General features: G+C 40.6%; 5 protein-coding genes and 1 long non-coding RNA gene across 7 annotated transcripts; 1 reads left to right on the forward strand and 5 right to left on the reverse strand.

Annotated features, from left to right (window-relative positions):
• The first annotated feature begins 32,013 nt into the window (after positions 1 to 32,013).
• LOC132817535 (nmrA-like family domain-containing protein 1) lies at positions 32,014 to 101,042 on the forward strand. Its single transcript, XM_060828032.1, has 5 exons — positions 32,014 to 32,110; positions 70,865 to 71,103; positions 93,116 to 93,362; positions 94,891 to 95,081; positions 100,738 to 101,042. The coding sequence occupies exons 1-5, from the start codon at positions 32,071 to 32,073 to the stop codon at positions 100,915 to 100,917; spliced, it is 897 nt and encodes a 298-aa protein (XP_060684015.1). The 5' UTR covers positions 32,014 to 32,070; the 3' UTR covers positions 100,918 to 101,042.
• A 30,626-nt stretch (positions 101,043 to 131,668) lies between these two features.
• LOC132817536 (ETS translocation variant 5-like) lies at positions 131,669 to 160,033 on the reverse strand. Its single transcript, XM_060828033.1, has 13 exons — positions 159,919 to 160,033; positions 159,311 to 159,479; positions 159,038 to 159,125; positions 158,883 to 158,930; positions 158,708 to 158,761; positions 148,389 to 148,515; positions 146,588 to 146,863; positions 144,501 to 144,751; positions 141,853 to 141,921; positions 139,172 to 139,240; positions 137,689 to 137,858; positions 133,936 to 134,037; positions 131,669 to 133,504 (listed from the first exon to the last, which is right to left on the reverse strand). Exons 2-13 carry the CDS (start codon positions 159,356 to 159,358, stop codon positions 133,283 to 133,285), a joined length of 1,524 nt encoding a protein of 507 aa, XP_060684016.1. The 5' UTR covers positions 159,359 to 159,479; positions 159,919 to 160,033; the 3' UTR covers positions 131,669 to 133,282.
• Positions 160,034 to 209,004: 48,971 nt separating this feature from the next.
• LOC132817538 (diacylglycerol kinase beta) lies at positions 209,005 to 728,979 on the reverse strand. 2 transcript variants are annotated; one of them, XM_060828034.1, is made up of 26 exons: positions 728,760 to 728,979; positions 654,810 to 654,856; positions 652,803 to 653,206; positions 622,537 to 622,613; positions 582,233 to 582,398; positions 561,584 to 561,646; positions 497,365 to 497,535; positions 475,559 to 475,608; positions 473,556 to 473,630; positions 469,884 to 470,003; positions 465,811 to 465,928; positions 459,017 to 459,105; positions 456,826 to 456,942; positions 441,512 to 441,610; positions 437,392 to 437,508; positions 419,853 to 419,926; positions 417,513 to 417,587; positions 401,235 to 401,320; positions 400,749 to 400,838; positions 396,490 to 396,650; positions 362,655 to 362,719; positions 310,855 to 310,945; positions 275,238 to 275,439; positions 214,615 to 214,735; positions 214,338 to 214,398; positions 209,005 to 210,451 (listed from the first exon to the last, which is right to left on the reverse strand). In XM_060828034.1, the coding sequence occupies exons 3-26, from the start codon at positions 652,867 to 652,869 to the stop codon at positions 210,353 to 210,355; spliced, it is 2,454 nt and encodes an 817-aa protein (XP_060684017.1). In that variant the 5' UTR covers positions 652,870 to 653,206; positions 654,810 to 654,856; positions 728,760 to 728,979; the 3' UTR covers positions 209,005 to 210,352. The 2 variants fall into 2 exon arrangements, with proteins under 2 accessions (XP_060684017.1, XP_060684018.1); XM_060828035.1 differs by lacking the exon at positions 561,584 to 561,646.
• A 312,109-nt stretch (positions 728,980 to 1,041,088) lies between these two features.
• On the reverse strand, positions 1,041,089 to 1,063,636 carry LOC132817539 (uncharacterized). The gene is made up of 3 exons (XR_009644889.1): positions 1,063,561 to 1,063,636; positions 1,060,549 to 1,060,660; positions 1,041,089 to 1,041,183 (listed from the first exon to the last, which is right to left on the reverse strand). It is a non-coding gene; the product is annotated as an uncharacterized LOC132817539 (long non-coding RNA).
• A 40,208-nt stretch (positions 1,063,637 to 1,103,844) lies between these two features.
• Positions 1,103,845 to 1,110,210, reverse strand: LOC132817629 (gamma-crystallin M2-like). Its single transcript, XM_060828131.1, has 3 exons — positions 1,110,160 to 1,110,210; positions 1,107,753 to 1,107,995; positions 1,103,845 to 1,104,120 (listed from the first exon to the last, which is right to left on the reverse strand). The coding sequence occupies exons 1-3, from the start codon at positions 1,110,208 to 1,110,210 to the stop codon at positions 1,103,845 to 1,103,847; spliced, it is 570 nt and encodes a 189-aa protein (XP_060684114.1).
• Positions 1,110,211 to 1,141,283: 31,073 nt separating this feature from the next.
• Positions 1,141,284 to 1,145,384, reverse strand: LOC132817540 (gamma-crystallin S-1-like). Its single transcript, XM_060828036.1, has 3 exons — positions 1,145,376 to 1,145,384; positions 1,145,040 to 1,145,282; positions 1,141,284 to 1,141,559 (listed from the first exon to the last, which is right to left on the reverse strand). The coding sequence occupies exons 1-3, from the start codon at positions 1,145,382 to 1,145,384 to the stop codon at positions 1,141,284 to 1,141,286; spliced, it is 528 nt and encodes a 175-aa protein (XP_060684019.1).
• Positions 1,145,385 to 1,153,433: the final 8,049 nt, after the last annotated feature.

Raw genomic sequence — 1,153,433 nt, forward strand, 5'->3', positions numbered from 1 at the left:
TTCGAAGATAAAACAGATCTAAGATCTCAATGATAGATAATCGATGTTTTTACCTGTGTGTGAAGCCCATTGTATTTGTGTTATCATGGTGAAGAGTTTTGCAATGGGAAGTGTATAGAGGAGGTCATTGTGTTATTAGATTACAGGCTTTTTAAAAAAATGTTACTGCATATCACAGAATCTGAGAGAGGGTGAGTAACTAGAGGCTAGAAGTCTGTGATTAACTGTGTCAGACTCTACAAATGGAATACCTAAATAAAGGAAAAAATCATCAAGACATCAAATAAAATCACATACTTTTGACTACAACTGTAGTAGTATTTTGAGCCCTTTATGTTTCACATTTTGTTGCTGACTTGAAACTTATGCTCAGTTTGAAGAGACCAAATTTGTGAGGAGTTAAGGTGAGGCTGGAAGATATGACCGATTTATACTTGAGGTAGGATCCCTGTCCTACTTTCATATTTCTTGGAAGCTTGAAATCTTAGAAAGAAAAAGAAAAAGAAAATCAAGAATCCTTTTGATTTGATTCTGGGAGAATTGAATATCTACTTTAAAACAATATAGCATACAGCCATGAATAGTATTTTCTCAGTTGTGCTAAAAATAAGAATTCTGCAATGACACTCCCCTAGGAATCAAGGCGTATGGGTATCAGGCAGGAAAGTGGAACTGAGGCAGAAGTTTTGAATGGTGGGAGACATTCAAAGGAAAATATTGCCTCATTCATATTTACTACACCCTTACTTTCTTAGATGGAAATAGACACTGAGTGATGGTATGATTGTGGTTGGGAGCTTATTTTGGGATCGAATATGATCAAATTAGATTGCATACAACATAATTTATTCTCAGAGTGTTGCCAGGAAGAAAGTTTGAATTGAGAACTAGGAGATTGAATTTAAAATGGAGAGCAAAGGCAATGAGCTCAAACTTCCAATGTTAAATTGAAGGAAACTTCAGCTCATCCAGCACTGGATGTATGTTAGCTATCTGATAGGAACAAACCTTCGTGATAATGGGAGTGTTTGGGAAATTGGTAATGGTGTTGAGTTGGGTGTTGGTGGGGCACATGTGAAAACAAATTCTGTGCCTTTGGATGATTACTGACAGTTAGGAGGTCGATGAGAACTGGAAGGGTACCAAGGGTAAATCCTTGGGTGACTGCAAAGAATGTCACATATATTTTTAAATACTAGCTCCGCTGGCATGGTTTCTGCTCTGGTTATGTTCACTGGAATCATCTGGGATACCTTGTGTTGATTCACTACTCACCAGTCATTTCTTAAGTTATTAATCTCAGTAAGTAGATCGAAGTGAGAAAGGTAGTAACTGTCTTATACAAATATGTGGAAGATGGAAAAAAATCCTTGAGGTAATACGTTAGCTATGATTAAATGGAATGAAACCAGACGAGTGTGATTCTAAAGCTGGACAACAGTGGCAAAATGTTGGAGGATGGATCAAAAATGATGAGCAGGAACAATTTAATTTTGTAATAATCACATGTTACTTCATGATTTTGTTAAGAACTGTTTCGGCACGGGGTGGTTGGATGTGTCCTAATTATGAGGATGCACATGTACACATTTTAGGGCACTTTTTTGGCATTTAAATAGTTCCCAATATCCTGGTCCCATCCACTTTCTTTTTCAACATGAATGTCCAATCCCTCTACATCACCATCTCCCACCAGATGATATGAGGGGCCTTTACTGCTTTTTTGAAGGTGTAACTAGTCCCAATCCACCAACGTCCTTTTTCTCTCTGCAGATGCTCCCTGACTTGTTGAGTATTTTGAATATATCTTTTTTTTAAAAAACAGGGCTAGTTTGTTGTGCAGCAATGCAATTACTTACAATGAACAGCAGTTGCTCTGAAACCTAACCTACCTCGGGCGAAAGGCCAACTCAATCCTAGATGCCTGCTGTTAAGGATTAGTTGGTTACGTCAGAACTTTCATCCATAGAATGAGTGAAAGAAGAAACTAGTTCTACAAAGGCAATTAGGTTCAGGCACCCAGAATCATCAAGAGGACAGCATATTATCAGCACAAATTAATACTTATAACTATTTCCTAATTGGAAGAATTTGCCACTTTCACAGATGAATTTTGTTAAAGTAGGATGCCAATAAGTTCTCTTCAAGTTAAAAGTAAATTATCATGTTCACAAATCCCATTAGTAACTTTTTTATATTCCTTCATTGAGGACTGAGCAGTAATTTCTGCTGCATTTCATTAATGATAGCTTGTCAATTGGGAAAGACCCATTTATCCTTACTCTGCTTCCTGCTCGCAAACCAGTCCTTTGTTGATGCTATTCTTCCTTCACCATTACCTCTTATTTTGTGCAGCAACCTTCATGGTACTTTAGCAATGGGAAATCCAAGTGCAATGCATCTACTGGTTCCCTTCTATCCACTATGAATGTTCTTCTTCAAAAAAGCTGTAATAGATTTGCTAGACACAATTTCACCTTCACGTAGTTCTGTAGACTCTGCCTGACTAAGTTGAGATTTTTCTAAGTATTCTGCTATAACCTCCTAATTAATGAATTTGAGACCTTCATTGTGAGGGGACTAATATACTGGGAGGGAGATTTGCTAGAGCAACTGAGGAGGATTTAAACTAGTCAGGTGTTGTGTGGGACCCAGGGAGATAGTGAGGAAAGAGATCAACCTGAGACTGGTACAGTTGAGAAAAGAAGTGAGTCAAATAGTCAGTAAGGCAGGAACAAAGCAGAGAACAAGATAGTCCTGATCAATTAAACTGCATTTATTTCAATGCAAGAGGCCTAACAGGGAAGGCAGATGAACTCAGGGCATGGTGAAGAACATGGGACTGGGATATCATAGCAATTATAGAAACATGGCTCAGGAATGGACAGGACTGGCAGCTTAATGTTCAAGGATGCAAATGCTACAAAAAGGGAGGCAAGAGAGCGGGGGGAGTGGCATTTTTGATAAGGGATAGCATTACAGCTATACAGAGAAAGGATATTGCAGGAAATACATTTGGGTGGAAGTTTTTTGGGTTAAACTGAGAAATAGGAAAGGGATGAACACCTTAATGGGATTGTATTATAGACCCCCTAATAGTCAGAGGGAAATTAGACAAACAAATTTGTGAGGAGATCTCAGTTATCTGTAAGAATAACAGAGTGGTTATGGTAGGGGATTTTAACTTTCCAAACATAGACTGGGACTGCCATAGTGTTAAGGGTTTAGATGGAGAGGAATTTGTTAAGAATGTACAAGAAAATTTTCTGATTCAGTATGTGGATGTACCTACCAGAGAAGGTGCAAAACGTGACCTACTCTTGGGAAATAAGGCAGGGCAGGTGACTGAGGTGTCAGTGGGGGAGCACTTTAGGGCCAGTGATCATAATTCTATTAGTTTTAAAATAGTGATGGAAAAGGAATAGACCAGATCTAACAGTTGAAGTTCTAAATTGGAAGAAGGCTAATTTTGATGGTATTAGATAAGAATTTTCAAAAGCTGATTGGGGGCAGATGTTCGCAGGCAAAGGGACGGCTGGAAAATGGGAAGACTTCAGAAATGAGATAGCGAGAGTCCAGAGACAGTCTGTTCCTGTTTGGGTGAAAGTAAAGGCTGGTAGGTATAGGGAATGCTGGATGACTAGAGAAATTGAAGATTTGGTTAAGAAAAAGAAAGAAGCAAATGTCAGGTATAGACAGGATAGATCGATTGCATCCTTAGAAGAATATAAAAGCAGTAGCAGTATACTTAAGAGGGAAATCAGGAGGGCAAAAAGGGGACATATGATAACTTTGACAAATAGGGTTATGGAGAATCCAAAGGGTTTTTACAAATACGTTAAGGACAAAAGGGTAACTAGGGAGAGAATAAGGCTCCTCAAAGATCAGCAAGGTGATGGGGGAGATACTAAACTGGTATTTTGCATCAGTGTTTACTGTGGAGAAGGATATGGAAGATATAGAATGTAGGGAAATAGATGGTGACATCTTGAAAAATGTCTATATTACAGAGAAGGAAGTGCTGGATGTCTTGAAATGCATAAAGTTGGATAAATCCCCTAGAACTCTGTAGGAAGCTAGAGAAGTGATTGCTGGGCCCCTTGCTGTTAGTCACAGGTGAGGTGCCAGAAGTCTGGAGCTTGGCTAAAGTGGTCCCATTATTTAAGAAAAGTGGTAAGGACAAGCCAATAAACTATAGACCAGTGAGCCAGACGTTGGTTGGAGGCAAGTCGTTGGAGGGAATCCTGAGGGACAAGATTTACACGTATTTGGAAAGGCAAGGACTGATTAGGGACAGTCAGTATGGTTTTGTGCATGGGACATCATGTCTTACGAACTTAATTGAGTATTTTGAAAAAGTAACAAAGATTTGATTAGCTAACTTACAGTGTGGAAACAGGCCCTTCGGCCCAACAAGTCCACACCGACCCGCCGAAGTGCAACCCACCCATACCCCTACATTTACCCCTTACCTAACACCAAGGACAATTTATCATGGCCAATTCACCTGACCCACACATCTTTTTGACTGTGGGAGGAAACCCACGCAGACACAGGGAGAACGTGCAAACTCCACACAGTCAGTCGCCTGAGACGGGAATTGAAGCCGGGTCTCTGGCGCTGTGAGGCAGCAGTGCTAACCACTGTGCCACCGTGCCGCCCACTAATTAGTGATCATGGATTTTTCAGGTCAAGCAAAGTAATACGCAAGACTATTCAACAAGAAGATAGATGAGAACAGAGCAATGGACATGATCTATATGGACTTCAGTAAGGTATATGACAAGGTTCCCCATGGGAGACTGGTTAGCAAGGTTAGATCTCATGGAATACAGGGAGAACTAGCCATTTGGATTCAGACCTGGCCCAAAGGTAGAAGACAGAGGGTGGTGGTGGAGGGTAGTTTTTCAGACTGGAGGCCTGTGACCAGTGGAGTGTCACAAGGATTGGTGCTGGTCCACGACTTTTCATCAATTACATAAATGATTTGGATATGAACATAGGAGGTATAGTTAATAAGTTTGCAGATGACACCAAAATTGGAGGTATAGTGGATAGTGAAGAATGTTACCTCAGATTACAATGGGATCTTGATCAGATGGACCAATGGACTGAGAAGTGGCAGATGAGGTTTAATTTAGATAATTGTGAGGTGCTGCATTTTGGGAAAGCAAATCTTAGCAGGACTTATACGCTTAATGGTAAGATCCTAGGGAGTGTTGCTGAACAAAGAGACCTTGGAGTGCAGGTTCATAACTCCTTGAAAGTAGAGTCACGGGTAGATAGAATAGTGAAGAAGGTGTTTGGTATGCTTTCCTTTATTGATCAGAGCATTGAGTGTAGGATTTGGGAGGTCATGTTGTGACTGTACAGGATTTGGTTAGACCACTTTTGGAATATTGCGCACAATTCTGGTCTCTTTCCTATTGGAAGGATGTTGTGAAACTTGAAAGTGTTGAGAAAAGATTTCCAAGAATGTTGCCAGGGTTGGAGGATTTGAGCTATAGGGAGAGGCTTAACAGGCTGGGGCTGTTTTCTCTGGAGTGTCGAAGGCTGAAGGGAGACCTCAGAGGTTTATAAAATATGAGGGGCATGGATAGGATAAATAGACAGTCTTTTCCCTGGGGTTGAGGAGTCCAGAACTAGAGAGCATAGGTTTAGGGTGAGAGGGGAAAGATATAAAAGGGACCTAAGGGGCAACTTTTTCATGTAGAGGATGATGCGTGGATGGAATGAACTGCCGGAGGAAGTGGTGTGGGTTGGTACAATTGCAACATTTAAGAGGGACCTAGATGGGTATATGAATAGGAAGGGGTTAGAGGGATATGGCTAATTGCTGGCGGGTGGGACTAGATTGGGAAGCGATATCTGGTCAGCATGGACGAGTTGGACTGAAGGGTCTGTTTCCGTACATTTCTATGGCTCTGTGACTGTATGACTAATGGTGAGTTAACTGGCCTATAGTTTCTGCTTTCTGCCTTCCACCTTTCTTGATAAGGTGTTACATTTTCAATTTTACAATCTGCTGGAACCTTCCAGAATATAAAGAATTATGGCAGAATTTCAATCAATAAACTACTGTCTGTGCCATCATTTATTTTAATACCCTGAAATACAGATCATCTAGTCCTGGGGACTTGTCAGCCTGTGAGTCCAATACTTTTACTAACACGTTTTCCCTGGTAATGGTAATTGTTTTAAGTTCTTTTCTCTCTATCTCCTCTTGATTTTTAATGGTCTTTGGGAAACTTTCAAAAATCATTCCTACCATTAACCATCTCTGTTACTTCAAACAATTTAATGACCTGCCTTTTACTAATCCATGCTGTCTTTCCCTAATTAACTTAAACCTCTGCAAATCCCTGTGAGTGTTTTCCATATCTATTGTTTCTAAAACTTTACCCATCGAGCATCCTAAAATGAAAAAGTTGACATGCAAGTATATCTGAAACCAAGAAGGAAACCCACAGAATTTTGATTCAAGGCATGACATAGCAACTATCTGAACCATGCTATAAAACTCCAATGGATAACAAATAACTAAAATAAACTTGAAAAAATAAGCTTACTATATTTTCTGTGAGCAGAAAATGACGCGTAAGATGAAAAAAAGTTGGCTATTGTCTCAATGTTTACAATTATTAGAAACTAAAGCAAGTTCTTCAGAGATGTCTTATTATTTTGATGAATGAAACTAGTTACACTCAGAAAGTTTTTCTGTTAATGGTATTTTTTGACCTCACAGGTCAAATTCTGTCACATGTAGCAAATGAATAACCCATAGTATCACTACCAGGGACACCAGCATACAAACTGGCCAAAGAACTACAACAAAAACTGAAACACCTAGTCAGCGGATCCAAACACTCCATACAATCAACACAGGAATTCTTGGACATCATCAGGAATACACACATAGACAAAGAAGAAACCATGGTATCATTCGACGTGACGGCACTGTTCACATCAATTGACAAAACCCTAGCCAGAGAAACAATAGCCAACCTACTGGACATACATAACAGAACACAGGAGGCCGAACCTATCAACAAGGACCGCATACTTAAACTACTAGACCTGTGCCTCACCACACACTTTACATTCAACAATCAGATATACGAACAAATCAACGGAACACCCATGGGATCACCAATCTCGGGACTCATAGCAGAGGCAGTTATGCAAAGGTTAGAACATACAGCCCTACCACAAATCCAACCCAAACTCTGGATCAGATACGTTGATGACACCTTTGTAATCATCAAAAACACAGAAATAGAAAAAACATACCGAATCATCAACGCCACACTCACAGGAATACGATTCACGAGAGAAGAGGAAAAGGATAGCCAACTCCCATTCCTAGACGTGTTAGTAGAGAGAACACCCAACAGAGAATTCACCACAAGGGTACACAGGAAACCAACACACACAGACCAAGTCCTAAACTATGAAAGTAACCACCCCAACACACACAAATGAAGCTGCATCAGGACACTATTCAAAAGAGCCACAACACACTGCAGTACACCAGAACTGCGAAAAGAGGAAGAGGAACACCTATACAAGGTATTCGCCAAAAATGGATACCCACGCAACTTTATCACCAGATGCCTAAGAGATAGACCACGGAACGAGGACATGCCACAACCAAAAGGACTAGCCACACTACCATACGTCAGGAGCGTCTTAGAACTGACAGCCAGACTACTGCGACCCTTAGGACTCATAACAGCACACAAGCCAACTTCCACACTCAGACAACAACTCACTAGAACAAAGGACCCAATAGCCAGCATGAGCCAAACTAACGTAGTAGACAAAATACCATGCAAGGACTGCACAAAACACTATATAGGACAAACAGGAAGACAGCTAACAATCCACATCCATGAACATCAGCTAGCCACAAAACGACACGACCAGCTATCCCTAGTAGCCATACACTCAGACAACCAGGAACATGAATTTGACTGGGAAAACACTCCCATCATAGGACAAGCCAGACAGAGAACAGCCAGGGAATTCTTAGAGGCATGGCATTCATCCACAAATTCCATTAACAGACACATAGACCTGGACCCCATATACAAACCACTACAGCTGAAGCTGACACCTGGAAACGGCAAGAACATCCATCAACAGACACATCGACCTGGACCCCACATACAAACTACTACAGCTGAAACTGACACCCGGAAGCGGCAAGAACAAACCACTATAAATACCGGAAGAAACATCAAAGCAGCGCTTCACAGAAGGCTCCAATAGCACTGATGATGTTCCCTAGCCAGGGAATGAAACGTTTGCAGCAAAAACTTCCAGCTCGGCGAACAGAACCACAACAATGGACACCCGAGCTACAAATCTTCAACCAGACTTTAAATGAATAACAAATTTAAAAATATTTTAATGTCCACTAACAGCTTAATGTTCACAGTGAAAATAAATGGCTGTGTCCTTCTCTTGTTCTTTGATCCATCAAGGGTTAGATCTGATACAAGCCATCAGGTAAGACAGCCACTGTGTAGTGTTTTGAAACAGCCATTTAAGCTTCCCTGGAGTCATTGCTACTGACACAGAAATAAACAAATCACATCTGCTAATACTCATCAACTTTGTTAAATGTATTGACAAATTGTTTCCTACATGTCGTATTTGAAAAGTAAAATATAGATGCTGTATTAAAATGTACATAAAGGACTTAACCCTTGTCAATTTAGAAAGTTACCAGTTAAGGCAGAGAGATTGGATTTGAATTTGATGTGTCTCTGTTTTTGGGAGGGATTCAGAGATGCTGCTTGATTTAGTAAAACTTCCTGTGAGATGCTTCTGAAAGTTTTGTTTTCTGCTGAATAGTATGATATACAATACAATGGATATTTCTGAGAAACCAAACCTCCTGATATTTCCATCCAGAAGCACATTGCCCCATCACCTTCCTCTTTTCCTGTTAAAAATACTTCTTGATGGATTTGTGGTAGTTTTTTTTAAAATTATGGATCAATGGCAAGATCTTGGCATTCCACAGAGGGAACACTATCTCCACAAGGATGGCAGTGGTTCAAGTTAAAGGGCAACCAATGATGAAAAATAAATGTGTAGCTTTTTCAGTACTCCCTACCTCCTAACAGATATTTAATATCATCTTATCTAGCTCAAGCTACCTGTATTCACTCTTGCTCACCTTTCACATAGTGCTCATTTCTGTATACCAACACAATTATCCTCACTGTTCAGTTCAACTGTTCAGGAAGGAGGGCTCATGCCCGATACATCGATTCTCCTGCTCCTTGGATGCTGCCTGACCTGCTGCGCTTTTCCAGTAACACATTTTCTGCCTGCTTGACCATATTTCAGGATGTAGGAATTACTGCTTAACCATGATTATTTTAACCCTTCATTTGACTTCACTTTTCTCAAGAAGAAGGGAAAGATTAGAAAATTAAAGTAAGTGCAAATGGTTATAAAAAAACGTAAATGTGTTTGGTAACGTTTACTTCAGAAGATTAATGGATATGAAAATGGTTGTAAGTATCACAATGTCTCAACAGTAACTCTACACACTGCCTGACTTTCTCTTTTGGCACATTTGGACTTGGTCCCAAGTGAATATCACTCCCTTATAAGTCGAAACGTGAAAAATTGCTTAAATCTTACTTAGATATTTTTTCCTAAATTTACTGCTTTTAAATAAAATGTGACTCCTTGTTCATATTAAAAATTCCCTTCATGATTTAAAGCATTATACCAATTTCTACATAGTGACAGACATTTGTGTATATCGCAGGTGTGGGCTATACACAACTGTCAAACTGCAACACTTCATGTTTATAGTTTAGTGGAAGCATGTTGAATAACAATTTTCACAAGACATGGGTCAACATTTGAGGGGTAAAATGGGGACCAAAATGAAAAAGATTAATTTATTAGCTTTTTAAAAGAACTTCCACAGGCATGTTGGTCCAAATGGTGTTTTGCTGTACTGTATCCTTCAAGAAAGTGAATTCACATTCTGAAAAATATTTAATTCTCTAATTTAGCAATACTATATTTTTGAGAAATGTCTAATGCAAAATCCAAAGGTTACTCAAAATAATGAATACTATAGCTCATTACAATAATTAAATTTTCACTTTCTACAATGGCTGGTATACAATTATAGCCTTAAAACTCAAGTTGTTAAAAACAGTCTTTTCATCTCTCACAGATAATAATTTGTGTTCTCTTCGCTATTGCAGAAAGTAGCTGCAATGCCGGTGACTACAGTCACTGTTATATTTAGAATAGACAGCTCTATCAAAGTGATGAAGCATATGACCTCCATGAACTGCTTTCAGAAAATCTGACGATAAAAACATAAATGGAGCTTGATGATTGCTTGTTTGATTCAAGGAAATGTGGTCCTCAGAAGCTGGAAAGAATATTATATACAGGAAGTGCTACACTAATGGCAGGAGAACTATGTTTTGTATTCATAGCACTCTACACTCTGACATTGAATGATCTCTCCTTAACAAAGAATTTGTTCTGTTGGGTGGAATCTTTTTGGGGTCTGACTGACAAGGGCTTTGGCAAGATTTGTGGCAGAATTGGTGTGAAGTCCAGCAAGACACATTTTGATGTTGAAATCATCTCACCCCACCTTTAACTTTTCTCATAAACAACATAGTAAAATTTTTGCCGGGAAGAGGTGAGATGCTAATTGATGGTGATTAATGCCTTTAAGGTCTGTGTTGAAGGCCTAAGTTGCCTCACTCATTTTCTGGTTGCAATGTATCAAACTCGCCCAACAAACTAGAATTGGAAAAATCTAATATGGAAACTAGAGTGGGTTTGTGGTGGGTTGAGCTCACTACTTGCTTCAAACAACCTCTACATTGAAGACTGTTCTCTTCACCCACTCTAACTTGCGTTCCTTCCAAATTTCTGAAATCTGCTCTGAGTTCTGATATTTTTATTAAACCTGCTGACTAGTGTGATACTTTTGTTGGCTGGCAAACTGACCTTTAACTTGCAAAGGAGAAAGTGAGGTCTGCAGATGCTGGAGTATCAGAGCTGAAAATGTGTTGCTGGAAAACCGCAGCAGGTCAGGCAGCATCCAAGGAACAGGAAATTCGACGTTTCGGGCATAAGCCTGATGAAGGGCTTATGCCCGAAACGTCGAATTTCCTGTTCCTTGGATGCTGCCTGACCTGCTGCGTTTTCCAGCAACACATTTTCAGCTCTTTAACTTACAAAGGCCAAACATCGATCTCTGAGATATCCTCTTACCTCCCTCTGGACAATGACTCCACCACCACCAAACATCAAGCCATTGATTCCAGGACAATCACTGATCTCATCTCCCCTGTAGAGTCATAGAGTCATAGTAAAGCTGGAGAAAGCAGAGAAGCAATGCACAGGACTGAGGGTGGTATGAAAGTCACTGATTTTTCCTCCATAGCTTCCCATTTCATCATTCCCTATTTTCGTACATATTGCTACAACTCCTTGCTTAAAAGCATGAACCGGACTGCCTTGGGAGACCTATTGGTTCTGCTTATTTCAGCCCCACTGAACCTATTTCTTCTTACCTTGACTCTATTTCATCTTTGTCCAATCTCTCCTTACCTATGTTTGTGACCCTTCTGATATTCTCTGTCACTTTGATAATTTGTAATTTCCTAGCCCTAATTGTATCTCTAAACCTCTATTCTCCACCAGGGTGGTCTGAGGGCTCCACGTGTCTCCTTCAAACTGAGCTAATCGGTTTCAATTGACCACCACCTTCCTCCACCCAATTAAACTTGATTTCTCTTTGAATATTTTTTGCTTTAAGTCATCGGAGTAGAGGAGTTGGGATGTTATGTTGAGACTGTACAGGACATTGGTTAGACCACTTTTGGAATATTGAATTAAGTTCTGTTTCCCCCTGCTATAGGAAAGATGTTATTAAACTTGAAAGGGTGCAGAAAAGATTTGCAAGGATGTTGCCAGGATTGGAGAATTTGAGCTAGAAGGAGCTATTTTCTTTGGATCATTGGAGGCAGAGGGGTGACCTTATAGAGGTTTATAAAATCATGAGAGGCATGGAAAAGGTGAATAGACAAGGATTTTTTTCTCAGTATAGGGGAATCCAAAGCCAGAGGGCATAGGTTTAAGGTAAGGGTGAAAGATTTAAAAGGAACCTAAGGGGCAACTTTTTCATACAGAGGGTAGTGTGTGTCTGGAATGAGCTGACAGAGAAAGTGGTGGCGACAGGTACAATCACAACATTTAAAAGGCATCTGGATGGTTACATGAATAGGAAGCATTCAGAGGAATATAAGCGAAATAATGGTAAATGGGACTAGGTTGATTTCAGATATCTGGTCAGCATGGACAAGTTGGACTGAAGCATCTGTTTCCATGTTGTACAACTCTATGACTCTGCAATTCAATTTCATGTTCTTCCAATAAAAGGTGTCCCTTTCTGTAATCACATTGGTGCTGGCTATGTCTACCTTTTTGTAGGATATGTCAATCATTTCTTATTACCTCCATATTCAGGTCACTGCCCTTAACTCTTTTTCTGGTATGTTGCTGATTGCATTCCATGTTGTGCCTTTATCATGAATCTGAGAACTTCATTTTTTCCTTTCTAATTCTTTTTTTCTCTTAATTTCACATTGTTACTCCCTTCCATTCCCTATCCTCTCCCATCTCCATTTCTGGTGCTAGATCATCAACTGGTAGTTTTATAAGCCCACAACTACACTTCTTCACACTGCACACCATTACATTTTCTAGGTTCCTCCATCTCCATCGTATCAGTTCTGATGATTCAGTTTTTCACAACAAAGCTTCAGATATTTGTTCTGTTCATTTGAAGATTCTCTCCCATTATGGGTGACAGAGACCTTGGTCCACATTTCCTGCACTTCTACTCTCACCCTTGCCCCTCACTAACATATTTAAGATATGGTTTCCCATGTCCTCAGCTTCCACCCCAGCACCGTTCATATTCAATCAATCAATCATTTCCTACCATTTCTGCCACCTTCAACACCTCCATCATCAAGCACAACCTTGCCTTCCCTTACTTTTTTAGCATTCTGATTTGGTTCACTTCCCAGTACACCTCCAGCACGTCTTCCCTTTCTTTACCATATAAATACAGGAGATCTAACACCTGCACTTTTCCCTTCTCTCTCCCCATTGTCCAAGACCCCAAATGCTCCTTTCAAGTGAAGCATCCAAGTGTTCACCTGTGAGTTTTATCTGCTGCACTTGCTGTTCACAATGTCGTCTCCTCTACATCAGGGTGACCAAACACAGATTGGGTGACCACTTGTGTCACATGTCCATTCAGTCCATGAGCATGATCCTGAACTCTGGTGCCCTGTCATTTTAATTCTCAACCCTGTTCTCACACTGATATCTCTGTCATTAGCCTGTTGTACTATTCTGGTGAATCTTAATGCAAGCATGAGGAATGGTACCTCCTCTTCCAATTAGGTCTTTTTTAATAGATTTCTAAACTCAACATTGAGTTCAACAAATTCAGGCCATAAACTTTCTTTTCCCATGTTCTTCCTTTTTTATTGCATGTTTCATTTATTCCCTTGTTTGGTTTTGCTTTCTGCCTACAGCACACCTGCCCTAGCTACTATTACAATCCAAACTGATGCTATAACTGGACAAATCAGATCCCAGAATAAAATCTGGCTTAATTCATATTTTGATTTAAATTATGTCGCAATTATCCACTGAAAGATGAGCATACAAGGCTTCAGTGTTTTCTTAACAACAGAACAGGAGTTCGTTACATAAAAAGGAAAATGATAAATTAAAACAAACAAAGCTATCTAGATAAGGAACACAGTTTAAAAGATGATAACACAAAGCACAAAAGTCTTACCAATTCCCCAACACCATTACTTTGCAGCTCCAAATCCAAAGAGATTACCTCTCCAACTCAAATCTTTAAATTTGACTCAAGAGATTCACTCCAATTCGTCTCTGTGAACTGTGAAGTCTTCTTAAAGCTTAGGCTTCCTCAGTATTTTAACAGTCTGCTGAGTTCAAATGAAATGCTCCTGGATTCAAAGTTACTCAAAGGAGATGTCCACTGAGGTAACTTATTCCTTGACCTGTTCTACACTCCTTTCTGTGAGAAAAGTTAAACTGTGCTTTTGGCTTCAGTCAGGTCGCCTGGAACTGCTTAAAAACTTTCAACTCTGGGTTTCCTAAGCCAAAATCAATTCCTGATTATCTTAAATTAAAATCAAGCAAATGCTCCTTGATATTTTTACTCTTGGTCATAAACCAGGCACAATAGAAGCCACCTTCCATTAGCACTCCAGGAGTTCCTATTCCCTGAGACATATTGGATTATGCCATGATTCTGGAAATGTTGACTGACCTAATTATTTATACAACCCTTTGCAAAAGTAACCAAAATCCACATGCCATCATGTTTGATATCCAAATTCTAAAAATGATTATGTACATAATTATGACACTTCTTTCATCACTGCACAACTCGTGTTTCTTTTTTTGGCCCAATACCATTCCCTTTGTCTCAGTATGCCTAACTTTTCTATTAGTTAATTTCCCCTATCTTCTACCCCATCACAGACCTTTCTTTGTACTAGTCCACCCACCTCCTTGTCAAAACCTATTACAAGACTCTTAACTTCTGATGAAAAACCATCAACCTAGAATGATAATTCTGTTTCTCTCTCCAATGATGCTGTCTTGACCTGCTGAGTATTTCCAACGGTTTCCGTTTGCTTTTCCTAAAAGACCAGTCACTACAGTACTCTACTTTTCCATGATTGAATAATTTGCCAACCCTCAGCTTGCACATGAAGAATGGTCCCTTGGGTGATGAATCAGAGGGCAGCATTGCCTGAATGAGGAATGATTGTTTCCTTGTGTAGAACAAAGAGAGGAATGAAGTGACAGAAATATTTACATTTATATGCAGAAGCACATGGTATGTTTGTTCATATACAGTTTTAAAAACAAATTGTAGTTATACTTTAATTTTAAAAGCTCTTACTGAATTGCAAAACTTCAGTGTTATTGGTAGCAAGGGATCAGAATTGAGGTACTCAGATGACAAAACATTTTCTTTCCCTCACTGCATTTCTTACTTCTATCTTAAAGCCTAACCTCCTTGCTGTGATATACTTCTATATACTAGTTGACTTGTAGTACCTCATGGCTGGTCAGTACTATTCAACCTTAAAGAGCTTGTTACTAGGCCACTTAACTATCAGTGCCTGTACTGTGCCTACCTGACAGATACATATATCCAGTTTCCTTAGTAACAAGGTGCAGAAATCCTGTTTGATTTCCTCCTCCCTATTGCAGGACTATTGAGACAAATTGATGAAGGGCTCTGGCCCGAAACGTCGAATTTCCTGTTCCTTGGATGCTGCCTAACCTGCTGTGCTTTAACCAGCAACACGTTTTCAGCTCTGATCTCCAGCATCTGCAGACCTCACTTTTTATTGAGACAAATTGCCATGTTGCCTCTGGCTTAATCAGCTGAGATCATGATGGCCCAAAATTTAATGTCTCTGCTACTTAGTGTTATCTGGGAGCACTGCGGTAATTGTTTACTTTTTTTTATCTGCCACAACCTCTTTTGGAATATGGTGTATGTTGCCATATCTTATGTCTCTGATTTTTCAGCATGCAATAGAAAATTCCCCTTACAGTGACAAATGTGAACTAAATGTTGCATTCATTTGGCTATGAATAAGTGTTAGGCTTCAGTATCCATTTCTTAACTACCTAACATTCTTTAGAATTATCATGATTTTTACTTTTATTTGCATGCAAGTTATAATCAATTAATTGATAATACTGTCACCAACAATAAAACAAAATAAGAAATGAAGGGACACATTATGTGTAATTTGTAGGACAATGAAGTCTGGGTGACTGCAAAGAAGAAGTAACTCAAAAAGTCTTTCTTAACCATTTTTGTACTGCAGTATCTAGCACACACACTGCCAAACAATGAGACAAGCTGTGACACAGCACATGGAGTTCCAGGGCTTGTCTGCACTATGGCTCAATCCTTTGGATTTTTACTTGCATGATTCCTATTTTTGAACAGTGGAAAATCTAATGCCAGCAGGTATTCAGAAGATGCAGTTCATCATGGATTATATTGAACAGTGGGTGGGAAATCGACATAGATAACCATTTTGTTCCTGGAACAAAATGTCAGTAAAAGTGTTTTCAATAGCCAATGAAATTTTCAGTACTATCTGGCATTTCCTGACCATCAGAATAGGCTAGTCAAATTCAGGGTGTAAAAGTTCTTCTGCCTATTTATCTCTGGTCATCTTCTTTCAGGTTTTCTTTTTATATTACACTCTATACATTTGAATAGTAGGTGCGAAAATGTTGCTTCATCCTCCTGAAGTGATTGATAAATGGTCAAAGTTTCAAGGACAAATCATTTTGGTGTCAGAAAAAGAGTCAACATCTCTATTAAAGAAAACCAGTGCAAAGAAAATTCCAAATATTTGTTCACAGCATGTGTTTCCCTTGTAGACAATATTATTTACTTTGGGATTATTACAGGGCCCGAAGAATAATTCATGTGGATACACAAGCATAAGAAAAAACTCTTATCCTACCCAGGCAGTTCAGTTCAGTGAAAACCATAACTCTGCGCAATTAAACACATAAACATTGCACACATCGTAACCGAAATCTGCTCGAACAGATTTGTCTCATCTTCAGTGGATTGAGGAACAGAGTATTGCAAATAGATGTTCAGTACATCTCCCAGTAATAAAAGGAAAAGTAGCAGCACTTTATTAAGCTTTCAGTCCACCATTTTCTTCTATAAAAATCCATTATTCATTATTATTGTTCTGGTTTGTTTAAGCAAGAGAGAACAGATAAAAATATGAAAAGATCATCCACTAGATGTGTCAGAAAGTGTCATCAAGTCAGAGAGATGTGCAGTGCAGAAACAGACCCTTTGGTCCAACTTGTCCAAGTCAACCAGATATCCCAACCTAAATTTAGTCCCATTTGCCAGCACTTGGCCCATATCTCTCTAAATCCTTCTTATTCATATACCCATTCAGATGCCTTTTAAATGTCATAATTGTACCAGCCTCCACCACTTCCTCTGGCAGCTCATTCCATACATTCTCCATCCCCTGCATAAAAAAGTTGCCGCTTAGGTCCCCTTTAAATTTTTCCCCTCTCACCCTCAACCTATGTCCTCTAGTTCTGGACTCTCCCACCCTAGGGAAAAGATTTTGTCTATTTATCCTATCCATATCCCTCATGATTTTATAAACCTCCATAAGGTTACCCCTCAGCCTCTGACTCTCCAGGGAAAACAGCCCCAGCCTGTTCAGCCTCTTCCTATAGCTCAAATTCTCCAACACTGGCAACATCCTTATAAATCTTTTCTGAACCCTTTCAAGTTTCATTACATCCTTCCAATAGGAGGGAGACCAGAATTGTACACAATATTCAAAAAGTGGCCTAACCAATGTCCTCTACAGCCACAACATGACCTCCCTACTGCTATACTCAATGCCCTGACCAATAAAGGAAAGCATACCAAACACCTTCTTCACTATCCTATCTACCTGTGACTCCACTTTCAAGGAACTATGAACCTGCACTCCAAGGTCTCTTTGTTCAGCAACACTCCCCGGGACCTTACCATTAAGTATCTAAGTCCTGCTGATATGCCTTTACAAAATGTAGCACCTCGCATTTATCTAGATCAATAATGTGTGGACCTTGCTTTCTATATTGGATGTGATTCAAGGAAAGTATTATCTGCTAAAAGTGATAAATAGTTATCAGATAAAGTAAGGTTTGGTACATGATATTTTTGGCATAACTTTCACCTTGGGTCAAACTTGCCCAATATCATCAGCTAGAAGGGTGGGGTGGCAGTGGTTCAGTGGTTAGCACTGCAGCCTCACGGCACTAGGGTCCCAGGTTCAATTCCAGTCTTGGGCAACTGTCTGTGTGGAGTTTGCACATTCTCCCTGTGTCTGCATGGGTTTCTTCCAGGTGCTCCAGTTTCCTCCCATAGTCCAAAGATGTGCAGGTCAAGTGAATTGGCTATGCTAAATTGTCCATAGTGTTAGGTGTATTAGTCAGAGGGAAATGGGTCTGGGTGGGTTACTCTTCGGAGGGTTGGTGTGGACTGGTTGGGCTGAAGAGCCTGTTTCCACACTGTAGGGAGTCTAAAGCCTGAACCATTTTGTAGGGTTTGGCTTCATTTACATTCAACTGGCAAGCTGCCAGAAGGTTCCAAACACTGATATGCATCCCACTACTTTTGGAGGTTCAAACGTTCAGTGTGGCATTGAAGTGGCAAAGATCAAAATTAAGGCTGTCCTATTCAGAGATCTGATGGAAACCATAACTGAAAGAGTTAGGATAATAAGGGAAGTGCAGAGACAGCACCAGCTATCCTCATTGTTCTGCTGAAATAAAGTCAAATAAAATATAAAGTGGACCCGTTCCACTCACTTGAGTGGTATGGGCAAAAGTGAGAAAGTTGGTAATGTCACTAGACCAATAATCCAGAGACATAGGATAATGTTCTGGGGTATAGGTTCAATTTCCATCAGCACAGATGGTGAAATTTGAAATTTAAAGATCTGGAATTAAAAGCTAGTCTAATGACGATGATCGAGCTATTGTCATTTTAAAAAGTTGTTTTACTTATGTCCTGTAGGAAATCTGCTGCCCTTACCATACCTAGTCTGCCCTACAAGTAACTCCAGACCCACAGCAATATGTTTGACTCTTGATTGCCCTCTGAACAGCCAAAAGAACCAATCAGTTCAAGTGCAATTAGAAATGGGCAGCAAATCCAGTCCTTTCCAACATGCATCATTCCAAACAAGAATAAAAAATAAATATATCTTTATGTTCATTGAGTGGATAGGGATCCTATGGAATACTTAGCTACAGAAATCTGTATAACTAGACACATTTAAAGAAGAAGTAGATAGATTTTTTGAAACTAATGATCTCAGATGGTTTGTGGAGAGAATAGGAATATAACACTGAGATACAGGCTCAGCTATGATCATGTTGAATGGCCTACTCCTGCTCCTCATTGCCAGGTTTCTATGGACATTGTTCATATAGCTACAACATGACCTCCCAACTCCAATACTCAATGCACTGACTAGTACAAGCAAGCACACTAAACACTTTCTTCACTATCCTAATTATCTTTAACTTCACTTTCAAGGAACAATGAACCTGCAATCCAAGATCTCTTTGCTCAGCAACACTCTCAGGACATTACCATTAAGCGTATAAGTCCTGCTCTGATTTGCCTTTCCGAAATGCAGCACCTCGCATTTATCTAAATTAAACTCCATCTGCCACTCCAAAGCCCATTGGCCCATTTGATCAAGTTCCCATTGTACTCTGAGTTAACCTTCTTCACTGTCCACTACACCTCCACTTGTCACTTGTAAACTTACTAACTATACCTCTTATGCTCACATCCAAATCATTTATATAAATGACAAAAAGCAGTGGACCTAGCACCGATCCTTGTGGCACACCACTCATCATAGGCCTCCAATTCTCTACCACTACCCTCTGTCTTCTATTTTCGAGCCAGTTGTGTATCCAAATAGCTCATTCTCCCTCTAATTCTTGTGATCTAACCTTGCTAACCAGTCTACCATGAGGAATCTTGTTGAGTGCCTTACTGAAGTCTACATAGATCATGTTGACAGCTCTGAACTCATCAATCCTCTTAATTACTTCTTCAAAAAAACTTTATCAAGTTAGTGAAACATGATTTCCCATGCATAGAGCTGTATTGACTATCCCTAATCAGTCCTTGCCTTTCCAGATACATGTAAATCATGTCTCTCAGGATGCCCTCCAACATCTCACCCACCACTGATGTCAGACTCACCGGTCTATAATTGCCTGGCTTTTCCCTACCACCTTTCTCAAATAGTGCCACCGCATTAGTCAACCTATAGTCTTCCAGCACCTTGCCTGTGGTTGTTGTGGATACATATATCTCAGCAAAGGACACAGCAATCACATTCCTTGCTTCCCACAGAGCTTTAGGGTACACCTGATCATGTCCCGGAGATTTATCTACCTTTATGTCTTTTAAAACATCCAGTACCACCTTCTTTTAGATTAGATTAGACTTACAGTGTGGAAACAGGCCCTTCGGCCCAACAAGTCCACACCGACCCGCCGAAGCGCAACCCACCCATACCCCTACATTTACCCCTTACCTAACACTACGGGCAATTTAGTTTGGCCAATTCACCTGACCCGCACATCTTTGTGACTGTGGGAGGAAACCGGAGCACCCGGAGGAAACCCACGCAGACACGGGGAGAACATGCAAACTCCACACAGTCAGTCGCCTGAGTCGGGAATTGAACCCGGGTCTACAGGCGCTGTGAGGCAGCAGTGCTAACCACTGTGCCACCGTGCCGCCAAATCTCTGGATTTATTTCCCCACTTTCTTTATCTTCCATATCCTTCTCCACAGTAATCATTGATGCAAAATACTCATTTATTATCTCCCCCATCTCCTGCGGTTCTATACATAGGCAGCCTTATTGATCTTTAAATGGTCATATTCTTTTCCTAGTTGACCTATTGTCCTTTCAGTATTTGTAGAATCCCTTTGGATTCTTCTTAACCCTATTTACCAAAGTTATCTCATGTCCCGTTGTTGCTCTCCTGCTTTCCCTCTTAAGTATATGTCTAATGCCTTTATGCTTTACGAGGGAATCACTTGATTTCCTGTCTTTACCTGACATATGCTTTCTTCTAATTCTTGACCAAAACCTCAATTTCTCTATCATCAGTATTCCCTACACCTACTAGCCTTGCCCTTCCCCCCTAACAGGAAGATACTGTCTCTGGATTTTCATTATGTCACTCTTAAAGGCTTTCCATTTTCCAGCCATCCTTTTAGCTACGAACATATGCCCCAATCAACTTTTGAAAGTTCTTGCCTAATATTGTCAAAATTAGCCTTCCTTCAATTTAGAACTTCAACTTTTAGATCTGGTCTATCCTTTTCCATCACTATTTAAAACTAATAGAATTATGATCACTGGCCCCAAAGTGCTCCCCCACTGACACCTCAGTCACCTGCCCTGCCTTATTTCCCAAGAATAGGTCAAGCTTTGCACCTTCTCTATTAGCTCCATCCAGATACTGAATCAGGAAATTTTCTTCTACACACTTAACAAATTCCTTTCTATCCAAACCTTTAACACCACACCAGTTCCAGTCTATGTTTGGAAAGTTAAAAATTTCCTACCATAACCATACTATTATTCTGATAGACAACTGATATCTCCTTTGAAATTTCTTTCCCAACTTCCCCACTGACTACTGGGGAGTGTATAGCCCAATCCCAATAAGGTGATCATCCCTTTGTTGTTCCTGGATGTATTGCCAGGAATATTCTCCCTAAGTAGAACAGTAGTGCTATCCCTTATGAAAAACACCACTCACACTCCTCTCTTCCCACCATACCACCCCCCACCCCCAACCTTTCTATCCGTCCTATAGCATTTGTATCCTGGAACATTAAGCTGCCAGTCCTGTCCATCTGTGAGCCACATATCTGTAATTGCTATGCTATCCCAGTCCCATGTTCCTAACCATGTCCTGAGTTCATCTGTCTTACTTGTTACGCCTCTTGCATTGAAATAAGTGCAGTTTAATTTATTACTCCTACCTCATTTTCGACTTTGTTCCTGCCTGCCCTGTCTGTTTGACTTACTCTTTTTCCCAACTGTACTAGTCTCAGAGTAATCTCTTTCTGCACAATTGCTTTGGGTCCCGTCACAACCACCTTCCCCCCACAAATCTTATTAGTTTAAATCCTCCTGAGGAGCTCTAGCAAATCTCTCTGCCAGTATATTAGTCTGTGCCTCTGACTAGAGAGTCCCCTATCACAATTGATCACTTGGAACCTGGCATACCCTGAGTTAGATTAGAGCCAGTCTCATTACCAGAAACCTGGCTGTCACTGTTCTATTCCCCTGAGAGTCCATCACCTCCTACATTTTCCAAACCAGCATATTTGTTTGATATGGGGATAGTCACAGGAGCCTCCTGCACTACCTGCCTTCCTCCCTCTCCTATATTTCCTGGAGGTGACTCATCTACCTGACTATATTCCCTCCCTGCAATTGTCATTCATCACACCCCCAGCTCCCGTAAATTCCTCATTGCCTCTAACTGCCACTCCAACCGATCCATGTGATCGATAGGATTCCTGCAGACATAATCACCAGTAACATGGAAACTCTCCCTAATCTCCCACATTGAACTGGAAGAGCTCATCATTCTACAAAAGGCCATCTTTGCACCTTAACAAACAACAGACCTAGAAAATAGCATAGTCTTACTGCTCAAAAAACACTGCACCAGGCGAGCTGAGTACCTATGTTTTCATATTTTTAAAGTTTAATCAAGAGACAGTTCTCAATAACAACATATCATCAAAAAGGTCCTGGTAGCAGCAAGTGTTTGCCTCTCCTGTTGTACAGTGTCATGAAATGGGTGCCACAGAGACTGGTTGCATCATTAATGAAGTACAGAGTGGAAGAATATGTGGGAAAGTTTGAAAAGGGCCATGAACTGGACAGTGTGAACCTCACTCAAAAACTTGGAAGGAAATGGGAGAATACAGCACATAGTTATTGTTTGCAGATCTGCTTCGAACAATCCCAATACGGAATGTTAATTTCGATTCCTGCTTTGCATAGCAGGACAGGCCCAACACATCTTTAAGAAGTTGAAAGCAGTCTGTTCATTTGGTTTCCCTGAAATTATTTAATTTCAATAGCAGTGAGGCTGTAACTTTCCTCTGTTATTTCTCATGATGAAACATAGGTTTGACTCTTGCTGTGGTATTGAAATAATATTGCACAACAAAGTGACAGGTAAATTAAAAATGCAATTACATATTTTGGTGAGTGTTTTGTTGTAACTGTCCATCTATGAGTTACAATAGTTGGTTTTTAATCTATTAAATTTGCTACGCCTGCTACATCATGCTTATATGGTATCACCATCCTGATACCAGTCCTTACTAAACAACATATTTCCTCTGATTGACTTGCTTGGTTATGTCAGAAAGCAATTAAAAATCAATAACATTCCTGTGAATCTGGTCTCAGATAGGCCAGACCCAGGTAAGGTTGGTAGATTCTTTAATAGATGTATTTAAATTGGATTTACCAACATCAAGCTTCCATTTATTTCAAACAAATATAAACAGTTTTACAACAGTATTATTTAAATTTGGATCATAATTTAACACAATTTTCTGATTAACTAATATGAAGATGAATAATAGTGCAGTCCTTTCTAAACTTGCTATTGGGTAACATAGTCAATAGTCGATGTTGAGCTCTAAGGAATTGTAGTAATCTGTCTAACGGCAAGTTTTCAGTTTTGTTTTCCCTTTAGCTCTTTTCTTCTAATGGGGAGAGTTTCTCCTCAGGTATGTCTTTGTTGAGCTCTCTTATTCTATTTCATGACTGCATTTACATGAAGTCAAAAGCATAATATTGGCTTTTAGAGCTACATAAAAATTTGACCTGTCCACAACATTTAACATATCCTACCAAAACATTTTTCCACAAAAACGATATTGTTGGTAAAACAAGATCCATGCTTAGATAATTTTAACTATTTTTGTGAATGTTATGTATTTTAATTATTGTGTTTCAAAACTGGGGTTCTTCTAAGTCAGCAATGAGGCAGATAATCAGAGATTTAAGACATCATATTTTTATTGATATAACGAATTCAATTTGTCAGTTACATTTTATTGTCAGCTGTAATTAAAAAGGCAAAAGTGAGGATTGCAGATGCTAGAAACCAGAATTTAGATCAGAGTGGTGCTGGAAAAGCACAGCAGGTCAGGCAGCATCCGAGGAGCCTGCTCCTCGGATACTGCCTGACCTGCTGTGCTTTTCCAGCACCACTCTGATCTAAAGCTGTAATTAAAAGCCTATTTTTGATTCATAACATTGTGCAATTCATGATTCTACTTGTTACTTACTGCTTGGTATATCCCCTCTTTAATTGTAGTTTGTTGCTGTTCCATGAAAACTAAATTTGAGATTTTGGGGTGCATTTTATTGGGACAGTAGAAGTCCTGAGCAACAGCATCTCACCTGCTGGATGAGCCTCAGATGCATTTTAGGCTCATTTGGCAATTCATTTGTTGCCATCAAAGCTCTTTCCCTTCTAAAAAAAATGGAAGACAACCCCAAACTGCCGGCCAGAGGAGGGGATGAGGACTGGTAGACCAAATGATTGTTTAAGAGCTTCAATTGATGGTACTTTAAGAATGACCCAGTGGACCTCCTTGCGCAGAACCTGATTGATGAGGCGAGAGCAGGTGACACTATCTCTTGCTAATACTGGATTTCTAGCCTTGTAGGAATGAGGTGTGAGGCCCATATCCAGGGTGGCATGGTAGCTCGGTGGTTAGTACTGCTGCCTCACAGCATCAGGGACCCAGGTTTGCTTCCAGCCTCAGGTGACTGTCTGTGTGGAGTTTGCATGTTTTTCCTGTGTCTCCGTAGGTTTCCGCTTGGTGCTCTGGTTTCCTCCCACAGCCCAAAGATGTGCAGATCTGGTAAGTTGATCATGCTAAAATGCCCATAGTGTGAGGTGCGTTAGTCAGAGGGAAATGGGTCTGGGTGGGTTACTCTTTGGAGGGTCGGTGTGGACTTGTTGGGCCAAAGGGCCTGTTTCCACACTGTGGGGAATCTAATCATATTATGGCAAGGGACTGTTGGTCTGGCAATACACATGAACAGTGGCCATTGCTGAGACAGAAATAGTGCCAGCATCACAGGAAGATGAGTGGGATAGGGAAATGTAAAGGGAGGACATAGTTGATGATGGCAGGAATGTTGCAGCCTCTGCCATTGCCAATGCAGCTCCTGTCTATCGGTCATAGAATAACTGATTAGGAGGCTTTGTCTAAGGGCCACAGAAAGGACAGTAGAAATAAAAACAGAAAATGCTTGAGAAACTAAGCAAGTCTAGCAGCATCTGTGGAGAGAGAAACAAATGTTTGCATAGGAAATTCATAGAATCTCATCAAGTCCAAAATGACCCTCCAAAGAGCATCCCACCCAGATCCATATCTCTACCATAATCCTGTGTTTCTCATGGCCAATCCACCTAACCTATATATCTTTGTACTGTGGGAGGAAATCAGAGCAAATGGAGGAAATCCATGCAGACGCAGGGAAAATATGCATACTCCACATTGATCGTCACCCAAGACTGGAGTCAATCCTGGACTCCTCGCGCCATAAGGCAGCAGGGTTAACCACTGAACCACCATGCCACCTTTGTTTCTCTCTCCCATAGATGCTGCAGACATGCAGAATTTCTCCAGAATTTTCTTTTTCTATTTCAGATCTGCAGCATCCACAGTATTTTGTATTTATTTGAGAGAACAGCAGGTTTGACCAGGAACCGAAGGCCTGACCACCACTGCCAACTTTATTGAAGTTCCAGTAGTATAGGGAAGTGGTGCTTTATTGCCCCATACAATTAAGAGGTTATATTTTGGTGGCTGAAAGCTTTTGGAAATCATTTCCCCAAGGAGGGATGGAGGCAGGATTGGTGATTTTTTTTTCAGGCAGAAATAAATTCTTGACCAAAAAGGGAGTCAAGGGACATTCAGATAGTTGGGAACATTGAATTCAGGCCAAAATCAGATCAGCTATGATCTTATTGAATGGTGGAGCAGACACAAAAGGGCTGTGTGGTCTACACCTGCCCCGAATTCAAATAAGCAGGTCATTAATTGGTTCTGGATGAGTAGTCATCCTATACCTTCTCCATCATTGTCCGAAAGCCTTGGCAGCCATAATACTCTACCCTCGCTACATTTCATTGCCATTATATCCCATCCCACCCGATGCAGCTGATAATCTGGTACTGGCAAGAGGTATTGTCCCTTCTCATCATCTCAACAATTAAGTTCTAGTGAGAAGGTCAACTGGAATCTTTCTTAACTGGCCACTAATTAAGATTCTTAAACAATCAATTAGTGGCCATTTAAGTGTGTCAGCTCATACCTGCCCAGTTACTTGTCTTTGTGGCAGTTACATAAAGTGGCTGGTTCCCTAACTGGGTAACCAGGGCGACATGCCAACCAGATTAGGGTGTGCAACCCCAATTGTCCCAACCTGGGACCAATCAAAAGCTGACCTCTGAAAATCAGGCCTCTGCACTTCCATTTTTATGACCCAATTCTGCAGGAAGTAAATGCAAAAGTCCTGCATTTTTGTCGTTGGAACCCAGAGGAGAAAACCTTAACTGATGAAATTTAGGAGACAGTTTTGATTGGCCACAGTTACTAAGTAGTCGGGATGTCACTGTTGGGGCCTGTGATAGGCTGATTAGCACACTGAAGCTCAGTGGTCAGCTCTTAACAAATTGATAGATGTACAATCCAGTGAGATTTCTCAATGATGGGGATGGTGAGTTAGTTGACAGATAATACACCTGCCTTTACGCTTAGTGTCAGAAAGGGAAACTTGGGGCCCTGGTTTTTCATAGATCTGTCAAATTATAATAAATATGTATGTATGTTCATTCATCAATCTCTGAGTGACTGTTTCTTCACTGCATTTCCTATCACAGACCAACTCTAGGACAGGCATTAATGCAAATCAAGTAGAAATCATGTGAATTGCTGTATTTTGGAAAGGCAAATCAGGGCAGGACTTATACACTTAATGGTAAGGTCCTGGGGTGGGGGTATTGCTGAACAGAGACCTTAGAGTGCAGGTTCATAGTTCTTTGAAAGTGGAGTCGCAGGTAGATAGGATAATGAAGAAGGTGTTTGGTATGCTTTCGTTTATTGGTCAGAATATTGAGTATAGGAGTTAGGAGGTCATGTTGGGGCTGTACAGGACATTGGTTAGGTTACTTTTAGAATATTGCATGCAATTCTGGTCTCACTCCTATTGAAAGGATGTTGTGAAATTTGAAAGGGTTCAGAAAAGTTTACTAGGATGTTGCCAGGGTTTGGAGAGTTTGAGCAATAGGGAGAGGCTGAATAGGCTGGAGCTGTTTTTCCTGGAGCGTCAGAGACCGAGGGGTGACCTTATAGAAGTTTATACAATCATGAGGGGCATGGTTAGGGTAAATAGATCTTTTCCCTGTGGTGGGGGCATCCAGAACTACACAAAGGGCGGTGCGTGTATGGAACGAACTGCCAGTGAAAGTAGTGGAGGCTGGTACAATTACAACATTTGAAAGGCACCTGGATGGTTATATGAATAAGAAGGGTTGAGAGGGATATGGGCCAAGTGCTGGCAAATGTAGCAAGATTAATTTAGGATATCTGATTGGCATGGATGAGTTGGACCGAAGGATCTGTTTCTGTGCTGTACATCTCTATGACTCATGCATCACACATTGGAGTCCTGACTAAACGCAGTATTTCGCTGAAGTGGAATTAGAAGTACAGGATAATTGGGCCACGCACTCAAAGGTAGGTAAAAAGGAAGATGTAGTGGAAAGGAAGTGGAGAAAGGTCAGGCAAAATGGTGAATACGGGAAGAACAATGCATAGTATGCTGGGTCTAGAAAAAGAAGGGTGGGTAAGGAAAAGTGACAGACATGGAGCAAGAAGGTGAGACTGTGAACAGTGAATGAAAGTGTGGAAGTTGCTGTAAACAAAAATGAGAGAGTAGGGTTAAGGAATAAATAGGGATCTCTTGAAAAGAGTTCATTTACAGAAGAGGAGGTGCTGGAAGTTTTAACCAGGTTGATAAAGCAGATAAGTCCCCCAGACCTGATCAGATTTTCCCAGAACTTTGTGGGAAGTTAGGGAAGAGATTGCCGGGCCACTTGCTGAGACATTTGTATCATTGACAGCCATGGGTGAGCTGCCAGAAGACTGGAGGTTGGTTAAACTTGTGCAATTACTTAACAAAAGGCTGAAGGAAAAGCCAGGGAACAATAGACCGATGAATATGATATAAGTGGAAAGTATGTTGTTGGAGGGGATTCTGACAGAAAGATTTACAACAATTTTGAAATGCACATACCCATTAAGCCTAGTCAACATGGCTTCGTGCATGGGATATCGTGCCTTAATAACTTGTTTGAGTTTTTTGAAAAAGGGACAAAAAAAGCTTGTTGTAGGCAGAGCGTTGGATGTTGTCTATATGAATTTCAGTAAGGCATTCAACAAGGTTCCACATGGCAGACTGGTTAGTAAGGTTAGATCACATGGGATCCGGGAACTAGACATTTGGATAAAAAATTGGCTTGAAGGTAGGAGACAGAAAGTGGTAGTGGAGGGTTGCTTTTCAGACTGGAGGCCTGTGACCAATGATGTGCTGCAAGGATCGGAACTGCGTCCTTTGCTTTAATCATTTATATGAATGATTTGTATGTGAATATCGGAGATATGGTTAGTAAGTGTGCAAATGACACCAAAATAGGTGGTGTAGCAGACAGGGAGATGATCTCAGAGTACAACAGGAACTTGATCAGATTGGCCAATGGCCTGAGGAGTGGCAGATGGAATTTAGTGAGGTGAATTGATTTGAATCAAATTTACTGTCACATGTACCGAGGCACAGTGAAAAGCTTTGTCTTGTGAGCAATACAGGCAGATCACATAGTAAAATAACATAGATTGTAAATAATAGGTAAACAGTGGCAAAAACAAAAGGTACAGGTGAACGTTAAGAGTTTGTGAGTCCATTCAGTATTCGAACAACAGTAGGGTCGAAACTGTTGCGAAGCCGGCTGATGCGTGTGTTCAGGCTTCTGTATCTTCTCCCCGATGGTAGAGGTTGTAGAGGTATTGCATTTTGGTAAGGCAAATCAGGGCAGAACTTATACACTAAATGGATGGACCCTGGGCAATGTTGCCAATCTAAGGGACCTAGGGATGCAGATGCATACCGTATATACTTGAGTAAGAGTCAAATTCTTTTGACTACTTTTCAAGGTTAAATATATAGGAACAACTATTACACGGATCCTACTTTTGAATGACTGAAGTTCATGCCTACCAAAATTCATACCATGTCATTAGCAGAACCCCAACTGATCTCAATGAATAATAAAAAAACACAACGAATTACGGTAATTCTGAAAACCCGGAGTGGAGCTTGACTGCTGGCAAACTGACTCATAAATGTTGACATGTTGTCTGTGAAGAACTGGGGTTGGCTTTTACATGAGACACATGGAAAATTCCAGACTTTTAAAGCCAAAAATAGGGGGTTGTCTTATACATGAGATCAACTATGTACGGTAGTTCCTTGAAAGTAGAGTTATTGGTAGGCAAGGTGGTGAAAAAGGCGATTGACATGCTTGTTTTCATTGGTCAGAACACTGAGTGTAAAAGTTAAGACATCATGGTGTAGCTGTATAGGACATTGGTGATGCCACATTTATGTACAATTCTGGTTGTCCTTCTATGCTGTTAAATCTTAGAGGGTGCAGAAAAAAACTTATCAGGATGTTGCCAGGACTGGAAGATTTTACTTATAGGAAGAGACTGAATAGGCTAGGGCTTTTTTGTTCTGGAGCACTGGACGCTGACGGGTAACCTTATAGAAGTTTATAAAATCACAAGGGGAATGGATAGGATGAATAGCCAAAATTTTTCTCCGAAGGTGGGGGAGTCCAAAACTATAGGGCATAGGTTTAAGGTGAGAGAAGAAAGAGTTAAACAGGACCCACGAAGTAACTTTTTCATGCAGAGGGTAGTGCTTGTACGGAACAAGCTGCCTGGGGAATTGGGTACAATTACAACATTTAAAAGGCATCTGGATGGGTATATACAGAGGAAGGGTTTAGAGGGATAAGAGCCAAGTACTGGCAAATGGGACGAGGTCAGATTGAGATGTCTGGTTGGCGTGGACAAGTTGGATGGAAGAATCCATTTTTGTGCTGTATGACCAGAGGGCATAGTCTCATAGTAAGGGGTCACACATTTAAGACAGAGTTAAGGAGGTATTTCTTCTCTTAGAGGGTTGAAAATCTGTGGAACTGTTTATCACAGGGGGCTGTTGAGGGTTGGCCATTAGGTATATTCAAGGCTCAATAAGGGAATGAAGGGTTACAGGGAAAATGCAGGAAAGTGGAGTTGAGGATTATCAGATAAGCTATCTCATTAAATGGCAAAGTGAACATGGGCTGAGTGGCCTACATCTGCTCGTATGCCTTCTGCAGAAGATATACAGAATGAGGGCGGGGACAAAGGAAAAGACTTGCAAGGGAAGGGACAGTGGGAAAGGAGAAGTTAAAGGGAAGACTATAGAGATGAGAAAGGAACTAGCAATGAGTGGGCAAAGAGGGAGAACAAGAGCAAGAGAATGTGTGTGGAGGGGAAGGTGTTGGGATTTAGCTGAAAGTAAGAGCAGGGAAGGTTACGAAGACAGGAAACAGATGGGTGGGTGGAAGAGAGCGGATGCAAAGAAACGAAATGGGAGAATTGGGAATAGAGTGGAATGTTGGGGAAGGAGAAAGTGTAGGTGAAAGTGAAGGTGCAGGGGAATGGATGGGGTCTGAGCAAAAGTAGGGTCAGAGTAAGTGGGAAAGGGAGATGGTTGTGAGGAAAAGAGGGTAGGAAGAGAGAGACAAATGGGGGGGAAGAAAATGGGAGATAGAAGGGAGAAAGGAAGGGGCAGAGTGGAGGATGGGGTAAATAAATTGGAAGAGCGAAGCAAAAGGTAAGTGCTAAAAGGGACATGTATGATGTGTCAGTGAGGGGAATGAAGGAGAGGCAGTAAAGATTGTGACAGGGTGGAAAAGTTAGGTGCTGTGAAGAAAAGGACAGGGACAGGCTCCTATCATAGTAAATGAGAGGTGAAAAATAGCAGGAAAAAAAGTGGTAAGACAAGAGGAGGAAGTCAAAAAGGGTAAGAGGAAAAAGAAAAGGTATGAGTGCTTCAGGGTGCATGAGAAGGGTACAGCGGGAGAGATATGGTGAACGGTGAGAGGGTGTGGTGAAGAGGGTGAGGAGGTGGACGGTGAGTGAGAAGATAGAGGAGGTGGACGGAGAGGAGTGAAGGGCAGTGAAAAGAGTGATGGGAGGACAGAGAGAAGTGAGGGGCAGGAGAAGAGAGCTGCCGAAGATAGTGGGGGAGGGGAACGGGATCAGGGGAGTGAGAGGGAGTGAAGGGACTGAGGGAGCAGAGGAGGAGTGAGGGAGCAGGGGAGGGGGTGAGGTAGAGAAATGAGGGACAAGGAGAGAGTGAAGACATTGAGGACGGGAAGGGACGGAGGTGTGAGGGGCAGTGACAGGGCAGAGGGAGTGGAGTGAGGGGGGTGAGAGAGAGGGGGAGAGGAGCGAGGAGGCAGTGAAGAGGGTGAGGGAGACAAATGAGGGACAAGGAGAGAGCGAACGGATTGAGGAGGGGAAAGAGGGCAGTGGGTGTGAGGAGTGGTGACATGGCAGAGGAAAGGGGCAATGAAGGGGAGGTGGGGAGAAGAATGGGAGGCAGTGAAGGGAGTGAGAGGGCAATGAAGGGGGTGGGGGAGAGGAGTGAGGGAGAAGGGGAGAGTGAAGATATTGAGGAGGGAAAAGGGGGCAGGAAGTGTGAGGGGTGGTGGGAGAGGAGTTGGGGACAGCAGAGGAGAGGGCGGCAGGTGGAGGGATTGAGGGAGGGAAATGACAGACAAGGAGAGAGTGAGGATATTCAGGAAGGGGGTTTGAGAGCTGGTGACGGGGTACAGGGAGAGGACTGGAGGGGGAGTGAGGGGGCAGGGGGAGAGGAGTGTGAGGATTGGGGGAGAGGAGTGAGGCGGCGGGCGGGGAGGCAGTGGGTAAGGAGTGAAGGGGCTGTGGGGGTGGAGTTTAAGGGGAGGGGACAGGAATGAAGGGGCGGAGTGAGGGGGGCGGTGACCGGGCCGGGGCGGAGGGAGAGCACTGAAGGGGGCGGTGACCGGGCCGGGGCGGAGGGAGAGCACTGAAGGGGGCGGTGACCGGGCCGGGGCGGAGGGAGAGCCCTGAAGGGGGCGGTGAGGAGGGAGGGGAGTGAAGCCTGAGGCCCGGGTCCTGTCATGGCCGCCCCGCGGACGGTTGCTGTTTTCGGCGCTTCCGGTGAGTAGGAGGGATCGGGGATCTACTCTCCACAATGATCCAATCCACTCCGGGATCCAGTGCCGGCCCCTCCCCCCCCAAACTCAGGATCCACTACTTTCGGTAATCAGGGACCCGCACCCTCACCAGGGATTCCCCCCTACTATGGCCATTCAGCCCAGCCAGTCCGTGCTAGCCCTTTATCGGGAAACTAATCAGTCCCATCGCCCACTGTCAGCATGAAGTTGGGCCTCACAGCACTTTGACACGTCGTATCTGTCTCATTTGTGCTAAATAATTGTAAATCTACCTGGCTCAGCTTTGAATACATTCAGTTACCCAGACCATACGGCTTGCTAGGGGAGAGGATGCCAAATATTAATGAAAGGAGAAGTTCCTCCATCTTAAATGGAGAGCTCTTTGCGCCCCTGGTTCTAGATAGCCCCCATATTGGGAAATATTTCCTCAGCATCTGCCCTGTCAAGCTTGCTCATAATATTGTACGTTTCAATACCTTCTCTCATTCTTCTAAGTTTTTTGGTGTGTGGTTTCACCAAAGTCATGTACGAATGTAGCAAGACTTCCCCACATTCCCCTAGATGCTAAGAATTATAAATATTGGATGGTTGCACAAAATACTTCTAGAGTTTTACATGTGAGCATAGTATCTATTTGTTTTGTGTTCTTGGCTAGTATGAATTCAGGAGTAGGCAGTTCAGTGCTTTGAGTCTGATCCGCTATTTGTTAATATCATGGCTAATCTATTAGTGGTCTCAGTTCCACCTGCCCGTCTGTCCCCCAACACCCTTGACTTCCTTGTTGATCAAGAACCTGGCTAACTGAATCTTGAATAAATTCAATGTCCCAGCCTCCACTGTCTCCTGTCCCATCTGCTTTCATGAGCTGTCATAAATACAACATGTGAGAGCAGCATTATTTTGGGCTGCAACTCTCTAAGACCCGTGCGTAGTACAGACCTCTGGAACCAGATGTCAAAGGTGCATTTGGCATGCCAATGCCAATCAGCACACACACACAGCCTGGCTTAGCTTTCTGTGTGCAGCAAGATGGAATATTGCTTGCGAGCCCTTACTTTACCAGCCTACCAACTCTTCCAATCTTTCTTTCTCAAAAGGTCTTGAGTGTTATCAAATCCCAAATTGATGCCTGTTTCTTTCAAATTGCGCCACCCTCCCTCAAAACAATTGGGTTGAAACCATCATTATCAAAATCACAAATAACATCCTCTGCGACTGTGTTAAATTATTTCTTGTAACTCCTCCCTCTGATACATTGGCCACATTGTCATGCTCCTTTTGTCATACAACTAGCTGGCACAGTGTTTACCTTGATGCAGAGGAGATGGATTGGAAGTTGGTTGAAGTTGTACAAGATTATGACAGATAAGGTAAAGAAATGCTGCCACTATTAGCAGATGGTAGGGGATACAGATTTAAGGTTTTGGACAAAAGGTGGACATGTGAGGAAGAGATCTTTTATACAATGAATGATAACGATTTGAATGTCCTAGTCATTGGAAGTGGTGATGGTGAATTATTTCAAAAGACCATTGGTTAGACACTTAAGGGAAATAAACTCAGGATGAAACCGATGAAAGGGACTAGTTGGATTGCTTTCCCAGAACGCCAACTTGAACTTCAAAATAAGGACCTACATTATATACAGTGCTTTTTATGGATATTTGAAACTACAGTACATTTTTGTAAAGCTGTTGTTGTAATGCAGGAAACCTGGCAGCTAATTTGTGGATGGTAATCTCCCACAAACAAAAATAACCACAATCTATTTTTGTGAAATTAGATGAGGAAGGAATACTGGACAAGACATCAACTCCATTACTCTTCTTTGAAATACTTCCATGGGATCTTATACATCCAGCCAAGCAGGCAGATGGAGCTTTGGTTTAATTTTATGTTTGAAAGACAGTACCTCTGAAGAAAATACTTTAGAACTATCCTGGAGTGTCAGCTTTGATGTTTATGCCCAAAGCCTGCAGTGGGACTTGAAACCAGAAAGTTGTGATTCAGAGGCAAGAGTGCTACCAACTGACCCACTGTTATTTAAGGTAGTTCACCACTACCTCTCTTGTCTTGGGTCTGTCTAGTGATTAGTGGTAAAGGATGCGCCACTCTGGAGAATCAACAGAACAGGCGCTGTTCTTAGATAACAAGCAAATTTATTGCAAGGTAACAATAAGTACAACAATATTTGGCCAGACATAATTGTTGGGACCTTAGTATGCTGATCCAGACACATCTGCTCCCTCTGAAAGCTAGAACTCCTTGTCTCCATGCTCTGACTGTCTGTAACATCAATAGAATGGTGGAGCCAATGGAACATGAATATTAAGCCAATTAAGAACTATTCCCTTGTAAAACATTTCCTGCATTATGACAATGACCACAATTCAAAAGTAACTAGCTGTAAGATGCTTTGGAAAGTTCTGATGTTGTGAAAGATACTACGTAAAGAAAGCTTTCTCTTTTCAATTTGAAAATTGTTATTTCGATGCAAATTATTGTTAAGAGTATAGACCTTATGCTTGTTATGACGACTTGCTAAATTATGTCTTTACCACTAGATAATTGTCACTTAATTTACTATTATGCTGATCTCCTTCATTGTAGCTTTTTCAATATGATGAATACTATTGGCAAACTATCTTAAAAAAACACTGGGGTGGCATGGTGGCTCAGTGGTTAGCACTACTACCTCACAGCACCAGGGTCCCAGGTTCAATCCCAGCCTTGGGTGACTTTCTGTGCGGAGTTTGCACATTCCCGAAGGAAGGTTTCCTTCTGGTGTGCAGGCCAGGTGAATTGGCTCTGCTAAATTGCCCATAGCATTAGGAAATGGGTCTGGGTGTGTTACTCTTCGGTAGGTCGGTGTGGACTGGTTGGGCTGAAGGGCCTGTTTCCACTAATCAAACTCTTTCATGTTAGTGCATAACAAATAAAGTATTTAACAAATAAAATAGAGCCAGTCTTGGGTGAGACAATTTGTGCTTGCAACAATTATCTCTGGAGAATAATTGTTGATAAAAGCATGTACCACTCAGATTTCAAAAACGTAACATACAGGCAGAAAATGGTTGCCTAAATGTGAAGGTTGGAAATTAAGACTTTATTTTCAGACAGTAAACAAATATCCCAAAAGCCATTGTGAAAAATGGCAGAAAGCAAATATATGTTGTTGGCATGTGATAACACCGACAATCAGCAAAAAAAAGGAAGTGGAGATATGGATTTGTGTAGTGGCAACAGAATACTTTTATGTGAATGTTTAGTCTTGAGCTGTGGACAGGGATGCTACAGACCATAAGATGTAGAAGGATAAGTAGAAAATTCAGCAAATCGAATCTACTTTTGCCATGTGTGGAAATGATTTGCCAAATGCCCTCTGTCAGCACCATAGCATTCTGTGATTCACTGTGACCATGACAGATTGGATAATTCTTAACTGCACTTGAAATGTCATAATATTCAAGGCTCTTGGCTGGAAAGTGGGATTCGTGTAGGTAAGTTGGCTCAACTTGATGGGCCAAAGAGTCTCTTCTGTGCTGTATAACTCTATAACACTTTCCTGTCTTTTCTCTATAACTGTTAATTTCCTTACTGATTTAAAAATCTGTTTATTTTATACTTGAATCTACATAATGACCTAGCTTTGACAGACCTCTGCAATAAAGAATTCTACAGACTCACCACCATCTGAGAGAAGTAATTCCTTATTGTCTCTGTCCTAACTGGGTGACCCCTTACTTTGAGATCAAGATCTTTAGTTCTAGATTCCCCCACAAGGGTGGACCCCAACTTCTTTCCGTCGTGTGGATGACCAGGAATATTTACTGACTTCATGACCTGACATTTTTGTATGTTGGAATTTTCAACTTAATACCTGTTTGGCCACATTATGAAAGCACCTTTCTTGACCATCAAATCCTGGAAAGGCTAAGACGTTGGCGTGTTACCCACTGAGCTACAGGATCTCCATGTCACTTTGTACAAGAAGTAAAATTAGAGGAAAATGTTTTGTGAGATTGATGCCAAGTACTTGAACAGTGATGAAGGTTTGGATCATCTATTAGTGATCTTGTCTGAAATCAACAAGATGATCTCTTAATTGTTTTGGGACATGGTCAGATTTTGCAAGACAGATCATTCATGAATGTATGTTGGACTTTAACAAGTTATATAAAACATGGACGAAATTCAATTTGAGGATCCCGTAATCACTACTGGTATTCAACACTGGTATTTTACTTGGGAACACAACTGGTTCTGATAGGTATTTGGTTCTCAGGAGAAAACCCTGTTGGATTGTAAGTCAGTTGCCTTAAAGATAATCCTGGGGAAACAGTCATATCCTTCAGCCTTTATGGAACAAAGGAATTATCCTGGTACGTCACAAAGAATAGATGTTTCGATGATTGCCAGATTTCTAAATGTTCAAGTTACTAGCCAATGGAATCGATATAATGCAGATTAAAGGCAGACAGAATGTGGATGCAAGCACTGGTAACAGATCAGGTTATTAAAGCAAAAGACAAAGTTGTAACAACAGTACCAGGAGAAGGAATCACTGGCATGCCCAAGGAATAGCTTCAGGTGTAATTCAAAGTATATGCGTGAACTGCCCAGAGTAAAAGCAAGAGCTATGAACTGACATGACAAAGATAATTCTAAGGAAGGGGATAAAGATAATGATGAACCTGAGTAAATTAAATTGATCACAAGGAATTTTAGTCTGGTGATGAATGTGTCAGTTGCAGACTTCTTTAAATGTGGATTAATCAATGGTGCTTGCTCTTTGACAGTACAGGATTGGTTAAAATGTTATGGTGATTACTAAGTAGTGAGGACCAACACAAGATGAAGTAATACAAAAATGCTGTTAGCTTGAGGATTGGTGATTAGTATACATTAAGGTTGCTTAGAGAGTTGTGTTTCCACATAAAGTAACTGAATTATGCCATTTTATAAGTGCTGGTGTAGTCTCCAGTGGGATACTTATCATATTATGTTGACTCTCTAAGCAAAAGCAAAAATGAAACTTGCCATGATAATTATTTTTGACATGTCAGTTGATCTGCTATGGGGCATAGAGTCATACAGCATGTAAACAGACTCTTCGGTTCAACCAGTCTATGCAAACATAATCCCAAACTAAAGCATTCTCATCTGCCTGCTCCTGGCCCAAAACCCTCCAAACGTTTCCTATTCATGTATATGTTTAAGTATTTTTTAAACATTGTAACTGTGCCAACATCCACCACTTCCTTGGGAAGTTAATTCCACATGCGAACCACCGTCTGTGTAAAAAGAAATTTCCCCTTGTCTTTTTTAAATCTCTCTCCTCTCACCTTAAAAATATGCCTCTCAGTCTTGAAATCCCCGATCTTAAGGAAACGACACCTGCTATTAATCCGATCTATAAAGTAAAAGCTTCCAGAAATTTAGTTGTATGTTGAATGTTCATTATAATGCCAAAAGTGTGAAGTTCATAGACTGTCAGAGTGAAGTGGAAGAATGGAGAGTAAGAAAGCATGTTGCAGATTTGAAAATGGATCTGGAGTTGACTCTTGTACTGGTATTGAAGAAAGAGCCTCCAACAGAACAAGAGGTGGATCTAATATTAGTAGTCCTGGCAGGTGGGGAAATGAAAGGAGATGCCACATTTTTAATAGTGAAATAACTGTACAGAGGCCAGTGTCCCATCGCCAAGTTACCCTTCATATACTTGTGCATAGTACATTAGCTGTGGCCAGCCATCCCAGAGCTAGTCCCCTGAACTGAGGAGATTCTAAATCCCCTGTGTATATTTTTCTCTAACAAACAAACAAACAAAAGTATATACTGGTTGCAATTCAGCCAGCACAGAAATCAGTTCTCATAGGAGTACACTGACTGTGTGACCAGCTAGCTCTCAGTTGGTCCTCTACTGAGGAGATTCTAATCTCCACCCCCTGTTTATCTTGGTCAGCCAGGGCTTCCTGTTTGGCCCAGGTTAGTCACTACAAATAGATTAGACAATGAAATAAACATTACAGAGCAGCTGAAAAGTAGAACTAAAAGCATGAGTGGGAAGATTTAGTGGTTGCCAACAAAAACCTGAGGATAAACTCGAGGACAGCAAGGCAAAACAGACTCTTGAGTTGGATTGTTGGGGAGAATTTTCAGTTTATTCTGAAACACAAAATCAAGGGGTGACCATTTAAACAGTATGAAACAAAAATGTTTCTCTCAGAGTCGTCAGTCTTTGGATAATTTGAGTATTGCATGTCTTTTCCTGACAAGGTTGAAGCCTTGAATATTTTTAAGGCAGACAGATAAATTCTTGTTAAGCAAGGGAGGAAAAGGTTATCAAGGTCAGGCAGGAATGTGGATTTAAGTTTGCAATCTGCTCAGCAAGGATCTTATTGAATGATGAATTTGACTTGCTTCTAATTTGTATATTTTCATTTTAAAGCTTGATTGGCTATTTGAACTGACCGGGCATGCAGACTAAACCAAATGCTAGTTTTGATGTGTTGGATTTAAGTACGTTGATGTAAAATCCTAAAATAAAGAATGGTATAACAACAAATAAAAATACAAGTGAAATTAAATAAGCATTATTGCAAATTTAACTTCTGATCCTTAAGTGACCTGAAGAATGTTTTTGGCTATGCTTTTCATGTTATTCTTCCTGATGGGTATTCTACCACATTTGGTGTTGTGACATATCTTGGTGAGAATGGTAAATACGGTCCTTTACATTTGAAAAGAAAAGATTATTAACCAAGCTCTTGCTACAGAAATACTGGTTCTTTCAAATAGTGCTTGTAGGATCTTACTCATCAGTTATTTTGAGAGGTTCTGTACAGTGGCTGTGCTGAAGAAAATGTTATATAGATAATGGTTCCTTGTAGGATAATTCACACTCAATGAAAATTTTGAGTGATAAAAGCAATGGATTGATTTTCTTGGCTTGAAATAAGAAAATCTCTGAAATAAAATGGATTATTACAAGTTGGATTGTTTTACAAAAAGATGCATGTATGAATCAATTGTTAGAAATTCTAGAGGCAGAGCATCTTTTTATATATTTGTTTTAATTTCTTCTGAAATATTGCTTATCAACATTTAAGAAAGAGGAATTGATCTTTTTTGCTTAGAGGAAAAACTTTGAAAGCTTTTGGTCAGTTCATGTTAAATTAGAAACATTTTTTCTTCAGATAGGAGATACTTGAGAATGATTGATTAGTAAATAGATTACCTCTGTGCAGTGGTTTTAGTTTGAGATTCATACCAGAGGTATTTGTATGAGGGATTTTTGAAGCAAAGAAACTTTAAGCTCAGTTGAGTGACTAATCCAGAAAAAGGCAATTAAACACTCATGACTAGGAGTTGGAATAGACAGTTATGTCACATCTATAGATGTAAGAAAGAAGGGAACTATCTTGTGTGTTTGAAAGTGTTGGTGTTGGTATAGATGGGATTGTCTACATCAATCATTCAAATTGTGTTTATGTAAATACTTTGATATATTCTATTTTGTACTTATTTCTTTTGCATAACAGATTTGTTTAATTGTTCAAACCAAATCCACAGCTTTGTATGCTTATGTTTCTGTGAAACGCCACCTCATTAAGTTAAAAAAAAGTCTATCAAGCTAGATTTCAGTCTGGGATAGACTTGTCCACTGGTAACACTAGTGACTTTACCTTCTGGAGCCTGGGTATTTTTGTCAATATAATGCAATGTTAAAACTACAGCATTACACTTATGTCAGAACAGGCAACCGTAACCAGACAAATCTAGTGGGTCGACAAATACTATTGTACCATCAAGTTACTTCCTAGGTTGCAAACTTGAGGTTGACCTGCTCTTGGTCTTGTGCATCATGGCTTTATCTGGGATACTGTCTTAAAATACAGAGAGTTATTCTCTCATTGGTCAAAATCATGGAATCAGTACAGTGTGAAAGCAGGCCATACAGTCCATCAAGTTCACACTGACCCATCACCACCTATCCTGTCCTTGTAATCCTGCATTTCCTGTGGCTAATCCACCTAGCCCACGTATCCCTGAACACAATGGGCAATTTAGCATAGCCAATCCACCTAACATGCACATCTTTCAACTGTGGGAGGAAATACCAACCCAGAGGAAACTGGCAGATTTGGGGAGAATGTGCAAATTCCACACAGTTGCCAGAGTGTGAAATCGAACCCAGGTCCTGATAGTGTGAGGCAACTGTGCTAAACACTGAACCAAAATGATGAAAAGAATATTCTGTGCTTCTTGAGATCAGTGAAGATTGACCTGACAGATGCAATGTGACCAGGATGAATAAAGATTGATGTTGAATTATCACATATGTAGAACTATTTATATTGATTCACTTTAGTTCAGGATAGAGTCACAGAGATGTGCAGCACTCTATGCAGACCCTTTGGTCCAACTCACCCATGCTGACCAGATATCCTAACCTAATCTAGTCTCATTTGCCAGCACTTGGCCCACATCTCTCCCAGCCCTTCCTATTCATGAACCCATCCAAATGCCTTTTAAATCCTGCAATTGTACTAACCTCCACCACTTTCTCTGGCAGTTCATTCCATACATACATCAACCTTTGCATGAAAACGTTGCCTCTCAGGTCACTTCTACATCTTTCCCCTCTCACCCTAAACCTATGCCCTCTAGAGAGATAGAGTCATAGAAATGTACAGTATAAAAACAGACCCTTCGGTCCAACCCGTCCATGTCGACCATATATCCCAACCCAACCTAGTCCCATCTGCCAGCACCAGGCTCGTATCCCTCCAAACCCTTCCTATTCATATACCTATCAAAATGCCTCTTAAATGTTGCAATTGTACTAGTCTCCACCACATCCTCTGGCAGCTCATTCCATACACGTACCACCCTCTGCGTGAAAACGTTGCACCTTAGGTCTCTTTTATATCTTTCCCCTCTCACCCTAAACCTATGTCCTCTAGTTCTGAACTCCCTGACCCCAGGGAAAAGATTTTGTCTATTTATCCTATCCATGCCTTTCATCATTTGGAAACCTCTATAAGGTCACCCCTCAGCCTCCGACGCTTCAGAGAAAACAGCCCCAGCCTGTTCAGCCTCTCCCTGTATCTCAGATCCTCCAACCCTGGCAACATCCTTGTAAATCTTTTCTGAACCCTTTCAAGTTTCACAATATCTTTCCAATAGGAACGAGACCAGAGTTGCACGCAATATTCGAACAGTGGCCTAACCAATGTCCTGTACAGCCGCAACATGACCTCCCAACTCCTGTACTCAATACTCTGACCAATAAAGGAAAGCATACCAAACGCCTTCCTCACTATCCTATCTATCTGTGACTCCACTTTCAAGGAGCTATGAACCTGCACTCCAAAGTCTCTTTGTTCAGCAACACTCCCTAGGACTTTTCCATTAAGTGTATAAGTCCTGCTAAGATTTGCTATCCCAAAATGCAGCATCTCACATTATCTGAATTAAACTCCATCTGCCACATCTCAGCCCATTGGCCCATCTGGTCCAGATCCTGTTGTAATCTGAGGTAACCCTCTTCGCTGTCCATTATACCTCCAATTTTGGTGTCATCTGCAAACTTACTAACTGTACCTCTTATGCTCTCATCCAAATCATTTATGTAAATAACAAAAAGTAGAGGACCCAGCACCGATCCTTGTGGCACTCCACAGGTCGCAGGCCTCCAGTCTGAAAAACAACCCTCCACCACCACCCTCTGTCTTCCACCTTTGAGCCCACACTCAGGAAAATGACTTTGTCTATTTATCCTATCCATGTTCCTCATGATTGTATAAACCTCCATAAATCACCCTTCAGCCTCCAACACTCCAGGAAAAACCACCTCACCCTATTCAGCCTTTCCGTACAGCTCATACTCTCCAACTCTGGCAACGTCCTTGCAAATCTTTTCCGATTCCTTTCAAGTTTCACAACATCCCTTCAACAGGAAGGAGACCAGAATTACATGCGATATTCCAACAGTGGCCTAACCAATGATCTGTACAACTGGAACATGACCTTCCACTCCTACACTAAATACTCTGACCAATAAAGAAAGCATACCAAATACCTTCTTCTCTATCCTTTCTACCTGTGGCTCTACTTTCAAGGAGTTATGAACTTTCACTCCAAGGTCTCTTTGTTCAGCAACACTCCCTCAGACTTTACCATTAAGTGTATAAGTCCAGCTAAGATTTGCTTTCCCAAAACGCATTTATCTATATTAAACTCCATCTGCCCACTGGCCTATCTGTTCAAGATCCCATTGTACTTTGAGGTAACCTTCTCCGCTGTCCACGACACCTCCAATTTTGGTATAATCTGCAAACTTACTAACTATACCTCATATGTTCACTTCCAAATCATTTATATAGATGATGAAAAGTAGTGGACCCAGCACTGATCCTTTTGACACTCCACTGGTCACAGGCCTCCAGTCTGAAAAACAACCCTCCACGACCACCCTCTGTCTTCTATCTTTGAGTCAGTTCTGTATCCAGCTGGCTGGTTCTTCCTGTATTCAGTGATATCAGAACCTTGCTATCTAGTCTCCCGTGGGAAACCTTGTTGAATGCCTTACTGAAATCCATGTAGATCACATCAACCGCTTTGCCTTCATCGATTCTCTTTGTTACTTCTTCAAAAAACTCTATTAAGTTCATGAGTCACGATTTCCCATGCACAAAGCCATGCTGCCTATTCTTAATCAGTCCTTGCCTTCTCAAATACATGTAAATCCTGTCCCTCAGAATTCCCTCCAACAACTTGCCCACCACCGACGTCAGGCCCACTGGTCTGTAGTTCCCTGGCTTGTCCTTACCACCTTTCTTAAATAATGGTACCATGTTAGCGAACCTCCAGTCTTCCGGCACATCACCTGTGATTATTGATGATACAAATATCTCAGCAAGGGGCCCTAAAACAGTTCCTGAAGAAGGGCTCATGCCCGAAATGTCGACTCTCTGCTCCTTAAAAAATGTGCAGGTTAGGTGAATTGGCCGTGATAAATTGCCCGTAGTGTTAGGTGAAGGGGTTAATGTAGGGAAACAGGTCTGGGTGGGTTGCGGGTCAGTGTGGACTTGTTGGGCCGAAGGGCCTGTTTCCACACTGTAAGTAATCTAATCCTTGGATGCTGCCTGACCTGCTGAGCTTTTCCAGCAACACATTTTCAGCTCTGATCTCCAGCATCTGCAGTCCTCACTTTCTCCTACAAACACTTCCCCAGCCTCCCACAGAGTTCTAGGGTACACCTGATCAGGCCCTGAGGATTTATCTACTTCTTTGCATTTCAAGGCATCCAGCACCACCTCCTCTGTAATATGGACATTTTTTAAGGTGTCACCTTCTATTTCCCCACATTCTGTGTCTTCAATATCCTTCTCCACAGTAAGCACTGATGCAAAATACTCATTTAGTATCTCTCCCATCTCCTGTAGATCCACATGTAGGTTGTCTTGCTGATCTCTGAGGGGCCATATTCTCTCCCTAGTTACACCTACTAGCCTTTCCTTTCACCCTAACAGGAACATACTGTCTCTGGACTCTTGTTATTTCATTTTGGAAGGCTTCCCTTTACTTGCAAACATCTGGCCCCAATCAGCTTTTGAAAGTTCTTGCCTAATACTGTCAAAATTAGCCTTCTGCCAAATTAGAACTTCAACTTTTAGATCTGGCCTATCCTTTTCCATCACTATTTTAGAACCAATTGAATTATGGTCGCTGGCCCCAGAGTGCTTCCTCACTGCCACCTCAGTCACCTGCCCTGCCTTATTTCCCAAGAACAGGTCAAATTGATCCCACTGTCCAGGCAATCTTTAGAAAAGTTTACGTATGACTAAAATGAAACAAAAGTGCAATTATTATTTGCAGTTTTCAAAAAGCCCAGTTATTTTAAAATTTCCAGTGTGATATTTAAAGTGTCTTGTAGATCGAAGTTTGATCCAAGATTTATGTCAATCTGGTTGGGAAATGCTCAGCAAATTTGCCCAACTTCATGTTGAACATGCATTTGATAGTAGGATAATACCCTGAAATTAGTTTTTGAAATGCGAGTGAGGTTATTGGACTGGTTTAACTTCTGGTTGAAATATGAAACAGAAGGTTTAAATGTGAAGTTTATTATAAGTCAGCAATAACTAGCACTGTAAACCTCATTTGATTTTTTGAAGCAAACATTTGGCATAGTAAGTTATTCACTTATCCTAGCTTCCCTTAATTTTCTGCGCACTCAATAATTGACAAAGTCAGTTTCTGAGGCTATCATGTCCAATTGCTTCCAATTAAATGTTTGATAAAGGAACCATGAGGTTATAAATAAGTGCAGTAATATGCATATAAAATCTTTGTTATATAAATGGATGGGCAAACTCTTTATGTTACTTACGATAAATCCAAATATACCTTACATCTGTTTATACCTTTTACCACGCGTCAACCAGCTGCGCCCACTTCACTCAGCATAGTAAAGAAAAATTCCAGATTGTGAGCTCTCTATTTATATACAGGCTAATTTAGAAGCTCTGAATTTGATGCTGATTATTGGTTTGCACGCATTGTTAACATGAGTTATGTGATTTTCAATTGCTGAGAATTGACTGTTCATTGATTGCAGTGTTGTGCGCCTAATGTACTCTAGGAAGGTTTTGTTATACCTTAACGAACCAATTGACAGTCATGTCCACAACTTTTTTGTATTGCATAGTGTACATAGTGAATGCATGGAAGTTTAAATTTCGGCTTTAGAAATGAAACGTGAGCAGTACAAGGCAGATTAAACAAATGTCATCTTTCAGCATCTCAATCTCATTGATCTGCCTGCAGCACGCACTCTGTTGGCCAGTTTTGTTACTATAGCAGCAAAGGTCAGATGAGTTGGGAGCTGTGTTTCCTCGGTTACTGATTTTTGTCTCTCTATGTTTGTGAGATGTGCTAGTCATGGAAGCTAATTGTTGAGAAACAGCTAGTCATGAAATCCCAGGGTATCCATCTTCATGAATGTTGGAGTATGTACACTGATAAGCATCTTATCAAGAAGTTGCTCCTGTTAGTGTCTGGCTGTTTCAATGTAGATACTTAACAATTGACAGAATATAAATTTTGTGCTGTTTCATTACTTTAATAAGTTATCAGGGGTTAGTTTCCTTTCAAAATCTATGCAAATTAAAACAAAATGGAACGTGTAAATATAAGCTAAATTATGTGTAGTTATTTTTAAAGGGTCTGATCTTCATGGTCCTGAGTGCATTAGGCTGACATACTTGCATGGAGGTGTTCTGAACAGGCTTCTTGTAGGTTTGCCATAGCAGACCTCTCATTTTGCCTTTCTGCTGTGGGAAGGTACAAGGGAGATTTTTGGGATGATACCAGAGAGAGAATTGGGCTGAGCTGGAGGGGTTATAGTTTTATTTTAATCCTGTGGGGTGGGTAGAGATAAATAATGTTCTATCGGGAATAATATGATGGTTATATTATTGCTGAAAATGTGTTGCTGGTTAAAGCGCAGCAGGTCAGGCAGCATCCAAGGAACAGGAAATTCGACGTTTCGGGCAAAAGCCCTTCATCAGGAATGAGGAAAATGTGTCCAGCAGGCTAAGATAAAAGGTAGGGAGGATAAAAGGTAGGACACATTTTCCTCATTCCTGATGAAGGGCTTTTGCCCGAAACGTCGAATGGACACATTTTCCTCATTCCTGATGAAGGGCTTTTGCCCGAAACGTCGAATTTCCTGTTCCTTGGATGCTGCCTGACATGCTGCGCTTTAACCAGCAACATATTTTCAGCTCTGATCTCCAGCATCTGCAGACCTCATTTTTTACTGGTTATATTATTGGCCTAGTAACCAAAAAGCCTGGATTAATCATCCAGAGATATAAATTCAAATATAGCCACATAAGCTGGAAAATTTATATTCAATTAGATAAGTAATTTTGGAATTAAAAGGTCAGTCTCCGGAATGGTAATCATTATTTTGGATTCTCATTAATAAACTACGTAGTCATTAATGTCCTTTAGGGAAGGAAATCTTAAGAAATATCTCACTCTGGCTTATGGTTGACTGTTAATTGCCCTGTGAAATAGCTGAGCCATTTAGAAGGTTGCTCAGTTGTATTTAAAAGAGTGGCTCACCATCTCCTTCTCAATGGCAATGAGGAATGTGCATTAAATGCTGCCCATGCAAATGTTGCCAGCATCTCATTAACGAACTTTAAAAAGGTTGATGTAGAGAAAATGTTTCCACTTTTTGGGGGGAGGTGGGAGGGTCCAAAACAACATGTCTTAAATATAAGAAAAATAAGAAAATTCCAGTACGAAATGCTGTCTGTCAAAGCATTTCAATTTCCTGCCCTTTAGTTTTGAAAACAGTATTGGCTGTATGCTTGAAGAAAATGTGCTTGCTACTTCACCCTGTTCACAAAAGCTTGAGAGCAATCATTATAGTGTTAATGCTAAATGGTTGATTTCACAATCTGTTGATATCATAGTGGGGTACTTTGTAATTCACAGTTTGTGAGACAATTCCAAAAACCACCCTACCCTATTCTGCCTCTTCCTATAGCTCAAACTCTCCAACCCTGGCAACATCCTTGGAAATCTTAACTGAACCCTTTAAGTTTCACGGCATTCTTCCAATAGGAAGGAGACCAGAATTGCACGCAATATTCCAAAAGTGGCCTAATCAACGTTATGTACAGCTGCAACATGTCCTCCCAACTCCTATACTCCATGCACTGGCCAGTAAAGGAAAGCATAGCAAACATGTTCTTCACTATCCTATCTACCTGAGACTCCACTTTCAAAGAACTACGAACCTGTATTCCAAGGTCTCTTTATTCAACAACACTCTCCAGCACCTTACCCTTAAGTGTATAAATCCTGCCCTAATTTGCCTTTCCAAAGTCCAGCACCTCACGTTTATTTAAATTAAACTCCATTTCTCACTCCTCAGCCCATTGGCCCATCTGATCAAGATCCTATTGTAATCTGAGGTAACCTTTGCTGTCGACTACACCTCAAATTTTGGTGTCATCTACAAACTTACTAACTATACCTCCTATGTTCACATACAAATCATTTATATAAACGATGAACAGCAGTGGACCCAGCACCGATCTGTGTGGCACTCCACTGGTCACAGGCCTCCAGTCTGAAATGCAACCTTCCTCCACCATCCTCTGTCTTCTATCTTTGAACCAATTCTGTATCCAAATGGCTAGTTCTGCCTGTATTCCACGTAATCTAATCTTGCTGACCAGTCTACCACGAGGAGCCTTGTCGAACGCCTTACTGAAGTCCCATTTCCACCACTCAGCCCTTATCAATCCTCTTTGTTACTACTTAAAAAAATTTAATCAAGTTAGTGAGACATGATTTCCCCACACACAAAGCTATGTTGACCATCCCTACTCAGTCCTTGCCTTTCCAAATACCTGTAAGTCCTGTCCCTCAGGATTCCCTCCAATATCTTGCCCATCACCGATATCAAGCACATGATCTGTAGTTCCCTGGCTATTTCTTACCACCTTTCTTAAATAGTGGCACCACGTTAGCCAACCTCCGGTCTTCCAGCACCTCACCTGTGACTGTTGCTGATAGAAATATCTCAGCAAGTGGCCCACAATCACTTCCCTAGCTTCGCACAGAGTTCTAGGGTGCACCTGATCAGGACCTGGGGAATTATTTACCTTTATGCGTTTTACAACATCCAGCACCACTTCCTCTGTAATAGGGACATTTTTCAAGATGTCACCATCAATTTCCGCACATTCTATATCTTCCAATTTCTTCCCCACAGTAAACACTAATGCAAAATACTCATTTAGTATCTCCTGCAGCTCCACACACAGGCTGCCTTGCTGACCTTTGAGGAGCCATATTCTCTCTAGATTCCCTTTTGTTCTTACTGTATTTATGGTCCCTTTGGATTCTCCTTAACTGTATTTGGCAAAGCTATCTCATGTGCCCTTTTTACTCTCCTGATTTCCTTCTTAAGTATACTCCCATTGCCTTTATACTCTTCTGGGGATTCACTCAGTCTCTGCTCTCTATACCTGACATATGCTTCCTTCCTTTTCTTAATCATTCAGTCAACTTTTGCACCTGGCAACCTCAGAATTGTCTCCAGGGTTACCTGACATGACTCCCACCCCCACCACCAGAATGAACGTCTGAGCTTCATGGGCACCATTTCCCCAAGCTGAGCATGAGAAGCTGGGAATTGGCCTGACTCTGAGCTCCTGACCTGGAACTGAAAAGGCAGGCCTTTAATTGAGAATACTGGGCTGACTGTTTATTAAGTAAGGGACAGGCTCTGGAGTTGTGAAAATGGTGTCCAGACACAATTGTGTGTTTCCAGGTCCTTCTCCCGGAAATTTACTTTTACCAATGTGAGGTAAAGGTGCAAACTGGTTGGGATCGCCACCCTGCATCCTTGATGTCCACTCGAACCAGCTCCTTTGCAAATAGGCAGGTCCTAGTCATCTGGAAATTTCATGGAATCAGACCACTTCCAAGGAATTCATGGTTTACAACAGAGGTGATGGCATGAGAGGCCATGGAGGGACATGAGTTGGATGAATGAGGCATAGGGATTATGTTGGGGAGGCGGACTTTGAGGATTACCGGGATTTACATTTTTATTATTAATGGAATGAAGTTCCACAGCACTGAGGTGAGCCTTTTCAACAAACCCCTGCCACTGCCTCCGAACACTTTTGGGAGTCACTGACTGCTGCCCGTATCGTCCATCCTTTTACCCGAGAAAAGCGTGCAGAACTGGGCATTATCCCAACTCCCGCTACCCAGCTCAATGATAAAAATCCAGCCCATTATGTTCAATTTTGGGATCACAGTTTAGCGAGTATGTGAAGATATTGATGTACACACCAAAGAGGTTTACTGGAGTGGTTCCAGCACTGAGGGGATTACTGTGGTATGATTAGATGAGATAAGCTGGAATTGTTCTCCTTATGGCAGGGAATGTTAAGAGAAGCTTTGATAGAGTTATTTAAAAACATGAATCGTTGAGTTAGAATAAGTAAAGAGAAACTGTTTCCAATAGCTGGAAGGTGCTCCTGCTTAGGATGACAGGGAAAAAGAATCAGAGGTGACATGAGGAAATATTTTTCCATGCAGTAGGGATTAAGATTTGGAATGTACTGCCTGATGCTTTGGTGGATATAGCTTAAATATAGCCTTCAAATAGAAGCTCGATGAATATCCCAACAAGAAAGAAAATCGTGAGAATTTGACGGTTGCAGTTACATCACTGGCTGAGTGCAGACAACAGCTCTGTTATTGTTGGAAAATTGACAATATAAATAAACTGGTACAGGTGGTACATGCACACCATCATATGATGCAGTTTCTGTGTTTCTCTGTAGGTACATTGGTGTGCCCTAAGCTCTGGGAATTCTTTGTGAAATCTCCTTTATCCTTTAAAATACTACTGAAAATGTAACTCTCCCATCAAAGTTTTTGTGACCGGCGCTAGTGTCTGTATCTTTGGCTATATGCTAATTTCTGTCTGGTAATGCCCCTGAGAAGCACCTTGGGATATTTTACAACTTTAGCTTGCACTTATTTAATGTCTATATTGTTGTGCTTGCTGTTGAAGGCTTGGTTACAGCTTTCACCCATTAATATTATGAGTGTCAGTGTTCTGGTCAGGTGAGTGAAACAGTTTTGCTCTCAGTGTTGACTATTCTGAAGATAAGAGAATATTTGTAGGCTACACAATGTCAAAATATCAGTATATCTGTCATTTAGATTCAACCACCTGAAAATGGGGTAGGGAGGGTAGGAGACTAAAGGGAGGCTTTGAAGCTAATTTTACTTGCAGTTAAGTTTTAAAAAAAAGTCATCTGGGAATTCTTTAGGAGAAAGTGAGGACTGCAGATGCTGGAGATCAGTTGGGAGTGTGATGTTGGAAAAGCACAGCAGGTCAGGCAGCATCAGGGGAGCAGGAGAATCAACATGTCAGGCATAAGCTCTTCATCAGGCCTTCATTCTTTACTCCATTCTTATAAACTTTTCCCCATCTTGGTCAATGAATGCTGATGGAGCAGTGGCCATAAGTTGTCATCCAGAGGTTCTGAAGACCATAATAACAATTTTAATCATTCCTCTACATTGAGTCCATGTGTGCTACCAGTGCTAAGTATCTCATTGTTCATGAGCTCAACTGATCTGTTTTCACTAAATGCTTTGCCTTGCTGTGATACAACCTGACAGTAAATGTGTAGACAAGTCAGTTGTGGAACCTTTGCCAGTCGGAACTACAAAAGATCTTACACCAGGGAAAATATCGGGATTCACTTGAACACTGTACAATCCTCTTCTTTTCTTCCAAATTATAACTGCCTGCTCAGGAGACAGGGGCAGGCCATAATATGCTGACAGTGACCTGCTATTGCTTCAGATTATTGTAACAGCTGATTCTCCTCCATCCTTGGTTCCTCAATGACTATGGCCCTAACACTGGTCCTATGCATAATGGTATGATCTTAACTATATGCACTGTCAGGAATTATGAAATTAGTTGTAGAATGACAAACCATAGTCTGAAAGACCATCTAAATCTCATCCAAAGTGAAGTAAACTATCAAAGAAATAATTTGTGAAGCCAATTTAAACCACTTTGTTATCATCAGTTTGTAGTGAGTAAATAAAAGGCATAACTCTCTTCGATCCTCATCCTCTGTCACCACTTTGCTGCCAGCTACACTGGACTCAACCAACCTTAAAGTTGCAAATCCTCAGGCAGCATCTTTCACCGCTGGACTGATACTTCTTCACCACTGCCTCGCCGCCACTAATACTGAATCCAACCAACATCAAAATTGCTGATCCTCAGGTGCCATATTTCACCATTGGGCCCACCTTACCGACATTGCCTCCAGCAATCTAGCAGCTGCTGATTCTGCTGCCAAGTCCTGTGCTCACCACTGGGCACGTTCAAGGTCCACTCTGGGCTCGCACAGCAACTTTTTGATAGGTCACGTTCTTCAATTGTCAGTCTGTACAGAGATGGCCAGCAAGCAGTTCTGTCACAAGAGTCACAAATGAGATGTATCTGCTCTCACCTTATATTGGCACAACAGAACTTTGCAGCAGGAAGACTGCATAATGGTTAAAGGTGTAAGACCCGCACCCGATCAGGTGCAGGGCATTATTTTGTATGGCTCTGTCTTATACTGGTTAGTTTTTGAGAAATGCATTTTACAGTGAAATATTATCAGTCAATCTTATTTTGCAAAAAAAAATTTCTACTTAACAGATTGTTGGTCCAAGAATCCCAGTGTTAGCTACTATATAACAATCTGCCACCCAGAGTCTGTGGTAATGCCATTGAAATAACATTTAGATGCGGTGGTTCACATTTTAAGCTAAATGGTAAGTAAATCCGACAGTGGTTCTGAAAGTTACGCTGCACTGGCAGCCACTTTTTCTCTTTACTGAAATAGGAATGGTCAGTGAACACTTGAGTGATGGGTAAACAGAACTTGATATAACTTAGGCATCACGAAAGAAAAGAGGCTGGAAATGTGCAACAGGTCTTTAGATATCTGTAAAGAGAAAAAACAGGTTAAAGTATATTGTGTTACAAATTTAATCAGAGGATTCGAGATTAATAAAACACTTGGTTTAATAAGTGGGACAGGAAAACTGTGGTATATGAAAATAAATGGTGGTCTTGAAGGATAAATTAGTTAGAGAAAATTAATTTGAATAGTTGGAGATGGAGGGAGAAGCATGTTGCTCTAGCATGGTGTTGAGTTGATTTGCTCATTCATCTCACCAAACCTCAAAAGTACTCCAGGTTAGATGAGAATGGAATTTTCCATACCCTGATATCATGAATTTGCTTCTGTTTATGAATTCTTCCATTTAGACTTTGTTTATTTTCCATCCCAATGAAGGATGCGGGCATGAACAATCAGAAATATGTGCAGTTGAAATTATTTCACTTGTAGATTATTGTATTTTTCACAACCAAGATGTTTTGGAAAGTCCATTGGAACTATCACATACTAAAAAAAGGTTGTGTGTGTCATCTGTCCCTCCCTCCTTATATTACAACATAGAAATAGACACCAATACAAATAGAGAGGAAGAAGAACGGAATATTAAGGGATATATAATCTCTGGTATTAGGGAAAGGGTAAACCTCAGGCATGTAGAAATAGAATAGCAGAAAAAAATACATACCAGCAATGTTTCCTATAATTAGTTAAAACATTTTAAAATTTTTGAAGTGTCTTTATTATAAAGGCTGGTATTCATTCAACACATATATTTGTGAATTATTTAAATGTAAGAAAGTGATTTACACATTACACTGAGTTTGAAAGTTCCCACTACATGCCCCACAATACCTCACTATAAATATTGAATAGGAGAGTGGCCCTGCCTAATCTAAACAATCTTTGTTACTTAATATACTGTGTAAAAATAGGAAGTAGAATTATCCCATTGTAGTTGTTTTCCTGGCTATATTCCCATTTAATCTATTTACAGAGAAACAGATGCTGGTATTAGTCCTATTGGCAGCCAGGTACAGAGAAACTCACTGTCCTAGATGCCATTCTCAATTATAGTTATGGAACTGTACTTGAATGGTTTGATATCTAAAATGTACCCTGCACCTTATCTACATCTTATTTTGATATAGTCTGTTCAAATATATTCTGCATGTCAACATAAGAACATGACTTGTAAGATTCAGGTGAGTCACATTATAAAAATAAAGATAATTAACAATGGAAAAAACTGGTCAGTTCTTCTTGCTTGTTGTTCCTCCCCATTTACTTTTGATTTTGTTTCTCCTTCTGTTCTGCTGATTTTCTCCACTTCTCCCTTCCATCAAAGGCCTTATCTCTTTAGTGCAGTGCGGTACCACAGGTCCTGGTCATGCTCCTTCAGCTACCTCATCCATTTGGTTCTTAGTCACTGGGGAACCTTCTCAACAGGTATCTTTAGGTTATGAACCCAATTAAGCCTGATTCACTTTTTATGAAAACTTTGCATCCATGCAGATTTAGCAAGCTCACTCTTTACCAGTGCAGAAAACTTTGTAAACTATTGGACTGCAAGTATTAGGACCACAGACTATTCAATCAAACCTCTGAATCATTTTATTTTTCTTTCACATATTGTTTACTATTTCACAGTAATGATATAGTTGTATTCTTTTGTTACTGAATCTTACTTCCTCTTGGGATGTTAATGACTTAAAGATGTGAAATGGATTTAAATTTTAAATTTGTTGAAATGAACTTTAGACCTTGCTCTGTAATTAATCAGTCACACTCCCAAATCTTGTGTGTAAGAACATGGCCGCCATTGAACTGTGGCCTTTCGTAGTCGTACTGCAATTATGTCCAACCCAAGTTAGCCACTGCATGGGGGTGCATGAGGACGATTAGGTTTTAGAATTATATCTATTAAAGCAAGCCAGATCACAGCAGTTCAGCAACGCAGCTTAGGGGCTCCTCAGCCAAAGAACCTGGAGCTCATCTACTCTGTCTGCTTTTAACTTTTTCTTTCTTTCTCTGCCTTTTTTCTTAATGTTTGCATTTATTTTGCCTTTTATAACTTCTTTGCTGGAAGGCTGTTTTCTCCTGCCCCAGGACCAGTGAAGAAGAGGCTTCCAACCCGGCACAGCCTGTGCAGCAGTCTCAGCTTGGTGTGGTTTGGCAATCTCAATGGTGCAGAGGTCTTTGGCAGCTTCCAGGTATTCCAATGGCCCGGCGTGGCGATCTTGTGCAATCCCGGCATGGAGATCTCATCCTGGCATGGAATCTTGTATTCTAACCTGAAGCGGCGGTCTCCCATTATGACAGTCTTGTCCAGAAGGGGTGGTTTCGGCTTGGCGTGGCGATCTCCAGGTTTGGTGGCCTTGTCCTGCTGTGAGGTCTTCTTTGGCTGTACCTTTCAGGTACTCCAACATTTGTCATCTTAATTGACATTCCCTAAACTGAAGTTGATCTGAGAGGAGCTCTGCCTTAATTTTTACTTTTTTTTCTTCATATCTATGATCTCTGTCATTAATACAGGCTCTGTGGTATGGCAACTTCTAAAAATGTTCTTTTGTAAAAATACTTGTGACAATAAATTGCTGTTCTATTCTATAAAAAGCATCAGTGAAAATGCACAAGTGCTGAATAATTTGACAGATGAATATTTCAAAGTTTGTTATTATGCTGTAATGAAAACAAAAGAATATCCATTTCTTGCCCTAATTGACAATATGCTACAAAATGCAGGAATTTGCGACTTAGAAATATCTAGTTTTGCTGGTGGAGTATTGCTTATGCAAAGAATTAAATGTTCAGTCAATATCAGGTCTGTATGAAGTACTGAAAAGAGGGTCCAAGAATTTATCTCACACTTGTTATGGGTTCTCTAATTAAACTTTGGGGAACTGAGATGTTCTGCCAACTTTATCCAATATGATGATAAAAGTATTGACATAGAGAAAATGTGTTAGTTGTCTCTATAGTTCTAATAACGTCTTTTCTTAATAGGATATGCTCTAAAATTTCTAGGCCTATAGGCACTAAGGTGATTGACTCGGTATCTGTGCTGTAATTATATGTATTTTTTTTAACTTTCCAGTATGTTAACTTGCTGTGGCAGCAAGTGTTCTTTTTGCAAATTTTCTTATTTCCCCTTCAGAAGGACAATTTCTTAGTCACCTGCTCTTTTTTGGTACTTTGCCAAAGTGCCCATTCTTCATGTGTGCTTCCAAAAAATGTTTGTCTAGAGACTATTCTACTCTGTGGGCATCATTGTCCCAAGTGTGGTGCTGAAGAAGCATGGCAGGTCAGACAGCATCTGAGGAGCGAGAATCGATGTTTCGGGCATAAACCCTTTGGGCATAAGGGCTTATGCCCGAAATATTGATTCTCTTGCTCCTCAGATGCTGCCTGACCTGCTATGCTTTTCCAGCACCGCACTCTCGACTCTCATCTCCAGAATCTACAGTCCTCACTTTCTCCTGTGTGAGCTTCATTGTTAAAGCCATGTCCTATTCTGACATATCTTGCATGTGCAATTTTAACAGGCATCCTTGACTAGTATTTGTTAATTATATAATTTAAGGTTGTGTATATATATTACTGGAGGGGATTGATTGGATGATTTCTTAATTTCACACGTAAAAAGACACTTATTCACACTGGTGAGGGAGTAGAATTAGACATTTTACACTTGTTTCACAATGCAAATTAATCTAAAATTGAATATAGATTGGTTTCTGGTCTCCTACTTCACCAACTGGTGGTCAGAGTATTGAGTATCTTTCCTTTATTGGTCAGAGTATTGAGTATAGGAGTTGTGAGGTCATGTTGCGACTGTACAGGATGTTGCTTAGGCCACTTTTGGAGTATTGCGTGCATTTCTTGTCTCTTTGCTATTGGAAGGATGTTGTGAAACTTGAAAGGGTTCAGAAAAGATTTACAAGGATGTTGCCAGGGTTGGAGAGTACGAGCTGTACATTGAATAGGCTGGGGCTGTTTTCTCTGGAGTGTCAGAGGCTAAGGGGTGACCTTATAGAGGTTTTTTAAATTCATGAGGGGCGTGGATAGGATAAATAGATATAGGCTATTCCCTGGGGTGTAGAATTCCAGAACTAGAGGGCATAGGTTTAGGGTGAGAGGGGAAAAGATATAAAAAGGCCATAAGGAGCAACCTTTTCACACAGAGGGTGATGTGTGTATGGAATGAGCTACCAAAGGAAGTGGTGGAGGCTGGTACATTTAAAAGGCATCTGGATGAGTACATGACTAGGAAGGTTTTGTAGGGATATGGGCCAGGTGCTGGCAAATGGGACCAGATTAGGTTAGGATATCTGGTCGGCATGGATGAGTTGGACTGAAGGGTCTGTTTCTGTACTGTACATCTCTATGATTCGATGACTCTAAATGGCTGATTTCTCCTGGTACCTACTTACAAACCATAGCATATCTTCTGCTCTTCTAGTTAGTTCAGCATAGTCTACTTATTGAACCGGGGCTTCATAGTTCCTCCTCACTCGGTAATCCACTTACAAAATAAGAACATTATTAAGAATTTGACTTTGCATTTTTATCAGTCACCTGACGATGAATATGTCAGTTGTCATTTCAGTTTTCTCCCAGTATTGGCCAAAACGTTGAATGGAACACTAGTGAACATATAGGCAGGATATAGCATTGCTCACCAATGCAAATTTCATTAAACAAGTGCATGTAACAAGAAATAAAGCAAGTGACATGGTTACACAAATTCACTTAAAGGATATGTTACAGTAGCCAATAAAGATTGGATACAAGCTGTTCATGTTTGGGAGCTAAATATTCCATTCTGTAAGATCTGCAGAAACAACTTGGGAAAGAAGAAGGACCAGCCATGAACACACAATGAATAGGCCATCAATATTTACTTTGCTTGAATTTTGCCTGAATGCTTGTGGACCTGGCATCAAGGAGGTTTTTAGTATTTGTTTGATTGTCCTGCATTGAATCCAGTTGATATTGTGGATGGAATTTCTCTAGCACCTTCAGGTATTGCTGATTCATAGTCCATGTCTTGCTGTGATACAGGAAAGTGATGATGACAACTTCCTGTATGTTAAGACATTTGTTGACTGATGGAGGTCATTGTTGTCAAACGCTCATTGCTGTAATTTGTACAAGGCTGAGCTGGCACAGCTGATCCAGTGTTGGGGTTGCCTTATCAATTGTGGCTTTTTGAGAGAATTGACAGCTGAGATATGGGTAGTTCTCAACACATTTTCAAATCTCTTATCGATAGGTAATGGAATAATTTGCTAACTAAATGTGAGTTGATGATGAGTTTTGTTTTAGCAACATTCAAGGAAAGGCCTAGTTAATTGCATGTAGAATTAAAATATTGAGGGTGGTTTGCAAACTTGTTGCAGAGTGGGTAACAACCCTGTAATCATTCAGTAATAATAGATAATGTATATTTATGGTGGTCAGTTTAGTATTTCACAGAAGCAACTTAGCTAGAATGTTTTCCATCTCAATGATATTTAATAATGACATCAATGGCTAATTGATCTTTCTAAGGTGAATAGCCACGATCAGGTAGATTTGGAATAATATAGGGCTAATGTATGGCCTTGCTTGACCTTGGACCAAATTTTAAATGCATCTATTTCAAATCTCCCACTCAGGACAGTTACAATCCTGTCGTGAAGCGGTTGCAAGATTACGACAAAGTTTCTCGACATCCAAATCATTAGAGCAAAGATTGCAGAGTATCATGATTTCCTGAGTTAAATGGTTTAGTCACTCGGCAAATAAATACAATGCAGAGTTTTCAATATCTTGGTATTTTTCTTGGATTTGTCTGGCAACAAAAATGATGTTGGAATTAGCTCAGACACACTTAAACACAGTGTGGAAAATATTAATATATAGATCAAGGAAGTATAGATGAAGACCAATTTAGTTATGATGGATATTTTAGTTTTCAGGTAGACTAGGAAAACAGAACAGCCAAAGTAATAAAACCAGTGAATTCCTAATATATTTGGGATGATTTCCTAGACTAATGTGTTTTGAAGTCGATAAGGGAACTATCAAAACTACTTTTAATACTGAGTATTGTATCAAACTAGAATTAGTTAATGGTCTGAAAATAAAGGAATATTATGGGAATAATAACCGTAATACGACTGATTATGATCTCAGATTCAAAAGATTGAAGAGATTCTCAAATTACCAAGGAATTAATTACATTTTACGAGTATAATTTGAGACCTTTACTGATATCGATTTGACCTTCCAGTAGCTAATGTGAATTCAGAATTTTAACTTCAGAAAGTACATAAACCACAAAAGATCAGTGATCCAAGTTGTTACACTTAACATTTCTGAAGACTGAAACATTGTGATGCTGTATTGTGGTTTTTTTTTGGTAGTTCCATCATTGCTGAACCATATGCATCTTCGGTGACTGTTCTGGGAAAGAAAGTTCTTTCGTATCTTGAGGCCATGTACAGTGCAAATATTAGCAAATCATTCATCATTATAATGTTCCTATGTTGAAAACAGTGTCCATTGTGTCTGCCTGAGGAAATGTAAGAAGAATTTCCATCCACATCAGCTGAACTCTATCCAGTCTATTTATCGCACTTACTTTGGGGCAATCTTCTTGCTTCAAAATCAGGAGAACCTGCCCTATATAATAAACCATTTGAGTATCCGATATGCCTGTCTGTGTTCAACTCTTGAAACATATACTGCAATCTTATCCATGGGCTGTGCATCCATGCTAATACACCCAACTGATTTCTAATGTTAATATCTGCAACCATAGATGTTAGCTGATTAGTTAATAACCCATTAGAACATAGAACAGTACAGCACAGAACAGGCCCTTCAGCCCACGATGTTGTGCCGACCACTGATCCTCATGTATGCACCCTCAAATTTCTGTGACCATATGCATGTCCAGTAGTCTCTTAAATGTCCCCAATGACCTTGTTTCCACAACTGCTGCTGGCAACGCATTCCATGGTCTCACAACTCTCTGTGTAAAGAACCCGCCTCTGACATCCCCTCTATACTTTCCTCCAACCAGCTTAAAACTATGACCCCTCGTGTTAGTCATTTCTGCCCTGGGAAATAGTCCCTGGCTATCGACTCTATCTATGCCTCTCATTATCTTGTATACCTCAATTAGGTCCCCTGTCCTCCTCCTTTTCTCCAATGAAAAAAAGTTCGAACTCAGTCAACCTCTCTTCATAAGATTAGCCCTCCAGTCCAGACAGCATCCTGGTAAACCTCCTCTGAACCCTCTCCAAAGCATCCACATCTTTCCTATAACAGGGCGACCAGAACTGGACGCAGTATTCCAAGTGCGGTCTAAGCAAAGTTTTATAGAGCTGCAACAAGATCTCACGACTCTTAAACTCAATCCCCCTGTTAATGAAAGCCAAAACCATATGCTTTCTTAACAACCCTGTCCACTTGGGTGGCCATTTTAAGGGGTCTATGTACCTGAACATCAAGATCTCTCTGTTCCTCCACACTGCCAAGAATCCTATCCTTAACCCTGTACTCAGCTTTCAAATTCGACCTTCCAAAATGCATCACCTTGCATTTATCCAGATTGAACTCCATCTGCCACCTCTCAGCCCATCTCTGCATCCTGTCAATGTCCCGCTGCAGCCTACAACAGCCCAAAGAAGAATCTTAGGATGAGAAGATTCAAAATTGGCCATTTAGGTCCATTGCAGGTGCTATGACTTCTACCATGGGAGAACAAGGGAACCCTAATCCATTTCAATAAACCTCCCCTGTTGGCACTATTGTGATCCATATTGGTTATTCAAGGGGTCTGAATTCATATGGGAATATACACTTTTACATGCATGCTGTAGTCTAGAGCTATGAATAATGATGGTAGAGGTTTCAATGTTCTTTCTATTACATGGCTCCTGCTCTTATCACCTGACATATGCTTGTATTGAAGGATTTATAAGTAGATACTGAACCAAGATTATACCTTGCTTGGCCATCAAGTCTTAGAGTGGTTCTTGAACCCCTGGAGCTTCTGTCTCAGAGGCTGGGACTTTCTCCACTGAGCCACAAAATTCTCCATGCTCATTCATTAGAATCATATTCTATTCACCATGGAAACTTCAAATTTGTGTTATTTACAATAAAGATTTGTGACATGATTGACAAAAAAAAAATGATGAGCATCAAAGTAACCATACTATTGACAGCAATGAGTGATCAGTAATGTTAAAATGGGGAGGATGATGCATGGGTGTGTTAATCTTCTGTGTCTCCAGCTGAATTTTAGGATGTAATCTAATAATAAAAATGCTGGTTTGTCATCTGTTGAGTAGTTTTATTATTGATTGCAGCTGTGGATTGTTGTGATAGGCTTTAATTGTGATATAATCAATACTAATTTAGTTTTAAAAAACCACATCCATCTGTGCCACTTAGGAAAGAATGTAATGGCTCAAATTACATGCATCATGGATGCAGTGCGTGCATATAATAGCTTGCTGCCAAAAGTCAATCATTAATGAAGATTTTTGATGCACAATAGGAAACCTGATGAGATCATTAGAAAAGAGGAGAAATTGTTAATGTCAGATCATTTATGACTCCAATGAGACTCAGTAAAAATCTAGTTACTGTATATTAGGCATGTTTATTCTTTTTATTCCATTGCCTGTTCCTCTTTAAGGTGTTGTTTCTTCACTGGGACATGTTTGTACCCTTTGGCACCTTTTGTTTACTTGTTCTCACGGTAACCCAGGCACGACTAAAATAATTACTATGCTCAGTTGCTCACTGCCTTCTTGAGCTATTATGTATCGCCTGCAGAAGGTGTTCTGCAATCACGATTATTCCACCAATTCATTATTGTGCAAAGTTAACCTTACCAACAGCAAATGTTACCTGAAACAAAAACAGAAATTGATTGAAAATTTCAGCAGGTCTAGCAGCATCTGTGGAGAGAAATCAGAGTGAATGTTTTGAGTCCAGTTACCTTCTTCAGAACTAGATTTCCAATTCAGATTCCCAGCATCCACAGTTTATTCGGTTTTTTGTTTAAATTAGATTACTTACAGTGTGGAAACAGGCCCTTCGGCCCAACAAGTCCACACCGACCCTCCGAAGAGCAACCCACCCAGACCCATTCCCCTACATTTACCCCTTCACCTAACACTACGGGCAATTTTAGCATGGCCAATTCACCTACTTGCACATCTTTTGTGGGAGGAAACCGGAGCACCCGGAGGAAACCCAAGCAGTCACATGGAGAATGTGCAAACTCCACACAGACAGTTGCCTGAGGCGGGAATCGAACCTGGGTCTCTGATCCTGTGAGGCAGCAGTGCTAACCACTAAGCCACCGTGCCACCCAATTAACTTTCTGGGCACAACCTTGGCAAGTCTTATTTGATTAGTTAGTTGAAAACTAGTTGTAAATTTAATGAAAATGTTGAAAATGAATATTAAACCAGTTTTATCTTGGGACATTGGTGATTTATCTGCTTCTTGTACCGTCATAACCCACCTCCACCACAACCATCATCAACCCCCATCCTTCAGGTGCCCAGAATTGGGAACTGTTTTAGATAGGTTTGCCACATCTTCTTGGCTTTTGTGCATGTTTTTATTTATAAACACGTCAAAAGTTCAGATTTATGTATAATACACTTTACAACCATGGCAGTGCCAGATGTTACAGACAATTTAGTCATTCATATAATGCAACCTGTAGCTCTGCTTCGTACATGTTTCCGAAAAAAAATCTGGGCAGCAATATTCACAAGAATAGGCTTTGTTAATTTACGTTGGATGTCTGAACGCATGAAGTATAAAAAGGTGCAACAAATAATTATGAAAACTAATAGAATGTTATTCAGCTCATCCATCCTCACCAGGAAGCTTTATAATTTGGGGTATCCTATCTGGAACCTCTCATTCTCACAAAAAAAATCACTCTCTTTGACAAACACTCACTCTCACAAAAACTCACTCTGTCTCACACACACACACTCTCTCTCTTTCTGTCTTTCTCTCACACACACACTCTTCTCCCTCACACTCATTCCCTCATTCACACATACTCACTGACAAATGCAGTGACAGATTAGATTACTTACAGTGTGGAAACAGGCTCAACAAGTCCACACCGACCCGCAACCCACCCATACCCCTGCATTTACCCCTTACCTAACACTATGGGCAATTTAGCATGGCCAATTCACCTGACCTGCACATCTTTGGACTGTGGGAGGAAACCGGAGCACCCGGAGGAAACCCACGCAGACGCAGGGAGAACGTGCAAACTCCACACAGTCAGTCGCCTGAGTCGGGAATTGAACCCGGGTCTCAGGTGGTGTGAGGCAGCAGTGCTAACCACTGTGCCACTGTGCCGCCCATTTGATCACTCATGCAATCATTATGTCACATTCACACACTGATGCACACATACTCAGTCTCTCATACTCACTCTCTCACAGACTCACTCTACCTCAAGTACTCTCACATGCAGACAACTCACTCTTGTACACTCAGTCTCTCACACACATTTACCCTCATACACACACACTCACTCTCACACACACTCTCGTGTCACCCCATTGAGGTGGTGATTAAGTTGGAAAGGGTTTACTCAGGACTCCAGACATCATCAACTGGCAATTTTAAAAATATTTTGGTCTAAGTTTTCTTTTCAGCTGTGCATACAGGAAGCCATGGCCTGGTAATATTATTGCTAGACTGTTAATCCAGAGACACAGGTAATGTTCTTTAGGGAATGACACTGGCATTCTTACCTGGTCTGGACAATATGTGACTCCAGACACCAGCAATAAGTTTAACTCTTAACTTTCCTCCGGGCAATTAAGGATGGACACTAAATGCTGGCCTAGTCAGCAATGCTCCCACCCTTTGAATGAATTCAAATAAAAAAGTAATTCAAAAGAAAATGTGGTTTATTAATAAGTTAGATAATTGAACTGGAATTGTAACAGCACACCATGTGTACCATGCATACAAAAAAAATGATAATTGACCTTAGTAGTCAACACAGCAATGAGAGCAGGAAAGAAATAAAGATGTAAAGGTTAGTCGGTACATAACTAAAGCTAGAACAATGATACAGCCATTATAATAAATGTGAGGCTAGTGTACAGGCAGAAAATAAGAAACTTAGAGCTCATGAGAGTTCCTACTTCAGGACACTGGGGTGAAGATATTTGAATTACAAATGAGGGAAACATGCTTTGAAACCATAACATAGAGTCTTTAATAGGGCAGTATCTGTGCAAGATGGTGGGACCATAGCCAAAGGTGGACACAGACTAGTTCTTCCAAAATCACCCTGGTTGTGAAAAAAAAGCACTGCACCAATGTGGGCTATAACTCCAAGATAGTAGGAACACAAGCACTGGAACTGTGTCTTGGAGCATAACGCTCACTGAGTGCTTTTTTGTGAGCACATTGAGCCAGGTATGAGGCTTCCCCTTAAGAGAAAGGCATTGCTGGCTGAGTCTGATGTATGTAAGTATGGGTTCTGGTGATTAGCCCTTCTTGTTACCTTCTCTCCTAGTTCCTTGTTTATCTGGTTATAAGTTATGACATCTTTACTTATAATCCACTAAAACAGTTGAACAATAAATAGCATCATCTAATTGCCATATTTGTTTTGGAACAGTCTGGCTAGGAGCACAGTTAGTTTTAACACTAATCTCTAGTGTTATCATCAGGATGTTGTCAGTGCCTATAGCTTTTGCAGCTTCCAGTGCATTATATGATATCGTGTATTATACAGTATACTGAATTGGCTGAAGACTGACATTTATGGTCTTGGAGACCTCAGCAGGAAGTTGAGATGGGTTATCTATTAAACACTCCTGGCTGTAGATGTTGATAAACGCTTCTTATCTGAAGTGTTGGGCTACCCTGTTATTGAGGAGGATCTTTGTGGAACCTTGTTAGATTTTTCATTGTCCACCCATCATTCATGATAGGACACTGAAGGACTACAGGGTCTGAATTGCTGCTGTGTGATTGCTTTTGTTTACCACATGCTGGTTCCACTGTTTGAAATGCAAGCACTCCTATGTTGTAACTTCATCAGATTGCCATACATTTTTAGGTTTACTTGGTGCAGCTGTTGGTATGCATTTCTGCACTCTCCTGAAGCAGGGTTGACCCTGGCTTGAGACTAATGATGAAGTGAAGGATATACCAGGTCACAGGGTCAAGAGTTGTGGGAGAATACAGGTCTGCTGCTGCTGATGCCCATAGTAAACTTATAGATGCCATTTTGAGTTGTTAGCTGTCTTTAAACTCCATCCTCTTTAGCGTGTTTGTTTTGCCATACAGCACAAATTAGGATATATTCAGTGTGAAATGGAACTTTGTCTCAACAAACACTGAATAGTGATCTTCCACTGTTATAGTCATGAACAGATTTGTCTGCAATGGTGGTATTTACTGTGGAAAAGGACATTGAAGATATAGAATGTAGGGAAATAGATGGTGACGTTGAAAAATGTCCATGTTACAGAGGAGGAAGTGCTGGATGTCTTGAAATGCATAAAAGTGGATAAATCACCAGGACCTGATCAGATGTACCTTGGAACTCTGTGGGAAGCTAAGGAAGTGATTGCTGAGCCTCTTGCTGAGATATTTGTATCATCGGTAGTCACAGGTGAGGTGCTGGAAGACTGGAGGTTGGCTAACATGGTGCCACTGTTTAAGAAAGGTGGTAAGGATAAGCCAGGGAACTATAGACTGTTGAGCTAGACATCAATGGAGGGCAAGTTGTTGGAGGAATCCTGAGGGACAGGATGTACATGTATTTGGAAAGGCAAGGACTGAATAGGGATAGTCAGCATGGCTTTGTGCATGGGAAATCATGTCTCACAAACTTGATTGAGTTTTCTGAAGGAGTAACAAAGAGGATTGATGAGGGCAGAGCAGTAGATGTGATCTCTATGGACTTCAGTAAGACATTTAGCAAGGTTCCCCATGGGATATTGATTAGCAAGATTAGATCTCATGGAATACAAGGAGAACTAGCCATTTGGATACAGAACTGGCTCAAAGGTAGAAGACAGAGAGTGGTGGTGGAGGGTTGCTTTCAGGACTGGAGGCCTGTGAGCAATGGAGTGCCACAAGGATCTGTGCTGAGTCCACTACTTTTTGTCATTTATATGAATGATTTGGATGTGAGCATAAGAGATTTAGTTAGTAAGTTTGCAGGTGACACCAAACTTGGAGGTGTAGTGGAAGCGAAGAAGGTTACCTCAGATTACAACGGGATCTTGATCAGATGGGCCAATGCAATTAGGAGTGGCAGATGGAGTTTAGTTTAGATAAATGCAAGGTGCTGTATTTTGGGAAAGCAAATCCTAGCCGGACTTATATGCTTAATGGTAAGATCCAGTGGAGTGTTGCTGAAAAAAGAGACCTTCGAGAGCAAATTCATAGTTCCTAAAGTGTATTCACAGGTAGATAGGATAGTGAAGACGGCATTTGGTATGCTTTCCTTTATTGGTCAGAGTATTGAGTACAGGAGTTGGGAGGTCATGTTGCAGCTGTACAGGACATTGGTTCGGCCACCTTTGGAATGTTGCTTGAAATTTTGATCTCTTTCCAATCGGAAGGAGGTTCTGAAAAGATTTACAAGGATGTTGCTAGGGTTGAAGGATTTTTGCTGCTCCTTGGATTCTGCCTGAGCTGCTGTGTTCTTCCAGCACCAGTAATCCAAAACCTGGTTTCCAGCATCTGTAGTCATTGGTTTTACCTTGGAGGATTTGAGCTGTAGGGAGCGGTTGAACAGGCTGGGGCTGTTTTCCTTGGAGCTTCGGAGATTGAGGGGTGACCTTATAGAGGTTTATAAAAGCAAGAGGGGCATGGTTATGGTAAATAGACAATGTCTCTTCCCTGGGGTAGGGGAGTCCACAACTAGTGGTGGGAGAGGAAAGATATAAAAGAGACCTAAGGGGCAACGTTTTCATTCAGAGGGTGTACATGTGTGGAATGAGCTGCCAGAGGAAGCGTTGGAGGCTGGTACAATTGCAACAGTTAAAAACCATCTGGATGGGTATATGACTAGGAAGGGTTTGGAGGGATATGGGCCAAGTGCTGGCAGGTGGGATTAAATTGGGTTGGAATATCTGGTCATCATGCATGAGTTGAACCGAAGGGTCTGTTTCTGTGCTGTGCATCTCTATGACTCAATGAATGTTGAGGGTGAAGTTCATTAAATTAATTAAGATTTTCTTTCTTGTTGGTTACCTCATTACTTGCTACAGGGCCAGTCTGGCGGATAGGCTCTCAGGACTCTGCCAGCCTGGTCAGGAGTGGTATGACTGTGCTGTCTTGGTAATGGGTATTGAAGTCAGCTACCTAGGGCTCTTGCAACACTCACTGCTTCTTCTAAGTGGTGTTCGTAATGGATATGTACTGACTAGTCAACTGATAAAGGGCACATTTTCTTACCCAATTTTGGTATAATGCATGGGGTCCATTGCCAGTATTAAGAACTGTCTTCATCCTGTGAACATATGTAGCCCAACAACATTGCCTCTGCATGATTTGCGCTAACATACTTGGGCAATTCGCTCTTGAGAGAACAGCCACAGTTATGATTTTATTCCTCTCATTTAAAAATTCACAGTGTGCAGGAATCAACAAAGGAGAAAATGGTTGAGCTTTCTTTCCTGATATCTGGAAGTCATCTGCTTTTTCACAGCCATACACAAAGTGCCGAGAATACCAGCCACATAACCTGCACTTTGTTCCTGAGTATCAGCACATTTCACAAGTCAGCAAAGGTGATGGCTGCTTTCTCCATTTGTGTGTCACACTCTAATTTTCTCCGAAGTCACAAAATTCTTAAACACGTACAGTGGAGTGTTATTTAGTGTGATCGGGATAGAGATCAGGGAGAACAATCATAGGATCATACACACGCAACATGGAAGATAAAATTGGAGGAAAGGCATTTCAAAGATGGTCTGAGAACTCATCTTGAATGATGTATCATGAGACAGTAGTCGAAGAATGAAAGATTGTCCATGGTACTTGATGAGGACAGTGTATCTCATTGTTCCTTTTTACTGGGCAAGTAGAGAGGGTTGCATTATTGGGTGCAGGCATTTAAAAGAAGCTATTTTAACATTTGTTCATTTTAAGATTTTTCCTCTCTTCCAATATGTTATGTATGGAATTCTTTAGTGACTAGATGCTCTACTATACTATTAGTTAATTCTACGTACCTACTTACAACTCCTTGGCTGTTCTTCTTTGAATAGCAAAGCCATGCCAGAAGAAGCAGACTACAATGTTTATGGGGACATTCATGGTGCTATATAACTCTTTTCCTGATCTGTGTCAACATCTAGATTCTCTTCTCATCCGTGATCCTGGTAGCTTTGCCTAACCCATAACATTGATCTTTAGCTGTTGTTCTTGTCTGTATCAAGGGACTGTGAACCATGATTGAAAAGGATATCTTTAGTCCAAATGCAGCAATCTATCTGGTCTTACAGCTTGTGGTGACAATATCGATTACTATAATATATGGAAAGCATGACATCTAACAGCCTTTGTTAAATTACCTCAGCTTTCCAACCCCCAGTATCTCAAGTATTAAATATTTGTTGTCATCTTTAAATCCTTTAATAGATTGTCATTTTGACTATCTGATATACTCTAATGATAGCAACAATTCAACGCAGTTAACTTGCCGTGAAGCACTTTGCGTCATCCTTTGCACATTGTTTTATTTTCTCTTTCCAAATGGTGATAAATAATCTCTTAATCGACCTTAATAATGTCCTAATCTCTTCAAGTGAAAACAAAGCCTCCTTCAGACTGGCTTTGGTAATCTTCCAGAAAGATTCTGCTTTTAGAACACTATCAGGACAAAATACCTTTATATTTTGTAACAAAAACCAAAATTGCGACAAAAGCTGAGCAGGTCTGGCATCATCATCCATGGAGAGAAATCAGAGTTAATGTTTTGGATCCAGTGACCTTTCCTAAAAACTCACAACCCTTCTGAGGATGCTGCCAGACCTGCTGAGCGTTTCCAGCAATTTCTGGTTTTGTTTCTAATTTCTAGCATCTGCAGTTCTTTCAGTTCTTAATTTAATATTCTATAAGGTAATTTTCTGACATTGAGATAATAGTTTAAATGTAACCTCTGGAAGAGAATGCTTGCCATGCAGAAGAAGATTGATAAAATGACATGTAATCATCTTTTTAATCAATAATCTTGATATCAATATATGTATGACATATTGCAGAGCAATTAATTTCTCAAGGGTATCTATTAAGTGCATGAATCAGTGCTATCATGGATGACTGTAACAACAATCACTGTGTGGGTTGAAGCAAGCAATTTCCCACACAAATCACAGCCATATTGCAAGTGAGGAAAGCGTCAACAAACAAGTGCTTCTTATAATGAATGACAGCCACCACAGGCTGGACAATTATCTGTTAAAGCTTCTACTGAATTTATTGCTTAAAGTGCAGCACAAGCATTGGCACCTAATTGTCCTCTTGATCAAGGGAAAATGTAGAAGATGTGGAGTTTATACAATCATCCAACTTCCATCAGTTCACAGCTTTTCAGTGAAGAATCAAATTAGATAGTCTTTTACATTTTTGTTCAAAACTTGAATGCAGAAGTTAAAGTGGTAATGATTAAATTAAGTATCATTTGGATAGCCTTGCAGTGAAGTTGTATCAGTAATTGCATTTGGGGATACAAACACTTTCGGAGCAAGTGACTCAGATCATGTAATCAAAGTGACAAGCAGTTATTGATTGTTGTTATCACGCCTAAAATAACTTGTGCTGGAAATCAGAGCCCCTGCTTTGAAATGAGCAAAGCTGCAGCTTATTGAATATCATTGTGAAGGGAACGCTGAAAGTCCTAAAGAAGGCACTGATTAAAGGATCTGCTTAAAATAGAAACTGCCACAGTTTAAATCTTAGGTTTCAGATTCACTCATTTTGAATCAATCAGTAATTTTACTTTTGTCCAGCTACCTTCTTTCCTTCCCCCTTTTGAAGGAATAGACTCAAGTTGGGCACAACTTCACGGTTGGCAGCATCCATTGGGTGACTGGGTGCGGTGACAGGCAGGGGAGGGCTGGGGATTTAGAAAGGTGAGGAGCTCCTTGATTGAAGTTCTATACCATCCTGAAATATCTTGACAAGGTGAACGTGGAAAAACTGTTTCTCCATTTGCGTGAGCAAAGAACTAGGGGCACTTATTTAAAATTAGGAGTCACCTTTTTAGGACATGACAGCTAGCAATTCCTCAGTCTCAACTGTGCCTGTGGGTCCCATGGCTGCTTTAGGATTGCACCTGAAGTAAGGGATCGGCACCAAGTACCCAGCTTTGACTGGTGGTCTTTCCAGAAAACAAAATAACACACACACACACACACACACACACACACACACCAGTTGTTGATAACTTGAAGTTGAGCTGAAGACAGGAAGTTCACCATCTCTCATGTGGTGGCAGAAAGACAATGGCATGACCACCTCCCAATCAGCAACACCACCAAATGCCCTCCACCTCCTACTGGCCTTCCCTTGCTAAGTTGCAGTCTCCAATGCATTCTAAGCCTGCCCCAATGGAGCACATAAAATCCAGCCACAGGAGTCTGAGTGATTTGCTCCTGGCACAGAGGCTTAATGCAATGCCTAGCTACCTCAGGATCAAACCTATGACCTTCCTTATTCTGGTAAACAAGGGAAACTGTCAGGGATTCCAGAGATCTGCTCTAGGCTTAAAATAATCCAGTGAAAGCTTGACCTTCAGATTACAAAACTGTCCCTGATCACACAATGCAGGGCCAAGGAAATAATGGAAAAGCACAGCAGGTCAGGCAGCATCCGAGGAGCAGGAGAGTCGATATTTCGGGCATAAGCCCCCCCCCACCACCCCCGGTCCTCACCTTCCACCCAACAACCTCCGCATAAATGACATCATCTGCCAACAGTTCCGCCACCCACAAATGGATCCCACCACCAGGGATATATTTCCCTCCCCACCCCTATCCACTTTCCTCAAAGACTGTTCTCTCTGCGACCACCTGGTCATTTCCACGTCCCCCAACAAGCCACCCTCCCTTTCTGGCACCTTCCCCTGCCACCACAGGAATTGCAAAACCTGCGCCCACACCTCCCCCCTTACCTCTGTCCAAGGCCCCAAAGAGCCTTCCACATCCATCAAAGTTTCACCTGCCCTTCCACACAGCATTTATTGTATCTGTTTCTCTCGATGCGGTTTCCTCTACATTGGGAAGACTGGATGCCTTCTTGCAGGGCACTTTAGAGAATATCTCTGGAACACCTGCACCAATCAACCCGACCACCTCGTGGCCGAACATTTCAACTCCCCCTCCCAATCTGCTGAGTACATGCAGGTCCTGGGCCTCCTCCATCGCCACTCCCTCACCACCCAACGCCTGAAGGAAGAATGTCTTATCTTCCACCTCGAACCCTTCAACCCCAGGGCATAAATGTGGACTTTACCAGTTTCCTCATTTCCCCTCCCACCACCTTACCCCCGTTCCAATCTTCCAGCTCAGCACCGCTCTCATGACCTGTCCCACATGTTAATCTTCCTTCTCACCTATTTGCTCCACCCTTCTCTCCGACCAATCACCTTTACCCCCACCTCCATTCACTTACTGGACTCTCAGCTACATCCTCCCCAGCCCAGCCCCCTCCCATATATCTGTTCATCCTCGAGGCTCCCAGACTCATTCCTGATGAAGGGCTCTGGCTCAAAATGTCGATTTTCCTGCTCCTCAGATGCTGCCTGACTTGCTGTGCTTTTCCAGCAACACACACTCAACTCTGATCTCCAGCATCTGCAGACCTCACTGTCTCCAAAATTAACAGATAGTGAACCCATCAATAAACAAGTAAGACCTGATTTCAAAAGGCATGCTTCAATGAGACTTAGAAATTAGCCTCTATTTAGCCTCAGGCTATGTACAGCACTTCTTCCGAGGGAGCATATACGCAAGTGGATGAATAGATTTTTATTCAATGGACTTGGTGGCCTTAAAGGTAGAGGAACAGATAAACAAGAGTTCCAAAACAGTTCCTTTATACTTACTGTGAAAGATTCAAGTTGTGGACATTCCTCACTAATAAAATGAATGGACATTTTTCATCTTGGGCAGGATATCAAGGTGGATCAGTGGCGATGGCCTTTTTGAAGGATGGTTCATTCAAGGTAAGAGCTATTACTCGGAACCCAAGAAAAAAAGCAATTCAAGAATTAAAACATCTTGGAGCTGAGATTGTGAAAGCTGACCTGGACAATGAAAAGAGCCTTTTGGAAGCACTGAAAGACGTATATGGAGTCTTCTTAGTCACAGACTACTGGGAGTATATGGACAAAGATAGAGAATTCCAACAGGTATGAAGGAAATTACATACAAAACTGAGCCCCCGCCTCATGGTTGCGCATGTTTCTTTTTCCTACAGACCAGAAAGAAGACAGCTGTAAAACAAAAAGCTATTGTCATGAAGTGATTGAAAACCTGTTCCTGTATGCTGATAACATAGTGGGACCCAGGACGAGTATCAATGAACCCTAATTTTTCCTGGTCATGGTTTTCCTCCTTATTCCTAAAAACAATTGCCCCCTTCCCCTCAGACTGTGCCCATGTGTTTTAGCTTCTCTAGGAAGACAAAACAATTTCCAGTGTCTGCCCTGTCAAGCCCCTTCTGAATTTATCAATATGATCACCTATATTCTTCTAAATTAAAGGCCAAATGTACTCGGTCTTTCACCATAGGACAAATGTTTCATCTCAGGATCCAATCTACTGGACTTCCAGGGCAAGTATTTTTTCACATTTGGAGACCAAATATTGCACACATTACTGTCCCCAAATTTGCCTCACAAAAGCTCAACACAGTTGTAGAAAGACTTTCTTCTTCTTGTACTTCACACATTGCAATAAGTCAACGTTTGCTTTCCTGATTGTTTGTTGGTCCTGCATGCTAACCTTCTGCTTCCTTAAAAGAGTCTCTCAAAAATTAAACATTGCCCACGTTATTATTATGCCTTTCTGTATTAAGGTGAATAACCTCACATTTCACCACATTCTATTCCATCTTTCACCTTGTTGTCCACTCACTTAAACTACCTATATCAATTTGAAATCTCTTTCAGTGCTCCTTATAGTTTGCATTCCTGCCTTGCTTTGTCTTGTCAGCAAACCTGGATGCACTACTCTCAAGTCCCATCTTCAAAGTCATTAACATGAATTGTGAATTGGTGAAGCCCTGGCATTGATTTTTATGGCATTTTATCAGTTACAACTTACAAATGCTCTTTTTATCTCTCCTGTCTGCTTCCAGTCCATTCTCCAATGTTCCACACATGACAAGATATTATCCCACACTCCATTAGGTCTGAACTTACATATTAATTTTCTGTAAGGCACTTTGTGCCTTTCGGAAGTCCAAGTATGTTACATCTGATGGCATTCCCTTTATCCACCATATGAGTTACGTCCTCACAAAATTCTAATAAATTTGTCAAATACAGTTTATCTTTTTTAAAACCATGTTGACTATCTGATTATACAATGATTGCTAAAACGCATCATTAAGACAGGGTTTAGATCAGACTGGTGCTGGAAAAGCACAGCAGGTCAGGCAGCATCTGAAGTGCAGGAAAATTCACATTTCAGGCAAAAGCCCTTCATTAGGAGGGAGGCAGGAAGCCTCCAGGGTGGAGAGATAAATGGGGGATGGAGGGGGGTGGTGGGGAGAGGTTGGAGATGGAGAAGGTACAATGAGTATAATAGGTGAATGGAGGTGGGGATGAAGGTGATAGGTCAGAGGGAAGGGTGGAGCAGATGGGTGGGAAGGGAATTTGGCAGGTAGGACAGATCATGAGGACAGTGCTGAGCTGGAAGGTTGGAACTGGGGTAAGTTGGGGGAAGGGAAATGAGGAAACTGGTGAAGTCCACATTGATGCCCTGGGGTTGAAGGGTTCTGCGGTAAAGTATTTGGAACTTCACCAGTTTCCTCATTTCCCCTCCCCCATCTTACCTCAGTTCCAACCTTCCAGCTCAGCACCATCCTCATGACCTGTCCTACCTGCCAATCTCCCTTCCCAACCATCTGCTCCACCCTTCCCTCTGACCTATCACCTCCATCCCCATACCCATTCACCTATTGTACTCCTTGCTACCTTCTCTCCAGTCGCAACCCCCCCCCCCCCATATTTATCTCTCCACCCTGGATACTTCCTGCTTCCATTCCTGGTGAAGGGCTTTTGCCCAAACGTCGATTTTCCTGCTCCTCGGATGCTGCCTGACCTGCTGTGCTTTTCCAGCACCACTCTGATCTAAACTCTGGTTTCCAGCATCTGCAGTCCTCACTTTTGCCAATGCATTAGTAAGACATGCTGAAGAATGGATTTCAGCATTTCCCTGATGAGTGATATTAGGCTAATTGGCTTATAACTCTTTCTGTGCTTCCGTTGTCTCCCCATTCTTGAATAGTGGCATTACATTTACTGACTCTTACAAACTACTGGGAACTTTCTGGAGTTTGTGGGATTTTGGAAAATCATAATCAATTCATACATCATCTCAACAACTATCTCATCTGGAACCCTGGGAAATAGTCAATCATGTGATGGGGATTTGGCAGTTTTTCATTCCACATGTTTCGGTGATACGTCTTTCTGCTGATACTAATTACTTCAAGTTCTTCATTCATATTAACCATTTAATTACCCTTTTGTTTCTGGTATGTAATTTGAATCTTCCACTGAAGACAGATGTAGGCGTTCAACATCTCTGCGATATCTCATTCCCCATGTAACTTCCTTTGTCTCTGCCTCTCAGGGGCTGCCTTCCTCTTTTATTGTATGCTTAAAAGCTTGTATAATCTATTTTTATATGCATGGCTAGTTCACTTTCATTTTTTGTTACCCTTTTTCTCAATGTTTTGCGCATCCTTTGCTAATTTATAAAACCCTTGCGATCCTCAGGTTTACTCTTATTCTTAAACTTTATAAGCCTCTTCTTTTAATCTAATACTACCTTTAATTGTTCTTGTGACCCACGTATGGATCTAACTCACTCATACGAGATCAAAAGTAGCTTCAGCCCTAGTTAGCTCCACAACATATTCTTTTCGGAAATGAAAGCATTCTACGAACCCGTCCTCCAGGCTATTTTTGATAATTTGATTTGTCTTGTCTTTATAAAGGTTGAAGTACCTTAACTTTCCAATTATTTCTTGTTTAATGATTTCTGCAATGTTTAGTATTGTTACAGGTCTTATTAACTACTTATTTCAACATTATCTGTCCTGGGATTCCTGGTGCCATCTTTGAAGTGCACCCAGTCAGGTGTTGGCAGTCTATAGTTGCCCTGGACATGTTGGACAGAGGGCAGTTGGCATCTATCTTTACCAAAGGAACCTGGGTGATCCTGCTGGAAGCTGGGGGATGCAGGTTGTGTCCATGGAGCGTTCAGTGAGATGCTGATGACCGATGGAGGTCTGAAGGAGCAAGCCTCAAGCAGGAGTGGATAGGTATTTGCTCTGACTTTCATGTTGCCATCTAGTTTTTATCTGGGGGATGTGAGATTGGGAAACTGTATATCAAGCAGACAAATTTAAGTAATAATGAGGATGTTAAAGCATACAAATAGACCTCTCGCTGCTCACTAGCAAGAAGTTCATCTCGTCATTCAACACTTCGTTGGAAATTGGGACGTTTGCTCTTGACGGGAAGTTTCTCTCTGGCTGTCTCATGCAGTTCTCCTAATTTCTCCCTAATACCCTCGTCATTCAGTGACTGTGTTTCTGTTGTGATCGTTGTATCAAATCCATTCACCTCTATTTTTGCTGCTAGTTTGTCTGTCTTATTACAGATTTTTTTTTAACCACCATTCAATATATGGACCTTATATGCTAAGGCACAATTAATGTTAAACTCTCTATCCTTTGCTGTCCTGTTTTGTTTGTTTTGACCCAAATCATTACACTGCTCCATGACTTCACTTTCTTTCTTTAGTATTCTAAATCTTTGTAGCCCCTCCACGACCAGCCAACCCATCTCCAGCCCAAACTTCAGCTCTGTGTTTCAAGTCCTATTTGTAGTTTCAGCTGTATGATTTGTAGAATACTAGTTCATATCTAGTTAAGTAGAGCCCCATTCCCAATGGACTGTTGCCCTAGTCCTGGTGTCAATACCCCATCAAACAAGACTTCTCCTTCCTGTGCCTCTCTTTGAGCCAGGTATTTATCTTACATATGTCTGGTCCATTCTTACTGCCCTGCTTGAGCCCCATATCCTTACAGTGTTTCTCTCATAGAAAACTATTGAATTTATGTCCAAAATAATTTGTCTGTTCAGCTTTAACAGAGAATGGCAGAGAATTCCACATTGTAACTTGCTTTGGTGTAAAGAAATTTGTGGAAAAGGCTCTTCCCACGCTGGCATGGCTGAAATTGGAATATTTTTAGTTGCGCCCACTAAAATGTATTGCACTATTGTGTGATATAGTGTTTTATAACTAGCAGTGTGTCAGCGTGTCACCTTTACAATTCTTCTGTAAGTCAAAGATGACATTTACCTGGCAGTTGAAGATTCTGTTAGCTTGTGTTTTTGTAGATTTCTGTCTAGTACAAGAGATTTGCAGAAAGTAAAATCAGTCTTTGCCAGTTTCTTTCTGCTCAGGGTTGGTTGTGCTACAAAACACAGTACAAGAAATATAGATGTAATCCATGGAAAATGAGACATCGAGCCAAGTCTTTAGTTATAACATTGACTTCAACTCTTCAATTATAGTGGTTTGAGTCCTGCGATTAGTATGATAGGTTGGGGTCATTTTGAGTTAAACAAAATTGAACACAAGATCCAAGACAGCTGTAGGGCAGTTTTCACAACTTAAGAGAGTAGTCTTTCCAACTGGAACATACACAGAATTACCTTGTACTATATAAACAGATTGCCATCAGGCGAATCAGCCTTAGAGCTCTGTCAGAAATCTTTTTCATTAATCGTTTTTCTTGCTGGAATGGGAATGTTGGCTTTTAAAGAGATTATCTTCAACTAGTGCAATTGGATTACAAAAAAAGATGCAGGACATGGAATAGCTTACTTGTTGAAAATTTATTTTGCTCAAAGAAACTACAGTTTATTATTTTCAAAATTCTCCTGGTTCCTCTCAATGGATATTTGACTTTATTTATATACTTTTAAAATTACTCCCATCTCACCTGTCTTCTTTTCAAATTGCCAACCCTAATGTGCCCTTGTTGATGCCTGTTCTCTCTGCCTTGTAAAGACGATATCTTTTTGTTTTGTGGTAGTTTTGTTATGGCCTGAATAAGCTTGATTCCTTTTTAAAATGAGGATTGTGGAAGGATTCTTGCACTTTTTAAAAGTAAGTTACTGAAATACAGCAAACAATGAGAAAATGTAATGACATGCCTGCCTTCATAGTGAGAGGATTTGAGTACCGGAGTAAGAATGTCTTGCTGCAGTTGTATAGGGCCTTGGTGAATCACATGTTGAGCATTGTGTGCAGTTTTGGTTTCCTAGTCTGAGGAAGGACATTCTTGTAATTGAGGGAGTCTAGCGAAGGTTAATCAGACTGATTCCTGGGATTGCACGACTGGCATATGAGAAAAGATCGGATCGACTGGGCTTGTATTTGCTCGAATTTAGAAGAATGAGGAGGGATCTCATCGAAACATATAAAATCCTGATGGGACTGGACAGCCAAGCTACGGGAAGAATTTACCTGATATTGGGGAAGTCCAGAACAGGGGGTCACATTCTAAGAAAAAGGAGTAAGCCATTCAGGATTGAGATGAGGAAGAATTTCTTCATTCAGAGAGTTGTGAACCTGGGGAATTCTCTCCCACAGGAAACTGTTAGGGCTAGTTCATCAGATATGTTCAAAAGGGAGTTGGACATGACCCTGGTGGCTAAAAGGATTGAGAGGTATGGGAAGAGGGTGGGAATAGGATACTGAGATTGCATGACCTGTTGTGGTGGTGCAGGCTTAAAGGGCCCAACGACCTACTCCTGCACCTAGTTTCTATGTCTGTTTCTATGTTAATAATATCCTTCTTGTGGCAGGACGACCAGAACTGTACACAATACTCCAAAAATGGCCTCACCGACATCCTATTCAATCTCAACATGACATTCCAACTCCTATACTCAGTGGTCTGACCAGTGAAGGCAAACGTATTAAATGCCACCTTTACCACCCTGTTTACTTGTGATGCAACTTTCAAAGAACTATGTACATGAATCCCTGTTTGACAATACTACCAAGGGCCCTACCAATAACTGTTTAAGTCATGTCTTTTGTTTGTTTTACCAAACTGAAATACCTTATATTTGTCCAAATTAAACACCATCTGCCACTTATAGAGTCATAGTCATAGAGATGGACAGCATGGAAACAGACCCTTCGGACCAACCTGTCCATGCTGACCAGATATCCGAACCCAATCTAGTCCCACCTGCCAGCACCCGGCCCATATCCCTCCAAACCCTTCCTATTCATATACCCGTCCAAATGCCTCTTAAACGTTGCAATTGTACCAGCCTCCACCACATCCTCTGGCAGCTCATTCCATACACGTACCACCCTCTGCGTGAAAACATTGCCTGTTAGGTCTCTTTTATATCTTTCCCCTCTCACCCTAAACCTATGCCCTCTAGTTCTGGACTCCCCGACCGCAGGGAAAAGACTTTGTCTATTTATCCTATCCATGCCCCTCATAATTTTGTAAACCTCTATAAGGTCACTCCTCAGCCTCCGCGCTCCAGGGAAAACAGCCCCAGCCTGTTCAGGCTCTCCCTATAGCTCAAATCCTCCAACCCTGGCAACATCCTTGTAAATCTTTTCTGAACTCTTTCAAGTTTCACAACATCTTTCCGATAGGAAGGGGACCAGAATTGCACGCAATATTCCAACCAATGTCCTGTACAGCTGCAACATGACCTCCCAACTCCTGTACTAATACTCTGACCAATAAAGGAAAGCATACCAAACGCCTTCTTCACTATCCTATCTATCAAGGAGCTATGAATCTGCACTCCAAGGTCTCTTTGTTCAGCAACATGCTCTAGGACCTTACCATTAAGTGTGTATGTCCTGCTAAGAGTTGCTTTCCCAAAATGCAGCACCTCGCATTTATCGGGATTAAACTCCATCTGCCACTTCTCAGCCCATTGGCTCATCTGGTCCAGATCCTGTTGTAATCTGAGGTAACCCTCTTCGCTGTCCAGTACACCTCCAATTTTGGTGTCATCTGCAAGCTTACTAACTGTACCTCTAGTTGATCAAGAGTTTTTGCCCGAAACGCCGACTCTCCTGCTCCTTGGATGTTGCTATGCTTTTCCAGCACCACACTCTCGACACTAGTTGATCAAGATCCCTTTGTAATCTTAGATAACCTTCTTTACTGTCGACTATACCACCAATTTAGGTGTCATCCACAAACTTACTAGCCATGCCTGCTGCATTGCCATCCAAAGTGTTTATATAAATGACAAATAAAAGTGGATCCAACACCAATCCCTGTGGAACAGTGCTGGTTACAAGCCTTCAGTCTGAAAAATAACCCTCCACAACCACCGTCAGTGTCCTACCATCAAGCCGAAATATAGAGTTTGACATTAAGATGGCTGTTTTTTTTTACAGTATTAATGTTGGAAAGATAATGCAACTGTTAGGGTTTGGTCATTACTCCTTCAAAACTGACAACAATCTCCCAGATTTTCATATGCACAGCTAAACAGCATAATCCAAAGGCCACTGTCAGCTGCTCTAAATTATCGAAGGGATAAAGTTCTCCTCCTGTCCATCACAATCACCTTCCACTGATTACAGTGAACTCAATATCACTGAATTTATGAGAATTTTTTTCTTTTGCGCTATTAGCTTAGCTGTGAAAACCCTTGAAAGAGTTATACCTTTTTGAATGAGGTATAGTTGGGTTTTTAATGTTTTACTAAGTTAATAATTAGAGCTGAATAATCTTGCTGTCTTTGAAAAACTAACTTTATATTTGTGGAAAGCCACCTTTTCACTGTTGGCTCCCCATTTTTAAACAAAACTCATGAAACTGAACACTATCCAGAAGAAAGCAGCCTGCTTGATTGACACCATATCCACCATCTTAAAAATTGACTTATTTTGCCACCAATGTATAGTGGTGGGAGTGAATACCATGTACAAGATGAGCTGCTGCAGTTACTAAGACTCCATCAACAGCACTTTCCAAACCTGTGACACCTACCATCACTTAGAAGGGTAAGGACAGCAAAGTTAAAAATCACACAACACCAGATTATAGTCCAACAGGTTTATTTGGAATACTAACTTTCGGAAAGCTGCTCCTTCATCAGGTAGCTAGTGGGGTAGTATTATTGGACACAGAATTTATAGCAAAAGATCATAGTTTAGTACAACTGATGAGATATGTCAAACAAACCTAGATTGCTCTTAAGTCTTTCGTCTTTTAGAATGGGTTGCAGGTTTTGATTCATTAATAAGTAAATCCCAAAACTTTCAAGTTGCATTCCTGAGGAAACTTAAGGCTGCCATGAACCCTGTGATGGCAACCACTTTAAAATGTGTCAGAGGGTCAGCATGGATACTACTATTACACATGGGGACATCACTCACCACGTGTGTGGCAAGTACTTATGTGACTAGGCCAATACGCTGCATGCAACTGGGAGGGAACATCCTGTCTCGTGATTGTTGTGTCTACTTAGTCTCACCAATATGAGAGAGTATATTCACGCAGAGCCTTTCTCACGCAGAGCCTTTCTCTTACATATGCTCTCTGTCAGACACACACACACATACACACACACGTACTCTATCAAGCATGCATGCATACACTCTCTGACTCTCTCCCTCACTTGCACGCACACACACATATAAGTCTATGGGGTGAATTTGCATTTGCAGAATTATATTTGTAGATACATTCTATTTTGTTAAAAAAACCCTCAATCTGTAGGCAGTCATAGAGTCAATCCATATGACATTTTATAAATTCCTACTTTGGAATTAGAGCCAGTCTGACTCAAGATTGGAGCCAGTCTGACTCAAGACTCTAACCTTACACCTTTAATGCATTGTCTAAATTGAGATGTCACCTTTTTCTATAAAACCTTAAGTTATCTTGGGAATGTGACTTGAAAGAAGTTCTGGGATTTACATATTCATGATTCGAAACCTGCAACCCATTCTAAAAGATGAAAGACATAACAGCAGTCTAGATTTGTTTAATATATCACATCAGTTGTATGATACTATGATCTTTTGCTTTAAATTCTGTTTCTTATGATCCTGCTCCATTAGCTACCTGATGAAGGAGCAGTGCTCCAGAAGGTAGTATTTCTAAATAAACCTGTTGGACTATAACCTGATATTGTGTGATTTTTAACTTTGTCCACCCCAATCCAACATTGGCACCTCTACATCAAGCACAGCAAATACATTGGAACACCACCCCAGCTACCCTTGGAAGTGATACACCACCCTGGATGTACGTCATTTTTCTTCACAGTTGCTGAGCTAAACTCTTGGACCTCCCTTCCTAGTAGCACTTTGGGTATGGGCATACTTGTACCAGATGGACAGCAGTTATCAAGGCCATTTAGAGATGAGCTATAAATACTAGCCTTAGTATTGCTGTTCATGACCATTGAGGGATAAAAGAAATCTCTTAGCACCATCTGAAGAGAGCCAAATGAGTTTTCCAGTATTCTGGTCAATACTTATACCTCACTTAAAGTAATAAAACTTTAGGTTATCTGGTCATTTACATTGCTGCTTATTTGACCTTATCGTGTACAAGTTCGCTGACACATTGCTCTATACGGTAACTGTAGTTAGAGTTTAAAATATAATTAATTATTCATGTTTCAGATAATCCCATTGATATGAATGATACTCTTTGGATGCAAATGTTTCCTCCTTAATCTAAAATCACGTAGCATTTTAATTTAATGAAATTAAAAAGTTATGATGTACATTCAGGAAAGCTAGGATGAATCTAAGCCTTCTGGCATTCTGTATTAGTGAGATTCCTAGTGGCATCTTCAACTTTGATGACAGTGCTGTAACATAAATCAAATGGTGATAATTCTGCTGGGGGAGTAAGAATGACACAGACTTGTTGTTTCTCAAAGATCCTTCAGAGCTAGCAGTTCTGCTACTGCAAGTGTGAGCAGATACTGCTGATGACACTATCTCTTACTTTACCATTGCATGGGGGCTGGGACTCTTTGCAATGCAAATGTATATGTGGACACATCTCTGACATCTGGCAAAGATCACAGCCAGGAAGTAAAATTCATAATGTGACTTTTAAATGAAAACAAATTCTGGCACAAATTACCACAAAATAGCCCTGCTGAGAAATATGTGATTGCGCTCAGTAACTCTCCATGGCAGCACATTTTAAGAATGACATCTCACCACATGGAGAGCTGCAATTATAAATGATTTGGAGATGCCGGTGTTGGACTGGGGTGTACCAAAGTTAAAATCACACAACACCAGGTTATAGTCCAACAGGTTTAATTGGAAGCACACTAGCTTTCGGAGCGACGCTCCTTCATCAGGTGATAGTGGAGGGCTCGATCGTAACACAGAATTTATAGCAAAAATTTGCAGTGTGATGTAACTGAAATTATACATTGAAAAATTGATTGTCTGTTAAGCCTTTCATTTGTTAGAATACAGTGATAGGTTCACTTCTTTCATGAGTAACTCACAAAACTCTTTTTTTTAAAGTTGCATTCTTGGGTTAGCTGTTAACGATGCTGATAGCTAGACAACATGTTGAAGGTGTTAGCCCCTGTGTTCTCTGTCTATGACCTGATGTTTAGATCGATTCTAATCTAAAAAGTGAGATAACAGAGTCTTACATAAATTCATGCAGTTTTTGAGCTCAGAGTTCTACATGGATGTATGCAGTTTTTCAGCAAAGTGCAATGTAACTCTGCAAGTACAAATTCAGCAAACAAAATATATGTAGGCCTTTGTCTCTGTGTGTGTGTGTGTGTGTGTGTGTGTCTTAAGTCTGTGAGGGGGTGCATGTGTGAGTATGGGAGTGTGTGTGTCTATAAGGGTGTGTGTGGGTGTCTGTGTGCGCGTCTGTATGTACCTGTGTCCGTGTGTATGTGAGAGTGTGTGTGTGTATGTATGTGTGCGTGTAGTGCAATGGTGATCACCTGTAATGTGACATGAACCCAAGGTCCCAGTTGAGGCCCTCCCTATGGGTACTGAACTTAGCTATCAGCCTCTGCTCGGCCACTTTCCTCTGCTGCCTGTCCTGAAGTCCACCTTGGAGGGTGGTCACCCGAAGGTCCAAGGCTGAATGTCCTGGACCACTGAAGTGTTCCCCAACTGGGAGGGAACCCTCCTGTCTGTTGATTGTTGTGCGTTGCCCATTCATCTGTTGTCGTAGCCTTTGCTCGGTTTCCCCAATGTACCATGCCTCCGGGCATCCTTGCCTGCAACGTATAAGATAGACAACGTTGGCTGAGTCACATGAGTACCTGCCATGTACAAGGTGGGAGGTGTTCCCACGCGTAATATTAGTATCTATGTCCACAATCTGACATGTCTTGCAGCATCCATCTGCAACCTGTTGGACTATAACCTGGTGTTGTGTGATTTTTAACTTTGCAACTATAAAGGTATTCTATCTAGCTGGCAGAGTGTGCTGATGGCTTCATTCCTTTTGTCAACATGATACTTCAAAAACATGGCTTGCTATAGCAATCAGTAGATCACTGAAGATGAGTAACAGAATGCAATTCGCTACTTCTCCTTGAGAAATTTCTCTATGGATTGTGCAACAAGATGAACATTTGTTTATCATGAGGCTATGTTTGTACAGTCTGATAAAATGATATATCCAATTGAGTATGCAATAATACCATGTATTAACTTTCCATTGCTAAGAGACACAGTGAGGTATGTAAAAGCAGAAAAATAGGACATTGTTACATGTGTTTTGCATTTGGTTACTTCCTCTATGGAATTTCGAGTAACAGTATTCGATTTAATCTTGTTGGCTGCTAATATGCAAAATTGTGAAAGATACACATGAAAAATAATAATAACAATGGCAGAAAATAAGACACTAATCATCAGTTTGAGCAGTTCATGCAAGGAGACCCTCTTGCTTTCTATAAACCTCTTTCAAAGTTGCTGCTTTTATCTAATCATGTATCTCAAATCACAAGTTTGCTAATAATTATTCAATATCTGAAGGAACACGGTTCCTCATTATAGACAGTTTAGCACAGTTAGATTGCATGGAATATGGAGAGAACTAGCCATTTGGATACAGAACTGGCTCTAAAGTAGGAGACAGAAGTGGTGATGGAGGGTTGCTTTTCAGACTGGAGGCCGGTGACCAATGGTCTGCCACAGGATTGGTGCTGCATCCACTGTTTTTTGTCATTTATATCAATGATTTGGATGTGAACAAAGCAGGTATGGTTAGTAAGTTTGCAGATGACACCAAAATTGGAGGTGTAGTGGACAGTGAAGAAGGTTACTTCAGAGTACAATGGGTTCTTGATCAGATGGGCCAATGGACTGAGGAATGACAGATGGAGTTTAGATAAATGTGAGGTGCTGCATTTTGGAAAGGCAAATCAGGGCAGGACTCATTTACTTAATGGCAAGGGCCTGGAGAGTATTGCTGAACAGAGACCTTGGAGTGTAGGTTCATAGTTCCTTGAAAGTGGAGTTGCAGATAGACAGGCTAGTGAAGAAGGGATTTGGTATGCTTGCATTGGTCAGTGCACTAAGTATAGGATTTGGGAGTTCCTGTTGCAGCTGTACGGGACATTGGTTAGACCACTTTTGGAATATTGCGTGCAAATCTGGTCTCCCACCTATTGGAATGATATTGTGCAACTTGAAAGCGTTTAGAAAAGATTTATAGAGGACCCTCGATTATCTGAAGGACACAGATGGGGAATATTTCATTTGATTAATTGAATGCTGGATAACATAGTTAGCAAAGCATCGGGACCTTAAGGTCTTGTTCAGATAATCCAAAATTCTGCTAGTCGAATGCCAGATCATCGAAGTTCCTTTGTACAAGTATGTTACCAGGGTTGTAGGTGTGAGGTCTAGGGAGAGGCTGAATAGGCTGGACCTATTTTCCCTGGAGTGTTGGAAGCTGAGGGGTGATGTTATAGTGGTTTATAAAATCATGAGGGGCATTGATAAGGTAAATAAACAAGGTTTTTCCCTGGTGTTGCGGAGTCCAGAACTAGAGGGTATAGGTTTAGGGTGAAAGGGAAAAGATTTAAAAGGTACCTATGGGGCAACCTTTTCATACAGAGAGGGTGGTGTGCATATGGAATGAGCTGCCAGAGGAAGTGGTGGAGGCTGGTACAATTGTAACATTTAAAGAGCATCTGGATGGACGTATGAATAGGACAGGTTTAGGAGGATATGGGCTAAATGCTGGAAAATGGAACTATATTGATTTAGAATATCTGGTCGGCATGGGCGAGTTGGATGAAAGGGTCTGTTTCCATATTGCTGAGTCTGTATGAAGTAGAGTGAAGTAGTAGAAACTGTGAAGTAGTTTCCCTCTATTTCACATACTTTATTCTGCAAAGATGTCAAATTTTATTGTCTGAGCAATTTAGTGAATTCACAATTGACCTAACCAGCACAATTAAGTCATTGGTTCATTATCACATTTGATGTTATTGAATTTTTTTGTCAGATTTCTTTGAATGTTGTTGTTGATGCATGTTGTAAAATCACTGCCTGAGTGACACTCTCAATCTCTAATAAAAACAGAAATTACTACACAAACTGATGTTCACAGGCAGAGGAATATTACTGCCGCCTTATTCAGACCCGCAGAACAAATGAAAGTAAACTATTTGACAATTGCACTAAATACCACTAATTGAACAATATAACACTTTGACAATGTATAGTCTTTTAAGTTGGTTTCTATGCTCATAGGTAACTATTGAAAATATTTTCAAATTGGAGACACTTTTTTTTTCTTTGTCGAATGTATTGACTGTATTTCCCATTGCTGGGACTAAGGTTGAAATCATCCCAGTCCCTGAATGATTTGGGCTGTAGCAAACAATTATGTTAAGTATGGTGAAATTGTCAAAATAAAGTTTTCAATGTCAAAAGAAAGATACATAATTTTCCACACAAGGTTGAACAGCGAGCCAAGAATCTCATCAACAAGCAGCGAGAGGCGTACTTACATGCATTAACATCTGAGAGTTCCCTAATCTCACCTCATCTATATGCAGTTTGCTATTTTCCCTGGAGAGAAACTAGATGTTAACAATTCCTGACATGAACATCTGAGCGGCTACCTGGCGGCTGTAGTTAGTCACTCAACGCTGAGTTTCCATCTTGGTCAGCATTCTCCAACATGGATTGCAGCGGTTCAAGAAGGCAGCTCACCATCACCTTCTCAAGGGCAATTAGGGACAGGCAATAACTGCTAACCAGCTAGTGACACCCACATCCCATGAATAAAAAAGCAAATCTCGAGACATACTCCATGAGCTATTAGCGCTTTCAATTCTTTATCCATGGAAGTTGGCATATGACACACAGTGTCACCACATCATCATGGCACAGCTTAGACTAACTCATAATACAGTGAATCAGGTCAGTGCTGCAGTTTTGAGCTTACTTCCAACTTACATTTCAATGCTGCTCACAAGACATTTCGCGGGCAGGGAGAGGCACCCATCTCATGCATCACAACAGGGAATATCTCAGGGCCCTTAGTTTACTTTCTTAGCACAGAGTAGTAAAGTGTGGTGCTGAAAAGCACAGCAGGTCAGGCAGCATCTGAGGAGTAGGAGAATTGACGTTTCAGGCATAAGCCTTTCACGGGGAATGTTGGGGTGGTTAGGGGCTGAGAAATAGGAGGGTGGGGTTGGAGCTGGAGTGGAAGGTAGCTGGGAAGGTGATAGTAATGCAGGTGGAGGACGATAGTGATAGGTCGGAGGAGAGAGCAGAGCGGAGGTGGGAAGGAAGATGGACAGGTAAGACAGTTCAAGAGGGTGATGTGAGTTGGAGGTCTGGATCAGGGGTGAGGTGGGGGGAGGGAAGATAAGGAAACTGGTGAAGTCAACATTGATGACGTGTGGTTGAAGGGTCCCAAGGTGAAAGATGAGGCGTTCTTCCTCCAGTGATTAAGTGGCTTGGATTTGGTGGCTGAGGTGGTCCAGGACTTGCATGTCTTGGCGGAGTTGAGATGGTTGGCCACAGCGCAATGGGGTTGTTTGGTGCATGAGTCCCAGACATGTTCCCTGAAACGTTCCACAAGGAATACTGTTGTTGGTCAGGATGTCCCACAATAGCCAGTCTTAGGCACCAACCAATATCAATCCAGGGGCTTGGAGCAGTCAGTTGGGCACATGGAATAATTAGGATCAGGGAGTTGTACCTTTACAGTCCAGAGAGTGGGCCACAGTTAGTCCACTGTGTTTGTTCACTGAAAGTCTAGACAGTCACTATCAGGGATTACCGATGCAGCTTTGGGAAAGGGAACTTTTGGAGATTAGTGGCAGCAAGCTGAGATGCAGAGGAGAAAGTGAAAACTGCAGATGCAGGAGTTCAGAGTTGAAATGTGTGGCACTGGAAAAGCACAGCAAGTCAGGCAGCATCCGAGAAGCAGGAGAATCAACATTTCAGGCATTCCTTCATCAGGAATGGGATGCAGAGGAGCCAATAATTGTGAAGAGGTCATCTCAACATATAATCATCGGAGAAGGGAGGGCATAGGTTGCTGTGGCATTTGGGGATGGGGGGTCATCAATGATCATTACCATCCTGACTTCCATGGTGGGGGGGACAGTGCGTAACTCTGTTTGGCAAAACTAAGTTGATTGCCTGTTGCTGAAGAGGGGTAAGGTGGGGAGATGAGAGTTAAAGGAAAGAATTAAGTCGGAATGTGGGGGAAAGAAAAGCCAATGAAGTCAATAGAAAGTGCCAGACAGAATGGAACACGAAGGTTTGACAATCTCCGAGACTGAGGCTGAGCCCTCGATACTGTGTGCAGTATAACCTGTGTTGTCTTCTGTTCTCATCCAAATCACAATCAAAACGGGGAATGACTGACATTGCACCGGAATGTGGAGTTAATACTTTTTGTTTTCAACTGCGACAAAGGAGCCTGTATTTGTGAGTGATATGAGGCCTTTTAAGGGGCACTAGGATGAAACAGACACACATAAAAGTTAAAGACATCAGTTAGCACAGAATTCTGTCTGCGAAGCTCACGCATTGACTAATCATCTGGACTAAAAATCCTAGCCTCAAGCAATATTGATCATCTCATTCAACATTACCTGTTAATCTTAGCGATGATGTGAAGCACCAACAATGTCAGGAAAGATGTAAAATTAGCTCCATGATTCACACTTACTACCAATGTTCTTCAAAGCTTGTGCAAAGTCCAGGAGCTGCTTGCTAGTGTTGGTTTTGGCTACTGTGGAGCTTCTGATCTCATTATTGCTACCACGCATTCAGTCTCCAAATGTGTACATAGTCTTGAGCAGTCTGTATCTAAATCAAGTCAACGATGTGAAATGTTCATGTAGAGATATCTCATAGACCTCCAATGTTTGGGAGACACTGTTCAAATGTTATTTACATGTGATGTAATTGACGATAAGACATAGGAGCAGAAATTAGGCCATTTAGCCCATAAATAAGGAGTTGCTTTGTTTGTTATCCACATGAACTCATCGGAACCAACCCCATCGACTCGAGAGAGAGAAGTTGTGTTGTCCTTGTGACTGCTGTGCTAAAAACAACCAAGGGAATGGATGAGGAACACATGTCAGTGTGACCTAGACCAACATCAACTACCAACTGACATGGTGCAGCCTCCTAATGAGAAGTTTCCAGACAAAGATGCAGAACACCCACAGTTGCTTGTCTTCCATGAATGCTGTGCAGATGAGAGCAGGGGAAATATATTTTGTTTAGAGGTGACAGTTAGATTGCCCTCACATGATGTCCATTGTATCTGCAGTGCAACACCCTCTTTCACTGGTATGAACGAGGGCTCTCGAAGTCTTCTCATTATGAAGCTCCCATGCAAGTCAGGCCTGGAGGTGTTCTTTGCTGTTGAGTATACGCAGAGGACACTGTTTAATCCTTGGATTCTTTTCCCTGGATAAGTGGAAGATGCGACAAGGCTATCTGATGGTTGCTGAGGATCGGTGAGAACCACAGCATTGTATCGAGTAGAAAAATTAGGATATTCTCCAGAAGGAACAGCACCTTCAGCTTTCTGTAACACAGCAGTTTCAGCCAAAGCTCCCCAACAGGAGTTTTGTATGAAGCCTATTCAATGAAAATGAGTTCTGTAAGTCAGCTTTCATGAACTGTAAATGTATTGATGCTGCTCATGCTGGTATATCCTGTCTAATCCTTGACTTGAACTCCCACAGGGTTGGGGATTGAAAGCAGGATGGAGTTAGTGGTGTCAGGCATCTCCAGAGTGTCCTGAAAGGAGACTTCTGGGGGTCTGCATTTGTTTCCTTCTCTACTGGGTGCCTACTGGCATCACCCTAACCCTTCAGAAAAGGATGTGAGATCATGGTCTCTCATTCCCCTGTCACCATACTGTTGTTGCTGAGCCAGTGGCTACAATGGTAGACTGTAGGCCTGTGCATATATTTGGGAGACATTGAGTTTGACCTGGTTTACCACGGCCACCAACCTGTCCACGGACACAGCCAGACACCGGCATCCTGGAACTAGCATGTGACCGATAACATTGGTGGATTCCTCCAGCCATGGAGTCAGTTTCCCGAATGCCTTTGACAAACCTGCCTGCATTTTCACATAGTTATTAATAACAGACACCAGGGGCACTGCCTGGGCTGAGCACATTATCTGAGTGCCAGGGACTTGTGCTGTATCTTCCTTATCAGTGCAGAGGCATGTGCTCACCAGAATGTACTCTTGAGTCTAATCTAGCTAACACACCCACCAAGGTGTTGATATCTGAGTTGGAAATGCAGGAGACAGCCTTGCCAGTGCATCCTCTGGGAATCTGTGACTTCTTTCTTCAAGACATATTGGCTGAAAGGACTGCTGTCTTCCAGGAAGATATTCTATGGTGCTCACAGACATCAAGAGGATATGCGTAGTGAAATAGTTCCAACAGCTGTTAGTTGGTGCAGTTGGAAGAAAGCTGGTGAGATGTCCCGAGTGAGTGATTATGAAGCATGGAGGTGGATGGCAATGGGCTGAGGGAAAAGGTTTATAGTTTTGGGGAGATGTAATGGAAGAGAGCCATTGAGGGAAGATGTCACATTAAACTGTGGTTGCAGTATACCATGAGCTTTAGTTTTAGGTATAGGTAGTATCAGAGTTATACACAGTGTGGAGTAGCAAAGAAATGGTGGCACTTACCCTTGTGGATTGCAGAAGGTCATTGACATTCACAGCTTGGTATTTCTCTGGGACCTAGAGTACCACATTGAACCAGGTGGCAACTTCAGAGCAGGCTAGTCAGGTCTGATGGGGTGGTCTCCTTCGTCAGTCTGCATGAAAGGGAACAACTTACTTCTCCAGTACCCTGTTCACCTGGACCTCCAGGTCCCTGTCAGCAAATCGCATGCTGATATACCCCTATAAGCAATGGGGTGATTCTTCTCATGTTGCAAGTGTGAAGGGTTTTCCTGGCTTGCGGTGTTTTGGACTGTAATTTAATTGGTATTTAAATATGGTACCTGTGCTGGAAATTCTGGAATGCCCTGGCAGGGGTGAGCCCATCTGTCACTAGTGAGCACACAATCGAGTGAACGAACTGCAGTAGGGGAATAGTGAATACATAATAAAGTGAGCAGTGAAGAATTGGTGAGGTAACCCGCAGAGAGACAGATAATGGAGAGAAACTTTCCTTGAAAATTCACTCTTGGTTTTTGGTGAAATTCAGCTCTGAATCTTCTTCGTAATAATTTTAAGCCCCTGACTCACATGCATTCCACATTTGCTCACCACAAAATGCTGCGTGGGAATTCAGTTGGTACACCTCTCAGTTTGCATTTGAAAATACTTCTCTTAACTCAGAGGGAATTATATCTTGTGCCATTTTTATTCTACAAAATCAACAAACCTCTCTTTTGTAAAATTTGTGAGCTTTAGTTCTTTAGCATCTTTAATTCAAATTGTTTCTATGGAGATTCAAAAAGCCTATTATTACTAAAAGAGATTTAACAATTAGTATATTTGTTTTTATAGATCACGGATTTAGAGTCCCGCCTAGTTTTTCGCTTGGTGTAAAAAATTTTATATTTTTTCTTGGAGGTTTTTCCAAACATTGTTGTGCCGTGTGCCTTATCACTCTCAGCTACATTTCTTCACACCATTAGTCAGCGATATGGCTCACTCCTGTTGAACAACTTGATAAAGGCTTCTTCCAATCCGAATCCATTGGAGTAATAACATGTTTAAAACTCAACTTAAGATGTTTTACTGTTGGAAGTTCAAGGTAGAATTATAAGAACAAGATTTAACTTGAGAGGTGCAAAGAGACAGAATAGGGGCTAATAATTATGTAAAAGGTGGACTTTTTATTACTTTTGTATTGATTTCTCATCAGTATCTGTTTGCCCTGCAGTCACTCATGCATGTGCTATAATGCTGACTATTTACCAGCTTGCACTGTCCTTCACTAAATTTAGAGATCCATTACTCAATATAGAATTACACATCATAAGTTATAGGCTGTGGATCTACTTTCAGCACATATAGGTAATATAAGCTTAGTTACAGGAAGTTGGCACCCTCAGGGGTTTTAATGTATCTGGTGTGTAGCGTGGCTTCTTGTGAGATCAGTAAATGTCTGGAAGGTTTCATGTCCTGTCGAGGATTTGTTTAAAATTTGCTGGTTGAACTCCTCATTGTTAGTCTCTTTACCACGTCGACTGGTCTAAAAATCTTCCAGATCTTGACATTAATTGATTAAAGTTTGTTCATGCTATTTTACAGTAGTTTACCATTTTATTTCCCATGTGTGGTTCATGTCGATTCGAGCTAAATTACGACAGGTACTTCAGGGAAAAATATTTTTCATAAAGCACCCATACAAATCTTCTCAAAAATTGCTAACCCATACCATCTTATACGAAAAATGTAAATTCAAAGCTCAGATAGCATAATCAATACTCACTTGTCTCTGGCATGATGAATGAATATAGCATTACGTGTCAACATCATTACCTTTCCCTTGGGCTGTCAGCAATACTAGATGCTCAGCAAAATCTACTTGTTATCACAATTTTCAATATATATTAAAAAATATATACTGTGAATGTATGTTACTAAGGTGCAGAAGGAAAGAATTGCTCTATCTTAACTTCCTTAAACTGGAGGTCAAATGGTAATTGTATGAATATTGCATTCCAGAGGTCTGGAACTGGAACTGCATAGCTGAGGAATGTAAACTGTCAGAACTTTGTTTTCTTAGATTTAATTGTGTTAATACAGAAATATGTTTGACTGTAACCTATCGACAAAATTCTTCAGACAACAGGCAGTATCTATGGCCACATCACACTGTTGTATTGATTCAGTTTAGTTTTCACCCCTGAATTAGTGAAAAACCACAGCAGGTTTTGATGTGTGCACTTAACTGCATGCACTCATTGTAGCTGTAATGATTTTCTAAGTGTATATATTGTGAAAATAGAATTAGAATGTAAAAGCTTTCTCTTTCTTTTCTGAGCTATCGTATATTTAAAGATTGTTAGAGATTATTTAGTGAAATCTTTTCTCGTGTTTTTTCTCCTTCATTTGTTTCAGATATTACCAAGCAATGCTCCTGGGAAGAGAAGGAAGGCTTATATCCTAATCATGGACCTGTTAACTGTAAAATGTAGGAGCATATACGGCCATTCAGCCCATCAGTTCTGCTCTGCCATTCAATTAGATCTTCACTAATCTGATAATCTTCAAGTCCAATTTTCTACTATTTACCCATTCCCTTGATTTCCTTACTGATTAAAAACCTGTTTATCTCAGCCTTTAATATACTTAACAACCTAGCCTCTTCAGCACTTTGCCGTAAACAATTTCACCAATTCATTACCCTCTGGGAGAAGCAAGTTGTCCTCATCTCTGTCTTAAATGAGTGATCCCTTATTCTGTGATCATGCTCTTTGGTCCTAGACTCTCCCACAAGGGGAAACACCTTTCAGCATGTAGCTTGTCCAGTGAAGAATGCCATTACCACTTTTCTAAAGTTACAACTTAAGCCTTTAAATACCAGCTTTAATATAGTGAATACACAATAGCATCTTTGTAATTAAGCACAGGGAAAATAAGAGCTAAGCCAAGAACATCGAAGGTAGAAGGAGTGGCTTAAAACTTAATTGAAGTTATGCATTTTGAAAAGATTTTTAAAAGAGACAGCCGGACAAGGAGACCTAAGAGAGGGAATTCAAAAGGAATAGAAACCAGACCACTTCTAGGAACTTTGGAATGAATTGTAGTCTCTGATTATCTGACTCACTACCATATTAAACTTCTTCGAATATACTGTATACTGCTCTTTCCTAATACTGCAAATTTGAAATTGAGAACTCACTACACAATAAATGTAATTTATTAGCTATAGAGGTAACTTCAGCACACAAATTATATTTAAAGCGATTTTGTGAGCACATTTTAACATTAGAAGAATAGAATGCTGTTTCCAGAGATGAAATGGTATTGAAGGGGATTTTCTGTTGTTGACGGCCCTACAACTCTTAATTCACTCGTTTAAGTGTTCTTAGTGATTCTGCATTCATTATTTTCTCTTGAATGTTATTTCTTTGTATCTTTATGCCAATATCTGTCTGGACTTGGCTTGCATAGGAGTCGGACTTTTCCTGCACAACACAGGTTATAATAAAGATATTCGAAGTAATTTAAAAAAGTTGAACAGCATTACTTTGAATCTTCTTCATATGAATAATTCTTCCATCTAGATTCTTTCTGACCTTTCTGAAAGACACTCTGTCATGCTGGAGCCAAATAGCAATCCTTCATGTGAAGGGTCAGAGTACCACTGATGTCTACAGATTACTTGACCTTGGAAGACATTCCTAAACCAGATCCTGACTTTATCTGATAACCATAAACACATACATCCTGATTTACAATGAGGTAAAAAGGCAACAGTGGGAACAGTATTTAATTTTTATCCCTTTGCCCCAAATTGAGCCACCACTATGATCAAGGCAGCTGAAATCAGATTACTGGCACCGACCAGAGATGGAATCTCAGGCTCTCCTGAACCATTGAAAGAAACTTTTCAAGTGGTTTTAATTAATGAAGTACGAATAAAATAACGTTTGACTAATTTTTCTTGTTCAGGGTAAGAGAGTAGCTGACATTTGCAGCCAGTTTGACGTGAAGCATATTGTGTTCAGTGGGCTTGAGAATGTAAAGAAGCTGACTGATGGAAAGCTGGATGTGCCACATTTTGATGGGAAGGGAGAGATAGAAGAGTACTTCCGTGAAATTGGTGCTCGCATGACAAGTGTGAGAATGCCTGACTACTTTGAAAATTTTCTTCACGTGTTTAGACCTGTTAAGTCAGGCAAAGAATATTATGTTCTAGGTATGTTATTTGAAAGCTTAAAATGTTGTAACACTGTACAGTTGGTATTATAAGTAATACTGTTTCTCCAGAGATTAAAGAGAATTTGAAGTACTATTTAAAAACTTTCTTTTCCTCAGTTTTTCCCTATCCTGAAGCCACAAATTCATTTTGAGGTTAGTTCCATGAGCGCCAATAGGTCCCAGCACCTAAATGGGGTTCTTTACGTTGGCAGCCTATTCAGTCAAGAGGGCACAATGGCCCAAGTCCTTTTCATTTCATGGCATCTTATGTACACTTATCTACATTCCTTCAGGAGATTAGAGAGCTTGACATTGGCTATTTTTTTCCTGATTAAAGGTCAATGCCAACCATTGTCCTGGTTGTAATCAGCTAACTCAGTATAGACTGGGGATTTAATCACACGTTCCTGATCTGTGGTGCACTTACTCCTTGAGCCATACAATGTGAAGTTAATGCTTTGTCATTGACTTTTAAATGTGAACTTCAAGTCAGAAATGTTCTTTTGTTTTTGATAATGCTGATGTATTTGAACGGTGTTGATTTACACCAATATTAATTCCATTCTTTTGGTTCAAGTATATTGAGAATTCACATTTAAACAATCAGAGGTTGTCAACAGAAATCAAGGAAGATAATTAGGAAATTGAGTTATTGAGAAACCAGTAGAACAGACACTTTTATTTCATTTGATATTCTAATTTCAAACTACATTTCATTGTAACTTGTGGTAAGAGAAAACCTTATAGTTAATTGAGTGAAATTCCTTATAGAAGGACCTAATTAATTGATTAGCTATATTTACTGATTCAAAAAGCTGAATTCCTACTGTTTTAAAAAACGATGGTTGGCACTGCTGCCTCACAGCAGCCCGAGACCTGGGTTTAATTCCCGCCTCGGGCAACTGACTGTGTGGAGTTTGCACATTCTCCCCATGTGTAGTGGGTTTCCTCCGGGTGCTCCGGTTTCCTCCCACAGTCCAAAGATGTGCAGGTTAGGTGAATTGGCTTGCTAAATTGCCCGTAGTGTTAGGTGAAGGGGTAAATGTAAGGGAATGGGTCTTGGGTGGGTTGCTCTTCGGAGGTTCGGTGTGGACTTGTTTCCACACTGTAAGTAATCTAAATCTAATCCTGATGTATGAAAGTGAGAAGGGCAGTTGAAATTGAGACAAATAACAGTAATCAGTGCAAACATAGGGAATACTGGAGAAACTTAGCAAGTCTGGCAGCATCTGTGAAGAGAGAAACAGAGTTCACAGTTTGAGTTCTGAATAAGAGTCTGAAGAAATCATGCCAGTCTCAAAGTATTAACTCTGCTTCTCTATCCACCTTACTGCAAGACATGCTGAGTTTCTCCAGCATCCTCTGTCTTTGTTTGACTTCCGGTGTCCACAGTATTTTGCCTTTAGCAATAATCTTGTTAGCTTTTGTTAAATTTCATATTGCACATTAGAAGGTGTTTATTGTCAATTTGTTTGTTATCAAATCTACTTTTGTTATCTAAGTGATTTAATAATTAATTCCAATAGATATTCCAATGGGAGGAGTTCCAATGGATGGAATGTCAGTAAAAGACTTGGGTGGAGTTGTGCTGGCCATCTTCAAAAGCCCGGAAAAGTATATTGGGAAGGAGATAGGCCTCAGCACTGACAAACTTAAAATTGAGGAGTATGCTGCAATTATGTCTCGACATACTGGAAAATCAATTCAAGATTCTAAGGTGGGTTTAAAAAATAATTTGCAAGTTCATTGTTCAATAATCAAAAGGAGCATCTACATCAATCTGCAGCCTGTTAGCCACTTATGATTGCTGAGACTTTGCCAACGTTGTACCTATGTTCTATTTGAATGATATTAGATATTCTTTTTGGCCTACCTAGTAAATAAATTCTGTATCAGAACATCAAAGTTTTGGCTTATAAGCAAATTAAGAGATCATAGAATGACAGAATCCTCTAGGCGGGTGGGGACCATTCAGCCCATTCATGCCTGTGTCAAATCTCTGAAAGAGCTATCTAACCCGTCTCACATCCACATAACCTTGTACATTATTTGTAGCTTTCTATGTGGTTTTGAAGTGCATGACATGCATTTTGAGGCCTGTTAGCACCAAAAGCTTGAACACTTCTTCAGATATGCACTGATGGTCAAGCTTAGAAGAAAATGTTTATTTATTTTATTGTTTTAAACTCTGGTAATGTTTAATATTGTAAGAAGTTGGGATTTCATTCATTCTCAGGATGGGATGATACGGCAAGGCCTCATTTCTTGTTAATTATTTGTTGAGAAGGTGGTGCTGGACATTCTCCTTGTGCTAACCACAAGGGAACACTACGATATTCACCTATTGGCAGTGAAGGAATAGTGACGTATTATATGTGACCTGCAGGGGAGCTTAGAGGTTTGTTGTTCCCATAGTATTGCTGCTTTAGTCCTACACAGTGGTGAAAGTTGTGGGGCAGAGATGTTCTATTGAATTAACCTCAATAAGTGGCTGTAGTTCTTCCTTTAGATTGTACATACTCCAATTATAGTGCATCAGTAATATTGGGGGTAATTGTTGAGTTTAGTGATGGGACACTAATCAAATGGACTTCTCCGTTTTGAATGGAATCATGTTTCTTGTGTATCATTGTGACTGTTGTGTATCTTGTGTTGTTGCTCAGTGACACAGATTGGATATGGGAATACAGTTACTTGAAAAACTCAAAGAGGTTTATTAATAGTGTAGAGCACAACTTGCAGTTAGAAGTAACTATGTACGCAGCCTCCTGCTGGACTGCACATGGCAAATAGTTATGTGGTTTGTATCCTGATCTTCGCCTCGCTAATCTATAAAGCTCTTAAAGTAGCACATATCTAAAGGCAATAATACAACAGCTTTTTAAAAGTAGTATTATGTACCTGTCAATGCTTCTGACTTGAATATTAAAAATGATTAGAGATTCAGAAGTGAACGACTTGTCAAAAAGCATCCATTTTCTGCTCTCCTTTTGTACCCCTGCTGTTAATATACAGTGATGGCAGTGTTATTGAAAGTTAAAAGGAGATGGCTGCGGTTGCTCTTGTTTGAAATGGTCATGTTCTGGCTTTTGCCTGCTGCCTCTTGCCAATCCAAACCTCGGCACTATATGGTAGAATGGCATGGGGTATCTTTTTGTCTGAGAAATTCTGAATAGAGCTGATCAGTGTATAATCACCAGTGACCAGCACTACTCTTGACATTTAAGCAAAGGAAAATCTTACACTTTAGCAATTAAAGATGCTTATCTGAAGAGTGCCGGTCATGACATCCTGGAACTGTAGTGACTGGCCTTCGACATCACAGTGATCCTTCTTCCTGAAAGCTATGATCACTGGAAAATGTATGCTTTTATGTCTTTTATGTCAATTTTACTGGAGCTCTTTGATGACATACATAATTGAATATCAGCAACAACTCTTGTGTTTCCTTTGGGATTGCACATTTGCTTCCACGCACAGTTCAAGCGCTGTCATAAAATTCTGCTGGAATCCAGTGACAGTATAGTGGTATTGTAAGTGGGCTAGCAACCTAGAGACCTAGAGTAATGCTCTGAGGACAATGTTGCTACCTTGGCAGCTGGCTGAATTTGAACTCATCAATTAAGTAATGCTGACTGTGAAATTCTCATCGATTGTAATAAAAACCCATCTGGATCATAAATGACCATCACACAAGGATAAGGACATGTTGTTATGTCTATCACTTTCATCGCCCTGGGAATTAGATATTGCTGCCTATGGTTATGTCCAGTATACCATGCAAGAAAGAGGAAAAGATGCCCATAAAGTGTGGGTCAGCATGTGTGGATGATATGGTTGAGTAGCTGGTAACACATGGAAGGTGTAAGATGTGGCTGAGGTGTGCAGCAGTGCAGCTCAGATGAAGCTATGTAGTTGTAATTGAAAGAGATTGTATTGAGCAGGGTTTGAGGCTCCAGCAGCCAAATTGGTGGGTTATGGTACCTGTAAATATGTTTACTTGATTATTCCTGTGAGGCTGTTTTATTTCTTGCCTCCAGGGATGAGACTAAAGTCCTATGGACCGAAGGGTCTGTTTCCATGCTGTACATATCTATGACTCTATGACACTGTCTTTGTGATGCTTATCTGGATGGCCTCTTAGCTTCCTGTGATTAGATGACATCTCCCAAATCCTGCACCATAGCCTCCAAAAATATCTCTACATAGTGACACCCATAAGTCTTTCCCAGGTCAGAATTGGTTATTGGACTTCTGTTCATAACTGCTAATGCCAGAATGCATTAAGAGGTGTGGGTTGCCTTTAAGTAAGTAGTGGAGGTTAAACTTTCACTCTTGCTGACCTCTGACTGTTTTGTTCCCCCATTCAAGCGTGCAGATGTTGAGCAATGATTTAGCATTGGTTACACATGACCATCATGATTTGTACAATGTGTGCAGGAGGGTTTCCTGACACAATATGTAGACAGGCCAACAAGAGGGGAGGCTATATTGGATTTGGTTCTAGGTAATGAACCAGGCCAGGTGTTAGACTTGGAGGTAGGTGAGCACTTCGGGGACAGTGACCACAACTCGGTGACTTTTACTTTAGTGATGGAGAGGGATAATCGTGTGCCGCAGGGCAAGAGCTATAGCTGGGGGCAGGGGAATTATGATGCAGTGAGGCATGACTTAGGATGTGTGGATTGGAAAAACAGGCTTCAAGAGAAGAACACTAATGAGATGTGGGGAGTGTTCAAGGAGCAGCTACTGCGTGTCCTCGATAGGTATGTACCAGTCAGGCATGGTGTAAAGGGCCTTGTGAGGCAGCCGTGGTTTAGTAAGGAATTGGAGTCCCTTGTGAAAGGGAAGAAGGCGGCATATGTAAAGATGAGGCGTGAAGGTTCAGTAGGGGCGATTGAGAGTTATAAGGTAGCCAGGAAGGAGCTAAAGAGGGAGCTAAGAGAAGCGAGAAGGGGACATGAAAAGTCTTTAGCTGGTAGGATTAGGGAAAACCCAAAGGCTTTCTATAGGTATGTCAAGAATAAAAGGATGACTAGGGTAGGTATCGGTCCAGTCAAGGATAGTAGTGGGAAGTTGTGTGTGGAGGCGGAGGAGATTGGAGAGACATTAAATCAGTACTTTTCATCAGTATTCACTCAGGAACAGGACACTGTTGCTGATGTGAATATGGAATCACAAATAATTAGAATGGATGCCCTGGAAATATGCAGGGAAGAGGTTTTGGGAATATTGGAAAGGATGAATATAGATAAGTCTCCTGGGCCTGATGGCATTTACCCCAGGATCCTATGGGAAGCTAGGGAGGAGATAGCAGAGCCATTGGCCTGGATTTTTATGTCGTCGTTGTCAACAGGAATAGTACCAGAGGACTGGAGGATAGCGAATGTGGTCCCGTTGTTCAAGAAAGGGAGTAGGGATAGCCCTAGCAACTATAGGCCAGTGAGTCTGACTTCAGTGGTGGGCAAAGTCTTAGAGAGAATGGTAAGGGATAAGATTTATGAACATCTGGGTAGGAATAACGTGATCAGGGATAGCCAGCATGGTTTTGTGAAGGGCAGGTCGTGCCTCACAAACCTTATTGAGTTCTTTGAGAAGGTGACCAAGGAAGTGGATGAGGGTAAAGCAGTAGATGTTGTGTATATGGATTTTAGTAAGGCGTTCGATAAGGTTCCCCATGGTAGGCTAATGCTAAAACTTCGGAGGTATGGCATTGAGGATACATTAGAGGTTTGGATTAGGAATTGGCTGGCTGGAAGGAGACAGAGGGTAGTAGTTGATGGATTATGTTCATCTTGGAGCGCAGTTACTAGCGGTGTACCACAAGGATCTGTTTTGGGACCATTGCTTTTTGTTATCTTTATAAATGATCTAGAGGAAGGACTTGAAAGCTGGGTAAGCAAGTTTGCGGATGACACAAAAGTCGGTGGAGTTGTGGATAGTGAGGAAGGAAGTGGTAGGTTACAGAGGGATATAGATAAGTTGCAGAGCTGGGCGGAAATGTGGCAAATGGAATTCAATGTAGCTAAGTGCGAAGTCGTTCACTTTGGTAGGAATAACAAGATGATGGATTACTGGGCTAATGGTAGGCTACTTGGTAGTGTGGATGAGCAGAGGGATCTTGGTGTCCATGTACACAGATCTCTGAAAGTTGCCACCCAGGTAAATAGTGCTGTGAGGAAGGCATATGGTGTACTGGGCTTTATTGGCAGAGGAATTGAGTTCCGGAGTCCTGAGGTCATGTTGCAGTTGTATAAGACTCTGGTGAGGCCTCATCTGGAGTATTGTGTGCAGTTTTGGTCGCCATACTATAGGAAGGATGTGGAAGCTATAGAACGAGTGCAGAGGAGGTTTACCAGGATGTTGCCTGGAATGGTAGGAAAATCTTATGAGGAAAGGCTGAGGCACTTGGGGCTGTTCTCATTGGAGAAGAGAAGGTTTAGGGGAGATCTGATAGAAGTATATAAGATGATTAGGGGTTTAGATAGGGTAGATACTAAGAACCTTTTACCGCTAATGGAGTCAGGTGTTACTAGGGGACATAGCTTTAAATTAAGGGGTGGTAGGTATAGGACCGATGTTAGGGGTAGATTCTTCACACAGCGGGTTGTGAGTTCATGGAATGCCCTGCCCGTATCAGTGGTGAACTCTCCTTCTTTATGGTCATTTAAGCGGGCATTGGATAGGCATTTGGAAGTTATTGGGCTAGTATAGGTTAGGTAGGATTCGGTCGGCGCAACATCGAGGGCCGAAGGGCCTGTACTGCGCTGTATCCTTCTATGATTCTATGATTCTATCATTTAAACTAACTGAGATCACAATTTGTTGCCATTTTTGAGACCTGTCCAATTTCATAATCTTTATGTGTGCACCCTGAGCCCCTTCAAAGCCATGATAAATTGTGTAATTTGAACCACACTCCTGTAGATAGCCTATTTCAAATAGCTGTTATTTCTCTGGGTTATGCAACTGACCCAATTGTATCCAATTGCTTGAATCAATCTTCCATCAGGTATAAAGCTGCATTTTTTCAATAGGATTTAGTATATAACTGGAATGCATGTTCATTGTGAAGTCCTGAAGAGCTGTTTCATATTCACCTCCTGAATCAGGATATTCAAGTACTCATTGATTTCTCTAAAAGCTTTTTTGACAAGAATGTATTTTTTTCTCTAACAGAGCAGTCTTGATTTTAGCCAGGTTCTAAGCACAATGTTTTTTTTCTTTAGTGAAATGGACATGATCTTAGGAATGCTCAAATCCATGGTTGTGCAGTGTGAATTTAAAATCAGTTCTAAGTACTACACAGCTTTTCTTGCACTGGATACATGTGTAGATTTTACAGAGGTAATAAATTCCCACTATTATTTCAGATATCAGTCAAGGAGTATGAGGAACGGAATTTTCCAGGAGCCCAAGAACTTGCCAAAATGTTCCAGTTTTATATGAAACAGCCTGATCGCAACAAGGATCTGACGTTAATGTTAAATCCTGAGGCACAGTCCTTTGAAGAATGGATGTCACAAAACAAGAATGCTTTTCTAAATGACTGAATGCCAAATTTAATTTTTAATGTGGCTAAATATACTCTCAATAATCATCTGAAAATGAATTCAGACTAGTATCAGACATGTGTTATTCTGTAGGAGGTATTAAATAAGCATTTTTCTTCATTTAACATCAGACAAGTGTACCTTCAATCATTTAACTCTAGAGTATTCGGTGTCTCTGATTTCAGTAGTTCCACTATTATTGCTTTCATCTGTAACAGAAGTATCATAAAGGTCTAAAATACCTTTCCTCCTCTCTACCTTGATTTATTCCTTGAAGATATTCATATGTATTAGACCAAACATTTGCCTTAATCATCTGCTTTAATATCTCCTTAAGTAGCTCTGTGATATATTTTGTTTTATAGTGTCTCTTAGGTGGTGAAACGCCTCAGGAGATTTAATCATCATCTTAAATGCACGATTTTGTATATATAGCATATCATCAGCCAATCAATATTTTCTGTGGATCATGAGTCAAACTTTTTTCTATAGTATAAAGCAAGCACCATTGTTCATCTGGGGTCAAACGGGCATCATTTTGTGTCTAGTCTCAGGTACTTTAATAAAGTGCCACATGAGAAAGTGTTACCCAAGAAAACATCAAATGGAATTGGGGGACTTGTAAAATGAATGTCTATAATATCACACTGACCAAAGACTAAAAGGTGAGACAGCTTTATACCTGAATCATGAATAGATGGTTCCATGCAAGAGCAAGAAAGAAGAGAGATGAGCTGTGTGGAGAGTCAAGCCCAAGGGGGCAGCCAGATCAGGCCGAGGCTGAGAGGGAAGGTGGGGGCGGGGGAGATAGGAGAAAGTGAGGACTGCAGCTGCTGGAGATCAGGGTTAAAAAATGTGTTGCTGGAAAAGCGCAGCAGGTCAGGCAGCATCCAAGGAGCAGAAGAATCGACGTTTCGGGCATAAGCCCTTCTTCAGGAATGAGGAGGGTGTGCCAAGCAGGCTAAGATAAAAGGTAGGGAGGCAGGGGGAGATAGGAATAGAGGGTGAAAAAATTGACTTGGAGTGGGAGTGGGCAAGTTGTGTCAAGCAGGGTTGAGGAAATCAGATTGGCTTGGGGCCAAGGAGGAATTTGGGTCAGAAATTTGGTAGCCATGTAAACTTGTGAGGTATTGATCCACATTAAGAGAGAGGCTTTGAGATGGTTGTAATGTCATCATTCTGGTAATAAAGAGAACAAGGCTAATGCCCCAGAGTGATGGGTTTAAATTCGACTATGGCTGTTAAATAATTTTCTATCTGTACCTGAGATGTTCACTAATCCCATATGCTGTAACATCACCTACTAACCTACTGTGTGAACTGAAAATGTGTTGCTGGAAAAGCGCAGCAGGTCAGGCAGCATTCAAGGAACAGGAAATTCGACGTTTCGGGCATAAGCCCTTCATCAGGAATGAGAAAAGTGCGTCCAGCAGGCTAAGATAAAAGGTAGGGAGGAGGGACTTGGGGGAGGGGCGATGGAGATGTGATAGGTGGAAGGAGGTCAAGGTGAGGGTGATAGGCCAGAGTGGGGTGGGGGCGGAGAGGTCAGGAAGAAGATTGCAGGTTAGGAAGGTGGTGCTGAGTTCGAGGGATTCAACTGAGACAAGGTAGGGGGAGGGGAAATGAAACTGGAGAAATCTGAGTTCATCCCTTCTGGTTGGAGGGTTCCCAGGTGGAAGATGAGGCGCTCTTCCTCCAACCGTCATGTTGTTATGGTCTGGCGATGGAGGAGTCCAAGGACCTGCATGTCCTTGGTGGAGTGGGAGGGGGAGTTAAAGTGTTGAGCCACGGGGTGGTTGGGTTGGTTGGTCCGGGTGTCCCAGAGGTGTTCTCTGAAACGTTCCGCAAGTAGGCGGCGTGTCTCCCCAATATAGAGGAGGCCACATCGGGTGCAGCGGATGCAATAGATGATGTGTGTTTTGAAATTTTAACCTACTGTGTGCACAAGAAGCCAAGCATCTTTCGTTTTATCCTATTATTACTCTATTTCCAGTTGTACTTTCCAGCTTTGAGTTATCCTGCCAGCCCCAAATTTTATTTTATGACCAAGGTAGTCCCACCACTCATTAACCACATCATAGATTTAAATATTTTCGAAGTTACTTATAAGGCCAATATTAGGTTAAGAATAAATAGATCTCATCAATTAGGTTTCTTTAATAAATAATAAAAAAATGTAAGTTATTCTAAAGCAAGACTTAATCAATGAGGTACATAATGCATTAATGCATAATTTGGAAAATGAAATCATAAATATTTATCCTTCTAAATAATCCCACATAAATGTAACAGTTTAAAAAATGCTTTCTCTGCAGCAACTAACTTTGAATATAAAACCACTTTGGTCAAAATCATTAATTCTTGAAGGAATAAAGGTTAAGGTATGAAATGTTCAAGATGGTTTTCAGTTGACATTCTGACACATGTAGATGGGTGCCACTAAAGACTGGCAATTGCCACCAAGACTTTTGCAGATGTAGTTTGTTCAGGACATGTCACAAAGGATGCATAGAGACTTTTCAAGAGAACATCAGGATCAGTCTTTCCATTAGCACACTGGACCTAAGAATTTTCTTAGAAAGGAAGAGTCATGTAACTTGTTAAAAGTCTCAGTAGGTTATAACCCAACAGAACTCCAAACAATATCCAAAGAAAATGAACTCCTGACTGCCATAAACTCAGGCATGTGATTTCCAGTTTCTAAGTCCAATTATCCTAAACCTGGTGACCCCAAAAGAGCATCTTTAAAACAAACCCAATGTATATTTTTTTATTGAACACTTTCTGTAAAAAAGTTCAGATACCTCCTCAGTCTTTTCAAATAAACCATCTCCACAATCCTTTAAACATGAATCCTCAAAAAGAAATGTTAATAAAGAAGCTTCTTCATAACACGGGTAAGGGTAGTTTCAGGTAGTTTGCTGCCAACACTCCTCCTTCCTTGTGCATGTATCTAGTGATTAGTGGTAGAGGATACACCAGTGTAAAATATCTACAGAAGATGCACTGTCTTAGATAATGCGAAACTTATTGGAGAAGTAATTTCATAGTTTTAGGCTAACAGGTGACAGATTTTAAAAAAGAGAAGAGGAATTACTTCTTTCAAAGTGTCTGGAATTCACTACCTCAGAGCAAAGTGGTTGCCAGGATGCTAAATAAATTTAAGGAAGGGATAGATTTTTAATCTACTCGGTTAAAGGGTTAAGCCAGGCAGGAAAGTGGAGTTGAGGCCAAGATGAAATCAACCATGATTCTATTAAATGGTGGAGAAGGCTCAAGGGAATGAATTATTTATTCCTGCTCCTGGCTTTTATGTTCCAATCGCAATAGGTACAATTATATTTGAGCAGACATAGTTGCTAGGACCTTAGGGAGCTGATACAGATATCCCTACTCTCTGTGAAAACTGAATAAAAACTCCTTGTCGCCACCTACAGTCTGTATGATTCTCACAGAATGGGCGGAGCCAATCTAAGATAAATATTAACTCCTTCAGAACTATTCGGGTAAAAAAATGAGGTCTGCAGATGCTGGAGATCACAATTGAACATGTGTTGCTGGTTAAAGCACAGCAGGTCAGGCAGCATCCAAGGAATAGGAGGATGCTGCCTGACCTGCTGTGCTTTAACCAGCAACACATGTTCAACTCCTTCAGAACTATTACCTTATACAACATTTACTTTATTTTTATATTAATCTTTTATCAAATTTTGGCATTCTGGAAACACACTATTGTTTTGCCATCTATCACTTCTCTTGATCTGATTGGCTACATGGAAGGGTATTTAAATGTCAATTACATTGATATGGAGTCACATGTAGGATAGCACAGATAAGATGGCAGATTTGCATTAGTGACCAGTTGGATTTTGATGGCAATTAATGATGGTTTCATGGTCACAATTATTATGATTAGCATTTTAAAATCCAGATTTTGTTCATTTAATTTAAATTCTGGCAGCTACCACATTGGGATTTAAATACATGTTCTGGCTTGCTAGTGCACTGACATCACCACAATGTTACCATTTCCCTCAATTTGTACCTCAATAACTTGATTTCTCATTGTAATTTGATCAGTCATTTCTGCTTCTTTAATGCCTTTGTCATCATCGTCCTCCTCCCCCAAATATGCTTTTGTCTTCTCCGTTTCATGGAGAATCTTCATTTGATGGAACTTCATTGTCAGATGCCAACAACTCCTCCTCGTCACCTGCACCACTTTGATGAAAACCTACATTATGGGACAAGCTGTTGATCTCATTTATATCAGCTGCATTTTCACTCGGGTAAAACTGATGAAATGCATGCATACATTCTGGGTAAATCTTGTCTCAAGCTGCATGTAATTTTTATGATTGGATTTCACCCTAAGTTTCTCTAATAAGCTAAATAAAATACAGCGCAATTTAACAAAACATTTATGCATATAGCATACTGACACAATAACTATTTAAAAACATTGTAGGCTGTAATGGCATATAGCAATGCAAGACTGTACAGTACTATATAATTCTAACTTAATCAAATACCTGTAAAGCACAGCATATACTTTGAGTGAAAATTTATATGAGAGAACCACTGACCATACTGGTAAATAACTTCAAAAATTTCCTTTTGTATTGTATGTCCAGGATCCCATGTGCCTTCTTAACTATTTTCTGTACTTGTCTTGACAACGTCAACAGATTTTTGTACACAGCGCTGCAGGTATCTCTGTTCCTTCACTCTGTTTGGAATCATCACCTTCATTTTACATTGATCATCCTCATTCTCTCTGGCAACTGTAATATTGCATATCTCTGCCACATGCACATCCACTCTACCAGCCTGTATATGTCCTCCTGACTTCTACCACTACCCTCCTGACAACACTTATAGGTTTTGTTTCAATTGCTTATTTTGAAATTGTTCTCTATGCTCTCAAGTCAAGATCATTAATATTCAGTATATCAAGAAAAGCAGGGGATCCAAATACTGACTTTTTGGAATCCCCACTGTATGCCTTCCTCCAGTCTGAAAAACAACTTCACCACTTCTTCCTGTTCCACATCACTCAGCCAACCTCATATCCATCCACTGTCCCTTTTGTTCCCTGGGCTTCAGCTTTGCTGATCAGCCTAATGTGTGGCACTTCATCAAATGCCTTTTGGAAGTTAACCTATGCCATATTGTTTTCATCCCCATGGAAACCAATTACTTTTCAAAAGAGACATGAATTGCCAGTGACCTACTCTCGGAAAGGCTCAACAAGGTTTCATATTTTAAGATTGGTACTGGAATAAGTCAAATATAATTGTCATAAATTTTACTTAGCAGGTAGCTAATAAATTAATCTGCAGAAAAGGTATTTCCCTCTTGAACTTTGCAAAACAAAGGAAATGCCAAGGTCACCTTTATATAAAACTCAGTGGACATGTAATCCTTGCATTATCAGAATCCATTCTCCCTGCTCCACCTACTCCCAATGTCCTGTTAAAAAAGTAATCTTTGCTCAACCCTTTGAGCATAGTTGAACAAACTCACACTGTAAGCTAACAAAATGTAATATTGTAAAACAATCTTTGAAAAACCATCATTGAATTAGTTCGATTGTTTGCACTTACCTCCTCCACACCACCCTGTTCAGAGTCAAAGGGAATTGGTACTTGAAACTCAAGCACTGCATTTTCATTATGTTGTTTCAAAGCTGATGAGAGTGGAGGAAGGTACAGTGCTGAAATTCTTGCAATAGCTAAGGTTTGTTAAGGAAGTGAGTTACAGACTGTAGGATTTTAGTGTGCTGACAACATGGTTTTAAAAATAATTAATAAATAATAGCATTGAAATTTGCTACATTTTTATTGGAGTACTTAATTCATAGAATTGCATTATTAATATTAATGATGATTGATATTCATAAATCTTCAGCCAACTTTGACACTTCTTTCTGCAAGGTTGGGACCACATGTTATCAGCTGAGAGGTGCTAATAGTGTGGGAGGCATTTGAGAGATTGTGCTGTTAGAATGTGTATTCGAGTTACAAATAAAGACAAATACCTCACCTGCAATCATTTCAAACTCTTCACTAAGATTATTAAGAATTTATTGTTCTCTGTACCAAACTGTATTACTTCACACTTCTGTGCATTAAATTTCATTTGTCACACATATACCCATTTTACCATCCTGTCTATTTCCTCTTGAAATCTATGACTACCCTCCTTATGGCTCACAATACTTACAGGTTTTGTGTCAGCTGCATATTTTGAAAATGTTCTCTGTGCTCTCAAGACACCATTCATATTACTAATTACAGCAAAGGAAGCACATCTTTTATATAATGCTTATTAAAGCTGAGGAAATAAATAGATTGTAATATTTTTTGTTTAAAATGCAATAGACCAGGACTTCCTAAAGTGGGGGTCAGGACCCTAAGTAGGGTTATGAGCTGAAATGTTAAGGTTGTATCCTCTGAGGCAACAATAAACACCATGCAATCTTTGTCAGAGTTATAGCAGCTGTATCTCCAATCTAATATGTCTCTGCTCTCTCAGTTTGCACTGATGACTCATGACAATTTTCAAGCTTTGAAATGGTGTCACAGTAGTGTAATGAAGCACTGCACCCATAACCATGGATTCCTGTTTGTCTGATTTAAATTGCACCAATAATGTTGACTGCAGTTTCCTTTTAAGATCTGGCCCGACTTTTCAAGAGCAGGCTGGCTGTCGTATGTGATCCACCAGGCCTTCCTGTTGTACATAAGTTGCAGGTGGTGTTCAAGAGCAAACAGCCGTGCGGAAGCCATTCAAGTCAACACGACAGTCTTTCAGCTGGGGTGGATCTCTGAAGGTTGCGGCATGGTCCAACTCAATATGAACAGGAAATGCATTTTTTGAATTGTGATTCCCATGCCTAAAAATTAGAGGCAACCAATTTCTCGAATAGGCATTGGCCTAGTGGTATTGTCACTAAATTATTAGTCTAAAGACCCAGGTAATATTCTGGGGACCTGGCGTTGAATCTCACCATGGTAGATGGTGAAATTTTAATTCAGTAATAATCTCAAAATAAGACTTTAATTATTTAAGACACTGATGCCTTTTGGGGAAGGATTTCCACCATCCTCACCTGACCTGGCCAACATATGACTCCAGACCCACAGCAATGTGGTTAACTCTTAACTACCCTCTAAGCATTTAGCGATGCGCAACACATGCTAGTTGAGTCAGTGCAGTCAGCGCGTCCACTTCCTATGAATGAATTAAAAAATATTATTTCTATCTATCTTTGATTTGTCCTAATTGTCTACATTACACTCAACTATTTACAGATCGAGGCGAAAGTGAGGACTGCAGATGCTGGAGATTAGAGTCAAGGTGTGTTGCTGGAAAAGCACAGCAAGTCAGGCAGCATCCGAGGAGCAGGAGAATTGATGTTTCGGGCAAAAGCCCATCATCAGGAATCATGAAGGGCTTTTGCCCGAAACATCAATTCTCCTATTTACAGATCTTTTTATATTATGCAATTATTAAAAATAGAATAACCCATATTTATATAACGCCTTTAATGTGATACAACGGCAACAATGTTGTTTCATCTGTAACCTCACAGCAAGTCTCAAGGTGAATCATACAAGCTTTGTAAATCAAGCATATGATATTGAACCACATATGGTCTAATGATCAAATGTTTGGTCAACGGGATAGGTTTTAAAGGAGAGAGTGAGGTAGAGAAGCAAAGAGGTGAAGGGAGGATATTTCAGAGCTTGGAGTCGAGATAACTGAAAGCAAATGATACAGCAATTAATATTTAAGACACATGAGGCCACTATAGACGTGTGGAGACTGTTTAAGGAACAGTTGTTGCAAGTGATGAATAAATATGTCCCTCTGAAACAGGCAAGAAGTGGTAAGATAAAAGAACCTTGGATGACGAGAGCGGTAGAGCTTCTCGTCAAAAGGAAAAAGGTAGCTTACATAAGGTGGAGGAAGCTAGGTCAAGCTCAGCTGTACAGGATTACAGGCAGGCGAGGAAGGAGCTTAAAAATGGTCTGAGGAGAGCCAGGAGGGGGCACCAGAAAGGCTTGGCAGAACGGATTAGGGAGAACACAAAGGCATTTTACACTTATGTGAGGAATAAGAGAATGGTCAAAGAAAGAGTAGGGCCGATCAGGGATAGCATAGGGAATTTGTGTGTGGAGTCTGAGGAGGTAGGGGAAGCTCTAAATGAGTTTTTTGCTTCTGGCTTTACGAAAGAAACGAACTTTGTAGTGAATGAGACCTTTGAAGAGCAGGTGTGCATGCTGAAATGGAGAGAGATAGAGGAAGCTGATGTGCTGAAAATTTTGTCAAACATTAAGATTGACAAGTCGCCAAGCCCGGACCAGATTTGTCCTCGGCTGCTTTGGGAAACGAGAAATGTAATTGCTTCGCCACTTGCGAAGATCTTTTCATTCTCGCTCTCCACTGGAGTCGTACCTGAGGACTGGAGAGAGGCAAATGTATTTCCTCTCTTCAAGAAAGAAAATAGGGAAATCCCTGGCAATTACAGACCAGTAAGTTTGCAAGGTGTTAGAAAGGATTCTGAGGGATAGGATTTATGACCATCTGGAAGAGCATGGCTTGATTAAATGCGGTCAACATGGCTTTGTGAGGGGCAGGTCATACCTTATCGAGTTCTTTGAGGATGTGACTAGAAAGTTGATGAGGGTCGAGCTGTGGATGTGGTGTATATGGACTTCAGAAAGGCATTTGATAAGGTTCCCCATGGTAGGCTCATTCAGAAGGTCAGGAGGAATGGGATTCAGGGGAACATAGCTGTCTGGATACAGAATTGGCTGGCCAACAGAAGACAATGAGTGGTAGTAGAAGGAAAATATTCTGCCTGGAAGTCTGTGGTGAGTGGTGTTCCACAGGGCTCTGTCCTTGAGCCACTATTGTTTGTAATTTTTATTAATGACTTGGATAAGGGGATTGAAGGATGAGTCAGCAAGTTTGCAGATGACACAAAGGTTGGAGGTGTCGTTGACAGTATAGAGGGCTGTTGTAGGCTGCAGCAGGACATTCACAGGATGCAGAAATGGGCTGAGAGGTGACAGACGGAGTTCAACCTGGATAAATGCGAGGTGATGCATTTTGGAAGGTTGAATTTGAAAGCTGAGTACAGGATTAAGGTTAGGATTCATGGCAGTGTGGAGGAACAGAGAGATCTTGGTGTACAGGAACATAGATTCCTTAAAATGGCCACTCAAGTGGACAGGGTTGTTAAGAAAGCATATGGTGTTTTGGCTTTCATTAACAGGGGTATTGAGTTTAAGAGTCGTGAGATCTTGTTGCAGCTCTGTAAAACTTTGGTTAGACCGCACTTGGAATACTGCGTCTAGTTCTGGTTGCTCTATTATAGGAAAGATGTGGATGCTTTGGAGAGGGTTCAGAGGAGGTTTACCAGGATGCTGCCTGGACTGGAGGGCTTATCTTATGAAGAGAGGTTGACTGAGCTCGGACTTTCATCATTGGAGAAAAGAAGGAGAAGAGGGGACCTAATTGAGGTATCCAAGATAATGAGAAGCATAGATAGAGTCGATAGCCAGAGACTATTTCCCAGGGCAGAAATGACTAACACGAGGGGTCATAGTTTTAAGCTGGTTGGAGGAAAGTATAGCGGGGATGTCAGAGGCGGGTTCTTTACACAGAGAGTTGTGAGAGCATGGAATGCGTTGCCAGCAGCAGTTATGGAGGCAGGGTTTTTGGGGACATTTAAGAGACTCCTGGACATGCATATGGTCACAGAAATTTGAGGGTGCATACATGAGGATCAGTGGTCGGCACAACATCGTGGGCTGAAGGGCCTGTTCTGTGCTGTGCTGTTCTATATTGTATGTTCTAATTAGATAAGCATAGATATTTTTATTCACTCGTAGGACAGACCAGCATTTATTGTCTGTCCTTAGTTCCCTTGAGAAGGCTGTGGTGAGCTGTCTTCTTGAACCAACACAATCTATGTACTTTAGGTAGGCCCAGTGGTGAGCACTGCTTCCTCACAGCGCCAGGGATCCGGATTTGATTCCAGCCTTGGGCGATTGTCTGTGTGGAGTTATTACATTCTCCCCCTGTCTGTGTGGGTTTCCTTCAGGTTCTCCAGTTTCCTCCAACAATCCAAAGATGTGCAGGTTAGGTGAATTGGCCATGCTAAATTGCCCATAGTGTTCAGGGATGTGCAGGTTAGTGCATTGGTCAGGGGTAAATATAAGATAATAAGGTAGTGGAATGGGTCTGGATGGGTTACTCTTCGGAGGGTCAGTGTGGACTTGTTGGGCCGAAGGACCTATTTCCACATTGTAGGGATTCTATGAAAATGCTCCTAGGGAGGTAATTGCAGGATTTTGACCCAACAACTATGAAGGAACGATGAAATATTTCCAAGTCAGGAAGGCAAGTAGCTTGGAGGGGTGCTTGCAGATAGTGATGTTCCCATGTATCTGCTGCCTTGTCCTACTAGTAGTTGTGGGTTTGGAAACTGCTGTCTAAGAATCTTTGGCGAATTTCTGCACAGTGTCTTGTAGATAGTACACACTGCTTCTGCTGCGCATCAAGGTGGAAGAACTGTTTGTGGATGTGATGACTATCAAATGGAATACTTTATCTGGGATGGTGTCAAGTCTCTTGAGTGTTGTTGGGGCTGCATTCATCCAAGCAACTGGGGAGCATTCCATCTCATTCCTGAATGTTGCCTTGCATTAATGTACAGGCTTTGAGGAAAAAGGAGGTAAATTGCTTGCTGCAGTATTCCTAGCCTCTGACCTGCTCTTGTGGCCACAGTATTTGTGTGGTGAGTTTAGATTAGTTTCTGCTCAATGGTAATCCTCAGGATGTTGACTATGAGGGATTTAGTGATGATAACACCTTGAATGTCAAGGGGTAATATTTAGATTGTCTCTTGCTGGAGAGAGTTATTGCCTGGCATTTGTGTGATGTGAATGTCACTTGCCACTTGTCTGTCCAAGCCAGGTCTTCCTGTATTTAGACATGGACTGCTTCAGTATACGCGGAGTTGTTGAGGGTTATTGGGTTGCAGATGATTACAAAGATAAGAAGGGATAAGGCCGCGGAAGAATTTGGAAACCAAGATGAAAGTTTTAAATTCAATGTGTTGCTTAATCAGAAACTATTGTTGGTCAGTGAGGAGGGGATAGAGGCTGGTAAGAGAATGGGATTCCCTGCACATGGACAGGTATGGGCTGTGTTGTTTTGGAAGACCTCAAATATTTGGAGGGCGGAATATGGGAGACCAGGCAGGAGTGTGTTGGAACGCTTAATTCTTGAGCCAATGAAGGCAGCAAGAGGCTTTCAGCAGCAGATGAGCTGAGACAGAAACAAATTTTGGTGATGTTGCAGAGTTGTAAGTAGACAGTGATAGTGATAATGTCCCTGAATGGTTAAATAAAAGTTGATCCTATCCTTCTCAATGCTGTTATCATTGCTGTTCAGTGACCCCTAACGGAAGTATATGGACATTAGATGATGTGATAAGACGACTTAGTGAGGGTGGATTGAATTGCTTGAGAACATTCATTGCCAACGATCGCTAGTAAATAATAAATTTGTGGGCCAAATGCCATTGTCATACCACTTGTAGAACCAAAGGAAGAAACTAGTAAGAACAAAACTTTGTGGGATATTTTCAGCTTCATCTCTTGGTCAGTCAACTATCAAGGAGAATTAACATCTTGACATAGAAACTGCTCAATATTCACCTCTGTTGATTTTATGAAAATTAATTTGGACTGTTTCTCTCATGAGTGACTTGCAAGTGAAAATGAATCCCATTGGGCATCGGTGAAATTGCTGAATTTTTAAAACAAGTTCTGATCAAGGTGACAAATAGAATTTCCTGCATTTTGCCATAGATGGTTGAATACAGATATTTATCTCAGTTGCTTGTGAACTTAGCAAAATCAGAAGTTTTTAAATGGCAAAACCTTAAATCTTTGATTGAGTTTCTGGGATGTGTTTTCCAATATTTTTAGCTGTTGTTGAGTTGTACACTGTGTTTTGCATATTATCCACGAATTCAGACTTCTACTTGAAATCAATGTGGTATTTCCTGACTTATGTTTTGGTTTTCCAGACATTACAATTCTTTAATTTCACAAGTTTTTTTTATTTCTTTTGCTTTTCCTGTAATTCTCCTGTTTTTCACTTTCAAATACTTCCAGATCATAACTGTCCAAGTTCAAAGAATCATTCCTGCTCACAACATACCCGATACGTGGCATAAATTCAAATCTTCGTACATATTCTAAAGGATGAGGCATTTATTTTTAACCGCCTCAGCGTTGACACAATGACATCTCCTGTTGCAAGATGTTTGGTCCCAGGTCATGATTGACTATTGCTGTATCTCTTTGTTTCCCTTTCATCTTTGAAATGTTTTTCTATTATTTTTCTTGCATTTGTCCATGAAAAACAAGGAGACACACATAAACACATGGAATTCATATTTTTACAAAATATTGCAAGAAAAGAAAAATATAGGAAAATGATTTTGCAAGTTTTTTTTGGTGGGCATGTTCATTGAACAGATTCATGATTGTTATCTTGACCATGAATTGCACAAATGAGGCAAAGTTGCATTTTGGTGAAAATTGTTGCTAGTGCTGTCATGCAAATGAAGAAGGTATCTGTGAGAAAGAACTGTTTTTCCAGAACAGTTTTAATCTAATAAGAACATAGAGGAATTTTCCAGACTGGTTTCTCCTTAAACTCTACTTATCTCTTCAGCAGATTACATAGTTTTCAGGGTGGAGTGGGGAATATCAATATTGTGCTGCAAGAAACGACACATTAATGTGACAATAGCGTGATAAACCAATGGCACTTGCCCTCTCCATCATTAAATTGGTCAAGTTGATTTCTTTCCCTGACATAATCTGTCCTATTTCCCTTCCATTGAGCGGATAGTACTCTGTGCTGTGATATACTAATGATTTGCAACTATCGTGCTGTGATATTTATGTTGGCTTCAACATAATGTCAAAACATGGGTCACATAGCACTGAAGCATTCAACGAATTCTTATTACAGCACTTTGTATGTACACATGTACAATATAATCACGGATCCATGTGTGTCTGGGCTCAAGCTAAGGAAGTTAGATGTACTGGAGCATAGTTCCATTAGCATGAGATGATGTACAGGACACAGCTCAGGGAGATAATGATTGAGTGCTTTATACTATTAGGTCACATGACATGATAAGATGAAAACAATATGTGTATGTGCTTTAAAGGTACAACATATATCTGCTATGAGGCTTAACACAACACCTCTGTCAGGTAAAAATTGAAATTGTTCACTGTAAGCCTGGAGACATGATGAATACATAATCTCTTATGGTGCACAAAACCTCTAGTGGCATTTCTAGAAAATATTTTGAAATTTAATTTTTAAAAATTCTCAGAGTCTGTTGAATCAGAGTTTTCATTCTTTAGCATGTTTACCCAGTAAGATACAGGAAAATGCTTGTGGCACAAGGTTTGTGCTGAAATATGAAATCCTAACCAAAAAATATATTAAAATGTTATTACGGATCTCCACGATATCTTCAAGCTCAGTTGGTCCTTCAAGCATGCAGATATTGATGATTCATGCATCCTACGGTGCTTTTGACAACTCATAGGCAATGCCGTTGCACTGTAGGACTGCAAGGAAATTAGTTCTCTCAGTCAAAAGTTAAAACAGAACTGTAGTAACTTGGAAGATTATTCTTCTCAGCACAAGGTTTTTACTATTCAGAAGCAAGGACTCAGGTCAAAGGTTGGTGTTAATACATGACTAAAATGTAGCACTTCTGTTTAAAATTTAGCATGGCAAGCTTTTTTTTTAATTCTGCCATGCTATTTAAGAGGCTAAAAATCAGCTTCACTCACTGAAAAACATTCCTGTTGAACTTTGTGCAGCTGTTCTAAGATGTTAATCCATTTGTCTGTCCTTTGCCAAGCAATTCAGTTCAAGAAGGACATCTTCAGAGATTTCCTTAAATATGTGTTTAATTGAAATGGAGTTTTGAACTATGTCCTATGTCTTTCTTTAAAGCCAAAATAAAAAGGGTAAATTGTAAATTTTAAATAAAAATGGAAAATACAGATTTGTTTTGACCTTTTGGGGAAAGGTTCAAACCATTCTTTGAATCAATTCTACAACACATAAGAACAACATCAATGTATTTCTATCTCCAATTTTCATAATTTCTAATACTCAGGAACTGCCACGTAATGTAATTTTGTTGCTGCACCACATATTAATGTGATTCACTTTTCGTCATTATCTATTGTTATCTTCACACTTAATGTGAATGGGTCATTTACATTTTTCTCCCCAGAAGGTGTTGAATCTCACTGCATGCAATTCCACAGACACACAGCTTTGACTAGCAAGTAAATGTCAGCAGGAGATTTGAACAATGCAAGGATTCACAGCCAGCCTGCTTCTGTTCACACTTTACTATTACACATTTGAACCATTCAGTCATAATCAGGAATATGTACTCTTGGTTAATGTATCATTTACCAATCTATAGAAGTAAGAGCCAATTGTAGCACCTTCAAATGCTAGTCAATGGAATCAGTTGCAACTGTAACTGCTGTGCTATACAGAGGAGCCTCGATTATTCGAAGGTCACAGGCGGGGAGTATTTCATTCGGTTAATTGAATGCCGGATAACATAGTTTAGCTAAGCATCAATACCTTGAGATCTTGTCGGATAATCCAGTTCGGATAATCAAATGCTGGATAATTGAGGTTGCTTTGTATATGGTGATTGTAATGAGGTCAGCCAGGTGGAAATGATAGAACATGAGTTCCTTGACTGGGACAATTAATCTGTTTCAATCAGGGACCCCTGGCTGATAGGAATAAACAGGAGTGTCAGACGTTCTGTACACTCTGGGAGTTGGCTCTGAGGGAGCTGGGTCAGTGGAAAGGACTTGGTGATGGGATATTGGCTTCTGTGGGGTTATTTCAGTGGCAATGAGAGTAAAGTATGCTCTTGAAGAAATACGTTCACACTAGTCTAATTTAAATTGGGATAAGCTTATCTGGTATGAGGCTGTTATTTGGGAAACTTGTTTCATTTGATCCTGCCATTGCAGACTGGGCCCAGTATGTGAAAATAATATGCTTTGTTTTCTGGCAAATGACATTGGGGCAGATAAAAAGCAATGAATAATTCTCCTGACAGCTTGTGGACCCATATCTTTTTTTGGTTATTTGGAGCCTAACTTTCCCTGAAGCACCAGATACGAAAACCTTTAAACAGTTAAAGAGTATTACAACCCCAAGATTCCTTTAATTCTGAGATGTTATCAATTTTACACGACAATTAGAGATCCCGGAGAATCCATATCTGCATTTTTGACTAGGTTAAGACAGCTGGCAAAGGCATGGGATTTTAGTTTAAACCATAATGAGATGCTGAGAGACTTTGTATATGGGATTAATGATGTAACCACACAAAAGCACCTACTAGCTGAAGCCTAGCTGGATTTCAAACAGGCAATACAGCAGGCTTTATCATTGGAAAGTGCAGGAAGTGAAGCATATGATTTGCAGAATATTCTGATGGAAATAGACATCCTAGCCAGTCCGACTGAGCTTGGGGAACATCACTTGGGTGAAAGCAATTGCAATGCCTCACTCAGGACATATCCTGAATAGGGGGTCCCTAGGTCAACCCATAGCAAAACCCAAAAAAATACAAGCCTCGACCAAATGGTTAAAATTTTCTTCAGGATCTAGGCTGGCAAGCCAATGCAGTTGCTGCTGGTATGTGGACCTGAGACAGCAGCAGAGTCTAACTAGACCTAAATTGAATAAGAGAACTCATAGGCCAGTATCCAGGAGAGTGCACACCCTGGAAAGTCCACTGACATCTGGTTTGGAACCGTTGAAATATTTAGCAACATCAAAATCAGAGCCAATCAAAATAAATGACTGGTTAAATGGTCACCCTGTTTTAATGGAGGTCAATACTGGCGTGGCCGTTTGAGTGACTGCAGCACCGGTCTTTAACAAAGTTTTCTCTGGTCTACAACCCTTATGTTTGCACAAGACCTCTGCTAGACTGTCACCTACAGCAGGGGAATCTTTACAGATTAAGGATACAACTTTGGTTCCAATCTCTTATGAGAAGCCATAGTTTAGTTATAGAGTCATAGAGATGTACAGCATGGAAGCAGACCCTTCGGTCCAACCTGTCCATGCTGACCAGATATCCCAACCCAATCTAGTCCCACCTGCCAGCACCCAGCCCATATCCCTCCAAACACTTCCTATTCATATACCCATCCAAATGCCTCTTAAATGTTGCAATTGTACCAGCCTCCACCACTTCTACGTGAAAACGTTGCCCCTTAGGTCTATTTATATCTTTCCCCTCTCACCCTAAACCAATGCCCTCTAGTTCTGGACTCCCCGATCCCAGGGAAAAGACTTTGTCTATTTATCCTATCCATGCCCCTCATAATTTTGTAAACCTCCGACACTCCAGGGAAAACAGCTCCAGCTTGTTCAGCCTCTCCCCATAGCTCAAATCCTCAACCCTGGCAACATCCTTGTAAATCTTTTCTGAACCCTTTTAAGTTTCACAACATCTTTCCAATAGGAAGGAGACTAGAATTGCACGCAATATTCCAACAGTGGCCTAACCAATGTCCTGTACAGCCGCAACATGACCTCCCAACTCCTGTACCCAATACTCTGACCAATAAAGAAAAGCATACCAAATGCCTTCTTCACTATCCTATCTACCTGCGACTCCACTTTCAAGGAGCTATGAACCTGCACTCCAAGGTCTCTTTACACTGATTGTAGTAAGAGGCGCAGGTTCAAGCTTGATTAAGCAAAATTGGTTGAAAGTAGAGTTGCAGTTAAGTAGGATAGTGTAGAAGACTTTTGATATGCTTCACTTTATTGGTCAGTGCATTGAGTAAAGGAGTTCAGAAAAGATTTACAAGGATGTTGCCAGGGTTTGAGATATAGGCAGAGGCTGAGTGGGCTGAAGCTATTTTCCCTAGAGTGTTGGAGGCTGAGGAGTCACCTTGTAGAGGTTTATAAAATCATGAGGGGCATGGATAGGATAAATAGACAACTTTTTTTTCCCCAGGGGTTTGGGGGAGTCCAAAACTAGAAAGCATAGATTTAAGGTGAGAAGGGAAAGATTTAAAAGGGACCTAAGGGACAACTTTTTCACACAGAGGGTGTGTATATGTATGGAATGAGCTGCCAGGGGAGGCTGGTACAATTACAACATTTAAAAGACATCTAGATGGGTAAATGAATAGGAAGGATTTAGAGAAATATGGGCCAAATGTTAGCAAATTGGACTAGAGTTATGGTCAGCATGGACGAGTTGGACCAAAGGGCCTGTTCTCTTGCTGTTTATCTCTACGACTCTATGGTAGAGAAAGAGTCACCTAGATTTGCTCAACATTTTACAATTAGAAAATGGCCGCCTGAATGAAGTCCTAATTAAGTACATGGATGCTTTTACAGAAAGTCTATGGACTATCAAAGTAGTCAAGACCACCTTGCGTGTTGACCAGGAAGCAATGCCTCGATTCTGCAAGACTTGCCTCTAGTGATTGTAATGAGGTCAGCCAGGTGGCCCTCTTAAAATATGAGCTCCCTGATGAGACTGTTAATATGGTCTAATCAAGGAGCCCTGGCTGACAAATGTAAACATGAGTGTCAGAGCGGGCTCTGAGGCACCTGGATTAGTGTCAAAGACTTTCCACGTGAAAATAAAGGGAGTGTTGGTGATGGGATACCCACCTCTATTATTTCACTATGTCTCGGTATACCTGTAAATGACATGCTCAAGATACGATGCCACTCAGTTGTGTGTGGGTGTGTGTTTTCAAGACAGAGATGGATAGATTCCCATATGTTAAAAACATCATAGGATGTGATGATAGTTCAGGAAAATGGTTGGAAGATCAGTCATGATCTTGATGCAAGGTGGAACAGACTCAGGGGGCTGAAAAGCCTACACCTGCTGCTGTTTCATATGTTCTAAACATATTGTAAAACTATTTTTTTTCTGAAAAGAACTTTCTTTCACATGCAAATATAATAACACTGTCTTGTAAAACTTATGTTCTATTGGTTGACTATGAGACTCAGTTACTTGCTGTCAGAAGTAAATCATTTGGGGTTCAGAGATTCAGTTCAAATTAAACTAATCTAAACTAAATTTATCAAACCTGGTAACAGCCAAGCTTTAAATTCAACACAAATGAAACTTGGTTGCACATTAGGTGCTTTTTTTTAGAACTTGGATTAGTTCCAAATCACTTGAAGGCCATCCATGAATGACCAGAAACAAGCCCTCAGTTCACGTTTGGTCAGATCAATTGAGCCATGCTGGTATGTGGGCTAGATTTACTTCAAATCTACAAAATTGTTAAACAACATGTCCTTGAGTAAATTAAACCAGATGGGAGCAAAACCATTGCTCTTGAACCGTTATACTGATTACACCAAGAAACCTCCTGCTCCACTTTCTACTGTCCCACGTTTTCTTTAGTGATGAGTACATTGAGCAATCTATTCATGTTGAGTGATTGGCAAACTTTAAAACTTTTATAGCCATAATATAAAGTAAATGCACAAGATGTTAACATAACATTTATAATAATGGTCAATTAAAATGAAGTGGGATTGTACTGTATCAGTCACAACAATGTGATGGGTAAAATAAAAATGTTTCTAAATATTTATCGTAAATTACTTGTCCTTCAAATAACTGGTAACAGTAGATTTATGGGAATAATTCAGGTTCTAGCCTCTGCAATGAAAAGTAAAAGAGAGTGGAACCAGAATCATAAAAATGTTATGTTGCAGAAGGAGGCTATTTGGCCATTGTGTCCATACTGGCTTTCAGAGCATTTCAGCTCAATGTTATCATCCTGCCTTTTCCACATAGCCCCACACATTGTTGCTATTAAAGTAATCGTCCAATGCCCACTTAAATACCTTGAATGAACCTGCTTCTGCCACACCTCCAGTCGCTGCACTCCAGACCCTAACCACTCTGCATGTGAAAAAGTTTTTTCTCACTTTTCATTTGCTTCTTTTTGCAAAACACGTCAAACCCATGCCTTCTGGTTCCCAATTCATTTTCGACCAGGAAGTTTCTCCCTATGCACTCTGTTGAGATCTCTGATGAATTTAAAATTTGTATCAAATCTCCTATAAGGCTTCTGCTCCCCAAAGAAAACAATCCCAATTTCTCCAATCTTACCCCAGAACTGAAGTGTCTCAGCACTGGAACCATTATCAATATCTTCTCAACCCTCTCCGATGCATTCGCATCCTTCCTAGACTTTGGCACCCAGAACTGTACACAATGATGCAGCTGGTGTATAACCAGTGTCTTATTTAAATTAACCTAGCATAGTTTATACTTTAACAAGTGTCTGTATCTGTTCTGGGCAGCTTTACTGATTATTCACAAATTCACCCAGATCCTGACCCCCTTTACGATAATATCCTTTATTTTATATTGTCTTTCCATATCCTTTCTACTCAAAGTGTATTAACCTCATCTATCCACTACAATTTTCCTACGGTTTGTGTGGTTAGCAAGCTTTGAAATTGATTTCTGAATATCAAGATCTACATCATTTATACATACGTATATCAGAAAATGCAAGGATTCCAACACCGAATCCTGAGGAACTCCACTGTAAACCTCCTTCCAGCTTGAAAATTGCCATTGACCATTACTTTCTGTTGGCTATCCTCCAGCCCATTTCACATTCATGTTGCTACTATCCCTTTTAATCCATGACCTATAACTTGCTTCATGGGTCTGCTGTTTGGCACAGTATCAAACACCTTTTGGAAATCCATATGGACACCGACAGCCGTGCACCCATCAAAACTCTGCTACTTCTTCAAAAAACTTAAGCGATTCTCCCCAACAAATCGGTGCTAATTAATCCACCTTTTTCTGTGTGACCAATTCTGAATCAATCCTGAACAATTGTTTCCAGATGTTTCCTCATTGCAGAGATTAAAACTGACTGATCATTAGAATTGTTTTGGACCAGAGCAATTCTCCAGTCCTCTAGAACTACACCTCGAACCCAGGGAAGACTGAAAGACAATTGCCAGTGCCTCTGCAATTCCCACTTTCACATCTTCCAATATCTTTAGATACATCTCATCCGTTATGGTGCTTCATTTACTGTAAGTGTTGACAGCTTATCCAATACCTCCTCCTTATCAATTTTAATTCTTTCTAGTCACAGAATTTCCTCTTCTGTCACTATCTTCTGGGCAGCATCTGCCTCGTAGATAAAGCCAAATAAAAAAATAGTCATTTAACAACTCAGCCCTGCCTCTTGTCTCTGTGTAAATCCCCTTTCCAGTTGCTAATTACAAAAGATTCCCAGTGGAGATCAGCAAGTGCGGGCAGCATCTTTTTCAAGTTGACAGTCAAGGCAGATCAACTGCAGCTATTGTTTTAGTGAGCGTTCACCTATGTAAAACAAGTAAGCGTGATGCAAAGTGTTTTTGTGAAGTTGCTGTTGTGAGTGAATAGCTGGCAGTGCATTCAAGCTGTGAGACATTGGGGCCATACTTGCAGCACTGCAACATGAGTGAGGATTAAACTAAACCACAAATCTTTGAGTACTGGGCATGATTGGTTGAGATTATTTGCATAGGAATGATGGGTGTATAAAATAGCCATAGTCCCAGAGAGACCCAGATGGAAGTTATGTCATTAGAGAAAGAGAGAGACGGCTGATGGTGGGGCTGCGTTTAACAGGAGGGTCATAATGCCTCAGGCAAGTATACAGGTTAAGAAGGTGGGACTTCGGCAATATCCTCCCCTGTTGCAGAGATTGAACTCATCTTGTTGACTTCGCTGTATATAACAATCCAGCTGTCCCACCAACTAAGCTACCAGATCCCCAGAATGATGGTTCATTTAGCAATGTGTGAGGTAGTGGTACAGTTAATGGAATATAGCATTTGAAGGATGATTGTGACCACTTACATGAAGACATTGAACTTCTTGCATCCAAGTCCTTGGGCTTAGACTGTTGACATTAATCACATCTCTATCTGATCCTCCTACCTTCTTGCAGTTCATCTCAGAAAAAGATGGCACTTCTTCTGAACTGCAGCTCCTCACCCAAGGCTTCCCATAGTGGATCAGCAAACACAGGGGTATAGTATGTACGAGAGGCAGAATTCTGTAGATTAGGAAAGGTGGAAGATGGGACGCTGGGCTGGAGAGCATTCATAGAATCTCTACAGTGTGGAAGGAGGCCATTCAGTCCATACTGACCCTCCAAAGAACATCCCAACCAGCCCCAGTTCCACATCCTATTCCCATAACTCCACATTTACCATGGCTAATCCACTCCTGGACACTACAGATATTTAGCATTGCTAATCCATCTAACCTACATACCATTAGAGTGTGGGAGGGAACCAGAGTATCCAGAGGAAACCTTTACAGGTAGAGGAGAATGTGCAAACTCCACACATAATCTACCCAAGATTGGAATTGAACCCAGATCCCTGGTGCTGTGAGGCAGCAGTGCTAACCACTGAGCCACCATGCTGTCCATTAGAGTATTACATTTGAAAACAACAAAAGCATGCATGAGGATTTCAGTTAAGCAATATAACAGGGAACCTTTGTGGTGAAAAAGAGAGAGGCTCAGAAAAAGGAGCTCAGAGTCAAATTGTTGGCGGGTACTATAAATACAATATTTTAACATCAGACTGTGGTTAGAAGAAGGAAATAATCTTTGAATAGGGAACAGAATTTGTGATAATGTCTGTAATCAATATAGACTTATTTCCTCCACGTTTTGCATCTTGCAATTAATGATGGACAACGATACTTTGCTGCACAAAACCTGATAAGAAATTATAACCTGATCAAATAAGAAGGTTATGATAAAACTAAATAGTTGAGAATGATAACAAATGTCTTCAGCCAGAGAATGATGAGACTGTAGAGTCAGTTGAAGCAGTTGACTCTAGCAGTTGAAGCCAAAACGTGGAATATTTTCAAGAAAAAATTAAATATAATTCAGAGAATTAAAGAGCTCAAAGGTTGTGGGGATAAAATGGAAACAAGGTAATGAGCTGAATGATCAGCCATGATCATGTTGAATAGCAGAGCAGGCTTGAAGGGCTGAATGGCCTACTCCTGCTCTTATTTCCTATGTTTCTATCATTCTGCTTCTGATATCAGGTTCATTACTTGATAGGCTATTTATCTTGTCCTTATGTAATGGCAGTCCTTTTGAGTCCCCAGATACAACTCCAAGCTCACACTTTTTGAAACTTTTAACTTGTTATTTCTATAACAACGATATGGAAAGTAATGGAAATACAGCTTTATTTATCTCTTTGAGATGTTAATGATGAGTCACCATGGATCTCCTCTTTGAGGAAGCCAGTGATGGTTTAGCTGTGTAGCATGAGAATGTGGGACACAGATAGTTGTTTTATTTTTACACCATTCATCTTTGGATTTTATATTTACTTTCAGATCAGTTTGGATTGCACAATTTATCTAGATGCTCTATGATGACAACAGTGCAGCCAACAGTTAAGGACATTGTGATCTCATTGAATAATTTCAAGTGATAGTGGTGATTCAGCTCTTTGAAAATCTATGATTCCCTATCTGTAACTGTAACAATAAATTAAGTTAATTCTGAAAGAAAATCGATCTAAAAATAGTTCATAACTCAAACAAATCTTTCAAATTCTTTAATACAGTAGGCTGGAAAGACTGCATCATTAAATATGTTCAAGGCTGAGATGGGCAAATTTTTAATTATGAAGAGATTCCAAGGTTATGCAGGAAAGGCAGGAAAGTGGAGTTGATTTATCAGATCAGCCATGATCTCATTGAATGGTAGAACACACTCAATGGGCCGAATGGCCCACTTCTGCTCCTTTGTCTTATGGTATAACATAATGCAGACAAACAATTTAGAGGGGTTCTGACACAATGTAAATCTGTGTTAACCTTGCAACATAATAAATAACTTTATGGCTGGCCTCCAGGGGCCAGATTAATGTTGCCTGTGAATGCGGCAGTTGGAAGAGTCCAGGTACAACACAGGTACGTTATGTTGGAGTGTTGCCTTGGACCTCTGGCTGATGTTAGTAAAGTCAGGTGTCTGAAAGTGTGTGTAACCTTATCTTAACTATAATACAATAATGATCTTAGGGACTTTACAAGTTGTTTTAGAATTGCTGAAGGTGGTAGATAAATCATCCAGAGTGCTTGAATTATAAGATGCTAAACAAGATAAAGCTGACAGTAGGTCACCCGTGTTCTTTGAAATGTAGGCTGTTCTAAATGCTTCAGTGTACAGTTACAGTCTGTTAATGTCACTTGCTCTTAAGAGGTTACAGCTTTAATCCTTTTATAATCACATCTGGGTCAGTCCTGGACTTTGGAACAAATAAAACAAGGTTAAAAGTACATGCTTGTTTTGAATTTGGTTCAACCCAGAGCAAGTTGCATCTGGAGCAAATTGGAACTGAGGGTTGCTAAGTGGGAGTGATGTCCATTTATAACTGCCCTGCTGGAACATCCATTTATGGACTTTGTATTTGCCAGTGCGTCACTTGTAACTTGTTTGTTAAATGACACTTGCATTAGTGCAACTAGGGAATAAAACATAAAGGAGATTTTGACCTCCAAACATAATGACAAAAGCACGTCATTAAATCTTCAAGAATTTATGGGCTACCCACTTTAATACATCATTTTGCATTATTGTCAGCTATTATGTTCTTTATGATCATTGTCAAAATTCACTTAAATATGCAAATTGTGCTATATGAGACTGGAGATAGATGATATGCAAGTTGAAGCAAAGGGGTAACGATGTGGTTTTTTTATATATGCTAGCCCACAATAACAGATAGTCACCGAGACTTGGGTTCTCACTGAGACAGACATCTTGAATTCTATTAACAACATTAAGATTTACCTTGCCACAATATCACAGACTTAAATACATGGCCTGGGTTCTGTGATTACTGATGTTACAGTATTTTATGTCCATATAGCTGACTAACTGAACACTTTATACTGGCTCCATGACACAGACTGACTGAAGATGAAGAGGATTCTTTTATATCTGGAATCAATGTTATATTACAATATCCCCCTTTTCTCTTCAAAGCATGGGATCACTTTTTCTAATAAGCATGCACAAGATTGCAGAGAGATATATACATTTAGATAATGATTTTGGTGGACATATGACACAGCCAGATCTAGTCCTTATACAGTTATCACTTGCTTCACTCAGCAGTGTGCTATTGCAAATGCATAGCATTCTTTGTCATAGACATTAAACTGTTATTTAGCATGATATCACAAGTAGCCATGTTGTCATCCTATGTGATGGGTGGTTGATGATTTGCAGTTCAAATATGTTGCCTATTTCCAAAGAACTTGACCATTGCTCATTACAATATCACATGTACAAAGCTCAGTACAAAGACATAATTTTTTTCCACAAACCCCATGTGTTTGTATGAACGTTTCAAACTCTTATGCTTTGTCTGGTACACGTTAGAATAACTGTCTGCATGCTGAGTGATCATCTTCTTTGTTTCATTTTCTCCCTTCTTTCTAACAATGATAGTGCACATATGGTTGGCTGGTGAGAAAGTGTGAGAGGGGAAAACTATGTGTATCTGACTCCTAAAGATGACAGCTGAGAAGGCAGACTCCCCATTGCCAAGAAAATTAGCACATAGATTTAAGATATCCAAAATCTTTAAGTTGCTTTGTATTTTGTGATCATGTATTTAACAGTACGAACAGTTGACTGACTGAAAACGCCGCACTGACTCCATTTTCTAAAGTGACTGAAGATCACATAGCTTTATACCAGAACGTCATATGTCATGAAACCATGTCACCATCTTAAAAATACAAGCCTGTCTGGCCGAAATGTAGAAGATCACCATGATGTTAATACTGTAGCGCTGATATCTGTGGCCTTTTCAAGGGTGAATAGGCTAGCAATGTTATTGTTATTGATATGGAGGTCCTGTGCAGTGTTTACAAATGACAAGGAATCTTTCGCAGTGTTAATAGAGAACTTGCTCATAAATGGCAATAGCAATCTAGACACTTGGCTAGTTCATGCTGGATAAAACCACTAAGAGATTGTTACTTCATATAAGGCTATCCATTCATGTGCTGAGTGGCGGGTTGAATGAACGACAATTTTGGACCAGTCATTAACAATGGCATGCATTTTGTTAATATGATCATGCTTGTTAAGGGTGACTATTCTAGTCCTTTTGTAGTGTTTACTAAAACATATGTCCATGTTGGCCTTGAGGCTTTGCAACACTTCCATCTGGTATAAATATCCCTTGCATTTGTATTCTTGCAAAATATCCTGATGGGTGTAAAATGGAAAACTACAACAAAATGTGTCAAGTTCTGAAGAAAGATTTCCTCATCTGCTGATCCCCTAGTTATTGGTTGCTTATCCTTAAATTATGCCCTCCTTGTTTTGTATTCCTGAGTCAAGGATTGCAGCCTTATAGCTCTCACTCTGTCAAGCCCCACGATAATTTTGAATTTTTAACGATGTAATTTCTCATTTTCAATGAGATAAATAAATTAGCAAGGAAAGTGACAATTTTAATGAAATTGACATAGTGCCTGATCTTCCAACTCCTGTAGTCAGTCTTGAGATGCTTTTTGACATTTGCTATTATAAGCAATGTTCCTCTAAGTGCCAATTAGAGAGTCTGGCAGTGAGTGAAAGAAGCAAGCTCATGTGATTTTACTTCAAAGCTAAAACAATTCAAAATGATTTGCTTTGTTTAAACACCACTTGACAGTGCTAAATTCCTTTTTTAAATCCTTGAAGTTTTAAACATATTCAATAGCTTCCGGAAGCATTTATCTTTATATTACAGAACAACCTTGATTCTCCAAATGAGATGGGCAGGGAGTATTTTCTTTGGATAACGTTTTTACAGGACCTTGAGATCTTGTTCGGATAATCTGAAATTTGGATAATTGGCATTTGGATAACTGAGGTTGTTCTGTATATAATATATGAAATACTTAACATTGCCCAATCCATAACTTTAGATAGATGTGATTGTAATTGAAAAAAAAATCAGGGATGGAGGGAAGCACCTCATTAAGATACATATTTGAGTTCTGGCCTGGATAACGTGTCTATCAACTTGAGTCATTGAGATTCTAAACAAGGCAATGAATGGCATCTGGTTAACAGCAGATTAAGCACCCTTAATTTGCTCTTTCCATTGGGCATTTAAATAATCTTTGCAACAAGCAGATAGTTACAACAAAGTGCCATCCATTTTATAGTGGTATTAGCTCTTCAAAATCAATCAGACTGTACATAATGTGTATCAGTTAATAGTAAATATTGAAAGGCAAATCTTAATGCTCTGGTTAGTGGCTTTAATTTGTGCCCAGGGTCAAAAGTTAATCAATACCACTTCCAGGTCATCGAAACAAACGTCAAGTGGATGTTGATGAATAATGGAATAAAATTTCCCGTTTGCAGTGAAAGTGCAGTGATGATTGAATTCTGTGGGGAGGTTCAAGGTGGGCTGGGTTGAATTTTCTCTCATAACCTTCCACTTTTCATCTCATTTTCAATGAATCATGTGGCAGAAACTGTCAGGAAGTCAGGACTGCAGGTGAAGGAGGAAAAATATTAAGGGCACATCAGTGCTATGGGTGTAACACCAGTGTCAATAGTCTTTCACCTTTGTGAATATACACTTGCTTGCATTATTTAAAATATCTGCTGCAATAAAACCTGTGAGGGACAAACATCTCCAGCCATCCACAGATGAAAGGAGCAGTAACAGCATGCATTACTCATCTCTCGGAAGCAACCAACTCCTTGACTGCAGAGTCACTGATATCAGGGATCCTTGAATTGTGACATTAAGGATTGCAGCCAAGGCATTGCTCTTTAATACAGACAACATTGAAGCTAAATACAATATGCAGAGAATGTGATATGACTTGACCTGCACATTTCATTTCAGATTTACACCTATCTTATGAATGAGAATACATAATCAGTGACAGTTCATTCTACCTATATATTTTTCAAAGAAATGCACTGCCATTCAAGACTGGGAGATGTAAAATGGGCAGCTCAAACGTCCACTCTCTTTCATAGTCCACAGGGCTGCTGAGAGAAATTGTACAAAGCACTGCTTTTATACAGATTTAACATTGAAATGCTTGAATATCATCCAAGACAGAGAAACTTAACAGTCTAATTGCATTCTGAAACAGAAAGATTACTGATGAAAGGGTCAGAAGGAGATGTCAAGCTGGTGGCTATCATGAGGGACTTCACTGCATGAAACACAAATATGATACAAAACAAAGTGCTACAGAAATTCAGCAGTCTGACTGGGCTCCTCTATGGGGAGAAAAACAGTTAATATTTTGAATTTTTACTCTGACTCATTTTATTCCCAATGATAATGGGAGGCGTATTTATAAGGCGTGTCATTCTGACAAGGTACCTTAAGCTACCTAACTTCAGCACCATCTGATGTTAGTGCATTGGCTGTTACTTTCTCCCCTAACAGTCATGCAGGATGTTTAGATACTTTACAGAGGAATCATCTGGAAATATCACACCTACAATCACAAGGATAATGCAACATTTATTCAGTTACACAAAAGATCCAAGTTTGCAGTATAATTGGACCACAAAAATCAACAAGGTCCACTGTTCGTATCTAGGTCTGGGTAGAATGTTCTTCAGAGTATTAGCTTGGACCCGATGGGCTGAATGGCCTGCTTCCACACTGAAGGGTATTCTACGATTCTATTCGAAGCAGGAGCTGCTTGACAAATTGCATTCATCCTGGAAGTCAGTTGCAATTAGCTTCTCTCTTGCTTCTTGAGCTCTGGACTCCATCATGATCTCTTGAACTGCCCACCTGGCCAGTATCCCAATCCTCATGTTCATCCTTAAAAATATCTGGTTTATCCTACCCCTTTCTTCTGCATCCAGGACATCCCTCCTTTCTTGGCTCCAGTTGGGATAGACTCACTATGCCCCACAATGCAACACACCTTTTCTGGGCCATAGTACAAGGTTCCACAGGAGCTGATCTGGTATTGAAACCTGACCACAGAGGCCTACAGTCTGTCTATGGACCTGGTAGAAAGAGTGAGCAGGGTTGAATCTTCATTCGGTGGGTTTCATTAGCAATGTTGGGACGGTCAATCCTCGCCTCTCAGCAGCCAAGAATCTTGGCAAAAAGGCAGGCACCTGTTGGATCACTTTCATAATGAATCATGGCAACTCCAACAATATTTGTGCAGATGACAAAGATTAAACAGCACTGGACTGCTATTTGCTTTGAGAGGGCCTTATCTCCAATGTGGACATAGTCAAGGGAACCTGGTACCTGTGGGTCAGCAAGCATGGGGAACCCTACCACTCAAACTGTTCGATGCTCATCAATGCAGGAGAACAGCCTGGAGAAAAGCTTACAACAATAACAGCCCAGATGCATTTATAGGTCAAGGATTGGGAAACATCAACCGTTCCTTAAAATGAGCCACTGGCATAAACACCAGGGCTAGCTATAACCCTGATTGCCACAGGATAGGATTACCACCCACTCCTACTGAACAAGCCCTTCTCCAACAGGCTGCAATATTCAATGAGGATGGGGCAAGACATCCTTGGTGATGCCTGCTCCATCACATGTTGGGAACTTGCATCATCTAGATTTTTCAGTGCTGGAGCAGGAAATCAGATGTGGGAGGGAGTTAGGGCAAATTGGGGAAGTGAGAGAGTGGTAGTCCCTCTTCATCACAGATCAACAAAAAAAAGTCAGGAATGTTTGAAACAATGTTATTTTTCCTCTTACTCTCAAAAAGGTACCATCTTGACACAGGATAGCTCCATAGGCTGACCCATCTAGCTACATGTTTATAAACCTAGGGAGAGTAAAGGAAAAGTAGTCTGTTCACCTTGTGAATGGTATTACTGGAAAACCTAGAAGATTTACCAGCTTCCACACAACAATTCCAAATGAGATAGTGGATAACATATGTGGTCTAATGATTCTCTTCCATCAACCAAGGACATGGAGTCAAAGGTAGTATCCCAATTGAGATCACTTGACACATTTGCTGTTGTGCAGGGGGTGGGGAGGATTTTCCTGCCAAACCTATACCACAACTTAGCTATAAACCTTGGGAGAAATGGTACAAACAGACATTTTTAGCTTTTTACACCATTTTTCATGGAGTCCTGCCAATCTTCCATTGGAGAACCCACAAGGAAATTCTAAGCATTACATAGAACTAGGATACACATGACTTGTGAATAGGAGCATTCAGGCAAATCATTTAATCTAGTCATCAGAGAGCTAGAAGAACATTTTATTAGACTTGATCAATGTTAAGTAGTAGGAACAACTAGAAGCTATAAAAAGGTACATATTTTTGTCCTTCAAGAGGCTACCCCATGCAAAAAGATGGCATTTAATTTTCCTGACCAAACTGCTCAAGTCCACTGTTTATACCTACTGACCTTTTTTTAAAAAAGGCACAGTTCCCAGCTCAGTGAGCAAACCTACAACCAGCACTCTTTCCTGTATGGAAACGCTCAACCAATCCACAGGCAAGACATGTGTATAGGTTGGCAAGAGCTGAAATTTGCAAAGAAATATCCCTGGTTTTCATTGGCAAACAAAATGTAAGTTTGCTCTTCGTACCATGCCTCTGCCTGTTTACTTCATCTACTGGGGTGAAAACAGCCACACACACATCTTAAAGTCACAACCTAGTCCTCTTCCACTTGCCAGAAGACTTACTGTCGACTTCAGCAACTTCAGATAATAGATCATCCAATATTTGTGCACACTAAAGGAAAAGTTAGAGGAAAACTAAATCACCTTATCAAAAAGGTAATGAGAATAATCCCTCAAATAGCACTGGAGGAGGAGGAAGATCGGGAGTACTACTTATAGTATGTTCAGTTGTGAAGCTGTTAGCTGCAGCACTGGTATCAAAGCATTACACATCGATTGACATTGTGGTGTTCCTATCTGTGTATGCTCCTTGTACCCATTGTAATGGCTGGTGACTGACAATTCTCAGCTGTGCATGGTGTTTGGAACCAAATACCAATAGAGTTTCATTGGGAATTAGATGGCAATCTGCCTCGTCTTTGTGGCAGTATGTAATCCTATATGGATTAGTGGTGCTGGAAGAGCACAGCAGTTCAGGCAGCATCCGAGGAGCAATAAAATCGGCGTTTCGGGCAAAAGCCCTTCATCAGGAATACAAGCAGAGAGCCTAAAGGGTGGGGAATCCTATATGGATCAAATCCTATACAGTTCACAAGCCTCACTACACTCTATGCACATCTGTTCCAAACGCAGCCTAACAGACCTGCATTTCTCCTCTCAGAACACTCATTTCTGAACTAGCTTCCTTCCAAATCTATAGCAACACGTGTGCACTCAAGAAATTAGAAGATTTCAACACAAGTATGTATTAGAGTTCACTAGTAGAAACAACTGAATTTAAAAAATAGAAATCAAATTTGCCCTGGAACTAGAGTTTCTTCCTCTTCAAATCTGGAAGGCAAAGCAAACCACCAATCCATCACCCTCTTATTTGACAAAAAGGCAAAGTAAAAAAAAGAATGAGTGCGAGGCAAAGAAACAAAATCTTTATTGTACACAACAGAGATGAAACATTTATTTGGTGTACAAGGCAGGTTTCCCTTAAATGCACAACACAATCTGAAAACAAGAAATGCTGCAAAGTTTCCTCAAATAATGCATCCATTAAAAATTGGTCTTTGCAGCATCTGATTCAAGAGTAGAAGCGAGAGAGAAAACAAAAAATGAACTCCTAAAATAAAACGCAATTGAGATTTGGTGTAAAAATAATTTTGTTTCCAATAATATAAACCCTTGGGACTTTATACATAAAGAACCTAAAGAGTATGGATATGTCGTAATTATACAATTGCAACGTGCCATTGCAAGATACTGTGTGCAGAAACAGTCATACCTATATTTAGATTCCCAAACATTAAATTGTGAAGGGTTTACGGTGCAAATCTTGAAGCAGGCATCCAAAACCTGCAGTAGGATTAACTGTGTTACACAGTAAAAGCCCTAACCCCCTCGATTAAAGCTGTAACATTATCACCAAAATATTGGAACTCTATACTTCAGAGTGCAGTGCCATTAACAAAATGATTTTGCCTTAAATACAAAACAAACTTCAAATTTTAATACACTTTTCTGAAGTTATTTTGAAAAGTACCTGTTGATGGCTTCCCTTTACCCAACCCCACATACTCCCACCTCAGAAGAAAAGATTACAAGCATAACCTCATTACGGAAACAATTTGTACACAAACAGTACGGAATAAAATGGCCTTCCCTGGAGCTGGACCGAGCAAAGAATTGATTCCAGCTTTTTCTATTATAGAAAGTTAAAGCATCAGAACGGGGAAGGGCAGAAGTCGGAGAAAATCAAATGGCAGTGGTAAACCTGAATATAGCTCTTCATCCATTTGAGAAGAATTGAATTAAAACATTTTAAAAAATGCTACATATACAAGTGTAGTTTAGAAAAGGAGGCAGAGGAAAAATAGTGTACCAGGTGTCAAATAACTTCGGAGTTTAAACAGGTAAAACATTTAAGCTTTTTTTAAAAAAAAACACAAAATAAACTACAAGCTGTACTGTATTGGAGTCTCAGGTAGACAGGACTCCTCTTTAGCTACTTAATACAGCACCAGTTCGTATCCAGTCCAGGGCACAGATCTACATGCTACAGCGCATTCGGTTTTCTTTGAGTCTGACCCATGATACGACTGTGGGATTGTGCAAGTTGAAGCCCTTTAACATCAGAAAGGCAGCTGAAAGAACTGTTCAACGGAAAGCAGATTGTCATAACAAACGCTAGTCACATGGTCTATCCAAGCTCTGTGAGCGCCACGCTGAACAATCGCAAATGCCACACCAGAACACATTTCCGATAGTAACACACAGTTTTGGCTTCCCCCCACCCCCACCCCATAACTATCAACGTGGAGGACTTAGCCATATTAAGTCACGCTTGTTAGTGCATCGACAGTGAAGCACATGGCAGCTTCTTCAGTAGTGTGAGGCTACTGTACAACGTTTAGGCTCTTGAACGTCCTGAAGAGCTGGATTCCTAACAGCTGAGTGCAACAATACCGCACAAGATGCTCTTTTCAGCTGGACAATGATGCATTCAGTCACGTGGGCTGCTTGATTCAAGTCAATATGCAAAGCTCTCTGGATACTGCAGGTTGTTGCAGTGATCCATTTCCAACAAGTAGGCCGCATTATCATCAAAATGCGTGAGGGGGACAGTATCCTCCTTGTTAATATGACAGTCGACTTCAGTCTTCAGGAAGGGGCGTTGATTGTCTGGGAAGGCCATGGAGAAAAGTGCCTCAGGATCGCACACAAACTTGTACACATACCGTTCCCCTGCAACCTAAACAGCAGAGACAGAGTACATAATTGTCCTTCAGTAACAATATTCCAGACTGAGAAACTAATTTTAAATATATAATGACATGGCAAAATAGAATACACAATGCATGAAAGGAGTCAAGACCCAATACAGATGCTAGAACAGTCAACCGAGGGGCAAGAGATGGTTACAGGATACACAGTGGACACAATTTAGAGCTGCACAAAATCAATATTTGAACATTGTATACTTAAAAACACAAATAAAATTCCATTTCTATATGTTAAGTTAAAAAGGAATAAAATACCTAGAGCTGTGCATAGTGAACAGCAAGAAAGAAAAAGCTGTCACACAAAATGATTCTGTTTTAAGGCCATTGCAGGTTAGGGGGGCTCTGACACTGCAATGGCCTCAGATTTCTTTTCCTTTTTAAGCCTGGATCTTTTCCCTACCTTTTGCATGATGCCCTTTTCATAGTAATAGCGAAGTGAGCGGCTTAGTTTGTCATAATTCATAGCAGGGCGGTTTTTCTGAATACCCCAGCGCCGAGCAACCTACAGAGGAAAGGATAAAGACGGAAAGGAAATCTGTGTTTATATATTCATAGACATAGAGGCCACACAAATGAGCTCTTAAATGGATACAAAGATAGAGTGACCACAGACTCTGTGGTTGCACTATTGATCCATATCCCATTAGCTGCATTTCAGTAAATGCAAGAGTCTGAATTTTAAAAAAATCAATAGAAGACCCATAGGTCACCACTGTAACAGTATAGTGCTTCAGCTGCTTACTAATGGAGCTGATGTGGCAAGCATGATGTTAATGAGATTTTAGAAAGTGTTTATTCCTTATCACCAGTCCATCTCTTTTAAAAAGAAACCTGAAAATGGCAGTACTTCTGCTCCCAAGGGTAACCACTCCAGCAATTTAACAGAAGTACTGGGAACTGCAAATATTAATTTGTAGAACATGGTTGAACAGAGGTAAAAGAATAATGCTGATTCAGAATAAAAATTAGAGCTGTAAGTACTCTCAAAAGCCAAGCTGGCTAATGCATGCCTACTGGTCTTCCTGAACTTCAACTTGCTGCCCAGTATATACTGCAACACAATGCATTCTTTAAATTACTTGCTTGCAAATCTTCAAGCGACCATGAGAACAAGGTCTATGTACCAAGTATTCGTAATAAATGAATCAAGTGCCATCTTTCATATCCAGTTACAAGCAAGGCTTAAAAAAATTGCTTGTACTCTGAAAAATGAGTCGTACTGTTATCTTGACCACTGATACACAGAACAGAGAAGGAAGCTTTTGATTCAAATCAAACTTCACTTGATTGGCCAGTTGCTAACAAAATCTTCCATTTTAATGTATTTTCAAAGCCACAACCAGGCTGGAAAGCTGCTGCAATTTTTTTTTTTAAGTAACAACCTGGTAAAATGTACACCTCTCAAAGATGCATAACCCTCACATCAAGACATTCACTTGATACAAATTTCAGTGTTGCCATAGCAGCATAATCTAGTTCTTGAAGTGTGGTTTGTCCATTCACTGCTATTCCAACCCAAATGAAGGCCATTTTTACAGCCCCCGCTTACTTTCCCCAAATGTTCCTGCTGCTGCAATAAACTCCAATACACTGGCATAACTGGATTATATGGACATTTTTTGCATTCATTCTCAAAAAGGGAAATCCACCATCTAAGAAGAGTTAAACAAATATAGAATGGACTGTCAAAATAGGTGGTGGTATTTTGCATAAACAGACCAGGTAAATATTTATCCAATTTTGTAGTTAATATCATGCATTAGTGTTATATGAGGTATAACACTATAACCCTAAGGTGTCCTGAATCTGGAGAACACCAGTAATGATCTGTATTCTCTCCCTTTCCTCCCTAGATCTAGAGACTTGGTATCTGTAAGAGAAAGTGAGGACTGCAGATGTTGGAGATCAGAGTAGAAAATGTGGTGCTGAAAAAGTACAGCCGGTCAGGCAGCATCCGAGGAGCAAGAGAATCAATGTTTTGGGCATAAGGCCTTCATCAGGAATGAGTTGGGGCTGAGAGATAAATGGGAGGGAGGTGGGGTTGAGGAGAGGTAGCTGGGGAAGCGATAGGTGGATGAAGGTGAGGGAGAAGATGATAGGTCAGAGGGGTCTGGAGGGCGGTGCCGAGTTGGAGGCTTGGGACTAGGATAACATTGGGGGGGGGGGGGGGGGGGGGGAGGGGACAGGGAGGGAGAGAGGGGGAAAGGAGGAAGCTGTTGAAATCCACATGTATCCTGTGTGGTTGCAGGGACCCAAGGCAGAAGATGAGGGCGTTCCTCCACCAGGTTTTGGGTGGTTAGGGTTTGGCGATCGAGGCAGCCCAGGACTTGCATGTTCTTGACAGAGCTGAGGGGAGGGGGAGGGGGAGGGGGAGAGGAGGAGGAGTGAGAGCGATGGTTGAAGTGTTTAGCTATGGGGCGGTGGGTGCAGGTTATAGGGTGTCCCAGAGATGTTCTGAAACAAATCTGCAAGAAGGCGTCCTGTCTCCCTGATGTAGAGGAGACCATACTGGGTGCAATGGATGCAGTAGATGACATTGGGAGAGATGCAGGTGAATCACTGTCTCCAGTCCTCTTCTGCATGTTTATTCTGTTGACTGTTGAATTACCAAAAGTTCTTTCTGCTACTAACAACAGCAACTAATTTCTAAATAACACCAAAATTTGCAAATAGCAATGAACGAATATATATGCAGCCAGATTTAACTTTCTTTTCCCGAATATCTCCTACACCTGGTACCTAAAGAAACAGTTTAGGCAACTTTGCACATCTTACTCATGTAAATGCAGGAACTTGGCACACACAATAGTTAATTGTCGCTTTTGGAGATTTTCATACAAAATCTGTTTGGATGATACAAGAGGGAATGGGATTTGAAGACTCCTTTCCTAAACAGGGGGATTCTGTTAATCTCCAAGCTTTACTCAGATTTGGATCTGTTGTCTGGCAGGAATAGTTTCCAGTAATTCCACCCGGTGTATAGCTGCCTGCACAAGTCTGAAGTTTTATGCGGTTTCCATAAAGACCTTCCCTAACCCCAGTGGGAGCCTGTAACTGGTCCATCCCATGGATTCCTTTCTGTGATCTCAGTAAACTCTAGGGAGCCACCTATCTATATCCATGGGCTATACGATACTCTCAAGAGTAAATATTTTCTGAACAGATCGAGATCACACTGGAATTTCTTAAAGTAATTTGTGGGAAATATGGCCTTCTTGGACTGCATAGCTGCAGGACACGAGCAAATTAAGACAGTTGATGCCTTCATCTAATCCCACACACATAATTTAAACAACAGACAGTAGCTCCAGGCAAGCAAAAGATATTAGAAGTTACTGGAGACAAGGCTGCACACAGTTACAGCTCTTTATGAATGAAGACTTGTGACCACACCCTGACAGTACAGATGAATGGCTCTATTAAAACCCTGGGGCACAACGGAAATCCTAATATGCATAAACAAGAAAATGGCCCAGTTTCCATGGAAATGGAGCTTCAGTCAATACTTTTGAACTTGTTTGAACTCCAGAAATATGCTGTGTTTCAGACCACCACTGGCAGTCTTAGCTCTTCTGTACTATTTCTAGGTAAATCTGAAATAAATGTGGACCAATTGCAGTTTTATCTTCCTGAACCCCAGTGATAAGCTGAATCTGATACAAGGTTATAAAGATTACACTGTTATTCAAAAAAAAAGATTGTGTTCCTTAAAACAGTTACTTTTTCTTGTAACATGCAGTGTTAAGATATGCTGTGATAAAGCCACTGCAGTTATTAGTAACATAAAATATTCAGTTCCTCTTCTCAAAATTGTTGATTCTGCTGAGCTGAATTAAAAGTGCAAAAGTTGAGTAAGCCATTCTAATTTCCATTTCCTTAAAAATAGATCTGGCTGGCTCTTTTATCCTTGTCATAACATGGCTTCAAATATGAAAAGTTAACCATGGTTTGGGGTGATCTCTTTCTGCACATTTTCACTTTGCCCCAGTGAAGACTGGGGAACCAAGCCACAGCCGACTGCCACTACCTTCAGCTTTTAGGGCTGAGACAACTGAAGGGGTGAAAACCAAAAAGATACACAACAGTCCAGATTCAGAGAAGCACAGGAAGTAACCCAACCAAATACAGACAAGTAGCCCCATGTAACACATACCTCTTCAGGTTCAATCAACTTGAACTCCATGCCTCGACCTGTCCATGCGATAAAATGGGAATTAGATGGATCATCCAGGAGGGTCACTAGGAACTGCCATAGCTGTAGAGAGCCCCGACGCTGGTATGGCAGGTTTTCCCGGTACACAGGGGATTCCTGTTTGACTTTATCTGTTTAAAAAAAATTTGAAAGTTAAAAATTAGAAGCTAGTTGCTTTTCCCTTGCTTTCTCAACAAACACTGTTTTCTCAGAATTAAGCCCTACACTTACATTCAAACTAAACCTTTTGCTTAATGTGCCTTCACTCAACGGAGGAGGGGAGACTGCTTTGTATATTTTATGTTGGTACGAAGAGAGACTCTTTTTTTCCACATGACCAGTTCCTTCAGAAACCAACAAAAATTCCATTGAGGGGGGAAGGCAATAAAGGATTGCATTGGGAACTATTGGCTCAAGCTCTCCAGTTGGCACACACCAAATGCAAAAGTGAATACTTCAATTTTATATCTTTCACTCAGTCACACACCAGCCTCGTTCCTTAGCCACCATAAAAGGATTAGAACACAAGGTCCTGATTCTATCCTATTTTGATGTGGAACATTTCATTTACATAACTGTGCATCAATATTGTGAGCGTGAATATAAAATCAGTGAACCCAACTAATGTAACAGTTATCCGGCCATCAGAACATACTAGTAATAAACACATTAACAACATTTAAGAGGTATGTTAAAAATGGACTTCTATTTGGAATAAGTTTAGACTTGACCCCATTCCAGATATTTTCCTCCTGCAAAAGCCATGGTTCTTGCTGGGGGATCACATTCACATAGGTGACCTGCCTTCTGCAACATCCCACGCGACGTTTTAAAAAAAAGACTTGGATCATTTTGTAAATGCTCAGTGATGGTGGTAGTTTCTTGGGGGCTGGACAGGTGCATACAAGTGCTTCCAATCCAGTTCTTAACGAAAAGTGCACATGTAGTCTGTACAATAAGACATAGGAGCAGAATTCAGCTGTTTGGCCCATTGAATCTGCTCCGCTATTTGATAATGGCTGATATGTTTCTCAACACCATTCTCCTGCCGTGTCCTATCCTAACAAAGGTCACAGAGTTGTGATGAGAACACTGACTGATAACTCAGTACTGCTAATAATCATAACTCTATTAACTGACTAATTCTGGAAATATGGTAGCACTCCTCAGAGTCAGAGTGAAAATCCTGGGAATCCCAACCCCTCCAATGGCATTGTGGGTCTAACCTTGGTAAATGGACCACAGTGGTTCTAGTCAGTAGCTCCTTGTCACCTTCTCTAAGGCAATAAATGCTGGCACAGCTAACATCCCACAAGTGAATAAAAAAGTCTAATCACTCAGTTGCGTTAAACTAATTTAACTAAGATTAACTTGACTTTGCTGGTTCAGTTAGAGACTAAACCAAACCAAAGTCAAAACAGAATCAAGTTAACACATTACTTACGGTCAATCCTATCTGGTACCACACATGTATCATCATAGTACAGTCGTGGATCTTTCTCATAAGGGAAACCTGGGAAAGATGAAAAGATTGACATTTTCAGTTGCCTCAACTACATACACATTACCAACATACTCAAATGAGAAGAAGTCTTCAAATAAAACATGAGCAATCACTTTCACGTTTCCCCTGTCCCTTGTTCTGCTTACTCTGATTTGGCACCTAGCATGGAGGAGATCATAATCTAACTGACCTCCTGTTGTGATATACTTTCTTTTGATTATTTTTGACCAACTACCAACCTTGAATAAACTTTCAATGTTGCTAAGTGTTCTCAACTGGACAGCCTAAAGATAAAGCATGGTGACATGGCTACATTTTTGTTGCCTACATTCAGTAACCAAAAATACAAAACCTCTTTTCCCAATTGGAAGAACTTTTGTTGATTCATGATTTGGCTTTGAGAACATGGGAATGGGAGAAAGGAGAGAGAGTAAAAGAGAACAAAGGTGTTGGGGGAGGGTGGTTGTTTCTGTTGAAAAGTATAACAATGATAAAAAAAAGACTGCCAAAAAATAAAAAAGCCTATTCTGATTTTAAACATTTTTAGGACATTGTAAACCACAAAGGCTTCTCAACTTTAAACTGGACGACACTTCTTTTTTTTTAAAAGAATGGTATACCATTAAATTGCATCATCAAATTCTTGGGTTGAGGTTATGTGTAAGCCAACATTTTCCTAAACAGATAACCAGAGGTTTTGAGGTATAGCTGCAGCGGATAACACTGTTATCTTGAAAATATAACAAAAACCAAGAACAGGCACCTGAAACCTATAGCTGCTCAAGATTTCACGAGGTGAGAATGGTAATGGTTGAGCTGAACTCAACTTCCAAAATAGATTTACTTTTACACCTGCATTTTTCAAATCAGATAAGTAGATGCACAAACCGTTCTCTCTTGATTTTACATTTTTAGAAACAACACTGCCAAGTGTTTAAAAAGTGGAAAAGAAACCAGTCATATTTAGGGCTGGTAATTTCCTCCTAGTTGCTTCCTGTAGTGTGACAAATAGCATTCCCATTGCACAGTGACAAAAGGATAGATGTGGAGTGGGAACAGCAGCAAAGGATTTTGAAACACTTGTACAAATTCATAATTAGCAGCTCAGTCTGGAACATGCAACCTTATTCCTTAAAATTCTTTATTCAGATTTGTAGATTGAATTGAAACATTCAAGAGGGTATTGGATGATAATTGGAATAGAAACAACATGCAGTGTTATGCCAGAGAAATGACACAAAGTCATAATGCTTATGAGGAGAACCAGTGCAGATAATGCAAGTCCTCCTCGTGCACCATAACATTTTTGCATCTCTGCCCAATATCTCACTTCCTCTGATAACACCATCCCTTACTGAAAATTTTGTGCATTTGCTGGCAGCCAACATATAATATTATAACCCCAATTATATGCCAGATTAAAACTGCATTCAGACTGGAGGCCGGTGACCAGTGGTGTGCCACAAAGATCGGTGCTGGGACAACTGCTTTTTGTCATTTATATAAATGATTTGAATGCCAACATAGGGGGTATAGTTAGTAAATTTGCAGATGACACCAAAATTGGAGGTGTAGTGGACAGCCAAGAAGGTTACCTCAGATCACAACGGGATTTTGATCAGATGGGCCAATGGGATGACGAGTGACAGATGGAGTTTAATGGAGATAAATGTGAGATGCTGCAAATCAGAGTACGACTTAGACACTTAATAGTAATGTCTTGGGGAGTGTTGCAGATTCATAGGGGAGTTGCAGGTAGATAGGGTATTGAAGGCGGAGTTTGGTATGCTTTCCTTTATTGATCAGAGTATAGCTTATAAGAGTTGAGAGGTCATGTTGCAGCTATACAGGAAATTGGTTATTGCATGGAATATTGCGTGCAATTCTGGTCTCTTTCCTATCGGAAGGATGTTGTGAAACTTGAAAGGGTTTAGAAAATATTTACAAGGATGTTGTCAGGGTTGGACGATTTGAACTATGGGAGAGGTTGAATAGGCTGGGGCTGTTTTCCCTGGAGTTTCAGAAGCAGAGAGATGACTTGAAGGAGGTTTATAAAACCAGGACGAGCATGGATAGGGTAAAGAGAGAAGGTCTTTTCCCTGGGATGGAGGAGTCCAGAACTAGAGGGCATAGGTTTAGGGTGAGTGGGGAAAGATATAAAAAGGACCAAAGGGGCAACTTTTTCATGCAGAGGGTGGTGCGTATATGGAATATGCTGCTAGAGGAAATGGTGGAGGCTGGTACAATTACAACTACAACATTTAAAAGGCATGAATAGCAACAGTTTAGAGGGACATAGGTCAAGTCCTAGCAAGTGGGACTAGATTAGGTTAGGATATCTGGTTGGCATAGACAAGTTGAACTGAAGGGTCTGTTTCCATTCTGTACATCCCTCTGCCTTTATGTATCTAGACAAATGGTCTGAATAATCTTCTGCCTGTAACTGCTTTGCGCAGAATCAAAATACTGACTCGGAATATCAGCCCCATACCTCAACTATTAAATCTGACTATTGTGCTATAAGTGCGTACAACTGTAACTGGATGAGACTGGGTATCCATAACCTCTAACTTATGCTCTATCACAATAAACCATGCGCAAACAAAGTGCTGTGGACTTACCTTCCGGGTTATTGGGACCAGCATAATAGTTTCCTCCCGTCATGTAAGAGGACTGGCAGCTAGGCACTTCTGTATGGAAGATTTAGAATTAAAAAAAGAGATTTTACAGGTGGAAAATTAAATTGCTATGATAGTTCTATTTAAGTGAGAAATAACACGAGATTTGCAACCTTTTGAAAAAAGGTTACATGAGAATCACTGGGCAAAGCAGCAAGGCAAAGGGGGGTGCATGAAGAATTTAAACTCCAAGACAAGTGAAAATTTAAATCTTAAACCAAGCTGTCTCCACTTTGAACACGAAAGCATAATCCAAGCGTCGTTCGTCTTCATGGGAAGGGAATGCGGTTTTAAAACGAAGTCCATGGTAAGCTCCTGAAATTGCAAATGTGTCCCCCTACTTTGGAGGCTTGCTCAGCCGCAAACAGATGGGAGAACTGAACCAACAACCAGACAGGGGGGTACAGTCCACTTTTAAAAAAAAAGACCTTATTGACTCATTTAGACCAGATTCGCATTGAATCAAAGACCTTTGTGATTTATTTGCCACAAGGGATTTAGCTGATTTAAAGCAGGGTTGGTCATTATGGTGCATTAAATGCCGCACAGAGCAAGTAAAGTAAATTGCTAAATAGAGACTCCTGCCACAAGGAGTACTAATGCAGATTCTATGTGACTAAGAAACTCATTTTCTGTCAATCCCCAGATCAAACACACTACAACTTTTTGAAGAATGTTAACTAGGCAATGACCTGAAGCGTCAAACTAGTACTTACAAGAGAATAGGGAAGGAAATCGAACAAGTGAAAATGGAAATTTAGTGGTGGGAGAAAAACCTCCCTTGGATCTCTTTTAGCCCAAGTTCTTTCTGTAATCCAATGGAGAAGTCAGGAAGTGGAAGTCAAAAAGAAGTAGGAAAGTTTGCTGCTATTAAAGAATTCTTTGGTCGAGTATAGTTAGTCAGGGTTTTTGATGCAAATAAATCAACGTGCAGCTCAAAAACTCAAGTGGAATTGGTAGTTAATGTCTGATTTCAGGTTTGACAGGCAGATGTTGAAACAACAGAATTAAACTAATGGAAATGAAAGGAGATATCTGACACACTTTGGGGGGTGGGGTGTAGAAAAAAAAAGTGAGTAATCTGAAATATATTGGAAGAAAAAAAAATGTAGCTCTTTCCACTGCTTCTTGTCAAAAAAAAAATTTTATTGAGCCACATACTGATGTTAATGATAACCATTTTTAAAAACATAAATGATCCTGGTAGAACTGCTGCAGACAAGCTAAGCAAATTGCCAAATTCAGCTATTGTTGATATTGGCTTTTTCATATTGTATTCTGTACAGGAGGCATTTTACATTTTAAATGTAGAAACTTTTAATTGGAGAGGCAAGTTCTTGCATGATCTGCGCATTTTATTACATCTTCCCAGAAGAGTGGGCAATGAGAATAAAAAGTTAGTCACTACTTGACTACGAATCCACATGGTAACCCTCATTTCAGTGCAACATGCTTGAACACTTAGGAAAAATAACAGGAAAAACAGACAATTATTGCTGATTCTGAAAATCACTTTAGGTAACTGGAAGTGCAAATTGTAACTGAAATAGTAGGATTTTTTTCTTTGCAGAAAGAACAGGAGTCCAGCTTTAAAAAGAAAGTTCTCCTACTTGCTCCAGCCAAGATATGAAGCTTGGGTCAGCCATGTCAAAATCAGAGCTAGTCACTTCCACTGGACTGACAACTGACTGCATAATAAGCAAAGAAAGCAATTGCTTCTTGGTTGCTGTCCAGGTAAATTAGACATCTCCAGCACTAAACCAGCCTCTCCTACTCTTTTTGTTTAAAATCTGACAACACATCCGTAACATGTTAATGTAGTCAATGTGAAATGGGAAACAAACTTAAAAAAATCAAACAGTGACCTACATTAAAAAAAAATCTGTTCTCCTAAATCCTTGGATGCCATTAGATGTTGTACTTTAGCTTTAAATCTTTAGCATCTGCTTAGTTTTACTGCAGATCACTGCTCACAGCCTCTTATAGGTTATGGTATTTTTAGGCATAAGCTGATTAGGAGAATTTACAGTCACATCACACAGCATCAAATTAATAACACCCTTGAGGAAACCTTTTTGCAAACTACATAAAATAGTTTGATCCTTTAAACATCAAATGGTTAGTGGGCTCCATTTTTTTTTACAAAAATAATTTTTAAAAAATGAAAAGAGGATGTTGAATAGGAAAAGGATTTGCCCCAACACAGGGTAACACTTCCATTTAGTACCAGAAAGGGAATTATTTCAAAGATCTCGCTTTTGTGGTCCTCTCCCTCCCAAGGTTGACCTTAATGAAAGGTCATTTTGTAGAATGTGCTCAGCTACTTCTGTCAAGCAACCACCATGAAGTAAATGTGTGAAATACCAGCCAAGGCCTATCACCGTGGTAACAAATCTCTCAGCTTGCTGATGTCAAAAGATAATAAAAAGTAATGCAGAACACCCAAGGGAAGGAAGAAAGTCCAGATTAATTCTTTCATACCGTCAACAACTCATCCTTTGACAATTAGGAAAAGGATTGCATCGTACACTTACTGAAACATCAACGCAACCTAAAAAGGGCTCAGCAGCAAGCCTGGCTAATGGACCAACCTGAGTCATAGCAGTAGTCTCTCGGCTCTTGTTTAATTCCGAGGGGGGTTTGAAAATTCTGTCTGCTTGGACCACTGACGCTTGTAGTGATGTGATCATAACGAGAGTCATGGTATTCCTGCTTGAAGCCCTGAGGAGACGGTGAAGGCATCGGTTCTGACATCTGCCGCTGATAAACTTGCCGACTGTCGCTGGGGATTCCTGACTGGGGTGGGTATGGGTGGCATGGTTCGGACATCTGCCGGTGGAACCTTTGACGGTAAAATAAAGTCAGGGTCAGTCACCTCTCAAAACACAGCACAATGGGATACAAAGGTTCCTTCCACTAGCCTGCTTAACGAACATAGGTTAAATAAATATCTTGCATGACTTGTAAAAAATCTGACCATTCTATTCTTCACCACAATTATGGATGGTTGTTCAAATTGCCTGGGTTAGGTTGTAATTTGGCAAAAATGCACGTTGCACAAACACTACGTTCATGAGAAAGATTGTGAAGCAATGCAAATAGTAAAAAGTCTTCTACGTCATGTATACACACTTATAAACAAGGGTATTAATTTGAAAGCCTAAACATACAAACTGCCTTTAAGCTACTGTATGTGTCCGATTACACAGACTAATGTCACATTAATAATGGGAGATGACTGAATGTACATTTTGAAAAGAAGCATTTTATATGCCAACAGTGCCATGTATTAACTTAAAAACTCAATGAACATCTGGATTTCTCAGATCAGAACATAGAGTTTATTGTATCACCATTGAATAGTACTTTCACATTAAATAAATGCCTATTTGTTCTCAACTACTTTCATCTTGGTGGGCAAGTCAGTACATCACCAAACTATGCTACTCAAGAATCCTTTAGCACCTTGAAAGGTGGTCCCACACTTCAGCTGGATCTCCAGTGCCACTTTCCATGTAAAATGATCCTTCACAGCTGACTGCAGTCAGATTAGTCCCATTTCCACTTCGGATCAAGCTGTCTGCCAAGCTGAAATCCATAGCTCCACTGGTATGCCTCTATCGGAACAAACACTTCCAGATGGTCCTGAGCCAGCATCCCATGCATACCACTTGGGCAGAAGTGAAAGCCAAGAGTTGTGGGAAGCAAAAGCTACCACAGAAGCAAGTGCCATCTCAGGAGCTATCACTACTCAAAATACCATATCTCTTCTGTACTCCTTCAGGAGCTCAGTGTTAATGGGCCTTTTATTCTGCCAATGCACCCAAAATAACTCCAGTAAAACCCCATTTGTACATAGTAACGTGGATATAAAGGATCTGACCTTAGGAATAAAATTCTGTTCAGCCGAGAGAGAGCACCCTGTAGATTCAACTGGATTCTATTTTTGCTGGTAGTTCATCCAGTTAGCAGTGGTGGCATTTTAAGCACAAGATTTAATTGGTATTTTGAAAGGTCTAGCATGTAAAACATTAATAACAGAACAACCAGTCCCAAAGGACAATAGATTTTCTTCCCACATTCATAATGAGAGCTCCAAGTGGTCTAAAGTGCACCAATAATTCAACTTTTTCAGCAAAAATTAAAAAAAAAGAGTTCCCTTCCCACCACTCAGTCGTTTGCTCCTGCCTCTGCACTGAAAGTAATGCCTCACAAAAGACGCTGCATGTCTCCTCACTGGAGCTCCCAGGAAAGTTGGTTTGGGGCAAGCTATGCTGCCGCAGGAGTCATCGCAGTTGAATGCAAGACCATTCTCTCAGTATATACACACTCCAACAGGAGTTCGCTCAGCAACGATCAGCCCAGCAAATCTTAGCCAATTGCTCCTTTCCTTAGTTCGGGGGATAAAGCTTGGAGTAGGTGGAAGGAGCATAATTATTTGAGCCATCCCTCCAGTAATCCTGGCAGAGATCACCAAATACAGCAGAGACCTTTTACAATTGATTTAATTTTATGTTGAAGAGTTACAACATGCACAGGTTCAAGGGTGTCAAAGAGTGACCAGGAACTGGGGCCACAATGTGCACTTTCACACACTGGAAGTCTTCCCTCATCCAACCCCTACAAACAATGCAGTGAGACCACCATAAGTCGGGGGGACAGTCGATCACATTCATACCTGTGATCTGCCGCATACTGAGATTCAGTCAGGTTCTGTGACATCTGAAGAGGGGGCTGGGGAGGTCGAGGTACTGCAAAGGCTTGTTGCTGCTGTTGTGACGGAGCTGGTGCAGGAACTGCAGCCTGCACTGGAGTTGATGTCGGAACATGGGCTGAAGCTGGCACTGCTGCCGATGGAAGGTGAGAAAGAGGGGAATTCTGATGAACTGGAGACACCGGGGTGGCTGGTGGAGTTAATGGCTTGAACCCAGCAGGGGGCTTCCTATCATAGGCACTGCAAACAGAACAGAAGCACAAAAAGGTTAGATAATTCGCTAGCTTTTCACTTAGCACATCTTTCACTTTGCATTTTAGGTTAGCGTTGGTGAACAGTTGAGGTGTAAAGACAACACTCTGTACCATAAAACCTGTTACAATTAACAGCTCTTTTTATAAAATGTGTGCGCCCCATAGGGATGCCTACATCATCTTTGATAATGGCCTAAAATGTTGTAAAGCCTATTAAAAGGATCGCTTCACATTCATTATTTGGCCCCATTTCCCAAGTCGGAATTGCCTTACCAATATTTCATGACTCAGTCTTCATGTAAACAAAGCATTAGCTTGTGATCCTGAACAGCAATTACATTCAGGCCTTAAGATCGTGAAGGATATTGCACGGGAAACTACTTCAGGCTTTTTTAGGCACACTTTCCACCAAATCACAGCATTAGCTCTCCTTTCTAAACTCGGACTACTTAGGATAATTATTCTGTCCTCACTGTACATGCAGCTTGGGGGAGAAAAAGAAAACAGTGACCAAAGTAAACTAAGGGTTAAATCTGAAACCTACCTGGTTCTGAAAGAGCACAGTCCCTCATCAACCTAAAAATCACATTCCCATAACACACACTATGGCTTTTAGCAAGCAAGCAATCCTTAATTATTTTTCCATGCAAGATGTGTCGTTCAGAGCATAAGATTGCATTAAAAAATTGGTCTATATCCAAAAATAAATTAGGCTGGATTAGTTTATGCTATTTAGTACATACAACCAGTCCATCATCTTTCTATAGTATTTTTCTTCCCATGCTGAAAATCACTACAATTTTACAGTCCAGCATTGTGATGCAAGTATATTCAAGGTGGAGATAAACAGATTTTTAAAATCATTAAGAGAATAATGGGTTTTGGAAGGCAGGAGAGTGTATTTGAAGATTAGCAGATCAGCCATTATATCACTGAATGGCTGTGCATACTCAATAGGCTGAATGGCCTACTTCTGCACCTGTGTCTTAAAGTCTTTTGTAAGCATTACACTGTACAGGACAATAGATTACTTTTAGTCTGCCTGAAGATTTACAGTTTAATTTTGAACTGGAGTGCAATCACCTGTACAAAAATATTCGGCATGTTTGAGTCTGAATCATGAGATAAAGTATGATCTTAAAAAAAAAATTCGGTTGCTAATGAAAAGAAACCTCACCATTGGAAGACTACAAAAATCAAACCTGAAGTGGAAGAATAGTGTTAAGAGGGTGGACTTGGCTAGAGTTACTGCAGCACCAAGAACACTTAGTGTGCCAAGTCACAGGATGACAGCAAGGAAAGTCATGAAGACTGAAATGACTAAGAAAAGAAACAAAGTGTTTTGTTTAAAAACAAGAAAAATTGTACTTGTATAACTCATCTTTGATGACCTCAACTTCCTAAAATTCTTCACAGCCAATGAAATAATTGTTGCCATAGAGGCCAATGAAAAAGGAGGAAGCACATGAAGTTGAAGATTGCCTTAGTCCAAGAATAACTTACTGCAGTACCTATAACTGTAGAGGCAGTTTTCTCCATAGCTAGAACTGAGACTTTGCTTGTGACGGCAGGACACATCCGTATTCGGGCTGTGAGATTCTCGCTTGATCTTCGCTGGAGGAGGTCCGTGAAATACCACTGAAATAAAATATGCTCACATTGTAACTGTAGCTGTTGAAACTGACAGATGCAATACTAAGATAGACATTGATGTAGATGCGTTGGTGTGTGGATATTGAAGAACATGCACAATGATCCATTTTTTGGAGAGGTGGGTTGGAATGTAAACAGATCCACCTTAATTTATGTGCAAGTGTATTGAATATTGAACTATTATTGTGCAACTAGGATCATAGAACAGTACAACACAGGCCTTATGCTCACAATGTTGTGCCGATCATGACGCCAAATTAAACCAACCCCTCCCTGCCTGCCCTTAGTCAAAATCCCTCCATTCCTAGCATATTCATGTGCTTATTTAAAAGCTCCTTAAATGCCCCTATATGCCTTCACCACCACCCTGGCAGTGCATTCTAGGTATCTACACAGAATGGTAGGAAAAATCCTGCCCTTCACACCTCCTTTGAACTTGCCCCCTCTCACTTTAAATGCATGAGATGTTTCAATTCTGGGAAAAATATTCTGCCAACTCTATCTACATATCTCAGTTTTATAGACTTCTACCAAGTCTCCCTCCACCCTCTGCTGCTCCATAGAAAACCACAGTGGTTTTCTAACCTCTCCTTACAGCTCATAACCTCTAATCCAGGCAGCATCTTGATATTACCTCTTCTGCACCCTCTTCAAAACCTTCACAAGCTTTCTGTCGTGTGATGACCAGAATTGAAAGCAGTACTCTAAGTGCAGCCTAACCAAAGTTTTATAAAGCTGCAACATGACATCCTGACTCTTGTACTTAAATCCACGACCAATAAAAGGCAAGCGTACCATATGCATCCTGTACCACCCTATCCACTTGCATGGCACTTTCAGGGAGCTTTAGACGTACATCAATGGTGTTCAGGGTCCTATCATTAACTGCATATTTTCCTTTAACATTTGATCATCCAACATGCAGCACCTCACATTTGCCCAGATTACACTCCTGAAAATGTGTTGCTGGTCAAAGCACCACCTGCCATTTCTCCACCCTTATCTGCAACCGATCTATATCATGCTGTATCCTTTGACAACTTTCTACACTACCCACAACTCCACTGATCTTTGTATCATTTGCAAATTTACTAACACATTTTCATCTAAGTCGATCACAAACAGAAGTCCCAGTATGGATCTCGTAGGAACACCACAAGTCACAGACCTCCAGCTAGAACAGCACTCTTCCACCACTACCTTCTGCCTTCTATGGGCTAGCCGATTCTGAATCAATGTGGCCAAGTCACCATGGATCCCATGCATAGTGATCTTCTGGATGAGCCTACCAGGAAGGGACCTTGTCAAAAGCCTTACTAAAATCCACCTAGACAACAATCGACTGCTCTACCCTCATTTATCAGATTTGTCACCTTCTTGAAAAATTCAGTCAAGTTAGTAAGACATGACCTTCCTTGCACAAAACCATGCTGACTGTCCCTAACTAGGCTATGCTTTTCCAAATGTGTGTAATTCGATCCCCAAGAATTCTCTCCACTAACATCCCAACCACTGATATAAGACTCATTGATCTATAGTTTCCAGGATGGTCTTTGAACAGAGGGACAAGATTAGCTACTCAGCAGTGCTCCGGGACCTGTCTAGCGGCTAATGAGGATATAGGTCTTATAGGTTAAGGTCCAAGCAATCTCCTCTCTCTTACTTCTCTCAGTAGCCTGGGATAGAAACCATTGGGCCCTGGGGTCTTATCCATCTTAATGCTTTTCAAGAGACCCAACGCTACTACTTTCTTGATCTCAAAATACAGTAACATATTAGCATGCTCCACACTAATCTCACCATCTTCTACAGCCTTCTTCTAGGTGAATACTGACAAAAAGTACTCATTTAGGATCTGACCCACATGCTCTGCCTCCACAAAAGTTCTCTCCTTTATCCTTGAGTGGCCCTACTTCCTCTCTATATTTTAAAAAGAGGAGGATATGTAATGAATGTCCTAGGAAAGATAAAAACTAATTTCTGTAAATCAAACTCATTTCTTTAACTTGGGAAGGTGAAGGAAACCAACTTTGATTTTCAGTTAAAATGATGGGGTATTATAGATTAAAACCTACAATGGCAGTTTATGAATTTATTGCACATCTTTAAATATTTAAATACATGTTGTAAAATTAACTGTCACATGTCACTTTGATGTCAAATACATTAAAAGACTCAACAAAATTCAGTTTACAGCAGGGATGAATTCACTTGTTGTATTGTAGTACATCAGTATTACTACAGAAGGCAGATCTAACGGTCATGCTCCAAAGCTCAAAGTTTACTGTGAAGAAATGCTTCCAGAATGTGTGAATGGTTTACAGATGGCAGCCATTCATAAAAGGACTGACACTGACCCTTGCACCTTGTGGGTTGATTAATGATCTTTCTAAGTTTGCATTTCACTCCACGGAGAGAGATTCCAATCCTTCTCAAGGAATGTAAATTAGCTTTTTGAAAAAAAAATCACCTGTAATTTCAAGATTATCACTCAGGTCAGTATTTCTTGTGCATTTTGGTAATGAAAATGTAATAATCCCCAGTTGAGAGAGAACTGGAGGTTTCATCTAAGCCCTTGTAAAAATGCTTTCTGAAGATGGAGTATTCACCATTGCATCAAGAAGATGCCTGTGTGTCAGAAAATACACACATATTTCTCTCTCGACTGTTAAAATCCTATTATTTTGCTCAACTACCACTCAGTGAACAGAAGTAAATTATTCTCATAGCTTTACGTAACTGCTCAATATTCCTGGATGAGAACTGTGAACAGCTGCCACTCCAGAATGAACTAATAGTTACAGATATAATACACAAGTTAACACTATTTTGCACAGAAGCATATCAGAGGTTCATATTTTTGTCATTCTGTCTAGGGTCTTTTTTTTGAAACAAAAAAATAATCTGTCACAATGCTTACATTTATCCAGAAAGAATGGCAACTTGGGACCAGCCCTGTGCCATCTTAGTGATCACATGAATAGAAGGAAAGGGGGTGGGGGGGGGGGGGGGGGGGGGGGGGGGGAGTGGAAAAACAATACTGTTGTTGTAGATCACGCAGTTATGTTATCTTTGACAGCTTGGTATCAGGAGATATCCTTTTCTAAAAATTTTGTGGCACAAAATAAAATGAGTTCAACTGCCAAAGTGTTAGAGAACAGCAACCAAACATCTGTGTACACTAACAATGGCTAAATTGTGCCACAATATCATTGAAACACGATCAGTTCTAAATACTAATTACAGCAAATGATCATCCAAACAAGATCCAGAAAATAAACTGTACTGCAGGACCTATAAGTGATGGTCCTGGGCTAATTGCTTCCATCTATCTTTTCACTAAACAGATGACAACAGTTCACCAAGGGATGACTTCCCAATAGACGAATAAGCTGATAAGCTTCACAAACACAGCTGGTGACTAACTACAGAAATTCAACTACACAAACAAAATCTACTTAAAATTATCAGAGGAAAAATTAATAATCCACCTTGTAATTATATACAACTGCAGCAGTTAAAATAAAAAAATTCTTCTAATGGAAGTGGAGGAAAATTATGCATTGTTAATAGACTAGTTTCACTCTGAATACACTGAAATTGAAAATCAGATGGGGCTTACTGGTAACCCCATTTCCAAGCATTTTATTAAGAGCTAGGTTTTCAGCTTGTAAATGGGGTACACAGATAATAGGATGTATAAATAAATATTTTATACGCTAGCTGTAGCTTTCAAAAGCTAAGCTACTGCTGCATTTTCTCAGTAGCTTTCAGCTTTGCTGTCTTTTAGTCATGGTGGCTTGTGTCAACTTTGGACCTTTAGTCTGCAGTCATGACTAGAACATGTCACTTGAAGAAAGATCTGTCATAGTGAAAAGTGCTGTCATCAAAGGAAAGTCAAGATTGCTTACCAATTATTGCACTCTGTACTTTCCTAACACCTGTTGTTAAAGCATCACACTTTAGAAAATTAAAGATTACTAGCTTATACTTCACAAAGCAGGATTTCACGTTTTCCCCAAAACCTACTATTCAAATTGGCATTGTCTGGAATGAGGAGCAAACGCTGCACCAATAAGTTCTTAACCAGCAATAGAAACATTCAAATTTACTCATCCTAAACCCTAAAATCTTCAACTTTATAAAGTCTCAATTCCTTTTATATTGCCATAAACATTAAATATGTAACAAATTACACCAATATCCATTGATGTTGCCTTCTGGCATAGTAAAACATTCCGAGGCACTTAAGATGATAACAAAACAAAACAAAGTTTTGAGATAAGGTGGTAGTGCTGAGACAGGTGACAAATATATGATAAATGATGTTGATTTTAGTGCGGGGGTGGGAAGCAGTGGAGGAATGACAAGCTCATAAAATGGAGGGAGCACATGGATTGGGATATACATGTAGAGCAAGCAGACTTTCAGGCACTGATTGCTGAAGTCAGCTAATAGCAATGGCATGAAGGAAAGATATAGGTTGACTGGAGTGGAATTGGAGATCATGGTAAATTGGAGAAGGGGATTATAAAGATAGAGTGTAAAGACATGGAGGGTTTTGAAGACTACGGTGAAAGTGTTAAAATGGAAGCTTTCGGGGAATGCGAGTCACTGCAGATTGACGAGCACTGGGATAATGAGTGGTGCAAGTCAGGATACTGCTTTGGATAAGTTTATGGAATTGGGAAAGACTAGAAAATAGTTAGGAGAATATTCAATTAGTTGAGACTAAAAGACAACAAAAGCACAGGTGAGATTTCAGTGGCACGTAGGTTGAGGAAGGGGCAGAAACAGGAAATGTTGGAATTAGAATTAGTTGATCAAATGGTAAGAAAGAGTCCCTAATAGAACAATTTCAAATTACCAAAAACTGAAAAGCATTTTGCAGCTTTGTCAAGACAGCATACATTAACTTCTGAGCGCACAGGATTACAAAATTAGCATAACTTCTGAATTGCCTACGTTAGATGCCAGTTCAGAAGAAGCTCTCTGCAGTTGAGTTGAATGTATGCATTTGAAAAAAAAAGGACTCAAATGAACTGGTGTTGCTTTTTCTGAAACCAGTGAACTTGTAGACAATTATGCAACTGAAATTTCAGTGTGCAACCTATTGATTTCTGAAAGCATGCAAATATAATGTAACGTGACCAACAAAATATGACTTGCTTCATTCACCAAAATCCAACTGCTCCACTACATTAAATGAGAGGTTTGTGAAGTTCTGACCATGCGCAATTTCATTTCTTGTCATTATCATTTCTTCCCACTACATAAGACATTTTATATTCTGCTGATTTGCAAAGCAATAGATGGAGTACAGCACACTTCAGGGAGGTTACAAGTGATACGTAGATAGTGAGCTGCAGAGGCCAAAGGAAACTCCAAACAAAAAAAGGGGGAAAAACAAACAAACAAACAAACAAACAACAGAAAATTACAAAATACCATTCTTAGATTGGAGAGAAGAACAACAATTCTTCCTACTTTAGAAAACTTAAATGGAACATGAAGATACGAACATTGGATTACTTGAGCTGCACAGCATGAAAAATTAGTTTGTTGATAATAGCTTTAAGAGTGGTTTATTTCCATAATTAACATTTTATTATTGCCATCTTCTTACATTATTTTAGTTCCACATATAAAATTTGCTCTGTTATGGAAGTTGCCATTAGAACATGCTAATTATATCATTCCTGGTTTAAAAAGACAATTTTTATCTCCCAATCTAGGCTATGCCTCCAGCAGTATCAATAAAGTACTGAATCAAAGATAGCCATCACTCAAATCACAACAGTGCTTATCTGAAAGTTACAAGTTCAGCAGAATTTTTCTTCTCCTGCTTAAATATTGACACAGTTCCAAGGCAATAACCTTAACTCTCACTAAGATTAAGGATCTTGAAATTGATACCAAGTACATTCTCATTGTTCATAGAAACCTCTCTTTTTGCATCCCTAATGCCTGTAGTGTGGTAGGATTGTGCTGGTAAATAGACTGGAAGAGGATAGCCGAGATGTGGCTGAGATATGAATGATGGCACTGAACAGTTTATAGAGTAACAATCAACTGGACATACAAACAGTAGTGCAAGCACAAAAGGTCAGGGCAGCTCTGGAGAGTGTAAAGTGCATTAAGTGATTCTTTTGAGTACTGTTAAACTCATGCAGTGTGGAACCTAAAGGCTTCAATAAGAATTGGGACAGATGGAAACAAAACATTCCTCTCATACAAGCATAGAAAGTATAGCCACTCATCACATTACTCAACAAACTGTTCAGTGCCATCATTCATATCTCAGCCACATCTGGGCTCGCCTCTTCCAGTCTATTTACCAGCACAACCCTACCCCACTACAGGCATTAGGGATGCAAAAAGAGAGGTTTCTACGAACAATGTATTTCGTATCAATTTCAAGAGTATTTAGCCAGCTCCTGCCATCGTAAATGGAGGTGGCATTGCATAACAAAGTGAACCGGAGCAGCTCTTGCTGCACTGAGTTTGAACCTGGCACTGCTACACTAAAGGGTCACACTGAAGCCACACATGGCAGATCACAAACGTTGCTCCAAGTGAATTCCCCAGCTGGAGTGATTGGAGGGCTGGAACAGTCTGACTTAACACATGGATACTACAACAGCACACCTTCAGAAAACTGACTTTTAGTTAAATACTATCCAAATGCATCTAATTAGATAAAGAAACATGCTTTAATAAATGATTTTATAGACTAGAAATCAGTTAAAGCCTAAACCTCATCCTGCATTCTTTCAAAAAAAAGCTTTCAGCAAACATTTGAAGACCTCATTACTGTACCCAATAAACATTATAGTATTATGACAACCAAATAAAGCCTTAAATCGGTTTGGGTTGATCAGCAGCACCTGATCGCCCAGACTGAACAAAAGGCCTGCTGAATTTGAACTAAACACTCTTTTAGCAATGCACCTCGAGCTTCTAATTTTGTATATTTTTGTTAAAGAATAGCAACTTTATTTACAATGCTAGAAGCTAGCTAAGTAATCTTGAAATTGATCAAGTGTGCATTTTGTGTGTAAAAATCCTTCATTCTACATCTTTAATGTAAGAACTGTAATAGGCTTACGCTGGTAAATAGGATCCAGAGCACAAGCAAAGACATGGAACATCAGGAACGACATACTGAGGAGATTATGCAATATAGTGCGGTGGATGGGGCATATTGTTATGCTGATGAGAGAGATATTTGTTTAAAATCTAAAATTGCTTTGCTTATTAGATTTGGAAATCAAGGTTAGCTTTCTATTTTCATTAGAACTATTAAAGTGGATTGCCATATGAAGAAACAAAACCATGCTATTCAGGTTACCACCTCTGGTCCAGTTTGATAATCACCTCATGTGCAAGCACTCCATAGTGAATGGAACAGAAATTGAGTTGTTGGGGAATGAAAATAATTGAGAAAAACAAAATGCAGTCTTAATGCACGAACAGCATTCTGCACAATAAATTTCAACGTAACTTATGAAGAGAACACTGGTGCTTTAAGTAGGATAGCATTGTTCCCAGTGGTACAAATTGCTTCAACAGCAGATTTTTTTTTTGAAGAATGCCATTTCATTCCAACAAGCATCTGCTGAGTAACTTGGGGTGACAGTATTATGTATTGCTTGGACATGTTTCAGCAGAGAAGTGAACAGGCAAGATACATTTCACCCAGATTACGTTGGGAAAAATTAAAAAATGCTGGCATTGCTGTTATTTTCTGCAATTGCACACAAGCATGCATTTTCTCTGTTCAAGCTTCACATAAGTTAAAAATAGACTCAAGGAACAAATGTTCTTGGTGAAAGTCACTATTCATAACCAAAAAAAGGGTTATAATTGCATTGATTTTCTGCAAAGGAACTTTGCTATTACGTCAGTTTTAGGATCCTCATTTAGACAAGAAAGGCATTGATCATATTCGCCTGCACTCTCTTTTCTTGCTCTCCACACTCAGTCACATTCCCATCACCTCATGCCACTTTTTATTCCCTGAAAGAGCAGTCAGGACACATGTTAATATTTCTCCCTGTGTTACTGCCACTGGCCATTGGGAATATACAGAAGTGATCATCAGCAATACTCAATGGTACAACTGAGATCAAAAATTCCAATAGGAATTGAATCCACACTCCCATTCTACAATACAGTTCCAATAACTATCATGCTTAGAGAAGTCAGCTCACTAACTTCTCCATGTGGCAGCAATATTACACAAACAATATCTTCCAAATAGGGTTTTTGGGGTGATATCTCTATCTCTGAGCCAGAAGACCCGCATTCAAGACCCACCTAGAGAGATGTGTCCTAACATCTCAATTACAAAATGAAAAAAAACTGCCAAATAAAGCAGTTTCATCTGCTGCAATTCGTCCATCAGCTGGCACAAGTTAAAAAAAGAGCAATTGCTCTCGACTTAAAACAATCACATTTAATATTTTGGGTTAAAATAAAACAAAAGGAAATCCAGTTAGTTTATGCTCTACTTATGATAAGACCAAGTAAAGAAGAAAACAGTACAGTTGCAGAACATTTTTACTTGGACAGCATTTGCAAACCTTAGCATAATTAAACAAAAGATACTAGAAAGAAAAACTAATGTTACTTCACAAAATGTATTTCTCATATTTTAGCCATGACTACATTTCATGAAGAACTTCGCAGGCTGTCAACTCGGAATATCCTTCGGTAATGAAAGGCACCAGTTAAATACAAGTCTTTCATCTTTTCACTAATGACCGTGACTGATCCACTGTGGTAAGCTTCACCACAATAAAAGGAAACACATACATACATAGGAAGCTATTCAAAGCCAGAGACAAATCGCAATGACTAATATTTAAAGCTGCTATCAGATAGTCAAGTTTCAGTTATGGTTCTTGATCAGTGTCTAAGAAATATTAGCAAACCATCTGATTCAAATAGGTTTAGGGTCTCCAGGATTAACAATATTAAATGAAGGCAGGCTAAATTGAACTTCTGCAGCCAATTCATCTCAGCAAGCCAGTAAAGAGTTAACATCAAATACTCCTGGGGCTGCCATTTGAACAGGCATGACTTGAAGGGTCCTGGCTTTGTGCCAACCTCTCCTCTCAACACCCAAAATATCAAGGGGGGGGGTCACATGATTGTTACAAGAGTCTACAATTTCCCAAGGAGCCAAAAATGAAAGGACGCAAAGGCAAACAACAGATCACATCTTCATTTTCCATTGAATCTATTTATATAGAATTAGTCATCGAAACAGGTCATAGGATTGAGATAGTGGATCCCAGAGAAATCTGCAGTCACAGTGTTAGTCAACTGAAATCTAAAAAGAAAGACAAGTTAAAAGTTTCTAACATTGATAGATGTCAGAATTGAGACAGGAATTGGTAGTTTAATATTGGTACTTTTTTTTAAAGAAAGCTAAATGAAAGCCATGTTCCCTTCCTCAAATTACACTTAATATATATTCCATGAATTTTCATTTTCTGCTTTGGAACTAGGTGCACAAAGATTTTTCGATGTATTGCTATTTTAAATCTCCTCCCAGGAACATGACAATTACTGTTAGCATACACCGCTGAATACTCATCCAACATGGAGGTACGAACATTCAAAATACCACTTTTCATGAAAAGACCTAAACAGTTCAAATGAGTCCCTGTATATTAATATATTTGTAAGGTTTCAGTGAAAAGCATTTAGAAGTGATCAAATCAGAAATGCAAACTTTTAGAAAGCTCCACTATCCTGTAATCACAATTTGACCAAAAGATTCTAAATTGCAGTGCAAATCTGAACCACGATTACATCCAGCTCACTGAAAAATATGCATCTCAACAGGATCAACACAGCAGGGGTAGAGATATAACAGATGTAAACATTTAATTAAAAAACTAAAAATAATAGTTATTGATCTTAAAAAGTTACATACTGTAATTTCAAATACTGCAATCTGCTTGGGCTTAAGTTAGATATCAATACACTTTCCCAGAATATTTAAAACTAATATTGGTGAAATCCTAGCAGGAATTCTACAAAAGGATTAAATCCAAAACATTTCTAGGTAACAAGGAATAGGTTTTTACAGCACAGCACATGCATTAGGATAGCTACCACATAAAACGAAATTACCGACACGTTCGCTACACTAAAAAAAACTTACAGTTAACCGACTGGAAGTCTGGTACAAACTGTTCATCTTCTTCGGGAACTTGGGCTGCAGGGGAAAAAAAATAATTGGTATCTCAAGGTCAAGTATTTCTACATGAACATTTCATAACTGAAAAACATAAATATGCGATGACAGCTTGAGATGATTAGAAACACGCTTTGCTTACCTTCTGCTAGCCACGTTTCTTGTAGCAAGCTCAAATCTTGAAAAAGTTCTGAAAAAGTCAAACAGATTACTAGTGAGGAAGAAGCAGGTCGTTACGGCGGGATCAGAAAAGTGACGATTGCATGCACACCTAGACATTCAACAGCAGTCACTTACCTTCCGAATCATGAGCAAGATCGGTCTCCACAAATTTCCTTTTTCTGTCGTTCACTTGTCGGCCGCGAAGCTCTTCCACGTGTGTTTTCTGAGAAAACCAATTAAAATCCACGTATGAAATTGAGTAATTGAATAATACATAAAAATAATGCACTGAAACGTACACATCTCCAAAAGCACAAATCCGTGCAACTTTCTTAATGTTTAAGAATTAATCCTGATGGTAGGATTTTTCTTCAAAACAAAGAAAAGGTGAATATTTCTTTTGCTCACCGGTACATTGTGCATAAAAGGAACTTGCTGGTCGTAAAATCCGTCCATTTTGTAGCTCGTGTTCTCTTAAAAGTCCTGCTACAAACCATTAACATGGACTCGCAGAACGCAATTGAGTGGCGTATTTTTTTTCGTAGTTGTTTTGTTTCCTTTTGCTCTGCAGCTCCTCCTGGGAGAGACGAGAGAAAATTATGAATGGGAGAAGCTGGCTGGCTGGCTGGCCACAGGTAGGAGCGTAACGGGATCCGAGCGCCCCATTCACAAAAAAACACACAGCTGAGCCCAGCCACCCACCGCCTCCCACACAACCAACAACTCTCTTCTTCAGGAGCCTTTGAACTCAGGGCAACCGCCCTGAGTACACCTCAGTGAAAAAAAAACCCTTCGCTTATCTGCACAAAAATCACATCGACAGGCAGCACCTCACTGCTCCAAATACATTAAGACGTGCTGAAGAAAATGGCGAACATTTGCAACACAAGCTCTGGTTAGCATCTATGCTTAGTTTTTTTTAGATGCAACACTTACTTTTCCCTCCCATTTTTCAGTTTTCCCTGTTTTTAAAAAAAATATATACAAGTCTTAATCAAGATATTATTGCTGCTTACCTATGAAATTATTTGTATTGTTAGTGAATGGTTTTTCTGTTTTGAAAAATGCACTTTCTACAAATTAAAGAAACACCAGGCACTTGCACTCCCGGATCGCCGCTCACAAAAAAGTTGAATGGGGTTTTTTTTTCGCTCAGTTGAAGTGAACGCGACTTCTTTCCCCCCAGAGGCAACTCGGGCTCGCGCACCCAACCCCACCACCGCTGCCGATTGGTCAATAGAACCGTCAATCATTCTGCGAACCCACCCGTTGGTCCCCGTTGAAAAGGCTGGCCAGCCAATGGGCAAACGGAATTGAAGAGTCCCTGGCTCCGATTGGCCAGACCCCGAATGTGTTTGTTCGACATTCACAAAAATAGGTCGGTGTTCGCCAATCAGGAGGCGGGGCGCGCCCCTGATTGATAACTGGCCTGATGACGAATTTCATTCACGAAAATCTGGTCAGGGCTGAGTAACTGCGCCATTGAAGGACTCGAGATCATAACAGAGGCTTTCGGTGCAGCTTGGACACTTGCAAGGTCACAAACAGCACTTAAAAGACCGCATGCAGAAATAACCCAAAAGCACTGCCCAAGCCCGACCCCGTTGCACTGTGGCATTAATCAACACATCTGCTTTCTCAAGTAGCCAAGATGTGCGAGTGACACGTTTTAAAATGCGCAGCTGGGATCTGACACTGGGCTCAGGCGCCTCTGGAAACATTCAATGCATTTTGCCTTGCTGGGATGTCAGCACAAATAAATCATTTCTTTAAAATTGAAAGTAAGCAGATGGACATATATGAAATGCTACCGCTTTCTGGCTTCCGTAGGCTATCCGTAAAGTATCCTTGTGATTTTTAAATAAGATGAGGTATTTATTTTTTTCGGTCCACTGATTTAATGGAAGCATTTTCATTAAATATGAAACAGGAATATCTACGTCTCGTACATGTACATCACAAATAAGCCAATTGAAAGTACTGCGTTATTCTTGCCACTAAGTTTGCATTTATTTTTCGGAACTGAGGAAGGGAGGGGTTTTGATTTCATACGGATCAGTCAAGTCTCGGGCTGTATCCAGGCGCACGTCCTTGTAGCTGATGTGAAAGGGATTTGGGAAGAACGAAGCAACAGTACTAGAAACAGCAAAATCCTCAGAAACACTCCATCGTATTATCATCGACGCAAGGGAAGGGAATTCTCAAATTTTATATGTTTAGTTCTCCGCCCTAAAATGCAATCTTTTCATCTTCACTCCCCCTTCCATTTCATTGTCACTATGGTCCCTTGTGGAAGGATCATCAGCCACAAAAAAGTAGATACCTACTCGCCCTAATCTGCCCGCTCTCTGGCTGTGTCTGATATGTTGTACCACAGTTAGTAAAATTGGATCGTTTTCAATACAATTCAATACCAAATTAGTGGGCTAATCCCATTGTAAACCTGTTGTGTGGCTCCTGTGCAGAACACGGTGGTTTGATGCTGTTTTAATTCCACTGGAACAGCTGGATCCTCTACTGTAATAAACAAAGGGGAGGGGGTGTCCAGGGAACATTGGCAATTACCTCAGACCTAAAACAAAAACAAAATACTGGTGACAAACTGCAGATCAGGCCACATCTGCGGGGAGAACATCAGGTACGGCCCTTCATAGACTTATCGACTCAACTTGTTTGCTTTCACCACCGCGCCCCCACCCCCGCCCCAAGATGTTGACTGATTTGCTGAATGTTTCGAATTTTCTGTCTTTGACAGATATCAAACGTGGGGAAGAGAATGCATTTACCTGAAGTGATAGAACAACGCAGAGTGCTTTATAACTAACGCAGCGTTTTGTTTTTGAAGTTTGTAAATGTAGGAAATATGATAGGCCATTTCTCACAGGCAAGTACCATTCGCGACAATTGGATTATGATCATTTTATTCATTTGAGCAATCCTGATTGAGTGATAAATGTTGGCTCAGACAACAGGGTCAATTCTCTTCTTTATTAAGTCTCCATCTATGGCAGTCCCAGGTATACAAGATTGTTCTTCCTTGTGGATGGCTGGGTGAAAGTAAGATGACAGTGGCCTTCTAAATAGCAATTGTGGGCAGGTAGAGGTGGGGGTAGATTGCTGAATCCAGCAGCTGCCCTTTCTCTCCTTACACACAGTCACTGCTATTGTTGAATGGAACAACCTTGACACAAATTGTTGGTGATACCTCACCATTTGTGCTTGTGTCAGTATTAAAAGTGCAGACATCCATGGAGATATCAAGATTGTTTTTGAACTGTTTCTTTTTAGTCTCCTGTGTAGGTTGGCTCCTTGGTGTAGATCAGAGTAGAGCACCTTATATGGGCAGTTTTGAGATGGCTCTTCTGATGTCTGATTTATCTAAGCTTACGTGGGATCATCACGGCCTCCATATTTGAATTATCTGTGTCTTGGAAGAACTCATGTTTTTCTTTTGTTCTCCCACTTGATTTAGAAGATGAATTGATGCTGTTGTTGTAGGGCCTTGATATGCCATCCATATGTTGTCCAAACTTCAAAAAACACAGGGGAAGAGTAGAAAGAACTGCTGCCTGAGAAACTTTGAGTTTAGGATTAGGTCTGGTATCGCGACCATAAACCCGACATGCAAGTTGGATTCAGTAGTGTACCATTTCACCAATGTTAGCATTTTGAGATTGAGCGCTTCCAGGCTATGAGAAATAAAGAGCATTTTCCAACACTTCACCATAGCGCTCAATCTCAATTGCATTTTATACCTTTGATTTTGGGTTGGGAGAGGACTTTGGTCTTCCTTGTGTTCAGGGCAAGCAGGCTGTGCTCCATATGTCAACCATCTGCTGTGGTCCTTCTTTAGAATGAGAGTGCACATCATCAGCATATTGTAGTTCCATTGCAGAATTTGTTGTTGTCTTGGCTGTGGCCTTCATCTGGTTGAGGTTAAAGTGTGCACATCAGCTAAATTACGTCTATGCCTAGGCATGCCTGTTAGTAGTAAGTTGCCACATTGCTGCAAGAAAAATTGAGAATAGTAGTGATTGAATGAAGCAAGCATGTTTAACACCTGTCTTGACAGGGAAGGGGTCTCTGCATAGTGCTGTCATATTGGAGACTAATGATGTTTGTGAACTTGGCCAGCCACCCATATCTTTTAAAAATATATGAAGCAAGTCATGATTCAAAGGCTTTTGTGAAATTGAGAAACAATGTACTGAAGAGTTATCTGCCCTTTGAAAATTTTCTGAAGTTGGCGAGCTATGAAGATCACAATGGTTATTTCTCGGGTGGGTATGGAACAGTGCTGAGACTTTGGAAGGATTTCCTCTGCAATTGGAAAGAGGTTATTAAGAGGTTAATAGCAAATCTGTGCTGCTGTAGTTGTTACAGCTTCAAATAGTGCCATGCAACCTGAGAAGGTCACTGAATGTTCAGCTTAATATCACATCTGAAAGACAGCCTCTCCAATGATGCAGCAAGCCTTAGGTGCTGCATTGAAACATCAAGCCAGAACATGAGCTCAGATCTCTGGGCTGTTGTTACTTGAATCCATAACCTTCCAACCCAGGATGCGACAACTGAACTAAGACTCACAAACAGGGGATACATCCTAAATTAGAGTCGACTAGAAACTCTGTTACGCATTTGATAGTGTAAAGTCACTCAGACATTTTTGACAATAGTTTGTAAATTATCCCCAAACCTCCCTACCACCACTGCCTCAGGTAAGTAGGATGGACACCAGTAATAATGTAATGTCAATGAGAAAGACGATACTTTGATCTCTTTGTGTATCTTCAGGTAACAAGGGATATCATTGTGATGGCTTCGACTTAATCAATTGTAAAAGCTGACACTTATGAAGACATCCCCTTTACCCTCCTAGGCTCCACTGAAAAGTGAGGTTAACTCCTTGCTTCCAAGGTATCAGCAACAAATGTGAGAAGAATCCTCCAGAGGCACTCGCTGCTGATCCCATTGTTTTAGGAGAGATCCAAATGAGCCCAGTGCGGAGATGCCATGAAAATTGTGGAAGTGCTTCTGATTAACTGACAAGCTAGTCTGCACCCATGGATGCGATTCCAAGATCATATGTTTCCTCCCTTCTGGCAGGGTCCAACATGCCACCGAGTGGTGGCAGTCAGAGGATGTGGTCCACATGGGTACCAACAACGCCGGTACAGAGAGGAATATTTTTCTCAAGGCAGAAGTTAGGAAGCTGACAATGACACTGAGGGCTGATTTTTACAAAGGGATACCAATGGATAGGTAAAAATGGATCCTGAGTTTCAGTTAACAGCAGCGGTTCCTCTCAGCAATTTTACCATAAGCAACCTCCCAAGTTGTTATCTGTGGACCTGTTGTGGCAGGCTCCTGATGGCTGGCAGCTCTAATTCCTCAGCAGTACCACCAGGAGAGTGGGTCACTGCTGATGCATTCAGGAGACCTGCAGTCTCCAAGATGTAATCTTAAATAAATACAAGTTAGTAGGAAATCATGATGCTCATGGTCGGTTGTCATCGGTCTTGCTCTCCTTTGGTCAGTGAAACCTTGCCCAGCAGATTACGGCGAGGTAGCCCACTTCATGGGATTTCAAAATGGCCTCTTGTTAGACATTTAATCATGTAAATCTGCGTTCAGTTCTGCTGTCTGTATAACACCCCAAAGGCACCCTGGGATATTAGCAGACCCCACACTTCTCACCTTACCTCATGGCATCATTAAAATCTTCGCCTTTGAGGCATCGTCACAAAGGCAGTAATTCCCCGATTACTCCCTGTGACATGAAATAGGGAATATAGATATATAGAGTAGAACAAACGATGTGCCAGAGCAGACATACTGGAGGGGACAAAAATAGAAATTGCTGGAAAAGCTCAGCAGGTCTGATAGCATCTGTGCAGAGAAATCAGAGTTAATGTTTCAGGTATCGAAGAATATTAAGTACCCAGTCCTGACCTTTTGTGGATTCCAAGGTTGTGTAATTGCCACAACATCACTTTCCCTTGTGGCCATCTACACCTGAGACTCACCACTCTTCAGGAATGGTCACATGACCCAAAAAATAATCTCTGATTTCTCTGCACAGATACTGCCAGACTTGCTGAGCATTTCCAGCAACTTATGTTTTTGTTTCTGATTTCTTTTTGATTTTTATTTGGCATTGGAGGGGCTTCAGTTTGCTGGACATTGCAAACAGTTCTAGGGAAGGGGAGGGTGTGGGCGAGACTTCAAAAGGCTCAATGCAACATACCTCAGTAGAACTGGAGCCAATATCCTCCTGTTAGGGTGGTTTGCTCATGATGCTGGAAGTGGTTTGGATCACTTGGCAGCAGACTGGAACGAGGACGTAACATTAGGTCCACAAAGGATTTGGAGGGGCAGATAGTAACTAGGGTGAAAGAAAATCAGATATTTAAATGGGTGTAAATTTGGTTCACTGTGGATGTTTGTAAAAATACATGGACTATGGCAAATAATGTTGGTGAGCTGCAGGTGTAGATTGCCACAAGTGATTTTGTGACAATGACATGGTCCTGTCTCCACAAAAGATCAAGACTGGATACTCAATATTCTTAGAGACAAAATGAACTGGAAAGATGGGGAAGAAAAGGAAGGAAAATGGATTACTGCTTCATTAAGAAAAGCATCGTCCATGTTGGAGTGAATGAATGTCACAGAGGGGTCAAGGAATGAATCAATTTAGTTAGGGCGATGAACCAATTCATGGACCATCACTTGATTGGGTGCACTCCATAGAATGCCAACTGCTGCAAAAGCAACAAATATGCGCAGAATAGGGAGTCGCAAAAACTATTTATTTTTTATTCACTGATGGGACTACTTGAACTACTGCAGTCCTGTTAAATAGATATGACTGGGAATTTTAGTTCTCCTAATATACAATGAAAGCACAAGGGCAAAAGGCAGCAAGGAAGTCAATGTTTCTGGAGTGTGGTCAGGAGAAAGTTCTTGATTCTTATACTTCTGACTCAATGAGGAAGGAGGTGCTGCTGGATCTCTTTCTGGGGAATGTGTTGGGTCAAAAGAACTAAGTGTTAGGGATATATCACTAGGGATATAGTGATCACTGTATCATAACGTTTAAATTAGTAATGGAAAGTACAAGGAGCAATCTAAAATAAGAATCATTAGGTTGGGGAGGGCCAGCTCCAATAGGGTGAAAACAGATTTGGCTCAAGTGAAAAGGAATTACAGGTAAAAATGTAATGGAACAATGGGCTGCCTTTAACGAGGAGATATTTAAAGTACAGTCATGTTATAGTCCCGCCAGACATTAATGTAGAATATAGAATAGAAAGATCAAAGGTGAAACAGAAAAACAGGATGCATTACAAACATCAGGTTGATGATACAATGTGAACCAGGCTGAATACAGAAAATTCAGAGTGGAAGTGAAAAAAAAAAGTGTGGCAAAAATGAAGTATGGGAACAGAGTGGCAGCTAACACAAAAGGGAATCTTTAGTTAATTGCTTGACAGAATGTTAATTGCCTAAGTGCAAGACAATAAAATTGCAAAGATGAGTCAAATGTCCTGTCTTTGTATTTGTCTTTATCAAGGAGAAAGGATGCTGCAGAAATCATGTGAAAGAGGACATCACCGAAATACTGGCTTGGGCTATGAATTGACACAGAGGAAATAATTGAAAGACTGGTGGCATCTATCATTGATAAATCACCAGGACCAGATGTGATGCTTTGGATGATACTGAGGATGTAAAACTGAATACTGTGGTGCACTGACTATAATCTTCTTTAGCTCCAGGGGTAGCACCATAAGACAGGAGAATTTCAAATGTTGCACCCTTGTTGAAAAAAGGATGAACTCAGCAACTACAAGCCAGTCAGTTTACCCCCCACTGGTGAGAAGCTTTTTGAAAGAATTGTCTAGGACACATTTAATAGTCATTTGAACAAGTGTGGATTAATTAAGGAATGTTAATAGCAAAGTATATTTAACTAGCTTGAGTTTATTGATGGACCAGTATCTGAAGTAAAAACAAGTTGTTCACATTAGCGTGAGCAAATGAGTTCAACTGATTTGCTATTGCAATGAGCCAGGATGCTCATGACAGGTCAAATGGCCTCCTTCTGTGTTGTAAATATTTTATGATTTTATGAAAGCTTGACAAGCTGACATATGAACTTTATCCATTTGTGCTATCTGAACAGGTGAATGTTTCCTCTTTTTATTTGGGTTTTATTTCAATTTTCCAGAAACAGCTGTACAGGAAGTTGGTCAGGCCACTTTTAGCTTGTTGCGTACAATTCTGGTAAGCCTTCTATAGGAAGGATGTTGTCAAACTCGAGAGGGTGCAGAAAAGGTATACAAGGATGTTGCTGGAGCAGGAGGATTTGAGCTATAGAAAGAGGCTGAATAGGCTGGGGTTTTTCTCCTTGCAACTTTGGAGGCTGAGAGATGAGCCTATAGAGGTTTATAAAATCATGAGGGTATGGACAGGGTGAATAGCCAAGGTCTTTTTCCTAGGGTAGGGGGAATCCAAAACTAGAGGGCATAGGATTAAGGTGAGACGTGAAAGATTTAAGAGTAACTGGAATGTTAACTTTTTCATGTAGAGGTTGGTGCGTGTATAGAATGAGCTGCCAAAGGAAGTGGTCGAGGCTGGCACAATTACAGCATTAAAAAGGCGTCTGGATGGGTACATGAAGAGGAAAGGTTTAGAGGGATATGGGCCAAGTGCTAGCAAATGGAATTAGGTCAGATTGGGATGTTTGGTTGGTGTGGATGAGTTGGACTGAATGGGCTGTTTCTTGTTGTATGAGTCTCTGCTATACTTTTCAATCCAACGTTGTGCTCACTACACAGATGCTACACGTGTACATTTTCCAGGAGACACAGTACAGTTATTGAGAGCAAGCCCCCCACACAGTCAGTAATTTTCTTCTAAATCCAGGGGCTGTTAGGCTAATTTCTAAGATCAATACTGCTATCACTACCCCATTCTGATTGGACCAAGACTTATATCAGAGATCTTTGTTTTCTTTATTGTTTAATTGCACATAGCTTTTATAGAGATATTGGGAGCAATGAAACTGTTCTCACTGAAAACTTAAAGATTTCCCATTGGATTGCCCAGGGCTGATAAGGACCAATTAAGGAATGCTAATGGCAAATTACTCAGGAACTATATGATTACTGCAGGTGGACTACATCTTAAATGCATTAGCTGTTTTCCCATTATTCTGATACAGCATATTTCCAGAAGAAATACATCAATGATAGAAAGGTTTAGGCCTTATATTTCTTATAATATTTGTCTACTTTACAAAATCTCCTTAATGCAAAAGAGTAAATGTGTACCTGAGGTTTGTTTCACTCTCAGTTTCTTTCAATGTCATTTTATTGTTTTACTCACAGCTTATTTATTGTATTTAAGATCTGGATATTGCATCAGTTTAAAAATGACAAATCCCCTGCGTATCTATCTCATTATGAGTTTGCCATCAGATACTGGAGCTCTTAAGTGCCTAGATCTATGTCTTGACTGAAGCACAATGACCCAAGGCTGTCAATACAAGGGGGATTGGGTGAAGGCATTTGTTGAAAGTAAGGTTTTTCAATTGTTCCAAAATTAAATTTCTAACTTTCCCCTTACAATTATGCAAATGTTTATTTGATAACGATCTTTTAAATGCTATTTTAAATGTATGGACTGACCTGACGGAAGAAAGGAAGTTGTGACAAAACTAGGTTATAGAAACAATTTTAGCATTTGATTGATTTTGTGGTAATTTGTTTTTGATTCCTGATTTGAAAGGGTAGCAATCAGATATTTGAACCTAAGTAGTTAACCAAAGAGATCCTTGTTATCTAAACTGTGTTATAATATGTGAAACCATGTTTTGTATCTCTTTTTCAACAACATTTATGAAGTATGCACATTATCTATTTATCCTTCCAAATACAATAGTTTATTTTTTTAACCAAATCACATGTTTGATTCATGGCTGCCTCCTTGTATTCTGCAGCTCCTCCAAATCCAGTAGCATCTGGAGGTTTAACTAAGTTGCACTGAGTTTCTCAATAGTCACCAGTGTTAATTATAAACAATGGTGGTTTCAATACTAAATCCTGCAGCACCCCATTCTCTTTCTCCCTGCATTATCTCTATAACTTGTGTCTATCATTTGTCAAACGTCGGCCACATTCTTATCCATTCACTTAATCCTTTGTGCTGCATTAGCAATGTTTTGTGTGGGCTTTATCAAACGTCCTTTGGAAGTCTGAGAACATAATGTTTACTGCAGCTCACTTGCATTGTCACTTAATCAAAGAAAGCAGGGAGATTGGTCAGGCATGGTCTTAACTGTCTAAAGGTGCATTGACAGTTGTTTACTCGGATGTTATTACACAGAATCCTGAAGTTTACACTTGATAATCCAACCCATTGTTTTACATTGAATGACAGTATGATGAATGGCTTTGTGGCTGCCAACATAAAAAAAGCAGAAAACACTCAGCTGGTCTGCTAGTAACTGTGGAAAGAAAAGACAGTTACCATTTCAGGTTGATGACTAGAAAGGAATTGGAGGTGCTGATGTTGGACATAGGGTGGACAAAGTTAAAAATCACATGACACCAGGTTATAGTCCAAAAGGTTTATTTGGAAGCACTAGCTTTCAGAGTGCTGTCCCTTCAGGTGGTTGTGGAACAGGACCATAAAGGAGCAGTGTCTTGAAAACTAGTGGTTCCAAAAAAACCTGTTGGACCATAACCTGGTGTGGTGTGATTTTTAACTTAAATGTAACAGATTTTAAGCAAGTAAAGGCAGATCAGAACGAAAGAGAAGGTCTGAGATGGAATGACTCCCATCTGCCTTTCATACTGTATGACCCGCTAGTCAGAGGGTGATAGGGGAGCTTAGAGGGGAGGGAGAATGTCAAAGGGGAGAGTGGAGATGGAGGCAACAGTTTAGGTCAAAGGTAGGAGGTGGAAAGATGAGATGCACAGGGAGCAAGGACAGGAGATTGTGGAAGAGAAGGAATGAGCAGTGTGGTGGGATGGGAGCAGGAATTTGAGGGGGTAGAGAGAGGAGATCAGAGGGGAGACAACCAGGAACGACCAAGTTAGAAGAACCACTGAAAAGAGAGGGAGAAAGGGATCCAGCCCTTAAAAAAGCAGGATGAGATTCCAATTGGATAATGGATCACGTTTTCTCCTAATTCCTGCACCTTGCACTTTAGAGGTAGATGATACTCAATTATTATCTTGCTCTTGCGCTCACTTTCTCTCTCTCATTCTTTCTCTCTCTCACTCTTTCCCCTCCCTCCTAAATCCATGGACCTCATCTTGTATTGATGATGTTCTTGATTACACATGTTGAGTTGATCACTCTGAAGGACCATCACCAATGCAGCAAGTAACATCATTGGAGTGGATGTGATCATAAATTTAACCCATAAGCCAGCTTTATCCCCATAATTCTGTAAACTAGTTCTCTCTGATACTCACTCATTCACACACGTCTTGAAAACTCTTTTGGAGAGTTTCCACCTCTTTCAGATATTGCATTTCACATCTTAACAATTGTGTGACGATAGTCTTCTTGTCGCCACTTCATTTCCAATTATTTGAAATTGATGACTGCTAGTTACCATTGTCTAAATTGTTAGACAACTTATCCTACATTTAGCATCGAATGAGTAGACATTTTCTCCACACAAATATTGCTTTAGGTCAAACTAGACCAAAGCTAATGTTTTTAACATACATCTATCCCCAAGCCACCAACTCTAATCCCCAAGCCACCAACTCCATTCTCAGCAACTGTTTAGTGATGAATCATACTGTTTGCAACGAGCTGCACTAATTTTGAATCTGAGATAGGCTTCCGACCACACTTCTGCACAATCATATTTATACCATCACTGAGACTGTGTCTACTTCCTCCTGTCTAACATTGCTTGACTTTGCCTCTGTTTCTGCTCATCTGCTGCTTGTTTCTTAACTCTGAACGTGACTATTTCAAAGCACCTCTGATCAGTTCCTAAATCTTACCTTTTTGTAGTCTCGAAGTGTTCAGCTGGACCAAGTGCAGTTCATGCATAATCACTGTTGAACTGTACTGACTCTCAGAGAAAAGCAACACATCAACTTTTAAATTCTCATCCTCAACACTCTCCACCTCTTGAGATCTCCTCCATTCCCACAATCCTTTGAATATCTGTGATCCTTTACTTCTGCCTTCCCCCCCCCACCCCGTGTATCTCAATTTTATTTATACCATTATTGAATCATAGACTTATTAACCAGTATTATTATTACTTTGTACACCTTTCACTGTACTCATGTATTCCTATACTTGAGTACACATGATAATAAAATCTAATTCTAAATTGAGCAGAAGGAGGCTATTGAGGACAGTTGGATATGGGTAATAAATGCTGAATTGACCAGCATGCAGAGAATGAATAAACATGGTTTTAAAATTGGGTGAAATGTACCAACATTCAAAATGCAGACTCATTCATTCTAATCCAACAACAAAACACTGCTTCCAATTACCATCTTTCTCTCATTCACCTGGTTTATTTCTGATATTTCTCCTTAACTTCCTTGTCTGTATTTCTGGAGAAAAGCTACCAACTAATGAATTTTATCTCCACTGAATCCCACAGCTTTTCAATTACACTTCCTCTCACACTGCCCCATTTCCACTCCCTTCGGCTCAGCCCACTAATCCTGACATAATTTTAATGTCTTCCTTATTTTGCCTGTCACAGACCTGCCCTTTGTATTCTTTATTCTACTTTCCCCATTTCACTCACATAAAAGCCTTTAAATTTATAACTTTTCACCATCCTAATGAGAGGTCGTAAGGGGTGCCATCAACTCTGTTTCTGACTCCACAATTGCTGTCGGATCTGCTGAGTATTCCCAGAATTTTCTGTTTATCATTGAGCTCATCCACAACTCTGCTGCACATAGCCTATCGCAGCACATTGCAGAAAGTCCTGTGCACCCACGATTATGCTCCTAATTGAGCTATATTTGCTGTTGGTCCAATAACACGATGATCTTTAAAATTCTCATCCTCATGTTGACGTCTCTCTGGCCTCACTGATTCTGAACACCCTTCCAATCCAAACTTCAGAGACTCAACCCTGCGTGTTCTCAATGTCCAGTTATATAGTAGGTAGATGCAACCAGGACCACCTTATCTTTTGGAGTGCATTTGGTTCAAATTCTTTTCTGCTTGTTTAGTACTTCTGTCCAGTTATGTGTCTTGAATTACACATTAATACTTTTTTTTTGTTAGGGAGTGTACGTTGTTCATTTTTAAATACTTTTGAGGAAGTAATCATTCTGAATATTTACCAACTTTGTGCAAAAACACCCATTTATTTTTATGCTTCTGGGAAATGCCATGAGACTCTCTAATGCAGTGAAGACAAGCTGCTGCTGTTGATTCAATAAGCCAGCATGAAATAAAGACATCAAGTTCTGTAACTCTGAACTCCTAAAATGAGAGAAGACAATCCACAGATTTCTGACATCACATTCCTTGGTATCTCAATATGTGTGTCTCTCCCTCTCTCTAAACTGAGGACCAGTGTCACGAGAGATATTTGGCTGGTCCCTTTTTTTAAAGCAACCTTTGGAGGCCCTCCTTATACAGTGGTTAAGCCTGGGAGTGAGCCATTGCTGAGTGCAATGTTGGACAGTGTGCCTGGGCAGCTCTGTGAGGCTCTTGCTTGCTTCTCACAAGATGTTCCGAGGTGGAAAGACCGAGAATCCATTGGAATCCATGGAATCTGGGGCCGCTGTTATCACTTCCTTGAACACTAGAGTCCTGCTCTCACTAACCAACAGGGCGATGGGTCCAACAACTGTCTTCATGTTCTGAAAGTCCTGAGAGACAGAGACCTGAAGGCATGCCCCTGTTTGGAATCCTCTTGTTAGGAAGCTACATGAAAAGTGAGTCAGGTTTTATTTGCTATTTATCTGATGCTTCCCCAGCATGATACCCTGCTTTCATTCCTGATGAAGGGCTTTTGCCCGAAACGTCGATTTTCCTGCTCCTCGGATGCTGCCTGACCTGATGTGCTTTTCCAGCACCACTCAAATCTAGACTCTGATTTCCAGCATCTGCAGTCCTCACTTTAGGTTACTTTAATCTTTCGCCATTCTTGACTCTTTCAAGGTTGCACAATCATTTTCAAATGCCTGCCAGCACATCACACCCATTTTGCAGGGGATTTGCACTGGCAATTCTCCAATGAGTATAAAATGAGCTGATCCATAGACTTCTGGCCAATTCTGTAGATTATCAGTGGGTGCAATTTCTGGCTCATTGGAACCAACCTGACTGTTCTTATCTCATCTTATGGAATTCCAAGACCCCACTGTTTATGCCAATTGAGGTCACGGTACAAATAGCATTGATATATTTTTCTTCCTAATTTTTTGTTCGTGGGAATAAACTCAATTATCGTGGCGCAATCCATTTGTTTTTGTTCCCTGATTTTTCCATGTACTGATACTGCAATGTGAGATTTTGGGCAAGGGTTATATCGAAGTATTATTTTAAAATTGCACTAGAGCTGTACCAATTATGTTAATTGTTTGGGAAAGTTACATTATAATGCCATTAAATGTTAAATTTGCCAGAGGCAAGGAGATGGAAATCAACAACAAGCAGTACCACAATCTTTCTACAAATTGCCCTTTGGTGGTGGAGCCAGTGTGAAGTTAATAGCGTTCAACAATTTACAACCAGTGTCATTTAAAATAATGCCAGTTGGACTTGCTGCATCTACCCCAGCTCAAAATAAAACAGCCTTCAGGTTTCTTCCCTCTTGAGTTTTATTTTGTCGTTGTCTCTATTCTGCTGAAGGTGTTGATTCCTTTTTATATTTTGCATCAGCTCCATAAACATTAATCTCTCTCTGATGCCTCCTCTAAGTGAGCCTGGATAGTGAATGTCAGCAAGCTGTTCAGTAGGGAGAACACCGTAGACAGGAGAAAAAGACTCAGTAAATTGCAAGCCCTTACCTGGTGTTATGGACATCTTCTGATATATGCCAACTTCAAAACCCAGACTGTATTTGCTGTTATCTCATCTTCTTGCGTTTCACCACTACAGCTTGTCACCTTTCAGGAGTGAAATAGAGATAGTGAGTGACTGATCATGCCAGCTTGAGACTGCTTGCTTTCAAATTCCCAAATCAGCTTCAACATGTTTACAGGAAAATGGAGATGCAGTGTAATGTAAATAAAAGAATATGAGGCACAGGAGCTGGCCTTGCTATTGCTATCCCCACATAAAAGCAGGTATAAAGCAGCTTTAGCAAGTTCTTTGGCAACTCATGTATTAGTGAGATTTATGAGGAACTAGGGAGCATGTCAAACTATGACTTTCCCAGTCAGTGGTGATCTTAAATGGGGGTGAAGGAGAAAGAAATTGCCATGCAGATTAGACATTTCCTTCACCATCTTCTGTCTTAAGTTGGAGTTAATTTTAGCACAGTTTAGTTTTTGCTTCATTGAGTCGAATGTTCGTGTCTAGTTTGTGTGGTACAGATATCCCCTTCAGACTCTCAGGACCTCACTCTATGGATCAGAGCTTGGCCCCATCTAGACACTTCCTCTTCCCACCATGCCTGCCCATGTCTACCCTGCTGTCTGAGGGCTCAGCCACAAGCCTCTTGCTAGCTCAATGGTTGTGTCATTTGAAGGCCACCACTCTCTTTCCACAATGTCCTGTTATTGCTGATACTAGTCCATCCTACTTCTCCTTCCCCCTCTTCCCCTCCCCTCCTCCACCACCACATCGCTGAGGTAATAAAGATAAAAATTCTCAGATCCAAAGGTTAGCAACTTTACATGCCGTACACCACTCTTAGTTTGAGAAACAAAAAAGGCCCACATTTCGGCTCCAGAAAGGGAGTCGAGGTACTCAATTGTTCAGAGCTGAACCTTCCTTTTTTTGTTTAAGGGTGAGTTGTTGGGTTTGAGTTTTTCACCATGAGGCCGAACAATTTTTCTTACTGCATTTTACCAAACTTGCCTCATTACCACCTCGCCCCACTCCATGGGCTGCCTGCTCACCTTGATTCTACCCCCATCTTATCACATGGTGTTTCCACAACTTACATGTGGATATCCACTGAAAGACCTATCCTTCCGCCCACATCATCTTTAAAAGGCCATTGGGCGCTCTGACAAATGTTGGCAATCTGGTGTTGTCCCTCACCAGTAATGACTCAGCAACTGGAAATCCATGGTATGCACAGCATTTAGCCAGCACGACCTGACACTCACTCCCATGGTAATTACAAGCTATACAATTTAGCTGCATCCCATCTAAACACCCTCACTAAGTCATCACTACTCTGTCCCCACTACCCACTACAGATTTGCATCATGTCACTGTTCAGAAGAGTGGTGCTGGAAAAGTATAGCAGTTCAGGCAGCATCTGAGGAGCAGTAAAATCAACGTTTTGGGCAAAAGCCCTTCATCAGGAATTCCTGATGAAGGGTTTATGAGAGTCCCGTCTCCATCATTGGAGTGGTCTCCAGTATCAGCCTCAGCAACTTTATGAAGGTGCTGGGTCAGCTCAGTAAACAGCACTTTTCATCATTAAAGGGATATGCTGCTGTACCCTAACACCCTTCCCAGAACCAGACTCACATCAGCGAGTCAACTTCTCACTGCATTCAGTACAGTCTATTGTTACACTTGCATGATGGATAAGGAAGCAACCGTGTGCAGCTCCTACAGCATCCTTGGACATTGCCTGAATAATGGTCTGCTGTTGCCCAACATTGGCCTTTTGTAATGTCATTGCTGTTAATTTCACCATCTTTGAGACGTCAAAGTTCAATTTGCAAGCGCCAATGGCAAGCTGTAAATCACCTTTGCCCACTATCTGATCCCTAAGCATAGCAAAAGGGTGATTAAAGTGATCATAAATTAAACGTAATGGACGTTTACAATAGCTGCTTCATGGATTTGTTCCTCCAATGTTCAGTCATCTGGCAAATGTAGATCTTGTGCTTTTGTCCATCAAACTGATACTGACACTGCCCGCGCTGGGCATTGACCCAGCCACTTTCTAGTTGCACTTTGCATCTAGAATTTGGCAAGTGATGTGTGGGAATGCAGCTCACAGTGAACACCATTGGCATTGGGCTCTTCCTAGTTACTGCTCTGTCCCTGCAGACACCCTTTGCTTATCCTGAATGATTGACATATGGACATGCAGGATTGCATTCACCTTTGACCTCTGACCTACTTGGTGAAACAGCCCCTGGATCTAATTGCTCAGACCCCAACAGTTCCCTGTTGCAGCTCCCTGACTGACTGACACATGAATCCCTTGACCACAGGACTGGCTGTTGCCAACATCCGACTCTGTAGTTGTGCAGATCCCCTGACCATGAACATCTCAAGAAGACAACTGTCTGTGGCTCACCTTCTGGACTGTGACTGGCCCTCACCCTGCCAATTGAACTTGGATTAGCTCCCCTCTAACATGGCCATTTGATTGTATACATGGTTTACCACATGACAACTAGCACATGCTGTAGCTGTTGCAGCACACTGGCGTGTCAATAGATGTTGATGATTTCCCCTGCCCTTCCACTACCACCTGGACAGATCCCAACCGATATGTTGACTGTCTGTGCAAAAGAGCACATCAGTATGGTGTTGCTGATTCTCTTTGGGCTCTGGCTGAAACACCAACGTGATAATAGACATGGCCTGGCAAAGCAGTGATGTTGGAAGCATGCGCATTGATGCTAAGTCAGTAAGCAGGCTAAGAAAACAAGTGAGCAGTCCTGAGATGCAGTCTTGTCTAATCCATGAGCTGGCTCCCTTTCCACGCCTGCAAAGTCTCCCTTCTGTCTCCTTCCAGTACAGGTTGATGCAATCCTCTGCTTCCTGAGTATCCTGCAAATGTATTGGAGAGGTGCCATGATGGTTGTGAATGATGGCAAATGTTGGATGCCAAAGTCTGTGGACAAGTTGTGTGCATGTTGATGCTGGTGAATTGTGCCCTTGAGATACTATTTAGTCTTAACCAACATGGAGGTACTTTTTGGAGTGAGCAAATGGTGAGTTGAATTGGCCAAGGTATCTGATGAATCACTTACATGGAAATCAGAGCAATGATTGGCTAGTTTGGTGCATTTGCAAATGTGTTGCTGGTCAAAGCACAGCAGGCCAGGCAGCATCTCAGGAATAGAGAATTCGACGTTTCGAGCATAAGCCCTTCATCATTTGTTCAGCTGGGAAGCTGAATATTAAAGATGCACTGTTAGTAAGGCATTTAACAATCAATAGTTCCCCCTTCCTTGGCAACTCACTGCAGCCTAATGAGAAACTCTCCATGATGCTTGAAAAAAACTTAAGTGGAATAAGATACTAGTGGCATTGAAATAGGGCTTGCTGGATTCCTTGTCTGATTCTGCCACAAATGTTTCCATGACTCGCATCGCTGAGACTCCTACAAGATTCCATCCTCAGCATTTGATTAGATGTCTCTGACTGTTCACTGTTTTCGCTAAACCAGAAGTGGTCACTGAGGAAATAAAATTGGGGCAAGATGCTGGAAACATGAGTTGGCAGATATTTCAAGGCATTGAACAGAACTTCTCTTGAGCGTGTAGAAGCTGCTGTATCACAGCTGCATATCTCGGAAGTGCAAAACACAACGGAACTTAATTTGGCCAAGCTCCCATTTAATTGAGAATTCATGGGATGTAACTGCCACGGCAAATAGGTTCTCAGCACCAGATGACATGATTGCTGTCCCTCTGCGAGCACACTGCTCACTGACATTCTCAAACTCAACCCAACATCATGAACCAGAGATTCCAGCTGCTAATCCAACCCAAGCTACCTTGCTTCCCATTGTTGCAGGCCCTGTTAAATTCTACCCAAATGTATGGGACTGTAGGGGGTGACAGAGATAAGACTTTGACATCTCTATTGGGCCATTCTTCACAATTGTTCACCATTACTCTTCTCAATAACTGATATTTTCCTGTAGCAAAATGTTAGCCCCCAGCCTGTTTATAAATTGTCCACACAAATGTAATCAAGCAGTGTTGTTCCTAGCAGGCTGACTACACAAGGCGAAACCCCTGTGGATCGATTGTCCCTTTTTCTGTTCTGTCTTCCTCCCATGGACAGCTGAGATTAGGAAATGGGGGTTCAAGAGCCCCTCGTATGTTCTTCCTCTCTTTATTATCTCTTCAGGGTTCAATGACCCCCGGTGATTTCTTGAATCTGTCTTTTTGTTTTATGTTTGACTGCTGCAAAGCGCAGGCTTTATTAGTGTTCATAACCTGGCTCTAAAATGCAACCTTGCAGCCCTTTCCTTCAGGCCTACTAAAACAAAGATAATATTGCTACAATTTGCCTCTTTTTTTCTGGCAGAGCTTTGTTTCAATCTTAAAATTGCAGTTGGATTTCAGACTGACTTATCAAGAACACTTAACTCATTTACAAAATCATAGAATGTTTTGCACATAAACAAGCCATTTGTTTATCTGACTTATGCCAGTGACTTTTTCCACATGGGCCAAATATTCTAATCTGACCCCATTCTCTACATAGAACAATCTTGCTTTTTTTTTCAGCAGCTATTCATTTTGAAAGAAAATAACTCTCCCTCATCAATAGTTTGAGGTAGAGAGTTCTATATCCTTACTATTCACTGCACAAAAACATTTACTCTAAACTCACATTTTGGTCCTTTTCATTATAATGTTAAAAAGCTGCCTATTTGTTGTTGTTTCCCTTAGCCTCTGTGACAATCTATCAATATTTACCTTATTTTAACACTTCATTGCATTTAAGATCAGCATTAGGACACCAGTTAACTTCAACTCCACACTTCACTCAAAATTATTGAAATGATCTCATTTCTAAAATCATCCTCCTGAATCTATACTGAAATTTTTTCAACTGTTTCCATAACATTTTTTATAATTTTGATGCTAAAACTGTAGCCCATCTAGAGCCTGTTTAGCAATAGCTCTTCTATAGATAGAATTTATGATTCAGGTGGGAGAAAACGATGGGATTGGAGAACTCAGGATTCTTGTCATTGGGAAACAAAATTTGATTTATGTGCAAAATGTTATAATGACGAGATGAGAACCTGACTGGGGAGTGGCAAGAATCATATTTAATTGTACTTACACCTTATTCATATCTATACTCACCTTATTAATACCTATTCTTGCCATAACCACCTGATGAAGAAGCAGTGCTCCGAAAGCTAGTGCTTTCAAATAAACTTGCTGGGCTATAACCTGCTCCTATGATTTTTCACTTTATATCCGCCTTATTAATACCTCCACTTGCCTTATTTAAATGGTAGTTTGCTGTTCACCTGTGCTGCGGAGGAACATTGGGTGGAGCCAATTCATGATGTGTTCCTCACTACTCCAGATTTAATTTCAAGTTACGGGTAGGTTTTAAAGCTGAAGGGGGTCAAAGGGTTGAGCGGAACAAGTGAGATCAGGTTCGAAGTTGGATGAATTGGAACACTGTAGCTGACCAAAGGTAGGAATATTAACATGGGAGCAAGAAGGCAGTTTATTGAATTTGTTACCCATGCATCGCTCAGCATTCTTTCCGACCTTAGACTGTACTGACCCACGTGCCAACCTTGGTTCAAGCTGGCAGAGTCTGCTGCCATGGTCTCCTCTGGCAATCCTGAAGAATGAGGATGCTCCTCCTCTCCACCATCCTGTCCACCAGGGCCTTCAGGTCCCTGTCAACAAAATGGATGACAACCTGTCTCTGACAGGCAAATCCTACTTGACTGCAACTGTGAATGTCAGCTCCTGGCTTCCATCAATTAGCCTGCTGTACAGCTGGTGTTTTAAGTATGGATTTGGTGGCAGGTGTGCCCGTAGGACCTGGTAGTGATGAACACTTCCATTGTTGATGAGTGTGAGAGTTGTGCGATTGGAGTTATGCCTGTGAATTGTGTAAGAACTCATAGTCCTCACCGAGAGAAACCCTCCATAACATGTTTACAAGAAAATAGCAACATTCAACATTCTTATTCTGGGTGTAAAACCAAGATTTGTGCTGTTTTGTTTTTGCATATAGCATCATTTGCTTTCTTTGGCTACTTGTTAATAGGCATTTGTAGGAATTTCACAGAATCTTTGTTTCCTAATTCAATTTGGGACATTTTTGTGTAATTTTGCAGTTTAGTAATCTTGCATGATGGACGCTGGCTGTATCCATATGTTGTTATGAAACACAAAGCGAAAATCAGTTTCTGAGAGAGACAGGTATATGAGCAGTAGAATAGAAAGAAGCCAACTGGAAATTGTTAGTGGAGATAAGTTTTAGTGTTGTGGAAATATGATGCATTGATCCATTTTAAAACTGGTCATATCATAATTTACGCACTTCAGACTAATTTAAATGAATCTCCGTCACATCAGCTTCTTCACACATTGCAATTCTGCAGACTAATTAATATCAATCTTATTGTACAATTATAAATAAAATTAACTAATCCAGGTCTTATTGTTACACCGCGATAGGGCAGCACATTGGAGATCGAGCCCTCATATTCCTGGAATTGTCACAAAAGTTTATGATTTTATCAAAGTATGGAAAAATTCCTGCTGTTTAGATCCAGTAAACAGAAAGCACAGATCAGGTTTCTTCTACTTACAAGAATTCCCACTTCTTACAAATAATTGTTTACGTATGGTTAGAATTTATGAACTTGTTTGCTTTATCAAAATGTCAATGTATAACTTTACTAAGTATGTAAGTTAGCTTACTAAGCTTGAAGGTTTGTTTTCAGACATTTCGTCACCATGACTAGGTAACATCATTAGTGAGAGTCTCTGGTGAAGTGCTGGTGGTATGTCCCACCTCTCTATTTATAGGTCTGGGTTTCTTAAGGTGGGTGATGTTATTTCCGGTTCTTTTTTCCCAAGCGAAGGTAGATAGGATCTAAATCGATGTGTTCAGTGATGGAGTTCTGGTTTGAATGCCATGCCTCTAAGAAATCTTGTGCATGTCTTTGTTTCGTCTGTCCTAGGATGTATGTGTTGTCCCAGTCAGAGTGGTGTCCTCCTTTGTCTGTATGCGTGGGGACTAGTTACATGGGTCGTGTATAACTTTACGAATTATACAACTCCTGCTGCAAAACACGCAGACACAGACAGACAATGAAAACATTGGTGGGACAGGTGGAGGGAAAAACTAGCAGTTCAGTTGCCCCATTTACAAGGTTTGCTGAGATGATCCTTTTGCTTGCCATTCTTCTTGTTCTTCAACCTTTTTGCTATAGGTACTTTGCACTTGCTTGCAGGAAATACAAAGCCACTGATACACAAATTATAAAGTGCCTGGCTATTGGTTAAAAGCAAAGCTTACTGCAAAAACTAAGAAAAACTAAACTGGATTTCTTCAGGCTTCAAGTATTTCTCAATGTAGAGAGACATATCAGCATGGGATGTGATAACATTGCTATCATGAATATACGGTTTAGCCAGGAACAGGACTGGCAGCAAAATATTTTATGGTATGCAATCTTTAATCTATTTCTTGGGAAGGGTGAGGTGTAATAGAAGATATGGTAATGCAGTGTTAATCTAGAAAACAATGAGTAAATTTGTGGATGACACCAAAATTGGTGGTATAGTGGACAGTAAAGAAGATTATCTAGTATTACAAAAAAATCTTGATTATTTGGGTCAACAGGCTGAACAGTGGCAGATGGAGTTAATTTGGATAATTGTGCAGTATTGCATTTTGATAAAGCAAACAAGTGCAGGTCTTGTACAGTTAGAAGTAGTGCCTTGGATAGTGTTGTAGAACAGAGAGACCTAGGAGTTCTGGTTCCTCATTCTTCTGAGGTTTGAGTTGCATGTGAACAGGTTGGTTAAGAAGTCATTTAGAATGCTTGCTCTCCTTGCTCAGACCTTTGAGTATAGGAGTTGGGACATCATGTTGAGGTTGCATAGACAGTGGGGAGGCCTCTTCTGAAGTATTGTGTGCAGTACTGATTGCCCTGTTATAGGAAGGCAATTGTTCAGCTGGAGAGGGTTTAGAGAAGATTTACCAGGATGTTGCTGAGAATGGAGGGTTTGAGTTTTAAGGAGAAGTTGGATCAGCTGGGACTTCATTCACTGGAGTACAGGAGGTTGAGGGCTGACCTTAGAGCTTTATAAAATAATGAGGGGTGTAGATAAGGTGTAGATAAGCAGGTGTCTTTTCCCCAGTGTGGGAGATTTCAAAACTAGGGGCATATTAAGGTGAGAGGAGAAAGTTTTATAAAGGAAATGAGGGGCAACTTTTTTACACAGTAGTTTGTGTGTGGAATGACCTTCAAGGGAAGTAATGGATATGGATACAGTTACAACATTTAAAAGAGATTTAGAAAAGTACACGAATAAGAAATGTTTGGAGGGATATTGACCAAGCACAGGCAGGTGGAACTAATTTGGTTTGGGTTTATGGACTAGTCGGATTGAAGGGTCTGTTTCCATGCTGTATGACTTTACTGCAGTAAGGAGGGATGTTACCTTTTGAAGTTTTCTCAACAAGGCCGTAAGGATAGACCTTAAAAACAAAAAGGAGGCAATCATTTTGCTGGGAATGTCTATGGACTACAGTCAGTGAGAGACATAATGATTGATATGTTGGCAAGTATCAGAAATGTAAACATAATAGAGTAATGATCAGGGACAACAACTTCTTCAATATTAAATAAGGCCAGATAAATTAAATAAGGGCTTAGAGGAGGCGCGCCGAATTCTTAATGTGTCCAAGAGAACTCTTTAAGCTGATTATAGAAATCCCAACAAGAAAGGGGGCAATGCTGGATCTAATTTTTTGGGACAAAGCCAGGAAAATCGTAGATGTGGCAGTGGGGGACTATTTTGATGATAGGGATCATAATTCAGTAAGATTTAAGGCAATTATGGAAAAGTACAAAGATGAATTGAAAGTAAAGGTTCTAAACTGGGAGATCGGCAAATGTAATAAGATGGAACAGGATTTGGCCAAAATGGCCTGAGCAGCTACTTGCAGGAAAATCCCTATCTGAACAGTAAGAGACATTCAAAAGGGTAATAGTGAGAGCGCGTGTTCTTGTGAAGAGTGAGGCCAAGTAATGCAGAGAATTGTGGATGCTTACAATTGGATAAGACATAGATACTTAACAATAGATGCCTGAGAAAAGTATAGAGGTGGGTTGTTTCTATTTTTTTTTAAATTGAGAGTGAAAAGGGGACATAAAAAATTAATGGCAGGTCACATTAAGGAAAATCGAACCTTGACTAACAGTTATATCCTTTAGGACTTGACCCGCTCAGAAAGTAGTGGAGCTGCTTGACACTTGTTGTTGGAGAATTAAGTCCCCCACCCAGAGTGTATTCTGCACCGTTTCCACCCTCTGTTTCCTCCAAGTTCTGCTCAACATGGAGGAGCACTGGTTCATTAGTTGAGATGGGGTTGAGGTGTTTCCTTGCCATGATTGAGGCGTGGAGCCATCGAGTCAAACATGGGCAATGTTGAGGATGCTCAGTTGCACTCACTCCTGACTATATCCACTTCTGCATCTATCCTGCCTGTTGGAATGTGTACTTGGGGATGTGATGATCCATTTGTGATATTGTATGCAAGGTATGATTCTGTGATCATGACTATGACTATGACAGACTATGTTGCTTGACTAGTCTAAGTCAGGGTTCCCAATTTTGAAATTAACCTCGAAATGCTGGTAAAGAAGACTTTGCAGTGTTGACCGGGATGGGTTTCCTGTTGACATTCCCAATGTCTAGGTTGATGTCAGATAGTCTGAAAATTTTCTTTCCTAAATGGCCGTTTATTTGGTGAAGTTTAGAAGAATAAGAGGTAATCTTATTGAAATAAATAAATATTATTCTGAGGGGACATGGCATTTTAGATTTTGAGATTGTATTTCCCTTTATGGAGGACTCTAAAACCATGGGACAGAATTTCAAAGTAAAGGACCTCCCATCAAAGATGAAGCTGAGGAGACATTACTGCTCTCTGAGTGTTAATTGTGTTTGGAATTCTCTTCCCAGACAGCATTGGAGGCTGAAACATTGTCTAACTCAGTCCTGAATATCTTCAGCTTTTTGATTGACAGGAATGTTAAGGGTTAGGAGTTTTTTTTTAAAAAACAATCACCCACATCTTGAGAACAAATTTTAAAAATGCATTAATAACTGCTAAGAACGTGTTGCTTAGAAAACCCTGGCAGGGCCATCTGTAATTGTAATTTGTACTAATGTGGAATTAATCAAATCATCTGTGTCTGGAGGTATACGTTCACATCACTTATCTAGGGGCATGTACAAATATAATTTTGATAGCTAATAATTTCTAATTGACTATTCATGATTTATTCAGAAACAATTTCCTGCAGTTCCCCAAATGGTTGTACTTAGTGTTCTAAAAATAGTATTTATATTAATAATTTGTCATAGTGCTAATTTAATATTTTCTGTGATTTATTAGCACTTGAGATATAAATACATCTTTCAAGCTGGCAGTTTGTGGTGATACACTGAATCTAGATGTATGTCCCTGGTACTGTGAGACTGGATACATGTCTGACAGGAAATACATATATGGAGGAGCACCTGGCAACTTCCTAGGCGTTTATACTTTTCCATTTTGGACCTGATTCTCCAACATTGATACTTGCATGTATTCTTGTTTCCAAAAATGTTGACTTGAATGGTTAACTTTTTTTTGCTACCTGCATATACGTTTGAGGATATGAAATTCCTTTATTTGGCTTTCTGGGCCACTTGTCATGAGGAGGACATGTCTCAGCCCTCTAGTTATTCCTTTTTTTTCTGCTTTTTGCTAGTTTATTTTTCCTTTAATGTCTGCAGAAATCATAGAATCCCCACACTGTAGAAACAGGCCAGTTTGGCCCAACAGTCCACACTGACCCTCTGAAGAGTACTCCAACAAAACCACTCCCTGACCCTATACTCTACATTTACCCCTGACGAATGCACCAAACCTAAATATCCCTGAATACTATGGGCAATTTGGCATGATCAATTCACCTAACCTGCACATTTTTGGGTTGTGGGAGGAAACCAGAGCACCAGAAATGTGGATTACAGTTTTAAATATACATCAATTCCTTATGAATTAGCTGCAAGGACCAGGGCCATACATTTCAGAGTGGAGAATGCATTATAATTAGGCCAGACTTGACTGATGTTCGCACGTACAACTCCAACAGGTTTTATCCACACAGTCAATGGTGTATGAACACCTTCTGTACTTACTTTCATATGAAACATACTTGTGCACAAAACTGGAGAAGAGTTAGATCATTCAGCACGTTAAGCCTGCCCCACCATTTAATATGATCATGACTGACCTGTTTCGTGTTTGGAATTTCACATTCCCATCTATCCCTGATAAGCTTTTTGATCCCTTGCTGAACAAGAATCTGTAAAGCACTGCCTTAAAAAAATATTCAATGACCCTACTTCCACTGCCTTCTGAGGCAAAGAGTTCCAAACTTGCACAACTCTTAAAGAAAAGCATTCTCCTCATCTCTGTTCAAAACAGGCGAATGCTAATTTCAAAATAGCGTCTCCTAGTTCAGGATTCCCTTAAGAGGAATCACACCCTTCATATGCACCTTGTTAAGACCATTCAGGATCTCGAAAACTTTACTCTTCTGAGCTGGAGCGGAAACAAGGCTTACCTATTCATCTAACCTCCAAAGATAAGACAAAAAATTCACAACTAATCTTGGAGGAACTGTTGGGCGAAGTTCACAGCACAGAATCAGAGAAGTTAATTGTTGTTTTAAGTCTGTCCAAGAGAAAGGCTGTAGTGATGAGTATAGTGGATTCTTACTTGATTATTTGTTTTTTGGAGATAAGTCTCTTGATTAAACTTAAAATATAAGCCATAGCTATTTATTTAACCTGGGGCAGTGTTTGTAGAGGAATAAGACGGTGTGATTTTCTGGGTCTGTAGATTGTGAAGGAGCAAAAATGGCCTTTGCAGTGATATGTACTTCTTGTCAGATGTGGGAGTTTAAAGAGAGTTTAAGGGTTACTGCGGATTATATCTGCCATAAATGCTGTTGGATGCGAATCTTATCAGATCGAGTGGATCAGTTGGAGAGACAGATAGAAGGGATGAGGAATTTGCAACAGCAACAGTATGTGATGGATGGCAGTTATAGAAAGGAGGGAAAGTCTCAGATAGAGTCACATAGATGGGTTAACTCCAGGAAGGGTAAGAGAGGTCAGCAGGAGTCTTTTGTGGATATACCCATTTCAAACAGGTATGCTGTTTTGGATAATATAGGGGGTGATAGATTCTCAGGGGAACGTAACATGAACAGCCAAGTTTCGGGTGTTGAGACTGGCTCTTATGCAACGAGGGGTATGTCGGCTTCCAAGAGATCAATTGTGTTAGGGGATTCTGTAGTCAGAGGTACAGACAGACGTTTCTGTGGCCAGCAGAGAAAAAAATAGAATGGCGTGTTGTTTCCCTGGTGCCAAGATCAAGGATGTCTCAGAGAGGGTGCAGAATGTTCTCACGGGGGAGAGGGGCCAGCACGAGGTCATTGTTCACATTGGAACCAACAACATTGGAAGGGAAAAGATTGAGATTCTGAAGGGAGATTACAGAGAGTGAGGCAGGAATTTAGAATGGAGGTCCTCAAGGGTAGTAATATCTGGATTACTCCCAGTGCTACGAGCTAGTGAGGGCAGGAATAGGAGGATAGAGCAGATGAAGGCATGGCTGAGGAGCTGGTGTATGGGAGAAGGATTCACATTTTTGTATCATTGGAATCTCTTTTGGGATAGAAGTGACCGGTAAAAGAAGGACAGATTGCACCTAAATTGGAAGGAGACTAATATACTGGCAGGGACATTTGCTAAAACTGCTTGGGAGGATATAAACTAGTAAGGTGGGGGGGGGGGTGGGGAGGGGGGAACCCAGGGAGATAGTGAAGAAAGAGATTGATCTGAGATGGGTACAGCTGAGAACAGAAGTGAGTCAAACAGTAGGGCAGGCAGGGACAAGAGAGGACTAATAAATTGAACGACATTTATTTCAATGCAAGGGACCTAACAGGGAAGGCAGATGAACTCAGAGCATGGTTAGCAACATGGGACGGGGATATTATGGCAATTACGGAAACATGGCTCAGGGATGGGCAGGACTGGCAGCTTAATGTTCCAGGATACAAATGCTACTGAAAGGATAGAAGGGGAGGCAAGAGAGGAGGGGGAGTGGCATTTTTGATCAGGGATAGCATTACAGCTGTAATGAGGGAGGACATTCCCAGAAATACATCCAGGGAAGTTATTTGGGTGGAACTGAGAAATAAGAAAGGGATGATCACCTTATTGGGATTGTATTACAGACCCCCCAATAGTCAGAGGGAAATTGAAAAACAAACTTGTAAGGAGATCTCAGCTATCTGTAAGAATAATAGGGTAGTCATGGTAGAGGATTTTGACTTTCCAAACATTGACTGGGACTGCCATAGTGTTACAGGTTTAGATGGAGAGGAATTTCTTAAGTGTGTACAAGACAATTTTCTGATTCAGTATGTGGATATACCTACTAGAGAATTTGCAAAACTTGACCTACTCTTGGGAAATAAGGCAGGGCAGGTGACTGAGGTGTCAGTGGGGGAGCACTTTGGGGCCAGCGACCATAATTCTATTCATTTTAATCTAGTGATGGAAAAGGATAGACCAGATCTAAAAGTTGAAGTTCAAAATTGGAGAAAGGCCAATTTTGATGGTAGTAGGCAAGAACTTTCGAAAGCTGATTGGAGGCAGATGTTCGCAGGTAAAGGAATGGCTGGAAAATGGGAAGCCTTCAGAAATGAAATAACAAGAATCCAGAGAAAGTATATTCCTGTCAGGGTGAAAGGGAAGGCTGGTAGTTATAAAGGGAAGATGAGTAAAGAAATTGAGGGTTTGGTTAAGAAAAAGAAGGAAGCATACGTCAGGTATAGACAGGATAGATCGAGTGAACCCTTAGAAGAGTATAAAGAAAGTAGGAGTATGCTTAAGAGGGAAATCAGAAGGGTAAAATGGGGACATGAGGTAGCTCTGGCAAATAGAATTAAGGAGAATTCAAAGGCTTTTTACAAATATATTAAGGACAAAAAGGTAACTAGCGAGAGAATAGGGCCCCTCAAAGATCAGCAAGGCGGCCTTTGTGTGGAGCCACAGAAAATGGGGGAGATACTAAATGAATATTTTGCATCAGTATTTCCTGTGAAAAAGGATATGGAAGATATAGACTGTAGGGAAGTGGATGGTGACATCTTGCAACATGTACAGATTACAGAGGAGGAAGTGCTGGATGTCTTGAAACAGTTAAAGGTGGATAAATCCCCAGGACCTGATCAGGTGTACCAAAGAACTCCGTGGGAAGCTAGAGAAGTGATTGCTGGGCCTCTTGCTGAGATATTTGTATCATCAATAGTCATAGGTGAGGTGCCGGAAGACTGGAGGTTGGCAAACGTGGTGCCACTGTTTAAGAAGGACGGTAAAGACAAGCCAGGGAACTATAGACCAGTGAACCTGACTTCGGTGGTGGGCAAGTTGTTGGAGGGAATCCTGAGGGACAGGATGTACATGTATTTGGAAAGGCAAGGACTGATTCGGGATAGTCAACATGGCTTTGTGCGTGGGAAATCATGTCTCACAAACTTGATTGAGTTTTTTGAAGAAGTAACAAAGAAGATTGATTAGGGCAGAGCAGTAGATGTGAGCGAAATGGGCTTCAGTAAGGTGTTCAACAAGGTTCCCCATGGGAGTCGATTAGCAAGGTTAGATCTCATGGAATAAAGGGAGAACTAGCCATTTGGATACAGAACTGGCTCAAAAGTAGAAGACAGAGGATGGTGATGGAGGGTTGTTTTTCCGACTGGAGGTCTGTGACCAATGGAGTACCACAAGGATCGGTGCTGGACCCTCTATTTTTTGTCATTTACATAATGTGAGCATAAGAGATACAGTTAGTAAGTTTGCAGATGACACCAAAATTGGAGGTGTAGTGGACAGCGAAGAGGGTTACCTCAGATTACAACAGAATTTGGACCAGATGGGCCAATGGGCTGAGAGGTGGCAGATGGAGTTTAATTCAGATAAATGAGCGGTGCTGCATTTTGGGAAAGCAAATCTCAGCAGGACATATACACTTAATGGTAAGGTCCTAGGGAGTGTTGCTGAACAAAGAGACCTTGGAGTGCAGGTTCATAGCTCCTTAAAAGTGGAGTCGCAGGTAGATAGGATAGTGAAGAAGGCATTTGGTATGCTTTCCTTAATGGTCAGAGTATTGAGTACAGGAGTTGGGAGGTCATGTTGTGGCTGTACAGGATATTGGGTAGGCCACTGTTGGAATATCATGTGCAATTCTGGTCTCCTTCCTATCGGAAAGATGCTGTGAAACTTGAAAGGATTCAGAAAAGATGTACAAGGATATTGCCAGGGTTGGAGGATCTGAGCTACAGGGAAAGGCTGAACAGGCTGGGGCTGTTTTCCCTGGAGTGTTGGAGGCTGAGGGGGTGACCTTATAGAGGGGCATGGATAGGGTAAATAGACAAAGTCTTTTCCCTGAGGTTGGGAAGTCCAGAACTAGAGGGCATAGGTTTAGTGTGAGAGGGGAAGATATAAAAGAGACCTAAGGGGCAATTTTTTCATGTAGAGGGTGGTACGTGTATGGAATGAACTGCCAGAGGAAGTGGTGGAGGCTGGTACAATTGCAACATTTAAGAGGCATTTAGATGGGTAAATGAATAGGAAGGGTTTGGAGGGATATGGGCCAGGTACTGGCAGGTGAGACTAGATTGGGTTGGGATATCTGGTCAGCATGGACGGGTTGGACCGAAGGGTCTGTTTCCATGCTGTACATCTCTATGACTCTTTGATTCTAACCTATTCATTTTAGGCAGCATTCCCTCTAATTTCTTCTTTCAGCGGTCCATGCATGGCACTGATATCTGTAACCAGAAGTTAATGCTTCAATCTGTCTTCAAGCCAATTCCAGTGTTCGGAATGTCAGCGCGCAGCTTGGAGGGCACATTGATTTTCAAGTGCCAATCTACTAACCCTCTACTGAACTGCCTCCAGCTCATTTTATACCCATCCTTAACTAAGGAGACTAAAACTGCACAAAGTATTGAGATGTTGTCTCACTAATTCTCTGTATCTACATCCGAGATCCACTAATCCAGCACTGTGATTGGAGCTGAAACCTCATTGGACTGTTAAATTTTCAATCTCATTTGAAACTGTAAGAAAATGTTTACATTTCAGTGATTAACTGAAAGGATCACACAACAAGATTTCAAGTTCTAAATCTGTCACTGCAATATACAAAATAAAGGCATCATTGACTAAACAATGCTTTTGTAGGCATCTTTTTCCTTAAATTACAGAAAAGATCCTTTGACATAATCTCCAATCCCATTACATGGCTAGACATTAGTCTGTCTCTTAAATGTGTACTTTGTTCTCCCAGACCATTTCCTAAGCTATTTTCAGCTCCTGGTGGATGGTTTCTCTTTTCTTTTCCCAGCTGGATAACTTCTAATTCTGAACAAGAGTTAATATGGAGGTTCCTCGCTCTAGCTGAAATGTCAGTGAGTCTTCCAGCTGTGTATAGGTCTTCAGGAATTTGGTCTCTACAGTCTGAACCCAGGTTTCCACCTGTATTCTGACTGGCGAATAATTGAGTCAGCATGTATTTTGCTTCATTTGCCATTCTGTCTGCTCAATCTCTCTGCTCTCTCTCTTTCTTGTTTTTATCCTGCAACCCCCCCCCCCCCCCCCGCCCCCCCCCCCCCCCCCCCATCCCACCCTCTCTTTCTCTTAGATCCTTGCAGCCAGACCTATCTGTGATGTTCAGGAATATCTTTAGAAACTTGCAAACTAAGAGCATGATGACATTCTATTGATTTGTCTTCCGAAAGAGCATCCCCATGGTAACATGCATCACATATCCAGATAGAAATGACAATTAACTATTCTCGAGTTCTTCCAATTCTATTTGATTGTGGAGTGAAATAAACAGCTTAAAGCATAAGTTTATTCAACCTGGCTTTCCCAACACCTCCCTGTGCGAGTTGAAGGCTTGACAGTCTCACCATTGCTCTTGCCATGAGTCCTACAGCACAGAGACATGCCTTCTGACCCAAACTGGTCCATGCCAACCAAAATGTCCAGCCACACTAACCCTATTTCTCTACACTTGGCTCATATCCTTCTAAACCTTTCCCATCCATGTATTTATCCAAATGCCTTTTTAAATGTTGTTGGTGTACCTGCCTCAACCATTTCCACTTGCAGCACTTTCCATGTGTGTACCACTCTGTTTAAAAAAAAGTTGCCCCTCAGGTTCCCTTTATTCTTTCCCATCTAACCTTAAATTGATTCCTTCTAGTCCTCCATTCCTCAACCCTGGGAAAAAGATAGAGTGCATTCACCCTAATCCATGCCTCTCATGATCTTATGCACTTCCGTAAAATCGCTCCACCCCCCCCCACTCCCACCCCCCCGCAACCCCATGCTGTAAAGAAAACAGTCCTATTTTGTCCAATCTCTCCCTATAACTTTGACCGTTGTAAATCTCTACTGCACTTTTTCCAGTTTAATAACATGCTTCCTACAGCAAGGTGACCAAACTAACCACAATACTTCAAGTGTGTCCACATCAGCATCCTATACAACTGCAACATAATTTCCCAACTTTTCTACTCAATGCCCTGCCCTTGAAGGCCAAGGTGTCAAAAGCCTTCTTCACTGCCCTGTCTATCTGTGACTCCACTTTACAAGAACTGTGCACCTGAACTCCAAGGTCTTTCTGTTCCACGACACTCCTTAAGGCCCTACCATTCACCAGGAAAAGCCCACCTTGATTTGACTTTCCAAAATGCAAGACCTCACACTTATCTATATTAAACTCCATTTGCCATTTCTCAGCCCACTTTCCCAGTTTATCAAAATCCTGCTACAATTTCTGAGAACCTTCCCCGCTGTCCATGATACTGTCTATTTTAGTGTCATCTGCAAACTCACTAATCCTGTCTTGTGCATTCACATCCAAATCATTGATATAGATAACAAACAGCATCGGGCCCAGCACTGACCCCTGAGGCACTCCATTGATCACAGGCCTCCAGTCTGACAAGCGTCCTTTCACTATTACCCTCCTGCTTCCTACCATCAAGCCAACTGTATATCCAACTGTCTGCAGGTTTACATATCTCGCAACTGCTTCCCAGTAAACCAGTGTCTCTTATGCTTGCTGTCAGGGAGAATTCAGAACCGGTCACGTTCCTTTATTCCTCCGTTCTATTCCAAATTAAAGACAGTCCCAAAACATTATGTGCTTTGTATTAGTGATGCTGTGGAGCTGAGCTATTTACTATCATAACAAGGGATGGGGCTGGAGATATGCTGTAACATGGTCTTGGGATACCTCTCCTTATGCTTCCTCCCTTTGAAGACAGGCAACTGGCCTCCCCACAGCAGCATAGCTGAAACTTGGAGCTCTGTAGAGAATTCAGCGATGAAACATGTTCCCTGAATGGGAGTTGGTGCCAGAATGCATTATACTCTGGCAAATCCTGCTTTAGTGGCTCTGACCATATGTGAATTCCATTCTGAAATGCTTGATAGATTAAGTGGTGATACAGTGCTATCTGAACACCGAAGGAATGTGCTTACACCTAACTTCTCTGGATCCTCTTTCACAGCTAAATCTGATGAAGCATCGTGCAGATGTTTCTTTGCTTTACTGTACATCTTAGAACATTGTCAATCTGGTTAGATTACAACTTTACCAAAAATCATGAAGAATGTCACACCACTCTCTATTGCCATTTGTCATGAATTACTTAAACTATGTTTTCTGGTACATTTGCAGAGTTGCTTCTGCTATAATGTGCATTTCTTCAAAATGAATTGTCTTTAATGTATCTGAAGAATTTAAGCCATTATTTGTGGAATGCAAGCTTTCTTTACCTGGATTGTCTATAATGAGATTCTGGTCCCATTGGTTAAAGTGGTGCTGCTGTTAAGCGATTTTCTTGTATGGGATTGCACAGGAACAGAACTATTGCGTTATATCAGAACAGACTGTAATACAAACAGAATATAGGTACTCAATGGTATTCACTAAGTAGGAAATTTATTTTTGTTGAATAGAATCTATTCAGCTCCTTAAGTGTTTTAGTTGTTATTTGTGTTAGCATCATTTTCTAGAAGCTTTGGATCATGCATCTCATTTGAATGTCTTGTAAGTAGATGATTCAAAAATTCTCAATGATTTTTGAGACTAAAATAATTATAGATAAGATTTAGGAAAAAGGAAGGTTAGCTAAATTTTAAGCCTCAGAAGATCATTAAAAAAAGGACACAAGCACCTCATTTGACCCCTGTAATCTAGTTCTATACTTAGCCACCAACTTCTTGCATTTTGATATATGATTATCTTTGATTTACTTGATGTTAGTTAACAGGAATGTGAATCTTTTGCCATTGTACCTGATGGAGTGGGAGCCAGGTGCCAATCCCTGTTACTGAACCTCTCATGAACCAGATTTGATTTAACTTGAAAGAAATTTTCATCCTGTTTCATCTTGCCACCATCTCATTACCTCCTGATGTTCTGAATAAATTATTCCCATAACAATAAAACATGGCGCTCCCAAACCTAGACCCCTAGATGTCAAAGAGCATTCAAATTGGACTAAGACAAAATGAGAAAAGTAATTATCAACTGTGCTGAGCACAAATGTAGAAGAGTTTAACTGGCAACTCTGGCGTTGCCTCTCTTCTGGGTGGTGGTGAAATATATATAAAGATTAATGCACTTGCTGTTCATCATTGTGTTCTACATCTGCACATACACAAAATGGGTGCTGGGGAAAATATAAACACTACCGTTGTTAGGTGGTAATGTGAGGGAAAATTTTTAAAAATGTAGAAGAGTTTAGAAAGTGAAGGGCTGAAATTAAAAAGTAAATTTAAATGAAATTGCATGAAAAATATTGCTAAGCGAAATCAAGGAAATCCCAAAAAGGACAGAATTTAGCATGAGGGCAGCCAAAGCATTCTTGTCTCGAATAGAAATCAAAATGGCAACCAGAGTGTGCAGGCAGACATGTGGGCACGGTTCTTTCTGGATATTTTGAGTGAAAGAAAGGGGTGCTGAAGACTGTAGACTGAAATCCTGAGACTACTGCCCAGCTATCAGGAAAAGCCACTGTGGAACCTGACATTGTGAAATGTGGTGGCGTGCCCTGCAGTGCTATCTGAGATAATGCTCAGAGAAGTGTATGTTGGCACAGGGTCAGACTTCCTTTGGCAAATCTAATAGCTTGGCAGATCTTTAGTCCCTGCAGCAGCACCACATCCTAGGGCCAGGGCACAGGCTCGATGTATGTGAGACACCCAGGGGAGAGGGTGTATCTCTAGGAAAAGAGGGTTCATGAAGGAAGCAGCCTCTCTTTCCACCAAAGGCCCAAGCAGCCTTATCTGGCTGGGCTTAGCATTGTTGCTGACCTCCTGTCAGTCAGGAATTTTTAGCTGGACACAAAGTGCCTATAGTATTCACTCATTAACACAGTGTGCACATGTGCCATTATCAATATAGAGTATTCGCAATGTGACGATGAAATTCCATCACCACAAGAACTGTGTGGTGGTCGCTCCTACTAACACTGTCATCTGCAGTGGGCAGATTGGTGAGGATGAGGTTATGCTATTTTTGCCTGTTGCAGACCCAGTCAGCAGCTCTGTCACGTAGGACTCGAACAGCTCAATCAGTGGACCTGCAGTTAACTAAAGACATTGAAGGCTTCCACCCAGAGTGCATTCTGTACCCATGCCACTCTTAGTGCTTCCTCAAAGTGCTGCTCAAAATGGAGGGATAGTGATTCATCCATCTGTGGTAATTAGCTGGATGTGTTCTTGTCTATCTGCTTTTGCCCTGGTGACATGAGCCTTCTTGGGGTTTGGAGTCAATGTTGAGAAGATGCAACTCCCTCTTGACTGCATGCCACTGTGCCACCACCTCTGGATGGTGATGGTGATGGTGTTGTATGGGACATTGTAAGGTACGAGTCTGTGACTATGACTTTGTCAGGCTGTTTCTTGACTGGTCTGTGGGACAGCTTTCCTAATTTTGACCCGAGCTAGGAGGACTTTGCAGGGTTGACAGGACTGGGTTTGTTTAGTTCAATGCCAGGTGGTCCATTTGGCTAGCTGAGGCCATTTTGAGAGGGGGGTTAAGAGTCAACCACATGGCTGTGGCTGACATGTAGGTCAGATATGGACAGCGAATGTCCTTTCCTAAATGGCATTCGTGAACCAAGTGGACTTCTTCAGGGTCATCAATAAACTGAATTCTAAACTTTTCCTTTAAATTCAAATTCATTTTGCTGTGGTGGAATTAAAATCCAGGACCCCATTAACTGTCCAGCGACAATGCCCCTATGCCATTGCCTCTCCCAAAATTCTTCAACATCTCTAATTTTAATTTTTAAATTTAGTCGTAGTCACAACCCTTCCTATCTCTGTAATCTCCTTGTCCAGAATTCTACTTTTCTCCAGCTCCTGTGTTCTTCCTTATTTACCTCACTATTGGCTGTGTTTTCATAGAATCTGGAATTACTGCCCTGTATTTCATCATAGAGTCCCTACAGTGCAGAAGCAAGCCTTTTTGGCCCATTGGGTCCGCATTGACCCTCCGAAGAGCATCCCACCCGGAACCACCCCTCCTATCCCTAATAAAGCTGCATTTCCCATTGCTAATGCACTAGTCTCTGCAACTTTGGTCACTATTAACAATTTTCCCATGGCAAATCCACTTAATCTGTATATCTTTCGACTGTGGGAGGAAACCAGAGCACCTGGAAGAAACCCGCACAGAGTCAGTCGCATGAGGGTGGAATTGAACCGGGATCCTGGCATTGTGAGGCAGCAACACTAACCACTGAGCCACCCTGCCACCCTATTTCTCCACTTCCTATTTTCTTAAGGCTCTACCCCATTTTAGATTGACTGACAAGATTAGCATTCAACCTCACTTGATTAAATCTTTGTGAAGATGTTTTTCTAGTCAACTGAAATCACCTTATATCAAATTAGGGAGTATACTTGCAATTTTGTAAATTAATAATTATGTTGGTAATAAATGTGCTGACTGAGTTTCTAATGTTTGTTAACCTAACTTTAATGCTATTGTTGAGGGAGGTTGAGGAACATTTGAACTGACTCATCCACACACAGATTATTTTTCTGCAGCATATAACTTCCTGCTCTATGCTCAGACATGGAGCACAAAAAAAAAGAGACTTGGTGACAACTTGGGTAAACAGGGTAAACAGGGACTCTGCAGTTGGCATGGAAACCTTCTTGCAGCCTATCAAGCTTAAATGCCACAAGTTGTGCCTCATCACAAATGTTCAGTTAATAATAGAAAATGAGAACATTCACAGTCAGTCAGCATTTCAACATGAAAGACAGATTAAGGTGTTAGGCTCCCTCAATCACTTAATGAGTGTTTGTATGCGAGTACGTCATGGTGTAATAGCAGAGTCCATCACCTCTTGCAGTATTAAATAGAAGTACACGTCATGGATTTCCCCCTCTGATTCCACTTCCCATTGTTTGGGGATTTTCAGCTTGGTTATGGTGGCAGATGAGAATAGGTCAGGTAGTTTCCTTAAGAAGTGAAAGTAAATGTAATTGTGGATTCATTGGTTGCTGTTGAACATCTCCAAAGAACCTCAGATACCTGGGACCACATCACCTTCTACCATCCCATCCAAGAAAACTGGGAAGGAAAGTGATACGTACATATCAGACACACACACGAATTTCAATTAATTAAATGTTTTGAGGGGATAACAAGGAGGCTTAATTATAGCAGCATGTTTAGTGTACAGTAATCTACATGGATTTTGACATGGTCCCACATGACAAACTGGTTAGAAAAGTAAAAGCTCATGGGATCCAAGGTAAAGCAGCATCCAAATAGTGTGAGTGGAAGAAGCAAAGGGTAGTAATTGTTTTTGTTATTGTAGGGATATTTTCATGGGGTTTTTCAGGGCTCATTAACAAGTCCCTCACTTGTCATGATGTGACTCAATGACTTAAATTAAAATGTAGGTGAATAATTAAGGTTGTTTGCAGATAATACAAAAAAAAAGTCAGTCACGCAATGAGGAAGAAAGCTTTAGACAATAGGAAAATAGCCAAAATGATTTAAATATTTTTAGAAAAGGCCACAGTGAAGTCCTGAATAGACTTCTGTTCACTGCGTATTTCATGAAGGGTGTGATAACATTGGACAGGAGATTGGCTTCGATTCCCTTTCAGCTTGGGAATGTTAGGTATCAGGGAATATGGGATAGTCTTTGGAATTGAAAGTGATTACTTTGGAACAAACTGGGCTGAAAGAACTTGCAGCTTTAAGCGGAGCCTACCTGAGTAGATATGAAGCACCTAATCCATTAACTGAGAGATCAATAATTGGGGGGGGCTGATTCAAAGTAATTGGTATCTCGGATTAGAGGGGTGTGTTGAAAATAAATGATTTCCCTATTTGAGTAAGGCGGGAGGAAGGCGTGTGGGAGGTCTGGCCCTCATTGCTTGACTCAATGGAGAGATAGAGCTGAAAATGTGTTGCTGGAAAAGCGCAGCAGGTCAGGCAGCATCCAAGGAGCAGGAGAATCGACGTTTTGGGCATGAGCCTTTCTTCAGGAATTCCTGCTCCTTGGATGCTGCCTGACCTGCTGTGTTTTTCCAGCAACACATTTTCAGCTCTGATCTCCAGCAACTGCAGTCTTCACTTTCTCCTCGATGGAGAGATACTATGATCTTCGCCACAATTTAGACAGGCATTAGAAGTGCTGGAAACTTCAGACTATGCCCAAGCACTGGAAAATAGAACTACGATCATAAGACACGGGAGCAGATGTAAGCTATTTTACCATTGACTCTGTTGCAGTTCAATAAGTTCATGGCTCAACTCCACTTATCTACCATTTCCCCCGAACCCGATTTCCCTTACTGATTAAGAATCTGACTATCTCCGCCTTGAACATACTTAAATAACACAGTCATCTGTGATAAGGAGTTCCACAGATTAATTAACTTTTCCAGAAGAATAAATTCTTCCTTATCACTCTCAAATGGGCAAATCCTTACTGTAAGAATATGGCCTCTTAGACTGTCCCACGTTATCTCTGCATCTACACTATCAAGTCCCCTAAGAATTACATATATTCAATAAGGTCATCTCTCATTCTTCCAAACTCCAGTGAGTAAAGGTCTAACCTATTCAATATCTTCTCAAAACATCCTCCAGACAATCTAAGCTGTAAAGCTCCTTTCCAGTCAGCGCAGAATGATGGCATGCTTTTGTCTCCTTTTGTGTTGTAAGTCTCTGATTCTATGATACAATAATTCCAACACAAGTTAGTGAACAGCGAGTAGAACGGGAGTCCTCCTCTGTCTTAAAGCTTTCTTTTTCGGGGCAGCTGTGAGCACTTACTACAGATTGCACATTTATAATCTGAAGCCCTCAAAGTAGTTTTTAAACAGTTAAGTACTTTTGAAGAGTAGCTGCTGTTGTAATGTACGAAATACAGATATGTAGAAAACATATCTATATTTCTCACATTCTTCTCCATTCACTATTATCATGGCCAAATTTCCAACTCAGTAGCCTATTCCCACTTTTCTGCCATATCCTTTGGTCCCTTTAGCCACTAGTGTTATATTCAACTCCTCCTTGAAATCATACAATGTCTTGGCCTGAATGCTCTCTGACTTTCAGCAACTAGGACATAGTGAGGACCACAGATGCTGGAGAAGTCAATCTTCCTGATGAAGGGCTCATGCCCGAAACGTCGACTTTCCTGCTCCTTGGATGTTGCCTGACGGGTTGTGCTTTTCCTGCACCACCCTTTTCGACTTTGCTTTCTGTGGTGGTGAATTTAACAGGGTCGCCACTCTCTGGGTGAAGAAATTTCTCCTCACCGTCCTAAATGGTTTACTCTGTATCCTTAGACTGTGTCCCCTGCTTCTGGACACCCGATGACATCCTCCCTGTATCTACCCTGTCTAGTCCTGTTACAATTTTATAGGTTTCTGAAATACCCCCTCATTCTTCTGAACTCCAGTGAAGATAATCCTGACTGATACAAATGTGGAGAGGTTCAGACCCAGGAATCAGTCTGGTAGACCTTTTCTGCCATCCCTTCATAGCAAGAAATTTCTTCCTTAGATAAGCACACCAAAACTGCACACAATATTCCACATGTGAATTGGCAAGGTTCTATATAACTGCACAATATGTCCCTGCTCCTGTACTCAGTCTCGCTATGAAGAACATTTGCCTTCTTGACTGTCTGTTGCCCGTGCACGCTGACATTCATAGTCAGGCAGCATCCGAGGAGCAGGAGAGTCGACGTTTCAAGCATAAGCCCTTCATCAGGAATGTAGGGGCTGGTGGATGAGGACACTTTGGTCTCATTGCACTTCCCCCTCTCTCATTTCATAACCATTCAAATAAAAAGCTGTCATTCTATTTTTGCTCCCAAAATGGATAACCCCTCATTTAACCACATTATACTGCATCTGTCTTGCATTTGCCCTCTCATGTGGTTCGTCCAAATCACAGTGAAGCATCTCTGCATCCTCATCACAATTCACTCACCCACCTAACTTTGTGTCATTTGCAAATTTTGAGATACTACATTTCATTCTCTCATTTAAATAATAGATCACAAACAGCTGGGGTCCACGAGTCACTGGCTGCCATTTGCAGTCATAGAGTCATAGAGATGTACAGCATGGAAGCAGACCCTTTGGTCCAACCCGTCCATGTCGACCAGATATCCCAACCCAATCTAGTCCCACCTGTCAGCACCCAGTCCCTATCCCTCCAAACCCTTCCTAGTCATATACCCATCCAAATTCCTCTTAAATCTTGCAATTGTACCAGCCTCCACCACTTCCTCTGGCAGCTCACTCCATACCCGAACCACCCTCTGTGTGAAAAAGTTGCCCCTGAGGTCTCTTTTATATCTTTCCCCTCTCACCCTAAACCTATGCCGTCTAGTTCCGGACTCCCCCAACCCAGGGAAAAGACTTTGCCTATTTACCCTATCCATGCCCCTCATAATTTTGTAAACCTCTATAAGGTCACCCCCTCAGCCTCTGACGCTCCAGGGAAAACAGCCCCAGCCTGTTCAGCCTCTCCCTATAGCTCAAATCCTCCAACCCTGGCAATGTCCTTGTAAATCTTGTGAAAAAGACCCATTGATTCCTTCTTCGTTTCCTGTCTGCCCACTGGTTTTCTATCCTTTCCAACACCTTACCCGCCAGGGAACCCATTCACAACAATATTTTGATAATCAGATAAATGACATAGTGAGGGATAAATATTATAGGACCACAAGGGTCTGTTGTTCTTTAAAATAGTGCCATGGATTTTTATTTTGCATTGACCAGAGAGCCCTCTGTTTAACTAGTACTCCCAAAATATTAGTGTTATTGGGTGGTCAATTTAACCCGATACATCAGCCTTAAGTAGTACTTGAAGCTCCAACCTTCTGATTCAGAAGAAGGAGTGCTACTAACTGAACTGCAAACTATCCATGACTGAGATATGGGAAGACTGGGGGTATGCTCATGTGAACATCAGCTTAGGAAAGAACTGGATTTGTAGATGTGCACCTACGGCCCCTGGCATGTCTTTCCTTACAAATTATGAATGGTAGAACCAGGACTGGTCTATATGGCCTTACGAGGCTGCTCCACAAGTGGACCACATCATAGCTGACCTTCGACTGAAACTCCACCCTACTGCACAATCCCTATGTCACTTAATTCTCTTATCTCAGTTGATGATTGGGGTGTTCGTGACCAGTATGTTTCTCACTGTCCATTTTAGTACTTATCTATTATTCAGTGGATCGCGCAGTCATTTCTGTTGATAGCATGCAAGGATTCAGCATTGGATCACAGCACTGCAGATAAAGAATGTCAATATTAATGCAAGGTTACTGTGAACAGAATCTGACTTGCTACATTAAATATTAATTCCTTAGGCTTTTAGCTTTGAGTATTTCTTTGTTAATGAAGTCTTCAATGTTCTTAAGAAGAGCTGGACCTGGTTTAATGTCTTTTTCACATTGCCAATTATTTTTAAAACTGGCTTTGTCCAGCACAAGACATTGGTCAAGTCACTCACTTTACAATCACATCCTACCTTCACTTATTAAATGTATCACTGCTAGTAAAAGTAGCTTTCAACTGAACAGTCTAGACAGGAACTAGACTCCAAAGTTATCTTGGTCAGTGGTGGATGAACAGATATCCATTAGCGTGGCCATGTTGGTGCTATATTGTATTGGTTAGCAAGGGTTGGTATTATGTCCAGTCAACCATCACCATGTGCTTACTGACTTACACTGCCTCCTAGCCTGGCAATACCTGGCTGTTAAAAGTCCCACCTCTTTGTTTCCAAACCCCTCTGTAGCTCAGCTCCTCCTTATCTCTAAGTTTCATCCCTACAATCATTTATGGATGTCTTGTGTTGAGTCACTGGCATCAATCCTGCATCTTCAATTAATATCAAGTTACTGATACAAGGTGAGGGAGAATCCCACATAAAGCCATTGTTAGGAGCCAGTTGTGAAAGGCAGTCAGTACCTGAAAGGATAGTCTCTACCCATTAGAATAAAGAACTGGTCCTGGGAGGAGTGTCTGAACTGGTTCTGTATTCACTACCAATATTATGTGAGAATGTGTTTTAGTGGCTGCAATGTGAGTATTGAGCCTGATGTTACACGAGACAATTTTGTATGTGATACAGAAATGAGTGTCACTAATCTTTCAGATAAAATCCCTTGGTTGAAAGGATGGAACTGCAACCTTCTCATTAAGCCTGGCCTGGTGCAGGCAGAACTCTGCTCAAACTCGAAGGAATGTTGAGAGCACTCTTCCAATAACAGAGACCAATATGCTCTCAAACAGGTGTACAGCCTTAGAAACCAACACTCACTTTTGAGCAGAAACGCATGCTTGACTGTTAAAATTCTGTGGCATGTTGAAGAGTGTCAAACAGCTCAGAAGCCAAATACTCATGATTGATGTAACCTTACTCGATAAGAGGGAGAATATAGAGCTTTCTGATTGTTTGCTGAACCTAAGAAAAAATACACCACTTCAGATTAATTATGTTAGTGTCCAACAACATTTCATGACTAAGAGTTCAGAAGATGCCACTAATTCCCCAGGGGTTTAAAGGAATTATTAAATTGTCTTTCGACTACATATAAATCTTCAAAATCTAATCACCGCATTTCCTTGTCATCACAACTGCCAGGAGTTGGTACAGTGATAGGTTCTTGGTACAGTTAATGCAGCTGTTCAGTGTGTCATAGCAATGAACCTCTATACATTTGGCTCCAATAGACAGGAGCTAGAGATTCTAGTAACACTTCTCCGTTTATCACTCAAAATTCTGAGGCTCAGGATTCAAAATCCATTTCATTCCTGCTTCCCAGAGGCAAGCTGGTGAAATTGTTTTGTTTTTGTTATTCATACACTGGATTTGGTCCAAGCTACTCCTACTGAGCATGGTGGTGACGGAACTGAGTTTTTGTGGATGTGATGACAATCATGTGGGCTGCTTTATGTCTCGCTTCTTGAGTGTTGTCGGAACTGTACTCAACCAGGCAGGTGAGGAACATGCCCTCACACTCCTGACTTGTGCTGTGTAGATAGCGGACAAGCTTTGGAGATTCAGGAGGAGAGTTACTCGCTGCAGGATGCCTAGCCTTTGACTTTGAACAGATGCAAAGGTTTGCTGGGATCATACTATTGGTACAGGATGGGTTTGAAAACATGCATGTTGCTTTATAGGGACATGTCAACTCTAAGATATATTGGAACTGTGGTGCAGAAAGAGGCCAATCAGCCCATCACGTCTGCACGGACCCTCTGAAGAGCATCCCACACAGATCCAGCTGCCTCCACCCTATCTTTGTACCCCCACATCCCCCATGGCTGATCCACCTAGCCTGCACATGCCTGGACATTCCAGACAATTTAGCATGGCCAATTCACTTAATCTAGAGAACAGAATTGCATACAATATTCCAACAGTGGCCTAAGCAATGTCCTGTACAGCTGCAACATGACCTCCCAACTCCTGTACTCAATACTCTGACCAATAAAGGAAAGCATACCAAACGCCTTCTTCACTATCCTATCTACCTGTGACTCCACTTTCAAGGAGCTATGAACCTGCACTCCAAGGTCTCTTTGTTCAACACCTTTGGATTGTGGGAGGAAATCGCAGCACCTGATGGAAACCACAGAGACGGGGGAGAATATGCAAACTTCACACAGAGTCACACAATGTTGGAACTGAACCTTAGTCTTTAGTGCTAAGGGAGCAGTGCTAACCATTAAGCCACTGTATCGCCCAGTTACTTAACATCGAGCTAGTATGTGACAGAGTATCATGCATGTCAATGTCTGACATTCTGTATCCTGACAACATCTTGCGCCATGCAGGTACTTCAGGATGCTTTTTCATGTCCTGGGCAACGATAATTGAGGAAAGCCAAATTATTAAACTGAGGTGTGATTGGCCCAAAGTAGACTGCGAAGAGCTACCAAGAGGTAAATCAGTGTGCAAATACTGGGAAGCATGTAAGGAGGAGGCAGACATTAAGAACAAATATATTCCGAAAAAGAAAATAGATTCCCAAATTTGACCCAGATGGATGCCAAAGGTCATATATAGGAGTAGGCTATTCTACCCTTTGTGCCTGCTCTGCCATTCAATGGTATGACGACTGATCAGATTGTGGTCTCCATTCCATTTTCATCTTTTCCTCAACTCTCCTACTCATATGGGATAGGGTAGATTTTAAAAAAATAATGAGTACTTAATATTACTGAAGGCCAAGAGGAATGTAGTACTAGGAAAATTGAGAAACACAAAGGCAGGAAAATATATTGGCAAGTAAAATCAAGGAGAATTCAAATATGATTTTTAAATGTATTAAAGGGAAGATGTATATGGGATACTTAATGAATACGCTGTCATCACAAGAGGAAGATGCAGACATTATCGTTAAGTCAAGAAAGAAATATTGGATTGGATAAACATTCAGACGGGCAAAATTAAATTATGCAGCCTCATTGAAAATGGATAAATTGGCTGACCTGAATGAATTCCATCCCCAGGCCGATTAAACAAGCAAGCGAAGAGGCAGTGAATGTTCTGACTATCGCTGATTGGAGGACTGCAAAAGTTATACCATTGTCCAAAAATGTAAAAAAGGAATTAGCCAAGTAATGATAGGCGTGACAGCCTAAACAAGGTAGTGGGCAAATTATTGGAAAGGAAATAGATAGACCTTCTAAATTGTTATTTAGAAAGGCATGGATTAACCAATAACACTCTGCATGAACGTAAGCGAAAGTCTTCTCTACTCCGATTTGGTTCCAGTCTTGGGTGACTATGAGGAGTTTGCTCTGCGTGGGTTTCCTCCCACAATCTAAAGATGTGCACGTTAGGCGAACTGGCTCTGCTAAATTGAATTCTGAGGGGATAAAAATGGAGGCTGATGAGGAAAGCATTATTTTAGAAAATAGCCATGGTAGGCTGATCAGAAAACTAAGACCCCCATGGGATCCAAAAGAAAGTAGAAAGTTGGATCAAAATTTGGCTCAGGAGGGAAAAATGATAGATGCTCAAAAGGAAATTGTGAGGTCAGTGGGCCATTTTCCCATCTTGAAAAAAATTAAACTGGGCAGGCAGGATTTTCCCTTCAATGAGAGATGAGGAAAGAAGTTGAGAAAGCCTGAAAAAATTAATTTTACCTTTTATGGAATCTCTAACTTCTCTACTTGTGATAATTTGTTTTAAATTCTGGAAATTAAAACAAAATCCTTAATTTAGCTGAAAACACTCAGACTTATTTGAAAACAAAAAATGCTGGAAATCACAACTGGCCAGGCAGCATCTGTAGAGAGAGAGCAAACTAACATTGAGTCTAGATGAATCTTCATCTGAACTCTGGGAGATATCTAGACTCAAAGTTAGCTTGCTCGCTCCCCCTGGATGTTGCGTCACCGGCTGGGACTTACGGAAATGTTTTCTGTTTTCAGTACAGTTCCAGCATCTGCAGTGATTTGCTCCTACTCAGATTTATTTCATTAGTTGAAAGGTTAAGCATTTAACTTCTCGGTTTGCTGTATATCGGTAGTTTAACTTGATTACTTGTCTGCCTGCTTGCCGATGTCATGTCAGATTGAAACTGCTGTGGGGGAAGGAGAATTTCCTACGAGAGATTACTAGTTCTTTGTGGGTAGTCTTCATCTGAGGTCAGTGGTGAATATTCCTGCTACACTGACTGCAAAATCTAGACCATTGTCTTCAAGGCAGGAGGGGAGGGGAAAGGCTAACTTTGGAGACCATAAAATGAAAATATGCAGACAACTCATTAAAAACAGGGAAAATCAGAAATACTCTAGGTTTTAGATTAGATTAGATTCCTTACGGTGTGGAAACAGGCCCTTCGGCCCAACAACAACCCTCCGAAGAGCAACCCACCCAGACCCATTTCCTTCTGAATGTTGTACTTAACACTATGCACAATTTAACATAGCCAATTCACCTGCAAATCTTCGGACTGTGGGGGGAAACCAAAGCACCTGGAGAAACCCACACAGACAGTGGGAGAATGTGCAACTCCACACAGTCACCCGAGGCTGGAATCGAACCTGGGACCCTGGTGCTGTGAGGTAGCAGTGCTAACCACTGAGCCACCTTGCTGCCATCATTCTTTAAAACAAGTTGGATAAAAATTATTGCTTGGGGATGGCAGATCTCTGGCCTAAAGCCAGCACTTGTTGCCTCTCCCTAATTGAGGGCAGTTTCAGAGTCAACTGCATTATACTGGCTCTGCAGTCACATTTGGGCCAGGTCCTACAGGGATGGGTCTGGCAGTTCAAGCCCTGCAGCCTAAAAGGGAGCAATCAGTAGGCCTGAACCCTCCAGGCCCAAGAGCAAGCGTTTCTCCACCCCACCTCTGGAAATTAAGGCTCTACTCAGATTTAGTGAAAGGCAGAGGAAGGTTACAACGTGTTCAGAAGGTTTAGGGCAGGGAAATAAAAAAAGAGGGGTTGCAGTTAAGGAGTCTAGTTAAGGAGTCTTTGCAGTGTTTGTGAAAGAGGATGTTCCACAGGATTCAAGGACAGCATTAATTTGTCTAGAACTGAGCAACAACAAAGGTGCTATTATGTTGCTTGGAATAATCTTGCAGACACTGACCAGTGGGAAGTATGTAGAGGAACAAACCTGCATGGAAATTACAAAAGGTGCAAACATCATGACCATAACAGGGCAACTTCAATGACTGGAACATAGACTGGGATGTTGGTCAAGTTAAGGGCAGAGAGAGGAAAACATTCTTAGATTGTCTTTAGGAGAATTTTCTATACCTGTATTTGAGTGCTCCAGCAAAGCCGGAAGCACAACTAGATTTGGTTGTTGGGAATGAGGGGGACTGTAAAGTGTCAGTGAGGGAATGTTTTAGGGGATGGAGATCACAATATCATAGAGCACCAGGTTATAGTCCAACAGGTTTAATTGGAAGCACACTAGCTTTCAGAGCGACGCTCCTTCATCAGGTGATTGTGAGGAAGGAGCAGCGCTCTGAAAGCTAGTGTGCTTCCAATTAAACCTGTTGGACTATAACCTGGTGTTGTGTGATTTTTAACTTTGTACACCCCAGTCCAACACCGGCATCTCCAAGTCATGACAATATCATAGAGGTTTAGGATAACAATGGAAAATGACATTGATTATATCAAGAGTATAAATGATCAGAGGTGACTTCAGTGGGGCAAGAACAGAACTGGGCTGGATAGACTAGAGAGAGAGAGATTGCTGGGGAATAAAGTATAACTGAACAATGGGCTACCTTCAAAAAGATGATTTGGCTACAGTCAAGGCATATTCCTTCAAAAGGACAATCAAATCTGGGTGACAAAGGAAATGGAGAACAAGCTAAAGAACTGTGTATGTAATGGATGTCAGGTTGACAATAGAATACAGAAGGATTGGAAGGGAGGTGAAAAAACATAAGAGAAGGAAAGCAGGCTGATCAGGGAAAAAAAACTGGTGGCTAACATAGTGTTAAGATCAATGTGCACTAATGAGGCAATATGAGGTAGATAGAGGCTAGCAGTCACCAAGTAAGCTGAACAATGAGTGCTAAGAGAGTAAGCTAAATGCCATAACAAGCAAATGTCCATGTGCATGCAAAACCATTGTGTGTAAATGCGCAAAGTAAATGTCAGATTATGGGCAATTGGGTCAGGTTACTTTGTGCACAGGGACAGAATGTCATGACTCACTGGGATAGCATACTGGAAATCAAACTCTGCTATTTTTGGAGTTTGCACATAAAATAAAATTTTTAAAATACACACAATTTACCTGATTATTTATTCCCAAGTTTGATAGAAAGCACTTACCAGATTTCTGTAGTTAAGAATGACTGACTATTTATTACAAGTAAATAGACTTTAGCTACAGGTAAAACATTTGGCAAGTAACATTACAAATTAAAGCTATAATCTCTTTACAGTCCTTCATGCGCACACGTATAGGCAAAGGAAAACTGGGAGGGGTTTCAATGGTTCCCATTTATGGGTTGCTGAGATGATACTTTTGCTGGTCAGAAAATTGATTTACAGTCACCTTTCTCTAAGTGCTTCCGGTTTACTGGAGACTTTGGTGGCTGGTTCACTTAAAGGAATCTGATATATCAGTTGAAATTCACAGCCTACAGCAACTCCTGAAGGAAAGGTGAACTGGTTTTATTCAGGTTTTAAAATAGATTTTGACTGCAGAAAACAGAGACAGTGTGCTGGTGGACATCAAATCACTCTGGATCTGGTTCCCAGCCCCAAGCTGTTCAATTACCCGAGAACCAATCACATCATTGATGGCAGACATTGATAAGTGATTACTAGTCCATGGACCAAAAGCTTCCTGTTGCTATGCATAAACATATCTGAATTTATCTCCTCGGCTCCAGTTTGTCTGTAGCCACTTCAATTATTACTTCATCATACAGCTATTTACATAGTGCTTGCCACGTGTGTTAGGTTTATTTTCTTTTCAAAACATGTAGCAACCCTTTAAAATGTGGTTTTCAAAATGGTTCCATTTCTTTTCAGCCCACAATTTTAAACAGCACAAAAATAACAGGAAACAATATTCAGAGGCAAGCAAGTGATCGGTGTCCCCAGGCTCTAAAGCAAAGTGTTGAAGAACTGAAATGGTTGTGCGAATATGTCTGAGAGCAACACGATAGTGTGGAAAGATGGGGTAAATTTGTGTGGAGTAAGGGTTGAGGAGGAAATGGTAGCCATAGAGCATCAGTTTTTGTGAAGTAGCATTTGCGTGATGATTGGGACAAGCATTCAGTGAGCTGTAACTGCTTTCGGAGCTGAGAATTTGTGCTATTTCTCAGTGGAGGGAAAGTGAGTTGGAATGTTCTCAGACATGTAAATGTAAAGATTATTATGGCCCAATGGGAAAATTCCCAAGTCGTCATTTATAGCTGGTAAGGAAGGTTGAAAAATGTTGACATCAAGAATCTGATATTTTCATTAACACCATATTTTCTCACCTTTCTCACCAATGTTCAAGCCACATTAGAGGAGAAAATTCCACCAGAGATCAAAACCACAGCATTGTTACTGGCGTAAAACTCCAGAAGAAATGAGCAATTTCATGCTTTAAGGAAATTGAGAATTATATTGTCGTTATAATACAATGGAACCCTTTTTAAAGTTACTTGATAGTGCTGACTGAATTTGTAAAAGATTCTATGACTTCAAAAAGCAATACAGAAATAACCTTTGCTCTTATGTGACATCATATTAGTCAAAAAAACTTGATTACATACAAATGTTTGTTACATGCCTGGAGTATAATGACGTTCAGCAAGAGTCGTCTGTGAATGTTATTTATTTGTTTTTAAAACAATATCCATTTTAGGTTACATATAAACATGGCAGACAACAGATCTACACAATACCTGCAAGCCTAAAGCAATTCAATTGACTAAGGAGAACATTACATAGGCAAACTTTTTATTTTACATAACTTTCAAACTTTTAACAATGTACAGGTAACAAAATTCTAAATTATTCAAACAGCTAAAAGTAAATATCCTCTAACACTATACAGTACATTCAAAATAGATATGGACCTTCTCACCATACTAGTAGTGTGTTTAGTGGCATTTCTAGTCATGGGTCTTTTGACATGTAGCAAACATGAATATAAAAACAGGTATTTGGCTTTTTTAAACCATTTAAGACTTTTTTTTAATAATTATTGCACCTTTTATGTCCAGACACATAGTTAAGGCTGATGATTGTAAACTGACACACAGAACACACAAGCCTATCTTTGCCACCAATATACTACACCAAAAATGATAGTCTACAGGTAAACACAACCAGTGCTGATGCATAGGTTTAACTTGAATATCAATGTTCGGCAACCATATATATGATTCACGTGCGCACACACAGGTCTGGCCTCTAAGCACAGCTTTCTCTGAATGTCAGTACAACTATGTTACTTAATAGATTTCTCAGTCCTTGCCAATGGGAGGAATATTGGTATATAGCCATGAAAATGTTTTTTTTTATAGAAATGCAAATTAAATCACAGCAGATGAAATGATTCACCATTGGTTATTGTCATTTTTTTGGCATGATTAAATAGCATGGGTATTTAATCTGGGTGCAAGCTAGGGGGCTCACAGTTCCAGAACATTAGTGCTATTCACAATTCCAAAATGTGAATTTCTTCTTGCTGTCCCAGAACTGCCTGCAGTTCTGAGCTGGTTATATTGTTAAATGGTCAGCAATATGCATGGTCTGTCTGCAGGAGATAGCTGAAGTGGATCATTTTATTATTGTAGCACTGGTGAATGTGGATCACATCATGAAGCACTGCACCACTTTGTGAGGATTCTGTTGCATTGTTCCTAAGAAGACACAAGAGCAAAGCTTTGGAAATGGAAACTTCGTGGTCTGACATCCAATTGTTTCCAGATTTTCTAGTCATTCTCAGACAGCTTACAACTTCACTTCATAGGTTCACTTAAAATAGATGGTACGAAGTTATCATCATTCAAGTCCAAATCACAGTTGCTCTTGTACATTACTTGAGTCCAAGGACTTTGTGCTACAAAGGTAGAGTAAGAATAAACAATCCAAAGTAAAAAGAAAGCACTGATTTGTCCAGAGAACTTCCTTGTAACATTATAATTGTCTGCTGTTACATACTGTTGCAGGATTAATCTCTGCTGCAGTTTCTTCTTTTCCAAAAAAGTAAACTTGCCTTTGCAGGAGGGCCCATAAGCATGGGTACCTGGTTTCTGTGTGTAATTTTGATCTGGAAAATAAAATGCAGAAATTGACATGCCTTAACCTCAGTACTGGTTAACCAACGCTTCGTTTTCACATTTTACTTTTAACAAGAGAAGCACTGGGTTAAAATACAAGACCATGATATCAAGTAAAGCGATTAATTCGAACTGCATGGTTTGCAGTTGGTAGAGTGACAGTACTTTCAGCACTGGCTCAGGTCACATTGAAGGTCCCATCTTCTCAACCTCACCCAAGGCATGGTGACCCTCCGGTTAAACCCAACCACCTGTCATCTCTCTCTCTAACGAGAGAACAGTCCTCTGGGACTATTACAATTTTATTAATTTGAATTTATGTAAAAAACATTCCTTCCTCTGTCTCTCATCTAATCTTATTGCCTCCATTCCAAATTGAGTTTGAATTTGAACTGGATTTTAAAAAGGTATAGATTTCACTTTGTCCCTCTGTCATTCACATCCTTTAACAACATTAATAATTAACAAATGATTCAGTGGATATAAGGTGACATTCTGAACCACAGCATAGAAAACTTAATGTATGGCCTGTACTGTTGAGATTGATTTTATTTCTTTTTTTAAAAGATTATGAACTCTGCTGTTTCAGGCTTTGTGTTGCACCTAGGAACATTCACATTTGGAGAAGTGGTCTCCTCAAACCTGCTCTGCTATTTAATACAATCATAGCTATCTGTTTCCACACTTCACATGTCCATCTGCCCCAATAAGTCTTTACGTCCTTGCTGATCAAGAATCTATCCACCTTTTCCTTAAAATGTTCAAAGACATCACTTCTACACCTTTTTGAGGGAAAGTGTCCCCACTGATTTTCTTGATCCTTTGCACAAATAAACACCCTCATCTTTGCCCTAAATGGTGACCTCTAATTCCAAATTTTCCCAAGAGAGGAACCATTCTTTCCATACATAACCTGTCATAACTCCTTCAGATCTTCCTCAGTTCTGATACAGACCACTGTCACTGGCAGGGAAAAGGATGGCCTGAGGCCATGAAGAAAAGCTGAAAAATGTGTTGCTGGAAAAGCGCAGCAGGTCATGCAGCAGCCAAAGAGCAGGAGAATTGACGTTTTGGGCATGAGCCCTTCTTCAGGAATGAAGAAAACCCCAACTCCGTGCAGAGTTTCCAATGTAGCAAAGGCCTTAACCAATAGTCTGGGAGCTACCAGTTGGTTTCCAATTACAGAAGCTCTGCTATTCCATTCTTGTTTATTTCCAAAAGCTACCACGTTGGAAAAGAAGATTTTAACCATTTGTAAGTATTTGTGACTTACTAAAAAAAAATCCAATTGTTAACTGGTAGTAAATGAAAAAGATAAAAAGCAGAGACTGTGCTGATGTTGCAGCATTACAATAGCTCTGTTCCAACAGCTTTCCATTTATTTGGGATGGGGAAAGTAGAGTGAGAGAAGGTATTATTCCCAAAGCAGAGGATCAGAAATATTTTCATAATCTCAACCACTATTCATGACCACATTGTTAATGAAAAGTAGAGAGCAGATAAGTGGCCGAGGACAACTTATGATTCTTTCTCTTGGTCCACAGCCCACACTGGGACCTCAAAATGCACCAATTAATGTCCTGATTCTGAGCCCACACCATTTTCCACTCATCGTTTTTTTAATGCTGCATTAACTCTGATGGAATCACCAAACTCCTTGATATGCAACTCAGAGTGGTGACTAATGGGTTAAAGCTAATGATTCCTCACATGGTAATTCCCGACCTTGAGCATGCCAGCAAGGTGAGGCACAGAGCAGATGGTAAACTCCTTCCCGGCACACCAGGGTTACTCCTGCACATGTTCTAGTGGTCAGATGCAGACCAGATTTGGCAGAAGTCTGGGAACAGGTTGCTTGGACTGACAGCAATCCAAAATTAGGGATTAAATATAACTTTGCTTAAAAATAGAGAAAGTGTATTGTTTAAAGGAAGTTACATTGGCAAGATTTTTATAAAACTAAAAAAATTACACTTAGTTGAAAAGCAACTTTCACCACTCAAAACAAAATAGAGCGCATAGGACTTGAAATATTAATTACATATTTTCTGCGGGAATCGTTGATGAAATGGAATTGGGCAGATAACCCACCATCACACAGTTTTTCTTTCCCCCATTGAAACTGAATTTTACTCCTCGTCTGACTAAAAAAAGTCCCATACTTTCAATAGGTGAGTACGAATGACACTTTTGTCCCTCCCAGGAGTTGTACACACTCTAAGTTTCATGTGATTGTTCACTAATCTGAAATACAGATTCTCCCACCCACAGACATGTTCTGATTTTGACCATCTGTGAGAGAGTTGACAGATATCCAGAGAACAGAGGAAACTCTGATTGCTGAAATGAACATGAAAAATCATTTTTTGAAGGCGGGTCGCCCACAAATTTCACGATCTTCACTAAGAATTTCAACAGCTGGAGCAGTCTGCCATATTAAACGCGTCCTGACAATATTCTGAGCAGTTAATTGTACCCATGATTTTTTTTTATTTGATCTTCCTTCCAACTCAAAGATCTAATCTCTTTGATTTCATTTCTGTGATACGTGGCTTTTATTCTGTCCACCATTTTTCCTAAACCTTTGAATATCTATGCCAAGAGAAATTTAAAGATCTTGACAATCTCTTTGAGAGGATTTTGAGAGGTTGTTAAGCTGGGGAAAAAAAATTGCTTTTTCTTGTCTCACAAATATTCTTCCCTCCTAAAGGTGCTGACTGATTACACTGTTCCAGTGACACTGATAATCCAAGTGACCATTGTTCATTGATCCTCAACAATAAATGTTTACAGACTATTTAACTGTGGTTGTGGCAGCTAAGCTTGGAATGAAGCATCCAAACAAGGGTTGCTAATAACAATTGGGAGCAGGAACCCTGGCTTAGCGTTCTTGTCCTTAACTCGAAGGTTAAATTGAGCTCTTCCATAGAAGCTCCACCTTGGACCGATATCCCAGCAAATGGTTAACACTGTGGGAAAGACAAAAACTGCTTGCACTTGTAGAAAACCTTTGTTTTTTGCAATTTCAGAAATCCCACAGTGCTTCATTAATTCATTGTTCTTGTACAGACAGAGCAGTCAACTCATGTACAGCAAGATCGACAACAAGATGAAAGGCCAGTTAATCTACTTTTTTGGTGTTGTTGCTTCAGAGAGGAATGTTGGTCAAGAAATGGCACCAGTCCTGTTTTTCTCGGTGCTTTCAATATTTAGTCCTACTCATCTTTGTTGATTGCATCTGATTTACTTCTCATCAATAAAGTGGATTCTTTCACTGAATTACTCCCTCAACTTTGCACCGAAGAGTCCGTCTGGATCATGGCCTGAATCTACAACCTTCCACACACTGGCAAATATACAATGAATGTATCTGTGTCTGCTTATGGCAGAGAGAAAAAAAAACTGGCAACTGAAGGAAGATAGGATTTGACAAAGTATTTCATGATTGCCATTTAGGCTCATAGTATTTCTTCAAATCCAAGTGTTGATTATCGAATTGGTCCAAGGGAGAGAAGCAGAGGTTGGGTGGGATTTAAAAACTGCCTTGCTCCCATTCTCCATCCCATATCCAAACCGTTTACGTTGAGGTAAGAAACTACATCTATCCAGCGCATCGAGATTTCATTGAAGCCAATTAAACAGTTGCCACCTCCTCCTTTTCTTTATTGTCTATTGCAGCCTGTGGTTCTTTCAATAGTCCCCACATTGCTTTCCCAGCCTTGAGGAAATATCCTGCCCCATACCAGTTTGGCATTGATACTTAGTAATCACAAATTATTCTACAGTATTAGAACATGAGTATTATGAGAAAGGTGACATACTGGTGCAGTGTCACACAGCAACACAACCACAGAAATAGATAGAATTAACACTCACCGTACAAGGTGGTTGCATCCAGGGTTCCCCATCAATCTGCATAGGTAGCAGCTTGGTTGTTCTGCAAATAAATTACCCATAGTTAGATCTGCATTTAGAAGGGGACTTTTCGATGCTACGCACAGATCTCAGGTTGATTAGTAGCTAGAACAGTGGTGATATGGGGGGCAGTGGGGGTGGAAAAACACAGATTTCAGTAAATATTCGAATGCCACCATCAAGTCTGAACAATTTGCTCTGGAGGTTAATGAATAAGCTGATAAATTTGAATAGCTACCTGAGAGTGACGCAGGAACACTGAGCCAGGCGCTTCCCAGCGCTTTTCAGTCCGGTGTAAATTTGCCCCATTTCCATGGCACCTTCAAGGCCAACAACCTCAAGCAGCTGATCACTGAAATCTGAAACAAGTGGAAAGAAAAACTCAGCTCCTTCTGCAGACATTGATAGTGGGATGTCAGTCTGACATATTTTTGTGCAAATTTTGCTAAAGTGATGGCAAATGTTTCTTTACAGGTGACCAACTGCTTCCAGCATTGTTGCCCTGTGAGGAGCAATTTTATTAATATATTGTTACCTTTAAACAAAAATCTTAAGAATCAGGAAATCTATCCTGATACGTCATTTTTTTATTTCTGTGGATAATACTCGCTCCATAAAAATAATGTGCAACCTGTACCATAATGCACTGCATTGCGTCATGAATTTGTGATGTAGGTTCATTTACACTCCTGCACTAACTGCTGAGATTAATACTGCTGTGGCTCCAAGTTGCATCGGTAAGTATGAAGAAGGTAAAAGCAGGGTCTTTTTGGGAGAAGCAAGGTGCATTGGAAGGAAGGTCAGTAGCCAAGGAACACAGGTTGATAATAATTGACAAAAGCCTCATGATGAGGAGAACATTTTATTGTATCTGCAGTGTGATGTTTTAGCTAGAAAGTAACATAAGTGGAGTAAACATTTTTGCCGCAGTCTCATACTTCTATTCAGAAGAACTGAATGACTAATGGATTTGTGAATGTGCTGTGCAGTGGCACATTGTACTGCACCGCCGAACCAGTGGCACTGGCTCACAGACCCAGTTTACGAATAATGTGCTGTGGCATCAGTCAAAAGCGGAAATGTTTGGATAGATAGGAAAAAGCAAGATGACAAGGAACAGTATCTCTTCTTGAAATCCCTCAAACAAAATACTCCATTTCTCTGCTAAACTAAAGCTGCAAGTTTCACCTCCCTACCGAATGAAGCACAGATTCGGAAGACCAACAGGAAGCCAACAAATTTTGACGTCTGCCTATCCTATTGTGACAGAGTTACATCTCAACCTCTGTGAATACTGCTTTTATTGAAAGGTTTTCTTTAAGCCAAGGTCAAATACCAAAACATTCATTGAAATGCAATTACTTCTAAAAGCTTCAGCTTAGAAAAATTACACTGAAATGGCAAAGATGCTAAAGATACAAAAGCACTTTGTGAAAATTGCTGTTTTCTTGATCATCAGTTCTAACAGCCCCAACAACCATGGTGGGGCCTGTCTGAATAAGCAGCAGCAAACACTCTGCATTTTTACATGAAGGAATACAAGTTAGATCATGATAGTTACATTCCAGGCATTCTATTGTCAATTGCGTTAAAGTTCTAGGGAAAAAATAAACTGCAATATTTGACTTGTAACAATGCCCACCAGTGTTTACTTAGAATTTACAGTGCAGAGACTGGCCATTCAGCACATAACTAGTCTGTATTTGTCTTTATGCTCGACATATCTCACTGCCCATTCTCCTTCTAAACCCCCAGCCCAGCACCACTCATGTTAATGAATCCTATTTCTTTTTGCCTTGTGTAACTGTATCCATGCTATCCATCTGAAACACCTCCGATGGTAATGAGCTCCACATTCTCACCATCCTCTTAACAATTAAGTTCTTTTTGAATCTTGTATTGGGTTTAATATGGGCAATCGTTTATTTGTGGAACGTAGTTTTGTGGATTCCCCAGAAGTGCAAACATCTTCACTATATCTGCGCTAATAAGTTCCCTTTATAATCGGAGATACTTGAGAAATCAGAATTAGGGGACTGCAGACATCTTGGGAGGTTTCAGGGCTGGAGGATATTACAGAGATGGACTAGGAAAGCTACAGGAGGTTCGCTTAAATAGGGGTCAGCGTAGATTAGTAATCACGAGTGTGTCAGGTGAATAGGTGAATGGTAGAATATGGGACCCAGGTCAGGAGTACATTTGAATGATTAAGAAAAATGCTCACCTTAAATCTTTAAAGGGGGATTCAAAATAACAGTTGAAAGATGTGTTTAGGATGGGGACAAGGTTTGGTTACTATCTATTTCTATTAAAGAAAAATCTTGCATTTATATAGCATCCTTTCAGGTCCTTAAGATGTTCTAAGGCATCTGACATGCCACAAATTACTTTCACAATGCATTCAATGGTGCTGGGTAAATACTTTCAGGTCCAAGGCAAGGAAATAAGATGAATGATGAGCTTTTGGTGAAGCCTGAGGGAGAAGCACACTGAAAGAGCACTTACTCTTCCTCAAACAAAGCCATAGGATCTTAACAATCTTAAACAGACAGACAGTGCTTTAGTTTAACATTTCAGTCAAAGACCTTGCAGTTTATATGCAAGTCCATGGATTTCACTCAAGGGATTGAACATAGACATGGAGAAAATGTTTCTGCTTGTGGGGGAGTCCAGAACTGGGCCCACAGATATAAGACAGTTCCTGATAAATGTAATCTGGATTCAGGAGAAACCTCCTTAGGCAGGAACTGGTGACAATGTGATATTAACAACCATATGTACCCTATGAGAGCATCATGATTACTTGACTGGCAAGCTGAAGGCCTGGACTAATGAGCCAGAGTTTCAAATCCCATTGTGATAGCATGAATATTTAAACTCTGAGTTTTTAAAAAATGGAATTGAAAGCTAGTATCGGAAATGGTGACCATGAAACTACTGTAAAAGGGAACTTATTAGCACAGATATAGTGAAGATGTTTGCACTTCTGGGGAATCCACAAATAAACGATTGCCCATATTAAATTCTGCTTTACTGTTGCTCTGTGGAAGGATGGAAATTTGATATTCATATCCAGTCCAGCCATCATATTGTAGATGCCTTTAACTGTTCTGTAAAATGGCCTACCAGTTCATTTGTTTTCAAGATGGTGGCTCACCCTCAACTTCTCAAGGCAATTTAGAGATGGGCATCAAACATTGGCAATGTGTGCTTTGCTGGTGAGGCCAATGAATGAAACAAAAACATGGAAATAATTAAGACAAGCAGCATAGATTCAAGGATGGGGAAGCTGATGAGTGCACGAGGAAGAATGGAATATTTGGTATTTGTGACAGGGTGGCAACGGAAGGAATATAGCACAGCCAAATTGGGCTGAAAGACCTCTTTGACGCTGTTAATTTCTATGAATGACCCAGAGCACTGAAGTTAATTGCAGTGCCACTAACCAATTTGTATTGTTCACTTTCTCATTGAGTTAGTTCAGTGAACAATCAAGGAACCATAGAGCACTCAAAAAGAAAAGCACCATGTCCTTAGTACCTACTGAAATGTCAGTCTGGATTAAATGCATCGACAGAAGTGGTATGGACTGTTACTGTGCCGCTATGGAATGTTTTCATTTACCCAAAGACGTTTCACAACATTATACTGCGCTTGTTGAGTGCTGCAGTTACTTTGTGGTTGAAGTTAAAACCATCTGGACTGATGCTGTGAACAGATTTATCAGAGGCACACTTGGGAATGTAAACAAGGCGCTCATTCAGAGTATGCCAAAAAACATTAGTCAGAAAACAAATAACTTTTTTTAAAAAAAAATTCCTTTGGGGTAAAAGAAATAAATGTTTCGAATTCTCACAATCAACAGAATTTCAAAAAAATATGCTTGGTAGATTTGAACAAAGGTTACGAAATGGAGCTTTTAGTTTATTCTCTTCTGTGCCAATTCCAACCCATCACCTAAGGGTGCTGACTCCGTGGATGTGATCTCACCGATGCCAGCTACATTTTTTGGTATTTTATACAAATGGTCATTACGGACACAAGATCCTTGACAGTAAGTTTTGGTGGGTTATTACAGCTGAGCCTGATCCTGCCTTCATCCACTCATAAATATACACCTGTAGCAGGAGGAGCCATTGGATTTAATTTGGCAGCACAAACTCTCAACTTGCCCAGTGTCTTCCCCCTCCCCCCCCCCACCCCCCACCCCCCCCACCTACTCCAAGGGAACTGAGCATTTGTAGCTGTCACCAGCCAACATTTTAGGATGCGGTTACACGTGTGCATATTGAGGATCGAACACGAGAACTTCCTTTTTCTCAACAGTGTGGTTTTGCTGTTCGATGAATTCCTGAGACAATTTGGGACAGATTTTCATGGAGCCAGGAAGACTCTGTAACCATCAAAAATGGTGGACAAAACTTGAGTGAGGAAGTCCTCCACATTCGACATATAGAAAAGTACAGCACAGAACAGGCCCTTTTGGCCCATGATGTTGTGCCGAGATTTGATCCTAAATATATTCAATTTTTGCCTGAAAAGGGACAGGATTCGTACAGGACAGAAACTCTGATTCAGCAGGGCCATTTGATCTCCATGTAGAGTTCAAACTGACCCAATTTTGATTGTTTACAAGATCTGTAATCAGCAGTGGGAGAGTCACAGATTGTTAGAGTTGACATAGTTATTATAGATCATGTAGGCTATCATGATCTGAAGGTTTTCAAATATACCACTTTTCAAACGTATATACAAAAACAAAACCAGGCTTCAGACCTCGGCAACAGTATTAAAATAAATGTTTGTAAGACTGCTCTGATCGACAGGAATAGGTGAGGGAGGAAATGCTATCTGGCTGTGCAGTTGCAATAGCTCTTAGTTGACATTTCCGCAAAGCGTCTTATGCTTGGTTGAGTTTCAAAAGCTACAATCATCTCGGCAGGGGTTCTGTATGCACCGATTGGCAGTTCCATTTATTTATAAACAAATTAACTGATTTTGGTGTGATGTAAGGTCTGAATAGCATTTTATTTTCATAAGAAATTAACCACTGGGGGAGATTTAAAAGCTTTGAATAGCTTGTGCAAATGGGAGTTCATTTCATATCAAATATGTCAGAGTACTGGCTTAAATGTCTTTTTTCTCATTTCCAAATGGCTCCTGAGGTTTACCCATGGTGAATGCTGGGTGAGTGGCTAAGGTGGCATAGAGGGTGTGAGTGGGTTTGATGGGGGAAATTGACTTGGCCTGTAGGCATGACAGGCCAAGAGGACCTCTACAGCAACTGAGAAGAGTTTACAGCAGACTTGGACAGGTCTTCCAGCCAGCCCACTATAGCACTTCACCCCTTTGGCAATTTACACCTTACCTCTGAAATTGGTGAGCTTGGCTATATATCACCACTGCACCCTTCCCACAAGCGAACATTGCACCTCTTGGGGTGCTGTTTACATATGAATCTAGAAATTTTGTTAGTTAAGAATATCTCTGTTGCCTTAAAATAATCCTGGGATTTCTCCCTCACCCTTCCACTGCCTTCCACATTCAGCAGACACAAGAATGTAAATAGTGTTTCAAGTTCAGCAAAATGCTTCATGAAACCAGCTTTTATGCTAACGGCTAGTGATGCATAATGGGACTTTGTAACTGTGTTGGCACCTTGTTGGATCTTGATTCCATATGTGGTAATAAACTTAGGCATAACAAGCTACCTTCTGCCTGGGATAGAAACAGCTGATAATCATGCTTGCCAGAATTTCATGAATGAAAAACAGGATGCAGTGCTGTTGGAGGTGGCATAATGAGGAGCGAAGTGAAAAAACACATTATACACACAAGAGGAGTCTTTCTTAGGGAACAGCTCACCTAATGTGCTGAACTTGAGTAATAAAATTTCATGCAGCACAGAGTGGGCTCACAAAAATTAGGAAGCAAGTTGCTATAATTATAGTGTGGATAAATAAAATTAGCAGAGGACAGGCAGTGGGCCAGGGAAGGTGAATTTTCTATGTCTGTGCTCAGGGTAGACACTCATCTGTCTGAGGTGATATTGGAAATTCAATAAAATGAACAGAATTTTCTAACTATTAATTCATATAGTGGTATTTGAACAATGGAATTTCTCATGAATGAAACATCCAATTGAAAATGTGAATCGCCCCAAAATTGTGTTGTGTTGCATTTTTGTTCTTAAACATTGTCCACTTTGGATTTAGCCTCCATAAAGGCAGGGGCCTAACATAAATAGTACAGACTTAAAACCACAGTCTATATACTCTTCAGCATGGAAAATGACAGCTCCTCTGCTGAAGCTCTCATCCAATCCTTTGTTATCTCTAGATCTAACTACTCCAATGCTATTTTAGCCAGCCTTCTACCTTGCACCCTCCATAAAACAGAGCTCAACCACAACTCTGCTACCACTATTCTACCCTGCATCATATCCCATTTACCTAGGTGCCAAGTTCAGGCTGACCTACATTTATTCCTGCTCCAACATGTCTCGATTTTAAAATTCCCATTACTGTAAGTCCTATTTCCTATCTTTGCAATCTCCTCCAACTCCACAACCTCTTTGATCTTCCGGGTCTGATCTCTTGACTCTACAATTCTTGCATATCCCTGACTTTAATCAGTTCACTCCATGCCTTGAGCTGCCTTGGCCCCAAGCTATGGAAACTTCTCGCTAAGCATCTCTACCTCCCTCTCTTAATTTAAAAATGACTTCATTTTGTTAAGACTTAGGCCACCTGCCTGACATCTCATAACATGACTCTGTGTCAAAGATTATTTGATAAATCTCTTAAGATGTGTGTTGGGGAAATTTTACAATGTCAACGGTGGTACATTACAATCGGATTGTTTCACATCTGGGAATTGGTTGCAGATCACCCTTTCCTCAGCCATTTTTCTAGTTTTCTATTGTTACTGTGTTCATTCTGCTATAATCAATGGGGTTAAGCTACTGTGAGAATACGCTTGCCTCAAGACAGAAGAAGGGACTCCACTTTTTGAGACTTCATTCCATTCTTCCAGTTTCTTCATCTCTGTCACATTTGTTCTGATCACACCATCTCTCCAAGGGGGCCTCAGAAATTCCATCCTTTTCCTCAATTGAGGATTCCCTGCCACTATGGTAGACAGGGCCCTCACAGCATTGTTCTACCCACCTCCCACAATTCTGCTCTCACATTCCTCCTCTTAGAGTCATAGTCATAGAGATGTACAGCATGGAAACAGACCCATCGGTCCAACCCATCCATGCCGACCAGATATTCCAACCCAATCTAGTCCCACCTACCAGCACCCGGCCCATATCCCTTGAAACCTTTCTTATTCATATACCCATCCAAATGCCTCTTAAATGTTGCAATTGTACCAGCTTCCACCACATCTTCTGGCAGCTCATTCCATACACGTACCACCCTTTACGTGAAAAAGTTGCCCCTTAGGTCTCTTTTATATCTTTCCCCTCTCACCCTAAACCTATGCCCTCTAATTCTGGACTCCCCGACCGCAGGTAAAAGACTTTGCCTATTTATCCTATCTATGCCCCTCAGAATTTTGTAAACCTCTATAAGGTCACCCCTCAGCCTCCGACGCTCCAGGGAAAACAGCCCCAGCCTGTTCAGCCTCTCCCTATAGCTCAGATCCTCCAACCCTGGCAACATCCTTGTAAATCTTTTCTGAACCCTTTCAAGTTTCACAACATCTTTCCAATAGGAAGGAGACCAGAATTGCATGCAATATTCCAACAGTGGCCTAACCAATGTCCTGTAGAGCCGCAACATGACCTCCCAACTCCTGTACTCAATACTCTGACCAATAAAGGAAAGCATACCAAATGCCTTCTTATCCTATCCTATCTACCTGCGACTCCACTTTCAAGGAGCTATGAACCTGCTCTCTTTGCTCATGCAACACGGTGCCCCTAGTGCTCACTTTTCACTCCACCAGCCTGGTGTATCCGAAGAATATGCCACCTCCAGTGGGATACCACCACCGGAAACGCATTCTCCTCTTTTCCCTTGTCAGCATTCCGCAGGGACCGTTCCCTCTACGACATCGTGGCCAAATCCTTCCCAAACCCCATGTAATCACAGGAGGTGTAATATCTGTTCCCCTGTCCTCACTATTGGAGGTCCCAGAAATACCTTCTAGGTGAAGCTGTGATTTGCTGCACTTCACTCAGTCTAGTCCCACATTCACTGCTCATAGTGTGGTCTCCTGGACATTGGGGACACAAAACACAGATGGATGGCTGCTTTGCTGAAGACCAATGCTCGCTCCGTAAAAATTACCTTGAGCTTCCAGGTGACTACCACATATCTAACTTGTGCTTGCTGTAGTTCTCCAGTGATGCTGGAGAAACAACAACTCATTTTCTGCCTAGGCATCCTGCAGCCTTCAGGACCCATCATTGAGTTTAACAATTCCTGAAGGTGACCATCCTCATCCATGTCAGTTACTCTTCCCCTACATCCTTAGATCCTGCGCTTCATGGCTTGTTCCCTGCATAGCCAGTCCATTTTTCTTTAAGCTGTTCACACTTCTCATCTACCTAATATTTATGTCTGTCTCTGTTTATCATCAGCTCTCTTCTTGTTTGCCTATCCTCTACTCTCCCTTTTTCCTCATTCTCCCTTCTCTGTCCCTTTACTGCCTCCCCCCCCCACCACCATTTCTTTCTTTCTCACTCTCTCTAGCTCGGGGTTCCATCTCAATGTATTCTATTCATTAATTCCTCCCCCCCATCAAATGGGCCATTTAATGCTGAATAATTCCAGTCTTTTAGGTTACTAGGAAAGTTTTATTCTATTCATTGTTTCATCCATTAGGGTGGTTAATCTGGCATTTACTTGAATACTGAACCAACTAATCGCTATTAGCATTTCTTAATTGGAAATGAGCTGAAGTCTGGTAATTAGGGGGAAGAGAAGTTCAAGATAATTCAATTTAAAATGTGAACTTGAACAAAGCTCAATTGCAACCCCCTTAGTAGTGGGTCAGAGGATTGTAAATTCAATCCATCTCTAGGACTTGGGCTGCTACTGGAGTCTAGAGTGAGGGAGCATTGCAGTGTTGCATTGCCAAAAGGTCATTTAGACAAGGCTTGGAAGTGGACGAAGTTAAAAATCACACAACATCCTGTTATAATCCAACAAGTTTACTTGGAAGCACCTGATGAAAGAGCGGCACTCCGAAAGCTAGCACTTCAAATAAAGCTATTGGACTATAACCTGGCGTTGTGTGATTTTTAACATCATCATTTAGATAAGGCATTAAAGCAAGACCAGATCTGCCCTCTCAGGTAAACACAAAGATCCCTGGCATTATGAGGACAAACCCAAGGAATATCTCCTGGTTTCCAGACCAACATGTATCCCTCAACTCAGATTTAAGACAGTTTACTTAGTCAACTGCAAAACGTCTCTCTGACATCTCAGGTGACTGAAGCCAATCTGGAACATAATGTGAAAACGTTTACCTGAAGTGGTAAAACAATCATTTTTATTAAATGGGATCTCTGATGCAATCTCTGAATCCTGCTCCCTTTGAAATGTGTAGAACACAGAAGACAGCAAATCCAACAAAGAGTTATATAGTTGTAAAATATGCCATAGCTGCAGCAGAATATTTGACACCAAGTCACTTAAGGTGATCAAAGGCTTGATTAAAAAGTTAGGTTTTAAGGAACACCTTGATAAGGAGCACCTGAAATAGTGAGGCAAAATGTTTTATGCAGGAAATAATGGAAGGTAGGGCCTAGGGACTTGAAGGTATGAACATCGATTAAAATACAGGAGGCTGAAGAGGTCAGAATGGGAGGATGCAACGATTTCAGAAGGTTGTAAGGTTACAAGGGGTTACAGAGATCATGAGGGCTTTTGGAAACAAGGTTGAGAATTTCAAAGTCAAGGTGTAGTCAGAACGAGGAATTGATGCTGGTCAGTGAGTGAAGGTGCAAATCGGCACGGTCAGCAGACTTCAGTTGAGATTAAGTTCACGGAAGGTGTGACATGGATATTTGGACAGGACAGCTGCACTGGGATGGGTCTAAAGGCTTGAGGGGGTTTTCAGCAGCATATTCACTAAGGCAGGTTAGATATGGACTATATTATGCAAGTTAGAAAGCATAAGTAATGCATTCCAAAGATTGTTTAATCTCTGGAAAAGCAGAACTCCCGAGTATCTAAATTATGTATTGTTTTTGTTTATTGAAGAGTATGTGGACTTAGTGAGCTGGGCCAATATTTATTGTCCTAGTTGCCCTTGTAAGGGTGGTGGTGAACTGCCTTCTTGAAAGGCTACAGTCCATGTGCTGTAGGTATACTAGTAAGGAGGGAATTCAGGAGTTTGATCCAGCGACACTGAACAGCAATATATTTCCAAGCCACAATGGTGAGTGGGTGGTTTGGAATGGAGTTTTCAGGTGGGGGTGCACCATGTATCTGCTGTCTGTGTCCTTTCAGATGGTAGTGGTTCTGGGTTTGGAAGTTGTAAAATTTGGCAAATTTCTACAGTGCACTTTGTAGGCTGTTCACACTGTTGTCGTCATGTGTTGGTGCTGGAGGGGGTGAATGTTTGGGGATGTGATACCAATAAAGCGAAGATAGTGTTGAGCCTTTTGTGTGTTTTTGGAGCTACACTTATCCAGACAAGTGGAGAGAATTCCATCACAATCCTAACTTGTGCCTTGTAGATGGTGGACAGGTGGTCAGGAGGTGAGTTTGTCATTGCAGATTCTTAGCCTCTGACCTCCACGTCTAGTCACACGGTATTTATATGAACTAGTCCAATGCCGGTCAGTGGTATCCTCTCAGGCTGTTGATGATAAAATTGCAAGTCCCCCATTCCTTTCAGTGGTGCTGGAAGAGCACAGCAGTTCAGGCAGCATCCAACGAGGATGCTGCCTGAACTGTTGTGCTCTTCCAGCACCACTGATCCAGAATCTGGTTTCCAGCATCTGCAGTCATTGTTTTTACCCCATTCCTTTCAACCTGTTAAATTGAAAGAATTTAAAGACAGATGCATGATTCAGCCTTTTTTAAAAATCATTTTCTATCTTTCTATTATGCTGCTGCAGACAAGACTGTCTTAACCTATCCTTGCAACGACAGCTCTTTATACTGGGAACCAATTTTGTACCAATCCTCAGAACTTTTTCCAAGGCCATTATATTACCAGCCATGCGAGGGGAACAAAATTGTTTGCATTCTTATACAGGTGGTCATCTCAAAGTTCTCCTCCTCATTTACAGTTTACTTTAAAGAATATTTTTCCCTCCATCCTAGAATGATACAACACAGAAAGAGGCCATTCAGTTCAATGTGCCTATGCCGACTCTGAAAAACATTCCAATTATTTCCACAGCTCTGCTCATTTCCCAATACCTTGTACGTTTTCACATTTTCAACTTCCATCACAATTTCAGGCTGTGCAGCAGAAAACACAGGAACCTGCTATGCAAATTACTTTTCCTTGTGCCAACTCCGATTTTTTTTGTCTTTTGATTTAATTGTGCCCTTTTAGTTACTGGCCTTTCAATCGGTGGAAAATACCTTTTTCCTCTCCCACATCTACTGTCCCAGCACAAGGCAAACAAAGCACATGCTTATGCCTGTTTCACAGCTAACATTTTCCTGGAACATGTTGCCAGAGGCAATAGCTTGAAGCTATGCTGATTAGCAGACTTTCCTGCTCTTATGACTTGCTGTAGGAGTATTGGAAGGATTTACAAGTTGATACTCAACCTGGTTAGTCAGGTTATGAATGCAACCTCTGTGGCCATCAGCTCCTGAAGTGAGACTTGAACTGAGGGCTTCTGCCTGAGGGGCAGGATTGCTACCACTGTGCCACAAGAACACCACCTCCACAAACATTACCACGACAGGAAACAGCTTCTCCTTATTTATTCTAACAAAGTCCTCTATGAACTAGAATGTTTCCATTAAACTCCACTTGACCTTTGCTGCAACAAACCTGAACACTGTAATTTCTTCCAAGTGCCCGAAATCCTCTGACTTAACACCATTCTAGCAAATGTTCTCTGTACTTTTTTGAAAGGCTTTTAAAGACAGTATAAAGTGTGCTGTCTAGAATTCTCTACAATATTGCTGCTGGGACCTAACTTGTGTTTTAGAAAGGTTTAGCATAACTTGCTATTTTTAGTCCTCTAAGCCTCTATTTATAAAGCCAAGATCCTTTCTGCCAATTTACCCGCTTTCTAAACTTGCATGTACTGTACACCGGTTCCTCTGTCTCTGATTTAGACTTAGAAGCTTATATTTGTTCTATGACCAGTTTTGGAATCGATGATCTGTGGGTCACAGTACTAGTGGAGAGAGCTGAAAGTAAATAATGGTAGTGAGAGATCAAGTGAAGGAAGGTGTGATATATTAAGGAGACAAGACAAAATAGCATAATGGGGAATTATGAACACAGCATGATGGCAGACCTAAGAGTACAGGAGCAGATGACATGAGAAGTTAGAAAAATAGAAAGACAGAACTAAAGCCACCATGTCTGAATGCAGGTACCATTCGAAACAAAGCTGATGAATTGATAGTTCAAACTAAAATGAACATGGATGATCCAATTGCCATGATTAAACCATGGCTGCAAGGTCTCAAAGTCTGGGATCCACCTGGGAAAGGGCACTAACTCTCAAAGTCCATTACTCCCAGGGGGGACACTAGAAAAGCAATGATTCAATCTAATCCCTGACTTACTTGTCCGTTAAAATCCTGTTAAAGAAAACACAGGTGGAGTTTAATCTGTACAAATGAGGTGATGCATTTGGAAGGTCAAGTACAGGTGGAAATTATACAGTGAATGGCTGAACCCTTCGGAGTATTGATATGCAGAGGGATTTGGGTGTGTAGATCCACAGATCACTGAAGGTGGCAGTGCAGGTAGATAAGTTAGTAAGACAAGGCTTATGGCATGCTTACCTTCATTGGAAGAGCATTGAGTAGAAGAATAGGTAAGTTACGCAGCAGCCTTACAGAACTTTAGTTAGGCCACACTTGAAATATTGTGTACTGCTCTGGTCAACATACTACCAGAAGAATGTGAATGTCTTGGAGAGCGTACAGAAAAGGTTTACCAGGATGTTGCCCAGTATGGGGGATTTTAGTTATGAAGGTTGGATAGACTGGGTTTGTTTTCACTGGAACGCAGGAGGTTAAACTCTGCCTTCTCTCCATTGATGCTGCCAGAGCTGCTAAGGTGCTTCGGCAAATTCTGATTTTATTATGAACTATTAACATATGGCTATGCTACTTAAAGCTCTAGTCCCCTTTTTAAAAACAACCACACACACACACACACAAACACACACACACACACACACACACACACAGGAATTCTTTTAGGCCTGGTAATCTGTAATAAAACAGGATTAATTACCGACTTCATGATAAAGCATGTTTTCTCTTAGAGTCATAAAGTCATAGAGATGTACAGCATGGAAACAGACCCTTCGATCCAATCTATCCATGCCGACCAGATATCCCAACCCGATCTAGTCCTACCTGCCAGCACCCAGCCCATATCCCTCCAAACCCGTCCTATTCATATACCCATCCAAATGCCTTTTAAATGTTGCAATCCTACTAGTTGCAACTGTACCAGCCTCCACTACATCCTCTGGCAGCTCATTCCATACATGTACCACCCTCTGCATGAAAACGTTGCCCCTTAGATCTCTTTTATATTTTTCCCCTCTCATCCTAAACCTATGCCCTCTAGTTCTGGACTCCCCGACCCCAGGGAAAGACTTTGCCTATTTATCCTATCCATGCCCCTCATAATTTTGTATACCTCTATAAGGTCACCCCTCAGCCTCCGACGCTCCAGGGAAAACAGCCCCAGCCTGTTCAGCCTCTCCCTGTAGCTCAGATCCTCCAACCCTGGTAACATCCTTGTAAATCTTTTCTGAACCCTTTTAAGTTTCACAACATCTCTCCGATAGGAAGGAGAACAGAATTGCACGCAATATTCCAACAGTGGCCTAACCAATGTCCTGTACAGCCGCAACATGACCTCCCAACTTCTGTACTCAATACTCTGACCAATAAAGGAAAGCATACCAAACGCCTTCTTCACTACCCTACCTACTTGCGACTCCACTTTCAAGGAGCTATGAACTTGCACTCCAAGGTCTCTTCATTCAGCAACACTCCCTAGGTCCTTACCATTAAGTGTATAAGTCCTGCTGAGATTTGCTTTCCCAAAATGCAGCACCTCACATTAAATTCCATCTGCCACTTCTCAGCCTATTGGCCCATTTGGTTCAGATCCTGTTGTAATCTGAGGTAACCTTCTTTGCTGTCCACTACACTTCCATTTTTGGTGTCATCTGCAAAACTACTAACTGTACCTCTTCTGCTCACATCCAAATCATTTATGTAAGTCACAAAAAGTAGAGGACCCGGCACCGATCCTTGTTGCACTCCACCCTCCACCACCACCTTTGATGTGCAATAGGCTAGAACTAAGAGACACAATTTAATATAAAGAGGCTCTTATTTAAGTCAATGATGAGGAGAAATATTTTCTCTCAGATTGGCATGCATCTGTGAAATTCTCTTCCAAGTAAAAGAGCAATGAGGCACTGTCACTAAATATTGTTAAGATTCTTTTATAACAGGGAAGACAAAGGGTATTGAGGTTAGGTAGCAAAGTAGAATTGAAGCCACGATCTGATCAGTCATCATCCAATCAAACGGTGCAGCAGGCACCAGTGTGCAAATGCCCTTCTCCTGTTGTATGTGTATGATGCTTGAGGCATCAAAAGCATATGTTTTTCTCTGCTTTCATTACTAGTATTTCCTAAAACAGGTTGTCAGATGTTATATTGGGTGGGTGAGGAGGAGCATTCCACATCAAGCATGGCTGTCCAGAAGACTCTTACCAGTTTAAAAATCAATCGATCTGTTTGGCCACATTATGACTACACTCCCATCACCCTCAAGTCTTGGAGTGAAACTAAAGCCTGGAGCTTTTAGCTTCGAGGCAGGACTGGACCACAAGTCTCCTCCTCTATTGCTGATTCCATTAATATTGTTCTGTTTCATTTTATTTTCTCATCATTCCATCCAAATTGAATCATTTCACACATCTGTTTTAAATTTAGATGGACAACAGCATATCCTTCATGATAAACCTCAACATTGGCACTCTGCAAGGATGTGTACTCAGCCTCCTATAGTACACCCTAGACACCCATGACTGTGTAGCCAAATTCTGTATGAATGCCATCTGCAAGTTTGCTGATGACACCATCATTGTTGGCTGGATAGCAAACACCAATGAGTCACAATACAGGAAGGAGAGAGTGCTTGGTGTCACGATGTAACGATAACAACCTCTCTCAATGTCATCAAAACAAAATAACTGATCACTGACTTTAGGAAGAAAAGAGGACGATACCCCCTCCACACACACATCAATGGAGTTGAGGTGGAGAGGGTCAAGAGTATCAAGTTCCTAGAAGTGACGATAACTGATCATCTGTCCTGAACATCCCATGTGATGGTCAAGAAGGCACAATACCTCCTCTTCTTCAGGCAGCTCAGCACGTCCAAAAGAACCTTCACCAACATTTACAGATGAAACATAGAAAGCATTCTATCTGCGTGTATCATAGGTTGGTATGGCAACTGCCCTGCCCAGAGGCATAAGAAAGTACAGAAAGTTATGTGCACAGCTCAGACCATCACAGAGGACAACCTACCATCCATGGACTCCATTTACACTTCTCGTGGTCGCAGATAAACTGCCAGCCGTATCCGGTTATACTCTCTGCCAACCTCTTCTGTCAAGCAGAAGATACAGAAGCTAGAACACATGAACCAGCAGATTCAAGAACAGCTTCTTCCATGCTGTTATTAAACTGCTGAACGGACCTTTCTAACTTCAATGTTGATTGTGCTTTGTGCACCTCCAGTGCAGCTGTAACCTGCATGCCTCGCTCTGTCTAAGCACCGTATGTTCTGCCTATATTGCTCGCAAGACAAACCTTTTCACTGTACTTAGGTATATGTGACAACAATAAATCAAATCACAACAAATTTGGTATATCATGTGTGTATTTGTCAATTTCACCTCTATGTCCTCCTAAAGTCTGAGCTGCCTTTCTCATTGTCCAGTTCATTCCTGAGTATCATCTTCAATATACCCTGTGTATCCAAGTCCATTTCATAAGTATATACCAAAATGAGCAGAGTCTAACACTCTGGCAGGGACCATCATGTGTCAGCCATAGCTCAGTCGATAGCTCTTGTGCTTCCAAGTCAAAAGTTAGACCATTCAAGTCACACTCTAAAGACTTGTGCATAAAGACCTAGGCAATGCTAGAGCATGGAGGTACTATTCTTCAAGTGAGGTGGTGCCTCATTTGCTTTCTCAGGTGGACATAGAAGATCTAATAGCATTGTTTCCAAGGGAAAAGTGGAAGCTATTCTTAGTATTGCAGTCAATCAATTAATCAATCAACCCTCAATCAGCACTCCACTTTGTTCAACGAGATTATCTGAATCATTATCACTTTGCTGTTTCTGGGAGATGTGTGGAAATGTATTGCTCTGCTTCCTACATTATAATCAACTATGCTTCAGAAGTACTTCATCTGCTGTAAAGTACTTTGAAATGTCCTGAGGTCATGAAAAGTGAATTCATGAATTTTTTTGCCCTCTCCAGTCTGAAAAACAACTGTTTGCTACTACTCTTTGTTTTGTGTCTTTTAGGCATTTAAAGAAAATGTCGTAGCAGCCTCTCTCTAATGCCACTGGTTTTAATTTTGCTAGAAGGTCTTTCACAACCACCTGAAGGAGCAGTGCTCCAAAAGCTAGTGCTCCCAAATAAACCTGTTGGACTACAACCTGGTGTTTGTGATTTTTAACTTTATACACCCCAGTCCAACACCGGCTCCTCCAAATCATGTCTTTCACATGATATTCCATCTTCTTTCAATCTCATTAACGCAACAGTATCAGCCTCATTGATTTACTAACTTACTTCAGCATATAACTCAATCAAGTTAGTTAAACACTATATGCTTCTAGCAGGTTTGGGATGGCTTACACACGTTTCCAAATGCCAATTAACTTTCTCCCAAATCGATATTTTTAAACATTTCGCCACTACTGCTGATAGGCTGTCTGATCTGTACCAGGTTTATATTTTCATTAACATTTGCAACCCTCCAGCCTCATTAAAATGAATACAGTATTGAGAGGCCTGGACGTGGAGAAATGCTTCCACTAGTAGGATAGACTAGGACTGGGGGGCTCAGCCTCAGACTGAAATGAGAACCCTTTAGAATTGAGATGCGGAATTTCTTCGGCCAGACAGTGGTTCATGGGGCAGAAGGTATGGGTCGGGTGTTGATGTGGCAGTGCATTCCTCACACTGCTTTCATCTGGCTTCCACTTTTTCCTGATAGCAAAGTCTTGAGTTACTCGATGTCTTCCCAGATACTCTTCCTCCAGTTTTGATGGTCTTGGGCCAGTAATTCCCAGGCATCTGTGGGAATGCTGCTCTTCACCAGTGAGGCCTTGAGGGTATCATTGAAGCACATCCTCTGCCTATCTGTGGCTTGCCTGCCATTTTGGAGCTGGGAGCAGAGCACCTGCTTGGGGAGTCTCTTGTCGTTCATGTGGATGATGTGCCGAGTCCATCATAGCTGATAAAGGGTAGTCAGTGCCTTAATGCTGGAGATGTTGGCCTGGTGGAGGATGTTAGTGTTGACGCATCTTTCTTCTTTGCAGTTTTGCAGGACCTTGTGCAGGCAGCATTGGTGATACTGTTCCAACGCCTTGAGGTGTCTGCTATAGACAGTGTGTGGATTTGCAAATAGCTGAGAGAAAGCAGAGAAATGGATGCATCCTTCCCAGACCAGATATGTAATTGGCAATATCATCTTCCTTAGTGGTGATACATGCAAAATACACATGTAGTGATTCAGTCATGTCTTCTACAGCTACAAATGGTATCCCTGTTTAGTCTCTCATTGCTCCCTGTTCTTTGATTCCCTGTCCCTTATTCCTGAAGAAGGGTTATACCCGAAACATTGACTGCTCCACCTCCTGACGCTGCATGGTTTGCTGTGTTCTTCCAGCCTCCTGCTGGTCAACCCTGTTCTTTGATTATAGTTTTACATCTATTATGTACACGTTACTGTATATATTGCTTGCTTTTTAGGTTTGCCCCACACGTTCTGTACTTAGCTTGGTTCTTAACCAGAAAAAGAATGCAACATTTATCAAAACCCTCTTTTTCTTGTTCACTGTGGTCGTTTTCCTTTCCAACAACCTCAATCCTTGTTTTGAGGTCAATCCATCTCAAGGGCTAAAGATAGTATTAGAAATTAAGCTCATTCCCTGCTGCTCTTTTGGTGAGTGATTCACTTTTATGTTATCATTGTAGCTTTTTAAAAAGAAAGCTGTCATAACTTCAGAAAATTGCAAAGCATTCAACCCTAATTGTGGCATTTAAGTAAAACCTTTTTTACTTTCTGAGCAGTTATTAGTTACAAAGGACTTCATGAATAAAAGAAAAGATGGAGGCTTGTTAACCAGGCTTTTTGTTAAGTAACTTTTCAGGAAGCAGTTTACATCTGTAAGCTTTTATTTAGGGCACTTCCTAAAATTCACAGCTCCTTGTTACATGTGGCTTTATGGTAATTTGCACCTTATTTGACTCAGCATGTTCACTGGTTGCCTTAGAAAGGAAATGTGTTGAGGAGGCAGTAAGCAGCAAGGGTGGGAGGTGCTTGGAAAATGTAAATCTATGTCATGTAGACTGGAATATCCATGCACAGATGATTGATTACATTTGTGTTCTATGATTCCTCACTTAATGAACAACATTGGTGTTGACAAAGCATATCACAGAATAGAGAAGCGTGAAGTTGCCTATGGTACTTGGGGCAAACAGAAGTAATTTACCTTGTATTAATACTTTGATTGCTAATCACAGGGTAGGAGGATACTGCTGATGCGTATGAATAAATGGAAAGAAAAAAGCTAAAAGATAACTCTAATTGCCAGTAGAATACAAGCAAAGATCTTAAGCCCAATGATTGCACATCCATATTGAGATTACACAACAGATAACAAGCTTTACTGTTAACAAGATCTTAAAGAGTGCTGATGTTACAAATTATAGAGCTCTCACTGCAAAGGCACAGTTTTTCTCATTGTATTTAACTCCATAGCCATGCAATCAATCAAAACTGCAAAATGGGATTAAAACAGAATTTTAATTTTAAAACTGATGAAGGATCAATGTTCCGAAAGCTAGTGCTTCCAATTAAACCTGTTGGACACTAACCTGATGTTGTGTGATTTTTAACTTTGTACACCTCAGTCCAACACTGGCATCTCCAAATCATGAGATTGACAGAGACCTTTGTTCACCAAAGGTATCAAGGTATATTTGGAATCGATGGGCTTATGAAGTCATGCACTGAATGGTTGAACAGACTTGAGGGACTAAATGGCCTCCTCTTGATTCCATGAATCATCCTATGTTATATGGCTCTGCTGTTCATGAGAAAATTAGGGAAGCAAACTTGTCTTTTTAAGAAATCTAAATAAAAGCAAAATACAGCAGATGCTGAAAATCTGAAATAAGTATGCTGCAGAGACTCAGCAAGTATGACAGCATCAATGGAGAGAGGAACAGAGTTAATGTTTCAAGTCCAACAGGACTCCGCTTCATCACATTTGTTTTGTATTTTGCCTGAAGAGGCTCCACTTAACTGAAGTGTATAGTATCAACAATTGCTCTATTTATTTGACACTGCCTTCAGTTTGCTAATTGTCTACTCTGACATCATGCATTGGTCAGCAAAGTTGAAGATTCTGTGAAGAAGTGCAACTGGAAACCGTATCTCAATCAATGTAATTCAGCAGGAAATAAAATGATGAGTAAAACACCCTGTTGCAAATTGATTGTGCATAATAGTACTGTGTGATATTACTCCAAGTGTACAAACTGGAGATCCTGGGTACCAAGTCAGGACTGACTATCTGCATAGTTACACACACAACTCAAGTTTGCAAATGAAAACTCTTTTCCACCACAAATGTATCTATTCTTTACCAGTGTGGGAATCAGTAGTTATTGGTCTTCCACGAGCAAGATTAACAATTTCATACAGAACTTGTCACTGTTCTGAAATATATAATATCACAACCAAAGTGTAAACAATACCATTCATTTCAATTTTATTTTTATATATTGGAAAAACATGGTTGGAAGTATCATGGATGTGGACATTTCTAGCAGCCCATTTGCAATACAAAGCCTATTGAACAGAATGGTCTCCAGCTACTGTAAATATCAAACATAAAATGAAAGCAATGTGATCCTGCGGTTAATGTTCTTGTTAAATTGCTTGTCAATGCACTACGGCCTCCACTTTAACTGCCCATGCCTGACAGAAACAAAACAGGGTAGCACTTAATGATCTTTTACCCTCTTGCTATGATAACAATTTCTTTGGAATGTGTATATCAGGTGCCAAATGGGATTGTTGTAAATCAACCATGATACAACCAGGACATTTGAACTGGGGCAGTGACATCAGCCATCTCCTCTCAGAAGGTGGACTGTGGGCCAGACAAGCCCAAGAAGCTGGATCTGAACATTGGATAAATCCCCAGGAGCTGATCAGGTGTAGCCTAGAACTCTGTGGGAAGCTAGTGAAGTGATTGTTGAGATATTTATATCATCGAAAGTCAGAGCTGAGGTGTGGAATGTGGTGCCCCTATTTAAAAAAAGTGGTATGGAAAAGCCAGGGGACGATAGAATAATGAGCCTGACTTTGGCAGTGGGCAAGTTGTTCAAGGGAATCCTAAAGGATAGGATTTACATGTATTTGGAAAGCAAGGACATAAAAGGGATAGTCAACGTGGCTTAGTGCATGGGAAATCATGTCTCACAAACTTGATTGAGTTTTTTGAAGAGGTAACAAACAGAACTGATGAGGGCAGTGTGGTGGACATGATCTATATGGACTTCAGTAATGCGTTTGACAAGGTTCCCCATGGGAGACTGGCTAGCAAAGTTAGATCTCAAGGAATACAAGGAGAACTAGCCATTTGGATACTGGCTTGAAGGTAGAAGACAGCGGGTAGTGGTGGAGGGTTGCTTTCCAGACTGGAGGTCTGTGACCAGCAGTTTGCCACAAGATCAGTACTGGGTTGACTACTTTTCATCATTTACATAAATGATTTAGATGTGAATATAGGAGATATACTTAGTAAGTTTGCAGCTGATGTCAAAAATCGGAGGTGCAGTGGACAGCGAAGAAAGTTACTTGGAGTACAATGGTATCTTGATCAGATGGGCCAATGGGCTAAGGAGTAACAGATGGAGTTTAATTTTGATAAATGCAAGGTGCTGGATTTTGGAAAGGCAAATCAGAGCAGGATGTATACACTCAATGGTAAGGCTGTAGGGAGTGTTGCTGAACAAAGAGATCTTTGAGTGCAGGTTAATAGTTATTTGAAAGTAGAGTTGTATGTGGATAGGATAGTGAAGGAGGTGTTTGGTATGTTTTTCTGTATTGTTCAGAGTATTGAGTATAGGAGTTGGGAGGTCATCTTGCGGCTGTACAGCATATTTGTTAGGCCACTTTTGGAATATTGTGTGTAACTCTGGTCTCCTTCCTTTTGGAAGGATGTTGTGAAACTTGAAAGGGTTCAGAAAAGATTTACAAGGACATTGCCAGGGTTTGTGGATCTGAGCTACAGGGAGAGGCTGAGTAGGCTGGGGTTGCTTTCCTTAGAGCGTCGGAGGCTGAGGGGTGACCTTATAGATATTTATAAAATCATGAGGGGCATGGATAGGATAAATAGACAGTCTTTTTCTTGGGGTGGGTGAGTTCAGAACTAGAGGGCATGGGGTTAGGGAGAGAGGGGAAAGATATTAGAGGGACCTAAGGGGCAACTTTTTCATACAGAAGGTGGTACGGGTATGGAATGAGCTGCCAGAGGAAGTGGTGGACGCTGGTACCAGTGCAACATTTAAAAGGCATCTGGATGGGTATATGAATAGGAAGGGTTTAGAGAGATATGGGCCAAGTGCTGGCAAATGGGACGAGATTAGGTTAGGATAACTGGTAGGTATGGACAACTTGGACAGAAGGGTCTGTTTCCTCGCTGTACCCTTCTATGACTACTTAAGTTCAGATTTCCTCGTAGCCTAGGGATGCTCCTCCAGGCTCACTGCCTCCCTTAATCTGACCGTCTCCCCAGACCAACCTGGTTCCTATATGTCCTAGACTGTGGCCCTTGTTGCAATATTTCCAAGGTGTAACTTTCCAACCAGTTAATTAGCTGAGACTTGGTGAGATATTTGGAAACAATGTCCAATTGTTAAAGTGGGCAAATCTTCCAAACCTTGGACCGCTCCCTACCTCCACCTTCACGACTGGGGCTTGTGAATGTGCAATGTACGTTTGTGTGTACATGTGTGAACGAATGACTGATGAATAGGTTTGGAGAATGTCATCTGACTTTGCTTAGAACTTTTCAATTACTCATGGTCTCTTATTTCACATCACATGATAATGTGCGAGAAATGTGGATCTACGGTCTTTCATCATTCCTGTGAACGTTCTCATATTTCTTACCATTTTCATGCTGTGAGAAAGTCTCAGTGCTGTGTTCAATGATTTTAACTGAAGGATACAATGGTTATTTTGATTTGTTAAAACGTTTAGGGGAAAAAACTGCATACAATTCAAGGACTCACATGGCACTCAGCAGGTTATGTACTATCCTTGCTTCTCACGAGTGTTCACAGAGATTTCATGAACAGTGGTAAAGAAATCATATAACTGAAATGCTTACATGGACCTGAAATACATACAATTTAAGATTCACCAATGTATTGAAATCTATTTCTGCTTTGGTTTTGTAAAGGCACAGAACTTGCTCTTGAAAGAATAAGGCTAGTAGCAGTCAGTGTTAACCAGATAGCAACATCTGGCATTTGTATCTGCACATAAATCCAAAGGTTTCTGTCAAATTGACCTGAATTCTCCAGAGGCTTTGCTGTAATAGTAGTGCCTCAACAAACTGACAGAACAGTATAATGTTACTGTGCTTACATCACAGATACATATTGAACACACAGAGGAGACGTTGGCCTTGTGGCATGAATTTCTTTCCATCTTTTATAACTTTCCCAAGGGGCATGGTGAGAATCTTGCTAGACAGCACTGCGATACCATTTGATGGGGATTAACACTTATTAAACATCTTGTTAACACCACAACTCGCATTTTTATTATTCAGCCTCCTAGTTTACCAATCTCACCAAAAGGGTTCAACATCAGGAAAACCTGACAAGGATCTCCACCCCGGAGGCTTCCTGCCTCTATTCCTGATGAAGGGCTTTTGCCCGAAACGTCCATTTTTCTGCTCCTCGGATGCTGCCTGACCGGTGAGCTTTTCCAGCACCACTCTGATCTAAACTTTGGTTTACAGCATCTGCAGTCCTCACTTTTGCCTAGGAAACCAAAGCATCTAGCTAGTGGATTCAGCCTACCACTTGCTCCAAACAACATTGGCTCTCGAGTCAGGGGTGTGCCACATCATCCTGGCATGCTGCTCTCTGCATTATTGGAGCAAGCAATGAAGTGATCGACTGGGTGCAGAAGAACTGGGGGAATGGGAGCAGTTTTCCAATGAGGACAAGGATACTAAGTGGGAGGAATCTGACTCTTTTTCCAATGACAAGAGCTCAGCTGTGATTGACACTATTTCTTCAAAATTACCTGAAATCTGTCACTGATGCCTGGTACTTGAAATGTAAATCCCTTTGCCTGAGACAGTGGATGATGGCGTAGATGCTAAAGTCAAATTAGTCAGGTAAAATTAACTTAAGGTATTGTTTTATCCGATTTCCTTCAGATATTCCATTTTTGTAAATATGGTATTAAAAATTATAAAGCACATAATCAGAATTACTAAGTGGAAAGTAGCAGAATTTACTCAGCCTTAATGGTGATGACTACTAAAAATGTATGCCAAAAATATTTTCAGCTGGTCTGTCAGAACTTGTAGGAAAAAATTACTGCAGATGCTGGAACCTGTTTAAAGTCTGGTTGAAGATTTGTAGCTCGGGTGTCCGTTGTTGTGGTTCTGTTCGCCGAGCTGGAAGTTTTTGCTGCAAACGTTTCGTTCCCGGGCTAGGGAACATCATCAGTGCTATTGGAGCCTCCTGTGAAGTGCTGCTTTGATGTTTCTTCCGGTATTTATAGTGGTTTGTTCTTGCCACTTCCGGGTGTCAGTTTCAGCTGTAGTAGTTTGTATGTGGGGTCCAGGTTGATGTGTCTGTTGATGGATCTTCTTGCCGTTTCCGGGTGTCAGTTTCAGCTGTAGTGGTTTGTATATGGGGTCCAGGTCTATGTGTCTGTTAATGGAGTTTGTGGGTGAATGCCATGCCTCTAGGAATTCCCTGGCTGTTCTCTGTCTGGCTTGTCCTATGATGGTAGTGTTTTCCCAGTCAAATTCATGTGCCTGGTTGTCTGAGTGTATGGCTACTAGGGATAGCTGGTCGTGTCGTTTTGTGGCTAGCTGATGTTCATGGATGCGGATTGTTAGCTGTCTTCCTGTTTGACCTATATAGTGTTTTGTGCAGTCCTTGCATGGTATTTTGTAAACTACGTTAGTTTGGCTCGTGCTGGCTATTGGGTCCTTTGTTCTAGTGAGTTGTTGTCCGAGTGTGGAAGTTGGCTTGTGTGCTGTTATGAGTCCTAAGGGTGGCAGTAGTCTGGCTGTCAGTTCTGAGACGCTCCTGACGTATGGTAGTGTGGCTAGTCCTTTTGGTTGTGGCATGTCCTCGTTCCGTGGTCTATCTCTTAGGCATCTGGTGATAAAGTTGCGTGGGTATCCGTTTTTGGCGAATACCTTGTATAGGTATTCCTCTTCCTCTTTTCGCAGTTCTGGTGTACTGCAGTGTGTTGTGGCTCTTTTGAATAGTGTCCTGATGCAGCTTCGTTTGTGTGTGTGTTGGGGTGGTTACTTTCATAGTTTAGGACTTGGTCTGGGTGTGTTGGTTTCCTGTGTACCCTTGTGGTGAATTCTCCATTGGGTGTTCTCTCTATTAACACGTCTAGGAATGGGAGTTGGCTATCCTTTTCCTCTTCTCTCGTGAATCGTATTCCTGTGAGTGTGGCGTTGATGATTTGGTGTGTTTTTTCTATTTCTGTGTTTTTGATGATTACAAAGGTGTCATCGACGTATCTGATCCAGAGTTTGGGTTGGATTTCGATGACACCTTTGTAATCATCAAAAACACAGAAATAGAAAAAACACACCAAATCATCAACGCCACACTCACAGGAATACGATTCACGAGAGAAGAGGAAAAGGATAGCCAACTCCCATTCCTAGACGTGTTAATAGAGAGAACACCCAACGGAGAATTCACCACAAGGGTACACAGGAAACCAACACACCCAGACCAAGTCCTAAACTATGAAAGTAACCACCCCAACACACACACAAACGAAGCTGCATCAGGACACTATTCAAAAGAGCCACAACACACTGCAGTACACCAGAATTGCGAAAAGAGGAACACCTATACAAGGTATTCGCCAAAAACGGATACCCACGCAACTTTATCACCAGATGCCTAAGAGATAGACCACGGAACGAGGACATGCCACAACCAAAAGGACTAGCCACACTACCATACGTCAGGAGCGTCTCAGAACTGACAGCCAGACTACTGCCACCCTTAGGACTCATAACAGCACACAAGCCAACTTCCACACTCAGACAACAACTCACTAGAACAAAGGACCCAATAGCCAGCACGAGCCAAACTAACGTAGTTTACAAAATACCATGCAAGGACTGCACAAAACACTACATAGGACAAACAGGAAGACAGCTAACAATCCGCATCCATGAACATCAGCTAGCCATAAAACGACACGACCAGCTATCCCTAGTAGCCATACACTCAGACAACCAGGCACATGAATTTGACTGGGAAAACACTACCATCATAGGACAAGCCAGACAGAGAACAGCCAGGGAATTCCTAGAGGCATGGCATTCACCCACAAACTCCATTAACAGACACATAGACCTGGACCCCATATACAAACCACTACAGCTGAAACTGACACCCGGAAATGGCAAGAAGATCCATCAACAGACACATCAACCTGGACCCCACATACAAACTACTACAGCTGAAACGGACACCCGGAAGCGGCAAGAACAAACCACTATAAATACCGGAAGAAACATCAAAGCAGCGCTTCACAGGAGGCTCCAATAGCACTGATGATGTTCCCTAGCCAGGGAACGAAACGTTTGCAGCAAAAACTTCCAGCTCGGCGAACAGAACCACAACAACGCTGGAACCTGTACTGAAAACAAAAATGTTGGAAATCACAGCAGGTCAGACAACATCCATGGAGAGAGAGCACAAACTAATATTTAAAGTCCACATGACTCTTCATCAGAAGCTGTAGCTGTCTTTATGTCTCCTGGCCTCTGACTCTCAGCCTTGGCTTCAGCACAGACCCAGCAATGCGATCTCTCAGTAGTCCAGGGTGGCGGTCTCTTGGCCAGGCCCACGTGGTGTTCTCTTGGGAGGCATGACTGTCCTTTGGCGGATCAAGGTGGTCTCTTGACCCGGTGTGGCCTTAGCATGGACTTCCTGTCTTGAGGTGATTTTTCAAAATGCAGGCCAAATGTGGTTAAGCACTTAAGAAAGACTGTAATGTTTAAACATTCAGCTTTTTTAATTTTCTGCTGCTTAAAACTAAGGTAATTTGCAATGTGTAATGTTTAACCGTATTTTGTATGCTTTATGCTCTACTATAATTATTGCAATATTTAGCTTTTAACTTTGCTCTTTCTTTCGACCTTGTTCTTAAGATTCTGTACTTAGGTACTTACCACCTTGTGTGGTGATATTATACACTTTTCACTGTACACCTGTACTTGAGTATACATGACAATTAAATCAAATCAAGTGACAACAATGTCAATTCAAGGTCCTACAGGTTATCTTGTCAAATTCTCCTAAATTCAGCCACAAGCTCTCAGCTGGATGAGTCAGACAAAGTGATAATATCGACTGATGCTGCATGGGCTATTGTGGCAGGCAGGTCTCTCAGGTTTGGTTACCATACCAACTACATTCAAAGATCAGTTCAAAGGCAACTAGGAGAAAGTGATGACTGCATATGCTGGAGATCAGAGCTGAAAAATGTGTTGCTGGAAGAGCGCAGCAGGTCAGGAGCAGAAGAATCAACGTTTCGGGCATAAGCCCTGCTTCAGGAACACATTTTTCAGCTCAGTTCAAAGGTAATCAACATTCTATAAGGTCAAATAGTGCTGTCAATGCTTGGCAGAAGGTATGTACTAACTAAACAGACAGAAGTGGGGCTTTATTGGCAGAGCTAAATATTATTTATCAACCTAAAGGCTGGATCAAAGTGGTGAATGGCTTCAATATATAGGATAGGCTTCTAACCAGTCTGTCTACAGATATTATGACACACCTCTGGAGCAGGTGGGACTTGAACCCAGGATTCCTAGTTCAGAGGTAGGGACACTACTACTGCAGCACAGGAGCACTTAGATATTTTCTAATCAACCTGGTCAAAGATGCTATTACACAGCTCTGGAGAAGGCAGGACTTCAATCTGGGTCTTCTGGTTCAGAGATAGGGACACTACCACTGCACCACATAAGCCCTGAGCCACAGTTTTAGGTACTTTTTATCAACCTGTTTGGCAACATTATTACACACCTCTGCTGCAGATGGGATTTGAACATGGGCCTCTTGGTTCAGAGATAGGGACAATTACAGTGCAAACTCCAATCAGGTGGTAGAAACTTTGAGTCAGCAAGTTGAGGGTTCAAGCCTGCCCAGGACTTGGACCTGTAATCAAGGCTAGGACTGTTCAAACTTTGGTTTGATAGGGCACCGTAGAGTATGAGTGTTTGGGTCCTGAGGACTAACCCTCGTTTACTTGTTGGAATGTATATATTCTGTATATTTGGAAATCTTTCCCTGAATGTATTGCATCTGTATTGCCTATCCTCTAACCAACTTTGCCAATTCACTTTAGCCAGCTCTGCTTTCATATCCTCATTATTGCCTTTATTTAAATTTAGAGAGTGTCTCAGGCCCACTCATCTCTCCCATTTCCTTCTCCATTCCCACCTGAAGGCACTGAAGTTTTTCTTGCTGCTAAGTGAAACATGTCAGCTTCGGGAAAACTAGATGCACAACAAGTTCTTCAGAAAGCTGGAAGCACAGAGTACCAGACCATAAAGCTTACTACTGGGCAAAGTGTGCTGGCACAGGGAGTGACAAATGGTCATTTTAAAACTAACTTAACAATTTTCAGGAGGAGAAGACCCACACCAGTGTTGGTAACTCTCACTACTTTGTTTGCCTTATTTCCTTCACTCCCTTGAATGAAATTACATTATTAGACCATGTTTATAACAAAAAATCCTGGCTTGGTCATCAACCTGTGCTGAATTCTTTAATTTCAGCTTATCAAAGAGCATTGGAATTTGTCTTTGCATCCCAGAATTGAGAGGAAGGAAGAATGTGACCAGATTTACTGCTCTGGATTGATAACTAATGTTTCAGGATTTGTGTTTATATGGATGTTGGGTGAGAACAATGGGAGAAATAAACCAGAAGGTGCCAAAATATGATCATCACTGAGGCATGAGCATTAGAAAGTTATTTAGATTAGATTAGCTTCTCTACAGTGTGGAAACAGGCCCTTCGGCCCAACAAGCCAACACCGACCCTCCGAAGAGTAACCCACCCAACCCCATTTCCCTCTGACTAATGCATCTAACACTGTGGGGAATTTAGCATGGCCAATATATCTGACCTGCACATCTTCAGACTGTGGGAGGAAACTGGAGCACCCGGAGGAAATCCACGCAGGCACAGGGAGAATGTGCAAACTCCACACAGACAGTTGCTCGAGGTGAGAATTGAACCTAGGTCCCTGGTGCTGTGATGCAGCAGTGCTAACCACTGAGCCACCGTGCCACCTAGCAGTAACTAGATTACAGATTGACTTTAAAGAATAAGCTAGACATTTTCTTGTATCTCATTATTTTATGATTTAACATTGTTAAAAAAATGCATGAAGAATAATGGTTGGAAATGTTACTCTTAAACAGTAGAGTTTCAACAGTGCACATCAGTGGCTGTGTCTTTAGTTTCCCGGACCTTCCGCCCTGGAATATCTCAGATAGTTGGGAGTCGAAAAAAAAGACACAAGATCGAGGAACAGGAGTAGGCCATTCAGCCCATTGAGCCTTCTCGGCAATTTAACACAGTCATGGCCGATGGAACACTTCAATGGCTTTTACTCACAATATCCCCATAAACCGTTTACACCAATGATAACCAAAATTGTACCAACCTTTACATTAAATGGCAACGACTGAGTTGCCACAGTCCCCAGGGACAGAGAATTACAAAAGGTTCACCACCCTCTGAGTAAAATAATTTCCCATCTCAGTCCTAAAGGGGCATCTTCATATTTTTAAATTGTGCCCCTGGTTCTAGACTTCCTAATCAGGGGAAACATCTAACTTGTATCCCTTTATATTTGCCCAACTTCTTTTCACAGAATAGTCCTGCCATCTCGGGAGCATGTCTGGAGAACATTTATTGCACTCCATCTCTTGCAACATCTTTCCTGAGACGAGGCCAGAGCTTCACACAGTACCATACGTGCAGTCTAGCCAAGTTTCTATACGACTGAAGGAAGATTGCACTACTTCTGTATTTGAATCCAGACAGCCAGTTAAAAGGAACGATCAGAGTAAAGCAGATATGTGTTACTGCTTCTTGGCCTTTTTGTAGTAAATTCACCCTGTTTAAATGACAGAATGGGATGTCAGCAGGAGGAATAGTAAATATGTTACTGTCGGTAATCAAGGGATCCCCAATGAAAAATATACCCTTGTAGACAAAGCTGGAGGCCGAATTTGGACTTGATTATAACTCTCCATGGTATAAAAACTATCAACACATTGTCTCAGCTTAAATATGAACAATAGCCACTTGGGTGAATTATTGAAAGGCTACTGGCACTAGAAAATCCAAAATTGTGATGCTTAGCTCAACATTTGAGAGTTAAAAGAGTAACACGGGAAAAGGGAAGATTGAAGGATATTGGGACAGGAAGAAAATGTATCAGCTACTTCAAACTGTAAGGGAATGCTGACTCTCTTTGTTGTATTATCCAGAGTTCATAAAGAACTCAGTATGCCTGTATTGCCCATTCCGAGTGAGATTTCAGATCTGTTCCATCTCTTGAACTACAGAATACAAAGAGAAGAGTCAAGTAAACTAGGATTCCATTTGTACTACACTATTCCACTTTCAGTCCAAATTATGAACTGTTGTCCAGCTGCTTTCTGGCTAGACAGAATTGTTTAAGATTAGTTACAATCTGGAACAATTTCATACAACAAAAACATACATAAATTGTGCTGTGCTGAATATTCTTAATGAGTGAATAAAATTTGAGAAATAGGACTATAACATTCTGGTTATGTTATTAAAAAATGAAACACAGGTGACCAATTAATTGTGGTACATGCTACTGATTTGATTCCTATGAAAATATTAACATTTGTTTTTCTATTTGTTTCTCCTCTAGTCCCAGTCCAGAAACACTAACCTCCACACAACTTCTGGAGGGTTATGTATACACTGAAGCATGAAATACTGGCACTTAAGGTTTAACTGGAAGAAATTAAATAAGCTGCTCCTTATCCTATATAAAACAGAAATGTATTCATTTTAATCCAACATATTTTTCTATATCCAAAAGTTTACAATTTTGTCTAATTTGCAAAGTCTTCACAATTGTAAATAGTACACCAAAGTAGTTTTAGTTTATGCAGTGTGAATAGGTCAGATGCCAAAAGAAAAGGATCTCTCAGAGCAGAGTTTTGGGTGATGGACCTGATTTGCACAGTCACAGTCCTAAGTCAAGCTCTTCCTCATGTGGGACATAAATTGGGCAAGTAGTCATAGCTTTCATGGCCCACCCTTAAGCATTTGAGTGCTGTTTAGATTGTCCATAGAGGTTTGAAACTGGGCAAGTCACCACTTGTATCAGTTACCAAGTTGTTGTTGGTGACACTGCCAATCAATCAGGAGGTCATTTGTGAGTTTGTAGGGTGTGAACTGTCTACCAGGTATGACTGCAAGATTCCAGATGGGTGTGGAGGTTTTATTTGAGGTTCTCTGTCAGTGGGAGTGCTTCGGTAAGGAGGATACTTTCCCTGTGGACATCAGGTGTTTCAATATGTATTAACACAGAGGAAGCCACTTGAACTGCATTGGTCTCTCAGAAATAATCCTCATGATTTCCTGGAACTGGATGCCTACCACGTTTCTGAGCTAATTGAGCGGCAGCAGCAGCACCCTGCTACTGGTAGACTAGAGTGAGTGAACTGTTGGCTGTGCTGCCTCATGATGCCTGCCAGCTTCCACACGAGATTCGCTTGTCCTGACTTTGGCTCCAGCATTATGGAATTGTTATTGGAGGCCTAAGCCTCAACATTAAACTACAATTGCTTCCCCAGCCACATGAATCTTATGAAGAGTAGTACACCTAATTATAGCCTATTGCTTCCAAGTTACAGTTTAGAATCCAATACAAATTGGTTTAATTTGCAAATAATACTGCAATAAAGTCAGTTGGGGAGAAACTGAATCTAAGATAGCTTGGAAATGAGAAAATGACAAAGTATCTAAGTGTGCCAATTTAAAATGGATAAATAGTGGAATACTTCACAAATTGGAAGATAAATTGGAATTCTCCAGAAATATTGTTGAATATAACTAAAGATGAAGTCCAGGGATAATCAAGTGCTGTAACAGACATCATGCTCAACAGGATGGGATGGCAATTAATAAAGCAGATAGAATACGTAATTGTGAAGGAAAAGCAAAATACTATGGATGTTAGAGATATGAAAGAAGAACAAAATGCTGGAGAAATTTAAGTCTGGCAGCATCTGTGGAGACAGAAAAAGTGGAAAACTGATCAATTTTTTTTTGCTGTTGAGCAATCTGGGGAGCAAGTGGAATATAGGGAAGGTCAGGGAAAGGTTAGAGGGCACTGGACCGAAAGCCAAAAGGAATGGTAATGGTTTAAGAAATAAGATGAAGCATAGATCCAGCAGTTAGATGGTTAATGAGGGATAAGGGAACCCTCTCAGGATTCTGGAAGGAAATGGGAGAGTCAGGGCAAGAGTTGTCAATATAGGCTGGAAACAGTTGAGGGGCCTGTTAACCATTGTGGGAGTGTTTGGGGGGAGAGCAGGAAGCTAGGGGGACTCCTTGCTTGAAGGAAGGAAGACATGTTGCAGGCATTTGCTGAAGGTACCTTAGAAGGTAAACAGATAAATTATCAATGAAAACAAAGTGCAGGTGCAATTGTTTAAAGGTTTGACAGTACCTGACAGTTCCTGCAAGGGTTAATACTGAGGAATCCTCTGTGGTATCATAAGGTCTTGTAGATAAAAACAAATAATTTAAAACTAATATCCAGGTCTTCCTAAGTCTTTGCAGCAATGTTCATCATAACAATGCAACTTACGGCTAACATGCAATAAATTACTACTTGTTCAATTTAAAAGCCTTTCCTAGTTAAACTGGTAAGCCGGTTTCCTCTACCCCACTGGACCAAGGAGATTCCCAAGGATGATGTCAGCAAGTCTACCTCATGGTGAGGTGCAGACTCTATTTAACTGCACATATAGTGGTCCTGTGGTGGAGGTTTGAGACTTTTTAGCATTTTCAAACTCAGTTTTAAGTTGTCTGTTTGCAGACAGTCAACAGCAGGGAGAGCTAGAAATTTAAGGACTTTCCAGAAGAAACTCTTGTGGCAATATGCAACAAGGAATAATCTGCAGTCAAGTAATTTGTATTAAATTGATTAAGTGAGAAAAAAAATTAGAACAGCTATGATTAATACAAGGTATTGTTTGTTAAAACAATGGGTATCAAGGTTCATTCAGTATAACCAATACGAAATGGGAATCTTTTCTTTCAGTTACAAACAGTAGGATTCATTTGGTGAAGCCACAGAAAATGTGGCTCGCATCCATTTTAGATCCAAAAGATGGGAAAATGCTCAAGTACTACAGCACTGCTGTCACAGCCAAATGAAAGTAGTTTAAGCAAGGAAAATAAATAATCCCATTAGGAAGACAAAACATCAGAAGGAAGATGTAATTTCAGAGATGACTGGAATAGAATACAGAAATGGACATCTTGTAGGAAACAATTCTTAATGTATACCATAGATAACAAATCAGAAGCTGATGATGTTAATACTTCGACATACGATTGGGAGAATAGCTGATGATCTCAGAACTGGTAACACTCTTGAAAGAGCAAGATTTAATTGAAGGGATCAGTATCCAGAGTAATCCAGAAATGATTCCATTAATGATCACTGCAGATTAGAGAAAAATGTGGCAACAGTGATTTAAAGTCTCAATTCTTAAGGCAGAATTGTTGTTGGAATTGATGGGCCTTTGCCAGGTTTATTATAATCAAAAGAAAAGTTGACTCTACAGAAAATCATTCAGGTGGCAAGTGAAGCAGGGTTGCAGAAGTTGCACAGAGCAATCCTGAGGGGTGGGGGGGGACTCATGACAGAATAACAGAATCCATTCAAGTCTTGAGATACAAAACCACAAATGATACATGCAACAAACTAGCACAGTAAGACACACACCTGGCATTAAAAGGTTCTTATAATTTATGTTAAGCCAAGAAGCTCGACAGGCACAGACAATGTTCAGTAAGTCACAATAAGATCATCCAGATCCGGCAGGGTGAGACCAGGGACCAGGATTGTCTCACTATCGATCAGTATCATGTTGAAGGTTGGTCAGACCAAAGACCATGTAAATATATTTTGACCACTGGCAGCACTTTACAATCATGGGTGACTTATTGGATCTGATGAATGATTGGTCATTCCAGCTTCACTTCTTTGGAAAGATGTACTTGGGAAACTGCTGCAGGGACATTTAGGGATCACCAAGTATAGTGTCAGAGCTCGATTAGCAGTGTGTGGTGGCATGGACATTGAAGGCCTCATCACTGACTGTGAAACTTGGCTATACTGGTGTGACAAACATTGAACACAGCACAACCTATAAGAATCAGCAATGTTTTGGAAGAACAAGAAGCAACTACCTGATGAAGGAGCAGGGCTCTGAAAGCTAGTGCTTCCAAATAAACCTGTTGGACTATAACCTGGTGTTGTGTGATTTTTAACTTTGTACATCCCAGTCCAACACTGGCATCTCCAAATCAAGAAGCAATGAGATGGCCAATGAGCAGTACACCTCTCTTGGGGTAACTGATGTAATGCAGATTTTAACACAACTTGCTGAACACATAGTTATGACAAATTAAAGTCTGATATTAAATACCAGTTGACTCAAAAGAGACAAGTTCAGGCAGATCATTTCATTTCCTTATCTTGCCAGAAAGAATATTCAGCAAAAGTGCCCGAGGTCACGACAAGCAAGAAACAATCCTCAAATAGCAGAACTGAGGAAGGAAAGGTTTTATTAGTCGAAATAAAAGTGACATCTCTGCTCAGACAATGCATTAAAGGTTTGAGGTTAGAGCCTGACTGTATCCTAACCAGTCTGACTCCCAGTTGAGATAGAGACAGCGTCTAACCTCACACCTTTAATGCATTGTCTGAGCTGAGATGTCACTATTTTTTACATTCTAAAACCTTAAATTATCTCAGGACTGTGACGTAAAAGTAGTTCTGGGATTTAATTATTAATCAATCAAACCTGCATCCCCATTCTAAGTGACTAAAGACTTTAGATTAGATTGTGATTTGGAGATGCCAGTGTTGGACTGGAGTGTACAAAGTTAAAAATCACACAACACCAGGTTATAGTCCAACAGGTTTAATTGGAAGCACACTAGCTTTCAATCACCTGATGAAGGAGCGTTGCTCCGAAAGCTATTGTGCTTCCAATTAAACCTGTTGGACCATAACCTGGTGTTGTGTGATTTTTAACTTAGATTAGATTAGATTCCCTACAATGTGGAAACAGGCCCTCCGGTCCAACAAGTCCACACCAACCTTCCGAAGAGTAACCCACCCAGACCCATTTCCCTCTGACTAGTACACCTAACACTATGGCCAATTCACCTAACCTGCACATCTTCGGACTGTGGGAGGAAACCGGAGCACCCGGAGAAAACCCACGCAGACACGGGGAGAATGTACAAACTCCGCACAGACAGTTGCGAGAGTCTGGATTCGAACCTGGGAACCTGGTGCTGTGAGGCAGCAGTGCTAACTGCTGAGCCACCGTGCCACCCATTAGCAGCAAGCTGGGTTTGTTCAATATATCACATCAGTTGAATGACACTTTGATCTTTTACAATAATTTGTGTCATACGATCCTGTCCCGCTAGCTATCTGACGAAGGAGCAGCACTCTGAAAGCTTATACTTTCAAATAAACCTGTTGGATTATAACTTGGCGTTGTGTGATTTTTAACTTTGTCCTAAACCCAGTCATCTTTTCAAATTTGCTCTGGTTCTGTTGCTATGGTCGTATGCTTTTTTAGTTAAAACAATCAATGTTTCAAAATGCCTTATGAGTTGGAATGGCTTTCACTTGGATGTCTGTTGAGGGACACTGACACAGACACAGAGAAAGAGAGAGAGAAAGAGAGAGAGCGTGCTATTTGCACCTTACAAAAATCCATTATGCTGCCGAGGGCTAGGTGAATTCTAAATGTCTCCATTTTGTGATTCAAGGCTGAGACAGCATGCTTCAATAGGCTTTGAAATTGTTCAGTGTATCAGACATGGCCTGCTGTGGCCTCTAACAATGAAGAGATTTTTCAAAGAAAACTTAATTTCCAGTGTACAGTTCTTAAAGCTGAAAAGTGTTTTTTTTAAAACACATTTTTCTTAGCTGAGTGGCTGTGTCATAACACTATAAACCAAAACAGCAGAATACAGTCAGAGGAATGAGGGGCTTTTGTGGTGCAGTGGCAATGTCCATACTTCTGGACCAGAAGGTCTGGTTTCAAATCGCATCTACTCCAGAAGTCTGACATAGCATGCCTGAGCAGGTTGATTAAAAATATATACAGTCAAAGGAAGTCAAACTTCAGATCACACTAGCTTTGGTCATCAAGATGGGAAGGAGATATTTTAAGGATGGATGGACTAAAGGAAAGTAGAAGCTTCAAACTGAAAGTCAGTCATCCTGTGCCCACATTTGCTTTTGTTTCTCTTTATAAATTACATTAAAGATGACTTATCAAGCCAACTCTTTACAGCTGAACTTCTAACCTTTGCAACCATTACTGAAGCTATCAACGAGGTTAGATTAGATTAGATTAGACTTAGTGTGGAAACAGGCCCTTCGGCCCAACAAGTCCACACCGACCTGCCGAAACGCAACCCACCCATACCCCTACATTTACCCCTTACCTAACACTACGGGCAATTTAGCATGGCCAATTCACCTGACCCGCACATCTTTGGACTGTGGGAGGAAACTGGAGCACCGGTTAGCTTTCAGGATTTCCCAGTAATCATAGAAATATAGAAGATAGGAGCAGGAGGAGGCCACTCAGCCCTTCAAGCCTGCTCTGCTATTCATCATGGTCACGGCTGATCGTCCAACTCAATAGCCTAATCCTGCTTTCTCCCCATAACCTTTGATCCCATTCGCCCCAAGTGTTATATCTAGCCGCCTCTTGAATACCTTGGCATCAACTACTTCCTGTAAGAAATTCCACAGGCTCACCACTCTGAGTGCAGAGATGTCTCCTCATCTCCATCCGAAATGGTCTACCCCGAATCCTCAGGCTATGACCCAGGTTCTGAACACACCCACCAACAGGAACATTCTCCCTGCATCTACCCTGTCTCCTTAATTGGGCCAACAAATTTATGTTACTTCAAAACTGTATGTTACTTCAATCCGCTGTTCCCTCCCCTTATGTTGTTTTCACAGGCATTTTTCTTTTAGGCTTCTCTGTGATATTCCAATCCAGTAGGAGAGAATACTGATCCAAATAGCAAGTATTACAAAAATTAGTGGACAACCATTCAGGTTCATGTGTTGCTTCTGACCAACTCTGGAAACTGCCTCTGGCAAACAAGAACACAGGAGCTGTCAGAGGCAATATACATTGATGCAAAACTCTGTTCCAATAAAACTTGTTGCTGACAGGAGCCACTGGCCGAAGTCACCTTCTTTGGGAAACCAGGAGCAGGAAATAAATTTGGCCTTGGCACTGCCAGCTAGGTTATGAAGAATCATACAGCACAGAAATAGACCTTTCAGTCCAACTCATCTATGTCAACCTTATTTTCCAAACTAAACTTGTCCCACTTGCCTGCATTTGGCCCATATTCCTCGAAACCTTGCTTTCATGCACTTGCCCAAATGCCTTTTAAATGTTGTAACTGCACCTTTGCCTACCACTTTCTCTGGCAGTTCATTCCACATATGAACCACCCTCTGAGTGAAAAAGTAATGAATAAAGTATAAGGAACTATTTCAGAAAACAGAAATTTTCAGCTTTGAAGGGATGCACAGAACATTTTATCAGATAGTAAAAATACAGCAGAAACGATAGATGCAGAAAATTATTTCAAACAAAACCAAAAGTGGACAGGGGTGCAAAATAGCATAATCAAAATTGAGGGCTAACATTAGGAAATACTTCAAATCAAAGGTAATTGATATATGGAGTTATACCTTGATATTGCATTGTAGGCAAAAACAATTGGATACAGGCAAGATGGGATCATAAGATGTTTCTGAATGGATAGGCTAAGATTAATATTCATAATCCACATTTATCCTACTGTTGAAAGTTGGCAGACTTTCTGCAATACTTTTGAATCCTGTTTGCCTGCAATACAAAGTGTAAAGCACATGGGATGTCTTAAGATTTGAAAAGCTATATCTAAATGCATGCTCTTTCTTTGTGTTCACTAAATCACAGATGCTAAAGAACCATTTTAAAGTGAACAGTAAAAAGTGGAGAAAAATCACATTTTATATCCTTGGGCTGTTCTGCACATTCAATTACATGTTGTCACTTGGCTGTTAAGAATCTGACTTGATGTTTTCAATGTACATTAAAATAGAGAGCAATCCTGAAATCCTTGTCTCTTTCTTCAGTCCACATGAAGTTTCTCAATGGAAGTATGGAATTCACTCCAACTAACAAACTCAAACAATACAAAATCAAAACTAGACTAATAAAATTACTTGTTAGTTTAATGATATAAAACAAAGAACTGGAGATCTGAAACAAAAACAGAAATTGCTGTAGAAACTCAGCAGGTCTGTCAGCATCTGTAGGGAGAAAACAGTAAACACTGAGACGGCATTTTCTGTTTAGATTAGATTACTTACAGTGTGGAAACAGGCCCTTCGGCCCAACAAGTCCACACCGACCCGCCGAAGCGCAACCCACCCATACCCCTACATTTACCCCTTACCTAACACTACGGGCAATTTTTTAGCATGGCCAATTCACCTGATCCGCACATCTTTGTGACTGTGGGAGGAAACCGGAGCACCCGGAGGAAACCCACGCAGACACGGGGAGAACGTGCAAACTCCACACAGTCAGTCGCCTGAGTCGGGAATTGAACCCGGGTCTCAGGCGCTGTGAGGCAGCAGTGCTAACCACTGTGCCACCGTGCCGCCCACTATGTTCTTTGACTCTTCATCAGAACTCAATGTTCATAGGTGCAGGAGGTCTCCGGAGATTGGCGTAGGAGTGCCTCAGGGCAATGGCAGAGGCCCAACCATCCATAGTTGTTTCATTGATGACCTTCCTCCATCATCAGGTGGGAAGTAGGGATGTTAGCTGATGTTTGCCTGTTGTTCAGAGCATTTAACACCCCTTAAATATTGAAGCAGACTGTGTCCATGAGCAGAGTCAAAGAGTGTGGTGCTGGAAAAGCACAGCTGGTCAGGCAGCATCCGAAGAGGAGAATCAACATTTCAAGCATTAGCTCTTCATCATGAGCAGCATGAGCTGTCCATATGCAGCAAAGCCTGGACAACACACAGACTTGGACTGATAAATGGTAAGTGGCATGTACCCCCTTAAGTGCAAGGCAAAAACCTTCTCAAACAAAGGAAATCTAACCATCTTCACTTGATGCTCAGTCTCAATTTCACCACTAAATTCTCCACTAACAACTTAGGAGTTACCATGAAGCCCCATTAAAATATTTGATAAGAGCCGGTCAAAGGCTTGGAACTCTGCAGTAACTCACCTCCTAATTTCCCAAAACGTGTTCAAAGACTACAAGATATAAGTGATTGAATATTCTACACCAACCCTTCCCTCTAAGCTGTGCAGCTGCAGGCTCCAAGATTCTGTGCGTGACACTTGGAGTTGGCACATCAATCACATCATTGACTTTCAATTCCAGGAGTTGCTGCCGCGTTTGGACTTAGGAGGCCTATGCAGCAGAAAGAAAATTTGAGGGAATGCTGCTCTCCACTTGTCTGGAAGAGTGCAGCTCCTACAACCCTCAGGAAGTTTGGCACCATCGAGTACAAAACAGTCTACTTGACTGGCACGACACCCACAAATATCCACTCACTTGACCACCAATGCTCAGTAGCAGTGTACTATCTACAAGATGAAGGAAGTTAAATGTAACATATGGATTTTAAACAATCAGAGTGTTGAATTTCTTTAAACAATGAGTTCATCAATACACACTTAACAACTGTATTTAGTATTTGCTGCATGCTTAGCTGATTTGGCATACTGTGTGTTAAGAGTAAAGGATGGTGCATGGTTGGTAATGATGGGAGAAGAGAACACAGGACAATGGATTAGAATGAGTTAGCGCCAAGTTAGCATATGGGCTATAAAGGGGCATGGGTTTTGGATGTGTGGCATGGGGTGACATGAGTTAGCATGAATGGGGCAATGGAGAGTGTCGGTGTCATCATCAAATAAGACAGATTGGAATGCAGGGATCAATGAGGGAATAAAGCTTAATAGTGTGTGCATTGTTTGTATTAATATGTAGAACTAGTAATCAGTTCTGGATGTAAGTTTGCTCACTGAGCTGAAAGGTTCGTTTTCAGATGTTTTGTCACAATACTAGGTAACATCATCAGTGAGATTCCAGTGAAGCACTGGCATTTTGACTCGCTTTCTATTTATGTGTTTAGCCTTCCTTGGGTTGGGAGGTGTCATTTTCTGTGGTGACGGCATTTCCTGTTCTTTTTTTCCAGAGGGTGTCAAAGTTGATGTGTTTGTTGATAGAGTTCTGGTTGGAATGCCATGCTTCTAGGGATTCTCATGTGTGTCTCTTTGTGGCTTGTCCTCGGATGGATGTGTTGTCCCACTCGAAGTGATGTCCTTTTTCATCTGTGTGTAAGGATACTAGTGAGAGTGGGTCATGTCTTTTAGTAATCAGTGTGGTATGAGTTCCATGGAGTGTGATTAACTGAGATAAAGCTCTTAGTAATAAGTGTGGACGCTGTTCAAAAACATGTATCAAGTAGAGGTCATGCCTGTCAAGTGTTAGAACTCTTTCAGGGGGTAATGAGCAAGTTAACCAAGAAGAGCCAGCACATGTGGGTTTCTTTTGGATTTCCAGAAGGCCTTTGATAAGATGCTGCTCTGGTGCCTGTTAAATAAGGTAAGGAATCCTGGTGTTGGGCAATGGTGTGAATAGAGGACTGGCAGAAGGCAAGAAGTGGGGATAAAGGAGTCTTTTTCAAAATGACAGCTGGTGACGAGGAGAGTTCTGCAGGGGTACGTGTTGGGGCGATGACTATTCACGCTTTACATTAATGATCTTGACAAAGGAACTGATGGAATTGTTGCTAAGTTTGCAATTGACAGAAAGGTAGGTGGAGGACAAGAAGTGTTGAGAAAGCAGTAAGGCTGCAAAAGAACTTGGACAGGCTCGGAGAATGGGCAAAGAAGTGGCAGATGGAATACAGTGTGGGGTTATGGACTCAAATAACAGAGGCACGGAGTTCTGAAAACATTTTATCGCATGGCCTTTAAAATTCTTCGGAATGACAGTTTTAATGTGATTTCATATTATACTGCAACAGAACATGGAGAAGTAGAGTGGCAACCAGTAAGCCTCTTAAACAAAACACCTGGGATACACGGCAGGAGTGGGAGAGATTAAGCTGAGCCCCTGGAGGTAGCAAGAAGCATTGTTTTTCCTCACTACAGTTTTACTTTTGTTATGATCCACGTAGCAGAATGGAGATGTCAAACCTTTCCTAAAACTGGTGAGATTCATACTCTTTATTTTGGAATTGAGTCATCTACAACGACGAGCAGGAGACAACCTCACCACTGCCTTAAGAGTAGGCTGCAATTTGACATGAAATGTTGTCCGTGCACCAACAAACAGACAGAATTACTTTGGTGACTGAGTTCCATTCTTTGCTATTGAGCATTATTTCCTGGAATAAGAGCTAATCCAAGTGCCCATTTACTTCCTGCCAGAGCAATTCATTGGATACTGATCAGAATCTAGAACTCAGGTACTAGAACTTTGGGTACTTGGGCCAACTCCCACATCACCACTATACCAATACATGAAACAGTGTCAATCTTACTCAGTGCCTGGTTGATTAGCTAAAGGCCTTTAATTGCATATTTGTACAATGTTGACGCAGGCTGTGAATATAGCAGTTTGCAGATTGTTTCCTGGCAACAAATACAATTTCCAATAAAATCTTTGTGCAATTTCAATAGCAGCAGAGTTTTACAGTGGGCAATCTGACTTCATTAAAACAAAAATTGTTTTAGCTTTGCCTCATGGTCAGTATGCCTTTAAGAGCCGTGCTCATCATATCATCATTTGCATCATAGCATGGGTCCCGAGGGTATAGCTATTTCATAATGCATCTTACCATGGATCACAAATCATACTCCTCCTATGAACTTAATATTACCCAGACACTTATGAATCTAGATAGTAGTTACATGAAACATGTTACATGATGTTACATGAAACAACGTATACATATCCACATCAAGTAAAACACAGTTTTAGAGGTAAAATCACACCATGGTAGATGAAGAATGTTGAATCTGATACTGAGAAAAATATAATGCTTGGAGATTTGTGCTATAATTTAAATAAGTTTAAGGTTTGTGTCATAAAGTCATAGAAATGTACTGCACAGAAACAGACCCTTCCATCCAACTCGTCCATGACGACCAGATATCCTAATCTAATCCAGTTCCATTTGCCAGCACTTGGCCCATATCCCTTTAAACCCTTCCTAATCATTTAACCATCCAGGTGCTTTTTGAATGCTGTAATTTCACCAGACTCCACCACTTCCTCTGGCAGCTCATTCCATACATGCACCACCCTCTGCGTGAAATGTTGCCCCTTTGGAACCTTTTATATCTTTCCCCTCTCATCCTAAACCTATACCTTCTAGTTCTGGACTCTCCCACTCCAGGGAAAAGATTGTGTCTATTTATCCTTTTGATGCCCCTCATGATTTTATTAACCTCTGTAGGCCACTCCTCAGCCTCTGACGCCCCAGGGAAAACAGCCCCAGCCAATTTAGCCTCTCCTCCAACTCTGGCAACATCCTTGGAAATCTTTTCTGAACCCTTTCAAATTTCACAACATCCTTCTGATAGGAAGGAGACTAGAATTGCATGCAATATTCCAAAAGTGGCCTAACCAATATCCTGTACAGCCGCAACATGACCTCCCAACTCCTATAGTCAATGCTCTGACCAATAAAAGAAAGCATACCAAACACCTCCTTCATTATCCTATCTGCCTGCAACTTTATTTTCAAGGAACTATAAACCTGCACTCCAAAGTCTCTTTGTTCAGCAACATTTCCTATGACCTTACCATTAAGTGTATAAGTCTTCCCTGATTTGCTTTTTAAAAATGCAGCACCTTGCATTTATCAAAATTAAACTCCACATGCCACTCCTCAGCCCATTGGCCCATCTGATCAAGATCCCATTGTATTCTGAGGTAACTTTCTTCACATCCACTACACCTCAAATTTTGATGTCAGCTGCAAACTTACTAACTATACCTCCACCACCACCCTCCATTTTCTACCTTCGAGCCATTCTGCATCCAAATGGCTAGTTTTCTCTGTATTCCATTAGGTCTAATCTTTTCATCAACTTAGAAAGCTGTAAGAACCTGTTGAATCAACAGGGACTAGATAAACAGAAGATAACATTTTGTTCATTGGGAAGCAACAGACAACATAAATATTCTGTCAAAATGTTTGGTCACATTCTGCAATTTTTAAGAACTACTTATGTACACACAAGGTCGTTAAATATGTTATGTCTCATAATCATCTCAAAGGACTTGTAATTAGACTCAGTGACAGTCACGGTTACATTTTATTATACAGCTTGAGAGTTAGGAAATGAGAGTTTCGATCATTGAGATTAGTCAATTCCTCACACCTCAGAAGTTTGCATAAGGCTTGTGCAATTGATGCACTGAGTCAATGGGACAGCAAGGTGCTGCTAAGTTATGGTTTTCAGTAGATTGTCTGCCTTCTGTAATTCTTCCCTCCTACCCCTACCTGCCATCACCTGACTACTGGCTTTCGGAAGCATCCAATGGCACTAAACACAACGGTGCTTCACTAAATTATAGACTTATACCTTTACCTTGTGATCCCATTCTACATATGATGGCATCTGCAACAATTCTCAATGTAAATACAACAAGTCACAAGCAGGGCTCTGGATTCAGCTGTGACACCTCATTTATTTCACCACCTTTCTGTCAATGTCATTTTTATTTTAGATTAGATTAGATTCCCTGCAGTGTGGAAGCAGATCCTTCGGCCCAACCAGTGCACACCGACCCTTGGAAGAGTGACCCACCCAGACCCATTTCCCTCTGACTAATGTGCAATTTAGCATGGCCAATTCACCTGACCTGCACCTCTTTGGACTGTGGGAGGAAACCGGAGCAAACACACGCAGACACGGGGAGAAAATGCACCCAAGGCTGGAATCGAACCTGGGACCCTGGAACCGTGAGGCAGCAATACTAACCACTGAGTCACCGTGCCGCCCCTTATGAAGGAATGTTATAGAGAACATATTATAAACCTATCATGCATCATGAAGTTTTGTGAAAAGGCTATTCAAGCAGCAGTACTTAAACCATGAAATGGACCAAACAACATTCAAATGTCTAACTAACTGACTCAGTTTAACCATCATTTGGGCCTGCCTGGCATATTTATGACTGCTAATGGGTCAGAGTAATCATGAGCTATGTAACTTATATTCTAGACAATTCTGGTGAATTTTACTATCTATTTTGCCAAATCCACTTTTACTTAATTTTAGCTGTATTAAATTACTCTGTCTTAAGTCACCATTACTGCATTTCCTCTTTGTTCAATTGGAGGAAGTACATAATCACGTTATGACCCATCTTTGAATCCATAATAAAACAAGCCCAAAAATGTTTATTTATAAATAGGTTATCAGTGTAAAAATGCACAGTAGTTACTGATCACATAGTAACAAGGAACAGTTAAGTATTACTAATTTATGGAACAGAAGAAGGCCATTCAACCCATCATTTCCGTCAACCCAGTTAGTCCCATTTGCTAACCCTATCGCTGTAGCCATCTGAACAAATAAACAACACCAAAGGAATATCGTGTTTTTATAGCCTTTTAAAAGTGTCAGTCATTCTTGGATCAATGGACGACACGCTGAGCGGAAGCTATTAACAGTTAAACATTCGTAATAGTTATAGTAATAACAAAAACTTTCACCTATATTGCCTGAAACTGACATAACATATTAGCATCCTATTTAAATTTCAAAGCAGGATACCTGTCAAGCAATGAAGGGTAGCAGGTGCAGACAGCTTTTTCAACATACAAAAACAGTTTTTTTTTCTAAACAGCCAGAGCTGTCAGTGGAATTAAGTAATTGCACAAAACATGTTAACAGAATCTAACAGCACTTCCTTCAAAATATTTTCAATTCATTATGGCACATGTGATAATTGGAATAGTACCGTACTGTGTGAATATAAATGCACAAAGCTGATTAATACAAGGTCAACTTATCCTTGCAGGAGGTACCTCTACAATGAATCACTCCATTAAAAACACATCTGCATTACAATTGCACATAACTGTGACATTTGAAGGTGCCTGCCAGGTCAGTAAAATACCCTAATGTTCACAATTTCCCGTTGTTACAGACCAGACCAAACCCCTTCAAAATATATGATGATGATGATCGCCAAGACCACAATATTTTCTTATTTTAGAACGCACATGTAAGGCATTGTGTTCCAAATGCAATTTGATTGGTCAAATGCTTGAAACTAAACACACTTTATTCATGTACTAAAATTAAAATTCAACAAAGGAAAGATGAATTGGAATAACTTAACTCGACTGGAAAATTTAACAGACTAATAGAGCATTAATACTAAACAGTAACTGTTTCAATATCATAACATCCCATAAACACACCCTTGGCAAAGGCAAATTCAGTAAAACAGATTGTCTCACATGCAATTCTTGCAGCAAGAGGAGAAGCCAAGCTTTTAGCTGCAACAAAGAAAGAGAGAGATGAGGAGAAAGTGAGGACTGTAGATGCTGGGGATCAGAGCTTAAAAATGTGTTGCTGGTAAAGCGCAGCAGGTCAGGCAGCATCAAAGAAGAATGAGAATCGATGTTTCGGGCATAAGTCCTTCTTCAGGAATGAGGAGGGTGTGCCAAGCAGGCTAAGATAAAAGGTAGGAAGGATGGACTTGGGGGAGGGTGTTGGGAATGCGTTGGTGGAAGGAGATTAAGGTGAGGGTGATAGGCCGGAGAGGGGTGGGGGCAGAGAGGTCGGGAAGAAGATTGCAGGTCAAGAAGGCGGTGCCGAGTCTGAGGGTTGGGACTGAGAAAAGGTGGGGGGGGAGGGGAAATGAGGAAGCTGGAGAAATCTGCATTCATCCCTTGTGGTTGGAGGTTCTGAGGCAGAAGATGAGTTGCTCTTCCTCCAGGCGTCGTGTTGCCATGGTCTGGCGATGGAGGCGGCAGCTTTCACCACCCCAACAGCTCTCGAAAGTGAAGCCAAAATCCTAATTCTGTCAGAATGTGAGCTCATCCATATTGTTCCAACTTAAAAAAAAGGCCTCAGAAACTGTTACTTTATTAGCTAAAACAGACCACTTTTCACCTAAGTTACAATCCCTCCTCAGTAGAAAATCAGGACAAATACACCTCTTAACACCATAATATTGTCACACCATGGTGGCACGTTTTTTTCCTCTAGGACTTACAAAACCGAGACCAGCATATGAAATGTGAATGGCGGAGCAGGCTCCATAGGCTAAATGCCTCTACATCGTGTGATCATATAGTATGGTGGGAGGAAACACAATTTTCTTGTGGTATTCACCACTCTTCTGAGGCCCTGATCTCAGAAGAGACGCACTGAATGCATTTTTTGACCAATGCCTTTCTGACACCTATAAGATGGTCAACAGCATTGGGAAGGCTGAAGAATGTTTTTGCACTGGGAAAACAAGTTCAGTATTTCACAAACCACTTCACAGTTTCAATCGAAGACGAAGATACTCTTAACGTTTTCCTACTGTTACATCACACCACAGTTAATAAAATTGGACATTTAACACTCCAGTTAGCAAGGATTTTGCTGAATGCAGTTACGCAATTTCTTTTTCAGATTTTGCAAATGCTCTGCTCTGTTCTGCTTTCCTATTGGTGGTGTTACCTAATAAGGTACAGTGACAAACATGTTATCTAATTACTCATCTGAATGACTCTTCTGGATGGTGCACGTTAGTAGACTATTCATCTAAAGATGACATAAGATGCAAAGCATAATGTTTCCATCCCAAATATGCATATATACTTCCCAGTATGGATCACTGGATAGTGGACTAGTTCATCCACTGATTATTCTCCTCCTTAGTACAAGACATTGATGTCATCTGCAGGGCCCCTACAGTCTCCTGGATGAGCTCATATATCTTTATACAGAGACTGGAATTTCAGTCTGCCAATACTTTTTTTCTGTATAGTTCAGTGACAAACACCCGCTGTACACTTAATCAGCAGGTTTCATTAGGCAACTTTTCAGTTAATAGCTATCATATTGGTTTATCATCTCACTTCACTACTGTGTTTTCTCCATAATGAAAGAATTTATAGCCTTTGATAGGAATATGTTATGCAAAATGTATTATGATTAATTACATTTTATTAGTATGATGACCCTTAGGGAAGTGACTTCCTGATTAAACTTGAAAGCTTCCTATAAGTTACTGGCACTCATCAGTCTACAGAGACATATATTCACTAATTACATAGTTCTGAACTATTGCTATAATCTGGACTCATGCAGTAGTGCTTGTTAAGTGAACAGAACTTGCTCAGTAAATTGTTGCAGTATATTTATTTGTATATTCCTGACTTGAAATGTTAACTCTATTTTTCTTTCCACAGATGCCAGCTGACCTGAGTTTCTCGACACCATTTATCCCTGCAGAGTGCAGGATGTCATTTACTTCATGAGGGGCACCAAAACTGACCCAAGTTACTGTCTGGGCCCAGGGCAGATGGGGCTTGATAGGAATTTCTCTTGGTGCCAGTCTCCGGGAAGAGAACAGCGCTTGTGTCCCAGATTCCATCCAATAATTCTTGTATTGAAGTATTACTGAATCAGGGCATTAGTTTCTGCTCCTTACCACCTGTAGTCACAAGTACTTGTAGCTCAGGTAGGAGCACCAGAGACCCTGTAGAAGATCAAGGAACCCATCCATGTTTCTCAGGGGGCAAAAATATATGGCTAGCTTTCAGTGATCACCTCACCTCTGCATACTGGAGCAGTCCCTCAATTGGCCTTACATATCATCCAAATCCTAGCAGGAAAATTGTTACTTACTCCACCCGCTCCCCACCCCCCCCAATTTTGGGTGCTGCCCTGATATTGTGGGAAGTGATTCCCACAGTCGACGGGAAATTGTGAGCTTTAGAATTTGCATCCACTATAGTGAGTTAAAGAGTCATTGTTATCCTGGCAGCAGGAAGTGTCAGGGCCTGCCATTGTATAGGAGCAGATGCACAGGTGAACACCGGGGTGGGGTGTATGGGGATGCTGCCTGCAATATATTTGGACAGTGGTCGAACCTGAGACATTACACGTGTAGTGACTCCCATCCGCCCTTCTCCTCTAACCAAAAAAAAATGACTCCGTGTAGGGTTAATAAGTAAGTTGATTGGTTAAAAATTTACTTTTTAAATCTTCCATTAATTAGTTAATTGAATAAGACCATAACAGACAAGGGCTAGAAATTATTTAATGTGATTTTGTATATGTTAATTAACTGAATAGAGATGGCTGATAGGCTGGTAGCTCTAGGATATGGGAGCTCACTCATTCTATTATGAATGACAGTGAGCACATTTGCAGCAAGTGTTGGTTACTGGAAGAATGATGGCTCAGAGTTGATGATCTGGAATCTGAGCTTCAAACACTGCGGTACATCAGGGAGGGGGAATAATTACCTGGACGCTTTGTTTCAGGAGGCAGTCACACCTGGGTTGGTTAAGAAATTCAAATTCAGTTAGTGATCAGAGACAACAGGATGTGATTGCAAGTGAGGCAGGTAGGGGGATTCTGTGTTCAGGAGTAGAGGAGCCTTAGCTTTTCACCTTATCCAACAGTGCTTGAGATACTTACTCCCTGTGTGGATGAGGAAAAGAGCTGTGGACAGGATGAGCTAACTGACCATGGTACCATGGTGAAGAAGGCCATTCAAGAGGGGGGAGCAAAAGGAGAAGTGGTAGTTATAGGGGATTCTATAATTGGGGGATAGATAGTACTGTTTGCGAACTGGATTGGGAGTCCCGCATGGTGTGTTGCCTACCCAGTGCCAGGGTGCAGGATTTCTCTGAACGGCTTGACAGTATATTGGAGGGGGAGTAGGAGGATCCAGTTGCTGTGATCCACATTGGCACTAACAACATAGGCAAAGTGAGGAAGGAGAACCTGTTTGGGGATTATCAAGCACTCAGGATGAAGCTAAGGAACAGGTCCTCAAGGGTCATAATCTCTGGATTACTGCCTGAGCTACGTGCAAATTGGCTTTGGGACAAGAAAAACAGGGAAGTAAACATGTGGCTGAGGGAATGGTGTGGGAAAGAGGGGCTCCATTTCATGGGGTGTTGGCATCATTTTTGAAACTGGGGGATCTGTACCGATGGGATGGTGTCCATCTGAACTGACCTGGAACCAAAGTTCCAGTGAAAAGGATAAATAGGGTGGTCACTAAGACTTTAAACTTGTGAGTTAGAGGGAAGGGAAAGGGAAAGCAACAGGAGTTATGGTGATAAGTGAAAAGATAAGCAGCAGGTTAGCATGTATACGGGAGGGTTTAAGTTCAAGGCAGACTATGAAGGAAGCAAAAATGAAGGATAATTCAGGAGATGTTAGAGATGTTGTGAATCATGACAGTAAAAAACTAGTATAAAGGCACTTTACCTGAATGCTCGTAGCACTTGTAACAATGCTGATGAGTTAACGGCACAAATTGTGGACGAATATGATTTGATGGCCATCACAGAGACATAATTGCAGAATGGTCATGACTAGGAATTAAATATCCAGGGGTACCAGACTATTCGGAAGGATAGACAGGAATGCAAGGTAGGTGGCGTAGCTCTGATATTCAAGGATGACATCAGTGCGGCGCTGAGAGATGATAATGTTCCATGGAACATGAGGTTGAATCAATTTGGGTGAAAATTAGGAATGTCAAGAAAAGGTCACTGATAGGCGTAGTCTATAGGCCACCAAATAATAACATCAGTTGGGGCAATAAACAAGGAAACAACTAATGCCTGAAAAAAGGTACGGCTATTATCATGGGGGATAATCTGCATGTAGATTGGCCGAACCAGCTCAGTCAGGGTAGCCTTGAGGAGGAGTGTTGAGTGTATCCGTGATAGTTTTCTTGAACAGCATGTAATGGCACAGACGAGGGAGTAAGCTCTCCTAGATCTGGTTCTGTGTAATGAGACAGGAATAATTAATGACCTCATAGTTAGGGTTCCTCTTGGAAGGAGTGATCACAATATGGGTGAATTTAATACAGCTGGATAGTGTGAAGATAAAATCCAATACCAGGGTCCTGTGCTTGAATAAGGGGGACTATGATAGAATGAGGGAATACTTGGCTAAAGTAGGCTGGAAACAGAGACTTTATGTTGCGACAGTTGACGAGCATTGGAGGACCTTCAAAGAAAATTTTCAAAGTGCTTGGTAAAAGTATATTCTGGTGAGAAGGAAGGATTGTAGATGGAGGGGTAATCTGCCATGGGTGTCTAAGGAAATAAGGCAGGCTATCAAAGTGAAAGAGAAGGCAATAAAAGTGGCCAAAAACAGCAGGAGACTAGAATATTGGGAAACTTTAAAGGTCAACAGAAAGCCACAAAAAGTGCTATAAAAAATAGAGTGTGTGAGAGGAAAAAAAACTAGTACAGAATATAAAGACAGATAGCAGAAGTTTCTATAAATATATAAAACTAAGAGTGGCTAAAGTCAATGTTGGTCCTTTAGAGGATGAGGAGGGGCAGTTAGTTATGGGATATGATGAAATCGCTGAGGCATTGAACAGGTCCTTTGCATCAATCTTCACTGTGGAGGAAGATTAATAACTAACCAGTAAGTGATGAAGAAATGAAGGTAGGTGAGGACCTGGAAACAATTATTATGATGGAAGAGTTAGTGTTGGATAAGGCAATGGAACTAAGGATAGATAAGTCTCCGGGCACTGATGGAATGCATCCCAGGGTACTAGAACAGATGGCGGAAGAAATACTGGGTGGACTGGCGATAATTTTCCAAAATTTGCTGGAGCAGTTCCAGCTGATTGGAAAATAGCAAATGTGATTCCACTGTTTAAAAAGGGAAATAGACAAAAGATGGGGAACTTTAGAACAATGAACGTAATCTCTGTAGTGGGAAAGATGCTTGAGCCTATTACCAAGGAAGAAATAGCAGGGCATCTCAAAAGAAATGGTCCCATTGTACAGATGCAGCAGGGATTCATGAAGGACAGGTTATGCTTCACAATCTTTTGGAATTCAATGAAGATATTTTAGGCAAGGTAGACAACGGGGCCCCAGTGGATGTGGTGTATCTAGATTCCCATTTGGTCTTTGGCAAGGTGCCACATGTGAGGCTGCTGCATATGAATGCATGGGTAGAACATTAGTGTAGATGGAGGATTGGTTGACTGACATGAAGAAAAGATTGGGGATAAATGAATGCTATTCTGGCTGACAATCAGTGACTAGTGTTACACCTCAGGGATCAGTGTTGAGACCACAATTATTTACAATTTATATCAATGATTTGGGATTGGGGACCATGTGTACGGTGTCAAAATTTGCCGATGACACTAAGATAAGTGGCAGAGCAAAGTGTGCAGAGGACTGTAAAACTTTGCAGAGGAACATAGATACATTGAGCGAGTGGGCAAAGGTCTGGCAGATGGAATACAATGTTAGTAAATGTGAAGTCATACATTTTAGTAGGAGTCGCAGCAAAATAGATTATCACTTGAATGGTCAAATGTTGCCGCATGCTGATTTGCAGAAGATTGGTCTGCAGGTACAACAAATAATTAGGAAGGCAAATGGAATTTTGTCTTTCACTGCTAAAGGGGTTGAGTTTAAAAGCAGAGAGGTAATGTTAAAGCTATACAAGGTGCTGGTGAGGCCACACCTGGAGTACTATGTGCCAATTTGATGTCCTTGAGAAAGGATGTACTGGCACTGGAGGGGGTGGCAGAGGTGGTTCACTAGGTTGATTTCGGAGTTGAGGGCATTGGCTTATGAGGGAGGCTGAATAGATTGGGACTATATTCATTGGGACTATATTCATTGGAATTCATAAGAATAGAGGGGATCTTATCTATTACCTTCATAATTTGATACATTTCTATAAGATAGAAATAGATAGGATGTTTCCACAGGTAGGTGAGATTAAGACATGAGGGCATGGTCTTAAGATTAGAGGAAGCAGGTTTAGAACTGAACTGAGAAGGAACTTCTTCACTCAGAGGGTTGTTAATCAAAGGAATTCCTTGTCCAGGGAAGTTATTGACACTACTTCAGTAATTACTTTTAAAGCTAAGATAGGAACTTTTTTCAAAAGTACAGGAATTAAGGGATATGGTGAAAACGGGGTAAGTGGAGCTGAGTCCACGAAAAGGTTAGCTATGATCTTATTGAGTGACGGAGCAGGCTCAGGCGGCCTACTCCTGCTCCTGGTTCTCATGTTCTTATGTCATACAGTCATGGAGAGGTACAGTACGGAAACAGACCCTTGAGTCCAACTCGTCCATGCTGATCAGATATCCCAACCCAACCTAGTCCCATTTGCCAGCACACATCCCTCTCAATTCTTCCTATTCATATACCCATCCAGATGCCTTTTAAAAAGGCATCACCAATTGACTGACCAGCAAAGGTAGAACTGACTGTAGTCCAATCCCCAGAAGTGAAATGGGTAAACAGCTGACTTACTGTGGAACTGACATGAAGCTACTCTCTCGCCCATTAACCACGCCTTCCCTTTCTCACTCTGACACTGCCATGCTCTTTGTGTATATGCAGTATGTTTGTTACATAGTGCATGTACCTGCAGTATCTCTGATGTTAATATAGCACTAGACCTTTTAGGAACATGCAGCATTGCACACTTTCCCACTGACATTTTACTGCTCCTTTCAGCTACAAGAGGTCTCCTGTGCTGTTGTAACTCTGAAACAGCAGCTACTTGCTGACACTGTGGGCAAGGCCGTGACTGTGAAACAGAAGCTGACACATTGCTATTCTCCAATTGGGTTCAGTGATAGGCCAATGAATTATCCTGCCTTGATTCTCATTTGCAGGCCTACTGCAGTTATAGTGCTTTCACTGGAAGTGCAGACATTGAACACTGAGAACGTGTTGCACAAGACAGCCAAAGCTATGTACTCTCAGACAGGAGGCAGGAGCCCACATTGTTAGATATAGGTTTACAATATGCTGCTGAGTTTAGAACACAGAACATAACAGCGCAGTACAGGCCCTTCGAACCTCGATGTTGCACTGACCTGCGAAATCAATCTGAAGGCCATCTAACCTATACTATTCCATTCTCATCCCTCTGCCTATCCAATGTTTCTTGAACATTGAGTATCTCAACTGGGCAGAAATGAATTGTGAGGGCAAACTTAATTCCAGTGGGTTGTGTAATTAATAAGACATAAATGCATGTTAGAAAAGCTCTTTACCATCTGGTGACGAAATGACTTTGACATCTGAAAAGAACTTAGCAAAGAATCAACACAATGATTTGACTGTAATGAAACTTAAGATGTCTACCTGTGTTCCTCATGGTAATGATTACCTGGCTACTGCAGACTGGAACAGATATTGGTACGTGGTTGCATGTCAATCCAAACAGCCAGTGTTTCCCTTGATAGAGGGAATCTGATTAAAGAACATGACTAACTCTGCCATTATTCTTATGACCTCTGGAAGCAGAAAATTGTGCCCTTAGTATTGAAAACTGCGATTTGGTTTTGCCCTGAACCTGATTTGCTGGGCTACCTTGTGAGCACAACCGTGTAGTTTTACCAGCAGTGTGGAATGGATAGAGTTAGCAGTTGAATCCTTACACTAGTGAAATATAAACCCACAGCCAAAGTGTTATTCCACCTACTGACACAAACTGTAAAAGCTGAACAGTATTTGAAGCTGTTTTCTAAAACCTGCATAAAAATCAGCCTTCAGCTATTAGTGTAATCAATGCCACTGAGGCCAGCGCTTTCTACCTTTGATGTGCAGCTACATTCTGCTTGTCTGCTACTGACCTGAAGTTAACAATCAGCACCACTCAAGAAACACAATATTTGAAGAAGTATAAAATGTAGATGAAGAATGAAGAAAAATTAGGACATTTCATATGACTTGCATTTGTCAATTACTTTTGTAAGTAGATTGAATGCTAGTTCAAAGGTTTGACTGTAACAAATGTTTGGCTTTGTAACCTTTGGCACTAATGTTGAAAAACTATACCACATGCAACAATTATTATTTGATCATCTTACATTGTATTCCAGCAACAATGACTGACACCTAGCCATGTGGAAAATTGATTCATAAAGTCCACAAACTCAGATTGTAGCTGCTAACGTTGCTCTTTGACATCCATTCTAAGCTTTTGCCTCTGTGAAGCACTTTGCAATATTTTATTGATGTTGAAGGTTACTAATAAAATGCAAGTTCCTGTGATGTCACATCAAAATGTAACCAAACCCTGTCTCAACCCAGCACTTGCACTTCGATTTTAAAAGATGGTCATTTCAGAGGGAAATGTGAACACATTACAAGGTTGCAACACATCAAAGCATTCAAATGCAGTAAACTATGAAACAGATTGCCGACCTGCTACCACTACCCCCACTTTCCCTCTCATCTACTGATTACTGCATGCGCTGACTTATTTTGGAATAAAACCATATAAAACTGACTATTCTCCAGTATCTCAGCCAAAACATATTGTTCCTGTGCAGAATAGAACATGTGTTCGGAGGGTATTGGGTCTAAGGGGAAATAAGATTGAGCCAGTTACTATTTTCATCCAAAATCCACAAGTGTGTTTTCTTTTGGGTCACTATAGTCAGCCAACAATGGAATGTCCATTAGTCCGTGGTGACATGATAATTATATTCACTATATGATATTACACTGATTATTACTCACAGATCCTCTGTTCCAGAAGAGGACCTGTGGGATATGATGATCAGCTTTAAAACACATCTCTTAGTGTACATGAGGAACTCTGGATTAAATTCAGTTGCAAGCGAAGCAATGACGAAACTAGAAAAATTAACAGTGTCAATAATAAGCATTTGCCAGTGCCAACTACTTTTTAGCCTGCTATTATGGTTACATAGGAACAGGAATACCTACTGCAGCATGAACTTGTTATACTATTCAATTATACTGTCACTAATCTGTACTTGGTGCATGTTTACTTGCTTTTGATCCACATCCCTTGACATCTTTCCAAACAAGAATCACTTGATCCCTCTGCATTTTTAGCCTTCCGAGGGGAAAAAAGATTTCCATGCATTAGGGTCAAGATCTCAGTGAGAAAGGTGGGTGTGTATTTTGAAGGGGTTGGGAAGAGAGGTGTGCTGGGTTCATGATGCTAAAGAAGTCACCAACACCTGACCTTCCCTCTCCCACAGCTAGAGGATGTCTTGTATTGAGTGGGCCTACCCCAGTTATGGGTTAGATACCAGTGGGGTCGGAATGAGGTCATTAAGTCGCAATGAAATTGGTTACTTAAAAGGGTGGCATTAGATCTAAGGACAAGTGGGATACCTGATCATTGTAAAATTTTAGGCAGTTGGGGATGTGTAGGCAGTAGGGAGGCCATCAGTTGGATTTTTAGATGCTCCTATCCTTCAAGACTGCTGGTGAGGAACATAAAATCCAGCCTATTGCGTGAACATGTGCTTCCTGATGTTACGCAAAATGGCTTAGCATCAAATTTAAGACTATTTAATTGCCCTTAATTCTCTCACTAGAGGAAATTGTTTGTGTGTAAATGCTTCACCAAATCACTTTGAAAAGAGAAAAGGCAGACTTGCATTTTTACAGAGTTGATCACACAATCATTTGACATCAGAAAGTGCTTTACAGTAATCGATGTACGCTTTGAAGTGTGTGCTCTGATGTAATGAAGGAAACATGGCAGATAATTTTGCACAGCATACTTCCACAAACAGTGATAATGATCACTTACTACATTTGCTTTATGCTGTTGATTGAGGGAATAAATATTGTACAGGTCATTGGGCGATAACACTTTCTTCAAAATGGTCAACTGACATCCACCAGCACAGGCAGATGGGGCCTTGGTTTAACATCTCATCCTGTGACAGTGAAGCATTCCCTCAGCACTACAATGGAGTGCAGCCTTGATTTCTCTGCTAAAACACTGGACAAAGAATTGAACCTGGAACTATGTGATTCAAAGACGAGACTCACTACCAACTGAGCCATGGCTGTCGTTTAAATGACTCAAACTCAATCACTTGAATTCCAGGGTAGAGATTGACGCTAAAGTGTTTTATTTTCCTTCCATGGTTTTCTTGCGTTATAGAGAGCATTTAACCTCTAATGGACTTCCTGATCTAAATGCTTCCAGATCTCTGTTAATAACATATTGGACAGATTGAGGAACTACTCTCTTTACTTTTGGCTTTCCCTTCTAGTTAAGGCACAATTTTTTGTTGTAGCAACATAAACTGGTGCAACATATTCCACCACTCTGCCCATGGGCTGCACAACATTTTGTCAATCTTAATATGAGACTGATATCAAGGCAATGAAGAATGTGCAGTGAAAAGCAACCAAGTTGATAGATAGGATTAGGCACAATCAAAGTCTCAAATACCTAGGTTGGAATTTCCTTTATAGAAGGCGAGAACCCAGATAGTAAATGTTACACAAGGAATATATGACATATTCTACAACAATTCTTCAAGAGAAAAAAAGGCGAGTAAACAGTGGTAGTATTCCAACCTCTGGGCCAGAAGATTCAAGTCCTACCTCAGGATGTGATGTCTACAAAGGCGAGTAATAACAGGTTCAAACAGGTTTATTAAAAAGGTGAGGGTCTTGTGGCAGATCTCTTACAACGTATAAAAATGATAATTTAAATTTTGCAACACTGTGCAGAATTCATTGAATGTATAATAGACTGTCAAGGCAGGCAGTGACAGATTAACTGTACCAACAAATTTGGGAGAGATTTTGTTGTAACCTGGAGAAAAATCTATGAGAAGGGTACGACAACTATTGAGAAACATCATCCCTTGAAACTGGGTAATTTAAACAAAAATCAATACCTTCCAATGACAGATTATCAAGGGTATCTGGTTGCTCAATAAGTAGTCTTCAGAATTTGTAACCATGAAAAACAACAAAGGGACAGTTTGTTCCCAGAAAATAAATTAAATGCAAATTAAGAGTAACCATTTGCAATATATGTACTCTCATTTGGGTAATCCTGAGCAGAGATCAGAAATGCTTCAATAATGTTCTACAGTTAACAAACAATAATGATTTCGACTAAATATATTAATTATTTATGATTAACATGCAGACTGACGTGGCAATGATAACAAGGAAATAAGCCTAATTGGCTTTGCATTTCCTTTAAGATGCAACCACTTTGAACTGTAGATGTTTTAATATGTAGCAAGTTTGATAAGACTATTCCATTACTCTGGAGGAAAAAGTGAGGACTGCAGATGCTGGAGATCAGAGCTGAAAATGTGTTGCTGGAAAAGCGCAGCAGGTCAGGCAGCATCCAAGGAACAGGAGATTCGACGTTTCGGGCACAAGCCCTTCATCAGGAATGAGGAAAGTGTGTCCAGCAGGCTAAGATCAAAGGTAGGGAGGAGGGACTTGGGGGAGGGGCCATGGAGATGTGATAGGTGGAAGAAGGTCAAGGTGAGGGTGATAGACCGGAGTGGGGTGGGGGTGGAGTGGTCAGGAAGAGATTACAGGTTAGGAGGGCGGTGCTGGGTTCGAGGGAATCGACTGAGACAAGTGGCTCAACACTTCAACTCCCCCCTCCCACACCACCAAGGACATGCAGGTCCTTGGACTCCTCCATCACCAGAACATGACGATTGGAGGAAGAGCACCTCATCTTCCGCCTGGGAACCCTCCAACCACAAGGGATGAACTCAGATTTCTCCAGTTTCCTCATTTCCCCTCCCCCCACCTTGTCTCAGTCGATTCCCTCGAACTCAGCACTGCCCTCCTAACCTGTAATCTCTTCCTGACCTCTCCTCCCCTACCCCACTCCGGCCTATCACCCTCACCTTGATCTCCTTCCACCTATCACATCTCCATCGCCCCTCCCCCAAGTCCCTCCTCCCTACCTTTTATCTTAGCCTGCTGGACACACTTTCCTCATTCCTGATGAAGGGCTTGTGCCCGAAACGTCGAATTTCCCATTCCTTGGGTGCTGCCTGACCTGCTGCGCTTTTCCAGCAACACATTTTCAGCTCTATTCCATTACCCTATCAATCTCCAATTAAGCATGTGCCACAGCAGTTGAAGTGAATGGACAATTTTTCTTCTGCACTTGGGGAGGAAGGAAATGTAGGCGAATTGAGTAAGGGATGGCATAAAGCTAAAGCTGAAAATGGTGATCCAGACAGAGTGGAATTGTGAAAAGATCAGGAATAGCAAGGTAGATAGTAAAAAGGGATGAAAGTCTTAGGGGGAAAACTGAAGGAGGTCAGAGGGGAAGTTCACCTGTAGTAATGACAGTATAAGTGACCCCCCTGGGGGGGGGGGGGGGGGCAACTCATGAGGAATCACAGCCATATGTAATTTGGTTTATTATAATAGACCGAAGCCTGACTGGGCCAACAAGCCTTTTCAAGTTAAGCAACCATACTGACAGTTCCCAGTAAAGCTGATCAGGGCACTCAAGCAGGACTGAGCTCAAAAAGGATTCAATTCAAAAGACCATCTTTTGTGGTTATGTCCTGGTCCCAATCAGCCTTTAGTGCAAATTTATTAGATTTACACCTTATCCTTGTTATGATGAAAGATTAGTGACTTGAAGAAGATTGAGCTGCTGAATGCTATATCTCCTTTTATGTTTTATATTTGAACCATGGCAGTTGTTTGAGAGGCAGAACTACGGTGGTGTCAGAAGTGTCACATTGATACCTGCCATCCAACCTTTCATGTTACCGTATGCACCGAGGGTTTGATAGCACCTGTCAAAGTAACTGCCAGGGCTCTTACATTTCAGAATATGGCAGCTGAGTGCTGTAAGCAGGGGCATGGTTTGCCCTTTTCTGACAGTCTATGCTATGAAAGGACAGTAAGAATAACTCCACATTTTTGAGGAAGCCCTGAGCAGAATCTCCTCTCACAAGTGCATGGCTCCCTACTTTCATTGAAAAGGACAGCCAGAGAGGTAACCTGTATGAGATTCCCACTTCTTGGAAATTCCTGCCCAACAACTAGGATTTCAACAAATGAATTGATGCTGGGTCGTAGTTGGTTCATGTTACAGAGCTGGAACTAGGTGGCCTTAGCAATGGCACAGTTTGTATGATTGGAAGGTCATTTAAGGATAAATGTGAACTTTATTGTTTAGTCTCAAATTACTTATGAATGGTGTCAGTGGAGTTAATGGCAGAGTTACAAGTCAATGGCTTTCACCTTCACAATATTCAACTGGGTCCATTTCAATGTTTATAGTAGCTAATGTCTTTACAGTCATGATGATCTCTGAATCCTTAAAAAAATGCAAGTGTGAGCATGCTGCCCCTTTAAGGCTAATTTGCCCTTGGCTTTTTTCAAGAGAGGTCGTAAAGGCAGAGGTGCCGATGTGTCTGAACTAGTTACTTTAATAATGGCTAACAGACACTGCCTAAGGCAACAATCAGGGAAAAGGGCTTTTAGGCTTGTTTTTCTTATAAACAGTTCTACAATGAAAGGGGAATGGCCAGTTCTCCCACTTCAGGAATTTTTTTAGTTTGGTTTAGTTAACGGATTGGGGGCCTAGAGAAACAACTGCTGGGAAAAGAGTTTCCATGCTGATTCTCTCTCCATCTGGTTGGTATGCAATTGGCGTGTCCAGCTATTGCGGAGTGCGGGCTGAGTTCTGACCAGGTTTCAGCAACATCCCATGGTGGGAAGCATTCCATTTTGGCAAGGGAGCGAATCCAGGCTCTTACAACGCCTGGGTGATTTCCAGGCTGGCTAGTGGTGCCAGATCTGATCCGTTCAGTGTGCATGCGGTGTGTCTGGACTGTGTGCCATGTTCTGACTGAGTTTCAGTGAGTTTCCACTGTGGAAAACAGGTGTTTTTCACAAGGGAACAAATCCGGGACCTTACACCGACTGGGAGACTTTCAGGCCAGCTAGCGTCGCTGGATCCAGGCTAGGTGATCTGCAGCCAGTGTCCACTTCTGGGCCAGGCTGCTGCCCGTGTTCCGACTGTGTGAGAACCTGTACCAGAAACACCTTTTTGCCAAGGGGTGTGTTTATGGGATGTTGCAGGAAATTGGAACGGCCCTTTATTAAGTTGCGGGGGATATCGTGTCGTATCGTGTTATTCTACATTCTGTTTTCTTTTGTGTGTGTTTCATTCAGTAGTCTGTAAATAAATTCTGTGTGGTTTAAAACTGAGTGGTAGGACCAGCTGCATCACTCCTGAATATCCACCATACACTGCTTAAAACAAGTAGAGACATTAGGGTCTGGGCCACTTTCCTGAAATGTTTTGAGGGGGGCTGGCCTTGTCCGGTCCATAACACAAGTTTGCTGTTTTCTTGGTATGAATGTCTCAGATGTGTACTTGCATTTATGAACCAGAAATGTAATTTTAATTTTGGACTGCTCACTAAATCAACATGATACATATTTAAAACACACTGCACTTTGAAGAAGTGTTTGATGCATGTTGATATTGTAGCTGGCATTTGAATTCCTAGAAGGGCTCACAAATGCTGTACTATTTGCAAAATGCTTCCCTCAGGGGCTAATTATAATAGTTATGCAAATAAAATGTTTCACAGTATTTTTGAAAATCTATTGGATGCACCAACTGATGTTGATGCAAACTTACTTGGTAAATAGCACAATAGTTAGTTTCCTACCTTGCACACAGAACTTCAGCTCCTTCACATCTGTTACTGTTGTCGAAAAAACTTTCTCTGGGACTTTTTTACTCATACGGTTATAGTTCCTTCGTTTCTTCGTTTCACCCCAAAGATTGGAGCCTCCATGCATGCTCGGAATGTTGAGGATTGCAATTCCTTCCAGTGATGTATTACTTAGGTCAAGTACGATACCATCACACTGGAAGATAGAAATCACAGGATATCACTTACTTCAGCTAAACTGCTTGAACCAAACTTTCAAAGTCAGAAAGAAGGCACAGAATAAATTTCATCATAATGGCGTTTATAAACCACTTCTACTTTTCAAGGCGAAAGGAAATTTTGCATCATTCTAAATTCACATCAACAACAGAAATAAAAAAAAACTCCAAGCGCTGGTGATCTGAAATGAAGTACCCAAGAAGGCTCGTTTTTGAGTTAAAACATATTAACGCTGTTTCTCTTGCCACAGACGCTGTCTGCCAGACTTACTGATGAACATTTGCCTGAAACGTCAATTTTCCTGCTCCTCGGATACTGCATGACCTGCTGCGCTTTTCCAGCACCACTCTAATCTAGACTCCCATAGTCCATCAAAGGTCTTTTCTAAAGAGCTGAAAATGTGTTGCTGGAAAAGCGCAGCAGGTCAGGCAGCATCCAAGGAGCAAGAGAATCGACGTTTCGGGCATGAGCCCTTCTTCAGGAATGAGGAGAGTGTGTCCAGCAGGCTAAGATAAAAGGTAGGGAGGAGGGACTTGGGGGAGGGGCGTTGGAAATGCGATAGGTGGAATGAGGTTAAGGTGAGGTTGATAGGCCGGAGTGGGGTGGGGGCGGAGAGGTCAGGAAGAAGTTGCAGGTTAGGAAGGTGGTGCTGAGTTTGAGGGTTGGGACTGAGACAAGGTGGGGGGAGGGGAAATGAGGAAACTGGAGAAACCTGAGTTCACCCCTTGTGGTTGGAGGGTTCCTAGGCAGAAGATGTGGCGCTCTTCCTCCAGTCATCGTGTTGATATGGTCTGGTGATGGAGGAGTCCAAGGACCTGCATGTCCTTGGTGGAGTGGGAGGGGGAGTTGAAGTGTTGAGCCACGGGGTGGTTGGGTTGGTTGGTCCGGGTGTCCCAGAGGTGTTCTCTGAAATGTTCCACAAGTAGGTGGCCTGTCTCCCTAATATAGAGGAAGCCACATTGGGTGCAGCGGATGCAGTAAATGATGTGTGTGGATGTGCAGGTGAATTTGTGGCGGATATGGAAGGATCCCTTGAGGCCTTGGAGGGAAGTAAGGGGGGAGGTGTGGGAGCAAGTTTTGCATTTCTTGCGGTTGCAGGGGAAGGTACCGGGAGTGGAGGTTGGGTTGGTAGGACCTTTCGAGGGAGTCACGGAGGGAGTGGTCTTTTCAGAACGCTAATAGGGGAGGGGAGGAAAATATATCCCTGGTGGTGGGGACCGTTTGGAGGTGGCGGAAATGATGACAGATGATATGATGTATATGGAAGTTGGTGGGGTGGTAGGTGAGGACCAGTGGGGTTCTGTCCTGGTGGCGATTGGAGGGGCGGGGCTCAAGGGCGGAGGAGCAGGAAGTGGAGGAGATGCGGTGGAGGGCATCGTTGATCACGTCTGGGGGGAAATTGCACTCTTTGAAGAAGGAGGCCATCTGGAAGGAGGCTCTCCACCGCATCTCCTCCACTTCCCGCTCCTCCGCCCTTCCAATCGCCACCAGGACAGAACCCCACTGGTCACCTACCACCCCACCAACCTCCATATACATCGTATCATCCGTCATCATTTCCGCCACCTCCAAACGGACCCCACCACCAGGGATATATTTCCCTCCTCTCCCCTATCAGTGTTCTGAAAAGACTACTCCCTCTGTGATTCCCTCGTCAGGTCCACACCCCCACCAACCCAACCTCCACTCTCGGTACCTTCCCCTACAACCGCAAGAAATGCAAAACTTGCTCCCACACCTCCCCCCTTACTTCCCTCCAAGGGTCCAAGGGATCCTTCCATATCCGCCACAAATTCATCTGCACCTCCACACACATCATTTATTGCATCCGCTGCACCTGATGTGGCTTCCTCTATATTGGGGAGACAGGCCGCCTACTTGTGGAACATTTCAGAGAACACCTCTGGGACACCCGGACCAACCAACCCAACTATCCCGTGGCTCAACACTTCAACTCCCCCTCCCACTCCACCAAGGACATGCAGGTCCTTGGACTCCTCCAATGCCAGACTATACCAACACGACGGCTGGAGGAAAAGCGCCTCATCTTCGGCCTAGGAACCTTCCAACCACAAGGGGTGAACTCAGGTTTCTCCAGTTTCCTCATTTCCCCTCCCCCCACCTTGTCTCAGTCTCAACCCTTGAACTCAGCACCACCTTCCTAACCTGCAACTTCTTCTTGATCTCTCCGCCCCACCCCCACTCCAGCCTATCACCCTCACCTTAACCTCCTTCTACCTATCACACTTCCAACGCCCCTCCCCCAAGTCCCTCCTTTTATCTTAGCCTGCTTGGTACACTCTCCTCATTCCAGAAGGAGGGCTCATGCCCGAAACGTCGATTCTCCTGCTCCTTGGATGCTGCCTGACCTGCTGCGCTTTTCCAGCAACACATTTTCAGCTCTGATCTCCAGCATCTGCAGTCCTCACTTTCTCTTCTAAAGAGTCAGGTAAGTTTTGAACAGGGAGAAACAATGAGAAGAGATAATTGGAGAGCTGACTATCCCTCCTCATAATAGAAAGCCAGCTCTTGCAGACATATTTTAACTTCTAGGGGTATACAAAAAAAGGGTTAAAAACTATAACACTAGTCTGTGTGTGCTAATGACTGGATATCTTATGTGTAGACTAGAGTGCTGTGAGGGCCATGGCTTGGAGACGAGCCATTTTAAACACTTCTACACTGCATGCTTAAGACATATACATTCACTCAGTGCTGCCAACCAATTCAAATGGAATCGGGACAAAGGTATTTCAATCAACCTACACAAGAAAGAATCTCGAAAACGATTGCTCAGCTGCCAATGTTAACACTATTGGTGCTATCCACTGCCTTTTTTTTCTGCTCTTCATGAACAATTCAGAGACTGTTCTGTATTATTTTTGCTTTTACTTTTCATTTTTAAATTGCGTTTATTTACTATTTCCTTTTGGTGTTTAGAAATGAACAAACTCATTCTTTTTCTTAAATCAACAAAGCTTTGTTACATTTAAAACACATCCTTGTTACATTCAAATTGTCGTGACTGACTAAGGCAGTTAAACAGTCAAGAGGAGCCATTTCACTCCTCCTCACCTGGAAACTTAATGGTCTGGGGTACCCCATCTAGAATTAAAACAAATCTGGGAAACTGGTCTGAACAACGGGAAATGATCTACTTCCCATCTTTTTTAACAATTTTAATTCAAGTCACTCAACACAAGTTTTACAATTCAGAGTTCGCACCAATTGTCATTATGCATTATGGTGGGGCTACTTGTTAACATCTATCCTGGAAACCATTATTATCCAAAGTAAATGACTTTTTCTGTGAATTTTCTACCTTCCTCTGCTAGAGACAGAGACAAACCATTCTACAGACACTGCTCAACTGAGTACCTTGCCCAGAACATTACTCATGTAAACTTTGACAAAATGTAATGAAGCAAAATTCTGTCCGCACTCATTGCCAAAACAAGTGCAGTTCAAAAAGGAATCATTGCATAGCGATGTGAAGTAGTCGGTCTGACTCATTCCCTTTCTTAAATCATACGATTGCAGAATCACTACCTGGCAGAGATCAATTGACTGAATGTGGAGCAGGAATTCTCGAGATTTTAAACATTGAGGCGAGGGTTAGGCTAAGGTTTGTCTCCAGCTGCTTTGAAAATGGCTTAGAACAAATCAAAAGCTTGTTTTACTCTCAGTCAAATTTGCATAAATCAGATTTCACCTCTATGTTTTCCTAAATTATGATCAGCGTTAATAGGTTAGAAATTAGTTTAAGCATTGAACTTTAATCAAGAAAATGACTCAATGCCCATTTGGCCTTTCACAAAACAAAAGGATCAAAGCATTTACATAAGATGGGCCATATTTCCATCCTGAGGCTAAAATGGCTGTGGAAACCAGAACTTGATGCCACATTAATGGGATAAGTAGTACATGCTGATTGTTATTGGCCATGAACAAAAAAAACGTAACTGTAAAATTACTGATGCACCTCACAATTACATAATATAAGACAGAATGCTGAATAGTACACTTCTTGGGGTAATTTTCTTTATATATTGTCGGAATATTCTTGTAGGCATAAAGAAAATTATTAATTGGGGATAAGTACACTGAAATTATTACTCATCATTTGTTCTATTGTTAAGTTAGTAAGGACAGTGAACATCGCAATTAAAGAACAAGTGAAGAGAGGACTCAGTAAAGCATATCTCTCTACCATGCTGTTAGCACAACTATTTTACAATTATGCAGCTCTTCCTGAGGACTTTCCCTGTCTGGTTGATGCTCTGCAATTACAAAGCTGAAAAAAGAATTGTTTTATTAAGAGCTTTCATCTTTTGGCTGCTTGTGCACCAGCCATGCTTCAGTGCTTAGCTTAAATAGAAACAATCAAACTTCTGCCTCGTGGATTGTTCAACAGTCAATCCTATTTGCATTTGATGTCCACATGGTATACTTATTGCAAGTGGTCACTGAAATGCAACTGGGAATAAGGTGCATAGATTTCCACTCCTTAACCCATGTTGACAAATACAAGACTCACAGTGCCTGAACCGTGATTAGTTATGGTCACATATCCAAGCGCACTCAGAATAAATTAATTGAGCATTTTAGACGACGAACGAATTGAGTTTGCAAGCTGAAAATCAAGGGCTGATGTTTGCAAAATATGAAATGGCTGATAATACATCTATATTTGATGGCAGTGATTAGGCTTTATCACACCTGTTTGACTGCTGTGCCAACTCAATGTATTTTTAGTGTTTGTTAAGGTTATGTTTGAGTGTTCAGCCAATCTTGAGAACTTCTGAAATTTAACATTTTAAAGCTTGGATGAAATGGATTGCGGTGATGAGCTACTGTTTGGTCTGTACTTCAAATTAGTAGACAGTTAAGGAAAGGAAGGAATGGCCTTTTCCTCTGCAGTAAAAAAAACCTCAGGCCTGAAGAAAGTCAGTTTATTTCCCCTCTCTAGTTGTAGTAAGTTGTGGTGGATCAAGGAGCAGTAAATCCTGACAAATCAAAAAGGTCATCTCTCTCCTGTGGAGAATTTTGGCACCTTGATGCCACACTCAGATCAAATGCTGCCTTGATGCCAAGGGTTATCACTCTCAGCTCTCCTCTAGGATTTAGCTCTATTGTCCATGGGCTGCTGTCATATTCCTTTCCTCCAGCCGTAACATCCATTTTACTTTTGTGTCTCTCTGTATATATAGTATAAGGGGTTCAGAGTTTTAACCACGTGAGTTGTATGGTAGTTTACTAGTAGATAGAATATTTTTATTGGTAATAAAGAGTGATTCTTGTTAAGCATAGAAACATTGTTTGTGCTTTCAGTCAATCTGGGTCTAAAACTCAGGTAAAGTGGAGATTTTGCATACTGTTATAACATCTTTGACTTCTGTGATGACTCTGGGAATAGTAGGACCTGATTTCCTACGTGCCTCCCCAGTAAAGCACCACAATTTATTGCAGATATACCCCCAGTGCTGCTGAGAAGGAAAACTTCTTCAGGACTAGTGAAGCTGCACTCAACTAGGCAAGCAGCGAGCATTCAAACATTCTCTTGACCTGTCTCGTGCTAGTGGTTGACAGGTCTTTTGGTGTCAGGACATTGAGTTACTTTCCTCAGAATGTCCAGCGTTAGACCGGTTCTTGAACCCATACTGTTTACACAGTTGATTCAGTTCAGTTTCTGATCAATTTCAACCCCAAGATGTTGATGGTGGAGAAATTCAGTGACAGTAATGCAACTGAATGCCAAGTGAAGATGTTTAATTTATTTTGAGAGATTGTTATTGCCTGATTGCCTGGCACTTGTATGGCATCACTTGCCACTTACCAACTAAGACACTGTCCAGATCATACTTCATAATGGCACAGGCTGCTTGAATATCTGGCATTGCTGAACGTTGTGTAATTATTAGCATAGATAAACCCACTTTGGATTTTATGATGGAGTGTAGGTCATTGATGGTTGGGCCTAGGACACTACTCGGAGGAACTCCGGCAGTAGTGTGCTGGAACCAAGGTGATTAGTTTCCAAAAACTATAGAAATTTTTCTTTGCACTAAAGACAACTCCAACTAGTGGAGAGTTTCCTACCAATTCCATTGATTTATATTTCATTCTGGTGCCATGATGCCACACTCAAATCAAATACTGCCTTGATGACAAGGACTATCACTTTCAGTTCTCCTCTCGAATTCAGCTCTATTGTCCACGTATGGATCAAGGCAGTAATGAAATTAGGATATAAATGGCCCTGACAGAACAGTGTGTCAGTGAGCAATGGGCACTGAAAATGACACCTTCCAATACTTTGCTGATGATCAAGTAGAGGCTGATGGGAAAGTAATTAGCTGGATAACATTAATCCTGCTTTCTGGGGAAAGGATATAGCTGGCAATCTTCCATAGTGTCAGGTAGAGATGGGGTGCAGCTAGTTCTCAAACATAAGTCTTTAGTACTCTTGCTGACTTGCAGTCAGGGTCGAAAGCTTTTCGGTCATTTCTTCATATCAAATGGAGTAGATATGTAGTAGATAGAGTGGTAACACTGAATTGACTGAACATCAATGTCTGGTTGCTCTGGGCTTGATTACATAATGAAGAGCAAGTATTGAGAAGGTTTGTAGCTCAGGTTGAGGTTCTGGATGTAGATTTGCACGCTGAGCTGGAAGGTTCATTTTCAGATGCTTTGGCACCATAAAAGGTAAAATATCAGTGAGTCTCTGGATGAAGCCAAGATGGCATGGCTCGCTTTTTATTGATGTGTTTGGGGGATCCCATTTACCACTCCCTGAGAAAAAGAACAGGAAATTATGTCACCACAGGAAATGACATCACCAACCCAAGGAAACCTAAACACAACAAAAGCAGGCCATGCCACTAGTGCTTCATCTGGAGAAGCACTGAAGATGTCACCTAGTATAGTGACGAAACATCTGAAAATGAACCTTCTAGCTCAGCGAGCAGACCTATATCCAGAACATAAAGAAGCGATCTGATAGAAATAAAAGAGTGACAAAACAAGGGACATGTTTCAAGAAATGGCTTCCCGAACCTAATAGAAGTTCTGTCGGCTTTTTATTTTGGTGGGTCCCATTGGATTATTTGGAGAACAACAAATGAAGGGAGAATGGGCATGAATTGTTGGTTTCATTTCTGTACTGCAGATGTGTCTTAAAGGATTGTGCAGCATCAGTAGTACTCAGTTCCAGTTAGAAATATTTCTCTCTGGCTGTGTTTTCAATGGATTTTGTTAAAAGACTAGATAAACATTATCTGTTGTGCTACGATCGACAGATGGTAAAGGTTTGATGAGAAACCTGACAAGCCCAGAACTGACTGAACCTGTTACAATCTATACAGTTGCTGTTGGCACAGAAATAGCCAATTCAGTACGCTGTAAAAAACAACCGTGGGCATGCATGAATGACCCTGAAACACGCTGTTTCACACAAATGATTTGTCAAATTCAAAATGAACAGTAAGTTATCGACAACATGGTGCTACAGTTCCAGTAAAAAATAATAGTCTTTGCAAACATCCATTACTTTATGACATTCCCAAATCTTCAGCTGAAGGATTAGGTCGGACCTCTTCTCAGCCCTCTGGGAATGGCAATTTAGTTATCAAGGCATGTTCAGGATAATTCAACCTCTCACTATTCCACCAGTTCCTGTGGGGGAAAAACCTTGCTGCTGCTTGCACTAATGCTATTCCCAAATATCTGGCGGAAAACATACTGGTAAGGTAGTACAGTGAGTAATGACAAAAAAACACATCCATTTGGAGACCGACTGGAAAATTGGCATTTTGGCACAAATTTTGCTGTCAGGTTTGGACGACCCACAGCTGAAATTTTTCAACCTAGGCCATCTGAACTGCACAATGAAACTCAGAGATCTGGTCTAAATTTATACTGGTTAGAACTCTGACATATAAAGCAAACATTACTCTGCTCCAAGAGTAACTTGAACATTGCCATTTTTTGGAGAATGTTTAATAGACATACAACACATCTGCACAGACAAGATTCAATAGCTTTGTACTTTGTTCATTGAAATACTGCATTTATTTGCAAACTATAAATATAATAACTGCATAAAAATAATAATAAAAAACAAGTTTATAACAGAATTGAAGCTCAGCATAGAACATAGAAAAATACAGCCCAGAACAGGCCCTTTGTCCCACGATGTTGTGCCGAAGGTTATTCCTTTCTTTTTCAGTTTTTTTTTTGAATAACAAGCATAGTACAACAAATGGAAAGTGAATAACCTCCCAATTAATGGCATCCAGTTGTCACCAAAGTAATAATATAATTTGTTGTTAGTTAAAAAAAAAGACACAAAGACTGATTGGTCACTTTTCTTAGGAATGTTTCAAAGAACTGTTTTGAATCCACTTATTATTATGGCAGGCATTCAACATGCATTAAGGTTCCACAAAGATCAAGGGAATGAATAGTTGGTTAATCATTTAAGAGTGAGATTTGGTATGGTAGGCCAGTTGGTCACGACACTGGAAAACCCTGCTCTAAGTGACATAGGAAGGTGAGGGCTGTTGGAACTGAGAAATGTAACTTTCACGTTTAGGTACCTAGGACAGAATCTACTGTCAGTTGTGTGGGTCCTGGTGACAGACCTGGGTATTGCTGTTGGGATGGGATCAGGGGGCCAGTCAATTAACAAGATGGACGTGCAAGGCCTGGTGAATCAAAGGAGGTGGTGGGAATGGAGAGACAGGGAGGTAGCAATGTGATTTAGATAACGTGACTCCCAAATGACAGAAATGATTTCAGTGCTTCTGACCTTCTTGTATTGCTGAACCAGCTATTGCAAGGACTCAAGACTTACAGTCTGTGCCAGAAGCTGATGTCTCCCCAAGACGAAGAGATATCAGCTCCCCATTCACTCTGCACATCCAACAGAGTAAAACAAGAGGCTGTGCACATGAATAGACCATATTTAATATTGAGTCCATCTTTGGATCTGCGTTCTTTTCTGTTCAGAAGGTGGACTCGAAATGTTAATTCTATTTCTCTCTCCATAGATGTTGCCGGGCTTAATTCATACTTCCAGTATTCTCTATTTTTATTTCTGATTTCCAGTAGTAGTAGCAAATTGCTTTTATTAGGACAGTTAAGTAGTGGGCAAAGTCTGGTAAATGGAGTACAATGAGGGAAAAAGTAAATTGTGCATTGTGGTAGCAAGAATATTACATCAGTAATCTATCTCAATAGTGAGAGATCGCAGAAGTTGGAGATACACTCGGACACCAAATTCCTCTGTATGTATCACAAAAGGATAGTCGGCAGATACAGCAGGTAATTAGGAAAGCTAATAGAATGTTATTACTTATTGCAAGGGAAACTGAATATAAAAGTGAATTGTAATGCTTAAACTATATAAGGCACTGCTGAGACCATATGTAGAATAATGTACAGTATTAATAGTGTTAGTTAGGGAAGAATGTAACAGTTCAGAGAATGTTTACTAGGTACACACCCGAAATGGGTGTGTTGTCTTATGAAGGAAGATTGGATAGGCTGAATTGCATCTGGTAGAGTTTAGAAGAGTAAGAGATGACTTGATTGAAACACAAAGATCCTCAGGGGGTTTGATAGAACTGACGTGGAAAGAATATCTCTTCTTGTGGGGGCATCCAGAATTCAGCACCACAGTTTAAAAATAAAGGGTCACCCACTAAAGACAGTGATGAGGAAATTTGTTTTCCTCTTGGATGGTTTTGCATACTTGGAGCTTCTTTCATCAAAAGGCAGTGGAAGCAAAGTCTTTGAATATTTTCAAAGACAAAAGGTAGATAGATTCTTGGTAAGCAAGGGAGCGAAATGTTGTCAGGGAAGGTAGAGTTGAGATTACAATCATATTAGCGATGAGCTTATTAAAGGGTGGAGCAGGCTTGGGTGCTCAATGTCCTATGTCTGCTCCTTGCTCACATGCTATTTTAAGGAAGGAAATCTACCATCATCATCCAGTCTGGTCTAGATGTAACTGCAGAATATAACCATGTGGTTAACTCTTTACCTTCTGTAAATGCCCCCAAGAAGCAACTGTTCAAGGACAGTTAGGCCACAAATACTGGTCTGTCCAACAACATCTACACCCCACTGAAAGAGCAAACTGGTAGGTAATACCTGGTAGGTATGAGAGTAAAACTTACTCCCTGACAAAATTCAATTTTGCAGACTGTTCCAGGAATCTGATGTACTCTACTATATAGAGCATTAATCATATTGTGACTACAAAGCTGTTTTTAGTGCCATTATGCCAGTTCTTTGTATATAAAAAAAGGAAACACCAAATTTGATTACAGATTTAAATCAAAAGCATTACCTGACTGTGCAGAATGGATGACCAAATGTGGGAAAGCTGCCGTATGAAATCTAAGTGTGTCACACTCCGTAAATTATGGATAGATTATACTCATACAACAGCAATGATAAAAGTTCATGCTGAATGAATACTGAGCTGTAGCAGGCTGTTTCATATTAACAGAAGTTTCTCATTTCACTGCATGTCCTTGTATGAAATCCTGGTGTAGACATAATTTATCAAACCCAAAGTTGTGTCACAAAATCCAAAGATTTAGATGTCTCCTTTCATCCAAGGGAGATTGTGGGGTGAACGTAGCTAAACTTGGAGGTCAGCATGGGGATAAGCCATGAGAGGCAGTAAATAACTTGGGATATTTTTAGCAGTGGTGTGACTGGGCAAAGCAAAAAAAAACATAGTTGTTTTATCGGGCTAAGATCACATTCACTGCCATGGTCACAAAATGGCATAATTCAGTTGCAAACAGAGATATAATTTATGGCACAAAACCAAATAATTTGATAGAAAATCGATTTGTTGTCAATCTTGTCAAATAAATTGAAGGGAATAAGAAACTGACTTCCTGTATTTCACTAAATTTCTGAAAAGCCACCTGCTCTTTAGCAAGACTTTTGTAATTGCTTTGCACCAATATCTTATCTTTACAGCATTCTTTAAAACAGCAGAATGATAGTTATCTCTACTGTATCACATGCATAAACACAAATAATTCACCATTAGTTCAAAGATTGCTCCTTATAATGAATGACTCCAAACAACTTTTAAAATGTTAAAAGTCACACAGCACCAGGTTATAGTCCAACAGGTTTATTTGGAAGCACTAGCTTTGTAAGCGCTGCTCCTTCATCAGATAGTTGACCTGAAGAAGAAGCAGGGCTTTGAAAGCTAGTGATTCCAAATAAACCTGTTGGACTATAACCTGGTGTTATGTGATTTTTAACTTAGTACACCCTAGTCCAACACCGGCATCTCCAAATCATAACATTGAAAAAAAACACTCTTCAATGCAATATTTTGTATAGATTGCACTTAAAAGGAAGTCTGTTGCAATATTACCTTTAATTAAATTGTGTGTGAAACCACAGCACATTCCATCTAATCTGAGTGATCAGATCAGATTGCATTTTGCACATACTGTGAAATAATCTATTAGGAAGTAGCACTTGGAAGATTGCAAGGGCACTGAAGTACAGTCAGCAAAACAATCAGAGTTGAAATGTAGCGGATTTGAGGTTCTATACTGCCTACAGAGTTCTAGGATATCTACACCTGTTGTGCCTAGGCTGCTGAACACCCATAAACACATCTGTCACTGTGATCAAACACCTGTTAACAAAGAGCAGTTCATCTGAAAAGTATGTGTAAATGCAACACTAACAAAATGCTTTCCTGAACCCAAGTTGTTTTCTCCATCTATGAACTGGGAAGCGTATTCATAGACTCTGAACATCTTGTGATACCTTGCTCCTGTGGTCATTTCTCATGTTCACCTCGGCAGTGATTGTCTGCAGGTCTTTCTAAAGCAGATAACATCGCAGTCTAGCCTGATCCTGGGATCATCTAGCGCACACAACCCACTTCTAGCAGGTACCCTTGACGAGGAATCAGAAGTAGGTATCTTGGTATTCAATTCATCCACTCCTTTAAAGTTGGCGAGGCTGACTGCAAGTCTTCCACCATAGCCTCTGCTGAGATTAGTTAACATTGTCTCCTCAGTTCAGGTAGCCACTGGATGAACTCTCTAAACCAGCAGAAGAGTTTGCTAATCTCGATAACAACTAGCTGGAATTACATTGGATGCTTACTTCCTGTCAAGTCTCAAGAGCAAAAGATTGCCCCAAAGATAAGACTACCAGTGCATTACATAGTTCTAAAATCACTAAAATCAAGCAGTTTCCTAACTCTCCCTCCCTCGTGAGGATTGCATATGAGTCAAATTACAAACATAAACCCACATCTCAGCACATTAATCCAGCTTTTTATTTTTGGTGTGATTTAATTCATCTTATGTCACTGAAGGATGTAAGTTAGATTTACCCTAGTTAGATTTCATTTGCCAGGCACCCTCTGGAATAAGCACTCCTAAATTAGCGAATGAAATAAAGATCACCCACCACTTCATCCCCAGATTACTGCTGTTGTATGTTAAAGTTACAATAAATGGCTCTGAAATGCCTTTCTGTAAATTCAAGTTACAGCTAATATACTGATGGGAATTGTCTTTACACTCTACCAGTCCTAACAAAATTTAACATATTACTCCAGATCTGCGAACATTCTTTCCACATACTTTTGAAATTTATTTTTCCAAAGTGCTGCTTGATGTCAGATTGACAGGGTTGTTGCGTAGCCTGACAAAATTAATCTTCTCCCCATACAGGCTGCCTGAGAAAATCAGCCACAAGCTGATTTTTTTTTCAAAAAAGCAGACTTTGTAAAACAAAGTGACAGCTCATGAAAGGAGCCTACCCCTACACCTACACCTACACCTACAGTGAGGCAGAGACTCACTGTAACTTAAGCTGCATGTACAATGTTCTTCATCATGAAGACTGTAATCTAGCATTTTCTCTTTCTTGATAGCTGCTTCATGCAAAATAGAAGTGAGGTCGTATGGACATTTTGGGGTTCTCTTATCAAATCTGAGCTTGCTAAAGTGGCATGGAATCACGTAATAAAGATATAATTCTTCCTACCAATTCAGTTTACATTGATGTCCCTCTCCTTCCTCTCCCTAGGTCACAACAGCATTTATATTCAACCTATCCTCCAGTTATACACTTGCCTTTAATAAAGTCTGAACTGTTACTTTACCACAATTTAACTCATTGATAAAATGACCATAGATCCTGGAGAAGACTGTTAACACTTCCTTGGATGTGGAAGAATGAATTATATCCAGTTTTTGACGGTACCCATCACTTGCACCACCTCGGCCACATTCCCACAACCCTCTCCAAATCAAGTCATCCCAGCAACGATATTGCCCAATCATTGTCTCTTGTCACCTCAAAACTCAGCTACATGTTGTGGATGAGAATGCCCCATTCTGCAAGACTTTCACATTTACGCTAATGGCGTGCAGTTGGTGGCAAGTAATTAACACAAAGGGAATAAGATCTGCATCTTCAATGTTAATTGGATTTCCGTGTGTACCATGAGCATCACTGAGGTTTTAGAGGTAGGGATAGGTCCCCACTGTAATAAAAATGCTGCTCAAATTTTGTAGGCATCGGTTTTATCATTTGGTCCTAGTCACAGTATAAAAATAATCTTGATCAGCATTAAAATATGAAAAGGAAACTGATTCTTCAAACTTGTGAGGACAGTTTGGAAGATTATTATATTGTACCATAAGCCTGGGAATAAAACTGAAGTTCTTTTCACATGACTGTACAATTTTTTGTAGTTAGCTGTCCTAATCAATGCCCCTTTGCTGTCTATTAAGAGTTATTTCTAAACATTGATATATTTTCAGTGACTGGGTTTTTGTTGAATGCTGCTCCACATGAAACTCATATTAACTGATTTGCATTGAGTGATGTAATTATCCTTTTTACTGCTTTAAATACAAAGAGTACTGCTTAGTTCAGTAGGTATTGGTTAGGTTATTGTTGTAGACTGTTATGACCCTGCATGGGATGCGTTTTCACTGTGCATTCATCCACCACTGTTTCTGGAGTTTAGCCCAGCTTGTGACCTTCTTTCATCCCTGCTGCTTGAATAAACTAGTCCCATAATACAAATCAGAATAATTGCAAGCAATAGAGGGATTAAGAGCTACTTTAGCACTGAAAAACTTTGGTTGGACAATGATGTCACACAAAGCAGGAGTTCTGCACTGTTTGATATTTTGCAGCCAATCTCACTGGCTAACCAACCATTTTTATTTATCTGATCCTACAAATACTGATAAACGAATAACATCTGATCCAGATTGCAAAGGGGTTGGGGGTTAGTGGGAAGGGTGTAAGAGCAATTTGTGCCTTAGCACATAAAATAAAATGGTAAATTCTAGTTGGCATTTGGAATTTTCCACACAGTGATTTAAGTGTCACAGAAATGCTGACATTACGAGTAAACATTTCCTTTCATGGTGGTATGAATCTCCTGATGTTCTTCTGTTTATTTATTTTTTTGGATGCAGTCAAATGAAATTGATTGGAGTTGCCAGCTTCTACTTTAATTGACTATGACCAGCTCCATTGTCTTGGGTCTCAGTCCATTTTTTGCACTGATACTTCCACCCAGAAGCGCTTGGGAAAAGTCAGTGAGTAAACTGCCCTCCCATTCTCTGGTCCATAGCAAGTGCAGAGAGCATGGAAATTCCTGGGAAAGCCAGAAGAGGGGCAGGGGCAGGGGGGTGGGGGTGGGGGGTGGGGGGAAGAAGAGGCTTCAAATGTAGGACTTTTACTTAACATTAAAAAATTAGCCAACGTTTTTATAATTTATTGAAAACATGATACCTCAGAAGAAGGTTGTTTAACTCATCAGGTCAAAGTAAACTGAAATAGAGTTATCCAGCCTATCCTCACATCCCAACACTTGACCTAGACCTTCTAATCCTTTCACCAACTATCTTAAATCTATGTTGATTGGTAATGAACTCTCTGCTAAGGGCAATGTTTTTTAAAAAATTGTTCTTCAGATGTGTGTATTATTGGCAAACGCATCACTTATTGTCCATCGTTAATTAATTTTTACAATCCTTGTGGTGCAAGTACATTCACAGTACTGTTAGTGAAAGAGCTTTAGCCCTCATCTTTATACTTCTTATTTCTATCCCCTTCAATTCAGTCCATATTGCTCCTTAATGTCATTTAGGTAAGGACAACTGACATCCTTACCCAGTCTGGGCTACATGTAACTTCACACCACAGCAATGTGGTTAAATGCAGTTAGGACCAATTAGCGATGAGCAAGAAATGCTGGCCTAGCTAGTGATAGCCACACCCCATAAACAAATAAAAAGGAACATCTCCAGTGAAAAGCAAGGAAACTAGCACAAAGCCCTCATTGTCCCTCCTGTGGAATAGTGTTCTCTTTGTAAAATCATTCATTGATTGTTACCCTTTGCTTCATATCACTAAGTCAATTTTTTATAATAACCTGCCCTTGGATTTTATGATCCAGACTGAAGTAGGTAGAGTAAAACTTCAGAAGGGCATTGAAATATTAGGAGAGTGGTGGATTGGTGGCTGAGAAAGTTAATCTCAAAGAAGTATGAAGAAATACAGAGAGACAATTTCTACGAAGGGTACAACTAAAAAGGGAGATCTGGATGTATAATATGGATGTCCAAGATAATACTAGTTTGGTCTCAGCTGGAGTACTGTGTTCCAATTTAGGTATCACATTTCAGGAAGGATGTGAAGGCATCGCAGAGAGTGCAAAAGAGATTCACAAAAATGGTTTCAGAGTTGAATAACTTCAGTTATGAAGACTGATTGAAGAAACCGGGACTCTTCTCCTTGGACACATGAAGGCTGAGAGGTTGAAGTATTCAAAATCATGATGTCTAGACAAAGTAAATATGGAGAAACTGTTCCCATGTGTGAAAGAATCAAGAACAGGGCTCAGGACCTGATGAAAAACTTTGCTAAAAGTTTTATAAACTACAACAAATATGGTCCCATCGTCGAATATTTTATCAAAATGAGGACAGGATCAATCAGGTTTGTTGAACATATTCTTCCTCAAACAAATCCACATTGATTTCCCCAATGAATCAATGCCTTTCTAAATGATAACTTATACTGTTGCAGAGAACATTTGTTCAATAATTCGTCTAGCCTTGTGGTTAGGTCTCCAACAATTAATTGATCTTCCTTTCCTAAACAACAATGCACCATTAGCAGAACTCCAGCACCTCACCTGTGGACAAACAAGAATTTCTTTGTTGCAATGCCTTCCACTGCTCTGACGCCAATTTATCTTCAAATATCTGTTTCCAGGTCACTCTTGCCCAATTCCACTGAGTCAATTTACCCTTTTGCCATTGAGAACTTTTGCAGAACTTTGTTTTTGCCCTTTTCCAGAACTATATTACATCCAAGCAAAATATGATCAGTACCATATTGATGCCAGTTCCGCCTATCCAATATCAATTCCTAAAACTAAGCTCAGATGCCAGAGTAGCCCTTTCTCTTGAGGGCATTCCCATGTATCTGCTCCCTTTGTCCTTTTAGGTACAATGAGTGAATGTTTAAAGAGGAGGATGGAGAGCTGTTCAAGCAGATATAGGACTCCTAAGATGGTTTTAAGCTTTGGGGACATTGGAGGCATTAATGACACACAAACGACAAAGTTCATCATTGCCTCCAATGTTGCAAATCAGTTTTTGGCCCATTGAGGAAAAGATTACTTAAGGACAAAGGTCTCAAACCAAGGCCAAGGTTATGATTTTCTGGGCAGCACGCTCCCTTATACTTTTCAGACTTAGATAACCTATGCCAGATACGCCAAACACTGGAAAAGGTCCACTGGAAGTGCAAGGTGCTCCATAACTGGTGGCAAGAACCAACAGCTGCACTTCATCCTAAACCAACATATTCAGCTCCAAGGTGCTCATCATTCAAAGACTGCTGCATGAGCAAGTACAACAGAGAACATTACTTTATATCCTCTACTTTTGAATTTTACGCAATTCCCCCTGATATGTAGTTTTAAATCCCCTAATATTTTATTTGACATATCAAATGAAAATGAAAACATAAGGGTGTAGTAAATCTAAACACAAATGGACCTCGATAATTTGTGAGCTGAATCCTGAACATCACGTGCCTGCACTAAGCGAAACAACAGTATATCCAAAACCAAAAGCTAAAACTTTCATCAGCGCATTTTTCCCTGTTCATTATTCCATGGTAGTCCAGAGGATGAATTGAGGGGATGCTGACTGAACCATTTAAATTCATTTCTGATGATGGGTCATTGATGTGAAATGTTAACTTTGCTTTTTTTCTCTTCTTAGGTACTGCCATATCTGCTGTTTTAAGCGTTTTGCTTCAATTTCAAATTTCCAGCATAGTTACAGTACTTTTGTTTATTTCTATGTGGTCACACGAAGGATTAGTATGAGTCAGGTAACTGAAATAAAACCTTAGAACTTGTGCTGATTGAGGGAGGGCACCACTTGAACATTAACCTTCATCAGCTTGAAGTTGCCCAATCTGCAATATTTCTTGAACATTTTCTAACACACACACACAGTATTCCTTTACCTACCCTTTCAAGAGAAGAATTATTAATTTTAAATAAACGAGCTCCAGCATCACAAAAATAGCAAAGCCATTTGAACACTTTAGCATTCATCTGACATCTGTACTTGTAGTGATACCTGAGTCTGTTAAAATTGCCTATGAATGTTGGCTCCTCTATCATGGATTGCACAGGTTCTGTCCCCTGAATATCAAATGGCAAAAAAGGGATGTCCATCACTAGTATCTAAACTTACTGAAAATTGCTTTCAAAGTGACAGAATATAGTTGAGTACGATAACTACACATCCCAACTGCCTGCTGTATAATCTATGATTGCATACTGTAATAAAATCTGGAATATAGGGATCTCAATACAATTACTGAAATTTGTCACCATGCCAATTGCTCTCTGTTTTGTTTTCAGAGTCCAATAATTGCAACTGAACCAAATTAAGGCAAGTAACAAATTTACAGCTAAACAAACTATCTTCTTCCAAAAAGCAAGTATGACAACAGTTAGTCATGTCCATAAAATTCTTTGAACAACTTTTATTTTAGAAAATACAGTTTGGCAACCTGCTAATTATACATAATCAGTTCAGGGATGGATACTAAATAAATGCACCTTACAGAAATCAATTGAAAACAAGAACGCACCTCACAAAAGTTATGTCAGATTATTTCCAGGAGCTTGCAGTCCCACAGCACAAAGAAACTGATTGTTTAATACTGACATTGGAAAAAAAATTTGATCCCAAAATTGAACACAATTCTTCTCAATATTTCCTGCAGGCTACCTTTTGATTTTGCACGGCTACCTTTTCATATTGTGGCGTTGTATTTTCAATCTTACCAAGTCCATTAGTCATGTAGCAACATTATTTGCTATATTTGTGTTGTCATACGCAGTATTTGGACTCTCTGAGGCAGAATTGGAAGAAATCAGCAATATCTTCAATAATAACCACTCCTCCATTAAACTTAAAGTCACAAGACATATGGAAAGTGTTAAGTGTCTAGGCACCATCTTTTTGAACTAGTGTAATACAACAGGCACAAAGTAGCAGCAAAAACTTTTTTCTAAAATAATTAACACGGTTCATAATGTGACACAGCACAAACTTCAAGAAATTCAATACTTCAAGTTCCAACTTTTCCTTGCTCCCAGTGAGTTGAGTATTCCTTTTTTGACAGGTATAAAACTGTTCTACCCCCATGGCAGCCTCTACCCCTCTTCTCTGTGGTAGTCACTCACAGCTCAGCCTTCCCACTTCAGAGCCATTTGCTTGGCCTCCTCACCTCCTTTGCGGCCACTCACTTCTTTTCTATCCTCCCACTCCACTGAACAGATGGCTGCTACCCCTACTTTCACCCAGTAGACTTTCACCTAACCCCCACAGCCAAATGGCCTTGTCTGGCAGGCCACCTGCTCCACAGACCCCACCATGGCCTTGCCTGGAAGACTCTTTCTCACACCCCATACTCACATTCCATGTGGTCTTGTCCAGCAGAGTGTCTCCCCACTGTCACCCTTGATGGGATCACCAGTGACTGGACAGACTCCCATTAAAACTTCAGTGTACATTGGCAACTTTTTAAACTGGTCTCCCTCATGACTTATCCCAAAGACAAAAGTCACATGACATCAGGTTACAGTCCAACAGATTTATTTGAAATCACAAGCTTTGAGAGCACTGCTCCTTCATCAGGGAAGAAACCTGTTGGACTATAACCTGGTGTTGTCCACTCCAGTCCAACACCGGCACCTTCACATCATCACCTTCCAGATGATGAGAGGGCATTTGGGTATGCATTCACATTGTGTATTTCAAATGCTGATGTATTTGCAATAATCTTCAGCTAGAAGTGCCAAGTGGATGATCCATCTCAACCACGCCCAAAGGTCCCTGGTCAATTTGATTCACTCCATGTGATAGCAAGAAAAAGCTGGAGGCACTTAACTAGTGATGGAAGATATCATCAATTGTGCTGTTAAGCAGCATTTGCTCAACAATAACCTGCTCAGTGATGCCCAGTTTGTGTTCTGCCAGGGGCACTCAGCTCCTGACCTCATTACAGCCTTGGTTCAAACATGGATAAAATAACTGAATTCCAGAAGAGAGGGGAGCGTAACAGACCTTGGCCACATTTGACCTGATATGTCATCAACGAGTCCTAGCAAATAGGTATCAATGGGAATTAGGGGAAAACGCTCAACATTGATTGGTGTCATACCTGACAGATAGGAAGATGATTGTAGTTGTTGAAGATCAATCATCCCAGCTCCAAGACATCCCTGCAGGATTTCCTCGAAGTAGTGCCCTAGGCCCAACCATCTTCAGCTGTTTCATCAGTAACCTTGCCTCCATCACAAGGTCAGAAATGTGGATGGTCACTGATGACTGCACAATAGTCAGCACCATTAGTGGCTCCTCAGATGCTAGAGCAATAATAGAGCAGTCCAAGAAGCATATCCAAATGTAGCAAGTCCTGGATAATACCTAGGCATGAGCTAAGAAGTGGCAAATATCATTCATGCCACACAAATTACAGACAATAACCATCTCCAATAAGTGGCAATCTAACCACTACCCTTTGACAATCAATGGTGTTACCATCACTGGAGCCCTCACTATCAACATCCTGGCGGTTACAGAAAATGAAATTGATTCACCATATAATGGTTTGGCGATAAGAAAATGTCAGAGTTCCTGATACTGCTAAACCTCTCCACAACCTACCAGGCAAAGTCTGTTGTGTGATGGAATACTGCCCTCTTGCCTGGATGGGTGCAGCTCCAACAATACTCAAGCAGCTTGACAACACCCAGGACAAAGCAACCCATTCGACTGGTACCACATCCATTTATTTCACTACCAATGTTGTGGCAGCATTAGAATAGAATATCTTTAATTTCACGTGCACTTATATGAGTGCAGTGAAAAGTTTGCAGTAGGGTACCTAGTTATAGACACCTTAAGTGTTTGTCATGGAATTGAAAGAGTAAAAGAAATAGTCTAGCATAGGAATACAAAGTTTTAAAAAAGTACTTGAATTACTCAAAGTCCAAAATAAGAATAAAAAAGTATCTTTAAAAAGTACTCAAATTATAGTCCTTGTGTAGGTTGTATACAATCTACAAGATGCATTGCAGAAACTCACCAAAAATCTTTAGACAGCACCTTCCAAAACCACAACTGCTCCCAACTGAAAGCACAAGCACAGCAGATAGATGGGCACACTGCCACCTGCAAATTCCCCTCCAAGCCACTCATCATTCTGACTTGTAAATGTATCACTGTTCCTTCAGTGTCACTGGGTTAAAATCCTGGAATTCCCTCCTTAATGGCATTGTAAACAGACATGGACTGGAGCAATTCAAGGAAACAGCTCACCACCAACTTCTCAAAGGCAACTAGAGGCTCACAATAAGTGCTGGCCCAGCCAATGACACCCACATCTCATGGGTGAATCAACAAAACTCTTTCAAAACCTGACTAAGCATCCACTGTAAGCTAAAGTCTTGGAGTTCGGCTTGTGCTGAAAACATTGGACTCAAATCTAAAACACTCCCCAAACAGCTGTTGAGGCTACGTCAATTGAAATTTTAAAAAGTGAAATTGATGGAATTTTGATTAGTGATGATATTACGATTAATTCAGTTAGGATACAGAAATTTTTACTTCCAGGCATGCTCATGGGACTTTGCTTTCAGAGTCCACTGAGCATCCGGCAACTGATGTGCTCGTGGAGACCTGTATGTACTGTGCATTGGGTGTGTTGTAGCCGATACGCATCAAGGGTTTGATATGCAGTGTACTTTGAGAGCTTTTAACCTGGTATGAATTAAGTGTCATGTAATTATTGTATATTTGGAATCAGGCACCTTGTTTTCTATGGATTCATTTCCTGCACTGGCTGAAGTTACCATGAAGGACTCTTCTTCTCAACCCCTCCCTTTGTTTGGGGCATGGTGACCCTCAGGTTAAACCACCAACCAGTTCTCTCTCTCTCTAATGAGAGCATCCCTATGATCTGGTAGGACCATGGTGACTTTACATCCACTGGGCATCAGTATCAATGACACCTGTAAGGTAACACACCTGAAATAAAGTCATTAATTTGGTTTGCATACCCACCTGTATGTCAACTCACCAAAATAAAATATCTGATTGGTACTTTTGAATATGTAAAAGCAATAAGTACAAGCATGTGTGAGGAAAACAAAACACTCAATTCCCAGCTTTTGCCACTTGCATATTCACCAACGAATTATTTGATCAGAATTTGAAATCTCCTTCACTACAATTTCAACATTGATTTGATCATTCACTGTAGGCAATGTCCTTGAGAGGTTGCCTCTGATATTGGACTGTATTGCTTTCTGGGACCTGGACTAATTTCCTGCTGCAGAATTTGAGTGTTTCAGGAATAAAATGCATCATGGACAGCTTTTACCCTGCATCTGTAGAATTACAATAATTCGAGGACATTGCAATAATAACAATCCTTAATCCTTTTCCTCATTTCTCTGCAGAATGTTAACAGACATATTATCCTTCTCTGCCTCTCATGACTGACATTTATAGTTCTGAGAAAAGTTCTTAATGATGTCCCTAAATAATGTGCATCCATGTGTATGTGCATGCATGTGTGAACTGATATCGCTTTCATTCTGTTCCTGTGAAACCACCATATCAAAAATGTCCTGTGAAAACAGGGATAAATGCAGAGAAGGCAGGATCAAAATCAAATGAAAACATTGTCATTTACTTTTCAACATGTTATGCTGTTTAACTAAAATACAACTGCTAATGAATTAAATAGACTTTGTTTGAGATATTGAGGGATAGACAAGATGGGAAATTCAAGGTTTTCTAAATCCTGCAGAGAATTTTTAATAAACAGTTTGATACAGACTTCAGGTACTGCAGCCACAATTGCCCACTTACTGGGTCTGAACGATACCAAGGGTCTTGCAGTGGTTAAAAACTATGAACACTGCCATATCAGTGACTACTCTAACAAGCTTCATAAATAATCGATACATTAGGCCAAATAGGACAGAAATGTCCCCTACAATGGTGTAAAAACTGAAGTTTTTGGTAAGGAAAGGGGATTCAAATCTCACTGATGTATACTTTCAACATAAGCGCACACTGCAAGTAGAATGTTGATGACTGAGCATAAGTAAACAAATGGATACATAATGCAAGTATCTAATTATTTAAGTCAAGAGTTTCAGTCAGAATGTTAAGTTTTTTGCAGGTTAATCAGCAGTAGATTTAATATGATCTGGAATTACTTTATTTCAATAGGAGTAAAATGTGTAATATTTAAAATTATGAGAGAATAATTTTGTCCAACTATTTTAAGAACATTTCTGACAGGAATTAGTATTAATCAAAACTGGGACTTGGTGCATTTTGGTCAGAACACAATCTTACAACCAACAATAATCCTCAAATTGTTAGTGATAAGAGCTACTTGCTTATACTCAACTGAGCTGTTTGGCATATCTTTCCTTGGCCATTCATCAATGGCCAATTCTTAGAGCAAATTTAGCATTAAATGCTTCAATTCAACCCTAGCCAACTTACTTCATCTCATGACTAAAAGGAGAGTAATGATCTTGAGGGATGCCGTTAACATAAGAAATTTAAAATTCCAGTTATCAGAATAAAGAGTTACCCTACAAGCCTTCACATTTTGAACAAAACTTTTAATGTACTGAAACTAACCAAAGTCATTATTACTGACAACACCATTTTGTAAATCATTACTGTTTTGGTTCAAAAATATCAATAATACCCTCCATGTTCTTCTGCTATTGCTACTTAAGAATTCCCTTATATTTTACAGGATCATGACAGTTCTTTCGTTTCTGCTGAGTTAAAACAATGTATACTGCAGTTCTCAGGAATTCACTATTATACTCATTAGTGTTCTTGCTATTGGCTGAGTTATGAGATTTCTTGACACCCTCCCATGAGCATTTGATCAGATGACCTTTGTTCACTCTTTTTAATGCATCATGATTGTGGACATCACAGCTCAAACATGGGTTCTTGTCTTGTCTTGTCTTCTTGTCTTGTGGTCTGCAGCACCTGACAACATTCTGTTGCTACCTTTTTCCATGACATAAAATTATTTGGCTATGAGAAATCATGCAAATAAACCCAAAACAAAAGCCTCTCTTCAATCCATCCCCATGGCACATCCATGTCCTAAATAGAAATTTCAATTAATTACTTTCCAGTCCCAAACCTGGCTTTGAGCTGAAAAGTATATGGATACTTTAAGAACTTTCTTTACTCACCACAGTCACATTATAATCCTCTTTCGATCTGGGAAAATTGTATGATTAACCTATGCCTCGAATGGGAATCTCACTAGACTTATTGGTTTCCTTTCAAAGCTAAGAGAGGACCATCTATTTGCTCTAACAATAGAAATCACTGGAGAAAATCAGCAGGTCTGGCACCTTCTGTGGGGGGTGGGGTGGGGTGGGGTGGGGGAACAAAGTTAGTATTTTGATTTTTCTGAAGAAGAATCAAAACGTTAACTGTTTCTCGCTTCACAGATGCTGCCACAAGGCTGTTGGGTTTATCCAACACTTTATGTTGTTCTTTCAGATTTCTAGCATCCAAAATATTTTGCTTTTATCTGCCCTCTAAAGGTAATTGTTTTCACACCTTTAACTTTAACCCATTTATTTAAACATCATCCATCCTTTGAAAGTTAATTATTGTCAAGCTGTTTAGGGGTTTCTCAAATACAGGTATTTTCCATCTATCTTATTTAAAAAATCAATTAACTAAACATATGAATCATGAAATCCTTTTTCCACAACATCAACAGCTGTCTATGATTATGTATCACAATAAAGTGCATAAGTCTAGCATTGGTCATCTGAAAGCCTGCTGTCATATGAAATTAGCACTGCGCAAGCACAAAATCTGTCTCTATTGTTTTTTTCAATTCAGCCTTAAAACGTTATTGATTTCTGTTGGGAAAGACTTCCACAGCATAGATCACCCATAGTATCTTGACAACATGATTGTTCATGTGGTTTCCATCTAGACTGCAAATATTGACAAATTATTTAAGCAAGGGAGATCATTGGCGAAGCTGATCATGATACTCAATGAATCCACTTTGGTTTCTAAATGCTGCAAGCTGATCTGATTTTCTACTCTTGAAGCCGGGGTTAAAAAAACCTCTTTTCTCATTACCTTGTCTGAGAACACTGCTTTAATGTCATGATAAAGAGGTTGCACACTCAGGGTGAGAATTTTCAAAATAATTTTCTCATTAAAATGAAACAATATGCAAATTAATAAAAAGAACGTTGGGTCTAAAACATAACAAGACTTACGAGAAATCATCCAATAAAACCACTTATTCTCTTAACCAAGCATGACTATCATATTGATGACTGTCCCCCAACTCACTTATTGTCTCTTATGTCTTCTTAAACCCCATGAAAATGAAAAGAAACCCTATAACCCTCAATCACCTTCTTGGAACGTCCTAATGCAGGTATTGACTGACACCGATTTAACTACCTTTTGTAAGTAATTTCTTCCACAGATGGAAAGAACAACTTTTAATTTGAATAACAGGCAGATTATAGCTATAGATCTGTCAAGCAGGCCTCTCTGAAAAAAATGTCTCAAAGAACATTTGAATCACAATGTTTACTCTGTACACCCTGGCTTCTGTTCAGAGGAGCTTTCTTCTTCCTGCTGCTTTCTAACCGAGGTCAAAACAATCATACATGGAGCAACAGGGAACAGAAAAAAACCCACTACTTTTCATTGCTTTACTTCAGGCCTGAATCCAGACAGGAATAGAAACAGATGATAGAGTTTATAGCAACTGGCAAGCTGCCAGAAGTAGATCTGTATGATGAATGGATGAAAGTCATTCATTAGGAATGCTTTTACTAAATGGTTGTGCTGCAAGTTCTACATTTATGATGACTTGGCACTGGCTGGCATATGTTGTTTATTACACACAATAAAAGTCATGAATAGAAAAAAAAGACATCCACATAACAGGCAGGAATTAAGTAAGATTTGAGATTCCAACTGCAGCAATTCCAGTGATCAATACTATTTAAAAATATGGTTAATTGAGATTGAAGAATTGCCTATCTTCGAATCAACTGGAATTTTAAGGAAGTTGAATTTGTCAAATTTTTTAAACAAATGGAAGTATGAAACTGATCACTGAGAATAAAGAAGTGAATTTTCTGGTTTGTACTGTGCTGTCCACATCACAAAGTACATACAATGCCCCAATAAAGCAAGAGATTTGGTTCAAATGAAGCATTGAAGATTATATATAGATTAGATTACTTACAGTGTGGAAACAGGCCCTTCGGCCCAACAAGACCACACCAACCCACCCATACTAGAGCACCCGGAGGAAACCCACGCAGACACGAGGAGAATGTGCAAACTCCACACAGTCAGTCGCCTGAGTCGGGAATTGAACCCGGGTCTCTGGTGCTGTGAGGCAACAGTGCTAACCACTGTGCCACCGTGCCGCCCTGGTGTATAATATTTGATTAAAGGAATACTGTGTTCTGGGATGACAGATCATTCTGTGGGCCAGGTGGAAGTGTGCTCAGAGAGGTCAAAGTATGGCTAAAGTGTGAAGTGGAGCATCACGTCACTGCAGAAAGAAGTCTACTTCTAAACTTGGGACTGAGGAACATTGTTACGACAAACTTAGAGGACCTTTGTTCGGTTCTAATTAGCCACTGGGTGCCCAAAATTGCACTTGCATCTCTTTCGTTAAAAAAAATCATATATGGATGTGGACAACAGCGGGTTGGCCAGCATTTACTGCTACTCTCCAGTTGCTCTGGAGAAGTGATGGTGAACTGGCATTTTCAACTGCTGCAGTCCTTAGGGCGTAGGACCATTGATAGTACTGTTATAAAGGCAGCTCCTGGATTTTGACCCAGTGACAATGAATGGTCAATGGTCTAATTCCAAGTCAGGACGCTATGTAGATCTGAGGGGAAATCTCAGATGCCAGTGTTCCCCGTGTACCTACTACACTTTTTTTTAGTTAATGTATGTTCTGGATTTGGAAGATGCTATCATAGAATCTTAGTGAGTTGTTGCAGTGCATCTTGGCACACTCTGGTGCCTCGGTTTGTTCAGTGGAGAAGATAGAGTGTGTAGGAGGAGTGGTACAGTGTAAGGTACCAGTCAATTGGACTGCTTTATCCTCGGTGATGCCAAGATTCTTAAGTACTGTTGGAACTGCAATATCCAGAAGAATTGCGATACACTCCTGATTTGTGCCTTGCAGGTGGAGGAGAGGCACTGGGAAGACAGGAGGTTAATCAGTCATGGTAGAATCCCTAGCTTTTAAATAGCCATCATAGTATTTATATGAGAAAGAAATAGGTACAGGATTAGGCCGATCAGCCCCTTGAGCCTGACTACTCCAGTTCATTTTCTGGTCAATGGTGATCACCAGATGTCAACAATAGGAGATGTAGAAGTGGTAATGCAATTGAATTTTAAGGGGAACTAATTAGATTCTCCCTTATTGGAAATGGTCCTTATCTGGCACTTAATGTGGTTTTAATGTTATTTTTCACTTATCAACCCAAGCCTGGACATTGCACAGGTCTTACTAAATATGGACACAGACCACTTAAGTAATTAAGGAGTTGTGAATGTTAGTAAACATTGTGGAATGATCAGCGAACATCTCCATTTTGGAATTCATGATGGAAGGTAGGTATTTGATGAAGCAGTTGAAGATGTTTGCATCTAGGGCATTACCCTGAGGAGCTCCTGCAGCAACGTCTCAGGAATAAATGATTGACCACCAAGAACTACACAATAGATTCTTGTGTCCAGGGTAGATCTGGACAGGTTGTGGGAGAACCTAGGGCATAATCTTAGAATAAGGGCTAGTCCCTTTAAGACAGAGATGAGGAAGAATTTCTTTTCTGGCAGGGTACTGAATCTTCACTGTAGCAGAATACAGAAACTGGATATTAAGTATTTTAAAGGCTTATACAGACAGATTTTCAATCAGCAGAGTAATCAAGGGTTGTGAGGAAAGTGAAGTTGGGGATTATTAGATCTGCCACAATTTCATTGAATGGCATAGCAGATTCACATGGGCTGAATGGCCCATTTCTGCTCCTATATGTTATGGGTTGGTGGTGGTAGGACAGAGAGAAGAACCAATTATTATTCTAAGTCAGAATTTTCAATTAGAGAATCAGACAGCACAGGATAGGCTTCTTGACCCACTGAGTCTACATCAACTAAAACTATTAAATCTATACTAGCACTACTATCCAGCACTTAGCCCATGGACAAGTAAGGGCATGACCACTGTACAAGACCCCTCGATATGTCTCCTGATACTGACCCTTAACTAAAGAAAACTGCTGCTTTCAATCGACCCAGTCCATGCCCCTCATAATCTTGTACATCTCAACCATGAGCCCTCTCAGCCTTGTCAGATTTATACTGTGAAAACATCTCAATTTAGCCAAGCATGAACAATAGCAAATCCAAGTATAAGCCATACAATTTCTAAACTATTAAGAGTTTTTCACTGAATACTCCAAATTTGGCAGCTGAAATCATTTTGACATTCTTTTTTTCCTGTCACAACAAATTATGGCACTAGTGAAAACAAAGTCTGGCAAGGCCCTCCTTATATTAAGCATCAATATTCCAGCTGAAGCTGTTTTTAAAGCATTTTCTTGTGCTCTGATCCTTCTAAGTAATGCCACAGAAATAAACTGGTTAATGCAGCACTCACCCCGGAGGCAAACCTGGGATCTTGTGACCTTTTAGGGTTAGACTAAAATGTGTGTTGCTTTTACTGACTGAGACCACTGAGGGAGGTTTGTTTTTAAAAGCCTCTATTTTGTACTTTTTATTTTCTTGGCCAGTTTTATTGTATCACACAGAGCAGCCAGTTGAGTAGAAATTAATGCCTCCAAATGGCTGCAATAACAGCTGGCGAAGAAGATAGTGCTTTGCAGCTGGGAAGATGTTAACAAGAGCCACGTTGTTTGGTCACAATAACCGTCTTTTTCTTTCTCATTTTCTGACAATCTTTACTCTCCTCTCGGCCAACAGACATTAACTTCTGTTAGGTCACATTTCCACAGGGGCTAAGCACACTCCAAATCACAGAGGCAGTTTTTCATCTGTGAGTCTAGACAATATTTGCGAGAATTATTTGACTATTTCGGGGGTGGGAGGGGGGAGACGTCAAAAGTGAGGCAACTGCAGTTCTCAAATGAGCGCTGCACAGTTTCAGATCCGAGCAGAGATTTTTTTGGACAGAGAACAGTGGTGGGATCTCATCGAGGTATTAGGCATCTCACCAACTGACTGGAGAGATGGTGACAGGCTCACACTGTCTCTTTCAGGGATACAAAGTTAAGAATCACACAACACTAGGTTATAGCCCAACAGGTTTATTTGGAAGCACTAGCTTTTTGGTGCGCTGCTTCTTCATCAGGTAGTTGTGGAGTATGAGATCGTAGAACACAGAATTTGTAGCAAACGTTTACAGTGTGATGCAACTGAAATTATGTATTGATAAAGACTTGGATTGCTTGTTAAGTCTCTCATCTTTTAGAATGACCATGTTGGTTTCAGTTCTATCATATGTAAATTCCAGAACTTTCTTAAAGTTACATTCTGAAGTGAACTTTAACAATAGGTGCCATGTTGGCCCAGATAATACATTAAAGGTGTGAGGTGCCCTGTGTGCCCCCTAATGGTCAGACTGATTCTTATCTGAAAAAGGAATTTACAGAATCTTAAATGGATTCAGGCAGTTTTTGAGCAAAACAAAGGAATAATTCTACAAGTACAAATTCACTTCACAAACACGTGTGTGTGTGTGTGTGTGTGTGTGTGTGTGTGTGTGTGTGTGTGTGTGTGTGTGTGTGTGTGTGTGTGTGTGTGTGTGTCATTGGGGTCACTTGTAGTGTGACATAAACGCAAGGCTCCGGTTGAGGCCACCCCCATGGATACCAAACATGGCTATCAGCCTCTGCTCGGCCACTTTACATTATGGACAAGCTGATAGCCAAGTTCGGTACCCATGGGGATGGCCTCAACCAGAATCTTGCGTTCATTTCACACTACAAGTGACCCCACTGCACTGCACAGACAGACAAACACACACACATTCCTCCAGACCCATACATTCATGCAGATACTCTCTCATAGACATGCTCCCTTTCATACACTCACATGTACACTCCCACATGCACCCTCTTGCAGACGTATACCCTTTTACACTCACACACACAAACTCTCATACCCCCTTGCACACATAAACACAGATACACAAGTTTGTGGGGTGAAGTTGTACTTGCAGGATTACATTTATTATGCTCAAAAACTGCATGAATTAATGTAAGATTCTGTAAATCCCATTTTTAGAAATATAATCAGTCTGACTATTGGGGCACAGATAGCCTCACACAGGGCACCTCACACCTTCAATGCATTATCTAGGCCAATATGGCACCTATTGTTAAAGTTCACTTGAAAATATAACTTTAAGAAAGTTCTGGAACTTATATATGATAGAACCCAAAAGATGAGACACTTAACAAACAATCCAGGTCTTTATCAATACAAAATTTCAGTTACATTGCACTGTAAACTGTTGCTGTAAATTCTCTGTCCTACGATCTTATACTTCACAATCATCTGATGAAGGAGCAGCACCCCGAAAGCTAGTGCTTCCAAATAAACCTGTTGGACTATAACCTGGTGCTGTGTGATTTTTAACTCTGTACACCCCAGTCCAACACTAGCACCTACGAATCATGTCTTCCAGAGATGGTCTGCTAGACTACATAACAATCAGGCAGGAGGCAGAGCCACTGGAGAGACATACCTGGGGGTAGAGATTTTGACTTCTGATAGCTGTTAGCCAATCAGAGGCCAAAGGCTCTTGTGCTCAGTAACATCACGGAGGCAGCTGTGGCTGCTGCTGGAAGACCACCCCTGGAATCTACAAGTTGCCCAGGACATTGGGGAATGTTTGGGAATTGTGGGAATGGGAGAGCATGGACATGGAGATCAGAAACAAGGATTGGGTTGGGGTGGGGGGTGATGTGGTGCTGGATCCCAATGAGTGACTGCCGTTCAAAACCCAGTCTCTCAAGCAGACACTAACTGCTATCACTGGGAACAGACAATTCCAATTCAAATTTGGGAACCTCGGCTAAATCTTTTATCTGAAATCAAGCAGAGTTGAGGGTCACTATTGCAGTGCTCCCATAGCAACAGATTAATCTGATTTTGCACGAGGCAGTGGTAAAATCTCAAAATGACAATACTGTTGTTTCAACTGGTAATTCCAAAGCTGAGGATATTCATATTCTAGAAGTTAAGAACTGACCAGACTAGGAAAGTAGAAATCATCGATTTGTTCTTTAATATCTCTGCTTGGAGAACCATTTTTCTTACTTAATTAACTCTGAATCAATCTAATTATCTGGAATTACCTAGTTGCAACAAGCAATTATCAGGTTCCCGATGAGAGCCTTTTAGGATCTTGTGGTGCAGTGGTCACGTCACTACTCTGAGACAGAAGGCCTGGGTTCAAGTCCTATCTGCTTAAGAGGTGTGTTATAACATCTCTAATCAGACTGATTAAATATACCTACAGTAATTGCTCAGATGCTACCTGAAAGGCATCCAATTTAAGCCTTCAACTAATCAATAATGCAAATCTGAGAGAGAGAACTGGTTCCTTCACAAGCTAAAATTGCTTCAGTTCTGGAACTGTGCCCCTAATTACTATTCTGATGATTTCCTGGAACTAGAACAAGTGCCAATTTGCAGTGAGATTTATTTGTAACTGCAAAGGAACAATGGAATGGGAAGAGGCCATTCATCTCATTCAGTCATTCAATTTGATCATGATGATCTATCTCAATGCCACTTCCCTGCAATAACTCCATATCATTTGCTTTTATAAGCATCTATCAATTTAAGTATTGAATTTGGTTAAAGATTGAGCTTCCACTGGTCTATTGGGTGACTAAATTCCTCCTCATCTCAATCTTAAATGGCCCACCTCTCATCCTTGGTTTATGATGCCTAGTTTTAGACTCATCAGTCAAAACAAACATCTCATCCATCTCTACCCTCTCATGTCCTGCATGATCTTTGTAAATTTCCAATGCCCTTCATTCTTTGAAATTCTAGAGAATCCAGACCTCCTCAATCTCCACTCATAAACCAATCTGACATTCCAGGGATTATTCTGGTGAATCTTTGTTGCACTTCCTCCTTACATAAAGGGACCAAAAATGTGCACAATATTCGGGCATTAGGGACTTGTGATCAAGGACACTCACAGGCCTATGTGGATGTTCACATTTCCTAACTTTTCACCACTCAAAAAATATTCTACCTTTCACTTTTTTGTGACGAAGTGGATAACTTCATATTTATTAACATCAGCCATGTTCTAGCCCATCCACTTAGCTTAACCCAAGTCTTATTGAAGCCTCTGAGCATTCTCCCATCAACTTTTACTCATCCAGTTTGACGTCATCAACAAATGTGGAATAATAATATCTAGTTCCACATCCAAATTATTTACACTAATTGTGAGCAACTGGGGACCTATTAATGACCTTTGCAATACCCCACTAGTACCAGTTTGCCATTCCCAGAATGGTCTGCTTATTCTTAATCTATACTTTTTTTACCTAAACAATTTTCAAAATATACTAGAATATTTTCCTGACTCCCATGCACTCTAATTTTATTTACTAACCTCCTGTGTGAAACCTAATCAAAGCTTCTGAGAATTGATATCCATCACATCCATTGGTTTATCTTCAACTTTGATATAAGGACTATCCTTAGAAAGCTCCAACAAGCTTGTCAACTCAAATTCTTTTCATAAGTCCATGTTGGCTCTGCCAATTTGATTATTCTTTTCTCAATGTCCAGTTAGTATATTTTTTACTAATAGGTTCAAACATTTTGATAACTACTGAAAATTAAAAGAACTGTAGTTCTCTATTCTCCCTTCCTAAATAGTGACATTACATTTTCTATTTTCCACTCCACGGGAATCTTAGAATTCTGAAAGATAACCATCAATGCATCTGCTATCTCTCGAGGTAAAAACAATGACTGCAGATGCTGGAAACCAGAGTCTAGATTAGAATGGTGCTGGAAAAGCACAGCAGTTCAGACAGCATTTTACTGCTCCTCGGATGCTGCCTGAACTGCTGTGCTTTTCCAGCACCATTCTAATCTAGACTCTGCTATCTCTCTAGCTACTACTTTCAATACACTTGGATGGTGCTCATCTCCTCCAGGGATATATTAAACTTCATTCAAGTCAACTATCCAAGAACTCCCTCTTTACCAATACTGTTTTCCTTTGGATGTTCGGTGTCACTAGTACTAGTGGTGTATTGCAAAGGTCATTAATAGGTCCCCAGTTGCTCACAATTACTGTAGAAATTCTAGGGGATTCTCTTCAAATGTCACAGACTGACTACCTCTTTGCCATTTTCCTGTTCTCCACTATGAATGCATCTTTCCTACCCAGTAACGGGTTCACATTTGTCTTAACTAACCTTGTCCTTTTCACACGCTGAAGACAGCATTTATTTTATACATTTATGTTCCTTGCTAGCTTGCATTTATGTTCTCTTTCCCCTTTCTTAATCATTTTCTTGGTCCTCTTTGATGAGTTTTAAGTTGCAACTTTTTTGCGATCCCGAAGAGCCACTTCCTTTGATCTAATGGAATTTTTTTACCTTTCTTCATTAACCATGATTGATTTATCTTTCCCTTTTGGTGCCTGTGCCTTTGAGGAATGTATGTATAATTATAGACTATGTGGTATTTCTTTAAATATTAGCCTTTGGCTGTCTACAGTCAAATCTTTTGGTGTATTTTCCAAATCCATCACACCCAACTTGTCTCTCATACCTTCATTCTGTTCTTTAGATTTGAAATCCTAGTTTCAGAATGAATTCCAATTTCAAACACAACGCACAATTGGATCATGTTGTGTTTACTGTTTCCCAAAGGCTCCTTTACAACAAGTTCATTAATTGGCCCTCTCTCACTGCATAATACTTAACCCAAAGCAGCCCAATCCCACTGGTACCTCAATGTACTGCTTCAGAAACCCAACTCATTGAGACTCCAGGAATCCATCCTCTGTAGTATTATTACTCAGTCTCTCTGTGAACTGAAGTCACCCATTAACCCAATCTATGCATCTCTAATTTCCTTTCTCATGACATGCATAACATTACCTCCGCAGTTTAGTGGTCTGTTAACAACCCTAACCAATGTTTGTTGTCCCTTGATGTTTCTTAACTCCACCCAAAGTTTTTCATGAGCTTGATCCTTCAATATAAGATCCTCCCCTTATTAAGAGCACTACCCAAGCTCCTTTTCTTTCATGCCTTCTCCTCTTAAGTAGTTTTGGATATTCCGTTCCCAGACTTGGTCACCCTGGAGCTACATTTTCTTTATGACAATTAAATCATACCATTAATCTCAAAATTTGTATTCAAACGATCAACCATTTTGCCAATGCTAAATACCTTTAACTTTGTTTTATAAGCATTATGTTTTATTCTGATCCTATTTGATGCTTTTCTAATCATGTTTTCTTTTTGATTCCTAATTTGCATGAAGTGAAGCAGATGATACCTGGAAACACTTCACAAGAAGATTTAACACGTGCTGTGAGGAAGGTGTGAAGTTTTGACCAGTAAAACAATGAAATGCGGCTACTTCAATTAACCCAGAAATTGTTCTGTTAAAGTTAACCAGATAGAACATGTTTGAAATTTTCTTCTAGATTATTTATAGGTCATTCTACTATGGTGTATGTTTCGTTAATACCGATACACTATGATGTGATTGACGAATTGGGGACACTGTTTCTATAGCGTGAACTTTTAAAAGTGTATATTGGTTATAATATGATTCCAGCCCCATTAGTTTAAATGGTGCTGCTATTGTGCAATTTTCCTATAACACAGGATTGCATAAAAATGGGACTACTGCGTTACAGCAGAAATGGCTGTACTACCAAATAACAGTTCAATGACTGCAATGCTATACAAAATTTGGTTGCTGTTGAACGATTGGAACTGAGACAATGCTTCTTTCTTCCTCGAGGCAAATTAACACCTTTGTTGCAATACAACTGCATACAGTGTCCCTAGAGCAAATACTTGAAGAGAACAGCATCAGTATTTGTTGAGTACAGCTGTGGTTCGAATATTCATTCCTGCACCAGATGGTGCACATTAAGGAGGAGGCCTGGTGAAATATGATTTTCAGCTGAAGGAAATTGGAAGTAATTTCTTCGAATTATTATTGATATTCTCATGCGTTAGTAAATTGTACTTTCAGCAAACGTGGCATAAGGTTTGTATACAATTTAATTGAGTTCAAATTCAGAATGTAGACCCGGTCATGTGAGAAAGCACGAATGATTTTCCTGCACTTGCTCAGGGTTGCCTTCCTGGTTTTGAAATGAAAATCACACATTAGCTTCTGACTATTAAAAAAATATTAAATACATGGCAAGCTTTGTCACAGACTTCAGGTGCAGACCCTCCGCAGTATGGTCTGAACGTTCTACAGTGGGACCCTGAACCTGTCTTTTTCTTTTCAGAAGCTGACCAACATTGTTGCAGGTTTTTGACGTTTTTCTGTTTTTAACTATTTTTTGGTTTTCATTTCCAATATATAACATACAGCTTTTTTAAAAAAAAACACAATCGATAGGAATATTAGTTACCTACCTCGACTTCTACAAATTCATTTAACTTCTTGCAAGTTGCGGAAAATGTTTCTGTTGTCCCAAATTCAAAATACCATAGCTTGTTCTTCATTCTGAAGTGAACATAAAGAAACATAATGGTTCACGTAAAAGTCAGAAACTGATATGACTGAACAGAACTAATTTGAGAAATCTTCCCCATATGCTTTATTATTACACTTGTACAAATGAATGCAACAGCTAATACCTGATCAATAGTAACATCAGTTGGGGATAGAATGCAATCACAAAGGCCACTCCTTGCTCATCACTGAGCAGTGTGAGAGCAGCCAAAAAGCAGGGACTGAGTCATCACTTGTGATGAAGAATAATGATTAGTAGTAGCAAATTAAACCTATTTCCACAACTGTGGCTGCAGCTGTATTACAGTGAGTTGCTGACTGTATCGGGCTGTAGCCTGCAAACTATTCCTGGCTGGGAATTGCAATCTGCCTGCCAGGCCATGTGTAGTGCGTGTGCTTGTTTTGAAACTTCTGAAAAACCACTTGCCCCCACTCCTGCTCCTTGGATACTGCCTGACCTGCTGCGCTTTTCCGGCAACACATTTTCAGCTTTAATATGCACAAGGATTCTTTGACAAAGTGTTCCAAAGACTCGCAACCCTCAGAGGAGAAATTACTCATCTCAATCTTAAAGTGGTGCCCCTTTATTCTGAGACCACACTCTCTGGTCCTACACTCTCCTATGAGGTGAAAACATGCACTCAGCATTTACCCTGCTGAGCCCCTTTCCCAATCTGTTTCATAAGACCACCTCTCCATACCAGGTACCAGTCTAGTGATCCTTCTCTGAACTGATTATTACTGAAAAAAATCTCTCCTTAAATAAGGGGACCAAAGCTACTCACAGAACTCCAAATGTGGTTTCACCAGCACGTTGTATAGCTGTAGTAAGACTTCTTTACTCTTATACCCCAACCCCCTTGAAATAAGGGCCAACATTCCATTAGCCTTTCTGATTACCTGCTGCCCGTGTGCTAGCTTTCTGCGTTTTGAGTGCAAGTCCTCCCAAGTCCCTTTGTATTGCAGCTTTCTACAAGTTTATTCTATTTTAATAATATTCTGTTCTTTTGTTCTCCCCTTCAAAATGAACAAATTCATAATTTCGCAGAGTATACTTCATGAGACAATTTGTATCACTCAAATACAGTCCGGCTGAACAGTACCAAGTGCATCTGTGACTAGATTGCTGTCTTCCACCTCCATTAGAAATGGATTGCTACTTTGGAGTAAATAACATGGGAAGGAATATGTATATAGAAAATGGAGGCACTAAGGGAAGTATGTAAAGAATAATTATTTATATTTTAAATTGAAGATTCTATTTTAATATGCACTAATTTTCTGAAAAAATTTAAAAATGTGCTTCAAGGATATTTTCAGTGAGACATTTAATTAAGATGATGTAGAATTTATATTGAATATTTGGAAACATATTGAATTGATTAGTTGAGCAAAATAAAGCTAAAGTGGAAACACTTAGCAAAGCAAACAGAAATAAGGTGCACTCTGCATTTTCTTCATCTTTGAAGAGTTTATGACAATACACTTTGTGCCATTATCCAGATGCTTGTACATATGCTGAATTATAGTCTATTCCTTTTATACTTGTCATGGTTCCAAAGTCTGCAATATGCTAATATGTGGGTACAGTCAGTTTAATGGGAGGCTTGAGGTTCTGATAATGTTTCGATGTCAGCTCTTCAATGTCAACATACTTCACAAATGGTGTATCACATTATTGTTAGTAAATCAAACAAATTCTATACAGCTGACTCCTGATAATGCATGACACCAAAATATGCTCTATGTAGGTGACAATGCAAAAATATAAAGAAAATATTAATTAAAAAATTGATACTGATAAAACATGATAATATTGATAAAATACTTACAAATGAATATCCTTCAAAGTCTGTAATACTTAACCCAATCAACTGTTTTTACATCTCAAAATATCCAGAATATTAAAAAGCGAATGTTAATCTTTAAACCTAACGCACAAAATTCTTTGATCTCAAGTTACACTGAATGATTATTTGGAGTTTCTCTTGAGTTTGGATTGTTGTTTACTAGAAATAATGGATCCAAAATAAAATTATACACGGCTCATAAATACTATGGAGACACAATTATTTGTTTACAATCCATTTTTGATGCATCAGTTTGGATTATTATATTCCACTTCCAACCTGGTAAAATGTTTCAAATTGCTTCCCTAAAAGAGTCTTTTTTAATTGTCTCTTTTTTTGCTATTCCCAGGAAGGAGAATGCCTTAAAGGTCAAGACAGTGGGAACAAAAAAGCAGAAAAGGTTCACAAAAGATTATCAATTTGAAACGTTAACTCTATTTCACTCTCTACAGATGTGACAAACTCGCTCAGTATTTCCATTATTTTCTGCTTTTATGATTACACAATATTATGTTTCTTTATTAGGGGATACAGCACAAGTCCAAGGTATTGAATTTGTGTAGTATCCAAATGCAATGTCTCCTTAATGTTTATTTGGAAGATGCCAGGCAACTAACTGGGAGTGCATTCAAACAGTCGAGACTGGAGGTGACAATGTGCAACGTGATGAGATCAGGACAGATGTGCTGAGGCAGTGGTGAGAACAGCGCGAGGGATGGGAAGATAATCCATTATTGCAGATGTTCTGGCTATGAGACTAGACTAGACTTACAGTGTGGAAACAGGCCCTTCGGCCCAACAAGTCCACACCGACCCGCTGAAGCGCAACCCACCCATACCCCTACATTTACCCCTTACCTAACACTACGGGCAATTTAGCATGGCCAATTCACCTGACCCGCACATCTTTGGACTGTGGGAGGAAACCGGAGCACCCGGAGGAAACCCACGCAGACACGGGGAGAACGTGCAAACTCCACACAGTCAGTCGCCTGAGTCGGGAATTGAACCCAGGTCTCAGGCGCTGTGAGGCAGCAGTGCTAACCACTGTGCCACCGTGCCGCCCACTGATAGATAAGAATAGAAGTGAGGAAAATTCTACTGAGCTGAACAAAAGAGGAAATAAACTGAAGGAGAATTACACTAATGAAGTGTGTCCAAGGTCAGAGAGACTTAAAGGGGAATAAGAAACTGCAATGCACCACAGTTGCCATTGGACCTATGGCAACAACAGACACTTGATTGGAAAGACTGAAAGATGGACTTGTGGGAAAGAAAGGTACTGAAGTGGAAGTAACAACACACTCAAGAACTTTGAACTTTGGAGATTGGAGATAAAACAGTAGTTTCATGGACAGATGGGGTTGAGATTTTGAGACAGCTGAGAAGAGGGGAGGAGGGAGTATCCAAAGTGAAATGATCATTCACAACATTAGATAGCATGACAGTCAGGAAAATATGATGCATTCATATCAGTTGAGTGAGAATTGGATTTTTTTAAAAAAACTTAATTTATGTGATTATAGGTGTTGCTGGCTGGGCCAGTATTCATTGCCTACCTCTAGTTGCCCTTGAGAAGGTTGAGGTGAGCTGTCTTCTTGAACAGCTGCAGTTGGTGTGGTGTAGGTCCATCCACAATGTGGTGAATGAAGGAATTCCAAATTTTGATCCCTTGACACTGGCCAGAAAGTTCCAAATCAGGGTAGTGAGCAGGGAGAGAAACTAGCACAAGGAGGTGTTCTTGTGTTATGTGTTGTGTTCATGTATCTGCTGTCCTTGTTCTTCTAGTTGGTGATGGTTGTGGGTTTGGAAGGAACTGTCTAGGAACCATGGTAAATTTCTGCAGGGCATTTTGGTAGATCATACACAATGCTGCCACTAAGTGTCAAAGTTGGAAAGAGTGAAGTTTGTGGATGTAGTGCTAATCAAACTAGCTCCTTTCTCTTGGAGGATGCTATCTGAAATAACTCCACAGTATCCCATTACCAAGTCTCATTTTGTTTACATGTGGAGAGTCCTTGACACTGATTTAACTTCCTCAGAGTCAGCTCTCAGAGTGAACAGAACCTCTGTCACTCCTGTTGTTTTTTTTTGTCTTTGAAGTTACACTCCTGTTCTTATCTGTGAGCCAGGACTCCCTGATTGGACCTGATTAACAAATCTAATCAAGGAACTTGTTCTATGATGCCCACTTAGCTGATCCCATTACAATCACTACACTTTCAAATGCTCTTGGAACTGCATTCATCCATGTCAGTGGGGGAGTATTCTATCACACTCCTGACTCGAGCCTTGTAGATGTTTTGCAGGATTAGTGGAGTTGGGATTTCCTTCATTGCAGGATTCCTAGGCTCAGTCCTGCTCTTTTGGCCACAGTATTTATATGGCTAGTCCAGTTCAATTTCTGATCAGTGTTAACCACCAGGGTGTTGTTAGCAGGAAAATTCACTGATGGCAATTCAATTGAACACCAAGGGATGATTATTAGATTTTCCTGTTGGAGAATGTCATTGTCTCGCACTTCTGTGCCGTGAATGTTAGTTGCCACCTGTCAGCCCAAACCTGAATATTGTCCAGGTCTTGCTATATTTGGACATGGACTACTGTTGTATCTGATGATTTACGAATATTGTTCAATACTGTGCACTCATTGGCAAATATCCCCACTTCTAATCTTACGATGGAGAAAAGGTCACTGATGAAGCAGCTGAAGACAGTTGGGCTGAGGACACTATCTTAAGGAACTCCTGCAGAGACATCTGGCGATGAGATGAATGACTTCCATCAACTACAACCATCTTCCTTTGTGCAAGGTATGACTTCAACCAGGTATGACTCCAAGAGTCAAAGGAACAGGAGGATAAACTGAGCTTGGAGTGGGTGGTGGGAGGGGATGGTCTTGATTATAATAATCAAGAAATCCATGGGCTCTTTAGCTGGGGCTTTAAGGAGGCAATGAATAGTGGGGGAGAAAATCAGGAACATATCCATGCTCTCTACTGATCTATGATTTTAAAGCTAAAAATATATTGAGTACTATATTTGGACTCAATGCAGATTTTTCTGTATTTAAGTACGGATCAATTATAACATTTGCGCAAGTTCACTTAACCTGTTTAATCATAGGCTAAACACATCATTTATATATAGCTTTATATGAATTTAATATAACCTTAACAGATATTTGTTTCAAATTTCTGAATAGCATCTTTCACATTGTAATTTTATTGACAAAAAATAACCCAAAAAATGCTGTGGCATCCGTAAGAGTACACAGGTGATCATATTTCTCTGCATTCTAATGTTTTCAAAATATACAGGTGAATATCATTAAAATAGAAATGAAAAGCTGGCACATAAATTTGTTAAAGGGACACTTGTTAATACTGGCAACAGTATTTCTAGTCTGTATTAAGTGTCTTTTGCAAACATATTCTTTTGATCAGCTATTATAACCGATGTTAGAGATGATGTGGAGATGCCAGTGTTGAACTGGGGTGTATAAAGTTAAAAATCACACAACACTAGGGTATAGCCCAACAGGTTTAATTGGAACGCTAGCTTTCGGTGCGCTGCTCCTTCATTAGGTGGTTGTGATCCACCTGATGAAGGAGCAGCGCTCCGAAAGCTAGTGCTTCCAATTAAATCTGTTGGACTATAACCTGGTGCTGTGTGATTTTTAACGACATTAGAGATGACAGTATTAATTAACACAAATGCCAATACATTGGAAGTGAACTAAAATTCTACATTTTAGTTATGGATTTATTACCTCTTTGCCCTTGGACTCTACATCTCTACTTATCTGTAACATTTTTAGGGCTTTTTTAGATTAGACTTACAGTGTGGAAACAGGCCCTTCGGCCCAACAAGTCCACACCGACCCGCCGAAGCGAAACCCACCCATACCCCTCCATTACCCCTTACCTAACACTACGGGCAATTTAGCATGGCCAATTCACCTGACCCGCACATCTTTGGACTGTGGGAGGAAACCGGAGCACCCGGAGGAAACCCACGCAGACACGGGGAGAACGTGCAAACTCCACACAGTCAGTCGCCTGAGTCGGGAATTGAACCCGGGTCTTCAGGCGCTGTGAGGCAGCAGTGCTAACCACTGTGCCACCGTGCTTAATCTACCTGTACTCATATTTGGTTCCTGATGGTTATCCTCTTGCACCAGCTACCTGAATCTTGTAAGTGACGCTTTATTAAATACTTTTGGAAAGTCTGTGCATATTATATCTATTACAATCAACAGTTCCTCACCAAACTCTCTTTAAAAGTATCAAACACAACTTTACATAATGCCCAGCACAAGCACAGGCTACCCACAAGGTTGTAAGTTCAAGTCTGAATTTAGGACTTGAGCACAAACTTCATGGCTACATTATCTAGCTCAGTACAAAGGGAGTGCAGTAATGTTGCAGATGCCGTTTTTCAGATGAGACATTACCCAGAGATCCCATCTGCCGTCTTATATAAAAGATTGCATGGCATGATTTTGAAAAACAGCAGGTGTCCTAGCCAATATTTATCCCTCAATCAACAATATAATTTATTGGCTGTAAAGCACTTTGGGGTGGACAGTGAATGCAGAAGGTACACACACACACACACACACACACACACACACAGTCAAATTGCTCTGTTGGCAGAATGTTCCCAGTCCCCAAATGAGAAAGTTAATTGTGAGACAGTCAGGAAAAAGACAGTTAGTGAGAATGGAAAAATAAGATTCTCTATGTTGTGAAAAAAAGGGCTCGATTTTCTGCTTAAGATTTCAAAAGCTAGATGTGATGAAGAGCTTATGCTCAAAACATTGACTCTCCTGTTCCTTAGATGCTGCTTGACAGGCTGTGTGTTTCCAGTACCACATTTTTGGCCTGAATTAATGCTTCACTATTACCTAATTTTGCCTCATTTGTGTGCAGGTTGTACTTTCCCAGACAACTGAGAGAACCTAGACAACGCCAATTCCCAACATGAAAGTCAAGTTGGGTACCTGGCATCTCCTCCAGGCATCCAGCTTGGCCAGCATTTCCCAGAAACTCAGGGTACCCCCACTGTCCATGGAATTTGACAACAGCAAAACACCAGCTTCACCACATCACCATGACACATCTCTGACTCACTTGTAATACAGTTCAGTATTACATTCTTTGGACTCTTGGCTTGCCTTCTTAACCTCTACTCACCTTATTTCAACATACCCTTCAATTTCTTTCTTCCTCATGCGTATACCTAGCTTCCTCTTGAGTGCATCCACTCCTCATAGAAAAACACAAATAAGGAGCGGGAATAGGCCATTCAGTCTTTCGAGCCTGCTCCCACCATTCAATATGATCATGGCTGACCATCCAATTCATTACCCTGTTCCTGTTGTTTCTCCATAGCCTTTGGTCCCTTTAGCCCCATGAACAATATCTGATTCCTTCTTTAAAACATTCAATTTTTTGGCCTCAATAATTTTCTATGGCAGAGAGTTCCACAGGCTCACTACTGTCTGGGTGAAGAAGTATCTCCTATTTTCAGTTCTAAATAGGCTAGCCTGTATCCTTAAACTGTGATCCCAGGTTTTGGACTCTCCAGGCATTGGGAACAATCTTCTTACATTTACCCTGTCTACTCCTGTTTGAATTTTATGGTTTCTTTGAGATCCCCCTCATCATTCTAATCTCCAATGAACATAGCCTTAACTGATCCAGTCTCTCTTCATACATCAGTTCTGCCCATCCAAAGTATCAGTCTGGAAAACTTTCTTCTCACTCCCTCCATAGCCAGAACATGTTTCCTCAGAAACAGAGACCAAAACTACACACAACATCCAGGTATGGTCTCACCAAAGTCCTGTACAACTGCAGCAAGACATCACTGCTCCTGTACTCTAACTTGCTCACGAGGAAGGTCAACGTACCATTTCCCTTCTTTGCTGTCTGCTATACCTGCATGCTTATTTTTAGTGACTAGCGTAGAAGGACACTCGGGTCTTCTTGTACCTTTCCCTTTTCCAATCTATCACCATTCAGATAATGATCTGCTTCCTGTTTTTGCGACCACGTTAAATTTACAAACACTCTAGAATTCCGAATGGAACCAGAGTAAATTGTAAACATGCATTGAGCTCTATTTGGACAGCCTGCCAGCAATTGGAAAAAAAAACATGAAACCTGTCATCTTTGACAGGTTGCATATTGTCATGACTAGATGCATTTGATGAATAGAAGCAGAAAATTTCAATGCTGCATTTGTGAAAAGAGTCTCAATTAACGTTTCAGCTGTCTGACCCAGCGGCAGACCCCTGACATGAAACATTAACTATATTCTTCTCTCCACAAATCTGATGAATATTTCCAGCTTTTTCTGTTTTTAATTGAAATTTCCAACATTTAATTTTTTTCCTTTTGAAAGAAACTTGGTTTTATACATTGGCTAACTTAGATGATAGAAGCTGATAATCAAATAGATGAAGAAACAACAATCTTTACGCATAAAATTCACTCACAATTCATGTTTCAACAGTAGATTGTCTGTCCCCACAACATAAAATTGCTTCAATATTATGAATGCATGAATCAGAACACACAATTGGAAGTAGCAGCCTACAGAGGGAAATTAAAGATAGTTTGCCAACTTGCTCTACATTTTTAGTCAATCGGGCTTTTTTTGAGATTGTGAAACAGGATCTACATACCAACAGGGAAATCTGTAATGTCAGTTTATCTTACTGCCATCTCTGTTTCTGTTACCAGTGAGGCACTACTAATCTGTGCTGCTTCACAGGAATAATAGTTTGAAACACTTCATCCAAATAAAGCAGAGTTTAAGAGGAACCAAGAGCATCAATTTAACATAATTGATCCTGAGAAATCATATCAATCTTTATGACATCCACTCTGTTCCAAAGGAATATTACAGATAAAACGAGCAATCGAATACTCACCCATTGGTGTAGAATGAAGCTACACAAAATGACACCAGATGCTCAGATCGCCTTATATGTGGAAGGCAAATCATTTTTATGGAGTTCATCCAGCAACCAGATAAAACACTAAACTTGTTACAAATTTATTTTTACCAAATTTGTTCAATTTTACTCAAACTAAAAACAATAAGATGCAATTGCCATGAAACCAATTTATGTGGAAACCATCAACCCAGACCTTTTTGATATTCAAGGCAAGAATTCCCCGTGAATTTCACGAATTCAAAGTCACGACCAAATGAGGGTCCTGAGCCCATGTACAAGTGAGACTGGGGCAACCCTGGTGGAAGTGGTCTCTTAATGGTCACCTCCGTGTTCGCCTCCAATTAAGGACAGATGGGCTCCTAATACTGAGCCCAACCTGGAGCACCTCAGCACCTCCATCAGGGGAATGGAGTGCTCCTGAGGCAATTGGAAGATTTGGAGAGTGCCCTCAGGGTTGGAAGAATAATTATTTTAGATGACTGGCCAGGTAGAATCACTGGCAAATGGTGTTTGGGTCCTGAGTCCTTTGCCGCTAACTGCCTCTGTTTGGTGGATGGAGTCACCTGCCACCCTGGTTTGTCATAGGGGTGTGGCCACTCCATGTGACAGGGGGAGAGAGATCCTCTATCAACATGCAATTGGTTCACTAAATTACCCCCAATTGGGGACTTACTTATTTAAACTGGATGTTATCACTGTTCTGCAGATAAGTGACTTCTATGCATGCTAGTCCCTCGGCAACTTCCTCACTGACAGGGATGTGCGAAGGGCAGTCCCATGGCAGCTTCCTACTATTTTGTCTGGTGCCTGCTTATAATCCCACCACGTCAAAGTTAGAAAATCTTTGCCCATACATTGCAGAAGTGGCTTAATATGGATGTAAGAGGTTTCAAATTTACTCAAGGAACATGGATTAATTTGCCTTTGTGCATCGTGAATGGTGATGAATTACAACTTGGCAGAAATAACAACCTCAAAAACAGAATACCTGGATCAGACCCAAATTACAGCATTCTGCAACAAATACATTTCAATGTCGCTTTGTTGAAGCTTCCACAACAATAGTTACTATAGTGTGAAGCTCCCTGGGACATATTAGCCATCACAGACAATTGCAAATATTCATTTTGAACCAACACGGAGTTTCACACTGATGGCACAATTTCGATTTGAGCAACATTATTTTTTCAAATGTTTCCTCATAGAATATATTTTTTCCCAGTAGCAGTTCACATTAAGGGATTTTCACCATGTTGCAAATAAGCTCTTAAACAAGCTTTTCCTATAATTTAAAATCAGTAAGTGCAGGAACTATTCAGCAGTCCAGGCTGCGTTGGTAAATAGAGAATCAAAATTAACTTTTAGAAGAAAGCAATATATCGTAGATGCCAGGTATCTGAAATAAAGTGCTGTAGAAACTCAGCAGGTCAGCAGTGGAGTGAGAAACAAAGTTATTCTTTCAGGTCAATGGATTTTCATGAACTTGTAAAGTTAATTCCATTCTGAAGAAGCATCATATCGAACTCGAAATGTTGACTCCATTTCTCTTCTCTCTCTCCTGCCGGACCTGCTGAGTCTTTGCAGAATTTTCCACTTTTCTCTCAGATTCCCTGTGTTCACACTATTTTGCCTTTTTGCATCATGACTGTGAGCTGATGTATCAGCACTTGCAACTGCTGAGCAATTTTATACAAGTCTTACATGCTGTTACTGTCGACACTTACTTATCCATACTCAACTGTTATGTAAGAGTCAGAAAGGGATAATGCTGGACAATGTCTTAAGCACCACCTACTATGATAATGTCATATAGCCTTGGTGGAAGAACAGCTGAAGATCTTGAAAGAGCAAGTCCTATTGTCTGGAATTTGTTACTGAGACAATGTAAATTGTGCATAGTTGCAATTATGCAATAAACTACATCTTAAGACTTAAGACATAAGCCTCTTCTCATTAGAATTTCTTCAACCAGAGTAGACCAAAACAGACCCTGTGGACCGTACTAGGAAGGACAACTGTAGTGGAAAATCTATCAAAGAGCTCATACAGTATAATGAGCAATAGTGAGGATTCATCATAGAATCCCTACAATGTGGAAACAGGCCATTTGGCCAAACATGTCCAACTTTCCGAAGAGTAACTCACCCAGACCCAACATTTTCCCTGTCTAATGCACCTGACCTACACACCCCTGAACTCCACGGGCAATTTAGATTGGTCAATTCCCCTAACCTGCACATTTTTGGGACTTTGGGAGGAAAGTGGAGGTGCCGGAGGAAACCCATGCAGACATGAGGAAAATGTGCAAACTCTACACAGCTAATCACCCAAGGGTGGAATGGAACCCAGGTCCCTGGCACTGTGAGGCAGCAGTACTAACCACTGAGCCACCATGCCACCCACTCAACTTGCAATAATAACTAATGCTTAAGAACAAAGCTTAATAAATGCTTGCGAACAGAATTTAATTCCTGCATGTGGATTCTAGTTTATCTGTTCAGCTTGCAATTACAGTCTTAGTAAACTGATACTGCTGTTCATTAATATATGTTGATCTACATTGCCCATAAGAAAACTTGAGTGCTATACTAACATCAGTTCTGTTCTTCACTGTAAAACTGAAGATCAAAATAGCCAAGTTCATTAAATGATTTCCAAATGAAGCTATTATCAATAAGATTCACTTTTAGTTTAACATGATTGAGAACCAGTCAAATTAAACATGGTTTCAAAAGCACATTATATATCAATTTGTTTAAATTTCACTTTAAATAGGCATTCTAATAATGCTGTATCTTACACAATCGACCACATCACATCCCAAAGACACATGGCATTATGTAGCTACACACTTTCCACAGGTGCTGAATTTTTTGTACAGGGTGAATCAGTAGGCCTATCTGCCAACAGCTTTCGTTTCTCAATTTCATGTGCACTCTAATCATCAGCAAGGCACTCTTCTATGAACTCTTCCTCCCTTTTGCATCATGACTGTGAGCTGAAGTATCAGCACTTGCAACTGCTGAGCAATTTTATACAAGTCTTACATGCTGTTACTGTCGACACTTGCTCTTTGCAGAGTTCCTTTGCAATCAAACAACTATTAAACTCCTGGATCATGTTTTGGCCACTTCTAGGAAACTCCTGGCTCATTAGCATCTCTGAGCTATCCTTGCACAGCTTTCCAGAAGTCAGACTTCTTTCGCTCACTTGCATGTTGCTTCCAAGACCCTTTCGCCAAACAGAAAAATTAACCTCTTCCTCAGATTGATGGGTTTCTTCTGCACATAAGAATTCTGCCCAATCCTCTTGTTGTCTCTCTTGGCATTCACTTTATGTCTCCAGCTGTGCCTTCATTCTCCAGATTTTCCTCTTTCAGCTTTTCTTTGCATCTGCCAATCACACAGCTTCTTCATGTCTTCCTTCTTGCTGTCTCAAGGTCAAGAGTCACACGACTGGTATTTCTTGTTATTCAAGAATATCAATTGATTTGAAGTTTTAGAAGTCTGTTTCAAACATTCAGACAATTAGAGATTCCACAAACATTTTTAGGAACTACATATTCACATTACTGTACTATTTCTCGTAAAAACTGTGCATGTTTGAAATGTGTGCTGCAAATGTAGTACATTTCATTATTGATGGTCATTCTAGCTAGTCCCATTTGCCAGCATACCAAAAGGAGTGGAAAAGACCTTTCAGGCAATCTTATAACCTTGTGTATCACTGAAGCATCCAATTGCTTGCATGAGGGAGGAAAGGAACAAAACAGAAAAGATTGAAGTGAATTCAATGTGGAGTTCAGTAACACTGCTTCTATTTGTCCAGGGTAAATAAAGATCCAGGAGGCCAAGGTAGCTCCTCACACTTGGAATTAGTCTGTAATCTGTCTTTTATTATTTAGAAATGTTCTCTTCCCACAGGAGTTTGCTTAATTCCTTTTGAAGAATTGCAGTAAACCATAAATAATCATTTTTCAGCAATTTGGCCATGAGACAGGAAAATGCATTTCGTGGCAGTTAAGCTAGCACCTTGTCCATGGATTTTATATGCATGACCTGGAGGCCTAGCAAATCAACCTAAAGAAATAAAAAAGCTATCCGTAACTCATTCAATTCTTTCATTATTTTGAAAATCTTCACTGCTATCCCCTTTAAATCTATAATTCTCTCAAGTAAACAAACCTATATCTTGGTGCCAGTACTTGGATGACTGAAATGTCCCTTATTTGAGGTGCGTCTCTTAGATTTTCACCTGATGGGGCATTCTGACTCATATCTGTTCTTTAATTTCTAAACATGCACAGTTTACCTTTAAGTCCACATGCTTAAGCAGGACTATAACATTTACATCTCCTAGATCATTCTCCTGATCTACCAACTCTTACAATTGTGACAGCACCCACCCATAATTGTTCAGAAGTCCTATAATTTAATATCTTAGCTGACATTCAAACCAATAGCTCTAAGGTTGGTTATTATAATGCTCACTATTTTTCACACTAGAATTTCAATTTCCTCACATCACATGCAAAATTGAGAGTGAACACAATAGTCTGACTACAGACATACAGCCTTGCACTGAGAACTATGATTCAATTGTAGCTCTTGACCATGAGCTACAAGGTTGCGGGTTTATGCTTCACTCCAGCGTCTTGACCAGATGGTCCTGATGATGCTTCAGAGCAGCAGTGAGAGACTGTTGTTCTGTTGAAAGCAATATCTTTTGGTTGAAACGGAGGCCCCAAATCCCTCTCAAATGGGTTTTTATTACATTGACAGATCATGAAAGGAGCTACCTGGAACTATGTTTTTTATTTATTTCTTGCATAGTGAGATCCAAAATGAGCAGCATAGTTAAACTATCAGTCTGATACAAACTAAGCCACTGTTTCCTCTTGGATAACCACCTCTTGCCACTAGTACACCTTTAAAAAGGTGATTAACTACTGGCCTCAGAATTCTTTCTTGATTTGCCACCATAAATGGTTTATACATTTTTGGCAGAAACCTATTTGATTTTCTAACCTCAATTATACAGTATCATACGTATTCACAATAAACAGCATCTGTTCACACACAGAGACCTATCCACTGTCAGCCTCTATCACACTGGCCTGCAGCCAATACATTTGGCCTGAATTACTAACTCCTGTATCAACATAGCATCATCAGTGAATTTAAGAATGGTGCATTCTAAACTCTCCTCTGAATCATCAATGAAAGTGATAAACAGTAATAATTTCAACTGAGTTTGTGGAATTCTGCCATGGCCACACCACAAATACATCCGTTCTCATGAACGTTATTGTCTGCTTTCATGATTTTACTCAGTCAAACTTCTAAAGTATAGCTGTCCTAAAAGAAAAAGAAAACAAAGGAAAATAAACTAACCTACCTAACCCATTCTTTAATCAGTGCCGGCTCAGTCCTTTATGAAATGCTTCAATGAAGACAATTTTCATCACTGAGTTTCACTGTTCAAAAACTGCAAGTAACAAATTACTGTGTTCTAATCGAATTAGTAGAAATCTCCATTCGTTTCTATTATTCTTTTTTTCCCTCATGAAATGTCAACCCTTGAAACAGGTTACACAGACTAACATGCTAATGCAAATGAAAACAATTTTTTTTGCGTATGCCGTCTACCTTATCAGTCTAGATTAATGTAAATATTAATATGTTCACGTATTGCTTTAAGATAAAACATTCAGGACAACAAATATTGATGGAGGTTTAAACAGACTACTTTGATGGTTAATTGAAAGTAGGTTAGGCGGGTTCAGATAGAGCTATTAGAATGAGTCATAAATTTTCATAATTGAGAATTGCCAATATAAATTTTTAACTGGATGCTTACACTGCAACTATCTACTAACACATAATTCTATTAAAGCACCTCAAGAATGGACATAAACATCGATCAATTTAATTAACTAAATGTTATCCTTAGACTCATTCACAATTTCAAACAGAAACTTTTCTTTAGAAAAGAATTTAAGAAAGAGGATGAGCCACTGAGCCCAAGTGATCTGTATTGCTTGGGATTGATGCCTAAGCACTCTGCATTAGATTTAGTGCAGACAAATTTGTACTGAGTAATAAAAACAGGTGGTATGGTGCACCAGCAATGGATGTATCAAGGTGAGAAACATATGTTTGTGCTGTTAGTCTGCTCACTTCCTGCTCTGAGCCATACCAACAAGCAAGAGAATGCTGTGAGGAAGCTGTAGCTCCTGCAGCCTGGAGAAGAGACAACTGGACAAGGCAGTCTAATACAATCAGCTAAGTGACTCACACTCTTTACCATCTAAAGGCAGGTATCTATGATAGGCCCCATAAACTACACCAGACCCCGTCCCCCCACCTCCCCCCACCCCACCCCCACCCTGCAACCTTTGGCATATACAGCCACAGATTCATTCAGCGCAGACCAACTCTTCTGCACCAAACAGACATTGACCCATATCATTCCAAACCCTTCCTATTCCTATGAGAGCGGCATGGTGGCTCAGTGGCCAGCATCCTGCCGCATAGCACCAGGGACCCGAATTCGATACACAGACAATTGCCCAAGGCTGGAAGAGTTTGCACCTTAGAGTCATAGAGGTGTACAGCATGGAAACAGACCGTCAGTGCAACCCATCCATGCTGACCAGATATCCCAATCCAATCTAGTCCCACCTGCCAGCACCTGGCCCATATCCCTCCAAACCCTTCCTATTCATATACCCATTCAAATGCCTTTTAAATGTTGCAATTATACCAGCCTCCACCACTTCCTCTGGCAGCTCATTCCATACACGTACCATCATTCTCCCCATGTCTGCGTGCTCTGGTTTTCTCCTTCAATCCAAAGATGTGCAAGTTAGGTGAATTGGCCATGCTAAGTTGTCCATAGTGTTCAGGGGTGTGTGGGTTAGGTGTATTAATCAGGGGTAAATGTAGAGTAATGGGGAATGGGTGGGATACTCTTTGGAGGGTCGGTGTGGATTTGTTGCTCGAAAAGCCTGTTTCCACACTGTAGGGATTCTAATTTTAAAATTCATATATCCATTCAGTTGCCTTTAACTTTTGTAATTGTACCTACCTCCACCACTTCCTATGGCAGCTTGTTCCATGCACACTCCAACGTCTGCTTGAAAAAGTTACCCCTAAGGTCCTTCTTAAATCGTTCCCCTTAAATCTATGTCTTCTAGTTTTGTAAGCTCCCCAACCCTCGGGAAAAGACCTTAGCTATTCACTCTAACCATGCCCCTCATGATTTTATAAACCTCTAGAAGGTCACCCTTCAATCTCCGATAATCCAGGGAAAATAGCTGAAACCTATTCAGCCTCTGCCTATAAGTCAAACCCTCCAGTTCTGGCAACATCCATATGACCTACAAATTGTACTTTTCTCACTTAAGAAAATGACAATACATAAAAGATGCAAGGATTTTACCTTTCAATACAGAACAGCATAAATGCTGTTTATATCAAATTGTCTCCATCTTTGTATTTGTGGAAATTCAAACCTTTCACAGAACATGTGAGGAACATAACCCAATGGGCTAGAATTTGTCAGTCCCAATTCTCTAGTGTGTGAGCACAGAGATTTGTGGCTTGTCCAGATCTGTTCAGATTGAAGTGAGTAAGAAATAAAATTTGTGTCCCGTTTCGTCACAATGAGGTGCTGGCTGTTTCAGTTCCATCTCCAACACTGCCAGCAAGCTTCACATACAACCTTGCCAGCACCTCCTGCTGTAAGTCAATCAAGTGGTGCGGGCAGACATTTTTTTTACCTCAAAGCAGTCTGAGATTTTAAAATGCATTTTTTTCTGAAGAAACTTACCTCGAAGCAACTGAGAGCTGGACCAAAGTGGTCTGCAGAACAACTGAGGGCTGAAGAGGAACGGGCTATAGGCCTGGAGCGGTGCGGAGCAGTTGGAGGCCTGGAACAGCTGAGGCTTGGTGTGGAGCAGACTGGAGGCCTGGAACAGCTGAGGACTGGAGGATTGGAGCAGTGAGGAATGGCTGAAAGCCAGAGAAGAGCAGACTGGAGGCATGGAGTGGAGTGGGGACGGTTGTTGAAAATGGAGAAAGATATTGGGGGTGGGGGAAGTAGGAATGATTGTTGGGGGTGGGGGAGTGGGAACGGTTGTTGGCGGTGGTATGGTTGTGGTGGGTGGGGATGGGTGTTGGGTGTTGGGGGTGGGGAAGTGGGGAGATGTGGAGGTGGAGGAAGGTTGTTGGGATGGGGGAGGAGGGATGGCTGTAGGTGGTGGGTGACAGTTATTGGGGGTGGTGGACAGGGGGACGGTTATTAGGAGTGAGGGGGTAGGGAACGGTTGTTAGGGTTGGGTGGTGGGGATGATTGTTAGAGCACGGGATTGTATTCTTATCCTTTTAGCTATGTCTTGTTTCTAATATATTATGATTCACTTTAAGGTAATGCAACGTCTTTTCTTTTTATTCCTCTTTTTGTATCTAAGATTTGTACCTCACATGGTGCCATGAGAGGGGATTTTGTCAACTTTTCACTGCAGTCTTGTACTTCTGTACTTGAGTACGCATGGCAATAAACCCAATTCTCATTTTAATGAGATGCTAGGATATCGAATAATAGAAATTAGTTGAACCTGATGTCAGAAAGGATGGATGATCCACAATGATGAATGGGTCAGTGGAGGTATTAATGCAAGTGGACATGAGGACAGATGTGATGCTTCTGTCTGGGGAAGTGGGGGTTCGTGTGAGCATTCGTGAGGTGTGGGGACATTCAAGGATGACCATCAGAAGGGAATGATCACCAGGATGGTTAACTCCTGAAGAGAGAATCTAACCATGATCTGTAGACATTCATGTTGAATTCCCCACAATCAAAACCTTGGGAGTTACCATTTACAGAAACTGAACAGGACCAACCATGCAAACACTGTAGTTACCAATGCAGAGGTGAGGAATTCTGCAGCAAGTAATTTGCCTTCTGATTCCCCAAAGCCTGTCCACCATCCACAAGGCATGAATGTGATGACTGTGATGGAATACTCTCCATTTGCCTGATTGGGTACAGCTCCAACATCACTCCAGAAGCTCAAGACCATCCTGGACAAAGCAGCCTGTTTGATTGCCACTACATTCACCACCTTCTCTCAGTTCACCAGTGATGCACAGCAGCAACATGTAACATCTACAAGATGCAATGCAGCAATTCACCCAGGCTTCTTTCAATAGCATCTTCCAAGCCACTTCTTCTGCTACACAGAAGGACAAGGGCAGCAGATGTATGGGGACATCACTATCTGCAGGTAGCTTTCCAAATTACACATCAAATTGACTTGGAACTACATTGCAACTGCTGCATGGTCAAAATCCTGGAACTCCCTCCTGAACAGCACAATGAATGCATCTTGGTTCTCAGCAAGTCAAACCTGTTGTACAACACAACACTCTCCCATGAAGTACAGCAGTGTATCTTTAGACATGTCATGTTTTCTCAAAACACTATGAATAAAATCTTATTCTATGGCTCTTTACTGACTCTCCCAGTTCTTTGCACTGAGCCATATGTAAGGGGACAGTAAAAGAAAGCCAGTCTAAATTGTGTCCATACTGAATTTGTCAATTATGTTTGAGGGGGCATCAATTAGTGGTTAAAAAACTGTCTGCTTCAGTAATCCTTGAAAAAAAATAGAAGCTGCTACCCAAATTCTGCATGTGCTGATGTTAATGATGACAATTCGGCTCAGAAGTGATGACTCCAGTGGTCACATATTCTGCAAAACGTTTTGGACTCGTACTTAAAGAATTACTTTTTGGCTCCACTACTGAGCAAACGGCAGCTATGGAAATGCACCATATCAGGAGTCACTGGGGAGCCAATTTTAATCATGCAGGTGAATAACATGTGATAGCTTACTACACATTCTTCCCAGAACACTTGCTATGGAAATCATAGAATTATATAATCATAGAAATCTTACAGTGTGGAAACAGGCCATTTGGCCCAACAAATCCACACTGACCCTCCGAAGAGTAACCACCCAGACCCATTGCTCTATGCTATACTCTACATTTCTGCTGATTAATGCACCAAAACTTACACATCCCTGGACACAATGGGGCAATTTAGCATGGCCAATTCACCTAACCTGCGTATCTTTGGACTGTGAGAGGAAACCAGAGCACACAGAGAAGACCCAAGCAGACATGGAAAGAATGTGCAAACTCCACACAGACAATTGCCTGAGGCTGGAATTGAACCTGGGTCCCTGGCACCATGAGGAAGCAGTTGACTGGCATCACTGACCCTGGTGCCACCTTTAAGCCCATTGTGCACTTGGACAAGCACTGTCAGTTCCAAGCTGTTCCTGACATCTTCCCTGGACATGGCAGCCATTGGCACCTCTCTTTGTGGGCAGAGGCCTGAAGGTCCCACTGGATGTGTTGGTGCCCAAATGGATGATCTTCTTCCCCCAGGCCCAGCCTTGGAGGCCATGAGGCCTGACTATAGCAGTCTGGTATGAGTTTGCCACCCCAGTCAATGCAGTCTCAACCTTCTACAAGAATGCACAGCAATGGAGAACGTCAACTACTTTCTCCACCTGCCAGGGTAAGTGCCACCATCTTCTCTCTGATATCCTACACTCAGTCTGTTTACTCCTGGCACTTACCATCTCAACAAGATTCACGCTCTACATCTTCTCTCACTTGCTGCCACCCATCCCGTCTCCAATAACACTAACCCTGCATGGCCACTGTGTAGCCCATGTGTTCTTTGGGACACCTTCCCACCTGCACTAACAATAATAACCGTGCCACCCACTTTGATCTCCTGTAATACCTGCTTCACTCTTATTCGAGCCACACTAGGGCAATCAAGGTGGGTGGTGATGACATGATCCTTCACCCCTTACATGGATTATCTCCTGACTCTTACCATTCTGAGCAGCTGATGGACTGTTTCTATGCCTCTGGACTGGGTTAGCAGGATGCCCTTTACTTACTAGGATTCCTGGAGCGAAAGCTATCTCCCTTGACTGCCTGAGGACTACTGACAAACATGGAAAGCCTCACAACTTTGTATCTCCACTAAATGACATGACACGGTAGCAACAATATGACCCTGGTATCTCTGTTTGAGGGAGCAAAGCAAGGCAGGCCAGGGACGCTGTGAGCATCCAGGTAGGCTCAGAGCCAAAGGAGCATTTTGACAGCAAACAAACAGACTAGAGATGCAGCCTGGTCCAGTACATGAACTGGGTGCATGTCCCTGAGCGAATGCTGTCCTTACTGTAGCATTACAATGACTGTTACCAGTGCAGCCAACGTTCAGCATTACAGTGCAGAAGTGTCCTGTAAGTGGATTGTAGATGTATCATAAGAGTTCTTACAGGCTGGCGCATGTCAGATGTCAATGTTGGTGGATGTGGGTTGTGTGCCCTGAGAGGTTGGTGCCTGGTGTCCAACAGGGAGGCCCTTTGGAGCAAATGGTGAACTGAAGTTGCCATCTGCCCTGTTCTGCATGTTGAGAATTCTCAATGTTGAGTTTGTTCACTGCGTTTGGTAAGCCAGGAAGCTGAATATTAATTAAGTGAGTTGGGGGAACTAAATCATTTAACAATCAATAACCCCCTAAATTAGCAACTTGCTGCTGCCTAGCAAGAACCTGTCTTGCCACTTGGCAAAAGCATAAAAGATGCAGTGCAATTCTTCTGACATTGAGATAGGTCTTCTTAGACGTCTTGTGCTACCCTGCCACAAATCTCACCTTAGCCCATATCACTTGCATGCTATAAGATTCAGTCTTATATTTGTAATGTTTTAATAATGAACACAAAGTCAAGAAAATAAGTTGTCATTCATATTGAAATATTGCACCATCCGCTGCACCCGATGTGGCCTCCTCTACATTGGGGAGACGGGCCGCTTACTTGCGGAACGCTTCAGAGAACACCTCAGGGACGCCCGGACCAACCAACCCAACCACCCCGTGGCTCAACACTTTAACTCTCCCTCCCACTCCACCGAGGACATGCAGGTCCTTGGACTCCTCCACCGGCAAAACATAACACGACGGTTGGAGGAAGAGCGCCTCATCTTCCGCCCGGGAACCCTCCAACCACAAGGGATGAACTCAGATTTCTCCAGTTTCCTCATTTCCCCTCCCCCCACCTTGTCTCAGTCGGTTGCCTCAACTCAGCACCGCCCTCCTAACCTGCAATCTTCTTCCTAACCTCTCCGCCCCCACCCCACTCCGGCCTATCACCCTCACCTTGACCTCCTTTCACCTATCACATCTCCATCGCCCCTCCCCCAAGTCCCTCCTCCCTACCTTTTATCTTAGCCTGCCTGGCACCCTCTCCTCATTCCTGATGAAGGGCTTATGCCTGAAACGTCGAATTTCCTATTCCTTGGATGCTGCCTGACCTGCTGTGCTTTAACCAGCAACACATTTTCAACTGTGATCTCCAGCATCTGCAGACCTCATTTTTTACCGTTCAGAAAGGTTTTACAATTCATTTTGAAAGCAAACATTTTTGCTTTTACACTTCGCACAGAATATTGTAAATAGCTGAAAAGAAAAATTTGAGTTTATAGCAGGACATTTGCTTTGTTATGGTACCAAAATGAATGTTGTTCTTGAACACTTCGAACTTTAGCTTCATCAGTCTCTCTACTTTATTCTGACCTATGGATAGTGTGAAAAGAAAGTACTAATGTACTGGTACTGTAGCTAAAAAGCACTTCACATCTTTCACATAGCTCTGGTTTTTAAGGCGCCAGCAAGCAAGTACCTAAATTGGACAGTCAGCACTGCTTCCCAGGGATATCAAAGACAGATAACACAGGCTGTAATTACATACATGCATCTTTAATGCATCATCCTCTGAGATTGCTTTACATTGGAAGTTAAGTGTGTAATGGCAGAAATGTGACACCATCCACTAAGAGCTTGTGCTTCATTCTGTGCATAATATTTTGTCTTTTATGGAGAGTTCCATTCAACATAGCTGCTACTTTTCTTCTACTGGCTTACTACCATTCATCATATGCTCCAATATTAGAAATATCTTCTGTAAGAGTAATTGGTACTTTCTATTCTCTACATTAAAAGATTGTTTTGCTACACATGATATGATTGCAATTATTTATATGTATTTATATGTATCTTTATTTAGAAGGCTGAGAAAATCAAGTTAAAATAGAAATTGCAATATTGTGAAGGACAATGCAAATATTTAATTTTACAGATAAGATGATAGCAAAATGGTCAAATATTTTATGGAGCTGAAAACATAAACAATAAATATTGGAATCTTTACCAAATGAGCTTGCTAAGAAAATGAACATTGTATAAGTTGAAACTTGAGAACTTGTTAATAAAGGGAAAATGGCTCATTGCAGAGAGCTAGAGAACCATCACGTAGGTTAATATTTATATTTAATCATGAAAACATACAAAGAGGAAAAGACAGAAACAGCAAGAGTGGGAGGGCCAGAGACAGGGAAATAGGTGAGAGAGAGAGAGAGAGAGAAAGAGAAAGAGAGAGAGAGAGAGAGAGAGAGAGAGAGAGAGAGAGAGAGAGAGAAAGAGAGAGAGAGAGAGAGAGAGAGAGAGAGAGACAGGCCACAGGAAGTTTGCCTTTTGGAACAAATACTTGGCAATGATAAAGTCTCCAATCCTTGTTCTGTTTTATTATATCAAAGAGGTAATTTGCGACATGGTAAAATGAATTTCTGGCTCAAATAAAGACATTTACTGGAATTCATGACTGACAAATCATAACGAATCTGAAAGCTGGCGTGACGATTAAGACTTTATAGTTATGTCGTTATGAAGTAGAAAAGACCATCTCCATTAGCCAAATTCAATTTCCATTATCCGTGATATGTGCCCACTGTGGGGATTTCTTTTTTTCACAGGTGGGCACTGCTGTGACAGAATGGATCACCCACTCATTACAGTATATGGCAGATTTCGATCCATTTGATTATAATTTCTGTAAAGTGTGGGTACTTTACTCTTTCGGAACACTGCTCAGTGAAGATGAAAGCTTAAGAGTATTTTCAAGTATGAAATATTAGTGGGAGGAGGTGCTAAAGTCTTTCTAATTCAGGTCATGCAGTCAACATGGTTACAATATATTTCTTTCTTTATTGCTGACATATTGTTTATTGTTAAATGTATTAAAATATTATTGAAGAAAATTCAACAAATGACAGAAAAAAAAATAATTATCTGCTCGCTTCCCAGTGGCTCATCTAAGCTTTAACACAGTCACACAAACTGATAAATGCAGAATCTGCTATTTATAAGCTTTCTCCCTTGATTCAATTCATTAATAGACTTCAAAGTACTTGCTACGCTTTTCCATGCATATCTATTATTCCTCCTTTCTTAATTTCTGAGCTACACCTGTTCAACACACCCTTTCATAGTAGGGGACCTTAGTAATTATGAGAAGTGGCATTTGTTTATTTTCAGCAATCTATAGAATCAGGCAGAAATAACCAGTAACGTACTCAATTAACACAAGTACAAAACTACTTTTGTAACATCAAACACTTCCGCATATGATAAAGTGTGAAGAACTCAAGATTGCGAATAAAGTACATTCTGAATAATCAAAAAAGTGCATTCATTTTCCTGAGTCGAAGATAATAAAAACAATGAGTACCTTATGTCTTCACTGGAGATCTCAGGGTCTGCAGCTGGTCTGCTGAATTAGATGATCTTAGATAAAATGACATTAGGCATACTTTTGATTAAACATCCACACCGCCTTTCCAATTCAGCAAATTCTGCTGGAAGTGAGAGAGTGGGATTCACACCTGGCCGCTACTTTTACCTGTATTTTAATTTGTGGATGGGCATAATTCTTGTGGATGGAGTTCCTGCCTGTTCCAGTTGCAAAATTACTTAGTGCAGGTCCTTTCAACACCAATTTTATTTGCAATCCTTATTGTCTTAGTATTCCTTGTACCTGCACCATTCACCATAAATCAGTCATGACTGGGACCATTCAATGTCTCAAACCAATTGTCATTCAGTGCAGTTATGCATGATCTATACTTCAACTTCATTTCCTTAATCTATATCTTCATAGCAGCATTTCATAATCTATGATCTCTGACTAAGGAGAAAGTGAGGACTGCAGGTGCTGGAGATCAGAGTCGAGAGTGTGGTACCGGAGAAGCGCAGCAGGTCAGGCAGCATCCAAGGAGCAGGAGAATCGATGTATTGGGCATAAGCCCTTCATCAGGAATAAGGCTTGTAGGCCAGGCGGCTGAGGGGGACAAGGCAGCTGAGACTGTGATAGGTAGATGAAGGTGGGGGAGAAGGTGAGAGGCTTAGAAAAATGTCATGATTGTTTCACCTCTTCATGTCACCATATATGGGCAAACACACCTTGCTTGCCTTTTCACCCATCTTCAGTTGCACTTCCACAACTTTTAAGTGAACATGTTCACCATTTACTGCAGGGAAAAATATTTCCAAAGCTTTGTAGTGATTTACATGAGTACCACTGAAGTAACCCCGCACCAACCAACCCCACTCCACCAAGGGCATGCAGGTCCTGGGCCTCCTCCATCGCCAAACCCTAACCACCCAACACCTGGAGGAACAACGCCGCATATTCCGCCTTGGGTCCCTGCAACCACATGGAATTAATGCGGGTTTCACTAGTTTCCTCATTTCCCCTCCCCACAACCATCGCTATCCCAGTCCTAAGCCTCCAACTTGGCATCACCCTCTTGACTTGTCCACTGTCTTTCCCATCTATCTGTTCTATCCTCCTCTCCAATTTATCACTTCCACCCCACCTTCATCTACCTATTGAATTTTCAGCTACCTTCCCCCCAGCCTCAACCCCCTCTCATTTATCTCTCAGCCTGATAAAGAGCTTATGCCCGAAATGTCGATTCTCCTGCTCCTCAGATGCTGTCTGACCTGCTGTGCTTTTCCAGCACCACGCTTTCTATCTCTGACTAAGGGCTTTGCACAATTGAAGTATCGCTTTTTCACTTTTAAATGCCAGTATCATTGAGTAAAGGCCAAAATTTCATTCATCTTTCTGATTACTTTCTACACAAGGTTTTTTTAAGTGTAGGTGTACATCAAAATCTCCGCTCTCAAAAGTCTCTTAGCATTAAAAACAATGCAAAATATTCTTGTCAGAATTTAGAATTGGGAGGCAGAAAATTCAAACAATGTTTGAAAAGATACTTCAGTGGTACTCATGTAAATCACTATAAAGCTTTGGAGATATTTTTCCCTGCAGTAAGTTGTGAACATGTTTACCTTAAAAGTTTTGCAAGTGCAACTGAAGATGGGTGAAAAGGCAAGCAAGGTATGTTTGCCCATATATGGTGACATGAAGAGGTGAAACAATCATGACATTTCTCTAAACACCGTGTGCAAACCTTGTTAAACTATTCTGAAGAAGGGTCACTGCATCTGAAACATTAACTCTTAATTTCTCTCCACAGATGCTGCCAGACCTGCTGAGACTTCCCAGCAATTTCTGCATTTGTTTGTGATTTCCAGTAGCTGCAGGTTTTTTTGTCTTTTTTGTTTAGTGTCAAACTATTTATTTACTTGGAAAGAGTGAACTCAATTTTTAGATTTCCCCAATGAACTGCTTTAAAATATAAAAATTTTACTTGTTATCTAATTTCCATTTAGCATATTTTTTGACAATGAAAAACAGTTATGATAGATGTAGCTTGAGCACTTACAAAGAAATCATTTTAACTTCAAACACAATTCCATACTTTCATAATACAAGGTAATAAAATTCCAAACTGTGCAAGATAAAAAGCAGGGAATGGGAGTAAATGGCAGGTATTCAGAATGACAGAAGGTAGGAAATGGTATTCCACAAGGATCAATTGCTGTTCATATTTTGCATTAACCATTTAGACTTTGGAATCAAACAATTGTTCAAATTATGGGTGATAACAAATTGGCAGAGCTGTTAATACTGAGAAGGATTGCAGCAACTTATGCAAGGACACTAATAAACTTGCAGAGCAATCAAATAATTGCAAGTGAAGTTCAACACAACACAAGTTAGTTATCACATAGGGAACAAAGTAACAAGGCATTTGGACTGTAAATACATAAATCTCCAAAGGCTGCACCCCAGGACGATATCAAAAACAACTGGTATACATATCAAGAAAGGATCGAATTCTCTTTAATCTTGGAAAATGGCTGAGGGATGATTGAACAGAGGTTATTGATGTAAGATACAAAGAAATTCAGGGGCAACTTCTTTATTCAAAGAATGGTGAGAATGTGAATTTTGTTACTGTGGGGATGGTTGAAGCAAACTACATAGATGCACTCAAAGAGAAGATGGATATGCATTCTAGGGAGAATGGAATTATGGTAGATTTCCAGGAAGAAAAAAGGAAAATGTTAAACTGGTGCAGAAACTGGCTTGGACTGGTTGGGCGAGATGTCCCGCTTCTGTGCTGTACACGTTATGTAACCCAAAAGGTCTGCAAGCTAATATTAAGGTACATTAGCAGGATAATCAGTTAGGGATAGCATCACAACTTAAAGCCATGTTGCCCACACACATGCCTTTCAGTGGAAGTAACATGATGTCAACTGGCAAAGGAGCTGCACTGTCAAACTGGGCAGAATGGCTTCCTTCTGAGTCATTAATCTTCAATCACTTCTATGAAATTCAGATTAATATCTCTCAATCAGTAATACAGGGTCACTGAAGTCTACCACTGAAAAACCAGGATATTTATTCAAATCAGAGCTAACAAAGTACAGACCAGGACTCAAACACAATCTTCCAGTCACTATAGCACAGTGCTGCTCTTAACAGATGCCTTCACCCAATAGGTTAGGAGAGGAAATCATTGGTTTCAAAAAAACATAGCACTTATGTTCAGAGTAGGCCATTTGGTCCTTCAAAACTGCTCCATCATTGTTGAGTTGTGATATCAACTCCACATTTCTGTCAGCATCCGTGAGCCTAGAATTCCCTTGAGTATCAAAAATCTAACTCAACCTTGAAACATCTGTATGACTCTATGATCTTAACAAAATCATCACCAGCTCATTCAATGTGAATTGATTTTAATTTTTAATCAAGTTGACATGATTTAGGTACGTACTCTTCCAAGAGTGAACTATCCTGACTTATTCAATTCATTTTATATTTTCATGTTTAACAAGGTTTTTGGAAATGCTTGTGGTTGGCACAGCCAAAGCAGCACCTGTTCCCCAAGGACACCGAGTGACGTGGGACTAGATTGGGGAAGGGGCAGACTCCCTTTCCTGAAGTGTATTACTGACTCAGCAGGACTTTTATGACAACCCCAGAACAATGTTCGTCACTATCATCTTCATGGGAGCATCATCAGTACAAGGTCAAGTCAATAAATCTGGTAACCTTTGGGCTGGCTCCAAAGAGAAAGGCCATCTATTTAACAGTAATCAAAAATAGGATATGTGGTTAGGTAATACCCTGTTTACTTGGCCCGTGTCCAGATTGACAACGGGATGAACTAAATCCAAGGATAAGCAAATTCAAACTGGCATTGATATAGAATCAAGATATCCAGAATATTTTCCATAAATTTAAAAGTTAACATTGATTTAAGATTCCATGAACGAATTGGTTTTCAAAAGAATCACACAGTGCATTTTAGACTAATGAAATTGACTGCCACATATCGCTGATGTATGCATACAAAGGTGGGTGAATGTTGAACGTTGCATGTTACTGGGTTTGGCTTTGAATATGTACATACCACTGCCATATGATTGTAATATAGCAAGTGCATCACATCAAAAACCACAAGACGGATTAAGTGACTATGGGCTGAATATTATGCCCTTTTCCACATGTTCAGCATTACCCTCATCAGGCTTGAAACATGCAGGTATGCTCCATCTTCAGCACATTTTAATTCCCATTCACTCCACCTTGTAGCACCTTCTCTTGCAAGAAAGAGAGAACATGTGCCAGTAAATGACAGCCAATAGGTTTAGAAAATGTGGTTTCCAATGGTGCACAGCTGCCAATGTGTGCAAGCTTCAAGATAAAGGTTTGAGCTTTGCACCACTGCTTTGTCGATGAGGATGAGGGGAAGCATATGAATGTCAGATATAAGTCCTGTTGATAGAAGTTGTTAGTTGGAGATTGATAGAGTTTGTTGATAGGCGAGTGGTGGGAGTGCAGTGAATTCACCAGTGTATTAAGAAATGATGCAGTTGGTAGAAATATACCATTGAAGATGTACTCCTGACCTGGCAACTTGTGTGAGATCATTAAACCTCTTCCTGCATTGCACCTGACCACCTTGCATTTACAATGCTGGTATCAATCTCCCCATTTACCCATGCTACAACATTCTGGGCATTTGGAAGAAGCCTCTCTGGTCCAGATACATTGTCATTACTGCAGAGATCCTCAGCCTTGTTCGAAGGTTTATAATTAGTGTCATCAGTTAGGTTGAATACCTAGCCCTCATCAAACAGTAACTCTCTCTGCAGGCTCTCTCCAGTGGCTGTGCTAGCTTGGAGTTGTGAAGGATACAGCAACAATGGGATAATTCTGACTCAACTGAACACTAACCTGGAGGTCATGGAGCCTGGATTTTTACATCCAATAAGTTTATAACTCCTTCTACCTGTGGAAACCCATAATGGCACTGAGGCCGCTGATCTTTTGCTTTGACTCTCTGAAGTGCACAAGCTCTTTGGCTCTAGTATTTTTCACAGTCTTTACAGGGTATCTTACAGATAATGTTCGTCCTGTTGGATGCGTGTGCCAGGTCTTTAACCTTTGTGAGGAGTTGGTGGAAGGTGTTACTAGTTTGTGGGCCACTAAGATTCCCAGGGTGCGGAATAATCATATGGTTATCTCTGATATGTCTTTAATGTATGGTATGGTCGCTATTGTGCTGGTTGTGTAGTGTTTTCTTCTTTGGGTTTGTCCTATAAGTACAGAAGGACACTGTTTTTGGTGTACCTGTTTCGTTCAAATCTTTTGAATAGGTTAAAGACCTGACACCCACATCCAACAGAATGAAGGTTATCTACAACATACCCTGCAAAGGTGAAAAACACTGCATCAGGCAAACAGGATGAAAACTGACCAGACGAGTGCACAAACATCAGTTCACCACTGCCTGACATGACAAGTGCTCTCTCATTTCCAACCACATAGGTAACAAAGGACACAAATTCAACTGGAATGATATAACCATCCTATAGCACAGGCAAAACAGAGACACGCCGGAGAATTCCTTGAAGCCTGGCACTCCAACCAGAACACAAATCAATAGACACATTGAACCGTATACAAACCACTCAGGTACAGAACCAGAAGTACCGACAAACAGAGACATAAAAATACCAGGTGGGCCAGACTACCAACATCTTATCAAGGATGCACTGATGATGTCACCCAGCAAGGCGACAAAACGCTACACACCGGCTCACAAATGAATCCACAACTTCAATCACAACATAAATATTTTCTTGGAAGTAAGATGTTTTTCAGGAAAAATAAGGCATTTTTAATCAGAAAGACTGAATAGCTATGCCCGGTAAATTGGTAGAGCTTATGAAGCTGAGGGGCCTAGTTCTTCTCTCAGACTAACTTCTTACTTAACTATACTTACCAAACCGGGCCCTGTCCAACACAAAATTCCAAGAAACTGTTCCACAGGAGCTAGGGTATTTTTCCAGTAACACATTATCCTTTTGAACTCAACCATACAGCACCGGACTGAGAGAAAAGGTTCAGTAGTTTTCAATATTAAAAGTTAAAAGATTTTGATGATTCAGTGTTTGTGTTTTTGTAATTGCCAAGTACAAATGTGTATAAAACAAATTTGCATGTAAATATGGAACTGCTTCAAAATTGTGTATGTTGACTTTAATTTTAAAGGACTGTTGGTTGGTTGTTATCAATTTTAGGACAGTGTTATAATAGAGGATAAGAGGGTTTAAACTAGGATGGGAACCTCCACTGTATACCAGAGGTGAGAGTTGATGCAGATGAGGCAATAGCAAGAGGTAGACCAGCTAGTGGGAAGAATTTTCCTGGGAAGGAACCAAGGATCAGTTAAAGTGTGTTTGCTTTAACGCAAGGAGTATCAGGAATAAAAGTGATGAACTTAGAGCATGGATCAGTACCTGGTGCTGTGATGTTGTGGCCATAACAGAGACATGGGTTTCTCAGGGGCAGGAATGGTTGCTGGATGTTCCAGGGTTTAGAGCATTTAAAAAGAATAGGAAGGGGGGAAAAAAGAGGAGGGGGTGTAGTACTACTAATCAAAGAGGGTATCACAGCTATAGAAGCTTCCATAGTTGAGCAAGATCTGCCTACCGAGTCAGTATGGGTGGACATTAGGAACAGCAAAGGAGCAGTCACCTCGTTAGGGGTTTACTACAGGCCCTCCAATAGCAGCAGGGAGATGGAAGAAAGCATAGGTCGGCAGATTTTGGAAAAGTGTGGACGTAGTAGGGTGGTTGTAATGGGTGACTTTAACTTTCCCAATATTGATTGGAACCTCCTTCAAGCAGAAGATTTGAATGGAGCTGTTTTTGTAAGGTGTGTTTAGGAGGGTTTCCTAACTCAGTACGTTGACAGGCCGATGAGGGGAGAGGCCATTCTAGACTTGGTGCTCAGAAACGAGCCGGGGCAGGTATCAGATATTGTGGTGGGAGAGCATTTTGGTGATAGTGACCACAACTGCCTCACATTCTACATAGCCATGGAGAAGGAGAGGATTAGGCAAAATGGGAAGCTATTTAATTGGGGAAGAGGAAACTGATGTGAGTAGACATGAGTTAGGAAGAATGGACTGGGAGCAATTGTTCCATGGTAAAGGTACTATAGACATGTGGAGACTGTTTAAGGAACAGTTGTTGCGAGTGATGAATAAATATGCCCCTCTGAGACAGGCAAGAAGTGGTAAGATAAAGGAACCTTGGATGACGAGAGCTGTGGAGCTTCTTGTCAAAAAGAAAAAGGTAGCTTACATAAGGTGGAGGAAGCTAGGATCAAGCTCAACTCTACAGGGTTACAGGCAGGTGAGGAAGGAGCTCAAAAATGGTCTGAGGAGAGCCAGGAGGGGGCACGAGAAAGGCTTGGCAGAACAGATTAGGGAGAACACAAAGGCATTTTACACTTATTCAAGGATTGTGCGAAGATTTGTAGCTCGGGTGCTCGTTGTTGTGGTTCTGTTCGCCGAGCTGGAAGTTTTTGTTGCAAACGTTTCGTCCCCTGGCTAGGCGACATCATCAGTGCTCTGGAGCCTCCTGCGAAGCGGTTCTTTGATGTTTCTTCCGGTATTTATAGTGGTCTGTCCTTGTCGCTTCCGGGTGTCAGTTTCAGCTGTCCACTGTAGTGGTTGGTATATTGGGTCCAGGTCGATGTGTTTGTTGATGGAGTTTGTGGATGAATGCCATGCCTCTAGGAATTCCCTGGCTGTTCTCTGTCTGGCTTGCCCTATGATAGTAGTGTTTTCCCAGTCGAATTCATGTTGCTTGTTGTCTGAGTGTGTGGCTACTAGGGATAGCTGGTCGTGTCGTTTCGTGGCTAGTTGATGTTCATGTATGCGGATTGTTAGCTGTCTTCCTGTTTGTCCTATATAGCGTTTTGTGCAGTCCTTGCATGGTATTTTTTAAACTACATTAGTTTTGCTCATGTTGGGTATCGGGTCCTTTGTTCTAGTAAGTTGTTGTCTGAGCGTGGCTGTTGGTTTGTGTGCTGTTATGAGTCCTGACACCCGGAAGCGGCAAGGACAGACCACTATAAATACCGGAAGAAACATGAAAGAAGCGCTTCGCAGGAGGCTCCAGAGCACTGATGATGTCGCCTAGCCAGGGGACGAAACGTTTGCAACAAAAACTTCCAGCTCGGCGAACAGAACCACAACATTTTACACTTATGTGAGGAATAAGAGAATGGTCAAAGAAAGAGTAGGGCCGATCAGGGATAGCATAGGGAATTTGTGTGTGGAGTCTGAGGAGTCGGGGAAGCTGAGCTTTTTGCTTCTGTCTTTATGAAAGAAACGAACTTTGTAGTGAATGAGACCTTTGAAGAGTAGGTGTGCATGCTGGAATGGAGAGAGATAGAGGAAGCCGATGTGCTGAAAATTTTGTCAAACATTAAGATTGACAAGTCGCCAGGCCAGGACCAGATTTTCCTCGGCTGCTTTGGGAAAGGAGAAATGCAATTGCTTCGCCATTTGTGAAGATCTTTGCATCCTCGCTCTCCACTGGAGTCGTACCTGAGGACTGGAGAGAGGCAAATGTAATTCCTCTTTTCAAGAAAGGAAATAGGGAATTCCCCAGCAATCACAGACCAGTAAGTCTCACGTCTGTTGTCTGCGAGGTGTTGGAAAGGATTCTGAGGGATAGGATTTATGACCATCTGGAAGAGCATGGCTTGATTAAATGCAGTATACATGGCTTTGTGAGAGGCAGATCATGCCTCACAAACCTTATCGAGTTCTTTGAGAATGTGACTAGAAAAGTTGATGAGGGTCGAGCTGTGGATGTGGTGTTTATGGACTTCAGAAAGGCATTTGATGAGGTTCCCCATGGTAGGCTCATTCAGAAGGTCAGGAGGAATGGGATACAGGGGAACTTAGCTGTCTGGATACAGAATTAGCTGGCCAACAGAAGACAGTGAGTGGTAGTAGAAGGAAAATATTCTGCCTGGAAGTCAGTGGTGTTCCATAGGGCTCTGTCCTTAGGCCTCTACTGTTTGTAATTTTTATTAATGACTTGGATGAGGGGATTGAAGGATGGGTCAGCAAGTTTGCAGACGACACAAAAGTTGGAGGTATCATTGACTGCATAGAAGGCTGTTGTAGGCTGCAGCGGGGCATTGACAGGATGCAGAGATGGGTTGAGACGTGGCAGATGGAGTTCAACTTGGATAAATGTGAAGTGATGCATTTTGGAAGGTCGAATTTGAAAGGTGAGTACAGAATTAAGGATAGGATTCTTGGCAGTGTGGAGGAACAGAGGGATCTTGGTGTTCAGGTACATAGGTCCCTTAAAATAGCCACCCAAGTGGACAGGGTTGTTAAGAAAGCATATGGTGTTTTGGCTTTCATTAATAGGGGGATTGAATTTAAGAGTCGTGAGATCTTGTTGCAAATCTATAGAACTTTCGTTAGACCTCACTTGGAATACTGCATCCAGTTCTGGTCACTCTATTATAGGAAAGACGTGGATGCTTTGGAGAGGGTTCAGAGGAGGTTTACCAGGATGCTGCCTCGACTGGAGGGCTCATCTTACGAAGAGAGGTTGACCGAGTTCAGAATTTTCTCATTGGAGAAAAGGAGGAGAAGAGGGGACCTAATTGAGGTATACAAGATAATGAGAGGCATAGATAGAGTTGATAGCTAGACACGATTTCCCAGGGCAGAAACGGCTAACACGAGGGGTCATAGTTTTAAGCTGATTGGAGGAAAGTATAGAGGGGATGTCAGAGGCGGATTCTTTACACAGAGAGTTGTGAGAGCATGGAATGCGTTGCCAGCAGTAGTTGTGGAAGCAAGGTCATTGGGGACATTTAAGAGACTGCTGGACATGCATATGGTCACAGAAATTTGAGGGTTCATACATGAGGATCAATGGTCGGCACAACATCGTGGGCTGAAGGGCCTGTGCTGTGCTGTACTGTTCTATGTTCTATGTTCTAACTACATTAAGATAAATTAGGATGGAAGGAAATCGAACAGGACCAAGAAAAAGATCTTATGAGGACATCTGGAAATCAAGCAGAGTTTGCAAAAAAAACTTTGTGAAAATATTTGAAATGTGATAACAAAATCTCACACATCTATTTTTGATGAACATCATCACTATGAACCAAATTTTATTTCTGTGCTATATATTTAGTTAAATTATTAGAATTCTCGCTAATTATTAGTGAGAATTGACAAAAGAGCATTTTTAATATGCAGATAATTTTTTAAAGAGTTACTATCCATTGTCATTTTCTTGTCCTTTGAACATAAAAGAACATTCAAAGTCAGCAGGATCAGTGTAATCATTTGCAATTTTCTGATTATCAAGTTACTCCTTTGTAAGGTTTACTAACAGAAATTGGTAATGATTTGGAGATGCCGGTGTTGGACTGGGGTGTATAAAGTTAACAATCACACAACACCAGGTTATAGTCCAACAGGTTTAATTGGAAGCACACTAGCTTTCGGAGCAACGCTCTTTCATCAGGTGATAGTGGAGGGCTCGATCATAACACAGAATTTATTGCAAAAATTTGCAGTGTGATGTAACTGAAATTATACATTGAAAAATTGATTGTCTGTTAAGCCTTTCATCTGTTAGAATATAGTGATAGTTTCACTTCTTTCATGTGTAAATCACAAAACCTTTTTTTAAAAAGTTGCATTCTCGGGTTAGCTGTTAACAATGGTGATAGCTAGACAATATGTTGAAGGTGTTAGCCCCCTGTGTTCTCTATCTATGACCTGATGTTTAGATTGTTATCTCACTTTTTAGAATCAGAGTTTTACATAAATTCATGCAGTTTTTGAGCTCAGAGTTCTACCTGAATGTATGCAGTTTTTGAGCAAAGTGCAATGTAACTCTGCAAGTACAAATTCACCCCACAACATATATGTGTGCATGTGGGTCTTAGTGTGTCTGTGTGTGTGTGTCTATCTGTCTGGGGTGGGGGTTGAGAGAGAGTGTGTGTGTGTGTGTGTGTGTGTGTGTGTGTGTGTGTGTGTGTGTAGTGAGTGCAGAGTGTCTTAAGTCTGTGAGGGGGTGCATGAGAGAGCGTGGGGGTGTTTGTGTCTATAAGGGTTTGTGTGGGTGTGTGTGTGCACGTCTGTATGTAGCTGCGTCCGTGTGTATGTGAGAGTGTGTTTGTGTAGGAATGTGTGTGTATAGTGCAATGGTGATCACCTGTAATGTGACATGACCCCAAGATCCCGGTTGAGGCCCTCCCTATGGGTACTGAACTTAGCTATCAGCCTCTGTTTGGCCACTTTCCTCTGCTGCCTGTCCCGAAGTCCACCTTGGAGAATGGTCACCCGAAGGTCCGAGGCTGAATGTCCTGGACCACTGAAGTGTACCCCAACTGGGAGGGAACCCTCCTGTCTGTTGATTGTTGTGTGGTGCCCATTCATTCGTTATCGTAGCCACACATTGTCTAGCTATCACCATTGTTAACAGCTAACCCGAGAATGCAACTTTAAAAAAAGTTTTGTGATTTACACATGAAAGAAGTGAAACTATTACTGTATTCTAACAGATGAAAGGCTTAACAGACAATTGATTTTTCAATGTATAATTTCAGTTCCATCACACTGCAAATTTTGGCTATAAATTCTGTGTTACGATCGAGCCCTCAACTATCACATGATGAAGGAGCATCGAAAGCTAGTGTACTTCCAATTAAACCTGTTGGATTATAACCTGGTGTTGTGGGGTTTTAGAAATTGGTAAAGCAGCTACTGTTATGGTAGTAGATACTGGTCTGCCCAGATTTTGAGGATACCACAGACTGCAGTAATGAAACATTTTTAACCTATTGAGGAGACAAGTAACTAAGCATACATGTGTGATCCAGGACTGAAAGCAGATGGTATTTTAACTTAAATTACCCTTCTGATGAAGCATGAGATTGTGATAGTACAGACAGAAAATCAGCTACCATCCTTTTCAAATTCAAGTTACAAAGTTAATTGAAACTGTCTCTTAACAGTCCTGGTGAAGTAAACATGGACAGTTTATTTGTCAAGTAGCATTTCTTGTAAGAAGAAAGACTATCTGATAATGACCAATTTTTTAATATATTTGTACTGTGGATGGGTAATGCTTTCTCTGTGGTAAGCTTTTACAGAAATTGAAAACAAATCCAATAAATAAAACATCAGAAAGATTGTCTGGGCCTTTTGCCTAGAACTACAAACAAAATGTTCAAAACAAGTGATTGAATTTTAAATGACATGTAAATTTGCCTTTGAAGATGAAAGATAATTAGCTAAAAAGAGACAGGTCTTTTTGGTCCTTCAGAATTTACATGAGATCTGGTGAAAACCAAATATGCAAAGCTTGTCCCCAGTGTTAAATCAGAAAATACAGTGCACTAGTACAAATTGTATTCCTGAAGAGCTTAAGTAAATAACTAGGCTGCTAATTAAAGGCGCAAAGCCACTTAGAATTTTAAAGTAATTGCATCAGAAAAATATCTGAATATCTGTGTTTTGATGTGTTGAATCTTCTGATAAATTATAAGTGCAGGTAATTGCATAGTCCCATTAATTGTTGTCGATCCTAAGTTACAAAGAGAAGGCAGATTCTTCGTTTTGTTACAGAGACCAAGGAGCAAGATGCAGATGAGCACAAAGGTTGAAAGATATCAAAAGAGCAGTGAAAATCACAAGTAGGAAAACTGAGGAAAATAAAGAATGGAATTTTAACAAGTGCATTTGGATCAGCAGGATGCAAAAGTGTATACAGTGGCATTGTGATCCAGCTAGGATCATAACATCCATGCAAAGACAAATTGGCAGTACTACTCTGAGAATTTTCACCTTCTGATGAACCAGGATATCATTATGTGATCAATAGTTTCAGCTATTAATGATCAGGCAACTCAAAAGCAGAACTACACATGATCAAGACACTCCCAATTGACCAGGATGAAACAGTGAGGATAGTAGTGTTTAGAGAAAATTCCATAAAGCTAGAAGATTGGGTAAAATAAAGGAAGGAACAGGAGCATGACTGTGAGCATGAAATAAAAATAAATGAAACATATATTAATCTTGCAAGACATTCTAAAATTCCTTCCATCCTGTATATTGCTTTCAAAAGTGTTGTGTGTACGTGAATGGTCTGGATGACATTCGAAAAGGAAAGACGGACTGTCTCCACCACACTTTGCAAAATTCTAATGAGCCAAGCATCTAGAAAAGGTAGTGACCTAAGATGATCTGGCTTCCACTTGCTCAAAGACTTTGGCTCTATGCCTGGCTCATAGTGGCTAGATAAAAGATTCCTAAATACAATCCAGAATGTTAGCTCCAAATAAATATCCACACAGCATTATCAAAGATGGTAACTGTGTCAAAGTATTTGGCTTTATTCCTTCCATAGTAAATACTCTATCGTATTCTAGTCACACTGAGGTCAATAACTGGTGGTGCAACCATTCTCTAGCTAGTACCAGGAGGCAGCGTTAGAACTGCCAGTGCAGTTAGAGATTGTGAGGTGAAAGGAAGGGAAAATAATTTATTGGCCAAAATCTGCTGTTGATTTAACAGCAAAGGTAATAGTGCTCATCATTATTTATGTCCAAGGGCGTAGTATGTTAGGTGAAGTAGAAGCACGATTAAACAAGAAAATAGAGAAACAATTGCCTGAGTTGCACCACTCCATTGTTCACTATAGGGTACATCATCTTGCTGTTAGCTCCCTGCTAACTATGCTGAGTAGTTTGAAGTTCCTGTACTTTCATGTCAAACCACAGAAAGTCAAGCCATTTCAAGCCTGCCATTCTTTTAATTACTGCCAGTCAACCTCACTGATACTACGAATTAACTATCAGAAGTCTAGAATCTTATTCTTTCAGCTTTTCATAACTGGACAGTTAGAAACAAGACACAACTTTTCAAAATAAAAATTTTCCTTCCTTTTTCACTTCTTATTTATTAAGGAGAGGTAGAGTGTTGGCTTCATTGTTTACCTCTGTCCAATATGCCCAGCTGAAACTTTACAGCTGAACAGTGAGAAAAGAAACTAAGTTGAAGTAATAGAGATTTGTGTCATTCCAGCAAATTTTGTTTTTAAAACTGAAGAACTTCTGGAAATCAAAACCTGACTCACAGCAAACATGCTTTACAATCTTATTGTTATTTCAACATAAAGTTAAAGATTGTCAAAACAAAATAATTTCAGTTTTTAAATTATTCAATTTTCACTGTATATTAATGCTTCAAGCCACTTACTGACTATACAGTTTGCAGATTGCCGCTAAGAATGATTGCATGACAATTTTCTCCTTTCCAGTTTGATGATAAAATTGTTTTGCTTGTTAGGCTATGGTTCAAGGGCTCTCGTTTCTCACTAAGTGTCATTATTCTTGTGTAAGCCTTGATCATAGATGCTGACAAACCAAGCCTGCCTCATATAACCTCTAGACTTTCTAAAATTGAGCAACATTATAAGTCATGTTGGGGAAGGAAATAATCTTATTGTTCCCACAGGTGGATGTGAAATGGTTGGGGGCGCGGTGGCGGAATTAACAGCTTTAGACGTATACCATGAAGTCCAACAGTACAATAATATTTTGGGTTGGTTTAGCTCAGTTGGCTGAATGGTTGGTCGTGAAACTGTGTGATGTCAACAGTGTGGGTTCAATTCCCACACCAACTGAGGACTTAACCTTCTCAAACTCTCTCCTCACCTGAGGTGTGGTGGCCCTCAGGTTAAATCACCATCAGTTGTCGCTCTCTAATGACAGAGCAGCTCAATGGTCTGGTAAGTCTAAGGGACTTGATCTGCACTAATGTACACGAACAATTTAATTAGATGAGCAAGTTGATACCAATGCATAACAAAAGCCTGTATTTCCCAAAACAAACTCAATGGACCCAGTATACGAGCTTTGAATTAAATTAATCTATTTCCTAAATATCAAATACAGTCAATGTGCTGTAATGCCACTGGATAGAATGGTGCTTAAATCACATGACATTGAGAGCCTCACTAAGTGTGCACAAAATACCTAGATATTCATCATGATTCATCATGTGTGTAATCATCACAGAAAGGGTCAGTTAGCTCAGTTGACTGAATGGCTGGTTTGCAATGTAAATTGGGGCCAACAGCATGGGTTCAAACTCCTGCAACAGCTAAGGTTATCAGTAAGGACTCTCCTTCCCAACCTTCACTGCCACCAAAGCATGCTGACCTTCAGGTCATCCGCCAATTGTAATCTCTCTCTCTCTCTCTCTCTATCTAATGTGACAGCAACCCCGTGTTCTAGTAACACGGTGGTGACATTACCTTTACCACATATTACTGCATAATGGAGTTGAATGCAAGGTGAACATCTGCTGTACAATATTTATAAACTAATTTTATATGCCTTTGAATGGAAGAATAACTTATTGCAGCCACACAAAAACAATGTTCAACAAGTAACATATTCCAACCAAAAGGAAGCATAACAGGATCAATCTAAAACCTAGGAAGTATTCATTCATAACTGAAAAATGTCAAACTGTTAACTGGAGAAAAAAATAGCAAAAATGCTTGCACAAAGAAATGCTAAGAATGGCTCATCTTCAATCACAAATGAACTGAATGATCCACATTGTTATAAACTGCAACTGAAGCCTTGAAATTTATACAACAGAGTTTTGCAGAACAGAGGGAGGCCATTTATCCATTAAGTCTGTGCTGGCTCTCTGGAAGTCAAGCTCTACTTTTTCATTTCCTTTTTAAGTATACATCCAAATGCCCTTTGAAACCTACCAATGAATATGCTTCCAGGATAATTTTAGATAATACATTCTAGGCTAGACATGCTGCATAAAAAATAAATCTCATTTCCTCCCTGGCCTTTTTCCAATTGCCTTAAGTCTGTACCCTCTGGTTACCAACTCTCTGGCACTGAATGATTCCATGAAAAATTCAAGTAGTTTGCTTCCAATCCAGAGTTAAATACAGTCTGTGGCCCTAATTCCACCACAGGATCTACTGGACCTTTGGTTGTAGTCATGACATTGATTTGATTATTAAAAATGATAAGTGTTTCCCATGAATGCAGTACTGAGTGTGGTGTTGGTGAGTCACAACTTAAAATAGCTTCAGTATGTATCAACACACAAAAAGATTGAAGGACCATGTGCAGCAATTGAAAGGAAGTCACTCAAATAGCTAACAAAAATATCCCACCTACATGGCAGACACTCACAAGTGCCTGAACATGTAAATTTAGAAAGCCTGGGGAAAGATACCCAGCAGCACACTTTGTATGAAAAAGAATTTGGAAGCAACTCATTAGAGCTACTGCAGGTTTGAACTTGTAGACTAAACAGTCGACAAGAAATAATAGATGTCTACTCAGAAGCAATGATTGCATTTGATACTGATCCAAATGACATTTTACTGTTATATGAATGGTGGTTGGCACTTTTCATTAGCACATTAAGGGGTTTTGGCTAAAGTTATAAGAGAATTAGACAGAACTATAATATTTGCAACTATCCTGATGACTCAAGTGAGGTTTACCCATTGATTGGATGAGACACACTGATGTATGAATTAGGAGGCAGCAAGTAGGGCATTTAGATTCCTGCATACCCACAATAACCTTTCAGCCCTCTGCTAAAAAGAATCAGAACATTCACAGACTCTTTCTTCCACAATCTTTTGAGGAGAAGAGCTCAACAAACTCATCAAAAATTTCCCTTACACATTGTCTTTAATGGATGATTCCTTTTTAAACAAATGATCCCGAGTTCTAGATTCTCCCCCAAGAGGTAGCATCCTTTCCACGTCCACCCAATCAAGGATCCCCCAGGATCTCACGTTAGGATCAAGTTGCCTCTCCTCTTCTTCAGTTCACGGTGCAAGCCTAAGTGTATTCAAACTTTGGTGGTATTAGTCTAGTAAACATTCTCTAAACTTCTTTTGATATATTTGCTTAAATAAGGAGACTATTACTGCACATTGAACTCCAGATGTGTTCTCACCAATGCTTTGTGTAACAAAACAGCCTCCCTACTTGAGTCTCCAATTCTATTACGATAAATGTTAACATTTTATGAACTTTTCTAATTACCTGCAGTACCAATATACAATTTTTTATGATCATGTTCTCCCAAAGTCTCTGCATTTCAGAACTCAGTAACCTTCCATCATTGATGATTATGATTCTCTTTTATTCTTCTTGCCAAAATGCACAATTTCATGTATTTCCCACATTAAAATCCATTTTCCAGACCTTTGCCCACTCACTTAATCTATCCATATTGCTTTATAGCTTCCTTATGTTTTCTTCAGAACCTATTTTACTACCTTTGTGTCACCAGGACATTTAGCAACTATAACTTCAGTTACTTCATGCAATTCATTTCTGTAAGCTGCAAAACATCGAGGACATAGCATTGATCTCTGTGGCTCACTGCTTATTACATCTTGTCAATGAGAAAATGACTCATATATTCCGACTCTGTTTCCTGTTAGCTAACTAATCTTCTATGCATGACAATATGCTATTTCTTTACACTGAGAGCTTTTATTTTGCACAATAACCTTTAGCCTCTATTATATAACTTCTGGAAAACTAGATAGAGTATATTCATGGTTTCCTTTATCCACATTACATGTTACTTTCCTTAAAAGTGCCAAAAAATTGAACTTCTTGAGTTCTTTGTGCCTATAAATTTATATTCCCAGCCTTCTTTGGCTTATATGTCTTTGTTTTAAATTTTTAAACAAAAAAATGTGTTACTTAAAAGTTCAATGTGTCTGTAAGTAATTCTGGGCTGTGATCCATTGTTGCGACAATCTCCAGAACACACGGTCTTCCTCATTCTTTAGAGCTGTGTCAATAAATTTATGTTCTCTCTCCCAACTCGTTGACCAAAAGGTATCACCTCACAGTCCTCAATAATAAATATCTTCTGATCTTGATTTGTCCATTCTCCTTATCTATGACTTGTTGCAATTGATTAGCATGAACCTTGCTGTTGCCAAACCGCCATCAACAAAGTCTGACATCAACAGCAAGTTCTGAAATTTTTCTTTCTAAGTTCAAGTCATATCCAACAGCTTACTGTCATACACAAATATTAGACAGAAACAGAAGTGTCCTTTTTTTCTCATTTACTTATGGAATACGGACATCACTGTCTGGGCCAGCATTTATTGCCCATCCTTAGTTGTCTTTAAGGTGGTGTGGTGTGCTGGCTTCTTGAACTGCAGCAGTCGGCCCCAGTCTGGATTAGTATTTCATTATTTAATTACAAAGAACAGTATGCTTTCATCAGCACATCATACATCAAGTTACCCAAAGTTCAGATAGAATCTGGGATGTTAATTTTCTCTGGTCAGATGCTATGATATGATGATGATATCATGAGCTTGCTTCTTGAGGAGATATTGCCATACTGCATCTATTAAAGGTATACTGCTAGTGGGACATGACATAAAAATATTATATCCTTTGGTGCCCAAAACTACCATTTACCACAACTCACTACTTTCTGATTTTCTCACCATTTGGTTAAATTTAAGATGACAATGATCCTAGTATTCCATGCAATAATTCTATTTAGTGTGACACTTTGACAAATGTCTCCACATGCAAACATTCCCTTCAATAACCATTTCTGCTATATCATGAAAACAGTCAATCAATTTAGTCAAGTATGACCTGCCTTTTACAAATCCATTTTGATTATCCTGAATTAGCTCAAATCCCTTCAACAGGTTGTTGATCTTTTTTCCTTGCATTATTTTTTAAAATTCTCTATCGACAGTATTAAACTAACTAGCCTGCGTTTGCTAAGGCACCCCTTAAACTCTTTCACTACATCATACTTCCAGATGGCCACTTGTGCTCGCAGTTCATTCTTTATTTACATAAATGCAGTAGAAAGCTTTCTTATATTCCTAGCCCACACCCCTCTGATACAGAGCAATGCCTTTTCTCGTTCCATCCAACAGTCACTTAATGCATCTTATTTTGCTTTTCCACTTTTATATGTTGGTGCTTACTCCCCTGCCTTTGTGCAATTTATCCACCCATCCTAACAAAAACAGTGGTGAAAGACTTATACCCTGCAGGAAATGGCCAATCTGAATAGTTAAAAATTACTCATATTTGGAAAAAAATAGCAAAACTTCAAGATATAAACTAAGTTATCAACACATTCTGCAAATTATGAGTTGAGGCCTGATCCTTTTTAACGGAAACTGTTTTCCAACTTTTCAACAATACAACCGAAATTTTTGTTTAGATTACGTACAGTGTGGAAACAGGCCCTTCAGCCCAACAAGTCCACACCGACCCGCCGAAGCGTATACCACCCAGACCCATACTCCTACATTTACCCCTTACCTAACACTACGGGCAATTTATCATGGCCAATTCACCTAACCTGCACATTTTTGGACTGTGGGGGGAAACTGGAGCACCCGGAGGAAACCCACGCAGACACGGGGAGAATGTGCAAACTCCACACAGAGGTGGGAATTGAACCCGGGTCTCCGGCGCTGTGAGGCAGCAGTGCTAACCACTGTGCCACCGTGCCACCCACTGTACTTTACAGAGGCTAAAACAAACAAAATAATTCCAACAGCTCCATTCTAAAAACTCAATCTGACTTAATTTAATTACAACAGCATAGAAAATTTGATATTTTTTGATTTTCTAAAGAAGTCAGATTTCCTCAGCTGCAGGTTTTTTGAAGCAGGAATTTGAAAGTTATTTTGATCTACAGTGTGGAGTTGTCCATACTTGAGCCTTCATGATCAATCAACACACAACAATCAGCATGAAACACCAGATTCCTGCATGAGTCAAACCTGCAGCTGCACCAAATTTCAGTCTGTTTCATAGCTCATTCAAAACAGTGAAGAAAGCCCCAGTTATTAAATGGTTGCAGAATTAACCACTGAATTAAAAAAAACAAAAGTAGTCCAGCAATACACTATTAAGATAGCTGCTGATTCCTGTACATAAAACAAAATTAGGATGCTAATCTGAACTGCTGCCACATTTAGAGTGACCTGGCAGGAAACCTCTATTTATAAGACTGCATTAAGAAACAGTATTTCACACACAGTGCCAGTACTTTTGTCACAATGGAGCTGAATTTAGCAGCCAGCTAATTTCTCTAATACACCACCGGTGAGACAATTATTATGCTAATACATAACCTTTGGCAGCTTTTTTTTCTGGTCCCGTACCATATATCAAAAGAACACGCATTCAATTGAAACATAGCTTCACAGCAGAGCTCACTGGTGATATATAAAATTGCAAATATAGACAGCCTATTGGATTGATCCTCTTCAAAAGATTATCAAAATAGGTGTAGGCAATTTGTAGTGAAGTCAGAAAATGCTGACACGTGAGGCATAATTTTTAAAAAATAATTTAGTCATTCAAGATTCCACATGGTGAAAGAAAATGCCAGGCTTGAATGGAGGGGTATGCTGACCTTTATTGATTGGACATTTGAAGAAATATTTTCATCGGTTGAACTGAACAATAAGACAACAGTGAAGATAAACTATTAGTGCTATGTTAATTATGTTAGCTGAAGATTATTCTGCTTGTTAAGCAAAACAATGTACTGCATGAGTGGCATACTCTACATGTAAGTTAACAGTAGAGTAATGGACAATGATGAAACAATGGAAAACTTATCAGATCAAACAATAAACTAACAGTAAACTTATTAGATTGGCTAAAGTGAGATTTCACCCTAATATAGTGTAAACTGTCTTGTATTTAGTGAGCGTGAGAAGGCCCAGTGTGGAAAACATGCCAGTGATGGTGGGAAGGCAGTTTGGTTTCTTCACTTAGAAAGCAATTATCCCAGAACTCTCCAGGAATTAATGGTGGAGTAGCGACTTAAATGGGACTCATGCAGGTCTTCCCTTTCACAAGAAACTTACTCAATATGTGACATGGCTAGATCCAGAAAAGGTAAAAGAAAAAAAAGTCTTGTGACACTCAACTTGAAACTAAATAAGAGAGGATAGATTATGTGAACAAAAACTTAGCAAAACAAACACAGAGTAAGTCAGTATTCCAACTGAAGAGAGAGCCTGGAGCCAATGTTCATAAACCTAGATTGTGACAATTCCCTTGCCATGTCATTTTATTACTTGCGCTTCTGCTAATATACTTATTGTTGATAATAACAAATATCTCATACTTAAGGTGGCCAGTCTTATTGACTTGAACTGACTTGGGTCTGATTAGATTCTACAAATTTTCACAAAGCAAAATAAAAATTCTTCTCCTTCTTTCCAACAATTTTCTCCTCTCCTGAAGGTGCAACCCGTTTCTGTGATTTGATTTGAGTTTTCATCTAGATAGCAATTCTTCAACTGTCAGCCCAGCTATTAAGATGTGATCGATACTACACCTGACTCTGATCCCATTCTCACCCAATGTCCCATCGCATGAATTTCTAGTTGTTGTTTCTGCATAGTAATCAAGCGCAGGAATCTGGATTGATTTCTTGCTCTCTAATCCAGATGCATAAACATTCTCCTTATCAACACTGGGGCATAGAAGACCAAAATAAAAGGCTCATCCATTCGTTAGGACAAAATTGCTCCCGAACAAAGGAAACTCTCATAGATAAGATAGGGATGTGGAATTTATTCTGGCTTCAAGGTATGGTTTCTTGGCATCAGAAGCTAGCTGGAGACAGAGGTCAAGCAGGGATTCGTCATCAGCCCACCCTTTTCTCCATCTTCATTGCCACCATTTTTTATCTTGTCAAGAACAAGCTTCCCAAGGGTGTGGATAATATCAACAAGATTGACAGAAAACATATTCTCAACCAAGGAGAAAACAGCACCGAACGCACTTGTGGAACTTCCATATTTGAATGACAATGTCCTTTCCTCTTTCTCAGAACAGAATCTTCAAGCCTTACTTAATGCCTTCGTGGAAGCAAACCAAAGAATTGGTCTCAGCTGCAACCTCAAAATGACTTAAATATTTACCAACCCATCCCAGGTCAAGTTCCAGTCCACCCCACTATCAAGATTAATGGAAAAATCCATCCAAACATGGAACATAGCTTCCCAAGTAAGGGCAATCTGTTATCTAAGGATGGCATCAATGCAGAGATTCAACACTGCATCCAATCTGTGAGCACTGCCTTCGGAAGCCTAAGTATGAGTGTCTTTGAGGACCACAAGCGAAGGACCAATTCTGCCTCCTGGATGCAGCAGCCAAATGTGGATCAGAGATGGGGCTCTAGAATCTGGTTCATCAGCCACTGAAGAACCCACAGAACCCATGACCAGTGATATGGAATTTTCTCGGTGGATAGTCATATTCTTTAGTAAATGATTGCAAATGATGATGATGTGGATAACAAGATTTTGTGAGTAATGTACAAGGCGCTTGCTTAACTGTACCTCAGAATTCTGTAATCTCTCTATTTGAATACGCTGCTTTTCTATTCTTCCTGCCAAAGTGGACAACTTCAACAAAAGTAAACCACGTCTAAAAGCTCCCCTTTACCAACACTGCCTATTATTTCAAAGAACTCTAAGAGATTAACCACACTTCCCTTTCTCAAAGTTTCATTGACTTTGAAAGTCATAATGCAAAGTGCCCTGCTATAACTTCATTAATAATTGATTCCAAAATTTTTCCTATGATAGATATTAGACTGACTTACAAAGCATTACCTATCTTTTGCTTCCCTCACTTTATAAAAATCCATTCTTTATCTTTTGACCTGGTTACCTTACTTGCCGGTCATTGCTGCACAATGATATGCTTTTTCCTTAGGTCTGATGCTTTACCTAACTTCTTTAGTTTACCATAGGTGGTGGATCATCCCTTAGAACGTCTCTTTACAGGAGGAATATACCTATTCATATGATTCTGAAATATCTCCTGATGTCTGCCACTACACCTTTGTGGTTCTATTGCCTAGCTTCATTTGCCAGTTCACTTCAGCTGGCTCAGCTTTCACACCCAAGCAGCTGTCTTTAATTAAGTTTAAAATACCAGTCTTAGACCCAAATTGAATTGCCTTCAAGCTAGATGTTAAGTTCATTCATTTTGCAATCACTGCTACCTATGTGTGCCTTTAATCTGAGGTTATTAACGAATCCTGTCATATCACAGAGTAATAAGTTTAATATAACCCCCTCTCCTAGAACATGCTGTTCTAAGGAACAATCTTGAAAGCAGTCTATGAATTTCTCATCCGGCTAACCACTGCCAACCTTATTTTTCCATTGCAGATTAAAGTCTTCCATGATTGTTGCCATCTCTTTATCACAAGGATATTTCTCCTTGAAGACTTTATCCCACATTGTAGTTATGGCTTGGGCATGTAGACCATTCCCACCAGTGAGAACCTTTCCCTAATATTCTTCATCTGCACCAAAACAAATTCTACATCTGGATCCCCTAAAACAAGATAATCTCCAGCTGTTGCAACAACGCCATCCTGTATCGACAGTGCCACATCCTCCAGATTTACCTAGTTTATTATTTCTCTTGACTGTCACATACCTTTCAATATTCACGACCCAATCCTCTCATCCTGCAGTCGTGTTTCTGTATTGGCTATCAGATCACAATTGTTAACTTCATTGTGCTCTCACAGTTTGTTCATTTTTTTATGAACGCCATGTGTATTCAGATACAGAGCATTCACCTTTGTGTTTTTGGTATCTTTGCAACTCCTAGTGTTAATAGTCAGGGCGTTTTTATTTTTTTTCCCCTTCAATCCCTTCCTGCCTCAATTCCCATATTACTACCTTCTACCCTTGTTTCATCTCTTTGATTTACAGTATCTTTCATTTTGCTCTTGTCTCCACTATTTGTCTTAAAACCCTCTCCACTTCCTTAATTATGCACTTTGTAAGAAATGTGGTCTCAGCATGGTTTGAAAGTACATCATGCAAATGGCATAGCCCTCCCTTTCCCCAGTATTGCTGCCAGGCTCCACAAATCAGAAACTACTTCTTCCACATCAGTCTTTGAGACACATAGTCATCCCTTAAACTTGCCAATTTGCAGACAGCTCAGTAAAAGGTCCAGAGTTCATAACCTTTGAGATTCTGCTTTTCAATTTAGTACCGTGGCGGCACGGTGGCACAGTGGTTAGCACTGCTGCCTCACAGCGCCTGTAGACCTGGGTTCAATTCCCGACTCAGGCGACTGACTGTGTGGAGTTTGCACGTTCTCCCCGTGTCTGCGTGGGTTTCCTCTGGGTGCTCCGGTTTCCTCCCACAGTCACAAAGATGTGCGGGTCAGGTGAATTGGTCAAGCTAAATTGCCCGTAGTGTTAGGTAAGGGGTAATTGTAGGGGTATGGGTGGGTTGCGCTTCGGCGGGTCGGTGTGGGCTTGTTGGGCCGAAGGGCCTGTTTCCACACTGTAAGTCTAATCTAATCTAATCTAATCTACCTAGCTCCCCATCCTCTCTAATGTAGTATCACTTTCTAATTCTACCTATGTATTTGGTACCTACATGAACCAAAACAACTGGACCATCCCCTCCTACAAGTTATTCTCCAGTCCCCTGCAGATGCCCTGAACCCTGGATCTTGGTGGCAATGCAGCCATTTAGACACTCACTCTCTGCTGCAGAGATCGGTGTCAATCCTGCTAACTATACTATTCCCTACAACCACTACATTCCACAACCGTCCTTGGTAGTATAATGGTGAATAACACCGCCTGCCACACGGAAAGTCAGGGTTCAATTCCCAGCTGGGGAGGACCAAGTGCTTTGTGGCTTCGTGTTTGTGAAAAGATTTATAAAATGTTTAGGGGTGGCACGGTGGCTCAATGGTTAGTACTGCAGCCTCACAGCACCAGGGACCCAGATTCAATTCCAGCCTCGGGCGACTGTCTGTGTGGAGTGTGCACACTCTCCCAGTGTCTGCATGGGTTTTCTCCAGGTGCTCCAGTTTCCTCCCACAGTCCAAAGATGTGCAGGTCAGGTTGATTAGTCATACTTAATTACCCATAGTGTCAGGTACATTAGTCAGAGGGAAATGGGTTTGGGTGGGTTACTCTTCGAAGGGTCGGTGTGGACTTGTTTGGCTGAAGGGCCTGTTTCCACACTGTATGGAATCTAATCTAATCTAATCTAATTTCACCAAGTCTAACCAAGTTGAAATGTTTTCCTGCACAACCGTGCCACAGCCATTTTTCTGCTTCAGCCTCCATCCAGTCTCTCTCATCCAAACAACCTGAGAGAACCTCAAATCTATCAGACAATTATACAGGCTGACACTCCTGTCATTTGGGTCCACTTGCCAAATTCTTAGTTACACCCTCCTGTCCCTGAATACTTGCAAACTCCGAAGATCCTAATCTAAATAGTGTGACTGCATCCTGGTACAAGGAATCCAGGTATCCTTCCCCCTTCCCTGATGCATCACAATGTCAACCAATCGGAGCCAAAGCTGCTCCAATTTCAAACACTGAGGATGAATTTGCCCTGTACCACAATGGGGTTCATGCGATCCTATATCTTGCAGTCCTGACACTTCACGTGTCCTCTCATCCTTAATGAATTTTGATCAATTACTTAATTACATTATTGACTTAATAAAACCTTAATCACATAGTCCTTTCCCTATAGTACACCAATAACCAATTCCACAGGAAGAGAATGGCTGGGAAACATACGTAAAAAGGGAACCTCCTTCCCACTTTCATTGAAGTCACCACTCATCCAAACTCCCAAATTCCCACTCAATTTCTTCAGCTGCACTTGGCTGCCACCTTAATGACTTGTGCACACGTTAGGTCTCTGTCAGGCGCAGACAAGATAGATCGAGTGAATCCTGAGATGATGATAAAGGCAGTAGGAGCATACTTAAGAGGGAAATCAGGAGGGCAAAAAGAGGACATGAGATAGCTTTGGCAAATAGAGTTAAGGAGAATCCAAAGGGCTTTCACAAATAAATTAAGGACAAAAGGGTAACTAGGGAGAGAATAGGGCCCCTCAAAGACCAGCAAGGCAGCCTTTGTGTGGAGCCGCAGAAAATGGGGCAGATACGAAACGAGCATTTTGCATTGGTATTTACTGTGGAAAAGGACATGAAAGAAATAGAATGTAGGGAAATAGATGGTGACATCTTGAAAAATGTTCATATTACAGAGGAGGAAGTTCTGGATGTCTTGAAATACATAAAAGTGGATAAATGTCCAGGGCTTGATCAGGTGTACCCTAGAACTCTGTGGGAAGCTAGGGAAGTGATTGCTGGGCCTCTTGCTGAGATATTTGTATCATCCATAGTCACAGGTGAGGTGCCGGAGGTTGGCTAATGTGGTGCCACTGTTTAAGAAAGGTGGTAAGGACAAAGGTGGTAAGGACTAGTCTATAAGGAATTATAGACTAGTGAGCCTGACAGCAGTGGTGGACAAGTTGTTGGAGGGAACCCTGAGGGACAGGATGTACATGTACTTGGAATGGCAAGGACTGATTAGGAATAGTCAACATGCCTTTATAGGTGGGAAATCATGTCTCACAAACTTGTTTGAGTTTTTTTGAAGAAGTGACAAAGAGGATTGATGAGGGCAGAGTGGTAGATGTGATCTATACGGACTTCAGCAAGTCATTTAACAAGGTCCCCCATGGGAGATTAGCGAGCAAGGTTAGATCTCATGGAATACAGGGAGAACTCGCCATTTGGATACAGAACTGGCTCAAAGATAGAAGGCAGAGAGTGGTGGTGGAGGGTTGTTTTTCAGACTGGAAGCCTGTGACCAGTGGAGTGCCACAAGGATCAGTGTTGAGTCCACTATTTTCATCATTTATATAAATGATTTGGATGGGTGCGAAATTGGAAGTGTAGTGGACAGTGAAGAAGGTTACCTCAGATTATAATGGAATCTTGATCAGATGGGCCATTGGGCTGAGAAGTGGAGTCACAGGTAGATAAGATAGTGAAGACATTTGGTATGCTTTTCCCTCTTGGTCAGAGTATTGAGTACAGGAGTTGGGAGGTCATGTTGCGGCTGTACTGGACATTGGTTAGGCCATTGTTGGAATATTGCATGCAATTCTGGTCTCCTTCTTATAGGAAAGATGTTGTGAAACTTGAAAGGGTTCAGAAAAGATTTGCAAGGATGTTGCCAGTGTTGGAGGATTTGGGCTGTAGGGTGAGGTTAAGTAGGCTTGGGCCATTTTCCCTGGAGCATTGGAGGCTGAGGGGTGATTTTATAAAGGTTTATAAAATACTGAGGGGCATGGATAGGATAAATAAACAAAGTCTTTTCCTTGGGGAGGGGGAGGGGGGGCGGAGTCCAGAACTGGAGGGCATAGGTTTAGGGTGAGAGGAGAAAGATATAAAAGAGACCTCAGGGGCAACTTTTTCACAAAGAGGGTGGTACGTGTATGCAATGAGCTGCCGGAGGAAGTGGTGGAGGCTAGTACAATTGCGACATTTAAAAGACATCTGGATGTGTATATGAATAGGAAGGGTTTGTAGGGATTTGGTCCAGGTGCTGGCAGTTGGGACTAGATTGGGTTGGACGAGTTGGAGTGAAGGGTCTGTTTCCGAGCTGTACATCTCTATGTCTCTATGACTCTGCTCCTGCATCCCCTTTGGGATTATACTATCTATTTCGTATCACCTCTCCTATTCTTCCTATCACAGTGAATCATTTCAAAAATTACATCTGCTGGATGTCTGTTCATTTCAACAGTGTGTTGCTACTTTCCTCACACATCACTACATTATTGAGTTTCCTGCTGCCTGCGTATATTACAAGGATTGGTGTACTCAGGAATAGCCTGTTCACTGATATTCAGTTTAGGTACCACCAGAACCACATGGTACCCATTTATAGCCTTGGCACAATTCAATAAGGAATAACTGTCCTTAACATCAAGGTAGCAACACAGAAAACTAAATAAATTGATGTCAGTGGAATTCATAGCAATATGTCTGCTAATCAAATCCAGCAAAAAAAAATGATGGATGTGTTTGCTGTCAGCAAGGGAGTTTACCTTTAATAGAGCAAATTATACAACATAAAGCACTAAGAAATATGAATTCATTAACTGTTTTCTAAACAATGAATTATATGCACTTGAAACCAGGGTATTCAAATCAATAATTGCTGGGATGGAAATACCACGAAACACAAGTAGAGGGGAAGACATCTCTTACCTGCTGTTGAATTTTTCTGGATGCTTTTCTCTCATTACGTGAAATCTGTGAGCAATTGATGCATCCTATACAAACAGATTTCAAAAATGTGTTATTCAGGATGCCAAAACAAGTGGACAATCAATCAGTATATATTTTTACTACCATATAAGTAAACTGTGCTGCATTATATTTCATATATCTTTGGGTTTAGTCATGCATTTCACCGATTTAAAATAGCTTTGTAATGACATTGTTCACAGTAAGTCAGAGGAAGTGTTTTATTACATAGATAGAATTATACGAGGATTAAATACAAAAATAACCATTTTGCCTAGCCAGTCCATAACAGCACATGTTCCACTTGAACTCTGCCCATCCTTTCTTGTCTAACAATCTGCAAAACTTAGCTTTCTCATCTCATTCAAATGTTTATCTCGCCTCCTCTTAAAGTTATCTTTCCCATCTACCTAATCTCTCCTTTTGGTTGTGAATTGCACATTTCCATCACTTTTTAAGCAAAGACATTACTTGTGAACTATCTATTCGATTTCTTGGTAACATTGATTTTATACTGATGCACTTCTGCTGTGTTATAGTCAACAGCAAAATAATCTTAAGTAAAGAAAGGCACCATTCAGCCATCTGTTTTTGAAAGGAAAGAAAATAACTTGGTCTGAATTGGTATAACCTTGAATTTCTGCACATCTTTTTGAACCCTCTCCACGACCATACAACATTTTTTCTAATATGACAACTAGCTATAATGGCTCGATCGGCTGAAGCCATCCTGGGGATAACATTAACATCACTAAACTATGGTGACAAAGCAAGTCATATTTTATTATTCTTTTTGTATTCTACAATATTTACTGCTGCTTTGGAGATTGAGTTTTGCAATCTTTTTCTCCCTCAAGATACTTCTGCACCTCTTCAACGTTTTACCTTCCATTATACTCTATAGTTGAATTACACATGTGTCAATTGAAATTGTGGCATTCAGCAATCAAAGGAAATAATTCATTTTCATTTATCACAATACACCAATAAAGAAAGCTAGAGCTTCTATGAGTTACTGTCCATTGCTCTAGAAAACAACTTACACATAAAGGTGCATGTTGCCACAGAAACTCTCACTCGCTGAGTGGATTGTAACACACCACCACACTGAGGAGCACTTACTTCTCTGGAAATTTAAGAACACGGCAGAAACGTACAGTGGAACAGGGAGAAGTAATAATTCAACCTGATCTGCAATTCGATTGCAATATTTATGAGGGTTTGAGGGTGGAATCTTTATTCCCATTCGTCAATGTATTTGTTATACAAACAGGAGGTATAGTTAGTAAGCTTGCAGATGACACCAAAATTGGAGGTGTAGTGGACAGCAAAGAAGGTCACCTCCGAGTACAATGGGATCGTGATCAGATGGCCCGATGGGCCAAGGAGTGGCGGATGAAGTTCAATTTCGATAAATATGAAGTGCTGCATTTTGGAAAGGTAATTCAGAGCAGGACTTATACACTTAATGGTAAGGCCGTAGGGAGTGTTGCTGAACAAAGTGATCTTGGAGCACAGTTCATAGTTCCTTGAAATTTGAGTCACAGGTAGATAGAATAGAGAAGGCCGCCTTTGGTATGCTTTCCTTTATTGGTCAGAGCATTGAGTAGAGGAGTTGAGAGGTCATGTTGTGACTGTACAGAACATTGGTTCGGCCACTTTTGGAATATTGCGTGCAATTCTGATCTCTCTCCTATTGGAAGGATGTTGTGAAAATTTAAAGGGTTTAAAAATGATTTACAAGGATGTTGCCAGGGTTGGAGGGTTTGAGCTATAGGGAGAACCTGAATAGGCTGGGGCTGTTTTCCTTGGAGCGTCAGAGGCTAAGATGTGATCTTACAGAGGTTTATAAAATCATGAGGAAAATGGACAGGATAAATAGACAAGGTATTTCTTAGAGGGAGGAGTCCAAAACTAGAGGGTATAGGTTAAGTTGAAAGGGGAAAGATTCAAAAGGACCCTAAGGGGCAACTTTTTCACACAGAAGGTGGTGTATGTATTCAATGAGGAAGTGATGAAGGCCGGTACAATCACAACATTTAAAAGGCATCTGGATGAGTAAATGAATAGGAAGGGTTTTCAGAGGGAGATGGGCCAAGTGCTGGTAAATGGGACTAGATTAATTTAGGATATCTGATCAGCATGGAAGAATTGGACAGAAGGGTCTGTTTCCGTGCTGTACATCTCTGTTACTCTATATCCCTTACTGGTTTTACTAAGCCCAGTCCTAAAAAAAATTGACTCAGCAACAGCAACCTTGCAGATTTTACTTATCTGGTGGACAAAATAATGCTTCCTAGTCTAACTTTGAAATGCTAAGGTCTATTTTAAGTTCATGTCACCTTGCTTGTGATTTCTAAGCATCTGTATGTGCCCAATTCAATTCTTTTATTGTTTTAATTCTATTGTCCCTGCAGCCTTCACGGCAAAAGGTCATATAAACCAAGCTTTTGTAAGCTGTTCTGAGAACTATTTTTTGGCTGGAGGTCAAATTTCCACTCCTCACTTGGGAGGATCTGCTACCTTGGTGTGCTACTTGTATGATTATCCAGCAGTACTATCGCCTCAACAGCATCACCACAATCACTGGTGGGATTCTAGGCAGTCCATAGATTCTAAGTTCCAGAACCAGGATAGAAATGTAGACTCACGTTGGGTTCCAAATGGACGCCCATGAGGATTTTGAAGATAGGGATGGGAAACACGGAAAGGGAGTTGCTCCAATTCACCTGTGATAGCTTGTATCTCAACAGACATTTCATGAAATCGGAAGGGACAATATTTCTAGGACTTTTGCAAAAGAAAACTGTACAAAGACATGAAAATGTAATTTTAATCTCATGGACCATTTTGAAATATGACTCTTAATTCTACATTACTGATTCTATTTGAATTAAATCAAGCAAAAAATACTTTCTTCATATTTCAAGTGGATGATAGCAACTGTTACTCTACAGCTTTCTTTTCTATGATGCACATCACGTCAGTATAGTTCACATTATGGTTTTACCAATTTATAAATAGATTCACCACTAAAAGATTCTTCATGCAATTCCTACCATTTTTTTCTTTTGACTTCATATGTAGCTTTTTTATATAATTGCACAAGAAACAGTCTGTATTTCATCTGATCAGTGTCACTTAAAACTCATTTGCTATTTGACTTCCCCAAACGTACATAATCATTCACTGCTCTTATACTTTGAAACATCAATTGGATCCATTAAAAATGATCTCGCACAAGAAAGTTTAATTTCAATTAAATCTCCTTGGATCTGCTATAAAATATTCTTGGGACTGGTCCATTAGCTTAAAACTTTAAATGACTCAATGATTGTGGTTTGCAAATATCGGCAAGTCCCTTTGGGACTATGGATTAAGGGACACTAGCAATTTTCAATTTACTGTATTCCCTGAGCATTGGGGTGCAATGAAAACAAAGCCAATAAAAGAGTGAGGTTTCTCCCATCATCCACTAATATTGTTCAAAAGGATTCTGCTCCACTTGCACGAATTCATCGAATAACTCCTCATTATATAAATATATAATACCTGCAGATTATTTTTAGTTTTACCCCAAAAGTAGATTCCTTACCATTACTTTCATTTTTAAAATCTTTGGGCGGCCTACTCAACTACACTGCTGGCAGTCTAATGCACTGCCGAGGAGCGACTTGTCTCTTCAGTGAGGCCAATACCATCTAAAGGCAGCCTACATCACATAAATAGGAGGCACATTCTGGCTGAAGCAGCTGCAGTAAGATGACTTAAGTAGCAAAACACCAAATAATGGTACAAAGGTGGGCAGGAGAAGAGATGCCCTCTATTCACAGAGGCCAGGGGATCCCTCCAAGTAAATTCACAAGGTACTGGCAGTGGTCAGTCAGTGCAGTTGAAGCAGCACTGCAGCTTCAAGGATGTGGATCCAGAGTTGGAAAAAGCTCAATGACTTCAACACAGGTTGTCAAGGTGCGTGAAATCATCTTGAAATGCTGTGCACTGTTTTCGTCTCCTTTCCTTCAGCAATGCCCCACATTTAGTTGCTTTCCTAACAGAAACTGAATGAATGCAATCTGGCCCAAAAGGGGTGCAAGAACAACAAGTGGCAGAAAAATAAGAGAATGACAATAAAGAAATAGTGTCATTTTTCTCAGGCCAGTTTAGATACTGACTCCACATATATATTAGAAGGTATCATAGATTGGATTTTGAAAAACACTTTTTACAGAATGTAAACGTTAGTGTAAGGACTACCATTTAATGCCATTACTAATTTTCCTCCTCTAACTGCAGCAATCACACGATGTAAGTAGATCTACAATGCTGGAGAAAAACTTCTGGATTTTTTGATGCAGCAGTAATACAGGAACATGATACAGTTCCAAGTCAGGATGGTGAATGACTTGGAGAGGGACATGCAGGTGGTATGGCCATGCATTTCCTGTCCTTGTTCTTTTAGGTGATAGAAGTTGCGTTTGGTAAATGTCTTGTAAAGAGCTTTAAGTGAGTTGCTGCATTGCATCTGGAAAATGGCACATATTGCATGGTGGTGGAGGGAGTGAAAGTTAAAGGATATAGATGGATTGTGATCACATGGTTTGCTTTGTATTGGATGGTGTCAGGCTTCTTGGAGTTGCACATATCCAGGCAAAGGGAGAGATTTTTTATCACATTTCTGACTTGTGCCTTCCAGATGGTGGACAGGCTTTAAAAAGTCTGGATGTGAGCTTCTCAATGCAATATTCCCAACCTCTGCTTTGTATCTCTGTTATAATCAACGAAACTATTTTTGCCACTCAGAAAGCTTTCATGATATCCATTTAATTTTTATTTAACTCAATACTTTGACTGATTTTATTTAATTCTAATCATTCAGGAAGGTGAAAACTTAGATCTCTAGAGAAGAAACCTGAACATTTTTGCTTAGCAATCTCTGCCTTAAATGATAGGTTAATATATCAGTCTAGAATTACTTTCACAAATCATTTTTAAAAAGTTGGCATTTAATTATCACCTACAGAACAACAGATCAGCACAACTCTTAGCATAATCAGTTTGATTGTTACGACAATATAGTTCATACTGAAAATCCTTGTATATTTTAATGATAACATTTCAAATTAATTGCCATTAATATTTTGCAGGTTAAACCACAAGCCATTATTATGAATGAACAAAATACGTAACTTTAAAATAAGATGATAACTCATAGCTTCACAAGTGGAAACTTTTACTGCAAAAGGCAAAATGCCAGAGATATTCAGCAGGTTAGGCAGCATCTGTTTATTGATCAGTGTAAAGCCTTTTAAAGTGATCAATAAACAGATGCTCCCTAATTGTTGAATTCTTGCAACATTTTCTCTTTCTGCAATAAAATTGACTTTACCCTTATTAATCTGTCATCATCTCAGGAATGGAAGAACATGGTATTTTGTGTAAGGTGATTGAACACAAAACTGTAAATCTCCAATTTGACTGTACTTTAAATAACATGAAAAAAAATTGCTAGATATATCCAGAAACGCCAGAGGTGGGCAGCCAATGGGCTGCTTCTTGCACTTCCTGCCTGGTGTTTGACATTTAAATGGAATATCAAAGCTGTGTGCGCTGTGTGCAGCTTAACCTGTGGAAATGGCACTGCCCTGATATCACACAGACCAATGGACTGATGTAATGCTTGCCAATATTTGGCAACACAAGTCCTGGAAACGTGCCTGAAGTGAAAAATAAAAGCAGCATGCAGTGGCATATTGGGCTCTGTAGTAATGTTATTTCAAGGGTCTGGAACCCAAATTTCAGTTCATTGTGCCATCTAGCAGGATGAGGGTAAACTATGCATCTTAAATGATTTTAAAATGGGAATGTTTTTGAACCCAATGCTGACACTGGAGGCCATAGGCTGCCATTGAAATCAGCCCCATGATACAGAGGGCCAGCTTCTCCGTAGAGCTCTGGAGATGTTGATGACCTTGGCCCAGGCAGTTCTAATCTCCTCCCTTCTATGATTTGTCATTTCATCCTGCAACTGAGATGGCAGAATCGCAGCAGCTGTGCAGCACTGTTTTTTGGCTCATGTACTTACCATGGCTTAACAGCTGGAGATGTGTCTGTGGCGACAATGAGGGATCAGTGTGAAGTTAGCAGTATGGTAGGAATGGGAGGGTGCAATGTAGTATATGAATATTAGAAAAGAGTCCTGATAACTAGCGAGTAGGGCTAATGGGCAAGTGATGAGGTTTTGGTGCAATGAGAGCACTCAGGGTCATGGTGAATTTGAGATGAACCATGCACTAAAACCCACACAAGGCCAACAGACAACTTGTGTTACTCCTCCTATGTTTGTGTGTTTGAGCTCCATAAATTCCTGACTTCCTACTCCAACTGTATTTTCAGATCTATTGGTTTTCCTGTAGGAAGATGGCATCTCTCATCTCCTGCTTCCAGCAGTACCTTGGTTGCCATGGATCCTTTTGCGTCTGTTTATGTTTATTTTCCATGAATCTGTACTGTGACAATCTTCCACCTACCACTTAAGAGACAGCCTCTCTTTCCAAAGGTGACAATCTGTACCCGTCATGCAACGCTGTTGGCGCCACCTATCGTGTGTAGAGTTGGGCAACAGGGCCGAGAAGACCAGTGCCAGAAGCACAGGATTTTAATCCTGAGATCACGAAAACGAGCAAGGTAGATTGATTTTGTTTGTCACTGATCTTGATTTGAACCGTGGCAAACACAATCTGAGTTGCTTCCTGCCCAGCCCAAACATTGTGGTGACAAAATTTCACATTATATTTTTTGCATATCCTCTTAAAAATAACATAAAATATCCTTTACAATGAACAATAATTAAATTTAGATTGGTAAAAATATTCTGACTTCATTATTTGTAAAATTACATACCTGCAACTAAATTTAGAAAAGGAGTTACATCAGGATTCTCTGGTCATTTCACAAAGAAAGCAGATTACAACAACACTGTTTTATTTGTTGTTGGGATTAAGAGGTCATTGCGAAGCTGGCATTTACTGTCCCATCCCTAATTGCCCTGGAGAAAATGCGAGTGCCTTCTTGAATTGCTGTAGATGTGTGGAATACAGTTTGTTTGTAATGGTTCTGATACAACTACATGATATGCTAGCTATTTCAAAGGTTAGTTTATAAAAAACAGCATTTCTCTGAAACTGTAATTCCATGCAGGTCAGAACAGCTATGGACAACAAATTTCTTTCCCTCAAATGTATTAGTGTTTTGTATATTATGATATGAACAATGTGGAATGTGTAATTGAAACTAGAGCACTATTAAGCATTATTAAGATTTAAATTTAGTTTTGTAAAATATAAACCACTCTAACCAACTTCCTGTTACTGATACTTCCTCTGACGCTGCTCAGACTTTAAAAAAGGGTTCAAGCACTAATTCTCTTCAGATGACCAAATCTTTCAAGCCTTAATAGGCATGCACTTAAGATTAATTTCACTCTTGCAATTTTTTAAAAACCAGATGTCATCAACATGGTCTCAGAGATAATGCAAAATGCTTTTGAAGGTTAGTATTTTTAGGCAAAACCTAACATTATAAACCTAACATTTAAAAAGCAGAACTAATCTACTTAACACTTAGTTACTATCATTAGATATATTGACATCTAAATAGAGCTGAGAAGTTCAAAAGGTGAATGCAATCATTTTCTCTGATGTAATAAATGAAGAGACAAAATAAATCTTTGCTTTTGCGGGCATGTAAAAGAAAAAATGCATTATAAAATATTATTAGATTCACCACTAATTGCTTTATTCTGCTTTTAAAGTATGTTACCTAAAAATTTACAATGTGACTGCACAATTTTTCTCCTCCAATGAAAAAAAAATTCAGGAAAATAAACTGGTGACTTTGATGAACAAAGACATTTCTGTCTTTTTAAACTCAAGTAATAAACTGAAATAACTGCACAACAAACACAGCCACCTTTTTGTTGCTTCCTAAATTATGAATACATTTGCAAAGTATAACTAGGGAAACATTAAAGATAACCATTATAACAAAGCCATATCAATGTAACACATTCAAGGGAGCTACCCAAGAATATAAGTGCCATAAAATATATTCCAAAATGATCATTTTCTATTACTTTGCAGCTGGGGGAAAATGAACATGTATCATGTGATGTTCCAAACTTTCACATTTAGATTTATCATCCTTTCATCAATCAACTTGTACCCATTTTACTTTGTGATCACATTATACTAAATAAAGTTGGAAACAAATATCAAAAACAAAATTTAAGGTATTTAATAAAGAACAACAAAGTCAGTGGTAAGTTTAAGAATTCTATTTCAGACTTGCCCTTTGGTGTCATGAATTAGTATTCTGCTGTTTACTATTACCACTGACCTCCTATTCTTCTCATATTAAGTCCTTTCTGCGTGTTACAAGACTGATATTATGCCTTTCTCGTATCACAAAGGATTGTAATAGGTACTGACAAAGCACCTCCACTAGGATCTGAGAAACTTACACAATGGCAAAATCAAATTTAAAAAGCATTCAGTATTACAGAAATAGACAAATTGAAGGGAATTAAAGATAGTAACTTAACCTTATGACTCACATGTCATTCACAAACTGCTTGGGCTGCAATGCCCAGAGTTTCAATTTGATTTGATCTCACATTGCTGTCGTTGCACTGTAACTCTTTCTCAGTATACCCACTGTACTGCCAAAATGGTTCTATTTCAATGCATCATAAAAAAATGTGTTGTAAAGCTCAACATCTGCTTCCAAAAATTGTGTAAGGAAGGCAACTGCTGGTAATAATGAAATCACTAAAATACTTCTTTTTAAATGCAGAGAAAATCTAATTTATGAATAAGCGGGGCAACCGTGTTAATTGAAAGAAAACCAAATATCATTGGGAAAAAAAACTATTTACAATTTGAATTAAATTTTAATTGGTATAGCCATTCCAAAAACATTCAGACAAATCTGCTAAGGTATTTTGCTTCGTACGTTTTGGAATAACTTGTGGAAAATCCTCTCACTCTAAGTGGTGCAGTGACATTGTGGGGTTCCACAGTGTGGTGGCACAGTCACATACTCCGATGAATTGCCAAGTTCAACTGTGCTGCTGTGGGGTCTCACAAAAGACAAGAAAAATTCTCAACGTTGTCACTGGGTTCTCGTGCATATTTGAAGCTTTGCTTGGAAGTTGCAAAGACAAGCCATTCAGCTATCACCTTAAGCAATATTCCTGATCTTGAAAAAGTTAATCTTTTGCATTTAGCAAAACTGGCAAAGAAAGTAGCTACAATGGAAAAGCAAACTACTGTAGATGTTAGAATCTGTACAGAAAACAAATGCTGGAGATCACAGTGGGTCAGACAGCATCCATGGAGAGAAAGTGGACTAACGTTTTGAGTCTAGATGACTCTTTATCAGCTCTGATGAAGAGACATATAGACTTGAAATGTCAGCTTATTCTCTCTCCATGGATGCTGTCTGACCTGCTGTAATCTCCAGCATTTATTTTTAGTTAGCAACAATGGAACTACCTTAGAAGTAGAATTCAATGTGTAGAACATGAACTTTTTCTTTAGCACACAGGTGTTGTTCACAGGGTCGCAGTTGTAGCCATAAGAACTTGATGGCATCCCTTCTTAAACCATTGCACTCCATGTACCAAAGGTGCTGGTAACTAGGAAGACTCCAGGATACATACTTACAGATGAAGAAGCATCACTATGGAATGTCTAAATGAGAATGGTGCCTGAATTAAGGATGTATCTCGAGGTAGTGGTAGTCTCAAGAGTATTGCTTTTGCTTCTCTTAATGGAAGGAAAGAACAATGAAAGTAACCTTGTGAATTGCTGCTGTGTATCTTGTAGACTGCACATACAGTAGCTGCAATGTGCTGAGAATTGGAGTGGCTAGGAGTAAGCGTTTAAGCAGGCTGCTCTGTCTTGGATGGAATCAAGCTTCGTGAATGTTGTTTTGGCTGTATTTGCCTGCTACATAGATAATGAGCTTTTCAGTGTATTTCTCTTGCAGGACATCAAATATCACACTTCAGAGCCTCAGACAGTGGAAGGGATTTGAAGGGTTTGGAGGAGTGCCGCCCTATTACCGATGACACAGTATCTGTTTAGCTCTTATAATAACATTGAAATTGACAGACACCTTCAGTTCTGCCCAATGGTAACAACCAATAGTACCTGATGTTGAGGGACTCCATGATTACAGTGCTTTTGAAAGTTAGTGGCGTTCAATTTTTTTCTCATAAAAATGGCTTTTATCTGACATTTATACACAAATATTGCTTACCATTTGACTGTCTGTGCCTGACTATCCCCCAGGCCTTATTGTAGTTTGGTGCCAACTTCATTATGAAAGGGCCTTTTTCAAGACAGAAAATAGGCCAGTGAGCAGCATGCACTGTGTCACTTTGTTGCTTCAGTAGTGAAGTAAACAGATTTGAAAAGTCATTGACGGCAATATATATAGTTCCAAAATACATCATGGAGCAGTGATTTGAATGCAAACCTTTGATTTAAGTAATTATTTTTCCAGCAGTAGCAGCTGGTTTCTAAATATAAACAAATGTGAGGCATGAAGCTGCTCAGCGAAGATTAGTACTGTTGCACAAGCTAAGAAAGGTATCAAATTATTTCCTTCTCCTCCTGCTTTCATCGCCAATTCTCTCCTCTCTTCTCTGGAGCTATCAACTGTGTGCTGCATGCGATTCCACTGACACATTTTGCCCTTCAGTTTGATGACCATGCATGAACCCTGACAGTGAATGTGGATAGGCTGTTCAATCAGTGGAACATCAAAACTAAGCCTAATTCTACCATCCAGCTGCCAAAAATTTCCATCAGGGGCGAACTTGAGATCGACCAGGGTTGGATTTGACCCTGTGACCTTCCTGCTTTTCGTGGTCCAGCAATTCACTGAGCTACAGGGAGAATCTAATTTAAGGAGTAGCATTTTTTTTGAACCTCTGGAATTTTCAGCTGAAGTCATTACCAAGAGATAGCCAGTGTTTTTAAAAATGTGCAATGTTCAGGAGGTGAAGAGTGACGGCAGACCGGCATTCATTGTCCATTTATATTTACCCTAACAAGGCCTGCTGGAACTGCTAACTTCAACCGCTGTTCTTGGGTTTCAATGCAGTGAAGAGTTTTGGAAGTCACCTCAGAATCAATCATGTCATTGTGTGTCCCTTCTCTGAAGGACTGGAGGGAACCAACTGATTTTTTAAAATAACAATCCAATAGATTTAATTAATAGTACTGACTCTTTTTAATTTTTAAATATAATTTGACAATAAAAGTGAATTCAAATTTTCAAAATCAGTGGTTGGCGTTTCTAGATTATTTCTGCAGGCCTCTAGATTACTATCTGAGGAACATAACTAGTGTACCATAAATCACCGACAAGGCTAGATCATGAATTACACTGTTGCTCATTTCCTTCTCATCTAGCTTGCTTTCTAATCCACCTTCCACAATGGCTAAGCTGAGACCAGAATTTACAGCCTTGGTGCACTCTAGTGAGTTGGGTGCACAACAATGCACTGCATCACCATGCAATGACTTTATTACTTAAGGCACAACGTTGAGAATAACACTTGGATAGAGCTATTCTTGTGGCATTTTTTTCAAGGTACATACCACCTGGATATGTTCTGGCTGCCTAGGAAGACTCGCAGTGATAGCTTTTCCAGGCAGGAAGAGCAGATAGGATAGATGCTGGAAGGAACACTCCTTTACACTACACTCCTGGGACATCACATTTGTGGTGTGAAGAGATATTGGGTCGAGTAGACTTGTGTGCACTTCAGTTCAGAAAAGTGCAAGGCGATCTCATTGAGACATATAAAATTCTGGCTCAACAGGGATGTTTCTCTTGGCCGGAGATGGAGTGAGTCTTTCCAGAATGAGGGGTCACAGCCTCAAGTACAGGGTGGGGCATTTTCGACTGAGCCGAGAAGAAATGTCTTTACTCAGGGGATGCTGAACCGACTGCTGTGAAGACCAGATCACTGACGAGAGAGAGAGAGAGAGAGAGAGAGAGAGAGAGAGAGACAGAGAGAGAGAGAGAGAGACAGAGAGAGACAGAGAAACAGAGAGAGAGAGAGAGAGAGAGAGAGAGAGACAGAGAGCGAGAGAGCGAGAGAAAGAAAGAAAGAGGGACAGAAGGAGAAAGAGGAGAATGGTCTTGAAATGGACCATCAGACGTCATCATCTTAAATGGTCTTTCCAGACTGTATGGCCTACTCTTTCCAGAGTCATAGAGATGTACAGCAAAGAAACAAATCCTTCAGTCCAACTCATCCATGCTGACTGGATATCCTAACCAAATCAAGACCCATGTCCCAACATTTGGCCCATATCTCTGTAAACCCTTCCCATTGATATACCCATCCAGTTGACTTTTGGCAGCTCATTCCATAGATGCACCATCCTCTGCGTGAAGAAGTTGCCCCTTAGGTCCCTTTTAAATCTTTCCCCTCTCACCTTAAACCTATGCCTTCTGGATCTGGGCTCTCCCAACCTAGGGAAAAGGTCTATCCATGCCCCTCATGATTTTATAAACCTCTATAAAGGTCACCCCTCAGCCTCTGATGCTCCAGGAAAACAGCCCCAGCCTATTCAGCTTCTTTCTATAGCTTAAATCCTCCAAACTTGGCAACATCCTTATGGATCTTTTCTGAACCCTTTCAAGTTTCACAATATCCTTCCGATAGGATCGAGACCAGAATTTCACACAATATTCCAAAAGTGGCCTAACCAATGTCCTGTACCAACACTCCCAGGACCTTACCATGAAGTATATAAGTCCTGCTCTGATTTGCCTTTCCAAAATGCAGCACCTCACATTTACCTAAATTAAACTCTATCTGTCACTCCTCAGCCCATTGACCCATCTGATCAAGATCCTGTTGTATTCTGAGGTAAATCTCTTCACTGTCCCTACATCTCCAATTTTGGTATCATCTGAAAACTTACTAACCACACCTCCTATGTTCATATTCAAATCATTTATATAAATGATGAAAGGCAATGGACCCAGCACCAATCCTTGTGGCACTCCACTGGCCACAGACCTCCAGTCTGAAAGGCAAAGTCAGAAGCTCTACAGTTGAAGCTGTTGCTGACCAAAGCTGCAAAAAGGAAGGCCAGACTCTCAAAAGTTTGGAGTCAAAAGAATGGGGAATCTGAAATAAGACTTTTGGGTTGGAAGATGATACGGATACAAGGAAGGGACGTTCATTAAAAATGATTACAAGTCAAAGGTGAGTATTTGGATGAAGGCTTGCTTGGGGCAGTCAAAATATATTAGTTCGGGCAAAAATAGAATAAAAGGTGAACAGGACTTGTGGTGAAACAATAGGGAGCAGAACTTTGATGGAGGTTGCAAGGTCAACCAGGAGATCATCAGAAATAATTAAGATTGGAGATAAGAACGAGATGGACCTGTGTTTCAATGACAGAGGGAGGGGGTGAGTGGGGAGGTTGATGATATTACTGAGATAGACAGAGTAGGAATAGAACACCAAGACGATGAGACAGTAATCAAGTGGAATGCAATTGATGGCAATGATGCAAAGCTTCTGATGGCGGCTCTCGGAAATGGCCTAATGTTTCCAATATTTAACAGAGTACACTGCAGTTTATCCATAACCTTGATTTTAGACAAACTGCCTGACATCACAGAGATAATGGAGCTGTTGATACAGAAGTACTGTTTAGAGGGTTTCTTTACGGTTGGATGACAGGATTTGAATACAGCAAGAACCTTGTCTCCTAGCTAGAAAATAAAGGAAAAGTACTGAAGGATGTTGAGAAGGTACACAGTTGCAAGGAGGTCAGGAAAGCTAAGCAGGAACGATGCACTGCAGTTACAGACAATACTATTTGTGTCTTTGATTAGAGCGATTAGGTGTTCTATATACTTTTGGCACAGACCTGATTTTCTTTCCAAATTTTAGATTTGTAGTTTTGTTTTTACAGGATGAAATTATGATTAAATCAATTTTTAAAAATCTAATTGCTTCCAGGTTTGTCATAGGGACAGTGACTCATGCCCTTTTGTTTTGTTGCATCATAAATTTCTCTGTCTTGAGATTAAACACTGGTACTTCGCTGAGGAACTGTAATTATCCTTCAAGTGTAAACCTACAAGATAGATATAAGAGCTGAATGACTCATACACACAAACTAACACCTCCATCCTCACCGCCACAAACAGACCTGCTTCAGATGTACAATGTTCTTCTAAATTCATGCTTGCTTGCATTACCATTGGCAAGTACAGACAGAATGGGGCAGAATTTACTGTCAAATTAAGTGAGGCTAACTGCCCTCATTATTGCGTGTGTGAGAATGTGAGAGTGCCTTCAGGCACGGGGCAGATGGGTGTTTCAATGGTAAAATCTATATAACATATGATTGTCGAAGCAATGACACCCTATTATTAATGTCTGTTCCACATGAAAATGCTATATTTCATAAGGTGACAAAATGCTCACTGCATAAAAGCAGCCTTTTGGTCCATTATGTCTGTTTGTAATGTTTAGCAAGGTGAGGGCCTTGTGGCATAACTGCTGGACTGTTAATCTAAAGGTCTAGGTAATGTTCTGGGGACCTGAGTTTGAAACCCCACCATGGCAGTTGGTGGAAATCAAATTCAATGAAAATCTGGAATTAAGAGTTACAATGATGCTACAGTTTCAAGAGGTATATTTTGTCCTGTTGTTTTTGTGAAGAATTAGACAGAAGTAACGAGCGCTCTGTTCCAAGCCAATAAAGTAAACAGCTTGAGTGTCCTTGGGTTTGGTTTTGAAAAGCTGGAACAATAGAAACAACATGAAAGGGTAGGGTCCAGTTCCACCAGAACCAGGATTTTAGTTTAACTTTCAGTAGCTGTTGTGGTTTGGAAGCTAATATCCATCTCTCCCTGCTACAGCAAAACGCTTGAGTTCATTCTCTCTCTTTGAGTTTTTGCTCAATGTTCTTTCCTCCTAGACCGCAGAATTGCATGTAAGACAATCTATTTTACTGAGTTTGCCTTTGCCAAGGGTGCGTTTAAGGGATGTTACTATATTGGAACAGCTGATCCATTATTCCATTATACTCCAGAATACTCCATTATTCTGTTAAGTTTTCCAGTAGAACTCAGTTGTTCCAATTTTTCTTTCATTTATTGTACTTTAGTGATAGTGTCTGTGTATAAATGTATTTTGCTTCAAGCCTGGTAGTTTTGACCAATCCAATTGAATCCAGAACACAACGCCTTGCACTTTTCTTTAAAAATAAGAAAACGTTGGGGTCTAGGCATCTTCTTAATATATTTTGAGGGGTTTTGATCTGGTCCACAACAGTGTCTAATGATGACCATGAATCCATTGCCTATTGTTGGAAAAAAACCATTTGGTTTACTCATGTCCTTTTGGGACAGAAACTGTTATCCTCACCTGGTCTGGACTACATGTGATGCCAGGAATTTGGCTGACTTTTAATTGCTCACTCTACAGCTAGGGATGGACAGTAATTGCTGGCCCAGCCAACAATGCCCTCATCCTGGGTATGAACATAAAAAATAGACTAAACGTGTCACAGAAAGCTAAATCATCATTGCAAATAACCATCTAACAATAGTCAGCTGTAGTCAATCAATCTCTCAGATACTGAAAATAACTAACATGAGAATGGATAAAAGCAAAATACTGTGGATGCCGGAAATCCGAGATAAACACAGACAATGCTGGAGGAACTCAGCTGGTCTGGCAGTGTCTGTGGAGACAGAAAGAGTTAATGTTTTAAGTCTAGTATGACTCTTTAGAATGGGAGAAAGTGAGATGAGTTAATGAAGAAGTTATTCAAAGTGCGGACAAGCTCAGTCAGGCAAAAGGAGGGTGGTGATGGATAGGTACTGTGTAGGGCAGTTTCAAAGGAGGGTATGATTACAACATTTAAAAGGCATCTGGACGGGTATATGGATACAACGAGTTTCGAGGGTTACGGACCGAATTTGGGATAGTTGGTTGGTATGGGCAAGTTGGACCGAAGGGTCTGTTTCTGTGCTGCACATCTCTGTGACTCTAAGCAGCAGACAGATTTCTGACTGTTCTAATGGGGTAGTCCATGGTGAAGAAGTGACAGCTAGGAGCAGAAAACTGGAAATTAGGAAATCAACATAAAGGACCAGAAGAATCACAATATAGTTGGAGAGAGACTGGACAAGAGGGAGAAAAATAGGGTCAAGATAGGAAGAAATAAGTTCAGTGGGGAAAGAATGGGCTGAAACTAACTGTCACTTTGTTGGGGAATTTATGATTAGGGAACATAGCTTAAAAGTTAGAATCAGGCCTTTCTGGAGTGAAATTATGAAATGTAAAAGTCTTTACTAGAGTTAGAGATGTGCAGCACCAAAACAGGACATTCAATTCAACTTATCCATGCCGACCAGATATCTTAAATTAATCTAGTCCCATTTTTCTTCTAAACCCTTCCTATTCATGTACCTATCCAGTCTCCATCACCTCCTCTGGCAGTTCATTTAATACATGCACCACCCTCTGCGTGAGCAGTGCTAAAATCAAATCAAGCTTTAGCCGGCATTGGAATGAAGGGACTTAGGGAAAAAAAAAGGGTTGTCAGCTTTCAAAAACCAGAATTCAAATTCAATCCAACAGTGACCTTAAATTACCTCTTTCAAAGCCAGTTAACTACTTCCAGCCTAGTCTGCCTCCTAAAGAATGAAACCTTCTAGCATCCTGGTTACTGAAGCTCTTGAAGATGCCAGCTAATGAGGGGGAGAACCAACCCTCTCAGCAGCATGTGTGTGTGGGTAAGACAGCTGCATAGTATTTGACAATCTGAATTGATTCCATATGGAATTAGGAAAGTGAGGAAGTGCCAGGCAATCTGGCTCTCTTCCCCCCCCCGGAGGCCCACATAACACGTGGTTCCATTAGTAATATGTTGCATGTTGTCTTCCAGTTCTGAAGCAGCTAATATTCTGGCAGGAAAGATTAAATGGTCTGGACTATCTTCAAAATTATTCGAAACAATCCTCTGATCTTCTGAAGATGAGGAGCTCTTGGACAGCCAAAACAGAGTGAAAGTCTTTAACCTTTTGCTTTGTGGTGGGAAGAATTTTTACCTACATTCTTCACAGCGCTGCAATGACCCTGTAGTACTTCACTCACATGAACATTAACTTACAGCTTTGACAATGGCAATGAGCAGAATATTCTTGGAAGAGGGGTGTGTGCATGAGAAAGAGCATGAGTGAGAAAATGTGAAAGAGAGAAAGAGAGAGCGCGAGTGACAGCAAGAGGGGTTTGGGGTGGAGAAGTCTAATCCAATCCTCCAATCATTTGCACACCAATGGGACGTGTAGATAATTTCTTCTTCCTAACCAAAGGACATAGAAGCCAAATGCATTCCAATGGTATCAGTCTGACTGAGCTGTTAATTCAACATAAACCAGTAGTCAATTCTGGCATCTTCCAAGTCTGCTTGACTGCTCATTGGTTACACACATTAAGTTCTGAGGGAAGTTACAAATTGAGTTAACAGGACATATTTTTTATAAAGAATAAAAGATAGCTGGTAGTATATTACAAGCTTGAACACTTAAAGGATTAACCAAGGAGGAAATCTTCAAAAGAAGATATTGAACTGCTTACATATTCAATCCTTGAAGAATGTACTTAAGCTGGAACTTACTCCCAAACTTTTAAACTTGTCCGTTTTTAAGTATACACATGGTTTAATTTATCTTTTTGAACTTTGCCTTTAGATCTTTGCCAAAAAGTATATTTGCTATTAATGCTCCTTTTATGGGCATTGGATATTTGCAGCAGCAAGGCACATGAGCATTTTACAAGATTAATATATTAAACAGAGTGTCTTCTACTACAGTAAAGCAAGTTTTTTTCAGCGATGTATATTAAAGTACTTTTTGTGAATGCACCACTTTTAGACACATGCAATATATATTTACCATTACTCAAACAAGATGCAAGATCCAACTCATATTAAGTAAGGATTTTTCACAATTCATTCACTCATTACAACATTTCAGGCTACTCAGAAATCTAAAATCAACTGGACAGAGACAACCAAAATGTTCATAATTTTTCTTCAGGAATCAACAATGATATAATGCAAATGGATGGCTTTAAAAATAACTTATAGCTCAGCTCATTTAAGTTACGGGGTGATGTTTGCAAGCTATTTGAACCTTTCCCAGCTACAGGGAATGATGCATTACTCAGCTACATAACCATAAGTCCTGATTTTAAAACATTGTGTCTGTATGGTTGCACTTCAGTTGTTCAGCTACCGTAGAAACTGTGGTATAATAGGAAGGTCTCCACAGCAACCACACCCAGAATCAGAATAGCAAAATCACATCAGGAAATATTTCTGGAATTAAAGGGCATGCCCGTTCCTCAAACTGCTATTGTCATTGCCACATAATCTGTGATGGCAAGCAGTTTAGGGTAAATATAGTTAGATAATGGGATTGATCTTAACTTTCCTATGCTTTTTTTTGGTGAGAGAAGAGAGGTAATGCGATAGAAATTACAAATAAAACCTGCTTTGATTTTTAGATGAGCTAATGTTCTCATCCAAAATTAATGGAAGCCTAATTAATAAACTGCATTGAAGGTCTTATGGGGTTGTTAGACTCAAAGGCTTTTTTTATGTCAACCAATACAACCACCAATGTATTTGCAACTCATTCATGATGCATGGTTGGGAGGTAACTATTTACAACTCTCAAGAAGAGCATTATAATTAAGTAAGTTTGGGAGTAACATTTTCTTTATTATTTCAGTGACCTCCAAAGCCTAAAAGCAACCCTTTAGTTTACATCATTTTTGTGTTGTGATCTGTACATTTTGCTGCTACCACATTAATCTCCTACTTTATTTGATTCCCACCCAGTAAATCTTCACAGCTACCCTTTAAAGTGCTCTCCCAGGTCCACTTTGTACTCTGCACTGCCACATTCACTGGCTTCTCAAACGGTGAGCCATATATCGGCTCTTATAAGTGACCACAAATCTTTTGCAGTGAAATGACCTAATTCACTGAAGTTTAACCAGGCCTTTTACTAATGTCATCAGGTAGGTGGGGTGACCCCGATCCATCACTCACCTGATATACATGACAGAAACAAAAATCAATCTCATTATTAAAAACATAGAGGCATTTTAACACTCACCAGCGTGGTCAAAACCTCTTGAATATTTTTGAATTTTATGTAGAAAACCCTGGAAAATTGGTCTGGGTATGGTTTGTAAAGAAACAAGTAAAACTGATATTTTCCTGATTACATGTACTTTTTCTAAACGATTAGCATTCATACTTTAAAGCCAGCAGTGCCTCAGTACCATATTCACCATAATCACAAGAGACAATCACATGACTTTCTCCCAAGTTCCAGTACTCTAAGTGATTATAAATCAAACAGTTGGAGGACTGGTCTATCAATGGCTGAAACAGCATGAAGGTAAGTAATGGTTTCAAGTACAAACACCATCAATCCTAATGATGAATTAATGTGTTATCTCAACTGGAAAAAAGCACTTCCTTTGCTCAGTTGAAAGCACCTAAAACAAGAATTGATGCAATCATTTAGAAAGCACTTCATTTCAAGAACTTCATTCGGTGGGAAGTATTGTACATTTTTTTAATTGAGAAAATAATATCTAGAATTGAATCACATGACAGTTAGCTGATTTCTTTCAGACTGTAAAAGTTAGTTCAGTAATCATCTCCTAATGGTATATTTGAGTTTAATGTTACAGACTAGCTTGAAGAAAGCAGAGTTAATGTTGACAGTGGATTTTGTTTAGAACAAATGTTGGCAAGAAAATACTACACACTGACATGATACGAATATACAGACTATAAAATATATTCATACAATGAGCCAATAGATTATTTCTATTCCTTATAATTGATTGCTTTAGTTTTAAGTGATCTTAACTTCTTTGCTTTATCTATCTTGAGAAAGCAATTTTCTGTGTACATCATAGTAGGGGTTGCTTAGCTCATTTGGCTAGGATATAGTAAATGATGATGCCAACAGCATGAGTTTAATCCCTGCCAAGGCATAGTATTTCACGAAGGCCTACACCATGTTGTGTAGTGGCATCCCTCAAGCTCTGTAACCAATTGTGCCCATGGTTCTTTGTGGACTACAGTTAATTATCATGTGTACAACTCAACAGAGTACTTTTAAATATGAATCCCCAAATATAGTCTTTTCCTCATTTATGAATCCTAGTATACAGCCATGAACCAATTTGGAATTAATTCTGCAACCTGGAAACAAATTTAATGCATTTTCTATAATCCCAGATCTCAACGAAACAGAATTATTTTATCTTCAAATTTTAAAATCTTAGAAGAGCATAATCCAATGTTCTTAATACATTTAAGATAAATCAGCCTTATCAATTTTGATTCTGATGACTTTGAAATCGAACCAATGAAATGCAAAGTTTCAAGTTACATTAATTGATGGGTTTCTAATTTGCAAATGTAATTACTTCCACAGTCATCTCAAATCTGGATCAGGGCACCAGCTGCACAATAATTAACACCATGCCTCTTGCACTAAACCAATCCTGTCATCAGCTGTATAACCTTCATAAACAAACATCCTGTAAACACACTATACTTTACCGAGAAATATTTGTACCATAATGTCCTTTCACCTCTGAAAAACAAATCTGATTCAAACTCATAAGACAAAGATCTATTTCTCTTTGATGTCTATTAACTCATTCCTGAACAAAATGAGTTAACATATAAGAACAGACAGAAGTTGCCACTGAAGCTACATTCCTCCGTGGTTCAACCCTAAGCTGAAACCAGACTGTTTTCAATTCCATTAACTCTTCATCACAAGAAAAATATATACTGCCCTTTTACTTTTGTCCTTACAAAGATCTTGTAATGATATCTTATCAATTCTTATGTTTATTGCATCCTTTCTTAAAAGGTAATGGAATTTTTCAGAACTATCAAATCTGCCTAACTCCGTTATGAGCAATTGTTTCATGATTTGTTTCTATGGCAACTATAAACGAAGGATTGTTGCTTTCTATGGAGTATATTCCCATCTCTATCTCCATCTACCATAATAATCTGGAGTCCTTTTCCTCATCACATATCTATCCAGATCTTTCGAAATCCAGCAATAAATGTAGATTGACATTCCACATATTCTCTTAATAGAGTGATAGAGTTGTACAGCAAGGAAACAGACCTTTTGGTCCAACTCATCCATGCCAACCAGGTATCCTAAATTAATTTTGTTTCATTTGCCAGCATTTGGCCCATATCCCTCTAAAACCTTCCTTTTCATGTACCCATCAGATAAAATATCGTAATATTTATATCCAAGTTAAATTCAGGTCTCCTTTCAATCTTCATGGCATGAGTAAAAAAAATTGAATCCTCCTGCATAACTTAGAGTATTAATTCCTAGAATTATCCTGGATTCTCTTCAGAGGATTCTAGTTAAAACATTCATTATAACTCCATTTTCAGTAAAGTGCACAAAACTAATGCTACACATTACAATCTGGCAATTATTGGACAAAGTCACTGCAGTGATGGATGGATGGAAATAGGATGTCACACTCTTGTTGGACGGTGGAAAACAGTTAATCTGCACGTGTAAATTCCTGTCACAGATGTAGCTTTCAGAGTCAAACCAAAACAGAAATTCCTGATAAAACTTGATTTGTACAGCAATTTCTGTTCTTGTTTTTTTTCAGATCTCCAGCAATCCTTTGCTTTATTTTAGTTTGCAGAATGATGTTTTGTGAAGCAAAAGTACGTTTAATGTTTTTGACAAAATCATTCCTTCTAAACACGTCCTTGGTAGTTCATTGAACCTACCGGTGATTAGCTAAGCCACATAGTTCAGGATGATCATAGGTTCTGGCCTAAATGTTTAAATGTGTTTAAATGACCTCCGTGCCCTTTGTCATGATAGGAATAAAATGCACCAGGTTTCCTGCTCAAACACAATCTACATGTTCTTGATGCTTTTCTGATTCCATTCCCATTAAATTGATGCTTATTAAATTCCCATTTAGTAACCATAGTTAGACACAGCTATAGTCTCACTGCAACAAAGTCTGCAAACATCTGCATTGGTACCTTTTTAAATGCCTGGAACTGCTTTAGTCCAATGACAGCCAAAATCTTCCTCCTGGTCTTTGCCATCACTAAGCCAATCTTCTATTAGCGTAAAGTTAAAAATCACACAACACCAGGTTATAGTCCAACAGGTTTAATTGGAAGCACACTAGCTTTCACAGCGGCGCTCCTTCATCAGGTGATAGTGGAGGGCTCGATCGTAACACAGAATTTATAGCAAAAATTTGCAGTGTGATGTAACTGAAATTATACATTGAAAAACCGATTGTCTGTTAAGCCTGTCATCTGTGACAAGACAGTGATAGTTTCACTTCTTTCATGTGTAAATCACAAAATCTTTTTTTAAAAGTTGCATTCTTGGGTTAGCTGTTAACAATGGTGAAAGCTAGACAATATGTTGAAGGTGTTAGCCCCCTGTGTTCTCTGTCTATGACCTGATATTTAGATTGATTCTAATCTAAAACATGAGATAACAGAGTTTTACATAAATTCATGCAGTTTTTGAGCTCAGAGTTCTACATGAATGTATGCAGTTTTTGAGCAAAGTGCAATGTAACTCTGCAAGTACAAATTCACCCCACAAAATATATGTGTGCACGTGGGTCTGTGTGTGTCTGTATCTGTGTGTGTGTGTGTGTGTGTGTGTGTGTGTGTGTGTGTGTGTGTGTGTGTGTGCGCGCGCGCGTCTGTCTGGGGTGGGGGTTGTGTGCATGAGAAAGTGTGTGTGCGCGCGCGTGTGTAGTGAGTGCAGAGTGTCTTAAGTCTGTGAGGGGGTGCATGTGTGAGTGTGGGAGTGGTGGGAGTGTGTGTATCTATAAGGGTCTGTGTGGGTGTCTGTATGAGCGTCTGTGTGTACCTGTGTCCGTGTGTATGTGAGAGTGTGTGTGTGTAGTGCAATGGTGATCACCTGTAATGTGACATGAACCCAAGGTCCCAGTTGAGGCCCTCCCTATGGGACCGAACTTAGCTATCAGCCTCTGCTCGGCCACTTTCCTCTGCTGCCTGTCCCGAAGTCCACCTTGGAGGATGGTCACCCGAAGGTCCGAGGCTGAATGTCCTGGACCACTAATCATTTTATTAGCATGGCAGAGTTCTTGGGGCATTCTTGCCTCAGCTGTTTCCAGGAACCCCTGTCACATTTTTGGCCTGCCTGGCAACAAACTAATTGCGGTCAAGGCCTGTGGAATTGCTCTCTAAGGCAGTGACAACTTCTGTGAAAACCCTACCCCTAACCCTCCAACCAGCTCACCTGCTGTGCCCATCCATCCCAGTTAGGAGGGCCTGTATCCATGGTGTGCTGATTTCCAACTGTGGTGTTTCAATGAGTCAGCATCTCCTGAGGGCATCTTTTAAGTTTGGGGCATAAGCCCTTCATCAGAAATGTGGGGGTGGGGAAGAAAGGGAGGGTAAATAGGAGGGTAGGGGTGGGAGCAAGGTAGCTGCGAAGGCAGTGAAAAGAGACTCCCTGGTTGAGGGAGGAGAACTTCAAGGTGGGTATCTTTGAAAGAGGCTTCACAGTAAGAGTTTCTCAGGACTTTCTGTTTCTATTTCAGATCTCCAACATCCATAGTAGTGTACTTTCACTTTAATGTTTTTCAGGTTGGCTTCTCATTCTCCACACACTGCAAACTTGAATCGATCTAGAACTCTACTGCCGTTACCTTATCCAGCAGCAAGTCTTTTCTTCCCTTTGTCCTTGCTACGCAGCTTAGTTCCTGATGCCCTCTTATCCCGATATACAGTTCTCATCCTTGTGTATAGAACTCTTCATGGTCTTGTTCCTCCCCACCTCTAAGTTGTTTGAGTCCTTCAACTCATGCAGCTACTCTCCATATTCCAGAGTGTCTCCCTTCTTTTGAATTAATGAATTAGCTTCATTGTCACATATTCACGAGTACAGTGAAAAGTTCACAAGTTGACACTCACGATGGCATCTTAGGTACAAAAGTACTGACATACAGATTCTTGAATATAAATTCTTAAGGAAAAAAACAAAAATAAAAAAAAGTCTAGCGTTACAAACCTTCAAACGTCCAAAATCACAGTAAAGAACTAGAAAAATAAAGAAGTAAGAAGTTCAAAACAATAGTCCTTCCATGAAGGTATAATAATAAAAGAAAAAGTTTAAAATAGAGAATTGAACCCATTTCACAGATCCCGGCTCGAGGACCCGACCCTGACTCCCTCCCTGGTTGGAATGCCAGACCAGACCCCCATGATGCTGAAGAAAATCCTCACGGAGTCACAGACGGTTGAGGAAGCTACCAAAAGCAATCCCAGGCCGGTCATTGGAGTTCAGGCCTACCTCGTCTTCAAAGCCACTGCCGAAGTGGTCCAGTTGAAGGACCCAGAAAACCATAGCCATGATAAATGGCTGGATCCTCACCACATTCTCCACTGTAGCAGCTTCTTGGTGACTCCCTTTTTACAGCGTTAAATCTGGTTTCTAAGGATATTGCTCTTTTAGGACCCAAGTTAACAGTTGTCATCTTCACAGGGCTGCACAGCATCTTTTGCCCTGACAGTTAACAAGTCTTCAGTTATCTATATTCCCCGAACCCTTTGAGACCCCCTTCCTTCTTAAAACCCAACTTTCTGACTATGCTATTGATCAAGATTCTAATAATAAAATGAAATTAGCAGGAAACAATGTAGTTGCTGTTTATTAGAAAATTCAGAACTTCATTTAAACTAGATGCAAAATCAGAGTTTTTTTTTCTCGCTGAGAATCTAATTTTCTATTTTTGACGTTTTTACACCACTCCCTATGCTATACAAGGCAGCATTGAAAAATCACCTCAGAACAAGAATGAACAGTAGAACGTACTTGAGGAATTTTTAACTCAAGTTGTTCAGATAGCAAAACAAAAGTTCACAAACGGGCACAGCAGATTTGACTTTGATGTCTAAAGCTTTGATGTCCCTGATCCAAAAACCTGAGTATGTAATTTAAGTTAAAACTTTACCACTGATGAGTGCTGCCTTTAATTGTCAGAAGAGCAATCTTTTAAGATGACAAGAAACTGAAGCCAAGCTACCTGTTCAGCTGAATGTAAAATTATCCTCTGACATTAGTCAAAAATAGGTGAGGAATTCGAGTGATGTATGCCTCAACATTTCTAAGAAAAATATATTGTTGTTGTTAGTGTACATCAAAAATAATCAATTGGCTGTGAATTTTTCTGAAGATATGAACAGCGCCATACAAATGACAAGTTACTTATTGTCAAATGGTTACAAAATACCTATTAAAAGAGCATTAGAAAAATGAATGGTGCATTGGGTTTATTTATCATGCAATGATGATAGAGTCTGAAAGGATTAATGCTGAGCAGAGATGTCACATGGATGGTGGACAGAATGGATTGGCATCTCAAAACAGCAGGTCCTCCCATCTGGGTCACAAACAAAAACAGAAATTGTTGGGAAAAGCTCAGCATGTCTGGCTGCATCAGCGGAGAAAAATCAGAGTTAACGTTTTGGGTCGAAAGACCCTTCCTCAGAACTGGGTCTTCTCCATTGTCTCTGTAACAATATATATTACATCAGTGAAACATATATCTCAATGCTGTCGTGTCAAAACAAAGTTCTTGTTTAAGATAGTAATCTCTTTTCATTTTTCCATTTTCACAGTGAACCAAGTAAATTCTTCAGCTGCATACCTGGAAAGAGGATGGTGGTTGTAAATTTACCTCAAATTAACAAGATCACCAGTTGAACACCATAGCACCAATGCTATAAACTATGTGCTGGAAAATGGAATTAGAGTAGATAGATGCTCGATCACTAAGAAAACCATGAAAGGCTGCAGGATCTCTTTCTGTAATAAGATGCCCTATAACTCTAATATATGAAGAGCTCAAACTTAATGCTGAGCTGTTGTACAAACTGCTCATACGATAGTATTGCTGTGCTAAAATGTCATACAAAACCAGGCAATTTGTATCTGTATTGTAATGACAAAGAGGAGCATAACCTTTAAAACTGGCAGATTATTAGTAGACTGAGCTATTAAAATGAAATATTGGGGAGAAACCTCAAAAGGTTCTTTTCATCCATCATTAATCAATACAAAGCAGAAATTAAAGTGAAGTCAGGAGTTGGACAGAAATGGAAATCTGAGTTGTTGCATAAAGCAGTCTCTAGTTTGCATACACAAATGCTCAGTTCATGAATACATCAATTATAAATGGCTTATATACAACTTACAATCAAGTTTACTATATTGGAATAAATATATTTTTACTATTTCAATGATAAGTACTTCAATACCGTAGTATTAAAAATGTTCCAATGTAAACATAAGAGTTGGACTACAAAATTAATATTTCAGAAGTTGAATTGGCTAATCTGTGCAACTTGTGTGTGGATTGTTTTGTTAAATTAATTCATGAATGTTTACTCTATTGCAAACAACATCTTAAATTAGTGGTCCTGCTGTTTCAAATTATTTCCATGTCCATACAGCCAGAGCTATTTGCACTGTTCATTGATTCGACACATCATTGGGGTAGGAGTGGGTGATATTCCATGTGGTTTTGCTACTTAAAAGAATCCTGAAAGGGGAAGGGTCTTGCAGCTGCCAGAATTGATGGAAGGTGGTTGAAAAGTGAACCTGAGCTGTGATCCATTGTGTAATTACTGAATATGGATAGAGCAAGAACTTTGGTTTTCAAACAATGCACCACTGGATGTTTTGGTGAAAAGGTAGAACAGAGGAATTGTAGAGTCAGAGTCACATAGCACAGAAAGGTCCATATGGCCCATCCTGCCTGTGACAACCTATTCACATTGATGCCACTTTCCAGCACTTGGCCTTGAATGTTATAACATTTCATGTGCTTATCCATATACTTTTTAAAGGTTGTGCGGGGATTTCCCACATCTACTCCCCTCTCAGGCAGTGCATTCCAGATTCTCACCATCCTCAGAATGAAAAATATTTCTTCAAATCTCCTCTAAACCTTCTGCCCTTCATCTTAACATTATGTCCCCTCATTATTGACCCTTAAGCAAAGAGGAACAGCTTTATTCTATTAACCCTGTCCATGCCCCTCATAATCTGATATACCTCAATCAATCTTCTCTGCTCTAAAGAAAACCACCTGAGCCTATCAAGCCTCTCTTCATAGCTCAACCGCTCCAACCCACAGAACATCCTAGTGAATCACTTCTGCAACAGCTCTGGTGCAATCACATCTTTCCTATAATGTGGAGACCAGAACTACACCTTAACTCTTAGCTGTGGCCTAACCAAAGACCCCAAACATAGCCTCCCTCCTCTTATAGTCCATGTCATGACTGAGTCTAGATTAGAATATTACTGGAAAAGCACAGCAGTTCAGGCAGCATCCGAGGAGCAGTAAAATCGATGTTTCGGGCAAAAGTCCTTTGGCAAAAGCCCTTCATCAGGAATTCCTGACAAAGGGCTTTTGCCCGAAACATCGATTTTACTGCTCCTCGGATGCTGCCTGAACTGCTGTGCTTTTCCAGCACCATTCTAATCTAGACTCTGGTTTCCAGCATCTGCAGTCATTGTTTTTACCATGTCATGATTGAAGAAGGTAGTTGTCCCATATGGCTCCTTAACCACCCTATTTAGTGTGCCCAGCTGTCACCAGGGATCTGTGGACAAGTGTCCCTAAGTCAGTGTTGCTGTTTAGCTGCAACACTGCCACCTACCTGACAATGGCAACAATTTGGCAGGTACGTCCTATACACAAAAAGGTCAAATCAAACATCGACAACTAGTGCTCTGTTTTACTTTTAGTCAGCAGCAAAATGGTGGAAGGAGTCATTGTCAATGCTATCAAGTGGCACTTACAATGGAATAACTTGCTCACTGATGGTCAATTTGGGATTTTCCAGGGCAACTCAGCTCCTGACTTCATTAAAATGTTGGTTCAAACATGGACAAAACAGCTGAACTCCAGAGGTGAGGTGAAAGACAGCATTTCACCAAGTGGAGCATCAATGAGCTCTGGCAAAACTGAGTTCAATAGGAATCGGGGGAAACAATCATCTGGATGGAGTCTTACCTAACACAAAGGGAGGAGGTTATGGTTGTTGGAGGTCAATCATTTCAGCTCAAGACATTGCTGCAGTACCTCCTCAGGGTACTGTCTCAGGCCCAGCCATCTTTCACTGCTTAGCCAGTGACCTTCTCACTGTGATAAGGTTAGAAGAAGGAAAGTGCTCTGATAATTGTGTTATGTTCAGCATTACGTGTGATTTCTCAGATACAGCAAATGCAACAAAATTTGGACAATATCTTGGTTTGGATTAAGAAGTGGTATGTTACACACAACTGCTGACCATCTCCCATATGACAGAATCTAACCATTGCCTCTTGATTACCATTACTGAATCCCCAACTACACTGGAGATTCGACTGACCAGAAAATGAACTGGATCAGCCACGTAAGTATCAGTAGTTACAAGAGCAGGTCACTGACTAGGCACCCCGCAGCAAGCAACTCACTTCTTGACTTTCCAAAGCTTATCTACCATCTACAAGGCACAGGTCATGAATGTGATGGAATATTCTCCACTTACCTAGACAAATACAGCCACAGCAATATTGAAGAAGCTCGACATCATCCAGACCAAAGGAGCCCACTTGATTGGAACCACATCTGCCACTTCCAACATTCACTTTCTTCACCACTGACACTCAGCAACTCCAGTGTGTACCATCTACAAGATTCAGTGCAGTAATTCACCAAGGCTTCATTCACCCTGTCAGCATTATTAAAAGCTGTGACCATTCGAAGGACAAAGATAGCAGATACTTGGGCACACCATCACCTGCAAGTTCCCCTCCAAGCCACACACCAGCCTGACCTGGAATTTAATCACCATTCCTCTAATGTTACTGGGTCAAAATCCTGAAACTCCTTTCCTTCAGCACTGTGTCCCCCCATATGCTCCAAAGATTGCAGCAGTTCAAAAAGGCAACTCAGCATCACCTTATTCAGGACAATCAGGAGTATACAATAAATGCTGGTCTCACCAACACCACCCACATCTCACCAACAAATTAAAACAAAAAGTTCAGATAATATGTGTTCAAGTTGAGCCTGCTCATCTTCAGTTTGCCCACTGGAACAACTGCGTCACTTGCCACATACACTGTTCAACTCAATACATTCCCATTACATACATAACAATATCGATTAATTTGTACTTAACCCTTCAATTTACCTCATTTTCACACATGCCCTACTGTTGCCACCTCACACCCACAATGCCATGCTCATGAACACAATCAGCTTTTCAATTATGCCAGTGACATCACCTAAACATATTGCAGTAGATATTTCCCTCTTTCCTGCAAAAAAAAGGGGTGCATTACAGGAATAAGCAGGAAAAAAAAATAGGAAGACAACATGCGTGTTTTAGCCCCATTGCCATCTACCGGTAGTAGGGGTGGAAGGGATGAGGGTGTCTGCAATCCTAATCCTCCTTCAATCATCATACTTCCCCTCATTCCAGAGTCTTATCTTACTCTCAAACTAAATGGTGTCAACTCTCACTCTTTCCTTTCTCCTCACTACAGTGCATACCTCGCCTCTCTATTTCATTTCAGAAACACAAGACCTCAAACCTATTGAGTCAGTGGAGGTAGAAGAGGAGGAAGAGTGAGGATGGGTGGAGATAGCCACATGATCTTACATTTGCAGCCTCCAGCTCAACATATGTATATTTCAGAAGGTAAGGAACAGCAATCTGTATGAGGGACACTGAACACTAGTGCACAGGAAATAAGATGGTTGGAAGCAGCTGTGAAGAATTCAAGAGTTTAACACCATGCCATTACTGCATTAGAACATGCATTTTCTGGTGGTTTATACTTTTGCATTGTTGTTTGGAGGATAACAAAATGGTCAGCGATAGAAGAAAGATGTTGAGGTGTGGTTGATGTTACCTGAAATTACTCATTACTTTTGTGATTGTGTAAAGTCTCAGTGAAAGGGACTATTCTAATTGTTGTTACCTTCCTTTCTTCTTCCTCATCTTATTGTCTGAGTGGTCACAGCAAACATAGTTCCCCCAATGGCCAGCTCAGGTGACATGCATTACACTTCCACAAATCTTGGTGCTGATCAGCTGAGATCTTAAGTGCTCCATCAAATTGTGCAGGCAGCTAAAAAAAAAAAGTGTTGCTAAAGGCTGCTGACTGTGGATCTCTAATATTGCTTATGGAAACATGGCTCTGATTGTAGACTTTCTGTGTACGTGGCTCCTGGACTGGAGTCAATGCCGTGAATGGATAATCCTTGCTGTCTAGTAGCCATCCTAAGACATATTATGGTGGGTCAACTGTAGATGACAGTGTGAACTGACATAGTGTGAAGGGATCCAGGATAAGAGATATCCTTATACCTGCTTCACCTTGAAGAAATGTATTTTCTTACTGCTCATGAAAATTGACAAATGAAGCTCTAGCAAGGCAATGTCATGCAATTAATAGCATACCAAATAATGAGGAAACCTGGACACACTCATTTTTATTCTGCCTTCTTGCTTCTAGGAAGAGGAAATAGATTATACTCTTATTTTGCTGAGAGGGCTTCTGCGCCACTATTCATACAACACTGAATTGCAAAATTAGGTAATAACTGATTGAAAAAAAAATAGTTGCATAAAAACCAAGAGCCACAGTACCTTGGCAGAGTAATTGGCTTCTTGCAGTGCTATAAGGTTGCAGTGTTAGGTGCAGCAGAGTTTTGAGAATTGCATCATGCATTTTGTCCACAGGAAGCTACCATACAGATGCACCAGCAGAGGGAGTATAGAAAAAAATGGAAACAATCCATGCTCCAACAGAATGTGTGGGCTGATTCTGAATGCACCTAAGTGTTCCTGTGTGTAAACTTCACAATGACGACAGAAAGGATGAAATTGTGAAACACTGTATCTCACCTTTGGAAAGTGATTGCCTACTTCTTGGTGACAGAACTTTAAACTGGGAACTTAGGGACCACATTGCAGCTGCAGCTTTTTTAGGCACATCAAAAGCACTCCAACTGTACAATCCACACAAACATTAATCTCTTCAAAACAGCCATTCAAACATTGATTTTGCATTGTTACAGAAAGGATTTCCTTGACCTTGCATAATCGCTGAACTTCAGATGGTAAGGTCTATGTCCATATATTACATTCTGATATGCATTCAAAGCTATCACTTGTATTCACATGTTGGTGAAAGAAACTGTGACACCTTCAAAGCGCGACAGTAGTTTTCACAACTACAGATTACAAAATGATAAAGGCCCTATGTCTCTACTATGGAAGTGAACAACTAGAAGGCAAATTGAGATACTTATTCCCGTATACGATAACACCAATATGACTTAGAATAAAATGGCTCTATTGACCCAGTTAATACCCAAAAACAATACAAGACAATACTCTCACATGAAGAATATCCAGTCCTTCCAGCCTGAAAGGGCATTTGTCTGGGTTGTGATTCAATTACCTACTCACATCAACTATCAAGGACACACATAAACAATGACCACTTGGCAATTTACTGGAAAGTTATTATTATTTGTGTAATTATTCTCACTCTTCATCAGCATTCCTCATCAGGAAATCAGTGCAGAAAAATAAAGAGAAATAGACAAAAATGGGAAAGGTCTGTTTCACAGGTAAGGAAGAGATCAAAAAAATCCTCACAACAAGAGTGCCTCAATGTTCTAAATCTTTATTCATTCTCTTTTCTTTTATATAGTAAGGTACTATAGAATAGAACTACAAAGATTACTACAAATATTTAAACAACTCAAAGGTTTAAGACAGAATGCATTGCTTTAACGAAATAGAGAGATAACATTTACTGTAACTTTTCATCTCTAAATTGTGTCTCATCCACAGGCTATGGATGTTTGTTATAGTTAAGCTCTGCTAAATATGAATGAATATTTTTGTGATTTAACATTTTGTGTATCAAAAATCATGCACTGAAGCACTGCATCACACTCTTAAGAAAGACGTCATGAAAGATAACCCACTTTAGTGCAACATATTAGTTATCCTTTTAGTTTATAAAAAGTCCCAAACGACATGAGAATCAAATCTACATGGAGGGAGAATTATTTTCAGAACCATACTTAATATGTCCAAGATAAAAAAAAATTCCCTCACTTGGGTATATGTTCCATTCTAGTTTAGAGCTGCTTGGCCTGCTTTACATCTTTTGAGCTTGAGTTTTATTTATTGTTGTCACATATACTGAGATACAGTGAAAAGTGTTGTTTTGAGTGCTATACAGGCAGATTGTACCATACAAGTGCATCAGGGTAGCAGGACTGCATAATACAGTGTTTAGTTCAGAGTGGAGCTGGAAAAGCACAGGTCAGGCAGCAGCTGATTTTCCTGTTCCTCAGATGCTGCCTGACCTGCTGTGTTTTTCCAGCATCACTCTGATCTAAACTCTGGTTTCCAGCATCTGCAGTCCCCATTTTTGCCTGCATAATAATGTTACAACCACAGCAAGGGTGCAGAGAAAGAGATGAGGATTAACATTTGTGAGGTCTGTTCAAAAGTCTGATAACAGCAGGGAAGAAGCTGCTCTTAAATTTGTTCATACAGGTTTCAAACGTTTATATTTTCTGCCCAGTTTGGGAGGGGTCTTTGATTACGTTGGTTTCTTTTCCAAGGTAGTGGGAAATATTGATGGAGTCAATAGATGGAAGGCTGGTTTGATGATGTCTGTTCTTTTTTTATATTAACAAAGGCTCTATTGATATTAAAAATAAGTTACAACCAAGGACTAGATGCCAACCAAATATGACAACCTATAGTATCAATGTTGTAACATCAACTCAAAATACATTTTTGGGAAAAAATTACAATATCCTAGAAATTTTCCAATAGGATAAATACAATGTGCTGATCTGTTTGCAGCATTCTCCTACAAAGATTATTCATCAAACCATGACTTGCTTTGCTATGACAAAAGTGCTATCTGAAATATATGTCTGGTTTGCACATAAATCAAACATCTTGTGCTCTCAGTGTGTACAGAAAGACCATATAGAATCACAGGGATGTACAGCATGGAAACAGATGCTTCAGTTCAACTCGTCTGTTGACCAGATATCGTAAATTAATCTCATCCCATTTGTCGGCACTTGGCCCATATCCCTCTTAAACCCTTCCTAATCATATACCCATCCAGATGCCTTTTAAATATTGTAATTACCAACCTCCACCACATCCTCTGGCAGTTCATTCCTTAAACACACCACCCTCCATGTGAAAAAGTTGCCCCCTAGGTCCCTTTCCCCTCTCACCATAAACCTATGCCCTCTAGTTCTGGACTGCCACAACCCAGGGAAAAAAACTTGTCTAATTACCTTATACATGCCCATCATGATTTTATAAACCTCTATAAGGTCACCCCTCAGCCTCTGACGCTCCAGGGAAAACAGTCCCAGCCTATTCAGCCCCTCCCTGTATCTCAAACCCTCCAACCCTGACAACATCCTTGTAAATCTTTTCTGAACCCTTTCAAGTTTCACAACATACGTCAACAAGAATCAACTGAGAATTAGCAAATCAAAAAAAAAACAACTTTTGGTACTTACCACACCTATAGAGAAATAGTTGTTAACAATACTGTATGGCACTGGATCCCCTTTCTCATCTTTGTTGTTTGGTATCACCTCTATACTCCATCTGTCCAGCATCATTTCTATACTGTTCTCTATGTCTTTCAGAACTTTCATTAAGTTTCCACCTTCGTATCCTTTTATAAGCATAAAGAAACACAAGTTTAATCTTTGACTCCACATGATTAATATAACAATGTTATTCTGATAGCTGAAGCAGAACATAGAACTAATTAGGAATTCAAACAAAATTTTATTTAAAGCACTTTTCACAACATTAGGACATTCCAAAGCCCTGTACAGATAATGATGTATTTCCTGAAATGTAGTATTTATTGTAATGTTGCAAAGCACAGCAGCTATTTTTCACACAGCAATGTGTCACAACAGCAGAGATATCACAGCAGTGACTGTTTTTAGTGATACTATTTGAGCGATACATTTTAACCAGAGTACCAGGAGAACTGTACTGCTGTTCTTTAAGAAGTGGACTGGAACACGATTGAAGGGCAGCCGGGGCATCGGTTTAATGTCAAATTTGAAAGATAACATCTCCAACAACAGCCTCCTGCTTGTCTACCTCCAACAATACAGCATTCCCTCAGTGCTGCACTGAAGATTGAGAATTTTTAAAAATGTACTTGTCGCTTGATCACAACCACAAGAGATCCCAAACAACTTGATTTCAAAATAACATTTTTGCAGGTGAACCCAACAGAAAATTTATGCAGAACAAGACACCATAAACTGTAACATGAGACACATGTCAAGTAATATTTAAAGATGCTGTTGTTTGTAGAAAGAATTTCTTGCTCTCTTTCAAATATTACCAAGGGATATTTGTAGCACTTGATTCAAAGGGATACATCTTTGCCTTTCTGTGCTGTTGGTGCTCTGGATGAGCAGACTGTTTGCTCTTTGAAGAACCCATCTGACAATGAATTCAATGCAATGCAAATTGTGGATTCCACAAAGAGTAGGTGACTATTTCCATGAGATTAACCCTCATGCATCTAAAATAAGAATCTATCATGAAAGTCAGCAAAATAAAAATCAAAAGAACTTCAGTCAGCAACTCTAACAAAGGAACATTCCTTTAATACCATACTAAACTGACAGCTTGACAATAACTGACCATATCACATTACAGTTCTTATGCAGAGGTGACTGTGTTGGACTAGGTTGGACAAGGTCAAAACTCACAGGACACCAGGTTATAGTCCAACAGATTTACTTGAAAACACAAGCTTTCAGTATCCCCACTCCTCCTTCAGGTGTTAGAAGGAGCAAGGCTCCGAAAGTTTGTTTTCAAATAAACCTGTTGGACTATAACCTGGTGTCCTGTGAGTTTATACGATTTTTGACCTCATTACAGTTAATACATATGAAATCATCCTCATAGCATCCCACTATGAGGATGGGTAGGGGAGTAGGTCAGGGTGGGATGCTCTTCGGTAAGTCAGTGTGGACTCAATGGGTTGAATAGCCTGCTTCCACACTGTAAGAATTCCACTTACATTACAGAATTGATACTAGTACAAATGAACTTCAATGTAAACATCTGTTTTCAGGCACACAAATGCAAACCTGACACAAAAACTCAGGCCATTTGCTTTGGTTATAAATGCCTGTTTAAAATTCACATTGCTCTGGTGTAACTAGATAACACAAGAGAAAACCCCAAAGACAGATGTGACAAGCATGTGCTTCCAGCACACCACCACTGCTACTCTGAGATCAATATTGATATGGGTGTTCCAATTGGGCAGCCTCAGTCCACTGCATACCAGTGGAGACAGTTGGAAGCCTGAATCATTTTCAAATACGGGTCTGATTTGTATTTAGTTCTTGTGCACTTCAGTCAGTTGGAGAAGGGGGGTATTTTGCAGCTGTACTGAAGAGCCCAGCTGAGGGCCAGGGGGAGAGAAACCGGTGTTAAAGGAGATTAGCACATTGCGTTGGTCTTGGGCAAGGCTGGTAGGTGTAGGTAATACTGGATGATGAGAGAAATTGAGGTTTTAGTCAAGAATAAGAAGGAACCGTACATCAGGTAGAGACATCAGAAATTGAGTGATTCCCCAGCAGAGTATAAAGGCAGCAGGAGTATACTTAAGAGGGAAATCAGGACGTCAAAAAGGAGACTTGAGATAGCTTTGGCAAACAGGATTCAGGAGAATCCAAAGGGATTCTACAGATTAAGGGCAGAAGAGTAACTAGGGAGAGAATAGGGCCCCTCAAAGATCAGGAAGGCCACATATGTGAACTGAAGGAGATGGGGGAGATACTAAATGAGTATTTTGTATCACTGTTTACTGTGGAGAAGGATTTAGAAGATATAGAATGTGAGGAAATAAATAGTGACATCTTGAAAAATGTCCATATTACAGAGGTGGTGGTGCTGGATGACTTAAAACATATAAAGGTGGATAAATCCCTGGGACCTGATCAGGTGTACCCTAAAACTCTGTGGGAACTGAGGGAAGTGATTGCTGGGTGCCTTGCTCGGATATATTTGTATTATGGATAGTCACAGGTGAGGTGCTGGATGACTGGAGGTTGGCTAATGTGGTGCGACTATTTAAGAAATGTGGTAAGAAAAAGCCACAGAACTTATAAACTGGTGAGCCTGACATCGGTGGTGGACAAATTATTAGAAGGAATCCTAAGGTACGGGATTTACTTGTATTTGGAAAGGCAAGGACTAATTAGGGATGGTCAACATAACTTTGTGTGGGAGAAATCTTGTCTCAAGGTCTTTACTGAGTTTTTTGAAAAAGTAACAGTGGACTATGAGGGTGATCTATATGGACTTCAATAAGGCATTCAACAAGGTTCCTTATCGTAGACTGGTGAGCGAGGTTAGATCACACTGAACAAAGGGAGAACTAACTATTTGGATACACAACTGGCTCAAAGGGAGAAGACAGTCGATGGTGGTAGAGAATTGCTTTTCAGACTGGAGACCTGTGACCAATGGTGTGCCACAAGGATCAGTGTTGGGTCCACTACTTTTCATCATTTGTATGAATGATTTGGAAGTAAACAGCGGAGGTATAATTAATAAGTTTGCAGATGACACCAAAATTGGAGATGTACTGGACAGTGAAGAACATTACCTCAGAGTACAATGGCATCTTGATCAGATGGGCCAATGGGCTGAGGAATGGCAGATGGAGTTTAATTTAGATAAATATGAGGTGTAGCATTTTGAAAAGGCAAATCAGGGCAGGACTTGTACATTTAATGGTAAGGTCCTGGGGTGTGTTGCTTAACAAAGAGACCTTGGAATGTAGGTTCATAGTTCTATATTTTTTATTCATTCATGGCATGAGGGCATTGCTGGCTAGGCAGCCTTTATTACCTATCCCTAATTGCCCAGAGGGCAGTTAAGAATCAATCACATTGTTGTGGGTCTGGAGTCACATATAGGCCAGATCAGCTAAGGAAGAGAGTTTCCTTCCCTAAAGGACATTAATGAACCAAGTGTTTTTTTCTCTCACAATCAACAATGGATTCATGGTCTTCATTAGACTCTTAATTCCAGATTTTTTCTTTTTTTTATTGCATTCAAATCTACCATGGTGGGATTTGAACCCAGGTCCCCAGAACATCATCTGGGTCTCTGGACTAACAGTCCAGCAATAATACCATTAAGCCATTGCCTCCCCATCATTGAAAGTTCCTTGAAAGCAGAGTTGCAGGTAGATAGGATAGTGCAAAAGCCATTTGATATGCTTGCCTTTATTGGTCAGAGCACTCAGTATAGAAGTTAAGACGTCATGTTGTAGAGGTACAGGACATTGGTTAGCCCAATTGGAATCATGCTTGCAATTCTGGTCTCTCTCCTATAGCAAGGATGTTGCTAAACTTGAAAGGGTTCAGAAAAGATTTACAAGAATGTTGCCTGGGTTGGAGGGTTTGAGCTTTAGGGAAAGCTGAACAGCCTGGGGCTGTTCCAATCCTTGTGATCCTGCATTTCTCATGTCCAATCCACCTAGCTTGCACATCTTTCGACTGTACTAACAACAAAGGCATGTCCTTTAATATGGATATATTTGTTATGGCCACACAGAAACAATACAGGCATTTTAATTACTAATGATTAATACTTGGAAAAAATGGATTTGCTTAAGCTTGGGCAACATGTTTTATTTACAAGGTCAAAGCCAACAGAATCAAGGTGAATGATAAAACATTTAATTAGATCTGCAGTAAATACTGGGTTCCATTCTTACCTCCTCCCCACCTCAGACATCTAGCCAGATCATTTCCAGTACCCAATGGTAATACAGCTACAGGTGGGTGTTTTGCGAGATTGATTTTATCTGCAATAATGACAACAGATAGGTATGGTTCAGGTAAAATTGAACGCTGGAAAAGTAGCAGGCTGAAGAGAGACTGCTCTTCACCACAGTGACAGATTATAAACTATCATTAAATCTAACATGTGAGTATCTTAAATATACATTTAGGCTTTTACAAGTTTCTTTAATTAGAACTACATACTTTGAGTGGTACAGTCTTTACAATGCACTAGTTCTCAAAGTAGTTTCAAGAAAAGGCAGATTAACAATAATATTTAATATACGATACAAAAAGTGAAATGGTTATGCAAAAGCATTGTTTTTACACTGTTAAGAGAAGTCTGAGTTAAATACAATAATATTTTGATATCTTCTAAATTATATTTCACAATAATTTTTTCTGAATTTTGGAAATACCAATACAATCCAGTATCCATCCTACAGTTCCATCTCCTCCACAGGCCAGGATTCGGAAATCTGGTATGTCACGAAAAGTGTTTAACCTAAAAAGAAAACCACAAATGATCACATAAGGATTTTAATCATGGAATACTAACAATCCAGAATGTGCAAAAAATATTTTGAATGCATACTAATGACTCAAATGTTAATAACTGTGCATATATTTTCCACAAAATCATAGATGTTATCAAATGATTAGGAAATTAGCTTGTTTTAGTTTTGGATCTTGGTCAAATCAATATTTGATCAACACTAAAGACAACATAATATATTGAGCTTCCTTTTATCCTGTCCCTGTGAAAGCTCTCAAGAAATTTGCCCATGATAAAGATTTTATATAAATGCAAGTTGGTGAAAGGAATTGACTCCAGGGACACATTGTAGTAGACAGATTTTATGCAGCTCAAAAGTCTTCTACAGAATAAGTCTTTTAATATGAGCACACACTTACTGAAAGAAATGGCATTTGAAAAGCAATTAAAAAAAACCCTTTACTCTCTGCAGGGCCCAGGCAGTGAATTAAGAATTGTTGATGTTCAAAGGCTCTTTAACATATTCTGCGAAGGCCTGCATATCTTTTTTTTACCCCTTTTATCTCAGTCCTTGCAAGCTGTGCTATGAAAAATAACCAGAAGAGCTTCAAATAATTACAGCTGGCTGATGCATTGTGTGTCTTGAGGTTTGGTTAAAAGATGTTCTGCAGATGATTGAAATATTCATGGAAGTCATGCAAGCACAGTCATTAGTACACTTTACTGTAATATTTCTACAACTGATATTTAATATTTGGCTAATGAGTGAACATGAGATCTCAACATTTTACAACTGTACTAAAAAACTTTAGTGGTTCTCTCCAATCATGACAATATTTGCAGACCCGGTTTGTCAAACGTGTGCTCACAATTCACTTCACTTGTGTCACACCATACATGACATGTCAACAGTTTACATATTTCTGGAACAATGCTTGAAATACATGTTGCATGCTAAATTCACCCAGCAGATTCTGAAAAATGTACCATTTTAATAAATAACATACAATCCGAGCATAAATAATTTTTGTGATGTACCAATGAAAGCAAGTGCTCAAATACTTGTTTTGGACACTTTTCTTGAATAAAGTTTCTTAGCTCCTTTCATGAGAAGAGCACCATTGCTGAAACTAGATGACTGTAAGAAGATTGGGAGGGTACCTCTGGGTGACAAAGTGCTGCTCTTGACTCCTGCAAGGATTTCAAAATTAACAGCAGACATTCTCGATAACAAAGAAACATAGGTTTGGTTTTTTGGCTTTGATTAATGACCTATTGGGAGGCTGTTTTGATACCTGCTGATGCTATTATCAGATGAGCTAGGTCCCAGACAGAACTCTGGTTTGATAGAATTTTTTGTTTAGTTTTAATGAGGAGGCTGCTCATTGATATATAAGCATGCAATATTGTAAATTTGGGTTTAACAGTAATTGGACATTTATTACGCAAGAGAAATAAAGATACATGTATAACAAGCCAAGCTATTTATATGGAACACACATTTGAAGCATTTCAAAACACAGTAAAAATATCTAAAATACTAATCCCATAAACACTCCTGGACAACCTTTCTGCCTGTGCAAACAGCCTTCACGCATCATGTTTAAACACTCACTGCTTCAAATAACCCCTTTTGAGTTTTACTTCAACACTTCGGGTCGGGAACTATTATAAATCCCTTACTCCGAGGTAATTTTTAAAAAATAAACCTAAACTATATTCTCCATGTCTCTGGAACAATTACTTGATACATTCATCCTCAGCTAAGAGCACTGTTAAACTCCCCCAAAACTAAAACTGAAAGGTTTCTCGCCAAGCTAGGGATTTTGCTTTCTGCTATTTTTAAAAATCCAGAATCGTACATCAGAAAGTCTATTTTATGACACTGTGAACTTCACAATGTAAACAAAAATCCATTAGTTTATGCAGGCTCTGTCTCTCAAACTATTTTAAAAGAGACTGCTATGGCTACAGAAATACTGACAAGTTAATCATTAGACACACTCTTTAGACACACACAAGACGCATATGCCATTAGCTCAAACTACAAAAATCCAAACTCAAAACTAAATTATATTGAATATACATAAATCTCACATCCTACATTGCAGTGATACATACTTAAGATGTGGGAAGAACACAGGCTTTGTTTTAACATATGTGCATCTCTTATTACATTGCTTCTTGCCAAAATATAACAGAAAATTGAGAACATTAATAAACACAAGCAAGCTCTCCAAACCAAAACTAGGAGTGTATAGCCTTACAGGAAACAAACAGACCTTGAGAATTAGGCTTATGGATCTGTGCCCAAATCACAGTCAATTCCTGACTGTGGTGCAAAAAATAAAGTCATGCTAATGGTCTCATGACCAGTGGAAAATACTTCAAATGTGGTCCTGCTCTGCAATTCCTAACATGCAAATAAGGGATTGTCATAGCATGCTGATTGTCGAGATGAACTGTGTACACCAGATCCTTGATCGTGTTGAGTTCTCAAATGACCTGTTTGTTGATAACCATTAGGGTTTTTCTTTTCCATTTCTGGAATGGTTTAAAGTACTACACCCTGGGAATGTGTTATTTTCATGGGTTTGTTTATGCTGCCAATTGTTTACTTCTGCACTCCTATTAAATTGCAGTTGGCATTTAATTACAGCATACAAAACTGGATATTCCTTACCAATTCTTACTGCACAGCATATTTCAGGTTATGATCAATAATTCACAAGTGGTTACCAAATACAAATGCAATTTCAATGACATGTGAAGCTTTTCTGTCTGTACCTCACATGTTTACAGGCCCTTCCTTTGCATCTTTATCAAGTCAGAAGTCGCACAATGCCAGGTTATAATCCAATAGATTTATTTGAAATCACAAGCTATTGGAGCATTGTTCCTACATCAGGTGAAGCTTTTGATTTCAAATAAATCTGTTGGACTATAATCTGGTGTCATGTGTCTTCTGCCTTTGTTCACACCGCCCAACACCGGTATCTCCACATCACGGCCACCTTTATAAAGGAGATGTGCCTTGCCACAGTTTCTTTGGAAGAAACTGTGGCACAGTACCGACCATCCGCAGGCTCATCTACTGACATTTATTTATTCATTTTGTGAGATGTGGGTGTCAATGGCTGGTCAGCATGATTGCCCATGCCTAGTTAACCTTGAGAAGGTAGTGGTGAGCTTGCTTCTTGAACTGCTTAGTTCACCTGCCATGGGTTCACCACGATGCCATTAGGGAGGGAATTCTGGATTTTGACCCAGCGAGAGTGAAGGAAAGGTGATATATTTCCAAGTCAGGATGGTGAGTGACTTGGAGGGGAACTTGAAGGTGGTAATATTGCCATTTATCTGCTGTCCTTGTCCTTCTAGATGGAAGTGGATCAGTTGGAGAGACAGTTAGAGGCAATGAGGAATTTACAAGAGCAAAGGGATGCGATGGATGGCAATTATAGGAAGGAGACAGTCACATAGATGGGTTAAGTCTATGAAAGGTAACCCAGATAGGCAGTTAGTGCAGGAGTCTTATGTGGCTATCCCCATTTCAAACAAGTGTGCTGTTTTGGAAAATGTTGGGGGTGATGGATTCTCAGGGGAATGTAGCATGAATAGCCAAGTTTCTGGTATTGAGACTGGCTCCAATGCAATGAGGGATACGTCGGGTTCCAAGAGTTCGATTATGTTAGGGGACTCTCTAGTCCGTGGTACAGACAGACATTTCTGTGGCCAGCAGCAAAAAATCAGAATGGTGTGTTGCTTCCCTGGTGCCAGGATCAAGGATGTCTCACAGAGGGTGCAGAATGTTCTCAAGCGGGAGAGAGGCCAGCAGGAGGTCATTGTACACATTGGAACCAACGACATAGGAAGGGAAAAGTTTGAGATTCTGAAGGGACATAACAGAGTTAGGCAGGAATTTAAAAAGGAGGTCCTCAAGAGTCGTAATATCTGGATTACTTCTAGTGCTACAAGCCAGTGAGGGCAGGAATAGGAAGATAGAGCAGATGAATGCATGGCTGGTGTATGAGAGAAGGATTCACATTTTTGGATTACTGGAAGCTGTTTTGGGGGTAGAAATGACCTGTATAAGAAGGACTGATTGCACCTAAATTGGAAGGGGACTAATATACTGGCAGGGAGATTTGCTAGAACTGCCCGGGAGGATTTAAACTAGCAAGATGGGAGGGTTGGGACATAGCGAGATAGTGGGGAAAGAGATCAATCTGAGACTGGTACAGTTGAGAACAAAGACAAGTCAAACAGTCAGGGCAGGTAGGGAGAAAGCAGAAAGCAGAGAACAAGGTAGAACTGATAAATTAAACTGCATTTATTTCAATGCAAGAGCCTAACAGGCAAAGCAGATGAACTCAGGGCATGGTTAGGAAATGGGACTGGGATATCATAGCAATTACAGAAACATGGCTCAGGGATGGACAGGACTGATAGCTTAAGTTCCAGGATACAAATGCTACTGGAAGGATAGAAAGGGAGGCAAGAGAGGAGGGGGAGTGGCGTTTTTGATAAGTGATAGCATTACAGCTTTACTGAGGGAGGATGTTGCCGTAAATACATCGAGGGAAGTTATTTGTGTGGAAATAAGAAAGGGATAATCACCTTATTGTGATTGTATTATCCCCCTAATAGTCAGAGGGAAATTGAGAAATAAATTTGTACGGAGATCTGAGTTATCTGTAAGAATAATAGGATGGCTGTGTTTGGGGATTTTAACTTTCCAAACAAAGACTGGGACTACCATAGCGTTAAGGGTTTAGATGGAGAGGAATTTTCTGATTCAGTATGTGGATGTACCTACTAGAGAAGGTGCAAAACGTGACCTACTCTTGGGAAATAAGGCAGGGCAGGTGGCTGAAGTGTCAGTGGGGGAGCACATTGGGGCCAGTGACCATAATTCTATTAGTTATAAAATAGTGATGGAAAAGGATAGACCAGATCTAAAAATTGAAGTTCTAAATTGGACGAAACCAATTTTAAATATATTAGGCAAGAACTTTCAAAAGCTGATGGGGGGGGGGGGGGGGGGGAGAAGATGTTCGCAGGTAAAGGGACGGCTAGAAAATGGGAAGACTTCAGAAATGAGATAACGAGAGTCCAGAGAAAGTATATTCCTGCTAGGGTGAAAGGAAAGGCTGGTAGGTATAGGGAATGCTGGATGACTAAAAAAATTGAGGGTTTGGTTAAGAAAAAGAAGGAAGCATATGTCAAGTATAGACAGGTTAGATCGAGTGAATCCTTAGAAGACTATAAAGGCAGTAGGAGTATATTTAAGAGGGAAATCAGGAGGGCTAAAAGGGAACATGAGATAACTTCGGCAAACAGAGTTAAGGAGAACCCAAAGGGTTTTTACAAATACATTAAGGACAAAAGGGTAACTAGGGAGAGAATAGGGCTTCTCAAAGATCAGCAAGGCAAGATAGTGGAGATACTAAACGAGTATTTTGCATCAGTGTTTAGTGTGGAAGAGGACATGGAAGATATAAAATGCAGGGAAATAGATGGTGACATTTTGAAAAATGTCCATATTACAGTGGAGGTGGTGCTGGATGTCTTGAAACACATAAAAGCAGATAAATCCTCAGGACCTGATCAGGTGTACCCAGAACTCTGTGGGAAGCTAGGGAAGTGATCGCAGGAACTCTTGCTGAGATATTTGTACCATCAATTATCACAGGTAAGGTGCCGAAAGACTGGAGTTTGGCGAACGTGGTGCCACTGGTTAGGAAAGATGTTAAGGACAAGTCAGGGAACAATAGATGAGTGAGCCTGACATCGGTGGTGGGTAAGTTGTTGGAGGAAATCCGGAGGGACAAAATTTACACGTACTTGGAAAGGCAAGGATTGATTAGGAATAGTCAACATGGCTTTATGCGTGGGAAATTATGTCTAACAAACTTGATTGCTACTGCTTCAAGAAACTCAAAGAGGATTGATAGGGGGAAAGCAGTAGATGTGACCTATATGGACTTCAGTAAAGCGTTCGACAAGGTTTCCCATGGGAGACTGGTTGGCAAGGTTAGATCTCATGGAATACAGGGAGAACTATCCATTTGGATAGAGAACTGGCTCAAAGGCAGAAAACAGAGACTGGTGGTGGAGAGTTGTTTTTCAGATTGGAGGCCTGTGACCAGTGGATTGTCAGAAGGATTGATGCTGGGTCCACTATGTTTTGTCATTTATATAAATGATTTGGATGTGAGCAGAAGAGGTATAGTTAGTAAGTTTGCAGATGACATCAAAATTGGAGGTGCAGTGGACAGCAAAGAAGGTTACCTCAGATTACAATGGGATCTTGATCAGATGAGCCTATGGACTGAAAAGTGGCAGATGGAGTTTAATTTAGATAAATATGAGGTGCTGCATTTTGGGAAAGCAAATCTTAGCAGGACTTATACACTTAATGGTGAGGTCCTTGGGAGTGTTGCTGAACAAAGAGATCTTGGAGTGCAGGTTCATAACTCCTTGAAAGTAGAGTCGCAGGTAGATAGGATAATGAAGAAGGCATTTGGTATGCTTTCTTTTATTCGTCAGAGTATTGAGTAAAGGAGTTGGGAGGTCATGCTGTGGCTGTGCAGAACATGGGTTAGGCCACTTTTGGAATATTGCATTCAGTTCTGATCTCCTTCCTATCAGAAAGATGTTGTGAAACTTGAAAGAGTTCTGAAAAGATTTACAAAGATATTGCCAGTGTTGGAGTATTTGAGCTATAGGGAGAGGCTGAACAGGCTGGGGCTGTTTTCCCTGGAGCATTGGAGGCTGAGGGGATACCTTATGGAGATTTATAAGATGAGGGGCATGAATAGGAGAAATAGACAAAGTCTTTTCCCTGGGGTGGGGGAGTCCAGAACTAGAGGGCATAGGTTTAGGATGAGAGGGGAAAGATATAAAAAAGAGACCTATGGGGCAACTTTTTCACACAGAGGGTGATGCGTTTATGGAATGAGCTGCCGGAGGAAGTGGTAGATGCTGGTACAATTGCAACATTTAAAAGGTATCTGGATGGTTATATGAATAGGAAGGGATTGGAGGGATAGGGGCTGGGTGCTGGCAGGTGGGCCTGGATTGGGTTGGGATATCTGGTTGGCATTGTCATGTTGGACCGAAGGGTGTGTTTCCATGCCATACATTTCTACGACTCTAACTGGTTGTTGGTTTGAAACGTGCTGTCTCTGGTGAATTTGATGAATTTCTGCAATGCATCTTGTAGATAGCAGCTATTGCACATCAGTGGGCTACTTTGTCCTGGATGGTGTCAAGCTCCTTGACTGTTATTGGGGCTGCACTACTCCATCACACTCCTTACTTGCGCCTTGCAGATGGTGGACAGGCTTTGAGGAGTCAGGTGATGAGTTACTCATTGCCATATTTCTAGCTTCTGACCTGCTCTTGTGGTGACTGTGTTTATGTGGTGAGTCCAGTTGAGTTACTGATCAATGATACCTGTAGGATGTTGATAGTGGAGGATTCACTGATGGTAACAGTTGAATGCCAAGGAGCAGTGGTTAATTTCTCTTGTCAAATTTGGAACATGGTCAGCTACTTCGACAGAACTGAAAGTTACTATAACATGGAGTGTGCATGTTAACTGAACCTCCTTGTTCATTCTGCAAACAGGATCTTCACCAGATATTTGCACAGATTGAAAAGACTGTCATAGCTTTCTCAATTACAATATAGCTTTCTATATTATTTCCCTACTACTATGAGTAAAGAAACTACATCTGACATCCATTCTACATCTATCACCCCTCAATTTAAAGCTATGTTCCCTCATATCAGCCATCACCATCCAAGGAAAAAGGCTTTCACTGCCCATTCTATCTAATCCTCTGATTATCTTATATGTCTCAATTAAGTGATGTCAATCATCTTCTCTCTAATGAAAACAGCCTCCAGTCCCTTAGCCTTTCCTTGTAAGAACTTCCCTCTGTCCCAGGGAACATCCTAGCAAATCACCACTGAATCCTTTCCAAAGCTTCCACATCCTTCCTACAAGGCAGTGACCAGAACTGTACACAATTCTCCAAATGTGCCACACCAGAGGTTTGCACACCTGCAACATGACCTTGTAGCTCTGCAACTCAATCCCTCTACCAATAAAAGCTAAAATACTGTATGCGTTCTTAACAACTGTATCAACCTGGGTGGCAACTTTCAGGGATCTATGTATATGGACACCAAGATCTCTCTGCTCATCTACACTGCCAAGAATCTTACCATTAGCTCAGTACTTTTTATTCCTGTTGCTCCTTCCAAGGTGAATCACCTCTCACTTTCCCACATTAAACTCCATTTGCCACCTCTCAACCCAGCTCTGCAGCTTACCCATGTCCATCTGTAACCTGCAACATCCTCCAGCACTATCCACAACTCCACTGACCTTAGTATCATCCACAAATTTACTAACCCATCCTTTTATGCTCTCATCCAGATCATTTCTAAAAGTGACAAACCGCCGAAGACATCAGCTCAACAGGATGTGGAACTCTCAATGAGAGAATCTTATGTTTCCTTTGAGTGTAAAATGCTTCCAATAGTAATCAATTAACAGCAGGTAAATTGAGGAAAACCTAGAGGTTTTATTTATAAATTCATTAGAAAGAACTGAACAAAGTGTACTGGGATTCTAAGAGTGCTCTAAGTTTTGTGTGGAAATGGAGGATGTTTCTAATAAATGTCTCATTTTTCCACAAGATGGGGATTGAATGGATATTGCAATCAGGGAGGAATAGGAGACATTGGATGAAATGAACAAACAGAGAGGAAGAAAAGGCATAACACTTTAAAAATAGGGTAAGGCCGCACACTTGAACGCAAAGTATTCAAAGTCAATAAGAGAAACAGTTAATAAAAAGTGAAAGCTCTTATCAAACCAGTCTGGCTCCAGATGTGGTGCCAGAAGACTGAACAACTAACACTATGTCATTGAAATTAGACCTTAGTCAACATAACCTTGATGGGAAAATAACCGAGAAAAAACTTCTCAGAGACAGGATAAATCTTCATTTAGAAAGTTGAAGATGAATCACAGACAGCCAACATGGTTGCGTTCAGTTAATGTCCTGACTGCTAGATATAATTCTGTTTTTTGAGAAGGTATAAATGTATAGTCATTGAGAATAGTAAACATGACAGAAATTGATATAATTTTAGGAAGGTCTTTGATAAGACTGACTGTTCATAAAAATAATATGAACCCAGCAAAAATGACAAGTAGGATACAATCGGTTTTGCTATAATGTGGTATTTCCATTCTTGTGCAATCCTGTGTTATAAGAAAATTGCATAATAGCAGTACCATTTAAACTAATGGGGCCGGAATTATGTTATAACCAATACAAACATTAAAAGTTCCTGCTATCGAAACACAATGCCCCCAATAACGATGCAATGAATTCACATTAATAAAACATGCATTATGACAGAATGATGCGTACACAAATTGACCACGAGACAAATTGACAGGAAGCCAAGAGTAATGGTTGATTGGTGCTTTTGCGACTGGAAAACTGTTTCCAGTTTATCACACTTGTGATATAGATAAACATATATGCATCATATATCTGCTTTTTTTTGTTGGCAAACTCTTCTGAAATTCTTGGGAAGATCTCAGCCAAGTTTGGACCAAGGGACATATACAAGGGAAATTGCTATCTAACCATTTCCACTATTGAAATACTGGTGGGGTGGGGCTTTGGCTTTCCAGTAGCTGATCCTACAACAAGGTACCACAGATAATATAACTCAAATGTTTTAACCAGCCACAACCAGAAATATACATTCTGTGAAAGAACACAACAAACCTATGTCCTAAATCCTGACTTTCATATTTCGTTTCTTTTTCTCATTCAGTTTCTTTCCTCTATCCTAATGATCTGAGATGCAACATATCATTGCTTAGTAAAGGAAAGTGACGGGCATGTGGATTTGGGAAGAAGAGACAACTAGAGCAAAAAGAGAAATCAACAGAAACTGACAGGCTACAATTAGAGAAAAGCATGTAGAGGAGACTAGATTAAGGCAGCAGGAAGTCGACAGAAAGTGACAGAATGCAAGAACCACCAGCATTGAAAGTAAGTGACCACATTGTTTTAAGGAAGCGTTCATTTATGACCCTCATCACAATGCTCAGACAGTAAGAATACGATATTGGCAGTGGATCAGAGATCTGTGGATATTGTGTTGCAACAAAGTGGAAGAAAGAGATAGTTTTTGTGTGTTGCACAAATGGTCAAGTATGTCTGCCACCCTTAAGTGAACTATTAGACCTACTGAATGTCCTTATGGCAACAAAATCAAAACACTTCTTTAAAACATCAGAAAATAAAACAAGAGATCACCAAGAAATCTCTCTATTTTGGCTCAAGAAGGAATAACTTCTAATGCTGTCCATCTTCAAAGAGACACTGAAAATAGAGAGAGGGTTAATACAACTGATGCTTTTGACATTGATGAAGTTGTATACAGGGTACTAATAGACATTGTGAAACTAGATATGAATGTAGATTTTGAACCTGAGGATTTCAAGATGTACATTGAGGATATAGAGGAGGATATAGAAAAATCATACAGGAAAAGTCATAAATCTAATGAACCTCGATTTGTTTGGACTGACTGTAGTTTAATGTGAAAAGAATTTTTTTTGTCAAGATATTTCTGACTACAAAGATTGAGTGAAATTAAATAGTTGTTTCATATTAATGGGATTAAAATTATTAATTAAATAACTGCATAGATCTTAAAAAATATTTCAAATACATTACTTCATGGACACTTTTTTGAATTCTGGTATTCAGCTTTAATATTTTGTTCATTCAAGTTTATTATTCTCAATTTTACCTTTGCAAAAAATAGAATAATGTTCAGCAGTCAGAATATTGGGGCTGTCTGTTAATTATTGTACTGGTAGAGTGAATATCTCAGCTCATTACTTCATAAAAGCTTACTTTAATTTTAAAAATCTTATCTTGAATTTTATTGCTTTATTTCCTGGAAATAGAACCAGGAGGGTAAGCTTGTATACTAATAATTAGGACTTGAATAGGATTAGGAAGTTTGCAGATGAAGAAACAAATTAGCTGTGTGGTTGACATGGAAAAGAATAGTGTAGACAGCAGAAAGGTATCAATGGATTACGCAGGAAGACAGAACACTGGTAAATAAAGTTCAAGCGAGAACTGCATGTAGGCTAGTGCATTTGGGAAAAACTAACAAGATAACGGAATACAAATGGTAAGATACACAGATAACTAAAGGAAGAGAGAATGTTTCCCCTTCTGAAGAAATCCAGAATTCAGGAGAACAATTTCAAAGTAACAGGTCTCTCATTTCAGATAGGGTTGAGGAGGAACATCTTCTCTCACAGGGTCATAAATCTTTGGAAATCTGTGCTCCACAGAGCAATGGCAATTGGATCATTCAAAATATTCAAGGCTGAGTTTGACATAGTTTTGATCTCTAAAGGAGTCAAGAATTAATGGTGATGGTGATGGTAGTAGGCATTGGGGGTGGGGGTGGGGTGATTTTAGGCAGGGAAGTAGAATTAGGCCATAATCAGTTCAGCTATGATGATATTAAATGGGATAGCAGGCTTGAGGGACCAAATGGGCTACTCCTGCTCTTAATGCTTATTTTATACACCTAACAGTTTCACGTGGGAAACTGTGTGACTCTTAATATATTTATGTTATGGACATGATAGCTCCATGGGTTTTTTATTTGCTCATCTCCAAACACACTCAGTAAAAGCAGGATTAAGTTGGATTACTGACATGCTGGCCTTTCTGTGCCCAACAATGTGTCCTCTCTGCCACTTGCAGTTTAAAGTTCTGACCATAAAATCAGTTCTCTTTAGTAAAATTAATGAACCTCCTGAATGGACAAAGATGACTTCTCATAGGTTTCATATTAGTTTGGCTTTTGTTGAACTGACACTTAATGGACACAAATGCAAAGATTAAGGGTTTCCTTCACATAGAGGAAGGAAGCTGAGCTTTTGTTATTGACTCAAACATTACGTTCATAATAACGCCCAAAGTAACACCTTTCACCAAACAAAATCAGGTTAGCTCAAGCCCAAAGGTTTGCAAATATGGAATATGCAAATAAATAGAGTATTAAATATTTTGTCTTTCTGTCTCCAAATGAAATACATCAATGACTAGCTCATGAGGATAATCGTTCCATCTCATGCTTAAGAAACTGCATAGATATAACACACACTGTAAGTAATCTAATCTAAACCTTTTTTTGACTTAGGATATGCCAACACACTTTTCAGACACTCAAGTACTTGAAGTTGTGACAGCAAACTAAGACCTGACAAAAAGCAAAAAGATGATATGAACAAAATTTTTTTTTCCCCCAGTGTAAATTGCTTAAGGAATGAATATTGACCAGGGTTTCAAGTAGAATTTATTGAGTCTTCCTCAAAATAAGGCCATTAAGACTTTAACAACCATTGAGGGGGCAACTGAGATCTTGGTTTAACACCCGATCTGAAAGTTGGAATATCTGTGTAATGCTTATATGCTAGGCTAAATATTTGCCAAGGTCTTGATCCACATCCTTCAGATCCAGGCACTAAACCACAGCTTACATCTTATTTATCTGGTGAATTATACAAACTAGTGATAAACTTGTTGAAAAACACGGCAATGAATTTTATGAACTGTATTTACCATGTCGTAAATTGCCTCAGTGCACAACAGCAGCTTCAGCCTGAATTACACACAACTTAACGAAATCCTACAATGGAGGACGTTGGCTTGCCTGCAATGCTCTCTGGGTAAATATAATGCTCAAGGTCTACCATCGTGGAAATAATGAAAAATTCTTACTCGCTTCTAAGCTGTGGATGTGAGGAAGGGACAGAGAAGTCTTTTCCCATCTGAAATACTGAGTGTGTGAGACAGGGCAGAATAATTTAAGGATGTTGCACATTTGAAATATCCAACCACTCAAGCGAATTTTATAAAGGGAACCAAAACCAGTACGTAAGAAATAGGAGCAAGAATATAGACCACATGGCCCACCAATTATGCTCTGCCAATCAGTACCATCTGCAGCAATCCAACTGTCTCACATTATCTCCACATCTTTTGATACCTTTTGTACCCAAAGATGTTTTGACCTCTGTTTTGAATATATTCATTGTCTTAGCATTCACACAGCATTCTGGAATACAGAATTCCAAATGATCACAAACTTAAAATCAACAAAGTTTCTCTACATTTCATTCCTAAAAGGCTGACCATTTATCCTGAGATTTTAGACTTTAGTGGAATCAGCAAATCAGCATTGGTTGTCTCATCTCAGTCACTGATACAGACTGCAAATAGTAGAAGGCCAAACAATGACCTTTATGTAGCTCTACTAATTATATTCTCCGATGCTGAAAATGACAGAGTTTATTCCTGTTCTCACTGTAAACTAATTCTCAGTCCATGCTAACACACTGCCCTCTAATCTTGTCCAACAATCTGATATCTGGCATTTTATTAAATGCTTTGTGAAAATCCCAAGAGACCCATACATCCACCTGCTGACTACAACTACCAAAACCTCGAGTGCATTTTTAAAATACAATTATCCTTTTTCTAAAACAATGTTGACATGACCTAATCATATTGTAATTTTCCAAATTCCTTATTATTATATCCTTAAAACAAATTCCGGAATTCTCTCCATTCTTGATGTCAGGTGAATTGGCCTAAATTACTGTGTATTCTCTCCCTGTCCTTTTTAAATGATGGGTTTAGTGACTTCTAATTATTCTGGAATCCAAGGATCTCTGGAAGACCAAAACCAACACATCCATCATCTCTCCAACCAGCACTTTTACAACTTAGTGTAGGCCATCAGGTACAGGGCACATGCAACTTATAGTTGTATTAATTTTTTTTGACAATTTCTTTTAACTTTATTAATATTATTCTAATTTTTTCCAACATCATTAGTCTCTTAATACCTTACAATAGTCAACACATTTGGATATACAGGGGCACTAAACAATACATTTTCATGGAATATGTGGGTAACCTCTTGATTTAGCAAACAGAGCTTCTTTAAATAGGCTCCTGCATCCATATTTTCATTCCAGGAAGGCTGGACAGGACCTGATGCTTGCATTGCTTTTTAGTGTAGCAGGAGAGACAGGCAGCTTGTTACAATGTGAGGCACTGATCAGCAAAAGTGGTTGACTTGTTGCTGAATGACATCATTCAACATCAATGTCAGATTACAGTCTTGGGATTACAGTTCCAAGCCAGGATGTTGTGCAGACAGCAGCTCAAGAGATGGGCCAGTTTCTCCAGCTATAAGAAAAAGGGAGCATTTGACATTGATTGAGTAGATGGAGGAGTTATTCATGGAGATGCATAAACATGAAGGAGATAAGGTGACTCCAGTGAGTGAGTAAAAAGTAAAGAGGACAGAAAAGATCAGTAATCTGGAAGGATGTGTGGACAATAATGAGAGTTGCAAACTAGTGCAATGGTGGTTTTAGACTAAGTAGTGGCCCTGTGAGTATAGTGGATGCGATGGTAATTAACTAAAATCAATTCATTGCAGTGCACACACCTCATCAAGTTTTGGCTTCATGATTGCAGCAGCCAGCTAGCACAAACTGCACTGTTGATTGGTTGCACATTTCATGGAATCATTGTATCCCTACAGTGTTGAAGCAGACTGGGCACCAGTAATATGAATTATTAGCTATTGTCAAGCCCTGGGTGGAAAAGGTGAAAAGGAAGAGAGAGAGAGAGGGCCCAAGAGGGCAGGGAGAATCCAGACACATGCTCGGAATATGAGGAGATATTCACTGCATGATGAATCCTCACCACTGTTCATCAGGTTTATTAAACTAGCAGGGCTATATGCATGGCAAGCTAGATTTGCTGCCACCATCCTCCTTTTAGTATGTAGTTTATTGTATGATAGCAATCAGCTATGAGTCACATTAGTAAAATGGCCATTGTTACAAAAGCTGTGAGGGAGACCTAGATGATAAGTCAATCACACTTCCAGATCCAGTCCTGTTCTCCTATCTGAATCCAAATGATGTCACCATATTGGGTAGAGCTTAATGCACTCCTCAGTAACCTTTTCAAAGCCTAACACATTATAATATAGTAATCATGAAGGTTAATGCAATGGGCAAAAGCCTGAAGGACTGGTATATACTACAAAACACTTAATGACCATATATGAATGCCCAAGGAGAATGAATGTATCAAATGTTATTTCATACCAACAGGACCACAGACCTCAAATCATATTATATTCACAATGCAATTATTCACTTATCATTTCAAAGAGAAATAATCCTTTAATAACCTCTTAAATTTTCAATCAAAATACGAGTCCAGCAACCAACCACCTTCAAAATATGTAATTCAGGAACATTTATAACTCTGCCAAATATCCATAACAGTCTACATTAGCAAGTAATAAAAGATGACATGGCATTGAAAACAATTATCTTGAACATATAGAAATCTTTTGCTCTTGTGCTAAAATATGGATAACTGGGTAAAGTCAGATTTTAAATCAACTGAAATACTTTATATAGGGATTGGATGCCTGACATTAAATGGCACTTTAATTCTATTTTGCTTTATAGCGCTTTCCATATGGTTTGGTTATGGTCCAAGTCAACTTATTGCTGTTAAATTTCAATGAGTATTCATATCCCAACTATTTTTCACCATTGTTTTATTACTGTTAAATCATGATCAGTGGAGATCATGAAAATATATTGTACTAAGCATGTGTTAATTATTTGCAATTGCACAATACTTAATATTATTTTTGTTTCTTCCATCATAAGGCAAGCAAGCTTGTCAAACCCATCTCTCAACCTCAACAGGAAAACTATTTCACACCCATGTTTAACATTAGACAATCCTACAAATACAGTAATGTGCACCAATAAACTATGTTTCTGCATTATATCAATTTTTATTGAGTATTTTTATATATTAAATATTAAATAAGATAATGTGGAGACAAGTAAATAAGGAACATTCTAGATGTGGAATCTGCTGAATTAAGACAGATAACCAGTATTAACAGTTCTTTTGCTCTTAACATCTGCTGTAGCTGACTCCCTCATGATCAGGAAAAACCCACAATGCATAAATATTATTCATTGTTTAAAATGTTATTGCACAATCTCACTTACCCTGGCACAGGTCCACCCCTGTCAAGATTATAAATTTGTCTTGGGTTCAGGAGATATTGAAATTTTCTAAGAACTCTGCAAAATATTATTATTTTCAATTTTCAGGAAACAAACCTTTTTGCATGCAAACTATAATCTATATTTCACACCAGATAGAATACCAATATTTTGCATATCACTTTTAACATAATAAAATTATCCCAAATCTCTTTATAGGAGTGCAATGAAGCAATATTTAACACAGAGCCACAAAGGAAATATTAGAGCAAATGGTCAAAAACCAAAGACAGAGTCAAAAATAAGAAAAAAAAAATGATAGGCAGAGAATTCAAGGGCAAGAATCAAAAAGGACCATAATGCAAAATATTAAAAAGACAATACTGAAGGTCTTGCATATGGAGATTTCACAATATAGTGGACTAATTAGTCATGCAAATAGAAATAAATGGGTATGAAATAGTTGGGATGACAGATGTGGCTGCAGCATAGTCAAGGTTGGAAACTTAACATCCAGCAGTACTCCGTTTTTAGGAAAGATGGACCAAGAGGAAAAGGAAGTGCAGTAGCATTGTTGGTTACAATAGTTAAGTAATGCAATAGTGAGCAAATAGAATCTGTATGGGAGAGCTTAGAAACACCAAGTCTCAGGAAACAATAATGGTGTTGCATATGGATGGTCAATCTGTAGTGGTATTCTTCAGGAAGGCATTAAACTGGCAACTAGATATACAAGTAATAACAGTACTGCTGTAATTATGGCTAATTTGAATCTGCATTTGATTGGGCAAATCAAATCAGTAACAATACCACTGAGGTGTTGTTCCTGGAGTGTATATAGGATTGTTTTCTCGATCAACATATTGAGGATCAACTTGAGAACAGGTCTTTAAATATGGTATTATGAAATGGGAATGGTAAAATTGGCAATATAGTTGTGAGACGTGTTGGGAAAAAGAGTGACCAAAATATGACAGGATTATTCATTAAGATGGAAATTGATGCTGTTGATTCTGGTGCTAGGGTCCTGAATCTGAGTAATGGAAACTCTGATAGTATGAGGAAGGACTTTGCAGTGATAAATTGGGGAATGCTACTGGGCAATCATGGCAAACACAAACAACTGCAACAATTGTTTATTCTAATCTGGCAGAGAAAAAACAAATGGGAAAGATGGTCCAACTATGGATAACAAGGGAACTTGGAATTAGTATTAGGTCCAAAGAAGGGATATAGAATTTAGCCAAAAACACAGCATTAGACCTGAGGATTGGGAACAGTTTAGATTTGAACAAAGGGATTGATTAAGAAAGGGAAAAATGGTATAGGAGGGTAGCTTGAGGGGAAACAAACAAATTGATTATAAAAGCTTCTGTAGTATGTAAAGGCAAAACAATTAGTGAAGACAAATAAATACAAGTATAGTTTCCTTTCAGCAGGAAACCAGGAAAGTTATAACGGAGAACAAAGAGGTAGAAGACTGATTCAACAAATACTTTGGTTCTGTCTTCACAAAAGGGACCACACAGAATGTCCTAACAGGGTATGTTTCAGATCAATCTGGTTTGAAACAGAGAAACATAGAAAATGGGGGCAGGAGTAGGTCATTCAGCACCTTGAGCCTGCTCCATCATTCAGTGAAATCATGGCTGATCATCCAACTCAGTCCCTTGTTCCTGCTTTCTTCCCATAGCCTTTGATTCCTTTAGCCCTTGGAACTGTATATGTTTTCAAGAAGGAATTATTCAATGGTTTTGCCTCAACTGCTTTCTGCGGCAGAGAGTTTCACAGAACACCACTCTACCGGTGAAGAAATTTCTCATCTCAGACCTAAATGGCCTTCACCATATCCTCAGGCTGTGAACTCTGGTTCTGGACTCCCCAGTCATCAGGAAAATCTGGCTGCATTTACCCTCACTCGTCTTGCTAGAATTTTGTTCGTTTTGATGAGATGCCTCCTCATTCTTCTAACCTATTCACTGATCTAGTCTCTTCGTACATCAGTCCTGCCATTCCAGAAATCAGTCTGGTAAACGTTTCTTGCATTCCCATCATGGCCATGATTTCCTTCCATTGATAAGGAGACCAAAACTACACACAATACTCCAAGTGTAATCTCATCAAGATCCTGTACAATTGCAGTAATACATCCCCACTCCTGTACTCAAATCCTCTCACTGTGGAGACCATTTGCCTTCTTGACTGCCTGCTACCCCTGCATGCTATGTCTTTATTGCTTGCTTCTCTAATATTTCACTGCAGCCATCAGATATTAAGTACCACAAATAAAAATATGTTACATGAATACTTCTTCTGATCTGATAATGTCATTTTCTCATTTACCTTTCACCTTGTCTTCCACCACTTTTCGGATTCACAAACACAAGAAGCGGATGTGTTCCAGGCACTGTTGTAATCTGTAAAATACACAACCTGATAAGTACAAACCATTGATACAAACATGCATTGTATCAGTTTGTCAAGTAGGTACCAATTAACTTTAAAGTATATTTATATTTATTTCTGCAAAAATAATAATCTTTTATTATGATTAACCACCTCTGGTTAGAGACTCTATCCCAGTGCTCACTGAGTCATAGAAGATATTCTGCTCTTTGATCATAATCATAACCATACGCCACCATCAAAGCCATTGAATATAAATGCAATTGAAAGATTAAAAACACACTAAAACAAAGTTGTTGCGTGCACAGCATTCCCAAATTGTCAGAGGTAATTATGCAATATTTTCCATGAATTTCCTAAACTATATTGTCAAAAAGTAAGGGTGAACAACAAAGGATAATGAACTCAGCTCCTACTGAACACTAAATATGACTTAAGTACAAGCTGTAACATAGCAAAACCTAATACTTGCAGCACAGAAACAGGCCATTTTGTCTGACAGATCCAAAACAGTGTTTATGCTCATGAGCTCCTTCCACACTTCTGCATCTAATCTCATCAGCAACCCTTCTACTATTCTGTCCTTCATGTGCTTATTTTGCATCTCCATACATGAATCAATGCTAGTTACCTCAATTACTTGGTGGTAAATTTTACATTGCTACCATTCTCCTAGTGAAGAGGTTTCTCCAGAAATCCCGACTTTTTAAAAATTTGTGAACACTAGTTGCAGTCTCCACTTCAATTAGAATTACATTCTCTATACGTTCTAACCATCAGCCCTTTCATAATCTTAAAAATATTGACTAGAAATACGTGTGCTGTGAGCCAACTTCTGCTCACATTTTGTCCTGTTTTGCTGTCTTGGAATATTCCATTTCCTAAATGCTTTCTTCTTTTAATATAAGTAGATGCAATCCATTTATCAAGTTCAAATTGACCTTCTGTTACAGTTGAATAGACAATCCATTCAGATCAGGGCTTTTATGCTGTAAATGTGATTAGTTTATAAAATATCACCCCCTTTCTCAATATTAAATAACCTCATATCTTGTATAATGTCTTGACTTAACATCACCACCCACCAGATTAATCTCACCCAGTAAATAGGTCATTTCAGTGTCATTACTTAGGAGTTGTGTGCGCAACCTTTAATGGCCTCTATTCCTATCATGACTTCGGTTTTGAAATTTACATGTTTGCAAAATACTTTACTAATAGCTAAGACCCTCAAAATCTTGTGGTCAAATTCAGATCATTATTGCGATAAAGAGGAAACAGTGGCGTAATTGCATTATTGCCGAATTAGCTCTCTAGACACCCAGCTAATGTTCTTGGGTTTGAATTCAATAACAGTCTGGAATTAAAAATCTAATGATGACCATGTTGACTAATGACCATTGTTGGTTGTCGTAAAAACCCATCTAGTTTACTAATGTCTTTTAGTGAACAAAATAGCAATGAATCAATAACAGTCTGGAATTAAAAATCTAATGATGACCATGTTGACTAATGACCATTGTTGGTTGTCGTAAAAACCCATCTAGTTTACTAATGTCTTTTAGTGAACAAAATAGCAATGAATCAAGACAGAATACTCGGCATTGAATATGGCACAGGAAACAATGTCAAACAGCTCTGTTGACCCTGCAAAGTCCACCTAACTAACGTCTAAGGGCTGGTGCCAAAATGTCGAAAGTTGTCTCAGAGACTAGTCAAGGAACAGCTCATACTTGAATAGTTGACACACTGAAACACACCTTACAGAATGCCCCAGACGAAACTGTCATCATTCCTTGGCATTCCTACCTGTAGGGCAGACCAGAGTTGACCTAGCAATCTTTTCTTGATATCATGTTGAATGAGTAGAACTGGGTTAAGGCTGGTATCTAACAACCTAGTGAAGCTACTACACCACACTACTTGCATGTCAGACCGACTCCACAGCCAGCAGATCAAGTCTAAGCTCTGCCATCTTCTCACGTCCAGACATGAATTCTGATGGATAATTAACCAACCTACTGGAGGAGGTGACTATACAAACATCCTGAATCTCATTATTAGGCAAAAGATAAAGCTGAAGTATTTGCACCAATTTTCAGCCAGAAGTACCAAGTTGATGATCCATCTTGGCCTCCTCCAGAGATTCCCAGCATTGTAGGTACCAGCCTTCAGCCAATTAGATTCACTGTATGTGATATATGAAGGCAGTAAAAACTGCAAACGCTGTGGGCCCTGACAACATCCAGGCAATGATGTCATGTGCCGCAGAACTTGATGCGCTCCTAACCAAGCTGTTTCAGTACACCTGCAGCACTGGAATCTAGATGACAGTGAGGAAACTTATCCAGTAAAATGCCTCAACTCCTGGAACAGTCCATGTCTAAATATAGCATGACCTGGACAATATTCAACTTGGGCCCACCAGTGTTAAGTAAAATTGTCTGGCACTTGTGTGGCACCAATGAGCATATCCGAAAAGAGTGAATCTAACCATTACCTCTTTACATTATCAATGACTTTTCCATTATCAATGTCCTGGAGGTTAACACAGACCAGAACTAGACTAGCTATATAAATATGGAATTACAAGAGCAGGTCAGAGGTTCAGAAATTTGCAGTGAATAACTTACTTCCTGACTCCCCAAAGCCTGTCTACCATAAGGCACAAGTCAGATGTTTGATAGAATACTTCGACAAGCATTTGAAGAAACTGAAACAACTTTACAGCATATAGGATAAAGTAGTCCAGCTTGACTACACCACATTGACATATATTTACTCCCTCCATTATTGACTACAAGATACAAGTAGAAATTCATCCGAGTTACTTAGACCGCATCTTCCGACCCCATGACCAGTATTATCTAGAAGGACAAGGGCATCAGATACACGGGAACACAACCAGCTGTAACATCTATTCTAAGCCACTCACCATCCTGACTTAGAAATAAATTATTGGCCCTTCAATGTCTCTGATTCAAAATCCTGGAACTCCCTCACTAACATCATTGTGAGTCTGCCCACAATGGACTGTGATGGTTCAAGAAGACAGGTACTGCCACCTTCAACTACTGATGAGAATTAAATGGCAGCCCAACCAATGGTGTCCATGTCCTCATGAGTGAATTAAAAATATTCTGATTATTACTTTATTTGCTTATTCTTTAACAAAAGCACAATTTCTCTTGCAGGAAAAGCAGGATAAAGTTGTTCAAATGTACAAATGTCTAAGATTATGAATACAAATCTTGTCAAATTTTACTCAGTATTTTGTATATATTCATTGAATGTGGAAGTTTATTTAGGATTGATTTGCTCTCGAGTTGTAAAGGCAAGTTTACATTGATCTATTGAGTACTATTTAAGAAATAGTTTATTTCCTTCAAATTTGCCTAACATCTTTAGTGTTTATCATCACAAAAAAACTTCCAAATTCTTAACTACCAGCCTTAATCCACAACAAAGGCTTTGCTCAGGATTCCGTTTTTGCAACAACAGTATGTTCTTTTATCTTTTACTATTTTGTTCTTTACCCCATCAGCATCAATGGCTGGCTTCCACAAATGCATCCTGTGGTCTCATTCTCTAAGTGCCCTACAAACCTTCATTTGTTCTTGGAACTACCTGCCAAATAAAGTCACACCAAAGCATACTCCTTAAACTGACTAAAGTAGTAGTTTGGATAGACAAAAATTATAGGTCAATATAGATTTTTCATAAGCTTTATTAATTTAATTCTGAAGTTTCTCACTGCCATCTTAATTACTTTTTGATTTGATTTCCAACTTTTTTTGTTATACTTTGTCATGCTCTCCTCCTTTCCTTCTGTGTATGCTTTCTTTATTCTTCAGCTCATTTCTTTGTTCATCTGTGATATTTTATTATTGGCTACATCGTTCTTGCTTTAGTGGGATTTTTTTCAAGGACTTTGTTGATCAAGGTTTAAACTAGTTTATTTATTAACTCATCAATGAATGTTTATAGTTTATTTTCACTATTCTATTCTGATCCAGCTTTGTTCAATTTAATACTTAAGTCTTTGTCATACTTAAGTCCTTCTCAATCATTATCTTAAATGATTGTGTTATGATTGCTATGGTTTAGATTTACTACTGCTCTCTCATTTCTTTTATTCATTTTCCATTACTGGATGCCCCTTACATGCTAGGATTTTATATACTGGGTAACATAGGAATCTTGGTATTGATGTTGAGCTCCATTCACTTTTGCTGCCTCTTTACTTTGGAACACACAAAATTTCCTAAGCTTATTATACCACAAAATTCATTAATTTCACATAATTATTTGCATATTTCTTCCTCCATCACCTTTTATCTATCAGCTGCCTTGTAGTACTGTAGAAAACTGTTAGGGCCAGTTTGTTAGATAGATTCAGGAGGGAATTGGAAAAGGGATCAAGGGGTATGAATAGAAAGTTGGAATGGGATACTGAAATTGCACAATCAACCATGATCATATAGAATGGTTGTCCAGGCTCGAAGGGCCGAATAGCCTACTCCTGCACTTTTTTTCTATGTTTCTATGCACAACCTGCTTGGTATAATCGATATCTGATCTGTTATTTCAATTCATGCCAATTCAGTCTCCAACTATTCATTAGATATGTTGCTTTTACCTTCTGCCATGATGTTACCTTTATTTAGTACAATTACACCCAAACATTTTCAATTCCTTGCCCTTTCTGATTATGTTAATATCTGCAATATTCAGCTGTCAGTCATGCTCTTCATCTGACATTGCCATTATTCCAGCACATTTGTTCTCTTTCTATGGATTATTGCTTCCAAGTCTCCCAAGTTACTTGGATACTGTACTAGCAATTTAATTCTGCCACAATTATTCATTTTACTTTATTTTATCAGGCATTTTATGTATCTGGTTTATAAATGCATTGGCTCCCTGGAATATCACATTATCCCTGCTTTCTATCTTGGTTTAGCCTTTACTCTCATCTTTTGATTTTCTTCACCTTCAAACTTATTTGGTTTTTGCCTGATACTTTTAGCCAACGTGCAAGCTGAACATCCTAGTGACAGCTCTTTTCATCCTTTCTACTAGAAAACTAATTTCACAATTACTCAAGTGGAGCTCACGCGAAGGGTAAAATTGTTTCCTATCCAGTACAGTGCCAGTATTTCAAGAAATGGACATCTCCTTTCTATGCCAATCTTCAGTTGTAAACATAATCAAACCATCAGTATAAAAGGAACATCACTGCCATAGTCCAAATTGCTCACGATATAAAACAATCATGTAAATGAACTGCAGTGTATAATGGTGGATAACAAATTTCCCTTGTGCCATTGAAAGTATTCTGTATATTTATTTGCAAATAGGATAAAGTATTGAAATGGGTGAAAGTAGCAATAATAACCATATACATTTTCATTATTGTTACTTCCTTCTGTCTTACTGAAATTGGAAACAAATCTAGATACACTAAAAAGAGTAAAATAACATATTTGCAAAATTGTCACTTGGTAACCTGCATTAAGTTAAATGGATTTTCACCTCTACATTAGAAAAATTTTAAAAAGTCATTTCTTCATACTGCTTATTTGGGACAATACATTTGCAAGGTGTCAAGACCCTACAGAATGTTCAGAGGAGATTTATCATGATGACACAGGGATGTACAAGTTGCCAAAGTGGTGAGATCAGAGAAGTTGGGATTGTTTTCTGTGGAGCAAAGCAGATTGAGGGGAGCCATGATAAATGAGGTGTTTTGACAGTGGAAGTGTGTCAGTAACCAAAGGCCATGGGTTAAAAAAGGCACCAGAGCTGTAGATAATTTCAAATAAATGTCTTCGTTTTGAGGGGAGAGTATGGTCAGGAGCACACTATCTGAATGATCGGTGGAATGAGATCTCACTGGAACTTTCAAGAAAGTATTGAACATAAATTTAAACATGACTAATTCAGAAGTTTATAAGGAAAAAGCTGGGATGTAATTGGGATATAAGCTGGCATAAGTTTGATGGACCAAATGACCTCCTCTGTGCTGAAATGTTTGGGACGCTATTCTATACTCATCAAGCAGGCACTAAATAAAACTCAAATATCTGCCAAAGCACACAAGATAACATATCTTCCAATTTTCATTCTCAAGAAATAATAGAATCGGAAAGATTTGATTTGCTTTTTCCTGCCCACTTCCACTGCAGTCCCTATCTAACATTTCTAACATTTATTCCCCCACCCAACCTCCCCCAACATCCCCAAGTAGTTTTTCAGCTTTGTTACTCTCAACAAAGAGATTTCTTCTTCCCCTGCAGTTCAGGAACCATTATGTTCATAGAACAATTATGCAATTGCATCTATATTTATCACTCAGCAAATTACAAAAACAGCATTCAGGGATTGTAAAGTGCAAGTTACCATTGATGTCCACAATCACAATAAGCAACTACAAAAAACACATTAATTAACTTGTATTTACATGCAGCACTTCATTTCTTCAGGAAGTCCCAATTTACAACAAGATCAGTGTTGTTATATGATCAAAAAGGAACAAAGGGCAAAATTTAATAGAACAAAATATCAAATTTCTACTCCTAAAGGGAGGTAGAAGGTGCACAGGACACTGCTGATGAGGTCAATGTATCATAGCAGCTTAAGGTGCCTATCAAAACTAGTGTAACAGCATTCAGAGTAATCCAAAATGGCAAATACTAGCTCAGGTACTCAAAACGACACAACAGATTACCTGCCAAGAAAGAATGAAACTTGTACTTTGGTTTGGTGCAGTGTTTATGTCCTGCCTACGGCTTCTGAACTTTTCTTTCTACTCATTCGTGGATGTGGGCATTACTGGCTAAGCCAGCATTAAGTGCTCAGCCCTAATCACCTTTAGGAGGTGGGATAGGTTGCCTTCTTGAACCATTGCAATCCATTTTGTGCAGGTACACTCACAATGCTGTTAAGGAGAAACCTCCGAGTCTTTAGTCCATCAACACGACATGAACAGCAAGAACATTCCATATCAAAGTGCTGAGTGGCCTGTAAGGGAACTTGCAGATGGTGGTCTTCCCATGCACCTGCTGACTTTGTCTTTTGTGTTAAAGGTCATGGATTTAGAAGGATGCTGTCAGAGACACTTCTTTGAGTTGCTGCAGTGCATATTTGTAGATAGTACACATTGCAACTGCTGTGTTGGTAGTGGAGGGAGTTAATGTTGAAGGTATTAGATGGGTGCCAATCAAGCAGGCTACCTTGTCCTGAATGGCATTGAGCTCCTCGAATGTTGTTAAGGCTACACTTATCTAGTCAAATGCTCAATATTTTATTATACTCCTGACATGTGCATTGTAGATGATGGACAGGCTTTGTGGAGTCACGTGAGTTACTTGCTGCAGAATTCCCAGCCTCTGACCTGTCTGTGTCATTACAGTTTTTATATGACTTGTCTATTTCAGTTTTAGGGTTTAGAACTTGTAAGGAAGGAAAGAACAATTTGTATTCCTATGCGATGAACTACTTTGATCTGCCATTGTTGTACTGCAAATAATGAGGCAGCTATTGCATACATAACAGGATCACTTTTATGGTATGTAGATACACAATCACGTTTTAGTAACTGGCTAAGTGATCGATTTTGGCCAAAGCAGTGGAAGAATTCCCAAATGTTCTTTAAATCATTGATTGTGATCCACCTAAACCAGCAGAAGCAGATTAAAGCAGAAACAGTAATTTCAGCAACGTAGTACACCACTCATCTACATCGGAAAGCCAGCACAGGTTATATCCGACGTGACCTTGATGTTACAATCTTCTGATGAAGAGGAGTGAGTTTTTAAAATCTGAATCAAAACAGTAACAAACTTATTGATGATTTGGAGATGCTGGTGTTGGACTGGGGTGTACAAAGTTAAAAATCACACAACACCAGGTTATAGTCCAGCAGGTTTATTTGGAAGCACTAACTTTCGGAGCATTGCTTTTTCATGAGGTGATTGTCAAGGATAAGATTGTAAGACAGAATTTAAAGCAAAAGTTTACAGTGTGATGTAACTGAAATTAACAATCCGGGTCTTTTTCAGTAAATAATTTCAGTCACATCACACAGAATTTATAGCAAAAGTTTACTATGTCTTACAATCTTATTCTTGACAATCACCTGATGAAGGAGCAAGCACTCCAAAATCTAGTGCTTCCAAACAAATCTGTTGGACTATAACCTGGTGTTGTGTGATTTTAAACTTATTCATGCAATCAGTAAGATGGCACAATGAAGAAAAGTAGACTGAGGAGCTAGTTCTAAACTTCTTTAAAGGTTCTATAAGCCATGAGCAAATCATGAACATCCTGTAAGTGCAGTGAAAATAAATAACATCTATAGTCTTCTAACAGTTGTAATTCTACTATTTGTATTATGATAGTATAAGTGGTGGAGCAAACTACCCAATATACTGCATACTGCCTTATGGATCACAGAATATGTCAGATGTCAACGTGATGACGTTACAATACATGATACTGAGCAGCAAAAGCAGCATTTGACAAATTGAGCTCAGCAATCTGTAGTCAATGGATCAGATCATAGCTCTGCTGTATTTTGCATCCATTTTCAGTCAGACATGCTGAGTTGATGGCCCATCTTGGCCTCTTCCCAAGATCCTCAGTTTCATGGATGCCAGCTTCATCCAATTTAATTCACTGCAAGTGATATCAAGAAATGGTTGAAAGTGCTGGATACTGCAAAGGCTATGGGTTTGACAGCATTTCTGCAATAGTACTGATGACTCACAATCTAGAGCTAGCCAGACTGATAGCTAAGCTTCTCTAATGTAGTTAGTACACTGGCATCTACCTAGCAAAACAGATATGTCCACACAGTGCAGGACAATGCTAGCCAGCCAATAATTCCACTTAAACTTACATTCAATCAGGATCAAAACAACGAACATTGTCATCGAGAGAACTACCGAGCAGCACTTGCTCAACAATAACCTGTTTGCTGATGCTCAGTTTGGATTCCACCAAGGTCATTTGCTACTTGAACTCATTACAGCCTTAGTCATAACATGGATGAAAATGCTGAACTCAAGTCAGGGGTGAGTGAGTGTGACAGCCCATGACATCAAGACTGCATTTGACTAAGAGTCGCATCAAGGAACCCTAGCCAAACAAGAGTCAATAGACTTAGGGGATTAATCTCTGCTGACTTGGAGTCATACCTTGCATAGAAAAAGACATATGGTTGTTGGAGGGCAATCATCTCAATGACTTTAAATCACAGGAACATAGGAACAGCTGTAGGCCATTCAGCCCTTTGAGTGTGCTCTGCCATTCAATGAGATCATGGCTGATCAGTGGCCCAAATCCATTTACCAGCCTTTGGCCTTTATCCCTTAATATCTTTGCTTAACAAAAATTTAAAGCTAAGAACTGATCCAACATCTACTACCATACAAGAGCTTCAATTTGACAACCTTTTATGTGAAGAAATGCTTCCCAACACCTCTCTTGAATGGTCTGGCACAAGTTCTCAGATTATACTCCCTCATTCTAGAATGTCTTAACAGTAGAGACAGTTTCTTTATCTACTGCCTTTTCCTGTTGATATCGTGAAGATTTCACTCAGATTGCCATTAACCTTCTAAATTCTAGAGAAAACAGGCCTAATTTGTACAATCTCTCTTCATAATTTAACCTCGGAAGTCCAGGCATCATTCTTGTAAAACCATGGCTTAATCTCCACCAGGTCAATATATTCTTCAAAGATGTGGTGCCCATATCTGCTCATAGGATGATGTTCTAAGACCCAGTATCTTCAGCTGCTTCATCAATGATGTTCCCTCCATTGTAAGGTCAGGACTGCGCACGATCATTGGTGACTGCACACTGTTTACTGCCATCCATGACTCCTGAGATTCTGAAGCGGTTTGTGTTCAAATACAGACAGACTTGGACAACATTCAGGCTTGGGTGATAAATGACAAGTCACACTTGTACCGCCACAGGTGGCGGTGATGACCATCTCCAACAAGAGGAAACCTATGCACTGTACTTTGACATTTGGAGACATTACCGGTACTGAAGATCCTCATCCCCAACATCGTGGGTGTTGCCACTGACCAGAAACTGGACATATAAATACAACAGCTACAAGAGCAGGCTAAATTTTAGCAATCCTGCAAAAAGTAACTTATTTCCTGATTCCTGAAAGGCATTACCGACAAAGCACACTTCAGGATTGTGATGGAAGGTTCCTAAATTGCCTACATGAGTCCAGTTTCAGCAATGCTCAAGAAACTTGATCACCAGGATATAGCATCCTGCTTGACTGACACCTCATCTCACACCTGCAACATTTGCTGCCTCCACTACCATCATACAGTTGCAGCAAAATGTGTTATAACAACTCACACAGGCTCCTTAGATGGCACCTTCCAAACTCACCAACATCTAGAAGGACAAGAGCAGCAGATACATGGAATAGCGCTTTCTACAAGTTCCTCTGTAAACCATGGACCATCCTGACTTGGAACTATATTACTGCTCCTTCACTACCCAATGTCAAAATCCTGGAAATCCCACACTAAAAGCATTTTAAGCAATAAGTCTACAATAGATGTACAGCAGCAGTTCAAGAACTAGCTCACCACCACGTTCTCAAGGGCAATTGGGGAACGACAATAAATGTTGACCCAAACAGCAATGTGAATTGATTAAAGAATTACAGAGATTTTTCATTTCAAATATACTTATGTCATTTGCTATTTATTGCTTTTGAATGAAGCAAATCAAACTCAGTCTTGCAAATCATCAATTGAATGCCTCAGGTACATGCTAAAAGTGTTTGCTCACGATATATATAGACCATCAAAAACAGACATGAAAAGCTTCTAAATATAAATGCCTCATGAATTTTTTTCACTGCAATCTGTTTTCACTGGTTTGTCAACCTATATTTAATAACCATATAATTATCCATGTGCATTGCACAACCACACATAAAACAGTCAATGCTTTTGCCCTGCTTATAATTGGAACAGAGATTATTTTAGATGTCTGTACTCTGTATGTGCATACAGAGTACAGTCACTACAGGTGCATCTTTTCTTGAAAAATAAAAATTAAAAAAATTGTCATGTATTTATTATGATAAATTGCTTGAGTTAAAAATGCTATATTTGCTGGATAGAAGGCTGACAGGACTACAAACATTACCTTGCCAAAAAGGCATACATTTATTGTCATTTTACATGAACTATTACACTTAACATTAAGTCCAGACGATTTTTGAGAAGAGTTTTAGGTCAGTTTGATGATAAGTATGTAAGTAAGCTTACTGAGTTTGAAGGTTTGTTTTCAGACGTTTCGTCACCATCATCAGTGAGAGTCTCTGGTGAAGGGCTGGTGGTATGTCCCACCTCTCTTTTTATAGGTCTTGGTTTCTGCAAGTGCATGAGGTCATTTCTGGCTCTTTTTTCTCAAGGAAAGGTAGATAAGATCTAAATTGATGTGTTTATTGATAGAGTTCTGGTTAGAATATCATGCCTCCAAGAATTCTCATGTGTGTCTTTGTTTCGCCTGTCCTAGGATGTATGTATTATCCCAGTCAAAGTAATGTCCTTCTTTGTCTTTATGTATAGAAACTAGTCATAGTGGGTCACATCTTTTTGTGGCCATATCGACCAACTATCACTAGTTCCCATACATATTGACAAAGAAGGCCACCACTTTGACTAGGATGACACATACATCCTAGGGCATGCGAAAGAAAGACACACATGAGAATTCTTAAAGGTATGGCATTTTAACCAGAACTCCAACAATAAACACATTGATTTAGACACTATCTACCTTCCCTTGAGAAAAAAGAACCAGGAATGACATCTGAATAAACCAAGACCTATAAATAGAGGGGTGGAACGTACCACCGGCGCTTCACCAGAGACTGTCGCTGCTAATGTTATCTAGTATGGTGACAAAACATCTGAAAACAAACCTTTAAGCTCAGTGAGCAAACTTACATACTTATTAAGTGCATACCTTATGCCATGGAAGTTATGTTGTAGTTATGGCTTTTGTAGCAAGTGCACCTAACATTACTGACAAAAAACGTCTACAAACTAGTGACTGGGGTGACACCAAAAGTGAACATAATTTGTGCAGGCCATGCACTTCGTGATCACAGATTTTCATTTTCTCCAACTTTTAGTTGAGCTCTTCTGTCAAAAATTTGCCATTGACAACTGTGGTGCCAATATTTTCTGTTTAATTTTGCTTTGAAAGTTTATCATACGAGAGGTTGGATGGAAGAACTGCTTCTTTCCTGCCTTGTTCCACATATTTGTATATTGTTGAAGGCTCTGGCCACTAGGTGGGTCTGTGGAATGCATTTCCAAAGTTTCCCCTTTAACTGAACCTAAAACACCGTGAACCAGAATGTAGATGGGAAAGGGGAAGGGGCTCAGGAGTAGACACTCTGGACTTCAAAGTGTGTGGAGACAGAAACTGAAAACAATTGGCAGAGATATTTTGACTTCAGTCAGATAGTTAAGAGCAGGGCAAAGAAAGAATAGCATGACTGAGCTGGATTGCTGAGGCAAAACTTTGGCTAAGGACGATATGGTCAACATGTCAAAACTGGGAGAAAGTGAGATGCTGGAGATCAGAGACAAACAGTGTGGGGCTGGAAAAACACAGCCGATCAGGCAGCTTTGGAGGAGCAGGAGAATTGACGTTTCAGGCCGAAGCCCTGGCATAATTCCTAATGAAGGGCTTATGCCCGAAACGTCAATTCTCCTGCTCCTCAGATGCTGCCTGACCAGCTGTGCTTTCCCAGTGCCACACTCTTCAACATGTCAAAACTGCAGACAATTCATGCAGGATAAGGATAAATAGTGCAGTACATCCACTCAGAATGTCATTTGTGATGTTGGTTGGGGGTTGGTTCAGTGCTATGGCAGAAATGGAAACATGATTGGAAGGCAAGTGGGATCAAGAGTAGATTTCTTCTCTGAAGAGCATGGTAATTACTACTTACAAGGAGAGGGAGCATATAAGATTAGACATTTACCAATTCAGCTCACTGGAAAGATGGCGAGGAAGGGCACCCAAGTGATCGGCAGCTTACTGGAGCTATGATCATTGGTACATAAGTGGGTCGCTTACGTCGATTTCGGAGCATTGTGGGGTGTGTATGAATAGGTGAAGTAGTTCATAAGCTTCTTAAAATTGGTTAAGAGGATGTGGAGGGAGATCCAAGATGGCGGCGACTCAGCAAGTCTGAGTTTACAGTGCTCTTCCCAAAACCTGGTAAAGTGAGTTACTCACCCCCACCACACTTACCAAACCACCCAAAAAAATTTTCTAACCTTAATTAGCTGCTTACTATTATATTTAAGCAGTTTAATATTAAGTGGATAATGAGTAAACCAAAGGGACCCCGCAGCTCTCAGAAAACAAAGACCCCTCCCCCACCCTCCTCTCCTCCTCCGGCTGCAGCTGATGTAAAAACAGGCCTTGAAGAGATGATTGCCAGGCTGGAAACGACACTCATCAATTTCATCGCAGAATCCCGACAGAGATGGAACTCATTCGAAGAAAAGCTACAAAAGCACAGCCAGGCTATCGAGGAATTACAGGGCCGAGTGGAGGGGGCGGAGCTAAAGGCCACGACCTCCGAGGCTGCAGCACAAACAGCTGCAGAACAGGTGCGAGCTCTGGAGCAGAGAGTCCGGGCCTTTGAAATCTACATGGATGACCTGGATAATAGAAATCGGAGAAAGAATATCCGTCTTCTGGGCCTCCCTGAACAAGAAGAGAAGGGACAGTTAGCAGTATTTCTGGAGCGATGGCTGCCCCAGCTTTTAAACCTGGGGGCTGAAACTGACCGGGTAAGGGTGGAGTGGGCCTACCGGGTAGCAGTACGCGGATCTGGCCCAAACCAGCGCCCACGCCCGGTCCTGTTCCGGCTGCAGAGTTATAGGGAGAGGCAGATACTCCTGGATGCCTCCAGAAATCTTGGAAAGGATCCTAAAGCTATGATTCATGAAGGATCCAAGATTATGTTATTTCAGGACTTCTCCCCGGCTTTGGCACGAAGGAGGAAGGCGTTTGATGAGGTGAAGAAATGTCTAAGGAACTTAAATATTCAATACACCTTACGCTACCCAGCGACGTTATGCTTTAACCACGAAGGATCCGAGTATAATTTTAGATCACCAGAAGAGGCTAAGGAACTTTTAGACTCGTTTAAATAAATCGTAAGAGACAATTTATGTTGGCTTGCCTCTTCCACACTCCGTGGGGAGAAATGGATACTTTACTCTACTTTACTTTTGCTTCTGGGAGCAGGGTTGTCTTCCCTTGCTATTTTATGTTATTATACTTAACTGTAATTTGTTGGAGTTGTAATTTTATAGTTATGTGTGTTTGTACGTGGCATTGATGCTATCAGATATACTCAGGTATGGGTGGGGACGGGTGGGGGTGGGGCGCTCACTGTTAACTCTAGCTCGGTATTATATCTAAATCCTATTAAGGAGCGCCCGGGTCAAGGGTGGGACACTGTTTGGGAGAGGATATGGTGGACCTTTAGAAAGGAAGTAAGGCCCCCTGAGAACAAGGGGGAGGATCTCCATTCAAACATTTTTTTTTATTCTTATTGTTTGGAAATAGTTTCCTTTTTATTATACTGTTATGAGTGTATTAGAGAACATTTTCTCTTGTTTGAAGGATGTAAGTGACTCAACTATACACTCTGGATAATTGTGGATTAGATTAGTAGTTAACTGAGTTTCATTGTTTTTCTTTCTTCTTTAGTATCATTCCTTTGAATTTTGATGATTATATATTTAAGATCTATTTTTATATTAATGTTTGTGCTTGAAAGTTCTGTTTATTTTTGTAAATCTGTCAAAATATTAAATTTCTAATAAAAATATCTTTAAAAAAAAAGAGGATGTGGAGGATGTAGAGAAGAGATATTTGAGGAGAGAGTTGATAGTGGAGGCAAGAAGTCAGTGTTTTATTTGATCTCTGTCAGAGTAATAAGTCATTTAGTCCCTTAAACCTGCTCCAACACTGAATGGGAACATTGCTGACATAAATCACAACATCAGTTTCATCTGTCCACTACACAGCATATCTTGTTTAATTAGATGTGGTTCAATCATTATTCAGGTGAGTCTGCATCTTGTGTGCAAATCACTGAGTAGGAACCAGCCCAATTTCCTTTACTTACTCAGCCTCCATCTAAGAGACTTGTGGTGTTGATTTGCACAAGTCTCAAATAAGGAGTAATACTTTAAATTCGGATCAGGGTATTCACAACGTATAGTGGAAAAATTAAAGCAGTATCCTTCAAATGGGTTGTTAATGCTGAGTCGAACAAAGGTTTCAGACCAAAATGAACAAATTTTGTTGAATAAAGTCTCCAAGGAATATGGAAAGGTAGATAAATATAGATGTGTACATGTCATATCATTTTTGACACTTGCTTTACCTCAAGCAACCTATCCTGGTTATCTAAATCTTCCAGCCTTCCTTCTGGTGACTGTGTTGGACCCAAAGGCTAATATATATTTCCTGGAGTGCCTAAAACTGACTACAATACTCCAAATGTATCTGATTAATACTTTGTACAACATAACCATCAAGCTCTCCTCTTTCTATTCCAGGCCTCTTTGAGATGAATTATGCCATTAGCCTTTTGGATTATCCTCTGCATCTACACAGTGCTTTATTGATTTGGACACTGAAATCCCTTTGCCTCTTGACAGCTTTCCACTGTATTTTAAAATTGCTGTCAAACAAAGATGATCTCTCACTTTGTGTTGAATCCTACCTGTCACAGCTTTCCCATGCACAATTAGTAATTTCCTGCTCGTACCTGTACAACTTGCTATATGTGCTCATGTTTTGCAAACTTGGACAGACCAATTTTAAACCATTTATCCGAGACCTTAATATCTATAGGATATACTGCTATAGATCCCTTGACAACAAGACATACTGTCAGAGTACATTTCCTTTATCTGTACTCTTCACTTTCCATCCATCAACCAAACACCGATTCATTGTGTCACAATGTTAGTTCCATCTGTTGCTTTTTATTTTTGTTCTGATGGCCTTGTGTGGAATCTTTACTAATGCTATATGGAAGTTCATAAGGCAACATCCTCATATATTCCACTGACCATCAGGCCTCCTTGAAAATTCAACTAATGCTTCCAGAGCTGATCCACACTTCACAAATCTGTAGTTTTTTTCTGATCAGCTCTCTCACATTCAAGTATTCACTCACTGCATTCCTAGTAAAAGATTCTAGTCAGTTCCTCACACTTGATGGTTAGCTATGTTTCATCGGAAGGAATGAGGTTTTTCTTGGCAGCCAACAGGCCTGTAACATTGTGATGCATAGTTTGCAGAGAATACACTGTTGACTTAAAATCAGTAAGGTGCTCAATGTTGAGGCTAGTGGTTATCAGAGATAGGGTTGGGTGGTGAAAAGGGAGATTGGGGATGCTGATGGGATTCTGCAAGGGGACTCTTGCAGAGTCCTTAGTTCTTCTCTTGAAATTCAGTCTATTAAGGGGATACTTTGCTTTTGTGGGGCACCTAAGTACTGACAGGTGAGGTGGGGAAGATGGTGATCCATATTTCTCAAACTAGCCCCCTATGCAGCCAAACTCCACCACTGTGGCCTCAGGGCAAACCCCTAATGTACTTGTGGAGAGATACTAACAAGGTTGCACATTACGAAGAACTTTTGCTGAAATTCACCATGGCTCCTTAGACGGCATCATCTAAAGGTATGACCAGTGCCAAGAACAGTAAATACATGGGACCACCACCACCTTCAAGCTCCCCTCCGAGCCACTCACCATCCTGACTTAGAAATGCATTGGTGTTCCTTCACTGTTGCTGGGCAAAATCTTGACCTCCCTCCCTAATAGTATTGTGGATCCACCAACACCAAATGGACTGCAACAGTTCAAGAAGGCAGCTCACCACTGTGTTCTCAAGGGCAATGAGGGATGGGCAATTAATGCTGGCACAAAGCGAGCAATGTCCATATCCCATGGCTGAATAAAAGTGTCCTTACGTATGCTAAGGGGTAGACTACATATTTCAAACTCAGAAAATGAGAATGTTATCACTGGCTCTGGGGATTTGCATTTTCCAAATAAATTTTAAAAATGAAACTGTTGACAGAGAACAGAAGAGAGAAAAGGCAAGAGGAGCAGGTAGTGTGGTTGAATTTGCTGGTCATTAGGAGTTGCATCGTATGGTGAGTCAGCCTTTCTCACCTGTCAGTCTGTGCCAGTTTTGTTCTTTCCTTTTAATATCAGACAGTTAAGTAGTTAAACATTTTGAAAGCAATGCAGTCTATTTTGAAGCTCCAAACGCATTTGCACCAGTAGTCACAGAAACATTAATTATTTTGTATTTCAAATCAATACATGGTGATCATTGGTAGCTAAATATTTCAACATACCTGCAGTCCTTGGCCATCTACTGTTGTCGAATTGTGCTTAAAAGCTTGGTTGTTATCATCTGAACTCGTCGTTGTCGGTGAATCACTTTCAGCCTTTTTCTGATTGGGCTGTCTATCCTTCAAAAACAGAAAACCAACCAAAAGGATTAAACATGTTTGGTTTTGAGCAAAGAACAAAGAAAATTTACAGCCCAGGAACAGGCCCTTTGGCCCTCCAAGCCTGAGCTGATCCAAATGTACTGTCTAAACCTGTTGGTCAATTCCTAAGCATTTGTATCCCTCTTCTCCCCACCTACTCCTGCATCTGTCCAGACACATCTTAAATGAATCTACCATGCCTGCCTCTACCACCTCTGCTGGCAATGCGTTCCAAATGCCCACCATCCTCTGCGTGAAATACTTGCCACATGTGTTCCCCTTAAACTTTCCACCTCTCACCTTGAAAGCATGACCTCTCGTTATTGAATCCTTCACCCTGGGAAAAAGCTTGTCTCTATCCACCCTGTCTATATCCTTCATGATTTTGTAAACCTCAATCTCCTTCTTTCTTGTGAAAATTCTGGCATCTCTATATTTTGCTGGATATACTAGGCAAATGTCCCAGAACTTTCAGGCGTTTGTGGTATGAGAGTGGATTTACACCATATTTATCCATAGAAATTTGCAGAAAATCATTTCACTCTGATCTTGAGTGCAAACTTGTTCAATCACCCATGTCACTTTTAAGAAACATACATCAAACCCTTCTGCTTTTTATCAAACATAGTTTCATCATCTATGCAAAAGGTCTGTTCTTGCCAATTTTCTCCAATTTACTTGACTAATGCAATATCGTAGATTTACAGATCAAAATAACAAAATCATGAGGGGCATGGATAGAATAAATAGACAAAGTCTTTTCCCTGGGGTGGAGGAGTCCAGAACTAGAGGACATATGTTTAGGGTGAGAGAGGGAAGATATAAAAGAGACCTAAAGGACAACTTTTTCACACAGAGGGAGATACGTGTACAGAGTGAGCTACCAGAGGAAGTGATGGAGGCTAGTACAAATGCAACATTTAAAAAGCATTTGGACGGGTATATGAATAGAAAGGGTTTTGAGGGATATGAGCTGGGTGTTGCAAGTGGGACGAGATTGGGTTGGGATATCTGGTTGGCATGGATGGGTTAGACCGAAGGGTCTCTTTCCGTGCTGTACATCTCTGACTCAATGACTCTAACTGAAACTCATCAATTGTTAAGCAACAATAATATTTAAACCTGTCCGCTATCATTATACTTTTAAGAGCTATTTTTTGGCAAGATACGTACCTTAACTTGAAAACAAATATAAGCAAAATACTGCAGATGCTGGAAATCTGAGATAAACACAAAATGGTGGTGAAGCTCAGCAGGTCTAGCAGCATCCATGAAGAGAGAAACAAGGGGGTAATGTTTCAAGTTCGATAAGGTTCTTTATTGTCTGAAGGTGTATCATATCAGAACTGAAACGTTAACTCTGTTTCTCTCTTCATGGATGCTGCTAGAAGAACTAATAAAGGCAAATCTGAAAAAAATAAAAGATATTTTGTGATCCTGAGGGTTTTCACAGAATGCAAACAAACTAGGAGCAGGAATAGGCTATTCAGCCCCTGAAGTCAGCTATGCCTTTTAGGATTGGTCGGTTATGACCTGATTGCAACTTTAAATTCAAATTCCTGTTTACACCTGATAACCTTTCATCTGTTTGGTTCACAAGGATCTATACATTTCTGGCTTAAAAATATTCAAAGACTCTCTTTCCACTATCTCTTCAGGAATTCATGACCTTCTGTGAGTGAGTGAGTGAGTGAGAGAGATAGAGAGAGAAAGAGAGAAAGAGAAAGAGACAGAGAGAGAGAGACAGAGAGAGACAGAGAGAGAGAGCTATAGAGAGCGATAACGAGAGCAATAGCGAGCGATATAGAGAGAGAGAGAGAGAGAGAGAGAGAGAGAGAGAGAGAGAGATAGATAGAGAGAGAGAGATAGAGAGAGAGAGACAGAGAGAGAGAGACAGAGAGAGAGAGACAGAGAGAGAGAGACAGAGAGAGAGAGACAGATAGAGAGAGAGAGACAGAGAGAGAGAGACAGAGAGAGAGAGACAGAGAGAGAGAGACAGAGAGAGAGAGAGACAGAGAGAGAGAGAGACAGAGAGAGAGAGAGAGAGAGAGAGATAGAGAGAGAGAGATAGAGAGAGAGAGACAGAGAGAGAGAGACAGAGAGAGAGAGACAGAGAGAGAGAGACAGATAGAGAGAGAGAGACAGAGAGAGAGATAGATCTTTAAACTTTTTTTTATTTCTCCATAAAAGGAAAGGGCTCTCACAACATCCAACCTATCAGGCTCTTGAATGCTACAATCAATCAAACTCTTAGTCTTCTAAGTTTCAGATGATACAAGCTTTCTTTGCCCAACCTTTCCTCATAAGACAGCTCATTTTATTCCAAGTATTAACCTGGTCATTCTTCTCTAAACTGCTGCCACAGAATTTACATTCTTCCTTAAATAAAGGGACCAATACTATACAGAGTTCTCCAGATGTGGTTTCACCAGAGCCCAGTAAAACTAAAACTTATGTTCACTACTTTCATATTCAATTCTCCTTTCAATAAACAATAACATTCTATCTGCTTTCCTAATTGCTCACTGTACCTATAAGCTAACTTTTTTGCGATTAATGCATGAGGGTATATCCCTCTGCATTTCTCAGTTCTGCCAAGAATGCACAATTACTCATTTTCCTACATTATACTGCATTTGCCAGAATTTTGCCATCTCATTTAACCTCTTTATTTTTTCCAGGATGTCTACATTTTCCCTCTTCATAACTCACTTACTTTCCCTTAAGTCGTTGGAAAATTCTGTCCCCTCGTCCAAGTCATGATTTAAATAATGGACAGTTGATGTCCCAGCCCTGATCACTGTGGCTCATCACGTGTTATACCTTTCTCGCCTGAAAAAGACCCATTTGAGTCAACTTCCTTTTAGCAAGTTATTCTTCTACCCATGCTAATATGCGGAACTCTACAGCTTAAGCTTCAATTTTCTACAATTGCTTTTGATGCTACACTTTATCAAATACTTTTGGAAGCAGCTGTATACTGCATTCATTGGTTCCAATTTATCCACAGCAGTTGTTACGTCATCAGAGAACTCTAATAGGTTTGTTAAACATAATTTCCCCTTCACAAAACTATGTTAACTCAACCTGATTGCCTTTCAAGAGTTTAATTTACAATCCATCAGTACCCGGGCTCATGTCATAAAGTCAAACAGCATAGAAACAGACCTTTCCGCCCACCATATCTATGTCAACCAACAAACACAAAGATACACTAATCTCATTTACCTGCACTTGGTGCAGAGCCTAGTATGGCCTGGCATTTTAAGGACTCATCCAGATATTTTTTAAATGCTGTGGAGGTAATTGCCTCAACCACCCTCTAAGGCAGCCCATTCCATACATCTACCACATTCTTGGGGAGAAAAATTCTCTCTCATATTTTATCTAAATTACTGGCTCTTCAACTTAAATTATGTGCCCTCTGCTCTGTCCACAGTCTCAATAATTTATTTAGTACCACTTCTGTGAAGATTATAATTCAACCTTTCCTTCAATTTCCTGATTTATAATTGCTAAGATGTTACTTCTTTAATCAATAGTGAAAATAGGTGCATAATACCTGTTCAATTTACCGACCATCTCCTTATTTTTCACTCTTAATTTTCCAGACTCACTTTCTACAGAATCAATACTCATTTTGTTAAATTCTTGCTCTTTAGCTGTCAGATATTTAGAGAAACTCTCACTACCTGGTTTTATATTCTGGCTAATTTCCTCTTGAACTCCGTTTTTTCCAGTCGACCTTGCTGTTTTTCCTATTCTGCCCAAATTAATCAGCAGTCTACTTTTGTAGCTGCCTTTGTTCTCTGCTGAATCAAGAAACGGACCACTGTTGGTTGAATATTTCAACCGAGTCAATGTTAATTGTCCGCAAGAATATAAGAAGTTTAATTCTAAAGGAGGAGGAGAAAAGTAGAGCGAAATGACACTTAAAATGCTCAGGTGTTCTACAAGGAAATCTAAATGGTCAATGTCTTACCAGAACTACAGGGCATATGTAGGAGGGAAGCAAAATGTGGTCTTTTAGTTGGCCACCGTCACATTCAGGCTTGATATGTGAGACACATTTGTTGTGAAGCTGTAGAGGAAAACAATATGCTTTAAGTAACTCAAGGTAGACGCTAACGATTAACTCAAGGGTCAACAATGGAGAGTTATATAGCAACACTGATTCTAACATAATTCAACTAAGTCAAAAATCAACATTCTTGGCTCATTTATAGATATGCATAAAACAATAAGTAGCTTTCTTCAATATTTTATCAATAGTATTATATTCTTAAAGCCAAATTCAAGGAATAAAATTACATGAAGTACTTGATGCATTAGGAGCTTATCCTGTTTCTGGACATCCCTGGGTCATCATTCTGAATATTTAATCTGGTAATGATTGTTGCTGCACTGCCCACAATCCTTGCACCTCCCCAATGAATGCTCCCATCTGGAACTTAACTCACTCATGTACCGGCTGTGGGTAATAAATCTGCCATGATCACATCCATTACCGTTAGAAACATAGAAAGTCTACGGCACAGAAAATGGCCAATTGGACCATCAAGTCTGCACAACCATTCAAAGAACATTCCATTGAGACTCACCATTTCCTCATAACCTTGAATGCTTTTTTTCACCATGGCCAACCCACCTAACTTGTACATTGCTGGACACTGTGGGGCAATTTTTAGCATAGTTAATCCAGCCAACCGGCACATGTTTGGACTGCAGGAGGAAACTGGAGACCCGGTGGAAATCCACGCAGACATGAGGAGAATGTGCAAACTTCACACAGACAGTTGCCTGAGGCTGGAATTGAACCTGGCTCCTTGGCACTGAGGCAACAGTGCTAACCACTAAGCCACCATACCTCCCTCAATTACTGAGCACTCAATTTACATCATTCTATTCCTCAGGATCCTTGTAAAAAATATTGCAAACATTTGACATATAAGGCTCCTGGTACTTCTATCAGATGTTCAAAATCTGAGATTTGATTACTATGATGGAATTGCATTGTCTCATCACAACATGCTGGCTTACCAGTGCCTTTCCATTCCCCACCTTCCTCTTTTACAGTATGCCAAATCTGTTGAATTAAACTCAAACTCAGATGATCTAATACTTTGTCTCAGCGCTTTACACACTTCGTTTGATAACTCAGTCTTAATTCAAAAAAATCTCCTTCCATTAAAGAATTAAACATAACAAAATTGAAGCTTTTGTAGTCCTTCTCCAGCAGGAGGATCATCACCAAAAAAATGCAGGTTAATTTGGGATTTTGCGCACAGAAATAGTTGGAAAGGACTACATTCTCCTTCACTGAAAAAAAATTGTTTGCATGAATTGTCCATGCAGTTATCAATTCACACTGCAGTCAATTAGCTAACATAGCATGATTACTTCTGGAAAGATCACTATTGAATGGACTTTAGCTGCTATATACAAGATACAGGTAGTTCTTCTATAACAAGATGGCTGCGTTTTTGTGCAACCCTGCATGATAGAAAAATCATGCTTTAGAAACAGCACTTAAAGTGTTGAGGTAATCGCGTTACAGCCAACACATGCTTGAAAAGCTCAAGTTTTCAAAACAATGTCCCCAATTTGTCAATTGTGTTATAGCAAATTTGCATTCAGAAAACTCGCATTATAGCAGAACAACCTGTAATGAGATTCATGGTATTACACATATCTCTGAACACATCTTCAAATACGCCTCAACCATCCAAAAATCTTTCCAAAGCACAGTCAGTGTCTTTTTTAACTCATGTCAATATTAGCTATGATAATGTTTTGTCCTTACTACATGTTATCGTAGGAAACATGCAGTTAGATCAATAAAATGCAAGATACAAACATTTTGTGCCTTTGTCCCAGACCTCAAGATTCATGACAACTGCAAGATTTATAATTCTTACTACCCTCTTATACTGGACATTTATATTCTGCATCAATCACACTTGCACAATTTAGCTCACATTTGAACTCTTGGATTACAGTGTGAAGGAATTGTCTGTGCGAGTTGCAGCTAATTTGTATTTGAAAATTCTTATCATCACCTGACGCTATTAATGCATGTCCAACGCTCTGATGAGATATATGAGGTTTTTATTGAAGAGAAACAATAATGTCTTGACTGGATATCTGCAGATACATCAATTTCCCCAAACTAATTGCAGGGATGAGAGTGGCTAATGACTAAACAGTCTGAAAATTAGTGGCCGATGGCAAAAAGGTTGCATTTCTTTTCACAAGGAATCAATTCATTGTAGCCCTTTTAATTATCTGTAATGAATGTAAATTCTTCCAAGGCCAATTCAAATCCCGTAGAATCACTGCAATTCCCTTTGTTTACGCTCTGGTACTGTCAAGGTTGCAGAGCAAATTATTTGCATCAAACCATCAAAGTGAGCTCGGCATTCCAACCTCTTCAAACGGTCCACGTTATCTCTGTTTCTAAAGCCTCCTGGACTGTACATCTCGATGCTCCTCACCCTGTCTATCCGCGCACACAGAACCCCCCCCCCCCCCCCCCACTCAACAACTAAATCTATCTCTACACATAGAGGGCTGTAAAATCTCATTAAAATGCATAAACATAGGCCTTCAAATTTCTGGGTGCCAAGTTCATGAAAACAAGTCTAAAAATGAGCCGTTTTCCCCCTTCCTTAACATAAAAACGTATCAGGTAAATTAAACTTAAATTTATACATTGTTTCTGACACCTGCAAGAGCAAGTAAATTTAAAGGATGTTTGCATCACCAAAAGCTGAAAAATTCAATGGGGTCATCTGGATGACAATTTTAATGCAGAAATGAGGCCATGTGTATTAGTTGCAAACCACTCATGAGAAGGTTGAGTTCCTCCAATTTCTATATGCATCTCATTTTCTGGTGCACAGGGAAGACTAATGTTCTATGCAAAGCTTTGGAAAATTGGAGTTAGAATGTTCTACATGATTCCATGTAAGGTCCAAATATTCAGATTGATTCAATAACATGATGTCTGTTGACTGAACAAAGGAATCACCTCAGAAGTGCACTTCAATCTGCTTTGAATGTTTATAGTATGTTTCCATGTAGCCTGAAACTCACCATTAAGATTACATACCAACAGTGTTGTGAAGGATCTATAGATGACAACAATGTTTGTGGGAAGTATGTAATACTGAAATCATGTTGCTGTCTGAGAGTAATTTTAAATTATGCAGAATATATATATAATAGGACAGATTTCTTTGTACAGTGTTGCTTTCTCTAAGTTGAATTTTATCTAAGTATTGATAATTCTTTTACAATAATAGCATCTATGCTGCATCTGTCTTATTTACAATTTAAAGATTTAAAACAAACTGGAAGAATTGATTAAAATTGAATTCAGAGTCAGCTTGGATTAAAATTTTACCATATGCAGAGCAATGACACAACAAAGGATTTATTTAAATTAGTCACATATGTCTATTGTCACAAAACACATTTTATTCAGAAAACATTATTTATTACAAGCTGTCAATTTAACTTTTTAAAAAATAATATCTAGCAATGTTTCAGAAAGAGCGAACACCCTTGTGATATGACAAGGGTTTTTCTATAGGATCACACTTCAAAGAGATACATTGAAGATTGCAAGTAGAGAAAACAAACTCAGGATCCTACATAATTAATGCTCTGGTGATTGCAATTTCCATGAACCACCCTTGGCACAAACAACTGAATCTATTTAACTTCAATCGAATTACAAGTCAGCTCTTAGATCTCCTTCTGCTAATATTTAACCCTCTCCCACTCAAATGAAGAAAACACCAAGTCAACATTTCTGAAGCATCCTTCTACAGCTAGAACACAGAACATTACAGCGTAATACAGGCCCTTCGGCCCTCGATGTTGCGCCATGCTGTGAAACCAGTCTGAAGCCCATCTAACCTACAGTATTCCATTCTCATCCATATGCCTATCCAAATGACCATTTAAATGCCTGTAAAGTTGGCAAGTTTACAACCATTGCAGGCCGTGTGTTCCCATCCCCTACTACTCTCTGAGTAAAGAAACTACCTCTGCCAGGTGTCCAATATCTATCATTCCTCAATTTGAAGCTATGTCCCCTCATGCTAGCCATCATCATCAGAGGAAAAAGGTTCTCACTGTCTAACCCTCTGATTATCTTGTATGTCTCAATTAAGTTACCTCTCAACCTCCTTCTCTCTAACGAAAACAGCCTCAAGCCTCTCAACCTTTCCTCGTAAGATTTTCCCTCCACACCAGGCGACATCCTAGTAAATCTCGTCGGAACTCTTTCCAAAGCTTCCACATCCTTCCCATAATGCAGTGACCAGAACTGCACGCAATACTCCAAGTGTGGCCGCACCAGAGTTCTGTACAGCTGCAGCATGAATAACTAGAGACTTTTATTTTCGTTTCACTGCCCAGCTTTATATAGTCCCTCTTCTTCTTCTTTGTACATTCCCTCATGCTAAGCAACAATCTCTTGAAAGGCTGCAAATTGGATAAGATGCCCCATGACTTTTGAAAATACTCACTTACATGTAGATACATAAATAGATTCAGTTCTTTGATATTGCTTCCTCACTAAGGAGAAACAATGCTTTAAAAATTAGAGGAACATTGAACTTGTGTATTATTAGTCAAAATACGATGATAGATCTTATTTTCTAAGCATGCTGGAAGCCATTTTGGAGGACTGTGGAGTTAAAAAAGTTGCATCCTGAGAAATGACAACAAAGTAACAGATGTCTTCTCTTTTTGAAGGTTCATTATGAGCAGACATTGTGTGGCCTCCACTCAGTTATTACGGACCAAGAATCCACAGCATAAACCCACCTCAAATTTGGCAGAACACTGTGGCAGGTATTTGACTCTCCTCTAGCAGTATTATATTCATCCGAGATGGAGTTAAATTAGCATTGGGTGCCGAGTAACAGTGTATTGTTTGAGTACTGAAGTCTCTCAGTGTGATGAGGAGGGCTAATGTGGATATTTGTGAGACAAAGGGCACAATGTTAACGGAGTTGATCATAAACAGGCTTTGGAAGCTAAGAATTTAATGAAAGCGAGACTCTCTGACAAGATGTTAGCTGAACCAAACTAAGCTAGGGTCAACATTTAAAACATGAGAAATGGGCAACTGAGAATTTGCAAGAGTGTGGAAATTTTGTGCAGAGAAGCAAGGGGATTTTTTTTAAACTTTAATTTATTGGTTTCAAATATTTATTAAATATATAAAACAAGATTAGATGGATGTGGCAGCACAGGAAGTGTTCCACATCTGCAGCATGTGGGAGGCTTGTGGACAGCATCGTCATTCCAGCACCCAAGTCTGCCGCAGTGTCTGAAACTCAAGGAATTTCAGCTTGAGAGATTTTGAGGCATTTCAAAGCATCATGGAAAGTGTGAGTTACCAGGACATTTAACCCAAGAGCTAGCCACCCCTCATGTTAAGTTAGATAAGGACTGGATCGTATGACTGACTCAGACAGGGGAATTAGATAAGTGATGCAGGAGCCTAAGCCCTTGTCAACATATATAAGGCATTTGTTACGAGTGTGCAATGTCAGAAACTGCAACACCAGTTACCTTCCTTCGGTTACTACAGCCATAGCACCCATTTGACCAAAGTGCAACAATAAAAGTCACCACAAAATAAACATCCTGAAGTTTCTTGTCAGAATAGAATTTGGATATTTCTGAAAGACAGACACATTGTCAAAGCTTCTCATCTTGTACTCATCAGGATAAAATACAACAATGCCAATTTCAAATGATCACAGGTTATATTACAAGGGGAAGGAGAGCTGATGGTTGCCAAATAAACTCTCATTAGCCATGACATTGTTATCAAGAAAGGAATGGTGAACTATAGGCTCTTCATGCTCCTGAATAATTCAAAAATGGTGCAAAGTTTGACCAAATTCTTTTTAGTTACAGAGAATAGGCCCTTACATACGAGTGCATGTGACTTCTAGCATGCATTAATGAGCCACATAAAAACTCAACTGATATTTTAAATGGTATCTGGAGTAGCTATTAGCATACTCTGCGTTATTCAGCAAGTGCAGTCATTCATTGAACAACATTTAATACTAGACATTTTGCAAGGTTGGGCTGGTTAGGTATAATCTGTACTCTGCCTAATAAGAACAATTGAAAGCAGTTGCAATCAGCTAAATGCAGTGATGCTTGGCCTATGTACCTGGCATCATACCAGCACAAACTCATGCAATGTTGTTCAATTGTGTGTTAGATATAATGTCTTGTTATCAAAAAGTGTCACTCCTGTAGATAATGCATCGCAGCTGCAGCATGAAAGAGTTTTCAATGGACACAACTGCAATCTAATCTGTGTGCTATGTCTCATTGTGAATGGAGGTAGACAATCAAACAACTGATAGGAGGTGGCAGCTCCAGAAACACCCTGAGCCTTAATGATGGGGGAGCCCAGTTTATCAGTGAAAAATGGCAAGACTGAAGTGTTTGCAATCATTGTTAATGAGAAATGCTGAGTGAAAGTTCCCTTTCAGCGTCTTCCCAAAGTTCTCAGGATCAGGAATGATACTCTTCAGATATTTGATTCCCTTCACAAGGCTTGAAGAAATGAGTGAAGGCACAGGATGCAGAAATATCCCAGGTGTAGTACTGTAGTCTACTGAAGAAATTAATTGCCATTTTTGGCAATTAATTGGCAATCATTTAAGTGGTGTCTTCTCTACGGCAACACCTCGACCAAATAGAGTGCACTTGCCAACTAATCAACACTCTCTTCTCAAACAGTAATAAATGTTGCTTCCCTTTATATTAGTATTCTTGTGATATCCTGATGAGGGCAAGATGAAAAATTCTGATTAAGTGTGTCCTTTTCAATACAGTCGGCTTTGATATAACTTGATAGGTTCGCACAAGGATGGAACGGTGTTATAAGGAAATTGCAAAATGGTTGCATCATTTAAACAAATGGGCTGGAATCGCGTGATACCCAATACAGGTAAGAAAATTGCACGTTTTACAAGTAATGGTCTAAATTCTTAAATAGCATTAAAGCCAATTTGCGTTGAAGAAACACACTTTATAACTGAACCGACTGTATCATTTTGCTGAATCACCCACTGTAAATATTGTACAAATCATCATTAACCAAAAGCTGAACTGGTCTAGCCATACAAATACTGTGCCTACAAGAACTGGTTCACAGGTGGAGAATTCTGCGGCAAGTTATGCTTTTCAGGATGCAAGCATTGTTGCTAAGGCCAATATCCACTGCTTATCTTTAATTGCTGTCACCACCACCACCAAGTGTTGTCAGTACACTCAGAACGCTGTTCCCAAAACCAGCCCATCATTGTCCAAGGCTCAAAGCAGCACTATGATCGAAAAGAGTTCATTGGCCTGAATGAGTGTGACTTCAGCAACACACAAAGTGCTTAACACCATCCAGGACAAAGCAGGCTGTGTGACCTACACTCTATCGACCACCTTAACTGTTTACTTCATCCACAACCGATCCACACTGACATCAGACTCTATCATAAACAGAATACAATGCAGTAACTGCTCAAACCTCCTACATCTGCACTTTTCAAATTTGCTACTTGAGCCAACACAACACAGATAACATGGTAACAGTGGTGGACATCATTGCTTAATACCATAAAGGTAACATGGTGAGAACTCCAGAGCCGTGAGTTCTAGTGGATGCTGCAATAGACATTTACAGATTTTAAAATGCTACGTCTTTAAGAATTATTTATATGGAAAATAGGTAGCTGCAAAACCTGAACAATCAAACAGCGTGCGACCAAACCTGTGGAAAGATCAGCAAGGGAGCAGCAACATTTAATAGTAGAGCCTTTAGGTTAGACCTAGAAAGCAAAGTGCAGTGGTAATTGTGAGCGAGAAGCCAATCACACATCGTGTGGTTACAGGTTCAATTGGGAAACAAGAATCTTTAGAAGCAATCCCAATTAGAGGTTCAGCAAGGAAGCAAACAGTCGATGAGCAAAGTTCAAAATTCATTATGGCAAGGGGATATTTTTAAATTGAAAGTATAGAACAGGCTGAGGTTAGAAGTTATAAAAGGCTACTTAAAGAGTGTGCATAATGTTGCTACCATACAGAGTGAGCAGACACTGAGTCAAGTCGATACGGCTGACGTTACAATTGCCAAAACATAAAAGGTGGCACAGATAATTTTCAAGAAGTTAGTTAAGCTTTAATAATAATTTTAATCTGAGAAAAAATAAGTTTCTTGCAAGAGCAAGATTTATCAGAAGAATTCAGCATCTGGGGAATCGTGATAATTTAATGAATGCTTTTGACAGGTCACTGGAGAACTGAGACTGAGAAGAGAATTCCTAAGAGATGGAATTGTCTGAAATCAGTGATGCCGCCTTGCCAGATTTATTTCAGTCCAAAGATGATGCCTTTGATGAATACTATTTCAATTGTCCTGGAAACAGAAAGCAGGATGAATGCACAAGTGTGACAGATTCCATTCAGTTCAAAAGAAACACGTGACAAGAAAGTAGCCCAGTCAATATCAGTGATATAGGTCACTTCCAAAACACGTGTAAAAATAGGGCACATGTACAGAGCAGCATTAAGTCAAATGGCTACTCTCACAAAGGTGGTAAAGTAGTAGAGCTACTTGCATTAGAAAGGTATCAAATGTATCTCTAAGGGAAATGGATGATCCAACTGTCTCGAGCTTGGTAGAACCCTTTTCTATCAATGGACATTTAACTAATTTTAAACTAACATTTCCAGGAGCAAGTATATCTGCCTTATCAGATCATTCATCACCTGTGAAGGAACAAAAGTTGCAGCTTGCAGAGATGAAAGTGCATGTTTCAGGTGGAACGACTCAAGATAACAGGCATGCTGCAAGGCAACACTGCAACACAAAGGGCACAAGATAGGAGGAAATGTAAAAATTATTCATATTCTTGAGCATGCCCACACATATCTTGACTTCAATATTTGTAAAGTAGCAGAACGAGTAAAACTCATAACAGACAGTGAACAGATCAAAACAAACCAAATCTGTCCAAAGACAATCCAATCAGAAAATATCTAGTCTGGGAACAAACAATTGTTGAGCAATTCAGTTGAAGATTTTATTGGGGTTCCTAAATTCATGGTAGAACCCAAAAAACAGAACCCATTGAGATTGTTATGTTAGTATTAATGATATGCCTCAGATGGCCAACAAGATGGAAATCTATGCCTACAGAGTGTTGGCAGAAATGTTTTCCATTTCTATCATCAAGAAAGAAAACACAGATATGAGAAACAAGCAACTTTTGAGAAGGTGCAGTTGAAAAGAATGAGCACTACAATCCACTTGATGTCATCAATCAATGTTGAAATAAAAAAAACTTTCCAGGCACCAACATGGCCTGGTGAAAAATTGTAATAACAGATATGAATTTCATGTCAGATGATGCACAGACAGAAATTCAAGAGTTACATTTCAATCCTTCATCTTCCAAGGTAAAATCATCAGTGCCAGTTATAGAACTAAGTCAATGGCAATCCTCAAGTAACATGACTGAGGATGTGAACATGAAGGATTTACCACTGAGGGGGAATGAAGATGTTCGACCTAATCTACAAGGTGATGTAAAGTGTTTACATGCTTCAACATTAATGTATCCACATGTTGAGAATCAACATGTTTACTTGGATTCAATTTGTGTTGCATAGGGCTGCAATATTGAGATGGGATGACCAATATTCAGAGATACAGGACATAGTCAAGAAGAAATTACCTGGTCAAAAAACCTATGATAATGCAAAAAATAAAAAATAAATAAAATTTCTTTTAAAAGTAGTAGTCCTCCATGAAGGGAATTCATCAGATTTAAAGGACTCATCAGATTTAAAAGACGATGCTTTGATGAATTCCTCTATGAAACAAATTCAGGATATTAATAAGTGTTTCGGGTAAAGTAATAAACCACCTACCTGGTTTAGTGGGAATTATACCCTCGCAGAAGAGTGTCCAAGAGACAGTAGTGCAAGATGGGTGAGGATGGCAGAGTGGATTCAGTTGCATCGAAAATTGTGGAAAAAGGTAAGTGGGGAGGCCTCAGGAGAGGGTATTAAACTTTTTGTAACAAGATAAAGACTAAAGAATAGGATAAAGGATTCCCTAGTGTGGAAACAGGCCCTTTGGCCCAACAAGTCTACACCAATCCTCCGAAGAGTAACCCACCCAGACCCATTTCCCTCTGACTAATGCACCTTACACTACGGGCAATTTAGCATGGTCAATTCACCTGGCCTGCACACCTTTGGACTCTCTCGTCTCTCAACTTAAAAGCTAAGCCCTCTGGATTTGGACTTGCCACTCTAGGGAAAAGACCTTGTTTATTCACCCTATCCATGACCCTCATGATTTTATAAACCTCAGTAAAATCAGCCCAACGCTCCAGGGAAACAGCCCCAGCCTATTCAGCCTCTTCCTGTAGCTTAAATCCTACAATCCTGGCAACGTCCTTGTAAGTCTTTTCTGAACCCTTTCAAGTTTAATAACATCTTTCCTAGAGGAGGCAGAACAGGATTGAATGCAGCATTCTAAAAGTGGCCTCTCCAATGTCCTATACAGCTGCAACATAATATCCCAACTCCTATACTCAGTGCACCGATGAGTTAAGGCAAGCACACCAAACATCTTCTTCACCACTTTGTCTACCTGCAACTCCACTTTCAAGGAACTATGAACCCAAAGTCTCTTTGTTTGACACCACTCTCCAGGGCCCTATCATTAACAGTGCAAGTCATGCCCAGCTTTGCTTTACCAAAATGCAAAACCTCACATTTATCTAAACAAAACTCCATTGCCACTCCTCAGCCTATTGGCCTATCTGCTTGAGGTACTGTTGTACTCTGAGGTAACCTTCTTCATTGTACACTACACTGCCAATTTTGGTGTCACAGTCATACAGGACAGAAACAGACCCTTCAGTCCACTAGTCCATGCTGAGCGTAATCTCAAACTAAACTAGTCCTACCTCCCTGATCTTGGCCCACATCCCTCCAAACCTTTCCTATTCGTGTACTTATCCCAATACATTTAATTGTGCCCACAGCCACCACTTCCTCAGGAAGTGCATTCCACACACGAGTTACCCTCTGAATAAAACATTTATCCCTCATGTCTTTTCAAATCTCTCTCCTCTCATCTTAAAACTGTACCCCCTAGTCTCGAAATCCTCCATCCTAGGGAAAAGACACCCACCATTAACTCCATCTATACATTTCATGATTTTGCAAACTTCTATAAAGGTCACCTCTCAAACTCCAATTCTCCAGTGAAAAATGTCCCAGCCTGTCCAGCCTTACTTTATAACTTAAACATTCTCAGCAACTCTTGGTGAATCTATTCTGTACTCTCTCCAGCTTAACAATATCCTTCCTATAACCGAGTGACCAAAACTGGACACAATACTCCAGAATAGGCTCAACAATGTCCTTTACAACCTCGGCACGACTTCGCAACACCTATACTCAATGTCTTGTGCAATTGAAGGTCTCCCTGCTATAGGAAGGATGTTGTGAAACTTGAAAGGGTTCAGAAAAGATTTGCAAGGATGTTGTCAGGGTTGGAAGATTTGAGATATAGGGAGTGGGTGAATACGCTGGGGCTATTTTCCCTGGAGTGTTGGAAGTTGAGAGATGACCTTGTAGAGTTTTATAAATTCATGAGGTGCATGGATAGGATAAATAGACAGGGTCTTTTCCCTGAAATAGGGGAGTCAATAAACTAAAGGGCATGGGTTTAAGGTGAGGGGGTAAGGTTTAAAAGGGATCTAAGGGGCAAATTTTTCACACAAAGGATGGTGCGTACATGGAATATGCTGCTAGAGGCCAGTACAATTGTGATATTTAAAAAACATCTGGATGGATATATGAATACGAAGGATTTAGAGGGAGATGGGCCAAATGCTGGCAAATAGGACAGCAAAGAAGGTTACCTCAGATTACAACAGGATCTGGATCAGATGGGCCAATGGGCTGAGAAGTGGCCGATGGCATTTAATTCAGATAAATGCAAGGTGCTGCATTTTGGGAAAGCAAATCTTATCAGGACTTATACACTTAATGGTAAGGTCTTAGGGAGTGTTGCAGAACAAAGAAACCTTGGAGGGCAGGTTCATAACTCCTTGAAAGTGGAATCGCAGGTAGATAGGATAATGAAGGTGGTGTTTGGTATGCTTTCCTTTATTGGTCAGAGTACTGACTACAGGAGTTGGGAGGGCATATTGCAGCTGTACAGGACATTAGTTAGTCAACTGTTGGAATATTGTGTGCAATTCTCGTCTCCGTTTTATCGGAAATACGTTGTGAAACTTGAAAGGGTTCAGAAAAGATTTTCAAGGATGTTGCCAGGGTTGGAGGATTTGAGCTATAGGGAGAGGCTGAACAGGTTGGGGCTATTTTCTCTGCAGTGTTGGGGGCTGAAGGGTGACCTTATGGAGGTTTACAAAATTATGAGGGGCATGGAGAGGGCAAATAGACAAAGTCTTTTCCCTGGGGTTGGGGAGTCCAGAACTAGAGGGCATAGGTTTAGGGTGAGAGGGGAAAGAGACCTAAGGAGTAACTTTTTCACACAGAGGGTGGTACGTGTATGGAATGAGCTTCCAGAAGAAGTGTTGGAGGCTGGTACAATTGCAACATATAAAAGGCATTTGGATGGGTATATGAATAGGAAGGGTTTGGAGGGATATGGGCCAGGTGCTGGCAGGTGGGATTACATTGGGTTGGGATATCTGGTCAGCATGGATGGGTTTGACCGAAGGGTTTGTTTCCATACCACACATCTCTATGACTATGAAATCAAGCGTGCTAAGCATTTTTTTTAACCACCCTGTTCATATGTGATGTAAACATCAAAGAATTACGTACCTGAACTTCTTGGTCCCACAGCTCCACAACACCTAGGGCTCTAGAATTAACTGTGCAAGTCTTACCCCTTTTTGTTGTACCAAATTCAATACCTTTCATTTATCCAGATGGAACTCCATCTGCCATTTCTATCTCATTGACCCATGTGATTAAGATCTCTTTTTAATCTTAGGAAACATTTTATCAACTATCCATTGTGACCAGTTGTTTGTGCCCACAAACTTACTAACCATTCCTCCTGTAATCACATCCAAATCATTTATATAAATGACAAATGCAGTGGACTCAGCACTGATCCTTGCATCACATCAATTGGTCACAGGCCTCCAGTCTGAAAAGCACTCCTCTACCATCACCCTTTGTCTCCTACCTTCAATCCAATTTTGTATTCAACTGGTTAGCTCTCCCTGTGATCTAACCTTGCTAACCAGTCTACCATGTGGAACCTTATTGAACACCTTGCTGAATTCCATATAGACAATGTCTACTGCTCTACCTTCATCAATCTTCTTGGTTATTTCTTCAAAAGACTCAATCAAGTTAGTGAGATATGATTTCCCATGGGCAAAGCCACGTTGACTATCCCTAATCAGTCCTTACTTTTCCAAATAGGCATATAAATCCTGTCCCTCTGAAACCTCCAACAAATTAACCACCACTCTGGCTCATCAGTCTATAGTTCCCTGGCTTTTGCTTACCATCTTTCTTGAATAATGACATTGCATTAGTCAACTTTCAGTCTCCTGGCACCTGCCCTTATCAGTGGCTATCGATGATACAAATATCTCACCAAGGTGCACACCAATCACATTTTTCAAGTTATCACAATTTATTTTGTCAAGTTCTTCCACATCCTTCTCAACAGTGAATACTGACACAAAGTACTTGTTTAGTACTTCATCCATCTCCAGTGGTTCTAGACATAGACAGCCTTGTTGATCTTTAAGGAGTCCTATTCTCTCTCTTATTACTCTTTTGCCCTTAATGTATTTTAGGATCTCTTTGAATTCTCTTTAACCTTATTTGCCAAAGCTACCTTGTGGCCCTTTTTTACCTTACTGATTTCACTCTTAAGTATGCTCCTCCTGACCTTATACTCCAAGAAATTCATTTGATCCCAGTTATCCAAATCTGACATATGCCTCCTTCTACTTCTTGACCAGATTCCTCTAGTCATCCAGCATACACACTAGCCTTGCCCCTCACACTAACTGGAATACGTCTCTGAACTCTTAGTATCTCATTTTTGAAGGCCTTCCACTTTCCAACCATCACTTTATCTGTGAAAAGCCTCTCCCAATCAACTTTTGAAAGTTCCTGTCTAATACCATCTAGACTGGCCTTATTCAAACTAAAACTTTAATTTTTCGATCTGGTCTATCCTTTTCCACAATGTTTGGTTGTGAAAGATGAGGAATGCATTGAACTCTACCCAGTATGATGATGATATAAGGACCTGATTGGGACAGCAGCCGTGGATCTCCAAAGAGATCTCATTTTTTTTGTCACAATGTTTATCACACCATCTAACTTGTACCTGATTATTATCATTCAATAAACTACATGCTGCTTAGGACTAGAGCCTCTTCTTGCCAGACTACCAAGCCGTCTTGCTCTGTTGCACTGGACAAAGCAGAGCCCAACTACAAGCAGAATACCTGCAAAAAATCTCCTTTATGGTCACCAAGTGTCCAGCTAACTCATATAACCTGATAAATAATGGTGAGGATCCATCTTATAACATAGTGCCAGCAGAGGACATCACTTCATCTTGCAACACCATGCAGAGGAGTTTTATTTTACTGTTAGAGGGAACTGCAGTGGAAGCACCAGATTGGATGCATGTGGGGAAATGCAAACTGAAGGCAGGTGTGGCAGCATTTATACAAACTTAATTTCAGCAACATCAGGAAGAGTTGTACACTCAAGTACCACAATTTTACCATCCATGAACAGCATGCAATCAAAACTAAATGAAGTGTTTGTAATATGATGTAAATCAATGGTTAAGGTCTGTTTCTTTCATTTTGCCCACATCTTTTAACATATAGTTTTAACTGAACAAACGGAATCACTTTTATCGCTGTTCTCCCGTCATGTAAAAAGAATTGATTTTAATTGCCTGGATTTTATATAAAATGCTATTAGTTTGAAAAAATCTTAATACAGCAAACAATGACACTCAATTTTTCTTCTTTAACGGTACTCCTGTTCCAAACTGTGCATTTCTAGCTAAGATTTCACCAGCAGTTGGCAATGACTCTTTGCCTGCACTGAGAAACCAGCCTGCCCTCTAGTGTTCATGAAATTTTGCTCAGTTTTCACAATAATCCTTGCGCATACACTGTAAAAAATGCATGTTAATTCCTCAATACTTACAGTTATTTGGCACCAAACACAGTGGAGACCGGTGAGACCCTGGTAACATTTAATGCTCTTGCGGCATCGATCACATTTGGTTGGAGAGTTTCCTTCCACCCAAACATGCTGCATGACCTTCATCGGAGATAGAGAAATTGACTAAGATCATTAAGGCTGAATAAGACAAATTAGAGAATTAGCTCTTCTGTATGAATTAAATGGGGCACCTAGAACATACCAAGAGATTCAAAATTAATAAGAGGTAAATTACATTGTGTGATATTATGAAAGCTAAGGCAGCATTACTTGCATCACCACAAAATAATCTTTGGCCCAGCTACCTTTTCAAAGGTCATTCACCACCACTTTCTGTGGCATTCAATTTAATTTCAAAACCTCAAGTTGCTCTAAGCTCCAAGATAGTTTGTCACCTATCACTACACACGGGGTGCTGTAACAGCCCTCAGGGGCAGGGATCACAATCTCAAACTTTGCATTCACCCTCTTGAGCACGCCTTTGAAAATGATAGCAGTTTCATTTCTGATGGGACTGATCTCATCTGGTGGCATTCATTTATTTCTTTGTGATATTCTTTTGGAACTTTCATGCCTGAATCTCTTGGTCAGTGATGAAGTGAGAGTGTGCACTGCCGACCCCATCAGAGATAACAGGCTTGCATTTTTATGCTGTGGCGTTAGGACCTTCCAATCCTGCTTCAGCTTGTACCCAGCAATGAGGCAGGATAAGGGGCCCAGTGCTGGGCACAATTCCAAAGACACCATGACCTCTTTCACGTCAAGAGCTGAAGACATAATACTCGAATTCTGCCTTTAGTGCAGTGAACTTGCCATTTCAAAACAAACCCATATCTGTTGCAAATGCTGTGCTCATCCAACCCATCAGCCCAACACTGCTCGCTCCTTTTCCAGCACGCCTCATTTTATTCTTCACACCTGACAATATTCACCTTACTCCTAAAATTGTTCACCACTTCCAGACCCTGCTCAGCACCATCCCACAATCTGGTGGGGAAGGTGAAGAGAAGGAGAGTAAACTGAGCAGTGTTGGAAATGCCTGTAGGCATGGTGCTGGTGGTGGTGGTGATGATGGCGATGGTGATGATGGTGATGGTGATGGTGATGGTGATGGTGATCTGTGCCACGGGTGTCACGCAAGGAGGGGAGTGGTGTTGAGAGGGAACAGCAGAGCTGTGGAGCGCATTAAGGGCTGAGAGTGTAAGAGGTGTGAGCAATGTCAGGAGGTGGGGAGCATGGATTCAGAAGGGTTTTATTAGTGTCTGAGTTCAGGATAACACAGCAGCATTTGGCAGTGGATCAGTGTCAGGTGGAGGGTAAGCATTGTTTGGGGTGGGAGGGGGTTGTTGGTCAACAATGTCAGGAAGGAGAGAGGACAAACATTGTCATGGTAAACAGTGTGCAGGGATAGCAAGTATCCTTTGATGACATTTCTTCGAATCTAAAGGCTTGCATTTCTAGCAGGTTTTATTCCTGCGAGAGACAGTTATCAATAAATCAGCATGAAAGACTGGGTGGACAGCCCAAACTCACTGACTGGCAGGTCACCAGTGAATTGGCAGCAAGGGCTTCCAAAGAATTATTCTGATCTCCTGCACCAAAACAGTGCTGTGAATCTGTGATTCAAGGTTCCAAAGTAAATCAGCTCCCACGAACTTCCATTTCCTCAGGTGAAAACGGGATCAGGAACCAAGGTCAGTTTTATTTTGCTGACTGTTTGGTAATTCTCCAAAGATTTACACAAAGCGGGAGTATACTTGTAATTGGATGTGCTCTCTTGTGCCTTGAAAGCCACATTAGATCAATAAATGTTATAGGGTTCACGGTTGAACCCTGTTCAAAAAATATTTCGCTGGCACACATATTAAAATGTGCTTAAATTACAATCAATCACTTTAATAGCACAGCTAATTTTGTAAATGTTAGACTGTTACAAATAAACCTTGTATAACCTGTGAAAAATTAACATTCAGAGATTGTGATTATCAGGGTTTGAGGTTTGCTATTGGAGAGCTTGCTTACAACAGCTAAAGTATTCATTACAGAGGATTGTAATGTGTGCTTTGAGGAAAATCCTAACACATTAATGAATATCCCACTTTCAGAATTACAGTATTCAGAAGTTTAAAACACATCTGCATGTACTGCAAACGTTCAGTAAAATTGCACTTACATTAGTATTCCTTTTGGACTTTACGTATGTGCTTATGCATGACGCGATTTCTTTGGAAACACATCTCTCATGGACTGTGTATTTGCAAACTGAAAAACACAATACAGGGAGGTCAAATAATCCTTGATTCCCAATATGGTCTTGCCTTATATGTCATCTACTCTGTTCATTTTGAAGTTGCATAATTTAAATCATTAACTCAAGCACATAAGAAACAGGAGTGGGTACAGGCATCTGATCTATTGAAACAATTATGTTGGTCTCAACTCCACTTTTCTCACTACCCTCAACACCCTTGTCAAACGTCTGTCTAGCTCAGCTTTCAATATATTCAATGACTCAGTCACCACCATACTCCGAGGAAGCTAATTCCAAACACTAGAGACCCTCAGAGACAAAATTCCTTTTCATCTTCATTTTCTGTGGGAGACAACTTCATCTGAAAATATGCCCCCTCATTCTGAACTCATCTGTGAGAGCAAGTATTTCCTCAACAGCTAACCAGTCAATCCTCTCAGAGTCTCATATGTATCAGTAACATCAACTCTCATCAAAACTTCAGAATATGGCCCAAGCTGCTTAAATGTTTCCTCATAAGACAAAGCCCTTATTCCAAGAATCAGCCAAGTGAACCTTCAGTGAATGACTTAAAAAGGAGACCAAAGCACTGTACTCCAGGAGTGTTTCACACATGCCCTGTGCAGTTGCTTTTTATTTTATAATGTTCATGTGAAGTGCCTGGAGACATTTTCTTCTGTTAAGATTGTTATAAATGTAAGTTGTTGTTTGTTACACAGCAGAATTGCAATACATTTAGTTCAATATAGGCACACTTGGGTTATCAAAAAAGATGTCCACTTACAAATGTGACAATTATGTGTTTTTCTCAAGGAGGAATGCAATTACACTATGTACCATGCTGCCAGTGAAAGGCACACTGAGAAGTGTTGTCAAGATTGGTCCTCTATTCAGGAATGAACTAAACACATAATCATGGCCACAGTCACCTCCACAGTCATGCTGTGGCCTGAGAGGGATGCATTCTCCTGCACTCATACTTTGGAATAAGTGATTTATGCAGAATCCATAAAGTTAGAGAAAAGCCCTTCAATACATGTCGCACTGCCGCACTCCTTATAGACTTTGATGATTTTAAAATAACTGCAGGAACAGCCAACCACTTGCTCAATCAAAATAACAGTCAGTGGAACTCAATCAAATCCGCCAACTAACCTTTAAATGTCATGGAGATAGTTCAGAGGGTTTTCAAACTAGTATCTGAAATGAGACAGTTCATGGTTCTTTAAAAGAACTTTGTGGGGTGGGGTGGTTTGGGGAGCAGGGTTTCACCTGACTCCCCTATATATGTTCAGCTGTGTGTGTTGAATAGTGTTAGATAGTGCTGGTACCTAATCAGAGTTCCATGCTGACTGGAGTCACCATCTGTCCACTCAACATGACACCTAAGCATTATTGTTGGGCAGGTACTCATAGTCCTCAGCTAAATGTGAGCTACTGCAGCTTGCACCTGAATGATGGACATCCAAAGGGAAAGCAATTCTAGAACCAAAACACTGCTCATAGCACACAAACAAGTATCCTGATTGCTTAAACTAAGTAAGACAACTTATATAAGTGTGGTAATGTAGCGTATTTGCTATTTTAGTACCCTTCTCTCAGGATACAGTTTACTAATTGGACTGAATGATTTTGCTTATCATTGAGACTTTGAACCTTGATGTGGAATCTTGTTGCAGAATAGAGCCTAATGATTGAAATCAAGCCTCTGCCCTTCTGGAGATAATTTGATTCACCTTTGAAATGCATAAAAATAAAATCGTCAGACTCCTTAAGGGTGTGACTCAAAATGCTGAACGTGACAAAGTATCTACAATAAACCCAAATTTGTTGCCTTTCTACATAGCAAGTGAACATGTTTTGAAGTATAGTTACTTTCTTTGCTGCAGCTGATAGGGTGTAGAGCAAATTTACAGATTGCAGTTACAGACATGAACAATTTATCTGTTTTGATGATAAAACTACACACAAATATATGAATTAGGAGCAGCAGAAAGCCATGAAGTCCCTTCAACTCCTGCTCAAAAAGATCATGGCTGATCTGACTGTAACCTCAAATCTGCATTCCCACCTAACAACTCTTCACCTTCTTGGTAACAACAACTTATCTATTCCACCTTACAAATATTCACTTACTGCTTCCGTCACTTCTTCAGGAAGAGGGTTCCAAAGACTCATGACCCTCAAAGAAAACATTTCACTTTGTCCGTTTTAACATGGTTTTTAAACAGGAACTTTTGGTTCTAGGCGCCACTAAAAGAGCAAGCATCATATTTAACATATACCCTATCAAAACTCCAGCATCTCGTATGTTTCAATCAAGTCATGTTTTAGTCTTCGAAACTTCAACCAATATAAAGCCTAGCCTGTGCAATCTTTCCTCGTAACTGTCTCATTTCAGATACGAGTCTGAAAAACCTCTGAACTGTCTCCAACACATGTACATATTTCTTCCAATAAAGTGACTGAAACTGTGCACAATTCTCCAGATGCAGTCTTAATAGTACACTATATAACCGAAAGATAACTTCTCTACTTTTGTATTCAACTTGCCTTGCAATAAATTCTAACATTTTATTAGCTTTTCTAATTACTTGATGTTTGTGCACACTAACCTTTCATGATGCATGTATGAGGACAGTCTTTGCATCTCAGAACTCTGCAATCTCTCAACCCTTTTTCAAACGAAAGTTGCTTTGGGATGCCCATTTTAGAGGACAGCAGTGTTTTAGTTTAATGATTGATCTGCAAAATGGCTTCTCTTACATTACAGCACCCCTTTGGTTTTCTCCTGTGCTATGTTGAAATAAGGTATCTGTCACTTCAATAATGCGGAAGGTGGAAAACAAACTAGCTGATCTTTGCAAGTCTCCTGAACTGGTCTGAAAGGAGCTGCTGGTGTGTGAAGCAATCATGACTTTATCCCGACAATGTTGGGTTGCGACTTTCACTCTGCCAAATGATGCAACTCAAAACCAGCTTAGTTGAGCAGACACAGATTCCAATCAACTTTCCTACCAAACTGCAGGAAGTGAATTATATCAAATCTGGAATTTAGAGTTCACTAAATAGACCTGATACTTAGCAGAATGTTTCCCGTGCATGTTGGTCTCATCCCCCTCCACTCTGAGTTCTTACTCCTAATTGAAAGTCTCCATCAAAATCCTGGAAGCTGTTTTGCATTGGAATAGTTGCCCCTGATCAGTTCAGCGAGATGAGAGACTTAATAAATTGGGCTTAGATTCTCCGGAGATTAGAAGAATGAGAGACATTCTCATTGAAATGTGCACAGTTCTGAAGGACCTTGATAGAGTTATGATCCCAGCTGATGCTACAACCGACAGGTCAGATTCCAGTATGAAATCTGACGATTGATCAGATTTTGTTTTTTTCATGTAATACGGTGGTGTTTCAGTGAAGCATAAACACAAGGTTACAGATTTGATTTTAACAATAAATAAAACTTTTGTTATGCAAAGGAAGAGAACCAAAATAAAAATAGTTACCTACATACATCACAGTTTAAAAGAATCCAAACTAAATCCTCTCTGTTCCCCAACACCATCACTTTACAGTTAACTAGAAACCCAGGGAATCTTTTCTTGCCTCATAAATCTGTAGGCTGATGTCATTGGTTTTTTTTTAGTTTTGGGCCTGAGAGCAGTGAATCCTCACAATACTGAGATCTTAAACTTTGTTACTTTTGAAAGCAAATTTCTAACCAAAAGCTGCCTAAGTGCTTTGAACAAATTTTCTTTTCCACTCTTTTCTTCCGTCTGACCTCAGGTCACCATTAAATTAAAATGCTTTGGACAAAACATATACAAAGACTTAGACTTGCCCATCCTAGCTTCTGCTGATTTTTTTTCTTCTCCTGTCATAAAACTCCATGATTTTAATCAACTTTCATTTGCCATTCACAATGGCTTCAGTTATCTGCTATTTTATAAACTGGTTTAAAATCATGGTTCTGAAATGACTGATTTAATTAATTATTAAACTTCTTCACAAAAACAAGATCAGTCCCATATGCCACTAGTTTAAAATGCAAACTCAAACAAAATTATTTTATTTCAAACCATATACCTTTCATCACAGTATGATAGACACAGAGATTGTTGATATTGATTAGTGAATCTAAAATTTGGGGTGGTGCACAATCTCAGGATAAGGGGCAACCAATCAATCATTCAGTATAGAGAAGAGGACAAATTATGTTATTCGAAAGGATTGTGAATCTTTGGCATTTTCTATTCCAAAAGAACACAGATGCTTCATTGTTCATTATATTTAACACTGGGATCGGTACCTTTCAGTTTCTCAAAAATTAAGGGATAAAAATTTCAGGGAAGAAAAGAGAGTTAAAGCCCAAGAACAACCATCATCCCAAGAACACAGAATAGGCTTGGTAGGCTAGATGGTCCACTCATGCTCCTATTTCTCACATTGTTACATTCTCACTTAAATCTGGCTCCAAAGACTTCTGCCAATTTCTAAGGGTAGTATCAAAGTCTGCTACTAATTTCCTTGGCAGCCCTCCTGAACTTCTTTGATGTATTATTAAATGCTGAAACATCTTGGGAGCATGAAGAGGAGAAATTGAATGAAATCAGTCCAGACTCATGGCTTTTATTGACTTCCTACAAACTGACAGAATTGCCTCTCTGCATCAGCTTATCTTGCCTGTTTCTGCATTGGAAAGCTGCATCCTGGAACTAGAGCCTTAGAAAATCATACTAAATTTGTGTGCATGGAAAGTAACCATTTAAAAATTAGATTAAGTATGCAACCGTATTTAAGTAGAATCAAACGTTTTAGCACATGAAATCTATGAAGCACAGAGAAACTTTTAAAAAAAAGTGACTGGAGGCTTTTTTAAAAAACAAATCAAAGTTACATTCTGAATGACTGTAACAGTACTCTACTCTTTTTCCACATCTTTCTTACTCTGCCTTAGGCACAGTTGACAATAACAATCTCCTCAAATATCTTTCGTCTGCTGCCTAGTGTGACTGCACTCATTTGGTTCCTCTCCTATCTTTCAATTTGCAGTCACAGGATCCTCTCCAATGATTTCACTTCTCTTTCCATTCTCATACCTATACCTCTTGATTTCACAAAAAAATCTATCCTTATCCCCCTCCTATTCTTATCTACTGGCTACCCCAGTGAAACATCATTTGAAAATCCATCATGTGTGACAGCAGCACCTAATTCTACCTCACCCCCAGCTGCAAGATTTTTGACTGCTTCTCCGACACCCAGTACTGTGAGCAGAAATTTCCTCCAAATAAAAATTATGACCAAAGCCATTGTTTTCCATTCCTGCTACTAAATGTGTTCATTTGCCATCATCTCCACTCTTCATCATACAATCATCTAAGACAATTCACAACTTGGATGTCCCATATGATGGCATATTCTGATTGCATACCCATCCCGTCACTAAAATCACCTGTTCCCACCTTGCTAAAATCACCAACTCTACCTCAGCTACAGTTGATTAATTAATGCTTTCCTGTCTCTCTGAGCTGAACTCTCAGATCCCATCCACCATCCACACATGCTCATTCAGAATTCTGCTTCCGGCATCCCAACCCACTCCACATCTTGTACACCCATCATCACTGGCGTTTGTTTGAACAACGCCATGGTTTTATAATCTCAATCGTGGATTTAAATTTCTTTTATAATATTTCCTTATCTCTGTAACCTACATAAATTCTACAAGATATCTCCATTTCTCCAATTCACTACTGACTGCCATGCTTCCAGCTGCCTTGGAGCCCAAGCTCTGGATTTCCCTTGGGAGCTTTGGGATGCTCCTCAGGCCAAGTTTCTCTTGCTGATTTGATCTTTCATTTCTTGCAGCTCCTTCAATAAAATGCACATACATTGCTGAATGTCTGATTGAATAACATGACAAGCTCCACAGGAAGGAAAACAGTTTGTTGAAATGCAGTATTTTCAAGATCATATTCAAAAAATATGCTGAAAAGTAATTTCAGGAAAGATAAATATTATAGCATGGGGTGAAAAATTCCACAGCTTGTGAAAATTTAATTGTTTGTATCAGTAGGATTTTAGATTGCAACCGATGGGGAACAATTTGGCAGGTTCCACCCAGTTTTAGACTCAGCTTGTTAAGCAGTTAACACAAAGTAAATTCAGAGCAAAATTCAGTAGACTTGCACAAAACCAGTTAATTATCTATGCTATTATTCCACAATTCTTTTTGTCTTACCATGTAATGAATGCTTGCTCAACACTTAACTTGCACAAAAACCATTATCAAATGATTTCTGCATTATACCTCCTCTCTCTCTCAATATCACCACATCCTTGAAATTACTATTTTCAACAACATGATAATGATTATATTGGCGAGAACAGACAAAATTGCCTTATGTTAAGATATGTTTAGCAGACATGTGAACAATAACGCTCAGAGTAATCTCAAGTTAGGATTTCATCAAATTCAAATTGGTTAAATTTGCAGATTGTCAATATTGAATATGTAAGTAACTTTCCCGCTAGCTAAATTGGCCTAATCTCAAAATACAATAATAAGGAGTTGGATTTATATTCCACAACGTATCGAAATAGGTACAGGAACACATGCAGACATTCAGAGAAAATGGCTAGGAACACTCAAATATAAGTGCTTCCATTAGCTGTGGATGCTTTGCTGGTAAAATGCATGAGGATTTACTTACAAGAACAGCAGAGACCTTGTTTTCTAACACCCAATAGCATATTCAGACAGAAGTTGCAGTATGCAGGCTTGTTGAAATGTTTTAATCGCCAAACATGTTGACCATCATCTTTCACATTCTGCCGTGAAAAAATGTACACAATGAAAACAAGCAGCACATTCAGTGAATGTTCACTTTTTCTTATTCCTAACCTACATATTTAAATATCATTATTCTTATTCATATCATTCATGCCATTAACTTTGTGTCAGCCCTTTCAAAGAGCATTCCAGTTACTTCCACTCTCCTATTTCCCTCTTGCATTTTCCCCTTCACTGCTTTATCCAACTGCTTTTCAAAAATACAACTATTTCCATCATCCTATCAGGTTATGCATTACAAATATGTTTCCTTTCATTGTTATCACCTCTTTTGCTAATCACCTCGAATATGTGTCATTGAATTTCCTTCTCTGAAGAGCATGCCTCTAGCTTCTGCAGTTTAACTGCATAACTTAATCCTTCATCTATAGAGCCATTCCAGGAAATCCCTTCTCTCATCCATCCAGCTTCTTTACATGGCTTCTTCAGATAGGGTATTCAAAACTGGACCCAATGTTCAGGATGAGGCTGACTAGCATTTTACATAAGTAGTGCGGAAGTCTTCAGAATATGTATGCCATTCTCAAGTTGCTACTCAGCATTGGAGACGCTTAGAGTAACAACTAGGTAGGAGACTGGATCTCTTCCTGAAAAATTGAGATGGATCAAGTTTATGTTTGGGTAAGAGTGATACTGCGTCAGAGTTCCTGGGAATAATAGTCCAGGTGGGGGCAACTAAAGCTCTACGGACACAATTCAGATCCCAGCAAAACAGCAGTATTAATTACTACATCTGGAATAAAATGCTAACCTCATTAAAAATGATCAGGAACCAGAGGGGGCATTTTCATTCTGCAATTTAAAAAGAAAGCTGAAGGCACTGGATACAGCAAAAGCTGGCAATGTCCCAGCTGCAGTACTCACCTCAGACACAGTTGCACCCTTAGCCATGCTCCTTCAGTACAGCTACAATACTGAGCAAAACCTGACAACAGGGGAAGCTTATCCAAGAGTGTCTGGTGTACTAAAACCAGGATAAATCCAACTTTACTAATTACTGTCCCATCAGTTTAACCTGAAAGATAAGCTAAGAGATGAACAGTTTCACTGTCAGAACTATCAAGCAGTTCTGTTGATGTGAGCACTGATACATTGGGAAGATAGGATGTCAACTTGCAGAAGGTTTCAGAGAACATCTCTGGAACACAAACAAACCTACTGCCCTGTGGCCGAACACTTCAACTCCCCCTCCCACTCCGCTCAGGACATGCAGATCCTGGGCCTTTTCCACCATCAAATTCTACGTGACACTTAGAGGAAGTACAGCTCATCTTCTGCCTTGGGACTCTCCAACCACATGAGATCATTGTTGATTTCACCACTTTCCTGATCTCCCCTCCCCCCACCCAATCCCAGATCCAACCTTCCAACTCGGCACTGCCATCTTAAACTGTCCATCTTCCTTCCTACCTCTCCACGCTACCCTCCACTCTGACCTATCACCATCACACCCCACCTTCACCTATCTATCGCATTCCCAGCCACCTCGGGCACCCCTCCATATTCCTGATGAAGGGTTTATGCTCAAAACGTCGACTCTCCTGCTACTTGGATGCTGCCTGACTGGCTGTGCTTTTCCAGCACCACACTTTATACCTCTGATCTCCAACATCTGCAATCCTAGCACTTACTAAGCAACAACCTTTATTGTCAATCACAGAAACTCAGTTTGGGCTCTGCCCGGGCGACCTGGCTCCAGAATTCGAACCTTGGGCCAAAGTTGGACAAAAGAACTAAACTCCAGTGGTGGGGTGAGAACAAGTGACCTTGACATCAGTGTTTGATTAAGGAGGACATTGTATAGTATAGACAAAAAGATACATGAGCTGAGTTAGGCCAATCGGTTCATCAAGTCTGCTCCACAGGGGTCTAGCAAAATTGGAGTCAATGAGTATCAGGAAAAGAACTCTCCACTGGTCGGAGTCATACCCAGCACAAGAAGGAAACTGGCTATGGTTGCTGAAGGTCAGTCATCACTGCTCCAGGACATCTCTGCATGAGTTCCTCAGGGTAGTATCCTAAACCCAAACCATCTCCAATGGTTTCATCGATGACTATCCCTACATCACAATGTCAGAAGTGGAGATGCTTGCTGGTTGTGTAGAGTGTTTCAAACAACTTCAGACTCTTCAGATACCGAGGTAGTGCACTCCCACAGGCAGCAATGTGAGGACAACATTCAGGCTTGGGCTGATAAGTGGGAACTAACACTCCCACCACACAGCCTAAATGGACTAGGCATTGTGGCAATATAAACAGGTCAGAAACTGCGAATTCTGAGGCTAGTTAATTACTGCATGACTGTGCAAAGCCTTCTCATCATCTACAAGGCCCAAGTCAGAAGTGTTATAGAATATTCTGCGCTTGTCTGGATGAGTGCAGTTCCAAGAACACACTTCAACCATCCACAACAAAGCTTGATTTGCAACCCAGCCACACATCTTAAACAGTTAAGGCTACTACCTGTCTCCCTGTTGTAGGTATGGCTACTGTATTGTTAGGATAGCAGCTCCAGGATTATTTGCCAAAAATAATGAAGGAATAGTGATATAATTCCAAATCAGGATGGCGTGTGGCTTGGGGAGAAACTTGTGTTCCACTATGTCTTCTGCTTGTCCTTCTAAGTCGTACAGATGGTGGATTTACAAGGTGTTATTAAACTTTACAAGTTGCTGCAGATGCATCTTTTATAGGGTACAGATTGCTAACACTTTGAGCCAGTGCAGGAGGATATTTGGTGTTTGGACCATGGGATGAGTGTGCATAGATCAGCATGGAGGCAGTCAGGGGCCCTACGGTGGATTGTGGTGGAGAGGCATACTGGACCATTGGGAGTGGGTGGCATGGAGTGTGAGATGGTGGGGGTGGGTGCATATGAAGACTTGAGGGTCTAATAACAAGCTAAAGGTAAGTTAGAGCCCAGACAGCAAAAGCAGGCCTTTTAAACAATTGACCTGAGGACTCAGCAGCTCCTGTTGCTGTCTCCAATCTGCATCAGGGTGATGGTGCCTGACTGCCTCATGCCCTGAATCATCATCCCGACCCATCCCAGAATGAAGATCCTGCTCTTTATTGTGGTGAGCGTGGCAAGACAGGGAACTCCCCAATTCTGTACACCAGCCTTGGGAGCCAAAAACCAGACCCATAACTGTATGCTTCCAAAATGTGTGTACAAACCAGCTCAGTTTCTGCACACCTCCAAATGGTACAGCTTGGTTGTACCCATTTCTTCTCATTTTTCTGACTGAAATGCACCACTTCCCATACATCTGTGCATGGAATGATAGAGACGTACAGCACGGAAACAGACTCTTCGCTCCAAATCGTCCATGCTGACCAGATATTCTAAAATAATCTAGCCCCATTGGCCAGCATTTGGCCCATACCCCTCTAAACCCTTCCTATTCATTTATCCATCCAGATATCTTTTAAATGTTGCAATTGTATCAACCTCCACCGCTTCCCCTGGCAGCTCATTCCATACATGTACCACACTCTGCGTGAAAAAGTTGACCCTTAGATGCCTTTTAAATCTTTCCCCCTCACCCTAAACTTATGCCCTCTAGTTCTGGACTCCCCCACCCCACAGAGTGGGGGACATTGAAGCACTTAACCACTGAACAACAATCCAAACAAGATTAGCGGTCACTGTCTGGGGAATCATCCCTTTGAATTGTCATGGATTATTTACCATAATTATATAAGTAGCTAAGCAACATGATTGGGCATTAGTATTTTTATTATTAACAGCATTGTACAAATAATATTAATGAATAAAATTCCGTAGGCAATCAGATAATGTAATTACCCAGTACCACGAGTGGTTATGAAGAAATCACTGATGGTCGTTAAAAGCATGACTCAATGTTTAAAATTCTACTTCTGAGTAGCTCTATAATTTTCACAAATGAATGCTTACAGCCCTGTACTTACTGTCTCCATGCCAAGGAGGACCAGTAATGGAATAGTAGTTATTCCTCCTCTTATCCACTCTTCCAGTGTAACTGTCCCATCGTGATCGTAGTCTATTTCCTCCATCATTTCCATAAGTATCTGCAGAGTAATATATGCACATCTAATCTACTGCCTTGTAAGTGTTTTCCTTCAAAGTTTCTTTGCTTTTAATTAGAATTCTTATATTTGCTGTTCTTTTTGAAAGTTAAAAGACAATAATACACTGCTTTCTGTGACAATCTCAAAATATTTATCAAAGATGGAAATTGGACACTGAGCAGGAATACTTCAGCTTCACATGGATGACCAAAATTATGGTAGAATAATCAAATCTGGAGGAAACTTTGGTGGGTGGAGGGCAGTAAGGTGGTGAAGTGGAGCTGCTCTGAAGCACAGGGTGAGATTTAAAAAATGATACTGACGTCAAAGATTGAAGAGAGGGGTTAAGAGGAGGTAAGAAATATTACACAGAACGTTGGAGTTGTGAAAACTGAAGACATGAGCTGGCACACAACGTAGGAACTGAAAAATTCGAGGGGAGGGTACAGCCATGGAGAGATTTGGAAATGAGGTTAAAGATTGAGCATCGGGGAAATATGTTGTGGTAGTAACAAGCGAAGTGATAGTGTGTTGGATTTGGGGTGGTACATGAATGGGTCGTGGAAGTTGAAATGTGTTTAAATTTAAGTTTACAGAGCCTGGAAGTGTGGAAACCGAAGAAGGAGATGATATGAATCAGGGCAACTGAAGGCAAAATTATTGACTTTCACATAAACAGATAATAAATGGTGTTTGAAGCTTTCAGATAGAGCACTGAGGGCACCATGCACAGAGTAAGTTCAATTGAATGAACTTCTGAGAAAATATGGAACATGTGTTGTACTTCTGTTCAGGGCTGAAAGTGATAGTCTTAGGTTTCGAAAATTATGGAGTGGTTACAGCATAGAAGGTGGCCATTCAGCCCACTGAGTCCATTTCAGCAGTCTGCAAGAGCAATTTAACTAGACTCACTCCCATAGCCCTTCCACTGTAAATCAACTTTATCATTTCTAGATGCATAGCCAATTCTCTTCTGAAAGCCTCAAATTAATCTTCCTCCACTATGCTCTTAGGCAGTGCCACTCCCCAGGTTATAAAATTCTCATGTTGTCTTTGATTCTTTTCTAAGTCTTTGTAAATTGATATCCTCTATTTCTTGTCTACCCCACCATCAAGAATAATTTCTGTGTCTCTACTCCATCTGGGCCCCTCATCTCTTTCAAATCTTGTCGCAACTTTCTCTTGTCCAAGAAGGAAAATCCAAGATCATTCCATTCTGCATGCAACAGAAGTCGTCAACACTGCACACATTGTCATACATCTTCTTTGCACCCTCTCTAAAGCCTCCCCATCCTTCCTGAAGTATGGCAGGCAGAAACAGACATATTTGAGATTGAACCCATTTTAAAAAGGCTCATCACAATTCTCTTGGTATTGTCCTCTATGCACTGAGTATAAATGCAAGAGTCCCATATGTCTTTTTAACCACTTTCTCAATCTGCCCTGCCATTTGTACACATATGCAAACCTACAAGCCCAGTTGAAATCATGATTGTAAATTGAGAATATCTGTTATTCTAGTCCTAAGCCCTGAAGAACACTACTGTATACCAACTTCCAGTCCAAAACACAACTATTTGCTACAACCATCTGTCTTCTATCATACAGACAACTTGGTATCTTATTCTGTTTTATTCCGTGGACCACACTGTAGCTATCATTTTATCAAGCATCTTCATGTCCACCATGTGAACCACATTATCCTCATCAACGTTCCCTGCTACTTTATCAAAAACTCTAGCAAGTTAGCTTAAGTTGCAAAAAAAATTCTGGTTCACTCATGATAATTACACATTCATCACATAAAGCTAATGGGAGTGGTGGGAAGAGATGGGAGTTAACCACCAACAATCAAACCAAGAATTAACCTTAATATCCATGATAATTAAGATGTTTGTAAGAATTGCTGGTGAAATAGGATAAGTAATACTCCTTATAGTGATTCAGACAGATCTAATGATTAGTAACTATACCAGTAACACACCAGATACTTTCAAGTTTGAAGTCCTTTCACTCGTAACTGTAGAAGAAAGAATCATATTAGAGGAATCATGAAAAAGAGCTGGTGAGGCATCAGGTTTTGAGAGGGGTTTGGCCACTGAAGCAGATATTCTGAAAATGGCAAAGTTTTCCATTCATAATTATTGTCATACTGTCAGCACTGTTGGTGGTCATGTGGTTGGATGGGGAGGGACACTGGGAAATGAACGAGGGCAGTGAAATTGAAGAGAGGAAGTTGGGGAAATTTAAGAAAAGACTGAAGTCTGTGATAAGACAAGCAAGGTAGGCAAAAATATCTTTGCAAGGAATTCTCCCTTATAGAATAAGCTTCACACAGTCAGGAAGAAGAGATCACATCCAGAGTGAGATACAGTCCCAGTAACGATATAGTTCGGGAAATTTGGAGACAGCCTGGAAATAATACAGGCAAATCTTTGTTTTCTTTCTCCATTTTAAAAGGTTAAAATTCCATAGTCTAGTGAGACCACATTAGCGTCTGGTCAGACTGCATTGAGAATATTGTGAGTGTTTTTCATCCTTCTTTGTAAGGAAGGATGTGCTGGTGCTGGAGGAGGTCCAGAGGGGTTTAACAAGGAATGATCACAGGAATGAAAGCCTTGTCATATGAGGAGCAGTTGAGGACTGTAGGCCTGTACTCAGTGGAGTTTAGAAGGATGAGGAAGGATTCTCATTGAAATTTACAAAATACTGAGGGGCTAGAGTGGACATGGAGCAAATGTTTCCATGACTAGGAGAGACTAGGATCTGAGGGCACAGCCTCAAAGTGAAGGGCTGACCCTTCAGAACTAAGATGACAAGGAATTTCTTTGGTCAGAAGGTGGCTAGTCTGTGGAATTCATTGCTGCAGAGGGCTGTGGAGGCTAAGTCAGGAATAGATTCTCGATTAGTAAGGAGATCAAGGGTTATGGGGAAAAGGCAGGAGAATGAGTTGAGAAATATCAGACATCGTCAAATGGTACAGAAGGCTGAATGGCCTATTTGTACTCCTGTATCTTGTGATCTTAAGGTCTTATAAACATGTTTCACATCAGCATGCAATGTTTCCACAAACTGTGATATTACTATTACCCAGTTTAGGCCATTCAATCATTTGAAATTATTTTTCTCTCCCAGTTGGTTTTGCATCAATTTTAGAAGGTTTTACTGGTGTGGATTTGGGAGGTGGGGAGGTGGGGGGGGGGGGGGGGGGGGGGGGTCTGGTGGAATAATACATTTATTGTGAAATGTCACCTAAAATCAATGCAAAAGCAGAAAATACATTTTCAAGAAATTGTTTTGTGACTACAATTTTTAAAATAAACAGAAGACATATGGCTGCATACTGGAGGTGTAATATTAAACTAAATTAAATTAAATTTCATCCTGATGATTTGCAGGCATGTTGACAATGGTTCAGTAAAGGCATTAATCTAAAATAACAGATGTATGCAACTTCTAGGAATCATTATGTGAAGTTTGCAGAGGGCACACAGAGGGCAGTGAATACATCACTTGCCTAATAAAACAATGGTGCTTCAAAGCAACACTTACTGGCTTGAGTTCAGTCGCATCCCATTCCAAGTATTCCGCCACATGGACCATTTGATTAATGATACGATCTAATTCCTGCAATAAAAGAAAAAACAAAATTTAAAAAGGTAACCGCCTGACATGTTTTGCCTTTGCTTGCAAAGACATTATGAATTGGATTTTCTCAGTCCCAGTGCAATGTGGAGGTCTTGGGAAGAGAGTGGGGAAAGCATGAGGTGGGCACAATTTGTTAATAGTGGATACGACAGCAAGGTCACTGTCCATCAAACAAAGGCAAGCAATGCATGAATGAATGCTATCTTTTTAACGGCCATTTCCAGCCCTCGCTGATATTTTATGGTGCATTTGTAAACCATCTCGTAAGCTGTGATGGTGTCCTGGAAGGCCAGGGTCAGGGGCTTGTTCTAGCTACTTTTAGGGTTCATGGAGGGGTCTCCCACAAACAGCAACCATCCTCATAGCTTTGTGTCTCTATTTTGACCGTCCAAAAGCCAGAGCCCCATTTAGTAAAATAAATTGTACAAGAGTCCTCAATGTGAAGGTGCCCTCACTTTCTCCCTGCAGCCTCTGCACCTTTACTACAGCCATTACAAAGGCTGCTGAGTAGCTGTTCTGAACACAGGACTGACATCTTGAGAAATGGGACACCATCCCAAATTCACCGCCTGGTGTCCTGCTGCCCACTCATGTGGGCTCGGGACCCTGGTTTATGTTCTGGCAGCAGTTCTGCCTAAGTTGCAAAATTCAACAGTGTATACTTCAGAACATGAATTGTCACAAATGACATATATTAAGATCAATTCAAATCACTGTATAAATCATGTTTACTTTCCCCATATCTAAACAGAGTAAAGACAAAGATGAAAGAGAAAGCAATTGTGCCTTAGACAGGTTTTTCCCCATTATACTTTGAATTGTTGTCACTTTTCCAGAGCAAATAACATTTCTTTTGGCAGTGGGAAGAAAGCTGAAGAAAGAACCTAATTGTGTTTAACTCATTGAGTGTGAAAACAACAGGTTACTTTTGGTGGACTCGCATTTCCTTCTTCTGGTGAAACTGTTTACATTCTCTTAGTTTAAATATATTTAAACTGCAAAAGGCAATTGTCATCAATATTAAAAGGCTCCCTTCTAAGTCTCCCAAGCTCTAGATTAAGGAATTTTCCAAACTAAAAGGATGAAATTAACATTGTATGAGGTTCGATCTCATTTTCTTGACATCCTTGCTCTTTGCCAACTATTTTTTTTTAAAAAATCACCTCAAACCATGCTGCCCAATAAAACCAGAGGTCTGATCCCCGGTTTTCACTAAATTTAGAAGATCGGAGCTGATCACCAAATTTGTTCAGATATGAAGTCGACTCTTGCCTCCAATCACCCTCTGACCATTAGCAGCCCAGCATGTCTCTCCGTATGATGTACTACATTCCAGCTTCAATCAGAAACTGAAATGATTCATTATCAGACTCAAACATCACCTTTCTCCCCCAAAACAAAATTTTTCAAAACGCATGTTCTATATTTTCCTTTTGCACTGTTCACAGCATTGCCTTGGGAGAGCAATCTTCAATTCTTACAGAAGCTTAGACAATCTTGGATGGCTGGGAACTATCCCATGCATTCAGACATAGAGAAGGGCAGTGATAACAGTGACCAGGTAAAAGGAAACAGCCTTGGGTTGCTGTTTTTAATTGTTATTCAATGATTCCTGTTTCAAAATTACTGTAACTTGGGGGAGGTCAGGACTGAACTTGGCTCTCATGTCTATGTGGATGAATAATGCTTGTGGCCATTTAAAACAATGAAATATACAATATTCCAATACTACAGTAAAATCTGCATAGCATTCATGGAAAAGGTTAAATACTATTATTACTTCTGCTGTGATATTCAAGAAAATGTAGACTTGAAAAGAAAAACATCTCCCTGCTTTATATCTGGTGAGTCAGCAAGTTTCAAGGATTACAATTCTGCAATTCCTAAACAATCAAATAAAAACTTACTGAGCTGTCCAGAACACCATTTCCATCTGTGTCATAGAGTCGAAACATAACTGTCAAAAAATAAATATCAGTAAGTGACGAATGATATACAATAATATTGAACTTGATATTTACTTTTATGAGTTAAATTTATCAACTTTATTTTTTACGTGACATGTTAAAAGCACATATTGATTATCAGCACTAATGTCATGAGTTAAGGCATCCGTGCTAATTGTTAGAAACATTTCAATGGGCAAACTCGATCATTTACGCTTTAAAATTATTCGAGATGGGGTTGGAATTGTCTGTCAAGTTTACTTGGAAAGTGCCAGGGACCTATTGTACTGTGAAGCTACGTACACTACACCAATGCAATCTAAAGGACTGCAAAGTCTTTGAGAATTCTCTCTGCAATTACATATAGGTAAGATCCAAACCACTAGAAGACAGACAATTTCAGGATTCCTGAAGGAAAAAAACAACTAAACAGCCTTTAGGATCTCTTTCACCCTGAATCTTTTTGTAAGGAATATTGACCAACCAACTCCTTGGAATAAAACCGGGTCTATTGTAAATGTGCAGAGTTTTGCACTGCTGCATAACGCTATTGCTGGCATTTCATAATTCATTAAATTTAATACTATTTAGATAGTGGGAATGCAATAAGTTATTTCAATAAGGCCCACTTTTGAATTAATCCCTCTTAATTTGCTATGTCAATACATCATAAATTGATAAAATATTTCATTAGTTAACATGTTTCCAAATTGAACTCAATGGAAAATGGGTGTTCATGTAGTGCAATATCAATATGCTTTATGGCAAGAAGGACCTCTTCAATTGTATAAAGTAGATGCTTGTATGAAAGTTTGATGATACGCAGATAGTAGCCCCACCACTTGTGCTCTTCTCAGTTAGATTACGAAGTGCCAATGCCACCAGTGAATATACTGGAATTCACAAAACATCAGCATAATGACTCCAAAGCCCAAACAAACAATGAACTGTATAATGTGACTGAGGATACTGACTTACAAAGTGAGGTCTGTTTCAGTCATTATTATCACAGAATTCACAAAATCCCTACAGTGTGGAAACAGGCCCTTTGGCCCAACAAGTCCACACTGACCCTCCGAAGAGTAACTCACCCGGACTCATCTCTCTACCCTATTATTTTATATTGTATTTACCCTGACTAATGCACCTAAGCTACATATTCCTGTCCACGATAGGGCAATTTAGCTCACCTAACTTGCACATCTTTGGATTGTGGGAGTAAACTGGAGCACCTGAAGGAAACCCATGCACACATGGGGAGAATGTGCAAACTCCACACAGTCGCCTGAGGCTGAAATTAAGTCCAGTTCCCTGGCACTTAAGGCAGCAGTGCTAACCACTGAGCCACTGAGCCACCATGCCATCCACTTATATCGAGAGAAGATGGCTAGTTACAAAAGAACATGTTAAAGCATACAACAAACTCAATATAATTTGCAATGGTATCATGTGGAAGTGAAATGTAGTTTGATGATGGAACATTTCAAAAGTAAGTTTTGAAATCTCAGCAAGAATGCCATGTAAAAAAAACTCTCCATATGGCAAGCAAAAAATAATCAAAAATTAAAGTAACAATTTCAAAAGTGTTTAATTTGTAGATAGCATATAAATAAAACATTACAACATGTGTTACAGTAGACTTACAAATAAGATCACATTGACCCCCATCTCTACTTCTGTACCCTTGGGAAAGTAGCATTTCAATTGCTTTCAGTCAACTTGAGGACTGCAATACCTCTGTTTCAAGTAATGAAGCTGGTATTACATTTATTTGCAGGTTATTACACATTTCTGAAAGTTGTTGTCATTTGACTTATTTTGCTAGTTCGACTGCTCAGCAATCATAAAAACCACACAATTTTTACGTCAATCATGAAAGTTCACACATTTCCAAAGTTGTTAATTACTTTCAATACTAAATTTAACAGTTTTTGGCTAAAAATCTAATTATTTTTCTTTACATGGCCCTAATCTGGTGCTGACTGAGCGTATGATTGTGAATTTTATTCCCACTATTATATTAGTGCTCACAAGTGTAATATACACTAGTTAAAATCGTCAGGCCTGATAATTAAAACTACTTTAAAAAAATGTTTTCACACTTGGAGATTTGTTTGGTGTCTGAGCAATGTACGCAGCATTCTCCCCCATAGTTCCTGATTTTTGTTTTGCCTTGGTACCAAGTACCTTTTAGCTTCACCTTTCTCTCCATCAGGTATTAGGCTTAATCAATGCTATTGTGGCTAAATAACTTTAAAATATTCAAATGGAAGCAAAAGGCTAATCAAAGGTCAAACTCATAAAACTATTTTTGAAATGCTGGGAACCAGATCAATTTCAATTTTCCAACAGACTTCCTGAAACAAGACATAAATAATCTTTGGAGCAACGCAGAAAAGGTAACAACAGTGAAGGAAGAAATCAGGTAAGCTAGGTAAAACGTTCTGAACAGTATTTTCAATCTGAAACAACAGAAACTATCAAACTGAATCTTTCCGATTGTCAGGCAGTCATTCATGCAGTGTAGATGGGGACACCCAGTGTACCCTGCCACCGGACCAGTGCAGTCACCTCTTTGACGACATCAGCAAGATGCCCAGTCAGGAACCTCACCACTCAAGCCCTGTCCCACCTGAAGTCAGCGGCTTCCGGGAACTGGAGATCTTCACTGGAGGTACAGATGGTTATTCCAGCAGTGGTGGCAGGGTCAGGCAATATAACAAAGTGGGGGGGAGGGGGGAGAATGTGGGCAAAGCGATTGCACAGGTATGTGATTGAAAGCCCATCCATTGTCGGTTGTGACACTAAGATTGTGAACAAACTGGTTTATCCTTAGATAATTGCAAGAGAGTTGGTAAAGTGAGAACAGAACTGATGGACTGTTAAGTTGAACTTTATATCTTTTCTTTTCTGTCTTTATATTCTATGATTTGGTTTGTTTTGCTGTGTTTTAAAATGGCACCGGAGAGAGACAACACTACATAACACGTCTCACTATATTTCACAACAAAACACACGTGACAATAAATAAATCAAATCCTCTACATCCTCTGGGACTATCACCTGCAATTTCTTCACGTAGTGGCTCTTTGGCAGCCACAGGAGTTTGCTTACACACCTGGTCCCCCTTAAGTTTTCTTTGGACCTTTGTTGTACAGTGGCCTTAATGACAATGACCTCTGCTGTGGTTGGATCCATTAGCCGTAGCTCTGATGAATCTATGTAGGGCATTTCAGACACAGTACAGATCCTTAGCCATGTGAGTAGTCAGCATTGTCCTTGTGGTAGTGGGACTTGGTGGACTCCAATAAAGAAGGCCACTAAGCACGTCTACATGGACTTTGGACATAACAGACCTTATTCTGGAGTATGCAGTACAAGCCAAGCTGCATCAATACAGGAAAAGATTAAACAGGATGTGGAATTACTGAAACTCAGTCCACCTGACACACCTAAGAAAGGCAGTATTGCAATTTAAGAGCATGTCGGCAAATACTTACATGTTCAAGATGAGAGAAAAATCAGTTCTGTGCCCTTCCATGAGATTTTGGATTGTCTTTGGGAATTATGGTTCACCTGCAATTACTTTTACTGCACTAAGATGACTACAATAAATTTGTCATGACCAACAGTATGATCTAGATTAGTTGTGGACATTCTGTGCATTACACATGCAGGATTCTGAGATTATGGATGTCTTTCACTTGTATAGTGATTGATAAGAGGTCAGCTACTGGACCTCATAGAATAGGAGTTTCCGGATTGAGGCTGTTAATCTGGTCCAATCAGAGAGCCTGGCTGACATTTAAAAAGAGTGAATGTTAGAGATACTGACACTCTGGTACCTGATTCTGAACAAGGAAGTACAATAACTAAGGACTATTCATGTGTAAATAAAGGGTGATTTGGTGATAGAGTGGCCTCAGTGGAATTATTTCAACCTGTACTTAATACCTGATGAATGCAATTGCCTCACTAACAAAGGAGATCCTCAGACAGAAAAGCCATTTATTTCACCCACTACGAGTGTGGTGGCTATTTTAATTTCTATTGTGCATTTATGATTTGGACGATGATAGAAGGCATAATAGATTGAGTTGTTGGCATTCTTAGGGAACCTTGAAACTTCATGATCCTTTTGTCCTTGCATTTCTTTTTGAACCTATCAGTTGAATTATCCACACATTCCCAATCAATTCTTTCATTTAAATCTTCCTCTCGCAATATTACCCCTACCTCAGGTCTGCAGTTTAACCGTGCAACCATCAGGATGCACTGCACCCCTATTAAAGTCATTGTCACCGTGGTTGTCCCGCAGTAACTTATGCCCTTCAATGGACTATCATTTCTCCTCCTGATATCATACTTATTGTCTCCACCACCCCCCACCCCCACATCTCAGCATGTTGCCTCCAATCTACATATTTAACCATCCCCAACTTTGCTTCTACAGTGGTATCCTTGACATTTGGTGTATAGACTCCAGGACAGATCCACCCCATTGACTGACTTAGGATGACAGCCCTCACTTACTGCTGCTCCCCAGATTGGTGGCATTAGGCCTGCTGAATTGACCATGGCCTACACCCTGAAGTGTAATAACACAAAACCCCTGGCCCTGACCACTCAAAGCAGCTGACTGAACACGTTCAGGCGCCTTGGACTGAGATTGGATGCTGCCTTTGACTGACTGTGGTGGGATCCCCAAATTGACAACAGTTCCTCTCAACTTGACTGAGGCTTTATCCGTGAATGCTTGAGGGCATGGCCATTTGGTGGAAGCATGTGCAGCTATTTTGCTGCACAAGCTGCTTGCATATGCTGTAGTTGTGTCATCAATTAAGCGTGATTGCTGTAGGTTATGTGTCCCCTCCTTTGACTGATCATTGCCGGCTCCCATTACAATTGCCTTGTTTTGACTCTGCACTAGAGGACAAGGCAAGAGAGAACCACTGTGAAGCTGGAACCTCTGAATAAAGCAGCAAATCACAAGGCAATACAAGGCAGAGATTGAGAGGACATCCAAGTAGTCACAAAATGAGCAAGTACTAAGAAAGCCATGATCCCAGAGAATGGCTCACTCCTTTTCCTATAAGGAGTTCTGAGCTGCACTCTGCTCCAATGCATGAGACAGGTGCCTGTCCCTGTGCACAAAGTGGCCTGGCAACAGCATTCCTCTGAAAGGCTACAATGTGCATCAAAGGGGATTATTGTATTGTAAGTGAGTTGAAGGTATGCCGTGGTGATGTGATTAAGCTGTTGCATGTGCGATGTCAACCTCTGTGAATGGAGGTGTAGGCAGTCACTATCCATGGAGACTGCTGTGTGTTAGGAATTGTCACCAACCAGTTTCTCTCTGCCACACAGGAGAATAGCCAAATGCATGTAAATGTGGCAAAAGTAGGTAATAATGAGATGTATCTGCATGCGAAATAGTCCTCTCACTGCTCACAAGGAAGATTTGTGTCCTATTGTCGAATCCTTGGGTGGAACAACAGACTCGGTTCCTCAACATCAGGAATATCATTTTTCCGAACTTGCCAAATTTTACCTACTAATTAGGCATTGTCCACATCATTCCGGGCTGAGAGAATTCGGGTTTCTTGTCTTGTTGTCTTGGCAGACGTGAAAGTAATGTTTCCAGTTTATTTTCTAACCTATTGAATTTTTTATATTAAATGATTTTTCAGAATTGTCTAGATGATCAAGTTGTTCTCAAAGATGAGTTTGGTTAGCACCTCGATATATTACAAAAATATAAATTGTTAAGTAGAGGTACAAACATAACCGACCAAGTCACTTAAATGTTCAGAATGTCTTGAGAGATGTGAACTCAGTGGTTTTATTATAATCATCGTATCCGTTTTACTTCTTGCCACCTAGAGCTTTTTGGGTATAAAATACCAAGCCACACAACACAGTCACTTTCAACTTCCCTCTATATAAGTTCTACTCCATACATTTATTATGGGTACCTCATATTCTTTCTTCTGAAACGCAAAGTCTTTTGTTTATTGATGCTGAACTTCATGTAGCATAGATTGGCTCATAATTTTGTGGTAGACTCCAGATATTTGGTTATATCCAAAGTCCATAGTCCCTCTAGTTTGGCATTGGCTGGGGATTTAGTTGTATCAACACTGCAACTTGACATAACCTATTAACAGGAAAAGAGGCAACTAACACTGCATTTGAGACAGCTAATTCAAATCTAGCTCATTTTATGACTGTTAGATGTGAGAGATTTTCTCCCCCATGGGGGTAAATTCAAAACAGATCTATTGAAACATTGAGAGAAAGTCGGATCCAGGAAAGTGCCTTTCCAAGGAGATGATACAAGGAGTTAGCAATGATTTATTCAAATGCAAATTAATAATGTCTTTTGGATAATGACATTTTGGAAGATGGTTCATGAATAAGTTGAAGCATGATAAGTGTAGCATTGTCTGGAGGGACAGGTAAGTTTAAAGCTATGGTCCATTTAATTTTCTATCACTGGGGCTTTATTAGCCTCATGTCTGGATCTTTGACTAAGTAATACAGATTCAGTGCAATAAATAAGTTAATAACTTGAACAACATTGGATTCTGCTATTGCTAGTCTTTTCCTTGTACTTCTTACATTCAGGTATTCCTCATAGCTCTTGTGATTCATTTAAAAAAAAAGGGAAATAGTGAATGCACTTTTTAAGAAAATGCCAATAGAGATAATAATTGATATGCATTGGAATAACTTGAACAGAGTATTAAAACTATTGCTAGAAATCCCTGCTTTAAAATAACGCCTCGTCTTACTTACAAGTTGTACATATGACTGGAAAAAATCATTTCAATTCAATTAAGTTAGAAATAAAATGTTTTGATGTTTTTAATTTAGTTCCAAGCTCAAAGTGTAAACTTTTAGATATTGGTAACAAGTACCCAATAATAATCAATGACATTAAATTAGACCTTTTACTACCCACAAGTCATTATTCAAATTGATGCTGACAAAAGGTAAACACCTCTAATTAGCATATGTTAGGAAACAAGACATTTAAAATTAAATGAAATTATGAGTCCTTCCTAATTAACAAGTAAATCTTTGCAACCACAGTGGTGGCTAGCAATCTCAGTGTGAAATTTATGTCACAGTCCTGCACCACAGAGAAAGGAAATAATATGATTAAATTTGAAATCCTAGCTGTCATTCCCCACTGATCACCAATGGGACTGCACTGTGATCATAATATCCCTTGATAACAATAATGTTGGAGGAAAGGATTAATTAAGAAGCTACTCATTCACCTTTTATTTCATGTCTAAGTGGCTGCAGTATTGATGCAAATTCATGATATTAAAATTCAGTCATGAAGTAAAGATGGGGTGGGCGAACACACTGAAGGTTGACATATAATAAATGCATGTTAATTAGGATAGCTCTTCTCTCTGCTCCAGGTTAAGTGACATGGGTTGGGGAAGGGGGAGTAAAGATGGGTAGAACAGAAGAGGAGTGTCTCAGTTGTTACTGGTATTTTGGTTCCCAGTTCTAACTGTAATCTGGTGATCTACTCTTGGTTATTTCAATAGTTTACTAGCTTGAAGTTGAAGGTCAGATCGATTGATCTGCTCATTCCAATTGGAATTGGTGATTCTGTATGCAATGTAAAAAACAAAAGGACATGAAAGAAAGTGGTAGGTCTGTGTTACAGCAATTCTGTTTTCCCATTTATTCTCAACAAGAACTGTATTAACGTTAATACTTTTCCTGGCTTTTCTGAAAAAAAACTATGGACACTGTAATTCTGTGATTTGATGTATGTTTACAATTCTGCCAATCAGGCAAGATGAAGGTCCATTTGAAAGCAGACAAAAATGGGAAATTTTGCACCCAAATGAGATATGCAGAGTTGTTACTGTTTAAATATCCTTCTTCGGTATCAAATTGAGTATAAGCTCCAATGTTGATGGCCTTTATTAGAGTACATCTTATTTACTGTATAACTCCACTCTTAATACCAGGTAAAAATGAAGATGCAGGAGGATCAACAATCCACCAAATTATTAGGATGAACACAAGGATAGACACATAGTTTAATGTTGTTTCACAGTCATGATTAATTTGATCAGCCATGCTGCTTACTCATCCTCATGTGATGGATTGTATATTTGGAGTGAATTAAGCTGAATAATCCACAACTCCTTGTGGCCAGGGACAGAGACTCCCTTCAACCTATCAGAGCCAGTGTATCATCTCAGGAATGATCTACTCCAGGGAGTTGTGAAAACTAGATAATTAAGTATTTTAAGACAAGGTAGATTGATCTTTGAAATATTAGGAAGTTGAGGATCTAGCATGAAAACAGAGTTGAATCCTTGGGTAGATCAGCCATGATCTTGGAGAATGGTGATGCAGAGTTGAGAGGTGAATGGCTTTTTCTGGTTCCTAATTCTTGTGTTCTGTTCCTTCATTCAGGAGTTAGTTTTTTTCAAAAAGTGTATTTTGCAAGTGCATACTGGTTGAATGATTAGAGGTTGCAATAGGGGAGTGATTGATTGGAATTGTCGTGGGTGGATTTAAGGGGCATGCCATTGGGTGAGAGAGAATGGAGGCAGTATGGGGAAGCATGAGGGTGGAGGGTAGAGGGTAGAATATGGTGATTTTGGATGTGGGGGTGAGGGGTTTGGACCACGGACACAACATCCCAGCTCGCAAAGTTGCTTCAAAACTCTGTAAATTTCACCCTTCACTCCAGTCACACCAGCCAAATATTGTGCCAAATCTACGCCATCTTCCCTCTCTTAAACAGCATCCTGGGACCATACAAAAGGAGCACCTTACCTCTCCAAAACAATGCCAAAGCTTGAGACTGCGTCTAATTTGCACTCAATATATTTCATATACCTGGGTCACCAAAGCTGGACACAAATAGGGGCTGATTTATATGGGCAGGTGCCTTCATGAGTCTTACAGACAAAAAATACCCCACCTCTGCAAAAAAAAAAATTAGGAGCCATGATCAGGAGCAGGATTTCCAACTTTTGGCTTCTGAGCCATTTCATAGTAACACAGCAATTTTATGTCACTTTGAAAATCCAGGATTGAGCTAAGTGTTTCTAAACGGATTCACACTTCTATTTGAATAGAGATATACCTGGTTCCAAAGCACACGTCTTCAGTGTTCCAGCCAAAATTCACTGAGGGCCTAAAGCTTTTGCTGTATCCAGTGCCTTCAGCCATTTATTGAATCTGTCATGTTGAATGTCTAGGTATATCGTGCACTTTCCACTTCTGGCTGAAAATGTGAACGTAAATGCTTTGAAGTTGGCTTTTGCACTTGCATGTTGGGCTCCCTTATTCTGTATGGGAATGTTCCTGAAACTTCCTCCACCAGTCAGTTATTTAACTATACAACTTTAATTTGATCTGCTGGTTGTAGGTTCACTCAGTTTGGTCTTCTGCATGCTGCTTCTACTTAGTGCTGGATTATTGCTTCATCAAGTTGGCAACTTGTTTTCAGGTCCATTTGATGCTACTCCATGCATGCTCTCTGTGCTCCACATTGAACCAGGGTTGGTCCCTTAAGCTTGTTAATAATGATAGAGGGATTGGCTGGGGCATGCTTTTACAGACTGTGGTTAATTATAGCACTGCTGCTGCTGTTAGCCTGCAGTACCCCATGGCAGTCACGTTCTGAGTTAATCACCTCGTTGTTGCTGAATGCCTCGAGAACATCAGACTCAAATTAGAGTTGGCAAAGGGGAAATTCTTGTTACAGAAATGTTTCCATCTTTGTGTGTAGCTTTTAAGTATAGTTACTGCAAAATTCAGTCAACATTTTTTTTTAAAGTTCAGGCTAACATAAATTTCCAAAGTTATACAATTCAATTGCAATTTTTTTGAAATGATTACTTTAACTTTACATAGTTAAGGTGGTAGATAGTAAACAGATCATTATTCACAAATTCTCATTTTGTTAAAGGAAGTATTGACAATTTACTTTGGCTAGATTTCATAGTCAAAGCAACAATGAGATTAATGATATTTATTGTTAGTATAAGAGACACATGGGTACATGCCAATACCCATAAAGCTTTTGCCTGGGTTGCACTCCAACATTGCCATGCATTGTCAGTTGTAAAACTGCGTTAACTGAATGCAAGTTATGAATGAACATGCCATGCATATTTGGGGCTATTAATTTGTGGTGTAAGTTTGGTTCATTGGAATTAATTTCTCAAATCAATTTCTTAGGAACTAAAAATTAAATAACACAATGCTCTCTCATTCCTTCACATTTTGAACATTTATGGATGGTAAAATATGAATTTTTAGCTGGACTCTTTTCTTACATTTTCTTTCTCTCATAATCAAAACTCCCTTATCTTTTCTGTAGCTGTTTGACAATGAATTCACCCCCTTAAATTTACTTCTCTTGGGAATCCTGTGGCTTTCCCCCAAATCATTAAATCTGATTGGTAAAGGAGTTATTATATAGATTGCCCTGCCATTCTGGTCCGAGATACCTATTGTTTTTTGCTGTATTGTCATCAAACTGCACTTTGAGTTGGACCAAAGGGTCTGTTTCCATGCTGTACAGCTCTCTGACTCTAAGAGGCCTCACGAACATCCTGCGCAACCTCAACATAACTTCTCAACTCCTACATTTAAAACTCTGCACAATGAAGGCAAGCTGTAATGTGTAGTCTTCTCCAGCAAATTCTGGCTGAAAGTGTTTCAGTTGTGTTGGAGCTCTATCTAGTGGCAACAGTGTCAAAAGTAGATTTAGATAATGAGTTATTCCAGTGCAATACCATATGGTGACACCTCAGGAGAAATACAGTCACTTTTTGTCCACAATTTGAAGGTAATTTGGATTTTCATTTCGATGTTTGCTAATTTAATGCAGTTTCTATCAAATTCTACCTAATAATCACTAGATACGGGTGACGTATGGAGTCTCATGATTTAATTGTGTACAACAGGTTCTAGAGTTTTCATTTGTATGTTGTACACAATTAAAACTGTACAGTCTTTCTCCTGGCCACATCAACAAACAAGTTACAAAGCTATATATGAACATGGTGAAATACACTTTCTCTCTGCACGCTTAATGGTCAGCTGTCAAGTTTTCTATTCCTCAATCAGGGTACTTTAATACCCTCTGTTCTTCTCGAATTTATATTTTCTGATCCACTCATTCCTCATCTTTATTTTGTCTTCATATCATGTCACTGGGGGAAACCCTTTTCATTATGAATAAAATACAGAGTCCTACTCTGGAGCTCACAATCTTACGTAGTGATCTCCACCCCAGGTTGGCAATTTTAATCAGGATTGTCAGGATAGAAATTAGTCATGTGTAATGGCATAAAATGGGCAACACCAAACCAGACTGTTATTCAGGCCCCCTTCCATCTTTCGCATGCCATAAACTGAAGTCCATCATTAGCAGGATGATGGTGGTATGGTGGTAAGCATAGCTGCCTTCCAAGCAGTTGGCCTGGGTTCGATTCCTGTCAATCACAGTGTTGTGATTTCTGAACTGACTTAAGTAGGTGGCACAGTGGTTAGCACTGCTGCCTCACAACGCCAGAGATCTGGGTTCAATTCCCGCCTCAGGCAACTGTCTGTGTGGAGTTTGTACATTCTCCCAGTGTCTGCGTGGGTTTCCTCTGGGTGCTCCGATTTCCTCCCAGAATCCAAAAATGTGCAGGTTAGGTGAATTGGTCATGCTAAATTGTCCGTAGTGTTAGGTGAAGGGGTTAATGTAGGGGAATAGGTCTGGGTGGGTTGCTCTTCGGAGGGTCGGTGTGGACTTGTTGGGCCGAAGGGCCTGTTTTCCACACTAAGTAATCTAATCTAATCTAAAAACTACATCCTAACTCACACCATATCCCACTTGCTCACCACCCAATTGCTTACTTCCTACATTCACTCCCCATCTGGCAACATGCCAATTAAAAAAAAAATTCTCATCTTTGGTTTCCAACTCTTGTTGGCCTCACCCTCACATGAACATTGCAAAATTATCCAGCTCCATAATCATTCAGCATTTGTGCCTTCCAATTCCAGCCTTTTGCACTTTTCTTTTCCAATCTCCACCAATGAGAAGTTTCCTTCCAAAAGCTCTTTACCTTGGTTTCTTCTAAAATACACTACCTCTAACCTATCTCTTGATCAAGGTTTTGATCATCACTTATTACATCAAAATGTGTTTTGCTGCCTAGCTTTGCTTGATAACACTTCTGTAAGCACCATGGAATATTTTTACACATTTAAGACACTACATAAATTAAAGCTGTTTTGTAGGAAAAAACTGCGAATAATCCCACATGAAACTTTTCAATTCATCATCCAATGAAGTCCGTTTATATCCTAGCCAAATTATCAGGGAGCAATGTGATTATTGCTTAAAGTACACTAGGTTAAACAATTACTTTAAGATTGTATGGAAGAGACAGATTAAAAAGAATGTCAAAAGAGTTAAGAAAGAAATAAAGTAGGGAGAGATTAAAAGATCATTGTGAAGAGAAACCTTGGATGAAATTAACAATGACTGAAGAATTCCAATATCTTGTCTTGCAGGACAGTTCCCACATCTATCCGAAGTAGTAAAAGACCCACATAGATCTTCATAGGAATTTTATTTTGCCACTATTCAAATGTCATAGTAATTTTTCTTCCAAGTTAGTATTTTAATAGCTTGCTTGAAAACTACTTAGTGCTTCTCATTAAAATTTTTAGAAATCCACAATAAACTGTAACTTGCGCAATTACCTGTTTAAGCATGCTTTTCCACAACTTGATAATCCAATGCTGAATGCACTGGTATCTTTGACAAATTAGATCAGCAATTCAAGACATTTGCTTCATTACAGCAGTTATAAGTTTGAACTACCATATGCATAGTTTTCACCTTTCATGTTCAATTGCATTTAAAAGTAGGAATGATAAATATATTTCAAAACAATTAGTTTTTAAAACAAATTCACAAAGAGAGCTTTGAACAAACACTGGACATTTCAAAACATGTAACAAAAAAGAACTGCAATGGCTAGAAATCTGAAACAAAAATAGAAATTGCTGGAAAAACTCAGGTTTGGCAGCATCTGTGGAGAGAAAGCAGAGTTAACGTTTCAGGTGCAGTCACCCTTCACACTTCGCATCAGCTCTGAAGAAGTCATCTGGGCTTGAAATGCTAGCTTGCTTGCTCTCTCCACAGATGCTGCCTTACCTGCTGTGATTCCAGCATTTTTTGTTTTCACTCCCCTTCTTAGGACTGTTCTGAATGGTTTTATCTCCGCAGCCAGACCTGCTGAGTCTGTCCAGCAATTTTTGTTTTTATCTGAAATAATTTTACAGCTAATGATGCAATTTTGAAGGGTAGTCATTGTTACAATGTAGGAAATGCAACAGTATGTGGACAGAAAGCCCGTACAAATAAAACAAATGTAATGATCAAAAAATTTGCTTTCTGTGATGCTGACTTAGAGATAAAGATTCCCTGAGACAATGGAAAGAGTGTTAATGGGAATTTTTACATCCACTTGATGTGACAGACAAGTCCTTGCTTTAAATCTTGTCCTAAAGACAGTACTTCCAACATTGCAGCACATTGTCAGAACTGCACTAGGGTTTTCTGGACAGGTTTTGTCTGCTTGCTGGGGTTTGGTGTTGAGAAATCAGCGGACTGTGTTCATTGGGCACCCATTCTTTCTGAAAACACTGTCTAGGTGATTTTCCTTTGCTTTGTGTAGTTCCTCTGTGCTGCAGTGTGTGGTGATTCATTGAAATAATGTTCTAATGCAGCTTCATTTGTGGGTGTTGGGATGATTGCTTCTGTAGTTCAGTATTTGGTCAGTACATGTTGTTTTCCTGTAGTTGCTGGTTTGAATTTCCCCATTGGCTGTACGCTCTACTGCTATATCTAGGAATGGCAGAATGTGGTTGTTTTTCTCCTCTTTAGTGAATTTTATGCCAATAAGGGTATTATTGATGATCTTGAAGGTTTCCTCTAACTTGTTTCATTTATTAATGACAAAGGTGTCATTCAAATTGCGAACCTCTGTAGGTTTTTTTTATTGAAGGTGAAGTGGGTGGTAAGGCATAGGTCCACTAGCTTGATGACATTGTCATTGCTGATGAAGTTGGTAGTGTTTGATGTATGTGTCTTTGGTTCTTCTAATAACATAGTCAATGTTTCCTTGGTCAGGTTGAAGTTGATGGATGTGAACAGGGCTGTTATGGCAAAGGAGACCATTATTTCATCCTCTTCTATCTTGGTGTCTTTGATAGTCTTCAGGAATTCTTGGGTGGAGTGGATGGAGTGGCGTGAGTCTTCTACTAAGTGTTTTAATTTTTGGTGTAGCTCCTTGGTCAATCTGTAAGTTGGTGTTCCAGGTAGCGAGAACTATGGGTCTGAGGAGGACTCCTGGTTTGTGAATTTTGGGTAATCTGTAGAAGTGTGGCGTGTTGGATCCATATGGTTTCATTTTTTTGGAAGTCGGTCTTATTTATTTCTCTAGATGTCTGAAGTTTTTTTGAATAGGGCTGTGATTTGGTTCTCTAGTTATGGGGTTGGGTCTATCACCACTTGTTGGTAAGTGTTGGTATCCGGGAGTTGTGCGTTTACTTTCTCAACATAGTTTCTTTGATTTAAAATGTCTGTCAAGCATCCTTTGTCTGCAGGTAGGATAACAATTTTTTAAAAGTCTTTCTAGCTCTTTCCTTTCTTGTGCATTGAGTGTGTTTCCTTCCTTTTTCCTGCTTAATATTGGTGTGACTGTCTGTCTGATGGTTTGCTGTGTTTCCTCTGTGAGTTGGTTGTCTTTCAGTGTTGTTCTTCTAATGCTGCTAAGAAATCTTTCTTGTCCGCATTCTGGAAAACAACAAACTGCCATTCCTAGATGTCGCAATAGAGCGAACAGCCAATGGGGAACTTCAAACGAGCATCTGCAGGAAAACAACACATACTGACCAAATACTGACCTACAGAAGCAATCATCCAACACCCACAAACAAAGTTGCATTAGAACATTATTTCAACAATCCACCACACAATGCAGCACAGAGGAACTACGCAGAGCAAAGGAAAATTACCTATACAGTGTATTCAAAAAGCATAGGTGCCCAATGAACACAGTCCGCTGATTTCTCAGCAACAAATGCAACAAGCAGACAAAACACATCCAGAAAACCTAGCCACTCTCCACTACATCAAAGATACCTCGGAAATGACAGCCAGACTACTCAGACTTCTTGGCATCATGGTAGACCGCAAACACACCAACACACTAAACAGCAGCTAATGAACTTGAAAGATCCTATATAGACAACAAGCAACACTAATGTGATTTATAAAATACCTTACAAGAACTGTAACAAACAATATATTGGACAAACAAGCAGAAAACTAGCCACCAGGATACATGAACATCAACTTGTCACAAAAAGACATGACCCACTCTCACTATTATCCTTATTACGAATAAGGAAGGACGCCAGTTCGACTAGGACAACACATCCAGGGCAAGTCAAATAGAGACACACACGAGAATCCCTAGAAGCATGTCATTCCAACCAAAAATGTATGACCAAACACAATGACTTGGATCCTATTTACCCTGAGAAAAAGAACCAGAAATGGTGTTGCCACAGGAAACTGTGTCACCACAGGAAATGACACCACCAACCCAAGGAAACCTAAACACATAAATAGAAAGTGGGCCATATCAACAGTGCTTCATCCAGAGACTCAGTGATAAGGTTACCTAGTATGGTGACAAAATGTCTGAAAAATGAACCTTTCAGTTCAGCGAGCAAACCTACATTCAGAAACTCAACCTGAGCTACAAATCTTCTCAAAACTCACTAATATTGAAGGGTAAATAAATTGGTTGTACATCAATAGAAAACATTTTTGACACGTTTTTCTAATTGGTGCTAGATACAAGTTCACACATTGATTTGGTCAGCTCTTAATTCGCTTCAATGTTTACGTGGAGAAGTTTATTTTCATCCCTGCTGTAAAATTTATCTAATCAAAAATTACAACAGATTTAACTGAAAACATGCACATCCCATGGCAGTAATACATATAACTAGCAGAACGTAGTTTAACATTCCTCTGAAATAAAAATGCCTTAAATTAAAATATTAAACTCCATTACAATTCCCATGCTTGATATAATATTACAATAAACTTAAATATCGGTTACAGACACATTTAAAGTGCAGCATTTATTCAACCTATGCAAGAAAAATGAGTCTTAAGCTAGTGACACAAACAATGTAACAGCTGTACCCTGGTCCTGTGACATCATTTCTGTTCTACAGCAAAGGACTGCGATTACATAATCAATCTCGATGTTCCAAAAAATTTTTAAAATACCATTCAATTCAAAAAGGCAAAAATATAAATGAAATCTAATTGTGTAAGATTAAAACAAAATTTTTAACCCAAGTGTTAAGAAATCAATGCAAAACACATTAACTGAAAGCATTAATGTCTCAGTTTTAAAATTCTTATGCTTGACTTGAAGACCCTCTATGGCATCATCCCTCCCTAACACAATAATCTCTTTCAGCCCCACAACCTTCTGAAATATCTGAGCTAATCTAATTCTGATTTCAAATCTCCATGTATCTAATTGCTGCACTACTTTAGTTGTTAAAACTCTACATTCTGTAATTCCCTCCTTTATAGTGTTATACTTAAACAAGAGAGATGGAGTGTATAACTCACTCCTTAAAACCTATATTATTCACCAAACATTTAGTTATTTTTCCTTATATGTCCTTCTGTGGCAGGGTGACACACTTTGTTGTAAAGTGCTCCTGTGAAGTGCCTCAGAATGTTTTATTACAAGACAAATATTGTATAAATATGCATTGTGATAGCTGCTGTTCAATATCAATTACCTTCTTTGTTCCAATGTGCTGCTACATCTTTCAAACACAATGAATAACTACAATACATTCTATATAGATCCTCAACATTTAAAAAAAATCAATTACTCAATAGAAAATTTCCTACAAACGCAGTACCTTGTTACTGTATTCAATTCATTGCATGTCTAACCTACGATCCCGAAAGCACTAGCACCACTGTTGTACTAAATGTTCAACCAGAAGATAAATACACTTAAAAATGTTTAAATTGATTTGGTTTTGTAAATGTGTAAAAGTGCACATTGCTTAGTGAAAAATTGCAGAATATTTTGTCCTTTTTTAAAATGTTGCAAGAGCTAAATCAACTTCAGGTTTTCACAAAAATAAAACGCAAATATATCCTCTACAATTATATTATTCATTTCTAAATGAGCTAATACTAGCAAGTACATTTGTTATAGCCCAAGATCTGAACACCCAATGTCAAAACTCAACCTTTCAGAGAATTTCATATCAAAATCTTAAAAGAGTACTCTGGTAATAAAGTCTAAATAACACCAAATGTGGGGATAAAGTTTGCATTTCATTATTTAATTCAAAGTGATTAATGGACAGTTTGTGGAGTCACAGACACCGGTAATGTGGGGTAGAGTTATACTCATAACCTTCACTGTGGATACTTGCACAGTAAATCAAGAGTGAAAATGTGATAACTACATTCGATCGAGATTGTGCAGTATCCCTTTCTTTGCAAGGTGAAGCAGTTGATTTGATTCGGACATTTCATGTATACATCACCATTGATATCATGTCTCAAGGTTGATCATGCATTTTTGATAATTTAAATAAAGGCAGTGCCATATGCAACCAGCAGTAGGGAATCCAAATTACTTTTCATTCAGACTGCAGGGTTTGATTTAAATCAAAACAGTTTGAGTTCAGATTGAATCCAGCACAGTGGGGCGGCCTATTTAATTTGGTCTCACTCCAAGGTGATTATGTTTGTGCTGTTTTTAAACAATCATCCACTGAAAACAAGGACACATTTTTACAGTCCAGGTTTAAAATGTAAGCTACTATCTTGTCAGGATAATTCAGATATTAGCAAAACTGTGCGTTGTTCTTAAAATTTATTTTTTGTTTTACTCTATCATGGCCATTATAAATTAATACCCAACATTCGAATTCTGGGTTTCTGCTCGTGAGTTAACTAGATACACTGCATAACCACAATCTTAGAATATTAAAGAACAACCACTTGGCCCATAAAGTCTATGTTGGCTCTTTTGAGTTGCAATATTTACTTTTACTGCTCTGGTCTTTGCCGTATTCTTCCAATTTGCTTTTCTTCAAGCATTTAACCAATTCCCTTTTGAAGGCTACTCATTGAATTTGTGTCCATCATCCTATCAGGCAGTGCATATGATTTTAATGATTCAGTGCCTAACAACATTCTTACAATCACAGAACAATTATGGTATGTAAGACGACCATTTAGCTTGTGTGCTGGCTCTCAAAATATAGTTCTCTCATAACTTAATATATTCTTCCTTTTCATATCTGATCCATGCCATGATTTAACCTGCCTCCATCACACACTCAGAGTGCATTTTAGACCCCAACCAATTACTGTATAAAAAAGGGTTTTCCTCACATTGCCATTGCTTCTTTTCCCAATTATCTTAATTGTGCCATCAATTTCTTGATCCTTCACGAATGGGAATTGTTGCTCCCTATTTCCTCTATTCAGATACTTTGTAATTTTGAACACTTTCATCAAATAACTTCTCAACCTTTTCTTCTACAACCTATCTACAAAAGTGAAATTCCTTGTCTCTAAAACCATTCTAATGAATAATTTCTTCACCATCTTTAATATTTTTATATTCTTCCTTAGGTTTGGTGACTAGAAATAGAAGCAATCGTCTAGTTGAGGCTGAACCAGTGTTTTATAAAAGTGTTGTCATAGTTTCCTTGCTCATGTACTCCATGTTCTGACAGATAATGCTTAGGATGCTGTACTTTTTACTCACCACATCAACAACATCAATCTCATCAATGCTCTTGGGCATCACTTCAAAAACCTCATACAAGTTAGATAAGCATAATTTTTTTCTTGACCCATCCATGTTGATTTTCCTAAATGACCTGCATTTGCACAAGTAATTATTCATTTTGTCTGAAATTATTCTTTTGACAAACTTCCCCACCATCAATATTTAACAGACTTTTTTGTAGTTGTTCAGGTTATCTTTATGCCATTTTATAAACAAAGGTGTAACATTCACAATTCTCCGGTAGCACCTTCAGTCTGAGGAACATTGAAAAGTTACAGTTTGCATTTTTACAATTTCTATTACTTCCCTCATAATCCTCAGATCCAGCTTATTTGGTCCTGGTGCCTTATCAACTTTAGTACAGGAAGCCTAAGTAACACCTCATCCTTATCCATTCTAAATCTTTCAAGTGTTTGAACTCCCTACTCTTTTACTTTGAATCTATCTTCACCAAGGAAGGAAGTCAAAGTATTAAGTAAATGCCCAATGCCTCCATATAGTACATCATTTTCAGCTGGACCCAAACCTCTCTTTACTACTCTTACTGTTTATATCCTTATACTAGACCATTGGTTCCTTTTATATTTGCAACCAGTGTCTTTTCAAATTTCTTTTGCTTTTATTTGCTTTCTCAATTGTTCTCAATCTTCTATGTTCAGCCGAGTTCTCAGTTCACTTGATCTCTGAGTGATGTTGACATTGAGTTCTTTATCTTCATCTCTATTTCCTTTGTCATCCAGGGAACTCTGGATTTGTTTGCTACCTTTCCCCTCTGTGGGAATATATATTCACCAGATCATTTCTGACAAATCCCATTTTTGCCAGTAGTGGGATTAGGGGTGACAGAGGTCTTGATTCATGTGCTGGAAACTCAAATCTGGTCATTTGAACTCAGAACAGAGTTGAAACTGACACCATTTATGCTGCAGTAAGGGTCTCAGAATTGGAATCATCACAATACGGACTAAGAGTGGTTGTACAAGTTATTGAAGGTTGATAGAAGTTATATGCAGCAAGCAAGGTAGCCACCCACTTCAGTTTTGGAATGATTAGCTGTTGGTTTGAGTGTTTGTCCTGTCATGCCAGACTTATTTAAATCACCAGCCCCTTAAATTGAAAAGCTTGCCCATGTCATTGAGGGTTAAAAAATTTGATCTAGCAATTGCAACAGCTCTTTGATATTACCCTATGATTATCATTACATCATTAATTCTTGGTGGCTTTACATGACCTATTATCTCAGTAGGTTCACAGTTTGAGTGACAACTCAGAGAGATTATTAAAGGATTAGCTCTTTTTGATGTGGAGGCAAATCCACATCAAATACAAGTCAGTCTATGTAAATGATTATTGGACTTAAATGTTTGAATGGACTTTAATAAATTGAGGTGTTTATTAATATAGTAAAGATGATGTTTGATATTTAGAACTTTGTTTTACTTAATCACAAGACAGCTCCATAGGTCTGCCCATGGTGGCTACTGGATGAGTTGGCATGGAGTATGTAAGGGCAAAAGATTATCAATGAATTGACATGAATTGGGACATGGGCTATAAAACACTGGGGGCAGTTGGCATGTGTTGGAATAGAATTGATAGTGATGGGGCATGGATTGGCATTGTGTGTGTGTGTGTGTGCAGTGTGAAGGGGTCTGAATGTCACTTGCGAGATGATGTAATAACCTGCAAAACAACAGGGATGAAATCCTAGAAAATCCAGACGGACCCATTAAACAGTCTACTTCACTACTTAACAGGCCCGGTGATTAACTCTAATCTGCATCTAGAGACTGCAGACACTTTCACCCAGAACATCCCCACCTCCGAAATGGAGATCTTGAATGAAGTGGAAAACTTAATACTTTTGCTTGCATTTACATCTATTTTTAAATGAGATGAGATTGGTTGAATTTCTGTGTACCTATAGATTTTTCTGAGCAATAGTGAAATATACTATGTCTTTAGACTCTGTACCTTTTAATGAAAAGATTTGAGTTAACTCCCATGATTTTGACTGGAGGATTTATTAAACTGATTTCTGTTCACTAAAATGTTTGCCAAGTGTAATTTATTCTTACGTAGGTATAAATTTATGATTAACATTACATGACATAATTCCAGTTATCCCATTATTGCTGTAGCAGTGTACAATTGATCCTCTATTCAATTCTCACTTAAATGATTTCAAAATTCCTCATGGATTTGTTCCAGAAGTAGGCTACAGGTTACAACCCAATTCTATCCTGTAATCATTAAAATTGGATTATCGCTGATTTACTCTTTGTCCATTATGTCAGCATTAGCAATTAGCCTATCATAGTATTATGGAACTTTATTCAATGTCTCTACCTTGCTACATCTTGTTGCATCTTCAAACGTATTCCTCAAAGTCTATCTCAGGTTGCACCTCAATTTCTGTACAGTAATGGCGGCACGGTGGCACAGTGGTTAGCACTGCTGCCTCACAGCGCCAGAGACCCGGGTTCAATTCTGGCCTCAGGCAACTGTCTGTGTGGAGTTTGCACATTCTCCCCGTGTCTGCATGGGTTGCCTCCGGTTGTAAGGGAATGGGTCTGGGTGAGTTGCTCTTTGGAGGGTCGGTGAGGACTTGTTAGGCCGAAGGGCCTGTTTCCACACTGTAAGTAATCTAAGCTAATCTAATCTAACACACTTCTCCATTTTCTACTTTGTCCAGTGCCTCACTAAGGGAAGATTTGCTACATTTAAGCTGCGATATAGATGCAACTTGACGAAAAGTGCCAATGTACTATTTCCAGCATGAAATTACGGTACTGTATTGGCCAACTGCTCATTTCAATCAAACATGCAGAAACTTACATTCCAACTTGTCTTCAGCTCGTCCCCGTTCCAATAGTGACAGATAACAGACAATATCCTTTAGAAACACCACTTGTGGCATCTGTGATTGTAGAATGTGAGATGGTGTCTTTAGAGGACTGTGACTCTTCCGAAGTGCTAAACTCATCTTCTTGTCTAAGCATTTTGTACCTATGGAAAAATAAGGAGCAAAATCAACTTAATTATGTTAAATGCTCTGACACAGTCACTTATAGATTGGGGAAAGAGTGGAGTTGACATGAATGTCAGTAAATTCTATAGCTTAGCTTGTCTGTAGAGGATTTTAAAAAAAACATTATGTCCTTTTAAATCTAGCAAGAGTGGCAAGCTGAAATTGAATCCTATTGTATTAAACTCATGACATAAACCACTGATACATATCACTAAGCAAGGAATGCAACAACATAGAACACTAACCATTTAAACACCAAGGAACTCAATATCATTGATGCATACTGACAATACCGAGAAAACCAAGTGTCATTGGTGCATTTGCACAGATAAATGTAAAAGAATTAGATAGTGGTCAGGTTATCATAGATATTCATTTGAGTGGACACTGGTACAATGGGTGAAGACATGAGAAGTTTGGTGATATGGGTATACTCCTCTTTCAATGGACATCAAAAATATTTATCTGGGGCACCTTTGAAGGAACAATGATCCATACTTGCTTTGTATCTCAATGTCCTGCTCTGTTTGTAGGGTGAACAGATAGATTTACAGCAGCTTTCTACTGCACATGTATAAAATGGGCCTAAGGCAAGGATAAGGAGCTGAAGGAATGTGCGAAGCATACTAATCCTTGTGTTGATAGTCTCGAAAATGCTGGTTTTGTCACTGGTATTTATTGCAATAAAATGAAGTGGACCTAATAATCATGGTAGTGGACTGACTAAGAGAGTTTGAGATGAGCTAAGTGTGTTAAAGTACCAGTTCCCCCCCCCACCAGTATTATATTGATGTCACTATTATGTATTTTGATATACTGTGATTTAGTGTGAGCATGCATAAATGTAAAGATAATAATTCTATCAGTTGTCAGTGAGTCACATTGCTGTAATTATACTAGATTGTAGAGTGTACCTATTACCATTTTTTAAAATTACACATTGTGAAGAATAAAATATTTAATTGTAAACAAAAACGCTATCAAAAATATTCTTTTCTCTTAAAGCCAAATAAGCTTGCAAGCAGCAACAAATACCCACTTTCTCATACTCAAGAAACTAGCTCCTGGTACCATGTTGAAAGAACCATTGTTAGTACAGTATTTGGTCCTGTTCTGGCTTTGTTTGAATCAAAATTATTTCAAACAAAATAATGTCACATAATTCTTTACTGATAGATCATCGTTGAAGAAATAAGCTGCCACTGGAATACTTTTTAAAAAATTCTTGAACTGTTCTCGCCAACAGATTGAAAGATGTTTTAGTTCAAATACACTACAGATATTTGTACTCACGTACTGCAAACATTTTTGACAATTCATTTTCCTGGTAAATGCATTTTTCCGTTCCCAAGCAATACTTAGTCGACTGATGCAGAAGAATTGTACCAGTGTTGCTTGTTCTTTGTAAATGACCTTGCTGACTAGCTGCATGATTGAAGCCAAAGAATATTTATGTGGTGAAGGGCCTCTTTTTCAACTATGCTCTATGTAGATCACTGGGTCTGTATAAGTTAGTAATCAACATAACACATTGTTTTCCAAGTTATCATCTCAATAAACTGTAAGTATATATTAGGGTACTAAATTGGTTAGGGAGTGTTCAAATAAGAGAGGATGCATGAAAAAGTAAACATTTAGTGGAAATCTGAGGAAAGAAATAGTCTGTGACTGGATTGTTAAAAAAGCTTTCACATCACCGGAAACTGGGATTCTGTCAATAGGTCAGGTGGTGTCACAAATACTTTCCAGAGTTCAATACAGATGATCGTGCAGCACCACTTCGGAACTACAGCATGTTGTCAAGAGATGAATTATGGGCAGACTGGGAGACTGACTTTCATTTTTATTGAATTAAATGCTACTGTCAGTTCTCTACACAAACAACATCAAACGTTTTTCATTAAAAGCAGTTAACTTTATTTTGGGTGTCATACTTTCAAGAGGTAAAACTTCTCTTTAGTTATACTTCTATTAACTGGCTGCATAAAATGTTGTTTTTTTCTTATTAACTGCTGACACTTTTCCAGGAAGTAGTAAACGTTTCTAGTCTTTAATTCGAGTGTCAGGATCAAACTTGTGATTATTCTGTATATGAAGTGTCAATAATTTGAGTCGTGATGGTAAAATGGAGAGAATATACAGAGTTTGGCAGGAATTTAAAAATGAGTAGTAATATCTGGATTACTCCCGGTGCTGCGAGCTAGTGAGGGTAGGAATAGCAGTATAGAGCAGATGAATGCATGGCTGAGAAGCTGGTGTGTGGGAGAAGAATTCACATAGTTGGATCATTGGAATCTCTTTTGGAATAGAAGTGACCTGTATAAGGATAGATTGCAGTGAATTGGAAAAGGGAGTAATATACTGGCAGGGAGATTTGCTAGAGCTGCTCAGGAAGATTTAAACTATTAAAGGTGATGGGGTGGGGTCCAGGGACATCATGAGGAAAGAGATCAATCTGAGACTGGTACAGTTGAGAAAAGAAGCGAATCAGTCAGAGCAGGCAGGGACAAAGCAGAGAATAAGGTAGATTAAGATAAAGGAACAAGATAAATTAAACTGCATTTATTTCAATGTAAGAGGCCTAACAAAGAAGGCAGATGAACTCAGGGCATGGTTAGGAACATGGGAATGGGAATATCATAGCAATTACAGAAATGTGACTCAGAGATGGATAGGACTAGCAGCTTAATGTTCCAGGATACAAATGCTATAGAAAGGACAGAAAGGGAGGCAAGAGAGGAGGGGGAGTGGAGTTTTTGATAAGGGATAGCATGACAGCTGTACTGAGGGAGGATATTCCTGGAAATACATCCAGGGAAGTTATTTGAGTTGAACGGAGAAATAAGAAAGGGATGATCACCTCATTGGGATTGTATTACAGACGCCCTAATACTCAGAGGGAAATTGAGAAACAAATTTGTAAGGAGGTCTCGGTTATTTGTAAGAATAATACAATGGTTATGGTCGGGAATTTTAACTTTCCAAACACTATGGCAGTCCCAGTCTATGTTAAGGGTTTAGATGGAGAGGAATTCTTTTTAAGTGCACAATAAAATTTTCTGATTCACTATGTGAATGTACCTACTAGAGAAGGTGCAAAACTTGACCTACTCTTGGGAAATAAGGCAGGGCAGGTGACTGAGGTGTCAGTGAGGGAGCACTTTGGGACCCGCGCCCATAATTCTATTAGTTTTAAAATAGTGATGGAAAAGGATAGACCAGATCTAAAAGTTGAAGTTCTAAATTGGAGAAAAGCCAATTTTGAAGGTATCAGACAAGAGCTTTCAAAAGTTGACTGGGGGCAGATGTTTGCAGGTAAAGGGACAGCTGGAAAATGGGAAGCCTTCAGAAATGAGATAATGAGAGTTGTACAGAACATCGGTTAGGCCACTGTTGGAATATTGCACGCAATTCTTGTCTCCTTCCTATCAGAAGGGTGCTGTGAAACATGAAAGGGTTCAGAAAAGATTTACAAGGATGTTGCCAGAGTTGGAGGATTTGAGCTATAGGGAGAGGTTGAATAGGCCGGGGCTGTTTTCCCTGGAGCATTGGAGGCCGAGGGGTGATCTTATAGAGGTTAACAAAATCATGAGGGGCATGGATACAATAAATAGACAAAGTCTTTTCCCTGGGGCGGGGGGAGGGGGGACTCCAGAATTAGAGGGCATAGATTTAGGGTGAGAGGGGAAAGAGGTAAACGGGACCGAAGGGGAAACTTTTTCACGCAGAGGGTGGTACGTATATGGATTGAGCTGCCAGATGAAGTGGAGGAGGCTGGTACAATTGCAACATTTAAAAGGCATCTGGATGGGTATACGAATAGGAAGGGTTTGGGCTGGGTGCTGGCAGGTGGGACTAGATTGGGTTGGGATATCTGGTCGGCATGGACGGGTTGGACCGAAAGGTCTGTTTCTATGTTGTACATCTCTATGACTCCTACTGTATTTGAGATCATGAACCTAAAAAGGAAGCATCTGAGATGTGGTATAAAAGCTACATATCATAGTTATAGGAGTAAGCAAATAATCTGTAATGCTATATTTGATTGAGAAGGGAAGTGCACACAGAACACAGATTCTTTAAAACTATGGAAGGTAAGGTAAGGACACATGGTCAAACTAGTAAAATGCAATTACACATTGCCAGCAATGAAGAAAGTTACAGAACATTTCTAGATGAAGGAATTATAACGGTCTAATAATAATGGACCAAATGCCTTTCCTCATATCATAGCAACTTATGTACACACTGCAAAAAAAAATCCAGATAAAGAAGACATTAAGCACAACCAAATCAAATCAAACTTGTTTATCTCATGTATGTAGCCTCAGCTGACAATTTTCTGAAAGTAATCGAACAGCATTGCATTGTTGGAAATGCTATCCTTCATAAACATATTTATTGTCTACCCAAAGGCATATTTGCAACAGTGGAATTCTCTCAGTTATTTTGACAAATATTTCCTTTTAACCATCATCACCAACAAAAAAAACCTGGTCATTCTGCTGTGAAATCTTGGAGTGCACTTGTGTGTTTGCTTACACAATAAATAATTTTGCACTTCTAAGTAATTAATTGTAGATGAAGTGATGAGGTATTGCTGAGAAATGTGGTAAGGTATTATGAATATGCAAGTTCATCTTTCTGCAGTGTCACAACATAGCATGACAATATTCTGGATGTTACTGATGGGGTGCATTACACTGATGTGTTGCATTTTCTCCCTCCACCCCCACACCCCTCCTCAATACAAACTGGTTCCAATTATCTTTGTGACAGATTTGCAGGTTGATAGCAGCGTGGAGAGATCAATGAAACATGTGGAAGATTGGCAAATGAATCAGCTCACAGCTTGTCTCCTTAGACAATGAAATTTAAGATAGAGAAATAAACTGAGCAATTGACAGAGAAGCTAAAATAGTGAATTAGAGTCAAATGCTGAAAGAAAAAGAGTAATACAAATTAAATAGAGAGATAAAAACACAGACTAAAGGAAAATAAATTCATGTATTTAAAAAATCTTAAAATCTTTAGGGCTAAATTACAATTTATTAGAATGAGTGCCAGTAGATTGTATCACCTCACCCTGGGCCTTCAAGATTGAATGACTTGTCAGGATTATAATTTTCTCCAGGAAGTTTAAATGCATTTACACACAAATCCAGCAATTTCTTGAGTTTTAGGCAGATTGATTATAAACATTGACATCAATAGCGGAGCAGTCCACATTGCCCATCATTTTCTGCTCATTCACAACTTATATCTATTCTTCACAAAAAAAATGCCAGTATTTTGTAAATGAATAATGGCTACAGTCAAAACTTGCCATTATTTTATGCTTAGCTGATACTGAGTATCAACATTTTTGTTCTTAGCTCCTGCAGGAAAATCTGCCATCTACACCTGACCTGGCCTATACATTCATTCATTTGGTTGAACTGGTCCTCACCCTTAACAATTTCTCCTTCAAATCCTCCCATTTCCCTTCCCACATGGTTGAAGATGCCCTCCAATGCATCTCATCCACATCCTGCACTTCTGCCCTCAAACTCCACCCCTCCAACCATAACAAGGAGAGAAACCGCCCCCCCCATCACTTTCCAACCTACCAACCTTCGCATAAACTGCATCATCTGCTGACACTTCCACCAACTCCAAACGGACCCTACCACCAGGGATATATTTCCCTCCCCACCCATTTCCGCTTTCCGCAAAGACTGTTCCCTCCGTGACTACCTGGTCAGGTCCACGACCCCTAACAATCCACCCTCCCATCCTGGCACCTTCCCCTGCCACCGCAGGAATTACAAAACCTGTGCCCACACCTCCTCCTTCACCTCCATCCAAGGCCCCAAAGGAGACTGCCACATCCATCAAAGTTTCACCTGCACATTTACCAATGTCATTTATTATATCCGTTGCTCCCGATGCAGTCTCCTCTACATTGGGGAGACAGGAAGTCTCCTAGCAGAGCGCTTTAGGGAAAATCTCCGGGACACCCGCACCAATCAACCCCATGGCTCAACATTTCAACTCCCCCTCCTATTCAGCCAAGGACCTACAGGTCCTGGGCCTCCTCCACCGCCGCTCCCTCAGCACCTGACGCCTGGAGGAAGAATGCTTCATCTTCCGCCTTGGAACTCTTCAACCCCAGGGCATCAATGTGGACTTCACCAGTTTCCTCATTTCCTCTTCCCCCACCTTACCCCAGTTCCAACCTTCCAGCTCAACACCATTCTCATGATCTGCCCTACCTGCCAATCTTCCTTCCCACCTATCCACTCCACCCTCCTCTCTGACCTATCACCTTCATCTCTAACCTCATCCACCTATTGTAATCTTTGCTACCGTCTCCCCAGCCCCACTCCCTCCCTTTTATTTCTCTACCCTGAAGGTTCCCTGCCTTCATTTCTGATGAAGATCTTTTGCCCAAAACGTCGATTTTCCTGCTCCTCAGATGCTGCCTGACCAGCTGTGCTTTTCAGCACCACTCTAATGTAGACCTCCGATTTCCAGTATCTGGAGTCCTCACTTTTGCCTATGTGACTCCAGGTCCAAAGCAGTGTTGTCGATTCTTAAACACCCTATAAAATGGCCTAGAATGCCACTCAGCTATATGTGACTACTGCAAAGTCTGAAAGAAGGAATGAAGAAAAAAGATGAACCACATGCCATTGACCAAGGCACTATAAATGTCCCTGTCAACTCTGCAAAGTCCTTCCTACTGACACCCAGGATCTTGTACCAAAATTTGGAGAGCTGTCTCACAGATGAGACAAACAAATGCCTGACTTAGTTATTTTCAGAGAAACATACCTTACGGGCAATATCCCTGACACAGCCAAAAGCATTCCTCGGTAAGTCCTGTCACATGTACCGGAGAGACCCTCTACTTGTAACAATACAATGGTACACAGTTGGGAGGGAGTTGCCCTCTGAATCTTCAACATTGATTCCGGCCCCATGAAGTCTCAAGATATCAGGTCAAACATGGGCAAGAAAATCTCCTCAGCTCAAGCATGTTGAGTGTCATTTGCAGGACACAGAGGGTGGCAAAGACACAGAACATACTGTGTATGGATGGTTTCAACATCCAACATTTAGAGTGGCTCAACAACAGCACAACTGACCAAACTGGATGAATCCTAAAAGGGCATAGCTGCTAGACTGCACATACATCAAAAAGGAAAAACCCTTAATTGGCCTCATCCTCACAAATCTACTGGGAGCAGATGCATGTGTTAATATCAGGAGAAGTGACACTGCACTGTCCTTGTGAAGATGAAGTCGCAAGTCTGAACTGATGACATCCTTTATTTTGTTGTGTGACACTATTTGAATGAGACAGATTTCGAACATCTAGCATCTCAAGGCTGGTCATCCATGAGGCACGATCAGTCATCTGCAGCAGAATTGTACTCCAGCACAATCTACGAACTCATGGCCCAGCATATTTCCCCACTTTACTGAATCATGGTCGATCATCTGGCTGAAGAGGGAATGCCAGGAGCAGCAGCACCAGACATACCAATGAGGTGTCAACTTGGTGAATCTACCACCGGAATTACTTGCGTGCAGGTGAAAGCAGATGCAATAGATAAGTGTAAGAGATTCCACAGCTAATACATTGGGTCGAAGCTCTCCAGGCCTGCCACACACTAGAGGAAGACAACAAATATCCCCATCCTTAGTAATAGAGGAGTCTAGCACATCACTGCAAAGCACGATAGAAAATCTACAATATGGAGACAGGCTATTTGGCCCAACAAGTCCAACCATCTAAAGGGTTTTCCTCCCATACCCATCTCTTTAACCTACAACCCACATTTCACATGGCTAATGTACCTAACCTACACATCCCTGAACACTGTGGACAATTTAGCATGGCCAATTCACCTAACCTGCACATCTTTGGACTGTGGGAGGAAACCAGAGCACCCGGAGAAAACTTATGCAGACATGGGGAGAACATAAAAACTCCACACTGACACTCACTTGAATCGAACCTGGGACCCTGGTGTGTGAGGCAGCAGTGTGAACCACTGAGCCACCGTGCTGCCCTATTGATAGATAGTGAAGAATTGGTCCAATCTTGTCCAGAAGAGTTGACTTGATGATCCATTTCAGCCATCTCCAGAGATCCTGAGTTCTGTGAATGCCAGCCTTTAGCCAAATTGATTAACTCCATATAAGTGCAGACACTGGATACCACAAAAGTTTTTAAGCCCTGATGACATTTCAGCATTTGTATTGAAGAACTGTGCTTCAGAACTGGCCAAAGTCCTAGCCATCCTGTTCCAATCCAGCTCCAACACTGGCAATTTTCTAACAATGTGAAAAAGTTCCCAGTTATGTTTTGCTGGCCAAATCCAATCAATTACTGCTTTCTAAGACTACTGTCAAAGCTGACAGCAGCATTTTGTTAACAATGACCTGATGCTCAATTTGGCTTCCACCAGGTATAGTCAGCTCCTGACCTCATTACATCCTTAGCCCAAACATAGACAAAGAGCTGAACTCAAGAGAATTGAGAACACCTGTTTTTGGCATCACAAGGGTCAGACGTGTACAGCACAGAAACTGACCCTTCGGTCCAACTTGTCCATGCCAACTAGACATCCTAATCTAATCTGGTCCCACTTGTCAGCACTTGGCCCATATCCCACTAAACTCTTCTTATTCATATACCCATGTAGATGCCTTTTAAATGTTGTAATCTTACCAGCCTCCACCACTTCCTCTGGCAGCTCATTCCAGAAATGCATTGCCCCCTGCATGAAAAAGTTGCCCCTTAGGTCCCTTTTAAATTTTTCGCCTCTCATCCTAAACCTGTCTGAATGTAGCATCAAGGAGCCCTAAGAGAACTAGAGTCATTGGAAATCAGAGGGAAAATTCTCTCCTGGTAAAAATCATACCTGGCACAAAGTAAATCACTGACACATCATTATAAACATCTTCAGGGGTTAGTATGGACAGAAAAAAAAGAATAAACTGGACCAGCTATGCAAATACTTCATCTATGAGTGCAGGTCAGAAGCCGGGAAGTCATGAAAAACATTTTACAGCAAACAAGAAAGCCCTTAGGTTTATTGCGCCCACACCAGTCTTTAAGCACCCATTTACGCGTCCCATTTTCAGACTCTGCAGCAAGGGACACAGCTTCTGACTCTTTAAAGCTTTTCCACCATCTATAAGACACAAATCAGGAGGATGTTGAAATGCTCTTCATTTGCCTCGATAAGTGCAGCTCCAAAAACACAAAAAAAAACTTATTACCATCCAGAACAAAAGTAGCCACTTGACTGGCAGCTCACCTATCATGTTCAACATCCACAAAAACAGCAGTATGTACCACCCTCACCCTGCACAACTCACCAACATTTCCCTGGTAGCACCTTTCAATCTGGTGACCTCTAACACCTAGGAGAAGAGCAGCAGGTACATTGTTACACAACCTGCAAATTCCCTTACAAACCACACAACATCCTTGCATGAAACATATCACTGTTTCTTCACCGTTCACCAAGTCAAAATCCTGAACTCCCCTCCTAACAGCACTATGGGAATACCTATATCACATGGACTGTACTGCTTTAAAGTGACTGATTACCACCAGTTTCTCAAGTGCAACTGGGTACAGGCGATAAATTCTGCCCAGGCCAGTGACACCCAAATCACCTGAATGAATAAAAGATGAGCACTTACACACACAAATAAGTCATCATCCTAAACATGCCTACCACATCGGTGAGGTGACAGTTAATGTGTTTCCATTGTATATTCATTTAAGCTGGAATGTTTGAACCAGAAAATGTTTACTGCATCTAAGCACTTAATTTCAAGTTTAAATTTAATAATTGACGCTGTTCATTCAAATAGCATCCACTGCTTTCCCATCCCCAAATTTAGTTAAGCTTGAACATACACAGCCTTAAAGTCGAGAAAACATATCCATTTGCACATAGTTCATTACCTTAGTGTTTGAGATTTCCTGTTTCTTTGTGGGCAAGTTTAAAACTGTTGTCTCTTCTTTGTGGCCTTCTCTCCTGCTAGCACAAACCCTGTCCATTATATCATCCTTTCCTCCCCATCCACCATTCTGCAACCTCCCTCTATCCACACTGTCCTCACTTGAAGCTTTCCTCTATCTCCACCCACCCTACTTACAGCTCCTCTCACACACAGGCTAATTGTCATCCCATCACCACCCATGCAGTCTCCTCCTCTTCAACCATGCCCTCCTTTCCCCATGTCCAGACCCTGCAAATGTCAGTTTTGGCATGAAACAATTCCTGCTGTTTCCCCAACCATGGCTAAAAGGACTGGGTCCCAAGTCCCGACTCTCCCTAGCTTTCTGGGCCTCAACCTCCAGGGCCCTGATACTTCTGTCAATCCCCTTACTTCCAGCACTGACTGACCTAACACCTGCCAGTCCTCCAAAAAGTGATTGTGCCCCTCCCAGTTTCCTACTTATTAGATAGCAGAAAACTTAGGAAAAAACAGCTCCTCACCATTTCATTCAATTTACTCCACAGGTACAAACTTCTATCTGGTTTTTCACTCCCATGAGTGAGTGATTTTTTTCCAGACAATTTGGGGTGTGGGAGCAAATTTGCCCATTGCCCGAATGTACTTCAAGTCTGTTAAATGCGTAGGTCAACTTGTAAAATTAAAATAAAAACAGCAAGTTTCACATCAATACTTTGATGTAAAAAACATGGTGTAGTATATTAGATGATCAATACATTCAAAACAAAAGCGCTGTTTTATTTGCAGTCTCCAAACAGTTTAAATATCCTTTTTTCTTTCTAATTGCCAAATTACTGTCTGAGGGACTCTCCTCTTGCCTGAACTGATCTGTCAACCAGTGGGCTATAGGTTAGGCTTTTTCTCATGTGTTGATCTATCTATTCTGCTGAACTGGATTTGTCTCATCCTGTGTCAATCAGGGGTATGAGTTGGCAATGTACTATACCCTTTACACACCCTTTACATTTCTCCCAATTATCCAGCTACAACTTTTCTCTTTGTATCTGTTAATTTCACAGTCTCCCTGCATAGTTGTTGGTTTTAGCGCTAGGAGCTCCACAAGGTGATTCCATTTTGTGATAGACTGTTAAATCGCTTAACAGCAATTGCACTATGACTTTAAAGTAAATTAGAAAATGCTTTCCAGAGAGGAATTCTAATGAAGGGGAATTTAACCTGGTTGGAGAGACTTACATTTTTAAAACAAAAATATATTAAGGGAAGGACACATTTTTATTTTCCACTTTCAACAGTTTCCCTCCGTAAATCTGTCAGTCTCGTCACCTCTCTTTCCTTCTTTATCTCTAGGTATTAAAGGTACAGCCAGTTACTAACATGCCAAATCTTTTTGGAGTGAGTTCCACTATTTTCAGACTTTTACTACCTGAATAAGTTATGTAACTTATTAGTTGTAGTTGATATGGACCAGACAAGTTCTGTTAATGCTCCAATAATTATGTGGTTGTTTATTATGGATATGTTTAGTCACTTTGTAAAAAATCCAAAAACATTTGCAGAATTTCTGACAATGGAATCTTCAAGAGTTAGTCTGGGCTGGAATGGCAAGACTACTTTCAGGACAGGAATCTAACTTTCTAATGGGCGGGCTTTGTTAGGCTCCTTTCCAAATCAGCAAGATCAACATACTGGGTTCCTGATCTAAGTAGTGAGGACATGCATATATTCATTGTATCAAAAGAAGGATTTCCAATTAAAGGGATCACTGATGAAGAGTCATCTAGATTTGAAACATTAGATTGCTCTCTCTCTCCATGGATGCTGCCTGACCTTGTGAGATTTCCAGCAAGGGGATCACTGTATAAGTTTCAAGTGCTCACCATCATTTGGACTTCTAAGGTTAGAGCAACCACAGACAAAGAAAAGGAAATCTGAGAAGACAATACCCATATCTTTTAGCCTTACAAAGGCTGAGCTGTGTGATCTGAGGATTTGCAGTGAGGTGAGCTTGACCACGGCTGAAAGAAAGAGGACAATCTCCTCAACCAAACAGGTCTGGATTGACATAGCTGTGGCTACACTCACTAAGCTGGGAAGTTGATTTGCAGACGTTTCGTCTCCTGTCTAGGTGACATCCTCAGTGCTTTGGAGCCTCCTGTGAAGTGCTGCTGTATTGTGTCTTCTGAAATTTATTTGGTTCCACTTTTGTTGCTTCCAGTTGCCGGTTCTGATTGGTCGTTGTAGTGGCTGGTATTTTGGGTCCAGGTCAATGTGCTTGTTTATGGAGTCTGGGATTGAATGCCATGCTTCTAGAAATTCTCTGGATGTCCTCTGTTTGGTTTGTTGTATGATCTTGGTGTTGCCCCAATCAAATTTGTGGCCCTTGTCATCTGTGTGTATGGCTATTAGGGTCGTGGCACTTAGTGGCTAGTTGATGTTCATGGATGCTGATTTGACTTGAATAATGTTTTATGCAATCTTTGCATGTAATTTTGTAAATTATGTTTTGTGTATAGGTTTGCTAGCTGAGCTGTAGGTTTGATATCCAGACGTTTTATTACCTGGCTAGGTAACATCATCAGTTGACCTCCAAGTGAAACGAAGCTGTTGTCTCCTGTTTTCTATTTATAGGTTTGTCCAGGATAGGGTTCCTGGGGTTTGTGGTGATGTCATTTCCTGTTCATTTTCTGAGGGGTTGATAGATGGTATTTAGATCTATGTGTTTGTTTATGGCAAGGTGGTTGGAGTACCAGGTCTCTAGGAATTCTCTGACATGTCTTTCCTTAGCCTGTCCCAGGATAGATGTGTTGTCCCAGTCAAAATGGTGGTTTTTTTCCTCCGTGTGCAAGGCTACGAGGGAGAGAGGGTCGTGTCTTTTTGTGGTTAGTTGGTGTTTGTGTATCCTGGTGGCTGATTTTCTTCCTGTTTGTCCTACATAGTTTACTGAGGGATTACTAAAACTGACTAAAGCAAGCAAGAAAACGATGACTGTAGCAAGCCACAGCTGAAAGGCTTTAGGTGGAAAAAAATAGAGGCACTTAATTTCAGTCTTTTTAGCCTTCCACTTTCCATCAGTTGTTCCTATAATTCCTTCCTCTTGCCTTTTTTATCGTTTTCTTTTCTCTTGTTTTCCTCTTTTTCAAAGGTACTAGAATGGAGGAACTTAAAAAGGTGCAACTTGGCACAAATTTATTTGAAAAGCAAACTGAATTCTCGTCATTTTCAAACGTTAGTGGACACAAAAGTAAATCCCCTGGCACGCTTTCCATCATTGTCAATAACCTATTTAATTTCTCCACAGGTTGGTAATGAAGTGGGAGGAGGGGTGGGAACAATCTTGAACTTTTGAGAAAGAGGACAATTTTCAAATATCATTTAAAACAACAAATGACAAACACTACATTTTCATACAGGAACAATGTATATTTTTGCCCAATCAGTTCCCTCTTATTGAACGTATCAAGACAAAATTTTTCTGACTGTGATAGATTATATCAAATGTGGTTACCATACTCTACAGACTTAGCATCAAGAAAGGGTTCTTTCCCATCTGCGTATCTGATTGTAACACTGATACAAAGCCACACTATTTTAGTCATAGTAAAATTCATATAAGATTTGCTTTTTGCACATGATAATTTCTTTAGAGACCAACTGTTGCAAAACTTTGTAAACACCTGTCTTCCTATTTAGCTTCTGCTCCAAAGCACAAATTGCTTTGTACTAAATGAGTGCAACATAGCATAAGCATCACAAATGAATGCACTATGCAGCACCAACATTTAATTCCTCCAAGTATAGATCAACACCTGGGGAAAAAAATAGCTCATTGTCAAGAATGAATAACAATGGAAAATCTAACAATGCCCTACAAAGTGAGAGCAGCAACTTCAATCAAGTGCATGATCAAAGTAACTGAATGATATAATTCACTCATACATGGATATTATTTCCACTATGAGAAAGGGTACATTAAAGGCAACAATTAGGAGTGCAACAATGCTGTTTTTGAACCAGCAAAGACTAATCATACCATACAGTGAGAAAATTCTATCAGTATCAACTGAAATTAAATAATCTGAGTATATCTGCTTCAACTGCACATATTTCTTTTACCTTTCAAGCTCTTGGGGTTCAGTGACTCTTTCAGGGATAACATATGTGACTGATTTACAACATGGTGAAGTTCAGGATCATTACTTGTAATGAAATAATGTAACTGTCTAACTATAATTTTTCTTTTTGGTTTCTAGTTTAAAATATATGATATTATGAATTCATTACGCAAGACATTTTTAAAGATGGTTTATTCAATTTAATGGATGCTCTTCCTTATTGTGTAGCACATTCTTAGTTAGCTAGGCTTCTACTTTGTTCTGATTTAAGTGTTTGGAGATATTCTAATGCTTAAGTCAATAATTGAGATAGATGAAAATGAGCAAGAGCAATTTGATACGAAATTCCAATTTTGTTTCACAAATTTTGTTCATTTTTCAGCTGATATCATTTTTGTTTGCTAATTCCCACTTGTGCATCAACATCTGACAATTGGCTTGTTACTCTTTAGTCTTCAAGTTACAGCTTGTTCTCACTTAAAGTCGGGGTTGCTTTTCTGAAGATAGCGTCCTCAAGTGGAATGACTTTAAATGTGGCTTCCCACAAGAGTCCATGTTAAAACCAGAGTTAGATTCCTGTGGACAATTTTTACCCAGAAAAGCCAACGCATTAGTTAGAAACTTTGCCACACGTGCAACTTCGTGCATTGCAAGTTGAAATAACTCTCAAAATAAAATTAGGGAAGTTCAAGTGAAGAAAAGAGGTTTCTTGTTTGCAGAAACATTTTTAAAGAAATACACACTACACTTAAAAGTTCCCCAATTAAAGTACCTGCACAGTTAAAGTACAATAGTATAGAGAATTTTTCTAAAAAATCTAAGTCTGCATCAATACTTCTCCAAGTACAAACAGAAAAAAATATAAAAAGCACGTTAAAAGAGAAGTTTATTTCACCAGTTGAGCAGTTAAAAAAAAAATTTCAAATGCAGCACGCAGTCACAATGGTGCTAATTCCTACAGCACATTAAACATAGCCTTGCTTATGATGTCATTAGCACAATAACATGAGATGTACCCAGGAAGTAAGAGATGTTATAGCAGAAATGACATCTGAAATGAAGAGAGAGTACATAAATCAGAAATAACTTTTGAGGTGTAAAATGATTTAAAACGAGGAACCCCTGTCTCTACAAATTAGGTGGCTTGAAAAGAAGCTTTTATTAAATGTAGGAGAAAGTGAGGAACTGCAGATGTGGAGCTCAGAGTTGACAGTGTAGTGCTGGAAAAGCACAGGAGGTCAGATAGCATTCGAGGAGCAGGAGAATCGATGTTTCAGGCATCACTTTTGCCTGAAACGTCAATTCTCCTGCTCCTCGGTTGCTGTCTGACCTGTTATGCTTTTCCAGCAATGCACTCTCGACTTTTATTGAATGCAAACTATTTTTCAAACTACTTATTCAGTTACTAAAAGGCTTGTGAATAGAAAGAATTTGTAATTGATGGTAATGGTATGAAAATCTCACTTCACTTGAATTTGTGGCTCCTGAAAACAAACTTTAAGCTAAACAAGATTCCTGTTGGAACCAATGTTAGAAGTGAAGTTAGGTTCCTTTGGACATTACTCACTTCAAAAAAATGATTCAAATACTGTGACAAACGTGCAGAAAGATTTGAAAAATGAATCACTAATATAATGGTAGTGTATGATTGGGAACTTTAGGACATGACTTAATGGAAAAAATTTAGAACACTTAATTAACGTGATATATTCCTAAACGCTTAAATAATTAAAGTAACCTATAAAATAATATATTTTGGCAATTAAAAACAATGGCAATTTAAATACAGTAAATGTTAAAAACATTTAACCAATGTAGTTTTAGATTCATTGAGCTCCTTCCATTGACAGAAGTTGTTTGGTGCAGTCCCAGGATTACCTGCAAAGTCAACTTCTGCCACATGATGGAGTCCAGGATTTCAGTGCAAATTCAGAACAGAAGCCAAAAAGGAAGCTTCAGTTAAATTTAATATTGGCAATGGACACAGAGGACAATAATGTTAGAACACTGGACAGGAATTAGAGTCAGGAAGATGAAGGATAGATGATAAGGTCATGAGTGGATATAAGGGTGGGGAACATACCAAGAGGAACAGCTGTACTGCCCTGTGCTCATAGCAGGCATTGGAAGCTTAAGGATGCAAGGTTGAATGGGGGCTGGGTGGGGGTTCTGGGACAAAGAGACTTCAGTATTAAGCTTAAATACCAGGGAAAATGGTCATAAGCATTTGCAGGCTACAAAATGCAGAGTCTTTAACAAATGAGGGCTAAAGTTAAACTTGCAACTGACGTGGATGTACTGTTGCTACTTTATTAACAAATGTTAAGAGCAAAAACTATTTGAAGTAGGTCAACATTAAAGGGGTACATACTGCACCATTGGAAGGCCATGAAGACCCACTCATACATCTCTGACCTGCCAGTAGGTAACACTGTCACAGTGATAATGCCACAATTCAGTGCAAACTTTGAAAATATTTAGCCAATTAAAGCTTTGGTTTTATCGCTTGCTTTTTTTTCCAGCCTCTTCAATGTAAATCAGAATTACCCATGCAGTGTTCCTTTTCTCGCAAACTTCAAATATCACAGATGTCTTCCTTTTCTCCCAGCTCCAAAACGTCTCCTGCTACTCTGAGTTGTCTAACAAGTCCCTTAACAATGGAATTATGAGGGCAAGAGTCATGAATTGGCAAGGATGGATTGGGAAACCTGACCAAAAGATTGACAGATACTAGGTAAAGGCTCATATTTGAACAAAGTATGCATTAATTACACCAATTATACAGCAATAGTACCAAAGTGTAAAACTCATTTTAGGTTAATGCTGTTTTCACAACTGGTAGATCATGATACGGAAAGAGCTGTCATATCTCAAGATAAGACCATCAGGTGGCACAGGGGCTCAGTGGTTAGCACTGCTGCCTCACGGTCCCAGGTTTGATTCTGGCCTCAGGTGACTGATTGTGTGGAGTTTGCACATTCTCCGTGTTTGTGTGGTTCCTTCCCACGGTCCAAAGATGTGCAGTTCAGGTGAATTGGCCATGATAAATTGCCCATTGTGTTAGGTGCATTAGTCAGAAGGAAATGGGTTACTCTTCGGAGGGTCGGTGTGGGCCGACACTGTTTCCACACTGTAGAGAATCTAATCTAATCTAGTAACTTTGAGGACATTCAATATATTAAAAAATTAACTTGTCGACTTTAATTCCACACATGCAGTCTTGCTTCAACAATTTCAATTAGATTAGATAACGTGAATAAATATTGTTCTGTTGTTTCTGTTCTCCTTCCCTCCATGTGTCCTCCTCCTTCTCCAAATGTTGCAACAATATGGTGAATAGGAATCCTCCAATACCTTGTCAAAAATGGCCATTCTTGAAGTGTGCTCCCAAACAGCAGTCTGTTTGAATGAACAGGCATCACAACTGAGCATAAAGGTCCTCCCAGTCCACTCCAGTAGGAAAAGTTGGGATGGCAGATACAAACAGCGATGGTGAAATTACTTTTACTATTACATGTGCTCTACTGATCTAATCAGCACAGACTGCAAATTAAATCGGGGGCCTTCTTTTCTGCACAGTTTGTTCTGCACTGTGTAGTTCTTTAGCCACTTACAAACACATTACTGTTTGTCTCAAAAACAAACTAATTACAAATCTGACCTTTGCAATAATGTAGAATTTCTTTTCCAGTGATCCAATTACAACCAATTCATTGGAAAATATTAATTCAACACCTCTAACTTTTTTTTATTAAATGCAGATTATTGTTTGAAAATCCCAGTGATCCAATGCTGGCCTTTCTGATCAAATATTTCAGCTTCTAATAGAGAGAGAGTAAGATTTCTGTGCGTGGCGCACATAATGAAATTGCAAACATGTTGATAAACATATTTTAAACATAATACATAATACATATGTGTATTATATATGTATTGTCCCTCAATCAATCTTGCTGAGATATTTGAATCATCGTTAGTCACAGGTGAGGTGCTGAAAGACGGGAGGTTGACAAACGTGGTGCCACTGTTTAAGAAGGGCGGTAAAGACAAGCCAGGGAACCATAGACCAGTGAGCCTGACGTTGGTGGTGGGCAAGTTGTTGGAGGGAATCCTGACGGACAGGATGTACATGTATTTGGAAAGGCAAGGACCGATTTGGAATAGTCAACATGGCTTTGTGCGTGGGAAATCATGTCTCACAAATTTAATTGAGTTTTTTGAAGAAGTAACAAAGAAGATTGACGAGGGCAGAGTAGCAGATGTGATCTATATGGACTTCAGTAAGGCATTTGACAAGGTACTCCATGGAAGGTTAGATCTCATGGAATACAGGGAAAACTAGCCATTTGGATACAGAACTGGCTCAAAGGTAGAAGATAGAGGGTGGTAGTGGAGGGTTGTTTTTCAGACTGGAGGCCTGTGACCAGTGGAGTGACACAAGGATCGGTGCTGGGTCCTCTACTTTTTGTCATTTACATAAATGATTTGGATGCGAGCATAAGAGGTACAGTTAGTAAGTTTGCAGATGACACCAAAATTGGAGGTGTAGTGGACAGCGAAGAGGGTTACCTCAGATTACAAAAGGATCTGGACCAGATGGGCCAATGGGCTGAGAAGTGGCAGATGGAGTTTAATTCAGATAAATGTGAGGTGGGAAAGCCAAATCTTATCAGGACTTATACACTTAATGGTAAGGTCCTGGGGAGTGTTGCTGAACAAAGAGACCTTGGAGTGCAGGTTCATAGCTGCTTGAAATTGGAGTTGCAGGTAGATAGGATAGTGAAGAAGGCGTTTGGTATGCTTTCCTTTATTGGTCAGAGTATTGAGTATAGGAGTTGGGAGGTCATGTTGCGGCTGTACAGGACATTGGTTAAGCCACTGTTGGAATATTGCGTGCAATTCTAGTCTCCTTCCTATCGGAAAGATGCTGTGAAACTTGAAAGGGTTCAGAAAAGATGGACAAGGATGTTGCCAGGGTTGGAGGATTTGAGCTACAAGGGGAGACTGGACAGGCTGGGACTGTTTTCCCTGGAGCGTCAGAGGCAGAGGGGTGACCTTATAGAGGATAACAAAATTATGAGGGGCATGGCTAGGATAAATAGGCATAGTCTTTTCCCTGGGGTTGGGGAGTCCAGAACTAGAGAGCATAGGTTTAGGGTGAGAGGGGAAAGATATAAAAGGGACCTATGGGGCAACTTTTTCACAGAGGGGGTGGTGCGTGCATTGAATGAGCTGCCAGAGGGAGTGTTGGAGACTGATACAACTGGAACATTTAAGAGGCATTTGGATGGGTATATGAATAGGAAGGGTTTGGAGGGATATGGGCCGGGTGCTGGCAGGTGGGACTAGATTGGTTTGGGATATCTAGTTGGCATGGACAGGTTGGACCGAAGGGTTTGTTTCCATGCTGTACATCTCTATGACTTTATGGTGAGAAACTGCTGCCAGGGTCAGTCTGTAAACTGCTATAAATTAGAAAGTTGTATTATTATTCTGGAAAGAAGGGATTAACTCAAAGGAGATTTACTAGAATGATACCAGAAATGAAGGATTTTAGACACAAGATTATAGGGATTAGGCTTGTTCTCCTTGAAGCAGAGAAGATTAAGTGTTGACTTTATTGAAGTGTTCAAAATTATGAACAATTCTGACGGGGTAAAGAAGAATATTCTATTTCTACTAGTCAGTATGTCAGTAATTAGGAGTCACAACTTCAAGACGGTCAGTGAGAGACCTAGGAATGAGAGGAAGGGAAACTTCTTCACACATTGTGTTGTTAAGATTTGGAATGCGCTGCCTCGGAGAGTGGTGGAAGCAAATTCCATTAGAAATTCCAAAGGAGCTGGATATATATTTGAAAAGCGATAAAGTTAAAGATCTATGGAGATATGGCTGGAGAGTGAGACTACCTGAGTAGTTCTTTTGGGAGCTTGTACAGACTCGATGGATCAAATGGTCTATACTGTAAAATTCAATATTCTAATTCAGAAACACCCAGAAATACCTGAAAGTCAGGGCCAATATAACAAACTAATATTGTGCCAGTGACTGAGTCACAGTCAGGCGGGGAACTCAATCTTATATGTTGCAAAACCTGCAGTATGTGGGAAACCTTAAATGCTGCTGGCAGTCTGGATAACCATATTTGGAGGATATGCCACCATTAGATCAGCTTCAGCAGCAGGCTTTGGAATTTCAGCATTGGCTGCAGGGACGGGACTTCGATGAGCATTTGAAATGCCACAGCACACAAGGCTCTGGGCCAAGTTTTGGAAAATGAGAATAGGTTAATGCTGGAAGATCAGTGTGGACATGATGGGCCAAAAGGCCATTTTCCATGTTATCAAAACTCTATGACCATGAAACGGCATCCAGAGCCCCATATTAGGCAATTCTCAAACAAACAAAATTGCAGGTATGAGAATTATGAAGTGTGAACATGAGCTTCCTGGAAGAGTCCAGTACTTTCATTTCAAGAAAATAGCAAATATTTGTAAATGCAATAAGTCCATACATTTTGATAGCACCTGCAAAAACATCCTTTTAAAAAAAGCAACACTCAATATAATATTAAAATTCCCATCAGAAATGAATAAATAGAACATTTTGGGGACAGTCAAGCCTAATATGATTGGGTCTTACTTTACTTGCTAATGCCACACATCAGTTTTGCATCTCAATACTTCTTTTTTGCAGCAACATCCTGAATTAAGTTAACAATAAAATCACCTGCATGGAAGGTTTCTCTCATTTTCTGTGACAGAGAACGCCTCATTGTCAGTGCTCTCTCTAGTGGCGCAGCACATATAAACAGTTTAAAATTAGAAGTCCTCTTGAAGAACCAGTTCTGAAGGTCACTGGACTTAAAATGTTAACACTGCTTTCTCTCCACTGATGCTGCCGGACCTGCTGAGTATTTCCAGTAATTTGTTTTTGTTTCAATAATATTTGTTTTCTTGCCCCATTTCCCCAGATCTGGGGATGGGATATAGTCTGGATTGGATTGGAACCCATGAGCAAAGAAATAGGGTTTCTCTCGCAATTGTTGAGGCCAAACTACAGTGTTCAATTTGTGGCAAAATACAGGCTTTATAGAATATTGGACATGTCCATACAGTCAAGTTGGATGGAATAAACATATATAATATACATATTTTAAAAGCAGCTATTCCAAGTACTTCTGCTAATTATTCTGCTTGCTGTACAATGATGGTCAGTTTGTTTTCCGGCAAGGCTACTCAGCTTCTGACCTCAGTACAGCGTAATATACCATGGAGAGAGTGAACTGACCTTAAGATCAAAGCAGTGTTCAACCAAGTATAGCATCAAAGAACCATGGGAGTCGGGGGGGGGTGGGGGGGGGGGGAACATACAACCAATGATTGGAGTCATACCTTGTAGAAAAGGGGGACACTTGTGGTTGGTTGGCGGTCAATCAGCGTTCCGCAAGGACCACTCCCTTCGTGACTCCCTTGTCAGATCCACACCCCCCACCAACCCAACCTCCACCCCCGGCACCTTCCCCTGCAACCGCAGGAAATGTAAAACTTGCGCCCACACCTCCACACTCACTTCCCTCCAAGGCCCCAAGGGATCCTTCCATATCCGCCACAAGTTCACCTGTACCTCCACACACATCATCTATTGCATCCGCTGCACCCGATGTGGCCTCCTCTATATTGGTGAGACAGGCCGCTTACCTGCGGAACGCTTCAGAGAACACCTCTGGGCCGCCCGAACCAACCAACCCAATCACCCCGTGGCTCAACACTTTAACTCCCCCTCCCACTCCACCGAGGACATGCAGGTCCTTGGACTCCTCCACCGGCAGAACACAACTACACGACGGCTGGAGGAGGAGCGCCTCATCTTCCGCCTGGGAACCCTCCAACCACAAGGTATGAATTCAGATTTCTCCAGCTTCCTCATTTCCCCTCCCCCCACCTTGTCTCAGTCGGTTCCCTCAACTCAGCACCGCCCTCCTAACCTGCAATCCTCTTCCTGACCTCTCCGCCCCCACCCCACTCCGGCCTATCACCCTCACCTTGACCTCCTTCCACCTATCCCACCTCCATCGCCCCTCCCCCTAGTCCCTCCTCCCTACCTTTTATCTCAGCCTGCTTGGCTCTCTCTCTCTTATTCCTGATGAAGGGCTTATGCTCGAAACGTCGAATTCTCTATTCCTGAGATGCTGCCTAACCTGCTGTGCTTTGACCAGCAACACATTTGCAGCTGGCGGTCAATCATCTCAGACACAGGATATCACTGCTGGAGTCATCAAGGTTGCCTCCTAGGTCGAAGTGTGTTTAGCTGATTCGTCAAATACGCTCTCATAAGACCAGAGGAGAGCATGTTTGCTGATGATTGCACAATGTTGAGTCTCTTCAAATATTGAAGTGCATCCGTATGCAACAGCTTCTGGCCAACATGCAGGTTTGAGCTGGTAAGTGGCAAGTAATATTCATGCCACATAAAAATTAGGCAAAGGCCATCTTCAACAAGGGAGAATTCAATCATTACCCCTTGACATTCAATGGTGTTACCGTTATTGAATCTCTCCCCTTCAGCATCCTCTTGGTCTTTGTTAACTGGAAACTGAATTGGAACAGCAATATGCATACTGTAGCTAAAACAGCAAGTCAGAGGATGGGTATCATGCAGTGAGTAACTCACCTCCTATCTCCCAGGGTGTCCCCGCCATCTACAAGACACTGGTTAGGAGTGCGATGGAATACTCTCCACTTGCCTGGATACATGCAATTCCAATAAGCAGCTAAGATAAAAGCAGCTCACTTGACTGACACCACACCAACGCCTTCAACATTTACTCCCTTCACCACCAACACACAGTGACAGCAGCATATATCATCCACAAGATGCACTGCAGTAACTCATCTAGCCATTTCAAATGACATTTCAAACTTGAAACACGCACCACCTGGAAGAATAAGGGCAGCAGATGCATGGGAACACTCACACTTGCAGGTTCCTCATGAAAGCATGTGCCATCCTGACTTGGAACCATATCACCACTCCTTTACTGTCACTGGTTCAAATTCCCTACCTAACAGCATGTGAGTGTAAATACACCCAAAGGATTGCAGCAGTTCAAGATGTCAGCTCACCACATATTCTCCGGCTAATTAGGAATGGGCAATAAATGCTGGTCCAGACTTGATGTCCACATTCCATAAGTGCATAGAAAAATGTTTTGAATTCTTGGATTAGCAAAGTTTTAAACGAGAGAGAGCATGCTCCCCTCCAAAGTGACACGGGTGATGTTATTATAACTGAAATGTCAATCTCTGCCATACTACAGTAAGCAGAGAAGCTAGCCCGATGGTCACTAAGATTGAAAAATAAGTTTTAGCTCCTGTCCCTGAGCTCTATACAGTCCAAAGCAAGAGGAGATGATACATTTGTTGTGCACTTAGGTTTGCCAATCCTCTATGATTACCTCAGAGTCTACAGGAATAGTTTCCGAGCCACGGCGGCAGGAAATCCAGGAGACAACTCAAATGGATGTTAACAACTGTGTTTTAAAAGATGAACACTTTGTTTATAGGTCACTGAAGTATTTGATGATGTGCTTTTTGCACGTTAATCCATGTAACGTGTACCACAAAGCCTGTTTTCTTGCTCAATCAGCTTTTTTGAAATTCATTTAGAACACTAACTACTTAACAAGGCTATCATGTCACAGACCTGCACACAAAGGTGTGGCTTCTGGCTTACTGATTTTACAGTATATCACAGTCGCATAACCCGATGTTGACACTGATTCCCTCACAGAGAAAGTGATTGAAGTGAGAAGGGGGATACCTTTATATCAGAATGTCAATGTCTTGATATGTCATGTGACTGTTTTAAAGGTGAATGGCAGTTAATGACCCTGAGTGGCTTTGAATCTGAACTATAACTGTTGAAACGGACTTAAAAAAAACTGTTTAGCTGTCAAAAACTATCCAATTGGGCAGGGAACAGTTTATTAACTTTAGGAGAGGCCCATAATGGTAATGCGCCATGAAGAAAGGCAAAGGAGGTAACCTACAGGGTAACTGTGAAAGATGGAGTTGTTAAGGCAGAATGTTATTTCTGAAATCTCTAAGAATGTATCAAACCAGAGTTGCCAATCCTACCAGCACCACAGCTCAGCTTTCACAACAGAGGCAGAATGCAACACGACCAATCCTCTGGATGACTGACTTTAAATGGAAAGTTAATTGGCAACCCATGCCCAATTATATTTGAAAGAGAGGTGGGACATACCACCAGCGCTTCACCAGAGACTCTCACTTATGATGTTAACTAGCGTGGCGATGAAACGTCTGAAAACAAACCTTCAAGCTCAGTGAGCTAACTTACATATATATTTGATTCCCTTTGCTATATTTTGGAATCTGACAGAAGAGAATGAAGTTGTTGTAATCCAAAAGTGCACCTTGCTCCCCTTTCTTATCTCAACCAAACAATAGCAGACATTGGAATGGTATCCATGGAATGGAAGACATTCATTCTACTCCTTTTCTACCACTTAGAAGAAATGATTCAGTTTGATTGATCAATCTAATATACAATGATAATTTTATATAAATGAAGTAACAAAGTATAAGTGAAATCAATTTTCATCTGGCATTCATTTGAATAGATACCCTGAGCTATAAATTATGCTGAACTGGGTACATTTACATGGATCAACCTGTCACCAGCTATGTTTTAAGATCACTAAATCGACTGATTCATGGAAACAGACTTAATATTGTTAACAGACTTGACTACTAGTTTAATGACCATTGTAAGACATGTCTGGCTTTGATTAATGCTTCAAATACCATAATCCTAGTATTAAAATATCCTGCCCCTCCTAGCACAGGCAGGACAATGTTTAGTCAGTCAATGCAAATTGCATCCTTATGTTAAAAAAAACCACAAAATCTGGCTCCTTTATGGCTTTTTTTGTTATTTGGGGAGCTGGGAGCTAGGAGCCACTTGCCTTAAAAACCAACATTTATGGTGCCAGGACACAAACTAAAATTTTCACAACAACTTAGTTGGATGTGTTGTGACACACTTTTGGGGGGTGTGGGAATTCAACCTAGATCTTCTCTCCCAGGGATAGGAACAAAACCACACTGTGTCCCAAGACCTTGATGGGGCATCATTTTAATGCTAATCGTTTTCACACCTTTAGCCCAAAAGCAAAGGGTGTTCATGGGGATTATACAGACTATGATTTTAAGCAGGGTTGCAACACTGATGTGGCTCAAACATTTTGGAAAAAATAATTTCATGCTAACACCTTCCCTTAATCTTTCAATGTTTCATGTTCAGTAATAGGTAAGATCCCCATCAGTACTTCTTGGGGGCAGCACAGTAGCACAATGGTTAGCACTGATGCCTCACAGCGCCATAGACCCGGGTTCAATTCCTGCCTCGGGCAAACGTCTGTGTGGAGTTTACACATTCTCCCTGTGTCTGCATGGGTTTCCTCCAGGTGCTCTGGTTTCCTCCCACAGTCCAAAGATGTGCAGGTTAGGTGAATTGGCCACGCTAAATTGCCGGTAGTGTTAGGTGAACGGGTAAATGTAGGGGAATGGATCTGGGTGGGTTGCTCTTCAGAGGGTCGGTGTGGACGTGTTGGGCCGAAGGGCCTGTTTCCACACTAAGTAATCTAATCTAAAGAGATCATTACTACTAGATTAGTTACGGATTCATTTTGTAGAGATTGAAGAAACATTTTGTAGTTTCCAGGCCTGCTGAAAATTACTGAAGTCTACAGGATGTGGTGTGGTCTGTGCTGAAGGACCTCGGCTTGATTTCTATCATTCTGCACAAACCACTGTTCCCTGACATGGGATGTAATTATATGCATTCCCCTAGAATTACAGCACAACAGGGAGAAAAAGCAGGAAGCAAAGAGCAGAGCAAGCTGCTGAAGAGGAAGATGGAATTTGGGGAGCACCTGGAATGGGCATGGGATGGGGGATGGGGCAGGGTGAAGGGCTGTCTGAGGGAGGCTCTCTCCAAAGTGAGAGATCAGGAACAATTCTCTGTTCTTTCCTGAGATTCAGCTAAATGTGTCATATCTTGGCTTCACCAACAAGGCTGTCTCTGGAACCTTCCACCTGACGCACACTTAATTGTAGCCTCAGAACAGGCACGGGGGACACTCCCAGTGGCTGTGATGGTGACTATGGCAATAGACTTGCATGCATTTAATTCCTTCCAGATTGAAGCATCAATATTTGCCGCTCACTGTTCGTCTGTATTTAAAAAAACAGCTGTAGACAGAAGCAGCTAAGTGAGCACATAGCTACATGAGCACTGCAGGTTTTCCTAGGGTTCAGGGTGTCATTGAACATATGCATTGCATATGAAGAGTTGACATGACAATGGAATCAGAAAGGATTCTAGTCCATATTACACTGCACATTACTCTGTAGGTTGACCTCAAGACATTCTGGGCTGAGAAAGCCTGGCTTGGAATTGCTCCACCTGAGGATTCGTGCCAACACACTAGACTTGCTGATTAACAGACAACAAGGGTACTGTTGAAGTTGTGGGTGTCGGGGGGGGGGGGGAACAGGTAGTGTCATCCTGGGAGAAGAGAGCAGACTTGTGCTTCATGATGTCACTGTCATGTCCCCAGGTTTAGCAATCCCAGCAATGTGTTGGAGGATGGAATGCTGAACGTTATTGGAACTCTGCTGTCTGCAACTATGACAGCAATAGCCTAAATCTTCATGCCATCTTACATAAGAGCAGGGTAACCTTTCATTGCAGCATCAGAATGTTAGCTTGTGTTGCAGCTTCCAATGCAGCATTAGGGTTCACAAATTCTCTTGGAAATGGCCACCACTTCCATGCTAGCAAGGATAGAGTGTAAGATCTATCTAGAGTCCTGTGCCATATTGGTGCTGATCTTCTCATTTCCCTCAAAGTTTCATGCAGATTGTTTGCAGGCCTGTTAAATGTAGCAAGCATTTCCTTCTTCATGGTCCTCTTTTGCAGTACGTTCTTCTAAAGTCTAGCTTCACCTCAGCAGAATTCCTATCTCTTAGCTCACTCTCTGAGCTAGTTCCTGTGATCTCCTATTTCCCTGGCCTGATCACATCCCATTCTTATCTAGCGCCTCACTATATGCACATCCTCCCCATGGGGCATCCTCTAAAGTACAGGCAGTGCTGGTATCTGTTGGCTGCAAGTGAGATACTGATGACATTCCTTCAACACTGTCCTCCTCCTTTTCAATCTTTCATCTCTTCCATTACATCCTGGTGAATAGATATCGTGTAGAAGAAAGCCACAGGAGTTGGGTTGTGTTGCAAGGATGGGGTCATATCTGACACCTACAGTTCCAGATCAGAAGACATTGTAGAATAGAGGGAAAAGAATGTGAGGAGGATTGGATCAGGCGTAAACCTACAGTAATCGTCAATAGTTTCAGCAGTGAGTATACAGCTAGGAGTTCAGGTGATGTGTTGCTATAGTTGACTAGCTGGTAATTCACACATGTGGTGAGAGGTAAATGTGAGCTTTGTAATCAGGCAAACTATGTGAGGTGATGTACTGAATGTGACATGAGTCATGATTGATACGGATTATTGGTAGATGTACAGTGCTTGAAGTGAAGTGTGAGGTAATGATTGCAGTTGGTGGAATATGGCATTAGAACATAATCCAGATCATTAGTGTGACATCATTGATCTTTACCACATCCAAGTCATCAGCTCCCCTGGCATTGAGTGCCAGAATGCCCATTTCCATTGCTTTCAAAGTGTCTGTTTGCATAGTCTCCTGACCCTGGTCAAACAACAGTTTCCCTATACTCCTGTCCATCTCCTGCACCAAGATTTCCAGGGAACCGGCTGTGTCATAATTCAGTGTTCCTCCTGCTCACACCTTTCTGAAACTGGTTGCTCCAGCTGGAGTGCACCTCCCCTTTAAAATTGCAGGCTACCTTTAAAGCAATGCCATCAGCACAGAAACTTCAGCTTCTGTTCACACATACACTCACCTCAACAGAAGTTAATACTGTTTACATGTAGCTTTCATGCAAATCAGCAGAGAGCACAAAGTTTGCATCAGAGGAAACGAGCAGAAGTTCACATAGGCACTGTGACTTCACTTGCCTTTTACAGGTCCTGCCCAATTACTCAGCCACAATATTTTGTTTATTAATACTGAATATCATAATTTATAAAAATTGCTTCTCTTGGATGAGTAGCCAAGTTGTCCTGGGGCTACCCTGCACATAATATAGAATCTAATTAGATATAAATGACTGAGTTATAAGGTGACACGGGAATTCATTTGCATTTGGTGCTCATTTTTGATGAGAATATATTGAGCTATAACTATACTGGACTGAGTCCACTACTTATATAAACCCATCGCCGGGCAACGTTTAAATCAATAGAATACCATTAGCAGGCTAGACTACTGGTTTATGACAATCAAAGATCTGCCTCTGATTAATGACTCAATCAACATGTTAAAATATCCTGTCTCGCCTGCCAGAGGCAGGACATCATTTTCTTATTCGACATAATTGCTTCCTTATGTCCCAATATGTTAAGGAAAATATTGTGTGTATTATCTCAGATATATTTTTCAAACATGTGTTAGCTCTGACTATCTCACATCATACTTACAAAGGGGAAACATTGCGACAGCCCTGAAAACAGGTACTAGCCTCAGACGTGGTCCCTCCTTCCAGTGCAGGCAGCTCTCTAATTAGCTGTTGCATGATAATTTGCATTATCAATGTGTGCAGTCAGTGATAACTGTACTTTTGCATTGTTACTTACCCTAGTAAGGGAGGCAGGTTTGTGTAAGGTAGTGGCAATTAAATCTACCCTGTACGTCTCAAAGAGGGCTATCGTACTGGCTGAAGTAGGAGCTCAAACAGTTAAAGCAGGAGTAAGAGTGAATTGTGGTGCTACATGACAGAGAGAGCACGCTTCCAGATTCTCAGACTCTACACTGAATTTGTTGATGGACAAGTTGAACAGGAGGAGGAAAAATATGCTCTATTTACAGGGAACAAGGAGGCCGACAAGAAAAACACATGTAAGGCAGCAAAACCAGACAGCCGTGGTCAGACCAGTCAGATGGTCAAGATTCAAGGACCTGAAATGGAATGCTACGAAATACTCAAAGACACCATTGAAATGCCTTGGGCCAGTGAATGTAATAACTTGAGATGTAATAACTGAAACATTTGTCTCAAACTCTGCTCAATGCCCACACTTCTTTAATCTTCAACAATATCTGTCAATGATAACTTCTGCTTTATGTTTGCAGTTTTGCTTCAAGTGCCAAACACTCGGCACTTCTGCAAGTCTCTCACATCAACTAGCCTAGCCATGTCACCCAAACAGGGGTCACAGCTATATACCCTTACCACCTCCACCTTCCTGGAGCCATCCATTTCAACTCCCCTCCCATTTCGCGCCCCCCCCCCCCCCCCCCCCCCATGACATTTCCATTCTGGACTTCCTCCACTGCCCAAACAAGGCCACCCGCAAACTGGAAGGGGAACATCCTGTCTTCCGCCTCGGGAACCTACGACCACATGACTTAACACTGACTTCACCAGTTTCCACACCTCCCCTCCTCCCATCCCATCCCAGATACAACTCTCCAACTCCACTCCACCCTGTTGACCTAACAAACCTGTCCATCTTCCTTCCCAACTATCCGCTCCACCCTTCCCAGCGACCTTTCACAATCACCTCCTGCCTTCATCCACCTATCGCCACCCTACCTACCTTTCTCCAAGCCTCACTCCCCCTCCCCCCCATTTATCTCTAGACCCCCTCCAAGTTCTGAGGCTCCTCTCTTGCCCCTCAGATGCTGTGTCGTTTCCAGCACCACGTTATTGACTCTTTCAAATGAAAAGCTGCCCATTTATGGATTTGCAGCAAATCATATATCATGGGAAGTCTGACATTTGCAAGAAGTTGCATGCTTGCTGCGTCTCACTGGGAAGAGAATGCATTCAGCTTTTTCAGTTGCACAGACTCGTAACCTCCCTTATGTAACAGTGGATGGCGAACTGTTGCAAATGTCACATCCTCCAGTGCAGAAGCAATCCAGCGCATCAGTTTTCATGGCCAGGGCTATTAAAACTGACACTGGAAACTTCATTCTCACCTCACTCTTGGGTTAGTTGTAATTGTAGCAGGGGGCAGATTTTTATTGAGGACTATGTAATGGAAATGTAGACATCAGATATGCTGTTCCTCATTCATGGGACAATGGATAATTGCTCCCTGAACCTTGAATGGAGCCTCACTATCACCTCTGCTCATTCACCCATACACTGTCACCAACAGGCACTCATGTCTAGGTGCAGGAGGTTTCAGCAGAATCCTTAACAGATAGAAAATCCTACAAGAAGTGTCACTTCACTTCCTGTAAAAATAGATTACTTTGGAAGCAACAAACACTTCTACAATCACCTCACTATTCAAGATCTAAGTTGTGGATTTCTTTAAATAGCATCGGTACTGCTGTTAAAAGTGTGCTCAGGCTTAAGTGTTTAATGGACAATGTTAAGTTGACATTGCACTCCAAATTGGCAGTGCTGTCAACAAGCAAGCGTTTCATGCTTATTGATTGCCATTATCCATCTGCCCTACATATTTCCAGCAGGCATCCTGATGTCATATTAATTCCCTCAAAAGAATTATGTTGCTGTACCAAGCATGACATTACCGAGTGAAAAGGAAAACAAAGAAACCAAGCATCACGAAGTTGAAATTTACTATGAAGGTATTTCAAGACCTAAAGTACCTGTCAGGCTTGGAGGATTTGAGCTATAAGGAAAGGATAAATAGGCTGGGCTGTTTTCCCTGAAATGTTGGAGGTTGAGGAGTGACTTTACAGAGGTTTATAAAATCATGAGGGGCATGGATAGGATAAATAGACAAGGCTTTTTTCCCTGCAGTGGGGGAGTCCAAAACTAGAGGACATATGTAAAGGGTTAGAATGGCAAGATTTGAAAGTGACCAAAGTGGAAACATTTTCATGCAGACAGTGGTGCATGTTTGGAATGGGTGCCATAGGGGGTAGTGGAGACTGGCACAATTACAACATTTAAAAGGCATCTGGATGGGTATATGAATAGGAAGGGTTTAGAGGATATGAGCCAAATGCTGCAGATGGGACTTGATAAATTTAGGATATTTGGTTTGCATGGACGAGTTGGACCAACAGATCTGTTTCCATGCCTGCACATCTCTATGACTCTATGTTTTTAGTTGTACAGTGTAATAAAGGACATGCAATGCTGGTGCACATCAGATTGATGGTGAGGTGCTCTGAGATACAGCCACATCAAACCCAGTCTTACTGTGCCTTATCAATATTGTACAGAACTCAAATAACTGTCATCCCCAAGTAGCATCAGTAAGATTTCCAGTGGCCGATATGCCAACCGAAATAAAACTGGAGAATATTTATTCAGCCGAAGAACAAGGACAGGTCAATAACTATTCCTTGTAATGAAATATATGAGACAGGCAACTGCAATTTTGCAATGGACTCACAGCATTACTGCAATTTACTATGGGACAATTATTTCTGTTATAGCCTTTAGGTTTATCCTAATGAAATTGGATGGTCAATACAAAGCTGTGCCTACAATGCAATCTAAAATATTTTCATGCTCAAGATTAGTCAAACAAATGAAGTTCAATAAATGAAGCAGGCAATTGTATTTTGTAACATTGCTCTTCACTGTGTGCAGTGAGGGAAACCAAATCTAAAATAACCAAACAAGACTCGCACCCTTCACCGTTCATAAGCATCCCCACCCCACTCCCCCCTTCTCATCGCCACACGAAATAAGTACCACAACATTTCACTTTGTGTAACTACTTTTAACATAAATCAGCAATGCAAATTAAACTTGAATTGACAATCAAACAATACTTCAAAAGGCAAAAAAGGCAATTCTCACTTTAAATAGTTCCTATAATAATGATTACACTATGGCCTTGGCTTTGGTTGGCCTTCACAAAGGAACTATTCACCATCATTGATTTTCAAGGCTGAGAAATGGTTTGCATACGAGATTCACTCTGGAGAATTCCCTCACTGTATGTTCCCTTCTTCAGTTTGGTACAGTATTCCCTCTTTGCCTGTACTTCCTTAAGCAGTGAGGCAGCCACACTCTGAAGCATGCTATCCGTGAACCTTTCAGTCTCATGAATGCACTATGGTGTCCTCAGTTGCTACTTATAATCCAAAAACACCGAGAGGCGGAGTCGCATGGTCTGGAGGCACCTCCTGTACCTATGGTCATCCAGACTGCCTGGAACATCTGGGATTTCTCACACAGCGTAGGATCCACAAATCATGAGCATACCTTGAGTAAACTGAATATTTACCCTTAGTTTGATTTTACACTTTCTCCTACTTAACTACTGGTTCAGATTTTGTGCTGAAATTTTTGAAGTGGGACTAGAAACCAAAACACCTTGCCTCAGAGGATGAATGCTCCTAAATGACTTAAAGTTGAGACTTCCTCTTGGGTTTGATCTCAAAGGAGTGGAGGTGTGATCTGCAGATGGCAGTTTAACTTAGATCTATTTTGTAAATATTTATTAATTGATGCATCAGTAGTTAGAGTGTAAGTTATAGGCTTAAGACCAACCTAAAATTAAGAACATCCTACCCTTTCCAATATTTTGCTCTTAATCACTAGCCCGTCCCATTTCTTCTGCTTAGTCATTTATCTTTCTGCCTTTCCAATTCTTGATTGCCTCATGAGTAAGCTCTCAGATACCCTCAGCCTCTGCCTCTTTTTATTTCTTGAAAATGAGACAGATGTTACAATGGGATTAAGTACAGCTACATCAACTAAGCACTCCCAATTATGCCCATTCTTCCAAACTATTACGGAACTTTTAGGGGTTAAACTCATTAGCCTCTTTGTACATTCAAGTCAATTAGATTAGGTTCCCTACAGTGTGGAAACAGGCTCTTCGGCCCAACAAGTCCACACTGACCCTCTGAAGAGTAACCCACCCGGACCCATTTCCTAATGCGCTCAGCACAATGGGCAATTTAGCATGGCCAATTCACCTGACCTGCACATGTTTGAACTGTGGGAGGAAACCGGAGCATCCAGAGGAATCCCATGCAGACATGGGGAGAATGTGCAAACTCCACATAGACAGTCGCCCGAGGCTGAAATCGAACCTGGGACCCTGATGCTGTGAGGCAGCAGTGCTAATTCTGAGGCACTGTGCTGCCCTGTCAATGCCACTGGACTTTCAGTAGGCCTTGTGATCATTGCTTCATTCTGCATTACTTTACAGAATGTCTGGTAATTATTGAAAATTACTTTTGCATCTATGATTGCAGAATTGATGATAAAGTTCATATTCTGGTTGAATTGCAAATTGATGTCTGGGTGATCACGACTTACTTCTACCAAGCACACCCTACATGGTGATATATATCATACTTGTAGTGCCAATGTTCCTGCAGTGATAAAATTGATTTATCATCAAATTGCACTTCGGCTTCTCCCCATTCCAATCTTTGATTACATCTACTTCCACCCCTCTTTTTGTTTCCTCTTTAAAAACGTTGGTTTTTGCTGTGTTTCCTGCTACCTTTTTCATCAAGCGGCTCTCTCTCTCTCTTCAAGAAGGCTCTGCCCTAGGTGATTTCTCATACTTAGTGACTTCAATTTCCATCCCAACTCTACTTGTCATCTCCACTGTTCTGCTGGCCTTCTTAAAGCTCCTAACAAACTCACCTATTGATATTTGCAAACATTCTTGTCCAGTGACGTCAATTCACTGACAAAAATCACCTCTGATCACTCATTCTTGTTCCTGACATGCTGACTGCCCAACCTACTTCAAATCACATTTTAAATCAACATATTTAAATGAAGATTCCCTAAAAGTTGTTTTTCCAGTGATAATGCCTCAGAGTAAACATGCCAATCAATCAATAACATTTTTTCCTGTATAAATTCTTATCATCATTTGAAATTTGGCTTTCTTGCATTTCTTCTGATGTGTGGAAGATGAAAGGTTCAGCAAATGTTATGTTTTTCAGCAATATTCAAGTATCATAATTTAATAACATGATAGAGAATTTCAATTTCTCTGCACTTTTACCACTTATCAACTAACTAGAGGGCCAATGTACTGATGTTTCCCTAGAATGTTTAGGGTAATGGACAATGATACAGGAATACAGTTAAATGCCCTCTACTACATCTGCTGCTAATCAACCTGGTTTCCGATCCCAGCACTAAATGCATACTATTCATTATCTGTAATTTTTCAACTTTCAACAGCTTTTCACCGTTCATTTCAACTGAACAAAAAAGTATATTCTGTCATCTGTATGAGCTTAGCTTCAAACAAATAAAGTTGACAACATCACATCGTTTGATCGTAAGAAAACAAACAGTAAAACTTGTGAAGCACATCTACAGGCCTTTTTTGCATAATTCAGAAAAAGTGCTTCAGCATGTTCATTTAGACAATGGATAATAGGTGCAGGAGTAGGCCATTCTGCCCTTCGAGCCTGCACCACCATTCAATATAATCATGGCTGATCATCCTTAATCAGTATCCTGTTCCTGCCTTATCTCCATTACCCTTGATTCCACTATTCTTGAGAGCTCTATTCAACTCTTTCTTAAATGAATCCAGAGACTGGGCCTCCACTGCCCTCTGGGGCAGAGCATTCCACACAGCCACCACTCTCTGTGTGAAGTTTCTCCTCATCCCCGTATTTTTAAGCTGTGTCCTCTGGTTTGGCACTCACCCATCAGCGGAAACATGTTTCCTGCCTCCAGTGTGTCAATCATTTAATAATCTCATATGTCTCAATCAGATCCCCTCTCAGTCTTCTAAACTCAAGGGTATACAAGTGCAGTTGCTCTAGTCTTTCAGCATAAGGTAATCCCGCCATTCCAGGAATTGACCCCGTGAACCTACACTGCACTCCCTCAATAGCCAGAATGTCTTTTCTCAAATTTGGAGACCAGAACCGCACACAATACTCCAGTTGTGGTCTCACCAGGGCCCTGTAAAGCTGCAGAAGAACCTCTTTGCTTCTATACTCAATCCTTCTTGTTATGAAGGCCAGCATGCTATTAGCCTTCTTCACTACCTGCTGTACCTGCATGCTTACCTTCATTGACTGGTTTACAAGAACACCCAGATCTCTTTGTACTGCACCTTTACCTAAATTGATTCCATTTAGGTAGTAATCTGCCTTCCTGTTCTTGCCACCAAAGTGGATAACCATACATTTATCCACATTAAACTGCATCTGCCATGCATCTGACCACTCACCTAATCTGTCCTGGTCACCCTGTAATCTCCTAACATCGTCCTCACATTTCACCCTGCCACTCAGCTTAGTATCATCAGCAAATTTGCTAATGTTATTACTAATACCATCTTCTATATCATTAACATATATTGTAAAAAGCTGCAGTCCCAGCACTGATCCCTGCGGTACCCCACTGGTCACGGCCTGCCATTCCGAAATGGAGCCGTTTATCACTACTCTTTGTTTCCTGTCAGCCAGCCAACTTTCAATCCAAGTTAGTACTTTGCCCCCATTACCATGTGCCCTAATTTTGCTCACTAACCTCCTATGTGGGACTTTATCAAAAGCTTTCTGAAAGTCCAGGTACACCACATCTACTAGATCTCCCTCATCCATCTTCAGAGTTACATTCTCAAAAAATTCCAGAAGATTGGTCAAGCATGATTTCCCCTTCATAAATCCATGCTGACTCTGACCTATCCTGTTACTACTATCCAGATGTGTCATAATTTCTTCCTTTATAATAGACTCCAGCATCTTTCCCACCACTGAAGTCAGACTAACTGGTCTATAATTTCCTGCTTTCTCTCTCCCTTCTTTCTTAAAAAGTGTACATTAGCCAACCTCCAATCCGCAGGAACTGATCCCGAATCTATCAAACTCTGGAAAATAATCACCAACGCATCCATGATTTCTCGAGCCACCTCCATCAGGCCCCAGGGATTTATCAACCTTCAGACCTAACAGTCTCTCCAACACCAATTCCTGGCAAATATAAATTCCCTTCAGTTCATGTCCTTCAGCCACTGTTACCTCAGGGAGATTGCTTGTGTCTTCCCCAGTGAACACAGATCTGAAATACCAATTCAATTCTTCTGCCATTTATTTGTTCCCTGTAATATATTCCCCTGTTTCTGTCTTCAAGGGGCCAATTTTAGTCTTAACCATTTTTTTGCCTTTCACATACTTAAAAAAGCTTTTATTATCCTTCTTTATATTTTTGGCCAGTTTACCTTCGTACCTCATTTTTTCTCTGTGTATTTCCTTCTTCGTAATCCTCTGTTGTTCTTTAAAAGCTTCCCACTTCTCTGTTTTCCCACTTATCTTTGCGATGTTATACTTTTTCTCTTTTGACTTTATATGTTTCTTAAATTCCCTCGTCAGCCACGGCCACCCATGCCTCCTCCTAGGATCTTTCTTCCTTTTTGGAATGAAATGATCCTGCATCTTCTGCATAATACACAGAAATATCCATTGTTCCTCCACTGTCACCCCTGCTAAGGTATTGCAACATTGAACTTTGGCCAGCTTCTCTCTCATAGCTCCATAGTTCCCTTTATTCAACAGAAATATTGTCACTTCCGATTGTACCCTCTCCCTCTCAAATTGCAGGTTGAAGCTTATTGTATTATGGTCACTACTTCCCAGTGGCTCCTTCACTTCGAGGTCCCTGGTCAATTCTGGTATGTTGCACAACACCAGATCCAGAATTGCCTTCTCCCTAGTAGGCTCCAGCACTAGCTATTCTAAGAATACATCTCGGAGGCACTCCACAAAGTCTTTTTCTTGTGGTCCAATACCACCCTGATTCTCCCAGTTTACCTGCATGTTGAAATCCCCCGTAACAACTGTAGTAACAAGTATTACTTTTTTTAAAAAACTGGATTTTTCCTCTTGGTGATTCTAAATTATTTAGTTTACACAACAGCAATGCCCCAGTTAAATAAGGCATCACCAATATTATATTTTCTCTATATGCATGAATTGTTAATTCATGCCTTAAATATTCCATAAGACCATAAGACATAGGAGCAGAAATTAGGCTATTCAATCATGGCTGACAAGTTTCTCAACCCCATTCTCCTGCTTTCTCCCCGTGACAATCAAGAACCTACCTCAGTATTAAATACACTCAATGACCTGGTTTCCACAGCCTGGTGTGGCAATGAATTCCACAGATTCACCACTCTCTGGCTGAAGAGGTTTCTCCTTATTGTCATTCAGAGACATGGATTCAATGTATTTCTCTTTTTTTTTGCCTTATTTGTTCAAATTTCATCATGAATTAGACAGAAGCATCTGAAAGTCTCTCCTTATGGAAGGCAAATGCTGTAGATATGAATAAAGTGTTCTCTGCATGCTTTATCTCATTTCATCATATTTGTGCAGAGCAATTTGGAAGTGAGGACAAATGCATATTTAATATAGGTTTATCAAATGAACATTTATGATAACCTCGTGAAATAGTGACTGATCAAATCTTTATACTGCTGATCTGTAAAATGTAGTTTCACCCTTCAGCTGTATCATGTGTAGAACCAACCTAGGTGGAGTGTGATGCTGGAAAAGCACAGCAGACCAGGAAGCATCCACAGAGCAGGAGAATCGAGGTTTCGGGCATAAGCCCTTCATCAGGAATGACGCCTCATTCATGGCTCCACACCACTGCATAAATGCTGCCCCCTCCACACTTCATGTAAAGTCTGGTGAACAGTCATCTAGACTCGAAACATTAGCTTGCTCTCTCTCCATGGATGCTGCCTGACCTGCTGTGATTTCCAGCACATGTGGTTTTCAATACAGATTCCAACATCTACAATAATTTGCTCCCAACATCTGATCATTTTGTTAGCCCTCTAATAGGTACATGCACAGATACAATTTTCCACATTACAGCAGTGACCACAATTCAAAAGGAATTCGATTGACTGTAAAGTCCCAAGATCATAGGAGATACCGGCATTTGTCTCTGTGTTCTTTAAAAGACTAACATTTCTTTCTTTTTCCAGTTTTCTCACCATTTGTGTGACAATTTGGGTTACAGTGTTGGTGTCAATATGCAAACAATTCCTTTCTGTATCAGATTCAAATGGTCAACAGCTGGTTGCAAGACTGGTTAATGAGGGCTATGATATATCCATTGCACAGAATGAGGGCATTCAACTCAAAGCAGTCCATTGCAGTGTTTCGGATTCACTCCAATCTCCTCCCATCTTTTTGCATCCATACCTACCAATGTAATGATGTATTCCCTTCACTCTCATATTTTAGTTTAGCTTCCGCCTAAATGCATTTATAATATTTGCTTTAACCACCCTCTGCGGTAGCAAAGTCCACGTTCTAATCTCACTTTGAGTAAAGGAGGTCGTTTATTTATTCCCTATTAAAATGTTCTTGGTGATAATTTTATATGGTTGGTCTTTAGTTAACTTACTTCCTGCAAGGCAAAAACGGTCTCGTTCTATCCACTCTAACAAATGCCTGCATGGAGAAGGTGAGGTGAGAATATTCAGTCGGAACCTTACCCTTTGGAAATAAAATCTGGGTCTTCATTTCCGAACCTAATATTCTCATTATTAAAATTTCTGATTTTCCAATGGTTGTGCTAACCTGCTGCACAAAGTTTAATAATTTACTCAGATCATTCTGTTTCTGTAAACCACCCAGACTTGCACATTGTAAATAATCCATAATAATTAAGTAGTAAGTTTGCATATGAAGAAAACAGTGTCAGGTGGTAAATAGTGAGCAGCATGGTCTTAGATTACAGGAGATACAGATGGGATGATCGGTGGCAAATATAAGTCAATCCCATAAATTTCAGATACTGCACTTGGATGAGACAAACAAGGCATGAGACTACATGATGACCTGTAGGACTGTGGGAAGCATCAAGGAATTGAGGGGCCTTGGTGTGCATGTATAACAATACCTTAACGACAGGTAGATTATGGGTCAAGAAAGCAAACATGATACTTGCCTTTATTAGCCAAGGCATAGAGTTTAAGAGCAGGATAGACCTATATAAAACACTGGCGATGCCACTGCTAGAGAATTGTGAGAAGTTCTGAAATCCACATTATATGAGGAATGATATTGCACTGGAGAGACTTACCTGGATGCTTTCTGGGCTGGAAAATTAACTTGAGAGATTGGAGAATGGGTTGTTTTTATTAGAGCAGAGAGGAGTGAGAGAGGACATGTTTAAAAGTATACAAAAGTATGCAGCGCACAGATATGGTAGACAGGGAACTTTTCCCCTTAACGGAGAGATCAATGACCCTCCATAGATTTAAAATAAGAGGCAGGTTTTGAGGAGATGTGAGGGAAAACCTTTTTCACCAAAGGGTGGTGGAACTTACTGCCTCTAAGGGTGACAGAGACATAAACATTTAATCCCATAACATTTAAGAACTATTTAATGGGCACTTGTGCTGCTAAGACACAAAAGTCCATGGACCAAGTGCTGAAAAATTGGAGAAGACTGGTTGCGTGTTTTTTGGATTGGCATGGATGTGATGGGCCAATCTGGCTTTTTCATAGAATCCCTACAGTGTGGAAACAGGCCATTTGGCCCAATAAGTCCACACCGACCCTCTGAAAAGTAGCCCACCCAGACCCACTCCGCTACCATATTACTCTAACATCTACCCCTGATTAATGCACATAACCTACACACCCCTGAACAATATGGGCAATTTAGCATGGCCAATCCACCTAACGTGCACATCTGTGGACTGTGGGAGGAAACCGAAGCACTTGGAGAAAACCCACACAGACACGGGGAGAATGGTGACTGTCAATGTGGAGTTTGCACAGAGGCTGGAATCGAACCTGGGTCCCTGGTGCAGAGAGGCAGCAGTGCTAACCATCCTACCCTCTGTGCTGTTGATCTCTATAATCTTTCTATTCTTTCAACACGGTATTTCATCTTGGGGTGGGGGGGGGGGGGGGAGGGGGGCAGCATCATAACTGGTCTTAGTTGGTATTTACACTCTCTCTAACAGGGGTCAGAGGACGAAGTGCTTGAGCCCTATGGATTATGCCCTTAGCCTCCAAAAGTGTAGACGCCAATATGAAGTGAAATTTTAGCTCACTGCCTGCAAGCTGTTCAATAATGGTCTTAATTAAGCTCAGAGCAAAATTTTGGAATCAAATCTGGTTTCCTTTTGAACTGTATGGGGGTTTATTAACATGCTGCAGAAAGCATGTAGCCAATAAAACAAAATATCAGCAATTTTATCTCTCAGTTTAAAACAGCATCTAATTATAGTGTACAATATAAAGTTAACTGCACATGGAAAATTTAGGTCAGGTATAAAGCTGAAGTACCTTGCCACTAAGTAACATGTTCAAATTTTATTGGATATGTTTATTCAGTCTAGCTGTCACCTTTTATCATTTTGTGGTATGTTTGTATTACTGTACATAAATTTCACTCATTTAACAAACTTTTGTTGAAATATATAAATTCACTTTAAATCATCCATTCGAGATCCAAATAACTTGTTTACAAAAGGGGGTAAAAATGTTTTCAATTCTTGGTCTTTGTCATTGCTCCTGAAGGTTTCACAGCATTTGGTGATTCTTAAAGCAACAATCACCTTGTTTTACTGAAGAAAGTATCCAGATATATCACCACTAATCTCCAAACCTTTCTTGAGATGGAACTTCAATTACATTTCTCAATTGATTTGGAGATGCCAGTGATGGACTGGGGTGTACAAAGTTAAAAATCACACATCACCAGGTTATAGTCCAACAGGTTTAATTGGAAGCACACTAGCTTTCGGAGTGACGCTCCTTCATCAGGTGGTAGGGGAGGTCTCAACCCTAACACAGAATTTATAGCAAAAATTTAAAGTGTGATGTTACTGAAATTATACATTGAAAAATTGATTGTCCGTTAAACCTTTCATCTATTAGAATACCGTGATAGTTTCACTTCTTTCATGTGTAAATCACAAAATTCTTTTTAAGAAGTTGCATTCTCGGGTTAGCTGTAAACAATGGTGATAGCTAGACAATATGTTGAAGGTGTTGCCCAGTGTGCTCTCCCTGTCTATGCAATGATGTTTCGATTGATTCTATCTAAAGAGTGAGATAATGGAGTTCTACATGAATGCATGCAGTTTTTGAGCAAAGTACAATGCAACCCTGAAAGTACAAATTCACTGCACAAACTGTATGTGTGCATGTGGGTATTTGTCTGCCTGTGTGTGTGTGTCTGTCTGGTTTGAGAGTTGAGTGCGAGAAAGTGTATGTGTGCGTGTAGTGAGTGCAGAGTGTCTTAAGTCTGTAAAGGTGTGTGTGTGTGTGGGTGTGTGTGTGCGTGTCTGTGAACATGTGTGTCTGCGTGTATGTGTGTATGGAAGTGTGTGTGTGTGTGTGTGTGTGTGTGTGTGTGTGTGTGTGTGTGTGTGTGTGTGTAATGCAATGGTGGTCACCTGTAATGTGACATGAACCCAAGTTCCTGGTTGAGGCCCTCTCAATTGATTATCATAAAATTTTAAAAACAGACTTGAGAGAAGATTTTTGTCCTCTTACTCTGATAAGTAGAATACCCCATGACTGTCATTTATTATCTTAATGAGGAGGAGATAATTTATGTTTTCACACTCAGTACTCTTTCATCCTTCCTCCCCCAGTGAGATAATTAGACTCCATGATCATTCACTTCTGCATGAATTGACCAAAGACATGACTGCTTTCAGCAGGTGCTTTCAAACTAAACTAAAAGCTGAAGACAAGAAAAGTGGATGACCAAGACTAACTTGCATAAATGTACTGTGACCTTGACAATTGGGCAGATGGGATATTGTGACTCAATAAAGCCTCCCCTGCTTCCTTATGTCCGGATGCAAAGGCACTTCAGTATCACACCTATGATTTCAACGAGCATGCTGAGATTTAATTAAGATGTTTATGGAAGGTAAACCTAGTGAGGAGATGAATATTTGCAGGTCCTAATTAAAACTGCAAAATTTCTTTCTGGAGACCTTTTGGAGTTGTACTTTAGTTTTAACAAAGATTAGAACTACCTCCCACGCCAGCTCACCAGCCACTTTTGGCGAGGGTGCAATTTCTGGGCTAAACCAGGCTTTTGGCAATGAACTCTTAATAACATCCCCACAGTGCGAGTCCTGTTGAGAACCGCAGAATCTAACAATGGATATCAATATTCATCTAATCAGCAAACTGGGCAATATTGACAAATTTAAATTGTGATTTCTGTTTTATACTCATAGAACACACTCATAGTAAATCAAAAATCAGTTTTGCACAGATAATTTTCTTCACTCAAGTTTTGTGCTACTAGATGTAGCACAAAAATTCACCAAATTCACCCTAACATTATTTTTCTTTTTTGAAGACTCAGAGTTATAAGAGAAATGCACTAAACATACTCATCCAATGTGAATCTGAAGAGCATTGTGCTCTTCAGATCTGTTCAAATAAAACTAACATTTTGCTTTCTATTGCTCAGAGAAAAATATTTAATGAAAACATAGGTGATGAACAAGTAACTTTGGAAAGTCTAAAAATGTTTAAGTGTCAGTTGATATGTGAAAAGGACATGTTAGAGATATGCCTCTGCCCCACTGTATTAATGCAACATACTACAATGAAGTTCTTTCTAGAGGCTTTACCCTGCTAGGTTGATGTTCAAAATCTACAAAACTGACTTTGTTTCTTAATTTACAGTTTATAATTCACTCAGATAATATCAGGCGAGTCCACATCCAACAACCTGCTCTAAAAACAATGCTTACTTTTTGGAAGCTGCGGCAAATTGTACTACACCAGTGTAATTTATAACGTTCTGAAACAATCGACACTCTAAATGAAACAATCCTACAACATTCTTTTTAAAAAAAGAATTCTGCCACTGAAGGATAGCAGAGGTAAAAATTAACATGCCACAGCTAACGAGACTAAAGATAGTTTTCAATTTACCAAGAGAATTGCAGATCCACGATTGATTTCTATCAAAATACTTAATATAGGGTCACTTAATGCCTGCACTCTACCGTTTTTGGGGTTAGATTTATTTTTCAGTTTGGTTTCTTTGCATAAAATTGAGAGATAGAGGCAGTCATTTTCTATAGATTCATTGCTCTCCTGTGCCAAATGTATATGGGAAAGGATACCAGTTTAGCTTGTGTTTGGTGTTACCACTGAAAAGATGTTGAAGTACACACCAGGAATGGTCATCCAGAGGATCACAGAGGCAGAATGTCTTTTAGATTGTCCATAAGCACTCATTAAAAAAGGTATGTGACATTTTATTGGCTAGTATAGAAACAAACACCATTGCTCAACAGAAACTAACAGATTTGGAATAAAGTAGTCATTGCAAAGGATTGTTCAGTACTCTATAAGGCTCTGTACATTTCATTGTTCACTAGCTGGAGGACTAAAGAGAACGGGAGAAACACATTTGTAGATTTTCCAAAGCACACTTCTTCACTGATATCTACTCCAGAAAATATCCAAGAGCTCCACTAAACAGAGTAAGTGGTGTCATTAATGGACATTTTAGGATGTCTCAGAGAAAGTGAGCACTACAGATGTTGGAGATCAGAGTCGAAAAAAGTGTGGCTCTGGAAAAGCACAGCAGGTCGGGCAGCATCCGAAGAGCAGAAGAGTCAATGTTCTGGGCATAAACATCCCTGATGAGATTCTCCTGCTCATCTTAGAGCTTCACCAGGGGGAAGAAAATGGTACCAATTCATTATCGGAATCCTGATAGGGATCTCCCTTTGTCTACAGGGAAGACGTGGAGGAGGCTAGGCAGAGCAGTACAGTTGCTACAGAGGAGAGGAACAGGAGGAGGAGGAGGTCGACCTCCTGCCCACTGCAGGTACAGGATGTATCCTCTCCGCTAGATCACCACCAGTGCAATGGCCAACAATCTATGTGCCTTCCTTCCGCCCCTGAGCTGTCCTGTAATGTAGCTGCTGTCAGTCAATACATGCTACACCTTCAATGGAAGTTGGTACATGAAGCTTATGCTTTAGGAAATCTGCATCCAATTAAGCTTCAGTGTTTGACCTTCATGTATCTGTTTCAGCAGCTTCATGTAAGTTCAAATAACGGCAATAGACAATTCCAAACAAATGCTGAATCAAGCCTTTCAAACAGATATGATTTACTAGCTCAGTTGTATTTGGCATCCGTTTTTAACTTTTTCCCAAATAACATTAGAAGTAATAATGTGAACTTTCAGTGGCTCTTTGAAAACAATAATAGGGGAGGTGATGGCCTCGTGGCATTGTCACTGGACTGCTGATCCAGAGACCCAAGTAATATTCTGGTGACCTGGGTTTGGATCTCACCACCACAGATGGTGGAATTTGGATTCACTAAAGAAAAACTGGAAGGTTAAGAGTCTAATGAACATCATGAATCATTGCTGATTGTCAGGAAAAGCCCAACTGATTCACTTATGCCGTTTTGGGGAGGAAATGACCATCTTGTATCTTGTCTGGCCTACATGTGACTCCAGACCCACAGCAATGTGGTTGTGTCTATATTGCCCCATGGGCCATAAATGCTGGCCATGTTAGTGATGCCCACATACCACGAATAAATTTTTAAAAATTTAGCTAAATTTAGTAATCAGTTAGACAACTATAGCCATGTTGAGTGCAGGGGCACTAAAACTAACCTCACCACCTCTGCGTTACAGAATGGAAGATTTCTATCCAGCAACTTCTACTGGTACACATTTGCTCAATGTCAAATACGTACAGTGAGAGACTTGGTTATGATGTACTTGTGGTTAAGGGACATACCAAAATTCACTGTCAAGGTCCTCAGTGAATCGTAGTTGCTTCTTTGATATGCTGCAAGTAAGCCATCAATAGGGATCATTTTCCAACATGAACAGATTCTTTCAGGGGAAGCAGAAAGTAAGAGGATGCTGCGTATGTGTGTGTGTGCCACATAAGGGAACTGGGCGGGGGGGGGGGGGGGTCATGGAATACTGGAATAATTATATTGTGCAACTACTTTTGAAATCTATAGATAATTGCTTTTAGCATGGTACTAATTTATAAGCAGTTCAAACAAAAGTAATGATGTTGTACGTTGATTAGTGAATAAAATGGTAGGTGGTCACCTACCTCAGCCTTGAATACCAGTACACCTAGATTACAATCATACCGCATGCAGTACTTAAGACCTTTGATGGATCAAGTCACTCTTCTGCCACATGTATGAACAGATCACCAATTCCTTTGAACCATTTTATTTCACCATGCTCAGTTTTGCATGGAGTTAAAAATTCATAATGGATGAATAAAGAACACCCAGAGTGAAAAACTACCTGATCCAGACTGTTCAGAATTCAACAGCCCCTCCAACTCTGGCTAAATTTCCACCTGATAATCTCTGAGAAGGAAACAACAGCTAGATACCTTATCTTCCTCAGACCTGGATCTCACTCATTCCTTTGTCAACTTTGAATTCAATTATTTAAATGATTGCCTGGCAGGATTCCATCTTCAACATCGTCCAAACTTCTGCTGCTCTATTCACATTAACTTATTTCCTTGCTTCTTGATGCCTCCTTTCTCAACACCCCAAATTTTAAGATTTTCATTCTTGTGGTAAAACCCACTCATGACCTTATCACATCCTATCTCTGTAACCTCCTCCATTTATAGCCCCATTTCCTCATTGTTCCATTGACTCTAGCACCACTGCCTTATTCTTAAGGGACAAATATGCAACTGGCTCAGGCCCATGCCTGGAATGTCTAATAAAATCTATTTCCAGGCTTCTTTGAGGACGTAACCTTCATGATACACTTGCTTCCCAGTGTTGCAAGGTGACAACTTTCAAGCCAACCAGCAACGGAGTGGGGACTTATCGCAAAGGTTTTAAATAGGTCATGCACGGGTCACTGAAGAGGGGTTCACAGATTACCGTTAGTTTGAGGAGGAGGTAGAGACCCCATGAGAGAATACCGCTGCTAAACTACAAAGGCTTTGTACAGTGATTATGCAGGGAGGTCCTACAGCAGTAGAAGAGCACAATTTAGTGAATGTTTGGGGATGCCCTCAGAGCTGAGGGAGCTCAGAAGTCACATGCTGCAAAAAGCTCAGCTAAGAACTAAGAATAGTTCAGCTCAGTACAGCCAAGATTGGGATTGAAGAATCCATAAACAGTGGTTGGTAGATGAAACTGAGCTCAGAAAAATTGTCATCTTTTCTCAAGTTTACTGACATATGATGACCCACCATATCAGTGACATCTGGTGCAAACTTTGAGAGACCAGTCTTGATCACGTTTGCTCTTTGATGTTGAGTGTTCCATCATTGTCTATTATCCATATTTACCAGATATTAATTTTGTGCGTTAGGAGTAAATTGTGTATGTGATTTATAGGAGAAAGTGAGAACTGCAGATGCTGAAGATCAGAGCTGAAAAATGTGTTGCTGGAAAAGCGCAGCAGGTCAGGCAGCATTCAAAGAGGAGAATCGACATTTCGGGCATGAGCCCTTCTTCAGGAGCCATTCCTGAAGAAGGGCTCATGCCCGAAACGTCGATTCTCTTGCTCTTTGAATGCTGCCTGACCTGCTGCGCTTTTCCAGCAACACATTTTTCAGTATGTGATTTATAGGCTGAAATACTGTCCTAAAATTTGTTCAAAACCGTGGAGTCTTGTGGATTCCTTCTCTTTGTAAACCCCAGATTTCACACTTTCTCCACTTACTTAAAAAAAAAGCTACTGGCCATCAGTTAGATTGCAACATAAATTTATTGATTTGATCTGGGATTGTAACAAATTCCTTTGAAACCCTCTGCTTCTTTAAGGTCAACTGTCTCATTATCTTGCTTTTTACTGCAGCATCAGCCTATGGCATGCAAATTGCTGTTAATGCTGAGGTTTTTTTTAAATCAATTTCTCACACAGGCATTAAAATATATTAGGAAAGATCACAAACACCCACTTCTTCTCAATATAGCATAGACAGCATTTCTAGATTCTTTTCCCCCCACACTATAGTATCAAACTCTTGCTTGGCTTATCCTCACAAATTTATCTACATTACAATTGGTCCCTACACCCAAGCTATTAATACAGGTAATAAATAGTTGAGGTTCTGCCCCAATTCTTGTTGTACTTCATAATTAGTTTTTCAACCAGAAATAACCACTTTCCCTAAACCTGATATCCAGCTTATCCTCTACCTGATAGGAATTCCCAGTTGTAGCCACAGAAAAATATATCTGTCCTTTTGACTAAACTGTCCAAGATCACTATCACATTTCTTTTCACTGCCCCAACTTGAATACCACCCTGCGTCACAGCACTGAGGTCAGTTTGCTCATCTACCTTTTTCCCCTTGTTTTCATTTGTTGATCAAAGCCAAGGACTAAAGACTCCTCTATTACTATATGCTAGATGTTCAAACTCAGGCACACAGGACCATGGGATAACACAGCAAGCCGGGCAGCATCAAGAGGTGGAGAAGTCAACGTTTCAGGTGTAACCCTTCTTCAGGACTGGGAGTGGGTGTAAGGGGAGCAGCAGATAAAAGGAGGTGTGGGGATGGGCACGGGGTGGTATGGTGGCGATAGGTGAACACAGGTAGAGGGTATGACCTGGTTGGTCGATGGGAGGAATGGATCCGGTTGGTAGCTGGCAGGAAGGATCAATCAGAGGAATGGAAAGAAGGGGAGGGACTAGAAAGGGAGTCGGAGGATGTAAAGGGGGATTATTTGAAATTGGAGAACTCAATGTTGAGTTCTCTGGGCTGTATGCAGCCCAGGTGGAAGATTAGGTGTTGTTCCTTCAATTTGTGTTGTTTCTTTGTGGCAATGGAGGAGGCCAAGGATGGTCATGTCAGAAAGGGAGTGGGAAAGGGAATTAAAATGGACGGTGACTGGGTGGTCCAGTTGGCCCCTGTGGGCCCGGCTGAGATGCTCGGCAAAACATGCCGAGTTTACGTTTGGTCTTCCCGATGTAGAGAAGACTGCATCAGGTGCTGGCAGGTTTTGCATCTTTTACAATTGCAGGCACTGAATCAGTGCTGCATCCTGCACCCAGGCTGAACTGGAGCAGTTCATCGATTTTGTCCACAACTTCCACCTGCCCTTGAATTCACTTGGTCCATCTTGGACAATTCCCTCCCTTCCCTTGATCGCTCCACTTCCAACTCTGGAGACAGTGTCAAGATGGACATTTACTATAAACCCACAGACTCCCATAACTACCTGGACTATACACCTCCTCCCACCTAGTATTCTGCAAGAACTTCATCCCATTTTCCCAATTTGTCCATCTCCGTTGCATCTGCTCTGATGAGATTTTTCATTCCCAAGCATCCCAGATGTCCACTTATTTTGAACAATCCACTTTACCCAGTTCTGTCATCCAGACAACCCTCCACCACACTGCCTCCATTCCCCACTCCATTGTGCTAAACCTCCCCCCTCCAAACGCAATAAATACAGGCTCCCCCTTGTCCTCATTTATCACCCCACCAGTCTCCGCATCCAACACATCCTTAAACACTTACATCAACTCCAATTAGTCCCCACTAGCAGGAACATCTTCCCCTCCCCACCCCTCTCTGCCTTCCACAAGGACCATTCCCTTTGCCAAGCCTTGGTTCATGCCACTCTCTCCACCAACCTCCCTGAACCCCCCAGGTACCTTCTCCCACAACCAAAAAGGATGCCAGCCCACTAGGCCCATCAACTCCATCCAGGGCCCCAATCAGTCCTTCCAGGTGAGACAGATGTTCACCTGCCTCTCCTCTAACCTAGTTTATATTTATCTATTCCTACCTCACCAATCTTCCTCTCTCCCAACATAAAACCCTCCCCCACACCTCCCCCCCACCTTTTACACCCACTCCCTGTCCTGAAGGGTTATACCTGAAACACTGACTTCTCCAACTCCTGATGCTGCCTGGCTTGCTGCGTTCTTCCAGCCTCCTGCTCGTCTACCTTGGCTTCCAGCATCTTGCAATGTTTTTGTCTCTAACTAAATCTCCAAACTTGCCTGACTCACAGTCATATCCTCTTGATTCTGGACAGTGTGTTAAATACAACTGCATAGTTGGTCAAAGTGTGTACCTGATCTCAGAGCAATATTTATGGATGACTCTCCCTATCGATGATGCCCTCTAATACAGCTGTCCAGCATATATACTGCAGTCCACAAACACCTATAGTCATGTCACACGGAATGTGTCTCAGCATGCTCCTGCCCTACCGAACTCATCTCCAAACAGACCCCACCACCAGGGATATATTTCCCTCCCCACCCATTTCTGCTTTCCGCAAAGACTGCCTCTCTCATTGGTGTCTATATCCACTTGTTGTTTACACCTACACATCTTCTCCCACTCTACCTTCTGTAAGAAAACCAATCTTTTCCAAGCTACCAACTGTTCAGCAGAAGGGTCACTGAATCCAAAACGTTAATTCTGATTTCTCTCCACAGATGCAACCAGAATTGTTGAGTTTTTCCAGCAATTTCTGTTTTTATAGTGGGTCCTTGTCTAGTTTGCAAAGTTTTCTAAGCTAGGAGAGTTTTCAGGAGAAAATATTAGGAATAGAATTGAAAAAGCAAAGCCCAGCGGAATTTTGAAAGGTTCATACCATCAGACTGTGAGGAACTTTAAAATGGTTTCTCTAGTTCAAGAGAAAGAAACTAGAAGGAGTTAAGTGAAAACTTAAAGAGTTGAGATAGTAAAATGATTTATACAGAGAATCAAGTCCAAATAATGTTGGCAAACGAGTGGACACTTTGCTTTAATGTTTGTGTTAAGATCCTTTAACTATTGTACCTTTATTGAAGAGAGCGCACTTCAGTTGTTTGTTTTCTTTCTGTTGTCTAAATAAACTTATGTTCTGCTGTTTTAGAGACATTGAGATGTACAGCATGGAAACAGACCTGTCGGTCCAACTCGTCCGTGCCGACCAGATATCCCAACCCAATCTAGTCCCACCTGCCAGCACCTGGCCCATATCTCTCCAAACCCTTTCTATTCATATACACATCCAAATGTGTCTTAAATGTTGCAATTGTACCAGCCTCCACCATTTCCTCTGGCAGCTCATTCCATACACGTACCACCCTCTCCGTGAAAAAGTTGCCCCTTAGGTCTCTTTTATATCTTTCCCCAGTCACCCTAAACCTATGCCCTCTAGTTCTGGACTACCCCACCCTCAATTTTGTAAACCTCTATAAGGTCACCCCTCAGCCTCCGACGCTCCAGGGAAAACAGCCCCAGCCTGTTCAACCTCTCCCTGTAGCTCAAATCCTCCAACCCTGGCAACATCCTTGTAAATCTTTTCTGAATCCTTTCAAGTTTCACAGCATCTTTCCGATAGGAAGGAGACCAGAATTGCACGCAATATTCCAACAGTGGCCTAACCAATGTTCCGTACAGCCGCAACATGACCTCCCAAGTCCTGTGCTCAATACTCTGACCAATAAAGGAAAGCACACCAAATGCCTTCTTCACTATCCTATTAAAAAAATCTGCACCTTTGTGGCAATATTTCAGTAACTAACCACCACATTAAGTAATTAAACGGAACAATTTCCATGATTAACCAAAGACAAGTTTCATTCTGCCTTGTCCAGTAGTACCATAAATGGCTATCAAAGCACCAAATTCTTGAGTTAACACTTGGTTCACAAAGCACTCCATTCCAGCTTTCAGAGCACAATTAAAAAGAAAGTTTATTTGTATCAAGAGCTTACGGCTCATTTCCAAGTAACAACTGTGAAGTCAGCTTCCTATTTCAGCAACTGAATCTTTATTCAAGAAGCCACTTTTGACCGACTGACTCTTAAATAGTACTGTCAAGCAGGTTCTGTTAACTAGGCATCTTAGCCAAAAATACAAAAAAAACTGCAATGTAAACTTTAAGTTCCACTCCAACAGAAACTAAATTTTACCTCGAGAAATACATAACAGAGAGATTGGATTCATACCAAAATTCTTGACTTCACATCATACCTTATGACCTCTGTTGCTGAAGGTGCAGTTACAATAGCAATTCCAAGTATCTCAGAGGGTTGTGAGGCTAGAGAAGATTGCAGTGATAGGGAGACCCAAGTCCAGAGAGTTTATTGAAAACAAAGATGAAATATTTGATATCAAGGTATTGTTTGACCAGGAAACAATGTAGGTCAGTGATAAGAGGGGTGATAACTAAATAGTACTGGGGGTGAGTTAAGGCATGGACAGAGTCATGGATAATCTCAAATTTACAGAGGACTGAATATATTCCTATCCATGGGTACTTCTTTTTTCACCTCTAGACTAGATTAGTTCACCAGCACAACAGCTGAAACAAGGAAATCAGATGCTGTTATGGTGGTGGGAGACAGTCTTGATGATAGCATAAGTATGAGATAGGAACCTCATTTCAGGGTCAGATACAGCACAAGGTCATGAACAGTTAGGCTTAATCTCAAACTGGTATTAAGGGATGAATGGAATTGGTGGCTTGGTAGCTAATTTAGCAGCAATTTCAGCTAAAAGACAGTAAACCAAGAAGCTCAAAAAGACAATAAGCCATATTTTGCAGCTGTGTTTAGTTTTCAAAAAATTCTGCCCAAAAATGTTGCTGGGAGTTCCATGTTGATTGCAGTGCACTGATGGAAACATGGTTTTGGGAGCTTGTGAATGAATGGACAAACTGGACATGCACTGTAACCAATGAGCTTTAAGGATAGAAAGCTAAATAGTGGAAGGGCCAAGACAGGTAACTCAGAGTCAGAGAATTCAAGGTCAAATCACATTCTGCAAGAAATAAACAGAAGGAAAGAAAAATTGGATTAAGGGTCAGGGAAAGAGTAAGGGACTTAAAAACTATTTTAAACACAAAATTGTTTTTTTTTAAATCCAAAACAATTCACAACCTGAAAGAATCAGACTTCACATTATAATTCTTTGCCTTCTAGGCAAGGAGGTTATTGGCGGCCATTAACAATTATCCAAACATTATATAAGTACTTACTCCATTAATTACCAAGCTCAACTATCTGTGGCAAGTTTAATGGTCACTTAAAGTGCAGATGCAGGAGCCTTATGAAAGTAACAGGGAGGTAAAGCATGAAATGCTTTCACGAAGCTAACTTTTGATTATGCACAATTCACAATGCACCTCTTTCTCACTACAAATGGTTAGGTCTTTTGTGCATCGGTCACATTCTGCCTGTTCAGCAAAACCTGGCCAACAGTTAAGTCTTAAAAAAAAATAAATTATTTAACTTCCTTAGAATTAATGCATTTGATTCTTAAACAACAAAAAGACCTTTACAGGACTTAAATAAAATCTTGATGCACATGCGTAAACGCAGAGGGAAAAAAGCAGTTTCATGGTTTATGAGCATATGGTGAAGCAAGTTATGTTGAATATCATTAGACAAAATAAAGTAATAAGTAAAATAATTTAAGTATGAACAGAAATAAAACAAAATGGCTTGCGCTTTCATAGATTTTTTTCATCACATGACATTCGAAATAACTTAAACCAATCAAATACTTTTGATGTGTAATCACTTTTCTAATGTAAAAAATGCAGAAGCTGATTACCAGACAAGAAACTCCCACAAACAGCAGTATGAGAAAGACCAGGTAATCTTTCAGTCATTTTTCACTGAAGGATACATATTGGCCAGTGCACCCAGGATAACCCCAAAGTTCTTCCACAAAGAAATGCCGTGAAATCCTCTATGTCCACCTGAAGGGGCAGACTGTTTAATGTCTCAACTAAAGAAGAGATAAATGGCCTATCATCATTGGTGTAGGATAAAGAAAAAGACTTCCAAAATAAGTTTAAGCTTGACAGTCAACCAGGATGTCTTGGAAAGACAGGAGAATGCTGAAAAAAAAAATGCCTGTTTGTCAGTCTTTTAAAATTCAACTTGATGAATTTACTAAGTTGAGACTCTCAAAACAAGTGGACCATATGCATTGTGGAAATAAAATGAGATAATACAGACTAGTCAGGGACACTAATGCTTTAGTATATAAAAACTAAACTTCGAATTAAGATAAGGGGAGGCACAACATTCCAATACATACAAATGTCTTTTGCCAAAAAAAGGCACAATGCATTATGGCATTCTTGGCGAAAGGCAGATATTCAGTTTTCTGAACAGATACAAATCAGTTTTTTTTTCTAAAGGGCACAGATATAAATAGGTATTTTGTTTCTAAAAAAAAACCTTGGAGAATAATACATATACAACGAACCCCAATCCCTGATATGTAACATAAAAGGTTCAGCATATCTGAGCTGTTTAATGCAAGGAAGAGGGGCCAGCAATACAGTTTGGTGTTGGGGTTCTCAAGGAGAGAGCCTGAGAGATCAGTGGAAAGAGGAGTTCATAACCATTGCAGTCTATTTGGCCGATTGGTATGGCCAGAGTTAATTGCATTATTGAGCTAATGTTGACAATGGCGGTAATGTGCTGGAAGCACCATATTTAAGCATTCTGCTTTTAGATCAATTGAAGCATTCTAATAAAGCAACATTTAAAAAAAAATCTATCTTTTCCTAAACTGTCAATTCTATAATCAATTTCTGTAATCTATTCTGCAACTATTTTAACAGTCCTATAATCTATTCAAATCTCTGCCATGCAAATTGTAGTCAGATGGCCAGTAGCAGAAATGGCTTTGCAATTGGTTAAGAGCTACAATCAAGCATGCTGGAAATTTTGGTTAGGCTAATTTAGACTGACTTCAGTTAAACTTCAGCCAGGACCTGCTGTGATCTGTAGTTTCCTGTGTTGACCAAAACTACCTTATATGGAGCATGGAATGTCACTGTTTATGGCTTGTGTAAATATTTGCGAGCTGTTTATCAGTAAGCTCCATTGGCTGAGATTGAACAATATGATCTGACTTTGACAAATTCATTGGCTGAGTGTCAAAGATCTTTCTTGAACAGATCACATTTCAGATAAATTAACAAAGGAATTTTACTCAGGCAGAAGAAGAAACCGTCAAGGCCATATTGGACAAGCAGGTGCCCTTAAATTACTTGCAGAGAGGACGAAGGAGAAACCTGCACAGAGAACAAAGTTGGCCACTTCATCCAAACTGAACTTATTGAGTTAGAGTTAGGATTAAATGTGGATTAAGTAAAAGAAAGATAAAGACAAGTTAAATGAAGTGAATTAAAGTTGAAGTTAGATGAAATAGGTAAGGGATGCAATGAATGTTTTATATTAATTATTGGTACTAAGAGAGTTAAAATAAAGATGAGTTTATTCAATTAAATTCTCAGTCAGTCCCCTGCCTTTGTCTGTCACACAAGTGAATACCTGGGTAAAACATTTGAGTACGCCTTTTTGGCCAAAAAAATCTATAATCATGGGTATAAATTAATACCATTAAGCATAATCAAATTAGTTTGATTTATTGTAATTCACTAGTCAAGGGAACTAACAGAAGGATGTTTTATGAAAGATAAGTCATCCAAAACCATCTGATTTTCTCCAAAATCTGGTTATGCAGGTACAGTATTGTTATCACTTTGGCACAAGAAAGGTTTTTAAAAATGTTGGAAAGTAATAGAATGACCCATATCTTAATAAACATAATTTTGACAAAGTACAGCCAATACAGCTCAAGCATCAAAGCGCACAATCTAATGCAGGTCTGAACTAAGTTGTTTGACTAGATATTATAATTCATACAAATGATATTTAAATGAAAATTAATGAAAACAGAATAATCACATCTTGGAAACTGAATAATGCTCAAAAGCCACTTGTGATCAGCTATGCCATTTGAATATCAAATATAAACACATTTAGTTTTATTAGAAATGTTTTTCCTTTTCCATGCCCTCTCTATTGTCCTGATCTGTACAAGCCAAAATGCTTTGACAAAATGTGCCCTTCTTCAGCAAAACTCAAAAATGATTAGCAACAGGAGCCATTTTTCAGATATTTAAACACAATCTATCTTTGTGAAAATTATCTCTATGAAATTTGTTCGTGTGTGCTGTGAAATGATGTTTTTGCCCTCAGAAATACCTGAATTTTAATCTAGATCTTGCTCAAAATGCCTGTTGGTTTCCTGCCTTTTCCCTGCTTTTAAGTTTGCAAGATCTTTTGTGGATATTACAGCCTAATGATATGCTTCCAAACCTGTAACCCGGAGGTTGACAGTTCAAATCTCACTAGGCTAGAGTTATGGAACTCAATTCATTTTCGGGCAGGTTCCAGTGCAATACGCTAAAACTCAATTCAATAACTCCAGTCAACTGTGAACAGGCACCATGTAGAAAACCATAAAATCTAGCACTCTATGAAAAATCCAAATGGTTCACTAATGCCCTTTAAGGACACATTCTGTTGATGTGAGACAGGTAATATATAATGCCTTACCAGAATTACTTCCATCCCACAATTAAATGAAAAATATGTTGCTCCAAGAATCAACTGGATCTTCACTGCTTGCTCAGTAGTACTGGTTGAATTTGAATCTAAATTGAAGTGTTAATCAGCAAAGATTCTTGTTTCTCCTCGTGTATCCTTGGTTTTGAAAAGCAGACATTACCAAATACGTTTTGTGCTGGTTTTGCAGTAGTGACTTAGCTAAAGACAGACAGCGAAGGCATGATTGAATAGTAAGACAGATGCAAGAAGCAAAGTTTTGCCGATCTCTGAAGTATACTATGGGGCAGATGCTGCTTCTCATTTAGCACAGATAATCTTTTATTTGCTTTCCATTAATGTGAATTAGTTATAATATGTTATTTTACAGGAGCACATTTGGCCTTATAAAGTGTCATTTTTCATTGTTACCAAAATAATTGCTCAAAAATTTTCTTGTAAAAAATGAGGTCTGCAGATGCTGGAGATCACAGCTGCAAATGTGTTGCTGGTCAAAGCACAGCAGGTTAGGCAGCATCTCAGGAATAGAGAATTCGACGTTTCGAGCATAAGCCCTTCATCAAAAACTTTGAAAATGAAAACCTTGCAATTAGAATACTTGACTAATGGCTTATGCCAGAAATGTCAATTCTCCTACTCTTCGGATGCTGCCTGACCTGCTGTGCTTTACCAGCACAACACTCTCATCTCTGATCTCCAGCATCTGCAGTCTTCACTTTTTCCCATTCTTGCATTGATCATTTGTAGTGAAGTTCAATTTTGTTTGAATTCCTCATGGTGGGAATATTGTCTCTTATATTACCATTATAAATTTCAGAGAAGTCTCTTAATTATGTTTTTTTTAACTCAAGGAATTATGCATCCACTTAACTGGCAGAAAAATAGTCAAACTAAAACCTAAATACCTCAAGGTTGACCTATAGAAGGAGAGCTTTAGATTAGATTACTTACAGCATGGAAACAGGCTCTTCGGCCCAACAAGTCCACACCAACCCTCCAAAGAGCAACCCACCTGGACCTGTTCCCCTACATTTACCCCTTCACCTAACACTACAGCCAATTTAGCATGGCCAACTCACTATCTATTTAATATTGTTGCAGATCTGAATTTATCCACTAAAGCTGATTTATTTCTCTATGCCTTCATTATAATTAACAATGAATATGGCAACTTAAATAAGAACCTTGTGTGGGTGAAACTGATCAACATTACCATGCCATTTTGTGATGCCAATGACTTGGAAGCCATTGTGCAGATGTTTAATTAAGTTGTAAAATATTGAGGTTAAAACCTTGGGGAGAGAGAAAGAGCGAGAGAGAGCGAGAGAGAGCGAGAGAGAGCGAGAGAGAGCGAGAGAGAGCGAGAGAGAGCGAGAATGAGTAACTGAATTATTAATGATCAGCCTGTTTTGTTCTATTAGTGTAGGCCAATTTCACCCCTTTTACATTTTGATTTTCTTTAATAAAAGAATGACAATTTTTAATGCTAAGTTTCAATAATTAATAACTATTTCTGAGCTGCCAATTGTTAGTTCACCCATTTATGCTGATCATGCCAAGGAATTTCTTTTCAGTGAAGGAAATCAAAAGTAAATTACCTTGCGTATTTATTTCGGAAGCCTATCCAAAAATAATGAACAAGTCTACCAAAGCTTGCCAATGTTTCTGAGTTTGCAGTGCACAAGTTTGTTCCTGGGTTGCTGAATCAGTCATGGACAATATAATCAAGCTTTTGTGTCCAAGTTAAGAAATCTAGATATGTTCAACAGGCTACTTCAAATCAAATCTCAGGCAAAGGTTTAATTTTAAAAGAAATATTTAGTGCCTCAAAATACTAGGATTACGAAACTACTTTTTTTAAATCACAAGGGATATGCAATTAAGTATTTGTTTTCTATATCGAATTTAAATGGTGGAGTCATTAGACTTCTCTTCCAGAACGAAGTTAACTGGATCTGGAAACTACCCTAGAAAAGCATGAATAATTCATTCCTGCTTCACTCATACATTCCTTAGGGCAAGTTACCCTGTGTCACTGCACTAATATACATTCTCCACTTAATTCTGAAGGCGTACAAATTTAAATCCTTTTAGGTCGCTCTAATCCTGATCAAGAACAAAAACAAGACATCACCCCTTCAGAAAATGGCCACTACAATCACCAAAACACAGTCTCCTCCATATATCACTGATGCAAATCCATAACCTAACAAAAATAACTCATGGTCTTTTAATCACAAGTTTCTGAAACAGAAGGTGGTATTGGATCGGAAAAAGACAATGCTGTTCATCAGTATTGGTTTCAGTGTGCTCCACCTACAGGATGCACTACAGCAACCCACCACCCACCCAGAAGGGCATAAAGCAACAAATGCATAAAACTATTAATCCCAGGGTGACCCTTCAAATCACACAGCATTCTGACTTGGGCACACTTTGCAATTCTTTAAAGTGTAGCTGCAGCAAGTTTCTTGAACATCTTATCAGACAGCAATGTGGATGCGTTTTCACCACAGGCATGTCAAGTAGACCATGGATCACTACTAGTTCAACAGTGGCAACTGGAGATGGGTGACAAATATTCATTTGCTAGAAATTGAACCCATTTCTAGATTTTGCGCACAGAGGAAGTATGCCAAAGTTGGTAAACCTGTCAACCTGTCTAGCCCCAGGGGAAGTCTGTGAGGGAGTGTAATGAGAGTGAGCGCAAGAAAATAAGATGTGTTGCTTATCTTCTCTTTGTTTCTCAAAAGGTCATCCACACAGCAGACTGAATGGTGAGGAAAACCAAGCCTACCCCCTCCCAAACTCCAATTCTGTATGAATTCCAACAGAGCTAGTCCACAGCCACCAAAGGTCAATGTAAGGCTGTTGTTCAAGCTTCTGCCCTCAGCTCAACCCTGGTCTTTACTTACTTTCCTGGTGATTAGGAGTTGGAGCCTCACTTGGCTCTCTACATAGCTGTTTCTTAAGCAAAAAAGCCAGAAATGTTTTAGCTCTGCTCTCTGGCTCTTTTTAAGTGATGTTTATCAATCAATCTCTTCTTTAAATTCTCACCTCATGGTTTACACATTTATTTTTAAATTCACATAAAGCATTGTGCTAAAGACTGGTTCTCTAAATTCTAATCACCAGCTCCTTCAGTGAGAAGGATATTGAAATGTGGCCCCTCACGCAAAAACATTTGAACAATCCTGCAGTAATATTAAAGATGATAATGATCATACCTCGCAATTCTGTGGTCAGAAAGTGCCTTTAAAACTGTGTCTATTTTTGGTCATCAAAAAACACAAGACAGACATTCAAGTGCTGTAGGCAGTGCACAGTAGAATCACAAGTTTGAGCCTTGAATTGTGAAAAATTATTGAAAACAATTTACCTTTCAGTCTAAAATAAGAGTCACCCAAGAGATGACTGTAACTGCTTAGAATATTATATTAGGGACTGAAAAAATGTACATGGAGGGTACATAAAACTGCAGAGGAGAACCAAGGAGAATCAGGTTCAAACTAGAGAGGAATAATTTTAGAACAACAATAAAAAAATTACTTTTTGCATGAAGAAACTAAGAACACATGGAATGTAATACCAGATAAGTCTGGAGATAAATACCCAGAAATCATTTAAGAAACAACTGGGGAACATTAATATCGTACTGGACAGATGAATCAAGTTGCTCTTCCTCATCCATCACTATCTTATGAAGTTTTACCATCTAATTTGAGCTTCTGATGTTTCCAGAGCTTTCTGAATGTGAATATAAGCTACATTCTCCTTCAAAAAACAGTGCTACAAACTTTGAAAAACAATGCTGTGTTTGAGTCACACACTTGTAATAAAGGTTTGTCACCCAAACCAATTTGAAATATTTAAAAAGACATTTCTGGCAGCACTAAAACATGTTAATTTATTTTGTTCCGAAGACAGGTCGATAACTGAAACATTAAGTCTGCTTCTGATTTTTTTCCCTCCACTGATGCAGAGTGACTGAATATTTCTTGCTTTTTCCTTTTTTTAAACTCTCTGCATGCTGCCAGTATTGACAATGTGATTATCAGCACTATGTCACTTGCTTTGCCTCAAATGGTCTTTTCAATTAAATGGTGACACAATGGTGCAGGCAAGATTCTCTAGAGAACCAGTTCAGTTTATTTAATTGAAAATAGAATTACACATTTCCAGGAATTAAAAAATAATTTTTGTTCATGCTATTTTTAAAAATCTTGCTGAATTCCAGTTGCTCATGATCACTATTATTTGCCTCAAACCAAGTGAGTAGCAGAGGTGCAATGCTTTTTTGTATCATGCTATACCTGTGACGCAATGCATAGCAAACCTTTACAATAGTGCCATGAAAAGCAAAATTAAATCAGAATAATGATCAAAAGAACATTCAAATTTAATTCAGAAATTGGATATTCTGCAGCAGTGGAACCCCTGAAAACACTGAGCCTCAGAGATACATTCCAATATTTACAAACTGCCCAAGGTTTGTGTCCAACTTCCAAAACATGTCAACTAATTTAAGAAAAACAGGTTATCACTCTAACAAAAAGAGATTTAATATATGTATCACAATACAAATAGTGTTAGCTGGTTTAACACTGCCCACCTCCCAGACATCTCAGACTCAGGCACCTCAACTTCAAGGTTTATTGTCCAAAGGGAGTTGTGGTTAGTTCTAGGATAGTGATAGTTCCAACTACCAAGACTATCCTACAAAAATATTTACAAAATTTGCACTTGTTTCATTGATTTGAATAGATGCTAAGTAACTCCATTTTTGTCCAGTATACACAATGATGGTGGGTTAACAATCAACTTAGCCAAATAATATTAAGCCCAGTGTATTCATGAGTCTCGGAAAGTGAGGAGTCATCTGAAAGATAGAGAAGCATAGGATCTCCCTGCAAACATTAAAAGCAGTCGAAAACACAGGAAAGAGTGACAATGAGATATAATCACTACCTGGGGATTGGGTGTTAAGCATTGAAGCAGAGGAAATCTTGGAGGAATCAGAAGAGTTATGAGCAGAGTGAACACCAACACTGGATTTCTGAGAGGAAGACCGAGAAGAACCAGGAGAGCAAGTTGCTGTGGCAGCAGCGGCTGTAGCAACAGGAGCCGAGGTGAGAAATTGTTGATCGCTGAGGTTAACCTGGGAATTCTTGCCATCCGGAATATGTCTGTTCATAGCATTCAAAATACTTTTGCCATTAACCCCTGCAGTGTTATTACAAAGACAACAAGGATTACATATAAATCCAAAGTAAGTGGAGAAACAATTTAACCATTCCCAAGTGTTTATTTTATAGCAGGTTTGATTGAAACAAACTGACCAAATCACTAGGAGTTCCCTCAATACCTCTTTTATTCACTGATCCTAACACTTCGATGGAAAAACTGATCAAAAATACAGTTGGCATTACAACAGTGTAGAAGTGAGATGATTTCTATCTCGATTAATCTTTTTGGATTTCACAATTTCGAACTCATGTTTACAAAGTGCTGTCCGTTCATTGTCTAAAGTTGGCAATGTCCACAGAGCTAGTTACCCACCAGCAACTTATCCAAATTAATTATTTATTTCCTCTTTGGGCCTAGTGATTGCTGAAGGTCATGGGCAGCATCACAACTAAACCCACTCATGTACTCGTCAAACATCCAGATTCAAACATTCAAAAGCAAAATACTGCGGACATTGGAATTCTGAAATACAAACAGAAAATGCTGAAAATATTCAGCAGGTCAGACAGAATCTGCAGAGAGAGAAGCGAAGTTAATGTGCCGGTTGACTGATCTGTCATCAGAACTGGGAAAGGTTAGAGTTGTGACAACCTTGAGTCTAGAGGCAAGATTAGTGAGGAACAGATGGAAGGTCAAGGTGGGAGTGGGGTGGAGAACTAAAATCAAGATTACAGTGGCACTGGAAAAGCACAGCAGGTCAGGCAGCATCCAAAGAACAGGAAAATTGATGTTTCGGGAAAAATCTCTTCATTAGAATTCCTGATGAAGGGCTTTTGCCCCACATGTCGATTTTCCTGCTCTTCAGATGTTGCCTGACCTGCTGTGCTTTTCCAGCACCACTGTAATCTTGATTCTAATTTCCCGCATCTGCAGTACCCACTTTCGTCTGGAGAACTAAAATGGCAAGCAACCAGACCCTCACTTGTGGAATAACCTGAGATGCACTGCATAATTATCACTCAATCTATGTTTGGTCTTCCCAATCTTGCCTTACAGATGAAGGTGATTTATTTGCACTTCTTTCAAGCCTATAATTGGCATTCACCCCTTAAAGTAACCTAATGAAATGAGATAAAGGTACAGGGTCTCAACTTCCAGCTAGAGACTGTAAAGCCTTCTGTACTCATCACTAAAAACAATAATTTCACATCATGACCACTGACCCCATTTTTTCTTTCCCCAAACCCCAACCCCAGAGAGCAGCTGTGAGTGACGACCATTTCACTGAAACCATGTCGTGTTTTGTTTTTACTCCATGACCATTCTCGCATTTCAACATTGTCTTTACCATTTATTCTTCTGCTTTGGAGCTGTCACAATTCCCCCCTACCCCTTCTTTCCTTGTTGCCTGTCTCTATGCTTACTCAGGACTTGTTACATCTTTACCATTTTCCAGTTCTGATGAAAGTTTAGGGACCAGAAATACCAACTTCATTTGTCTCTCCTCTGATGCTACCTTACCTGCTTAGTATTCCTAATATACTCTGCTCTTAAACCATAGCCTTGCTGAGTGAGAATTGAACTTGAATCTTTTTTGCCCATGATTTTGACCTAATGCATTTATCAACTCAGCCACAGATGTCGGTGACAGTTATTGAATCCTTAAATCACAGCAGGATATCAAAAGGCACTTAAAGGTGTATCAAAATAAAAACACATTTGGAGCCACAGCAAATAAAGAAAGCTAGCAAACTTCTAAGCACCTATATTTAGATAATAAAACTGGTGAGTACTGTACCTCATTAAATCCCTGGTTCCAAAATAAACACTTTATTTATTTCAAATGCTGAACGCACTAATATTTCATACAGAGAAAACAATTCAACAATATCAATTGCAAATCATATATTGTTCCAATAATCCCAAAACATATTGTCCTGAACAAAAGATACAGGTTTGCACTCCTGAATGCCCCCACACTCAAATCAGGTTTTAAATCCTGTTCTAGATGAAATCATGCATCAAACATGGACATGTCAGTTTGGTGCTTGCTAGGACTACAACAATGTTAAACAAACTATCCGAGAAATTGTGCATTCAACTATGTCATAAATAAACAGCTTTCCGAGTGTTTCCAATCAATAATGAGGCCCAGATAGCTTTACCTCACTGCTTAAGGAAAGAAGGAAGGCCGGTGACTGGGGCTGCAGGCAAAAGTAAAAAGAACTCTACATAGTTTAGTTTAAAGGCAGCTTATAAAAATAGATTTTATAGTGATTGACAACTCTGTCTCCTGAAAGTTGCCACATACTATGTAGTGGGTCCATTTGACGATTTCATCGAAACTCAGGCTGCATTGCTCAGTCAATTAGATAGAAACATAAGGGAGCATTCAAGTGGAAAAAGTTCTGCAACTGAATTGACCATTGCATAAATACACATAACTTTCCAGTACCTACTCACTCCATCGTTCTTTTAATAAGTGGCTCTCCTTAACAAGAAAAATGGAAGATATGTGTTTAAAAAAAAACAACATAGTCCACAAATAGAATTTTCCAGTTGGCAAGTCTCTTCATCAGGCGACAACTGCTTTTGGTGGAAGGATTTCCCTCCTCCCACTGAGATGACAGGTTGACAGGTCATGGATGCCACATATCAACAGGCCCATTTGCAGTAAGGTTAATCTCAGTTAAAGTCAGATGGCATCCTTAAATCTATCTTGTAGGACCACAGTTTACGGTGAAGTCGGCAGTCTGACCATGGGCTTTCCTTTTCAGAGCTTAATTCTGGTGGAAGCAGGAAGACAGTCGTGTTGACTATGTCTCCACACCACCTCTTCCTGCCTCCAGTTTGCAACCCCGGGTACACAAGATTCTGTCATATTTTGAGATTCTATTGATCAATCAGAAAGACTATTACATAGCTACACTGTTTATGACAGTCAATTCATACTGGAACAATATCAGATCCATCAAGCTTTAAAGACATTTCTTACTTACATAATAACAAAGATCATACCACATTGGAATCCCTTAAAGTGAGATTAGCTATAAAGATAATAATACATTACACAAAACTGCACAGAAACTAAAGATTCTACACTTGCAAAATGAGAATTACTTAGTGTGTTTACACATCTGCGCTGTATCAACAATAAACTCACTTTACAGCCAAGAACTATAGCCATTTCGCAAAACATCATGGAACAGTAAGGTTCAAAACATAGAAGGATGCATGATGTACCTGTAATGGGAGCACATGCTACTTCTGTCTGGAAGGAGATGCCAGCATCTATAGTTTTTGGTTCTATAACAGACAATAATTGAAAGCAATTTCATTTTATACATCTTGCAACTTGTGCTTAGTTTTATTACTTAAATTCCTTTTGAAAGAAAAAGGATATGAAACAAGTAAAACAGATTATGGCAATTATGCTATTTTTTAAACTAACTGAATCGTAAGTTATTCTTGCACTAATAGAAAGACTAATTATCCACTTGTGGTCACTAAATTATTCATTATAAAGATATGTAACATAATTCCACAATATTAATTTAATTGGTCAACATAGCTGATCATGATAACTTGGTAAAATCAACAGGTTAATTTTTAAGATAACAAGATTTGACTTGACAAATGAGACCGCAACATTTTTATTGCTTTAAAATTTACAAATAGTGCATGTTAATGTGCAGGCCTCTCTTTGAGAATCCCATACTTGTCACATCCTTCAAATTAAACCAGGGGAAAGTAATTTTGCATTTGAAAGGTTAAAGATTGACACCTAGAATGTTAAACAAAAAAGAACAACCATATTGAACAGTTCATGCAAACACTGAATTCCACTGTAAAAGATGAATTTTGGGATTGTGAATATTAAATTTAGCATTCAGTTTGTCAAACAATTGTAATTTACTTGCAGGCCTAAATCAACAGCACTAAGATAGCTTCGAAACTCAAAATATTTTTGGACACCTTAGTACCTGTTTTTAGGAGCTTTAATGCAAAACGTACTGGATTTCCATGAAAGGACTATTTTTCTTACACAAACTTCTGAACATATACACAAATTAATAATAGCACTGTTATAATTTACAAAGCTACAAGCAATATCTCTTTTACATGACAATGTTCATAATATCTGACTCCAATACTGTCTGGTTCCTTTGTTCAAGAAGTCCACAGGGATAGGCCAAGTAATTACAGAACAGTTAGTTTGACTTCAGTGGTATACTGAAGTGTACGTTCCTGTCAAGTCCTGAGGAATAGAGGGGCCTTGGTGTACAAGCCCATAGATTCCTAAAGGTGTCAACACTGGTAAATGAAGTAGTTAAGGCAGCAAAAGGGATGCTTCCTTCATTAGTTGAGGCAAGAAATATAGGAGCAAAGAAGTCTTGTTACAACTTCATAAAACTCTGTTTAGGTCACAGATTGAATATTGTATGCAGTTCTGATCACCACAGGATCAGAAGGATGTGATTGCACTAGAGAGGGTGCAGAAAAGATCAATCAAAGTGTCTCCTAGAATGAAAAAGTCTCTGTTATGAGGATAGATTGGGTAGGCTGAGTTTATTTTCCTTGGAGTAGAGGAGGCCAAGGCATGCAATATTACAAGAGACAGACAGGGTATGTTGTGGGAATCTTTTCCCTGTGGCAGAACTATCTAAGATCATACAGCATATGTTTAAGGTGAGGAACAAGTGGTTTAGGGGAGACCTGAGAAAAAGACGGTGGAAAGATGGTAGAAAGATGGAACATGCTGCCTGAGAGGGTGATGAAGGTACGGAGACTCAATATTTAAGAAGCACCTGGATGAGCACTTAAAATGCCAAGGTGTAGTAGACCAAGGACCAGGTGCAAGTAAATGGGATTATTGTAGTTTAGTGTTTGCTAGTAGGCATAGACAGGAGACAGTGAAGAGCCATTTTCTTGCTGTATGACTCAGCCATAGAATACATTTATTTGGAACCTTGTATATTTTAAAGTAGCTTGACCAATTTACACAGACAGCCGAATCAATCATTTAAAAAAAAAGTAAAACCTGCTATTCTCCATTTGGCACTCTTCTTAGGCATGGCAAAACTGGTGATATGTTGTAACGCTTTTGTCAGAAGTGTTCAAAACCATAAATTTGAGGAATATGTCTATTATACAAGTAATTCTCTGATTGTTCTTTTTAACCTTGAAGGAAATACTGTGAAACCCATTGTTACCATTTAATCTCATACCATAAAGCTTTGGCATTCATTCAGAACTTCCCCTGTTCATAATGAAACTTACCAACTGCCTGTTCAGTAATGCAACACAACAGAATGGCTTAGGCTAAATAAAAGGAGGCAGTGATTTTCAACTGTCATAAGAGTTTTACATTCAATGAATGATTCACTGCCCTTATGACAGATCTGATTCCAGAGTCGGTTGAAATTCCATCCACCCACAATGCGGCAACTGCAAAGTACCTTTTTAACACCTATACTCACCTAGGGGTTCTTGCGGTACAGCCACAGTGCCCCTACTTTCGACCCGGTTTCAAATCTAACCTGATCCAGAGATGTGTAATAACATCTTAGAACAGGCTGATTAGAGAATACCTACACTTCAACAAGTCTGAACATGGAAACAGCACTTGCTTCCCAACAATGGCAGAAATTAACAAGTCTTCTAATGCTTTAAAATATGGTAACAATTCTACTTGTTAGTATGTTCTGGTTTCTCAGTTTTTATCCAGATGACTGATGTTATCAAATTATGCACATTTCTACATGAAACAATTTTAAAGTAAAATAGCAGTTAAATTTATTTAAAGTGTTTTGATACTAAGGTTGAAAAATAGATACTTTACAAATGCAATTCTTTTTATTTACAAATAAATCTATCAGCCAACATAAATACAACTTTGATTTGAAATTGTCAAGAATCTAAGTTGAACACAGTTCTTGTACTGTTTTAATGCTTAGGCTATAGGTATGATTTAAATCCAGGGTGGGATTTAGGGGAGAATTCTGGTAAAATATTAGTTCAGCTGGAATCTGAGGAAATACATTAAAGATTGCATCAGTGATTATAGATTATTGGAAGTTTTGTAAACACTTGAAATTACTTTTAAAAAACACTGATTTTCACAAAGACTATGTGGAAAGTAGGGCCAGAGATACGGAATAAAATGAATGTTTGTCAAATAACAGGAATTAGAACTAAGGTTAGATTACTTACAGTGTGGAAACAGGCCCTTCGGCCCAACAAGTCCACACCGACCTGCCAAAGCGCAACCCACCCAGACCCATTCCCCTACATTTACCCTTTCATCTAACACTGTAGGCAACTTAGCATGGCCAATTCACCTAACCTGCACATTTTTGGAGTGAGGGAGGAAACCGGAGCACCCAGAGGAAACCCACGCAGACAGGGTGAGCAAACTCCACACAGTCAGTCGCCTGAGGCGGGAATGGACCCTGGGTCTCTGGCGCTGTGAGGCAGCAGTGCTAACCACTATGCCACCTGCCGCCCACAAATTAGTGGGCAGGTGGCTGATCAGTACTTCACTTGGCTGTCGCTTTGAGGAGGAGGGACTGTACTTTATGACATTAGGATTGAGGAAGGTTGTTCCATTTGAAAGTAGGACACTATGACTAAGGGGTGGCAGCCTGGCTCAATAATCTGAACAGTGTGCACCAGTCATGGAATAGACTGTTTTAGAAGGAATTCGACCAGGTAAAAAAAAACCTAAAAATATATTCCAGAGTACCTTAACACAATCTGCTCATTCCAGTCATTAGTCTAGTACATGTTCTCTGAATTGCTTCCAATAAATTAACAGCTTTTCTAAGTATGGAAGTATGTGATAGCTTCATATAAGCTACACCAGGTAGCTTGAAAGAACTGAAGATGGAGGGCAATGGCAGGTGCTCAAGAGAAAAAAAAACAGATGTTGGTTAAAAGCTACAGAACTCAGCTGGGCATTCTTTTGTGAGGAAAAGCTAGAGATTTACAGAAACATGATGGGTAAAGCACTTCAATTTATACAGCAGATTAAAGAAATGCTTCACAGGAGGATATCAGCTTGAGTAGCTGTCCTAATGATGTTATTTCTCCTGTGCTCATTGAATGTCTGCTTGTCTGCACAAAACACCATAGAGACAAATCTGAATAGGTTTTGTCCACTAACCCATTAATGTGCAAAATCTCAAATTGTTGAGAACAACTGATCTGGATATTTGCTGTGGAACATAATCTTTCCAATGTTTTACAAACTGAATTATAATAACCACAGGATGCACATTCATAGAAACACAGGAAATGGGAGGAGCAGGCCATTCAGCCCTTTGAATCTGCTGATAACTGATAGTTCATAGCTGATCATCTAACACAGTATCTTATTCCTAATTTCTTGCCATACTCTTCGGTCATTTTAGTCCCCAACAACTACCCCAAACTCCATCCTGAATGCTTTCAATGTTTTGACCTCTACTATTTTTGTGAAAGAAAACTGCATAGTCTCACCACTCTCTGGGTGAAGAAATTCCTCTTCATCTCAGCCCTAAATGGCTCACCCTGTATCCTTAGAGTGACCTTTGGTTCTGAACTTCTGAGTCATTGGAAACATTCTTCCTGCATTCATCCTGTCTAGTCCTGTTAAGATTTGATTGGTTTCTATGAAAATCTCTGCTCAATCTTCTAATCTGTAATGAATATAGCTCTAAACAATCCAATCTCTATTTATACATCAATCCTTTAACGCCAGGAATCAGTCTGGTAAATCTTTGTGGCACTCCCTCAATAGGAAGAACATCCTTCCTCAGGTAAGGAGACTGAAACAGCACACAATACTGCAGATGTGATCTTACCAAGGGCCCATACAATTGCAGCAAGATATCCCTGCCCCTGTACTCTAATCCTCTCAATAGGAAGGCCAACATACATTTGTTTTTTTCATCACCTGCTGCAACTACATGTTCACATGTAGCGACGGGTATAGAAGGACACTCAGTTCTCATTGTACATACTCCTTTCCCGATCTATCACCATTCAGATAATAATCTACCTTTCTCTTTTTGCTGCCAAAGTGGATAACCTCACATTTATCCACATTACATGGCATCTGCCATGCATTTGCACAATTACGCAGCTTGTACAGTGAAACACCTCTGCATCCTCCTCACTGCTCACCCTTCCATCAAGCTTTGCGTTGTTGCAAACTTGAAGATGCACGGGGATATCTTTGTTATCTATGTGGGATAGGGGCATGGACCTCCAAGAATAACACAAGGGGTTGTATCAATTCAGGAATTAAAGTTCTTGGGTCTGGAGTCAACCTGGGAGTATGTGGATAGAAACTGCCTTTAGTTGCCTCATCTAAATTGTCAATCTATATCGTGCATAGCTGGGATCAAAGTACTTATCTCTGTGGTAGGTCACAAGTCACTGACTGCTACTTTGAAGACAAAAGACCCATTAATTATTTCTTTGTTCCTTGACAGGCAACCAGTTCTCTCACCTTCTCAATATACTAACCCCAATTCATGTGCTTTATGTTTACATGTTAGTCTCGTATGTGAGACCTTATCAAAAACCTTCTGAAAGTCCAAGTAAACTCAATCCTCTGGCTTCCCTTTGTTAATTCTACTAGCTACATCCTAAAAATACTTTCAGTAGATTTATCAAGCATGATTCCTCTTTCACAATCCAATGCGGACTCTGCCTAATCCTGCTACTATTTTCGAACTGTTCGACCAAATCTTGTATAATGGCCTCTAGCAATTTAATTACGACCCATTTATAAACTACTATAAACAGAAGACTGAATGGAAAGAAAACCTTATTCATGACTTGTTAATTGTCAATTGTGCCTGCTTAACATTTCTGTACCAACCAAAGAGTTCATGTTTTCTTCAAAAAGAAAGGTACAATTCGAAAAGGCACAATTCGAAAAGGCAAGGGATCCTGGAGAGGAGAGGAAATGAATGATAAACGGATCTGAAGATACTCATGTGATAAAGAAATTATATTTTCAAAACCTAGTATAAAGCAGTGTCAGCTTATTACAGCTACTTGGTCTGGATAAATCTCTCTCTGGCAAGGTCAGACTTGGGTTTACTACAAAATGAACATTGGCAGCAGCTCCAGGGCATGAACACAGGACAGCCTCCCTGGCAAGCCTTGTCTAAAATGGGCACAAAACTCTCACGACAGCATTGGACACGGTTATTGTGCAGGGGTCTGACTTGCTTACTGCGAGTGCTGCAGCTAACTCCAGATAAGAAGCCATGCTCTGCTTTTTCACCAACCAGCCACTAAAGACATTCCAGCATTGTGAGAGGCTTGCTTGTGATCATCAAGGCTGCACAGTAGTTCCCAAGGCCAACTCCTTTCACTCCAATACAATTCCAGATTAATAAGCCTGGCTACTGAGAACAATTCTCTTGATCATGCAGCCAACAATTTTCCCATCACAGGAGACAACTGCCAGTAATCACAATCGCATGGACAGCTTCTGCGATGACACAATGTTACATTTTGAACATACTGGGCAATCATTAGTGAAGATCCTGACTTCTGATCTTCCCTCCATCATATCTGAATTGAAGGTTTTAGTCTGGAATGCTGCTCCTCGGTTGTTCCTTTTACACATTCTCCCAAATGCTTGTTTGCTCGAATGCTGGCAACTGTCAGAATCATAGAGATGTACAGCATGGAAACAAACCCTTCAGTCCAACTCATCCATGCCGACCAGATATACCATCCCAATCTAGTCCATCTGCCAGCACCCGGTCCATATCCCTCCAAACCCTTCCTATTCATATACCCATCCAAATGTCTCTTAAATATTGCAATTGTACCAGCCTCCACCACTTCCTCTGGCAACTCATTCCATACATGTACCACCCTCTGCATGAAAAGGTTGCCCCTTAGGTCTCTTTTATATCTTTCCCCTCTCACCCTAAACCTATGCCCTTTAGTTCTGGATTACCCCACCCCAGGAAAAAAAACTTTGCCAAATTATTCTGTTCATGCCCCTCATAATTTTGTAAACTTCTATAAGGTCACCCCTCAGTCTCCGACGCTCCTGGGAAAACAGCCCCAGCCTGTTCAGCCTCTACCTATAGCTCAAATCCTCCAACCCTGGCAACATCCTTGTAAATCTTTTCTGAACCATTTCAAGTTTCACAACATCTTTCCAATAGGAAGGAGACCAGAATTGTACGCAACATTCCAGCAGTGGCCTAACTAATGTCCTGTACAGCCGCAACATGACCTCCCAACTCCTGTACTTAACACTGTGACCAATAAAGGAAAGCATACCAAACGCCTTCCTCACTATCCTATCTACCTGCGACTCCACTTTCAAGAAGCTATGAACTTGCACTCCAAGGTCTCTTTGTTCAGCAACACTCCCTAGGACCTTACCATTAAGTGTATAAGTCCTACTAATATTTGTTTTCCCAAAATGCAGCACCTCGCATTTAACTTGATTAAACTCCATTTTATCTGAATTAAACTCCATGACTGACAAATATTCTGAAAGTAGTAAAGCTTTTAAAGAGGTAAGCTCGCCTGTCTTATGAATTTCTAGGGTCCAATGTCTTTTTCCACTGTTGTTTTACATAGTGATAATTGCTTAAATATCACCATGTTATATAAGCTTGATCAGATGGGCCAATAGACTGAGGAGTGGCAGATGGAATTGATTTCAGATAAATGTGAGGTGCTGCATTTTAGGAAAGCAAATCTTAGCAGGACCTATACACTTAATGGTAAGGTCCTAGGGAGTGTTGCTGAACAAAGAGACCTTGGAGTGCAGGTTCACAGCTTCTTGAAAGTGAAGTCACTGGATGGGTATATGAATAGTGCATCTCTATGACTCGATAATCAAGCTCAATCATCTAATGGTTGGGGTGGAGTGCTGCCACCAATCCTCCTTTGTAAAAACATTTAAATCAACCTGCTACAATACATACATCTAAAGCAGGTGGGACGTGGCCTTGTAGCCCAGAGGGAAGGATACTACCCTTGTTCCAGCATGATACTCCTTACTGGGTATCTGGTCATCAACAATAGACTATCAACCACTAGTGAGTTTTAAGCAGCAGTATTTGTCTCAACAAAATGAAGTTCATTGTATAATTGCAATTGATATAAATCACATGAGCTAGTTAAGCATAATTGCAAAGACGAGCAGAGAACATTGATAACCGTGCTCTCTATTTGAAACAAAAGCAAGATTCCCTTTTTCCCCGGCCAAGACTGCAGGAAATCAGAACTTAATACATCACATCTCTGAGGTAACAGAATCTAACTATCACCCCATAAATTTCAATGGCTTGATCATTACTGAATTTTGCACAATCATCATCCTAGGTAACAGCACCATTAAACAGAAGTTGAACTGGACCAGCTGTGTAAATGTTATGGCTACAAGAGCAAGTTGGAGTCTAGGAATTCTGCAGCAAGTATTTTACCTCTTGACGCCCATGCACCATAAATATCAGAGGTGTGAAAGAATACACATCAGTTGCCTAGATGACTGCATTTCCAGCAACATGCAAGAAGCACGACACCATACAGAAGAAAGCAATCCCTTGATATGTGCTCCATCCAGGTAATGAACCCAGCCAGGTGTTAGATTTGGAGGTAGGAGAGCACTTTGGTGATAGCGACCACAATTCAGTTATGTTTACTTTAGTGATGGAAAGGGTTAGGCATATTCTGCAGGGCAAATGTTATAGCTGGGCAAAGGCAATTACAATACGATTAGGCAAGATTTAGAATGCATAGGATGGGGAAGGAAACTACAGGAGATGGGCACAGTTGAAATGTGGAGCTTACTCAAGGAACAGCAACTGATCAGTATGTACCTGTCAGGCAGGGAGGAAGTTGTCGAGCGCGGGAGCAGTGGTTTTATTAAGGAAGTTCGATCTCTTGTCAAGAGGAAGAAGGTGGCTTATATTAGGATGAGATGTGATGGCTCAGTTAGGGAACTTGAAAGTTACAAGTTAGCCAGGAAAGACCTAAAGAGAGCATTAAGAAGAGCCAGGAGACGTCATTGGTGGATAGGATTAAGGAAAACCCTAAGGCTTGCAATAGGTATATCAGGAATAAAAGAATGACTAGAGTATGATTAGGGTTAATTAAGCATAGTAGTGAGAAATTGTGTGTGGAGTCAAAGGAGCTAGGGAAGTGCTAAATGAATACTTTTTGTCAGTTTGCACACTAGAAATAAAAGACAATGTGGTCAAGGAGAATACTGAGATACAGACCACTAGACTAGATGGGATTGATGTGCATAAGGAGGAGATGTTAACAATTCTGGAAAGTGTAAAAATAGATAAGTCCCTGGGCTGGATGGGATTTATCCCAGGATTCTCTGGAAAGCCAGAGAGGAGATTGCTCAGCTTTTGGCTTTGGTCTTTATGTCGTAATTGTCTACAGGAATAGTGCCAGAAGACTGGAGAATAGCAAGTGTTGTTCCCTTGTTCAAGAAGGGGAGGAGAGACAACCCTAGAAATTACAGACTTGTGAGCCTTACTTCAGTTGTGGATAAAGTGTTGGAAAGGATTATAAGAGATAGGATTTATAATCATCTTGAAAAGAATAAATTGACTAGGGATAGTCAACACAGTTTTGTGAAGGATAGGTTGTGCCTCACAAGCCTTATGAGTTATTTGAGAAGGTGACCAAACAGGTGGATGAGGGTAAAGCAATTAATATGGTGTATATGGATTTCAGTAAGGCTTTTGGTAAGGTTCCCCACGGTAGACTATTGCACAAAATACAGAGGAGGCATGGGACTGAGAGTGATTTAGTGTTTTGGATTAGAAATTGGCTAGCTGAAAGACAACAGAGGGTGGTAGTTAATGGAAAATATTCATCCTGGAGTTCAGTTACTAGTGACATACCACAATGATCTGTTTTGGTCCACTGTTGTTTGTCATTTTTATAAATGATCTGGATGAGGGCGTAGAAGGATGGATTAGTAAATTTGCGGATGACACTAAGGTCGATAGAATTGTGGATAGTGATGAAAGATGTTGTAGGTTACAGAGGGCCATAGATAAGCTGCAGAGCTGGGCTGAGAGGTAGGAAATGGAGTTTAATGGGGAAAAGTGTGAGGTGATTCACTTTGGAAGGAGCAACTGGAATAAAGAGAGTGCTGGGCTAATGGTAAGTTTCTTGGTAGTGTAGATGAGCAGAGATCACAGCTGCAAATGTGTTGCTGGTCAAAGCACAGCAGGTTAGGCAGCATCTCAGGAATAGAGAATTCAACGTTTCGAGCATAAGCCCTTCATCAGGAATATGAAGAGAGATCTGTGTCCAGGTACATTAATCCCTGAAAGTTGCCACCCAGGTTGATGTGGTTGTTAAAAAGGCATAAGGTGTGTCAGCTTTTATTGGTAGAGGGATTGAATTTCAGAACCATGAGGTCACACTGCAGCTTTACAAAACTTTGGTGTGGGCACATTTGGAGTATTGCGTACAGTTCTGGTTATTGCATTATTGGAAGGATGTGGAAGCTTAGGAAAAGGTTCAGAGGAAATTTAATAGGATGTTGCCTAGTATGGAGAGAAGGTCTTACGAAGAAAGGCTGAGGTTTCTTGAGGCTGTTTTCACTAGAGAAGACGTGACTTAATTGAGGCATATAAGATAACCAGAGGGTTCAATAGATTGGACAGTGAGAGCCTTTTTTCTCAGATCGCAATGGCTTGCACGAGGGGACATAGCTTTAAATTGAGGGGAGATGGATATAGGACAGACGTCAGAGGTAGTTTCTTTACTAAGAGAGTAGTGTGTGGAATGCACTGCCTGCAACAGTAGTAGATTTGTCAATGTTAAGGACGTTTAAATGGTCATCTGATAGGCATATTGACGAGAATGGAATAGTGGAGGTTAGATGGTTTTCAAATTGGTTCCAGGGGTTGTTGTAACATGGAGGGCTGAAGGACCTGTACTGAGCAGTAATGCTCTCTGTTCTATGTTCTATCTATCTTTTTAAAAAAAACTCCGTTATTTTGAATCTCAGTGGATGCAGTGTATGTTGCACACACGATACACTGCAGCAAATCAAAGCTCTTTGGATAACACCTTCCATACCCAGATCATCTATCAGCTAGAAAGGCAAGGGCAATGGAATAATACCACCACCCACTGATTCCCCTCCAAGATGTACACCACCACAGAACTATAATGCCGTTTCCTCACCGTTACTGGGTTAAAATCCTAGAAATCTCTTCCTAACAATGCTGAGAGCGCACCGACACCACAAAGATTCCAGTGGTTCAAGAAGGTGGCTCACCAAGTCTACTCAAAGTCATTTGGGGAGGAGTAAGAGATGTTCACCTAACCAGCAACAAAAACAAGTTTCAAAAGGCACATGGGAACATCATTACATTCATTTCCCAACAAGTCACACACAATCCTAACTCAGAACCATAACATTGTTCCTTTACATCGCTGGCTCAAATGCACTGCAAGCATACCTCTACCGCATGGACTACAGGACTATGATTCAGGAAGGCAGGTTACCTTCACCATCTTGAAGACTGTTAAAGGTGGAAATAAATGCTAGCAATATCTACCTGTCTGAACGAATGAACAACATTTCATAGTACATCAACATTTTAATTGAAATCGAATGTTCTTTGAAGCTAACCAATAACCACAATGTCCATTGCAACAGTTTTATTGGTTAGCCACTCAAAACGCATCCAAATTTTATTATTTTGATGAAATTGCCTTGACAGTTAGAACATGTTTTAGATGATGTATAAACATTGATTTCATATGCACAAACCCACAAATCAGGATTATATTAACCACATTTAGAAATGAATCATTCAGTGGTTACTTCATGTCATTTTATTGAAAAAAATCAAGAATTATTAAAAATACTTTCAATCATTTTAAAAACTAATTATAAAACACTAAACTAAAAAGAATTCTGACTGTAGATGGAAAGTGTAAGTTATTTTTATTTCATTTACAAAACATTCTTACAATTTATTAGTTATATTGGCACTTGCCCCTTGATTTGTTTTTCTCCAGGGACACTAAGTTTCGGATCTCATGTCAGCTTTTGTTGAAGCATTGACAAAACAGAATTCCACAGAGTGACTGCCCTTGACATCTAGACAGTATTTGACTAAGAGTGACATGTACTGCCATCAACGGGAATCATGGGAAAGGCATTCCACAACACAAAGGAAGATGACTGTTAGAGACTGATGTTCTCAGTCACATTACATTACTGCAGGATATCAATATACACAACACGAACAGAAGTTGCCCTCATCAACTTTCTCCACTACCTCTTTAATACAAGGTTCCAGTATGTCAGTTGGACTATTTTCATCTTGATGAATTCATCCTCTTCTAAATTCAACACATTTTCCATGTGACTCTTAATCCTATCTCAAATAATTATTTCCAAATGTTCCTCTATCACCAAGTTAAATTGACCGGTCTGTAACTGCTGGGCTTATCTTTATAACCATTTTTGACCCAGCAAGTAAAGAGAACAATACATAAAATGAACAAAAATTATTTTGTACAGTTAAGTACAAAGAACTTTGATTTTTAAATTGATTGCATGCAATCAAATGAACAAATGAATGGAGCAAGTAATCACATTTTCTCTAATTACTTAGCCAACAGAAAGGCAAAACATAATCAAATAATAGGCAAAATAGAGATATAGTAACACACAGATGTACAAAAAGCTGTACATATTAAATCTATAAGGTGAATAAATTCTAACTTCACCATGTAGGAACATAACAGAAGGATGAAAGAGATTACGGGAAAAAACAGTAGCTTGAAAAGTAATGCAACGTAAGTGGCTCAGTTCACACATTGTGTGAAAGAATGAATCTGATAACATGGGCTCAATCTGTCAACTTCTGTGAAGTCTTCGCTGAGCTGAATAATTTTAATGTTGAAGTTGTTAAAAAGAGCCAAAAGTAATTAATGTTGCAATGTGTGCCATTTTAATCAATCAAACCCCACAACAGAAAAAGCATACTTAACAAAGTGATTTGAATTAAAATGACCACTCACTCCATATTCTATCCCAGAGTATTTTGTAATTCTCATGCTCATTTATAGAAAATTCTTGTTAGCATGGACAAGTTGACCAAATGGTCTGTTCGTGTACTGTACATCTCTATGACTGTGTAAGTACTAAAACCAGTTACTTCATTCCCTAACCCTCAACTCCACCCATCTCCTAACAGTTGCTCAGACTAAATCACAATCTTGTTAATCTGAGACAAGCTTTTGATCCTACATCTATGCTAAAACCAACTATTTTCACCTTTTCCGCATCATCCAACTCCACCTGTATAAAAGTATGAGCTAAAATCCAAACAGTAAATGATGAGGATTGCAGAATATCAAAGGGAAGTCAACAAAGAGCATAGCAGGGTGAAATTGTTTCCATGTAGCAGTAATAATGCTAATTAGTCTGAGAGAAGCCCTGGAGTAGAGATGCTTTGATGAGGGGCAGTGTTGTGATCTTATTCAGAAAATGTCAATTAATATATCATTACAGATATGGCACAGCCTTGCAGATCCATGAAGTGCGCATCCTGGTTCAAGTAGGAAGTCCAGGGCATTTATTGTATCCTGGGTAGCCAGATAGGCAAGTGATGCCAGCTGTGTTTTGGATCTTAGCTTCCCAAAATGTTGGATGCAGTTGGCATTACGGAGGTACAACGCTGAGGCTGAGTTTCATGGATAACTGGTTTCTAGATATGGCCAACTTTCAGCCTAAGGGTAGGCAGGCAAAGAGGAAGTGGATGATTGGCAGACTTGCTCTCCAACCAGTTATACTGGTAAGAGTGAAGAATCGTCTTGTAAGTATGGCCAGAGCCAGGTTTGTAGCTCAATGATCAACTCATCTGTGAAGGAGGAACAGCAGAAGGAAGATTGGAAAAGCAATAGAGAGGAGGATTCTCATAATTAGGAGAGTAGACCGTGTTTTCTCCTGCCACATTCCTGCTGAATCTAGGGTGGCATGTTGAAGATGTTGCCTCCTTGGTACCAGGGTCAGGGATGACAACTGCAGAGCAGTCTAGAGGGGGAGAAGGATAAAGGGAACAGCCAGTGATCAGAGTCCAGCTTGGTATCAATGATTACATCGTAAAAAGAGGTTGTGTTCCTCCAGGCAAAGTTTAGGTAGCTAGCAAAAAAAAACAGCAAATAAGATTTTAAAGGTAGTAAATGCTAATTATCTACAGTGCCACATCCTTGTTGGACAAACATTACGCTATTTGTTAGATATTACATTATTGTTGCGTTGAGTAGAGTGAATTTCATGCATTTTCGGAGAGTAGATGAAAAAGTGGGTGCGAGGGGCTTTATGTTCCTGAGAAATTGGGACCTGTTCAGCGGGAAATGGAATCTGTGTAGACCAGGTGGGTTGCAACTGATGACAACCTGAATAAACATCCTTGCAGAACGATTTGCCAGTACTACAGAGGAGGATTTATAGAATCTTAAGGAACATTAGCAAAAACAATGTTTTTTAAAAAATGATGGTTTTGGTTTTTAAAGCAAAGGATGACTATTTTAATCTGGTGTCTCAAGCCAGAAATAAATAAATAGACCATTTAATTCACTCAAATTTACAAAAATAAATTTGCTGAATAATTTTAATACTGTCAATTTATAAATGTTTTGAATTACTTATGGACTGTAAAGAATTTACTGACTTCAAGCAATTTTATTTTAATTATTTTAACCAAAAATATACTTGAAGGTCAGAAGCCAACAACTAGTCACCAAGGTGTATCTTGTTGTTGGACTAAAATAACACCAAGAATTTGGACAATTCCAGATTTGGTTGGATATTACATTGTTGTATTGCATAGTAGATTTAGTAGAAGCTCTGTAAAAACCAGCTAATTGCTTAAAAAAACTTATCAGATTCAGGTGATCAGATACTAACAAAACAAATTGAATATAAATTGCACATTTACTGTGATAAAATGTGAATTGGAGAGATAAAGACAACTAGACAATGAGCTGAATAAAGTATGGTATGAGAGAGAAATATGATACTAATTGATGGAAAGACAATCAGGCAGGTTGACCATGCTGTCAATTTTTGCCGTTTTACACCAGTTTTGTTGGCCACTCCCACCGTCTAATGCCTCAGAATTAGAAGCTTCTGCAATACATCCAGATAATGCTTTCATACCATTGGCAAAAACATGACAAATGAACCGAATATTACCCCAGACGTAACTGAAAACTTGACACTGCTTTTCGAAATCTTCCATCATTATATTAAAGTGAATATTTTTCTCTTTCCAGCTCATTTTGAAAACTGATTTGTCCTTTAATAGGGCGTAATTTTGAGGGAGAACTCAGGTAATTAAAAATGTTAACTGTCTGAGTCTGTGATAATAATTAGCAGCAGGTGAAATCCATTTTGAAACATACATGATGTTATCCATTAATTTATGCTGATATTTCTCATTAATAAACAGAACTTCCAAATTGAAATTACAGCTGTCATATTGACATGATTCATGAATCCTTTTAATTGAGTTTCCAGGCTGCTGAGACTGCTAACTGACTGCCAACAACCTTTAACGTTTCAGTGCCCTTCATTAATTCTTTTGTCATCTGTTGATATTTCAACATTTTAAAACTGAACATCTGTGTGTACCAATACTGGCACAGTCTGCAACAAACATTTTTAATTAGCAGATTGCCATGCAAGCATAAGGAGCTCCTGACCTGGATGGTATAAATTTTTAATGCACCACTATCATATTCAAATACATACAGTTATGGTCAGAAGAACTAAATGAATATTTAAAGAGTGTTTTTTTCAGTGGCTTGAGTCGTAAATGCAAGGACATCTGTGAACATGAGTTAGGTATAGGAATGAACTGGATTTTAATACTTGCTTGCAGTTAAGACAGCCATTGAAGTTAGTGTTAAAGTGCACACAATTAAAGTAATGAGAATTTGAGGCCATTTATTCAGTGCCTGTTCTGACATTCAACAACACTATGGCCAATTTTCAACCTATTGGGCTTTTATCATTACATTTCTTAACTTATCAATCTCAAATTTCAAATCAACAGCTGATCTAGCATCAATTGTCTTTTGAGAAAGGTAATTACAATCTTGGATGTAGTAATGCTTCTGAAATTCAGACTCTAATGTTTAGGTTCTAATTTTTAACTATGCCCAAAGTCCTAGAATTCCCAAAATTCAGTCAAAATCATTTCTCTCCCTCTGCCCTCTCTGTTCTGGTCAATCTTTTGAAAACTTTGCTCAGTTCAATATGAAACCTTGCAAAAGTAGGGAATACAATTCTACTTGGCATAAACATTCCTCATAATTTAGCCTTTGGTGTCTAGGCATTAATATGGTAAATCTATGCTGTTCACCCTTTCAAAGGTGTGGTGTTCAAAAGTGAACAGAAGAACTTTGGCATGATTCAGTTAAGGCTCTGTGTAGCTGTAGCATGACTTCCAAGCACTTCCATTTTAGTCCTTTGCGAAGGCTGAGTTGTATTGATCAATTTGATTATTTGCATGTTGTGGATAGATACAAAGATAAGAAACCTCAATTTCTTCTTAGTTTATCATTTAAAAAGCATTTTGTTCCATTGCATTATTCTAAAGAGGATGACTTCACATTTTCAGAGACTGAAATACATTTATTCTGATTGAAGGATGAATGGGTCTGAAAATGGATAATACCAAGCACTGCATTAAGCATTGACCAATATGATGATGCCAAATGGACTGAGGGAAAAGAACTACCCAAAGGAGTAAGACCTACATGAAGATCTCCTTCATTGTTACTGAGACTCTGTCTATCATATCAATGTAACTTGTACCCAGTTGCCTATCATGCAACAAATTACATGTTGCTGAAGACAACAGCCTCTTTTCGTTAGACTATCGTGTGTGTGTGAGAGAGAGAGAGAGACCAGGACCGGAAGCATAATCTCAGAGTAAGGGGTCCATAAGAAATAGGAAAAGGAGTAGGCTGTTCAACCTCTTGAGCCTACTCAGTCTTCAATAGGACCATGGCTTACCTGACATTTCTCGTGATCCACTTCCCTGTCCTTTCTCTATAACTGCTTCATACTCCTACTGATCAACAATCTATCTCAACCTTAAATATTCACAAGGAGTCTGCCCTCAGCTCTCAGTGGCAAGGAGTTCCAGAGATTCTCAACCCTCAGAAGAAATTCTTCCTCATCTCGGTCTTAAATGTTTCCCCTTGTGGGAGAGTCCAGGGAGGAGCAGAGGGTATCATCTCAGAATAAAGGAGAGCCAATTTAACACTGAGATGAGGAGGAAGTTCTTTGAGGGTAGCCAATCAGTGGAATTAATTACCACAGAGGACTGCAGAGACTGAATCATTAAATATCTATCTGAGCATTGAATGTGCTGAATCAGTCATGTGTTATGGGGGAAAAGGCATGAAAATGGAGTTGAGGATTCTGTCGTTGAATGTACAGATCATCAGTGGGCTAAATTACTGACTTCTCCTGTGTCTTATCAGTAGCATTCCCCTGCCAAACTAGACCATACAGGTTCTGTAGGCTTCTACCAGGAAAGAGGATGATGGCAGTCAATCTACCAGATAGCTCATACATCAACTTAGGCTGTGGTGAGAATCCACCTTCTAACATATACCACAATTTTGCCCATTTATTTAATCCATCAATATCTTTGGAATTTGCTGCTTCCATTGGCATGGTTTACAGTGCCATCCATATTCATATTTTTGCCACATGTGGCTTTCATCCCAATTTATTCATAAATAGTGAGTCATTAAGGCCCCAACACATATTTATAGGTGATCAGTAGTCACATCATGCAAACAAAAAACACCTATCAACTACTCTGATCAGTCTCCTGTTGCTCAGCCGATTTCCAAACCAAATCAACCTTCAATTCCACGAACTTCAATGTTAACAAAGAAAATTTCTCATAGGTGCTGTTTATCATATGGTGATGATAAGTTCACATAATGGTGTGATAGAATCTGTGCTTTTAAACTCTGGGTTTTTTGAAGCAGATTCCAATTGAAAAAGGAAACCAAGAAAGAAAATATATTAGCCCAGCTTCTAAAAAACTGAAACTGAGATTTAAAAACCAAAACGTTTGAGTAGACTGAAACTATACAAAGAGGCAAGGACCCAAAACTTGAGGGTACCAGTGTAACACAAGTAAACTAAAAACACTGAGAATAGGTTGATGACAACATCGTCAGCGGATTGGTGATATTCAGACCGAGATGTCAACATTCAGCACGAAGACCATTAGGAGGCCATTTAACACCAGGATTTAGTGTTTGCTTTGTTTGACTCCTGTGTAGCAGAACTACTTCTGCTTTCAAAAGTGTGAAATCTGGTAAATTCATTCTTCTGGTAAATAACTGGGATTTTGGATTTTATCTTATTATTAAAAAAAGTTACAGGTGTTCACCAAAATTGTAGCACTAGGCATTTTCTACTTTAGTCGTCATTTTAAAACTAATGATCAGAGTTGACAGGAATAACCTGCCCTTTCCAAATCCATGCAAGGTCTTTCTGAACAAGTGAAAATATTCAAGGTGTTTGGTCACTCTATGTTCAATTATTAATGAATAATTTCTCATCAGATGTTAGGCTAACTGGCTGATGTTGTATTATATAGTTGAAGACCTGCAGATACTGGAAATCCGAAACAAATGAGATAACATAAATTGCTGGAGAAACTCTGGAGTGGCGACTTCCGTGGAGAGAAAACAGTGTCAATGCCTTGAGCCCTCTGAATCTTCAGAACTGGCCTATACATTTCTCAGTGTCAGCTTTCTTAAATAAGATATTAGAAGTTTAATTTGCCATCCAAAATAATGACTCCCAAATTGAGATAACTTGAGAAGATTAGTATTAGGGAGGATCTACTAACCTACTTTCCTTACAGCATGAGATGAAAATCATCTCCACTTGATCTGAACTACCTCCATGTTGGAAACAGAACACCAACATCCCTGGGTATGCTCCTTAGGCAGCAGCCACAGGCACCCATGTGCTCAGACATTAGCATCTGACAGATGCTAGCTGCTCAGAATTCCTATGGCACAATTCTGATTGACTTACAGGACAATTATCTTCTTCTATGCTGCACCAGCAACTATCATGTTAACATTACAGCAAGGACACTATGCTCAAGGGTACACACCTCAAAGACTAGAACAGGCTGCACATTTGGGCTCATCACTTGCTGTCATTGTCCTTGCATGCACCTAGATGCTCTCTGCATCTCTGCCTTGCATTGCTTTTTAATTTGCACTTTGCTTCACAACCTCACCCTCCAACCCCCGAGACAGAAATACCAGGCTCAATGTACCACTGCCTTGCAAACACAAAACCATGAAGCTTGTATTGTTGACAGCAGGCCTCAGTCGAGTCAACAGGGATAGCCTTTGTTCAGAGGTCCTGGTAGTAAGTCATGAGTGTACTTCGATATCAGTCCAGAGCCTTGGAAACAGTCAGCCACTTTAGACAATTCTGAGGAACAGTCACTCAACCCAAACCCTCAGCTCCGATTTCTCTCCACAGATCCTGGCAGACATAATGAGTTTTTCCAACAATTTCGGTTTTTGCTTCTGATTTTTAGCATCCATAGTTCTTTCATTTTTATTGAGCCACTTTGGACAATTGGAGTCAGGATTTTCTTAAGATAGTACTGAGGAGCATAATGTTGGGCAGCTCACTAACAGTCTTGAATCTTTCTGTCTTATTGTGGGCCATTTTCCTCCTGGAATGTAAGGGGCAGGTATCATGGGATACGGAACTGACCAGCTGTCAGTTTGGTGGGAAAGTCTTCTGTGCAAGTGAGTAGGCAGTGTAGTGGGCATGTACGGTTGGTGTGTCGTGGCTTTGAATGTGTGACAGTTATAGAGGGAAAATGTGACAGGCAATACTGAAAGTACATTGCAACATCTTTGTGTAAGCAACTTAAGTGGATCACATTACCTAACCTGCTCTTTTGTTATATGTTTTACTCATACATTTGTTACGCCTCCCACTTTAATTAACTAAATGCTTTAGTTTCACTTTTTATCTTAAGTGCCTAATGTACTGTTCTTGTACTCCCTTCTTCCTCCAAAACATATCACCATGTCGGAAAGGCAAGCAGTTATAAATAGCTTGTTAAAAATAGCCTGACCTAATGGTGTTGTAGCCATATAGTAATGCAAAATGGAAATATTGACATGGTCACAGCACAGAAAAAGCTAGTCAATCTCTTATGTGGTAACATTAAACACACAAGCAATCTGCTAAAGTAGTACTCTGACCTTAACAAAACAAAATCACGTCAGTGCTAGAAATGTTAAATTACAACAATCTTTCACAAAAAAAGCTCTTCACTTTGGCATTGCGGATTTTCTAGATAATGTCTCCTTTCATTATAAAACATTCTTCTTTGGGAAAAATGGGAGATAGCAACTGCTACTAACAGAGAAGACGATGTTCAAATACTGGTTGCTGTAACCATTTTAAACAGTAACACACATTGGCAACTAAACTGTAATTTTCCAGACGATAGTGTATTGATGAATTTGAATCAAAAGTTGAATTGCACTGATGTTTCTGAATAAGACACCTTAACTGCCTTCTGAAGGTATGCAAATCATGATGTTCTGAACAGTTTAGTTGCTTAAAGAAAAATAATAGGTAGTCTTAAACTTTGTTTTGCAAAAGCACACTAACTTGCCTTGGTCAAACCATAACCAAATATGAGACAACAGTATAACCAATCACATTTCTTAATATGCAAACAGCTTTCCCATATTCCTGTGATCCCAATTCTAAAATTCACCATTTCTACATTAGGTTTTCTAGAAATTTGATACCACATTAGCTCTAGTCCTTACCCAACAGGTTGAACTGTGAATTGCTTGAGCCATGCCTCTGGGATTCTGGTGAATTTTGGCATGTCTTCCTTTTAAAAGACATGAATAAGTGCTGACAGAGCTCCTCTGGTATTTCCACCTCCAGATATGTCTTCATGAATAATTTGAAACCTTCATAGTCTATTGGCTGGTGACAAGAAAAAAAATTACATGAATCAAACAGCATCCAAAATCAACAACTCATTCAATTTCATATAGAATAGTAAACAGTACCAGGTTTTGTCATAAATGAAATTATTTTGAAAGGCACATTTCTTGGGTCACAAGTCTTCCACACCTATTTTAATGCATCATTAATTTAGTAAAAGCAATTAGATGTTGCAAATTGCTATACCCCATATACCTGTATTATTGTGGCTTAATACTTCCAAATGAAATAGAACATAGAACATTATAGCACAGTACAGGTCCTTCGGCCTTTGATGTTGCGCCGACCTGTCATACTAATCTGAAGCCCATCTAACCTACACTATTCCATGTATGTCCATGTACATGAACAGTGTAGAACACATTGCAACCTGCATTAACCATGTATTTGAGGAAACTTTTCAGTCAATATCTTAATACTCATCCTGTATGTGGTGACACAAAACAAAATCAAAATTGTAGTCTGCATGGCACAGACATATTACAAGGAAAAGGTACAGCAAGTATGGATTAATGCTCTGCAGCAGGCTTTGGATTACTAATTTTTCAGATTACTAAATTTTATTAACTGCAGCTGTATAATCTTAAGAGTCTATTCGCTAATTCTACCTGTGGTGCAAGTAATCAGTTTAACATAACAGAGTTGCTAAAACATAGAACCCTCCGTGCTTCGACCCACCATATCTGTGTTGACTATGACGCTGTTCTAAACTAATCCCATCTGCCTGCACATGGTCCATATCCCTCTATTCTCTGTCTGTCTAAATGCCTCTTAAATAGTGCTCTTGTATCAGCTTCTATAACCTCCCCCGGAAGTGCATTCCAGACACCACCGCCCTCTGTGTAAAAGACTTTCCTCATACATATCCTTTAAACTTTTGCCCCTCTCACCTTAAAGCTACATGCCCTCCTATTTGACCTTTCCACCCTGGGAAACAGACTCCAACTATTCACCCTATCCATGCCTCTCAATTGTATATACTTCTGTCAGTTCGCACCTCAATCTCCAACACACTTGTGTAAACAATCCAAGTTTGTCCAACCTCTCCTTTCAGCTAATGCACTCCAATCCAGGTAGCATCCTGGTAAACCTCTTCTGCATCTTCTCCAAAGCGTTCACATCTTTTGAATAGTGTTCTAATACAAACTTGCTGGTATAATTCATTTTAATTGTTTCCTGAAAAAGGTGCACTGTATGAAAAATGGTAAACAATATTGTGCCCACAGAACTCAGTGCAAAGCATTAACTACTTTTAAGCAATGCTTATAAAAAAATGCATTAAATACTGAATCTGAATAGGTTATAAAAACACCAATCGTTTCAAAATTCAAAGAAATCAAAGTGACATATATAACTTATCTTAGGACTTGACATTTATTCTTTCACTTTTACAATGCAATTTTAAACTCCCTCTATTACTGCCATAAATGCAAGACACTGCACATCACAGAGAAATAAAAGCTAATAATATTGCAGTTCAAGCCAGTCTTTACTTAGGTTGAAATTATGGATTTTACTTTGCAATCCCAATAGGTTGCTAGCCACAAAAACATCCACTTGCAAATTGAAATGTTCTGTATGTCTATTAAGAGATTCTAAACTTATCTTTATTAAATCTGTTTTTCCTTTTGTTTCTTCTCTTGAAGTTGTTGACTCATGCTGTGGTATAATTCATGAATGGTGATGACATTCTATTTCCTCAACCAGTAAAGAACCACTTTTGCAGCTGCACATAGCAAGTGATTCCCAGCAAGCTACGACAGCCCAAACCCCCTGCAATTCTCACAAAAGCTGACTGAATTGCAAGAGGAAAGGGAACCCAAATCTACCTTGTTTTACTGTCCAGAGAACACTGATGAAGAGCTTTTGTCCGAAACATTGATTCTCCATTCAGCTTTTCAAACCTGCTTTTCCATTCAATATAAATTATAGTGGACCCTCTATCCCAATGTCATATTCCCACATTCCCCCCAGCCACTAAATGACCTTAAATCTAAAAATGTATTTTTCTTGAATACAGTGAATATTGAGTATATTCCAGCAATACTCCTATTCATTGTGAAGCTTCATTAGAACCAATTTATTTGCAGCCCTAATTATTACAGCATTTTTGTTTAATTGAATTTCTGTACTTACGATGTGAAAGTGCTGGTGATGGACCAGGGCGGGCAAAGTTAAAAATCACACAACACCAGGTTATAGTCTAACAAGTTTATTTGGAAGTACAAGCTTTTGGAGCATTGCTCCTTTGTCAGGAAGTTAGTGGGGCAGGAGTATAGGGTAAAAAATGAGGTCTGCAGATGCTGGAGATCACAGCTGAAAATGTGTTGCTGGCTAAAGCACAGCAGGTTAGGCAGCATCCAAGGAATAGGAAATTCGACGTTTCGGGCATAAGCCCTTCATCAGGCAAGGGCTTATGCCCGAAACGTCGAATCTCCTATTCCTTGGATGCTGCCTAACCTGCTGTGCTTTAACCAGCAACACATTTTCAGCAGGAGTATAGGGGACAAGATTTATCGTAAAACATCAAAGTGTCGTACAACTGATGCAATGCATTGAACAAACCTAGATTGCTGTTAAGTCTTTAATCATTTAGGATGAGGGTTCAGGTTTCGATTGATTAATATACAAATCCCGAAACTTCTTTCAAGTCATATTCCTGAAGTAACTTCAAGTTTCATTGAAAAAGGTGATATCTCAGCTCAGACAATACATTAAAAGGCGTGAGGTTAGTGTCTGTCTGTATCCCAACCTTGTGCCAGACTGGTTCTATTTCCAAAGTAGGGATTTATGAAATGTCACACGGACTGACTGTGACATTTTATCGATTCCTACTTTGGAAACAAAACTCGTCTGACCCATGGTTGGGATACAGACTGACTCCAACCTCATACCGTTAGTGCACTTTCTTAGCTGATAATGTCATTTTTTAAAATAAAACCTGGTTATCCCGGGAATGTGACTTGAAAGTAGCTTTGGGATTTGCATATTAATGATTCAAAACCTACAGCCCCAATCTAAGTGATGAAGGAGCAATGCTCCAAAAGCTTGTTCTTTCAAACAAACCTGTTGGACTATAACTGGTGTTGTGTGTTTTTTAAATTTCTGTACTTATGACATTGTGGTCAAGATTCACTCAATTTTCAGCCATGCCATTATAAAATCAGGAAGGAAGTACACTCAATCATTCCCTAGTTACAGTCAAGAAAGTTGTTTCTCTACTTTTAACAAGCAGATCATAATTAAGATGATAATGCAGTTCACGAATATTCAAACTTAGTTACAAATTGTATGTTAAAAGAAACAATACTTTTCCACAATTCAGATAGACTAACCCTCTCTATACACAAAGTGTATTTGCTTAATTTTGGGTTGAGTGCTGTACTTTCTTTGAACTTTTTTGGTGATTCAGCAGGATATGCTCAGCATTTAGCTGCATGTATCACAAGGAAACCTACACCAGAGCAAAGTGACAGCATAAACGCTAATTGTAAACTCCAATACTAATTATTCAACACTTCATCGACTGTGATTTCCCCAATTGAGCTCTAGTGAATTGGTGTGAATGTTCATTGTAACTAAAAATAAAATAGTAATAATAATTGTTATGGTATGCAGCAATTGTTTCCAATAACATAGCATACATCTAGCTCTGATGAACCTATTTATAGTAAGGCTGAAGTGTACATTAAAGTGAACAATAGGTTGCAGGTACTTCTAGGTCAAACATTTTTGAAAAATAAATGTAGCATTACTAGCTGGAGTTAACCAAGTGTGTTTTGTGGCATATTGGTACATGCTGGTAGTTCAAAATTGATCAGTTCAGTTCATCTTTTCTTTTGCCAACAGCAATGGATCGTATGAAAGGTCAGAATAATTTCAAATGTCTTGGAGAAGGGAGGCCAATTTGACAATCAACTCAATTTTTCCATGGCTTCCAAGCATCATTGTGTTTCTTTTGGATAGGTTAAGTGCCAATTGAAATCTTTCCTAGCCGCTTCCCTGAACCCTTTACGAGATTTCAGAATCTCCTGCATATTCTAAGTGTTGCCCCACCAATATACTATACAAATTGAATAATATCTTCTTGTCACATTTGTTTCTATAGGAATTCAACGGAGATGATTAATCCTACCACAATGTTATCATGAAATCTCCAAGAAGAATGTTTCTTCAGGTGCTACAACGTGTATGTTTCCAAAGCAACTGCAAAACACTCAACATATGTTTTGAACAATTTGAATAAATCTGACTGTGAATGCAACATATTTGCCTGTTGTATTTAAAAACAGTGAGACAACATCCAACTTTATGTGACAAAACCAAATTGTACTCTCAGAGACTTTTTTCTCGAAGAAATAATTTGCAGCCCCCAAAGAAATGGAAAATCAATGAAAATAGTATTCTGTCAGCTCGAGTGAGAAAATGTTTTTAGCTTCCAGTGGATCTCTTTTTATTGATTTTAATTGTTCAAAAGGAAAATCTGATTAAAATATTTTGATTTATTCAGACGAAGTTTATGTGGATGCTTCTTTTTAAAGAGAAAGTTAATCATGCCTAAAGCAAAAAGGCATGAAGCCGTGTCTGACCCACCTCAAACATGAAGAAAGGTAATTATTTATTTTACTTTTCAACTAAGATTTGTCCAAGTTGAAAAGTCAAAACATGCCTCGTTTTAGTTTATCTCAGTGTATCTATGGTGTGTTTGGAATTGAAATTTTAGTACATGGATCTCCGTTGAATGAACAGAATTATAAGTCAACTTTTAAAAATAGAATCTAACCAGTGGGCTGAAGTTTCAATCGATGGTTCCTGCCGAAATGGAGAGGACAGTAATGGATCAGAAGCCTGTTGACAACTGGAATAGGCTTTGCTATGGCTCTTCAATCAAGTCAAAGTATTAGTATCACTGGGTTCTCCAAGCAATTGGAGAGGACAGATGGGATGAGTGTTTTGTCAAAGGAAGGATTTCTTGTCAAGGAGATTTTTGTTTCAGTTTCAGAATCACTTGTCCAAGGGATTCTGAAACTGAAACAACCACAGAAATGTAGAGGAGAATGGAGACTACTACTTCCCAAATGTCTGACTCTTTCCTGAAGGTCCTGATGCAGGATCTGAGGCATTGTGGTGAGCTAATGGTTTTTGAAGACTGGAGGAAGCAGGCAACCTCTATAACTGAGCAGGCACAAATTGAAATTACCAAGGAAATCAGCAGTAAAAGTGTGGTCCCTCCAACCTGGAGGCGATGCATCTAAATAATCAAGGACTTCAGGCATGCCAGAAATGGGAGAGGTATAACATTTTCACATTTGATATCATTTTCCAGAATTGCTCTGCACACCCCTCCGACTGACAACTTGCAAGTCTGTTCATTCTTCTCTCCAAGTTCCTTCTCAAATCCCTAACTCTTCAGACTAGACTGAACCTCAGCAGTTTGTTGTGCTCTCTCTTTCCTTCCCAAACGTTGCCCTTTCCTCCTCTCCACAAAATCCATTTCTAAAACTCACAATGCAGCCTTCTCTCCTTGCAGAATAGCACTGAGCAACCCATCAGATCACCATAGACTGAGGTGAGGATAGGGCTTTCAGTGAATTCCCAGGCATTCTTAATTCCCATCAAGGAGCTGGTGCTGGCCCACGAAGTTGCAGATGTCAACGACAACTCACCATGAAATAATCGGTCTCACACAGCACTGGACATCACACATTCAGACAGTGGATTCTCTGCCTGTAAAAAAAGCAGCTGGGCTTTGTATCCTTCAAAGTTGGATCTCTGCATCCATCCCTTTCACTGTGTGGAGCAGCATGGGGCTGAGGAGATGGAGCTGGTGTCACTCCTCCTGTTCCTCAGTTCAGGGAAGTACAAGACACGTGATCTTACTTCCAAGAAGTTGTCAAGCAGTGAATGCATACTCTCAGTAGTATTGTGTTGCACCAGCTTCTCCCCTGGTCTTGGATGCAACTCTTCCATTTCATCAAAGGAACAGACTCTGACGGTGCAGTTATCATACGTACCTTGGTGAGTTACTGACAGTCCAGGAAATGGGTTCGCTGGCATCAAGCCCAGTACATTTAAAAAGTGGAAGTTCATGACCTCCATGAATATTTTCAATACTTATGCAACAGCTCCAATGGGCTGGTGCTCTGCTCACTTGCATCACCACCAAAAGAAATCTAGAAGATGGTGGAGGATGCATAGGTCTTCATCCAACATAATCTTGTGAGGATTTAACTGTTTGCAAGCAACTTAAACAGCCTTGTTTGCTCTCTTTAAAACTCCCCTTATTTACTTCAGACAGTATGACAGAGTGAAAGAAAGAAGTTTGTCTTTCAAACACAAATTAAAAGATACAGATATTGTAAACATTTCAATTATGTTACTGTCAAGCACTATCCATTGGAATTTTAACCCAGCAAGGATACTGACCCCTCTGTACTTTATTAAGAAAAACTCAACTTCTTGTATGATGTAAATCACTGCTAATGTATTGTCAATTAATAAACGATCATTGACTTCTACTCACTATATCAGGTCACAGGAGATTTATTCACTTTCCAGTGAAAAGCAACACCTAGAAAAATGTTGTTATATTAATTGATGTTACTTCTTTTATCTTGAATTAAAGTAATAGATGAACCAATTTTGGTTCATAATTAAAAAATAATCAGTTGATTAATTGGCATATACATTATGTAGAGGACAAAACTGTATTCAGGAGTGATTGCGATTGATATGTTGTGACAATGTAATACTTATGCTCATTTGTCTGATAGCTATTCCTGGATAAAGGATAACTATGTGATAATGAAACAGTTAGATGAAGATGTGAGGGGACCAAACTATAATTCTGATGATTAATCACTAAGATGTATTTTATCTTGGTTGTGACTGGCATGACCATTACTGTTACAGCGTAAACTGTGTGATGCGTATTGTTTTAACTATTTCATATTAACATGCAATTGTTCTTTTTTTGCCCAAAAAGAAGAGTCAACAATATTTTTCAAGAATGTAGAATTACTTGGCTTATTAAACATGGCAGGTTTTTAACCTAGAACAATGAAATACATTAAAAACAGACATAAGCAGCCTAATTTCCTCATGACAGGTTTGCTATTTGTATTTTTTCCTTGAAGAAATGCAATTCATAGCTCTCCATTAAATTATGAATAAATTCAGAAACCAAAGAATGACTAAAACAAGATAGAAAAGAATAAAGTGCAAACTAGCAAGGAATATAAAAAAAAACAAAAAAAAAAATGAAGTGTTTCTTTATATACATTAAAAGGAAGAGAGGTCAAAGTGAACATAGGTCCCTTAGAAAATGAATCTGGGAAGACTGCTTTGGGGAACAAGAAAATGGCAGGGGAGTTAAACAGGTATTTTGCATCAGTCTCCACTTATACTTCAAATGCCCCATTAATACTAAAGAATACAGGGGGAGGAACTAAATACTATCATTAGAGAAGTAATATTAAACTTCTGTGGCTAAAAGCAGATAAGTCCTCTGCCCCTGATGGCTTGCATCGTAGAATCCTAAAAGAAGTAGCTACTGAGATAGTGGATGCATTAGCTATAATTTTCTAAAACTCCTTGGATTCTGGAGAAGCACCAGCAGGTGGTTAAACTGCAGCTGTGATAACTTTATTCAAAAAGGGAGTCAGAAAGTGGGTAATTATAGACTGATTAGCCGAACATCTATTGATGGATAAGAATTTGAATCAATTATTAAGGAGATAATAGCAGTGCATTTGGAAAATCATAATCTAGAGTCAGCAGTGCTTCATGGAAGGGATATCATGCATGACAGATTTATTAGTGTATTAGAAGGAAGTCTCAACCAGAGTGGATAGAGGGGAACTCATGGATGTGCTGTATTTGAATACCCAAAGGTGTTCAACAAGCTAGCTCACAAAAGGTTAGTCAAAAGATAAGAACCCATGGTGTTGTTCTAGTATATTGGCATGGAGAGAGAATTGGCGAATGGGCAGGAAACAGTGAATGGGGATAAGGGGTTCTTTCTCAGGTAGGTGACCTGTGAGATTCCACGGGATCAGTGCTGGGATTGCAACTATTTACAATATATATATTACTGACTTGGAGAAAGGAAGCAAATGCACTATAGTCAAATTTATAGATGACAGAAATATGTGGAAAGGCAGGTTACAAAAAGGGATACAAGCAATTTACAGATATATATTGGTAGGTTAAGTAAGTGGGCAAAATGAAATATAATGTGGGAAAATGTGAAACTATTCATTTTGGGTGAGAAAACAAAAGAACAGTATTATCCAGATGGAGAAAACCTGCAGAAAGCTGCAACACAAACAGACCTGTGGGTACTTGCACATGAAATACAGAGAACTAGCACATAAGGTCAGCGGGTAATCAGGAAGGCAAATGGAATGTTGGCCTTTACTTCAGAGGTGGTTGGAGTATAAAGGTAGGGAAGTCTTACTGCAACTGTTTGAGGTGCTGGTGAAACCACATCTAGAATACTGTTTTGGTCCCCTAATTTAAGGAAAGGTATAATTTCATTGGAGGCAGTTCAGAGAAGATTCACTGGAATGATTTGTGGCAGAGAGAGATTGTCTTATTAGCAAAGATTGAACAGATTAGGACTTACTCATTGGAGTTTAAAAGAATGAGGGGTGATCTCAATAAAACACATCAGGTTCTTAAGAAGCTTGACAGGCTTAATGCTGAGAGAATGTTTCACCTTATGGGAGAGTCTAGGACCTGAGGATGTAGTGTCAGAACAAACAGGCACCGATGTAAGACTGAGACTGAGTAGAATTTTTTCTTCTCAGGGGATTGAGTGTCTTCAGAACTCCTTGCCATAAAGCCTTTGCATATATTTAAGCCCAAGATAGATAGATTGTTGAGAATAGCAGAATCAAAGATTATGGGGAAAGGGCAGGAAAGTGGATATAAGGAATATCAGATCAGCCATGATCCTACTGAATGGCAGCACAGGATCAAGGGGCTGAACAGCCTACTCCTGTTCCGATTTCTTATTGTCAAATAATATTGTGTCAGTATTTCAATTATCCTATAATATGTTAAGTGTGTGCAAGTTAGATCAATGCAGCCTGTCATGGTATGAAACATGGAAGCTGGGCCAACTTAATCATGGGACAAGGCCTGGCTTCAGTCTCCTTGTGGTGGCATAACTTTCATCATTAGGTCAGAGGCCAGGATGAGTTCACACAGGATTTCTAGTTGTCAGCATGTGGGAGATATTAATTCGGCGAACAAATGAACCAGCTGATACCCATTAACCCTAAGAAACTTGCAATTTAGTGGTATTGAGGGATTATGTAGGGGCCACATAGCTTTCTGTGCCCTCAGGCAGCCAATGTGCTGCCAGGTCAAACCTCATGAATAGACAATCTGTACTTGATCAAGGGATCAGTACCAGAATGAGGCCATCATTGAAATCTAACCCTCTGACCCTACTGTCTCCACTCTCCAGTGATCCAGGATCACCAAGGAGGATTCAGGGTAATCCAAGATGGAGGACAGGAAAAATTTCTGTCTGTAAGAGCTGCTCCTTTTTTTGAGGTACTTTAGGTGTTGGAGGTGATTTCCTTGAATTCCAGAAGCAGCAATTACTGTTTTATATGCTGTTGCATTGTTTTGGAACTTTGGGGAAAAAAACCTCAAAACAACAGCAGTTTAAAAGGGAGAAGAGCAGACAAAGGAAGCACATGGTGAGGACGGTGCAGGGAGAGAGAGGAGAGAGATAGCGAGAGAGAGAGAGAGAGACAGCAAGAGAGAGAGAAAGATAGCGAGACAGAGAGAGAGAGAGAGAGAGAGAGAGAGAGAGAGAGAGAGAGAGAGAGAAAGAGAAAGAGAGAGAGAGAGAGAGAGAGAGAGAGAGAGAGAGAGAGAGAGAGAGAGATAGAGAGAGAGAGAAAGAGAAAGAGAGAGAGAGAGAACCTGCACTGTTACGGCCTTTGCTGTTTGAATTCGTGTATCGCTGGACATCAGCATGCGTCTGGGAAAATTAACAAACAGTGAAATTCACAACTAATCTTGGAGGAAATGTTGGGCGAAGTTCACAGCACAGAATCAGATAAATTAATTGTTGTTTTAAGTTTGTCCAAGAGAAAGGCTGCAGTTGTGAGTATAGTGGATTCTTTCTTGATTATATGTTTTTGGAGATAAGTCTCTTGATTAAACTTAAAATATAAGCCATTGCTATTAATTTAACCTGGGGCAGTGTTTGTAAAGGAATAAGACGGTGTAATTTTCTGGGTCTGTAGATTGTGAAGGAGGAAAAATGGCCTTTGCCGTGATATGTACTTCTTGTCAGATGTGGGAGTTTAAAGAGAGTTTAAGGGTTACTGTGGATTATATCTGCCATAAATGCTGTTGGATGCGAATCTTATCAGATTGAGTGGATTGGTTGGAGAGATAGATAGAAGCGATGAGGAATTTGTAACAACAACAGTATGTGATGTTATAGGAAGGGGGGTGAGGGGAGTCTCAGATGCAATCACATAGATGGGTTAACTCCAGGAAGGGTGAGAGAGAGGTCGGCACCTAGGGCAGGAGTCTTTTGTGGATATACCCATTTCAAACAGGTATGCTGGTTCGGAAAATGTAGTGGGTGATGGATTCTCAGGGGAACGTAGCACGAACAGCCAAGTTTCTGGTATTGAGACTGGCTCTAATGCAACGAGGGGTACGTCGGCTTCCAAGAGATCAATTGTGTTAGGGGATTCTGTAGTCAGATGTACAGACATTTCTGTGGCCAGCAGAGAAAAAGCAGAATGGTGTGTTATTTCCCTGGTGCCAGGATCAAGGATGTCTCAGAGAGAGTGCAGAATGTTCTCACAGGGGAGAGGGGACAACCGGAGGTCATTGTCCACATTGGAACCAACGACATTGGATGGGAAAAGGTTGAGATTCTGAAGGGAGATTACAGAGAGTTAGGCAGAATTTTAAAAAGAAGCTCAAGGGTAGTAATATCTGGATTACTCCCAGTGCTATGAGCTAGTGAGGGCAGGAATAGGAGGACAGAGCAGATGAAGGCATGGCTGAGGAGCTGGTGTACGGGAGAAGGATTCACATTTTTGGATCATTGGAATCTCTTTTGGGGTAGAAGTGACCTGTAAAAGAAGGACGGATTGCACCTAAACTGGAAGGGGACTAATATACTGGCAGTGAATTTGCTAGAACTGCTTGGGAGGATTTAAACTAGTAAGGTGGCGGGATGGAACCCAGGGAGATAGTGAGGAAAGAGATCGATCTGAGACAGGTACAGCTGAGAACAGAAGTGAGTCAAACAGTCAGGGCAGGCAGGGACAAAGTAGGACTAATAAATTGAACAGCATTTATTTCAATGCAAGGAGCCTAACAGGGAAGGCAGATGAACTCAGGCACAGTTTAGAACATGGGAATGGGATATCATAGCAATTACAAAAACATGGCTCAAGGATGGGCAGGACTGGCAGCTTAATGTTCCAGGATACAAATGCTACAGGAAGGATACAAAGAGAGGCAAGAGAGATGGGGGGAGTGGCATTTTTGATAAGGGATAGCATTACAGCTGTGCTGAGGGAGAATATTCCCGGAAATACATTCAGGGAAGTTATTTGGGTGGAACTGAGAAATAAGAAAGGGATGATCAGCTTATTGGGATTGTATTATTGATCCCCCAATAGTCAGAGGGAAATTGAGAAAGAAACTTGTAAGGAGGTCTCAGCTATCTGTAAGAATAATAAGGTGGTTATGATAGGGGATTTTAGCTTTCCAAAAATCGACTGGGACTGCCATAATGCTAAAGGTTTAGATGGAGAGGAATTTCTTAAGTGTGTACAAGACAATTTTCTGATTCAGTATGTGGATGTACCTACTAGAGAAGGTGCAAAATAAGGCAGGGCAGGTGACTGAGGTGTCAGTGGAGGAGCACTTTGGGGCCAGCGACCATAATTGTATTTGTTTTAAAATAGTGATGGAAAAGGATAGACCCGATCTAAAAGTTGAAGTTCTAAATTGGAGAAAGGCCAATTTTGATGGTATTAGGCAAGAATTGAAAGCTGATTGGAGGGAGATGTTCGCAGGTAAAGGGACGGCTGGAAAATGGGAAGCCTTCAGAAATGAGATAACAAGAATCCAGAGAAAGTATATTCCTGTCAGGGTGAAAGGGAAAGCTGGTAGGTGTAGGGAATGCTGGATGACTAAAGAAATTGAGGGTTTAGTTAAGAAAAAGAAGGAAGCATATATCAGGGAAAGACAGGAGAGATCGAGTGAATCCTTAGAAGAGTACAAAGAAAGTAGGAGTATACTTAAGAGGGAAATCAGGACAGCAAAATGGGGACATGAGATAACTTTGGCAAAGAGAATTAAGGAGAATCCAAAGACTTTTTACAAATATATTAAGGACAAAAGGGTAACTAGGGAGAGAATAAGGCCCCTCAAAGATCAGCAAGGTGGCCTTTGTGTGGTGTCACAGAAAATGGGGGAAGATACTAATTTAATATTTTGCATGAGTATTTACTGTGGAAAAGGATATGGAAGATATAGACTGTAGGGAAATAGATGATGACATCTTGCAAAATGTCCAGATTATAGAGGAGGAAGTGCTGGATGTCTTGAAATGATTACAAGTGGATAAATCCCCAGGACCTAATCAGGTGTACCCTAGAACTCTGTGGGAAGCTAGAGAAGTGATTGCTGGGCCTCTTGCTGAGATATTTGTATCATCGATAGTCATAGGTGAGGTGCCGGAAGACTGGACGTTGGCAAGCATGGTGCCACTGTTTAAGAAGGGTGGTAAAGACAAGCCAGGGAACTATAGACTGGTGAGCCAAACCGCAGTGGTGGGCAAGTTGTTGGAGGGAATCCTGAGGGACAGGATGTACATGTATTTGAAAGTGGAGCTCCTTGAAAGTGGAGTTGCAGGTAGATAGGATAGTGAAGGGGGCGTTTGGTATGCTTTCCTTTATTGGTCAGAGTATTGAGTACAGGAGTTGGGAGATCATGTTGCAGCTGTACAGGACATTGGTTATGCCACTGTTGGAATATTGTGTACAATTCTGGTCTCCTTCCTATCGGAAAGATGTTGTGAAACTTGAAAGTGTTCAGAAAAGATTTACAAGGATGTTGCCAGGGTTGGAGGATCTGAGCTACAGAGAGAGGCTGAACAGGCTGTGGCTGTTTTCCCTGGAGCGTCGGAAGCTGAGGGGTGACCGTACAGAGGTTTACAAAATTATGAGGGACATGGATAGGATAAATAGACAAAGTCTTTTCCCTGGGGTCGGGGAGTCCAGAACTAGAGGGCATAGGTTTAGGATGAGAGAGGAAAGATAATAAAAGAGACCTAAGGGGCAACATTTTCGTGCAGAGGGTGGTACGTGTATGGAATGAGCTGCAAGTAGTAGTGGTGGAGGCTGGTACAATTACAACATTTAAGATGCATTTGGGTGGGTATATGAATTGGAAGGGTTTGGAGGGATATGGGCTGGGTGCTGGCAGTTGGAATTAGATTGGGTTGGGATATCTGGTCGGCATGGACGGGTTGGACCAAAGGGTCTGTTTCCATGCTGTACACCTCTATGACCCACTATTACTCAATCTCAGGTCATAAGTTAGACTAGGGTCTGGTGGGTGAATTACTGCCAGCTGCCACACTCTCACTGGGTGGCAGTGAAGAGCTACCAACCTCTGATTTGCCACCAGCTTTTGGCAGGTGGGACTTTCACCACTGGGAAGGCCAGATGCTGGTGACTTAAATGCCTGAAATACACTTGATTCTGTCAGGCCTCCTTCACTGACCTGACTTGGCAGGAGTGTCTGATTGGCAGACCAGGCTCTCACTGTCCAGGGAACCTGGCTTTTATTAATTTTGAATAGGTTGAAACTCAAAATGAAAGCAATATTCACATTTTTATTCAAGCAAAATGTAAATAGATTGCTGTTCCTTCAGTGTCACTAGATCAAAACTCTGAAACTCCAGCCAGCAGTATCCATGTCCCATGAACAAATAACAAAACAAATCCTTGAAATTGTATACCTACAATTTATTCACTTACTGCACTTTTACAGTTTTCTATCCAGGGAGAGAACTCAACTGAGTAATATAAGATAACATTTAAATAACAGGAAAACCTTTATCTAAATCTTTCAGTTTGTAATTGAAAAATGATTAATGTGGAGCTGTTCCACTTACTGATTTGTTCATTAAACTCAAATGTGTTTACTTCTTACTGTCATAGCACTTAAATACAAATCGATGATTTAAGACGTAGGAAAGTATAAGATCACAGATGTTACCATTTTTTAACCACTTCCATCATTTCCAAGCAAGTTTCCAAGTGATCGCATTGAAATTTTGGTAACCCTCCACAAAAACTGCTGAGATTAAAAGGAATGTAAAAAGTAAAATGTAAGCATTTGATAGAAAAACAATAATCATAACATGCTTACTTGATTTAGAATATCTTGCTTCTGCGGAGTTGTGTGAATTGAAGGACAGAGAAAAAGAAACAAGGAAGAAACAGGTTAACGAACAGTAACAGAAAGATTTGCAAAAGAGTAGAAATTACTGACAGAATTGACTTCATCTCAGAATGTTAGGTAGGTTGCATATGTGCAGATTTGTGCCAACCATAGTACGACCATCGTTCATTGATGAGAAAATTACGTTTCCATAACCCTTCATTCCTTCAAGGGGCACCCTCATCCTGAAATAATGTTTGGCAAGAAGTTAATTTTTAAAAATGCAATGGCTTAAATTGTGCATATGAACAATAGCCAAATGAAAATGAAAGAAAAAAATGATTTGCAATTAAATCTCCAATATTAGTCATCCCAAGACGCTTTACAGTCAGTGAAATACATTTGAAGATGAGGCATAATCATAATGTAGTAAATGTGGGAACCAGCCTACGTACAATAAGCTCCCATAATCAATGTGACAATAATCATGCAACCAAAGTACCTGGGATTATACAAAGATAAACTTGGTCCAGGACAGCAGAACGGACTCCTTCTCTTTGGAAGCAATGTTTTACATCCAACATGAAACAGCTCACAAATCTTGGTTTAATATCTCGTCAGAAAGATGACACTTCCAAAAGGGCAGCATTCCCTCAGTACTACATGAGAATGTCAGCCTTGATATTGGTGATCAAGTGAGCTGGAATGAGTCTTGAACCCATACTTCACATTCAAAGGCAAGCATGCCATCAAAAGAGTCCCAACTGACATAAGAACATAAGAACTAGGACCGGGAGTAGGCCATCGGGCCCTTCGAGCCTGCTCCACCATTCAATAAGATCATGGCTGATCTTTCTGTGCAATGACATCAGTGATATAACATGCTTTTAGCATACTTTGTTTTTGAAAAAGAAAATGGTTTTACCTCATTATGTTCAAATCAGCACTATGGCTCCCTTGAGACCACATCTAATAATTAGTTCAATGTGTCATGAAAGATTCACATCATTGTAAAAATGCTTCACCTAAAAGATGACTCTTCAAGCAAGATACTAGAATACTGTTAACTGGGTATTGAGCTGGGAAGCTATCAAAGTGAAGTGTGCTGTTTCTTCTCACAAGGCCCATGCAGAGATAAAGGTTTATTTGATATCACACCAGTAATGTTGCAGCTGCACATGATATTGGTTAGGCCACTTTGGGAATATTGTGTGCAATTCTGGTCTCCCTCCTATCAAAAGGATGTTCTGTACCCTTTCAAGTTTCACAAAAGATTTACAAGGATGTTGCCAAGTTTGGAGGATTTGAACGACAGGGAGAGGCTAAAAAGGCTGGAGATGTTTTCATCAGTGAGTTGGAGGGCAAGTGGTGACCTTATAGAGGTTTATAAAATCATGAGGGGCATGGCCAGGGTAAATAGACAAGCTCTTTCCCCCAGGGTGGGGGAGTCCAGAACTAGGAGGTATAGGTTTAGGGTGACATGGGAAAAGAGTAGAAGGGACCTAAGGGGCAACTTTTCCACACAGAGGGCGGTGCATATATGGAATGAGCTTCCAGAGGAAATGGTGGAGGGTGGTACAATTACAACATTTAAAAGGTATCTGGATATATGAATGGGAAGAGTTTAGTGGGATATGGGCCAAGTGCTGGCAAATGGGACTAGTGGCAAATTAGGATATCTGGTCAGCCGGGACGAGTTGGACCAAAGGGCTTGATTCCGTGCTGTACATCTCTATTACTCTAAATGGGAAGACTAGTATCTTTGTCATTAACTTAACCTGGAAAGCTTAACTGTGGCAGTCCTGAGACTTCAAAAATTGAAGTTGACTAACAAGAATCAAACCTTCCTTGATTTTTATTGTTAAATACCACATCAAGCTACACAGAAATCCAATTAGAACACAAACAGAAGCAGAAGGATGCTAAATAATACTTCAAGCTTGTTTCATTCAAAGTTATCAAGACTTAACCCCATCTTCCAACCTTCAGTCCATAACTCTCATATCCCCTAAAGACGAACAGCACAACATTCTGGTTGAAGAAATTTCTCCTCACCTCAGTCAGAAATTATTGATATTTTATACTAAAACTGTGCCTACGTCCTCAATTTGCCCAGTGGGGTGAAACAATCTCAGGTCTCCACCCTGTCAATTCACTTCAGAATCTTGTACATTTCAATGCGATCACCTTTCATTCTACCAAACCACAGAACGCTGGCCCAATGAACTCAGCCTCTCAAGATCAGCCAGCCTTCTCCTTCCAAGAACCAATTTAATTAGCCTTCACTGTATGCCTCCACTGCAAGTCCTTACTTAAATACGAAGACTAGAACTGCGAACCATACACCAGGTGTGTTCTCACTAAAACCCTATACAATTGAAGCAACGTAATTTTCCATGTTCCTTAAATAGATAAAGCCAGGTAGTGAGAGTGACCAGTCAATCTGGACAGTTTGTGTCCACAGCAGCCAATTGAGTATGCAAATCTTCATAGTCAGCAGGATATTCACCCAATGCATATTCTGATTTTGGACAGGATCAATCACTGGCCGAGTAGGATTGGCCAAATTCTCTCGTTTATCCTCCCTAGCTCACCTCACGGACAGTTGCTTTTCTGAAACTTGGGATGATTGTGGCTGCTGCTTTCTTCACTTTGGGTTTTGTTGACAGCTGCTAGAGCACAAGGTATAGCAAAGCACCCAGCAAATTTGGGCCCTTTTTTTTCCAAAACTATTTCTCTTGATGGTGGGTAAATATTCAGCTGGTTGTTTTGGTGTTAAACTGATAATGTGGATGCACACAAACTTCCATAATTTCCCTATTAACCAACAATCTAATGCGGTCTTACAACAGTCAGCGAAGTGAATATCCAGAATTTCATAAATATTTCTGTTATTTATTAAAATTAAGATTTTCTTGCAGTCATAGCAAAATTTCTTTGAGTAGCTAATGTTATTAGTCAGGGGTAAGTACAGGAATTACTATGAGAATGTCAATCATTTGCAGAGTATACACCATACAGGAAACTTTGAAAGTTGTTGTTTTAGCCAGTTGCAATTATTCTGGTGTCACAGCCACTCTATTGTACTAAATTAACTTTCTGGGAATAGGTGGTTTAATGCAAGTTTTATGCTGGTTTGAAGTACCACTTTCAATTCACAGAGCTTTCAACTGAGCTGTTATGGGTACTCTGGCTACAGAATTTCCTTGCATCCAGTTATTCAACCAAGTTGAGTCTCCATCAGTGTATGAACACTCAAAGAATTTCAATAATGATCATTCTTTTCCACCAAATGGGAAAGTACTTTGGATAAAAAGAACATTCTTCAAACACTGCTTCCTGCTTAAGTGGAATGGATTCATAGCATCCTGATGGTGATCTCTCACATTTGGAGCTGAGGGATAGACCTTGGACAGTGGGTTATAGACCAGGATTGGTATGATTACACTGACTGATGGAGTGGGCTTGATGGTCTGTGTGCGCTTCCAGCTGCTGTGTAATTATGTTAGGCTGATAAGAGATAATACTGAAAGGTTTAATTGTGGCTGGAGGGATCACTGTAGCTCTGACATGCTGATTTATGTGACAATTTATTGAATCTTCTCAAATACAACTACAGGAAATGCAGACATGTAAAATGATGAAAAAAATCATTGAAAGGATGCAATTAATGTTGGTTTTAATGATGTTGACTGCATTTTGGTAAGAACAACTTCTAAAAGTCTTCATGGCTTTTGAATAAAAAAAAGTTCAATCTAAACTAAAAGCATAACACCATGTATGCTGGAAATGCTGCTGGAAAAATTCTGAGTCTGGCATGAGCATCTGTGAGGTAACACAAAGTCCAGTACTACAATTATTTGGGCAGCATGGTGGCTCAATGGTTAGCACTGCTGCCTCACAGTGATAGGATAGGGGGTTGGTCTGGATGGGATGCTCTTTGGGGGGGGGGGCAGCACGGGCTCAATGGGCTGAATGGCCTGCTTCCACATTGTAGAGATTCTTTGATTTTATAACTGAAGAGAATAGTTTAACCTACTGTATCTAAATTAACACATTGTAATGGAGGGGCAATGAAATATCAAATTTAATACAGATCTGGTCATTTATATTAAAATAGTTGTAGAATGGCAGCATTGTATGTGCTGGGAATTAAATATTTCATAAGAGTTCTCATAATAGGTTAAAGTATTTTTAAGAATGTGCAAGATACCTTTATGTATTTTAGTCTGTACTACCCTAAAATGATAAATGTAGGATGGGAGGATGTTAAGGAAGTGGAGTGCCAATGTATCGTATTTCAGAATATAAACTCTAGAAGGAAGTAGAGTCAACATATGCTACAAAGGACATGCAAAATTGGTAGCTATTAAGCAATGCACAGCCCTAAGCTGTCAAAATCAGCTTAATATTAAAAGGACCGTGTTTATAAATATCAGTTTATAATATCAGTAATGCAGGACCGGGGTGGGAGACAATCAGGGAAAGATAGCTAAATCAGTGTTGAAGTTCAGTTGATGAATCTTTCAAATTAGGAGTGTTTGATCATAAAATTGCAGGTTATTTAAAAGGTGTGAATTTCTTGAGTTTTGATCAAAGACTCCACGGTTCACAGAAAAGAATTGGGAAAAATCAGTTAAATTGAACTTAAAAGATTGGATGTAGAGGGATAATGTCTCTGGATTGGAGTCTGTGTAACTGACAGAATCTGAAAATAGGCTTTGTTTGACTGTGTTTTAGAAGACTGTTCAAGCAGTGTTCTATATTTAGATAGCTTGGTTTATTTGTTTCCTTCTTTTGTGTAATAAACTTCTGCTCTGTTGTTAAAACAAAACCTGCAGCCTCATGTGAGGAAATGCTTCAGCAAATGACCTTCACATTAACTAAAAAGAAAGTTATCCATCAGACTTATCCAGTAGCACCCATCAGCTGCATCCATAACACGTCTAAATCCAGACATTAATTAATAAAGGCTCTTACTAACACCTTAATAATGCTTTATTTCTGATATATAACTTGTGTCTGCTGTTAAGTTAAAAAGCATTCATTCAAAATCTCAACAATTTTCTAATGCTGTAGGAGAATTTCTCTGATTTACTGTTAAACAATTAAACACCAGTTTTTTTTTTAATTTAGTTGTAGAAGCTCTTATAATTTATGTATCTATTTTTGTCCTGCTACTTCATTCATTTTATTACAAGTATTTCATACATTAGAAAAAATAACTTTTCATTTTATTCTTGACTAGGTTACTCCCTAGTATTTTTAGCCTTCCTTAAAAAAATCAAATTTATGGGTTGCCCATTCCAGTTTCCTAACACTTTCCTAATCCTCAGGCTCACAACTGTTCTTCACAGCATAAGATTCTATCATTTTCAAATAACTAACTTGCTACAATTTTGTTTTACAGCATATTTTTATTGGAAATGTTGAACCATTGCATTTTCTTGATCCCACTTTTAGTTAAAAGCCATGCCATATTTCAAGTTGTAAAATTCATCAGTTTGATGATCGCAGCTCAGCTCCAGTGGAGCTTATCCCAGCAAAACAGCTCTCTTTCCCCAGAACCAGTGCTCTATGAACCAAAATCCCTTCTTCCCATTCCACTCTGAACTGTGTGGTTGATTCTCTAATCTGCTTGACTCCATCACAATTTGTATATGTTTTATAACTAGGAAAAGCTAGATAGATCAGTTTCTTTTCCCAGCTACCAGTTTTGGTTATTGACATGCTCAATAAACACAACAAAAAATCTTTTAATGGCATACAATAGATTTACTGAGGGAGAAACATGTTTCTCCTTGTGCCACTAGCTCAGTTCCCAGGGGCAAGAAGCACAGTAGACAATTACCTGCATGATTAAGATATTCTCTACCCACCCAAGGATCAGTGCTGGGTCTACTGTTCTTCACCCTTTTTAAAAACTAATTGGATGAGAATATAAGAAGCATGGTTAGTAAGTTTGCAGATGACACCAAAACTGGTGGTATAGTAAGGTTATCTAAGAGTATGAGGAAAAAGTGAGGTCTGCAGATGCTGGAGATCAGAGCTGAAAATGTGTTGCTGGTTAAGCGCAGCAGGTCAGGCAGCATCCAAGGAACAGGAAATTCGATGTTTCGGGCATAAGCCCTTCATCAGGAGTACAACAGAGTACTTCGATACAGTTGTATCTAAGAGTACAACAGGACCTTGATCAACTGGGCCTGTGGGCTGAGGAATGGCAAATGGGGTTAATTTTCGATAAATGCAAGGTCTTGCATTTTGTTGAAACAAACCAGGGCAGAATTTGAACTTAATGGTGGGACCCAGTCAGTGTTGTTGAACAGAGAGATCTAGGGGTGCAGGTACATAGTTCCTTGAAAGTGGCATCACAGGGTGGTGAAGGTCAGAGCACTGAGTACAGGACATCATGTTATGTATGTACAAAACATTGGTAAGACCACATTTGGAGTGCTGTGTACAATCCTAACCACTCTGCTTTAAGAAGGATGTTATTAAACTGGAAGGGGTGCAAGAAAGCTTTACAAGGATGTTACTGAGACTCGAGAGTTTTTGATATGAGGAGAGGCTGAATAGACTTGAACTTTTTTCCCCCTGTAGCGTAGGAGGCTAAGGGGGGTCCTTTTTTAAATTTATAAAATCATGAGGGCCACAGATTAGATGAACAGCCAATGTCTTTCCCAGGGCGGGGGAGTCCAAAACTAGAGGGCATAAGTTTAAGGTGAGAGGGGAAAATTTAAAAGGGACCTGAGGTGCAATGTTTTCCACAGGGGATAGTGCATGTATGGAATGAGCTGTCGGGGGAAATGGCAGAGGCAAATACAATTACAACACTGAAAAAGACATTTGGACAGGTACATGGATAGGAAAGGTTTAGAAGGATATAGGCCAAATGCAGACAAACGGAACTAGTTCAGTTTAGGAAAGCTGGTTGACATGGATGTGTTGAGCCAAAGGATCTGTTTCTGTGCTGAATAACTCCATGATTTAGTAAGCTACTGGGAAAGCTCAGGAAAAACATTAACCAATGGCAAAAATTATGATAAACTCTCCAAACTGTGCTGTTGTTGTTGTTCTCGTACAACGATGCATTTCAGTTCACATTGTTTTTAGGTCACTTCGGCCTGTTCACAGTAAACAGAACACATACTTAGGACATATTGGAACACAGCCACTGTAAGCTTGTGAGGCAAGAGATTTTGATAGTCCAATATCTGTGGAAACATAGGAACCTGATAACAAAGGTTCATTCCTGGGAAGCTTTCCCCTCATTTAATTTAGCCTGCTTAAATTTTCTTCAAAATAAACACAATAACATCAATTGGAACTGGTCACATACCTTTTTTCTCCCTCTAGCCAAGTATTATAAGAAATCACCACGTCAATTAAGTACCACCACACAGTTGACCAAAGCTATCTACTAATTTGTGATTTATCAGTAGTAGTGATAGATTGAGGTGAATTGCTGCTCACAAGTTTCTCCTGCTCTGATTTACAACGTCCTACTGTAGTACAAGGACTATGTAAAAACTGGATTCAAATCAAGTAAGCCAGCTCCAGTATTTTAGGAGAGTCCAACAATGGAATCTGTGACATTTTTCAACAATAATTTTAAACTTTCAAATAAATGTGATCCACATGATGATATCATTACTCACAAAGTGACAAGTTATTCTTCCATTGTGCAAAAGGAGTCTGAACAAATGACATAGCAAAAACCAAAATACTGGAGATGCTGGGGATCTGAAATAAAAACAAAGTGCTGGAAGTATATGCCAGGTCAGTTAAGCAGTTATGGAAATAATTAGTGTGCCTGCATTTTAGGTTTACACAGAGTGAGAACCAAGTGTTGTGGGCACTGTTCTTTCTACTAAGCTCAATATCTAGTCCTGCTGGAAAAATGTTACATAGTTGTTGTTGCTTTTTTCTTCATAGATGCTCCATACAAGGGGGGAAATTAATAACAACATCCTTTAAAGATAGAATATAACATTCCCGGTTTTCAGAACATGACAAATTTCAGTAGTTCACCAAGTAGTGAATTACAGCCCTTCAAGTGTATGGCATAACAATAAACTGATTAAATGTTGCATTTTGGAACAGCTTACTATCACATAGAGTGGAGGTCATTTGCATTTATTGCTATTATATATTATATTTCTAAAATGCTTTGCAAAGCCATATGTAATCCAGCTTTTATTTATAGCAGTATCAGTGAAAGATATTCGCTCTTTGTGGCATGCACTCAAAGACACAATGTCTCTGGAATACATTGAGTTTGTACCAAATTTTTGCTCCTATTGCCTTGTGCAACATAGCTGGATGAGGAGGTGGGGGGGGGGGGGATGTAATTGAAACTTACAGCAAACTAAGCAGTTTGGACAGAGAGGACATTGGAAAGATGTTTCCATTGGCAGGAGAGATTAGGACCCGAAGGTGCAGCCTTAGGGTAAAAGGAAGACCCTTTAGAACGGAGTTAAGGAGAAACTTCTTCAGCCAAAGGGTGGTGAATCTGCAAAATTCATTGCCACAGAAGGCTGTGAAGGCCAGGCCTTTGTGTATGATTAAGACAGTGATAGATTCTCGATTATCAAGGAGATCAGAGGTTACGGACAGAAAACAGGAGAATGGTGTTCAGAAACTTATCAACCATGATTGAATGATAGAGCAGACTCGATGGGTCAAATGGCCTAATTTCTGCTCCCATGTCTTATGGTTGGTACCTGGAACATGTTGCCAGGGGAGGTGGTAGAAGCAGATATGTGAGCTACAATTAAGAGGCATTTAGACAGCCACATGAACAGGCAAGGGATAGAGGGATACAGGCCATGTGCAGCCAGATAGGTTTCATTTAGAACAGCATCATGGTCAGCGCATACATGAAGAGCTGAAGGGTCTGTTCCAGTGCTGCGCTAAATAGCGTATACTTCTCTATTTTGATGTAAAGCAGCCATCAAGCAAGGTTATAAGTGCTCAGACTGAAGTTCTCTGAATAAATTACACGCAAAATTGTTTTAATTACACACTCTGATTATCATAAAATGTGAGCTCATTATTTTCAGATTCATCTTAGGAGGAATATCCTGCTGTTAGTCATACACATAAATGTGTGTTATCCTTCACTAACCAAGAGTTGATAGTTCCTACAATTCATTGTATGCTGTACCACAATCATCAAGTAAAATATTTTGAAGTTAAGTCAGATTTTACTCAAAACACAAACAGAAAATCCTGGAAAACCCAAGCGTGACAGCACATGTACAGGGGCAAATAGAATTAACATCAGGTCAATTAATTTTCAATGGAAGATCTCATTTGGATCCATTTTTCCAGCCCTAATTCCAGTCATAGAATCAGACAGCACGGAGACAAGCCCTTTAGTCCACATGTTCCCAAATAAACTAGTCACACTTGCCTGCATTTGGCCCATATCCCTTCAAACCTTTCCAATTCATGTACTTATCCAAATGTTTTTTCAACATTGTAACTGTAGCCACATCCACCACTTCCTCTGGCAGTTCATTCCAAACACTAACTGCTCTGTGTAAAATAAAAGTTGCACCTCATACCCTTTATAAAAACTTTCTCCTTTCACCTGAAAGATATGCCTCCCAGTCTATCCAGCTTTTTGTTTTATAACTTAACCCCTCCATTCCTGGCAACATCTGAACCCTCTTCAAATTAATAATGTTTCCAGACCTGCACATAGTACTCACCAATATCCTGCACAACCTCAACATGATGTCACAAGTCCTACACTCGACAATTTGAGCAATCAAGGCAAGCATGCTAAATTCCTTCTTAACCACCCTATCTACCTGTGATGCAAATTTCAAAGAATTATGGAACTGAACAACTAGGTCTCCGTTCTACAACACCACCCATGGCCCAACCATTAATTGTATAAGTCCTGCCCTTATTTGTTTTGTCAAAATGTAATACTTCACATTTATCCAAATTAAACTCTATCTGCCACTCCTCAGTCCATTGACTTAATTGATCAAGATCTCTTTGTAATCTTTAATAAACTTCTTCACTGTCCACTGATGATAGCAACAATTTTGATGCCATCTGCAAATTGGCTAACCATGTCTCCTAAATTCTCATCCAAATCATTGATATAAATAACAAACAAAAGTGATCCAGTACTGATCCCTGTGGAACACTGCTGATTACAGTCATATTGCAAAAAAGTATATCTAGCCCCAGAAAGCTTTTAACAGGGAAAGATCATCAGAGATATCAATTCCTGAGAGGATGACTAGTGTTTGTGAATTAGATTCACAGGTTGATAACATTTCAGAGATGGAGAAGCGGTACTGACAACTGATTGTGGTGGACGTTAATGGGATGGGTATAGTTTAACAAAAACAGTAAATGCAGGAAATACTCAACTGATCACACAACACCTACTTGTTACCTTCTGTCTTACTATGCTTGTCCGTTACTATGTATTCACAGACATATTCACTAATCTATTAAATGGTAACTTACCCAATGCCTTGTGGAAGTCCAGATAACTCACATCTACAGCATTGCCCTGCTTCGTCTCATTGAATCAAATTTAATGAGATTGGTCAAGCAATTTGAAATCTTCCCCTTTTGAAATCTCTCCAAAATATTAATGATTATCATTGTGGTTTCTAAAGGATGACAGTTGCTCTCATCAGTAACAAAAGAGCAACAGCAGCTTTAAATGTTTTATTTATGAAGGATGATTCCTAATATTAGCAACAGGAAAACAGTGAAATATGGAAAAGTGTGTTTGCATATTTTTAGAAGAACAGGAACACAAAATTGTTTACTACTTTAAAGGTAGTAAGAGCATCCATGGTTACTGATCTGCTCAGTCACACTTGTCACCTCCACCTTGACACCCTTGTCCAGAGGAAAACCCTAGCATGACTTGCTTAACTTCAAGGGATAAAAACATGTACACTTATGAAAGACAACTGATTTAGCATCAGAACACTGATCATCAGAGCTGGCTGAAATACATACAGCACCATGTTTTTCCTTCACTGTTAAAACTGATGATCCTGGAATGCGGAGGTAATATCCAGCCTCTCTACCCCACATCTCCTTCAATAACTAAATGTCTGCCATTTAGCCCCTCAAGTTCATTCCACCATTCAGCAAAACCATGACTGATCTGTGACTTAACATCATATGCCATAGAGATGTACAGCATGGAAACAGACCCTTCGGTCCAACCCATCCATGTCGACCAGATATCCCAACCCAATCTAATCCCACCTGCCAGCAGGTATTCTTTTAGGAATCACTGTCTCATATCCTTGAAACTCATTAATTAACAAAAATCTATTAATTTCAGAATTAAAGTGAACTGATCTAGCATCAACTGCTGTTTGAAGAGTGTTCCAAACTTCTACCACCTTTCACATGAAATTGTTTCCTAATTTCATTCCTCAAAGTCTAGCCGCAGACAAGGCAATATTCCCTCATCAAAGGTTCCCAAACCATTGGAAGAAATTTCTTTCTTTCTAACTTATCTCTTCTCCTTAACATCTTGCAAATCAGTCTTTTAGCTTTTAATTTCCTGAGAATGCAACTTCAGATTTTATTCTGTAATGAACTTCTTTGCAGTTTGACCCTTGAGTTCTGGTGTCACTCTGTTAATGTATCCTGGGTTTATGAAAAGTGGTGTAGAAAACAAGAGCAAGGAGGTGATGCTGAACTTGTATAAGAAACTGATTAGAACTCAGCTGGGGAACAAGGGCACCATGTTTAGCAAGGATATGAACACAATGAATATGTACAGAAAAGATTTATAAGGGTGGGAGAATTGTATACACTTCTGGAATCTACAGGACAGGAAAGATGTGAATGCGTTGGATTGAGTGCTGAAAAGATTTATAAGAATGATTCCAGGGATGAGAAACTTCAGTTATGTGGATAGATTGCAGAGGTTGAAGCGTTTTTCGTCAGGGAGGAGATAAGACAATGCAAGACAAGTCAGAAGTTTTCAAAATGATGAGTGAGCTATGCAGAGTAGATGGGGAGAAACAGGACAAGATGGCACAGATTTAAAGTGATTTGCAAAAGAATCAAATGCAAGGTGGGGGATGGGGCGCGGCGGGGGAGGAAAACACACCTTTGGTTCAGGTCTGGGATGCAATGTTTGAAGGTGCAGTGTTGGCAGGCTCATTTAAATTATTCAAGAGGGTGTTTGATTGTTGCATGACTGTCTAACCAGAGATCACAAACAAGGATAAAGGGAAAAGAGAATGGCAAGAAACCAGATTAAATGGGCCAAATCACCTTTTTCTGTGCTACAACACTTCTGTCTATGTTGCACTGCTTCTGAGATCTATAAATCCTTACTAAGGTATATAGCCCAGTACCGAACATCATACTCCAGGTGTAATCTAACCAGGGCTATACGAAGCCGTTTATTGAGCTTTACAGATTAATGTGGCTCTGCTGGCTTCTCTGCTTCTCCAGATACAAATGCCAATATTCCATGAGCATTTTTCATTAGCTTTCTGTCGATCTATCTATGATATTTTTGTAATCCACACACATGAAACCAAAGCTGGTTTTGACTGCCATTTTTTCTGGATTTTCACTACATAAAAAGTATTCAATTCTATGCTTTTCATGTCTTCATGCTCCTTATATTGAAATATAATCAGTTCTGTCAATTTCTTACTTTGTTGATATCTTTAATTTAGAGCTGAAAATGTGTTGCTGGAAAAGCGCAGTAGGTCAGGCAGCATCCAAGAAAAAGGAGATTCGACATTTCGGGCATGAGCCCTTCTTCAGGAATTCCTGATGAAGGGCTTATGCCCGAAACGTCGAATCTCCTTTTCCTTGGATGCTGCCTGACCTGCTGCGCTTTTCCAGCAACACATTTTCAGCTCTGATCTCTAGCATCTGCAGACCTCACTTTCTCCATCTTTAATTTAGAGTCAATACAGCATGGAAACAGACACTTCGGTCTAACCAGTCCATGTTGAACATAATTCCAAACCAGACCAGGTCCACCTGCCTGCACCTGGCCCTTATCCCTCCAAACCTTTCCGACTCATGTACTTATCCAAATGTCTTTTAAAATGTTAAAAATTGTATCCAATTCCAAAACTTCCACAGGAAGTTCATTCCACACAGGAACCACCCTCTGTGTAAAAGATATGAACCTCATTTCCTTTTTAAACCTCCCTCCTCTTACCTTAAAAATGTGCCCCCAGTCTTGAAATCCCCCATCCTAGGGAAAAGACAACTACCTTTAACTCTTTCTGTACCTCCCATTATTTTATAAATTTCTATCTTCTTCACCTCTCAACCTCCTACATTCCAGTTAAAAAACTCCCAGCCTTCCTTTATAACTCAAACCTTCTATACCTGGCAACATCCTGGTAAATCTCTTCTGAACTCTTTCTTGCTTAATAATGTCCTTGTGATAACTCGGTGACCAGAACTAGACACAGTATTCCAGAAGAGGCCTCACCAATGTCCTGTACAACCTTAACATGACTTCCCAACTACTATGCTCAAAGGACTGAGCAATGAAAGCAAACGTGCCAAACGCCTTCTTAAACACCCTGTCTATATATGATGCAAACTTCAAAGAATTATGTACCTCCGTCCCGAGTGTTCTACAACAATATCCAAGGCCTTATCATTAATTATATAGACCCTACCCTTGTTAGTTGTACCAAACGCAATACATTGCTTTTACTCAGATTGAACTCCAACTTCCATTTTCTAGCCCAATGACCCATTCGCTCAAGATGCCTTGAAGAAAAACCTCATAAATTTCATGTGTGTTTTTGGAATACTTAATTAAATGCAACATCAATTTGTGGTTCATGTGACCGACTTCAAATTCTGCTTGATGATAAGTTTGCATGGTTTGGTTGCTATATTGAGACAATTTGGCCCAGACTGATTTACTGAGGAGGAGACACAAGATATTCATCCTGTAAACAGTTGTCTGATAATGGATAGACAGCTTAGGCTCTAATTTGTACAGGGAGATGACAGCAATGTTAAGCTTTATAAATGCTTATACATTAAACTATTTAATTACAAGATTGAATACACTTGAAGGTGTAAAGTGGAGTTAATTAGGACATGCACCTGCATACAAAGTGCCTGTGATTTATACTGTCACAGAGATAGCTTTTGAGAGGTTAGTTTGCAAATTGAAACATAAAAAAACAGCTAAGATATCCCTCAAACTCAGAAACAAAGGATTCTACAAGAATGAGACAGAGAATAGAGGACCCAGCAGGCATCTCAGTAGATTACACAGAATGGAAAAGATCTCCCATTTGAATTGAAGAGACTGGGTTTGTTTGACCTTCAGCAACGTTGGAAGGTTCCCTCATCATTGATTAGAAGCAGAAATATTAAGGTCAATCCACATCACAAAAGCCAACTTGGGAATTAATCATTACCTGGTTAGAAAAGGTAAACAGAAGCAAGCACCAGGAGAAACAATCATTTTGTATAGGTTCCTGAAAAATCAAGAAATGAATGAAGACTAAAGAAACTCTGTAAAATGTAACCATAAGGTGGGATTTTCTGATATTGAATACTTTCACTCATTGGTTTTAAAAAAATCTTGAAACCTGAAATCCTGCTGTACGATCCTTTCTGATACAGAAATATCAAAGTTCTCTTTTAAAGTCGTCAGCCTCATGGGGACTGTAACAACAATGTTGCCTTTTGTTTTGTTCTCAGCAGATTTGACTGTGTGGGTTCTCTATCTCATCAACTACACCAATAAAAAAAGTCATTAGTTGAGGTCTCAACACAATTCCATGTGCTACTAGTGACCTCCTGCCAATAAGGAAACTTGCCTCCTGTTATACTCTGGCAGAGTGGCAAGATGGTATAGACTTTGAATCAGGTCAATATAGATTTTTTTCAAATTGTTATTTGGTACTGTACTACACAAATTTGAGTATTGCTGAAAAATGCCAGAGTTTGTAAAAATTTTCATCTCACACTTATTCGGACAATTTGCAAGAATATAGATTTAAGGGGGGAGAGAAGTTATATTATAGGAGAGGAAAGTGTTGATTGTTTGACAAGTGAACTTTACCTGGTGGAGGCATTGCTATGGAGAATATTCCAGTTAATGATGATTGATAGTTAAGTGTCAACTTTGATTTTAAACCAGAGTTTGACTCTGCTTGACCAAGGTAAGACCAAGAAAGGAACCAGCGATAAACTGCCACCTTTTCTCTTGGGTTAGAATAGGTGCAGTGTGTATACTTTCAGACAAAGAACAAGACACAATGTGCCAAAACATGAGGCTTCCAATGTGCACAATTGTACCACATTGTGAGCCTGACTGACAATGTTAAATTGGCTTTAAGTACAATTGTTTGCATGTAGGATTATCCATCAATTGCTGTCCAATTGCAGAATTATATCTAATGTAGGACACTGTGTTGTGACCTTTACAAACACAGGTTAGCAAGGCACATAAGAACCCAAGGTGGTGAGGTTAGTAAAATAGCATGTATAGAGGAGTGGGTAACAAACAGAAACAGAGTTGGATTATTGGGGACTTTTCAGGATAGTATCGTACAACTAGTGGAGCACCACAGGAATTTGTGTGGTTTACAATTTATCTCTTGGATGATGGAAGTGAATGCACCATAACCAAGTATACAAAAATAAATAGAAGACATGTGGCAAGGATCACATATAGATGATACAGAAGTAAAGAAAATCAGGTTATGTGAGCAGACAGAAAAATAGGCAGATATCGTATGATGCGGGGAAATTTAGGGCTATGTATTTTCACAAGAACAACAGAAGAGTTGAATATTATTTAAATGGGGTAAGACTTCAGGATGTTCAACTCAGAGGAATTCAGAAGCCCTTGTGCATGAATCATAAAAAGGCAGCACACAGGTTTACTGAGTATTTGGGAAAGCAAATAGAATGTTGGTCTTTATTTTGAAGGAATGGAGCACGAAAATATGTAAATTTTGCTAACACTACATGAGGTGCCAGTCATACCGCAGCTAAAGATAATACTGGATCAAACAAGAGTCATACAAATTGGTTAAATAACAAAACAACAGACCAGAGAAGTCAAACAGTTTAGAATTCAAAAGGAGAACAAAGGGAATGATTAAGAACGGGAAAATAGAGTATGAGAATAGACTTGCAGGGAACATTAACACTGACAGTAAAAGCTTCTACCAATGTATGAAGAGAAAAGATTGGTGAAGTCATCCCTTACAGTCAGAGATGTTTATGAGGAGTTTTTAATGAGAATTGTGTACAGTTCTGGTCCCCATACTTCATGAAGGATTTGGAAGCATTGGAAAAGGTGCAGAGGAGATTTATCAGGATGTTGCCTGATCTGGAGGGAAAATCTTATGAAGAAAGGCTGAGATACTTGGGTCTGTTCTCATTGGAAAGAAGGCGGCTAAGAGGGGATTTGATAGAGACATACAAGATGACCAGAGGATTAGATAGGTAGACAGTGAAAGTCTTGCTCGAAACGTCGAATTCTCTACTCCTGCTCGAAATGTCGAATTCTCTACTCCTGAGATGCTGCCTGGCCTGCTGTGCTTTGACCAGCAACACATTTGCAGCTGTGATCTCCAGCATCTGCAGACCTCATTTTTTACTTAGTGAAAGTCTTTTTCCTAGGATGATGATGTCAGCTTGTACGAGGGGGCATAACTACAAATTGAGGGGCGATAGATTTAAGACAGAGGTCAGAGGCAGGTTCTTTATGCAGAGAGTGGTAAGGGTGTGGAATGCCCTACCTGCTAATGTAGTCATCTCAGCCACATCAGGGAGATTTAAACAATCCTTAGATAAGCACATGGATGATTTTGGGATAGTGTAGGGGGACAAGCTGAGAATAGTTCACAGGTTGGTGCAACATCGAGGGCTGAAGGGCCTGTTCTACGCTGTACTGTTCTATGTTCTAGAATAAAGAAACGAATGATCAACTAAGTACATACTTTGGTTTTGCGTTCACAAAGATGGACACAAACATGCAGGTGTTTAGTTAGAGGGAGGAGTTGAAATAGATCAGCTTCAGTTGGGAATTGGTTTTGGGAAATTTGATGAGACTGAGGGCTGATAAATCCCCAGGGCTTGATAATCTATATCCCAGAGCTTTGAAGGAAATGGACCTAAAAATAATGGATGCATTGGTGATCACCTTCAAAGATTTGAAAGACTCTGGAACAGTTCCTAAGATTAGACAGTAACTAATGTTACCCCTCTATTTAAAAAGGGAGTTACAGAGAAAACTGGAAATTATAAACCAACCAATCAGCCTGATGTTGGTAGCAGGAAAAATTATTTAATAGCAGAGCACTTTGAAAACAGAGGTAGGATCACACATGCCAGGCAGCTTGGATTTATGAAAGGAAATCATGTAGGGCAAATCAATTGGAATTCTTCAAGAATAACTAGTACAGTTGTTCAGGGGAACCAGTAAGTATGGTTTATTTAGACTTTGGTTTTCAACAAAAGACCCACATAAAAGAGATTAGTGTGTAAAATTATAGTGTATTGTGGGGGTAGTGAATTGAAGATGGATAGAAAACAGGTTGGCAGACAGGAAACAAACATTGAGAACAAACGGACTTTTCCAAATGACGGCAGTGACTAGTGGGATACTGCAGGATTCAGCACTAGGATCCCAGCTATTCACAATATAGATCAGTAATTGAGATGAGGGAACTAAATGTAATATCACCATATTTGCAGATGACAAAACTGGTTGGGAAGGAGAGTTTTGAGTTGGATGCAGAGATGCTTCAGTGTTATTTGGACAAGCTGAGTGAGTGGGTAAATATGCATGGTAAATGCAGTATATGAGAGATGCAGTAAATGAGAGTTTATTCACTTTGGTAGCAAGAAGAGTAAGGCAGATTATCTGTATGGCTATAAATTAAGACGGGAGAATGTGAGAAAGGACTTGGGTGTTTTCATGCACCATTTACTGAAGGTAAGCATGCTGGTGCAACAGGTGGTAAAGGCATCAAATGGTATGTTGCCTCCATAGTGAGAGGTTTTGAGTACAGGAGCAAGAATGTTTTGCTGTAATTATACAGGGTCTTGGTGAGACCCAATCTTGAAAGTGTGCGCAGTTTTGGTCTCCTTATTCTAGGAGGGATGCTTTGCTCTAGGGAAAATGCAGTAAAGGGTTACCAGATGGATTCCTTGGACGGTGGGACTGATTTTGAAGAGAGGTTGAATCGCTTCAGACTACAGTCACTGGAGTTCAGAAGAACAAGGGATTATCTCATAGAAACTTGTAAAATTCTAACAGGACGAAACAGAATAGATGCAGGGTGTGCCTGATGGTGAGGAAGTCCATGATCAAGATCAGAATCTACAGGGTATTGGCATACCATTCAGGACTGAGGTGAAGGAAAATCGCTTCACACAGAGAATGGCAAGTCTGTGGAATTTGCAACCACAGAATGTAACTGAGGTCAAAACATTTGTATGATGTTTTGGGAACATGTCGAGTCACTTCACCAGGTCATGAAAATAAAATGTAAACCAATGAATCCCAAATGATTGCAATAATTACCCGAGAATCTGAACCTTGGACTGCAGGAACCCACTCTAAAACAATCACAGATTTGAAACTAAAAAAAAATCAGATTACTTCCTCATAATCACTTCATCGATAGACTGTAAAAATGTTGATAAAGCATTTTTTAAAATCAGACATACATTTCTGAAATGTAATTTGCCTTTTTCCTCACAGTAATTTCACTCGAGATCTGTCGATCACTAGGCAGAAACATACTTACAGCCAGACAATAGGACTTCTATGACGTGAGCAAATGCATTCAGCAAATATTTATCTTGTTACCTTCAATTATTCTGTTGCTAAAGAATTGTCATTTGTCTGCCTTTAGCTTTTACAGGAATGTTATTGATTTTGGTACAACAGCAAATCTACTGAATGCAAAGGATGATCCATTTCAACTTGTCTTTGTAAACATAAAAAAAGTAAATACCCAACTGGTCAGAAAAACTGAAAGTGAAAATTCCATGGAAACGGACCAATATTTGCTAAAGAGCCGAATTTTATTGAAAGAGGCCTTTACTTCGGCTGTCAAAAGAGTACTTTCATCTAACAGGATGAATTGACACAAAACAAGTAATGATTCGCATTTATACACTGTCTTTCACAACCACAGGATATGCCAAAGCAAGTGAACATTTCTGAAGCCACAATAAATTGGATTCCCTACAGTATGGAAACAGGCCCTTCAGCCCAACAAGTCCACACTGACCCTCCAAAGAGTAATCCACCCAGACCCATTCCCCTACATTTAACCCTGACTAATGTACCTAACACTATGGGCAATTTAGCATTGCCAATTCATCTGACCTGCAGATTGTGGAAGGAAACTGGAACACCCAGAGGAAACTCACATAGGCACTGGGAGAATGTGCAAACTCCACACAGACAGTCACCTCAGGTGGGAAACGAGCCCAGGTCCCTGGCACTGTGAGGCAGCAGTGCTAACCACTGAGCCACCATGCCACCCATCTGCTGCAACCTTCAGCCATCAATTTGTTCAGGATTCTAGAAACAGCAATGAAAAGAAAAATGACATGGCCTTTTGTTTTAAGTGTTGGTTGAGCAATAAAAATTCACAAGGACAAAGGGGTAAGCTCCACTGCTTTTCTTCAAATAGTGACAAGGGAATATTTATATCCATTATGATGGTTAAATTTGACAAATCACATCTCAGAATTAAACCTGGCTTGATAGCTCATTTTTAAAATTTTGCAGTTAGTTAACACGGTGGTGCATCAGCGAAACATATTCACTCAAGGCCACAGACTTCTTCAAAATTTACATGCAATAATAGGTTTATTAGATAAAGCAAGTGAAGAAAAAAAAAGCTAGGTACATGAAACAGTTCGAATATCTGAATGCAAACAGCAAGACAATGTTTCAACCTGTTCCCCTACACTATCACTTTAAAAATAGATGATTCCAGACAGTTTACTCCAATATCAAATATAAGTTTTTAAACTTAACCAACTCCTTGCAGTTTGCTTTCTTTGCAATGCAGGGACAATTTTACAGTTTCTCTCAAGAGTCCACTGGCATGAACTTTTCATAATTCCAGTGGCCTGAATTTAATTCCTCCAATTACTATGCAAGCTCTCCCAGCTTTGTTGCTTCACAATCTAGAAACAACTGTTCCATTGAGGTGAATGGTTTCCCTGAGCTAAACACTCTATTCTCCTGCCAGAAGAAATGGAACTGAACACTTGATTCTTCAGATTTAGATCCTGACCTTCTGCTTTGAAGTCAAAACTAAACAAATGGCCTTCATGTGTTTATTCATCATAAACAACAGTATAAACATTTAATTCATTAACACCGCAGGCAAATGACTGGAGTCACATGTTTTCTTGGTATTAATGCATGTTGGTCAATGTTTGAAATAATTTGTTTTTTTTAAGATAAATCATCACAGGACTAACCAAACTCTAGCTGTCTATACTTGTAAAAAAAATTCTAAATTCTTAAGATATTAATGCTATAAATTTATCATCCCATCTAACAGGTTCAATGTGACAGAAGGTGTCAGCAACACTGCTATTATGCAGCACTGCCTCAGCAATAGCCTACACACCGACATCCAGCTGGGTTCTAGCAGAGCCACTTAGCTCCTAAACTCATTACTGCCTTGGTTCAAACACAGAACTGATTCCAAAGGTGAGATGAGAGTGACTATCCTCGATATCAAGGCTACATTTGACCACGTGTGGCATCAAGGAGCCCAAACATGTGGCGTCAATGGGAATTAGAGGAAAACTCACTACTGTTTGGAATTATACTTGGCGATAACATGATAATTATGGGTCTTGGAGGTCAGTCATCTCAGCTCTTGGTCATCTCTGCATCTCTTCTCAGATACTGATACAGTCCATGTCCAAATGTAGCAATACCTGGACAATTTCTAGACTTAGGCTGATACATGGCAAGTAACATTTAGAATCTTACCATGTTACCATCACTGAATATTCCACTAACATTTTCAGAGTTACCATCAACCAGAAATTCAACTGGACTACCCATATGAACACAATGGCTACAACAGCACATCAGAGGCTAGTAATACTGCCGTGAGTAATTCACCCTCTGACTTCCAAAACCTGTCCAGCATCTTCAAGGTACAAGTCGGAATGTGATGGAATACTTCCCACTTGCTTGGATGGCTACAGCTCCAACAATATTTAAGAGCTTTGACACCATCCTAGACAAAGCAGCCCGCTATATTGGCACCACATTCACAAACATCCACTCCTTATACAACTGACACTCTAGAGTAGACGTGCTATAGAAATTCAAAGTTCCTTAGATAGCACCTTCTAAACCCATGACCGCTTCTAGCTGGAGACACAAGGATAGTAGACACATGGGAATACCACCACCCTCCAAACCATTCCTGATTTGGAAATATCTCACTATTCTTTCAGTGTCATTGGGTCAAAATCCCGCAATTCCCTACAAATGACATTGAGGTTTTACCTACAGCACACAGACTGCAACGGCTCAAGAAGGCAGCTTATCAGCACCTTCTCAAATGGTCAACAAATATGGGCTCATCCAATGTTGTCCACGTCCACGATCGAATTAAAAAGTGGATGGTTTAGTTTAACAATTGCACCTTTTACAAATAACTCTGCCTGTAACACACAGAAGTATCAACTCAAAATTTATGCTCAAAAGACCTGCTATAAAACAAAGGATTGTATGATTCTAATCTTTAAGAGCAGAACTCCCACGTTGAAATGCAATAAAACCTTAGCAATACAGTTATCTCCCAATCTGTAGCATGAAATATTTAAAAACAGTTGGCTTCACATTTCTGTAGCTTACATTACAGAAAGGCAAGCTTGCAAATTACTTTGTTTTGGTGGGAACCTTTCCTGGAATACACTGTTCTGTTAAATTTTTATAACTGCAACAACATATAGAAAGAGTCTACATTAGAGTGATGCTGGAAAAGCACAGCAGATCAGGCAGCATCCAAGGGGCAGGAAAATCTACGTTTCGGGCAAAAGCCCTTCATCAGGAATAGAGGCAGGGCGCCTGCAGAGTTTACCTAACATATAGAAAGCACCAGTGGGAGTCTTGACCTCCTTTGCCGATAAACCTCTAGTTTTGAGGATAAAAAGGAGAACGTTAACAAGTCCAGCATACCTCCTTTTGCTGACAGCAGTCCACAAATTTGCAAATTAAGTTCTACCCAAGCATCCCACTAATCTGTCGTAAATATTATTCGCTTAATTCCCAAATGCTGGGGAACTGCTGTAACACAGTCAATTTAAAAAAAAATTCAAAAGCATGCATCTCCTACAAAGTAATATATTGAAAACCAACTCCAATAATGGAAAAGGGTAGCTGTCCATATCTGGGGTGAATCTCGAACAAAGATCTTTCAAAGAACCATGGATTTAGCAAAAAAGCACCAAGAAAATTGTAAATTTAAGAATCTAGAAACAAAAGAAGCATGTAGCTAGCAGGTCAGTTTTGAAATAAGGAGCTTTCCAGTACTGAATACTCTGTCCAATGATTAAATGAGGTTATAGTCTTTCCATCTTACTAGGCACAACAGCAATGAATCATCATGGCTTCAGGCACTGCTTCATTAAATAAGAAACAATTTCCTCAATGATTAAATGTTAAAAAAGGAATTTTCATAAATGTTTCCATAAACAAGTTTGTCGTTAGTGAGCCAAATTTCCTCCTTTCCCTGCAGATGTAAAAATCCGAGGTAGAATGGCCACAATGAAGAGAAGGTAAGGTCCAGAACGGTCTTCAGGCTTGGGCTTTATAGAATACTGTTTATTCTATATTAACATTGAATGTCACAACTGATTATATTCGGTGAGATATCAGGTTTTAATCTTACTGCAACATTATTGCAGACAATTCCATGAACTCTTCTGCCAATTCAGTACCTCCCAAACTTAGAAATCCATCCCCTCCCACCCCCACCAACTAGAATAACATCACCAATATATAGTTGGGAACATCAATTCAAGGTTGCCAAGCTGCAAGATCATAGAATCCACACAGTGTAAAAGCAGGCTATCTGGGCCAACAAGTCCACACCGACCTTTGAAAGAGTGACCTTCCCAGACCCACTCCCCAACTACCCTACATTTACCCCGAACTAATGCACCTAACCTACACATCCCTGAACACGATGGGCAATTTAGCATGGAAAATTCATCTAATCAGCACACCTTTGGATTCTGGGAGGAAACTGGAGCTCCTGGAGGAAACCCATGCAGATACAGGGAGAATGTGCAAACTCTGCACAGACAGTCGCCAGAGGCTGGAATTAAACCCGGGTCCCTGGTGCTGTGAGGCAGCAGTGCTAACCACTGAGGAAAGAATGAAAGAACCTGATATTCCTGGGGGCCATATTTTCTCTACGCATTAATTTTGTGGAAAAACACCCAGAAAGGGAACAAGACTGATAGAAAACCCAAAAATATTAAAGTTTGCTCAGATATGCTATTGGCAAAGCAGGACTTTGGAAGATGTCGCTGATAGTGACATCAAACTGCACTTACCCAGCAACAACTTAGTTTATAAACAATCATTTTCAACTCTGTCAAGCACTCTCAGTGCCAGATATCATGATAATCTTAGGCCATGCATGTATTAATAAAAGCTGAACTCCAGAGGTGTGATGGAAGTGATTGCCCTTCCATCAAATAAGCACGTGACCAAGTGTGGTAGTAAAGCACTATAGCAAAACTGGCTTAAAATTCTCCACTGATTACAGTCATAATTAATACAAAGGAAAATGGTTGAGAGTGTTGGAACAGTACATTGCTACAGGAGTTCCTGAGAAGCAACCATCTTCATCTGCTGGGTCAGAAGTGAGTGTCCTCTTGTAGTGTTCATTACCATCATAACTCTTGAGATATTAAAACAATCTGTGCCCACACGAGATAATGTTTGGACAACATTCATGCTATGTTGATAAAGTAGAGATAACACAATTGTGTCACACAATTACCTGGCAATCACAACCTCCTGTCAAGAGGATGTAACAATTTTCCTTTGATAATCAATGACATACTGAATTCCCCCAGTTCCAGTCCTAGACATGATCGTTGACAGTCCGTAAACACGGTGTTTACAATAATAGGCCAGAAGCAGAAACTTCTATAGTGAGTAACTGACCTCCTGATTTCCTAAAGCTTGTTCAACATCTACAATGAGACAAGTCAGGAGTATATTGGAATATCATGCACTTGCCAAGATGAGTACAGCTCTACCAGTCATCAAGATTCTCAACAGCAATCTAGCCAAAGCATCACTACCTTAAATATCCCTATTTCCACCACTGGTTCAGTTGCAGCACTCATGTTTACTATCTACAAAATGCTGTGGTTCTGTTCACCGAACTGGGAGTTTTTGTTGCAAACGTTTTGTCCCCTTTCTAGGTGACATCTTCAGTGCTTGGGAGCCTCCTGTGAAGCGCTTCTGTGCTGATTCCTCCGGCATTTATAGTGGTTTGAATCTGCTGCTTCCAGTTGTCAGTTGCTGTCCGCTGCAGTGGCCGGTATATAGGGTCTAGGTCGATGTGTCTGTTGATAGAATTTGTGGATGACATTCACAAATTCTATCGACCTAGACCCTATATATCGGCCACTGCAGCGGACAGCAACTGACAACCGGAAGCGGCAGATTCAAACCACTATAAATGCCAGAGGAATCAGCACAGAAGCGCTTCACAGGAGGCTCCCAAGCACTGAAGATGTCACCTAGAAAGGGGACAAAACGTTTGCAACAAAAATTCCCAGCTCGGCGAACAGAACCACAACAACGAGCACCCGAGCTACAAATCTTCTCACAAACTTTTGATCTACAAAATGTATTACAGCAATTTGCCAAGAGTCCTTCAAAATGCATGACTGCTATCACCTAGATGACAAGGGTAACAGATGAAAAGATTAGGTTACTTACCCTGGAGCAGAAGTCAAACCTAGACACACTCTGAGCAATAAGACTCCAGTATACTTCACACTGTTCAAAACAGTACTTATCTTAAAATCTTCATTATTCAATAATGCCACCGAAAGAAACAATTAGAATTTTGTTGTGACACCAATCATCAATAACTTTAATTTATAATTAGATAAACTGCGTAATAAAAATCACAATTGTGATCCATTTGTATAGTCTGATACTATTTCAATAAGAACAGTAGATAAATATATTAGTTCTTTAACACCACTAATTAACTAAGATACAAATTACTGGAAAGAAAAATTAACAACAGTAAGCCTTACTACACAAGAGGTTAAATTACCATTAAAAGTAAGAGAAATGGTGAAATACAATCAACGCTATCCACAGATTAGTGCCATAAAAATATTATTTCCATAAGTAATATTTGAGCAAGATAACTTAAGGATGATCAAGATATCTAATGATTCTTAGGACTAAATTTTCAGTTCACTCACAGGCTACACTGGAATTTATTAAATACTTTCTACTTTCAAACATTTGCTTTGTTCAATTCACAGAAATCAGTTATTTTGAAAGCTGTGAACAATCAGCTCTTAATGAGCAAATTATAGCACTTGTGTTGGTTTTTGAAAACTACACAAATAGTCTAACAGGAGAGGAAGTTATTACCACCTGCTCAGGGTTATATTTAGACAGCACTCCATCCCCATGAAATTCCTCCAGTACATCTTTCAGTTTCTTTGTGGAATCTGTAAAAAAAAAAAAAGAAAATTTTGAAAAGGTGCAATTTATTTTTGTATTAAGCTTCAATTCTGAAATGCAGAGGCATTTCTTGCCTTGGCATTTCACCATTCTCAGGAGAGGATTCATTCAATCACCTGCTACAGATTTAATACCATTTTGGCTGAGGTTTTATTGGGGAAGTTCACTCTGGAAAAAAAGACATATTTGGATAGCGTAGCTATATCACCTCTGTTATAAACCAGGTAGTGTGGATCACTTGACCTTTACACAATCTTTGATTCAGTTTCCAGCGATTTCACTGAAACAAAGATTGGTCAGCACTTCGCTTGGCCAGGTGATCACCTAGGCAACAAAAGCTGAATATTGTGCTGTACAATCTGTACCATTGTGTTGGCATTAGATGTCTTACACAGTGATGGAAATGCTTTGATCCAGCATCACCTTAGCCAGCATTCGACAATCTAAGACACTGTAATGTTCAAAATCAACTGAATTCTATATTGTATTAGATTCTAAACAATATGTTGTCATTTTTAAATTGTATCTGAATGTATTGGCAATTACTCCAACTGAGATTAAGAGCAACATTGGCAATGGCAGTTGCAGAATAACATACAAATAACACATGCTCTCCCTACTTAGCCTTGAAATTCATTGAACTACTGAAAACACACAGCAGCTATTAAATTGAGGATTGTTATTACATTTGAATTGTAGTTTCAGTGTACAGGAGATAGGGCAGTGAGGTCAGGGATAGGTTCACAAGGTTTTGAAGGGGCACCAGCAATCAGGATGTTGGTTTTAAATGTGTGTACTTCGTGCCAGGAGCATCCAGAATAATGTGGGTGAATTTGCAGCATGGGCTGGTACCTGGGATTTCGATGTTGTGGTCATTTCAGAGACGTGGCTAGAGGACGGACAGCAATGGTTGTTGCAGATTCCGGGATTTAGATGTTTTAGCAGGAACAAGGATGATGATAAAAGAGGTGGGGGTGTGGCATTGTTAATCAAGGGTAGTATTACAGCAGCTGAGAGTTATAAGTTAGCCAGAAAAAGATTTAAAGAGAGGGCTAAGCAGGGCCAGGAGGGGACATGAGAAGTTGGCAGATAGGAAAGCCTTCTATAGGTATATCAGGAATAAAAGAATGATTAGACTAAGATTAGGGCCAATCAAAGATTGTAGTGGAACGTTGTGTGCAGAATCTGAGGACACAAGGGCAGTGCTTACTGAATACTTTTCATCAGTATTCACATTGGAAAAGGGCGATGTTAGTGAGAATACAGAGATACAGACTACAAGATTAGATGGGACTAAGATTGACAAAAGGGGAGGCTTTAGCAATTTTGGAAGACCTGAAAATAGATAAGACCCCTGGGCCGGATGGAATTTATCCTCTGATACTCTGGGAAGTCAGGGAGGAGATTGCACAGCCTTTGGCTTTCATCTTTATGTCATCAATATCGACAGTAGTGGTGCCAGAAGACTGGAAGATAGCAAATGTTGTTCCCTTGTTCAAGGAGGGGTGTTGGGGTGACCCTGGTAATTACAAGCCAGTAAGCCTTAGTTTGGTTATGGGTAAGGTTTTGGAAAAGGTTATAAGAGATAGGATTTATAATCATCTGGAAATAAGTAATTTGATTAGGGATAGTCAACACAGTTTTGCGAAGAGTAATTCATGCCTCACTAACTTGATTGAATTCTTCAAGAAGGTAACAAAACAACTGGATGAAGGTAAATCAGTTGATCTGGTGTATATGGACTTCAGTAAGGCATTTGCTAAAATTCCACACGGTAGGCTATTGCACAAAATATGGAGTTTCAGGATTGAAGGTGATTTAGTGGTTTGGATCGGAAATTGGCTAGCTGAGAGAAGACAGAGGATGGCGGTTGATGTAAAATGTTCATCATTTTCATAAATGATCTGGAGGTGGGTGTTGAAGGATGGGTTAGTAAATTTGCAGATGACAGTCAGGTGGGCAGAGTTGTGGACAGTGTCAAAGGATGTTGTGGGTTAAAGAAGGACATAGATAAGACGCAGAGTTGGGCTGAGAAGTGGCAAATGGAGTTTAATGTGGAAAAGTGTGAGGTAGCTCCCTTTGGAAGAACTAACAGGAATACCAGAGTACTGGGGTAATGGTAAGATTCTTAGCAGTGTAGATGAACAGAGTTCTCGGTGTCCAGGTGCATAAAACCCTCAAAGTTGCCACCCAGGTTGAAAGGGTTGTTAAGAAGGCATATGGTATGTTGGTGTTTATTGGCAAGGAGATTGAGTTTCAGAGCCACGAGGTCATGCTTCAGCTGTACAAGACACTAGTAAGGCCGCACCTGGAGTATCGTGTGTAGTTCTGGTCACCGCATTATAGGAAGGATGTGGAAGCTTAGGAAAGGGTTCAGAGGCGAGTTACTAGGATGTTGTCTGGTATGGAAGGAAGGCGTTACAAGGAAAGGCTGAGGGAACTGAGGCTGTTTTCATTGGAGAGAAGAAAGTTGAGAGGTGACTTCGTCAAGATGTATAAGATAATCAGAGGGTTGAATAGGTTGGACAGTGAGAGCCTTTTTCCTCGGATGGTGAAGGGTGATAGATTTAGGAGAGAAATCAGGGGTAGTTTTGTTACTCAGAGTAGTAGGGGGCACGGAATGGTCTGCCTGCAACAGTAGTGGATTCGCCAATGTTAGATTAGATTCCCGACAGTGTGGAAACAAGCCCTTTGGCCCAACAAGTCCATACCGACCCTCTGAAGAGCAACGCACCCAGTCCCATTTCCCTCTGACTAATACATCTAACACTATGGGGCAATTTAGCATGGCCAGTTCACCTGGCCTGCATATCTTTGGACTGTGGGAGGAAACCGGAGTACCTGGAGGAAACCCACACAGACAGTCGCCCGAGATTGGAATCGATCCTGGGACCCTGGTGCTGTGAGGCAGCAGTGCTAACTACTGAGCCACCATGCCGCCCTAAATGTTAAGGGCATTGGACATACATATGGATAATAATGGAATGGTGTAGTTTAGATGGGCAACAGATTAATTTCACAGGTCGACAACATCTGGGATGGAAGAAAGGATAAAAGCAAATTACTGTGGATACTGGAATCTGAAACCAAAAGAGAAAATGCTGGAAAATCTCAGCAGGTCTGGCAGCATCTGTAAGGAGAGAAAAGAGCTGATGTTTCGAGTCTAACTGACCCTTTGACAAAATACACTGGTATGTTGAGCTTTACATATGTCTATACAAGTCACAGGATTGTGCACTGTGTAAGTGAGTCACTTTTTGTTATGGTTGTGGCAGCCATAAATTTTCAAATGTCTGAGCTGGTAAAAGTGCTGAAAATTTCTTTTCCACTGCAGAGGTTTTCTTGTGATGCTGATTCTATTTCTCAGAAAAATATCTTACTAGCTGCTTTATGCCCAACTGCATAGTTTTCTCTCCTTATACATGCTGCCAGACCTGCTGAGATTTTCCAGCATTCTCTCTTTGGGATAGAGGATGGAAGAGCCTGTACTGTGCTGTAATGTTCTATGTTCTATGGATCATCAATGAATGAAAAAAAAATTGCACAAAACTATTGTACATCCATATAATTGGGTAAATTAACATCTTTTGACATTGGTCAACATGAATTTTCTAGGACCCCTTGAAGGCACACTTGATCAAAAATTGCACTGTTGTTAGGCTTATGAAACCATGAGATTATTGGGAGGTGTGGCTTCTATGGAAATTTGTGCCAAATTTCACAAAGGTAGCCCTACCACCAAAGCGTTCATGACAAAAACAGACAAAGTTAATGTGGTCAAAGGAATTTCAAACAGCTTTTGAGAAGCTGAAAACAATATTAATTTCAAAACTGGTCTTGGCTATCTCTGACTTCATTTAACTTTTAGTACGGCAATTGATGCTAGTGACTGGGATTGTGAGGTGAGGTGGATGTCCAGTTTTATTGCAGTTGGGCACAGAGCAGTTAGTAAGATATTTTTCTAAGAAATAGAATCACCTTCACAAGAAAACCCCTGCAGTGGAACAGAAATTTTCAGCACTTTTACGAGCTCAGACATTTGAAAATTTATGGCTGCCACAACCATAACAAAAAGTGACTCACTTACACAGTGCACAATCCTGTGACCTGTATAGACATATGTAAAGCTCAACATACCAGTGTATTTTGTTTCAGCTAGTTCAACATTGTAAGAATTGTTCGCTAGAAAAGATAATATAATTGCTAAAGTACTATCATATAGTGATGGTGAAATAGTTGCAGACTTTAAAAAATGTGGCATGAAATTGTGTAAATCCAGCATGAAGAGTGAATTATGATGAATGTCTGTCAGGTTTTGCATTTTGTTGTGTATTATGTTATAGTATATTGCAATGAAATTGCATTTCAAAATGATGTTTCACTTCCTAAGTTCAGAGGCAGGTTGGGAACAAATGTTTATGGGTTCCGAGAACCAGCAAATGGATATTTGGCAATTATTTTATTACAAAGAATTTATCATGTAATTGCAGTTCCAAACAAAGTGAAAAAAAGGTTAAAAGGCAAATGAGCCTATTTGCCATTTACAAAAAAAAAACTGTCTTTGGAAAGCAACATCCAACAAAATTTTAAGACAAAGATTACGTTGGAGTTATGTTGCTTTAATTGTTCAGCTGACAAATAACAAATTGATGCTGATCTTGCCTAGCAACATATTCTGGATGGAGGTAATGGGCTACATCAAGATGCTATAGGCATTTGTAAAGACGGTGTCTCGCACTCTCTCTCTCTCTCTCTGTAGTTTGAAAAAGCTTGACAAATTTTCAAGTAGATGTTTTGTACGTTGTATGTGTGTAGTGTGTTGAGAACATTGTGGGTCTGCTTCTCACCTAGTCTGTGCAAAAAATACATCTGTGTTCAAGATTAAAGGGGTATATAGTTAAATTTGCAAAATACCTTAATTTATAACTAGTTTGCGACTTGTTTGAATAAGAACGAGGCTACAGATCAAGTGCTGGATAATGTAGAACAGATAAAAGCTTGATGACTGGTGCAAACACAATGAGCCAAAGGGCCTTTCTCCATGGTGTGAAAATTCTGATTTTAGGAAGTTTAGAACATGGAAAAGATCTAACGGGTGAGCCAAGCCACAATCGTTATGATTGGTAGAGCAGGTTCAAATGGCCAAATGACCTACTCTTCCTGTTTTCTATATTCATTTTTGAATTTATTAAAAAAGGTTGGTGAAAACTTTTGTTTGAGTTTATAGTAATAACAGGAAACAAGTTCACCATTTTTGTTGACTGAACAAACTGTTGGCACTTTTGGTATAGTTCGTGTTGGAATGGGGTTTGATTTCCAGAGTGTTTCTTCGTGTCAGATTAATTACACCTCCAGGTCCAAATGCATTTCCAAATGCACTTGCACATGTCTGGAAGTGACAGGCTTAAACAGAAAAGGATCTGATTTAAGATGGACAATGTAAAAAGGAGATTGAAATCTTTCATTTGAAGAAAGATTTCGCTGCATTGAGTATGATTATTGTCCATTTCTGGCTGAAAAAAAATCAACCACTGACCTTCGGATCTCATTACAATCTTACTCAAAACATCACCAAAAGAACTGAAATCTAGACACGAGATGAGAATAACTGCTCTGGAAGTCAAGACATTATTTGATTGAGCAAGACTGAACCCCATCCTAGGAATGAAGGGCAAATGTCTACTGGCTGGAATCATACCCAACGCAAAAGGAAGATTAAAAATCGTACAACACCAGGTTATAGCCGAAGGGCTTATTTGGAAGCACTAGCTTTTGCAGCGCTGCTTCTTTATCAGGTGGTTGTCAACCAAATCAACCTGTTGGATTATAACCTAGCATTGTGTTATTTTTGAGTTTGTACACACCAGTCCAACACTGGCATCTCCAAATCAAAGGAAGATTATAGCAGTTACCAGAAGTCAAACCTCTTCACCCCAAAGTATCACTACAAGAGTTCACATGACCAGTTTCTCAGAAGGACTAGAGCAGTAGGTATATGGGAATATCAACTCATGCACTACCCTGACTTGGAAATAAAGAAATCCCTTGTTTACTTCATAATCAAATGTTTTGTTTTACAGAGGCTTTAAAGCAAGGGAACCTTCCCAACAATAAAATCAGCCATAATCTGTATTTCCAATTAGTGTAGTTGCTACATATGTGTCAGGAAGGACATCTGCTCTGTGGTTACTATGCTTGATTCTGACCTCACTGATGTGTTCAAAGTCCTGGCTAGGCCACCTTACTTATCAGGCCAGATGGACAACATGTACATTCACCCAGACTCCTAGGATTATGAGCGTATCAACACCAGACAGACTGAAGTAGTTTAATAAAAGAGTTCATTACCATTTTCAAGGATATTAGGAATGAAAACTAATGGCTTTGTCATGAGATCTCCATCCTACAAACAAAAAAATCTCTAGGTTTTAATCCGAGCTGTGCTATCCTGATATTTCAGAGCATTTCCCAGTCTCCTGCCGTAATCTTGAGGTTATAGAGATAGTGGAGGAGAAGCTTTGCAGAATTCCAATTACAGTAAACGCAAGAAAATTATAGCTAAATTATGTTATTAAGTCCTACTGTCCATATTACTCCTTTTCCAAAATATTTATTTTTAATCTGAGATTGTACTCTTTACACACTGCTGGATTCACCAAGCCATTAAAACTGTGATCTTTGATTAGTTTTGTAAGAATTTTCTGGATTTGTTATCCAGCAGTTTCAATCTCTCATTTCAATGTGCTTTTAGACCAATTAAAGTAGGGTTAAAACAGTATGATGCTTTGCAAATTTTCCCACATTCTATTAAATACCGTTTAACAACAGAGTGTGAAAACAAGGTCAGTGTATTAATGTATGCTACACTTGTTTATACTTGTGAGAGAGTATAGTAATTAGCACTCATTCTATTCACACCAACTGGAGTACCAGAAAAGAATAATTAGCACATGTGCACATGAACATCCAAAGCAAATCAAAGTTTAATGTTTATATGAGGGGACAATGACATTCCATATTGCAAAAAAAGGTTTTTACATACTTATAACATGTGCATTTCAACAAATAAATACTAAAGCACTTTTGAAATTGCCAATATACAAACTTTAGACTGTTTCAAACAGATACAATGTAATATTAAATGTGTTCTCTATGTGATCTATTGACGCTGTTCAATCAAATATCTTTAGTGTTGAGCCACAAGCTCTGGACTACAGCCTTAGCCATGTGCAAATTGGCTTAGGGATAAGAAAATTAGGGAAGTAAACACGTGGCTAACGACGAGGTGTGGGAAAGAGGGGTTCCATCTCATGGGGCATTGGTATCAGTTTTGGAACCAGGGGGATCTGTACCAATGGGATGGTCTCCACCTGAACTGAGCTGGAACCAGCATTCTAGTGAAAATAATAAACAGACTGGTCACTGGAAGTTTAACTAGTGAGTCGGCGTGGGGATGGGGGAGGAAAGAGGAACATGACAGGAAGTATGGCGTAAATAAAAAGGTAAGCAGCAGGCCAGCATGTGTGCTGGAGAGTTTAACTACATGGCAGACTATGAAAGTAAAAACTAAGGATAACTCAGGAGATATTATTAATGGTAATGTTGGAATGAAATGTCGAAAGAGGGTACAAAAACTATCTTAAGGGCACTTTACCTAAATGCTTGTAGCACCTGTAACAAGGTAGATTAGTTAACAATACAAATCATCACAAATGAGTATGACTTAGTAACCATTACGAAGACATGATTGTAGGATGGTCACAACTGGGAGTTAAATATCCAGGGGTATCAGACTATTCGGAAGGACAGACAGGAAGGTAGGGGAGATGGTGTGGCTCTAATATTTAAGGATGATATCAGAGCGGTGCTAAAAGATGATATAGGCTCTGTGGAGAATTAATTAAAATTAAGAAGCCAGCAGTGCCTTGACACTGATCAAACAACCGCTGTTGCTGCTGCCTCATGTAAAAATATTGGGTTGCTGTTTGAGAATAAAGGGTCGCATATTTGGAACTGAGATGAGAAAGTTGTTCAAAGGATTGTGAATCTCTACCTCAAGGTTGTGGAACTGCATCACTGAATATTCAAGACTGCATTAGGGACATTTTGACTTCTGAATTGAGGGATCTAGTGAGCAAGCATGAAAAAAAAATTGAGACAGAAGATTGGAAATGATCTTATTGAATGGCAAAATAGGTTCAAAGGGTTGAAGGCTTTCCTTTTGATTTTATTTTTGGTCTTTATTTTAAAGTTCCAAGTAGAATAATCAGAATTATGAAAGCACAATCTGACAGTGTTTCTTATATTTTTTGTGCTGAGGAAAAACTATTTACAGTAGGAGGGGATTTAATTGACACTTGACCATACATTGCAAAAACAGAAACAATTGAGAAGTCCCTGAGGAAACATGAGGTTTAGGTGGAGAGGAACTGGCAGATTTGGGACTTCCAGATGCTGAAAGTATATTGGCTAAGTAATTAAGACTGGAAGTGAGGGTTGAGTGTTTAATATTGGGGAAGCAGAAGGCAGGAGAAAAACATGAAGCTAAATCATGAAGTGATTTGAAAATAATGAGAACTTGGAATGAAAGCTGATGTGGCATAGTTAGTTTGGGCAAAGACAGGTGATGGGAATATGAAACTAAGCATCATAGAATCCTGCAGCAGAGAAGGAGTCTATTTGGCCCTTCTACACCGGAATTGACAGTTTGGAAGTTCTAGTTTGTTCCAACCCTCAGCTCTTTTTCCATTGACCTGAAAATTCCCTTTTTTAAATATATGTTAATTCTCTTTCGAAACTGACTATTGAATCTGCTTCCACTATCCTTTCAGGAAGCACAATCCAAATCACATCACTTGTATTTTTTTTAAAAAATCTAATTCTTGTTAGCTCTTATGCCAAGTGCATTAAATATGTGCGGTCTGGCCAGAGACAATAGATTCCCCTATTTACTGTACCAAAACCCTGTATAGATTTAGACAGCTCTGCTTATCAACTTAGATAAAGGGGGCATGTGTGAAATATACTACTCAACACTTAGTTGTATATAGACCTTGTGCAGATCTGTAATGTTACAAGTGGTGATCTTGGCATGCTACCCTATTTCTTGTAACACTTTTCACAGTCTATTTGTTGAAAGTGTGCTTTTGCTTTAAAAGTGAAACCTCTTACACCATGGGCAACTGTACAAGAGATTTGGTTGTATTTACTTAAATCCTTCATACAGAATCACTGAGGTTTACAGCATGGAAATAAGCTCTTCAGCCCAACTTGTCCATGCTGCCCAGTCCTAGTTCTCACCATTAAACTAGTCCAGTTTTCCTGTGCTTGGTTCATATCTCTTCATACCTGTCTGAACGTTTCTTAAACTGTACTTGCCTCTGGCAGCCTGTTTCAGACACTGTCCAGCCTATGTGAAAAGAAACGTCCCTTTGGATCCTTTTTTATCTCTACCCTCTCACCTTAAACTTATGCTTTCTAGTTTTAGGCTCCCCCACCATGGTGAAAAGCTCTTGGCTATCTACCTTATCAATGTATCCCATGATTTTACAGACCTCTATAAAGGTCATCCTACCTTGACTGTCACATCATACATAAACTTCTTTGAATCAATTTGGAAGAGGTCAGTATAAAGAAATCGTTGCCATTTGGAATAGTATTTTATAGACACTTCAAGACAAAATATTATAGCCACAATGTCTGCATGTGCTTAATTGACCTGTATAAAGTAGCCAGGGTTCACCTAATAGTTTTTGTAACCAAGCTACAGAGTCAAATGTTATGAAATAATAGCAAATTCACATATGGTTAATGAATGATAAAGTTTTCCATGTTACTGTTATCCAGGATGTCCAAGATGCTGCAGGCGATTTAGCATTAAACGTATCATACTGAATTCAGCAGTTATGTTTCTAATTTAATACAAATTATAACATGTAGAACTCTTAAATCATTAGAACAGACACATAAAAGGAATTTCTATCCCCCTTTTTTCCTTTCTTGCAAATGGTGTCTTACATGCCCTTGTTTGTGCTTTTTTTTATGTTAACACACTGAACTGCTGGCTTTTGCTTTTGTGCATCAAAATAGGTCACATTCTGCCTTTTCATTGAGTACATCCACCCAAGTATCCAAACAGTATTGGACTCAACAGCAAATATTTGGCACTCCACTCATCATTTCTTTCTTTCCTGTTGTAATGAGCGTAATTCCTCTACCAAGTATCCGCTACATAACCATCACTCAGTTTCTTATCCAGTCTCTTGTTGATGCGAGCTTTTCTTTTGGGACTATTTTCTGTGTTTTTTTGTTCTTTTCCTTTATCAACTATTTGCAGCACTTCACTACGTTAATGGTGGTATATGTTTTGTAACAACATTTGACACTGAGCTGTGTAAGGAGATAGTAAGAAAGGTGACCAAAAGCTTGTTCAAAGAGAAGTTTTATAGATCACCTTAAGAGGAGGACACAGAGGTCAAGATACTTGGAGGTTTAGGGAAGAAATTTCAGATGCTGGAATCCCAAAAGTTGAAAGCATTACTGCTGGTGGCAGAGCAATTAAAAGTAGAGGTGTGTATGAGATTACAGTTGCAGGAATGCAGCAATCTTGGAGTGATTCTGCCAATACTGCAGCAGAACACAGTAAAATCACTTTTTCTTTTCCTTTACCTCAGGTACATAACCAATTCTCCCTTGTCATGATCCAGTCAAGCCTTAATATTCAACTCGGGTAAAGCATTCTGCATTTCTTTTGTGATAACTTGATGAATGTGGGCCTGAAAGGCAAGGTACAGCTGCAACATGACCCCCCAACTCCTGTACACAATACTCTGACCAATAAAGGAAAGCATACCAAACACCTTCTTCACTATCCTATCTATCTGCGACTCCATTTTCAAAGGAGCTATGAACCTGCACTCCAAGGTCTCTTTGTTCACCAACACTCCCGAGGACCTTACCATTAAGTGTATAAGTCCTGTTAAGATTTGCTTTCCCAAAATGCAGCACCTCGCATTTATCTGAATTAAATTCTATCTGCCACTTCTCAGCCCATTGGCCCATCTGGTCCAGATCTGGTTGTAATCTGAGGTAACCCTCTTCGCTGGCCACTACACCTCCAGTTTTGGTGTCATCTGCAAACTTACTAACTGTACCTGTTACGCTCACGTCCAAATCATTTATGCAAATGACAAAAGGTAGAGGGCCCTGCACTCATCCTTGTGGCACTCCACTGGTTACAGGCGTCCAGTCTGAAAAACAACCCACCCTCTGTCTTCTACCTTTGAGCCAATTCTGTATCCAAATGGCTAGTTCTCCCTGCATTCCATGAGATTTAACCTTGCTAATCAGTCTCCCATGGGGAACCTTGTCGAACGCCTTACTGAAGTCCATATATATCACATCTACTGCTCTGCCCTCATCAATCCTCTTCGTTACTTCTTCAAAAAACTCAATCAAGTTTGTGAGACATGATTTCCCAAGCACAAAGCCATGTTGACTATCCCGAATCAGTCCTTGCCTTTCCAAATACATGTACATCCTGTCCCTCAGGATTCCCTCCAACAACTTGCCCACCACTGAGGTCAGGCTCACCGATCTATAGTTCCCTGGCTTGTCTTTACCCCCCCTCTTAAACAGTGGCACCATGTTTGCCAACCTCCAGTCTTCCGGCACCTCACCTGTGACTATCGATGATACAAATATCTCAGCAAGAGGCCCAGCAATCATTTCTCTAGCTTCCCACAGAGTACTTAGGTACACCTGATCAGGTCCTGGGGACTTATCCACTTTTAACCGTTTCAAGTCATCCAGCACTTCCTCCTCTGTAATTTGGACATTTTGCAAGATGTCACCATCTATTTCCCTATAGTCTATATCTTCCATATCCTTTTCCACAGTAAATACTGATGCAAAATATTCATTTAGTATCTCCCCCATTTTCTGTGGCTCCACAGAGAATCTTGCTGATCTTTGAGGGACCCTATTCTCACCCTAGTTACCCTTTTGTCCTTAATATAGTTGTAAAAACCCTTCGGATTCTCCTTAATTCTATTTGTCAAAGCTATCTCATGTCCCCATTTGGCCTTCCTGATTTCCCTCAAGTATATTCCCACTTTCTTTATATTCTCCTAAGGATTCATTTGATGTATCCTGTCTATATCAGACATATGCTTCCTTCTTTTTCTTAACCAAACCCTCAATTTCTTTAGTCATCCAACATTCCCTATACCTACCAGCCTTCCCTTTCACCCTGACAGGAATATACTTTCTCTACATTCTTGTTATCTCATTTCTGAAGGCTTCTCACTTTCTGTCCCTTTACCTGCGAACATCTGCCTCCAATCAGCTTTCGAAAGTTCTTGCCTAATACCATCAAAATTGGCCTTTCTCCAACTTAGAACTTCAACTTTCAGATCTGGTCTATCCTTTTCCATCACTATTTTAAAACGAATAGAATTATGGTCGCTGGCCCCAAAGTGCTCCCCCACTGACACCTCAGTCACCTGCCCTGCCTTATTTCCCAAGATTAGGTCAAGTTTTGCACCTTGTTCAGACAGCATCCTGAACTGCTGTGCTCTTCCAGCACCACTAATCCAGAATCTGGTTTACAGCATCTGCAGTCATTGTTTTTACCAAGTTTTGCATCTTCTCTGGTAGGTACATCCACATACTGAATCAGAAAATTGTCTTGTACACACTTAAGAAATTACTCTCCATCTAAACCTGTAACATTATGGCAGTTCCAGTCGATGTTTGGAAAGTTAAAATCCCCTATCATAACCACCTTATTATTCTTACAGATAGCTGAGATCTCCTTACAAGTTTGTTTCTCAATTTTCCTCTGACTATTGGGGAGTCTATAATACAATCCAAGTAAGGTGATCATCCCTTTCTTATTTCTCAGTTCCACCCAAATAACTTCCCTGAATGTATTTCTGGGAACATCCTCCCTCAGCACAGCTGTAATGCTATCCCTTATCAAAAATCCCACTCGCCCTCCTTTCTTGCCTCCCTTTCTATCCTCCCTGTAGCATTTGTATCCCGGACCATTAAGCTGCCAGTCCTGCCCATGCCTGAGCCATGTTTCTGTAATTGCTATGATATCCCCGTCCCATGTTCCTAACCATGACCTGAGTTCATCTGCCTTCCTTGTTAGGCTCCTTGCATTGAAATAAATGCTGTTCAATTTATTAGTCCTCCTTTGTCCCTGCCTGCCCTGACTGTTTGACTCACTTCTGTTCTCAGCTGTACCCGTCTCAGATCAATCTCTTTCCTCACTATCTCCCTGGGTCCCACCCCCCTACCTTACTAGTTTACATCCTCCCAGGCAGTTCTAGCAAATTTCCCTGCCAGTATATTAGTCTCCTTCCAATTTAGGTGCAATCCGTCCTTCTTATACAGGTCACTTCTATCCCAAAAGAGATTCCAATGATCCAAAAACGTGAATCCTTCTCCCGTACACCAGCTCCTCAGCCATGCATTCATCTGCTCTGTCCTCCTATTCCTGCCCTCACTAGCTCATAGCACTGGGAGTAATCCTGATATTACTACCCTTGAGGAGCTTCTTTTTAAAATTCTGCCTAACTCTCTGTAATCTCCCTTCAGAATCTCAACCTTTTCCCATCTAATGTCATTGGTTCCAATGTGGACAATGACCTCCTGCTGCCCCCTCTCCTCTGTGAGAACATTCTGCACCCTCTCTGAGACATCCTTGATCCTGGCACCAGGGAAACAACACACCATTCTGCTTTTTCTCTGCTGGCCACAGAAACGTCTGTCTGTACCTCTGACTACAGAATCCCCTAACAGAATTGATCTCTTGGAAGCTGACGTACCCCTCGTTGCATTAGAGCCAGTCTCAATATCAGAAACTTGGCTGTTCGTGCTACGTTCCCCTGAGGATCCATCACCCCCTACATTTTCCAAACCAGCATACCTGTTTGAAATGGGTATATTCACAAAAGACTCCTGCCCTAGGTGCCGACCTCTCTCACCCTTCCTCGAGCTAACCCATCTATGTGACTGTATTTGAGACTGCCCCCCACCCCCCCCCCTCCTATAATTGCCATCCATCACATACTGTTGTTGTTACAAATTCCTCATCGCTTCTATCTGTTTCTCCAACCGATCCACTTGATCTGATAAGATTCGCATCCAACAGCATTTATGGCAGATATAATCCACAGAACCCTTAAACTCTCTTTAAACTCCCACATCTGACAAGAAGTACATATCACTGCAAAGGCCATTTTTGCTCCTTCATCAATCTACAGACCCAGAAAATAACAATGTCTCATTCCTCTACAAACACTGCCCCAGATTAAATTAATAGCTATAGCTTATATTTTAAGTTTAATCAAGAGACTTATCTCCAGAAACATATAATCAAGAAAGAATCCTCTAAACTCACTACTGCAGCCTTTCTCTTGGACAGACTTAAAACAACAATTAACTTCTCTGATTCTGTGCTGTGAACTTCGCCCAATAGTTCCTCCAAGATCAGTTGTGATTTTCACTGTTTGTTAATTTTCCCAGATGCACTCTGATGTCCAGCGATACACAAATTCAAACAGCAAAGGCAGAAACTGTGCAGGTTTTCTCTCTCTCTGGGATTTGATTGTTTGTCTCTGGAACACAAGTCCAAGCTGCTAACCACTATGCTTGAGTCTACTAATATCCTGGTATGAACAGATTTTTTGACATTTTTCCCTTTGATTTTCTACGAATAAAGTCCATGCCATCAGTTTTTCTTTTAATTCACTCATGGGGTGGGCATCACTGGCTAGGCCAGCATTTATTACCCAGCCTGTCATACCCTTGTGCATGTGGTGGTGAGTTGCCATCTTGAATTGTTGCAATCCATGTGTCTTGAGTCCACCCCCATGCTGTTAGGAAGGGAATTCCAGGATTTTGAACCAATGATGCTGAAAGAATCACAGTATGTTTCTAAGTCAGGATGGTGAGTGGCTTGAAGTTAATATAGAAACAGAGGAATGAGGAGGAGTAGGCCATTTGGCCCTTAAAACCTGTTTTGCCATGCAATATGGTCATGGCTACCCATCTAATTCTGCACCCTGTTCCCGTTTTCTCCCCATACCCTTTTGGCAGAGAATTCCACAGGCTCACCACTTCCTGGGTGAAGAAATTGCTCCTTCTCCTCAGTCCTAAATGGCCAAGTCCATATCCTTAGACTGTGACCTTTGTTTCTAGACCAGTCATTGTGAACATCCTTGCTACCTTTACCCTGTCTTGTGCTGTTAGAAGTTTTGCAGTTCCTATGCGATACCCCCACATTCTTGTAAATGCCAGTGAACGTACTCCTAACCGATCCTATCTGTTGTGATACACCATCCCAGGAATCAATCTGATTGTGGGTACTAGTGTTCCCAAATATCTGCTGCACTTGTCCTTCTAGATGAAAATGCTCATGGGGGATTTTCAAGGTGCTACCTAAGGAGCTTTAGTGAATTTCTGCTGTGCATCTGATAGATGGTTCACACTGCTGCTACTGAGCGTAGTAGTGGATGTGGTGCTTTGTCTTGAACGGTGTCAAGTTTCATGAGTGTTGGAGCCGCACTCACTAGTAGGGTATTCTATCGCACTCCTGAGCTTTCCCTTTTGGACAGGTTATGCAGAGTTAAGAGTGTTCCTCATTGCAAGATTCCTAGCTGTTGTCCTGCACCTGTAGCCACTGTATACATATAGCTAATCCAGTTCAGTTTCTCGTCAACAGTATCCCCCAGGATATTAATGGGAGAATTCGGTGCAAGTAATGCCGTTGAATGTAAGGGGTGATGATTAGATCATGTCTTATTGAAGATGGTAATTGCCTGGTATTTGGGTGGTGTGAATGTTACTTCCTGCTTTTCAACCCAAGCCTAGATGTTGTTCAGTCTTGCTGCTAAGAGACCTGGGCTGCTTCTGTATCTGATGCATTATGAATCATGCCTTCTTCAGCCCTTATGGAGAGAAGGTCGTTGATGAAGCAGGTCAAGGTGCTTGGGCCTAGGATATTACTTGTTAGCACTGTTGATAAACCCTTTCATCATTTTACTGGTGAACACCAATAGACTGATTGGATCACTTCCTCTGGTGGCTTGTTCCGTGCACGCACCGTGTGGGTCTGTGTCCTCTGGGGAGAGGTGTGCACAGAACCAAAGAGGGGGTGAGGGGTGGAGAGAAGAGCAGGAGGGAGCTTGGTCTGTCTGCCTCATCCATATCCCTCATGATTTTACAAACCATGATGTTACCAGGTTTGGAGGATTTGAGCTACAAGGAGAGGCTGAATAGGCTGGGGCTGTTTTCTCTGGTGTGTCAGAGGCTGAGGGGTGACCTCAGAGGTTTGTGGGGTCATGGGAGGAAGGAAGGGATGGATAGGCAGGGTCTTTTCTCTGGGGTAGTGGGGTCTGAGGCTGGAGGACGTGGATTTGGGGTGAGAGGGGGGAACCTGGGTTTGGGGGTGTGTGGGAGGATGGTGCATATGCGGGGTGAGCTGCCAGAAGAAATGGTGGAGGCTGGTACAATTACAACAACATTTAAAAGGCATCAGGATGGGGATAGGAATAGGAAGGGTTTAGGAGGGATATAGGCCAAGTTCTGGGACTACAATAGTTTAGGATATCTGGTTGGCATGTACGAGTTGGACTGAAGGGTCTGTTTGTGTGCTGAACGACTCTATGACTCAAAATGTGTTTCAGGTTCTAATGCCACCTGGAACTTGTGCTGTGATTGCTAAATAAAAGGTTATTTTCACCACTCACCAATTCCAGTCATTATTTGAATTTGATCTCACAACTAAATCTGGAGGCTTTTGAACATCAGGAAAGTGGGGAAGTAAAGCGAAGGCAGTTAATACACATTTCAATACATAGTCATAACATCATAGAGATGTACAGCACAGAAACAGACCCTTCAGTTCACTTGTCCATGCCAACCAGATATCCTGGTCTAATCTAGTCCCATTTGCCAGCGCTTGGTCCATATCCATCCAAACCCTTCCTATTCATACACACATCCAGATGCTTTTTAAATGTTGCAATTGTACTAGCCTCCACTACATCCTCTGGCAGCTCATGCCATACATTCACCAGCCTTTGCATGGAAAAGTTGCCCCTTATGTCCCTTTTATATTTTGTCCACTCACCCAAAACCTATGCCCTCTATTTCTGGATTCCCCCACCCCAGGGCAAAGACCTTGCCTATTTGTCCTATCCAAGACCTTCATGATATTACAAACCTCCAAAAAAGGTCAATCCTCAGCCTCTGACACTCCAGAGAAAACAGCCCCAGCCTATTCAGTCTTTCCCAATAGCTCAAATCCTCTAGCGCTGGTAACATGCTTATAAATCTTTTCTGAACCCTTTCTAGTTTCACAACATCCTTCCAAACTGCTCACAATATTCTAAAAGTGGCCTAAGCAACGTCCTGTACAGCTGCAACATGATCTTCCAGCTCCTATAATCAATACTCTGAACAATAAAGGAAAGCATACCAAATACCTTCTTCAATATCCTGTCTATCTGCGACTCTACTTTCAAGGAACTATGAAGCTGCACTCCAAGGTCTCTTTGTTTCACAATATTTCCCAGGATCTTAACATTTAAGTGTATAAGTCCTGACAGATTTGTTTTTCCAAAACGCAGCACCTCACATTTATCTGGATTAAACTCCATCTGCTACGTCTCAGCCCACTGGTCTATTTGATCGAGAGCCTGTTGCACTCTGAGGTAACCTTCTTCGCTGTCTACTATACCTCCAATTTTGGTGTCATCTGCAAACTTACTAACTATACCTCTTATGCTCATATCCAAATCATTTATATAGATGACGAAAAGTAATGAACCCAACACCAATCCTTGTTACGCTCCACTGGTCACAGGTCTCCAGTTTGAAAAGCAACCCTCCACGACCACCCTCTGTCTTCTACCTTTGAGCCAGTTCTGCAACCAAATGGCTAGTCTCCCTATATTCCATGTGATTTAACTTTGCTAACCAGTCTCCCATGGGGAACCTTGTTGAATTCCTTACTGAAGTCCACATAGATCACATCTACCACTCTGCCCTCATTTACCCTCTTTGTTAATTCTTCAAAAAGCTCAATCAAGTTCATGAGATATGATTGCCCATGCACAAAGCCATGCTGGCTATCCCTAATAAGTCCTTGCCTTTCCAAATACATGTAAATCCTGTCCCTTAGTGAGAAAGCTGGTAGCCTTACACATCTGCTACAGGAGATGCCGAAAAGTGCTTGACCACAGGTTGGGGGGGGGGGGGGGGGGGGGGGCGGGGAAGGGAGGGGGAAAGAGGGGGCATTTGTTCAGAAGAATTAAGAACATCTGGCCTTAGTGTCAATGGATCAGTGTAAATGAGATGATGATTTGTTCACTTGCGGAATGTGTGGCAGTACTTCCTTCTCACCCTGGAGGCTGGACGCTGCAGTTGGATCTGAGAGAGAGAGAGAGAGAGAGAGAGAGCGAGCGAGCGAGAGCGAGAAGATGATTTTAAAAACAAGAGCCATTTTGTAATACAATGATCCTGGGCATTGAGCTGAGTGAGGTTACCTCATGACCTTTTCCACATAGTTTAGACTAATCTCTTGTTTTGGTGTATTGTTAAAAGAGAAGGTTATCTAGCCAAAGCAATTAGCCATTTGGCCTGCTTGATCAGGGTTCCCACTTTGATGTGTGTGGAGCTTAATTAATAAAGAGAACTCAGACCTCTCAATACGTTTCTCTTCCTCTGCAAACTTTTGCCATTTTATTGCTGTTTATCTGATTAAGGACATGTGGTGTTTCTGTAATTTTAATACCAATTTCTGCACAAGGACAGCTTTTTGCAGCAATAAGGGGAGTAGCCTGAGAGAGCTCTTCAGACTAAGAATTGACACTGCTATTCTGCTAATGATTTTAAAACCTGAGCTCAGGCCTGGCTTGCAGATATCTATGTTATAGTCTAACTTTGATGTCATTGGTAATTAAAGATAATAACTTCAGCTAAAGTGTCTATAAGAGTTTTATATTCCAGACTACCGAGAGTACGATCTCTGGGATGAACTAAGAGAGGCTTACAGGTAGAGTCCATCAGGGATTCCCTGAGCCATCTGGAACAGATACTTTAACATCAGCATTCCCTCAATTTGCATACCACCGACGTCAGGCACACCGGTCCATTGTTCCCTGGCTTTTCCTTACCACCTTTCTTAGACAGTGGCACCACATTAGCCAACCTCATCATCGATGATACAAATACCTCAGCAAGGGACCCAGCAATCAAATCCCTAGCTTCCCAGAGAGTTCTCAGGTACACCTGATCAGGTCCTAGTGATTTATCCACTTTTATGCGTTTCAGGACATCCAGCACCTGCTCCTCCATAATATGGTCATTCGTCAAGATGTCACCACCTATTTCCCCACATCCTATATCTTCCATGTCCTTCTCAACAGTAATCATTGATGCAAAATACTCATTTAGTATCTCCCACATTTCCTGCAGCTCCATACATAGGCTGTTGTGCCTGAAACATCAACACTCCAGCTCCCCAGATGCTGGCTGACCTGCTGTGCTTTTCTAGCACCGTACTCTTGACTCTAATCTCCAGCATCTGCAGTCCTCACTTTCGCCTAGCTGATCTTTGAGGGGCCCTATTTTCTCCCTAGTTACCATTTTGTCTTTAATGGATTTATAAAATCCATTTGGATCATTCTTAACCCTATGTGCCAAAGCTATCTCACGTCCCTTTTTTGCCCACTTGACTTCCCTATTAAGTATACTCCTACTGCCTTTATACTCTAAGGATTCACTCGATCTCTCCTGTCTATACCTGACATATACTTCCTTCTTTTTCTTAACTAAAACCTTAATTTCTCTAGTCATTTAGTATTCCTTATACCTTCCAGCTTTTCCTTAGCAGGAATATATTGCCTTTGGATTCTCGTTATCTCATTTCTAAAGGCTTCCATTTTCCAGCTGTCCCTTTACCTCTAACATCTGCCCCCCAGTTAAGTTTTGAAAGTTCTTGCCTAGTACTGTCAAACTTAGCCTTCCTCTAATTTAGAACCTCAACTGTTAGATCTGGTCTATCCTTTTCCATCACTATTTTAAAACTAATAGAATTATGGTCGCTGGCCCAAAGTGCTCCTCCACTGACACCTCAGTCACCTGTCCTGCCTTATTTCCCAATGAGTAGGTCAAGTTTTGCACCTTGGAGAAAATGAGGACTGCAGATACTGGAGATCAGATTTGAGTGTGGGCTGCTGGAAAAGCACAGCAGGTCAGACAACATCCAAGGAGCAGTAGAATCGATGTTTCTGGCAAAAGCTCTTCATCAGGAATGAAGCTTGTGAGCCGGGGTGGGGGTGGAAAGGAATAAATGGGAGGGGGGTGCTGCTGGGGAAAGGTAGTAAGAGTGAGATAGGATGAAGTTGGGGGTAATGGTGACAAGTTGGAGTGAGGGTGGAGTGGATAGGTGGGAAGGAAGATGGACAGGTCATGAGGGCGGTGCCAAGCTGGAAGGTTGGATCTGGGATAAAGGTGGGGGGAGGGAAATGAGGAAACCCGCACCTTCTCTAATAGATACATCCACATACTGAATCAGAAAACTTTGTACACACTTAAATTCTTCTCCATTTAAACCCTTAACACCACATGTTTGGAAAGTTAAAATCCCCTATCATAACCACCCTGCTATTCTTACAGATAACTGAGGTCTCCTTATAATATTGTTTTCTCAATTTCCTGCTGACTGTTAGGGGGTCTATAATACAATCCTCAATAAAGTGACCATCCCTTTCTTATCTCTTAGTTTTACTGAAATAACTTCCCTGGATGATTCCCAGTTATGTCCTCCCTCAGTACAACTGGAATGCTATCCCTGGTCAAAAACACCACTTTCCCTCCTCTCTTGTCCCCCTTTGTATCCTTCCTATGGTATTTGTAGCCTGGAACCTTAAGCTGCCAGTCTTGTCTATCCCTGAGACATGCTTCTGTAATTGCTAAGATATCTGACGTTACCAAAATATCAAAGGTTTGAGTCACTGAATGTCAAGCAAAACAGATGCCCAGTGTTTCTAATTGGAAAAGTAGAGAAGTGAACAAAATTGTGGAGGTTAGGTTGTGCAAAACCAGGTTATAGAAGGATTTGAAAGACAAAAACAAGAACTTGACATTGATACAGAGTGAAGTATGGAGTAGTCAAGGTTACCGAGTATACATTTTGAAGAGGGATGAGACTGTAGAATGGAATCGGACAAGGGCTGTTCAAATATTTGTGCCTTGTGAAAGGTTGCAATCCATGCAGCTGGCAAAACAGTCATTGGAATTTAGTAAATGCCAGAGTCAAATCCCAGGGAATCTATGTTTATCTATTAAGTAGAGTGGTGTGATTATTGAGGTGATCCCTTGCAATTTGAGGCACGTTGTTTTAATTTGCCATTTTATTTTGACAGTGAGAGACAGAAGAAATGTCTTTACTACTCAATCTGTTCACATCTTACAATAATAATAACTTCAAAAAAGGAACTGAAAAATTATGAAGGTCAGCGCCAAAGCAACCCTCTTTTTTTGGGTTAGCATGCTACTGGCATTTTTGTGGTGTAGTAAAGCCCTGGAGCATTTCTATGGCCTTAATTCATTAGATTTTTCAGGGACTATGGCCTCCCCAGGCATCTCAGTTGAAGAAGGTATTGTATCTATGACTGTAACATCCATCAATTCTCCATCGTACAATGTCATCCGCCTTTGTTCACATTTTCAAGGTATAAAGATGCTGTGGTTTTAAGAGGAGCATTTTGTTCTGGTTTTGTTTTGAAGAGAGGTTTTAAGGCAGAGGTTCTGATCTGGTTAGTGAAGTCTCAAAGTAAACAGCTCGGGAGGCCTTGGGTTTTTTAAAGTTGAAACAATAGATGCAGCTTGGAAGGGTGTGACCAGGATTTCTAGTTTTTAGTTTATTTAGCTTTTAGATTCAGTAGCTGTTGTTGTTGGAGTCTCAGCAGGGGTTTGAAGCTGCAGTAAATATCTCCTGGCCACTGACTCTCTAATTTTTCCTCTATATTTTTCTTTCAGGATTGCTGGAGTTATCGGTGAGACAAATCTATTTTTGGAATTTTGACAAGGGTGCGTTTTTGGTATGTTACTATATTAGAATAGTTAATTAGTAATAGTTACCATATCTAGTATTCTGTAAAATCCTTCTTTATTTTGTTGTATATAAACATTATTGTTGAAATAAGTTGTTTTGCTTAACATAGAGTAGTTTGACCAGTTACATTGCATCTGGAACAGCTATTTTACAATTATCTTAAATACAAAAAAAAGTTAGGGTCTGGGCTACCTTCTTAAAATATTTTGAGGGGGTCTGGTCTGGTCCAGTACAATGATTTTCCCTATTTGAATTTCCAATGTTGGCCAGTTGGAAAGAGGATTGGCACAGAATTGGATGGCATTATTTTGCTCCCTCTTGTTTTCCATATCTTGTGTAGCAGTACTGCAAACACTTTTAGTGGAAGCAGTTAGCGATTGTGGATTCTATTGCCGTTTTCCACACCACCTCCATCATGAAGTGACGAAGTCCCACTTCTTATCGAATGAGATCAATACGGTCACATGTCAAGCTTACACAACTTTCAACTATTTCAGATTTACCAGTATGGAATTTCAGCTTGGCATGGGTATCATTCTATTAAATTTATGATTCTACCAATCTGGAGATAGGTGGAGCACAAACTGGAGTCGTGAGTCCAAATCCAAATTTGACTTATCACAATGTCACCGAAATTGATGCAAAGAATGAATAATAATTTCAGCAGCCCTGGATCAAGACAAGTGTTGGGGTAAGCAATATGAAACATTTGGAAGTGATTACAGCCCAAGGGAAAGAGTACTACTTGCTGACAAATGTTATGGGCAAAAATAAAAGGTAAAATATAACAGAACAAGGCAACAGCATTCAAAGAGTGGCCAAAAAAGGAGCAGATTCTAATAACTGGGAGAGATATAAAGAACAAAATGATAGAAGTGTTCAAAATCATAAGGTTTTGGACAGATTAGATACAGCCAAACTATTCCCATTGGTTAATGAACTCAAAACAAGGCCATTGATCTAAGGTTATTGACAAAAGAACCAACAGCAACATGAGAGGCTGCTTTTAAATGCATCAAGTTGCTAGGATCTGGAATACATTGCCTGAGAATGCCAGGCAGGCAGATTCAAAGGAGGCCTTGAGGAGAGAATTGAATAATTATCCAAAAAGGATAAAAAGAAACTGCAGGACTGCGGAAGAACAAGATTACGCGAACCGCACTTATACAGAGCCAGCACAACCTGATCAGCCTCCTTGTTTGCTGTTACTATTCTATTACTGCATCAAAACATCCAGCAAGAGCTTTGGAAAGGGATTATGAAAAGAAATGTGCAGGGGATACCAAAGTAAACAAAGAAAAACAAATTACAATTGTATTAAGAGAGAGGGCAGCCAGAAACAACATGAACCCCTCAAAAACTGATAGTGGCAGTTTTGTTGATGAAAATAAGACATCAGACATGATGGACAGTTACTTTGCACCATTGTTTACAGTAAAGGAAAAGGATTACCATATTATTTGATTCCTAAATAAGATTGAACAACTTGAACATTTTCAACTAATTAGTCAATGATAAGTTATGACTAATGAAAGCAGTTCAAAGATTTTTTTTAAAAAAAGAGAATACTTTCATTCCAAACAGCATTTGTTAAAATATCTCACAGACAGACATTAAAGCTCACGAAAATGAAGGCAAAACATTGAACTAGTTTGGAAATTAGCTGAGCAGGAGACAGACTAGTGTTCTGCAAGTATAACCAACAGACCCCCAACTATTCATCATATTCTGTATTGATTTAAAATGATGAGAGAGGAGAGCCACATTTCAAACATGGCCTTGATACAAAGATAGACAAATTGTAAGCCATATAAATTGAAGTATTAAATTATTTTAAAAAGTTGATAGATTGAAAGAAGAAAGAAAAGTGTGGCAAATAGATTTCGATATAGTTAAGTAGGTTAACTGCTTTAGTAAGTCAAATGGGTTGCCTTTCTAAATAGTAAAAAGCCAGAAACAGTTAAGATCCACATAAACTTAGGGGTCCACAGACAAGTTTATTATCTGACAAAAGAAAAAGCAAAACACAAAAATTGTCTTCTCTACAGCAAGGGATTAAAAGGTAACCTAACAAACCTTAGTTAGATCACAGCTTAAGTACTGTGCTCAGTTCCAGTTTTACATCTTAGAAAATAAATATTGGCTTTGGAAGACATGAAGACTGATCAGCATGATATCTGCATGCCAGGGGTCAAATTACCAGAAGATATTACACAAATTGGGAATGAAACTTAGAACGTTACTGGATAATTCAATCAAATGTTGTAAAATATTAGATATTAAGGAGAACGAATAGGTTTTTTTTGTTTGTTCAGCGGGTTAGGACCAGGAATATTGTCTAAGAGTTAGAATCAAGTTTTGCTTTTGAGAAATGGTTAGGAAACTTGATGACAGAAGAGATTCCAAGTTGGGAAGGTGTGTCTGTTAATTGTATCCCAATTTCAAAACATAGCCAGAAAAATTGGCAAGTGACAAAGGGATTTTGTGTAATAGTTTGCCCATCTAATTAAAGACTACAAGAACTAGGAACAGGAGCAAGCAAGTCAGCCCCTCAAGCCTGCTCTGCTATTTGATATGAACATGGTTGATATCATCTGAGCCTAAATTCCACTTTCCTGCTTGTTCTATATAAACCTTCGATCCATTCCTAATTCAGAATTTGGAGTCAAAAGGCGTAGTGCTCGGAAAGCACATCAGATCAGACAGCTGGACTTGGTGGAGTGGGGGTTGGGGAAGGGGGCGCGGGGAGAGTTGAATGGTTGGCCACAAGGTGGTGGGATTGTCTGCTGCCCAATTCAACTCCCCCTCCAGTCCCCCAGGAACATGCAAATCCTGGGCCTCCTCCACTGCCAAATCCAAGCCACCCAACAACTGGGAGGAAGAACATCTTATCTTCCATCTTGGGACATTCCAACCACACAGCATCAATGTTGACTTCACAAGTTTCCTTATCTCCCCTCCCCACCACCTCATCCCAGATCCAACCCTCCAACTTGGCACTGCCCTCTTGAACTATGCTACGAATCCATCTTCCTTCCTGCCTATCCGCTCCACCCTCCCCTCCGACCTATCACAATCACCCCCCCCACCCCCCCTCTGCATCCACTACTGCCTTCCCTGCTACCTTCCCTTCAACCCCACCCTCCTATTTATCTATCAGTTCCACTCTCCCACCCCCATCACATTCCTGATGAAGGGCTAATGTCCGAAATGTCATCACTCCTGCTCCTCAGATGCTACCTGACCTGCTGTGCTTTTTCAGAGCCACACTTTTCGACTCTGATTTCTCCAGTATCTGCAGTCCTCACTTTCACCCAATTCAGAATTAGTCTATTTCCTCCTTAGATTCACTCATTTTTCCTTCCAGCATCCATTGCATTCTGGAGTAGCGAATTTCACTGATACACAACCCTTTGAGAAGTAAATCTGATAACCCTTATCCAAAAACTATGGCCTCTCAAAACTTATTCTTGGACATAGACAGATGAAATTAGCTTTTCAAACAGAACATCACATTATCTAATGTCATTCAGTAATTGATTTGAGTGCACAGCACAAAATGCACAGTAAAACTCCACAAAACACTAAACATTTCGAAAAATAAAACTCACGCTCTACAAAATGTAATTATAAAATTCAATATCTGACCAAAAATAGACCAGGGGTATATCACAATGACAGACAAATTAGAAAAACGCTGCAAGTGTGGAGCAAGCCACACAGATGGATAAGCTAAACAAGCATTCCATTATACATATCAATGATATGTACAAGTAGGATAACATCACATGTCAAAACAGAACTGAATCCTTGGTAAACTCTTAATTTTAAGTATTGCACAATGAATTTTTCAAGGAACTAGCAAAATAATTCTAGGTTAGAATTGATTATTATATGATAAAACATAATCACCAGACTCTACCCAACAACATTTTCCAACAGTTTTTCATCTATTCTAGATAAACCAACATTAATCTGCCAGCCACCTGAAGACTTTCTTCAAACATTTAAGCATGATCTTTCGCAGTTGTCCAACCAACTTAATTTGACCACGGTTTCAGAAAATAGTATTGGTTGCAATGCATCTCAGGGCACGTAAAATGTATCTCAATGCCACAATTAAGCTGGAATCCCCTACACACAGCAAATTCAGTGGTAGCACTTTTTCTAAACAAAACAACGCAATTCAAAGCTCCTGACAAACAGTCACATTAAAAGCAGAGCATCAAAAGATTAACTATGTGTCCTGGTTTTCAGCAGTTCTTTTTATAAGCCATTTGAATTGTTGGAGAAAAGCAAAGGCAGAGAACTCAATTAGAATAGAATTTCAAATGCCTTGAATTAGCTGAAGCTTCACCTTAAAAATCAAATTAATAGGCCACCTTCAGTATCTTTATATTGCCATTTTAACTGATCCACTTACCGCATAATTGACATTAAACTTGTGCAAATTTGAAAAACAAGACATCTTTTAATGCCAATATTTGCACTGTAGATTTTCAATTCTTCAATCCGAATACTCCAATTGCCAAGCAATCATTGGAACACATTGTAAATTGAAAATTACACTGGGTAATTCCCTTGTATCTAGAGTCCTCCAAACAAATCTAATCAAGGCAGAGGATTCATAATTTCCTGCTTCCATTAAGTTCAGTTTGCCAGGAGAATTAAAACCTGAGCCTAAGGCCCTGGGCAACTTTAAGCTTACTACTCACTTCCCCAATACCTTCATTGGTCCCAATATTTCCAACCCTCTGACACTGGTCTTTGCACCATTTACCTCACGTCCCTCACCCCATCACACACACCCTCAGCACTCCATCACTACACAGAATCAGAGAATTGTCGTGGTGTAGAAGGCATCGCTTCTATGACCTAGTGCCAATCGCCTGTGATTTCTCCACTTCCCTGCACACCAGTTCTATCCAACTAATCACCCAAAATCTTCATGAATGCCTCAATTGATCCTGCCTCCACCACAGGGTCATGCATTCCATACCCTAACCAGGTGCTGCGAGATAAAATCTTTTCTCACATCACCCTTACATATTTGGGCTCTCTATTTTAAGTCTATGCCTGCTTGTTCTTTGTTCATTTGAGCAGAAACAGCTTCTCAGTATCAAAGTTATCCAGCCCATTCATGATTTTGAAAACCTCTTTCAAATCTATTCTTGACCAAGAACAGTGTAAACCTCCAGTGTATCCCCACAACTGACGTTTCTCATTGCTGGAATCCTTCTTGTAAATTGCTTCTACACTTTCTGCAATACATTTACAAATTTTGCTACAATGTACTCAGTGCTCTAATTGATGTCTAACAAGTGTTTTACTTAGGTTCAAGACCACCTCCCTGTTCTTGTATCTATGCCCCGAATAATGCAGCCGAGGACACTGTATACTTTACCAACTGCCCTCTCTACTCATCTTTCCAACTGCAATGATCTGTGTACGTATACACCACCGTCCCTCTGCTCCTGCACTCCCTTTACAATTATACCACTTATCTAAAATTGCCTTTCAACATTCTTCCAAGCAACATGCATATCTCACATCTACCTGGCCTATCCATTTGGCAGGCCCTTGAACATGGAACAATGACTGGTGCTGCTGCGTAAAAGGGGGAGCATGGTTTGATTTCCCCTGACACCACCAAGCAAGAAAGTGTTGGCTTCAGGTATGCTCTGAAGGAACTGGGATCAACATTTACAGCCAGAAACTGGTAACTCAGTGCTAATTGTAAAAAGAGGAGCAGAGTGGCAATCTGACTGCAATCACCACTCCTGGAAATATTTCGGCCATCGTATACATGTTACACAATACAAACTGTGAAGTACTGTATTACCTTAAAAGCACAGTTATCTCATTACCAAAGAAGATGCCTAACCTTCATGAGCTGATGCGAAATTGATTTCCAAAAGCAACTGTGTGCTTTTTGGAGTTTAAAATAGTCATGGTCATATCAAATGATAATCTAAACTTGTAATTCTTCCTAGGATCAGTGACAACATACTGTAACCAACCAAAGAATCAGTGCTCCAACTGTTTGGACCAGGTTGTCTAGCTTTAGAACACCAGAAAATTATTTTATCTACAGCTGATTTTAGCCAAAAGAAAACAGCAAAAATATTTTAGTTCCAGGTTGAAATCAGGAAAAACACCAAAAGAAAAATGTGAATGCGCCAACGGTAACACTTCCTTGGCAACACTCACCACCACCCTAGCATTAAGTGCAAAAGAAGAGACCTAGGGGTGCAGGTTCATAGTTCTTTGAAAACAGAGTCCCAGGTAGATAGAATAGTGAAGGCAGCATTTGATATGCTTGCCTTTATTGGTCAGTGCATTGAATATTGGGAGTGGGAGGTCATTATGCGGCCGTGCTGGATATTGATTAGGCACTTTTGAAATACTGATCTCCCTGCTATAGAAAGGATGTTGCGAAACTTGAAAGGGTACAGAAAAGATGCACAAGGTTGTTACCAGGATATGAGGGTTTCAGCTATAGGGAGAGGCTGAATAGGCTGGGGCTATTTTTCCAGGAGTGCTGGAGGCTAAACGGAGACCTTATATAAACGTTAATAAAATCATGAGGGCCATGGATAGGGTGAATAGCCAAGGTCTTTTTCCAACGGTAGGGGATTCCAAAACTAGAGGGCATGGGTTTAAGGTGAGAGGCAAAGATTTAACAAGGACCTGTGAGACAACATTTTCATGCAAAGGGTAGTGTGTGTATGGATTGAGATGCCAGAGGAAGTGGTAGAGGCTGTTACAATTACAACATTTGAAAGATGTCTGGATGGGTATATGAATAGGAAGGGTTTACAGGAATTTGAGCCAATTGCTAGAAAATGGGACGCGATTAATTTAGGATATCTGGTCAGCATGGACAGGTTGGACCACATGGTCCATTTCGATGTTGCCCAAATCTATGACTATGACTAATATAGAGTGCCTTCAACTTAGTAATATATCCCAAGCTGCAAAGGAACATAATTAGTAGTAAAGACAAACCAAGGAATGGAACATTATTTTTGGATATCCAGAAGATTGCACAAAGAGGTAGATTTAAGAAGTATTTTAAGGAATCAGAGAGAGTAGGGAGGGAGGGAAAGAAGGGGTGGGGAGATGAATGGGAACATGCATGGGGGAAAGAGTGCAGGAGACTTTTTGATGAAGGGCAACAATGGAGAGAAGGAAGAGAGGGATGCGCAAGAGGACAGGAATACCAGATGGTGTTTACCTCAATATTAAAATGAGTAATAACTTCAGTTCTGAGGTCTTTCTTTAGTTGTAGAATGTATCTCCAATATGCTGGCACTGTTCATTAATCATAACATAAAAAGTGCTGGAAATGCATTTGAAAATGTAACCCAGGTTTTTTTTAAATACATGCAATCACATCTTTGCACCATTCAACATTCTCAACATATCAGTTAATTTAAACCTGGATCATCTTGCAAGAGTCAGCACCTGACCCTTCAACTCATCATTACTAAGCTGTAAAATGGTGGTCCTGAAACAAAGAACTGAAATAACAGGATAGAAGTTGTTTCATTAAAAACACAAAAATGTTTACTGCCATCTCCTTTTTCTCTCCAGAAAGGAAGATTTGCAAGCCATATAAATTGGCTTCTTAACCAATACTCACAGATATTGCATGCTCCACAATCATGCACGATTTGCCCATTTCTGCTTCAACTGTTTATTAACAGCTTGAAATACATTCATGTCACAATTGGGAAATTTTAAAAATTCATACTGAACTCAAGAAAAGAAAATAATCAAGCAAACAAATTTTATGTGCAGATCTTGAATTTTCCCTTGTAATCTTTTCTTCCCCAACACACTAGAAAATGTAATGTGACAGATTTGCTGATATAACTAACGGTAGCCCAACTAAGACAAGCACCTAGAAGAGTTCAACATACACACATCTACACATAACACTTTCCACTTCTTCCCATGTCTTCTGTTTCTCTTTAGTTACAGAGACTCATAAGACTTAGTGCCATTTAGCAGTAATAGTAATTCAAGTCATACTTACATTCTGTGTACTGCTGCAACTGGGCAAACTCTTCTGGGCTTAGGATAACCCATTTCCCATCACTCATTTTCCACAAATCCACTTAGACCAGATTGTTATTCATGAAGATAGTAGAACAATTCACAAAAAAGTGCTTCTAGAAAAATATGGTCCGAGGAGATAGAACCTCTTCTTCTAAAATTGACAGAAAATGTCTCTGATGTTTAGTTTCCTCTTGTTGATTGGTTTACATTTGATTGTTAATTGGGTAATGATACTTCTCTTCACAAGAAACCTGTTTATGAATAGTCCTCATTTGATGATTAACTGTGCTTAGATTGTCTGTTTAATAATTTCATTAACAGGATCTGTTGAACAAAATCCATTCATATTTTTGAAGGGTGAATCACACGTTTTGCTCAAATCTGCAAAAGCATAAGGAAATGAGTTTACAAGGAAATAAGTAAACAGAAATAGTTGCACAATACATTGGCAATATCAATAAATGTGATGTAAGCCTGGTTTAATTATGGGTTGTAGGTTATGTGGGTTTCCTTTCATAATCTGAGCTTGTCATCTACTTCGCTTTGAAAGAATTGTTGTTAAACAGAAGAGAAGAAAGTTAATGGTTTATGTGCAAATATTTCAACAGAACTGGAAATTACAAAGATAAACGTACCTCAGAGGATTGAGTATAGCAAAGAGGAAATAAAAGCAGGACATGATGGAAAACGTCAGCCTACCTGGCAACATTTGTAGAGAGAGGCAGACAGATGGGGAGGAGGGGTGGGGCAGGAAGAGAGGGAGATAGAGAGGAAGGGGGGAAAGAGTGGGGAATGGGAGGGGAGGCACGAAAGAGAGAGGGAGAACAGGCGAAAGGAAGAGCAAGAGCAGGAGCGAGAACCAGAAAGGGGCAGGGGGGAAGAAAGACAGTGGGGGGAGAAGAGAGAAAAAGAGTGGGGGAAGAAAAAAAAGAGGGCATGGGGCGGAGGGAGAAGAAAGAGAGCAGAAGGAGAAGAACGAACGAAAGAGCGAATGAACGAAAGGGTGGGCGGGAGGGAGGGAGGGTGAGAGAAAGAGAGAAAGTGGAGAGAAGGAAAGAAAGAGGGCTCTCATTTCAGTTTGATGAAAACATTTGTGAGGATGTAATTACTGTGTTGACAGTTTCCTCATTTTTTTTGTTATAATTGTTGTCATAAGAACATTAACAGATAAAAGCTTGACAGGAGTGAAATAAGCTACAACTTTTTTAAAACATATAGCACATATAGCTAATATATCAATAGGATGCATGACTCAAAAGTAAAAGCTAAATGAATTCTGTGCATTCTATTTCAATCCTTGTCCTTAATGTTCACTTCTGCTTCTTCTCAAGAGCACATTTGGTCTTGACACTTTGTGTAATGCTGCCCACAAGGAGGAAAAAAAATGAATCAGCATGCGTAAAAGCATCCTGCGCTTGTTTGTAGATTCCAGTGCAGTTGACGATGGATGAAGCATAAAAATAAAGACGCATAAGAGTATTAAAGTGACCAGTCCAAATAATAGCAATGGATTCTGTTAGTAAAAAAATCATTATAAATAAAATGGTGGCTTTGCTCATTTAGGTTCATGGGTATAAACAAGCATTAATTTGACTTATTCATCACCTCAACACAATTCAATATTCCTCAACTATGCAGGCATGGGAAAAAAAAATAATCATTTCCCATTCTGCTTCGTTACTAAAAACTATGGTCTAAATAACAAAGTACTGGGAAATACTCAACTGGCTTTGCAGCAGCTTTGGGGAAAGAATCAAACTTTGTTTTTCTCTCTGGACAGACACTGCTGGTATTTCCAGCACTTGCTGTCTTTCAGATTTTAAACACTGACTGCATGTTACTTTTACTTTACTGTAGTTTACATTTTTAGATTGGTTAGACAGATAGGCACAAATCAAGCAACCAACCAGAGAAACCTAACCAAAGAAGGAACATATCAGAAGACAAATTGAAAAACTAACTTGTGTGGGAAAGCAGGTCCTACCTTTAAACAGACAAAGTGCTGAAGCAAGTCAACAGGTCTGGCAGCATCTGTGGAGAAAGAAACACAATTAAATGTTTTAAGACCAGTATGAATCCTTTTTAGAGCGCAACTGAATCATGTACAAAAGTTTTGCATATTCGTTTATAGTTACTCATCCTCAGGACGCATAAAAGATCAGTTAAAAAAAGTTTCCAAACACACCAACCTTAGCTGAGCTTCCTATTGCATTAGACTATGACATCATTTGAAAACAAATTTCCTCTTCTCCTAAATGCACTGATTTACAAATAGGTTTTCATTAAAGAGAAAGAAAAAAAAATGACAAGAATAAGCTCCTTGTAATTCTCTTCAGCTGCTGACTTGTGTGTCGTGGATCTAATGGAGATTGCCACAAAACCAAGATTTAAGGTAAATAACCTTTTGGGTTATTGTTCAACATCTCATCTTCCAAAAACTTCCATCGTTCTAGTGCTCAGAAACATAAACAAAAGTGCACTGGCCAGCTAGCAGTGCAGTTTGGTAGCAATATCACAGTACATCACGTGTAAAGACATGCACATCATCTCAGCGCTGCCAAAGAGACATCACAATGCTACAGAGATGCACCGACTAAACAGCCATACACAATCTGTGCTTCTACAGTATACAAGCAAGCTGTACACTCAGGCTACATAAAGGTTAACTGCAGTAACTCCACTAAGTATAGTGCAGTAACTTGGTTTTAAGATGAGCATCATTCACTGGAGCAAAAACAAATCAGAGCTGTCGATGCGGGTCATTAACAAACCGATGATGTGTGACAAATTGACTCAAAGGCAAACACCTCATTAGCTTTAGGGACAGAATCACATCACGATGATATAAAATATTGACAACGGATTTTCAAATTCCATTGGCAGATTTTTCCTGGATCAGACATTCCTAAATTGAGATATATTTGCAGGCTCCGAGACAGCAATTGCTTCCATGGAACTGGGAGCTGCGAGACCCTTTTGAATCCTTGCTTTATTTTTGTTGATAGATGCTATTTGGCTACCGTGATCTAGCAGGACAGGCTCAATGGGCTGAATGGCCTATTCCTTGTCCCTCTGGTGCCTACTGGATCATTAATCAAAACATTTTCCATAACTCAAATTACATTAATAAGTGGCCTGCTGTTAAAATAATAAGAAAATTACTGCAATTAAGAGGCTACATTATTAATCAATTATTTCAGTTAAGGAGGACCCTTAAGCAACAATTGTCAGGATCCCATCACGAGTCATCTGCATCAATAATCACAATAATACAAGATTAACAATCAAGGTATTATTATATTGATAACTAGAGTTCAAACATATTAATAGTTCATTAATAATCTCCCCACTCAATTATCAAAGCCCTAACCTTCTCTCCAGCCACTCTTTAAAATTTTTATTTTGCCTAAATTTCCATTTCAGGATCACATTGAATATAATGCATTAAAATGGAAAAAGGGAAAATGTTTGAGGAGGACTGTTCTAGATTGTATATTTCAGAAAGGATTTGGAAGGATGCTTGGATTAATTCATACAGTGTATCTTGTACACACTGCTACTATTACTGTGAAGCAGGAAGTGGTGCATAAAAGGTGCCAATCAAGGGAGTACCTTTTCCTTAGTTGAGGTCAAGACTCAAGTGATTATAAAGCTGCATTTATCAAGGCAAGTGATGACCATCTCATCACATTCTTCGCTTGTGCCTTGTGGATTTCAGAAAGTCAGGAAATACATTGTATGCTACTGATAGGCTCCAGGGGTTCATCTTCATACCAGGAAGACACTCAGTTTCCCAGCTAACCCCTTCCAATGACACGGTTTCCTCCTTACTTAGGGAGCAAATGCCCTGCCCACTTTGATAATTTGGTTAATTTCTTCATTTGTTCTGCAGCAGTATAACAACTAGCTTTTCTATATATTTACTTCCTTAAGCCTCACAATTCAAAAGAAAATTACATCAAATACACAGGGAGTCCATGAGTCGGTCTGCTCAAAGACTGGAGCATTAACTTCATAATTCAACTATCGGTAACTGGAGAATAAGTACAAAGAAGCTTTCAGCGGTCAAATTAGATATTTGGAAATAGTTTGTCAAGTATCCAGGATTATTCATGGATTGATTTAGTTAATTTCCATTGCATTGAAAATATATGTGAAGACTCTATAATAGAGTGAACAAGCAGCTCTCCTGGGAATGATGTAATGACAATCCTTTAGCTCCATTGTGACAGGTCCGAATTTTTGTTTAGCGCATAATAGATATTTTTACAAAATTTAGATGAGATTGTGGAGGAAGATATTGCACAATGTTTGATGAATGAGGAAAACACTAAACAACTGGCTGGAAAGAGGAATTAAAAAGCTTATTAAAAAGATGAATAATAAGCTAAGAGGAAATTGCCCAATTTTAGTATAAAATGTGGATGATGCCATGCAGAGGGAAGTTCAATGAGCAGTATTCCTGGCTTTGATACTTGCCAAATTTCTTCCCCCTCCCCCCACCTCCCATGTTACCTGAGCATGTCAAGAGAGCCTCTACCCCATCCCTACACACATTCATCAGATATTACTAATTTTCAGCAATTATTCCAAGTATCACATTGATTGCTCAGCTAAGTGGTTAACTTTAAGATTTATATGTTTGATTTATTTATTTATTTCTTATTTTTTGCATGCTCAATATTAACTCTTTGGGTAAGTACAGATAGTTTATTTTGCACATAAGGTGCTATTATAAGTTGCTTTCTTTTTAGGCTTAATGGCTTTGAGGGCATACAAGAGACACAGAGTTTGATGACTAGTAGATTTAGAATAGCGATTATACAACAGGATAAGTTAGACAGATGGATGACTGTCAGGAAAAGGTAAGAAGGTAATTCAGAAGTCTCCTGTGGCTACTCCTCTCTCAAACAAATACTCAGCTTTGGGTACTATTGGAAAGGTTAGGCTCTCAGAGGAAAACAGAAGAGACAGTCAGGTCTTGGGCACTAAGAATCAATCTTATGTTGTTTGGGATTTTATAAAATTTAAAAGAATAATTGTGAAAAGGGGCTCTCCTGTCAAGGTTACAGACAAGAGATTCTGATGCAGTGAGCATGAATCTAGGATGATATATTGCTTCCCTGTTGCCAGGATTAAGGATGTCCCAAATTGGTTAAAGCGTATAGTATACATTGGCAGGACATTCCATGACACAGTTATGGAAAAAATGAAGGCTTTACAGAGTGAATATAAGAGGCTAGGTAGAAGATTTAAAAAACACAATCTCAAAAGTAGTAATCTCTGGTTTACTCCCAGTGCCAAGCTCAAATGAGGGAAAGAAGAAGAGGATAAATGAGATAAATCAACGGCTGAAAAGGTGGTGACATATTCAGGTTCTTGGATCATTGGAATCTCTTGTGGGGCAGAAAAGACCTGTTGGATTTCACTTGTATTGGAAAGATAACAATACCCTCGTGGAAACATTTGCTAATACTATTAAAAGGAAACTATAAATTATTAGAGGGGGTGAAATGGAGGAATCCTAAGTAACAGAGTAAATAGAAAGATAGACTAGGATGGTTTTGAATCTGAAAAGAATAAGTTAATTAGAAAAGATAGACAAGAGCAGGTCAGTGAATGAAGTAACTCTGAAGAATTAAACTGCACTTATTTCGAGGCAAACGGTCTTACAGCTAAGACTGGTGAACTCAGGGCATGTTTGGGAACATGGGCTTGAGATATCATAGCTATTATAGAAACTTGGATGAGGGATGAACAAGACTGGCAGCTCAATGTCCCGGTTTCAAATGCTTTAGGAAAGATCGGAAGAGACAAGAGAGGAAGGGGAGCGGTAATTTGATGAAGGAAAATAGTGCTGCTGTATCTGGAGATGATATTTCTGAAAACTCATCCTGCGAAAATAAATGGTTTGACATTAGAAATAAAGAAAGGAATGATCACCTTGATGGGATTGTTCTATAGACCCCCCAGATAGTCAGAGGAAAATTGTAGAATAAATATGTAGAGAGATCTCAGGTTTATGTAAGAATATGAAGGTTGCCACAGATGGTGATTTTAATTTTCCAAACATTGACTGGAAGTACCTTACTGTTAAGGTTTGGATAGTAAAGAATTTGTTAAATGTGTTCAAGAAAATTTTCTTTACCCATATTTAAAATTTTCAAACTAGACGAGTAACACTTGATCTTCCCTTGGGTAATAAAACAGGGCAAGTGGCTGAAAAGAAAGTAGGGGGACACTTTGGGTCAAGTGATCATAATTCTTTTTGTTTTAAAATAATGACAGAAAAAATAAGATCTCCATAAAGAGTAGTTTTAACTGAATAAGAAAAATTGCAATAGTATGAGAAAAAGACTTTCAAAAATTGATTGGAGTAGACTGTTGATAGATAAAGGGGTATCTGATAATTGGGAGGCTTTCAAAAGTGCGATAATGAGGGTTCACAGTCTTGTTATGTTCCTATTAGAGTGAAAGATAAGGCTGGTAGGATTAGAGGTTCTAGTTAATAATTTTTTAAAAATCATTAGATGTGGATAACCAGGTTCAAATGAATCTCTTGAACAGTATAAAGAGTGCAGGGCATTCTTATGAGGAAAATCAGGAAGGCAAAGAGAGGATATGAGTTAACATTGGCGAATAAGATTAAGGATAATCCAATGAGATTGTATAAGTGCATTTGGAGCGAGCAAGCAAGCAACTACAGAGAGTAGGACCCTTTAAAAGGTGAAAGTGGTCACCTTTGAGTTGAACCTCAGGAGAGGAGGAGAGATATTAATAGTTCATATTAGGTTTTACTGTGACGGAAGAAATGGAGGCTAGAGAACTCGGGGAAATAAACTGATGTTTTGAAAGCAGTTCATATTTCAGAAGAGGAAGTGTTGGAAGTTTTAGAAATATAAAGGTGAACAAATCTTTGGGACGTGATCTAGTATAATCCAGGACTTTGTGGGAAGTTAGGGAGGAAATTGCAGATCTCTTGCAGAAAGATTTGCATCATGTGTAACTATAGACGAGGTTCTGGATGACTGGACAATATCTAATGTTATGCCTTTGCTTAAGAAGGGATGTAAGGAAAAGCCCAGGAACTATGGATCTGTGAGTCTGACTGGTGGAAAGTGATTCTGAAAGATAGGATTTATATGCATTAGTTGAGGCAAGGAAAGATTAGGCATAGTCCGCATGGTTTTGTGTGAGGGAAATCATGTCTCAAACTTGACTGAGTTTTTTATGGAAGTAATCAAGAAGATTGATAAGAGTGGACAGGTAGATACTGTTTACTTGGATTTTAGTAAAACCTTTCTGCATGATGATTAATTACTGACATTAGATCAAATAGGATACAGGGTGAGCTTGCCAAAATTGGCCTTACAGCAGGAGACAGTGAGATGGTGGAAGACTGTTTTTTGGATTGGAGACCTGTGACCAGCAGGGATTGGTACTGTGTCAACTTTTATTTGTCATTTATAAACTCATCTAAATCATTTGTATAGGAGTCATAATCAGTAAGTTTGTGGATGACACAAAGATTGGTGATACAGTGGGCAGTGAAGAAAGTTGTCTAAGATTACAAAGAGATCTTGATATTCAGGTCAATGGTCTGAAGAGTGGCTGATGGGGTTTAATTTGGAGAAATGCAAGGTATTGCATTTTGGTAAAACAAACAAGGGCAGTACTTACACAATTAAAAGTTGTGCCGTAGGTTAAACTGCTATAAAACAGAGACAGACCTATGGGTTCAGGTACATAATTCTTTAAAGTTTGCATCGGATATAGACAGGGTGGCTAAGAAGGTGCCTTCATTGCTCAGAATACAGGAATTGGGATGTTGTGTTGAGGTTGTACAGGTCATTGGTGAGGCTTCTTCTGGACTACTGTCTGCAGGTCACTCTGTTATAGGAAAGATATTACTAAACTGGATAGGGTTCAGCAAAGATTTGCCAAGATGTTACAGGGAATGGAGGGTTTGAGATAGAAGGTGAGGTTGGGTAGGCTGGGATTTTTTCACTGACGTGTAGGAGGTTGAGGGTTGACCTTATAGAAGTTTTTTAAAATCGCATGGGGTATTAGAATAAGGTGAATTGCAGGTGTCTTTTTGCTAGGGTGGAAAATTTCAAGACTGGGGCATATTTTTAAGGTGATGGGGAAAGATTTTAAAAAAGCATAAAGGACAATTTTTATTTACAAAGATTGTTTCATGTGTGGAATGAACATCCTGAGGAAGTGGGTACACATCCAAGATTTAAAAGAAATTTAGACAAGGACATGAATAAGAAATGTTTTGAGGAATATAGACCAAGCGCAGATAGGTGGGACTAGTTTAGTTTGAAATTATGGACAGAATGGACTGGTTGGACCAAAGGGTCTGTTTCAATGCTGCATGACTCCATGACACTATGACACTAGCTCTGTCTCGATAAAGGTCCCACACTACTATTTCCAGCCAGAATACACATCCCCTTAAAGAGGTTCAGGTTGCTTTTCTCATGTACACTGCAGTAAAGGTTTGTACATACAAAGTTCTATTTGGCATGCATATCATATTGTTTATTTTGTAACTAGTTTAAAAGTTCCCATAGTCCCAGAGGACCATAGAACAGATCTCTCTTTAAAGAGACTGACCACTGAAGGGGAGTTTAACCAGGGTCACCTAGCTTCAGGTGAGGGGTGAAGTTGAGAAGGCAAAACCATCACAGTAACCTCAGCTGGCATAGGAAATGAACCAAAGCTGTTGGCATCACTCTGCTTTGCAAACCAACCAAGATTAGCGTGGTGCTGGAAAAGCACAACAGGTCAGGCAGCATCTGAAGAGCAGGAAAATTGACGTTTCGACTTTTGCTAGAAACATCGATTTTCCTGCTCCTTGGATGCTGCCTGACCTGCTGTGCTTTTCTAGCACCACTCTAATCTTGACTCTAATCTCCAGCATCTGCAGTCCTCACTTTCACCCATTGCAAACCAGCCACCTAGCCAACTGAACATAGTTTACAGAGATCAGTTTGCTAAGAGTCTAATTAGAGGTTTTATTCAAAATAAGACTATAAACTTAAGACTGGAGATTAATGGAACAAAGATTGTGAAGAGTAATATGAAAAAAATATTAAAATATAGCAATAATGGCATTGGGACAGATTGCAATCATCACATGATTAAAAGCACAGAGCATGAATAACTGCATGGATCTGACGAGAATCTTATTTAGGACATGATATCCGGCGACACCCAACTTCTTTTTAAAAACACATAATTATCTCTCTATAATATGGCATATTTCCCAGGAATTTACTGAATGAGTCACCCGTCATGACGTACTTCAATATAATTACCTATTACTTCTTCTTCACTTAACTGCTTGATTTATCACATGGCAGGTAAGAGTGAATGCCTAGTGATTATATTAAGCAATACTGGAGTTTTTTATTTCAGTCAGTAATGTTCACAATGTATGAGAGCTTTATCATTTTAATACTACAAAGTATATAGTATTCGTCAGATTCTTTCCTGTGTTCGAATTCACGGTCATCGGAGAATTCATCCAGCTGACTGGGAGTAAGGGCCTCGTTTTGGAAGAGCAACCATAAGAAAGTCTTCTCAATAAGAGGCATTCACCTTCAGATGTAGCTCATTGTGCAACAGCAATTAGCCAGAAGTATATATTTAAAGAAAAAAACAGAAGTTGCTGGAAAAGCTCAGCAGGTCTGGCTGCATCTGTGGAGAGAGCTCAGAGTCAATATTTCAAGTCAAGTGACCCTTCCTCAGAAAAGTTCTGAGGAAGGGTCGCTCGACCCAAAATGTAAACTGATTTATCTCCATAAATACTGCCAGACCTGCTGTGCGTTTCCAGCAATTTCTGTTTTTGTTTCTGATATACAGCATCCGCAGTTCTTTCTATTTTTATACACTCATAGACACTGTTAAGATTGTTGGGAAACAAAGGGTACATTTGTCCCCTTCAAAATCCAGAGCCATTCTCCCAATTTATCTACCTAAGATTGCATGTCGTCATTAAACAGGGGTGTGGGGGCGGGGGGTGGAATTGAATGCAGTCTCCAAAATTAAGTTATACAAAGCCATCTCACCATGCTCTCCCAGCATTCCCCTCCCACCCAACCCTCACCCGACGTAACATCTACCAAAATAACATCTCTTTTCAAATATGAAAGATTATTAAATCTTTGGTATGAGGACTATTGATCTTCGTATGGGGGAATTTAGCTATGAAGGAGGGTTGGGTTGACTGGGTTTGTTTTCTCAGGAACCGCAGGAGGTTGAGGGGGTGACCTGAAAGAAGTTTATAAGATTGTGAATGGCACAGAGAGTGGAAAATATGAAACTTTATCCCAGGGTGGAGGGGTCAATTAGGGGACACAGGTTCAAGGTGCAAGGGGGAAAGTTAAAAAAAAAATGTGCAAGGCACGTTTTTCACACCAAGGGCAGTGAGTGCCTAGAATGCATTGCCAGAGGTTGTGGTGGAAGCTAACACAATAGGGGCATTCAAGAAGCATCTGGAAGGATACACGAACAGGAAGGGAAGAGAGAGATATGGATCTTGTAAGTGAAGACAGTTTTAGTACGGAAGGGCAAAATGTGACGGCACAGGCTTAGAGGGCTGAAGGGCTTATTCTTGTGCTGTATTGTTCTTTGTTCCTTTCGTTCTTTGTTGATGTTGATCTTGGCTTTGGATAGTTTGTAAAATCTATCTGCTGGAGGATCTTTTCACTCTTGGATGTTCTTCTTTGAAAAGATTGGTCCTGGTCACCCAGGTGTTTGGACCATTTCTTATGTGGAAGGCCCTTGAAGTGAGAAAGTTGCCCTGTAACGTTGACTGGCAGACTTTTAACCTCATGAATTTCCATTACAGAACACAGCTGCTTATTGGAAACTAACACTTTTCTTCTCTGAAATATCCTGGATCTTTGAGCCAGATAGTTTGTTCTTTTTGACTAGGTATTAAATCTGTGAATGTTGGTCTGGCTTGCTGCAGTCTAAGCAGCTAGTGTTCGATATGTGGAGCAAATCATTATTCTCAACAGATGTGTGAGCAGATTTAAGTACATAGATATTTTACTTCACTTTGATTCAGTTGGAGGCCTTCATTTGCCCTCAGTGTTGCTATATTGATTCACCAGGCACTTCTTGATCAGCTTTCAATACTTACTTGATGTTCTCTTTATCACCATTCTGTTTTAGATGATGAAAAGTTGAAATGTTCCTCTTCAAATTGTGCCATTTCATCATCTGATATTAAATTCAAATCTGTTATTACAATTTATTCTTTAGTCAGTTTTGCTATCTGAATAACTTTAGAGAACAATGCTTCAATGAGCTTAAATGGGTTGGGATGTTCATTATTATTATCCATATTTGTTTTGACTCTCAATTTTTTCTGCCTTGTAATCTGAAGGTTCTTCTGTAATGATAAAAATGGAAAACAGTTCTATTACATCTGTATAATCACAGATGTCCTTCATGATGCCAGAATGAAACAATTCTTCTATGTCAGCATAGGTGACCGTAAAATTTTTCTTTTCGGGTTTTGCCATGAGTTTAGAAAGCTTCTCCTAGTTGCCTCTTGACCATTTGACAATAGCCATTTGTTTCTGGACCAGATGCTCTAACTGGTTTCTATTTGACTGGACTTGGCATAAATTAGTGACTCTTGCCATAGTTGGAGTTTCTTGGAATGAGATGAACAGCTTGTTACCTCAAGGATGTTGAGTTCAATGCATATGCAAGTGCTCAAAGGTGAGAAGTGTTGATTATAAATCATGTATACATTCGTAACACAGACACTTCTAAGTTGCAGGACTTTTTTGTAGCAGAACTCTAACTTCTAGAGTTTCTAACCCATGTAGTTTTAGCTGTTTAGCTGCAACCTGATTTTTTCAGCCGTGGCATGTGATCTGATAAGCAAGCCAAACTCATCCCTAAACTAAAATAAATGAGATGCCCACTGATATAAACAGATTCTGCCACATTTGAAGTTGTTAGTCTCCTAATTTCACCCAGGAATGCACTAAACTCCTTTTCCATGTCTTTTTAGTCTATTGCATCAACAACTTTGAATAGACATTTGACTTTTTACTGTTCTAAAACACAATGTCTGACTTCTGCATATCTTCTGGAAGTGACCTACAGCTTTACAGGTGCAACATTCTGACATCAGCTTGTGCTGGAGGCTTTCTTGTTCAAACAATACTAACGATGACTCTTTTTATCTGCTTTTTGAACTGCTCTATGTGTTGGTCTCTCTGAAGTGGAGAGTATCAAAAAAATCACATGACACTGTTAGAGTCTAACAGACTTATTTGAAACCATAAGCCTTCGGAGCCCTCGCTCCTTTCTCAGGCAGCTAGATTTGGTTGCTTTCCTGTGATAAGGCTGTCCTTTGCCTCTTGGGAGCTGTGATTCTGCAATCTTCCATCTGTTATAATAAATCTGACAAAACTTCGTCAATAATTTCAATAAAATTGTCTCTTATGAATTCCACGTTGCACCTTTTTCACTAATTTGCAGACATTATTAATTAAACTACCTCTGGTTGCTGATTTCCTCTGGTAATCTTGGATTTTTTTGAACTTTGATTTTAAACCAATGGTCAAAAGCTTGAGGAATTCTTCAAATGTATCGGTGCTTCCTTTAGTTTTGACTTTTAAAGTCACCAGCTGTAGGTTCTATTGAACACAACCGTGTATTTCAATTCTCATCTTGAGATTCAGCATTAAATATTTGAAACAATCCTGTATCATAAGAATTATTTTCAAGATTTCAATTCAGTGCACTATATTGTAAGTAACAATTAAAGTGATGCTGGAAAAGCACAGCAGGTCAGGCAGCATCCAAGGAGTAGGAAAATCAACATCGATTTTCCTGCATCTTGGATGCTGCTTGACCTGCTGTGCTTTTCCAGCACCATTTTAATCTTGACTCTAATCTCCAGCATCTACAGAACCCACCTCTGCCAGTCATGTAAGAAATGTTAATTATCCCGTGATTTCCTCATGTGATTATTGTTTGATTAACAATTTACATTCTGCAAACTTTCGGTGCTGCTGCAATCTCTTTACAAACTATTTTATTTCTTAATCATTTTAAGCAGTATAACAATACTGTTTTTTCCTTCTTTTAAACTTTTAGTTCTGTTAAATATTAAAGCTGTATACTTTTGCAATTTGCTGGGGGTTTTCCCTTAAACTGTGGTCAAAATGGGGGCTTTCTGATGGTTACAAAAACAATTTGCTGCCTTTTCAGCTGAATACATGATGCACATCCTATTGCATGACCTCCCCAAATGAAGCTTTGTGCATGCATCCCTAATAAATTCTTCAAGCCAAAACCATATTTTAAATTATGAATATCCTGCTCTTTTGGTATACTCAAATGTCTGACCATTGTATTTTATTGACTCCATCCACTCCAAGTGTCCAGAGCTATGATTTCAATTTTCCCTGCCAAACCTAGATGCTATCATCCAATTGGGTTGAGCTTAAGGCAGTCTCCAAGCAATTGTCAATTTTTTGTTGTCTTAATTCTGCTTTGCAATGCTCCCACTGCTGCTTTGGCCCTCTATTTCCTTACTGCAGTTACACTTCTTGGTATCCACCAGCTATGGCTCCAGTGTTCATTATGAATCACAAGTACTCTGTTTTTTTTCCACCTAGTCTTCTCAATCTTAAGGCATCCGGATGGCTGCCTGAATAGGTAGGGTTTAGAGGGATACGGGCCAAGCGCTGGCAAATGGGACAACATTAATTTTGGATATCTGGTTTGCATGGATGAGTTGGAATGAAGGATCTGTTTCCGTACTGTACATCTCAAAAACGCTATGATAATTAATTCCAAGATTTTCCTTACCTAAAAAAGGATTGTTAACTTTCATCATGGAGCTCCAATCCATCTGGAATACTCCTACAGATCCCTACTTTCCAATGGGATTAATAACAGCATTTTGGACTGGTCAGTGTTCACAGTTCAAAACAACATGTTATAAGATAGAGAGAAAAAGCTGTTGTTGAAGGTAATGGTTCTGAAAAGGTTGGAGATGGCTTTGAGCTCCACCCAATCTCATGATTGCATCTTGGCATAGTGGAAAACAATGACAGCACAGCTCTGGATCTCAGAGGGGCCAGATGCATCCTCCACATCTCCCAATAACCTTTTCAACAATGCCCTACTAGCTTTTGGGAGTTTGTACCTAACTGTTATCATGCAAGAAACTACATTGTGTCATGTCAAGAACCTTTGCTTGCTAATGGTCACTAGTAATTGCTGTTCCAAGACTAAACAAAATAGGCCCTTAGATCCAGTAAAGGAGAGGTATGGTGGCAGCATCCATCTGCATACAAACACCATGGTCAACAGGAGTGGGCATTGTTATTTAATGCGAAAAAGTACAATGGCAATATAATCTACTTGACCTAGGAAAAGACATTCTAAAAAGGTCAAGTGAGTTTGCAACTTTAAAGACTTTAGGCTCTTATTACCTCTCGGTGCTTCTTACCAGGTCTGAACACGAGAGAAAGATTAGTCATTTCCCCCTTCAAGCCGACGCTGCCATCTGGAAAATGCTAATCACCCACCTGAAAATCATATCCCTTGACATCTTTCCCATTCTTCACTCTGGTGCTAGGAATGTAACGTACCACCCTGGAGTCATGTCTGCAGTCACAGAAACACCTCAAACTATTGAACCACCGACCAGGATTATGCTTCAACTCCTTTTGCCCTCCCTCTGTGGAACACTTTGGAAATGACAAGTTTGGTTCTTGTTACAATCTTCTGATGAAGTACAGCCCTCATCAGTATCCAAAGGGAAAACCAGAGAGTTAGTGAAATAGACACAAAGATCAACAGCCCATTGCTAGCCCATTCCCAATCCACCTGCCTAGTCTTAATCTACAGTTTAACCGAACCTGAAAACTGTTACAATATTTCCAGCTGCCTGAGTTCAAAAACTCTGTTTCTTTGCAGCTGGAGACACTTCCCATATGTGATCATCTGGCCCATGTGAAGTGCCCACAACACCCCACATGGCACACAACTGCCATTTCATGCAGCTGAGTTGCCTTGCCATGACTTGAGCCTACTTTCAGACCAGTTACCTTAAACTGGAGATGAGGAAACACAATTACTCACCAAATGTATCTAGCTGTATTTTTAACTGTCTACCTCAGCGTCCCTTCCGGGTGCTGCTCACTGCCTCTCTTGGGATTCTTCCTTCACACGTTTCTCCAGCTGTTGCTAACTGTTCATCCTGAGGTATTCCTCTCATTTGCTCCTCAAGTTGCTACTGCTTGCCTTTCTCAGGGCTCTCCCTTCATTTATTCCTCAATGCCACTGACTCACTTAGTGCCTCCTCTCGCCTGTTTCTCTCTATTCTCTCTTAGACTTCAATTACTGCTGGTTTCTTGTTCAAAGATTCTGCTGACTCCTAGCCTGTTTAGATGATTGCAGCTGCTATCTATGTAGTACTTCACATAGTAAGTCTCGAAATCTGAAAACTGATTTGGTCTTTTAGAAAATTCTTCTCCTGTGTTCAGTGGAGTTTATCACCATTATACCTTATGGTATTAATCTGCAATGCACATTGCTGATCAACATGCAGTAATAATGCATAGATGCTTGCTATCATTTTATCTTTTCTTTAACTGGATCTCAAGGCATATTAGGTTACATCTGCCTCCTTTGAGATCCAAAGCTATGCTCCTGATTTACTGACCAAAACCCAACAAGCTTGGCTGCAGAATAATGCAGATCCTTTCTTCCACAACAATCTGTTTCATTCTACTTAATAATATTTGGCTTAGTTCTTTGAACTGTGACAACCAACCAGACCAAGATGCCAGTATTGATAAGTTTGACCAAATCGCTCTGACAAAACACACTAAAAATCGAGAATGTTTGACGGCAAAAGGAAAAATAAACAAACTAAAATCTGTAGAAAAGCATACTCAAGTTTTTCATCCATAGATGACCCAAATAACTAGCATCTAAAGCATTGCTAAAAATGACTCATCATCCTGTTGTGTATTCCACTACAGCTGGATTCATAACATCTTATTGATAAGGAGAGGAATATTGTCCAAGGGGCAAAATTGTTCTGTTTGTTATAAACCATTTGGTTGCTGAAATCCTGACATTTTCTTTTAAAACAGGCATTGTAAATGGGATTCTACATCTCAGGATCTCTGCACAGGAGATGTTCTGAAGATAAGCATATCCACTGGGGGAGGCGATGGCCTTGTGGTATTATCGCAGGACTATTAATCCAGAGATCAAGGTAATGTTCTTAGGATCCAGGTTCAAATCTTGCTATGGCAGATGGTGGAATTTGAATTTAATAAAAATCTGGAATTAAGAATCTAATGATAACCATGAATCAATTGTCGGAAAAACCCAACTGGTTCACTAATACCTTTAGGGGAAGAAACTGCCATCCTTCCTGGTCTGGACTCCAGATCTACAGCAATATAGTTGACATTTAATTGCCCTTAGGACAATTAGCGATGAGCAACAAATGCTACCTGGCCAGTAACACCCTCCTCCTATGAGCGAATAAAGAATGTTAAATTAATTGCAGGATAATATACTCTATGAGAAGTATGAGAGAAGAAAGGGCTATGGATTGACCTTGCTGGCTTGAAACAAATACTGGACAGGAAACAAAATTCCCTAAAATTAAATGGGTAGGTGCAAATCATCGGCAATCTGCACTTTTCTGTAAAACATTTATGCAGAAAATACAAAGTGCAAACAGTTCTAGAGGTGGAATGATTCTCATTAACAAGTTCGGACAGAATCATAGAGCTTTTTTATTTATTTGGAAATTTTGGTTGAACTTATAAACTACCTTTTAAAGAAATACAAGGGAATTTGTTAATTTTCTATGAATTGGATGCAGATAATGTCTATTGAGTGCATATTCATTTGGGACTTCATATAATACTCAAACTGAAATGGTGTTTCTGGAGTTTAAGTGGTGAACGAGTATAATGTTTATCACTAAATACATGCACATCTCAATATCATTGATATGAAATTTACTGTCTCATTCCCATACAAACGGAGGTTACCACAAAGGTCCCTCCTTCTCATCCTCTGCCCTTGGCTGAGATGTGATGTTGTTTAGGTTGTAACACCACCAATCATCTCCGAGTGTGCAACCTTATGGTCCTTTGTGACTATGGTGACTTATCTTTACACATATGGAAGGACGTACTTTCTGAAAATCCTTGCAGCTATTCACAAATTTGGTGGCTGAGGAAGGGCAGGTGGGAGCCTACAACCCCCTATTGTTTTCTTCACAGAATGCCTTGACCAATCATAATTGCCTTCTTGATGAGCCAATCAACAGCCTCCTCTCCAGTTGTATACATTCTCGACATTGTTTGAAATTGACATTCATCTATTTGTCCTGAGGAGCTCAAGACAAAATGCTTCAGCAGTGGTATGTCTCATAAGATATGCATTTTGCTGAAAAGAAAACTAAGATTATCTTAATCTCTATCCTTCCCCAACTGACTTTCTGTAATGTAACAAAGCAGGACTATTAAATATCAAAGTTAAAAATCACACAACACCAGGTTATAGTCCAACAGGTTTATTTGGAAGTACTAGCTTTCGGAGCACTGCTCCTTCATCAGTTATCAGAGAAGAGGGTTACCTCATCTTACAACAGGATCTTGACCAGATGGATCAGTGGGCTGAGAAGTGGCAGATGGAGTTTAATTCAGATAAGTGTGAGGTGCTGCATTTTGGGAAAGCAAATCTTAACAGGACTTATACACCTAATGGTAAGATCCTAGGGAGTGTTGGTGAACAAAGAGACCTTGGAGTGCAGGTTCATAGCTCCTTGAAAGTGGAGTCGCAGATAGATAAGATTGTGAAGGCGTTTGGTATGCTTTCCTTTATTGGTCAGAGTATTGAGTACAGGAGTTGGGAGGTCATGTTGCAGCTGTACAGGACATTGGTTAGGCCATTGTTGGAATATTGCATACAATTCTGGTCTCCTTCCTATCGGAAAGATGTTGTGAAACTTGAAAAGGTTCAGAAAAGATTTACAAGGATGTTGCCAGGGTTGGAGGATTTGAGCTATTGGGAGAGACTGAACAGGCTGAGGCTGTTTTTCCTGGAGTGTCGGAGGCTGAGGGGTGACCTTATAGAGGTTTACATCATCATGAGGGGCATGGATAGGGTAAATAGGCAAAGTCTTTTCCCTGGGGTCAGCGGGTCCAGAACTAGAGTGCATAGGTTTAGCGTGCGATGGGAAAGATATAAAGAGACCTAAGGGGCAAATTTTTCCCAGAGGGTGGTGTGGGTATGGAATGAGCTACCAGAGGAAGTAGAGGAGGCTGGAACAATTGCAACATTTAAGAGGCATTTGGATGGGTATGTGAATAGGAAGGGTTTGGAGGGATATGGGCCAGGAGCTGGGACTAGATTGGTTTGGGATATCTGGTCGCTATGGATGGGTTGGACTGAAGGGTCTGTTTCCATGCTGTACATCTCTATGACTCTATAAGTGACAATTTGATGGTGAAATTTCAAAAACTCTTACCGAAAAGCAGACTCACTATGAGTATTATGGCCCCCGAGACAGAACGGAGGCCTGCCAGTGCTAGGCCACATTCACTCACGTCGCATCTGAGTGACACACATTGAGTAGGTGTGGAGTTGCGTTAACTGTTTGCATGCCACAACCTTGTTAATGAGGAAAAAATTTCACAAAAAAACCTTTAGATTTTGGAGCTTTTCTGATTTCTGATAAAGGGTTGTTGACCTGTACTTCCAAACAAACTTGTTGGACTATAACCTGATTTTTAACTTTGTCCAGCCCAGTCCAACACTGGCACTTCCATATTATATTAAATATCATGAGCTGAAATTCCAATGGACTGAAGCTGTAGAAGCTAAATTTTATGCTTATCAAATCAAACATCAATTTCCATAAACTTGGATGTGTTTCTAAACACCCGTTGAAACATTCCAATATATGGTGTGTTGTCAGGCTTTAAGTAACCCAAGGAGTTCATAATATCAAAGTAGTAGTTCTGGTTAGCTGATTAATGCAAAGGCAACATTGAGTTATATGATGAGTGCCATGCAAAATTAACTGCCCAAAAATCCCAAACATTGATTTTTATATAAAATGCCCATCCCTTAACATACACTAATATACATTCTGTGTGCTCAATTTGTACTATTGCACCAAAATCTTGCTATTTTGTATTTATGTATTATGGTCAAATATATTTCTGGAGATCTCATCTCAATATAAGGTGCACAGAAAGGTAGAAAACATAAAATGGTATATAAAGATTCACTACTGGTGCAAGGTGATCAACAGCATTTTCTGCAACAGGATGTTGACAAGGTAGACTTCAGAACTTGCTAAATGTGAAACACAATCATGATGAACTTTTTGTCGGATGTGACAATAATGAAAGAGTGTTCTGGTGGTCACTTGTGTGAAGCACAAACCAACTAAATCATTGCTTTGAGAACCACATGTTGGATAAAAAGCGGATATGTTGTGGCCAGCTATGACATGTATGATAACCATCTTCACAAGTTCGGTTGACCGGAAAATATTTTGTGACTTACGGTTGCTCACGAAATTGAGACCATAGAAATATTCTATTCATAATAGCAATAGTTTTACCAACTGAAATCTAATATAAACTGCTATCGTACAGCATTGAGGGAGGCCAGTTTGGTCAGTGTTTTTCACCCAAGGAGAAAAGTCGAACCTCCTTTACAATACACTTGTGAATACATTTTTATTTTACTGAATTCGTAAAATCAGACAGCAAAAATCATGCTGGTTTCAATTCTATTTACATGCTTATTTTGGCATTCTGAACTAAGATTGCAAGTAAACATGAAAGTGATTGTGCACTAATCTCCATCTGGAAATATTGACTGAAAAGTTATACAGAACAACAGCAATTTAATCAGGATTTCAGCACAAAGACAATTACATGAAAATTAAAAGGTTACGCACATTTTCAACAATGTGTGTAGACCAAGAGAGATGCAAGTGTTTTTCTATGGTTCACTAAACAAACCTATTAGACATCTCCTGCGTTTGGATCCCAAGCTCTCATAATGCACGTCACCATGATGTTCTTCTGGTCTGTGATGTCCTCCACAGATTACCCACTCTCTCACATTTTTTTCAGCTTCCCTCTAAACTCTCCAGGATCCTGCACCGCTATTTTCCCACCTTGACCACAGATCATTCATTCCTCTCTTCCTCAATACTCGATGCCACAGATTCACCCAAATGACAACGAGATAGACACTCAATCTAAGTGGCTACAACCAAGAAACAGATTTCAAAATAGCAAATTGGTTCCCTTAAATTTAGTAAGTCTTAAATAATGTCTTCTCTTCCAAAATTTTTGGAGGCACTGCCAGACTATGACAGCCTGTTCCTACCCTTCCTCCCCATATATCGAGTGCAAGGCCTGGATGAAGATGACTTTTTTTTTCCTTAATCAACACTTGCTCCATTCCCACCAGAAGACCCTTGCACTTTTGCTGCTAAAGCCAATAAACCTCCAAAGCCCATTTTACAATGCAATCCTTCATACTGTCTGTTCCAAAGCTGAACTTTAAACATTATGAATCATTTTTATCTAATAAAGTTACATCAGATTTTGCTACCACACATCTCAATTACAGATGCTATTTTTGTTTAACATCCCAGATACTAAGATACATAAACTTCAACTCACCTGAAACTGCGTAACAACAAAGTACTCTAGGATTACAATCATAAAGCCTTAAAGCTTAACATGTACTTTCAATTTTAATCTAAATAAATTTATGAGTATTCTATATTAATTGCTCACTGGTGGTCAACTAAGATTTATATTTTAGACTAGCAAATCTTTTGGAACTACTCAACATTGAACTGAAAATGCTTTTATCTCACTGACTCATCCATAAAATACATTTTCTGCCTGTCTCAACGTGTCTGAGTGGCACAGGAAACCAGACTTAATCTCTACCCATATAACATCCCCTCGTTCCTGCCGTCCTCTCAGTGGCTAGGATTGGCCATTTGAGTTGTCAATCAAAGCAACAATACCGATTAAAAAAAACCAGAGAATTACTATGAATGAAGACAGTGAACCAAGTGCCATTCTCAAGTTAAAAATAGTGTAAATTTAAATATTCGTTTCATCTAAACTATTAATTTTAATCCCACATATATACTTGAAACAGAAGGTAGTTCACTGAATTATTCAATGAAATTTATTGGATACAAACAATGTTTCTGACAAATTACTTCACAAATATTTTCATGGCTTGTTTCAGTCCATATGCCTATGGGGTGGATATATCAGCTTATTACTTCACAGAAATATGTTTTAATATCTCAGATTTAGTTTCCATCCTCTTATTTTTCAGCCTTAGATGGGTAGCCCAGTTTGTAGCCAACAACTCAAAGCACAGCAGGCCTACAGCCTCAAACTACATCTGCAGCCTCATCTAGCCACAGTTCCCTCTCTTACTTTCACTCTGACTCTGTCCTTTTTGTTCCTCCCCCAAATTACCATGGCCAGGAGAATTTTAGCTCTGCAGTCTCCCTACAAACATTTCCCCAGCCATATTTTGCAAGACCTGGCATCTCACTGCACAGAGCGTGAGACAGATGTACAATTGCCCACAAAATTCCAGGAAGTGCAATTTGATAATAGCACAGCAAAGCCAACAACTCAGGACCTCTGGTGCTTTGAAACAGACATTGTATTTTCTTAAGCAAAGATTTGACAAATAAACAGAAAAGGAGAGGGTCACCAAGAGTGGATAAATTAAACATGAAGAGTGATAAGTTTTTTTTAAGAAAAAGAATGGAATGAGGGAGGGGAGATAAGACATTGCTAATCATTATGATAACCTTTACACTATTACATCTACTCAGGGTGCCTATGCTCTTAACATTGCATTTCACCAAGGTGACAAGGAAGAAAGCAATGCTGTAAGTTTGGATTCTTTGAGCCACACTCCTGTTTGGCATAGCTGAATAACAGGAGCACAGTATTACTGGTTTTCCAAATATTGGTTTATTTGCCATGCATCATTCTGTGTTATGGAAACTTTCAGAAATTAGTCATCAGCCATCAGTCCAATCTGCCTTTCTTATTTGTCAGTGCAGTGAAGCAGTACTCAGCAACCATTGTATATTCTAAAGCAGGAATTCAGAATGAATTCCCGCTGTCAGAGCAGATGACACCAAGTTAGGAAGGAACTATGAATTCAAATTAGGAATGGAGGGATTATAAATATTGCTCACTGAAATTTGCAACTGAGCTATCAAAGGCAAATAAAATTGAATATAAACAAACCCAAGGTCTTGCATGAATGACAACTTTAAAGAGAAGCAGGTGTACTCCAAAATTTGCGACGGGAGAAGCGAATGCTGCTGTTTGTTTATAAATGGTGAGTGAAAAATCAAATTTGTGGAAGCAAAAAAGGCAAAATAAATTTATATTTTACATTGAAACATGTGCAAACCACACTGGTGACAGGAAATCTGACATAAAAACAAAATGCTGAAAACACTAAGATCAAGCAACATCAGTGAAGAGAGAAACAAATGTAATGTATCAGGCAGTTACTTTTTGAGTCAGAACTGAAAGATATTAGAGATTAACACTCTTAAGCATGTATAGATTGAGGAAAGAAAATAACAAAAAAAAGGGGGAAAGAGTACATATGACATAGTGAGTCAGTGAGTGAGTAATATCAGGAATCCTCTATCCTAATCCCACTTCAAACTCAGTTTCCACAACCTTTTGTACAGCAACAATGTTCAATGCAATCTTAAGGAACAGGATCTCATAGCTTTTAAACCTCAGCTCTAGTAACAAAACACTGCTCTCATTCTCTTTGGCAAAAGGTACTGGTGATAGAAGATGACTGCATCTAATCCACTAGGAGGGCCAAAGGTATGAAATTGGTTCTGGGGAAATCCTGGCTGTACACATTTGGTAGCATCAGCCCAAAACCTTGGCACCGACCTGCCCACACACCATGACATTCTTGGATCACAGAGCATTCTTTTTGCCAGATTCTCCCCATGTCCCCACACTCCTGACAATCTGCACTTAACACTTGGAACTTCTCGAATATCTTTTGTTTCACCATCTATCCAATTACTAACTCTGATCCCCTCAACATCCTCGATTTGTTTACTTAATTATTTCTATCCTCAATACTATCACATACTTCCTTCTTTGTTCGCTACTTTCCACACTTAATTGGTTACATAACTACTTCTATCCTCAATACCGTCACATACAAAAGTTATCAAAATCACTGCATATTGCTGATACTTTACACTCAGAATCCAATCTGAAAAGCAGCTTTCCAACTCTCAAGCTGAAATTCTCTACCTAATTAAAAGTTAAAAATCAAACTTTCATAATTTATGGAAATGATTTGGATGTGAACATAGGAGTTATGGTTAGTAAGTTTGCAGATGTCACCAAAATTGGAGGTGTACTGGACAGTGAAGAAGGTTACCGCAGATTGCAACGGGATCTTGATCACATGGGCCAATGAGCCGAGGAGTTGCAGATGCAGTTTAAATTTAGATAAATGTGAGATGCTGCATTTTGGAAAAGCAAATCAGGGCAAGACGTGTACACTTAATGGTAAAGTCATAGGGAGTGTTACTGAAGAGAGAAAAACAAAGACACCTTGGAATGCAGGTTCATAGTTCCTTGAAAATGGAGTCACAGGTAGATAGGATAGTGAGGAAAGCATATGCTAAACATTATGAAGATGTGAGTGTACGGTACCTTTAAGAAAGTTAAAAGCTGGCAAAACTACCTGACATCAAGTGTTCTCAAAAAGGTAACAAAGTAACACTTGGTCGAAAGCTAGATTAGCTGGGTTGCCTGGAGACAAAAAACAGATTCACATTAGGTCAAAAGGTTTAAATTATACCCCAAACTCCAATCCAGTTTCTTGATCTTCCTTGGACTTCTCCACAACAAGGATGTCACTCCCACCTCGAATCATGCCAAATTATAACCCCCGAAAAAATTACCAAACTCCAATCCAGTTTCTAGGGTTTCTCCACAACAAGGGTGTCACTCCCACCTTAAATCCTGCCAAATTTGGCAGGATCCAAGATGGGAGTGACACATCTGTTTGTGGAGAAGTCTAAGAAAGACCAAGAAACTGGATCGCAGTTTGTTTTTTTGGGGGTATAATTTAAACTGGTTGGCCTAATTCAAATTTGTTTTTGTGTCCAGGCAACCCAGCTCATCTAGCTGTCGACCAAGTGTTACATTATTACCTTACTGAGAACATTTGGCGCTGTCAGGTAGTTTTGTTAGCTATTAACTTTCTTAAAGGTACAATACACCCACATCTTCATAACATGTGCTTGCCTTTATTGGTCGGTACATTGAGTAGAGGAGTTGGGAGGTCATGTTGCAGCTGTACTGGATATTAGTTATGCCACTATTGGAATACTGCATGCAATTCTAGTCTCCTCCTATAGGGAGGATGTTGGGAAACTGGAAAAGGTTCAGAAAAGATTTACATGGAATGTTGCCAGGGTCAGAGGATTTGAGCTATATGGAGAGGCTGAATAAGCTGGAGCTGTTTTCCCTGGAGCGTCAGAGGCTGAGGGATGACCGAATATAGATTTACGAAATCATGACGGGCATGGATAGGGTAAATAGACAAGAGCCTTTCCTCAGGGTAGGGGAATCTAAAACTAGATTTAAGGTGAGAGGGGAAAGATTTAAAAGGGATCTAAGGGGCAATTTTTTTCATGCAGAGTGTGGTGCATGAATGGAATGAGCAGCCAGAGGAAGTGGAAGAGGCTGGTACAATTACAGCATTTAAAAAGGCATCTGGATGGATACATGAATAGGAGTGGATTAGAGGGATAATGAGTCAAATGCTGGCACTTAGGTTTTAAATTAAATTTAGGATATCTGGTCGACATGGACGAGTTGGACCAAAGAGTCTGTTTCCGTGCTGTATATGTCGATGACTCTATGACTTCGATTACCCAGATCTGGACTGATTGCTACTAAAATTACAGAAGCATCAGGTTCTGCAGGTAAGTGACTACTGCACAGGCCATTTTTAAAAAAAATTGTGCCCATTATGAACTTAATTTATTTTCTTTGAATTTCAAAATTATTTTGATTGTTTTTCAAAGCTTATTAGTTTCCCATCAATTCAAGTACTGCTGTAAGTTTTGCATGGAGTATTTGACATTCATGTTGAGAACCGCATTCTCAATACAACTGCTAATATTTATGGTGCCTCGTCCATTAAAAACGCTAAAATAATTTAATGGCAAAGTCATTGATCAGCTTGTTTAAAAAAATACTCCCATTTATTTACTGCTTTCATTTGGTGATGTATTTTAGCAAAAATAGTCTTATCTTACATGTGAACTTTATATTAAAAACCTGCATTAAAACAAAAGCTGTGATTCACATGAGAGCCCAAGAGGTTGGATGCCTCTTCACGAGATGAAAATCTGACGTTTTTGCAGCCTCAAAACACCTCATGGAAAGCAAAGTTGTCCATCACATTTTTGTGCTGGGTGCTTAAGGGAAACTGTAAGCAGAATAACCCAATTTACTGAAAGAACACCAAACGAAATTAATCAACAAGATTCCACATTTTGTAACTTTTTGAATTATAACAGTAGAACATACACATGAATTCACATGCCATTTACTTTAAAAAAGATAAATTCCACTTTAAATATTCACCACAACAAAGAAACATCTTACACAACCTGAAGCATTCAAATCACTTCAGAGACATGTGACACCACGTAGCTTCATAGTCCCACAATACAATGTCTTCTGTTCACACAGGGTACGTAAGCAGTTGTCACTCCAAGTTTCACAAATACTTTCATCATTGGTAAGGCACACTTCCTCTCCAAATGACTATCCAATAACATGTTTCACAGTTTGGCCACTTTTGGGAAAACACTCCATTTTGGGGCTACAAATGAAGCTGGGCGGTTGGAAAGAGTGACAGTGGGAGAGCATTTTGGTGGCAGTGATCATAATTCAGTTAGTTTCAACATAATTACAGGAAAGGACAAAGTTAAGACAGGAGTTAAAAGTTCTAAACTGAGGCCAATATTACTAAGGTAATGAGTGATATAAACAGTACAAACTGCTGCTTAAACATGTAAATCAGCATGAATACAGTGGAAGGCAGTCAAAGGATGATTCATGGAGTTCAGAGTAAACATGTTCCCATGGAGAAAAAGGGTGTGATGACCAAATACAAGGCATCCTGAACATCGAGGTGTTTATACCATTAGATGAGGCAAAATAAGAAAGCTATATCTGACATCAGACACTCAATATTAGAGAAACCTGAAATGAATATTGAAAATAGGGGCAATGTTTTAACAAAATGACATTAAGAAAGCAAAGACTCAGAAAGAAAGACAATTGGCAAGTAATATCAAAGTGTATCGAAAAATGTTTTATCAATTTATTAAAAGAAAGATGATAATTAAAGGAGAAAATTGGGTTCAGAAGAGTCCCAAAACGTGTTGCGTGCAAAGGCAGATGTGGGTATGGGTCTTAGTGAATATCTTGCACTGATCTTCACAAAAGAGGAGAACAAAGTAGATATTACGGACGTGGTAAAGGATTGGATGTGCTAAGAATGGGGAGAAAGGAAGTATGCTTGTTAAAGGAAGCCAGGGAGGAAAAAAGGGAAAGTCTGACCACCTTGTCCTAATGCTCACTTGATACAGGTCCGGGGCCAAAAGACCAGAAGACTAATAATGGAGTAGATTTGCTCAAAAAGGCACCAGAGGATAGTTTAGATGAATACAGGCAAGTCAGTTTAATCTCATTTGTGAGGCACAGGATAAACTGCCACTTAGAACAGACTAATAAGGGATAGTCAGCATAGATTTGTTGAAGGAAGATTGTGCTTGACTAACTTGTTATTTCCTCAAAAAAATTAATCAAAGGAAGATTGATGACAATAGTGCAATAAAGAAAGGCTTTTATAAAGGTTCTACATGGCAGATTGGTTAAAAAAAAATCACACAGATGCAAGGGAATTTAGAAAACTGGACAAAAAAAAAATTGGCTTAGTGGCAAGAAACAGTCATTGTTGACGACTGATTTTGCAGCTGGAAGGTGATTTCCAGTAGGATCCTGCATGGCTCAATACAAAGTACACTTCCTTTTTGTGGCATACGTTAAATGATGCGGTTGTTAACTGCAGGGAGCATGATCTAAGAAGTTTACAGATGATAAAAATTGGGCACATGGTTGATAGTGAGCAGGATGAATTAAATCAACAAGATTCCAATGAACTGTTCAGGTGGACAGAAGTGGAATTTGACCAGATAAGGATAATTTGATCCAGCTCATCTACTGACCATCCCTTTAGACTATTTTTGCCACCTGCATTAGACTACTGTTTCTACATACCTCCAAGTGCCTTTATTTAAATTCAGGTTTAGTTGGTACTGGGTGCAGATCATGGATCACCAAGACACAGATCAGCTTATTTTTAAACAGAAGAATGGTATAATTGATTCCTGTACAATGCATACAGGTCATAAGACATAGGCACAGAAGTCAGTATTCAACTCAATAAGATCACAGCTAATCTGATAAACCTCAACTCCACTTTCTTGCTGGTTTTCCCTTAACCCTGGATTCCCCTACTGATTAAAATAAATCTGTCTCTCAGCCTTGAATGTATTTAGCGACCTAGACTCGACAGCCTTCTTTTTTTTTTTAAGATTAGACTTACAGAGTGGAAACAGGCCCTTCGGCCCAACAAGTCCACACTGACCCGCCAAAGCGCAACCCACCCATACCCCTACATTTACCCCTTACCTAACACTATGGGCAATTTAGCATGGCCAATTCTCCTGACCCGCACATCTTTGGGCTGTGGGAGGAAACCCACGCAGACACGGGGAGAACGTGCAAGCTCCACACAGTCAGTCGCCTGAGGCGGGAATTGAACCCAGGTCTCAGGTGCTGTGAGGCAGCAGTGCTAAGAATTCCACAGATTCACTCCCCTGCTTATTCATTGCGTGTCCCTAGACTCTCTGAAAAGGGGAAATAAACTTTCCCCATCTACTCTGTAGAGTCCCTTAAGAATTTTGTCCACTTCAATAAAGGTTGCCTCTTGTTCTTCTAAATTCCAATTTCACTACCAACTGGTCCTGAACTTAAGGGTACTTCGAATAGGCCTAACCTACTCAACCTCTCCTCATTAGACAGTCCCACTGTACTTGGCATCAGCTTACTATAACTTCTTTGGACTGCCTGTAGTGACAGTATATGTTTCTGTGGATAAGGAGCCTAAAACTGCTCACTGCTTTCCAGCTTTAGCCCGAGTAATGTATTGTTTTCACAAAATTTATTTTTTTGTTGCACTAACTTTGCACTATGTAAACATTCTATTTACGTTTCCTATCACTCACTGAATCTGGACGCTAACTTCTTCTAATTCATGCTATGCACAATATATATTAATGATTTGGATAAAGGAACAAAATGTAATATCTCAAAATTTGCAGATGATAACAAATTGGGTGGGAGGGTGACTGTGACGAGGATGTAGAGATCCTTCAGCATGATCTGGATAGGTTGGGTGAATGGGCAAATTATTGGCAGATGCAGTGTAATTTGGATAAATGTAAGGTTATTCACTTTAGAAGCAAAAATAAGGCGGCAGATTACTACCTGAATGGCTGTAAATTGGGAGAAAGTGAGGTCTGCAGGTGCTGGAGATCAGAATTGAGAGTATGTTGCTGGAAAAGCCCTGATGAAGGGCTCCGGCCCAAAACATCGATTCTCCTGTTCCTCGAATGCTACCTGACCTGCTGTGCTTTTCCAGCAACACACCGACACACAACTGTAAATTGGGTGAGAGGAGTTTGCAGTGGGACCTGGATGTCCTTGTGCCCCAGTCATTGAAGGTAAGCAGCAGATGGTAAGAAAGGCAAATGGTATCTTGTCCTTCACTGCAAGGGGCTTCAAGTATGCGAGCAGAGATGCATTGTAGCAGTTATACAGGGCCTTGGTGAGGCCACACTTAGAATAGTGAGTGCAGTTTTGGTCTCCTTTTCTGAGGAAAGGTGCTCTTGAGTGCAGTGAAGGTTTACCAGGTTGATTCCAGGAATGGCAGGACTGACTTATGAGGAGAGATTGACAAGATTAGGATTGTTTTCACTGGAACTCAGACAAATGAGTAAGCATCTCAAGACTTATAAAATTCTAACCGGACTAGACAGGGTGGATGCAGGGAGAATATTCCTGATGGTGAGTACAGCCAGAACCAGGGGTCACACTGAGGATTTGGGGTGGACCAATTATGACATGAGATGAGGAGATATTTCTTCACCCAAAGAGTGGTAAGGCTGTGGAATGCATTGCTGCAGGAAGTAGTTGATGCAAAAATATTGAATGTATTCAAGTGGTGACTAGATACAGCATTTAGGGTGAATGGGATCAAAGGTTTTGGCAAAGCAGAATTGGGCGATTCAGTTAGATGATCAGCCATGACTGTGATGAATAGCAGAGCAGAATTAAAAGGACCAAATGGCATCCTCCTGCTATCTTCAATGTTTCTTTATTTCTTGGAATAAGGATCCCTAAATCCCTCTGCGCTATAGCTTTCTGCAATCTTTCTCCATTTAAATAATATTCAACTCATCTATTCTTTCTGCCAAAGTGCATAACTTGACATTTTCCCAGATTATATTGTTTCAAGGCTTCTGCCCATTTGCTTAACCTTTATTATGCATGTAGTATGAGCATAAATGCATGGTATCAGTCCGACTCATTCAGAAACCCAAAATAGTATCAAACAATATGATACTGTGACTTATGTTTGACCTCTACGATTCACAAGAAACCTGAAATCATGCTGACAACTTGAATTTATACAGAGACTTTAAAATTTGTAAAAGGATGTTATACAACAAAATACAGAACATCAGACTCCTCCTTCTCAATAATATCTCCATTTACATAATCAAATTATACAAGGAATCATTCCCAGTTATGTATTTACCATTTCTCTCACTTATAGTTTAAAATAATTTAAGAACTTTTGAAATCAATGCTCTAAGTTAGCTAATACGATCAAGGCCTATCTTCTGCCTCAACTCTACTTTCCATTCACTCCTCATATTCTTTGAAAACCCTGAGAGCTTGAACATCAACTTCTGCCTTGAATATATTCAATGATGAAGCATTCAAAACCCGGAGGTAGAGAATTGCCCCAAAGTACAATCTTCTGAGTGATGAGATTTTCTCATTTCCATCCTAAATAATTGACCCCTTACTCTGCAACCACATTCCTAGTCTCTAGATTTCCCAATCAGGAAGAGCAATCTCTCAATGGCGAACCTACCTAACCCTTCAGAATCTTTGAAGTTTAAATCAGATTATCTCACAATCTTTTAAAGTTCAGAAAATACAGACCAAATTTACTCTGTTTTTCATCATTGGGGAACACTTCCAGCAAGCAATCTTGTGAACCTACAGTGCAAGTATAGCCTTCATTCTGTATGGAGACTAAAACTGCCCATAATACTTTAGATATCATTGCATCCAGGCCCTGTACCATGGTGTCCAGACTTCTTAATTCTTATATTCTAATGTCCTGTAATAAAAGCCACTTGTAGTAATTGAAACAAGATCAGCCAGCTGGACGTCATAGCATAGGAGTTCCCTGACTGGGGCTGTTAATCTGGTCCATCAGGTAGCCTAGCTGACATGTGAAAAGGACGAGTGTCAACAATTATGATATTCTGGTAACCGACTCTGAATAAGGGGGTACTAAAGTCAAGGACTGTTGATGTGTAAATAAAAGGTGATTCCGATCTGTCTGGAGTTATTTCACCATTAGTCTTCGTGATTGCTTTCTGTACCGATATGGCAGCTTCCACTTTTCATACACACCAACAAAGCATGAAATCCACATTTAGACATTTCACAGCTTTAGCTTTTAAACCTACAAGTATAATTGAACACATTTTTGTCAGCACTTTTCTGCAAACTGAAAAATGTAAAAAGAGAGGACGGTCTGTTCTGTCTTTAATTCCACCAGAGGTTCTTCATACTTTGCAAGATCTTCAGGATGCTTTCACTTCTTCCAGGAGCAAATCAAGATGTACAATTGTTCTCAATAATTCACTGTGACCTTTGTTAGTTTTTCACAATGGCAGTTAAAAATTTGAGCTATCACTCCCTCTACAAGGATTCCACTCTTCCACTAACTTTGCCTGGTATCTCTCTCAATTTCAATTCCTCCTATATTTGGAATTTTTTATACCCAGCATTAACCCCATACTTAATTCCTGCTTAGTGATTCTAACAGGTACAGGTCCGAGTATTAATTACCTCTATTCTCCTTATTTGGCTGCCATCAGATATACAACTGCCTTCTCATTATCTTCCAAGTAAACTATGGTTGCCTGAAAGAAAAATACACAGATAAAACTAAAGTAAAAAAGACAGCCTCCTTTCAATTTATACCCATGCCAACGTAGCATGTTTGGGATGTCCAAGTGAGATTCCAACTAATTATCTTCCACTTCCAAACTTTTTAATCTGAAAAGTTTAAGTCCTTTTTCAGCCATTCTTTGCTCTAGGACACTTAAATAATTTAAATCCAGAATGAAGACATTTATAGACATCCTTTCTCCACCAAAAAACTTCGAAGAAATTTCCACTGTTAGTATGCTCTAATTCACAGTATGTAAATATCCCTTATAACAGTGATCTTAGGGATGCTTAACAGTTCCTCAAATTGAGGCCTTCCACTTGCATTTAGAAAATTAATTTGCCCAAAACTAAACATTATATCCCTATAATATACAAATCATAAAATTTTGTCATCTTCACAATACCTTTTAGTCATAAGTAACATTTTCTTCATACAAAATGTGTATTTCACTGTCGAGAAAGATAAAATATTTAAACATTGCTGGTATTTCCTCATTCCTCATGATAACTTCAACCTTTGCTTCTCCAGGACAGACATTTACATTAGATTAGATTACTTATTGTGTGGAAAAAGGCCCTTTGGCCCAACAAGTCCACACTGACCCTTCAAAGAGTAACCCACCCAGACCATTTACCCCTCATCTAACACTCTGGGCAATTTCACATGGCCAATTCACCTAACCTGCACATTTTTGGACTGTGGGATGAAACCGGAGCACCGGGAGGAAACCCACGCAGACATGGGGAGAATGTGCAAACTCCACAGAGAGTTGCCTGAGGCAGGAATTGAACCCGGGTCTCCGGCGCTGTGAGGCAGCAGTGCTAACCATTGTGCCACCGTGCCGCCCAATTATGGCTTTTCTTCTTTATATAATTGCAAAAGCTTGAAACTAATTTTAAGTTACAATTTTATTTTACTCTATTTTATTAAGCGCTAGTCAACTACTCTCTCAAACATAAAGCCCATAATAGATATAGTTTTTTGTTTAGCATTGGAGGCTAGTACAATTGCAACATTTAAAAGGTATCTGGATGGGTACGTGAATAGGAAGGGTTTGGAGGGATATGGGCTGGGTGCTGGCAAGTGGGACTAGATTGGGTTGGGATATCTGGTCAGCATGGACGCATTGGACTGAAGGGTCTGTTTCTGTGCTGTACATCTCTCTGACTCTATGCCTTTTTTTATAAATTGAATTTCAAATTAATTTAAAAGGTTTTGTCCCCCACAGAGAATCTTTCATTATGAGATTAACTCTGCCTCATTGCTGTCTACCACATTGAAATAGCTGCATTCCTAAATGATTCTAAAACTAAACTGTTTCAAAAACACTATGAACTCACCTTCCTGCGTCAATGTGATTTATCCTGTCCAAATGAAGATTATTACATTACAATCATTGCAGTAACATAGGCAATGAGGTCAGTTAGGTGGTCCTCATAGATTACAAGTTCTCTGATTGGGGCTGTTAACCTGTATGCCTGTACAGAACATTCAATGCAGAGTTGAAAATTGGAAAGTGTAGTATTTTCCCAGATGACCACTGCTGGGGCCATGTGGTATTAACCCATTCTATGCTTGTAGTACTGTGCAAAGGTTATTTGATCTATTTCATTGCAAGTAATTCTACTTTGTCTTAGGCCTGTCTACTGACTAGTGATGGAACATACTCTGTCAGGAATAATCTAGAGAACAGATATTCCTTAAATATCAAAGATGATTTACTTCAAGATATCAGTTAAGTACAATTATATTTGGTCAAGCGTAATTACCAAAATCTTTAAGAGCTGCTTCCTCTGACATCTACAGTGGAACTCATCTCCACCCACAGTCCGTGTGTGAGACATCAGCAGAATGGTTGGAGCCAATGTAACATGAACAACAGCTTAGGCAACAGAAAATAACATCCACACAAGTACCAGGCAATGTCCAACTCCAGCAAGAGAGGATTCAACCATTAAACTGTATCTATATGACCAAATTCCCCAACCCTTCATTTTTGATCAAGGATGACCAGAACACCTAACAGGATCAATAAAGCAGCTGCAAGGCAAAAGCAGATCCTGGGCATGCTGTGACAGGAGATTCATTTCCCAACTCTTCAAATCCTTTCAAGCTTTGACAAGGCACAATCCAGGAATGTGATGAAATACCTTCCACTTACTAGGATGACTGCAGTTTCAACAGTACTTAAGGCTCAACACTATTCAGACAAAGAAGCTGACTTGACTGACAACTCATCCATCATGTTAATTGTTCACTTCTCCACTGACACAATGGGGCAAGAAAACCCAGATGCCCTGAGCGAGAATTTAATACCTTTTCTCTCTATCAAAATGTCACTCCAACTGTGACCTCAGATGTTGGCCTCCCATGAGTGATGAAAGCTATAGCAGTTATATTATTAACCATTGAACTATTAAACCTGCAATACTGAACCTATTTTGATACAGTAGATACGCACGTTGAGAGATGGCTCAAGTGCATGCTACCTATTTTGAGAGGGCTGTTTGTCCCAATTAATTTGATCTAAATAAACATCCCTCAGACTGTCGTTCTGCAACCTAACTTTTCGAATTGAATTGAATTTATTGTCATGTGTACCAAGGCACAGTGAAAAGCTTTGTCTTGCGAGAATACAGGCAGATCACACAGTTAAATAGCATAGATAAGTAAATAATAGGTAAACAGCAGCAAAAACAAAAAACACAGCTGTAGGCAAATGTTAAAAGTTTGTAAGCCCATTCAGTATTCAAACAACAGTAGAGTAGAAACTGTTTTGAAACTGGCTGATGTAGGTATTTAGGCTTCTGTACCTTCTCCCCACTGGTAGAGGTTGTAGAAAAACATTGCCAGGGTGGGATGGATCTTTAAGAATGCTGGCAGCCTTTCCTTGACAGGAGGCCTTGTAGATGGATTTTATCAATAGGAGGTTTGGCTTTGTGATTGTCCAGACCGAGTTTACCCTCTGTAACTGTCTCCAATCTTGAATAGTATAGTTGCCATACCAGGTAGTGATACATCCAGACAGAATGCTCTCGATGGCACCCCCTTTAAAAGTTGACAAGGGTATTCGCCATCATGCCAAATTTTCTCAGCTGCCGGAGGAAGAGGAGACATTGTTGGGCCTTTGTAACCAGTACATCCACATGAAGAGTCCAAGAAAGCTTGTTGTGCATAACCACTCCCAGGAGGTTGACACTCTCCACTCGTTCCACCTCTGTACTGTTAATGTGTCAGGAGGATGAGTAACATCCTGCCAAAAGTCAATAATGAGTTTCTTGGTTTTGCCAGCATTGAGAATTAGGTTGTTCTCAGTGCACCATTTTTCCAGGTCTTCCACCTCCCATCTGTAGTCTGTTTCATCACCAACTGAGATTCGACTGACTATGGTGGTGTCATCAGTGAACTTGTAAATGGCACTAGTCTGGTATTTCATCAAGCAGTCATGGGTATACAGTGAGTAGAGTTGGGCTCCAGTGTTGAATGTTAGTGAAGATGAAATATTGTCCCCAGTCTTCACCGATTGTGGCCTGTGGGTCAGGAAACTGAGGATCCAGTTGCAGAGAGTGTGGCTTAGTCTGAGATCACTAAGTTTAGTAATCAGTCTCAAGGGGATCATAGTTTTGATGGCTGAACTGTAGTCAATGAGTAGGATTCTTACGTAGCCATTCTTGGTGTCAAGTTGATCTAGGGAAGAGTGAAGGGCACGTGATATGGCATCTGACGTGGATCTGTTGGCCCGATAGGCAAACTGGAGTGGGTCAAGAGTGGTGGGGAAGCTGAAGTTGATTAATCCCATGACCAGCCTTTCAAAGCACTTCATGACCACCGAAGTTAAGGCCAGTTGTTCCTTAGTTCAGAACCCTTTGGCTTTGTGGTTCCTGCTTTTGTTCTCACTGTCCAGGAGAAAGCAACATTACGGGTTGTGTACATCGTATTCCAGTAAGCATGATTTTAAACCTGCAACCAAACTTTTGCACCGTTTCCTTGGTTTAAAGTAATGTATTTCATTTCAGTCTAAAGTCCAACAATAAAAAAAATAAAAACGTAGTCTTTGCAATGGTGACTGTTGAAGATTAGATCAGATTCTAACTGATTGCAGCAACACCAAACTAAGGGAAGCATCCAGTGTTAATTCATTATGATAATTTCTTCACCTTTACACCCATTGCAGTTATGAAAAATGGCGAGCAACATTCCTGCTACATAAATGCTACAAAATGACCATCTCCAATAAGAGACAATGTAGCCACTGCCTCACCACATGTAATGCATTCCCATGCAAATTGCCCAATATCAACAATGACAAGCAACTCAACTGGATTTGCCGCATAATCACAATGGCTACAAAAATAGATCAGAAGCTAGGAATACTGCAACAAGTAACTCCCCTCTTGACTCCCTGAAGCCTGTCCACCATCTAGAAGGCATAACTCAGGAGTCTGATGTGAAATGCTCCTCAATTACTTGGATGAATGCAGCTCAAGAAGCTTGACACCATCCAGGACAAAGCAGTCCGCTTGATTGTTTGTGGATGTGGTGCCATTCCACTACCGGTGTCCAGTAGCAGCAGTGTGTACTATCGACAAGGTGCATTGCAGAAATTTACCAAAGATCCTAACAGCACTTTCCAAACTCATGACCACTACCACATACGAGGACAAGGGCAGCAGAAATATGGAAATACCACCCCTTTCCAAGTTCCTCTCCGAGCCACTCAATGTCCAGATTTGGAAATATATCACCATTCTTTCGCTTTTGCTGGGTAAAAATCCTGGAACTCCTCCCTGGCATTGTGCATCTACCTAAAGCACCGGGACTGCAGAGTTCAAGGTGGCAGTTCACCACCAAAGTCAAGGGCAGATGGGGATGGATGATGCCTACATCCCATGACAGAGTAAACAAAATACAATTGCCTTCCTTAAATCTGAGAATAACAAACTAAGTAGAAAAGAACTCATACCTATGCTGCCAAATGGAAACATTACATAAGACAATAACATACTGCTACCAGTTACCAATTGTCAATTCTGACTTTTGGAACAGTAGTGTATATTTTCAAACATTGTATTTGAAAGGCAGCCTTTTATTGAATACACAAACAGAAATTTGAGATTGAAAATGAGGAGATTGGGGAATTCAACAGCAATTCACAAAATCTTCCTCATGTGTAGCAAGAGAATGAAGGTAGTTGTGAACAAAATAGCTATTTTGACTTTTGGTTTAAATGAGCAGTTGTGTTTTTCAAAATGTAAATTATAAATTCTTGTTTTGCTGAGTAATAAAAGTCACAGGACTTATTTTAAGCAGCTTAGGTTAAGATCAGCAATGTGAAATCAGTGTTATACTTGTCTAAATCTGTTCTCTTGATTAACCCCTTATTAACTGGTGGCAGGTTTAGAGGAAATAAGATCAGATTGCACAGCCAGTGGTCAGTTAGATCCCATAATTGACACATGAAGATTAGTATTATTTCACAGTATTTATAAGCTTAAAGTTGCCTGAATGCACAACACCAGTTAATAGCATCAGGAAAAAAGCCTGAACTGTAAGTCACCTTGGATACATAGAGCGACAAGATGATTTTCCTTGAGGCATGTTACTGATAAGTGCAAACAACTACAGAAATTTTTATTATCAGAGCTTATTTTTGAGTTTAAAATAACCAAGTATTATGTTTAATTTCAAAAACCCCAGAGGCAGACAAGCTGTTGCTTCAGTTGAAAGAGTCCTGATAGAGGACAAATGTAAGGGTAGTTTCTCTTTGCTGAGAAACGTGGGCATGGCCACTTTCAGTATTTGAGGAGTCATGAATGGTGCTGAACATAATGCAACCATTAGTGATTATCCACATTCTGACCTCAGGATGGAGGGAAGGTCATTGATGAAGTAGCTGAAGTTGTAGGACACTACCCTGAGGAATTCCTGCAGAGATGCACTGGAGTGGAGATGACTTCAGCTATTCTGTTGACACAACCAATTCAGATTTCATCAACATCAATGCTCAAATTCCATTTATGCATGCTTTTTTGAGAAAAAAAAACCGATGCAGCTTTTGTCATTGAATGTCAGCACCAAAGGTCACACATGCATATTGGAATCAACAATATTCCCAAAATAGCATCAAAGCCCTAAAAACTAGGGGAAATCACTAAACTTATTTTATTCACCAGGTAATTTCCAGAATGGTCCAAAATGTAGCTAACATCACTTCAAAATGACTAACCATAATCAATACTGCACAATGAGGTGCAAACTATTGTATGGATGCCAGCTCCTGTCCAAGAGAATTAATGTGCTTAATAACCTAATTATTTTCAAAGATTGGTACAATTTGCCCAAGTTAAATGATTCCATGATTTTGCTGTGGGCCACTTAGGGGTTGGGACTGGACCTGGTATGAACCTCAACATTGTTCTTCTCAGATACTGCCAAACCTGCTCAGTTTCTCCACCACTCTCTTTACTGTTAAAAAAAATGCTGACTGATTTGAAGTCAGCATCACTGTAGTGGAACCTATCATTGAAGCAAAGTGACCTGCCCTCATTGATTACGAGACCCAAGGGGGAAAACTGAATTTAACAAGAACCACTTAAATATAATTTTCAACAGACTCGTAGGTAGTTCATAAATGACTAGCGGCTGCAACTCTGCCAGAATTTTAAGATATCCTTTTATACAGGAAATGACAGGGGCATGCATGACAGGATTAAAAAGACAACACAAACTCAGTAATAATACAGCTCTACTTAAAGCAGCAGCAGAGACAATGAACAGTTGGAGAGATAAGTAGATAGGCCAGGGAAAACACCACTGAGGAAGCTCTATCATCATAGAAAGCCAACCTGTTGCGACAGAGCTGGATATGACACCTATAAACTAAGCTCATAGAATACAGAACAGAACAGCACTGTACAGGCCCTTCGGCCCTCAATGTTGTGCTGGCTTTTATCCAACTCTAAGATCAAGTTAATCTACGTACCCTTCATTTTACTATCTTTCATGTGCCTATCCAAGAGTCGTTTAAATGTCCCTAATGTATCTGACTCTACTAGACTCCTGGCAGTGCATTCCATGCACCCACCATTCTGTGTAAAAAAATCTACCTCTGACAATTCCCCTAAATCTTCCTCCAATCACCTTAAAATTATGCCCTCTCATGATAGACATTTCCACCCTGGGAAAAAGTCTCTGGCTATCCACTATGCCTCTCATCATTTGTCCACCTTTATCAAGTCACCTCCATCCTCCTTCACTCCAATGAAAAAAGCCCTGGGTCCCTCAACCTTTCTTCATAAGACATGCCCTTCAGTCCAGGCAGCAGCCTGGTAAATCTCCTCTGCACCCTCTCCAAAGCTTCCACATCTTTCCTATAATGAGGGAACCAGAAGTTCTGCATATCTTTTGATTCCCAATCATGTTCTAGTACTCACTAGGCACAGGAAAACTGACAACTTTGCAGCTTCACAATCTCTGCAAGAGGGTGCTAGTTGACAGCACCCTAGCATATGTACAATGCAAACATTGTGACACCATCCAAGAACAAGGGCGATCATCTCCCTGCTCAGCATCATGGATGAAGTATTTGTCCTTGTTGCCCTGGTCAATAGCAGATCTTAGGTGGACACATCTCCCTGCAATTTCCAGTGCGGTTTCAGAAGGGGAATATCTATAACTGACGTGACTCTCTTTGTCTGGCAGTTGCGAAAGAGTCTGTCAACAAAGGAGACAATTATTTATTGCCTTCATTAATCTCATCAAGACATTTGACCATGTGGAGCATAAGCAACTTACTTAAGCTGCTGGAGAAAAACTGGCTCTCCGTCAAACTTTCTTAAAATGATTTCATCTTTCCACTTGCAATGGCAAAAGTCAGTTCTGACAGGGTCAGGATAAGGGCTCAAGTTATGACTAGGGAAACAATTGTGATGCACAGCAGGGTCAAATAGGATTATGTTTTGATACCAGGTTATGTTCTTTGTCTTTGCTTCTGGCATATGCCCACAGGTCATACCATAATTGACAAAGTTGTTCAGCCTTGCTGGCCTGAATCAAAGGCAAAAATGAAACAAGTTGCCCTCAAATGATTTTTCTATTATGAAATGTCCACAAGCATTCCATTCCAACAGTATTGGAGCAAGAGATTGAGGACCGAGGTGAGAAGGAATTTCTCTACTTAGATGGTGGTGACCCTTCAGAAGACCGTGGAGGCTCAGAGAGCATTCAAGACAGAGATTGATAGAGCTCTGGATATTCAAGACATCTAAGGAAATGCAGATAGTGTGGGGAAATAGTCTTGAAGTAGATCAACCAAGATCCCATCAAATGACAAAGCTGATTTCAGAGATCAAATGGTCAACTCCTGCTCCACTCATTACATCCAAGAAGTCTAAGAGTATGTAGAAAAACAGCAGCCTGGCTGAGAACATTAAACAGAGAGTCGACCCATCCTACATCCTCAGCACATTCCTCCATAGTCATGGCACCTGAATGCAGGAGTCAAGGCTCAACTCTTTTCACGTCATTATCTCAGATAGATCCTCAACACATCTTGTCAGGGCAAGGTCACCAACACAGAGATCCCTAGAGTGCTAGTTCCATCAACATACACTCATTGCTAAGCCAAAGCTGCCTGCACTGGCTCTGCCATGCCCACTGGATGGATGACAACTGTTTACCTAAAGACCATCTGTCTGGAGACATGGCCACTAGGTGATGGCCTCTCGGATATCACATCTCTGCAACAGGGACACCCAAAAATGACAGATACAGACACTGACAACTGCCTGACAAATCGTCAATGACTGTGACCTATCATGGCTGATTGGAAAGGACCCAGAAAAAACAAACAGAAACAAAAAGCTCAGCTGGATGAGAAGAGGGCCGAGAGAAAAAGGAGGCCAACACATTGTGAACCTTCTCAGCCTACTGTATCCTCGACAGGAATCTGTTGTACCAGAGTGGGGTTCCCGAGCGATGTGCAGATTTTCACACTGCAACCAAATACTAACCACAGATTAGGGTAAAACATAAAAAGGAAGATAGAATGACAGTTTGTCAGGAAGACATGATGCTAATGGTGGAAAATTTTAATCAATTCAAAATGTCAGGTGGTCAAAACGTACCCTAGATGAGTTGATAAAATGTTTTCAGGACAGCTTCTTGGAACATCATGTTCTGGAGCTGACCAGACAGCAAACTATGTTGACCTAGTATTGTACAAGAAATAAATTTAATTAGTGATCTCATTATGAAGGTGTCCTTAAGTTTAAGCAACCAGAATATGATTGAATTTTACATCTAGTTTGAGGCAGAGGGGAATGGTTCTGAAATTCCTTTTTAAAATCTGAAAGGAGAATTATGAGCATATGAAAACAAAGCTGCTAAAACTAATTGGAAAATTAAATACTAAAATCAATAGAGATGGAGTGACTGAAATTTAAGGGATATTTCAGAATGCATAGAATAGATACATTCCATCAAGTGAAACCGTTTTCAAGTGATGGTCTTACTATCAGTGGTTATCTACAAATATTAAAGATGAATGAACAAAAAGGCATTTAATTTTGTGCAGACTGCTGGCAGGTCAGAAGACTGGGTATAAAAAATTGTGACTAAAAATGTAATAACGAGGGAAAAGAGTGAGAGAGAAATCTAGCAATAAATATCAAAACAGATCAGAGCTTCTATAAATCTTTTTTTTTTAAAAAGCGAAGTGAGTATTATAGTCATACAGCACCAAAAGACCCTTCTGTCCAACGCTTCCATGCTGAACAACTTTCCCCAAAGTAAACTAGTCCCATTTGACTCATATCCTTCTAATCCTTTCCTATTCATGAACCCTGTCCCAATGCCTTTTGAATGTTGTAACTGTAATCGCATTTACCACTTTGTGTAGTGCTTCACTCCACATACGAATCACCTTCTGTGTGAAAACAATGTTCCCACAGGTCCCTTTTAAATCATTCTCGTCTCACCTTAAAATAAAATTGACCTCTAGTTTTAAAATCCCCTAAATGAGGGAAAAGACCTTTGCTAGTCACCTTTTATATGCCAGTCATGATCTTATAAACTTCTATAAGGTCACCCTAAGGTCATCCTATGCTCCAGTGAAAGAAATCCCAGCCTACTCAGCCTTTCCTTATAAATCAAACTCTCCAGTCCTGGTAATTTTTTTTTTGCAACTTCTCCAATTTAATAATATCCTTCCTAAAGCAGGGTGACCAGAATTGTACACAGCACTCCAATAGTAGCCTCACCAACATTCTGTACAACCTCAACCTGATATCCCAACTCCTATGTTCAATGCTGTGAGTATTGAAGGCAAGCGTGCCAAATATCTCCTTTATCACCCTGTCTAGCTGTAACACAACATTCAAAGAGCTAGGTACCTGAACCTCTAGGTCTCTGATTCAGAACATTCCCCTGGGCCTGACCATTAACTGTACAAGTCCTGCCCTGGTTTGTCTTACCAAAATGCAACACCTCGCATTTGTCCAAATTAAATTCCATCTACCACTCTGCATTCTGCAGGGAAATTTGCCAGTGATAGCAGGAGCCTTTGCAACACTAGTAATGATGGGGAATGGGTGGATTCTAAGCAGTAGAGAGAATAGAGAAACAGACGAAGATGGTTCAGAAGTTAGAGAGCAAGTTAATTAGACAAGGCAGGGAATAGCAAGTCAGAGAATGAGGTAACTCTGAAGAATTTACTGTAAGGGGTTTGATAGGTAAGGCGGATGAATTCAGGGCACGAATGGGAACATGGGACTGGGATATCATAGCTATTACAGAAGCCTGGCTGAGGGAGAGACTGGCAGCTTGGTGTTCTGGGGTTTCACTGCTTTAGGAAGGATAAAGAGGGAGGCAAAAGAGGGGGAGTGGCATTTTTGATTAGTGAAAACATTACAGGTTGTTCTGCTATAATGTGTGCTTCATTATAAAGAATTTGCTATGACATGATTGCCAAACTGACTGTATTGCTGTACTTCGAGAAGATATTCCTGGGGGATCATCAAATGAAGTTATGTGGGTAGAACTCTGAAATAAGAAGGGGATGATCACCTTGATGGAATTGTCCTATAGGCCCCCAACAGTCAGCGGGAAACTGAAGAGCAAATATTTTGAGCTCTCCGATGTATATAAGAATAATAGGGTTGTAACAGTAGGCAATTTTAACTTTCCTTACATGGATTGGGATTGCCTCGCAGTGTTAAGAGATTGAATGGGGAGGAATTTATTTTTTAAAATTTCTTGAACATCTATCAAAACATGGATGTATATATGATAAAAGATGCAAACTGTTGACCTTTTCTTGGGAAATAAGTCAGGGCAAGTGACTGAAGTGTTAGTGGGGGAGTACTTTGGGATCAGTAATCATAATTCTACTTGTTTTAAAACAGCTATGGAAAAGGATAGGGTTTGTATAAAAATTAAAGTTCTTCACTGGAGTAAGGCCAATTTTGACAGTGTGAAACAGAAAATTTCAAAAGTTGTTTGGGATAGACTATTCAGTGGTAAAAGGGATGATTGGCAAGTGGGAGGCTTTCAAAAGTGAGAAAATGAGAGTTCAGTGGAAGTATGGTCCTGTTAGAGTAAAGGGTAAGGCCGATTTGAGGAGACAACAATGGCTGAATAAGGATATTGAGGCTGTGTTCAAGAATAAGATGATGGCATGCCAAGTACAGACAACTGGGATAAAGTGAATCTCCTAAAGAGTACAAGAGAGTTGGGGCATTCTTAAGAGGGAAATTAGGAGGCTGAAGAGGAGAAATGAGATAGCTTTGACAGATAAGGTTAAGTAAAATCTAGAGAATTTACAAGCATATTAAGTGCAAAAGAACAACTAAGTGGAGAATTGGGCCCCTTAATGATCAACAGAGTTGTCTACATGTGGAACCATAGGACATAGGAGATACACAAAATGAATATTTCACATACATATTTCCTGTGGAGAAAGATTTGGAAGATTGGGAACTCTAGGAAATAAATATTAATGTCTTTTAACAGATTTGCTGGCTAACAAGTAGTAAAGTGTAGTCATAAATGTGTTTTATTCCGGTCAGCAAGATATAACAAACAAACAGTACGCCACAGGAGTCAGTGCTAAGTCCTCAATGGTTTACAATTTAAATAAATAACTTGGATGAACAGATAGAACATTTGGCAGCGAAATTTGCAGATGACACAAAGATAGATAGGAAAGTAAGTTGCAAAGAGGATACTAGGAGGTTATTAAAAAAGAAATTGGTTCAGTGAATGGGCAATGATCTGACAAATGGAAGTATAATGAGGAAAAACATGAAATTTCAGCAAGGAAGAAAAGCATATTATCTAAATGGTAAGAGATTACACAAAGGGATCTGAGCATCCTACTGCAAAATATCACAAGGCTAGAGTTACAGCAAGTAATAAGGTAAGCAAAGATAATACTATAATTTATTATGAGTGGAATTGAACATAAAAGTAGGGAGGATGTGATTCATCTATGGTGGTCTCTGGTGAGACCACATCCGGAATACTGAGCACATTTATTTTAATGAAGGATTTATGAATTGCAAACAGTTCAGAAGAGGTTTATTGTGAGTGGATTCTCAAGGAAACATTGGACAGGCTAGTCTTGTATCCACTGAAGGTCAGAAGGCCTACAAATGATTTCATGGAAGCATACAGGATCCAGGTCCATGTGGACAGGATGGTTCCTCGTGGAAGGATCAAGGGCTCACCTGTTTAGAACAGAGATGAGGCAAAAATTCTCCTTTTAGGGGGTCGTGTGTCTATGGAACTCTTCCTGAAAATGGTGGTAACAGAGTCCTTGAAACTTTTAAAGGCAGAGGAATAGATTCTCACTAAGCAAGGGACTGAAGGTTATCAGGGGTATGTGGAAAAGCAGATTTGAGATTACAATTACATCAACTATGATCTTATTGGAATGGTGGAAAAAACCTGAAGGGGCTGAATGGCTTATTCCTTCTCCACATTCATATGTTCTATATTCTAATCCACACCAGGGTGATACTCAACAGAGCAAACCACTACTATGCAAACCATCATCTTACAAGATGGAAGGCTGTCACATCCTGCGTTGAAAGGAAGTCTCAAACAGGAAAGAAAACAAATGAACAATATAAATATTATCCAGGGAGATGGGGACAATCCTGGTTACTCAATAGCTAGCCTTTGACTTCCCAAAGCTGCTTACATACAGATGGAGAATACTGCCCATAAAAGACTAATGTCAGGATAACATGCTCTGTCTGCATGTTACACTATGCCTGGGTGCACACAAGCTGCATATGGAAGGTATAGAATTGGTTTCAGTTGATTAACCTGTCAGAACATGATGGTAAATACCCTTGCCAACTTTTATAGGTGTGTCATTGAAAGCATTCTGTTTGGATGTATCTCTACCTGGTATGGCTACTCTACCATTCAAGATTGGAGATGGCTACACAGAGTCTTGGCCCAGACAATCACAAAGGCCAACCTCCCATCTATAGAATCCATCTACCAGGCCCGCTGTCAAGGAAAGGCTGCCAGCATTCTCAAAGACCATCCCACCCTGGCAATGTTTTTCTACAACTTCTACCATCGGGCAGAAGGTACAGAAGCCTGAACACGTGAACCAGCCGGTTTCAAAACAGTTTCTACCCTAATGTTCTTAGGATACTTAGTGGACTCGCAAACTCTTAACATTCGCCTGTACCTGTGATTTTGTTTTAGCCGCTGTTTACCTATTATTTACTTGTCTATGCCACTTAACTCTGTGATTTGCTTGTATTGCTCGCAAGACAAAGCTTTTCACAGTGCCTCGGTACACGTGACAATAAATTGAATTGAATTGAATTCAATTCAGAACTCAATTTGAGGTTTGTAAGGGAATATGGTTGCACCATGGGAAAGTCTGCACTCCACAGAAAACCTTGTGCTTGCTCTGCCTGTTTGTCTCAAGCAAGAGGAGGTGATATGAATGTGTTGGTCTCATACATCAGAACACTGCGTAGATCTCGAAGTAGCCTGAAAAGTCAGTTAAGGGCCACAGTCACTTGACAGTCACAGACAATGTGGTTATTGCCCTACTTTGTGGTTGCAGTAATACCCGATTTTGCTCACAAATTCTCTATTTGAGTAAAACAGCTCATGCGGTGACAGTCACAGACATTATGTTAAATTATCTACTCCCTGAAAAAGCAAAGTGAAAATCCTAATTGGGTGCATGGCTGGTTTGCGATGCAGAATGATGCCAACAGTGTGGGTTCAATTCCTGCATTGACTGAATTTACTTCAAAGGACTCTCCTTCTCAACTACTCCCCTCACTTAAAGGGTGATGATTCCCCCAGGTTAAACCACTAGCAGTCATTTTTCTCCCGTGAAAGAGCAGCCCCATGATCTGCTGGGACTATGGTGACTTAGTCATGTAGCACTTACAAAAGAAAAGGCATTCCACACCCCAAAATCAACCTGACTGTTTAGAACGTTACCATCCTAGTAGATATCACACCAAGCTTCCAACAACAGATCCTTTCACTTCTGTAAAATCAATTTCCAGTGTCAGCCCATCTGCTGCTAAACTCTTCATCCATGCATTTGTCAGCTCCAAGATTCACTGTTTCAATGATCTTCTACCTCGTTGTACATCCTCTGTAAACTTCAACAACTTAGTGCAGTTTAGATTACAAGCAAAGTTACATCCACCCTTTACCTTTCTACTCACTGATTTATATTCCTGGTGTCTTTATACAACAAAACTCTTTAATCTCTTCAGGACTTTTGTAACTTTTTTCTATAATTGTAAAGCCATCCAAGAATTCTGGGTGTCTTTAATTCTACCCTTTTGTGCATGTCAGACTCCCTTCGGTAGCCATAGTTTTTGCCCTCAAGGACAAGCTTGGCATGCCTCTCTAATCCCCTTTACTTATAAAACCAATGTTTTGCATCAAAATGATTTTATTAGCTTGAACCCTTAATACAAAAGACTGAACAGCACTATATATAAAAAAAGATGCAACAGCAGCTAGGGTGGCTGAATATTTGCATAATTGTATCCTATAAAATTCAAACGTCACTAAAAACATTGCCAGGTTGGCCCGAGTGACTCCATCTCCAGACCCATTCACAAATCATTCAGACAACAGAGTAAGGAGCAAGCCACAGACATAATAAATTTGGAAAGTGGAGCCTGCCTAAGAAGGAAACTCTTCCAGCCACACTCTAATCATGTCTCAACATAGTCCTAGCAATTTGCTTCCAGGTCAATGTTTAGGTAATTGCTTAGCTGGTGAGACAAGACCACACAATGATCCAACTAACCCTCTTTGTGTTTAAGAAACTGCTTTTCTGCAGGCTAAAAGAGCAGATGAAGAAGAAATGAATAAGATGGGCTGACAGCATGCTCTCTTAATTCACTTTACAAGCTCGAGCACCAATTGTTGCTTGACCATGGAAATACCACAAGCAATATCCATAAACTTACCCATCAGCTGCTGGTCTCAGGAAACCAAGGAGAAAGTTCCTGACAACATCATTAATTTGTCCCATTGCAGAAACCATAAAGACCTTTGAGCCTAGTATGAAGTCATCCAAATGTACCAAATTACTAAATCAGTACATAACTGACTTCCCAAGTACTTAAATATGCTTTTACTTCTATCGTCACATAATGTGTGTACCTGCACGTGTACATGAGAGAGTTAGTTTTATTACTATTTGGATCAGTTGTTACAGTCCAATAAATACTTTAAGTTCCAACAAAGTTTGTCGGCATGTCTATCAGTTATAGCACTTAAACAAACAAGTGCATTCTTTCAAAAATCACTGTTGTACTCAATCGAGGCACTGAGAAAGAGGAGAGCTATTGCACCACTTCCCACCTGATCATAATGTCACAAGTGTATACTAATTTCATATTATTCTCTTATAAACATAACTTGATCAAATTTTAACTCCACTGCAACCCCTCCCCCAAATTTCTCATTCTTTAGCTCAAATGTCAATGTTTGCTCAAGCAGATTTGAGAAACAATTTGTGGTATTTATCTGTGTTAAAAGGTTTGATATAAATCCAAGTCATTGTTGGTTGATCAAAAATCAGTGCTTCCACAAAAATATCAGGTCTCATTGTATACAAGAGATGCAAAATTGTTCTGATTCATAACATGTTAGAAGATATCATTGAGGTATTAAAATTAAAAGACAGGCAACGTTTTAGGTATCAAAATTATTGTAACACAGTCACTTTTGCTTTTACATCAAATTCTCATCTACACTAGAACTGTTTGCAAAGAACATAGAAGTGTTTGTTAAAATACCATACAGAAGAGATTAGAACAATGCATGAACTACAGCACTGAAACTAGAGCTCATACAAATTCTTAACTTCAAAATAATTTTCTTTCCAAATAAAAAGGAGCAAAATACCCATCTCAACATAGAATAACACATTAATTTTGAAATATTATTTTTATTGTCAAAAAGAGCACAAAGTACACGAGCCTGGGTGTAGTTCAGACAGTTCACCTACTGAATCATTTTCAGACTAAGTTTTTCTCTGTTGTACCACTATGAAGCCATCTCCTGCTGGCCCAGGTCTGTTTTTGGAACAGGTCCAAACAATCCAGTGAGGGTGCCAATATGCCAGAAGGTAGAATTGTTCACTTGTCAATTATGCTTTGCATACTTCTGCTTTCAGTCTTCTCTGACATGAATACTGTTTATTGCAAACAACTCACATGTTCATACTGTTCTAAAGAATATGCGCAACATATTGTAGACATGCAACATACCATATAGACTAACGTAATGTATTTTTCAGTAAGCAGTCTGCTTACCGGTAAGCTCTTCAGTGTTGCACTTTTTTTTAAAAAGTCCTCAGGCATTTCTGAGAAATACACTTGTGAAAAATAACATATTCCTTTTCATTAATTCCTGGAAAATAAAATCTCATTTCCCACACATTTCCCCCACCCCCCCCCCCCGAAAAGTACACTACAAAATGTGCAGGCTTTTCCTCTACACCCAGAATGTGGCCTCCTGTTGCTCAACATTTTTACCTGCTAACCTCAAAACAAGGTACTAAAAGTGACCATAAAATCAAAAGACATAGGAGTGGAAGGCCATTCAGCCCAGAGTCCACTCCGTCATTTAATCACGACTGACGGGCATTTAAACTCCACCTACCTTGCAAGATCAAGAATTTATCAATCTCTGCCTTGAACATCCCGGCCTCCACATGCTCTGTAGCAGTGAATTCCACGGGCCCACCACTCTCTAGCTGAAGAAATGTCTCCTCATTTCTGTTCTAAATTGACCCACTCTGATTCTAAGGCTGTGCCCACAGGTCCTAGTCTCCACGCCTAACAGAAACAACTTCCCAGAGTCCATGCATTATAAGTTTCTATTTGATCTCCCCTAAACCTTTTAAACTCTGATGAATACAATCCCAAGATCCTCAGCCATTCATTGTATGTTAGGCCTACCATTCCAAGGATCATCCATGTGAATCTCTGCTGGAGATGCTCCAGTGCTAGTATCCTACCCTCCATCTCCTACCCAAGATCCACGTGCCTGACTACCCTGGCTGACCTATCGTCTCAATCTGCTCCTGCTCCACTGAACTCATCTCCATCTACTTCGATACTGTCCTATCCCCCCAGTCCAGGAACTCCCCACATATGTTCGTGATACCACCCACGCCCTCTACCTCCTCCAAGAATTCCATTTTCCATGGCCCAATGCCTCATCTTCACCTTGGACATCCAGTCCTTCTACACCTCCATCTGCCATGACCAGGGCCTCCAAACCCTCAGTTTCTTCCTCTCTCGACATCGCCACCAATACCCTTCCACTGACACTCATTCATTTGGCTGAACTAGTCGTCACTCTTAACAATTTCTCCTTCCAATCCTCCCACTTCCTCCAGACCAAAGGGGTAGCCATGGGCATCTGCGTGGGCCCCAGCCATGCCTATCTCTTTGTCGGCTACATGGAACAGTCCATCTTCCGGAGTTACACTGGCACCATTCCCCACCTCTTCCTCCGCTACATTGATGACTGCATCGGCGCTGCCTCGTGCTCCCATGAGGAGGTCGAACAGTTCATCATTTCACCAACACATTCCACCCCGACCTTAAATTCACTTGGACCATCTCTGACACTTCCCTCCCCTTCCTAGATCTGTCTCCATCCACTCAACACTGATGATTTTTTTTAAAAAGCAAACCCACCAACTCCCACAGTTACCTGAATTACACCTCCTCCCACTCTACCTCTTGCAAACAAATGCTATCCCGTATTCCCAATTCCTCCGCCTCCACCGCATCTGCTTCCAGGAGGACCAGTTCCAACACAGAACACACCAGATGGCCTCCTTCATTAAAGGTCGAAATTTCCCCACTGACATGGTTGAAGATGTCCTCCAATGCATCTCATCCATGTCTCGCACCTCTGCCCTCAAATCCCACCCTTCCAACCGCAACAAGGACAGAACCCCGCTGGTGCTCACCATTCATCCCACTAATCTCCGCATAAATCGCATCATCCACTGACATTTCTGCCACCTACAAATGGACCCCACCACCAGGGATACATTTCCCTCCCCACCCCTATCCGCTTTCTGCAAAGACCTTTCCCTCCATGACCACATGGACAGGTCCTTGCGCCCCCAACAACCCACCCTCCACTTCTGGCACCTTCCTCTGCCACAACAGGAATTGCAAAATCTGCGCCCACATTCCCCACTTACTTCCAACCAAGACTCCAAAGGAGCCTTCCACATCCATCAAAGTTTCACCTGCACTTCCACACGTCATTTATTGTATTCGTTGCTCCCCACATGGTCTCCTCTACGTAGGGGAGACTGGACACCTCCTAGCAGAGTGCTTTAGAGAACATCTACGGGACACCTGCACCAATCAAACCCACCACCCTGTGGCCGAACATTTCAACTCCCCCTCCCACTCTGCCGAGGACATGCAGGTCCTGGGCCTCCTCCATCACCACTCCCTCACCACCGGATGCCTGGAGGAAGAACATCTCATCTGCCTCAGAACCTTTCAACCCCAGGGCATCAATGTGGACTTCACCAGTTTCCTCACTTCCCTCCCATCTTACCCCAGTTCCAAACTTCCAGCTCAGCACCGCCGTCATGACCTGTCCCACCTGTCAATCTTCCTTCCCACCCATCTGCTCCACCCTCCTTTCCAACCACTCCATCCACCTATTGCACTCTCAGCTCCTTCTCCCCAGCCCCACTCCCCTCCATTTCTCTCTCCACCCAGAGGCTCCCAGCCTCATTCCTGATGAAGGGCTCCGGCCTGAAACGTCAATCTTCCTGCTCCTCAGATGCACAGCAAGTCAGGCAGCTTTTCCAGCAACACACACTCAACTGTGATCTCCAGCATCTGCAGACCTCACAGTCTTCCAGTGCCAGTATGCCCTTTCTGAGGTGTGGAGCCCAAACTTGGACAGAGTATTCTAAATGGGGCTTAACTAGAGTTTTAGAAAGTCTCAAGCATATGGCTGCTTTTATATTCCAACCCTCTTGAGATAAATGAAAGCAAATGTAATGGTGTCTTAATCCAGGACTCAACCTGCAAGTTAACCTTTAGAGAATCCTGGACTAGCACTCCCAAATCCCTTTGTACTTCGGCTTTATGAAGTTTCTCACTGTTTAGAAAATAGTCCATGCTTGTATTCTTTTTTCCAAAAGTGCAAGACTTCACATTCGTTCACGTTGAATTTCATCAGCCATTTCCTTGACCACTCTCCTAAACTGTCTAAATCTTTCTGCAGCCTCCCCACCTGCTCAGTACTACCTACCTATCCACCTAACTGACAACATAGACCAAAAATTTCATTAAAATGTTTTACAAACAAATCTGTTGTTTTCATTATGTTTACACATGTATGAAGGTATATTTAAGATAAACATCAGATAACAGCATTATGCAAAATTAACCTGGACCATTTATTCCAAGTGAGATTCAATTACTTGTTTTGGAATTATATAGCTCAGAAGTGAACTTTCAGATAACTCCCTTACCTGCTTTCATCACAGCCTGCAGGTGCATATCTAATTCTCATTTGAAAATTACAGTGAATACTAGATCATTACAACTTGTGACACAGAAGTCCTCACCTCGAGTCTTATTGCAAATTACCCTAAATTGTCATCCTCTGGTTACCAACCTTCAGGCCACTGGCTACGCTTACATGGTCAATCAAAATCTTCCATACCCTTCTGAGCACCTCCATTACATCTCCACCCTTAACATGTTCTGATGAGATACTTGCGTATAGGGTCTGTGTGCAAGTTATAAAACAGTGAGCTTGTATTCCATCAGCAACCCTATGTATTCAAAGAAAAACTAAATTCAGGAACAAACTATTTACAGTAGACAATGGCTCCAACATTACAGACACATACCAGGAAACCATTAATACCTCTTCACCTGATCTCAAAACAATAACTGAGTCAGTCACACAGTAATGAGTGGAAGATGGCTTCTATTCAGCAGAAATGACGGTTAATGGATCTGCCAATTAATTTACCATAATGGCACAAGTCAGTTAACCTCATCATTCAGACTCAAAAGGATATCTTCCTCACTGTGGGGCTTCTCAAATCTAGTAGTACTGTCCAGCACACCTCAATAGCACGCAGCGTATGCCTGGCCAATTCCCCTTCCTTGTTCTCCAGATTCCATCAGATACTTCTGCCTGCCACAGTGACAGCCTGGAGTTTTTACCATGCTACAGATTACTATTTGTTCCTCCTCCCTCCTGCTGCTCACTTTCTCCTCCAGCAAATTCTCCATTCCAATTTCATTGGATTTGAGCAACTTAAATTCTAGCATGCAGGGAATTCGAAACACAGGGCCTAGCTGCACTCCCACCAGTGGGATTCCACGTCAGGACCCCAGACCTTCATCAAGTTGATTCCTGTTCTTTCTCCCCACCTCACCACTCCCACAGTGAACACACATTGAAATTTCTGATCATGGGTTAATAATCAGAATAACCTTTTTGATCACATTTCAGTTTCTGCAATTGATACAAAGACACCAGGAAAGAGACATGAAGAGTAGATCACGTCCATTACATCAAGAGAGCTGCACTAACTAGAAATCTTGCAGATCTGTCTCAAGAGTGTTTTCAGGAGAACAGTCTTGAGGACCTATCTTCAGTTTGTGTGTGTTATGTAAGTGTCTATGCTATCAGCTTCTTGTTTTCTTTTGTTGTAATGTAATTATGGGCTGAACCTTTCCACATTTTGGCTAAGTTTAATATTCATGGAGTTTCAGGGAGGGCTTCCCTTCATGAGGCCCCGGGGCTTTCTCACGTGATCATCCCAAACTCTTGTGAACCATCCACCATACCCTTCCTGTCTAACGTTAACTCAATTCTTCAACTACAGAGGATGCTTGGCCTTCCACCTGTATCCTGCCTATCCCAATTTTCTCTCTCCCAAAGTCCTTTGACGTTTAATGGACAGAGCATGACCCAAGCCCTTAAGCAACTTAGCCGGATAGCCCTGATTGACATCTATACAGCTCCCTAAACGTGGTCACATCACTCCCCACACACATTGTGCTGGACCCATACAGCTGACCATGATACACTCCTCAGACTGCAGAGACACAGACCTTGACCTTGTCGATCACAACCATACCCAAGCCCCCAGACTGATAACCTATGTGCCCTTGTCTTAGTGTGCTTGGACCTGGTAACGCAAGGGTGTCTCCCTGAACTTGACGGAGGACTACTCTCTATAGAGTTTGAGACATGGCCACTCATTTGATGCAGACGTGTGTTTGGCATGTCATGATATAGCACTGTGCTGTTCAGCAAAGTGGGCATTCCCTTGCCAGCAAACAAGCATGAGAAGATGTTCCTTGTTGTGTCTATGCTAAATAGTGAGGCAAGACAGAACAATTGCGAACCTTTAAAAGGTGCAGCTGAGGGAGCAAAGCACAGAAACACAAGACAAAGCAGAGAGGCTACGTGCATTCACATAGGTGTGAAGTGAGTGAATATTAAAAACGAACAGGCAGCAGCCTGGTCCAGTCCATGAGCTGGGTGCCTGTCCCTGCACAGAGCATACTCTCATCAGCATTCCAGTGAAACATGCCAGCACACTCCAAAGTGCATTAATTTCTAAGATGTTTCTGCACTTTGAGTTAATTATTCCAGTTGGCTGAACAGCTGGCCTGTAATGTGGAGTGATGCCAACCGGCACAGTGGCTAGTGCTTGTGCTCATCTAGGTCATTGGCACCCTTTTCTCTATGTACTTTTTATTGTCGTCTTCCTTTTTTCTTAGTCTTTGAGTGGTGTCAGTGGGATGGTGGCCGCAGCGTCAGCAGTGGATTGGGACTCCTAGCCGTGGTGGCGGTGCCCAGAACAGGGAATCCTGGCTGTGCCTGGAGTGGGGACTCCTGGAGACCGTAGGCCCAGACCCTGGAAGCTTGGCAATGTTGGATGGCAGCAGAGCCGAAGTCTCTGGGGTATCGTTGCTGCAGTTCCTGGAGCTGGGACTCCTTGAGGCCCGAAACAGGTTGCAGAAGCCCTGGAGCTGTGCTCGAGATCCAGTCTGAACAGAAGATGAACTCTTACTCAAGTAATTTATTTTTATCTATTTATTGCCCAGAATGGTGCCGGATTGTAGCAAGAAAACACTTTTCACTGTACCTTCAAGATACATATGATAATAAAATTATTAATTAATTCAACAGCATAGGCTCAATGCTTCTACTAGATGAGGTTACCATGAAGATCCCACCTTCCAGTCCTCATCCATGCATGGTGATCCTCAGGTTAAACCCACCATCATTTCTCTCCAATGACAATGCAGTCCTATAACCTTCAGAGATTATGGCGGCTTTAGACTTACTGTTTTGTTTTTAGAAAGTGTATTGAAGACGTGCCATGATGTCAGATGTCTTCTGAGCTAAATTCCGTCCTGTGGAGGTAATAGTGAAGGCAAACCTTTCTAGTGATAATAGTATAAGGAGTGCTTTTGAGATAAACGTGATTGTATTTTTACTGTATGCTTCAAAGTCTTTAAACATGCACTGGATAAATAGCTTGGGTAGTGAGGTTGACCAGGCCTTGGAATGGAATATGGTGCAGTCCTAATAACCCGATCCAGAGAGGGGTCCAGGTAAAAGTGGTAAATGCTGGAACATCACAGTGGATCAGACAGTATCCATGGAGAGAGAGCAAGCTTACATTTCAATTCTAGTAGACTCTTCATCAGAACGCAGGTCCAGGTGGTTTGATTGTCACTGGGAATAAGGGCTAGGCTGGAACCTATTCAAAATCACTCACCAGTTTTTTTTTTAAAAACGTTTGACAACAGAGATGTGTAGCTTATCTATCTGGACATGGACTTAATAGATTCCCCTCCTCGGAGTCTCTCAATAACAGCAGATATGTAAAGCAGCGAGAAATGCCGTTTTGTGTAAGCATCTGAAGTGGGATTGAGGAGAACTGACTTTCCTTTTCAAAGAAATGGGACTTTATAATTTATAGGTGAAGGAGATGCTGGAGTGCTGCTGGATACTGAGGAAGTACTTGCAAAAAGGACATTCAAAGTCTTATTCTGGCTGTGTGGGACAGTCGGAGGAAGTCTATTGAAAATCTAGGAGGAATGTGGATTAATTTACAAGACTTTATATTTGCGAGGAGCTTGATTATACATTAACTCAAATCACAAATACATTACGATCTGTTTATCAGTAATGGGTTATTTTCTAGAGTTGGTGTAAGTTATAATGCTTTGGCTATATTGATTTGTTTTTAAAACTTAAATTCCATCAATCACATGGAACACGTCTTTTTCAAAATCGTTATTGGTTTCAAAGGGGTATGTCAAGCTCAGCAATTTTTTTTATGGCAGAGTTTTTAATGAAATAAAAGGAACTACAAAGTAGCTTGTGTTCTTTATTACAAAGATGGAATGAAAGCAAATAAGTTTTGAAAACTAGGTCAGCATTCTTACTGCACATGCATTTTCTTTAAATACATGCTTCAGTTTAATCAGGTAGGTAAAAACAATGACTGTAGATGCTGGAAACCAGATTCTGGATCAGTGGTGCTGGAAGAGCACAGCAGTTCAGGCAGCATCCAACGAGCAGCGAAATCGACGTTTCGGGCAAAAGCCCTTCATCAGTTTAATCAAACAGGCTTTGTAATTAAAAATTCAGCACAGATCTCCACGTCTCAATGTTGAAATAATTGTTTAATACCACTGTATTTTACTTCCTGTAAATTCAAACACTTGTTAAATGTTATGACATCAAATTCACACCTACATAACTATCATGAATCACTAGCAACAAAGTATTAATCCCTTTAAATATTTGGGAGCAGTTAAAACCTGTTCAGTAACTATAATTTGAGAGACTGCTTATAAAGACAAATTACTCGCAAGATGCAGAACACATTGGACTGTAGTTAGGAAATCAAAAGGTGATAGCTCAAACCATTAAATTCTGCTGCATCCTTATCTCGGAGTCATTACATCTAATCTCATTTCCCTCTCCACCCCACTCCCTTGCTTCTAATACAACAGTGTGCATTTATTTAGCTTCTTGAATGACCCAAACACTTCACAGAGGCATTAAATTTTAAAGATGTACAAGAGACACAAGAGATATTGAGAACAGCAAAAGGAAGTGGAAGATGCACATGAAGCCAGGTATGGAGGAACCTGCTTTTTGGAAGGCTTCAACTAGTTACTAAGAAAGAAAAGGGTGAGACTAAATTTGGAGGTGTAGTGGACAACGAAGAAGGTTACCTCAGAGTACAACAGGATCTTGATCAGATGGGGCAATGGACTGAGAAGTGACAGATGGAGTTTAATTTAGATAAATGCGAGGTGCTGCAAGGTGGAATAGCAAATCAGAGCAGAACTTATACACTTAATGGTAAGGTTTAGGGGAGCATTGCCAAACAAAGACATTTTGCAGTGCAGTTCATAATTACTTGAAAGTAGAGTTGCAGGTAGATAGGATATTGAAGGCGGTATTTCGTATGCTTTCATGTATTGGTCAGACCATTAAGTACAGGAGTTGGGAGGTCACGTTGCGGCTGTACAGGACATTGGTTAGGCCACTATTAGAACATTGCGTGCAATTCTGGTCTCCTTCCTATTGGAAGGATGATGTGAAACTTGAAAGGGTTCAGAAAAGGTTTACAAGGATGTTGCCAGGGTTGAAGGATTAGAGCTATAGGGGGAAGCTAAATAGGCTGGATTTTCCCATTTTCCCTGGAGTGTCAGAGGCTGAGGGTGGCCTTATAAAGGTTTATAAAATCATGAGGGGCATGAATAGAATAGAATAAATAGACAAAGTCTATTCCCTGGGGTGGATTGTCTAGAACTAGAGGGCATAGATTTAGAGTGAGGGGGGAAAAGATATAAAAGAGACCTAAGGGACAAGGTTTTCGCACAGAGGTTGGTGTGTATGGAATGGGCTGCCAGTGGAAGTAGTGGAGGCTGGTACAATAACAGCATTTAAAAGGCTGGAGAATAAGATCCACAACCACCTGATGAAGGAGCAGTGCTCCGAAAGTTAGTCCTTCCAAATAATCCTGTTGGATTATAACCTGGTGTTGTGACTTTTAACTTCAAACGCTTCAGTCCAACACATGCACCTCCAAATCAGGACTAGATTAGGTTGGGATATCGGTTTGGTATGGATGAGTTGGACCGAAGGATCTGTTTCCATGCTGTACATCTCTATGACTCTAAGACCATGCAGGAATTCAGCAATTCTATTTCTTATCTTTGGTGTTAAGGCATTGCTGACCAAAAGCAGTTGAAGATCAGCAAGCATAGCATTGATGGGTGAATGAGAATTATTCCAAATTCGGACAAAGGGAGCAGAATGTTTGGATAAACTGACCATTATGGAAGACTAAATATAAAACTAATGCCCAGTTTTAGGTAAATGCTAAAGATCAAAGCAGTATTCACTGTAAAAATAAAACTTGCATTTGTATGCAATGCATTTCAGATGCTAAGGACATCACCAAAGCACTTTACACTTAAAATGCTGTCCCTGCCATAACATAGGAAACATGTAAATTATTAACAAAATCTCACCATCAAACTGCTTTTCATGACCAACTTATCTGTTTTAGCTTTACTGAGTAAGGGATTATTAATGGCCAAAACACAGTAATAACTCCCTTTCTCATACAGTCATAGAGATGTACAGCATGGAAACAAACCTTCGGTCCAACTTGCCCATATCAACAGATATCCCAGTCTAATCTAGTCCCATTTGCCAGCCCTTGGCCCATATACCTCTGTAACCTTCCTATTCATATATCTATCCAGATGCTTTTTAAATGGTGTACAGTATGCAGTGGAGTGTCAGCAATGATCTTCTGAGACTAAGTTTTATCTCAGACAAGAGTAGCAATGACATGGTGTTAGTGTAGTGTTTCCTTAATGTCATGGCCTACATTGAGTCTACAGCATCAACACAACTAATTTTGGGACTTGTGGGATATTGTTGCTTTTCTAAAAAGCAGCAACTACTAAACTACTCGTGAGGCATCAGAAAGAAACAAAATGTTATGTAAAAATGTAATTTCCTTTTTGTACAGCATTTCTTTCAATCACCATTTTGTCTGAGGTATTTCTTCTATGACTAGGTATAAGGATTTGCATGTCCTTATCACATTCCCTGATTAACATCAGAAAATGTGCAGAGATCCATCCAGAATATCTATCTGACCATAACATATTCAGCTATGTCTTTCAAGTATTAATGGAAATTATGGACTGTATGATTGAATACAACTAATTTAACTGTGAATCATTATGTCTTTGTAGCACACAAAAAAGCACTTCTCCATAACAATCTCTTCCATCCTAATATCAGTTTGTTCCTCAAGTCATCAATCTTAGCCATTGTACTCAATTTAAATTTTTACATTAATACAACTTGCATTGGAATTCCTTCACCTTACCTGACCATAGGCAGGCTGACAAGTAAAATTACATTATCCCTTACTAATAAGACAAAGTTTAATAGGCTTTTTAAAATGGTGAAAGATTAAAATGGAGATAGATCTAAGGAACAAAGCAAGGAAATCAACAGGTTTTTTTTTGCAAAGTATTGTGTGATGCTTTCCAGTTCTGGAATTGGGATGTTAAATTCAAATCAGAATAGAGATAAAATTCTCTCCCCACTTCTGCTCTCGTCTTAAAGATCTCATGTGAAATTGAATTGGACTCAATGAATACTTGTGCGTGTACCATCATGGTACAAAAACCTGGCAATTTGATTCAGGTTATTTTTAAAATAACATAAGGAAATAGAAAACTTCCTAGAAATTGCAAATCATGAAGTGTATCCTCTTTTTGCTCATCCACAATTATCTCTGGAGGCCCCAAGCTTCTCACATTTACCTTCTCCTATTCCTTATTTGTGTGACTGAGAGACATGTCATTTGGCAAACACAATGCAGATTCCATAAACACACTGCTAGCACCAAGTTCTGTTTCACCACTACCTCTTTCAACTCTTTGCATCCTGATTTGTAATACTGGTTGTCCAATAGCAGGTGTACAGAAAATTTCCTACATTATAAATTTTGTGCACTGAACTCCATTGTATTTCAAACCTGTCAGGAACTGCATTCCACAGTCACTAATGCGATCTGCTTCCTAGGCTGGAGTAACAAATAAAAATCTCAGTATCAAATTTAACAGAACTGCATTTCGAATCACAAAGAACTTCATGACCAAGGCTACAAACTCCATACGATGACTTGTGTCATCTCAGCCCATCTGCTAATGAACGCCCCAGTGTTTTTGTTATCGCCAGGCTCCATTATTCTAATGGTCTCCTGGTCAGACTTTCAGGCTGTACCTTACATTAATTTCAATTCATCCAACTTCTGGTTGCCTGTATCCTGAGGTGCACAAAGACTCATTCATCCAATCAACTCACTGGTACACACTGGCCCACAGTTCACAATACCACATGTTTAAAATTCTAAAATCCCTACCTAGCCTTACTCAAGCCTGCCTATTTTACCTCCTCCATACTACAAACCACTCAAAAGCCATCAACTTCTTCAATTCTGGTCACCAGTAGGGTTTACTTTGCCCTTTCAAATACTGTCTTCAACAGTCCTGGCCAACACCTTAGTAAGATACTCCTTAAACCTCGCTATGCTTCTTTAAAAGGTGTTGCTTATAACGTTATTCTTTTTGACCTTTTCACTCAACCTAAAGTTTCCTGCTGTTCGTTTTTTTTACTGAAAAAGAAGCTAATGCTTCTGTGAAATATATTGGTGTGTAATCTTTTAAAAGGTGTTATATAAATGCACAATATTTGGCCATATGTTAAAACACAAAAAAAAGTTTAAATACCACACTAGCTTCTTACACCATTTTACCAAGTACAATATATGGAAGTATATAGAAAACCTTAATTCAATGTTAGAAATTCCTTTAAAAGTTATTTTGGTATATTTCTAAGGCCAATGAACAGGATACCCCCGAGAGTTGAAGTTAATCACCAATCTTCATACTAAATCAAGAATAATCAAAAATAGTTACAGGTAGACAATCCTTTGTCTGAAATTCCCAAGTCCGAAAAGCTCCGAAATCAAAAGTTTTTTTCCTGAAGTTTTTTTCTCATTAACAAAGTTGTTTGGCGTGCAAACACTTAATGCACCTCCATCCCACTCAACCCATGTCACTCAGATGTGACATAATGGCGTGGCCCAGCACTGGCAGGTGTCAATTCTGTCTCAGTGCTCGTTGTAATTACAGGTGGGTCTGCTGTTCAGTAATTTCTTTTTATTTTACTCTGAAAATGTCATTTAATCCTTTATCCGAAAAATTCTGAAATCCAAAAGACAGCTGGTCCTGAGGGTTTCGGATAAAGGATTGTCTACCTGTACAAACAAAAAATGTTATGGATGCTGGAGAAAAATAAATATAGAAAATCCAAAATAAAAACAGAAAATTGATCAAATATTCACGAGGTACCCAGATTGTTGATGAGGGTGATGTATTTGATGAGGTCTGCATGTCCTTTATGACAAACTGGTCAAAACAGCAAAAGCCCATGGGATCCAAGGCAACGTGGCACATTGGATTCAAAATTAGTCGAAAGCCAGGAAATAGAGGGGAATGAGTATAGGGATTCTTCAGAGACTGAAAGCCCATTTCCAGTGGGATTCCACAGGGCTGAGTGCTGAAGCCCTTGCTGTTTTTCATGTGTATTAAATTATTTCGATTTAAATGTAGGGAGTATGATCAAGATGTTCACAGATGACATCAAAATTGGTATGGTGGTAATTAATGGAGAAGATAGCAGAAAATTGCAAGAGGATATCAATAGACTGGTTAGCTGGACAGGGCAATGGCAAATGGAATTCAACCTGGAAAAGTGAGAGATAATGCAATTGGGAAGGGATAGCAAGATAAGAGAAAACACGATGTATTGTAGAAAGTACTGAAGATCAGATGGACCGTGGTGTTCACTGATTCTTGATAGTGCCAGGGCAGGTAGATAAGGTGGTTGAGGAACTAGATGAGCTAACTGCCTTTGATAGCTAAGTCATAGCATGCAAGAGAAGGGGGGTTATACTTGAACTGCATAAAATCCTGTGAAGCCACAAGTGGAGTTCAGGTCACCACATTATAGAAAAGATGGGAGGGTGCAGTGATTTACCAGATTGCTGCCTGGACTGGACAGTTTTAGTTATGAAGAGAGATTGGATAGACTGGGGTTGTTTTCCTTGGTACAGTGAAGGTTGAGAGGAGACCTGATAGGGGTGTATAAGATTATGAAGAACATTAATTAGATGGAAAGGAAGGAGTTTTTCCATTAGTCGGGGGTCAATAACCAAGGGACATCCTTTTAGGGTAAAAGGTAGAAGGCTAAGAGGAGAGTTATACAGTCGTAGAGTCATAGAAATGTACAGCATGGAAATAGACCCTTCAGTCCAACTCGTCCACGCTGACCAGATAACCCAATGCAATTTAGGCCAACCTGCCAGCACCCGGCCCATAACCCTCCAAACCCTTCCCATTCATATACCCATCCAGATGCCTTTTAAACGCTGCAATCGTACTAGCCTCCACCACTTCCTCTGGCAGCTCATTCCATACACGTAACACCTTCTGCGTGAAAACGTTGCCCCTTCGGTTTCTTTTATATCTTTCCCCTCTATTGAAAGATCATCACTATTCATAGAGCCATATGCTGCCACTGTCTTCAGTTAGAGAAAATTCAAATGGGAAAACAAATGTGGTAATTATCCCATTATTCCCCGCCCCGACTCAAACAGTGATGAGAATCTGGAACTCATTGCCTGAAAGGAAAACCAAGGTAGAAATTCTCATAACATCTGAGCAGCTTTGAGACATTCCCTTGTATTTCCACAGCCTCCAGGACTGTGGGGCAAAAATTGGAAAATGGGCTTAGTGTAGAGTTTGTCATTGACATAACTGGATTAAATGGCCTCCTTCTGTGCTGTAAACATTTATTAGTCTGAGTTTACGAGGAAGTGCTGGAGAATGTCAGTGTGGATCTTACAGCAACTGTAGACAGAGACAGTTAATGTTTGACAAATCAGACTTGAAACTTCTCCGATTTGCCAAACATAGATACAAGCAGCTTGGATTCTTCTCCAGGCTGATTACAGTGGGTTACTGATTTTTTTTTAAAAAACCATCGCCGAAGAGTCATATTCAACCAAAAAGGTTAACTATTTCTCCCTCCCAAAAAATGCTGGCGAACTTGAGCATTTCAAGCACTATCTCTTTTTAATTTCAAATTTTCAGTATCGGCAGCATTTTCTTTACCGACTGCTGTTAAAATTAGATTCGATTAGCATACACTGAAATAATTTTCCTCTTAAAGTAACTGGAAGGTGTAACTGGAAGGTTAAAGTATGCAAATAATCTGACAGTTTTAGCACTTTGTACTTTCTTTAAATCTGCAATTGACAACTAAAGATGCCACAGACAACTGAGAGCCAGGTGGAAAAGACGAAAAAATACAGACATTTCGCGTACCTGAACTCTTTAAAAAAAAAGCTAGCATCTGCTTGATGACAAAGCTCAAATTGTGTCAGAGGAGAGATTCATTGGGAAAAAAAATTAAAATCCACATCCCGTGAAGAATCAGAGGAGACCAGGCAATCCAACTGTTCCAGTATAATTATCACAGTAGTCAATTCAGCAGCAAACCAAGTCAGCCAGCAGTGGCAGCATGTGGGAGGAAACAGGAAAAATGGGGAGCAACAGCACTACCTGGCAATAATCAATAAGGGCTTATGCCCGAAACGTCGAATTTCCTACTCCTTGGATGCTGCCTGACCTGCTGTGCTTTAACCAGCAACGCATTTTCAACAATAATCAATTAAACTGAATTCAAATATCATACAAAAATCATTTAAATTGGCATCTAACAGTTAATGGAAAGTGAGACTAACCGCTAAATTTGACAAAATTGTAATTTGGTTGATCACTCTCATCTTAGGGATTCACAGATCACCATACTAATTTAAACATATTTCTTGTACTTGGATTTGCACTGACACAGGCTTTAAAAGTTCAAATTAAAAAAAAGAGGAAACATGTTCAGCAAGAAATTATAATTTTCTGTATTCACCTCCTTAATTCCTACTATGCTGAATGCAGGACCTTAACAGTGTAATGCCCTCACACTTTCTTACCTGGCACCTCAATTCTTTGTTCTTTCAGCTGTTTCTTTTGCAAACTGCAGCTTTTTGTTTAATAACTAAACTTCAACAGCTTTATTGCCAACTATTTCCCAAATGGCTTAATCTTTTTTCAAGCAGCTCATTTCCCTCAATTTGAAAATATAAAAGAGGACATTTAAACCATTTTGCTATGACAGCAGCAGTGTACTCGCTCATACATTTCTTCGCAACAATGTGACAACTAGAAAATATAAATATTTGAATGACTTGCACATTCGAATGTTTTAAACACTCCAGTTACACTGTCGCTATCATACTAAATGCCCAGCTTTCATTTTCATAGCATTTTGAGATGTTCATATTTTTCAGACTTCACATCATTTGAATTACAATTCCTCCAAAGTGAATCTGTGTTTAGAAAGTACTCATAAAACCAGTGAAATTCTTGGGTAATTCATTAAGTTGGCATTAATTCTCATGCAAAAATCAGACTGCTTGATGCATAATATGAAAACAAAGTTGCAGTAAAAGAAATATCTTTAAAAAAGTATACACAGCCCATTTCTCACAATTGATACAATCATCCAATGAAGTGCATTTGACTGTAAAACTCAGATCATACCATTTACATTTTGCATTGTACAGGACTAATTATAAACCAGCAGCATTGATGGCACAAGTCTCAGTTCAGCCAGAGATAAGAGATTCAAGCCCTAGTCCAGGAACTCCAGGACAGTAATGAAGTACTAATGAAATGCTGCCTAGTCAAAACATGCATCTTTCAAATGAAATTGTGCACAGCCAATGCAAGCAAGTTGTGAGAAGGATACAGAGAACTTATAAAAGGATATAGATAAATGAATTGCCAAATCATTTGGAGTATAAATGTCAGAAGATAAGAATTTATCCACTTTTGACAAGAAAAACAGATTTAAGTAGAAAAATACTGCAGAATGTTGCAGTACAGAGTGACTTAGGTGGGTCTATACAGAATCACAAGATCAGCATGAAGGTGTGAGCAATTACGAAGCCAAATGAAATGTTGGTTTTTATTGCAAGTGGGCAGGGAATATAAACAACAAAAACAGAAATCACTGGAAAAATGCAGCAGGTCTGGAAGCATCTGTGGAGACAGAGTAGAGGCTCCAGGGTAATCCTCAAGTGTTAGCAATGCATTCCTACTTTTTAAAACCTGCAAAATGGTAAGGTCCTAGAGAGAGTGTTGCTGAATAAAGAGACCTGAGAATGCAGGTTCATAGCTCCTTGAATTTGAGGGGCATGGATAGGGTAAATAGGCAAAGAACTAGAGGGCATAGGTTGAGGGTGAGAGAGGAAAGATATAAAAGGGACCTCAGGGGCAACTTTTTCACGCAGAAGGCAGTACATGTATGGAGTGAGCTGGAAGAGGAAGTAGTGGAGGCTGGTACAATTACAACATTTGGATGGGTATATGAATAGGAAGCGTTTGGAGGGATATGGGCCAGTTGCTCGCAGGTGGATCTACATTGGGTTGGGATATCTGGTCAGCATGGATGGGTTGGACCGAAGGGTCTGTTTCCATACTGTACATCTCTATGACTCTAAATTATCAATAAACTTCAAATTGTTGAATGGTATATTTAAAAGTGCATGTTTAAAACTTGCCCTTTTAATAATCATCTGAAGTGGCTGAATAAATATCACTTAAATTAAGCGCCTTTTGGTGCATGTTAAATGTACGTGCCATAGAAAGTGATCAATTGCCAAAAAGCAAAGAGAAACAAAAAAAAATTGATTTCTTTTACATTTGTAAATTAAGTATGCCCGAGATGGCAAACAGATCTGCTTTAGTTCTTATAGTGTAGGCATACACAGTTCATGTTTGTGATCAATAACAAGTATTACATCTAAAACAACTTATAACAAATGCAGATATAAATCAAATTTCAAACACCTGCCAGGAAGATTATCTAAGGCCAGAACTGTTAGATTACTTTCAAAATCATCTGATTCCATAATGCAAAGATGCAGAGAACAGTGTTCAGGTCATTTAATTTCATGTTCATAGATGTGCCAGTTTCATTGGCATTTTGACATCAATTAAACCTTTTTCCCCCCTCAAAAATGAAATTCTAGTCCTTAGAATGTAAACGCACAGTTTTCTAGCTATCTTAAATATCTTAATTATGGGAGTTAATGACAGAAATGGGATAATTACCTACAGCACAATGATAAATTAAAATCCAACTGATGGAGTAAGATTGCTAGGAATATGTGCCAAAATTGAGACAATTTGAACATAACTAAATGTTGAATTAATGTGAAGCTATATCAAATTGTTTTCTCTCTCCAGATTACTACACAAATACACATAAATCCTTTGATCTATTTCACATTTAGTTTTCTCTTCAATCATGGAATTGAATATATACATCTGTATAAGGAAAATATCAACATATTTAATGTTTTCTCTATCCAAGTTACATTGTTTACCTCAAAGCATTTTCTAAGTCCATTGACAAGTGCTTCTGTTTTGAAAATATCTGAAATGTACGCCAGTGTACACTTCACCAACTGGTCATTTGTTCTTTATTTATGATTCGCAACACGTTCATGATTTTGAGTTTCAATTATAAACTAGTTTTTATTATTTCCAAGTATAGAGGAAGTAGGATCAGACAACAACCTTCTGGTCCCTCATGCCTGCTTGCAAATTCAACATGATCACAGCTGATCTCTCTTAACTTTGGAGAATTGAGGAATATGGGAAGCAGACAGGAAAGCAGTGAATAAAAATCTCAGTCTTGAATATACTCAACAATGGAGCACTAAAAACCCTCTGAAACAGATCAATCTGACAGTTCAAAACCAGCACTTCTAACTGTGGTTAAATTTATTTGTGGAAGATTCATCACATGACTTGCCCCAGGCTCCAACCAATAGTTGGCCAAAGCATTCATCTCTGTGATGCACTGCCTTCCTACATCAATTGGAAAGCAAAAAGGACTCATTAACCAATTGGATGATGCTTGCTGTCAGCCAAACAGCCTTTCCAATGTTTTTTTTGGATCAGGGAAAGACAAATATTTAAAGAAATGACAAACTACTTACATTTCCTTATGATTGTTCTCCAGGTGACTAATATTGCACTGAATAGCATCCTGGAAATTGATCTTCAATCCCATGAGACTCCAGGATGATCCGTAAGGGTTGGCAACAGAGTAATGAAGTGAGTAAATGGTTTAGGTCAAACTCCATGACTGGTTTCAGTTTCTCCAATGTGATAGGTTCACCCTATACTCAAATTATAATTTGGAAGTTCTCTCTCACTAAAGAAAAAAGTGACTCCAAATTTATCATATTAACCTTAATTATTCTGAAGTTAAACTTTTATCTTGACTGTGTCCTTTACCTAAGCATATAAAGAATGGTCGAGCTCTCTTCAAAATTAAAAGAACAAAATTATATAATTTGTCTTGATTTTCTTTCTCCTAATGGGCTTTTTTTGTAACTAAATAAAAACTGAAGAGTTGAATGCTCACAAGGAAACCTTTAATATACTGGCCTCCAAATGAAAAAAAATGTTACAGAACACTACAACATCACAATCCTGCAATCAATTTGTATTTCACCATAATATTCTTTTTATACGTAAGATTTGTAAAAACACAATAAAATTCACATTGCTGAAGTAGAGACAGATTTTGTGGAAGCTTTTCATCTGGCACTCATCAAGGCAATTTGCAGGGAAAAACTCTACTAATTAGAGTCCACTGCCCAAAACTCAGTCTCCTCTCAGAAAAAAAGTAAAACTATCAAATAAAACTTTAATGCATACTTCAATGAGGAGGTCCAGTATGACCAGTGTTACTTTATTAACTTTTCTGTCTCCCCTCTGGAAGCTCTCATGCCATATAAATTTTGGTTTCCCCTTTGAGTTAGTATTCTTGCCTGGATGATGGCAAGGCAAAAACTTTAGACAGTGTGTATATGTTTCAGTAGTAATCATGTTCTAGACTATCAAATATCAATAAAATCCTATTAATTATTTCGTGCAGATCTGTAGCTTGACTTCCATGTTATCTAATTGACACAAGTATATTCAATAATCACATCCATACTTTCATATCTCTATGTAGCCCAAAAATATGAACTCCTGTAATAAATTATGAACTCAGTGCAAAATGTATTCCCAGATTGTTTGTATGCAATGTTTAAAGTTTAATCTGGTTTCAACTCTCAACTGTAACACAAATATATATTAGGTAATGTTTAAAAACTAAAAATAAAATTTGAAATGACATGTAAGGCCACACCTTGGAGGCTAACATTTAGATCAGTGATTTGGAGACACCCAAAGAACAGAAAGATTTATGCCGACACAATACACCAATGTTCCTTATGCCCATATTCAAGTTGCTCTATTTTACCTGTAACACAGTATCTTAAACTTAACCTTTTGCTTCCTAAATAATTTTCTTCTACAAAAAATTTAAAACAAAGACATTGTGGAAGCATTGCCTTTAATTTTAAAATTTATTGTAACAATGACCATCTCCAGGAAGACATCATCTACCCTACCATTTGACATCACAAACCCCTATCAACATTGTGGGGGTTACCAAGTACTCAATAAATACTGTGGCTACAACAGATCAGAGACTAGGGAGGTAGCCGAGTAACTCACCTCCTGACTCCCCAAAGCCTGTGAGATCACATAGAAGTGTGATGGAGTTCTCCCCACATGCCTGGATGGGTCCAGCTCCAATAACACTCAAGAAGCTTGACATCATCCAGGACAAAGCAGCCAACTGGATTGGCACCACATTCACAAACATCCATGCCCTCCACCAGTGATGTTTAGGAGAAGTAGTGCATACTATCCACAAGGTCCTTAGATAGTATGTTTCAAATACATGACCACTTCTATCTGGAAGGATAAGGGCAGCAGATACATGAAAGCAAAACCTGCAAGTTCTTCTCCAAGCCACTTAACACCCTGACTTGGAAATATATTGCAGTTCCTTCACTGTCGCTGGGTCAAAATCCAGAAATTTCCTCCCTAATAGCACTATGCTTCAACCTATAGCACAGGGACTGCAGCAATTCAAAAAGGCAGCTTAACACCACCTTCATAAGAACAACTATGGATATGCAACAATGCTGCCCAGCCAGCAAGGCCCATATCTCATATGAATAATAAAAAAAACACTCCAACTAGAACAATGAAGTGCTCGTGACATTTTCTGCTCGCACTCAGAATTGTTTCAACAGTGCCAATTCGATTTTTCAGTTGCATTCAATGCCTGAGAAAATCCTATATTAAAGTAATAAATGTCACTCAACCCTTCAATAAATAAATTGATATATGCCACAAGATTTAATCTTGAAACGCCCAAATCAAGGTTTTGATCACAAATCTAACTTCCCAAATTCTCTGATCTAGGTTGCACAATTGTTGCAAAAGCCTTAAGACTGTGATCAATACTTTAATTGCTCGAAATGCAATTGTTTTGTCTCTGACTGGAGACATAGTTGGACTAAAAAGAGAGAGGATCTCAATGATAAAGTAACTCAAACAAAAATAAAACTAATTTTCTTGGGGCAAAAGAAGTCAGCACTTCAAAAGATTCTCTGTAGTCAAAAGTTTATACCTTTTCAATTACCTCAAGACTCAATATTCAACAAAAACTCCAACCTAATTTGTTTCCTGCAATGTGCTACTCATCCAACAGTACTATCCTTACTCATCCTCACGAGGCTCCTTGTTTCCTAATGCAATTAATTTAAAATCCCATGTTTGGGCAGATGGAACTTGAACCAATATCTTCTGATCCAGAGGTAGGCATTGTACACGGCACCAACTGAGCCCTTCATCTCACTTCAAATATTTGCTAATTACCTTTGCCACTTTTACAGTCTCAGTGGCACTTCCAGATCTGTTAAGGTAGAATTAATACATACAAACTGCAAAAACAGACAAAATAAAGACAAGCTAGAATATAGGATTCAACTGAAATACAGAAACTTCCTAGAATACCAAAATAGTAAGAAGAAAGTGAGGACTGCAGATGCTGCAGATCAGAGCTGAAAATATGTTGCTGGAAAAGTGCAGCAGGTCAGGCAGCATCCAAGGAGCAGGAGAATTGACATTTTGGGCATGAGCCCTTATTCAGGAATGAGGAAAGTGTGCCAAGCAGGCTAAGATAGAAGGTAGGGAGGAGGGACTTGGGGAGGGGTGTTGGAAATGTGATAGGTGGACGGAGGTTAAGGCGAGGGTGATAAGGTAAATGACCTGGGGTGTGCAGTGAGAGGGGGACTCACTGAAATCCTTGTAGAGGGAGGAAGAGAGCTTCTTCAAGGTAGGCATTCTTGTAAGAGGATTTGCAGTAGGTTAAAATCTTCTAGGAGAAAGTGAGGACTGCAGATGCTGGAGATCAGAGCTGAAATGTGTTGCTGGAAAAGCGCAGCAGGTCAGGCAGCATCCAAGAAGCAGGAGAATCGACATTTCGGGCATAAGCCCTTCCGAGTGAAAATGTCATTTCCTGAAGAAGGGCTCATGCCTGAAATGTTGATTCTCCTACTCCTTGGATGCTGCCTGACCTGCTGCACTTTTCCAACTGCCCTCCACCAGTGATGCTTAGGAGAAGTAGTGCATACTATCCACAAGGTCCTTAGATAGTATGTTTCAAATACATGACCAATTCTATCTGGAAGGATAAGGGCAGCAGATACATGAACCCAAGACCTGGAATGAGATCAGGAGCTGGGTGACCCTGGGGGGGATCCCCAATTGGGCGTCACTACCAAAATAGTAAGGTTTAAAAGGTTACCAAAAAAATAATGAACAACTTAAATTATGGAGTTGAAATAAGTCATTAAATATAAAAATGCATTAGGAATAACGAATGGGCACCTTTACTGAAAAGTACAGAACAAGGAAACAATACAAATAAAACATGAAAATCAAAAATGTATTTACAAATGAGAGGACATTTAATACATCATTTCATATCATTCTCCAATATAAACTTCTTTGCAATGCGTTAATCTAGAGTTTGTCCTATCACAACTTCATAATATTTCCAAAAGCGAAATAGATAGGCAATTGTTATTGATGAAAAGGATCAAACCCATCAGAATGTGCCTTACAAACCAGAGGCATATTGACTGTCAGAAGGTGACAGCTGATATCCTAAACTGGCATTATTAGGAGGAGACAATAGAAGTCCTCTCTCGAAGGTCAAGTTGAACCTATGTCCCAGACACATTAAATGATAATGCTAAGCCGCCATTTAGAAGTTGATATTTAAGCATTGAGAATAAATTTCAGTATGTTTAATGCTTAAATTGTTTGACATAAATTTTTATAGCCTGTGTTTAATTCACAATGAAAAATACGCTTTCTTAAAACTGCTCAAAAACCTAGTTCAAGTTTAATATGGTCATATACAGCACATTAATCTAATATAGAATTCAGAGCTCTAGTTTAAAATTAGCATATCACACAGTAGAAAATAAATGATAAAAATCATTGATGAAATTAACTTTTTTTGCATTCTATCTATAAAACAGTTTCCTGGTTACATGAAGCAAGCAGCTAAATGGTAAATTAATCTGGTGTCTGAGTTTTACCTCATTGGTGGGAAGCACTTACTTGGGACATTGTGTGAATTTTCCTGTTAATTTTGGGTCACCATTCTTCTTTGGTTTTGCAAAAATCTATCAGTCATCCTTTTATTTGTTTTGTCCAAGGCACGCCAAAGTGAGAACAGTTAGGTGACATGCATAACAATGATTAGTCCTGCACTAAGTCATAGGCATCTCATGGTGAGACCAGTTTTACAACTTCCGTAATGTATGGCTGCAGGATAAAGTCTACAACTATATAGAGAGCATGTAATAGCAAGAGCTCGATGCTTGAAGCTGATACAGAAAAGAAAGATGTAATACTTTGAACTTTCCTAACCCAAACACAACTAAGTACTCACTGCAATACTTTTTGATTTAGAAACCTGAACAAAGAAGGTGGCTGACAGTGCAGTTCACCCCCAAGACTGGAAATGTTGGGCCAAAAGATGGATTAATAAATGAAGAATTAAGTAGATCGCAAGGAGTTAAAAGAACTGAAGACTAAAGCATAACTCCTACTCTTCAGCTGGCTGGTAACCATATGTTAGATCACACAACAAAACAGTAAAACAAATGTACCTGAAATTATGTTTTTTTCATGTTCCCTACCTAAATTATAAACTACTTGTTTTGGTTTAATAAGGGCAGGGCTACATTTTCAGAATGTCTTACATTTGTAAAATGTTAATCACAGTAGAATTTTAATGATAGGATAAAGTCATTATAGAACATTGCAGACTAGAGTGGTGCTGGAAAAGCACAGCAGTTCAGATAGCACCCAAGGAGCAGGAAAATTGACGTTTCGGGCAAAAGCCCTTCATCAGGAATAGAGGCAGGGAGCCTGCAGGGTGGAGAGATAAATGAGAGGAGGGTGGGGGGTGGGGAGAAAGTAGCATAGAGTATGATAGGTGAATGGGGGTGGGGATAGAGGTGATAGGGCAGAGAGGAGGGTGGGGGAGAGTAGCAAAGAGTACACTGGGTGAATGGGGGTGGGGATGAAGGTGATAGGTCAGAGAGGAGGGTAAAGTGGATAGGTGGAAAGGAAGATAGGCAGGTAGGACAAGTCATGGGGACAGTACTGAGCTGGAAGTTTGGAACTGGGGTGAGGTGAGGGAAGGGGAAATGAGGAAACCGGTGAAGTCCACATTGATGACCTGGGGTTGAAATCGATTTTCCTGCTCCTTGGATGCTGCCTGAACTGCTGTGCTTTTCCAGCACCACTCTAATCTAGAATCTGATTTCCAGCATCTGCAGTCCTTGTTTTTACATTGAACATTGCAGCACCATTCTGCTGCATCACTGAGTATCAGGGCCTGCATTTATGCTCGCTAAATCCTCAACATGATTTATCAATATCAGCATTATCATCATGATAATGCTGTAATTTGGGGATTAAGCAATTTCTCACAGGCAGAAATGTCATCTGGGCTATTCACATACCCAGTGGTGTTCTAAAGTCAATTGAAACAAGAACAGAAAGAAGAAAACAGCAAGAAATTACAACTTTTTTTGCATTTGATCTGATCACAACAATATATTGCATACAATATTAGCTTCTATTTACTGTGTACACCTAACATATTTTCTGGATACCTCATGGCGCCTTGTACAGTTACGTACACATTTACAACATTAAAAGAACAATATAATATCAAGTTATTGCAATAAAATGTTCTGAAGCAATATTATATAAAATGAGAACCAAATATGAATATATTAACTTCTGTTTGGGCATCTTGCCTTGCTCTGACAAATATTCAAAATCTCTGTGTGGGATCTGAGCTTTTCAAAAGAGTGAAAATCAAAATGTGCAGGTACAGATACAGTAGCCAATGTAATTCAGGATAATTATCTCATGATGCAAAACTGAATCCACTTGACAAGTACATGTTCTATTTTCTCCTCTTCATTGTCTTGTGTTTAGTTTATCAAAATGTTTAGACATTTGAAAAAAGAAAAATGGCACAAAAGCATACATGTTTCAGTAGGTGCTCTCAGCTGGAACTTTTGACGTTATCCAAATCACTGAAAGGTTAGCAATGATATTAGTTTTGAATAGTTAATACAGTACAATATTTAAGTTTTACATCATCCTGTTGCACAGGTCTTGAAAGGCCTGCAATTATGCAAGAAATGTTTGTCAGGATTTTGAAGTTTGGGTCATACTGACATAGGGAGTGTACTTTCTTTTGAAGAAGTAGCCTATACTTTGGTTGGATTTCTTCCTCATGCATAAGGTCAGATGGAATGGGACTTATAATGCTTTGTCTCTGAACAACCTGATAAGAAGACGCAGATTTTTTTAGGACGGTTTTAGCCTTCCTGACTTATACAATATGGTTCCAAACATGTGAGGAGCACCTGCCTGAACGGTCACCTCTGAGGCCACCCAACCTGTGTACATCATAGTCAAACTTGCCTTGTTTATACCTCATGCCCAAAGTGACCCTGTCAGAGCAACTGAACCCACCCATCTTTTCTTCATTTTTACAACAGTGGCTTTAAAACCCATGGGTTATGTTGTAATTGCCATCCTGACTAAGTTCAAATAACTGAGTACTGGCAGGATAGAATAATATTATTGCTTATTCAGCAAAACATCAGGGATAAACACATTAGTTTAAAACTTTTTTTACACGTGTTGTTTAATAAAATAGACATGGCTATCTAATGACATTTTAGAGAACAAAAACTAATTTTAATCCAAGAATGGTTTTCTTTAAAAAAAATATTTATAGTTTGACAGCAACTGACTATATTTTTCCTGCAATAAATCAAAATGCCTCTTCCTCAATTTTATTTCACAAATTATTGGAACATTTCTTCCTTGTTGCATTTTCCAATCTACGAAAGGAAAGTAAAACAGAAAATATTGGAACACAGCAAATCTCAGAATCTGAATTTGTTAATATTTCATTTCTTGGGAGCTTTCAATGTGAAACCTTAAATGATCTTTTTCTTGTTTCACATTTTTCCCGTTTCACATTTTTCCCCGCATGTTTAATTTTAGTCCAGGGACGGGCCTGTTAATAACAAGTATGAATTTTGAATGGAGGCAATTAATATTGAGGCCTTTCACTTATCTGTGCATGTTCCTCAAAATGACATTCTACCAACACTGGTTATTCACACTACTCATATTGCAGTCTTAAAATCCCTTCATTTCCATACAGGCAAAAAAAAGACATGTCACAAAATATTAATGAAAACCACGAGATCAAAACAAATCTCTAGTCCATGAGCCCACTAGCTACTGAGAACCACTCAACCGACAAGTTAAATGCCTGTGGCTAAAAAGCTATTAACAAAAAAAGGTCACTCTTTTCATAAATCAGAGAAGCCTTTACTGCACGTTGTTTAATACAACAGTAAAGAACATCTATTTCTTAACGTCCTAATTTGAGTAGTAAGAGGAAAACAACCAAGTTCAGAAGTAAAATCAATTGCAAAACACCATTTTGTAATGCAAAGCAGACAGATCATCTCAAGGACTGCTGATAAAATGAAAGGAACACTGAAACGCAATTGCTCCAGTTCATCTGTGATGAACTTTATCGATGGCAGGATTTTGAATGGTAAATGAGATCTGAAGAATGCAAAACCGTGCATAGCTGACTGGTAAACTCAGTTTCATCTGACCAGCATGAGATTTCTATTATGAATCGTAATTTAAGAAAAGATTATCAACACCACAAAAAGAAAAACTCCAATGTGCTGGCAATTCTAAAAAGCAAACTGATGCAGACTACCCTTTCAATCTCAATCTTTAAAACAGCAAATCTGACATCACGCTCATCACCTTGATAATTACTTATTGAATATTAAAAAGGTCACCATTAATCTGAAAACCAATACAACATCAGAATCCATCTATTTTAGGCAGTAATTTGATCATTCTCATTTGTTTAAATTGGTGGGACTCAATAGAACAGGCTAGAGAAATTAATTTGGATTTCTGTATTAAATCCGAAGTTCAGGTTTTTAACATTACAATCAAATGTATATATTGTACAAACAAACATACAAACTAGGATAAATATAATAAATTCAGACGTTAATCATCACCTGGACGAGGTTGCTAAGACACCTTTGGTTCCGACTGGCCTAAACTGAATTGATTCAGTACAATTGAATTGGAAAGAATGTAGGGTCTGTTTCCGTGCTGTCTGACTCTATAACTGTCTGCTACATTAAACGCAAACTTTAATCGTTTAGAACTAGAGCAACTCACTAATATTTGATAATTCATACATTCCAGCTACAGATCATCAAATCTGAAAACGAAGGAAGGAATGGGGGGGGGGGGGGGGGGAAGCGTCAACGTCAAGGTCAAGTTTAGAGAGTCGAGACCTACATGTATATTTGTTGCGATGGAAAAATCCAATAGTTTATAAACCTTGCATAGACAATCTTCGCACCAAGTTGTCTATTTCACCGACTGGCTTTCAGGACTTCAACACTGGAGGAAAGCGTGCTGGTTTTGAAACGCTCGTCCCATCAGCTTCCTTTAAAGCTAAGGTAACAGTTACACAATGTGCAACTTTTCGGTCGCGTTCAGGCGAGCTCGCACAAGTTGTCACATACATAACTGTCTACTTGCACAAGGAGCACGTACGCTCGAGGTGTCCGCATCCCGCAACGCGTTGACTTGAACAGCGAAATCGACACACCGAGAATTAGTCACTCATGTATGAGGGGGTGGTTGTGGGACAGGAGTGGAGACTAGTTAAAGGGGGAAGGGGAGAAAAAGAGGGAGGAAAACCCACTGCAGACTTTGACAGGGGAGAAGTGAATTTACATCCCAAAGCTGAGGCAGGGAAACCAGCGCTAGCACCATCCATCCATCCCTCCCTCCCTCCGTCCGGCCAGTTCCTTCAGTCCAGCCCCGACTGACAGGGGCGAGGGACCGGCCATCGCTTTGCAAAGCGCCGCCAGCCTTTTCCCCTCGCCTCGCCCGCCCCCTCACTCTCTCAGAAACCCAAACAGAACAGCGCTGCACCTTCCCAGTGCCGAGCAAACAACAACAACAAAGTCTGCGTTTGAAACAAAAACAAAAACACAAACATTTCCACCAGCTGTGCTGTTCCATCGCCCCCCCTCTTCTTATTCACTCACCTCAAAACCTCTTAATCCCCTTCTCCTTCCACCCCCGGCACCAGTGGCAGCTCTTCCCTCAGCAATAAACTGCGAGTTATTTTACTTTGTGTGTGAGTTTTTTTCTGTTTGAAGAGCCGACAGTCTGGTCGTTGACTGGTTCAGTGCAAACGAAAATCTCAATCCTCTTCTCACTTTTGTTCTCTTTAAAAATGTGCCCTAAGATTCCCCCAGCGCTTGCCTTAGCACTACAGGAGTTTCTGATGACTGTGTCGGGTGCGCGCCCTGTCCAAACCGGTGCTCGCGCTACCCCCTCAGCACGGGGAGGGCGTGTCACGCGCACGAGCCTGAAGCTCGCTCTAAGCCGGATCCAGGGACACGCTGTGTGTCTGCAATCATGAGCAGTGAAGCCGCTACACTGAAACGTGCAGGCTTTGTTCTGCAATGGAAGTGCGCACTGGCAATGACCGTCCTGTAATCTTAAAGGGTTTGTTTGTTTATTTATTTTAAAACAAGGACTTCCTTCAACACTCCCCAAACGCCGTGCAAAATTAAAGAGCTGCGCTGAGAGGGGGGCCTTTCCGAATCTCGGGACGTCCCAATTCACCTCTCAGACTGTGTAATCATTCATTGTACTGTAAGGAAAACTGTGGTAATACAGCACAGGGTAAAATCGCACACATGACCCTGAGCAACAAGCAGTCACTAGGAAGCTGACGGCAGGATTTGCTGTGAGTATTTCGGAAAGTTACGTGTCTCTGGGTAGGCTAGGAGGCTGAGGTGAAAGTGAGGACTGCAGATGCTGGAAATCAGAGTCTAGATTAGTGTGTTGCTGGAAAAGCAGAGCAGGTCAGGCAGCATCCGAGGAGCAGGAAAATCGACGTTTCGGGCAAGAGCCCTTCATCAGGAGGCTGAGGTAGTAGGCTCCGTTCAGTGCGATGATCCGATGGATTTTATAGCACCGTTGGTGGTGTTTCGGAAAGGAAATCTCACCGCCCGCTCTGGTTTTTCTTTCACCGGGAAGTTGTCCCACGAACTGCGGCTGATCACTTTCAGAATTTTTTTTATTGAAAATGACAAGTGCTGGAGATCACAGCGGGTCAGGCAGCATCCATGGATAGGGAGAGAGAGGGGGCATGCTAATGTTTCGAGTTTAGGTGACTGCTCAACTCAGAACTGGTAGAGTGTGGAGGGGAGGGGAGGGGGGGGGGGACAACATTTACACGATAGTTTTCGGTAGGAGGCAGTGAGTGCTTTTGTTGTAAAGATGTTGATAGTTCAGATTCCAGCATCTGCAGTAATGTGTTCCTTCAGAATGTTTATGTTTGTTGAAAAATCACTCATTGCGGGCAGTGAATTGGTGAATTTATCGCAAGCTGGGTATATAAAATGAGTTTCCTCGGTTAGAGCCGAAATAAACACGAGCACGTCTGGAAGGGGGACCCACTGAACACTTAGGCGATAACTTTAAATTGAGAGAGAGAGAAAGCGAATCCACATATTCTGCGCTTTCATGGGGGCGGGGAATGACAATTTCGCTAATTTCGACCTAATGAATTAAACGCCAGAAACACGTGTTCGAAATCCTAACCTTTCCTCATCTTGCAAAGCAACGATCGCTGGCGACTCCGTGGTTTCGCTACTGATGAAATGAAATTGCCCAATGTTGTGATAAAACCGACTAAATCGTTTCCCTTCACAGAAAAAGCGAAGTAAACAGCAGGATTGTCTTGGTTGCTATGACTTCGTCCGAATGTAAACACGACATATTTTGGGATATGACGCCAGCTGCCATGAGGACAATCCTTTATATTTTCCAGTGTGCAGTCATGTAGCTGCATGGGGCCAGGAAAGTTTAGAAATGTCGTAAGCATGAGTTTCATAAACTGCTTTCTCTGCAAATTAAAAAAAAGAAAGGCGCCCACACATAATCAATCACATTTCCATCTGATTTCCGATTTCATGGGGGGGAGGGAAGCAAAGCTGCATTCTAACACTCTCAAATTCAGATTAAAGTGACACAACACATTTGGACTGCAATCAAAAACAGGTTGCCGGGAAGGTCACGAATTTGCGGATTGGTTGCATTTTCACCTCTCGGCTGAGGAAGCCTCAGCGCTGCTCCCTGACGGATGAGGATAACAACCGATCGAGATACTTACTGTTGAGTAACTGATAATCGCGGTTGCGAAAATAGTTCAGACTAAATGTTGCAAAATTTCAGATACTGGGCTGTAGCATTTCAGTTATGAAGAGAGATTGGACAGATTGGGATTGCTTTCTTTAGAGCAGAAGGGCCATGGTTGAGATGCATAAAATTTCATTGCTCGGGTAGATAGGAAGAGGTTTCCCACCAGGTGGAGGCATCAGTGACCAGGAGGCATAGATTTAAGGTGCAAAAGATTTTAGCAGGGATGTGAGGAAAAAAACGTTTTACTCAGAAAGTCTAAGGGATATGCGACCCACTGCCTGTAAGGATGGTGGATGCAGAAGCCTTAATCACTTAAAATGTATGTGGATGTGCACTTGCAATGTCAAGGCGTACGGCTGTGGGTCACATGCAGACGATTGGGATCAGAATAGTTAGGTGGTTGTCTTTGACTAGCATAGGCGCAATAGACCAAAGGGCCCTTTACTGTGCTGTAGATCTCAATGACCCTATAAACACACATGGTCAGAAGAAGTTGAATCCTGTCAAACTCTGCAATTGTTTATCTGTTGATTCTCTACAAAGTCTTTGAATGATTCTGTTGCAAACTTATCTTAATAGTTAAACTTTAAGAGTTAAGAAAATATTTACAATACCTGCGGTTGGTTTGAAGGCTTTTCTGTCTCCGCAGGGAGTATTCTGAATGAGATAATGTGTAAAATGGCTGAAAACCACTTTCTTAATACTCTGTATAGCTATTTAGATTGTACCCTCTCCACCAGTCAACAAAATAGCCATTTTGCTTTTAAGAAGTTTTCTTACTGTTGTTTTACATGTGATTCCATCATCCGGTTGCACAAGTCTTAACTGTGACTATTGTATTTACCTCCCAGAAGATTACCAACAGTCTCCCTCACAAATTCTTATTCCATAGTGTTTCTTTGAATCCCTAATCATGCATAAAACTGCAGTAAGTTCCTTGGACATGTTTCTCTATCTTGCTCTCTCAGCTTCCAAACTAATTCACAGATAATTCTAAAAAGACAATGTCTTGTTGCTTATAGAAGTAATTTGAAATGATTGCTCCAAAACTCATTGGCTTTGCAAATGCCACAAACATATAATTTAATTTTAACAGTACAAAAACATTCATTCTAGAGTTAGCTTTAACTCATTTGGTGCCTCCAACACCTGACTAATTTCAAACTGAGAGCTAACAGAACTAAGGGAGTGCTACATTATCTGAGGTGCTACTTATCAGAGGTTCAGACAGTGGGACTGAGCTACCTGAAGTATAATGAAAATGCATGTGTTAGCATTATGGAAAGGTATAAAATGGCCTGATACTGACATCAACAGTCACATGCTATCGAGCTGGTGAGGACAGAATAACCTGTATTAAAGTCATATTACAAAAATCCAGATTCCATATACTAAATGAAGAGTTAGCTGGAATTCCTGAGAGCCAAGACAATAGTCACTTCTCAGTGAGATAGAGTCCCAATACAATATGGAATGGAAATGTGCAGACAATGTGAATAGTCTGTCAGCAGAACAAGGTTGAACCCAAAGCCCAGCTCATGAGGGGTGATTAGCTATTAGCTATTTCAGTGAAGCCAAAATAAACCTACTGACCAGAATGCATAAAAGTTGTTTCCACTGTATTTTCCTGATGTCCCAAGTCAATGATCCTTCTTGCAGTTGAATCCAACAAACATAGATCATTCATCTCACTTGCGCAAATAGGTGTGAAAATGCAGACTAAACATTAACTGCACTTCACAATGTAATTAATTCAGTGTAAATGTTATAGAACTTTTTATGAGGTGGAATAGGAGGTTTTAATTACTCAGTTCCTCCATATTCAAATGTTGATATTCAGTTCATGTAGCATTGATATAATGGTTTGAATTCTGCTGTGTTGACAGGAAATGTCTGGGGTAGCTCTGTTACATGAGTATGAGAGAGAACCTTAGTACAGAAAGTCAAAGTGTCGAATCAATCTTGGTAGGGATAAGAAAGAAAAAGGGTAAGAAATTATCACCAAAAGAGAGGGAGTGAATTGAATTATTTGTACTGTTCTCCTCTTCTACCAATAACAGAGGTGATTTTAAAATTTTCTTTTCCTTTTTGAAATAGGCAGTGGCATGTTTCCTGAAGTCCTATTTGTGAAGTTCAATTTTAATGTGACCTGCAACAAATTCTTTAGGGTTAAAATTGTATAGGGTTTATTATGCATTCAAACCACATGAGAGATGTTTATCACAGCACACACTGACACACAGACAAGCATGCAAAGAAGAAAGAAAGCAAAAATGATACAATGATGAATCACCTAAAAACCAATGGTATTGGCATTAATTCACATAGATTAGTGTCCAGCAAGTCAATGTTCAGTAAGTTCATGGAGTTGATGATCAGGCAGATTTCCTACTTTGAAGGAGCTTGGATGTAATTGGAAGTGCAGTAACACAATTCTTGAAGATGAGAAATTTGTTCACTTTTCAAGAAAAATACAAAATTCTTCCCAAAAGCAGCATTTTAAGGAAGGTACAGACACCAGACAGGCTTTTAGATTAGAGTCAAGATTAGAGAGGTGCTTGAAAATTGCAGCAGGTAGGGCAGCATCCGAGGAGCAGGAAAATCGATGTTTCGGGCAGGAGCCCTTCATCAGGAATCCTGGTGGAGAGTTCCTGCCCGAAACGTCAATTCTCCTGCTCCCCAGATCTGCCTGACCTGCTGTGCTTTTCCAGCACCACTCTAATTTTGACTCTGATCTCCAGCATCTGCAGTCCTCACTTTCGCCTCGGCTTTTAGATAAACTTTGAAATCAAGCAGTTCCAGGTTAATGAGCTGTTCAGAATGAAAACTATTCAAAAACCATAAGCTTTAGTAATGTGGCTGTGGATTCTGGATGAGTCACTTTGTTAACGTGATGACTTTGATACATCTGGTCATCACCATGGTGTGCTGCACGAGATAAACCGTGGAGCTATAACCACCATCTCAGACTTAAGATTTTGGCATTTTCTTTCAACCAAACCCAAACAGGGAGATGCATGGTCCATGGGTTCATGAGGCCTTTTCTCCATTGAAACTTTGAGGGCACATTATGTGGTTGCTGGTACCTATCATAAGTCCAACAACTGCCCACTTAAAGAAAAGCAAGAACGTGTAGCTTAATTAATTTAGAAAAAAAAGATTTATCTTAATGCTTTGTGAGCATGGCAGAGTCACTTGGGAGAGTACCTTAAAAGCCTCCTGAAAGCCTTACTACAAAATTGAAAATGCAGGAAGAGAAAAGAGGACATTGTAAGAAAAGTATTCCAATAATCATAGGTGGTTTTAACCTTCATGTAGATTAGACAAATCAGATTGGTAAATGCAGCCTGGAAGATGAGTGCCAAGAGTGTTTTTGGGAAAATTTCTTAGAGAATGCATTCTAGTGCCAACCAGAATATAGACTGTTTTAGACCTGGCAACATTCAGTGAAATCAAATTAATTATTAACCTTATAATAAAGGAGCCTAAAGGCATTAGTGATTGTAACATGATAGAATTTCACATTAAGTTTGCAGTTGAGAAGTGTGGGCTTAAGACTGGTGTCATAAACATGATTGCAAGCAATTACAAGGATATTAAGACAGAGTTCGCAAAATGAAGTTGCAAAATAGATTAAAATATAGGACCGTGGAGAAACAGTGACAGACATTTAAGTGATGTCCCACAATTCTAAGCCAAGAAAAAATTCTTTGATTATAAAATGCTCAAAAGAAGGTTGCATTAGCTGGTAGGTCAGAAATCTGAACAAATTTCAGAAATCAGCAAAATATGATATAAACATAATAAAGGTGAATAAATGAGAGTATGGAGGAAAGCTAGCTAAAAATATAATAAATAGATTTTATAAAGGAAAGAGTAACTGAAGTGAGCGCTAGTCTATTAGAGGGTGAGAATAGGAAATCATGGAAATTAAGGATATGGTGGAAATGATAAACGGTATTTTGTGCCTATCTTCATTAGGAAGATACAAAAAACAAGAATTCTTGAAAATCATGTAGTAAAAGGTAGGGTGGAACTTAAACCATCACAAGGATTTTGGAGAAAATAGTAACTAGGTTAGCAAGTCCTCTGAACCTAGTCTCCCTCCTATACTAAGGATGTTGTGAAACTTGAAAGAGTTCAGAAAAGATTTACAAGGATGTTGCCAGGGTTGGAGGATTTGAGCATTGAGGAGAGGCTGAATAGATTGGGGCTGTTTTCCCTGGAGCATCAGAGGCTGAGGAGTAACCTTATAGAGTTTATAAAGTCATGCAAAGGCTAAATAGACAAAGTCTCTTCCCTGTATTAGGGGAGTCCAGAATTGGAGGGCATAGATCTAAGGTGAAAGGGGAAACTTTTAAGAGGATCTAAGGGGCAACCTTTTCACACAAAGAGTAGTGCATGTATGGAATGAGCTGCCAGAGGTTGTGGTGGAGGCTGGTACAATTACAACATTTAAAAGGCATCTGGATGGGTATATGAATAGGAAGGGTTTAGGGGATATGGGCCAAGTGCTGGAAAATGGGACTGGATTAATTTAAGCGATCTAGTCAGCCTAGACGAGTTGGACTGAAAGGGTCTGTTTTCATGCTATACATCTCTCTAACTCTATGTTCGCTTTATTTTCGACTTTTAAAATAACTAGTTATGAAGATAATAGATGCATTTGTTGTGAGCTTTCAAAACTCCCTACATTCTGAAATGGTCCCAGCAGATTAGAAAGTTGTTAATGTAACACTTCTGTTCAAGTACTGAGTGAGACAGAAAACAGGACGCTTTCGGCCAATTCGTCTAATGCCTGTCTTGGGAAAGTAAAATTAATAAGGAGGCTATTGCAGGGCATTTGAAAACCATTATATAGAGCCAATGTGGTCTTGAAAGAAACATTGTTTAATTTATTAGAGTTCTTTCACAAAGTAACATTCAAGGGGAACCTACAGATGTGGTGTGTTTGGGTTTCTCAAAAACATTCAATGAGATACCTCAGCAATGGTTACAACACAAAATAAGAGCTAATGGTGTCGGCTTAACATGTTACCATGGATAGAACATTGTTTAGCTAACAAGAAGCTAACAGGAGTAGCATAAATGGATCCATTTGGGGTTGAAAGTCTCAAACTAGTGGAATGCAACAGGGGATCACAGCTGGGGCCTTTATTATTTATAATCCATTTCAGTTTCTGGAGGCCAAATGTATAATAGCTAAATTTGCTGGCAACACAAAAACATGCAGGAAAGTAGGTTGTCAGCAGGACATAGAGTCTGTAGAGGAATTTCGATATGTTAAATGAGTGAATAACAATTAGGTAGATGGAATATAATGTGGGAAAATTAGGGCCTTGTCACTTTAGACAAGATAAATAAAAAAGCAGTATGTCATAGAAATTGGACGAGATTACTGAAAACTCTACCTTACAGCAGCATCTAAATGTCCTAGGACATGAATCACCAAAGGTTAGTGTTAAGTTCCAAAAAGGATCAGGAGGACGAAGCTTTAAACAGCAAGAGCTTTATTATGGAGATGTTTACTCTCCAGTCAGTCCAAAAGAGCGGATCAGTCTCTTAAAGTGATAATCCACCATACTTAAATATGCAACAGTTAGAATGCAGGTGCAGCAAGTGATTTGAAGGTAAATAGAATGTTGGCATTCATCATAAGAGGAATCAAATATAAAAGTACAGCAAACTTTGTTTTAACTGGCATGTCAAGAACTGGCACTCTCAATAAACTGGCAACAATGATATACCTCAAATACTGGAAGTTTACTGTATTATTGCAATCCCCAAGTAGTCAGTTTAGTGTGTGAGTGAGAAGGCTCTCTGCTGTTTATTTAAAGCAAAAAAGTTGCATTATTATTTAAGTGATTTATGCTATAAATAAAGTTTTAACAGCGATGTTTATACCCCCAGCATTATGTCTCTATTTCTTAGTGTGCGTTTTTACATTGATTATGTGGACCTTTTGATCAACTGGAATATTTGATCAACCAACACACTCCTGGTCCCATAGGTGCTGGTTAATAAAACAATTGTTATTAAGAAATGTTGCTGCAACTATAGTGGACTGTAGTTCAGCTGCATTTGGAATACTGTGTGTAATTTAGGTATCTTTGCTTAGGAAAGTATATAATTGCTTTTGAAGCAGTACAGAGAATATTCGGTCATCTGATTCCATGGAAGTTATATCTAATTAGAAACGATTGAGCAGGTTGGGCATATACCCATTGAGGTTCAGAAACGATGACCTTATTGAAACACACAAGATCCAAAGAGGAAGTGACAAGGTGGATGTTGAGAGGATGTTATTCCTTGATGAGGATATTAGGGATGCAGTTTTAAAATTAATGGTTTCCCATTTAAGACTGTGAGGAGATTTTTTTTTGAAAGGGTTGTTAGTCTGTGGAAATCTCTTCCCCACAGAGCAGTGGAAGCAAGGAGGTAAAGGGTTATAAGGAGCAGACCTAAAGAGTGAAGTTGAGACTACAATCAAGTCAGCTATTATTGCATAGCAGAGCAGGCTTAAGGGGCTGAATGGCCTCCCTTTGTTCCTTGTTCTTCTGTATATGACCATTTGCTTCTGCAGGAAGGTGCACAGCATGAGGCAGGAAATCAGCTCCAAGGGACATAACTCAGAGCTACTTGTACATGTGCAAGCTGTTGTCTCAAACTGTACAGAGCTATTACAAATGTATAAAAAAGGAAGTATGTAGCTAAAGTAAACATTTGTCCCTTAGAATAGAGACCAGAGAAATCATGGGAAATGAGGAAATGACAGAGACTTTGAACAATTAGCTTGTGTCTGTCTTCAAAATAGAAGAGACAAATTACATACCAGAAACAAAGGATGAGCAAGGGGCTAAAAAGAATGACAGACTTAAAGTAGTTAATTTTGGGAAAGAGAAAATTTAATAAAACAAGACTATGAGCAAAGGTTAGACAGACTAGGCTTGTACCTGCTGGTGTTTAAAAGAATGAAAGGAGACATTGAAATGTGTAAGTTCTTGAGGAGTTTTGAAAGGGTGGATCCTCTTGTTGGGGAATCTGGAAGTAGGGAGTTACTGTTTAATAATAGGGTGTTACCCATTTAAGACAGAAGTGAGGATAATATTTTTAGATGTTTTTAAGGCAGAGTGAGATAAATTCTTGATAACATTTAACTCCCGTGTTTATCAGCGTATGCTACTTCTACTCATAAATCATATGTTCACTTGTCCTAATACACCCCTCAGATACAGCTAAAAGAGATTGCTGTGGATACAGCTACACTGGTTATGGATTTCTTAGATTCTGGAGTGTTCCCAGCAGATAGGAAGTATGCAAGTATAATGTTGCTGTTAAAGAATGGAGGAAGAGAGAAGCTGGGAGCTATAATAATGCTGACTTCAGTCATGAGAAAAATGTTGGCACCTATTCCTAAAGAATTCTTTACACAATCAAACAAAGTCAAGGTGATTTTATGAAAGGAAAATCACATATGGTTAACATACTGAGGGACTTTCATGATTTAAATGTTAAGATAGATAAAGAGGAGCCAATGGTCTTAGTATATGTGCCACATTAAATATTAATAAGCAAAATAAGGCCTCATGGAGTTGGAGATGTATATAAGCACGGATGGAGGATTTATTAATGGACAGGAACTAAACGGTAGACATAAAAGGGCATTTTCAAACTAGCAAGTTGTGATCAATGGATTACCACAAGGATTACCAGCTAGAACCTCAGCTATTTATAGTCTACATTGATAACTAAGATAAAGAGATTAAGTGTAATGTATCAAAGTTCATTGATAGAAAACTAGATGGAAATGTATGCTGTGAGGGCAGCAACCTGCAAATATAAATAGACATGTCGTGTGTCTGGGTAATAAAGGGATTATTGAAGTGTAATTTGGGAAATATGAGGCCATTCACTTTACCAATAATAATAGAAAAGAAGACCTTGGGTGAGAATGCAGCAGGGTTGACCGTGGAAGTGACTTAGTACAGACTCACTAAGTTGCTGGATGCATGGAAACCCTTGGATGTGAAGCTGAGTAAACTGGGCTTTCCCTCTCTGAAATCTAGCATGAAGAGAAGTAATATCATTGAAATAAGCAAGATTCTGAGGGAGTTTCATAGGACGAACACTTAGAGGTTGTTTCCTCTGACTGGAAAATCTAGAACACAGGGACAAAATCTCAGCATAAGGAGTTGATTGTTTAACACTGAGTTGAGAAATTTCTTCAATCAAAGGGTTCTGAATCTTTAGAATTCTCTATACCAGAATTGCAGAAATTGAAATACCTTTAAATTTTTGCACATGTGTGTGTTTTGTCATAAACTCTTGCAGGGGAGCGGAGCATTCTGAATTTCAGAAGTGTTCACAGTAGGTACAGCCTATCTACAAATTGGTCCAGATCTTCTGATGAGGATCAGAAACCACAGTTACACATTTACTTTGCGAGCCAAAAGCAGAGATTGCTGAAAAAAACCCAGCAGTTCTGACAGCATCTGTGGAGACAAAGCAGAGTTAACATTTTGGGTCCAGTGACCATTTGTCAGAACCTTGAGAGGAGTTATCAGTGTGAACTGCCAAACCAGGAGCCTTGCCAGTTGAAGCTATCTGGTGTAATCCAGGATTCCATACAGTCATCAGTGAAATGGGTCATTGTTAAATCCATGGTCCTTTTCTCACGAGAATACATACTATATTCCAGGATTTAAAGGCCTTGAAGCTACTTTCACAGATACTGAAAGAAAAAAAATGATTAAGGCCAATGAGGAATTAGGGTACAACCAGATGATTTGGGGGTATTGAGTGCCTGGTTGGTGAGAGTATTGGGTGCCAGATGGATGACAAGTTAAGGGGCCAGTGGGAGGGAGGTAGGATGACAGGTGGGTGAGGGACCAGAGTGGCAGATGAGCAAGGGTAGCTCTCCAGGTGGATGAGGGATGTAATGCAAAGTGGATGAGAGAGTCAGGTAAGGTCTTTGAGTAGATTGTGGGGTCTGGGCAGTGCCTGGTCTTGCAACTGGAGAATAACAGGTCAGTTGGCTAAGGAAGGGTGGGATAGGTGGTTCAGGTTGGAGAAGAGTGCAGTGCTGGGTTCTTTTGGGAAATTGAGTTATGGCCATCAGCCCAATAGTTACCTGAACTTCAGCAAGTTTTAATTCCTCTAATACTTCCTGGGTAACTACCCTCTTAAGTCACCAACTCTCTAACTTAGTGTTGGGGAATTTTTCAGAGGGTCTCACACACCAGACAATTGTCATTTGAAGTTGTAACTTCCTGAGCATTTTCCAGGGAGTCAGCTGAGTTGGAACTTATATGTTTCCAACTTGCTAGTCCTGCCTATGCTTCTGCAATGAATATCTTCCTATTGGAAAACCTGAGCCATTAAGACTTACTGTGTTGTTTATTAGCTCAGAGGTCAAACTAATCCTACAGGGAGGCTTCTGAGAATACCATGAGGACTGGATGATCCTATGCCTTATACAATGGATTCTGATGAAGGTTAATTGCCTCGAAATGTCAAATCTGTTTGTCTCTTGACAGATGCTACCTAACCTGCTGTGTAATTCAATTATCTTCTGTCTTTATCGTAGAATACCTTTGTCTCTAATAAGTTGATTTTGCATTGAAATATTGAACACCGTATACAGTCCAGATTAAAAATATCACCAGCCAACTACCTTGTGAGACATCAGTGAATTTCTCAGAATTTAGAATTATTTCAGTTTGGGGTTCTCCACTGGCATTTGCATGCAGTAGTGACATTTCCGGGGAGTTAAAATAAAATATAATAAGAATATTATTCTGGAAAATGTACGCTATAAATTAATGTCACTGATGATTGTTACCTCATGGCCTCTTTTGGTAGCAACTTAATTAACACAGTTCAGTTTTTACTCTAATAAATATACTTCTATTTGAGCAAGGCAATGAAAATGGCCAGTATCGCTGAAAACAAATAACTGGATGCTGAAAATCTGAAACAAAAGCAGAATGCGTAGGAGAAACACAGCATCTGCTGAGAGAGAAACAGAGTTAATGTGACCTTTCATCAGAACGGTTCTGCTGAAGGGTTACTGGATCTGGAAAGTTAACTCTGTTTTTCTCTCAACAGACTTGCTGTGATTCTCTCGCATTCTCTGCATTTGTCCATGAAACTATATCCAACTTTAAGTTAGTGCTTGGGATATGAAGAATTGAGGTGATATTACAAATTATAGAATGTAAAACGTATGTAAATGTACCTTTTCTTTTTAAAAAAAAGAGCAAACAAAGAGTTTGCATCTGTTCTTAAATATAATTAAAGGTTCATCTCACAATGATATAAAATTCAAATTGACTATTGAAACCACTGTGTCAGACAATGAATTGCAAATGACTTAGGACTTACAACCAGCAGGCCTTAAAGGAAAATGAAATTTACAGTAGCAAACATCAAAACAAATAAAGTCTATTTAAAAAGAAATCCAGAAAGTACAGCAAACAGAAATTATCCATAACATCAATTACAGTCACTCACAGCAGTGGGGTTCCCATGTGTGATTGATGAGAGAATTATCTAGTCATCTCCATACAGATTGGGAAAAGTCTGTGAAAAATGAGGTTGATAATACCCATCTTTTTCAGTTTATCTACTTGCTTAATAAAACACCCTGATGACTTATAAATTATATTGCATAAAGAATAAAATAATACTTGTGCAGCAAAGTATATGATATTTTTGTAAACTAGCATTTAGTCTGGTATTTTTAAAATGAATTGCAGGCTACATGTTAATTATTTATAGAATCATTATCACAGCTGCACACTTTATCCAATGTCAAAACGTCTAAAAATCTTGCATCCAGAAATTATATAATTCTCTTTTCCTGTTTGATAGAATTAAAGGTTGCAACACATGCCAGCACTAATCCCTTTAATGTCCCAAATGGAATTGCCAAATGTGAGTGCATATTGGATACAATCATGCTTAGTTGCTTGACCTCAGTGTACCGAGATTCAAATAGATTGCTGTGGAGTACACTGTAATTTAGAGAAGAGTCTTAAATGAACTTTACTTAACAGTGGCTGTATGATGGTTGCAAAAATGATGAGGTTCTTTCATATTCTATGTTCTTCTGCAGCTGCCTGAAATCTTATGGTTAAAGATCAAAGCCGAGTCATATAATACTGTAATGTAGTAGGGAAAAAATACAATTTGTTTTAATAGTCTGCTCCTCCCCCACCACCCACTTCACTTCCTTGAAAATCCTTATGCTTCGATCATTCTAACTAAAGGTCGTCATCAACCTGAAACGTTAATTCAGTTCCAGATGCTGCCTAGCCATTGGGGTTTTCACGTAATTTAGTTCCCATTTCAGATTAACTGTGACTGCAGTGTTGTGCTTTTGTACAATCCATTTAAGTTTTAACTTGTTCCACTTTTTTGTAAATAAACAAATGCATTATTGATAAAGTGGGGAGATTGATTTTTGACAGGCAAATTAACATTTGCTGTATTGACATCAAGGAAGTATTAAATATAATTTGAAAAACAGTAATTGGATGTGGTGGTGTCATTTAGTACAGCACTTGCTATTGTAAGAATAGTCTATTGTGCAGGCCAATGGCAATGTGACATCAGAATGCCTTAAAGTGTAAGCAGAAACAAGTTGCAATGAAGGAAATGGCTGCTCCAATGAATTTCATTTGAAAAGTAATAACAGTAAGGTAGGACTTTTTTTAAGAAAAATGTACAGTCTTAAAAATAATTAAAACACTTACATTCAAATAGAATTCCAAGTTAGAAAATAAAATAGTGTAAAGTAATTAAGCTCTTTGTTTTTCTGCAGATTTTAATTATTCAATCACAGTAATGCGTGTGTATTATAAGATGTGAAAGGCAACAAGATATTTAATCAAAAACTATGCTATTCAGTTCGATATAATCTTAATATGTGTTCAATTGTAGATAGAATCTGGTGAAATATAATGGAATATCGTGGTAAAATTCTAATCAGTAACAGATCAGAGTTTTGTAATTTCATGTCAGTGTAGTACATTCTTGTTTATTTAGAGAGTCATAGAGATGTACAGTACAGAATGCTGTACGTTTCTCCTGCACAGATGATTCAACTTGTCCATGCCAACCAGATATCCCAACCCAATCTAGTCCCACATGCCAGCACCCGGCCGATATCCCTCCAAACCCTTCCTGTTCATATACCCATCCAGATGTCTTTTAAATCTTGCAATTGTACCAGCCTCCACCACTTCCTCTGGCTGCTCATTCCATACACGTCCCACCCACTGCGTGAAAATGTTGCCCCATAGGTCTCTTTTATATCTTTCCCCTCTCGCCCTAAACCTATGCCCTCTAGTTCTGGACTCCCCCATCCCAGGGAAGAGACTTTGGCTATTTATCCTATCCATGCCCCTCATGATTTTATAAACCTCTATAAGGTCACCCCTCAGCCTCTGATGCTCCAGGGAAAACAGCTCCAGCCTATTCAAGGTCTTCCTATAGCTCAAATCCTCCAACCCTGGCAGCATCTTTGCAAATCTTCTCTGAATTCTTTTGAGTTTTACAACATCTTTCTGATAGCAAGGAGACCAGAATTGCATGCAATATTCCAACAGTGGCCTAACCAATGTCCTGTACAGCTGCAACATGACCTCCCAACTCTGGTACTCAATGCTCTGACCAAAAAGGAAAGCATACCAAATGCCTTCTTCACTATCCTATCTACCTGTGATTCCACTTTCAAGGAGCTATGAACCTTCACTCCAAGGTCTCTTTGTTCAGCAACACTTCCTAGGACCTTACCATTAAGTGTACAAGTCCTGCTAAGATTTGCTTTCCCAAAATGTGGTACCTCGCATTTATCTAAATTAAATTCCATTTGCCACTTCTCAGCCCATTGGCCCATCTGATCAAGATATTGTTATAATCTGAAGTAACTTTCTTCATTGTCCACTACACCTCTTAATTTTGGTGTCATCTGCAAATTTACTAAATATACTTCTTACGCTCACATCCAAAGGATTTATACAAATGATGAAAAGTAGTGGACCCAGCATCGATCCTTGTGGCACTCCACTGGTCACAGGCCTCCAGTCTGAAAAACAACCCTCCATCACTACACTCTGCCTTCTACCTTTGAGCCAGTTCTGTATCCAATCGACCAGTTCTCCCTGTATTCCATGAGATCTAACCTTGCTGACGAGTCTCCCATGGGGAACCTTGTTGAACGCCTTACTGAAGTCCATATAGATCACATCCACTGCTCTGCCCTCAATCAAGTTTGTAAGACATGATTTCCCATGCACATGTTGACTATCCCTAATCAGTCCTTGCCTTTCCAAATACATGTACATCCTGTCCCTCAGGATTCTCTCCAACAACTTGCCCACCACCAACATCAGGCTCACTGGTCTATAGTTCCCTGGTTTGTCCTTACCACCCTTCTTAAACAGTGGCACTACGTTAGCCAACCTCCAGTCTTTTGGCACCTCACCTGTGAATATTGATGATACAAATATTTCAGTAAGAGGCCCAGCAATCACTTCCCTACGTCCCCACAGAGTTCTAGGGTACATCTGATCAGGTTCTGGGGATTTATCCACTTCATGCGTTTCAAGACAGCCAGCACTTCCTCCTCTGTAATATGGACATTTTTAAAGATGTCAGCATCTATTTCCCTCATTCTATATCTTCCATGTCCTTTTCTACAGTAAATACTGATGCAAAATACTCATTTAGTATCTTCCCCACCTCCTGCAGCTCCACACAAAGGCCGCCTTGCTGGTCTTTGAGGGGCCCTATTCTCTCCCAAGTTACCCTTTTGTCCTTAATGTATTTGTAAAAACATTTTGGGTTCTCCTTAATTGTATATGCCAAAGCCAACTCATGTCCCTTTTTTGCCCTCCTGATTTCTCTCTTAAGTATACTCCTACTGCCATTATACTTTTCTAAGGATTCAGTGGATTTATCCTGTCTATACATGCTGACGCATATGCTTTCTTCATTAGTCATCCAGCATTCCCTATACCTACCAGCCTTTTCTTTCACCCTAACAAGAATGTACTTTCTCTGGATTCTTGTTATCTCATTTCTGAAGACTTCCCATTTTCCAGCCATCCCTTTACCTGTGAACATTTGCCCCCAATCAGCTTTTTAAAGTTCTTGCATAATACTGTCAAAATTGGCCTTTTTCCAATTCAGAAGTTGAATTTTTAGATCTGGTATATCCTTTTCCATCTCTATTTTAAAGCTAATAGAATTATGGTCACTGGCCCCTAAGCGCTCCCTCACTGACACCTCAGCCACCTGCCCTGCCTTATTTCCCAAGAGTAGGCCAAGATTTGCACCTTCTCTGGTAGGTACATCTACAAACTGAATCAGAAAATTTTCTTGTACACATTTCAACAAATTCCTCTCCATCTAAATCCTTTACATTATGGCAATCCCAGTCTATTTTTGGAAAGTTAAAATCCCCTATCATAACCATCCTATTATTCTTACAGATAACTGAGATGTCCTTACAAATTTGTTTCTCAATTTCCCTCTGACTATTAGGGGGTCTGTAATACAATCCCAATAAGGTGATCATCACTTTCTTATTTCTCAGTTCCATTCAAATAACTTTCCTGGATGTATTTGCGGGAATATCCTCTCTTAGTACAGGTGTAATGCTATCCCTTATGGAAAACGCCATCCCCTCTCCTCTCTTGCTCCCTTTCTATCCTTCCTGAAGCATTTGGATCCTGGAAATTAAACTGTCCGTCCTGTCCATCCCTGAGCCATGTTTCGGAAATTGCTATGACATCCCAGTCCCATGTTCCTAACCATGTCCTGAGTTCAACTGCCTTCTCTGTTAGACCCCTTGCATTGAAATAAATGCAGTTTAATTTATCAGTCTGACCTTATCCTCTGCTTTGTCCCCGCCTGCCCTCACTGTTTGACTCACTTCTGTTTTCAACACACCAGCGTCAGATTGATCTTTTTCCTCATTATCTCCCTTATGATAGACTTAACAATCAAGGTATTTTTCAATAGATAATTTCAGTTACATCACACTAAACGTTTGCTATAAATTCTGTGTCTTTCAATTGTGCACTCAACCACCTGATGAAGGAGCAGCGCTCCGGAAGCTAGTGCTTCCAATTAAACCTGTTGGACTATAACCTGGTGTTGTGTGCTGAGGGGTGACCTTTTAGAGGTTTACAAAATTATGAGGGACATGGATAGGGTAAATAGGCAAAGTCTTTTCCCTGGGGTTGGGGAGTCCAGAACTAGAGGGCATAGGTTTAGGGTGAGAGCGGAAAGATATAAAAGAGACCTACGGGGCAACTTTTTGACACAGAGGTTGGTACGTGTATGGAATGAGTTGCCAGAGGAAGTGGTGGAGGCTGGTACGATTGCAATATTTAAGAGGCATTTGGATGGGTATATGAATAGGAAGGGTTTGGAGGGATATTGGTCAGGTGCTGGCAGATGGGACTAGATTGGATTGGGATATCTGGTTGGCATGGACGGATTGGACCGAAGGGTCTGTTTCCATGCTGTACATCTCTATGACTCGATGACTCTATAATTATGAGGTGAAACTGTTGGATGAATCTTCAGAGAACAGGGCGGTTATAGAATCTAATGGCTGCTGGACCAAAAGGAATGCTATAGCAATTCTAAGTGAAGTCATTCTCCTTTAGAGTGCCTCCTGCAGCAAGCCTTCTAACTCTCTTATATTGAAGAAAAATGTGGGATACGTAGCTCCACCATGCTATTTAAGTATTCAGACAATTTTCATCTTATATAAAATAAACTTTTCCTTTTTATGCAGAGCCATTGTTATTTTACTGTGAGCTAGCATAATTCCTGTAGGCGAGTTTTTCTTCATTAATTTTTTCATGGGCTGTGGGCGTCGTTGGTATTTGTTGACCATCCCTGCTTTCCCTTGAACTGACAGGCTCACTAGGCCACTTCAGAGGGCAGTTATTGCTGTGGGATTGGAGTCACTTGTAGGCCGGAGCAAGTAAGGTTCAAAGAATTCCTTCAGTGGGCCTATTGAGTTTTTACAACAGTAGATAATAATTTAATAGTTACCATTAATGAGACTAGTTTTCAATTAAAATCAAATTCCATCAGCTGCCTTGATAGATTTTTAAACATCATTAGCCTGGGCCTCTGGATTATTAGTCCAATCAAATTATCATTATATCACCGTCTCCCGTTATGACAGTAATTTATGATATGGAATTCATCCCCTTCCAAACCCGAGGCTGGAATTTCATGTAAGTCATGCCAGAAATTAGGGGCATTGTAAGTTTAACAGAATTGAGTGGAGTAGCGCAGTAGAGATTATTGAATGTTGTAAAACAGCAGTTATTATGAAAACACAAGTCGGGTTAAAATCACTGCATTTTTAGGTGGATGGAGAGCCCCTAGATTGAATAACAACAGTTCAGCACTTTCCCTTGGAAATAACTGTTCGCGCCACTGTGCACGGGGAGATTTAGTGACTGTGAATAACTATGAGCCAGATGCTTCAGGTTCAAGTTGCACTTCAGAGCTTGATGACCAGGAAAGGTTTGCTTATAACATGGCCAAATAGATTTAACATTAACCTGAAAATCCTCCAACACATTGCCAATTGCAGATGATGAACAATTCTTGGGACAACTATGTGGTGGAAAGGGCATTGGAGATTCTACCATCACTGTCTGCAACTCTAGACTATAATATGCATGGAAAACTACATGCTGCCTCAGCAGCACAGACTCCCTTAGATAACTGTAACACACCACTGGGTTATACATTAGAAATAAGGTTTTATTTTAGTCTATATTTAGTTCTATCCAACCATCTGTTTGCTCAGGTTCCTATCATTATTCAGTTACTTTAAAATGCAAGTGAATTAATATGTTCACTGCAGACTAGTAATTGAGTTGAGGAGATCTAATTACATCACTATAAAACACCAAACTGCAAGCAATTTAGAAATATGACTTAAACTGGCAAAATTGGATACAGCCTGCTAAGTTTTTTGCTAACTTTACAAACTTTTAGTTTTCTATTTGATTTTATAGTATCAGCACTTCACAGTGTGATGCCAGTTTAGCTTATCGCTTTAAAATGTAATGATGCTGAAAGTTTACAACTGCTACATGATTACTTACTTATGTAATATATTGTCACTTGTAAAGTGGACAATGTTGCCACATTCCAGCGCCATCTTTTAATATCAGAATAAATTATTGAATAAATTGTAAAAATGGTAAGCCTATTGAATAAACTAATATGAAATCGATATTACTGAAACAGCTACAAAAGTTCATCTTCCCCTGGGCATAGACTTTGCCCTCTCTACTCCTCCTGGCACTGCCATCTGACAACATCCCAGGGGTCCTGGCAATGTGCTCCTTTTCTGCCACCATTGGCTTTTGTGGGGAAATGAATTCCAATTGAACCTGGAAATGTCATGCCCAGCAATAAATGATAAATTATTGGAAATGTCGAGTAAATTGATCAGCAACTCCACAAGAAAATTTACCATTTTAGGTGTGACGAATACTGTTAGTCAGGAGCTGCCCTCTTCAGCTCATGATCTTGCACCAAACCTGGCAGAGAACAGAAAATTGGCAGCCCTATTTGCCTAGAGATCTCTAGATAGTGCAGGTGGATTGTCCTCTACCCACCAGAACTGGCCATGGAGGCATTGATACCAGAATGTGCCAGCGTTGGCCAAGGTCACCACCCTGATCAGTGTGATCTCAGCCATTTGGAGGAATACGCAGCAGTCTAAGAAGAAGGTCAATGACCGTTTCTACTGTACTTGAATAAGTGTCACCATCTTCTCTATGATATCATCACACTTTCACTATTGCTGCTACTCCACACACCTCCCACCAAGGCTCATAACTCCCCCATTCTCACTACTGGCTGCAACATCTTGCCTCACCAACTGTCACTTACCCCAATTTCAACATCATTAACTGCTGCATGCTGTCTGTGCTGCCTTCTCCGTGCATCTTCCAATTAAAGCAGCTGTGCTAACCACTTTAATTTCCCCCAATACCTGCTTCTATCTTCTTCCAGGAGGAAAACAGCCCATAAGGGCAGGAAGAGTCAAGATGGATGACAGGCTGCCAAACATTTGACTCCTTACCCCCTTGATTCTGACCACTCTGGTCAGCTGACTCTGGACTGGTATCAGAGGCTACCATAGCCTTACTGTGCTAGGACTCTCCAACTGAAGGTCAAACTTGATTGAAGACTGCTGAATAAGCTATCTGGTTTTGTGTCTGCACTAAACAGTAAGGCAATGCAGTATTGTGAGTCTGATATTTTTGGCTGAGAGACAAATTGTGAAAAGGTGAGGCAACAATGCTGTAAGCAACCAACTAAGCTCAAAGTGAATGAGATAGTGAGTGGATGCTATGAATGCAAGTGGTTGGCCCATTGTGAGAGCGCAAGGGTTCTTTCAATAAAATTGTTTTCTCTATATCCTTCCTTACAGATCACCTGCTCATGGATCTCACATAGAGATCCCATGTGAAATCATCATGGCCTTGCTACAACTCTGAAGACAACATGAAGAAGCCAACAATCACAAGTTCAGCAGTAACAGCGACCTCCAGTGAGGTCCACTAGATCCAAATAGAGAAGAAGCAAGTGAGGATCAAGCAAGAAGGAGGAGGAGATTGATGAGACCATGTTTAAAATAAGATGAACACTATAGTGTTTTGTTTGTACACGGTTATCTTGTGTGATCCTGTTCTGCCTATGTTTGAAAAGGAGATCCTGCAAATAATGTCATTGAGTCATAGAGATGTACAACACGGAAACAAACTCTTTGGTCCAACCCGTCCATGCCAACCAGATATCCCAACGCAATCTGCCAGCACCCGGCCTATATCCCTCCAAACGCTTCCTGTTCATATACCCATCCAAATGCCTCTTAAATGTTGCAATTGTACCAGTCTCCACCACATCCTCTGGCAGCTCATTCCATACACGTACCACCCTCTGTGTGAAAATGTTGCCCCGTATGTCTCTTTTATATCTTTCTGTTCTCACCCTAAACCTATGCCCTCTAGTTCTGGACTCCCCAACCCCAGGGAAAAAACTTTGCCTATTTATACTATCCATGCCCCTCATAATTTTGTAAACCTCTTTAAGGTCACACCTCAGCCTCTGATGCTCCAAGGAAAATAGTCCTCACCTGTTCAGCCTCTCCCTAAAGCTCAAATCCTCCAACCCTGGCAACATCCTTGTAAATCTTTTCTGAACCCTTTCCAGTTTCACAATATCTTTCCCATAGGAAGGAGACCAGAATTGCACGCAATATTCCAACAGTGGCCTAACCAATGTCCTGTACAGCCACAACATGACCTCCCAACTCCTGTATTCAATACTCTGGCTAATAAAGGAAAGCATACCAAACACCTTCTTCACTATCCTATCTACCTGCGACTCCACTTTCAAGGAGCGATGAAGCTGTACTCCAATGTCTCTTTGTTCAGCAACACTCCCTAGGACCTTACCATTAGGTGTATAAGTCCTACTAAGATTTGCTTTCCCAAAATGCATCACCCCGCATTTATCTGAATTGTCACGTCTCAGCCCATCTGCCCATCTGGTCAAGATCCTGTTGTAATATGAGGTAACCCTCTTCCCTGTCCACTACACCTCCAATTTTGGTGTCATCTGCAAACTTACTAACTGTACCTCTGATGATCGTATCCAAATCATTTATGTGTTGCTGGTCAAAGCACAGCAGGTTAGGCAGCATCTCAGGAATAGAGAATTCGACGTTTCGAGCATAAGCCCTTCAGGGCTTATGCTCGAAACGTCGAATTCTCTATTCCTGAGATGCTGCCTAACCTGCTGTGCTTTGACCAGCAACACATTTGCAGCTGTGATCTCCAGCATCTGCAGACCTCATTTTTTACTCCAAATCATTTATGTAAATGACAAAAAATGGTGGACCCAGCAGCGATCCTTGTGGCACTCCACTGGTCACAGGCCTCCAGTCTGGAAAAAAAACCCTCCACCACCACCATTTGTCTTCTACCTTTGAGCCAGTTCTATATCCAAATGGCTAGTTTTCATTGTATTCCGTGAGATCTAACCTTGCTAATCAGTCTCCCATGGGGAACCTTGTCGAACGCCTTACTCAAGTCCATATAGATCACATCTACCACTCTGCTCTCATCAATCCTCTTTGGTACTTCCTCAAAAAAACTCAATCAGGTTTGTGAGACATGATTTCCCACGCACAAAACCATGTTGAGTATCCCTAATCAGTCCTTGCCTTTCCAAATATATGTACATCCTATCCCTCAGGATTCCCTCCAAAAACTTGCTCACCACTGACGACACACTCACTGGTCTATAGTTCCCTAGCTTGTCCTTACCAAACTTCCTTAAAGAGTGGCACCATGTTTGCCAACCTCCAGTCTTCCGGCACCTCACCTGTGACTATCGATAATACAAATATCTCAGCAAGAGGCCCAACAATCACATCTCTAGCTTCCCACAGAGTTCTAGGGTACACCTGATCAAGTTCTGGGGATTTTTCCACCTTTACCCATTTCAAGATATCCAGCACTTCCTTCTCTGTAATGCCACCATCTATTTGCCTACAGTCTATATCTTCCATATCCTTTTCCACAGTAAATACTGATGCAAAATACTCATTTAGCATCTCCCCCATTTTCTTCAGCTCTACACAAAGGCCGCCTTGCTGATCTTTGAGGGGCCCTATTCTCTCCCTAGTTACTCTTTTGTCCTTAATGTGTTTGTAAAAACCCTTTGGATTCTCCTTAATCCAAAAAAACATTAGTGTTTAGCATAACTGGTAAAATAAAGTGAGTATCCAAGGCCGTCCCATCTTCTCTTATGATTTTAGGGCAGAACTGTATGGTCTTGTAGGGAAAGCAAGTTGCATATGCCACAAAACGGCATGTTTCTGAAGTTGCCAATCTTCAATGCTCAGCATGCTTGAATAACTTTTCCCTCAATTCCATAACATATATTTCCATAAATAATATTTGCTTTGGACCTGGTATTGATTGCAAAAGAAATGCTCTTTGGCAAGAAAAGTCTGTAGTTCACAGAATTCCTAGAAAAAAGAACTTGTTTCCTTCAGAGAAGAGTATTGGGGGAAAAATAACTTCGATTGTTATGAACTTGGTGATCCTTCATAGATCACAGGTCTGCCAGCCATGTTTCAGTGATATTTTAGATTAGATTACTTACAGTGTGGAAACAAGGCCCTTTGGCCCAACAAGTCCACACCACCCCTCCGAAGAGCAACCCACCCAGACCCAATCCCCTACATTTACCCCTTGTCTGTTCACAGAAATTACTAAGAAATAAACATAGCCCGTGAAGGACCATTAAGTCCTTAATTATGACCAATTTAATGCTGAATTTTCAGGATGGTTTGAGTGGTATAAATGAAAAGTCAATCCTTTACTTAGAGCATGTAAGCTATGAAGGAAATTATCCATACAATCCATCTACCAGGCCCGCAGTCAAGGAAAGGCCACCTGCATTCTCAAAGATCCATCCCACCCTGGCAATGCTTTTCTACAACCTCTACCATCGGGGAGAAGGTACAGAAGTCTGAACACACACCAGCCGGTTTCGTAACACATCATGCTACTGTTGTTAGAATACTGAATGGTAGAGTAAAAAGTGAGGTCTGCAGATGCTGGAGATCAGAGCTGAAAATGTGTTGCTGGTTAAAGCACAGCAGGTTAGGCAGCATCCAAGGAACAGGAAATTCGACGTTTAGGGCTCTGGCCCGAAACGTCGAATTTCCTGTTCCTTGGATGCTGTCTAACCTGCTGTGCTTTAACCAGCAACACATTTTCAGCTCAGAATACTGAATGGACTCACAAACTTAACATTTGCCTGTACCTGTTTTTCTCATTATTTACCTATTATTTACTTATCTATGTTACTTAACTATGCAATCTGTCTGTATTGCTCACAAGACAAAGCTTTTCACTGTGCCTCCATAGACATGACAATAAATTCAATTCAACTCAATTCAAATAAGGGACAGAGAATGGCTACAATGTTTATTAACATCGATAATCAACTTTTGGAGATGGATTTTGTTTATTTTACAATCCGGTTTCCTTTGATAACATCCACATTAACTTGGTGTATTTTGCATCTAAATTTCTCAAGCTGAGGGATATTTGCATGGTGCATTAATCAACAATCAGATGTTTCCAATTAGTCTAATGTTGCATTAGGAAAGTTACTATGCACAATTTCCCACCCCAACTCACATTTGTGTTGTTTTATTTCACTAACCATTTGGAATTGAACTTACGTAACCTGTAGCTCCCTGGTTTGGTGTGACTGAATAATAACCAGCAATAGGACACTTCACAAGGATCAGGGCGGAAATCCCAGCATATGGTAAGAAAGGCTGGAAGTGATCAGAAGATTCCTAAGAAGTGGTCTCCACTCATTTGTCTAAATATGGCTAGTTCGGCTTTACAAGAAGAATGTTTCTGATCCCATGAGTTTTCCTATCAGTTGGAATTGTTGCCTGAAAGAACTGAGATGCAAAATTCTGATCTCACATTCTTTCCTCTGGGTAAGTACATCACTTCCACTTGGCAAATCTGCCAGATGCCCACGTCATGCAGAGAACAAACTGCATATGGATTAATAAGGCAAAATGGCATTTTAATCCAAGAACACTTTAACCTTCATGTGTTTCTGCGTGTAAGCACTTCTCAGAGACAGGAACAAATATTCGCTTCTTGTATTTGTATGAACTCATTGTTGTCCCACATTCATTAAGGGGCATGTTTTCATGTTCTCACAGAGAAAATAAAATTTGCTCTTTTGACACCTTAGATAAAATAGCATGAAATGTCAAAGTTTGCTGTTGAATATGTCAATAAATAGACATTGCTGGCAAGAACAACTAAAAAGCATCTTGTGCAATCGTAATTCTTAAACTCATAGTGTGTGGATTTCCATTTCATGCCGATATATCTGGTGAAGACCTAGGATATCCATATGCTGCTGTCTGATTCATTTTTTTGGCTTTACACAGGCTCTTAAATACAGGCTCAGCACTCTCACCAAAATAGGAAACTGTTTACATTTTAACATTGGTCAGTTGTTGGGACCTGACTGCAATTTTCATTAAAAAAGTGGCATAAATGTACAAAATGTGTGTTGGCCCTAGTTTTTCCCAGACAGTCTAATAGGTGATTCTCAAAGGTGGAGCTCATTTCTTAGCCGTGCAATAATCTTCTGACTAATGTTCAACTTTTATCACCCCTCCGGGGGCTGTACCTACCTCCCACACAGAATCGTTGAATTCCTGCAGCATTGAAAGAGGCTGTCCAGTCCAATGAGTCTGCACTGGCCCTCTGAAGAGCATCCTATCCCCAATCAGCCTCCAATGCTATAACCCCACATTTACCAAAGCTGGCCAACCTGGTTTGCACAAACATGGACACTATGGGACAATTTAGCATGGCCAATCCACCTAAGCTGCATACCTTCAGACTTTGGAGGAAACTGGAGCAACCAGAGGAAACCCACACAGACATGGGGAGAATATGCAAACTCCACACAGATCGTTGCCCAAGGCTGGAATCAAACCTGGGTCACTGGCACTGTGAGGAAAGCAGTGCTGACCATTGAGTCACGGTGCTGCCCAAATGGTGTCCACAATGTGTCAGTGCAATTTAAATGAGACCCAACTCCATCCATGCTTTGGGCACTCAGACTGTGGTCATGGGTAGACGTAATGGCTGCTCACCATTATCATCCCCATTTTGAGTCTGACATGAACATCTGCCCAAAATCTTACTGCATTTCCATATTCTTTACAAGAATTTTTATAGAACTGCCATTTGTCCAAGACAGTAACTCAAATCGTTGAACATTCAGGTAGATTTCAAAGGATTACAAAAGTTTATGTGATGAGATGACTATTCAACCCATCTTGAGCTTATCTTTTTAAGAAAATACCTACATGCTATCATGACATCCAACTGTTTCTTCGGTGATTCCAAGCTATTGCCATCAGTACTTTATCTGGAAGTCAGTTTAGGTGCTGAGGACTCTTTTGGGTGACTTGACCTCATGCCGTAATGTGTAATAGATGATAGTATAAAGGATACCTTCAGCATAATAAATAGAAGCTGGAGTAGGCCATTTGACCCCTCAAGCTCCCGCCTCTGTCAAACAATAAGTTCAGACTTGATCTGATTGTGGCTTTTATTCCATGTTCCAACTTCGGTCCTTAACCTTTGATTCCCTTGTCAATCAAAACCTTATGTCTCAAGTTTTTTAATGTCCACTAATCTCAATCTTTCAGACTCAATCCTGAAGATAAAGAAAAAAAATTTTTAAGTAGATTACAGCATCCATTTTAATACAAGTGATGAAGCATAAATTATTAGATCTAACCTATAAGATTTGAATTTGCATTGAATTTATTGTCGCGTACATCGAGGCACAGTGAAAAGCTTTGTCTTGCGAGCAATACAGGCAGATCACATAGTTAAGTAGTTGAAAAATGTGGTGCTGGAAAAACACAGCAGGCCAGGCAGCATCTGAGGAGCAGGAGAATCGATGTTTCGGGCATAAGCCCTTCTTCTGGAATGAGGCTGGTGTGCCAAGCGGGCTGAGATAAAAGGTAGGGGGGAGGGAATTTGGAGGAGGGGCGATGGGAATACGATAGATGGAAGGAGGTGAGGGTGAGGGTGATAGGCTGGAGAGGGGGTGGGGGCGGAGAGGTTGGGAAGAAGATTGCAGGTCAAGAGGGTGGTGCTGAATCCAAGGGTTGGGACTGAGATAAGGTGGGGGGAGGGGGAATGAGGAAGCTGGAGAAATCTACATTCATCCCATGTGGTTGGAGGGTTCCTAGGTGGAAGATGAGGCGCTCGTCCTCCAGGCATCATGTGACCAGAGTCTGGTGATGGAGGAGGCATGTCATTGACCTGCATGTCATTGGCGGAGTGGGAGGGGGAGCTAAAGTGTTCAGCCACGGGGCAGTTCGGTTGGTTCGTACAGGTATCACAGAGGTGTTCCCTGAAACATTCCCCAAGTAGGCGGCCTGTCTCCCCAATGTAGAGGAGGCCACATTGGGTGCAACGGATACAGTAAATGATGTGTGTAGAGGTGCAGGTGAATTTGCGACGGATATGGAAGGATCCATTGGGGCCTTGGAGGGAGGTGAGGGGGCAGGTGTGGGCGCAAATTTTGCACTTCTTGCGGTTGCAGGGGAAGGTGCCAGGAGTGGAGGTTGTAATGGTGGGGGATATGGTCCTGACGAGGGAGTCGCAGAGGGAGTGGTCTCTCCTGAATGCAGATAGGGGTGGAGAGGGAAATATATTCCTGGTGGTGGGGTCTGTCTGGAACTGGCGGAAATGAGGGAGGATGATATGATGTATCCGGAGGTTGGTGGGGATTGGAAGGTGAGAACCAGTGGGGTTCTGTCCTGGTGGCAATTGGAAGGGCGGGGTTCAAGGGCGGAGGTGAGGGAAGTGGAGGAGATGCGGTGGAGAACGTCGTCAACCACGTCGGAGGGGAAATTGCGGTCTTTGAAGAAGGAGGCCATTTGAGTTGTTCAGTAGTGGAATTGGTCCTCCTGGGAGCAGATGCAGTGGAGGCGGAGGAATTGGGAATATGGGATGGCATTTTTACAGGGGGCTGGGTGGGAGGAGGTGTAATCTAGGTAGCTGTGGGAGTTGGTCGGTTTGTAGTAAATGTCCGTGTTGAGTCGGTCGCCCGAGATAGAAATGGAGCGGTCTAGGAAGGGGAGGGAGGAGTCTGAGACGGTCGACGTAACTTTGAGGTCGGGTGGAAGGTGTTAGTAAAGTGAATGAACTGTTCAAGCTCCTCGTACATCTGCGGTCCTCACTTTTTTCCACATAGTTAAGTAGCACAGATAAGTAAATAATAGGTAAACAGTGGCTAAAACAAAAAACACAGGTACAGGCGAATGTTAAGAGTTTGTGAGTCATAGAGTCATGGAGATGTACAGCATGGAAACATACCTGTCGGTCCAACCCGTCCATGCCAACCAGATATCCCTACCCAACCTAGTCCCACCTGCCAGCACTCAGCCCATATCCCTCCAAACCCTTCCTATTCATATACCCATCCAAATGCCTCTTAAATGTTGAAATTGTACCAGCCTCCATCACATTCTTTGGCAGCTCATTCCATACACATACCACCCTCTGCGTGAAAAAGTTGTCCCTTAGGTCTCTTTTGTATCTTTCCCCTCTCACCCCAAACCTATGCCCTCTAGTTCTGGACTCCCTGACCCCAGGGAAAAGACTTTGTCTATTTATCCTATCCATGCTCCTCATAATTTTGTAAACCTCTATAAGGTCACCCCTCAGTCTTCGACGCTCCAGGGAAAACAGCCCCAGCCTGTTCAGCCTCTCCCTGTAGCCCAGATCCTCCAACCCTGGCAAAATCCATGTAAATCTTTTCTGAACCCTTTCAAGTTTCACAACATCTTTTCGATAGGAAGGAGACCAGAATTGCACGCAATATTCCATTCAGTATTTTAACAACAGTAGGGTAGACACTGCTTTGAAACCGGCTGGTGTGTGTGTTCAGGCTTCTGTACCTTCTCCCCGATGGTAGAGGTTGTAAAAACGCATTGCGAGGGTGGGATGGATCTTTGAGAATGCTGGCCCACCTTTCCTTGACAGTGGGCCTGGTAGATGGATTGTATGGATAATTTCCTTCATAGCTTACATGCTCTAAATAAAGGATTGACTTTTTATTTATACCACTCAAACCATCCTGAGAAATTCAGCATGAAATTGGTCATAATTAAGGACTTAATGGTCCTTCACGGGCTATGTTTATTTCTTAGTGATTTCTGTGAACAGACTTTGGAACGGAAATAAGGCTTAATGGCAGCACAAATTACAATAAAGTGCATTCTGGTTTTCTATCAGTCTTATTCCTTTAGTAGGTGCTTTTCCACAAAATTAATGCATAGAGAAAATATGGCTCCCAGGAGTATCAGGTTCTTTCATTCTTTCCTTAGTGGTTCATACTGCTGCCTCACAGCACCAGGGACTCTGGTTCAATCCCAGCCTCGGGCAACTGTCTGTGTGGAGTTTGCACATTTCCCTCTGTTTGCGTGGGTTTCCTCAGGGTGCTCCGGTTTCCTCACAGAATCCAAAGATGTGCAGGTTAGTTGAATTGCTAAATTGTCCATCATGTTCTTGGATGTGTTGGTTAGGTGCATTAGTCAGGGGTAAATATGGGTTATAGTGTAAAACGGTTGGGGAAAGGGTCTGGTTGGATTAGTCTTCGGAGGGTCGGTGTGGACTTGTTGGGCTGAATGGCCTGTTACTTACCGAAGGGATTTTATGATTCTATGGAAACTTATAACATATTTGCTGTGATTTGTTAGGTAAGCCATAAGCAGGTCTCTTTCTCTCTCCATTCAGTTTATTTCCACTTAGGGCCCCCTGACTTCCAGTTAAAACTGAATAGCATGCAGTTTTCAAAGAAACTCTACCTGATTCATCAGCCCAATAGCACTGGGGAGTATGTATTATGATTACACTCCATTGGAGGTTGAAATATGTAACAGTATGACCATTTCTCAGCATAGTTCTGAGGTAAAGCAAGCCACACAGGCAATTATTCCACAGCTACATTTATGGGCTCTTTTATTTATGTGTCCCAGGCAAGTATCTAAAAAAGATGCTAGCCCCTTGAGCATGTAAGTTAGGTGTCCAATACTCTTCAGATTTTAAATACGTCAATAATAGGTGGTCTACATATCAGGCTTCTGCTGTGGCTGAACGGAGCTCGGCTGAAGGCTTCTTCCAAAAAAAACTCAGTGCCAGTGAACAGTCATCCTCCGATTCCACAGAAGTTGTGGCTCTCTCCCCCATTCTCCAACACCCACATTCCAACAGAGGCCACCCTAATGCTCCTTATTCTGGGATTAACCTCTAGGTTGCTGTCTCTGAAGCCGGTTGGTATGACATTAATCACTTTACTTGAATGTGCAGATGCAATCAGCTTGTACCATGTGTGCTGCTGAGGCCCAAAGACCAGGCTGCCTCAGTGTTCTGGCCTTTCTCTTGCAGTGATCATGCAGGGCTATGTCTGAATACCCTGAAAATGTTGATTTCTAACTCCCTAGGTACACAATGATACTACATAAAGATGAAACATTCTTTCTTGAAATTGCATCTATCAAATCTGCAAAGTACCCCTTTCAAGAAAGAATAATTAAACCAGCAGTATGAACTTTTTTCTTACCCCAGAATGTAATGAGTTCATGAATGGGATGTCACAGAGTGGTTGCAGGCAGTGCTACAGTGATTGTGTGAGCATGACTCAGGACAGATAAGCAGGGCACACACATCACAACAACAGATCCTGCTTGAAAGTGTGGTTACAAGTAGCAGCAGTGAGGGATAATAAATCAGTACATTTCGTGGTCTTGGAAACTCCCTGTTAATGCATCAGTAAATTGAGTACTTTCCAACTATTACTCACAACACACAATAACCAGTGTCAGTGATGACTTCACAAAAGTAACCTAGCATACTTAGTTCTGTTGTAATCAATACCAAAATACATGGCCATTCAAATCTATCAAGTAGCACACAGCCCACAATGGCTAGCTCACCGATGCTCAGTTTGGATACTATAAGAACTCTTCGACTTCTCACCTCATTACAGTCCTGTTCCTATCATGAAAAAGGGAACAGAGTTCCAGTGGTGAGCTAAGAGACACTGCCCCGGACAACAAAATGGCATATGAGTGAATGCAGCGACAAGGAATCCAATAAAATTGACTTCAATGGAAATCAGGGGGAAAACTCTTCACTGATTGGAGCCATACTTAAATAAATGGTTGTGAATATAACAGGACATTCATGTCAGTCTTAGATTGCTGAATGAGTTCCTCAAGGTAATGTTCAAGATCTAAACATCTCCAGGTTCTTTATCAATCATTTTATCATACAGTCAGAAGTAGGTTCCAAACTAACTGTCTTTATCAGCTCATAGCACAGGAGCAGTTAAGTGCATGGTCTTTAAGTGTAACAGTTCTGCCTTTTTAAAATATGAGTAGAGTGGGTTGTTTTTGTATATATGTTTTCTTGAGATCTGTCTCTTGATTAAAATTTAAAAATTCAAAACACAGGTACTAAGTTAGCCTGGAACAGTGTTTTTTTTTAGAGCAGTAAGACTTACTTTCTGTAACATATTAAGGTGCAAAGTTGGCCTTTAGTAGAGTGATGTGCTCTTCCTGTCTGATGTGGGAGATTAGGGAAAATTCCCATGTTACTGATGATGATAATGTCTGCAGTAAGTGTGTTTGGTTGCGAATCCTATTAAACCACATGGATCAGTTGGAGTGGCAGTTAGAGGCAATGAGGAAATTACAGGAGCTAGAGGGTGTGAGGGATGGCAGTTATAGGAAGGGAGAAAAACCACAGATACTGTCAGGTTAATAGGTTAACTCCAGGAAAAATAGGAGAGGGAGGCAGGTACTTTAAGAGTCTCCTGTGGCTACCCCCATCTCAAATTTGTATCTATTTTGGAAAATGTAGGGGGTAATGGACTTTCAGGGGAGTGTAGCATGAACAACCAAGTTTCTGGGACTGAGACTGACTGTAATGTAACAAGGACTATGTCAGGTTCCAAGTGATCAATTGTGATAGGGGACTCTCTAGTCAGAGGCACAGACAGTTGTTTCTACAGCCAACATCAAGACTTCAGAATGGTATGTTGGGTCTCTGGTGGCAGAATCAAGGATATCTCAGAGAGAATGTAGAATATTCTCAAAGTGGAGTGGTACTAGCTTGAGGCCATTGTACACATTAGAACTAATGATGTAGGAAGGGAAAAGGATGAGATTCTGAAGGGAGAATATAGAAAGTTAGGGAGGAATTAAAAAAGGAGGTCCTTGAGGGTAGCAATATCTAATTTAACCCAATGCTATTAGCTAATGAGGGTAGGAATAGGAGGACAGAGCAGATGAATGCGTGGCTGAGGAACTGGTGAAAGGGAGAAGGGTACATATTTTTGGATCATTGGAATCTCTTCTGGGGTAGAAGTGACCTGTATAAGAAGGATAGATTGCACCTGAATTGGAAAGGGACTAATATACTGGTAGGGAGATTTGCTAGAGCTGCTCAGGAGGATTTAAACTACTAAAGGGGGTTGGGACTCAGGGAGATAGAGTGGAAAGAGATCAATCTAAGACTGGTCCAACGAGGAAAGGGAGCCAGTCAAACAGTCAGGGCAGACAGGAACAATGCAGAGAACAAGTTAAACTGAACTGCATTTATTTCATTGCAGAAGGCCTACCAGTTAAGATAGATGAACTCATGGGATAGTTAGAAACATGGGTCTGGGATATTGTAGCAATTACAGAGACATGACTCTGGGGTGGACAGAACTGGTAGGATTAAAATGCGATAGCAAGGATAGAAAGGCTGGGGGTTGGGTGCAAGAGAGGAGGGGGGGCGTGGCATTTTTGAAAATGGCTATATGTATTTAGGGAAGATATTCCTGGGAGTACGTGCAGGGAAGTTGTTTGGGTTCAACCGAGAAATAGGAAAAGAATGCTTACTTGATCTGGATTGTACTATAGACTACCCAATAGTCAGCAGGAAATTGAGAAATGAATTTATAAGGAGATCTCAGTTATCTGTAAGGACTTCAGTAAGGCAGTTGACAAGGTTTCTCATGGTAGATTGGTTGGCAAGGTTAGATCACATGGAATGCAGGGAGAACTAGCCATTTGGATACAGAACAAGCTCGAAGGTAGAAGGTGGTAGTGGAGGGTTGCTTTTCAGATTGGAGGCTTGTGACCAGTCGGGTGCCACAAGGATCAGTGCTGGGTCCACTGCTTTTTGTCATTTACATAAATGATTTGGATGGTAAACATAGGAGATATGGTTAGTAAGTTTGCAGATGATACCAAAATTCAAGGTGTAGTGGACAGAGAAGACGGTTACCTTGAGTACAACAAGATTTTGATATATGGGCCAATGGGCCAAGGAGTGGCAGATGGAGTTTCATTTAGATAAATGTGAGGTGCTGCATTTTGGAAAGGCAAGTCAGAGCAGGATTTAATCACTTAATGGTAAGGTCCTGGTGAGTGTTGCTGAACAAAGAGATCTTTGAGTGCAATTCATAGCTCCTTGAAATTGAAGTCTCAAGTAGATGGATAGCCATTTTGTATGTTTTCCTGTATTGGTCAGAGCACTGAGTATAGTAACTGCGAGGTCATGTTGCGGCTATACAGGGCACTTTTGAAATATCTTGTACACTTCTGGTCTCCTTCCTATTGGAAGGATGTTGTGAAATTTGAAAAGGTTCAAAAAAGAAGGATATTGCCAGGGTTGGAGCATTTGAGCTATAGCGAGAGGCTGAATAGGTTGGGGCTGGAGCATCGGAGGCTGAGGGGTGACCTTGTAGAGGTTTATAATATCATGAGGGGCATGGATAGAGTGGATAGACATGATCTTCCCCCTGGGGCGGGGGAGTCCAGCTCCAGAGGGCATAAATTTTGGGTGAGAGGCGAAAGATATGAAAAGGACCTCAGGGACAAGGTTTTCATGCAAAGGGTGGTGTGTATATGGAATGAACTGCCAGAGAAACGGGTGAAGGCTGGTACATTTACAATATTTAAAAGACATCTGGATAGGTATATAAATAGAAACGGTTTAGAGGGATATGGGCCAAGTGCTGGCAAATGGGAATAGATTCATTTAGGATATGTGATTGGCTTGAATGAGTTGGACTGAAGGGTCTGTTTCTGTGCTGTACATCTCCATGACTCTATTTGGAAAGACACAGGCAGCAATTGAACTGGAACACCATGATCTCCAAGTTCCTGTCCCTCACACGGGACAGGGCAGCACGGTGGGCGGCACGGTGGCACAGTGGTTAGCACTGCTGCCTCACAGCGCTAGAGACTCGGGTTCAATTCCCGCCTCAGGCGACTCACTGTGTGGAGTCTGCACATTCTCTCCGTGTCTGCGTGGGTTTCCTCCGGGTGCTCTAGTTTCCTCCCACAGTCCAAAAATGAACAGGTTAAGTGAATTGGCAATGCTAAATTGCCCATAGTGTTAGGTGAAGGGGTAAATGTAGGAGTATGGGTCTGGGTGGTATACGCTTCAGTGGGTCGGTGTGGACTTGTTGGGCCGAAGGGCCTATTTCCACACTGTAAATAATCTAATCTAATCTAAAACACAGCATCCTAACTTGGTAATGTGTTGCTATTTCTTCATCATTGTTGGATGAAAAGCTTGGAGCTCCTTCCCTGACAACATTTTGGGGAGTATCTTCACCTTACAGCCTGCAGCAGTCAAGAAAGTATTTCACCATCTTCTCAAAGGTAATCAGGAATGGACAATTGCCCTTTCCAATTATGTTGCATTCCATGAGTAAATCAAAATAATTACAGCAGATTTAGTTTTGCCGAACCCTAGCCTATTTCCTGCTGTACTGAATGCTTCCACCAAAATTACAGTCGAAGAACATTGAAATGGATGTGGATTTTTTGGGGTCAGCATTTTTAGTTCAGCAGAAATCTGAGTGTTTGAGCAGAGGATGTTATATCTGATGCTTGAGTACCATTTTGTGAGTTAATTTAAGTTAGAGTGGTGTTAGTGATTAATTTCAATGGGTACACACATACACACGTCATAAATAAATGCATGACTTTTGACAAAGCTTTTTGAACTGTAACAAACTTTCGATTTGAGGTATAAGTCTTATAGCATAAACATTCATGCTTATGTCACCACACTGTGACATACATGCATGAAAATAAACTAATGTTTGAGGACTTGCCCCTGGAAAGTATTTCTATGAACAAATTCAGGTACAGGTAATGTCATTTTATGAAACAGCACTCAGTTGCTGGCTTTATTAAGCTTCTTGACAAAGGAAGCCCTGCAAATGACAAATGTGGCCCTTCTATAACAACAGATGTGCCTCAAAATACTTGCCAGTAATTTTTTTAATCTTGAACTTTTAGTACTACTCAGGCTTTCTTTCCCCACTCCTCGGCTGTTATACCAGGCTTGCCTCCATTAGATCAGTCTACAGCTTCTCTCCGTACTTCTCTACAAATCCTCTGAAGAGGTCCATTTAATCACCATTTCATTACAAGAAGCACCCCCAGCTGCTTTCTCTTGCCCTTGCCAACCTGCCCATACAGCAATGCCCATTTGGGTTAGTCTTGTCAATCTCTGTCCATTCCAACTGATTCTTCCACAAGTGAGATTGTGGACTCTGCTCGCAGATTATGCATCGCTTCCCACTTCACATCGTCTTGCAAGATATTTCTTTCCTTGTTGACAAGACTTTTGTCATCAATGAATTATTGTGGCTGACTCTATCAACACAATGGCTTTGTGAGGAACCTGGCTGAGAGGTGTTAGCACCTCCCCTGTCTGATTTTATCATCTACCAATTGCTCTGTGAGACAGTCACAGCAATGGTGTGGTTCTTATAGCTAATTTGTACTATAGTTTGTCCTCTTACTCCTCTGGCACTTATAATCTCCTGAGAGCAGCTCACCTTGATCCTCAGTTTGAACTCACATTCAAAATCGTCAGTCACCATCACCCACTTGAAAACCGCATCAATGTTTTTGCATCTTCACTCTCTTATTTCGTCAGCTTCTGCATTTAGTAAATTCTCTTCCTCAGAGATTTCAAACCCCAGCACAGCTGACTATTTCTCTCACAATATTACTCTACTACGTTCACTTACTCTCTCCTCCAATAGAAATTCAACACCCATATTCACAGCCATTACCTGAACTTGCCATCAAACATGGTCTTGCTAGCTCTACTGTATCAATCAAAAATCACTGCTGATCACTTCCTTGTAACACTCAGCAGACATATTCTCCTTCCTAGTCTCACTCTTATTTTCTTCTGCCTCAGCCTTGGAAAAGCTCCTCTCCCAAATCACATGTTCAGTTGCCTTACCTCCATCCCTCTGTTAACCACTAGAGTTCTACAGCTAGCCAAATCCACAGACCACCTTTGATGCTATAATCCCCAGAAGAATCATTGCCACTTCTTGAGCTTGTCATTTCTCCCTGATAAAGCCCTTGTCTGTCCTTCTTTAAGTCCAAGGAATAGATGAGACATATACGCATCCATCATCAGAACTGGCTGGAATACAGAAAGTGTTGTGGACCTGCTCCCAGCTAAATCTGTGCCGCCATCATTTAGGAATTGCAAAGATAACTTCCAGTATCTTTACTGTAAATCAGTTTTATAAACCCTTTTTCTCCTCAGCCCTCACCAACAACAAGTCTGAAGGGCTCATGAGATTTATGGCACTAATGTTGAAACCCGACAATTAGAGTCACAGAGATGTACAGCATGGAAATAGATCCTTCAGTCCAACCCGTCCATGCCGACCAGATATCCCAACCCAATCTAGTCCCACCTGCTGGCACCCAGCCCATACCCCTCCAAACTCTTCCTATTCATATACATCCAAATGCCTCTTAAATGTTGCAATTGTACCAGCCTCCACCACTTCCTCTGGCAGCTCATTCCATCCATGTACCACTCTCTGCGTGAAAAGATTGCCTCATAGGTCCCTTTATATCTTTCCACTCTCACCCTAAACCTATGCCCTCTAGTTCTGGACTCCCTGACCCCAGAGAAAAGACTTTGTCTATTTACCCTATCCATGACCCTCATAATTTTGTAAATCTCTATAAGGTCACCCTTCAGCCTCGGATGCTCCAGGGAAAACAGCCCCAGCCTGTTCAGCCTCTCCCTGTAGCTCAGCTCGCAACAGCCTTGTAAATCTTTTATGAACCCTTTCCACAACATCTTTCTATTAGGAAGGAGACCAGAATTGCACACAATATTCCAACAGTGGCCTAACCAATGAACTGTACAGCCGCAACATGACCTCCCAACTCCTGTACTCAATACTCTGACCAATAAAGGAAAGCATACCAAACGCCTTCTTCACTATCCTATCTACCTGCGACTCCACTTTCAAGGAGCTATGAACCTGCACTCCAAGATCTCTTTGTTCAGCAACACTCCCTAGGACCTTACCATTAAGTGTATAAGTCTGCTAAGATTTGCTTTCCCAAAATGCAACACCTCACATTTATCTGAATTAAACTCCACCTGCCACTTCTCAGCCTATCTGGTCCAGATCCTGTTGTAAACTGAGGTATCCTTCTTTGCTGACCACTATACCTCCAATTTTGGCGTCTTCTGCAAACTCACTAACTTTATCTCTTATGCTCCCATCTAAATCATTTATGTATATGACAAGGACCCAGCACCGATCCTTGTGGCACTCCACTGGTCACAGGCTTCCAGTCTGAAAAATAACCCTCTACCATCACCACCTTCTGTCTTCTACCTTTGAGCCAGTTTTGTATGCAAATGGATAGTTCTCCCTGTATTCCATGAGATCTAACTTTGCTAATCAGTCTCCCATGGGGAACCTTGTTGAACACCTTACTGAAGTCCATATAGGTCACATCTACTGCTCTTCCCTCATCAATCCTCTTTGTTACTTCTTCAAAAAACTCAATCAAGTTCGTGAGACATCATTTCCCACGCACAAAGCCATGTTGACTATCCCGAATCAGTCCTTGCCTTTCTAAATACATGTACATCCTGTCACTCAGGATTCCCTCCAACAACCTGCCCACCACTGAGATCAGACTCACTGGTCTATAGTTCCCTACCTTGTCCTTATCACCCTTCATAAACAGTGGGACCACGTTAGCCAACCTCCAGTCTTCTGGCTCCTGACCTGTGATTATCAATGATCCAAATATTTCAGCAAGAGGCCCAGCAATCACTTCCCTAGCTTCCCACAGAATTCTAGGGTACACCTGATCAGGTCCTGGGGATTTGTCCACCTTTATGCGTTTCAAGACAACCAGCACTTCCTCCTCTGTAATATGGACATTTTTCAAGATGTGACCATCTATTTCCCTACATTCTATGTATCCAATTAAATATTGTTGTTGCATTTCTCCTTTTCCCTAGCCCACTTGGCCAAACTTCCTCTAAAGATACATTCTGCCCAAGTAGTGAACTCACTTTATTCTCAAGTCTCTTTCCAATCTCCTGTCATGAGGTCATGCACCCAAACCACCTTATTTTTCCTTGACACTACTCTCACAACTGCTGCACACACAACTTCCCCTTGTGGCTTCTCTGTCAGCTGATACTTTTAGTGGTTCCTCAAAATCATCTATAATGCTTTCTTATCCCATTCGTGTACCATTAGGTCTTGTGTCTAGTCATTAAACATGTCTGCCTCTTTACCGTCTCTTTCTTCTTCGAATACACTACTTAAAACCATCCTCTCTTACTAAGTGTTTCATCTAATACCTCCTTATGTGGCTCAGTGTTAAATTTTAATTTCTAATGCTTTCTGTGGAGCACCCTGTGCTGTTTTATTGTGTTAAATATGGTATAGAAGTAAAATGTACTTTTTTTCAGTTTCAGTTTGATCCCAAAAGCAACCCATTGTAATGCAGATGATACCTCACATTGATTGGAAAATCTAAGGAAACATTTAAGGGGGCAAGTTTAGCCCCCAATGATGGTATTTGGGAAATTGGGCCACTCTTGAAGGAGGCATCAAATTCCTTGCTAGTGGCAGTTCCCTGGCTCCTGTCTTAGGGCATTTCGCAGGGGGTGTGTGGGAATGAAGTGAGATGGACTCCCTCAAAAACTAATTAATTCAACAAATTAGCAGTCTGTTAATGTCTATTATCGGGTCAGGACCAATTGGAATTTTCCAGTTGGCTTTTGGAAGCAGCAGGGAAACATCTGGACATCACCTTCAAGCTGCTGACCCAGGGCAAGGGCAGCACCCAAGTCTGCCGTAGAGGCCCTGGCATCAGCTGCAGGCACAGGAAGCCTTGTGCTGGTGCATGTCTCTTCTCTTCTCTTTAATCTTGGTTACAGATGCTCAAGTTGCCAAGATGGTACATGTGGTTTGCTCCCTCTCACTGACCCGCAAAGGCGTCTTGTTATTACCTCAGCCTAAATTCAACAGCAAGCTTGTCTTCTGACATCTAATTAGAGTTGTAGTGTTATACAATGGAAACAGACTCTTCGATCCAACTCTTCCTTGCTGTCCAGATATTCTGAACTGATCTAGTCCCATTTGTCATCATTTGGTCCATATCCCTTGAAACCTATTCTATTGATGTACCCATCTGGATACCATGTAAGTGTTGTAATTGTACCTGCCTCCACTACTTTCTCTGGTAGCTTGTTCGATATATGCACCACTCTGAGTGAAAAAGTTAACCCCAGGTCCCTTTTAAATCCTTCCCCTCTCACCCTAAACCTATGCCATCTTGTGTTGGATACCTCCACACCAGGGAAAAGACCTTGTCTATTCACCCTATCCATGCCCCTCATGATTTTATAAACCTCTGAAAGGTCACACCTCAGATTCTGACACTCAAGGTAAAAATGTCCCGGCCTATTCAACCTGTTCCTATAGCTCAGAGCCTCCAATTCCAGCAGATGTAATTTTTTTCCAATCTCTTTCAAGTTTAACATCCTTCCTATAGCAGGGAGACTAGAATTGAACACAGTCTTCTAAACTTGGCTTCAATGATATCCTGTACAGTCGTAATATGACATCTTAACTCCTGTGCTCAATGTTCTGACCAATAAAGGCAAACGTAGTAAACGCCTTCTTTACCAGCTAGAAAATGCATCACTAAAATTATCCAGGATGGCTGTTCAAGAGACACAGAGAAACCAAGCAAATAACCACTGGATCAACATGTGTCAAGAAATCCAAACTGTCTGCAACAATCATGATTTGGAGATGCCGGTGTTGGACTGGGGTGTACACAGTTAAAAATCACACAACACCAGGTTATAGTCCAACAGGTTTAATTGGAAGCACACTAGCTTTCAGAGCGACGCTCCTTCATCAGGTGATAGTGGAGGGCTCGATCGTAACACAGAATTTATAGCAAAAATTTGCAGTGTGATGTAACTGAAATTATACATTGAAAAATTGATTGTCTGTTAAGCCTTTCATCTGTTAGAATACAGTGATAGTTTCACTTCTTTCATGTGTAAATCATAAAACCCTTCTTTTTAATGTTGCATTCTCGGGTTAGCTGCTAACAATGGTGATAGCTAGACGATATGTTGAAGGTGTTGGCCTCTGTGTTCTCTGTCTATGACCTGATGTTTAGATGGATTCTAATCTAATAAGTGAGATAACAGTGTTTTACATAAATTCATGCAGTTTTTGAGCTCTGAGTTCTGTAACAATGGAAGCCTACCCTTTATATCTGATGGGAGCAAGGGGACACCGACCATCATTAAAATTGTCTGTCAATGATTAACTCATTGCAACTCAAAGGTGAATGAATGAGTGCACTGCACAGGGCTTCTGAATCCTAATTTAACTTAATTATGGGGTCCTATCAAGGGGAAAATCCTACTCTTGATGTCTCAATCAAATCGCAATGCATGTAAAAATAGATGGAATTTGCCACATTTGTGGTTGTGAACCTGCAGCAATGTCTAACTAATTTAGTTATTTCTTTAAGTAGAATATTCAAAGGATTGTTTCAACTGCATTGTCTGGCTCTAATAACTCTCAGTAAATTTGTTCAAGGTAGTTTTTTATTCTTTGGCCATACTAAGAACAGGGACAATGGCGTGAGACCGTAGGAAATGCCAGCAATGAGATAAGGCAATTTGACCAAACAAAGCCAACCCCACCATTTCAAAAGCATACCTAATCCTGTTATTCTCTTTTATTTTCAATGAAGCCAATGTTCCTGCCTCCATCATTCTGCTTTTCAGGTTCTTTTAAACATTTACTTCCTTATAAGTAGAATGCTTTTCTTAATAGGTGCATTTATCTTTTGATTAATTTTAAATACCTTCCACTTTAGTTCTCTGATTTGTTTTTGTTCAATGTAACAGTCTGCATTATACTCTACCTTATCATTTTAAGGGTGAAGTTTGTCTTACCCAGTAAAGCAAAATGGATTCTTAGTGAATTGGCAGCTCAGTTTACCTCCTTCCTCCATGAATGAGTCAATGGAAAGTCCAAGCAGTTGTTTTGCTGTCAAATTATTCTGTGCTGGCAATCAGAACAAATTTAATCCCTTTATAGTGCTGTTGCCTGCTTTCTTATAAATTCTGCTCATTGGATGCTGCCTGAACTGCTATGCTCTTCCAGCACCACTGATTCAGAATCTGGTTTCCAGCATCTGCAGTCATTGTTTTTACTTGCTTTCTTATAAAGCTCAAGCTTTTCCAACTACTATTTATTCAGCTCATTAATTTGTAATGGAGTCAACACTCTGACAATGACTACTGAGCATGTACGTAAGTAGCTATGTCGTGATAATTTCAGATCATATGTGTCTGAGACCAATGGAGGAAGGCACAAATGAACCCCTGTCCTATTATGCTTATGTATATCATTAACAGATAATGTGTGTTAACAATTTGCACTAGATTAGTGTTCAGCCTTGGTGTGTCTAGAACTCCTCAGGATGTTCCTATATGCTGGCAAGCAATGGCTAGACATAGAAAAATGGCAATAAGTGACAAAGAAAAGTCTGAAGAGAAACCCAGCAGCTACAAGAGCAACAGGAGTATGACTTCAAGGTCAGCCTAGTAACTGAACTGCAGAGCAGACAGTGGTGTGGATTACTAAAAAAAGATAGGGAATAAAAATAATCCTTTGACTGTCAGAACGCATTAGGAAGTCAACATTAAAACCTGATGATGGACAAAGCCATATTCTTTCCCATGCCACCAAACCATCAGGGAGGACTTGAGGAAGTCTCCCTTTGGATTGCTTCAGCTGCTGCCACGTTGTCTTTAGTGGTGTAGTGATTGGAAGAAACACCGACAATGATTCACCATTTTTGCTCACTCTAGACTGTGTGGCTGGGTGAGAGCGGGAATTCTTCCACAAGGTAATCAAAATTTTCACCATGCCAATTGCAGTAAGCTTATGTGTAGATCAATTTAAAGTCTGTGGCATCCACCATTCCTATTTCATTGACAGTAAAATCCAGACAATTGCAAAACGCTCATGAATGTCTAGGCTGTTAACTAAACTCAGTTTGTTACTCATTGCCGAATCAAATATGTCATGCTCCCCTTGTTGTCTTTAAGTCATATGCTACAGAAATTACCCTGAACACATTCTGCTTTAGAAGTTTCTAAATCAAGCTTACAGGAACTTTTAAGACTTTGCAGATGATCGTTCACATGGTTGAGATGAGTGTAATTGAGATCGTTCATACTTGTTAATACTTTGTGCTACAAATATGAAGGTAATCTTCATTAATGTCAGCCAAATCTACACTCAGAGATGAATGAATTCCAAATCTGTGTCATCAAGTCCATCATTATTGGCCATCTATATATTCCAGTAGTTAGTGAAGCTAACCGTGAGATTAGATTGTACGCCAATGCCACAAAGCTTAAAGTAATTTTTGTACGAAATGAAATTTGGACCATCTTAAGCTCCTGTACATGTTGCAAACCATTACTTCAGCTTTGCATATCTTACATACTTGTCAGCACCACTCCTTGAATATTGATTTCATTGTGAGGCCATGGGCAGCTCTCCAAATCATGTTGTTCAGAGGATTATAGAATATAGAACATAGAAAAATACAGCACAGAACAGGCCCTTAGGCCCATGATGTTGTGCCGAGACTTAACCTTAATGTAAAATATAGTAACTCTACCTATGCACCTCTCAACTCATTACTATCCATGTGCATGTCCAGCAGTTGCTTAAATGTCCCCAAGACTTCACAGCCACCACCTCAGCTGGCAACGCATTCCATGTATTCACAACTTTCTGCGTAAAGAACCTACCTCTAATATCTCCTTTATACCTTCCTCCTAATATCTATAAACTATGACTTCTCGCACCAGTCAATCTTGCCCTGGGGAAAAGTCTCTGGCTAGTGATTCTATCTATTCCTCTGATTATTTTGTACACCTTGTTATGCGATCGTATGTATCCAATGGTTCAAATATATCAGCCTCACAACACCAATATATCAACCACCTATTAGAGCTGCGTTTTAATGCTGGTTGTAGAAAAAGCTGTGTGGTATTGAATTGGCAATGAGGGAAATGGGCAGGAGTGGACTGGGGATGAAGGATAATGAATGATATTGGATTGATTCGAGGGGAAACAGAAGATATTTGACTTGCACTCCCCACCACCCCCCAACCCTATAATCTTCCCTTTCCTTTCACTGAAAAGGAAAATTAAGCAAGTAAAGGAAAACCTGAGAGAACTGCGGATGCTAGAAATCAGACTCAAAATACAAACAGAAATTGCTGGAAAACCGCAACAGGTCTGGCAATATTTGTGGAGAGAAAACAAAGTTAGCATTTCAGGTCCAGCGACCCTTCTTCAGAACTGATGGTAGCTAGGAAAATGTTGGTGTGTATGCAAAAGATGGGGTGGGAGAGGGGGAAGTGTCAACAAGAGGTGGAAATGGAACCCAAAGAGAGAGAACAACAGTTGGACAGACAAAGGGGTGGATAAAGATCAGCTTGGGAAAATAAACAGCTGTTAATGGGGACTATTAGTTGCAGACAATGGGTTGCATGTAGTAGCGCCCTGGCGTGTGCAAGTTGGGGTAAGGAAGTGGGAGAAGGTGCTCAAGGCCTAAAATTGTTGAACTCGATATTGAGTTCCAAAAACTGCAAAATTCCCAAGTGAAAAGAGAGGTGCTGTTATTTCAGCTTGCACCGCATTATGCTGGAGTACAGATTAGAGTGGTGCTGGAAAAGGGCTTTTGCCAGAAATGTCGATTTTCCTGCTCCTGGGATGCTGCCTGACCTACTGTGCTTTTCCAGCACCACTCTTGACTCTAATCTCCAGCATCTGCAGTTTCGGCTATGCTGGAGTATAGCAGCAAACCTGATCCAGAAATGTCAGCCAGGGTAAAAGGCGGTGTGATGAAGGTAGGTGTTTGGCAAAGTGGTCACCCAGGCTACAGTTTATTTCCCCAATGAAGAGGAGAAATTAAGCAGATGCACTTTTGTGAGCATGAATAAATTTAAATTCCTGAAGAAGGGCTTATGCCCGAAACATCGATTCTCCTGCTCCTTTGATGCTGCCTGACCTGCTGCGCTTTTCCAGCAACACATTTTTCAGCTCTGATCTCCAGCATCTGCAGTCCTCACTTTCTCCTAAATTTAAAGACAGTCTTGTTCTTAAAAATTTGTATAGAAACACTGGGGAATATAATGCTCAATCACGACTTCGCCTTTCAGTTCCATTTGTTCTAAAATCGGATAAGTTCCAGATAATCTGTTCTGTCAGCGTCCACCTAACTGATGAAGCCGAGGATGACCAAATCTATTGCTGTACTTTGAACTGGAGCATTTAAGCAGCAACACATTTTTCATTTTGCCCACTAACTGTAAGTGCACTGCTATCACAAATCCATCTCTTCATCCGAAACTGTACATAATGATCATTAAGAGCAGAAAATTGGCCATAAATAGTACACATCTCTTCAGGTTACTATCAATTCCATTAAGCGTTCCAAATTCAAATAGGCTTAACAGTGACTAAAAGAAAACATCGCTGTTTCAAAAAAAAAGTGTATATAATACATTCACAATCCCAAGTGTGTACATTTTTGGAATCACAATTACTTCTTTAAAAGAAATGACTGGTCTCTAAACTGATACTTAGATAGTACTCATGTACAGAAAGCTACCTCAAGGATCTGTTTTGGGACCATTGCTGTTTGTCATTTTTATAAATGACCTGGAGGAGGGGCTGGGTGAGCAAGTTTGCGGATGATACAAAAGTCGGAGGAGTGGTGGACAGCGAAGAAGGATGTGGCAGGTTACAGCGGGATATAGATAAGTTGCAGAGCTGGGCAGAAAGGTGGCAAATGGAGTTCAATGTAGCTAAGTATGAAGTCATTCACTTTGGTAGGAGTAACAAGAAGATGGATTACTGGGCTAATGGTAGGCTACTTGGTAGTGTGGATGAGCAGAGGGATCTTGGTGTCCATGTACACAGATCTCTGAAAGTTGCCACCCAGGTAAATAGTGCTGTGAAGAAGGCATATGGCGTACTGGGCTTTATTGGTAGAGGAATTGAGTTCCGGAGTCCTGAGGTCATGTCGCAGTTGTATAAGACTCTGGTGCGGCCTCATCTGGAGTATTGTGTGCAGTTTTGGTCGCCATACTATAGGAAGGATGTGGAGACACTGGAACGGGTGCAGAGGAGGTTTACCAGGATGTTGCCTGGCATGGTAGGAAGATCGTATGAGGAAAGGCTGAGGCACTTGGGGCTGTTCTCATTGGAGAAAAGAAGGTTTAGGGGAGATTTGATAGAGGTGTACAAGATGATTAGGGGTTTAGATAGGGTTGATAGTGAGAACCTTTTTCCGCGTATGGAGTCAGCTGTTACTAGGGGATACAGCTTTAAATTAAGGGGAGGTTGGTATAGGACAGATGTTAGGGGTAGATTCTTTACTCAGCGAGTTGTGAGTTATGGAATGCCCTGCCAGTAGCAGTGGTGGACTCTCCCTCTTTATGGTCATTCAAGCGGGCATTGGATAAGCATATGGAGGTTATTGGGCTAGTGTAGGTTAGGTAGGCTTCGGTCGGCGCAACATCGAGGGCCGAAGGGCCTGTACTGCGCTGTATTTTTCTATGTTCTATGTTCTATGCTCTATAATGGAGCAAAATGGATACATAGGTTATCAGTCTTAAATCTTCAGAACATCGAATTTTGGAATATGGCAAGAAATGTTGTGATAAAGGGATATGGTTCCTATACCGATCTACTGTATTAATGGCTCCATAGACTCCTGTGTTGTGCTGGATGGCTTCACTTCAGAAGGATTCCAGTCTGGAATTTCCTGAGAAGAACACCTCTACAGGTACAGGTAAAGGTTTGTTTTCATTCTGATAAGCACTGGAATGTTTCTGATTCTGATCGGAAGTGCTGAGCCTCAATCTTCATGCAAAACCATTCAAGAAGCTCCTTATTTTGTATATAAGTTAACAGACATTAGAAGTTTCTCTTACCGGTGGGAAATTATAGCTGATAAATTTGATTAGCATGCTTGGCTGCCTTTCTAACATGAGTAAATCCAAATGAATAGAATTACATGTCAATTAATCAACTGGAAGAAGTTGGCTTGAGATAAAATAAATTTGTCTGCCACCTAATCTACAGGACATTGGTAACATAAATTGGTAACATATGACACTGAAACAATATCTGAGATAAGCAACAACATGAGTAATGCAAAATGTATATTCTTATTGATGTTTACCAGTGCTGTACCGTGGAGGTATGGTAACACTCTTTACTTGATAACATGACCCAGTTGTGCTCTAATTTAGTTGACTTTCCTTTCATCAGGAAAGCCTACACATAGTTGGAAAATGCAAATGCATTTATTTATCTAACCTAAAACAAGTCACTGCTTAGGTAATATATGATGATTATAAATGCATTTGGCACAGTATTTTAATGTCAACTATTTGGATTACAGACATAACCAGCTCACACTTTAAAGTATTTGACACAATGGATTTGAGTTGATTTAATCCTTATCCTCCATAAGTCCATGTGTAATGGGCTGCAAAGTTCAAAAGCTTTATCATGCAGGTGCAATCACCGAATTCCATTTGAATAGCCTTCAGTTGGGTCGGCCTAATGTGGTGCAGTGGTAATGTCCGTATCTCTGAGAGAGGACACTCAGAATAAAGTCCCAACTGCTCCAGGGATGTACACTAATGTCACTGCACAGATTGTTTAGAAAATATCTAGACTTCATTTAAAAGGGCTCTTGTGGTGCAATGCAAGTGTCTCTATCTCTGGACTAGACAGCCTGTGTTCAAGTCTCAGAAGACTCAGGTTCAAATCTCAATTGCTTCGAAAGTGTGTAATAACCTTTCTGAAGGTTGATTGGAAGATATCGAGTTTTCAATTGGGAAGGACTCTTATGGCATAGGGTTAGTGTTACTGCAGGTGAGCTAGGAGGTCTGGGTTCAAACCCCATGTGCTCCAGAGGAGAGTCATAACATCTCAAAAGATGTTCCTTAGGAAAATATCTCATCTCCATTTAATGACAGTAACTTGAAAAACATAATATTTGAGTGAACTATAATTCACTTGGTCTTCAAATGGCATCATCTATTACAAACTTGTGTGGGGAATGTGGGGAATCTGAACCTGTGTGATTTAGAAAAGGTGAGTGGGTAGTTAAAAACATAGCAGATGCAGCATAGTGTGGATAAATGTTAGCTGATCCACTTTGGTAGCGACAACAGGAAGGCAGATTATTGTTTGAGAGAGGAGTCCGGCAAAAATTCACCAGACTGATTCCTGGGATGGCTGGACTGACATATGAGGAGAGGTTGAATTGGTTATGGTTCTGGAGTTCAGAAGAATGAGGGGGGAGTCTCATAGGAACCTATAAAATTTGAAGAGAGCTGGACAGGGTAGCTGCAGGAAGGATGTTCCTGATTGTCCACAACAAGGGGTCACAATCTAAAGATATAGGGAAATCATATAGGGCTGAAATGAGAAATTTCTTCACCTACATGTGGGGACCCTTTGGAATTTGTTAACCCAGAACATTGTCGAGGCCAAAACATTGCATGATTTCAAGAAGGAGTTGCATATAACACTTAGGGATCAAGGGATCAAAAGACATGGAGGAAAACGTGGGATTATTGAACAGCCATGATTATAATGAATGGCAGAGCAGGCCCAATGGGTCAGGTGGCATACTCCTGCACCTAATTTCTATGCTTCTTTGAGATTTTGATACTTCTTAAAATTCCTGACAGGTTGTGGTGAATCACCTTATTAAATCCAATGATCTGTGTGGTGTAGGTGCACCCACAGTTCTGTTCGGGAGAGAATCCATGTTTGTGACCCAGTGATAGTGTTACCAAGTCAGGATGATGTATGACTTGGCAGGAAAATTGCAAGTGTTTTGTGTTCCCTTAGGCAACATGTAACGTGCAAGGCAGTCAGTGATCTCAAAGGCAAACTGGACACCTTGGGGAGATGGGGGTGGTTGGGGTGGGGTGTGTCAACCACTCCTCAGCTGTTTACAGGTGATGAGGTCAGGCTGGGGTCAGGTTCACTGCAGGAAGTCAGGCAGGCTCTAACACTGAGGGTGAAGTTGGGTGTTTAAGTGGTGAAGGTGGCGGGAGAGCAAAAGTCATTCAACAAGGGACCAGTGCTAGTCGCTTGGTAAGCTCTCCATGGGATACTGATATGTAGGGCCCCACTCACACTTTGAGCCCACAGGGTGCACACCACCTCTCACTGCTGACACCTTTCTCATGAAAGTGGGAAGAATCCCATAACTGGTAACTTAAGAGATTCAACCAACATCTGGGCAAGAAAATAATTCTCAACCTTCCCAGTACTGAAAGAATTGCATGTTGTTGTGCTGTGCCTTGCTTATCTACACCTTTCTTGCCCTCTCCTTTGCAGTCCTCAGACTCCCAACTCACACTCATGGGCTGCATTAACACTTAGCTAGTGCTCTGGTGTAGCAGAAATGTTTTTCCCAAGGAAGAGTTTTTGGACTTGAAATGCTAACTCTATTTCTCTCCACAGACCTTGACAGACCTGCTGAGTTTCTCCAATATTTATTTTTTAATTAAAAATCTTCCCTGCTTTGACCTCTATGCCATTATTCATAAAACCCAGGATCCCATATCAGCAGTATCGTCTACTCCTACACCTGCTTTAGAATTGTGCCCTTTGTTTTAATATTGATTGACCTTAGAATTCTACAACATTTCTATTTTTGATTCAGATTAACAGCATGTGTAGTTCTTTGTTTTATTTTGTGCAAAATCCCCCAAATTTGTCTTTTACATCCAGGTTGATAAAAGCATGAACCAGCGATCCACTGTTCTGTACTTAACAACAGTTACAATTTATTGTGTGAATCCCTTCCCACATCTCTGCATTAATTTTCATGTCACTTTTTCACATCCATCAATGCACACTTGAACTCTATCTTAATCCTTCTCATAGTTCTTAATGTTTCTTGGTTTTGTGTCAACTACACATTTTGAAATTGTACCTCGTGCGCTCAAATCTAAGTCATTAATATATTTCAAGAAAAGTAGGTAACCAACCCTCACCCTTGTGATACTGACAATAGACATTCTTCAGTCCAAAAGAAATATTATTTTGCTTTAATAAATCCATGCTGGATTTTTTTAATCGATCCACATTATCAATCAGATACCTTTCATATGCAGCTTTATCTCTGCTTCATTTTTATTCTCTATCTCTTCCATTGTTCAGTGAGTTTGTTTGAACTGTCTTGCCTGCTCGTGGGAATATACCTCTCATTTATCTGAACTTTCTCCTCTTCAAAGGTAACCCTTTGCTTATTACACTATCATTGTGCCAGCTAACCTACATTCCAATTTACCTGGTTCTGTTATTACCCCATTGAAGTTGGCCCTTCCTCAATTATTTAACTTTACTTCGGATTAATTCTTATCCTTTTCCATGAGAATTATGGAATGATGCTATGATCACTGTTCCTTAACAGTTCCTTGGCTGACACTTATTTCACTTGGCAAAAGTGAGGACTGCAGATGCTGGAGATCAGAGTCTAGATTAGAGTGGTGCTGGAAAAGCACAGCAGGTTAGGCAGCATCCGAGGAGTAGGAAAATCGCCGTTTCGGGTAAAAGCCCTTCATCAGGAATGACTGATGAAAGGCTTCATTCCTGATGAAGGGCTTTTGCCCAAAACATCAATTTTCCTGTTCCTCGATGCTGCCTAACCTGCTGTGCTTTTCCAGCACCACTCTAATCTAGAAACTTATTTGACTTGGCTCACTTCATTCTCCAGAACTAGATTCATTAATGCATGCATCCTTGGAATTAGAAAAATACTGATGCAGAGAATTCTCCTCACCAAACGTTTGAAACTTAAGCTCCTCTCTGTTCTTGACAATATTAATATTCCAGTCTTTATTATCACTTTTGCTACAGGTAAAAAGTTATGAACTATTGACACGTAAGTCTACAAGTTAAAAGCTCAACCTCCTTCTTAAATTTCTCCTACACACATACAGACAGACAGGGTGGAGGGAAGAATTGGCAATGCAGTTCAATGCTTCCTGTTCCCAGAGATGGTCCTTTTGGCTTGTCAGGTTTTACTGCTGCTCTGTTTCACTTCTCTAGGTTCTTTCATTAGCTCACAGGAAGCACAATGCAAAATGGTTCAAAACTTATAAAGTCTCTGGCTTACTATTTAAAAGCAATAACTTTCAGCAAATGGTGAGGAATAATAAGGTGGATTACTTCAGACTTTAGATATTTGCCTTCTGCATTGAAAAGGCAATGCCTTCTTTTCCAGACATAAGTTCAAATGCTTCTGACTATATTGTTCACACCCACAAGCTGTTCTGCCATCTGGGAAACAACCACGTAACTGTTGGCAGACAGATGGCCTTTGTCATCACCAACCGGTCACCAGTTGGTCACCATTCCACAAACCAATCAACTGATTGTTATCAGCCAAAATTCCTTTTGTATATACACTGAGGCTCCAGCTCATCTGCAACAGGCTCCCACTGTTAAATGAGGAAAGAGCAGTGTAAGCATCACTTACATTGAATGGTAGTTACCTGCTTCTTAAAGTGCAGCAATCCTTTCCATAAACACAAAACATTTCAAAAACAGTTCATTTCCCACCAGGCCACAATCCAAAATACAGGAAACTAAAAGGATACATTCTTTACAATTGCTCTTCCTGACCTGTCAATAGTGGAATGACCATTGTTGAAACAGCTGAAGATACTCTCCAGAAGAATGCCTGCGGTGATGTCTGTAGGCTGAGATGGTTGTCCTCCCACAACCTCATCCCTTGTGCTTGGGTCTGCCTTGTTGCTGCCTTGATGCCACGGGTAGTCCATCTAACCTCACCTCTAGAATTCCACTCTTTTGATTGTGTTTGAGCCAAGGCTATAATTAACTCTAGAGTCGAGAACCCTAACTGAGCAGTGGTAAGAAGCGTGTCACTTGATAACACTACTGATGACTCCTTAAATCATTTTCATGCTTAGGAATAGGCTGATGGAGTGTTAATCAGGATACATTAGATTTTTTCTGTTCTTTGTGGACAGCCCCCATCCATGCAAGGAAAGAAAAACTGCTGGACGCAGAAGACTGGGTTGTATGATAAATTAACACACATTACCGTGATGGGTGTACATAATAAATGTTAGCATGGTAGGTGCATGTAACAAACTGACAGACATCTTGTCTTGTGAAAAAGGCCTTGAAACAAAGGCTTGATTATAAAGAAAGGCTGGATAGGCTGGGACTTTTTTCACTGGAGCATTAGAGGTTGAGAGATGACTTTATAGAAATTTTAAAAATCATTAGGAGTATAGATAGGGTTAATGACAGTTGTCTTCTCCCTAGGATAAAGAATTTCAAGTCAAGGGGGAAATTTTTCAGATGAGAAGAGGTTTAAAAAATACACGAGGGACAGATTTTTTACACAAAGAGTGGTAGATGCATGGAATGAACTTCTAGAGGATGTCATGGATGTAAGCACAACTACAACATTTAAAAGACATTTGGATAAGTACATGAATAGGAAAGGTTTGTCAGGAAATGGAGCAAGCAAGTGGGACTAGTTTAGTTTGGATTTATGTTGGGCATGGACTAGTAGGAGTGAAAGGTCTGTTTCCATGCTGTATGACTCTATGACTCTATGACTATGACTATGTTTATGACTGTGACTGATTCTGCAGCATTGCCATCTGTGATTAATTGCGTTTGTGAAGGCTTCATCACATGACTCACTACAGGCTCCAGACATTAGCTCACTAAAACATTCATCACTGTGACGCACTATGTGCCCATGTCAATTGGAAAGCAAGAAGGCTCGTTAACCAATTGGATGATGCTTGGTTATCAGCCAACAAGTGTTAACCATCCCCATTTTCAATGTCTTTTTCTGATGAAGAAATATACAAACGTTCAAAATAAAGTCAAACAATTAATCTTTCTTAACGTCCTATGGTTTGTCTCCAAGATCGCGTACAGCAGTGCCTGAGAGATTGAGCGTCAGTTTCTGGAGATTCCAAGGCAATGCTGAAGAGTTGCTGACTCTACTGTTTTGGCTGAGGTGCATTTGGAACCTACCTCTGCTGTAGCCATGGGAAGATTATAGTGAGTTGGATCTGAGTTGCCTTCGAGCAGAGAGCTGCAGAATGATTTTGCTCTAATTATTAACAATCAGGGACAATGAACAGAAAATGACTGGAAAAATCTTAATGAAGATTGCTTGGAGAAGTAAAAGTCTGCTTCAAGCAGAAATGTTCCACACAATTGTATTGTACAATTGTAGATACATTTTACATTCAGAATAATAAAGTATTGATTTTAATTTATAATTGTCAGAGGACACTGTGGGTGTGAGGTTTCTCTCATAGTCAAACGAAAGTCAAAACAAACCACCCACAGCTTTGAAATTATTTTTAGATATATTTGTGCGGCTTCATTTATGTTTTTGCATATTGAATCATGTTTGCTGTTCATTTTATGAATGGAATTCTCAAGATGATGCATTAGAAGTGCTTGAATCTGCCCTGGAAAACACTGGCCAATATTGTCTGTCATGTCATAGGAGAGGAAACAAATGAGCTGGTTACAGTTTAAAGGATGGGGACAGTTAAACACAATATCACAAAGAGGAGGATCTGGAGACCTTTTGTGCCTAAAGTCATTTAAAGACATTTCCTGCACCCCACTAGCATGGGATTAATAGATTACAGACCAACATGAAGAGAAATGGATCATTAGATGCAGTAAAGACTCCACAGGCAAATTACTATGCAGCTCAGCACCAGCCTTGCCCATAATGACTACTGACTTTGATGTGACTCCATTCTTGATATTTGCAACATAGACTTTACTCCTTGTTACTTTGCAGCATTAGTTAATGGATTAACACTGCAAGGATTCAGTGAGAAATATAATCAGATTTCACACTACAGCAGACCCTGGATGTCCCTGTGTGTCCCTGCATTAAACTGCATTGTGAACACAAACTGCTCTAGCAGCAAGCAGTATGAGTCACCATCCATACCTCTATTGATTGAGATGCTGAGAATGTAGCATCTCATTGTCATTCCCGGCAAGTGGGTGTGGAGTTCCTTGTTCTGTAAATGGAGTTTGTGGTGCAATGGCAGGTGAGGGGTTATAAGGAATAATGTCTGGTGATGTTCCTGACAAACATTCATTTATGTTGGAGCAATCAAAGCATGAGTTGCAGTTTAGTTAGAACTACTAACTAAGCTTTGTGCGAGGTATTATAATCCCTTTGCAATATCACCCTGGATGGGCTGGTGTTGTCCCCATCAGGAAGAGAACCTTCACCAGTATCTGCCGATATGAAACATGCTATCCCTCCATGCAGTTGGTGGGATGATGGTGGGTGACAACAGGTGGGACAGAGATCCTCCCTATTTCTCAAACCCTTCCACTAAACATCAAAGCTTAACGATGTCTAGAGGTATCTTCTCTGATGTCAATGAAGGGACCTCAGTGGAAAAAAAACACCTAGCTTAAAATCCCAGAGGAATTTAACAATGAACTGAAGGGTGCAAAAGGAAAACAAATGACTAGATTTTTTACAAAACCAAATCCAGTTTCCTTTAAAATTTGAAGCACAACCTTGATGTTACCCACATATGTGTGATACCTTGTACCCCCAGGCTAACACATTTTATCCTCAGCCTGCATGAATCCCCTTGCACTCAGCCTAAGACCTCCCACCTACCAAATCTCTTAGGGAGAGAGATGGGGGCTTAGTGTCCAGCATGGGTTTGAGCAGTATTTAACATCCTGCCCTTCTGTGTGCCATTTTACACATGGTAATGATTTGCCAGTTTAAATGGACTGTTTAGTCACCCACTCAGCTCCCTTGTGTAATGTACTGTGAGGCCCAAAATTCATGACAGAAGTCAGGAAATTTGCTCAAAATTGTTCCTCTTACATTTTCCATCTGTTTAATTTGGGGTGTCATGATATGCAATATTGATTCCTCCTGTATGTTTGTTGCACTGATATATATTAGCATGAAGATATATTTTGTTCCACAATTGTGTCAGAAGAAGATTGAAGATAACTCGGTAGAACCATATATTCAAATATCAAGTTAATTACAGGGATCAACAACCATCTCTGAAGAACTGAACTGCTAATACCTTGGTTGTTGGACAGTTTGACAGCAAATTGCAGAACAGAATGCTAAGGAGACTTATAATTTTTGCTGTGTAGGTAATCTTGAACATTGTATTGAGTGTCTAGAGTCTGACTGCAAGGTACGGTAGTGAAATAAGCAATCAGACTGCACTGCCCATCGAATGTACATAAGAAATAAGAAGATGAATAAAAGTGTGTTTGGTTGATCTTGCTGTTTTTCCCCAATAAGGCTAATTTCCAATAATGAAAAATAACTTTGTCCTTGAGAATGTTCACTGTGCAACTTTACCTCCTCTATACTGTCAGACACAAAATGTTCTTCACAGATCAATTTACCAAGCTGCACAGCAAGATATCAGCAAAAATAGAATGATTCAAATGCATCAGTTCCTTTTCACACAGAAAGCAGCAATTAGTGCACAATGTATGCACTAAATCTGCTTCACTTTAATTACTAAGATGTAGATAGGTGACAGTGTTCAAACAGTCATTTGTTGGAAGTGGTGACATCATAAAACAAAGAAAGTTGAATGATATTTAAATATAATTTCAAAATAAATTCACTTTCTCAAAACTTAAATGCTTACTTTTGATCATTATGCAAACAGATTACTTGACTCCCTGAATTACAGATGCTTTATGAAAATAACTCCTGGAACTATTATACCTTGACGTAACAAGCTTAGCACCAATATAAACAACCATGGTGGTGTAGGACCTATTGGAAGCAATTCTGACTTATCAAACCCAGAACCTGGGCATTAATTAGTTCTAGCAGCAGTGGAATGAGACTCCAACAAGTCATTAGAAACCACAGGACCCTTGGTAACCTTTCGAAATGGTGGACAGAATTTGTAAATGGGCTTGAGGGGTGCTTAAGTCTGTACAATTGTCAAGCCATTAAATCGTTTAAGCCTCTAAAAATGAAAAGGAATGCCTGCTTGTGTCTGTGAGAGTTAAAAATACTCAACCTGCCAAGTTATTCAAAATGCCTGTCCTGTCAAAGCTGAGTACCCACAGCAACTTCCTGTGCCTGTGAGGATTGAATAAAATGTGCCATAATAATTTCAATAGTTGTTTGTTGATATCATTGCAAGAGCTATCATTATAGCAATATTAATGGCTAGGTGCTTTCTACAACCAGTCATTATCATAGGAGGAGATGGTTTTGCAAATTCATAGTTCAATGACTACTCAGAGAGGTTATTAAAAGATTATATGCCTTTGATATCAGGTAATAAATATAAGTCTGTTTTCATAAAAGATAAAATACTTGGCAGGTTTTAAATATTTTGAATGTGCTTTCATGAATGGCACTTTATAAAAAAAAGTGAATTCAGTAATAGATGTTTCAAATCTATTAAGTTGGCCTGGAGGGTTCCAGAACAAAGGGTGAAGCCATGCATTAGTATTTCACGGTGGTGGTAGCATCAGTAGAAACAAGATGTTACCAGAGACTCGAAAATCTTGTTCTGGCAAAGTGGCAATTCACTCCAAGCCCATGGTTGAGCATTTAACAAGAAGGACTATAAAATTGAATTTTATTTCTTTTTTTTATTTCCCTTTATATCTATGTTTTGGTTTATTTTTCTGTATTTTAAGATGGTGTCAGAGAAACACAACACCAATTTTCACGCTATCTTGTAACAAAATACACGTGACAGTAGTAAAACCAAATAGAGATTATATCAAGCCATGGAGATAGGGAAATAGATTGGCTTGTTTGGACACGGAGTTTGGGTGGTTTGTGGGTCAGAGGTGCAAGCTGCGAGAGTTAGCGGGTTTAATGTTCACTGAAACAAATGGACAAAGTCTCAGCAAATTGTGGTGGGCTTGTTAAATAGGCCCAGCAGCCAATAGTCCCAACGCATCTGAGAGTAATGGCCTAAACTATATCTCACATAGATTCAACTCCTCCTGCTGCCCTGAACACTGAAGATCTGACCATTCAGGATACTTTTCCTGATGGTAAGTGTGAGAATGTATCAAATCAAGCCACCAACCTTAGATCTGAAAACCCAGGTGACAAAATACGAGTGTGTGAGAGAATGTTTGTGCATGGGGGGATCAATGCGTGAATGTGTGCATGTGTATGAGTGTATTTGGGACCACAATTTTCACTTTATACATTAATGATCTAGGTGAAGGAACTGAGGGCATTCAGGCTAGGTTTGCAGACAACACAAAGCTAGTTAGAAGGACAGGTAGCATTGAGGAGATAAGGAGGCTGCAGAAGGATTTGGACAGGTTAGGAAAGTGGGCAAAGAAATTATGGATGGGAGTACCATGTGGGAAAGTGCAAAGTCATGCACTTTGGTCGGAAGAATAGAGGCATGGACTATTTTAAAAATGAGGAGAAAGTTCAGAATTCCGAAGTGCAAAGAGACTTGGGAGTTCTAGTCCAGGATTCTCTCAAGGTAAAGTTGCAGGTTGAGTCCCTAGTCAGGAAGGCAAATACAATGTTGGCACTTATTTTGAGAGCACATGAATATAAAAGCAGGGATATACTTCCAAGGCTTTATAAGACTCTGGTCAGACAACATTTGGAATATTGTGCACAGTTTTGGGCCCCATACTTCAGGAAGCATATACGGTCCTGGAGTGTGTTCAGAGGAGGTTCATGAGAATGGTCCCAGGAATGAAAAGTTTAACATACGAGGAACATTTGAGGACTCTGGGTCTAAACTCAGTGGAGCTTAAAAGGATGAGGAGGGGATTTAATTGAAACTTACAGAATACTGAATGGCCTGGACTGAGTCGATGTTGGGAAGATACTTCCATTGGTAGGAGACTTTAGGACCTGAGACCGCAGCCTTAGAGTAAAGGGAAGCCCTTTTAGAATGGAGATAAGGAGAAACTTCTTCAGCCAGAGAGTGGTGAATCTGTGGAATTCACTGCCACTGAAGGCTGTGGAGGCCAGGTCATTGGGTATATTTAAGACGGAGATAGATAGGCTAATGAGTATCAAGGGATTATGAGAGAAAGCAGGAGAAGGGGGTTGAGAAACTTATCAGCCATGATTGAATGGCAGAACAGACGTCAATGGGCTAAACAGCCTAATTTCTGCTCCTAGGTCTTATGGCATCAAGGTCTTATGGTGCGTGTGAGAGGGAGAGAGGGAGAGAGAGAAAGAGTGTGTGTGTGTGTGTGTGTGTGTGTGTGGAAGTGAGTGAGTGCGCGTGTGAGATTCTGAGTCAGTTTATATACATATGCAAGATTGTGTGGGTGTGTGTGAGACAGGATATTAGTTGGAGTGAGAGACAGTATGTTTGAGAGTGTGGGAGAGAGTTTGACTGGGTACATGTGTGTATGAAAGAGCTTGAGGGATTTTGTGTGAGTGTGAATGTGTGTACATCAAAGAGAGAGTGTGAATGAGTGTGAGTGAATGTGTGTGTGAGTGAGAGTGTGCAAGTGAAAAAGTATGGGTGAAAGAGGATGAGTGATAGAGAGCAGGGACTTGGGAGAGGATAAGGCCTTTCGTGGAGAGAGACAAGAGTGTGGGGTTAAAAAAAGCAACAAAAATAATGTTAAACCCTTTCCAATGACATCCCTCCTCTTCATGTTTGCCCAGTCAAGCACGTGGTGAGTACAGTTTAAAGCAAGGAGATGAGGGGTCAAAGGATAGAAAATCCATGGGGAAAATCTAGAATTTTTTCTGCTCCTTCTAAGTCTCTCTTCAAATGTTTCTTCTGTTGGAGTGACTGCCTTGAATAAAAAGCTCTATTTTGTTTGTCATTGTATTTAAGCTAAAAGTAGAAACGTTGTTCCATTGATCCAGAAAAACTGTGACTTCCAGGTCTTCACTTTAATCTTAGCCACTGCAAGGGAGGATGGAGAGTGCAGGGTGGGTGAAAGAAATTGGTTATTTTTTGTTGCCTGCTGAGCACAGAACCTTGTGTTTCTCTAATATCCTTTAATGGAGGCTTGGAGCTAGTTTACAAATTCTTGCTTTGAGATTTTTGGTTAATTTTAATTCTAAACGGCCATTGAAAATCAAAAGGTACCTCCCTCAAGAAAAATGCCATGGCAGAACACCAGGACCAGACGGCATGCATTCCAAAGATACTGAGGGAAGTGAGAATAGGAATTCTGGAAGTGTAGTTTTCCAGCCTTCGTTATGCTTAGGGGTAATGTCACAATACTAGAAAATTGCAAAGAGTACATCCTTGCTCATATATAGTTGGAAAGGTTGAAGTTTTAATTTATGGGAGCCATAGATTATCCAAAATAGATGGTTGAGAACTTGCCAGTAGATTTAAGGTATTTCTTAAAAATCAATAGTTTAGATATGGTGCTTGAGCTACAAACAGGGGAGACATATGTGATCCCTGACAGTTGACGGTAGTTCATGACAAATGGGTGGAAAGCAGTGTGCGTTGATTCTTGTATCTTGTGGTTGGCTCAGTAATTGAAGTGTTTGGCAGCTAATATCAGCACACCCTAACATTTTCATGTATGGTTGTTTACGCTATGTCTATCATTTATTTGATTCTGGCTAATGGCAACAAGCAAAATACCCAATGTGTCAAGGGGTCACCTTTCCCCTTGTCCATTACTTTTGCTTCAAATCATCATTTAGTTTATAACCTCTGCTAGGAGCCATTGGTTAGCCTTTCTGTGACACTTATATTGATCAGAAGGGGGAAGACACTGTCCTGTTGATATAATAATGTTAGCATGGAAGCCTGAACTAGGACGTGGGTGGGATGAGCTAAAGTTTAGTATCATCGATAGTCACAGGTGAGGTGCCGGAAGACTGGAGATTGACAAATGTGGTGCCACTGTTTAAGAAAGGTGGTAAGGACAAGCCAGGGAACTATAGACCAGTGAGCCTGACCTCGGTGGTGGACAAGTTGTTGGAGGGAATCCTGAGGGACAGGATATACATGTATTTGGAAAGGCAAGGACTGATTAGGGATAGTCAACATGGATTTATGCATGAGAAATCATGTCTCACAAATTTGATTGAGTTTTTTGAAGAAGTAACAAAAGGGGATTGATGAGGGCAGAGCAGTAGATGTGATCTATATGGACTTCAGTAAGGCATTCAACAAGGTTCCCCGTGTGAGACTGATTAGAAGGGCTCAATCTCATGAAATACAGGGAGAACTAGCCATTTGGATACAGAACTGGCTCAAAAGTAGAAGACAGAGGGCGGTGGTGGAGGGTTGTTTTTCAGACTGGAGGCCTGTGACCAGTGGAGTGCCACAAGGATCGGTGCTGGGCCCTCTACTTTTTGTCATTTACATAAATGATTTGGATGCGAGCATAAGAAGTACAGTTAGTAAGTTTGCAGATGACACCAAAATTGGAAGTGCAGTGGACAGCAAAGAGGGTTACCTCAGATTACAGCTGGATCTGGACCAGATGGGCCAATGGGCTGAGAAGTGGCAGATGGAGTTAAATTCAGATAAATGCGCGGTGCTGCAATTTGGGAAAGCGAACCTTAGCAGAACTTGTACACTTAATGGTAAGGTCTTATAGAGTGTTGCTGAACAAAGAGACCTTAGAGTGCATGTTCATAGCTCCTTGAACGTGGAGTCTCAGGTAGATAGGATAGTGAAGAAAGCATTTGGTATGCTTTCCTTTATTGGACAGAGTATTGAGTACAGGAGTTGGGAGGTCATGCTGCGGCTGTACAGGACATTGGTTAGGCCACTGTTAGAATATTGCATGCAATTTTAGTCTCCTTCCTATCGTAAAGATGTTGTGGAAGCTGGTACAATTGCAACATCTAAAAGGCATTTGGATGGGTATATGAATAGGAAGGGTTTGGAGGGACATGATCCGGGTGCTGGCAGGTAGGACTAGATTGGGTTGGGATATCTGGTCGGCATGGATGGGTTGGATTGAAGGGTTTGTTTCCTGTACACCTCTATGACTCTATGACAATCATCCAGATTGCACTGTCTCATTGGAAAAGTCTGTTTGTCCTCCATTTGTCCTTTACTGGGATCCATTCACAAACCAGACCACATGCAGTTATAGGTAATCTACCTTCCATATTTATTTCCAGATGTTAAACATCTCTTTAAAATAAAACGTAAGAATAGACAAAAAAATGACCAGTAGAAAATGATCCTTTGGTCTGATCACTATGTCCCCATGCACCTGCAATGCCTTATATTGCAAAATATATAGACATCCCAAGTCCAACTGAGACTGTCACATCTCCAATGAGGCAAAAGTATATTAAAAAGAAAAGGTCAATTTGGAGAAAACGTTTCTGGGCACTTTGTTCCCAATTCCTTTAGACCATTGGGAAACTAAATAGCTGGCGCTATTCAGAATTTTACAAGGTGATTGTTTAACGTAATTTGCAGATGCTATCTGAGCACAAGACCTTGAATCCTGGGTTCTAAACATCCATACCCGCAGACAATTCCCCAACGTTCCTTGTTGATTTGAAAGCTATTGACAATTATCCAGAGTTTCCACGTCTGTGCTGTTGTAACTTGAACAAAATCGTTTCAAAATTTTCCTTGAAATCACCAGCTGTAACATCTTTTCATTCACTGGGATCATGGTAATAATTTTAGGTATGATTGTATAGTTGTTACATAGTGGCTAAACGATAGAACTCATAAATTGGACTTTGAGTTTAAATCCCATTATTGGATTTGCATTTAGTTAACTAATAAGCCTCTGGGGAAAGAAAAGCATCAATCAGTAAGGGCGATCAGGAAGCTATTTAAATGCTCAAAACACAATAGGTTCACTAATATCTTTTAGCGAAGCATACCTAACACAATCCAGACTCAATCTATTTATTTGCAACTCATAGTATACCGCAACACCCTAACAAAGCCTTACTCAGAGATTAACATCTGTCACCTCAGTCCTTAGATGTGTCCTGAGGGAGTGAAGAGTTTGGTGGAAGATGGTCAGAGAATCAAAACAAGGGAAATATCTGCTTGATTACATCCTTGCCAATTTATATGTTGCACATTCATATTGTCATAACCACAGTGACCAGCAAAACTATCCTGATGGAGACAACGTCACAGTCAAGAAATCTTTTGTTGTTTTGTATAGCTTGACAGTCATGCTCAGCGGAATCTAGAACTTCCAAATTGGGCATCCATGGAATGCTGTCAGCTAACAGCAGCAGAATTGTAATTTCACAATATTTGTAATATCATGACAAGTTAAATTCCTCATTCTATCATGAGCATCAAACCAAGTTCAAGGATCATGAAAGAGCCATATTCAGCACCACCTATACCAGATAGAAGCTGGTAAATCTGAAAATGAGTTGTTAAGTTGGTGAAGCTACAAACAGGGACAACATGGAATGCTGATAATGAAAGCAGCAAACTTTAAACAGAGCTAAGAAAACACACAATTGAAGATTGTGTGGTTCTGCCATACCCAATCAAAATTTGTGAATGCTGTTTTTCCAGCCAACTCTCTTAAGACATAAAGTAGATTCACCATAGTTTGACTCGACCATAGGGCTGCTCTTTCCTCAAAGAGAGATGGCTGGTGGTGGTTTAACTTAAGCGTCACCATTCCACAGGCAAGTGGGAGAGGTTGAGAAGGAAATTCCTTTATGATAACCTCAGCTGGCACAAGAATTGAATCCAAGTTGTTAGCATCAGTCTTCATTACAAATCAGCCATCCAGCCAACTGAGACATGACCTTCATCATTTCAAGCAGTGCGTTAAACGTGAGAATTCTGGAAGGGTATGCCTACAAGTCTGTATCCAAAACCTGCATGAGTCATGGTTAACATTGTTATGCATTTAGCACACTTGAGACTGTAGGTTAAGTAATCGTGCGGCGCAATGTGTAATGATCCAGTCTCTGTGGCCAAACAGGTTAATTACAAACTTGTAAATTTTCCAGCACATGACAATGGCAGGCAAGAACAGCAGGAAGATTACTGGTTGGTCACATTCCAGAAGAAAGTTGGAATGTCCACTATTAATATGAGACAGAGAGAGAGAGAGAGAGAGAGAGAGAGAGCGACACCTTGAAGCCAACATGTGTCCAACGTACTCCTCTGTGGGACAGCATATGGCTGAGGAGAAACAGTTGGTGCTGGAGGGCAATTCAAGGTAAGAGAAGACTTTTCCTTTAATCTAGAAATCCCTATTAATCTGGGAAAGCTGTGCGAAGTAATCTCTCCTCTTAAACGTGCAGACAGTTCCCCAATGAGGACACTCCATTCTCAGTATTTTCTCATTGCAGGAGAAGACTGCAATGAACTGCAGAGACTGGGAGAGAAGCAGGGTCTAGTTCTCTCTAGTGGTGACCAGTGGCAGTGTGTGTCCACCCTGCTCCAGTGGGATGGGGGGATCCTGCTCTGGGAGGCTGTAGATCTCAGATCTCAAATTCTCAGCTACCATGAGAACCTGAGCCTCCTGATGCAGCTTCATCCCCTGGTTCTGGTGCTCAGAGCGGTTGGAAGAGCTGACTCTCTGTCTGTCGACCCCATTGTAGGGGGTTCTTCCCTGCTCCCAGCTTGATCTCAGTGTCAGAAGGAGTTGCTGCTGTTGCTGAGTTTGCTCCTGCTGCTGATGCTGCTGCTGTTGGTGTTAGAGTTTCAGCTTCTCTTGTTCCTCATCAGAGGCTCAAGGCAGAGACACACAAACTGCTCCTGTGCTGGGGTGAAGGCTGAGAGCAGGGAAATGAAAATCGAGGGGAGTGGAGTTCAACATAAGAAGAGTGATTCTGGAAATCCTGGTCAGTCTGTGAACCCGGGGGGGGGGGTGGGCTGTTTCCACACGAATCAGAATCTAATCAGAATCAAAAACTTTACTTTCAGAACCACACTCTGAGCGGCAAAAACTCTCCCATGGATGTGGTTACAGCTCTTCAGTCTTCACAGTGTCTGAGACAGGCAGAGTATAGGTCTGATCACCAGTTTGGATTGGCACAATCTGTCTCAGGAAAACCACTCGAAGAATGAACTCTGAGCAGGCTCACATGATTTCTCTGAACTGATTGACAACTTGTTGTGTGGTAACTTTGAGCATACCTCAGAACTCAGATAGTTGACATAAAAAATGCAGCGCCAAGTGAGGAAAGTATACCAAGAAATCACACCCAAGAATGACTAGCATCACAAAGACACAACTGGAAAATATTTCCTCACATGCAGACTGACCACAATTTGACATTGGATCAGTTTAGCATATATATCATGGCCAATATCTCAGTGTACATGTACAATAAATCTGATGTGAATTCCAACACAACTTGCAGAACACCAATCATACTGGCAAGGTCTAGGTATAAACAAATCAATTTGACTGTTTGAATCTAGCTCACGTGAATAAGTCTATATTGATTAATTTGGTCTCACAGGAGAAACCCTTGGCTTTCTGAATAAACTTTGGGCAGTGTTTGTGAAAATAAAGATTCCCTACATTCAATGAATGTCATCATTGCTCTTCAAATTGGCCTTTTCTCCAGTGTCCCCAGCTGAGAAAGGTAGCAATCACACTCGGGATGGCTGAGAAACCTACTAAATAGGTCAATAACTTTAGACCAACCAACATGGCGGTGGAGTAGGACGCTCCAGCTGGAGCTCGTATGCTTCGCTCGCTCTTTTTCTTTTTTCTTTCTCTTCTCCCTAATGCTCTTTTCTTCTTCTTTTCAAATTCCCTTCGACATCCAGCCTCCAGTGAGGAGTGACAATCCTTGGCCTCTGGCAAACAATGACCCCCAGCGAACGACAATTGCCAACTTCTGGTGATGACTCCTGGCCTGGTGCAGTGCACTCCCAGCATGGCATGGTGACCTTCCAGACTGGCGCTGTAGCCTCCTCCCATAAGGGCATCCTGGCATGGTGTGTTGCTGGTGCGGTGTGGATCCAGGGCCTCGGGTGGACTGGAAATGAAGTGCCATTGTGGTCTATTGTACTGAACTCGTTTCTGTAATGCTGGACATTTTGTTTCTGTGTGGTGATCTAAGTTGAGCTATAATTGGCAACATATAAGCTTTTCACTATATTTATTGAATATATGTGACAATAAAGGCTACTCTGTTCTGTTCTAACTTACTACTTAGAAGCATTACCTTTCGTATGTAGATTAGCTCAGTGGGGATCATCCACTGGTCAGGGTGGTTTGCAGGGCAGCTGATTGTCCTGAATGTTGTGATCCTGAATCTTGGTGAAATGTAGTACCAGGACTCTCACAACACGGATATAAGCTTAAACTGATGGAATTATATTCCTGGGTGCAATGGAATGAAGAATTGTGAAGACAGCCCCTCTGTTTCAAGCATTGTGATTTTTGTCCACGTGTGGGGCCTGAGGAGACCCTGTCTGGAGTCGGATCGAACTGGGGAACCTTGCCTACAATCTGGCTGCAACAACATACTGCTGACTGGAAAATCCTGCATCACAGTGGAGTGAACAGTATGATACTATGTATTGGTTTACAGTGAGCTGAAACCTCACTGAGGTTCTGTACAAAATACTGAGAACTAAACAAGAGGCACATCTACAGGCATTGAGATTTCATATTGTAGGCCTATTTTAGGCACTTGTAGTGAGTGTATTCACTATGGCTGTTATCACACTCCAGGTCTATAATCTGATATATATTCCAACACCATTTACAATCCATCAATCTGATGTGAGAGAGATCCAATGTAAACAATTCAATCTAACTTGTTATGGACCAGGCCAGATTCCCCCTCAAAGTATTTCAAGAAGGCCCCACTTATTATTTTAAAGGCAGATGTGAAGTGGATATTCTAGATGTGATGCAGCTGATCAAAAGACTTGGTTCTAAGCAAAACAGAATTTATTTAAACACACTTTTGAAAACAGAGTCACAGGTAGATAGGATAGTGAAGAAGGTGTTTGGTATGCTTTCCTTTGTTGGTCAGAGTATTGAGTACTGGAGTTGGGAGGTCATGTTACGTTGGTTAAGCCACTTTTGGAATATTGCGTGCAATTCTGGAGTCTTCCCTATCGGAAGGATGTTATGAAGCTTGAAAGGGTTCAGAAAAGATTTACAAGGATGTTGCCAGAGTTGGAGGATTTGAGCAATAGGAGAGCCTGAGTAGGCTGGGACTGGAGCATCGGAGGCTGAGGGTGATCTTATAGAGGTCTATAAAATCATGATAGGATAAATAGATAAAATATTTCCCCTGGGGTGGGGGAGTCCACAACTGGACGGCATAGGTTTAGGGTGAGAGGGGAAAGATATAAAAGAGACCTAAGGGGCAATTCTTTCATGCAGAGATGATACATGTATGGATTGAGCTGCCAGAGGAAGTGGTGGAGGCTGGTACAATTGCAACATTTAAAAGGCATCTGGATGGGTATATGAAAAGAGAGGGTTTTTGGAAGGATATGGGCCAGGTGCTGGCAGACCAGACTAGATTGGGTTGGGATATCTGGTCGGCATAGACGAGTTGGACTGAAGGGTCTATTTCCATGCTGTACATCTCTATGACTCTATAATTCTATGACAACAGTTGAAACATGAACAAAATAAAACAGAATTTAGAATAATTGAACTATTTGAAAACTCAACTGACTTGATATGGCAATTTAACTAAGGAGCTGTTCCAATTCCTGTAACATCCCATAAACACACCTATGGCAAAAGGTGAATTCAAACACAGATTCTTACAGGCAGGAGAGATTTCAGAGAGAGAAGCCAGCCAAGAATCATGGAACCTTTTTTCTGTGCCTACTACAACTAAACCAAACTAGAAAAGACTGAACTGGGAGAACTGGCCACTCCCCGTCACTGTTAAATGAGGCTCTTTCCAAGATATTTTAACACTTCTGCCTTTTCAGCCTTTCTTAAAAAAAAACCCAAGGACAAACTAACCTTGTTAAAGTGACAGCATTGTCACAACCTGTTCAGATCCAGGGCCCATGAAAACCTTTCTGTTGATCTATTTGATCTTACATCACCTTTAAGGCTGATGCTTAGACTTTATACGACTTGATATTCTCTAGTATGTCCCAAGGTCAGACTGGCAAGCAGTGGCATCTGGGAAGTAGGATTGGTGAACCAGCAAGAAAATTAATAATTAGAACCATCATCATGTCTTTTAGCAAAAAGAATTTTCATGGGATGTGGCCATTGCTGGCTAGACCAGCGTTTATTATCCATTCTTAATTGCTTGGAGGGCTTTAGAGTCAATCACCTTGTTGTGGGTCTAGAGTCAACATAGCAGATTTCCTTCCCTGAAGCATGTTGGTGAACTAGGTGGGTTTTCATGACAGTTGACAATGGTTGCACAGTTGCCATGAGGCTGGCACTTTATATAAATATCACCATCTGTCATGGTGGGATTCCACCCCATTGTTCTCAGAACATTAGCAATCCTCCCCTTAAGATGTTACCATTCAGTCCTAGGATGGATGCCCATTTGACAAAAGTCAGATTGTATTAGGCTCTGACCTGGGGCATTGCAGTTAGCACCAAGCAGTGCTAAAACTGAGGCCGAAGTATGAGCAGAGTTGGTTCAAAATACCAATACAGGGATATGAGAGTTCAATGTGAAACATTCAGCCTGCACCGACTGGGTGGTGGAAACTTACACTGAATAATGGAAATAGATGGTAAAATACAATGTGATATTGATATTAACAGTGAATGTCCCAGTGACCTGACTGGTCAGAACACAGCCCTGAATTCTAATCAACAAGTTTCACTACTTCAAATATTTATCAATATTTTACCTGAAGGATGTCTTCAACATTCTTTCTATAAAATAGTTCTTTTAACAAGACATGTCGAAAGATTTGTTGGGTGGTTATTGTTAACTATCAATTCAAAAATAAAGGATGGAGTACTGCCACTGAGAAATGGATGGGGCATTGAGGGATAACGTGGGGAGAATTTCAGTTGCAAACTCCTTTCATTGTGTTATGTTCATTGGCAATGATTGATTTTTGGTCTGAATTCACTCTTTTATGGATCCACTTGCTTTTGTTTTCTATCTCATGTTATGTCTGTGGGCTGTTTGACAAAATCCGCACTTCATTTACTCATCCTGACACCAGTTGTGTACCTGTGACAGAAGCAGAAATTAGAGACAGAAAATACCGAATTGTACCAAGTACAACTGGTGTTCATTGTATAGCTCCTCACATCCAGTGAAACCATCTAATCTGTAAATAGTGGATTCCGGGAACAAAATGGACTGGTTTGTTTCTTTCCTTGAGATGTTATTTGTGCCTGTTTACATTCCGTCATTTTTGGAGTTAGAGAATCGATAACTTCTTCAGACCATTTCATAGTTCATGTCCCAATTATTTAAATCACCTTTTGAGGAATTTATTTAATTCCCCACTCTCTTCATTGTTCAAGTTTTATCCCTGACCTCTCAGTGCTACTGAATACTGAGCTAAGCTTTCTGTCATCCCCCTCAGTGTCAGTCCTTAATCATTCACTCTAAGCTACAATCAATGTCAGTCATGTCAATGGCTCTCAACTACATTTAGAGAAAAAAACCTTTTACAGCAGCAACCTTCCCTGTATCAGCCGGCTAGTAATAAAGCAATTGTTCACACTCACCTCACAAAGCAAATCATTTCAGACCTTCTGAACATCTGCAGTCAATCCTAAAGGAGTCAGCCAGGGAAAACAAGAGTCAATGCCACTTTATTTCTGTCATTGAAATTGGTTGTTCAGCCTCCTGCCTCAAATTGTTGCATATTCCTCCTGCAGAATGTGGCAGGTGAGAGACACTCCACATGTCTCTGCCGACTACATCTGCGTGAAATGCACCCAACTCCAGCTTCTCGAAAACTGAGTTAGGGAACTGGAGCTGGAGCTGGATCCAGGAGGCTGAGGGGGAAATTGGGACGATGTACAGGGAGGTGGTCACCCCCCAGGCACAGGATAAGGACAGCTGGGTTACTGTCAGGGGGAGGAAAGGGAACTGACGGTCAGAGCAGGGATCCCCTGTGGCTGTTCCCCTCAGCAATAAGTATACCGTTTTGGACACTGCGGGTTGGGGACAGCCTACTAAGGGAAAGCCATAGTTGTCAGGTCTCTGTCACTGAGCCTGGCACTGTGACTCAGAAGGGAAGGGGGGAAAAGAGAAAAGCGCTAGTGGTAGGGGACTCAATAGTTAGACGGATTGACAGGAGATTTTGTGGTCAGGAATGGGACTCCCGGAAGGTACATTGCCTCCCTGGTACCAGGGTCTGGGATGTCGCCGATCGGGTTTACAAGTTTCTGAAGGGGGAGGGTGAGCAGCCAGAAATCATGATACGTATTGGCACCAATGATATAGCCAGGAAAGGGATTGAGGAGCTGAAAAGTGACTACAGAGAGTTAGGTTGGAAGCTGAAGAGCAGGACGAGTAGAGTAGTAATCTCAGGTTTGCTACCGGTGCCACGAGACAGTCAGTGAATACAGCTTACCATGTGGCTACGAGGCTGGTACAGGAGGAAGGGCTTCAGATACCTTGACCATTGAGATACCTCCTGGGGAAGGTGGGACCTTTACATGAAGGACGGGTTGCACCTGAACTGGAGGGGCACAAATGTCCTGGGTGGGAGATTTGCTCATGTGATTTGGGAGAGTTTAAACTAGTTTGGCAGGGGGTTGGGAATCAGAGCCACATGTCTGAGAGGGGGATCAGTTGCAGACGGGACAGTGACAGGATATATTGAATCTATCAGGAAGGTTTCTCACGCGGTGAAACAAAGGGATCAGGTAAAGTGTGTCTGCTTTAATGTAAGGAGTGTCCGGATTAAGAGTGACAAACTTAGAGCATGGGTCAGTACTTGGGGCTACGATGTTGTGGCTATAACGGAGACATGGTTTCACAGGGGCAGGAAGGGTTGCTTGATATTCCAGGGTTTAGAACATTTAGAAAGAACAGGGAGGGTGGCAAAAGAGGAGGGGGTGTAGCATTGCTAATCAGAGAGTGCATCACAGCTACAGAAATGAAGGTTGCTGAGGAAGGTTTGTCTACTGAGTCAGTATGGATGGAAGTTAGGAATAGCAAGGGAACAGCCACCGCATTGGGGGTTTTCTACAGACCACCTAATAGCAGCAGAGAGATTGAAGATCTCACAGGTGAGCCGATTCTGGAAAAATGCAAGAGTAGCAGGGTTGTTGTTATGGGAGATTTCAACTTTCTCAATATCAACTGGAACCTCCGAAGTGCAGATGGTTTGGATGGAGCCGTTTTTGTCAGGTGTGTTCAGGAGGGTTTCCTTACTCAGTATGAAGTCAGACCAAAAAAGGGAGAGGCCATTTTTGATTTGGTGCTCTGCAATGAGCCAGGACAAGTGTCAGATCTTCCGGTGGAGGAGCATTTTGGTGAAAGTGATCACAACTGTCTCACATTTAGCATAATCTTGGAGAGTGAAAGGAGCAGTTACCAAGGGAAGATATTTAATTGGGGAAAAGGAAATTATGACGCTATCAGACAGGAGTTGGGAAGTACAGGCTGGGAGCAATTGTTCCATAGAAAGGCCACAGCAGACATGTGGAGACTATTTAAGGAGCAGTTGTTGTAAATGATGCACAAATTTGTTCCTCTGAGACAGGTAAGAAGGGGTAAGATTAAGGAACCTTGGATGACAAGAACAGAGGAACATCTTGTCAAAAGGAAGAAGGCAGCTTACGTAAGGTGGAGGAAGCAAGGATCTAGCACAGCTTTAGAGGATTACAGGCTAGCTAGAAAGGAGCTCAGAATTGGACTGAGGAGAGCCAGGAGGGGGCACGAGAAAGGATTGGCAAGAAGGATTAGGGAGATCCCAAAGGCATTTTACTCATATGTGAGGAATAAGAGAATGATCAGGGAGAAGGTTGGGCCGATCAGGGATAGGGCAAGGAACTTGTGCATGGAGTCTGAGCAGATAAGGGAAGCTCTAAATGAGTTTTTTGCTTCGGTTTTCACCAAGGAAAGGGAACTTGTTGTAAATAAAAACTTGAAGGAGCTGGGATACATTCTTGACCAGATCAAGATTGATGAAGTTGATGTGCTAGAAATTTTGGAAAGCATTAAGATTGATAAGTCTCCAGGGCTAGACCAGATTTATCCTAGGCTGCTCCGAGTAGTGAGAAGGGAGGTTGCTGAGCCGCTGGTGAGGATATTTGCCTCCTCACTCTCCACAGGAGTAGTACCGGAGGTTTGGAAGAAGGTGAATGTTGTTCCTCTTTTCAAGAAGGGTAATAGGAAAATCCCTGGCAATTATAGACCGGTCAGTCTTACATCTGTGGTCAGCAAAGTTTTGGAAAGAATTCTGAAGGATAGGATTATTGACTTTTTGGCAAAGCATAGTGTAACTAAAGACAGTCAGCATGGCTTTGTGCGGGCAGGTCAAGCCTCACAAATCTTATTGAGTTCTTTGAGGAGGTGTCAAGACAGGTTGATGACGGTCGAGCAGTGGATGTGGAGTATATGGACTTCAGCAAGGCATTTGAAAGGGTTCCCCATGGTAGGCTCATTCATAAAGTCAGGAAGTATGGGATACAGGGAGATTTGGCTATGTGGATTCAGAATTGGCTGGCTGATAGAAGGTAAAAACAATGACTGCAGATGCTGGAAACCAGATTCTGGATCAGTGATGCTGGAAGAGCACAGCAGTTCAGGCAGCATCCAACAAGCAGCAAAATCGATGCTTCAGGCAAAAGCCCTTCATCAGGAATAAAGGCAGTGAGCCAGAAGCGTGGAGAGATAAGCTTGGGGAGGGTGGGGGTGGGGAAAGAGTAGCATAGGGTACAATGGGTGAGTTGGGGAGGAGGTGAAGGTGATAGGTCAGGGAGGAGAGGATGGAGTGGATAGGTGGAAAAGGAGCTAGGCAGGTCGGACAAGTCTGGACAAGTCATGGGGCCAGTGCTGGGCTGGAAGTTTGAAACTCAGAACAATAAGTTCCCTTTCCTTGGTGAAAACCGAAGCAAAAATCTCATTTAGAGCTTCCCCTACCTGCTCAGACTCCACGCACAAGTTCCTTGTCCTATCCCTGATCGGCCCAACCTTCTCCCTGATCATTCTCTTATTCCTCACATATGAGTAAAATGCTTTATAGAAGGCAGAGAGTGGTTGGAGATGGAAAGTATTCTGCCTGGAGGTATTGAGTGGGGTCCCACAGGGCTCTGTTCTTGGACTTCTGCTCTTTGTAGTTTTTATAAATGAATTGGATGAGGAGGTTGAAGGGTGGGTTAGTAACTTTGCAGATGACACAAAGGTTGGAGGTGATGTCAATAGTATAGAGAGCTACTGCAGGCTGCAGGCTACAGCGTGACATAGACAGGATGCAGAGCTAGGTTGAGAAATGGCAGATGGAGTTCAACCTGGATAAATGCGAAGTGATGCATTTTGGAAAGTTGAACTCGAATGCTGAATATAGGATTAAAGATCGGATTCTTGGCAGTGTGAAGGAACAAAGGAATCTGGGTGTGCAAGTACATAGATCCCTCTAAGTTGTGAATAGGGTTGTTAAGAAAGCATATGATGTTTTGGCTTTCATTAACGGGAGGATCGAGTTTAAGAGCCGCGAGGTTTTGCTGCAGCTCTACAAGTCCCTGGTGAGACCACACTTGGAATATTGTGTCCAGTTCTGGTCGGCCTACTATAGGAAAGATACAGAGGCTTTGGAGAGAGTGCAAAGAAGGTTTACCAGGATGCTGCCTGGACTGGAGGGCTTGCCTTATGAAGAAAGGTTGAATAAGCTTAGACTTTTCTCTCTGGAGAGGAGGAGGAAGAGAGAAGACCTGATCGAGGTGTTCAAAATAATGAGTGGAATAGGTAGAGTCAATAGCCAGAGACTTTTCCCCAGGGCAGGATTGACCGGTACGAGAAATCATAGTTTGAAGATATTAGGAGGAAGGTATAAAGGAGTCGTCAGAGATAGGTTTTTTACGCAGAGAGTTGTCAATGCATGGAATGCACTGCCAGCTGTGGTGGTGGAAGCAGAGTCATTGGGTACACTTAAGTGACTGCTGGACATGCACATGGATAGTAATGCGTTGAGGGGTGCATAGGTGAGTTACTATATTTTACATTAGGTTTAAATCTTGGCACAACATTGTGGGCCAAAGGACCTGTTCTGTGCTGTACTTTCCGATGTTCTATGTCCTAACTGAACTGTCTGAGATCACTCTAATGTTTAATATAAGAGTAAGCTTTCCCCTGTGATTGCAGTTTTTCCAGGCTGTCTGAATAAAAGGCTTCGCTTTGCAAGAATTGTTGCACAAACTACCTTGTGCTTCATTTAGGTCACAATGACGGAATGTGTTTGAACATAAAACCAGGCTTCCACATTATATATACTCAGAAAGATAGGGCCTGAGAGCAATCAGCAGTGATGGGAATATTCTGTGCCTTTTACTCTCAATGGAGGATGGTTCCAACACTCCAACGACATTCTGAAGTGCTTGTGTTTTGTGTTTTTGGGTTATTGTGGAGATGAGCTCCATCAATGATGGCGGACATGATAGATCAGAATCTTTTGATACAGTATTGTTATCAAGAAGGATGGCTTTGGAGGGGGATCGAAGTGGGGAGCTTTGTGGGGGTAGCTTGTTAGGGCCGATTAAGGTCTTGCATGCGGTTGAATCCGATCCTGATTGTGTTAATGGTATTGTTTAGCTTTCGGCTTTTTAATATGTTGTTGCCTAAGAGAACAGACATGGCTGCTTAATGAATTAGTTCTACAAAACTTCATTAAGTACATGAACATAGCACAGGGGAGCCAGGGATGGAGAGTGAATGTTTACCTGGGATTTCAAGGGAGAACTAGGTAAGACTCGTAATCAATCTTTCAGACTAACAGAGAGATCTACTAATCCATGGGGAAAATAGACAGTATACAAATACTTGTTTGGGCACTCGGGAAGTACTTGAGAGTGGAGCTGAATTACCATCGATAACCAGATTCCAGGATCAGGCAACCTTTGAATACTTATCAGCAACAGCAACTCGGACTAGTATATCCAAATCTGTACCGAATTAGCTGAGTGTATTGAATTGATCATATTGCTCACTTTGACATTCATAAATTACAAAAAAAATGTAGTCATATTGAAATGAACCATTCAATCTCTGCAGCTTTCTATCTAATCTACTGGTAGATGATGTTGCCATAGGCCATAATCCCTTCACAAAGTAAATTTGTTCAGTTCTTCCAGCAGATCATATTCACTTTTAGATAGATCAGTCAGTTAGTAACAGTCCACATCTTCCACTGAAACTAATTATGCCATCTTCTGTCTTAAATTTACCCAGTTTATGAACCTATTGTGACTTCTGATCCCACAGTGATGATGTAAACATGAGCCTTAATCTGTGATCTCCCCTTTTGACTCAACTAGCTAAAGACTTTGTCTTGGTGAGCATGTAGGGAAAATACCCTTAGGCTTAATTTAGATCACAGTGACAGAATGAGCAATAAAATGAAATAAAACATGGCTTACCATGTTGTTACCGGAACCACGACAGTCAGAAATAGTGAGGGAATGATTTCCTTCCTCTGTGAGAGATGAAACAGTGCCTTTGGTTTCTTGGGTTTTGGAACAGAGTAAAGCTGGTGCCAGATACCATCAAACAGGGCCCACTATCATTGGAGTCGATAAATGTGGCACTGGAAAAGCACAGCAGGTCAGCGGGAATCCGAGGAGCAGGAGAGTTGACATTTCGAGCATAAGCCCTTCACCTTACTTTCTCTTGCCCACTATTGATCACCTGCTGTCGGAGGTGGATGAAGCCAGATCAAATTCTTGCTGGGCCTTGTTGAGAGAAAGGACAGCGAAAGTGAGCCAGTGGTGTTAAACTCTACACTATATCTGATATCTATCCATGACTTCAGTGGGGTTTTTGCCAATTAAGATATCACAAACAATGCAAATAATGTTAAGTATTGTTGTTGTGTATAGAGACAAAGCAAGTTGTGAGAACCAAACTCACAGGTTGGCAGTGAAGGTCAGCACAGATTGTAGGAAAAGCCTTTTGAGTGGGTTTGATTTATTATCAAAGATACCTGAATGACCTGTGAAGAATAAATGGAAGATTTACCCATGACAAGAAAGTGACATTACTAACTTTGTAATGTTCTTCACAAATTATAGCTTGATAAACCTTACCATGTTTGCAACATTCCATTGAATCTGTTGCTTCATCGTATCACTATTGTTTTTATTCACTTCACAAAGAAAACGTGTTCAGTTCTTCCATCCATCACATTTAGTACTTGATAGCTTCTTACTAGGAGTTATGGCTACTCCTCCCTTTCCTTCCCTTGAACTGTTTGGGCAGTCACAAGTGTATCCAGTTTACGCATTGTGATGTCTGATATCACTAGGATACACATTGTGACGATAAGACAACTCTGTGATGTCGTGGGTCATGGGTCACACCTTGATGACGTTGTGTTTAATAAACTCTTGGGCTTCGTTCACACTGCAATCACTCACTGTTCTGGAAAACAGCAACAGCTTTCCATGAGCTTACATCTTAGAGAAAAGGAAGTATTGGGATTCTTTGCCTTCTGACTTTGATGTTAAGTTGTACATACTTATAGCAGCAAGAGAAGCCATCAGCTCCCCATGTTGCTAATAACTGACTTGCACCTTAATTCAATTTGTGGACGGCACGGTGGCACAGTGGTTAGCACTGCTGCCTCACAGTCCCAGAGACCCAGGTTCAATTCCCAACTCAGGTGACTGCCTGCGTGGAGTTTGCACATTCTCCCCGTGTCTGCGTGGGTTTCCTCCGGGTTCTCCGGTTTCCTCCCACAGTCCAAAGATGTGCGGGTCAGGTGAATTGGCCATGCTAAATTGCCCGTAGTGTTAAATAAAGGGGTAAATGTAGGGGTATGGGTGGGTTGCGCTTCGGCGGGTCGGTGTGGACTTGTTGGGCCGAAGGGCCTGTTTCCACACTGTAAGTAATCTAATCTGAGCACACTGCTTTCATATCAAATAATAATCTAATATAAATCTCACTTCCATTGTTTATGTTCTGATCTCCACTCTACATGCTTAAGTGATTTTTGACATCACCCTTGAAAATTCTAACTTTAGTTTTAAGAATATTCCCATTATCCTTGACTCTGCCACTGGACAATATCATTTTTCACTATCTGATCTAACATATTATCATAACCTGACTACATCTTAAGCACCTCAAAACCAGGATCAAACCTCTAACTTTACATGAAAGAGATACAAGTTTAGTTTATCACTAAGTCTTCATAAAATAAACCTTTGAATCTCAGTATCATTCTGGTGAATTCACATGCCTCCCTGTCCAGGATCAACATATCCTTTCTGTGGTGCTCTGAACTGAACGCAATAGTCTAAAAAGGGCCTTTGCAGAACTGCAACATAGCATCATTTATATTCCAGTCCGTTAAGGGTGCAGAGTAGTACTGCATGAATTTATGACATTAGTTTATGGTTGTTGCATCAGTTTTGAGCTTCTCATCATTTTGGAAATCTGACGGATCTTGCATAGGCCAAAACTGGATGAATTCCCACTTCACAACATTGAATTCTATCTGCCACAGTGCCCACTGAGTGTATCAAAGTTCCTTCACAATTTTCCACCCTTATCGACATTAATTACTTGCCATGAAATATCTTCAGAAAAATGGCGATATGGTACTCTCTATTCCTTCGTTTCAGTTAACAAAAAGCATAATAGAAAGTTCACAAAGCAGTACAGATTCCTGCAATCATCCCTGGTCATATCATATTGATCACATAAAATTTTCTGATACATCCCGTCAATCAGATAAAATTCTCATCATCTAATGCCATGCCACCAGCTTCCAAACAATTACCGTAACCCACCTCATCAAATTACCTCCAATTCAATCAATTCTCATTTTTACTGTAATCTCTCCTGAATGGAACCTTGTGAAATGTCACTGAAAGCCCAAGTGGTCAATGTTTAGAAACATAGTGCCCATCATTATTGTTAGCTCCACAAATTTCTTTCATGAGGTTAAGTCAGCTGTATTTCACATAGCCATGCTGATGTAATTTACTTACCTGTGAACAGGCAGTTCTCTTGCCTTCCTTTGAACTGTTTGGGCATCCCCATGCCTTAAACATATCCAGCTTACCAACACATTGTGATGTCTGATATCACTAGGACACATATTGTGATGGTGAGACTAGCTCTGGGAATTCACAGATCAAGGGTCCCACTTTGATGAAATTGTGTTTGAAAAGACCTGGGCCTCATTCACACTGCTATCACACATTGTCCTGGAAAACAGCAACAACTTTCCATGTGACCACATCCCAGAGAACAGGGAGCACAGGCGTTAAACAACAATGTCTTCTTTAGTGTAACACCATAAGAAATAGGAACAGAAACAGGCCAATTTGTCCCTCATGTTTACTCTGCCATTCAATAAAATCATGACTGATCCAACATTCCTCATGTCCACTTACTTGCACTTTCCCCCTACACCTTGAATCCGCTGCTGGTCAAGAATCTATCTCAGCCTTAAATATGCAGAAAGGGGTCAGCATGGACAAGACGGCCAAATGGTATTCTTCTGTGATGTATTATCTCAATGGTGTCTGTGGAATCCATCCCTGCAGTTGTCTGTGGCAAGGTGTTCCAAAGATTTTCCACCCTCTGAGAGAAGAAATTCCTCCTATCTCAGTCTTGAATTGCTGTCCCTTCATTCTAAGACAATGCTGGATAGTCCTAGACTCTCCCATGAGGGGAAACATCACCTCAGCACTTACTCTGTCAAGCCCCTGAGGAATCCTATCCATGTCAGTAAGATCACCACTCATTTTTCTAAACTTCAGTCAGGAGAGTTCCAACTTGTTCAATCTTTGCTCATAAGACAATCCCTCCATGTTGGGCATCATCCTAGTGAACCTTTTCTGAACTGTCCGTCTCCAATGAAATTGTGCTTTTCCTTAAATAAGAAGGCTAAAACTGCTCGCATTATTGCAGAGATGGTCTCACCAACATGTTGTACAGTTGCACAAGAACTTCTCTACTCTTATACTTCGATCTCCTTGAAATAAGGGCCAACATTCCATTAGCCTTCCTGATTACCTGCTAGACCTGTGTGCTATTTTTCTATGTTTAATGCATAAGTTTCCCCAAGACCCTTTATGTTCTGCTTTCTGAATACTTTTACCACTTGATGTAAAATAATTACATTCATTTACAGTCATAGAAGTGAATAGGACATTCCCTATTCCTCTCATTTTGATCATGGTTAGGCAGCACTTCACACATGTTGTGCTGTATTTGATCTATTTCCTTTATTGAACTTAGGAAGAGCAGAATTTTCTTCTGTCTGTTTCCCTGTTCAGTTAGCCACACCTTGATCACAGCGATATAACTTGCTTACATATTAGTCAATAATCTAGTTCATGCAAATCACTCATTAATTTTTCACATTTTCGGTTCATCTAGCTAAAAAGACAGCTCTTCAGAAATTGAATTTCTGATTTTCACAACATTTGTGCTATGTTCCATTGCCCTTGAATTAATGCAAATTCTAGTACTAAAAATATGTTCAATGCATTTGACTCCCTCAGTGGGCAAAAGAACTTCTCATGATATAATCTAAAACGCTACTATCATTAGATGTTGGGCACCACAACCTTAGGCTTCATACTAGAAAAAAATACAAGACTTGTCTCACCAATAAGCACACATACAATAAAAAGTTGATCATTTGGTTCTTTGAGCCTATTCTGCTGTTCATTTAGATTGTGGCTGGTTTGTATATTAATTCAAGCACACTGTCTCGCTTTCATATCCCACAATACCCTGAGCAACATGAATCACCCACTCTAATTTGTCAAATTTTCAATTAACCAAGCCAAATACACAACTGTCATGGAGGAGAGTTTGTGATTTGCAACCTCTTTTGTGATTTGGAAGAGCAGGTGTTGGACTGGGGTGGACAAAATTAAAAATCATACAACAACAGGTTATAGTCCAACAGGTTTATTTGGAAGTACGAGCTTTCGGAACGCTGCTTCTTCCACAGGTAGCTGTGGAGCAGGACCATAAGACACAGAATTAATAGCAAAAGATTGCAGTATCTACCTGATACAGCTACCTGATGAAGGGGCAGCACTCCGAAAGCTAGTGCTTCCAAATAAATCTGTTGGACTATAACCTGGTGTTGTGTGATTTCTAACTTTGTCCTCCCTTTTGTGTGCTGAGCTGCTTCCTGACATCACATCTGAATAATCAACTCTCATTTTAAGAATATGGTTATTAGTCTTGCCGTAAGCTAAACTATCATAGCCTTGAATCAGCTGCTCAGTGATAATTAGATTGCAATTTTCTTGTTTAATAATGTGAATAATACTGAAAACTCAAGTTTTATTTAATAAAATCAGTAGTTTTATTTGTAAACTCCGATCTCTCATTTTGGATGGAAATATTATAAATACAAAGTTGAATAATATAAACCATAGCTCACTTTGTCCATTCTAGCCAAGATATAATAAATTACAAATGCCAACACATTCGACTTTTCAGTTTTCAACTTTGTCTGCTGCTTAAACCTTTGGCAACATTTTGAAAACTGCAACAGCAACAAATTATTGATCACTTCTTCATAAAATCTCTTGGTTACACACTAAGAGACGCATTATGGAAACAGCTGTGTGAGAGGAGTAATTGAATACTGAGTCATAGATCAGTTTTTGATGTCTGTGGCAACAATAAAATAGGTACATTTTAAGTTCACTATATTTATTAAGATTGTATATTTTGTGACAAGTTGCTTTACCTAAACAAATACAAAAAAACTACTAAGCCAGTTTCAATCCCATCAACATTTCAACATAAAGATGAAGAGGTTGCATCAAGCTAGTGAGAAAAATAATCATGGGATTAGATTTTACAAAGGGAAATTGGGTGTTAACCCATTTCCCCCCAGGATGATGTCAGGTTGACATCAGTCCCTGATAATACAGAATCTGTGAATCCCGAAATTAGAAGTCACACACCTTCTCAAAAACGTCAATGAACAAATTCAGAGAAAGTGAGGACTGCAGATGCTGGAAAGACAGAGTTGAAAAGGATGGCTCTGGAAAAGCACAGCAGGCCAGGCAGCATCTGAGGAGCAGGATAGTTAAAGCATTATGCTCGAAACATTGACTCTCCTGCTCCTTGTGAGCTGCCTGATCTGTTGTGCTTTTCCAGCGACACCCTTTTTGACAATGAACAAATTAACCTTGTTTAAATCTAGTTGACTGCAATTTTTCATTGTTCACTCCATTTATTAGGGGCATACAGTAAAATCATCAGGAGTGGCCTACCTTGAGTATGCAGAGATGGCCCAAGGGCTTATGTAAAGACCTGCAAAAGGGTCCAGGTTGCAATAGACTCTACTGTGAAGATGACCGTGTTTGCCTGTTAGTACATTGATTTGTTCAGGTTTCATGGGCTGACAAGACAACCAAAGAAGCAATCAGAGTTATCATGGACACTGAATTAGCCACATGGACAAACACATTGTGAAGAATTATGGGTACATAACATGCCCATAAGTTCATAAGATAGAGGAGCAGAATTCGGCCCATCGAGTCTGCTCTGCCATTCGACCATGGCTGAAATAATCCTCACCCTAATTTTCCTGCCTTCTCCCTATAATCCTTCAATCCATTCCCAATTAAAAATCTGTCTAACTTCTCCTTAAATTTACTCGCTGTTCCAGCACTGCACTTTGGGTAGCATATTACACAGATTTGCAATCCTTTACAGATATAGTTTCTTCTCAACTTTGTTTTAAATTTCCTACCTCTTATCCTAAGACTATGACCTCTCATTCTAGAATGCCCCACAAGAGGAAGCATCCACTCCATGTCTATTTTATTCACACCTTTTATCATCTTGAATACTTCAATTTGATCTCCTCTCATTCTTCTAAATTCCAGAGAGTAAAAGCCTAAACCAATCAATCTCTCTTCATATGATAAACCCCTCATCTCTGGGATCAATCTAGTGAACCTCCTCTGAACTTCCTCCAATGCTATCTATCCTCGAATAAAGGGACCAAAACTGTGCACAATACTCCAGGTGTGGTCTCCCCAGTACCTTCTATAGTTACAATAATACTTTTTTACCTTTATATTCTATTCCTTCAGCTATAAAAACCAACATTCCTTCTGCTTTCTTTATTATCTGCCATACATGCGATGAAAGCTTTGTGAATTTATTGCAATAGTTCCTCCCAACTAACTTGTCCCTCACTGCGCTTGAGCTATACTTATCATGAGGACTCCTGACATTGTTTGTTTTATGTAAAAGAGGAATAACTAATTATCACTAACGAAAAGTACTTTACAAAGTTCTAGGAATGGCAATGACACAAACTCTTAAAACCACTAACTACCAGGACAATTACCCTTAAATCCCCCTTTTACCCTCAAATCCCCCTGGTACTTTAATCTGACAAACAAATTCAAAGGTTAAGTGGAGCTTAGAAATAAACAAAGGTGATAAGCCACATGACCTGACTCAGTATTTGAATCTTAGGTTAACAGTTCTGACCTCCGAATGCACTAAACCCTTCTGAACACTATAACAGTTCGGCGATGAAAAAGCTTAAGCCTTTGAAAGAATTACTGAGTTAGGTTGGTTCCTTCTTCTAGGCAGTCTCCTGTGTAGTACCCTACCAATCAGACACTCACAATATGGCCCCTCACTGAAAACAGGCTTCCAGTTTGACCTTTACTGCTTCAGTCACGGTTTTCTGTTCTTTGCTTCAAGCAGTGTCCCCATAGTTCCCTACCAACTGGACACTCATAGTGTGTCCCTCTCCAGGAGCAATCCCTTCTCAGGCATCACTACTCTCGGGCATCACTCTGGCCCCTCGATTTCCCTCCAGATTGTAACTTCTCTTACTTTGTGAGGCCATAGTTTTTATGAGGTCAGAGCGCCCTCTTAGCTTTGGTTGGGGGAGGGAGCCCCGATCAGCGGCCATTCCTGATCTATGCTAATTCCTGCTGCCCTAAGATTGATTCTCCCACAGTGGGAGTCCACCGGATTGAATCGTGGACCTTATGCAGAATCCTAGTCTTTGCTGATAAGTTTTAAAAATTAATGTTAGAAGTTGGTTATGGAAGGAAAGGTTAGAAACAATGGATGGGGTGATAACAGAGTACAGGGGGCCTACAAGGAGTCTTGAGTTATGTAATGGTGGGGATTGAAATCAGCGCATCATTCATTTCTCCTTCTGCCTCTCACACGCTATCATTAAGTCTAAAATTTAGCCCGTGCTTCAGATGCTGTAGGTTATATCAAAGCAAACAACTTGAAGAAAACAGTCTGAAGGTACAATATCAGAGTGAGACAGTCTGATGTTAGCCTGCAATTAGGTTACCCCAAATCTCCAACCCTCACCGAGAGTGAGGCATTATGGAATTTCCCCCTTTTAAAAATTTGTTCACAGGATATGCCAGTATTTCATGTCCAGGCCTAATTGCCCTTGAGAAGGTGGTGTTGAGCTGCTTTCTTGAATTGTTGCAGCCTGTAGTGTACAGGAGACCCAGAGCACAAATATAATTCCAGGATTGAATGAAGGAGTGGTCATTTCATTACAAGTCAGGTTGATGGTGGTGTTCACATTCATCTGCTCCCCTTATCTTTCCAGGTGGTAGCAGTCATGGATTTGGAAAATGCTGTCAGAGGAATATTTGATGAAAATATCTTCAAGAGCAAAATCTAAACTTTAAATAACAGCAAGGTTTGAGATTATTTGCTATTACTCAAGGCCATTCAAATGGCAAAGTACATTCAAACATCGGAAAGCTACAGATTAGCTACTATTCTCTTCACTGGGCTTCAAAACATTCTCCCATGTGAACTGTGAAAGCTGCCAAATTCTTAAAGACTTTCCCACAGTGACGGCAGTTTTCAGAAGAAGTGTGAGATTTCAGTTGCTATCATTTCACATTCCATGTATTTATATAATCTTTCTCATGTGTGGAACTCTTGGTATTAATGGAGTCTCCCTGATTCTGTGAAATTCTTTCAACATTTCTATAGTCTCTTGCCTATTCGTGGCAAGGAAAGAAATCATTGCCCCTTGTCTGCCTTTAACCTTTGATGCCTTTGTCAACACTTTTGCAATGTGCTTTAGATTTTTTAGAATATGGTAGTGTGGAAGAGATTGGGACCATTCAGCCCAATGTAGATGCACCAAATCTTTTGAAGAGAAATCCAGTCAGTCCTACAATTGTCCCTCCCCTATCTATTCTTGTCCTAATTTAATTTTTCCAAGTAAATATCCATTATCTTTTCAACATTAGTTTTAATCTATAACCACCACAATACTAACAATGGAGTTCATTGGAAATCCTAACAATTGTTGGTTTAAAGGCTTTTCCTCATGTTGTTTCCAGATCTTTTGTCAGTCAATTTCAATTAAGTTCAGTCTGGGCCTCTGAATATTGTTTGTTCAGCTCTAGAAAACAATTCTTATTTATTTTCTTTCAACTCCTTATAATTTTATACACCTCCATCAAATGCTGTCAGGCTTCTTGATTCTAAGAAAATACTCTCAGCTTCTCTGCAATCTTTTCTTCTTGGAGCCGTGCTCAAATCCCTTCTGAAACTTCTGCAAAGCCTTCACACTCTTCTGGTGACCAGAACTGGAAACCACAGTTCCAGTGGGATCAAAACATATTGCATACCTTCAACAACTCCACTGCTGTTTTACACTTTACACCTCGATTTATAAAGCTCATGGAAAGTGCAGACTCTAGTGTATTGCACATCACAACTACTGCTTTATCAGACAATTGCATTGAAGTTGCTCATTCATATTTGCAACCTGTTCCACCTCTTTGAATCTGGCCTATGCAATATCCAGTCAGCAACATCAAACAAACTTGAACCTTGCAAGGATCAGAAACAATAATCAAACATCTTGTTTGATTTTCGCAGATTCCTAGTTTCAACTCAAAATGTAAAAAATGGCAAAATTCTTTCAGTAAGTTAACAAAGAACAAAGAGAACAAAGAAAATTTACAGCCCAGGAACAGGCCCTTCGGCCCTCCAAGCCTGAGCTGATCCAAATTCACTGTCGAAACCTATTGCCCCATTCCTAAGCATCTGTATCCCTCTGCTCCTGCATCTGTCATGCATAGGGATAGTATCTGTCCACCTACTCGTGCATCTGTCCAGACGCATGAATGAATCTACCATGCCTGCCTCTACCACCTCTGCTGGCAACACATTCCAGGCACCTGCCACCCTCTGTGTAAAGTACTTGCCGTGTATATCCCCCTTGAACTTTTCACCTCTTACCTTGAACAGGTGACCTCTCGTTATTGAATCCCTCACCCTGGGAAAAAGCTTATCTCTATCTACTCTGTCTATACCCTTCATGATCTTGTAAACCTCAATCAGGACCCCTCAATCTCCTTTTTTCTAATGAAAACAATCCTAAACTACTCAACCTCTCTTCATAGCTAGCACCTTCCATATCAGGGAACATCCTCATTAACCTTCTTTGTACCTTCTCCAAAGATTCCACATCCTTTTGTTAATGTGGCGACCAGAACTGTACACAGTATTCTAAATGTGGCCGAACCAATGTCTTGTACAATTTTAACATCTCCTGCCAGCTCTTATACTCAATGCCCCATCTGATGAAGGCAAGTGTACCGTATGACTTCTTGACCACTCTATCCATCTGTACAGCCACCTTCAGGGTACAATGGACTTGAACTCCCAGATGTCTCTGCTCATCAACTTTTCCCAAGGCTCTTCTGTTTACAGTATAGCTCGCTCTAGAATTAGACTTCCCAAAATGCATCACCTCACATTTGCCTGGATTGAACGCCATCTGCCATTTCTCTGCCCTACTCTCCAGTCTATCAATATTCTCTTGTATTCTTTGACAGTCCCCTATGCTTTCTGCTACTCCACCAATCTTGATGTCGTCTGCAAACTTACTGATCAGACCAAAAATGCCCTCTCCCAGATCATTTATCACGACCAACAGTGGCCCCAGCACTGATCCCTGCAGAACACCACTGGTCACTTTTCTCCATTTCAAGAAACTCCCTTCAACTATTACTCTCTGCCTACTGTTGCTCAACCAGTTCTTTATCCACCTAGCTAGAACACTCTGCACAACATGTGACTTCACTTTCTCCGTTAGTTTGCCAAGGGGAACCTTATCAAACACCTTACTAAAGTCCATGTATATGGCATCTACATTTCTTCCTTCATCTATCAACTTGGTCACTTGCTCAAAGAACTCTACTAAGTTGGTAAGGCACGATCCACCCTGCACAAAACCATGCTACTTACCATTGATAAGCCCATTCTTTTCCAAATATAAATAGATTTTATCCCTCAGTATCTTCTCCAGCAACTTTCCCACCACTGACATCAGGCTCACTGGTCTGTAGTTACCTGGAATATCCCTACTATCCTTCTTGTACAGGGGGACAACATGAGCAACCCTCCAGTCCTCCGGCACCTCACCTGTGTTTAAGGATACTACAAAGATATCTGTCTGGGACCCAGATATTTCCTCTCTCACCTCCCTCAGATAGATCCCATCTGGTCCTGGGAATTTGTCCACCTTAATATTCTTTAGCCTATCCAACACATCTTCCCTCCTTATATCAATGTGATCCAGAGTAAACAAACTTCTATCTATAATCTCAGCATTCATCACCTCCCATTCCTCAGTGAACACTGATGCGAAGTAATCTTTGAGAATCTCACCCATTTTCTCAGGTTCGACACACAACCTTTCTTCCTTATCCTTTAGTGGACCAACCCTTTCTCTGGTTACCCTCTTGCTTCTAATATAAGAATAAAAGGCCTTGGGAATTCTTCTTAATTCTGCTTGCTAAAGTTACTTTATGACCCCTTTTAGCCCACCTGATTTCTCGTTTATGATTGGTCCTACTCTCCCGATATTCCTTCCAGGCCCATTCAGTTCTTAGCTGCTTGGACCTTATATACGCTTCCCTTTTCCTCTTGGCTAGTCACACAGTTTCTCCTGTCATCCATGATTCATGAGTCTTGCCTTTCCTATCCCTTGTTTTCAATGGGACATGCCTATCCTGCACAATCTTCAACTTATCTTTGAAAGCCTCACACAAATCAAATACGGACTTGCCTTCAAATAGATGGGTCCAATCCACATTTCCCAGCTCCTGCCTAGTTTTGATATAATTAGCCTTGGCCCAGTTTAGTACTCTTCCCTTAGGACCACTCTCATCTTTGTCTACGAGTATCCTAAAGCTTACAGAATTGTGGTCACTATTCGCAACGAAATCCCCCACTGCAACTTCTACCACCTGGTCTGGCTCATTCCCCAACACCCAGGTCCAATGTAGCCCCTTCCCTTGTTGGACTATTGATATACTGCTCCAGAAAACTTTCCTGGACGCTCCTTACAAAGTCTGCCCCATCCAGACCTCTGACACTAAGTGTATCCCAGTCAATGTTGGGAAAATTAAAATCTGCCATCATCACCACCCTGTTGCCTCTACATCTTTCCATAATCTGCTTATCTATTGGTCTTCAACCTCACACTCATTGCTGGGAGGCTTATAATACAGTCTCAACAATGTAACTGCACCCTTCTTATTTCTCAGATCCACCCTTAACACCCCAATGATCAAGCCCTCCATAGTGTCCTCATTTAGCACAGCCGTGATATCATCCTTGACCAGCAATGCAACTCCTCCACCTCCTTTTACTTCCCTCCCTGTACTGTCTGAAGCATCTATATCCTGGAACATTTAGCTGCCAATCATGCTCTTCCTTCAACCAAGTCTCTTTGATCGCAATAACATCAAAGTCCTAGCACCAATCCAAGCCCTAAGTTCATCTGCCTTACCCACTATACTCCTTGCATTAAAGTATATGCACTTCAGGCCGCCAGTTCTTTTGCGTTCATCTGCTCTCTGCCTAATCTTCCCCTTGCTAATACTAACTTTGTGATCCTTACAGTCTCCAGCTTCCACCTCACTGTCTAGTAGTCTTCTCATCTGGTTTCCAGCCCCTGCCACATTGGTTTAGAACCTCCCCAACAGCAGTAGTAAACATTCCCCCAAGGACATTAATTCTAATCTAGTTCAGGTGTAGACCATCCAATTTGTATTAGTCCCACCTTCCCCAGAACTGGTCCCAATATCCCACAAATCTCAACCCCACCCTCCTACACCAACTCTCAAACCATGTGTTCATCCTGCCTATTCTTTCATTTCTACCCTGGCTAGCACGTGGCGCTGGTAGTAATTCTGAGATCACTACCTTTGAGGTCCTCCTCTTTAACTTCTCTCCTAGCTCCCTGAATTCTGCTTTCAGGACCTCATCTCATTTTTCACTTACATCATTGGTGCCAATATGCACCACGACAGCTGGTTGTTCACCCTCCCCTTTCAGAATGCTCTGCAGCCGATCAGTGACATTCCTGACCCGAGCACCTGGGAGGCAACATGCATCCAGGAGTCTCGTTTTTGGCTACAGAACCATCTATCTACTCCCCTTACAATAGAATCCCCTGTGACTATGGCCCTCTGAGTCTTTTTCCCACCCTTCTGAACAGCAGTGCCCGTCATGATGCCATAATCCTGGCAACTGCTGCCCACCCCTGGTGAGCCATCTCCCCCAACAGTATCCAAAATGGTATACCTGTATTGGAGGGAGATGACCACAGGGAACACCTGCACTGCCTTCCTACTCTTTCTCTGCCTTTTGGTCACCCATTCGCTGTCTCCCTCAGCATTTAGTGACCAATTCACTAAACATGCTATCCATGACCACCTCAGCATTACAGATGCTCCACAGTGAGTCCATTTGCAGCTCCAGAGCCAACATGCGGTCAAACAAGAGCTGCAGTTGGACAACTTCTTGCAAATGTAAGACTCAGGAACGTCAGCCACGTCCTTAAGCTCCCACATCAAGCAAGAGGAACATGCCATCGATCTGAGGTTCCCTGCCCTTGTCAGCCTTAGCTTTATATCAACTAACCAAAACCAAACAATGCACTTGAATATATGAAAGAAAAAAATATAAACCTTACCTTACAGAGTCCTTTTTGTTCTGGCTAGAGGAGGGTGGGCGGGAGGCAGATACTACACGTGTAGTATCTTGGGTTTAGCCTCTGCCCAAATTTATACTGGGCCCTTACCTTCCCGGCAACCTCCTGGTCTTCAACATCACCTCTGCTCTGTCTCTTGCTGCTCCCGGACAGGAAAAAGCTATTTATTCACTGGCAATAGTGTATCATTTCTATTCACATAATTGGGCTTTAACAGAAAAATGCACTTTCTATTGAGTGAGAATTTTTTCCCCATTTTAAATTAAAACCAACACAATTAAAATTACCCAGCATGAGCAAATAATTAGAGGGCCTTAGCGTAATTGATGGAAATTTAAAAAGCACATAGCAACTGCCTGAAATGCGTAATCGGAACAGAATCAATACTTCAGATCAGTACTATTCCTGATGAAGCATCATTGTTTCTATCTATTAAGATTCTGCCAGTTGCACTGAGTATTTACAACACCTTTTGTTTCCTTTGGAGCAACAATAACCAACTTGCTTGCAGCCTTCTCCTTCTTTCGTCCATCTCTCATTCTTTTCACTCCCACCCACAGTGGGCAGCATGCCTAAACCAGCCAGTGTCGCTTCCTAGACTTGCTTGATAGCATTCCCAATGATATGTTCATCAGAGCCATTTACCTTCGTAGTTGCTACCTTTTCAGCTATCAACATTATTCTGTGTTTGTCAGTAATCAGTAGTCAATGTGTAACAGAAACTACCAGGAGAAGTGAACCAAAGAGCATGGAGGACCTAAGAATCCTTGTTGTATTTGTTTTGACTCTGTTGTATTTCTAAGCTGCCCATGGATATTTTAAATGGAATGCTGTTGATGAATCAATATACAAGTGTATACAATTGAATTTGCATATTTTGAGGCGTTCTTCCTCTGCTAATGTGTGTATTATGCATAACCCATGGCACTATATTACCATGATTTTAGTTAGTATAATAGTGAATGATGAATATGAAAGTGTCAAATGATAATGAGTCCCTTGTCATGTTGCGTTGTACTCACAATTTAAGCTATTTTTAAAATCTATTAGAGTGTTGAATTATTAGAGAATAATTGCCATGATTAAGATTAATGATAAGCATTGTTTTTCATAATTTCTCAGGTGAAAGTAGAAGTGAGGAAGCTTTTTTCCAGGCTCATGCCATAATGAGCTGACCATGTGGAAATCAGCAATGTCTGCTTAAAGCAATGATTTCTCTGAGTATCTCTGCTCTTCTTTGGGGATCTACCTCGGTTGCACTTCGAGCCTTGTTCTGATGGTGTAACAAAAATGGAGAACACATCAACGTTGCAGGCACTGTGACTCCCTATTGGATACTTTGTAAACTTAGATCCAATGCATTTTAGCACTATTGCAAATTCTATTTCATGTCAATAGGGCTTTGGAAAGCCTATGCCTCTGGGCAACACCATTGGAAATACAGGTAGTTCCTCTACAATACAATGATTGTGTTCTAGTGCAACCACATGTTATATAAAAATCATGCTTTAGAAACAGCGCTTAAAGCATTGGTGATGTAATCACGTTACAGCCAATACTGTTTTAAAGTTCAGGTTGTAGAAACAGTATCCCCAATTTGCCACTGCATTACAGCAAATTTGCGTTAATGAAACATGCATTATAGCAGAACAACTTATAGCTTTTGTGCTGTCAACAAATAATCACATTTTAAACTCATTTAGGTATGAATAATAAAATTCATTGGCAGTTGTTTATTTTATGATATTTTGTTGTGGTTCTGTTCGCCGAGCTGGAAGTTTTTGCTGCAAACATTTCGTTCCCTGGCTAGGGAACATCATCAGTGCTATTGGAGCCTCCTGTGAAGCGCTGCTTTGATGTTTCTTCCGGTATTTATAGTGGTTTGTGCTTGCCGCTTCCGGGTGTCAGTTTCAGCTGTAGTAGTTTGTATGTGGGGTCCAGGTCGATGTGTCTGTTGATGGATGTTCTTGCCGCTTCCGGGTGTCAGTTTCAGCTGTAGTGGTTTGTATACGGGGTCCAGGTCCATGTGTCTGTTAATGGAGTTTGTGGATGAATGCCATGCCTCTAGGAATTCCCTGGCTGTTCTCTGAGAACAGACAACAGCCAGGGAATTCCTAGAGGCATGGCATTCATCCACAAACTCCATTAACAGACACATGGACCTGGACCCCGTATACAAACCACTACAGCTAAAACTGACACCCGGAAGCGGCAAGAACATCCATCAACAGACACATCGACCTGGACCCCACATACAAACTACTACAGCTGAAACTGACACCCGGAAGCGGCAAGAACAAACCATTATAAATACCGGAAGAAACATCAAAGCAGCGCTTCACAGGAGGCTCCAATAGCACTGATGATGTTCCCTAGCCAGGGAACGAAACGTTTGCAGCAAAAACTTCCAGCTCGGCGAACAGAACCACAACAATGGACACCCGAGCTACAAATCTTCAACTAGACTTTATGATATTTTAAAATATATTTTATTTGACACTATGCTTTGTTTGCATGTGTCATTGGATAAATGCTAAAATTGTTGATCATCCACTCTTATCGCAACATATTTGCACCACCTCAGATTAATTCTGGCCATTTGGCTAGCAGCTGGAAAACTCAATGAATAAAGCAAAAAATGATACTGAGCCTCTGTCTCACGCATTTAAACCAATTAAAGTGGAGACAATTTCTTTCAAAGCAAAAAAGATGTATGAGCCATTAAGGTGCAGAGCCAGTTGGAGTTTAAGATATTCCAAGTTTGACAGTTGCTATTGCTTGAAGTACATACTAATTAGTCTATTATAGTTTATACCATCATAATGCTCTACAGCTGACATGGTAATGAAAGCAAATAAAGACTAGCCATCAATGTGGTGAATACAAATGAGGTAAGATTGCTTTTTTGATCAAGACCAGGGCAAAGTTTATCTGTCACTGGAAAACAGCCAGTAGTGTATCAGTTACCATTGTCTGCTTTGCAAAATTAACCTTTCCATTGTAGACATTGGGCACACTATCCCCTGCTACCTGGTTTCCACTTGACAATGTATATTAACATCAATCCCAAGACATAGAGTGAAAGAAACTATATTCCTGCTTTGAATATGCCCAATATATTTTGACAAATATTGTACTCTACAACACTCTTTTTATTCTTTGCTTCTCTAGTACTGTTAACTTTCTGCTACTTTACACAAATGCCTCGATTTAATTGGGAGCCACAGCTGCAAAATGGTGGGTTATTCAACTGAGACAATACCCCAGTTGAGTATTAGGCTGCTGAAAGCCGATGTTTATACATGCACAATTCCAATATGACTTGCTGAGTAGTAAACACATATGAGAACTCAATCGATTCTCCCTATCAAAATGGAAACTAATCTTAATACTGCTATTCCAGCTGAGACCAACTCACACAAAGCCAAATGTGAAAAACGTTTTTGGTCTGAGCTGATTGAGGAGTTTAAAACCATTGAAGAAAATTGAAGGAGAAAGTAGAGGGCTGGTATTTGTCATTGAGGCTGGGGAACCATTTGAAGTCATGGTAAGACCTGATTTGTTGATGTTTGCCCTGGGTCCCAGTTTTTACCAGTGTAGGATGTGGGAATGGGAAATGATCTCCTGCACCTTGTTTTCCCACCTGGGCCAGCTCCATTATTGTGCTAGGTATCTTTCAGTACCAACAATTTTGATGGAGTCGAGCCAACATGTCCTTGATTCATGTCTCTTCTGGGTAGGAGTGAACAAACCTTTTGATTTGTAAAATCAAATTATATTACCCATGACCCTCAGCTACGCCCCATGTCTCTCAAACTCTTAATGCCAACTCATCTGCCCTTGCCATGAATTTGCTATGTGCATAACCATGAGCTATATAAAGCTAATGCATGGCTGAGGAAAGAAAAAAATAATTCAGAAATGTTCTTAGAAAAATAAACTGCTGTTTCTACAAACCTATAAACATGTTAACCAGATGTTGGGTTTTCATGTGTACCCAGTGTGTTGGCACTGCTTTGGGATGGAGGGTATGAGGGGCCATAAGGACTGGAGGGGAAATAAGAGTTGGCATTAGATTCTGATGGAAGGTATGAACAGTCATTGGGAATGTATAGGTGGGAATGGGGTGGTTTGTGGCATAAAGTCTGGAGTGCCGAACTGGTTTTATTGCAACAGAAAGAGCTGAAAAGACCCTTCCAACCAGCCTGCCTCAGCATTCACCATCCTCCAGGGGTTGCTAGGATCTGCCTCCAGGGTCAGGGGGCCTGGCAATATCCTACTCTGCTCCCCACTCCACAAAAACATCCTGTGCCAAGCTGTGACAGATCACTTGAAACTGAGTCTGCTGAGGCAAGAAACATGTTTACTGAAGTTAACAAGTTCGATGACAATAATTTGACTCTGTTTCCTTTGGTCTTCCAGAAGGAAATCAAGGACATGATCTTAACTTTTGAGCTCAGTGATCCAGCTGCAAAATCAGCAAACACTGTTTCACATGAAGGAGACTAGAAAATTGAAACTTCTTTCTGCAATACGACTGCATATGCTGGGTCAGTTGAAATCTTGAAGACTGCGTTTGTTGTCAAACAAGAGATTTATGGATCAGAGATGGACAAATGGGGTGGGGTGCAGATCAGCCATGATCTAATTCAATGTTGCGACAGGATCATGACGCTGAATGACCTACTCAGGCTGTTAATCTTCTCGTAATCCTCAGGTCCATGTGGATCAGCTACCCTTTGGGAAAACCCAATGAGAAGAAAGTCAATACTTTGTTTCTCTTTACAAAGAAAATTATCTTGGCATGAAAGGCCATACACCATCCAATGGAAGAGAGACTGACCTTCAAAACTTCCAGCAATTTTAGTCATCTCTAAACTCTGAGATCTAGGTGTTGGCTCCCTCAACCCCATCACAGAATCCTCCACTTCCTGACCCATAGACCACAATCATGTAAGAACAGACAACAGCATCACTTCCACTATAATCCTTAACACTAGTGCCCCGCAAGGCTGTGTACTCAGCCTCTGACTATACTCCTTATATTCTCAAGATTGTGTGGCCAAATTCCACCCCAACTCCATTTACAAGTTTGCTGATATCATCATTGTAGGGTGGATCTGAAACAACGACGAGACTTACAGGCAAGGGATTGATTGCTTAGCGGCATGGTGTAAAGATAACAACCTCTCCATCAACATTAAGAAAAGGAAGGAGCTGGTCATTGATTTCAGGAAGCAGAGTGGAGGACACGCCCCTGTTCGCATCAATGGTGCAAAGTTGGAGATGGTCGGGAGCATCAAATTCCTGGGAGTAGTGGTCACCAACAATCTGTCCTGGTCCATCTGTGTTGATGCAATTGTCAAGAAAACACAACATTGTCTCTACTTCCTCAGGGGCCTAAAGAAATTTGGCATGTCCACACAGATTCTTACCAACTTTTATTGATGCACCACAGACAGTGTTCTTCTGGATGCATCATAGTGAGGTGTGGTATGGCACCTGCTCTTTCCAAGACCGCAAAAACCTAGAGAGTTGTGAACACAGCCTAGACCATCACACAAACCAGCCTTCCATCCATTGACTCCACCGATACTTTCCACTGCCTCATGAAAGCAACCAACATAATCAAACACCCCTCCCACTCTGGTTATACTCTCTTCCACCCTCTTGGGCAAAAGATATATAAGTTTGTATACACGTATGAATAAATTCATGAACAGATTCCTGTTCTTAGACTTCTGAATGGACTTCTCAAATTTTAAATATAATGTTGATCCTGCTGTTTGTGCACCTTGTCTGCAGCTGTAGCACTGTATTCCTCGCTCAGTTCTATTACCCTATTTACTTTGTATGGTATGTTCTGCCTGTACTGTGTGCAAAACAAGACTTCTCACTGCACTTAGGTACATATGGCAATAATAATAAATCAAAGCAAATCAAATGATGTGAATTAGGTAACCACATGATAATTAAGGGATGACATTCGCTATTTTCCTTATTTTCTTTAGGAAGGTATCTGCCTTTGAAAAGGTGATGCACCTGAGATCAGGAACTTAGCAGCTGGGCAGGCAGCACTTTGTGGCATGTGGTGGTGCCCCTTCCTCTGGGGCAGCCCTACCTGCCTTGCATGTGCATTGTAATGTTCCTGAAGCAGGTTGATTAACAATATCCGCAAGTAGCACAGGCAGAATTACTGTTTCATATCATTTTGGACAAATTATGGTTTTGGACAATTGAACTGAATTAGTAAACTAGCTGCACGGTGGCTCTGCAGTTAGCACAACTGCATCACAGCACCAGGGGCCCAGGTGCGATTTCAGCCTCTGTGTGGAGTTTGCACATTCTTCCCATGTCTGTGTGGGTTTCCGCCAGCTCATCGACTAATTGGCTAACTTCTGATGGCTGCTTCAAACAGTTTTGTGGAAACAGGCGTAAGGGCAGTACATCCCTATGCCTCCCACATTTTGGGTAGGTTTCTACCAGCTACATTTGAAAATGACTAAGTGTAACATACATGTTTACACAGTGCAATGTGAAACATTTTTTCCACCCTCTTGTGCTAAGACTTAGTGTATTACTCTTGCCTTTGAGTCAGAATGTTGAGAGTTCAAATGCTCCAGTTTCCTGCCACTGTTCAAAGATGTGCAGGTTAGACGGACTGGCCATGGTAAATTTCCCATAGTGTCCTGGGATGTGCAGGCTATGTGGATTAACCATGAGAAATGCAGGGTTACAGGGATAGGTCAGGATGTTGGGTCTGGTGTGAACACAATGGGCCAAATGGCCTGCTTGCATACTGTAGGGATTCTATGACACATGCACAACTTGTATCAGATTTGGTTCTAATAAAATTTTATCATCCAACAATCAGAATACTTTCCCTTGAGCTGTAGTCAGAAGCAAAACTAAAGCTGACTCATGAATACTAATCACCGGGAAGATGGAGATTACTGTATCATTCAGATAACAGCTAAAGAAATATTCAAACTTTGTGGAAATCTGACACTATGCAACAAAAGGAAACTCATGCATCTTACAAATTCAAAGACAAAATATGTTTGTTAAGTAAATTCCTGTTACATAACAAACCTATTGGATTTCATTTATTTTGCTCAAAGTGCTTTACAATTCCATAGCTTTCACAAATGATCCACAGATTTGATTACTCCAGACTCAGAAATTCTTTTTAAACAGGCACTTTGCCTTATTTCAACAGACAGCTATTTGTATTTCTTTTTCATGAAGAACCCTCATCTTCCATGCGTGTCAGTTGCTATGGTAGTCTATAAATAGAAAATGGATCAAATGAATCAGTCTGGTTGAAAATAAATAACCCTTCCAATAAAAGTGACAGCAAGAATGTATTGTCTGCTTTACTAACTTTAAGTAATATGAAACACTTATAAAAATGTTACCTCATAATGAAAATCAATATCATAATTTAATGTCAAATAAGGCCTAAATCTACAAAAGCAGCTTCTGTTGCATTTTAGCATTTGACTAAATTCCTACTTCATTTGAGTAACATGTAGATTAGCTTACTTACAGTGTGGAAACAGGCCCTTCGGCCCAACAAGTCCACACCGACCCGCCGAAGCGCCACCCACCCATACCACTACATTTACTCCTTACCTAACACTACGAGCAATTTAGCATGGCCAATTCACCTGACCCGCACATCTTTGTGACTGTGGGAGGAAACCGGAGCACCCGGAGGAAACTCACGCAGACACGGGGAGAACATGCAAACTCCACACAGTCAGTCGCCTGAGGCGGGAATTGAACCCGGGTCTCAGGCACTGTGAGGCAGCAGTGCTAACCACTGTGCCACCGTGCCGCCCAATGTGTGATGAATTGCCAGTGAAAATAACAGTCAATGTTTCAGGTCTAGTCTCAATCCTTTGATAACCCTGCTCAGGCAAAATAGAGTTTCTCCCAGAAGCAACATCACTGCTCGTCGGCTAAATGGCTAACTTCCGATGGCTGGTTCAAACGTCGCTATGGAAACGGGCGTAAGGGCAGTACATCCCCATACCTCACATATTTTAGGTAGATTTCTACCAGCTACGTTTGCAAGTGACTAAGTGTAACATATATGTTTACACAGTGCAACATGAAACATATTTTCCACCCTCTTGTGCTAAGACTTAGTGTAGCACTCTTGCCTTTGAGTCAGAATGTTGAGAGTTCAAATACTACTCCTGAAACTTCAGTGCAGAATCTCGGCTGAAAATCCAGGGCAGTGCTGAGAAGGTGCCACATTTGGAAATGATGTTCAGTTGATACCCTGAATATTTTCTGAAAAGATTGCAAAAGATCTTGCAAAAGTACTACAAGAAGAACGGGCGATTTTTCTCCTGTGTTCAGGACATTTATCCTTCAACCAGTAATATTGGAACAAATTTTACAACTAATCTAATTACATTGCAGCAGTTAGTGATAGCTTGCAGTACAGATATTACCTATGGCATTTCCAACATCAAAACAGTAACACCGGTTCAAGCGTACGTAATACTTGTAAAATGACTCATCTTTCTTTTTAATTTTAAATGGTTCAATATACTTCACATATGACAATAGATGTGCAGTAACAATAAAATGGAGACAAACAGTCCAGGATTGAAGCTTCCCCGAGCATCTTCGTTTTTAAACCTTCACACAGAAGACTGATTTCTTGCGAGCAAACTTTAATCTTTCTTTCACCAAGTGACCTTTTTGTAGCTCAATATATATGTGTGTCGAATTAGCAGGTTGCTCAGGTATTTTTTTAAAATGGGTGATACTATGGACTGAACCTTCACTCTTTGGCTGAGCTGTAATGATTTTTCTCGGCGGGGATTTCTGTGCAAGGCCTAGTGAGTTTTCTCATCATATCTTGCCAAACATGCCTCATTCACTACCTGCCGCATCTCTCACATATGCCTCTAGACCCAGCTGAGCCTGTGCCATTCCCAGAAAAACTCACCGATCCTTGGATATCCTGGAATTTACTGATATCCCTTGCACCCTCATCTTTAAATGCCCATTGTGCACTTGATTGATATTTGATCAGACACAGCAGACTGGGACATTGACACTTCATTCTGTAGCTAAGGACCTGAAGGTCCTGCTGGACAGGATGGTGCTGTGGTGCAACTTCCCCTTCCTTCGGGAGTTGGAAATATTAGAGCTCATGGAGTTCAAAATAACACGCATGTAAGGATAAAAGATTGATTGATAGACAAGAAGTGAAGATTAGGCAAAAACAGAACATTTTCAAGCTGGTAGGTTGTGACTAATAGTGTGCTGCAAGAATTAGTGTTGGGAACTCAGGTATTTACAATCTGTATTAATGACTTAGATGATATAGCAGTGAGTAATGTTCTAAGTTTTCTGATAATGTTAACACTGAAGGAAAAATAGGTTGCAAAGAAATATAGACAGATGAGGAGATTTATAAAATCATGAGGGGCATGGATAGGATGAGGAGCCAAGGTCTTTTTCCCAGGCTAGGGGAGTCCAAAACTAGAGGACAAAGGTTTAAGGTCAGAGGGGAAAGATTTCAAAAGGAACTGAGGGGTTACTTTTTCACTCAGAGGGTTATGTGTGTATGGAAAGAGCTGTAGAGGGAGTGGATAAACATGAGGTGCTACATTACCCTAGCTAGTTACCCTCCCACATGCAAGTTGCCCCCTTTCCCACCAATTTCAACCATCTGTCAGGTTTGCCTACTCCCTCCTCCCCTATCTTCTGCCCAAGACTCCCTTCACTCCAAACCTCAGGGCAAGACTTACACGTTTAATGATAAGGTTCTGGAGAGTATTCCAAAGAAAGAGACTTTGAGGTGCAGGTTCATATTTCTTTGAAAGTGCATTTGCAGGTAGATAAGGTAGTGAAGAAAGCATTTGGTACACTTGGCTTTCTTAGTCAGTGCATTGAGTATAGGAGTTAGGATGTTATGTTGCAGCTGTACAGGATATTGGTTCAGCCACTTTTGAAATATTATGTTCAATTCTTGTCTCCCTGCTATAGGAAAGATGTTGTAAAACTTGAAAGGGTTCAAAAAGATTTAGAAGAATGTTGCCAGGGTTGGAGGGTTTGAGCAATAGGGAGAGACTGAATGGGCGGGCTGTTTTCCTTGGAGCATTGGAGGCTGAGGGGTGACCTTATAGAGGTTTATAAAATCATGAGGGGCATGGATATGGAGAATCAACAACTTTTCCCTGGAGTGGGGGAGTCCAAAACTGGAGGTTTAGGGTGAGAGGGGAATGATTTAAAAAGGGACCTAACAGGCAACGTGTTCATGCAGAGGGTGGTGTGTGCATGGCATGGACTGCCAGAGGAGGTGAAGGAGGCTGTTCAATTACAACATTTAAAAGGCATCTAAATGGGTATATGAATAGGAAGGGTTTAGAGGGATATAGGCTAAATGCTGGTAAAGGGGACTAGGCCAGATTGGGATATCTGGTCAGCACAGTTGAGTTGGACCAAAGGTTGTGGCTCTGTGTCATATGACTCTATGACTCTTTGACTCTAAGAGGGCAGATGACGTGTAGCGTAGGTAAGTGTAGGATTACTCATTTTCATAATAAAAGAAAAATAGAACATTGTTTGAAAGATATGAAACATGGAAATATTGATGCTCAGAGAAATATGAGTGTGCTTGTACAAGTGACCCAGAAACTTAGCAGGTTGTCACAGCAATTACGAAAGCAAATAGATGTCGGCTTTTATTGTGAGGACATTGAGAAACAAAACTAAAGTAGCCAGGTGACAATTGTACTAAGTTTTGATTAGATGGTATCTGGAAAACTTTGTGTAATTTTTGTCTCTGTCTTTAAAGAAGTAAATACTTGCACTGGAAGCAATGTAGGGATGGCTCACAAATTAGGTTCATAGCTTCAATAGATTGTCCCATGATGCAAAGTTGAGTAAACTGGGTCCTTCTCCTCTGGAATTTAAAAAAAAGGGACAATTTCATGGAATGTACATGATTCTGAAGAAACTTGACAGAATTGACATTAGGAGATCATTTCCACTAGTCAGGGATTCTAACGCACAGTGATACAGTGTTAAGATAATGAACTAATCCATTTATAACTGAGATGAGGAGTAATTCCCATACTCAGGGGTATGTGATTCTTTGAAATCTCCATATTTGTGAGTGTTCCACGTTAGTCAGAGTTTTTTTTAAAATCATTCATGAGATGAGGGTGTCACTGGCTAAGCTAGCATTTATTGTTTGATCTCTAACTGCCCATAGGGTAGTTTAAAAATCAACCATATTGCTGTGGGTCTAGAGTCACATGCAGACCTGACCAGGTAAGGATGGCAGTTATCTACTCTAAAGGACTTCAGTGAATCAGATAGGTTTTTCTAACAATCGACAATTAATTTATGGTTATCATTAGAATCTTAACTCCAGACTTTACCAGAGTCTCACGATTAATTGTCCAATTTTATACCACGAGGTTATTGCCTCCCCTTTTAGGTTTTCAGGGAATCAATGGATATTTGGAGAGGATGATGTTGTGCTATGTCTCACAGTCAATAAGTCAGTGTATCTTCAAGAGATGCAAAATGTCATGATATCTTGAAGAGGTGTAGTATTCCTTTAAAAGACATGCTCGTGATATTGCTACTGTATCATATGATGTGACCCAAGGGTATAAAGATTGCAAGCTCCATCTTAAGTTGGATCACATGAAGCATGATAAGCAACAAGAAGCATGCTCTTCTGCTTTAAATGAATAGCTTAACACTACCCTATACATTAACATGCCTGTGAGTGTAGCAATCATACATAATAAACAACTGTATTAAATGTCTGTTGGATCTTTCAATACCACACTGTCCATGTCCAGTTTCTCAAGTTATAAGGAATAACATTAGTATTGGCTTATCCCTGCTGAAGGCAAGGCCACATCAGGCAAGAAAATGAAGCTAATGTCCAAGTTAATCGTTAGTGTATTGCTGGGATTGATTTAATGGATAATATAATCGATACTGCAACTATTTCTTCTGATATTTATTGTTGCACTACATACTCCAAGTCTTATATAATCACTGGTTTTCTGCCTTCTCTACTTCCGGACAAAGTGATTTACAATAGAAGGGAACAGAACAGAACAGAACCAGTAGGAAACAAGGACACCTGTATTACTTTAGCCTTATATAAGAGATGGCTCTTTATTGGGTTGCAATTGGAATGGTGGGTATCTATACTGGAATAATGGACAGGTATCTATAAGCTCTTCTCAACCCATGGTTTATCTTTATTCCACTGCCTAGCACAATGACCAATCTGCTGTTGGCATGCCTGAAAATCTCTTCTTTCCCATTCCATCCCATTCCCTCACAATCGCTCACCTCTGACATTTTAAGAACATAAGGCCGGAAGACATAGAAGTGGAAGCAAGGCCATTCTGCCCATTGAGTCCTCTCCACCATTTAATCATGGCTGATGGGCATTTCATTTCCACTTACCCGCACTCTCCCCGTGGCCCTTAACACCTTGTGAGATCAAAAATTTCTCAAACTCTGCCTTGAAGACACCCAAAGCCCTGGCCTCCACTGCGCTCCATGGCAATGAATTCCACAGGCCCACCACTCTCTGGCTGAAGAAATGTCTTCTCATTTCCATTTTAAATTCACCCCCTCTAATTTTAAGGCTGTGCCCACGGGTCCCAGTCTCCCCACCCATTGGAAACAACTTCCCAGCATCTACCCTTTCTAAACTATGCATTATCTTGTAAGTTTCTATTAGATCACCCCTCAACCTTCTAAACTCTAATGAATACAATCCCAGGATCCTCAGCCGATCATCATATGCGAGGCCTACCATTCCAGGGATCATCAGTGTTAATCGCCACTGGACACTCTCCAGCGCCAGTATGTCCTTTGTGAGGTGTGGGGCCCAACATTGGACACAGTATGCTAAGTGGGGCCTAACTAGAGCTTTATAAAGTCTCAGAAGCACGTTGTTGCTTTTATATTCCAACCCTCGTGTGAAAAATGACAACATTACATTTACTTTCTTAATCACGGATTCAATCTTTTTTTTATCTTAGCCTGCTTGGTACACTCTCCTCATTCCTGATGAAGGGCTTATGCCCGAAACGTCGAATTTCCTATTCCTTGGATGCTGCCTAACCTGCTGTGCTTTAACCAGCAACACGAACGTAGTGAGCAAACGAACGTAGTGTACAAAATCCCATGCAAGGACTGCACAAAACACTACATAGGACAAACAGGAAGACAGCTACCAACCCGCATCCATGAACACCAACTAGCCACGAAACAACACGACCAGCTATCCCTAGTAGCCATACACTCAGATGACAAACAACACAAACTCGATTGGGACAACACCACTATTATAGGGCAGGCCAAACAGAGAACAGCCAGGGAATTCCTAGAGGCATGGCACTCATCCACAAATTCTATCAACAGACACATCGACCTAGACCCTGTATATCGGCCACTGCAGCGGACAGCAACTGACAACCGGAAGCGGCAGATTCAAACCAGTATAAATGCTGGAGGAATCAGCACAGAAGCACTTCACAGGAGGCTCCCAAGAACTGAAGATGTCACCTAGAAAGGGGACGAAACGTTTACAAGAAAAACTCCCAGCCTGGCGAACAGAACCACAACAACGAGCACCCGAGCTACAAATCTTCTCACAAACTTTGATCAATCTGCAAATCAACCTTTAGAGAATCCTGGACTAGCGTTCCCACATCCCTTTTTATTTTGGCTTTATGAATTTTCTCACTGTTTGAAAAATAGCCCATGCCTGTATTCTTTTTTCCAAAGTGCAAGATCTCACATTTGCTCACATTGAATTTCATCAGCCATTTCCTGGACCACTCTCCCAAACTGTCTAGATCCTTCTGCAGCTGAAAATGTGTTGCTGGTTAAAGCACAGCAGGTTAGGCAGCATCCAAGGAATAGGAAATTCGACGTTTCGGGCATAAGCCCTTCATCAGGAATGAGGAGAGTGTGCCAAGCAGGCTAAGATAAAAAAAAGCATTAAAAAAATTACAACAGAGGCTCAGCTAATCGGCCTGTAATTTTCCATCTTTTGTCTTGATCCTTTCTTGAACAAGAGGGTTACAACAGTGAATTTCCAATCATCCGGACTTTCCCTGACTCCAGTGACTTTTGAAAGCACAATCAGCACCTCCGCTATTTCCTCAGCCACCTCTCTCGGAACTTTAGGATGTAGCCCATTGGGTAAAAACAATGACTGCAGATGCTGGAAACCAATTCTGGATTAGAGTGGTGCTGGAAAAGCACAGCAGTCAGGAGATTTATCAATTTTTAGACCATTTAGTTTTTTTAGCACTTACTCTTTTGTAACGGCTACCATACTCAACTCTGCCCTGACTCTTCTTAATTGTTGGGATGTTACACATGTGAAGACTGACTACAAAGTACTTATTAAGTTATTCAGCTATTTCCTTATCTCCTAGCACTAGCCTTCCAACATCAATTTGGAGTGACCCAATTTCTACCTCTGCCTCTTGTGTATTGAAAGAAACTTTTACTATCTTTCTAATATTACTGGCTAGTTTACCTTCATGTTTGATCCTCTCCTTCCTTATTTTTCTCTTTGTTATCCTCTGTTTGTTTTTGTAGTCTTCCCAATCTTCTGATTTCCCAGTGCTCTTGGCCACTTTATAGACTCTCTCTTTTTCTTTGAGACATTTCCTGACTTCTTTTGTCAGCCATGGCTGTCTAACCCTTTCCCAGATAGTCTTTCTTTGGGATGAACCTCTGTACTGTGTCCTCAATTACACCCAGAAACTCCTGCCATTGTTGTTCTACTGTCTTTCCCACTAGGCTCTGCTTCTTGTCGATTTTCATCAGTTCCTCTCTTATGCCCCTGTAATTGCCTTTATTTAACTGTAACGCCATCATATCTGAATTTGCCTACTCTCTTTCAAACCACAGACTGAACTCTCTCATATTATGATTGCTGTTTTTGTTTCAGATACCCAAGAGCTGTCACCTGTCCAGCTGCTGAAGCCCTGGAAGGAGGGAGACATAACTAAGTGAAGAGACAGCTTCAGCTAAATCAATGCTTGCTGTCACCAGCTCAGACACTTGCACACATGTTGGATTCAGTGTGACATGGAGTGCAGAACATGGAGGGGCACAAATGGGCTGCAATGATGCCAAGGTGAAAGGAACGTCTGTTTGTTGAATCACCTGGACGTGGAGAGGTTGGTGATGGGGGGTGGGGGTGGGTGGGAGGGGGAGAGGAGGACTTCAACAGATAATGGAATGTACATTGAGTTGCTGGGTACATTGATTGGCTGGGCAGAGGGAATGGCATGGCTCTCTCAATAACCTCTCCTCTATTTCACTGTAGTACCGCATACCCAGAGGCACTGTCACTGCAGCCTTTGCCTGGACAGGTCACTTATTCTTCTACTCCTGGTGAATTTACAGCAATGCTGTCTGGCAAATGCAGGGTGAAATAACTCTATAGAGGCTAGTATACCATCACCAAGTTACTTTTTATTTACACATGAACAGTCCTTGGCTATAGTACTGCCTCGTACAGTGTCAGGCACCAGAATGTCAGTAGCTCTGACACTCAGCCTAGGGCTCCCTGATTGACCCTGATGATCAGCCCTAATCAGGGAACCTAATCAGTCAGGTCTAGTTAGCTGACCTCATTATACACTACACAAAGATGCAACAAAACAACTCCAGAAGTGTTTTTGAACACCTTGCAATTGCAAAAATATTTCCACGAATACAACTTACTTACAAGCGAGGTGTTTGTACCTTTAAAGGATGCAGGGTCCTTTTTCTGCATCAAAGCTTCTTTTTAAAGAGTGGACAAAGCAAATGCTGTCAGGAGTTGTATTGTCAAAGGTTAGAATCCTGGCATCATATCAACAGACAGGAGCATGTGATGGCAGCATTAAGCCAAGTCAATGTGTCATAGAGGAGGCAGCTGTGTGGGGCGATATCACTGCACAATGCAGCACACAGGTAGCACTGGTATGGGAGGAGTCTACCCTGGAGGATGTCAAAGAGGCCTTCATGGCTACATTATTGAAGTTCCACTCCAATTTTCCTCTTAAAATGGCCCTTACATAAATGCCAGACCTCTGGTCAAATGTATAACTGTGCACAACAATGGGAACACTTTCTGTTTCTAAGTGTCCTACTTTTATTTTTGCTCAATGGCGTCTATAGAGTTTGGACATGAAATTTGAACGACGTTGAATAATTGAGTGTGGAAAACTTGGAACTCCAATTTGTGTTCTGGCTCAACCACTTCAGCAGATTGGTAATTTACCTCTGACGTCCTATCTGTTTAAAAGCAGCCAATTTGACAGAGATAAAATTGTGGTTACCTGAAACGGTTACAGCTGTCTCAGGATGATAATTTTCACCCTGAAGGCATCAAGGACTTATAATTATATCATTCTCCAGAAAATCTACAAAGTGCATACCATCTAGTTAATTATACTTAAAGTGAAGCCACTGTAAATGGATTACTTCATATCTTTGTCTCAGAAGAAATGTGGTCAACAAAGCAAACAGAATTTATGAGAGAAATAAATTTGTTCATTCATAACTCCTATGGAGCAATCGTATAACAAATGTATGAAAGCCAAGCAAACTAAAAACTACACAAACCCAACTCTAAAAGAGTTTTCACTCAGAATATACAACAACAAGTACATTTAAATAACCTTACAATACTGTAAAATTGAAGCGCTGAAGCTCAATCAAACCAAACCTGACACTATGTCACATAAACCATGATAACATATTGTATCAGAGATTCTTGCCTTGGATATTTATGACTTATTCTTTGCAAGAATAAACTATCAACATCACTCAATTTGTTTATGGTCTGAAAAAGATTTCACACAGTCAGACTTTCTATTAAAATACAAATGTCAGCAAACAAACACCTCTGAGGATTTCTATTTAATGTGTCAGTGAGTTCATCTAGATTTCACATTTTCAGAGAAACCTCATTCACATGCCACTCCAGTAACTGAAGCTCAGTGGTTGAAGTCTATTTTAAGAGAGGTCATTCTACAAATAGACTGGGGCTATATTTTGAGAACATGCAGTCATTGTTTGCTGCTGTATTATGGATGTCATTTATTCTTGAATGGAATATATATTACTTCATCGAGGTAGTACTATTCAGTATTTGGTAATTTAAATACAATACATAGATGCTTTCTTCTGTGCAAATGCATAACATCCAGCTAATCCCTAAATTACATGATGTGTGGGAACTTGATAAATAACCAGAAAATATTTCAATTCTATTCTCTATTTAATTACAAATAGCTACCTGCATTTCCATAAATGGAAATGGAAAGCTTTAACAGTTTTATTGCAGCATTTTTTTTTGGTTTGATCAGCAAAGAGATTATTTATGGCTTGCTGGGTAGGCATTTTAAAAGCGTGGAGTGGTGATTTTTGTAGCTCATTTGGAACATTCTGTTCAAAGTACCTATACAACATATATAGCAACTTCATATTAATTATTTATTAGTGTAGATAGCACATTTGCTGAGGCACATTTCTCCATGTACAGAGTTTAGTTATGACAATAAATACTTTTTTTATGACTACACAAAATGACGGAGCATTTTCACTGACAACTGCAACATTTCCATCAGGAATCAGTACAAAGCTGAGACAAATGTAAGTAGTTGTTCAGGTAGAAAACATCTCTTAAAATTTCCACAAATTTAGTAGCTTTGTAATAAGTTATTTTGTTCTCTTTTGCTGGAAAATCAAATAATTAATTTGTATGGTTTAGAAACATTGGAAAATAAACAGAGAAAGTAATTTCATACAGTTTATTAAGCATTGGCATTGTAATATTCAGACAGTTGATGAGTGAGTCAATGAGTGAGTTCTGATGAAGAGTCACTGGACTTAAAATATTAACTCTGCTTTGTTCTCGCAGATGCTGCCAGACCGGCTGAATTTCACCAGTGATTTCTGTTTTTGTTTCAGAGCTCTCACATTCAGAGACAGCTGAATTTTAAGGCAATGTGGTCTAGAAAGGTCCTTTCCCTGGGGTAGGGGAGTCCAGAGTTAGAGGGCATAGGTTTAGGGTGAGAGGGGAAAGATTTAAAAGGGACCTAAGGGGCAACTTCTTCATGAAGAGGGTGGTGGAGGCTGGTACAATGACAATGTTTAAAAGGCAGCTGGATGGGTATATGAATAGGAAGACCTTCGAGGGATATGGGCCAAATGCTGGCAAATGGGGTTAGGATATCTTGTCGGCAAGGATGAGTTGGATTGAAGGGTTTATTTCCGTGCTGTACATCTCTATGACTCTAAACCTGATGGGAGCATGCCCTTTCAGAATATTTACGTGCAAAATTGCACCCTATCTTTGAATGTGACAGCAGGGCTTACATAATTATTAGGCGTCACAATGTTAAGTCAGAAAAAGAGATGTTTCGCATCCCCATCAAAAGGAGGCAAGAGGCTCTCAACACGTGTAAGGAGGGAATCCAATGCCTATTTCAGGTCCTGTTTGTAAAATTGGCTGGCTAGTCTGTGTGTGGTCAAATGTCAATGAGTGAGTTCTGATGAAGAGTCACTGGACTCAAAATATTAACTCTGTTTTGTTCTCGCAGATGCTGCCAGACCAGCTGAATTTCACCAGTGATTTCTGTTTTTGTTTCAGAGCTCTCACATTCAGAGTTCTTTGTTTGATATTATTAGTTAGCATCAGTGTAAACCAGCTTCTGTGCATAACTCATGAACTGGCAAAGTATTTTGTTTAGAATGAAACGTCATGCTCCAACAAGTACTCAGTCTATTGCAACCCAAAAATAGAATGGTTTGTCGTACGGTTGTGCTTTGTGACCCATTGATGATATCAGCAACCTTTATATGGAACAATGATGAATACAGACAGACCAGGATGACAGAGACGATAAGCTTATTTGTAGAGAAATCTTGTACTCTATAAAATCTATTTATATTCTGACAATATCTGCACGGAATCCCATTTAAAACCAGACTTAGCACAACCATCACAAGACATTAATCTTTACTTTGCCTAAGTAATTTGAATTAATTGGATGATGCTCTGTTGACGCAATCTCTGCTCAGATTTAACTGATATTTATTATAAATATTCTTTGGGAAATTATAAATCAAATGTACTTCTTATTTTAAGTGTCATTATACTTTGCAACTGAACCCTTGATGCTATTATCGGAAAGGAAAAGAAGTGCTAGAGTATGCTACAGTGAGAACAAAAGAGACACCATCAAAGTTGTTATATTAAATACTTACCAAAACACAAAATATTGTAGTGTATTGGTATGTCGAATAGTTTCTATTCTCACAGTGTTTTAGGATTTAGTTCACTATTTGTAGAATGCTTTCAAAATTATTTTTTTCTTACATTCTTTATTTTTCTCATGTTTATATCGAGTCTATCCTTTATGGCTGTTACTTAAGTCATAGAGTCATAGAAATGTACAGGATGCAAACAGACCCTTCAGTCCAACTCATCCATGCTGACCAGATATCCCAACCCAATTTGGTCCCACCTGCCAACACCGGTCCATACCCCTCCAAACTCTTTCTATTCATATACCCATCCAAATGCCTCTTAAATGTCGCAATTGTACCAGCCTCCACCACTTCCTCTGGCAGCTCAGAAAAAAGTTGCCCCTTAGGTCTCTTGTATATCTTTCCCCTCTCACCCTAAACCTATGCCCTCTAGTTCTGGAATCCCTGACCACAGGGAAAAAACTTTGCCTATTTACCCTATCCATGCCCCTCATAATTTTGTAAAACTCAATAAGGTCACCCCTCAGTCTCCGACACTCCAGGGAAGATAGCCCCAGCCTCTTCAGCCTCTCCCTATAGCTCAAATTCTCCAACCCTGGCAACATCCTTGTAAATCTCTTCTGAACCCTTTCAAGTTTCACAATATCTTTCCGATAGGAAGGAGACCAGAATTGCATGCAATATTTCAACAGTGGCCTAACCAATGTCCTATACAGCCGCAACATGACCTCCCAACTCCTGTACTCAATATTCTGACCAATAAAAGAAAGCATACCAAACACCTTCTTCACTATCCTATCTACCTGCGATTCCACTTTCAAAGAGCTTCTTATTTCAGGGCATTGGTTATTTTGCACTGTAATCTATCAACCAACAAGAACTTACAAATTCTAAATTATTTTTGTTTGGTGAACTGATCGTCTCTTACTGTGTGAACATACATGACTTATTGAGTTAATAGTTATTGTGTTTTGTCCAGTCATTTGTTGTGTGTGTTTTTGACATTTTAATTTTAAATGTCAGTATATTAAAGCAAGATATATTCACAAATATATATACTGTGGGAGGTGAAAGTCAAGCCACCACACAAGGAGAAAACTGTTTTGCTGAGAATTGTAAACAGTAGGAAAATCAATATCAATCAATCAATTTCCCATCATAATCAATAAATCCCGCACCTCTATTATGTTGGGAAATCTCTGATCCCTTCTGTCTGCCAGCAGAGAAACAGAGATAGATAATGGAAAACTCAACTTGTGTAGCCCAACGTGTTCAAGATACAAGAGCCCAGAACCCCAACAGTGCCAGCCAGATCACTTGTTATCTTACACAATCACTAGCGTAGGCCTGCTCTGCTTCTATTGCAGATGGATGGAGGGGGACAGTGTGGCACCATTCAGTATCAAATGCTGATTTGGAACACATCTTAGTTTGACAGGTCATGTTCTTAGGCATTCTCAAAGAAATATATTTTGAACATAGCAGAATGGTGCAGCAGGTGTGTGCTGGGCTGATAACCCAGAGGTTGCTGGATTGAAACAGTCGTCTGCTACTTAAAAATGAGGTGGGCCAGGGATCTGTGTTCAATTCCACTCTTAGGTGACTATCTGTGAGGAGTTTCCACAATCTCTCCATGTCTACATGGATCCCATCTGGGTGCACTAGTTTCCTGTCATTGTCCAGAGATGTGCAGTTTAGCTGAACTGGCTGAGCCAAGTTATTTGTAGTATCCAGGGATGTGTAGGTAAGGTGGATTAGCCATAGGAAATGCAGGGTTACAGGGATAGGATAGGGGGATCATACTGGGTGGGATGCTCTTTGGAGGGTTGGTGTGGGCCAAATGGCCTCTTTCTGCACTATTGGGAGTTTTTGATCTATGAACTGCATGAGGTACCAACATGGTAGATGTCAAAGGAGTTAAATCAGCACAGTAATTCCAGGTGAGCTGCTTTGGATTTTATTTTCCATTATAGAATGAGTGTTGTTGTCAGGGAGGCTTGAAAAGGGGAGTCTTCAGGTGCAAGATTTTCTCAAACTGCTTTAGATTGTAGCGCCTCTTCATAAGCGGCTGGCAACAGGAAGGGAACTGGTGCAATGGCCATGGTGGGACCATGCATGCTATTGTCCTGCAAGAGAACAGCTGCAAAGAGTAGGGCTGGCTGTTGAGCCCTCAAGTGATAAGCAATAAAGCTTATGACTCAAATACGCAAGAAAAGCTTTTCTATGATCCTCAGAATTTTCACGAACAATACTTTTATTTAGTGATTGAAGTGTCAAAATGGTCAGAGGTGAAGAGAATGGAATAATATTTTAGAAGTGTTGTATACTTGTGTCATTGCACTGCAGTCTATCGGTGTCAGACACAGGAGCCTAGTAGTCTGAATACAACCATTTCTTAAATGGAAGCTGGGTATAAAGCAAAGCGTTTTGTTCATCAAAGAATCATACGGTACAGTCCATTGACTCTACTACGTACATTAGTCCCACTGTTCCTCATGAGGCCAATGGTCTCAAATGTTATGACAGTTCAAGGGCTCATCCAAATGCTTTTCAAAGGTTGTGAGGTTCCCCAATTCAACTACCCTCCCTTGCACCAACCACCCTCATGTTTATAGTCTTTTATGTAATAATTGTGTAGCCATACAGGTATTTCTTTTCTCATTTCAGAACAAAAATGGTCACTTTACAGAGATGCTTTACTCTGTCTCCTTTATTTTGCAACTGTTTATGTAAAATTTGATGCTTAGAGCCATATTTCGGCCATTGTTGGTCAATGTTTGTTGTTTCTTAAAAAGTATTAGTCCATAAAAATGGGGTTAGATCAGATTGGGGTTTCTGGTTGGTGTGGATGAATTGGACTGAAGGGTCTGATTCTGTGCTGCATGACTCCATGATCCTATGAAAGGTCTCAGTGTAACAAACAGATTTAGGAAGTTAAGATTTGATTGAATATACTTACCACTATCATAATGGGGTCCATTGGTGGTTTCTTCTGCATAGTCCATTAGAATCCTAAATTGGGCTCACCTATAACAAGATGTGTGTGTGTGTGTGTGTGTGTGTGTCCTCACGCATGTTATTATCCACTCACACCACACCCTTCCAGCCGTACCCCATCCTGGCTGCATCCCATTTGTGTCTGGCGGCTTACCGGTACACTCATCCTACTTTTATAGTCATCTTCTAATAAGCACATAATGCCAGCAGCTGAGCTTGTGGCTGTGAGGGTTGGCTCCAGTGACAAGAGTTTCTGCATCAGATGTGTGCTCTTGATTGCAGCCTTTCTGCAGTAACTGCACTGGCTGACCAGGCAGCAGTTGCTCAGGTTCGACTGCACGCTGCAATCAGGTTGATGAGTGGTTGTGTTCTGTTTACCTCAATTTGACTAGGCATTGGGCAACTGTCCATCTCAATTCTCCCACTTGAAAATCCAGTTTTTAGTCTGGTGATTCATGAAGGTCCAGGTGAAGTTTTAATGTACTGAGAGTGAGCTATGGTCAGGGTTGGAAAGAGGTTAGTTAAGGGATATTTTGTTTAAGTAAGATAAGTAAGTAATGTGAGGGAATGTAGAATAATCATCTTTTTATATTATTTCAGCATGGATGGCTATGTGGTAGCTTAACAGTGCGCATTTAACATCATCTTATAATATATAAATATCCAATTATCAAATTTAGATGCTGTTATACCTGGGTTATTCTGTAATCTAGTTCAAAATTGAGCAACATAGACATAGATTGAAAGCGATGATAAGAAGAATGCTGAGGAGAGTGACTACTTGACTGTGCCAACAATGCTATTCAAAGCAAAATCTTAAATATCCCATCTACAGGTAAGCTTTAATAATCCCAAATGGGAACACCACATGCAATTACTTCACAGATTTTGAGAAAGATTGTGGGTCATAGACTTAATCTTTGGGGAAGCACCATACACGAATATCAATCATGGCCCTTAGTTCCTGGTTGATACACAGGATAGAGTTATTTGCTATGACAGGACACTCTGTCTTTGTGTGACTGTGGATATGGGTTGCTGGGTCGGGTAATTAGACTAGATCTGGAAATGTGTTGCTGGAAAAGCGCAGCAGGTCAGGCAGCATCCAAGGAGCAGGAGAATCGACGTTTCGGGCATGAGCCCTTCGTCAGGAATGAGGAAAGTGTGCCCAGCAGGCTAAGATAAAAGGTAGGGAGGAGGGACTTGGGGGAGGGGTGTTGGAAATGCGATAAGTGGAAGGAGGTTAAGGTGAGGGTGATAGGCCGGAGTGGGGGTGGGGGCGGAGAGGTCAGGAAGAAGATTGCAGGTTAGGAAGGTGGTGCTGAGTTTGAGGGTTGGGACTGAGACAAGGTGGGGGAGGGGAAATGAGGAAACTGGAGAAATCTGAGTTCATCCCTTGTGGTTGGAGGGTTCCTAGGTGGAAGATGAGGCGCTCTTCCTCCAGCTGTCGTGTTGCTATGGTCTGGCGATGGAGGAGTCCAAGGACCTGCATGTCCTTGGTGGAGTGGGACGGGGAGTTGAAGTGTTGTGCCATGGGATGATTGGGTTGGTTGGTCCAGGTGTCCCAGAGGTGTTCTCTGAAACGTTCCGCAAGTAGGCGGCCTGTCTCCCCAATACAGAGGAGGCCACATCGGGTGCAGCGGATGCAGTAAATGATGTGTGTAGAGGTGCAGGTGAATTTGTGGCGGATATGGAAGGATCCCTTGGGGCCTTGGAGGGAAGTAAGGGAGGAGGTGTGGGAGCAAGTTTTGCATTTCTTGCGGTTGCAGGGGAAGGTGCCGGGAGTGGATGTTGGGTTGGTGAGGGGTGTGGACCTGACGAGGGAGTCACGGAGGGAATGGTCTTTTCGGAACGCTGATAGGGGAGGGGAGCTCATGCCTGAAACGTCGATTTTCCTGCTCCTTGGATGCTGCCTGACCTGCTGCGCTTTTCCAGCAACACATTTTCAGCTCTGATCTCCAGCATCTGTAGTCCTCACTTTCTCCTAATTAGATTAGATTTCCTACAGTGTGGAAACAGGCCCTTCAACCCAACAAGTCCACACCCACCCTCTGAAGAGTAAACCACTCAGACTCATTTCCCTACATTTACCCCTGCCTACTGCACCTAACATTATGGGAAAATTAACTTGACTAATTCACCTAACCTGCACATATTTGGACTGTGGGAGGAAACCCACACAGACATGGGGAGAATGTGCAATCTCCACACAGTCACCGGAGGCCAGACTTGAACCCAGGATCCTGGCGCTGTGAGGCAGCAGTGCTAACCACTGAGCCACCGTGCCACATAATGATGGGAAGCTCTTGATTAAATGGATACATAGACACATGGTCTGATATTAATGATTGTACTGATCTGTTCTCCAAAGAGGTGGTCGACTCCAACTCCTTTATGATATATTAGAGGATAAAAAAGATGATATACAATCCATAGTCTATCATATTGGGGGCTAGTTTACGTGATATTATTGGCGAAGGAAATAGCAACTGTGAACTTCACCAAAAACTGTTTAAGAGCCAATTTCGGGAGTTCGAAGGAGGATTTCTGTTTGTGACCTCTAGCGAGTTTTCTCCCAACATTATCTGTGTCTCATCACATTAAGGATACACCACATCTCTACAACAATGGTCTTACAGTACCTTGGAGATAGTGAGAACTGCAGATGCTGGAGAGTGAGCGTGGATAAAGAGAGGAGCTGAAGAAGGCACAGCAAGTCAAGCAGCATCAGAAGAGCAGGGGAGTCGATGTTTCAGGTTGGACCCTGATGAAGGTTGACTCCCCCTCCCGCTGTCCTCTGTTACTGCTTGATCTGAGGGGCTTTTTCCAGCTCCACTCTTTACTCTTTCTCACACTATTTTGCACTCACCAGAACAAACATTCTCACTGCCAGGACCTCCCATGATTTCTGCTATTGGCAGATTTAATTCCCAGCTATGCATCTGGCCACACACAGCCAGCCATGAGTAACCCCTCATGGTATATGTAGTGGAAGGAAGTGAAAATGTAAAGCTTCTGGGGACACATTGGTGACACGGATGACATTTGTTTGAAAATAGAAGTGCAAGTTTGGAAATGTGTTGCCACTTTACATCATCACTACCTTATTGACTGCCATAGTAACTGCAGTTATAAGAATCAAGTTGCACAGGCGCCCCAAATTATCATCAGACTATATTTGAACCCTGTTGAGAACACTACTCTTTCCTAAAATCAAACAGAGGATGGCAGCTTGACATTGTTCAGTTCTGACCAGACCCATTCGCTGGACTGTAATGATACTGAATCCTTGACCCTATCTGCTCCATATACCTGCCTGACCATATTCAAATCATTGGCCTAATATTGGACGATCCTCTTAGCTTATTGTCAGGTACCCTTTGACTGGAGACACTCCGTCTTGTCTTAACTGAAGACTACTTCCTTTAGCCTTTGAGACATGGCCAATTTGGTTGATGTACATCCAGTGTGTTTGTCACGCAAACTGCCGGGACATGCTGAAGGCGTGACATCAATGTAGCATGATGCCACATAGTAAGATATCCAGCCTTAAACTGATCACTGCTCACAAATGAGGATAAGGTGCCTGGCTCTATGTTCATGTTAAGAGACAAGGCAGGATAGAAGTACAGTGTGCCTCTCTGGTCTGAATGAGGAAGCAATATGCAAAAAGGCAAAGTAAGGTGCAGATGCTATGAACCTCTAAGTATACGCAGAGTGACTGAGTGCTAGGATAGCAAGAGAAGAGTCTGAGATGTACCTTGCTGCAGTCCATGAGATGGGTGCCAGTCTCTGTGTGCAAGGTGAACTAGCAGTGGCATTGCAATTCAAGGAGATGGTCTGCTCTAAGATGGAGCATTCTATTTGAGTTAGAGACATGCCACGTTGATGTAATGAGGCTGGTGCATGTCCAATTCCAACTACCATAAATGGAGTTGCAGGTGCTTACTGTCCATGGACCATGCCTGAGGTTTAAAGGTACTGCTGGCCAAGATGGATGCTCAGAGGAGCAACACCAGGCTGCTTCCTCCAGGTACTCCCTTGGACTTTCACATTGGGAATTGTCACCATCCAGTTTCTCTCTGCAATGTGGGTAACTAGAGATGGGCAAGAAATGTGGCCAGCTAATGCCGCCCACACCATGCATAGAAACTTTTTTTTAAAAAATAGCCAATTGTATATAAACTAAGTGAGAATAGGTAATAATGTGTGCAAATTGGCTTCTAGTCACTCCCTAGCAAGGTTCATGACTCACAGTGGGGTGGAAAATTAAACTTTCTTTCTTGAAGCCAATAACCTCATTTTTCTAATCTTACCATCATTTCCCAACTGACTTGTCATTGCTGGTATCACTCAGAGGGCAGTGGCAAAAACAGGATATCATGAACAGGAACTCAAATGACACAATGTTCTGACTGCCAGTGCAACATGGTGGCCAATGGTGCAAATATGGCTGTTTAAACAACACCTTTAGAATTTGTCACTTCCTCTAAATGTCCCACAGCTGAAGATTGGGATGTGAAGGTGTTTAACACATTTGCCTTTGTAGCTCAGACCTTTGAGTATAGGAATTGGGACATCAGTTTTGTGCCGTTCTGGTCACCCTGTTATAGTATCATAGAGATGTACAGCACAGAAACAGACCCTTAGGTCCAACTCATACATGCTGACCAGATATCCGAAATTAATCTTGTCCCATTTGCCAGCATGTGGCCCATTTTACTTTATATATTTCCTATTCATTTACCCATCTAGATACCTTTTAAATGTTGGAATTGTACCAGCATCCAAGACTTCCTCTGGCAACTGATTCCATACATGCACCACCCTCTGCATGACAAAATTGTCCTTTGGTCTCTTTTAAATTTTTCTCCTCTCATCTTAAACCAATGCCCTCTACTTTTGGACTCCCCCACCCCAGGGAAAGGACCCTGTCTATTTACCCTATCGATGCCCGTCATGATTTTGTAAACCTCTGTAACATTATCCTTCAGCCTGCGACCCTCCAGGAAAACAGCCCCAACCTATTCAATCTCTCCCTCTAGCTCAAATCCTCCAATTATAGGAAGGATATTATTAAACTGAAGTAAGGTCAAAAAACATTTATCAGGATGTTGCTGGGAATGGCGCGTTTGAAGTATAAAAATAGATTGGAAACACTGGGACCTTTTCCTTGGAATGTGGAAGGTTGAGAGGTGACCTTATTGAGGTTTATAAAATCATGAAGGGCATAGATAAGGTGATTGACAAGGGTCTTTTCCCTTGGGTGTGGGAGTTCAAAACCGGGGGGGGGGCATATTTTAAGGTGAAAGGAGAAAGATTTAAAAAGAACATGATGGGCTGCTATTTTACACAGAGAGTGGTTTGTGTGTGGAATGAACTGCTAGAGAAAGTTGAGGATGCAGGTACAATGTTTAAAAGACATTTGGCTGAGTACACAAATAGATAAGCTTTGGAGGGATATAAGCCATGTGCAGGCTGGTGAGATCAATTTAGTTTGACAAAATGGTTGACGTGGACTGGTTGGACAGAAGGGTCAGTTTTCATGCTGTATGACTGTAAAAATACCTTCCTGACCTGCATGAAATGTCTCTGACTACATGCCTTTGAATTACTGATTTGGAAACTTGAAGAAGTATCTGGAGGCAGTTCTTTATATATGAACAAATCAAATGCTTAAATGAGGAAGTGTAGTAAGTATTGATTCATTAGGGTAAGAAGATGAGTCACAGAATGTAGGGAGTGCCCAGGAGCGTTGATTTGACTGTTCTGCGGCTCTAAATACCTCTCCTAAACGCAGACTCTGTGTAGGGTAACCCTGAAGAAAACCACAGACCTGTGGAACAAATGACTGTCATAAGATTAGGAATTAAAAATAAAAATTGCAGTCATGGTAAGAGTTTCTGTAAACAGGAGATTATTCAAATACTATATGGTTGCAACCGAGAAATCTGAATAAAGTGTTGGTGTTGACTCTGAGTCAGTTGTTTACAAGTTTAAGCTCCTTTCCAGACTCTTGCGTATTCAATAGAGGTTGACATTTCAGAGTGGTGGTGAGAAAGTGCTGCATTGTCTTTTATATGGAGCCTTAAACTGTCGGTCTCCTCAGGCGAACTATCTCAAGGAAAGCAACAAGGATTCTTCTTAGTCACCTGACCAATATTGGGGCTGCCTGTACTGCTGTGCTTTTCCAGCACCACTCTAATCTAAAATCTGGTTTCCAGCATCTGTTTTTGCCCAATATTTGTCCCTCAACCAGCTTTAAAAGAGCACGGTTTCTAATCATATTTCTCATTCCTATTTCCATAATTCTCATTTCTGGAGACCTTTGAATGCTTATAAGGCAAAGATAGATAAATGTTTGAATAGTAAAGGCTTTAAGGATTATGGAGAGTGGGTGGGTAAGTGGAGCTGAGTTCACGAAAAGATCAGCCATGATCTTATTGAATGCTGGAGCAGGCTCAATGGGTCAGATAGCCTACTCCTGCTCCTATTTTTTATGTAATTATGTTCTTTCTGTGGGTAAATGAGCTGCTGCCTATCTGACATCATCTAGAGGTTGTGGTTCAGACTGGAGCTAAGACATAGGAAGGACAATATGAAGATCCATCAAAAGAGAGTTTGGGAATTAGAGAATAGTTTTAAGATGATAGGCCATCAAAATTAATAACACCTCTGGGCTGCTGTTCATACTTTGAGCTTGTCAATATAGGAATAGCAAGAGAAGGCCAATGAACGTGTGGGTGGAGATGGCTCATATTCCAGGACAGTTGGGCTGAATTTCACATTTCAAAAAGTGTTGTGCTGGAAAAGCACAGCTGGTCAGGCAGCATCCGAGGAGCAGGAGAGTCAACATTTCAAGCATAAGCTCTTCATCAGGAATTTCCTGCTCCTCGGATGCTGCCTGACCAGCTGTGGTTTTCCATCACCACACTTTTTGACTCTGATCTCCAGCATCTGCAGTCCTCACTTTCTGCTGAATGTCATATTTGTACATTTAGAAATTGGACATTTCAAGGTGGGGCGTGGTGTGGTGTTTATGAAGAGTTCTTCTCTGCGAGTTCATTTCTGCTGGTCACCTCAAAATGCGACCATTACGCCCTATACTGCTGCACTCGCACACAGTGGAGGAACTTGCTGCAACTGTGACCTTCCAAGATTTCTGCAGCCAGTGCCATATTTAATGTCTGGCTGTGCACCAAATGCTGCAAGCCATGTACACGTAGTGAGATGGAATCCGAAAGGTTTAGAGGGCACAAAGGTGGTAAGAGTGACACTTCACCGGAAATGGAACGTCACATTCAGAAATATATTGCCAATCTATATCATCGCCTGTGTCTGAACAACTGTGATTGCAACTGCAGCTTCAAGAATTAAGTGAGGAAGGCTAGCTGTCCTCAGTGGCATTCACATCATAGACAAACTGGAAGGTGCACTACTCCATGGGGACTGCCAGCTAAGCTGGAGTAAGCAGTGAGCTGGAGCCACCAGCGACCCGCTCTGACATCCATGTCGAGAATTATCACTGTTTAGTTCCTCCCTGCTGCTTGGAAGAATACAAAATTACACATAAATGGAAGTCAAAAAGCTACTAATGAGGTGCGCAAAATGCAAATGGATCCCTCATTGCTCTGAAGTGAATTGGGTATCTCACCATTAAAACCTCGGGTGCAATATCAGACTTCTTCCTCTCAATGTCAAGAGTCTCACTTTTCTAAACTTGCCCTGTTTATGTAAACATCTCCCACACACAGTTCAGGAGCTGGGAAGATTCCATTCATTGAAACTAATTCTGGGGAGGACACAGTCATCCAGAATGGATTGGCTTCACCTAAATGGAAACGCAACCCATCTTCATTGATGAACATTAAACGCCAGGCTTCAGGACCTATCCCTGCATTCCCTGAATAAGTGAAGTCTTTTGTGTAACATTCAGCAAGGTAAACGTGGGGAAGTTCAATAGTGGCTGTAGCCTGAACTAGTTACGTGGGGCACCCCAGCTCTTTCTGGTCTGTACAAAAGTATTTATAAGCTTAACTTTGCTGAATCTCTTTTGAATCCATTGCATGACACAAGCTCTGACCAGTTCAGACTAAAGGAGCAATTGACAGCATTTTGATGATGCCCTGTTAATGCCAGGCAAAATGCGTTATAATCAATCTCACTGTATTCGTCAAAGCTCGGAATATTCTTTATAGTGCACTCAAGATTTGACTTAATTTCATTATGGGTAATGAAGTGGATCACAGGCTGACAAAAACTGGGAAATAGCTCCCAAAAACATAAGCAGGCTGCTTTCGAAAATAGAATTGGATAATTATGAGTCAAAAATAATGACGCTGGTTCGGAAAAAGGCAAAGTTCAATGACATAAATATGGCCCAGATTAGCTCAGCATTCAAATTCACAAAATGAGGGCTCTTCAAATATGAGACAAATTGAGTGAAAAATAAATATATTGCTTTCAGTAAAGAGTGCTAAAGTAGAGTATAGAATTAAACAGATAAATAGAAAGAAGTTCAAAAGAATGATGTGATAAAACTTGGATGGATGACAAAAAAGAAAAACATGAGCAAAATGGAATTTACGATGGGGACGTTGAGCAGGAAGCGAGAAGGCCAATGCTTTTCTGATAATACAAAAGGAAATGAAAACATTTTTTTCTGAGCATATAAAAGTATATAATAAGCAGGATGTGGAATAATTGTTTAAAAAAATGACTTTCAGAAGTGGTTCTGAAAAATACAGCAAAACTCAAAAAATGGATAGGTCAGTGAATTTTAACCATAATCTCTAGCCTGCCTTCTACTTTGTAAATTGTTCTTGGCACTGGAAGGCAGCCAATGCAATATTTCTAATTAAGAAAAGAGAGAGGTATGAACTTAATGATGGCAGATTAGTTAGTCAAATGTCAGTTGTGAATATCCACTTGAATTCTGTAGCTCATGATCACATATGTGAACATTAAGAGATGCACAGAATAATGATATGTGGATTTGCTGAAAACAATCTATTTTCAACAACTCTAATAGAGTGCATTAAATTATTGATCATACAGCCAATAAGAGCAACCAGAAATGTAAAAAAAGAGAGAAAATGCAGGAAATACACAAAGGTCAGACAGTATCTGCGGCGAAGGGTGGCACGGTGGCTCAGTGGTTAGCACTGCTGTATCACAGCACCAGGGTCCCAGGTTCAATTCCAGCCTTGGATGACTGTCTGTGTGGAGTTTGCACATTTGTCCTGTGTCTGTGTGGATTTCCTCCCACAGTCTAAAGATGTGCATGCCAGGTGAATTGGCCATCTAAATTGCCCGTAGTGTTAGCCGCATTAGGCGGGGTGGGTTGCTCTTTGGACGGTCGGTGTGGACTATTTCCACACTGTAGGGAATCTAATCTAATCTAATCAAAGTTAATGTTTCAGGTTAACCACCTTTACTCACTGGAGCTGGGAGACTGTTAGAAATGTAATAGCTTTGAAGTAGGTGAAATGAATATGAATACATTTGGAAAGAAACAAGGGAAAGTCTGTGATGGGGCTGAAGATATGAGATCATAAGTGACAAAAGAGTTGGTGAAGCAGAGCTGTGTGGAATAGAAATGAGACAAGTTGAGAAGAAAAGAAGGAACCAGAGGAGGCGGTAAAAGACAGAATAAAGGACAGCTGCAGGCCAAAAGCAAAACAAGAGAACTCCAAAATTAAAACTGAGGTGCAAAGAAAAGAAATAAAGTTGTGGGATGGGGTTTGGGGTTGGGGTTGGGGTTGGGGTGGGATCTGTGAGATTAAACTCTGAGATTGTTGAATATAGTCAAGTCTGCAGGCTGTAAATGGACTAATTGAGAAACAAGGCCTTCTTCCTGAAATTTCTGTTAAGATTCATTGGGGAACAGAGATGTCAGTGTGGGATCAAGGTGGAGGATTAAGGTGAAAGGTCACCTGAAGATCAGGATCCTGCTTAAGGACTGAGAGATGTGTTCCCCAAAGCTGTCACCTAATCTATGACTTATCTCCTTAAGCCAAGAATGTGGTGCTGGAAAAGCACAGCAAGTCAGGCAGCATCTGAGGAGCAGGAGAATCGTCGTTTTAGGCATAAGCCCTTTGTATCTCCTTAAGTGTAGAGCAGACCACAATTTGAACAGTGAATACACAATACCTTTGTGCCTCGCTCAGGTAGTGCACTGGGAATCAAGCACCACTATTCCTGGAGTTGTCACAAAAATTAAAGATTTTAAAAAGTGAGAATTCTTCAACTCAATTGTTTTCAGGTTGGTGGGAAACACGGACTAGGTTTCAGTACTTTAAAATGACTGCTTATTACAAATAAATAGACTGTATTGCAGGTATAGAATTATGAGCCAGTGGTTAACCCCCTTGTAAACGTCCCCTACACACACACATACACACACACACACACACACACACGATCACCACATGGGTGCTGTGGACAGAGGAAAAGACTGGTAAAGCCATGCAATGACCCTTCTCCCCAGGATTCATTGAGATGATCCTTTTAGCCTTTTGGGAAACTGCTTCTTGATCTTCCTTTTCGAGGCCCTTTCACTTGCTTCCAGGTGAGTAACTGACTCTCTGATATACTGGTCCCTGCCAAGAAAAATGATAGTTCCATCCCTCTCAGTGATCCAATGGCTTCTCTACAAATGTTCACATCCACCGGCTGCTCAGCTACCTGGAAAATAATCAGTAGTTGATGATGGGCGGAAGGCATTTCACAGACTAACCATAAATTGTTGTCAGCCAAAGCTCCATTTGTATATACCCCTCAGCTCCAACTCATCTGTAACTAGAGACATTCCCCCACTGTTTGAATAAGCAGCTGTGTAAGCAGCACCTACACTGAGTGTGAGGTAACTTGCTTTTAAAACAGTGCAGTGATCCTTCAACAATCCCTGGCTTTTAAAACAGTTTTTTTTTCCATTTGGACAGTGAGGAGAGAGGAGGTAAAGGAACATGTGTTGCATTTCCTATGCTTACCTCAAATGGGGTTCCTGTATGAGAAGTGATTAAAGAGGACCAGACAGTTGTAGAGGGATTTGCTGTTTTGGTGATGGCATCATGCTGGAGGTGACAGAACTGGTGAAGGATGATTCCTCAAGTATAGAGGCCAGTGGGGTGGTAAAAGCAAGGGGGGTGGAAATGAGAGCAGACATGGGAGAAATAGGTTGGACATGACCAGGGACCTGTCAACCATGACAGACAAAATCCCGAGTTGAGGAAAATTGGAGACATATCAGAAGGGAGTTTACATCATCAGAAAGTTCTTTTCTTTATTTGTTCATGGGATGTGGGCAGTTAAGAGTCAACCACATTGCTGTGGGTCTGCAATCACAAGGTGGCCACAATAGGTAAGACAGACTTCCTTCCCTAAAACCATCTGTGAGCCACTCTTTTTTTTAAAAATACCAATAAGAAAATAGCAATAATATTACCATAGGCTAGCTTTTCAAATCCAGATTTTCAGTTGAATTCAAATTTCACCAAGTGTCACCCAGTTCACCCATGTTCACAGAATATTAGGTCTTGCATTACTCGTTCAGACATGACTGATACACCACCTCTTCCATGTGATGGTGCTGTAGAAGGGATTAACATCAAATGGAATCATCACAAAGAAGCACATTGTGATGAAAACACGTTGTCATAACTTTGGGAGTTAATAGGCTTACCATAAATATTTGCTGAGATCTATCTCCAGAAACTGAGACAGAGAATTTGAGGAAGAGAGAGAAATGGACTATGTGAAAGGGAGAGATGGTTGGAAATTGGGAAAAAAAAATCACCTATACCTCATCAATGTGTCATAGAGGTGAGGGAGCGGGGCAGGATTAGGAGTAGGGTTGGAGCTATTATTGGTAGTACAGAACTTAAACATTGCTAAAGAGAGACATGAAGTTGAAACTCACCATGACTGCAACACAAGAAAACTGTCATTTCCTTCCTTCCTTTCTGAATTTTATTTCCTTGCTTTTCAGCAAGATGAAAAGGTTCAACATTATGCTTCTTTTTAGCAATTTTTATTGATTAAGGAACAGAAGACGTTCCGTGACGGGATGGGCATGATTACAAAGTGTGACTGTAGCAAAACCTTCTATTTGATGAAAGTATTTTGAGTGAAAGTTATTCAGCACTGGAATTGCTTGCTACAGGTGGACCTTGGATCTTACAAGTATGAACAATGCCAAAAGGACCCAGAGACACCTTTAACCCGAGTTAATGCAATTTGTGTGCGGTATCGGACCTGCCAGGGAAAACTGGCTATAAATAAGATCAAGGCTGGAAAGGCCCAGAAGACACAAATACTTGACATTGTTTTTAGGGTTTTTTTTGCATTCCAGAAACAACAGGAATGTCTATTCTTGTCTCACAAAAGCCTTTGGCCTTCACTCTTGCCAAGATATCCTGACCACTTACTTCTCTGTAATATCTCCCTTACTGCTGCCTCAGCTGGACTGGGAATCTCCAGTTGTCTAAAATCTCTCACCCACTATCCAGCCATTCCTGCAGACTCGGGCAGGTACTATTCCTCCAGAGTGCCAATGAGGCCCAAGGGTAAAGTCAAGGCTTAAGACTTTAATGCCTGCATGAATCTTTATTCATGTAGCCCGTTTTAACATCTGTTACTGTGAAAGCCGAGTTTCTAACTAGCCCCAGATGCCAGCAAATAAATCATGCTCACAATATGACAAATTACCCAACTGAGCAGGAAGTCTCCAGCAGAACTTGTATCATCGATCAGTCTGTACTGCTTACTCCAATGCATTACTAAAATTGCTGCTATATAGAGTGGACAGCTTTCTTTTAAAGCTACAGCACATAGGTTGGAGGATCCCAGAGTTGAATTGGATTATAGGTAACAGTGCAGTCCACACGTTGGCATCAGAGAAGATTCATGAGATTTCCAAGGAAATGTTGACAACTGTTATTAAACTTTCTGATCAGTTTGGTGACAAACAATTGATTCTAAACTGACACACAGCCACAAACAGAAGTGGCAGGGTGAAATGTGAGGAGGATGTTAGGAGAATACAGGGTGACTTGGACAGGCTAGGTGAGTGGACGGATGCATGGCAGATGCAGTTTAATGTGGATAAATGTGTGGTTATCCACTTTGGTGGCAAGTACAGGAAGGCAGATTACTACCTCAATGGAGTCAAATTAGGTAAAGGGGCAGTACAGTGAGATCTAGGTGTTCTTGTACACCAGTCAATGAAGGTAAGCATGCAGGTACAGCAGGCAGTGAAGCAAGCTAATAGCATGCTGGCCTTCATAGTAAGAGGAATTGAGTATAGAAGCAAAGAGGTCTTTCTGCAGCTGTACATGGCCCTGGTGAGACCGCACCTGGAATATTGTGTGCAATTTTGGTTTCCAAATTTGAGGAAAGACATTCAGGCTATTGAGGGAGTGCAGATTAGGTTCACGAGGTCAATTCTCAGAATGGCGGGACTATCTTATGCTGAAAGACTGGAGCAACTGGGCTTGTATACGCTTGAGTTTAAAAGGCTGAGAGGGGATCTGATTGAGATGAATAAGATTATTAAAGAATTGGACTCTCTGGAGGCAGGAAGCATGTTTCTGCTGATGGGTGAGTCCTGAACCAGAGGACACAGTTTAACAATAAAGGGTAGGCCACTTAGAACAGAGTTGAGGAGAAACTTCTTCATCCAGAGAGTGGTGGGTGTATGGAACGCTCTGCCCCAGAAGGCTGTGGAGGCCAGGTCGCTGGATACTTTCAAGAAAGAGTTGGATAGAGCTCTTAAGGATAGTGGAATCAAGGGTTATGGGGATAAGGCAGGAACAGGATATTGATTGAGGATGATCAGCCATGATCATAATGAATGGTGGTGCAGGCTCAAAGGCAAGACTGGCTTACTCCTGCACCTATTGTCTATTGTCTATAAAGTCTGTTGATGAGAAAATCATCACTGAAAACTTTAAAGTTTGCAAGCCTTCAATCTTTGTACAGAAAACTGCACAGTCAAAGTTCTTGTTAAAAAAGGTTAAGAATGCGTTTTTAGCTTTAGAGCTAATATAATTAAAATTGAAATAGTGAACATTTAATTCAAATGTTGTTGCAATGTTAGCATGGGAGCATAAAAACGTAAGAGTCCAAGTCGGCCACTTGAGCCTGGTCTGCTATTCTGGAGAAATTATGACGAACGATCACTGGACCCAAAACATTAACATTGCTTTCTCTCTAGAGATATGGTTGAACCTGATGAATTTTACCAGCAATTTCTGTTTTGTTTCTGATTTCCAGCATCTGTCATTTTTTTTGTTTAGTGGAGAAATGGCACGCAGTTTCTTCAAATAAATCCTTAATATATATTGTGAATAGCTCTGATCCCTGTGGTACTCTTAGTTTCTAGTCAGAAACAATGGATAATGATGAGACACACAGTAGCACTGTTACATTCAAATAAATAAACTACCTCCTGGAACAGATTAACTGCAGGTTCTCCACCTCATATGTATTGAAATACAAAATGGGATGTTTGGAGGTAATTGAAATTCACATTTCAGATTCATAACATTTTAAACTTCCAGTTGACCCTAGTATGTTCATTTGTTGGGGTTACAATTTCCTTCACTGCCTCCTCACTGTTGTGTCCTTCCAGCCTCCTGCTTTTCTACTTTATTTCCAGCACCTGCAGGTTTTTTTTGCCTCCCTTATGCTTCTCCCGATCAGTTTGTCTTAAACACTCTCCTGTTGCTCTCTTTAACCCAAATTAGGGTCTCTCACAAGAAGCAAGAATGAGTAGGGACCTTGTCTATAAATCACAATTACTTAGCATTTTAATTGTAAAAAATACTCAGCACAGAAAGAGGACCTTTGGCCATTTGGAAAAGCCACACGGTTTGTCCAGAATAGAAGAGAGATCCAAAATTTTTCAAACCAATATTTCTGAAGTAATGAGTTAGTTTTACCAATTTGCATTGCATGGTTTCTCTATTGATATTAATATAATACACTTAAATGTCAAGATACTTTACAAAATTTATAGACCACAAGACAAAAAAGCACAACAGGCATGTCATCAAAACACAGTCATTATTTTCCTTTTCTCTCTAACTTAAGAGCAGGGATAGGATCTCTCATCCCTTCAAAACTATTCTGCCATTCAATTGGATCATGACTGATCAAGTTGTAGTCTCAGCTCTACGTTCCTTTCTCATCCGATAGCTTTGGCATTCCTTTCTAACAAAAGTCTAATTCAGCCTTGAATACATTCAATAAGGCAGTCTACGTTGCTTTCTGGTGAAGCCATTAATGATCAGCCATCATCTAGAATGATGGAAGGTATTCAAGGGACTGAATGGCCAATGCTTTTTTTCCAAAACTTCATCAGGAGATGTGATTGTCACTGATTGGATCAGCAATTATTGCTCATCCTTAGTTGCCCTTGAGAAGGTGCTGGTGAACTGCCTTTTTGAAAGGCTGCAATCCATGCACTGTAGGTATGCCCAAAATGCAAATTCATTCACCTGACACTTCAATGCTATTCTACATTTGCCAACTCATTCTCTTCAACAACTTCCTTGCATGCTTGCAATAGTTAACCATCACTGTTAGAGATACTAACATTTACATCAGTGATTTTGTAGTCTTTTAACAGAAGTGGTATGTCAAAACTCAATAATACATATGTAAGAGGTTGAGATATCTCTGGCTTCTGATCATCTATTTATCCTTTTCAATTGACCAGATAGAATCAGAACAATTGGTCCTTTATTATATTCAACAATCTCATTATAAAGAAGTAGGGAAACATGGTGGGTAGAATTGCCTTGTGACAAATTTTCTTTGGCAAGTCTCCCAGAATATTTTTGCTCGCCTTTGTGTTTAGCCCAATGCTAAGATTATGACTGCAGCCAAACAGGAAGGAGGTGGTGAAGTCAGACAGTTACTTCTTCAGGAAATCCAAAATAAGAAAACAGACCTTAATATATTTGTTGTTTTGATATATATATATTCCACCACATGGTGTGGGATGATGAATGTAGTAAGGAACATCGGAGTTTCTTCATTGAATCTGATTGTAAGTACTTACGTCAAACAAGATGCTCTCTTTGTGAGTTTATAATTAGGCTGTTTTTTTTCCCTATGTCTGTAACTTTTAACGAGACATCTTTGAGATACATGTTTAAAGCAATTACTAATCCACACACTGAATACTTGGTTATAAAACCTGGGAAAAACAAAAACTGGATCAGGTAACCAGCAGATCAACAACAGTTACCTTCTCTCAAAGGCTTTCGTCTTTGCAAAAGAGCCATAAAATATTAGAATGAGAGAAATGAATGTTATCAAAAATGAAATTGTGAGAAAATATCGTGAGAAATATAATGTTTGGTGAGTTCTGATGTTCCTTCAAATGTTGCCATTACTGTATTTGCATTGATCAAAGGTGTTCTCTGATGTGCCTTGACATAAGACTAGCAATGTCAGTGGGGCATCAGGTATCATCGAACTTTCAAGACTGTTAATGCTGATATTTGGAAGACCATACTCATGCTGCTTGGAATTTACATTGCGGTGAACTGTAATTCTTGCAATATTTAGTTTAATTCGATTGTTGCAAAATTCAGATTAGCAATGACAATGAAGGCTGTTGGAGATATGCGCTGCTCTATCCGCTGTTTCTGGTGCAGCCTGTGTGATGGCTTCAATTTAAAAAGGTTATATGTCTGAGCATAGGATGTGAGGGATAGACTGGGCATTATCATAATATCGCAAAACTCACTGATGAGATGCCCTTTGCCCAAATTTGGATGAGACGTGTCTAGTTAATGAATTTACTCATCCCAGATCAACATTCAGCTACAAGAGGGGCCGAGTATTCATCCTAGTTAAAGGGCCAGGCACCCACATTGCAGTAAGGCGATTTTGAGGAGCTCCTCCTTTTCTTTTTGAGGTATTGTACAGAGTTCCTGGATTTGTCAGGGAGTGCTGTTGCATTGTCTCACACAGCAGAGAAGAGAGAGTGACCTGTCCATGTAAAGGATGAAATTGATCCAGGATAGCCTTTGGATATGGAGAATGACAGAGATGTAGAGTGGAAACTGTGTCGAGAGCACAATGCTCTCTGACAACGTTTGGCTGGACTCATCCATGTTATTTGACAGGGAATAAGGTGATCTAGGAAAGGACAAAGTCCATGCACTTTCTGCATCATGACAGGACAAGATTAAACATGGAATTGTGAAGGTCTCAAGGCAGAAACATTGCTTCCACCTGAATGTTCTCTGTGAAACCACAAGCCATATGGCTATGCTGCAGTAAGTCACATGATGCTGAGGGATGTAAATGAGGCCAGGTTCAATGTGAGACTGTTTACAGTGACATTATACTGACTGGGAGGTGTGTAAATGAGGCCAGGTTCAATGTAAGACCATTTACAGTGACATTATACTGACAGGGAGGTTTGTAAGTGATGCGAGGTTCAGTGTGAGATTGTTTACAGTGAGTTCTGAGTAATAAGACTTGTTGATAGGTAAATGATAGTGGAGTCTTGCTTGAACAACATAATGTATTGGACAGGCACTGTCATTTGAACAGCATTACCTGATCTTCGCCTCCCAATTGCAATTATTAGACATTTTGTGGATTTATTACCTGGTCTCAAGATTCATATCTTAAAAATTTAGCTGCCTACTCCATATCCTGTCAGAGGCAAGTGCTTGATAGTTTCTATAACCAACAATGAATCTTTGGTAGCCCTCTTTCTGTACTACTCCACTGTTAAAGTTTCCAGTTTTGCATCGGCATCCTGACTCCTCCCTTTGCCCAGGTCTAGCATTTTCCATGTTTGGTATTGGACTGACTGTATTCAGTAGGCAGCTTCCTGTCATTCAATGCACTTCCCTTTCAAGTGGATTAGGGCAATCTACAGCCTGTGGGCCACATCCACCCAATGGCTCTCCTCCAGGAAAAGCAGACAACTTGCCCAAGCAAGCTGTGGTAAAGGTGAATAACATACAATTAGCATTTGGAATCTGGACAGATTTAAGGCAAAAGGATTTTAATTTCATTCTTTGAACACATAATTGTTTTTAAAAGGTCAGAAAGTAATTTGGAACAGTGACCTACGTACATAATTTCCAAGACAGCATGTGAATTTCATGACATCTAGAGCAAGCAGACCGTTCGATTAATTAAATCAGGGCTTCCATTCAGAAGAATCAAGAATCAGTCCAGGAGAACAGTATTTTCCCAGCAGAGGAATCAGGTTTTCAGTTTAGAGAACTGTTTTCAATTGAGCAGAAGTGTTTTCATCTGCAAATTCTACAAGCTGTGAGAGTTTGTATAAAAGTCTTCAAGTTGTCAGAAGTGAAAGACCTTCAGTTATTAGAATTGGAAAGAAGGCATAAAACTATGTCAGCAATCGATGGAGGAGGACTGGAAAGAGCTAGTTTATTAAGAAATTCAAATTTTGAGATCGGAGTGATATTTCTCTGAGATTGAGTGTGCAAAAGGGTATTGTTGGAAGGAGGTTGAAAGTTTCCTTTGCTGTTTATGTTAAGATCTTTCGAAGCAGTCTTGTAGCTTTGTGCAAATGCACTAGATTTGCGTTGTATTCACCTTTGAATGCTGTATGATTTTTCTGGTGCTGAACAAGGGCTGCTCATGGCCTGTGGGCCATACTTTGTCTGGGTCAGATATATCACTACAATAAGAAAAGAATAGATCAATTTTGTAGAATGTGTAATACTCAGGTGTTGACTGCTGATAGTGGCTTTTGTAAAATTCACAACTGTCGCCAGAGACATTGGCAGAAATCTGAGAATGTTAGATTAAGAAGATTGATTAAAGCCTACTCACAGTGCAGAAACCTTCTGTTTGTTACCTCCACGTTTGACATCAAACACAATGACAAAGAAGAACAAGAATTAATTAAAACACTCAAACATCAAAATCTATATGAATGTATGCAAGAAAGAAAGAAAGAATGTATAAGTGAGTAGGTCTGTACTTTCAACAGATCTACATTTTGACAAGATAATATATTTAATTCTTTTAATATTAAAAATAATGAAAAGTATCACAGAAATATTGTTTGGCCACAGAATAAAAGAAGGCCATTCAGGCAAGAGGGTCAGTGATAGCTCTCTGCAAGAGCAATTTACATAGTGTATTCATAATCAGGGAAGGATTCTTTTCCAGTTAATGAACCAATTCTTCTTTGAGTTCCATGATTGAATCTGCCTCCACCACATTCTCAGACAGTGCATTCCAGATAGCAACCACTCACTGCATTAAAAAAAATTGCCCTCGTGTCACTGTTGCTTCCTCGTCAATCAACCTCATCTCCAAATGTAGAACCTTCAGAGGATGGATGAGAAATGTCTGCCACAGTCTGGCATTGGGCGTTTAAACTGACAACTAATGTGAGATGTGAAACTGACAAGTCCTCAGTTATACTATGGACTCTAAATGGCAGTGGTCTATACCTTGGCAGTGAAATTGCTCTGCAGCTCTGAGCTGTTCTCTGATAGTTTTTTTTTGTTAATCATTAGGAAGGAATGAATGGCAGTGTTTTCTTTCTCATAGCATTATGAAGCCTCACATTTCAAGTTAAAAATTCTCCTTGCAATCCACCAGGTCACCTGTGCCATTTTAAATCTGGCTTCACAACAAGATAATCCTCAGCCAAGTGAGTGCATGGAAGGAGCCAGCAGTAGCATGGACTCAGAGATTCAATCAGCACTGCCTCTGAGTGATGGAGTGATATTGCAATGGCAACCAATCAGGAAGTGCAAACAAGGAACCAACTGTCCCCTGTTTTAACATTGCATCAATTAACAATTGGTACCATAAGTATTGATTAAACTTTTTTTTGATAACTCATTTAGTTACATCTTATTTAATTCTCACCAAAAAGATGAAAAAGAAGGATAGCTCTTAAACTTCAAAGAAACAATGTTGTTGTGTTGCTTTCTTTGTATATGGTGAGTTTCAGCCTTTCTACTTGTAGGGATTTGGAGATCAAAGAGGATACTCACAACTGTAATGTCCATATAATTAAACAGCAGCATTTAGAACATAGAACATAGAAATGTACAGCACAGAATAGGCCCTTTGGCCCACGATGTCGTGCCAAGAATTATTCCTAATCAAAATTGTGGATGGCATGGTGGCTCAGTGGATAGCACTGTTGCCTCTGAGAGCCAGGGTTTTCAGTTCAATTCTAGCCTTGGGCAACTGTCTAAATGGAGTCTGTATGTTTAGGGGCAGGCACGGTGGCACAGTGGTTATCACTAGTGCCTCATAGTGCCAGAGACCCGGGTTCAATTCCTGCCTTGGGCAACTGTCTGTGTGGAGTTTGCACATTCTCCCCGTGTCTGCGTGGGTTTCCTCCCACAGTCCAAAGATGTGCAGGTTAGGTGAATTGGCCATGCTAAATTGCCTGCAGTGTTTGGGGAAGGGGTCTGGGTGGGTTGCTCTTCGGAGGGTCGACGTGGACTTGTTGGGCCTAAGGGCTGTTTCCATATTGGAAGTAAGCTAATCTAATCTAAAATTAAAATAATCTAACCTACACACCTCTCAATTCACTACTGTCCATGTGCATGTCCAGCAGTCACTTAAACATCCCTAATGACTCTGCTTCCACTCCCACCACTGGCAACACATTCCATGAGTTCATAACATTCCGTGTAAAGAACCTTCCTCTGACATCTCCTTTACACCTTCCTCCTAACACCTTAAAACTATGACCCCTTATGCCAGTCAATCCCGCCCTGAGGAAAAGTCTCTGGCTATTGACTCTATCCATGCCTCTCATTACCTTGTATACCTCGATCAGGTCACCTCTCTTCCTCCTTCTCTCCAGAGAGAAAAGTCCAAGCTTAGTCAACCTTTCTTTGTAAGACAATCCCTCCAGTCCAGGCAGCATCCGGGTAAACCTTCTTTGCACCCTCTCCAAAGCCTCTGTATCTTTCCTATAATAAGGCGACCAGAACTGGACATAACATTCCAAGTAAGGTCTCACCAGGGTTTTGTAGAGCTGCAACAAAACCTCATGGCTCTTAAACTCTATCTCCCTGTTAATGAAAGCCAATACACCATATGCTTTCTTCACAACCCCATCCACTTGGGTGGCAACTTTGAGGGATCTATGCACTTGAACACCAAGATCCCTTTGTTCCTCCACTTTGCCAAGAATCCTGTCTTTAATCCTATGTTCAGCATTCAAGTTCGACCTTTCAAATGCATTACTGCACATTTATCCAGGCTGAACTCCATCTGCCATTTCTCAGGCCAGCTCTGCATCCTGTCTATGTCGCGCTGCAGTCTACAATTGCCCTGAATACTATCAATTATATCTCCAACCTTTGTGTCATCGGCAAATTTACTAAACCACCATTCAATCTCCTCATCCAAGTCATTTATAAAATTTACAAAGAGCAGAGACCCAAGAACAGAGCCCTGTGGGACACCACTCACCACTGAACTCCAGGCAGAATACTTTCCAGCTACAACCTCTCTCTGCCTTCTGTCAGCCAACCAATTCTGAATCCAGGCAGCCAAATCTTCCTGTATCCCATCTCTCCTGACTTTGTGAATGTGCCTACCATGGAGAACCTTATCAAATGCCTTTCTGAAGTCCATATACACCAATCCACTGCTCGAACTTCGCCGACCTGTCTCATTCCTTCATCAAAGAACTCAATAATATTTGTGAGGCATGACCTTTCCCTCACAAAGCCATGCTGACTGCCTTTAATCATGTTATGCTTTTCCAAATAGTCATAGATCCTATCCGTCAGAATTCTTTCCAAAACCTTGCCGACCACAGATGTAAGACTGACACCTTGCTGACCACAGATGTAAGACTTTAAAAAGGTATTTCTCTTCATTGACTATAAATGGAAGGCCCTCTTCAGATGTGCCAGGGAATGTTGTTATATCATTTTATTTATCCTGAGTCATGGGAGTTTTGTTCTCAGAGATATTTTCTCTGATGAAGAAAAGGGGAGATCTGTTTTACTGTATTCTGTGAAGAGTCTACATTTGGCACTTGCTTACAAGTGTTGAAGAACAAAAAAGAAATCATCTGACAATACGTTCATTGGTGTCAGTTAAAGTGCGCGCAGAGTCACAGAGTCATACAGTGCGGAAACAGACCCTTCAGTCCAACTAGTCCACACTGAACATAATCCAAAACTAAACTAGTCCAAACCTGTCTGTCTTGGCCCATATGCCTCCAAACCTTTCCTATTCATGTACTTATCCAAATGTCTTTTTTACATTATAACTCTGCCCACTTCCTCAGGATGTTCATACCACATGCAAACCACCCTTTGTGTAAAACAAATTGCCACCCTAACTTTTTAAAATCTCTCTTCTGTCAACTTAAAGATGTACCCCCTTGTCATGAAATCCCCCATCCTCAGAAAATGAGAACTGCCATTAACACTATCTATACCCCTCATGATTTTATAAACTTCTATAAAGTCACCTTAAAGCAAATAAAAATTTTAAACAAATCGGATTAATTTTTCATGGTTTAGGATGTATAAGTAATTTGTTGAAAGTGACAAGTTTTATGTTGCAAAGAATGGTAGCACATTTGAGAATTGGTAGTGTTTCAAAAATCAACAAAGGACCACCAAAACAATGAAAGAATAGAATATGAAATAACTTAGCCAGGAATATAAAAGATTGTAAGAGTTTTTGAAAGTATATAAAACAAAGAAGTGCAGTTGAAGGAAACATCGGGCTCTCAGAAGCCAGTGGAAGTTATTATTGGGAAAGAGGAAAAATAAACTGAACAAATATTTTGAGTTTGCCTTATATTGGAAGACCTGTACCAGAACTGGAAGATCAGCTCAGTGTTAAAAAGAGTGAGGAAATTAAGGCAATTAATGCCAGCAGACAAGAAATATTTAAGAAACTTAAGGAATCTACACAGAGGGGTAATGGGAGGGAAAGAGGAAACAAATATCCTTTTGAGGGCACTTTGGTAGCATGGGTGAACAATTAGGGTGTCAAGAATTAAGAGGAAATGTCATGAAAGGAGTTTTGGATTAGCCAAGATCCTGTTGAATGGTGAAGCAGGCTCAAGGAGCCAAATGGCCGACTCCTGTTCCTATTTCTTATGGCCTTGTGGACTGTATGTAAACTAGGAGAAAGAGAGGACTCCAGATGCTGGAGGTCAGAGTCGAGAGTGCGGTGCTGGAAAAGCATAGCCGGTCATGCAGCATCCAAAGAGCAGGAGAATCGACGTTTTGAGCATAAGCACTTCATCAGTAATGATGCTTGTGAGCCAAGGGGTGGAGAGATAAATGGGAGGGGGTGTGGGGCTGGGGGTAAGGTAGCTGGAAGTGTGATTAGTAAATGAAGGGGGGGGTGATAGGTCAGAGACAAGGTTGAAGCAGATACGTGGGAAGGAAGATGGACATGTAGGACAGGTCAAGAGTGCGATTCTTTTTTGGAAGGTTGAATCTGGGATAAGATGGGGTGAGGGGAAATGAGGAGACTGTTGAAATCCACATTGATCCCATGTGGTTGGAAGGTTCCAAGGCAGAAGGTGAGGCGATCTACTTCCAGGCAGCAGGTGGTATGGGTTTGGCAATGGAGGAGGCCCAGGACCTGCATGTCATTGGCGGAGTGGGAGCAGGAGTTAAAGTGTTCGGCCACAGGGCAGTGGGGTTGCTTCGTGAGTGTGTACCAGAGGTGTGGTCTCTGAAGCATTCCACAAATCGGTGCCCTGTCTCCCCAATGTAGAAGAGACTGCATCAGGTGCAACAGATACAGTAAACAATGTGTGTGGAAGTGCAGCTAAATCTTTGATAGATGTGTAAAGCTCCTTTGGGGCCTTGGTTGGAGGTGAGGGGGAAGGTGTGGGCCTTACATAGGTGGGGAGTTCCTGGACTGGGGGGGAGGGAAGGACGATAGGTCAGCCGGGGCAATCAGGTTTGTGAATTTTGAGTAGAACCTTGTGGTGCACGGTTCCCAGACTATGAGGTTGGAGGCTGTGGGTGGGAGATCCCCTGAGGTGATGAAGTTGTGAATGGTCTGCGAGATGATAGTTTGGTGATGGGAGGTGAGGTCATGGTCAAGGGAGCAATAGGAGGAAGCATCCACGAGTTGGCACTGGCTTCAGTGGTGTAGAGGCCAGTGTGCCAAACTATCACTGTGCCCCCTTTATCTGTTGGTTTGATGGTGATGTTGGGATTGGAGTGGAGGGAGTGAAGGGCTGCGCGTTGCGCGGGTGAGAGGTTGGAGTTGGTGAGGGGGGTGGACAGGATGAGCTGGTCTATGTCCTGGCGGCAGTTGGAATTAAAGAGATTGGGACTAGGTAACAGGCCAGCACAAGGTGTCCAGGTGGATGGGGCGTGTTGGAGGTGGGAGGAGGGGTCCTTGGAAGGTGGGCGGGTAACTTGGTGGAAGAAGTAAGCCCTAAGGCAGAGGCGGCAGAAGGAGTGTTCAATGTCCTCATCCTCAATAATTTCTCCTTTGAATCCTCCCACTTCCTCCGGACCAAATGGGTAGCCATGGGCACACACATGGACCCCAGTTATGCCTGCATCTTCGCCAGGTATGTGGATCAGTCCACATTCCGCAGCTACACTGACACCATTCCCCATTTTTCCCTCCATTATATCGATGACTGTATCAGTGCCAACTTGTGCTCCCACAAGGAGGTTGAACAGTTCATCAATTTCACCAACACATTTCACCCCCACCTTAAGTTCACCTGGACCATCTCAGACACGTCTCTCCCCTTCCTGGACCTCTCCATCTCCATTAACGGTGACTGATTCAACGCTGTCATCTTCTACAACCCCCAAAGCTACCTGGATTATGCCTCCTCTCACCCTGCCTTCTAGAAAAATGCTATCCCTTATTCCCAATTCCTCAGCCTCCACCACAACTGTTCCCAGGACGACCAGTTCCACTACAGAACCCACCAGATGGCCTCCTTCTTCAAAGGCTGCAATTTCCCCTCCCATGTGGTCGACGACGCCCTCCAGAGCATCTCGTCGAGCCCAAAACGTCGATTCTCCTGCTCCTTGGATGATGGCTGACGTGCTGTGCTTTTCCAGCACCACACTCTCCACTCTGTATGTAAACTATCCTGCATGTGCAGATATGATTGGTTCTGTACCATATCTGTTTGAGTGGGTGTCTATTTGGCCCTGAATGTAACTGTGTGAGCATGATGCCTAACTTTATGTCCATACAGGATGTGCTGTTGATTGACGAGCTCAGAGCCGACTGCAACATATAGCAGAGACAAGATGAGCAAGAGAGTTATGGGTTATGCTGAGGCTAGTGATCCTCATCCTAAAACACCCCTATCCTTTCCTGGCACTTTGTCTTCAGAAATGTTGCTGTGAATGAAGTAGTCTATGATGTCTGGGGCAGGGATAGGTGCAGCACACAGGGAGCCAACATATCAGGATGGCCAGGGATGTCACATTGATGGGTTTTGTAGCACCGTCCCTCACATGGTGAGGCACTTATTCTATCCAATCCAGGTGTGGTCACTGCCATTTTCTTACACGTTGCGCGGTTTTGACTTCTAGCAAGATGGAAGATGATAGGATGGCCAGGGATGTCACATTGATGGGTTTTGTAGCACCGTCCCTCACATGGTGAGGCACTTATCCTATCCTCAAAGATGGACAATGTATGATGACAGCTGGCATGGTCACCTCATATGTGAAGGGCTGTGGGTGTACGCTGATCAGGTGAAGGCTCACAGATGCTGGCTACTGTTTCCATATTGCTCAGCACCAAACAGCATCTCGATGCCTACTTCATAGGGACCAGCTACACATATCCCTTCTCCACAGACATGGGCATTTGATGTCTGCCAGCTACTTATGATGTAGATGGAATCTTGTCAATTCACTTGTACACCACTCAGTGCTGTAGGCTTGCTCTCATTCACTTAGTTCCTACTTGCACGCTCACAGCATCCCCTGTTTTGCCTTGCCTACCACACTGCCTTGCTGACAGCGGTCCGCGGTCAAGAGGGCTAGCCTCTTCCTCTGTTGCATGCTACATCAATCACAAACCCGCACCAAATGCTAGCAGCTGATGTGTTAAACACACTGCCAACAGCAAACAACCACATGTTTGAAAGTCAAAGGGGGTAGTCCTCACCAAAGCTCATGGAGGAACTGGGGCTCCCAGCAAAGTGAGTCAAGAGCAGCTACTGATGCCAGTCCCAGGGATTGACCATAGTTAGACATCTGGTCAGGAGAATCTGCTGTCAGGGAGTCTGTTTTTCTGCAGTTCAAGGTGTGCATCATGGTTAGTCCTGTGTCCCCAAAGTAGCCAGTCAAGGAGATAGGGTGTATGCAGTGTGGGAGATGTACAGGCCTCAGATAGGAGTGTGGGCACTTCTTGGTTAGGGCTGTGCAGTTCAGTCACTCAAGGGGGCAGGCCATGGTCAGTCTGTCAGGACGATCCAGAGAAGCTGAGGGAAAAAGAGTGGTGGGAGGAGACAAATGGGACTGATACCAAAGGAAGGAGATTTGAGAACCTATTCTTTGGGACTGGGGACTGCAGGCTGGAAGGTGACAATTGCAAAGCGGGCATTTTTATTTGTAAGGGGGAATGTGGTAAAACATGGATGCAAAAGCTTAATGCAGAAAGGGGGTTCACCCATGGTCAGGAGCACCCTGACTTCAAAGATGGACAATGTATGATGACAGCTGGCATGGTCACCTCATATGTGAAGGGCTGTGGGTGTACGCTGATCAGGTGAAGGCTCACAAACAGATTGTCTGGGATCTGGGGATATGCAAAACCTAAGGGGTTCACAGAAAAGTCAATCGGAAAGGGGATCTGGATGTCTGGACCCTCACTGAGATGCAGAAATGGAGGATGCAAGCAACGGGTTGAAAAGCATTCACTATCATCTTCCATCTTGCTAGAAGTCAAAACCGCGCAACGTGTAAGAAAATGGCAGTGACCACACCTGGATTGGATAGGATAAGTGCCTCACCATGTGAGGGACGGTGCTACAAAACCCATCAATGTGACATCCCTGGCCATCCTGATATGTTGGCTCCCTGTGTGCTGCACCTATCCCTGCCCCAGACATCATAGACTACTTCATTCACAGCAACATTTCTGAAGACAAAGTGCCAGGAAAGGATAGGGGTGTTTTAGGATGAGGATCACTAGCCTCAGCATAACCCATAACTCTCTTGCTCATCTTGTCTCTGCTATATGTTGCAGTCGGCTCTGAGCTCGTCAATCAACAGCACATCCTGTATGGACATAAAGTTAGGCATCATGCTCACACAGTTACATTCAGGGCCAAATAGACACCCACTCAAACAGATATGGTACAGAACCAATCATATCTGCACATGCAGGATAGTTTACATACAGAGTGGAGAGTGTGGTGCTGGAAAAGCACAGCACGTCAGCCATCATCCAAGGAGCAGGAGAATCGACGTTTTGGGCTCGACGAGATGCTCTGGAGGGCGTCGTCGACCACATGGGAGGGGAAATTGCAGCCTTTGAAGAAGGAGGCCATCTGGTGGGTTCTGTAGTGGAACTGGTCGTCCTGGGAACAGTTGTGGTGGAGGCTGAGGAATTGGGAATAAGGGATAGCATTTTTCTAGAAGGCAGGGTGGGAGGAGGCATAATCCAGGTAGCTTTGGGGGTTGTAGAAGATGACAGCGTTGAATCAGTCACCGTTAATGGAGATGGAGAGGTCCAGGAAGGGGAGAGACGTGTCTGAGATGGTCCAGGTGAACTTAAGGTGGGGGTGAAATGTGTTGGTGAAATTGATGAACTGTTCAACCTCCTTGTGGGAGCACAAGTTGGTACTGATACAGTCATCGATATAATGGAGGGAAAAATGGTGAATGGTGTCAGTGTAGCTGCGGAATGTGGACTGATCCACATACCTGGCGAAGATGCAGGCATAACTGGGGTCCATGTGTGTGCCCATGGCTACCCATTTGGTCTGGAGGAAGTGGGAGGATTCAAAGGAGAAATTATTGAGGATGAGGACATTGAACACTCCTTCTGCCGCCTCTGCCATGGCTGGCATCATGGGGTACCATCTCTGACTTCCACATGCGAATCCTTGACATCCACCTTGCTCAGTGTGCTTGGTAAGATAGGAAGCTGAATATTAACCAGGTGAGTTGTGCCATTAGTAAGGCATTTAACAAACTATAATCTCCCTTCATTCACCCTTGTTTAGTAAGAAACTCACCTTGCTGCTAGATAAATATATGAAAGTTACAGAGAGTTGCTCCAGACATTGAAGTAGGCTTCACTGGACTTCTCGTGTCATTCTACCAGAAATTCCATCACAGCTTATGTCTTTAAGGGACCAAAACAATTCCTACTAATGTGTCTGCACTGGCTCTTGAAGAATCATTACAACTTAGTGCCTTTCTCCCACCTTTTCCCTATACATTTGCATGTGAATGTTTCAGTTGACTCTCCTTCCACCATACTTCCAGGCAATACTGTCCAGATTTGAACCACTTACGCGAAGATACTTCTTTCTTACATCGCCGTTGCTTCTTTTGCATAATACTTTATATCTGCACTCTCTTAACCTTGATCTTTTTATAAATGTGAACAGTTTCCTCCTATCTTCTTGGGTGTGCTCATAATAGCAACAAAAAAAAAAGTTAACATGCAAAACCAGCAAGCAATTAAGAAGGCAAATAGCATTTTGCCCTCTATTGTAAAAGGATTGGAATACAAGAATAAGAAAGTATTGCTTCAATTGTACAAGACTTCATGGAGACCACATCTGGAAACCTGTGTGCAGTTTTGGCCACCATACTTAAGGAAGGAGATATTTGTATCATCGCTAGTAGAAAAGTGGAGGTTGGCCAACATTGTTCTACTATTTAAGAAAGGTAGTGAGGAAAAGCCAGGGAATTATAAACTGGTGAGCCTGTTATCGGTGGTGGGAATCCTGAGGGACAGGATGTATATGTATTTGGAAAGGCAAGAACTGATTAGGGTTAGTCAGTATGGCTTTGTGTATTGGAAATTGTGTCTCACTAACTTAATCAAGCTGTTTGAAGACATAATGAAGAGGATTGATGAAGGCAGAGCAGTGGATGTGATCTATATGGACTTCAGTAAGGAGTTCAACAAGATTCCTTATAGTAGACTGGTTAGCAAGGTTAGATCACACCTAATAGAGGGAGAACTAGACATTTGGATACAGAACTGGCTTGAAGGTAGACGACAATGTGTGATGTACGGTCGCTTTTCAGAATGGAGGCCTACGACCAGCAGTGTGCCACAAGGGTTGGTACTGGGTCCACTACTTTTTGTCATTTGTATAAAAGATTTGGATGTGGACATAGGAGGTGTAGTTAGTAAGTTTGCAGATGACACCAAAATTGGAGGTGTAGTGGACTGCAAAGCAGGTTACTTCAGAATACACTGGGATCTTGTCAGATGGGCCAATGGGCGGAGGAATGGCACATGAAGTTTAATTTGGATAAATGAGAGGTGTTGCATTTTGGAAAGGCAAATCAGAACAGACTTATACATTTTATGGTAAGGTCCTGGGGAGTGTTGCTTAACAAAGAGACCTTGGAGTGCAGGTTTATAGTTCATTGAAAGTGGAGTTGCAGGTAGATAGTAAAGAAGGTGTTTGGTATGCTTTCCTTTATTGGTCAGTACATTGAGTGTAGGAGTTGGGAGATCATGTTGCAGCTGTATAGGAAATTGGTTAGGTCACTGTTGGAATATTGTGTGCAATTCTGGTCTGCCTCCTATAGGGAGGATGTTGTGAAGCTTGAAAGGGTTCAGAAAAAATTTACAAGGATATTGTCAGGGTTGAGGAGTTTGAGCTATAGGAAGAGGCTGAAAGGACTGGGACTATTTTCTCTGGAGCACAGGAGGTTGAGTGGAGAGTTTTATAAAATCATGAAGGGCATGGATAGGATAAATAGACAACGTTCTTTCTCTCGAATGGGTGAGTCCAAAATTAGAAGGCATATGTTTAGTGTGAGAGAGAAAGATTTAAAAGGGATTCAAGGGGCAACTTTTTCACGCAGAGGGTGGTGCGTGAATGGAATGAGCTGCCAAAGGAACTGATAAAGGCTGGTACAATTACAACATTTCAAAGCCATCTGGATGGGTATATGAATAGGAAAAGTTTAGAGTAATATGGACCAAGTGCTGGCAAATGGGACGAGATTAATTCAGAATATCTGGTTGGTATAAACAAGTTGGGCCGAAAGGTCTGTTTCCATGTTGTACATCTCTATGGCTCTATGAAATGTTTACATAAGAAGTGATATAGGAAGGATCTACGGAGCATACTTGGGAGGAGAGGGTTGTGTTATGTTGACAGGCTAGGTAAATTGCATCTGTATTTTCAGGAACTCAGAAGAATTATGGCAATCATATCAGAAAATAAAGATTCTGAAATGGTAAACACTGAGCGCTACTCTGTGTTGGCTGGGGAAACAAAAACATTGGGACACATAGGATAAGGGTTTGATGATTTAAGAATAAAATGAGGAGAAATCTATTCACGAAAATGTTTGCATATCTATGGAATTCTCCACCCCATAGAGCTGTAGATGTTCCATCATGAGATATATTGGAATAGACACGTCTCACAGGGATCAGTGGACATGGGGCGTGGGTTGGAAAATGGAGCTGATGTCTAAAATGAGCAATGATTGTGCTACATAGCAGAGCAAGCTTGACATGTTACATTGTCAATTCCTGCCCCTATTTCCAATTTCATTTTATTTATGGTGTTTGTGTAAGAAAATTATAGAGATTAACTAAAATCACCCTTTCTAACAAGACAGAAACAGTACTTCCTTAATATTCAAATAAACGAGCATACTGCATGACTCACTCAGTTTGAAACACAAAGAGGAAATCTCATATGACAAATTTGTATCTTAGTTTAAAAAAAATGTGATCTGTGAAAGGAACTTCATTTCTCATGCCATAAAATAAACTGTCCATTTATACACTCATCATCTTTCCATCAGAAATATGCTAAAGGGTATTAGAGACAATGTATTACCTTTGAAGTGCAGTTACACTGTTCTAGACCATCTTAAGATCAATGGGATGCCACAACCTACATAAGATAATAGCCAGTCAATGTTATTGGTTGGAAATTTTGCAAGATACTGTGAACTTTCTTCAATTGTGATCCTGCAAGTTTCACTGAACCAATAAAAATGGATAGCAAAGGCTTAAGGCAATGTCTGATCTGAAGGACAGAACTTTTGATAATGAGCTTCACCTCCCTACTGGATGAAATTGTCACCTTGGATTATGAGCTGACACTATTGCCATTTGATACATTGCACTGGGATTAAGGTCAATGGGGGAAGTAAAACACAATTACAGTTTCAAGTCATTTCAGTGAACTTTTCCTGTTCATGTTTCGGGAAAGGGGATAATTTACAAAGTCATTTTTACAAAGAAACCAAACATTTTCACCTTTATAACAGATGTATAGCCAGGACGATTGACCTGTTCCATCAGAAATGTGCCCACTTTCACCTTTAAGTAGGTCACTAAAAGATTTTCAGTGCAATAAACAAATTATCTTCTTCACAGTTATATTGTCACATCAAAGAAAACCTTAGCTGTATTATAGAAACCACAGCGAAGAAGACCTTAGAGAAGTAACTTTTCATCTGTTGTTTAAGCATTAAACAGTAAATTTCACAATGCATGAAGACCAATAGGCATCCTGCAATCTTGAAGGTTTTACTTTTTTGGCCGTTGCACAATTTTTTTTTACATTTTGAGAAGTGTCGTGGGGGCTCTTCCTGTGAATGTTGTCAGAAGGCATTTGAATTTATAGGTTTCAGTGTTAAAGTATGGAGAGAAGATTTCCTCCCAAACTTAAGATATTCAAGAATATGATCTGACAGAAGGAGAGAAATGAAAGTAGTTCATTCACAAATGACAAAACAAGCTAGAGAATTAAATGGCTTACTCGTTTGTTATGTTCCGATGTTATGAATACTGCATTAGGCCTGACGCTATTGACCGCTATACAAGATTCAACACAATACAACATTATCAGGTATTGACATATTACCTGCATTATCAGATCACAACAGGACTTAATTTACTAACTAATTCTACTTGTTACACATCACATACATCACCCATTATTACCTTTCATAAATTTGGTTTACAAAGGGGATTTAGAAAAGGTGCTAAATTATTATTCATGACATTAACAATTCAACATTTAAAATTAAATAATGAAGGACTTGAAAATAAATTAAGAGACTACAGCTAAACATCTTTTGAAGTGTAGATTTTAATTCACCAGCAAAATAATGGGCAAATAAAAGAATGTTAAATGGTAATGGATTTAAACAGAAAATAATGTAATAAAAAATATTCCAGACTGAGCAAAAGATAATGTAGCCAATGTTCCTAGAACATTATAACTCCCACAGTTAAGTATGCAATTGTATTTTTAACAAACCAAAAGTTTTTCTTCAATTTTCCTGGCAGATAAATCTACATTTTATAGTAATTTCCTTGTAAGCACATTATTTAATATTTTTGAAACTACATTTTTGATCAATTGCTAGTTAAGACCTGTCATTTTCCTTACTTACTTTGAACAAACATTTGGGATTAATTGTTATTTTGTCTACTTTAGTGTGGACTGCCTTGAATGTTGCTTTTTAAACTGAAAGATATCCACTTCTCTGACCTGCTCCATTACATTTGAAATTAATCTTTATTGCCTCCTCTGTGTCTTGTGGCTGTATAGCTTGTGGCCTGACGTATTATTATTAGTCAATGTTGCAATGCAATATTTTTCACATCTCAAGTTCAAGATACAGATTTTGTCTGTTGAATCATTTTAAACTCTATCCGTTGATAAAAAAAATTCTCTTCATCACTCATCGATAAAAATAGAAAATTGTCTCGGAGTTCCAAACATTGCCAAAGTGTGAAGGTATGAAAACTGCACAGAAGTGCATAGTGTGTTTCATTTCATATCACATATGTAAATAGTTTTCACTGATGTTTTTTATAAACTTGTGAAATATGATGAACTAATGAAGATACATTGCTAACCATTGGCAAAGGGAAAGGTTTACAATTCAGAAGTTTTAGCAGCAAATATTAAACCACAGCCTTAAATCACTTGCACATATCTATTTGGTGAAGACATAGTTGCTTTAGATACAAGTTGACATTGTATATAATTTTTACTGGTAGGTCCATTCTCTGATGGGACTCAGTCAAGTTTGCTTGAATGAGTCCTATCAGAGCATGGACCTCCCATTAAAAATGTTTAATGTTGTTAAAATAAACATGTTTCATTTGGCATTTTGAGACCATCCAGACTCTGTACATGTAATTTCTCCCCATAATCCTCAAATTGCAGATTAATTGACAGAAAAGCTGCATTTCTGCTGATTGAAAAATCTCATCGAGAAGTGCTTCTGAAATGGCCTAGAGAAGCAACTGATGCAGAAGGAAAATGATGGAAACTATATCCATTCCTTTATGGACTGCAGGGTGCTTTGAGGGCATGGTACTTTTCAGTCAAACCAGTCTTGCTGAAAGAGGTTGTGCTCAATTAAATGCCAATCCCACAATGTTTATTGATGTCAAATAGTGGAACTTTCAGGCACTTCATGATGCATGTCGATGATTTCTAATGGAACCACTGTAGAATTTGGGAAATGTGGAATTGATAAAATTGAAGTCAACAGTTTCAGAAGTCTTTAAATTCACTGTTTTGAACATTAAGCAGATGAACCCTGGGGCTGAATATTCTTCTTTTTAGTTAAAGTGTTTTGTTGACTGAAGTTCATGGTGCCATTATGCAAAATTATGCAATTTTCCACTCCTAACCTTATATATAAATAACGCTGTTGTACCTTTCTCAGTGATCATGTTGATCAGAGAGATGGATATCTGGCTCATTTTCTACAAGGAGAAAATTCTATATCTATCTGAAAAATCCATGACCCCAATGGACAATGAATTTAGTCATTTTAATTGTGCTCTACTGCTCTCCCATTACCGCCTGAACCAACTCATCATAAATCTGCACAAATTCTGTCGCTCTTCAACAACTAGTTCCCTGTTTTCACTTATTCTGGCAAGGGAGGCATCACTAGCAAATCTCATGATGGTTGAGAAACAGGAGAAAGTGAGGTCTGCAGATGCTGGAGATCAGAGCTGAAAATGTGTTGCTGGAAAAGCGCAGCAAGTCAGGCAGCATCCAAGCAACAGAAGCTCTGAAGAAGGGCTTCTGCCCGAAACGTCGAGTCTCCTGTTCCTTGGATGCTGCCTGACCTGCTGTGCTTTTCCAGCATGGTTGAGAAGCAGAACTGCCAATTACCCATGTGGGTTTGCATACCAGGAACTTGAACTGTCTTCTTTCTCAGTGAAGGAGGGGAGAACTGGAAATGATATATACATAAGGTGAGTTGGAAATAAAGATGTTACTATTCAATGTCAAGAATAGAAATAGCCATCAAAGACTTGAAGGGAAAATTGGGAAAGCCTTTCTCCATGTCAAGGATCAAATGTTTTTCTCTTGCCACATTGGTGCAAGAGTAAATTCTTCTCCTGGAGCAACTTTGAATTAACATTCTTATTTAGAATGTTATTTTTTGGCCAGTTAATCATAGCAGGTCATCACAAATACATGATTTCACAATTAAAGAAGTAACAGAGAAATGGTAAAACTTGCTATTGAATTAGTTACAAGTTCAGACAAGATCTAATGCAAGTTCTGATATATTGGAAAAAAGTATGCTAATGAGATCCCTAAAGCTGAAGATATTTTAAGGACAAATAAAACATTCAAAATGTTAAATATGAATAAATGAGTGCTCAAACTTTTCCTTTTTTGTTGTGACCAAATAATATGAAATTAGTTATTTTTAGTGATGCCTCTCTTGCCAATCTTCTTGATAGATATTCGAATGCAAGACATTTTATAATATCTTTAGTGGGTACAAATGGAAAGAAATGACCTTTAGCCTGCAGAGATAAGAAAATATCATTGTTAAAAGTGTTTGAACTGGGCTTTGTGGAAGCAGTGGCTTTGGAATTCTATATGTTAAATATTTTGGGGAACAATCTTTACAAGGGTCATACTGAAACCAGTTTGCCCACTAAAAACATTACATGACAAATCAATCCTTGTGGGATAACTTTCACTAAAAAATGGAAATGAAACAAGTTTAGGGACAAAATTGTTGTGTGAAACAAATGGCAGAAACAAAAACAAAATCTTTAAGGTTAAATGTGTGTTTGTACAATAACATTATAAATGGTCTGGGAGTTACCATTGATCAGAAACTGAATTGGTTTAGCCATATAAATACTGAGTCTATAAGAGCAGAGCAGAAGTTAAGAATTTTGTGCTAATAGGCTTCCTGGCTCCCTAAAACCTGTCTGCTATCTACATGGCATAAATTAAGAATTTGATGCATGATTCAATGCAGATCCTACAACACTCAAGAAACTACCAAGGACAAAGCATTTTACATGATTGGCACCTCATCCATCAACTTCAACCATTCATTTCTTCCCCCATTGACATACAGTGGCAGCAGTGTTTACCATATTTAAGATATACTGCAGCGGCTTGTGGATCTTCCTTTAACAGCAAGAATTACCATTTCTTTATTGTCACTGAGTGCTATGCTGAAACCATTTCCCGAACATCACTGAGTACAGCTAAACCACATGGACAGCAGCAAATCAAGAAGGCAGTTCACTACCACCTTCTTAAATGTAATCAGAGATGGGCAACAAATACTGGCCAAGCCAGCAATGCATATAGATTGTGAAAGTATTCAACAAAACTGAAAGTTATAACCTATACAACAGTATTTTCCATCAATGTATAGTTCTTGAGCACCCCTCTTACATAAGCAATTTATATTAAGGTGGAAAATCTATAATACATACTGCATAAGAAAAGGAAAGGAATCTTTTTCAAGATATACTTTATTTGTAAAATCTGTAAGTGTACATTACAAAACATTTTGATGTGAAAAATACAGACAATGAAATAAAATTCAACTTAGCTCCAAAGAACACACCTCACTCTGAGGTACTTGACCTTTGGGGATGTAGTTGCGTTGCTGTAACCTCAGTGGACTAGTAATCAGCTATGAGGACAGGGGTTTGAATCTCATCATGACAGATGGTGACATTTGAATTTAATAAATATTTAAAATAAAAAGCTGGTCAAATGATGACCATGTAATGACAGTTGACTGCTGTAAGAAAATTTCATCTGACTCACTAATTTCCTTGAAGGAAGGAAACTGCAATCCTTACTTGACCTGATCTATATGTGATTCCAGGCCCAGAGCAATGTGATTGACTCTTGACTGCTCTCTTGCCAATTAGGAATGCTTAGGGAGGCCCACAGCTCATGAACAGTGAATAAAACCACAATGCATACTCTTCACATTTACCATTTACATACAATCCATGTTAAGCATAAAGCATTAGGTCAAATAATTTCAAATTAAAAATGACAGGAAATGCAATATATCAAATGATTGTGCACATTCTCCCCGTGTCTTGCGTGGGTTTCCTACGGTGGCTCTAGCTTTCTCCCACAGTCCAAAGATGTTTGAGCTAGGCGGCTTAGCCATGGGAAATGTGGGAATACAGGGATGGGGTAGTTCTGGGTGGGATGCTCTTTGCAGGGTTGGTGTGGACTCAACGGGCCGAATGGTCTGCTTCCACACTGTAGGATTCTTATGGTTCAGCGAAATGCTTCTTTAAACAGCTCATTCCACTAAGAAGCCTTCGTTTCAAAACTCTTGCTTTCACAAAGTAGCTGGTTAAGGCTTTACAACTGTGGTAGTCAGTGGCTGGGAACCATGTAGGACACTTCCACCTGTATGTGTGAAGGGAATTGTTCATTGTGAACACCGTTAAGAATGAGGTGCATGCATGGATTTATGACTTCCAATGTAATACAATTACGTGGCCACACAGCTTATGGTCAATTTAGTTAATCATTTTGTGTCATATTGCAATTCGCCCTCGGATACAGTAAATACTTTCATCAAGTTCACTGGTATCTTCAGTATCTTGGTTGCACTGTTTGACATGAACAGCAGATAGTGAAGTTTACTTATTATCTACTTTTCTAAATGTTGGCATTCTCCCATGTTCACATCTTATTTCCATAGAAACAAGGACTGTGTTATCCCCTTGTTTCATGGTTTAGACCAGCAGATGGTAATTTGGGTAATTTGCATGATTTCCAATTAACAAATGTGAGACCTGGAACCTTTTATATTTGTTTATTTAAATGAAACGTGGCATTTATATACTTCCCAATCAATAGCTGTTTAAATGTTAATGTGATGGAGAAGCAGAATTTCATCAGTCCATTGGTAACAAGATTTTTTCAACTTATTTGATAGTCAAGATGCTGCAGGATTTAACCTGTGTCAACAACATCACAAACAAGTGAGTAAAAATCATTAAATAAAAACCGAAAGAACTGCAGATGCTTGCAAATCAGAAATAAAAGCAGGCGTTGCTGGAAAAACACAGCAGGTCTGGCAGCATCAGTGAACAGAAATCAGATTTACGTTTCGGGTCTGGTGACCCTCTGATTTCTCTGTACAGATGCTGCCAGACCTGCTGAGTTTTTCCAGCAACTACTGTTTGTGTGAGTAAAATTCTACTGCTCAAACACAACCAGCTTCAATATAACATACTGATGGGAACAACAGGGTGTGGAACAGGCACAGCAGCTGAGACTTTGAAATCTGCCCTACAATTTGATGTTTGCATGCAAAAATAGCAATCTTAATTGAGGGCACAGGCTGCGGAACCATTCAGTTATCACAACTTCACACATATCAGGAATTATTTCCCTCCCACCTGAGTTTGTTTGATGAGCATATTTTGCAATCGGGATTTAGACGTATTATGGGAAAAGGCCCTGGCATATTGCAGGAAAGACTGGGACCATGCGAGGAAACACGATGGAAACTCAGTCAGGCTGACAACACACAGCCCGATTTAACAACAGGGAAACACTTTTGAGAGAGAAAAAAAATCCCTCTTCTGCCCAGCAACTAGACAGTGTGAGATTGTGGAAGGTTGCCGAATGTGGTAATGACGGTAAGAATTCCAGGGAGGACACTGTTGGCAAGTGGGAGGTGGAAAGCAAAGTGAGTATGGTGGGAGGGGTTGGGGTTTCTTGCTCATCACGGGCCACAATGAATACTGTTGAAAAAAAATCACTGCCCTGTTGAAACCAACACCTCTATTTCATTACTAACTTTCTCACGCCCTACAAGAATCTAATTCGGAGCTGTGAAGTTTATAACACAGTTCCAATCACACTGTGTTAATAAAGTGTCCTGCCTCTCTAAGATGGGACACTCTCTAATAGGCTTCTCCCATGCTGTGGAAGTGATCGCAGGCATGTGTGCAGTGGGCTGGGATTAGATTTAGAGTCTTAAATTATTTGTCCCAATGAATGAGCTCCCACGATTTTGAGGGTGAGATTTAATACCAACTCAAAGTTTCTACTGCCTTGCCTACACGGAATTAAAATTCCACTCAAGATCTCAAAGCATTTCGGTGAGTAAGAAATCTTCTCACAGTTCAGCCCATACATATGAGTGAAGCAGCACAACACCATCTGCTCTGTGCGTAGTATATCAATCCAAGGTGGAAACAAGTGATCTGCGCTCCCAAGAAAATATTCCAAGCACAAAAAATCGAAGCAAAGTACCGTGGGTACTGGAAGTTTGAAACAAAAATAGGAAGTGCCGTAAATAATGAACAGCTCTAGTAGCAGTGGTGTAGGAGAGAAAAAGCTGAGATAACATCTGAAGTTGAACATAACTTTTCTACTGAAGATGAATGAAAGTGAACTTGAAGAATTACCATGGTTTCCCTTTCCATAGATCCCTCTGAACCTGCAGAGATTTTATCTTCCAGAATCGTTTTCTGTTTTTATTCCAGACTTGAAGCCTATCACTGCTCACCACATGCTATCTGACCTGCTGAGTGTCTGCAACAGATTGCTCACCTGATCTTGCTGAGCTTCCCAGCCTTCGGATGAGCTGCGGTTCCTTCCATGCCTTATTTCGATCTGAGCTAAGCTTCCCACTCATTCCCTCCAAACCACTTGTGAACCAAGTGGTGGCTTCATCTTTGCCTCAGCCCAGCTGCAGTCGAAGCTTTCACCATAACTATTCTAATGTTCCATAGCCCAAGCATAGTATGCACCTAGAGGGAGAATTTTCACATGACCCATGTGAAGTCTTCGGCAACTCAGCTCCAACCACCTTGCTGGGTTCCCCAAGTGTTAACATGGTGGGCCAAAATCGCATGAGAACTGAAGCAGCTGTGGAGGCAGGAACAGCAGTGAAGACGCCCCAGGGATAATGCAGCACCCTCCAGGTTCTGGTCAGCTTGATGCAGATGGTAATCTTGACGGCCTGCCAGAGAGCTGATTAGTCTGTATCAACAGTGGAAATTGTGTGAAGTTCTGTCAGCATTTACAGAGGCACTGCACAGCCACAAAGAGAGCTAGGAGGAGCCTGTCATAGTAAGTAAGGACATACAGACAATAGGGTGCTTAGAGTGAAGTATACAGGTTATACAGCACAGCAGGTGCATAAAGCATGATCAATATTAACAAGATCAACATCATTTGAAGTTAGTCCATTCAGCAGTCTAATAACAGCAGGGAAGAAACTGTTCTTCAACCTGTTAGTGCATGTGTTCGAGCTCTGTATCTTCTGTCTGATGGAAGAGGATGTAAGAGAGTATTACCGGGGTGAGAAGGATCTTTGATGATGATTATGACAGCCTTTCCGTGCAGTGAGAAGTGTAAATGGAAACCATAGATGGAAGGTTGGCTTCCGAGATGGTCTGGGCTGTGTGCACAACCTTCTGTGGTTTCTTATGGTCTTGGGTAGAGCAGTTACCGTATCAGGCTCATATGCACCCAGACACTATGCTCTCAATGGTGCATCTGTAGAAGTTGGTGAGGGTCCTTATGGACATACTAAACTGCCTGAGGAAGAAGAGGTGTTGTTGTGCCTTCTTGACCGTCGCATCTACATGGGAAGTCCAGGACAGGTTGTTGGTTTTTGTCATCCCTAGGAACTTAACACTCTCACTCTTTCAACCTCAGCTCAGTTGATGTCGATGGGGTGTGTTCTCCTCCTTTCTTCCTAAAGTCAAATCAGATGGAGGAAATTCTTGCCTTGGACATACAACATCTCCCTCATGTGCAGCAAAATGTACTTGGCTGACAGTGAAGTATGGTTGGAATATGAGAAAAAAAATGGAGAAATAGTGCTCATCTCAATTAACCTCCACTAGTCCCCCATTTATTCCCCATCAGTTAGAGCTAGTTGTTCTACAACTGTTCTTGTACTTGTGCGGCTCTTGTTGTACTTCCAATTTATCAGTGGTAAGGTTTATCCCAGGCATTACAAGTGAAGACATCAGAGGGAAACTTTGAAGGTGTGAAGATCTGGGCCACAGAATGTAGGAAAGCTTCCAAAATGAGCCGATAAGACCTTAAACCAAATCCCCATTTGTTTTCTTGTTAAAGATTCTTTCATCCATTTCAAAGAAGCGCAGAGAAATGATCTCCTGGTTAATATTCATCTCTCAATCAACCTCACAAAAAAAAACTGATTATTTGATCATTATAAATCTTGTGGGATATTTTTCCTTGCAAAACTTGTTTCCTACATTATAACAGTGGCATCATGGTACAGAGTTATGGACTCATTATAGTAAGAAGAGCCCATTCAGTCAATCAATTCCTCGTTGGCTCTGTGTAGGGCAAACCACTCTATTGCCCCACACTATCACAATACTTCAATAACCTTGTGGCACTGTCAAATATGCAGTATAAATGAAACATGAGGTAGAATGGCAATGGAGGAGGATGGAAAAGGAAGCACATTCTGAACTTTGGATCCCATCACCTCAGGGAATAAGTTGCCCCATGTGCCCAGAGTTCTGTGGATCAGTATTTGACCTGTCACATGAATCAGTCGCATGAAGAGCCACGGCAGAAACCCATGACTGTGAGTCATCCTTGAGCCAAGGAAGAGCTTACAATTAGCATGGCAATAACTGAAAATCTCTCTGCTGGTTATGTACTGCACGAGCAGACATGAATACTTTCTGCTGATTATGGATCAGTGAGCATTGAAGGAGTTGAATCCCTTTGATGGACAAATCCCCCCTGGTGGATCTGAGAGCATTTTGAACGTGTGCAATCCATGCAAGAAGTTTCCTGCCCTCAGGTGCTGTGTTTGGAGGTAAGTGAAGACAGATTGCAAAAACTCTGCCACCTTTGTTAAAATTCAGTTGAGGATGTGAAGGTTCATGTTTAGATTTCCTGCCCCACTCCACGTTGAAGACTGCAAGTGGGCAATTAATGAAGATAAAGGACGTGATCCTGCCCCCATTGATATTAACTCAATTATACCGATACCTTTGTTGGCTTCAGAAATACTATCCTAATGGTTCCTAGCACAAGTATAGTTCACACCTAGAGGAACTCACGTGAACCCTCCACCAGCTCAGATACATGACAAACAGGCTTGTCATCAATCACAACTTTCTTGTGGTCATCTGAGGAGATGGTTTGTTCAAAGGCAGTCAGTACCTGATCGAGGAAGTCGGCATTAGAAAAGTCGTGCCCCTGCTGCCAAGCCCCTCCCCACTTCTCAGCAAATCACCATCATCACTAACCTCAGGGTCACCCCTCAATCCTAGATTTCCTGTGGCCATCATACTCACAGTATCCAGTGCCTTCATGGTGACAAGGGTGAGCTAGAGAACTGCTGACCTCTAATTTGCTGTCAGCTTAGGCAGGAGGTTCACCTCTGGGATTTTTGATCTTGGGGAAGGTGACCACACAAGTGCCTGAGAGACACTAAATATCAGGGGGCTTCCTGCAGGAAGCAACATGGATCCCTCCAGGCAGAAAGAGAGACCCCCGAGATCCCCTTAACATCACCATGGCTCCCTAAACATGTTGCACATTAAAGCAAATCCTGTGGGCTCTGTACTTCTTATGACTGGCTTCATTAGTTGCAAAATGGATTTTCGCAGCCGTCTGGACAAACATGGTCTCAGGCAACTAGGAAATGCACTTGTGCATGGAGAATTGTCAAAGCCTGCAGGGGTCACTAACACAATTCTGGAAGGGATCAGAGGTGAGGCATTTCAGAGCTATCTTGTTCTATTACAGACAATATATATCCATTAGGCCATCATGGGAAGAGGAGTCTTCTTCCAGTGAGGATGCAGCTGTCAGCAACAATCTGCTACGGTAGCCTGAGTTTCCTGAGGAACTGCTTCTTAGTCACATCCAGAAAGCTGGTCCTCTATCTGTGTACCCTGAATTTGGAGTGTCACCTTCAGGGATTGGGAGCTCTATGTCCATTGCTTTGATCTTGCAAAGAGACCGGCGAATGAGGAGCTGGCAGCCACTGCTGCCACTGGAGCTGCCCCTCATTCTTCCACACAATGGGCTGAGGAGTGGCAGATGGAGCTTAATTTAGTCAAAGGTGAGGGCTGTATTTTGGACAGGCAAATCAGAGCAGGACTTGTATACTTAATGGTAAGGTCCTGGGGAGTGTTGCTGATCAAAGAGATTTTGGAGTGCAGGCTCATTGTTCCTTGAAAGTCGGGTCCCATGTAGATAGGATGGGGAAGACATTGTTTGGTATGCTTTCCTTTATTGGACAGAGCATTGAATATTGGAGTTGGGAGGTCATGTTGTGGCTGTATGGGACATTGGTTAGGCCACTGTTGGAATATTGCATGCAGTTCCATCCTATCAGAAAGATGTTGTGAAACTTGAAAAGTTTCAGAAAAGATCTACAAGAATGTTGCCAGGGTTGGAGGATTTGAGCTATAGGGAGAGGCTGAGGTTTGGAGGCTGAGAGGTGACCTTATAGAGGTTTATAAAGCCATGAAGGGCATGAATAGAGTAAATAGACAAGGTGTTTTCCCTGGGGTGGAAAGAACTAGAGGGCATAGGTTGAGAATGAGAGTGGAAAGATTTAAAAGGGACCTAAGGGGAAACTTTTTCACAGAGGGTGGTGCATTAATGGAATGAGCTGCCAGAGGAAGGAGTGGAGGTTGGTACAATTACAACATTTAAAAGGCATCTGGATAGGTATGTGAATAGGAAGGGTTTAGGGGGATATGGAACAAGTGCTGGCAAATGGGACTGGATTTGGTTAGGATATCTGGTTGGCATGGACGAATTGGACTGAAGGGTGTTTCCGTGCAGTACAACTCTATGACAAGCCCAAGGTAAGGTGCTTCATGATGCTATGAAAACTGTCAGCAGGGCAGGGCACATCAAATTCATAAAAAAAAATCTCCTTGGGAGCAAATCAATACTCCAAAAAGTTCAAAATCACCTCTCCAGCATTGAAAATTTACTCTTATACTAAGTTGTGGAAAATGCACTTCATTTTGGAAGAAAACTACTGTGTTGGTTCAACGTAAGAAGGCTTTGTAACCTATTAACTTCAAACCTATTAGCTGTCAATCCCTGCTTTGCTCTCTCCTTATTAATACTTTCAGACCGCTGAGGAAACCAAATTAATGCCAGAATACAGGCTTGAATCTTTATTCTGTTGTCTCTTTACATATTATACTATCCGATTAGCAAGGCCCACACACTTATTTCATGCAAGATGTCTTATTTCGTAAAGACACTGGAGAACACAGACGATAGTGGGACCATGTTGGATTCCTAGCAAGAAACATGTTTTGTTGTTTTTAATCCCAATGTAAATTCACACCTACTCTGTTTACGTTGTCCACCTTTCCAACACATTTTTTCTGACCTAGCTGACATTCATTGACCCCCCACCCCCTCCAGTCCCCAATCCCTCAAGTTAAAAAAAGTTCTCCTTGTGTTCAAAGCTTCTCAATGAAAACAAAATGTTACAATTCTGATCTGCAGATGGAATTGCCCATTTGGCATCTGTCCTAAGACTGCCAAATATTCATCGTTGTTGGAACAGCAATCTTAAAGATTTTCTTTACTCTGGTACCGGCACTGCATTGATGTAAATATTTCTTATATTTTGCCTTTCCATAAAATTCTGAATGGATGTATTGCACAGAGAAACATTAAACGAAACTACTAGCCAGAATGTTAGTGCAGTGTAGCTTTGAAAAACATTGCAAGAGTTTATAACAGACCTATAGGCACTGGGAGTTCCTCCTATTATCTGACAAATGTGGTAATATTGACTGTTGTGCTCCCATCTCACACAATTTGTGCATGATTCAAACATTCAGACATTACTGTTCATTTTGATTTTTAAGGAACTGCCAAAATACATCAGTTGATCTAATGACATGATCGGGCATGACAAAGTAAATATTCCAATCACACTGCGAGCCAGTTGAATCAAAATGAAAATAAAATGTCATTGTAATAGGGACTGTATACTCTTATTTATGAGCTCTGAATGTCACAGAATGCTAACATATATAAGGTATGGCTTTAACTGTAACAGGTAGTAAAATAGTCTTGTAATCTCAAACAAATATGGGAATGGCATGAAGTTTCCACAATACATCTCCTTTCAACAAAAGGATTAGTGAATCTAAAGTTATTTACTTTAGCTGTAAAATCAGAATCAACTCATGAGGACTACCCAGGACACAAACAGTAGTGTCAGTACAAGACAGAAGAAGCAACTTCAAATCAGGAAGATGGAGCATTTGCAAGTAATCAAACAAGCAAGGGAAAAATAAATGGAAGAAAATAAATAATGAAAACAGGGTAAAATAATCGAAGAAATAAAAGAAACAAGCGTAGAATGACTAATTTGGCATCAAAATGGAGATCAATTAATGAAACAGCAGGCATGGTTCAGGTACTGTATAAATTCCACGGAAGAAGATTTTGCTTAATGTACACAAGAAGGTTACCAGGATGCTTGACGATTTAGGAAAAGGAGGAAGTACAAAAGTTGGTTTTATATAAAACGGAAAAGTCATCCATTCCTGCAAATAGGCAGCACCTTCAGGTGAGGAAGAAAATTAAAGTGGAAATTGAGGAACTTTTGATCATAATTTTCTAATTCTCCTCAGGTACAGAAGACAGGAAGATAGATGACTAGATGATTAACAGTAGCCTTCAAAATGAAATTGGATATACATTTGAAGGAACACAAAATTGCAGATTTATGAGGAAAATATGGGTGAATAAGACTAACTAAATTGTATTTTGGAAGAGCCAGTGAGACTTGATTGGCCATTGTTCTGTATCTCATGTATCAACATGTTGTTTCACTATATGGTTTTACTAGTGTATGAAAAGAAGTAAAGGAAAATAAATAGACTGGCTATATGACAATTCTTCAGCGTCTTCCTTTTACTGATGTGTTTATCTCTTTTTTTTTCACAATTCTGTCAGTTCCAATTTATCACCCTACCTCCTACTTATTTTTCTTCCATAGCTCCTTGCTAACTTTTACAGGTTCTTGCCAGCTGTTTCATTTTGCCTTTGGGACAATATAAAATAACAAAGTTACAGGGCTTTGCATAATTCTCATGTAATTTCTGCATGCTAATTTATAATAGAAATCTACCTGCAGAATACAGAATCAATAGAACAAAATCTGTAATTCAGGAGCTTTGTGGAAACATCACGATTAAATATTTTGTAAGAAGACTGGTGGTGATGATGGAAAATTTAAACCACATCAAATAAAAAATAAACCTGTGCATGGCTTATCATGTGATGACGGTTCACTGATTTTGGATTACAATATGCACCAATCTTTCCATATAATACAGCAGTCATTACACTTCAAAATTACATGATTTATTCAGAGACAACTTGAGGTTATGAAGAGTGCTATATAAATAAAGTTTCTTCTGATAAGAGGTTTGATTTTGCATATTAAAATGTACAATTAGGACCTTTCAAAAAGTACTGTAGTCTTGGCAACAATTGTAATAACTAAATGATTACCAGCAAATGTCACTAAAAAGCACACTATATTGTACTGACTGTCCTCAATTTGCGACTATGATTTGCTTAGGCCTTATAGTATAGCAATATAAACTACAAAATTAAATAAATTGATCTTGCCAATGCTGATCGAATTTAATAATGTTTTATATACAGTAAATACACAAACACATAAGCAGTAGCAGATCTGTATGTCATTGTCAAGGGTGAAAGAGATATTGCTGAAGCAAGACATGGTTTCTTTAATACATGACAGTGTGGGAGAAGTACACATCAGGCTGTTGCTGCTAGAAATTGTGTCAGTCAGTGTATTTTGAAGAGGGTTTTCACAAAAGAGCATTGACTTCCTATGTGGAAATTTGATCAATGTTCTACACCTCCGAAGCACAATAGCCAAAACAGCTGCGCCAACAATCTATCATTATATGTAAGTATAAAAACACCATCTCATGGTAAGTATGTTATTACACAAAATAAGCAGGATTGTCAAGTGTAGATTAAGCTTACTGACAACTGTTGACAGTTTATTTGAAGCATTAAAATGTTGGGAGTTCAGCAGCAGTTTTGACTGGGCTTGCATTAGTTTTGGTTTAAGACGCAGGCTATTTTTACCCTTAGGCTTCCTATAAATATTTTAGGCCCTAACCTGGACTCAGTGATGTCAGGTTAATGTCTGACATTTGGATAAAATGCAAGAATAGATCTAGGTAGTCAGCTACGTGATGGTGATCATGATTGTTGGGGGACATCGTGGAAGTCCCAAATATTTTTATTGCTTTGTTAGTTCTAAATTTAATACATTTTGTTTGTGGAATCTTTATTTCAATCTCACATGAAGTCCTTTGTCATCAACTGTAATGTTTCTCTTGGACCAATTGACCCATGTTATGTCAAACACAGCTGTGTGTCCATGTCGCTTGCTGGAATTGTCCCTGTGCATATTTTGGAGCATTATTCCATTAACACTGCTCTGTTAGCCAATAGAAAACATCGACTCAATTTGCATTTACAGTGGTGTGATTCATGATGGAACACAAAAAGCTCAGATACCGATCTCCATGATTGAACAGTGGAGTGTCAGGGGAAGTGGGATGAGGGTTTGAAATGTTAAATCCTTGCAGCAACCTACTCACCTAACCCTTGGCTCTGTGAATCCTTTAGACACTGCAATTGAAAACATTTGTGACATTCCAGAACTGGCTAGCAGCATCTGAGGAGGGAGAAACCGTGTTAACATTTTGCGTCCAATAACTCTTCTCCGGAACTGTTCTGAAAGGAGTTAGAAAATGTTTTTGGCATATGCACAGCATATTTGCTGCTTTCATCAATTCCCAGAATTAGCCTCAAAGTTTCATCTCAGCTGTTTGTACCTGGTTTCCCTTTTACTAATAAATCTCATTTGCATTAACAAATGGCACAGGGCATAGAATTTTTTTCTCTCTGAGCTTTCAGTTTCTCAGTATTGTCTTCCCTTATCTGATGCAAACAAAGTAATGCGCATTTTTAAAAGAAATGGGTGGGTGGGACTCCACTCTCAGCTTTTATTATGAATCAGAAGTTGTGCATTCTAAAGTTGTTCCTAGTGAAATGAGACCACTTTAGGTATTGAGTCTCTGCTGCTACCAATTTAGATGCTTTTATCCTGCAGATTTGTACCTAACTGACCCCTATACTTCCCATTACATTTCTCAGGTGCACTTCATGCCATTAAGGTTAATTGTCATTTTATCTGTTGAATTGGCCTTTGTCCTTTGTTTAGTACCTGGACATTTTTCAGATAAAAGCACTTTCGAACGAATGGCACTTTCGTTGTCATTTATCACCAGGAGAAATGAAGTACAATCTAAAATAAAATGTAGCAAGCAGAACATGATCGCTGGCTTGGATTCTCATAGGATTCACTGAGAACATCAGTCTCCAATTGATTTTAAATAGAAGCACTTTCTCAATGAATACCAATTGTTTGTGTTTTGTTTTCAGTAATAGTGGGACTGTTAGTTATTTTTGTCATTGAGGCAGAGAGCTGAGCAAAAGACTGACCCAGAAGTACAATGATGTTGTGCCATGTAAAAAACATGCCCTACGTTCATTATGGTGGAGGGTGTGAGTGGTTACATTCTGCATTTAAGTGCAATGTTTGTATTAGAGGCATAAGGTGACTTTAGCACCCCCTTTGCTAAATCATTTAGCTCCAATTGTAACAGGCACCATAAAATCTAGACTTAGAGGTTACTACACTAATATCCTGGAAGAATCCTCTTAAGGCTACCTCTGCCCTGGCTTCATGTTAAATCCATGCATCAACCAGCAGAAGCGCGGGGTGGGTGGTGGGGTGGGGGAGGGGGGGGAGGGGTGGGGGGTGGGGTGCAGCAGTTAGATTCTTTTAAGTAGAGTTACCTGAATGTGGGCCCTGGAAAAACATGATCATAGTTGATGATATGATGGCCTAATAGGCAAAAGTAAATTTCCTGGGGTAATCCAGCAGGTATCTTCAGTGGCCTGTTGAAAATGAGGCCCCAGTCCCAATATGGCTATTCTTCTGGCTGGCTTTTTTTATATAGGTCATCACAAACCAATTTCCATATCAATGTGACAATAAAACACTTGACTTGAAGGGTAGCATTGTGGGAAAATAAACTTAATCTCCGTTAAGTAGGAGGTGTACTTCAACTTGGCTGTTAAGTTTGTAAATTCTCCTTTGACAGTTTAAAATATCTTTGACACCATCTCATATTTGATTTTGATTTTTGGTCTTGAGTTCAGGCTGCCTGTACTTTTTCCTCTCTGTATGTTTACTTCTAGAACTGCAGCACCAACTCCAGGAAATATTAACTTGTTTTCATCCAGCAGTCACCACTGTTGCCAAGTGATTACTCATAGATGCAAACAATGGCCAGACATGTAGCCATGAGGTCCAAAAATAGAATGAAAAATGAAAGAGGGATAACTGTTATGTGCAGTGACTGTGACACCATGAGCACCCTGCACAGCAAACGACCCATTGACTGTGTGGGCAGGATCCTATTATTTTTAACACTGTGTGGCATTCTGGGTAGCTGCACCATTTTATTCTTTCCTTAAAGTGGTATCTAATCAAAAATTATGATGCTGTCAACACTCAAACCTCCTCAAACAAGAAAGAAACAATTATGCCAGATAACACACCCGGTGCTTCATGAACAGTAACAGCAAAAGTCATGTCAAGGGCTGGATTAATTGAAGAGATATAAACGATAGTTTCTGACATCAAATGTAAAAGTATCTATGATCTCAGTGTATGTTTCCCAATGTGAGTGGAGAAAACCTCAAATGTAAATGTGTTTTGCAATTTGGATGAAGTGTTTTCAGCTGACAGAGGGTATGTAGAATTTTCACACATCCCTTCTGCCTTGGTTTCATGCTACAACGCCCACACATTAACCAACAATGTAGGTTACCTTAAAGCTGCCTGTTCAAATCTACACATTAAATCTCTAAATTATTCAGAAAAATCATTTCTGGGTGCCATTAAATGTTTCCAAATACATGGAACTAAGCAAGGCAAATCCCATTTTCAGATTGCATTTCTACTTTACTAGTCAAGAGGTTCAAAATAGTCAAGTTGAGAACTGAGTTTCTTACCTTGCAGGGCTGACGCCTTGTAGCTATGCTGTCGGTCAAAAGCAATGTTATACATCCTTTACAACTGACATTTCTATTATCTACCCACTCAATTCAAGCTTTCAGTAGCAACACAATGATATGGGAAGCGTCACCAAGTTACGCTTAGGGGCTGCCAGAACATGCATCATTTATAAACCTGAATGAAACAATACACAGCACTTAGGATTCATCACAATCCATAAATAGATTAACATGCTGATCCTTAATCTAGAGTGTGAGTTTAGGTTTGAGTATTGTCCAGCATTCAAAACACTGTGCCCCATTGTAGTGAAGGGAGTTACAAATATTCAAATTGCGATCACTATGACTATCAGCAAGAGTGTACCTGTTATAAATGGATCTCCATGAGTAACAACTGCTGATATTGAGGTGCCCACTGTGTAGATTCTCCTCTTCAGTGAATAGAATAACTTTGAATTTCACTGTCTGGAGGCCATAGAATCATAATAACATTAGAAATCCCAGCACGGATAGAATGCGGAGGTAAAGAATATTATAGTATGATAAATTACTGTCAGGCTTACCCTCTCCCCCATACCTAGAGGTTCTTTTAACATTACTAACTACTGTAGCTAAGTTATAACTGTATCCAAGGCTGTGAAATATTTAAGATGGATTGTTAGCCAATGAGTAAAATTAATTGTGCTTAATTAGTTAGCGTTGAAAGGTCAATTAACTTGCCCTTCAATGATCGCATTCCCACAACTGACAAATTGCTAATCTTAGTTGTGTGCTCCATGTAATTTTTAGCAGAGGTCAGGCATTTTCAATACAAAAGGAAGGAGAAAGTTGCATAAGACACTTCTGTTGCACAGCTGTGAGATGTAGTTCAACCAAAATAAAGGGTTAATGTATTAATATACTGATATGAAATTACGCAATATGATGGAATCCATCGTTTCGATCCATTTGTACTGTGTGGGCTAGCAATCTATCATATAGGCACAGTATGTTTCAATGGTTTTTACACTCAGCAGGAGTTTGCATTGGTTGCTGCTTTCAATTTTGCTGAAAAACAGCATGGCTTTCCAAGAGGTTTCCATTATGTTACTCACATAGTTCAAGGCTCAATGAATAATTTTTATCAATTGGTCAGAAGCAATAAAATTAGCAGGTTATGGCCTCCAGACTGCTGATCATTCAGGTGGAAAGGAATGGGGGAGGTGGTTCCAGAATGAAGAGGTGCTACTGGTAGCAGACTTCAGGAAATTAATCATCTGAGAACTCTGGGAGACAGTCAATGTAGTTAATAGTTGGGATCAGTTTCAGGAAAAGTACTTGAAGCCATGTGGAGCAGCAAGGGCTTGGAAAATATCCTGGGAACTATTGGTAGTTTAGTGCAGCTGAGAGTTGGGATGAAGAAACCCACAAGTAATATTTGCTTGGTGATGGTCAAGAATGTTGGAACCCCAGGGCCAGTGGCAGCTGGGTGAAGCTAGCCAACTTTGAAAGAGCTATATTTGTGTCTGTGAGTCGATGTTGGAATTCAGTCTTAGGTATCCAGCAATGCGCAATCTCAAGGAAGAGATTGAGCTACCTGGATATTTACCTGATGAAAGAGCAGTGCTCTGAAAGCTCATACTTCCAAATAAACCTATTGGACTACAATCATGTGTTGTGTGATTTTTAACTTTGTCCACTCCAGTCCAACACTGGCACCTCCACATCATACCTGGATATGAGCATAGAGCCATTGAGTCATAGAGATGTACAGTGTGGAAACAGACCCTTCAGTTCAACTTCTCCATACTGACCAGATATCTCAAATTAACTAGTCCCATTCACCAGCGTTTGGCCCATATCTCTCGAAAACCTACTTATTCACATATCCATCCAGATGCCTTTGAAATGTTGTAATTGTTCCTGCCTCCACAATTCCCTCTGGTAGTTCATTCCATACATGTACTGCCCTCAGTATGAAAATGCTCTCCCTAGGTCCCTTTTAAATCCTTCCCTTCTCAGCTTAAATCTATAGAACATAGAATGGTACAGTGGAGTACAGGCTTTCGATGTTGCGTCGACCTGTGAAAATAAACTGATGCTCATCTAACCTACACTATTCCATTATTATCCATATGGATGTCCAATGCCCATTTAAATACCCTTAATGCCGGTGAGTCTACTATTGTTGCAGGCAGGCTATTCCATGTCCCTACTACTCTCTGAGTGAAGAAACTAACTCTAATATCTGTCCTAAATCTGTCACCCCTCAATTTAAAGATATGTCCCCTTGTATTAGCCTTCACATCTGAGGAAAAAGGCTCTTAAAGCCCACCATATCTAACCCTCCGATTATCTTACATGTCTTGATTAAGTCACATCTCAACCTTGTTCTCTCCAACGAAAACAGCCTCAGTCCCTCAGCCTTTCCTTGTAAGATCGTCCTTCCATACCAGGCAACATCCTAGTAAATCTCTTCCAAACCCTTTCCAAAGCTTTCACATCCTTCCTATAATGCGGTGACCAAAAATGCACACAATACTCCAGGTGCGGCCTTACCAGTGCCTTATTCAGCTGAAGGATGACTTTGTGGCTCTGAAATGAATCCCCCTACAAATGAATGCCAACACACAATATGCCTTTCAATAACCCTTCCAAACTGGGTGGCAACTTTCATGGATTTATGCATCTGAACACTGAGATCTCGCTGCTCATCTACATCACCAAGAATCTCACCATTAGCCCAGTACTCTGCATTCCTGTTATTTCTTCTGAAGTGAACTACCTCACACGTTTCCACACTAAACACCATTTGCCACTTCTGAGCCAGCTCTGCATCTTATATATGACCTTCTGTAACCCACAACATCCTTCGGCACTATTCCAAACTACCAACCCGACTGTAATCAGCAAATTTAGTAACCCATCCTTCTAAATCCACATCCAGATTATTTATAAAAATGATGAACAACAGTGGTCCCAAAACAGATGTTTGGCATGCCACTGGTAACTGAGCTCTGGGATGAACATTTCCCATCAACCACCACCCTCTGTCTTCTCTCAGCGAGCCAATTTCTGATTCAAACCGCTAAATCACCTTCAATCCTGAAACTCCATATTTTGAGCAATAGCCTACCACGTGGAAGCTTATCAAATGTCTTACTGAAATCCATATACACCACATCAACTGCCTTACTTTCATCCACCTGTTTTGTCACCTTCTTAAAGAACTCAATCAGGTTACGACCTACTTTTTATAAAACCATGTTGACTATCCCTAATCAAATTATTCCTTTCCAGATGATTATAAATCCTATCTCTTATCCACAACCGACGTAAGGCTCACTGGCCTATCAGGTTTGTCCTGACTCTCCTTCTTAAACCAAGGAACAACATTTGCTATCCTCCAGTCTTCTGGTATTAAACCTGTCATCAATGATGACATAAAGATCAAAGCCAAAGGCTCTGCAATCTCCACCCTGGCTTCCCAGAGAATCCAAGGATAAATCCCATCCGTCCCAGGGGTCCTATCTATTTTCAGATCTTGCAAAACTGCAGAAACCTCCTCTTTGTCAACCTTAGTCCCATCTAATCTTGTAGCTTATATCTACGTATTCTCATGAACAATGCCCTTTTCCAATGTTAGTGAATGCTGATGAAAAGTACTTCTGCTATGTCCTCAGATTCCATACACAACTTTTCACTACCATCTTTGATTGGCCCTAATCTTAATCTAGTCATTCATATATTCCTGATATATCTATAGAAGGCCTTATGGTTTTCCTTGATCCTATCTGTCAAAAACTTCTCATATCCCCTCCTGGCTCTTCTTAGTCCTTCTTGTGATCTTTTCTGGCTAACTTATAACTCTCAAGCCCCCATCTGAGCCTTCACGCCTCATCCTCATATAAGCATTCTTCTTCCTCTTGACAAGAGCTTCAAGTTTTTAATAAACCATGGCTCCCTCTCTCGATAACTACCTCCCTGCCTGATAGGTATATACTTATCAAGGACACACAGTAGCTGTTCCTTGAGTAAGGTCCACATTTCAAGTGAGTCCATCCCCTGCAGTTTCCTTCCCCATCCTATGCATCCTAAATCTTGCCTAATTGTATCATAATTGCATTTCCCCCCGTTATATCTCTTTCCCTGCGGTATATGCCTATCCCTGCCCATTGCTATTGTAAATATAATCAAATTGTCGTTACTATCGTCAATGTGCTCACCTACCTTCAAATCTAACACCTGGCCGGGTACCAAATCCAATATGGCATCGCCTCTGGTTGGTCTGTCTACATAATGTGTCAGAAAACTCTCATGCACACATTGAACAAAAACTGACCCATCTAAACTTCTTGACCTACAGTATTCCCAGTCAACTTTGGTTGGGGAAGTCAAAGTCCCCCATAACATCTAGTTTCAGGCTTCTGGGGAAAAGACCTTGACTATTCACCCTATCCATGCTCCTCATGATTTTATTAACCTCTAGAGCAGTCTGTGATGGAGCAGCTTTTGAGTCAATTCTGAGGGTAAATTTTTAAAAGTAAATAATTGGAAGAACTGGGAAAGGAAATAAAGTTTTAATAAGACCTCGTGATCCACTGTGTCACTAACATCTGAAGGGTTGTTCAGAAATCTGTAAAATCAGTTTTTCCTGCATTTGATGTTTGTTATACTCTATGGGCTGCTCATCCACAGTTTGTCTGTGACCCATATTTATGCCATGTTAATTCTGGATGGTACAATATAAATTATATATATGCATTGGAATATTTTCAATGTTGTAACTTTATAAAATATATTTACTTATTCAATAATCTTGTGGCTTTATTCTCCTATTTGCTGATTTAAATTTTAAACAAGAATATGGTTAAACATCCCTAGCCAAATTGTACCTTAAATTTGACAAACTCATCAGGGATTGTAACAAGTCAATAAAGATGTAATAGATCACGTAATGATAAAGAAAACCTGAAGAAAGAGGTAACATGCTAGTCTAAGTGTAAATAGTTATTAGAATGTGAATGAACAGTTGCAGTGAAAAGAACGTAGAGTTCAACAAGCTTTCTTTAATAAGGCAGTACACCCAACCTCATCTGAGAAAATATATACAATAGATGGTGACTGCAGCTGATTGTATATGGTTTATTAATGTGTTGGACCTAGTCTCCTCTGAGACTAGATACACATACAGAATTCAGAGCAGTATTGACAAACATCGCAGAGTAATGTCAGAATCTTATGTAGGCAACTGGGAGTTTGGCTAGAGCGCTGGCAAGATTCCTATGTTGCCTCTTTGCAAGGGCCCACGGTAGCTTGTGCCAGTCAGGCATATAATAGGCCAGCAACAACTCTTTGTCAGTTCACAAGGACCCCAGAGGCAGAACCCCAGCTGCAGAGAATTGTTGGCTAATCAGAGGCTGGCGGCTCCTCTGTACTCAGGAGCATCATGGGAGATGGTGGAGTTACTGCTATCAGTATGGTATTGCTCTGAAGTTTAGTGTCATGGTTGGACCCAAGCAAGAAGTATGATGGCAGGAGGGGGTTCCTGGCAGCTGAGTAGGGGTGACTGAGTGGGTGTTAGCAAAAGGAATAGAGATGGCTTTCAGCTCTCGCTTACGCTGATCCATGTCATTTAATGAGGCACCGAGTGCCTGTATTAATTGCTTCTCATTTTTCTCTTTGTGTGAAGAGGTGCCCGTCAAAGCCCACTCACAGCCACATCACTTTCTTAAGTAATTTTATCCATCTCCAACCTTTTCCAAATGGATTCCATTTGAAATTGCATCCTTCACATTGTTGTAATTCAAGTTTATATTATTACTGGACAAATCATTTCCCAGATTAAAATCCCACTTGAGAGAACATATTTCTCTTTTTTTATTTTACAAGTTTTTCACTGAAACACAAACATTTAGTGCTACAGATTTAGTTTTAACAATAAAACGGAAATTTGTTCTGCAAAAGGAATAAAGATAAAATTGATTACACCAAACCATTTACATATATCACAATTTGAAAGATTCCAAATTATACACTAGAAATACAAACCCATCTATTCCAGCATCACCAAATTCCCTTCACTTCTACATTGTAGTTTTGACTTAACTGTATCTTTCAATTCCCAGTCTTGAGAATTTAATAACTTCTTCCCTGATTATTCATGCAACTGACATAGATTTCCTCAACTTCAAATAATCCCTTCGGGATTCTAACCAGGTAATCTGGTAAACTTTGAAACTAAAACATTGAGGTAACCTATTTCCTGACTATTCTGAACTAATTTCTCTCTTCAGCAGGAACTGTTTTTACGTCTAGTTTGAACCAGGACTTTTGTGAACTGCTTCCGAAAGTTTTTCAATCAATGGATGCTTCTTCTAAATCAAGAGTGCTCTAATACTTTCCCACGTTTGTTCTCTCTGACTGTAAAACATTGATAATGCAAACGCATTTTTATTATCACTCCAGGACCCGTCTTTCTTATTTACTGATTCAAAAGGTCACGGTAGACAAATTAACTAGTAAACCACCTCAGTCACAGAGACAAATACATACATACCACTATTTCAAACTCTAAAATAAATTAATTAATATTTATATAAATCATTTCTCCATCCAATAATAATGAAAATCTGTCTTTAAGAAGGCATTTTATTTACTCGTCAAAAATAACCTTAACATTATTTCTTTGTCACCTTAACAATAATAGTTTATTGAAATTAAACATAAACAACAGATTTTGCATAAGTTAATGGGCACCAAAGCACTTGCTATCCTTTGTATGTGCTCCTATTTATATATCTGTACTCACATTTTCTCTTCCATTAAGTGAACAATTTTCATATTACACTTGAAAACTCATTACTCTTTGTCCTGAATTTTTTCCAAGAAAATTCATAGACTGTGGTCTTTATAAATCCCGGTTGCTTCCACATTTTTAGTGACGGTTATTGCAAAACTGATGTAGTGCCAACTCAAGATGCAATGTCACCTTCTCAATTTTTGTCTGTTTTTTCTTGACAGATGGTCAGTTTCTTTGAAAAATGACTGATAGGCTGTTTGATCCCGATCGCATCATTCTGCAGTAAAACAGCCCCTGCACAGATGTTGCTGGCATCAGCAGCCAGTTTAAATGGATCCTCATAATTCAGCATGGCTAAATCTAATGCAGTTGTGAGTACAGATTTGGAGTTTTGACAGGTATTCTGGCACTCTTTCCATCTTCCTCTGTTTTCTTCAATTTTGTTAACCCTCTTTTTCTTCATCTACTGCTATTACAATTTTTCTTAAATCTGAATTCCTCTGCATTTCTTCCAACTCAAATCTTTTTTATTTTTCTTCCACTCTCTGAGTCAAGCTTCTTCATTTTGAATCGTATCTTAGTTCTAGCTTGAAATCCCAATTTCAGGATTGCCTTCCTGTAATTCCAAATGTTGAACAATTAATTTGAACATCTCCTTACATGATCCTACTTTTACTTCTACCTTCAATTTACTGCTAACTTGCTCAGTTTAGTTTCAGTTAGATTTCAAATCATGCGCTGTTATGACTGGTTTGTTTTTCATTTAACAAAATTCACTAAGACACAAGCACATAAAGCAACAAAATTGTTTCTAACAATTAAACAAAGATTTGTTACCCAAACAAAATTAATGGAACAGTGAAGAAATGAACTTATTTACATTTAGCAAAATGTGAGAAAAAAAATCAAAACATACCCTAACAGTTCAGTCCCATCTATACCAACACCATCATTTCATTGTTCTCAAATATTGAAGATAGATTCTACCAACATCTAATATCCACAGGTTTGCATAAATTGTTTCTTTCTATCCTGGGTCTTGAGAGTTTGGAAGCCTTATCATTAATGAATAATACAATTGGTCTTAGAGTTTTTCTAAATGCATCTGGTATGGATCTTTCAAAATAATATTTACAATTCTTTACACTGAGATAACGCAAGGTATAACCATTCTTAACTAACTCCTTTCTCCAAGAGAACATGTTCTTGCATTTAACTTCAACCAAGACTTTTGTGGATCACCACCAAAGAATTTCCAATTTATGAGTATCCTAATTCTTCTAAATTAATATCACGTTAACATTTTTTTCAATGTTTGCCCTCTCTGATTGGGAAAATCTCACAACACAAACAAATTTTCAATATCACTTCAGGAACACATTCTCTCTCTCATACTGATTTTTTAAAAAATCATGGTTCCAGAAAGGCTGACAAGTTAATTAGTAAACCATCTCCCACACAGAGACCAAAAGATACGCAACTCGTTCAAAACCTAAACTCTAAAATAAATTATATATATAAATCACACACCTTAAATCACAAGGGTTTGGATTATAGCTAATGGTAAAGTTGCCATAGTCTTAGGGTTGTTGTGGTTCTGTTCGCCGAGCTGGAAGTTTTTGTTGCAAACGTTTTGTCCCCTGGCTAGGCAACATCATCAGTGCTCTGGAGCCTCCTGCGAAGTGCTTCTTGGATGTTTCTTCTGGTATTTATAGTGGTCTGTCCTTGCCGCTTCCGGGTGTCAGTTTCAGCTGTCCACTGTAGTGGTTGGTATATTGGGTCCAGGTATATCTGGACACAATATACCAACCACTACAGCGGACAGCTGAAACTGACACCCGGAAGCGGCAAGGGCAGACCACTATAAATACCGGAAGAAACATCAAAGAAGCGCTTCGCAGGAGGGTCCAGAGCACTGATGATGTCGCCTAGCCAGGGGACGAAACGTTTGCAACAAAAACTTCCAGCTCGGCGAACAGAACCACAACAACGAGCACCCGAGCTACAAATCTTCGCACAAACCTTGAATAGTCTTAGGGGACCATAGGGCTATCCTCTCATTAGACAGGACCCGTGATGGTTTAATCAGAGTGTCACCATGCCTCAGGTGAGGAGAGAATTGAGAAAGAAAGTCCTTCATGGTAACCTCAGCCAGTGTAGAAATTAAACTTCTCCCTAATATATTCAACATTTTATAAACTGTTGCCACCACATTTACGCTCAGTGTCATTTGCCATCAGATGTACACACTCGTTTTATCAATCCCAACTTACCCTATGTCCAGGGATGTGCAGGCTAGGATGTAGGATTAACTATGGTAAATGTAGCATAACTGGGATAGGGTGGGAGGATGGGTCTGGGTAGAATGCAGTTTGGAGGGCTGGTGCAGACTCGATGGCCGAATGGCCTCTTTTGCACTAGAGGGATTCCATGAATTTAGGATTTTTTTTAGATTCCCTACAGTGCAGAAATGGGCCACTTGGCCCAACAAGTCCACACCGACCCTCCGAAGAGTAACCCACCCAGACACATTTCACCACCCTATTACTCTACATTTCCCCTGACTCATGCACCTAACCTACACATCCCTGAACACTATGGCAATTAAGTATGACCAATTCAGCTGACCTGCACATCTTTGAACTGTGGGAGGAAACTGGAACACCTGGAGGAAACCCATGCAGACACGGGGAGAATGTGCAAACTCCACACAGACAGTTGCCTGAGACTGAAATCAACCTGGGTCCCTGGCGCTATGAGACAGCAGTGCTAACCACCGACCCACTGTGCCGCCCATGATTCTATTCTATGTTTCCCATGTAGACTACCTTGACAGATGGAAGCTCATCACAATCTTTTTGGGGGTATCTAATGAATAGCAATACATGCTGGCCTTACTAATGATACTCAGTTCTCAGGATCCATTCAAAAAAGGAAATAAATCAATTGCGGAATTTAATGTGGTACAGGGAATTTTCTTGGTGTCCAGACAAGTATTTCTCAATCAATTAATACACAACAAGGAACCCACATCATCTGATGATTCATCCTGTTGTGTGATATACTGCTCTACACTCCACAAATTTATGACCTGCTTTAAAACACTGCAATCATAAGGTGCTATAAGAGGACAACTCTTATTTGTCGTTACACAACATCACAATTGAAACAAAAAAAACATATTAAAAATACTTAAGTCTATTTCAAAGCTAGATTTATCCATCCCTTTAAGTATATGGCAGTGGGCGGTTGTGGTAGGGCAATTTGCTGCAGCAGCAAAAATATTGTGGGTGTTAGTGGCCAGGAGGCGGTGACTTAAAAAGGGTAAGCTCACATTTCTTCAAAGCGCTTTCCTTGTCAATGTTGTTCAATAGCTGACACGCTCGCTGTGGTAGATTAATGCTGAGAATTTGATTTTTTCTAGGACTTGGCTCAGGGAAAATGATACACGTTCACCATCAGCATCATCAGTGACATGATGCATTGCTTCTTTGTGGAGTAATTGTCATGCCAGCAGCACCATTTGCAGCCAGAGTAGACGGCTGACTAAGTTGTGAAAAACAGTTGCAATGCTATATTTAGCCCAATAGGTTTGGCCCCGCAGCTACTTATAACAGTCACCAGTGTAGTGCAACTTGTGGCTGGACATAGAAAATAATGATGCCTGTGCTGTGAAAGATATTTTCTGTCTCTGAGGAATCATGCACGGCCTTTTCCAGGGGAACGTAAACTCATGTATTGGGCAAAATGTGACTGTTTTCCACAGAACTGCTGGAACTGAACCTCCAAGGGTCTTGGAGTCTGCTGGGGGTTCTTGGTGCCTGCTCCCGGTTGCTACCAGTGAGCCCCCTGTGGTCCATCCCCTTGAGATGAGCTTTGTTATAATGCACTGGAAATAATTGAAGTGGTGCTACCTGGTGTTGCAATTCTGCAGCAGCTGATGTGATTCATGTACCACAAAGATATAGAAATAAACAAATTTTGAAACACTGACACTGAAGTTTATTTTAATTCTAACTGCTTTGCTGCTGTTAATAAACTCAGTAAAAAAAATTATAGGATTATAAATTGGAATTGCTGTATCCTGCCTTCCCATTATTTCTTTTTATTAAATTGCTTATTTTAGAAGCACACCAATATTCTTGATATGAATGTAAAATATGCTACCATTCCTCTTACAAAATGCTGACATTTTGTATAATATAAAATTTAAGTCTGTCACAGAGTGACTAAATATGAAATTATCCCATATTCCCTATTACACTTACCTTTGGCATCAGCAAGCTGCAAAAATCTTGATTTGAGTATAAAGTTTATAGAATCCCTGCAATGTGGCAACAGCCCATTTGACCCACATTAACCCTCTGAAGAGTAACCCACCCAGACCCATTCCCCTACTACTCTAAATTTACCCCTGACTTGATGCACCTAACCGACACATCCCTGAACACTATGGGCAATTGAGCGTAACCAATTCACCTAGCCTGTACATCTTTGGATTATGGAAGGAAACCCACGCAGGCAGAGAGGGAACGTGCAAACTCCAGACAGATAGGCATCCAAGGCTGGAATTGAACCTGAATCCCGGATTCTGTGAGGCAGCAGTGCTAACCACTAACCCACCATACCACCCTTAGTTGTTTAAGATCAGCAATTTAATAAAAAGTAGTAATGGGAAGGCAGGATACAGGAATTCCACTTTATTATGCTATTTTTTTTTACTGAGGTTATTAACAGCAGCAAAGCAGTTAGAATTGAAATAAACTTCAGTTTCAGGATTTCGAAATTCATTTCTTTCTATATCATTTTGCTTCATGAATCACATCAGTTGGTACAGAATTGTGACACCAGTTAACACCACTTCAATTATTTCCAATGTATGATAACAAAGTTCATCTCAAGGGGGTCGACCACAGGGGTCTCACTGGTAGCAATTGGAAGCAGGCAACAAGCACACCCAAACTTGTTTTGGAAAACTTGACAATTTTGGGCAGTGATTTACTGTCCAGTTGATTCTACTTTAGATTTCTTCTTTGTTTGAATTTTCCCATGCAGAGTAAACCAACTCTGCCAATGGTAGAGATAAAGAGCCGATTTTTCCCTCTGGGTGCCAGTGGTACCAATCAAGCAGCCGTCTTGACGTGGATGGTACTGAACATCTTGAGTGTTGTTAGAATTCATCCGGGCAATTGGAGACCATTCCATCACATTCCTGAGTTGTGCCTTGCAGATGGTACACAGACTTTGGGAAGTCAGATGGTGAGTTACTGGCTGCAGGGTACCTAGTATCACACCTTCTCTAATTGTCACACTATTTATCTGGCTAGTCCAGTTCAGTTTCTGGTCAGAGCCTGAGCTGTGATGGGAGATGGTTGAGATGGCAGTGATAGAGTGAGATAGCACAGGAAGATAGCACGGCACTTAACCTGGTTGAGCATAAAAGGTCATCGATCTTCTTCTGGCACTTCTGGCCATTCTTCCAGATAATGGAGACTGTGTTGACCCAGGTGGTGACCTCCGACCCAAGACACTCCTCCTCTGCACCATCCCATTCTCCAAGTCCTCCAGGCCTGTCAGAGAATCACAGCTCCACCTTCCCTTCCTCTGACACCTCTTGATTGAACAGCTATCATGATGTAGGGTAGCTTCAGAATGCCAGTGATCATCTGAGTGTAGAATGTCTTCTTAACAAAGCTGCGGGGACCCAGGATGCAGGTCATTTCAGTGGATATCCGCTCAGTAGTGAGTAGTTCTGGGAATGGTGAGTGATAGAATGGGGCTAGTTCCAATGAGGGATGCCTGAAGAGTTGGGTAGCAAGTCAATGAGGTGTGCTTTGTTAAGATAAGGTGAAAAATCCCACCAGGCCTCAGGTGAGAACCCTTCAAAACACTCAACGCAACAGGCACTTGGCCAAAAAACAGCAAGATTCATCCCATTGTCTTGTATGCAGAAAGTTTACACCACGACTTGCCACTTGGTGATCAGGTTTTCAGGGGAAAAAAAATATTCTCTTGATTCTTCAGGCCATATAGCAGTGCCCGGCTTGCATTTTCCAGTTTATGGTCCAAGGGAATAAAAGATGGGGTCCCTCACATTCGGGTGTTTTCCTGCTGGCTGGTGACTCTCAAACCAAGGGACATCATTTCAGGAACACAGGTTGGCCACTTTAGATTTGGATGAGGAGCAATTTCCTCAAGCAGGGGATGGTGAATCTTCAGAATTCTCTACTGCAAAGGGCATCAAGCAGGTTCAAGGCAGAAATCTGGAGACTAAAGGCATGAAGGGATAATATGGAAAAATGGCAGCTACGAAGTGATCAACCATGGTAAGTGATCCAGAAGGGCAGGATCGGCACAATGGGTGTATGGTCTACTTCTCTTCCTATGTTGCTAATTGAATGGCTGCTCACCAGTTAAAGATACTGCACAGAAGTAATGATTTCAACATTTGAGGATTCCATCCTATCTTATCTAAGTTTGCTCTAAGCGGCACAAGAAGTGTGCTCTTCTTATTCCAGAAATTGGTGTGCTCAAAGTACGGATGGAAACATTTACAGAAACTTTTATGGATCGATATGAACAAATTCAAACACATTGCCAGAATTGAAGTTGAATTCGCCGTTGTGGTCAGGAAAAAAAGACTGAATCAATTCCAGGATTTGAACACAAGTCCTCTTCCATCTGTCGTTCGTGGTCATGAAATATTTACCACAATGCAAACAAATTGACTCCTGCTCCTGAACGTTGGTATGTGGGTTAGATGGGAGGACCCGAAGCAGTGATGATGTGCATTCTCGCACAACATTGGCTACAAGTCGCCATTAAATGCTGGCTGGCCAATGAACAGCTGTCCAGTGGGGAAAGCATTCACTGTGACACCCAGAGCTCGAGGGGGATGGGAGAAAGGCAGATTCTTTGATGCAGGTTGCAGCTTGTGAAGGGGGTGGGGATGGTTTACAAAAAGTTTCTGGTGGCATGCTATATTGCTGGGCAGGGGGAAACAGCAATTCTGGGATTGATGTGGGATCCTCTTTAGTGCCAGTTATTCAAAGTTGTCCAGAAACACAGGCTGTCTGCAGAATCTGGTTGCGGCATCAGACGAGGGTCAATGACATTCTCGGCTCCGCAAGAACAGCATTTGGAATGAACAGAAATGTGGGAGCATGCATTGGTGGGGCTGGGTGATGCCACACAAATGGTTCTTGCAACAAAGGAAATCTGTGCCCAGAAAGGACCCACACTTGGAAGGGGAAAAATGCTGCAATGCCTGGAGCACACGGACTTGCGATGTTGGGGAGGCGTGTTTACACCTCAGCCATGGAGATTAGGCATTCATGAATGCACTCTTATCTTTAACAGCAGAAGAGGAAGGACAACTGTCCAGGTGGCAGACTCTCAAATCTGGCAGTGTTATGAGAATGATGATGGAGGACATACTAGAGTTGGAATAGGGACACAAGATGTGTTACTTGGGAAGAGGTGGGGGAGTTCTGAACAGATTGAGAGTGCAGAGGATGTATAGGGTGGCCCATAAGTTATGAAGGTCTTGGGGCAGGGAATGCAAGCTGATGGTGACCGGTGTTCTGAAAATCTATGTCATTATTAGTGGGCGGCACGGTGGCACAGTGGTTAGCACTGCTGCCTCACAGCGCCTGTAGACCCGGGTTCAATTCCTGACTCAGACGACTGACTGTGTGGAGTTTGCACGTTCTCCCCGTGTCTGCGTGGGTTTCCTCCGGGTGCTCCGGTTTCCTCCCACAGTCACAAAGATGTGCGGGTCAGGTGAATTGGCCAAGCTAAATTGCCCATAGTGTTAGGTAAGGGGTAAATGTAGGGGTATGGGTGGGTTGCGCTTCGGCGGGTCGGAGTGGACTTGTTGGGCCGAAGGGCCTGTTTCCACACTGTAAGTCTAATCTAATCTATATTTTGCAAAGTAGATCATGCCCATGCATAGGATGCTGTAAGAGCTACTTTGTCTGCTCTTCAATGCTTATACATGATCAACACTATTTCCCATCCTTGAGTGATTCATCACCCAGACCAGATGAAGATCATCAATTGCCTCGCAGTCAAACCTTGCACTGCATCAGATACTTGTATCTTTTGTATAGATAGTGGCTCATCCTAACCACCTAAACAGCTGGGAGAGGCTGCTATTCTCCAGGACTCGGACAGTCTCCCTGCCTTTGTGTCTGCACTAAATGGCAAGACAGGACAGAAATAATATAGTCTGGCAGCTCTGGGTGAGGGATAACGTGCGCAAGGCAATGCAAGCCAGGGATGTGTGAGTATCCGGGTAAGCTCACTGTCAGTGTTTGCTATAACAGTGATTTAATAGCGTAGAGATACAGCCTGGTCCAGTCCATGAGCTGGAGCTTGTGCCCAAGAGACATTGCTCTTCGAACAGTATTCCAATCAGAGCTGTCAGTGCAGTCCGAGGTGCAGCACTGAAATGCAGAAGCACCCTGTAAGTGGATCAATATGTACCATGAGGGTCCTTAAACACTGACACATAGAGTTATACAGATGTTCAACTCATCCATGCCAACCAGATATCCTAAATTAATTTAATTCCATTTGCCAGCACTTAGCCCATATCCCCTAAGCACTTCCTATTCCTATTCCCATTCAGATGCCTTTTAAATGTTGTAATTGTACATACCTCCACCACTTCCTCTGGCAGCTCATTCTGTACACACACTCCCCTCTGCATGAAAAAGTTGCATCTTAGGTCTCTTTTATATCTTTCCCCTCTCACCCTAAACCTATGCCTTCTAGTTCTAGACTCCTCCACCCCAGGGAAAAGACCTTGTCTATTTATCCTATCCATGCCCCTCATGATTTTATAAACCTCTATCAGGTCACCCCTCAGCTTCCAATGCTCCAGGGAAAACTGCCCCAGCCTGTTCAGCCTCTCCTTATAGCTCAAATCCTCCAACCCTGGCAACATCCTTGTAAATCCTTTCTGAACCCTTTCAAGTTTCACAACATCTTTCCAATAGGAAGGAGACCAGAATTGCACGCAATATTCCAACGGTGGCCTAACCAATGTCCTGTACAGTCGCAACATGACCTCCCAACTCCTGTACTCAATACTCTGACCAATAAAGGAAAGCATCCCAAACACCTCCTTCTGACTCAACCACTCCAGGGAAAAGATTGTGTCTACTTATCCTAGTCTATAGTTCCCTGGCTTTTCCTTACCACTTTTCTTAAATAGTGGTACCACATTAGCCAACCTTCAGTCTCCCAGCAGGTCACCTGTGACTATCAATGATCCAAATATCTCGGCAAGGGGCCCAGCAATCACATCTCTAGCCACCCATCTTGGGTATGCCTGATCACGTCCTGAGGATTTATCCACTTTTATGCACTTGAAGACATCCAGCACCTCCTCCTCTGTAATTAGTTGGATGGCAAAGTCAGTGGAATTGGGTGTGTGTCTGGCTGATGACCATTGAGCATGCTTTTGGAGGTTGGTGCCTAATATCCAACATGAAGATCCTTCCCAGCAAGTGGTGAGCTAAAGTTCCCAGTACCTGCTTTGACTAACAACCATATACACAGGAACATGAAGATCTGATAAGGGTAGGAAGAGTGTCTAGTACAGACAGAAAAGAAAAAGCAAATGCAATTACAGATCATGAAAGTCCAATGGGATTTGTGAATGCAAAATCCTAAATCTTTTTTAGCTGCTGTCTTTCTTCTTCTGCAAAGGAGTCCCACAGGTGCAAATGCAGTTGAAAAGTTATTGTTATCTCAAGTTTCTTTTCATTGTCAACTTTCTGAATTTGAGGGAAAGTTAGACAGAGAAAGAGAGAGACTGTGAGTGTGTGTGTGTGTGAGAGAGAGAGACAGAGAGAGAGACAGAGAGAGAGACAGAGAGAGCAAGTTGCTTCCTCACTGGGGTGTTTCTGGTGCATTATTGGGCTACTGTGTGCAATTCTAGTCTCCCTTCTATTGAAATAACATGGTGAAACTTGAAAATGTTCAGAAAAGACTTACAAGGATTTTGCCTGGGTTGGAGGGTTGAGCTGTAGGGAGAGACTGAATACCTTGGGGCCATTTTCCCTGGGGTGTCAGAGGCTGAAGGGTGACCTTATAGAAGTTTACAAACTCATGAGGGGCATGGAGAGGGTGAATAGTCAAGATTTTTTTTCCCCACAGTGGGGGGTCCAAAGCTAGAGGACACAGGTTTAGGGTGAGAAGGGAAAGATTCAAAAGGGATCTAAGGAACAACTGTTTCACATAGAGGGTAGTGTGTGTCTGGAGTTGCCAGAGAATGTGGTGGAGGCTGGTACAATTACAACATTTAAAAGGCATCTGGATGGGTACATGAATAGGAAGGTTTTAGAGGGATGTGGGCCAAATACTGGCAAATGGGACGAGATTATCTTAGGATATCTGGTTGGCATGGCCACCTTGGACTAAAGGGTCTCTTTCCATGTTGTACATCTCTATGACTATGACTCTATATGACCTATCTATGCAGAAATACCAGAGGCACACATCATAATTTCAGACTCCCAAAATTCCTCAATTTTAAATAACTCTTCATTATAAACAGATCTATCAATTTCAATGTAATCCACAACGTTAAAAATCACACAATACCAGGTTATAGTCCAACAGGTTTATTTAGAAGCACTAGCTTTCAGAATGCTGCTCCTTCATCAGGTGGTCCTTCATCATAACTCCAAAAGCTAGTGCTTCCAAATAAACCTGGTGGGCTATAGCCTGGTGTTGTGTGACTTTTAACTTTATACACCCAGCCCAACACCAGCACTTCCAATTCAAAATAATCCACAGCAGTGTTTACCACATAGCCAATGCACTGCAGAAACTTACTGAGAATCCTTTGACAACATCTTCAAAACTCATGTACTCTATCAGATAGGAAGGCGAGGGCAATTCACACTGGAATACAAACAAGTTCCCCCCAAAATACTTTGGCTCTAAGGATCAGTTGGAAATTGGAAACTTTGCCTTGAATAACATGAGTTTTGACTCGCTCAAAACACGATCTAAAAGTGATAGAATACATACTTGGCTGGATGAGTACAGCTCCAATAACATTGAAAAAACTTTTGATACAACCCAGGACAAAACAGTCCACTTGAGTGATACTCCATTGACCACCTTCATCATTCATTTCCTCTGTCAGCAATGTGTACCATCTACAAGTGCCTCTGCACAACCACACCAAGGCCTATTTGACCATACTTTCGAAACTTCTGAAATCTATCACCTTGAAGGACAAAACTTCATGAAACACGAACATAAACACCTGACATAAAACTATATCTGTTTCTTTAATGTTGCTGGGTCAAATTCCTGGCCTTTTCCACTAACTGTGATATTGGCCTTGGGTGTTAAAACCTCAATAGATTCCAGTACATTCAAGTACATCATGCTGTGAGCCTGACTACAAGCCTAAAGTGGTTGTCTGAATAAGTCATCAGATACTTGTAATTATTAAGAAAATGTTGGCCAAAGTGCAGAATCACATTTGATGTTGCATACTTTATTATGTGTTTAGCCAAGTTTGGTCTTATATATGGTCAAAATCCTGCATTTTGTGAACAGCTAAAGGATTTGCAATTTGATACAAATCTTCCTGTCTTTCGGACATAAAGCCTACAAACCTAGAATTACACCAGCACTGAAATTCATTTGTGCAATAGACGGGATATCTTTTTGCTTTTGACGGCAGCTTCCTGTTAGTATAAAACACCCAGGAACAGTTTGGGGTGTGAGGGGTTTGAAGGATGTGGCTTTGAGGACTTAAAATGCGAGCAAACAACTGATACAAAGTCTCAGAAAGCCAAGCCAGTCCTTTTAAACAGCCTGCCTTAGCCCTTGGCAATTATTGGGGCTGCCTCTGACCTCCTTAGAACAGCAATAAGCCCCATTCCATCCAACACAGCCCTCTTTCTACAAAGATTGACATGTCGACTCATGAAAGTTCCTAATTCTGGCTACCCAACTTAAAGATGAAGCATTCAGCCACAAAAACATCTGACAATTTATGTCAATATTTTTCTCCTATCTATACTTTTGCTGTTTTTCAATGACCAAGGTGTATGAATCCATTGTGTGGTAGAGTCTAATGTCATAGCACAGACGTTGTAGGGTTAATAATTCCTTTAAGTATTCAGCCTGTTCTTCCTTCATCGCACACTATGAAAAGTAGATACCAGGGTTCACATGAGGGGATTCAAAAATCAGACTTGAAATCTTGGGATGGAAAATAAATTGAATTATGAACATTAACCTGATAACTTGTGTGGGAAGCATGCTATCTGAACAACATCTAAGTATTGTGCGTGTTCCTGTTCTACATTCAAAACTGCCAGACTGCAACATTCTGCTAAACTGCTACATTCAAATCTGCCAGACTTTTAAAAACGAAAACAACAGCTCTTTGTGTGAGTTTAATATGTTATTAGACAGATAGCTTTTCAGTTACATAAGTTCTTGCTGCATCAAGCATCTAAGATTTGTCTTAATTCATGATGTTAGTAAGTATGACAGGAGCTAATTCTTATATCCAATTAAAAGTTAACTTCAAAGCACAGGTGGAAAGCATATGTAAGCATTGCCAAATTATACAGTTTCTTGTAGAATCCATGTACTTTATCACAGGTTAGCATTGTGTAATATAAATACCTGGAAGCTAGCACATAAACAGTCATTTGGATGTATAACGGTCACAGCTAGGAAGCCAAACATCTGTTTCTTTTATTCAGAGAAAAATATTATCAATATCATCAACTTCCTCAAAAACCACAACATGAACATCATTCTTCTGGTGTATGGAGGTTAACCCACATATTACATATTTACCTTCACACAATTTGAAAAAAAAGATTATTTTTAATGATGGTTGGTAAATTCCTAGTGGTACTGTTGGTTTGTTCTGTTTGCATGCATACATATCTAACATTTACATATCTTATATGTTCTCAGGAGAATAAATTTGTTCGTACAATGCTCATTGTTATACAAATACTTTCAATCTTTAGGTCAACCTGCTCTCAAAAAACAGTCTTTGACGACACTCATTATTGAACATTGTTCAAATACCTCTTCATAGGCACGCTCTCGGCCTCACTCTCCAAATGTACAGCTTCACCTAGCTCAGTACTGCACTGCCCCCCAGTTCCACTTCATCCTCCGGCTCATTCAATGTGCTAACAAGAAACTTTTTTCTTTTCCTTTCAGGCATCAAGGAACATAAGATGCAACAACTCAGAGGTACACCCCCAGCCCTCTGGAACCTTCCTCCTCCTCCCCTTCCTGCTGACTACATCTCCTCTCCCAACCCCACCTCCTGTCATGTATGAATCATCCCTCCTGACCTGCTTTCCAATGCTGATTATCTTGGATTCAGCAAAGGTCTCAGCTTTATCCCTCAGCATCCCCACCTTAATGAATTTTGGGCATGACTTGACAAGACATTGAACTCTTCTTTTGTCATTTTCGTCTTTCCCTCCATGCCCATTTCTTTGAACAAGAGTCCTCTCCATGCAGGCCCCTTTGCCCACTTCCAAAACTCTCCCTCCACCTGGATGCTTATCTCTGGCCTTTTTACCTGCATTTGATCTAATCATCGAGAACTGTCAATGTGACATTGGTTGCTTCAATTTCTTTTCCCCTCTCACCCAATCTAACCTATCTTCCCCCTGAACTGACTGCAATTCATGCTCTCAGATCCAACCCTTGTTATTAAGCCTGCTGATAGGGGTGGTGCTGTTGTCTGGCAGATGGACCTTTGCATTGCAGCTCTCAGACATCTCCTCCTATCTCCCCCTGAACCATGACTCCATCATGAAACATCAGGCCAATGTGTCCACGATGGTGGCTGATCTCATTTCATCTGGTCACCTCCCCTCCACTGGCTCCAAGCTGGTAGTCCCGCACAGCTTGTTTCTATCCCCTTCTGAAAATCTACAATCAGGACTGCCTGGGCAGACCCATCATTTCAGTCTGCTCCTGCCCCACAGAACCCATCTCTTCGTACCTTTCCTCCCGGTCCTGTCCCTGCCCAACTACATTCGTGATTCCTTTGATGCTTTACTCCAGGTTAAGAATTTCCATTTCATGGGCTTCAGCTACCCCCTCTATCATGGATGTGCAATCCCTTTACATGCCCATCCTCCACCAGGATTAAGTTAAAAATCACACAACACCAGGTTATAGTCCAACAGGTTCAATTGGAAACACACTAGCTTTCAGAGCTCTGCTCTTTCATCAGGTGGTTGCGGAGGACACAATTGTAAGATACGGAATTTATAGCAAAAGTTTACAGTGTGATGTAACTGAAATTATACATTGCAAAATATCTTGGTTGTTTATAAAGTCTCTCATCTGTTAGAATGACCATGTTAGTTTCACTTCTTTCAAATGTAAATCACAAAACTTTTTTTTATAAGTTACATTCTCAGGTTAACTTTAATGGTCTCAGGGCTCCTTGCTTCTTCCTGGAACAAAGGCCTAACTATCCCATCCACCACTACGCTCCTCTGCCTGGCCGAGCTCATCCCTTCACACTTCACAACTTAGAGCCATAGAGTCGTACTGCACGGAAACAGACCCTTCGGTCCATCACATCCATGCCGACCAGATATCCCAACCTAATCAGTCTCACCTGCCAGCACCCGGCCCATATCCCTCCAAACCCTTCCTATTCATATACCCATCCAGATGCCTTTTAAATGTTGCAATTGTATCAGCCTCCACCACTTCCTCTGGCAGCTTATTCCATACATGTACCACCCGCTACGTGAAAAAGTTGCCACTTAGGTCTCTTCTATATCTTTCCCCTCTCACCCTAAACCTATGCCCTCTAGTTCTGGATTCTCCCACCCCAGGGAGAAGACTTTGTCTATTTACCCTATCCATGCCCCTCATGATTTTATAAACCTCTATTAGGTCACCTCGCAGCTTCTGACACTCCAGGGAAAACAGCCCAGCCTATTCAATCTCTCCCTATAGCTCAAATCCTCCAACCCTGGCAACATCCTTGTAGATCGTTTCTGAACCCTTTCAAGTTTCACAATATCCTTCTACTATGAGAGACCAGAATTGCACGCAATATTCGAACAGTGGCCTAACCAATGTCCTGTACAGCCGCAACATGACCTCTCAACTCCTGTACTCAATACTCTGACCAATAAAAGAAAGCATATCAAACGCCTTCTTCAGTATCCTATCTACCTGTGACTCCACTTTCAAGGAGCTATGAACCTGCACTCCAAGGTCTCTTTGTTCATCAACACTCCCTAGGACCTTAAGTGTATAGGTCCTGCTAAGATTTGCTTTCCCAAAATGCAGCACCTCATATTTATCTAAATTAAACTCCATCTGCCAATTCTCAGTCTATTGGCCCATCTGATCAAGATCCCTTTTTAATCTGAGGTAACCTCTTAGCTGTCCACTACACTTCCAATTTTGTTGTCACCTGCAAACTTACTAACTGTACTTCTTATGCTCACATCCAACTTCGCTTTTAACTCCTCTCACTTTCTCAGAGGGATGGACCATGGTTACCTGCACAGGCCCCAGTTATGCCTACCTCTTTATGGGATATTAGATTAGATTAGATTACTTACAGTGTGGAAACAGGCCCTTCGGCCCAACAAGTCCACACCGACCCGCCGAAGCGCAACCCACCCATACCCCTACATTTACCCCTTACCTAACACTACAGGCAATTTAGCATGGCCAATTCACCTGACCCGCACATCTTTGGACTGTGGGAGGAAACCACAGCACCTGGAGGAAACCCACACAGACACGGGGAGAACGTGCAAACTCCACACAGTCAGTCGCCTGAGTCGGGAATTCAACCCGGGTCTCAGGCGCTGTGAGTTGTGGAACATTCTTTATTCCAGTCCTATTCCAGTCCCCACCCATAACTCTTCCCCTGGTATATCGCTGATATCATTGCTCCTGCTTCCCTCTCTCATCCGGAATGGGAAAAGTTTATCAATTTCACTTCCAATTTCCACCCCACTCTTATCTTCACCTTGTTCATCTCTAACTCCTCCCTTCCTTTCTTCGAAATCTGTTTCTATTTCTGGGGATAGACTGGCCACAAATATCCAATACAAACCAACTCACTTCCACAGTTACCTTGACTACAGATCCTTGCAGCCTGCTTTGTGTTAAGACTCTATTCCGTTTGCCCAGTTCCTCCATCTCTGTCGCATCTCTTCTGGTGAAGCCAACTTAAATAAGGGGGAATCCAAAATGTCCACCTTCTTCCTCAACAAAGTATTTTTCGGTACCATAGTTAACAGGGCCCTCAACCTGGTCTAAACCATCTCCCACACTTCACCCCTCACCCCTTCTCTCCCCTTTCACAACAGCAATAGGGTTCCCCTTGTCCTCACCTTCCATTCACCAGCATCCACTTTCAGAGGATTATTAGCTGCTATTTCTACCATTTCCAGTTGCATGCTACCACAAGATACATAGTCCCCTCCCGTGTCAGCCTTACGCAAGGACTGTTCCCTCTGGGACATTTTGGTCCACTCATCCCTCAATCCCAACAGCTTCCCATAGCCCCCTGACACCTTCCCCTGCAACTGCAGAAGGTGCAACACCTGACCATTTACATCATTTTCTCAGTATCTAGGGGCCCACACACACACACACACCTTCCAGGTGAAGCAGCACTTTACCTGCACTTCTCACAATCTAGTTTACTGCCCTCACTGTTTACAAAGTGGTCTCCTCTACACTGGGGAAACGAAGCCTAGAATGGGTGACCACATCGCGGAACACCTATGATTCACTCACAAAAAAGATCTTGAGTTTCTGGTTGCCTGTTACTTCAGCACACCACCCTGTTCTCTTTCTCAGGCTTGCTGCAGTGCTCCGGCGAAGCTCAGCGCAGACTGGGAGAACTGTGCCTTATTTTCCATTTGGGAACCCTACAATCTTCTGGACTCAAAACTGAGCTTAACAATTTTAGGGTTTAAGGCAGCTTCTGTTCTGTCCTCACCCCAATCCCCGCACAACAAACCTTGCTTTCACCTGGCCTGCTGCCACACACAACCCATTGTTTACCACTAATTGTCCCCATTAGTAGCTATTTGTTCTCCCAGGCTGATCGTTACCCATTCCTTTGCCTGTCCAACTGTTCTTAGAGTCATTGAGTCGTACAGTATGGAAGTAGATCCTATGGTCCTATGAGATAGAGCATAGGGCTCTATCTCCACCTAACATTTAATCCTTAACCCTCCACCCTCCCTATCTTTGGCATAAAAAAAACTTTTCCTAGTTATCATCAGTTCTGAGGAAGCTGGACCTGAAACATTAACTCTGATTTCTCTCCACAGCGGTTGCCACACCTGCTGAGCTTGTCTTTTTCAGTTTACGTGCCGCTGATGTGATATCTATGGGCAGTCATTTAATCCAAGATTCGAAAACTGTTTTTAAAAACCGGCTGTTACTTAAATATAATTGAATAGATCTTGATGTTGCTTGATTGTGTAAAATAAATGATAGTGAAACAGTTACCAGATTTGAATCTCTTGATTTTAATTTGTACTATCCTCCAAAACCATGAGGGATGTGAAAAATTCACTGGTTAGCCATCTCCTACTTTACACAATTGTACAAAGATAATATATTTTCATGGCTATCACAAATAGCATTAATCAAGTCGAAGTGAATTTGGTTGAGGCACTTTTTATATAAGGGTAGGTATCTCTGTTTACTGTCAATGATTGTACAGGATTGCCTCACTTAATATTGATACAGAGCTGAAAATGTATTGCTGGAAAAGCGCAGCAGGTCAGGCAGCATCCAAGGAACAGGAAATTCGACGTTTCGGGCATAAGCCCTTCATCAGGAATGAAGAAAGTGTGTCCAGCAGGCTAAGATAAAAGGTAGGGAGGATGGACTTGGGGGAGGGTCGATGGAGATGTGATAGGTGGAAGGAGGTCAAGGTGAGGGTGATAGGCCGGAGTGGGGTAGGGGTGGAGAGGTCAGGAAGAAGATTGCAGGTTAGGAAGGCGGTGCTGAGTTCGAGGGATTCGACTGAGACAAGGTAGGGGGAGGGGAAATGAGGAAACTGGAGAAATCTGAGTTCATCCCTTGTGGTTGGAGGGTTTCCAGGCGGAAGATGAGGCGCTCTTCCTCCAACCGTCGTGTTGTTATGGTCTGGCGATGGAGGAGTCCAAGGACCTGCATGTCCTTGGTGGAGTGGGAGGGGGAGTTAAAGTGTTGAGCCACGGGGTGGTTGGGTTGGTTGGTTTGGGTGTCCCAGAGGTGTTCTCTGCACCTCCACACACATCATCTATTGCATCCGCTGCACCCGATGTGGCCTCCTCTATACTGGGGAGACAGGCCGCCTAATTGTTTTTTTCTTCCTCCCTCTTTAATATTGATACAGTCAACATTGTTTTGTTATAGTCCACAGCAATAACACAAACTCTTCAAAACTAGCTTCATTTTGTAGGACATGTCCTTTGTACATCTGACACCAGACTTTTGAAAGAATTACCCTTCTTGGCTGAAGCATCCCAAAAGGGGTCAAATATCTTCCACCAACTACACACCTTCCCAGTTTCATGGGAATCACTGAACAGAATGTGAAGCTTTCATTCAGAAATGGACTGAAGATATTGACAGTCTTTGTTGGAAATGCACAGAGGAAAAGGCCAGGTATCAGAGATAACACAGAGGTCTCCAAACAACTAATTTACCAGGGCCCTTCTGCCCTGATTGTGGCAGAGACTGCAAATTGCCCTTTAGAAATGTCAAGCATTGCAGGATCCATCAAAACAAAGAAGATCTAAATTATCCTTAATTTTAAGGGATCACATAAGGAGAATTTCAGTATGATACCAATGTTACAATAGGGAACGTATAATCCTTTAATGTTGCAAGGTTTGTGATTACACCAACTGCTGGAGGGCCATAGGAGAATTGAAGCATATCTATGAAATCAGCCTCACTCTTCACTTCAATATCGAAATATGAACTACCATCAGTAATACCTGGTTCTAGTATATTTATTTATTCATTTGATCTGTAAATAAGCAAATGGAATTTTTTTTCCAAAACAGACCAAGGATTTGACAATGATAAACATAGACAGTGAGTCCAATGACAATGTTCACCCAAATTGACGATAGCATAGTAACAACTTCAACTAATTTTCTTACTCACTAATTGTTTTGGACACTCAACAGTTTATCGTTGAGAATTATTCAAGCAGCTGCTTTGCTCCCTTTCTCTGCCATCCTCCCTGGTACTTTCATCTCTCTGATTTACCAACACTTTCTGTCTGGAATGCCCAGACTTTGTAATCTCTTTCTCAATGATCCTTTTCCCATCTGATTTTATTCTCATCATTCTGTGCCTGTGTTCTGTTCAATGATTGTATACTCACTGTCAGTGTACACAATAGTGAAACATCTGAATTGCATAAATATATATTTCTTTTATATTTAGAAATTTATTTGACTTTAAGACCTATTTAATTTAGGAATGTACTGTACATTTCCTGATGAGAAATGTCTAAAAGAATCTAATTCCAGTTTATGCTTTAGCTCTTATGAAAAAAACTAATTCACTCAATGCAGTTTTGCTTAAAGTTGCACTTTTCATAAGTTCACACTTGAAGTTAAGTGAGGACTTATTGCTTTTATGCTGGATGAGTGAAAAGTGATTTTAGTTTCTTAATTGAAACTAAACTTGCAGCTCAGGTCCAGGGTCAGGACTGACTCGATTCTGGAGTCAAGTGCAGAGGGGAAATTCTTCGGAAATCTGATTTCATACCGCTTCAGTTTAACTTTTCAAAGCATGTCAGTGTCTAATCTAACCTTCGAAGTGCAAAGCAATTTTCTTGGAATCATGTCAATTTTTCTGTTACCTCAATTCAAATATTTAAAAGGAAAGATATCACTTTCTCATCTCCTTACATATGTTCATTTCTAACAATGTATCCATCTGGGTATACTCAGAGTTTATCCTCAACAAGACAGGCAAAAGAAAGGCAATTTAAATAAGGATATTTATTAATGTATGAATCAGGAGAAGGCATAGGCCGTTGAGGCTGCTCCACCATTCAATGAAATCATGGATGCTCTGAATGTGGCCTTAATTCCCAATTTCTGTGTAACCCTGATAATGGTTGACTCTCTTGCTAATCAAGATTGAGAGTTCTGCTTGGAATACAGTGAAGATGTATCAAAGCTTCCCACGCTTGGATGAAGAGAGTTAAAATTAGGTGTTCCCGGACCTCCTGTTCTTGCATATCTGATTGCCAGAAGAAGGGGGCTTAATTCTTTCCCTCAGTTATTCCCAATTCCCTGAAACATTTGTTTGATCATCCCACAGCAACTCTTAGAAGAAAACAAGTGCAGGAATAGACCAGTCAATTCCTTGGTCCAACTCTACCATTTTAGGTCATGGCTAAGTAAACATCTTGATGCCATATTCGTGGATGTCTTTAATAACTAGAGATCCATCAAACCCTGTCTTGAACTTACAGAGCATCTGAGCTTCTACAAGTCTCCAGGGTAGAGAATTTCAAAGATTCACCACTCTTTGAGTGAAGAGGCTCCCCCTTATCTCAGTACAAAATGGCTGGCTTTTTATTCTGAGGCTTTATTCCATGGTTTCATATACCGTACACACCTTTCAGAGTCCACTCTGACTATCCCTTTAAGGTAAATTTCTGTAGGTTTCTATGAGATATGAACGCATGAACATGTAAACTAGGTAGGCCAGTTAGCCCTTCCAGTTTGTTTCATCATGACCTAAGAAGATGATGCAGCTCCGTTAGCAACGTTGAGTTGTCCTTGGTGATTTTTTTTCAGAGTGGTCATAAAGACACAGTTGCCGAGAGGTTTGACTTGAATGGTTTTGGGGCTAATTTGATAACAGCTAACAGATACTGCCTCAGGCAAAAGGTTTTCGAGTTTAAAAATAAACACTTGTACCATGAAAGGAGAGTGGTCAGTTCACCCAGCTCAGGTTTTCTCTGGTTTGCTTGGGTTTTAGTAAGCAGTCTGGCTGTTCACTGAAAACAGGCAGTCAGGTTGGGAAGCTGCTGGACCCAGAGAAGCAGCTCCATGCTGATCCTCCCTCTCTCCGACATATCTCCTGTATGAACCTGTGTTTGATTTTTCCTTTTGTGCCAAGAGGTGTTTATGGGGATTGTTGCATCATTAAATTGGGACAATCTGTTGGGTTTTGCGATAGGATAAGTTATTCTGTATTCTGTTCTCTTTTGTTTGTGTTTCCTTCGGTAAGCTTGTAAATAAATCCTGTTTTGTTTAAACTGTGTGGTTTGACCAACTGCATCACTCCTGGAATATTCGCTTTACACCTGCTTAAAACAACGAGCAAAGTTAAGGTCCAGGCTACTTTCTTGAAAAATTTTGAGGGGGTCTGGCCTGGTACTTAACAGACTGAAGCAATCTGTTTTCAAGCATTCAGTCAGATTATTGAGGCAGTGTCTCAGGGAAGTGACAGTGCCTCCCTGCAGCACAACTCTTTTGAAATCTCTCAGGATAACAACATTTGTTTTTCCCACAACGAGCACTTTGTCAATTCTCTTGCTGTTGTGTGTAAGCCAACCACCCTGGAATGCCTAGAGCAGTTTGAGAGCATCAGCAGGTCATCTGCATGTCTCCCTGAATAACTGTGTCTCAAGCCAGGTTGCATTCACCATGCTAGCGCTACATAGGAGTATGAGGCAACACAAGGACCCAATAAGACAAGTACTAAGGGAATGTGCAAGATTGATTAATTAAGTTGTTTTTTTTAATTAATAGGTGCCTTGTATCAAAAATATTGACGTACTAAATGTGCTAATTGGGATTGAGGATAATGTCCTAACATGGAGAGAGAACAAAGAACAGGAATAAATGGGTCATGTTCTGTGAGGCAGCCAGTGACTAGGAGATTACCGCAGGGATCAGTGCTTGGACCCCAGATATTCATGATGTATATTAACGATTTTAGCTGAGGTAACTAAATGTAATATCTCCCAAGTTTTGTGGGAGAATAAACCTGTGAGGAGAATGCGGAATGCTTCAGTTAAGATACAATCCATATTTTATTTATTGACCTGGCTGAACCAACTTTGTGTAATTTGTAGAGGGATTCATCAGCTTCTTCAGCGGATATCTCTCCAATGTCCATCTGTACTTGCTTTTCATGCTTCTTTCAATCTATACATTTGTGAGAAAAATGATTCAGCTTCATAAAGTGAGAACTGCTTTCTCTACATTGACCAAGCCTTCTTCACCTTTATTTAAGGTTCCATGCAATATTCGCATTCTGCTCCTTTTTTTGTGATTGACCTGCCCTTTGGGGCTAAGTATCCATAACCATGATCCAAGACCTGGTCTGTTCTACCATAAATATGCATTAGCTTCTGATTAACAACCTTAGCCCTCCTGCAACATGCCAATTCCTTTCCTAAGATTGAACTTTTCTCTGTGGGCATGTGCTCTCAACAAAGAATCCTTTGTGCCTAATGCAATCCTGTCTTCAATTAGATCATGTAATAATTGCACAAATTCAAAGGATTCTGCAAGCTCGTTAATAAGACCATAGGACATAGAACAGTACAGCACAGTACAGACCTTTCAGCCCTTGATGTTGTGCCAACCTTTTATCCTACCCAAAGATTAAACTAACCTACATACCATTCAATTTACTACCATCCATGTGCCTATCCAAGATTTGCTTAAATATCCCTAATGTACCTATAGACAAAGACAATAGATGCTGGAGTAGGCCATTCTGCCCTTCAAGCCTGCACCACCATTCATTATGATCATGACTGATCATTCTCAATCAGTATCCTGTTCCTGCCTTATCTCCGTAACCCTTGATTCCACTATCCTTGAGAGCTCTATCCAACTCTATCTTAAACAAATCCAGAGACTGGGCTTCCACTGCCCTCTGGGGCAGAGCATTCCACACACCCACCACTCTCTGGGTGAAGAAGTTTCTCCTCATCTCTGTCCTAAATGGCCTAACCCTTATTTTTAAGCTGTGTCCTCCGGTTCGGGACTCACCCATCAGCAGAAACATGTTTCCTGCCTGCAGAGTGTCCAATCCTTTAATAATCTTATATGTCTTGATCATATCCCCTCAGTATACTGTTTTGGATACTGCTGGGGGGGATGACCTACCAAAGGAAAGCCATAGCAGTCAGTTCTCTGGCACTAAGCCTGACATTGTGGCAAAGAAGGGAAGGGTGCAGAATAGAAAAGTACTCGTGGTAGGGGACTCGATAGTTAGGGGAATCGACAGGAGATTTTGTGGTCAGGATCAGGATTCCCGGAAGATACTTTGCCTGCCTGGTGCCAGGGTCCGGGATGCCTCCGATCGGGTGTATAAGGTTCTAAAAGGGGAGGGTGAACAGCCAGAAATCGTGTTACATTTTGGCACTAATGATATAGCCAGGAAAAGGATCGAGGATATTAAAAGTGATTTCAGGGAGTTAGGATGGAAGCTGCAAAGCAGGACAAACAGAGTAGTGTTCTCTAGTTTACTACTGGTGCCATGAGATAGCGAGGTGAGGAACAGGGAGCGGGCGCAGCTTAACACGTGGCTGCGCAGCTGGTGTAGGAGGGAGGGCTTCAGATATGTAGATAATTGGGATGCCTTCTGGGGAAGGTGGGACCTGTACAAGAAGGACAGGTTGCACCTGAACTGAAAGGGGATCAATGTCGTTTGATCGAGTAGTTCGAGAGGGTTTAAACTAGTATGGCAGGGGGGTGGGAACCTGAGCTGTATACCAGAGGTGAGAGTTGATGCAGATGAGGCAATAGCAAGAAGTAGACCAGCTAGTGGGAAGGATTTTCCTGGGAAGAAACCAAGGGATCAATTAAAGTGTGTTTGCTTTAACGCAAAGAGTATCAGAAATAAAAGTGATGAGCTTAGAGCATGGATCAGTACCTGGTGCTATGATGTTGTGGCCATAACAGAGACATGGGTTTCTCAAGGGCAAGAATGGTTGCTGGATGTTCCAGGGTTTAGAGCATTTAAAAAGAATAGGGAGGGGGGAAAGTGAGGAGGGGATGTAGCACTACTAATCAGAGAGGGTATCACAGCTACAGAAGCTTCCATTGTCAAGGAAGAACTGCCTACCGAGTCAGTATGGGTGGACATTAGGAACAGCAAGGGAGCAGTCACCTCTTTAGGGGTTTACTACAGGCCCTCCAATAGCAGCAGGGAGATGGAAGAAAGCATAGGTCGGCAGATTTTGGAAAAGTGTGGACGTAGTAGGATTGTTGTAATGGGTGACTTTAACTTTCGCAATATTGATTGGAACCTCGTTCGAGCAGAAGATTTGAATGGAGCTGTTTTTGTAAGGTGTGTTTAGGAGGGTTTCCTAACTCAGTACATTGACAGGCTGACGAGGGGAGAGGCCATTCTAGACTTGGTGCTCGGAAACGAGCCGGGGCAGGTATCAGATCTTGTGGTGGGAGAGAGCATTTTGGTGATAGTGACCACAACTGCCTCACATTCTACATAGCCATGGAGAAGGAGAGGATTAGGCAAAATGGGAGGATATTTAACTGGGGAAGAGGAAACTATGATGCGATTAGACATGAGTTGGGAAGCATGGATTGGGAGCAATTGTTTCTTGGTAAAGGTACTATAGACATGTGGAGACTGTTTAAGGAATAGTTGTTGCAAGTGATGAATAAATATGTCCCTCTGAGACAGGCAAGAAGTGGTAAGATAAAGGAACCTTGGATGACGAGAGCTGTGGAGCTTCTCATCAAAGGGAAAAGGGTAGCTTACATAAGGTGGAGGAAGCTAGGGTCAAGCTCAGGTCTAGAGGATTACAGGCAGGTGAGGAAGGAGCTCAAAAATGGTCTAAGGAGAACCACGAGGGGGCACCAGAAAGGCTTGGCAGAACGGATTAGGGAGAACACAAAGGCATTTTACACTTCTGTGAGGAATAGGATAATGGTCAAAGAAAGAGTAGGGCCGATCAGGGATAGCATAGGGAATTTGTGTGTGGAGTCTGAGGAGGTAGGGGAAGCCCTAAATGAGTTTTTTGCTTCTGTCTTTACGAAAGAAAAGAACTTTGTAGTGAATGAAACCTTTGAAGAGCAGGTGAGCATGCTGGAATGGATAGAGATCGAGGAAGCTGATGTGCTGAAAATTTTGTCAAACATTAAGATTGACAAGTTACCAGGCCCGGACCAGATTTGTCCTCGGCTGCTTTGGGAAACGAGAAATGCAATTGCTTCGCCACTTGCGAAGATCTTTGCATCCTTGCTCTCCACTGGAGTCGTACCTGAGGACTTGAGAGAGGCAAATGTAATTCCTCTCTTCAAGAAAGGAAATAGGGAAATCCCCAGCAATTACAGGCCAGTAAGTCTCACGTCTGTCGTCTGCAAGGTGTTAGAAAGGATTCTGAGGGATAGAATTTCTGACCATCTGGAAGAGCATGGCTTGATTAAATGCAGTCAACACGGCTTTGTGAGGGGCAGGTCAGAGATGGGCTGAGAGGTGGCAGATGGAGTTCAACCTGGATAAATGCGAGGTGATGCATTTTGGAAGGTCGAATTTGAAAGCTGAATACAGGGTTAAGGATAGGATTCTTGGCAGTGTGGAGGAACAGAGAGATCTTGGTGTGCAGGTACATAGATCCCTTAAAATGGCCACCCAAGTGGACAAGGTTGTTAAGAAAGCATATGGTGTTTTGGCTTTCATTAACAGGGGATTGAGTTCAAGAGTTGTGAGATCTTGTTGCAGCTCTATAAAACTTTGGTTAGAGCACACTTGGAATACTGCGTCGAGTTCTGGTCGCCCTATTATAGAAAAGATGTGGATGCTTTGGAGAGGGTTCAGAGGAGGTTTGCCAGGATGCTGCCTGGACTGGAGGGCTTATCTTATGAAGAGAGGTTGACTGAGCTCGGACTTTCATCATTGGAGAAAAGGAGGAGAAGAGGGGACCTAATTGAGGTATCCAAGATAATGAGAGGCATAGATAGAGTCAATAGCCAGAGACTATTTCCCAGGGCAGAAATGACTAACACAAGGGGTCATAGTTTTAAGCTGGTTGGAGGAAAGTATAGAGGGGATGTCAGAGGCGGGTTCTTTACACAGAGAGTTGTGAGAGCATGGAATGCGTTGCCAGCAGCAGTTGTGGAAACAAGGTCATTGGGGACATTTAAGAGACTACTGGACATGCATATGGTCACAGAAATTTGAGGGTGCATACCATGAGGATCATGGTCGGCAAAACATCGTGGGCTGAAGGGCCTGTCCTGTCCTGTACTGTTCTATGTTCTATATCCCCTCTCAGTCTTCTAAACTCAAGGGTATACAAGCCCAGTCGCTCCAATCTTTCAACATAAGATAGTCCCGCCATTCCAGGAATTGACCTCGTGAACCTACGCTGCACTCCCTCAATAGCCAGAATGTCTTTCCTCAAATTTGGAGACCGAACTGCACACAATATTCCAGGTGCGGTCTCACCAGGGCCCTGTACAGCTGCAGAAGAACCTCTTTGCTTCTATACTCAATCCCTCTTGTTATGAAGGCCAGCATGCTATTAGCTTTCTTCACTACCTGCTGTACCTGCATGCTGGCCTTCATTGACTGGTGTATAAGAACACCCAGATCTCTTTGTACTGCCTCTTTACCTAACTTGACTCCATTCAGGTAGTAATCTGCCTTCCTGTTCTTGCCACCAAAGTGGATAACTGTACATTTATCCACATTAAACTGCATCTGCCATGCATCCGTCCACTCACCTAACCTGTCCAGGTCACCCTGTAATCTCCTAACATCCTCCTCACATTTCACCCTGCCACCCAGCTTTGTATCATCACCAAATTTGCTAATGTTACTATTAATACCATCTTCTACATCATTAATATATATTGTTAAAAAGCTGCGGTCCCAGCACTGATCCCAGCGGTACCCCACTGGTCACCGCCTGCCATTACGAAAGGGAGCCGTTTATCACTACTCTTTGTTTCCTGTCAGCCAGCCAATTTTCAATCCAAGTCAGTACTTTGCCCCCAATATCATGCGCCTTAATTTTGCTCACTAACCTCCTATGTGTGACTTTATCAACGGCTTTTTGAAAGTCCAGGTACATTACATTGCCTGGATCTCCCTTGCCCATCTTCAGAGTTACATCCTCAAAAAAAATCCAGAAAATTAGTCAAGCATGATTTGCCCTTCGTAAATCCATGCTGACTCTGATCTAACCTGTTACTGCTATCCAGATGTGTTGTAATTTCATCCTTTATAATTGACTCCATCTGACTATACTACCACTGCTGGGAGTGCATTCCACACACCCACCAAACTCTGTGTTAAGAATCTGACTATTCACTCTATCGATGCCTCTCGTCATCTTGTATACCTTAATCAAGTTCTCTCTCACCCTTCTTCACTTGAATGAGAAAAGCCCTCGCTCCCTCAATCTTTCTTCATAAGACATGCCCTCCAGTCCAGGCAGCATCCTGGTAAATCTCCTCTGCACCCTCTCTAAAACTTCCACATCCTTCCTATAATGAGGCAACCAGAACTGAACGCAATATTCGAAGTGTGGTCTAACCAGAGCTCTATAGAGCTGCAGCTTAATCTCATGGCTCTCAATTCAATACCTTTGCGAATAAAAGCCAACACACCATATGCCTTTTTAACTCTATCAACTTGGGTAGCAACTTTGAGGGATGTATGGACGTGGACCGTAAGATCCCACTTATTAAGTCATTTATTAACCATGGACATACTTTCACTTTATATTGATAAGGTGCTATTTATAAGTCATGTTCAATCGTGGTTCCAGATGTAGTGTCAAGGTTTACAAACAATAATCATTTTTTTTTCTCTTCTCAGAGAGATTTAGGGTGGAATATGCTTTGAAACAGGGTCTTCCTAACAGGAATAGAAATGTACTGATGACAGGCTTCTTTAGCTTGATCTGTTGCCATTTTGCAACTTTGCCTTTGTACAATGCTAGTTCTGCTTCATGACATCTTAAAAATTTAACTGAAGCGTGAAGACAAAAGTTGTAGCAATTTTCTCAAACCCATGTTTCAGTGTTATCCTAATTATTTCTTGTGTTTTAGCTTATTTTAGTTGTTTATACACAGCTGTCACAGCTACTGATCATTCCTGTGCTGCTCTGTCAGTGGCTGTGTTTTTTTTAACACCCTCAATCGCAGCTCCTCTTCTGACACCATGTTCTGAGTATAACAGATAGCAGTCTGGGTCAGCATGAATTCTTTATTGAATTATGGCTTCTGCAGTGAGTCTGCCTCCTGGCAGAGGTTGCATGTCTACAACAGACCAAAAGAACATTTGTACACCGTCACCTTTCAATCCAAAGGCCCTTCAACTATGCACTCTGTGTAAACTTCAGCTGATCCAAAATGTCTGTTCATCTTGAATCATGCACTTATTCATGTTTACCTTTCATACACCCCCTCACCAATTATTGGTCTTGTATTATTTGATTTAAAGATTAGTACCTTTGTTCTCAAATTTCCAATCCTGATTTCTAGAGTCTTCTCCTGACCCCCTACCCAATTTGGCTAACTGTCTGTTCTTTTTCCTGAGTTTTTCCTACGAATATCTTAGAACATTTTCCTAGGTTAAATGTATGAGTTCTTGTTAACTAAGGATGATGCAAACTGTCTCCCTGAACTGATGATGTTGAAATGTTGTATCTATTTGTCTAGATACTTCATGCCAGAGAACTTTTATTTCTTTTTGTGTGTTCACCTGAGTGGATAACATGCCAAGCCTTGTATTTATTGGCCATTCCTATTTACCCTTCAAGAGAACCCACCTCATGACCTGCAATTGTGTCGAGTTAAACAGTTCTGTCAGGGGGAAAGTTCCAGAAGTTTGACCTAATGCTAATGAAGAACAGTGATATTTTCCCCCATCAGGGTAGTTTTGAGAGGAGCTTTGCAAGTGCTAGTATTTCCATGCATCTACTGCCCTGATATGTCGGTTGTTGAGGGAGTGAAAGTTTAAGGTGAGCTGCCAATTGATAGATCTGCTTTTTTCAGGATGTTGAGCTCTGTGTGTGCTGTTGGACCATGTATATTCAGAGGAATCTCCATCACAATCTTGACTTGTGCATTGTAGATGGTGAAGAGACACTGGAGTGTCAGGAGGTCAGTTATTCAAAGTAGTATTTCCATCTTCTGACCTGTTCTTGTAGCCACAGCATTTATATGGCTGTATAACTTCTGGGCAGTGATAACCATCAGGATGTAAATTGTAGGCATTCCAGCAATGGCAACACCATTGAGGGGGAGAAAGTTTAAATTCTGCCTTGCTGGCGATAACCATTGCTCAGCATGTATAGCATAAAGTTTATCTAGCATGTTGTCATTCAAGCCTGAATGTTATCCTGTTCTTGCTTCATGCAGGCACAGTAATGTTGAAAGACTTTAAGATTAGAATTGAATTTAATATGGATGAGCCTTTTTGATTGGCAGTAAAAAGATAAGGCAATAATCACCAGTTTGGGAAGACATTTCGATACTGCAACCTTACACTGAGGTGCATAAATTGGAATCGCTGAATGTTGAAAATTGAAATTTAACACTCCTTTTCTTGAACAAGACTCCAATGTACAAGAACAATCTGTCACAAAAAGGCAATCTAAACTAACAAGAGCTGTGGAGTTCTGAACTATATCAGCACAGTCTGTTTCGATGACAATACCACATGAATCATGCTGCAACGTGAACATAAACTCGTTTGTGTTCTGGATTGTTCACCTCAATGCATTGAGTTTCACTGTGACGTATAAGATGGCTGACCCTGCCCCATTCCCCTTACCCCCACCCCACCCCTAACCCCCAGTCAAAGAGTTGGATCATACTTACTCTCTAAGATTATTGGTGAAGAATTGCCACTAAGCGTTACAGAGTCATAGAGTGAGACAGCAAGGAAACAGACCCTTCAGGCTAACCAGTCCACACCGAGTATAATCCCAAACTAAACCAGATCCACCTACCTACACTTGGCCCAAATCCTTCCAAACCTTTCTTATTCATGAACTTATCCAAATGTCTTTTAAATACTGTAACTGTACTTGCAACCAACACTTTCTCTGGCAGTTCATTCCACACACAAATCACATTTTCTGTGTAAAACAATTTTCACTCATGTCCTTTCTACACCTTTCTCACCATAAAAATATGCCACCTAGTTTTGAACTCTCTCACCATAGGGAAAAGACCATTGTTGTTCACCATATCTATGCCTCTCATGATCTTATAAACCTCAATAAGGTCACCCTCAATCTCCTAGGCACCAATGAAAAAACTTCCCAGCCTCTCCTTACAACTCAAGCCCTCTATTCCTGGTAAGTTTATTGAGAATCCTCTCCAGTTTAATAATACCTTTCCTATAACACTTGACTGAAGTACTGGCAACTCTCATACTGTACATCAGCAATGAGGAAAAATGCCCATCTACTGGAATCCTTTGATAGTTCAAGTTGGTTTCGAAACATAGTAACAAGAGTGGACCATTCAGCCCCTTGATCCTTTCCTTTAAATCATCTATTGTAAGCATTCAGAGCTAAATGATTTCACATAGCTTTGCAATAAAGATGTACAGAAAATGCAATGTCTCTGTGAATAGCTCCTCACCAAGAGCAGTTTCCTGACAAGTGTTAAATGTGGTTTCTCCCCCAGTTCAGAGAATCAAAGTTCACTGTACAGAAACTTGAAGAGACCGACCATGCTTTCTAAGTTGATACTAATCATGCAGCAATGTTTTCATGATTTGTAACATGATGACTCCCTATCCATTAGAAGCTACTTACAGCTTCATACAGAAATCTTCAAAGAGTGCTCAAGGAAGGGGGGTGGGGGCTAAGGGGTGGATTGTGATTTTAACTTAGTCAAAAACTGTTCCAATGGATTTTATGAAGAATTGGTTCCAGCAGTGCATTTTATATATGGATTCAGACTTTTCTGCACTGGTCAATGAAGAAAGTAAAGAATGCAACTTCTAAAATGACAACATGAAGTTCTTTATTCATAATCCCAAGCTAAACAAAAATGTTAGCACCCCTCTTCAGGTTAACTATTGCACCTGGCTAAAACCTGTGAGCTTTATGTTACAGTCCAGTATGGTTTAACTCTTGAAGACCAATGATAAATTCAAAAGGAGTAAAACTGGTTAGCCCCCAAGAACCAGTGCAGGATGGCAATGTGAGACTCAGGGGAATACAGATGGTACACACCAACTTTGTGCAGTTCTCACGGAAGATCTTAGACCTGAAACATTAACACTGTTTGCTCTCACAACAGACATTGCTGACTTGCTGAGTGTTTCCAGCATGTTCTATTTTTAGTTTCGATCTCCAGCGTCTGCTCTATTTTAGTTTTACATTGCTATTTAAAGCTAGCACTGTGACTGCTGGAGATTCAAAGCATTGGAAATAATACCATAAAGCCATCGACAATGGCTGACCAGGGCAGAGAAGTATGCAGCAAGGTTTCTGAATGCAACATTGAAGGTCATGGTCGGGGAAATGGAATGAAGAATGGACGTCGGGAAACCCACATGGGGGTAGTGGACCCTCCAGATACATGATCTGGAGGCAATTGTAATCGATAGTCTGGGAGGCCAATGCCAGGAGCAGAACACAGATGCAAATCAGAAGGAAATTCAGTGCCCTTACATGAGTTTTCAAACTCAGTGGCTGCATCTTCAAGTCCTCAAACATTAAAATAAAAGAATTGCAATGCTGGAAATCTGAAACAAAAACAGAATGATGGAGAAACTCAACAAGCCTGGCAGCATCTATAGAGAGAAAATCAGAGTTAATGCTTCAAGTCTAGTGACTGTTCATCAGAACTGGATACAAAATGTGAACACTACTGTACATTTCACCGCCAACCCATCATCAGCAATCAACCCTCTCTCCACTCGTGCCAAGACTTTTTGGGTGGCATGGTGGCTCAGTGGCTCGCATTGCTGCCTCACAGCACCAGGGCCCTGGGTTCAATTCCTACCTCAGGCGACTGTTTGTGTGGAGTTTTCATATTCTCCCCGTGTCTACATAGGTTTGCTCCTACAATCCCAAGATGTGCAGGTTAGATGAATTGGTCACGCTATATTGTCCCATAGTGCATCATCCAGAGGAATGGGTCTGGGTGTGTTACTCTTCAGACGGTCAGTGCGGACTTGTTGGGCCAAAGGGCCTATTTCCATACTGTAGGTAATCTAATCTAATTTTCGTATGCTTCCATAAAACAAAGAATTGCAGATTGGAAACAAACAAAACAGAAGTTGTTGGAGAAAGTCAGCAGGCCTGGTAGCATCTGTGGAGAGAAAACAGAGTCGATATTTTGAGTCCAACATGACCCTGTTTCAGAACACTTCATATACATCACTTCACTCTTACACATTCCTCAGTGTAGCAGGTCTCAGATGACATTCCTCGGTTATCAGAAACATGACAGGCATATTCCCAGTGCAACTTGGGCAAACTGCTCCCTTTGCAGAAGAAAGTAGTCCATAGCCTGGAGCAGTGGGAACTTTCCCCTACTGTAGGAATCTCGCTCTCAGCAGAGACAGTGTTGGTCATTATGAGAAATACTATATTTGAATATGTTTAAGTGGAGATAATATCCAATATATTATCCTTTTGCTCTCTTTTGTTGTCAGAGTAGGTTTATAAAAATGCATTGCTTACACTCTCTTATTCCCTTTGTTTGCCAAACCTTGTTTTTTTTCTCTTTAACATATTCATGAACTGCAACTTACACAGGCAGTGAAGGAAGAGCCAGAAGTCTGTGAAGATGAGGCACAATGACTCAATTTGCCAGTTGTAGCCATCATTTCACATACTGACACTGCATAAATTAGAGGATGGCAGACTGCCCGATTCGCACATTGTGAGACAAGTAAAAATGCACTACAACCTGGGAAGGGTGAAAAGATGGTATAGCTTATGATTTTCTTGTGCTATATTTAACACAAATGAGCTTTTTGGATCCTCTTTATCTATATTTCTAGTGGGATTTATGTACAGCAAAATTGGTTCAGACAGAACAGAATAATCTTTACACACATCCTTTTTTCAGGATTCAACCATATGCATTCAACCATAAGCTCCTGACTCATGTGATGGCCACCAGGAATTTAGCTCAGCTGCATGTTGAGCTTCTTAAAATGGCATAACTCTTAAAATGATATGGTATAGTCAAGTGTCAGCTAGCAAGAGGGCAAGGCTGGACACATGTTCTTTGCAGGTGACTCAGATGATAGTTTCTATGAAACAGGTGACAAAAGAAGGCAGATGGGTGCATGGAGCCAAAAGTTTGAAGCACTGTGCGAGAAAGCCTGCTGTCATTGTCAAAGAGAATGAAGTAGTCTCGCACCAACTTGACACTGATCTTGAAGTAAGATTTATAACTTGTCTTTTCCACCATGGAACGGATGACCACCCCATCAATATAATGCAATACCTCTGGTGGCTAATATCTCAGCATCCATTATTGCACAATGTACATTTATACAACTGTGTGAGTGCTGTAGTGCAAACTCAGATTACTGGCATCATCATAGTAGGTACCATCTGCACAGTGGTTGCCAGCAGATCACAGGATTTCAGCAATTTGGTCTCCAACATATCTGTGCTCCTTTCCCCTCTCTTCCTTCTCAATCATCTCGTGGTTTGTCTGACTTCCTATGACTTTAGCTTGATCCCTATAGTAATGTTCAATGTCAAGACAAGGATTCTTGAAAACAATAAGTCACCGATAAAGTACTTCAATGTATGTCAGACAATTTCTAATAGACCACTGAAACACTAACCAATTATAGAAACATCAAAGACATGCAGACTTGCAGCAGCAAGAATAAGTAAACTGAAGCTAGTCTGTAAGGAACAATCCTGTTGGATACTACTGCTGTGGACTTGAACAGGGAGTTTAAACACACGTACCAACAGGTTTAAAAACAGCTTCTTTCCCGCTATTATTAGACTTCTGAATGAACCTCTCAAATTTTAAATTTAATGTTGGTCTCGCTCCAAATGTGCACGTGGACTGTAGTCATCATTTTAGAGCATTATTATAGCTAGTCAGCACAATTTTCCCCCCAAGGTGTTTATTTTCTTTGTCAAGATGTAGCTTTCCTCATTGATTTTCTCAATGAGATCGATGTCACTTATGCTCTGAACTAGATGTGAGAACACTCCAATCAAATCCTGAAAACCACTTTTCAAATACTGCAATAGTTGCAGTAACAATTAAATAAAGTAATTCCTAATAAATTACAAGACAACATGTACTTGAGCATGTGATGTAGGCATACATTTCAACACATCGAAGTAATGGGAGAATCCACCTAGAATCAAACTAGACATTGGGAAAGTACTTGAGTTTTATATGTTTATTGAAAAAGTACGTGTCATTTGGAAGAAAGCTAATTTGGTACCCCATTCAAAAGGGTTGAGAATTGATCTGTTCAGTCACATGAAGACTAGTTGGCCAAAACCTACAACTCTGAGTAGGCATCATCCTCAGATTGAGGGGCGGCAGACAATGGCTTCAACAGAGAAAGAAATTGGAATCAAATGCAAACTTGAGGATTATTTGCATAATAATAATCTAATAAACAACAATGAACTCTATTTAACCAATCCCCTTGACTTCTTTAATGTTAAAAATCACACAACACCAGGTTATAGTTCAACAGTGCTGCTCCTTCATCAGGTGGTTGTAAAATATAAGATCGTAGGACACAGAATTTATAGCAAGAGTTTACAGTGTGATGCAACTTAAATTATATTTTGAAAAAGACATGTATTGTTTGTTAAGTCTCTCATCCTTTAGAATGACCATGTTGGTTTCTATCATATGTGAATCACAGATTTTTATTTAGAAGTAACACTCTCAAGTGAACTTTAACAATAGGTGCCATGTCAGTTCAGATAATGCATTGAAGGTGTGAGGTGCCTTGTGTGAGGCTGTCTGTGCCCCAATGTTCAGACTGATTCTATTTCTAAAAAAGGGATTTCCAGAATCTTACATGGATTCATGCAGTTTTTGAGCAAAATAAAATGTAATTCTGCAAGTACAAATTCACCCCACAAACTTATGTGTGTGCATGTGTGGTGGGGGGAGGCGACTTTGAGACAGTGTGTGTATGTGTGTGAGTGTGAGTGTAAAGGGTTATAAATCTGTGAGAGGGTGTGTGTGTCTCCTAAGGATGCCCTGAGGCATGGTACATTGCCAAGACCAAGCAGAGGCTCCGGCAGCGGATGAATGGGCACTGCACAACAATCATCAGACAGGAGTGTTCTCTCCCAGTTGGAGAACTCTCAGCGGTCTGGGATATTTGACCTCGGACCTTCGGGTAACATCCTCCAAGGTGGACTTTGGGACAGGGAGCAACACAAAGTGGCTGAGCAGATGCTGACAATCAAATTCGTAACCGTGGGGGATGGCCTCAACTGAGATCTTGGGTTCATGTTGCACTACAGGTGACCCCACTGCACCACACACACACACACACACACACACACACACACATATATAAGTTTGTGGTGTGAATTTGTACTTGCAGAATTACATTTGATTTTGCTCAAAAACTGCATGAATCCATGTAAGATTCGGTAAATCCCTTTTTTAGAAATAGAATCAGTCTGAACATTGGGACACACACAACTATTTCAAATCCATGTCAATAACTCGGACTTAGAAAATTGGAAATGTATGTGGAAGATAGTAAACTGGCAAGAATGGTGACATCACAGAAGCCAGTTCGGAAAACACAGTAACAAGCTGGATAGATGCAATTGAACACAACCATAACTGATATAATTTAATAAACATAGTTATAAAGCATTGAAAGCAAGAAGAAAAATATAATAACACACATACTCCAAATGTGGTTTTGAAATAGAATCCGTTTAAAAGCGAGTTAAGGATTTTCGAAGATTTTAAGCTCAAGATGATCAAACAATAAAATTTGGACTACAGAACTAAAACAGTAGAAGTCATAATAGAAATAAGAGGAAGATGTAATCAAAGTGTATTGTTCACTTCTTTATTTTGTCAAGCTCTGGTCACTAAGTCAGGATACTGAACTGCTTTCAGGACTATGTGCCAACAAGAAAAACTTCAATTTATAATGCATCTTAAATGTGCCAAGTCAATTCACAGGAGCATTATCAAAACAAGTATCCACACTGAGTTACAAATGAGATCTTGGGCAGATATCTGTAAAAGAGCTCGCCATTGAGAAGTATGTGTAAGTGTGATAGAGAGATGGAGAGATTTACATAGAGTATTGTAGAGCTTGATGACAAATAGTTGAAATCACAGCAGCCAATGATAGAATGATTCGAATAAAGGAAACTCAAGAGGCCAACATTGGAGATATCTTGATGAATTGATGGATATTGCAGTGCTGGGAGGGTGTCCCAAACATTGACCATACTTCGCTCTCTGCAAAGTGTTTTTTGTTCATGTTTTTCTGAACCTGTTCAAAATACACATCAGCTTTGCTCGAGTTTCCTAGTTCACAGATGTTAAATTCAAGTGGGACCAGAATCTGAACCAGAATCAAGGGAGTTTCAGTGAGAATATCAGTGGACCAAGGGTTACTATGGCTTATAGTTCAGATCTTGGGAATTACACCCATTACTGATCAGTTGCATACAGAGTATCAGTAGGTTATTTTATTAGTGTTAATTAAAAAGGGAACCTCTTGGTTATCAGTGTTGCAATTAATAGTAATTTATTGAGTTGTAATGGATACTGTTTTTGGTAGGAAGAATAGAGTTGTAGACTATTTTCCATGTCAGGAAAGGCTTTGGAAATCTGATGCACAAATGGACTTTGGAGTCTTAAATCAGGATTCTCTTAAGGTTAACATGGAGGTTCAGTTAGCAGTTAGGAAGTCAAATAAAATAGGAGGTTTAGAATAAAAGGGCAGAGATGTACTGCTGAGACTGTAAAAATGCTCTGTTCAGACAGTATTTGGAATATTATGAGCAGTTTTGGGCCCCCTATCTAAGGAAGGATGTGCTGGTCTTGGAGAAGGTCCAGAGAAAGTTGACAGCAATGATCCGGAGAATGAAGGACTTGTCATATAAGGAGCGGTTGAAGACTCTGGGTCTGTATTAGATGGAGTTTAGGATGAAGGAGAATCTCATTGCAACTTACAGAATACTGAGATGCCTGAGTAGAGTGGCCATGAAGAAGATGTTTCCACTGGTAGGAGAAATTAGGACCTGAGGGCATAGTCTCAATGTGAAGGAATACACCTTTACAACTAAGATGAGGAGGAATTTCTCCAGTCAGAGGTAGTTAATCCGTGGAACTCATTGCTGCAGAAGGCCATGGAGGCCAAGTCCTTGGGTGTACTTAAGACAAAGGTAGATAAGCTCTTGATTAGTAAGGGGAATCAACGATTATGGGGAGAAGGCAGGAGAATGGGTTTGAGAAACAAATCTGCCATATTGAATGACAATGCAGACACAGTGGGCTGAATGGCCTAATTCTGCTGCTAGACTTCATTGTCTTATGGTCTTATCCAAACCCGTATGATGCCTAGTTTCTACTGACTTCCCACTTTCAGGCACCCACTTCACCCATGAGTTTTAATCTTTCCTCCTCTGGATTCTCCTCTTTGGAACCCTCTCTTTATCCTTCATCTTACTCTTGGTTTGCTTCTATTCTGCTCTTGGCCTCCCCACTTTGCTTGCAATCTTCTGGTTGCTACAACTTTTGACACAACAGTTGCTAGTTTACAAGACAAATTCATTAGTATTTGTAGAAGCTGTGCGATTAAGATCACAATCACAACATTAATGAGTATCAGAGAAAAACAGGAATTGCTGGAGAAACTCAGCAGGTCTGGCAGCATCTTTGGAGAGAAATAGAGTTAATGTTTCAAGTCTAGTGAGCTTTCCTCAGAACTCATAAGTATTTCTTCAGCAATTTGCTTTTGTTTGTTTGAGATTTTCAGCAACCACGGTCCTTTGTTTTAAGTTAATGAGAATGACTTCTGCTTTGTTCCTTCAGAATAGGTTGCTATACTCAGCTGGTCAATTGCTGAAACTCCAAACTGGTTTCAGAGACTAAAGCGTACATGGAATGGACTCCTGTGCAGAACTGTAGAGACAAAAGCTGGAAATTAATTGGTGCACCAAAAGGTGGAATCTAGGTTCCTTTTAGATGGGCCATATGGTCATTCTGAGTTCATAGAATCCCTACACTGCAGAAAGAAGCCACTTGGCCTATCAAGTCTACTCCCAACCTCCAAAGTGTAGAAGGCAGTTATAAACCATCACTGACAAACGCTGCCAAGTAATCAACTCAGGGTGAAATATCAGCAGGCAATGAGCCTAGTACCTGCCTTTGGGCAGCATGCACATGACAAAATGATGATATATGCAAATATACATCCACAGATAAATGGCTAATATGAACAAAGCAGTGCAGATTCCAATTGTACAAATTATAGGCTAACCTTTAGATGCTATGCTGTAAAGGACATTCAAACCGTAGGAATCCTAAAAAGGAGAATATTTGGAATCCTTGTGTAAACAAATCCCTGTCTGTAACCAGCTTTTCTTCTATCTTCTACACATCTGAACTTTGGAAACTAAATTTCACTTACAGAATTGCACATATTGGAATGCTTTACATCATATACTGCAGTGCACTCCAGTTAAGTGTATAGATAATTCTTCACACTGTTTATAGAATTGTCAATGGTATTAACTCAAGAGAAGTCCTTATAAAGCATGTTGCATGACAAAACTAATTTGTGTGGAAAAACACTGTTTTATGTTCACATTAGCAAGATGGTTTCGAACATGATATTTACACTGGGCTCCAGCAGACAAATGATCCATTATAGTTTCCAATGGTAACCGTGGTGTGATGGGAAAGATCCTGCAAAGTACGACAGAGAGAAGAGAATCAATTGGAGGATCTGATGATACTGTCGGAAATCAATGCTCTATGACAGTATTGTAGGAAATCTCTCAAACACTTTACTGTTTGGATGCTAATACTTGGTGCCGGCTTTCTCATGCTTCTCCAAGCTTTCCCACATAACGTTTACTTCTTAGGTCCTCTGGACAGGCTCAATGTGTTTTCTTTCAACATGGAGAGGATGAGACAGCAAACTACTAAGAGGAATGTGAAACAGTTTTCAACTTTTTGATATCATCACTTGCATTATGTGATCAGCAAATAGTCTCATTCAATTCTTCCTTGTCATCGCTTCTGTCGCGCTTAGGTGATCCGCTCCCAGTCCTCAGTCATTTTTTGGGTTTGCAGAGTGTACTTTTTTTGTTTTGTTCATTTTGCAGGATGTGCGCATCATTGGCTGTACCAGTATTTATTGCCTGTCTCTAAGTTGCACTTGAGAAGGTGGTAGTGAGCTGCCTTCTTGAACTCCTGCAGTCCTCCTGCTGGGGGTTGAACCACAATGTCATTATGGAGGGAATTCCTGGATTTTGAACCAGTGACACTGAAGGAACAACGGTATGTTGCCAAGTCAAGATGGTGAGTGGCTTGGAGGGAGCCTTGAAGGGGTGGTGTTCCCATATTTCTGCAGCTCTTGCCCTTCTAGATGGAAATGGTTGTGGATTTGGAAGATGCTGCCTGAGGATCTTTGATGAATTCCTGCAGTGCATCTTGGAGATATTAAACATTGAGCATTGGTAGTGGAGGGAGTGGATGCTTTGAGGATGTGGTACCAATCAAGTTTGCTGCTTTGTCCTAGATGGTGACAAGGTTCTTGTGTGTTGTTGGAACTGCACCTAGCCAGGCAAATGGGGAGTATTTCCATCACACGACATGACTAGTGCAGTGGTGCAGGATTAATGCTAGTTCTTTAGCAATTTATAATACCAAGTTAGCATGTGAGGAGGTAGCAAATAGCATGCAAATAGTTAAATGAATGGGCAAGAATGTAGAAGGTGGAACATAATGTAGAGAAGTGGGAGGTTATTGATTTCAGAGGGAGAAATATAAAAAGTAGAATATTATCTCCAATTGTGTCAGACTAGTAAATGATGTTATTCAGAGGGATCTTGAGATTGCTGTATATAAACCAAAGCAAGATAAAATGCACATACAGCAAATTATGGAAAGTCATTATTACAAAAGGATTGAGTACAACAATGTCACAGAATTGTTAAGCCACAGAAGGAACCCAGTTGGTCCATCATGTTTGCGCCAACTCTTCAAATGAGCATTTTGCTTCAAGCCATTCTCTTGCCTTTGCCTATAACCTACACATTGTAATTAAAAATAAACAATCTAATTCATCTCTGAATGTCTCAACTCACCTACCTCCACCACATTCTCAAGCAGTACATTTCAGATCCTAACTCCTTGCTACGTGAAAAAGATTTTCCTCATTGAATTGCAAATAGGTTTTACTGCCATTCTATTGGGCTTTGGTGAAACCAGCTGTGGGCTATCCTTATTGTTTTCCAACCTAGGGAAGGAAAACATTCCCCTCTGCGGTAGTAGAACTGAGATTCACCAGCTGGATTCCTGGGTCGAAGGGAATGTCCTATGAAGGGAGATTAACTAGACAGCCTACATTTCAGAGTTCAGAGAAGTGAAATTGACCTCATTCAAAATGCATAGCCAGAGGGACTCAATGGGATGGACATTTGGAGGATGTTCTGGCTGGTTGGACAAATTTTGAACTAAAGGCCACAGTCTCAGAGTTAAGGGTTGACCAATTGACCATTAATGAATTTTTCATTAATTGTGGGCAAGTGGAGTTGAGATAGAAGATTAGCCATAATCCTCAGGGCGGCACAGTGGCTCAGTGGTTAACACTGCTGCCTCACAATGCCAGAAACCTGGGTTCTATTCCTGCCTTCGGCAACTGTTTGTGTGGAGTTTGTACATTCTCCCCGTGTCTGCGTGGGTTTCCTCCGGGTGCTCTGGTTTCCTCCCACAGCCCAAAGATGTGCAGGTTAGGTGAATTGGCCATGCTAAATTGCCCGTAGTGTTAGGTGCATTAGTCAGGACGGTGGGTTGCTCTTCGTAAGGTCGGTGTGGACTTGTTGTGCCGAAGGGCCTGTTTCCACACTGTAGGTAATCTAATCTAATCTAATCTTATTGAGTAGTAGAACAGGCTAATTCTTGTGTTTTTGTGCTCTTAAAGTTCTACACTGTTTTTTGTTCATAAATATTGCCTTGACCAAAAAAGGATACACTTACCCTGTTCTCTGACTGGATAGGTGTCGATGGTAAGGGTAGTATTTTTGTTGCTCAACCCTAATTGTCCTTCAAAAGGTAATGTGAGTCATCTTCTTGAACTGTTCTAGTCCATATGGTAGAGGTACACTCACAGTACAGTTCAGATGGGAATTCCAGGATTTTGATCCAGCATCAAAGAATCTAGACCAGAGAATTGCAAGTCAAATTAATATATAGATTGGAAGGAACGTCACAATTGCGAGTGCTCCCACACATCCACTTCCCTTATCCATCCAGCTGATTGAGGTCATCTGTTTGGAAGATGCTGTGGAAGGATCTTTCCTGAATTGCTATAGTGCATCTTCTATATAGTACACACTGCTGAAGTAATGCTGTGACGGTAGGAGTGAATGGGGTACCAATCTGGAGTTGCTTTGTCTTGAATTGAGCATCTTGAGTGTTTTTGAGTGTCTTCTCCTCTTACATTTTTGTTTTATTATCAACTCACCATTCCTGAATGGAAATCGTAGGGTTGTAGAACTTAGATCCGATCAGTTGGTTGTGGAATGTTTAGCTCTTTTCTCACGTTGCTATCATTGCATTTGGAATGCAGATTTTCTAAAGAGAATAACTAAAGAACTGTTGATCCTCTCAAGAGGGAGACCATGTCTGGTCAATAAGTCGTGAATCTAAATAACGACTAGGAATTGGCACAGGCTTGGTGGTCTCTAGGGCCTGTTTCGGAACTGTATTGAATTGAAAAGTGATTTGTTTCAGAAACCTTGCTTATCATCTTCCAAAATTCTATAGATCCCAGAGAACTGGAAAATAGTAAATGTAATACATTTATTTAAGGAAGGAAGGAAACAGAAAGTCAAAAATTGTAGCCAGTTTGTTTGATATCTGTCATACGAAATTGCTACAATCAATTTTAAAAGAGATTATAGTGAATACTTAGCGAGTTAGAATAGAATTAGGCAGACTCAGCAAGGTTATGTGAAAGGGAATTTGTGTTTAACTAATTTATTCATGTTTTTTGAGACAGTAGCAAGAAACAAGTTGCAAATATAGGGGAACCTGTATTTGTGGTGAAATTGCATTTCCAAAAGGCATTTAACAAGTTTCCATATTAGAGGAGGTAAACATATTTGCATAGATCGTGGATCGATTCATAAAAGGCAAATCGATTGTTTTCAGGTTGCTCCTAGTGGAGTGATCAGTGTTCAGGCCTCAACTATTTATAACCTATATCAATGACTTGGATAAAGGGATTGCATATCTGCTGGCTGACTTTGCTGAATCTCTCCAAAGTAAGTTGTCAAGAGGAGCTAAAGAGTTTGCAAAAGGAATAGTTAGGTTAACTGAATTGGCAAAAAAAGTGATAGATGGAGTATAATTTAAGAAGTTGTAAACATGCCCTTTTTAGCTGGAAGAATAAAAATGATTCTACTATTAACATGGAAAGTGATAACAGACATCTAGGGTACAGTGGGATCTGGGTGTCCCGGTATATGACTCATAAGAAATTAGCATGCAGTATGGAAAGTGATTAAGAAATCAAGTGGAATGTTAATGTTTCAAAGGGAATGGAATAGTTACAAAGGAAGTGTTACCACATTTGTACAGAGCTCTAGTTAGACCACACCTGGAGCACTGTGTATACTTTTGATCTGCTTATTTGAAAAATAAGGAGATAGTGAGGATGGTAGATGCTAGAGTATCAGAGTCGATAAAATGTGGCACTGGAAAATGCACAGCACATTAGGCAGCATCTGAGGAGCAAGAGAGTCGATATTTCAGATATAACCCTTCATCAGACTCATGAAGTGTTAAGCCCTGCTGTGCATTTTCCAGCACCACACTTTATTGATTTTCTTTGAAAAATAATGCAATTATTCTGAAAGCAGTTCAGAGAAGATTCAGTTGAGTCATTCGTGGGGTGGGGAGTTTATCTAATAAGGAAAGGTTGGATCAGTTGGTCCATACACAGGGGACTTTAGAAGAAAGAGAGGTGATCCTGTTGATGTATATTTTGTTCCACAAATCTGGACGACACAAGTTTCAGTACAACATTAGATGCTTTATTAGTGGACAGCCGGCGAGAGATTCTCAATGTCCCCTAAAGTAGTTGTGTGTCTACTTGTGGTGACACTTCTCCATGAATCTCTGCTCCACATACAAAGGCAGTACTTTTTATATGAATAATAGAAACAGCCTATAAGTCACATGGTTGCTTATCTTTACATTGTTTAAGATGGGCAATTATAATTTAACAAGGCCTGGTGAATGTCAATGAACTGTGATAACGAGTGAATGGATTACAGGGACTGACTATTGTGTTCTTCACGATCATGTGTTGATAGGAAGAGATTAAAACTGAATGCTTTTGCCTGTTCTCAATGGGGGATTCACATACCTATGCGAATATGGAGGGGAAGCAAGATAATGGGAGCAGGAGGCAGTTTAACAGGATTGTGGCCAAGGCTATCAGTCTTGTCTGGGGAGGACAAATCCCTTTGTCTGAGGCTGCAGAGGAAACCACGTGTGTGGCTTCAATGGATTCCTTCTCTAAGATTCAGTCAGCCTCCTCCCTACTGAAATGTTATGTCCTTTCTGTATGAGGACGGATATGCAATTGATACTGCAGGAAGTCTTTTTGGGAGTGGAATGTTTAACCCTTGAGTCCCCTGTATGCCTTGAAAGAGAAGTAAAAGATGGAACTGGTCCCTTTGTGGCTTTCTAACTTCCTCATTCCCTCCTACTGATCATTCAATGATCTACGAGGTCCCCTCAGAACCTATAATGAAAACATTCAGACTACAGTGGCCATCAGCACCACAGCACTAGCATGCAGACCTGCTAGGTGTCTCTGCCTGTTACACGTGCTGTCTGGTAGGCCAGGTGCAAAAAGGTATTGTGCATAGGGGTGTCAGTTTGAAATCCATCTGTTCCCAAGGCGCCAGTTCCCAAAGTTACCAAATTCACACGTAAGGAAAACCTCTTTGTCCTTAGTTGGTGTCAGCTTCCATTATGATTCTTTTGCAGTAAGTTCTGTGTATCCACCGGCGGTGCCCTTGCACTTTCACGGCCGTGGGGGTGGTCAGCAGCACCTGAAACGGTCCTTTCCATCTTGGTAAAAACAATGACTGCAGATGCTGGAAACCAGATTCTGGATTAGAGTGGTGCTGGAAAAGCACGAAAGTTCAGGCAGCATCCGGGAACAGAGAAATCGTCTTTTCGGGCAAAAGCTCACCCCTTTCCATTTTGGTCCCAGCTTCATTTGTTCCCAGTCTTTTATCAGAATGAAATCCTCTGGCTCGGCAGCAGGTTAGGCACTTCAGCCAGATCATCTCGGTAAGCCTGGCGTACCTGTGAATGCAAACTTTGGAGAGATTTGGTTAGCCCTTGCAGGTACGCCCTCACCTCCTCTCCCAGGGTATTCATATCTAGTCTCTCGGGGAGAGGTGTGGTTGGACTATCCCAGGTCCCCATGAGGTTCTCATGGGCTTCCTGTAAACCACCTCAGCAGGAGACAGACTTGTTTTGCTTGAAGTGGTAACCCTCATGTGGAACAGGGCCAAAGGCAGGACCTTCAACCAACGTAGCCCTGTTTCTTGTTTTAGCTGTGCCAGCTTATTTTTTAGCATACCATTTGCTTGTTCGACCAGTCCAGCCGTTTTTGGATTGTGAATGCAGTGGAATTGTTGTTTAATTGCTAGTTCCCTGCAGATCCCCTGGTTAATTTTAGCCACAAAGTGTGGCCCATTGTCTGAGTTTATTGTCTCTGGGAGTCCATAAAAGGGAATTATTTCCCTCAACAATATTTTTACCATGGTTGCAGCCGTGTTGTCCCTTGTTGGGATTGCCTCAATCTATCCACTGAAGACATCTACTATTACCAAACAATACCTATACTATTGTATTCTGGGTAATTCTATGAACTTTAATTGATGACAATTGAAAGGTCCACCAGTCAAGAGGGTAGACTCAGAACTGCAAGGCATCCCTTTTTCAGCATTTGTCTTTATGCGGATCAAGCATGCTTTGTCTCGAATCTCAGCCATTGTTTTGGGAATCAGGGTGTTACCAGGTTTGTAGCAAAGTGCTGACCATTCACTCCTTGCTGAGGTGTGTACAGTTATGTACATAATCCACCAAGATTGGTAAAAGCAAAGTAGGAACACCGGCCTGTACCACAGTTTGGTATGAACATCAAGGGTGCACACTATCTGTGACCCACAGTCTGTGTCCCTCTGCAGGGGCGTCCCCCTGTAAGCGACATATCTCACCCAGGTCTGGCATACCTGTCCTCATATTTTTTTTGTAACGAGGTGTTGCTGTGAGCCCAACAGAACTAAGAAAGTGGGGTGTAAGGCTGCCTGCTTGGTGGCGGCATCAACTTGCATGTTGCCCTTGGAGATTCTGTCAGCAGACCCAATGTGAGCTGAACATTTGATCACCGCTAGGCTGAATGGTAATTGTGACGCCTGCAAAAGATTATGCACAAAAAACAGTGTTACTAATGGGTTGCCCCGTAGAAGTTAAAAATCCCCATAAAGGGCCATAGTCGTGGGCAACACTGAAAGCACAGCAAGATTCCATATAAACATTGAGGAGAAAGTGAGGACTGCAGATGCTGGAGATCAGAGCTGAAAATGTGTTGCTGGAAAAGCGCAGCAGGTCAGGCAGCATCCAAAGAGCAGGAAAATCGATGTTTCGGGCATGAGCCCTTCTTCATGAATGAGGAGAGTGCGCCAAGCAGGCTAAGATAAAAGGTAGGGAGGAGGGACTTGGGGGAGGGACGTTGGAAATGCGATAGGTGGAAGGAGGTCAAGGTGAGGGTGATAGGCCGGAGTGGGGGTGGGAGCGGAGAGGTCAGGAAGAAGATTGCAGGTTAGGAAGGCGGTGCTGAGTTCGAGGGATTTGACTGAGACAAGGTGGGGGGAGCGAAATGAGGAAACAGGAGAAATCTGAATTCATCCCTTGTGGTTGGAGGGTTCCTAGGTGGAAGATGAGGCTCTCTTCCTCCAGTCGTTGTGTTGATATGGTCTGACGATGGAGGAGTCCAAGGACTTGCATGTCCTTAGTGGAGTGGAAGGGGAAGTTGAAGTGTTGAGCCACGGGTGTTTGGGTTGGTTGGTCTGGGTGTCCCAGAGGTGTTCTCTAAAACGTTCCGCAAGTAGGCGGCCTGTCTCCCCAATATAGAGGAGGCCACATTGGGTGCAGCGGATGCAGTAAATGATGTGCGTGCAGGTGCAGGTGAATTTGTGGCGGATATGGAAGGATCCCTTGGGGCCTTGGAGGGAAGTGAGGGGGGAGGTGTGGGCGCAAGTTTTGCATTTCTAGCGGTTGCAGGGGAAGGTGCCGGGAGTGGAGGTTGGGTTGGTAGGGGGTGCGGACCTGACGAGGGAGTCATGGAGGGACTGGTCTTTTCGGAATGCTGATAGGGGAGGGGAGGGAAATATATCTCTGGTGGTGGGGTCCGTTTGGAGGTGGCGGAAATGACGACGGATGATACGATGTATATGGAGGTTGGTGGGGTGGTAGGTGAGGACCAGTGGGGTTCTGTCCTGGTGGTGATTGGAGGGACGGGGCTCAAGGGCGGAGGAGCAGGAAGTGGAGGAGATGCGGTGGAGGGCATCGTCGATCACATCTGAGGGGAAATTGCGGTCTTTGACGAAGGAGACCATCTGGGTTGTACGGTATTGGAACTGGTCCACCTGGGAGCAGATGCGGTGGAGACGAAGGAATTGGGAATATGGGATGGCGTTTTTACAGGGGGCAGGGTGGGAGGAGGTGTAGTTGAGGTAGCTGTGGGAGTCAGTCGGTTTATAGTAAAAACATATAAACATTGGCTCCATATAAACATTGGCCAAACTCCCTTCCACCAGGATGCAAGCCTGAGTGAGGGCAAACAATTCAGACTTCTGTGCTGACAGTGGAGTATCAAAGCCTGCACATTCAAGCACTTCAGAATCCATAGCAATCGTGTATCTGGAGCATCGCTGACCTGGAGGTGAAATGAAGGAGCTGCCATCCATATAAGAAGTGGCAGGTCTGTGGTATTCCGGTCCCAATGAAATTCATCAGTACTGGCTGAAGGTGCGTTGTGATCATGGGGCAGCTGAACAAACTCAGATTTTGTATGACATTTAGAGCGCAACTAGGGGTCTTCCGAGTAATAAGTAAGGGCTGTCCTCATCTGTGTCCTCGTGTTCTCAGACCAATCCATGTTATATGTGTGTCCCATGTCCGCGACGCTTGAGGTGTCCTCTTTGAATCTGTTTAAATCATCATAAATGTGGACTGGTCCCTTTCTGTCACCCTTGCCCATTTATTCCTGCTGCTTAATAACTTCTTCTGGTGACAATATCATGCAACAGAGAGCAAACAGATACTGGGGTATTACATTGTCCATTTGAATTGTGCACCAGATGTATTGGGCCAATTGGGAAGGTTTATCTTTAGAGATCCAGATGTAGACCCCAATAAGTGGTGGCTCATCTTCCTCATCTGCCTTGGGGTTCAGTAGCTGTCTTATGGGGAACAGAGTTTGGTGGGGGGGATGGTGCCATGGAGATGGTGAACTCCAGTGCAACAGTAACAGGGTGCCACTGGTTTCCTTAAAAGCATCTTAACCCGATCAGCTATACAGGTTTTCTCGGGACTCGGGTACAGCGGTGGGGGTGGAGTTATAGGTGGCTCAATGGGAGGCACTGGTGCACGAGGATAACATCCTCATCCCCCCTCTACTTCGGCATCATTCCCTCCCTCCTCAAACAGGGTTGGTATGCCAGACCTGAGCTCGGGATCCCGAGAAATGCTTAGGTTCTCTCTACAGCTTTTTGCGTTAGCCCCTCTCGTAATCTTATTCAACTTTAGCTTCTTTATGCTGTTTCTCCTGTTCCCTTTATTTAAACATGACATAAATACATCCAATTTCGACATCTAAGAGATGTACTGCCTCCATACTGTCCAGAAATTGTAGTGTAAAGAATCCCTTCAATTAGATTTGTCCTCCTCCTAGGCAAGCTTATTGAATAAAAATAAAGGTGGCCACTGCAGAGAAGGTTCTCCAACCTTTTGTTTCAGTGCCAGTGCTTTGCATGAGGAACACAAAGTCTCACTTTCCCTCAATGGTTCCTCACTTGCTATGCTCCCTGTATGCTTCCTCATATTGTCATAACTTCTGTCATCAATTGAACATTAATCAATGCAGCCATGCTTTAAAGTAACCGTGAGGCAATGACACAGATCACTGCCAATGTGGAAAGGTATAAAGCCTCGCCAATTAATTAATTAATTAACTGTGATAATGCAGTTCAGGATAGTACAAATTGCTTTAAAGTATTGAGTAATAAGCATATTTAATGAGAGACAGAAACTGAACAAGTGACTAGACATTGTACTGTGAAGTAATAAGAGCGAACAAACTGATTTCAAAGTCACAGAAATGATTCAAATCTGCTTAGTGTTGTATATATGAAATTGTCACAGGATTGTTCAATTATATGCATATCCCACTCAGCTGACCACATCACAAGTTTTTTTTAACTGTCGAGTAGGAGTTTTGTTAAGAGTCTTCAATATAAACTGGAAATTCATTTAATCAAAATCCAGTGCTATAATGTAGAATGTGCACAGTTTCCAACTCTGAACTCCATTATAATTACCTGGTTCTAGTCTTTCAATTTAAATCCCCAATTTGTTCTTTTTTCAATTAGCTCTGATGAGTCATTGCTCATTTATAATATCTTAGGCTGTGAAATGACTGCGGCAGTATTAATAAAAGTCTTGTCAAGATGCCTCATATGCACAAATAATGATCTTAACGTTTGTTACATTTATTTTTGCAAGATAATGTTGAACTGACACTTCAGTTCTCAGTGAGAAAGGGAAATTGACATAGAGTAAAGCTACAAATGGCACTCCATACTGACAAAGGAGATGCAGCAGTCTTAAAATTAAGTGGAGGTAAACGATTCCAAAACGAAGATTCAAATCAACCAGTATCATTTTCTGAAAACAATATTGTTGGTTTGGTATATTCAGATCCACCTTTATGTAACGTTCATTGTAATTCCTCCACTTAATGAACGTATGAGGTGATTTTCCTCAATGTTAGGTTTAGATATTTTTGTTAAGAAGTGAGCAGATAAGCTTCACAAATCACCATCACTTTCCATCAGGACACTAGGACCCTGTTGAGTAACTTGTAACCCAGTATGAAGAATTGTAACAGCATCCCCCCTGCATGGCTGGGAGCGACCAAAGCAGTGACCTCGTCCACCTGAGAGTCAGATTGCTCAGCACTGGCAGTAACTTTGGAGGTACTGAGGGGTATAGGACGACGGGGTGGTGGAAGGGCCTCCCGAAAGAGCCCTTGGGATGCTGTCTGCGATCTCTTTAATTTTAGGGGACTGATGCCCCCAGCCACCTTCCCAAACGCATCCAGGCCTTGGATCGCAAGAATCCTACCCCACAAAGGATCTCTTGCACACACCCTCTATATTTCCTCTCCCCCCCACCTTACTCTTGTAACGGGCAGTTCTGTGTCCTCTGTGAGATGGCAGACTGATGCACCCTTCTCAGTGAGACAAGACTTATTTCCCCCCCGGGACAGCCTTTCTCTGGCACTTTAGAGTTCAGTCCAGCGTTCTGTAAGCAAACAGACAGGAAACAAACAACAAACAACACACAAACCCACACAGACAGGACTAAACACTGACACCCTGATCAACTTTTTCATGCGATCGCAATTAAAATTGCTAAGTCATAGTTTTGGAATCAATTCACCATTCAAATGAAAGCTTTCACCACACATGCTATCACAATCACTCAAATATTCAAACTGGATATCCTTTAATTTGTATAAAGCAAGTTACCAAAATGACCAGTCTCTCAGAGGGCCCTACAACCTCTATAACCATTTTCCCGGTCAAGTGTTTTCTCACAGATTGTCCCCCTTCCCAACTACATAGAGGGACTGTCCCATTTTACCTTCTGACTCCTTGCTCTGCTATAAACAATTTCCACCTGCCATATCAACACTGCAGGGTGAGAAATTTACCGAGCCTGCCCCCGTTCCTTGATTAGGTTAAATTCCCTACAGCGTGGAAACAGGCCCTTTGGCCCAACAAGACCCCCTGAAGAGTAACCCACCCAGACCCATTTCCCTCTAACTAATGCATGTAATACTATGGGCAATTTGACTGGCGCATCTTTGGATTGTGGGAGGAAACCAGAGTACCTGGAGGAAACCCACGCAGACACGGGACTGTCATAGAGTCATAGAGATGTACAGCATGGAAACAGACCCTTCGGTCCAACTCATCCATGCCAACCAGATATCCCAACCAAATCTAGTCACACCTTCCAGCACCTGGCCCATATCCCTCCAAATTCTGGATTAGTGGTGCTGGAAGAGCACAGCAGTTCAGGCAGCATCTAACGAGCAGCGAAATCGACGTTTCGGGCAAAAGCCCTTCATCAGGAATAAAGGCAGTGAGCCTGAAAGCGTGGAGAGATAAGCTAGGGGAGGGTGGGAGTGGGGAGAGAGTAGCATAGAGTACAATGGGTGAGTGGAGGAGGAGGTGAAGGTGATAGGTCAGGGAGGAGAGAGTGGAGTGGGAGGAGGAGTTGAAATGTTGGACCACGGGGTGATGCGGTTGATTGGTGCGGGTGTCTCGGAGATGTTCCCTATAGCGCTCTGCTATGAGGTGCCCAGTCTCCCCAATGTAGAGGAGACCGCATCGGGAGCAACAGATACAATAAATGATATTAGTGGATGTGCAGGTAAAACTTTGATGGATGTGGAAGGCTCCTTTAGGGCCTTGGATAGAGGTGAGGGAGGGGGTGTGGGCACATGTTTTACAGTTCCTGCGGTGGCAGGGGAAAGTGCCAGGATGGGTGGGTGGGTCGTAGGGGGGCATGGACCTGACCAGGTAGTCATGGAGGGAACGGTCTTTGTGGAAGGCAGAAAGGGGTGGGGAGGGAAATATATCCCTGGTGGTGGGATCTTTTTGGAGGTGGTGGAAATGTCGGTGGATGATTTGGTTTATGTGAAGGTTTGTAGGGTGGAAGGTGAGCACCAGGGGCGTTCTGTCCTTGTTACGGTTGGAGGGGTGGGGTCTGAGGGTGGAGGTGCGGGATGTGGACAAAAGATGCGTTGGAGGGCATCTTTAACCACATGGGAAGGGAAATTGCGGTCTCTAAAGAAGAAGGCTATCTGGTGTGTTGTATGGTGGAACTGGTCCTCCTGAGAGCAGATACGGCGGAGGCGGAGGAATTGGGAATACAGGATGGCAATTTTTCAAGAGATAGGGTGGGAAGAGGTGTAATCCAGGTAGCTGTGGGAGTCGATGGGTTTGTAAAAAATGTCAGTGTCAAGTCGGTCGTCATTAATGGAGATGGAGAGGTCCAGGAAGGGGAGGGAGGTGTCAGAGATGGACCAGGTAAAGTTAAGGTCAGGGTGGAATGTGTTGGTGAAGTTGATGAATTGCTCAACCTCCTCACGGGAGCACGAGGTGGCGCTAATGCAGTCATCAATGTAGTGGAGGAAGAGGTGGGGAGTGGTGCCGGTGTAATTACAGAAGATCAACCGTTCTACGTAGCCAACATACGTGTGCCCATGGCTACCCCTTTGGTCTGGAGGAAGTGGGAGGATTCAAAGGAGAAATTGTTAAGGGTGAGGACCAGTTCGGCCAAACGAATGAGAGTGTTGGTGGAAGGGTACTGTTGGGGATGTCTGGAGAGGGAAAAACGGAGGGCTTGGCGGCCCTAGTCATGGCGGATGGAGGTGTAGAGGGATTGGATATCCATGGTGAAGATGAGGCTTTGGGGGCCGGGGAAACGGAGTCTTGGAGGAGGTGGAGGGCGTGGGTGGTGTCTAGAACGTATGTGGGGAGTTCCTGGACTAGGGGGGATAAGACAGTGTCGAGGTAGGTAGAGATGAGTTCATTGGGACAGGAGCATGCTGAAACAATGGGTCGGCCAGGGTGGTCAGGCTTGTGGATCTTGGGAAGGAGGTAGAACTGGGCAGTGCGGGCTTCCCAGACTATGATGTGGATGGGAGATTACCTGAGGTGATGAGGTTCTGTATGGTCTGGGAGATGATGGTTTGATGATGGGGGGTGGGGTCATGGTCGAGGGGACAGTAGGAAGAGGTGTCCTCGAGTTGGCGTTTGGCTTCAGCGGTGTAGAGATCAGTGCGCCAGACTACCACTGCGCCCCCTTTATCCGCTGGCTTAATGGTGAGGTTGGGATTGGAGCAGAGGGATTGGAGGGCTGCACGTTGTGAGGGTGAGAGGTTAGAGTGGGGGAGGGTTAGACAGGTTGAGGCGGTTAATGTCCCAGCGGTAGTTGGAAATGAAGAGGTCGAGGGCAGGTAATAGGCCAGCGCAGGGTGTCCTGGTGGATGCAGTGTGTTGGAGGTGTGCGAAGGGGTCCTTGGAAGGTGGGCGGGAGTCCTGATTGTGAAAGTAAGCTCGGAGGCGGAGGCGACGGAAGAACTGTTCGACGTCACGGCGTGTATTAAATTCATTGATGCTTGAACGGAGGGGGATGAAGGTGAGTCCTTTGCTGAGGACTGATCGTTTGTCCTCAGTGAGGGGGAGGTCTGGAGGGATAGTGAAAACTCGGCAGGGCTGGGAGCTGGGATCTGGTGTGGGTGTGGAGCTGGGAGTGGGGTCGGAGCCAGTACCTGGAGTGGGTGTGATGGTGGGGGGAATGGGGGTGGAGTCATGAGCAGGGGTAGTGTTCCCCTCGGGGTTCTGGGGGGTGGGGATAGTGACAGTGGGGTCTCTGGGGGGCGTGTCAGCAGACTGCAGGTGAGTGGCGCTGGTGGGGACGGAAGTGGCGGCAGACACGGCAGTAGGGGTGGCGGAAGTCACTGAGCGTGTGGCATCAGCGATGATGTGAGGGCCGGAAGTGGCTGTGGGAGTGGCCATGATGGGGGTGGAAGTGACATCATCAATCAGCGTGGGGGTGGTAGCTGCATCAGCCGCATGGCTAATGACGTTTCTGAGCCCAGGGGAATCTTCTAGAATGTTTGAGGAGTGCTGGTTATGGAGGTGGGTGGATAAAAGTTTGTTGTACTTACAGTTTTTTATGTTAGAGATGGAATTGAAATACTGTTTGTTGAGAGTATGAATTCTCCTGAGGATGTAGTAGAGTGGGTCCTTTGCAATTCTGAGAGAGTATGGCCCTCAGCTGAGGCCGGGCTGACTGTAGAGAGGTTAGGTGCCGTTGCATTGCTGCAAGCGTGGAGCGGAGGATCCTGAAAGAGTACTGTTGTTGGTGTTTTTGAATCTGTAGTCTGTACTGTTTGTCCTGCTCGGGTCCGAAATCTGCTGGTTTAAAGGTGGTTCGGAGTCCGTGTGGGATGAGTTGGTTACGGAGGCAGGCACTGAGGAAGCAAATGTGGCTGTGGTTGTGAGTTTGTTTCAGGACATGGTTGAAGAGCTTCAGGGCAGAGGAAATGACCTGGGAGTTGCAGTGGGAGAGGGACTCCCTGAGATTCTTGTAGAGAGAGGAGGAAAACTTCTTCAAGGCAGGCATATCCCTCCAAAACCCTTCCTATTCATATACCCATCCAGATGCCTTTTAAATGTTGCAGTTGTACTAGCCTCCACCACTTCTTCCGGCAGCTCATTCCATACACGTACTACCCTCTGATCTCTTTTATATTTTTCCCCTCTCACCTTAAACCTATGCCTTCTAGTGCAGGGTTATTGATGGTAGAGATTAAAACAGACGGGTTTTGCCTGTTCTCAATGGGGGATTCGATTACCTATGCTAATATGGAGGGGATGCAAGATAGTGGGAGCAGGAGACAGTTTAAGAGGGTTGTGGCCAAAGCTATCAGTTTTGTCTGGGGAGGACAAATACCTTTGCCTGAGGCTGCAGAGAAATCCACATGTGTGGCTGCAATGGATTCCTTCTCTAAGATTCAGTCAGCCTCCTCCCTGCTGAGATGTTCTATCTAAGGACAACTGTAAGAGGACAGACACGCAATTGATACTGCAGTGAATCACTTTGGTAGTGGAATGTTTAACCCTTGAGTCCCCAGTATGCCTTGAAAGAGAAGTAAAACATGGAACTGATCCCTTTGTGGCTTTCTAACTTCCTCAATCCCACTAAAACATTCAAGATCCTGAGGGGAATTGAGAAGATGGATGCTGCAAAGATGTTCCCTCTTCCTTGCGAGACTAGAACTAGGGGTCAGAGTTTAAAAATAAGAGGTGTCTGCCTGTTAAGATGAAGATGAATCATAGAATCCCTATGGTGCGGAAAGAGGCCATTTGGCCCATCAAGCCTGCATTGACTCTCTGAAGAACATTCTCCCAGATACAGCCCCTCATCCTATCCTCATAACCCCACATTACCAGTGGCTAATCCACCTAATATATACATCCCTGAACATTTATGGGGCAATGTAGTATGGCCAGTCCACTTAACCTGCACATCTTTGGATTATGGTAAGAAATCCATAGGGACACATGGAGAACATGCAGACTCTGCACAGACAGTCTGGTATTAAGCCCAGGTCCCCGGTGCTGTGAGGCAGCAATGCTAACCACTGAGCCACCGTGCCAAGATATCTTTACCTAAAATTAAGTTATTATAAGTTTTCTTCTCCGGACTCTAGTAGAGGCTGGATCATTGATGTTATTTGTGACTGAGTTAGATAGATTTCTCAGTCCTCATGGGGTCAGACAAGAAGGTGGAGTTGAGATTACACTCAAATCAGGCATGATCGTGTCAAATGGTGGAGCAGACACTAAGGGCCAAATGGCCTACTTCTGCTCCTATGTCCTAGTCCTATAAGCACAAAATGTTGTAGACCAGTGCCTGGTATCATGCCAAGATGCCTTAGTTCTCTGACAACCAAGCCAGCATTGGACCCACCAGGAAAAACCAAAGAATGTTACTTGAGCAACAGGAACTATCTGCTGGTCAGATGCTCGATGACTCTGTTGTGCAATTCATTCAAAAGCTACGCTGTCACACTATATGTGATAGAGCGGTACATTGGTCAGCAATGGAGGACCAGGACCTATGAGGAGGAGGACTGTTAGTGTCCATCTTCTGTATGTCTCCACATACACCATGTATGCTCAATGAGTGTGGTATAATCGGTGGAAGGTTTTTAGCAAGCCTTTTGATGGTTTTGCTTGGATTTTTGTGTAGCTTTGGACATGGAGACCTGGTTATGGTTTACATCATGTTGGCGCAGAAGGAGTCCTGCAATATGCATATAAGTAGGTGAGTGATGGGGTATAAGATATTGAGCAGTATCGGAGGTTAGTGCTGATATTGATATAATTTGGCATTCACCAACCTTGCCAATTCACATAGTATTGAGCAACTTATAGCATTCCCAGGGGTTCAACTCCTGCCATTGAAGTATCTCCTCCTCCTGCCTCTGGATTTCTTACCCTGCCTGAGGACACCTCACCGAACATTCCTTCTTCTCCATCAGTGCAACACTTTGATCCCATGTTACTCAGGTTAGATTCATGCATGCCCCCAACACCTATCACAGCCACAATGCAGCTCCCTATTAAGAATCTCAGGCTAAATGAAGTCATGTTAGTTATTTACACCAAGTCCAACCAATCAACAGCCATAGATTTGTGTGCTGGCTGTTTTGCTATCAATTAGATCAGTTGTGTCCATTTTTGGGATTATTGATTTGACCCATCATTATCCTCAGCTGCAATACAAACCCCACAGCTCTAATTCTTAAGGGAATGGGATGGGGGAATGGAGAGTGCAAGAAAGCATGGAAAAGTGGGGGAATCCCAGAAAAGTCATAGACCTGGAGATTCTGGCAAATTTAACCGAAGGATCCCTCTTGAACTTCTTGCGTGATGGTTGAAAAATTGGCTGGCTCATCAGTAGTGGGAATAGGTTTGATTAAATAAAACGTGGATCTTCTGAGTAGGATCAGATTGGGTAGTGCATGTGGAGAGAAAGGTGTTTGTTCAGGCCCAGTGTGGGGGAAGGATCTGCTTCGCTTTGATGGATACTGTGGGCAAGAAGCACATGCGGAAGAATGGATTGTCTCAATCTCTGTGACTGAGAAAGCCATGTACTCTTTGCAACTGTTATTCAAGGTGAAGGCAGAAGGGGCAGTGGAGAGGAGTCATTGCAAAGGACATTACTTCTGCTAACTGGAAGATATTGTAAACTGGTAAATAGTCAAAGATACATTTCAGTATTTTACCAATGCGCTTGTTAATTCGCACCTTGTGCTGTTTGTTAAAAATGCATGTCTCATGAAATAGAAATTCTGTCTGAGCACTTGTCTCGCTAATGTTCTTTTTCGCATGGAGTCCCACTGCTCTCCTAACCTAGATAATTTGCAATAACTTTTTCATGGATAATCAAAATTGCAGGTTATGAGAGAAGAAATAATTGGGGCCCCATTGTGTAAAATGAGCTAAACTATAAACCTGCATTATGGTTGTGCTGTCTCTAGCATACGTCATAGCCTCCCAGGCCAAGCTGCCATATACATTCAGTAATATTTCTCTGTAGTTTAGTTCCTTGTGTATGTAATAATGTTTGAGCTGTTATGACATTTACAGTCAGTTTTTGTTCTCACTGATGCATTATTAAACTGTTTATTACCATCAATGGGAAATTCATCCTCTTTAAGTTGACAGCACTTTTAAATCTCAGCTCTCACCCTTGCTGCAGTTGCTTCTGATTGGGTTAAAGTATGTATTAAAAATAATAATAGCATCTTCAGCACTCATGAGGATAATGCATAAACCAAGTCTTTTTTTCCTTCAACCTGTTTAAAACTTGAATACAAAGACCATTACCAGCAACAGACCTGTCTATTCTATTCTTTTGTAATTTAGGATACTGTGAGCTTGCAGCGGAACCTAGACTCTGCAAGAGTCAAATGGTGCCATATGTAGCTTCTTGCATTTGCATTGAGCTCTTGTGTTGGCCAGGGATCTATTCATGGCCCCCTCTCTTTTCTCGTCTATAAGCAGACCCATGGTGACAACATCTGATAACATCTCATTTTTTGCATGTACACTGATGACATCCTGCTCTCCCTCACAATCAGCTCTCAATTCCTTCCCTGTCTTTAAATTGACAGACCACTTGTCTCCCAATTAAACATCTGGATGAGTGAAGCTGTTATCTCCGGCCTCTGCCACGAAGTTTGCTATTTAATTGCGGGACCCATTCATGTCCCTGACAAATGTCAGAAGCTAACTTCAGACGATTTGCAACTTTGCTGACATATTTTGCAGAGCCTCCAAGTGAAAAGGTTAGTACTTGAGAGAGTAAACTAACATTAAAGTTAGGTTCAGTTCATCTGAAGGTAAAAGACTGGTTCTGAGAGGAGTTAAGCAGTATTTTGTGTGTCCGATGAGATCTGCATGTGTTCACCAGAGGGTGTATGGTGCTTGCTATGATTGAAGTGAAAATGAAAATATTCACCTTCCGTCATTACACTTAAAAACCTGAGATTTTTGTGGACTAAAAATCATTTTAAGAAAATTACTTTTGAGACTTAAAATGGCTGCAGTGAACACCTGACAATGCACAGTGAATACACAAGACCAGCTGCCTTGGAATTACCATTTAAATCATGAAGCACTGAAACTCAGAGAGGTATCAAGAAATATGTATCTCTTGTCTGATGCGTGCCTCTGTCATAAGTTCAAATATTGGTTTTAGAAGGTTGCCCACAAAGTGCTTAGTTTGGAAAAGGCAATGGAGCTAAACTTACGGCTTCTATCTTGCCATGTTGTTTATTGTCGACACAAAATGAGGTGCTTTGTCATTATTATCAGCACTCACTTGTCAAGGGAGAGGACATGCACAGCACTGAGTTATGCCAATCTCACACCTACACCACTTCAGCAGCCAACATGGCAAACATACTGCACATGCAACAATCAAATGGCCATGACTCAACGTCAAAGAGGTGTTGTCCTAGGTCAAGTCAAAGAGGGGATTGCTGTCAATTAAGGAAAGCAAGTGTCAGCACTCAGTCAGAATTTACAATCCCCTATTGTTTCTTGGTGACATGACTGCTGCTGTATTACTGTATTAATCAAAATAAGGTGCAATGTCAAAGTTCCATGTCCCTTTGAATTAGAGAGTGCCACATTCCTCTGTATGGAGGAGAATACTACACTGCCATTTGTGAGGGATGCAAATACTGACTGCTCACAATCCTAAAGACATGCTCTGTTTTTTATGTTCGTCTCATAGATTCATCGCAAGAGTGAAGAGTGGATCATTGTCGCTGTTGTTATAGTGCAGCACAAAAATAGTGGAGCGATGGATGAGCCAGCAACCTCCAGCAGATGTCGAACAGCCTCCGAGGGAAGAGATAGAAGCTGAAGGTCTCCTCAGGAGCGGCAGGGAGACTCAGAGTCTTCATCCTTTCAGCTATTTCCTCAAGACTAGTAAGGTACGGTGTCACTGCAGAGTCTAGATTAGAGTGGTGCTGGAAAAGCACAGCAGGTCAGGCAGCATTCGAAAAGCAGAAAAATCGATGTCTCAGGCAAAAACCTTGCATCAGGAATGAGGCTTCTGCCCGAAACGTTGATTTTCCTGTGCCTCGGATGCTGCCTGACCTGCTGTGCTTTTCCAGCACCACTCTAATCTAGACTCTGGTTTCCTGCATCTGCAGTCCTCACTTTCGTCTATGGTGTCACTGCAGGCTGGTGGTGTCCCGGGGCACTGTCACTGAACTATACCAGGTACTGGAGGGGGACCTGTGACCTGAAGGAGGTGGATGGTCATCCTATTCCAGTGTCTGTCAAGTGCTGCACTAAATGCTTATGAAATGTTTCCTTCCAGGGAGCCATTGAGAGCTATTCTGGAATCTCACAATCCACGATCTACAAATCGATCAAGGCTGTTACTGAACATAGAACATAGAACATACAGCACAGTACAGGCCCTTCGGCCTTCGATGTTGTGCTGGCCTTTTATCCTACTCTAACGTCAAACTAACCTACATTCTCTTCATTTTACTCCCATCCATGTGCCTATCCAAGAGTTGCTCAAGTATCCCCAATATCCCCAATATATCCAACTCTACTACCACCACTGGAGTACATTCAACACACCCACCACTCTCTGTGTAAAGAACCTACCTCTGACATCTCCCCTAAACCTTCCTCCAATCACCTTAAAATTATGCCCCCTCGTGATAGACATTTCCGCCCTGGGGAAAAGTCTCTGGCTATCTACTCTATCTATGCTTCTCATCAACTTGTACACCTCTATCAAGTCACCTCTCATCCTTCTTCACTCCAATGAGAAAAGCCCGAACTCCTTCAACCTTTCTTCATAAGACATGTCCTCAGACCAGGCAGCATCCTGGTAAATCTCCTCTGCGCTCTCTCTAAAGCTTCCACATCTTTCCTAAAATGAGGCAACCAAAACTGAATACAATATTCCAAGTGTGGTCTAACCAGGGCTCTATGGAGTGGCAGCATAACCTTCTGGCTCTTAAAATCAATCCTCCTGCTAATAAAAGGCAATACACTATACACCTTCTTAAAAACCTGTCAACTTGGGTGGCAAATTTGAGGGATCTATGGATGTGGACACCAAGTTCCCTCTGTTCCTCCAAGAACCCTGCCTTTAACCACTTAATCTGCATTCAAATTCAACTTTCCAAAATGAATCACTACACAGGTTGAACTCTACCTGCCACTTATCAGCCCAGCTCTGTATCCAATCAATGTCCCATTGCAATGTATAGCAGCCCTCCACATTATCCACCACTCCACCAACCTTCATGTCATCAGCAAACTTACTAACCCACTCTTCCACTTCCTCACCCAAGCCACGTATAAAAACCACAAAGAGCAGAGGTCCCAGAACCGATCCTTGCGTAACACCATTGGTCACCAAGATCCAAGCTGAATACATTCCATCTATTACCATCCTCTATCTTCAATGGGCCAGCCAGTTCTGTATCCAGACAGCCAAATGTCCCTGTATCCCATGCCTCCTTACTTTTTGAATGACCCTACTATGGCGAACCTTATCAAACACCTTGCTAATATCCATATACACCACATCCACTGCTCTATCTTCATCACCTGTTTCTTTGTCACATCCTCAAAGAACTCAATAAGATTTCTGAGATATAATCTGCCCCTCATAAAGCTATGCTGACTATCTCTAAACAAGCTGTGCATTTCCAAATAATCATAAATCCTGTGTCTCAGAATCCTCTCCAATAATTTACCATTGGCAGATTGGTCTGTAGTTCCCAGGGTTATCCTTATTCTCTTTATTCAACAAGGGAATAACATTTGCTACCCCCCCCCCCCCCCCCCCAATTATCTGGTACTACTCCAGTAGACAGTGGGGACAAAACATCATCACCAAAGGCACAGCAATCTCTTCCCTTGTTTCCCGTAATAACATTAGGTATATCCCATCTGGCCCAGGGAACATATCTATCCTCATGTTTTTCAAACTTTCCATCACATCCACCTTCTTAATATCAACCTGTTTTAGCATATCAGCCTGTTTCATGCTATTCTCACAAACAACTAGGTCCCTCTCACTAGTGAATACTGAAGCAAAGTATTCATTAAGAACCTCCACTACCTCTCCGACTCCAGGCACAAGTTCCTTTCACTATCCCTGACTGGCCCGACCCTCCTCACTCTGACCATCCTCAAGTTTCATAAGTGTGGAACGCCTTGGGGTTTTCCTTAATCATACTTTCCAAGGCTTTTTCATGCCCCTTTCTTGCTCACCTAAGTTCATTCTTCAGTTCCCTCCTGGCTACCTTGTAATTCTCTAAAGCCCTGCCTGACCCTTGTTTCCTAAGTAAGTTTCCTTCTTTCTCTTGACTAGTTGTTCCATATCTCTTGTCATCCAAGGTTCCTTCACCCTACCATCGCTTCCTTGCCTCAGTGGGACACCCCATCTAGCACTCACAGCAAGTGTTCCCGAAACAACCTCCACATTTCTGTCATGCATTTCCCTGAGAATATCTGTTCCCAATTTATGCTCCACAGTTCCTTCCTAATAGCATTGTAATTCCCTCTCCCCTAACTAAATGCTTTCCAATAACATCTGCTCTATCCCTCTCCATGACCACAGTAAAGATCAGGGAGTTGTGATCACAATCACTGAAATGCTCTCCCACTAAGAGATCTGGCACCTGACCTGGTTTGTTGCCAAGCACCAAATTCAGTATGGCCCCCCTTCTAGTTGACCTATCTCCATATTGAGTCAGGAATCCTTCCTGGACACAACTGACAAAATCATCTCCATCCAAACAATTTGCACTAGGGAGGTTCCAATCAATATGAGGGAAGTTGAAGTCTTCCATGACAACAACCTTGTTATTTCTACACATTTCCAAAATCTGCTTCCCAATCTGCTCCTCCATGTCTCTGTTGCTAATGGAGGGTCTATAGAAGACTCTCAATAAAGTGACTCCTCCTTTCCTGTTTCTGACTTCCACCCATACTGACTCTGTAGACAAACCCTCCTCAATGATCTTCCTTTTTGCAGCTGTGATACTGTCACTGATTCATAATGCCATTCCCCCACCTCTTTTACCTCTCTCCCTATGCCTTTTTGAAATATCCAACACCCGGAACAGTCACCAACCATTCCTGTCCTTGTGATTTCTAAGTCTCCGTAATGGCTACAACATCATAGATCCAAGTACTAATCCATGGTCTAAGTTCATCACCTTTATTCCTGACACTTCTTGAATTAAAATAGACACCCTTCAATCCATCACATTGACTGCAATCTTGCCCTATCCTTCTTCACAGACGCTCTGTATGTTGTATTTGTCTGTTCACCAGCTACTCCAGATCTGTAGCTCTGGTTCCCATCCCCTTGCCAAATTAATTTAAACCCTCCTGAAGAGCTCTGGCAAATCTCCTACCCAGGATATTGGTACCTCTCTTGCCCAGGATATTGGTACCCCTCCTGCCCAGGATATTGGTACCCCTCCTGCCCAGGATATTGGTACCCCTTCAGTTCAGGTGCAACTTGCCCTCCTTGTACAAGTTCCACCTTCCCCAGAAGGTATCCCAATGATCCACATATCTGAAGCCCTCCCTTCTACTCCACCTCTGCAGCCATGTATTCTGCTGCACTCACTCTCTGTTCATAGCTTCACTAGCCCAAGGCACCAGTAGCAATCCTGAGATTACTACTCTGCTGATCCTGCTTTTTAGCTTCCAACCTAACTCCCTATATTCTCTCTGGAGCTAGGAGAGCAGGCCCAGTCTTCTAAATAGGAAGATGACAATATTGAACATCTTCTGCATGATGGAGCACAGCGATATTGTGCAATGATCTACATGGGGCTTAACTGACACCTCGTTCCAGTACCTGAGAGCTGATTGCAGTAATTATCCATTACCTGTAAATTTGTTGGTGCTCAAAACACTAGCAGTTCACTTCTGTTCTGAGAGGCAAGTGTTCTCTTTTTGTTTGCTTTGACTGATGCTGAATATAAATGGATGCTTTGAAGCAATTGAAGGCTTTCCTGTATGTGATGAATTATATGATGCTGAGCTGCATTGGGCTTTGGGGAAAGAATAGTACTCCCTTAGACAAGGTTGTAAGGTGGGATGTAATTGAAATCAATCACGCTGTTCTTAAGCAGTGATATATGTCAGAATGTGCACCTATGTGTGCAGTGAAATGTCAGCTGTGTCTCCTTTCTGCCCTGAGAAACAATGATTTGTGGTTGCTTTCCTCTTTGTGCATGGTGAAGGGTAAAGACTCATGCTTGATTGGGTGCATGGCTGGACCTCAAAATGGCACTAGGGTCATAGATCTTGGGATATCCAGGTAGTGGTGAAAATCTCCATCAATGGTGAGTGAGAAAAAAGATTGCATGGAGTGCCATAGAGGCATGATGAGGAATGTTTGAGAAGATAGCACAAGAAAACTCATCAGACCTCGCAGAGAGAAACTCACCAAAAAAAAAATGACCAAATTCTGGTAAGGTTCGGCCCTATGTGTTGTCTATGCATTGACCAGCAAGAGACAGTAAAGTTCAGACAGTAATTAAAGCATAGAAAAGTACAAGGGTCGGATTCACACAGTTGGTTTGCTGATAGTGGAAGTATGACCAGAACCCAATGTTATCATGCCAGCTGCTGTGATTGACTCTGTATGTGGGAGAGACAGGTCACTGATTATACCACTAAATTCTGTAGTTCTCAAGGATAACTTCAGCAGCATTTAAGTTTAAACTCATATGCACTTGTTTCCTGGGCATCCTAGGAATCACTGTTGAAAGGAAGCAAAATTGTGCAGTATTAATGAGACTAATTAAAGGAACATGAGCACAGAGGAACCTCAATTATCCAAAGGCCCATGGGTGTGGAGTATTTCTTTTAGTTAATCCAATGCCGGATAATCAAATGCTGGATAACATAGTTTAGCCAAGCATCAGGACCTTGCGATATTGTTTGGATAATCCAAAATTCGGATAATTGAATGCTGGATAATCAAGGTTTCTCTGTAAATGGTTAGTGCTTAAACCTGATTTCTTACCTCACTGCAAAAGAGTTTGTTGAGTGTATTTATATTGAGACACTAATGAGAGTTGCATCTTCTGAAAATATGTCCTGTATAATGAATGTACTACAGTAGTCTGAGTATGACGAATAATTACAGCATAATTATATTATTGAAATAACTGTGTAGAGGCCGGTGTCCCGTCACCAAATCACCCTTTATTTACCTGTGCACAGTCCAGTGGCTATGGCCAGGCAATTCGGTGTCAGTTGCCTGAACTGAAGAGATTCCAAATCCCCATTTATACTTTTTCCCCTGAAGTCAGGAGGCTTTGAATCCCCTGTTCATACTTCTTTTTTCCTGAGGAGATTCTAAATCCCTTGTTTACTTTGATCAGCCAAGGCTTCCTGATTGGCCCAGACTAACAACTCCAATCAAGGATCTCATAGTAAACAAGATCCAGGCGGTTCCGATCACTACATTCTTCCCTGACTTAGTCCGGGAATCTAGGCCTCGTCTTTTTCTTGTCGCTTTTCCTGTGCCGTTTTCGCCTCCAGGTCTGGTTCCTTTAATTCAGACTCTGACACAGGCGACGAGTACCGGACCACAGCCCGTCTCTTGCATCCAGAACATCACAGGAGAGTTTTCTCCTCTCCTTCAGGTGGTAATAATATAGAGGCTGCATCCACCTTAGACTCTGAGGTTTCCTTGACACTAGACCAAGGGAGAAAACCTACAGTTTCTGCTGGACCTTCTGGCTGTTCTGAGGGGCCAGGTATGTCTTGCTCTTGCCCTGTTGGCGAGGTGACAACTTTTGATTGATCCACGTGTTTGTCCTGGACTGTATCATCTACCCGAACTTTGTTAGTCCCGGGACCTGACCTCACGTCAGACTCACTTTGTACCCATACAGGGCTATTTCCAAACTACATCTCCGGAATTAAATTGCCTGCCTCTCTTAGAGGAGGCCTGTGGCCAGTACTGGCATTCCTGCTGCCGTTTCACTTCCCCCCAACAATGGTCTGGAGATTTCAGGATTAACCTGGTGCGGAGTCTTCTCCCCATCAACAACTCCACTGGAGCTATTCCTGTCATTGTGTGCAAGGAGGTCCAATAATCGAACAGGAACCAAGACAATTTGGAATTGAGTGATGAGGTAGGCTGCTTCTTTAAGCCTGCCTTCAGCGTTTGGACCACCTTTTCCACCAGCTCATTGGACGATGGATGGTATGGAGCTGTCCTTATATGTTGAATTCCATTTGACTTCAGGAAATATTCTACTACCCTGCTGGTACATAACATCCCATTTTCCATGACAAATACTTCCAGGAATCTGGAAACGGGTGTTCACAGCTTCTTGATCATCATCCCTGAGTTTGCTGAATAAACTTCATACACAACGAACCACTTTGAATGGACGTCCACAATGACCAGGAATACTGAGCCCCTGAAAGGACCGGCATAGTGGACAACATAACTGAGTTCAGGGCTGATCCGGTCAATTCCGCAAGCCTTCCTTCTCTATCTCAGCATATTTGCATTTGGCATCAGCCAAAGTCCAGGAAGCATATGTTATTGGATGTTCCTCTTCATTGGGCCACCAGTGGACCAGCATTTTCCCAATACCATATACAGAGGCTTAAAATGTTAGCACCACCTCTCACTTCAGATCATAGAAGGCCAACACCTTAAGTGACTAAAGCTGCTTTTTCACTTCGCTCGAGGCTTCTTCTTGGCTTCACAACCATTTCCAAGGCTGACCTTTTTTCAATAGCAGGTGTAAGGGTGCCAAGATGGAGGCAAGGTAATGGATGAATTTTTCCATAATTATTCATTAACCCCAGAAAAGACCTAAGCTCCGGTACAGACGTGGGAGCCGGAGCTCCTTTGATCACCCTCACTTTCTCTTCCAACAGGTGTAACCTGGTTTTGTTGACTCTGTAACCGAAGTAGGTCACTTCGGATGCCTGAAACACACATTTTTCCTGTCTAAGATGGATGCTACCTGGGAGAAATGTTTAAGCACTATTTTTAAATTCTCCAAGTGTTCTTTATTGGTCTTTCCTGTTATTAGCATGTCATCCAAATAATTGGCAACCTGGGGTAGCCCTTGTAAAATGTTCTCCATAGTCTGTTGAAAAAGGGCACAGGCTGATGATATCCAAAATGGCAATCTTGTATGTTGATATAAACCCTTATGGGTGTTAATTGTGGCGTATTTCTGGGACTCCTCAATCAGGTAGGCGTGGCTCGTGCCCAGCTTCGTAAAGGACAGCACACCCGGCTAACGTTGCGTACGAGTCCTCTATGTGAGGGATTCGATATTATCCAGCTGCAAGAAATGGTTTACCGTTTGTTTAAAATCCCCACAAAGGCAAACCGAGTCGTCAGGCTTCACAATCGCTCTGACTGTTGCTGCCCATTTCGCAAACTGCACTGGTTTGATGATTCCTTCACTCACCAGCCTCCTGATCTCTGCCTTGACTTTTACCCACAAGGCAAATGGCACCAGGCGGGCCATGTGAAATCTCGGAATTGCGTCCTGGTCAATGTTTAAAGTGGGTTTGGTCTCTTTGATAGTCCCAAGCCATTCTTGAAATGCTTTTGGGTATTTCACTGAGGCTTCATGGAGGCAGCCATTTTCCAATCAAAAAATGTTGGGCTAATCCAGGTGAATCTTTCTCAACCAATTCCACCCCAATAGGCTTGGCCCCGAGCCTTTTGCTACCAGCAGTGATAACTCCATCGACTGCTTCTCGTAGGAGACCGGAACAGAAATTATACATTTAATTTGCAATGGTTTCCCAGTGTATGTTCTCAGTCTGGTTGAGGTCTTGTGCAAGCTTAGGGGTTGGAGTCCCACGTGAATCTTGTTAAAGGTAGATTCTGCAATCACAGACCGGTATCTGCACCGGTATCGACCTTCACGGGAACTGGGTGAACATTTAACCAAGCATTAATTATAATTGGTTTTGTTTTGGAAGCTGCTAAGCAATTTAATTGGTCTAAGCCACATGTAGAGGGAATTTCCAGGGTGTGCACTCTCTTGGATACCAGTCCAATGAGTTTTCTTACTCAAGTCAGGCCTTGTAGAATTCCTTTGCTGTCCCAAGCCTGCATACCAGCAGCAACTACAATGGCTTGCCGGCCCAAGTCCTGAAGAACTGTTTAGCCACTTAGCTGAGGCTCGGCTTTGTTGTGGGGTTTTGCTGTGGGCTGGCCTAGGATATGCTCTGAGTGAGGCTTTGTTGTGGGGTTTTGCTGTGGGCTGGCCTAGGATATGCTCTGAGTGAGGCTTTTTGATTTTCTACACTCAAGTGGTGTTTCCCTAGCTGATTTGGACATGTGAGGGTGTCCATTCCATTGGGATGCCCTATACTCTACTTGCCACATTTTCCAAAGATAAAGCCAGTTGTAGTGTCTGTTTGAAGTCCAGTTGGGCTTCAGCTGGTAGACACTTCTGCATGGTTATGTCGTTAATCCCACACATCAAATGGTTTCTGAGCATCTCATTCAGGGTTAACCCAAAATCACTGCCTCTGCCAGTTGTGCCACTCTTAGTGTCTGTTGCCTCTGGGAAAGTCAAGCTGAAAATGTTGTGGGTCCACATGCAGTCAGCAGGATTATGCAAAGTTTGTCATCTGCTCCAACGTCACTTGCCTGGACAAAATGATTGCATTCTTTCCACATACCGGGCCCAGTCTTCAACAGCAGGATCAAAGCTTCCCAAATAAAGGCAGATTGCCCGAAATGGCAGGTTATCGCAACTCGCAGATGAGTATTAAAAGTGAATGTTCGTCAGGCATGTCCTATTTTCTACTCTCGTCACTAAAATACCTGTGTAAAGGCTGGTATCCCATCACCAAGTCACTCGTTATATACACTGGCTGTGGACAGCCAGCTCGGAGTCAGTCCCCTGAACTGAGAAGATTCTAAATCCACTGTTTATATATTTTTCTCATAATAATGATGGTGGCATAGAGAGAGCAGGGCCAGGAAATTTTGAAACTAGACCTGCTTAAATTACAATAAGTACATGATTTACCTTTTAAAAACTGGTTTAACAGTTAACATTAGACATGTTTGAGGGAAAAAAAATGTCAATAATTCTACTTCACAAGTGATAAAAAAAGTATATGCTGTTTTAAGTTGTGTTTCTCACTGGAATGAACTCTAATTTCATTTTATTAACTGTTTGCAATGTATGTGCACAATATTGTGTTTTAATGTGAATCCCCTGTTTATTTTTTAGAATTTTTTTTATTAACCCCCACACTACCGCCTCACTGCGGTAGTGCTTATTTTTTCCCCAGCACCCATGGTGTGTGTGTGCAGTTGTGAGACACAGTGAGAGACACAAGGTGCACAAATCTTTATTTAATTTCCACCACCAGGAAGAAAGGAAACACCGGAGTGGCCAGTGACAAGCAATGCCCTTCACATCAAAGGGCAATGCTGAATCCCTGTTTATATATTTTTTTTTTCTTTTTTTTAGCACCCATGGTGTGTGTGTGTAGTTGTGAGACACAGTGAGAGAGAAGGTGTACAAATCTTTATTCAATTTCCACCACCAGGAAAAGTAGGAAAACACCCGAGTGGCCTGTGACGAGCAGTGCCCTTCACATCAAAGGGCAATGCAGAATCCCTGTTTATATTTTTTTTTGAAGGGGAGTCTCCTGATTATATATATTTTTTTCTTTTTTTTTATCCCTGTTTATATTTTTTTCTTCTTTTTTTCTTTTAAATATTAACCCCCACACTACCGCCTAACTGCGGTAGTGCTTATTATTTTTAACCCCAGCACCCATGGTGTGTGTGTGCAGCTGTGAGACACAGTGAGAGACATAAAGTGCACAAATCTTTATTTAATTTCCACCACCAGGAAAAGTAGGAAAACACCCGAGTGGCCTGTGACGAGCAGTGCCCTTCACATCAAAGGGCAATGCTGAATCCCTGTTTATATTGGTCAGCCAGGGCTTTCCTGATTGGCCCAGGGTCACAATCCCAATCAAGGATCTCATTGTCACCAAGGTATAAAGCACAAGGTACCATGATTTTGTATCTAAGTAGTTCAATTTTACAGATACAATGGACTCCTGGTTACCCTCTGCTTAAATATGAATGTGAAAAATTGCAATAAAAATTGGACAAGTTCTGTGCAGTAGAAATTTGGAATTCTCAATGTAGAGTTGGTCACTGTTCAGTATTCATTTCAATCCTGGTGAGATGTACTAATTCTTAAGAATGAAAACAACAATCCTACGAATTTTAAAGCTTTGTATCACGTTAATCTTTTACAGATTCGAATGCTGCTTTTAACCTCAGGAATAAAACGATGTTTAACGACAATGTGTTTTATTGCAAAATGTTAAGGGTCTAAGATCACAGAATCTGTTTCCACAGTTCAAACTACAAGTTCCTGCCTTTACAGTTTAAAACTAAACTAGGAAGTGGTAGCATGTAAATTTGACATACCTTAACAAGACAACAGTGGATTTTAACTCATGAAAGACAGTATGTGTGACAAGTAGAGGAAACTAACCAGGATAAAGCAGCTTCTACATTCCTATTGAGTGCATGCGAGGAAGAAAAAAATGGATTGAGAAAAACACACAGCCACATGAACAGGAAATGTTCCCAAAATAGCAGGCTGATTGATAGCTGCTGAAATATTAGTGGCAGCCTCTTTTTTTTTAACAGACCATAGAGGAAATTTACATGGAGGAAACATTTGCACAGTTCAAGCTGCTGCAACGCCCACACACCAACAAGCCTTGGGCTGCCCACATGCCAGCAAGAGAGCAGTCAAACAATCAATTTGAAAAATCCTTCAGGGATGCTGATGCAGGCAATGTTATCATACAGTATCTCAGCCAGGAAGTGCCAGAAACATGCACAATTTGCACTGTTTAGAATCGAACAAGAAAATGAAAAGATTCTACAGCACATGTTGTGGTTTGTTATCTGTAGCTGTGTAATTATTTTAACAATGTTATAAACCACATGGATATGATAAGCAATACATTTCTTTGGGTGAGGCAGTAGAGATCACATGACAGGAAGTCTGCAGCTATCTGTATGAATGGATGTATTTTTGAAATACACAGTCACTTGTATAAGTGCAGCAGGCACACATTTCATTGAGTGGTGGTGTAAAATGAAGTCTGTACCAGACTAGAGGGTGACAGCTTATGATGGATGGTCCATTGTCCTTTTAGTGAACATTTTATTAATAAGTCATTGAAGCTTTTTGATATTTCATGCTTCTGCAATTGCCATATAGACATTTGCATGAAGAGGAATTGATTAAAACCAATGACAGTAAGCAAATGTGTTGCTTTTTACTTTATTCCTTATTTTAAAGAAGAAACGTATTTTATAAGCTGCTAAATACAGGAGGGTTATATAGCAACATTTTACATGAATATAAAATGGATAAGAGTGAAAGGCAACAAGTTTTACAGGTCCCTCAATTTTTATTCCTATTATATTTAATGGAAATAAAAATGTCAGTAAAATGGGCTGATTCCTATCAAAATCATATTGCAGTATTATTCTCAACATTCATCACCATTTACAATACTTAATGCCACAATCATTAAAATGAAAATGCATAACACAAACACTAGGCATTCCATCATTGCATGCAAAGTGTTTAATTAAACAATCAAATATTAATTGTGTGGTCACATTAGACTTACATTCAGGTGAGTGAACAGGATTAGGAACATCACTATATACAATGGATGATAATAGAGGATCTCTCGGGAATCTTACAGCCTCAGTGTTGTCAGATCACATGGAACTGGAGCTTATGATATGACTCTTATTCCATATGATCGGTCATTCTCAGAATAGCAGATGCAATTTAACCTCAAAGTGGTGAATTCTTTGTATGTTAAAGCGAAAGACGTGCCCATGGATGAGACAATGTTTGGTGTAAAGCAAAAAGAGCATAAATAGAAAGGAATAATAACAAGTGTCATCACTGCAGACCACAAACATTTGAAAGATGACAATCAGCAGCATCAATGTTCGATTCTGAGGGTTATATATTAAAGAATGCAACCTGTGTCATTTTTATAAAATAATCCAGAGATAATCTTTGGGAAAGCGATGGAAAACAATAAATATGTGGAGAAAAAAAATGCACAAAAGAGAGTAACATTTTTGCTAAAAAAGCCAGTGCTGGTTTTGGTACTATGAATACAATACCTTTATTCATTCCACAGATATGGCATCACTGGCATGTGTTAAACCTTGCAATTCCTACAAGTTCAAAATAATCACAATTTCACATTTGGGCAAGTGCAGCACTGTAGTTATTTCTCAGATCATACAGTGTTTTTTACAACAAAAAATTCTTCCTGGGATGTGGACATCACTGGCTATGCCAATATAAATTGCCTAACTCTAATTTTCCAGAGGTCATAGCATCATACAGCATGAAAACAGACCCAACAGTCCACCTGTCCTCGCCAACCAGATATCCCAATCCGACTGAGTCCCATTTGCCAGCATTTGGTCTACATCCCTCTAAATCCTATTCAAATACCCATCCAGATACCTTTTAAAAGTTATAATTGTACCAGCCCATACCACTTTCTCTGGCAGCTTGTTTAAAACATGCACCACCTCTAAGTGAAAAACAAATTACCCCTCAGGTCCATTTTAAATCTTTCCCCTCTCACTTTCAACCTATGTCCTCCAGTTGTGGATTCCCCCACCCAAGGACAAAGATTTTATCTATTTACCCAATCCGTGCTCCCCATGAATGTTTTACACCTTGATAAGGGCACCCCTTAGCCTCCAATGGTCTGGGGATAAAAAGTCTATTCAGCTTCTCCCTATAACTCAAACCCTCCAGTCCCAGAAAAATCTTTGTAAGTCTTTTCTGCACCCTATCACATTTAATAGCATCCTTCCTATGGAAGAGCAGCCGGAACTTTACTCAGCATTCTAAACATGGCCTCATCAACATCCAGTACAGTGGCAAGATCGCATTCCATCTTATTTACTCAATGTACAGCCCAATGAAGGGAAGTGGCCAAATGCCTCCAGTAAATCACATGGGCCTGGAGTCACATAGAGTCATAGAGTCACAGAGATGTACAGCATGGAAACAGACCTTTTGGTCCAACTCGTCCCTGCCAACCAGATATCCTAACCTAACCTAGTCCCATTTGGCAAAACTTGGCCCATATCCCTCTAAACTCTTCCTATTCATATAACCATCCTGATGCCTTTTAACTGTTGTAATTGTACCAGCCTCCATCACTTCCTCTGGCAGCTCATTCCATAGACACACACACACCCTCTGCATGAAAAAGTTGCCCCTTAGGTCCCTTTTAAACATTTTCCCATCTCACCCTAAACCTATGCCTTTTAGCTCTGGACTCCGCTACCCCAAGGAAAAGTCCTTGTCTATTTACCATATCCATGCCCCTCATGATCTTATAAACATTTATAAGGTCACTCCTCAGCCTCCTATGCTCCAGGGAAAACAGCCCAGCCTATTCAGCCTCTCCCTGTAGTTCAAATCTCCAGGCCTGGAAACATTCTTGTAAATCTTTTCTGGACCCTTTCAAGTTTCACAACAGCCTTCCGATAGGAAGGAAATTAGAATTGCATGCAATATTCCAAAAGTGGCCAAACCAATATCCTGTACAGCTGCAATATGTCCTCCTAACTCCTATACTCAATTATCTGCCCAATAAAGGAAAGCATACCAAATGCCTTCTTCACTATCCTGTCTACCTGTGAGTCTACTTTCAAGGAACTATGAACCTGCACTCAAGGTGTCTTTGTTCAGCAACACTCCCCAGGACCTTACCATTAAGTGTATAAATCCTGCTAAGATTTGCTTTTCCAAAATGTAGCACTTTGCAATTTTTCAAATGAAATTCCATCTGCCACTCCTCAGCCATTGGCCCATCTGGCCAAGTTCCCATTGTACTCTTTGCTGTCCACTACATCTCCAATTTGGTGTCATCTGTAAACCCACTAACTATACTTCTCATATTCACATCAAAATCATTTGTATAAATGACGAAAAGTAGCAGACCCAGAACTGATCCTTGTGGCACACCATTGGTCACAGGCCTCCAGTCTGAAAATCAATCCTCCACCACCACCCTCTGTCTTCTACCTTAGAGTCAGTTTGTCTCTAAATGGCTAGTTCTCCCTGTATTCCTTGCTACCAGTCTCCCATGGGGAACCTTGTTGAACACCTTACTGAAATCCATATTGAAATTCATGTTTACCGCTCTGCCCTCATCAATCCTCTTTGTTTCATCTTCAAAAAACTCAATCAAGTTCATGAGACATGATTTCCCATGCACAAAGCCATGTTGACTAACCCTAATCAGTCCTTGTTTTTCCAAATACATGTAAATCCCTCAGGATTCCCTTCAACAACTTGCCCACCACCAACGTCAGGCTCACTGGTCTATAGTTCTCTGGCTTTTCCATACCACCTTTCTTAAATAGTGGCACCACATTAGCCAACCTCTAGTCTTCTGGCACCTCACCTGAGACTATCAATAACACAAGTATCTCAGCAAGAGGCCCAGCAATCACTTCCTGAGCTTCCCATAGAGTTCTCGGGTACACCTGATTAGGTCCTGGGGATTAATCCACTTCTACGCATTTCAAGACATCCAGCACTTCCTCCTCTGTATTATGGACTATTTTCAAGATGTCACCATCTATTTTCCCACATTCCAAATCTTCTATGCCCTCTTCCACAGTAAACACTGATGCAAAATACTTGTTTAGTGTCTCCCCTATTTCCTGCAGCTCCACTCAAAGGCCGCCTTGCTGATCTTTGAGGGGCCCTATTCTCTCCCTAGTTACCCTTTTGTCCTTGATGTATTTTTAAGACCCTTTGGATTCTCCTTAACTCTATTTTCCAAAGCATACTCATGTCCCCATTTTGCCGTCCTGATTTCCCTCTTAAGTATACTCCTACAGCCTTTATACTCTTATAAGGATTAATTTGGTCTATCTTGTCCATATCTGACATATGCTTCCTTATTTTTCTTAACCAAACCCTCATTTTCTCTCATCATTCAGCATTCTCTATACCTACAGCCTTTCCTTTCACCCTAACTGAAATATACTGTCTCTGGACTCTCGTTATCTCATTTCTGAAGGCTTCCCATTTTCCAGCCGTCCTTTTACCTGCAAACATCTGCTTCCAATCAGCTTTTGAAAGTTCTTGCCTAATACTGTTAAAATTGGCCTTTCTCCAATTTAGAACTTCAACTTTTAGATCTGGTCTATCCTTTTCCATCACTATTTTAAAACTAATAGAATTATGGTCACTGGCCCCAAAGTGCTCGCCCACTGAAACCTCAGTCACCTGCCCTGCCTTATTTCTCATGCATAGGTCAAGTTTTGCACTTCTCTGGTAGGTACATCCACATACTGAACCAGAAAATTTTCTTGTACACATTAACAAACTCCTCTCCATCTAAACCCTTCAAACTATGGCAATGCCAGTCTATGTTTGGAAAGTTAAAATCCCCTGCCATTACCACTATTATTTTTACCAATAACTGAAAGCTCCTTACAAATCTGTTTTTCAATTTCCCACTGACTTTTAGAGGGTCTATAAGACAATCCTAATAAGGTGATCGTCTCTTTATTTGTTCTCAGTTTCACCCAAATAACATCTCTGGATGTATTCCTAGGCATCTCCTCCCTAAGAACAGCAATAACATTACCCCTTATCAAAAATGCCACTCCCCCTCCTCTCTTGCCCCCACCTTTCTATCCTTCCTCCAGCATTTGTATCCTGGAAGATTAAGCTGCCAGTTCTGTCCATCACTGAGCCACATTTCTGTAATTACTATGATATCCCAGTCCCATATTTCTAACCATTCCCTCAGTTCATCTGCCTTCTCTAGGCCTCTTGCATTGAAGTAAATGCAGTTTAATTTATAGTCCTACCTTGTTCTCTGCTTTGTACCTGCCTGCTCTGACTGTTTGACTTGCTCCCTTTCACAATTTTACCAGTCTCAGATTGATCTATTTCCTCACTATTTCCCTGGGTCCCACCCCACCATGTTACGAGTTTAAATCCTCCCAAGCAGCTCTAGCAAATCTCCCTGCCAGTATATTAGTCCCCTTCCAATTCAGGTGCAATCTGTTCTTCTTGTACAGGTCATTTTTGCACCAGAATAGATTCCAATGATCCAATAATGTGAACCCTTCTCCCCTGCAACAGCTCCTCAGCCATGCATTCTTCTTCCTTTTCCTGCCCTCACTAGCTCATAGCACTGGGAGTAATCCAAATATTACTACCCTCAAGGACCTCCTTTTAAAATTCCTGCCTAACTTTCTACATTCTCTCTTCAGAATCGCATCCTTTCCCCTTTCTATGTCGTTGGTTTCAATGTGTACAATGACCTCCTGCTTGTCCCTCTCTCCTTTGAGAATATTCTGCACCTTCTCTGAGACATGCTTGATCCTGGCACCAGGGAGGCAACACACCATTCTGATTGAAGAGTCGAGCGAAGGATGTAGGTGAGAGATTGAGCTTTGTCAGTTCAAATTCCAAGTGCCTACAAATTGTACCTTCGGATTATCACTTGAAATAAATGTGCTGAGTTTCTGTCACATGGTAATAATCATGTGTACATACTACTTATTCATTGGAAGACCGAATTGAAATGATTAATAAGTAGTTGTGCTGAGAAATGTTGAACTTCCTGGTTCTTGCATACTACATGATTCAGCACAAACACCCCATCCCAACCCAACTCTCAGCTGAGGGCCTATATTTCTTTTAGCTCCTACAATTCCATAAAAGGCTTGATTTTATTTGAGCAATATTGCGCCAGTGTAATTGCATGAGATTTGTAGCAATGGAACTTTGTCTGAAAGGAGCCGAGATACACTTGGATGTCAGAATTAGAAAATAGTCATAAATTAGTGAAGATATTTGGATGTAACATATTGCAGGTGGTAATTTTATTGCACTTGGCTTTCTTCAGTCTTTGTGGTGAGTATTTGCTGAGCATTTTCATGACAGTTGCTTCTGTCTGCAAATAACACAGGAAGTTCCAGCATTCAGATAGGCCAAACTAACTAACATTAACCTTTTGCACCTCCTAGTGGCAAGGTCTGATTTGCGTCTTCAGGTAATTGATCTTAACCTGACCCATCTGCTGAGAATGCTGCGGGTTCAATTCAAGATCCCAATTTAAACCTGGGCTGAATTTCACCTCCATTCAATTCAATGGCGGGTAAAATTTGATAGTGGTTTCTTGGGTTTCTAACCCCAAATGGTTCTTGCTGAGTGCATGGTGTTGAAATGGTGATAAAATAATTAACCTCATGATGAGGCACAGTGGGTCAGTGTGAGGGTTGGGGGTGGGGGCGGGGGGGGGGGGAACGCACAATTGCTCAGTGGTTAGCACTGCTGCCTCGCAGCACCAGGGACACAGGTTTAATTCCACCCTCGGCTGACTGTGTGTACAAAGTTTGTATATTCTCCATGTGTGTTTCCTCCAGATGCTTTGGTTTCATCCCACAGTCCAAAGATGTGCAGGTTAGGTAAACTAGCCATGCTATATTGCCCATGGTGCCCAAGCATGTGTCGGTTAGGTGGATTGGCCATGGGAAATATTGAGTAATGGTGATAGAGTAGGGATGCTGTTTGAAGGGTTGATGTGGACAAGTTGGGCTGAATGGCTTGTTCCCACCAATGTCTGTGTGGGAACAAGCCATTCAGCCCATTTTATCCACACCACCCCTTCAAACAGCATCCCACCCAGACCAACTCTATCACCATTGCCCTATATTGCCCATGGGATCCTTTGAATTGAATGGAGATCAATTTGAATTCTGTGATGAGAAGGAAACTTGAGAAAATCAACTGAAGAATGAATAAAGAAATTAAAAGTAAATGGTGCCAGAAACCTGAGAATTTGATCAGAATAAATCTTTAAACGAAGAATGGCTGTTGTACTAAGTCTGATCCTCATTAATGATGTTTGCCCTTATGTCACAGAAATTAAGTATTAGACCCATCTTTGGCAAGGACTAAAGGACCAATTAGTTGCCTGTCGAAATAAACTAAAAACATTCTTCTAACACTTTTGGAAGAGCAAATAGCCAAGATCCTGTAAATTTGTAAAGTGGAAACACAGCATCTACTATTTTATCTCCTTCCTTTTCACCATTCAGAGTACGAAGCCTTGTCTGACAATGTAGTGATTTATTCGCACTATTTCGGAGTTAGTAGATTGTAATTGCTGCTTGGGTTGCTCTCTCCTATGCAACTGGGAGATGATATACAGATTTGGCAACTTTGCTGAAGATTTCCATTTAGTTGACACACATGACCCTGGTTGCCCATCTTTTTAGTTTGCTCTCACTTTAACTGCTGTCCTTGGCCTCCCACACCAATCCAATGAAGCTCAACCCAACCTCAAGAAATAGCACTTCATTCTTTTGGTGATGTAACTTCCAGCCTTCCAATCTCAACATGTCGTCCAATTATTTCAGATCATAACCTCTGCACCAATTTCTATCAGATGCCAATTATTAATAGTTCTGCCACAGTGATTTACACCTCCTTGAGACTCATCTGTTGCTTCTTAGTTCATTACCATCCTTCTTTTCCATTCCACTATCATCTGTTTTGTCATGTCATCTCTCCTGTCCTCCCCACATCACAGATCTTCTGTTTTGTTAAAATCTGGCCTTGATCCACACCTTAACTTGCTGATCTATAACTGTTGCTAATGAAACAAAGCAATGTTTTATGAGAGACACACACTTAGTACCACTGTCTGGAATTTTCCAGGAGATTGGAATTTTGAAATTACACCTGAAAATCTCAATATTTGTCAATGCATTATGTTAATGTCTACTTACACTCAAATATTACCACTTTTAATAACGTGCATTATGGTTTCATACTGAAAAAAGATTAAAGAGGCTGTCAGACAGCATCACCAAGGCCTATTTGGACATTTTATGACAGATATTTGTCTTACAATACTTGTTGCATGATTCAGTTAAGAGAAAGTACACCTAATAGAATTCCCACAGCTGTCTTTCAAGTGCTTCTATCAGAAAATCTTCATCTACTTCAACAATAATAGTAGTTGTAAAGTCAAAGGTGTGAAATAGGGCCAACAACTCACCACTTTAGAGATCTCCAAAACTATTGAAGAAGAATCAATGGGATGTTATTACAAAATTGTGAATGATTACAGCTAATATAAATTAAAGTGCTACCTGAAAACCAGTTACATTTTACAGCTGTTTGTAAAATAGCTCACAAACAGAATGAACTGACCACTAGTTAGCCTCTTTCAGCAGTCTCAGGATGTCTTCACAAAACTGACGCATTCCTTTTGAAGTCTAATTACAATAGGAAAACATGGCAACTACAATGTGTACAGCAATGTCCAACCAACAGCAATGCTTACACGATTTGTTTATTTTAGCAACTGAGGAATAAACATTAGCTAGGACACAAAACAAACATCTCAGATAGTTCAGTGGCATTTTTCACAAATATCCAAGAGGACAAGTTGACTGTCTAATCTGAAAGAGTCCATTTCCAACAATGGGAAACTGCCTTAATACCTGCCATAATTCAGGGCGGCACGATGGCACAGTGGTTAGCACTGCTGCCTCACAGCACCAGAGACCCGGGTTCAATTCCCGACTCAGGCGACTGACTGTGTGGAGTTTGCACGTTCTCCCCGTGTCTGCGTGGGTTTCCTCAGGGTGCTCCGGTTTCCTCCCACAGTCCAAAGATGTGTGGGTCAGGTGAATTGGCCATGCTAAATTGCCTGTAGTGTTAGGTAAGGGGTAAATGTAGGGGTATGGGTGGGTTGCGCTTCGGTGGGTCGGTGTGGACTTGTTGGGCCGAAGGGCCTGTTTCCACACTGTAAGTAATCTAATCTAATCACACTGACATATGTTATTTTTGCCTCTGAGGTGGAACTACAACTCACAGCTTTCTGATTCCCAAGTGAACCAGACATCAAGGAGCTGCACGCTGCAGTACATTAGCAAGAAAAATTTACAAGGATTAATTTTACAAGCAGGAAATAACCCCATATCATTTAGCAGCACCCCCCTTCAGCCATCTCCACTTCTGAGCTCTGCTCAGTTTACAAAAAGAAACTAGTAACTTGCCAAACTGCAATTTTAGTTTTCAAAGGCATTTGATGCTCATCAGGGTTTAGACTAGGCTTGGCATCAGTTGGATAATTTAATGTGAAAACTCTGACCTGTTTGGTGAAGCAAGTTAATATTGCAATCCTTTACAAACTATCAGTTGAATTTCAGCTTCCGAGTCAAGTGTGTAGAGTTGAGAAAAGCCCCAATTCCTCAACCCCACTTCAGGAGAAACTTCTGCAAAGCTTGGGGAGATTGGCAGGTATTAACTTTAGCTAGACATAGAACAGAGATGGCCATAAGGGCTATCAAGCACAGAGGTAAACTTTACAAGCTCATCTTGCTGATCTGGGACTTCTTAAAAGTATCTGTTTACAGGATATTGGCCTGACTGGCTAGGCCAGCATATATTGCCCATTATTAATAGCCCAGATGGCAGTTAAGAGTCAACAACGTTGTTGGAGATCTGGATTCACATCCATCAGGATGGGAAAACGTTCCCCCAAAAGGACATTAGTGAACCAGATGGATTTGATGACAATTCACTGTGGTTACACGTTTGTTATTATGGCAGCTTTCTATTCTAGGTATTTATTGAATTCAGATTTCACCATCTGAACAACTGGGATCCCGGCTCACTACTCCAACGACATTACCACAATGTCATTGTCTCTACTAAGTCATAATAAAACAGTTAGGCCGTCAAGTCCTCATTCCTCACTATGTTCCATCCAGGTCTCTAACTCATGGCCCTCATCCACCTAACTGTGACATCATACCCTTCAGACAAACCTATGTCCTTCCAACCTCTCCACAATAGCCTCTTCGAGCCACCACTTGACACCTCTTTTAACCACATGGCCTTTTATAACCACAATGCCAACTTAGTGTCAACTCTTACAAAGTTATGCACTGGTTGATACTTATTCCTTCCATGCCAATTTACTCAGTACCCACTGGTGAACAGACAGCAGGAGCCATGCTGAAATGAAATAATAACAAAATAAAGCTTAAGTATCTAAAATAGATAGTACTGCATTTTCCCTGCCTATTAGAAATGATTTTAACCCACTTTGCCAGGTAATAAATGCTGCAGGAATTTGGCTAAAATTAAATATTGTTGAAAAGAAAGACATGTTGCTGAACCTTTTCAACTTACATTCATCAGGACAAGAGTGCCTAACTTTAAATAATCATAATTTATGATGCAAAAGAAAAGGGGTGCAATTTGAATGGTGATCACTTGCAAGTTGGCATTCTTTGCTCTTCAATGTAAGATGAAAGCTTTGTCAACACATCTCTTCTTTCAGCAAGATTCAAGTTCCATACTGACAACTGTTAGTTAAAATTGCCTTTGACAACATACTTAGAGGCAAAAAAACTGCAAATGCTGGAATCCTGAAGAAGGGTTATGCTCGAAACGTTGACTTCTCCACCCTCAGGCCACCTGGCTTGCTGTGTTCTTCCAGCCTCTCTCCTGTCTACTTCAAACGCATTCTGCTGACACGCCCCCCGCAGGTCCCACTGTCACCAACCCCACCCTCCAGAACCCTGAGGGGAACACCAACCCTGCTTCATGATTCCACCCCCATTCCCCCTACCAGCACACCCACTCCAGTTAAAGGCTCCACCCCCTCTCGCAACTCCACACCTACCCCAGGTCCCAGGTCCCAGTCCCAGCCCTGCCGTGTTTTCACCATCCCCCCAGACCTTCCCCTCACTGAGGACAAATGATCAGTCCACAGCAAAGGCCTCACCTTCATCCCCCTCCACCCACGCATCAAGGAATTTAATACACGCCGTGACGTTGAGCACTTCTTCCACCGGCTCTGCCTCCATGCCTGCTTTTACAATCAGGACTCCTGTCCACCTTCCGAGGACCCCTTCGCCCACCTCCAACACACTGCATCCACCTGGACACCCCGTGCTGGCCTATTACTGCCCTCTATCTCTTCATTTTCAACTGCCACCGGGACATTAACTGCCTCAATCTGTCTACCCCCCTCCCCCACTCCAACCTCTCACCCTCACAACGCGCAGCCCTCCACACCCTCTGCTCCAATCCCAACCTCACCATCAAACCAGCGGATAAAGGGAGTGCAGTGGTAGTTTGGGGCACTGACCTCTACACCGCTGAAGCCAGATACCAACTTGAAGACACCTCCTCCTACCGCCCCCTCGACCATGACCCCAACCCCATCACCAAACCATCATCTCCCAGACCATACAGAACCTCATCACCTCTGGAGATCTCCCACCTACAGCTTCCAATCTCATAGTCCAGGAACCCTGCACTGCCCGGTTCTACCTCCTTCCCAAGATCCACAAGCCTGACCACCCTGGCTGACCCATTATCTCAGCCTCCTCCTGCCCCAATGAACTCATCTCCACCTACCTTGACACTGTCCTATCCACCCCAGTCCAGGAACTCCCCACATACGTTCGAGATATACCCATGCCCTCCACCTCCTCCAAGACTTCCGTTTCCCCGGCCCTCAACACCTTATCTTCACCATGGATATCCAATCCCTCTACACCTCCATCCGCCATGACCAGGGCCTCCAAGCCCTCCGTTTCTTCCTCTCCTGACATCCCCAACAGTACCCTTTCACCGACACTCTCATTCGTTTGGCTGAACTTGTCCTCACCCTTAACAATTTTTCCTTCGAATCCTCCCACTTCCTCCAGACCAAAGAGGTAGCCATGGGCACCCGTATGGGGCCCAGCTATGCCTGTCTCTTGGTTGGCTATGTAGAACAGTCCAACTTCTGTAGTTACACTGGCACCACTCCCCACCTCTTCCTACGCTACACTGATTGGCTCAACCTTGTGCTCCTGCAAGGAGGTTGAGCAATTCATCAACTTCACCAAAACATTCCACCGCAACCTTAAATTCACCTGGACCATCTCTGACACTTCCCTTCCCTTCCTGGACCTTTCCATCTCCATTAATGACGACTGACTTGACACTGACATTTTTTACAAACCCACCAACTCCCACAGCTACCTGGATTATACCTCTTCCCACCCTACTTCCTGTAAAAATGCCATCCCGTATTCCCAATTCCTCTGCTTCCGCCATATCTGCTCCCAGAAGGACCAGTTCCACCACAGAATACACCAGATGGCCTCCTTCTTTAGAGACAGCAATTTCCCTTCCCACATGGTTGAAGATGTCCTCCAACGCATCTCATCCACATCTCACCCCTCCGCCCTCAGACCCCACCCCTCCAACCGTAACTAGGACAGAACCCCCTTGGTGCTCACCTTCCACCCTACCACATCATCCTACGACATTTCCGCCACCTCCAAATGGACCCCACCACCAGGGATAGATTTCCCTCCCCACCTATTTCCACTTTTCGCAAAGACAGTTCCCTTCGTGACTACCTGGTCAGGTCCACGCCCCTCAACAACCCACCCTCCCTTCCTGGCATCCTCCACTGCCACTGCAGGAATTGCAAAACCTGCGCCCACACCTCCTCCCTCACCTCCATCCAAGGCCCCAATGGAGCCTTCCTCACCCATCACAGTTTTACCTGCACATCCACAAATAACATTTATTGTATCTGTTACTCCCGCTGCAGTCTCCTCTACATTGGGGAGACTGGACGCCTCCTCGCAGAGCACTTTAGGGAACATCTCCGGGACACCCGCACCAATCAACCCACCTCCCTGTGGCCCACCATTTCAACTCCTCCTCCCACTCTGCCAAGGACTTGCAGGTCCTGGGCCCCCTCCACCGCCACCCCCTCACCACCCGACGCCTGGAGGAAGAACGCCTCATCTTCCGCCTCGAAACACTTCAACCCCATGACATCAATGTGGACTTCACCAGTTTCCTCATTTCCCCTTCCCTCACCTCACCCCAGCTCCAAGCTTCCTGCTCAGCACCACCCTTATGACCTATTACCTCCATCCCCACCCCCATTCACCTATTGTACTCTATACTACTTTCTCCCCAATCCTACCCTCCTCTCATTTATCTCTCCACCCTGCAGGCTACCTGCCTCTATTCCCGATGAAGGGCTTTTGCCCGAAATGTTGATTTTCCTGCTCCTCGGATGCTGCCTGAACTGCTGTGCTTTTCCAGCACCACTCTAATCTAGACTCTGGTTTCCAGCATCTGCAGTCCTTGTTTTTACTTATTTCAAAAGCTTGCTGAACAGGACTTCTGTTTTAGGTGGTTGAGATTTGCCTGGTGATAACCTTATTCAAACATATGAATTAGAATTCTATACGGTAATTCAGACCTTGATAGCAGTATGGAATGATCATGACATCCACTTGGGTTGGCTGACTCAGCAAAAACTACTGGAATGATTCAAAAAGACATATTTTAACCTTATTTTTCTGAAGCCTTCAGGTCTTCTTTTTCCAATTGCTTTCTATTGAAAATATCTTTATGTGTCTAAGGATACATTGACATTCATTGTGTGCCTGAACATATGAATCTGTATTTCTTGTAACACTCAATTGCATGTAAAATAGATATTTACTTAGATTATTTACAGTGTGGAAACAGGCCCTTCGGCCCAATAAGTCCACACCAACCCGGCGAAGCGTAACCCACCCATACCCCTACATTTACCCCTTTACCTAACACTACGGGCAATTTAGCATGGCCAATTCACCTGACTCGCACATCTTTGGACTGTGGGAGGAAACCGGAGCATACTCACGCAGACACGGGGAGAACATGCAAACTCCACACAGTCGGTCGCCTGAGTCGGGAATTGAACCCGGGTCTCAGGCGCTGTAAGGCAGCAGTGCTAACCACTGTGCCACCGTGCCGCCCTCTTTTGAAAAGAGTTTGAATATCACATCATTAATTGCTTCCACAGGCAATTGGTTTCAAATAGCCAGTGATTGTATTTGTATTGGCGAAGGATTGAGTTCTTCAAATCTCTTCGACCAAACCGAAAGAAATATCCTTCAAATTAGTTCTATGATCAAAATTATCCAAACAGTGATGTTTCACACACCACATGTTGCAACGTCACATCAGCCCGCATTGAAACTTAGCATTGTGTCATAATAATGCTGAACAATCCAACACAGAAAATGTAATAAAAACAGAAAGTGCTGGAGAACATCGCAGGTCTGGCAGAATCTGCCGAGAGAGAAACACAGTTAACGTTTTGAGTCTGATATGACTCTTCGTTAAAGGTTGCACAGATCTGCTGCATTTCTCTAGCACTTTGCTTTTAGTTGAGACCTCCAGCATACTTGTTACAGTCTCTTATTTCAGCATGGAACTGAGTTAAATATCATGCTGACCTTGCAAAGTTCACTTCTACTTAGCAATGTGAAAACTGGAAGCTCATAGAACCATGCAAATGATTGCAATTGTCCATCGTCTCATGGCATTAACAGTGGAGAGAGTGTGACCACTTTGTCACAAGCATCTGCAAACAATCTGTTGTAGGATACTCATGATGTGTAACATATGGCCAGTTCAAGCACTATGAAAACATGATAATACGCATTCCCACATGCTTATACAGTTTTTATGCATATAGAAAACACACTATAAATATAAATAGAATGAGACTAGTGCTATTTAGATATATAGGCTATGTTGCTCCTTAGCACCAATACTTTCAGCACCATGTGTGTCATTCGGTAGCAAAGTGCCATTTACTCTGCATGTGTACATCCAACTGCACAGTCTGCACTAGCTGCCATTTTGTCAACGTCATTAGTGTGGGCATCTTGGCACCAGCAGAATAGGCACCTTGTGCAGGCATCAGTGTGTTGTAATGACTTGACACTCGTGCTATCATTTTTCAACCTAGTTGCCCCATCTAATGCCCTCACCTAAACATGTATCGCAAAATTTCTATTCAGCAGCATAAAACCTCCACAATCATTCCTCTAACCAGCAGCAAACATTTTGGGTTGAGTCTGTAGAACAGCTCTATGTCATTTTTCTTTAACTGCTTTGTGAAGTGGATGCATTCTGCTCAGATTGGTTTTGCAGATAGTGAAGACCTAAGTTCTGACTTTAAGGGTTCTGATCAGATCAATCCCAATCATGGATACTCTTCTAAGCATCCTCATGAACTTGGAAGACTACGTGGGGATGACACAGGAGGACAAACTGCCAACAGAGGGAGGAGGAGGAGGAGGAGAAGAATGCATAAGGGTTCTCAGCAAGAGGCCTTACCCAGCACAGACATTCAGAGAGCATTTCCCTAACTTCAGTCTTTCCAGGACCAATATGTACATTATTTTCATTTTATGAAGGATGCGTTCACCTCTTGCAGACAGAACACAGCCTCAGAGCTTGAAGAATCCAATGGCTGTGAAGGTGATTATATTCAGGAATTTCTTTGCTTTGGGATGTTACCATGTATTTCACAGATCACTGCTTCTAAAAGAAGGTTAATAAAGCCCATCGTAACAGGAAGAGGGAAATCATCATTTGATGATTGCTGAAAAAAAGAGACATGCTGTTGAAGCTATTCAGCTTATATTCATCAGGACGGATGCAAGAATACCAAAACTTAAACAAAGTAACATTACTCCTTGTTACAATATCAGAAGAAATGGTCAAATTTATATTATAATCCTAGATAAGATTGTCATATTTAATGATATGATTGCATTGGGGTCCAGTAACCTTTTTTGTTTAAAGGAAACAAGGTTTGAAATCCAAAGTACTTCCTGAGAGAATAAAGCCACATGATACCATGGTTTTGTACAAGAGTAAAACAATTGCATATAAATACACACACACACGCACAATTACCACGTGATAAATGATTTATCAGACAAAATATGGTCAGACACGATGCATCAAAAAGCAGATGTGGTCACGACTGATCTGATAGGTTTTTTAGCAACCCACCAAGATATTAGTGATGGATCACCAAATCTCATTAAAACACTGCCTCTTTCACAAGGGATATCAAATCTTCACTCCTAAAGATCTAGTCTCTGAACTTTTACAAAACGGCTCAGTTGTCCGTTTCCCCCATCTGGATCAATGCCAGCAGGCACAATGATTCCAGCCTGTACTGTTACTGGCACAGACTTCTTCATTTATCACTCGGTCAGCTTACCAGGACAACATAAAATTGCTTCATATTACAACACAAAGTTGCCTGTGACTCACTCCGGAGATGCAGGTATTACCCGCATTGGTGAAGAATAGCTGGTGAGGCTTCAGTTACTCAGCTGGGCCTGTTCTGCTTCTCTGAACGCTGAACGCAAGGTCTCACTTCTCTGATGATTGTACCTATGCTACCACCTTAAGAGTCTTAAAAATACCTACTTTTATACATTTTCACTTGATCTTTCAAAAAGTTTGACTCTTGTGACTCTGAGATCATCCATCCAAGGGTCATATAGATGCATCTGTCTCCTTGTTCTCCCTTCTGTCTTTAACTTAATAATCATGATAACCATGAAGATTGAGCAGCTCTTTAGCATCCCTTATCACCAGATCCCTGTTTAATTAGCATATTTGATTCTGTTCTTACTGTGAAATTGGCCATTTTTTACGATTATCCATACAGAGAATTCACTGTTAACGGATTCTGGTACAGAGTAGGAATTTTGAATGCAGCCATATGATTACAGCTCCAACTTGGGCTACCATAAAGACTGTTCTTGTCCTGGCACTTCAGTCCCTTATTGAGACCGAGTCCCTCAGGTCTCCTGAGACTGCTCATGTGTCAAATACAGGCTCAACATCTGCTTTTTAGCAGGCAGCCAGCTCACTGCCATGAACTGGCACAGCCCTTGTGTCAAGTTATTCAGAGTGGATACCTCAGGAAGGGTAGAAAGGATGGGGAACAATGGAGATGTGCTAGTGAGATTTGTGTAACATCTTTAGTTGATCTGCTTGTCATTGTTGAAAAGTTGGCACAGTGTGTAAACTGGAAGAGGTGGACATGAGGATTTACAGCACAGCAAAGTGTGTGAAAATGAGGTTTACTGCAAAATATGAGTAGAGCAGTTTGTAGTGAACTGAGCAGTGTGTGAAGCTAATGGTTCCATTCTTTGGGTATGGTATTTGAAGAGGCATCCGATGATCTTGACCACTCTTGTGGGTGTGCGGTTATTAAATTCCTTGCTTTATTGCATCAAGGTCGTTGGTGCTGTGCTGATGGCGTTGATGGCAATGGCTCCTACACAGCACATGTCGGCAGAGTAACTTTACTTTTTATAGGTAGGGAACCTCTCTCCTCCTGACCATCTCCTGTACCAAGGTCTCTACTCAGACATCAGAGTGTGTTAAAGCATGATCACTGTTCTGTCGTGTCATTTTCAGTTCAGACAATTTGCTACAACAAATTCCAGTGCCCTTGCAGCCAAGCTATATGCCCCCTTTAAGAGGCTTTAGCTGGTTTGACATAATACAGGCTACTTTCAAAAATTGCTGGTCTTGCATCAACCTGGAGCCTGTATAGACATTTACAAACACTCAACAGCGCATTTAGAACTGGGATGTAAGCTACTGTAATTTTAATTAGCGCACAGCTTTAGGTTTGTGCATGGCTTGCATCAGAATGAATGGACACACGTATCGACTCATTCACACCCACACAGAATGGGCTTATTCTTCATTTTTGCCAATCTTTCCTTACAATGTTTCGTTGGATTAGAATATTGGTAGTGACTGTTTTATTTGAGCTGATACATTTTTGAGTACTCTCATGCTAGTGAATGTGAATCACTGGAAAGCAAAGCAATTACAATTCGGCTAAGCCCACAATGATGTGCTTAAATTGAAATGTCAAAGTGTTAAAATAGGACATGCTCTCCCAAGGTTAGCACTGAAACACATTGTGTAAATTCAGATGACAAGTAGTTGTGTTGGTTGTACACTGGGTATTCAATGGGAAAATATTCTACTCTTCCTTTTATTAGAAATCAAAAAAAAATTTTAAATCACTACAATAGCCATTTTTTAAGCAATGCTGGAAATTTCTTTAGTCTATAGTAGGGATCTCAAGGGCAATAACCTATTAGGAATGAGTTCTACATCCAAATAAGAATGATAAATGACCAGAGGAACTACTGTTCCAAACTAATGCTGGAGAGCTTTCAATACCTAATCCCATGTTATATTTAGCTAGCTTAGCTGACACATTTTAATGACGGTGTTCCACAGTCAAAGAGAACAATGTAATTAGGTGGCTGCACTTTATTCTGCATAATCTCTGAAAAAATTCCAAATTTAATCGAATAAAGCAATTATCACATTGTATTTGTATATTCACATAAAGATGCCAGTTTGTCTCTGCAGTGACTTTTGAGATAATCCCTGTTAACAAGAAAAGAAATTCTAAACTGCCTAGATTCCTTCATCTCGGGACTTCCCAACTTGTTGTAATAATCCCAGTTTGTTTCAACAATTGGCTTACCTGAACTTCAAACTCTTTGCCCACTTATCAAAATTATATTTAGTTTTAACCCCATTTAGAAAATATCCCAATGTCGCCATACTTCCAGAGGAGATTAAAAAGGCTGCTCTCTCATTAAAGTGAGAGAGAGGTAGGAGATTGGTGGTTGTTTAACTTGAGGCTCACCATGCCTCAGGTGAGGGGAAAGGCTGTGAAAGAGATTCCTTCATGGTATTTGTAGCATGTGCAGGAATTGAACTCATGCTGTTGGAACCATTGCACAGCAAAGCAACCAACTGAGCAAACAAACCCCTTTATCTAATGCAATCATTTTCTGATCCAAAGTGAATTACCTTGCATTTGTCTACAAAAAAATCTTTACCACATATTGAGTGGAGAGGTAATGGATGAGGGGTGTATTGTACACTGGGGTTCCACAGGGAACACTGTTGGGTCCCTTGGCATTTGTGGTATGTAAGTGATTTAGATTTGAATACAGGAGGGGTGAACAGTGACTTTGTGGCTGACACAAAATTGGTGGGGTTGGTAACTAGTAAGGAAAGATATCCTTTGATTGCAGGAGAATGTAGATGGGCAAGTCATATGGGCTGATCATTGTCAAATGGAATTCAATCTGGATAAACGTGAAGTGATGCACTTGAGTAGGAGAAAAAAGGAAGGGAATACATGATGAACAGTAGGACCCTGGGAAGCACTGAGGGTCAGAGGGACCTTGGTGTGCATGTACATCCAGTCCCTTAAAGGAGCAGGACAACTACATTAAATAGTTAAGAAGGCATGTAGGATACTCACCTTAACTGAGGGAGAAACAGAGTTTAAGAGCATGGAGGTTATTCTGGATCTATATAAAATGTTTGTTAGACCACTATGAGAGCATTGTGTGCAATTCTGGAATCCACATTACAGGAGGGATATGATTACACTGAAGAGAGTGCAGAGCAGCTAAAACAAGAAGCTACCCAGACTGGAGAGTTTTAGTTATGAAGAGATATTGGATAAGCTTGGACTGTTTTCCATGGAATAGAGGACACTGAGGGGGGTCATGAGTCTAACATATAAAATTATGAGGGGAAGAAACATTTCCCCTTGGTGGAGGCATCAATAATGATAGACATAGATTCAGAGTAAAGTTTACAGGAGATGTGAGGAATTTTATTTTCATCCTGAAGGTGGTGAGAATTTGGGACTCATTATATTTGAAGAGGCAGGAACCATCATACATTTACGTGGCATTTTGATGCATTCTTGCAATGCCAATGCATAAGAGGTTCTGGTCAAGCACTGCGAAATGGGATTAGAGTAATTAGGTGCTTGGTTTTAACTGGTGCAAACTGGATAGGCCGAATGGCCTTTTACTATGCAGTCAACCTCTGTGACTCCATGATCTCCAATCAGTGTGTTTCTCTATCTGAGAATGGCCTTGAATACATCGGTATTAGATTGGTTTGAATTTTTTATGATTCCTTTGGGGATTTCCACCTCCAGCTCAGCCTTTCCACTTGACCAGTACAATGTGGAGATGATGAGTCAAAAAAGGCAGCACTGGAAAAGCACAGCAGGTCAGGTAGCATCCAAGGAGCAGGAAAATCGATGTTTCAGGATAAGCCCTGCATCAGGAATGTCATTCTTGATGAAGGGCGTATACCCAAATCGTCGACTGTCGTGATCCTCGGATGCTGCCTGACCTGCTGTGCTTTTCCAGTGCTGCTTTTTTCGATTCTGACTCTCCAGCATCTGCAGTCCTCACTTTCTCCTAGTGTAGGGATGGTGTGTGGTGTTGAATTGTTCAATTGTTTATGAAGTGACTGAATTCCTAATTCATGAACTTCAGGCCATTGTTGCTTATGACAGTGATAGGAATGCCATAAAGGTTGAAATGTGCTTTTAAGCATTCAGCGATCTTAGCAGTAGTCATGGAAGTCAACTGGCTCAGCTCCCTGCAGTCAGAATAATAGTTCATATTGACAAAGCAATCAGTTTCTGTGACTGTGAAGAGGTACACTCCCAGCTTCATCCATAGGATATCATGTCTCATCAGCGGCTCTGTAGCTTAGCTCTTGCTTGGCTTGTCACCCTTCACATGTACTGCATTCACTGTTGTGGTCCTTGATTTTGTCACTAATATTTGGTCAGAAGAGTTCAACTCTTGCTTTACTCAGATTTGGTTCAAGTGCAGTGATGTGTTGTATAGATATTTTGCTTGATTGGAGTAAGGCACATGTTTGTTATTAGATTAGATTATTTACAGTGTGGAAACAGGCCCTTCAGCCTAACAAGTCCACACCGACCCGCTGAAGCACAACCCACACAGACCCATTTCCCTACATGTACCCCTTCACCTAACACTACGGGCAATTTAGCATGGCCAGATTACCTAACCTGCACATTTTTGGATTGTGGGAGGAAACCGGAGCACCCAGAAGAAACCCACGCAGACACGGGGAGAATGTGCTAACTCCACACAGAGAGTTGCCTGAGGCAGGAATTGAACCCGGGGCTCTGACACTGTGAGGCAGCAGTGCTAACCACTGTGCCACCATTGCATTATATTCAGTGTTTCTGCTGGTTGATGACTTCCAGAGCATGAGGAGTTACTGTTTCATGTCGAATGAACAAGATTTCAAACTCTGTCATAACAACCCCTATTTTATTCATTAGGAGGGTTGATCTGCAATATTCATCTGCTTGACCTGCTTGTACATCACATCCAGGTATTAGCTCTGTAAACAGAGTAACATTCCTTGAAGACTTTTTGCAGCAGATTGTAGTGGCTTGAGGAAAACACCTTGAGGTGGCTTGTATTTGTAATCGAGGGTAATTTTATCTCTTCTAAGTAGGTACTGACGAAAGTGTTCGCAGGCAACTAGCAATAGTTCGGCATTCTTTCTCAATCCGGGCATAACATCTGCTGGTGATGCCACCACTTGAGCTAGCCCCAGTATAACAGCTGTTCATTGCTGCATTGCCTGGAAGTGTGGTGAAGGAAGGCTCAACATTCACTGGATGAGCATTTGGATGGAACCAATGAGCTATGTACAGGGAAAAGGCAAGAGAATGCCACTCTCATTTGGAAAGCCATGCAGACACAGCGGGCTGAATGGCCTCCTGTGCCATCGCAATTTGTGATTTGGTGATTCTACCATCAAAACATTAAAAAAGGAAGAGTGATTTGTATTTACAGTGGAGCCCTCCTGACCATCCGATGCCCCAAAGCACTCTTTCTCAAACACTCAAGAAATATTTTGAGACAGAGACAGAAAAAGTGTTTCTCAATTGTAGTCACAGTTGTGGTGCAGCGAGGTTGGGAGCTGGGAGGGAGAATCTAGAATATAATATCAATTGACTTGGGCAAACTGCAGATGATAATTTTAATGATAAAACATTTAGCGTATATCAGGAATCACTCACTAACTCTGGAAGATAAAGTAAATTGAATTTATTCTATTCATGAAGACCAGCAAGTGCAAAAAGTCGATTCCATAATCCCAAAATTGCCAAATCATAATGATCTTAAATTGACGCTGATAGGTTAATATAATTCCCTTCCTTAAAATGTTGCTTTTGGGGCTTAAAAATCTAGCTGAACAAAATAAAATTATCAATTTACACTTTAAGATTGAGCATCCATAATGTTAATTGTGGCATACATGAGACTTTGCTGCATGACCATACTGCAATTAACAGTTGTAAAGACTACATCTCTTTATTGTCATGTGTTTTTGATTGATGACTGAAATTACAAAAAAAAACTGTTCTTAAAACCAAGGATTTTAAGGATACACCTTTTAGAAGGGTTCATGTGGGGGAGGGGGAGGAATGGGGAAGAGTTATACTTGCAGTTGAACGGATACTTCGGGTGTGGAGAAGATGAGATTCTGCCAGCAACAAGTAGCTGATTGGTCTCTGGAGTGGTGATCACTTTTGATGAGAAAGGTATTCTGCCTGCCAACAGCTATGTGATTGGCTCCCAGTAGCTGAACAGCTTGTGGCTGTGAACGATAGAGGCAGAAGTCTTCAATCCCCTAAAAGATGATGAAGTGTATTTATCTTTATTATGAAAAAACACTGAAAGCCTGAAAAAATTTATAATATTTCCACTCAACATTTGCTGTAAGGAGTGGCTTTTAACTGATATGTCAAAAATCTATAAGCCTGTAAGAAGCTTATAAGCCCATGTAAACTGGTAACCACAGGGATGGGGATCATCAAAGTCAAAACTTATTCAACATCAGGTGTAAACTCTAACGCGTGGATATAATGGAAGAGTCAGCTGGCCCTGAAAATCAGTCAGATTGAAGGATTTGGAAATTTTAAAAAATCCACATCTGATGCTGCTATGTTAAGCAGATGAAAATAATTACTTCTGGCTCAACTAACTGGCAGGTCAGAATAAATCTATGCCCAAGGAAACAGTAGTTTCCAGAAATTGGAGAACATGTTTCACAAGCATGCAGGACACTGTCCCATTTGTACTGCTGCTTTATGGAACTGGTTGCAATGTTGCTGCCATCAGTAAGTGTATCTTGTGAGTCATGAGACTATGGCAGCCAGAAAGGACATTTGTCTATGATTAATGCAACATCCCCCTTTTTAAGCATATGTAAATTTTTTAAGTTATCATTTGTAACTGTGAATTACCCATGTTAAGCACAATACAAACAATAGTTCCCATCCATTAACAACTGCTCATTATTCTATTTAGTCTCACTTTTGTCCATTTACTCCACATTGGCACACATGATCTATAGTGTGTCTAAGTCTTGTGATGTCATGCATATGATTTGCCAAGTTTTCCTCCAATATCTGTTGGCAGGAATGACATACTCTCTGCTTGAAATCTACTCCATCTGACTGTATATTTGGCAAGGCAATGCTTCTTCTGTGGCCTTGCAATTGGAACCTTTCTTTCTCAAGCTAATTGTTTGTTTGTCAATTAATGTGACTTGCAAAGCACAACCTCTTTTGAAAAATCTAAAGGTTTTAGTGCTAGACTTTTGGCTTCAGCTGGAATCTGGATCTATTGCACTGAGCTATCTGATCAACTTGTCCTCTCGGGGTGAGCATAACACCATAAAATATCAAGTTAGACCATTCAGCCCATTGTGTCTGCTCCACCATTTGATATATTTCACAATCCTATTCTCTTGCTTCCTCTCTATAATCCTTGGTCCTCCTGCAATCAATAACCTCTGTTTTAAAGACACTCAATGACTTGACCCTCTGTGTCAATTAATTCCACAGATTAACCATCCTCTAAAGAAATCCCTCCTTATCTCAGTTCTAAAAGGTTGCCTCTTCACTCCGAGGCCTAGTATCTTGCATTAGTGGAAACATTTTATCCACATCCACTCTATCCAGGCCTCTTAAGTAAGTTTCAGTCAGGTCTCCCCTCATGCTTCTAAACTCCATTAAGTACCCTATCACTCCTCACATGACAAGCCCTTCATTTCTGTTATCATTCTTGTAAACCCTTTCTGGACCCCCTCCAATCCCAGCACATCCTTCCTTAAAAAGGGGATCTAAAACAGCATCCTGATGAAGGGAGTATGCCCAAAACATTGACTCTCCTGCTCCTCGAATGCTGCCTGACCTGCACTGCTTTTCCAGCAACACACTCTCGATTTTAATCTCCAGCCACAGCAATTCTCACTACCTCCAACACAAAAACAGCTCCAAAAATTCCAAATGTGGTTTGATCAGACCTTTTATAACTTCAGCTTTTGTATTCTAGCCCTCTTGAAATGAGTGATAACATTGCATTTGCTTTCCTAACTGCCAACTGAACCTGCATTTTACTTTAAGAGAATCCTGAACTAAGACTCTCAACTGTCTTTGTGCTTCAGATTTCTGAAGCCTTTCCACATTTAGAAAATAGTCTATGCATAACCTCACACCTCCCCACATTGCTTCCCACCTGCCATTTCTTTGCCCAGTCTCCTAACCTGTCCATCTCCTCAGCAATATCTCTCCCAACCTGTATCTTTGTGTCATCTGCAAATTTAGCAACACTGCCCTCAGTTCCTTCATCCAGATCATTAATGAATGACATGAATAGTTGTGGTGTCAACGCTGACCCCAGTGGAACTCCAATAGTCACCAGCTGTGACCCTGAAAAAGATTCTTTTATCCCTGCTCCCTGCCTTCTGTCAGTCAGCCAATTCTGTATTGTTTCTGTCACAGAGCCTCAAATTTACCTCAAAGGATGTCCAAATATACATTGTTGATATGTTGTGTATAACTTAGGTTCAGGATGTATCTTCAAGGTATTTAAAATGTCTGCAGTCTGTTTTTATTATGCTCTTTAGTGTTGTTGAGGTTGGAATGCAACATATAACAACACTCCGATCAGTGTAAAAAGAATCGTTACTTATATTTCCTCAGTCTTGTTATTTTAATCTATCACAATCTCATAGCTTTGCCATTGCAAATAGAAAAAATGCCAATTCTGTTTTATATTATCTATCATTAACACCAAACAGAGGAAAATCTGCAGCTATTGTGTGACTCAATCAATGTTTCCAAGTTGTGTTCTGTTTCTTTGGTCCTTTTCTGTAGCTTCCTGTAGCTTTTAGCATCTTTCAGCAGCAATGAACATTCCTGCATTTCTCATTTAGTCACAGAGCATCCATGCAGCTCTTAACATTCAGTCGCAGCTCCACTCCAACACCATGTTACAAGCTCACAAGCTCACAGGTCACAGGCCTATATTACGTGTTCATTGAATGGACTCAAAGGTGGCTGCCTTCAGAGAGTGGGCCTTATGATGGCAATCACATGACAACCACCATGTTGCTAGTAAGCCAGGCAGGACATTTGTGTGCATTCCAATCCAAACACCATGGAATCACCAGAGGGATATTTACAATAGAGAAACTGTTTGCTTATACCTAAAAAAACTGAGTGAAGAAAATTTACTTCAATTTTAAACCTACATGTCTATGGAGGGAGCGGCATGATGTTGAAATGGAATGCAGGCTTTTCTCTAGTGTTAAGTTTAAGAAAGAGCCACGTCATCTATAGTTTATTAGTTGCTGAATAAGCTACAATGTTGATTTTCATTTGTTTGTCACAGTAAATATCTGAAAATTTGTAATCTCATCATGTGATCCTTTGAGTTGGGTCACTGGGAAGTTTAAGTCTCCTTTTAAAAACTCTGTGTCACGTTGGCAATAGCAACAGTATGCAAAAATTTGAGAGGTCACTTGTTTAATATTCACATGTATGCTTATTAAGCTGGCTGAAAAGAACAAAAGTGAAGTGGGGGAGAGGGTATATGATATTACTGCTTTATAACCAATTTCGTGCTCTGTGTTAGACTCTGCCTAGAAACCAGAAAGTTAAAAATCACGCTACACCAGGTTATAGTCCAACAGTTGGACTATAACCTGCTTTTATGTGATTTTCAATTTTGCTCACCCTACTCTAAAACTGGCACCTCACATCACAGAGACCAGAAAGCATGCTAGAGACTTTTGAACACACAAATCTAGGCCACAACTACAGTGGGGAGGAGTAGTCCTTCACAGGAAGTACTGGTTTTCAGATGAAAGGTTAATTACAGCCCTGTTTTCTTTTTTAAGTTGGGTATAAAGAGTGTCATGATTCCACTTGAGAAATAAGAAAGGCTGGTATCCCGACCAATATTGATCCCTCATTCCTTCAACCTCACTAATACTGTAAGCGCAATTTGCCCTGATTGTCACTGCTATCATTTCATGGTATCTGTCCCCTCTGGCAGTAACTGGAACGGGATAAGAATTGTTTGAGGTAGTTTCCTGTCACTAATCGTCCTTGGTTAGTACTATCTCTGCAGGGAGAAAGTGAGCATTGCAGACGCTGGAGATCAGAGTCGAAGAGTGTGGTGCTGGAAAAGCACAGGCTGTCAAGCAGCATCTGAGGAGCAGGAGTATTGACATTTTGAGCATAAACTCTTCATTAGGAACTCATCAATGGCTTTTCTGATGGAGCTTATGCTCGAAATGTTGACTCTCCTGCTCCTCAGATGCTGCCTGACTGGCTGCGCAGGGCCTGTAGGACCTATCTAATGTTCAGTAGTGGAGATTCATCGCTGTAGAAATTTTACAAAGATACCTTTATTTTAGTTCAGAAGATGATTTATTACATGATAACAATGAATACAACTACATTGCTAGTCAGGTATGATTTCTAGGACTTTGGGGAATTGTATAGAATCCATCTGTTCCCTGAAAAGGCTTGCATAGTCCCCATCCAAAGACTATTGGATGGAGAAAATGCAACTTTGATAACGTTGGTGTTCTGTCTGTATTATATTCAGTACACCTGGGTTAAATGTGCATCACGAGTCCTGCACTTCTTTTTAACAGCCATCAAATTTAGCTCTGTGTGTGTCATCTCTGAGTTCCTTTCATGCTCCATGACAGCAGGAGAATTTGTCTAGCACAGTGGCATTAATTACCACAGGTGCTACTTAAGCAGGACAAGAATAACCCTCACCAATATCTTTTAGCAAGCATTTCTCACTTCAGGCCAACTCAGCAAGTTCTAACATATCCAGTCAGCTACACAAGCCAAATGCAAATGGATAAGTTTAATCTGTAGCACAATACGAGAGTGCTGGACGATTAAGCTCAGTAAGATATACCCTGAAGTCCTAAGTAAGCAGCTAGAAATGGTTTGTGTGGTGAGCTTGAGCACTGGGGTCAAGAGTATGACTACATAGGGGAAGAAACCTGAGAGTTGGAAGCATCAAGCTACAGCATCATATAATATGTGTTGAAACAAACAAGACAAGGCAGGATGGAGTCAGCTGCTGAACATTGGGTGAAAATCTCAAAAATGACGCTATGTTTGAATCCTGAACTAAATGGAAAGAACAAAATGTCAGGTGGAGCTGAGAGAGATGATGGCAAGAGCAACACTTCGTGGCTGGAGATCTGAAATTCTCTTAAAAGTCAAATATTAAGTTATAGGACAAATATGTGATACTGAGGTTTACAGAAAGTTTTCCTGAATGATAAGCTTATGCACACATTGCTACAATGTTGGGAATGTACTGTAATGAAAACAAAATACTATAGATGCTGAAGGTTTGAAATAAAAACAGAAAGTGCTGGAGAAACTCAGCAGTTCTGGCAACATCTGTAGAGAGAAAAACAGAATTAATGTTTTGAGTCTGATGTAACTCTTCCTTGGGAGTCCAAATGGTTGTCCGATTGCAGAATCACATCTAATGTTGGTCACTATGCTGTGTATTTTGCACTTGTTGGCTAGTTGCAAGCAGCTGATGGGATTTGTTGTTTGATATGTGCTGCCTACATAAATGGCATCACCCGAGGAGTGAAATACACTGACCACATCTGAGCCAACATTTTGTCTTGACGGCAGCATTCTATTAGTGGCAAGCACCATTTGATTGCTACTGCATAGTAGCGGTCTGAAATAGCAAGGTTGCCAACCCTTCCTCATCCATTAACTTAGCAGCTGACAGAACATGGTTAGTGGTGGGAGCATAGAGGCTGAGAGGTCAGGGTGCAGGGACCTTAAAATATAGAACAGAACAGGCCCTTTGGCCCATGATGTTGTGCCGAGGATTACTTCTAATGTAAAATAAAATAACCTAACCTACGCACCCCTCAATTCACTGCTATCCATGTGCATGTCCAGCAGTCGCTTAAGTGTCCCTAATGACTCTGCTTCCACCACCACCACTGGCAATGCATTCCATGCATTAACAACTCTGCGTAAAGAACCTTCCTCTGATGTCCCCTCTGTATCTTTCTTCTAAAATCTTAAAACTATGACCACTTGTGCCAGTCAATCCTGCCCTGGGGAAAGATCTCTGTCCATGCCTCTCAGTATCTTGTATACCTCGATCAGGTCACCTTACTTCCTCTTTTTCTCCAGAGAGAAAAGTCTGAGCTTAGTCAACCTCTCTTCATAAGGCAAGCCCTCCAGTCCAGGCAGCATCCTGGTATATCTTCTTTGCAACCTCTCCAAAGCCTCTGTATCTTTCCTATAGTAGGGTGACCAGAACTGGATATAATATTCCAAGTATGGTCTCACCAGGGACTTGTAAAGCTGTAACAAAACCTCGTGACTCTTAAACTCGATCCCCTTGTTAATGAAAGCCAAAACACCATATGCTTTCTTAACAACCCTATTCCCTTGGGTGGCAACTTTGAAGGATCTATGTACTTGAACACCAAAATCCCTCTGTTCCTCCACACTGCCAAGAATCCTGACTTTAATCCAATATTCAGCATTCGAGTTCGACCTTCCAAAATGCATCACTACACATTTATCCAGGTTGTACTCCATCTTCCATTTCTCAGCCCAGCTCTGCATCCTGTCTATGTTGTACTGCATGCTGCAATAGCCCTCAATACTATCAACGGCACCTCCAACCTTTGTGTCATCTGCAAATTTACTAAACCCCTTCCCAATGTCAAACATAATCAGTGATTCTCCCCATGTAAATAAGAGATCCATAGTTTTCAACAATGACCTTAAAATCCCTCAAGGAGACTTTAATATCCAACAGAAGAGTACCTTGTATAAGCATCAAAAATGTAATGCAAACATGTGGAGATTGCCTGCCTTTCCTAGCAAATCAACCTCTACTTAGCAATAACCAACACAATACTATAATAATGGACATTTATATCAGTTGTCCTCCATGTATGTAGCTACACCTCAATTTCCCTGTGCTATGAGGCATTCAAGTTTGAATAATGCACTATTAAGCTGAGGGAAGATAGACCTGATAATGCTTAATGGATTTTGATAGCTAGTTGCAGGCTAAGTATGGGTTGCAGTAAGTGTTGCAAGTAAAAAGATTTTGATCTTAGAATGCTGCAAACATACTTCATTTTTAGCTCCAAATGCCTGCAGCAAAGGAAAAATGCTTAAACATAACTATTTCTGAAGGAACAGGCTGGATTCCCAAACAAATTATTGGGCGAGCGTTGCTGCAAGATTACTTATTCTACGACCAACCTGAATAATGACTGCAACAACGTTATTGTAAGGGGAGAGGGGAAACTATTTGCAGAATCAATTTGCAAAGTTGCCTATTACATTTTATCAGCTTTGCGATCTGAGACAGGTTCATGAGGCTGGTGGAAGTGAAGAGTTAAGGATTTTTTTCTCTGGTTGGGTGAGCTGGAATGAATCATATCGATGCTGACATACATGTTTATTTTATGGTTTGACCACTAATACGTTGAGACTCCAAAAGAGCTGAAGTGGTTTTTACTTAATCTTTTAAAGTTGTTTAATCTTTTTTCAATACAAAAGGTTGGTCCACACCCAACACATCTGTGCCATTGCATAGCCTAATGATTTCAGTATATCCTCACAATCCATAATTGGAATTTCGATGTCATGCCATGATTGGATGAAATATTTATGAGACTTTTATAAAATAAACTCAGCCGCAGTGATAAAATAGCTTCTCAAATTGGTCATTAAAAGCATAGGATAATAACAAGCGATTGGATGAATTTTGGTGACATTTCCAATTCTCCTGAACAAAACCCTGCCTTGGCTGATTTGTGGGATATTCGTTGCCATAGAAAGGGCCACAGCAATTTCAGATTAAACAAAACCAGAGTCCATCTGAAGGGTGACCTTATATAGGTTTATAAAATCATGAGGGGCGTAGATAGCTGGAAGAGCCAAGGTCTTTTTTTCCTGACGGTAGGGAAGTCCAAAACTAGAGAAAAGAGAAAGATTTAAAATGGACCTGAGGAACAACTTTTTCATGCAAAGGGAGTGCATGTATGGAATGAGCTGCCAGACGAAGTGGTAGAGGCTGGTACAATTGCAACATTTAAAAGGCATTTGGATGGGTATATGAATAGGAAGGGTTTAGAGGGATATGGGTCATATACTGGCAAATGGGACTAGATCAGTTTAGAATATCTGGTTGGCATGGATGAGTTAGAATGAAGGGTCTGTTTTTGTGTTGTTCAACTCTATGACTGTATTCTTTGCTGAAAAGAGACAGCAAAGCTTTTTGCATTGTACACATTAGAACAAATATAAGAGTGTCGAATCGCAAACAAGCGTAACAACTTATATTACAGGAGAAAATGGTCCTTATAGATTGGCAAGTTAGCTCTGGTTGGCTGAGATATCCCCAAATCACTGTGTAACTCAAAAACAATGCTCAGCTTCAACGATTCCTTTTGTTTGCAGTGAACCCGTTCTGGGTTATGAATATATGTTACTTTAAGCAAGTGTAAATGAGCTATGTTATGAATGTGACTGACTATCTTAAATAGGTGGTTAGTGTAACTATATCTTCTCTGATCTACACCCCTCTGTTGTGCTATTTAAAACTCTCCCAACAACATTACTGAATCTACTTTCCAAGATATTGGTCCAGATCCAATGAAGTGCAATCCATCTGCCTTGTAGAGCACCTACTTTCCTTAAAACATGTCTCTCTCTCTCCCTCAAGAACTCAAACCTCTTTCTTTTACATTTTTGTTCCAGCCACCCGTTCAGTCATGTTCACTTCCCATTTCCACATTCACCAGCATGTAGTAGTGGGAGTAATCTGGAGATTATTGCCTTTGAGCTCCTACAATTTAATTTCTTTTCCTCAGGGTGCTTTGCAACCATATAGTGACATACTTGACCCTAGCACCATGGAAACAATCCACCTTCCTAGATTCATGTCTGTGACTGCAGATAGACTGTCTAATCACAGGGCTATTGAGTCCATCATCTCTATTGCTCTCCTGCTTTTGCTTCTTCTCTTTTGTTCTGCTGAGTTGCCTCATGATCCCTTTTATTGGTCCAATCAGCTCCCCGAGAGGAAGTATTGCCCTCATCAATGTTCAGAACTGACTATCAGATGAAGATAAAGATGCACACAGAGGCCCCCGCACTATTTATCTGGTTATGCTCAACTATCTGATAGCCACATAGTCACTCACTCCCTGTAGGTCTTTAAGATGTGGCATGACCCCTTTCAGAAATGTGCTAATCTCTCAGTGTCTCAGCCACAACGAGATACTGCAAGGAATCCAGCTGATGCTGAATCTCTGAGGCTAAAAGCCCAAGCAGTTCCATGTGATGACACTTCCTGCATGTGTAGAGATCCTTGAGTTCCCATCTGGAATACAATGTACTCAGACTTGTAGGAGCGTCCACTCCATTAAGTGGTGTGCCATGCTGCTAAAAACCTAATTTTAGGTAATGTCTGCTATCCTTACAGCAGTTACAATGCATTCACCCTGCACACACATTGTCTAGTTGCCTTAAAGCCACTTAGAGGAATCACATAGCTACACAACGTGTACATATCTGATGATAGAAACTCCTACCATTCCAGAAAGCGAGCCTTCAGTCAGAGCCACAGAGATTGAAATGACACAGAGCAATCTATCAACCTCCTGAGTAGCCAGGAAGCGATACCAGAGCTGTCCTGAAGGTGGTGCTGGCAGTTCGTCTCCTCCACATTGATCTAGAATCCAGAGACCAATTCAGGAGGAGGAGGAGGAGGAGCACATGGACAGAGACAAGGAAAAGCGTCTTGTCTACCCAATGGAACTGGAGAAAGCGTGACATTTGTGAGTAGCGACTTTGATTTCCGTGGGCAGACCATTGCAACCATCCAGAGTGTTGCTTTACACCTTGGTTCAGCAACATATCCAATTATACAAACTGCAATTCAGTTAGCACCTCTGTGTGCTGTCTTGGTGCTCAGCTTGTGGGTACTTTTGCCTTTCACATTACTCCTATCTAGTTCGATTGCAATATGGCTTGTGGAAGGTTTTGAATTCCAGTAGGGAGATATCCATTGGAGAGATTCTTGCTTGACAACTTCCAGCAGCCCTGAGCCTTAAAAGCCTAGCCTTGGATTGTTGCACCCCAGCGTGGGGCTCGCAAACTGAGGTGAGGGAAGGTGACAAAGGAGCTATTGCGGGGGGGGGGGGGGGGGGGGGGGGGGGCATGAATACTGCTATCTTGAGCAAGGACAGCCACAAAACCCTTGATGATTCCTTCACAAGGTGGTCACTCAAACATCCCAGTGTTAGAGGACAGATTGCTGTCAGCATCTTTGAGTACTGAGATCCACATCTGCAATGGTATTGTTTACAACCATATCCTGCAGTGAGCTGGCCTAAAACAACCTTCGCTCTGGGCTGTTGGCAGCCCAGATGTGTCTCAAGTGTGGATCCCGACTCTGATCTCTAAAGCTTGCACAGTGCCCCCACCCTTGCAGGTCAATGTCAGTCAACTGGTGCCTTTACCTCATCAGTGTTGCCAGCTCTCCCTGTCTCAGTGCTGTTGCTAGCTAGGCCAGAGTTCCTGCACATCAAAAAGGGAAGGTTGGGTTCGAGGGAGAAAAGTGGTGTGGAAATCAGGAGATCCATGGTCACACCATCTACAGTTTTCTCTTGGAGTCAGTGTAAGGTGGTGGGGGTGGGTGTTCATAGAGCGAATAAAACTGTCACTTCCTCAATGGGTCTGGCAAAACTGGAGGCCAAGGGCACTGTTTCCTTCAATCCCATGATTAGGAGAACCATCTCTTTCATTGAGTTGAATGGTACCCACCAGCCCAACCCCTGAACATCCACCCTGCTCCACCCCTATCCCCACTTCTATGAGCCTTCCTCCATTATTGTCCAACTTTGCCCCTGCAAGGGGTCAGAGCAAAATGTCACTGGTTGTGAGGCACTTTGTTTGGAGCTTGTCATGGTTGAATAGCTGGATGCATTGGAGGCAGTGAGAATTGGAGGTGCAGCTGAAGGCATTACAAGGTGTGTGTAGCTGAGGTGAAGTGTCTAAATGTTAGACCTGAGTCACGGGTGCTCGGGAGTGCTGCTGGGTGAATAATGGAATGAGAGTCTGATGGATTGGTGTGTTCGAAAGGTGATCTTTACCGACCTTGACTACACATGTGTGAGATTATTAAACCTCTTCTGGCACTGCTACAAGATCCCCAGCGATAGAACCTGGACGTTTACCTTCCATGCAATCTGCTCCCACTGCCTTCCAACATGAAGGTCTCCTGGTACCTATAAGAAGAATTACATCTGCCATTCAGTCCACCTCTGGCTCTTGTACCTGCAGCACAACCTCTGAGAACGCAAACTCTCTCTCTAGATTCATTAGATGAGTACGAATTACTAGCAGCCTTCAGTTAACTAGTACATTAAGGTCAAACATGTACTAGTCTTGCATGGTCTGGATCCTCCTGTTATACATGTGGATTGAACTTGATTGAATGCTTCAGTCATATAGATAAGGAGTCAGCATAAAATATAGTTAATATGTTTTGTATGCAAGAAACTTTTTTGGATTCAATCTTTTAAAAATTGTGGAATAATTGAATGTGTAGTTACAAGAATATCCTTCTAACACAATATGCTGCTTTTAAATTGAACATTTCAACGTAGTCTTGTCACTACTGTTGTTTTGGAAGCAGACAGTGAAGTAGGCACATTTATTGTACAATGATTATTTATTGTTCAACACAGTTGCACTTAGAGTATTGGGAACAAGACAAGACTAGCCACAAACATAAATCATGTCAAAAAAGCAGTAATGTATTCCCTTTAAAATGAAAATACATCAGTATTTATTTTACAGAACGTGGCTGTTACCATACAATGCCATGTACTTCAGTAATTAAGTGCTTTTGAGTGCTTTTATATGAAAGTCGATTTTATAAGGACTGATTTACAATTTTATGTGAAAATAGTTGCTGAATTTTAAAGCAGAATTAAGAATTTTGAAAAGGCCAGACTATGATGTGTAAAGAATCTTACTCCACTGAAAGAATGATATAAATATAATACACAATTTAATATATTTCTGTCCCTACTATGAGTGGCAGCTAACCAAGATGATCATGTTCCTTAAATTTTTCGTTACAAACAAAGGCATGAAATTCCTTTGCATAGGATGGGTTAGAAGTTACCATGGAGATTGTGTGACATTTTTATGGTGCTCTCCACCCTGGTATCATTTGTTTATGTGACCTGTGTGATAGCTTCTGGGGTGAGGATATTGGTTAGATAGACAGTTCTGATTTGGCACTATCCTGATGGTACACCATACAATTGGCTGAGGTATCACCAGGATACCAAATTTTGGCAGTGAATGTGCAGACGGTGTCGGTGTTATTTATTCAATAGAAAAACAAGCACAAAGCTGGAAGTTGGACCCTACACTAGCATTATATATGTTAAGTGCTTGGACCATTTTTTTTCTGACAACGTGTCTGGATTAATCCAGGGTGTGTTTCTAGATTTACATGAGACAATTCCTGCATTTCCATACTCGTGACTAATGCACACAAGTCTGCCTCAGCCAGTGTGGAGCTCCAATATGACCAGTGCATTACTTTCCAAGTTATACGGGGTCTATGCTAGTTTTTGCCTGTGGGACAACTGGTGCTGGATGCTGGAATATGTGACTTGTGTAGACAAAGGTTTGGGCAGCAGCGGTGGTAGGGTATCCAGGTCTGCAGCAAGGCAGAGAGATTTAGTGAAGGTTACAGAGAAAACATGGGCTCCGCTCATTCCTTTGCCAACTTGGAGCCAGGCTACCCCACACTACAACTGATGGTGACTGAAGGTGATCTGGCAGACCAGCCATGTATCAGTATCTCTATGTAAATGCTCCTTTGGCCCTCTCCCATATACTGCCCTTTGAGCTTCCACATTGGAACTCACTTACCACCTTGCCTGCAGGAGAACTGGCAAATAGACCGTCCTTTACCCTAGACCTGGCTGCAGTCCATTCCTGCCCTGATAACTCACCATGTGCTGGTATTCTAGTTCCCGAGATGAGGGGAAGTTGGATCAATGAACAGGATTTCCGTCCTGCTTCTACTTTCCCTCCTCCTAGGGATCCTATGTCTCAGTAGGTGACAGTTCCAGGGCATCTGAAACAGGAATTCAGAAAAGGAAGGATGTTGTGAAGAAATGGATGGGGAAGCAACAATTTAAAGTACGCACCATCAATTGTTTGCCCATCATCCCAAAACATAGGCTGATATTTAATGGAGATTCAGGATGGGCATAAGGCAGCAACAAATTGCAAAGCTCTGAGCAAGGTTGGGCACCATGAGCCTTGTCACAGTGAATCCCATAACAAAGAGAACCACCTCCTCCTTAGGGTTCAGGAAATGCTGTTGTCTTTGATCCCTGGTGGTTCGGCTCTGCTGTCTTTATGGTGTCCCATCTTATCCTGGAAGAATGAGGTAAACACATCAGTAGTGGGTAACACTGTGTTTGAGATATCTACCTCTCATAGCTAAATAGTTGTTTGTATGTGGAGGTTGTGAGAGGCTGATGTGAGCCTGGCAGCATTATTGGGTGCATAGGAATGAAGTGGAGTATATGTGTACTAGATCATAAGTGTGGAGAGTGCTGATGGGATTGAGGGGGTACAGTGAATACAGCACTATAGGAAGTTGTCGTTGCTGTCTGCTTGTGCCTGCAGGTTTCCACTTGGAGTGGGAATCTTTCAGGAGGTGAATCCCTGTGGATAGTTTCGCATTGTTTGACCGTGTTAATTCCTGGGTTTGAATTCAATAAAGCAGAACCATCTCTCATCTGAAACCAATGTGTGGGAGCAGTAAATGGGCCAGGAAACCAAGGATTCTGGTGATGTAAAAGGATTGTTAATTTAAGATGTCAGCAAGGGGAAGGAAAGACAAGGCCAGGCCTGGAACAGGCCCTCTCCTCAGGAGGCCATTCCTTGAGAAGCTCTGGGAAAGCTTCTTTCGGTCCAAAGGATCCCGTATTGAATAAAGCTGACATGTACGCCTTGGTCTCTTATGGTCATTGTATTGTGTCCTGCCAATTCAGGCTGTCATCTTTGCAGGTCTCCTGAGCCTTTCAGTAAAAATTGCGATCACACTTTTAGTGTAAAAGCAAAATACTGCAGATGCTGGAAATCAAAAATACAAAAAAAGGTACTGGAGAATTCAGCAGGTCTGGCAGTATCTGTGGTGAGAGAAATGAAGGTAATGATTCAAGTCTAATTTGACTCTTTTCCAGAACAACAGTTGAAGCATCAACTCTTAATGTCAGGGTGAACTTCAGCTTCAGAAAAGAGTCATCCAGGTCTTGGAGCATGAACAAAACATGGTGGAGAAACTCAGCAAGTATGGCAGCATCTGTGGAGAGAGAAATGGAGTTCATGCTCCAAGACCTGTATGACTCTTTTCTGAAGCTGAAGTTCACCCTGACATTAAGGGGAGATGCTTCAACAGAGGTTCTGAAAAAGAGTCAAATTAGGCTTGAATCATTAATTCTTGTTCCTCTCTCCAAGATGCTGCCATACTTGCAGAGTTTCTCCAGCACTTTTTGTTTTTATCATAATATTGATGACTCTTTGCCTGTGTTAAATAAGCCCAGCCACCTTCTGTGTGCAATCTAAGATCAAGTAATTTGTGTGGGAGCTGAGAATGTGGCACAAATGCCCACAGTCCCCTTTTAACAGGCACCTCTTTAACTAGGTGTGTAGACTTAAAATGAACGTAAAATCTCCGAGTCCCAAATTCATTGTGCTTAATTCTCCCTCCAAGTGTGTCAAACTGTTTATGATTATCTGTTGGATTTGGGATCACTACCACTTTGATAATAAGGAAAGATGCTTTGACTGCTGTTCATGTCTCCATATTCTATTGATGATGAATTATGTTTATTGACAATCTTCTGAGCAGAAAACAGACACCCAAAATGTCAAACCCAATAGCAACTCATCTTATTCTATATTACATCATGTCTTGTTGCTGAGATTGAACAGATTGCTGCTCTCGGTGTTGACTATTTACAGAAAGGAAAGGAGAGATAAAGACATGCACATATTTAGACATGTTGTCTCTCACAAATAAGACATGTTGCCACCTTTCACATCTTAGTTGACTCATGATGCCAGACATAAAAATTATTGGGGTAATTCTAATTTTAGCCAATAGTATAAAAATGCAATTAATCCTCAACCACTTATTTATTTATACTCTTGACCTTTGTTTCATTCGAAGTCAATGAAAATGAATATCAACTTGAATATTTGAATGGAGGCTGAGCCAATATCGCACACTTTACGTCACTGTCAAAAAACAAATCCCATTCGAGACTGTTAGTGTGTATCATGCCAACGTAATGATCAGTGATGAGAACAACAGTAGAATATTGTATCTAAGTTGAAAATGTGTTGCTGGAAAGGCGCAGCAGGTCAGGCAGCATCCAAGGAGCAGGAGAATCGATGTTTCGGGCAGGCTCATGCACTTAAGACACTTTACCTGAATGCTCGTAGCATCGTAACAAAGCAGATGAACTAATGGCACAGATCATAGTGAATGATTATGATGTGGTAGGCATCACAGAGACGTGGTTACAGGGGGGTCAGGACTGGCAGTTAAACATCCAAGGATTTCCAACTTATCGAAAAGACAGGGAGGTGGGCAGAGGGGGTGAGGTTGCCTTGTTAGTTAAGAACAAAATTAAATCTATGGCACTGAATGACATAGCGTCGGATGATGTGGAGTCTGTGTGGGTGGAATTGAGGAACCACAAAGGCAAAAAAACCATAATGGGAGTGATATACAGCCTACCTAACAGTGGTCAGGACCAGGGGCGCAACATATACCGGGAAATAGAGAAGGCATATCAGAAAGGCAAGGTCATGGTGATCATGGGAGACCTCAATATGCAGGTGGACAGGATAAATAATGTTGCCAGTGGATCAAAAGAAAGGGAATTCATCGAATGTTTACAGGATGGCTTTTTGGAACAGCTTGTCATGGAGCCCACAAGGGAGCAGGCTATTCTGGACCTAATGCTATGTAATGAACCAGACTTTATAAAAGATCTTAAAGTAAGTGAACACTTAGGAAGCAGCAAACATAATATGGTAGAGTTCATTCTGTAGTTTGAAAGAGAGAAGGCAAAATCGGATGTAATGGTGTTACAGTTAAATAATGGTAATTATGAGGGCATGAGAGAGGAACTGACAAAAATCGACTGGAAGCAGAGCCTAGCGGGGAAGAAAGTAGAGCAAAAATGGCAGGAATTTGTGGGTATAATTGAGGACACTGTACAGAGGTTCATCTCCAAGAAAAGAAAGACTATCTGGGGAGGGATTAGACAGCCATGGCTGACAAAGGAAGTCAGGAAATGTATCAAAGAGAAAGAGAGATCCTATAAAGTGGCCAAGAGCACTGGGAAATCAGAAGATTGGGAAGGTTACAAAAACAAACAGAGGATAACAAAGAGAGAAATAAGGAAGGAGAGGATCAAATATGAAGGTAGGCTAGCCAGTAATATTAGAAATAAGAGTGAAAGTTTCTTTCAATACATAAGAAACAAATGACAGGCAAAAGTGGACATTGGGCCACTTCAAATTGATGCTGGAAGCCTAGTGATGGGAGATAAGGAAATAGCAGGAGAACTGAATAAATACTTTGTGTCAGTCTTCACAGTGGAAGACATGAGTAATTTCCCAACAATTAAAAGGAGTCGGGGGCTGAGTTGAGTACGGTTGCCATTACAAAAGAAAAAGTGCTAGAAAAGCTAAAAGGTCTTAAAATTGATAAATCTTTTGGCCCTGATGGGATACATCCTAGAGTTCTGAGAGAGGTGGCTGAGGAAATAGCGGAGGCATTGGTTGAGATTTTTCAAAAGTCACTGGAGTCAGGGAAAGTCCCGGATGATTGGAAGATCACTGTTGTAACCCCCTTGTTCAAGAAAAGATCAAGAAAAAAGATGGAAAATTATAGGCCAATTAGCCTAACCTCGGTTGTTGGTAAAATTCTAGAATCCATCATTAAGGATGAGGTTTCTAAATTCTTGGAATAGCGGAGTCTGTTAAAACAAGTCAACATGGATTTAGTAAGGGGAGGTGATATCTGACAAACCTGTTGGAATTCTTTGAAAAGGTGACAAGTAGGTTAGACCAGGGAAACTCAGTGGATGTGGTCTATCTGGACTTCTAAAAGGTCTTTGATATTAGATTAGATTACTTACAGTGTGGAAGCAGGCCCTTCAGCCCAACAAGTCCACACTGACCCGCCGAAGCGCAACCCACCCATACCCCTACATTCACCCCTTTTTACCTAACACTATGGGCAATTTAGCATGGCCAATTCACCTGATCTACACATCTTTTGGACTGTGGGAGGAAACCGGAGCACCCGGAGGAAACCCACGCAGACACGGGGAGAATGTGCAAACTCCACACAGTCAGTCGCCTGAGTCGGGAAATGAACCCGGGTCTCTGGCGCTGTGAGGCAGCAGTGCTAACCACTGTGCCACCGTGCTGCCCACTAGCCACTTATGGTGCCACATGGGAGGCTGCTGAGCAAGGTGATGGCCCATGGTGTTCGAGGTGAGCTACTGGTATGGATTGAGGATTGGCTGTCTGACAGAAGGCAAAGAGTTGGGATAAAATGTTCTTTTTTGGAATGGCAGCTGGTGACGAGCGGTGTCCCACAGGGTTCAGTGTTGGGGCTGCAGCTGTTCACATTATATATTAATGATCTGGATGAAGGGATTGGGGGCATTCTAGCGAAGTTTGCCGATGATACGAAGTTAGGTGGACAGGCAGGTAGTACTGAGGAAGTGGGGAGGCTGCAGAAGGATCTAGACAGTTTGGGAGAGTGGTCCAGGTCCAGGAAAAATCTGATGGAATTCAACGTGAGCAAATGCGAGGACTTGCACTTTGGAAAAAAGAATACAAGCGTAGACTACTTTCTAAATGGTGAGAAAATTTGTAAAGCCAAAGTATAAAGGGATCTGGGAGTGCTAGTTGAGGATTCTCGAAAGGTAAACATGCAGGTTGAGTCCGTGATTAAGAAAGCGAATGCAATGTTGTCATTTATCTCAACAGGGTTGGAAGGTAAAAGCACCGTTGTGCTATTGAGACTTTATAAAGCTCTGGTTAGGCCCCATTTGGAGTACTGTGTCCAGTTTTGGGCCCCACACCTCAGGAGGGACATACTGGCACTGGAGCGCTTCCAGCGGAGATTCACACAGATGATCCCTGGAATGATAGGTCTAACATACGAGGAACGGCTGAGGATCCTGGGATTGTATTCATTGGAGTTTAGAAGATTAAGGAGAGATTTAATAGAAACTTACAAGATAATACATGGCTTGGAAAGGGTGGACGCTAGGAAATTGTTTCCATTAGACAAGGAGACTAGGACCCATGGACACAGCCTTAGAATTAGAGGGGGTAAATTCAGAACAGAAATGCGGAGACATTTCTTCAGCCAGAGAGTGGTGGGCCTGTGGAATTCATTGCCGCAGAGTGCAGTGGAGGCCGGGACGCTAAATGTTTTCAAGGCCAAGATTGATAAATTCTTGATGTCACAAGGAATTAAGGGCTACAGGGCGAATGCTGGTAAGTGGAGTTGAAATGACCATCAGCCATGATTAAATGGCGGAGTGGACTTGATGGGCCAAACGGCCGTACTTCCACTCCTATGTCTTATGGTCTTATGAAACGTCGATTCTCCTGCTCCTTGGATGCTGCCTGACCTGCTGCACCTTTCCAGCAACACATTTTCAGCTCTGATCTCCAGCATCTGCAGTCCTCACTTTCTCCTATTGTATCTAAGTGTCAATATCTGTAAATTCAAAGCATTGATACTGTATTGAAAGAGTGATGATCACATTTTTACTAGTTCAGGCATCTTTTCCATTTCAGTATATTGCTATTCAGTGTTAGAAACATACCAAAAACAGAGTCATCATGACATTTTGAATCTGCATCCCCCTGTTGGAAAAACAAGCAAATTTCAAGAAATGCCATTTTCGAAAGGTAAATGGAAATATAGGATGCCTGTTGTGTTCTAAACCAGTTAAAACAAAGGTGAATGTATTTGAAAAGTAGATTTCATTGTGATCTTTTTACTTGTTTGATTGGTGTATTCTTGATTTAATCAGAGTACAGGCCTTTTTTCAAAGGCCATTTAATGGAGCTCCTTTCTCCTTAATGCTGCATGTAATAGGTACAGGAAAAAAGTAAACCTTTGATGATGATAATCCTGAAAATACTGAAGCACTTGATTCAAGAGAAAATTTAAGCACGATAATCCTGACAGGGAGACGGGAAGGAGACAAAGGAAATCCAGTTGTAAGAATTTGATTAGAAAGGTGTCATTATGAATGGTGATATATATCACTGAGTATTTACATAGTATTACATTTAATCTTCCAAACACCAATAAGCCTTCCTGACATTCCATTGTAATAAAAATATATTTGTGATTTCTCCCAATAATATTAGTGTGAGTGATTCCTCCCCCGACCCACACTTGCTAGAACTACTTTCAGATGCTACTGAGTTTGAATTCATGTCAACAAATTCTGTATGAATGGGCCAGGCTTTCTAGGGGACTGTCAACCTCACACAGTTTGCCACTCCGGCCCTTCCTTTATACAAATGAAGGGAGCTCTATATTTCTGAAAGGAGGTTCCTCACTGGGCCCCCCACTGAAATGCACAGCTGTACCTCCATTCTGACAGTTCTCTCATCATGGAGAACTGTTAGGGGAAGGCAAACTCTTCACCCTTTTCATGGCAGTCCCTGCCATAATCTGACAGATAAAGTTCCAGTCAGCCACTTGGACAGTTGCTGTCAAAGGTTAACTACTCAAGGTAAACGCTATGTCAGGGTGCCGGGAAATATGGGTGCTAAGTGAATGGGACAGTAAGCTGCCAGGTAAGGGTGCATTTTGGGGTAGAGGATAGGGTGACTGAGGTACAATGTGGCAAGGGGAAAGGTAAGTATTGTTGTGGGTGGATCAGGGTGTGTTGGAGAAATTGGTTGTGAGGGGTGGGGAGAGATGGGGGAGGATTTGGGTCCCTGGGAGGGTATTGGGGATGGGGGGTGTCAGTGTCAGGTCCCAGGGTCGGGAGGTATTGGACCCAGAGGAAAGGGTGGAGGGTTCAGGGAGGTGGTGTCTGTTCTCAGGGCGAGTTATGTTGGATCCCAGAGGGGTTGGTGGAGCAGGGGTGGGGGAGGTGTTTGATGGTGTCAGGTCCAGGGGTTGGTTTAATTGTGTGAGGCTAGGTATTCAATATTCTACCTATTCCTGAAGAAGTAATTTACTTAATTTTGTCAGACATGTCCAAAGTCTTTGATCATTGTAGAAGCTTTTGTAAGGTTCTAGGTGTAAAGAGGTTGCCCAGTGGAAAATTGAATTTCCAGGGCAATTTCTTTGGATTGTGCTATGATGGGCATTCCATGGGGTCTACATGCTCAACTCTCATGTAAATTGGAGTAATCACTGTCTAGCCAGTGGAAAACCTGAGCCCATTGTTAAACCAGGGAGAATTCACTGAAATTATTTGTAACTCAGTGTTGAACATCTGCAAATGTGTTGCTGGTCAAAGTACAGCAGGCCAGGCAGCATCTCAGGAATAGAGAATTCGACGTTTCGAGCATAAGCCCTTCATATTCCTGATGAAGGGCTTATGCTTGAAACGTCGAATTCTCTATTCCTGAGATGCTGCCTGGCCTGCTGTGCTTTGACCAGCAACACATTTGCAGCTGTGATCTCCAGCATCTGCAGACCTCATTTTTTACTCAGTGTTGAACATGTCTAGGATGGGCTTTATAGAGCCTATGCTTTTCTAATTATGAGCAGCGTGTACACATGAAAATCAAAACTCCTTCTTCAAACTTACTTGTTCAGCACAATTCTTAATTGTGCTGTGAGAGGCTTTTTAAACTATCGACAATCGAGTCAGATTCTCCTCACAGGACTGCGGAAAACCCATTCACACAAAACAATTTGTGACCTGCGATTAGCAGTACCTTATCCCAGTTACATGAATCTTCCAATCGAAGATGAGAAGATTCGCTTTATTTTGAAGAATTGGGTTTATGCCAAGGATTAATTGCAATGATTATTGGCAATTTCAATTTGCCATCAATACATAGAGAGGCCTATAATGAAAATAAAGTAAATTTCTGGTGATTGCTTTAGATTTTTACCTGGGTCACATACCTGACCAGGGCTGGTAAAGATGTTACTGTTCGAAGGTATCTTGGAAACAGCAAACCTAATTACAATAATCAGTTTAATGTTAGTTGAATGGTGGAGAATTTCACTATGTAGAGTAGAGAGAGGATAAGGAGAGAGTAAGGAGAGCTGCTTGGTCCACCAAGTCTGCTCCACAATTCGCTCATGATTGATTTGTTTCTCAGCCCCATTCTCCTACCTTCACCCCATAACCTTTGATCCCCTTACAGATCAAGGATTGCCACCAGAAACACCTGCCATTGCTGTTAAACCATTTGCCTGCTGCACTACCTTTCAATCAACTCTGGCCAGCTCCTCCCTCATGTCTTTGTAGTTATCTTTATTCAATTGTAATACCATTACACCTGATCCCACCTTCTCCTTCTCAAACTGCAGGTGAGCTCTATCATATTATAGCCACCGCCCCATTGAGGTTCCTTTGCCTTAAGCTCCCTAATCTGGCCTGCCTCATTACACATCACCAAATCCAGAACTGCTTGCTCTCTAGGGGTTCGATCACAAGTTATTCCAAAAGATCAGTTCCCTTTTCATGAGATCCACAACCAACCTGATTTTCCCACTCCCCCTGCATATTGAAGTCTTCCATGATTATTCTAATTGTGCGTTTCTTACATATCTTTTCTATCTCCTAATTTATTTTATTCACCACAACCTGACCATTACTAGGAGGCTGTACACAACTCCCATAGGGGTCTTTTTCCTTTGTTGTTCCCCAACTCTACGCACACAGATCCTATGCCTTCTGACTCTTTATCATCCTTGCTATTGATTTAACTTCATTTCTTACTAACAAGGCAATCCCATTCCTTCTGCCCATTTACCTATATTTCAGTAGGGTGTGTATCCTTGGATATTTAGTTCCCAGCATTGATCCTTGTGCAGCCACCTCACTCTCTGATACCCACATCATCATACTTTCCAATTTCAATCTGTGCTACAAGCTCATGTGTCTTTCTCCATTTATGTTACAGGCATTTAAGTACAACACCCTCAGTTTTGCATTGGCTGCCTCCCTTCTCTTGGTTGTCCCCTTATCTGCTGTGCCTGAAGTTAGATTCCTGATCCTTTACATACTCTCTGCCATTATACTTTTTTTCTGGAAACTTTGATAACATCTGCTGACCCCTCCCTCATTTAACTTTGTCTATAATTTTCCATGCAACTGAACCCACCCCCACTCTTCAGTTTAAAGTCCCATTAACAGCCTGAGTTATGTGATTTGCCAGGAGTCTAGTCCCAGCAAGATTCAGGTGGAGCCTGTTCCTTCCTTCTCCAGTACTAGTGCCAATGTCCCATGAATTCAAACCCATTTCTCCACAACAATCTTTGAGCCCCATGTTTATCTCTTTAATCTTGTTGACTCTGTGCCAACTTGCTCATGACTCAGGTGGTAATCCAGAGATTATTAACTTTTTGGTTCTGCTTTTTAATTTAATTCCTAACTGCTCATATTCCTTCAGCAGAAACTCTTTCCTCTTTCTGCCTATATAGTTGGCATCGATGTGGATCACAATGACTGGATCTGTCCCCTCTCACTCCAAGTTTCTCTGTCGCCCAGATGAGATGCCTTGAATGCAGGTCACCATGCAGGAAACACAGCCTTCAGGACTCTCGATCCTGGCCACAAAGAACAGTCTCAATTCCCCTAACTACACTGTCCTGAAGACAGCTACTTTTCTCTTTGCTCCCCCTTCTTGAATGGCTCCTTGAACCAAGGTACTGTGGTCAGCTTGGTCATCTTCCCCATAGCCCCCACTCTTATCCACACAGGGAGCAAGGACTTCAAACCTGTTAAACCTGTTTGTGGATCAAATATGAAGGTAGGCTAGCCAGTAATATTAGGGGAGAAAGTGAGGACTGCAGATGCTGGAGATCAGAGCTGAAAATGTGTTGCTGGAAAAGCGCAGCAGGTCAGGCAGCATCCAAAGAGCAGGAGAATCGGTGTTTCGGGCATGAGCCCTTCTTCATGAATGAGGAGAGTGTGCCAAGCAGGCTAAGATAAAAGGTAGGGAGGAGGGACTTGGGGGAGGGGCGTTGGAAATGCGATAGGTGGAAGGAGGTCAAGGTGAGGGTGATAGGCAGGAGTGGGGGTGGGGCTGGAGAGGTCGGGAAGAAGATTGCAGGTTAGGAAGGCGGTGCTGAGTTTGAGAGTTTTGACTGAGACAAGGTGGGGGGAGGTGAAATGAGCAAACAGGAGAAATCTGAGTTCATCCCTTGTGGTTGGAGGGTTCCTAGGCGGAAGATGGGGCGCTCTTTCTCCAGCCGTCCTCCAGCTCTTCCTCTATATTGGGGAGACAGCCCGCCTACTTGCGGTACGTTTCAAAGAACACCTCTGGGACACCCAGACCAACCAACCCAACCACCCTGTGGCTCAACACTTCTACTCCCCCTCCCACTCCACCAAGGACATTCAGGTCCTTGGACTCCTCCATTGCCAGACCATAGCAACACGACGGCTGGAGGATTAGAGTTCTGAGGGAGGTGGCTGAGGAAATAGTGGAGGCATTGGTTGAGACCTTTCAAAAGTCACTGGAGTTAGGGAAAGTCCTGGATTCTGGAAGATCACTGTTGTAACCCCCTTGTTCAAGAAGGGATCAAGACAAAAGATGGAAAATTATAGGCCAATTAGCCTAACCTCGGTTGTTGGTAAAATTCTAGAATTCATCGTTAAGCATGAGGTTTCTAAATTCCTGGAAGAGTAGGGTCGGATTAGAACAAGTCAACATGGGTTTAGTAAAGGGAGGTCATGCCTGACAAACCTGTTGGAATTCTTTGAAGAGGTGACAAGTAGGTTAGACCGGGGAAACCCAGTGGATGTGGTCTATCTAGACTTCCAAAAGGCCTTTGATAAGGTGCCACACGGGAGGCTGCAGAGTAAGGTGAGGGCCCATGGTGTTCGAGGTGAACTACTGGCATGGATTGAGGATTGGCTGTCTGACAGAAGGCAGAGAGTTGGGACAGAAGGTTCTTTTTGGAATGGCAGCCGGTGACAAGTGGTGTCCCACAGGGTTCAGTGTTGGGGCCGCAGCTGTTCACATTATATATTAATCATCTGGATGAAGGGACTGGGGGCATTCTAGTGAAGTTTGCCGATGATATGAAGTTAGGTGGACAGGCAGGTAGTACTGAGGAAGTGGGGAGGCTACAGAAGGATCTAGACAGTTTGGGATCTAGACAGGAAATGGCTGATAAAATTCAATGTGAGCAAATGTGAGGTCTTGCACCTTGGAAAAAAGAATACAAGCGTGGACTACTTTATAATTCATAAAGCCAAAGTACAAAGGGATCTGGGAATGCTAGTAGAGGATTCTCTGAAGGTAAAGATGGAGGTTGAATCCGTGATTAAGAAAGCGAATGCAATGTTGTCATTTATCTCAAGAGGGTTGGAATATAAAAGCACCATTGTGCTACTGAGCCTTTATAAAGCTCTGGTTAGGCCCCATTTGGAGTACTGTGTCCAGTTTTGGTCCCCACAACTCAGGAGGGACATACTGGCACTGGAGCGTGTCCAGCGGAGATTCATACGGATTATCCCTCAAATGGCAGGTCTAACATACGAGGAACTTCTGAGGATCCTGGGATTGTATTCATTGGAGTTTAGAAGGTTAAGGGGAGATCTAATAGAAACTTAAATGGCTTGGAAAGAAATTGTTTCCATTAGGCAAGGAGACTAGGACCTGTGGGCACAGCCTTAGAATTAGAGGGGGTAAATTCAGAACAGAAATGTGGAGACATTTCTTCAGCCAGAGAGTGGTGGGCCTGTGAAATGCATTGCCGCGGAGTGCAGTGGAGGCTGTGATGCCCTTAAAGGCTTCAAGGCCAAGATTGATAAATTCTTGATGTCACAAGGAATTAAGGGCTACAGGGAGACTGCTGGTAAGTGGAGTTGAAATGCCCATCAGCCATGATTAAATGGCGGAGTGGACTCGATGGGCCGAATGGCCTTACTTCCACTCTTATGTCTTATGGTCTTAAGCTGATGGGCTGAGGCTGGATCCCTCTACTTGCCTCACTGGTAGTCACAGTCTCAAGCTCCAAACTCAAGGTGGTTAATCTAAGTGGTGGGACTGCTTCCTCAAACACAGCATTCAGGTAACTCTCCTCTTCCCTGATGTGTTGCAGTGCTCGTAGCTCAGATTCCAGCACATCAACTCTGAGTTGGGAGTTCCTCAAGTTACGAAAACATAGTATAGATGTGGTCACAATGAACCATAATGGGCCCCAACAGCTTCTACATAAATCAGTTACAACATATCATCTGGCCAGGCATTTTTATGTTAATTACTTAGACCCCAATTTGATTTTTAAAAAATTTGCCCTAGTTTGTAGCATGTAAGTATTTCCACTATTTACCTTCAATCTGAAAGTAACCTATAATAGATGGTTAAATTAATAACGATCACCAATCAGTGAACTTATGATTTCCCTGCGATGGCACCCTTCTCTGCTGGGCCTCTGATCCTGGACTTCAGATTATATTGTTTTAAAAAAATGCTTACAAAATGTGAGACAAACGAAAAGCAAGCAAAAGGCACCTCTTCCCTCTGCACCAAATGTCCACACTGCCTCTAAATTCCCTGAACTATATACTAACTCTGGATCTGATCTCTCCTTCCCGACCGTGCAAGTTTACTGACTACCTTAATAAAAACTGGAGAAATGGCAAGGTGGAGTTGCTTTGCAAAGGTAATGACAAATGGCCTATATAAAGGTAATTTCTAGATGCCTCCTAAAATTGACGCTTCATTAAGACTGCCTCATAATTATGGTATTGAGACAGAAAGTTCAGGGATCAGACCGCTGTAAAAATGTCTTTACAGGAAGAAACCTGCTGTCTTGACTTCATTTGGCCAAGATGTGATTTCAGTCCTGGGTCAAATTAGTTGACCACTAAAATGCAAACATAAAGCTGCTGGAACTCTGAAACAAATCTGAAAACCCTGAGAAGGGATGCTTGCTTTCTCTACGGAGTTGCTGCCAAACCTGTTGAGTTTCTCCAGCCATTTTGGTCTTTGTTTCAAATTAGTTGACTCTTATCTGAATTTTCATGAATTTTCCAACCAAATCACTCCACTCGAAGGATGAGTAATAAGTACTGGACTTGAAAATTACATCAAATCCAAAGAAGGAAAGCAAAGGAATGCATTCTGTGTCTCTAGCTCAAATATTCCTTACCCTTCATGAATACAGAACATACCCCCAAAATATAAATGAAAGTAGAAGATGCAACAAACACTTGATTAGAATGGGATTAGTAATCATTATGCATTAAGTGAATAATTGTGTAGCTTTTTTTTCCGCTACACAACAAAATAAGTTAAAATCACACAACACAGGGCTATAGTCTAACAGGTTTATTTGGAAGCACTAGCTTTCAGAGTGTTACTCCTTCTTCAGGTAGCTGTGGAGCAGGATCATAAGCCAGACTTATGATTCTGCTCTACAGCTACCCAATGAAGGATCAGGGCTTCAAAAGGTACTGCTTCCAAATAAACCTGTTGGACTATAACCCTGCGTTGTGTGATTTTTAACTTGGTCCACCCCAGTCCAACACCGGTTCCTCCACACCACAACAAAATAAAACTGATTAGGTTGGATCAACAAGACAAGATGTTCTCTCTGTTGATGGCCTACTTGCTGCTATTTGTTGACATTATGAGATCATGCAAACATAATAGCAATCCTAACTCCTCACAATATTTTAATTAAAATACTATATTTCATTGGTAAGCTGTGGCGTTAATAATATTATGTTATCAAGTGTCATATTTAAATACATTGGACACAATTTTCTGTCCAGTAAGGCAAGCTACCTTTGGTGTACAGTACTGTAATTATGCTTAAACCAGATTTCATCAGTTCCTTTGAATGTCACCATCATGTCATTGATTAGTTAGCTGTTGAATTTATATCACCTCATTCATGAATCTTTGTAGTACTGACAGGAAGAACCAGAATTGGTGGTATATTTCTATTAACCATACAGAGTTAGCATCAACGCTAACTAAACTGCAAGAAGTTCAACCTGTTGCTGCGTGAGACAAAATAAAAGAAATCTTCTACTCCACGAAATAAGCACTTCAATCTTGCATGCATTATTAATCATTACCAGATGACCTGACATGGTGGCCTCGATTCAGATATGAAGGCATGTCCTTGGAAATCCCAGGGATAAGCAGGTCTTATCAAATTTGATAGCAGGACCTTTTTTTAAAAATAATTCTGTTCTTCCATTTCCTGCCTATTAACCAGCCAGATTGACAGACTGGTCAAAAGAGCCAATGGAGGAGAACCAGAAAATAGTGAGAGATGGTAAGGCTAGGGTTTGGAAATGGGACCAATCGGAGATTGACAAGAAAACCAGGGGGTGAGGGAGGAAAACCGGATGAGGAGAAACCATGATTGGGAGAAGATTTCCTTGATGATTATTTGAGAGGAGCATTTCTGCTGCGCCTGGCCCACAGCTGGTGCTCAAGAAGACATGATAAAGCTTCCATTTCCATTTCACTGTACATCTTTCGAGTGCTTTAGAAACCCATTCTCTGCAACAGTAACATTTACACTAGACTCACCCAATCACAAAGTGGGAAGCTGATTGAAAATTTATTATAACTCTTGAAGTGGGGTACAGCCATGTCTCACTATCCATTACAGTTAAAGTGCTGAAATATACATACAAGGAGAATCCCATTTTACTACTTTAAAATTTTTAATATCTGCCCAACCAAATCTTTTTCTCTGTTGATAGATACGGCCTGCTATGCTGGTGTTCAGCATGAGATCGGTGACCAGTGGTGCTCCGCAGGGATCTGTTCTGCGACCTCTGGAATGGTGTATTCTCCCTGTATTCCATGTGATCTAACACTGCTCACCATTCAACTATGAGGAACCTTGTCGAATACCTTGCTGAAGTCTATGTAGATCATGTCCACTGCTCTGCTCTCATCAATTGTCTTAGTTATTTCTTAAAAAAACTCAATAAAGTTCATGAGACATGATTTCCCATGCCCTTGCCTTTCCAAATACATGTAAATCCCATCTCTCATTATTTTCCCCCAACAACATGCCCCCCATTGGTGTCAGGCTCAACGGTCTATCGTTCCCTGGCTTTTCCTTACCACTTTTTAAAAATAGTGCCACCATTTTAGTTAATCTCCAGTCTTCCAGCACCTCACCTGTGACTATCAATGATACAAGTATCTCAGCAAAGGGCCCGGCAATCACTTCCCTAGCTTGTCAATCACTTCCCTAGCTTGTCACAGAGTTCAAGGGTCCACTTGATTAGATCCCAGGGATGTATCTACCTTGTCCTCTGTATTATGGACTATTTTCAAGATGTCGCTATTTATTTCCACATGTTCCCTATCTTCCATATCCTTCTCTACAGTAACCACTGATGCAGAACACTCATTTAATATTTCTCCCATCTTCAGCGCTGCCATGCATAGGTGGCCTTACTGATCTTTAAGGGGGCCCATTCTCTTCTTAGTTACCCTTTCATCCCTAATGTATTTGTAGAATCCCTTTGTATTCTCCTTAACCCTATTTGCCAAAGTCATGTTCCCTTTTTTCCCTCCTGATTTCCCTCTCAAGTATATTCCTCCTGCCTTTATAATCGAAGGATTCACTAACTCTCTGCTGGCTATACCTGACATATGCTTCCTTCTTCTTATTGACCAAGATCTCAATTTCTCTAGTTACCCAGCATTCTCTGCACCGACCAGTCTTGCCTTTCTCCCTAACAGGAATATACTTTTAGATTGAGACCATCCATTTCCAACACTACATTCAAACTAATAGAATTATGGTCACTGGCCCCAAAGTCCACCCCCACTTACACTTCAGTTACCTGTCCTGCCTCACTTCCCAAGAGAAGGTCAAATTTTGACATACTGGATCAGAACGTTTTCTTGTATATATTTTACAAATTCCTCTCCAACACCATGGCACTCCCAGTCTATGTTTAGAAAGTTAAAATCCCCGACTATAACCACCCTGTTATTTCTGCAGGTAATTGAGATCTCCTTACAAATTTATTTCTCAATTTCTCCCTAACTATTGGGGGTCTCCAGTGCAATTCCAATAAGGTAATTATTCCTTTCATATTTCTCAGTTCCACCAAAATAACTAACCTGGACATATTCTCTAAATATAGAAGTAATGTTATCCCTTATCAAAAACACCACTTGTCTTCATCTCTTGCCCCCCCCCCCCCCTTTCTATCCTTCCTATAACATTCTTAGAGTTGAGAGTGTGACGTTGGAAAAGCACAGCAGGTCATGCAGCATCCAAAGAGCAGGAGAATTGATGTTTTGGGCATAAGCCCTTCATCAGGATGAAACTAGTACTTCTGAATAAATCTGTTGGACTAAAATCTGGTGTTGTGTGATTTTTAACTTTGTCCACCCCAGTCCAATACCAGCAGCTCTGAAGAATGAACCTTGGTTTTTTAAGTATTGGTTTAATGTCTTTTTCAAAGGATAGCATCTCTGTCAGTACAGACGTCCTTCAGAATTGAATTGGTGTGTCAACCTTGATTTTATGATTTTGTCTTTGACGTGGATCTTCAAAGTGCAGTCTCTTCAACACAGGGGTGACAGCTCTACCAGCTGGGTCATGGCTGATGTATCATCAGGCCATTCTCATCCTGATGCAGAGATAGGAGCTCGACCCTGCGTGTCAAGGTTATGAATTGTTATTACTAATATTATCTGAATCTTGGTATTCATCTGTAGCCAATAATGGCACACTGTTTCTCACATTGTCAAATACCAGGAAAGCCAAAATGATTTCAATGACGTTCAGCTGAAATCAGATCTATGCTCGCAGCAAGATTGGTCAATGGTTTGACACAGTTGAGAATTTTTTTAAAATGCTTAACACTCACCCAAGCATGTGCCTAACTTTGTTCAGGAACTAAACTCAGTCTGAACAATTCTGTCTTTTCTGTTTCAAAACACTATGCTTCGCTATGGCTTTTCTACTTTCCAATTTAATGCAGTCATTGTGGGCGGAAGAGCATCAGTCACCAGGAAATGCAGTGATCTGTCCAGTTTCTATTGGATTCTTACAGCTAGCCACTGAGATTAACTTCACTTCACATCAGTCTGAGCTTCATTTGAGCCCTCAGGTTATCAGACAATGAGGTGATTCATGTCATTCCCAGTGAGTATAATTCCTTTAAACTTTCAAGGCTTTATTTCATGTGCAACTTTTAAGCCCAACAACAGCATTACAGAATACTTAGTTTGTTCCTTCCTCTGAAAATGACTCAGTCATCATTCTGTAAAGCAGAAAAATGTGACTAATTCTGCATTACATGGGTTACCTAAGCTTCATTATACTAGAACGTAAAAGTCAGCGATTAGATTTTTTTACTGTTGTGTAAAGGAGAATGCGACTCTCCGGTTTCTGATGCAACTAATGCTCAACCACCTACTGAAACTTTTTAACAGGATGTCTTGCTAATCATAGTCATAGTTATAATGTTTTTGTTGCAATTTTAATTTTAATAATGTAGAATATTGATCAAATGGTAGTTCAAAGATAATTTTACTCTTCAAGGGACAATAAATGGCAAGTTAGGTTAGGAACGTGGATTTAGAAATGCAGGGTGGAATTTTCTGTTCTGGAATAGAAGTACAGTGGTGATACTAGAAATGAGCATTACCCTTGCAAGTGGGCAAGACAGTTTTCCTCATGCAATTACTGTTGTCAGCTTATAAGGTATATATATGTGTAAGGAGCATGGGGATTCTTGCAATGGGAAATGAAATGAAGTCAATATCCACACTTGTACCTCTTGGAATTGAAAATCTTGGCACCATATTTAAAAGGCATGCAGAAGAGTATTAATTCCCTGCAAACCAGTAGCAATAGTCTGAGTCTTATGCTGCAGTCAAATCTCCCAGGTCAGAACCCCCTATCCCAATGTGTTGCTATTTGAGATTCCTCAGAGAACACAAGTGGACGCATAGTTCAGGGATGCCTCACTGAGTTCTGCTCCTATCTGAAGAGGAGACACAAGTGGTCTTGCTTCCCAATGATGGCAGTAGGATACACTCCTGTGAGATTCAGATGGAGGGTTAGCAGAGTGTTAGCACCAGTGGGACCTATTCCAGAAATTGATTCCAGTGCACCAAGAGGATGAATAATTCTTCAGTGTTCTGCATGGTACTGATACTGATAAAAATTTAATAAAGCCAAAAACCTAAGAGCAAAGAAATGAAATAATAACACCCATCATAACATGTTCTTTGCTTTTCCAACATTAGTTCTGAAACTGTGATCTTCATGGTGGCACAGTGGTTAGCACTGTTGCCTCACAGTGCCAGGGACCTGGGTTCAATTCCTGCCTCAGGCAACTGGCTGTGTGGAGTTTGCATGTTTCCTCCGGGTGTTCCAGTTTCCTCCCACAGTCCAAAGATGTGCAGGTTAGACGAATTGGCCATGCTAAATTGCCTGTAGTGTTAGGTGAAGGGGAATGGGTCTGGGTGGGTTGCTCTTCAGAGGGTTGGTGTGGACTTGTTTGGCTAAAGGGCCTGTTTCCACACTGTAAGTAATCTAATCTAATCCTGCCATCAAAGTACCTTGACTGATACTGTGTATTTAGCCTATTTCCCCTTACGGTACTGCCAAATCCATCCTCCCTTCCTCAGTTGAACTTGCTTTTCAGCACATTCTGTATTCAGTTGCTAACCTAACTGGGATCTGGATGGAGACCCGTGGATCAGCCATCAATTCTACTGTGTTCAGACAGTGACCATAGTGAGGAGAACTTGTCTGGGCATAGTTCTTGTCCAGTCAACTCAAGATTATTAAGGTTTCCCTTTAATTATTCGGTTATGCTCACCTTAACCTTCATTAAGCCCAAGCCTTCACTAAAGAGACCCTTTTTCCACTTTGAGGGATTGTACTTTGTTGATCCTGAAAAATGGTTCACATCACCATTTAAACATACTCCATCAACTTCTCCCCTCTCCCATCATCCACCAACTCCTCTGCATCTTTAAGCCACTTGATATAGCCAGATATAGCCATTCTTCTCCCCACTGTTCCACTTGAGCCTCCCCCATTACACTTGATGTTAGCACTGCTGCCTCACAGCGCCTGAGACCCGGGTTCAATTCCCGACTCAGGCGACTGACTGTGTGGAGTTTGCACATTCTCCCCGTGTCTGCGTGGGTTTCCTCCGGGTGCTCCGGTTTCCTCCCACAGTCCAAAGATGTGTGGGTTAGGTGAATTGGCCATGCTAAATTGCCCGTTGTGTTAGGTAAGGGGTAAATGTAGGGGTATGGGTGGGTTGCGCTTCGGCGGGTCGGTGTGGACTTGTTGGGCCGAAGGGCCTGTTTCCACACTGTAAGTCTAATCTAATCTAAACCATCTAAATTCCAACTGTCCTCTCTGAGTCTGCAATATTAATACTTCCATTCCCAGCCTAACCCCTCTGAATACCCACATCATCTATTTGCTCTGTGCCAAGACCACCATTGTGAGAGTGGTTGCAACCTGAACATTATCCTGGACCTGCCAACTTGTCATATTTCACACTCTCCTCTTTTCCTATTACAGTTCTCTCTTCTACCCAGTACTTTCAATTTTACTCTGAGGACTCCACCATAGCCAGTACAAATACACCTTTAAGACTACCTCTCCCCCACCATACTTGCTCAGAAACCACATTTCCTTCCATTCACAAGTTCCCAACATGCAAGGCACTTCTATTTATTTCTCAAATATCCCTCTAAACCTTCCCTCCTGACATCCCTTCCTAGCCTGGGCTCTGTCTCTCTGTCAGCCAGCCTCCACCAATCCTCAACCATCACTTTGTGGAACATCCTTCCCACAAGGTGAGGAAAATGACAAGCTACTCACTCCATCTCCAACAGATTGACTCCCTCACCTGCTGCATGCCGTTGATAAACTGTTGGGAATATGCAGAGGTGCATTGTTCACTTGCAGGTAGCTTAATTGGAACAAAAACTTAATTCTGGCGAGATTGCCTTTTATAGACATGATCACATGTGAATGAAAGAAAAAGAACCTCCTGACATTTGCTGTTGGGAAACCCGGCCTGCCTTGAAGGTTTCCTGAACTTTCTTGTTTCGTTTCATCAGACTTTTGGCCTTCCGACTTAAATGAGTTCCCTCAATGGCTCTGCTTCTCAATCCCAGGAGGAGCAGCAAAGCCTTCGCCCATAGAAATCCGTATGCAGTATCCCATAAACAGGTTTTCAGGATAGAAACTGTTAGACCATGGGCAAATATTTTCATTCTTTGCTCAAAACGTTGATTTAATGTTTACAACAAACAGCAAATGGAATATTGTAACAAAGTGAGAAACTTATGAATGAAAAGCTGATTTGCAATATTGTCATAGAACATGGAACAGTACAGCACAGGAACTGGCCCTTTGGCCGACCAGGTCTTCACCAACAATTAATCCATTCTAAAGTAATCCCACCTGCCTGCACATGGTCCCTCTCCTTCTATTCCCCGCCTCTTCATGTATTTGTCTAAATGCCTCTTAAAAGTTACTACCGTGTCTGCTTTGACCACCATCTCTTGGTAGAAATGATTGCCAGGCATCTACCACCCTCTGTGTAAAAGCAATTGCCTTGCTCATCCTCTCTCGCCTTAAACGTATGCTTCCTGGTATTTGACATTTCCCGCTCTGAGAAAATGATGTGACTACCCGCCCTATCAATGTCTCTCATAATTTTATAACTTTGAATCATGTTGCCCTTTAGAATAGTCTTTCACGTGTCAGGTTATTTTTACTCTTATTGCTCACAGGTTTTGAAAATTAAACTTGATGTGGAACAGTCCATCTTCCACAACTACACTGGCACCACCCCCCACCTTTTCCTCCGCTACATCGATGACTGTATCGGCGCTGCCTCGTGCTCCCACGAGGAGGTTGAACAGTTCATCAACTTTACTAACACCTTCCATCCCGACCTCAAATTCACCTGGACTGTCTCAGACTCCTCCCTCCCCTTCCTAGACCTTTCCATTTCTATCTCGGGCGACCGACTCAACACAGACATCTACTATAAACCGACTGACTCCCACAGCTACCTGGACTACACCTCCTCCCACCCTGCCCCCTGTAAAAACTCCATCCCATATTCCCAATTCCTTCGTCTCCGCCGCATCTGCTCCCAGGAGGACCAGTTCCAACACCGCACAGCCCAGATGGCCTCCTTCTTCAAGGACCGCAGATTCCCCCCAGACGTGATTGACGATGCCCTCCACCGCATCTCCTCCACTTCCCGCTCCTCCGCCCTTGAGCCCCGCTCCTCCAACCGCCACCAAGACAGAACCCCACTGGTTCTCACCTACCACCCCACCAACCTCCGTATACAATGTATCATCCGCCGTCATTTCCGCCACCTCCAAACGGACCCCACCACCAGGGATATATTTCCCTCCCCTCCCCTAACAGCATTCCGCAAAGACCACTCCCTTCGTGAATCCCTCGTCAGGTCCACACCCCCCACCAACCCAACCTCCACTCCCGGCACCTTCCCCTGCAACTGCAGGAAATGTAAAACTTGCGCCCACACCTCCTCCCTTACTTCCCTCCAAGGCCCCAAGGGATCCTTCCATATCCGCCACAAGTTCACCTGTACCTCCACACACATCATCTACTGCATCCGCTGCACCCGATGTGGCCTCCTCTATATTGGGGAGACGGACCGCTTACTTGCGGAACGCTTCAGAGAACACCTCTGGGACGCCTGGACCAACCAACCCAACCACCCCGTGGCTCAACACTTTAACTCTCCCTCCCACTCCACCGAGGACATGCAGGTCCTTGGACTCTTCCACCGGCAGAACATAACAACACGACAGCTGGAGGAGGAGCGCCTCATCTTCCGCCTGGGAACCCTCCAACCACAAGGAATGAACTCAGATTTCTCCAGTTTCCTCATTTCCCCTCCCCCCACCTTGTCTCAGTCAGTTCCCTCAACTCAGCACCGCCCTCCTAACCTGCAATCTTCTTCCTGACCTCTCCGCCCCCCACCCCACTCCAGCCTATCACCCTCACCTTGACCTCCTTCCACCTATCACATCTCCATCGCCCCTCCCCCAAGTCCCTCCTCCCTACCTTTTATCTTAGCCTGCTTGGCACACTCTCCTCATTCCTGATGAAGGGCTTATGCCCGAAACATCGAATTTCCTATTCCTTGGATGCTGCCTAACCTGCTGTGCTTTAACCAGCAACACATTTTCAGCTTTAATTTTCGTAAACAATGGCCTAGGGTTTTCTACTGGTTACAATGGTATTTCTGGTGCAATTATCCAAAATTGGCCAAATCAGCAGAAATGATCAAGGAATTTTAAGTGAACATTACATCCGATGTAAATTAAAATACCTTTTTTTTTGCACCAGTTTGAAACCTTTGTCCTGGAATCCATTCACAAACCAATTGTATTCCCCACTTGAGGTAAGCACCATTTGGAGTTTTTTTTAGATTAGACTTACAGTGTGGAAACAGGCCCTTTGGCCCAACAAGTCCACACCGATCCGCCGAAGCGCAACCCACCCATACCCCTACATTTACCCCTTACCTAACACTACGGGCAATTTAGCTTGGCCAATTCACCTGACCCGCACATCTTTGTGACTGTGGGAGGAAACCAGAGCACCCGGAGGAAACCCACGCAGACACGGGGAGAACGTGCAAACTCCACACAGTCAGTCGCCTGAGTCGGGAATTAAACCCGGGTCTACAGGCGCTGTGAGGCAGCAGTGCTAACCACTGTGCCACCGTGCCGCTATGTGTACCTATTTGCCAGCATTTTAGGGAAGTTTTAAAAATTTAGCTTTTTCTTTTCAGCACGGATGCACTAATATATGCTAAAATTTGTAATAAAATATATTCTGGATATCTTTCAAAATGAGAAATTTGTGAAATTTATTTATATAACTGAAAACAATTATTAAGCATATGAACTGTACTTGTCAAAGCATCATCATTGAGACAGCTTCTGTGCTAGGTGTGCCATAAGTAATGCAGGAGAACAATCAGCATGTTTAAGTGTCTCACAGAAGCACTATTAGCAGAGGTTTGTAGGACTGCAATCCAAAGAAGAAGAAAAGGCTAGGTGGATGTAACATGTAAGATGGTAAGCCAATTGCATTTGAATCAAAAACTCCATCACAAGTGCAGTCCAGTTATTCCAACATACAGCATGAAACACTTGCTATGGTATTTGGTGTCACAAAGCTCTTTACATAACTGTATAGTAAGTAATTCACTTTGGATACCTGTCACAAACCATTAGAAATAATTCGCTGCAAATCACTAACAAGTATGCCACCCAGACAACAACAATCTCCAGAAAAAGTACTGCAATATGAATTTGAGACCTGACACAAACCTGGTACTAAAATGGTCACCTCAGACACACTGGGCAAATTGCCAAACCCCAACAAGGATTCAGACATTCCTCTGGATCTACAAGTGGACAGCATGGACATCAAGGAGCAAGATGTACTCAAAATGTATGCATTGCTTTTTTCTCAGCATAAATGCAACCAGTTTCAATTGGAACAGTGAGTGACCCATACTGAAGACACTGTGGGAAGTTATCCGGGAAGGTTGCCCTGACATTATCAAAGAGATGCTAGACACACCCAGATGCTTTCAGCCATACCGAAATGAGCTTAGTATTATCTTCAAGGAAAACAACTATTGTCACAACTGCACCAAAGCCATTTGGGAATAGGCTGGACAAGATAATTAGCTTGTGATAGATACTGAGTCAAGAGTGTCTTGCTGGAAAAGCACAGCAGGTCAGGCAGCATCCAAGGAGCAGGAAAATCAATACTTCAGGCAAAACCACTTCACCAGGTGCTGGCCAGGGATTAGCGATGATATTGAAAACTTAGTGAGGATGTGTAAGGCATGCTAGAGTCACCAGTGACATCAATATAGAGAACCTGTACACTCCTATGTGGTCCCTTGGTTCAAAATTGCTCTTGGTCTATTTCTCATGAATAGAGTTAACTCCATCTTAGTCATTGATTTATTTCTCTAAATTTTCAATTGTCAGATGGCTTCAGCACTCTTCAAGTGTATTTGTGGTAAATGCATTGAGTGTTTTACTTCATCTGTTTGATGCACTTAAATAAATAATTTCTAACAATGGACTGCAGTGGGCGAGTAGACTTTCGAGGGATATGTGTGTCAAATGGGGTGTGAACTCTATAGCTTCTTCACCACACTATCACAGATCAAACAAGTGAAAGGGTTGCACCATTAAGTCCCTCATCCTAAAGAATAGGAGAACAAAAATCAGGATTTAGTGCCATCTTGTTATATGTCAGAGCTACATCTCTGAGATAGGGTTACAATTGTCTGAGGAGATCACATTTGGAAGGCAAGTGAGAACAATCTTGCCTGGCCATCACCTATTCAAATTCTCTGGTCCTTTGAAGTTACAATACCGAATGGAGCAATGCTGAAGAGGAAGATAAAGCAGCTGAGGGAAGTATATACCAATTGCACATAGCAAACATGAGAAAGCATTATCCAGATGACAGTGTGATGAAACACTAGGACAATTGCTTTGTGTCATTTATAGGAATAATTTGGATGTGAGTATAGGAAATATGGTTTTTAAGTTTGCAGATGATACTAAGATAGGTGGTATAGTGGAGAGTAAAGAAGGTTATCTCGAAATACAACAGGACCTTGATTAGATGGACAATGGGCTGAGAAATGGCAGATGGAGTTTAATTTAGGTAAATGTGAGCTGTTGCATTTGGTAAATCAGAACAGGGCTCAATGCTAAGGTCCTGGGGAGTGTTGCCGAACAAAGAGACCTTCGGGTGTAGGTTCATAGATCCTTGAAGGTAGAGTTGCAGGTAGACGGAACAGTGAAGAAAGTGTTTGGTTTGCTTCACTTTATTGGTCAGTGCATTGAGGATAGGAATTGGGAGATCTTTTTGTGGCAATACAGGACATTGGTTAGGCCACTTTCTGAATATTGCATTCCATTCAGTTCTGGACCCTCCTTCCCCATAGAAAGATATTGTGAAACTTGAAAGAGTTCTGAAAAGAGTTACAAGGATGTTGCCAGGGTTGGAGGGTTTGAGCTATACGGAGAGGTTGAACAGGCTGGCACTATTTTCTCTGGATTGTCGATGGCTGAGGGGTGGCCTTACAAACATTTACAAAATCGGGAGAGGCATGGATAGGGTAAATAACCAAGATCTTTCTCTCAGGGTACAGGAGTCCAAAACTAGAGGGCATAAGTTTAAGGTGAGATGGGACAGATTTTAAAAGTACCTGAGGGGCAACTTTTTCATGCAGAGGGTGATGCATGTATGGAATAAGCTGCCAGAGGAAGTGATGGAGGTTGATACAATTAGAACATTTAAAAGGCATCTGGATGGATGGATGAATAGGAAACACTTACAGGAATATGGGCCAAATGGGATGAGATCAATTTAGGATATCTAGTTGGCATGGATGAGTTGGACTGAAAGGAATGTTTTCGTGATGTCCATCTCTGTGATTCTATGTCTGCAGACCAAGAACAGCCAAAATTGAAATGCACCTACATTTCTTGATGATTACACCATAACAAGACCTGAAGTGTAATCAAACCCTGTAAATGATATGTGGGCTTTTCCACTTCTGAACTTATACATTTTACAATTCTTAATTCTGTATAACTAGTTTTGCTCTTACTAAATGTTTATGTGTTTTCAATTGAGATATGAGAATTAATTTGGGAAAAAGGAGGATGTTATGTTATCATCTTTGAGATCATCATGCAAATGAGCCAAGTACCTGGATATTGTCATATGACCACTGACCACAGGTTCCCTGCACCATATCACTCCAGATAAAAGCTACATTTGGAGAATTCTCTATACTGCATATATATTAATTTAGCTGTAACTAACCTCAGAGATTTTCATGTAAACCAAATTCGTATTTCTCATTTGTGTTGCATTGAGATAAATGCAAATATTTTTCATTTCACTTTTCTCAAAGTTGAGACTAAAACCTGACTCACTAAGGGAGATTCCATATATAATGGAAGAAGAATCTTCAAATTAATTGATGTGGCGGGTGTAACATCACTGTACATTATCCTTGTAAATTTTATTTACCAACCAAAAAAAGTCATTTCCTTTTTAAACATTTAAGGATTTTGAAATGTATTATTCAGTAAATGCATTGAGAAATCCTGTCAAAGTCACTGAAATCCATTTTAGACTCTCTAACCCCCCCACTATATCACAGTGCCAACATTAATCCTGGTTTAATTTTAGATGTGCTACACATTTTAAAAATAGCTGCTTTGAAGCAAGACCATAATCTCAACATTTGGATATCGTTTGTATATTATATAAATTCCTTGTTTCTTTGTATTTAGAGCATCTGAAGTGCTTGACTAAAATATTGCTCAATCACAGATATCCAGAATTAAAATGTATTTTCAGATGTTTAAGTGATACCTTCCCATTAATTAATCTGATATTGTTGAAACAGGAATTTAAGAAAATGCAAGCATGAAAATACTGAATTCCAGGCGCTTGAAGAGATAACAGTAATACTTTTTTCAGATGAACAAAAATATCAAATTGAAAATACACAGAGTACAGATTGTTTCCAATTTTATGAGAATAGCTTGGGATCTATTCCAGGTTTGTGACTGGGTTAACATGCTCCTGTTATTCAGATAGCCAATGAATATTCACAGTTGAGACACCCAATTGAATGATGGCCAGGAAGTTGAAGCATCTAAGGGAGTCTACTGAATTGTACTCAGCAAAGATTGAGAATACTTTAAAGGAGTAGGGGAAGGTGGAATTAGGAGAGTAGACTGGGGAGTGTGATGAATTTGAATGGGAAGAATCATTTCTCCTGAACTTGTTGAGGAAAATTGCTTCACAGTTCTTCAAATTGCTAAAGTTGTCATTGAGCCATAGAGGTTGACAGCACAGAAAAAGGCCCTTCAGCCAATCAAGTCTGTGCTGGTCCAAAACAACCATACAGCTATTCCAATATCATTTTCCAGCATTGGCCCGTAGTTTTGTATACCTTAGCAACGTAAATGCTTCTTAAATGTTATGAAGGCTACTATCTCTACCACCTTTACAGGCAATGAGTTCCAGATTCTCACCATCCTCTGATTGAGAAAACGTTTACTCACATCCCTTCTAAACTGCCTGTCCTTATCTTAAATCCATGACCCCCGGTTATTCATCGCTCCACCAAGAGGTAAAGCGGCCTTCCTCAATTTGGAATACATATAACTCCAGGCACACTGTTGTTGACTACTAACTGCCCTCTGAAATGGCTTAGCAGGGAGCTGATTTCAAGACTGTTGCTCCCGCCATCGTGTCAAAGTAATTTGCAAAGGGCAATAAATATTGGCATTGTTGGTGATGCTCATTTCTGTAGTATATTTTTTTTAAATGCTTAGGTGGTGGCAAGGGTGTGGCTTATGTAACACAGCATACAGCCATGTCCTGATATTCAAGTGAAAGCAGCAGACCTGTTGCTCAAAGATGTTGATGTTTGCATTATATTGTTCTTTGTGGCAGCATTGCTCTCATTGTAGGTAGACTGTGCACGCGTGCACAGTTCCTGGATCTTAGTCATGAGCCATGTGTGAATATGGCTGTGTTTACACCAGGCACATGCCACCCGATACCCATGTAAGCAAAGCCTGCGATCCAAGTAAACTCTTGTGCTCAATCAATTTGCGAGGTGCAGACAAGAACAAAATGTCATCTTTGCCCTGGCTTGAGGTTCCAGTTCTGCCTCTACCAGCCATTTCCAGTCACAATCAAAGTGCATTTAATTCTTTCTCAAGGTGATATTAGAGAATCCTTCCCTCTTCAAGCAAAAAGAGAGCTTACAGAACCACCTATTTCAGAACATACAAGTTAGGGTCAAAATATGTCATTTGGCTCTTCCAACCTAATCTGACATTCAATAAGATTAATGCTGATCTAGTTCTTTTGCAGTTTCCAAGTATCCACCAGTCCCTAATAACCTGGAAGCAATTTGTTTCAGCAGTACTTTATAAATAAGGTAAAAGGTATTTCAGTAGCTACAAGATATTTGCTTGAATACTGTTAAAACTTGAAGAAAATATAGGAAGGCTCCAAAATGTACAGAGTTGTGCTGGGTGTGGTGAGGTCTGGGTGGTAAGTGGAAATTCTTCATATAGCTGATCAGATATTTCATTATAGAATGTGAACAGAGGCTTTTGGTTGGAACATGGCACTTGAAAATGGCAGCAACTGTCTATTATTTGTCTGCTCTGTTGATATTAGGTGTGCATGCACAGACTCGTGTATCAAGATTGCATGGTGTATATTCTAACAGAGGTATACTTGCAAATCTGAAACGTGATGACATTGATCCAATTTCTTCCCCAATTTCATTTCAAGATGAAATGCCTATGACTATCCACAGGTTTCTGCTTTTGGCCATGGAGTGAATCTTCAATTTCATTGGGTTTGGGACACTGACCAAAGCTACAGTGGAAAGGACACTGTTTTTTGATTTCCATTAGAAAGTACTAGGCTCAATAATTTAATAAAGTTGTGCTTCCATCTTGGAGTTTTAGTAAAATCAACACCTCGAATAATGCTATTGAGGTTGAAAATCATCAGGAGTGTAGCCAATTATGCAATTGCTGTTTGGGATAAGTACTTGTCACAGTGAGGACTAATTGAAGAATATTAATTAACAAGTCTGTCAGTTCAGATAGGAACTGAAAAGCTTTGATTTAATTTGTAATATATTGAGGTATTCATTTCAGCATAGACAATATTTCACCAAGAGTAAATAGCATGTGAATGAATCAGAAATTGGTAATCTTTTCAAATTAGGTATATTCAAATGTTTGCCTTTTAAAAGAAACATTGCACTTATTTCCCAGATTTAATTAAAATTTACTAAATCATGTAGAGCTTCATCAGTTCTATTTTAAATTGTGCTGTTTGCTCACATTATGAATTTTTATTGCATTTGAGTATGCCCATCAATATACAAGAGGCTGCTTGATTTATATTGCTAAAGTGGAAGCACAAACAATATTGTGCATTTCGAATGTTAGGCTGTTATTTTGTAAAGGTAAGTGAGGTAATTTTTGAAGCATAAAGAGGGGCTTAAAGATTATAATGAACGTGGCAGCAGCTGGATAAACCCAGACACGAATTATGAAAACAATGTTTTGCTTGGCAAAAGATTAGGAAGAATTACTTCTCTCAAAGGATTGTGAATCTGTGGAATTCACTAACCCAGAGTGTGGTAGATGCCAGGGCTTGAGTAAATTTAAGGAGATTGACAGATTTTTAATTAGTAGTTTGAAAAGTTATGGAGAACGGGCAGCATAATAGAATTGAGATGGGGTCAGCCATGATCATATCAAATAGTGGAGCAGGCTTGAGGGGCTGAATTGTTTACCATTCTAGTTCTTATGTTCTTAGGTTATCTTCAGCGATGTCACTGGGTTCCATAGATATTAAAATCACGCTGTAATTGAGATAGTTGAAGAAGTGTAACAATTAATATAGCAAGAAATACAGGGAAAAATGTAAAAGTGAAGAACAGAAACTGAGAAATCTTTGAGAACTTGCATTATCCAAACTCTTCAATTTCTGTTCGAAAGTTAACTTGGTTTTAATGCAATTTTACTTTCCCTTTGAACTGATGAAACATTATAGAAAAAACAAACTAATAGATTTGATTGGCATGCTGTATAGTTTTAAATTTAACTCAATACTTGTCTGTTCTAAACAAGCTGGAAGGTAAGTTATATGTAAAGAAAGAGAAATCCTTGTTTTGTTCAAACTTCCATTGAAAAAAGATGTTTGTTGTAATAAAATTTGTCTAATCAAGTAGAGGGCACGCAATATTTGTTTGTGATTTATAGATTTTTTTCCACTAATAAAACAATGCATTTTTAAATATGTATGTAATTTTAGCATGGATCAATTTGTGCAATTTTTATAGTGCTCAGAATTTTTATGAATCCAGAAGGGGAATAAAAGAAAATTGTCTTATCACAATGCAATTGTTACAAAGCTACTTTGGCTCATTTCAAGTTTTTATATTAGCAGTGATCAGGCATAAATAAAGCATCTTCAACTCAGCAAGCTAGTGTACAAACTGCACATAATGTCACCTTGAAAACATAGATGTTAATTTATCAATATGGCAGTCATTTCACAAAGGAAGATCCAAATTTGAAAAAAAAATTACTGTCACAATTTTCCCTTGTGAATCTCCGTTGTTCAGTATAGTTAAGACTGAGATTGGCAGATGCATTAAGGGAATCAAAGGAAATGGGCATTTGACAGCAGTGTAGAATTGATGTAACAGTTCAGTGATCACCTTGCTGAACTGTGGAGTCATAGTAAAAGGTCTAATGGTGTACCCCTGCACTTATTTTTATTTTCTTGTCCTACCTAGTGATATAACTGCTTAATAACTATAAATCTGTTGTAATATATTTAATGTGCTTGATATTAAACAATTCATAATGTTCACTTGGTCAAGAAAAAGAGGTAATCAGGAGAGACTTTCACGTAGAATATTGTGATTAAATATTCCAACCGAAACTACAGCTAGAAGCACAAATATGAAAAAAATTATATCTATGCTGTTTTATTATCATAGAATCAAAAGGATTCTATGATAATAAAACAGCATAAATATAGTTTATGAATCGTAGAATCCCTATGATAAAGAAAGAACATAAATGCAATACTTTTGATGACCTTAGATCATTCCAAACAAGGTTAATAACGATAACAAACTTTTTGGAGTAATGATTTTTGCAATGCAGGAAATGTGGCACAAATTTGTGAACAGGAGCACTGAGGTAATGGAATGGTTGGTTTGCTTTAGTGATGTTGGTCGAAGGATAAATAATAAGTGGACACCAGGGAGATTTCTCTGGATTTTCTGTGGGATCTTCTTCATTCACTTGAGAAGAGGGAAGGGGCCTTGGTTTAGCATCTCATCCAAGATACATTTGACTGTGTAGCACAGGACTGAAGCAGCAGCCGGGATTATGCACCAAGAACCTGAACTGGAATTTATAACACTGACTTGTAGGTGAGAATGTTACCAGTGAGTCATGACTGACTCTTAACAGGAACATTGATGTGGTTTTCTATTTAAAATATTGCAAAACATTGCTGCTTCAGACTGTAAAAGGACTAGGTTAACATTCTAAACAATAGAAGAAAAAAATTACAATGCCAAAAGAGGATATAAACTTAAGGTGCGCAATGAAAACCAATATGATAGTTACCTTAAATGTCATCCCTTAAATTGCCAAACAATAGGTTGGTGCAGCATTTAAAAGTTATATTTTACCCTATGCAAATTGATCTTCCAAATCTCTGATACGTAATGGTTTAAGATGATAAGTGGTTTTGAATTTTATCCAATGAAAGGTATCTTTGAATTAATCTGTCAGATAATTTAGTTTAAGTAATTTATTATTGCAAAGGGCATGTTCAACACATTGATTAAAAAGAGGGACGTTGATTGATATTCAACATGTTTTTAATAGAACAACTAAGTCCTTTTGAAAATTTGCAACATTCAGACCACACAAGTGCCAGACCAGACTATCTCCGAGAAATTCGAACAGGCTACAAAAGCAGGTCAGAGGCTAGGAATTCTGTGGCAAGTACCTCAGCTCCTGCCTCGTCAACGCTTACCCACCATCTATAAAGCACACTAAGAGTGTGATAGAATGTTCCCCACTTGTCTGAATGTCTGCCCCTTCATGAAGCTTGACACCATCCAGGACAAATTGATTGGCACCTTATCCATCCCATTCAACATTTACTCCATGTAGCACTAACACAGATTGGAATTGTGTGCCATCTAACTCACCAATGCTATTCCTAAAGCATCTTCCAACTGATGACCTCAACCAAAAGATACCGGATATATGAGAACAGCACCTCCTGCAAGATCCCCTCCAAGCCACATGCCATATTGACTTGGAACTATGTCACACTTCCTTCATTATCACTTGGTCGAAATCCCAAAACAGCTTCCCTAACACGGTGCCTCTAAAGCCCGGTGACTAAGGGGAATTAGGAATGGCCAATAAATACTGACCCTGTCAGCGATATCCATATGTAATGAATGAATTAAAAAGAAGTTATACAGGCAGTTACAGATGTAGACACCCTATTATAAGTAATACTGAATGGCAGTAACCACACAGAATGCTGACTATAGAAATAGTCATGCATCTGGAACAAAACTTGTCACTTATGTAGTGAAGAATGATTCTCTTCTGCCATGAACCTACTGACAAAATTGTCATAATAAGCATTCAGTGCCCTTCTCTAGTATCTATCCCGCAAGTTTAAATTTAGCAAAATAAAATACTTGCTGTCCTACTGCAGTGCTAGGCACCAAGAGGCTAATTGACCATACTACCACAATCAATCATGTTGTAACTATTCAGCATGATGCACTACAAGCGGCAAACTGGAGATTCATCTGAATTCAGAGAGAAGCTTGTTGTTTCTCTTGGCGTAAATTTGTAGCGATTAATCAAAATATATACCATTTGAAGACCTTGACATTTCTGTTTTTGTTCTCTGAACCCTGGCAGGGAAATGTGTTGTATTAAGGACGCTTATGATTTTTAAAAAAATAGGTGGCACTGTTCAGCTTACATTCAGTCAACACACATCAGAAGTTGCATTCATTATAAACATAGGACAAAATTGGTTTTCCCTAAAAACGGGCATATTGGTCGTGGTGTGAAATTTGTGTGAAAGGCCTGTTCCTTCAGAAGAGGTAGGAAATCTTTATGCCATCTGCACATTTAAATGGTGGTAGATTGCAGCCCAACATGAAGGTCACTGTTGAGTGGCTGCACACATTAGCAGGGCTCATAAATTTGTGGCAGGTGTGGCTTCACTTTAAATAGATTGCATCACTTGAAGCCAGCGTGAACTTCTGAAAGGAAAGGTATATTCTAGTCGTAATGTGTAAGATGAATCTGGCAAAAACAGTGATCGTACTCTAAGATTCCATGATGTGACACTGCGTGCCTCGATGCAAAATGTGCAGGGAAGAAGTGAAGTCCTCTATCCACTTTGTAAAGCCGTGGAGCCCCAATCCCTGGATGCGGTGCAGGAAAGATGTTCATGACTGCTTGCCTTCATTGCTCAGACCATTGAGTATAGAAGTTGGGACAGCATGTTGAAATTGTATAGAACGATGTTGAGGCCTCTTTTGGAGGACTGTGTCCAGTTTTGGTCACCCTGTTATAAGAAGGGTATTATTCAGCTGGAGAGGGTTCAGAAAAGATTTACCAGGATGTTACTGGGAAGGAGGATAAGAGTTATAAGGAAAGGCTGGATAAGCTGGGATGTTTTTCACTGGAGAGTAGAAGGTTGTGGGGTGACCTCATAGAGGTTTATAAAATCATAAGGGACATAGAAAGGCGAATGGTAGGTGTCTTTTCCCTAGCGTGGGGGATTTAATGACTAAGAGACACAGTTTTAAGATGAGAATAGAAAGATTTATAAAAGAACATAAAAGGGCAACTCAAGAGAGTGGTTCATGTGTGGAATGAACTTCTCGAGGAAGTGGGGGATGTGGATACAGTTGGAACATTTAAAAGACATTTGGATAAGCGTATGAATAAGAAATGTTTGAAGGCATATGAGCCAAGCGCAGGCTGGTGGGACTAGTTTAGATTAGATTTATTGTTAGCATGGACTGGTTGGACTGAAGGGTCTGTTTTTTTACGCTGTATATCTCTATGATGATGACTGTATAAATGGTTAAAGTGAGTTGATTTATTCTTATGTGAACCATTGCCCAGACTCTCACACTATTCCATTCACAGCTTCCGTTCGCTTACATACCAACCATCTCTTGTTAACCAGGTCAAGGTTGTGCCCAACTAAAGGGATCAAGGAGTAACCATGGGGACAGACACTGCCGCCTGGTGGAAGAGGTAACATTAGTCAGCAATTCAACCAGTCCCAGCTGAGGTTGTGGCTAATAGTAAGGCTAAAGAAATTAAAGGTAAAAACAGGTCATACCTCCATCTCATTACTCACTTCCCTGTGTTAGGAAACACTGTTATTCACACTTATACTCGCAACTAGCAGCTCAGATCCACAGTCCACACACTGCACACAGTGAAATGGAGGAGCAATCTGCGTGCGGTGAGCCTCTCTGCACAAGTGGCTGTAGTCAAGGGCAGCACTGGTGCCATTTCACCAGAGAGTGAGGTTGCACACATGAGGAGGTGACATACAGTAAAAGGCCGGTGGTCTGCAAATGAAAGGACTGACCTCCTTGAAAACCAGAGCTCACTGTCAATGGGATAAAGGAGTCCATCATTAATCTGGCACGGTGATCTGAGCACAGCTTAGTGTCCATTCTTTCTGGCATTCCACTAAAGAACATGGCCATGAGAACATTTGTGAACGCAACCATTGCTGGCCAATGACTGAGTTTCCATTGGAACAGAGGCGGAAGCCACACACTGTCTAAAGTGCTAAAGTTGAATTTCAGGTTGAAATCATCAAAGCTCAGCTAACTACTATGCACACTTAGACTGCTATAATGAGCATTCGAAAGAACTTAGAGGATTTCACACTTTTTCAGCAGTCTGTACTCTCGCAGGTTCTGAAGATTATTAGGGTATTGGCCTGGGGAAGTGACAGTGGCTTCCTGGAGCATAAAACAGCTTTGGTCACTCAGGGTCCTCCTCAGCCATTGTCCTTTGTACTGTCTGTCAGCCATCACATACAGACTACTGCCACCTATCTGTGCTGTGTGTGTATGTGTCTGCATGTTCATGTATGTGATCCCAGCACCTAGTTCTGATTGATTGATTTGACTGATTGACCTATTATTGTCAGATGTACTGCGATACAGTGAATAATGTTGTTTTGCATGTTACACATGTAGATTGTGCCATACAAGGTGCATCAGGGTTACAGAACAGAGTACAGAACACAGTATTACAGCCACAGTTTGGCCTGTTCAGACTTTTAGAAGGTGGAACCAAGGTGTTCACCACACCCTGTGGACTTAACCGCCATCTTTAATTCATTGCACAAGTCTCCAGACACTTGTACAATCACAGCAAGAACTTACAGAAGTAAATTAGTAACTAACCTGAAAGTGAATTGTGCAGTTGTAAAATGTGAAACAGCTGAGCCATTTTAAAAGGTGTTGAGTTAAAGCAGACACTTCTATCAATGTTCCATGAGCCTTAACATGAAGAATGCAAATAATTTATGAAATCAAATAAGGGGTATTACAGGGCAGGAAAGATTAGTTTAAGTGACATAACCTGAAGTTATTTAAATCTACGGCCCTTTAAAATCAAAGGAATCCAGAGTATACTAGTCATTTAAGTGTAAAAACAAAACATTGAGGAGTGAATTGATATCTAGGTCAACTGGTGTAGCTATGGAAAAAAAAGCACATTACTTTCAATTCCTATAGTTTCTATAGATTTTATAATTGACATTTTCCTAGGATATAGTGGAGCCCTTCATAAATGCTTGGCTGAGTTTCAAAAAGATCAATTCTACCTTAGCTGGGATCTGAGAATACATTTTGATTGACAGTTTTAAGATGTACATAAAGGATTAGCTGTATTTGATATGGTTACTGAATTTAAAAATATTTATTTCTATAAATAAGTGATCAATTGATTGGATTAAAATCTTTGTTGGGGGCATGGGGGGTGGGGGGGAGGTGCTACCAGCCTGAAAACTGGTGAACCCCCACATAATCTGTTTTTGGGATCCCCTGCCATATAATCTGTCATTCAGAGATTTGACAGGCCAGTAGTGGGTCTTCCCCTACATCAAGGACATTGGAGACTTGGAGAAGCCCCTTCCACAAAGAGCTGTAGTCAATAATCTCTCTCTGTATTCACCCAGCACTGTTGGGGAGGTGGTGATGATTGTTGATATTACACTCATCCTTCGTGTATCAAGGATAGGCCTAGATGCAGTGAATGACAACAAGGAATTTGTTGCAGGATTGGGTTCTGGAGATGAGAGAGATTGACAGCAAAAGCAGGAGATAGTTTTCCATGTTCCCTTCCCCCAATAACCAATACTGGGATCCTCAATCAGTGCCTTTGGATGCTGGACACACTCCACCCCCAAATTCAGACAATATTTTCAATGAAAAAAGGGGAGGAAAGTATGTGGCACTGGTACCTGCTCAGGCCCTGGAGAAATGGCAACATTTCATATCACAATGTACATATAGATTGATGAAATTTTGTAGCTTTCCATGGCACTATATTCTGTCATGAAATTCCAGAATTTTGTTTTTTAACTGCCCAACCTTCATTATCACTAAATCAACTGTAAAATTTCTTTAAACTCTCACTGGAACATTATAGTTCATAATGTCGCATCCATATGCTTGCAGCAAATAGTTCTGATTATAAATGACATAAGCTTAGCATTTCTTGCGCTTTCCTCATCATCGATAGTGATTAATGATCAAAACATGATCTAGAAACAGATGGCCTAGACCAAAAGTTTTGGTGTATTTTATTTAACCTGGAGCTAAATTCCTTTACCCATGTATTGTCTGTTGCCAAACCTGCATTCTCTGGACCATTAACCTAGATCTTGCTGTTCCAAAAGGAGCTCACTGTGATCTTTGTGTTGCTGGAAAAGCGCAGCAGGTCAGGCAGCATCCAAGGAGCAGGAGAATCGACGTTTCGGGCATGAGCCCTTCTTCAGGAATCCCCATGCCCGAAGCGTCGATTCTCCTGCTCCTTGGATGCTGCCTGACCTGCTGCGCTTTTCCAGCAACACATTTTCAGCTCTGATCTCCAGCGTCTGCAGTCCTCACTTTCTCACCGTGATCTTTGCCATACTGAGGGTTGTAATCGAATTGCACCGTCTCGGACTGCGTTGTTCCATTGGTTGCTACATTGCTATTTAACTGATATGTTTAGGGCTGCTCCGAGCAGATATTACAGCAGATCATGACCACAGCCCTTTCTATCCAGAGGAGTGTAAAAAGACTTCCGCACCCTTGACACTGTTTGCTACCCACTTGTCCGGACCTCCTCATCATCACTGGCACTCACTATTCAGCTTATAACCCTGGCTCTGGAGTGCTGTAGATATTGAAGAAGAGATGGAGGCATAAAGCCTGTCCAACAGTTTGGGGGGGAAGGATGGGAATTAGAGGCAGGGCCAATGAGGAGGGTGGATTTTATTTGATTTGATTTATTATTGTCACATACACCTAGGTCCAGTGAGAAGTAGTGTTTTGCGTGCAGGACAGACAGATCATACCATCCAAAGTGCATTAGGTTAATAGAACAGAGCAAGGACTACAATGTTATGACTGCAGTGAAGGTGCACAGGAGAGAAATCAACATTAGATTTGAAATCTAAAATTTCAATTCAGCAGTCTAGTAACAATGGGGAAGAAGCTGTCCTTGAATCTGTTGGTACGTGTTATTAAGCCATTTTATATTTTGCCTGATGGAAGAGGTTGGAAGAGATTGTAAGGTGAGAGGGACCTTTGATGATTTTGGCTGACTTCCCAAGGCAGTGAGAAGTATAGATGGAGTCAGTGAATGGAAGGTTGGCTTGCGTGGTGGACTCTGTTGTGTTCACAACTCTCCGTAGTTTCTTATGGTCCTGCAGAGCAGTTGCTATACCAAGCCATGATGCATTCAGGTAGAATGCTTTCTATGGTGCATCCACAAAAATTCTGAAGACATGCTAAATTTCCTTAGCCTCCTGAGGAAAGCTTTTTTATGCTTTCTTCAACTGTGGGTAGACCAGAACAGTTTGTTACTAATCATCGCTCATTGGAATTTGAAGTTCTTGATCACCAGTGATGTAGAAAGGGGCATACCCTCTGTCTTGCTTCCTGAAATCAATGGCCAACTTTTATTTTGCTGACAATAAGGGAGAGATTGTTATCTTTACACCATGCCACCAAGCACTATATTTTGGGAAGAAGGTGCAGATAAGCCTAATATGCGACAGCTTATCAAATGCCTTTCAGAAGCCCATGTACACCACATTAACTGACTTGCCCTCATGATGTTCCATCATCAAAAATCATAATCAAGTTAGCAAACTACAGTTTGTCCTGAAAACAAAAAGCCATGTGGGCTATCCTTAAATAATCTGCATTGCCAAAGTGACTTTTAATTTTGTCTCAAATTATCATTTTTAGAAGTTTTCTAAAGTTTAGAAATTAAGCAAACTGGCCTGAAATTGCTAGACTTATTCTGACAAACTTTTGGAATAAGGTTGCTATATTTGTAATTCTCTAATGTTCTCCACCATCCCTATATCCAAGGAAGATGTGAAGCGTACTGTCAATATCTCCACAATTTCTATCCTCCTTCTGCAAAGTATCTTTGGATAAATCATGTGGTCCTGATGACTTATCAGCTTTTGAGTACATCTAATGCCTCCTCTTTGTAAATAATTAGCCCATCCAATGTCTCAATTGCCTCCTCTTTCATTAGATCTTGGGCAGTATCTTCTTCTTTAGCAAAGACAGATGCAACATACTCACTCATATCCTTGTTTCCATACATAAATACCCACTTTGGTCTCTTCTGGGACCAATTCCTCCTCTTACTAGCCATCTGATTTGAGGTTTTCAAAATTAAAGGGGCCTCATGATTCATATCCTTATATTTCAAGCTGAAAACTCATTCGAAAAATGTCCGCAAGGCCTGCCAGAAAATGTGGATATGTTCCTGCACTTCGTCTTGGAAAATAGTTGTGTCAGTGTCTTGGGAATTGCTGCAGAAATATTCGGGGCCCAGGAGCCTATCAATTCTGATGAAGATCAATATGGTATTCATTGCCAACATACCCAAAGGTTTGAACATAATTCACCATTTAACATTAAAACAAAATCAAAGATTATTGATTACCTCAGGGATGCATTTGTCAGCTATTTTGAATCATGTGCACTAAAACTTCGCTGAGCATCCAGCCTTCTATTATAATTCTATAAATTTTTGTTCTACCAGTACCCACCCTTAATATTTCTAGACCAAACCAGATACTTCCTACCCCATTATATCTTCCAATTCAATCCATTCAAAACTAGCAATGACTCTCACTCTACCAACTCTTGATCACAGGACAGTGTACCAACTTGCTAATAGCCAGAATGCTCAACAATGGGGAAATTTTGCCCTTTGTACATTTCCTTACATTTTCCTTTTGAAAAGCAAAGCTAATGTCAACCTGAATTACTCAAATTTACAAATATATCCAAATATTCAGTTTCACTTTCTATCAGGGGTCAGATAGCTCAGTTACTTAGATACTTGGTTAGTGATGCCAACAGTATGGGTTCAATTCCCACACTGTCTGGGATTACCATGAAGGTCTCTCCCCTTGTCTGAGGTATGGTAACCTGCAGGTTAAACCACCACTAGTTGTCTCTCTTTAATGAGAGAGAAGCCTTATGGTGACTTCAGCTTTGATTAGGGTTTACTTTAAATTCTTTTTTCATTTACAGTCAGTCTCAGTTCCATTCCTCTTCATTTTATTGAATGCAGGATTTTTCTTCTGTGATGGTTTTGCTTGCCTTGTTGGACTCCTTCCTATTTAACTGAGTTTTCCTTTCCACGTTTGTAAGGTCAGAAATCACATGAGTCCCTCAAGGCACTAAATATATTCTTTCAGCAGAAAAAGTGTGAAATAAGTAAACCCTTACAGAGTGCCTGCAGATCCATGGATCGGGCGGGACGGGTGTTTGCTTAATAACATCCAGTACCTGATTGAAGAATGTGGCCTAGAGAGGGGCGGTGACCCCTGAGAGCTGCCTCAGTATCCTTGTTGTTCAATCCTTACTCCCATGACCCTTTACTGCCCCAATTAATCTCTGCCCTGGGATCCAGCGGTGATTCTAAGCCTTGCGTGGTTGCAGTACTGATCGCAACCACTGCCTTCCCAGAGGTGCTATTATTCAATAGAGTGCTAGCCTTTGAGGTGCCTGCTGCTCTTAACAGGTGGTCTTTCTTTTCCCTACACCCCCAGGATTCCCTTGGGTTCTTCATTCTGCGAGATCTATCACTGGCTTATAAGTGCAAAGATAGTCATTGAGTGGTAAAGATGTACAGCATGGAAACAGACCATTCGGTCCAACTCGTCCATACCAATCCGCTTATTAAACCTATGCCTAGTTTTGGACTCCCCCACCCCAGGGAAAATACCTTGCCTATTCACTTTTTCCATATTCCTCATGATTTTATAAACCTCTACGAGGTCAGCTCTCAGCCTCCGATGATCAAGGGAAAACAGCCCCAGCCTATTCAGCCTTCCCAGAAAGATAACATCCCACCAACTGAAACTCCCCCGCCCCTCCACAAATATCTGACCAATACTCTTGTATTGGAAAATGTGTCCTTTGGATTTCTCATGTCACATGTTCACAACAAACGCTTAATTCAAATTGCAAAGTGGGGAAAAATATACCTTACCGGTGGATTCTTTCCAGTGTAAACCTTTTCACTGTTTCTCTTTCCAATAAAAATAAAAGCAAGCTTTCCAATGGATGTTTCCATCATATTAATAGTGACTTGAACTATTTTAAATCTGGACAAGTTATAGACCAAATTTTCGCAGACCCGTACTTTTGAAATAATGCATTGCTTACTAATTTCTACTTTTTCTCTTCAAGAAAAATATTCATTGCGTCACAAAAGCACAGTTGCCATAGCACTGCTGACTTTAGTGGTGCCATGGTAACCACACAGGATAACCTTACAATGATGTAGGAAAGAAAAATACACTTTCAATCAAATAGATTGATTGAGCTCTGAAAAAGAAAATAAGTGAAATGTTTGGTGGAAGCGTTAACAAAGCAATCCCATGATTATAGGTTAGGAGGCATATTTAATGCTTTCTCAGACGTAAGACATGCATCAATGTCAGAACAGTTAAAAGATTCCGTTAGAATGTAATCAAAGTTGATCATTCAGTTCTAACGGGTAGAACACCATCAGGTAGAGCCTTGCGAATGCTATAACGAACACTGGGAGTATTGGAGAAATTTAGCAAGTCCAGCAGCATCTGTGGAGAGAAAAACAGAGTTATTGTTTCGAGTTTAGTATGACTCTCCTTCGGAGTTTCTTCAAATCAGAACTGAAGGCTGTTGTGTATTGGGAATGACTGAAAGATGGACTTTGAGTTAGGTAAGGCACCTAGTCTGTGAGTAAGTTTCTAACGTGATCGATAATAACTAAATAAACACCTTTGAGGTAAATTATCTGTAATTAAATGTAAACATTAGGGGTTAAAAATCAACATTCATTTTAGATTTAATTCATGTAGTAATTTGAAAGTTTCCCCTGGTTACACTAGAAGGATTAATCTTTTTGCAAAATTATGCAAATACTAAAAGTAAGAACCTAAAATGCATTATCAGCAAGTCAAAAGCCATTGGCAAGAGTGTTTTTCAATGTTTTGCTTGAATTTTCATCTGTGCATACACAGAAAAAGTAGCATATTCTTTTATACTTCCCTTTGACAGGGAAGCATCATCCATAGCTAAATAAGAAAGTTAGGCATGGTACTAAATTTAAAGAAATGTCATACAAATCTGTAATGATTAATGATAGGACAGAGAACTTTAATAACTAGTAAAGAATGATTAAAAAGATAATAAAAATGCAAAAAGTAGAATATGAGAGAAAGTTAGCTAGTAATATAAAAACAGAGTAAGAGTTTCTGTAAGTATTAGAACAGGAAAAGAATAATTAATAGTAATCTAGCAAATCGGGAGAAATAATAGTCAATGTCTTTGAACAGGTGTTTTGTGTCTATCTTCACTGTAGAAGATTTAGAAAACTTCCCAAATATTCATTAAAGTCACGAAGTAGTTGGGATGGATGCACTTGTAATGATCACCATCATCAGGATTAAAATGCTTTTGAAAAGCTATTTGACCAAAAGTTAACAAGTTTCTGGGACTTGGTGGTCTACATTCTAGGGTCTTAAAATAGGTGGCAGCAGAAACAGTAAATGCATTATTTATAAACTTCTGAAGTTCCTCAGATGTTGGAAGACTCACAAGAAAGGAGGAAGGCAGAAAGTGGGAAACTGTAGGCCAGTGAGTTGAAAATCTGTCAAAGGGAGTGAGCTTGAATCCATTGTTAAGTATGGAATACAGGATACTGAAAAAAATCAAATGTGATCAGGCAGAGTCAACATGGCTCTGTGAAAGGGAAATCATGTTTAACAAACCTAATAGAATTTTTTGATTACCATTCACACTGGATAGAGAGGAACTGGAAAATGTGGTGTACTTGGATTTCCAAAAAGCATTTGAGAAGGCGCAACATCAAAGGATCCAAGATCAGAGCTCATGGTGTAGAAAAATCATATTAGTATAGATAAAGGATTGCTCAGCTCAGAAGCAGAGAGTAGGTATAAATGGGTCATTTTCAGGAAGGAGAGTTGCAACTGGTGTGGTGCCACAGGGACTAGGGCTGGATCCTCATTTATATCAATGATTTAGATAAGGGCTCCAAATATTTGGTAGCTTAGTTTGCTGATGACTCCAAGATGGTTAGGAAAATAAGTTGTTAAGAAGAAGTAGAGTCTGAAGGGAGATATGGATAGTTTACCTGAACAGACTAGAGGTTGGCAGATGAAATGTAATATGAATAATAATGAATTTGTACACTCTGGCAGGAAGAATAGAAATGCAGCATATTATCTAAATAAGGAGAGATGACAGAATTCGGTAATATAAAAGAATCTCGTTATCCCCAAAAATAAAGTTAGCCAGCAGGTACAGCAAATGATCATAAAGCAAATGAGATGCTGCTGTACATCATAAAGATAATAGAGCGTGAAATTAGGGAGATTTTACTGCAGCAGTTAATGAGACCACAACTGTAATGCTGTGTCCAGTTTTGGTGTTTTTATTTTTAAAAAAATATATAATTACTTCAGAAACAATTCAGAGAATGTTTATTCAAGTCATTCCTGAGCTGAAGGGCTTATCTTATGAAGGAATGTAATGATGAGGAGGTGCCGATGTTGGACTGGGGTGGACAAAGTCAGGAGTCACATGACACCAGGTTATAGTCCAACGGGCTTATTTGAAATCATAAGTTTTCGGAGCGCTGCCCCTTCATCAGGTGAAATGAGGCTTTACCTGATGAAGAAGCAGTACTTCGAAGGCTTGTGATTTCCAATAGACCTATTGGTCTATAACCTGAAGATAAATAAAACAGATTAGGCCTGTACACATTGGAATTTAGAAGAAAGAGAGGTGATGCTATTGGAATGTACAATATCTTGAGGCAAATGGATAAGGTAGATATGTAGGGAATGTTTAAAATGGTTAAAATCTAAAATGTATCCAAAATTAGGAGACATGGTTTAAGGTTTGGAGGTCTCCCTTTTAATAGTTTTTTTTCCGATAAAGGATTTGTACAATATAGAATTGTTTTGCCCAGAAGGTGGTAAATGCAGGATCTTTAAATTTATTCAGTGAATGAAAATCATCATAATTTCAAAGGACCTTAGGCTGCTCTTTATTTTACCTGAGGGTCACAACACCTTAAGCACAGTGGGGCACCGATGATGCAAGTCCAATGGGAATATAGAAATGTTACTTTTGTTGCCTATTTGGATCAAGATAGAATGGTCATGATTTGCCTTGGTCCGCCAGGGACAAAAATACGTCAGGGATTAATTCCTCATTTAACATTTAGCTGCAATTATTTTGAAGAAAAAATAAACGGAGTAGAGTTTATACTGCATGGTCTATTGGAATGAATTGCTCTATATTGCAAATATTTTTTTCTCATGTTGCAGATTCTCATAAGTTCAATGCTGTTAGTTTTACTCAAATACAGCTCAGAGTCATTGAACTTTGGACTGATTTCTGAATCATGTTTCTATAATAAGACTGAGCTGAGTGGCAGAGTGGTGGGATTTCTTTAAAATAATGATTTTATAAGTTTTGGAAAATGGAGGGGGGATGGGTTGCAGGGTGAGGTCAGATGTAATATTTCTGGCTCAGCTGCAGCTTCAGCGTTTGCTAATGTCACAGAAAGTAACAGGACTTTTGGCAAAACATATAAAAGAAGCTGCTGAATCAGGAAGATATTCCAAAGCTCAAATGTTCCTAATAAAATTGTTCTTTTATTTCCTGTTGCAGCCACCTTTGGTGTACAATTCCTGCAGCTCTTGCAGGCACATTTGGGGACATGTCACAAGATATGATATCCAGTAAATATGCTATATGACAAGGATGGCTATTCCTATACATTTTACACATCAGGGTGCTACCTCTTATTTTTTCTCCCCACCTCAACCATCCTCTGATGCGTTCACTCATGAAACCCCCCGCTGTGATAAAAGCCTGTGTTTCAAAAGCTTTTCTTGCCATCAGTTTTCTGGAGGGATTTTGAGAACCTGACAGGGAAAAAAAATAGCTTTCTTGGGAAATCATTAGAAATCAAAAGGAAAACCTCACTGGGCTTTGATAACACTGCATTTATTTTGTGTATGGACCTTGCAAAATATAATTCATTGCATTCAAAACTGAAGGTTAGCTTAGATCGATCTTCCAGTCAGTGGGTTTATGGTCCTTCTGCTGACACAAAGAACAAAGAACAAAGAAGATTTACAGCCCAGAAACAGGCCCTTCGGTCCTCCAAGCCCAAACCGATCCAAATCTACTCTCTAAACCTGTCGCCCAATTCCTAAGCATTCCCTCTGCTCCCCTAATCCTCATGCATCTGTCCAGATGCATCTTAAATGAATCTACCATGCTTGCCTCTACCACCTTTGCTGGCAAAGCATTCCAGACACCCACCGCCCTCTGTGTGAAGTACTTGCCGCGTGTGTCCCCTTTAAACTTTTCACCTCACATCTTGAAACCTCCAGTCATTCACCTTCACATTTTGACATTAATAAACTGATACAATATTGTCTGTGGTTTAGGAAAACGGGAGGTGATCTCTTTGAAACATGTACCATTCTGAAGGATCTTGTTAAGGCAGACACTGAGAGATCAATTCTGCTGGCTAGGAAATCCAGTAAAGGGGGACAACAGGGTCTTATGATAAGGGGTCAATCTTCTAGAACAGAGATGAGGGGAAATTTCTTCAACTGTGCAGGGTTTTGAGAATCTTTGAAATTCTCTACCCGAGAGGCTTGTGTATGCTCTAACATTGAATACATTTAACACTTTAAAAGTCTGTCAGGAAATTAAAGGAGGTGGGAATTGGGCAGAAAAGATTAGATTAGGCTTACAGTGTGGAAACAGGCCCTTCGGCCCAACAAGTCCACACCGACCTGCAACCCACCCATACCCCTACCTAACATTAGGGGCAATTTAGCACAGCCAATTCACCTGACCCACACATCTTTGGACTGTGGGAGGAAACCGGAGCAAACCCACGCAGACACGGGGAGAACGTGCAAACTCCACACAGTCAGTCGCCTGAGTCGGGAATTGAACCCGGGTCTCAGGTGCTGTGAGGCAGCAGTGCTAACCACTGTGCCACCGTGCTGCCCACGGGGGAGTTAATGCAAAGATGGTTATATTTTCAGATCATATTGAATGGTAGAACAAGATATTTCCTGTGTTTTTGAGGTCTGAGAAATGATGGATGTTTCTTTTTGTTTAAGACAATGGCTCGAAAAGGGCTGCAAATTGCAGTAGGTTTCATCCAATCTGTTGATATCATAAGGTCTTCAGGCTTTGGCACTTGAAGAGGACAGATCTACCATCTAAATCTTCTTAGGCTCTTTTGTAAAATTCTAACTTACTAATTTAACTCATACCTGATTTTTACTATGTAATAAACCATATCTTGTTTAAGACAAGGTCCTCCTCTCATTAAGACCCATCACTGACTTCCCTCTATCACTGTAAACCAAGTTAAAAATCATACAGCACCGAGTTATAGTCCAACAAGTTTAGTTGAAGTACAAACTTTCGGAGCACTGCTTTTTCACCAGGCACCTCCACATCACTCTTATTCCTGATGAAGGGCTTATGCTCGAAACGTCGAATTCTCTATTCCTGAGATGCTGCCTGGCCTGCTGTGCTTTGACCAGCAACACATTTGCAGCTGTGATCTCCAGCATCTGCAGACCTCATTTTTTACCTCCACATCACTGTAAATCAAGTAGGACTTTAGACCCAGTCAAGGTCATGGGATGGTGACAACAAACTATTCTAATCACCAACAACAAAAATTGCAACTGCTGGAAAACCTCAGCAGGTCTGGCAGCATTTGTGGACAGAAAGCAAAGTTAGTGTTTCAAGTCCAGTCATCCTTCTTCAGAATTCTATTCGCTGTATTTGGTGCTGCAAATCACAACACGTATAATATTACCATGTTATAGAAAGTGAATTTTACAAATACTCATATTTTGTAATTTGCATAAAGGAGATGTATATACAATGTTATAATAGTCAACAGTTTCTCCACTACATTTCCAAGGTAGTGCAACCATTTACTAACAATTGCTGTTTAAATCGATCTTCAGATTGAAGGGAATGTGAAATTGATTTCTGGGTTAGTTTGTGCTGCTAAAGATAAAAAAGAAAGACATATTGTTCCATTGTATCTTGCATCGCCACTGGAAGTTACAAAACAGATTATTTTATAAGAGATTGATACAAAAACTACTTAGATCCATTCTTCTATGTTACATCACCAATCGAGAATGTCTGTAATCAATAACGATTACGAGTGTTAATTAGTATACAAAAGATAGGCTAGAATGCACCAGTTCAAACATTTGTCATTGTTGATGTATAGATTATTCTTTGTATCAGTCATTGTTCCATTATATTTCCTTATTTGAGACCTCAGTTACAGACAATTGGATGCAATCTGCATCACAAGCAGGTTATATTGTGATGATAATGCCATAGAGGGCCAAGTCATGCTCTCACACTCACCATACATCAGAGATGTACAGTACCAATGTCTCTCTTAAGAGTGACCTACTCTTTCAAAGTTTCCATTTACAAAATCTGAATCCATTTGACTTTGGGGCACTCAAATTAAAGCAAAATAATGCAGATGCTGTAAATTTGAAATAAAAACAGAAAATGCCGGACAAAGTTAGCAGGTCTGCAGCAACTGTGGAGGAACAGCGTTATCATCGGAGACTTTTCACCTTCCAAAGAGTCATTAGACATGAAATACTTGATTTTTAAAGGTAACTCATGTTGACAAAGAATGAATAAGTAGCATTTCAATTGTTTTTTTCAGATTCAAGCAATGGATCAAATTGATATTTGGCACTATGAAAATTATGTACAGTCCGTTTATATATTTTATATAAAATAAACCAACTGGTACTTGAAGGTGCACATAACTTAACTGAATATTTTTTGTCTACTTTGCGCAGAAGAGATGTATATGCAATATTTCAGTAGTCAGCAGTTTCTCCACCACATTTCTGAGGTCGTGAAACTATTTACGAACAATTGCTGCTTAAAATCGATCTTCAGATTGATTTCTGGGTTAACGTGTGCTGCTAAAGCTAAAAAAGAAAGTCATATTATAGAGTCATAGAGATGTACAGCATGGAAACAGACCCTTTGGTCCAACCCGTCCATGCCGAACAGATATCCCAACCCAATCTAATGTTCCATTGTATCTTCCATCGCCACCAGAAGTTACCAAACACTTTACAGTTTATGAAGAATTTATGAAATGTAGTCAATTCTACGCAGGAGATGTGGCATCCAATTTGAATACATCAAGATTCCACAAACATCGTTGTGATAATGTCCTGATTATTATTTTGTTTGTATTAAACAAATTGATGGATAAACAATGGACAGGACAGTATTGATAACTGGTGTATGAACATGCAATGCTGACCATTGTCAACATTTGGCTGGGTAGATTACTGCTATCATCTTTATTTTCTGTTTTATAAGACCTACGAAATCCAAAGTGGTTGATGAAAATCATCAGCTAGTCTAATGGGAAGAGGCTTTTGTTTAAAATAAGATATAATCTATCCATTAAAGCAATCAGATAGAAGTCAGATTAATGCAGCAGACGTTGTTACTAAGATCATGAGGACTAGATTGGTTGTCCTTTGGAATCTTCAGATTTGGTGAAGTTTAAAGCAGTCTTAGCATTTCCCTTTCAAAACCATCACCTTACACAATAAAACATCTCCATTCTTCTTCAAACTATCACTATCGGACCTTGGGAGGGTTAATAGGGCCTCTCTTTAACATTTCATTCCTAAGGTAACATTACCAATTGTGCAGCACTCCCCTCAATATGGCAATAGTGTGTCATCCTTTTTATACTCAGGTCATTGGGTGCAATTTAATGTGGTTAAGGAAGTTTGGAAACATTGCAGATGTACTTAAATGTGATGTGAAATTTTGGTTTTGTGATGGTGAGTTGAAATGTAGAAATTAAATTGACAGCATAGCATTAATGGGACTGGCCTTATACTCTTTCTGATTTTAATATTCAATACATTTACACCCGATGTATTCTTATTATGTTAAAGCCTTTCTACATTAAGTCCTACCTTCAAGATTAAGCCAGTAGCGTCTAAATTGTCATGGTGATAAGTTTGCCATTTGGATGTGAAGTGAGTAGTTGTATTTGTTGAAGGTTTGGTATAGAGTAGGGCAACAGGAAATGATGACTTGGCTGGAGTGGCAGGAAGGGCAAGGACAATTCAGGGGTGAGAGCAGGTCAGGCCACTTTGAGAGCAAGGCAGTTTTGAGGAAAGGCAACAGAATACGCTCAGATTATGAAGTGAGATTGTGGTCTCAAGGAAAGAAATGGTAGGATCAGCCTCATGAAGAGAACTAAGAGGGCTTTATGGGATCAAGCATGCGGTGGAGAAGTATGGCATGAAGGGAGGGAAGCAAGTGGGATTGGGACTTGGAAATGATCAACAGGTACAGCCTGATGGATTGGGTGTTGCTGAGGGTAGAGAAGCAGCTAGTAATGCGTGTATGTTCCTTCAAACACAAAGTGGGCTAGCATTAATGAGGGCATCTACCTTTCTAATCTGACGAGAAGAATTTTGCAATAAAAAATGAGATTTATGCATCTGTTCACATTTACAAGAATTGACCTGCAATATTGTAGGGTGGAATACATCAACTCCAGCTTTTTCTTTACTCTGACCAAGTCCTAATGTGATCATCACCGCAACTGGTATTGACTTCACTCAATAAAGTATTAATCCTTGCAGACCCATATACAACAATAAGGAAATGCAAAATGAGAAGCATAAAGGCCGGGTTCAACATGCCCACTACTAGGTCATGGTTTCCTAAGTGATAAAACTCTGTTTAACACAGAGTAGGCCCAGAGATGCAAAGGAGGCTTAGATTTGGTAGGAGGACATATCCAGTCTGAGGTAGGGAAAACCAAAGATCTCAGATGGTAAGCCAAATGCTTTGAAGGATATGTAAAGGATGATGAGTGGAGGGTCTAGATGGTGAGGGCTATCGAGTCAAGGGAGAGAAATGGCATATCATTGTCACTGTAACAGGGTAAAAGATGATGGCAGAAAACTAGAGGATGACAGGAGAAGGTGCATAGTGATTGGGCCAGGAGGGCCTGGCATGGATGATTGGCTCAAACTCAAATGTGATAGAGAAAGAGTGAAGGGGCACAGTTTCCAGATAGAGAGTGTATTTCATTGAGCCAGTGGCCACTTGTGCTAGCTTACTTTCAACTGGCAAGAGTTCAGTTCCAAGTGATTTTTGTTCATTTTTTCATGGTTTGTAAATGTCATCAGCAAGGCCAACATAAATTGTCTATTCCTTATTGCTTATGAACTGAGTGGCTTGTACATCCATTTCAGAGAACAGTTAATAGTCATCCACACTGCCGTTGGACTGGAGTTATGTGCAAGCTAGATCGGATAACGATGACAAATCTCATTCCCTAAAGGACATTAGTGAACCAATTGGGTCTTTAGTGACACAGTCACCATTACTGACACTAGCTTTATGCTCCATTTTATTGATTGAATTTAAACTCCAACAAGCTACATTAGTGTGATTTGAGCATTAGCCTGGGTGCAGAGTACTGAGGAAGGGTTACCGGATCTGAAATGTTAACTCTGATTTCTTTTCACAGCTGCTGCCAGATCTCAAGAGCTTTCCACCAGCTTCATTTTTTCTTGCGGAAATTACTAGTTTAGTGACATGTGCACTGTGCCAATATCTCCCGGACCTCCAGAAGTGGGAGGAGGTCAGAGGAGCTTAAGGAGTAACCTATGCAAGATTAGAAAACTTAATTGCTCAGCAGTTGTAAGCATGAGAGTAAGGAACACAAAGTGCTCATATTATCTCCTGTCTTCTGTTTGCTTGGTGGATTCACTATAGATGTGATTTACGCAGTACTCTGACAACCTTGGTTATGGAGAGCCAACATAGACACAATGGGCCCAATGGCTTCCTCCTGCATAGTTACAACACTGTGATTCTGGGTATAGTAGAGAGGATTTTGTACAGAATTTATCAAATGTCCCTTTTCCCCTTCCCCACTTTGAAGGACAAATGTACTCCAATTAAGATATGAATGAGAATACTCTCTGGAGTCTATTGCAATGGAATTTATACAGACTGAAATTTGCCATCAAATATACTCCCCCTTATGCCATTGTGCAAACATAAGTCCAGCTTTAAATGTCTGGAGATTATTTTCTTTTTATATCCAGAAATGATCTTACACACAACAGAATGTTCTTTTTCATCACCAAATTTTTCTCTTCTATAAACTACCACTAATAAATCACCTGTATTTTCCAATTCATTCATTTATGTTCAAAGCCCATTAAGGGTTTATGATGTGTTACACAAGAGGAAAACCTTACTGTTATTTTAAACAACTGTGTCAGACGTGTTATGACAAACCTCTGGGGCAGATGGGGGACTTGAATTCAGACTTCCTGATCCAGATGTAGGGATGCTACCACTGTGCTACATGTCTAAGTATTATAAGGTAAATGAGTGAGCATTGAGTTCCACTGACAATTTTCCTGAAATTTACAGAGAGAAGAGATAAACAGAAACATTACATCTCTGCCTCTATTCAGTAATAGCACTGATTATCCAGTATCCTAATTAATCTTTGTTTGATTTGAGCAGGTACAATGAAAATAGGGTGTGTTGGAAGAAAACAACACACCTCCTCCTTTGGTACATGATGCCCGTCTCTCTTCTCGTGCTCTCACGCCTTGTGTTTTTTGATGCATTTGTACTTCATTTTGATTCCTTGCATCCTTATTTAAATTCACCAAGCACAAAAAACAACACCAGCCTCTCGAATCCCTAAACCTTGCCACAGTTACCTTTGCGATTACTGATGTTTCTGTTTCGAGAATGTTAAACTGTATCTTCAATCCTCAGATCATTGCCTGAGAATATCATGGGTTTAATGCAGAGGGAAAATAGGCTGTTAAAGTGCTGTTACTTATCTAGTAATCCAGAAACCCTCCTCATACTCTCAGTGCACAGGTCCAAGCCCCACCACGGCAGTTACAAAATTTAAATTCAATTAATTAATGAAAATCTTGAATACAAGGCTTGGTGCCATGAAGTTACCATTGAATCTCATAAAATAAAATCGGTTTCACTGATGTCCATCGGAGAAGTGAATCATATGGAAGACCAACTAAGTAATTGTTTTTTAGCTGTCTCTGAAATGGTCAATCAAGCCAACAGTTCAAGGGAAATTAGGGATGGACAACATATGCAAGTCCTGTCTGTGACACCATGAAAATTTTTAAAAAATATCTCACATCACGTGGCAATGGATGAAAACTCCAAAGTACTGATTGACATTTTTACATTTCAATCCAAAATGTGGATTTCTTTTACAAAAGGACTGTTATAGACACTAAAAACAAACTGAATGTAAATTCAGTGACTGTCTGAGAAAGTCCTGTGTTGAAATCCATAAGAAATTGCACCAATAAAAGGGTCAGGGAATGTTTAAAACAGGGAAGAGATCAACAAGAAGAGCTAACAAGATGGATGACAGTTCCTCTCTGTCTCTGCAGAAAGCTACAGGTACATCTGTTTTACTCTCCAGGAATAATAAAAAAATCTAGAAACTATAACTTGTCTCTTTTTTATTGGCCAGATGTCCTAGTCTGTGGAGTAGAGTGCTTTATAATTTCTTCTTGCATTTAGTAATTAATAAGCTCACTCCTTTGTTAACTGGTTAAACTGGCTCCTTTTAAAACATGTTCCATTTTGGTCTGGGATGAAGATATCCCTATGGGAGGGGATTTTTTATGAATTTGCCTTATTGTGACCATTGAGGGTCTGCTTGAATATAGAAGGGGAACTAGTTCATCCCTCCTCACCCAGGAGATAAGGGTACCTAGTCTGGAACCACGACAAATTTGGGAACCTTGCTCAAGGCTTGTTCATAACAAATGGGAGAAGTATGAAATAATTAAGATTCTAGATGAAAGTAGGCCGATTTTGCAGTAACAGACTGTCCACAGTTAGCCAAATACTTTCAAGCATTGCTAAAAGGAGAGTAGAAGTTGAAACTTTTCACTTTACAGTCATCATAACTGGAATACAGGAAACAGAGTTGAAAGAAAAGAGCCACCATTTTATATAGGGTGCTGATTGGTTGGACAACAATTGACATGGCAATGCAGCAAGAACAGTTAGCTGCCAATATTTAAATTTCAAAGCAGAGCAGGTAGATTCTGATTCAAAAAAACAGATAGGGTCATGGAGACAGCCAGGATTCTGTTGCATCCCTATGACAATGCCCTGACCAATGAGAAACCACCTGCCTGGTTTGAGAATTAAGATTGACAGTTAATTGTTTAATAGAATAGAATCCCTACAGTGTGGCAACAAGCCCTTTGTCCCCATAAGTCCACACCGACCCTCTGAAGAGTAACCCACCCAGACATATTCCCCATTATCCTACATTTACCACAGACAAATGTACCTAACTGACACATTGTCAGTGGCACGGTGGCTCAGTGATTAACACCCCTGCCTCACAGCACCAGGGACCCGGGTTCGATTCCTGCCTTGAGCGACTGCCTGTGTGGAGTTTGCACATTCTCCCCGTGTCTGTCTGGGTTTCCTCCGGGTGCTCTGGTTTCCTCCCACAATCCAAAAGATATGCAGTCCAGGTGAATTGGTCATACTAAATTACCCACACTGTTAGGTGCATTAGTCAGAGGTAAATGTAGTGGAATGGGTCTGGGTGGGTTACTCTTTGGAGTGTCGGTTGGGCCGAAGGGCCTGTTTCTATACTGCAGGGAATCTAATCATCCCTGAACACTATGGGCAATTCACCTAACCTGCACATCTTTGTGACTGTGGGAGGAAACCAGAGTACTCCCACACAGACATGAGGAGAACATACAAACTCCATACAGACAATCACCTGAGGCTGGAGTTGAACCCGGGTCCCTGGCGCTGTAAGGCAGCAGTGCTAACTACTGAGCCACCATGTTTTTACTGCATCCCCATGCCAATTATGGTCCAACCAATCAACAAACTCTTCTCATGTTATACAAAATGGTGCTTTTTGCATCCACAGTTCTGATGAGTACAGGACAAAAAGTTTCAATTTCTAGTTTTCTTTCAGCAGTGTTAAGTTCTGCAAATCTTTTCACTGTATTAACCTAATAACTGTGAGAGAAAATTACTGTGCATAAGTCATTTCTGGGGTATAACATGGTTCTATGCTTTCTTTAAATTATTTTATAACACATTGTATACTTTACATTTGAGACTGTTTAATCAAATGTATGTTAGTTGACTTTTTGGTTTCTTTTGATGCAATAACTCTTGGCTGACAGCTCAATGTTTCCATGCATTCTGTCACAGGAGGGTAGAACGCCTTCTCCCTTCTGGATCGGTCTACCTAGCCATGTGACACTCACATCGCTATTAAATCATCATCATGATTCTGAGGTTACCCCATTGCGTGTTGTTCTGACAAGAGTTCTACCGAAGAAAACACCAAAAACAACTAAATAAGCGAGGAGAACATAAAACCAAAAGAAAAAGAGAAGTGTTCAAAAAGATCCACCAATAAGAGATTCTAGTGAATGGGAAAGATTTTTATAAAGTAGCAGAGATTGGCAAAGCAGATAATAGGAACTACCAACATTTATAATTATATACAGGGTGACCAAACAGCTTGGGAATTTTCATTTGATCAGTGAGATACTTATATATTGGTGAAGGTTGGGCCATGTCTGAGAACTGATTGAGTTTATTTGGAGAGGTGTCTAAGGTAGTGGACAGGGGAATGTCTATGTGTGCCATTTATCTGGGCTTTCAAAAGATATTTGAGAAAGACTGTGAGATAAAGTTGAAGCTCATGGAATTGAATGCAAATGATTAACTTGGATATGGATTGGCTAAGGAAGAGACACAAATGGATACATCTTTAACTGGTAGAATGCTCCATAATTGTCTGGGTTCGGGCCTCAACACTTTACTATTCTCTACATTAACAAAGATTCCATTATTTATCATAACACCGGTGTTAAGCTGACCGGACTACAATTTCCTGAGTATATTCTCCTCCTCCTCTTAAGTAAAAAGATTGCATTACTTGTTTGCCAGTTTTCTGTGCCTGCACCCTTTTTCTTCCAAACTATTAAATATGTGCAGTAATGACTGTGCTATCTATTCTCTAAATTCTTCCAAAAGATGTGGAAGCAATCCATCTATTGGACCAGGGGTTTTATCTCCTTTGAGTCATTGTTTGGTTTATTCAATACATCCTGCTTGTATATTTTAAATATAATTACCTCATTACCCATCTCATCAATCAATCAGATCTACCTGTTCCAAACCCCTGGTAAACATAAAAGCAAAATAATTATTCTGTCATTTCTCTGTCGTTAACAATGGTCCTTTTTAGTTACAATCTTGTTTTTGTGTATTTTTTTCTTTATTAATGTGCTTGTAAAATATTTCACTATTTAGTTTTATGTTTTGGATATTTAATTTCATTGTTCCCCTTCATCTTGCTAATTGTTTTGCTTTTATTTCCCACTGACTATTTTTTTCTCTTATAACATGTATTCCATTTGCTGTTGATGTAATTGATGTGTGCTTTTTGCTGAGCACTCAGTAAATTTGTTTATTTCTTTAGTCACATTCGAGGAATGCATTTTCTGCATTCTGATCACCATTTGAAAGGTTTCCATTTGTCACACCCAGTAAAAGCAGATCATATTGTCACTTTAAATGTAGACTGTATTCAGTATGGATTTTTCTGAAGCTGCTGTCTCTTTCAAAAATGGGCATTAAAAAGCTACAAAAATTGCAGGTTGCTTCTGCAAATTCTGTAGAGACGACCTCAAGTTTCTGGAATATTCCTAATTGATTGACCATGGTGGTGGAGGTTGGGGGTGTCCACGCTGAATGGATGTACCAAGACGAAATGCATCTGTAGAATTCCAACCTTTTTATTATTTATAAACTTACAAAAATCAATGGGCTTCTAGACCCACTGTCTGTGAGGTTGATACTTGACATAAATGAGGGTCAAAGGCTTTGATATTTAAATTGTAATGGCCAGACATTAGAAGTAGTGAATGAACTACTCGAGTTGGCTTTATTGTCACGTGCACTCAATTGAGTGCAGTGGAAAGTTTGCAATGCCAGCGATTATGGTGCCACCTTAGGTACAAGATACCTAGATGCAGATGCTTAAGTATTTGGTATAAAATGAAAAAAATAATAAATAAGAAGTCAAAATAAGGCATAAGGCAAAATAATAAAACAAAATACTTAATTTACAGTTCTTCTCTTCCAGTCTGTGCTGGCATTTAGCCTCCAGATCACATTGGCCATCTCTCCAGACCACACTTGGGCTTCAAAACCTGAGGCCTCACCTCCAGTCCGCAAAAGGCCTTGCCTCCCTGCGACACCCTCGGGTCCAGGAGTCGCTTCCTCCATTCCCGTCCAAGTGATTTGAAAAGTTAAAATAAAACAAACAAAACAAGGAAAAAAAACCCGACAAAGTGGATGAGTTCCAGCACAGGTGTCTGCCTCTGCCGCCATGTTTGTGCTATTGAACATGTGACTGAGGCTGATTTCTGACAATGAACCTTATTACTTCAAGAAGCAGGCAGAGGTGGATCAGTCTGAACCTAAAGACACCATCCCTCTTGTAGAGGGATGAGGAGCCTGACTAACAACCAGTCGACTCAAGACGTGCAAGGATGTGCTACCATTGTGACATTCAAAGAGTCACCTCTACACCGATACACCTGTACACAAACCTTTAGCTATCATTCACCCTAAGAACAACAAGAGAGAACACATTCAGCCTTATAATGCTTGCATTTTACATTTGAATGTATGATTTCTGCTCAAAATTTAAACACGTACTTTCTTTCTAGAATCCAACATCACTTGTGTACAGCACATGTCTGTGTGCAGAAGGGGGTGAGTATGATTGCTTTGCACATGCTGTTTAAATATACAAAGGACTGAATTTTATCTGAAATTAGCTAACTGTTCATTTCAGAGAGTTTCTTTTTGTGGGGGAGGTTTCTCTCCGTGAGCTCTGGCAGGCTTTCTCATGCTATTCATTAGTGCAGCGAGCCTCATTCACACCACAGCAGTATGGCACCCTGCTGGCGCCATCGTGCAGTTGCCAGTGGCAGGCACACTTGCCAATTCTGGGAGCTCTCAGGATTCACACAGGTGTAGGTGAAGAGATGTACAATGGAGGCATGTTATCTCCTTGCTTCAATGACAGGAACATAGAGGTCCTGGTGAATGGGGCAGTACAGAGGAAAGCCATCCTCTTTCTTCTAAAATGGCAGAGAAGACTAGCCTGGTTTGGAGTGATCGCCCTTTTCCCCAGTCCAGAGAAATGCTCAGCAATGCAGGTCGAAGGTTAATGCCCTGTGCTCAGCAAGGTCATGGGCTACCACCTTCTCTGTGTTACTTTGCATTCACCCTAACCTGCAACCTACTTTTCTCCAAAGATCATGATGTAAAACCCTCACTATGGCATGTAGAATTTTCCCTCACTTGCTCTCAGCCATCCCTGGCACCCTATTTACTGACGTGGTGTGCTGCGTATTCACTCACTCTGGACACCGCCCCACCTTTTCCCTTGACATCTTTCAGACAGCGTCACATTGTGGAAGCGTTGGGCAGCATGACCTCCATCTCTGGACAGACTACAGCACCACCATCCCTCTCTCATTTACACAGCTTTCTATGAATGGTGAGCTACTGTAGCTCTCCTAAATTTTTGCCACACGAGGGCAGCTATAACTGCAGGGGTTGATTCTGGACCTGGACACACAGGTTCCTTGTCCATTTGCATAGCAGCCCTTAAGTGCAGGGATGGTCACACATTGCCTGGATCCATTGGGGATGGTTCCAATGAGCTTATGTGGACAATATCAGAAACAAAGCAACCCCTGGGCAATGTGATGATTCAGCAGCACCCATACAAATCACATTTCAACAGCACTCTCCAAGCTTTAGAACATGGAGACCCAGGACAAGGAAGCCAGTGGGATGCCTCTACATGGGTATGGTACATTATTTTCTCAGTTCAGATGTCTATTCCTCCAGCCTTTTGTCATACAAAATAGAGAGTTTGTTGCTGACACAGATACAATGAGAACCTCTCCCCCTACCCTCAATTACCTTAGGTCCCAACAAAGGCAGTGTTGCATAATGATTAATGACATTGAATGCTCCAAATGTGAAGTGAGCGGTGAGAGGGGACAGGGAGCCTTGAACCTAGTTCAGGTGCCTCGACCTGACAAGGAGATTCGAGACATCAGTCCAAGGAGAAGACTGGGGAGATGACCTGGCCTTCCACCTCCACGCTATCTCCCCAACTCTGATCCTTGGAAGTTCTAACCAAAGACGGTCAACTTGCATGATTGGTTGGTGCAAATGCAAATGCCCCAGGGTAGCCTGACCAAACTTCTAGGGGCAATGGGTGTCGCTACAGAGATAGAGCACACCACCCCACTGGCAAAGCAGGTAAGCTCAGTACATCTTGGCAGAGGGAGAGGAGGAGGAAACTCTATTAATAGCATATATAAGTGACTCAGGGAAACTGATGAAAATAATTTGTGCACATACAATGTGGTTTAAGAAAGTTTTGTTTAGCATGCAACATCAGGTATGAACTTTGTTTTGCAAACAATGTCATGTTGAACGTTTGGCTTTCAAACAATGTTAGTTGAATAGCTATGACTTTTCATAAACTGTAGCATTTCACTGTTCATCACTCATTGGCTATCAAAAAGGTGCAATGTTTGGGAGTGAGCAGTGATCTTCAAATGCATCATATGGGATTAGGATTGCAATGTGTGTGTTTGGCATTCGCTCACTCTGACATTTTAGGACTTCCTCCCCAGTCACCATTCTCAGCTGTTTGGCTGACTGTGTGCATAGAGTCATACATCTGAGGGAATTTCCCAACGGGGACAGTATTGGGGATCCACAATGGAGATAGTCAATGCTATAGGATGGCAAGGGAGTCAGGACCCTGTGTATCTTTGTAGCCAAGACAATGCACATTTAAGAACATTGTTGTTACCATGTGATTGCTTGCAGATGTAGGGCCTCCCTTATAAGTCATTTCACTTGCCCTATCAATTGAAAAGTCCTTTGTAGCCATCCTCCTCAACACTGTGGTCTATCCATGTGCTTCATGACTGGAATGACAGCAAGTGGTTCTTTGCTAGTGGCTTTCAGTCTCACTGTTAACATGCCTCTGAAACCCCCAACACTACCCTCTCTGTTCCAGGTGGCCATTCTGTGAACACCAACTCTTCCCCAGGTTATCATCCAAACTGTTTACATATGACTCCAAATGCCTACCTGTTTACCTACTTCCCCAAACCCCCTTCACCTCTAATTCCCATGAGCAGAGTGTTGAGACAACCATGACCCATCCTGTCATGTGACCTGAGCTGCTAGGTGCCAGGCCTCACTTGTTCAGATCTCTGGCTAGTGGGCACCTATCAACAACTACAAGTTTCCAAGCTCTGGACTGGTCCCTCTAGAGACAAACAACTGACCATCACTCACTCACCAGGGCGGCACGGTGGCACAGTGGCACAGTGGTTAGCACTGCTGCCTCACAGCGCCTGAGACCCGGGTTCAATTCCCGACTCAGACTGTGTGGAGTTTGCATGTTCTCCCCGTGTCTGCGTGGGTTTCCTCCGGGTGCTCCGGTTTCCTCCCACAGTCCAAAGATGTGCGGGCCAGGTGAATTGGCCATGGTGAATTGGCCATACTAAATTGCCCGTAGTGTTAGGTAAGGGGCATATGTAGGGGTATGGGTCGGATGCGCTTCGGTGGGTCGGTGTGGACTTGTTGGGCCGAAGGGCCTGTTTCCACACCGTAAGTAATCTAATCTAATCACTGGCAGGAGCACAGAAGCACAGTCCCCTTGTGCAGCACTATCCTGACTGGACAGATGTCCACCCATGGCCTGAGCCTGGGATTGCTAGGTAAAGCTGCCCCTGACTGATTTGCTTATATGCCCTGCTTTGCAGTTTGCCTGTGGGCAAGATGGAAGCCATTGAGTTAGGTCTCACCTCACATCTTACCTGATTCCACCACTCATCTAACTATAAATCGTGCTGCTCGGAGCCTGGTCAGATCCTACCCAATGGCTTTGCTCACTTGTCTATTTCTTTCTCCACTTCACTTGCAATATTAATTGGCCTATAATCTATAGGTATTAACATGACTTTTTTCTTATTAATTTGTCTCTATCCACACAGATCCTCTTTGGTCTCACTTCTTTTTCCTACCGGAAGCTGATGGTAGTGCCATCAGGCTGCCACCTCCTGCTGAATTCCTCATGGCAACACCCTGACCTATCAGAGCCTGGTCTGAGTTTGATCAGTGAGCTAAGGTTTACAGTTCATGCAGCATCTCCACCAGGCATGCTCCAATCAATCATCACTGTCTTCTCATGCTGGACAAATCAATGTTGGATTTCTAAATTTCTTGAATGTCAGTTGCAATGAATGCATGACAAGATGAGGACTTGGTGCAGTCTTAAGGTTCTGTTTCACCAAGCAAATATTTAAATCACAACATATTAGTATGCAGCCAAAAGAGAAAATGCTGGAAAATCTCAGCAGGTCTGGCAGCATCTGTAAGGAGAGGAAAGAGCAGATGTTTCGAGTTGAACTGACCTTTGTCAAAGCTGTTGAGCTTTGCCAAAGGGTCAGTTAGACTCGAAATGTCAGCTCTTTTCTCTCCTTACAGATGCTGCCAGACCTGCCGAGATTTTCCAGCATTTTCTCTTTTGGTTTCAGATTCCAGCATCCGTAGAAATTTGCTTTTATTAAGTTAGTATGCAGTTTCAGCAAGTGATTGGGAAGTTAAATGGAATGTTGGAGCATCGTATATGAGGAAATAAATAAATAAATATACTCTATTGTTACCTCTGGTGCACAGTGACTGACCACTGGCTGCAGACAGAATTGTGGAAGAAACCATGCCATGATAATAGGAATCCAGATATGTGAATTCCAACTTGACTGGTGAAAAAAGTCCCTGGAAGCAATGATTTTAGCATGTCTTAGAGTCATAGAGATGTACAGCATTAAAACAGACCCTTTGGTCCAACCCGTCCATGCCGACCAGATATCCCAACCCAATCTAGTCCCACCTGCCAGCACCCAGCCCATATCCCTCCAAACCCTTCCTATTCATATACCCATCCAGATGTCTCTTAAGTGTTGCACTTGTACCAGCCTCCATCACATCCTCCAGCAGCTCATTCCATACACGTACCACCCTGTGCATAAAAAAGTTGCCCCTTAGGTCTCTTTTATATCTTTCCCCTCTCACCCTAAACTATGCACTCTAGTTATGGACTCCCCGACCCCAGAGAAAAGACTTTGTCTGTTTATTCTATCCATGAAGTTTGTAAACTTCTATAAGGTCACCCCTCAGCCTCCGACGCTCCAGGGAAAACAGCTCCAGCCTGTTCAGCCTCTCTCTGTAGCTCAGATCCTCCAAACCTGGCAACATCCTTGTAAATCTTTTCTGAACCCTTTCAAGTTTCACAACATCTTTCAGATAGGAAGGAGACCAGAATTGCAGGCAATATTCCAACAGTGGCCAAACAATGTCCTGTACAGCTGCAACATGACCTCCCAACTCCTGTACTCAATACTCTGCCCAATAAAGGAAGCATACCAAACGCCTTCTTCACTATCCTATCTACCTGCGACTCCACTTTCAAAGATCTACGCACCTGCACTCCAAGATCTCTTCGTTCAGCAACACTCCCTAGGAGTGTATAAGTCCTGCTAAGATTTGCTTTCCCAAAATGCAGCACCTCGCATTTATCTGAATTAAACTCCATCTGCCACTTCTCAGCCCATTGGCCTATCTGGTCCAGATCCTGTTGTAATCTGAGGTAACCCTCTTCGCTGTCCACTACACCTCCAATTTTGGTGTCGTCTGCAAACTTACTAACTGTACCTCTTATGCTTGCATCCAAATCATTTATGTAAATGACAAAAAGTAGAGGGCCCAGCACTGATCCTTGTGGCACTCCACTGGTCACAGGCCTCCAGTCTGAAAAACAACCCTCCACCACCACCCTCTGTCTTCTACCTTTGAGCCAGTTCTGTATTCAAATGGCTAGTTCTCCTTGTATTCCATGAGATCTAACCTTGCTAATCAGTCTCCCATGGGGAACCTTGTTGAACGCCTTACTGAAGTCCATGTAGATCACATCTACTGCTCTGCCCTCATCAATCTTCTTTGTTATTTCTTCAAAAAACTCAATCATGTTTGTGAGACATGATTTCCCACGCACAAAGCCATGTTGACTATACCGAATCAGTCCTTGCCTTTCCAAATACATATACATCCTGTCCCTCAGGATTCCCTCCAACAACTTGCCCACCACCAAGGTCAGGCTCACCACTCTATAGTTCCCTGGCTTGTCTTTACCACCCTTCTTAAACATTGGCACTATGTTCGCCAACCTCCAGTCTTCCTGCATCTCACCTGTGACTATCGATGATACAAATATCTCAGCAAGAGGCCCACAATCACTTCTCTAGCTTCCCACAGAGTTCTAGGGTACACCTGATTAGGTCCTGGGGATTTATTCACCTTTAACCGTTTCAAGGCATCCAGCACCTCCTCCTCTGTAATCTGGACATTTTGCAAGGTGTCACCATCTATTTCCCTACAGTCTATATCTTCCATATCCTTTTCCACAGTAAATACTAATGCAAAATATTCATTTAGTATCTCCCCCATTTTCTGTTGCTCCACACAAAGGCCGCCTTGCTAATTTTTGAGGGGCCCTATACTCTCCCTAGTTACCCTTTTGTCCTTAATATATTTGTAAAAACCCTTTGGATTCTCCTTAATTCTATTTGCCAAAGCTATCTCATGTCCCTGTTTTGCCTTCCTGATTTTCCTCATAAGTGTACTCCTACTTTCTTTATACTCTTCTAAGGATTCACTCAATCTATCCTGTCTATACCTGACATATGCTTCCTTCTTTTTCTTAACCAAACCCTCAATTTCTTTAGTCATCCAGCATTCCCTACACCTACCAGCCTTCCCTTTCACCCTGACAGGAATATACTTTCTCTGGATTCTTGTTATCTCATTTCTGAAGGCTTCACATTTTCCAGCCATCCCTTTGCCTGCGAATATCTGCCTCCAATCAGATTTTGAAAATTCTTGCGTAATACCGTCAAAATTGGCTTTTCTCCAATTTAGAACTTCAACTTTTAGATCTGGTCTATCCTTTTCCATCATTATTTTAAATGAATAGAATTATGGTCGCTGGCCCCAAAATGCTCCCCCTCTGACACCTCAGTCGACTGCCCTACCTTATTTCTCAAGAGTAGGTCAAGTCTTGCACCTTCTCTAGTAGGTACATCCACATACGGAATCAGAAAACTGTCTTGTACACACTTAAGAAATTCCTCTCCATCTAAACCTTTAACACTATGGCAGTCCCAGTCGATGTTTGGAAAGTTAAAATCCCCTACCATAACTACCCTATTGTTCTTACAGATAGCTGAGACCTCCTTACAAGTTTGTTTCTCAATTTCCCTCTGACTATTGCGGGGTCTATAATACAATCCCAATAAGGTGATCATCTCTTTCCTATTTCTCAGTTCCACCCAAATAACTTCCCTGGATGTATTTCCGGGAATATCCTCCCTCAGCACAGCTGTAATGCTATCCCTTATCAAAAATGCCACTCCCCCCTCCGCTCTTGCCTCCCTTTCTATCCTTCCTGTAGCATTTGTATCCTGGAACATTAAGCTGCAAGTCCTGCCCATCTCTAAGCCATGTTTCCGTAATTGCTATGATATCCCAGTCCCGTGTTCCTAGCCATGCCCTGAGTTCATCTGCCTTCCCTGGTAGGCCCCTTTCATTGAAATAAATGCAGTTCAATTTATTAGTCCTACCTTGTCCCTTAGATGAGAAATTCTTCCATTTTGCAGACTTGATTCTACTGACTTGATCCCATCATCAGATATCTCCAGGCAATGTTTTACAACTGACTTTCTTAGAAGAAAATATTGCCCTGAAAAGATATGCTGATTTATTTAAGAATGGTGACTCATCGCTGCTTAATTATTGAAGCAGCATGAGGTGCAGCTCAATGAATATAGCTTCACTGGACTATTTAACTTGAGGAATGTGCTGAGTGAAGGAATTTTGAAGTTTATTCTCTTCCTCATATGCAGTTGCTTTTTATTTAATGTTTAACCTAATTTTAAAATTAACCTCTTTCAACTAACAAAACTCAATTGGAAATTAGTAAGACAGGTAATTAAACCATCTTTCCCACATTAATAAGGCTGTTCATTTTCATCCATCAACTTGATCTAGTTTAGAATGAGGTAACATTAATGAGATATCAACTCTACTGCAGTCAGGAGGGAGTACTACACTGCCAAAGGTGTCAGATTTCCACTGAGACCTTCAACTGAGGCTCTGTCTGCTGTCTCTGGTGAATTTAAAAAGATCTAATGGCACTATTACAGAGGTAAACGAGTTGGGGGGGGAAGTGCACTTTGGATGTTTTGCCGAATATATTTGTACTTCATTGGTTGTAAAGCAAATTGAAGTATAATGCCATATTAATGCTAGCTTTTCATTCTTTCAGGCATTAAGGAGAAAATGCTAAGCTCTCAATATATTAGTTCTTTGCCAACTAAGTAGACTAGCTAAACTTTTGGCTTCTTTGCCAGTTCACCATTTGAAATATGCTATTAACATTACATGAGGCAATGAATTTCTGAAGTTACCAAGAACAGGAAAACACTTACTAAATGCCGCATCAGATCAAACCAAATTTTAATCAAGGCATTACATTTCACAGGGTGTACGACAATTTTAGTATAACAATTTTAAAAATAAGTGGAATGCCTTACAGCACATAAATAAGAATAAACCACAAACGATAAACATAGCAGACAGGTCGCACACTTTAACAAAATCACTCATCAAAAAGCTCCTGACTGATTGAGCAATCAGCCTTGTCTGACCTAAAGACCTCAATCTCAGACTAATCAATAATGGCTCACAACAAAGGTTAGCTGTGAGCCAAAATGACTTGAGTAGATACGGATCAACCTTAAACTTAAATGGGAGCTAAGTAAAAGTTAGAATCAATTAACTTACCTCATAATAAAGAAAATAACCTAATTTCTATTACGAGCCTTTCATGACCTTGGGATAACCAAACTTTTCACAGCCCATTAACTCCTTTTGAAGAGTGGTTCCTTTTGTCATGTAGGGACTGTGACCATCAAATTTGTTTTTGGGATCACTCCAATTCTTTTTTGTAAAATAGTTCCATGGGTCTATTACATCAATGAGTTTAACACCTTATTTGAAAGACAGCACCTCAAACAGAGTCCTGTTCCCACAGTACAATGTCAGATTAGACTCTTGAGGGTTTAGTGCTAAGGTGCATTGGTTTGATTGTCCCTGCAACATTATTGCTGTGTTTTTTAATCATTCACCTTTTTCTGCCTGTTTGATTAACATTCCAGTGTGTATACACATAGATCATGAAAGGGAGCCATTGATTGAATTGTCGACAATATGGAATACAATTAAAATTGCTTATTAAAAATGTTGCACAGTAAATTATACTCTTGCCCAATGAGTTTAGTTTAATGCCAAAGGCAAATAGAAATGTCTGAGATTATGAAGTAGCTTTTATGTAAATAGGTTCATCCAGCTTAATGTCTGTGAGTAACTTTTTTTTATGATGTGAAAGATGATTTGAGCACCTTTGAGCCAGATTTTAGTGAAAAAATCAAAAATGTTAAGTTGGGAGAAATCCTAGCTGACACATAACCTTTTTAAAATTCATTCATGGCCTGAAGACTTCAACTCCCATCTTTATTGGATGCCCATCTTACATTGTTCTTGAGAAAGTCGTAGTTTGGTATGTTTCTATGCCCACACTGCTTTTAGGCTGAATGTTCAAGGATTATGACCTAGTAATAGTGGGTGATATATTCCCAGGTGAGGATTGGTAGTAGCTTGGAGTGTAACTTGCAGGAGGTGGTATTCTTATGTATCTGTAGTCCTGGCCCTTTTAAGTGTTGATGCGTTATGTCTCACAAGCATTATGTAAGTATATCTTCAAAAGACATGGTCATTATATCATCACTGTATCATAGCAAATACCATCCTCCACCTTACCTCAGGTCACTTGAGGCATGACTATCTAAATGAAGCATGCTCTTCTTAATGGATTAATATTAGCTCAGCCAATTATGTGCCCGAGAAACTTATTTTACATTTATAATACTTATATATATTAAAGGTCTTTTGGATTCTTCAATATCATGAGGCCCATATCCAGTTTCTCATGTTACATGAGCTAACCCAATTATTGCTGCAGTAAAAGACAGGAGAATAAGTTTTTTTTTGAAGAGGAATTGTCGGAGAGACTCATTGAGTTTGTCTTTTACTCGACAACAAACATAGACCTCAGGACGGATTGCTTGAGTAAAAAGTAAAACCATAGCAATGATTCAATTATTTGAGCATGGATACAAGTTTGATTTCATTGTGGTCACCAACAATAATTATGTATCTTAGGTCCAGTCAACAATATTGTTACGGTCAAAAAATGTGCCAAACCACCAATATTTGTACCAAATTGAAGATGCTGTAATTTAGAAACAACAACAGAAGTTGCTGGTAAAGCTCAGCAGGTCTGGCTGCTTCTGTGAAGAGAAATCAGAGTTAACATTTTGGTTCCGGTGACCATTCCTCAGAACTGATGGTAGCTCGTAAAATGTTGGTTTATGAGCAGAAGATAGAGTGGGGGAAGGGGTAAGGAATAAATGATAGCTGTGACTAGAGCTCAAAGAGAGAGAAGAGCAGTTAGACAGACAAAGGAGTAAATAACGATCTGGCTAGGAGAGAGAATAGCTGTTAATGGAGATTGTTAGTGCCTAACAATAGGCAATGTATAATGGCAAAATATGTGATAACAAGGCCTGGTTATGGGGGGGTGGGCTTGAACATAGGGGAGTTCAGGCCCCAAAGTTATTGTAGGTGATATTGATTCCAGAGAGCTGCAGGTTCCCCAAGCAGAAAATTAGGTGTTGTTTTTCCAGCTTATGCTGAGCTTCATGGGAGCACTGCAGTAAGCCTGAGGCAGGGGTGGTTGGCCAAGAAACAGGGAACAGGGTTAAAATGGCTGGCAACTGAAAGCTCAGGCTCTTTTTTGCTGGCAGAACATAAATGTACTGCAAAGCAGTCACCCATTCTACACTTCATTTCACTGGTGTAGAGGAGACCACATTGTGAGTAGTGAGTGCAGTAGACTAGAATGTGAGAAGTGCATGTAAAATGTTGCTTCACTTGGAAGATATATTTGGACCCTTGGTGGCTGAGGAGGGAGAAGTAAATGAGCTTTATGGTGATCGCAGGGGAAGGTGCCATAGAGCTGTGGAGGGTGGGAGGGGAAGGTGTGGCGAGTGAAGGAAGAGTGGACCAGGGTGCCCCAGAGGGAATGGTTCCTGCGGATGGTGGACAAGAGAAGGGAGGGGATTATGTGTTTGGTGGTAGCATCTTGCTGGAGCTAGCAGATATGGGGCTGATTACCTTTTGGATGTAGATGGTAGGTAAAGACAAGGGGAACTCTATCACTGATGTGGAAGGGAAGAGAGATAGTGAGGACAGAAGTGTGGGACATTGGTCGGACCCAGTTGAGGGCTCTGTCGACAATGGTTCTGGGGAGTCTTCAGTTGAGGAAGAAAGTGGGCATTTCGGAGCCTCCCTTGTTGAAGTTGGCCTTGGCGGAACATACATGATGGAGAAGGAAGAACTGGGAGAATGTAATGGAATCTTTACAGGAGGCAAGGTGCGAGAACGTATAGTCCAGGTAGCTGTGGGAGTCAGTGGGTTTATAGTGGAACAAATACAGTTTGCTGAGCCCATCCAAAACTGTTTAGCATTTCTTGACATGCCTAAAACATGCTGCATCAAGTGACGTTGTTAATGCAAGTGCCGAAAGTCTGGAGATCTGATAATCTGGTAGAACATCTCAACGCTGGCAGCTGGAAAAGTGTTAAGAATGTGCACAGTCATGATTGCATCAAGTAGTGGAGGAGGCTTGAGGGGGGGAATTGTCTACTTCTGCTCCTAGTTCTTATGTTCTTGCAAATGTAACCATATTGGTGAAGTTCACCTTCAACCAAGCAAAACGCAAATTTCGGAAGATCATCACACCTCCTGTATTGTTAATCACCCACATTATGTCCATGGTATAAGATGACCTGAAGCTTATACAAGGCACTAATATTATACAACACGAAGTGGCACATTGACACATACTGAAAGTTAAAATCAAAATGGGAAATTGCTCCAACGCATTACCAGTACGCATCCTAAAGCATTTAACCAAGTGGCATCCATGGTACAGAGTCGATAAAGTGTGGCGCTGGAAAAAGCACAGCAGGTGAAGCAACATCAGAGGAGGAGGGGAGTCACTTCAGGTCAGGACATTTCATCCGGAATCCATAGTAGAGCCAAGGAGAGACTACTGTATAGCAGCCATGATGTGGATGAGCTGATGTTGGGCTGGGGTGGACAAAGTTAAAACTCACACAACACCAGGTTATAGTCCATCAGATTTATTTGGAAGCACTAGCTTTTGGAGTGCTACCTGGTGAAGGAGCAGCGCTCCGAAAGCTCGTGCTTCCAAGGTAACCTATTGGACTATAACCTGGTGTTATGTGATTTTTAACTGAGTAACAGATCACTAATTCTGTTCAATTGACAGAATCATACCACAGAACAAACACGCAAACTCATCTTCAACGTCATGATATTTTCTTCCCAGTAGATACCAACAGTCCAGGGTTGAGAGGGCTACCAGTTTGCACAGGTCTCAGTGTGGTCACATCCACTGTGGTGGAACAAACTACATGTGATGCATACGAATCAGTCAATGACCTCCAACCACTTTACTCAGATGGATTTGCAGTATTTGGAATCTTTAAGGATGATGCATCATTACAGCTTTAAAATCATGTAGACAAGGACGCCAGAGTCAAGAGAAGCTTCAAGTGGAACTAAACAAGTTGGAACAAAATGGTATAATTCAGAAGGTCAACCACCACACCGATCTGAATTTCAAAGAAAGATTCCATGACATGCCTCTCTTAAAAGGTGTCCATAAAACTTTCAAAAGCTAAAAAAAAATTAAATCATAAATTTTCCAGAACATGATTCTTTTCCAAGTTAGATGCAATGGATAGTTAGCATCTGCCTGTTGAGCAGAAGCATCAGAAAAATTCAAAACAGTTAGAATGCCTTTTGGACTGGACTATCTCTGATGGTTGCCATTTGAACTATCAGTTACACCAAGATCTATTTCGGTCACACATGGATAGGATTAGTGGGAATATACTTAATGATATTTGTATAGCTGACAATATGGCAATCATAGTAAGGTAAAGACAGAGCGTGAACATCAACTTCATTTACTGATGTCAGCAGTGCATTGACAAGGATTGGCATTGAACAGCATAAAGTGCTAGGTCACTGTCAGCAAGATAAAGCCTTTGGTTGTAATCATGTCATCGCAATCCAGGTAGGATATAAGATGTTAAACAACTGCTGATCCCATAGGATAAGGAGGATCGATGATGTAGCTTTCAGATGTACCCATTGAGAGGTTTGTTCAAGAAGGACCATTCCTATGTGTGACAAGACAACCACCAATAAGTCTCCAAGTCTCTCAAGCAGGTTCTGTCATTGAAATTTTGCCAACTGCAATACTGTAGCCCCATGAAAGCAATGGTTCTCAAATTGTATGTGTCATAAAAGGCATTTAGAGCACAAAAGACCTGTCATTTCCACAAGCCAACTGTTCCTTGCAGACCATGAAATATTAGTTCTGGTATTTGGTATCATGTAGTTTAACACATACTTACTTGACAAGATATTCACTGTTGAAACAGATCACACATCATTTGAAATGATGTCCTGCAAATGGATATACCATCATGTTTGCAACATCTATCTGTCAAAGTGCAAGGCCATGACTTTGTAGTGAGATATAGACCAAGTTTCAAGATGGTTTTGTCTGAAATGCTCAGCACCTTACTCAGCAACACAAGAAGAATAGGTTAGTCCTCTTGATCTACATATTGATGCTCATGATTATGAAGCTGAAGATGTTCTCAAGGTTTGACCAGAACCAGTTCAAACTATTATGGTCATCCATTGCTGAAATGATCAACTGCAAGAGTTGAAAGTGATTATTATCCAGAGATGACCTGACCATATTAAAGGTATTACCTGAGAATATTTGTTCATTTTGGTCATACAGAGACAAACTTGGTATATCATAGCAAATCATTTTCAAGGGCAAACTAGTCCAAATATGAAAACAGTTACATCACTGTCTCATGCACATGTTACACTCTGAACATAAAGATATTGGATGCACAAAATGACTGACTTCTGAATCTGTGTACTTGTTGGGAATGAAATCAGGATATTCCAGAACATATGCAGCATGCTAAACACATCAACCTAAACAGCAGGATGATCATCACCATAAACATAATGTTCCACTGACTCTTTAGACAAAAGCAGCAGTTGACCTACTCACAGTGCATGAGGATGATTACATCTATGTGATGGGTAACTTCAATATATTTTCCATTGTTCAATGACTTAGAAACACAATGACTACTGCTGTAACTGTGTGCTATTTTCAGTTTATTGATTATCCATATCAGGTTGTGTTAGACAATGGACTGCACTACTCTGGCAAACTGATTGAAACCATTTGTACTAAATGGTGAGTAACCCATATCACATTATCATGTCATTATCAATACTCAAATGGCCTAGCAAACTGTACAGTACAATCATTAAAAGTCAAGCAACAAAGCAAGAGTTTTGCACTGCATTGCTGCACTTGCATTCAAAAATAAAGAAATGGGGTTATCATCACCAGAGCAACTTACACTTTGAAGGAAATTGTGTACAACCTTGCCCAATAATTATATATCGAAACATCCTGAGGCACAAGACATGCTTGAAACACAGAGGAGAATAAGAGGGGTACATGATGAAAGAGCAGGTGAAGAACTATCAAAACTGTGCACGGGACAGAAAGTGAGTTATAAATTCAAATACGATACTTGGATACTAGCAAGGGCTCATAGAATGTACAAACAGGTCAGATCATATGAAGTAATTACTGATCATAGTGCCATATTGCAAAGGAACTGAAGCCAACTCAGATCTCTGTATCCATGAAGAGATTGAGGAAGAACACTCCAGTGTGAATAATAATCTAGTGAGACAATTTGACCTGCATTATGTTTATTTTCTTGAGTGCTGTTGAAGGTACATCTGTCGAGACAATTGGGGACTATTCCATTCTTGACCTGTGCCTTGTAGGTAGTGGCAGACATTGAGGATGCAGAAGGTGCGTTGCTCACTACAGAATTCTTGGCCTCTGAACTGCTGTTGACAACACCTTTTCAAACATCCATGTCCATCGTGTTTTAATTTTGAGAAGTCAGTGGCTAGCTAAAGTAGTGGCTAACTGAAGTAGCCTCAGACAGTGACAGAGGAGCGTGGGTGGCAAGGATGACTATCTCCATTTACTAGGAAATGAATTATCTTATAATATTCACTATCAGACCCTCAAACACTCACCCTTCAGCTAATCACCATCCACCCATCCCAGATGCCTACTCTATAAATCCATGACCCCTCCATGCTCCCTCGTGTCCTCATATCCCCCACACTCCCATGCCCTCTTCACATATCCATGCTCCATCCGTACAGGATCATACCTTAATGCTCCTTAAATGTGACCCAATCTCCCCATATCATCATGCCCTACATTTCTTCTCCATGGCCATTCACTAAGTGTCCAGTATGGACAGACCTTCTGAGCCATTTAATTACAATGAAAGGGTTTTGAAATAGAAATGAAAAGAATAAACTTTTAGAAATCTAATACAGTTGTTATTCAAATCCACTTCATGCTGAAAAAATGTCCTGCAGAGTCACATATAATGTACAGCTAATTCTGTCGTTTCTCTCTCACTGCTTTTCATTCCATTTTCTCTCTTAAATTGGCAGCTGCTTCAAATTTAACTACCATGTAGTAAATCATTTCTAACCTTCATCTAGGTTCCTGTCCATTTTCAGGGCTTCCCTTTGAATCCTCACAGTTTTCAGTTTAATCAATAGACGCTCATGTGGAATTTTCTCCAAAGCCTTTGGAATTGAGGACGCTCTGTTTTGTGAGGCTTATCATTCATGATAACTGCAAATCATTTTGTACTTTTGCTCCTTGTTAGCCATTATGAAGAGTTGCTTGTTTTTTTTGTATCTTTGACCGCTACTCTTTGAGCTGATGAGAGGTTTGGTTCTCAGCACTATCAGGAACACAGAAACCGGGTTGCAAATTATCTAGTCCTGACAACAGAGGTAATGCAAGCCAGCCATTGCCTGCATGCCATCAATTTAAAATTGCCTTAAGCTCAAATCAAGAACTGTAGACCAGTCGAGAGGCCTTCAATAGTGTCTTTTGAGCAGGTCAACATAATTGGGCATCCTTACATCATCCCCATCCTTACAGTAAGATTAATTGATACTCAAAATCTTTTATATTACAGCATAACATGTCACATTGCGTTTGAGTTTCTGGTTAGACAAATAGATGTGTAGTAATTGGATAGGTTATCCAGCAGGTTTGATGCTGCAGCTTTTCTTCAAGGGTGGAACCAGCAAAGCCTCATTATTTTTCCATTAACCAGTTAGGTTAAACAAAATATAACTGGTGAAGATGGTGGACGAATGACAATGAGTATTAAGCATCCAGAGGATGGGTGTATTTCCATTAATGTTTTGGATGACAGCCCTCTAGCAAGATCCTGCCCTGGTCAGAAAGTAAATCCACACACAATATTTGCTGTAGAACGGAAGAAGATGAAATCTAATGGGACCAAAAAACATGAATATAATAGCGGATTGGTCATATATATATATATATATATATTACTGATGGGATTTTTGTTTGGAATACTGATTGTAAAATATTTAGCTTAAAGACCATGTTCTTTCAATTGTAAATGGAATTAAACCTGTGATTCTAGCATGAGGTGAGCATTAGCTATGAGTAAGGTGAATGAACACAGCTACAGTATTATTGCCTGCAGTGGCAGGTTAGTGCACACAAAGTCACCACTGTTAAGTCTCTCAGGAAGCAAAAGTCAGGAAAGAGTGAGATAGGTTGCCCTTTGCTCTCAGTGGGATTACATCTCGGGTGAGGGGGTGTGTGGAGTTGAGACGGAAGTCACCCTGGCTCTGAGAGATGTCAAGAATCACTATCGTAAATATTTTCTGTGGGTGATAGCTGTTAATGTAGACCATGGCATGAACTGCTTACAATTTGCTATCAATTTAACTGCATGACCAGAACATCTTGAGCAGCTTATGACTGAAAGTAAGATAAGAAACTTTGAAATTACTGAGCTTGTCATCTGTTGTTGAAGCAGAAAATGACCCTGTTTATTGTTGCTCAAGCATTTAATTGCATCTTGCATATAAAATCTCAGTAAGTCTTCTTTCAGAGGAACTGCTGCTGACTGAGATATTTTGATTCATTCCGATTTATAGTGATGTCTAATTTGGAACAAGAGCTTACATTTATCCAATTCAGAAAAACGCTAACCGTAACCGAGGAAAACAAAATGGGTTGAATTTTCCCATTTTGTGCCTGGGTGATTTTTCTCAGGGAGTTTCCTAACTTGGCAAATTTTCTCACACAGTCTTCCAATGCTCACCTTGTTAAGTATGCATCTGGTCTCGACAGTGCCCTCTCTGTTCAATCGTGCTCACTGATGCGGAGACAGTGTGCCAATTGTTCTGCTGGTGCCGTATTTAAACCCACCTTGGTACCACTTCAAACACCGTAAGCTAGGAGCTGCCCCTCATAGTCTACTGTTCAACCATTTGTGGCAACGAGATGCCACAAGTGATTCCTGCCACTTCAGAAAAAGGGAAGGAATGGGAATTAGGGATAGCAGACAACTGTTTTCCAATGGACCACTAAAAGAAATCACAGTGCCAGTCTTAGCCAATCTAGACACAGACACCAGCCCAGGTCAATGCTATTTTGTATACTTAAAGAAAAACCCAGCAGTGAGGAAGAAGGCTCATCATCTTCTGTGCTACACAGTGACAAGTGTTGCAATACCTTTTCTGGTACTTCACATTTACTGTAGCTCTACTACTGCACACAAATCTCACCAACAGTTGGACTGCCAGCCTCACTACTGCATGCAACATCTTCACTCATTGGTTCTCATCCACCTCATCCTCTTTAACTATTAACTCTACCTGCACACCACCAGCACCACCACTTCCTACTGTATCACTGGGGCACCTCACCATCTCTGCTGCTCCTGCACCACCACCACTAATTCTTCTGTACAGTTTCACCACACTCAATCCCTTCTTTTGCCTCATTCCAGGAGAAAGTCAGGAATTGTCTGTCTACAGTTTCTCAGCAGCGCATGGGAGAATCACAGACTGTATGTAAATGAGTTGAGATTAACTAAGAATGAGATGCAAACAAATGGGAATAAAATAGCCACCTTTCATTTGTGAGATTAAGAATTTGCTGTTTAATCTTAAATGGGAAAATTGGAAGCTGCTCCTTAACACTGAAAATCAGATATTTTCATTCTTGCTGTATTTTCCCATGATTCTCATTGCTGAAGGCTTGGGAAAACTCTGCTCAAAGACATTTCATAAATTTTAAAGATTTATTAGATTAAATTTTAAATTACAACAGCCAATTCTGAAAATAAACAATTAGTCTTTGTCTATAAGCAGGAGAAGCAATTAATGAACTTTGTCCGAATGAAGGTTTGGAGGAATAGCAACAATTTCAGTAAGTTTGGAAAATGTAGAGAAATAAGGGCAGAAATGTAAGGAAAAGAACCAAAGGAAATGTTGATTATATAGCAAATGTCAGGTGGAAAATATAAATAAATTATCACGTGAAATCATAGCATCATAGAATCTTACAGTACAGAGATGATTAGACCCACTGTGTCCTTTGGAAAGAGCTATCTAATTAGCCAATTTTCTATCCTTTCCCCATGGTGCAGTAAATCCATCCTTTTCAAGTACTTAACTAATGCCATATAAAAGTCAATTATAGATTAACTTACAGTAAACCTTCTAGGTAGCACATACTAGATTGTAATAATTTACTGCATGAAACTCATTCCTTATCCATCTCCTCATTTGCTCTTTATTGTTACCACTCCTCCAGCCAATGGAAGCAGTTTACCCGTGGCTCCTATCAAAATGCATTATGACTTTAATGCTACTATTTCCCCTTAATCTTCCCTTCTCAAAGAAAGAAAAACTATTTCGCACTTTTGCATTATGCCTTTCACAACTACCACACATCTCTTAGAGCTTTATAATGTATTTTTGAGGGGTTCTGAAGAAAGGTTATTATGGATGCAAAATATTAACTATTTTTTCCACAAATGCTGCCAGACTTGCTGAGTTTCATCAGCATTTTCTCTTTTTTTACTTGTTTTAAATAGGTATTTTTATTGAAGAAAAGGAAATTTTTAAAGATTTTTTTTACAAAATTACAAAGGTAATACAAGCAAGTATAAACACCAATATAAAATTAAATAAATAAGAAAAAAGAAAAGAAATAAATAATAATGGAAACAAAAAAAAAGAGAAAAACCCCAACTAACCACTGATCTATCCTACAAACAACCAAAACATAAAGTAGGATATTATACATTACTAGCAATAAACAATAGAATAATTAAATAACTAAGTACATGCTCAAAATAGATTTACATCAAGTCATGATGAAACCCGTATTTATGTGGGATTCCTCCTCCTGGGGGTCCCCAGTCCAGCCAGAACCATTATCACAGCCAGACAAAAGCCTTGGCAATATGGCCAAAATATCTGTGTAGATATAGTTCAAAAAGGGCTGCCATATTTTATAGTATAATTCATTTTATTGGTGCACCATATTTGTGAGGAAGTCAAGGGGGACATATTCCATGACTATCCTGTGCCAGTGCGAAAGTCCTGGAGGGCCTTCAACTGCCCAATTCACTAAAACATTTTTCCTTGCAAAAGAGAGAATGGAAAATAGTTTCCTCCCATGCACGTCCAGGGAGGGAAAATCTGAAAAGCCCAAGAGTAGAGACACTGAATCCAATCTAATCTCCGTACCCAAGATCTCTGTCAAGGCATTCACTACTCTATCCCAAAACCAGCGGATCTTATGGCACTTCCATAGAACTTACCAGACAGATCTTGCTTTCCCTTTCTGTGGTTGCTGGAAGGTTTTCTATACTTAGGTATTTTTATCACCCCAGTATTTGGTCAGCTGTTTAAAGCCAATTTTGTGCACCTATTAGAGAAATTAAGACAGAACCTTTAACGCTGGGGAGATCTCCCAGTATCCTCGCTAGGCAGAGTAGCCCTAGTTTAAATGAATATTCTCCCTCGTCTTCTATATCCTATGAGATTGCTCCCTCTGATGTTGTCGAGACTGGCATTGCATTAGCTCCATGGCTGGCTTGGTTTCTTTATCTGGAATCATAGATGGCCCCTTATCAAATTAGAAAAGCTGCAGCTTCCACAGGCAAGGGGAGGACTGGATTTTCCAGACTTTAGGAGATATCAGTTGAGCTCTTTATTATCTTATACAGCTGGTTGGGTCTCTCGTGACCCATAATCAATTTGATTAGTCATTGAGACATCCCAAGCAAAGTGTCCCCTCATCAATCTTTTATTTATGGATAAGATGAGAGCTATTATAGACTATTGCAAAAACCCTATTGCATTAAATACAATTAAAGCCTGGAGGATAATGCGACAAAATGAGGGTAACCTGCAAAAAAACCTCCTCTTATACTCCTATAGTGGGAGCATCGGGATTTCAGCCAGGGCTGACAGACACTGCATTTAAAACTTGTAAATCCAGAGATATCTCCTGCTTGGGGAGGTTATGATGTCTTTTGAGCAGTTGCACCAGAAGTTTGGACTGCCTAAGGGGGACCTTTCTCGGTATTTCCAAACACGAGATTATATACAGAAGAAGACCACACTGATAGGCAATTCCTACAAATCGGATAGGGAAAGGAGAGTACTGTGGCTGATGGGGCTGTCCTCGGTCAGTACTCTTTATCACACATTATATAATGAGGTATTGAAAGACATGGAACGATTATTTAAAACATGGAACAAAGAATTGGGGTTAGAAATCTCTTTAGAAATGTGGGAGGACATTGCCAGAAAGATCTCTATTTGTAATAGAACTCAAGTTATTCAATTAAAGATACTCCATAGGGCTCATATAGCACCTGAACGACTTGCAAAATTTAAATAGGAGCATCCCCTATGTGTCCTAAATGCAAAACAGAAGTTGGCACTCTTTTTTACTTTTGAGGTGTAGTCACTGTAGGAATGATCCAATAATGTCTAGCCTTTGTAAATAACTAAGATTTCCCCTTACCTGACACAATTAGAATAAATCTCTTCTGCAACACTTGTAATAGCTTGACATTCTTATTGTATGTGTATAAGGACTCTGGTGGTCTTTGGAGATAAAGTCATAATAGGCAATGGTTGGGGAAGGCATAAAAAGCATAAGGAAGCCTGAGTTATACATTCATAGAGTCATAGAGTCATGCAGCACAGAAACAGACCCTTCGGTCCAACCAATCCATGCCAACCTTAACCCCAAACTAAACTAGTCCTACCTGCCTGCACTTGGCCCATATCCATCCAAACATTTCTTATTCATGTACTTACCTAAATGTCTTTTAAATGTTGTGACTGTACCTGCATCCACCACTTCCTCAGGAAGTTCATTCCACACATGAACAACTCGCTATCTAAAACAATTGTCCCTAATGTCTGTTTTAAATCTTTCTCTATTCACCTTAAAAATGTCTCCAGACTTGAAATTCCCCAACCTATGGAAAAAACACCTGAAATTCACCTTATCCTTACCCTTCATTATTTCATAGACCTCAATAAAGTCACCCCTCAACCTAGTGAAAAATGACTCAAACTATCAAGTCTCTCCTTAGAACTCAAACTCTCCGTTCCTGGCAACATCCTGGTAAATTTCTTCTTCATCCTCTCCATCTTAATAATACCTTTCCAAAAACAGGGAGACCAGAACTGGATGCAGTACTCCAGAACAGGCCTCACCAACGTCCTGTACACTTCAACTTAACGTCCCATTTCCTATACTCAAAAGTCTGAGCAATGGAGATAAGCATGTTAAGCATCTCCTTTATCAAATAGGATGCAAACATGAAAGAATGATGTACTTGAACCGTAGGGCTCTCTGTTCTACCACATTGCCCAAGGCCTTACTTTTAGTTGTATCATTCTTGCCTTTGTTTGTTTTGCCAAAATGCAATACCTCACATTTATCCAAATTACACTCGATCAGCCACTCTGCAGCCCATCGCTCCAATTTGTAATCACAGACCTTTTCTTCACTGCCAACTATACCACCAATCTTGGTGTCAACTGCAAACTTACTAACCATGCTCTCTGTTTCCTCATCTAAACCATTTATATAAATGACAACCAAAAGTAAGTTGATTGGGGCAACAAAAAGTGGAAAGCAGTCAAGCAGTGACAGAAGCAAACCTAATGTTGAAAATGAGTTGACTCTTGTAAAAACTCAATTTAAAGTTTAAAAAAATTCTTTGAAGGGGAAAACCTTTCCCCAGTTTTCACTTGGGTGATGTTAGACTCAAATACGAATGTTCAGCATTGTAGGTTTGGAATCCCTAGAAAGATTTTACTAACATTTTAATGTGACACTCAATGCATTTGTTAAGACGTTTTACTGAGTAACTGAGTTGTGCTTTTCTCACAATATTACAGCTGGAAGCATAATTGTATGTTTTTGTATGCTGATAAATTGGTAATGTTAAATCTTAAATATTTCTGGCCTTGGTGGATTCAGATGGTTTAACTTCTGTCTGTCCTTGCAGCTAATGATCAGACCATGCTGTGATGAGGATCAATAGGTGTCAGACAGAGAGATATCAAGCAGCTACAAAATCCCTCCAGACATAACCTCTTCTACAATAAAGGAAATCCACCTGAGAATACTTAAAGCTTTGCTTAACAAACTCTAATTCATGCACACATGGATTCTATATCCAAGGGTCAGAAGTGTGCTGTAATCTATTACTCTAATGACTGTTTTGCATTACCCAAGTGCTATTTATAGCTCTCAAGCTGTGATATTGAGCTCATTACCGTAAGCTGTCTTAATGCAGCACCATTAGCAAGCAATATCCTTGTGTGAACATTTTAAAAAATACTTCAAAGTTACACATGAAGAAGAAATTTATCTAATCAAATTTGAAGTGCTGCTGTGTGCTCAAGAGAATAGAGAAGCAGGTAACTTCTCAGTTGGTAATGTTTCAACAGAAATTTCTTTATTTGGTTTATAGCAAAATGTTTGGCTGTATTAAATTCAGGATGTCATTCATTTGCAATAGAAATAGGAGGCTTTTAGAACATGAAAGATAAAAGTTCTTCATACAGATCCTTGAAACTGCTCAGTGCTGACATTTGATCTCAAATCCACATCACTAACCAATCTCCATATCTCTCGATTTGTTTAGATTCCAAGGGACAGATTTTTGTGCAGGAGGTGGATTGATTGCAGAGAACTGTATTGTATCTGTCCCCCAGGCTGTGCTATCCTGTACCACTACCACACTCCTTTTTACCACCAGACTTGAATGGCCTCCTGCATCATTGTGTCATGATTCTGGATTAGAGTGGTGCTGGAAACGCACAGCAGTTCAGGTAGCATCTGAGGAGCAGGAAAATTGACATTTCGGGCAAAAGCCCTTCATCAGGAATACAGGCAGAGAGCCTGAAGGTTGGAGAGATAAATGAAAGGAGGGTGGGGGTGGGGAGAAAGTAGCATAGAGTACAATAGGTGAATGGGCATGGGGATGAAGGTGATAGGTCAGGGAAGAGGGTGGAGTGGATAGGTGGGAAGGAAGATAGGCAGGTAGGACAGGTCATCAGGACAGTACTGAGCTGGAAGGTTGGAGCTGGGGTGAGATGGGGAAAGGGGAAATGAGAAAACTGGTGAAGTCCACATTGATGCCATGGGGTTGAAGTGTTCCGAGGCGGAAGATGAGGCGTTCTTCCTCCAGGCGTCGGGTGGTGAGGGAGCGGTGGTGAAGGAGGTCCAGGACCTCTATGTCCTCGGCTGAGTGGGAGGGGGAGTTGAAATGTTTGGCCACAAGGCGGTGTGGTTGATTGGTCCGGGTGTCCCAGAGATGTTCCCTAAACGCTCTGCTTGGAGGCGTCCAGTCTCCCCAATGTAGACGAGACCACATCGGGAGCAACGGATACAATAAATGATGTTGATGGATGTACTGGTAAAACTTTGATGGATGTGGAAGGCTCCTTTAGGGCCTTGGATGGAGGTGAGGGAGGAGGTGTGGGTGCAGGTTTTGCAATTCCTGTGGTGGCAGGGGAAGGTGCCAGGACGGGAGGGTGGGTTGTAGAAGGGTGTGGACCTGACCAGGTAATCACGGAGGGAACGGTCTTTGTGGAAGGCGGAAAGGGGTGGGGAGGGAAATATATCCCTGGCGGTGGGGTCCGTTTGGAGGTGGCGGAAATGTCGTTGGATGATTTGGTTTATGCGAAAGTTGGTAGGGTGGAAGGTGAGCACCAGAGGAGTTCTGTCCTTGTTACGGTTGGAGGGGTGGGGTCTGAGGGCGGAGGTGCGGGATGTGGACGAGATGTGTTGGAGGGCATCTTTAACCACGTGGGAAGGGAAATTGCGGTCTCTAAAGAAGGAGGCCATCTGATGTGTTCTGTGATGGAACTGGTCCTCCTGGGAGCAAATATGGCAGAGGCGGAGGAATTGGGAATATGGGATGGCATTTTTGCAAGAGGTAGGGTGGGAAGGGGTGTAATCCAGGTGGCTGTGGGAGTAGGTGGGTTTGTAAAAAATGTCAGTGCCAAGTCGGTCATCATTAATGGAGATGGAGAGGTCCAGAAAGGGGAGGGAGGTATCAGAGATGGTCCAGGTAAATTTAAGGTCAGGGTGGAATGTGTTGGTGAAGTTGATGAATTGCTCAACCTCCTTGCGGGAGCACGAGGTGGCGCCAGTGCAGTCATCAATGTAGCGGAAGATGAGGTGGGGAGTGGTGTCCGTGTAATTATGGAAGATGGGCTGTTCTACGTAGCCAACAAAGAGACAGGCATAACTGGAGCCCATACGGTGCCCATGGCTACCCCTTTGGTCTGGACAAAGTGGGAGAATTTGAAGGAGAAATTGTTAAGGGTGAGGGCCAGTTCAGCCAAACAAATGAGAGTGTCAGTGAAAGGGTACTGTTGGGGATGTCGGGAGAGGAAGAAACAGAGGGTTTGGAGGTCCAGGTCATGGCGGATGGAGGTGTAGAGGGATTGGATCTCCATGGTGAAGCTGTGGCATTGGGGGCCGGGGAAACGGAAGTCTTGGAAGAGGTGAAGGGCATTGGTGGTATCTCAAATGTATGTGGGGAGTTCCTGGACTGGGGGGATAGGACAGTGTCGAGGTAGGTAGAGATGAGTTCAGTGGGACAGGAGCATGCTGAGACAATGGGTCAGCCAGGGTGGTCAGTTTGTGGATCTTGGGAAGGAGATAGAATCGCGCAGTGCGGGGTTCCTGGACTATGAAGTTGGAAGCTGTGGGTAGGAGATTTCCTGAGGTGATGAGGTTCTGTATGGTCTGGGAGATGATGGTTTGGTGATGGGGATGTGGGGTCATGGTCGAGGGGGTGGTAGGAGGAGCTATCCTCGAGTTGGCGTCTGGCTTCAGAGGTGTAGAAGTAAGTGGGCCAGATTACCACTGCACCCCTTTTATCTGCTGGCTTGATGGTGAGGTCAGGATTGGAGCAGAGGGATTGGAGGGCTGCACGTTGTGAGGGTGAGAGGTTAGAATGGGGGAGGGGGGTAGACAGGTTGAGGCGGTTAATGTCCCGGCGGCAGTTGGAAATGAAGAGGTCGAGGGCAGGTAATAGGCCAGCACGGTGTGTCCAGGTGGATGGAGCGTGCTGGAGGTGGGTGATGGGGTCCTCGGAAGGTGGGCGGAAATCCTGATTGTGAAAGTAATCTCGGAGGCGGAGGCAGCGGAAGAAGTGTTCGACGTCATGACGTGTATTAAATTCATTGATGCGTGGGTGGAGGGGGATGAAAGTGAGTCCTTTGCTGAGGACTGATCATTTGTCCTTCGTGAAGGGGAGGTCTGGAGGGATGGTGAAAACTCGGCAGGGCTGGGAGTTAGGGCCGGGTGTGGGTGTGGAGCTGGGAGTGGGGGCGGAGCCTGTAACTTGAGTGGGTGTGGTGTTGGGGGGAATGTGGTGGAGTTATGAGCAGGGGTGGTGTTCCCCTCAGGGTTCTGGGGAGTGGGGATGGTGACAGTGGGATCTGTGGGGGGCATGTCAGCTGGTTGCAAGTGAATGGCGTTGGTGGAGGCGAAAGTGGTGGCAAACACGGCAGGGGGCGGAAGTTACTGAGCGTGTGACATCATATCTGGTTTCCAGCATCTGCAGTCATTGTTTTTACATCATTGTGTCATGATCACATTGATCACCTTCTCTGCAGTGTAACTCTGCTTGGAGACAGGCTCCTAAATGGCTGCCTCCTCATTCATCACTCAGTTAAGGAAAGCAAACCATTTCTCAAGCCATCAACCCCAGTCTGTGTGTGTGGCTTTGGACAGACAACAGCCCCAATGGAATAAGTGGGTGCTATTACCAGGGGTTCTCTTGACCGGTCCTCTGAAGATGTTGCAATGTTGTTTACGTGACTATGGCTCCAGCTGCTGGTCCACTGGCCTATAGGGGAAGTGCTCCCATGTGATTGGCTTCTGTGATGCTGTTGGGGGTGAGGGTGCAGTCAGTTGGCAGTAAACAATGTTGTGATCCCCTTGGTCACCATCTGCAGGCATCTGTTGGACTTTGTCGTCGATAAGTGGTGCACCCAGATATCCCCCATTCTTGAAAAAGGGCTTATGCCTGAAATGTCAACTCTGCTGCTCCTCAGATGCTGCCTGACCTGCTGTGCTTTTCCAGTGCCATCCTTCTCGATCCCGCCAGTGTTCCCAATCTGCCCTCCACTGTGGCACTGACATATACAAATTGGCTAATACTGCTGCCATGCATCCTTCCCTCTGGCATGGAGGGCTTGGAATGGAACCCCTCAGCCTACAGCCTTGGTGCTGACTCCTCTTCCCTTCCTCTCAGTTTTGCTGTGAAATGACAGGGCTGATAAAAGTGTGCCACTTATCCCTGCTCCTCCAAATTGCTGATACCATTTATTTCTCTCTCCATTCCAGCTGTTTTGATCACCCTTAATTTCAGGCACTAATCCCACTTTCACAGCGCTCTTTCTCTCTATCCATTTCTACTCCTCTTAACTCTCCTGCACTCAATCACATTTTTCTTTGATCTCTGCTTCTTTTGTCACGACTTTTTCTTGAGCTCTGGTCGCAGTCGAAACCCTGTAAAGTTTATAAATCAAGTTGGGATTTATGATTCTGTTCCAACTTTCCCAGCATGATATCGTTACCTTCCAAATACTGATTCAACGGAGTTAGTTGCACTCAGATTTCAGGTATATTCTAATTAATGACAAGACCAATTGAAAGGCACCATGGTTTTAAAATTTTAGATAATGAGTTGAACATTAAAATTCCCTTGCTTCTTCAGAAATCCTCCAATTTTAGTCAGGCACAGAAGAACTTGGAGTAACAACATTGGAATAAAATGCTGAATATTACAACCTTGCAATGTCAAAGTTGATTTCAAAGGCAGATAAATGCAATTCTGTTTTTGATTAAGTGACTCCATAAACTGTGAGCATTGACGCAAATGTAACAAGAAGTAATAAATAACGTTTTATGTCGGGAGTACTATTGCATTAGAGAATGATTTAACTGGACAGGACACCCAGCACCAAATCATTGTAAGATTTACCTGAATTGGAGACTATAGTATTGTCCCTCATCCTGCCAAATATAAGTCAGGGGTTGACCATAATTCTGCTCCATCAGGGATATTTACAGAACAATGTAATTTTGGAGTGCTAGGATTTTCTTCCTTCAGAAGAATAATGACTGCTATTATTAAATCATCAGGCTGGATGTTTTTTTTATTCCAGTGGCTGTCCCTATGATGGGTTTGAAGGAGAGGAATCTTTATTTATTTATTCATTTGTGGGTTGCCGACTGGCCAGCATTTATTGCAGATCCCTAATTACCCTTGGGAAGGTTTGTGGTGAGTCTTTGTAGCAATTAGAACAACTGAATTGCTTACTAGGCCATTTCAGAAGGCAATTGAGAATCAAATCAACCACATTGCCGTTAGTCTGGGGTCACATGTAGGCCAGACTAGGTGAGGATGACAGATTTCCTTCCCTGAAGGACATTAGTGAACCAGACCCGTTTTTTTCCTGACAAATGACAATGATTTCATGGTTATCAGTAGATTCTTAATTCCAGATTTCTATTTTATTGAATTTGAATTCCACCATCTGCCATGGTGGGATTCGAACCAGTGTCCCCAGGCCATTAGCTGACTTCCTGGATTAATAGTCCAATGATAATATTGCTCGGTCATCACCTCCCACATTTTAATGGTCTAATGTAATGCTACATTTTCCGAGGGTTGGCAAACAGTACCGGGACAATGCCTGGAAGAATAGGATGCAATGAATGGATGACATTCTCTCAAGCAGAGACTTGGGGTACCGGGATCACACAGCAGTGAGTGTAGGATGGGCAAAGGCAAACGTACCATTGGTGCAGGAGTGGCCATAGCTGCTAGAGAGCCCTCTTTGAAAATTGAGCTGGATGGATGGAATCCAGTCCATTGTTGTTGGTATATGCTGAGAATTACCCCAATAGCAGGTAGATATCCAGCTAGTAGATATTCTACTATTGAACCATCACAAGTGCATGGTCATTATTCAGTTTTCAATGCAAGTCATAGTAAACATGTGTGGCATCCTGATTTCTCTCCTATCTTATTCAGGACTAATCCACTGTGACACTAGTACTGTCACTCTGGTTGAGGTTGACTGAATTATTCCTGGATTGGAATTTGTTCCAATGTCCTGTTGATATGTACAGCCATCAAATGGTGTGTACCCTTAAATGGATGCACAACTGCAAAGACCAAAATAAACTATCATCTGCTTACATACCGACATCAGTGGCTTAGAAGATTTTCTAAGAAGTGTATACAAAGACATGCAAAATAAGAATTTGAGGTTGTTGTTACATCAGTGATTCCAAAATAATTGCAAATAAGAAGGCAATGCCACAAGAATTGTTCCGTGAAGAAAAATAAATAACAGAAAGTCCACTGATCCTAAAGAAGTATGTGCAACAGAAGTATGTACAACAGAAAACTAGCAGAAGAGGATGAAGAAAAATAACTGTTAAAAAGAACTATTTCTCTGGCACTAGTTCTTGTTTAAAGCAGAATACCGAAGGGAATCTACTTAATAAAAGTTGTTTCCATAGGGATAATCATAATTGTGATAAACTAGCAGCCTTTTAGTATATGATGGCGACAGAGTAGTAGTGCTGAGACCACGGCTTGTCTGCTTCCGTCTGCTTTCTTACTTTTCTTAGTTTTCTTGTTTTTACTTCAGCTCTTTCTTTCTTCTTTGTCTTTGATTTAAAGCCTGGAGAGTGGCAGGTGAAGGAGGAGGTGTCCGGAGGCAATGGCAGCAATGCCAGGACGAGCCAGTCACACCCAGGTGAGCCAGGAGCAGGCAGTGTTCGGGCTGAGCCCATCCACTCCAGGTTAGCCACAGTCTCTTTCTCACTCTCTCTTTTTTGTCTTCTGCTTCTTTTTCTTTCACCTTCCTGTCATCGCGGGGGAGGTCAGAGCTGTGTGGGCAGGGACTCCTGGCTTCATAGCCCTGATGCGTGGACTGCTGGAATGTTGGTTGAGTGTTGGCTGCAGCGAGGGTAGAGTGGGAATCCTGGCTGTGTCAGACCTAGAGCGTGGATTCCTGATGGTGGTAGGCCTAGTGTGGGCTCCTCGCTGTGGTAAGCCTAGAGTGGATTCCTGGTTGTGGTAGGCCTAGAGCGTGACCTCCTGGCTCTGCCAGGCCTTGAGCGTGAACTCCTGGCTATGGTAGGCCTAGAGCGTGACCTCCTGGCGGTGGTTGGTAGGTCTAGAGCGTGAACTCCAGGCTGTGATATTCAATTGTTGACTGCGGTGGTATTGGTTTCCAGAACAGGGGCTCCTAGCTACAGTGAGCCTGGAGCGTTGACCCTTTCGATGGGGTTAGTTTGTTGACTGCAACAATGTCAGTGCCTTGATTGGGGACTCTTGGCTGTGGTACGCCCGCACCAGGGACCTTGCAGAGCCATGTTTGGGATATTGGCTGATGGGGATGAACTCTATTTAAGTACTTTCTTCCGTCTTTCTTGTACTTCAAAATGACACCAGATTGTGGCAGCAGAACACTTTTCACCATATCTCTCCAGATATATGTGACAATAAATAAATCATTCATCATGATATGACTTATGGCAGACACATAGGAATTACATGAGTATACTATTTAGAGGAAATCAGAAAGCCAGGCTCAGGGTATATGTTTGTGGTTGAGGTTTCAAAACCAAAATACACAATTGCACCTAATAATTTTCCAAAAATTCTAAATACTCAAGGGGGAAAGAGAGGAGAGAAAATAAATACAATAACTATCACTAGAGCAAGAACACTAAGGGAACAAATGTGACTAACAATTGATAAAGTCCCTAGACCTGTTAGGATCCCTAGACCTGTTAAGATGCTTTCCAGAATATTAAAGGAAATAGTTCGATACAGCGAGTTCCTTGGTAGAATTCCTTCTAGAATACTAAGATTCTGGAAAAGTCCCAGAGGATTGAAGAATTAGATTACCCACAACCCTCTGAAGAATAATCCACCCAGACCAATGCACCTAACACTATGGGCAATTTAGCACAGCCAACTCACCTGATTTGCATATCCTTGGAATATGGGGGGAAACCAAGGACCCAGAGGAAACCCACACAGACACATGAAGAATTTGCGAACTCCACACAGACAGTAGCACAAGGCTGGAATGAACCCAGGTCCCTCGTACTGTAAGGCTGCAATGCTAACCACTGAGCCACCATAAGGTTCTAATTCAAATCAAAGAAGACAAAGAGATACAAGTCTTCCAGCGTGCAAGAACTTACATTTTAGTAATAAGGAAAGTAGTTCTATGTTATGGCTAGTTAAAGACTATTAACAAAACTATACTCATAGAAGCTGATGCTACTGGATATTTGAATGTTTTGATGTCCAGGGCTGTTGGCTGGTTGATCTTCAATTAGGTTTCTAAATTTCTTCTACTGAAATTTATTTATAGATGAACATAATTGGGCACTCAGCCCATCTGCCCACCTATGAATAATGACCTCTCTTCTTTCTATCCTCTAGGCCAAAGCCTCAAGCAGTGCATTTGATACAATGGGAGGCTCTATCTGACCTACTGCTTCATTGAATTTTATTGTTTTTTCTGAAACAGTTCCACTTGTTGTTGGAGCCTGACTACACCTTCTGTTTATGTGGTGCAAGCTAATGGCTGTGATGACTTGGCTGTTGGAAATCAAGTTTCTGAGCCTAAAGGCCATCATTGCAAGAATTCCTCCAGGTAATGTCTTGGCCTGAAACATTTCCATTGCTTAATCACTAACCTCTATCCATCATAAAGGACGTTTAGCTGATGATTGCACAGTGTTCAGTACCATTCACACAATTCCTAAAAAATAAAAAAAAACCCATGCAGCAAGACCCTACCAGCATTCATGTTAGTGTTGATAAAGTGGCAAGTATTATTCATCTCACAACTGTCCTGCAGGTAAAAACCATATCTGACATGAGGATCAAGCATGCATCTGTATCCAAATTATGTGTGCATCCTGTTAGAGGCACATTTAGCACTGCATGCATACTGCAGTCATTAATGCGAACAGGCAGAACAAAGTTTGTGTACAGTCTGAATCAATGCAACCAAGCATTGAGTAAATGTAGATTCTCATTTTCAAGCCTTTTTGCAGACCTAACCAATTTTGTTAACCCTACAAGGAAATTACCTGAAACTGGAGGGTTATCTATTTCTGAGCATTATATTATTATAAAGGGGTCATGATTCTGCTCTATTGATTCAACTTCTAAATGGCACTAAATGCACATTAATTATTGAGAGACAAAGTTACTGCCTTTTAACAAATTACCATCCACTGATTCACACAGTGAGCAATGTCACACATTCCAGAATTGTAAAAGTCTTTGTCGATCAGTGTTCTTTCACTGAAAGATGACTTATTGGAGATAAGAATAAATATATTTAGAAATCACGTTTTTGACGTAATAGAGCAGTAACTAAAATAAATTAATTTGAATAATGATTTATTATGCTATCCACAATTATTTTCAGCATCCCATTATTTAAAGTTTCTCATTATCTTAACCTTAATTTCAACTTTTATTTGTAAGGTCAACTCTCTTTATTTCATCAACTCAATAAAGTTGTAACTGATTTTTACTAAACATATCAAGTATATGTCAGCAATTTATACTCCTTCAACCCGAGATGTGGAACTAATCTTGAACTATGACATGCCTTTCTTCACAAGTTGTAAATACATACTATTCTTAGATGAAAGGTTAGATAACAGCATCCTATAAAGGACCAGGAGCATGGAAAATGTCTGAAAATGTAAATTGGCACAAAGAGTTCATTTTTTTTTCCAATGGAAACAAGAATGGCTAATCTTAGCTTTGACGAATAGACTATAGATATTGACGTCAACAGCAAACAGACAGCTGTTTTTGATTTCCTTTTTGCTACATTCTTGATCTTGAGTTTAATATGAAATTGAAATGGATTGTTTAACAATGTCCAACTGTCTGAAATGGTTAGGCATGGGGCAAAAAGCATTAATATACTGCTCATTCTCTTCTTAATTTTTCCAGGCAGTTCGATTAGATGTGTGAAATTGAGTTAACTTGCTACATGCCTCCCAAATTATATAATTATTTGCCTTGAAAGTTCATGATGAAGCATTGTGACAATATGCTAATTACAAATACAGTGACAAATCATAGATTTCACAGTTTAAATTTCACATTTAAGGCAGAGTATAGATCTGAAGTAAATTAAAAGACTAATGTACATTCCATCTTTGTTATTTTGCTATTTTTCTTATGTTACAATTTGGCTTCCACTCCAAAGTTTGTCATGTGCATGTTAGTGACGATAAGAGCTTCTTTAGATATATAAAAAGGAAGGGAGAGGTCAAAATGAACATAGGTCCCTTAGAAAATTAATTTGGGGAGACTGTTTTCAGGAGCAAGGAGTTAAACCAATATTTTGCATCAGTCTTATGGCAGAAGACATTTGGAACATCCCATTAATACAAACAAATACTGGGGAGGAATTAATTATCATCACCATTACTGCAGAAATAGTATTAGAAAAATTACTGGGACTAAAGACAAAGTCCCCTGGCCCTGATTGCTTGCATCCTAGTATCTTGAAAGAAGTAATTGATGCATTGGTTGTAATTTTCCAAAAGTAATTGAATTCTGGAGAAGTATCAGAGGATTGGAAACTGGGGCGGTGTGGTGGCCCAGTGGTTGGCACTGCTGCCTCACGGTGCCAGTGACCCGGATTCAATTTCCGTGGCAACTGTCTTTGTGGAGTTTGCACTTTCTTCCCGTGTCTGCGCGGGTTTCCTCTGGGTTCTCTCACAGTCCAATGATGTGCAGGTTAGGTGAATTGGCTGTGCTAAATTTCCGTAGTGTTAGGTGCAGGGGCATGGGTCTTGGAGGATCGGTGTGAACTTGTTGGGCCGAAGGGCCTGTTTCCACACTGTGGAGAATGAAATTTTGGAGTTTAATTCTTATAAATGTGAGGTGCTGCATTTTGGGAAAGCAAACCTTAGCAGGACTTATACACAAGGTTCTAGGGAGTGTTGCTGAACAAAGAGACCTTGGAGTGCAGGTTCATAGCTTCTTGAAAGTGGAGTCGCAGGTGGATAGGATAGTGAAGGCGGCGTTTGGTATGCTTTCCTTTATTGGTCAGAGTATTGAGTACAGGAGTTGGGAGGTCATATTGCGGCTATACAGGACATTGGTTAGGCCACTGTTGGAATATTGCGTGCAATTCTGGTCTCCTTCCTATCGGAAAGATGTTGTGAAACTTGAAAGGGTTCAGAAAAGATTTACAAGGATGTTGCCAGGATTGAAGGATTTGAGCGATAGGGAGAGGCTGAACAGGCTGGGGCTGTTTTCCCTGTAGCTTCAGTGGCTGAGGGGTGACCTTATAGAGATTTACAAAATTATGAGGGACATCGATAGGGTAAAAGGCAAAGTCTTTTCCCTGGGGTCAGGGAGTCCAGAACTAGAGGGCATAGGTTTGGGGTGAGAGGGAAAAGAAATAAAAGAGACCTACGGGGCAACTTTTTCAGGCAGAGGGCAGTATATGTATGGAATGAGCTGCCAGAGGAAGTGGTGGAGGCTGGTGCAATTGCAACATTTAAGAGGCAACTGGATGGGTATATGAATAGGAAGGGTTTGGAGGGATATGGGCCTGGTGCTGGCAGGTGGGACTAGGTTGGGATATCTGGTCGACATGGTCGGGTTGGACCGAAGGGTCTGTTTCCATGCTGTACATCTCTATGACTCTCAATGACTCAACTGTTGATATGACACCTCTATTCAAAAAGATAGGGAGGCAGAAAGTGGGTAACTGTAAGTTGATTAGCCTGACATCTATTGTTGGAAAAGTATTGGAATCGATCAGTAAGGAATTAAGAGCAGGACATCTGGAAAATTATAATCTAATCAAGTGTGCTTCATGAAAGGGAAACAGTGTCTGACTAATTTATTAGAGTATTTTCAGGAAGCCTCAACTGGAGTGGCTAGAGGGCAATCAGTAGGTATGTTGTGTTTAGACTTCGAGAAAGCCCACAGTGTTGGAGGTGACATATTGGTATGGATAGAGTATTGGCTAATGGACAGGAAACAAAATGGGGATAAGGGATTCTTTTCTAGGTTGATGACATACGACCATTGGGGCTGTATAAGGATTGGTGCTGGAACCACAACTGTTTACAATAGATATTAATGACTTGGAGGAGGGAAGTGAATCTACTGTAGCCAAATTTTCAGACAGCACTAAAATAAGTGGACAGGCAAGTTATGAGAGTGATACAACAGTTTACAGAGAGATATTAACAGGTTAAGTAAGCAAAAAGTTGACAAATGGAATATAATGTGAGAAAAAGCAAAGTTGTTCATTTTGGAAGGGAGAATAAGAGAACAGAACATTATTTAAATGGAGAAAACCTGCAGAAAGCTGCAACTTGGGAGTACTTGTACACACAAAAAAAGAAAGAAAGCAGACATTCAGGAAAGCTAATGGAATGTTGGCCCTTATTTCAAAGGAGGTTGGACTTTAAGAGTAGGGAAGTCTTACTGCAACTGTACAAGGTGCTGGTGAAACCACATCTGGAGTGCTGTGATCAGTTTTAGTTGCTTTATTTAAAGAGACAGTTATGGAGACATTGGAGACACTTCAGGGAAGGTTCAGTAGGATGGTTCCTGAAATGGAAGGATTGACCTATGAGCAAAAGCTAAACAGGCTGGGCCTTTATTCATTAGATTTTCGAAGAATGAGAGGTGATCTCATAGAGATACATAGGATTGTTAAGGAGCGCAACAAGGTAAAGAGGAGGTTTCCCCTCAGGCTAGAGTCTGGGACCAGACAGCATATAGGAGAGCATAAAGATGAGGTAGGATTTCTTCTCTCAGAAGGGCGGGAGTGTTTGGAACACCTTGCCACTGAAAGCTCTGGTGCATATTTAACGCTGAGATAGATAGATTCTGGATTATTAGGGAAATCAAGATTTATGGGAAAAATGCAGGAAAGTGGGTGAGAGGAATGTCGGATCAGCAATGATTTTATCAAACGGTGGTGCAGGCACAAGGGGCTGAACAATCTAATCTGTTCCTATTTCTTATGGTTTTATGATCTTATCCAGAGATATAAAAAAGAAAGCTATGGTGCCCCCTTTCACCATAAAGAACAATTCTGTCTTAAAGTTTCTTCTAAATCTGTGCAAAGCATATAGCCTCATAGATGCTTACAGCATGGAAGAGGCCATTCAGCCCATCATATTTACATCGACCAATAGAAATCTGACGACACTAATCCCATTCTCCAGCTTTTGGCCCATCGTGTCAATACGTATTGACATCTAAACACTGCTTAAAAGTTACAAGAGCTTCTGACTCAACATCCTTTCAGGCAGTGAGGTCCAGATCCTAACACCCTCTGAATGAGAAACATCCTCCTCGACTCTTATTCTGCAACCTCTTACTTTAAATCCTTATCTCCTAATTATCAACCCATCCACTAATAAAAAAAAGTGTTTTCCTATCAGTCTTGAATCCCTCATAATGTCATACATCTCTGTCAGGTTTCCTTCGCTGGTCCAAGGAAAACAGCCAATGCCTATCTAATCCATCTTTCCTCATAGCTCAGACCCTCAAGACCAGGCAGCATCCTGGTCCTTCCTCCTCTGAAATGTCTCTAGTGCAAACATATCATTCCTATAATGTGTTGATTAAAACTGCATATAATACTCCAGTTTTTACCTACTCAGTGTTTTGTACAGTTCCAGCTTAACCTCCTTGCTCTTACATTGTATACCCCATCTAATAAAAATAAAGATCCCATCTACCTTATTAACCATCTTATCTAGATGCTCTGCTACTTTCAGGGTTCTGTGGATGTGACACATGAAGGTCTAACTGCATTCCCTCATGCTTTCCTGGGGTTGAAACCCATTTCTCACTACACTGCCCAGATGACCAATCCATATATTCTTTGCTTTCTGTCACAACAGCACTTGTGAAAAAAAATGGAAAGCGATAAGAGAAAATAAAAACTCCATGTCAAGATTCAAGGACCACAGTGCATGGATTGGTTGCTAAGAGAAATAAGGAATATAGGGATTCAGGTCATTCAGATATAATGTGTGTTTCATTAACTTGAATTCACTGCAATGCGATTGATGAATTGGGGGCAATGTTTCTAAAGCGTGAACATTTAAAATGTGTGTTGGCTGTTATGTGATTACATCATCAACAGTTTAAATGCTGTTTCTAAAGTGCGATCTTTCTATAATGCAGGGTTGCACAAGAATGCAACTATCGCAGTATAGAAGAGCTACTTGTAATGTGGAAAGATGCAGTTGAAGTAAAGGATTAGTCTTGATCATAATGAATGACAGTGCAATCTTGAATAGTTAAATAGCCTGCTCCTACTATTTCTTCTTCGCATGTTCTTAAATAGTGGGATACCTCTACTGATGAGATTTTATTTACCACAGCATTATAACAGATTTCTGACTGGCACCACTTTGTAATGAGCATACAGAATATTAATGTCCAAAGAGGCATAATGTAATGACAATACTTTCAGCAACTTAATGAACTTAAAAGTAATTTCAAAGATCTAGTGGTAACCAACTGACTTGCAAGTGATTTATGTATTATATGGAAAGTGTTAGCAGAGTGAAAGTGTCCCTGGAGTAGCAATCGAAAGGCCCAGGTTGATGTGCTGGGGATAGGGGTTGAAGTCATAACATGGCAATTAGACGGAGATGTATTCAATGAATAAACCTGTACTTGTCATGACCATGAAACTATTGTTGATTATAATATTAAACCCATCTGCTTCACTGATATACTTTAAGGAAGGAAATCTGCCATCAATGGTCTGGCCTACATGTGACTCCAGGCACATAGTAATGTGGTTGACTCTTAATTATCCTTGGAATGGACTAGAAAGCCACTCAGTTCCCGGACAATTAGGGAGGGCCCCACCAGTGATGCCCACATGCCATGAAAGAATATAGAACATGTGGGACAATCTAAAAGGACCAGCTGACCTTTTCTCATCCAATGGATTTGTATGATCAGAAACAAGACTCTTATAAGAGGATTACTATTCTTATAGACAGTTTGCTAAAATTTGTATAAAAGAGTTTAAAACTAACCAGAAGCCAATACATCAATCTGACTTCACAAAATGAGAGTAGGGGAATGTTGCCACAGTATCATTGTTGTACTATTACACAGTTCTCTGAAGTCACTATACCTTTAAGATAGCTAGATGATATCATAACATGCAACGTTTGAGTACAAAAGGTACTTAGTCTCCGTACATTCAGTTGGTAGTCAGCCTGCTGGTTTGTCAGTTTGTCAGCCAGTCAATCAGGGATATAATGAGCTGAATATTGTGATTTCTTTAGTGGACTTTTAGTTTTGTCGAATTTCATGGAGAGTTGCTTTCTATGGGACCCACATCTTACCAAACACACCTCATTAACTCCCTGAATCTGGCATGCTCCTCTTGTCTGATGTTCCTACAGGATCTAACTTATGAGGAAAGGCTGATTGGAAAGGCTAGGGTTGTTTTCCTTGGATCAGTGAAGATTGAGGGGGAACCTGACAGAGATGTATAAGATTTTGAGGAATTCAAGGTGGATAGAAAAACATATTTTCTATTCGTGGACAAGTTGACATCCAGGATCTTCCTGAATGAACCGACATTCCTTGCACTGGCATCATCTTTAAAAGAACCTTTCCAGTTAAGAGAGGTGATGGCCTCTGGTATTATTGCTGGACTATTAATCCATAGACCCAGGTAATGTTCTGGGGATCTGGGTTTGAATCCTGCCAGATGGTGGAATTTGAATTCAATAAAAATCTGGAATTATGAGTCTAATGATGGCCACGAACCTATTGCCAATTGTTGGAAAACCCATCTGGTTCACTAATGTCCTGGAGAGAAGGAAATTGCCATCCTCATTTGGTCTGACCTCATATGACTCCAGACCACAGCAATGTGCTTCATTCTTAACCAGTCTCTGGGCAATTAGGGACAGGCCTGGCCAGTGATGTCTTCATCCTGTGATTGAGTTAAAAAAAAACATTTTGTATCTGGACAAGTAGTGTCTTTCTGGAGCTGCCCTTTCTGGAAGAGAAACTTGGCACCTCATTTTGTGGGTAGGAACCTAGAGGTCTTGCTAGATGGGGTGGTACAGAGGTGGGCCAGAACTGGCACTGGAGTGGAGGCCACAACAACCGCCTACGGTCTGAGGTTCCCAATTGGGTCAGTGCTGTCTGGAAGAAGGTCAATGACTTTCTGCACACCACTAAGGTTAGGGCTTCCATTTTCTCCCCGCTACCTCATGCTCACCATATCTTTGTTACTATATGCACTGAGACCCATGCTGGACCACTCACCATTGCATGCATCACCTTCCCCACTGGCTCTCACCCACCCTAATCCCCCAACACCACTAACCCTGCATACTATGCCGTCTATGCTGTTTACTTACTCACTCAGGACATCTCCCCTCCTGTACTAACAGTAATAGCTGTGCCACCCACTTCCATCTCCCATAATAACTGCCTCTCTCTGATTCAGAATGAAAGCAGTCCACAATGGGACAGAAAGAGTCAAGGTGAAATGTTTGGCCACCCAACATTCCGCACCTCATACTTTAGATGGAGAGGACACTGAATCTTTCTGCCCTAAGTTGCTGACTGGCTGTGCCCAAGCTGCTGTACTGCTATTGACTTCTGTGCTGGGTTACCCTGACCAAAGGCTATCTCCCTTGACATGACTGAGGACTGTGGGCAACCATGCTGAGCTTTCTGGCTTTGTGTCTACCTGAAATGGCACAGCAATAAACTGAGCCTGATATCTCTGGCTGAGGGGCAAGACACAAAAAGGATTCAAAGTGGGCTTAAAGTGAAAGAGCACTAAGGGAAAGAGCAAGTGAAAAGTCCCGAGATGTAGCCTGGTCCAGTCCATGGGCTGGGTGTGTGTCCTTGAACTCAGTGTCCCCCTTGCTGCAGCTTTACAGTAATAATTAACATCGTGCCCCGAGGTGCAGCATTGAAGTGCAAAAGTGTGGGTTAGAGACGTGCCAATAGGGTTCTTGGAGGCTGGCACATGTTGGAGCCAAACCTCTGGTGAACGTGGGATGGATATAGTCAGTGCCCATGGAGCATGCTCTGTGATATTGATGAATGATATCCCACATGGAGACTCTTTGGATCAAGCAGCAAGCTGAACATTCCAGGTTCTTCCTCTGGACTTTTGATATAGAGAATTCTCAGCATCCGGTTTACTGATAATGAGTGGTATTCTGGAAATACTAATGGGGTGAGGTGCACAGTTAAGAAGGTTGTTACAAGCAATAATCCCCCTCACTCAGAAAACTTGTTACTCTCTAATAAGAATTAATGCTCACAACTTAGATTTAAGTTGCATTGAGTTGTTACTGAAGTTGAGATAGGCTTCACTGGATTTTCACAAAACTCTACCAGATTTGTAACCACAGCCCACATTGTTCAGGCTCCTTTAAGAGTCTGCCCAATGTAACTATCATCTAAGTAAGCAAGTAACATTAATGTCCATTATATTACATTAGTGTACATAACTATATGTTAATACACTCACAGATATCTGGCTCAATTAGAAGCTGACTCTCTGTGGTATATGTTACATGGCTAAATATCAAAAAACACAAAATACATCAATCACCATGAAGCAAAGAGCAACATGCAAATTGGTGAGATGTTATGCAAATAGTGACATCAGGCAGAAGTTGGAGTCCAAAGCTGACAAGTTAAAATACAATTTAGCATAACGCAATTGTCCACAAAATATTGATAATGATGGCAACATTTTCTGTGTGCTCCTTGCAGTGTTTCATCAAGTATATATTGATGTGTAGGAAATTTGTTGGCAATGTTATTTACTAACATTATTAACATTTGTGTTAAAATAAATTTGAATGGACCATAATTTGACAGAGGCAATACAGCTGAATAGAATAAGAGATGTATAATCAAAGTTAATCAGGATACTTTTTTTTCTGTAAGATGAGGCAAGTTGGGAACTGAAAGATGCTGAATTCAGATCAAGCATAAAATATTGTCCAGTGAGCAGACATTTTATCTGCTGAACACCTTGTGTTGATGATCAGCTCTGATCTGCAGCAGTCTTTTTGGAATGTTCCAAAACATTCAATTGACCTTAGAATGAAAGTGAGTGAATCAGATTGCCCATTATAATGGCCCAAATGAAACATTACCTGAGAAATGTTAGCAGTAGTTGACAATAAGAAAGCAAGCAGAGAAAAGATGGAAAGTATAAAAACTGGAAATAGGGCTGATTGTTCAAATTTTCACTCTAAGTGAACATGAACAGCCTTTCCCCAAGTCATTATAACTAAAGTACTCAAAACTAAATTAATGGGACTAGATGTAAGCGAGGGGAATCTTAGAGAATCTAAAAGTGCTCAAAATGAAAAAGAAGTACACTGGCAGATGTAGGAATTATGATGTATTAAAAAAAATGAGTTTTTTTATGCTATAGGCAATTGTTGTTGGTGGAGCCATTGAATGCGAGGAAGTTGGAAACAAGTTAACATGATATTTCTTTTGAAGCTTGAAGGTTTCCATCTGAAGGAATTAAAGGAAGTAGGCGAACACATTGTAAACATCCTAAGTATAATCCTTCAGAGTTCCCAAGCTGTGCAGACCGGCCTCGGGACTGGAAATTTGCACAAGGGACACTGCTTTTTAAGCAAGGCAAAAGAGGAAAATGAGGGATTTGCAGACATAACATCTGCAATGGGGAAATTGTCAGAGTGTATATTCACAAATGGGGTAACTTGAATATTTCTAGTTAATCAGGGAGAGCTGACATCGATGCATGGTTATGTCTGACAAACCCATTGAATTTTTTTTTAAGAGATAACTATGGTAGTGGACAGGCGAATGTCTATGGATGTTGTTTATATGGACTTGCAGAATGCATTTGATAAAGTCCCACACAAGAGACTGTTAACTAAGGTAGAAGCCCAAGGAACTGAGGGCAAGTTACTGACGTGACCCAGAAACTGGTTGAGCAGCAGGCAACAGAAAGTAAGTATTCTGATAATGGGTAGGTACTCAAATTGGCAGGATGTGCCTCAATTATTCAAATTATGTATTAACAACTTGGATAATGGAGTAGAAAGTCACATATCCAAATTTGCTGAGAACACAAAGTTAGGCAGCATGGTAGAAACTGTTGATGATTACATGAAATAACACACAATAGGACTTTTTTCTAGCCTTGGAGGCAATACGACGTAGGTTTACAAGAATGAGACCTGGATTTCAGGGGTAAAATTATGAGGAGAGATTACACATAGTGAGACTGCTTTGCCTGGAATTTAGAATGTTAATTGGTGATCTGAATCAAGTCCCTGTGTCTGTGTGGGTTTCCTCCAGGAGCTTCAGTTTACTCCCACAACTGACCAATGGCCATGACAAAAACAAACATGCTGGAGTTAGAGGGATGGGGTGGAATCCTCTTTGGGAAGGGGCTTGGTGCAGACATGATGAGCTGATTTACCTCTTTTTGCACTGTAGAGATTCTATTGTATGATTTTTCTGTGGTTGAGGTTCAAACATTCATGCTAACCTGTAATATTTAGGCACCAGCTCAATATGTTTGCTGAGTAAGAATCAACATAAATCAAGTTTATCTCTCCTTGTTGCTTCAGTTTCTCTCATTCCCTCAGCACAGCCCACCTTGACTCCTCCACTCCACAGCTGGCTCCTCTGCTCTGCAAAGGACAAGTTCCAGTAGATTTGCTACTTTATTAAAATTGTGAATGGCAATGATCTCATTGGAAGTGAGTGAAATGGGGCACTCATCCAGTTCATCAGCAGATCGCTGTTAGGGATACTGGATGGCAATGACTAATTGTGGACACAGGGAAATGATGGAGGGAGACAGAGGCAAAAGCTGAGGGGACAACTTGGAGATGTAGATGAAGAAATCTACCAACAGTAGTACAAAAGGTAACATAAGGATAAACTACCACATCTGTTGCTGTAGCATTGTTGGGATTTCTTTCATTCCTTCACTGGTGGTCTGTGTCTGAACATTTTCCAGAAGACCAATGAGCTAACTCATTGATCTCACATTCTTGGGGGAGTAGGTTGATGTTGGAATTGTTCAGGAGCAATGGTTGGCAGGTGTAGCTTACTAGTATTTCAATCCAAAAAGAAAAACCTGGTCCTAATCCATTTGGAATCATCACCTCCTTCCCTACCCCCTCCTTATCACCACCATCAATATTAATCATCACCTTCAGCAGAGACTACGAGGCTTAATGATACCTTCCAGGGCATTGAGCTTAAAATTGATGTTGGAACTCCAGTGTCCAGAGTGCTGCACTGTCCCTTGTGAAACAATGTCAATCTCTGTGTTGGACATAGAAAGTCTATTGCCAAAATTCAAAGAGGAATCAGGGATTCTCCCTGCATTCTGGCCAGAATTTATCAACCAACATCAATTAAATACATTCAGTGATCATTATCATACTGTTTTTCTAAACATTTCTAAGAAGGCTGCAAAGCCTGTAGTTCTCTTATTGTGTGGGTGAATGTCAAAGGAATAGACAACATGCTGCTCTCTCAAACAGCTGAACTGTTGTTTCATTTTTCATTTGTGTCTATTTGAATATAATTAAAATTTAAATTGTCCTGACATACGGGAGAGGAGGTCCTTAGTAATTTGCTCCATGAAAAGTTGAGCATGTAATTACTTTGCACAGATCTCCATCCTAAAGTGCCTCACTAGTCAGAAGTTGAATATCATTTAGGCTGTTTAATCGAAGAGGCAAAAATTCAAGGCTGCAATTGTTGCTGCGATGCAAGCAGTCTTTAATCTGACCCAGTGAAATTATTTCAAGTGAAAAACTGAAAATCAGGCCACAGGAGCTGACAGGCTCTTCCATCAAACGAGGAAAATTGCTCTGTCAGTGTTCTTGCCAGAATCTAATATTGCAATACTGCATACTGTGACAGCAAGGTTCCAAGAAGTATATGTTTAATGGAGTTTGGGTTTTGCTTCAGTGATTTGGAGAAGTTATTTGCAATTTAGAAATTCATCCCTGACAATATTACTTCCTGTATATTAATGTAGAAATAAGTCATGCATCATTTTAAAGAAGATGATCATTATTTAAATTTATACATGTTTATTTCAAATCTCAGTGCAGCAAAGTGGATATGACATGCAAGTTTGAAAATTAACATTTGCTGCACACATATATAAAATTCCATATTTGCCATTCCTACCTGAAACTCTCTCTGATTTCTGCTTGCTTTTGATGCCATTTTATGATAATTTTGATTGAATATTTTGTGATTACTACAATGGATGGAATCTTCCAGTTCCTGAACAATGTAGGTCTTGGTAAGTTATTTGGGAAAATGGGGTGACATTGGTAGAAATGAGATTCTCAACATCAAGAAAAAAAAATCCGATTCAGATTTTAAACAGTGAAATGAGAATTTCACTCGTGAGCAGTGACAGAACTGGTCACATCCATTTGCAAGCATTAGCATACTATTATTTCCTAATCATTCCTCACTTATATGGAGTTTCTTTTTCTCTCAGCTATTGAGTAGAAACTAGATGGTGACAATTCTTGACATGCAAGTCAGAGTACCTGATAACTCCAGCTTGCCCCTTCCTCCTCCAGGCATTTATCTAAGACAGCACACCCCAAACTCTCAGAACATTTGCCTTGGACTACCCTCAAATTGAGTCAACAGAGGTAAATATTGAAGATATATCAGCATTACCGCACCTTCATGGCACATCTCTGATGCTGTTGTAATGCATTTGTGCAGTTCAATGCTTCACTTTGGAGTGAGTTACCTTCAGTGTAAAGTTGTCGCCATGACACTTCAGGCACTGGGATAAGCACCTATTTTCTGAATTCAACCAGGGTACACTTCAGGGCTTCTCACCTTCGCCCTCACTCACTTTGTGCTGACTTGGATGCTTACAACATCATTGCCTTACCTTGCCTTGCCTGTTTGTGCTTTGCTGCCACCGTCTGGGAAGGCTGGCTGTACTCTTGTCTTGCCTCGCAATTTAATGCAGCTACAAAGCCAAGAAACTTGTCAGCACTCATCAGTCAAGGGAGTGTACATATTTCTATACTGGGCTACATCAATGTCACTCTTGCAACACACGGCAAATACACTCAACTAAATAGCTCAAGGTCTAACAGGAGTAGTTCTCAGTCTGGCCAAGGGACACAGCATTCAGTCAGAGGGTGCCAAAACAGTAATTCAATCTTGGGCTTGGATACAGTTAGTTAGCTATTTGGGGCAATCAGTGTTGTGAGTATCACTGCAGTCTGGAGAATGGGCCACATTCAGTTCTGTTGAACACCAACCAGTCCCGGGATTTGTAGTAGATCAGTCAGGAAGCTGCACATGGATCACTCAACAATCTGAACAATTATCAGTCACGACAATCCATCCAACTTGGTGAGAGAGTTAGGCCACTGTTGGTCATATGGGTCAGCTCAATGAAACTTTCAAGGGTTTATCAGGTGCAACTGTGTGGCTGGGAAATTGAGATAGTCAACTGCGGGGATTGGAAACTGCATGGTGACACACAGAGGGAACAATAATTACAGAGGGGACTATCTCAACATATAAGTGGGGGCTTTGGTGGACATGGTTGGATTACTGTTGGAGGAGTAGGGTTAAATGACAGTCACAGCCAAACTCAAGGTGGGGAAGGCTGGGAGTTGGGGCTGGTGGGGGCATGGGCATAGTACATTGCAATAGTTGGAGTGACTAAGCTCTAGGACAGGGCTTGGGGGGGTAGGGGGGTGAGGTGGGTGTGGGGGGTGGGGGGCTGGGTTGGTCCAGGAGGGGCAATGTTGGGAGATGAAATGGTAATTCAATGAAATATGTGAGAAGAAGTGAAAACTCAGGACTGATGGACTTGACAGGGGACGAGACAACATCAAGATATGGGGGCATGATGGGAGGACTTGCTTATCAGGCTGATCTTGCAAATTGCTGTACCAAACCCAGCCTGCATTACCTTCTGTACTCATTGCAAATCATAAATGTGCACTGGGAATACAAAACGACAGTGAACGCACGTGGAGCAGATGGAGTAAATATTTCTTTTATGTCTGAACATGTGGGGTCTGCATGAGGGCGATGTGAGGGCCATTTGCATTAATCATGTTATAGGTCGTCTGCAAATATGGCACCCTGCATGTGAAATACCCACAGTGCCCAACTGTGTGGGATACAAATCCTGGAGTTATAGCATTGATCATTGCAGATTAAAGACAGCTATCCCTGAGAAGCAGAAGTAATGAAGTATGAAAAGCAAGAATTGTGAAATGGCCACAATTCACAAAGACAATCCAAGGTCTCATAGGCCGTACAAAGGCACAACAATCCATGTTTCTGGAATTAGATTCCAATGCAAAAGGCCCATAATGAAGAATTGCACAGACTTCTTTGTCAGAGGCCTCCTTGTCCCATTATATGGAGGAGTATGTTAAACTGTAATAGACCATCAGCCTTACAAGGATAGTTGGTGGGAGACAGGATTGCCCTCTGTAACCCTGGTTCATGATTCCTTTAGCAACCCCCTGGCTGAGTAGGTGCAATGAAACCCATTTTTTTGATCAGGGCCATCATAGTCCAGACACCAAGTGTTGCTGAAGGTGCAATTCCAATGCTTGGATCAACCTGAGGTGGGCAGATGTTTAGTAAAGCCTGGATTGAATGTACTGCATAATCATTGCATTTTGCACTCTGAACATGGAGCAGGCAGATCTGGGATGTGATAGTTATTGAACAGCCAGGAGAGCCAAAGCAGACTGCCGAGGACGAAGAGGAGGCATCCAGGAGAAATATCACATTCATCATGATAGAGCAGTGCAGCGTGAGGCACAGCAAGCCAGACAGGTTGTAATTGACGCTCAATTCCAATAGATACAAGCTGGGTGCAGTGATCACTCTTTGACTGACTGTAAATATTTGCACTTGAAAGGCAAGCAGCCTTTGTTTATTTTTGTCTGCTTGTTTTCACTTTGATTTTGCAGTTGCTGAATAAAAGTGAACATTTTCAACCTTTTGAGGGCTTTCAGAATGTGATGGTCCCACATTGAGCAGTGATAAAATGTTGGGCTACAAGTGGCATTGGGTAAAGAGGAGTGCTCCCTCAGGTAAGGGTTCCAATATGAGATGATGCTAAGGCCTGCATTAAAAATGGCACTAGCGAACCCCAGGAGGTCTCAGCAATGGTGAGTACTTCCACCTCTGATAAAGGGAAGATCGGACAAGTGGGATCCCATAGACGTATTGGTAAAAAGGTGACTTTGTGAAGATTGTGTGAGAAAACTTGCTAGTGCCCAAGGAGAGAAACCTTCCAAAGTCACCAAAATTGATGCTTAGCTGATTTCTGGTAAAATTCTAATGCCTTGGAATGCCTCGACTTTCTGATTTAACCATGGATTATTTTTATATTTCTGGCACTCTGTACATCATGCAGAGTAATCCCGTTTCCCATGGATTACTGAAATACCACATTGTCAACAGCCTTTCAGTTACTAATAGGTTCCAGATTTAACACACTGTACAGTTAAATAAAACCTGCTGCATTTTGACAGTGGATATGTAATTAATGTAAACACCAGATTTCTTATTTTGAATAGCTTAAATATATGGCTTTTGTTGTGAAACATGGATATTTTTAGATCCTCAGTAACTTTGTGAGATCACGTTTGAATGTGTATTTTTAGAAATTGGAGCAGTGTTTGACTTCTTGTCTCAAGCCGTTGGTGATAATAGTTGGCCAAGTACCTTGGGACATTGACAAGAAATGAAGCTATCGTTACTCTATGAATTTAAATGTTAAAAATGACAAAGGGAATTTTATTCAGTTTGAAAGGTTTTGAAAACTTATTTTTCGTTTGGCAATAAGTAATTAAAAAAAAGACAGAACAGCTTCTTTGAAGTAATGTTTGAAAGGAAATAATGCCTCCCAATTTAATGTGCTGATTTTCAGCCAGAATAACTTTCAAGCTAAACGGTATGTACAAGAAAAGGCTTGGACTGCAATTTAAATGTGGGGAAGCAATTTTTATTTTTGAACAATTTTTCTTGAAGTTTTTCTTAAACATCCACAACCCGACGGAAAGAGCCGACAGTAGCTACAATGGCGCCCCAGTCACTGTATCTCCTGTATTCACCCGGCCTCATGAAGTACTGTCGCCCTCTGTAGTTGGGATGTTCATAGAAGATCCAGTAACCGTCCATCACATGGCAGGAGTGGATGTCACGGTAACGGAAACGATCGTAAACAGATGGACAGTCATCCATGAATTCCATCATCTGTCCTCCAAAGTCTGGCCTCTCGTAAATCCTCATTCTGTAGGAAGCCCCACTTGCCTGTGAGATGAAGCATTTTATTGTTTAACCAGATATATCTAACACAAATTTATCCGCACTGGAATTCATCATTCTTGAATCAGGTATATTAAATCAATACAAATGATACACAGATATGGTAAATAGATAGGGTCTTTTCACTGGAGGTGGGGGAGTCTAGAACAAGAGCATAGGTTTAAGGTGAGAGGGGAAAGATTTAAAAGGGAACTAAGGGGCAACTTTTTCACGCAGAGGGTGATGTGTGTATGGAATGAGCTGCCAGAGGAGGTGGTGGTACAATTGCAACATTTAAAAGGCATCTGGATGGGTATATGAATAGGAAGGATTTAGAGGAATATGGGCCAAGTGCTGGGAAATGGGACTAGATTAGATTGGGTTATCTGATCGGTATGGACATGTTGGACCAAAGGGTCTGTTTCCGTGCTGCACATCTCTATGACTCTATGACTCAATGATCACCAAAAGTATCTTGCATCAATGAACTGAAAGGACACTGAGAGACATTAAATGGATAACAAAATTGACTCTGCTGTACTTCTAAATTGCATTTAGAGAAGAATGAATTTATTTATTCATTTTGGTATCCATTCCCTCTTCTGCATTCCTTGAAACAATGTCTCTCATGCGATTTTGCTCCGGAACCAATGAGCATCCTTCAACATCTGGACTGAGCAGTGAGATATTTATGTGGGAACCTAATAACTTCACTAGATTAGTGGTACCATAAAAATTGAGCTTCATGCTACAATCCTATATTCACACAGATATTCTGACTGTACTAAAAAATTATGAAAAGGAGGAATCCCAGCCAATATTTTCTCTGTCTGTCTGTCTGTCTCTCTCTCTCCCCCAAGGACCAGGTTCTCTCTAACTGAAATCAGCTGATTCCGCATCGAGTGAAGATTTATGCAGAGGAAGTAAAACATGAGGGGAGCATGGTGGCTCCATGGTCAACACTGCTGCCTCACAGCGCCAGGGACCCAGGATAGATTCCACCCTCAGGCAACTATCTGTGTGGAGTTTGCACATTCTCCCCATGTCTGCATGGGTTTCCTTCAGGTGCTACAGTTAGTCCAAAGGTGTGCAGGTTAGGTGGATTAGCTATGGGAAATGCAGGGTTACACAGATAGGGTAGCTGGGTGGGTCTGAGTGAGATGCTCTTCAAAGGGTTGGTGTGGATTCGATGGGCCAAATGACCTTCTTCCACACTGTAGATAGTCTATCATTCTTGACAACACAGAAACTATCCATCCTTTTTGAAATAGATGCTTAATTAGTCCCATTTCCCTGCTCTTTTCTCACAACACTGCAGTTTTTTGTATTTATGTTCAAATATTCAAGCAAGTAATTTGGACTTCAGTATCAAAATAGTGAGTATTAAAATATGTGGATGATATCAAAACAATTTACAGGGGAGTGCAATTTACACGGAGCAGGAAAACGACAAAGTAAGGTGAGACTCTAATACACTTATAGAACATACATACAATTGGCAAATTAATTTTGATTCTTTAAAAACCAAAATTAGATTTGACAGCTCTTGATTGGACACCGTAACAAAAATGCAAACTAAAAATTAATGAAAACGTATTAAATGGGGAACAGAAACTTACTAAATTAAAAAGATATTATCAAGGTGATGGTGTATTCCAACCCGTGCAGTGCACACACCTCTCTGAAGACCTTGATCGTCTTGGTGGACACCATATGCTCCCTCTCATAGATACTTGAGCACACACGTAACCATGAAAGAGGCGCCAGACAGTCAGGTCTAATGATCCCCTGTCACAGCCTACTGGCTGGCCCTGTTAATGGCCACTTTAGGAGGAGAGCCCCAAGCACACCCTCAGATATGTTCACCTATCCCCTACACATGGTGCCCATAGATCACGAGGAATGTTGCTGAAGTGTAAACAGAAATTGAGGAGCAGCTCCTTCAAAAAAACTGAAAGGAGGCTGCAAATGGATACATTCGATGTAAGTATACTTGAGTGTTGAACTTTTTTCATTTTGTAGGGTGAATAAGGGAGCCCTTACTCCTTGTGAAGTGAATGTCTATGTGTGACAGTGGAATACTGGAAGTATAGATGCACAAGTTGCTAAAGATAACAGCAAAGGTCACTAAGACCATTTAAAACAAAATGTAGACAAAGTATTGGGCATGTTCCCAGTGGGAAAGAATTGAAAAGCAAAGATGTTATATTAAATTTATGCTGAATCTCGATGAGATCATGCTGCTATGAACATTCCTGTCTTCATTTTATAAAAAAGAGGTGATGGCTTAAAAAATAAAGTTGATACTAGAACTGAGCTGTAATGTCTTTCAGGACAGATGAGAAGGCTGTTGCTTTTAAAAAAACAAACAGTAATAGTGGTCTTTAATTTTACAAAATGTTAGATAAAGAGATGTTTCCAAGTAAGGAGCTAACAAAAAATATCGCAGATGATCTAACAGGAATTCAAGTGGAACTTCTTTACATTGAAAGCTATTAAAACATAGAACTCACTACTGGACAGAAACGTTGAACCAAAAGGATACACACATAAAAGAGGAATTAAGGTTAACATGAGAGAAAAGGAATAGGAGGACATAGAGTTGAATGAAGAAAGACTTGGGGACAAGGCTTATACAGATTATTATCATCAGCATGAATGTCTTGAACTGAAGGGCCTGTTTTTGTATTGTAGATATTTTGTAATACACCATTTATCCAATACCCACAAAGTCGAATCGACTTTCACCATCTTTTTAAGGGAGGCTTCTGCACTTCAAGAACTCCTGCATGAAAAATAATTCTGTACATATCCTTTCTGGAATCTTTGTCTATTATTTTAAATTTGCATCCTCTGTTACTGACTACTCCATCTGTGCAAACAACGTGTTCATTTTTAATTATCAAAACCCATCATAACTTTGCGTTCCACAATTAAGTCTCCCCTCAACGTTTCAGTTTCAAAGAGAACAATCGCAACCTTTGCTCTTCGCTCCAAAAATCTGGAACTCACCCTTCTTGGTATCATTCTGGAAAATCTGCTTCTTCTAATCTTGATATCTTTCCTAAATGAGTCAGGATTCATACTCCAAGCTAAGGAATAATCAGTAATTTATAAAGGGAAAAAAGCATGATGGAATTGAACCAGATTTCTCTGATAAATCTTGCTGAGTTTTTTTTGTGATTGGAGGTTGAGATAGAAGCTTACAATGACAGGAGAGAATTTGGACTCTATTCACTCTCTTTCTTTGTTCATTGATGTGTGTGATACATGATGGTGAGTATGAATGGAACCACAGTAGAAGACTTGGCCCTTTAAGCCTGTTGCAGCATTCAATAAGATCATAGCTGATCTGATTTTAATCTCAACTCTACATTCCTGTATATAATCTTTCATCCCCTTGGTAATCAAGAATCTTAAAAATAATTAAAGGTTCTGCATCCACTGCCATTTCAGAAAGGGAATTTCAAAGACTCATAACAGTTATATGAAGTGAGAAGATAACAAACCTGTTCATTTTTTATACTTTACATCACTTTAAGTTTTACTTTTGTCAATGTGGCAAGAAAGTATACAGATAATTAAAAATAACACAACCTAAAAAGATGTAGCTAATTTTAAATGATTGGATCACTTACATAGCTAAAGGTGCGACATGACCTGATGTTGTCATTGAATCCCATCCAGTGCTGGTAGTCAGGGTACTCTCCCCTGGTCAGAACATACTGGTATCCCATGTAATTGGGTCTCTCATACACCACCCAGCAGCCACTCTCAACACGGATGGAGTTACAGCTGCTGATGTAAGAGTGCAGGTCAGCACAATCACTACTGCACTCATAGCGCTGACCCTGGAAGTTCCTGCCTTCATAAAAGTTTACCTGTGGTATTAGAAATCTGTTAGTTAGGCTGGAGCATAACTAATTTTAACAGAAAAAACAACACAACAATACTTCACTTTTTACCTTAACCATTTTGGTAACACTGCCGGAACTAATCTTGTGTACCAGAAGTTGGAGATCATGGCTTTTTATAGATCGAATCTTTGTTATTTCATTAAGGAATTCCAAATCAGCAGATTCCTCCTTGTAATGTCTTGTAGTTTTTGGAGGCACGCATTTGACTAATTGATGTATCAGGTCTTTGTTCAGTAGATTTACTCTGACATGTCACAAGTACAATGTATTTTTGATTTCAAAATGAAATATTAAGGATCTTAACTTAGGAATCGTGAAAACTAGTTGTGTATCAAGATTAGATGAAGTATAAAAATGAGATTTTTTTTAAACAAAAGTGGAATATTTGCAATTTGTACATTTCAAGGATAGTATCCAATGTAGTTTGATACTATTATGCAATGAACAATTTCTGAAACAACAAATGATGTATTTCACCCTATTACATAGGATTTTACAATACAGAAAAGGTCCATTTGCACAACCATTTTATCCTGGTGTATGATCTCCATATGAACCTCCTGCTATCTTACCTTAACATTCTTTTTGCTGTCAGTTCATGGCCTACATTTTTGATTCACGTGCCTGCAATTATATTTCTTTCTTGTGTAACTTCAGGTTACCTAGCAAAGTCTGTCAATCAGTCACACAAGAATTTGATCCTGATCAGCAATGGCCTCTTCCATTATGTCTAGTTTTCAGTCCAGGAGAATCACTAACTATCTCGCGTTGTCTGCATTGATATTCTTCTGGGGTAGCGGAAATGTCAAACAGCATGCACAATCATCTGTAGCACCCGAAGGCCATCCAGAATGTAATTGGAAAGATATCACTTTCATATAGCATCACTTGCTAGGAGTCACCCTTTACATTAAGGTGGTGTAGATTTATGCCATTGCAAGTCATTGCAAACTTCCTTCAGTGTTTGGAATGGAATAGAGAGCTATCTTCAAAACATTACGTGGATCATTTGTGTCAATGTATGCTCCCAGCTTTCCAAGTTGCTTCATTGCTGCCTTGCTGCTAATTTTCTATTCTGAGGGATTTGGAATTTTCTTGATCGCTCCCTTTTTTTCCAAATCTTCTTTCTTGTCTTTCATGCTGTACTTGAGGGAATTCCATCTCCAGCTGGCAGTTTCCTTGTTAGAGTCATAGAGCCATACAACATGCAAACAGACCCTATGGTCCAATATATCCACGCCGATCTGACATCCCAACCTGGCCTAGTTCCAATTGTCAACATTTGGCCCATATCTCTCTAAAACTTTCCTATTCATACTCCCATCAGATACCTTTTAAATATTGTACTTGTATCCAATTCCACCACTTTCTCTTGTAGCTCATTTCATATATGCACCACTCTCTGTGTGAAAAATTGACCCCTCAGGTCCTTTTTAAACCTTTCTCCTCTCACCTTGAATCAATGCCCTCCAGTTTTGGACTCCCCACCCTAGGGAAAAGACATTGGATGTTCACCCTATCAATGCCCCTCATGATTTTATAAACCTCTGCAATGCAAGTTGGTCGAGATTCTGCTGTTCTGATTCCTTTCAACTGTGACTGAATTTCAGCATCGAAGGTGAGAAAGTGCCCTTTCTTTGTCCTATTTCCTTTCGTCTGGCTTGCAATATATGGATGATGAGTAGATACCTCTTTGACAGGGCCCTTTGTTGCATGCTGAGTTAATACTTTTGGGTAATATAGCCCTCTTCAATCCCAAAAGCTCAATCCATAGATTGAAACTAGCTTTTTAACTTGCTGTCTTTCTGTATTCCTCAAAGCGATAAACACGAAATGTACCTGTAGTTTTGGACATAGTGGGGGGGTGGGGGGATTGCCATTGAGCATCTGACCCTCATTAATTTTGCAATCGCACGAGATAATAGTCCATTCATTTTTAACTTGTCTCTTCCCTCCTTTGAGGAGCTGATACTTGTAATTCTTTTTGCTTAGATTTTGCATTTATATTGCATCCTCAAACTTTTTGAGATTTATTCTCCTGGAAAACATCCTAACGCTATTAACACATTGTTCTACACCTTTAGGATGTGTTCCATGTTCAAAGCTTAGTGTGCTGCAACACATTTACCTGTCCCAGCTTTAGACTTGCTCTATCTGATGAATGGTACTTACTTGCCATGGATGTCTGGAAAAAACAGCTCCCTATTCAAGTTATTGCATTGAGCTGACATAGTAATCTATTCTCTTGGCACATGTATGAGGCCATCAATAAGTTTACTTCCAAGGATTTTGTTTTTAGATTGTCATATTGAACTACATTGCACAAGTCAGTGAAGGATTTGATTTTGCAATCACGCAAATGTCTATTTGACACTTTCATTGACTGATGTGTCCTTCTGCAGTCTTCATTTTTTAACAGTTACAAACCACACCTCACCCGTTGTCTTAACTGAACTTGTCTGTTTTATGATGATTGATCAAAATCTTCAGCTCATCTCTCTCCAGTGGCTATCTGTACCTGCTTGTTGTGTTTCCATTTAGCTACACACCCATGTGCAAAATTATTTGGTTTTTTACAGTGAGGACATTGATTTTCCCCTACTGTTTATGCCTTTGTATTTGCACAATACCTTCTGTAGAACTTGCATCTGCCCTTTTGTCTGTGATTGTTCTGCTCTGTCTGTCTGGAGCATGTCAACAGACTCCAAGACCTGGTCTGTCCTGCCACAAAGATGGTCAATCTGTTGATTCACAACCTGGTCACTTCAGCAAAGGTCAATTGCTCTCCTGAGCTTGTCTTTTCTCAGTAGGCAGGCTTTCATGTTTAAGTCTTTTGTTCCAAGCATAATCCTGTTTCTACTTAGCTCAGCTTTTAATTGTGCAAGTTCACAGCTTTCTGCCAGCTGTGTTAATGATGTTACATCTTCATCATTGACTTCTGATCATTAGCATTGAATATGTACTGTGCATACGTAATGTTCACTGAAAGTTCAAACTGTTCCATCAATGTTTTTAACATTTCTGCCACGTGTATCTTTCTGCCTTTCTGGGGGATTTAGCATGGAACATATTTTGAAACAGTCTCTACCCGACAATGATAAAAGTGGACTTGTTCTGGTTTGCTCAATTAATCCATAAATATTGCCTCATTCTGCTGTTGTTAATGGAAGATTTCCCAGTTCTCCCTCATATCCCTGGTCGTTCAAGTAGGAGCTGATAAGGAAGAAGCTGCAGCCATTTTCTCTTAAGTAGTGTTTTCACTGTGATCTTTGCATTTTTTTTTCTTTTTTCAGTGGCAATTCATAGCTCAATAGCTGTGCTTTTTGTTTCAACTTTGCATACTTAACAATTTTGATATAGCATTTCAGGCGTACAACACAGCATAGTGTTCAACACGGGAACTTTAGTGAAATGAAGCTTAAGATGTCTGCCTACACTGTGTCCCACATGTTCATCACTGAACCCAAAACGAGAACCCAAAACGTTCTCTCCCATGTTGTCAGACCTGCTGAGCATTTCTAGCAATTTCTGTTTTTGTTTCTGATTTCCAGCATCTGCATTACTTTCAGTTTTTAGTTCATAAATAGATGTTGTTGCATGTTCTAAAATGCATTTAAATGCTCGTAAACAACTGAAACTAACAATAAAAGTTGGACTATTTACAGGTCATATGATATACATTGACTGAAATAATTTATTTTGTTTAGTCAGATTTAACAAGAGAGGGGAAAGATTTAACAGAGACATGAGGGGTAGCTTTTTCATGCAGAGGGTGGTGCGTGTCTGGAATGAGTTGCCAGAGGGGGTGGTGGAGGCTGGTACAATTACAACATTTAAAAGGCATCTGGATGGGTACATGAATAGGAAGGGCTTAGAGGGATGTGTGCCAAATGCTGGCAAATGGGATTAGGTCAAATTGGGATGTCCAATTGGCATGGACTGAAGGGTCTGTTTCTGTGCTGTATATAACTCTACTTGATGAGATACATAAATTTTGTAAATTGTACACATGCAGTGTTGCATTTGGCTGAAATCTGGAATAAAAATACACTTAAGAAATATTTTGATGCTTATTTTAGGAAAAAGATACAGGATGGAGATCTTTGCCACACCAAGATACATTGACAAAATAGGTGAAAATCTGCTGAACTGATAGAGGTCATTCTAAGGAAAACATTTAAAAAATATCTGAAAAAAGATCTTGCAAAAGGTGTGCACCTTTGTTCTCTGTTTTAAGACGTAACACAAAAGCATTATTTAAGATTTGCTATTTTAAATTGATATATCAAATGTCTAATTCAGTTTTGCTACATCAAATGTATTAATGGCATAGTTACAGGATTGGGACACTAGATGACTCTGCCATGTGAATTTGTAATGTTTCTTCCCAAAAACAGTAGCCAGCTGGCTTTTTAAAATACGTTTATTTATATATCAACTGATATTGAGCAATAGGCAATTTCTTTATGTTGACTTAAAAACCTCCCTTATTTACTAAGTTAGCTGTTTCATTCAGATGTTGAAATATTCTCCTTGAGAGTAATGTTTCCCAATTGCCAACATGCATCAACACTTTCAGGCTCAATGTCAATGACACCAGTAGCATAAGAAGGAAATAAAACTCTGCAGAGATGTACAAAGATGGGCCAGCATCCACTTTACGGCACCATATAATTTCAAAATCAATCCCTCAGATTTTGAAATTTAAACCTTCAACTTGTTAAAATGAATGTAAAAATAAATTTTTAAATTGACATAAATGGGTGACTTTCTGATCATTGAATAATAAATTTAATATGAGGCATGAAACGTTTTATATAATTTTTCACGAGTTAATTATAAGTCATTGAGTCATAGAGATGTACAGTATGGAAACTGACCTTTCAGTCTAACTAATCCATGCTGACCAGATTTCCTAAATTAATCTGGCTCCATTTGCTGGCATTTGGCTCACATCCCTCTAAACCCTTCCTATTCATTAACCTATCCAGGTGCCTTTTTAAATGTTGTAATTGTACCAGCCTCCAACACTTCCTCTGGCAACTAAACCTATGCCCTCTAGTTTTGGACTCCACTGCGCTGGGAAAAAGACCTTGGCTATTCACCCTATGCATACACCTCATGATTTTACAAACCTCTGTAAGGCCACTTCTTCAGCCTCCGACGCCCCAGGGAAAACAGCCCCAGCCTCTCTCTATCGCTCCTTCCAACCCTGACAACCTCCTTGTGTATTTCTTATTTCATATATATGTATATATGCACATACAGTGCATTTAGAGAGGGACTTGCTTGATTTTGAGCAAGTGACACTGACGGAACAGTAACACATTTCCAAGTCATGATGATGTGGGAAGGACATGGAGGGGATAGTGATTCCATATGTCTATTATGCATGTCATTCTGGAGAAGATGTGAATGTGCATTTGGGAGATACTTTCTAGAATTGAGAATTCTAGGAACTTGAGAATTTCTGCTGTACATCTTGTAAATGGCATGCACTCCCGCTATTGTGCTAATGTTGTGGAGAGTTGGTATTGATATGGTTCCAATCCAACTGGCTGCTTTGTCCTGGATCATGTCATGTTTCTTGAGGGTTGTTGGAGCTGCAACCATCCAGGCAGGTGGAGAGCATTGCATCACGTTCCTGACTTGTACCCCACAGATGGTGGACAGGCTTTGCGGAATCAGGAGATGACTTACTCGTGGCAGGATTCTTAGACTCAGACCTGCTTAGTAGCTACATTATTTATATGGCTAGTCCAGTTCAATCTCTGGTTAAGGGTCACCAGCAGGATGTTGGTGGTAGGGAACTCAGTAATGATAATACCATTGAATGTTAAGGCATGGTGATTGTAGAGTCATAGAGTCGTACAGCACGGAAACGGACCCTTCGATTCAACCATTCTTTGCTGACCATAATCCCAAACTACCACCTGCTTATGCCTGGTACATATCCCTCTAAACATTCCTTCTTCATGTGCATCTCTCTTTTAAACATTATAACTGTCCACTCTGGAAGTTCATTTCATACACAAACTATTCTCTGTGTGAAGGAATTGCCCCTCATGTCTTTTTTAACTCCTTCTCCTCTCAGCCTAAAAATATGTCCCCAGTCTTGAAATCCCTACCCCAGGGAAAAGACACCTGTCATTCACCTTATCTACATCCCTCATAAATTTCTATAAGGTTACCTGTCAAGCTCCTACATTCCCGTGAAATAAGTCCCAGCCAATCCAGCCGCTCTTTATAACTCAAACCCTTAATTCTCGATTCTAGTAAATCTCTTCTGAACCCTCTGCAGCTTAATAGTATCCTTCCTATAACAAGATGACCAGAACTCACAAAGCCAGAGACCTGGGTTCAATTCCCACCTCAGGAAATCATCTGTGTGAATTTTGTGGGCGGCATGGTGGCACAGTGGTTAGCACTGCTGCCTCACAGCACCAGAGACCCGGGTTCAGTTCCCGCCTCAGGCGACTGACTGTGTGGACTTTGCATATTCTCCCCGTGTCTGCGTGGGTTTCCTCCGGGTGCTCCGGTTTCCTCCCACAATCCAAAAATGTGCAGGCCAGGTGAATTGGCCATGCTAAATTGGGTAAGGGGTAAATGTAGGGGTATGGGTGGGTTGCGCTTCGGCGGTTCGGTGTGGACTTGTTGGGCCGAAGGGCCTGTTTTCACATTGTAAGTAATCTAATCTAATCTAAACTGGACACAGTACTCCAGAAGAGGCTTCACCAACATTCTGTACATCCTCAACATAACATCTCTACTCCTATATTCAAAGGTCTGAGCAATGAAGGTAAGTGTGGTAAATACCTTCTTAACCATTGTATCTATATGTGATGCAAATACGATTCTCTGCTTTTGGAAATGATCATGGCCTGACACATATGCGGTATGAATGTTCCTTGCCACTAGTCTGCCCAGACAGAATATTGTACAGGTCTTGCTGTATCTGGATGTGGGCAGCCTCAGTATCTGAGGAGTCATAAATGGTGCTGAACATCGTGCAATCATCAGCACACATTCCCGCAGTTGTGCCTCTGAGGGAGGGATGGTGGCTCAGTGCCACACAGCATCAGGGACCCAGGTTCGATTCCACCCTCGGGTGATTGTATGTTCTCCCCCTGTCTGCGTGGGTTTCTGCTGGGTGCTCCGGTTTCTTCCCATGTCCAAAAATATGAAGATAGGCGGATTGGTCATGCTAAGTTGTTCATAGCGTAGGTTAGGTGGGTTAGCCATGGGAAATGCAGAGTTACGGGGATGGGGTGGGTCTGGATGGGATGCTCTTCAAAGGGTTGGTGTGGACTTATTGAGCCGAATGGCCTGGTTCCACACTATAGGGATTCTATATAAAATAAGATTCTTGAACAATATCTCAAGTTTATAAGATGAGGGGAAAGAAGAATAAATATTGATCTTGGCCAGCAAAGCAATGAGCAGTGCAGCACTCCATATGAAACCTATCGGAGTGGAATGGAATCAGATAAAAACTGGAACACCCCCTCATTTTACAGCACTGGGGCTGCCATGAGGTAAATGTTAAGGTTCAGTCTTTATACATCAAGGAACAAATGAGTAAATGGGTGAGTAAATGAATGGGTGGATTGTAGAGTGAGTGAAAGGTAGATTTGTAGGTAGGTGACTGGGTAACTGATGAGTCAGAGTGTGGAGTAGTTGAGGTGAGTAGGGTCATTAGTTGAGTAGATAGGTTGGTCCTTGAGTAGTAGGTACATGAGTGAGTCTGTGGGTAGTGGATTGATGAGTGAATGGATAATTTGGTTGGAGGTTTGTTGGAGATAGTCATGGATTCATTGGAGTATTTGGATGGTTAGTTGTGTCATTATCCAAATATTAGACTAAACTTTAACCCCTCTATCATTTCATGAACATCTACTCAGATACATGTTGCAGAACTGCCCAAATTAGATTCTGGATTAGTGGTGCTGGAAGAGCACAGCAGTTCAGGCAGCATCCGAGGAGCACTAAAATCGACGTTTCGGGCAAATGCCCTTCATCAGGAACAAAGGCAAAGAGCCTGAAGCGTGGAGAGATAAGCTAGAGGAGGATGGGGGTGGGGAGAAAGTAGCATAGAGTACAATAGGTGAGTGGGGGAGGGGATGAAGGTGATAGGTCAGGGAGGAGGGTGGAGTGGATAGATGGAAGAGAAGATAGGCAGGTAGGACAAGCCAGGGGACAGTTCTGAGCTGGAAGTTTGGAACTAAGGTGTGGTGGGGGAAGGGGAAATGAGGAAACTGTTGAAGTCCACATTGATGCCCTGGGGTTGAAGTGTTCCGAGGTGGAAGATGAGGCGTTCTTCTTCCAGGCATCTGGTGGTGAGGGAGCGGCGGTGAAGGAGGCCTAGGACCTCCATGTCCTCTGTAGAGCAGGAGGGGAGTTGAAATGTTGGGCCACAGGACAGTGTGGTTGATTGGTGCAGGTGTCCCGGAGATGTTCCCTAAAGCGCTCTGCTAGGAGGCGTCCAATCTCCCCAATGTAGAGGAGACCGCATTGGGAGCAACGGATACAATAAATGATATTAGTGGATGTGCAGGTTAAACTTTGATGGATGTGGAAGGCTCCTTTAGGGCCTTGGATAGAGGTGAGGGAGGAGGTGTGGGCGCAGGTTTTGCAGTTCCTGCAGTGGCAGGGGAAAGTGCCAGGATGGGAGGGTGGGTTGTAGGGGGGTGTGGACCTGACCAGGTAGTCACGGAGGGAATGGTCTTTGCGGAAGGCGGAAAGGGGTGTGGAGGGAAATATATCCCTGGTGGTGGGGTCTTTTTGGAGGTGGCGGAAATGTCGGCGGATGATTTGGTTTTTGCAAAGGTTGGTAGGGTGGAAGTTGAGCACCGGGGGGGGGGGGGTTCTGCCCTTGTTACTGTTGTTACTGTTACTGTCCAAATTAGAGTCTTAGAACCATAGAGTTGTACAGAAACAGACCCTTCAGTCCAACTCATCCATGCCAACCAGATATCCTAACCTAATCTGCCATTTGCCGGCATTCTTTGACTCAAACTCAGAATCAGAACTATTCAGGAGAAATCCAAGACTATTCCCATGTATATCTGTGCTACAAGATTCCCACCATGTGTTTCCAGTCACACACCAGTCTCTGAAGATCTGGCCTTTTTTTAATGAGATATTGTTAAAATCCTCAGAGACAAAAATTTGTAAACCAAGTTTCAGGGTGATATTATTATGCCACAAAACCTATTTGACAGTAAATAAGAATAATATCTTAAATCTTAATTTTAGTGTATTAAAATATTCCAAAGTAGATTGGAATTTTCCCATTTAAGAAATTCCTTAAGTAATTTTGCAAAGATCAGCCTTTGCATGAAAGTAGAATTTGAGATGCTTCAGTGATCAAAGTCCTTCAGATTCCTTGTAAAAATAAGTCCGTTCTATTGATTAGTGCAGATGATTTCATTTAACATTCCCGGCCCACTGTACCATGCATTTCCCAATGCCAGCCCAAAGAGAAGCACATTCTGAAAGCACAAAGAGCTTAAGTATTGTCCTTATGCCAGTATAGTGTAGGAACTGCCTTTCTGATGCCTGATCAAGCATTAGCTACTGCTATTCATTTTGTAAATGAGGAGGGATATGTCAAACCTTTCAAAATCATGTTGCCCAGAATTCTCATTAACCTTGGTATATGACTGGATGTATCCTGAAAAATTAAGCTGAATTACGTAGTAGGTTCCTTGGTAGCTCAGGTAGTGAATACTCTTGCCAACGTTATACAGACTAAGGGGAGAATTTTAATCAACCGAGTTGAGGCTATTTCTGTACAGGCAGCAGGTTAAATCCCCTGAACTACCAGAGTGTTGGGAAATTGACAAGAGCCACTGACTTCCACCCTTACCTGCAGTGCATTCCATTGTGCACGAGAAATCCTTTGGGTCAATTAGGCTTGCTATTTAAATATGTTACATGCTCAATAGCTTCATTCTGTATTCATTCACAGGATGTGAGCATTGCTGGCTGGGCGAGCATTTAATACCCATCTTTGAGAAGGTGGTGGTCAGCTATTAAAACTGTAATTTGAACCCGGGTTTTGACATTTACTCTGTGTCCATAATCCTGGACTTCCTGGAATTTGCCAGACGATAGTGAATTCACAGGACTGTAACTGTCCAGAAAAACTTCACATGTAACTTCTGCTTCAATGTCTAATTTAATGGCTTTTTTTTTCACAAGTGTTTTTCTGAGAGTGTGCTTTCACAGCTTTGGAAACAGTTCCCAAGATGTTTTAGAACATTTTTGCCACTGTGGAGTCTATTACCTTTGCTCTTCTTATTTCAATTGTCTATCTTCAGGCGTGAATGGGAGAAGCTGACACGCCTTTACCTTTCAAATCAGATGAAGGATAAGGGGAGGAGTAACATCAATGCTGAAGGCAGTGAGAAAAGTTGCAACATGAACAGCAGTAAACCTTCTTTCAAGACCTAAGATGGAGGTGATGAGCTCCAAGCTCCAGCTCTTGGGAAGACAGAGCCCCAACAAATTATTTAAAGGATGAGGAATAGCCTCCTTGACATTAATGAGCATCAGTGCCTCAAGAGGGTCAGACTTTCCCATCAGGTTGACAATAACAACCTCCTAAAAGACGATCACCTTCCAAGTGGACCAAGCTAGTGCACGTCACCAGTAGGTCATTCCTGCTGCAAGGCAGAACAAGAGGACCTTGGGGATTTGTTGTTCTGGCTGAATTCTTATAGATCATGGGATGCACACATGAAATCATCATCAAAAGTGAGTTCACTCCATCAATGGTCTGGTGATCCATTACCACTAAAAATCAATACGCATGTTTTCCATAATATTCCCTGAGAGTTCCCATGTGTATTAATCCTTTACCATTCCATTCTTCCAAAGTATTCAGGAATTAAGCAAGGGGACCCTAAGAGAAGGCTGAGTTTAATCATCCACTCAGTACTTTTGGCTGAGGATGGATGCTAATGCTTCAGTCTTGCCTTTTAGATTGATGCAGACATGTTCAGATAGCTATCTTTGACAGGAACATCATCTAAATACTTTACATCCCACACTGCTCACTGGCCCATTCACTGTTTTGCAAACAAAGTGACACAGACCTACAAGTTGGAGCAGGCCTGAAGAGTTGAGTTAACTACTCCTGGCCCAAATTCTTACTTTGCAATAACTAGAGGCAGTCACATCGAACACACAGGGACAGTTCTGGGGCATGTCTTCCTCCCCAAAGGGACCATGCTGAACATCATCACAGCAGTATGACAGAGACTACAGTCAAAAGTGGGCCCTCTTCCCATTATGGATTGAAGTATGATTTTACCTAATCCATCTTCTCACATCCCACTTCTCTGTCATTCCATCATGTCATTAGCTAATCAAGGTTCAGGTCATGTAGATATGCACCTCTTGCTTCCCCATTTACCTCTCATTCCAACCTGTTGTCTTTAAATTTGGCATAAAATGCAGTTTTTATATTTCCTACTGTTGGCCTAAGTTGATATTTGAGAATTGTTCCTGAGCACCCTTATTCGCTCCTACTCCCCTCTTTGCAAGCAGATCCTCTTGTCACCTCTGCTACGTTGCCCTTTCATAGAATAGTACAGCACATGAACAGGCTGTTCTGCCCACTATATTTGTGCCGACCATGATACTATTCTAAGCTATCCCCATCTGCCTGCACAGGAGCATTCCTGATGAAGAGCTTATGTTTGAACCGTCAACTCTCCTGCTCCTTGGATGCTGCCTGACCAGCTGTGCTTTTCCAGCACCACACATTTTGAGTCTGATCTCAAGCATCTGCAGTCTTCACTTTCTCCTGCCTCTCTTGCCTGCCTATTCATGTGTCTGTCTAAATGCCTCTTAAATGTTGCTATAGCATTTACTTCTAACACTCCCTCTGGCAGCACGTTCCAGGGACCTACCACTCTCTATGTAAAAAAAACTTTCCTCGCACAACTCCTTTAAATTTTCTCCCTTTCACCCTAAATCTATGCCCCTAGCATTTCTACTCTGGGAAAAAGGGGCTGACTATCCATTCTATCCATACCTCTCATAACTTTATATGCTTCTATCAGATCACCCCTCAGCCTCCGATGCTCTCGCGAAAACAATCTAAGTTTGTCTAACCTCTGCCTTGAGCCAATACACTGCAATCCAGGCAACATCCTGGTAAACCTCTTTTGCACCCTCTCCAAAGCCTGAACATCCATCCTACGGCAAGGTGATCAGAACTGCATACAATACTCCAAATTATGGCATAACTAAAATCTTATATGAGTGCAACATGACTTGCCAACTTTCGTACTCAATATCCTGACCAGTGAAAGCAAATTGTTTCTTTACTTGATTTTCCACTTGTGTTCCCAATGTCTGAGAGCTATGGACTTGGAACCCAAGATCCCTCTGTATATCCTTGCTCCTAAGAGTCCTTCAGTTTACTGTATATTTTATTCTTGCATTTGGCCTCCCAAAATGTATTAGCTCACATCATCTTGGTACTGCTGTAGTCATTAACCTGGCTCTGTCCTGTTCTTCCTGTTAAACTTACTTGACTGAACCTTTACCTTCTCAATAACTCCCACGTGCTGACCTACTGCTCTGGTTCCCAGCCCCTGCCACACTAGTTTACAACCTCCTGAGTAGTGCTAGCAAAATTCCCGGCAGGAATATTGGTGGTCTCCAGTTTAGATGCAACCCGTCCTCCTTGTACTGGTTCTACCTGCCCTGGAAGAGATCCCAGCGATCCAGATATCTGAAGTTCTCCTTCCCACATTAGCTCTTTAGCCACATTTTCAACTCTATTATCTTCATATTGCTGGCCTCACTAGCAGGTGGCAAAGAGAAGAATCCAAAGACTGCAACCATTTCATACAGGGCCAGTAACAGAAACAATGATTGGCAGCAAGTATTCTGACTAGAACTTTTAAAGTCAGAATCAACACCTGCGCCACATGCAATACTATTTGCTGTTGATTCCATCAAGTTCGAACATCATGGATACCCCACAGCAGTTTCTACAGAGCCAGATAGAACAAATATAATTGACCAGCAACTAGCCTGTTTGTGATTGATTATCTCTTTAAATAGCACTGGTGAGAGACAATGGATTGGGAGCTGGGGATATGTTCTTCACATTGCCGAGCAGATGTCAGCTGTGTAAAGATGGCATTGGCTGGAACCACGTGGTCAATAATGGCAGTGCAGTGATTGTAATGAGGTCAGCCAGGTAGACCTCAGAATATAATTGGGGCTGTCAATCTGGTCCAATCAGGGAGTCCTGGCTGACAGATATAAACAGAGGTTCTGTTCACTCTGAGAGTTGAGTCTGAAGGAGCTGGATCAGTATTAAAGATTTTCCACGTGTAAGTAAAGGGTGACTTGGTGATGAGATACAGATCTCTGTGGAGTTATTTCAGGCAGCATAGTGTCAAATAATTTTTTCACAACAACTGAATCACAAACATCTTATTGTGCATTTCAGCACATGCTCCTCACTCTCTTGCAACTGACTCCCCAAAATGCAAACTATGGCAAAAGTGTATTTTCCTTATGTTGATAATTTGAAACTAAAATAACACTGAAACTCTGAAACTACATGCAGCATGGAGATAAATTTTACAGTGCATGTAAATATGGAAGAAGACCAGAGAAAGCTACTAAAGTAGAGAGGAGGAAGTGAGGTCTGCAGATGCTGGAGATCAGAGCTGAAAATGTGTTGCTGTGATTGCCAGACCATAACAACACAATGGTTGGAGGAAGAGCGCCTCATCTTCCGCCTGGGAACCCTCCAACCACAAGGGATGAACTCAGCTTTCTCCAGTTTCCTCATTTCCCCTCCCCCCACCTTGTCTCAGTCAAATCCCTCGAACTCAGCACCGCCTTCCTAACCTGCAATCTTCTTCCTGACCTCCCCGCCCCCACCCCACTCCGGCCTATCACCCTCACCTTGACCTCCTTCCACCTATCACATCTCCATCGCCCCTCCCCTAAGTCCCTCCTCCCTACCTTTTATCTTAGCCTGCTGGACACACTTTCCTCATTCCTGAAGAAGGGCTTATGCCCGAAACGTCGAATCTCCTGCTCCTTGGATGCTGCCTAACCTGCTACTAAAGTAGAGACACAGGTTAATGATACCATAAAAGGTAAACAAACAACTGGGGTTCACGTCAAGGGAAAATGAAGTGAGAAACAGAGAATTTATTTTAAATTTTCATCGAAGCTTGCTGAAGCATGAAGTGTTGTGAACATTTCCTAGTCTCCATATTATGCAATGGGAATGGGGATTCCTGAGAAAGTGACAAAAAATTGAGGACTAATAAGTCCTATTTATCAGAATGATCCAAAAAACTTTGCTACAAAAGAGAATAAGGGGTGACTGGAGAGGTGCCTAGAAAATCATGGAAGGGGTTTGATGGCGGTACACCAGAAACCATGCCCATAAAGCAGTGATAAGCCCAGTAGAGAACTCATAAGAAACATCTTTACAGCAGCAGTGATTAAAGTGTGAAAATCTTCACCAGAAGTAGTAGTTAAAACACTTAGTATGAACACTTTTAAGGGGAGTTTCTTAATGAGGTTTAATAAAGAGGTTATGTGCAGCATCAATATTCCCATGGAACTATTAGGTTAAATGCTATCAATGCTATGTAATACTGGATAATGAAACAACATGGGATAGAGTTTGACTTAATATGAAAATGTAAAATTGGTGATAGAGAATTGACAGTCTATTTTACACCTCCTTGGATTAATTTTACATTTCAGCAAGACAACTTGCCCTTTTCTATCTGTGCTATAGACTGCAGTACATCTCACTGCAATCAATTCCATTTTTGAAACTCTTTGGGGTTATGCTTATGATTCATCAGATTATTAGCAACTGCCTTATCGAATCATAGCATCATACAGCACAGAAACAGACCCTTCACTCCTACCAGTCCATGCCAAACATAATCCCCAAACTAAACTAGTCCCACCTGTCTGTTCTTGGCCCATATCCCTCCAAACCTTTCCTATTCATGTACTTGTCCAAATCTCTTTTAAATGTTGCAATTATACCCATATCCACCATTTCCTCAGAAAGTTCATTCCGCACATGAACCACTTTCTGTGTAAAAGAAAAGCCCTCATGTCTCTTTTAAGTCTTTCTCCTCTTAAAAATGTGTCCCCTTGTCTTGACATTCCCCACCCTAGGGAAAAGACAACTGCCATTAACCCCATCTTTACCCCTCATGATTTTATACTGGAAGGCTTGATCATCGGTTTCTGCGTTATTATTCCTTCAGAGGTCATGGATTCGTTAGCAAGGCCAGAGTCTATTACCCATCTCTAATAACCTATCAAATGTATTCTGAACCAGTGAAGACCACATGGTGGATGTACTTCAATAGTATGCATGTGCTAGAGAGGTGCAGGATTTTGATGCAGCAATAGCATTAAATTTACACGTCAGGATGGTGTATGGCATGAAGGAGACTAAACAAGTGCCTGGTAATCCTTCCAAGGTTGTAGAAGTCACAGAGTTGGGAAATGTTGTCAATGAAGCATCAGTGAGTTGCTGCTATACTTCTTTTAGATGGTACACCCTGCTGCCACTGCTCTGTACACTCAGAATATTTGAAGATGATCCAAAAACCTTCTGTCTGGCAGGAGTGGAATTTATTGCAGTGCAAGTGGATGGGTAATTATGGCTGAACTCTATCAGATATGTTGGAAAGGGAGCTGTATCTTTAATCTATATTTGATATGGATAACTGATGCATAACATGAACCTAATTAAGTATGAGTTTGCAATATAATGACTTTTTGACTAAACGTTTACTGAGAAATCCAAGTATATTAAATAATAAGTACAAGAAACCGTTTTAACAAGGATAATGAATCATAACTGTCTTACAAAATGAGTAATTTTCAAATATTTTCAAAAAGCTCATAGAGTAAAGCTAAACCCTGCATTAGACCGTTTAATATGACCTGAATTAAACTACCTGTTCCAAATGGTATGAGAACCTTATTATTCCACATAAATGCATCAATTCTGTAACTGGGCAAAATGGAAAGAATTTACGCAATCTCAACCTTGTGGGCAAGAAGTGACTACTTTAACAATGGTTGGTGTAAGAGACTTCATTGTTTGTGCAATGTATTTTTTTAAATACGATTGAATATACATACATAGAATGCATTGAAAGGACAGTGCAAGTAAATTCAATAGAAGCTTTCAAAAAGGAATTGGGTACATATTTGAAAGGGAAATGATTGCAGAGCCAATAACTGGACAATTCGGAACACAAGCAGAAACTTACCTTCTCCACTGGGTCCTAAGCACACTCCCTTCTGTAAAAACCACACAGTAGATTACCTGATACATTGGTCCTAAGCAGACCCTCTGCAAAAATACACCAAATTGCAACCTACCTAGTCCACATGGCCCTAGGAAGGATCACTTAACTGGAAGCAGTCAGAATCCACTCCACCAGACCACCATTCAGATGGTGGTATGAGGAAGCAGGTTAAGCATGCTGGCCTGCTAGAAAGACTGAGGTTTCAAGACCCCTCTTCCTAGCTTACTCATGGCAAATATAAAATCTCTGGAGAACAAGATGGATAAACTCAGATCATGGCTCAGCCTCCAGCATGAACTGCGGGACTGCTGCGCACTCTACTTCACAAAAACCTGGCTCAACCCAGACGTTCCCAACTCCGCACTTCAGGCTGATGGTTTTTCTATCCATCGTAAGGATCATACAGCGTCCACAGGTAAGACAAAGGGTGGAGGGGTTTGCTTTTCAATCAAGAACTTGTGGTGCACGGATATTGCAACCCTGGGAAGCCATTGCTCCCCAAACCTTGAACTCCTCACCATTAAATGCCGCCCCTTCGACCTACCACAGGAATTTACCGCTGCTGTGATAACTGCTGTGTACATACCGCCAAGAGCGAAGGTTGAGGAAGCTCTGGATGTGCTGTACTCCACCACGAGCACCCTGGTGACGGAACACCCTGAGGCCCTGTTTATTGTAACTGGTAACTTCAGTCAAACCAATCTAAGGAAGGTGTTGCCCAAGTACCATCAGAACACTAGCTGTCCCACTAGGGGCCCGAATGTTTTAGACCACTGCTACATCACTGTAAAAGATGCCTACCACTCCATCCCCCGCCCTCATTTCGGGAATTCCGACCACAATCCCGTGCTTCATCTCTTGGCTTACAAGCAAAAGCTCAAGCAAGAGATCCCCTCATGGATACAGGTCCAGTGCTGGTTGAAGGAAGCAGAGAATCAACTCCGGTGCTGTCTGGAATTGGCTGATTGGGCCATGTTCAAACAGTCCGCAGGTACCTTGGACGAGTACACCACCACGGTCACAGACTTTATCAGCAAGTGTGTGGAGGACTGCACACCAAGGAAGTAAATCCAGCTATTCCCCAACAGGAAACCCTGGATGAATCAGGATGTACAGAACCTGCTAATATCCAGGCATGAGGCCTTCTGATCAGGAAACCCACTCAAATGTAAGGAATCCAAGTATGACCTTCGCAGAGCCATTAAGACAGCCAAAGACCAATACTGATCCAAACTATAGACCCAGACAGACACCCAGCGACTGTGGCAAGGACTGAATGACATCACAGGTTCTTAAAAAAACAGTGCAAGATAGCAGACGATGACATATCCCTCCCAGATTGTCTCAACACCTTCTAAGCTCGCTTTGAGCAGAATTTCGGCAGGGAGGTAACACCTAGTCCAACAAGTCCTGATGAACCTATCTCAACAGTCACTGCATCAGAAGTCAGATCAATTTTCCTTCATGTGAATCCAAGGAAAGCAATGGGATCAGAGAAGTACCAGGCTGTGCACTCAGAGCATGCACAAATTAACTGGCAGAGATCTTCTTGGACATCTTCAACCTCTTCCTGCAACAGGCCACTGTCACTGGCTGTTTCAAGAGGGCCAACATCATCCCTGTGCCTAAGAAGGCTCATGCAGCATGTCTCAATGACTACCACCCAATGGCCTAACTTTGATCCTCATGAAGTGCTTTGAAAGGCTGGTCATGACATTAATCAACTCCAGCCTCCCCACTACTCTTGACCCACTCCAATTTGCCTATCGGACCAGCAGATCCACGTCAGATGCCATATCACTTGCCTTTCACTCCTCCTAGAATATCTTGACACCAAGAACAGCTACATAAGAATCCTACTCATTGACTACAGTTCAACCTTCAACACTATCATCCCCTTGAGACTGATTACTAAACTTAGTGATCTCGGCTAAGCCCCACTCCCTGCAACTGGATCCTCAGTTTCCTGACCCACAGGCCACGATCAGTGAAGACTGGGGACAATATTTCATCCTCACTAACACTCAACACAGGAGACCCCAGGGATGCGTATTCAGCCCCCTACTACACTCACTGTATACCCATGACTGCGTCGCCAAATACCAGACTAATGCCATTTACAAGTTCAGTGATGACACCACCATAGTCGGTTGAATCTCAGTTGGTGATGAAACAGACCACAGATGGGAAATGGAAGACCTGGAAAAATGGTGCATGGAGAACAATTTAGCTCTCAATGTCAGCAAAGCCAAGGAACTCATTATTGACTTTCGGCGGAATGTTATTCATGCCTCCCTACACATTAACAGCACAGAGGTGAAAGGAGTGGAGAGTGTCAAGCTCTGGGATTGGTCATCCACAACAAGCTTTCTTGGACTCTTCATGTGGACACATTGTTGTTACAAAGGCCTAACAATGTTTCTTCTTCCCCAGGCAGCTGAGGAAATTTGGCATAATGGTGAATACCCTTGCCAATTTTTATTCGTGTGCCATCAAGAGCATTTTGTTTGGATGTATCATGACCTGGTATGGCAACGGACCATTCAAGGTTGGAGTCAGTTTTGGAGAGTAGTGAACTCAGCCCGGACAATCACAAAGGCCGCTCTCCCATCTACAGAATCCATCTACCAGGCCCGCTGTCAAGGAAAGGCTGACAGCATCCTTAAAGATCCATCCTGCACTGGAAATGTTTTTCTACAACACCTACCATCGGGGAGAAGTACAGAAGCCTGAACACCAGCCAGTTTCATAACATTTTCTCCCCTACTGTTGTTAGACTACTGAATGGACTCACAAATTCTTAACCTGTACCTGTGTTTTTGTTTTTGCCGCTGTTTACCTATTATTTACTTATCTACGCTACTTAACTCTGTGATCTTCCTGTATTGCTTGCAAGACAAAGGTCTTGCATCACTGTGCCTTGGTGCATGTGACAATAAATTCAATTCAATTCATTTCAATTCAATAATGGAGTGGGATAATGTTTTCAAAGTAGTTGCACAGTTACAATAGGCCAAAATGACCCTGCAGTGCTGTAAGCTGTTATGGTTCCAGAAAATGGAATTATTTGCATTATGTACTTCAAAAGGCATTTAAATCCTTCTAAATGAAGACTGGATATGTATTTTGTTTTGCAACAATATTGTGCAGAAAGAAAAAGCTTTATTACGCCTGGTTTAAGGGATAACTTTATTACTGTTATGAGCTTCTAAAAAAAATCATAACTTTTATTGTTCCTACAAATCATGTATTAAACTACCTTTCAGACAGTATTACGTAATGACTGAATTCCTTACCTATTAATAGCTAGAGCTCCCACTGGGTTGATAGTGCTTCCTTATGTTCCACTGCACTGGACATTGACAAAGTAATTTAACTGCACCTCACAAGAATGTTACCAACTGCTTGTCTTTGTTTGAAAGCGAATGCAAAAGTGTGAAGATTAAGTTAGAAATAATTAATATTGGATAAATGGTTAGATATAATTGTGAACAGGAAGTTAAGTTGTATTGAATCCTTTATTAATGACAGTACTAATACAGAATGCTTCCAATTAAACTGCAGATTGTCATCTTTTGGACTGAAAGAGTCAAATATTTATCCATAGATAATCTGACCAAGAATGTTACTGCAAGTTATCAATACATATAATAAAGAAACACATTTGAATTGTGTGATAAATCTGTCAGACGTGATTAATATTTTAGGAAAAAGATCATTTTCAAGATGGAAATAATTGAAATATATGTTTAGTTGTACGACAACATCATTAATTTAATGACAGAATGGCAGTCAAACATATCTTCAAATCAATATTGCGATGATGTGCTTCAATCTCACCCAATTTGAACAGAAAACAGCTTTTGTGGTCTATTCATGGCCAGAATTTTCCTACCTAGTTAGATTGAAGATGATGATTATTATCATGTGCTACAGAGTTGAAATGGAATCTTGGCATTTATTGCAAAAGGATTCGATTATAAAAGTGAAGAAGTGTTGTTACAGTTATATAAGGGTTGCTACAACCATATTTGGAACATTGTGTCCAGTTTTGGCCTCCTTACTTGAAGAAGGATGTGGTTGGACTAGGAGCAGTTCAGAAGGGGTTTATCTGATTGATTCCAGGGATGAAAGGTCTGCCATACAAGGAGCAATTGAATATTTCAGGCTTATACTCACTGGAGTTCAGAAGAATGAGTGGGGGATCAGATTGAGATCTATAAAATGCTAAAGGTGATTGATAAAGTGGACCTTGAAGATATTCCCCATTCTCTGTTCCCTCTTTCAACAGTAATTTCACTCCAAAATATAACCAGTAGACATCTCCTTCCCATGATTCCTTTGGCAGTATGGGTAATGGACAATTTTCATTGTTTTGCCTCTCCGGGATGATTGGACATTTGATATTTAAAGAATACATCCACATGTGTTGAACCTTACCTACCTCTGGTAGATTTCATGCATGAAAAGCATTTCTTGTAGTGGGTGGCTTGCTGTGTATGATACGATCGCAATTTATCATACCCTGCTTGGTAATTATGAAGTTATAATGGTGGAACCAATTTTGTAAGTAAGATAGGTATCAGATTCTTCAGCTCCCTGTTTGTTAATAGCTTTAATGGTCACCAGAACCACAGTGGAATAGCTGAACTTTTAGTTTAACAGTGCTGTGTACAATTCAGAATTCTTCAAGAGACAATACATTCAGACCCCCACATTCAATTCCCCCCATTCGATTGTGAATGCAGTGGTGAGCTTGTGACATGTTCATATTCAGATCTAGTTGCAAAGTGGCTAAAGCCATGACAACTTGGCCCTATTGGCCAAAACAACCACACCAGGGATACCATACGTTTTCTTGCAAGATGAATCACTGCACCGGTAGTTGTTTTATGCAACTTTTTAACTTCATCCCACAAACAGATCCACCTCCACACATACCCAAAGTCTAGTGGGGATGTGAAGGACATTAAAGGTTTTCTATATTTTTGCCTGTAGATGAAACATATGTGACATTTGACCATGAGCTCCTCCACATCCTTTGAGGTGACAGGCCACTTTATTGATGATTCAGCCCCGGTCCTGCAGTTGGTGATTGCCACATGAACTTGGTAAAACTTCCCTCTTGACGGATAGCCACTGATTCATCATGTGTTGGTACTTTGTCAACAATGCAAAATTATTCCTGTGTTGTATATACATCTTCACAGCCACAACACTGCCCTTTGGGTGCTGCTAACTCCATGTGTAGTATCAGCTGATTGTGAGTAATTCCTTATCTCTCATTTGTTATGGCTGAATCTAACTAAACCAATTATGACTTGCTGGTCACTGTGCCACTAGAGATGAGGAGTTGGATTTAAATATCTTGGATGAAATCTACAGTGGGACTGGTAAGGCATCTACCAGAATGTGCAGTTTCCCCTGCACATTATGTTTTGTGAATGAACTTCATGAAGTAAAGTTGAAATTTTTACATTCTTGGAGGCATTCTTGCAAGGTTCTCTTGCTCCAATAGATAAATGAAGAGCTTTTTATCCATTTCTATGACCACTTTCAGACCAAGGAGATAGTCTGAAAATTTCTTGCAGGGCTATGTAATCGGGAGATATTCGTTCTCAATAATACTATACTATGTTTCTGTAGTAGATAATGTTCTTAGTGCATAATGCATTGATTTGTAACATCCATCCAGCTGCTCCTGGGTTATGAGGGGAAAGTGAGGACTGCAGATGCTGGAGATCAGAGTCGAGAGTGTGGTGCTGGAAAAGCACAGCAGGTCAGGCAGCATCCAAGGAGCAGGAGAATCGACATTCTGGGCTTATGCCGGAAATGTCAATTCTCCTGCTTCTTGGATGCTGCCTGACCTGCTGTGTTTTTCCACTACCACACTCTCAACTGCTCCTGGATTCTGCCAGTTTCACTCCTGGCTTTCTTAGTTCCAATTTACCTGTCCTGCTTTATTATATCCATGCTCTACCGTGACAATACATTGTCAGATCTGTGACTTTTTTTTAGAATTAATGCTCTTTCATCCTTAATTGCTGCATAATTTAAAGTCTCCTGGTTGAGCAAGGGTTTTACTTTGCTTTAGCTCACGCTGTCTTTGATGCCACAGTAATTCATGGGCTCAGTTAGGACAGGGGATCATTTCCACAGCCAGCCACACTGTGATGCTCTCTGTCCTTCTGCTTTGGCGTTGCAGATTTTTCTATCACTGTACATCTTCTGTAAGGTTTGAGAAGTTTTCTGTATGATTCTCTGTCGAGAGTGTGGAGCTGGAAAAGCACAGCAGGTCAGGCAGCATCCAAGGAGCAGGAGAATTGATGTTTTGGGCAGGAGCTCTTCATCAGAATTTGAGCTTGTGCCTGAAATGTTGAGCCTCCTGCTCCTCGGATGCTGCCTGACCTGCTGCGCTTTTCCAGCATCACGCTCTCGACTCTGATCTCAGCATCTGCAGTCCTCACTTTCTCCTTGTATCATTCTCTGAAGTGGCTTGCTTTGTTGCCATAAGGTTTTCGGGATTCACTGTCAACAGCAATCAGCGGTACCTGTTTATTTTGAAATCTTATATAGTCATAGAGTCATACAGCATGGAAATAAACCCTTCTGTCCAACCAGTTCATGCTGAATCTAATCCCAAACTAACCTAGTCCCACCTGTCTGCTCATGGTCCATGTTCCTTTCCTATTTATCCAAATATCTGTTAAATGTTGTAACAGTACCCACATCCACCATTTCCTCAGGAAGCTCATCCACATGTGAACTGCCCTTTGGGTAAAATAATTGCCCCTCATGTCTTTTTAAACCTCTCTCCTCTCACCTTAAAAATGTGATCCCAGTCTTGAAATCCATCTTCTTTATCAACAGTTTTTGTTTTGTGGTTAATCTTGAAGGCCCAAAGCCTAACTTCTCTTAGTTTCTATTGTTTAGAATTAGTGCCGGTCACCATTGATCACTTAGCTGTGTCAGGGACTCACCATTTTCACACGACTGTTGCTCACCAGGTTGTATGGGGTCTCTTATCAAGTCTGTTGGATTTTCATGTGGGTGCAGGTAACCACCTGTCGGTCTAACTATAAGAGTCTGGAGTAGAGTGGTGCTGGAAAAGCGCAGCAGGTCAGGCAGCATCCGAGGGCAACCAACGTTTCAGGCAAAAGCCGTTCATCAGGACTGAAGGCAGGGACCCTCCAAGGTGGAGAAATAAATGGGAGGGGGGGGGTGGAGCTGGGGAAAAGGTAGCAAAGAGTACAATAGTTGATGGGGGTGGGGATGAAGGTGATAGGTCAGAGAGGAGGGTGGAGCGGATAGGTGGGAAGGAAGATAGGCAGGTAGGACAGGTCATGAGGATGGTACTGAGCTGGAATGTTGGAGCTGGGGTAAGGTGGGGGGAGGAGAAATGAGGAAACTGGAGAAGTCCACATTGATTCCCTGGAATTGAAGTGTTCCGAGGCGGAAGATGAGGCGTTCTTCCTCTAGGCGTCGGGTGGTGAGGGAGCAACAGTGAAGGAGGCCCAGGACCTCCATGTCTTCGGCAGAGTGAGAGGGAGAGTTGAAATGTTGGGCCACGGGATGGTGGTGTTGATTGGTGTGGGCATCCCGGAGATATTCCCTAAAGTGCTCTGAGAGAAGGCATCCTGTCTTCCCAATGTAGAGGAGACTGCATCGGGAGCAACGGATACAATAAATGACATTTGTGGATATGTAGGTGAAACTTTGATGGAGGTGGAAGGTTCTTTTGGGGCCTTGGATGGCGGTGAGGGGAGAGATGTGCGTGCAGATTTTGCAATTCCTGCGGTGGCAGGGAAAGGTGCCAGAAGGGGAGAGTGGGTTATTGGGGGGCGTGGACCTGACCAGGTAGTCACAGACAGGACGGTCTTTGTGGAAAGCGGAAATTGGTGGGGATGGAAATATATCCCTGGTGGTGGGGTCCTTTTGGAGGTAGCGGAAATGTCTAACTATAAGAGCTTTGTTATATAAACAACAGGAAGGTTATTGCAATCCTGAAACAATTAATAGATTATATGGATGTGCAGATTATTACTGAGAACTGTGAGGAATACACTACCCTCAGATAAGAGAAAGTGAGGAACTGCAGATGCTGGAGATCAGAGTGGAGAGTGTGGTGCTGGAAAAGCACAATCAGTCAGGCAGCATCCAAGGAGCAGAAGAAACAATGTTTCAGGCATAAGCCCTTCATCAGGAATGAAACTTGTGGGTTGGGGCTGAGAGATAAATTTGAGAGGGGTGGGGTTGGGGGAGGTAGCTGGGAAAATGATAGGTGGATGAAGGTGAGGGAGAAGGTAATAGGTCAGAGGGGAAATGATGGACCGGTTGGAGGCTTGGGACTGGGATAATGTGGGAGGAAGGGAAATGAGAAAGCTGTTGCAATCCACACTTATTCCTTGTGGTTGCAGAGTCCTAAGGCAGAATATGAGGTGTTCCTCCTCCAGGCATCTGGTGGTAACAGTTTGGCAGTGGATGCAGCCCAGGACCTGCTGGACTGCCTGCCCCGCCAAACCGTTACCACCCTACGCCTGGAGGAGGAACACTTTATATTCTGTCTTGGGACCCTGCAATCACACAGGAGTTGAAGTGTTCAGTCACGGGGCAATGGGGATGGTGGCTGGGGGTGTCCCAGAGATGTTCTCTGAAATCATCCACAAGAAGGCGTCCTGTCTCCCCAATGTAGAGGAGACCACACTGGGTGCAATTGATGCAGTGGATGACTTTGGTAGAGGTACAGGTAAATTTCTGATGGATGTGGAACTATCTCTTTGGTCCTTGGTCAGAGGTGAGGGGAATGGTGTGGGTGCTACCCTCAGGTGTGCAATCATTGCCCACAGCACTCTCTCCCAACCCTCATAGCATCAACACAGTGAGTGGCACTACTTACCAAAATTAATCAAGGAAGGAACCTTTCAGATTCATTTGCAACAGTCATGACTCTTCAGTCAGTTTAAGGTCAGGCAATACAGGTTGCCATATTGGTGCATGTGTGTTCCTTCAAGCCTGATGTGTAATAGTGTGGACGGGGGATAACACCTTTCTGATCTAAGTAGAAGAGGTTTTGAAAAGTTCCAGACATCTTTAAATACTTATTCTTACCCAACATGGACTGTTTACACCTATTTCCTGACGTCAAGCTCGGTTCCTAACTTCTGCTGTTCACGTTTGAGCAATCTGTTGTTTTTCAATGGCTCTGTCAATCAGCTGTTGGTTTGAGGAGAAAATTGTCTGTCACCGTAAAGTTGCCATTTCTTAAACTTTTCTCTGTGTCTTCACCTTTGATTGTCTAGTTTTGAACCAGGTCACCTATGAAATTAAAACAGGAAGCTGATGCTTAAAATGTTAACATGACCTGAATTCTGGCTTCTTAGTGTCGGTGCAAGTCGAAGAAATTGTGTGTGTGCGTGTGTGCGTGTGTGTGCGTGTGTGTGTGTGTGTGTGTGATTTTTAAAAGCAGCTAAATTGTGGCACAAGTCATTCATCTTTCCAATGATCATTTACAGATTCATGATTTAATCTGCATAAATGAAGTAAAGGCAGAGATTTTAGGCTTCTGAATTTTTAACTTACTGGTTTTCTTTCCTCAGTAAGCCTTCACATTAAGGGACAAAGATTTTCTTTTAATGCCTGAAAAGAAGCAAAGCGATTGCAAAAAAATATCCATGGTGAGGGTTGCTGATTAATTTATAATCAAATTTTATATTTATTCACAATCTTGAGAATTGGATGCATCTGTTCTTTATTATAAATATTTAGGTTACAGAGCTTTCCTTCAGGCGTAATTGAGAAAGAGCAAATTAAATTGCATTGGTTGGGTTATGTTTCTGGTTTCGGCAAGGATTAATTTTCAAAATTACAAAGATGTGCTCTTATATGATGCAACGTAATTGGGGAGCATTATTGAATGCAATGTTAATTTTTCATTTGCAAAATAACCCTAGCTGTTTCATCACAATTCAACACATACATATACATACACACACACACACACCCAACCAACCATACCTTCCTGGACCTCTTCAAACACCCATCCTGGACTGATACCCACCTTCCATGAAGGGGACAACACTCTTAACCACTGGATGCAATAACCCCCTCACCCTAACCCTAACCCCAACCCTTGGACCTGATAATGCCTTCTCCACCTGGGTCCCAGCAGTGTCTCTCCCTGCCCCATGGACCCATACACCTCCGTGCCCAGCTGGCAGAATCAACACCCTTCGAGTCTAACATTTTCCTCCCACCCCACCCAATAATATTGGTAAATAATATAGAAGTGGATTAATGATAGTTTCATGAAGCATCAGTTGCAAGCTTGCACGCAATCTTGCATTCAAGATACCACAGAAATCGAGATGAAAACTGACAACTGCAAATACAATCCAACAGGTTATTAGGAAGCACTAGTTTTCAGAGCACTGCTCCTTCATCAGGTGGTTGTGCAGTGCTCTGAAAGCTAGTGCTCCCAAATAAACTTGTTGGACTATAACCTGGTGTTGTGTGATTTTAACTTTGTCCACCCCAGTCCAATACCACTGTCTCCAAATGATGACTGCAAATGCATTTAGCTTGTGTTTGTGTATACCTCATGATACAGTAGTTCTGTCATAATGTATCTATGAGAGGAACATCCAAATTATTCATAATAAGGCAATGCCTATATTAGATCTAAAAGAATTATTGGTTAGATTTTTGTATGGGTCTGAATGATGTGTGCTATGGTAGGATTTAGGGCAGAATTGCCTGAGAAGTCCAACAAGGCCTACATTGCATCTCTTAAGCACCTATTGAGTGAAGTGAGTTTCTTATTAGGCAGAGAGGAGTTGTCAATTCTGGGGGATTACTGCTTGTTCAAAACCTTATTATTGACACAGCTCGCCTCATTAATATTCAGTTTCCTATCTTCCCAAATACACTGAACAAGCTAGACATCAAAGGATATTCCATTTCCACTAGTCAGTGTGTTAGTAACTAGGAATCGCAATTTCAAGATTACCAGTGAGAGAGATATGAGTGAGATGGGGAGAAACATTTTTACTCAGAGAGTCATTAGGATTTGGAGTGTGTTGAGTGTGAGAGTGGAGGAGGGAGATTCCATGTGAGGTTTTAAAAGAGAGCTGGATATGCATTTAAAAGTGATGAAAGTGAGGAAAGTGATGAATGGAGATAGGGCTGGAGAGTGGGACTAGCTGAAAGGCACTTTTGGGAGCTAGTACAGAGACAATGTGTCAAGTAGCGTCCTTCTGTACTGTAAATTCTATCTATCTGATCTATCTGATCTATCTATCTATCTATCTATCTATCTATCTATCTATCTATCTATCTATCTATCTATCTATCTATGTGTGTATGTATGTATCTGTCTATGTATCTATCTGTCTATGTATCTATGTATGTATGTATGTATGTATGTATGTATGTATGAGTAAAAAGTGAGGTCTGCAGATACTGGAGATCAGAGCTGAAAATGTGTTGCTGGTTAAAGCACAGCAGGTTTCCTGATGAAGGGCTGTGGCCCGAAACATCGAATTTCCTGTTCCTTGGATGCTGCCTAACCTGCTGTGCTTTAACCAGCAACACATTTTCAGCTCTGTATGTATGTATGTCCTGGCTAACTACCCAGTTAATTGCAATGTAGTCCTCTGGAGGCCTTAGTTCACAATAGGAAATCTTTCCACAGGGCTCTGTACACAGGCTAATGGCCCATTCAAAATTTTAAACTTCTCAAATTTTACTAACCAGAGTCCAGAAGATCTGCCCATGCTTTCTGAACTAATAAGGAGCTCTGTACCATCGCAACTGAATGCACTTTGACAAATTCCAGGACAAGTTCTATTTGATACTGCCTCTAAATGCAGGAGCACTGAAAGAAAAATGCTGAGATATACAGAATAGTTTATGGATAAATCAAAGATTCAACAATGCATATCGCCAGGATTAATTTTCTGAACAAAGGTTGAATAATAAGGAGGAAATTTTCACAGTGATTGTAGTGACAAGGATAACTTTGCTGCCAGAATGGGGCCTGAGGTTTTATAGTAAAAAGTGAGGTCTGCAGATGCTGGAGATCAGAGCTGAAAATGTGTTGCTGGTTAAAGCGCAGCAGGTCAGGCAGCATCCAAGGAACAGGAGATTCGACGTTTCGGGCTAAAGCCCTTCATCAGGAATATGATGAAGGGCTTTAGCCCGAAAAGTCAAATCTCCTGCTCCTTGGATGCTGCCTGACCTGCTGAGCTTTAACCAGCAAAACCTTTTCAGCCCTGAGGTTTTATAATTGATCATATTCATTTCAGTGGTGAGATGAAATAATATATAAAAATTTTACATTGTCAGGCTATGACCTCAGGATTTTATCTCCTCTTCTCTCCAACTGTAATGATTGTAATATGGTCAGAAAAGTGGAACTCACAGAGTATGAGGTCTCTGATTGGAGTTGTTAATCTGCTCCAATCAGCGAGCCCAGGCTGACAGATGTAAACAGGAGTGTCAACCATCCTGTTCGCTCTGACAGCTGGCACTGAAGGAGCTGGGTCAGTCTCAAGGACTTTCCATGTAGAAATAAAGGGTGACTTGGTGACAGGATACTGGCCTCTATGGAGTTATTTGTCGACAAATTTGTAATAATATTATGGTGAATCTTGACAAAAAGAAAATTAATCCTCACAAGTTATTTTACTACATGATTTCAAACATCAAATTTATATTTAAAGCATCTGCACATTTCAATTTCTGGAATATGTTGAGAACACAGATGTGAACTTCTTTGTGGATGTCTAGATGTCAGATAATTATCACTAACTTCTCTATCTAATTACTGTACACTTGTGAATTATTGGAATTTGCTTTTCTATGATGCAACTTTATTGCTTTTTATTCATGCATTACGAGAGTAATTGTCCCTGGCTACGGGTAATCAAAATTCAAGAGCGCAATCTTGATCTCATGTGGTGACTGCAAAAGTGCCAATATGTATATGTTGACGCTTAGAAAGAACTCATGTCTATCAGACACCAATGGACACCAATGGACCTTCCTCTCAAATGAGGATCTCAGGATACAATGTCTCAGCCACCTGAAGCTGCCACCCAAACAGAAGATGGACATTCCAACACTTGGTGATGTCCTGGAGGAGGCTGTGGCAGCTATTGGTACAGCACTCATGGGCACCCAGGATGGAGCAGTAACCAGGAAAAAAAGTATATGTTGCTGGGGAGTGGGGTTTCTTGTGGAGTGAAGCTAAAAAGGCATAGAAGATTCAGAATCAAGGGCATGAATGTGCCTGCCAGTTGGGCCAGAATAGGACTTTAACTGGTCCTTAATTAACCACTTAAGGGTTTCAAGTGGAATTGGGATGAGAAGGTCACCCATGACTCTTCCAGCCTGGTACTTACTTGGGTGGCAATATGTGGTTGTTGCTATTGGTCCTGTCGACAACTCATCTCATTTTCTAAGCCTCCACCTACATATGGACTGGAGGATTTCTCTTACTACTTTGTACCTCAGCTTTTTTTCTGTACCTAAGTACCTTGATACCTAAGATGGCTATCCATGGCAACATTATACTCATTTCACTGTACTCCTGCACTTCTGTCCTTGAGTGCACGTGACAATAAAGTCGAAAATCTAATTCTAAATCTACAAAATATGTGCACAGCATTTTGGAGAGTTAGATCTTTTTTGAAAATTCATTGGAGACAGATGTTGATATTCTGGTTGTTCTTTACATAAATGAAATATGATTTTTATCAGAAACTTTGAATCTTGTTATGAAAATTCAGATGTGTTATTTCAAGAACAATTTTCTTTTTTTTATTGTTGCCTGAGTGTTAGCTATATCCCAGTAGTAATATACTTGCCTCGATTCAGCTCAATTACCTCAGGAATGCAATATTTGTGTTGATAATTGACTGAGGTGCTGCTTGCTGCTCAAGGTAATGTCTTCTGGACTGATCACTAACCTGAAGTCCCACCAGTCCATGTGGAGGATTTAAAAGGGTTTTGAGAAGAAAGCTGAGGAAGTTTGTTCTTGTGATGATCAGTATTTACCTCTCAGTAGAAATGGTCATCCGCTCATAATAGCATTGTTATTTGTCGAACCTTATTTTGAATAAAAAAAGCTTCATCATTTCCTACCTTTCAACAAAATGCATTTCATTCATATTTCATTGGCTGTGGAAAACTTTGGAACTTCCTGAGACCACTTCCTCCAGACCAAAGGGGTAGTAATGGGCACACGTACGGGCCCCAGCTATGCCTGTCTCTTTGTTGGCTACGTAGAACAGTCGATCTTCCGTAATTACACCGGCACCACTCCCCACCTCTTCCTCCGCTACATTGATGACTGCATTGGCGCCACCTCGTGCTCCCGTGAGGAGGTTGAGCAATTCATCAACTTCACCAACACATTCCACCCTGACCTTAAATTTACTTGGACCATCTCTGACACCTCCCTCCCCTTCCTGGACCTCTCCATCTCCATTAATGACGACCGACTTGACACTGACATTTTTTACAAACCCACCGACTCTCGCAGCCACCTGGATTACACCTCTTCCCACCCTATCTCTTGCAAAAATGCCATCCCGTATTCCCAATTCCTCCGCCTCTGCCGTATCTGCTCCCAGGAGGACCAGTTCCACCATAGAACACACCAGATGGCCTCCTTCTTTAGAGACCGCAATTTCCCTTTCCACGTGGTTAAAGATGCCCTCCAACGCATCTCGTCTACATCCCACACCTCCGCCCTCAGACCCTACCCCTCCAACCATAACAAGGACAGAATGCCCCTGGTGCTCACCTTCCACCCTACCAACCTTCGCATAAACCAAATCATCCACCGACATTTCCACCACCTCCAAACAGACCCCACCACCAGGGATATATTTCCCTCCCCACCCCTTTCCACCTTCCGCAAAGACCGTTCCCTCCGTGACTACCTGGTCAGGTCCACGTCCCCCTACAACCCACCCTCCCATCCTGGCACTTTCTCCTGCCACCTCAGGAACTGTAAAACCTGTGCCCACACCTCCTCCCTCACCTCTATCCAAGGTCTTAAAGGAGTCTTCCACATCCATCAAAGTTTTACCTGCACATCCACTAATATTATTTATTGTATCCATTGCTCCCGATGCGGTCTCTACTACATTGAGGAGACTGGGCGTCTCCTAGCAGAGCGCTTTAGGGAACATCTCCGAGACACCCGCACCAATCAACCACCACCCCGTGGCCCAACATTTCAATTCCCTCTCCCACTCTGCCGAGGACATGGAGTTCCTGGGCCTCCTTCACCGCTGCTCCCTCACCACCAGAGGAAGAACGCCTCATCTTCCGCCTCGGAACACTTCAACCCCAGGGCATAGAGTACAATGGGTGAGTGGGGGAGGGGATGAAGGTGATAGGTCAGGGAGGAGTTCCAAACTTCCAGCTCAGCACTGTCCCCATGACATGTCCGGACTTGTCCGACCTGCCTAGCTCCTTTTCCACCTATCCACTCCACCCTCTCCTCCCTGACCTATCACCTTCATCCCCTCCCCCACTCACCCATTGTACTCTATGCTACTTTCTCCCCACCCCCACCCTCCCCTAGCTTATCTCTCCACACTTCTGGCTCACTGCCTTTATTCCTGATGAGGGGCTTTTGCCCGAAATGTCGATTTCGCTGCTCATTGGATGCTGCCTGAACTGCTGTGCTCTTCCAGCACCACTGATCCAGAAGCTATATGAATCCAGTTTGCTTTTTGCTTTAAACCATTTGTACTTGGTGATACAGAGACTATTAAAGCTGAGATACCTCTAATGAAATTTATCAGTAAATAACTGAAAGGCTAAAATATCTTTAGTATTAAGACAAGGCTAAGCCCAAAATGAAAGCCATTAACAAGGGTAGAAATGTAAGACTGATGAAGATGCGAGAATAAGCAGGGTGAAGCCCTAATGTTGCATATTAAAAGCTTTTAGTTTACAACAAGAAGAAAATAGAATAAACTCAACTAGGTGCCAACTTACAGCAGGAAAGGAACAAAAAAAAAGCAAGGAAGAAATCATTTTCAGAGAGCAAATTACATTGAAATGGCAGGAAGAGGAAATAAACAGCCAAAACCTGAACTCCAATTCATATCAGATGGATTGTGAGAATCAAATGTGACAGGATGAATAAAAAGAATCTCATTTTGAAAAGCATTCCTTTATACAGTTTAAAGTGAAGCACAATGCCTCAGTGAATCAATAATGCCAGCTCCCGCAAGAAGTGATTCTAGGCAGTTTATCCAGAAAAAGGGCAAATGCTAGCTTTCAAAAGACTAAAAGCATTCAGGCTACTTTTGCCAGTGAATGCAAAAGATGGCTCAGTCCTTGACTTGAGAAGCCATGCTTGACAGTGGGATTAGAGAATTGCAATGGGAATATGCTTGAGTAGGCGATGAACTGTTTTTAGGAATTTATAGACTTCATAGAATTAATGTTAAAGTATATTAACATCAGATGTGCAATCATACTTGGATATGCTTATTAAAATTATGCAATGTGTTTGAAGTTAATTCTTAATGATTTAAAACAAATAAGGTTTCACGTTAGCTTCTAGTTTTGCATGTGTTAGTCTTTTTAAAAATTTCTCAACATATGAAAAAAGTTTAGCTTAGATCAAATTTGATTCAATTTCTTCATCAGTTAATAATTTGCCTAATTTATATTTGGTTCAAATCTTTTGGTGTTGCTTCTGTGTTTGTTTCACATATATATGCTGGAAAAGACCAGTCAGATTGTGTTTTAAGCTTCCAAATCCATTATTAAGCTTGTACGGTACACTCAGATATAAAACATATAAATCAGATATGCTGCATCTCAGACTTTATTGGATATTTAAAATACCATCTAGGGGGAAAGAAAGGCCACAAGGTGGAATCTTCTAGAACTCCATAATGCGACGGCAGGATCCCACAGTGGGGAAGTTTGCACCCCAATCACTGTAGTGCTTGTATTCTCCTTTTTCAAGCAGATACTGTCTGCCCCTGTAATTAGGATGCTCATAAAAGGCCCAAGCTCCTTCTATCACTTGGCAGGATTGCAGTTCACGGTAAGGGAAACGATCATGGATAGATGGGCAATCTTCTGTCAGTTCTACCATTTGTCCACCAAACTCTGCCCTTTCATAGATTCGAATTTTATACAAACCACCAGTGGCCTGCAGTATTAAAACAGAATAAATGATGGTTAATAATTTGCTAATTTAATTTGCTAATATATCTTGAGACAATAACAACTGAAACATGATAGACACTTGTGAGACTTGAGGGCTGAAGAAGGGTTACACCCGAAAAGTCGACTTCTCCGCATCCTGATGCTGCCTGACTTGTTGTGTTCTTCCAGCCTCCTGCTTGTCTAATTGTTAGACTCGAGGCAATTGTAAAGGGTAGATTTGTTGTAGTACAAGGCTGTAATTGTGGGAATATGAGTCAACAGTACAGTTCACATCTGTCCCATGTGTTTATCGTTGGAATAATAATGGAAATGGAAATTTGGAGAGATTCAACGCAGTTTGTCAATATCATTCAATCTAAACCTGTGTGTTTCATGAGACATTCCATTGTGTGTCCTTGTTACAGACAACTACACTGGTTTTTAACGTTAATTTTTCCACGTAATCCTCAACAAATGGTCATAGAGATACAAAAGGCAATTGCATAAGATCTGCCACATGGCTGAAATATTAGTCAGCCTTCGTTTTAAGAAGATACTCAAAAGGTATAAAATTAGTGTCAGTTTGGCTTTGTGCAATATTGTAAAATATATCATAATGAATAATTTACGTCACTGCTTTTTATTGACTTCGATGCAAGTATAATTTGGAAGAAGTATTAAACAGATTTGTTATCAGTTCTATTATATTATTGCACAAAGAAAGATTCATCTTCACTGTCATTTGTTGAGTCAAAAAAGTTAGTGCAAATTGAATGATTTTCTAAGATGATTTATTTGGTATAACTCACTTCGAAAAAATAAACTGTTAATTTGAAATCTATCAAATGACTTGGAAATATAGTCGCTGTTTGTTTGGTGTTGCTCGGTCAAAATGTTAGAATTCCCTCCCTAACTGCACTATGGGTCGACCTACAGCTCATGGACTGCAATGCTTCAAGAAGACAGCTCACAAGGCCCACATCCCAAGAATGAAAATGGAAACAGGACAAGAAAAAATATAGTGGAGAAGTTCACAAGTACATGATAGTTTTCCAATTTTCACCGTTGGTGAGTCGCTAAACTAGAAGATTAGTAGTTAGTAAGGAATTGCATTGAAATATGAACTAATGTCGAGTGGACAAATTGGACTGAAGAGTCTATATCTGCACTGTATAGCTCTATAACTCCACAAATGTCCTTCATCTAGAAAACCGGGCAAAGTTAGAGCATATATCTTTGACCGCACATTGTGCAACTTTTCCCTTTTTATCCAGTGACAAGAAGGGAAACTAATGGATGAGTAACCATTAGAGTTTCACCCTCTTCTAATCAGTTCACTGATTATGGGCTGAGCGAAAATATTCTCATCCCACCACCAGCTAAGGCTCTTATGCAGCCCATGAATGCTCACTTAAGAGTCCACTTTGCTACTTCTCTGATCACCCTGCCTCCTCAGCAGTTTCCCAACTGGGAAAGCAGGAAACTGCGAAGGTTGGTGCGAGTGCTCAAATTTCTCCAATCGTGGAGCAATCGGACTGGTAGATATGGAGGGCAAAGGATTGACCGCTAAAAGCCGCATGTCTGCCTTTACCTCCAAAACCCTGACACCACCCCTTCCACTGCACACACCCTGAAAGAGGAGTATATAAATTCCATACCTCCGCACTGTTGGCTCCCCCAGGGAGGAGGCCTGAAGTGACGGACTTTAGAACCCCCAGTAGCTGCCAAATTCTGATTTGCTGACAGTGTTTGGCAGTGCCAAGTCCTGTGATTCTCTGAGAAGCTTGCCTAAACTCTTAATGAGCTGATTGAAGGTATTTTCTTGATGGTGGGTGTGACATATTGGTCACCACCTAACATCCTCACCCCATACTTCACAACTGGGGAAATATTTGCCCACAGTTTTTAGAGCTTTGAATCCTTAACAACTGACTGACCCAATGGCAATGATAACATGATTGAACTGAACTAGAAGAAGAGTTTGAAAAGAAAGACTGATATGGATTGGGGAGTGGACAGGTGAATAGAAATAGATTTGATTGTATTCTTGTAAGAGCAGCAGCCAGCATCAAAAACAAAATAGTTTATTTCTAGACAGTAACATTTATAATTCTATATACCAATCTCCAATCCACTAAGAATGTATAACTATTCAATTGCACATTCATCATTATGCTATAAATGGCTTATGGCTAGATAAACCAGTAACACAGTGCAATGGGGATGCCTACACTGTCAGGTTACTGGGCACTGGAAAGTTAGAGACATCTAGATTAGCGATAATGCTTAGCTGATGTAATAAACGAAATAAGGAATTGAGAATTTATCACTGCTTTTATAAGCTAATATTGAACAACATAGTTATATTTTCCAACATCATTTGAAATCCCAAAAAAATCAAATACATCTAAGTTTATGTTGGCATTTTAGTTCCAATTTTGGCCAACTTTCTATATTATCAGCAGTTCACAATGTGTGTTTCAGAGTTCTGTTCCCTGTTCTCAAACACTGTTAACGCCCAGATACAAAGATTCAAGGTTTTCAAATTGACTGCAGTATTAGTGTTTTATTCAGATCTACTGTAAATTACTGGTTAATGCATGCTTTTATTGTTCATAGTGAATATAATCAGCACTGGGAAATTAAAATGTTCCTGCTTTTTTCACATGAGGTCAGCAACAAGCAATCCAAATTCAGAATATAGCATGTTAGATTTAGAGTAAAGCTCCCAGTGCAATATCCCTTCATGGTACCCTGGACCTAATGTTAGACAGACACCCTATCTTACATCAAGCATCAGTTTTTACATAGTTCACTTGGACTTGGTAAAAGTGACAGCCATTTAATAACCAAGTCCAAAATAGTGGGTTAGAGAAAATAAACTATATTCTGGCTTTAAAACCAAATGGTACCCAGTCTGAGAGTGCTGATACTGACACTGTATGCCCAAAGTGAAAGGCTCATTCTGATATTTATTGCCTCATTGCAAAATTTGATGAAACTCTATCCTTTTAAAAATAATTTGCAGCAAAGGATCAAGCCATTCGGCCTAGCTGACCTATGCTGGTGTTTGCACCATGAATGTTACCTCTTCTCACTATTTATCATTTTCCCTCCATCGTGAACCTATCTAGCATTTCCTGAAATCTACCTGTGCAATACTCTTCAATTATTCCCAGCAATAGTGAGGTTCAAATTCCAACCACTTGCCAGGGAATTTACATATCAAACATTACTGGATATAAACCTTATCAGCCTCGCAGTTTTTAAATCCATTATAATTTTCTGAATACAGATAGTATTACATTTATGTTATACAGAGTGTAGATTTAATAAAGCAAAGTGATTGTACGCCAACACTGAACGTAAATTATTACTGTGCTTTCTTAAATCCACAGATGTCTGAGTTTACATCGAGTAACTAAAATGTCAGTGAATAATCTCCTGAAAACTCCGTCCTTTTCTCATTTAAACCCGTACTTACATGACGAATGAGCCGGCATGATTTAATACTGTCACTGTATCCATTCCAGTGCTGATAGTCTGGATATTCTCCCCTGGTCAGAATATATTGATATCCAGTGAAATTTGCTTTCTCATAAAGCACCCAACAGCCTCGCTCCACTCGGATGGAGTTACATCGAGTAAAGAATGAGTGCAGATCTGAGCAGTCAGTGCTACACTCATAGCACTGGCCCTGGAAGTTTTTGTCCTCATAAAAAATTATCTGTAGTGAGGAGAGGAAAGTTAGTTCAAAAAAACCTACAAGATGACAAAAGTAATCAATAGCTGCTCATTTCACAATTACTACCAGCCTTACCTTTCCCATTTTGAATTTTCACCCAAAGGGCAGTTTTGATGGACAATGGCGCTGGGATGTGAAATGTGAGGTTTATATATCTAACCAGATCATGCACTGTAATCTAATGCTTTGTTATTTTAATAACCTATATTTGCATATCAGCAAAATCTGGATGCGATATCCTTTGTGAACAAAATGATTGTTCAGTATTAAAGAAGTGCTGTCGTGTGTTGATTTGATTTCTGCACTCATGGTTGTGTAGCTTAACATAGGAATAAATGTTTAACACATAGATCTTTTACACTTAATGAATAGTTTATTCATGCATTTGTTTGTAAAGAACATTATTAATCAATAATGCGATTGATTCCATGAAAAATTTGTTACAACAGAATAAGTTCTGACCCTTCCTATGCCACCCATACATGTCATCTCGAATGTCTTTAATAATAAGAATTCATTCAGAAATCCATCAGAAAAGCTGAACTCTGAATGTTCCAGGCAAAAGCTTCCATCTATTAAGAAGCAGAGCTTCTGGCAACTCATCCACATTCTGCCACACTGATATGAGTTGGATTGCGTCTTCTGAATGTACATAAACATATTTATAACTTTGATTTTAAGATGGATAGGGTTGAGCAGGGAATGTTCATACAGATTACTTTAACTTCTGAAGCACCTAGGTACTGCTTAGCTAAACAGGCTGAACCACTGGAAGAATCAAACTGTTGTATTTGAACAAGTTGTACAGTGAATAGTACTGTCTCCAGCTGGTTTTGTTTCTCTCCCCACATTTACCAAATTGAGCTTCAAAGTTATTGTTTTTTCACTTACTTCTTTCTTCTCAAGAAGTTGCATTCCTAACAAGGACATTGAAAATTCATCACTTATGCTCATACTTTAGAACATATCTACCCAGTTTTATGAGAACAACTCTTGGACTGGCAATGCAATATGGTAGTTCAAGCAGCAACGCACCCCACTTTTATCTAGTTCTTCTGGTTAGCACTGCTGCCAGGGACCTGGCTTCTGTTCTACACTCAGGCAATTCTGTGTGAAGTTTGCACATTCTCCCCATGTCTGCGTGGGTTTCCTTCAGGTGCTTCGGTTTCCTCCCACTGTTCAAAAATGTGCAGGATAGGTGGACTGGTTGTGCTAAAGTGTCCAGGGATGTGAAGGCTAGATGGATTAGCCATGGAAAATGCAGGGTTACAGGAATAAGGCAGGGGGGTAGGTCTGGATTGATGCACTTCAGAGGGTTGGTATGGACTTGATGGGACAATTGGCTTACTTCCACACTATAATTCAATGAATTTAATCCTGCTGACACTGAAACTTTATCGTGTCTACTTTCAGTTACCTTCCATTATCTTTGTCAAGTAGTTTTAGACATTTGCATTGTTTCCTTAGCACAGGATGATTTTCAGAGTACAGAAGACCATGACTGCAGAAGTGCTGTCTAAATAACATCTTACTACCCTTATTAGATGTCAGGAGGCAAGCCAGTGGAAAATGCTCAGCTCTGAAAGCATGGAAATGGCCTCTGCATATCTGGATTCCTTTAAAAGTTTGGCTCAATTTTATGGAGGATGCTCAACACTCAATGAAGACAGCATGTAGACAAAATTAAAGGGCCTAAAATTCTGGTTTGGATAAAAGTGTATCCACTGAAGATCTCACTGTGGGAAATTTGATGATATCATTCCTAAATTGCATTCCTCCTTTTGTTTTGAAACTCTAGCCATTTTCTTTTGAGAGTTGGAGATTCGTGTCTGATTTTCTGCACTGTTATATGTCACAAATATGTATGCTAAGAGAAAATCCATTTCCAAAATCTTTTGTGCCTTTTCCTTAATTATTTGTACAATGTTGCAGGTAATAGGATTGCCTGAAGGTGTGAAACCTATTTCACATTCACATTTATGTTTCACTGACTGAAGGTAATAGCGAAATAGATATTGTACAAAGATCAATTATTCGTGTATATTTTCCTCCCTTAAAACTTATCTTATTATATCAGAAATTTGTTGATACAGTTTAAATGAAGACAATGTCAAACTTTCCTTTATTTGCATTTTCATATTTAGTGCCATGAATGAACATCTTCAACAAGAAAGAGTCTAACTACTTCTTCTTGCCATTCAATGCTATTACCACTGCTGAAGACATCACTATCAAAATCTTGGGATTACCATTAATCAGAGACTGAACTGGATCAGCCATACTGTGGTTACCCGCTCAGTTAAGAGGCTCAGAATTCTGTGGTGAGTAACTCAAGTGTTGTCTGCCCAAAGCCAGTCCACCAGGCACAAGTCAGGAGCAAAATGGAATACACCCCACTTGCTTGGAAGGGTGCAGCCCGAATAACATTTAGGAAGCTCATCACATTCCAGGACAAAGCAGCCTGCTTGATTGACACTCCATTATCACTATCAGCATTCACTCCCTCACCACTAACGCACAGTTGGAGCAGTGTGCCATCTATAGGATGCACTGAAGTAACTCAAACAGTCGGCTCAAGTAGCATTTTCCAAATCTTTGACATCCATAATCTAGAAAGACAAGGGCAGCAGATGCATGGAGGGAGCAACACTTGCAAATTACCCTCTGCACAGTGGCTCAGTGGTTAGCACTGCTACCTCATAGCACCAGGGTCCCAGGTTCAATATCAGTCTTGGGTGACTGTCTGTGTGGAGTTTGCACATTCTCCCCGTGTTTGCGTGGGTTTCCTCCAGGTGCTCCAGTTTCCTCCCACAATCCAAAGATGTGCAGGTCAGGTGAATTGGCCATGCTGAATTGCCCATAGTGTTAGGTGTTTTAGTCAGAGGGAAAATTGATCTGGGTGGGTTTCTCTTCGGAGGGTCGGTGTGGACTTGTTGGGCCGAAGGGCTTGTTTCAACACAGTAGGTAATCTAATCTAATCTAATCAAAGCCACACACCATCCAGTTATGGGACAATGTCATTGTTCTTTCACTGTTGTTGGATCATAATTCTGGAATCAACTTTGTAACAGCACTTTGGGTGTACGTATCCTCACTGACTTCAACATGTGCCTTTACCAGGACAATTGGGCATAGGAAATGAATACTGGTGTAGCCAGTGCCATCCACATTCCATGAACAAATGAAAGAAATGCTCAAATATAATCACATTACTAATTGAAGTGGATACTCTGGATGAATGTGTGAGAAAAGTCTAAAGTAGCAAATCTTGCTCAGGGATCCCTTCTTTAAGAATAAATGCCAACAAATAAAAAAGTTAATGTGAAAAAAAAGTAAAATGTTGTTTAGTTTACATTTTAGCTTCTCGTATTGATTTCTTTTAAAATTGCAGTGGCCACTTTGGATCTCATTTCAAAACTGAGATCAATTGAGTGTTAAATAAATACAAAATACCTTGCACATCTGGCAAGTTTACAGACTCATTCTTAACAAGGTACACCCATCAGTTTTGAAAAGGTCAACTTGCCATCTCTATGCATAACCATCTCGTGTTTTAGTTGATTACAAGTTCAATCAGAAATGCTTTTCTCGCATCTAGATAATTTATTCAGTCTGTGAACTGAACCCTGTTTGCCAGCAGTCCACGATTGTGCTTCTGTGCTGATGTACAAAGCTTACACTTAATGCATGAAAAATTTTGGCAAACATTCCAGCTGTGACCAGCAACATTTCATTCTGCTTCATTCCACTTTTTTGTAGTCAGTATAAAGACTGATGGTGAACAATGTTATGGCTATAATCTAATATATGACAAAACCAAAAACAGAACACTCGAACTTTCATTTATCTTTGTGATATTGTTATTAATGATATCATACAAACTAAAATGCAGAGCATTGAGATGAGCGTGCATGCTTTAATAATGGAACTATGTACATTTTGGATTCTTGTGCACACGAGCAATATATAAAAGCAAAATACCACAGACACTGAGTGTCTGAAATAGAAACAGAACAAACACAAGCTTGGGGAGATGGAGGACGGGGTGGGGATGGTGTGGGTAACATGGAGCTCGCACTCCTGGTGGGAAGCACCAGTTGGCTGGGCATGATCCATTCTGGGCACAATGGCAGAACAGAAGTGCCAAATTGGAATGCAGTGGGCCAAAGGTGAGTTCAGGGAGGACTGAAACCTCCTGTGGTGAAAACGATGACTCATACATCTCCTCCATCCCATCCCACACACTGCATAGAACCAACTGAACCTTATAGCGACACTAGAATGTGTAAAAATGATTTTTAAACTGTCATTTTCTCATTACTTTCTGCTATGTTAAAAAAAGTCTTTTTTGTGCAGGGCCAATACAAGTGTCAATCATCCACATCCTTTAAAATATCAAAAAAATAGAAACTACAGAGTCCTGAAACTGCAGAATCTTGCTTACACAAGAATGTGCCATTGACAGCAGAGACCGGAACACTAAAGTAGTCAATCAACCAATGAGAATCAGTTGTTTCGACAGTCTAGTGGTTACCTGGATTTTTAGTTCAGCCTCATTATGCACTTTGTTGAGACATCTGAACCCCATTGTAATACTTCGAGAGACACTTTAAAATAAAGTTCCTATACTCAATTTTCTGAGCCTAATTGAATGAATTTCCCTAATAAGGCACTTCCCCAGTTAAGCCTTGGTCTTTAACATCCACATGTCTTCTTTCTTTGAATGGGAATCCCATCCTCACCACCATTGTGCTAGATATTTTCTTCTGCCTGCCCTAGCAGCATTTTTTGGAGGTCTTTTTCCCCAGTCTCTTAGCCTGACTGACTGAGAATCTGTAAGTCTCTACCCAGCAAAAGTCAGCTGCCTCCTCCTGCGTTCTAAGGTGTTAAAATTTGCACCTAACATTCAATAAGACTTGATTTGAATTTCTGTCCTCGTAACTAACAGGTTACACGGGTTTGTCTCTGCACTGATTTAGTATGACCTCACGTGCTTGCCTTCAGGTAGATTTCACTGGAAGTCACATATTACACTCCAAACTGCTCCATTTCAACTTGAATGAAAGGAGACAGTTTGAAGCATAACCATTTTGTAAAGTCCAGCATTTAGAACAGATAATACTCTAAAAAAATGTTAAAATATCCTTCCCTTAAACAGCATTTCTCAACTCAGAGTGATGCCCATGTGATTCCATTACCAGGGAAGAGGAACTCACATACAAACTCATTGACGCATGATGACCTTTGACCCAGACAGCTGGAAATGTTCATACCTCAATATGTTTGGCAAATTTGTTTTTGTAATTGTTTTCGTAAGTGTCTGAAGAGTTTGAACCAATTCTAAAGATATAAATGATAAGTTCCAAGTAATAGGAACACATAGACCCAAATCTTCTGAAGAGACTCCCCTTACATTGCTGAAGTCCCCAGAACTCCGAGGATACCCTGACATCCATCATTCCTCTGCACTTTGATACGATGTTTGACCTTATTTGATTGCTGATTTAACCTTGCCTGGCCAGCTCTGTGATTCCTATAGCAGTAACCTTGAATGGACAGGACCAAGCTCAACTTGGGCTGTTTGCATTGTACCGCATTTGTTTTTTATAAGGAATTAATTCACGATTTTCAGAGCACATATAAGGCCAGTGAAATTCAAAGCAAATTAACAACAAAGTTTCAAAAGACTCCAGTACCCACTGGAGTGTATAGGGCCAATGCAGGTAATGTTCACCCGACTCCTGCATCAAATAGAGCTCACCCCAGACCCCGCACCATCAACAGTGCTCACTCCACACCTGCACGCACTTGCCCACATACTTTCTGGAAACCCTGTCCAGCTGTTGGTAAGATCCAGCATTGTGAGGAAGTCAAGGGGGGAAAGGAATTGAGCATTTTTGTCTTTTTGTGGGATGGGGATGAGTAGGATTAGGCAAGGGACATGAACTGCGTCAAGGGTCAGGGGTTGAAGGGAGAGGAGCATTTGCAGATTGTTAAGGGATGAAGACAATGGGGATTCTTAAGGCATGTTGGGATGAACATTGTTGAGGTGAGGGAGCAGAAGGTCTCGGGGTTGAAGGAGGGGATGAACACTCCTGTGGGGTAAGAGGTGCGAAAATTCTCAGGGATGGTGCAATTGATCATTTGGGTGATAACAGCAAGGATTGGTCACTGTCAGCAGTAGAAGGAGGGGGTGAAGTCTCATGAAGAATGAAAGGGGATGAGCATTGTCAGGGTGAGGGAGTTGGTCAATTGTTGTGTCTGCAGTAGGGTAAACACTCTCTGGAAAGTGAGATTGGGAGAATGAACATTTTCATGGAAGTGAAGGTGTGTTACTTCTGCCAGCAGGGGTGAAGGGAGCTAAACACTGTTGTGGACTGTAGGAGGAGTGTCAATGCTACTGAGGGGTGGAGGTGTGGAGGTCTGGAGGGGTGGTGAGTTGAGCACTCTTGGGGCTAACTGACGAGGAGACGCAGAGTCAGGAGTAGGGAGAATACTGTTAGATGTGTAAGAGCTAAGCAGTGTTATCGAGGTAGTGTGCATTTTTGGAGGTGGTCACCTTGCCTTCCAACTCTGTTCATTCCCCCATGCCTGTTGTAGTTGGCTTTGGAAGTTTCAATGTGAAGTGGTAATTGGGCAGATTAAATTGGATACACTTTCTCTGACATTGGACTGTCTTTATTCATAGAATCATATACACCCTGTAGGAAGCAGGCCATTCATCCTATCAAGTCTGCACTACCCTTCTTGGGAGCATCCCACCTGTACCCACTCTATCCCCAAAGTTCAGGACAAGTTTTACTTGATACTGCCTCTAAATGGGGACTAAATGCAGGAGAACAGAGAAAAGAAATTGTGATATACAAAATAGTTTGGAATCATAGAATCCCTACAAAATAAAAGCAAGCCCTCCAAAGAGCATCCCACACAGATCCACCCCTCTACCTTATCACCCTGTATTTTCCATGACGAATCCACCTAGCCTGTACTTCCCTGGACACTATAGACAGTTTAGCACAGCCAATCCCCTAACCTGCGTATCTTTGGACTGTGGGAGGAAACCAGAGCAAATCCATGTAAACACAGGAAGATCATACAAAGTCTACACCAACAGTTGCTCAAGGGTGGAATTGAGCCTGGATCCCTGGTTCTGTGAGACAGCAGAGCTAACCACTGGGCCCCTGTGTTGAACATTCATGATAATGTTCTTTATTATCTATGTACACTGAATAACTTACAAATGATTGGGCGTGCATTCTTTTCTGATAAGGGGAATTTGAGGCAAAATACCTATGAACATGGTGGTTTGCCATCCAGATATGACCTCTGATGCCATATTATGGAAATAAAGTTTTATGCAATAGCTATTTTCACGCAGTGTTAAAAAGTAAGGACCTCACCTAATTTTAATTTTATTTAGTTCAGGCTATCTTTGCCAAATTCTGCCAGACACTCTACCCTCAGGGATGAAGAGCACATAAAAATAACAAGGTGTGATATGACCCTCCAGTTCCTGACCTGTTTCTGGCTCCAATGTAATGATCTCAGTTGATAGTAATGTGAACAAGACAGATTCCAGAGTGATAGGGTTTGATCTCAGGGTTTGATAGATCTTAAGTTCTTTTTGCAGCTGGTAACTGTGGTTGTTATTTACTGAACATGTGCACAAGTCTTCTCTAATGAAAGAACACAAAATTATCACACAAAAGGAGAAACAAAGCAAACCTTGCCAGATAATTATATGACAATTTGGAAAGATCTGAGCATAAGTAGCAAAGTTTCAGCCTAATTCCAAACACTCCCTTTATAGATATTTAATCCTAGGGAAATAACTCTTTAATTGCTGAGTTAACTGACTCTTCCCAATTATCCTCCTTGAGTTGCTGATACAGTTTTATGACTTCTTTCCAAGCCTGCTGCCTGAACCTTTTTCAATTCTACCCAGTCGAAAACTTTATTACGAATGCATGAAGTTTGCCAACTTCATAAACTGACATCCTTCTACTGAGGTGATTGATGCTCCTGAACTGAAAATTTGATTCTGTGGCTATGAGAAACCTGTTCTTCTTTTTGAGCTAGACTCCCGATTCTTTAGCGTGATGGTTAAACTAATGGCCTCCGATCTGTTTCCTC

Source organism: Hemiscyllium ocellatum, chromosome 7, assembly GCF_020745735.1.
Source record: "Hemiscyllium ocellatum isolate sHemOce1 chromosome 7, sHemOce1.pat.X.cur, whole genome shotgun sequence".
NCBI classification, from domain to species: Eukaryota; Metazoa; Chordata; class Chondrichthyes; order Orectolobiformes; family Hemiscylliidae; genus Hemiscyllium; species Hemiscyllium ocellatum.

Excerpts from the sequence above, each read along its gene's own strand:
- LOC132817535 (XM_060828032.1), top strand. The coding sequence starts at position 32,071 with ATGGCCGCCCCGCGGACGGTTGCTGTTTTCGGCGCTTCCG. Across the intron at positions 32,111-70,864 it reads TGCTGTTTTCGGCGCTTCCG|GATATCAAGGTGGATCAGTG; the intron begins GTGAGTAGGAGG and ends CATCTTGGGCAG. Across the intron at positions 95,082-100,737 it reads AATCAATTCAAGATTCTAAG|ATATCAGTCAAGGAGTATGA; the intron begins GTGGGTTTAAAA and ends CTATTATTTCAG.
- LOC132817536 (XM_060828033.1), bottom strand. The coding sequence starts at position 159,358 with ATGGACGGATTTTACGACCAGCAAGTTCCTTTTATGCACAATGTACCG. Across the intron at positions 158,931-159,037 it reads TCTTGCTCATGATTCGGAAG|AACTTTTTCAAGATTTGAGC; the intron begins GTAAGTGACTGC and ends TGACTTTTTCAG. Across the intron at positions 141,922-144,500 it reads AGACTACTGCTATGACTCAG|AAGTGCCTAGCTGCCAGTCC; the intron begins GTTGGTCCATTA and ends TCTTCCATACAG.
- LOC132817538 (XM_060828034.1), bottom strand. The coding sequence starts at position 652,869 with ATGAGTGATGGGAAATGGGTTATCCTAAGCCCAGAAGAGTTTGCCCAG. Across the intron at positions 417,588-419,852 it reads GGTGGAAGACAAGGTGAAAG|AGTTCTTAGAAAATTTCAAT; the intron begins GTAAATGAGAAA and ends AATATTTTGCAG. Across the intron at positions 210,452-214,337 it reads GGATGCAACCACCTTGTACG|ATCAAAATTACACACAGAAA; the intron begins GTGAGTGTTAAT and ends TTTATTTTCCAG.
- LOC132817629 (XM_060828131.1), bottom strand. The coding sequence starts at position 1,110,210 with ATGGCAAGTAAGTACCATTCATCAGATAGAGCAAGTCTAAAGCTGGGA. Across the intron at positions 1,107,996-1,110,159 it reads CAAGTCTAAAGCTGGGACAG|GTAAACTTTTATGAAGGCAG; the intron begins GTAAATGTGTTG and ends CTAATACCACAG. Across the intron at positions 1,104,121-1,107,752 it reads CATGTCGCACCTTTAGCTAT|GCAAGTGGGGCTTCCTACAG; the intron begins GTAAGTGATCCA and ends TTCATCTCACAG.
- LOC132817540 (XM_060828036.1), bottom strand. Across the intron at positions 1,141,560-1,145,039 it reads CATGCCGGCTCATTCGTCAT|GCCACTGGTGGTTTGTATAA; the intron begins GTAAGTACGGGT and ends TTAATACTGCAG.